This window comes from Vulpes lagopus, chromosome 19 (assembly GCF_018345385.1).
Source record: "Vulpes lagopus strain Blue_001 chromosome 19, ASM1834538v1, whole genome shotgun sequence".
NCBI lineage: Eukaryota > Metazoa > Chordata > Mammalia > Carnivora > Canidae > Vulpes > Vulpes lagopus.
The window spans coordinates 36,637,138-37,695,728 of NC_054842.1; the positions used below are offsets into that span (position 1 = coordinate 36,637,138).

Genomic DNA, 1,058,591 nt, shown 5'->3' on the forward strand with positions numbered 1-1,058,591 from the left:
GTGGAATGGAACTTGGCGTTAAGAGTCAAGGAAGATGGTGGTTTCAGTGTTCATGTTTGCAATGTGGAGGTACAACAATCAAAACCGTTAATTGGGGTTTCCTTGACATTCCATGGTCAAGGAGACTCATTTGCCTCCTTTGTATTGGGAGCATATTACCAATGTATGTGTAAACATTTCACTCAGCTTTCCTTACAGATTCCAGGTCAGCCTGCATTTTTCTGTGGCTCAAAGTTTAAAGTCTCATGTAATCTAATAAATGTCTGACCTTCCCCAGGGAAGTATAAACAAAATATTTCTTGGTGGTGGTGGGGAGGAGTATAAACTAAATCTTGACTACAAGTGTTATGAGCATTCTTGCTGGAGACATACATTGGCTTGTCATACCAACCCTGACAATTAGATCCTTATGGCACACCAGATTAGCTGGTTTGCAGTTAATTCAGCCAGTTACAAATTCTTTAAAGGCAAGGGCTTAACTTCGAATCTGATGCCATATCCATCTCATGCAGTTTTAAGACGGTCCTGTGGTTTCACTACCTTAAAAAAGGTGCACACAATTTGATTGATAACTCACAGCTCAAATGTTTCCAAAAGGAAAAAAAAAAAGCCACTTCACAAATCAATTTCCCCAACTGTTCAATTTTTTTGTCATGAGTTCTCAATTTAACCACTGGAACTGGATCATTTAAAAAAAAATCTATTCTCAAATCATAACATCTGAGAGACCAAGCATACTCCTGAAAAATAAATGTCAAAATAGTCTTTTAATGTTTCTAATTATTGGCATTTATTTTAATAATTTTTCTTCCATAGTGTACATGCATTGCTTTTGAGCAGAGAAACTTAACTATAAAAAAGCACAATGAAAATCCTTTTGAAATCACAAATAACACATTCACAATTAAGCATTTTGGTGGACATCCATCAGGCTTTTTTCCCCTGTTAGGTTGAACCACGTGAAATTGCCAATACTCAGTCAATTTTGGTCTACGGAATGGCAGTTCCATATGGTTCTACCTAATACAGGTATATGCACGCAGAGCTCTACATTTATTTCAAAATGTGATTATTTTTGCCTAATATGTCTCAAACAATTCTCTATGTTTAAATATACATTTTATAATACAAGCTTTTCCTGGATTGTATTAAATGAGTCTCATAACTTATTTGATTAGTTTATTGTTAGTGGATATTTATTACTCCTTCCCCCCATTTATAAAATATGCTATTGTAAATAAGACTACAATAAACATTTTTGTTCTTGTCTGTTTTCTTTTTTTAAAAGATTGTATTTATTTATTCATGAGAGACACAGAGAGAGAGGCAGAGACACAGGCAGAGGGAGAAGCAGGCCCCATGCAAGGAGCCTGACGTGGGACTCGATCCCAGGTCTCCAGGATCAGGCCCTGAGTGGAAGGAGGCGCTAAACCACTGAACCACCCGAGCTGCCCTCTGACTGTGTTCTAAGAACAACTTTTTAGAAGTAGATTTTCTGGGTTGACAAGTTTGAATGTTGAAGGTTTTAAATAGTACTGATAGCACAGACCAAAAAGAGGTGGGTGTGCGGTCTTGGAAAGAGCCTTAGACAGGGTTTTCCACATGCCTGGTTTCAAAACCTGCCTCATTTGATAGACTAACCTGATTTTATCCTTTGGTAAATGGTGTTATATTGATTTTTAAAGAGTGGATATAAAGGTTAAATAAGATATATCAAATGTCTACTGCATTCCTAATCTCTAGAAGACACTCTAAAGAAGTATCTTCTAGAGATCTAGAGATGTTTTGTTCAGAGGAACGTAGCCTTTGATGATGAGACTTCAGACATGATGGGGGCCAGGAGGAGGCCTAATGCCTTTTCCTCTTCCTTCTCAATAACTTCTCTCCCTTTGCTCTCAATTCCCAAATCCCAGAGGCCAGCATTTATCTCTCTCTGCTCAAATTCTTGGGAGGCTAAGCCTTTTTATGAAATGCCCCATCTCCCTTATAAGAAGGAGGCAAGGGGAAGTTCCACATAGGATTCACAGCACAGGGATGACTGGAACCAAATCTCAACTCATCTGCCCTGAAGCTTTGTGATCTGGGTCTGGAGAATTGACTCTTTTTTTTTTTTTTTTTTTTTTTTAAATTTTTTTTTAAATTTTTTTTTTTAAATTTTTTTTTTTATTTATGATAGTCACAGAGAGAGAGAGAGGCAGAGACACAGGCAGAGGGAGAAGCAAGCTCCATGCACCGGGAGCCCGACGTGGGATTCGATCCCGGGTCTCCAGGATCGCGCCCTGGGCCAAAGGCAGGCGCCAAACCGCTGTGCCACCAGGGATCCCTGGAGAATTGACTCTTATGTGCTATTTTCCTCTCTGTGAAGCAAGTATAAAACTAATATCCCTAGATGACCCAGAGAGTTAGCACAGGTAAAGCACTTAGAACAGTGCTTGGCACACAGTACCCAATAAATGTCAATCATTCCCACTCCTCCTTCACCAGAAAGCAAGCTCTGGAAGAGCAAAGATTTTGAGTCTCCTGCTCACTGCCAATTCCCCAGTGCCTATGACAGTGCCCCGCATGCCACAGGCCCTCAACCAGTATTTGTTGAATAAATGAGTGTTCTCTGAACCTCTTCATTGCCAGAGCATGGCTGTGGATGCTGCTGGTGCCATGTTGTTGTTGTTGCTGTTTTTCACTCATGACAGAACCATTCTAGAATGTATGCCTAACTTCTTTCTCTGTGGGAGAAAATGTACAATTTCTCAGGCATCCATACTTAATATGACTAGAGCTGCGGGAACACACTCTTTTAGTGCATTTGGAGCCCCTCATGTGTGCATGGTCTGACAGGCACTTGTCTATGGAACAAATATTTATGGCCCAGGCATTTCACCCATTGCCTCATATAGGAGAGCCACCTCCAATCACCAGATGCCTGGCTTTGAGCAGCGTAGACACATGCATACACATACTGCTCATATCCCCTGTCCTCAGCCAGGGCTCCAGTATATCTCCCCCTGAGCCACCCGTGGCACAAAGGATGATGAGACAGGAAGAGAGTGGCAGAGAGAATTCATGGTGGTGAGCAATATCTTAGATCTCTACAGCTCATCAAACTCTTTGCTAAGTAGTACCATGTACCAGGCAAGGACTGGATATCAGGAAAAGATATGAGTGAGACACAGGGAGAGTAAGGAGGCCGTAAGCCTGCCAGGGAAGGGACTTTGTCTTATTCATCTTTCTATCACAGGGTCCCACACAGAGTCGTCTGGAAATGTGGAATAAATTTACCAATGCAAAATGAGTGCTCAGCTGTGGCTGGATTGTATGTGTCCCCCAAGGTGTATGAGTGGAAGGAGCAGCCGTTTCTGTGAGAATTGGGATGGGGCACACCCATGAAGGTGCCCACAAGGCATCTAAAAGAAAAGTGACCTTGGATCATAAAGAGTCATTTTTTTCCATTGACAAAATAATTGGGAGTCGTATCTTTTGAGAATAGAAAATTTTGAATTGGGGCTGTGTGGTAGTAAGAAAAATGGTCACTCAAACTCACCACATCTTAACCCCTGGAATCTGTGAATGTTTTCATTTTAGTAAAAGGAACTTCACAGATGTGATTAAGTTGAAGATCTTGATATGAAGAGATCATCTTAAATTATCTGGATGGGATTAATGTAATCATGAAGGCAATAAAAGGCAGCCATGACAGTTGGCTGCTGACTCTGAAGATTGACGAAGGGGTCACTAGCCAACGAGTGTATGTGGCCTCTAGAAAGCTAGTAAAAGCCAGGAAATGGATTCTCCCCTACAGCCTCCAGCAGGACTGTAGCCGTGACAACACCTTGATTTCAGGACTTCTGACCTCCAGAAGTATAGGAAAAAAGATTGAATTGTTTGATCCACTAAGTTTGTAGTGATTTGTTACAACTGTAATGGAAACATATACAGGCTTTCCTGGAAAATCTGGGTATAATACTGATTGTTATAACATATGCGTATAACATATGCATCATGCAAACTGTTTCACATACAAAGCTGTCTGTTTAGGAAGGGCTCCTGGGAGGAAAGTGTATCTAAGCCCAGCCACAAAGAATGGACTGGATTCCAAGGGACGAATATTGGGATGAGGGGGAGAGGATTTTAGAAAAGGCTGAGTAGCAGAGGAGGAAAGATGCCAACAACATAGAGAGAAGTACATGTCTGTCTCATTAATAGGCTCTTGTGTGAGGGCAGTTGAGTGAGATGGACCTGGAAAGATGGGCTGGGAGGATTGCTGAGTCCCTGAATGCCAGGTCAATATTTTAGTTATAGTTTTTCTTGTTCTTTCCCCAATCATTCTATCTTTTCCACTGTTCCACCAGGCTGCTCTCATTCAGGCTCCCAATGACTTCCATGTCGCCAGGTCTACTGGTTAATTCTCATCTAACTTGACCTGTCAGTCCACCAGCAGCATTTCATACAGTGGATCACTCCTTTCATGAAATTCATTCTCCACTTGGCATGTGGGATACCACGCTCTCCTGGATTAGCTTCTCCTCCCAGAATCCTCTCATTCCTCTTTGCTACTTTCTCCTCATTGCTCTAATGATGCCCCAGGGCCCAGTTTCTGATCCTCTTTTCTTTTCTATTTACACTCACAGCCTAAGAGATCTCATCCAGTCCTATGATTTAACTACATGCTGATGACTTCGACGTTTTTATCTCCAGCCAAGAGCTCTACCCTGAAGATCCGGTTTGTCTACCGACTGCCCCCTGGATGTCTCTACTTGAATATTTAAAAAGCATTTAAAATAAACATACCTCCAGCTAAATCCCTTTTCCCCTAAGAATGTTCTTCCTATAGTCTTCTTGATCTTGGTAAAGTCCAGTTCTATTCTTCCAGTTGCTGAGATCAAAATCTAGAAGCCGACCTTGGGCCCTCTTCCTTAAACCCCATCTCTAACTCATCAGCAAATATTTTCAGCTCTACCTTTAAAATATAACCCAGAGGTCTATAAGTTTTCATGATCTTTACTTCTGTGGTTGTAGTCTAAGCCTTTGTGAATTTTTTTACCTGAGCTATCATTATGGACTCCTAGTTGCTCTACTTCTTGGTCTCTCCTCCATGGAGCAGTCAGAGCAATTTTTCTAGAACGAGAGTCAGACATGTTTGTGTTTGGCTCAGAATTCTCCAACATAGGTCACTCTTACTTAGAATAAAACTTCGAGTCCTTATATTGAATTACAAAATCCTATGTAAAATTGACTCCACTACTTCTCTGCTCTCATCGGTCAGCTAATCTTTTGCACACTCTGCTCCAACAACACAGGTCTCTGTTCTTCCTCAGGAACACCAAGATTTCATGTTTAAATGTACTGTTCCCTCTGCCTTGAATGTGTCTCCTTCCACCATCCACCTTACCTCCTCCTTCTTTCATTCAGGTGTCTGCTCAAATGTCACTTTCCCCTCCACCCTGAATAAAATAGCACTTTCTTGTCTCTATTTCCTCACTATGCCTAATTTTTCTTCACTGCATTGTTATTAACTGATGTTTATTTGTGTACTCATTGTTTTTTTCTTTCCACTGGTGTGTAAACTCTGTGAGAATAAGGACTTTTGTTCGTTGCTTATTCCTAGGGTCTAGGTACTCAATAGATCTTTGAGTAAATGAATGAATGATAATAATAATAAAAAAGTGACCACTCACTATTTGCCTTGTGCTAGGCACAGTGTTAGATACTTTGGCATATTTTCATTTTATCATCATTGTGGAGCTCATATCAAACACACCTGAAAAAATATGTAATAATAATCCTATTTTGTACCTGAGGATGTGTTTCATAGGCCATGGGGATCTATCAAAGCATTATGCACAAAGCCGGGATAAGCTCACTTTAGGAAAAAGCAACCCAGGTCCTGGGCAAAGGGAACAGGAGCACTGTTAAGCCATCACCATTCTCTGGGCACAAAGGGTAAGGTCCCAAACTAGAATAGAGAAAAAAGGATGGGCACAGGAGACATTCAAAAGTGAGATTAATATGATTTAGAAATATAGTATTTAGAAGACACGTGTCTATGTGGCAAGAGGAGGTCTGATTGAAGCAGAAACAGGAGCCCAGGAGAAAATCTTATTTGAGCTTAGTTAGACGTAGGTCGAGTTTACAGGGTTTAAGGGACATCCCAGTAGACATGAGAACACAGAGGAACATAGGATCTGAAGCTTGAGGAAGGTGGGGGGGAAGCTTCAGATACAGGTTTGGGCAGAACTAAGTAATAAGGGGTGATTAGAGGTAAGTAGGAGAGACCAATTCAACCAGACTGTGGTAGTTGTGTCTTCATGATCAGGAATGTGGGCTTCAATTCTGGGCCATTGAGGGTTAGAAAAAACACCTCTCTGGGTACTGTGTGTGTGTGTGTCTGTGTGTGTGTGTGTGTGTGTGTGTGTGTGTGTGTGTGTGTGTGTGTTGGGGGAGATAACAGCAATGGTCAAGACCAGCAAAGGACCCAGGCCATTGGCCTACAGAAAAGGAACCTCCAGAGGGAGTAATAAGAAGCACTTTTCTTTCAGATTCACCCTTCAGATGAATAAACACCTACATTAAATAACCTTCCTCTGAGCATTGTGTAGGCTACACTGCATGGGCATGTGGCCTTGGTGTTGCTAGATCTTCTAGATTTACAGGGATATTGGGAAATCTGGATATTAAAGTAAAAAAAAATAAAATTTATTGATACTATAGGCAAAAAACCCCAAACATGTCTGTAGACCTGCCCTTGGACTACCAGTTTGTAACCTCCACAAAGACTCCTTGGGCTACATTTTGTACCAAGCAGCTCAATAACTTTCTATAAAATTAGATTTTCCCCCAAACAAGCTTCACCGACTCAGGGGAGTTTTGGGGTGTTCTTGCTGGGAGCCCCAGGGTTGCCTCTGCTGGCTGCCTCTAATTTCAGAAACCACATTCAATTTTATTCATTCAACCAATATTTATTGAACTGAGCTTAGCATTGGAGATACAATGGCAAATAGGACAAACATGTTTTTAGGAACAATGTGTATTAGAAGGCATATGCAACAGACACCTAATCCCATTAATATAATTAAATGTCACATTAATATAATTAAGTTTCTAGAAATGAAAAGCAGAAGGTGCAAGAAAAGAGTACAATAAGGGTCAGGTTTTAAGCTGGGGAGAGTGGTCAGAGAAAACACTAGGAAAGCCAGGTGATGAGTGAGGAGAACCTTCTGGGCTTGGGATCAGTGTGTCCAGGACTGTATGGGGCTGAAGAATTTGATGAAGAACTAGTGATGCCTAGGGGGCTGAGGAGCCTGGAAGAGGGCAAGAGAGAAAATGACTGAGCTGGTCCCCCTGTGCCTCGCGGTGTGAGGCGGAATTTCAGCAGGGAGAGACTGGATCCATGTGTCTCATGCACCATGATGCTGAGTGTGGAAGAAACAAGAGTGAGTGAAGGGGAGATGGTGACGTGGCCCACACGACAGAGGACAGGGCTAAGGTAAAGGCATAGAGAAGGATAGAAGTAGCCAGAATATGGAGGTTCAGTAAATTGGATGCAATGATTACTGTTTTCATTAAATACTACTGCTTGGGATAAGCCAAGAATTGCTAGCTGCTGCTGGCAGCAAAATCCCTGGTTAGACTTGATCTGGGCAGAAGATGATAATTTGTTCTTCACTTCTCAAGTGCTGTGGATCATTCCTTTTTCCTGAGAGGAGCCCTTTAACCCCTATGCACCCACAAACCTCACCATATGTGGGCTCAGTGTCTACAGGTTAACATTTAACTCTTTAATTTGGTTTTAACCAAGTGGTTTTCTAACACTTTATCCCTGCCACCCCTGAGCTGAGTCTTGGGTGTGAAACACACACCAGAGATTCTCCACTAATGCCTCCCAGGAGAGTAGTGACAGTCATTAGATCATTAAATGTCTGGCACTGTTCTACATGCTTAACACATGGCCAAGTGATTTATTTTGGCTGTCATCCCCATTTTGCAGATGAGTAGACTGAGGTACAGAAAGGCTAATAGTTTGCTCTAGGTTGTATGTGTAGCAGATGTCAGCACTGGTATCTGAACCCAGGCATCCCAGTCCAAAATCCACAAACTTAGGCCCTAGTCTAACATGTGTGAGCAACACAGTTGTCTTCAGATAGTGTGGTGTCGTGAGTACACTTCCTTCTGTGAAAGACTCATAAAGTGACTATGCCCTCATCACCCCCATCAGTCCATTCAGTAATGTTGCCAGAGGGGATCTGTTCTGGACATGTCTATCTTGGTGTCTGCATGGCTAGTCCTTCTCCAGCCCATGGTGCTCTTCCCTACCCCTTGCTGAAAGAGACCATGTGGTGTTGAGCCTCCTGTAAGAGGTGCAAGGTGCTGCTGATTAGACCAGGGATCAGCCCTTGATCCAGGAGGGATCTGTTTATGGGGTGTCAAGAGCCCAGAGGTGGCCAGCAATGAAGTGCTAGCCCATCAAGGGGGATGATCCTAAGCTCATAAGCAAGTTCCCTGTAGGGCTTTGCCTAGAGGATACAAATGCAATTGGCCCATACCTAACAAGAGGCAGAGTCTAAAGAGGAAGGTGGACAAGATGGCAGGACACATTTCCAGGCCTGAGTTTCCCTTCCCATATCTTCCCTGTGAACAGCAATGCATTTTGCTGATAAGGAGGTTTCTCAGAAGGCTATAAATGCCTTGGGAGGCATTTTCCTGGTAAAGAGGCCCTAGGGCAACTGGGCTGCCCACACCCCAGACAGAGACTGTCCAGCTGTTCTCAATCTGCATTTCCAGGAAGCTGGTACAAGTGAAATTCCAGACTTCCTGGCAGAGGAAATCTAGTTCCCCAATTATATCCTGTGACAGGAGGGCCTGTGTTTTGTTACTCGATTAGAGGAGTTGGTTGGAATGGAAGGCCCAACTCCTCAAGCTCCCCAACCATGTCATCATTCCTGGGGCAGCATGCTTTTGGCAGGGGCTGTACCTTTGTCATTGCTCTGCATCCTTTTTCAGATTCTTAGATTTATGAGATACAACCTTCTGCAAGTAGGTATAGGACAGTGTTTTCTAACGTGTTCTATGGAACTCTAGTCTAAGACATGCCCCCCCCCCCACCTTTTTGAAGTAGTCTCCATGCCCAGCCTAGAGCCCAATGTGGGGTTCAAACTCATGACCCAGAGATTAAGATCTGAGCTGAGATCAAGAGTCTGATGCTTAACCAACTAAGCCACTCAGGCACCCCTACCCCTTCCCTTTCTTAACTTCCTTCTAAGTGTTCCAAGGGTACACAACTTTGGGAGGCGCTGCCTGCTAGTTTGTTTAGAGACTCACAGGGCACTTTAGTGTGTTACATAGCTCTCAGAATTCTGTAACAAGGAACCTTCTTTAACATTGCCTTTCCATAAGGTTTCCCAAACTAGATTGATCACCAACCCCCCACACTCCCTCTACCCCAGCTTTTTTTTTCATGTAATAGCTACTCATCACCCACAGAACCAGAATTCTGTGCAACAGACTTTGAAAAACTTTTCTCTAAAAGATCTCAGGTGTAATCATTCAGCATGCAACACACCACTGGCAGCTAATTCTGTCTCAGGCCTTGTGCCAGGCACTAGGGCCACAAAAATTTCAGGCTCAGGCCCTGTTCCTAGGGACCTCAGCTGGGGGAGGAAGACAAGGATGAAGGACACAGAGAGGGGATCTCCAGGCCATGCTGAGGCAGCGAAGACTCCCTGGAAGAGGAGACACTTGAGATGAGTGTCTAAGAACAAGGAGTATTGCACCAGACAAAGGCCCAAGGCCTACAGTAGCCATATTCAGCACAGAGGGATAACTAATACAAATTGTTCCAGAATGGACTGACTACAATACTTGATGTAGTAAATGCTTAACCATCACTTTCTAGTTAATGGGGAAAAACTATAGATTTTGGTTCTCAGCAAAAACACCTTTAATGATTAAGCTATAGACATTTTTCAGGCTCATTTCCTTTGTAATTGAGAAATCGGCGATTTGGAAGAGCCATCTTGGACTCCTACACAAAACTTACTGACCTGTTTCTGACTTCACTGGAGCATGTGGAACTGATGTTGCCAAGCACCAGTATAGAGAAGACTGGGCTGAGAACCTGAAACAAACATGTCTGTCTACCTTTGCTGAAAGTGAGCAGATGGAGGGAGATGTTTATGCTTTCTGGACAATCATTAATAAGCCACTTAGAAAGTGTATCAATTCACTCTGCAGAAAACCAATTTTTTTCAAGTGCTCAGGACCGAATAGAGTATTTGATACCCACCTTGCACCTAGCATTGTGCTAGATGTTTTCATACAAGTTATGCCATTTAAGTCTCTTAGTGATCCCATGGGGGTAGTAAGATGCTATGTTTATTTTACTTATGAAAAAAATTGTGGTTTAGAAAATTAAAGTGATTGGCCAAGGGTGTGTCTAGGACTCAAACTGAAGACTGAGGGCAGATCCAAGTGAACTTCGCACTGTTTTATGGTATCTTTTTGTAGGATGGGGAAGTGAAGGTAGACAAAGAGAAACCGCTGACCTGCACTTTCCTTGAGATGTAGACCAGGTGTACCTGACCAACCATCCTGTATCCTGGAAATCCAGGGCCTAAACTCCAATTTCTCACCACCTCCTGACTATCTCCTTATGACAAAGTATAATTTGTCCTTTCCCCTCCTATACTTCTTGCACTGCGTGGGTAAACTTTCCCTTTGATCTGTGAGGTGATTCCTTCTGCAAATCTCCTATATCACCGCCAAAAAAAAACCCCATCAACACCAGCTGTGGTTTATTGGCCACTTTATTGGCATTTAGTGGAGAATGAAGAAAATATTAGGGTACTTCCTTCAGCTCTCTTTTCATTTGCCATGTCTTGGAGGTGAGTGGTATACCTTTATATTTAGCATGGTATTAAGGCTAATTATACTTCTGGATCAAAGGAGATCATTCAAACTAAGTGGGAAATGATTAAGTTAGCAGAGTCTGATTTTCTAGTAAGATAAGGCTCCAAAGAAACGTAAATGTAGAACTGGGATTTCCAGTGACTGGGGAGACAAAGGCACAGTCCTCCCATGGATGGAGGCCTGGAGGGCAGGCTGCATCTCTCCTTGGGGTGAGCCTTCTGGAGTCAAGTGCTGTCCTTGGTGCTGAATTTTTTTTCCCCACGATGATGAGAGAAGGCTCAGAAAACCGCGTCATGGGCTAGCACCTTGGAAAAGTTGGATTTTTATTTCTCTTATAAAGTCACAGCCTCCGTCTGGAAGAAGAAATTAACTCAGTGTTTCCTGATCTGACTGATTATTCCAACACTCATCAGTACAGCTGAATGTCTGAAACAAGAAGGCCCTTTGTTGAGTCTGGGGCTCCATGGTACATCTCCCCATCATAAACTGCCTCCATACTTCCAGTATGAAGCCACGAGCTCCAGGAATCATAATCCAGGTTAGAAGGCACAGACTCTGGGATATAAATACTAGTTTAATGTTTTCTGATTTGTGTTTAGACACAGAATATTTTATTGAAAATCTTAAGCAGATTCCTGAGATGTACAATAGATTATAATTCCACACTTTTTTTGAAGTAGGGGAGAAGTCTGAAGCTGCAGCCACATAGTCCAACCCCCAGAAGCTCCTCAAGAGTCTATGCAGATATGCTATTGATTGATGGTACAAACCTGAAAACCAGTAATTTTAGTCCAATCTTTTTCTGGCTCTTGACTACTTGTGTGATTTTTTTTTTTCATTTTAAACTAAGCTCAGAGCACCTCCTTCAGGAAGCTTTCCCTTATACAGGGGTTGTGCTTCTTTAGCCCTGTACTCCCTATTATCACTACATTGATCACTCTGTTGGGTAACTGTGTGCTTCTTCTACTGGACACAGAGGTTCTTGAGGGCCAGGATCATGTGCCTGGAACATGGTAGGTATACAAGGAATACTAATAGGCTGATGTTTAATGAGCCTCCCACGCAAGGCAAAGCAGGAACTCATCTATAGCATTTTCAAGAAATAATTTCATGGGTTCTGCTTCCACATCTCCAGGGATGGGGAAATCACTCAAAACTGAGGTACCCTTTCCATATTAAGATTCTTATGATAGCAAAAGTCTTCTTCATTTTGATCCAAAATTTGTCTCTCCATAGCTGCTACTTTCTAGGGATATATAGAACAAGCCAGTGTCACTTCTACTTCATACCTGAACCTTCAATTACTTGAGGAGAGATATCACATTCCTCATTTCTGGGCTAACTTCCATCTATTCCTTGTGGGACATTATTTCATGTCCTTTTGGCTGTTTGTTGTTTTCTTCTGCACATAAAAAGTTTGTCTATATCCTTCCTAAAATCTGGAGCTGGATTTTGAAAGTTGTATGTGAATAAGCGTCTCACACTTACTGCTCTTAGCTTGTTATTCATCGCATTGCTCCAGTTTAGCATCTTTCCTAGGTTTGCTCCTCTATATGTTCAGGGTCTTTCTCTGTCTCATATTGGAAAACTTTTAAACTCAAAGGAAACTCAAAGGAAAGGGCTATTCATCCCATAGCCCTTTACTTCTTTTAGCAGAGTGACTGTTGATGTAAATCCAGTATTTCTTTTATATTGGTCACCTTGAGTTAAATTAAAAAGCAGGATCTTTGGGGGCAGGGAAGATTTGTCTATTTTGTTCACTGCTGTTTCCCTAGTACATGGAAGAATGTTGGGCATATCCTAGGTGCTCAGTAAATATTTGCAGTATAATTGAAACATGAAACATGAATGCTGACATTTTCTGAACCCAGACACAACAGAGATGATGCCAGAACCCACATCTGAAGAATTAATTGACTATCACCCAAGGGTCCTCATACTTCAATATGCAATGTATGTAAGATTCTTTCCCACCTTTTGCTCATGTCTCAAGGTGGGAAGGTGCCTGGGACAAGATTAATTTATTTCCAGTAAATGGTGCCCAACAACATGGGAAAATCTAAGGGACACTGATGATAGGAAATAGAATAAGTAGAAATGTTGATAAAAATGCCAAGGATAGTTTATATTTTGGGAGACTTACTGTGTGAGTAGCACTTAACATAAATTTTCTCACTTGAATTCTCACAGTATCCCTATTATTTTAGAAAGACAACATAATTCATAAACCCACTGTCTATCCATGGCATAGATCCCCTCAATGCCTGCCAATCTATGTGTTTCCTGAGGGCAAGACCTGACTCAGGCCTTCTCTGAGTCATTGCTATGTCTATGTACAGAGCTGACCTTAGAGAATATACATCTGCCTAAGACAAAGAAGATAGATAAGAGCAGAAGCTACTTGGGAAAATGAGATCTACTGAGAAGTGGTTCTTATTCCTGGCATTGGGAAACCAGTGATATGGTACCAGTGATATGGTAACATGGCAACATGAGAAGAAAGAAAAAAATGTGTGTGTGTGTACATATATATTTAACAATAAATGCAAGCATATTTTCTTAAAGCTAGTTTTAGATAAATTGGAATTTAATGCTTTGAAAGCCAGGATTGTCTTCTTCTTTTTTTAAAAAAAAAGCATAATTGAGGTATAATTTAATACAGTAAAATCCACCCATTTTAAATGTACAGCTCAGAGAATTTCAACAAATGTATGCAGTCATAACCACCACCGTAATCAATATATAGAACTCCATCACCCTTCCCTCAAAAAAAAGGTCCTGTGTGTCTATCTACATACAATCTCCTCCTCTTACCTCCATTTCTGAAAACCACTGATCTTACCTTTGTTCCTATAATTTTTTCTTTTTCAGAATGCTGTATAAATTGAATCAAACAGGTTAAAGCCTTTTTGTGCTTGACTTCCTTCACTCAGCATAATGCTTTTCAGATTCATCCATGTTGCTGCATGTATCAGTAGTTTGTTCTTTTTCATTGCTACCTCTTCTATTTTCTGGAAGAGATTATGGAATAGATATTATTTCTCCCTAAAATGTTTGGTAGAATTCTCCAGTGAAACCATTTGAGCCAGAAAGGTATATTTTGAAGAATAGGAATTCATTAGCTATTTGGGATAGTTGGACTTTGGGTGCAGGAATCATTTTGCCCTTTCTTTCCTTTCCAGGGAGGGATTAACGTGTCCATATACCCCTGGAAGACCCTCTAGCTGTTGCTGGGTGAGTTGCAGATCAGAATGTATGGGGGGAGGGGGGAGGGAAGGAGGGATGAAACTGGTGGCAGGAGTGAAATGTCAAAGAAAAGGCAACCAGGGCTTTCAGAGCAGAGCCCAAGAGATAGCAAAACAACATGCTTCACACCGCCTCATGGCCTGTTTATTCAGGAGAAAATCACATCATCAAGGTCACATTGTTGTTTGTTTGCTATTTCTATCCTCCCTAGAAAGAGAGAAAAGCAAGCTTCAGAAAGAAGCTCCTTCTCAGGAGATTTCCAACCTGTGTCCAAACCAAAGTGGTTTGGACGAGCTTTAGATAAATATCTGATTGCTTTTACGGGCTTGGTGAGGCAAAATTTCCAGATGCTTTGAAGTGTTCCTGATGCTCTAAAAATTCTCAGTATTTAATGCCCTGGGGCCTTCCCAATGGGGACAGTATTGATTTGATCATCCCTGGGCTTACGTCCTAAGGACAAATCTCTGTGGCTGCTCTCAGACAAGTTTGCTGAGACTTAGGCCCTGGAAAGTCCTTCTCCAGTGAAAGCTTGACAGGACATGGAATGTGAAGGGTTGCCCTACTTGAGTGCTCATGATGCACACTGCTGGTATGATGTGTGGTCATTTCTGATATTCTGATTACAGTGGACTGCTCCACTGTAATCACTGTAAAAGGCAAATACTTTTAAAACATCAACAAAAAGGGTGGTAGACATAGACAAAGGCAGCCAACTAAGGAAGGGGGTCCTCGGGGGATTTGAGTGCCAGGACTAAGTAGCCATCAACTTTATATTCCCATCTCTTCAGTAGTTTTCTGGGGTTTTTTTTTGGGGGGGGGTCACTTCTATTAAGCTACTTCCCTAACATTTATTAAGCCATTCCTACTTGTTTGATCCATGCTCAGTTAGGAATTCCATCTTTGTGCTCCCATAGCATCATCAAGTGATAGCTAAGAGGTGACCCACCTCTTCTGGGTACACTTGCCTGGCTGATAGGTAGGCTATTAATAATTAAAAAGCAATACATACCTCACACCTGTTAGGATGGCTGTTATAAAGTAAAGCAAAACAAAGCAGAATACAGTATGCATGGGCGGGGATTGTAGAAATTAGGAAATTATCCCCTTCTGCATTGCTGACTGGGGATATAGAATGGTGTGGCTGCTGTGTAACATGGTAAGACAGTTCCTCAGAAAATTAAACATAGAATTACCATACGATCCAGCATTTCCCTTCTGGGTATTGACTTGAACGCAGAGACTTGAAGAGATATTTGTGCACCCATGTTCATAGTAGAATTTTTACAATAGCTGAAAGGTGGAAGCTACCTAAAATCAACCGATGAATGCAAAAATGTAGCTTATAATGAAATATTGTTCGGCTTTTTTTAAGGAAGGAAATTTTGACACATGCTACAACACTGATGAACCTTTTTAAAGACGTTATGCTAAGTGGAAGAAGTCAGTTGCAAAATGACAAAAATGGGATGATTCCAGTTATATGAAGCACTTAGAGCAGTCAAATACATAGAGACGGGAAGCAAAATGGTTGCCAGGTGCTGGAGGGCAGGACTAATGGGGAATTTGTGTTTAATGGGAAGAGTTTCAGTTGGGGGAGATGCGGACATCCTGCAGACGGATGGTGGTGAAGGCTGCACGATGTGAGTGTACTTAATGCCACTTCAAAATGATCAACATGGCCAATTTCATGCTATGTATGGTTTACCACAATAAAAAAAAAAAAGCAATATATTCAATTTTCTTTCCTCCTCAACAAAAGACAGAGTAAAGGCAAATCACCAAGCTGATTCTAGACACTTATTAGGAGAATACATGAGATAAGTCCTATATCAGTTCTTTAATGACCAAGTTCTGTCCCAATATAAGGAAATAATATAATTTTCTGGAAGGCAGAGTGTATGTATTAGTTAGGATGTTTTGTGTTGTACTTAATAGAAAACTCAACATAAGCTGGCTTAGAAAATAGCAGGGATTTAGGTTACTTAAATGTCCAGTGGTAGGTATAGTTCATCAGGGCCCCGACTTGTATTTCTATATATTTTCCTATCCTGACATTCACTGGGTGTTGCCTTTACCATCTTCCAGGTTACCTTCATGTAGCAAAATGACAGTTTGCTGAAAAAACAGTGTCTGCCATGTGCTGAGAGAAGCAGAGAAAAGAGATGGAGACCTACTACTCTTGGACTTTTCCTAGATTTCCATTCCTGGTTATAGACCTTCTGGTCTCCAGCTGCATTCTTAACCTTCAGTGCTGAGAGCCAACTCACACCATTAAAGTAAGTTCTTCTTCTTCTTTTTTTTTTATTTAGATTTTTTTCTTTTTAAAGTAATCTCTATACCCAATGTGGGGCTCAAACTTACAACCCTAAGATCAAGAGTTGCACAACTACTGACTGAGCCATCCAGGTATCCCATTATTCTATTTTTCTATTTAATCCAGTTTCAGACAGTTTCTGTTACTTGTAATTAAAGAGTCCAAACAAACATAATGGGACTTCTTCTTTAGTTTATACTTTGCTTTCTTTTCCTTCCCCCTGCCCCTCTGCTGCCAGTCCTTTTTGTCTAGGCTTCTGAGTGAGTTTTCTCTGCTGAAGGATCCAGGCTATGGAGCCATACTAAGCCCACAACTACTCACCAACTCTGCCCCAGCATTAAACCGGCTGACTGTCCTACAACCAAACTTGTAGGCTTTGACTTATTTCCCAGGAGGCTTCCAGGCCTCTCCTGTAAAAGTGCCCCGGCTAAGCACAGCCAACTGCCCTTCTGACAACTTAAAGGGAAGTGTCTTTTAGGATTAGGGTATGGCCCTTACTAACCATGGCTCCTTAAATTTATGATAAATTCATGTGCTGAGTCAGTCACTTCTTGCCTCCTCCTAGGACCCGGCATAGAGTCAATGCCTACATCTGGACCTAGAGACAGACAGATTGATTGATGAAGAGACAGCATTACATTTCCGATTTCTCACCAGCGACTGCATTCCTTTACAAAATAGATCCCTTGGTATGATAAGAAGTTATATTAGTTTAAAGTAATTACTTACACTATTCAAATTGCTCTGCCTAATTGCTTCTAAAAGTGAATAGAACTCAAGAAGGGAAGAGCTGTAAAGTCTGAGTCTGTTCTCCAGCTGGATCCTCTTACAAGCAGATATGAGTGGTTTCTAGTTTAAAAGAAGCTGGGTGATTAACTAGAGCCACATCTAGTTTCCATTAGACCCCAAGGGTAATGGAAAAAGGGAGGTATCTGCTCTGAACAAAAAAATGTTTGGTTGCTTAGTCTGTTGTTAAATCAAACTGTGGACCTCATTGGGGACCTCCTTCCCTCAGAAGACAAAACAAAACAAGAATTCTGTTTATGTTTTGCCCATGTTGCTATTGTTCCATTATTTCTTTATATTCTTCTGGAGCTGGAATCTGGTGGGGGGGGGGGGGAAACTGGTCTTCATGAATGTATTTTCTTTCTTTCTTTCTTTCTTTCTTTCTTTCTTTCTTTCTTTCTTTCTTTCTTTCTTTCTTCTTTCTTCTCTCCATCTACCTATCATGTGTCTTTTTATGTTTAATAAATTAAAGTGAATTCAGTACTTCCATTAAGCAAGTAAGGTATGGAGCTCTTTAGAAGGAGATAGACATGCAAATTAGGAAAAGAGCCTGATGAAGTTTTGTGTGCTGAATCCAAGGACTCTTGATCTCAAGATGTGATAAAGTGGAAGGATGTGTCAAGGAATATATGAGAAAATAATAATTGGCTTCTTTGAATTGGAAAGAGAGAGCTGAGGCAGACAGAAGACCTCCCAGAAGCCAGTCTTCATGAGTTTTCAATGCAGTTATCTTGTGGAAGGATATTAAGAAAATAGGTGGTGGTGATGGAAGGAGAGGGGGTGGGGAGAGTTATGGGGGAAATAATGTTTTTGAGAAGCATTAGGAGAGAGAAGAGCAATTTGCAGGCTTTTCTGTGCAGTTGGAAAAACAGCTCGTATTTTCTGTGCAAAATGATCAAAGACAAGACTCAGGAGGGAAAAGCCTCAACCAGCCTAATCTTCAGCAAGGGCTCTGGCTGATGATAAAACTTTCAATGGTTGAAAATGGCTGAAGTGTCAGCCTCAGTCTTCTTCATCAAAGCCACCACACAGATGTTCATTAGAAGCAGATAGATGACCATCTGCTGGTCAAGGTCACATGCTTTCCTACTTAGAGAGGATGTGGATTGGGGGGAGGGTCACTGGCTAGACCACTGTCCACTTCAGCTGATGAGGTGGCCAAAGAGTGCCTGTAGCCACACACAGAAGTTTCAGGGAGCTGTAGTTTAGGCTGGGCCTAACAACGTGGGGGCTTTTATGAGCATGCCCTCCCCCAGCCTCCTAGAGCATGAAAGACACTATTATGGGGTCCAGGGTTTTATGGGTTGAGCAGGTAAGATATGGAGCTTAGGTGTCTCCTCTTTCAGAATCAGCTAGCCACCCTGAATAAGAACTATTTCCTGAAAAAACAGGATTTCACCTTTGAATGTAAGCCTCAGTTTCTGTCATCTGTCATATCAAGATCGTCATGAGCCTATCTCATGAGTTGATGTGAAGAATAAATGCAATGATCTAAGGCCTGAACACATGCTTGGCACATATAGGTGCTCAATAAATTTTAGGTACAGTTGGTATTAATGTTAGTATAAGCATTAAATATATTCCCTAGGATATTTTTAGATTTTATTTTTATATTTTTAAAAGATTTTATTTATTTAGAGAGAGAGAGAGAGAGAGAGAGGCAGAGACACAGGCAGAGGGAGAAGCAGGCTCCATGCAGGGAGCCCAACGTGGGACTCGATTCTGGGTCTCCAGCATCATGCCCTGGGCTGAAGACAGGCGCTAAACTGCTGAGACACCCAGGGATCCCCCTAGGATACTTTCTATCTCTCACGAGAACAGAAAACATTCTAGATCTTTCAAATAGGGAATTTAACACAGGGAACTGGTTATGCACATCATGGAAGAGCTAAGAAACCAATCCATGGGACGGTGAGGAACCCCAGAATTTAGCAACAACAGGAAGCTGCTATCAGTTTCAGTGCTGGAGGAATAAGAAGAGAGTCTAGAGGCCAAGGCCATCAGGCTAGATTTAGATACATGGTGGGACCTGGTCAGTGGGAGGTGGAACAATAAAGGCATAGATCTGATGATAAATGCTCAAGGCCTGCTTGGATAAAGCCATCAAACTTTTCTGTTAGATTATCCATATGTCTCTCCGGAGCCAGGGTCATAGGAGAATAGTAGCCCTTGTTGGTCTTTCTTGCTGAGACACCACTGGAGGTAATGCAAGACAGAAAGGAATGTTCTGTTTTCTTTCTTCCAACCTTCCAGTCTTCTAGTAGTGTCCACATTAGTTGAACTACCTGGGAGTAAGTTGGCATGGAGCTTGGGGAGTGCAGCTCTGTACCGTACAGAGAAGGGCAGCAAAAGAGGAGGAAAAGGATCGGGGAGCAAGCAAGCCAATGAGCGGTATGACTTACAAAGCCTGAAGCAGTGACCCACTCTAATCCTTGGAAGGTGGTAGAGATGGTCTGTAGGCTCCTCGGCCTTTCTGCCCTTCAGCTTGTCTCCTACTGGTTATTTCATGCTTGTCTTGCTCATTTAAGTCTGATTTCAGGGCATTTCTTCTTACCCAGGAGTTGGTGGCTGGTAATGGTTTAAAGAGCTGCCTCTCAGGGAATTTATACTTTAGCAAGGAGGAGACCATGAAACAAGGGAAGATAGTTCTAATGGTGACAGTTCAGGCTTCAAACGTAGGAGGCTGTGGTTTGGTTGAGTTTGGTTTTTAATCCTACAATCTTCATTCCTAGAGGCCTGAGAATTACATGAACTCTGTTTACATATAGAGATTACTTCATTTGTTGTCACGGTCCTGTGAGGTAGTGGACAGGGACTGATCGCCCTATGTGAAGAAAAGCATTCAGTGTGATAGAGCTTTAAGTGGTAGAGCTGAGGTTCAAATCCAGCTTTTTCCAGCTTTCAAGTGGGGAGTGTCCCCATTTCACATGATGCCTTTCTCAAGGGAAAAAGCACAGGTTCAAGGGCAATGGCATTTATTGGAGCAGTTCATTCTTTCTGCTAGCAAAATGCCTCCTTTATCACATATTAAATACATATATATATATGATCCTAAATATATATAGGATCTATTTCTGGAATATTTTATTCCCTCTGATTTCATCTATTTATCTAATCCTGTATGACTATCGTGCTATTTTAATTACTTTAGCTTAAGAATATGTTATAATATATGGCAGAAAATGTCCTTTTTCCTTTTCCTTTTCCTTCCTCTTTTTCTTAACATTTTTCTTGGTTCTTCTTGCATATTTTCTTTTCTGGGATAAACTTGGAATCTGCTCATCAAACTCCAAAAAGAAATCCATTGGACTTTTCAACTGGGCTATGTTGAGTAGCAAATTAATTTGAGGAGAATTCTCATCTTTGCAATAGTAAATCTTTCCAGGTAGCAACATAGGCTATCTCTCGATTTATTCAATTCTTTCTTATGTCCCTCAGTGAGACATTTATGGCCTTATTCAAGCAAGTCTTGCACATTTCTTATTAGATTATTCCTAGAATTATTATAGTTTTGGTTGGGGACATGAATAAGGTATTGCCTCCCATGACATTTTGTAATTGGCTATTGCTGATGTAGAGAAAGCTCCTGCTTATTGTGTGCTTTTGTACCAATCACCTCCCCAAACTTACTTGGTTTTAATGGCTCTTTAGTGCACTATTCTGAGTTTTCTAGGTAAGGAGTCAGATAGTCTCCCCTACCACATTTAAGCTGTTCTTCCTTTTATACTTTAACTCCCCACATGCGCTCTATAATTTATCTCATTGCCTTTATATCCTGTCTTGAATTGTAGTAATGTCTGTGTATTTTATTGCCTATAGTAGATTGTCTGAAAGTAGAAATTGTCTTATTTATCTTTACACCATCTCCCCCCATTCCCCCAAGACCCTAGCATATTACTTGGCATTAAGTGTATAGTATATGATCAATAAATGTTACTATAATAGTTAGGCATGCCTTGTAGTATAGTGAATTATGCATATTAAATTCAGATTAGATTGTGTGTTAAAATAACATTTTGTTTTAACCAACCATATCCTAACCTGACTTCCTTGTATCCTGAAGTTTTTCCCCCAGTTCAGGCACTAAATTGGAATTACATTGCCTTGGGGTGAGAGGGCCTCAGAGTACAACAGAGAACAAAGATGTCAAATTCTTGGCTTTGGAATGAAAAATTCAGGACCAGACAAAAAGGCAAGCTTTGTGATTCAATGGAATTTCATTTCCCTTCATACTCAGCCCAACACATACATACACACACACATATAAACATACCTTAAAACTAGAAAAAAAAAAAAAAAAGATTGTGAAAAGAGGGAAGGCGGGGGCCAGTGAAGTTGCATGAAGTCAGAAGAAAGGGCCTGCTGCCTGGAGCTCTGACTGAGCAGGGCCATCAGGGATCCTGGGAGGATGTCCATCTTTCTGTGCTTGAGCAGAGGACACTGCCCCAGCTGAGGAGCTCTGTCTGTTGTCCTTTAAGAGGCAGCCAAAGAAGATCACCCCCTGGTATTAGTAATCAGGTCAATGTTGAGGAGCTAACAGGAATGATGCCCCCCTGGATCCCGAGGCCTGGCTACATCTCCATTGTACCCTTCCCATGCCAACACTCTGCTTTCCATGGCGTAGGGCATGCCTGAGCTGCCAGAGAGGACAGGGGGCCTTGACACCGAGGGCAGTGGCAGTGGCCCAGAAAGAAAGCCCTCCTCATCTTTATCTACCCAGCCCTTGGCAATAAGGCCTAGAAGAAAACTGCTCCGTGTCTCCCAGTTGGTGGAGACAGAGGGGGAAACAATCATCTGTTTACAATTAATCTTTTGAGGGCAGAGATTGGCTGAGTCGATGGTGATTCCTCCTCCGTACCTGCCCACCACTCCTGTGGCCTGGTGAAGGGGCTGGTGCATGAAAGACATTCAGGAGCCATCTGCGAGGTGAAGGTGGTCAACTCAGCCCAGGATTGCTCCAGGATGCAACTGCAGGGGTAGCTGAGAGCAGCAGGACCAGAGGAGACCCCTTCCTCCCCTCTCAGACCAGCCCCCACCCTACTGCTCCCTCCTATAGGGCACCAGTCAGCGGATGAAGCTGCTAGCTGTCTAGGCAAGGGCTTTCCTGGCAGCCTGCCGTCTAATGGTTTCTGGATTTCAGTCTGTCTAGCTCTTTAGCCCCATAGAGGAATTAGCCACAAGGCACCAGGCCTAGGGGTGGCGGGTGAGGTGCAGCACTGTACAGTCTGCAGAATTGAGATGGGTGCCATCGGGATGTTTCAAGCTGATGCACAGCCCTAAATAAACACTTTAGAAAACCAGAGAATGTCTAAATTGGGAGGGCTTCAGAGGTGCTAAATGCAACTTAATTCTTGTACTGCTGGGGCCCCCTGAGGGGCAGTGGCAGGCATGCGGTTCCAGTGTCACCTCCATACACCACCCCCTAAGCATTAAGTCCTTTCCACCCTGGATCTCAAGGCAGCCTTAACTGCCTGTCTTCACCCAATCCATTGTAGTTTTGTATTTACGTCCACATCACCGCTTTCAGAGCCATGCTGTGAGAACGGGGTCCTCTGGTCTTCTCTCCAGGAACAGCCGGCATACAGGCTGGTGAGCAGCCACCAGTCCAGGGATGTTTGTTGAGTGAATATGTGAACGTCACCTCCTCACTGCTGAGTCAAAATAGGGGGCTGAAAGATGAAACAGAGCTACCCACCCATCCCCTGACAGTGCCTGCCCTGAAGTAAGCCAGGTAGCCTCTCACGGTTCTTCTGAGAAATGGAAGGAATCACAGATGCTATTAAGGCCCCACGGGATGGTGAGCACAGAGCCCTGGAAGCTGTCACCTTGCATGGTGCCAGCGTGCTCTTCCTTTTGCAAATGCGCTTGGCCCTCATGTTAGCATCCTAGGGCTGCCCTAACAAGCACCATAGACTGGGCGGCTTAAACAACGGACATTTGTTCTCTCACAGTTCAGGAGGCCAGAAGTCTGAAGCTTGAAGTCAGGAGAGCTGGTTCCTTCTGGAGGCTCTGAGGCATAATCCTTCCTTACCTCTCCTGTCTCTGGTGGTCACTGGCAAACTTTAGCATTCCTTGGCTTGTAGATGCATCACTGCAATCTCTTCCTGTCTTCACTTCAGCTTCTTTCACTGCCAAAGTTGTCATTTTCTGTCTCTTATGAAGACATTCTCATTGGATTTAGGGCTTCCCTAAAGCAGTATGCTCTCATCTTGATCCTTACTTTAATTATACCTGCAAAGACCCTATTTTCAAATAAGGTCACATTCTGAGGTTCCAGGTAGACATAGATTTTGGGGGACACCATTCGATCCACTATGAATCTGTAATTCCATTACCCAGATTTAGTTCTCTGTTCCAGCACATCTGGGCATGTCCCTTGTAGTCACAGCTGGGTTTGTGACAGTCTCCAGATCTTGCAAAGGAGCAGAAGGGTACTGCTTTCAATGGTTTGCATATGCCCAGTGCCCACTAGGCCCTATAAAGCCCTGCTTTCTGTAATCATTCTAGTAGCCTCCGGGATATATTGCCCTCATCTTTCTAAAGAGAAAAACATAGCCTTAGAGGACTGAAAAGGGATCTGAGATGGTAAAGGACACACCAAGGTTCAAGTCCAGGTCTATCTTGACCTGACACCCATTTCTTTCTATTCTACCCATTATATAGGAGTGACCACTGGATGCTCAAGATACAACAAAGAAAAAGACTCCATAACACGGACCTTACATTCTGTGGAGGAGACAAGCGGTGAATACGCAGGGCAGTATTAGGAGGCTTAAGTGCTCTGGCAGTAACAAGCCAGGGTCATGTGACAGGGACCTAGGAAGAGCAGCTTTCAGCAGAGACTTCTCTGGGGAGAGATACCTAAACAGAATCAGCGTCAAGAAGGAGCCAGTCATGGGGACAGCCCACTCAGGGCAAGTGGGAAGTGGAAATAAACTTAGAAGAAGAGAAAAAAATCCACTGGGATTGGGGTGAAATGGGGTGAGGGTGAATCAGAGGAGGCTGAGTCAGATCAAGTGAGGCCTTGTGAGATAAAGATCTTGCATTTTACTTGAGGTTGCTACATTGGAGTCTTGCATTTTCTTTGAGGTCTTGAGAAGGACTGGCTCAGGGGTGGGTGTGCTCTAACGGGTGTTTTTAAGAGTCATTCATACTCTCCTGTAGAGAACTAGATGGGGAGCCAGAGAATGGCCAGGAGGCTATAGCAAGCATCCAGGTGAGAGAAAGGGGAGCCTGAGGGGCCGGATGGAGGCCATGCAGATGCCCAGAAGAGGATGGAGACAGGGAGTTTGGGGGCAGAGCCTGGTTGGGTGACAGGTTAGATATACGCTGTGACTTGAAGGAAGAAGTCAGGGCAGCTTCTCTGTTTTGACTTGAGCAACGAGTGGAAGGAGGTGCCTCTTTATCAAGAAGTGATATCTGATGCAGGCGAGAATTTCACGGCGTGTGGGGGGCAAGAGTGGGGATGGAGAGCCATCCCACTGCACCCCCCCTTCTCATTCCTTCCCATCCTGGCAATACTGTAAGACATCAGCCATCGTCCACTTCCTAGTGTACTTTGAGCCATCACATAGTTTTCCTTTCTGTCAATTACCAGAAAGCATATTGAGAAGGCCCCGGATGGTACTGGATGGATGGTGAAGGGAGGGAGAATTCTGGGGCTGGCCTAGCTCTGGAGATCCCCTTGGGAGGGCAGGGACTCTTCTGGGGAAGGTTGAAGACAGGCACTGGGGGACTTTTTAATTTTACAGATAAGAGGTGGGACAGATGGGAGCAGGCCACAGGTGGCGGGAGGAGCAGTGGGGCCAAGAGGTGAGAAGTGGCACCTGGACCGCTAAGGAGGCAAGGTGCCCCCTCTCCGCGTGGTGCCAGCCCATGGCTTGGGAGAGGCACGGCGCTTCGCTGAACCACCCCAGAGGCCCTGTCCCCTGGAAGCCATGCGTCCTGGGGACCAGATCTGATCAGCGGAGGTACACCAAGGTGGCCCTGCCTGGAACCAGCTCGCATGTGACACTTCCTTCTTCCCACCTTCCACATTTCCTGAGGGATTTCAAGTTTAACCGGTACCGAAAATGGTAAGCTAGAAGATGAAACTCGAACTGTGGCGCGTCGGGTGTCAGCCAGCAGCGGGGAAAGCATTACCCCCCACACATCAAGCTCCTACGCCCCCCGGATCACACCCTGCAAGCTGCCAGCCTCCCGCTCCACTCATGGATAGGCCTGCTCATCTCTTTCTCCGTCAGAATATTCTATTAATCAGAACATTTCACTTCCCAAACACACATTTTCTGTATCAGGGCGCTGTGTAGACATTAAGTTTAAATGTAAATATTTGAAAATTGTTATTTATTTGTACCTATTCCCAAAAGGGATCTGAGGCAGCTTGTGCATGAATTAGGGCAGTTAAGACAAAGATTTTCAAAAGAGCTTGCTGAAAGTACATTAAAAAAAAAAAAAAAGAGGAAATTGCAGTAGGAAATCAGAATAAGCAGTAGTGATCTCTAAATTTAGCTTAAAGCTCCCGGCATCCCTAGAAAAAAAGGGAAGCACGCTTGTTTGTTTAGTTCCCTGTGCCTGAACGAGGCGAGCAGCGTGGAGGCAAACAGCTGGCGAAGCAGTCTTGCCATATTGGACGGGAAAGTGCCTCTGAGACACACAAAGGCCTAAGATCCAGGTGTGACATTGGACGAGCATTAACCTCTTTGAGCGGAGGTTCCTTATCTGTAAAATAAAGGCAACTATTATAATTATTGTAAGCAGGGGGCCTGGTAGTCACTCCTCCTGTCCTTGGCTCATCATTCTGGGCTCATTTAGTTCTCAGGACACCCCTAGCCGCGTGTCATGGGGACCCTTACATAAGAGCCAGTGGGTAATGCAAGAGACAGTGCCATCTGGTCACATCCACCTCCACGCTGGCCTGTTGGCCCAGCAGCTCTCGGAAGAACCCGTCTCCCAAAGGAAAAGAAACCTACCCCTGGGCCCCGGGAAGTGAGGGCAGAGGAGAGCTCTGCCTGGGCCTGCTGGTTCAGGGCCCAGGCCTGCCCAAGTAGGCTGAGTCCGTCTGCGTGCAGCTTGTCTGGGAGCAAAAAGCTGGCAGCGCAGCAGCTGCTGAAGGGGCCTCCGCTCCTTCGACAGCCCAGACACGACTGCACACCTCTGAGGCCTGCCAAGCTTCTCTGTCTGGACCATCCTCACATGTCTACGAATCCTGCTCCCTCTGGCACCTCCTCAGTGAGACCAGTGTCCTCAGGGGACCCCCCCCTCCCATCCTTGGTTTCATAACAGGCTCCCAGGACAGAAACCCAACTGCAAAATGGTTTCTGGCCCTCCCTTCTGCCCCCGATGAGATCCTACTCTTTGCTGGGGATGCGGAGAAAAGGAACAAAGAAACCAGTTCTCTGAGAGGGAAGAGCAACACAAGCATAATGACAGCAGCTAACATTTACGGAAGGTTGGCCGGGTGCTAAACACGTTACAAGGACTGGCTCATTTAGTTCTCAGGACAACTCCAGTCTATCTCCACTTTACATGAAGGGAAATTGAGGCTCAGAGAAGTTCAGCGGTTTGCCCGGGGTCACACAGCGGATGCCTGGTGGGGAAGGGAGTCAGTCCAGAAGCCTGAAGTATTAACCACCTCCCCTAGCCACGTATTACTGTCTACTCCAGGCTTTTCCTACCGGGCACCTTTCATCCCAGAAGAGCTTTGCACTTTAGTCCAAAGAGATGCAGCAGTGGTAAAATCAGCTATTAATGGAAGAGGGATTTTGAGTTAATTGACTGCCTTCCTAAGCCCCACATCATGGGTGTTCAGCCTCTCTGTATCTGGTTTCCTCATCTATAAAAATAGGAACAGTAATACATAGAGATTTCAGGAGTTGTTGTGAAGTTTAAATGAGTTACTGTGAGTAAAATCGCTTAGAACAGTGCTGGGACAGGGTAGGTGCTGTGTGGATGTGACCATTTTCACAGTCACTGTGATCAGGGCAGCGGCTTCCATCTCCTGCCACATCTGAGGACAGTCCTCCTCAGGGGCGGAGCAGTGGATTCCCAGGGGAAAGACCGTGGCAGCGCCCATCTGCGCCCCCCTGTCCTGCCTCCTCTGGGCAGGTGGACCGTGGTGGCCGGAGGGAGGAGCCCAGGAGCTCCTGTCTTCCCCACCAGGCCACTTCTGGTATTCCTTAGCCCCTGGGGACCCAGGCCTCTTGGGGTGCCTATGCTGGGCCGAGCTGGATGTTATTTCCTATAGCAAGAGGAGAGAAGGATTCTCTGGCATTCCTTGCGTCCGAGGGGGGAAGATCAGGCCATTCACCGAGCTGTCAGGTGTCACCTCTTTCGTGCCTGAGTCCTGTCTCCTCTCATCAGTGTATTCTTGGTTGGATGGTTTGGTACCTGTGCACAGGGCATGTGGACAAGGAAATGTGGGGAAAGGAGAATCTGCCCTTGGTGTAGTGCCATGGCCTCCCATCCCCCTCACCGTGGGGTCCACAGCTCTGTGGCCATGGCTTCCTGCTGCTTGAGCTGGGCTCTCACACAAGTCTGGGCCCCTCTGAGGGTATTCTCCTGGCAACCCCTGCATTCATGCACATCTACAACCCGATTGCCAGCTTCTGGGGGTAGCCATTGGGCATCAGTCTCCCACTGTGCACACAGCCCTGGGCATCACGGGGCACAGAGGATGCTCAGGAGATTGGGGCAGCATGGCCATCCACGCCTCTCCTCCTGGTGAGGCGGAGCTGTTCTCACAGATTTGTACCATCCCAGGAAACTTAAGAAAATGTGGGGTCATTTGGTAGATACAGATTCAAACCCGTCACAATTTCCAGATACTCCTCATTAACCTAATTAGTAAGATCCAGTGCGTCAAACCTCCTGCAGTGCCGGCTCTTTACCTGTATTATTATTCAATTCAGGAAATGCTTCCTGAGTACCCACTATGTGCCAAGCTCTGCTAGGACCTGGGAGACGGAGGGGAATCAGCGAGGCACAGACCTGGTCTCTTGACACCTAGAGGAGTGAGGCCCAGCGGGGAGACACTGTACCACCAGTGGAGACAGAGACGTGAGAGATGGGAAGGGCAGGGCCATGTGCAAGGCTTGGCACGGGGGCTGGTGTGTGAGCTCTGGGCCGGTGCCCACTGAGAGTCAGCCCCAAGCTCTCCCTTCGTAGCTGTGCAGTCTCGGCGAATGAGCGGACCTCTCTAAGGCCCAGGCCTCACCTGTAGAGGAGAGCCAACGGCACCTGTGCCGCAGCCCCACGGTGAGGAGTACGGGAGCGAATGCTTGTGTGTCAGCGGACTCAAGCATCACAACAGCCCCAGGGCCCGGGGGCCTTCCCCACTTTACTGTATATTGTCAGTGGGAACGCATTCAGTTGCTGCTGCAGTGGTGGTTATTATTATTACTGCTATTGAAGTAGGCTCAGATGAAGGAGGACTTATTCTGTTGGCAGATGGTCAGGAAAGATTGCACAGAAGAGGTGAGATCTTTGCAGAGATTTGATGGGTGAAAGGATGCACCAGGCGGTCATCAGGGAGAAAGGCATTGCGGGCGCTAAGATGAACGTGGGCCTGCAACACGGGGGGGCCCTCGGTGTGACACAATGTGTTCCAGGAGCCAGGCAGCAGCTCAGTAGCCCGGCTGACCACCCCGGCTTGGGCAAGGGGACTACACAAGGGGAGCACTACAGCTCCCCACTCCACTTCTGATAGGAGATACCGACACCCACCTGGTCCCCTGTGGCCTCCAGCGCAGGTGGGCTGATGGGTCACTCTGCTGGTGACTTTTCTGTTCCCTTGGCTGCTCTAACTGGCCAGCCTGGAAGCCCCCCGCACCGGTGTGGGGACAGCTAATTGGCAGTGAGGCATCACGGGAGGCCCAGCATCCTGGCCCCTGGCTGTCCCCTTCGCCGCAGCAGATGGCCTGCCATCTCCAGCCCCTCCGAGACGCCCCCTCGCAATTACCACTCCACAGCTGCCATGCACGAAGGTTAGCTTGGTGCTTCAAATGTGTGCCTGGAAGATTATGTAACCCGCTGGCAGGAGAAAGCCGCCACACTTGGCGAGTTTAGCAAGATTAAATGTGTCAACAGTCGGCTTTGAATATGAAATAATGCAAATATCTTCTTAGTTTCATTTGAATTAGAAAAAAAAAGTCAAGATCAGTCCATGTTCTGTCTAAAATGCTATAGGTTGAGAACATGCTGAACTCATTCATTCATTCCACAAATGGACAAAAAGGGCTTGTTCCAGACAAATGCGATACATTGAGAATCAGACATAATTAGAGAATCCTGCCTTCAAGGAGTTTACATTCTTGGAGGGGGAGACAGACGACAAATAATACGCACAATGATTGCATGCATTACCTAGTATGAAAGAAGGTGAAAAATGTCATGGAAGAAATTACAAAATAAAGCAGGGAGAAAGGTAACAGGGATTCAGGGAAAGGGAACAATACTGCACAATAAATAGGGCAGTCAGACATGTTTTCAGTGAGAAAGTGGATTTGATGTAGACGGTGTTTAGGTAACTTTTCACCATCTTGGTTGACCAGTGTTTGGTATGTAGGTCTCGATGGTCTTGAGACATCTTCCCCAGTTGTCATGGGCAACCTCCCTGGGGAGGGAGGCTGGAGAAGCACATCTCCCCCCACAAAGGGTGACCAGCTGTTCTGGGTTGTCTGGGATGGAAGGGTTCCCAGGACATGGGAGAGTCAGAGCAAAAACCTAGAAAGTTCCAGGGAATGGGGGAAAATGGTTACCCTTCCCCCACACCAATGTCTCAGTAGAATCTTACTTCTAACCCAGCCCAGTGAACCATCAGCCTAGCCATATCGAGTAGACTGGCTGTCCAAGACTGGCCTTGTCTTATTCATCTTTAAAATTCCCCAGTGCCTAGTTACCAACATTTCTTGTCTTAAGCCATTCTTCATGTGATAGATAAACAAGAACTAAGAGAGGTGCAGGATTTCATCAAGATCAAACAGTAGAAGAGCTTTCTCCTCTCCTCCCATGGAGGAGCTTTCTCCTCTCAGGCCACCTTCGGACCCAGAGGAAGAGGAAATAAGCATCCATTTCCAGTGTGATTTTGAAGGTCTCCAGGGAAATTTTACTTGCAGATGTCGTGGAACTGAAAAACATTTGCCTCAAGTAAAGCTTGAATGTTCTCCAAAGATTCCCATTGTTGAGACCCCTCTGGAGTCACAGACGTTCAGGGCAGATTGACTTCAGGGTTCCTCCAACAGAGGGATCGCCATGTTCTGCCGAGTGGTCGTGGTGCTGAGCAGAGCGTCTGGCCTCTGGTAGGGTGTTCCCCATTACGCTTACTAGCGTTATCATTCTTTCCATTACGCAGGCACTTCAAACTCAGCTTGTTCCAGAACCAAGCTCAGCAATCTCCATCTTCCCCACCCCTAAGCTTGCTCCCAAGCTTCACTTCAGTGAATGGTCACCATCCTCTAATGAGCCACGCCAGAAGCCTGGCTGGTCTTCTCCCACTCATGTCCAAAGCCCATGCATCGCTCAGCCTTACCTCTCTACTGCCTCTCGAACCAGCCCTGCCCTCATCCCCACGGCCATTGCTTGAGTCCAAACTACCATCATCTGGCCCTTGGATGACAGCAAAGCCTTCTCACTGGTGTCCCTATGTCCTTCAAGAACCTTCTTCAACATCAACAAAGGGATCTTTAAACAGATTCACTTTCTTCCTTTAAATACCTCCAGTGGTTTTCCACTATTGATTGGCTCAAGTCCAAACTCCTCAGCCTGGCACACCGTGCCCTCCAGAATGTGGTCTGGTTACCTGTCTGGCCTCAATCCAGCCCATTTCTTCTCGCTCAATGCTCCGATTGGACTCAGTGACCTGACATTCCTTAGGAGGCTTTTGCCATACTGTTTTTACTCATGCCACTCACTTTGGACAATCCTCATTTTCTATCTTATTTCGAGACTCAGCCGATACCACCCCACAGGAGACTTGTCCTGACCCTTCTAGTTAGAACTGTGTGCTGCGCTACCAACTGTCTGCTGATATTCAAAGACCTCCCTGGCTTTCTAAGCTTGTATCACAGAGGCTGAAAGTCTCAAAATGACATTACCCAGATTCCCTTACCAGCAGAATTCCAGTTTAAATTCTTCAAAGGACAGGCTTGCCTATGAGATATGGAAGTCGAGAGAAAAGGGGAAGTCATCATTTACTTCCAGGCACGGCAGAAAGTCGCGTGGGCAAATGGCAGATTTGGGTAGCTCTTTCACTGCCTTATTTTCCTGAAAAATGGCATTTGTTTTCAACTGTCATTACTTCCCCAGATCTTGCATCAGTTTGACCAGTATTGAATCTCTTGCAATAAATCCCTACCTTTTGAAATATGGAGAATGGTTTCCATTTCCCTGACACTTGCGTTCCCTACTTTCTCAAGTGAAATTGCTCTTCACATATTCAGCACCCAGTCCAGGATCTGGTGCTTAAGTACTAAATATTTTGTCACTAAGTTAAATTGAACCATAAGAAGAAATGAAAACACCATGGGTCATTTTACTCCCCAAGGCCACTCCATGAGGCATGCCTTGTTGCTCATCTCATGGCATCTGTTTCTTTTCACACTCCGCCTCTATGGTTGCAATGTCAGATTGTGTATTGAATGAGAAGCAATGAAAAGTGCAGGATGACAGACTTGGGTTCGAATACTGCATCAGTTATTATCTGTGTGGTCTTGAACGAGTTATTACCTTTTCTGAGCTTCAATTTTCCAATCTGCATAGTGAGAATCTTTAGGCTTTCCAGTAGGTACTCAGTAAACATGAATTCCTCTTCTCTTCCAAGGTAGACTTTTGGAGATGAAAGTGGTTTTATTTTTTCTTATTTTTTAAAAAGATTTTATTATTTATTCATGAGAATACACAGAGAGGAGACAGAGGCACAGGCGGAGGGAGAAGCAGGCTCCATGCAGGGAGCCCGACGCAGGACTCGATCCGGGGTCTCCAGGGTCACGCCCTGGGATGAAGGCAGGTGCTAAACCACTGAGCCGCCTGGGCTGCCCGATGAAAGTGGTTTTAAAGATTACTTATAACCTCATCCTTTGTTTTTACAGAAGAGGAAACCGAGGTCTATAGGGGCAAAGTCATATAAAATTACAAGGTCATTAAATAGGGGAACCAGGACTGAGATGAACTCTTCTGACTCCACATGCAGTTCATTTTGCTACTATAGGTATAGATATAAGGATGATGAAAACAAAAATTATAGCTTTATATTGCCAGAAGGACAGAGATGGATCTTTTTAGTCAAGATCTCTGAATAAAGAAAACACACAGCAACGTGCACCTTTTCCCCGGATGTCCTGTGACACTTATTGTTTGGCTACTAAGATTTTGAGGTTGTTTGTTAGGACTACACAACCTAGCCTACCCTGAGCAATTGCAGGACATGAGCTCTGTGGGAATCCTTGGCGTTTGGCAACTCAGACTACAGCTACTGCTAGTATTGCAAACTGAACTCAGTATGAGAGGCCGGGGACCCTAACTTACTAAAAACATCCATGCTCCCTATCGGAAGTGAGAACTAGAGAGTGAGGTGGGTCTTTGGTCCTGGGTCAGGCATTGATAGAAGGTGCGGGCTCTCCTATCTCAGATGGTGTATTTGGAATCCCCTGTGAGGCTGCACCCAGGACCAGGAAAGACCCTTGTGAGTTAGCCTCACATCCATGTGCTTGGTTCACAGGCTCCTGGAACCACCTCCTCTCAGATGTTTTCAAGCTGGCTTTTGATCATTCTTTGCATGAGGTCTGAACATCCTGGTGCATTCAGGGACCTGAAATGTGGGGTTTTCCTTAGAGAAGTAGAGGATTGTAATCCGTGAGTGGATAAGGGGGCATGAGGGTTCTGGTTATACAAGGCATATGTCATTTTCCTGGATCGAGGTGTCAAAAATTAATAAGTGGAATTATTGCAATAAACTCTACGCCTAAGAAAGGAATTAAAAGCTTTAGCAAGGAAGAGTTTGTGCTTAATTGGGGAACCCCTGCTTGAAGACCACAGTGGATGAGAAAAAGATTGTATGGATTCGAGAGGGGAAAATGAGAATAGCACTGGAAGAATGAGTCTAGCATATTAAGACCAACTTCAAGGCAGGATACTTGCCGTGAATGGGGAAGGGAGGCTGGCCCAGGTTTTGAAGAAATGGATCAGGAGACACATGGAGTTAGGGTTGGAAGGGAAGCCGGGGTGGGGGAGGAGGGGTTAGAGGGGACAGGTGGGAGAGTCATGGCTGAGCCAAGTCCAGGCTAGAGGTTGGACTGGTCTCCTGCTGAGTGCAAGGCCCGGGAGGGCAGGGACTTGGTCCTGTTTGCCCGTGTGTCCCTGCATCCCGGACAGTTCCTCGCACGTAGCAGGTCCCCCGTAGATCCTCACGGATGACTGACTTGAGAAGGTGCATCCTCGTGTCTTCTGCTTCTCAGAGAGGAAGTGACAAGGATAGGCAGGCTGTGTCCGCATAGTGAATTCTTTTCCCTCTAACTTGGCCTTCTCGCTTGCTATGTGGGACCCCACAGGACATCTCAGGAGAAGGCCAGGACAACACATATCTGGGCCTGAAAACAAAGAAACAGGAAAAGGAAAGAAAGCACTGGGACCCAGCAAACAATGCTTAGCCCTACGCATGGTAGAGAAGGGAAGCCGGGAACTGAAGAGGCGGGGAAACATCTGAAGACTTAGCGTGAAAGGGGTGCCGGGCTAGCCCGCAGCCGCAGGAGAGGGGGCGGTGGGAAGCCAGCCTGGAAGGCGCGGGGAGGCGAGATCTGGGCCGGAGCCCGCGGCACGAAGAGCCGCTCTCCTCCAGCAGCAGCCTGGGCGGCTGGTGCTCCTGCCGCTGAGTCATGGGGGGGGGGGGCTCAGCCAGGAGGCTGGCAGGAGGCAGAAGGAGCCCCTGCGGGCGGAAGGGACTACCCGGCCACCTGCACGGTGGCGGGGGTGGGGGGGATGGGGGGGTATGGGAGGATGGGGGGATGGGGAGTTGGGGGATGGGGCGGTGGGGAGAAAGCAGAGCCTCTGAGCTGGGCCCACTCCCCGAGGGATCCTGTATGGGGCGGCCGGCCGGTCTTGGGGCTCCTGTATGGGGTGGCCCGGGGAGTCTTGGGGCTCCTGCACGGGGTGGCCGGGCGGTCTTGGGGCTCCTGCATGGGGTGGCGGGGTGTCTTGGGGATCCCGTATGGGGTGGCCGGGCCAGGCTGGAAGGTCCAGTAAGACCTGGCGCCATGTGGCTCCCCCCGGCTCATGCCGTCCTCACGGGCTGCTCTCAAGAGTCTGAACCCCGGAATATTTTCCCTCTGTCCCACATTTGTTTCCCCCACCTCCTTTCCCCCAGATGTCACCAAGCACCTGCTACCTCCTAGGCGGGCGGCAGAAACACGTGCTCGGAGGACAGCCCCTACACTTGGGGGGAGGGCTGCGATACTCCCCGTGCACCATACTGACCTTCAAACTTTCCGAAAAGCGGGGTACAGGAGTGACTTGGGATTGGATACCCCCGACCCCCTGGCCGCCCTGGGAGCCGCAGCCCCTGGGGGTGGACGTGGGGGAGAGCAGCTGCCCCTGGAGGAGACACCCAGACTCTGGTTGGAGCAGCTGGGGGCGCTGAGGCCGGGAAGGCTCAAATCAGAGGCTGGGGGCTGGGGTGGGGGAGGGAGTGCTTTCATTTCTTCGGATTTTAATTTGCAAAGGAAAAGGAATGACCGCCTTGAATTTTGATTGCTCTCCCAGAATTTAATAATGGAGAGGGCTCCACAGGGCTCAAGTTCAGGGTATTTTTAAGTTGCTGGTGTGCTGCTCCTGGGGTATTTTTACCTATCATGTGGTGTTTGCGGCTTCCTCTGCTGAGCTATATTGGACAGCGGTGGCTTGAAATTTGAGGAGGGGAATATAATCGGGGTGAATTTTTGGCCTAGGGTACAATGGGGACTTGGAATGATTTTACTTAATACCCTGTTCTGACCATTTGAGAGGCTTCTGGGGGTAACAGCTGAGCTGCCCATCCCAAGGCGCCTTGGGCGGCCTTGAGCAGCACGGCCGGAAGCTGTGAGGGCACAGTTCTCCTGCCGGCCTCCCTGCCTGCGAGGACAGGTGTGTCGGGGCTGACCCTGGGCATGGCCCTGTGGCCCGTTTGGACCAGTGGGCAGACTCTGGCTGGAGTTAGGACAGAAGACTAATTCCGCCTACCTCCTGTTTCCAGAGAAGAGGCTTCCTCCCTGCCATCTGCTAACTCCGTTGTCTCAAGGGCAGTAGAGTTGCTAACATTCAGGAGGCCATGTGTTGACCAGGAATAGGCGTGTTAAAGGTACAGCTCACAGACGACAGGCTAACCCAGAAGGTGCCTCTGTGCATTGGAAAATGATGCTCCATCTGGGCAGGCAAGGTCTGATGAGTGATGAGTAGATGCCATATTTGTGCAAGGACAAATGTCCCCCCTTTGATTCCATGGGATGCTTGGTGAATGGAGCTGGGGCTAGACTGTACTCCCACTTGCCCCCTCAGGGAGTGCATTTGTGCAGTGCACACGCTGCACAACCATACACAGCTGCCCTGAGTACCCTTTCCTGTTCTTGCATTGGCCAACCCCTAGTCACCTGGGGGCATTCGCGTTTGAAAGTCTCCTCTCCTCAGGGCTCACTGCCTCTGGAGGCCGAGCTCACACCACTGCTCTCTGTTCAGCTTCTCAGAGCCTTGAAGCTCTCACTTCTCAGGTGGTCTTCCAGTCACAGGGGGGTAGTGAAGAAAAGCATCCTCTCTGGCCCAGCTCGTCCAGCGGCTCTTGTATCTCACTCATGAGCAAAACATCTGCAGGTCCCTTCCTAGCTACATCTCTTGCGATGTTCTCTGCCTGCCAGAGCCCCAGTGGGCAGGAGGAGCGAGAGGAAGAACATCCTACTTCACTTTATTCCCCAGCAATTATAACTAACAATATTCGTCCCTCGTGCGACTTCAACGGTGAAGATCTTGTGGTGTTCAAAGCCTGGTTTTTAAAAGGTAGTTTTATACTGTGGCCTCTGTCAGGAATGAATGATGCATAAACCCACACGTGGGTCCTTTAGCGGAATCACTTTTGCCTCTCCCTGAGCCCTATCACCGCCTGGGCTGTGAAATCCTATTTGTATAATAGGGAACACACTGAGCCTCATTAAGGCAAAACTCTATCAGGGAGATGTGCAAGTGGAGGAAGACCAGGGGTAATTAGAGTAGAATTTTAACCAGAATCCTTCTCCAATAGTCAGGCCAAGCCCGCTCACGAATGACATGATCCAGAAGGGTTCTTTAATTAAGGACTCTGTGAGGTGGACAGAAAAATGTATTGAACGTGACTGAGCCCTGCCCACACAGAGAGAAGAAATACTCTTGTCATAGTTCCATACATAAACTATAAGATTCGTCGTGAGGTCTGACCGCCACTTCCAAGTTCCTGTGGGAACTTAGGAGAACCTGGGCACCAGCTGAACTCCCCGCACCAGCCTCTCCTATTTACGACTGTGGGACCCTCCTGAGTGGCCTGCGGAAGTGCACCCTTTCCCTCCAGACCTTCAGTGCCTGGCCCCAGGCCTTTGTTGATGCAAGACTTCAACGTTCATTCCAAACACGGCCTCTGAGGGGGCTCAGCAGTCCCCCCCTTGAGCTTGCCTGACCTGCAGGAGGCTTAATTTGGGAATGGCCACTGGGGCTGCAACTTCTGCTTCTCCTTGACCCTAGTGCCCGGCTACTAGGGTTTGCAGGGACTCGGAGGCTTCTGGGATGGCTCTTCTGGGAAGGTTCTGGGCAGACGGGGGCATATTGGTCACCCTTACCAATTGCCCTGATTCTCCCTTCGTTCTAGCATCTGGATTTTCTGTGCCCTGATGAGCATTCCCTGCTCGCTCGAACACCACCTGTTTTCCCCTTCTCACCTTCCCCAAGCAGCTAGCAGCTGAGGCCTGAGCTGAGGCATGACACCCCTGCCTTGGAATCGTGACTGTGAGTTTGAGTGATCACAGAGAATTAAACTGAACTTCTCCCTTCCTGTGCGTCCGGAGTCTATGGAGACAGAGAACTTCCCAGACACAGGTGTTTCTATAGTCTGCAGGGTCCTGCCTGAAAGGCTGATTCAGGTGTGCCCAGGGTCTTACATTAGCATCCAGCCCCATCAGGGGCCCAATTAGAAGTCAGTAGTTTTGCTGTTTCTCTGGGTTAAAATAGCATCTCCGCTGCTGCTTTGCAAAACTGGCATTTCTCTCTGTTTCAGATTTATTCCAGGCCAAACATTCTGAGGTTGGTCTGGAGTTGTATTACTTTCCTCAGTTTCTCTTGTTTCCATGGTGCTCACATGGCCAACTACCAAATTCCTAGGCTGTTTGGTTATTTTTCGGGAGGGGGTTAGGAGAGTCTGATCTGTTGTCACGGCGCCTAAGGCATGGAGAACCTTCCAGCGATACGCAACCATGTGAATTGACAGGGTGGCTAAATGCAATTTATAGGCTCTGCCAAGAGTCACGTGGCAAATCCATGCATGTGGGTTTGGGGGGTGGGTATTGTGCTGATACCATCAACTCCGGTGCAGAGGTAATCTGTTTGCAATTCCAAACTCATTATTTTTTTATTTGCATTCAGTATCGAAAAGCCATTCATGAGAAACACATTTTTAAAGCATCATTAATATAAAATTTGTTAAACTGAGTGTAAACATTTTATCAGCAATATATTCAGGAGGGTTTTCTCCCCCTCCCCACCCTTTTTCTTTTTTGTTTTTTAACTGAAACATTATTTCACAGCTGCCTGGTTCCTAGGCTGGGTCACAAGTTAATAACGTCTGTACCTTGGAATGAACTTGGGCTGTTGCTGGCTGTCTTGTGAATTAGGCCACAGTGAGTTTTTCATTCCTACAGCTGCGGCAGGAAGCAGTGCATCATCATTATGAAGCTTTCTTTTTTGCTTTATCTTGTACCATCAAGTGTAATCAGAGGATCAGGAGGGCCTGTGCTCTTTGGAAGGAGATTTCAGGCACACAAACATTTGGTTTACTGGTCCGGGGAGAGGTGGGCCTGGAGCTCCTCGCACGAAGGAAGTTGCTTGGCACAAAAGTTATGCAGACAACAGACACACTCTTGGAAAGAGAGACCCTTCAAACAGATTCTCATTTGGCAACATCATCCTAGAGTTGAAATGGCTTTGACCCTTGCCCAATTCTGATGTTATACCTTTTTTTCAGGTTAGGTTTACAAGTTTAGAATTCCAAGGTTTACAAGTTTAGAATTCGTTGTTTACAGGTGGAGGGCAGAGCACCACCAGAGGAACAGGAGCAGCGTATGCTCCGAACGATTACGTTATTTCTATGTAAGCGGAGATAATCACCAGATATGTGGATCCATCAGAGTCACCCGAGTGTGAATCCTGACAGCATCCAGCTGTGTGACCTTAGGCGAGTTACTCGGCCTATTGGTTTCATTTTCCTCCCCTCCAAGGTGGAGATAATGCTCAGCTCAGTGCCTCTAAGCTGGAGAGGCAGGCCATACACAAATTTCAGCAGTGATTATTTGCTACGACTGTGACTGGATCAGCTGTGTTCTAAAGCCACCACCTCCAAGTAGGCTGCAGTGTGCTGTAGGGGTCAGCGTTGTGGGGGCTATAAGACCATCTAAGCTTCGCTGATGAGAACAGCCTCAGCTTCTCCAATCTGTGCAACAACCACAAAAGAGTATTAGCTGCTCCTTATGTTTGTACAGTCATTCCAAATGAACTTTCTACACACACACATTCCTCCAGTCCAGTGGGTAGCACAGAACTGATTACCCACATAGGCTTTAAGGGAAAAGAGCACTTCAGGGAGGAGCACACAGTTTTATAGATCATTTGGAAAGCAGTTGCAGCCAGATAACAGCTAGCTTTACCCTCTGCCTGCAGTTTGAAGAAGGGACCTTGGGGAGTGTGTTCCTTATATTCATGACTTTCACAGGTTTGGAAGCAAACACTAGCAAACCCTGGAAGCAAAAAGACCAGGGTTTATGCTGGTCTTGAGTTGGTGTGAAGTAGTGTGGGGCTCCAGAGGCTCTGGGATTGGCTGTCCATTATCAATCCTCTATGGAGACTGGCCTCTCCCCAGGGACCCATGTGGGTTGAGGCAAAGAGCTACAGTCCCAGAGTCCTTACTTGGGTTCTGAGCAGAATGCATCTTTTTTTTTTTTTTTAAATGCTGAGTTCCCATTCTCCAGACCCTGCTTGTAATGCCATCTCCACCCTCAAATGTACCTATAATGCTTTAGTTGCTGTGCAGGGTGCCAGGGGATTGTGGTCCCTGCCATCAAAGAATTTGTAATTTGGTGGCGGATGCTAAGTATGTAAATATTTAAAATCCATGCAGCTTGACAATGCTCCATAAAGGGCATGCTATGTTAGGAGAGGGAGCTAAAGAGGTCCTGAGAGAACCTGTTGAAAGAGAAGGTTTCTGAAGACTGGGTGGGAATATGCTAAGTGAAAGAGAGTAAAGGTGTCAAGAAACAGCATATGCAAATTTCAGCAGGTGCTGAAAACAAGGTATGTGTGAATAATTGAAACTAACTTACTATATAGTTGAAGGACTAGAGCTCCCTGGGGTTTGGAGTGGTGAAGTAGCAAGATAGATACTGTAGAGGAAAGCAAAGATCAGGTAATACATGGTCTACAGCCATGCAAAAAGCAGCTTGGAGTTTATTCTGAAGACCATAGAGGAGCCATTGAATGATGTTTTGAAGAGGAATAGGATGATCGGATTTATAATAAAGTTCATCCCATAGCATGGAATGTGGTTGCTGTGAAGGCTGAGAAAAATTAAGACCATTCCACCTCAAGTTTAGCATTAGCACAAGTACAGCCATCTTAGGTCCCTGGGAATAAGAGCTGAACTTTACAGGAAAAACTGCAGAATGTCCTAGGCAGGGAATCCCATATCGGAAAGACAATAAAGCTCAGAATACCCTTGGCAGAGAATCCCATATCAGATCTTAAGAAACTCCCCCACCCTTTCCCCCATATTGGAATGGAAAAAAATCCTCCACCCCTTCTGTAGATCCCCTAGACCAGCCCATAAAAAACCCAGCTGTAACCCACTTCGGGGTCCAAGTCCCTGCTCCGCTGTGTTGGATATACTTGGACCCAAGCCTGAGCTTGTAAATAAACCCTCATGTACTTGCTTCGGTGTTGGCTCCTTGGTGGTTTCTCGGATTCGCAATCTTGGGCACAACAGTTGCAGGTGAGAGGTGATGTCAGTCTTAATTAGGAAAATGACAGTGAGTAATGGATAGTGAAGCACAAATGTATTATGCGCTGAGGAAGATAAAGTAATCAAAAATCAGACCTAGGTTTCTAGACTAAGCTACTGAGAGGTTGATGCTATATGATTCCCATTTTGTTTGCATTTTGTTTTGGTTTGGTTTAGATTATAATTCTCTGGTAAAATGATCTATATTTTTAGGTATTTTTTTCTTGAACATAATTTATTTTAATGTGCATGTCTGATAATTCCAATATCTGGATCCCCTGTGGGCCCATATATTGATTCTCTTTTTTTCTTGGGTTTTGTAATTTGATCTTATTTCTTGGTATGCCTGGTAAATTTTTTGTGGACTTCTGGACATTGTATTTAAACAGTTTTTGTGACTTCAGATGATGTTTTCTTTCTCCAGAGGGAAATAAGTCCTTTTTTCCTCTTGTTTTGTTTTGAAATTTTAATGAGAAAAAATATGTATCTATGTCAAGCTCAAGAAAAGATATGTTTGATGTATCATTGGGTCAAGAGTTGCATCTGAATATGGTAGGGTCAGCAAACAGGATGTATATAAGCAAAGATACACATGTTTGCAGCATGAGAAAATAGTGCCTAGTATGGTTAAGTTTCCGTTTCTCCATCACTCAGCATGTTAAGGGTCCCCACAGGTGACAGGAAACAGATTCTGGACACTGCAGAGTTCCCGCCAACACATCTACCTCCTGCGATGTAATCAACTTAGAAATCATTACAATTATTGTTAATTTGATATGGGGAATGAGTAATGTGTGTTTCCCTCAGAAATTTCTCTTCATTCTCATGCCTATGGATTGACTATTTGGGCACTTCCAGTAGTGCTTCCTGCCTCGCCTTTGGTGTCACACATACCATAAAGTTGGGGTTGAACTCCACAGGGTTGATGCAGAGGCCTGGAAGTACAGGGGGAGCCTACAAGGTTCCACGTCCCACACGTGGGAGCTTAGCAGGTTGTGGCAACTTGCTCTCTCCAGGCCGGAAAGGAAATAAGTCTTTCTCTTGCAAGCAGATGGGATGTGGCAAATCAGAGTGATTCAGTAGAGGCTCTTCTGTTTCTGGTTTGCTCTTACTCCTAAGAAATAGCTTTTCTGGGGTCTCAAGTGAACCTCTAGCTGTTTACCAGGGCCTTGATCATGACAAGCACCAAACTCCAATATTTGGCTTTCTAGCGCTGTGAGACTAAACATGCCATCCGTAGGTTTTTACTATCTTGGCAGCTTCTTCCACTTGGCTTCTTGGTGTCTTATCCAACATATAGGTTGGAAATCATAAATGACTCGAGTGAATTCAGGCTTAATGTCAGCTTCACCTCTCTGTTTCCTCGTTCTTTAGGATCTTGGACCTCAAGCCTTGGTTTCTTTGTAGCTTGAACTTTATTTTTTGCCTATCAAGCTCACTGAGACTGTGGTAAGCTCCAGACCACTGCTTTTTCCCCCCTCTACTTCTATGTTCCATGCCAGTATTCATCATGGACTCAAGCAGAAAAAGGCTATGTTGAATGCAGCACTTACCACAAAACATTTTCTCTTTTCAAAGATTTTTTTTTTTTTAGATTATAATTCTCTGGTAAAATGATCTATATTTTTACGTATTTTCTTTTTTTTTTTCCCAGAGATTTTGGCCCCTCAACAGTTAGGTACTTTGGTTTCTTGGATTATGATCCATCTCTTACAATTTTTCTTAGTCTGTTAGTCTGATACAAACTACTCCATTTTATCTGGGAGTGTAAGTCTGAATTTAAATTTAATATGTTTCAAAAAAATAAATTTAACTACACTAAATCAAGATTATGTTAATAGACTTATACAAACAAAAACCAAAACAAATAAATTTAAATCCATTTAACAAGTTTGGTTAACAAATTTAATCAACTTAAGAATCATTAAAATTATTGTTGATTTAATATGACAAATGATGGATTATGATGTGTGACTACCTCCTAATATGTCAGGGTTGTTTTTTTTTTTATGTCAGGTTTTAAATTGTACTTTGTGATAATGCAGTCCTCCTATCTCTTTGCTCTATTCCAGCAACTAAATAACTTAAACTCCAATTCATACCATGTGCTGTGACATTATTTGGCCTTCATTTTGCATAAACATTACATTTATGCATAGATTCAAATATGTTCCTTTCTTTCTGGCTCTGAGCACTTACAATAGTGTTTCTTGGCACCAACAATTATAGAAATGAACATAAATGTAGGCTTTGAAATGACATGGTAGTCCTTGAATTTGGGTGGTTATCTTGATATTTCAAGATGTACTTATGTTCATGTTCTTAGATGACCATTGAAATGGACACAAATTTTAAAAATTATCCTTAATGAGGCTTTGAAGACTATGAATATGACCGTGGACTCTAGTTAATGAAACAGCTCAACCATAGGCCTCAAATCTCCTAACACTGTTCTCAGACTTTCAGACCCACAGGTGAGAAATGCACCAGGCCCAAGAACCCCTCCCTGAGATCCCTGGGTCCCTTGCAAGCCATCTACACTGAAGGAAACCCTCCTCCATCCCCAGTCCTTGGCCAGAACAAGTTGCTCTTCCTCATTAATAAGGAGCAGGTGGATGAGGTACTGAATTTTGCTTCCTGAGAACCTAGGAGACCAGAATCCCCAGTGAGACAGGTAGAGCCTGTTTCAAGCGAGTATTTGCCTTCTTTTAATAGGTGTGTGTTTGTGTTAAGCAGATAGGTCAGATAGGTATATATTGCATGTGAGAGGAAGAGGGAGGGAAAGAGAATGTGATGGGCTGAAGTTTGTTCTTCAAAATTCATACATTGAAACCCCAACCCTCAGTACCTCAGGCCATGACTGTAGTTGGAGACAGGGGCTTTTAAACTGGCAGCTAAGTTAAAATGAGGTTATTAGGGTGGGTCCTATTCCAATATGACTAGTTTAAGAGTTTATGACCTTGTAAGGATAGATTAGGACATAGACACACATGGAGGGGACAGTCATCTACAAGGCAAAGAGAGAGGCCTCAGAAGAAACAACACTGCTGACACCCTGACCTTGGACTTTTAGCCTCCAGAACTGTGATAAAATAAATTTCTGTTGTTTAAGTCACCTAGTCAATGGTACTTTGTGATGGAAGCCCTGGCAATGAAGAGAAAGATGAGAAAGGGGCAAGGGAGAGGTAAATAAAATGAAAGAGTAGAGAGACATGGTCATGGTAGCTGATGGGCATGGTGGGCAGAGCTCAAGGCTGAGGGTGCATCCCAAGCTGACTGCTCCCCACTCAGTAGGGGTCTGTGCTTTCAGAGAAGACAAGACATTGCCTGGAGAGTCAGGCATTTATTCTGGGATCTGTTACACAACAATAGCGAGACATAGTGGGCAACCTTGCCGTAACTTGGCCCATGGTCCCCCTTCTGGGCCTGGCTGACCATGAGATTGGATAGATAGGAGGGAGAAGCCATAAACCCATAACCAGCAGCCCAGAGAGACCAAGAAGCTAGGGAAAACAGACTTGACACAGATTTAGGTGCCATTTAAAAAAAAATTTTTTTTCAGTTTCCACATATACCTGAAATCATGCTATTTGTCTTTCTCTGTCTTACTTAACATACTATCTTCTTGGTCTATCCATGTTTTTGCAAATGCAAGATTTCATCCTTTTTTATGGATGAATATTTTCCACTTCCATATCGTATCGGTTTATCCATTCATCTATCAATGGACACTTGGGTTGCTTCCATAAGGCTATTATGAATAACACTGCATGCGCACCTGGGTTGCTCAGCCAGTTAAATGTCTGATCTTTGATTTTGGCTCAGGTCATGATCCTGAAACTGAGTCCTGCTTCAGACTCCATGGTCAGCACAGACTTATTGAGATTCTCTTCTTCTGCTCCACCCTCCCCACTCATGCTTTCTCTCTCTCTCTCAAAAATTAAATTAAAAAATCATAAACACACACATATAAGCCAATTTCCCACAAGGTGGCCAACAGTGGAAGGTAGTGGGGAAAATATTGGACTTAGAGTCAGAGATTTGAACTTAAATTCCAGCTCTGTGCCTGACTTGTGTAAACCTTAGGCCAGGTGCTTAACCTCTCTGAACTGGTGTTTCGGATTTTGTGAAATGGAGGTACTAGCACCTGTTTCACATGTTACTAGAGAATTAAATGAGGAAAATGTGTGGAAAGGGGCTTATGCTAATGAGTAGCACATATTAGGGACTTAGCAGATGTTACTTTTCTCCTTTCAACAGGAACAAAACCTTTCTCTCCACCATCAAAGTGCAGAGTTCTTATTGTCTAGCAGCCACCATGTGCCGCAGTGGCGTTATGATTATCTTAAATCAAAGCTATTTGGGAAACCGTTGATGCAAAGATACCCTCCTCTGTCCCCCTGAAATCAGGATACAATCTCCCATATGAAAAATACTCTCCTTGTACTAAGAAAGGAAAAGACATCCTTATCACCAGGGAGAAACTTTAACGCCAAGAAAGCTATAGAAACAAACCTTGTTACTGTCTTACCATTTTATCTCCTTAGCCTAAATTCCACTTAGAATTCCTTACTAAAGTTCCCAAACATCTGTCTTTGTTATCCTGAAAATTCGTCACCATTTTTTCTTATCTCTTTGTCTGAAATGTGTAAAAACTGCCTGCCTTGGTCATCTCTTTGGGTCTCAATTTCATTATTGAGCCTCTGTACACAAGTCCAGCTGGAAGAACTTGGAGAAGACAAATTCTCCCTCTCCCACACCACTTTACAGTGTGAATAAAAGGTGTGCAAAGGTGTGGCGCATCAGGATAGAGTACCAGAGTGAGTGGAAGCAGGTGAGGGCTGAGGAGGAAAGAGGAGTCTGGGAACACCAGGGAGCTGGACTTGCATCATCAGGACAGCCCGGAGGGGTTTAGAAAAGAGACCCTTTTATGGTCCTGCAGAAATGCCACCGGGTGGGCATTCCCAGAGGTGAGTGGAGCGAGCTGAGGTGAGCCAGGTGTCAGTACCTGGGCAGCGGAAGGGGCAAGGGCTGGTTGAGGAGTTGAGTTGGGCTCCAGTGGAGAGAGGGGCATGATCTGAGAGAGCAGGCGGTGCTCTTCGCGTGGTTTCTGAGACACCAGGAGAAATGCTCCAGCCAAAGGAGACAGAGGCTCTCTCAGAACTCCTGGGACACAGACTGGGCAAAGTCGCTGTCTTAATTACTGTTTCTCAGCAGAGAACAATGACTGCAAAAATTAACCTAAGGGGAAAACCTAGGCCGGCAAAAATCACCCAAGGCTTGACCGTCACAACGCTTTCAGTGTAAGAGAAAGCAAATAGTACCTGCGGTATGAGAGACTCTTATGTACATTTATTATCTTCTTCAAGAGCCTATTTTACAGTAGAGAGGCTGGAAGAGATAAAGCCACTGAACAATGGCACAGGTTGTTGATTCTCGGGTGAAAAACATCCCAGGTTGTCAATGTAAGACTCTTGACTATGGGCGCCAGGGGTGGGCGTGTGTCTGTGTGGTGTTCCTGTCCCACTGTCGCAACAGGATGGTCCCCTAGCACTGTGGTCAGCTGAAACTACTTCTAGTATGTGCTTGTGGGGGTGTTGAGTAAAGGAACAAAATGGGAAGAATGCTTTTAATTATCTGTGTGTCTGCCCTGGTATCTAGCCTACGTAGGGTCAGGTCAGGCACTTAGCAGTGTTCAGTACTTCTTTTTTAAGAAGGAATGAGGATGGGGGGTTAGGCAGTGGAGGGGCAGAAAAGGAGCTATCATGAAAATAACTCAATTAACACAGTGCTTACTGTGTGCCACATTTTCCCCAAGGGTTTCCTGGATACTAACTCATTTAATCCTCCCAATTATCCTCCTGAGGTAGGATGATCATCATCCCCATTTTAAAAATGAGAAAGCAAGTACAGGAAAGGTGAGCAATCTATCTAAAGTCTAGGATTGCCACTAAGATATAGAATGTCCAGTTAAGTTGGAATTTCATATAAACGCGAGCATTTTATTCAGTAAGTTGTACCCTAAATATTGCACGAGAATATTTATACTAAAAAGTATTTGTTTATCCAAAATTCCAATTTAACTGGGTGTACTGTATTTTTATTTGCTAAATCTGGCAACCATACTGAAGTGCTACAATCAGCAAGTGGCAAAGCAAGGATGAAAATCAAGTCTTTACTGTTAGTGATCACACTATGAATTTTAAATGTGCCAAGTGTTTTTTGGGAAACGTATCTTTGATGGCTTAACTTTTTCCCTGTTTTGTGGTCTGTTTAGGTTTTCTACTTTTTGAGTCAGTTTTGGTAATTTATGTTTTCTTAGAAGATCCTTCATTACATTTAGATTTTCAAAGTAGTTGTCATAGTGTGTTGTCTTAATTTTAAAATCTTCTTAGCATTTGTAATTTTTCTCTTACTGCTATTCTTAAGGCACCTACTGTCTTTTCTCTGTCAAAGGCATAGCCTTTCCATTGTTTGAAACTTTTTCTCAAGAACAAACTTTATGACCATGATTTTCTTTTTGTTCTATATTTCAATAATTTCTGGGTTTTTTTTAGAATTACTTCTATCTCATTTAGTTTTACTCTGTACTCCTTGCATTTTCTTGGCTAGAGGTTTAGTTCATTTATAAAAACCTTTTTTGTTTCCTAACACATAATAGGACACATTTTTCTACTAGATATCAATATTTGGCTGATTCCCATAAGGTTTTAGTATGTAATCATCTTATTTTTTTCTAATTGGAATTCTAGTTTTGATTTTTTTAAATTCACAGATGATTTAAAAAAGAGGTTTCAAAATTTCCAAGTGGATTTTTTATGTGTTTACTTTTTGCAGACTAAATTTTTCTTGACACTTCCTAGTTCAATTGTATGATTTCTATTTGTTGGAAAAAATAGCTGATATTTTCCTTGTGCCCTAACATAGAAGCAAAGTTTTAAGGGTGATTGAAAAGAATGTATGTTTTCTATTTGAGTATGAAATTTTATGTGTGTACATGTGCATTGAGACATTTGTTACTTATTATTCAAACCTCCTATAATTTTATATTCGATTTTATTCAGTTCTGAGAGAAGTGTATTCATTTCTTATAATTGTGAATTTGCCTGTTTGTATTTCTAGGAGTTATTGATTCATATATTTTAAAGTTATATTACAGATTCATTAAAGCTTTTTGGCTTTTCAAATATCATTGTGGATTTTAGTTTTAGTCATTACAAAACATATTGTTTTACAATACTTGTAGCTTCAAAATCCACTTTGTATGATATAAATAAATACTGCCTTCCCAGTTTTCTATTTATTTCTCCTAGCATGTGTCTTTTCAGCCTTTCTCTATCATTCTTAGATATATAGATAAGGCATAAAATTGGAATTTGCTTTTCCACCCAATCTTGGAGTTTTGCTGTTTTTTTTAAACCGCTTTATTGAAGTATAACTGATATACAACAAACTGTACATATTTAAAGTGTACAATTATATACCCACGAAATAATCACAATGATTGCTTTTAATGACTGCCTAATTATTTATCATTATTTTTAATAGGGAGAATTAATTACAGTGACTATAATGGAAATAAAGGACATATTTGGCCTTTTTAAATCTTATTTTGTGCTTTTAGTACTATTATGTATTATTTGTTCCTGTTTCCTTCCTTAACCAGTTTTTTACTTCATTGATAGACTTTTAGTTTTAGTTACTATTTTGGCCTCTGGTGATTGGGAAGCTTTTCTAGATGTTTGTATTTTAGTGGGTACGTATATTTTGAAGAGTATTTTGAATTCCTCTATGAATATATTAAATGTCCCAGCTTCCCAAGAGGAGACCTTTTAGCATCATTTTTATTCAATTCCACTCCAGCCACATACCCTACATAGAATGAAGTTTTTAGATTACTTCTCTATTCCCTCTGTCCCTCTCCCACCAACTCCTGGGTTTTGTTGGAATCCTTTGGAATTCTGATTCCCCTTTTAGTTTTTATTTTTATAACTTTTAATTCCTTATATTATAGCTTGCAGGCCCTTTACATTTGTCTATTCTGATTTAGCCATAATTGTCCCTTGCTCAGTCCTCCTAATTGCTGTCCTCCTGCTTTTGTTCTGTCTCTTGCTTGTTGATGCTCCCGGCCATAGACTCACTGTTTCTCGACTGCTCCACTCTGGTCATCATTCTGAGGGCTTCATCACCCATGCTGGTGATCCAGCCAACATTCTGAGTCCATGCCCTCTTTTCCTTCGTGTCCCTTCAGTCTCTCAGGTGCCCCTGTCCAGACTGTGTCATCATCAATAAGTGAACTCCATCAATCATTGTGATGTCATCCTCCCTCGCTCTAGTTCTCCTGCTTAGCCGCTCTTTCTTCTCCATGACCTTCTCATGTCCTCCTCTCCCTACTCATCCAGCTTGGATCCCATGATCCAACCGAATAGCTTCTTTGTAAATCCTTTTAACTCACTTGCTCTCCCCCACTCCCTCCTTATAGGGAGTCAAATAGTGACCCCTCCTCAAAGGTATGCTGGCTTGGAGTCTATAGATGTGAATTTATTTGGGAAAACTGATCTCTGCAGATGTAATTAAGTTGAGGAACTTGAGATGAGATTGTCCTGGATGAGAACAGGGCCCTACATGCAATGACAAGTGCTTAGAAGAGGAAAGGGAAACAGACACAGAAACCCAGAGAGAAGATGGACGCAGAGATTGCAGTGATATGTCTATAAGCTAAGGATTGCCAATAGCCATCAGGAACTAGGAGAGACGCATAGAGCGAATTCTCCAGAGCCTCCAAGAAGGATTCAACTCTGCTATCTTGTTGATTTCAGACTTCTGGCCCCTGGAAATGTGAGAGAATAAATCTGTTGTTTTAAGCCACCAATTGGTTATGGTAGCCCTAGGAAACTAATACATACCTGCTTAAGTACCTGACTGGAAAAGCCCTGAACTACTCCCTGCTTATTCCCCACTTATACCCCAGCAGCCAAACATTACCTGGAACCACCCCCCCAACCCCCCCAAGCTTCTGTGAGCCTGCACTAGCCAGGCTTTTCTCCTACCTCAATGGCACTCCTTCTGAGACAGTAACGCTGGCTCCTCCTCACCCAGCAATGCCAAGAATCCTGGGGCTCTGCTTTGTCTTCTCTACCAACACTCACCCCTAAGAGATCTCAGTCACAGGCTCCAGAATCATGGATATGTTTATGCTTCTCATGGTTCTTTCCTCAGCCTTAATTTATTGTTTGAAACTCTGGATTCATATACCTAACATCTCCCTTGAGTGCCTAATAGACATCGCAGATTTAACAGGAGTGAACAAATCTTAATTGTCCACATTTCAGTAATTACCTCAAACGTAGGAGTCCTCCTTTCTTCCACCTTCTCACATATCCTGTACCCAAATCATCAACTCTTACCTCCAGAACTTCTCCAAATTGCAATCACTGCATAGCCTCTCATTCTCTAAAGCTCCACTCTGAGCCACAATGATCTTTCCTAAGACTGATTCGGAGTCCTGCCCCTAGATTCTAGAATATAAATTTGATAGTGTCACTTCCTCCTGAACCCCTCCCCTTCTCATTCCCACTACACCCTCAGCCCTTCCTATTACACTGGGAGAGAAATTCAAACTCTATAATGGTCCCACAAGACCCTATCTACTTGTGGTGGTCAGGGTGTGCTAATTGCTGTAACAGGTTTGTTTTGCTTTGTTTTGTTTTTTACCCAGTATTCAACAATGGCTCAAAGAGTGTGGTGGTTTTGTTTCTTGCTCACATACCAGGTTGGTGATCGGGTTGGTGAAGTTCATCTATATCAACCATTCAAAGATACAAGTGGTCATCATCTTCAATATGCGGCTCTCTTTCAAAGTCACTGTTGGGGCCATTTCCATTCTAACTAGGTGGAAAACGAGGAGGGAGGAGGGCATTTGGATGGTTTTTAGGGGGCATAATTGAATATCACTTCTGCCCACATTGCTCTGGCTGGAGCTCTCATACCCCATTTCTAGGTAGGCTGGGAAGATGGTCTAACCACATGCCCGGGAATAAGAGGAAGAACCTAATTTCAGTGAGTTGGTGACCATCTCTGCCATGTTGCCTCCTTCTGCCCAAGCTCCCCACACTCAGCCACAGTGGTTTTCTTTCTGCATGAGGGGACACACCATGTTTCTTTCCTTCTCGGAGACCATGTACCTTCTGCTCAGAGTACTCTTCTCTGAGATGGCAAGGTCACCTTCTCCTTACAGTCCATCCTCACATCAAACATCATCCCCAACTCTACCAAAACAGCACCTGTGTACTTGTCCCTCTCTTTCTCACTACCCCATGAAATCTTCACAGCACCAAGTCCCTGAATAGGAGCTTCTGGAGGGTCTCTATCACCACTCCACCCTGGAACAAAATAGAACTTAATAAATATTTTTTTGACTGACTTCTACTCTTTGAATATTTCATCCTACCTTGAGATTTTTTTATTCTTTTCTAATTAGAGTTCTCCCTTAAGTAATTAATTTAGAAATATGCTTGGGTAGCATACCTTGTAAGTCTTCTTGAGCTGAAAAGAAATCCTCTTTTCCCATATGAATATTTTATTGGGTAGTATAGGATTCTTGGATCACATGCTTTCCTTGAAAAGCTAAATGTATACCGTGCCACTATCTTCTGGTGTCCTAAGTTGCAGATGAGAAATCTGTTGCTGCTCTGATTCCCCTACCTCTGAAACTCATCTTCTCACTGTGTTTGGAAGCCAAGGCAAGTCTCTTTATCCTGAGTTCAGAGATTTTATCAGGTGTGTATTTGATTTTTCATTATTTCTGCCTGATGTTATATATGCTTTTTCAATGCAAAAATGTATCTCTTTTCCAACTCAGAGTTTTTCCCCCCTCCGTTTACACTCTTGCTCCTCCTGGGTCTGTTTAGTACCACCTCCTGCAACTCTGCATTTTGCATCTTAGGTCTCCTGGGTCTAGTCTTCACATTTTTTTCTTTTCACTTTTTTTTTCCTTTGTATTTTTTGCTCTTCCATAGTAAAATAGTTCTTTGACTTGATATTTTAGATTGTAAATTCCATTTTCAATTGAATTCTATTTTTTAGTTCTGCAACTGCATTTTTCAATTGAGATTTTTAAAAAATGTACACAAACTTTTAAAAATTCTCTAATTGCATAGCTTTAGGCAGTTTTATGAATTGTACTTAACTTTTCTTCTGTTTCTTTCAGTAAAGCTTCCTCAGTAGGAAGAGGTCTGGCTCTTTGCTTGGTCTCTGTTGATACTCCATCTCTTGACTTGAAATCATCCATTCCATGCCCTGCCAGTGGGTCTGGCTTTCCTAGCACATGCTCACATCAGGCCAAGAGTCCCAGACAGCAGACAGTTGGAGGACTGGAGGGCAAAAGCAGGAGGAAATGAGGGGCTTTGTTTTTTCTCTCAGTGCTGACAGCAGTGAGTAGGTGGCTGCACAGTTCTCTCTGTGCCTTGGGGGAGATCACAGCTCAGTGTCTTGGGCCTGTTCATGCTGTTGGGTGGTCAGATGTCTTCACCTCAGATGTTGCCAGAAAAGACTCCTCCTGTCTTGTCACTGGGGCCCACATCTCCAGGTGACAGAAGCACATCCTACTGCCCACAGCTGTCCAATCCTCTTGGAACCTGATACCTCAGACATGTGTCATAGCTCTTTAGGATTCAGCCTCAGGGCTATTCCCATCTTCATTGTCAGTTTTGCTTTCTTATTGAGTTACTGCTATAGGGATTTGGTGTTAGAGGGCAAATATGGGATAGAAATGGGGTTAGGGTACCATTTCCTCAGATTTCCCTCTTGGCTCTTGTCCAGTATGTATGTACCTTAAATCATCCTTCTAACTCCTTGGCTGATGAACTCAGGTCCGGGCCAAGACCTGTTCCCCAGGGAGGTGGGTGGGATAAAGAGGTTAGGGCCAGAAATGGAAGGGGGAAAGATGGGCAACATCTATTCCTTTCCCCTTAGGGGCACTGTGGTCAGGTGGGTGTGAGACCTCCTGTTCAATGGGCATTATCCCAGCAGCAACCAGAGATGTAAATTGGGGCAGGTATAGACTGATAGCTTTGGCCTCTAGTACAGGACTCAAACCAGAGGGATTATAGGGGGGCTCCCAGATAATTCTCACTCTCTCGTCTACTCCCTGGTGGGGGAGTAGTTAATCGGGAAGCAGCATTTTTCTGAAGTGAATTTTCCTGGAGTGGTTGCTCTATTCTGCTTGGAGGACTTTAGCAGGTACATGTGGGAAGTAAATTGGCCAGAGATTGGGGATGCAAATCTTGGCCATCTCTTTTTTTAAGAAATGTAACAAACATAGCTTTCTGATTGCTGAATATGACTAAGAAATGTAATATATTTGGAAAGCAGGTTAGAGTTCATCTGGACAGAATAAATTGATTCTTTAGTGTTTATGCATCCTTAAGACTTAGACATTTTGTAAGTTTCTATACAGTTTAGCAGAGAATAAGAAGGGTAATGCTTCTTTCCAAACCACACTGATAAAAATCAAAAGTCAAGGAACCACATTTGTAATAGAAGCTGAAGCAAACACAAATGATCCCCAAGACCTACCAACTTGGGTCCTGCTAGTATTCCTATTCTAACTAAATCAGCTGTTTAGCCATCTGTCCCCTGTGTGCCTGAATGTGTGCTACATGCTGACAAAATGAGATGTATAAGACAAGATTCCTGTTCTCTAGAATTTTCCATATTGGAAACAGGATATAGATTGGGGAAAAAGCAAGAAAATACAAAGCAAAGAAAGTAAGTGGGATAATAAAGGGGAGTGTGGGATCTTAGAGGAGAGGAGAGGAAACCCAGCTCAGCCTGTGGCAGAGGTCAGGAAGGTTTCCATGGACATACTTGGAGTCTCTTGGGGAAGCCAACTGTCTACCTTTAGACTAAAGAAACCTGTGATATTATTCGTAAGAAAATAATCCAGCTCCAGAGAATCTGAACCACATCCCCACAATTTTACTCTCAGACCCAGACAGAGGCATCAGGTAGGTCTGATTAGTGTTTAAATCCTAGAAGCCCGTGGCTGGGGCTGTACACCTCCACAGGTAACCAGAAGTAGTGAGCCAGAGGACAAAGGATAGAGCATAAAAAGCTGAGTGCACCCAGCAGCTTAGATGGCAGGAGCAGGCCAAGAAATGGCTGGCAGGCAAAGACATAATTTCAGAGCCAAGGACTTGAAGGGGAGCAGGTTGGCATGGAGGCAGGAGTGTCTGCAATGGCAACTGTCATGAAGCTGATAAGCCACGCTTGTAATGTGTGCAGCAAGTTTGCAGGAAAATGACCGGGACTGCAAACAAATAAAGGCTTTAGGCGAATGGGAGTTCCATCTAAGACTCCAAAGGATGGAGTGAGACTCATTTAACAAACACTTTCCAAGTATCAATTTTTAAAAATTCCTTAAACCTATAAAAACTTCCTGGAAAACCCTGTATATTCTTGAGTTTTCCATAACAATTTCCAAATTTGAGAAAATATTCTCGCTTTTTGGATTTTTTTTTTTTTTTTGCTAGTGTACTAACAACAGGTGAGAATCACTAAGCCTAGGTCTTTTCTTCCTCCTCCTCTTCCTAATAACTTTATTAAAATATAATTTGCATACAATAAGCTGCATGTATTTAAGGCGTAAAATTTGATGGGTCTTGCCATGTGTACACACTCATGAAAACAGCACCACAATCAACCTTACAAATTTTATCACACTATTTTATAATCCTTCCCTCCTACCCACTCATTTCCAGGCAACCACTCTCTCTTTACATGTTAGTTTACATTTACTAGAGTTTTATATAAGTGCAGTCATATGGTATGAACTCTTTTTTGGTCCAGCTTCTTTCATTCAGCAAAACTATTTTGAGATACTTCCATGTTGCATGTATCAATAGTAAGTCTATTTTATTTTATTATTTTTAAAGATTTTATTTCTTTATTTGAGACAGAGAGCACAAGTGGGGAAGGGAGGGGAAGCGAATGCTCTGCTGAGCAAGGAGCCGGATGTAGGGCTCCATTCCAGGACCCTGAGATCAGGACCTGAGCTGAAGGCAGACACTTAACTGAGCTACTCAGAATGCCCCAGTAGAAATTCTATTTCATTGTGGACTAGTATTCCATTATATGGATATACCATAATTTGTTATCTATTCACATGTAAATGGACATTTGGCTTCTTTCTAGTTTGGGGCTATTACAAGTAAAGCTGCCATGAATATTCAGGTACAAGTTTTTGCATGAATACATGCTTTCTTCTCTCTTGGGTAAGTACCTAGGACTACAGCTGGGTCACATGATAAGTGTAAATTTGACTTTTTAAGAAACTTGTCAAATTATTTTCTAAGTGGTTTTTCTATTTTGCTATTAGCAGTGTGTGAAAATTCTAGTTCCTTGACAACTCTTGCCACAGTGAATATTTTTAATTTTAGCCCTTTTAATGGGTGTAGTAGTATTTCATTGTGTTTTTAATGTGCCTGTCTTCAATTAAAACAGGATATCAAGTTCGTTTTCATGTGTTTTATAGCCATTTATATATCTTCTTTGGCAAAGTGCCTGCTAAAGTCTTTTGTCCATTGTTAAAATTTTTTTTAATTGAATTTTGAGAATTCCTTATATATTATAAATACACTTTAAAAAATCAAATACACGGTTTGCAAATATTTTCTCCCAATCTTTGGCTTGACTTTTCATTTTCTTATTTGTGTCAGCAGGAAGTTTTAATTTTGATGAACCCTAGTTAACTTTTTTCTTGAATGGTCTGTGGCTTTGATGTCATATCCAAGAAATATTTGCCTAACCCAGGCACAAGTAGTGTTAAGGAGTTTTGGTGTGCAAACCTATCCAAAATTAGAACTTGGGCAGCCCGGGTGGCTCAGTGGTTTAGCGCTGCCTTCAGCCGAGGGCCTGATCCTGGAGACCTGGGATGGAGTCCCACGTCGGGCTCCCTGCATGGAGCCTGCTTCTCCCTCTGCCTGTGTCTCTGCCTCTCTCTCTCCCTGTGTCTCTCATGAGTAAATAAATAAAATCTTTAAAAGAAAAAACAAAATTAGAACTCAAATACATTATTCAGGAAAAGTCCCAAGTCTCTGAGTTACTCTTATTTTCTTTGAAACAGCTCTATTCTCTTGAGACTTACTTCATAGCTGTATCAGCCTTTGGAGCTGCCACCCAAAATTATTGCCTCCTAGAGGCTCTGTTCTATTCCAGGTTATCAAGGGAAAATGTTCTCTTATGAAGACTAGAATGGATGCCTTCATGGGCACTGATCCTTGCCTTGCTCTGCTACCCACTCATTCTCATGCCCATGGCCCCAATCAGTAGGGAAATGTATCTTACAGAATGGGGGTGTGTTAAGGTCTGATGTACTGTGCCTAGGATTACCTGGCATGTGCTTTCTTCAGATTCCAGGGGAGGAGGAGGAAAAGTATGCTTCCAGCCCTGCGTAGCCCCCTGTGCAAAACTGGCCATGTCCACAGAAAAGGAAACAGGAACCACGGAGTACCTATTCTGTGAGTTAGCTCATGGCGTCCTTGCTATGACCTGTGAAGAGAAACATTACTGACCCTACTTCATAACGAGGACACAGTCTCAGAGATGTGATATGTCCAACTTACCCTGAAAGTAAGGGGCAGATTTGGGCTGGAACTTGTGTCACTCTAACCAGAAAGCTCCTCCTGGGCACATAAAGCTGCTTCAGGAATGGTAATCGATGCATTCAAGTGGAGGGATATTTAATAAAAACCACCCTCAGGGCAGCCCTCTATTTCCTGTGGCTGTGAATGTTGTCTCTAATTGGAGCCGTAGGGCCCATGTAACCCATCACTCATTGCTGTCATCCTTTAGAGTAGCCCAGCACACTGGGAAGAGCCTGGGCTTTGGAGTCAGAGAACTAAGTTTAAACTCTGGTCTCACTATTGATTGGCTGTGTGATCTTGAGTTAGTATCTTTCTTTTCTTTTCTTTTTTCTTTTCTTTTCTTTTCTTTTTTCTTTTCTTTTTTTTTCTTTTCTCTTTCTCTTTCTTCTTTCTTTCTTTCTTTCTTTCTTTCTTTCTTTCTCTTTCTTTCTCTTTCTTTCTTTCTTTCTCTTTCTTTCTCTTTCTTTCTCTTTCTTTCTCTTTCTTTCTCTTTCTTTCTCTTTCTTTCTCTTTCTTTCTCTTTCTTTCTCTTTCTTTCTCTTTCTTTCTCTTTCTTTCTCTTTCTTTCTCTTTCTTTCTCTTTCTTTCTCTTTCTTTCTCTTTCTTTTCTTTCTTTCTTTCTTTCTTTCTTTCTTTTCTTTCTTTCTTTCTTTCTTTTCTTTCTTTTCTTTCTTTTCTTTCTTTTCTTTCTTTTCTTTCTCCTTTTTTTCCTTTCCTTTCCTTCCTTTCCTTCCTATTTAAATTCAATCTACCAACATATTGGCACTAGTGCCCATCACCCAGCTACCCCATCCAACTCCCCTTCCGCAACCCTTTGTTTGTTTCCCAGAGTTAGTCTCTCATGGTTTGTCTCCCACTCTAATTTTTCCCACTCAGTTCCCCTCCTTTCCCTTATGGTCCCTTTCACTATTTCTTATATCGCATGTATGAGTGAAACCATATGATGATTGAGTGAGCTTCTTTATGTCTCTGAGCCTCAGTCTTCTTGTCAGTTAGAAATAAGGAAATTCAATATATAAAGTCCTGCTGCTTGGAGCAATGGCTGATGTAAAGCTGCCTTCCATTGGAAGAGAGGTGCATGGATGCAGAAGTGGGGAGGTCCAAGCCAAGGTGACATCTACTGCCTGTTTGGAAATATCCAAAACATCACTACTGGAGAGGAACTGTGAGCAACCAGTATGTGTTCTGGTTTTGGATAAAAGTTGAGTTCAGAGACAGAGGGTAAAAAAGTAAACCTTATTACTCAAGGTGAACCTGTAAATAAATATTCCAAAACCCAAGAGAAAATCTAATGCTAAAAAAGATGGACAGTTGTGAGCTGAATCCACAACAGATGAAATAAAAATGACAGTGTGAAAGTTACTTTTAAAAAAGTGTCTTTAAGGGGATCCCTGGGTGGCTCAGCAGTTTAGCACCTGCCTTCGGCCCAGGGTGTGATCCTGGAGTCCCGGGATCTAGTCTTGCATCTGGCTCCCTGCATGGAGCCTGCTTCTCACTCTGCCTGTGTCTCTGCCCCCCTCCCCTCTCTGTGTCTCTCATGAATAAATAAATAAAATCTTTTTTAAAAAAGAGTGTATTTAAGATCCTCAAAGAGATAAAGAAATGGCATCTAGTAATAAAATATAAATTGATGAAATTAAATAGGCAAAGTGAAACAGGAGCAGTGGATATGAAAAAAATCATTTGAAATCCTGTTAATATAAACAAATGGAACATGAAAATAAAAACATTAATGGACTCCAGATTGAAAGCTGAAAAAACTGGAAGGTAATAGGCTTGGATTCATTTGAAACATGGCATGAAAGGAATAAAATAAAAAATCAGTTGAGACATGGGGAGACTTTGAAGTGTTAGATTTTTCACACAAAAAAAGAGAATAAAGGAAATGGTGGCACAATTAAGTATGCATCTTAAAAAATAGAAGAAGAAAGCATAGGTATAGATCTTCCTGACCTTGGATTAGGCAATAATTTCTTATATGGCATCAAAGCACAAGCAACAAAAGAAAAAATAAATTGAAAATCATCAAACTTAAAAAACGTGCTGCAAAGAAACACCAAGAGGGTGAAAAGACAACAGACAGATGGGGAAAATTTTTGCTAATTATATACAGATAAGGGACTGTATCCAGAACATATAAAGAATTTCTATAACTCAATAATATAAATAATACAATTTAAAATGAGCAAAGGATCTGAATAGAGATGTATCCAAATAAGATATACAAATGGCCAAAAGCACATAAAAAAGATGCTCAACAACATTAGCCACCAGGGAGATGCAAATCAAAACCAAAATGAGATACCACTTCATACCCACTCGACCAGCTAGGATCAAAAAGGCAGACAGCAAATGTGACAATGTGGAGAAATTGATGCTCTTACATATTGTTAGTAGGGAAGCAAAAATGGTACAGCCACTTGGGGAAACAGTTTAGCAGTTCCTCAACAGGTTAAATATATAAATTCTGTTCCTAAGAATACCCAAGAGAAAAGTGTATGTTCCCACAATAACTTGTAAAAGCATTACCCATAATGGCCCCAAATTGGAAACAATCCAAATGTCTATCAACTGATCACTGGATAAATAAAATGTGGTATACCCATACAATGGAATATTATTTAGCAATAAAAAGAATGAAGCACTGATACATACTATAGCATCAGTGAAATATGGAAGTATGCTTAGTGAAAGATGAAGCTAGTCACAAAAGACTAAAGTATGATTCCATTTATAAGAAATGTCAAAGTTAGGCAAATCTGTGAAGATAGACAGTAGATTAGGGTTGCCTTGGGCAGGGAGGGAGGCATCCAAGGAACCCTAAAGAGTGACTGCTACCGGATATGGGGTTTCTTTCTGTGGTGATGAAATCTTCTAAAATTGATTGGGGTGATGGTTTCACAACTCTGTGAATATATTATAAATTATTGAATTATACACTTTGTGTGAATTACATGAATTATATATCAATAAATATTTTTTATTAAAAGAATTTAAAGATAGGGTGCCTGGGTGTCTCAGTTGGTTAAGCATCTGCTTTTAGCTCAGGTCATGATCTCAGGGTCCTAGGATCAGAGTTGGGTTCTCTGCTCAGCGGGGAGTCTGCTTTCTCCCTCTGCTACTCCCCACGCTTGTGCTCCCTCTCTTTCTCTCAAATTAATAAATAAAATCTTTTTAAAAAAGAACTTAAAAGATAAATGTAAATAGAGTAAAAAAAAATAGTCCCTAGCTTCCAAATTACCTAAAGGGTAAAAGGAAAGAATAAGAACTTTATTAATTTAACAGAAGGCAAGAAAGTTCTTCAGAAAAGGAAATTAAAAGAAGCAAAGAAACAAGCCAAAAAACATTACCCAGTAATAAGTCTAAATATATCAGCATTCAGAAGTTTGAAATTACCTACCAAAAGCAGAGATAACAGATCGATTACAAATAATAAAATCAAGCTCTTTGTTGTTCATTAAAGATATTGTTAATATAAAGTCAGAATATTTGCAGATAAAGAGATCAGGCAAGATATACCTACAAGTACAAATCAAAAGAAAGTAATCTATGTGGCATTTTCAGTATAAGAGAAAACTCAGTAATGGAGGTAATATTAGCAGGAATAAAAAGTCCTACATATTGGTCACATATTCCAGTAATAAAATATAACAGTCATGAACATATAAGCCATGATATATTCATACAATGGAATACACCATACCAATGAAAATGTATGAATGAGATCTTAAATGTATCAACACTGATAAATCTAAAAAGTACATTGTTGAGTGAAAAAACAAGATATATCTCAAAATATAAAGAATGACACTTTTATGTCCATTCTAGAACATAGAACGATGTATATTGTATGTAAATAAATATGTGGTCCATGATTTTATAATTTTATGACATATTTGAAAAAATGCTTGAATCCAATCACTGCTCCTTTAATACAGGAATTTTAGGGATTGAAGAAAGTGGTCCCCTCAACCAATGAATTGTTGAGAAGTTGTACAAATTTTGATTTGTACAATTCTAACCATAACTTAATTAAATCTATGCTCAGGTTCAAATTCCAGAATGCCTACAACATCCCTGGTCTGTTGTTCTGTGTTGGGCATAGGGAAGATAAATAAAATCCAGTCCTTATAAGTAAGATCCTTATAAATAAGATCCATGCCCTGAGGGGCCTCCTAACTGTCGGGACTGAAGGAAAGGTAAACAATATGATACGACAGAGAGAAGGATGGGAGAAGGCCAAGGAAGCACATCTATTTTTCTCTGTGGGCTCAGAGAAGGCTTTCTGGAGGAGATAGATGCCTCCTGCACAGCCTTAAAAGATGAGTGTAGCTCTCCAGGTGAAGGTGGTGGGTGAGGCTGGCATTGAAAAACATGCCCTAGAACAGTATAGGGTATATGTACCTACATGGTTTGATGGTCCTGGTTTGGGTTCAAAGTGCAAGGTTGCAGGTAGCAGGGATTGGGGGTCTAGCCAGAGAGATGGGTAGGGGCAGATCACCGAAGACCACGTAGGCATGCCAAAGAACTTGACCTTCAACCTAGAGGTAAAGGAGACCACTGCAGGGCTTTTAAACAGGACAGGGACACTTCCAGACTTGTGGTTTGGGTACCTCACTCAGGTATTAGACCAGAGACAGGAGATGACTTTAAGAGATGGGGAAGATCTGAAACAAAATCTGGGATTGGAGAAGTTGGTAAACTTGAGAGGACTTAGTGAGATTGGTATGAGAAAAGGAGGAATCTGGAAATACAATCAGCTTGGGGCTTAAGTGATTGCTAGGGGGTCATCAGTAGTGTTTAGAGGTGGGTGGATGTGATAAGACAATCATGAGTTCATTTTCTGATGCATTACAGTCCTGAAGATTCTGAGGAACTCAGGCAACCCCCCCTCATTTTCATGACTGTTGGTCTTGCAGTTTATGCAGGTCAGTGACAAAAAGCAGGAGGGGGGGTGATTTGTAAATTATTTCAGCTTGTGGCTTTTTGATATTTCCTTGTAATAATTATCTTCAATTCGTATTATCTATGACAAGGAACACTGACACAGGATTGCAGTGCGACGTTAAGCATCACTGAATTGTATTGAAGTCAGAGGATTGCTAACATGTATTCCTGACATTTTAGCAGTATCAAATCTGATTTTGTCACATTTACAAGGTACTGTGAGCCGGGATCCAGAGGCGGTGTGTTATCATCGCCTAACATAGTGTTCCTTAATTATCAGCACTCTCACGCTTCCTGCATAGCAGATTGGAATTGCTAGAAATAGCACAAACTTGAAAATTAGAGTTTTTCTCTTAAATAATCAGGATGCTATATTTATAGTTTTCATGGGATGGGTGTCTTAACAAAGGTAAACTAATTTCACACTTAAAGGTGAAGTTTTTTTTTTTCTCTCCTCTCTTATAGTGTGATTCCCCCTTTCCCTAGGGTCTATTTTTTCAGTTTCTCAAAATTTCCATAGCATGAATAATTCTCTCCATTGTCCCCTCGCCAATGGGGTGTTTCTGCACTTGGCTTGCCCTTGTGATAACTCACTATGGGTAAGAAGCCCATGATAGAATGGAAGATTTTGCTTTTTGTTCCAGTTATTCACTATCCCATGACATTAGCAAGACTTGATCACATGAACTACAACATTTTTTCAACTTCAGCAGAAGTGGAAATGCCTTGTCTAGGTCACTGAACTCTAAATTATATATAAACTATTGCCCATCGGCTGGCAGTTGATTGGGAGAGGAAAACAAGGAAGAAAATAAAGCAGGATAATGGATGGATGGAATTCTGAGTGGTCCCTGATCCAGAAGTGAAGTATATGGGACCAATATTTGGAGGTTCTCTCCTCATCTGGGTCCTCGTCCTTCCTCTGTACCCATGTTATCCTGCATCACAGGCACATGATATCCTTGGGGGAGCCCCATGCAGGCCCATTTCTTTAACGTGGATCCCTGCTCTACAATCCCACCACGTCAAAGCTGCCACCTTACTTTTTAATTGATACCACTCATCTTAAGAAGAAAGCAACCTTGGGTACCTGGTGGCTCAGTTGGTTAAGCATCTGATTCTTGATTTCAGCTCAGGTCATGACCACAGGCTTGTGAGATTGAGCCCTGCATGGAGCCCCACATCCGGATCTTTACTAGGCATCAGCCTATTTAAGATTCTCTCTCTCTCTCTCCCCCTCTGTCTCCTACCCCCCACTCATGTTCTCTCCCTTGTCTCTCTCTCTCTCTGTCTCTCTCTTGAAGAGGAGGAAGGGAAGGAGGAAGAGAAGGGGGAGGAGAGCAACCTTTGGAACTAATCTATTACAAATGCCTGGCATCTAGTCCCTAGTGATTCTCAAATTATGAGAGTTTTTTAGGTGTGTGAAGAGGTGAAGTGAGGAATTTCAAAACCTGGGTTAAGTAAGGTATTCTGGGGGCTTGGAGGCCTTCTTAATGCTACAGAAGCTTTCAGCTAAGTTGTCTGTGCACAAGGCCAGCCTGGGGAGAATGCATAGCCTGTACCGTCAGCATCACTCACGTTGCACTTACTTGTTATACTTTTGCTGTAAGCTTCACCATGAATGATAGGCTCTTTCTGGCAAAGACATTGTAAACTTGAGGGAAGGGATTATAGTTAATACATCTTTGTTTTGAAACGTTGTAGCTGTACACAGTGTCTGACTGTTGTGGGTGTTCAATAAATAGATGTTGATAATAGAGAGCAAGAGAGGAAGCCAGAGAATGACAGAACATGGAAGTCATTAAAATGAGAAGGTAAAGGAATGTTAAAATAGAACATTGCTGAGAAGGAGGCACAAGATACTAAATGGAAACATGAGAAAAAGTAAAATATAAAACACAAGAGAAAATTAGAATTCTAAGTTCTTAGGCTATGCCTGGAAGAGACCTTGGTGTGGTGAGTGGGGATGGAGGCATGGTACTGAAATCTTCTCTATTCCAAAGCAGGTTTCTGTACCTGAATCTTGGGAGGCTTTGTTTAGAACTTAGTTCATTAAGAACTCAGCAAGGTCACATGCTCAGACAGGTTATCTCTGAAGCTGGTGGACATTATAGGTGTTGGTCATTGGCTGGTGATGTAAAGGCTCACATGGGGAGTCACAACTCTGAAGGGATGCTGTGGTGAATATTGATTGTTCTTGCCACCTAGCCTCCTGTCCTAGCTTCATGAACTGGGTACAGTGCACTTCTGGAGGATCAGCCAATTCTTTATGCAGGCTTGTGTGTCCCATGGCCACGGTGAGTGATTTGGGGATTGGCATATGACTCAGTTCCAATCCCAGACAATAAAACCGAGTGCTTCTGGGGCTGTTGAGAAAGAAGCCCCGCTCCAACCCGTCATAAACATAAAAAGAGATGTCTAGCAATTTCCACCATGGGGGAGCAAAGAGGTTGGTAAATCCTCAAAACACAATTAAGAATTGGAAAACACAATTAAGAAATGGGAAAAATAGTCAAAACAACAATTTCAGAGGTCTGGAAACAACATATTGAGAAGTGCTTATTCATGCAAAGTCCCTGAGCTTCAGGTGAGAACAGTGGGAGTTTGTAGGACTGTTGCCTGGGACTGTTCTTATTCCTCATTTCCCTCATTTTAAACTTGGTTGCCCAAGTGGTTCAACCAGGGTAGGGTGCAGCATGAATGTCTGAGCATAACTGTGGCCGGGAGGAAATATTTGTAAATCATATATATGGCAAAGGTTTTGTATTCGAAATACATAAAGAAGCTTTACAACTCAATAATAAGATATCAACAATTTAAAAGCAAGTAGAAGATCTGAGTAGATATTTCACCAAAGGAAGTATATGAATGGCTCATAGGCACATGAAAAGGTGCTTGATATCATTAATTATTTGGGAAATGCAACTTCAAACCACTGAGTGGGATGTCATTATACCCACTAGGATGGCTCTAATCAAAATGACAAAGTCAGGTGCTGACAATGATCTGGAGAAACAGAAAGCCTGTACATTGCTGGTGAAAAATAGATTGGTACAACCACTCTGGAAAAGTTTGGCACTTAAAAAAAAAGTTAAATATAAACACCATATGGCTTTGCAATTCCACTCCTAGGTATCTACCCAAGAGAAATAAAAAATTCATGTCCACACAAAGACTTAAACACAAATTTTCATAGTAGTGTGATTTATAATAGCCCAAAGTAAAATCAATCTAAATATACATCAGCTGGGACATGGATAAACAAAATGCGTATATCCATACAATGGAATAGTATTTAGCAATAAAAAGGATCAAACAACTGTTAGATGTTGCTACATGGATGAACAGTGACAACAGTCTACGTGAAAGAAGCCAGACACAAAAGACTGCATGTTACATGATTCCATTTATATAAAGTATCCCAAAAAGGAAAACCTAAAGCCCAAAGCAGATCAGTAGTTGCCTGGAGCTGGAGTAGTAGCAGGAATTGATTACAAACAAGCATGAGAAAGCTTTTTGGAGTGAGGAAAAAGTTTTAGAATTGGATTATGGTGATGATTGTACAACAATATAAATTCACTAAAAATCATCCAACTGTACAGTTCCAATGGATGAATTTTATAGATGTACATTATACCTCAATAAATCTGTAAAAAAAAAAAAAAAAAGATGTCTAGCTTCACCAGTGGGCAGCAACATACAAATGAAAGGTTCTAAGAAATAACATTTGTCACCTATCAGATGGCAAAAGTATCAAAGAATTACATTAGATACCACTGGCAAACATGCAGGGAAAAATAACAATTGTTTTAGTTTTAAAAAAGAAAAAGGGAAATAATGATTATAATTAAAAACATCTATATTCTCTGGCTCTGTAATCCCACATCTAGAACTAAGTACCATAGGAATAAAGAAAGATATAGCATTTAAGTCTATATTTTAAAGGGGTTTGTTGCAGCATGACATTTAGTAGAAAAATTTAAAAAAAAACAAAACAATGTAGAGACAAAAGGAGTGCCTATCACTGTGGACTGAACAATGATGGTGCATTCATTCTGTGGCTTCAGAGTTCAGTACAGTAGATTGGAGGAGAAAGTGAGTTGATATGGAGGGTTGGGTAAGTGCCCGGTCCTTGGGAGGCCTGGAGGAGAGACTCTCAGGACACCAGCATAGAACTGGCCAATCATGGTTGTTTCTCTCTCTCTGCACAAACAATGCCACAGTGGTGGATTGCATTATTCTCAGTTTATTTGTCCCCCTTCTTTGCAAAAGGATTATACTTTACCCCGTTAACTTTAAGCTTAACCACATGACTTGCTGTGACCAATGAAATGTCAGTGGGAGGATGTGTGCCAGTTCCAAATGAAAGCTTTAATTGCCTTTGCATGGTTCCACCATCTCTCTGTTTAATCTGTTGCAATGGTATGTCCCTAGATGGGTTTTCCTCAGCCAGCCTGGATCTAGAATAAAGAAGACACATGGGTAGAGTCAAATTGAACGTATAGTCGGTGTACAACATTAGGGGAAATCACCCTTTGTCGTTAACTAGTAAGAATTTATTTTTCTTAAGTAGCATAACCTAGTAAAAGCTGACTAATAAAGCCAGACATTCAGGAGGCACCAGCTCCAATCGCTAGATTCAAAATATACTGCAGCAGTTGTCTAAAACAGCAAAATCCCTGCCCTGCTTCTTGCAATCTGTGAAGCTAGGCACCAGTCACTGGGATTTCTAGGACAGCTCTCATGTCTCAGCCTCTGTGACTGTGCTAACAGAAGAAACCAAAGCAAAATTCTTCCAGACTTTTGACTTCCAAATCTCTCCAGGTGCCTGCTTGGTAGAAACTCAGTCAAATGAGGAATTACATATCTAGGAGGGGCAGGAGATGTAGTCTTTAGCATGCAGTAAGCCACACTAAGAGGATTAGAATACAGTTGAGTGCACTCACCTGTAATTTCTGATGCTCATAGCATGAACTATCATTTAGGGTTTAAAAGAGTGATCACTTAGGTTGTGGTCTCCAAATGGTATTTTGTACTAAGTGGAGGCTATCGAGCACTAAAAGGGCTTGTCAAGAGAATACAGGAGTCAATCAGAGTTGCTTCCATTGGCTAAAGTTGGGGAAACTTGAGTAATTTTAAAAACTGCAAATATAAAAATGCATCACATATATGTAAATGGGTTCTAAGGATACTAAAACAATGTTAATGAAATGATAGATTTAGGCAATTGACTCCCCATATCACAGCTTTTCTCTAAAGCTTTTGGGATACTTTATGAAGGATGGGTAGGCTGACACTACGTGAACCCACCAATCCATTTCATTATCACTCATAGCAAGACAACCACATGTAATGCAACAGGAAGCTGAACGAATTGAATCTAAATGTTATCAAGCCTCTAGATCTAACCTCCATTTTACAGGAAATACTCAGGATAGAAGAACATGTTAATTGCTACCTTAAGGAGGTGTGGTCATCTTAAATTTTTTTAAAGATTTTAAATTTATTTGTTAATAAATTTATTAGAGACACAGAGAATGAGAGAGAGAGAGAGAGAGAGAGAGAGAGACAGGCAGAGGGATAAGCAGGCTCCATGCAGGGAGCCCAACGTGGGACTTGATCCTGGGTCTCCAGGATCACAGCTCTGGGCTGAAGGCAGTGCTAAACCACTAAGCCACCCAGCTGCCCTATGGTCATCTTAATTCAGAATGTGGCCAATTCTACTGAGCAAATGGCCAGTTGTTTTCTTAAAAGGATCGAGAAGAGGAAACTAGTGTGAATTAAGTGGCTTAAGAGAAGTATCAATAAAATGTAACTTAACTTTCTTTAGAACCCAATTATATAAAACCATGAATAAAAATAGACTTTTTTTAGACACTAGGGAAAATTTGAACACAGACTATTCAATGATATTAAACAATTATTCATTTTGTAAGGTGTAATAGATATTGTGATTATTTTAAAAATCCTCATCTGTTAAAAATATATGGTAAATGAAGTATTTATAGATAAAATACAATGATATCTGAAATTTGCTATAAAATATTTCACCAGAAAGTAAGAAGAGGGAAAGAAGAAAGGGAGGAGGAGAGGGAAGAAGGAAGGAAGGAAGGAAGGAAGGAAGGAAGGATGGAAGAAAGAAAAAAGGGAGGGAGGGAGGGAAAAGGAGGGAAGGAAGGAAAGAAAAAAAGAAAAGAGGAAAGGGAGGTATATTCATTTTTTAATTGGGTATATTCGTTTTTCACTGTTGTTATAAATTAATACAAATTTAGTAACCTAAAAACCCCCACCTATCTATTACCTTGCAGTTCTGTAGGTTAGCAGTCTGATCTGCTTCTCAAGGACCTGTGTTCCCTTCAGGAGGCTCTGGGGAAGAATCCATTATCTTGTTGTTTCCAGCTTTTAGAGGCCCTGGTTCGCAGCCCTCTTTATCTTCAAAGCCATCAAGGTTGCATTTCTCTGGTCATTCTACTACAGTTACGTCTCCTTCTGTAACTACAGTCAAGAAAGATTCTCCAATTTTAAGGATTCACATGATTAGGTTGGGTCCACCTGGATAATCCATGATAATCTCCTCATCTCAATGCACTTAACGTAATCACATCTGTAAAGTCCCTTTTGCTATGTAAAATAACATATACTTAGAGGGTAGACTGTGAAGGGCTGTGGGGAGCTATTATGATGCCTAGCACAGGAAGGATTAATTAAACAAGATTGGCAAAATGTAAATATTGGTAACTGTTGAAGCCAGATGATGGATACAGTGAGAGTTCATTATACTTTTCTCACTTCTTTTGTATATGTGTGAAAAATTCCACAATAAAACCTCCAGAGAATAAGGTATATAACAGCTGACTACAGAGAATTTACGTGATGAATTATAAAGTGGGAAAAGCAAACTTCAGAGTATAACATAATCCTAGTTTTATGAAATAATGACTAAAATTCTTTCTTTCTTTCTTTCTTTCTTTCTTTCTTTCTTTCTTTCTTTCTTTCTTTTTCTTTCTTTCTTTCTTTCTTTCTTTCTTTCTTTCTTTCTTTCTTTCTCTCATTTACCTAGCTATGATTAAATGAGTCTGGAAAAAGCTAATACAGATGTTTAGACAAATTATTAATATATTGGTTATATAAGATGTGAGTATTAGAGTGAGAGAGAGGTAAACAAAACTCAAAAATTTCAATAAAACCAGTCATTGGATTTAAAAAGCAAATATGTAAGTCCACTTATGAAAATGTTATGTGTGAAAATATATAGATACATGTATATATCTATATGTCTGAATCTAGAGATACATGAATGGGTGGTCACCTAAATCTAGTTATCTCAGGGTTGTGAATGAGTGTCCTTAATATTCCTACTGTCAGGGGATAACCCTCCATCTGGTTCCTTTCCTCTCTCCCACCTCAACAGAGGTGGCCCTGACATTCTGAACAGTATCAACAATGAAGATGATCCCATATAGTTTAGAAGGAGGAAAGTGTGACACTCCCAAACATTGGATTTTGTTAGAAAATATACACAACAAAAGATAAGTATTAAAGTTTTTTAAGCAATCACTAAACTAATAGAAACAGATATTATAACCATCAAAGGACAAAAAAGAGAGGAGTAAAAAAAAGTGAAATGTAATCAAATGGGGGGGGGGATAAAACCCCCAAGTTCAGAAAAGAGAAAAAATTGATAGGAAAAATATGTTAAAACAATTAAAAAAATGTATCACTCATCCAGATGTAAATTTTTTCAACTAACTCATTAGATACAATGACTGGGGCTCCTGGGTGGGCTCAGTTGGTTAAGTGGCTGCCTTCAGCTCTGTTAGGATCTCAGGGTCCTGGGATTGACCCCACATCTGGCTCCCTGCTCAGGGGGGAGTCTGCTTCTCCCTCTGCATCTCCCCTGCTCATTCTCTTTCTTTCTCTCTCTCTTGAGCTTGTTCGCTCAAATAAATAAATAAATAAATAAATAAAATCTTTAGAAAAATATGATGACCATCATGTTGACTAAAGTTTTAAAATCCATTTGTTTGCTGCTCGTAAGAGTCACAGGCAAAATTAATATAGAAAAGATAAAGGATGAAAAGGGTTTATCAGGCAGATGCTAGCCCAAAGAGAGCTGCTCTTTGAGACAAAATAGATTTTAACGTGAAAAGCATTAAGACGCTGCATGATTAATGGTGTCATTCATCAAGATATAATTATGACCTTATACTCCTAATAACATGGCCTAAAAATAGGTAGGATTACAAGGAGAAATGGACAATCCCTCGTCTTAGGAGGAGATGTTAATACGGAGCTGTTACGCACTGATGGATAGAGCAGATGAGAACTGGTCAGGGGCTTTTGGGCTCATGAGTCCTGTGCAGAGAGGCTATAGACTGAAGATTTGTGTCCCCTAAAGTCTGATCCCATCACACTGGGGTGTGAGGATATTTGAAAGTGGGGCCTTTGAGAAATGATTAGGTCATGAGGGTGAAGCCCTCCTCATGGGATTAGTGCCTTTATAAGAGACTCCAGAGAGCTCCCTCACCCTTCCCACCAAGTGAGGACACACCATCTGCTGGACTTCTCAGTCTTGGGAACTGTGAGAAATGAATGTGTGGTGTTTGAGCTGCTTCATCCATGGTATTTTTTGTTAGAGCAGCCTGAGTGGACTATAAGACATACAGAAGCGGGAGGGGGGAGGAAAGAGAGAGGTTTGGTGGTCATGACGCCCATTTCCCGTCGCCCCCGGGGACACTTCAGTGAAGATCATATGAGCCTCTCATTTTATCTTTGCCCTGTGCTTATTCTAGATGCATTTCTGGAAGAATCTGTCACTTTACAGTCTAGGAAGGTCAGCCAAGTCTTTAAGGCCAAATCAAAGCCAATTCAGATATTGGAATACAAATTGAAAAACATTATTTGCCAACCAGATACATTCTTTCAAGTATATATAAGTTTTGGATCAGGGACAGATGAAGAAATGCTTCACTCTGAAAACGAAGGAGTGAAAAAAACAGTATTAACATGAATGATGTTTACAATGTGCTGTTAACATTCCTTGTGAGTGAAACTCAAACGCTAGAGTGATTACTCACTCTACAAACAGCTTTCTTGCTTTGCAAATGGTTTGCCACAGGGCACCTTTGAGTAATGAGCTCCTTAGTGCATTCAGCACAGGGCTCCTGTTCCCAAGGTGCAGCCAGCAGCAGCTCTGGGGCCTGGAATCCTCCAGAGGAAGGCTCTCTTAATTGTGTGCACTTTGATTTTTGCAGAAAGAAAACTGAGTTAGTTTCCTGCAGCTGGGAATAGAACCACAGCCTTGGGGTAGGCGTCTTAGGCTGCATATTCTAGGTGGGGCTAGGGAGCCAGGGGCCATCCCTGAATTAGTTGGTTACAGGGTGATAAACCCATGTGGTAATGAAACTGGAGGAGATTATGGTTAGGATGCCAGCATTGCTGAGAAGTACCAGGCCAAGGGCAAAACACTCCTAAAAAAGATATGAGTTAGACTGTCACCAGAATGGAAAAGCAGGCACATTTTAATAAAGTTTAAATTAAATGGATAATATAGGTCCACTGTGGGAAAATATGAAGATATGGACAAGCAAAGGAAATAAAATATCTCTTAATTCTCCACCCAGAGATAGATAATGGCAATTAACATTTTTGTATTTTCATTTAAACTTTTTTTTAATGAATATATGTCTATATAAATATGTGTGGTTTCTTAAGAAAAGTAGACTCCCACAAATGTGATACCCAACTGTAGAGTAAATATTTCTTGCCTTATATGTATCACGTCATATATATATAGGTGCACTCGTACACCCATCTTTGAATAGTTCTCTGTTTGTTTAGGATAAGTCCCCAGAAGTATTACGTTCAGGTGAAAGGGACTGTATATTTGCCAAATCACTGTGTGAGGAGATTCACCAGTTGGTTCTCCATCCAACATCATTTCACCAACCTTTATCTTTCCAGTTAACTGGATTTGTGTAAGTTTGCATTAATTCTGGAGCTGGTGTCATTTCTGAGCTTGTTTTCGTGTGCTCTCTTGCATTGCTGCCATCAATGTGAGGACATATCTAGGTGTATGACAGACACATGGAGGAGAGTCAAGTCACCCCAGTTGTGTAGCAGGGGCCAGCCTGGATTAGTAAACAGCCAGGTGGCCCCCAGAAATATGAGGTAACCCAGACAAGATAAACACATACTTGGTCCCAGACATGTGAACAATGAACACTTATTGCTATGAATACTAAGGTTTTGGGATTGTTTGTTACGCGGCATAGTAAAAACTGTTACTGAGGGCGATTACTGCAAGTGAATTGGGATGTGTGTATGGGAAGGGTGCAGTATCCAGAAGAAGGATGGCTGAGCACAGGTAGCAAAAACAATAAATACCCATTAGGCTGATACATGAAGGACTTGTATCTCATCTTTAGCTATTGACATTTTTTTTAAAAAAATTATTTATTTATTCATGAGAGACACAGAAAGAGAGAGGCAGAGACATAGGCAGAGGGAGAAGCAGGCTCCCTGCCAGGAGCCCTGTGTAGGACTTGATTCCAGACACCGGGATCACACCCTGAGCCCAAGGCAGGCGCTCAACCACTGAGCCACTCAGGTGTCCCAGCTATTGACATTTTATATGCAAACCGAAGAGAGCAATGCTCAACTCAAAGGGATGAATCTATGAGGATGGCGTTTCAGATGGTGCTGGAGAGAGTGTGGCTTATTCTCCTTTTGCAGGCCAAAATGGGCTTCATGGCCAGGCCAGAGTTCCTCCAGTGCTCTTAAGAACATCATTTAGTGAGGAGTAAAAATGAATAGTGCATGTGCTTTTAGAGAAGGGCAATAAATTGAGAAAAGATTTTACTCTCCTCCTCCTAAGGAGTCTTTCTTCTTAATGGTCCTTCGATGGTGTCTCTTAGGAGAGCCCTACAATAAGTGACATTTTTAGGGAAGCTGATTGCCAAGTTCAGCCTTAAGAGCTAGATTCTGAGAGCTAGCTGGGATTAACAAGAGACATAATTACAATCCAGGGGGAAATCTCCTATTTCAGTTGTGTATATGATGTTAGATTTCCATGGCACTTTACCCCCTTATTTATTTCCAGGAGGAAATGGGATAAAATTGCAGCAAGAGACATTTATGCCTATAATAAGGGTTGATTTCATATTGTGATGATCATCATCAGACTTAGGAAGGGGATTTTGTAGGGCAGTTGTGAAATTTCTCCTCCATGAGGTTCATAAGAAGAGGATCAGGCTTTGGCTGATCTGGTGGTGGAAGAACTGGTCGGTCAGTTTCGTTGTCATCTTTTCTGGAAGCAGAAACAGAAAGGTCAGAGAAACTGAAACCCTAACATCTCCTGTACCTGCTGTTTCCTCCTCTTGCCCCAATTTTGTTCAGCCCCATCAGGTTCTGGGATTTCGTCTCTTTGGCCCTCACACCTCCTTCCTAGCAAAGGGCCACTTTTGATCTTTGTTGTTGTTTCCATTTGCACCATATTCCCTTCCCCAAATTCTGTTTTTGAGCTGTGGGTGGTGCCACAGTGGAAAGAACATGGGTTCTGGGCTCGGACATTCAAATAGTCATCCACGTACATTGCATGAGGGCTCACCATGGGCCAGGGATTATACAGAGCACATGATTCAGAGCAGTATCCTGCCCACATTCTAAGGTGGAAGACAAAAAGAAAACAATTGAAAATATAGGCAATATGCTGTCAGGTAAGGATAGTGCTAGAAACAAAGCAGAGTAAAGCATTAAAAATGATGAGTAGAAGATGGCGCATTAGCTAAGATGGGCAGGGAAGGCTTTTGTTGGCAAGTCACATGAGCAGAGACCTGAGTGAAGTGATAAATAGGCCAAGTGGAAATGTGGGAAAGCTAGTGCCAGGTCCTGAGGTTGGAGTATCCTGGGAGTATTTAAGAAACAGCAAGGAGTCAAAGTGGCTGAGCTGGAAGAGCAGATGGAGAGTGATCAGCAGTGAGACTGGAAAGCTGAGATGGGGTCAGGGCCATCTGGGGGCACGTAAGAATTTTAGATTTATTCTGAATGATGTGGGACAGATAGCTTTGAAGGGTTTTGAGCTGGGAAGTGACATGATCTGACTCATATTTCCGCAGAGCTGCTCTGGCTGCTGTGTGTGTGTAAATAGGGGTGCATGGGATGGGGAGGCCAGTGAGGAGGCGGTGGCTGCTGTCCAGATGAGCGACCATGTGTGCTTGGGCCAGAGCAGTAGCTGGTGAATGATGACTCACTTTGATACTATGTCTGAATCCTGGCACAGCTTCTTACAAACTGTGACCTTGGATAAGTTATTTAGTTTCTCTGCACTTCAATTTCTTCTAAGAAAATCAAGGATGAAGACACTTCCTTCTTGCAATCACTTGGTTCACTGCAGGCCCTCAGGAACTTAATAACAAGCCTATATTCTTCCTTTTGGACATTGTCCTCCTTCTCGTGAGAAGGAATTCCTACCAGGAATTAACCAGAGTTAAGCCTCAGGTGCAGAGGGTTGAGTTAGTACCGAAGAATGAGTGGCCTAGAACCATCATGGCCCATGCAAGATGCCCCCCAATCTCTGACATTGTCTTATTTATTTCTTCTCCATTTTATGCTCCTATTCTCCTTCCCTTTTACCCCAACCAATCATTCTAGTGTTCAGCGAGGGTCCTTTTACAAAGATCTAGTGGTGTTCTTTCTGTGTGTATGTGTCTTAAGTGAACCTACATAGTATTGTGTCATACATTCTATTTTCTGTCTTATTTTACTAAATTCTGTGTTGGCCAGATCCATCCTTCCTGCCAGGTACCTATTTAACTTGTTGCTACTAACTGCTGACCTATGCCATGATGTGTATCTACCCCAATTTACTTAGACACTCTTCCAACCCCCTGGAACCTGAAACAACTCAACAACCCCACACTTGTGTCTCGTGGACTGTGTGAGAATTTCCCGGGATATAGACCCGAGGAGCAGGGTAGCTAGGTCATAGGTATTGTACCTAATTTGACTAAGTATTCACTGAACCTTTCCAGAATGGCTACACCATTCCCAGCAGCCATACATGGAAATTTGCATACCCCACATCCCCTCCAGTGCTTGGCATTATCCAGTTTTCCAATATTACCAGTTTAATAAACATAAAGAGATGGCACTTTGTTAATTAGAATTTCCCTGATTACTAATGTGTTTGAGGATCTCTTCACATGCTTATTAGCTTTTTGAGTTTTTCTTTCTATAAAATTGCTAAATCATATCCTTTGAACATTTTTAATTTGGGGTTATTGGCTATATTCCTTTCAATTCACAGGAGTTTCTTGTATATTCTAAATAATGTATTCCTTGCTGATATTAAATGCCACAAATACATTTTTTCATTCTGCCACCTATTAACCCCAAAATCTCTTTCATTGAATTGGAAAATATTTAATTTTGATATGCTCAAATCCATCTAACTTTTGTCATGTGGTTTACATATTCAAGGTATTGTTTAGGAACTGCTCTCCTCTTAGGTCACAACAATATTCTATATCTTATTTTAATTATATGTTTATCTTATGCACTTAGATCTTTTAACCATTTGGAATGAAGTGATATTAGGTAGGAATCCAGTTTTATTTTTCTTTTGTTCCAGTTTTTCACACTGTTACTAAACAATATTTTCTTTGATTTATGGTGTTACTTTAAGAGTAAGAGTATATAAGAGGTATAATAATGAGTCTCCCTTGGCTCTCTATTCTGTCCTTTTGGTCCATTATCTGTTTGTAAAGCAATACCAGACTGTTTTTATTACTAGGGTTTCATAGCATATTTTATTATGTGCTAACGCAAGCTTCTCTTCATTACTCTTCCTTTTTAAGGTTATTCGAATTAACTGTAGATTTTTTTTAACTGTAGATTTTTATTCTCTCATAGAAATTATTGAGGTATAACTTGCATATATGAAAAATTATATGATCATTTTCACCACTTATTTAAATGAATATTTATGATCTTTCCATGTTTGTTATGCGTAAAATTATATCTCAAAAACGTATATGGAAGAAAAAAAAGTCCAGAATTAAGCTAAGACAAACTTAAGATACAGACTCTTGTAGCACCCCGGATATTTTTCTTGTGCTCTCTGCTAATCCCACCCCCCACCATGGTTGGCTTAGAACTTCCCATAAGTGTAGTTAATCCATATTCTTTTATATCTAGATTCTTTATTTTTTATACCTATATTCTTAAAAAAATAACTATATTATAGCAATGATGTGAAAAAGACCAATAAAATCTGGGGTAAGTTGTCCTATCCCCCAGGAAAGGTGTGGTCCTTCTCTCAGGCTGCTGGTGGGTGGGAAAGGCTGAATCAATTTAATCTTTAGTAAAAGTGAGGCCTTGGCTTCCCTGTGCCTGTAATTTGCTTCCGTTATCATTGGCTTCGAATATTGTGAGTGTAGAATCAAGACCTCCCCTGCAGGAGAGATGGGGATCTGGGGATCCAGGGCCCTCTATACCTCTATACTTTTCAGCCCAACTGCCAGCTTTCTGCACCATGGGAGCTCTGCACTGTGGGGAGTCACACTGGTCTCCATCATCAGCCTGTCTTCGTGTCCTCTTGCCCTGTTCCAGTTTTCAGAGGGTGGCTGCGGTGCACCTGGTGAGGCTTAAACCCTGGTGAAGCACCTTCTGCCCTGTTCCCAGCGACAGTCGCCACTACCTGTGAGGCCCAGAGTTTCTTAGAGGGAATTCCTTCAAGTCTCTTACTTCCATCGCAAGTAGGAAGTCTATAAAGTTCCTTTCAACTCCATTTGGAAAATTGATGGTGATTGTCTTGAATTTAGGCTGATGTGGGGAGAATTGATATTCCTGTAATATTAAGTTATCCCATTCAAACCCTTGGAATTTATTCATTCATTCAAGTCATAGATACACATATTTGCATTTATTAAACATTTTTAAAGATTTTTTTATTTGAGAGAGCGAGGAAGAGAGTGGGCATGAGCAAGAGGGGGGGAAGAGAGAGAGAGAGAAAATCACAAGCAGACTCCCCCGAGCGTGGAGCGTGATATCACGACCCTGAGATCATGACTTGAGCCAAAACAAAGAGTCAGATGCATAACTGACTGAGCCACCCAGGCGCCCCTGTATTTATTTGAATTTTAAATTCTACTTCCTATAGGATTTTTTTATTCCTATATATTTTATGAGTTTTGTTGCCATTGTGAATTATATCTTTTAAAAACTAATATTTGCTAATTGGTTATTACCTACTATACTGGCTAATTGGTGTAGAGAGATGGTACTGATTTTCTGAGATTGCCCTTAAATCCAGTAATTTTGCCAAGCTCTCTTATGTTTCTAGTTTAGATGTTTATAATAGCTCCTAATAGTGAGCATTTTATCTGTTTTTCAAAGTCTTCTACCTCTTTTTCTTTTCCACTGGCCAGGACCTTCGAGCTCTGTTGATCAGTAGCATACAATCATTTTTATGGTGCTTGACACTTCCCTGCCCCTGCTTCATGCCTCCCTGGCCGCAGCTGAATTGAACTAGAAATTAACGCCTGACCCAGGCTGGGCCAATCAGATTCCTCTCCCCCAGGAATTTGGAATTGGAATTCTGAGTCGGTGGTCAGCCTCCGCTTAGGCAGGGGAATTGGAAGGTGTTGTAAAAGTGGACTAGGAGCAGCCAAGTGTCATCACTTGTACACAGAAGCAGGTGGAGAAGGAAACAAGCAAGTCAAAGGAAGCAGCGTAAGGAAGAGACAGTGCAGCCGGAGAGAAAGACACATGGACAGAGGCAGAGAAGAGCACACAGATGCTCCCAACACATGAAGAGGGAAAAGGGGAGAAACGATCGTGGAGATGCCAGACACAGGGAGAGGTACAGGCCCACCCGCAGAGCCGTGCATTTGGAATAAGAAAGAGACAGACGCACAGACACAAATGCAGATAGACATGGAGAAGGATGCAGAGACAGACGCAACAGACACAGAGAAAGGGAGACAGACAGACAGATCGGAGTCTCAGACTAGTGGGGCCGAAGGGGTTCATCCAATATACGGAGGCAGAGAGGCTGCCTCAACTTCTGGTGTGTGCGTCGCTTGCCGGGCTTACCTGTGCCCTCAGGTTTGGGGAGATTCCTTCCTTAGAATCCTCATAACAAATCCCACTTTACTTAAGCTCTGCTGAGGGGCTTCTCCCTGACATTAAATGCACACTCCAGCCCACAGGTCCCCTCCACACTCCAGTTTTGCACAAATCTGACTGTACCTACGAAGTTCAAAGACATGACAAATCTAACCTTTCTAGATTGGAACTCTTGTTTGTTCCCTCCAGAACACAACACCTTACCCCTTCCCATGTTCCTACTAATACAGGAGCCACCTTCGCTTCTTCCCTTTCACTCAGCCCCTCTGGCCAACCAGTTTTTCCAGTTAGTTGTATCTCTGATCCATCACATTTGTCCACCTCCTGGAGGTGGGGGTCTAGCCACCACCATGTCTCTCACCACATTACCATAGCAGCCTCCAAACTAGACTTCCTGCTTTCATTTTTGCCTCCTCTCATCCATTCTTCACACAGCTGCTGGAAGGTTCCTCTGAACATTTAAATTGTCTGACAATATACTTCTGCTTACCATCCTCTTTAATAGCTTCCCCTTTCACTTTGTACAAAATCCAGCTCCTACCAAGGCTTACTAGGTCAACACGACCTGCTCCTGCCCATCTGTTCTCACCTCAGGTGATCCTCCCTCAGTCACTGGGCTCCACCTCAACACATAAACTCACATTAACCTCAGGGCCTTTGCACATACTGGGCTCTGCCTGGAATGCTACTTTCTATGGCCAGCTTCTTATCATTTAGTTTTCACCTTAAGTCTCACCATCTCAGGGAGAATGGAGAGACAACTCCCTAGTGCAAGACCATCTAAAGTAGACCCTGCTGCTTTCTTCAACGGCTGGTATCTCAGTGGCTTCCTTCACAGTCCTTATCTGTCTTTACCTTTACTGGTATGTGTGTGTGCAAGTGCACGTGTGTGTCCTACTACTTACAATGTCCTCCCGTGTGACTGGAAATCCTTGATCCTTGATGGCAGGAAGGTTCCATGCATTCCTCAGCTGTGAGGTATCTTACCCTCTCCGAACCCCTAGACCACTTGCCCCCTGAGCTCTTCCAATCACACTGGCAAGGGAGGTATGTTTTGGGGGTGTCTCTCTATGTCACAATCGCCTTCTGTTTGGACAGAGTGCCACCCCATTGCCGTGGGTGAGGGGTCTGGAACTGGTGATACCACATGACTCATCTCCACATATCTTCTCCCACAGCTGATTGGACAAGGCTGGACAGCTGACCCAACATGGGACTTCTGACTTTGGGCCCTAAAGGCCTTGATTTCAGGCAGTGTTTTGGGGTGTGGCTGGATCCAAGGCACATGGGACAGCCATGTGACCTGTGTTGCAGGGAGTGTTGGCCCAGAGAAAGGAACGAGGTGGCAGGGAAGGAAGGAAGGGCAAGGGGGATCTGCTTCCAGTCTCTTGAACTGGCACTTGGGGAGGCCCAGCTGCTCTGCCCTTTCCTGGACCCCAGTCACATCTGAATCCTTACCATGGACACTTCCAGGACTTATGTCCATAACCAGTGCTAGACTAATTGAGCAGGTTTCTGCTACTGATGACCTCACAAACCTGACTCAGTTGGATTTTTGTGTAGTGTATTATAGTTACCCCATCTTTCCTTGGCGTGTTAAGCTCCCGGAAGACAGGACTTTAGGATTTCACACATCCTTGTATCTTCAGGGTGCCTAGTACAGTGTGATATAGGTAGTAGGGATTCAATTACAAATTTAATGAGTGGACTCTTCATACTAGAATAACATATCCACATGACCTCATTTATATTATCTATCAAAGAGAACCACATGCATCAATAACATTTTTCAAGAAACCGTGGTTATTATTAAGAATGCTTAGTATTGAAACAGTGGATACTTAAGAAAGTTATTTTAATGCAAACTTGGGAAACCACATCTTGTAGGTAAAAATTTTTTCTCAGAATCCCCTGTTCCAGAACCTTCAGTGACTCCTCCTTCAAAGTATATTTGAAGTCCTGGAGCTGAATTCAAGCCCTCCCAGAATATGGCCTTGGGTCCTTTTCATTCTCTCTCCTATCTCCTACCGTAGACACAGCAGATCTCACCCTAGCCTCCTCTCCTCATCTTGCTCAGACTTGCTTTACTACTTAGACCACAAATATGACTTTCCATCAATGAAATAATCCCAATGAGCTCTTCCTGAGTACTTAGCACATAGTAGACACTGGTTGATGCTGAGGTTTTCCTTTATCTTCCAGTGGCCCCTTCCCCCCAAATTGCGGGTATGGACAATTGGTGTTTCCTCAATCCTTTGTAAAAGGATGATAAACTACAGCTTCAAGCGGCCCTTGCCCATCAGGTGGAAGCCCATTAGTCCATTCCTGTCGAGACATTCTGGAGTCTTCAATAAATAAGAACCTCAACAGTTTAAGCACCGCAGACGATGGGAACACAGAGACAACCCCCTATACCTAAGGATATCAGGAAGATATCTTCTACCTGGAAGAAACCAATTGAATTAAGTTTGAAAATTATGGGCAAATTTCAGGGCATCTGGATGGCTCAGTGGTTGAGCATATGCCTTTGGCTCAGATCGTGATCCTGGGGTCTTGGGATCGAGTCCCGTATCAGGCTCCCTACAGGCAGCCTGCTTCTCCCTCTGCCTGTGTCTCTGTGTCTCTCATGAATAAAAAAAATAATTCTTTTTAAAAAAAGAAAGAAAATTATGGGCAAATTTGTTTCCTGGCAACCCATCTTTAACTGCCTTTGTGGTCTTCAACCCCACCTGCTCTCTCCTACTAGGTCTGAAGAGGTGACTGAAGTTCGGATGGTTCTCCTGCAGACCCCTTTATAGACCAAAAATGCCCTGGTGACAGTTACACGCATACTTAACCCTTCTGCACTTTATTTGCTAGAGAACAGCGTTGTGTCCTCCTTTATTTCTGGTGCTAATTCAGACTTCGAAAAATTGTGTTTGCGGAAGTTGAGAGACTGCCGGACACAGGGTGACAGTTGGTCAGGATCAGCACTTGCTGCTTTCTATATTCAGCATCTTAATGTGGTTGGCAAAAATCCATGCTGCGTGGCCTGTGCCTGCTGCACGAGTCTCTTTGGGTCATAGAAAACTCTATAATACTCATTTTTTTTTTTTTTTTTTTTTTGGAAATCGAAGGTTTCCCTTCAGGTAACACATCATGATTTACAGTACCTTGGACAAAATTAGGCATTAGATTAGGAATTCAATGCATGACAATCTATCTTCCTTCCAGAGAGATATTGTTGCACAAATCAGAAAATCATAGCCTGGCTGTATAATCAACAACATTTCATTCCAGAAAGCATATTATAGCTGGAGTGATAAGGCCTATTGAAGCCACGGATGGCATTTCCTGAGGTTTCTGAACAGCTATGCTTTCTGGGAACCCTAGTGGCTTTTCCAAATACATTTGAGGATTTTCAAGTCAGCTCCGTTTCCTTATAACCAGAGCTGATACCGCCAAGGTCATAGGTTCATTTCAACGGGGACAGTGTTCCTCACTTTCTCTGGCTATATTTTCCATCTCTAAACATGCTCCAGTGAATCTGTTCCATGTTAAAAACAACAACAACAAAAATAATTCCATTAACCCCATATCCCTTTCTTGCTCCAATCTTGTTTTTCAAATCCTTTACAGCCAAGCGGCAGCCATAACACGTGTCTTGGTCACTATGTATTGCACGACAATTGTTCAAACACATAGTCTTACCTAATTTCACTTAATCACAACAACCCCATATGATTAGTATTAATATCCTGATTTCTGAATGAAAAAAACGGAGGTTCAGAGGGGCGGCAGGTAGGAAGTTGCACCTTGGGGATGAGTGTCTCCACCTCTTCCCACTCATGCTTTGTCCCACGGCAGCCCAGCTTCTTCCTCCCTGCGCCCCTGCAATGGCTTTTCCTGGGGCCACCAGTGACCTTTGCTAAATCCCATGGAAAGCATCCCTTCCTTACGCTGGCCGACCTCTCTGCAGCATTTGCCTTCAGCATCTTCCTACAGCCTCCATGGCCCCAGGGTTTTGTTTTTCTCCATCTCCTCTGGAAGCCCCTTCTGTCCTTCTGAGTGACTTTTCTAACCTCTGCCACCTCTTCGTGTTGGTGTTGCTGGGAATTCTCGGTCCTCTGCTCATTGCAGCGTCCCCATCCTTGGATGGTCTCACACGTTCCATCTGCAGGCTTCCAGCTCCCAAGGCTGTGTGTCCAGTGTGGCCTCTTTTCTCTCTCAGACCCGCAGCTCCCACCACCCACCAGATGTCAGTGACCTGAAGTGTACCCCAAAGAAGAACCTGTGACACAGCAGGCCTGAGGGACAACCAGGAGTCATGTCATCAGGCCCTGTGTCGCTGCGGACCTCTTTCCTCACCCACATTATCTATCAGCTCTGTGTGGCCCAAGCTCCCCCTTGGCCACCCTCCGCTATGCTTCCCTTGTGCCCCTGGAATGCAGGGCCCTCTTCTCAAAAGGATCCCTCCACCTTCCTGCTCTCGCTGACACTTGATTTTCCCCCAAGGACTTGGCTTCTTCAGCAGTCTTTGCAAGCAGAGGCTGTCTTTCCTTTGGAGCCAAGACTCGAGCTCAATGTCCTCTTTGCCCTTATTCCATTTCCCAATGATCATTTCTTCCTTCTTCTGAGACAGGCCTCCATCCTCTTTGACTTGCATATCCTCGGATGAGATGCCATCTAGCCTCGTTCAGTGCAATCATATGCTGTCTTACTCAGTCTTCTTCAGGTACCAGTTATCAGAGATTTTTATTTCTGGCTCACTGTATTTCTTTTTTATTTTTTAAAAGATTTTATTTATTCATGAGAGACACGCAGAGAGAGGCAGAGACACAGGCAGAGGGAGAAGCAGGCTCCCTGTGGGGAGCCTGATGTGGGACTTGACCCCAGGATCCCTGGATCATGACCTGAGCCAAAAGCAGATGCTCAACCACTGAGCCACCCAGGCGTCCTGTGGCTCGCTGTATTTCTGTCCTCCACGATTGCTGCCGTCATTTTTGGTGGCTTGGAATGAGGCACCCAACTTTTTGACCTCTTAGTTGCTTACCTGCCCACCTCTGGTGATATTTTCGCCCATTCCACCTCAGTACCCCCTCCCCCGGGCACACCAAAGACGTCCTCATTAGCAATAACTACACCTGCAAAGCCTTAACTCAGAGCACAGCAAACTGACCACTGCCAGCTTCCCATCTGTGTCCTGTGCTATCTTCGCTGAATTCGCTCTAGCAACTCTTGGACTCCCTGGGACCCTAAGATTGAGTTCTGCAAACTTCCACTACCCGTCAGGCCTACTTCCTTTATTCTCAAATGTGTATTTCATTACTATTTGGTCTTGAACACACACCCTTGCTTTTCTTTCCTTTCATTGTCCTTTTCCTGGAAAAACCCAATTCCTGTGCTTAAAGCCAGCTTTCCATCCATTCTACACAAGCAACTAAGCAGATAAACATGGTTGGAGAAACACATCAGTTCTCACTTTAAATTTACCATCGCAGATCCCAAGTGGGTCCCCAGATCTAGATAGTGTTCCACACCTCCCCTCTTTTCTCAAGCTTCCAGCATCTCCTTACTGTCAGTTTATAATCATGCAATTCTTTCTCTGAGAAAATAGAAGAAAGCTGCTTCACTCTCCCGCCAGAATGCCCATCGGCCTTTCCCGTCCAAGTGTTCTCCTTTCTCCCTGTGACAGTGGGCGCACTCCTCTGGTCCTATCTGAAGCCAACCATTCCACCTGCAGGCTGGGTTTTCTCCCAGGGATTTCCTTTCTCTCGTTTTTATAATACGAAAATGCCCTTTTCTAGTGACTCATTCCCATCAGCATACAAGCCTATTGCAGTCTTTTTCTTTTTTTTAAATTATTTTTAAAACTCATTTATTTGAGAAAGAAAGAACACGAGCAGGGGAAGGATCAGAGGCAGAAGCAGACTCCCCTATGAGCTGGGAGCCCCACTCATGGCTTGATACCAGGACCCCAGGGTCATGACATGAGCTGAAGGCAGATGCTTAACCAACTGAGCCACCCAGATGCCCCAAGCCTGCTGCAGTCTTAACAACAAAACTTTCCCTGATCCTGTATTCCTCTCCACTGCCCTATTCCTCTACTCCCCGTGGTGAAGCAAAGCTCTTTGGGAGAGTACACACTTAATGTCTCCACACCTCACTTCCCACTTTTCTGAGTCTACTCCAAATAGCTTTTGTTCTCACCACTTTACTGATTCCACTCATGTTGAGATCAATCACCTCCATGTTGCCAAGTCCAATAGTCTAGTTCCAGTCTTTGGGCTCTTCTCTCAGTAACATCTGCACTGTCGATCACTCCCTCTTTCTTGAAACCTTTTCTTCACTTGACTTACGGGATACCAGGCTGACTTCTCTCCCAAAATCTAGACTTGGGCTACCTCTCTAATATCTCCATTCTTGTCTCTAGTTAGCATCCCAAGCTGAACAGTATTGTTGATTTCCACTCAATCTTATGTCTGAATCTTGGCTCAGCCCCTCATGAGTGGTGAGATATTGGGAAAAAGTGCTTAATGTCTCTGTGCCTCAGTACCTTATTTGTAAATTAGGCATAATAGTATTGCCTAATTTATAATGTTGTAGTGAGGATTAAATGAGGTATTAACAGGAAAAGCATTGATCTTCATGCCTTGCCTATAGTAATAAATAAGTAACAATAAGTAGTGAGATACTTCTTCTTTTTTTTAATTTTTTTAAATTTTTTTTTAAATTTTAATTTTTTAATTTTTTATTTATGATAGTCACACATACAGAGAGAGAGAGAGAGAGAGAGAGAGAGAGGCAGAGACATAGGCAGAGGGAGAAGCAGGTTCCATGCACCGGGAGCCTGACATGGGATTTGATCCTGGGTCTCCAGGATCGTGCCCTGGGCCAAAGGCAGGTGCTAAACCGCTGTGCCACCCAGGGATCCCCGAGATACTTCTTCTTATGTCCCTGCTCCACACTGGTGCCTCCTCTTGGGGGTTCTTCATTCAGTGGATGCCATTACCCAGTCCCCCGAGTTTTAACCTGCTCTTACCCTTGATTCCTTCCTATCCTAATGTCCCACATTAACCAATAACCAATAACTCTCTAGTCCGCCTTTTAAATATTTCTGCTCCTCCCCCATTTTCCATTCTTGCTGCCCTTTCTGCATTTCATCTCTTGTTTGGTTGTAGCTCCCTACTGGTTCTCCAGGCCTTTCCCTCCCCTGCAGCTGGAGTGAAGCGATCACTTTAAAAAGCATATCTGCCCACGTCACTCCCCTTCAATTTCTCCCCGTTGACCTCAGGAGAAGATCTAAATTGCTCAGTGTTACTATGCATTACTATTACGATACAAGATGTGCCAGAGCTTGGCCTTGGCTTCTTTGTCCAGCTTCCCCTGTCATTATTCCCTACCCGATCTCGAAATCCAAGGCTCAATGTTTCTGAACCACTTTTCATCTACAACATTTGCCCTGAGTTCTCACCTTAAGGCTTTTGTACATGCAGTTTCTCTTGTCTACATCACTATACTGCTCCCCCACTTTACCTGACTAACTCATATCTGAGGTCTCAGTCCAGTTTTTCCTATAAGAGGCTGGCACTGCTTTCCCTCTTCTGGGTTAACTGCCCCCTCCCACCAGTGCTTACACAGATTCCAGTACTCTCCTTATGATTTCCCATTTAATTATCTGTTTGCTCCCATTTAAATGATCTCTTTCCTCATCAGCTCCTAGAGGGAGAGACCTCATGCTCAGAATGGAGCATTTTTAGTGCTTTGACCTTCTTGGAAATTTTTCCAGTTTCCTGAAGTTTTAATTGGATGCAGTACATCTAGACTTATAAGTGGGCCTGGGATTTCATTCCCTTAATATTTGTAATGACGCTGTGAGATTATATGGCCTCCGAGATTATTTTCTAGTCCTAAAATGCAAGCGAAGGCTCCCTGGTAAGTTGGGCTATGTGGGGCTGGGGTGTCACACACCAGGATGGAAGGGCTGAAGATGCTGGGGGATTCTGAGGCCATCCTTACCTGGTCTAAAACAGCTGAATGAGTAAATAAATAAATAAATAAATAAATATAAAACAGCTGAGCAATGGACTCACTTTCTACTTTTCCATTCAGTTGTTTAAAAACCATGTAGACACTGTCTAAAAGGAAAGTTATTACTTTGGGGAATGACATAACTGTTTCATATTCATTTTCTACCTCAGCTTCTTAGAATAATGGAGAGGGCAAGAGATAACAATTAAATGGTGCCACTCCCCAAAGGCCACTTGCTCCAGTTTATAATCATGTTCCTGCCACATGAAGCAAACGATCCTTCGTACAGTGGCTTCCCCTTGGTGTGTTAATGAGTCCTCATGGTTAGAAACCGATGCTACTGCAGACCTCGCTGACTCTTTGGAGGAGGCGAGGGTTGAGCAGTTGTCTGGCATCTAGATGAAGCTCGTGAAGGGGAAACAAACTTAGTCATGGGTTTTTAGAGAAATTAACTTGTCTATTCTGGGTGCCTACTCCATGCTGAGTCTCTGTGTAATTAGTCTGGCAAAAATCAAAGGGAGGGGAGATGAAAGGCTTTGGGGATAGAGGAAAAGAGGTACAGCACATGTAGGAGTCTGACATGAGAAAGGATAGCACCAGAGACATGCTTTAATATGTATTTTCCTAAAGAAAGGCAGTAGGCGTGGAAAGGAAGGAGAGTTGAGAAGTGGCAATAGGAACTATACATGAAGGCCTTGCAGGAGGTGGGGAAATCTCCGGTGTTAAGTGCCCTGCCATTTCTGAAATTCTAGGACAAGCTAGAACTTGGCAATATTTGGGGCCAAGGTATTGCCTGATAGAATGGATGGGCTAAAGATCCTGAAGGGTGCTGAGACCATCTCTATCTGTTCTAAAATATCCAGGTAGCTAATTACACTTATTCTTTTCTCTGTTTAGTTGTTTGAAAACCATGTAGATACTATATGAGTAGAAAGTTATCAAACCACCATGCTGAAGAGATTTGCTGGATTTGTGAAGCCAGTGGGGAGCCATGCAAGACTAAGCAAGGAAGTAAGTGGTGGTTTATGTAGTCCTTTAGAAAGAGCAGAGGGGAGGGGGAAGCATTTGAGGGCAGAGAGGCAGGAGACGAGAGCACCAGTGAAGAAGTTGTTTTCATGGCACCAGGATCATCTGCAAGAGAAGATGAGTCATGAAGAGTCATGACACCTTCTCATTGCTGCAAACAGCTATACCTGGGGCCTGTACAGCCTGGTAGAGGGCGAGGCATGCTGCAGGAGCCCTGACAGGAGCAGGCTTCAGCCCTTCCTGCTCGGGTGCTGTCTCCCAGACGCCTGCTTCAGCCCCATCTCCAATGTCACCCTCCCTTCCTCACTGTCTCACCTTGGGCCCTTTGAGCCAGCCCAATCCAACTTGCCTCAGACCCAAGCTCCTTACCTTCCTGTCCCAACCTGCCTTTCTCCTGCTTGCTCTGCTTTGAACATTGGTGCCACCATCATTCAGCTTCCCATGTTAGAAGACTGACCTGGATTTCTCCCTTCACAGTTTACATGCAACAAACCTCTGAGGTCTGCCAATTTTACTTCCTAAATCTTTCCAGATTCTACTGCCCTCAGTCTAGCCCCTTTATCTCTGGCCTAGATTACTGCCAAGAACTCCTGGTTATTCAGTCTTCTTAGGCTCATTTCTCTCTCTCTCTCTCTCTCTCTCTCTCTCTCTCTCTGTTTGGAGCTAGTCAATAATGCCAGTGGGACCCTTCTGGAATGCAGGTCCCTCTCCTGACTCCCCACTTCCCCCACCCCCACCCCTAGGAGAGCATCCAAGTCACTTAGTGTCTCTTGTAAAGCTTTGCCTCTGCCTGGCTCTTACACCCTCTGCTCTGTGCAGAATGTTCCTGCAACCCTGGGTGAATTATCTTTTCTCTCCAAACACTGCTTTGCTTGCTTACAACCTTCCTACTTTTGCTCATGCTGGATCCCCTTTCTGAGATGCCCTTCTGATTTCCCATACTCCCCTACATCAAGTTAGTTACTATTCCCCTTTCAAGGCAAATCAGGTATCAAACCTTCCAAGAAGCTTCACCCTTCCCCAGGCTGGATAGAGGGAACTTCTTTCATGTTCCAACAGCCTCTTGGCTCCCTTTTTCATAGCATTTGCCGCCTGTGGTATAACTGTTCTCTTCATTCATCTCTTTATACATTCACATAGGATGGTGATTCCGTTGGATTTATTTCTGTGAGGCCCAGGGCATAGGCTTGACGTAGTCTTAGTGGGCACTTAATTTATATTCGCTGAGAAATGAATGCAATGGCAACATGTATGGAATGCTTCCTGTCTGCCTGCCCTTGTGCTGAAATGATCTCATCAGCCTCCATATTACCCCTGTCAGGGAGGTATTGTTACTATTACCCCCTTTATGGGTGAGGAAAGGAGGTTTAGAAGTTTAAGTATCAGAGCCAGAATTTAATCCCAAGCATATCTATTCTGGAGCTTGCATTCTTGGTTAGAAATGAAGTGCTCCACTATTGCAATGAGGAGGGCTGGGATCCCAAACTGGGATTGGGATTATCACTGTGGGGCAACTGCCTTCTGGAAATAAAATACAGGGGAGAGGTCAGGCTCAGGGTCTTCCCTGCATGGCCTTTGACACCACGTAACTGATTGCATTTGTGGCCTCCCTCTTACTCCTAGGCTACCAACCTGACTCCCCCTCAGTTCATGTCCAGCCATGACTCACCTCGCCTCCACCCTCTGTCTCTAGATGGGGGTCTTGAAATGCACTCTCTTTCCATGTTGCCTCCCTTGAAGGGCTTCTAATGTAACTTGCCATGGGAAGACTCTGGGTGAATATGCTGGAAGCACATTCTCCAGCCTGACATGTCCCAAATCCCAACCCAGCCAAGGCCGGGGAGCATCTCCTCTGAGCCTAGATCATCTTCCTCTCTGGCTGAAGCCATCAGTATGTTCCCTCTCTGTCTTTTATCCTAGCTTAGTCTAGCTTGGGCTTTGGGCACAGCAAGGAGCTCGATAAATACTTGCCGAATTCAATTGAAAACCATCCTGCAAGCAGAAACCTGTGATTTGCTGTCCAGCCTGCTGAGGCATGTTCCAGCCATTCCCAGAAGGGGTTTTGTGTACGATGACCACTGGCTCAGCCTCCCAGCATCCAGGTAGGGTAAACTCCCTGTGAGACCCAGAAGATTAACCTACAAGAAAAATCATCATAACACCTTTATTGTTCGTGCTGAAGCCATTTTCACATGTGGTACTCTGTTACGGAGCAGGATTGAGTCATGCTTATTTCTACATCAGTGAATCAAATCTCAGTTTTTTAAAAGGTTTGCATAGCCTAGAAAAAATAGTTTTGTGTGTATGCAGTATGCATGGTGAGTATTTTAAGGCTGAAGGGATTAACTTTGTGGGGAGCTCAAAATTCTCTGGGAGTTTTGTGTATACGAGGCTCTGCAATATCTGAGATGTGATTCTTCGACATCCAATCAATGGTCATCTTACTACTTTCTGTAACACACATTTATACTGCAGAATCTTTAATCTTGAATTTCTTTCGAAAAGCAGCAACCTTCCAACAAGCAGAAAGATTTACATGTCATCTTTAGCTTCATTTGGAGAGAAACTCGAATAGCTTTTGCCATAACCTCTTTGTTAGGAAGAGGAAGAGGCCAGCTGCCCACACGGGCCATTTGTATACTCTACTTGTTTCTAAGCTGCCAAATGGCACAGAGAATGCACTGGTCACAGGCCAGGCAGGGCTCCACAGTTGGGTGGGCGGAGAGCCTAGAGATTGGCAAAGGGTGCTCTCCCAGACCAGGCCAGGAGGCATCGGTGGTCTGCAAAGCACATCACAATCTGAGGACAGAGGCACAGGGTGGATTCCAAACTGCCTACCACCGAGGGCTTGGGTGGAAATGGCTAAATCCGGCACTTCCTCCAGCATGGCCAATATCTAACCAGTTTTAATTTGGAAATCTCTGTCTAAGCCACAGGAGCACAGCTTGTCCATAACTCCCTTATCTTTTTTTGTTACCAGCTTTTTCAGGATACATGCCCTATTCCATGAGAGCTATTGGACTATGCTCCATGGGTCGGAAACCACCAAATTCATCTCTTTTCAGAAGTCCATTTCCATTTCCCTCAGTGGCAGTCCAATTTTATTTTTATTAGACATGGAAATTCTGTGGTTCTTTCAAGTGTGTTTCTCCTCCATGGATGCATGTTTTCCTCTCCAGTCTTTGGATAAGTGTAAGATTTGGAGTTTTCTTACCAACTGTAGAGGTGATGCGTAAAGAGTTAAATCAAGTGGCTTCGTGGACTTTCTCAACACCCACTCCATTCTACCGCACTCTCTTCTCCTCAACACAGCCCTGAGAGGCTTCCACTTGCCCCTGACTCATCTGCTCTTGCCTGTGCAAATGTCCCAAGCAGAAATAAACCCGGGGTTTAAGCAGAACTGCAATGACATGTCTCAAAACAATGTGCCACTTTGGATATTTCCAGATTTGTACGAGCATTCATTTTCCTAAAACTCCACTTTGTAATTGGATAAGTTGGAGAGGCAGTGCTTGCAGGAATAATTTGGAGCTGGAATCTCAGCGCCTCCCTGTTATTTCTTGGATTGGAAACCTGACTGGAGATCTAGGATCTGTAGACAGGAAGCCACATCTGACGTGCCTTTGTTTTCTGCTGTGATGGCAGCAATATACTTTCAAATAGCATGCGGCTGCTCTCCTTGGTATTTTAAGAAGTTATCTGTCTTGGGCTCTAGTTAATCATTATTTCCCCACAATGTAATTAAAACTGGCAGGCAAAGATGATCTCCTTTTTTCATAGCCTTGATTACACATTGAGCTTGATTCCAGGACATTAGCCCCTGGAGTCTGGAAGTGAGGTTGCTCTTCTAAGTCAGCCTCTGCTAACAGAAGACCCTGTCCTCAGGTTTCATATCCGAGTTGTTTGTTTGTTGTTGCCTCTAAAACCTCTTTTGGGAACTTAGCTCACTCTCTGTTCTTCTGGGAGTCCTGTCTATGCTGGAGGTCTCTCTTCCATGAACTGGTAACAGCAACCAGTGCACAGCTGTGAAAACAGAGCAGCCCGGTCTGCTGGACTTGGGATATCTCTCCTTCAGAAAGGGACAAGACAGAGACTAAATCGGGAACATGCCCCTTCTTGCTCCCCGACCCGAGAGTGACAAATTAGGCCTCAGAGAAAAGTTGGTTTTTTAGGCCATTCTCACCCTGTGTCTGCACCAGGCACCCCATGTCCTATGGAGCCACTGACAGTTGTCTCAAAAACCCTTTGAGATATATTTGGAAAAGAGATTTTGCAAGCCCCCATCTGTCCTGCTTTGTGATCACCCACTGCGCAACTTATCCAATGTCCTAGTGCTTCCTGGGGAAATGCAGTCTCCTAGGGAGAAACAGAATCCCTCTGCCACCCTGCGCTGGCCCAGACAAAGTGGGACCTGCTGATGCCCTTAGTGAAACCGCAGGGGGCTGAGATGCTGGGAGGAGACCTGAGGGAGGGAGCTGAGCTCGGCAGCCCTGAGTCCTGTCTTCCCCTGGGTGGCTTCTCCTGGGACACTCCTGGCCAGTCCAGGCTGCATCACCACAGTGGCCTCAGGCAGCTCCACTCCTCTTCGGATCCTAGAGGCTTGCAGCTCTTCGCTTATTTCCCTGTGGGCAGCAGCTGGCACGGGCGGGAATATTTAACCGAGACTCCACTACAAGTGCTAGAGAAATAAACATGTGGTAACTGACAGCTCAGTCCATCTAGGGCCACTCTGGGAGGCCCCCCCTGGACCACCTCCTTGAGCCAAAGGCCAGCTCCACCTACCGCTCTGGCCAGCATGTCTCAATCCCTGGATTCCAGGCTCCTCTGGCTTCCTTCCAAGATAGAACATCTTTCCAGATGACCACCTTCTTCCATGAGTGATGCCCTTCACTACCTTTCTCAGGTTTCCTGGCCCTCATCCTCATTGTCAAAATCCAGCAAAAGTTTCCCAGCCTCTCCTGTGTATGCTAAGGAACGTGATGGGAGTGGAGGGGGGGGGTGAGCTCAGCATGTTTCCTTCTAGAAGTAACCAGCAGCCACTAGAGGTAAGTAGAAGTGGTAAGATTTGGGTTATCTTCAAATCTCTTCTCCCTTCCCTCCTTGCTGGCCAGACTTTCTCCCTCCAACCTCCTTTGGTGTGTGCTGGCTGGAGGATTGAATGTCCTATTAAAAGCAATTTATTTTCACAGGAGATGTAACACACTTAATCATTAGCAATGTTTTAATGACCTACCCTCTTCTGTCATTGTCTCTTTTCGTGCCTCCCTATCATGATGTGAGATCCTTGTGGGGAAGTTCTGGGGGGTCTGGTATTTTCCTTTTTTCTTCCTTTCTCCCTCCCTCCCTCCCTCCCTCCCTTCCTTCCTTCCTTCCTTCCTTCTAGTGTCCATTGCCTAAAATAAAAGTGTTGCCTGCAAGAGCTCTCTGCAAACATTGCACGAAGAGTCATGAACAGCAGGGGATGTTTTGTGATTGTGTTGCTGGAACCTGTGGCCTGAGATGGAGAGAAGTTTAGGCCACAAAATGTTTAACAATTAACTTTTAATAACTTATATTGTAGACACTGTAGCATCTAACTAATAAACATTTCTTGAGTGCCAACTGTGTGTCTGGTCTGCACTAGATGTTTTGGACAAACATAAAAATACCTGGTTCCTGCCCTCCAGGGTCTTACAGCTCCATAGGGAAGCCCCTCCTGGCTTTTGTCATAATCATTCCTGTGCTTTGCTTTATAGATTTACCATATATGAATCCACCCATAAGAAATACAATTTCTTTTTGCCTAGGTTTGAGATTTTATATGAATGGAATAATATCCTAACTAGCCAGTCTTTTGTGTCTGGCTTCTCTTGCTCAACATTATGTTTTTGGGTTGTATCCATGGTGTATTCATGGCTTTGTTTTTGAGTGTATAGCAGTAGTATGTTCATTTTGGTTGTTTTGTTGTATTCCATTGAGTGAAGATGTCACAATTTACTTATCCCTTCTACTGTGGATTAACATTTGGGCTGTTTGCAGTTGGGAGCTATCCCAAACAGTGTGGCAATAAGCACTCTTATACATGTCTTCTGGGCCATGTGTGCACTTTCTCCAAGGTAGATATCTACAGTAGTACTTATTGGTCACTGGATGTATATCTTAAATTTGGCTATGTAAAACAGTTTGTCAAAGAATTGCAGGAACTTCCACCCCCATTAATAATATAACTCCCATTGTTCCAGGTTGTCATTAATGTTTGATAAGAGTAGGCTTTTTAATTTTGGACAATCTGGTGGCTATAATTCTCATTGTAAATTAGGAAGCACCTACATACATTTGGGATACTAGACCCTAGTTCAATTAGATGTAGCACAAATATCTTCTCCCAGTTGTGGCTCCTATTTTCACTCTTTTTATTATACTAGATGAATACACATTTTTAATTTAATGTAATCACATTAATTTTTTATTTTATGGTTAGTATTTCATATGTATCTATGTATGTGTGTGTATATATATATATTAAATATATATTAAACTCCTCTACCACTAGGTCATGAAGATACTCTCCTATATTATCTTCTAAAAACTTTATAGTTTCACCTTTCATATAGGTTTTTTTATGCACTAGGAATTGGCATAAGGTAGGCACAGAATTTCATTGGTTTTTCCTTATGCATATCTAATTGTCCCAGCACAATTCATTGAAAAGATACTATGTCTTCATTATATCCAAAATCTTTTTATCCTTATATGCACGTATGTTTCCTTATACTCTATTCTAGTTCACTGGGCTGTTTGTCTTTGAGCAAATAGCTTTTTATCTAAATTACTATAACATTATAATAATTCTTGATACAAGGTAAGACAAAATTTACCACCTTGTTCTGCAAGAGTGTCTTGGTTTTTATTGGCACCTTATACTTATGAATGTATTTTGGATCAGGTTACAAAGTCCCACCAAATAAACAGATAAATACGACTTTTTGGATTCTTATTGGGGTTGCATTGAATTGACATAACACTTTTTTAGAGAGAAATCACCTCTTTAAAATAAAAATACTTTCAGACTCATAACTTGGTTTCTCTAATTTATTTCAGTCTATTTAATGTCTCTTATGTTTTATAGTGTTTTCTGTGGAGGTATCTTGTTATAATTATTCCTAGTTATTTTTTGATAGTTGTTTTTTTAATATTTTTAATTATTGTGGCTGGTATACAGAAAGGCAAATGATTTTTGCATATTTTTTTGTATCCAATAATCTTGCTAAAGGCTCTTATTGACTTTAATGATTTTTCTATAGATTTTTTTACTTCCACATTCAGTCATATAATCTGCAAACAATAATTGTTCATTTCCTCTTTCCCCCAATCTTTATGCCTTCTTCTTCTTTCTTTATTTTTTAAAATCATGCTCACTGGGGCACCTGGGTGGCTCAGTGGTAGACCATCTGCCTTTGGCTAATGTGTCTCTCATGAATAAATTAATAAAATAATAAATAAATAATAAGTAATAAATTAATAAAATCTTTTTTAAAACTCTTAAAAAATAAATAAAATCATGCTCTAAGTCCTCCAGTGCAAAACTGAACAAAAGAATAGCATATTTACCTTATTATCAGTTAAAAAAGGGTAAGCTTTCAGTTCCACAATTACATATGACATTTAGCACACAAGATTAATACATGTACTAATATATATCATGTATAGTATATATTACATAGATATGTATACAAATTACATATATTCATTTGATAAGAATGTGGAAGTTTCTGCCATAGTTTTTTTTTTAAGATTTTATTTATTTATTCATGAGAGAGAGAGAGGCAGAGACACAGGCAGAGGGGGAAGCAGGCTCCATGCAGGATCAGGCCCTGGGCCAAAGGTGGCGCTAAACCGCCCAACCACCTGGGCTGCCCTCTGCCATAGTTTTTATACTCATGGTTTTACGAGACTTTTTAAAAATCATGAATATATATTGAATTTTAAAAACACCTTTCTGCATATTTTAATTTAGCATCCCAGTTATTTCTTTAAATATGTTAATGTGGTGAATTATATTACTCTATTTTCTAAAATTAAATGAACCTTGAATTTCTGAAATAAGCACCAATTTTTAATACTCCATTAGGTCAGCTTGATAATTTTGTTTTCAGAAGGAGGGGAACATTTGTGTCTGAGATCATGAGTGGGGTTATCTTGTAATTTTCTCTATTCTAGACTCTCCTTGTCAGATTTGGTCATCGAGATTATGTACACTCAGAGAACGAATTTGGAGTCATTCTCGCTTTTTTTATAATTTAGAAAATTTTATGTAAGATTGGAATTATCAATTCCTTAAAAGTTTATGAAAATATTAGCCTAGTGTTTTTTATGAGAGAAGATTTAAATTACTGGATCACTTCCTGTATTGTTTGAGTTAATATTCCTAATTGTGTTTTTATTATAGTTCTTTTGTATATAATGTTTATATTGTTAATTTGTATTTAAATTATTTTGAGATTTTTCAAACCAACTGGAAGTTTCAAGAATATCTCAATGAACATACATATACCCTCAACCTTGATCTGCTGATTTTTAACATTTTGCCACATCTGTATCCTGCTTCCTTGAACTCTTGCTCCCTCTCCTCTTCTTTGTCCCACTCACTCACACAGACAATGCATAACTAGAGATACACATACATCTTTTTTCTGGGTCACTTAAGAGTTAGCTGTAGATCTAAAAATGTCACCTGTAAATATTTCACTATGTAGTGTTTTCCTACTACTACTCACGGGTAATTTGGCACTTTGGCACTGATATTATTATTTTATCTAACATTCAATAACATTCATATTTCCCCTAATGTTCTAGTAGTATCATTTATAGGTTTTACATTTTTAAAAATTGATCTAGGCTCCAAGAAAATAATCATATGTTGCATTCTCCATTTTTCTTTAGTTTCCTTCTTGCTAGACTTAGTCCCAAGCCTGTTTGAAATATCTTTCAGAACATTGACATTTTGAAGACAATTTTCAGCTTTTTAGGAATTTATGGCATCAGTTTTAAAATTTATCAGTATGAATTGTTTAGCATATCCTCTTTTTAATGTCTCTAGCACATTAATTTTGTCCTTCTTTTCATTCTTAACATTGCTTAATATTGCTTATGTTTTATCTCTTTTTCTGGATTGATTATTTAAGAGTTTTTCCTATTTCAATAATATTTTTCAAACACCAAATTCTGTCTTTATTGTTCCTCTTTCCATCATTTTCTTTCTATTTAATGGTTTTCTGTTTTTATCCTTATTATTCCTTTTATTTTGCTTGGTTTGGAAGTTATTTTAGTGTCCTTTGCTTAGCTCATTAAATGTGAATATTTTTATTTTTTAATATAACCACTAAGGATATAACTTCCCTCTAAGTGCTGCTTTAGCTGTGCCCAAAATGTCTGCTATTCAATACTTCTGCTTGGTTTTTTAATTCTGCTATGTTTTCTTCTTTGATTTAGGAGTGTTTTCAGTGTGTCTCCAAGCTTCCAAAGATAAAAAGTTTAAAGCTCTTTGTCTTCTTATATTTTGTTTGTTTGTTTATAACTTGTGTTGTAGACAGAGAACACAGGGCATAGGTCACTCTTTTCATGGAATCAAGACTAGCGATATTAATTACTACAAATGGTTTCTGTGTATTTGAAAAGAATACATATTCTCCATTGGTTGGGTATGATGTGCTTTAATGCCCTTTTTATTCACCTCAATTATTTTCCTGTATGTCTTCTATCCCTTTACTCTTTTTTTTTTTTTTAACCTTCTTAATGTCTAAGTTACTGAAAGAGGTCTGGCAAAGTTCCCTACTCTGAACAGTACAATTTCTGTTTTTCCCTTAGTTCTTTCAACATTTTACCATATGGATTTTGAGGCTCTGTTATTAAGAAACTAGAAGTTTAGAGCTGTTTTATCTTCTCTGTGAACTGAATATTTGATATTGAAGTAGTGAACCTTCTTACGTTAAAGCCTGCTTTGGCAGATGTTAATAGAACTACTTGTGTTCTTTGGGTTAGTATTTGCTTCATCTCTCTTTATACATCCTTTGAATTTCATCTTACTAAGTCCCTCTGTTTCAGACAATATGTTTAATTACATCTCTTGAAATTGACATATATAGTAAGATTTATTTTCTAATCAGGCAATCCATGTCTCTGAAGAGTTCTTAACTGAAGAGTTTACATTTTTAAAAAGTCGTGCTTATGTCTGAGTGCTAATTATGTGCTATTTGTTCCACTGTTTCTGTTTCTGTTCCGCCTTACTCTTCTTTTGTCTTCTTTGAATTGTTCGAGTTGCTGTTGCTAGTATTGTTTTTCTTCTAATTTTATTTTTCAGGATACTTGCTTGGCAGTTACATCTTCTGTGTTTACTCTTTCGGTGCTCACACTGCTATTTCATCACACACACTTAATGGATTATGACAATTTCTAGTGATCTTTCTACGTGCCCTGTTTCTACACAGCTGGCCTGGAACTGCTGACCCTACCTGCTTGGAGAAGTAAACTACCCTTCCATAGAGAGTAGCCTTTCTGGTGGCTCTTTCCAGCAGCAGCCAGCAGCTTCCTCTAGCACCTCTCAAATTCTGAGGCTTGATGCCCACCTGATTGCAGCCGCTAGTGGCACCCCAGAGGGCAGATTCTAAAAGGTCCTACTGGCACTGCACCTCAGTGAATTCTCTGCTGTCCAGTGAGCCAAGCTTTGCCTTTTCCAGAGACGTTTGGATCTCAGTTCTGGGGGAAGTGTGGAGGACTCTTCCTTGGGTACTCTAACCCACCCAAAACATAGTGGTTGTTTCTTATATCTACCATTCTTGTCTTATTTATAAATCCCTTTCATTCTCACTAGCTAATTCCATATTATTTCAGTCGCTATTAATAATTCTTTATATTAAATTTTCTGTGTTCAAATCACTGTGATCTTTCTAATGTCCTGACAGGACTCTGACTAATATAACTAATATATTCTCTATAATATGTGTGCTATTATGGCTCAATATTTAAATTCTATCCCGTTTCCTTCAAATTTGGCATTGCTCTTGTTATTTTATACTGTAACCCTTGTTATGCTTGCACAGATATGTACTAATACCCTTGCTCCCCATCTGCATTAGTTTCCCATTGCCACTACAAACTTAGTAGCTTAAACAGCCCAAATTTATTATCTTGCAGTTCTCTGGTCTAGCTCTGTGTCTCTCACTGGAGTCCAGATCAAGGTGTTGGCAGAGCTGCATTCCTTTCTGGAAGTTCTAAGGAGGATCCATTTCTTCATGCTTTTTCCAGCTTCTACAAGGTGCCCACGTTCCTTGGCTCTGGACTCTCTTCCTCCATCTTCACAGTCAGCATGTTGGGCCAAGTCTCTCTCAAGCTGCGAGCTCTCCAACCTCCTCTTCTGCCTCCCTGTTCCACATTTAAGGACCACTGTGATTAAACTGAGTCCACTTCAATAATCCAGGACATCCTCCTTATTTTAAGGTCAGCTGAATGGCAAACTGAATTCTATCTGCTACTGTAATTTTCCTTTGCCACGTTAGGTAATATATTCACAGATCCCAAGGATTGGGATGTGACTTCTTTAGGTCATTATTCTACCTATCATACCACACCATTTCTTCTTGCAACTGTAAATTTCCATCTGGGATTATTTCCCTATTCCTTTATAATTTCTGTTAACAGGAGTGATTTTGGTGATCAGACTTTTTTCCCTTCTTTTTTGGGTCTGAAAATGACTTTATTTTATTTTCTTTCTTGAAAGACATTTTTGCTGGGCATAGAACTAGAGCTTGACATTTCTTTTCTTCAGCATTTTGTGCTCTGGCTCTTGCTGTTGCTATAGAAAAGTCATCATCAAACCACTCCTTGTCTGGTTGCTTTTGAGATCTCTTTTTCCACAACGTTCTCAGATTTCCCTTTGATGTATTTTGATGTGGATTTCTAGAAATATTTACCCATTTTTGAATTTATTAGAATTTCTGTACTGGAGACTTGACAACTCTCAACAATTCTGAAATATTTTCAGAAATTGTATTTACAATATCTTTTCCTTTTTCTCTCTTTTGTCTTCTAGAATTCCAATTATATTGGGTTCTCCCTCTTTCTTCCCTGTACGTTGACATTCCTTTTATATTTTTTAATCTCATCATCTCTCTGGCTGGAATTTTGAGTAATTATTGGAATCCATTTTGCAGTTTGCAATTTCTCTCTGCAGCTACCTATATTTGTGGATTAATTTGTCCATTAATTTGCCCACTTTTTAAAGATGTATTCTATTCCTTCCATTTGGTTGGTATTTCCAAGCATCTCTTTTATTTCTTTTCTTTCTTTAAAAAGTTTTTATTTATTTATTCATGAGAGACAGAGAGGGAGATATATACATATATATATATATACACACACGTACATATATACATATATATACACACACATATATTTTTTTTAAATATATAACCAACAAATATGGCTAAACATGGGTAGAATTGTGTCCCTGCCCAAGAAGTCCTCCTAACTTCCAGTTCTCAGAATGCGACCTTACTTGGAAATAAAGTGCTTGCAGGTATAATTCAGTTATGATGAGGTCGTGCTGGAGTAGAGTAGGCTCCTAATCCAATTGGACATGAAGATGGCCATGTGAAGATGTGGAGACACACGGAGAAGTCCATGCAAAGACAGTGGTGACATTCGACTTTGCTGCCACAGGCAAGGAAAACTCCAGCCTACTGGAAACCTGGAGGTGCAAGAGAGGATCTTCCCCTAGAAGCTTCAGAGAGAGAGAGAGAGAGAGAGAGAGAGAGAGCATGGCCCTACTGACCTCTCAGTTTCTGACTTCTAAGCTCTAGAATTGTGAGAGAATAAATTTCTGTTGTTTGAAGCTCTCCAGTTCATGGCACTTTCCTATGGCAGCCCCAGGAAACTACACTAGATTGTGGAAAATATGCATATATTGTTTTCATGGCTTCTACTTAATGCTTTCTAAAGTAGTTATACCAATTATATTCCCACTTTCAGTATGAATATTCCCATTGCTTTTCATTTTCACCAGTACATGATACTATTACACTTTTAAAACGTTTTCAGTTTTGATGTATGTGAAGTGGCACCTCTTTTGGTCTCTTCGAGTTGCTATAATAAAATATCACAAATGGGGCACTTTACAAACAATGGAAGTTTATTTCCCACAGTTCTGGAGGCTGGCAGTCTGAGATCAGACCTTTGAGTGAAGGTCTTCTGGGCTGCTGTCTCTTCCTATTTTCACTGGCAGAAGGGGCTCCAGAGCTCAGTGGAGGGGGGGTGGGTGGCTCTTTTATAAGGGTACTAATCCCAGCCCTCATGACCCAGTAATCCCCCAAAGGCCCCTCCTCCAAATACCATCACCTTAGGGGTTAGATTTCAACACATGAAAACTGGAGAGATACAAACATTCAGACCAGAGCAGTATCTTTTTATTGTTCTAAATTTCTATTTCCCGGATGACTTGTAAGATTGAGTATCTTTTTTGTGTGTTTACTTGCCTTTTGAATTTAGTTTTCTATGAATTGCCAGTTTATAAATTTCCCCTGGTTTCTTAATTGCTTAGTTTATTCTTATTGATTTGTAGGAATTCTTCATATATTCTGGTACCAGTCCTTTGTTAGGTATGGGTTTGCAAATATCAATTTTCCTGGCACAGTTTCACATTTCACTTTATTTATGGTATCTTCTAATGAACAAAAGTTCCTAATTTTAATGTACTGAATATATCAATATTTTCTTCATGATTTGTGTTTTTGGTTTTGCATTTAAGAGATTTTTCCTTACTTGAAAGCCATAAAAAATATTTTTTTTTAGCCATAAAAATATTATTAAATTTCTTCTAAAATTTGTAATTTTGCATTTTTCAGACTTTGGTGCATCTGGAGTTCTTTTATTACCATTGATAGAGTGTCCATCCTTTCCTTCATTGACTTCTAAGCACATATTTAGTTTTTAGACATGTATTCATCTATTTCTGGGCTCTCTACTCCATCCTATTTCTTTGTCTGTTGTTTCAGCAGTATCACACAATCCTAGGTACTATCATTGTGCATTGTCTAGCATTTGTGTTGCATGCGCCACTGAAAAGTCTTCAGACTTGTTTCTTTTCGAAGATAAGTATTAAATACTATTATTTCAAAATACCACATTAGCACCATTCTGTGCTATTATGTAGTATTTTCACTATTGTTTATTCCTAAATGTTTTTTAATTTAAACTTTTATTTTCTCTTTGAGCTATTAACCATTTAGAAGTTTCCCCCTCAATTTCCAAATATGTGAGCATTTTAAAACATTTTTTTGTTACTGTGTTTTAACATCATGGTGATAAAAAATGTTGACTACATGATGTAGATACCTTACTATTTGTTGACACTTGCTTTGCAAATAATTTGTGTTTGAAAGTCAAATTATGTACTCTAATTGTTCATTGCTGGGTTTCCATTGGCCCGTTAGAGCAGAATTGCTTGATGTATCATTCAAATGTTCTCTATTCTTACTAAATTTTACAGGCTTGACCTACAAATTATAAAATGAAGCATCTTTCATTGTGATTGTGAATTTATGAATCTTCTTGTAATTCTGTAAATTTTTGCTTTATATATTTTGAGGTTATGTTATTAAGTATGCAGAGGATTAGAATTATTAAATCTTCCTGCCAAATTTAACATTTTATCTCTATGCAATGACCCTCATTGCTTTTAGCAAAGCTTTTTTAAACACACATATAAATATAAATACACTGTCATTTTCAACTTTTCTGTGTACTTATATTTTAGGTGTTTTGCTTGTAAACGACTCACAGCAACATTTGAAAAATATCTAATTTTGAAGCTCTATTATTAATAGGTAAGTTAAAAAATAATAGGTAAGTTCATTCTTTTCCTATTTAGTAATGATATATTTGGGTTTACTATATCGATTTATTTTGTTCTAATAAATATGCCTTTCCTATATGCATTTTTAATTTTTTTACCATCACTTATAGAATTGATTGAGTTTTCTTCCATTCCCTCCTTTTCTTGAATAATTTGAAGTTATTTGTTCTTTTTTTTTTTTTTTGCAGTTTTTTTTTTAAGATGTTATTTATTTATTCATGAGAGATAAAGACATAGGCAGAGGGAGAACCAGGCTCCCTGCAGGGAGCCTGCTGTGGAACTCGATCCCAGGACTCTGGGATCATGACCTGAGCCAAAGGCAGATGCTCAACCACTGAGTCACCCTGGCATCCCAAAAGTTATTTGTTCTATATCTAATCTTTAACTGCTTTACACTTAAAATTTGAACAAGAACACTTGGTGAGCACCCTAAATGCCATCTATATCTCCATTCTACTTCGGAACAATACATGGAGGCTAGAATTTTTTAATCTGATCTCTCCACTCTAGTTTCCATGTTATTTTTGCCCAGTATTTTCTTGCAATTTTGTTTATACACCATGCAAATTACTCATCATTTTAGCTAATGTTTTTATTTTCTGGTTTAAATCTTGTTTGGATCTTTCCACATGTTTTTTTAATTGTTCTCTATTCCCTCTTTTATCTTAAAATTTCCTTTCATGAGGGCCCACTAGTAAACTAGCACTTGATGTCTAAAAATGTCTGTATTTCATATTCACTCCCAAATTACAGTTCAGGTATTTAAAGAATTTATTAATTATGGACATGTTTTAAGCACTTTGGAGATAGAAGCATGTGATCAGTTTCTATGGAGAGTTTGTTTTTTAATAATAAATTTATTTTTTATTGGTGTTCAGTTTGCCAACATATAGAATAACACCCAGTGCTCATCCCGTCAAGTGCCCCCCTCAGTGCCCGTCACCGATTAACCCCCACCCCCTGCCCTCCTCCCCTTCCACCACCCCTAGTTTGTTTTCCAGAGTTAGGAGTCTTTATGTTCTGTCTCCCTTTCTGATATTTCCTACCCATTTCTTCTCCCTTCCCTTCTATTCCCTTTCACTGTTATTTATATTCCACAAATGAATGAGAACATATAATGTTTGTCCTTCTCCGATTGACTCACTTCACTCAGCATAATACCCTCCAGTTCCATCCACGTTGAAGCAAATGGTGGGTATTTGTCATTTCTAATGGCTGAGTAATATTCCATTGTATACATAAACCACATCTTCTTTATCCATTCATCTTTCGATGGACACCGAGGCTCCTTCCACAGTTTGGCTATTGTGGACATTGCTGCTATAAACATCGGGGTGCAGGTGTCCCGGCGTTTCATTGCATCTGTATCTTTGGGGTAAATCCCCAACAGTGCAATTGCTGGGTCGTATCTATGGAGAGTTTAAGAGAAGTTCTAATCTCCGTTTGTAAAGTACATAGTTCCATATTCATATGTGCATTGTGTTGTATAAATCCTCAGAATCCTTAATCATTGTTTGTGTAGCTCCTCTCTGAAAACCCTTTGTCCCCTCTTCCTCTCTTCTCAGTAGTTGCAGCATTAAATCAACCTTTAGACCAATTTTAGGGAAATGTACTTAGTTTGGATTTTAGTAGTCTGATTTAAGAGTATTCACCCTCAAACTCTAAATCCAAAAGATAGCTTAAGATTTTTTTTTTTTTTACAGTGAAGTCACTTTCCAGTATTCTGCTGCTCATTGACTAAAGCAGGAATAGACCCCCCACTTCGCCATTTCAGCAAGGCTTGGGTTTTAATGTCCTTCAATTCCTCTGCCGGTGAATACATACCGTTTATCATGTGCCATCCACTCAACACTGTTTTTTTTTTTTTTACATTCTTGGGTGTTGTAGAACATCCTGTGAAGGTGATACAATATATCCTGTCCCCTTTGGACACATGATTCACTACACATAGCCACGCCGACTTGGAAAAATTTTTCTTAAATATTGAGAAATTGAAAGACATAAAACTTAAAAATTACTTAGGTCGAATGATTTCCTTGGAGCAGTCTAGAGAGTCAGCTGTCACCCTTAGGCTGGAAGGCTCCACAAAGGGAGCAGGGATGGGTAGTCTCTTTCTCTGAATTGGGAAAGCAATGGAATGCTATCTGGTCACTTCTCTTTCATGGAGGAGAGCTCTCCATTGGGATGTTTTGTGTGGAAGGCATTCTTGACTCCTAGTTCAGTCTGTTCAAGGCATTTTAAGCAACTGGCATTTATATACTTATTAACCCCCATTATAGTAGACATGATGTAGAGAAAGAGCTCTGGACCAGGACTCTAGACAACTAGAACCTAGCCCAGGCTGTGTGACCTTAAGTCAGGGGTGTGACCTATCTTCGCTTCCATTTCTTCCTGTATAAAATGAAAACAATATCTGCCCTACCAACTTCTCAGATACTCTTTTATTCTGTACCACCACCCCACCAGTAAGGATATTTTAAATTTTCCAGCAAAATACTCAAGCCACATGAAAATATCAGTTCTATATTTTTTATAAGAAGAGTATATATTTATTTAAGTGGTTTTGCAATACATTGTTTGGTGCTATAGAAAAGAGTGACGAGGAAAAAATTACTCTGTTCAAGGAAGGTAAACCATTTATTCATTCAATAACTATCTAGCACCCATGTGCCAGGCACATGAGGCTCTCCTCTCCTAAAATCTATATTCTACTGGGAAGAGACAAGAAAAAAATGAGCAAGTAAATTCATAAGAAAATATCTGGAGAGGTGACATTTAAGATGAGACCTGAATGTCATGTGATGGTCAGAGGTACAATCCCAGGAAGGTCAGAAGTACAATCCCAGAAAGGAGTTCAGCCCCAAGGCAGAGAAGACCTTGTCATGTCCAAAAGAGCCAAGGCCAGTAGAAAAGGAGAGTGGTCTGAGAAGCAAGCAGGAGCAGATCAAATAGGGCTTTGTGAGGTAGCCTACAATGTTTTTTGTTTTACTTCAAATATAATGGAGGGGGGGAAACATCTATTGGCGGTAGGACAGAGTAGGCTAGATGGGGAGGGAAGGGAGACCGCAGGCAGTGGTGTTCCTATCCGAGGGCTGCCACAACATACTGCCACAGCCTGGGTGGCTTAAACAACCTATTTGCTCACAATTCTGGAGGCTAGAGTCTGAGATCAAGATGTTGGCAAGGTTGTTTTCTCCTGAGACTTCTCTTATTGGCTTGTAGATGGCTGTCTTCTTCCTGTATCTTCACAGGGGCTGTATCTTCACCTCTGTTATGTGTGTGTCCAAATTTCCTTTTCTAATAAGGACATCAGTCGTATTGGATTAAGGCCCATCATAGTGACCTCATTTTACCTTAACTACCTCTTTAAAGACCCTCTCTGTAGACACAGTCACATTCTGAGGAACTGGGAGTTAGAACTTCAACATATGAATTTGGGGTGGTGGGAGGTTCAGTTTAACCCACAGAGTAGACGATATAGTGTAAGCAAATGTACAGAGACATGATTGGCATAGAGCTTTCTGACAGTGTAAACAGCAGCCAGAAGCATAGTTTATACATAATGGAAGTCAGGTTATCAATGGAGGTGAAAGCCAGGCTGATAAGAGTCTTGAATGTAGGTAAGGAATTTTGACCTTCCGCTATAGGTCTTTTTTTTTTTTTTTAAGATTTTATTTATTCACGAGAGAGAGACACACACACACACAGAGATAGAGACACAGGCAGAGGGAGAAGCAGGCTCCATGCAGGGAGTCCTCAGTATTCTTTCCTGTCCCCTGTCTTTATTGTAGGGAACAAACGAAAATAAGTATGTTCCAGTTATTCCTGACGCATTATAAACCACCCCAAAACTTAGTGGCATGAACAGTCATTTATTGCACTCATGGATTTGGGCAGGGCTTAGTGGAAATGGCTTCACTCTGTTCCATGATGTCAGAGGACTCAACTGGCAAGATCCAAACAGCTGGAGGTGAGTCAGCAGCTAAGAAATGGAATTATCTGAAGGTTCCAGGATGACTCAAATGTTGGACTCAGCTGGGGCTGTAAGCATACCTGCATGAGGCCTTCCTACATGGCCTGAGATCCACACAGCATGGCAGCCTCAGGTAGTCGGACTTTGTACCTGGTGGCCCTAGGCTTCAAAAGTGAGCATCTTAGTGAGAAAGGCAGAAGTTGCATCACTTTTATGATCTAGGCTGGGAAGTCACAAAGCATTACTTCAGTTGAATTCTGTGGGAAGAAGCAGTCACAGTCTGCTCAGATTCAAGGGCAGGAGAGATAGATTCTATCCCTCAACGGGAGAAGTGTCATTGGATTTTATGATTGTGTTTTGTTTTGTTTTTAATTGCCTCAAGGTACACAAGTCCAAGGGAAGTATAGGAGAGAATACTGGACTAATTCCTTGCTATAATCAATGACATATTTGTTTTTAGTCGGGGCACTTTGCCTTGCCAAGCATAAAACACTCATGTCTAAATAGTGTTGAACATGAGCTGGATTTGGTCACGAACAAGCTTGTCTTGCTTTTTCCTGAAGAGAAATGCCTAAACTTTAAAAAGCTCCTTTGGCAGCAGCAGTGTCTGCACTAGCATCAAAACATCTGAGAGATGTTAGAAATTCTGTAACCTGTCCAATTGCTTTTGGGTCATGAAAACCTGGCTTTACCTGCCAGGATGAGGGAGGGGAACAATTAATGGCCTCAGGTCTTCAAGGATCAGATTTTCAACCTTTCTTTTACAGTTAAATACTTTTAATTGAATTAAATGAAAAACAGAAAACCTCTGATTAATTTTATTTTTAAAAAGAAGATTCCACAAGCTGCTGTAATTTATTTATTTTCTTCATTTACCCAGTTTAAATTATTCAGGGGCTGTGTTTTGGTGCTTAATTGGGCAAAGCATTAATGACCCTACTGAAAACAAGAGGGTTTGGCTGGTCTTATGTTGGGCCTGTTCCTCTTAGATTGTATTTTCTGGAACAGGAAAATTATTTATTTATTAAAATCTATTGACCCAAATAAATTGTTTGAAATTCATTACTGCACCACCAGGTGGGACCCCTGGGCTTGGGGCTTAAAGTGACCAAGGCCTTACACCATCCTGCTTACCATATTTTGAGCCTGGTCTTTAAAGAAACACGTGCCAATAGTAAGTCAAAAATAAAGGGTAGGACCTCAACAAATTTGGAGATTTGTATTACTACTTTGGTGACAGCTGGTTATTTATTTCTCAGAGGTGATGGTGGATAAAGACGGGAAAAAAAATCAAATAGCCAAAGCTACCTTTTCTGATACAAAACTATTTTTCACTGCTTACTTTTTCTACACGCCTTCTCAAAACAATGATGTGTGGGAGAAAGATGGAATTTGGAATTAGGCAGACACGAATTCATATTCTGCATAATTACATGAATGTAGATAAGTTACTCAAACTTTCTAAGCCAGTAATCTGGTTATAATAAAATAGGGAAAAATAATACCTGCTGTTGCAAGGATTAAGGGAAGTATGGAATGTCAACCCCCCACTGCAAAGCCTGGCACCATGTGATGCATTAACTGTTGGGTTGCTTTACCCACTCTCTGCATCTGCAGTGGCCCAGAAGAAGCACCGAGCACAGCAGTGCTCCACACAGTTGACGTGGACTTTAAGTTCTTGAGGCCTGAGTATTTCCAGGGCTGAACTTACTTTCATCCCCTCAGCCAGGTTGGTGCCTTTCTTCCAAACAAAACCGAGTTATGAGTGGCATTTCAGAGACTTGAGAAATAGAGATGGGGGGGGGCATTTTTATATCTATTGGACATTGACTCTGTGCCAGGCAACATACTGAATATTTCACATACGTTTTCTCATTTTTCTCTTGTAATGACCTTATGAAGTAGGTGTAATGCTCCTTAATCAACCCCCTCCAAACCCCCTGCCCCAAATGTAGCAGCTTAATACAAGAACCTATGAGTCAGCTGGGCAACTCTGATATGGGCAAGGCGTGACTGATCTTCCTGGGCTTGCTCATGTAACTGTGCTCAGCCAGGAGTCGATTGCTACTAACCAGCCTGGGCTGGCCTTGGCTGGTGGGACAGCTCAGCTCTGCTCCATACGGTCTCTCACCCTCCTGTAGGGTTAGCCTGGCCTTGTTCTTATGATGGTGGCAGAGGTCCAAGGAAAGGAAAAGGAAACATGCGTGTGACTGTCCTACTGGCCAAAGCAAGTCATATGGCCAAGCTTTAAGTTGAAATAGAATAGCATATTCGAAGGGAATGGAATTAGGGAGACATGAACAAATGGGGGCCACTAGTGCACTTTGTCTCCCTTCAATAGGCATTGTTTTTTTTTTTTAATTTTTATTTATTTATTTATGATAGTCATACAGAGAGAGAGAGAGAGAGAGAGAGAGAGAGAGAGGCAGAGACACAGGCAGAGGGAGAAGCAGGCTCCATGCACCGGGAGCCTGATGTGGGATTCAATCCCGGGTCTCCAGGATCGCGCCCTGGGCCAAAGGCGGGCGCCAAACCGCTGCGCCACCCAGGGATCCCAATAGGCATTGTTTTTAACCCCATTTGTAGAGGAGGCCAGTAATACTGTGTCTCTTGGTCACTGGCCTGCTCTTTGGTGTCTCTCTGTTGTGTTCTTTCTTGGTGATCAGCTACATTGGGTGGGGGATGTTTTCCAATCAGCTGTATTTTCTCTTCTTTCTCATTATTTAGTCTGCATTTGAAATCTCATGTAAAATTTTTGAGACTAACCATAACCAACGGGTCCTAATGAAACCCTGTAGAATGGTATCAAGGGACAGCGCAGATCAGTCATTAAAGGAAGTCTGATGGTTAGGGAAAATGAAGGCGAGGCAGATATGCAATTGGATGGAGTGTAAATGGAAGGAAATGAGACAGATTTATCCTTCTCCTGTATTTGCTGGTCTCCTCGATTTTGCCTGGGTCAGCTTGCCCTTCTCCTTGCCATCTTTTCTAGATCTGGATACCAAGTCGGCAAAATGCAAGATTCTGGTGTTGGCCTAGTGCATTTATTAGCTCTTTGATCTTAGGCAAGCAAGGATGTTACCTAACTTACCGGAGCCTCTATTTCCTTATGTGTGAAATGAAAATAATAATAGCGCGGAGTGGTGGTTGTGCAGGTTAAAGAGACCTGCAGTGACGTGCCCTGCTTGGTCTGAGCCTGTCTGCAGCCGCTATGCTTCACTGCTGGGGTGGGGGTGGGGTGCCGCCCCTCTCTCCCCTGCCAGCCCAAGCAGGGAGATGCAGAAGAATTGGCCTTCAGAACTGCTGGGTGAGCTGCCAGGGCGGTGCTGGAAGCCTGAGCAGCAGGAGGGCTGTTAATGGATTTTATGGCTTTGTGGAGCACCCTAAACAACAGTTATTAATTATAGGATGCTGTTTAGACACTGTTGCAATATATACATTTTGTTAATTGATTTGTATAGGCTCATATCTAGCAACATGAAGAATGTGCAGGACCATAACATTTACAGAGCACTGCAATTGCCTTGTACTGCCCTCTCTCGCTTCTCAGAGGGGAAACAGAGGCTTTGAGAGCAGACAGGCAACTCTTTTTGGCCACTGGACCTCTGGTGTCTGTCTAGCCCAGTGCCCAGTGGCAGGTAATACCACCTGTCTAGGTGCTCAGTAAATGCGTTGCATCCGTGAATAACTAACTTTTGTTTCTGTATTTCTTTATTCCTTACGAATCCCGGGTTGTGCGCGACATGGGCCCTGCGTATCTGCACACATGTCAAGGGTTTATTCTGAGCCGTTAACGTGAACTGATGCTTTTACCAGCCCTGCGTGGCCTCGGGGTGGGAGGGGCCGGCCCTGCTCTCAGGGGACTGACAGTTAATGGCCTCAAACGTTACGAGGCATGACGTCAGGCGGCCTGGCCTTAGATACGTGGGGTGACCACGGAAAGGTGCTAACTCCTTGCCTCAAGGTACCGTACTGCAGGGAAGTTTGGCCCGAGGCCCCGGCCTGCCCGCGCGGGGCTGCGCCCCCTGCCTCGGGAGCCCGCACCTGCCGCTCCAACACGGTGCGGAGGCGGGCGCTGGCCCTCGCGGCCCGGGAGGCCCCGCTGCCCGGCGGCTCTCCGCGCCCCCCCCCCCTGCCCGGCGGCTCTCCGCGCCCCCCCCCCTGCCCGGCGGCTCTCCGCGCCCCCCCCCCTGCCCGGCGGCTCTCCGCGCCCTCCCCCTGCCCGGCGGCTCTCTGCGCCCCCCCCCCCTGCCCGGCGGCTCTCCGCGCCCTCCCCCTGCCCGGCGGCTCTCCGCGCCCCCCCCCCCTGCCCGGCGGCTCTCCGCGCCCCCCCCCTGCCCGGCGGCTCTCCGCGGCCCCCCCCCCCCCGCCCGGCGGCTCTCCGCGCCCCCCCCTGCCCGGCGGCTCTCCGCGCCCCCCCCCCTGCCCGGCGGCTCTCCGCGGCCCCCCCTGCCCGGCGGCTCTCCGCGCCCCCCCCCCTGCCCGGCGGCTCTCCGCGCCCCCCCCCCCCGCCCGGCGGCTCTCCGCGCCCCCCCCCCCCCGCCCGGCGGCTCTCCGCGCCCCCCCCCCTGCCCGGCGGCTCTCCGCGCCCCCCCCCCGCCCGGCGGCTCTCCGCGCCCCCCCCCCTGCCCGGGCCGTGCAGACGCGGGGCCGAGGGCGGGACCGCAGCCCGCGCCCCTCCGCCCGGGCGCCGGCTCCAAGGGCGTGGCGGGGGCGGCCCCAGCCCCGCACACACGCTCGCGCCCCGGCGACCGCTTTCCGGGGACCCGCCCTCCCCGCGGGAACTCTCCGGGGAGCCGGAGGGGGACAGGCGAGCCCCCCCCGCAGCCGCGGCCCCCGGGAGCCGGGTCCCCCCGCAGCTCGAGCGCCCGGGAGCGCGGAGACGCGGGAGGAAAGTTGGGGTCGGGGCCGCGGCGCCGGGAGCGCGGAGGCGGGGAGCGGGGCCCGAGTCCGCGGCTCATGAATATGCACGAGCCGCCTCCCTCCCTCCGTGACGTCACGGGCCGTCCCGGGGTGAGCGCCGGAGCCGCTCCGGGTCCGCGCCAGTGAGCGCGGCTGCTGGCGGGCGGCGGGCGGCGGAGGCCGAGCGCGGCGGCGCCCCCAGCGCACCCGCAGGCAGCGCGAGGGCGAGAGCGCAGGCGGCGGCGGCGGCGGGGAGAGCGGGGAGAGCGGGCGGCGGCGGCGGCGGCGAGGATGCTGCCCGGGAGGCTGTGCTGGGTGCCGCTCCTGCTGGCGCTGGGCGTGGGGAGCGGCAGCGGCGGCGGCGGCGGGGGCAGCCGGCGGCGCCGCCTCCTCGCGGCTAAAGGTGGGTGCTGGGGAAGTTTCCTCCCGCCGGAGGAGGGCCCGGGCGGGCGCGCGGGTGCGGGTGCGGGTGCGGGTGCGAGCCGGGCGCCCGGGCTCACGCCGCGTGTGCACGCCCCCCCTTGCCGCAGCTGCCCCGGCCTCGGTGCGCTCGGGATCCCCGAAGTGAGCGCCCTGCGCCCGGGCCCGAGAGGCTGCACCTGCAGACGCCAGCCCAACCCTGGGCGGGGCCGAGGGACGGGGGAGAAGGGGAGGGCTGCGGGGTCTGGACAACTTTGGGGCTGTCTGTGGCGAGGGGTGGGGGCGACGCGGGCTGCAGCCCGGGGACCGCTTGAGCAGGGCGCGGGCGCGGGGTGGGGGGAGGCAGTTGTCGGCTCCTGCCCCGACCGAGGGGGAATCCGAGGACGGAGCAGAGCGCGTCCCCAGCCCGGAGGTGGGTGGAAACTTGCAGGCTCCGGGGAAGCACCCCCTCTGGCTCGCCTAGGCTCCGCCGGGAACGCGAGCCCCCCCGCGGCCAATCCCACCGCGCTCGGGCACCTGCGGGCCGAGGCGCCCACCTGGCGCCCACCTGGCGCCCACCTGGCGCCCCTCCCCCGCCCACCCGGTGCGGTGCACGGTCCCATCTCCCCGCTGCTCCCTCCCAGAGCGAAGGCAGGTCCGGGGGAACGCCCGGCGCTGCAGGGAGACGGTAGGCTGGCGAGCGGCGGACTTTGACAGCTGCCTGGGTGCAAGGGGGCGGGGGCGCCGGGGTAGGGGCGGCCGGAGGGCGGGTCCGAAAGGGGCGGTCACGTGCCGGCGGGACGGGGCGGGGAGGGGCGAGGCAGGAGCAGGGGGAGCGGAGCGGCGGGGGGCGCTGGGGAGGCAGGAGCGCCCAGCTGGGTGGTAACTTGTTGATTCTTGGCGCTATTGACGAGCAGGCTGTGCGCTTGGTTTGGGGGCTGTGGCCAAACCTGCCAGGTAACCGAGAGGCGGGAACGGGGTCGCTGAAATCTTGTTTGACCATCGTCAAAGGACGGGGGGTTTGCACCTGTAGATGAACAGGTTCCCGATTAGAGGCAGCCCGGTTTTGCAAGCGAGCTTTGGACTACAGCTTACCAGGGGCTCAGGGAGGGGTGTAGACCTGCAGGGTGAGGAGAGCGAGAGGGGGACAGTTTGCTACCCCCGGACCTCGGGGATGCTTCTCCCACAACTTGTGAATGATACATTTGAGACGAATAGGAGAGTGCCTGCTGATCCTTTAACCTTACATTTTTGGTGACATGGTTTTGAAACTAATTCACGAGCAGACATCCTGTTTCTTTTCAGCAATCCGGCCACGCCACCCCTATTCTTGAGAAGCGGTTTCTTTCTTTCTTTCTTTCTTTTTTTTTTTTTAGAAGACAAGGAAAAACTCATTAGGAAAATGTCTCAAAGTGTGGTAGAGGAGTCCCTGATAGGAGGGATCATACTGAGAGACTGCCGTTTTGGTAAAAACAAGAATTAAAAACAGTGAGTTTCCAAACCTTTTGCCCTCCTTCTCCCATATAGATACTTTGTTAAACAGGCAGATGACATGTTTTTAAAGATTTTTTTCATCACTTTGTAGCAGAACAAAGGGTATATTTCTAAGCAGATGTCTGCAAACAGGAGAGGTTGCATCAAGTGAGGAAAAGTGGAAAGCTTGTTTGGGTAGAGGACCTGGTGTGCTTATGCACTGCAGAGTTCTCAGGTCAGAATAGAAAGCTTTGCAGAGATTAAGAGAGGAAGATGAAAAAGGAAAAAAAAATCCAGGCTACCAGTGATTCACTGTTTATGTGTACAATTATTGCATTTTAACCAACATTTGTCATCTCCTTCACTTAGAATATACTCATTTCGCGGCGAAAACAAGCCATTTGTCTTTCCAATGTAAAAAGTTGATTGGCCCTAGAGGAATGAGAGTTGCTGAGTCCCCCTTCTTCTTTCTTTCCCCTTCTAACCACTGGGGGGCTGCAAAGAGCGCTGTTAGCTGCATTTTTTTTTTTTTTTTAAAGACAAATGTGTAATAGTTGATCAAAACAGAGACATTCATTATGACACTTTAGTCGGTATTTACAGGACTGACTTTCCTTATGACAATGCACTTGCATTTTACGTTCTCAAATCTCACATAATCTCTGAAGAACATGTGCAATAAATAGTAAAGGTGTGCTTCCTACTGCCCCTGACTGCCGTTTCTAAGGTTCGTAGCATTGTTACTCCCGTCCTGGAGAAAGAGAGAAGTCGGGAAGACGTGTGAAGAAGACTGAACAAAACCTAGTTTTCTTCCTGCATACAATTCTGTATCACGTGTAGAAGAAAATAGGGAGCGTGGCGTCAAGCTGCCTGGCAAGAGTTGAATGTGCCCTCCGGACAACTGTCTGGAAACGTGCCTTCCCAGCTTTGGGCTCCCCTAAGGTCTGTAGTGCATGGCTCATTTGGCCTTTGTATTCCTTGCTTCTGGCTGCAGGGATTTGAGCAGCTAATGCCGTACAACTATTTGGGATTTTCACAGAACCGCTGAACTTGCAGTGCAAACATATTCCCAATTTCTGAAATAATCTGGTGCCCAGACAGTGATTATAACCACTTCCCTCTGCTCCTCTCTGTCTTGGCTCTTCAAAAAAGATGAACGCTTCTTGGATTCCTTGAAAAGACCAACTTCCATTCATCCCGAATGTAACCCTCTGGTTGCCGGACCAGGATGTGCTCATGGATCCTCTGGACTATGTTTTCAGACTGAAAGGTCACCTTCCTCAGCCTGATCCCTTCTGTTACTCATCACATGGTCAGGCTTAGACATAGCGTCCCCTAGGAACCTTTCCGGACTGATCTCCCAGAATGGTCACCCCCAGAACACTGTGGCTCTCGCTCTGGCACACCTGTGCTCCTCGTCTGTCCCCAGCACCGCTTTGTGAGCATTGAGGGCTGGAATCTCATCCTGCCTCTCTAGGGCCGTGCTGCTGCGGGGTCTGCAGGTGGAAGCTGAGCAGTCAGTAGTGATGGGCTTAGTGGCTCCACCTGTTTGCAGTTGAGGTGCTGTTGTTTCCTGACGTAGATGTTTGAGATGCTTTCTCCTCTCCTGTATGGAGTAAAATTTGAACTTAGAGAAACCCAGGTTCTAGTCCTGGTCCTACTGCTTCCTACTTAGATAATCTTGAGTAAACTAGCTAAGCTTTCTGAGCCTCAGTTTCCTTATCTATAAAAGGGGGATACAAAAAATCTATCTTGCAAGGTGGTTGTCTGGAGAGGGCTTAGAAATCATTTAGCCCAGTTCATGGCATGCAAATGGCACTAAATACATAGTGACTATAATCATTGGTCACGTAAACACGGTTCTAGAGTCTGAGATTTGGTGTAACCTCCTCTTGCTGACCTCTTGGCAGTTCAGTAGCTTTGTTCATGTCTTTTCTCAGCCCAAGCTCTGTTTTCTCTCTGTGTGTATGTGCATATGTGTGGAAAATACTGTGTATAAATGTAAGTGCACATTCATACACGTTTGGCTTGAATTGTGAAAACATTTACCGGGACGCCTGGGTGGTTCAGTGGTTGAGTGTCTGCCTTCGGCTCAGGTTGTGATCCTGGGGTCTTGGGATGGAGTCCCACATCAGCCTCCCCTCAGGGAGCCTACTTTTCCCTTTGCCTAGGTCTCTACCTCTCTCTCTGTGTCGCTCATGAAAAGAAAATCTTAAAAAAAAAAAAAAGAAAACATTTACCACTTCATTACTCTGTGGACACCTTCGAGGCCAGGGCCCCCTTCTCACTCATCTCAAAAGCCCTGGTACTTAATGTAGGGAGAGCCTAGAGGAAGGACTCAGCAATGTGTGCTGTATAAGTAAATAAACGTGTCTCGGTGAGCCAGATCTGGAGGTGTGTGGGTTCTGGTCTCTGGAGGAAAGGTCTGTGGTTGATTGGGGCTGTTAGGAGAGTTCCCCACCCAGTTAGCACTTTCTTCTGAGCCCTTCTATTCCAGGAAGCAGAGACACATTCTTGTTTTACTTAAGACAACCTCTGATGATGCCTGTTTATATAGAAGAAGGTAACCCAAGGTACGATAACCAAATGGCAGCTGGAAACAGATTATTTTTGTTATTGCTTGTCTGGCCCACCACTAAGCTCAAGACATGGACTGTGTAGGATGGAGGGACACCATCTTAACCAGGTGGGGCTGCTGTGACAAAAATCCTGGGGACTTTGTAGCTTGTAAGCAACAGCAATTGATTTCAAACAGTCTGGGGGCTGGAAGTCTGAGATCGGGATGCCAGGAGGGTCAGGTTCTGGTGAGAGTCTCTTCCAGGTTGCAGACTGCTGGCTTCTCGTAGTACCCACACAAAGGGTAGAGGGCAGAGAGAAGAAGCAGGCTTTCTCCTGACTTTTATAAGAGCACTAATCCCGTTGATGGAAGGGCTCCACCCCCATGGCCCCCTCTTACTGCAATCACCTCCCAAAGACCCCACCTCCTAATGCCATTACTTTGGGGATAGAGTTTCAACATATGAATCTTGAGGGAACACAGACATTCATCCACAACGGTCATGCAATGGGCTTTGAGGGAGCATCCGCAGAAGGCGGGGCTGGGGGGTGACAGAGAAGGGTGCGTCGGGTGAGAGGCCAATGCAGACATGCGCTGGGCCCTGTTCTTTAGCCTTATCAGCCAGGAGCTACTTCTCAGTCTTCTGTTATTCTCCGTGAGGGGAACAAAAAGATAAAGCAAGTTCCAGATATCAAAGAGCTCACACTCTGTGTAGGGCAGACATCACACATGACACGTACTATTGGAGAACTTCATAGCTGATGGGGAAAGGGTAGATTGTGCACTAGAGATCTCAGAAAAATCTTGGAGAAAAAGAAGAAATTGGCAAGGATGGGAGAAGTCAGGAAAGATTTACTGAGAAAATGAAAGGGGGCTTGATGGGTGAATAGGAGCTGGGTAAGCAGATAGGAGGGGGAGCAGGACGGTGAATGCAGGCTGGTAGGAATGCACATGATTGGCACACAGGTAGGAGTCAAGAGGGAGCTCAGCCATGGCCAAATGTGTTCCTTTGTTTTCCATTTTTTTTTTTTCTTTTAAAGGCAGGGGAGGGAGGGAGGGAGAGAGAGAGAGAGAGAGAGAGAGAGAGAGAGAGAGAGAGAGAATCCCAAGTAGGCTCCGTGCCCAGCGCAGAGCCTGAAACAGGACTTGATCTCATGACCTAGAGATCATGACCTGAGTGGAAATCAAGAGTCAGACGCTTAACTGACTGACCTACCCAGGCACCCCATTTTTTTCTTTTCTTTCTTTCCTTTTTTTTTTTTTTTTGAGAGAGAGAATACATTTCTGCATACAGATTACAGAGCTAATAAAAGAACAAATTTTTATTGAATGCACACTGTGTGCCAGGCACTTTTTTCAGCATTTCACAGGCGTCCATTAGTTTGGTCTTAACCCCAACCCTGTGATGCAGGTAGAATGACTATCCCATCTTTTTTTTTTTTTTTTTTTTTTTGACTATCCCATCTTTACTGAGAAAACTGAGGCCCAGAGAAGTGAAGTAACTTGCTCATGGTCTCACAGCTTAGAGATTGTAGAACTGACATTTGAACCCAGAACAGTGTGATAGACATGGATTTCCCACATCACCCGGGCTTACCGACCAGAGTGATGTGAAGACTGCTCGGGGAAGGGTCTGAGTGGAGTCAAGAGAGGCTCTTCCTACCTTGAAAAGGCATCTCCTCACTGTCTGAGAACATTTGGGCTTCACCACAAAATTGCTAAAAGAGTCCATTTCTTTTCAAGCCTTTCTCTGATTCGCTGCGCCATGAGGAGTAAGCATGGCTTCTGGCTTCTGGTCCAGGCAGCTTGAAGCCTTTCTCACCTCCCATCACAGTTGTGCTTGGCCCCACACAGAGAAGGCAGCTGTCTGCATTGCGTGGCCTGAGATGTGCTTGTAGGGGTCTCCTGCACCAGAAAGAGCTCTGTAGCTGGTCTTTCATTTGGGTTAAGCATGGCCTCCTTCTGACTCCTTCATTAGGCAGGATGAATAAAGGATACCATGAACGCTTTCAAATATATTAGACTGAGTTCTGGGGAGAATGAGGTGGGGATGCTGAAAAGTGAACATGGCAAGAGTGGGAGGAGATGGTGTAGATGGAGTAGCAGGTGCCTGACTACTCATAAGGCTGCCTTTTCTTCTCATGTCATGGCATGATTATATATGTCAATTGTTTTTTCACAAATACCCAGTTTATGGGTTGGTAAAGGAACCCCCACAGGGCCTGCAAGCAACAGAGCCAGAAATCAGACCAAGAGGTCTTACTGCTTGTAGGTGATTGTAAATCCTGCCCCAGAGAGCCAAGTGATGTCTTGGACAATGTCACCCAAAGCCCACTTCTGCTATCCCTTAGTGGTTTTCTAATCCTTGGAACCGGCTCTTATCCTTACACATTCTCAGGACCTTCCTTGTCCCCAGCTCAATGCCCTCTGCTTGCATCAGCTCTCCCAGGGTCATCTCTGGCCCTGACCAATTTTTCTATTTTCTAGCTCATCTTGAGCCCTGCTCAGAGGCTCATTGATGTCTGCCTCCTCTAGGATGCTCTGGGGGACCATCAGTCCCATGTGTGCCCCACCTCTTATCTCCCTCCAGGAATCTGCTGTTACTCTTTGGCCTTCATTTGGATGTGCACTCACCCAAGTCAGAGCCCCAGGACTCCTCCAGCATGCTTCTCTCTCCTCCATCACACCCCATCCTTCATCATGTCCAGTTGATTCTATACATGAATATCTAGAACCTTCCCATGTCTCTCCGTGCCCATTGCTACTACCTTATTCAGCAGGTGTTGCAATGAAAGTGCTAAATTTTAATTTTGACCTCCTCCTCACCCCTCCCTCACACTGCTATCAGGAAGGGTAGCACTAACTCCAGTCTCACCAGGCCTACAGGAAATTCCATCCTAGTCCTCATGAATCCATCCTGCACCATTCATACTAGGGGCTGGTAGGGTCCCAGGGTTTTGAGAATAGCTTTGCACTCTCGGAATGGCTTCAAGTTTCTCTCTGTCACAGGCTACCACTTGTGATGCCCACTATCTGAACAGCATGGCCCCTCGATGTCCCTGACTCTCTACTTCCAGAGACAGCAGGATCTTTGCTGCCATGGAGACCCTAGTACTGGAATCCTTCTGCCACATGCTGTAGCCACTGCCCTGGGATTGAAAGGGGTGCTGTGGGGGTTATGAGAGGGAGGAGGACACCAGTTCCTGTTCTAGAGGAAACCAGGCTCTCTCCCACATTTCTGCCTCTCCCAGCCCTACCTTAACCCCTTCTAGTAGCTCACATATTCATAGGGCAAAGGCTAGGACAGGAAGCATCTGCAGAGAACTTGTGCCTGCACTCTTATAACCCAAGCCACCTCTGAAGCAGGGGTACGTGAGGGCCCACTTGCTTTCTGAGATCAGGGAGCCTCACCTCTGATGATAGTGCCTCTCAAGATAGTTCCAAACTCTGCCATAAAAGTTGATGGTTTTCCCCATACTTCTCATCAGGCCTCCTCTCTTCTCAAAGAATTTTCCAGCAATTTCCAGATAGCAAATACAGCCATCTACCAAGAGCTGACTATTTCTAGGCACTGCTCTGAGTGCTTTATAGGTATTAATACTCATTTAGCCTTCTAGCTACTCAACTCAATGGGGATAATAAGTATGCTCTTATTAAATTAAAGGTAAGAAAACCAAGGCCAGGAAGGTTAAGCTACTTACCCAGTTCACCCAACTAGTAAAAGAGTAGAGCTTGGATTTGAATCCATGAAGTCTAGTTTCAGAGTCTTCTCCACTGTGTCAGTGATTCTCAACCCTGGGTGCATAGTAGAACCACTTGTAAAATAGCAGTGATGCCTAGAACCACCCACGGAGATTCTGGTGCAGTTACTCTAGGCTAGGACCTGAGATTTCCTTTAAAGCTCTCAGGTATTTCTTTTCTTTTTTTTTTTTCTTTTTTAAATTATTTCTTTATTTGAGAAAGAGAGAGCAAGCGAGCTCTTGAGCCAAGGGAGAGGGAGAGGGAGAGGCAGACCTTCATGGAGCCGGGAGCCTGATGCAGGCCTCTATCTCAGGACTCTGGGATCATGACCTGAGCCAAAGGCAGAAGCTTACCTGAGCCACCAGGTTGCCTCAAAGCTCTCAGGTATTTCTGATGCCCAGCCAAATCTGAGAAGTACTCCCATTGGCTACTAACAATTCCCCCAAAGAATGCTTTGTTTCTTTAACATAGGTTACAAAGCTGCTTCCAGGTGGTGACCTGTTCCATATTTTACCACTTCTAGTTCCCCCATCAAAGTGCCTATTGCCAGGATACCTGGGTGGCTCAGCAGTTGAGCGTCTGCCTTTGGCTCAGGTCCTGGTCCTGGGTCCTGGGATCTGTATGGGGCTCCCCACGGAGCCTGCTTCTCCCTCTGCCTGTGTCTCTGCCTCTCTCTCTGTGTCGCATGAATAAATAAATAAAATCTTAAAAAAAAAAAAAAAAAGCCTATTGCCTTCCTGCCTCCCCAGGTAGACTGTGAGGCCCTCCCGGGGAAAGAATCCCGGTCACCTCTGTGTGACCAGTGTCCGGCACTGCCCAAGGTTCATAGTGAAAGCTGAGTGTGGGGGTAGTGAATGTGTGCTGGGTGGTGCCACCCATGATGGCTGTGAGTCCCTCAGGGCCCTGCTCTTGCACATTTCTCCTGGTGAGTGCCCTTCCTGCCCTTGGGCACTGGTAGGAACTGCTCATCAGGCCTCCCCCTTTTAGTTATCTGACTTTCCAAACCAATTAATGGCATTCACTTTAAAAGTTGAAAACACTGAGCTCTACAGATGAGTTAGGAGAACATTAACCACACCAAAATGTGTGAGGGCGTCAAGTCCGGCAGATGCCATTGGAATTCTCACTGAGAAAGGCTATAAGCGCTACTCTCATTGCTCTAAAAATGCTTGCTTGGGGATCCCCGGGTGGCTTAGCGGTTTAGTGCTGCCTTCTGCCTGGGGCATGGTCCTGGAGTCCCGGGATCAAGTCCCGCATCGGGCTCCCCGCATGGAGCCTGCTTCTCCCTCTGCCTGTGTCTCTGCCTCTCTCTGTGGTGTCTCTCATGAATAAATAAATAAAATCTTTTAAAAAAAATGCTTGATTGGCTGAAATTTGACTGACTTAAAAAGAAAAGTATCGTTTTTGTGACTTACACCACTTTGCATGTCCATGATGTCTGTTGTAGTATATAGTTAAATCTGCAGTCTTCAAACAAGTCTGACAAAGTCACTGTGGAGAATGACGTCTTGGGACCTGGACCCACTGTTCAGTGTGAAGCTAGGGGGCAAATCATTCACTCCTCTGGGGTCGGCTTTGTGCCCCCTCCCTCCTCTACCCTCAAAAGTTCTGAGTATCCACATGGAAGTGGCTCTGAATGCCCTTTGAAGGGATAAAGTGTCTACGAAAGGAAGGTGATCAGATTTAAGAAATTTGTTTTGAGACTTTGAGACTCAACTCCCCCAAACAAAACCCCGCATCATTTTCTTTTACACTGCCTTACCTATTTAGTTAAGTATATTTTCAGGAGAAGTTTGAATTTAGTGTTAAGTTCCTTCCCAGCTCTTTGATGTACAGCCTGCATGTGTCACACAGCTGGTGGTCACCATGGTTACCCAAGAATGCAACAGCTGCAGGTCCATAAATTTTCCGGGAAGAACCAGTCAAAACTGTTAATATTATGTCAAGTTGATGTGTCGTTTTCCAATTTGCATGGATAGCTGCATTGCAGCAAATTAATTAAAACAGATAAATGTTAATCTAATGCATGTCTCCTTGTAATTAATGAAATATAGCCATTACAGGGGTGTTTGATTTATTGTTTTAATTTATAAAATGCTGAATTCTCCTACAAAGTTAGATATAGTAATAGGAGAAGCTGACCCATATATAGCATTAGGAAAAATAATCACATTTCTATAAATTAATCACTCTCTAAAAGGATATAGTTCATTAACACCATGAACTGAAAGTGTTAGATGTAAATTAGATTAACCTTTTTAGTGACACTTCCATTTATATTGCGTATTCTCTTCAAACTCAAAGCACTTTACATATATTAATTCAATTAACCCTCCCCAGACCCTTGTTAAGTAAGTACATATATCAAAGTTGGAAGGGAGGAGAAATGAAACCCTTCAAAGATATTGAAGTCCTGGTCTTAGGATGCATTATTTATGATTTCCTTTGCGGCAGTACAGTTTATCCTGGACTTATGTAGCTTGAGAACATGGGTAGGTATTCAGGCTCGCTCTCTGGGCTGCCAGGAAACGCTTAGCATGTCATTCTTTACCTGAAGCCAGAGACGCTTCTGTCTGATGCTCAGGCCAAATGCTCTAAGGAAACTTCGGCCTTATTGTGTAATAGGTACCCCAGCAGCCCTGGGTTTGGCTGTGAACAGGGCATCTCCAAGTGGGTGTGGGTGATGAGACCCTAGTAACCACCCAGGCATCTAGAGGGTCATGGCTGGCTTCTATCCCGTCTTTAACCCGCTACTCTTGATTATCTAGACACTGAGGATGGGCCAGTGAACAAGACATGGGATGTGAATGGGAGAAGAAACAGGAGTGACAGGGAAATGGAAATGGGATTTAACCTTTCCTCTGGGGTGTCTCTTCAGGTCCATCTGGTAGATGGGTGGCAGGAACTGCTATCTCTTCACCTGCTGGGATGGAGATGGAGACCCTGAGAGAGGAAGGATTCATTCTCTGTCTACCTAAAAGCCTGTTTCTCCAGGAAAATTTCCTGAGTGAGGATCTGGGTCTTCTGCTGTAGCTCGTCGCCAGGAATGTCCCATGTGTTGCGGGGGCCGTGCCTGTGTGCAGGACTTCGTGTCATTGCCCCAGGCCTCCTGAAGATAGGCACACAGGGGAGAGGAAGAGGATGGGGGCTTGCATTGTGAAAGCTTTCAGAGAATAAGGGGTGGAGACTCTAAGAATTTGCTTAGTGTGATTGAGTGTTTGGTTGTTTGAGGTTCTGAATTTTCTTTTTCCAACTCTTTCTGCTCTTTCAAGTTCTCAAATCCACAAGTGCTGTCTTAGGGGCAGATTCTCACTATATTCCCCAAACCAGACCGTTCTGAGATGCAATTCATGTCAGATAACAGTCTGCCCTGTAGCTAGTGGTTCCAAACCTACCATGGGCAATGTTAACCCAAAGGAATGAGAATCACTAATGGTTAGACAGGAAATAGAGTGTAGAACAAGTTTGGAGTGTGGGAGATTCTCCTCTCGGGCTCTGGAGTTGGAAGTCACTTACTCTGATCCTCTAGGCCCACATGCAAGGGCACTTTAAGCCCACCCAGCCCTAGAATTTCAGCTCCTTGTGCTCAGCCCCCACTTCTTGGCACACATCTCTTTGCTGTGAACTGTCCCAGCTTCTTCCCTCGAGACCCAGTCTGGGATTAACAATCAGGACTTAGAGCCAAGAGCTAAAATAGGAGCCATCACTCGGACATTCACAGAAACTCTGGGGAATGAAAGGAAGTAGTTTGAAGTTCATGGGATTTTAATACCCACCCACCCTCTTTTCTTTTCTTTTCTTTTCTTTTCTTTCTTTTCTTTTCTTTTCTTTTCTTTTCTTTTCTTTTCTTTTCTTTTCTTTTCTTTTCTTTTCTCTTTTCTTTTCTTTCTTTTCTTTTCTTTCTTTTCTTTTCTTTTCCTTCCTCCCTTTCTTTCTTTCCTTCCTTCCTTCCTTCCTTCCCTCCCTCCCTCCCTCCCTCCTTCTCTCCCTCCTTCCTTCCCTTCTCTCCCTCTTTCCCTCCTTCCTTCCCTCTTTTCCTCCCCTTCTTTCCTCCCCTCCCCTCCCCTTCCCTTCCTTCACTTCCTTCCTTCTTTCCCTCCCTCCTTCCTTCCCTCTTTTCCTCCCTCTCTCTCTCCCTTCTTTCCCTTACCCCCTCCTTCCTTCCTTCTTTCCCTCCCTCCCTTTCTTTCCCACCTTCCTTCCCTTCTTCTCCTTCTTCTCTCCCTTCTTCCATTTTTCCCCTCCCTTCTTCTTTCCTCATTGCCTCCTTCCCACCCTCCCTCCTTCTTTCCCTCCTTCCTTCCCTTCTTCCCTCCTTTCCCTCCTTCCTTCTCTCTTTTCCTCCCCTCCCTTTCCCTTCCTTCCCCTTCCCTTCCTTCACTTCCTTCTTTCTTTCCCTCCTTTCTTTTCTTTTCTTTTCTTTTTTTTTTTCCTGGTGTTGTTTTTATTTTGTTTGCTTGTTTTTGTTTGTGGGAGGGTGAATGATCCTTGGAATAGGAGAGGAGGCTGAAATTATTCATAATAAAAGTAAAAAGGATTTAACATTCAAGATCTAGATTTTACCTTCTTGGCTTTTATGTTGGCTATTTTTTTTTCCTAAAGAAAAGTAAATCATTTCTGCTTTATTGCACCATCATCAGAAATATCAAGATGGTTATATCTTGCTTATTTATTTTAAAATTTAAGACTCTTCAGTGATTTGTTTTTCTTTTAATTAGATATCATGAATATAGCATTTTTTAAAATTGCACTTGCATCTTTTTCCTCTTTGAACAACCCCCTGCCTCTTCTCCACCCTAATTTTCCAGTAGATAATCCCAGCCCTCCTACCTAGAGGAATTCAAGTCAGAGACCAGCCAAGGATCTTTCTTGAAACTGTAGCTTTTCCTGGGGTTTTGCTTCCAGACATGTCCCACCACTCCTTTGTTACAGAGCCCATGGGCGAAAAGGGAAAGGTTGACAAAATATTTGAGTCGGCCTTTAAGCACCTATATCATTTTACTTTTCTCTGCCCTGCAATAACCCTTCCTGCTCACCCCCACCATGCTGGGGTCTCTTTTATCAAGACCTTAGGGGCACAAAGATCTGCTTTTGGAGGTAGGGTTGGCTACTCTCTGTAGCCACTGTTCAAAATACTACGAATAGCACTGGGTGTTATGCTAAATGTTGGCAAATTGAACTTTAATAATAAAAAAAAATTAAAAAGAATTATTTTCTAAATGTGGAAGTGTGAAACAGTAATAGTTATATGTTGCATGATATATAATGTAAATATATCATTGCAGCTGATAAATATCATGAGCACAAAAAAATATTATGAATAATGATGAAAATCATCCTCAACCTCATATTACGGTTTTCTCAGTCCAGTGGGAAGATGTGAGAAAAGTATTTTTAGAAAACTTTGCCACTTCTATTGATCAGAACTACTCACTCTTATTAAAGACTGAGGACTCACTATGTAGCCACAGTTCCAAAACAAGTCACCTGGAACACTTCCAACCAAATGGGCTCCTAATATAGGAGATTTGGGGCCACCATGATTCCTGCCCCAAGTCAATATGACACTGGTGCCTAAAGCTCTACTTATATCATCTATCAGAGAGGAAGCACATGTAACTTTCCAGTAAACTAAGGTAATGAGACATGATGCATGGTCTTGTTTGGTGATGTTTACTTTTAGAAAGAGAGAGCACTGCTCTACCTATAGAGTTAAGCAGTCACATATTGGTGGCATTAAGGGCAGCATAGCAGGACATTTGGAGGGTGTGGAGAATGTGTGAAGCAGATGGATCTCTGTCGTCGTGCTCAAACCATGTCAGACTGATACCAATTCCTGTGCCCAAATTGTGTGGATGTGTCTATAAGACATACCTTCTGTCATTTAAAAGCTGACAGTGGCTGGACACATTCAAAAACAAATTTTCCAGATTCTTAGGAAACTGGGCTCCTGCCCATGCTGGCTGCTAGTGCTAGTGGGTTTTGAGTGTCTTCTCAGCCTTGGGTCCTGGCATGAGACAACCTGATGCTTACTGTGGATAGCTTCTGTGGTTATGAGCCCCAGTTCGCTGCCTCATGGGGCTCTCTTTTGCCTCTGTGCTGCTGCACACCATGCCTCACCTGCTGTTGTAATATTGCCCTGCCAGGCAGCAGCCCTCACTGTGGGCACCTCTCCTGGGAATCCATCCCTGTGTACCCCCTGGCCAAAGGAGGGGGTGATCTATCCTGTCAGAACCAATGGCCCCTTTCGTCCTCCCCTATTACACAGCTGTCATACAGAACCCCCCCTCCCCCAGTGGCACTTATCAGATTGTATTGTCACCTGCTTCCTTGCCCCTCACTCAACCATGCAAGGTCAGTATCTGTGTCCCCAGTATCTCGTTCCTGTGTCCCCAGACGTTTAGGGAGTAGGATGGGTGGATAAGTGACAGCTGGAGCTCCCAGGAACCCAGCTCTTTGCCCTGTGGGGGTTGCAGGGTTGGGTTGGAGCTTTCCTTGATTCAGCATTCTCCTTCATCCCTCTGGGTCTCCAGTGCCCATCTTCCTAGTGCAGACATACCAGAGTAGGGCTGATGCGGTAGGATGATTTGGTCAGGAAAGGTCAGCATCACAGGCAGGGCACTGGCTCTCCCTGGCATTGCTGGCACATTCCAGAATGGAGAAGTGGAGCCAGGCTGGAGGTGGGTGACTTGCTGGGTATGAGACAGGTTAGGTGCTGATGATGCTGGAGGCCATTGTCAGAGTGTATCTTCTGGGAAAAGTAATGTAAATTAACTTTCCCATCGGTGAAATAGCTTTGTTGTAAGCTCCGTCTTTAATCTGTAGCATTGAACACTGCACAGTTGGGAGAGCATCTTCTGTGACTGCACTGATGAGAATTTAGTTGTGACCATCGGCTGCTGTGGGTCTAATACTCTCCCCACCACACTCTTCTGTGTTGCCCTGTGGATCTTGTGTATTCCCGTCAGCATTCTCTTAGACCCTAGATTGTAGAAGTCCTGTGTATATAAAGCATGCTTTCATTTCCAAATAGATCATTAAGAGCACTTTGATATGGAATCAGATGCATGGATATGTAGAGGCAAGAATGAGGTTTTAAGTAGGAAAAGCTGTCATCAGTTAAAATGGGATGGCCACATGGGATGAGGCCCATGAAATTCTCCCCCCACAGCTAGGGAAGCAGGCAATCAGGAAGAGGTATAGACTTCTGGATGTGCTGAAATTTCTAGGCTGTGCATGTAGTCCACAAAAAATGAGCAAGTGGGAATCTCCCCAAAGTAAAAACATTTACTTCTGGATCTAAGGATATACTGGTTTGTACTGAGCATTAAAGATTTGGCACTGTGCACAGGGAAACCCCACCTTCCCTATCCAGACCAAAACCTAAAACTTCTGAGGCTGGCATTGGGAAGAAAAGCTCCCGGGGTTGGGGCAGGGATATGAGCTGTGGAGCAGGGGCAGGGCAGGTGGCTAACTGCTCTGATTCTGATCCTGACGTCTCCCTTCTAGGAGCAGAGGTTTTTCTGTGGATCGTGCTGCCACTCCCCACATGGGCTGGGTTAGGGATCCAGACCGGAGAGGGATACCATCTTCCTGTAGCCCTGGCTCAAGTGGGAGCATTTCCTTCTATTCCCACATCAAGGCTAGAGCTTGGACCCATCAGGGTTTTACTAAAGTCTGAGGATCCATAACAGGGAGATAAACTGAAAGGATTATGAATCTAGACCACTGGTTGTCATCCCTGTCAGAACCAATGGCCCCTTTCTACAAAAAATATTTTGTACTGCTCCTGTTACTGTTATTCTCCTGAAATGAAACTTGGTAATGTTATTGCCTGCTAGTATACATAATTTAACAAATCAGTATAATGCCTTAACTGAAATATAAAGGAACTCAAAGGAAAACATATAATAAAATACTTTGTAATGCCCTGGGCCCAACTCTGTGGGAGGAAGTAGTGAGTTAGATGCTTGCTGTGAATCCCACGCAATAAATGCACATGGATCTAGGTGCGTTGTATTTGGCAATTCAAATGTCATGGGCAGTATTGGGGTGACGTAATGTTTAGAAATGGTGAGATATTTCTGGTGAAGTCCTGAGCAAGACAAAGTACACTCTGGCCTCAATTTATAGGATAGCTGTATTCCTGGAAAACTTGGGGTTTATTAAAGCTACACAAAGAATATTTAGCTGAACCAGTCCGGTACCACTGGCATAAGGAAGAGACTGTAGAGTTCTAGATGATGTGTTGGGGCATTCAGCCCAAGAGATGCCTGGACACCTGCAACACACTCACTCACTTACACATTCCCAGTTATAGGAGACACCAAAGATGGATCCCATATGTGCTTGCAGGCTGAAATTGCTTTACAGGGTAGATAATTTCTGGAGCTATAGTCTTTCTGGGTGCCTTTTGGGGAAAAACGGGAAAATGCTGCCTGGACGACTGAACGAAGTTGTCACATTTCACAAGAAGGTCTTCTCAAGATTAAGGCTTCCCAGTGAGGCATTGGAAGTCTTATGAAGCCCATTAACCATGTACTGGAACATTATTTAGACCAGTGGAAGGGAGAACTGCTACTTGGCCTTGTTAAGTATAGAGATATCCCCTGGTCTTCCCCCTCTTCTGCTTCTCCACTTTGTGAGCACAAGAGCAGGCTGGAGGGAAGGGGGGCAGACCACACTTCGCCCCTCAACAGAGATTTGGGGATGCCTTGCCTTTGGAGGGGGCAGAGAGAGTAGATATTTGGAGAAGATAGGAAATTGATGTTAAAAATGACCTGGATTGAGCCTTAGTAATTGAAAGGGAATGAAAAGCTGTGAAATTGGGCCAGAGTATCTTTGAGGCAGTTTCTACCCAGTGGGAAAGAGGAGGTTGATATAGCATGATAGGGGGGCAGAAATAACATTATTTTATGTTTATAACCCAATGGATTAAACTCCCAACACACAGGACAGAGTATTTATTATGGTCAATACTAATATTTCACAGTTAAAACACTGGTCTCTTGGATGGAAGATTCTTCCTTAGTGTTCTCCTTCATAATGTAGAGGATGAGGGTTTTTATTGTGTTTTGTTTTTAATCCCTAGGTGTCTTGTTTTTCTTCCTTCCTTCGCATAAGCTTGAGGTGTTACTAGGAGAGAGGCTGAATTGCCAAGGAGAGCTTCAGTAACTTTGAGATGAAAATGCATTTTAATATTTTGATTTAATAGGAAATGGTATATCCCCTCAATAAGTAGTTCAGTGACATTTGGTAGTTCTGTAATATTTGACTTGGAGTGGAGTTTATAAAAATTTCAGCCCAACAGTAACTTCAGGGCACTAAGGGATGTATGTATTTCTGAAATGAGAAGACCTGGTTGACATTCTGATTCTAAAATCAACATCATCTCTTATGCGTCACCATATTTTCAATTATAATGGACTATAAGCTGTGAATTTAAAAGCAGCTTCCCTGCAAGCTCCCGCACAGACCCAGCTTGTATGGAATAAAGAGAAGAGCCTGGGTGGGAGGGAGAATTCTTACACCCACTCTTCCAACTTATTACTAAAATGCTTCCTTCCCTGAGATGGCTTTGGTAGCCCCTCCCCCGCCCATCTGGCCCCCCCCTCCCCCCACATTGGTTCCTTGGGGATTTTTTTGAAAGTGGAATCTTTTCTAACTTCATGAGGAATTTACATAGCGATTTGCCTGAAATGGTTGAACTTGGGAAAGGTAAAATCATGGCAGTAAAAGCCTGAGGTTGTATGAAATACCTCTGCCAGCCAGACAAAAGTATTTCTAACAGGAAACTTGGGGAGTGAAACAAGTGTCTAGGGCATGGTGTTCTGTTATTTTTCTGGTATTTCAAGATAAATTCAGACCTTCTCTATTTATTTGTTTCCCATTTGAGCATCCTCTCACTCTCCAAGTTAAAAAAAAAAATGCCCTAAATGGATTATATCGAGTTCCAGGTATGATGGTCTTTGGCAGCAATTAAGGTCAGTGGTTATACTTAGGCTGTCCTAGGGTTCAGTGGTTTTGTGGAGTACGGTTTTGTTTTGTTTTGTTTTTGCCAGGGGGCTCAGGAGCAGACCTCCCTACACCAGAGGGTGGTCGCAAAATCAAATCTTTGATGGCCCCCAGTTCTACCAAGAGCCAGTTAGGATGAAGAAGAGCAAACTCTTTCCCCATCTACCCATTCAGCAGGGCTAGAGTAATAGAATAGCTATTGAGTTAGGTGGAGCCTGTTACCAGTGGCTTGGAATTAGGGGCTTCCTCCTCAGAGGGGATGTGCAGTGTAGGCTGGAGCTTATGGCGGGTCATGACCCCCTCTTCAGCATGCGCTGTCATCAGACTCAATGAGATGCAGGTTGGATGGATACCTGACAATAGCCATGGGGGTGTGTGTGGGGAGGGGATTTACGTGGCCATGGACTGTGATTGTAACAGATGACAGTAGGGCGCTGTCCACATTCCCTCTGCTCCTGCTGTTTTCATGCATTCAGGCCCTACTTCCAGCACCAGTGGCGCTTTGCCTGTGGCTCTCTCTGGCCATGAGACCTTTCTTTGGCTGTATGGGTGCCAAGTCAGAACCCCAGGGAATTAACGCCCCCAGGAATGGTCCTCAGCCAGTGACTGACAGGACTTGGTGGATCAGTACCCCAAAACCCTTGTCTCTCTGGTAAGAGAACATCTGCAGCCTTGCACACAGTTCCTCGAGGTCCTATTGAGGTGTGGGCTCCATGCACCCCCAATGGCTACTGGCTTCTACATTTACTGGTCTTTCCTTATATCATCTTTCCAGACGCACCACTTGCACCCAAATCCTTGACTCATGCAGGGCCTGCTTCGGAGGGACCTCAAACTGATAGAGGGACCTCAAACTGATAGAGGAAGTGAAGATATTTTATAGGGGGTGCATGCTGAGCTCTCTGGGCTCTTCCTCCATACCGTCCCCCAGGGTAAGTCTTATATTTCAGGATCTGGACACTGGAGTTTCTTGGCACATCTGGTCAGACTTGACAGCTCTGCAGTCTCCAAGGACATCTCTCTTGGTGGCATCTCCCTTCACTGCACACCAAATGCCCATGTGTGGCACTTACACACCCATTCCTTCAAACACGCTGGGGTTAGAGGGCCTCCCTGCAACAAATGCCCTATGTAGTGCTCTGCAACCAGGGCACGCAGATGGCCTGGCGGTGCTGGCAGCTTTTCTTCTGGGCCCAGGACTCTTAAGGCTCCTTGAGGGAAGGGTAGCCCCAGCTCCTTGCCCAAGTTCTGGGCTGAGGTACATACCCACCCTCCTGAGGTGACGTGAGTTGAATTAGGCCGAGTGCCTGCAGCACACAATCCTTCACACGTCTAGGGCAACATCTGGCCCTTGATCGCAGCCAGATTTCTCAAGTGTCTATTTTCAGCATTCTCTCAGAGCACCTATAAGTGAATTTGCAAAGCAGTTACCTCTGACGGCGACACTTCTTTCACGATGTGGAACAGCCGACAGAATGAAAAATCTCTCCCCTACACTCACCCCAGCTTGCCCACTGGTCTGAATTACCATGATCATTCTCTTATTCCAGGTAAGGTGCTACAAAATCTGACTGATTTTTGTCTGAGAGCCTTAGTGCACTGAGCCACTGTCAGCTGAACAGTCAGTCGGATGTGAATCAGGCCCTCAGCTTAGCTTCGTTAAGCTCCATCCACATGGCCCAGCTCAAGTGGATGGGATATAGTAGTTTTTATTTTTTTGACAACCAAATGACTTTAGGTGTTATCAGCATATAAAATATATGTAAATAGGCCATTTCAGGTGCTGAATACAACATCTAATTTATTTAAGAAGTTCTCTTTATTCTGGGTGGCTGACTGATGTAGGGTATATAAATAGTATATGGATCCTGACTTGGTTCTGATTATATCACACGGAAGCTATGTGATCTTGGAAAAGTTGCTTCACTTCTCTGGGCATCAGATTTCTCATCTCTAAGATGGGTGTGTGTGTGTGTGTGTATATATGTATATATGTGTGTATATATATATATATATATATATATAATATATATATATATTTTAAAGGTTTTATTTATTCATGGGAGACACAGGCAGAAGGAGAAGCAGGCTTCCTGCAGGGAGCCTGATGTGGGATTCAATTCCAGGACCCCAGGATCATGACCGGAGCTGAAGGCAGATGCTCAACCACTGAGCCACCCAGGTGCCCTCTAAGATTGGTATATTAAGTCCTATTTCAAGATGCTGCTCTAAAGATAAAGTGAGCCCAAGGACAAAAAACACTTGGCATATGAGAGTCTGGTGATCTGGTTATCTATTGCTGTCCAGCAAACTATCCCACACTTACTGTTTGAAAGCAACCATTGTATTATGCTCATAGGTCCCAAGGCTCTGGAATTTAGATAAAAGGGAGGGAAGGAGGGAGGATAGCTTGCCTCTGTTCCATGATGTCTGCAGCCTTAAATGACTGGGGATTGGTTGGGATCACCTGGAGGTTTCTTTACTCACACATATGGTGCCTGGGCCTGGCCGACTCAAGGTCTGAGCTCAGCTGGGGCTACTGAGCAGAGCCTGCGCATGACATGACCTCTCCTGTATTCGGCTTCCTCCCTGCATGAAGACATTGGGATAGTCATACCTCTTACCTAGTAGCTCAGGGCTCCAGTGCACAAAGTGGAAGCTGCAAGGCTCTTGCTCAGTCCCTCTCTTGAGTCGTCTAGAAGCAGACCCTTTTCACCTCAAGTGTGCTTCTCGCTAGATGATTCTAACTTGGTTCTATTTGTCTATGACCTTGGCCTTAGCCAGAATGGTCATAACTCTCCCATGGCCCGAAAGAGAAAGGATGGAGGATGTTTATTTCCTACACAGCAAGCCCAGGGCACACCCTGAACGGGGGGTGGGGGGGTGGGGGGGGTGGGTGGGGGGGTGGCAGCATGCATGGTGAGAACTCTGGAGGAGACAGAGGTCCCTATAGGAGGTTGGAAGTGGAGGCCAAAGGGAAGTGTGGTGATGGCGATAAGACTTTGAGGATAGTAATCCCTGTCCTGGAGACTTCACACACATTAGCTCACATCATCCTCACAGGAACTATGTGAGTGGGTCTCCTAACCTCCCATTTTATAGGAAGAAGCTGAGTCTCCCAATAAGCTTTAGGAAGTCCCTAAGTACTGGCATTGGGACTTGAAGCCACATCTGTCTGACTTCAGAGCCTATACCCTTAATATCATCGTGGTATGTAGTCTCCCACTCGGTGACACATTTTTTATTTTTTTCTCTATTGTGCATTCATCATTTTCCCTGACTTCATTCTCTACTCATTGAGGGCAACAGCGTGTCTTTTCCTCTTATATTCCCCTCCTGTGCACATGGGAGACCCTGAGAAAATAACACCAGGGCTTGGCAAAGAGTCTACTACCATCCCTTTTCAGGGGCCCAGCGAAATGATTGTCTTGTTAGCCACACCAGCTAGGCTCGGGGCTCGGGTGGGTTGAGAGCAGGGAAGGCATTGTGGCTTATATCCCCGTCTCCAAAGGAAATTTTGTTTTAGTTTATTGTTGAAGTATGGGTTTTGAAATTGAAACACAGAAGGTCTACTAAAGGGATGTCCCATTTGGAATGGGCTCTATTTTTTTTCCTCCCTGTTTTCAAGTTAAAAGCAATAACCAAGAAGCAAACAGAAAGAAAATCTTCCAAAGAATATTGTGAATGGCTCGGACAGGTTAAAGCTGCTGGATAAATGTGGAATTTACATGACAAAAACCTGAGCACAATGCTGATTGTCATTCACCAGTAATAGCATTCCCTGAAAAGCTAAAAATCTTAATTAAAAAGAAAGACCACATAATTTATATTTGCTGGTAAGTATCCTTTTGCCTGAGGAACTACCCAGGCTTATACTATTGCCTTCCCTGAACCTAACTTCACCCAGGCTGGGGCTGCTTCATCCTGATGCCTTCCACCTCCCCGCCCCCCCCCTCCACCCTTACCCCCATCCCTGTCCTCTTCCTGGGTTTGGCAGGCTGCCTGGAGCATAGGAGACTTGGGGAATGATCAGAAAGACAATTCTCTGCCCTCAAGAAGATGTAAGTTTTAGTGGGGAAACCAACCAGCTGACATTAAAATATTAAGTAGTGATTCTGGACAGGCGGGCAACACAAGAGTGAGGGGGGCTGGAGAGTCAGGGCCAATGGGAAGGAGGGAAGGTGAGATGGGAAGGGGGGCCTGCTAGCCACACCTGACACTTAACAGCTGTTTCACCCTCCAGGCAGCACCGCTTCCTCTCCCCGTAGGATTGGATGCCCTCCTCTCCTCCCTACGGGAGCAACCTCGTCCCAGATCTCCACTGGTGAATCTGAGACTTTTTCTATGAAGCTTTACCTTTTTCCTCCCACAGTTGTGCTGTGATTCTAACCTGCACATCCCTCAAATAGAGTTCATGAAATCCTTTTTATTTTTAATTTGAAAAGCTGAGTTTACCTACCAGATAGTGAGGTCTGTCAAGAGGCAGAGCTCATGTCTGAATTCATCCCTGTTTCCCAGCCTGATAACTAACCGTTGGCTGGGTGAGTAAACAAAGGAATGAATGGATGTTGATTCAATCAGATGCCTTGGAGTGTGTGGGACTCTGAGGGTTCTGGAGAAAGGAAGTGATGTCAGTGAAACGTCCCAAGGTCAGGAGGGAGCAAGGGCCATGTCGGATACATGCTAAGCCTAGCCTGTTTGCCCTGGGCTGGGAAGAACAGGCACCCCTTTCTATTGTTGGTTCCCTACAGCCCTGAGCTAGGGGGGCTGGGCAACCACAAGGCAATGTCTCAGGCACTCAAGATCTCAGAAATACCAAGGGAGGCCATGTGTCAGATTCATCAAAGGCAAGCACTTTCCCTTGTTTTTCTGATTTCTCTTTCCTGCTGAGTTACTGCCTAAGAAGTCACTTTCTACCCATCAGTGGGGGATCCCACGTTTGATGTTGATCCACACTGCAGATGCAGCCAGGGCTATACAGGCACCAGGCTTAGCCAGGGGACTGAGGCCACTTGCTCTCCTTCCCAAAGGGAGCCTGGGGCCAACTTTCACTCAGAAGGCTGGCCAGAGCTAATACTGTTCCAGCATGATTGAATGTGTTGTTGCCCTGGGTTGGAGTATGGACACCAGCACCCTTGCCCCTTAGTGATGTCTCCTAGGATCTTGGGGGTGCACTACTGCCAATGAGGTTCAAGAATAAAGCTGGCCCACTCTTGGAAGGGCTTAATGGTCACATGGTGTAGGTGGCCCACCTCCAGCACTTGTCCAAGAGGTGTGGGAGTAAGTGATGCATCCTCATTTTTTCTGATCTTTATCTTTCTGCTGTTCATCTCTCTCCTTCCTGTGCCTCCATTACTTTTCTCCTTTGACACAGGATGCATTTTTATACAAAAGACTGATGTCCATCATACTGTGTGATGGGGCACAATGGATAAAATAATAAATTTGATTTTTGCCTAGGGAGGCATGATGAACCTGGGAGACACAGCTGGCCATGATCTACTTGGTGGGCTGAAGGATTAAGCCCTGGGGAAGGGAGATGCATTAGGAATCTACACAAACACACACCTGGCAGCCTATGCTCCTTCAAGCGATTGATGTGTGTGTCTGCTGAGTCAAGCTTGGGCAGCAGTCTCCTGCAAAGGAAACCCAGCATGTCCAGGAAAAGCAGTACTCTGTGAAGCATTGTGCATCATGTCTCCATAGCTATACCATATTCATCAATTCTAGGATGAATTTTTTTTCCAGATGCTAACATTTCTAAAAGCAGGATGAGTATTATAATCAATGTCCTAAATGTCATGAAATGCAATAAACGGCATTGTCTTTCATTGGCTTATTTACTGTCAGATCTCTTCCTGTTCCTCCGTTGCTCCACTCTGTATGGTAGCCAACTACGTTCTCCAGCTACCTTGGCAATTGCTTCTGGCTGGGTACAACCAGTGGGAGGCACTGGTAGGATCCGGGGGAAGGTGGAAAAGGGAGAAGCCAAAGTATTTCTCCTTCCCTTTCTCTGCCTGGGGTGAACTCGTTGCTGCCATACATCTGTCCTTGCTAATTCCCCTGCTGCAGGGGAGACCTGGCAGGGTTTCAGGTGTTGCCATGTGGCCCCATCTCCTGGGCTCTGGTGACCCTTCCTTCTCCATTTGTCCCTCCAGTCGGGATGGTGGTGCCTTCCTGTCTTGTCATTTGCTGTTGATCTTTGCTGTACTCCATCACGTGGGTAACCAATTCTTTGCACTAAAGTTCCTTTCCTTAAAGTACCTAGAGTAGTTACTGTTTTCCTTGTTAGCTCTTGTTTAACACAATCGTACATCATCATAAGATTAAGCACCGAGGAGCCGTTACTTCTCTTTCCCAGATCCTTATATTCTACTGAATCTGGTCAAGTTAAGGTTACCAAGGGTCTGTTTGATGCAGGTCTCAGAAGACTCTTTGAAGCCTATACTGTCTACACTGTCAAGTGGCACTTGACTATATAGTTATTCCCCTTTTGTTGGTTCTTCCGTTCCCGTTTCTTGGGGCATCCACCCCTTCTTTCCCTTTGCTTCTTGAATTTCCTCAGTCTTCTTTTCCCAGACACTTCTTCTGCAATTCCCTCGAATGTTGGGTTCTGCAGATTCCCAAGATTCCTCTGCCCCTTTTTCTCACTCCACCTGCCCACACCCACAGTTTAAATACAACATTTCTGCAGCATGGAACTATATCCCAAGCTTCAGACACAGAATACCACTCTCCTTGGGTTGTCTTATCTCCCAAATTCAAAATGTCCTTGGTTGAACTTCCCTTCTCCATCTCTGACCCTATACCAGATCAATCCCCTTTATTCACTACCTCACAAAATGGAGCCTCATCCATCCTAAGATCCTGACTAGAAACATCAGAAGGTCATCTGGGACTTTACTCTCTACCTCCTAAATCCAGCTGGTTTCCAAATTGTATGCCCAACGGTGTGTATAAATATTTAACAATCAGCTCTCTGCAGTGGGGGAAGAGCCCTCTGATTCATGGCACTTGTCAGGTTTTGTGTGTGTGTGTGTGTATAAATATTCCATAACGGATGTGGTTTCCAGTTACCAGTGTGTGATATGACTGAACACGGGCTTGGCAAGAGATGTGCACAGTCAGTTCTTGTGAGCTGGTATGCACCTGCTCCACGTACCAGTGCACTATTGTCATTCTTTTATCCCATCTTCTCTGGTTCAGCCTCGTCCAGGCCCTGTTGAGATGGTTTCTTGCTGCCTTTCCAGTCTCTTTTCTTCCTAGGTGTCCTTTACCAGACCTGAGCACATCAGCCCCTAACTGAGAAGCTTTAGGAGTTTCCCACTGCTTAGGAGCATACCAGAGATAGTCTTCTTGGCCTTGATTCTGGAGGATGTGGCCATGTCTGCTCTTCTCCCAGGCCTAACACTGGGCTTGAGTCACTAAAGACCTGACTCTCTTGGTGTTTTACTTTTATTTTCCTTCTGTGCCTTTCATCACTCTAGCTGTTTTAAGTATGCAACCATATATTTGCTTGGTGGGCTGTGCATTGATGGCCATGAAAAAAGCCAGAGGATGACTCAGCTTTGCACCTGGGGCCTGGGAATGGGGCTAGAGGACTTTTGAGATCAGGGGACAGGTCTCCTCAATGTGTCGGTCATTTTGGGCTGCTGCAAAAACTCTCATGCAACAAATTATAGTTTACAGGGCCACATCTTTGGGAAATTATTAAATAGGTCATGAGAAACTGAAGATTCTCTTGGATATGTGTTATGTTAGAGAAAACAGATTCAAATGCAAGCTGTGCCTCTGCCTAATTGCTAACCCTTTCTTCTAAGAACTAACAGTGTACCAAATGCGTGTGTGGGTTGGGCCCTGGAGATACAGAGATAAGCAAGACATAGCTGAAACTCACAGGCTAAAAAAAAAAAAAAAAAAAAAAGAAAGAAACTCACAGGCTAGTGAGTGACCATGGGGTCCCAGTCCTTCTGTCTGCTGTTCATATAGGGAAGTCAGGGAAAGACTCCTGAAATTAGTCTCAGCCATTTAGTGCTTTCACCTCATCTTCTTTATGCATGGAGCCAAAGTGCCATCAACCCTACTACCCACTTCCCAGTGCTCTTGTTTTGTTGGGGTTTTGATTGAAATAGATGACTCTGAAAAGCATCTAAGAACATGATATAGCATTGTTATTCATTTGTATCATCCGTGTGTGTGTGTGTGGTGTGTGTGTGCGCGCACATGTGCACATACCTCTTTCCTACCTATTATGGCAAGGTGGAATGGGGTGACAGGGGAGGTGAAAATGAAAGGAAAGATCCCACCTCTGCCTTTCAAGAGGATCACACTCAAAATGTGGATTCAAATGGAGTTTAAACAAATTGTAGAATAAAATTAGGTGACAACATATGGCACGCACCAGTTTGTTCTCTAGGTGGTCTAAAAGTAGAGAAAGGAACATGGATTCGACTTATAGAGTGGCAACTTGCAGTGAAGACATTTCTACATTTTCACAGATGTAAGGATTAGAGAAATGCAATCTGGTTCTGCAGGGTTTGCTTTTTCAAGGAACGAGAAAGACTGGAGGGTTTCCTTGAATATTATTTATTTCATTTATTTTATAATTAAAAAAAATACATTCTTATTGTAGAAACTTAAGGAAATACATAAAAAGTAACAAGTTTAAAAAATCACATGAAAAGATGAAAAATTACCCATATTCCCCATCACTCAGAGATAATCCTAAAAATATTTCAGAGATTTTTCTATGCATATTTTTACATAATTTAGTTTATACCATATATACAATTTATATCTTGCTTTTTTCACTTAACATTATCACATAAGTATTTTTTCAGGTTATTAAAAACTCCTCATATGCATTGCCTTTAATGACGACGTAATATTTCAGTATGTGAGCATACCCTAATTTATTTGAGCAGTCATTTTGTCAGATACATTAGTGGTTTCCATTTCTTATTATAAATAATCTTGCAGTGAAAATTTTGTGTCTTTTTATGTCTTGGGATACAGTTCTAGAAGAGATTTAAAAGGATAAGGACATCTACGGTTCCTGAAATGTTTTGCCAAACTGCTTTCTAAGAGGGACCCATTGGTTTATATCCCTATTTATATCCCTCTATTTCTCTATCCTTTACTATCATTTTTAACAGGTATAATTAATATACAATGAACCGCACATATTTCAAGTGGATGATTTGATAAATTCTGATATACATATACACCCATGAACGCATCATCACCACCAAAGTAATGAGTAAATCTGTCACCTCCCAATGTTTCCTCACTTATCCCCTTTATACTCTCTCCCCACAGACAAGCACTTGTCTGCTTTCCTTCAGTGTAGGTTAGTTGGTATTTTCTAGAATATGTGTAAATAGAATTACACAATCTGTACTCTCTTCTTTTTGTCTGGCTTCTTTACTCAGCGTAATTATTTTGAGATTCATCTGTTGTAGCATATATTAATCATCCATTCCTTTTTATTACTGAATAGTATTCCGTTGTGTAGATGAACCACAATTAGTTTACCCATTCAGCTGATGGACATCTGGGTTGTTTCCAAATAAAGCTGCTATGAACATTCATTTACAAGTCTTTAGTGAACATATGCTTTAATTTCTCTTGGGCAAATACCTAGGAATGGAATGGATGAGTCATATGGTACTTGCATGTTTAACTAACTAGCATCTTTTGTTAGTAGTAATTATCTCTTAGGATAAAACATAAACGCATTATCATGATAGAAATAGTAGTAATTATTATTAAATGATTTTAACTGGCTCATTGGACATTGCACTGGTTTCCTGATCAAAGACGAAGTGGGGGAGGAGTGGAAGTGAGAAGGGGGACAGAGACCTCCTTTCTGCCCCACTTTTAGGTATTCAGCAGAGTTAGCAAGGGGGATGACCTGTGCATACTTTCTACAATGCCTGCTCCCCACACTGGGGCTGTACCCCCACTTCTGTTCATGGTACCTCTAGACTCCTCATTTTCCTCAGAACAGACACAGGTCCTTCTGGTCTCTGATTGGAGCATCCTTCTTGGGTTCAACCTCCTTTCTCTTTACAGTACTTTGTGATGAGGTGACCTAGTCCTCCTCTGCCAATCACATCATCCCCTTCACCTTGTCTACACTCCCTAGGCTTCCTAGGATGAAGAGTGGTGGTGGAGGGCTTAGGTAAGGAACTCCATGAAGGCAGCCTTGCTTCTCGCTTCTCATTTGGCATGAGGAGACCATTAACAAAGAAATGTTGAACAAATGAATTTACATAATAAGAGAAAAACTAAGCATCATCAGCAGGCAGAGGAGGGAGTGATCAAACCTGCCTGCCTTGGGCAGTTGGAGAAGTCTTCCTGAAGCATATGGCACTCTGTGAGAAAGCAGTATAAGATACAATATAAAACCTTCTATTGTGTGGCTCAGAGGATGGCAGCAGAGGGAGGGAACTGCATTTCTTGTTCCAGAAACTCTCTATATACCATAACATCTCGTGGTTACAGTAAACATGTGGGCTGGATTATCATCTCCACTTTTTGGATGAGGTAATGAGACTCAGAGAGTTTGGGAAGTCTGCCCAAGGTCCCAGCGAATAGGAAGAGAGCTGAAGGAGTGCACACCCTCTTTGAAGGACTGGGATAGGCCTTGACATGATGAGGATGAGAAAAAGGATGAGATCATTTTTGTCCCCTGAGTGGTGTGAGGCACTTCTTCTTTATCCATTGGTCCTAGAAACATGAGCCCCTGTGCTCTGCAGAGGAATGTACTGAAATGGCCTGAACCTCCTTTTCTGCTCTTCTTGGGAGCACATTCTGTGCCAAGATGGGGCTGGGACGATTCCCTCTGTCCACTGAAGCTGTCCAAGGATGTCCAGCTCATACATGGCTTACACTGGGGCCCTGGACCCCAGCATCTTGGTTATTTAGGAGCCAAAAAAAAGACAGAGAATGGTATTGTTCCTGTGCCAGTCTTTATTTTTTTCTTATCTTCTTGTCTCACTACACTGATCCTAGAGACAACCTTCTGATGTATCTGATAAGGTCTTTTTTTTTTTTTTTTTGAGTTCTGTGAACTGTTTTTTGTTTGTTTCTTTGTTTGGGAACTGCAGTCCTATCCAGAAGGTCTTTGGTTCCTGGCTTCACATTCTGTCCTTATGGGCAGGACAATGGATGTGGTCTGTGTGTCTTTCAGTACAGCTTGACAAGGAGCTCTTCCTAGGCAGTGTCTTACATGGTATTGGGCTGGCTGCTGGAGCAGGGCCTTGCCCTTGAGAAGCCCATCTGCATGGTCCAGTGCTGAGCATGGTACCTGGCACAGCTGGCAGGCACTCAGCAGGTACAGGAATGAAGAGTCTTGCAGGCTGGCATGCACACTGCCACCAGCACAGGCCTGGGAGCTGTCTCCCATGCTGTCTCCGCTAGCTTACCTAAGGGCACAGATTCCCCAGCTTTCTCAGCTCACCATACCTTTGGGTCTTGATAAATATTTTACAGTATCTCTAGGTGGAAAAAAAAATATCCAACAGTGGTCTTACTAAATAGATTGATTTTTGGGGTGGCTGGGTGGCTCAGTTGATGAAGTGTCTGCCTTCAGCTCAGGTCATGATCTTGGGGTCCTGGGATCGAGCCCCAGTCAGGCTCTCTGCTCAGTGGGGAGCCTGCTTCTCCCTCTCCCTTTGTGCTCATTCTTTCTCAAATAAATAAGTAAAATCTTTAAAAATAAAAAAATAGACTGATTCTCAACATTTCATAAGGATTTATATCCTAACAGCTTGGTACCCAGAGGGTACTGAAGGATGTCTCCAACCATGGAATCCCATAGGACACTGCCATACTCATGTCTTGTTTCATATTGATTTTCACACTGTACTTGCCTTTTATCATAGCAAACCTGAAACCCAAGGGTCACAAAGATGTGGCATCATGGAAAGAATGCAGTGACCTAATGTGGAAACTGAACCACCTGGAGCTAGCTCTTTGTGTGGTGTCTGATGGATCAGATTTCCCTTGAAAATCTCAACGATCCAGTGGCTTCTCTGAGTTTGCTGCGGCTCCCCATGCTGCCTAAACTCACAGTTTGAGAATGATGGGCCTCCTTCCGCTCACTTCAGTGTTTGTCTGGTGCTGACAGGGTCCTCTGTTTTAGGGATAGAGCCCTGCAGAAAGCGCTTGCAAGGGTCTCCTAGTCTAGGGCGAGAGCAATCGCAATATAATCCAGCCTTGGCCACGCTGGAGGTCAGGGCAGGTGTTATGCATGACATATGAAGAGCTCATTGCATCAAAGAGAGTGTGTGGTGGGATAAAGCAGGTGCAAGGTATGCTGCTAGCATATATTCTAATCTAACCTGAGGACAGAGGATGCTTTGGGTGGAGGCGACATGGGAGCTTGTTCTCAAAGTGTGAGCTCGAGGAGGAGAGGAGACCGCATTCAGGGATGAAGGTGCTGTCATGCCTCAGCACCCACTACGGGGCCAAGCCACCCAGGAGGAGCCAGGGGAGGCTTGCAGCTGGGTGGAACCTGCATTTTGGAGCCTCGGCTGCCTTCTGAAAAGGGAGGGAGTCAGTCAGGCTTTTGGACTGAAGGGCTGCATCAGTGTCTTCTTCCCCAGAACCTGCTGGCGGTGCAGCCCCAAATCTTTCCTGAGATAACCTTTCTTCTCTTTCTTCATTTTTATTTAAACAAAAATGAAACATATTTTGCCAGTGCTGTAAACTGTGTTTTCTAGGAGGTTTATTTGCATCTCCCAGCCTCCAGTCTTGGGTCCATTGCAGGTGCCTTTTCCTCTCAGATTGGGGCACGACCTGCCTTGTCCTGCAGAACAGTGAGTTGACAAATACCATCTGATGTTCCTCCCAGGCACCCCCATTCCTTTGATGTTTGTACTTTGGGAGTTTCCTTCACTGATTTTATCTCATGTGTTTATGATTTTAGTGCCAACCTTTCTTGGTCCCCAGAAAGTTTACATGGTGTCTATTAGTGAAGAAAGTGCTTTTCTGCAATTCTATTCGAAGGCTACTTAAAGAATTAATGAAAGACTCCTATCATTTGCCCAAGTCTGGTTGGGGGAACTGGTTCTGTAGGAAGGGATTGGCATCGATTGATCCTTTGACAACAGAGCTGTCTAAACTGACCTTTCTATTTCGGTATTATCAGATACTATCTATTACAAATATTGCAGTGGCCTGAAAGGGAGGAAGAGGGGTAGGAAGGGCGCATTTGGACTTCTGAGCAAGCCACGTGCAGCTCTGGGCAGAGACTGGGTTGATCTATCTCTACTCTTAAGCCCTCCCTGGTGTGGAGTGGTAAAGACATCCTACATGCCTGAAGCTTGGGCTTCTGTATGATGGTGTTAGGAGAAGGTAGGCAGGTAAATGGCAAATACTCCGCCTGCATACGAGGCAGTGTGGCCAGCTCTGTTAAATGATATCAAGAGACAAAGAGGCAAACCCATTCCTTTCTCAGGGTGCCAACCTCATCTGGCCCAGCCTTCTTGAGAATCAGGTAAGGCACCAGAGCCTAGCTTTCTTCCATTTTGGGATCTGTCCCTACATCTTGCAGGAGCCCAGAGCCCTCACATATAATCTTGTGTTCTCCAGCATCCCCTTGCATCATCCTGCATCCTCATGAAGCTCCAGTGTGCCCCAGCCATATTCTGAGGCTGCTCATTTACACACTACTTGTAAATCCCACATCCTTCCTCATGCTTCTTTTTCAAGATCAACTGCCCCGACAACCTCTGTTGGACAGTAGTCTGATGACTGGCCTATTGAAGTAGCACTGCCTCTTTACCCCTGGAGTATGCTGGCACTTCATCAATGCTGACCCACGGAGGACAAGAAGGAAAGAACCAGGGCCAGGCCCAGACACCCTTGGCTCTGACTTACTAACAAATGACAGAGGAAGACCTGGGCTCTACAGGGCCAGTGTTACCATCCGAATAAGTCTTAGTGTGGGTGAGGATGACGTTGAATTCCAGTCTCAGCGCTCCACCTGGCATGAGGCAGCCCATTACCCTGTCCATAACGTGCTATCTCCCACAGTCTACATCATTTGCTCTGCAGCCAGAGACATCAACTTCAAACCAAGATCTCACTGTGCCACTGTTTTGTTTAAATCCCTTCAGTCACCCCAGTTGCATTAAGAATAAAGTCAAAGCTCCTTAACCTGCATCTATTGTCCTTTATAATCCAGCCCCCATTAACATTTGACCCTGTGGTTGTTAGTTGTTCCCACACGAAACACCATGATAGCTATTATTCTTGTTCTTGGTGATGCTATTTCCTCTGCCTAGGATGGCCATTCCTTCCTGCCTCCCACCCAAGTAGCCTGCTAATTCCTATTCATCTCTTCAGACTCATCACACCAGGCCCCCCCATCTCCAGGAAGCCCTCCTAGGGTTCTGCTAATTGGTTGGAGCACCTTCTTTGTGCTTGCATAGCACTGTGCTATCTATTGGAGCATGCACCACAGTACAGTCTTATGGTTTGTATATTAATTTGTCTCCTTCACTAGGACATGAGATAATTGAAGTCAACCATTGTGAACCTCATAAGTATATATGTATTTGTTGATGGACTGAATGAATGAAGGAAAGGTGCTTAGAAGCAGGCCTGTGGCTGAATCATTTTTGGGTCCATTTGTGTGAAGTGGCATGCCCTAAGCCAGAGGCTGGGGGATTAAGGAGAAGGGTCACTACTAGTAAGAGTGAGGCAATGGTCAGCACCTCATCCTGCAGCAAGATCCTAGGCTTTCACCATTGGGAAGCCAAAGTATAAATCAGGAGAGGAAAATGTGCAGGGGGATAGATGTGTGTCAGCGTGTTGAAGGTGGAAGAAGCCTGCAGCTCATAAGACTCTGCCTAAAAAATTGCCACATCCGTGGTAAAAGACCTTGGTGGGGCTGGCCCTCATACAGGTGTTCCTGAACACTTGCGTTGGATCCTAGAAGAAGTCAGGGACTGACTTGGAAGCCACAGGAATGGTGAATGAATGGGATGCATTTCAGGAGCAATGGAATAGAGCTACTTTTGAGGTATCTTGTGAGTAGAAGGCCTCCTGCCATTTCTTTGCCTTCTTCCACCATTGGTCCAACAATAACCTGCAAGATGGCCATGTCTTTTAAATTGTGCTCCTTAGGATGTGATTAATTCAGTTGTCTATGCCTCCATCTGACCTGGGCATTGAGGTCAGATAAGTTGCTAGCAGTAGGCACTAGCATCTTCCAACCTCAACACCAGGCTTCCCAGGATAAAGGTCATGGCAGCCATCCATGTCTGCCCTTCAGGAACAGGCCAAGGGAATTTGGCACATGGGACTCAAGGTGGCTACAGGAAAAAAAAAAAAATCCCATATGTTTCCTGGGAGCCTAAACTGTATTTTCTCTGTACGATTTTGTCAGCAAGACTATGGGTGCCTTTCTGTCTTCTCTCTTGCTTTAGGAAGGGCTGTTTTATTATCAAAAGTGGTTGCCAATTTATTTTTTTCATGAGAAATGAGAACTCCTGGTTTCCTAAGAATAAAATACTCCCAATTGTTTTGGATATTTAGAAGTTATGGCAAATGGCTATTTAAAAATGATGACGCAGCCCCATGTTTTTACACATCTCCACTCATGTGGAGATTTACTCATGACAATATGCATGCAGCAACAGGCCATAACTCTGGTTTGTTGTGAAGATAAAATAAGAGTGTATATATAAAAAAAAATATATATATATATACACACACACACACACATATATATATAAAATGCGTGTATGTCTCTCTCTATATAAAATGTATATATATGTATATATATAAAATACACACACATTAAGACACACATAATATTACCTGTGTAGCAGCAAGCAGATATTTGACATAATAAAAATACCTAATAATTGGTTATTTGGTTTAGAATAGGTTCACAACCCCAAATGGGCTTCTCAGTTGAATGTCAGTTATGATTTTTTGAACATGTGAAGCCCTTAGAGAATTTAATTTAGCACATGGGAGCCACAGGGACTGAGCCCCTTGGAACTATGGAATGCCATATAATAGAATTCTAGGGATAATTGTATATTAGTCTTCAGACCTGTTCTCTTTTATAATCCCTTTTGTGTGTTTTAAGTTTCAAGAACTACACAAGATTGAAGACTCTTGGCATAAACATTATGACCCTCATGACCACCATCTTCCAAGAACTCCCATAACTAATTTCTTTTCTCTTAAGAGGAAGACAGAAGGCAACTTTTTTACAATTTTGTGCGCTAGTTAGTTTGGATCTTGAAGTATTCCAGAAACTCAGTATGTAGAATATATTGCCGCATAAAATAAGGGGAAAATGTAAAAAGAAATTAAATATATTTTAAGAAACTCAAATGAAAAATTATTGACATTTTAATTCAAATTCATGTTGGTAAGTCTGTTCTCCAGCAGCAGCAAAAGACATAAACTCTTTTAATTTGTTCATAACTTTGAGCTATAAAAGACATCATTATTAACATTTTTTTCTCATATGGTAGCATAGCCTTCAAGTTTAAGAGCTTGGAAAAGTAAAGAGAACATGCAGAGTATTAATAACATGATGAAATTGTGTAGGGCTTTGTATATAATGCTTTTTACTCCTCTGGACATATTCACATGCATTCTCTCATTTGAGGCCCCCAGCCTGCCTGTGAGATAGGCAGGGAGATTTTGTTATTCCCATTCATTGGAGCTGCATACTAAGGCATGGAGAGTTGAGTGACTTGCTAAGGTCACTTAATTAGTAAAGGACAGGGCTGCCGACAAAAGCAAGGCCAGTTGCTGCCAAGTGTAGTCCATTCTGCTATCTGATGGCTCTTACTCCTTCCACTCTTACTGCTCTGCCCTAGGTCAATTATTAATTCTTGGGATACTTCCATCCTCCTAGGTGAGCTCTCACTCCAATCTACATCATCTCAATTATTTTCTTGTCCTATAGTAATCCTCAAGTGCCTCCTGTGAACACAGCCACATGACTCTCGCTAGAGCATAACCACAGTCATGTCTCTGCCATTTGGAGGATCTTTAGGAGCTTCCTTCCCATTGCCAACCACATAAATCGTCACTTCCTTCCCACATCTACCTGTCTTCCTACCCTGCCTCCACCAACTCGCTGGGCATCCTCAAAGCCCCAGCCCAACTGAGTGACTTTCTTCACTTTGGTCCTGCCTCCCTGCTTTGCTCATGCCATAAGCTCCACCTGTAACAGCTCACATCACCATGCCATGAATCTGTGCCTCTGAGCCCCTTTCAGATGAGACTTTCCCAAAGATACTAATATCCTCTTGCCCCAAATTCAAGGGATTGAATTTGGGAGGGATCTATCCTCTCTTGAACTCGATGGCCCTTTGGACCCACACCATGACATCGATTAACTCTGTCCTGTGACACTGTAGACTAGACTTGTTCCTCTTATTAGAGTCTGTTAATGACTTGAAGGCAGGGACCTATGGATAGAGTGACATAAAGGTTGGGACACTAGCTTTGGAACCAGACCCATATAGGGTCAAGGCACACTGTTTCCCTTACCACCAGCCATGGGAACTTTAGCCAATCATTATACCATTGCTGAAATCACCTCTGAGACTTAAAAATATGAGATGTACACCCCCTCTCAGAGATTTTGCTGTAATTTGGGCTGGGCTATGGTCTTGGGCATTAGAATTTTTAGAAGCTTCTTGGTTGATTCTGATGAACAACACATTTTGAGAGTCACTAATTTAATCTGCTTGAGTAGGTAGGCTGGAACATACTCTCAGATAAAACACCTCTCTCCCAGAATTCCTGGCACCATATGAGAGGGAGTGCATAAAGTATCTATTCTCCATATGCTGCCCATAAATGGGGGTTATTATAAGTATGATTCAATGTTGTAGCCTCCACGACACCTAACACAAGGCCCAAACATATTAAGTACTTCAAGCCTCGTTCTCAAATATGAAACATAAGAAAAGTGTGTGCTTTTGTGACAGAAATGTGACCTGTCAACTCTGTTGACCATTTTGGTGACAGTGGTTGCCGCACTGGTCTATAAACCACTTTGTGTTGTTCATCCTGAATATGGCTGCAGTCAGCCATGGCAGGCCCCTGCCTCCATGGGCATGTGCAGGATGTCTACCTGAGGCTGCCTCTTGCAGCCCCACCTGGGAGGAGCTGACTAGGTGCTGACACTGTTGTTTTCAAAGGGGATCTATGGCCTCTTTCTTCACCAAGTCGTGAGGGGGCCAGTGGCTGCGAGAGGACACACATTTTAGAAATAGCTGTGGAACATAATGATGAATTCAGCTAAAGGAATGATGATGAGACCCATTGTCCACCTGCCCTTTGCCTGCATCAGATGTTCTGCACAACATTATGGGGAGGGGGTTGATGGTATTGTGAAAACTTGAGTAGGCAACGCTGCCTTTAATGATGGATTTTTGCCTGGAGGAAATCAATCAAAGGGAACAATAAGGTTTAGAATTATCAGGCTCTCTTCTTGGTATTCATTTGTTTTTCTCAGGACCAAATAGCTATTAGTAGTCCTTTCTGAGGCCAGAGAAAAGAAATGACCACTGAAGATTTGGGATCTTACTCCTGTTAAGTGAAATGCTTATGGGATAAATAGTACCTCTGATTATGAAGGGTATTGAAGAGCTTCAGTGCTCTGCAGGACTGAAAAGAAATGGGAGGGGAGGCCTCATAAAAGAGTAGTCAATTATTTTAAAGATGAGTTGGCATCTTTTAATTCCTCTCTGGATAATGAAATATCTATTTGAGCCTGAGGCTGTTGTATCATTTCTGGTATATCCAACAAAATTTATTCAACAATCATTTATTGAGCACTTCTCTATGCCAGGCCCTGGGAGAGGGGCTAGAGAGACACAGAGCAATTGAGCCACAGTCACTGTCCCTGGAAAGGTCTATGTCTGCTAGAGAGAGGTGGAGGGTAGAGAGCAGCATAGACTTCCTGGAGGGGGTGTGGTTAGGTCCGGCTTGAAGGAAGCGGAGGGGTTACTCAGGAGGGAAGAGTTGTGAAGCAGGGTAAGGGGTCTAAGTCCTCATGAGCTGGGCTTACCCAGAGATGCAGCACTGCCTTCCTGATAAGGTGCCCTGGATTCTCAGCTCACACATGGTTGCAGAATGCAGACCAGGCTCATGCCAAGGCTAGGACTGGACATGACAAAGCCCCCTTAGTCAGCAGGCAGTGGAATCAGGAGCACAGGAGACATAGACTGTAGCCCTAGCTCTGCCCCATGCCTGTGTATGACATCAGCCACTGAGGCCCACTGGGCTCCAGTGCAGCCTCTGATAGTCTCTGAATCCCTCTGATAGCCTCTGACCATAGGTTAGGTGCTGAAGAGGGTCAGGGAGGCCATATCTACAGAGGCTTCCTGGAGGAAGGGGCTTGATGGGGCCCTGGGGCACAATTTGTGGGGGCCCCTCTTTATTCTTTCAGGCCTCCTAAGAGCATTTCATTGGTCTGCCCTTCCCCTAGGCTGCAGGCAGGGGCTGCTTGCCAAAGGAAGTAATGGTGTTATTATGAGCATCTCTCTGAGGAGATGAATTCTTTCTAAGTTCTATGTCCAGAGGATAAGAAAAAGCATGGGCTGTGGATCCCCACAGCAGGCTGCTCATTAAGCTCTGTTGCTGCTGACAGCACCACCACCACCACCAGCTCCTTCTCAGGGTCTTGCTTTCTCATCAGTAAAATGAGGGTGATGTCTATTACTTGAACGCTTGTGAGGATTCCCTGAGATCCTCTATGAAAGTTCGCAGCAGATGCCACAGTCCGTAGCCAGCACTCAGTAAATCATGGTCACTTCTCACAGTGAGGGGGATGCATGAGGCGGAATGTAGGGTGCAGCGCTGGTGGCACGTGGCACTGCCTCAGTCCAGGACCAAGAGTGTGAGGATTGGAGAACCGTTGCTTTCTCCTACCTTGGCCCACAGTTGGCCCTCAGCAGTGTTTGTTGAATGAATGACTGGGTGGGTGGATGAACGAATGAATGAAAAAAACAGAACTGCCACTCTATTATTTTTAGCTAGGAATTTTGTCTGTGCATCTGTCTTTATTGTTAGAAATTAATTGCTCCTTTAGTCTACCTTGAAAGTAAAAAGGATTCCTGTGAAGTTTTACATACGCGTGACCTGTCTGGAGTCCGGTTCTCAGTGAGGCTGGTAGGAGAGGGAACCTGCACTTGTTCAGCACTCACTGTGAGCTGGGCGCTAAGTACTTTACTGATGTACATGAGGGGCAAGGTGTTGATGCCAGGGGCCCATGACCCACGGGGCTGTAGCCCTGAGGTAGCCCCTGGCAGGGTGTGGTCTGCCAGGAGCCATCCCCACGCCTTGGCTAAGTTTTTTTCATCATTGAAGGGCCACATCTCTCTGACTGGCTTGGAAAGAAGTATGTGGCCAAGCAGAGTTCCAGCTACAGCCTCATTAGTATAGTTGGCTCAGATTAGTGACCTGGACTTAGAAACTCAGCTGAGGACTGGAGGATCATCTCAGATGATAGCTTCAAGAGGTGGGAGGTTGGTGGTGGGGGGTGTCTTTCTGACCTAAAGGTATGACATTGGGAGAACTAGAGTGGGAGGGGCAGGATTTATCCTCAGGAACAAGGGGCTGTCAGCTGGTCTGAAACACCTGAGGTTGGGCTATGCGGCAGAGGGAAGCTGGGAACTTGGGGCCTGAATATGTCTGGCATTTTCAGGAGGCTGATGTGGCCTGTTCTTACAGGTTTCTGGGAAAGGATGGGGACTGTGGTTATGTCATGAGGAAGAGCTTAGCATGGAATTTGTGAATTCTGGTGCTGAGATTGGGGTAGAAGCCACTGAATGATTCATTACACCCCTGTCTTTGTTGTTCCTGTCCCAAATGGCTGGTTTTGTAGATCTTTCCAAGCCCAGGGTACTGTAAGCCTGAGAGAAAGCAATTTGATGTAAATGTTCTGGAGGAACCTTGCTATGACAGGGTGAAGCTGCAGGTGTGGGGCCTCAGGGTGAGACCACCTGTTCGGTGAGAACCAGTTTGGGAATGGGAGCCATGGGGCAAGTACTAAAATCTCTGGTGCTTGGACTCAACCAAGACACCCTAGGCTGTGAGACTCTCTCCCTGCAGTTCGGCCCATGTCTAGATGGGGGCCCATCTATGTTGTTAGCTCTCCTACTCCGGGGAGAGTGATATCCCAGGCCGATTACCCTGCTCCTTCTGCTTTCCCAGAGGCCACTGTGTGATCTCCCCAGAGTCCTGCAAAGGGAAGGTAGGGTGTTCCTGGAGGAGTAGCAATATCCCTTAGGGAGCTGCATTGGCCGAATTTACATTTGTGCTAAATGTGTTACAGCCTATGTTGCACTGAGTAAATTGAAATTGGGCAGGAAGGTTTTTAACCAATTTATCCATCCAAGTAAACCCGTTAAGAGGTAGAAATGAGCTCTTATGGGGATAATAGCCATAGGAAAACAAAGTACAATAATACTCTTCTCTTTCCAAATTATGTATAAAATCAATTGCCGGTTCCCTGCTAACGAGCCTAATGTCTTGTGCTATAGTGTATTTCGGGAAACCAGGCCTGAGTGGTGTTGTCATGCTGGCAGCCCTCTGGCCCATACAGAGGTCTCAGATATTTGTCTTAGAGAGATGAGCTGAGGGGGTGGAGTGTGCCGTTGCATAGGTTCAGCTGGGTGGTAATGGTATGGCCTAAGAGTGGGGCCTTAAGGAGAAGTTAGGGTGCTCCTTTCCTTGAGCATTGGCAGGGCACAGCTCATGCTTTATCTCATTTAATCCCTAGGACACTGTTACACTGCAGAGTTGGAAGCTGAAGCTCTGAGTGAGCTTCCTGAAATGCCTCTCGGTGAGAGAGAGCTCAGAGTGGTATCCTCATCTCTGGGTCTAGCTGTGAGAGCTGTAGCTTCCTAGATTCTTAATTGAAGATTGGGGTGGAGGGAGCTGGAACAGCCTCAAGAACTAGAGCAGGAGGGACAGGAGCAGGAGGAAGGCTGAGGGAGTCTCTGTTAGGCAGTACCTTAGCCAAAGGGGAGACTCAGCCCAGTGAGGTCCCTCAGGTGCTGGGATAGGGCTGCAGGAAGGCTGCTGGGTTTGTGCTTGGCTGTGCCCTCCTTCAAGGCAAACACTGTCTGTCATGGCCCACTGGCTCCTGAGAGCATGGAGTAGCTGCTTGTTGAATGTGAATGAATGAATGAATGAATGAATCATATTGTTGTCCCTAGCATTAATTAGGACCATGGATAGAGGGCATTCAACTTAATCAGGATTAAGGGACTAAAGGGAGCCTGATAAAAATAAGCCTTAGAAGATCTTGATTGTAAGAAAGGACCTGTGGTATCTGACTCTTAGACACATGTGCTGAGGAGGGAAAGCCACAGGCTCCTGGAAACAATTTCATGAAGGAGGCGAGTCCTGTTCATACGTGTGTCCCAGCATCCAGGCCAGGCTGCCCCACAGGCTCAGTGTGTATGTGTCCAGTGAATAGATGAATGAATGGGCCATTTCTCCATCACCTTTCTACACAGAATGCATCCTCAGATGGATTAGAATGGCCCCAGCGTCATGTGTGTGCACCCTTCTCCTTGGCCTCTAGGGCTCTGGCTCAATCACAGTCATCACAACAGCAGCTACAGCACAGGAGCTGCCCTATTGAGTGCTTAGTGCGTGTCAGGTGCTTGCCAGGGGCTTCCATGACAGGAGGCAGGTACTGGGAGGCAGAGACTGAGGTTTAAGGGTAGCACTGACTTGACTTTTCTGTGGCGGGAGTTCCAGTGAAAAGGCTGAAGAATACAACTAACCAAATTACTATGACCCCTGTGTGTAAATCGCTGATGCCTCAGAGGCTACCCAAGACTACCACCAAATACTTCTGCAGAACAGCCATAGCCAGCCAAACACCCTGGAAACTTCGGAAAGAGCCTATTCTGCTACCCTAGGGTAAGCAGTCTCTTGTGCGACTGTACCCTTGGCTCCTGGCCCCTGGTCCCCTTGTCTGGGGCCACCCAGGGATTAAGGCTCAGTTAAGATGGGCAGAGCTATCTACTTTTGCCACAAGTCTGAGTATTAAGATGAAAATTACTAGCATCTGCTACTTTTTTTTTTAAGATTTATTTTTTTATTCATGAGAGACACACAAAGAGAGAGAGAGGCAGAGACACAGGCAGAGGGAGAAGCAGGCTCCATGCAGAGAGCCTGATGTGGGACTCGATCCCGGATCTCCAGGATCAGGCCCTGGGCTGAAGGCGGTGCTAAACCGCCGAGCCACCTGGGCTGCCCTGCATCTGCCACTTTAAGGGAGCGGCTGCTGTGCTTCAGGCCCTGTGACAGGTGCTGCACATGTGGACTCTCACAGAATCCTTAACACAATGCAGGGAATACGTACTGCTCTCCTTGGTGTGCAGGTGAAGGAAACTGAGGCTCAGAGGGCTTAAATAACTTGTCCAAGGCCGCTCGGCCAATAATGATAGAGCCAGGTTTCAAATTTCAAATGGAGTCTGCTTGAGCCTGAAGTCCTACCTTTTCCACCTACCCCCACCCCAGTGTGCCGAGCACAGTGATGTGATGCTGGCTCAGAAGATAGAACAATGGTCCTGGGTCCTGGCTCAGCGTGTAGCCTGTCTTGGACAAGTCATCTTACCTTCCACATCTGTGATAGGTGCTAAATATGGTGAGGGTTGATGCCTCTGGGGGTGTTCATGTAATGCTATGTGTGTATTGATGTGAGCGTATGTATGTGTGTGTGTGCATGCACACACATGTGTACACTGGCAAGCTACAGACCTCCAAACCTCCTCGGCAATCATACTTTCTAGAAGGAAAATATGCAGTCTGCTCCTTTGGAGAGACCTCCACTAATGAAGTGCCCGCCCCCTCCATCTGCTTCCTCTTCCTGCTCCAGCCAGTTGCCATCTGGGCCCGGCCCTGGGATGGACCAGCAGCCACTTGCAAATAAGAATCAGTGGGCAGGAAAAGAGAAAACCTTAAACCTTTCTGGGCCTGCCCGGCAGGCAGCAATAACATTTGATTTGTAGGTGAGAGGGAGTCAGTGTTATTCTGCTATTTTCTCGAATCTTCCTGGCTCCTTATCTGATCTCTCATGCCCACCCTATCTGTTCACTAAAGGCTTGAGCAGTGCCTCACAGCCCCATGGGCAAGCCAACTGATGGTTTGGCAGGATAAGAGACAGATTGACCAGGAAGGGCCACTGAGAATTCCAGTGCATGATGGGGAAGCCTCCAACAAGTGGGGATGATCTTGCCAAGCATCCATGGGCTCTGCCTCCCTAAGATCTCCTGAGTCTTACTAGCCTGCCTCTCTCTTCTCTTGTTCCCTCCATGGTCCCAGACTGTTTTTGAGAAAAGTGACAGCACTGACTATGAACAATGTCAACTAGTGTGGATTTTAATACCTTTTCCCCTCACCTGAGTCTCCGTGGACCCTGATAGATTAAGTATTCCGGTGTCAGGATTACTGGGTTTCTGCTGACATCATTCTGATTCACGTGCTTTGCAAAATTTGAGGCTCTTCCCTTATATTGACATTTTACCAGGTCTGTTTGGCCTGCAGGGTAGGAGCAATGCCCCAGACCAAGCAATATGGGCACTGCAGAAAAGCCACTGCAGCCATGGAACAGACCTGCTGGTGCTTCTGTATACTGGCCCAGGCAGAGGTCAATCACATTATTTTTTATCCTTCCCCTGCTGAGGAAAATAGAGCTTTGGAATTGAGGTTATTTACCCATGTTCTCTGCTCAGCATGTTCTTAATATTTCTCTTGCTGGCCTATTTCTGCGACACGTGGTGACAGGGGAAGGCATTTAGGTATTTCTCATTTTGGCAGTAAGAGGGGGCCAGTTCTGAGGAAGGTCCCCCCAAACAGTGGCGTCAGCTTCTAGGGAATGCTTTGTTGAGTTCAAACACCAGAGAAAAGGCTTGTGCAAGGTAGGGAGGACCAAAAGGGACATTTTGTCTTAGCAGAACTAGGAAGCAGAGAATAGCAAAAGATCCTTTGAACTCATCTGTTCAATAGTTCAAAAACACTTGAGTTCAACAAAAGCAAGTACCTGCTGTCGTCAGGCGCTACACTAGGCCTTTCTTAACCTTGCTCGTTCTGTAACTCTTTTTACATGGAATAGTTCTAAATTTGTTTTTGAAATATTGCTCTGGGGATAATAGTTCCTTTCTGCCTAAAAACTCTCTGATAGTGCACGGGGCATAGAGATAGGTTAGAATGACTATATAAACTTGAAGTTTATAGGTTTAGATTCTGTTCCGTTACTTATATTGTTTCTGCACAACGCACAGAGAACAAGACAGACAGAAATCAAGATGGTTATTAAATTTTGAAAACACAAAACACTGTAAAGAGGAAGGTGACTAAGGCATTTGTGTGACTTAGATGTGAGTGACATTTACATAATCATAGCCATGTCAACACTGAATGGGCTAACTATTGAAAGGACTGGGGGTGGTGTATGGGTGTGTGTGTGTGCGTGTGTATTTATGCGTGAGTGTGTGTATGCATGCCTGTGTGAAGGTGTGTGTTTATGTGTGCATGTACATGTATGTGTACATAGGCGTGTGTGTGTATGTGTGCTTAGATGTATGGAGGGGAGAGAGAACAAGAGCTAAATCCTCGTCTTCCCAAGTGAAAAGTCAATAGATAATGCTGGAGGTGAAAAATGAGGTAGCAGCACAAACCTGTTTATTTAGAGATACAGAGGTAAATAATTAAAGAACCATCTAATACAGTTAAAAGCAGTTGCCTCTGGGAAGTGGGAAATGGGGCACAGGGAGGATTCAGGATAGCTGCTATTTTTTGTAACAAGCCCTGTAGAACTATTTGATTCTTCTAACTATGTGTATGTAGAACTTTGATAAAAAGTAGTCACAAATTTTAAGGAAAGGATAATATTAAAAAGTGGATATGTGATACCAAGTGGATCCCTCTGCTAGGGATGTCTATGCCCGCTTTGGAGGATGTCTATGCCCGCTTTGGAGGCCTACCCTCCAGAGCTGTGAGTGCTTGACCTCTGACTCTGAGGCCCAAGCAACAGTGGCCTCTGATCTGCGACAAATGACCAAGGCTGCAGGCCAGTCTGCGCTGACTGCTGGACTCCTGTGTCCTCTGTGAGGGGCTTAGTAGCAGTGATTCCTGCCCAGCACAGCAGAGCCCCTGAGATTTGTCACCAGTTCACTGAGGGTGTCCAGGGTGGATATGGGACAGTCCTATTGTCATTTGCCCTTTACATTTCCTTGCTCATGAAACTTAAAATAACTTTAGTCCATTTCTTTCTCAGCATGCAAGTAGCTGAGATGACATTCCTGTAGAGAGCTCCAGAGGAGGCTTCGTGCTTGCTTCTGTGAGGAATACCTTTCTAATTTTTTTTAAATCAAGAGGACCTATTTGCTCTGCTTTCTACTGCATCGCCATCACTGCTATCATCATTGTCATCATTGGCTAGTATTTATTTCCCAAACTGATCTCTTGGCTTCTCCCTCTCCAGCTCATCCTTCCTCTTCCCCACTGACCCCCATTTCAGTTAGGGGCACTTCCATTCCCCCACTTGTTCGATCCATCTTATAGTCATCTTTGACTCTTGTCGGTTTTTCTCACTCCAGTTCTCATCCACCAGGAAATCCTGTGAATTCTGCTTTGAAAATGCACCCATTGGTGGGAAGCTGAGCCGGTGTAGTCACTGTGGAGAACAGTACCGTGGTTCCTCATAACGCTAAAAATGGAACTACCCAATGATCCAGCAATTGCAGTGCTGGATTTTTACCCGAAGATGATAAAAATACACAGAGAACACACTGACCGTCATGGAGGGAAATGAGTGGGGGGGTGGGGGGAGGTGGGCTAGATGGGGGATGGGCATTAAGGAGGGCACTGTTGTCATGAGCACTGGGTGTTGTATGTAAGTGATAAATCACTGAATTCTATTCCTGAAACTGATACTGAACTGTATGTCAACTAACTAGAATTTAAGTGAAAAAAAAAATGAAAATGTATCCATAGTCTGTCCATTTCTCTCCCCAGACAGTCCCCGTCCTACCCTGGCCACCATTATCTCTCACCTGGTTGACCGTAGTAGGCTCCTGATAGTTTCTCTGCTCCCCCTGGGCTCTACAGTCTAGAAAAGCAAATCTTAAACTCTGATGCCTTCCAGGGGCTCCTGCAGTAGAGTTTAGTCTTCACAATGGCTAGGATGGTTCTACATGATCTGCCCACCTGTCTGGCCTCATTTCCCATCATTGTGACCCCAGCTTCTCTGCTGCAGCCACACTGCCCTTCTTGTACTTCCTTGACCACTGCTCCTGCCGCAGGGCCTTTGTACTTGCTGTTCCCTGCTAGACTCTTCTCCCAGGTAGCCAAATGCCTTGCTCCTTCATTTCATTGAGGTTGCCACTTAAATGTAAGGTCACCAGAAAAGCCTTTTCTGACTATCTTAGGTAAAATGGTTACCTGTCTTCCCCTACGTATCACTGTCTGTCCCCTTCTGCTTTATATTTCTTCTTAGCACTTGACATTTCTACACTATATTATACATGTGTTTGTTTATCTTCCCCTTTAGACTATAATTTCCACAAGAGCATTTGTCATTTTGATCCCCATGTAGCCATAGCCCCAGAACAGTGCCATCACATTTGTAGGCACCTGGGAGATATTGCCAAATGTCCCAGTGAATGAATTCTGCTTCCACGCGCTTCCAGCGACTATACAGAGACACTGGACTTGTGCCTGCATCAGCTTTGTCACGCCCATGGAGGGTTATGTGACCACAGGGAGTGGCCCATACTGACTTCCAGCAGGAATTGTGGAGGTAGCGTACCGCCTGCCTTCTTAGTTCCCTCTTATAACTCTTGCCTGGAAGGCTGGAATGAATGGTGTGTGGCATGGAGGGGGGTGGGGCAGAGAACAGAGCAGTGAATTCCCTGCAGTTAGGAAACTTTTATGTGTGTGTTTGGGCAGATCAAAGCGACCTCTGTCTACGGGTCACCTGTACATATTTGAGTTACTAATGTATCTCAGTGGTATCATCTCTTTCTCTCAGCCTCTTGGAAAATGTCATTCTTTCAACTGACTTTTTGAGAAGATTTGGCACTGTGCATGGGGAGTGATACAGCCTCCACCCCCAGATTGCCCTCTGTGCAAATGTAGCAAAATTTGACAAATATTTTTGAGCATCTGCTGTATTCTTAGCTCTGTACTAGGCAATAGGGATACAGATGGAACATTAGCCCTGGAGTTTAGGCCTCTCCTCGGGGGCAAGGGTGACCCACGGCAAAGAGCATATGTCTTTGTGGGCAGTGGTGCCCTTTGAAAGTATAGGCCTCTTGTGTCGCTTTTGTCATTGCCCATGCTTCAAGATGGCTATGCCAAACTTCCATTACTTGGACTTTCTTCTTCGACAAATGGAATACCAGACATTAATTAAATGTCAATGACTATTCCTGCCAGCTCAATTTTCTGGCTCTATCTAATTAGAATTAAATGGTGAGAGAGGTTAGGCAGACTAAATCAAAGGAACAGAAAGAGTTCAGGCTTCCAAACCGTGTCCCTGCATTGCTAAATCAATTTCAATTAGTTGCGTAAAGCTGTCTGGCTGCCGTGGGAAGCAAGATGGTTGCCTTCTCCAAGATAATCTTTGTTCTTCCCACTAACTGCCTTGATTTGGAGCCACCCCGTGGCTCTGAGAGTACCTGCCTCCCTTGGGCTCATTGTGTATGATACACAAATGCAAAGGTAGGTTTCCAGGGAGAGACTCCCAAGTGGAAGAGGCAATTCTGTCTTTTTCCAAGGCTCCACCATGGCTCCTCCCTCTCCTGCTGGTCAGTATCTACCCTCAGTATTCAAGCATGGCTGGTAGGAGAGTCATCATGATTTGTGCATTCCCTTCCTTCTGTTGGCAGAGCGAGGAAGAGTAGGCCTAAGAGATGAGGAATTTACTAATTCAGCCAATAATAATTTATTTGCTGTTTGGGAGAAGCCAAATGTACTGTGGGCAGTTTTCACAACCAAATTAAGTGTTCATCAGCAAATTAAAATATGCTACGAATTTCTTGTCTCCCTGTTTGTTTCTGGTTAAATTTTTGTTTTTTTTTCCCCAGATATTATCGTACTATTAATGTATTTTTAGATTACAGGTGAACCAATGAACTTATCACATGCTTCAATGGTACTTTAAAGAAGTCTTCCAGTATTTTTAATATGTTTATACTTGTGAGTGATAGTATATCATATTAAAATGCCTTACTTTTTTTTTTTTTTTTTTTTTTTTTTTTAGTTAAAAAGTTCTCATGGGTTTCTAAGTGAATGTAATGCCCTTGGCATTAACATGCTTCTCTGGGGGCTTAATTTTTGGTGATAATTGTTGATAGTTAGAATTGCTGGGTCTTTGACAATGCTTGGAGAGGCTTTTTTGTTTGGTATCTGCAATTTATAAACTTCCATAGATCTATGAAAGCTTGCACCAGGGTAAAGGCTTGCCAACTGTGTCCCACCACTAGGTGGGAGGATTCAGAACCATTCGTGAACAGAGGTCCATTCATAGTTTTGCAGTGTTGCTACTAAAAATCCTTCTGGGAAGTTATTTACATCATGGCTAAAGTCTAAAACCGGCTTTTGTTGCATTCTGAGAAGATGAAATGTGTATACATGAGCACAAGAGGAATCATGAAGGACTCGATAAAAATTAATAGGAACTAGATATAACTAAGTAATATGAAGTTGGTTAATGTTGATATTGGGCAGGTTCCAGATACTGATTCAAAGAAGAATATGTATCTTGATATCTATACACCAGTGGTCCATAATGAACAAAACTCCAAAGCAGTTTTTGATAGTTTAGAAACAAAGCCAACAAAAAAAAAGGCCTTAGAGATTAGCTCTTTCCTATGTAACGTGCGTGTCTAATTGAGTATTTCCCCCCCTAAAACTACTGACTTGGGGTTGGTGTTGGCATGTTTTGTCTGCATGCTTTGGTCGGTGAAACTTGATTATATGCGTGTTACTTACCTTTCATAAGCAGCTACTCACGTGGAAATCTGTTTACAGAGAGTGAACTAGAAAAAAAAAAAGATGGGAAGGATGGTTTTTATCTGATTTAATATAATCTAATTGCATTAAAATCTTAATTAAAAAAGAAATTCTAAGCTGTGGGTCTCATCTGGAGAAATATGCCTGAGAGCACTGCTAAGAGAGAAACTCTTAATTCTTTTCTTAATTCACTATCTTAACTTGGTTCACATATTCCCCCAAAGGCTTTGAAGTAATCCCCTATTTTAACCTTACAGCCATGAGAATCCACATGCTACTATATTATGAACTTCAGTGATAGGAGGAATTATTGCATATTACGAAGACTGTTATCCATTGGATTTCTAAAAGAGAATTTTATGCGTAGAGCCTATTTTTATTAAATCTTTAAATACCCATGTGATTTAAATTTCTTGGAGAATCAAGAGGTCACATTTTTCCTCACTGCATGATAGTATTAAACTGTATAATTATTTAATATGTAATATTTAATATATTTTAAAAGTCAACTTCCAGGTTATTTAGGAGATACTATGTATTTTGTTTTGTGTAAAGTGTTTTGCATTTTAAATGGGAGCTTACCCAATCAGTGGCATGTTATTAACTTTGCATATTTGTAGTAACATGAAATTAAAATCCAGCAGTCTAACGCTTCTAAAATAATGAATACATAAAGCAGTATTATTTCTTAATCATTTGTAATTTGATTCAAACTTACCAAATGTACTCCTTTCATTACATTTCTCTTTTTCTCTCTTGGTTGTTCGCTAGAACCAAAAGTGAAACTTAGTGGAGTCAGTCCATAAATTGATCCATGTCTTTAATGAGCTGAGCAATGGGTTTTTTATAACAATGGTGTGGTCAAAATATTCCTCATGGGAGCTGAGTTGGAAAAAGGGGGAACTTGTAAGGAAACATGTTTGAGGGAGCAGTGGGGACCAGACACCCATTACATGGTAACTGAAGAGACTAGTGAATTCTACTCTTAGACAAAAACTCAAGTTCTTACTCCAGGAACTATTCTCTAGGATGAACCATGGAGGCCATAGGTGATCAGTATCCCTCATGAACAAGGGTGGTGTCATCAGAGATGTTTCTTCAATATAGTAGAGCATCATCCACCAGCAAGAGATATATCTGGTGGATGCTCTGCTCCTCTTGTCCCTCTACCCCATTCCTGGTGTCTGTGCTCACCACAGACAGTGTTCTCTGTTCACTGCCTACTCCAGTGGGCCCTTTTTCATGCATCTATTCCTGGGCCGCTCAACAGCATTTAATACAAATGGCCACCTCTTCCTTCCTAGGCACCACCTTCTCTTCACTGCTGGGGCACCAGCCTCTCCATTCCTCCTTCTTCCCAAGTCGTGCTGTCTAATCACCTTTCCTCTGTCCACCTCCTCTGACCATTTCATGTGGCTTCCTCCGGCTCTGTTTAAGATGCTCTTCTCAGCAGCATTCCTTGCATCTCTTCCTAGATAATTCCATCCAGCCCTGGGATGAAATGTCTTAAATACCATTGCAACAGGACTGTTTCCAGAAGCCTCACCTCTTACCTCAGGCTACTATGTCCAAGTCTCTGCTTGAATTTCCACTTGGGTCCCAGCTGCGTATCTCAAAGTTCAAAACATAACTCTCCTTTGCCTGTTCTCCATCCACAATCTGTGGCAAATCTTTTCCTTCATACTTGCACCACATACTTACTCCAGCCAAAAAACTTTTCTTTACCTATGTTACATCCAAACCAGCAACAGTGTCCTCAGCTTTGTCTCCAAAGTGTGCCCATCTCCACTGCCACAATCAAGTATGGGTCACTGTTTGTCACTGTTGCCACATCACCTGTTACCTGCTCTCTTGCTTCTGCTTTCCCTGCCCTCCATAGGCAATTCTCCACTGAACAGAATTTTTTTTTTTTACGACATATAAGACCATATCACATCCCTGCTTGAAAGTCTCCAGTAGCTCTTCACTGTACTCTGCCTGAAATCCAAACTCAGCTGTGATGTAGGAGGCTCACAAGAGCAGAGTGGATTGGACTAAGCCTCGCACTGCCACCACTGAGGAACTGACCATTTCTATCTAACTAAGGAATAAAATGAAAATGCTACAAATAAAGTGTAACAGAAATAGAGCTCTTTGAACTTTGTTCCTTATAAAACATCACAGGTATTATTCCCAGCTTTACATCAGTGTTTGATAAATAGGCCTTCTGGGTTGTTCTCTAGGTAGAGATATCCATGGCTATGTACATCGTGAAACTCTGACATTGTAAAATTGTGTGCATGTGTGTTTATGTATTTGTGTTCTTATATGCATCTTTTTTTTTCCTTTCTGGAGAGAGAATCCATTGTTTTCATCAGCTTCTCAAAGAGGTCTGTAGCTGCCACTAAAATCACTTATTTAAATACAGTGCTTTACATACCATATCCTCTTTATCCATTCATCAATCTGTGTCTTGGCTATTGTAAATAATGCTGCAATAAACATAGGGGTGCACGTATCTCTTTTAACTAGTGTTTTTGTATCCTCTGGGTAAATACCCAGTAGTGCGATTGCTGAATCTTTGGTAGCTCTATTTTTAACTTTTTGAGGAACCTCCAATACTGTTTTCCACAGCCAGTTTGCATCCCCACCAATAGTGCATGAGTGTTCCTTTCCCCTCACATCTTCGCCAACACCTGTTGTTTTTTTGTGTTGTTGATTTTAGCCATTATGATAGGTATACATATACAGTAGAATATTAAGCCATAAAAAATTAAATCTTGCCACTTAGCATATATAATGACAAGTGAAATCAATCAGAGAAAGACAAATACCATATGATTTCGCTCATATGTGGAATTTAAGAAACAAAACAAATAAAGGGAAAAAAGAAAAAGACAAATCAAGAAACAGACTCTTAATTATAGAAAACAAAGTGATATTTAAGAGAAGGAAGGTGGGGGGGGGTTGGGTGAAATAGATGATGGGGACTGAGGAGGGTGCTTACTGTGATGAGCACCGGGTGATGTGTGGAAGTGCTGAATAACTATATTGTACACCTGAAACTAATATACTGTGTGTTAACTATCTGGAACTAAAAATAAATAAATACAGTGTTTTAGGGATAAAGCTGAGGAAAGAATGTAATGACTCTTGGTTGCTGAGATTCCTTTGAGGTCTCTGTTGAGGGCCTTGTTGCCATGAGGTCCTGTTCCTATTATCCAAACTAGCACTGTAGCAGTGGGACTTCCTTTGATGATGGCAGTGTTCTGTGTCTGTGCCATTGGGGATGGTAGCTGCTAGCAACATGTACACTTTAAATGTAACCAGTGTGACTGAGGAACCGAATTTTTAAAAACTGTATCTGATTTTAATTAATTTAAATGGAAATAGCTACACATAGTCCATGTCTACTGCATTGGACAACACAAACTCCAGTCGTTGTCTGCGTTTGGTAGGCATTAGTTAATTATTCCCGATGCTGAGTAGCACATCAGAGCTTTCCAGGCTCCCCCACATCTCTTCTCCCACGTCATCCTAATCCTGGGAGGGAGATTGAGCATGTTTTCCTCTAAAGTATTACTGAGGAAATATGGGCATGTTTGCACAATTTGTCTGGGTTTCTAGGAATGGAACTGAGTATGTATAGAAAAAGTTCCAGGATGTACTGAAAATTTTAAGTTATTGCATGTGCATAAACCTTCAGCACAAAGGTTTTGTTGTGAATCATTACTGTAATTAATAATGATAACAGCTGCCTTTTATTGCATGTCTTCATTGCGTGCTTCTCTGCTCCTAGATACTGTGCTCTGTTTTCCCTTACTTCTGTCCCCGTCCCTTGAGGGAGTGTGATTCAGTTCCAGAGAGGCTCAGTATCTTGCTCACTGTAAGTGGCATCTACCCCTTGTTATCTGCACTCTTTCAGACAGCCCGTAGCCTAACACCCTTTCATTTGATGCAGTGTCCAGCATACTGTGGGGACAGGATCTATTCAGCCAACCCCCACAGCCCCGCCTCTGAGGAGCACATTCAGCTTTCTGTCTGTCATGTCTCATAGTAGAGACTTTCTCTGGTTTCCCCTGCCCTTCAGCCCAGACTATTCAGACCCTAACTTGAATTTTCTCTGTTGCTCTGGGTGGGTCTCTACTAGCCCTACTTTCCTTTATGGATTGTGCATTCCTGTAGTGCTCCATCTTGCTCATCTCTGCAGTTAGTGGCTGGTCAGTGTTGATAGGCTCTTGCCTGGCTGTAAGGAGAGGTATGTCTCTCAGGATCCACACAGCTCCGGCACCAGATCATGGAGCTCCAGAGAGCTGGGTTTGTCAGCAGCACCCACTGCACACTCTAGGGTTGATGGTGGCCTGATGTGACTGGGCCATATTTGAAAGGTGGCAGAAATGCCTAAGAAGCAGGTTTGGTATGAGGGCTGGGTATCCACAAGGCAAGCTACATTAGTGACTGTTCTTATGCACCCTCTTTGACTTAATGATGTTTTGTACATATCTGTTATCTGGCTTGATGCTGTTTAAAAGATTTCTCCTTGGCATAGCAGTCCTAAGAGGAGAAGGCACCCTTATTAATTTCAGTATCTACATCTTTTGGAGAGTCCAATATTTTTAATAATCTAGTGAAAGCACACTGAAAGTATAACTGCCCTTTCCTCATACCATTATGTCATTTGAAAAGACGCTAAGCAATGACCATGCCCGGTTCTGGGCCCTTACAAACCGCTGGTGGCAGGGTGCTTTGGCAGGATATATCAACTGGTCGCAAAATGTTGATACCCCTGCATTCAGTCATTAAAGTCACAGAAATTTACCCTAAGGAAGGAATATGAGAAAGGGGGCAAAACTTATATTTAAATAGCAGTTGTGGCCTAATCTATAATAGGAAACACTGGATGGCAAATGGAGCCACTAAAAACAGGCAACACAGTGGCTGGCTGAGTTCATCCGTCCCAGATTTCAGCCTGACTTACAAATACTCCCACCTTTCCTGCCGCCATTCAGGACCTTCGCCAAAGGTTGCCTGTCATTATGTCATTTGTTCAGAGCTTATATTTTGTAGGTAAGAGCGATATTTTTTAAAAAAAGATTGTATTTACTTATTCATGAGAAACACACAGAGAGAGACAGAGACACAGGCAGAGGGAGAAGCAGACTCCCTGCGGGGGTCTAACGTGGGACTCAGTCCTGGCACCCCGGGATCACACCCTGAGCCAAAGGCAGACACTCAATCACTGAGCCACCCAGGTGTCTGTCCTATAGGTAAGAGAGATATTAAATAGAGAAGGAAAAGTGCTTTCTTAAACCTGTTTTTCTGTAGACCAACAAACAGCACAGGGATGCCATTGCTCGCCGTGGAGTTTATCCACCGCAGGTGGTAGAAGGTTTTCTAGGTCTCCTGCTTCCAGCTCCCTTGATCCTCTGGTGATCCTGTTGAGGTGCCAGGGACATGAAATCTCAAGGTATGCACCTTGAGGGCAGTAGGTAGTCACCAAACTCCTGGTGAGTTCAGCCTGTAAACTGTAGGAGCTAGAATAAGTTAAAGAAGTTGCTTTTGATTTTGTTCTTGGAAACTTGTATTACCTGTATAGCAGCCGAAGGTGTTACTCTGAACTCCAGACCAGTGAGGAGGAGGGAAGCAGTTCTCCCAAGGAATGAGGATGGCCCATTGGAATTCTCAGAACCAGAGAATGGGCTGGATTCCTCTATAGTATTGGAAGGCTAATGGTAAATACCACCCAGCCTTTCTAGTGGTATTAACAGTGTACAGCTGGCAGGTTTTCTAAAGACATCTTACTGGGAATGCTGCTTTGGGGGATCTAGGGACATTTGCTGAACGAGGATGGAGCTGATGCAGCTCCTACTCTCACCACCCTCTGTTTTCCCTTTCAGGGAAGCCCTGACTCAGAGCTACCAGCAGGGATGGCAAACATTTCCTTTACCTTGTTGGACCCAATCAAACACTTTAAATTAAATGTATTAAAAACAAATGACAAGGAAACAAGAAAAAAAAAAAAAGATTAGCAAATCATGCCATCTTCACCAAGATAGGCAAGCTCCAGCTTGGTGGAATTTTCAAGTATTATATTGAGAACAAAGCCCTAGGGTAATGAAGGGAACATTCAAATATGGCAACTCTTTGTTCTATATCCCACAGTGTCTGTGGAGTGTCAGTCACACTTTAATTTCCCCTTATCAAATGTTTATTAAGTATCTTCTGTGTACTGATGAGATACAAGGGTGAATAAGATGTAGTTCTGGCCCTCAAGGAATTCATGGTCTTCATGGGGAGGCTAAGAAGTAAACAGACATCTAGGAGCTGCGGGAGCTAACTTGGCCTGTGTGGTTAGGCAGGCTTCTTGGAATGGCAAGGAGATGCTCTTTGGGTGAGAGCAAGGAGTGGGGAGGATGTCCAAGCAAAGAAAGTTGCAAAGAGGTATCAGAGAGCATGGTAGTGCTGGAGTATTTGGTGAGGGGCCAAGTATTATCCCTGTGCAAATAAAAGTCCACTGTTGCCTGGTGAGGGGCCTGCCTGGATTTGGAAATTTTTATATAAATAAATTCTAGATTAATAAATTCATGAGTCTGGGGCTTGCAACACAGATGGATTTGCTTGGTAGTTACTTAGGCACCCCTGGTAAGCTTAAGGAGAGAATGTGACAGACACATGTCATCTTGTGTGTATGATATGGAGAGGAGTCTGGTCACATTCCCTCCCCAGCAGGCACAGGGAAAGCTCTCCACCCTAGGATAGGCACTCTCATCTGCTTTATAATTTGGGGAGCACTGGACCATCTTGGGTCAGTCAGCCCACTCTCAAAGTAGCCTTTGAGGGGAAGAGCCAAAAGTCAGCCCAGGTCACTTGAGTAAAAATGAGAAGGTTGGGTTCAAAACTTTTTGGGGGTTTCAGATCTGATAATGTAACCCCTATCAGCACCCTGCTTTTTTGGCCATCAGGCCTGGCATGGGTCTGGCAGGCTGCCTCCTAGCCACTGGGACCCCTGCCTTCCACTGCAGGGTCTCAATGTCCCTATCCTACAGATCATCACAGACTCATGCTTCCTTTTCCAGTCACTATTCTTCCATGTTCTGGGGCTGCAGTCTTCCTTCCTCCTCTTTCAGAGGGTTTTCACTCCTGTATGGGTTTTGTTCTTCATCTGCAGAGAGAAGTTGCCCTCTGCATGTGGCTTGTGCCCGTTGCCTCCACATGGGCTGTCACAGAGCTCCTCCACTGTCCATCCCTCTGAGCCTGTCTTTGCTCTGTCTGCCCTCACTTCCCTGTGCCTGAAGTAGGGGCCGCCTTCTCCTGGGGCCTGGACTCTCAGAAATTTCACAGGTGAGCAAGTCTGGAACCTACCTAGGCCTGCCAGTTCTTTACCTCTGAAGAGAAGATGTGAGAAGCAATTGGGATAATATATTCAGTAGTTCTGCACTGAGCCTTACTGCATCAGGGGTGTCAACAAGTGGCAAGGTCCTTCTATCTACCTTGCGATCATCAAATGCCCTACAAAATACTGCCACAAGGCTTCTCCCACCCACCCTGCCGGTTGGTGGTCCTCCCCTCTGAAAGATCCCTGCCAGCCACAGTGTAATCCGTGTGCAGTTGAATGAGCAGATTTGAAAAGTGTAATATACAAGTTTTAAGAATGTCCCTTTATGCACAAATTTGGAAATAATTTGATCCTCCTGGTTTTTTTTTTCCCCTTACAAATTGCATGATTTCAAAGCCAGATGGCTGAACTATAAACTTCACTCACCCTTGAACTGGTAAACAGAAATACCCCATTCTTTGTTCCCATCTTGGGGATCCTTTTGTGGCTCTCATGCTTTGGCAGGCTGTGAGTCATTTTGGTAACCGTTGTGCTGTTATTTTAACATTCATTGTTATTATCATTGGAATCCTCTTTTTGTACCCTGTAGGGGTAGAAATAATCACTCAAGTGTTCATGAGGAAGCATTGTTAGTTCTGAAAATTATACTTGAAGGTCAGTAAGTTTGGTCCAGAGGGTAGACCTGATGAAGTACCATGAAGGAGGTCAGACCACCACCATGATAGGCTGCACAGTAATGCAGGTATGAGTGCCCCATGGGATATTAGGGCTGAGGCTGAGAAAATAAAAAGCAGCTTTGAAATAAAGCATGTGAGAGTGTTTGCAGATTTATGGCTTCTGGGGTTCATTCCCTTTACTTTGTACTTATCCCTAAGTCTGGAAATGTACCTGTTTTAAATTGTCTGACACCTTCAGAACTTCATCCTTTGCTTAAGTGCTGTTGTCCTGCACGATCAAAAAGGTCATCATCTATAGTGTAAAAGTTGCTTCTAACTTTTCACTGTCAGGTTCATAACCTAGCAACAAAACCAAATGCTTAATAAAGAGGAGTAAGTTCGCTCACTCTAGGGAGGTATCTCACTATAGGGAGGCCCCACCTGGTTGTTAAACAGGTAGATGCTGTGTAACACCATGTCGACTCAGGAAGGTGCCAGACAGGACGCCGTTGGACTTCTCACTGGAACAGATTTAGCTCACAAGTTTCCCCCAAATGTGCCATGACTACCGTTATTGGAATGCAAGATAACTTGAAATTAGTAGAGATAAACCATTTTCATGTTAATAGCTATGTCTTTATTTTTAATATTGTCTTAAAGCATAGCTAGCATATAAAACTCATGATATAAAGTTTTAATTTTTTTATTTTATTTTTTAAAAAATATTTTATTTATTTATTCATGAGAGAGACAGAGAGAGAGGCAGAGACACAGGCAGAAGGAGAAGCAGGCTCCATGCTGGGAACCTGACGTGGGACTCGATCCCAGGACCCTGGGATCATACCCTGAGCCAAAGGCAGATGCTCAACCACTGAGCCACCCAGGTTCCCGATACAAAGTTTTTAAAATAAAATTATTTAAATGAACAAAATGGGCCTATTTAAAGAAACATTGTAAGTAAATAATAGTACAGGTGGCACATGGCTATAGCAGAAATCGTGAGAGTGTTACTCAAATGATGAAATGTTAGAAAATGTTGGGTTTAGCATATTTAGGTAAATATGGGTGTCAGGTTGATGAAAATCCTGGCAAGCACATATTGTTCTTTTGGGGCAATATATCGCATAATTGGATGTAGTGCTGTTTTATATGTGGCTAATTTCAGAAGCTAAAACAACCATATCTATTAAATGCTATTTTATTTGATTAATAAAAATGCTAGATTGTTTTAGGATTGAATAAATATAAAATGCTAATTGGATATAAAATCCTTATTTATGTGATCATGGGCATTGCCATAAAACTATAAGACAGTTATTACTGTTTAATATTGCTTTAATTAGAAGTGCTCTTCTAGAAGTTGGAAGACAATAAGCCTCTCCCCATAACAGCTCCTGAGGAGCCAAAGTGATGTCTCAATGAGATCAGAAGTCAAAGTGGAACAGGGAAATTTCCTTCTTTCCAAGGAGGCACAGGTTGTTGTTAAGTTGTATGTTTGAAAGCCAGTGTTTAAATAGGCTGCCTCAGAGTTGTTGAATTTAATTTGATATTTACTTAATGTCTACTATAGGGTGCTCTATTAGGTCCCTAGGGAGGTGGTGATGTTTATATGAGCGAGGATCATTTTAGGAGCAAGTGATAGAAAACCTGACTCAAACTGGCTCGGATAATCTAACCAATAATTTATAGGTTCACACAATGAAAAGTCTAGGTGTGGACTTCAGCCATGGATGAATCTAGGTGCTCAGTCAGTATTATCCATCTCGCAGCTCTGCTTTCTTCTTCACTCTCCGAGGTTCTCTCCATGTAGTAGCCCCTAACAACTTGAGGCAAGTAGCCACTGGTTTCAGGGGAACAGAAAGCTTTATTCTATAGTAACTGACATAATTCTAAGAACTAAAACTCATTGGCCAGGGTGCTTGCTTGTTCTATTTCCTGGGGTGAGGATGGAATCACCTATGTGGACTGAGGTGAGGTCCTTCTGGTACTGACAACCAGCTCGGCCACGGACAACAAATGTTCTGTCTTTAAGGGGATCATTGGCAACTCAGGAGAAGACATGAAGGTATGGGTAGGGATGAGGCATTTGGAAAACTAAAAATCAGGGATTTCTGGTACAGTGACTCTCAAGGATGGAAAAGCATACGATGTAGTCCTATCAGAATCTCCTGGAAATTAGAAGACTGTGTCTTGCTGTTTGACAGCTCCCTATTCTTACCCTCTGAGAGAGGGTGGGAGTGGGAGCAGTGAGCATGGAGCCTCGCCTGGAGGCTCAGAATCTGCCTGTACAAAGCTCAGAAGAGAGGGCTCCCCAGGGCTGAAGCTCTCCGGCAGCAGTGCCAGCCTTTTGTACTCTTGTTTCTGTAGGCAAAATAGAGCCTCAGCCAACGAGTACTTATTGAGTCCCTACTATGTTCCAGGCTCACTAATCAAATCAGAGCTTTGCTGGCCCTTATCTGTTACACCACCAAGTATGGAGCACTTCCTGGGTGCCCAGGAGCCTGTGAGGGGCCATGGGAGAATCAGGCAAGAGAAACAGGGGCAAGGAGATACATGGGGGCTTCCAAGAGCTCTGAGAGGCCGGGGCACAGGTCTTTTTTCTCTCTCATGCTCCCAAGGGAGATCTAATCTAGTCCCTCCTTCTTTTCCATGCATACCACTTGCATGTAATTTAGGCCAAACCCTCCTTCTGAGCCTGATGGTCTCTCTCTTTCTGCCTGCAGAGGTTCTAGAACACACTGGTCCCAGGATTCAGATCCATGTGGCCTGTGCCTCACATCCCAACTCAGCCTGCACCACAGCGTGTGTACTGAGGGACACCCGGGGCTCTTTGTTTCCCACTACCACTGCTTCTTCCCTGGAACCTAAGAAAGAGGAGGGGTGAAAAATGCCAGCCTGGCTAGCCCTGGGTCTATAGACAGTGAGCAAATAGGTACCAAAACCTCACCTTAACCCACACACACCCTCTCCTGAAGGGCATTATACCCAAAGGGAAGGTTCTCATCTCTCCCACACCCCAAAAAGAAACTTATAAACTGTGCCTACATTTTTTTTTAAAGATTTTATCTATTTATTCATGAGAGACACACACAGAGAGGTAGAGACATAGGCAGAGGGAGAAGCAGGCTCCCTGTGGGAAGCCTGATGAACTCAATCCCAGGATCAGGACCTGAGCCAAAGGCAGACGCTCAACCACTGAGCCACCCAGATGTCCTGTGCCTACACCTTCTTGAGTGTTAATTCATTCATACTGATTAATTTATCAATATAAATACCCAAAATAGTGGCCAGAAGTGTTGTCTTTGTGGGCAAGCATGTTTTGGTTTAAATCCTGACTCTGCCACAAACCGTTATACGATTTTGGGCCAACTTAAGTTCCAGTTTTCCCATCTGTCAAATAGGGATAAAAGTGCTGACCTGGTGGGGTTGGGGGAAATCAATGAAAGTAGGTGACAAGCAAATGGTAAAAGTAGGCTGCTCCATCAGTGAGTCCTGTGACTGGTATGATGAGTCTGTAGAAGTAGGGCTGGTCCCTGTGAGCTGCTTGTGGGGGTGCTGCCTGGGGAGGCCCCCAGTGCTTGCTGTTGCACAACCCACAGAATTCCTGTGGTGAGATCTTCACAGAGATCCAGGGAAAGTCTCCCAGCAGAGCACTGACTTAGCCTAAGCTCAGTCCCCAGGGATAATGGCTCATCTGCTTTTTTTTTTTTTTTTTAATTTTTTTTTTAATTTTTTTTTAATTTTTATTTATTTATGATAGTCACAGAGAGAGAGAGAGAGGCAGAGACACAGGCAGAGGGAGAAACAGGCTCCATGCACCGGGAGCCCGACGTGGGATTCGATCCCGGGTCTCCAGGATCGCGCCCTGGGTCAAAGGCAGGCGCCAAACCGCTGCGCCACCCAGGGATCCCTCATCTGCTTTTTGTACCTAAGTGTTGGTAGGGAAGAGAGCAAAGCTTATTCACGGAGGTCCTTGGGCAGATCCTGCACTTTTCTGCCATGCCTGAACCAGTCCAGGTCTTGGATTTGGGGATTGTGTCTCCCTGGACTGAAGTGTGTTTGTCTCTAAGAACTTTCAGCTTGTTTACCCCCAGTCCCGTCTTTGGGTTGGCTTAAAAACTGCCAGTGACCTTTCCTTGTGTTTCTATAATGTTTCATTCCTTTCCTTCTACTTTCACATCCATATCACTTGGCCCTTACACAGCCTTGATAGACGTTATATCATTTGGCAGATGAGGAAACTGAGACATGAGATCTTACATTAGATTTCCTGGTTTTATTCCATGGTTTCAAGCCACATCTGACATTAGGCCTTTATTACTACTACATGGAAATTATTTATTTTTTATTGGTGTTCAATTTGCCAACATATAGAATAACACCTAGTGCTTATCCCATCGAGTGCCCCCCTCAGTGCCCATCACCCAGTCACTCCCACCCCTCACCCACCTCCCCTTCCACCACCCCTAGTTTGTTTCCCAGAGTTAGGAGTCTCTCATGTTATGTCTCCCTTTCTGATATTTCCCACTCTTTTTTCCTCCTTTCCCCTTTATTCCCTTTCACTATTTTTTATATGGAAATTTTTTTTGGTGAGCTTTTACTACTTTTGTTACTCTGTTGTAGTTGAGATCTTAGGCTGCAGGCAACCCTTCTAGAATGTGCAGTGTCCCCCCCCCCCCTTTACTTCCTGCCTTCCCCTTGCTCACTGCTCCCTCCTCTAGCCTCTGCTCCTAGTTAGTGCCTGTATGATACTAACACCAGCGCATCCTTTCTGTGCATATTTCTGGAGCCTTTTGGATTACAGAAATTGGGCAATCAACAGCAGTTAGGATATGCTCTGCCCCACACACTGCTGGGCAATGGAGATGATGTAAGAATTGAGAGATGTTTCCTTTGCCACTATAGTTTATAAGGAAGAGATGATTCCCTTTTTTACGATTTTTAACCCCCCTTCTCTTCCTTAGAATATTGATGATCTTCCTAAATGACTCACTTCTCAAGCTCAGAAGACTTTGGCTTTGAACCAAAAGAAAACCATGCATTACTTATGTCTTGGCCTTCATCTGTCTCACATTTGCTAGCTGCCTGTTTTGTGCTCTGACTTTGAGGAGTTTTGGGGGCATTTGGAGAGCTGGAGACTGGTGATATCAGCCATGCCCCCTGGGGCTTTTTCAGCATCCAGCTTTCCAGGTTGAGGTCTTGCTTGTGGTGAGCATCCAGAGATGCCTTAGAGGAATCACATTTCCTTCCTGAGCTCTGAACATCCAGTTTTCTCTCAGGGACCCAAAATGACCCAGTCACCCATGAACAGAGATATTTCTTTGGGAAATTGGTTTCCATTTCTAGCCTCCACACCTCATAGCATAGCATATTTCCCACATGTCAAGTTAAATATGTTGTTGTCTATCCTGATTTTCTCTTCCTCTCAGGAACCAAGCAGGCAGGGGGCTTGTACTCAGGGCTTTGTCAACCAGGGAGTCATGTGGCTGTTTTATGGACTCTGCATCCTACTCCACAGCCGACTTTTCTCCTCTTTTGCCTGTGGTCCCATGAATCCTCCTCCTCTGCCTTGCCTGCAATTCAGACATCCTAACTGGGCTTCTGTGTACAGAATTCACCTACTTTTTATATGTGCTTCCTCTCAAGTGACTATGAGGGATGCTATGTGGAGAGATTGGAAGTCTTAGCAGATCCAATGTTGATGTCTGTCATGGTCATGAGTAGGAGAAATGTTGTAGGGTTAAGATGGCTGCATATTTATTTGCCACCAATGTTCAGGTGTGAAGAGGGGAGGGAATCTTTGGCTCATGTTACCAGTCTGCCACAGTAGATGACAGTGTTTTGGTAATCACCAATATGCAATTGCACCTGTATTCCAGATTTTTAAAAATTGGACCTCACATATATCAAATTGGATTAATCATAGTTTTTTTATGACCTATATTATCATTGGTTCTCTTTGATTTCTTAATATAACAAACATTTGTAAACCTACAACTGAAAAATTGTATACTATCAATAATTTAGGTCTACCCATGTGCTCTCCCCTCATCCTACTATCTGCCTCCCTTATGCCACAGAGGTGATCATGATTCTGAAAGTTGTGATTATTATTCCCTTGTTTATTAAAATAATTTTTTTAGGAACACCTCGGTGGCTCAGTGGTTGAGCCTCTGTCCTTGGCTCAGGGTGTGATCCTGGAGTCCCAGGATTGAGTCCTACATTGGGGTCCCTGTATGGAGAGCCTGCTTCTCCCTCTGCCTGTGTCTCTGCCTCTCTCTCCCTCTCTCTGTGTCTCTCATGAATAAATAAATAAAATCTTAAAATTTTTTTAAATAACACATAATACCTAAACCCTAATTGTCCAGTTTCACTTGTATTGAATTTAATAAAAAAATATCTTACTGTGTGTCTTCTAAGATAAAAAAGGACTTCTTTTTTCTAGTCAACTTTATGATATTACTGTGAATATCTGTATAATATTCCAATGTGTGAAATATCCATACTTAATTTGTCCATTATGCTATTGATGGGCTTTTGGGTTGGTGACTGTCCAAATTTATAAGATGATGCCAAATTGCTTTTCAAAATACTTATATCATTTTGCATTGTTATTGGCAATGTATAAAATATCCACATAAAACCTCATTCTTTTGGACATTATTATCAGACTTAATATTTTTCCAATTGAGTGAATGTACAATGAAATCTCATGATCATGACTTTTCTATTTCCTCATTGCTATTAAGTTGTAGCATTTCCTCATATGTCGTTGGCTATAAGTGTTTTCACTTCTGTGAAAATATGTGGTAGTATCTGTTGCTTATTTTTCTACCAGTTTTTTTTGTATTTTTCTTATTTTTTGTATATACTTTTTATAGATTCTTTATATTGGTCATTAATTTCGCACATACCTTCTCTGGCTTATAGCCTGATCTTTCTCTTTCCTTGAGTCATCCTTTGATGAATAAATAAATGAATAATGAAGTCAAATGTATAATTTTTTTCTTTTGTTGCCAGAACTTCCTGAATCTTCTTTAAGAAATCTTTTCCTATGCCAAGGTCAGAAAGACACACACACACACACACACACACACACACACACACACACGAGTTGATTTTTTGTGAATGATGAGTTAGAGATCCAATTTCAATTTTTACACATGAAGAACCACATTTTCCAGCTGTGTGGATTGAATTATCTTCACTTTCCCCTGTGGTGATCATGCTGTGTCTTTCATATATTAAAGTTCTAGAAATGTGAGGATCTCTTTCTCAGCTCTTTATTCCAGTTTGTTGGTAATTTTTTTCTAGTTGTATACCAATACCATTCTGTTTTAATTATTGTATCTTTATGTTTAGTCTTTGTATCTGGTAAGGTAAGTTACTTTATTCTTCTTCAGAAGTAGTGTGGCTGTTCTTTGTTTCTCTTCATTATGCATTTATGATCAATTTATCAAGATTAAAACTTGTTATTTTGAATGAAGTTGCATCAAATTTATAGGTCAATTTGGAGAACAATGACATTTCTGTAAATATTAAAAGTTCCTTTCCATGAATGTGGTATATCTCTCCATAAGGAAGAGGCTTGGAGTTTATAGCTTTCTCAGGACCCTGGAATTACAAAGCACATGTTTAAAACAGAGTACCACCTTCTTTCTTCTTCCAGTCAGAAATTTGTAGTCTTATAGTACAAAAAATATTAATAGACATCTAGGCTGGTCAAAAATTTTCTTTCCTTTACTCAGGGGGATTATGAGAATTCGGATGAAGTCATGTCTGTAGAGGATCTGGTGCAGTGTCTGGTCCAGGGGGCTACCTCAGTAATTAGAACAGAGCATGATACAGGAAAAAAAAAAAAAAACAAAACCTTACTGAGCTTAGGAATCAGACAGACCTGGCTTTATTATATCTTTGCACCTGCAACCCAAGTGGTCTGAGGTAGGAGTTGCACATCTAATCCCAGTTTCCTCTATTTAAATTGAGGATAGTAGTATCTACAACACAGGACTTCTGGGAACGTTCTTCCAAGTGTGAAGTTCAGTTTTTGGTGCTTGGTGTAAGGTAGGAACTCGGTAAAGAGTGGTTATCCTCTCTGAATTGAGGCCAGGCCAGGCCACTGACCATCTCCCTTCAACTTCAGGACCTGCACAGGCCGTTCCCACCCAGAGTCCTGCCACCTGATCTGGTCTCGCCCAGCATGATCTCAGAAGCTGACAGCCCTATTTCTTCAGATGACTTTCTGACTTATATGCTAGTCACACACAGAGGCTACACAAAATATAAATAGGTTTCTGGAAAGCTAGAGGCCAAGTTTAAAATGAGATTAGCTCTGATGGGAAGAGCAGGTGCTTCAGACTCAGCTTTCCTCTTCTGCCTGGACCTTGTGATTTTCCTTTTTAATTTTGAATCCTCCAATGGCCCCATTATATTTACCTGTCTCCATGGCCTGGCCTGCCTGGGCCAGACAGACACTACTGTGCCAACCCTGGAGCTGTCTCCAGGCATCAGCCACTTGGGGCAGTCTCTGTGGTGATGGCCCAAGGTGCCGGGAAGTATTCTGAGTATTCTGATCCAGACTTCAGGGGACTCTGAGGATGAGGAATAAATCCTGCATCCCATACCTACCTGCCCTCAGGCCCCAGAGCAAGTGTTCTTCCACCTGTGCAGCTCTCGAAGGTGGAATCAGAGCCTTGACTGGGGCCCCTGTGGTTAGTTCTTTGGTCAGAGAAGGATAGTTGTTCTAGGGGCCTCAAATTGACCTTAGATATGCCTGACAAGAATGAGACCCTAACACTAAGATAGATCCAAGTAATCTCTGATGTCCTAGCGTACAACCTTAAACCAAATTAGAGACACATACATTTGTTATTTACTTAGCTTGCATTACATACATGGAAAGCACAAAAAAAGTAAATGCTCCTAAGTTTCATTCTCTGTGTAAATTATATATATGAAACATTTTAAACTCAGTCTTCCTGTTTTTCTGAGATCTCTGTTGTCACAGAAAAGCAAGCAAGAGACAGCATGTTTAATGAGTGTTGACAATGTGTTGATTACTGTGGTGGTCATTTTATATAATTATCTCTTTTAAGCTTCACAGCAACAATGTGGGGGTAGTGATGGTTAACAACATAACCATGTTGTAAAAGAGAAACTGAGCTCCACACATTACTGTTTAGATTTAGTTAGGTCAAGTATAGCGGTTCCTAACATATAGTGGCACTCAACAGATACTACCCATTTCTGGTGATGAAGAACCTCATTAGCTGGGTAGCCTTGAGGAAGATATTTAATTAACACTTCTCTTAGAAGGTGGTTATGATAGATGAGTTAATATACATGTGAAATGTTAAGACCTGGCATATAGTATGCTTTCATTAAATATTAGCTATGCATGAAATAATATACAGTAGGTCATAACAAATAGTACAATTGTGCATAATATTTTGAATATTAGAATTATTGCCTTGTTTTATCCATGTGTTAATCCACAAAACAGGGGTTGCCCAAATGGAGAGGGTCAGATAGGAGACTTAACAAAGTGTCAGGGCCCAGATAAGCATTGTTCCTACGTTAGTCTGTAGATTGTCCCATTTCGGTAGTCATCCCCTGATGATGGCAGTGTGAAGCATCTCTAAGAACTGAGCTCTTTTTATGTGATCTCTGGGTACTGGCAGAGGATGGTGCTTGCTCTGATAAAGTAGCCTAGGATTTACATCTTGTGCTTCCCTGACCTACATTATCTCTTTTCTCCAGTTTCCCATCCTGTGCCATCTCTCATCTTGCCTGAGAGATAGGAAAAGCCACTCCATGAGTCTGCATCCTATTTTTCCATCTTCCACGTGAACCAAGGGCTTATGAGCCTAGAAGTCCAGTATTAGGGGCTTTTATTCCAGGATTCTGCAGTTGTAGGCATGCATCTTCATCCTGGGGTGGAGATCACTGGGCGAAGCACATACACAGTTAATTTTTTAAAATACTCTTGCCCCATTAAAAAGAAAAAAAAAGTCTCAATGTTGGCTCATTTGTTCCCATGTACATGCAGAAACTGAAGCTCAGAGGATATAGGCCACCTACCAGGCATGCCATTTACTCCCTCAATTAAGTGATCAGTAAGCACGCCCAGAGGAAGGTAAGATTCAACACAGGTCTGTCTGAAGTCAAGACACAGTACAATTTTAATTACATGTATGCTAGACCTGTTTCCCCATGATCTCTTATGCTGTTTTCTCTTTATCCCCCATTTTTTTCCTCTTTGCACATTAATGTGGCTGTTTTTACTAATCTTGTCTGTTTTGTCCAGTTTGCTGTCCTGATGAATTCTTACCTTGATACATAGCATATTTCAATTCTAAAATTCCCCTTTAAACTCCTTCTTACATGTTCAAGTTTCTGTTGCAATACTCCATCTTATTTATTTTCCTCATTTTGTGTTCTGTTTTCAGCATGTTAGTCGTAATTATTTTGAGGTCTTTGCTAACTCAAAATCAGGGTAATCTGTGGATCTGTTTCTAGAATCTTTCTTCCCTTGATCATTGGTCAAATTTTTTCTTTTTCTTTTTCTTTCTTTCTTTCTTTCTTTCTTTCTTTCTTTCTTTCTTTCTTTCTTTCTTTTTTTTTTTTTTTTTGCTTCTTCATATGTCTGGCAAGTTTTAATTATATTCTGGTTGTTAACTATAGAGACTATGATATTATTTTCTATCAGAGGGAGCTCCCTCTTTTTTTCTATTAGGTACATAGGGTGAGAAAACCTCAACCAATGAAGCATACACACTCTCATACTACATACCAACCAGTGCCCAGTGCTTCTTTGAGGTTTCTATAGTCAAGCAATCTTCCTCCTTGCAAGGATGAAGCTACAGTTTCTCTAATACCAATTAATTAAACAAGTACCTTCATTAACATGCAGTCCTCATGCTTAGTCATAGAATTAAACCAAAAGATAGAGTCCATCAGTTGGAAGGTGGTTTTCTTAACGTAAGCACATGACTAATCTGACCTCAGTTTCTGTTTATGACAGGTGTCATCTGGAGAGCCCCTCCAGGGGAGGTGCAGACATTGATGAAGTGGGACATGGGAAAATTCGATAAATCTGCCTCTGCCCATCTGGATCCCAACAGGGAAACTCTAGAGCAATCACCACTAAGAGCCACTCAAAGGGGCAGTAGGAAGGATGAGGCATTGGAAATATTTATGAGGTCTTTGTTTGGAGACCTTCTTTGATGCTGGGGCTCTCCCAGGAACCTAGCCTTCTGTCTTCATGACCTTCCAGTAATTCACTAGCATAATGAGGCTCTTCATCTGGGAGTGAATCCTTGGGCAAGATGTCTGAATTCAAAAAACAAAAAAAAATTATAGTCAGGAATATTTCATTTGTGACCCCTTCAAACAATACAAATAAAATTGAATGTGAAGGGCTTCTTATATTATTTTGGTTATAGTCTTTGGCCATTTCATAAAAGACCCACTGGATTTTTTTGTTGGGGGCTCCATGGTTTTTTTGAGTGTGGGGCAAGTTATAGAAATCTAAAACAAAACTCTTCTCCATCCTAGAGCAGTTACTGTTGTTCAGTTCTCCACAATATGGCCATATAATATACCCCTTCTATTGGTCCACTGGAATCAAAGTTTATAATTTATAAGCAAATACCATTACATCTGGTAGCCTCCATCTCCTATGGCCATTGGAGAAGGCTAGAAAAGAGAGAATGGTGGTCAGTGGCTAACCCTGGATATTACCCCAACTGGGAAAGGTGGAGCTTAAGCTGGGTCCCAGGAATCCAGGGACAAAGATGCTCAGCCCTACAGACATTGCCCTGGGCCTGAGAGGATTTCTTGGTAGAGTGTTTCTGAGGAGACCAGTGTCCCATGATTTCTTGGCCATCAGGGTGACCTCCAATGCCCTCATGTCAGGCATGGTCTTAGTCCTAGGCCACAAGTGTGGGTTTATTTGCATCCCCCTCCTTACTCCAGATTTGCCCAGCTTGTGCTGTGATTACTGCTTTCCCTGCTCACAGTTCTTCCTGTCTGTGCTTACCCTATGATGACCTTGGCCTTTCTTCCTGTCATTGGTATTAATCTAGCCTCTGGCTACATTTTCCCAGGCTGTCTAAAACAGTCCTACCAGGCCTCTAGATTTTTTCTCATCCTCTGCCCACAAGGATGTGCACACAGAGCCCCACTTGCCTTTCTTTGTGTCTCCTTTTGGTCCTAGTAAGCCTTCTAACTGATAACCTAATATGTACTTATTCTTGAGCTGAGTGCAGTGAGTGAAGAGTAAGTGAAACAAAATTCCTGCTGTTAAGCAGCTACATTCCACCTGAGGAGACAAAATTATCTCAATTCTTAAGATGGGCCTGTATTGGATTATGTGCTAAATGGTGTGGTGCTGATTAGTGTTAGAGAAAATCTGATGAGAGAAAAGTTAATGTAGTTTTAAGTGGTAGGAAAAGTAGATCTTGACCTGGGGTGTGTGCTCTGACCTACTTCTGGACCTTGGCCAGTGTCATCACCAGTCGGCAGTGTCTGGCAAGCAACAAGGACAAAAGAAATGAAATGATAAATGGAATTGTAGAGGTGCCAATCCACACATATCAGAAAGGTGATAACTCATAGTCTGTAATGTTGACAGCTTAGCCTGAACAATAGTGCATATTTGATCTAGTCTAGAGTTAACAATATCTAAGTTCATTCATGCTACTGCTAATATTAGCAAAATTACGGATCAGGAGCCAAAGTTGATATATTGATATTCAATATAGCATACACATTCTTGAAAAAACAGCTCTTACTTAAATCCACATTGAGGTTTCATGGTTTCTCAGTGGGGTTTCCATGGAATCCTGGGTGTTAATGAGAATGTGGTATTCATAAGCAGATAAAGAATGCTGACCAATGGCTTTACATCAAATTAGACGTTTTTTCTGTAAGATATTTTGTTTTATTCTTTCTGAAAAATTTAAATCACAAGAAAAATACTTTGGGCCACAGATTTCATAATAGTCTTCCTCCCACAAATCTAAAATAATCTTATGAAAAATTCAAAACCTGGTTTTTAAAATCCCTAACCAGCTTTCTTCAGTATGTGAATCCTCTGGCAAGGGAAGCCTTTCCGTAGTCTTTACACAAATGTCCACAAAAGTGGTTGCCCCCCACCCCAACTCTCTCTGAACCTCTGTGGCCAGCATGGGATCCACTCGTGTAATCTCTCTGGGTGGCTGTGGAGTGCTTCCCCTTGCTTCCCCATGCCATTTCTCCCCTAAATCAGAGGCACAATCGGTGTTTTCTAATCAAGTGTGGTCCACTCCACTGCCTCCTGAATTTGTGTCTTCATTGCCTCTTACCAGCTGTGGGACACTTCCTATGCTGTTTTCTTTTTATGTCTCAGTTTCCCCAATTATCAAATAAGCACATTCTCAACTTTACTGATGAGACTATTGTGAGACTTCTATGTAACTTTTTAAAGTGCAGTGTGGTATATTATTTATAGTCAATCAATAGTAGCTCTATCAATAGGAACTAGAGTGAAATGAATGAGACACAAATCAAAATCCCTCAGAAATAAAGATAAGTAATGTTCGTCCTAATGCAGTATTTTAGAAAGTCAACATTAATATAAAAATTCATGATGACAAATGTTGAAATTTTAAGTTAATATAAGATCAGTGTTTCTGGTTTTTCTTTTTGGCTCCAATATGGCTTGGCATGGCAGTGGTAGTGATGTGTAACTATAAGTCCATGGCTATTCCTGCCCCTTTGTTCCTGTTTCCCCCAGGAAGTCCCTCTTGCTCTGTTGCTTACTAGGGATCTGAAAATTAGATGAAATGGGTTGAGGGATTGTCCATCTTGTGTGAGTGGTTTTGCCAAGCAGTTGGCTTGCTGAAGAAATAGTGTTCAGAAAGCCATGGGTGTGTCTCCTGGAGTAGGCAGGCCTGAGTAGAGGCTGAATAATAAAGAGAGTAATAGTAATAATAATAATAATAATAATAATAATAATAATAATAATAAAGAGAGTAAGCCCAGGCTGGAGTAGGCAGGGGTAGAAACAGGACACAGGGTATCAGGAGAGGTGGGTGTGCTGGCAACTGGTGTGGTTAGGACAGCCATGAGTGGTGACATGGGACCTGCTGGCCGGGGCTGTGTTCTAATGGGGCAGTCCTTCCTCTTTCCCCACCCCACCCCATCCCACCCCAATTGCTTTTTGAGTTTATGGTGATTCAGTTCAAGGAGTGCAGTTGAGTTGGATTGTACGTGAATTTAACTCCTTTGTTCATTTGTGCTACCAGCAATTTGAAAAGGAGAGAAGAGAACAGTTGAAATAGTGCTGAGAATTCCATCCACCACTCCACTCTGAGTAGGTGGGCCCCACACTGAGCATGCTTGGGGGCAGTGGGAGGGTTGGCCTGGCTGACAGTCCTGTGTACCATTGTGGTGTGAAACCTTGGGATACCCTGTATGTCCTTGTGTTTGTGTACTTGTGTGTGCATGTGTGAGACTGTGTACCTGCTAACTGTGTGTGAGCTGGGTAGCTGTTCCTCTGGCTTTCAACAGAAGAACCAACTTTGTCTAGTAGTGGAGGACAGATGCTGGCTGGTTCCATATGTACCTTCTAGACAATTTAAGGGATTTCTTAGAGGTAACTTAGACTATCCATGACTTTCAAAGCATATGCTGACTTAGAAACCCAGCCTCTGGATGAGATACAGTTTTGGTATTTTATACATTCATCAACTCACTCATTTAATTGCCAATAGGTACTAAGGACTCTTGGTCTGATAGTGTGCCAGCCCCAGGGATGCCAAGCCTAGTAGGATATGGTTCCAGCTTCAGGAGCTCATGTTCCAGTAGAAAATGACTACCTTTAAACAGCTGATTCCCCAGTATCAGGGGAATGGTATTGAGGGCATGGTTCTGTGGGGGCAGTAGCCTCTCTTCTTTCTCAAGTCCTTGAGCTTATCCCATAAATGTTCCATGCTTCTTCAAGGTAGCAGCTTTGAGCTGTCGAGCTGTCCCCAGGAGCTATGGGTCTAGATCTTTGCAGTATCCGGTGTGACCATGCCCTTGGCATCCTTTTCCCTTTGGCCAGTACTCTAAGGCTCAGCCAGCTCACCTCCCCCTGCAGTATGCCTCTCCTGATTTATTCAGCCTTAGGTGAACTCCTACCATGTCACGCTGATTGAGGAGGGGCAGCATGGTACGTGGGGCAACTCCAAGAAGGTGGGAACTGCACTGCTTGTGTGGAGCCTGGAGGCTGTGCCGTGTAAGATACAGGCAGCTGTTCTTGCAATTTCGGGGGGTCTCCAGGGCCCCAGAGCCCACCATTTGGCCAGCTCTCCATAGCACCTGCTGTCTGCCTTCTTCAAATCTGCCAGGATCAGAGCCAGTGCTTTGCCTCCATCAGGGCTTCCAGAGTTTCAAAGTTAACAGAATTGTCCTAATGATGTGAACAATCAGAGATTACAATTTGGCTGCAAAAGGACATCCGAGAGCCGGGAGTGTTATTTGCCCAGCACTCGCTTTTAGTGATGGTGACGGCGTAGCAGTCTGTGATTTTGCCCGGCCACTGGCGTGGTTGGTGAAGGCCACATTCTCTATTAGGCTGAAACATCTGGGAGCAATGTGGACGATGTACTCAGCCACCCCAGAAATCAATCCACATGGCATTTGTCTTGCAGATTTTCCCAAATATTTAGATGTTTGGCATACATAGACTTCTTTTAATGTGAAATTTTTGGCATCATGCAAACATAAGCCTCGTTGACTCTATTTTTGCATCAATGTGTTTTTCTCTAATATTTAACTAATGTGCTGTGTTACACATAGCTGAATAAATATGAGATATGGAGTGGACTTGTGCTAAACAGTTTTTGGCGGTGACATTGATGAAAGCTTTGTCTCTCTCCAATGTTTATGGGAGGAATATTTTCTTATCCATTATACTTATCTAGCCAGGCTATTTCGGTTCTTTCTTAAGGTCCTATTTCCTAATTAGAAGTCTTTAGATTTAGAACTGACCTTGGTGAGTCATTGTTTGCTTTGGAAAGATTTCTTATTTATTCCTTTTTATTGTGCAAGTAATTCATGTGTATTGTACAAAGAATTAGATAGTTCAGATAAGCAGATATAGAAAACAATTTAAAATCACCAATAATCCCATCACCGAGAAATAATGACTGCAAACATTTTGTTTGGTGTTTATCTGTTCCGATATATTTACTTGCCATTCATTCAGCAAATATTTATTGAATTCCTATTTTATACTCAATACATGGAATTATCCTATATATATTCTTTGAGACCTGCTTATTTCTCCTAGACGTGTACATCTTTCCAAGTCAATAAATGTGTGTTTACATTGTCTTTTTAAATGTTTTCCAGTTGCAAGGGCATAATGACATATTTTGTTGTTGTTTTTAAGTTTCGACTATTATAGGTTGCTGTTATTATAAACATTGCTGCAGCAAAGGTCCTTGTAAATATTTCTTGGCATGCTTGTCTGATTAGTTTGGAAGGCTTTTCATGTGAATTTACATCCAAATTATAAAAGAAGGTTAGAATCCAATTCAGTTATATCCCCTACCCTCAAAATGCAGCAATATTCATGACTCACTGGTAATGAAATTATTGTCTCAGCAATGAGTTTTCACCTATGCTGTTGCCCAGACTTTGCTTCATGAGCTTTGCTTTTGATCGTCCTTCAGTTCCAGTTAAACCTGGGAAAGTCTTTCCTGACTCTCCATCAGACTGGATTTGTATTATTTTTGCTGTCCCCCAGGTACAGTAGTGTCTATATCTCTCCTGTCCTATTAAGATCACTGCAGACAGGGGTCTTGTTTATTAGGCTCACCACTGTCTGTGCAACCAGTTAGCATGGTGTTGGCTCACAACTCTTTGTCAAATGAGGAAAAGTAACTGTCTGTGGAAAAGTATCTTATGCTTTTCTTTGATTCTCACTATCTTTTGAGAGATTTCTGTGCCCAGGTAGGAGGCTGTGGTTTTACTCTTTGGGTTGGTGTAGAGACTGTGCTGTTATAAGGGATGAGAAAATATTGACTCACAAAAAATGAAAATTCTAGAAGTGGGGCTGGCTTCAGGCATTGCTAGATCTGTGTGCTCAATGATATTCTCAGAAACTCATCTTGACATTTTGGGGCTTTCCTGAAAGCTGAACTCATCCTCTGGCAGGCATTCCTCTGGTGAGGGCGATGAACCCTTGGCTGTTCCAGGTTTGCATCTTGGTCTTTCCTGAGAATTCCATCAAACATCCAAGGGAGGATTCTGAGTGGCCTGACAAGGGTCATAGGCCCTTCTCTGAACTTTCTATTATGCCCAAGGAAAGGGAGTCCTCTGGACCCCTGGGTCCCCTAGGAAACCAAGAGGGAAGAGAGGAAACAAAACCGATAGTTACTATCAGCTACAACACTCTAAAATTGTTGTGAGATCGTTAGCGTGCCTTCCTTTGTTGTTGTTGATGCTGTTGATGTAGAAAATTAGAAAAGTGATGCTGGCTTTATTGTTATGGGGACCCAATGAAGTCTTGGATGTGAAGGCACTCTGGCAATCATAACATAATTTGAAAAAGTAAGGTCTCTTCAGATTCTAGATTTGGAAATACCTTTGTCTTATTTCCCAGGTGGAGCTGAGTGGCGTGTATGTTCCAGAGGTTACAGAGGGTATCAGCTAGAGGGCTGGAGACTGAGCTCTTTGGACGAAGCCAGGTCCCCTCTACCACCTGGTGAGCAGCATCTCCTTGCAGTTAGAGCATAAGCAGACCCTGTTGGTCACCCCCACCCCCTCTCCAGCTCTGGGCTTGGGCCATGATGCTGCTAAACTGACAGTTTGTTTCTAAGAATCTATGATCCCTTGATTGATGGCATGGCCGTAGGTCTGTTACTACTGCTCTGTTGGTGTTTGAGTGGGTACCTGGCTTTAGGAAGGGGTCTAGGCAGAGTTGAGGAGCTAGTAGCAGAGTGCAGGGGGAGATGGCCATTCCCTGCTCCAGAATACGCCTGCTAGCAACCTTGACTTGTAGACCACCAGCTCCTGCAACTCATTTCTCTTTACCTCCGACCGCTGATCTGCTGACTCTTTGCACTGCTGAATCTATCTGAACCTTGGAATCCATTCTCTATATAAAACTATCCCAATTGTGTACTTCAAAATGAGATAATACATGGATACCACCTGGCCCAGGGCTTAGTATGTACTGTTAAGTTTACCCAGTGCTCATTACCTCCCTGGCTGGTCCTTCTGATGACTCCCCACAGAACTATTTGATTCTGGATCATGTACCAGAATATAACCCTGGTCCTTTCTCAATCTCTGGACTACTGGGGCCCCTTTCCCTGGCTGCTGTCCCCCTCATGGCAGAGTTTCAGAGTCATGCAGGAGGGATGAGTGTCCAGGAAGTAGGGTCTAAGTGCTGAGCTGAGGGTATGGCTTGGGAGGGGGGAGCTGTGAGGGAGAGGACCCCAGCTCGGGGGTGCAGAAGGGCCCTAGTCAGGAGCCTGAGGCCAGAGCAGCCTCTGGGAAAGCTGGAGGGCCATTGTGGTAGCTCAAGGGAGAACCTCGCCGTTCTGACTTCCCTGGGGGTACACAGGAAACACTGCAAGAGGGTGAAGAGAAGGGACAGGAGGCCTGAGGCTCCGCACTGCCTGGTGCACAAGGTGAAGCCTAGGCTGGGCGCTTCCGCAGCAAGCGTGGGGCTGGCTCCTGCTTTCTCTCCTGCGGAGAGCCCCGAGAGCTGGTGCAGAGTGGGTGCTCAAGAGGCGAGCACCTGCTACAGCAAGGATGAGGGGGGTGAGGGGAGGAAGAGAGCAAGAGAACAATTGAGCAAGAAGGGCTGTGAGCAATGGGAGGGAGTGCAGAGGGGAGAAATGAGAACGAATGCAGTGTATGGTAAGGCTGCTTTCGCTGCAAGCGCGGAAAATACAATACAAACACCTGTTTATCCGTCAGGACAAGCTGGCTGGCGGCAGGCTGTCCAGAGCTTGAGTGGCAACGCAGCAGTGCCTCTACAGTGTGCAGGGCAGCTTCTTCCTCCCTTGCTTTTCCCCCTCATAGCTCCTCTCTTGCTACAGCAGCTCCACATACAAATCAGTGTTGGGGGACCTAGGGGGAGGGGCAGCTGAGAGCAGGAGACCAGCTGCATGGGGGGGGCGTGCTGGGGGACCGCACCTTTTTGAGAAAAGCTAAGCTTTCTCAGACACCCCAGCAGACTTCTGTTTCTAAGTCACTGGACAGAACTGCTTCTCCTGACTATACTGCCAGCTGCAAAGAGGCGTCATTAGCGTTTGCAGCCTGTGCAGGGAGGTGAGTCAGAGGCACTGGAGGAGGCTGTGGAGTGAGTGACAGCAGGTCCGGTTGGTCCCATGGGGTTAAGCCTGGGTGACTGAGGGGCTGCAGCTGAATTCATCCAGTGAGGGAGATGAGGAGGCAGGAGGGACTTCACAGGGAAATGGGTGAGCCTGAAATTTCCAGGTGCATCTAAGTAGAAACAAAGCCAGCCCTGGAGATGCAGCCTGGCGGTGGCCTGGAGGGAGATGTGGAGGTGGCCCTGGTAACTGTGGGGTGGGTGCAGCCACAGAGGAAAAGTGCTGCCCTCCTCCAGGCAGCAGGCGGGAGAGGGGCCTGGGGCCGCCAGGGCAGCACAGCCCGGTGGAGGCCAAAGGAGGGAGAGCCTGTCCAGGGGATGGGATCAGTAGCCAGGATTGCACTACTGGGGAGAATGGGGGCCGGTAGGAAAACCACATATGAGTTTGTGGAACGTTGCAGAACGTTTCAGAGAGTGCCTAGATGGGAATTGAGGACTGGCGTTCAGGTGGGGGAAAGCAGTGGGAGGGGTGCAGCTCTGGGGAGCCTGGGGCTGAGGGCAGGGTGTGTAGGCTGTGCTGGCCAGGGTGCAGCCCACAGTGGGTGCCAGGCGGTGGGGAAAGGCGGCCAGCCTGGCGTTGAAGGAGAGCCTAGTTACCTCTCGCAGGGCTTTGTTGTGGCTCACAAGGATCTGGAGGGCGTCGCCGGGTGTGTGGGAATAGAGAGAAGTGCATGGAAACGGGTGGGTGATATGGAAACAAGACGGTTTGGGTGCCAAATATTGAAATATCTTTTTTTCGGAGGCTTTTGCAACCCAAATATATAAACTGCATATACGAACACACTGGGGTACATTGCAGACAATCTGAAGCTTAGGTCTAAAGTTATAATTTAAGAGAATTTAATTGCAAAACACTAAAAATAATCGGAAACATAAATAGCAGAGCAAGCCTGTCATAATTGCCAAACTCAAAACCCTAACTGAAAAGAGTAGAAGATGCTGTAGAAAATATATCATTTGGAAAAATAAGCGGTCTCTTCCAGATGTCACCAGCCCGTGCTGGAGGTGGAGGGCGGGCTGGGTCCATGCGTACCTTCGATGCCTAAATCACTACAGTCCTAGCCTTTTTTCCAGCTGCCTGGCCAGGGCTCGGTGCTGTGTCACGTCTTCCTCCCCAAGTATTTGTGCAGTGACCCCAGGGAAGGCTGACATTTATCCCAGCCAGTGCTGGTCACCCCTTGCTTCCCCAGCCAGCCTCGAGGACCAGGCGAGGGCTCTGCCCTTTTGCTGAATAGGGAGCTGCTTCCTTCTCTCTGCTATTGTGTTCCTTGGTGCCATTTTCCCCATTCCACAGCTAAGCGAGCCTTGGGCGCCCTCCTGGATCGTCAGTCATCGTGAGGAGCTGTGACCAGGTCAGTTTGCTGGGGGTGGGGGTAGCGGTCAGACTTGGCAAACTGACCCAGGAGGGCCATACTTGAGGAGGGACCCGCACAGGTGGGGACCTGGTGGCTCTTTGAGGACCCAGGAGTAGGGAGGTAGTGTTGAGGGCCTGTGACAGCAGGGAGGATGCAGTTTCAAACCGGGGCTCAGGATGGTCTCAGTGAGAAGGTGATGTTGAACAGACGTGCAGGAGGTGAGGGAGTGAGCCGTGCGGCTGTGAGGAGCAGAGTACCCAGCTAATGGAACAGCAAATATGAAGTAGGGCACGTGCCTGGCATGTCTGTGTCTGAGGGACAGTGAGGAGGCCATCGTGACAGGAGGGCAGTGAAGAGGTGGGATCAGAGGTGTAATGGTGGTTGGGGTTGGGCTCGTGCATGGCCTTGCTGCCATTGGACTTTGGATTTTACTGAATGAGATGAGAGTCCTTGCAGGAGTTTGAATAGAGGACCTGACTTGGATATTAAATTAGGACTTTGGCTGCTCTGCATCAAGAACTGTGAAGGGACTGCTTGCAAGCTAACGGGTTCGCCTACCCCAGTTCCACAGATGCTGGCAGGCATGAGACTCTGGTCAGAGATGAAGGGCTTTACTATGGCAGACTGTGCAGCTTGAACTTCTTGTTCACGTCTGCTCCCCTGTTCCCCATGTTCCAGATGGTGATTTGGAGCAGCCCCTGTGGATGCCTTGCACTCAGTGGGCCTGTGTCACAGCAGAGGAACCTCAGATCTTGCCAGCGGCTATTGGCAAACCTGCCCCAACTTGCCCTAGAATCAGTGTCTTTTATATCCTGTTCAGGAGACAATCTGCTCTCTCCAAGAAGGAGATACTCTATCTTCCAGGGACGTTTGTATAGAAACATCCTTGAAACCATAGTCTAGGACAAACTTGTCACGAGACAAACAGAAGTACCATGAAGAATTACCCCTCAACTTCAGGATGACAGCAAACTGGGTGAGGCAGGAAAGCAGGAGGGCCCCATCAGGGGACTGTTGCAGTGACCTGAGAAGGAGATGAAGAAGCTCAGACCGCAGTCACAGCGGCGGAGGTGTTGGAAAGTAAAAGCCAAATTCTGGGTGTGATTGCAGGTGACGTCAACAGGATTTCCTGACAGATGGCATGAAAATGTAAGAAAGGAAAGGGGCAAGGACTCCAAGGTTTCGGCCTGAGCAATGGAAGGATGCAATTGCTGTCAGCTGAGCTGGGGAACATGGTGGGAGGAACGCGTTTGGTTGGAGCGAGCAGAAGTTCTAGAAGTTCTGGGCATGACAAGTTTTTTCCTGCCTGTAGATGGCTCAGAAACAAGGCTGTGGAAGCTGTGGCCAGTGAGCAGAGCTGTCTGCACAAAGCAGTGGCTGTCATGATTGGAGAACCACTTGTTTTGGTCAGGAGGGTAGATGCCAGATAGAAGATGCTCTCAGCCACGGCTCCACCTTTCCAAGCCATGTGTCCTCTCATGCCACTGGGTTGACTCTCCCTTTCAGTTCTCCACTGGGCACCTGCAGGGCTGTGCCAGGGGGTGCAGAGCAGGGCACCAAGCCAGCCTACAATGGTACAGTGTCCAGTGAAGGTGTGGGGGGACTTGGTCCATTATCCAGGTGTAGCAGTGAGGAGGGGTCCCTAGATAGGTAGGATCATGTATGGTTTGGTGTGGGGGGGCTTGGTCTTTTAAGAGCTTCAGGGTCTAGGGACTATCCCCAACCCAGCTCCTAGACACATGCATAGAATCGTGCATACAAGGAGGCCCATTCTGGCTTGAGACACCAAGAGGGGCAAGGATGGGGAGTGGAGCGCCCTTTCATCCCTGGACTTCAACGTGAAGTGACTCCTTCCCAGAATAAGGGAAAGGAGGCCACAAACGGGGAGGAGACCTGGAATGTGATTTTCTTTATTGTTTGAGCCTCCTGCGGTGAGCAAAGGCTGCCTAAGGCCTGATTCAGGCCTTCCCGTCTACCTGCAAGTGGTATGGACAAGTGCTCCTCTGTGGGAGTCCGTGCCAGGGCCTGGAGCTGCTTTATTGCCTCATCCTGGAATATTTACGAGCACAGGGTCTGTGCCAGAGATTGTTCTCCTAAATGACTCTGACTGTGGAGGGAGATGCTCGCTTTGGTGCCTCTGCCGACCAAGCAGAGCGCAGCGTTTTCGTTTTTGTGTTTCTTTTTTTTAAAGAAAGGTTGGGATAGAGTGGTTTGAAGTTTTGAGGCTGAGTAATGGATCTCCAATTATAAAGTATAACTTCGGGACATCCCTTTCCTCCACACTTTTAAAGAAAAAAAGTTGTTTTTCTTTCCTCATTTCCTATTGTACCTGTTGGACAATTGGCTGTAGTTGCTGCCAATGTGCATCTAGAAAATGCTTTGGATCTGGCATGATGCTTCCATTCATATTTACGTGATTGCCAAATGACAATCCCCTCACAGCTGTGCCATGATGCTTCTCTCTAAGTCCTCAGGTCTGAGCGGATGCTCTTTGCCGTAACTTGGGGAACAGCATGATTTATAGCTATCTTTGCTCAAAGACCTTCTCCTGTGAGACAGTTGCAGGGTTGGCTGTAATAAGAAACTCGATCTGGGTGATTTAAAGGATTGCCTTTTTCCAGGGCTGCTCTGTGGGGGCATTGTGAAGCTCTGGATCTTTGGGAGAAGCTGTGGGTCCCAGAGAATCAGCGTGCTTTGCTGGCTTTCCAGGGAAGGGTGCAGGGGTGGGCAGAAGAAAGAAGGTGATCTGGGGAAGGCTGAGCTCCCCACTCACTGCCTGCAAGGCCTTGAGCAGGCCCTTCCTATCCATGTCTGGTGTCCTTCCTCTGAGGAATAAGCTCCAGTTTGTGTGTAAACAGTGTCCCTTCCAAGTTGGGTGGGGGGGTCTTAAGGGCTCATTCCATTCATCATTCTCATTCGTCTGTCCCACATGACTCTAGATAAGGAGACCACCTAAGAGGGAAGTGCTGGCTATGGAGATACAGCTTCAGGATAGTACCCTAGCCCCACCTAGCCCGTGCCCACTGCATTCCTGCCCTTAGAGGAACTTCTTGCCTCCGCCATGCCTGGCACTGAGTAGGTATGGGCTCTGCTTACATCGTATGGGACCCTTAGCTTTCAGGTTACTCGTATTTTAAATGCTTACTGAATTGGTGTGCAGTATGCCTCGCCTTCCTGACTAATGGATTGTTAGGTGTCTGTGAATGCTTGATCCTGTCTGGACCTCTCTCTTCTCATTGCCGCATGAGAGGCTCTGATCAGATGATCCTGGGGGGTTCTCTCCAGCTCTGAAGGTCTGATTTCCTCTGCATAGAAACACTCGGGGGATCCTGCCCTCGTGCAAGAGGGAGATAAGCTTTGCTCACTTCCCAAAGCCTTAATCCTGTCTTTATAGAAAAGAATTGGTGTGATGGTTCGTTATACGTCAACTTGTTGGGGCCACAGTACCCAGATATTTAGTCAAACATTCTTCTAGGTGTTTCTGTGTGAGTATGTTTTTGGATAAGATTAACATTTAAAGGCTTGGACTTTGAGTAAAGCAGATTGTTCTCCATAATGGGGGTGGGCCCGATCTAATCAGCTAAAGGCCTGACTAGAACAAAGACTGATCTCCCTTGAGCAAGAAAGAGCTCTGCCAGCAGATGGCCTTTGTACTAGAACTGTAACATCACCTTTTTTCTGGTCTTTAGCCTCTAGATTTTGGACTTGCCAAACTCCACAATTGCGTGAGTCAAGTCCTTAAAATCTTTGCTCCCCCCCCCCCATTGGTTCTTTTGGTTCTGTTTCAGAGGAGCCCATTATTTTTGTTTCTCTGCAGAGTCCTGACTTATATAGACAACATAGTTGGGTCTTTTTACTAAATGTGTGTTAGACTCATTCGCAGGTAAAGCAGTTTGAGCCTCATCCTGATTTTGGTGTGAGTCACTGAAGAGTTTAAAGCAGAAGAAGAACATGATTGGATCTATATTTTAGAAAGATGCTGGGGAGGATCAGATGTGTGTGGGGGAGACTGGTGGTAGGGGAACCAGTGTACTTATTCAGGTGGGAAATGGTGAATTCGATGGCAGAAATGGGATGGAAAGGGATGCAGAGTGGGCAGGTATTTAGGCAGAGGAACGTAAGAGGAATCAGGACCCCTTGGATGAGGGATACAGGAGAGTCAGGGTAAGTCTCCTTCCTGGCCTGGGTACCCTGGGGATGCCGATGCCTGATGGCACAGAGGGGAATTAGGTTGGGGCAGTAGGTGGGCAGGATGCTGAGTTTTCTATGGTGGATATCAAATTAGATTAGCCTCTGGGACATCCTTGGGGAGGTGCTGGGGCAGGGGCACAGATTTGAGGGCTCGGGGTATGAAACCCTGTGGAGTGTGTGGAGCTTGTCTGTTTTTCCACCAGAATGTTGTTCCCATGGGACAGCCATCTGAGTGCCTTGCCGGGTATACAAGGGCCTTCATCCAGGAGCCCAAGACAAAAAGCAGGTTGATAATGCCAAGAGGGAACATTCAGTACCTGTCACCAGGACTCAGCACAGGTGGTAAACACCGTCTGGTGCCAACCAAGAGAAACAAAAAGAAAAAAAAAAGACTTTAAGAAGATCCTACGTGGAAGGGAAGAGGTGCATTGCTTGTACTAGAGGGAATAGGGGGAGGGTTGTCCGCGCGTGTGTGCACATACTCAGGTAGAGCCATCACGCATGTGCTCACATGCACTTATGAATAATTGAATTTCTATAAATCTACCATCCAGTATTTAATTTTCAGCTTCCCAGACCTCTGCCCCCCGCCTCCATGACAGCTTTATTGTGCACTGATGGGGGCGGGGGTGGGGGGACAGTGAGGGCCACTTGCCTGCAGAAAGGCTCAATGTACTCTGAGGGCGAGAAGCAACAGTTCTGGCCCTAAGTCCTCCCTTTGGGTGCACTGTGGGCCCCATCTCAAGATGGCATATCCAAGGCCAGACAGGCTCTGGGCCTCTGGTGTGATGGGGAACAGCATCCCTCCTCCCCCTGGCTGACTGGCCTCCAAGGCAGGACTCTGACACCAGGGTTATAAATGCATCTGTCTGGGTGCATTATCTAAATTGTTATGTATCACCCTGGGTAATGGCAAAAGTAAAAACCGCTGTTAGCTCAGTGAATAAATCCTTGGTGTTGATCAATCATTGCATGGCGTAGACTCTTTTAATAGGCACAATTTACACGGAGGCTTGGCAGACTGCTCTGGCTTCTAATTGCAGATGGAAAACGGATGCCGATCTCTGCTGTGCCGTAAAAATGTAAACTATAAATGACTTAAATGCTCGTGTGCTCCCTTCTCCACCCAGCACTCATTTTCACCTCGTATTCAGATACAAATCAGAGGAAAAATTACTCTCCTGCGAGATAATAACTTTTATGACGTGGGGCTCCATGCTTCCCCCATCTGAGGCCCCACATGCTTCCTGGGGCCATGGTCTCCCCAGGTCTCAGCCCCTGGGGGGTGGAAGCATCATAGTTAGCTCTGCAGACGCTCCCCAGGCTCTTAAATGCCATGATGTTATTACAAACTCTTAAGTACCCTGAGTTACTGGCCCTGTGCTCGTGAATACTCCTGGGCTGCTTTCCGAAGAGCTCGATTCCAGCATGGGTCCCAGGAGAAAGTGGATTGTAAGAGCAGCTGTGTGCCAGTGATGGGCTGAAACCAGGTAAACACAGGTGACTCAGGTATACGGTGTACCCGCAGCCTTGCCAGGAGCCAGGCTCTCTCGACTCTGTGTGCAGCTCTCAGACAGGCCCCCCGTCCTGTTAGAAAATTACCCTGCCTGGGGTGAGAGCCATGGTGTGTGCTTGGTACTCTAGTATGATCTGGGTGGGCTGTGTGCACGAGTGCGTCCCCGTGCGTGGGGGCTGGGTTTTGATTCCTGTTCCAGGAGCACTCAGGAGGTGTGTGTGGCCACTTTGGGATGAATTGGGGTGCTATGAAGTCTCCTCTCTTCAGAGCCCTCCAGTTTTGGTTTTTTTTTCACCCATTCGCCACTATATTTGATATTCCACCCAATGCATTTCTTTGAGGTTTCTGTCTAGAAGACTCTCATTAAAGTCCAGGTAAGAAAGCTACCTCTGCTCCCTTCTCCTTTACTAATCTGTTAGTTCAGATCAAAGTGTGGAGCTCGGAATGTTAAACATGAGGCTCTACCGTCCAGCACGCTCATTCCCAGGGCGAGAGGCACAAAGACCAGAGAGGGAGAGCTCCTCACCCAGCCGTGTGGGGGGCAGAGCGGGGGTCTGGGCACAGTTCTTCCGGCGTGAGGTCACTGACGGGTGTGGCCCATGCCAGGCTGTTTCGATGGGGGAGAGTGTTGGGAACTCTGGGTCCATTCCAAGGTGGAGGGGAGTGGGAAGGGGAGTAGCCCATGCAGAGTAGTAGCCTGGATGCCTGAGGGTGCTCTGAAGGAGAAGAGAGGAGCCCCAGGTGCTCTGCTCACGACCCTTCCCTCTCCCAATGCTGCTAGAAGGAGCCTGGCAGCCTACAGGGGTGAGGGGCCAGGAGCACAGGCTACCTAGAGGGCCTGAGCCACCTGTGTGTCCAGGTGAGGGGAGCAGAGAGGTCTGTTCCACCTCCATGAAGAGTACTCTGGCTCTTTGGTAGGCCTCCAGCTAGCCACGTGGCTCGCGGTGCCCCAAGCCTTCCTTCCAAGGGCTCCCCATCCTGCTGCATGTGGTCCCAGCTCCTTACCCATACAAATGCAAGTAAGAGAGGAGAGGTAGACTCCAGTGGGCTGATCGGCCCTTGGGGGCGGGTGGGTTGTTTTCCTGGACTGATATAATGGTCTGCATGTGATCTACCGGCAAAAAGGGCTCAAGGACATTTTTATAATTTTTTTTTTTTTGATAAACCAAATGACCAAACATGGACAAATCAAGGAGCATCATTAAAGAAATGCAACAGATTTTCTGTGCCTTTTATATATCTTATGGAGGCCCAAACATTTATGAAAGTCTGTTTGTCCCAAGGCCTGGCCCCTCTGGTAGTGTCAGAGTTGTGCTTGGTTCCAGCCCCACCGCTAGAGGACTGATAGTGAGAGGGACAGACAGGCAAAGAGCACAGTGTCAGGGTCGGTGCCAGGACGAGTCTATGTGTGGTGTGCAGGGAGGATCTGCAGACCCCAGAGATGGAGGCAGTGGAGACATGGGAGAGAATGTACCTGGCAGAGAGAGCTTCATGTGGGGAGGCCTGGACTGCATGGCGCTGTGGGCAAGCAGGGGCTCCTAAGGCTGAAGCGGACAAAGAGATACCGGGTGTCAGGAGGGGAGGCTGCCACTGAATTAGGCAAGGGCTATTTGGTGGGGGTTCCCTTGACATTCGGGCTGGAGGTGTCATGGGGAGGGCAGTGGGGTCTTTAGCAGGAGAGCAACATCTTCGCAGAAGGCCACATGGTCCACACAAGGACACACATGCTGTGTGCAGAACGGTTTGCAAAGTGGCAGCAGCAGGCAGGGGTTACCTAGCAGTGCCAGACCCCTGTAAAAGAAGACAAGTGCTGGGGTGGCTTGGAGAATATCGGATGACTTGATTACTAATGTGATGGCAGGCAGGCCCCATGGGAACTAGGTCATGGGCCTTTGTAGCCCGGCCCAGAAGTGGGCCTTCTGACAAGACACATGAGAAGAGCCCTCTTGTCCCTGCTTAGGCCAACTCTGAGGGCTAATGCCCTCCAGACCCCACCAGGACCCCTGCAGCGTCGGGAAGTGCTGGGTGGGGGAGGCAAGTGCTGCAGAATTGGGAGGGGAAGGCTTCAGCCTCCCGAAGGGACCTCTGCCATCGGTAGGAGACATAGTCTGGGAAGGCCCCACCCGACCTGTCAGTCACCTGTCGGTGGCTACCGGCCATCAGCGCTCACCCAAAGTAAATGGGTCAGAGAGCAGACAAGAAAACTCACAGATCTCACCTCCAGGGGAGGGGACCCTGGCCTAGGTCAGTAAAACGAGAGACTGTCCTGCGGGTGGGAGCTACCTTCTGGGAGGCCTTACGGTGAGTTGCTGGTGCTGCATCCAGGTGAGTGATGCTGGTGGCACGAGTCAGGAATGGGACCCAGGAAATCAGCCCCCACGAGGAATATCCAGGCTGTGCCACGTGTCACTGGATGAAGTGCACAGTTGCAGAAGGGGCCTCCTCTGAAGAACTGTTAGTTTGTGAGATGAATTTCTGGTGGGGTTGTGAAACTATCGTCTCTTTTATTAAAGAAAAAAAATTGTCAGTTGCCTACCGTGTGCCAGCTCTGCTAGGCATTGGGGATACACCAGTGACTATGAGACCCCCCCTGGGCCCTATGGAGTAACTGAGTGATGGGGGAGATGAGGAGCAAAGAAACCCACAAAAGCGATTCCATCACCCCCATCCATGGCACACACCATGTTGAAGGCCAGGGCCTCATTATCTGTGAGTCTTCTATTTCTTCCTCAATTATGACCAAGGGAGGGAGTCAGGAGGTGGTGAGGACACTGGGGAGAAACTCACTTCTGAGTGAGGGCCCAGAGCAAAGCTCAAAAGAGGCTGCAGCCCTCCTGCCTGAGAACGGGGCTGGCTCCTGTCCCCACCTTCTTGGCTTGGGACGGCTTTCTGAAATGCAGACGCATTGAAGAGAGCGGATGGAAATTCTTCAAAGTGAGGGAGCCTGGCATTGTTTTCCCTTGAATCTCAAAGACAAATTGCCATTTGGCCCTGGACTGGCCCTTGCTTTTCTGAGCTTGTGTCTCAATTTTCACAGGAGTACAGACTGGATGACCATCTGAGGGGGGAGCTGCTTGGACTACCTGACGCTCTGGGCATTTGCCTCCCCTTTGTGGAGAGCACCTGATGATGCCCCCATTCTCTCAGCAGGCTCCTGGTCTGGCACCTGGCACCTGTGCACAATGAGTCTGCAGGGGACAGCTGCCCTGTGCCCGGTGTCCTGGCCCTGGCTTCATGGGGCAGGACAGAGCCTGCTGGTGTAGGTTTCGGTGCCATGAACCAATTCTGTGGCCCCAGGAGGGGCTCGAGCTGGGCACCAGGGCACCTTTGTGGCAGCCAGGGGCCCCAAGGGAGCTCTGAAGCAGACTCCTTGTTTACCAGATGGCTTTCCCTGGACACTGTGCGTCTCTGCCACTTCCCCTGCCCCACTGCTCTCAGGCATTGTTGCTTCTCAGCAGGTGTCTAGTTCCAAGGAAAACGAGTTGAGGCTGGAAGCTCTTGGCCTCTATCTGGCACAAAACCTGGAGTTTGGGCCCTGTCTGCTCCAAGCCTCAGTGTAGCTCTCCTCCAGGACATTAAGCGCTCAGCCTCTTGAGCTACATTGCCTGGATTTGAAGCCCAGCTCTACTAACTGTATGGTACAGCCAGTGTGGGTCCCAGTGGACTCACCTGCAGGATAGGCATCATGGTGCCTCATTTGTAGAAGGTAAGGAGTCAGTGGGGGAGTGTATAGGAAGCCCTTTCCACACCGGATGCACCATCTGCACCCATTGACTGCCAGCTGCTTTGTGGTTATTACTAATAAAACCTTGTGAAGTCTGAGCATAGAGGTAGGAGTGTTGCATCACATGGACATCCCGTGTATGGGAGGCTTCCTGCCTGCAGTGCCTACCTCGTGTCTGGCCCTCACACCATGGCAGCCTGGGAACGGTGCCGCCCTCCACTAGGGAGACCTGGGCTGAGCCTTAGGCAGGGCCCACCTCTGCTGAATGTCCTCTGTCCTGCGAGGTGAGGGTCTCTTTCGCCTGTAGATCACTGATGGTGTCAGGTGAGTTTTAAGCCAGCTGGGCAGACTTAGCCTGGCTCCAGTGGAGGGCTGGGTACTGGCAGACACCCTGTGGCTGGACTTGAGTGGGGGTAGCAAACAGCTGGCTATCAGTTTTGAGTCTCATGGTGTCCTGCAGGTGAAGGAGACCCATGTTGTAGACATAGAGGTGGGGAGACCCAACTCTCAGCTCTGTAGCCTCAAGAGCCTCAGTTTTGTCATCTATAAGATGGAGATGGTAATTCTCATCTGGCAGGATCGTTTTAAGACTTAAGACGCTGCAGGTAAAGCACCTGGCATGTGTTTGCTTCTCAATAAATAGTAGCTACTGCTATTTTTGTTAAATAAATATACCCAGTGCCAGGGATTTGCTTCTTCAGGGTAAACCTTAGCGATCGCATACAAAATCGTTTGAACTAGATTAAGAATTGTAGAACTGGAAGGAGACATTTGGCAAAGGAGAAATGAAGGCCCGGGGAGGACTGGTAATTTGTCCAGGGTCTCCCTGGCCAGGAGCCTTGCTCTTCACAGATCCTTTCCCTTCAGCTCCCTAGTGTGTGTGTGTGTGTGTGTGTGTGTGTGTGTGTGTAAGCAGGAGCTTTGAAAGTGACCACAGTTTTTTCAAGTGGTTTTGTTTCTATTTACTATCTTGAGTTCATTAGAAAATGTTTTAAGCCAAATTCGTTCATGAGTATGCTGACCCAAACCAAGGATGTGCGCATCTAATAGTGGGCCTTCAGACACATGCACAGAAATGACCAGCACCCAGAAAGGCGCTTTACTTTTGTCCAGGTTTTTACTTTCTACGAGTGGAGGAACGGGGAGGCTCTGTGTGAGGCTCCTGACCTGCTAAGTAGCAGGTCAGCTTGCTCAGCAAGCTACTCATCCCGTTGAGCCTCGGTGTGAGATGAAAACAAACAAATAGCTCAACCATTTTGGGTTTCTGTTACTGATGATACTACAGATGGCTATTTCTTTTTTTTTTTTTTTTTTAATTTTATTTATTTATGATAGTCACAGAGAGAAAGAGAGGCAGAGACACAGGCAGAGGGAGAAGCAGGCTCCATGCACCGGGAGCCTGACGTGGGATTCGATCCCAGGTCTCCAGGATCGCGCCCTGGGCCAAAGACAGGCGCTAAACCGCTGCGCCACCCAGGGATCCCCCAGATGGCTATTTCTAATCACTCTCTGCCTCTCGATGGATGTTCTTGTTGGTGGGCTTGATACATGACAAGCATGAGCAAAGCAAGGGAAGAGAACAGAGAGATGAGATAGCTGGTGGCCAGAGAGATGTCCAAGGAAGTTTTAAAAGATATTTTCAGTGTGATGTATAGTGCAGCCCTCTCTGAAATCTTTAGTAATATCTGTCTTGCTGAGTGGACTGCAGGAGGTTGGGTTCACTCTCTGGAGATAAGGCTGGGCACAGAAGCAGTTCCCGGGCCAGGAGCAGAAGTGATGTGGAGCTGGGCTGGGCAGTCACACCTGGGAATGGAGGAAGTACCAGGCATGGAGTTAGGGAGGTGGGATCCGGGACCGTGGCAGCCACTCGCTGCCAGTGACCATGGCCATGCTTCCCTCCCTGCAGGTGCCGGGTCTTGCATGTCCTAGGGGTGGGAGGGACCACAGATCTACCATCTTCACCATCTCTGCTCCCCCCAGCATCCTCCAGAGGGGTGGGAGGAGATTAAGTCCCTAACCCCACTGGCAGAGTATTGATGAGTTCTATTCGATGAATTCAAGCCCCAGCCCTTCAGTATTCTTGACGTGAGGATATATCGCTATGGAAAATATTGGAGTTGGGAACTATTAAAGTGTTTTCTGAAGCCGGGCTGTGGACTGCAGATTTATAGGGAAGGGTTTTGTTAGGGGGGAAAGTGCCGAGAGCATAAAAGCCGACCATACCCAATATCTTACCCAGACAGAAATGATATTTCAGTAGGTAAAATAAATAGTATATGGAAGGGCTCGCAAATACATCACTGCGCCCTTTATGTACTGTGTGGGGTGTGTATGTGCTGAATGTGTCCCAAGGCTCAGAAAGCAGAAAAAAACTAAACGGACAAAAAAATTTGCCTTTCCATAAAGGGCCATCTTTTCTCTGCTTCCTTTCACTGTCACAGAATGCTATGGAGTTTGAGGAATGGAACCGCCACTTGTTTCTTGTTGGATTGGTCACAAGGATGGGAGGGTGGTGGCTGGAGTCTACATCTCAGAAAGTCTGGCTCCGCAGAGCCCTCAGCCCCCTGCTGCAAGATGACGCTCCAGGGCTGGATGGGCTGAGTATGAGAGCTTCTCCACCCCCGAGGCCACCCCTTCTCCATTAGCTCAGTGTTCCTAGTCAGGAATGCCTGCGATCAAAGAGCTGGCTCCTTGTTTTGCAGATGGGTTCAAGGGGTCCATAGATAGCACATGAGGATCCCCCCAATCTCAGAGGCTTCCCCACTTGACACTGCCCATGCCTGGGCACCACCTTCTCCTGGCTGAGAGCCTGGATTCCTGAGGCAGAGGCCTGAGAGTGACCATGGGAGCTCCATCCTAAGCCACTGTGGGGTGATAGCCTTTCCCGCACTGAATGGAGCCCTAGTGATTACTGCTGATGGCGTCACAGATGAGACTCAGGGCTGGTGCTGAGCTGGCCTTCAGCTGTGCGTGTTAGTAGAACTTGGAAAATGAGCGTTGGCTCTTGAGATGTCAGCCTAGGGACTGCATCATAGCCAGACTGACCGGCAGGCCAGGTCGAGGGGTGGGACAGTCAGCTTCGCCTTAGACTCGAGAGTGGGTCAATCGGTGTCCCTCTCAATTCATGTTCACCTGGACCTTGGAAGGTGGCCTTATTTGGAAATAGTCTTTGCGAATGTCACTGGTTAAGGTAGGTCACAATGGATTAAGGTGGGGCCTGAATCCAGCTCCTGGTATCTTTATAAGAAGAGGAGAGGGAACATAGAGACACAGGGGACAAAGCCAGGTAGAGGCAGAGGCAGCACCAAGCCAAGGAATGCCAGGAGCCCCCAGAGCAGAGAGGAAGCAAAGAAGAATCCTTTCCCGGTGCCTTCAGAGGGAACATGATGCTGATGCCTGGAATTTGGACTTATAGTCTCCCAAACTGTGAGGGAATACGTTTCTGTTGTTTAAAGCCACCCACCGTGTGGTGGTAAGGCACATCACTGTGGCTCCTGAATCTAAACAGCTAGAGCAGGGCTGGTTCTGGGTCTCCCTCTTTGAGGAGGGCAGATGGAGTGTGGGGGTTTAGCCAAGAGGGTAGAGTTTGAGAAAATGAGAATGTTCTAAACTGGGTTTTCTGCCTTGGAAGTTGTGTTAGGCATCTTCATGGAAACAGAACCAATAGGAATATATAAATGAAAGGATTTGTTATGAGGAATTGGCTCATGCAATTACGGAGGATGAATGTGAAGTCCTACAGTCTGCCGTCTGCAAGCTGGAGCTTAGCTTGCAGGAGGGCCAGTGGTGTTACTGAGTCTAAGTCTGAAGGCCTGAGAACCAGCAGCTCCCAGAGCAGAAGAGCCTTGCCCCAGCTCAAGCATTCAGGCCAAAAGCGAGGAATTCCTCCTTCCTCTGCCTTTTTGCTCTTTTTAGTCCCTCAAGAGACTGAATGAAGCACACGTGCATCGGGGAGGGAAACTGCTTTACTCAGCTCACCGATTCAGTGCCAATTTCATCTGGAAACCCTCACCGAGACATTTCAGAATGATGTTTTGCCAGCTATCTGGGTACCCTGTGGCCCCGTCAAGTTGACACACAAGGTTAACCATCACAGAAGCTGTGGCTAAGAAGGGTGTAACTCCTGCAGAGTGGATGGTGGAGCTTCGGTGTTACATTTAAAAAACACCCCTGATGAGTGTGGGGTAGGTTGTACAGAACACCGAGGCCTGCCTTCTGGAATTGTTAAGATGCGTACGTGGGTCACCTCCACATTCATGCTATTTTTTGTTTTAAAATTGTTTCCATTTCTTCTTTTCATAGCCTCCTCCCCAAACTCTCATAGGATCTAGGCCTTCTCATTCTGAGAATGAGAATCCAGTAATTCTGGATCTCTGAGAATCCAGAGATTCTGAGAATCCAGTAATTCTTTCAGACTTTCTAGAAGTTTCTCTCAGTCTGTTTGGAGGGAAAGGGGGAGTGGTCTGGAATACATGGAGAAAGGGAGCATTGATTTTTGAAGAGAAATGAATTTTCTTCTTTGTTGTTGTTTTTTCTTACATTTTTACATTTTAAGGATGCCAAAAATAGGAGGTTTTTTTTTTTACTAAAAGTCTGGTATACATATGGTATGTCTTCACAGTTAGATTGAGATCTGTAAAGGATGCTGGGGCAACAGAAGGATATCTGGCTCGTGTGTGCAAGGCCTATGCCCCACATGTTGGTTTTTAACTTTATTGTTTGAAATTTGAAGTTATTCCCCTAAGAACACTGTCAAGGGTTCAGAACAGTCTTCCTAAAACTATTTAACTCCATGAATAAAAAACTTGCTAAGCTTGGGGAATACCTGTATGTACGAAATACATAATACAAAACCCAGAGATGAGAAATGTTATATTGTAGGTATCTAGATGGTATAAATTATAAAATTAAATTTCCTCCAAAGCTCTGGAATTTGGAATATTTTCTTTTTCTTTTTTAAAGATTTTATTTGTTTATTCATGAGAGACAGAGACATCGGCAGAGAGAGAAGCAGGCTCCCTGTGGGGACCCTCATGCAGGACTCGATCTCAGGACTCAGCATCATGACCTGAGCCAAAGGCAGGCAGTCAACCACTGAGCCGCTCTGAAATTTGGAATATTTTCATTTCTTGGTTGAGATAATTATTCTTCAATCCTTCGAGGATTCTTGCTTATTCTTGCTGCCCAGCTGATCCCTCTGTATCACCCGATTAGTTTAACACAGAGATCTTCAAAGACCCAAGTTAGAAACAGCATGGATTTCTGGGACACCTGGGTGGCTCAATCAGTTAAGTGTCTAACTCTTGGTTTCGGCTCAGATTATGACCTCAGGGTCAGGAGATCGAGCCCCATGTTGGGTGGAGCCTGCTTAGGATTCTCTCTCCTCTCTAGCCCCCCATCTCTCCTCCTACATCCCCCTCATATGTGCTCACTCTCTAAAAAAAATAAAAAAGAAAAGAAAAAGAAAAGAATCAGCAACACTTCAAAGTTGCCAGAATATAGCAGATGCCCCGTAGAGTTCCAGAAGGCTGAGTTCAGAGAAGCCAAAGCTATTTCCGAGAGGTCACAGCTTCAGTGGGTTCTCTTAGCATTTTACCTTGGCCTCACATTTTCTGTTTTCTGTTCAATAACAAAACACACTTCCAGCACTACATTCAGCAGCACCAACAATCGTCAGGGGTTGTGTACCGGCAAAAAACAGCGTTGCTAGGGGCAGCGACAGGACCACAGAGAAGAAGTCACCATTTCCTGTCTGGAGGGCTGAGTGTCAGGCACCCTACCAGCTGCTCCACCCGGCTTCACCCATACTCACTCTGCTTGGGAGACAGGTCATGTTATACCCATTACAGAGATGGAAATGAAAAGTCAGCTTAACCTCCCCCATGTTGTGCCTCCAGTGTCCTCAGAAGCCCTGCTCTTCCTTCCTTCCCCAACCGTGACTCTCTCAACCTGGGTGCATGCTAAGCTGCATCATCAGGAAGCTGGAGGGAGACAGAGGTGGGAGTTGCAGTTCATCCTTGCAACCTCTCCTCCTCCTCGTGGGCTCAGGAGGCGGACTCTCACCATCCAGGTGGAAGACTCAGAGCGCTTTGGGCCATGGAGAACCTGTCCCCCATGTGCTCCCATCGAGGAAACAGCCTTAGCATGGGCAGGACACAGGGCTAGTCAGGTACCTGACATACAGTATTTTTCCACACCCCTTTTCAGTCCCTTTAATGAGAAAAAGGATCCCGTCATCTTACTGGAGCTCATTTAACTGAAATCAGAACTCCTCAATACACTTTTGGAATTGTTAATTAAGAAATACATGCCCAACAACATTTTTGCTAAGTACCCCAAATGGCAGATAAATTGTATCTTCTGCCTTGAATTCCCTTTGGTGGTGCACATTATTAAAGCCAGCGAAACAGTATAACGGCTCTGCAACATCAATTAGGCTGAGAGGGAGAGGAGCCCCAGACAAATGGGTGAGTTTTTCCCCCTTTTTCGCTTCGGGTCTTCTTTTGGGGGGACATTAGCTTTGACACTGCTTCTTCTTGCTTTTATTTATCTTGGAAAATCTCAACAGTGCCATGTCAGAAGGCTAAGACACCCTTCTGAAAGCTCTCAGTGGACATGCTAATGTTTTTCAAAGGCCTCAAATAAATCCAGTCGAGAGGCTGGCATTCCTAGGAAGTGAATGTGAGTCATGTTTTGCTTCTGTTTGGTTATGCTGTAAATCAAACTAGATTTGTACATGTGGCACATAAAGGGAAGACATTCTTGGCCCGTGGAAATATGAAGAGCCTTATTCGGTCATTCCTGGTTCTTTGTTAATGAGGAACAACACAGTTCTCAAGTGTACGTGGGTATGGGTATGTGTGCAGATAGCCACCGTATCCTTGAGGTGGCTGTGGTGTTGGCTGCCTGTGTCATGGTGGCCACCTGGTAGGGTGCCTGGTAGGCATCTCTCACTACCTGAACTTCTGCTGTCCAAATTTGGATTAATAATTTAGGTAAACATTTAGAGGTAGGGCAGGTACCCTTTGCTATCCAAACTCTTAACTTTTTTGCTTTCCAACTTTGGGGAACAAATAGATTCAGATAATTAAGTGTCCTTCTATATATGGGAGAAGCATCCAAGTTCTTTCCATCCAATGCATAAGTCTGAATATCAAGATATATTTGTAGTTTCTTTTTCTGGGCATCTCTTGGTAATGACAATATACGTGAGTGGAATTTGATGTCATGGACAGGAGACAGACTCAGAAGCTCTTTGTTAGAGATGGGTCTCCACTGCTATAGCTAAATGGGATGGTGCCTCCAAAAGCTGGCCCTGGGAAGAAAGCAGGTGGCCGGCAGCTTGTACGATTTGAGATGTGCCAGGGAAGATTTCTATGTCTTCAAGTAACTCTGTGCTAAGCCTCAACTAATCTGTCCAAAGTCACATGGTTAGTAAGAGGCAAAGCTGGGATTCAAACCAGGCAGCCTGACTCTAGGATCTGTGCCCTTAGCCACTGCACAGTTGACTGGTGACCGTGGACAAGTCCCTCCTCTTTTTGGACCTCAGGGCCCTCTGTAAAATGGGGAGGTTAGACTCCAGGATTTCCTTGCCTCTCACTCTGTGACCCTAGGAACACTGCGACAGGCTGCTCTGTACCCAGAGCAAGCCCACATAGGAGGAAGAGCGACCCTTTGGCCTCCTTCTCCTATACCTCAGACAAAAGGAGGACAAAAGGAGGATGCTGCCCCTTGACATATTGCATAGGGCTTGTGGTGAAAATTATGTCTGTGCAAAATGAAAAGCCTTGCTGGGGAGAACAGGACCATAAATTTACTCACAGGGAAAAATTAATTTGTTACAAATATATTTCACATGTAGCCTTTTTATGAGTCTGCCTAAAATTCATTACTCTTTTGCTTTGTCTTTGCTCCTATCAAGCCTCATTTCTAGAGCCAGTAAGTACGATTGCTGGGTTGTCCAAAGCTGGTACAGGGTTGCAGAGGTGTGTGCACACCTTCCTGCTTCCTGCCAATGGGGCATTGGGCATGGTGCAGGGTCTGCAGTGGCCCAGGCACCAGGAAATCTGGTTTCTAGTCCTGCATCCACCATTTGCCAACTGTGTGACCTTGGGCAATTTACTTGGTCTCACTGCCCCTCAAGATCCCCATTTATGAAATGGGATTTGAGAATAACAAGATACTCCTCAGGGTATTAGAGCTGTAGGGATGGGAGAGGCAGCCTGGCCCTTGGATTAAAACAAGGACATTGGAGTCAGACAGGTCCAGGTATCAGCCAGTAAGCCAGCATGAGTCCCTTCACCTCTCTGAGCCTTGGTTTCTTTTTTTGTGAAATTGGAATAATGACCCCTCTGTTAGTTGTTTCAGTATTAACAAGAAATAGGAGGGCTGCCACATAGTAGATAGCATATAAAAATTGAAATATGCTTTGAGACACATCTTAAAAGAATGCTGGTACCGCACAGACCTCTGCATGGACCAAAGGGACAGAGCATGGTGGCAGGGGTCAACATAATCAGTAGCTTCACAATGACAGCCAAAACTTATTTATTGAACACCTACCTTATGCCAGGAGCTGGGCCTTGGAGAATCTGCTGTGCTTTTCCTGGAATGCCAGACATGAGATGTTTTTCCCTCCCATTCTAATGGTGCATTTATCTGAGTGTCCCCTAAAGAGGCCATTAGCATACCTTTAAAGTGCAAACAGAACACCCGATAATTTTGGATAATTTTGTTGGGGAGCAGAGAAATAAATACAAATACCGTTCATTCCACAAGCCTCCTTCATTCAGTACTGACGGCCCTGATGAAATAGGCAACCATCAGTTTCATAAATTAGTGGTCTGAAAAAGAAGAGAAGCAGAATATTCTTTACAGTTCCTGGGCTCTCAGGTGATCCAGGAAATATCTGCAAATGTGTTGTATGTCTGTGCAAAATTATCTTTTTTTGTGTGCGAGTGTGTATACCTGAGTAAAATGATGGGTTTTACTGGGGAGAAGGTCCACAGGACTCTTCATATTCATAAAGGACTGAAGATCAAAGGTTACAGCCCATTAATCTACTGAGTTGTTATTATTTTTAGACAGGAGGAGATTGAAATAAATCACCGCATCATAATATATGGAAGAAAACATCTCTCATTAGCCCTTTAACAGCTTGAAAGGGTGCAAACTTTCGAGACTTCACTGGTGAACATTTTCAATTAATGTTGAGTAAATTTGCATTTTGTAAATGTGATAAAATGTGTACGACTCTGTATTAGAAACGCTCCCCAACTCTGACAGAAAGCACAACGCCAGAGCATGGGGGTTAACACTGGCAATCCTGAGTCAACTCTCTGTTTGTTTTAGAGATAGCTCTGCAGTGCATAGAAATTAATAAGTAATTTTCTTAGTGACAGCCTGAGGCAACTGAATGAATCCTTAAATCCAAGTGTATGCTGTGTGGAAAAGAGCAAATGATTTTTATAGAGTGTCTATAGTAGTGGGGGGAGAGGATGGTGCTATGGGGAAGCATCTAATGGGAATTCTCGTATTTTAGTCATTAACCTAGAATGGGGATGTCATCATTCTGTCAGAGAAAGGGAATAAAAATCCCAGAGGCCACTGGAGTCTTGAGTGCCAAATCAGAATCAAAGTTTGAAATGGGGCTTGTCCTTGCCACAGAGGTACTCTGTGCTGTCCCTGGGAAGTGATCCTCATCCTGCCATAAGGTATTGCACTGGGTAGCGTGCCTAAAAATGCTAGGCCTGGCTGGCCCCAGAGGGCTTGTAGACTTTGGGGAGGATGCCCTGCTGTGCCCTCATTTATCAGAGCATCTTGTTCAACTGGAAATCCAGCCCCTGGAGTTCCAAGAGAGCGAGGAACACGGAGGAAGGGCAGTGGTGGGGGGCCAGGGAGGTTGGAGTTTGATATCTATTGATAGCAATCAACTTTTCCCCTCCAAACTCTTCACTCAACAATTCATTCATTGTAGAGGTAGAGACTCTAAGTCAAATAAGACCTAGATCCAAATGCATCTTCTCACCCATGAAGTGAGAATTGTAATGCCTACCCCTCAGGATGGCTCTTAGGTATATTACTGATGCAAAGCCCCGGGTGTAAAGTCCGCGCATAATACAAGTTAGAACTGAAGAACTGTTACCCCGTTCTGGGTAAGATGCAACCTACCCATTGGCACAGCGCCTTCCCCCGGCTTTGCTGGATCATTCTTGATCCTCTTCTGCCCCTAGTGGTCTTCATAGGAATTCTCAGGAGCCTACCCTTAACCTGGTTGAGGGATGATTGACACACCAAGGTCGTTGTTTCTGCCTAATCATACATATTGGAACTTTTCTGAAATAAACATTTTCCTTGTGGAGTTTTAAATTCTGGCGAGAGTCCCAGCCCCAGGCCTGTGTCATCTAATGAGCTTGCACTGAGTCTCTGCATCCTTAGGAATTCTGATCAGTCCCAAGACTGGGAGAGGGCTTGGAGATCCTGGTGGCGCCTTGTCAAGGGGAATGACTAAGTACATAATGGTGGTTCACGAGTTGGAATTGGCCTTTCTTCATGGTCTTTGTCCATGGTGCTCTGAGCTTTTTGTAAAGTGTATAGGGTAAGAGGAAACGAGTGATGCAGTAGTCTCCTAGATGATCTTCTTTTCCATTCCACCCCCACTGTCCATTCCGACCACCGGCCAGGTGAGCGTGGAAAGGTGACAGAGCAGTGTGGCAAGAGGGTGGACTTTTTTTTTAATATAAGTTTATTTTTTATTGGTGTTCAATTTGCCAACATATAGAATAACACCCAGTGCTCATCCCATCAAGTACCCCCCTCAGTGCCCGTCACCCAGTCACCCCTACCCCCCACCCACCTCCCCTTCCACCACCTCTAGGTCATTTCCCAGAGTTAGGAGTCTCTCATGTTCTGTCTCCCTTTCTGATATTTCCCACTCATTTTTTTCTCCTTTCCCCTTTATTCCCTTTCACTATTTTTTTATATTCCCCAAATGAATGAGGCCATATAATGTTTGTCCTTCTCCGACTGACTTCTCCGATTAAGAGGGTGGACTTTGTGGAGTCAGGGTTTGAGTCCCAGCTCTACATCTTACTAGCCATGGGAACACGCGTCTTATTTGATCTCCATGTGTCCTCATCACTCCACCTCAATTAATAATAGTGCCTGCCTCTTAGGGCTGTTATGGAGATTAAGTGAGGGGATCCTGGTAAACTCAGGATAGCATCTGATTCACAGGTGATATCGACACTTTTATTCCTACTTTGTCAGTTATCTGCTTACAACACTTCCCTGACCCAAGACTGAAAGTTTTTTAAAATTGTTTTTATGAAGTTTTTAACATTTTAATTCCAGTGTAGTTAACATACAGTGTTATATTAGTGTCGATGTACAGTATAGTAATTCATCAATTCTACACATTACCTGAGGCTCATCATAAGTATACTTTTCATCCCCATCTCCTGTTTCACCCATCTCCCCTCCCCCCCCACCTCCCTTCCAGTAGCCATCAGTTTGTTCTCTATAGTTAAGGATCTGTTTTTTTGGTTTGTCTCTTTTTGTTCTTTGTTTACCTGTTTTATTTTTCAAATTCTATATATTATATTTATCTTTCGCTGGCTGACTTCTTTCATTTAGCATTATAGTCTCTAGCTCTGTCCATGTTGTTGCGAATAGCAAGATCTCGGTCTTTTCTATGGCTGAAATATATATAGGCCACTTCTTTATCCACTCAGATGAGATAGATATGGGTGGATACTTGAGCTGTTTCTGTAATTTGGCTGTTGTAAATAAAGCTGCAATAAACATAGGGGTGCATGTATCCCTTTGACTTAGTGTTCTTGTATATTTTGGAAGACTGTAAGTTTTAATATGGCCCCATATTAAATTCCACTCTCTGCCTGCCTCTGCAGCCTCACCCTCAGCTCCTCACCTGGGGTCCAGTCCCATTTGTTTTCTTTTTGTCCCTGGAAGTACTATCCTTAGGACAACTCTTTCCTGCCTGGTGCATGTTCTTCCTAACTCATCTCCCTATCTGCATAAGTGATATATGCTATTTTCAGGACTTTCACATCTCAGCTGGAAGAGGTCTTTTCTGAGCATCAGCACGGGGCCAGGTCCCCTATCATCTACTTTCAAAATATCCTGCTCTTTTGCTTCCTGGCTTTTTCACTGCTTTTAATTATACACTCATGTCTTTATCTGATTAAAACCTGTTTTTCCCAGTATATTGAGAGCTCTGTAAGGGCAGGGGCGGTGTTCATTGCCTGTCATTGTTTCCCAGTGCCTGGCATAACTAGATGCTGGCTAATATACGGTGAATGAGTGGTTGAACACTTACCTTATAAAGCACTAGTAATCATGTACATTATATTTATGCTTTGTTTCACTTTTTACAACTGTTTCCATTTTATTATCTAAAATATTTACAACCCAGCCCCAGATCCATAGAGTGATTTATGCTGCTTTTAATGAGGACCAGCTCTGAGACAGCTTGCTCAAGCCTAGAGGAACCCCACGACCTCACCAAGTGTTTGCCCTAGAGAATCAGATGGCACCGCACATCTCTGCTTCTTGTTGATACTTTTATTTGAAGTAAGTGGGAAATAATGATGTCTTGGGGCATTATCTTATAATACAGATATGTAGGTAAAAAGCCCCAAATCTGGGCATAACTCAAGACGTTTGGGAATTTCTGGATTTGTACTTTAAGATTCTACTTTCCTTCCTGATGGTATATGAAGTGAACACAGTGTCCGCATCCACATCACAGCATCACATTGAATGCTCTGGTCACCCCCATTATTCTTATCACGTCAGTGACAATGCTAGATCTATTTTTATAGGAGGCTGTGCAATCAGATCAAATGCAAGGCACTCTGTCATTCATCAGAATGTTTCCAACATTTAGGGGTTGTCATTAATTTTGATCTACGTTTTAGATTATATTGATTTAGGGATGGGGACATATTGAGTCTAATTCTTGAATGCTGTGTGCTGTTATAACCAGCAAAAAAATTTAAATTAAACATGTGCTTAAAGAAGTGCAAAATACAAAAATTTATAAAGAAAAAAATGTCATATAATCCCTACACCTTGAGATAATTACAGCTCGCATTTTGGAGTATATATAATTTTAGTCTTTTCTTTTGTGTTGTATGTACAACTATATTTATATCCCAATTTGGAATCATACAGTATATGCAATTTCGTAGCATCATTTTTTTTCTGAAAATGAATACATTAAGGACACGATTTAACATTCTTAATTATTATTTTCAAGCTATAGAAAAACTTTTGAACCCAGAACATTTCAAACATCTATAGCAAGAAGCATAACACTGTTATAACCTTTATGTACCTGTCACCCAGGTTCAGCACTACTGGTTCATCTGCCACTCTCTTGCCTGCCACAGAGGGATTTTGAAACAACTCTCCACCATCACATCATCGCCTCCATAAATATGTTAGCCTGGATCTTTAGAAGATAAGGGCATATCTTATTAAATACACATCCACCTGTCATTATCACTCCTAAAAAATTAATAGTAATTCCTTATTATCGTAAAACATTTAGTCACTGTTTATAAGCCCTATTGGCTTATAAAAGATTTTTATGGTTTTTTTCAAATCAGGTTCTGAATAAAGTCCATAAACTGCAATCGGCTAAAGTGTCTCTTGCACATCTTTTAATTTAAAAGTATCCCTCTGAGACATACACACACACACACACACACACAGACTCAATTTTTCTTTCTTGTAATTTATGTTGATTTGTTCCTTCGAGTTTCTCACAGTCTGAAATTGCGTCCTGGTGGTGTCCTTATGACATATTCTTCTCTGCTTGGTACTTCCTATAAATTGATAGCTAGCTCTGGCATTTTGCCAGGTTCTGGTCTGATGTTTTGGCAAGATGACCTCATGTGTGGTATAGCATATTTCCATGATAGTATGTAATGTCTGATTGTCTTTACTTTTGTGATATTGGTCATCAGTAATGCTTATTGACTAATAAATTATTTTATTGGTGCCTGTGGAATAGTGATACTCCAATTTTATAATTCCTTCTGCACTTATTAGCTGCAATACTTCTATTAAGATCAACTTCCCTTCATTAACTATTTAGTTAGCAGTTTTCAAAATAAAGAGTTGTTCCTTAATCTTCCTTACTCAAAGGAAACTAATATATGTTTTGTGTTCTTTGAATGCCTGGATTTAAATTTATTTGATGTGTTTCAATCTGTTTTAACTAATACTGTTATTAATGCTCAAATTGTCCCATCTCTGGTCAGTGGAAGATTCTTCAGGATGGCACATGTGTTCTCTGAGACACAATTCCGTAGTCTTTGATGACATCCTTGCTTTCTGTCATGGCAAGATATTCTAGGCTAGTCTCGTTCATCTTCTGTCCCAGACCTAGAATTAGCCATTTTCCTAAGAAATCATTATTTCCTTTATTAGCAATTTTTTTTTAGGTAGTAGGGGTGCTCATTGCTACTGGGTTTTTCGTTGTTTCTAGTCTTTTCAGTAGATAAAGATAGGGAAAATGTATTTGGTTGAACTGTATGAAGTTGTCATGTTATTGGTTAAAGTGATCCAATATTGGCAATTTCACATGGTTTAACCTATTTTTAAAAAGATTTTATTTATTTATTTGAGAGAGAGAGAGAGAGAGAAAGAGAGAGCGAGCCAGAGAGCATAAATGAGGGGAATGGCAGAGGCAGAGGGAGAAGCAGACTCCGCACTGAGCAGAAAGCCCTATGCAGGGCTCAATCCCAGGACCCCAGGATCATGACCTGAGCCAAAGGCAGACACTTCACTGACTGAGCCCCTGTTTAAGCTATTTTTAAGAGAAAACACCCTGAGCTCAAACTGATATATCCCAATAAGATTGCTCTCATTTAACTTCATCAATCCTGACAGTGTGAGCTGGTAACTAGATAACTAGTTATCTGGTAGAACTAGTTCCTACTTATTGCTCTTCTTCCCTCAAGGATTTTCATTCATTTGTTCATTCGCTTACTAATTGGTTGCATAAATGGGTGCAAATCTAGCACTTGCCTACACCATAGTTTATTTAACCCATTTACTTTTCCTGGATATTTTTCGTTTTTTTTTTTTTTTTTTCAATTCCTGGATATTTTGATTCCAGTTTTTCTTTTCTTTTCTTTTCTTTCTTTCTTTCTTTTTTTTTTTTGATTCCAGTTTTTCTTTATCATGAATGTGACTGTGGTGAACATGCTTTTTTAAAAATTTTATTTATTTATTTATTTATTTATTTATTTATTTATTTATGGGAGAGAGCATGAGGGGCAGTGAGGATGCAGAGGGAGAGAGAATCTCAAGCAAGTTCCCCACTCAACGTGGAGTCTGATGTGGGGCTCTATCTCACCACCCTGAGATCCCGACCTGAGCTGACATCAAGAGTCAGATGCTTCACTGACCAAGCCGCCCAGGCACCTCTGTGGTGAGCATCCTTGAATCTGAATCTTTGTTGTGAATTTATAGTTGTTTCCTTAAGATAAATTCTAAAATATGGAATTTCTGGGTCAAGAGGGTAGAGAGACCTTCTAAGGCTTTTGATACGTTTTGCCAAATTACTTTCCTCTCCTGCTTCCATGACCGTTCATGCTTAGGTTTTTGGTCTATTTCTCTGTTCCTTGTCACAAGGATGCTTCTAGTTTGTACTTCCATCTTTTGCATATTAATATCTGTTTTATTATGCTAACGGTATTAAAAAACATGCTGAACTTTTATAAATAAATTAGAGTTTTTAATTTATCTTAAAACCGTGCATGACATTTTCATAGGTAATTAAGATTTAGGGCCTGCCTTAAAAACGTTGTTGATTTCCTTCTTCACAACAATGCCCTGATATCTCTCCATTGCCAACAGGTAGTTTGTGGGGCAGAGACAACTTATGGGCTAGATTCTAAGCTCAGGGAAGAAGTTCTGTTTTATGTGTGTAGATGTGTGTGTACAGATACATAAATGCATGTGTACTATAAAGTATTTAGCTTAACTAAACAAGAATAAACAGATGAATTAATACCAAGTCCATTAAGAGATAACAGGAATAATAACTTACTAAGAATCAAAAATGTTGAACTATGCCCACATTATTTTGAGTCAGATAAACTGGAACTTTTCTTCCCTTATTTTAAGGGAAATCAAAGCTTCAATATTAAATATCATTTTGTACAATGAAGTTCATCATTCATCTCCTGTAAGCCAGACAGTATACTAGATGAGTTTACATGACTGACTGGGGACAGTCACTGTGGCTTACAATGTTGCTGATGCTACAGATTTTGAACTCAGGGATGTGAGCCTCCCCTGTGTTGCACCTCAGCCATTGCTTGTAGCAGGGGCCTTCCTTGTACATCTGCTTTAGTGTCTTCCATAAGCAATGCCCGCCCACTGCACACAGCTGAGGCAGCCAACCCCCTGCCCAGAGCCGACTGGACATGTGCCCTCTAGCTCCTCTTTGCCATTGCTTCTAGAAATACATCACAGAAGTTTTCATCAACACTTTTTGGGTGCTAATGTCCAAACAAGGAACAGTCTGAATCTTTTGAAGGAGGCAGACCACTCCTTTGCCTAGATTAAATGTGGTCGAATTATTTAACAGAACTGTTACAAGGTGTGCTATATACTTGAGCAGATTTCTACCCCAGTGTCCTTCTTGTGTGCTATTCCTCTGCCTGGGAGGTGGAACAAGACCACCAGTGACTCATGTGCCTACATGTGCACCTGTTAGTATTCTTCACCAAGCAACCTGATCCTGTCGCATCCAAATTTTGCCAGTAGTCTGGATGTTTTATTCAGTGCTGGTGGTTTTCCCCACGGGTGAAAAGAAAGTTCGAATAGTCAAGCAATTTGAAGAGATTAAAGAAAATGGAACACTTCTTTAGAAATGTGCCTTTGCTTCTATTTAGCTTGAACTCAGTGGCAAGAGAAAAAGAATAAAGTCTTGGCTTGGAGGCTATTGATAATGCAGTGCGAGTGACAGTCCCAATGAAGGGGAGAGAGTATTTTTCACAATTACAAGGTAGAGTGTGCTGGATCTGGCTGTTAGGCAGGCCCAGCTGTGAATCAGTCATGTCTGGCGTGATGGGGGGATGAAGGAAGAAAATGGGGCTTTGACATCCAACTCCTGTTGCTGGTGGCAGTGATAAATGGAGGAAATAAGCACCTTCCACATCAGGCAGCCTGAGTAGAGAAGAGGCCCCATAATAAACCTTGGAGATACCTTCCACTAGAGCTTCTATGAGCTCTCCATGCAGTATATTACCCTTGCCATTTATCACGTTAAATCCAGAGAGCTGGGGAGATGTAACTGCTCATTTTTATCATCTTGAGATTGTACAAGCTGTGATCGTCACTTTAATTAGCTGCCTTGAAACAAGTTTATTTAGAGTTGTTTCCCCGCTGTCTATGAGGGTCACTTGGCCATGTACGGCCAGCTTATGGTTCAGATGGCCATCTCTTCCACACAACCATTTGGTTCAGTGAGCAGGAAAGGCTTCTAGGCATGCTCTGTTTCTCTCCATGTCCAGAAAGTTGGGAGCCAACAAGAGAACTCAGTTCCACCTTAGAAAGATCTTTGCTGAAGACAGTCCCAGAAGAAATACAGTCTTCCGTTTATGGAGAGGAGTAGGTGGTAGGGAGGAGAGCTGGGAAGCTCGGCCTTGGCAGAGGTGTCATTGCTCAGGGGCCCATGGCTCTTCCTGCCCTACCTGTCTCTCTAGATCCCTTCAACACTTAACATTCTGCACAGACTCCTTGCAAAGCCTTGCTCCCATGTGCTTCTAGGCTCCTGCATCTGTTGTTCCTTCTACCTACTGGGCATTTCCCCACCTTCTGGACTGAACCATCTCCTATGAAGTTTTAAAGGTGCATCTGTGTCATCTTCCATCTCCTATGAAATTTTAAAGGTGCATCTGTGTCATCTTATGTCATCTGTGTTGGTGCTTCTCTCAGCTCAACAGGCAGGAACCTGCACAGAGGCAGGGGCCTTGTTGGCTGGCTCTCCACTGTGTCTACAGCATCCCTGGCTATAGCTTATGCACAGTGGGTGAGAGAAACCTCTGCTAGGGTGGAGTGAAGGGGACTAAGCTGACCTCAGTTATCATCTCTTTCTCCTGCTCCATCCATCCCAGCAGCCCTGAGTCTGTACTTTTTTTTTATGCGCCAGCTTTATGGAAATAGAGTTCACATGCCATAGAATTCACCCATTTTAAAGAGTATGATTCGGTGATTTTTAATATATTCACAGAGTTGTGCCATTATTAGTACAATCAATTTTAGTACATTTTAGAATTTTTAGAACATTTAGAGCATCACTAAAACCCATGCACATTAGCAGTCAATTCACAGTTAAGTCCATTTGATTCAGTATGCATTTGAAACCAAAAAGAAATCCTGTGCCCATTAGTAGTCACCCCCTGTTTCCCCGCCCTGCTCCCTCCTGAGCCTCTGGAAGTCACTAATCTACTTTCCATCTCTATGGATTGGCTTATTCTGGCCATTTCATAAAAATGGAGTCCTACCCACTGTGGCCTTTTGTGACTGGCTTCTTTCACTTAGCATAATGCTGTTAAGGCTCACCTATGCAGTAGCATATATTAGTGCTCCATTCCTTTTTATTGCCACATAACATGCCGTCGTATGGATACGTCATATTTTATTTATCCCCTAATGCATTGATGGATGCCAGCCCTGATTCCCAATGATGGCTCTGGTGTCGCCTCCTCCAGGAGTCCTTTCCTGGCTCACTTGCTCCGTTTGCCACTCAAATATCCCACTGTGTGGGCAGGGACATACCTTTCATTTCTACATTCTTGCAACTTGGCAGCTGGCCTAGCATGGTGCTGCCTCCACTTAGCTGTCCCTTGGTGAGTTTTGCGCATTTGCATACCGTCTATATTATTGTTTATGGTGAAAGACTTCGATAACAAATGGACAGGCAAGAATATTTAGTAAAGATCCATGTTGCTTCCAATCCAGATTGCTAATGTAGTACCAAATTTCCTTGAAGTCCCTTCCTCTCTCTTTAAAAAAGAAATGTAATAATTTTAAAAATTTATATTCCCTTTGAACATCAGTCTTAGTCACATGCCATTTTCTCCCTTTCCTCTTTACCATCCATGGGAAACGCTGTCCTTCTAGTCCATTTTGTATATCTTTATGAGTGCATATATGAATGCATATGTGTAGTCATGAAAAGTATTAGTCCTAGTATTTTGGGTATATTTTAAGTTTCCCATAAATGATGCCACAATATATATATATATATTGCTCTGCAATATTCTTTTCATTCAGCTATATGTCTTAACTATCTATCCATGCTGATACATAGACCTAGTTCATTCCTTCTAGTTGCCATAGTTCATTCCTTCTAACTGCCACATAAATTCCACTTGGTCTCTTGTTACGTAATATTTTCCTTAACTTCTTATGTAAATTAATTTAAGAAGGAAACTTTGTCAGCCCTACAAATGAGAAATAATTATTACTTACTTTAAATAATGATGCAAGGAAATAAAGAAATGCATGGTTATTAAAATTAAAGTACAAAGCATAAAAAATTGACCAGAAAGATATTGTTCCCATGGTGACTGAGAGGAGAAAGGAGGAGGCAGGAATATAGCTCAGGAACATGATCTAAAGGGACATAAACTTATCTGAGATATTGTCATTATTTATTTAAATGGAAGGTTGATATTTCTTGCCTTAAATATTGATATAAGGAAATTTAAAAACTACATGGCTATTAAAATTAGGACAGTGCTCTGCAGTGTAAGTCCTCCTGTCAACTTGCATGGTTCTGTTGTGCCCGGAACATACTCTGGGAAATATGGCTGAGCTCATTGTTAATGACCGAATGAATGGAAGATTGAATGTTCTGCAGTAGAATTTCCGGCATCATGCCAGCATCCTGGTGGTGAGCTATGGTGAGATTGAAGGCTTTCCTCAAGTCCTGCCTGTGCACAGGATGACCTCAGAGTTGGCTGGCAATCTGCCAGCAGTAATGGCAGCTGACCCAGTGTAGGGCTTAACTGGGGGCCAGCACCGATCACATGCTTTACGTATATTAATGTAGTTCTCCCAACAGCCCTGCTGAATGGTGCTCTTGTTATCATCCCATTTTACACATCAGGAAGCTGAGGCAAAGACAGATGACAGATTGCCTAGGGTTACACCAGTCGTGAGTAGAAGAGCTGACTGTGAGCTGGGCATGATGACTTCAGGCTCCAGGATTTCTCCCTCTGCCCCATCAGGCTTCTCTCCCATCACCTGCTGGGGCTGCGCAGAGCCCCTCCTCTGAGGGTGGTCTTGGGTTCAAGGCCCCAGAGCAGGCCAGAGGGGAGCCAGCAGACTGTGTGACCACTCTTGCTGCAGCCCTAGCCCTCCCACTGCCTCAGTTGGCCCCTCTGGCCCCATCACACCCAGGGGGAAAGGCCAGACTCAGATCCTGCCCATGACTGCAGCTCACCCAGACCTGTCTCCTGGTTCCAGGCTGTTTCACCGCATCTATCTCTTTCTAGGTTGACCCAGTGGTGCTTAGCCAGCCAGCACTAGTGAGCCCCCCATACCCCTGCCCTGTGCTGGTCCTTGTACACTGACCCCATCTCTGGGGAGGCACTTGCAGCCGGGAGCTGGAGTTTGGGCCAGAGCAGCAATCAAAGGGACCTGGCAGCATGGGGAACAGGGAGTTCGTTCTGTCCGATGTACAGAGAGCATCCCCAGGGAGGACACAGTGTCCAGCAGGCCCTGCAGAGGGCCAGTTCTGCAGAGGAATAAAGAAGAATAAATTGCCTTCAATTCTCCATCCTCTGGGTGGCCTTTAACTGACTTCTTTGTCTTCTTGAAGGCCGTTGTCAAAGAATTTAACAACGGAATCAAGAGAACCATCTTTTAAGGCAAATTTTCTTATCCCAGGTGCATGAAATCAATGTATGATAGACAGTTTTAGCCTCCCTCCTTAAACCACCAGTTTTAATCTCCAGATTAAAAATATTATTTCCAGAATGAGGGAACAGAACCAGCCATTTATCAAGTGCTTGTTAGGGGCTCCAGATTTTACTTTGCTCTCTTATTTCATCTTCTCAGCTTCTCTGAGGGGGCTGTTAGCACCCTTTGGGGGAAGACACTGAGTGTGGAGGGGGGGCCAGGTGAGGGATCGAGTATGGAGTTAGGAGGTACAGGTGCCAGGCATCCCATCGACTTCATCACTTTGAGAGAAGCACAGTCGGCTCCCAGTGGCTGGACAGGACCTTACAGTCGCAGGAAGGAGAGGCAGGCTGTGCCCCAGCACAAAGCCTCGAGACAGGGTGACCCCAGGGACCTCTTGAAAGGTGACACCCTTCCAGCTGCCTCACTTGGCATTCTCCAGGCTTATTGCCCTCCACTTGTATGATCTCATCGCTCCTCAAGCTGTACCTTGTACCTAATCTTGTACTAAATCTGTCAGGGTCAGGGGGCAGGAGGGAGCGTGCAGAATCAAGATGTCAGCACTATTCCCTCCTAGTGAACGTGGTGTAGTTCCGCAGGAAGGAACAGGGGCAGAAGAAGCAAGCAGACATGGGGGAAACAAGTGGGCTTTGATTAAGGGTCTGCAGTCAGGCAACGTACCCAGTGCTGGGCCCTTAGGAGATTTTTTTTTTTTTTATCTTCAGCAAAAGCACGTGAACTTGTTGCTCCCCTCATGACCCTCCAGACTCACTCTACTGTCTGTGGTTTGCTCTGTGCCCCAGGAGGCTACCTATGTGGACTCCTTGCCCTCTTGCTTCTGATGAGTCTGCCCCAGGGGAAGACCCTGGGTTAGGCACCAGGGGAAGGTTATTCTTAACTTCCCCAGTCCTTGCAGTCCCCATTGGTAAAATGGGTACAGTAACCATCTGTCTCAGTTTTGAGAACTAAACGAAGTCCTCTGTATGAACTGTTAGTGTGGTGTCTGGCACGCGGTAAACATGCAACCTGTCCTTACTGTTTTTTCAACCTTATGCTAGACCTCAGATGGATTTGCGCGCTCTTGGAATCTGTTTCTCACCTCTGAATGGAAGCTAGCATCGCACCAGGCATGGGTTGAGCAGGATTCAGAGACCCACTTGGAAGGATTAATTAAAGAGAGTTTAAGGAGGGGACTGTTTACTAGGTTGAACCATATACAATTGCTAGTGATCTGGCTATTTTTGATCTACAGACAGTAGTTTCACATTGTTCAAAAGTATGGGCAATGTCGGCATCCTGGTAAAGAATAGTGAAGCAACCAGGCTAGCAGTGTGGATGCCGCTGGCACCCCCAGGCTGAGTGGCAAGAGTGAGAGCAATTATCAGGGGCAGTGACTGGGGCTCTGGGAGAGGAGCCAGACTGCAGGAGCTGTAACCCTCTGTAGAAGAGCAGAGGACCACCCTGGGGCCAACAGAGAGGGAACCAGAGGAAGGATCACCCTAGCCTGTCATGCCTCCTGCCCTTCACTTTCCTCCTGGCACCTCTTTTTGTCAGACACAGCTAGACAAGAAGGCAAGGGAGCTTGGATGGAGCAACCCCTAGATGTCATCCTCCTGCACTTGAAAGAGAGAGACCAGGCATCATTTTTGTTGGGGGTGGAAGGCCAAGTTGGGATACGCAGGGATGCAAAGGTTAAGTAACATCAAAGAAAGAAACAGCACAACAGAAGGGGGCTTGGGAGGCTGTCCTGAATGCTGCACAGCCTCCAGAGTTCCCAGGCTAGGGCCTGACACAGGCACCCACTCCTTGGCCCTCGCCTTCCTTCTGGCCTTCCTTCAGCTCCAAGAAGCAGGAGACTCGGCTTCCAATGACCATTTAAAGTCCAAGCCAGGCTGATGGTATGAGCAGCTTCAAGGTCTTTGGTAGAGCTGGGGTTTCAATGGTAAATTGCTCCAGGGAGAAGCTGTCCGAAGGAGCCATCAATCTTGTAGCATGTGCAATTTGCACAAGTTTGCAGGCCGTCAGGACTTTTTCTGATGAATGAAAAACAATCAGACCTGGATGAAATATCACAGACTTTTATGAGGCCCCATTAAAATCCAAGTCGGCAACCTTTCCTGCCTTTGGTCAGTTCTTGATCCATATTTGGCATGGGCAGTGTGCATCTCCCCGAACAGCTCTCCTGTCATTCATTCACAGCCACCTGCTTGCTTGTTGGGCCCAACCCAATAGGCAGGGGAGGAAGCAGGAGCTATAACAGGACTGTCCACTGGTAGCAAGGGGCCATGAGGAGGGTTCATTCACACCCATGTTTCTCTATCTGTGATCTTAGTCCAGGCTGTGTACTCCCTGCAAGGACTGTGTGATCATCTCCGGAGCGCAGTGCTTCTCATCCTGGCTGTACCTGGAAAGCTTCAGAAAAGTAGTAACCCCTGCATCTCACCTCATTTACATCAGAGATGGTGATGCCATTGATCTGGAGTATGGTCTGGGTTCTGGGATTGTTGTAGAGCCTCCCCAGGAGACTCTAGTGTGCCCCCATGCCCAAGGGCCACTGCCTTAGGGTCTCCTGGAGGGCTTGAAAACACAGATGGCTGAGCCCCAACCCCAGATTTGCTGCTATTTCTGGGGTGGGGCCTGAGAATTTGCATTTTTCTTAAGTTCCCAGACAGTGCTGATGCTGCTTGTTTGGGGACCACACTCAAGAATCATTGGCTTAACTACTGAGTATTTACCCCAAAGATACATATGTAGTGAAATGATGGGACACCTGCACCCCAGTGTTTATAGCAGCAAGGTCCACGGTAGCCAAACTGTGGAAGTAGCTATGATGTCCATCGACAGATGAATGGATAAAGAAGATGTGGTCTATATATACACAGCGGAGTATTACTCAGCCCTCAGAAAGGACAAATACCCACCATTTGCTTCAATGTGGATGGAGTTGGAGGGTATTATGCTGAGTGAAATTAGTCAATTGGAGAAAGATAATTATCATATGGTTTCACTCATATGTGGAACATAAAAAATAGTGAAAGGGACCACAAAGGAAAGGAGGGAAACTGAGTGGGAAAAATTAGAGGAAGACAACTGTGAGAGACTCCTAACTTTGTGAAACAAACAAAGGGTTGCAGAAGAGAGGCGGGTGGGAGGATGGGGTGACTGGGTGACAGGCACTAAGGAGGGCACATGATAGGATGAGCCCTGGGTGTTATACTATATGTTGGCAAATTGAATTTAAATAAAATGTTTTTTAAAAGAATCATTTGCTTAGTGGAAACTGAGGCCCAGAGAGTTGAAATGACTTGCTTGAGGTCAAATGCCCCTCAGTGGATGGAGAATTGGAGTCTTTATCCCTCTCCAGGCCTGGCTTGGTGAGCCTGTTCAGAAGGCCAATATTTTCTTCAAATGTTTCTGGTATCAAATTACCACAGGGTCCAGATCTGCTGCCCACTCCATTCTCGGTTTATTCTCATAGACCTGTGTTTTCCAGATCGTAAGAATTCCTGAGAGGATGGAGGAAGGGATGCATTTGTTTAAATTACTTCTTTATAGCCAGATGTATCTCCCACCACCATGAAGTGGGTTTAGAAACACATCGTGCGCAGCCCGAGTGGCTCAGCGGTTTAGCGCCGCCTTCAGCCCAGGGCCTGATCCGGGAGACCTGGGATTGAGTCCCACGTCAGGTTCCCTGCATGGAGCCTGCTTCTCCCTCTGCCTGTGTCTCTGTCTCTCTCTCTCTCTCTGTGTCTCATGAATAAATAATAAAATAAAAATCTTATATATATAAAAAAGAAACACATCGTATGGCACTCATTGGCCTCTCTGAGCTTCCATTTAGAAGCGTAGCCCTTCCTGTCTTCCTCCCAGAAAACTCTTGGCATAGGCTCTGGAGCCTCACAAACCTGGATTCTAAGCACAGCTTCTCCATTCATAAGCTATGTGGCCTTGGGCATGTTACCTCACTTCTCTGAGCCCACTTTCCTTCTCTGACAGCTCCGCTTCTATACAATGAGGATTTAGGGAAGTTTAAATAGCATACCTTAGGTGGGGGCATGGCACAGAGTTTATCCCTCCCCTGTGCAGGGCAGAAGCAGGTTGTGTAGGGCCAGACACAGCTGCCATCAAGGAAGCGTAGCCAACCGTGGCCCCTTCTCATGGGTGGAACTGGATATTGGGACTTCCGCTGCATCCTTTGGGCTCCCCGTCAGTCCTGGGTGCAGGGAGGACACGGGGCCTGAGCACAAGCAGCTCCCCGCCCAAGAGGCCAGCCCTCAGTCTGCAGCCCCGCTGTGCCCCTGCTGTGCCCCCGCTGTGCCCCTGCTGTCCTCTGGGCTCTGGGCAGGAAGTAATTTCACGCCCCTGGCTCTTTGCACCCTGGTGATGGATGTGTAAGTGACCTTGGCCCCTCCAGCCACCATCGGCACACATGATGATGTAATTGAATTTGTATACACCGTAAATTTTATTAGAGGAAAGCAATCTCGTTCCAATTCTGATTCTCTGGAGTTACTGGATTGTATCTGAGGATAAACTCACTGGTCAGCTGGGCAGGGACAGAGATCAGGGCCACAGCAGCTCTCTCACTAGATTTCATTGGGCATGATAAACAAAAGTGGGCAGCAAGTCCCAGGGGAGCAGATGCCTCCAGCATGGGGGTGAGCCTTAAGGTCGGGACATGGGCAGAGACCAGTGCCGGGGCAGCTCAAAACAGGCGCTCAGCAGAGAGGAGTCTGGATTCGTCTTTCATGTTTAATTCTCTGCCTTCTCTCTTCCCGATTCACCACCTCCCTCCTCTGTCTTCCCTTCCTTCCTCCATGGTCTACTTCCAGTTCTGTCTCTCTGAGCTGTGAGGCTTTGCAAAACAACTGGCTCACTTGGATGAGCCTCCGTTTCTTCATCTGTGAAATGGAATCAGAAACACTTCCCTCAGAGGTCTATTAGAGAGGGATGAGATGATTACTGCAAAGTGCTGGGTACATCGTAGGAACCCAGTGTCTGTGAGGAACCTTTCCTTCACTGAACCGCCCTCTCTGCCCCAGCCTCGGGTGACTGAATACCTTATCTGTTTAAGACACATATCTACTAACTGCCTGTGAGTGAGGCTCAGGCCCAGCGCTCCTGGTTACTATGGCCAGTCCTTGGGCAGCTCTAGTCACCTGGGAAATTCCAAGCACTCAGCTGATGCTTCTCTCGCAGGACAAGATGGTGGGTGACCATGGACAAGGGGCTGGTGGTGACCAACCATACCACAGAGCTCACAGGAGGGAGGGAGGGAGGGGTCCTTGGGGACCCATATAGACAGGCGAGTCTTCCTGAAGGAGGTGAAGATGAGCCAGCCCTTCAAGCTGGGCCGGATGTGGGGTGGATGAACACAGCAGGGAGGCCAGGTGTTTATCAAGGGCCGTCCCTATGCCAAGAGCCAAGAACCTTATGCAGTCATTTTATTTAGTCTTAATCTTCACCCACTAAATAGGCAGGTTTTAACTCCTTGATAGTTGCTGAAATATTGGTGATAACAAGAGGGTAGGTGATTGCACCCCAAGGGGCTGAGTAAGGAATATAAGATGTGTAAATCCAAGGGTTCGTGGCCAGTAAGTAGTGGGAGTGACTTTCTGACCTGGCTCTGTCCGACCCCACAGATTTTGCTGGAGCCACCTCTCATACGACTTAAGTACCCACCTGCCCCCTGTGTCCACCAGAGGTCCTTAGGTGGTGGCCAGGCGAGGAGACCAAAGCCCCATCTATTGATGCATAGAGTGTAGGCCGTTCTGTCTGTAGGAGAGCCAAGGCACAGAGTCTGCATTGTGTGTGTGTTTGTATGTGTGTGTTTTCTCCACGGACAAATTTATTAGCAGAGGTCGATTCACTGAGAGCTCCCCTGTGCAATTAAGTGTTTTTTGGCTACTGTTAACTCCCTGTGAAGGATGGCCCTGATTGGGGTGGGGAAGGGGAATGTGTTTAGGAGGAAAATATAGAGCCAGTGTGGTAAGAGGTTCTGCTCCTATTCCACACTCTTCCTCACGTGGGTAGTAGGGACTAGTTCACCCCAAGTTTGGTTTCTACCCAAGTTCTTAGGAACACAGACGGCTATTTCCGGAACATACTGGGCAAACGCCTATAGGTTTATGTACTGTTGTTTCTGAACGTGACAGAAAAAGTGGCTTTGAATTTGTTGAAGGTTTTCTATCTTATTAATGTCGGGTTTTCCCTCCAGATAGGAAGGCAGCTCAGTGATGTGTAAAACCTCCATTTTCATCTTTTTTCCTCAGAATTTCATTTCACTTCATCACCTGCTGCTTCCTATCTGAGGCTTCCCAGAGATGGATGGCAGTGTCCAGAAACCATTTTCTTATTCCTCTTATCTTGCTTGCTTAAACCCTGGCTGGGAGGGGCCTGTACCTCTCCCTTGAGGAGGCCTTGGAGTTGCACCTTCTTTGAGCCACCACCACACAGCAAACAAGTTCTGTTTATCTTTCCAGGTGGCAGCATTTAAGGAGGTCTTTGGAGGTAGCATAGGGCACGTGTTCTGGAGAAAAACCTTGGTGGAGGAAGAAGAGCTGAAGTTTCAGGAGCACATTGCTGTGTTTAAATCCCAGTTTTGCCCCTTGCTAGCAGTGGGACCCCAGACTGGTTAACCAACCTCCTTGAGCCTTGATTTCTGCACATAAGGCAAGGAATTAAAAATGCTTTGCTTCAGAGTTGTGGTGGAGGTTAAAAGATGGATAAAACCGAAGCATCCAGCACAACACCTAGCATGTAGTAGCTGCTTAGTTAATGATTCCTTTTCTCCTCCATCTCCCTGAACAAGAAAACAAAACGTGCTCTGGTTTAGTGCTAATTTTAGAACACTGGTGATGAGTAGGAGGAAACATCTCAGTTTCAGTGCCCAGTTAACCATTCCCCCAGTCTGCTCATGTCTAGAGTTGTCCTTGACACAGGAAGGTGTAAAAGAAAAAGGAAGCTGGGCCCCAACTCAAAGGAGCTGAGTAGGGATATAAATGATGAGGTGCATGAAGTGGCTGAGATACCCCACAAGCGGGCTCCATGGGGAGGAGATGTGTGCCGTAGGTTCTGGGAAGAGGCTGAACTTGAGTGTGCTAATGGCTTTGTGTTGAATCTGGGTGGGGAGAGAGAGTCTAGAGTGGAGGGGGTGGTTGGGAAGAAAGATAGCCTGTTCACTGAGGGGGCCAAGCCACATTGGGGAAGTTATGTCCGGGAGGAGAAGTGTGCAGAGTGGACAGTGGGGTGAGTGGCCTGGGTTACCCATGTGGATTCTCGAGTTAGGGAGCGCTATGGGAACATTCGGTGGGGGTAGCCTCAGCATCTAACACAGCGCCTGGTACGCACGTGGGCTCAATAAATAATTGCTGGCTGGATGGTGACTGATTGGATGACCAAGACTCAACTCAAGCATTGCCTCCTCCAAGAGTTCTTCCTTAACTTTCCTGCCAACCTGTCTGCTATGTCTGCAGGGCCTCAGGTACACCTGTGCATCAGAGGCTCCACCCCATTGAGTTAGCCTAGTCTGTCTCTGATCTGTCCTGCCCACTTGACTCCAGTCCTCCTGAGGAAAGACTGCGCTCTGTATCCTCAGCCTGCCTCATGGAACTCACAGGTTGGATCAGTGCCCACAGACAGGGGTCAGAAGAACAGGGAGCACTCCTGGATGGGACCTAGAAAGAGAGGAAGGAGGATGTTTGCAAAAACTCAGAGGCCCTTAAGGGCTACAAATCAGAGTGTTTAGTTTCAGTACGATTATGGGCACTTACAGCCATGGACCAAATCCAAGTAAGTATAGGTCATATTTGAGGAAATTCAGGCTATTTAGTTACAAACTTTGGGGAAAAAAAATGTGAACTATTTTGTAGCACTGAACAGTGCCGGGTTCCTAAAACTGACTTAGGAATCATTTAGTGAATGCTGTCGCTTTATGGACATTAAAGGCATGAGGCCAATGCTCAAGATCACTTGGCTTAGGCTCCGAGGACATGGTGGGGCCCAGGCTCCTGACTCCTGAATTCTCCTTATGGCACAGCCTCCTCCTGTAATAAGAGATGTCCCATGCCCTCCCCATGAGGGCAGCTTCAGTAGCAATTTCTTGAGGACACACTGGCCTGTTATTCTCCAGAGCAGACACTCAATGTGCATTAACTCATATAATCCTCATAATCCATGAGGCAAGTACCATTATTTCCATTTCACAGTTGGAGAAATCGAGTAAGCTATCTTCCAAGCCAGGCCACTTAGCAGTGACCAGTGGAGCTGAGCTCTGAACTCAGTGCTCCGGATTCCCGAGTTCATGCTGTTCTAGCAGCACCGTGTTGAAAAGAATGACTCAGAACTGCACACATGCAGCAGCCACTGCTGGGAGCATTTCTTTTCTTTCTTTCTTTCTTTTTTTTTATTTATGATAGTCACACAGAGAGAGAGAGAGAGAGAGGGGCAGAGACACAGGCAGAGGGAGAAGCAGGCCCCATGCACCGGGAGCCTGATGTGGGATTCGATCCCGGGTCTCCAGGATCGCGCCCTGGGCCAAAGACAGGTGCTAAACCGCTGCACCACCCAGGGATCCCTGCTGGGAGCATTTCTAAGAGCAAATGTGTCGTGGCTGGGCAGACCACACTAGAAAGAAATGGGTGCTTCTCGTGGCCATCTCTCTGCTCTCGTTGGCTTTCCCTGACAATAGCAACGTCTTTTCTTCCTAGATAGATCCCTTTGGTCATTGATGTCACCAAACTGAATTTCTAAGCGTGGAAATGTTACATGCAGGAATTGATTTTCCCGCATAATATTTCTAGAAAAGTTAATCGCCTCATTAGTCATGTTTACATTCTATTTTTAATTGCATCCTCGAGAGCAAATGTATTCATTTTTCTCCTGTGTTATAGTTCTCACTTTAATGACCTCTTAACAAAGCAGACAGAAGATCAGAGCACGTGAAGAGTACCTGGCTTTGTTAAAATATGCCGCCTCCCAAAAATGTAGGGCCCAATTATCACTGCAGCTATAAGCTAATTATCAGATAGAAAATATGGATCACAACTAATTATCAGGATCTGACCTTATTTCGAAGTCATGGATTCCTGTAAACTAGGTTACCATTACTAACAAAATTGAGATTTAAGTAGGAATTCCAGAACTGCAGTAGTCAGTGGGTATGAAATGTTTATATTTCTCAAAAATGGCAAAGGCAAGAGATAATTTTTCTACGCTTATGTCTGGTGAAATTTTCCATAAGTCTAGCTTCTGCAAGGCCTTATTAGTAGGGCCCAGATGATGAAAGTCTTTTTTGTTAGCATCCAGGATCTTCTGCTTTTTCAAAAACTGAACCCTGTATGCCTACTGTTTATAGATCTCTATGCTAAATGAAGTGAAAGATTGTGAGACAGCTAAGCCCTCAAGGGGTCCAGTCGGGTTGGTGGAAATGAAATGTGGTCCCAGATTCCTGGCAGGGGAGCACTGAAGTGCCATATAGGGAGCTGTGGATGAAAGCGTCAAGGGAAAGCTCTTGCCTGGCCTAGTGATGTTGGGACTGGGTTTTGGTGGGTCACTAGGATTTATCAGATGAAAATGAGCATGCAGGAAGCATCATGGATGGAGAACATGGCATGAGCAGATGCTGAGAGGGGGAGGGAAAAGCACATATTTTCAAGGAACTAAAAAAACAAGATTTGTGTGTCTATAGCAGAGGTCTTCATGGTGACGTTGTGAGTTGGGATAGTTCAGGAAGCATGAGTCAGCTTTGGGAAGAGCTTGCACATACTAATTTCCCGGGGAGGGATAACTTCTGTTGGCTTCTCAAAAAAGGCAGCGACTCCACTAACATTATAGACCCGCTGGCCTGGAGGACAGCTTTTGTGAACTGAGCATTGGTGAATGGAGGGAGAAACATGGAAATACATGTTAGGACAGACTACAGGAGGCTTTAAAAGACAAGGTTATATAATTAGACATTATTTGGGACTCAGCTGGGGTGGAATGCAGGATGGAGTAGAGGTATGAGAGGCTAGGTAGGAGCTGGGCAGGAGGTGAAGAGGCAGAGGGAGGCTGCTGTGCTTCCAGAAGGACAGGGTGAGGGCTTGGACCAAGGGAAGGGGAGATAGTAGAAAGTAGAGCAGGAGAAGGCTGGTGAAGCTATGGAGGGAAAGGTGAAAGGAGTCGATGTCAGAGAGAAAACAGTCAAAGACCTGTGGCAGCAGAGTGTGTGAGCTCCAGCACCAGTTGGCTAGTTCAAACCCAGCTGCACTGCCCCCTGGGTAACTTCCATAGCCTTCCGGTGCCTCGGTTTCCTTGGCTGAAATACCAGCTCCTCTCTCAGAGTTTTTCCAAGGAGGAGCAAGTGAGCAAAGTTTCAAGTACCTGGGATAGTCCATGATGAGTGCCCGAGGAGTGTCAGGTCTTATTTCCAGAAAGCTGGCAGCTCCATGAGGGCAGGGCTGTGGTGCTGTGTGCACTGTCAGCTCCCCAGGGCATGGGAGTGTACTTAGAATACAACAGGGGCTCCCTAAGTGTGTGTTCACTGCTGAGTTGGAAGATGAGGCATGGTGTGGCGGGGGACTGGGACACAGGCATGCTCTTGGTGGAGCTAAGTGTGCTCATAATGAGCAAGGGACCAGTAAGCGTTACTTGGGGACCCATGGAGGTACCGGGGGACCACAAGGCCCCGTCCAGGCTGCCTCCTCAGGCCTGTGTGTCTTTATGCCCTCACCATCGTGTCTAGTCCACATGCTGGCCTCCTCTGACATGGCAGGACGGATATGATCATCTCATTTCCAGGTGAGGGACTGAGGTCCAGACAGTAAGGAAATTGACCTGCTTATGATACACACTTAGAAGTAGCTGAGGTGGGCCTGTGTCTTCCCCTTCCCATGCTGCTTCCATGGGTCCTCGATCTGTGATCTCCCGTGGAAGCAGTTTAATAAGAAAGCAGAATGTCCAAAGATAGCATTTTAAACAAAACTTAGGGACTCTTAGTAACTTATACAGAGCTCCCATAAGAAGAATTGTTTTGCTTAATAATGAAGCTAAGAAGAACATCATCTGAGACAGCTTTCAGGAGGAGCCGACGTCAAAGCCTAGCTGTGTCACTGACCAGCTCCGTGGTCTTTGATGAACTGCTAAATCTTTGAGTCTCAGTTTCCTCATCTGTAAGATGAGTATGGCGGGGCCTCTTCATGGGCTGTCAGGAGAATTAGGTAGCATGTTTACAAATAGCTCAGCAAGAATCTGGGCATAAAGAAAGAGTTCAATGAAGGGTTGTTACCATTCACTGTTGCATTATTATGTCTTATTTGTGCCTGGCCCCAAGGGAATAATGTGATGGTAAGAAAGGCTAGTCCTCCACATACAGGAGAGTAAACTCAGCGTGAAATCAAGTGTGACATCACTGGGGGTGGGTGTGCAAGGATGGTGGAATAGGGCTTAGGGGAGGACCAGTATTATTACCAAGGCTACCCCACTGCCAACTTACAGAATTGACAAGGAGCTGCCTCAGTATGGTCCCCAGTGTCCTCTTATGAATGAATGTGCCCTGCAAAGGCAAGGGCGGCTTCAGCTTTTCCGGACTTGTGGGAATCCCTGGGCCTCATGGGATTCCAGCTCTGCCCCTTCCTGGCTGGCTGAGCCGCCTGAGCCTTGCAATGGCAGGGCCAGATGGGGTGACTGATGTCATCATAGGGCCTAATGGATACCTAGCCTGGTGGTGATGCTGCATGTCTGGCTGCTTGAGCAAGCCTCTTGGTGGCTGGGTGCATGCCCAGGCAGCTTCCCTATGTGGGATTCGGAGTAAAAAAGCCTGTGGCTGAGCTGGGTACCTGGTGTGAACCAGTGCTGAGCAACACAGGGAAACATTTGAGCTTCCAAGACAAAAGTACTGAGCTCTGGATTTGAGTTGCATGAGGGTGCCATTTGACATTTTCTGAGTATCTCTTAGGGCCAGGTCTGTATCAAGCCAGAGGTACCTGGAAAAGAATGGACCATGATCCCTGCTCTCAGTAAATTTCTGGCCCAGAGAGTGAGGCAGAGAAGTAGGCAGGCAGTGACTGGACACAGGAGGAAGAGGGAAGCCCCGAGCAGAGAACAGGAGGAGATACCCCTTACTCAGCATGGGGACCGAGAAGCGAAATACCCCTGTGGTTCTCAAAGACTAGCCTTCTTGGTTCACATGGAAATAGTAATGATCATTTTCTAGAAGTGAGCTTTCCTGGATCAGATTTTGTCTTGCAGCCAATGTGGTAGATAAATCTTCAATGGTGAGGCATTAAAGGCAGGCGGATAAATGCATGTGAATGGACAGTTTCCTTTATCTGAAGCAGCAGTCAGTTGCTAACACGGGTCCATAAATCCATTCAGCCACCATGCTCTACAATGACTTGAAAGGGAAGAAAGTCTCAGTTGAAGAGCCCCGCTTTGCAGAGATTCAATTTGTCCACCCTCTATCTGGTGTTCCTAACTTTCTAGATGGAGGATCTGCAGATTGCTCTGAGGGTTCCACGGTTATGGATCATGCAAAGGAACCTGGCTTACACTTCTGCCACCAGCCCAGCTTGTGTTCTCCAGGTCTGGAGCACGTGTTCTCCTAGAGCTGGAGGTCAACGACCCCTACACCACTCTCCTGGGCTGGAACCCCTTCCAAGAATACTCTCTTTACTTTTCTGTCAGAACATCTTCCAGCCTTGTAAGACCATAAGAAAATCTGCCTCTCCAAGAAAACCCATCCATACTGTTACACCGTAGTAGGACAAGAACACAGTTGCGTTCTGCACCGGGGAGATGGCAAGTCTTGCTGAGGCCTGAATGGGCCATGCAGTTTCTTGCCACAGTGCCTTTGCATGTGCTGCTCTCTCAGCCTAGAACTCCTTTTGCTTATACATTTCTTCAAGACTTGGCAAAGTGCCCCAGAAGCCAGTGCTCACCTCTCCTAACATTGATCACACAGTATTTAAAATCGTTGTTGATGTAACAGCCTTCCTTATAGACTGAGAGTTCCTGCCTGCTGGAAGACCCCAAGCTATAGGAATTGCTACCCAATTATTATTATTGTCGTTGTCATTATTAGATAGTGGTGGTGGTGAAGAAGTATAGAAAAAGAATTCCAAGCAAGGGCTTACCATGAATGAAATGAGCATTCAGGGAAGGCCAGGAGAATGGTGGGTGGATGCCTGGAGTCCCAGGCACCCAGTTTGCAAAATGCTAGGTGCAATGATGTCAGTCTTCCCTAAACAAGAAAATATCTTCCTCTAAGAAGCACCCTGTCTCTTTTTCCAAGTTATTCATCTAATTAAGTCTCAGGTAGCAGGGAAAACGACTAACTGAAAGCTTCTGTTCCTATTGGCAAGCATGAACCCTTGTGAGATATTATATTGAGGGACTATATTATCCCCCTAAACTACTCAAATACAATTATAAAGAACACAGGCACATGCTGTGGGTTTTAACTATCCAGACAAATCAAGCCCCACTACCCTCTCATGTGGCCACTGAAAGATCATTTAATCTATTAGTTGGTTCCATGTGAGCAGACTTCAGGAAAACAAATAATAAATATTTGTAATTGCTGCTCAGAAGGCCTCTCTGGCTCAGCAGGCAGGGCTGCAAACAGTGCAGTCTGGCTTTCCATTTCCCTTGCCCCTTTCACCCCCCTGGCTGAACCACACCCCTGTTCCCAGAGCTGTCACAAGTCTGATCTGTGGCATATAACTGAGCTGTGTGCTCACCACCTGCATCCTCATGTCCCCCACTGTCTGTAAGATGATCACAGGCTGGTAGGGTTGGAAGATTTAGGTTCTGGTCCTGACTCTTCTGTGTGGTCTTGTGGGGATCACTTCTCCTCACTGGGCATATTTCTTCATCCCTGACCCTTGGTTCTTCAACTTTGTTTTGTACCATGGGTCCTCTGTAGAAGTCTGGTGAAGCATTTGAATCCCTTCTTAGAATAATGTTTCTTTAATCAGTAAAATAAAATATATTAGACTATAAGGAAACTAATTATATCAAAATAGTTATCAAAATATTTATATATATTGGAGCACATACACTTGTTTATTAATATATTAAGTGACAAAATCTAATTGTAGGTAGAAGTAGTGACGCATATAAATTCTGAAAGAGTGGTGCATATAATTGATATTTTGAGATGTCTGTGATAACTGCGATGTGCCAAACACCTGTGATTTCAATTAGTCACAGTCGCAGGTCCTAGGTCCACAGCTTACTGTGGTCTGTTGCCTACATGCATAATGAAGGAAATTCTAAATTGCTGTGAGTGATTAGTGAGGATAAAGATACAAGTGTTTCCTATCCAAATTTTAGGTACCCCCTGCATTCTATCCATGAATTCCAGTGGTGAACCCTTGGACTAGATAGGCTTCTCCTGCTCTGGCACTTTACTATGTCTGACTCTGCAAGAAGTAGGCCACCATCCTTCAGCCTGAGTCACAAACTAAAGGGAGAAAGGGGCAAAGGAGCTTTCCCAACTCCATGCGTATTGAGCACCTGCCATGTGCTGGGCAACCACCCTAAAATTTTCATTTGCGCTTTAGTCCCCAGGTCTGGGTAAAGCACTTCTCATCTTAGGAAAAGAGTGTTGGGAACAAGTCATGTAAAAATTTTATATTTAAGTAATCTCTACATCCAACATGGAGCTTGAACTCACAACCCCAAGATCAAGAGTCCCAAAACCCTGGCAGGACTCTACAGGTCCATCTTTAAAAGTTCCTCCAGAAGTCTTCTCTGAAATAGGCATTTTAAATCATCACCAAGTCCTTCTGCAATATCTTGTCACTCTTTTGTAGGAGGTACTATCCAGCTATATCACCTGAAGTGAGTTCCTTAATCTCTCTGAGCCTGGGTTTCTTTATCTGTGAAGGTGGCTGATAATTACTTCATAGGATTAAACAATACAGTTATGGAGTAGTACCTCTGAAGTGTTGTGGACACTGGCCCCAACTGGATAATCTAGCTGTGACCTCGGGGTGCTACTCTTCCACCTGGACAGCTTGTGTTACAAAGATCCTCCAGGCCCTTTTCTCCTGCTGCTCTGGACCTAATCTGTAAGATGGAGCACTAACCATCTTTTGCCACTTTACACCCTTTGCAAGGAAGGAGCATGAGCAAGGAGAAGAGCGTTAGCGCTCTGGTGGGTGCCCTCTCAGCATGACTTGGTGGGGGACCTGTATGCTTTGTCGTAGGCCTTGCCCCTAGCTGTCGAAACCCTTCACTTCACTCCCTAGCACCAGAAAAGGTCACGGACAGTTGAGCATTCCATTTTGGTCAACTTGGGTGGCTGGGTGGGGTATCTACTTACACAAGAGATTTTGAAGCTCATTTTTCCTTTTCTGATTTCATTGGTAAAAATCTCTGAAACTTTAGGCTGGTTGCTTAACTTTGCCATGCCTCAGGTTCTTCCTCTCTGAAAAATGGAGTAGGAATGTCTTCCCTGCCTATGGAGACTCATGTTGTAGCACTTACAATGAAAATCACAGCAAAATAAAACCTAATCACATGTAAAGAAGAAATGAAGCTTTCCTAAATGGCTTTTGGGTACAAATGCAATCAAAACCACAATTACAAGCTATTAATAGAACAACACTATACACCAAAACTTATGGAATGTGACCAAAGCTGTACTTAGAAGCAAATCCATAGCCTTAAATGCTTCATGATCAATGAGAAAGAATGAAAATCAACAAAACGTTCAACACAAGAAGTTAAAAAAAAGAGAAATATGAGGAAATTAGGAAGCAATAAACCATAAATATGATAGAAATTAATGCATGAGAAAATAGAAAAACATTAGAATTTATAAGTGAATCTAAAAGCTGATTCTTTGAAGAAACCAATAAAATGGATGTGCTCTTCTTAGATATAATCACAAAAATAAGAGAGAAAGCACAAATACACAAGATTAAAGATGAGAAAGGGAATATCACCATGGATATGGAATAGATTAAATTAAATTACAAGAGAATAATACAGCTCTAAACAAAGCTCTCTAAACTAGGCTATTAGAAAGTCTCTGAGATGTACTACATTCAGAGATAAGGTATATTGGATTTGACTGAAAAAGTTAAATTGGCTAACAGCCATGGGAGCAATTTAAAATGATGTTTAATGAATAATATTTAATGTTAATGGAAAACAAATATATATGAAATTTCAGAAGGCTCCAAACAGACCTAGGCAGGGTTTAACTGGAACAGCTGAGAGGATGAGGCAAGACAGTGATCAGTCAATGTGGAAGGCACAGGGAAGGCGGGGAGGGGATGGGAATGAAAGCAGGTGGCCCAGGGTGGAGGGCAGATGTATGGGAGGTGAGGTCAGGTGAATGGGGCCTGGGACAGATTGTACCTAGAGATCAATCCCCAGTGTACTTTTGAGACTCATGTTTGGCCATCTGAGTCCTGTCTTTCTTTATACTTCATGGTCATCCAGGGAGATAGCCCCTTACTACCTACTCACCCCTGAGTTTCATGTATGTCAATGGGAAAGGGTTTGGAAATCTGGAGCACTTGTACAAATGCAATTTTAACAGTGATTTATGGGAAAAGACTACCCTGGCTATGGTGAAGAAATTGGTTCCTACAAAGCCATGGTGTTCATAACTTCAAGATTTCAGGTGCTTCCCATATGCTTGAATATGGGATATGTTCTTCAAGCATATGGGAAGCATATGGGAGAGTGAATGTCACAAGGGCTGGGGCAGAGTGAGATGCAAATTTGTCTTTCTTTCTGGGTCATCATCTAGCCTTCACTGGCCTCTCAGACTCTCCATAGACTCTCTCTGGAACCAGGAGACAAAAGACATTAGGACTTTAAAGGCCCAGTTCCCCTGGATCAATAAATGTACCACCATTCATCTAAACAATGCTGTTGGCAAATGTGGCCTTGAGGGCAAGGGGCACCAGACTCACTGAGCGATAGAAGGCTGCGTGGGAATATTTGATCGTGATGGCTATTTTTACTATCCTGTGGCAGCATTAATCTATGCTCTCTTTAGCTGTGGTGTAGAGAAGAGAGCGAAGAGTTACCAAGTTCTCATGATTTACCATCCATTTTACCTTCACTATCCCCTATCATGCTCACCATCACCAACTGATACGGAGTCGTCATTATGCCCATTGAACAGAATAGGTAACTGAAGAAGTTAAAGAACTTATAATGGTCTCTCAGCTAGAAAGTGGCAGGGATGTGATTTATACCTTGGGTCTAAGGTCCTTGGTTTTTCTACTCCACAGTCCTGGAATTTTCCAGGTAGGCACAAGCCCAGAAAGAAGATTTTCTGAAATGTTCCATCCTGTCCTCTGTGGCACCCGTCTGGGAGCCCAGAAGCAGCCTGTCTGTTTTTGGGAACAGATGTGAGCTGGAGAAGCAGTCTCTCACTTTCTACTTCTATCGGCAGGCTACACAGCCCTTCTCCTGGTGTTTTTCCAAGACACTTGCTCCAATCTTCCTCTGATGCCTGAAATTCTGTTTGTGGGCATCAAACTTGTTCCATAATGAGAGAAAAGGCCAAGGGAGGGAATGGCCCTGTGAAAGAAGACAAATGGCTGCATGTTAACGTAGAGTGGGACTGGTTTCCAGGAGATGCTTTCCTGGAAGAAATTCTAGACAGGAAGGTGATTCAGGCTGAAGGCACAAACCTCTTATATAGGAATGTTTCTATCAGAAGGGAATAGGGGCAAACAGGAGTGGCCGGTGATTGGCAAGGCAGACTCTTCCCATTTTACAACTGTCACCTTGGAAGCAGAAATACTTTTTACTTTTCTTAGGCTCCTGGTATTTAGTTAAGCCAAAGGTATAACATGTTGTCAGCTTCCATTCATCTGTGATCACTGTGACCTCCAGATCACCTTCTACTGTGCTACCTTCATTGCCCTTCACCCACAGACACTCGCAGATGCTCAGCAGTCAGAAAATGATGGAGAGGAGGTAGGCTGTGCATCGCTGTTCTTTCTCCTCCTGTGCTGATCGCCCTGGACCAGTTGTCAGCAACCCTCCTATCACTCACATTTCCACGGCAAGGAGTTTGGTAATTTATCATCCGTGTATTTTAATCAGAGCAAGAGATGCCTGGAGTGCATTTCATCAATCTTGAGGGAGGAGAGGTTTAACCCCCAGTGCTTCCTGCACCCCCCAGTCAGTGTGACTCCATGATGGATTATGCAACGTAATGTAGGTAATGGGAAGGCATCTCACCAGATCACATCAGGGTGTGGTAACAATTACATAAGCTCACTGGGCCTCCTCCTCTCTACACCAGGGAAACTGTGCCTCCTTGGAGGGCCATCCATGCACTGGCACATGGTTGGGACAGGACAGTTCTGGGTTCTTCACCTCTTTCGGTTCTTGTTTTTAGAACACTTAGTGCTGTTTTTCTTTATAGCCATCGCATTCTTGCCCAGCTATCCCTGCTCTATTGGTGGGGGGAGGGGTGGTGGTGGTGGTAGTGGTTGGGCACAGCCTTCATCCACCCCCCAATTCTGGACAAATAACTCCCAGTTGGTCTCTGCAGTCTTCTGTCAACACTGCGGCTTCAGCCTTAAGAGGGAACCACCATACCGAGAACCTACTTTGCACCAAGTGTTACATAATTGATCTTAAGCAAACGTCCAAGTAGTCCAGGAAAGTAGGTATTGTGCCCATTTTGGAAGGAAAGGATGGAGTCTTAGAAAGACTAAATGATTTCCCAGTGATGACACATAGTTAAGAGTGATGTAAATTTGATTGTAAATTTGAGTGTGTCTGACAATTAGATGCCTGGATTACATTGCTCCCTCCAGTCCCAAGGGCTTCCCTGTTAGTGGCCATTTGAGAAAGGGCATTTTTTTGGAAGAAATGGGGCTGCTTCTGTTGTTGGTATGTGTGCCTCAGTGGCTTCAGGTAATTGAAATCCTTGAATACTTGAAATAACCAATATCTTCGCTTCATCCTTCTGCCTTCCTAAAAACAATATAAAATAATGACATGCATTTGGATACCTCTTTCCTGTTGATGTGAAGGCTCTTCCCTTTTGGCAGAGGTGATATCTGTACAGTCTTGACCCTATTTGTATGAGACTTGTTTGGTTCTATTCCAGGCTCAGACTCCCATGCCTGTGGCAGTGGTAGACACATATTCAGATACTCCTCAGGAGATGGCCTTAAGAGAGGCAAAGGCTCTGGTCCAGAGGGCCAGCCTTATTGCAGTTATGCAGGAGGCAAGGTTTGTTCTGGTCATATGTTTCTGTGGGTATCCATTGTACCCATTGAAGCTTGATGGAAAGGGCCTGGGGCCACCTGCTTTTGAATACCATCCCTCCCTCTTATAAACTCCCATAATCTGGGGATCCCTGGGTGGCGCAGCGGTTTAGCGCCTGCCTTTGGCCCAGGGCGCGATCCTGGAGACCCGGGATCGAATCCCACGTCGGGCTCCCGGTGCATGGAGCCTGCTTCTCCCTCTGCCTATGTCTCTGTCTCTCTGTCTCTCTCTGTCTCTCTCTCTCTGTGTGTGTGTGTGTGTGTGTGTGACTATCATAAATAAATAAAAAATAAAATAAAATAAACTCCCATAATCTGGACAATTCACTTAACTTCTCTTGGCCTCAGAATCCTTATCTATAAATAGGCTCAAGGAACCCTTTCAAGAGTAAAGGCTCAGATAAACTGACACCTGGAGGCTTATAGCACATTGCCTGGCACATAATAGAGTACCCTGAGGCTCTATATGGACAGCTTACCTCTAATTTATGCCCTTATCTCCTTCTTCCCTTCCAGATAGACTTGAAGTTTCCCTGAGTACTTGGATTTTATGTGCATTTAATAGTAACATGCATTGTTTCTCTTTTCACTGAAGAATGATACGTATTTTTTTAATAGAACTCTACCTTGTGACAGTTTGCTTCCTGAGAAGCATTAGCTGGGGCATGACCTTTATGAATCATCTTGACGGGATGACTAATTTCTGTTGGATGACCAATTTCTACTGGGATATCTGGTTCCTGATGGAATGGCCAGTGTCTGAAGGTATGGCCAATTCTTTTTTAAAATTTAACTTTATTTTTAAATTATTTTTAAATTTTAAAAACATTCATTCATTCATTCATTCATTCATGAGAGACACACACAGAGAGGCAGAGACAGGCAGAGGGAGAAGCAGGCTCCTCACAGGGACCGCAGTGCAGGACTCAATCCCCAGACCCAGGATCATGCCCTGAGCTGAAGGCAGATGCTCAACTGCTGAGCCACCCAGGCGTCCTGGTATGGCCAATTCTTTTTTTTTTTTTAAATAAATTTATTTTTTATTGGTGTTCAATTTACCAACATACAGAATAACACCCAGTGCTCATCCCGTCAAGTGCCCCCCTCAGTGCCCGTCACCCATTCACCCCCACCCCCCGCCCTCCTCCCCTTCCACCACCCCTAGTTCGTTTCCCAGAGTTAGGAGTCTTTATGTTCTGTCTCCCTTTCTGGCCAATTCTTAAAGTGATGTCTAGTTGGTAGGAGGTCAGTTCCTGGTGGGAGGGCTAATTTCTGCTTCAAGAAAGGGCAGCTATCATTTATTAAACCTCTGTTGTGGACCTGACCTGGTAAAGGGAATATATGAATTATATGGGATTTAAAGCCTTCCAAGAAACCAGCACATAACTGGCAGCAGCTAACAGCCTGGCTTCTAATGCCATATTACCTGTTTCAAATTTCATTGTTGCCACTTCAGGATGTGACTTAACCACTATATGTTTCTGTGATGGTAATAGAATCTCTATCATAGGGTTTAGGGGACGAATGGTCTCCTGCCACATAGTCCAATAACATTTAGCTGCCCTTATTTTTATCCATATCTTGTAGACAGAGAAACCAAGGCTTGGGAAGTGACAACGAGGCAGTCTTTCTCTTTCAAGAGGAACACTCAAATTTAAATCTTGCCTGAGATCCAGTTCTGGATCTCAGAATTGTCCTATATTCATTTTCAGTTCAAGCCAGCTCTTTGCAATGTGAGAACATAAGCCTCCCACTCAATGGGAGTAGTGCCCACGGGGCCATCCTGAGTACAACATGACACTGAGATCAGGCTAATGGCAGGGCCGCAGTAGATCTCTGCTAAGTATAAACTGGTAAGACCCCAACAGAAAGCAGACTCACTAGTAGGAAAGGGTAGAATTTTAGTCTCCATAGGTTTCATGGGCTTGACTGATGCCAGTTGGCTGTATGAGAAGTGAGTTATAATTGACCATTGCTAAATAGTAAGCTCTTTGCCATAAGAATGACTCTCAGCTCTTATGCATTATCTCTTTTGATCCCTTTAGCCATGCTAGGGAGGTATAAAAAATTTATCATAAGAAAGCTAAGGTCAGAGAAGTTCACATCTTGCCTTATAGCACATGTTGGCAAAAACAAGATTTGTGTTTGTTGAACCCTTTTACCTGTATTCTTCTTGCACCCATACTGCCTTTGTCCATGATGATAGGACTATAGGACCATCAGAGGGCCAGGAGAGGGTCCTGGCAGGGGATGAGAGAGAGATTGGTAGCAGACGGTTCATGATACCAGTAAGCAATTAGGGAAATCAAGGCCCCATAGGAAGGAAGTGAGATTGGGCATGGTATAGAGAGCCCATGATAAGAGAACACCTCAGCCTGAAAGTCTAGGAAAGCTGGATGAGGACAAATTTGATCGCAGGCCTTCTAGGATGCTTGGGCTCTCAGTGGTACCACCCCCATGGATAACAGCAGGAAGGTGCTCCATAAACCTGGGTATCACTCCTATTCTCGGGCAACCAGGTCAGGTCAGTGGCTCTCACTCTCTCTGGCTCTGCAATTACCTATATTTGGATTCTGTTTCAATGCCAGAGACCTGGCCTTCACCCACCTTTAAGTCAGGGGATCTCGTATTAGTGGTAGGGGAGTGAGTGGTTAATGATCTTGAGAGTCTACAGAAAGCTATGGTCTCTTCCTATGAGAATACACTTCCTCATAAATGTTACATGCAGTTTCAGAGGGTACTTAGGTCCCATGGGATTTACCCATCAATCCCAGGGAAGTCTTATATATTTGGTTATAAGCTTTGCATTAATCTAGTAGGTTGTATTGGTGGTTGAACAGGAGTAAATGGGAACAGTTTCATGTGCAGTAATAAATAAACATAAAAATAGATAAAATACCTCATATAAAACAAGAACTATGCACTAGTTCTGAGGAAAACTTCAGAATCTTATGAAGAAGCAACAATAGCCATGAATATGTTCTTGGATGGTAAGAGTCAACATTTAAAAATGTAAGTCTAAAAAATGAATAAATAAAAATGTAAAGTCTCCCACTATTAATCATTAAATTCCAAGCAATTCTAACTGATAAGAATTTCAGGTGTGAGAACTTTCAGAAATGATACTAGGGTTCATTCAGAAGAGAGGCTGGCAAACTCTGGCTCATCCAAATCCAGCCCACTGCTGTGTTTTTTTTTTTTTAATAAAAGTTTGATTGGAATACAGTCATGCTCATTTGTTTACACATGACCTGTAGCTGCTTTCCAGCTACAAAGGCAGAGCTGAGCAGTTATTAGAGACTATTACCCACAAAAAGCCCAAAATAATTACTGTCTCTTTAAGAATAAGTTTGCAGACTTCTGGCCCAGAAAATTAAACACATGGAAATATCTATGAAAACGTAAGAAAAAATTGATATGGGTGGACCAGCCTTACCAAATTTCAAAAGGTTTCATAAATACATACTATTTAAATTAGTTTGGTATTGGCATAAGATTAAAAATTATTCAGTGCAGCAGAGGATGCAGAAATAAGTCCAAATGTTGGGATAACTTACAGCTAGTATATGATAGGATGACACTTCAATTCAACAGGAAAAGATGGACTATTCCATAATCAATGTTGATATCTAGGAAAAGGAAAAAAATCTCAATTCTATCTTTATGACTTAAATGAAGGAAATTCTAGATGAATACAATATTAAATGATGATCAATGGAATCCTAAAAAAAAAAAAAACTGTAAGGAAACAAAAGCTACAAAAGAAAGAAGGTTCGTGTGTTTTATTTAAAAACTTTTTAAAAAGCCTACTCAGTAAATTTACTATAATGAAGCCAAAAGGCACATGAGAAACAAGACAAAGTAACCTTGTCCTGGGAGACAGAGCTTGAATGCAAAGAGAGCCAACAAATCAATGAGAAAATAATAAAACAATCTAATAGAATATCAGCAAAGAGCATCAACAGGCAGTTCAGACATACACAATAAAGAAATGAAAAATAGCAAATAAACATATGGAAAAATACTCATTCTTCTGTTGATTAAAGAAGTGTAAATTAAAACAACTCTGATATATCTTAATGTACCTGTCAGATTAGCAGATTGGCAAAAAGATGAAAAGTGTCAAGGGTGTGTGGAAGCAGACATTTGCATATATAGTTTGGAAGAGAGTAATTGCAGTCTTGTCGGAGGGTAATTTGACTGCACTTATGAACACTAAAGGCACCTACACTTTGACCTGGCATTGCCATGCTTAGATTATTTTACAGGTATGCTCAAACACACAAAAATATTTGGAAGAGGAGATTAATTGCACATCATATTCTTAAAATAACCGGAAATGATCTAAATACCCATCATTAGGGTTTTATTGTGTCAGTGTTTCTGAAACCTGAGTAATGTATCGATTCCAGTTAAGGGAAAAAGAAATTCTCAGAAACCCTTTCTGTTGAATTTAATTATTTTTATTATGATGCTTCTCCAAAATGTGGAACATTTGAACTGAGTACAAACCTCATAGGTATATAGTTTTGTAATCCTGTAAATTAAAATCAAATGCATAAAGTACATACAAAAAAACAAAACTAATAGAATTAAGGTTCACAATATTAAGTTTAGAAGATGAACGGTAGGGCAGCCCAGGGTGGCTCAGCGGTTTAGTGCCGCCTTCGGCCCAGGGCGTGATCCTGGAGACCTGGGATCGAGTCCCAAGTAGGGCTCCCTGCATGGAGCCTGCTTCTCCCTCTGCCTGTGTCTCTGTGCACACCCCCCCCCCCGTGTCTCTCACGAATAAATAAATAAAATCTTTAAAAAAAAAGTGCAGTATATTCTGCTGGAAATAATTGTGGGTGTTAACAGTGGGGTTATATAGACATGGTTTCAATTTTATATGTAAAATCTGTACTTTCAGTTCAGCACCTAATCCTGCTTACATAAATAGGCTTTAAAACTATCTTAATACATTTAAGCTTTGCGTCTTTGTTCAGGGTATTTAGATCCATGATTAATAAAACCCTTCAAATGGTGTCATTGATAATCTCATGAAGCTACCCAGTTTCTTCAAAGATAGTTAGCATCGAGGCTTATTGAGATGTGTGTTAATAGTATTTGATCTAATTATCACTGGAACTGAGGGCAGAAACATTCATCCTGGGGTATGTACTGCTGTGCTTGTTGCTAATGAGTTGAGGCACACTGTCCAGGCACAGGAATAGACTGCTGGGCAAGGTATGGCTTCAGCTCTATTTTTGCCCCATTCTACCTGGAGGACTCAGTTTCCCCCCTCAACTTGTCTTCTTTGAAATTACCCTGAAATCTTTGTTTCCGTGGACCACTGTGATGTGGTGGGATCTTCACTTGCAGTGGCTCTCCTGACAAACACAAATGACTGTGCAGCAACTTGGGGTGGTTCTTGCTAAAAGGTAGTTCTCCGGGCGATCCAAAACATGAATTTTACTCATTTACTCAGGAGATATCATCATCAAAATGAAAACACAGAATTCATGAAGCCTGAGGGGACTACCAGGTGTGCTGTAATATGGTGAAGTTTGGAAGAGAGAAGGCAGGGTGAGGGCTGTGACTCCAAAGTCACAGTCACAGGATGGGTTTCCTGGGCAGCCTTGTAGTGTGCCTGTTGACAACGTGCCTGAGCTTTGGAACTAGGACAACAGGGGTTCAGGTCTGGCCTTTGCCACCCACTCACCAGCTGTCCGATCTGGAGCTTGCAGGATGGTGAGTGCCAGGGCTGGCACTGTGGGCAGTTAGGCCCTCAGCTCGGTGCCACTCACTTCCTTCTGCCAGGGCTAATTGACCCCTGCTCCCCATTCACGATGTCACCAGGGCACCTAGGGCAGTGGTCTGAGGCAGTAGAAGGATGGTGGAGAGGAGCACCAGGGCTCTCCTCAAAGATTGGGATGACGCAGCCCTGGGCCGTTAAGTAGATGTTGGCAGAGAGCATTTAAGCATTTAAAATCCTTACATCAGATGTTTTCATGCACTTCCCTGCCGAGAAGTGCAAAGGGTGCTTGGTTTAACTGTGGTTATTTACAGCCCAAAGAAAGTGGCTGGCAGTTCGAGGGAAGCCAGGGGTTTTATTTCTCACTCCTGTTTTCCATTTCTGTGATTTATGGTCCTTGGGCCTGAGAGAACTCGCCTGAAAGGCTCTGAACTCAGTCCACTCCCGCTGTACCCCTGTGTGAAGCAGGCCCCCTCCCTGGAGACTCAGGAAGGCATAGGGGATGTGCCCTTGCCGGAGGAAGCGGAGATGCTGGCCCTGCTGCCCAGGGGCGGCTGGTGACTCAGGCTGGCCTCCTCCGTTTCTGGCCCTGCGAACACCAGCCCCGAAGCTCTTGGCATGAAAACTGATGTCAGAGCTACATCTCACTGTTGCTTTTCTTCCATCTGCCATTTGACCTCTGATTTTCCTTAGGTAACATGTTTATTAAAAAAAAAAAAATGCCACTTCTTCTCAGGGCTATTATTACCCATTTTTGTCTTGATTCTTCAGTATCTGAGCATCTGAGAGGTATTTTCTTACCTTGCCTACCCCCTGCCCAGGATGGTATTAGACAGAAGGCCCAGTCTGGAGTACACACCGGCCTGGGTATGGACCAAAGACGCCCGTCCCTACTGGGCAGCTCTTCGACAGCCTGGGTGGGAATGGTTACGTTCTTGGCACATAGGAGGTATTTCATAAACGACTGCTGAGGGAATGGAGGGGTGAGGGATCTCTTATTTGGGGGGGCCTTGCTGCAGAAATGCAGTTCTGTCTCCCTGTGCAAATTGGTTCCTTAAACTGTGTTCGTAGAGATGTAAAAATAATAATATTCATAGTAATACTCAAGGTAACTGGGCATGCACTTTGTATCAATCTCTTCTAATGCACATGACAACCTTGTAAAGGGGGTACTCTTACTACTTCCGTCTTACAGATGAGGAAATAAAGGCACGGAGGGGGTAAGCAATTTGCACACAGTCACAAAGTTAGTGCAGAGATGGAATGCAAGCTCACTTCCATTTGACTCGCTACCCTGCACTCGTGGCCACTATGAGATACAGTCTTTTCTCAGGTCATCTGAGTCCCTGTGGACAATAAAAGCTGTCATGGTGGGAGCCTGCAGGTTTTACATCTAACCCCACCAGAGTGGCTTCCTTGGCTTCCTCAGCCCGGGGCCTCTTTCTCCTCTGCACCTCCTGCCTGGAGTGCTCACTTGCCCCAAATCTCTTTTACTTTTCACGGACATATATCTCTCCCCTCATTTTCTTCCTGCTGGAGCAGAGGCCAGGGCTTCAACTCTGGGAACTTCAGTCGTGCCATGCTAGGCAAGAGGTTTATCATTTAAAAAAAAATTTTTATTTATTTATTTTAGAGAGCGAGAGAATGAGTAGGGGAAGGGGAGAGGAGAGAACCTCCAGCCGACTCACTGCTCAGTGTGGAGCCTGATGCAGAGCTCAATCTCAAGGCCCTGAGATCAGGCCCTGAGCCAAAACCAAGAGTTAGACACTTAACCGACTAAGCCACCCAGGTGCTCTGAGAAGCTTATCATTTTTTTTAAAAAAAGATTTTATTTATTTATTCTTGAGAAACACACACACACACACAGAGGCAGAGACACAGGCAGAGGGAGAAGCAGGCTCCATGCAGGGAGCCCGACATGGGACTCGATCCTGGGACTCCAGGATCACGCCCTGGGCTGAAGGTGGCTAAACTGCTGGGCCACCGGGGCTGCCTAAGCTTATCATGTTTATTGGCCTTTTCAAAGAGCTTACTATTGGCTTTCTTGACCTTCCCTAAATTATGCTTGCTATTTCATTAATGGCTACTTTGATCTTTGTTCCTTTTCTCCCCCTTTGGATTTATTTGACTTTTCTTTTTCCAGTTTAGAGAGATGGACATTTTACCTCATTAATCTTCGTTCTTTTTTCACACAAGGCTCTACATTTTCCTCTAAATTCTGTTTCAGCTGCATCCTGCATGTTTCGATCTGTATATTTTTTATTATCATTGAATCAAAATATTTTCTGCTTGTATTATGATTTCTTTTTTGACTCATGGATTATTCAGAGGTGTGTTATCTTCTACACACACATGAGGGATTTCTGTGGTTTATCCTTTGGTGATTGATTTCTCCACAAATCCTGATACTCTGATGTCAAGGAGAGATAGGCCTCCGTTGACCACTCCTGACCTTGTGGCAGGAGCTGACCCCTCATCACCGCAGCTCCCTACCCCCTCCCTACTCAGGCTGTGTCTGTTTCTTCATTTCACAGATGAAGGAATTGAGACTAAAGACTTGGTCCAATGCCACACAACTTGCGTGCTGGAATTGTGGGTGTAGAGGGATGAAGGGTAGACCCAGCCCAACCCAGCACCTTGGTGCCAAAGCTCAGCTCTGCCATCTTCTCCTCTTCATGCCACAAGGGATGTGAACAAGGGAGCTGTGGTGTCAGCAGAGGGAGGGGGGTCCCGTGTCATCACCACTCAGTGTCCCCAGCGCTTGCTGCCCTGCAGTCATACCTTCACTTCCTGCTTTGTGCTCATTTTCACGAATGAAAGTGCCCTCTCCAGACTTCGTGGGTGAGTTTTGAAAACAAACCCAGGCTCTGGTCACTAGCTTTCTTCATTTCAGCCACCCACCACAAGGAGCAATGGCCTACGGTCAGAGTGGCAAAAATGACTTATAAAAATGCAAAAATAGCCTGAAGGAAGGGCCTGCCCGTGGATGTGAGTGACATGTCATTTGAGCAGCCGATGGATGTCAGCGCCAGCCTCCCACACTCCACTTGACGGGCAGACCTGTCGGCAAGCGGCTCCTTTATGATTCCCATCATAAAACAAGCCCATCTGGGTGGTTCATCCTTAGCAAATATTAAGGAGAAAAATGAGGACGCTGGTCATGATTTGGCACACAGGTTTTCATTATTGTGTTGTCCCGCAGCATGTTTTTCTCTGCCCGCTCGGAGGTAATCTCTTTGCTGTCAAATTACTCAAGTCAGCTGGAGAGAGAATTTGCTCCAGCACATGTCTTTCCAGAGATCATCAATAAATAATAAAAAAAAAACTTGAGAGTTTCTAGAGCTTTCTGTTTTATAATGAGGTCATTTGAGCTTGAGGTAGTGAGAGGATACGTAGTGAAAGGAGAAATGGAGAGAAGATATGGTCCAGAGATTCTGAGTGTTAGGGATCCAACTTGCCAGGTGTCAGTTGGTGGAATTTGCTAAATCTACAACTGGCCAAGGACTGAGGCAGGCTTGGGACGGGTGATCCCAGCTGCAGGGCTGTCCCCAGGGAAGATGGCCCCAATTGCCATGGAATCTTCACTCATTTCACGGAAGCTAGGCAGCCAGTTTAGTTTGTGGTGTTTGGTCAGAGCATGTATGATGTGGGAGAGACTGTCCATTTTTTTAAAATTAAAATAATAGGTTTTTCTTATACAAAATTAATGCATGTTCATCCTGGATAACCCTCCTACAATTTCAGCATTTACAGATAATCACTTTAACTTAAAAAAAAAAAAAGATTGTTTTTATTTATTCATGAGAGACACAGAGAGAAACAGAGACACAGGCAGAGGGAGAAGCAGGCTCCATGCAGGGAGCCAGATGGGGGACTCGATCCCAGGACTCTGGGATCACGCCCTGAGCTGAAGGCAGACACTCAACTGCTGAACCACCCAGGTGTCCCTTACTTTAACTTCTTAAGTACATTTTATTTTAGACTTTTCCCAAGGAGAAATGCATTTTACAAAATGGATCTTACCATGTACATTTTCTTTTGAATCTTACATTTTCAAGTCACTATGTAGTAGAGACATATTTCTTTGTTAGTACGTATTCTGGTGTAGTATGTTAATAGCTGCATTGTATGAATGTACCGTAATTTATTTAGCCAATATTGTATTGTTGGGCTTTCTCTCTCTTTTTTTCCTTTCTGCTATAAACAGTGCTGCAGTAACCGTAGAGCTCATTTGATATGCACATCTTTACTCTTTATAACCTTAGGATAAATCTCTAAAATAATTGTTGGGTCAAATGGTAGGCCTTCTTTTCAGTGCTTTTGATCTGCAGTGCCCAAGAGCATGCTGTTAGATCTGAACTTGTCATGCTCTCACTCACATAGTCTGAATGTGAAGGGTCTCTATGTTTTCTATTCCCAATATATGACATAACAGACAAAAGGATGACTATTCTCAGGGCTGGTAATTATGCATGTCCAGAGTACAGCTTCACTGTAGCACCTAACACTCTAAATTGAACACATTTTCTTACTCTTCTGTCTCTCCAGCTGTACTAGGAGCTACTTGAGATGAAGAATTCTTATTTATCTTTATAACTCCAATGCCTGGTACCTAGTAGGAGCTCAGTGAAAATTGTATTGTTCATTCATATAATATTTATTGAGGGCCAACTATGTGCTGGGGACTCTTCTAGGCACTAGGGATACCTCTGTGAGCATCCATGCTCTCACAGAGCTTGCGTGGAAATGCGCTTGTGTGGTCAGTGACTGCCCTCCCCCCAGTGGTGGCTTCTGTACCCTTCAAGTCCCAGATTCTCTCTGAAAACGTCCCTGATCCCCCTGGGCCACAGTGTGCTGCCTGCAAACTCAACGGCAGTGAACGCCTGCATGATTTATTTGGCACTTAGCCTATGCAGTGTGAATTGTTTTCTATATTTTTATAGCTCTCTCTGGCCTCCCCAGCTTGACCGAGGACACCTTGAAGGGTGAGAACACCATGAAAATGGAAACCACAGTTTTTGCATCTGTGGGTTCACAGCTCCAAATGCTGCCTTACACAAAGCTGGCTTACAGAGTGATGCTCCACACATCCAGCGAGGCTCAGCCAGGCGCTCTGCTTTGAAGCTCCTGTTACCTGTCTTCTCTGCTCTGGCTCCCCAGTATTTGATGCTTGAGTTGCATTTTCCACATTGAACTCACAATCACAACAAGCTCTAGGATGAGTGGAAAAGGCCAAATTCCCTCAATGAAAAGGAAAGCACAGAAAACTTATTAGAACCAAAACTTAAGCAAAAAAAAAAAAAAAAAAAGGATCTAATCAACTACACATGGTGATCGTGAACCTGATGTTCTCTTAGACAGCCATAGGTAGAGCAGGAGAAGGGCTTGTCCTGCATAGTTGGTGAGGTTTTTCTGTAAAAAACCATCATGCTATAGCGGGAGGGATTTCTCAGCCTCTTCTTCAATTCGAGGAGACGGGGAAAAAATCCACTCAGTCCTCATGGTTTGAAAATACTCAACCCTGAAAGATTCTTTTATCCACTCCCACAGAGCCCTTTTTCTTGTGTCCTTTCATCCTATATCCAATGCCCGCCTACCTGTAGCTGCCAGCATTTGGAGTGGCTGACTTGCTCCTCTCCTGGGACATAGCTGTTTGATAATTTACAGGTGGACCGTCCTAGCATCCATCCAGATTTGATTGTGGCTGTTAAAGCTTGCAGCTCCAACTCAGGGGAAGTGGTTGGAATTGGAGGGAAATGAACCAACCCTGAGAAGTTTTGGTGGAGAAATTCTTCTGCAAAGGAGCCACTGTGAACTTCAATTTTGGGTAACAGGGCTGAAGAGGAAGGAGGGACAATGGAAGTGGGGAGAGTAGGGATTACCGTGTACTCTAGTGACATTTGGGGACTCCTTCTAGGCCACTTGAGCTCATCTTCCGTACTCACAGAACGCCCTCTCCCATCCTCCTGCAAATCAATATCAGGAAGGGCTTGCAGCAGCAAGTAATGAACTCTGAATCTTAACTTTGCCCCTGTGTTTGGTTTATCGCCTTAACAAGGAGGTAAACACAGATACACTGAACTAGTTTTTGCTCGTTGGTTGATTGAAGAATTGGTGATTAGAATCTGGAGCTACCCAAAGCACAGTATTTGTCTCCTGGTTTAGGAGAGATGGTTGGGGCAGGATTGACCCATAGTTTTGCTAACATGGAAACCAAAGTGTGATACAATATACTGCTGGTAGCACTAGAAAATTAAAGGTGACTTTTCAATCAGGATTGCAAGCTGACAGCAAGCCTATCTGAGGAGCTCCATGTAATGAGTATATTGTCTTCGATAGGGGGCCTTGATGACTGATAGGTGAGAAGCTGCACCACAGCCTGGAATTATTATGCTCACTCACAAAAGAGGGCAAGTGACAGCACAGTGATCTATTAGTGCTGTCTGTGGGGTTAATGGCAAGCTTTCCTGCTGCTAGTGGTCTATAAAGAGAGCAAAGAAGAGGGAAATGGTGTGTAGGGGGGAAATCAATAGCATTAGCAGAGTCATGATAATAAATGCAATCATTTATTTCTGGGATGGTTTTTATGAACTGGTTATGAACTTGATATTCTTTTTAGTTTATAGGTTGGAGAAAATGGGAATTTGGGGAAAAAAAACTCCAACTTTTTGTTAGACACCGCAGCCATGTTGAGTCAATTAAGACTTACTTTCATAACCTTTAAACAGGTGAACTGAGAAATGAATGTATATGCAGATGGAGGAAGTCAGGGTATACTGGGAATAGAGTGTGATCTTTAATGTCAGGAAGACCTTTTTTTTTTTTTTTGAATCCTGGTTCTGCTTATTACTAGCTGTATAACTATTGGCTAGTTCCCTCATCTGTATAACAGGTTAAGTATATCTCCCTAGCCAAGCTAGTTATAAGGCTGAAATAGCATCATGCATATTTGTAAATGTGTCTAACACAGGACCTACTAGGCAATAGCTACTCATCGAACCAAGGCTATGGTTTGCTAACACCTTCACCATCCTGGTATTTCATACTTCATGGCAGTCACCAGTTCAATGGCCTCTGGGCCACAAGCACAGAAAGACTTGTGTGGTATATGTGACTTTCTGAATCTGTTGGTTAACAAAAAATCACAAAAATTTAAGGATGAGCTCAAACCTCTAAAAGGCCTAGAAATTCCCTTCAAAACATAATAGTAAGCCCTAGAAATACCCAAGGAGAGGTATAATGTTGATATAACATAGGTATTATAGAAAAGATTATTAGTGTGGATAGAAAGAAGAAATAAGAGTTTACGTATAGATTGTTTGGTTTTTTTTTTTTAATGAAGTTTGAGGGCTACCTAGGTGGCTCAGTCAGTTCAGTGTCCGATCCTTGATTTTGGCTCAGGTCATGATTTCAGGGTCCTGAAATCAGCATTGGGTTATGGTCCGCACTCAGCAGGGAGTCTGCTGGAGATTCTCTTTCTGCCCCTTCCTCCGCTTGCGTTCACTCTCTCATACTCTTTCACTCTCCTCCCCTCTCTAAAAAATAAATAGTAATAGATCTTTACAAAATGAAGTTTGAATAGTTATTTTTTTTTAAAGCTGGTAAAAATCTGAGGAAAAATATATGGGTTTTCATTATTTAGCTTCTTAAATGGCCCAGTGCATATAAGTTTGAGTTTGAGTATTCCTGATTATTTGGCAGGGAGGAATTAACATATACTTACTGTGGCAGACATGATTATATGTATTCTTTTCACAATTCAGCGACATGAGGCATGTTATCCACATCTTACAGATGAGGATATTAAGAGCAAAATATTTAATGTAGACTCAAGTTGCAGAACTGTAGTGAGGCTGGGGTTCACATTCCAGTCTCTTGGTCTTCTTTCTTGCTGCCTTATGGAAGAGAGGATATTGGCACCTCGGAAATCTTCCTTGAAATTTCTTCCCTTCCTAGGCCCAGTGAAAGCCCTTCCTTAGGCTTTGACAGCAGTTGTATCTTCTGTCCTCATCCCACTTAACTCACTGTATTGTGCTTGTCTGTTCACTCGTCCTTATCTCCAGAATGAACTCCACAATTGCAAAAACTATGTGCTCATCATCTCTGGACCTGCAGGACCTTCCTGGGGCAGCTGGCACATATTGGGTACCTGGGCAACATTGAGTGAATGTTGGAAGACAGCAACCAGGTGTCCAGCTTCAACCCTTTTCTTTTGAGCCATGGTGGGTCTCAACTTATCTATGCAGTTTCCTGCTTGGACTCATGTTCATCCCAACTCAACTTTCCTTCCCTTCCTTTCTTCATTAAGACAAATGTTCTTCCAGCCCATGACTCCTTTGGTCTACTAGGATCCTCAGCTTCCCTGACCTAACCCCAGCTTTCTTCTGGTTGTTTCCACTGTCTAAGGTGCTGCCTCCTTCACAGGCTTCCACAAGCTCACAGGCTTCCTGAGTGTTTTGGCTGCATCTGCTCATTCTCTACCAATGAAGCCTCCAGGAAGCCACCACTCCAGAAACTCTAAAATCTGTGCTCTCCCACAGAGGCTAGGTGACATCCGTGGTCTGCCACGAGAATAAGATGAGTGCAGGTGTGCCAGAGGATAAGTGCAGTGATGTGACTGTGGGGAAGATTTCAACTCACTTCACTTCTCAGCTGTGGGACATCTAACTCTCTGAGCCTATTTTTCCTCATCTGTGCAATAAGGTCAAAGGTGCCTATCAGATAGTAATTTTACAAAGCACAACTTTGATGCGGGCGCTGTAAGAATGCTGGAAGTTCTGTGTGTACAAGTGAGTCTCTGGAGTGGCTGGTGGCTGGCTGACCTCCCACATCCTCAGCTCCATAGCACAGTAATCTAAGGGTGGCACAAACACATAATTTCTTAATAGAAAATGGGCCTCCAAAAGCAAGGAAGAAGCTTCTGTTGATGACAGAATGGAACACAAGGTGAAGATGTTGGAGAAAGTGATGGCTCTGCAAGAAAAGAGACATCCAGTGGGGGACATTTTGTACTAAAGTGGCATTTGTCAGTTTTGGGTTTTCTCCCTTAGGGCATATCCCTCATGGCTGGCGAGACACTACTAAAAATGAACAATGAAGAAAAGATAGAAAATATAAAAGTGTTGAAAGCCTTGGAAAGTTTCATTTGTTTCTTTGTTTGGAACGATTCTGTTCTTAATGCCAAGGTTGATGTTTCTCCTTCCGCACGTTTGTCGTTAGTATTCTGCGTGAAAAGTTAAACACTTGAAACGGATAAAGATTACCTGCCAATGCTTTCCCCATGAATCAGATTGAAAATGCAAACTGTGACATGAGGCAGAGGCATTTATTTTATTTAGTGGGGAATTGGGAAAGGAAATTGCTAGGTTCCTGCAGCCCCAGGCACTGATAGGTCACACCAGCAAATTCCTCACCCCTTCCCCTGCCTCCTCCCCCACTCATGGCCTTCCCTTCCTTCTTCCCTGCTGTGCCTCAATATTATGCCCTGCTACCTCCTTTAGAAGCACTTCTGAAATCTTCAAAAGTGGGCTTTTCTTTATAAGAATATCATAATAGATTTTGTTTACTATCTTATGGCCATTTGAATATGTCATGCCAATGGCAGGAATGGCAAAGGAGTTTCCTCTTGTGTGATAATGGCCACAATTTAGGTGTGGTTCCTCAACTACCTTGAAAGGAAGACTACAAGACTTTGTTTAGGGGCGAGGGTTGAGTTTTGTTCATTTTGATCTGCTAGATGTAACCATCTTTCTGCTCTCGAGATCAGAGAGAGTTGATGGTTAAATTATTAAGCTCTGTCACTGTTTGGCTTTTGGCCTTCAGCAAGCTACTAAATCCCTCTGGAATTAGCTTACTTATTTACTGTTATTTCTTATATGGAATGCAGATAGATATAACTATGAATTGTTTGATTCATTTAACTACCTGTAACCCCCTCCATTGCTTACCACCCTCCACCTGCCTGGAGTTAGTGTCTGGGTAGGGTATTTCTCCCCGTCTATTCCAAGACCACAAGCCTATTAGGAGTGTTGCAATGACTAAACACCTTAACTGGAGCAGCAGGTGGAGGCCAAGTACTGCTCCAGACTCCGAGCAGGTGGGTGCTCACTCAGCACTGTTTTGTGCCCCAGGGTAGGAGAGTAATGCAGGAATGTAATCCTGTCTTCTCTTCCCTGCCTAAGAGGCATCCCTGTGCAGCCCACAGCCATGGGAATAACGAGAATGAGAATATTAGTATCCATGTGTCCTGAGCTCAGCAATCTTTTTCGAGTTTTTCTCTCTTCTATCTTTTAAAAAAAAATTTTAAGTAGTAAACTTTGATCCTCTGCCTCCATTCAGTATGTATCAAAGGTGGAGCCTTGATACTTATATTTTTGATGTGACACATAAATCAGAGATTGGTGGGAGACATTCTTCATTGCCTTTAAAAGGCTCTTACTAAAGAGAAGTAATAGGTCCTCTTGATCTGGGATGTAGACTTTTCATGATGCTGTGTATGTCCCCAGAGGAATAGGAGGTCAAATCTCAATGAGTCAGCATGACTGGTATGCTCTTTGTCTTTTTTGTGGCAAAGTGGGGTACATGTATATTTTATATCTGCCCTCCTGAGAGAGGCACCAATGCATGCTTGCAGCATCACTCTCCTGTCCTGGTGACTAAAAGACAGAGCGGTATGTATGTGAGCCCAAGAATGAGGATATGATCGTACTAAATAAATAAACAGCCTCCTTTCCTACCATTTAAGGAAGCGGCTAGAGTACTGGATAGGGAGTGGAAGGATGGGGTTCCTGTTCAGTGAAGCCCTTAACCAGCTGTGTGAGCTCTGGCAAGTTCTTTAATATCTGTGGGCTGTCACTAATGTGAGGAATAAGGGTATATATGGATAAATATGCATTCATATGTATTCCAGCTGTCTGACAAAACCTAATTTCCTATAGTAGCTGAGAGGCTGCCAACATCTGTCAGAAAGCAAGCCCACAGACAACTGCAATAGAATGTGCTGCTGTTTTATGGTTATTTTACCCAATTCACAGGTTCAAGGTGACCATATTTGAGGGTTGTCTGGTATACCACACAGTACAAGGCACACTGATGTAGGACACAGCCTATTGCTAAATTTAAGCAAATCCAGAAGCAAAATTCTAGGGAATTTGAGGGAAGCCTGAAGGGAATCCTTCTATTAGATACTTGAATCCCCTCTCCAGTATCTACAACAAGCATTTTCTACGCTTCCTTACCCACCTTCAGTGACAGGGAATGCAGTACTCTCCTAAGGAAGGCCAGTCACTTTATGAATTGGAACTTATGTAACCTGTGTGTATGTAAGTATAAGTGTGTGTACTTGCATGTCGTTGTGCGTATGTGAGTATGGTGGTTCATGAATTCGTGCGACTGAATCTCCTACCATCTACCTCTCCAATATTTCTAAAGAAAATAGGATTTTTCTAGGATTGTCGAATATTTTAGATTCTTGTAGCCTCCTTCTACTGGAACAGTTAATTGAGGGTTGATTTTGTTTGCAAATGTTATGCATTATTCATCCAGGGTCTCTGCGGACACCTCATTTCCTGCCGTAGAAATCAACAAACAGATGGGTGTCATTGCTGTTGCATTGTTGCGCTGAAAGAAAAATGGTGGATTGGAGCATTTTGTTCCTCTTTTTGCACAAGGAGCCTTTTCCTGCCAGCAGTTTAAAAGCCTCACTGTTTTTGACCAGCATTATTCCTACTTACTTTCCTCATTATGTATATGTAGGTAGGGCTCTTGTATAGGATGATATTGTTCACAGTTTTATTATCCTGGGACCATCTTCACTCTGAAGTGAGGAGGAGTCGGTTGGGCTATGGACACATTTTGTGAGAATCCGAGTCCTCTGAGTACAACTTACCCTGTCCAGAGAGCTGACACAATTAATAGCCTGTGGCTAGGTACTGGGATCTGTCTGGTGAGCCTCAGGTTTACTTTGATATAACTGGCTCTCAGCATCCCAGGCAGGGCTCTGCTTCCTCTTGTGATCCTTCCTCCATTGCTGCCCTCAGGATCTCACACAAGCCTGGGTATATACAGGCTCAATAAAACTGTGTTTAGAGACTAAAAACTTGGCCCCTGAGGACTCCCTAGGATTCGTAGCCTCAGAGGAGCTTTTGAACTATGTTCTTCTGTGTGACTCAGTTGTGTACTTGCCAGATATTGTGCTTTAGGCTTTTGTGCAAATCCTTGACCAGTCATATTATGTAGAACCAACTAAAGTGAAAATCATTTTGTCTAATTCCTGGAGATCTCCTCAGATGAGTTGAGCATTGACTCATTAGTGAGATGTATGACATTTTTACATGTGTCAACCAACTACAAATCTATCTTGGGGCTTTTGCTCACCTAATTTATAAGAATATCATAGTAGATTTTGTTTACTATCTTATGGCCATTCGAATATGTTACGCCAATGGCAGGAACAGCAAAGGAGTTTCCTCTGGTGTAATAATGGCCACAACTTAGGTGTGGTTCCTCTGAAGTACCACCCTGAAAAGAATGTTGAGGTTGTATCTCTGTTCAGTGACAATGAAAGCTGGGATTGACTAACACTGTCTGCTGTGGGAATGCAAGAGCAGAGGGGAGGTGTGTAATGCTCGGTTTAGTGTAATTCATGGAATACCAGCTCTAGAGCTGCATTTCTTCAGTTTGGATCCTTGCTCTGATACGTCTCATAGTTGCGTGTGACCTTAGGCAAATTACCTAAGCCCTCTGTGCCTTAGTATCTTCATCTGTAAATTGAAGATATTGATAGTACCAACCTCTTAGGGCTTCCTTATGGACTGAATCACCTAGTTTGTGTAAGGTGCTTAGAATGATTCCTGGCACATAGTAAGTACAATAGAAGTGTTTGCTGTTATTGTAATTATTAATGCATGCATTTGACTTTAAATGTAATGAAGGAGTTAAGGTTAACCTCATGTGTTTGTCATTTATAAGTCCACTTTGGGTCCTCAGGATTACCACTTTTTTTCCTAAGGGCTTATAAACTGTCTCGTTAAGATATTTCCTATGACTTTGCTGGGCATTATTGTGTATCTTACAGCATATATTTTTGGATCCATGCTTTCTCATTTCTTGCAAATTAAGACTTTTGCCATTGCCTAATCTTTAGGCCCTGCTCTCATTCTCTGTTAGAACACAGATGTCTTTGACAGATCTTAGTGACATATTGATTTCCATTGTGTATCATGCACAGTGTTAAGAACCTCTTATTCCTTGTCTTATTTACTCCTCACAATAGCCTTTTCAGGTTGGCACTGTGATCACCTTCATTTTATCAATAAGAACACTTTAAATAAACACTTAAATATCTCTAAGATTTGGAGAACTTAAATGTCTTACTTGAGATTACTCAGCTGGCAGATGGTAGAGTTTGAATTCAAACCCAGTCTTTGTTCACATGAAAGTTAGTTTAAAGATGTTTTATACCATGGAGAAGATCTTAAAAACTGAAAGCAGAGGATGATGGTTGATTTCTGAGACTGGATTTTGGAGCTGGGGTAAAGTTCTGAATCAGGAATCACTGTCATTTAAGGCTAAGCACACAGGAGGTTGTGATGTGCCCATTTTGCCTTTGCTGAGTTTAAGTGAAGGAGGTAGAAAGAAGGCCCTGGATTTAGATTAAATTTTCTCAATAGGTCAAAGAAAGGTCATTGAGATTAGGATACAGTCCAGGTATATGGTCAGGGACTAGGCTCATGAGCCAATTAAAGTTTAAAAATATGAATTTCAGCCATGCTTCCTATTGAATTTATATAAATTTTTAAGGTTCTAGGTAAATGTTTAATAGCCACTGTCTATTTAGCTGTCATCTTGCATTGCATGGGTCCATTTTTCTACCTCCCAGAATTATTCCCTATGGATATGTCCGTCTTTCTACCTATTCAAGACTTTATGCATTCAGTCACCCCTGAGCTAGGTTGTCATATTGTGGATAAAGAAGTGAATAAGATAGACCCCCATTGTTTCGGAATGTACTTTCAAAGTTAAGCAGAGGAAACAGAAAACTAAACATACCTACATGGCTAAGTTGAGGCTTATATAGAGATCATAATTAGGCTCTGTGGATTCCCCAAAGGGAACATTTAACCCATCTAGAGATGAGAGAGGAATGTTACTGAAAACTTACTGAAAGGTAAGTTTTTTTTAAATAAATTTATTTTTTATTGGTGTTCAATTTGTCAACATACAGAGTAACACCCAGTGCTCATCCCATCAAGTGCCCACCTCAGTACCCACCATCCAGTCACCCCCATCCCCCACCCTCCTCCCCTCCCACCACCCCTAGTTCGTTTCCCAGAGTTAGAAGAAGTCTTTCTGTTCTGTCTCCCTTTCTGATATTTCCTTCCCATTTCTTCTCCCTTCCCTTCTATTCTCTTTCACTATTATTTATATTCCCCAAATGAATGAGAACATACACTGTTTGTCCTTCTTCGATTGACTTACTTCACTCAGCATAATACCCTCCAGTTCCATCCACGTCAAAGCAAATGGTGGGTATTTGTCGTTTCTAATGGCTGAGGAATATTCCATTGTGTACATAAACCACATCTTCTTTATCCATTCATCTTTTGATGGACACCGAGGCTCCTTCCACAGTTTGGCTATTGTGGACATTGCTGCTAGAAACATCGGGGTGCAGGTGTCCTGGAGTTTCATTGCATCTGTATCTTTGGGGTAAATCCCCAACAGTGCAATTGCTGGGTCATAGGGCAGATCTATTTTTAACTCTTTGAGGAACCTCCACACAGTTTTCCAGAGTGGCTGCACCAGTTCACATTCCCAACAACAGTGCAAGAGGGTTCCCCTTTCTCCACATCCTCTCCAACATTTGTGGTTTCCTGCCTTGTTAATTTTCCCCATTCTCACTGGTGTGAGGTGGTATCTCATTGTGGTTTTGATTTGTATTTCCCTGATGGCAAGTGATGCAGAGCATTTTCTCATGTGCATGTTGGCCATGTCTGTGTCTTCCTCTGTGAGATTTCTCTTCATGTCTTTTGCCCATTTCATGATTGGATTGTTTGTTTCTTTGGTGTTGAGTTTAGTAAGTTCTTTATAGATTTTGGAAACTAGCCCTTTATCTGATACGTCATTTGCAAATATCTTCTCCCATTCTGTAGGTTGTCTTTGAGTTTTGTTGACTGTATCCTTTGCTGTGCAAAAGCTTCTTATCTTGATGAAGTCCCAATAGTTCATTTTTGCTTTTGTTTCTTTTGCCTTCGTGGATGTATCTTGCAAGAAGTTACTGTGGCCGAGTTCAAAAAGGGTGTTGCCTGTGTTCTCCTCTAGGATTTTGAGTTAAGCAGGTAAGGTAAGTCATTTGTAGCATGGGAAGGAGTTCAATAAAGCAGCACGTGTCAAGTCAGGGAGATATAGTAATGTTTGGAACATTTGCAAACTTCAAAATGTTGGCATGGTCGAGTATAAACTGCAAGAGCTAGACTCAGGCCATATCCCTGTGGTCTCACAGTCCAGGTTAAGGAGTCTGGAGTTTGAAGAGTTTGGAACCACATATCTCTGTGGGTTGCTTGGATGGCTGAAGGCAGGATAGTTTGGTATCTCACCAGCCCTTCATTATGCTGTGACATTTCTGACACATCTGATTCTTTTGTGGCCCATTATATTATCCTCCTAAGAAAACCACATGCAAACACAATCACTTGGTTAAAATAAGATTTAGAACATTTTTATCACAGAAGAGATAGTGCTATCATAAAAGTCTCTGTCCCACAGGCAACATTTTCTATTAAGAGTGGAAGATTTAACAGATGTCCATTATCTGAGAATGGGATTTGTTCTGATAATGGCCAGACAATGAGTTCCAGACACAGTTTATAATCCAAAGTCTCCTTTATTCTTGCACAGAACACATATATCAAAGCTGACTTTTATGTGACACCTGGACATGCCATAACTTGTTGGGGGAGACATTTTTCTGAAAGTCTTATGTTTCTAATCTAGAATATAACTGAACCATGATCCTCCACCCCCCACATTTATGGCCACCAAGCCTACACTGACATTCAAGGTCACTTGAGCTGACCTTTATAGAATTATAACTGCAGAAAAACAAAGGAAGCCAGCTTTCCATGGCAGCTGTCACTTGGCCCCCTGCTGTCACTTCCCCTAACCCCAAATGCTTCCATCCCAGTGTTTCTGAGGTGCCTGGGAGACTTGCAACAACCAGCATGGCTTGACCTGTCACAATGGATATGGTAATGTCATGCATCATCACTCTGGGAAAGGCCTTCACAGCTTGCAGTAGAATATCTGAGACCAAACGTACAAATGAGATTTCACTGAAGCTTGCTCCATTCTCCTATTTGTTCAGTCTCTTTAGGTTTTCCTGGAGACTTATCAGCTTAGAGGCTACTCATGTAGCCACAACACAACCAGAATTCATAAGTGGTTGTGCCCTGCTCTCTCCTCACCATCTCACCTCATGTTCCACTTGCAGAGACCTCTTAGAATTCTTACTCAGGACTTGTTTTCCCACGTGTGGTCCTGTGCCACCCTTCAGAAATCAAACTTCGTTCTTTTCTTCTTTTTGGGTTGACCCCTGGCTTCCCTTCTTGGCCAAGGTTGAAATTAAAATTTGACCTTGGATTATGTGGACTCTGAGTGCCCTGATTTTAATACTTAGATGGCTTCCCTCAGCGCAGGCCCTTGAGTCTATACCCCAAACATCACTTCTCCAGGAGGACACTGGTCCCAGGACAGCCCTTCAGATAGGCCCAATGGAGAAATGAATGTGTTAGCTCAACAGGCTGTCAACACCCAGAACGTTGAAAGAGAATTGAAGCCCTGCATTTTCAAGTGTACTCCATTTGGTGGCCTTCCTTTTCAGCTTCTAAGAAATTGGTAAATCCCTATCCAGGATCATGGGGATAAAAAACAAAGGCATTATCAATGGATGAACACATGCAGGACACATGCTGACTGGTGTCTGACATAGTGTCAGGTGATATAGGGGAATAGTGAGATGAAGTTATGACACCTTTGCTCTGGGAGCTTAAGTCTTATTGGAGTCACGGCACTAACACACAGAACTTAATTAGGGAACAGTGAATTCTCATGGGAGGGGGAAGGGCTAGACTAGCCATGGAAGTCCTCCTGGAGGAGCTGAAGCTGAATGTGTTCCTTGAAGCACAGGGCAGGCTTAGTCTCGGGAGAGAAGTAAAGTTTCTGAAGAAGGAAATGAAGGCTCAGAGGCAGGCTGGACATAATATGAAAGACAGGAAAGGAGTTGGGAGGTGTCGAGATTGCTGGTAGGAAGTGGGAGATCCCCAAATGCCAGGTTAGAAACTATGAACCTGAGCCAGGCAACAGTGGGGGGCACTGGAGGCATGCAGGTCAGGTGGGCAGGTGATCTTCTCAAGTAGAAGAATCTTGAGCAACACTGGGCTGCTCCTAATGTGTTGGAATGGACGGAGAAGTGCTCTGTGTCACCAGCTGTGTTGCCTTGGACAAAGTTTTGATCCCGAGCCATTCCCTGTTTCTTGATTTTAAAGGTGGGCTGATGACAATGACCTCCTGAGGGTATTGTGGGGATTGCTGTGAACCTCAAGCGCAGCATTTTCCCCAACAGGTAGTCAGTGCTTAATAAACATGTGACCCTGATGGCATGGGGAAGACTGTGCAGAGCAGCTCAGGGGAAGAGATAGACCCAGGGCACTATGGTGCCAGGTTGAAGACCACACCTTAGTGACATGACCTGAAAGGAAGCTCTTTAGCTTTAAGAAAAAATGATGCAGATTCTAGAGACAAAAGGAAATCTACTCCCCAGCTATACTGCTCAGATTGTTGGCATCCGAGGAGTTTCGCCAGTGAACAGGTTTTCATATTTCACCCACTGGCTAGTGTCAGCCCCCTGCTCTGTTTGGGAGAAGGAATTGCTAGTAAACCTCTGAGCCTGGATGGCACGTGACAGAGAACCTGAGAACATTTCATTACCAAAATCTGTTTCCAGTTGAAGACATTTTGAAAATGTTTACGGTGACTTTTTGTACTTCTGTATGAGGTCACTTTCCTAAATCACTCAATGAATGAACACATTTCTTCCTTTTTTTGTTGTTGAAATGTAAGAAGGATGGGCCAACCATGACTGCAGGACTTGTGTCCTTCCTCTGGGCCAAGTACAAAGCCTCAGAAACAAACACAAAAGGAAAGATATCCCATTAAGGTTTCTGTTGATGATGTGCTTAAAAGTTATATTGTGTTTTAAAGTTTTGTGGTGAATGGGAACAATAGCCCCCTGCATTCACCTTTATTGCCTCATCACACAATAATGCAATTTCCATTTCCTTTGTCTAATTTCTTCAGTTCTTTTTAATATTCCCAGTCCTAAAATAATGCCCAGCCTATAGTAGGTGTGCAGTAAATGTTTACGGAATTAACAAGGATGCATTTATTCAAGCTTGTCTGTGCCTCAGAGTCATCCAGAGGACTTTTAAAAAATTAATTTATTTTTTAAAGATTTATTTATTTGAGGAAGAAGGGGGCAGAGGGAGAGAAACTTCCAGTAGACTCTCTGCAGGAAGTGCAGAAAGGGGCAGAGCCAGATATGGTTCTTGATCCCACAACCCATGAGATCATGACCTGAGCCAAAACCAAGACTCAGACCTTCAACCAACTAAGCCACCAAGGCACCCCACCCAGGGGACTTTTTAAAGAGAATATGGCCTGGGCTTCCTTCCTGCACCTTGGATCAGCTGTTCCCTTAAAGTCCTCTGTGGAGGTTGCTGTGGGAATGATTCAGAACATCCATCATTGATGACACCTTGAGCATCACGTGTATCTCTCAAACCTCCTGGCCCTATTTAGAAATGCCTAGACCGTGGATGTGGTCTCGGTATTCAATTCGCTGAGGAATCTTTTCAGAATTGTCACCTGGGAACATGCTTTTGGACAAACTGCTGGGAAAAGCTGCACCTTGATAAGAGGACAAGGATGACAGTGATGCCTCGCTCTGAGTCCTAGGCACGGACAAGTGATCAGTTCCTGGCAAGAAGCTGGTGTTCACTTAGCATGTGTTTCATGTTTACAAACGTTGTTCCTTTCCCTCTGACAGGAATTTAGAGGGAAGTGTTACTGTTTTACTGTGGGGAATGGACAGATTGAAGGTCTTGCCCAAGGTGAAGAACTGGGAAGCAGAGCAGGCGACCCACTGAGGGTATCTGACTCTGGAGCTGTGTTCACAGGCACTGCAGTATGTTCCAGGCTGGCAGGGTTGGGAGACTGAAATGAAGTCACTTTGCAGAGAGCAGTGGGCTGGGAGTCAAGGCGACCCAAGTCTGATTCTTGCCTCTGTGGCTTCAAACAAGTTAATTACAACATGAAGGGGCTGCACTAACAAGGAAATTCTGCTTGTTGTGAGCTCACTCGGTATGTGGGCATTGGAGAAGGGACCAAGCACCAGAGAAGATATCCTGAGAGAACCTCCACCCCACCCCTTCCCTCCACAGTGTGCTTCTAGGGTGGATGCTCCTCCTAGCAATGGGTTCTCCTCTGTAAGCAAGCTGGCCAGGGGGCCAAGGAGCAGAGATTAGGGGTGGGACCACTCCACTCTTCTGGGGCCTCCAGATCCATCCCTCCTTCCCCAGGATATGTGGACACCACCTGGGCTCCTGGGAGGATTCAAGCCTTTCATGACCCTAGGTGTCCAGAAGGGAGCTACAGAGCGTTACAGAGATGGAAAGGAAAGAGAGAAAGTCACAGGCTTCAGGCCCATTTTGCTACGTGTCAAGTCCAGCACAGCCCAGGCTTCCCCAGGGGAGGAGGTCAGGGGCATTGCCCCCCATCATAGTATTCTGAACCATTATTTCACAGATATTATTAATATGTAAGGCTAAGTAAAAACCAGAGCCTACTTAAAGTCAAGTAATAAATGTAATAAATGATGGTACTGGGCCATCCAGTTAGGAGTTAGGAGCAGGCCTCCACACCTGCCTTGACCTGAAGATGTGCTCACTGCCTTCCCACTTCCCTCTTCTCAGTTTCTTCATTTCGCATGTATTCCACTGCTTTCCCATCCTTTCCCTCCTCTCCTCTCATCCTTCAAAAATGAAGTCCAGTTGCCCTCACATCCCCTCTAGATTGTGCATATTTCATATTCTTGGGTGTTGAGTTTCAGCATCCCCCAAGGCCAATGACTGAGGGTTGGCAGTGTGAGGGGTGGGCTCTGCTCCAGCATCTGTTAGGGGGGCAAGGCCCGGCTTAGATCTGATCATTTGAGAGATCAGGTGGGAAGAAACCATGGTGATCTTCACTCTAACCCTCCCCTTGAGAAGTATTTCCAGATGAGCAATATACAAAGTGACTTTGAATGGCACAGGGTGAATATGGGTGATTTATAATTCTGTATTTATTTCATTGTATATTAAAATACATACAATTAGCATCAATTAGCATGTCAAACCTCTTATTTCTCATATATAAGTGATAATATCTGAAAACAAGGGTAACTCAGGTGGGTTTATTTGAAATCAAGTAAATAAAAAAAATAAGTAAATAAAAGTATAGTGTCCAGAATGGCAAGAACCTATGAAGGGAATGTCAGGGTGACCCAAATGTTGGAAACACTGCCACACAGGGATCCACAGTAAAAGATCTCATGCCCTGAGGATGTAGTTCCTTCTGAAGCCAGCCTGTTTTCCCATGGGAGAAATTCAAACCCTTTTTATTAGCAGAGCTTCCAAATGCAGTGGGAGCATGGCAGAGGCACTTGCCTAGGGTCACAGACTCAGGATCCAGTGGGGAGGGAGGCAGGGGGCCTTTTCTATGGTCACAGACTCAGGAAGAGGCAGAGCCAAGCGTCAAACCTGCATCTGTCTGACTTCAGAGCTATGCCCTTTCTTTACTTTCCTAGAGGAGCTGTAAAGTCTCTTCAAACTCAATGAAATCTATGACTTGAATTACGGGTATTTTAATTTCTCTCCATGCCCTTTGAAAAATAAAATTGACCTTATATTTTCCCAGGGCTGGCTGGTGCCTTAACTCTCGCAGGCATTTTAATTAGCATCAATTCCATGTATTCAAGGAAATGAATTTTTATTTCAAATGGTACAGGAGCCTCTGTAGGGAAGAAAGGAAAAACATATTAGCAAATGAAATGTTCAACGCTCAAAACTCTTTCTAATTTAAAAATGCAACATCATAAGTACCTAAATTAAGCCACTGGAGTACTGTGCAATATTAATGCTGTATCTATCAATCTGTAGCAGCAATGGCAGACACACATAGGAAAAAAGAAAAAACACTCCCCACCATGTCTGTGCCCCCAAGTTATACTGCCAGGAAGCTCCCTTTGAGTATGGAAATCGGTAGTATTCTGAGGTCTGGTGAACACACTGTCTTCTCCATTTGTCAGGTTTTCATATGTAATAAACTACCTCTGCATGAATGATGTTCTCTAACAAATCAGTGGTTCTACTGCAGCCAGGACTTCATAGACACTGCCAGAACCAGTGGGATTATCAATGCCTTTCTGAGGTCTTGAAGTAACTTCAATTAAGACCAAGACTGATATAGAAATTTAAGCAGATTTGATTGACTGCATGATGTCCCCATATTATGGGAGGCAGATGGTATCCTCAACCCTACAAGAGGCTTTTACAATGAATTAATGGGCCAGATTTCTTTATCCCTTGCTGATTGGTTCTGTCCCCTTCCCAACACTATACCATAGCTACTCATATATTAAGGATATCTGGGGTTAGGAGCAATGATGATAGAATATTAATGGAGTAATAGGATAAATTAACTTGCAACATCGCCTTTTGTTCTGAAAGTTCTCCATGAATTATCACCACATGGGGAGGATGGTCTCTGACAGACTCTTGTCAAGTGGCCATGTCCCTTATCTTGGTATTCCAGGTTGCTTGATCATATCCCTTGATGCCCTCAAGCCAAATATCAAAAATGAAAAATTACTTAGATCTTACATGTCCTGCCAACAGGGATAATGTGTGTGGGTGTTTAATATAGGAAGCCCAGTGCCACTAGAAAACTGGTGGAACCAGTGGGCTGTTTACAGCTATTCCATTCCACATAATGTCAGCTAATGGAGACCAACTGACGTGCATTTTCTGCCTTACACAATAATTAGCATTAGGCTCTGGCATGGTTATTAATATTATTCCACTTCAACTACAATCACTCCCCCTTCTCATAAAGTGCACAGAGATTTTGTCTGATGTCCTGATTATGAGTATTGGTCATGCTGCACTAAAAATTTTGCACAGAATAGGCAAAGAAGAGTGAGTGGCTGAAAGAGAACACCTGGGGGCTTGGGACAGTATCAGTGACCAATGACAAACATCTGTGTCTCTTTAGTGCTATGTGTTTTCCAAGGACAGGAGCAGCCGCTCCAAACCCTATAATTCACTTTAGGACTTGGAAGTAATTGAGCTACAAGCTGGCACCCACACTGTTGGTGAGTGGGTTGCTGTTTATTTGTCTACGACAGGCTCTTGTCGCTAATGGTTGTGCAGTTGTGTTGAGCTGCTCTCCTAGGAGATAAAGCACAATGGGTAGATGAGGAAATTTAAGGACACTGGATGACAATTTAGTCAGCTTCTTGGAAAAACAAAAGCATCTTTCCCAGAGAACAGATTCTAAGGGAAAGTAATTTGATTTTAGCAAATGACTTCAAAGTCCAGTTTCAGAGTTCTCAGATGGCATCGTATTTACTTCTGCCTGCCTTGCTCCTGAAATCTCATTTGCCCTCCAATGTCCAGGAGTTTCTTGTTATCCCCCATTCCCCAAACAGTTCAGGGCTTAACTAATTCTGCTTCTAGCTGCTTCCTTTTTGCCTCTCAAGCCAGTGCTGTCTAATGGAAATCATGTTGTGCTTAGTTTCCCTGCTTTCCCAGTGGAAGGTTTTGGAGAGTCCAATTGACACTAATGGCTCATAGTGCATTACATGTCCCAAGAGTATTTGTGATGCACCAGGGGATAAATGTCATAGCTGGAAGGATCAAAGCTCTGATGCCTGGCTGTGGCACTGCTGGGAGGGTAGTGGGAGAGAGTCCTGGATGGGAGTGCTTTCCTGGTATTTTAGCCATCTGTTGAATGGTTCCTTCTTGTAATAGTTGAATGTGAGGTAGTCTTCTGGGTCTTGATATGGTCAAGAACTATATCAGCTAGGATCTCTCAGCTGGCATTGTGCTTGAGTGCAGGTGGACATCCATCAGAGCCTCCATTGAAAATACTCAGAGGTACATATGGCCTATGTGGGAAGCTGCGCCCAGGGTCTTGATTCATAGTCAATCTCGTTTCATCTCATGGGGGATCTGTGATCTCTTAGCCTGGACTAGTTGGCTATGCTATGGGGGAAACCAGAAAAAAAGTAGTTCTCATGATCATGGACTTGGTGTTCTGTTTCAAGAGACATGAGGTGACCACGGCAGTAGGCAGGGGTAAATACAGCTATCATCTGGGTGCAGGAGACTGGAACTCTAGCCCTTGTTCTGCCATTAACCCTGAGTAGGCTAGTTCCTGATTAAACTTGAGTAGTCTGACTTCATTCTCTGAGACTTGGTTTCTTGATCTCTAAGATGGGAAGTTGAACCAGCTGAGCTCTCTGACTCCTTACAGTCCCAATTTTGCATATAATATTGTAGGGTTATCACCTCAAATGAGTGGACACTTTGAGTACCTATAATGTGCCAAGGACTTTAAATGTATTTTTCTGATATAATAACCACCATGTTATTACCTTCACATTATACAGGAAGAAGCTGAGCCTCAGAGGGTTGCAATCCTGCTGCAGGATTGCAAAGTGGAAGCACTTGGGCTGTGGCTCAGGTTTACCTGTGTTTCCAGATCCAGCAGTCTTTTCCTCTCTCCACCCTACCTTCAAACTGGAGAGCTATACCAACCATCTGGTCTGCGCTTTCTTCTCCTCTGCTTAGGGATTTCTTTGCCTAACTTAGAGGCTACATTTCTCTTTTGATAACCATTGTCATCACAATAATCAAAGCAGCTAACATTCTTCAGTCCTTATTCTGTGCTCTTGAGCAGCTTACAATCAAGTTGAGTAGATAAAGTATGCTAATATGAAACTTTCAGGTAAAACCCTACAAACTATCCAAATAGATACATAGTTGAACACGTGCTTTTAACTTACAGAAAAGGAATAGAAAGGCTGGGCCAGAGAGGCCTATATGTAACCCCTCCTCCCAACGAGCCTCAGATCCAATGCAATTACAGGGCTGGAAAGCGCTGGTATTAAAGTCCGCAGATGGGACCCATTGAATAATGTGTGTAGTTGTACATTTTCATTGTCACAGGTGTTGGAAGTTTTCAGGAAGTGATTTAAGATCAGGAGATAAAGAATGTAATTATTTTCCCAAAATGCAAATGGGCAGCTTTGATTACATTGGATGTGAGTCCTCCTATTTTTGTTCTCCATCTAAAATACAATGAAACTTTATTTCCTGCTATTCCTCTCAGAGAAATGAATTTCCTAAATGCTCAGCACAATGCAATGATATAAGACTTTGGGCAGAATATTCCTGAAAACAGCACTGGGGAGATAATATAAGTTGAATAAATTTGCCTATTCAGCTTAAAGGCCAGTAATGGTGAGAGTGCAGATAAAGGAGGAGACACCAATGAGAGACTTTATTCTGTGCAAGTGTGAGAGCCAAGCTAAGGATTCTAGATCCCCGCAAAGCAAGCTGTTTTAAGTTCTTGCAGCTTGGTGGATACCTCCTGCAAACTACCGTTGTTTTTACAACTGCACTGGGCCTTCCACAATCCAAGTTGGTATTTTCTACCAACTTCCCCAAAGATGGTACAATCTGCAAAGTTAGAATAAGCCTTTTCCACACCATTAAATTTTATTTATTTTTTTTTTTTTATTTTTTTTTAATTTTTTATTTATTTATTTATGATAGTCACAGAGAGAGAGAGAGGCAGAGACACAGGCGGAGGGAGAAGCAGGCTCCATGCACCGGGAGCCTGATGTGGGATTCGATCCCGGGTCTCCAGGATCACGCCCTGGGCCAAAGGCAGGCGCCAAACCGCTGCGCCACCCAGGGATCCCCCACACCATTAAATTTTAACATTTCACATTTCCAAGTATTTGGCTACTAACACAGCATTACTTTTAATGAGAAATCTCAAAGCTGATTTCTCGCCAGCTGTCATTGTTAAATTGCTTGACGTTAAATCCTTCAGCAAGACTGAGGAAGAGGGAGAAACAGCTATAAAGTGACATTAATGGCTTAATCAAAATATGTTTGTTTGGAAATGTATAGACACTGCATATTTACTATTTTGAAGGCAGTAATTTTTTTTTTTTTCTGGAGATTTTATTCATTCCCCTGGCTTTGGAGGCAATTACTAAATACTCAAAAAACATGCACTCCTCCCTGAATATAGTTCACTGTTTTACAATAGACATGAACTTCCCCTTTTTTCCTCCCATCTGGCTTCCAAACATCTTATTCCCTGGCTCTGTATTACTGACCTATAGACTTTGTGTTCCAAAAAATATTATTATTGTTGTTATTATTGTTATTACTGTTATTATTGTTATTATTTTATATTATGTAAAAACATTAGGAATTTGAGTGCCTGCCCAGGAGCAGGGGAAGAGGCAAAATTCACTGGACTGCCCTGACAAAACAAACAAACAAAAAAGCGCCAACACTTTCCAGGCCAGATCATAAATCCAGGACTAAACCACAGGTTTGAGCCATACTTAGAGGTAAGCTCATCCATGGACATCTGAGGTGATGAGAGTCATGTATTGGGACAGTTAGCCGAGTGGGGGGTGTGCCAAATGCCAGAGTCCAGAGAAGGGCACAAAGATCTGCCGATCTACACATGGCCCAGACAATCTTATCCAACCGCAATTTTTTTCTCCTGGGGCCAATTTAATGAACAAAAGGGTGAAAGGCCACCAGCTTTTAAGAAGCTCTCCCTGAAAGTCTCTCTTTATTAGTTTTTCTAGGGCTGCTGTAACAAATTACTGTGAACTTGGTAGCTTAAAACAACAGAATTTGTTCTCCCACAGCCTGGAGGTTAGAAGCCTGAAATCTAGGTGTCAGTAGGACTGGGGTCCCTCTGAAGTCTCTGAGGAGAAATCCTATCTTGCCTCTTCTCGTTTCTGGTGGCTCAAAGTGTTGGCTAGTGGCTCAGTCACTCTAATCTCTGCCTACATCTTCACCTGGGCTTCTCCTCTTCTCTGTGTGTCTGCCCTTGGTGTGTCTTCAATAAGGACACTTGTCATAGGATTTAGTGCCCACCTGGATAGTCCAGGATTGTCTCATCTCCAGATCCTTAATTCAAATACATCTTCAAAGAGATGAAGAAGACTTTTTTCCCAATAAAATCACATTCACAGAGTCCTGGATGGGGACATGTCTTTGAGGGCCACTCTATTCAGGCCTCTGCACCCCCAAACTGCTGCTTTCATCTCATTGACAAGAGCTGAGTTCCACAACCATCCCTACCTGCAGGGGAGAAGGAGAGATGCACATTTTTAGCTAGATGCATTTCTCCCATGAAATTCCTCTCAATGTAATGTAGGTTCAATTAGAGCTAGTAGACACGATTAAATCTATTTGCCAATCCTAAAGAAAATGGTGGTTGCAGATTAAGGGGTAAGATGAACACAAGAGCCACAGATGGATTTAGGAGACTAAGGCAGTTGCTGTTGGCCAGGCTCTGGGTCACCCTGTAAGACTGTAAGGTCTCTTGCAGAGACCTGTCTAAAGGCTGGCAGTATTGGACTTTTTCTGTTCCTTTCCTCTTTTCCTCTCTTCCTGGGAGGTTACTCAAAGTCTTTTCCTTTCTGTCTCCCGTAGAAACACATGTGCTTGCATACACATGCTGAATACCTTTCTAGAACCCCACCCACATCACCAGCCTCTGTAAATCACATTTCTCTCTCTTTTTTTTTTTAACTGCAATTTTTGTCAGTTCTTTTTTGGAAAGTCCTTAACTCTTCATTTGTTCAGAGGTCTCCTCTCATCCTTTGCTGTGAACTCATTTTTTTTTTTTTCTCTTGACTTGACATGAAGTCTTTTTCTGTTATTTTTCTCCACCCCTCATGTGATGTAGAAGTGGTTCTTGCCCAAGCCCCTTGGCTGTCTGTGGACTGTACTGAGGCAGTAAAAATATTATCTGTGACCCTAAGGTAATGCACCTCATTCTGCACTTATTAACTTCAGGCAGTGATCAAGGTCAACACCTCTTTCTTAAGCAAAAGAAAATGATTCAAAATGCTGCTTTCAGTATTCAGTTTTAAACTCTAAAGATTGAAGGGGACAACTGGAAATTATAAGGTTCTCTTAAATTCTCTTTAAAACATGACCTTGTGATAGGAAAACACAAATTTGCAGTCACTGAAGGTTTTCCCTGCCTTTTCTTGATTAAACGTACTTCTGATTACCCAGCCTCCCACACAGCTCAGTATGCCTCTGAGGGTTCAGACTGAGTATGGGGACATGCACACAGACCTCTCTGTGGGGAGGTAATTTCATGCACAGAGGAGGTGGGTTGTGAGGCTCACATTCTGTCTAATAAGATGTGAGAGGCATTGTTGGCCACCAGGTGTCTGTAGAGTTGTGAGTCGTTTTACAACTACCATAAATGCCACAGTGATGCTTTCTGAGGGCACCCATGCCCATGTGTCATTATGATTTTCCTTCTATTCTTGTCTCCCTGATGCCCCTGGAGAGGATGCCAAACAGTCTTTACTGTAGCTTTTGTGATGCCTCTTCTGGTCAGGATGTATCACTGCAGGTCCTTGTGGATGGCAAAGACAAGGTTGTAGGAACCTGTTGGGAGGAGAGCAGCAAATTTGCAGGGATGAAACCTGGGTTTCACTACTGATGTTGGGGACTATCTGCCACATGTCCTTTGACCATTCTTTTGGTTTTCCATGTAAAATGAGGTGGCTGGGGTGCCGAGGTGGCTCAGTCAGTTAAGCATTGAACTCTTGGTTTCAGCTCAGGTCATGATATTAGGGTTGTGAGATTGACCCCTGTGTCAGGTTCTGTGCTCAGCAGGGGAGTCTGTTTGAGATTCTTTGTCTCTCTCTGCCTCTCCCTCTGCTCTCTCTCCCTCAAATAAAATAAAATAAAATAAAATAAAATAAAATTAAATAAATAAATAAATAAATAAAGTATCTAATATCTACTTCATTATTAAGATTTTTATGAGGATTGAGGCATGTGAGTGGCTCTGTCAGTTAAGCATCTGCCTTCAGGTCAGGTCATGAACCTGGAGTCGGATCCGGATCAAGGCTCCTTCTCAGCAGGGAGTCTTGCTTCTCTCTGCCCTTCCCCCTCCTTATGCTTTTTCTCTCTCTCTCTGAAATAAATAAAATCTTTTTATAAGGATCAAATGAAGCAATGTTCCTGGTACATTATAAGTACTCATTAGTGTGGTGTGAATTTCTGTCTCCTGCCCTCTCCAGTGGACTGCATTGCTTCATGCTGGCCATAGACTGACCTTGGTTGCCATTTTATCAGTCAGTCACCAAACATTAGTACTTATATTAACGTTAATATGGTTCCTCATTGCATCTGCTAAGTTCCTGCAATGTATTGCTGGTGTGTATATGCTCTCTTCTAGGGAGTAGTTCAGGGATTCAGGCTAGTTCTATCTTATAGCTGTGCCACCTGGAAGATGGGGACCAAGAAGGGGACAGAACAGTAGAAAAAGTGCACCTGCTTTTAACTGCATTGGCCCAGACGTGGCACTACTCAGTTCTGCTCATAGTCTACTACTGCCCAGAACTAGTTAGTGCAGCTCCAACCCAATTGTGAGGGAGGCTGGGACATGTAAGAGAGTACATGGATATTTGGTAAATGTAGATGATCTCTGCCACATTCTGGGGAGAAATTCAGTGTCCTTCATATCCAGTGTCCCCAGCTCCTTGTTATTAACCCTGTAGCCTTCTTAGTACAAATTCTAAATAAGAGAGACTACTTTCCCAATTCCTCATTTCAAGCCAGACCACACATGTCATGCACAAGTTGCTAGTTAGTCACTGGGCTTCCTATAAACAGCTGTCCACCCTTGGGGCAATCATTTGTGACTAGGAGGGTCACAGTCACATGGTCTTCTGCCTCCTTGGCAGAGGCTGTGTTAGGAACATGTTCTCTAAGAAGGAGATATAGATGGAGCCTACATTCCCAAACAGAGATTATACCAAGGAGCCTAGCCTGATCTTCTAGGGACCATCTAGGGCAAATGTTCCATGATTTGGGAGCAAGAAACCTGTTATGTTCAAGCATAATTCCAGGCAACCCAAACCTTCCATAGCTGTTGCTTTTTTGCAAGTCCTCACTTTAAGCCAGGCCAGTCTCTGTAGCAGCCTCCTATTTTTCAGGTCCTTGGAAAGGAGGGCAGTGGGCAGATAGAGACACCTATTGATTTTGCCTCTAAGTAGAAGTTTTAAAAATCTTAACATGGATTGCCTAGCAAGATTTCTTATAAGCAAGAGGTAATTTCCTCATATAGATAACAAGAACTCAATTGGGAGCCACTGACTTCCCATGATCCAAATAACCCCTTTAGTATTTCATGGTCTTAATGATGCTGTTGCTAAAAGTTGGGGAACAGTAACCCTAGTTCCACCCAGGTGGTGACGGAAGTGCCTCCTTTGGACAAGATCCTGGTCTGTCCCTTTGGCCAAACCAAGGATTGCTAACTCCTGCATGGCCATCATACTGTCTTCTGCACCCTCTGCTGCAGAACTGAATGAAGGATGCACAACTGGCCTACTGTGAGTGGAGAAGAGGCAGCCACACCCTCCACAGGGAGCTTTCGGAAGAGATAGGAATCCTCTGTGTACAATTTTTTCTCAACTTCCACACTAGCCATAGTGCTTCCAACTCCATTTTCACAGGCCACAGCCTGTGACATCATTTAGAGATTCTGCATTTATTTTTCCATCAGAAGTATGGATAAGTTTTTTTCAGAGTCCTTCTGAAGAAAGTGTTCTGTGATCTCAGAATTCTAGTCAAAATATATCAAATGAAGTCTAAGCCAGGTAGTATGCTTAGCCGTGTCTAGGTTGTCAGAAATAAAATACGAAGTGATTTTCCAAAGGAGGCCCATTGTTTTTCATGGCCTTGCTAGAGTGCTAGGGGGTCATATATGCAATGTGACAGGCATTTGTAAAGTGCCTACTATGTATTCAGTCCCAGGTGGGCTCTCTAGGAGTTTTTAGACTAGTTGGGGAGAGAGGATAAACCCATGAAAAAAAGGACTCACAATACCAGGGTCATGCAATGATAGACAACAATACCTGGCAGTAGCTAAAAAAAAAAAAAAAAAAAACAAAAAAAAAAAACTGGGATTCTGATTTACAGAGAACTGGGGTGTGATTGATGGAGAAGGTAGAGGGAGCCATGAAACTTGATTAGAACTTTATCTTCACCTTATTCTTATCAGGGAACAAGGACATGCTTGTTCACGTGAAAGGCTGGTAAATTTAGCCAAATGGAAGGAATTATACTGCTTTAATCAGAATATTGCCAACTTGTACAATTCACTATCATGTGGTCAGGTCAGTAAGGCTGCCTTTCCCCCATGCTGATTCCTACAGTGATAAGGGTCAAACAGCACCTCTCAAAGGATGATCTGGATTCTTTCAAAGACAGTTCCTCTCACCTGCCCTCTTCTTCACAGAGCAGTGAGCTCAGGGCACCAGAAAAAGAGAAGTGTACCACCCACACACACACTTGAAGATAATTGTTCTTCTCCAAGTGAGAGCTGCTAATAGAAGATATTTCTTTTTATTCCCAGCCCAAATATCAGAGAACACCTAGGATTCTTTCTTTGTTGCTAACTAAGCAATGCCCGGCTTAGAGGAAGTGTCATAGAGCTTTTTGGGTTGACTTATGTTTGATAGCTGGGCAAAATATTAAACTTCTAGCTCACTCCAAATACTCATTGATTACCCCAGAAAGAGTAGCTGTTCATATATAGAAAAAGCCCAAATCCAGATGGGACAAAAAGAGAAACTGTTGCTGAAACAGAAAACAAAACGGGAAACCTGAATTTCTAGAGGTAACATGGAAGCAATCTTATTCCAGGACAAGGACTTGGGGTAGCTTAGAAAGAAGTGTCCTGTTCAAGTCTTAAGGTATTTCCAGGTTTAGGTTAAACAATGACTAATAGCAATTAAGAATTAGTGAGGGGTACCTAGGTGGCTCAGGGATTAAACATCTGCCTTTGGCTCAGGTTGTGATCCCAAGGTCCTGGAATCGAGTCCCCAATTGGGCTCCCCAGAGGGAGCCTGCTTCTCCCTTTATCTATGTTTCTGCCTCTCTCTCTCTCTCTGTATTTCTCATGAATAAATGAATATGATCTTTAAAAAAAGATTAGTGAGATAAGTACCAAGTTTACCCAGAGGCTTATTTCTTTAAATTCCACCTCTTAAGATATATTATCTTTAAATACTCTGTTTTTTACAAAATTGAATTATAGTTGACATACAATGTTACATTAGTTTCAGGTGTACAATATAGTGATTCCACAACTGTATACATTATGCTGTGCTCTCCACAAGTGAAGCTACCATCTGCCATCATACATTTTTACAAAACCCTTGACTATATTCTCTATGCTATACCTTTTATCCTCATGACTTATTTATTCTATAACTAGAAGCCTGTTTCTCCTACTTCCCTTCACCTATTTTGCTCATGCCTTCACTTCCCTCCCTCTGGAAACCATCAGTTTGTTCTCTGTATTTATGGGTCTGTTTTTATTTTTTGTTTATTAGTTTATTTATTTGTTTTTGTCTTTAGATTCCACATACAAGTGTCATTATATGGTTTTTGTATTTCTCTGACTTATTTCACTTAGCATAATACTCTCTAGGTCCATCCATGTTGTTGCTAATGACAAGATTTCCTTATTTTGGGGGATGAGTAGTATTCCAGTGTGTGTTTGTGTGCGTGCATGTGTGGCTGTGTGTGTGCACATCACGTCTCCTTTATCCGCTCAATATCCGTGGACACTTCAGTTTCTTCCATATCGTGACTGTTGTACATAATGCTGCAGTAAACATAGGAGTGCATATATCTTTGTGGATTTGTATTTTTATTTTCTTTGGGTAAATATCCAGTAATGGAATTATTGGATCACATGGTAGTTCTTTTTTTTAAAATTTTTTGGGGAATCTCCATATTTCCATAGTGCTGAAGCAATTTACATTTCTACCATCAGTGCACAAGGGTTCCTTTTTCTTCAGATCCTCGCCAAAATTGTTATTTCTTGTCTTTTTTATTCTAGCCATTCTGATAGTTATAAGGTAATATCTCACTGTGGTTTTGATATGCAGTGTCCTGATGATTAGTCATGTTGAGCATCTTCATGTGTTTGTTGGCCATCTGTGTGTCTTGTTTGGGAAACCATCTATTCAGGTCTTCTGCACACTTTTAATCAGATTATTTGTGTTTTTTGGTGTTGAGTTCTCTAAGTTCTTTATATATGTTTGATGTTAACTCCTATCATGCATATGGCAGGCATTTGAGGTTATCTCATATAAGATCTTGTCTTTAAAGTCTCTACTTGAAAAAAAAAAAGTCTCTACTTGTTCTGCTTGCTATACGTACAGTCCCATCCTGAGAAACACACCATCCGGATAGATTCTCTGTGTATTAAGTGACCAGAGCCATTTCTGCTCTGAAGAGAGTTTCCCCCAGATGACTAGCATTGTCTTTAACTTGTGCTTTCTGCTGAGGGCCAATCCTAGGAATTTTCCCCAGAGCCTGCTAGAGTTCTCCATGGAAGGAGCAGATCTGATCAAGAAGGGCTTTCTTCCCACTGGCAGAGTAAGCCCAGAATTGTATCTGAGTCCTCAGCCTGGACTATGCAGACCAGAAGTCCACTGCCTGTCATCACAGAGCATAGCCTTCCTGACACAGAGACCAAAGTGGGAGTCCCACCTTCAGTTTTTCCAGTGTCCCATGTCCCTCCCTGTCCTCCTGCAGTGGCAATATTCATTGCATCAGTTTCTGCCTGGAATTCTAGATATTGGTTCCTTCTAGAAGCCAAGGGCCCTCATCAGAATGGCCTACAAAGAGATGGGGGGGGGGGTGTCAGTTAAGTCATCCAAACCACCATATACCACAATGGACAGTGGGCAAGGCCCTTGTTCCTTACACATATATATTTTTAAGATTTTATTTATTTATTCATGAGAGACACACAGAGAGAGGCAGAGACACAGGCAGTGGGAGAAGCAGGCTTTCCGTGGGGAGCCTGATGCAGGGCTCAAACCTAGGACTCCAAGATCATGACCTGAACCAAAGGCAGACACTCAACCACTGAGCCACTGAGGCATCCCTATACATAATTTATGTAGAAGAAAAGCTACTTCCAAAATGAATCTTTATAAACAAAATATGAAAATATCATGGTAGATTTTTAAAACACTGTTATGAAACATGGAATTAGAAATTATGAAAACATGTTAATTTTATTTTATATTTAACAAAAATGGTGTTATAATTGCATCTATGTGCTACTCATGCTAAGTTGTTTGTTGAGTATTTTCCCCCAACATTACTATTAAGCAGTGGGGTGGGAGTGGGGTTACATTTGAGTGGGGATTCACTTTCTAAATGATAGTTCAATTAATGATGTGACAACTTTTCCTTTTTTACCCAACCTCACAGTTGGGGCATTGATGATAAAGATTCTCTTTAAGAGGACTACCCATCCTTATGAATTCTTTTGCTGAATGCTGAGACAGCTGGAAAAATGACTGACAAGAACACACTAGAGATCACCTACATCAGAATTTCTGCAGGGCCCACAGGAAGTTTCCACATTGATGCGGTCCTTGGTGATGACAGCCACTGGGGAGCTCCTGTGTCCTGTCCTGCCCTGCCCTGGTACCCCAAGTGTAGCCTGTCCTAGGGGCTCTTTAAATCTCCCCCCACTTCTCAGATTCTTTTTTTTTTTAAGATTTCACCTAATTAATTAATTAATTAATTTAAATTCAATTAATATATAGTGTATTATTAGTTTCAGAGGTAGAGTTCAGTGATTCATCAGTTATATATAACAATTTCTCAGATTCTTCCTCATTGCTTTCCCCTGACACAAGGAGGTGTCTTTTTCCCTGGATCCACCTCTTCCCAGCTCTCTCCAAGTTGTCCTCATTTCTACAGGAGCAGCTCCTTGTTGCTCATTTGCATACAAGAACAGCTTAGGGGGGGAGTCTTGCAGCAGGCAGGTTTTCAAGGGAGAGCTTCCTTGCCGTTCCACCCTCCATCCCCAAAGTGAGTGCAGACTCACCTGGTCCTTTGAGTGTGAGACTGTTGGATCAGACATCTGCACATTCATTTCTCAAGGGTGACAGTAGGATTCTGAGAAAACCTGCGTGTAATCCTGCCAGCACAAGGAAACTTCCCTGCTTGGATCACTGGTCAGTGGCTCCACCTTCAGGTGGTGTTGGTGAAGTCCACAGGCATTTGCAACGTTTGGGTCCTTACCCCTCAGCCTCAGAAATGAACCCAAGGAAGGATACTTGAGCCAGGGTATCCTCTAAGGCTGCTCCCTTTGTTATCCCAAGGGGAGTGGATTCACCATTCTATTTGGGATTAATGAAATGATTTTATTATCTTCAATCTTCTAATTTTCTCAAGACTATAGAGACATTGGTGTTCATCTCCCAAATTCATAGTTGAGAAAATGGAGACTAAAGAAGTTAAGGAGTTCCCTGAGGCAACATAGCCAGACAGTGGCAACACAGGACCTCAAACTGAGCTGAGTCTGTTGTTCTTATCATGCCACTGTGCCGGAGCAGTGAAGAGTTAATAAGGGATCCACTCACGAAAGAGTGGCTTACGGTGTTTCAGGCAGTTCATGTCCCTCTCCAGTTAGCAGAAAATATAGAAATTAATTTTTCAGACAGGATCTTCTTCTGAAATTTTAATATCGACTCTCCTAGTAATTATGCAAATGCAGGTAGAACCACCATATCAACAAGTCTGGGAGCTGACACTAGCCATTTCAAACATTCAGTCATAACTTGCATGGGGAAATTAGAGTAGGTTTGGCATAAAATTTGCTTGCTCTTTAAAGTATTAAACCTCAGTACTTAAAATTGTATGATGTGCAACTATTTAGAAATCGAAGTCTTCATTATAGTTGCCCAAGCTATAGGGAAAGCTCTTCAGGGATTTCTGGAGCCCATGAAAGCTGGGCAGCCTGCCACAGTGCCAGTGGGGCTGAGTCCACCCCCTCTCCACCTCTCTCCAGCCTGTTTTTCAAACGCTTCTCTCTCCTGTGAACCCAATGCTATCCTGTAGCTAGGAGTCCCATCTCTTCTTGCAAGGGGAATGCATCTGAATATACTCATTATTGTTCCTTCTTAGGACCTACTCCCTCTTGAAGGTGAGCCCAGAGAGGGAAGCTCTTCCCCACAGGGAAAGGAAGAGATCAGCATTTGTTGCAACCCTGCTAGGTACCAGACACTGGAGAGCTCTCCTTCTACCCTGGCTATCCTGACCCCATTTTCAAGGTGGGGAAAAGTGTGCTTCAGAGAGGTTAACTAACTTGCTTAAGCTAAGCAGCTATGAAGTCTTAAAGCTTAGATTTGAACAGAAGATCCAGAGCTCTGTAGTATGTGACTATGAGAGTTAGGTCTGGGCATGTGGACCTTTCATGAGGCTCAGCATGTTGCATAGAGAAATGCTTCCTTTCTTGCTCCCATAGAATAGGAGAGGACTATTTGTACCATTGCACTTTCCCTAGTCGGAGGTTTTTAGTCCCAGGACAGCTTTCCCTGCTTTCCCAGAAAGCCACATGTTGCTGTGGAGGATCCCATCCACTGATAGGGTGTGGGCTCTTATGACTGCTCCTCGGAAAAGTCTGGGACTTATACTTGGGGGGAGCCTTAGCTAAAACCTGTGCCTTCAGGAGCCTTGACTGCTTCCAACTGGGAGAGATTCTCATACCTGGCCAGGGGAGGATAAGGGGATGGAGGGCATCTTTCTGTTGGCTCTGGAGGCCGGTGATGGATGTGGTGGAGGCATGAGCCTTTTGTGAAGACTACTCCTTTGTCTTTTCAAGGCTTTTGAGTTTAAAGAAGTCCCCATGGTGTCTATATTCTCTTAAAGTCCTGAGCTCTGCACAGCTCTTCAGAACAGCTTGGAGAATTCTGTGGGCACTAGAGAGTCCTCAGTGTTGGTGGAGAGGCTCCCAGCAGAACAATCTCAAGGTGACACAGAAATAGGATCAAAGGGTCTGCCTAGAGCAGAAGTGATGGTGAGGGTTTAGATTTCATGCAACCTAGTCAGTGCTCCATGTTCCGCTTCTGGCTTTTCATTCAACACCCAAGTGACCTAGGGAATTTGTACTCCTCTCTGGGGCTTTTTTTCCTCCACAATAATTAAAAGGAGCTTTTATAGTCTCTCCAGATTTCCTCCCAGTTCCATCATTGGATCACGGACATCCCTCTAACCCTGTCATTACACTAACTCTCATCAGCCTTTCGGAACCATGGTTCTCACTGTGCCAATTTTATACCAGGTTTTTCTAAAATATTTATTTTAAAGAGCTGGCAATTTCAAGTCACTATTGTCACTCATCTTAAAGTCTGCAAATACTGGAGTAATTCCACCTTAATACTCGGGTTTTACCTTGAATCTCTTAATCCTTTTATTTTGAGGAGGATGCTGCTTAGATGGTTCCATCCTTTTTGAATTCCACATGGACCTAAAGATGATAAACATCATCTTTAAAGAGCTCTCTACTCCCAAACTGTTAATGCAGGAAATTCAAAAGATCAGGTAATGGGCCACATTGCAAGAGAAACTTCACAGTGTATTTGCAGGGTAACATTTTGGCAATCAGCAAAGAGGGAAATGCAAACATGGAATACCATGGACATGGTGTTATTGAGTTAAATTAATTTCTGTACTTCTGTGGAGAGGACAGAACTTTAATTCTCAGGTCAGGACTTTTCACTTTTCTGTTCAAGTTTTATTTGTTCTTTATTATTAGAGAAAAATAAGGACACTAATTATAGATGTTCTAAAATAATTCCTTCGGAGGATAGATATGTTGCCGCAAACATTGGGATCGCTATTATCATTATTTCTATTGTAAATATAGAAAAGCTGAGTTTCTTTCAGGTTCATTGACCTCAGTCGCCCAAGGAGCAAGGGCTCAGCTTTCTGACTGTCAGTTCTGAGTTCACTCTGCTGCCCCTTAGCCTCTGGACTGATTCCGAGCTGCCCACTTGGGAGCTCTGCCTCTCGAGGGCTAGGTGATAGCTTCTCCACTTATAGCCCCCAGACCAGGATGAGACTTGCAGGATCCCAGGAAAGAAGAGCAGGCTAGTTGGACAGAGCCATTGTCTAGATTCTGATTGTCTGGATTGTGCTTCAGAAGGATCCGTGGGTTCCTCATCTCCTTCTCCTATTGTTCTGAGGGAGGAGGCTACATAATCAAGGCTTAGCGTGTGTCACTCCAAGCTTCCCACCTCATGTGCTTGCATTCTTTGGTCACTATTCCGAGAAGCAACAGTGATTTTGGACACTGTTGGACAGTCTAAAGCAGTCCTGTGCTCAGGGATGACATTTCTCTTTATGCTTTATATGTATCTCCTGTCTCCAGTCTCCAGGCATGGCCCTTGTCCTGTTTTTTTTTTTTTTTTTTTTAATCTTTTCTTCTTGCCTTGCCCTGTCCAGCTGAGTTTCATTGTTTGTCTCCTCTGGCCAGATGCCCCATCCCATGGTCAAGAGCTCATGAGTGTGGAGTCAGAAAGACCCCGTCCCCTGTCTTTGTTAGCTAAGTCAGAGAGGTAATCTCTCCAGTGGAAATGTGAGTCACATTACTTTGAGACTCACTCACTTTTGAGACAACCTCTGAAGCAATGTGGAGGAGCAGGGTCCCTCCTTAGATCCAATCCAGGATGTCTTCACTTAGCAAAGTGCCTCCATCTCTACACAGGAGACTCTCTTTTCCTCCAAGAGGGCTTCCTTCTTTCATGGGGCCCAGCTCTCTTTCTTCTTACCCCCACCTCCTGATTCATTGGCGTATCAGTTTACAACACCTTACTTAGCATCTATACTCTGCATGTTCCTAGGACCTCCAAGAGGAGAAAAATGGCCCAACCTGCCAAGCAGTTGAAGTATAGTTGAAAGACAAGGTGCATGTGTTGCACCAGCTTGACAGCATCATCATCAGCATTTATGGAATGCCCACTCTGTGCCAAGGGCCTCTGTCTAATCCTTAGAATGTCCCTGGAAGGTAACTTCACACTGCAAGTGAGGAAACCAAGGGGTAGGGAGTACAAGGGACTTGCCCAAGGCCACATAGCTCCTGGGCTGCAAAATTGGGCTTCAACCCAGAGTCTGACCTCAAGGCCTGTCTCTGAACCCTCACTCTACCCCTCTCCTAACACAGGAGTGTATGCAAAATGTGAAGGTGAAGATGTCAGGTATCCCTGGTATAGCTCAGCTCCAAACCCCAGAGAGAGACATGAAAGTGATTCTTTATTTTGTTGAATCCAAGGTCTTCCTTCAAAATAGAATCTGCTTTCATTTCCTGCTTAAGAGGAAGAGAAAGAGCCATCTCGATGGAATGTTCCCTTCTGTTCTGTGAGGGGTGGCAAAGGAAAAAGAAAGCATTCTTTATCAACTTGTCTTCTGAGCGAGTTCAGGAACACCCTTATTTTTGAAGCTTAGTTTGCTTTTGAAATCCCAGAAGTGAGGTTAGAGGCAAGAGGAACAAATATCAGAAGTATGTTTTTCACTACATTTCAAATAATTATTTTTCCCCTAAACTTCCTGGCACAACATATACATTTTTAAAAGCTTCAATAAGGAGGGAGCTTATAATTCACAAGAGCCCTTCTTCATGGGGAAAATCTCAGAGAGTGAGTGGTGGGGATGCAGGCAGCCACACACTGTATGTTACACGCAATACCGTAAGATCCCTCCTAAACTCAGTATGTGCGAAAGTTACTCATCTCTCTGCCAATTATGGATGAGTGTGAGGCTGCAGTCACTCTCACCTCTGACTTCTCATGGATATGCTCAGTCCAGAGGAGGTGTTGGGTTTTCACCAAAGGCAGATGAACTTGTGCCAAGACCATGTGTCTGACTCAGCAAGCCCTGGAGAGTAAGAGCACACAGCCTGCCCTTTAGAGCTCTAGGCCCATCTTACTTATGGATGCTATGGAAAGGCACATTCGAAAATTTCTCTCTGCTTTGTAAACATGCCTTTGGAGAGAGAGCCAGAGAACACCATAAAAATCCCTTTGTGGCTGATTTCCATTTAACCAAACTCAAGTGTGAATGCTTATTACAGAAAATGGCTCATAATCTGTGGTAATTTGCTGGAGAGGCGCTGAGAAGGCAAATGCATCCTTCTGATGGCTGCCTGAGTGTTCTGCTGAAGCCAGTGCTGCCAGCTGGTGGGAACTGATTGTTAAATATTCTGGAATTTCGGAGCCAATTTTTAAGCCATTGGTGGCTTGAAAATGGCCACGTTTGGGGTTTTTACACCATGGACATCGGCATGCACTACAGATTGAGGTTCTTGCCTGCTTTCTGGGGGGCCTATTTCCCAGCACACCACTGTGCCCAGTGGACACCAAATTCAGAACATCCAACAGCACCTCAAGCTACTTTCCTCAGAGGTCTATGGTGACCCCCTGAACTCTGGCACAGACCCCAACTCTCTTCCTCAGTGCTGCTGGCTCTCAGGTGCTCACAACAGCTGCAGGATGGAGTTGCTTCCAAATTCATACAGCCAGGGGTTCCCACACTGCATTCACCTGAGCTCCCATCTCTGCCTACCCTCCCAGTGCCTTAGAGATGCTTCCCTCTCTCTTTTGCTCTGCTCGGTCCAGGCATCTTCCTCTCTGCCCCTTTTCTTGCCCTGTTTTTGGAACTTTTGCACACAGGTGGGAGATGGAGCTGTGTGGGGGGGTTTAGAGTTCTAGCCACATGATTCCATTAGCCTCAGGTTAAATTTTTCAGAGGTTCCTGGGAAGCATCTTCTTTACCTTTATAATAACCCTCCAAGTTAAGTTGGGCATGATCACTCCCACAGGTAAGCATGATGAGACAGGGAAGTTTGGATGGGGAGATTGTGCAAAATTATGAAACTAATTGGTGGTAGAGCAGGTCTCTTAGGCTGAGCAAAAAAGATTAATCTTAAGCAACAAAGTGAATGAAACAAAGTGACTGAAACATGTGTGCACCCCATATGAATCAGCGGCATGAAATATGAGGAGTTATTTACAACCAGGGGGAAGGCACCAGTCGCATGGCCTAACTGAGATAAGTCAGGCCAGGGAACGTGGGGTGCTCTGGGGATCTGTGGCAGCCTGCAGTAACTTACAGCTGCTTCTTAGCAGACATGCATAGTTAGGTCCATCTAAGTTTCCTCGCTGGCCTTAGGGTAAGGCCCAGATTCCTTGCTTCTGCCTCTGCGGCCTCCAAACACCTCTTCCCCAGCAGAGTTCATATTATTCATGCACCTTCAGATTCCACCCCAGGGCTATGCTCCCCTCTTTTCCTGCCCCTACTCTGGCTTTACTCAACTGCTCACCTTTCCAGCTTCATATCTCTTGGTTCTTTGCTGAGGACCCCCCCCCCCCATTATATCTGTTCTCACCTGTGGGCTGAGTTAGGCCTACCCTACTCCCTGGTGCTCCCACTGCTGCTGTGGGTCATGAGACCTCATCACACAGCATCCTGTCTTTTCTGTGTCTTCCGGTCATGCCCATCCCTAGCATGTAAGCTCTTGGGGAATAGGTTTGCATGGGGCGGGTCTCTGAAGCTGCATCCTCCAGCTCAAGCTTCTCAATACATCTGTTGGGAGAATGCAGAGATGGGTCTTAGATACAGGGATAATAGTGCCCGCAATAAGATCCATCTGATGTACCCAGCAGAACTTGTGCATTTGAGTGAGTGCCTTCATTCAAAGGACCACTACACCTACACCTATTCCAGGTGTTTGGGCCACTGGATTCTAATGATCTTGGAGGCAGGATGTAATACTCTATCATTTCTGTTCCTGGTGCCTGGCATACAGGACGTGTGTCACTCAAATATTTGTAGGATGAACCAAAATAATGAAAAACAAATGAATTGGTATTGTTTTCACCATCCAGGCTACACAACAGTCTTTACCCCTCATGAACGTGGTGACCATCTTCTGATGTCTGATGCCAGCTGTTCCAGGAGCCACCACGGGTCACCCTCTCGGTGATAGCAGCTGTGGTCTATCCCTCCTGCCTGAGACGAATTCCATCTTGACTTTTCCAGACTCACTCCCGGGCCTAGATACTAACTCTTTTCCCTCTTTATAATAAGGCCTTTGGTTTAGCCAACACTGCATCATTTCCAATATGCTTTCTGATGGATTAGATGAGTTGTTCTCTGAAGGGCAGATGCACAAGCCCATTTTACCGTTGAGGAAACTGAGGCTCCAAGAAGCTGCAAGACTTATTCCAAAGCACATGCTGTGAGCAAGTGAGAGGTGGATCTGGAAACTACACCTCATTCCTCCACCCCTAAGCCTGTTTATGTTCTTTCTGCAATTCTATCTTTACTTCCCAATTACAGGGCACTGTAGTCGGGTGCATGACATTTCCTTAAAACATATACAGCTTTTTTTTGGTCTGTGTTTATAGTGTTCAAAGGTATAAAATCATGAAACGCTGGGCAGCCTCATTCCTGCCTGGTGGGGAGCGGGGAGTGGTTCACATATTTCTTGGACCCTCACCCCTTCTGTTCACCAGGGCTGGAAAGAGACCTCATTCTTCATTGCCAGTGGCACAGGGACTGAGCAGGGAAATGTGAACAAAAGGTCGTTTGCAAAGGGCAGGTAGAAAAAAAATCCCCGCTTCTGATTAGATTTTCTTCCCAAACCAGCTTGTCCCCTTCTGATCTCTGCACCTCACTGGGCAGGGCAGCCTGGGCCAGAAGCTTTTGTGTTTGGGATTCGTTTCAAGTGAAAGCACAAGAGCCATATCCTCATTGGTCACCAAGGTGTCATATCCCAAGCAATGGGTTGAAACATTAAGGATGTCTTTCCCAAGGAACCATCCCCATTCTGTTGTTCTCACTGAACAGCCACTTGTCAGAGGCCCTCATTCTTTAGGAAATAAAAAAGTGGCTTCTGAGATTTGATCAGAAATCCTCTGTGCAGAGGAGCTTTGCCGAAGTGACTGCAGAGAGCAGGCTCAGTTGTTCAGCTGAGAAACTCAGGGAGCAGCACGCTTCTGGGATTGTTTCCATGGGAAATGTAAACCTGGTGTCTTTGCCTGAAACAGAAGCCTGCGTTCTGCTCTCTTGGGGCAGGAGAGGCTTCTGGTGCGGTGGCCAGGGCGTCCGGTGCCCTGCGCTTACTGCCAGGGGCACGCACTTCCTTGCCCCTCTCGAACTAACTGTTCCAGGGAAGAAAGAGCCACAGTGGGGAAACCTAGCATTTCCCAGCTGCAGTCACATGCCAGCCTCTGTGTTACCTCATCAGTGTATCCCCTGTTCTGTTTTTGACTTAATATTTTTCTGCAGTTAAATTTATTGTAAGAGGAAATTTTATATGTTGACCATGAATGGAAAACTAATATCACTTGCTATAAATCTGCGAGTCAATGTGGTGAAATCAGAGCAATTATTAAATTCCAGACAGACTTTGCTGCCTGCAGGAGGAGGCTGTGAGTGAGAGGCCAGCTCAAAGCCAGAGAGCAGGTGGCCAGGTTGAGAGAAATACCAGGCTTCTCCCTATAGGAATCTCAGGGATTGGGTCATGAATCAAAAGAGGCTGTTTTTTTCCCTGTGAGCAGGGCCAAGAGTAGGGCAGTCAAGGGGTTAAATTAAGGAGGCACTCGCCCTCAGGCCCATGACTCCCTGGCATGAAGTGCTACAAGGGCACTCTTCCCTACGTTTTGCCCCCTGATCTCCGCACCTGCCTTCCTATGGCCCTGGGCCTCTGAGTGGGTGCCATTCCTCACCAGATCCCCTTCCCACCTAAAGCCATCACTGGAGTGCCAGCCACAGCCTTGGGAAACACCAATGCCCTCCAGGAGAGAGTTTGAATTGGCATGTTTATGCCCAGGTAGCTCCTGACTGTGGCTGAACTCTGTTCTAGGTGCTCCCACAGCACCCATTTAATACCCACTGGCAAAGTTCACTGAGTATTTTTATCAGGTTGTCCAGCTCCGGTGTCCAGGAGCTACCATTTTGCTGCCTTTGAAACCTGGGAACTGTTTGTTTGCTTTTGGTCAGTCTTCTAGCATTGCCTCTGTATTCTCGATTCCTTCTCTTGCTCCTGCTCCAGCCCGGCCATGGGCAGGGGAGCAGTTTGTTAGGGTGACTCTGAGTACACCATGCTGTTCTGTGCCTGAAATGCTTTTCTCAGCCTGCTTCCTTCTCAGCCCTCAAAGCCCTGCTTAGGTGTTACCAGCCCCTCGGTGAGTGTTGCTCACCCCATGATAAAGATGACCCCTGCTCAGTCCACTTCTTCTGTCCTGCATTGTGCATTACGTATGGTGGCCTCTGCAGACTGTGATCTCTGCAAAGGCATGGATGTGCCTTACCCAGCCCAGTGCTCCCAGTGTACCAGAGCTTGGTCCAAGGGCACAGGCTCTAGAATCAGAAGCTGGGGTTGTGCATGCTGCACATCCAGACCTCCAGAATCCTGCTTTTCCCCACCTGTGATGCAGAGCTAGTAGTACTGGCACCTGGGTAACGGCAAGGATGTCACACGGCAGAGTGGACCCATCCCTTGACCCAGAGCCTGCTTGTGATCCTCCCCCCGCCCCAGGACTGATAGTTCTCCTGGAAGGGAGATCATTAAAGAAGTGGGTCTCCAGTCAGGGAGGGGAAGGGCAAGAGAGATTAGTTTTCTGTAAACAATGCTTATCACTGTTTCTCCCTCATTGGAAATTTTATAACCCACTATGTGGGTCCAGTGCTTTTAGATTCTCAAAGAATTTTCATGGCCATAAATGTATAGGATTAGTGGAGCAACAGTGGGACAGGCAGGAAAGGTGTAGTTGTGCCCATTTACAAATAGGAAAATCAAGGAAGTGAAGTAAGTTGCCCAAAGGCTCAGAGAGCTCAGAGCAGTCAGGCCTGGGGCTTAGGTTTCCTAACTAGATTCTGTACACCTTGTATTTGGTTCCTTTGCCTCCAGGGAACCTCATTATTGGGACACCTAGCTGCTAATTGCCTCCCTCTTAGGCCACATCATGGACTGAATTGTGTCCCTTCAAATTCATATATTGAAGTTGTAACCCTCAGCACATCAGAATTTGACTATATTTAGAAATAGGGTCTTTAAATTGTAAATAAGGTAAAATGAGGTCATATGGGTGAGCCAATAATCCAATATGACTTGTGTCCTTATCAGAAGAGGACGTTAGGACAAAGATGGAAGGACAATCAAGTGAGGACACAGCAAAAAGGTGGCCATCTGCAAGCCTCAGAAGAAGCCAGGTCTGCCAACGCCCTGATCCTGGACTTCTAGCCTCCAGAACTGTGAAAAAATAAATTTGTTGTTTAAGCCACCTAGTCTGTGGTATTTTGTTATGGCCACCTGAGCTGACTAATATATTAAAAGAGAGAAAAAGGGGGTGGGGGGCTATGTGGACCAGGAGCATGATGGGAAAATTTCCCAATTCCAGAGCAGAGCAATGATTCATCATTTGGTCTGGTCACTGCTGGGACTCCTTACATATTTCAAAGTTGAACACTCTGGAGGACCTGGGTGATGCCGAGGCTTGGGAAGGGAACTGGGAGTTTTCTCTCTTCAGCAGCAGTGGTTATGGGTGTGATTCTGTGTGGCATATCCTGGGCCCTCTCTTGGAAGTTGGGATCAGGCAAAAGACGAGGGGCTGGTGAGCCTCAGAACGAGTTCTGAGAGGAAGTCTGCCCTGGGCGGCATGTGGTTCCATTTCAGATACCCTTGGGTTTGAAGTACAGACCCTGGGCGAGTTACCCTCACCAAGGCTCAGTTTTCTCATTGTTAGAATATGGACAGTGTGTGCTCTCCTAGGGCAGGAATATACATGTCATGTCTGGACTAGACCAGAGGCTCCGTCAGTGGTTATCATCACTTCATCTGTTAACAATTCCTCTGGTGTTGTCCTTGTACTCCCAGGACACAGGAGAGCAGGAGTGGTGGCGCTGAAGATGGAGAAGCAGCTCCAGAGGCCAAAACCAGGCAGAGCAAACAGGTGGGAGCCAAGGAGGGTGCAAGGAAGAGGGAGAGAGAGAGAGGACCTAGATCTCACATCGTTATGGGGCCTGGAAGAGATGAGATGTATGCTTAGGAATTGGGACTGGGGGTGTCATGCTCACATTTCTTCCCCTGCCCACGGCCTCCTTCTTCAAACTGCTTTCTCCTGGTTTAGGTGCAGAAAGGACATGATCGGATTTCATGGCCCTGACTCTGCACAATCCTGGAGTCAAGTCAACCCAGGCTCAATCAGAAATCAGTAATGAGCACCCTTGTGCGTGTTCAGCCTAGCACTGGCCACTGAGGAGTGGGAGAAAGGAGAGGCTTTAGTCCCTCTCGTGACCTTGCTGTGGCTGGTGAGATGTCCAGGCAAGGCATAATTAAACGAAGTAACGGGTGGAAGCCAACCAGCACATGGAAAGTGTTCAGTTCATGGGAGCTGTGAGTTAGAACACAGTTCACTGCTAGCATGTGTGGGCAGCAGGGCATCCTACGTCTCAGAGGCAGCACTGGCTTTCAAGTCCGCATCTGCCACGTGGTGCTTGGTGGACACTCTTTGAGCCTCCATTTCCTCTTACGTGCAGTGTGGTGCTTTTCTAGACGTCTTCCCTGGGCTTTGAAGCATTCCCAGTAGAGAGCTATTCACCTTCTGGGTTGGAGGACCTCTGTGTGGAGGACTGTCCCAAGCCCTGCCGGCCCCTGGGCATCCCTGTGCCCTGGCCACTGAACACCTGGCAGCCAAGTATTCATACATTGCCAGCATGTCAGGGGAAGTGTTGCAGAATTACCCACCAGTGGAAAATCGAGATAAAGCACTGTATCGGTCTGGGCCCCCATGGTGAACAGATAACACACTCAACTGAGATAGTTTGAAGAGAGTTTAATAAAGGAACGGTTTTCAAATGTGTGGGCAGAGCTAGGAGAGCCACAGGACATAGTGCAGTGCCCAAGGGCTAGTAACAGCAAGGAACTCCCCGTGGGCTAGAAGTGACAGGGGTGATGGAGAGGTTACCAGGCAAAGGCTCTGGAGGGGAATTATGGCCTTCAGTGGATGGATGCAGCTGGCTCCTGCAGAGTGCCCGCAGGGAGGGAGCCAAGGCAGTAAGCCTCCAGCTTCCCTTGGATTTCCTGATGGCTGAACCGGCCAGAAGCCAGAGGCAGGGCAGCCTGCTGACACAGGCCAGACAGTCGGGCCTCCTGTGGCCGGGAGCAGGAGGAGAAGCAAAGAGGGGCAAGGTGGAGATCAGCCCAGACAGCCAGCACAGTGTCTGACACACAGCAGGGACTCAACAAATACGAAGCCCCTGGGCAGCAAGCACAGGGAGGCCACAAGAACAGGCACAGTTTAAGAATAAGCTGGGCGGGCCCTCAGGTCTCAGAGCAAGAGCCATGAGTGCTGGGACCACCTCTCTAAATCCTTAGAACCCTTCTCAGATCTGCCTGCGTGCAAATAGAATGCCTATAGGGGGGACGTGCTATGGTTGGGGCGGGGGTAGGGTGGGTAGGGGTGGTGCATGGCTCAGCTTAGATGCTGTTTGGTGAGCAGCAGTGGAGACTGTCCCTGCAGGGGAGTGCCCAGCTCTGCAGATTGCCCTGGAAGAGCAGGCCCTGAGCATTCAGGGCGAGGCTCGCGAGGGTGGGCAAGCTTGGGAAAAGCTTGCTCTGATCTTCCCTCCTAAGTAAAGCAATTCTCACCGAGCCTGAATTGGTGGGGAAAATACTGTTTGAGGTCGACACCAGTAATAGCTTTAGGAAGTGTGAGGCAGCTATTGTAGTGGGCGTGGGGGGTCGGTAATTATGTTTCTGATCCAATCAGGAGCACAGTGAAACCGAGCGTGACACTGTCCCCTGTGGTTCTCTGTCCTGTGGTTCTGCCGCTGGACCTTTCTCATGCTGCCCTTAGAAGATCCCGGAGGTCTGACTACAATTCCGACTTCCATGGGTGCACACCAGCTTGCAGCGCGTGTTTTGCAGCTGGAGGATGCGTCTCCCCGCTGCATGAGCTTGTCAATGCATCTTTAACAGTATGAATCTATTAGCTGTGCAGGGTTGGCATTTATGAGGAGGCAAGCCTGGATGGCACCTCTTAACTTCAAAGCCAGCAAAATGCAGTGGATGGATGTGAGGGGAAGAACATTTGGTATACAACAGAAGCTAAACGGCAAGGAGTGGCGGTAACTGCTAATGGAATCACGTTAGCTGAATCATGGACTCCTGATTCACAGTATAACTATTTTATTAGATAATAAAGAATGTCTTTACTCCCAAGAAATGGATTCTTCAGAAATTCCCATGAAGAAACCTCGTGAGCACTCTGCTATGTACCACATTAGCTCCCTTAATGGGCTGGAAACGTGGAAGTAATGGTGCAGGGAGAGTGTGTGCCAGTCAGGGTCACGTGGGAACAGCGTCTAAGGTGTGGCAAAGCAGTGGGCACAGCATTCTCCCCAGGGCCCCTGAGAGATGGGCATGCCTGCCGGTCCCCTTGGTCTCCTAGAGCAGGTGTCTGCAGACTTTTTCTGTAAAGAGTCAGATATTTTAGACTTTGCAGGCCAGTCTGTCATATATTCCTGCTGCTGGCACTCTTCCTCCTCCCCCTCCTTCACTCCCTCCTCCTCTTCTTCCTCTTCTTTTCCTTTTCTTCTTTTGTAACCCTTTACAAGGGCAAAAACCATTCTTAGGTTATGGGTGGTACTAAACCAGACCACTGGCTGGGTGTGGCCATCAGGTTGTTTGCCCACTCTTCGTCCTGGAAGATGGCGAGCCAGTCATTTCATGAGCCTCTCAGATGGGAGATCTGAAGCACTGAAGGAACCTCACTTGGAAGTAAATGACTCAGGAAGTAGTCTCCTCTGAGCACCTAATGCATGTCAGGCACTGTTCTAGGACATGTGGGATAGGTCAGTGGGCAAAATAAACAGAGGTCCCTGTCCTTGTAAATCTCACATTCTCGTGGGAAGGGGCAACTAAAAAAACAGTAAATAAGCAGGTAGGAGGGTGATAAGTGCTAAGAAGGATAGAAATAGAACAGCAGGAACTGTTGGAGAAAGGTGGATTGGGGAAAAGAGGATTCTGGTCTACCTTATTTCAAAAATCTAGCTTGACTGATTCTTGGCCATATGACCTTAGATGGTTTCCCGAGAATCTCTGAGTCTCAGGTATCTTTTCTATAAAATGAGAGTAATCTTCAAGAGCAGTTGTGAAAGTAGATGAACGTACAGGGTCACAGGAGGAGATTTTAATAAATGGTAGCAGGTACCACCATCATCACATCATACATAGTATTAGTAGTCATAGTGGTAGAGGTACTAATAGTACCTACAGCACCGAAGTTAAGCTCCAGATCATTCCCCCATTCATGTCAAGGCTGCCACACTATCACATATAGTTGGAGGGCTCGTGAGTTCATCAAATTCAAAGTCCTCATTTCACCAGCAAGAAACTGAACCTCTAGAGGGGTGGACTTGCTTAAGATCACACAGTGAGCCTTTGAGCTCCTCCTGCTTCCGGCCCCAGCACATCACACCACTTCACTCCTATGCCAATAACTTCTCTTCAACTTTACCCCCCACTGGGGATCCCTGGGTGGCTCAGAGTTTAGCACCTGCCTTTGGCCCAGGGAGCGATCCTGGAGTCCTGGGGTCGAGTCCCGCGTCAGACTCCCTGCATGGAGCCTGCTTCTCCCTCTGCCTGTGTCTCTACCTCTCTCTCTCTCTCTCTCTCTCTCTGTCTTTCATGAGTGAATAAATCTTAAAAAAAAAAAGCTTTACCCCCCACCAAGCAGGGCCCCTAGAAGGCATAGCCTGCATGGCCTTCACCTGAGTGCTAGTCCTGGCCCTGACTTGTGCCAGCAGTTGGACCTTGGGCAAGTTACTTGATTTCTCTGTGCTTCAGTTTCTTTACCTGTAAAATGGGGATAATAATAAATCTAATCTTATGTGATTAGGATGAGATTGAAGTACGTTAATATTTGTAACACACTGAAAGCAATTCTTAGAGCGTGGTAAGTACATCCTACGTTAAAGTAAGTTCTGTAGAGAAAATAAATAAATGAGGAGGAGAGCCAGCACCAGTGGGCGGCTGCTTTAGCTAAGGTGGTCAGGGAAGGCCTCTCTCAGGAGATGGCACTGAGGCTAAAATCTGAATGCTAAATGCATAGATACCAACTCTGAAAAGATAGGGGACTGGCATCCCAGGCAGAGGTAACAGCACTTTGCAAAGACCCCGGATGGAAATCCATTCAGTATATTAATGAACAGAAGCCTAAGTGGCTGCTCAGCACTTAGGGATGGGTAGTCAATGAGCTGGTGAAGAAAGCCAGGGCTAAATCAGGGAGGGCATCACAACAGCTGATTTTTACTTACTGTCACCATACAAAGTCACAGGCTTGTTAGCAGAGTGCTGGGAAGGGGCTGAGCTGTCGCAGGCAGTGGTGAAGCAGAGAAAGCAGATGTTCTCCACTGCAGTAGCCCAGGCAAGGGATGACAGGAACTTGCACTAGGGTGAAAACAGTAGGGGGTGGTGAGACATGGATGGATTTGTGGAAAATTTTGAAGGTCGGGCAGCAGGACTTGCTGACAAATGAGATGCGCAGGCAGTGTGGAGAGAGGAGTTAAGGATGACTCCCCGGTGTTTGGTCTGATAAGCCAGGTGTGCAGTGGTGCCAATAACCAGGATGAGGCAGGCTGCGCAAGGAACACATCTGGGGAGGCATCAGGAGCCTAGTTCTGAGCATGTTGAGGTGCCCATGAGACACCCAAGCAGGGATCTTGGTAGAAGTGGCAGTTGAATATTCAAGTCTGGGGCTCGGCCTAGGGATGTAATGGTGACATCATCCTCATGTAGGAGGCATTTGAAGTTCAGTGCCAGATGAGAACATGCAGGAAGTGAGTGCATATAGAGAAAAAAGCCAAGGGCAGAACCATCGGCCAATGCTGAGTCTAGGAAAGGGTAATCAGCCAAGGATACAGGGGCCATGGAGTAGGAGGAAACCCAAGGGAATGTGGAGACATAGAAGCCTAGAGAGACAGTGTTTCAAGAAAGCTGGTGTGATCCTGTCAGAGGTGAGGCCTAAGAACTGAGCAACTGACCCTTGGGTTGAACAGGGTACAGGTAACTGAGGCCATGGTGGGAGTACCCTTAGTGGAGCATTAGAGATAGAACCCAGTTGGAGTGGGTTGAAGAAAGATAGGGAGGGAGAAGTGAGAACCATGGGTGTTGTCAACTCTTTTCTTTTAAGGTTTTATTTATTTATTTTGGAGAGATATGGAGAGAGCAAGAGCATATGAGCAAGCATGAGTGGGGGAGGAGGGGGAGGAGCAGAAGGAAAGGGAGAAGCAGGCTCTAGCTGAGCAGGGAGCCTGATGAGGGGCTTGGTCCCCGGACCCTGAGATCATGATCTGAGCTGAAGGCAGATGCTTAACCAACGAAGCCACCCAGGCACCCTGTTGTCAACTCTTTTGAGAAAAGTTGCAATGAACAGCAACATGAAAATGGAGCAATGGCTAAAGGGAACATGGAATTGTAGGGTAAGGAGTATTAAGTGTAGGTAGAGTCGGTGTTAAGGTGTGTTATAGCTGAGAACAGAGTTGACAGAGCATTTGTAGAAGGAAAGGCCTTAAGTAGGCCAGGGGGATGTACCTGGAGCACAGGGGCAGGGGCAGCCCTAGGAGTGGGGTGGGGGATCCCGGGCAGGGGGCACAGGGAGTGTATTCTACTATAATTGAAGGGAAGGCAGAGTATGTAAGAACAGATGACAAGAAGCCAGAGAACTTAGAGATGGGGCTGTGAGGTCTTTCTTGATTTCATCACTTTTCTTTATGAAGTAAAAGGTGAAGTTACCAGCTGAGAGTGAGGAGTAGTGTTGGAGCATTAAATAGAGAGAAGGAGGTATGAAATACTCAGATGTGGAGTGAGACCATGAATTCACTGGGGAAATGTTAGCTCACTGCTCGCAGTGCTGAGCACCCACTGGAGAGCTGGGTCATACGTATAGACTGAGAGCAATCAGCACCATCTACCTGGTGTTCTCCAGACACACTTACATGGATGTGGGAACCTAGAAGGGAATTACAAAGGTTAAACTGGAGTTGGAGTAAAGCCTGGAGAGAAGGAAGGAGAGAGAGACATGACTGGTAAGCAGGTTTGCAAGGGAGAGTGGTCTGGACAATGGACTCTCAGCAGAATAAGGACGGAAATGGGGATACAAGGACATAGTTGACAGCAACAGGGTGGTCAGAGAATTGTCAGTGCATTTACACTAGAGTGATAAGTAGGATGATGGGAGATGATTGAGATAGAAACTTCATCATTGGTTCAGTGATTGGTAATGATATATGGTCTCAAGGGTGAGTGTCCAAGGTGAGAGGAGAAAAAAGATTGGGTTTAGGAGGTCAAGGAACTGAGAGGCCATGGTTATGGAGAAGCCATTCCCATGGATGATGGGGTCCTCCCACATGAAGATAGGGAGGCAGGGTGAAGGCATCAGTGAATGGCAAGAAGGAGAAGTTGGCAGATGCAAGCAGATGATATGCTTCAGAAGACCTGGAGGTTTTCAATGAGGAAGGCAGGGATAGGGTTTGAAGTGGTAAGTGGAGTCCAGCAGGGCACCTGCTCACCTCTAGGGCTGTGAAAAATTTGCCTCGACTACTAGAAAGGTCTATATACTTAGTGCCCAGAGGGACTTCTGGGTTCCATTAGCATAAGAAGGTAGAGGAACTATCCAGTACTGAGCCGTGACTATGGGATGGAAGTGAGTTTGCTTTTGATATTCTCTAAGTGCCATAGGGCCAGGAGACAGGTTTGAAGACCAGGGAGGGACATTGTATAGCATAAGGGGAAGCACAGGCTAGTGTGGTCTCTCAATCACTTGCTTCTCCCTCCCAAACCTTTTGCCAACTTTTCTTTACTAATTACTTGGGCCTTTAAGACTTATGGATTATCCTTACGAACTTCATTCATTCATGTATCCTTGCATGCATTTACTTAAACATTCACTAAGAGCCTGGGCTATGCTGGTGACACAGACATGGTCCCACCTAGACCCTGCCCGACACTGTGGGCCCCTGATACTGTGTGCGAATGCATCAGGAGGTACATGTCCTGTGTCCCCATCAAATGGTGAAACAATGAAATTAGCAAATTATTGAATTCAAAAAATTTAGAGGTTAAAGTTATTATAATGCTCACTCCCATACCAAGATGCGTTCTGGAGCAGGGAAGAAAGGGATGATGTTAAGGCCAGTGGGCTGGGCTCTGTGGGAGTGCACCATAGCATTATCTTAACCCTGGAAGCCAGTAATAACCTGGGGACAGCCTGCTAGTGTTTAGATCCCAGATCCACTTGTTATTAGCTATTTGACCTGGGGTCAATTGCTTAACCTCTATATCCTCATCATAAAATGGGAATAATAACACTCTTAATGATAGAATTATCATGAAGATTTACTGGGGCATAATGCTTATAAAATTCTTAGGATAGGGCTAGTCCAGTACATAGGAACGTCTCAGTACATTCTTGGTTTAATTATTGATACTAGCATGCTACTGTCTATATTCCAGGCCAATTGTATCGCCATGGTAAAGATGTCAAAAATCAGTGGTCTGATGGCAAGGGCAATGTACAACCAGGTGGCTATCATGCAGACAGCTGAGTGGAGGCACATTGCTCAGAGCCAAATGCTATGGAGGTAGGGATGCGCAGACTGCTAGAAATCATAGCTCTAGACCCTTCCTGGATCCAGTTAACTTCAAGAAGTGATTTTCTGGTCCTCATGGATGGAAAGAGCTGGGTTAATCTCAAGGGCTTGAGGAGATGAGGGTGCAGTAAAAAACAGGACTGACATCGTGGGGTGGTTGTGAGCACTGAGTAAGTTAATGTTTATAAAGCAAGTTAGGCCAGTGCTGGGCACAGAGTATGGGCCTTGGACAAGTTCCTGTTGTTTTTCTTTCCTGTCTTCTATAAGCTTCTAGAATCTTTGTGTTTCATCCCAGATCTTGGCGATACCACATAGACTTGTAAATCCAAGTGACATCTACATTTAAATCATCATCTTCATAGTAAAGCGTTTAGAATTGACTGTGTCTTGGAATTAGGAAGCAGGTACTCCATCATAATAGGCTTCTCTGCTTTAATAAATAGTGAATTCACTGCAGGTGTTACTAACCTGTGGTTTAATGGACCAGTCAGCTAAAAATTTAAACAAAGCTTTGTGAACACACGCATTTGTTTATTTTTCTAGGGTGAAGGTCTACAGCTTTCATCAAATTTCCTGAGAGATCTTTGTCCCCAAAATACACTAGGAAGCATTGAGCTTTCCCAATTAGCATAGAATTCCATTTGCCAAAAAAAAAAAAAAAAATCAATTTAAATACATTTTGCTACAAGTCCAACTCTTGGACAAGCGAAGAGATACTCAGTCGGGCAGGTCCCACCCACTGTGGGCCTGACTCTGCTCTGTGGTCAATACTGTAGATAATGAAACAATACATGAAATATGGTTTCTACTATTAGAGATGGTACCAGACAGTATCGTGGAAGGAAACAGATGGCACCTTCAAATTAGGTAGTTGGAAGAAAGGTTAATAAAGGGAGTATTTAGGGAAGCGTGGGCAGGGCGTTGGGAGCGATGAGAGACAGTTCAGCACCTAGTCTAGACATGGTAGGCATGGCGACCACCCCTAGGAGGGGAGGGACTCATTAGGGGGTCTGAAGACAAAGCTGGGGAAGGAAGGTCTCCTGCCAGGAGCCATGACCTTAGTGGAGGGATGCAGCCGTGTTGCAGTGACTACAGGAAGGGAGGCTGGGGCAGTAAATATCCAAACCTCTCCCCTCCTTCCTTCAGTGCCTGCAGCAGTCCCCGCTGGTGAGCCCTAACACAAGAGGGTGGGCCAGGGAGCTAAATGAGGGGGTACATGTGTCCCCAGGGCACATAGCTGGGCAGAAAAAGGGAAGGTTCACCGGGATGGGCACATGACCTGTCTAGCTCTGTGACCTGAGGACAGGGATTGAGCTGGGGGGATCATGTGACAGTAACACAGGAGGTCATCAGAAGTGCAGACATGATGCATAATTAAATTCTCAGCAGGAAGAGTAGATAGTGAGTGTTTTTACAGTTTCCACAGTTGGAGAGCATGAAGTCATCACATCTTAGGGTCTGTGTATTCCAGTATATCTGAAAACTTGTAATCCTGGAAACTGAGTGGCCATCTCAGTTTCTCCTGATAGTGGCAAAGAGCTGAACCCAATTTGGGTGTTTAGTAGAATTGATTCTTGCCACTTAAAAAAAAAAACTTTCAATTTGAACTAATTCGGGGATCCCTGGGTGGCTGGCTCAGTGGTTTAGCGCCTGCCTTTGGTCCAGGGCGTGGCCCTGGAGTCCCGGGATTGAGTCCCACATCAGGCTCCTTGCATGGAGCCTGCTTCTCCCTCTGCCTGTGTCTTTACCTCTCTCTTTCTCTGTGTCTCTCATGGATAAATAAATAAAATCTTTAAAATAAATAATTTGAACTAATTCTAGGCTCATAAGAAGTTGTAAAAAGAACACAGAGAGATTTTGTGTCTTCTTCCTCCAGCCTCCCCTGTGGTGACATCTTATTTGAATATAGTACATTATCAAAACCAGATTCCTACCACCTTTTAGAATGTAACTTGTGCCGCTGTCATTGTGTGAGGGTCACATTGGGTGAGGGTGTTTATTCATAGGCACTGACTTTGTAGACCAAAGGCCTGTAAACATCTCTCCTTGCCACTCCTTTGACAGCCCAGTGGCACTCTTGGAAGACCTGACGACGCCCGCATATAGTAGTTTTCAACCTCTTAGCAAGCTGTGTGCCCTTGATTAAATGTCTTAACCTCTCTGATCCCTGGTTTCCTCATTTGGAAAATAATATCTACCTCACAAGGTTGTTGTGAGAATCAAGACAGATAAAGCATGCAGAATCTGACACATTCTAAGGTACTACTTGTACATGGCCAGCATTACCTGCGTGTCTGCAGAAGGACTACTAGCAAAATCTCTGGGATCAACGGATCTGAGTTCAAACTTAGGTTTTGGTTTTTTTTTTTCCCCACTAATTAGCCGTAACATTTTGGCATGCTTAGTTTCTCTTTCTTCGTCTTAGTTTTCCCATTCTCTAAATGAAGATATACCCAACCCAGGGGGAAGTGGTGAAAAGTCAAGGAGACGAAGCGTGTACAGTATCTGGTACACAGTAAGTGTTCGATAATTAATGTTCTCATTATTGGATGGTAGGTAGGGGCTGTAGCTTCCCTCTCTATCTTCAGCATCTTGCAAGCATCGGCTTGGACAGGTGTTCAGTCAGTTGTTGACGAGCGAGGGAATGTGTGAGTGACCGGATCTCGAGTGGGTTGGTGTTCTTGAACCCCTAATCAGCTACCGCATCTACTGGGCCCGGTGTGTTGAAACTCGGTGCCATTCCGAGGCCTCTCTCGGAGCCCCATTCATCAATCCTGACTTCTGCATGCCCGCAGAGCGAGTGATGCATCGCCCGACCCCTTATCATGTGTAGGAAGCCCACTCTCCTGGACCCCTCTCATGTAAATGCAACCAGGACCCCATTCATCAAGGGGACACCGAGTCCTCCTGGTAAACTGAACTGCCTAATGTGCAAGGAGCACGGGTGCCCTCCGCAGCATACTGAGCAGCCTGAGTGAGGTGCCCAGAGGGACGGATGCCGGCCTTGGCTGCTGACATTCAGGAGATAAAACTCCTGCGAGTCATGATGTGATTGTCTCTGACACAGGTTTCCAGATGAGGGCGAGGATGAGAAAGTGGGGGAGAGCGGGGAGATTTGCAGTGAGAGAGAGCAGCCGGCTACCATCCGCCCCTTACAGCGTGCACTTGGAAGTGCCACACAGCCTCTGGGAGCCTGGGTCCCCCCTCCGCCTCCTGGGAGTGGCAATCACAGACTCCAGTGGCAATCACAGACTCTCAGCATGGCCCTGGAAGCCCCGTCTGCTCGGTCCTCTGCAGTCACACTCTAATACAGCTGCTGCGTGCTGCACCAGGTAGTGAGCACTCCACTGGGTTGATTGTTTTAAGTGAGACATGGAGGGAAGTTTTGCTGATGCTCAGAGTAGGTATTAAATGTACCTTCCACAAAGCCCTCGCTGAAGCCCTGCCAGGAATCAGAGGTTGTGCCCTCAAGGGAGCTTGCCTGGGGTTTATTGAAGGAACATGCATAATTGTCATCCATTCTTTCAGTAAACATTCACAGCGACAAACACATGCCACACTGAGGGGGGAAAGACATGAGTAAAGTAGCCCCTGCTCTTAGGGACTCCTGTTCTTCTGATGGCAAAGAAAGTAGGAAATATATTAAAAGTGTGTCAGCGGGATGAGTGCTGTGATAGAAGCACAGGGACTGGGTGGGGTGGGGGACAGGCCCAGCCTGCTGGGTCCTCAATTCCAGGAAGCACGAGCCAGTGATGCTTTTCTGTGTGTAGATGCAGATTTTATGTTTTGTCTCTTTGCTTTTAAGAAGTTCTGGCCTCTGCAGTTGTGTAGCTTCATTCAAAGCAATATTTGGATCTTGGGTTAAACCTGGTTCAGCGCTAACGGTCCTTGTGCACCATAGTTTCCCACTCCAGAGCTCTTAATTTTGCTTCTCTTTGATTTGCTGGACTGAATTCATTCCCACAGATATACTTGGGTACTGTCACCACTGGGAAGAGTCCATCAGGGATATGTTTTCTTAGCCCTTATATACTGAAGGTAATATTTCCCCTGCCTTCAAAGATGGACACCGTGGCTGCTCTTCTGGCATTGGGTCCCAACTATTGTGTCGCTCACAACTTGATAGGTGTGTGACTGTCAGATAGTGTCCTAAAGGAGAAGTCTGAGGGCAATCTGACTCTATTTCTTTGGTAGCAAACCCATTTTGTGATTTTTGCTTGGGTACTTATTAGACCATATTTTGTCCTTTAAAATCCAAATTTTTGCAGGTTACTAAGAGTGAGTTTCTTCAAGGTTTTTTTGTTTGTTTGTTTTTTACTGTAATGATGCTCTTAGGTCATCCTTTTTTTTTTTTTTTTCCACTCCACAAATTTCTTCTCTATCTTCATTTGTTGCTTCTACAGGGTATACTCGGTACTGATATTTTCTTCTGCAGTACACAGGTTATGTGTGTGTTTGATGGTTGCAGTCATCTGTATTTATCATTTTCTCTATCACAACATTGACCTTTTTTGTCCCTTTTTTTTTTTTTAAGATTTTATTTATTTATTCATGAGAGAGAGAGAGAGAGAGGCAAAGACACAGGCAGAGGAAGAAGCAGGCTCCATGCAGGGAGTCTGACGCAGGACTCAATCCCGGGACTCCAGGATCACGCCCTGGGCCAAAGGCAGGCGCTAAACCGCCGAGCCACCCAGGGATCCCCTGTCCCTTTGTTCAATATCCTAAGAGAGGTTGTCAGGTTTGTGGTTCATTCAGAACATCCATAGCCCCTTGGAGCCAACAGGCAGGCCTGGCTCCCTTGGATAGTTACTAGTGACATTGATTACTTCCACTGTTGTCCATGATTCTGCTTCTGCCTGTAGATGGTGGAGGTGTGAGACGAGATGAGATGCACATGTCGTGGCCTGGATGGTGACAGGTCTTGTGGCCTGTTGGTGATGGGGAGCCAATCGAGGCTTTTGAGCAGGGCATGGCTCAGACAGTTCTGTGTTTTGGGAAGCTCACTCTGGCATTTGTGTCAAGGAGGGTAGACTGGAAGATAAGAGACAAGGGTAAGAACGCAAACACAGAGAAGGATCTAAAATTGCCCTATGGTTGACCAGTGTCTTGTCTGAACTGGATGGCAATGGGGAATTAATGTAGATATAGGCAGTGATGTTAAAAACATTGAAGACTAAATAGATCATTGCAGCTTTACTGGTGTGTGATTTAAAAGCAGGTGATACAACACCCCCAAAGTAATAAGCTTCTCTCAGAGATGAATTAGGATTCAGTCTGGCAATTACATTAAGGTTTCTGATAGATAGCTCACATGGAGAGCTGCAATTATGATACATATCGCTATTCTGCATGGCAGGCTCACATAACTCATCATGTTGGCTGAAGTTTAACAGGAGGAAAGAATGTAAAAGACGCCTCACTTTGAGGGGAAATGCCTTCCTCTGATTTCTATGATTTTTACCGACAGCACTTAAATAATTGATTCTTTTTTCTATGTTTGAAGGTGAATCATAAATAGATCCATATGCACCTTCTTATTTTTTCAAGCTAATACAGGTAACCTCACTTAGAATGCATAAATCTTCTGAAAAATACTTTGTAAACCAACTTTATCTCCTTATACAGGAGAAGAAGAGAAAATAATTCTCCTGTGCTCATAAATACAGTAGAGGAGGGGAAGCATGCTGCAGGAGAAAATGCCTGGACTGTGGGCTTTGAGGGACCCAATTTCTGGTCCCTGGTCTATCACTTTCTCAGTGTGGAAAGTTATTTATTGTGTCTGGCTGAAGTTGAGCACAGTAGGGTGTCATGAGGATTAAACCAGATGACACATGAAAGTGTAGCACAAAGTAGGTGCTCCAGGGAAGTGAGTTCTTTTTAAACATTTCTGTGTGTCTTAAAGTTGAAAACCTTGTTAGTAGCAAAGGCCACCTAAAACAGTTCTCACAAGAGCAGTGCAACTAATATCCACAGAAAACAATCGCTCCCTTGGAATTGCATCTGTGTCTTTGGAGGAAATGGCAGAGCCGACCCCTTAGGTCACCCCAGGGATATCCCATACAGAAGATACTGAAATGTGTATTCTTTGAAAAGTAACATATTTTTGCCATCATTTTAAAGGATTTCTAAATGTTAGGATGGGGTGACTTCTTAAAATGTTTGCTTAAAGGGGCAGGATTGATCTGCTGACTTTGAATCACACAGAGGCCTGATTCTTCAGTGGAATCAGAGACAAAGTCCTGATCCCTGCCTAGGCTGCTTCCATCTATAGCCAAGGTGTCTCCACAGAGACCTGGAGGCAGCTGACATTTGGTAAACCAATGAACAAGGACTGGAGTGAAAGCATGCCTGAGAAAGGCCCAGGTTACTCCCACACCATCTGAAGGCTGATTCCTAGAGAATGGCCAGGGTCGGACAGCCAGGGGCCCGCCTACATCACCAGGTTTGAGAGAATGCATAGATAATGTTGCTGGGAGGCCAGCTGCATTACACAGTACTAAAAACTCTTGGGACATAGGAATATAGGTGCTCTGTGTAGGGCATTCAGTGCAGTGAAGAAAACCTGGGACATTTCTTTGGAAATTAGAGAATAGTGTCTGTCCTTACAAGAATATTCACAGGCTACCGTGGAGGCAATAGGACACATCTGACTACAGTTTGGACCCTGAGAAGTCAGAGCTTTGCCGGGAAATCCAACCCACTCCTCCAACTCATGCATCTTGGGTAACTGGTTGCAGGCAGAGTGGAATGAGCAAGTAACTTGAAATCAAAGCTCTCACCTGGCTTGGACCCAGCCCCATCTCTAAGGGGCTTCGGTGTGGGGCCTTTAGCATATAACTTTGCTGCCTTTTTTTTTTTTTAAGATTTTATTTATTTATTCCTGAGAGACAGAGAGAGAGAGAGAGAGAGAGGCAGAGACACAGGCAGAGGGAGAAGCAGGCTCCATGCAGGGAGCCAGATGTGGGACTGGATCCTGGGTCTCTAGGATCACACCCTGGGCTGCAGGCGGCGCTAAACCGTGGGCTGCCCACTTTGCTGCCTTTGAATCACAGTTTCCTACATTACTCAAATAGTGATAAGCACTGACGACACATTCATTTTATTCTTCTTGCTTATATGCTTATACTCTGAGCTAGGTGTTTCCCTTCTGGACAGAGAAGAAATCTTTCCACTGGCGTTGCAGAGTGTTCTACATCCTGAGTTTGTCTCCGAACTCAGGTGGCTCTCTGCTCTCTGGGTGACACCAGACAGGGCAGCTCCTCTCCGTGTGACAGGACAGTCTTAGCCCCCACCCCTGCCAACTGGCTTCTTGGGAAGAGAAACCATGCACAGGGCTCATAAGGCCATCCAAATGGTCTGGACGCTCTCCTTAAAATAATGTTTCCATAGAAACCTGACCTGTGCTAAAATCAGAGAAAGCTTGGGTTTTTAATCAGGCTTCTTGGGGCAGAGGGAATTATCGCTTGGGCCTCAGTTTAAGAGAAGATAGTTTGACACTTGCTGAGCATTGTCTTTACAGATTTCTCCCAGTGCAACACCGAGGCCACCAGACAACAGATTGTGCAGTGCAATTCATCAGTGCGGGCCTGGGCTGGGTGGGGGATAGGGAGCAGCTGTCATTTAGTGCCTAAGATGCATGTGCTGTCATTCTATTAAACCATCAGGGAACATCATATACATCCAGCATTCCGAAATACATGCCCAAACCCCTAGGTGATGGGTTGTGAAGAATTTCCCGAGCTGGGTTGTAAAAGGAAGGTTGAGAAGTGCCTATAAGAATATTTTAGGGGCAGCCCCAGTGGCTCAGTGGTTTAGCGGTGCCTTCAGCCTGGGCGTGATCCTGGAGACCCGGGATCAAGTCCCACATCGGGCTCCCTGCATGGAGCCTACTTCTGTCTCTGTCTCTGTCTCTGTCTCTGTCTCTCTCTCTCTCTCTCTCTCTGTGTCTGTCATGAATAAATAAATAAAATCTTTTAAAAAATATTTTAGAATGGGGGCACCTGACTGGCTCAGTTGGTTAAACGTGTGCCTTCGGCGTGTGTCATGGTCCCGGGGTCCTCACCCTCTCCTCTGCCCCTCCCCCCAGCTTGTGCTCTCTCTTTCTCTCTCCCTTCCTCTGTCAAATAAATAAATAAAATATTATTTTTTTTAAAAAAAGAATATTTTAGAATGGAGAACACATAGAATTTCTTGCCCCAAGTTGTGTTCACTTTGTGAAGAAAAATGGGTTCAAGAGAGGTTTCAACAGTATTTCCAAGAGGATGTTCCATATAATAGCAATATTCCAAGGTGATGCCTTTGAAACATAAAAAATATTGGGGATATACTAGATATCATGATCATTTTTATGGAGTTACACAATGTCTATTTACACATAAAAGACTCTGAGGTCTGTAGTAAAGATACCTGTTTAATTTTGTTTCATTCAGTGTGTCCTAAACTTGTTGATTCTGGAACCATTTTGATGTCCCTAATTGCATCCCGTCCCTCTTCTGTGGCACACACTCGGGAACTCTGAAGAGTTTCCATCACACTTTGCCTCCGTGTGATCCTTGTGGCCAGCCTCAAGGGTAGGATCTGGAGCTGAATGGAGAATGAGGTTGACCCCATGTGTGCTTTCTGAAGTGTTTTTATTCTCATATTCTCTAAATATAGACTAGTTTGGCTGGGAGAAATTCATGAGCACCTGCGCTTCTAGGATATTGAAGAAAAGCATTTGAAGGGGGAGAATGGGAGCAGATACTACTGGGCCAGGGGCAGCCCATGGCACTGCCTTATCATACACTGGGAGCAGGACCATAGCAGAGCACACGTGATCACGCATGGAACAGTAACAGTTGGCTTTTGGCAAATGGAGACGTTATTCTGGTGGAACATTTTATGACACTAAGGTTGGAGGATGTATTTCAACCTTTTTTTTTTTTGATAGCTGAGGTCAGTTTATAAAAGAATGGCCTACAGTGTCTGGGTCTCTTCCTGCCTGTGCCCCCTTCATTTTCAGAATTTGGCTTGAACCCAAATCTCTAAAATCTTAAAACCCCTACCTAAGTTACATTCTGCTGTTCACCTTGACAGCACTGGTGAATGCAGACATACGCTTAGGAGATTTAGGTTTCTATCTTGGAGCATTAATATGAGTAAGTCATTATTTATCTTGGACTTAAGAAGATTTGAAGGTTTTAGATCCAGGAAGGCAGAGTGAGGGTCACTGTCATTCTTAATGAGCAGTTTCTTTAGGGCTTATGAAATAGAGAGAGGCTGACTATGCCTGTCAGCCACAGCTTCCTTGAAATGATTTGGATGTATAGCCGTGCTCTAGTAATTAAAAATATATATCACTTAGAGTCATCAAGCCCCAATAGGATCTTGGTTTCCTCTTGAAAACAGGCACATCTGCCCCTCAATTTTTGCTGCATTTATAGTTGGCACTAAAAAGGACAGGTTTTGGAATTAGGCAGACTGAACTCCACAACTTCGTAGCTGTGCCTCAGAGAGATTACTCACCTCTCTGAACTTCGAGATCACCTGTGTAAAATGGGAACAATGGAATTTGTCTTCTGGGAATTGTATGAATCAGGGTGAGAGCATCTCGCCCTGTCAGTGATAGACATGACACTCAATCTGCAGTAGTTACTTTTGTTGTGTTTAGTTTTGTGTGTTGTGTTTTATTATTCGTTATGTTGTCTTCCCCTCTGGCTTCAACCCATGCGGAGGCTTGACCACGTATGTAGCAAAGAACACAGGTGCTGGGGTCAAAGGGACTTAAGTTAGAACCATGACTGATTATTAACCAGCTGTGTGATTTTGGGAAAATCACGTTGCTTCCCTGAGCTTTAGCTTCTCCATCTGTAAAATGTGGTGACTGTCAACTGCCTTGTATATTTGTTGGGGGAATTGTATGGAAAAACTTAAGGGGCTACCTGAGGACAGTCCTGCCAGGGAGCATGCGGTAAATGAATGACTGCTATTCCTTTGGACTTTGAGGAGGGGGAGTTGTGGATGGATAGAACCAGAGCAGCTAGATTTAACTTCAGATACGGATTGTGGCGATTGGGTGGTAGAAAGTATGGCAGGCCACTGAAAAGAGAGCTGAAGTCCGTTTATAAATTAAATGGCTATCAAAATGTAGGGCTATTTGATATTCTGTGATTATTTTATCTTAATCTTGGCCTGCTGCCTCCAGATTATATTGGAAGTTGAAAGCATTTATTCAACAAATATTCCATTTCAACCAACCGTGAGCCAGGATTTGGGCTAGGCACTGAGATGCATTGATTTATTCTGAAGAGGGAATCATTGATGAGGGTTAGCTCTGTAATCAGGGATGTGGAGAAATCTATGTTCCTCCTGTCTCAGCCCCAACCAGGGCTCAGGAGCCCCGTGATAGGAAATTACTTGGGCAAGGAGCTGAAGACCTTTGCAGATATCAACCCGGGTGAAATTCCAAACATAGTATGTTTGTTCTTTGCCCTGTTTCATTGTACCTACTATTTCTCTGATTGCTTGGAAAGTTCCCACCGTCCCCAGCCCCGCAACCTGTACCACTCCAATATGTCCTTCTAGGCAAAGCTCAAGGGTACCTACTCCATGAAGCCTTCCTGGACCACCGTCTAGGTTAGTTGTCTCTCCTCTGGAACCCACATTCCCTTTCTGTGCTTCGTTCCCTCTAGTTTAGCACCCCCTCCAACCCCCCCACCCCACCCGCTCAGTGTCCTGCATTGGGGAACATCTTCCTCCTAGACCACAAACTCTTGTTGCAGAGACTCTAACCCACTGTAGTGTCTTAGGGATAGTACCAGTGTGATGTGAATGTATGTGGCTTAGCTTACTTGCAAATCACAAAGAGATGCAATAATGGTAGCTGTTGTTATGACTATGCTAGCATTTACAGAAAGCTTTGCAGTTTACAGAGCACTCCTTCAGTCTTTTCTCACTGAATTCTCACCCAGTCTCATGAGGCAGTCAACGTCAGTAGAGCAGGCTCTGCCTCCCTGTCCCCTGTCCTGCAGATGGAGAATCAATAAAGGACTGATTGTGTGAGCTGTGCTGGGTCCGAGTTGGCATTCAAATCCAGGTCTGTGTGATTTCCAGATCCTTCTGCTTTCTCTATTACTGTAAATTTTTTGTTAATTTTCTTACTTAATAGAAGCCCTAAGGAAAAGACACATGCACAAACGTACAACATATACATGCGCACACACAAAGCCCAGGCGCCAGTGCAGCAAGCAAGGGGCCCTTCCATAGGAGTCCGCTAGTCAGGTGTCCTCCCTCGCCTAAATTACTTACCTTTGCCTAACATGCTTTGTTGCCCACACAGTGCTGCCTGCCATGGGTCCTTTGCTGTATCAGGCCACCTGTCTGGCCCTTTACAGGGAAGTGGGACCACATTCAGCCACCAGGCTCAGGGAGGAGAATCCTTCTTGGATCAGAGTCATCTGAGGTAGGAGCACCTTCCTGGTGCCCTGAGCAGCATGACTGGGGGATGTGCTGCAATCAAGGCTGAATGAAGCCAGGCAGACATAGGAACTTCTGTGTGAACTCAGACCTCAAGGACAAATTCACCAAGTGAGGCATTAGACGGTATGTCAACACCTATCCTGGAGCTTGGCAGGCCCTGGAAACACGTGGACACTTGCTCTGAATGGCTTTCTTTTTGAGCCATTCATATCCTTGGGTTGTCCTCTACTCTTACCAAGGTCAGTATGGCCATCTGAGGTCCTTCTCTGCTCCTGGTTCAGCCAGGCCTTGTAGAAAAAGTAGAGGAGTATGAAAAATTAGAAGTAATAGATGTATTTCTTTCTGGTTCTGAATTACTTTGTTGTGATGGCTCCAAATCAAAGTCCATTTTAAGAGGCCATGTTGGCATTTTCTCGTGTCCTGTCTCCTAGAAAGGCAGATGGTATAGTGGAAAGGGAGCTATGTTTTGAACAAAAAAAAAGATGTAAATCCAATTCCAGCTCCATCATTTACTATTAGTATGATATTGGGCAGGTCAATTATGTTTCTGCACTTGTGTTTTCTCTTTGTGAATAGTCATTTATTTGGCAGTGTGGTTGCTAAGGATTAGGGATGATATCATGTGCCTGTCATGTAGTAGGTGCTCAGTATTTGGCAAAAAATCAGAGGAGCACCTCACAATACACCAAATTCCTGTGTTGTAGAAAACCACAGCCATGAGGTACGTCTCAGCTTGGTTCTGACCACCCTACAACTCAGGCAAGCTACTGAACACATCTCAGAATCTCCCAGGGGCAGTTTAGATTTTTGTTCCCCCACAAAAAGTGGGAGAATAACATTTGCCCTTCCTTTCTCCAAAGGTTTGTCAAGTCTAAGTGACTTTCAACTCATGAGCTGTGCTGAAAATGGCTGAGTCTCTGACCTGATGTGGGGGACTAAGGGGATGAAGGATAGGAATGAAGAAGACACAGGAATGCCTCTGCTTCCTGCCTGCATGTAGGCCACCCACCTGGGTCAGGGGGTTCACTGCACATTGGAATCACCTGGGGGGGGGGAGCTTTAACAAGTCTTATTCTGGGGTCTCATCCCCTTCAAGAAGTGCTGATGTGGTTGGCCTGGGGTGCAGTGTGGGTATCTGGATTTTTCAAAACTCCCCAGGTGATTTTAACTTGGCAGCCAGGGCTGAAAACCACTGCTCTCGGGGGAAAGCAGATCTAAGGAAATATAAGCGGCAGCGCATATTTAACTGACTCTGACTCTATCAGCACATATTGAGTGCCTGCTTTTAAGGCGAGTTCATTACTCTCAGTAATAGCAACCACTCACATTCTCACTGGATTAGATTGAATTGGACGTATTCTTGGCTCGTTTTAAGTCAGTGGAACCACACTCTCCTCCTTCACCCAGCAACTTGTCCCACATGATCATGGTTCCATTGTGACTGGTCTGGCCACCGGCCACTTCCTTATTTCAGCTCTAGATCTGAAAGCCAGTAGAGAAGAAGGTCATTCCTTCACCTCTGGCTGGGAACAGGCTGACATTTACTGAGTGCTTACAAAATTTCTTAAACCTTTCAGTGCATTGAAATCACCTAGAGGGATTGTTAAAACACAGGTTGCTAGCTAGGCACAATCCCAGGGCTTTGGATTCAGTGGGTTTGAGGTTGGCTTGAAGATCCACATTTCTGGGCAGCCTGGGTGGCTCAGTGCCACCTTCGGCCCAGGGGTGATCCTGGAGACCCGAGATGGAGTCCCACATCGGGCTCCCTCCATGGAGCCTGCTTCTTCCTCTACCTGTGTCTCTGCCTCTCTCTCTCTCTCTCTCATGTCTCTCATGAGATTTTAAGATTTTGAGATTTTAAATAAAATCTTTAAAAGAAAAGAAAAGAAAATACGCATTTCTAACAAGTTCCCAGGTGATGCTGATGCTGCTGGTCCAGGGACCACACTTTGAGAACCTCTAGTCTAGGCATCCTAGGTCCTTTTATTATTTACCTCTGACCTCCCAAAACTACTTGAGTAGGCGTGACAACCTTCAACTCTAAGAGCTAGGTAACTTGTTAAGGGACACACCTTTTAGGTGGCAGAGTCCAAATTTGAACCCAGGACTGCCTCCCAAATCTGCCCCTGTCCACATGCCACTATGCCTCCTGACAGGCCAGCCCTGGGTTCCTGCTAAAATCTCAACCCTGTTCTAGGCACCATGGAAATGACAAGAGACCTCTCCCTAACTCACCTAAAATGTTTTTGTGGTCTCCACTGAGGAAGGACACTCACAGAACCACCCCAGGTATGCACCAAAGCAACAGCAATTGGAGACTGCCAGGACTCAGGGCCTAAGAGCTCCTTTCTGCCCAGCACTTCCCATGGAGTCATCTAGGGGCAGAGAGGGCTGTGGGCCGCAGAGGTCAGGAAAGGCTCTTAGAGGAGGAGGAGGTAACGTGGGCCTCGAAGGACATGCCATTCATTCTAGGATCTGCCCCTTCTTCAGTTGTGATAGCTGGGCTAGAGCGGCATGCTCAGTCCCAGAGTGAAGCCAGGTAGCCCCCAGCTTCTAGTCCTGCTCAGACTGGCCAGTGTGCCTTACAGAGCACACCTGTGCACCCAGAGCACACCTGTGCCTGTGTCTATGGTCTTTGCCTCATACTCACCATCACCTGTGGCAGAGGAATCCGTGTCTATGCCCAATCCAGCTCCACTGCTACAAAGGAACGTTTCTTGACTCCCTGGAGTGAATGGGTTCCATTGCTTCAGAGCTGACCCCAAGAAGGGGTCATGTCCTGAGGAGTTTCCAAACCTTGTCTCCCCTGATCAATGGAAAAATCAAAAACTGAAAGGTAAAATGAGACCAGGGCCCCGGGTCCTAAAGCCCACTGAAGAGCACTGAGATTTGGGACATCTCATTTCATTCTCAGACTCACTTGCCTCATTTGTCTGATTAATATAATCATTTGCGATTTGTATAAGGAAGTAAATAGGCTTGGAGGCACACATTCTTTAGGAAATCTTAGCGTCCAGATGTGTGTTTACAAAGTCTTATCTTGGCTTGTGTTGCTTCCTTTATCTGGAGGCCGAAGGCAGAGCTCATGATTTCATTGTGAATATGATCAGAATGAATGGAAATAGTTGCTGGAGACAAGAGATGCCTGAGAGATGCCTGAGTGCATGGGGGCTGCTCACAGAGGACCCTTGACCTGAGGTGAGGCACGGAAGACCATGGGTGAGGAAACCACACCCCAGGGGTGGGAGGGAGTAGAACATGGTTGACAAAGTGAGAACTGGGCCCACCACCTAGCCAAACTCACACCAGCTGCCAGAGACTCCCTCAGGTTCCATCTCTGTAAGTTATAATAAGTGTTATAAATAACCAAGTTTTATGCACCTGGATTCCTGTGATCACTTTTCTTATTTTCAAATTCCCTTATGTGTGTTGAGAAATATTATTCTTTCCTTATCTCTGGGCATTTCTGCTCAAGTAATGATTGGTCTAGTAACCTTAGGCTTTTGTGTGACCTGGAGAGAAGTCTCAAGAGGCAGGAGGTGGCATTTTGATCCTGATTGAACTCATTGCAATCTCAGGTAATAAGCACCTTATTACTTTGGGCCTCAGTTTCCCCAGCTGTAAAATGGCAATAATACCAAATCAGAGGTGATGATCCATTTGAAAGGGCATTGGGATGTTGCAGTCAACTTTGAAAACTCTACAAGAGCAAAGTGTAGCAGATCAGTCACTACTGGAAAGCACCTCAACTTTGTGCTAATATTGTGACCTCTGAGCTCTCAGAGTCCCATTTTCTTACCTGTTTGATGGGGCTAACAATACCCTCATTACAACACTGGACCCTCATTGGGCCACTATGATTTCAGATAATGTGTGTAAAGCATCTAACACAGTGCATGGCATATAGAATACAAACCTAAGACAATGGCAGTTGTTAGAATGCTTATAATCATCAGGCTGGTTACAATCATCACAAAAATGAATAGAGATATTTCTGCCGGGTAGACCTTAATTCTTTCATGAGAATTCCCTTCCCACCTTTTTCACTACAGTGGTTCTCAGTACCTGCATTAAAACCTAGAACCCACCTTGCTAACTAAGCCTTCAGGGGCCTAGATGAAGAGCATCGCCTGAGAGCCCCTGGCTTACTCTGTGCATTTCACCCCATTCTGGCAGTTTGGGAAGGACGGTCCTGTGTCCTGAGTGTGCACGTTCCCCTAGTCCCTCTAATGCAGGGTAGGCTTCAGGTGAGAAGCCTGCCTAATTACTTGTGTAGGAACTTCGGATACTCTGCAAGCAAACTTCCAATTGCCTCTTTGCCTGAAATCTTTGCAGGAAATGTGCAGAGCATGTCATGAGTCCAGCCTTGCTAACCAGTGAAGGCGCGTGGAGGCTGCCGTGCTAATTAGCATGCTGTCTCCCTCACGGAGTGCCTTTGTGCTGTCTGTCAGCTTCTGCTCGGTAGATACTAAACACTGTTAAGGCAAATGATATCATGACTGACAACTTAATAGATGTCTTCTTGAACTGCACGTGCTCCCCAGTGCTCCAGCCAGATAAAATTAACAGAAGCCTTAATACCATCCTTTTGCAGGCTGAGGCTTGTGAGAGTGATGTGCTTGCAGGAGCCTCCCTACTCACGTGAAAGGCATGGAACTGAGTCTGATTGAAGATTAGGGGATTGGATGTTTGTCAACAGGCTGCCAGCTGACTTGCTGGGGAATGGATATTTTCATAGTTATTTCTGATGACAGGTAAAAATTATAAAGGGTAGAGATAAATATGATTCTTGTTAATGCGAACAGACCTCCAAATGAGGGCTGACATTAAAAGCAATCCCTTTAGGAGATTGCACACTTATTCTGATTATATCGAAAGTACTTCCATGGCTTTTTTGGCAATATTGGGCTCAAAGTACAGTTTTTTTTCTGGAAGTTAGGTGATGCTGGACCTCTCTCTCTTTTTTCCTTTATTAATAAATAAATATATATATGTATATATATAATTAATATATATAAACACACACACATTTAATGTACATATCTGATGAGTTTGGACATATGCAAACATCCATGATACCATCACCACAACCAAGGCACTAAGCATATTCATCACCTTCAAAATTATCCTTGTGTTCTTTTGTGGCTTTTTTTTTTTGTAAGAACACTTAACATAGGATCTATCCCCAACATATTTTGAAGTACACTGTATTGTTAACTATAGGTACTGTGTCATACAGTAGGTCTCTAGCACTTAAACATCTTGCATAACAGAAAATTTATACCCATTGAAAAACAATTCCCATTTCTCCCACCCCACACCCCCTGGAAACTACCATTCTATTCTTTTTTAAGAGTTTGACTAATTTAGACATCTCTTATAAGTGGGATCATGCAGTATTTGTCCTTACCTAACAGGCTTATTTCACTTAGTGTAATGTCCTCTAAGCTCATCTATGGTGTCAGAATGGCAGGATTTCCTTTTTGAAGCTGAATAATAATGGATAAAGAAGATGTGACATATATATATATGCCTTGGCCTTCTCTACATCCCCAGCCCTATGCTACATTGCACCTGAAGTTCAGGTCACACTAAACAATCTTTATTCACCCAACAGGCTACACATTCTTCTGCCTCTGAACCTTTGCCCAGAGCTTTTCTCTTGCCTGAAACAAACAACTTCTCTTTCTTTTGGGGCTTGATGGCTCCTTGTCATCTTTGAAGAAACATTTCAACTTATATCTTCTGTGAACAAGATCCACACCTCCAATTATCCCCCAGCAACACCATTTGCTGCCCCTGTACCCCTGATGTTTTTCGTCTATTCTTTAGTGGTTTTATCATCTCAGAAGAGTTGAATTATGGGATTTTTCCCCACACTGTGATTTCTTTCAGAGGAGAGGACGTATTTTTACTAAACCCTCTGTAACTCTGCTTCTAGCAGAGCATCTGGCACATTGTATCACCTCAGTAAATGTTTATTCAGTGACTTTAGATAGCTATAAATAGGAAGTATGAGTAGGTGGACAGAGTTTGGGCTATGACATGAGAGAGCCTTGACTTCAGATTCCTTCTCTGGCCCCATAGGAATCGGGGAGCTGTGGGGAGACTTCAGTGTCTCTGTGCCTAATGTCTTCTGATCCACATATGGGAGAAAATGATTCGTAAGGACATAGGGTTTCTAAAAGAAATAAATGGCATGAATCAGTTGCTCTGCAAAGCACATATGGGCCGTTGTGTAAAAGCATTTGCTGGAAGGATCATAGCTTCTCAAGGCAGTTCTCAGAGAGAAGCTCTCCAAATGGTTCCAGCAAGGCTGAATCATTGGAATAAGTGCATAGGCTCCCCAGGGACTACTTAGATGAAATCTCTCTCAACTGTCTCAGCAGACAGTGGTGTGTGGTGGGAAATGCAGCTCTGCTTCTCCTACCAAGGCTCATGCTCAAACAGCACCTTGCCCAGGGCTGTCCCAGCCCCCAGCCCAAGGGCCCTGGTAGCAAATTATAACACGTTTCCAGCTTTGTCTGCATGTTCTGATCAACCCTCTGCAGTTTAACAAGCTCCGGGCAAGATTCCAGTGCTTCTTCCAAGCACAGGAAGATTTCTTGGGTTCAAAGAATATCATTCCTGGAGCTGGCAGGATGATCTTTCTGACACAACCCACCCATGTGGGGCAGATGGTGTTATAAAACATTCTGCATGGTGAAAATTGCTGCCCGTGAGATTGCCCAGCCTCCACGATGGCCCACCATTTCAAAGACCCTTTTTCCAGAAGAAGCCTCTTTTGTTTCTGGGAGTTGGTTGGAGAGACCTGGACATGTGGTTTGGCTCCACAGTGCAGACTTGGAAAGACCTTTCCCCAGGAGCTCCCGAACTGGTTTGTCATTATACCTGGTGAGGTATAATTCTCTACCCCCACAGCTGATTTTGAAAGTTTATTGAAAAATACATACGAAGAGGCACAGAATCCATTGCAGAAATGAAAATAAACAAAACTGGAGACAAGTGGAATTTAATAAATTCAGCTAAGCATATAACAGCTTACAATAGCTGGGATGCCCTGAAGTTGAACACACGATAAGGAAAGAGGAATTTAACTGTAGTTAAAATGCAGGATGCAATGCAGGTTGTTTTTATTAGGAAAAGGATATTATAGCAAAAGCCCAGCAAAGAGTTGTTAAGCTGTCTCTGAAAAGCAGGAGGTAGTTCAGAGGAGGCTGGAGAGTGAGCAGCGCTGGGGAAGGGAAATGAAGGGGTTTCACGGAGGATGCAGTGCCGCCCAGACCAACACAGAGTATTTCTCTTCCTCTAAAGCTCCTTGAGGTAATTCAGAGGAAGTTCAGTCTGGGGAAAAGAAAACTAGAAAAAAATTGTGTTGCATCTACAAAGTAGCAAAAGTTATCTAGTAAACATTACTAGCAACACCAGAGAAGAAAATATCTTAATCCAAAAGAGTAACAGCATTGGGAATAGAGTTTTCATGTGCTAGCATGGAACAGTGAGGGAGACCTTGCTGGGCAGTTGGAATATTTAAGTCAGTTTAGAACCGGAGACTAATGACAATGACATCATCCTCTCCTTCCTCCCGCACCACCTCCTTCCAGCCCTCCAGGAATAACACAGCCTGGAACACAGCCCTGTTTGCAGAACACGTCCTCAGTCACCTGTGCATTTATTCATCAACATTATCTAGTACTTGCTGCATGCCAGGCTCTATTGCAGGTGCTTGATACACAGAGACAAAGTACGTACCTGTCACTAAGAAAGTAACTTGCTGACTCTCAACCTGTTGAGTGAATTAATGATTGAATGAGTAAATGGATGGATGGATGAATAGGTGAGCCTATTTGGATATGACTCTTCCCTAGCAGAGGCCGCAGTCTAGTAGATGGAAATAAGTAGTGCAAAAAGACTACTTCCATGTACTCAGATAGGAGTCTGTACAGGACCCAGTGGTCCCCTGGGCAGTGACTCACCCTAGGAAGTCAAGGAGAGAATCCCATAGGAGGATGGAGGCATCCTGAGGCCAAGTCTTCAAAGATGACCTATCTTATGGGCACCATGCTCCTTGCCTGTACCCCCAAACATAGGCTCACCCTTGAGGGAGTTCTGGTTCCCAGAATGGTTCAGCTTCTTTGCTGGATGCTTCACCCAACTGCTTGCACACTTTGCCCTTTGCCCACTGGTTCAGTCTGTTTCTGGTTACCCCGGGGTAACTGACCCACCTGATCCAGCCTGTGGCCAAGGACCCAGCCTTGGTGCCAGCTACAAAGTCTAGCAATGCAATTGACCCACACTCTCCATAGCTGTGACAGGGCCCCTGCAACATAATAAGTAGGTAGCTTGGTCACTTTAAAATCACCTAGTGTCAGGGAAACAAATGAAGGCTATTCCAGAAACATTTGGAACTCATAAAGAGGATCACGTTAGTAAAAGCGAACAGATGCGTGGGAAAGGATGGGCTTAAAGCAGGAGTCCAGGGTCTGCCATACTGCTTGTACAGCTGCTCCTTACCACCCACTACAGTCCTGGGCTATCTCTGAGGGACCCCAGGGCTGCCTAGAACCTTGAGAGGACCACAGAAAGTCCTTCCCTTCCAGGTGGTGAGGAAGGTAAAGACAGCTGTTCTTGTCACAGGGCACCAAGGAGAGCTCAGAGAGCTCACTTAGCTGGTGAGATGGGGGTGGACTGCTTTTTTTCCTAAAGCCTTTAATTGCTAATGACTTTGAGTGGGATTTGTTCAAGTGATTCTTTGTATTCAACCTTTTTTTTTTTTTGTTCAAAGTCATTACTCACTGTGTTTCGTTTGGATATTTGAGACAGCCCAGCCTGGCATATTTCCCATCATGGCACTTTATAAATGTTCATGCTGATTAGAACTTTTATTTTTCATAATGACCCACGAATGTAATGATAATACAAGTAATAGTCCATATCTAATGGCTTCTTGTCCAAGGACTGAGGGAATTTGTTTAATGTAGTTAGTGCCAAACTCCTAAAAGAAAACTATTTAAGCTGTTGCATTCACTTATGCATTTTTATGAATCTCTGGGTAATAAAAAGGAATGGCTCTTCTGGAAAGTTGGGAGACAAAGAAGTTCAGGTCACTTGTGGTGACATTTTTTATTTTCTCCATACCATTTCCTCATTACAGAGCAGCTAGGACACTTCAAGTTCTAGGCCAATGACAGGATGAGGAGACTCTGAGTGAACAGCTGGAGGTTTGTTCATACCTAGGTCTGTTCCAGATGCAGTGGAACTACACCACTTGGTGGCCCATAAGCAGGTCATGGGTACAGCTGGTTACTGGTGGACAGGGGCTTATTTAGGGGATGGAGGGGAATGGAGCAGCTGGAGTATTACCCTCCAAGCCAGAGAGAGGCACCTGTTGAACAATCCTAAAAGACTGAAACCTTCTCCTCTCAGAGTCTGACCAAAATCAATGGAGAAGCTCACAAGGCTACTCCATACACTATCAACCTTGTCTTCTCATCCTCTCCACCCCCTTAGTAATGTCCACTTTTGGCCATCCCTCCTCTCCCATCTGTGTTCTCTTGTACATATTCCCCAAACCTACTCTCAGTAACATTCTGAGGGTGAATAAGTATAGTTCATGGGTCCACTCTCCCAGCAGTGCTGACACAATAAGCATGAGCTTTAACAGTGCAATGAAACACTTTAGGTGCAGAAAAATGAATTTCAGACTGAGAAAGAATGGTCTGCGGAAACTTTGATGTCACTGAAATCGTCTTGAGAATAGGGATTCCACTTCACCATGAGTAGGAATTGTCAGACAAAATACCAGGCACACAGTTAATAGGGATGTCAAATAAATAGCAAATGACTTTTTAGTAGGAGCATGTCCTAAATATCGCATGGACATACTTATAACTAAAACAATCCTTTATTGTCTTTCTGAAAATCGAATTTAAGTCGGCATTTTAAATTTTAATTGTTAAATTAGACAGCCTTATTCGTGAGTCCTAGCCTTGGTGCCATCTCCTAGGGTCCTAAAAGTAGCCTAGGATGGGGCACTGTTCCAGTTACAAAGGGTACAGGTGAGTACATATGGTGGCACGCTGCATTCACACCCAGACTGACCTGAGCATACTACTTCCACCTTTTGATCTCCTGGTTATTTCAGTGACTCATGGTCTATTTTGTGCTCATGCCGTGGTAGGTGAGGGAACACAGTCAAGCACCTCCTCACTTGTTTGGAAGGAATGAACATTGCACAGACATAAGTATAAGCTGTGAAACCAGAACTGAGCTCAAATCCAGCTGTGCAACTTTGGTCATATGATACTCTCCGTGCCTCAGTTTCTCATCTGTAAAATGGAGATGATATCTACATCTTGGGTCATCCTAAGTTTTCAAAGTGGAACTTGGAAAGTGGCTGTGTAGTGAGCCCTGCAGTGGGCGATCTAGACTCCCTTTCAGTAAAGTACCAGTTGCTCCAGCTACTGGGAGAAGTCTTAGAAGAAACAGCTTTCAGCTGTCAGCCCCTCTGGCATTACTTCAGCTACAGGGAGGCACATTACCCAAAGTTAAACCGCTCCTAAGGGTGGCCCCCATCCAGGGACCGATGAATGCAAGAATATAATGATCCATCCATCTCAAAACAGCCCAGAATAACCTAGAAAGAGCCATTCAAACTCTAGAGCATCTCTGGAGTTTACTGAGCCTGCATCATGGCTTCCCTTCTCCCACTGTCCTTCCTGCTTCCTCTTCTCCTCTATAGCTGTTGATAGCAAGGGCACTCCTAAAGAAATGTCCTAACCACTAAACTCAGTCTTAGGGTCTGATTCCCAGGAAATCCAACTTGCAAATATGGTGTAGTTCCAGCACAATGTAGAGGGATTCAACCCCATTAAAGAAAACTTTAATGACAACAGTGAAAGAATGGGAACAGTAAGCTCAAACATGCATTACTGACCGAGCTTTGCATGACATCTCCTGCACCTTCTTAGAAAGGGCCTCCTTCCTTGTGGTGATGTCACTGACATTACATTGCGATAAATGCAAGGCCTGTGCCTGCCCCTCTGCCTCTTTCGGTGGTTGTCATGGGCCTGGAAATACAGCAGGTGCTTAGTAAGTGCCTGGGCAACATTTAGCTGCTAGTTCGTTCTTTCTTTCTTTCTTTCTTTCTTTCTTTCTTTCTTTCTTTCTTTCTTTTTTTTTTTAAGATTTTATTTATTTATGAAAGACAGCGAGAGAGAGACAGAGAGGCAGAGACACAGGCAGAGGGAGAAACAGACTCCATGCAGGGAGCCCGACGTGGGACTCTATTCCGAGGCTCCAGGATCAGGCCCTGGAGACTGAAGATGGCGCTAAACCGCTGAGCCACCTGGCCTGCCCCTTAGCTGCCCCTTAGCTGCTAGTTCTATAGTTGTTTCTCTAGTAGACCACACTCAAGCCTCTCTCAGAGTCTCTTCCATTGCAGATCTCTCTTCTGGAACATTCTTCCATCCCTCTCAGCTTTCAGGTCTCAGCTTACCTATCAGTCACTTTTGAATGGTGGTCCCTCCAGCAACCTCAAATAGGTCACTTCCCTGTGACACATATCCTCATAGGATTTTGTACTTTTTTTTTTTTTTTTTTTAGCACTTATCACAATCTGATTACTAGTCTAACGGGGTGCCTAGGTGGCTCAGTTGGTTAAGAATCTGCCTTTGGTTAAGCACCTGCCTTCAGTTCAGCTCATGATCTCAAGCCCTGTGACGGGCTCCCTGCTCAGCAGGGAGTCTGCTTCTCCTTCTCCTTCTGTTCCTCTCTGCCCCCCCTCATGCTCTCTCTCCCTCAAATAAAAAAAATAAAATCTTTAAAAAAATAATTACTAATCTAACTACATAGTGCTGTACCTCCAATACCTAGCATAGTCCCTCCCCCATACCATAGTTGCTTATTAAATAAATATTTATTAAATGAAATTGTTACTTGTGGACTACATTGTGTACATGGGAATAGGGGTTCACATTCCACTAGTTTGGTCTTATTTGTGGGTGGACGCCATTTTGCACATTATTTTCAGTGAGATAAAGGTAGTGCCTCCCTCAACCCCCCAGGAGTGAGCAGCCCCCATAACATAAAGATCTGCTTCACAGCTAGTTCCCTTCCCTTGTACTTAAGGAAATCCCATTTTCTCCTACTCCATGCTCAGTGGAGTTGCAGATAATTTACATATCCAAGACATAAATGCTTCGTGAATCCAAGAGATACTTACAGAGAGTCTATTATGCATAAGCCCCAGAGACAGCCCCTAAAGCCAAGGTTTGTCTCCACATGTGCTAACTTCAGCTCAAATGATCCCAAAGGAGGCCTGATTTACCTGCGACTGGAGCCACACTGGCTGTGGAGCTTGGGTGCCTGCCTGCTTTATGTGGTGCCTCAGAGAGCTTGCTTTATGAGGATTTTGGAATTGCATGCCCAGGCACGGTGGGGAGCTTGTTAAACTCCCATAGAGGAGGAGATGAGGTTCCAGCTTCTGCTGTGGAGCGAAAGGGTCCTGGCACCTTGTCCCCTGCATGGCTCCTCTCAGCTTTATTTCTGAGCCCTGTTGCTCAGACTGTGTAGGCAGAAGCTGTTGTATGAAGACAGGGGGGTAGAGGAGCAGGTGCACTCATTGGCACAGGGAATACAAGGGCCTGCCAGGCAGTTGATAAAACAAATAATCCTACACAAAAGCATGGGAATGCTCTCAGGGCTAGAGTCACCTACCTGTGGTAGGAATTTGGCAAGAGCTCTGCTTGGAGCCTCAGCATTCTGCTCAGCAGGGCAAAGAGCAGGACTTCCCTCTATAGTACTCGGATAAGCTCTGCTAATTGGTCTCCATAGGCTCAGACCATGGGTACTATGAAAAGAGCTCTGAGCACTGGGTGCACCTTGTGGGGTTGGGGGGGTGGCGATGAGAATAAAAAGGAAATTAAGGCATAAGTGAATCAAGTAGGCCATTCTCAAAATCATTACCTCAACCCTGAATTCCTTCTCGGAGAGCCTCATTCTTTGGAAGTTAAAAGACCTTTAAAGTTCTCTGCACAAAAATAAGAGCCTTGAAACAGAGAGGGTTTAAGCATGATCCATCACAGGTACCTTGGGAATAATAGTGAGTGTGCAAGAGAGGGCAGGATGGCAGCATGGGAGATGAGAGAAACATCATGGTGGGTGTAGGGCTTCCCAGAGGGAGCCAAGCTGAGCTAGGAAAGGGCAGTATAAGAAGAGGAGGCTGGTGTCAGACACTTTTCTGATCTCACTGACAGTATGATGGGTGCTAGTTCATTTAGCGACCCAGCATGTATTTATTGGTGCTTCGCATGGGCCGGACACTGTCTAAGCTCTGGAGAAACAGTGATGGACAAAACAGATAAGGCCACTGCTCTCAGGGTTTCTATTCCAGAGGGAACAAGGACAATGAAAAAGTCAAGACTTACAGAAGGCAATTTCAGGTGTGGTAATTGTATTAGAAATAATCAAGGTGTGATAGGACGAGTTGGGCAGTGAGAAGATACTTCAGATGAGTTCTTGTGGAAGGGGTTCTCTGAGGTCTGAGCTGAGAGCTGAATGGTGAGGAGGGGCTAGTCATGCAGGAAAAGCATCCAGGCAGAGGGAACAGCTTAGTGCAGATACCCTAAGCTAGGACTGAACTTGGTAAATCTGAAGACTGAAAATGAAACCACTGTGGGTAGGGCAAGAGTGGATGAGGAAAAGTGGTGGGGGATGAGTCAGGAATGAGCTTACAGACTCTGGGAACAAGTTTGAATGTTATCCTAAGTGTGGAGACAACCTTGACAGGCTCTAAGAAGAAATGGCCATGGCCTGTTTTGATCAGATTTTCTTTTTGAAACCATCACTCTAGAAGCTCTGTAGAAAAGGGATTGTAGGGGATAAGAGTGAAAACATGGAGGCAAATTAAAGGGTTCTTGCAGAGTTTTAAGCAAGAGATGGTATTGGCTGGGGATGAGAGGTTGGCAGGTGGGAGAAGAGAAGTTCCACATTCTATTATGTTGGTATAGAAATGGCAACTTCTATACGGCTTATGTATGGACATGGAAGGACTGTTGGTTAGAGAAAGGCAGGAATCAAGGTGCCTCCTGGGGGTTTTGTTTCAACAGTAAAAATGGTACCCTTTTCTGATATGGTGCCCTGAGGTGAGGAGCAGACCTGGGAAGGAAATCAAAAGTTGCCTCCTATTCCCAAGTGGCAGCCAGAGGTGAGGGTTTCCTGAACATTTTAGTGGGAATGATAAATTATACCTGGTTAGGGATTCATTTTTAAGAAAAGAGCATGCAACTTAGATTCAAAAGCTTAATGTCCTTGTTTTCTAGGAAGCCAGGGGCTGGGTCTAGGGCAACCTGAGTCTGTGTAGGAATTCTGTTTGCTTGGTGCATTAGAAAACCCTAGAGGATAATAGCCAAATCGCCGCAATGCAATCATACCTTCCTTCCAAGACATTACACATTTGCTGAGTCCCCACGATCAGTGATTCCCACAGTCATGGAATAACCAGCAAGTCAAGGGATTCCAGAATTCCAGGACAGAGGCATGAAGGTTCACTGCATTATGATTATGATCTGTCTCAGAAACCATTTCCAAGATTGTTAGGCCCAAAATATAAGAGTAAGAAGCTGATTTTTTGTCCTTTTTCTCTCTCTTTTCTTAAAACAGATTTATTACCAACTTTCTGGGGGACAATCTTATTTATCTTCGTCTTGCCCTACATCCTCAGCATAGCTACCTAGGCTGGATATATAGTCTTCTTTACATTCCATAGCTCCATTGTCCACCACTTCTCCTCTCCTAGGAGAGGAGTGGCAGATAGATTTCATCCTAAATGCTACTTCTTATTGACTGATGGGGGTTGCTAGAAGCATTGTGTTGGGTAGGAGCCTAGGGTCATACCCAGACTCAGTGGGATTGATTACTCATGACTGTCATGGATATGAGAGGAGGATAGGTTCTGTTCACTTGTTCCAAATGTTTTAATTACATTTTACCTATGTCAACCAAACCCAGATATTTGCAGGAATATACTTCTTAATTTCATTGTTTATGCCTAGAATAGAGTTTTGTACATAATAGGTTCTCAATAAGTATTTGTTGAATGGATAGAGTTATTGAATGAATAAATGAATAGATGAGAGAATTTTCTTTAAGATAACTCAGAGGGGACTGAGAGCATGACCAGGTACCTTGAGTGCCCTACAGTCATGAGAAAGTGTCTTCTAGACCTCCAACCTTAGGGCGGGTTGTGAGGGCTTCAGGGGCTAGGTGTTGAGACATCTTGGCTTTGAGGTTATGCCTTCCATGGACCATTTCCAGCCAATGACTGAGTGTGGAGATGCTGGGGGATCCTAAGGCAAACCCACTCCTGGGAGACATGGGATTCCCCTGTCTGCTGGCTTTGGCTAGAGGATGACCCCAGGGTTTTAGCTTTATAGAGTTCCACTTAGACTCCAGGAAAGGATAAGAGTCTTTCACTCAATATTCTCTTCTCTCCTGAACTAGGCTTACACTTGCATCAAGGCCTAAAATCACTTCCAGCCTCTTCTAGCCCTTTCCTTCTTTTTCCCTTGTAAAATCCTTGCATGTTTAATCCCATCTTATTTTTTTGTTTTGTTTTGTTTTTGTTTTTGTTTTATTTTGAGGACCTGGACCAACATGTCCTGTTAATATCAGAAGAGACCAGGACTCTATTAACCCTACTAGATGCCAGCTGGAAAGCAGACTCATGCCCTTTGTAGAGTAGAGTGAGTTCCTGTAAAAATGTCTTTCTGTTGAGAAATTCAATCCTCATTAAAATATATATATATATGATAAAATGATGTTGAGAATTAACATGTAACTGTTTTTATAAATATCTCAATTTTCGCTAATATACAGCACACCAAATAATGCACTATCAATGACATGATACTCATCTTAAATTCAATATAATGAGCTCTGCATAATTAATTCCATTTATCACTCTGTGTTCATAAGAATATTTTAGACTCTCCCAACCCTAAATCAGTTAATTGCTAGTACATCTGTGTGCTTTGTTGAAGATAATATCCATGTCTTGTTTCCCGTCCAAATGTCCTGTGACAATCTGATTTCATGAGATAGGAGTTACTTTTCCTCCTGTGACCTACTCAATTCTGTGGGATTCCATGTAATTCTTCTTACTATATGCAGTACTGTTCCAGGCCATTGTTCACCTTCTACTGATTTCCTTTCCTATCCATCTATTGTTTGTTTTTCTTTTCCTTGTTTCTTTCTTGTTCAGTTATCTCCAGAAGTAGTGTTGGTATATGTGGAAACCAACATTCTCTTGATGGATCAAAAATTATTCAGAAGTAAATATGTCCAAACCAGAAATCTTGGTTAAGAGAATTCATATTTGGGGAAGAAACATTATATATGGGTTGAAAAAACCAGTAAGAGCATATTCATTCATTGATCTTTTAACACAAACTTGTTGAGTACCCACCATGTGCCATGCCCCACATTTAGTACTGGTACAGTTAGGGATCTCACATATCTCTTTTGGGAAAAATGCCTTAAGCATTGAGAGACTTTTCTAGCTGGCACATACCTGTTCTATTTACAGCTAGGAGAAATTGACACCTTTAACAGTGGAGTTACCCTTTAAAATCACCAAGATCATGATTTCTCTTTTGAGACACACTGGTTGCCTCCCAAACACTCTGAAAATTCAGAGTACAGATTTATTTCAGAAATTCATCACGATGCTTTTAACCTTTGATGCCTTTTGCAGGAATGATTTATGAAGTTTGTTTCTTTTTTTATGGCAGTTTCTCCAACCAGGTTGCAAGAGATATAAAAACTATGATTTCAGACAATTATTCTCTTGACAGCATGTGCTCAAGTTCATACAGCAAGAGAAGATGCTCCTCTTCCTTTTTCCAAAAGAATCAGAAGCTCTATTACCCGCCTGGTATAGCAACAATCAGTGTGCAAGCTGTTCAGTCAACCAGTTGCTTTTCTTTCACATCCAGAGAAAGGGCTGATCTTGTCACTGCATTGACCAACTTGCTTCCAACTGAGTTGAACCTGAGAATTGATTATGTGAGTCTCCCCTTGACAACTTTAGATACCTTTTATCTCCCTCCCTCCCCTCTGTCTCCTTGTTCTCTCTGTCCTCTGTCTTGTCCATTCACATCTGTTCTCTTTCTTCCTACATAAGGAAGGAGTAAGTACTGTGTTGTAAATCCTTCTTTGCCAGATCATAGAGCAAACTTTTTTAAAGAACACTTTAACACTCATATTACTGAAAACTCTAAAGAATTTATGTTTATGTGGATTATACCAATTGTTTATTGCATTACTAATTAAAGCTGATAAAATTTAACATATACATTTATTAATTCACTTAAAATAATAATAAACCCATATCTTGTTGACAAAAATATTTTATTAAAAATAACCAAATTAAAAAAAATAACCAAATTATTGAAAGCCAAAAAATAGTGAAGAAAGAGCCTTTTTTTTTTTTTTTTTTTTACATTTTTGCAAATGTTTGGCTTAATAGAAGACAGCTGAATTCTCTTGTCTGCTTCTGCATTCAATATGTTGTGGTCTCATGTTCTATAGCCTCTGGAAAACTCCTCCAGAGAGAATGAGAACAAAGGAAGCCAATAGTATCTCAGTACTTTTATGAACATAGTTTTGTCTTTGTGAACCCTCAAGGGTCTCAGGCACCTCTAAGAATTCCTGGGCCATACATACTTCAAGAACTGCTGTGTTAGGGTTAGAGAGGGTTAGGTTAGAGACATGGACAATCAGCAGCTTTCCCCACCATCTGCTAGAGGAAAAACACAAAGGATATTTACAGCCCAGTATAGTCCTCACTGTGCTAAGATAGGGAGATGGGTATGGGGGCATAAGGAGAGGCCTAATTCAGTCTGGATATATCTTCAGGGGTGGAGGAAAAGGGAAGGCTCAGAGAATGCTTCCCTGGGTCAGTGGTGCCTGAGCTGATGATACTGTAGACATTTAATTGCAAATGGAACCACTTTGTCTGAAAACCCTGATACTCGGGCTGATCATGAGGGTGACCTAGGGTATTTGGCTTATAGCTTTATTAGGATTATATATTTGGTGGTGGTGGAAGAGAGGCTTTTTTGTGCCTCTCTTCTACCTCTGATATTCTACAACTTCCTAGAAAGGAGCCAGATAGTCCACATAAATAAGAAGTGAAATTGGCCTGCCAGTGCTTTCTTTCTGAAGCAGTAAGAAGCAGATGAGCATTTTGCAGTGAATATACTATAAACCAGATAATTGCCATTCGTTGTTCTGAACATCTTGGGATCTAAGGCATGAAATGGAATTTGCAATAAAAATGTATCACAGATTTCCTATCCTCTGGAACAAAGTTGATATCTTAAGCCACAAAGGTTTTATTTATTAGTTTGCCAGTAGAGAAACAAAAATATGGTGTTTCTATCTGAGGTTAAAAGGAATTTGCCTTGTCACATCAAATCCTTTCACCCATTTTTGAATATAACATTTTAAGATTCTTCAATGAGCATGATGGCTATTTTTATTTGTCTATTTGGCTAGATTATAGTACCTAGTTATTCAATGAAACACTAATTTGGGCGTTCCTGTGAAGGTATTTTGGAGATGTGGCTAACATCTATAATCAATTGGTTTTAAGTAAAGGAGATTGCCCTCAATAATGTGGGTGGTCCTCATACAATCAGTTGAAAGGCTTTAAGAGCATAAGATGAGTTTTCCCAGAAAAGAAGAAATTCTGCTCACGACTGCAGTATCAACTCCTGCCTAAGCTTGCAACCTGTAATCCTGCCCCATAGATTTCAGATTTCCCAGCCCCTATCATCGTGTGAGCCAATCCCCTTATTTATGCACATATATATACACACATGTATGCATACACACATGTATATATGTGTGCGTGTATATGTATATCTCTATCTCCTATTGGTTCTGTTTCTCTGGAGAACCCTGACTGTTCTCCTATTGATTTCAGTCATGGCTGTTTTGTCTCTTTGCACTCCCTAGAGCACTTGGTCCAAGGCTGGATCCACAGGAGATGGAAACAAACATGTGTTGTTATATTGATCTCTGGTCACAGGAAAGAATATCCAGTTGGAGTGAGACTCTCAGTTCCTCCATGAGGGACCATGACCTTGATTCATTTAAGCACCCTAAACCTCCATAGCCTCATCCATGAAATGGAGCCCGTGCTGTCCTCTCACGGGGAAGGTTGTAAGGACTTAATGAGATCACAGCTGTAGAGCCTGGCACATACTAGTCCCTGGGGAGTAGCAGTTCCTGATTAGCTACAATGAGCAGTAGTGATTACAGAAAGAGTTTTAGACAATTGCATTTAGTAGCATCAACTCCAAAGTAAGTTAAGGGCTGGATTTAGGGGTTAAAGATGTTTAAAAGGCAGTGAAGTATGAGATATTGAAGGAATAACAATGTTGGAGAATTATAGATGTAAGTCATTTTGTTCAGTAGGTAAGACATTTGTGTGGAAAAATGAGTTGGCTCCAGCAACTGAGTGGGAGCATTAAACTATCAGAATCCCCACCCTACTTCTTCCTATTCCAAATGATCCTCTTGAATGGCTCCCAATCTTCTTCAAAGACTTAACCAATTTTCCCACCCCTGGGAGTTCTTTTAGGTCTGCAGCCCACCAACAGGTTTACAGGGTAACTTGAGCATTGTCTACCTGGGGCACACTGGGTCCCATGTGGGTCTTGACCCCAGCCTGTGGTATTGATCTTTAGAATCAAGAGTTCTTTGCTGTGGACATACAACATGCTAGTCACTGAGTCAGCTCTGACCCAGAGTCTCACTTTATCTTCCTTCCAGTAACCCTGCATTGGTATTACCTCCATTTTATCAAGGAGAGGGAGCAGAGGTTTGGGAAGATTGAAAGACTTGCGTAACATACCCTGTTGGTTACATGGAACTATGACAAGAAGCCCAGTACTCCTTGAACCCAATCTCAGGCTTTGTCTTAGGGCAAGCATTGGGCAGATGGCTCTGTCCAGATGGCTTATGTGGAGACAACTGAAACTTACTTTTGTAGGATTACACAATCCCCCAGTGTGCATTTCTCCCCAGCCTTAATCCTGGCCCACATGCCAGTACCCAACAGGATAATGGCATGTGGTTCATCCCCAGGCTGGGGTAAAGACTTTGGGAGAACCCACACTCCATACAATTGAGTATTTATGGGTAGAAAATGACAGATGGAAGGGAAGAAAAAAATAGGAATGGTGAATAAATGGATGGGTAGATGGATAGAAGAAAGGAGGTAGGAAGGGAAGGAAAGCAACATGCCAACCTCACTGAAAGTACCTATCAAGCAGTTAAGTCATCTTTTCCTCAAATGCTTTTTCAATCCAATTAAAACAGTGAAATGTAACCCTCATCTTCTGTGAATATTTTCATGTATGAGTCACACACATAGGATTTGTATTTAAAACTCTCTAATTGGTACCTCTAGTGAGAAAGATACATTGCCTCTAATTAAGTGATGGCAAATGTCACCTTATGATTTGGGAGGCACGCCCTCTTTCTATTTGGGTGATGTAGGAATACCTGCTTGCTAGAATCAAAGTGCCACTAATTGCTTCAGGCATTGGAGGTGCCAGCAAGGCAGCAGTGTGTTCACCTCATTTACCAGTGCGCTAGGCACTGTGTTAGGTCCTGTGTATATCGTCGTGACTAGAATGCTGCTTCTCCCTGAAGAGGGCTCATGCTTCCATGGAAAGAGGGGCAGGGCAACAGCTAATGGCAATGCGGTGGGCCTGTTGCATGAGAGCAGGTGGTACAGGGTGATGTGGGGTGCAGAGAAGGACAACTGGAGGAGGTAGAGCTGGAAGGATGTACAAGCAGGAGTCAGAAGGAAGGAGAGGAGGGGAAGAGATGGCACAATGAGGGCAAAGGTGTGGGTAATCAGGGAGCTGATGCCTTTGGGGGCTTCGTCTGCTCTTGCAGTTGAAGGCAGGATTACTGCTGATGGATCCTAAACAGGGAAGTGCAGGATTAGGTTTGCCTATAGACAGGCTGACCTCTCACCTGGACAGAGATCTTCTCCTACCTTCACTCTGGAGAAGGGAATAAAAATATTCCCTTTAAAAATGATATTATAGGGGATCCTTGGGTGGCTCAGGAGTTTTGGCGCCTGCCTTCAGCTGGGGGTGTGGTCCTGGAGTCCCGGGATCGAGTCCCACATCGGGCTCCCTGCATGGAGCCTGCTTCTCCTTCTGCCTGTGTCTCTGCCTCTCTCTCTCTCTCTCTGGGTCTCTCATGAATAAATAAATAAATAAATCTTAAAAAAATAAATAAATAGGGGATCCCTGGGTGGCGCAGCGGTTGGGCGCCTGCCTTTGACCCAGGGCGCGATCCTGGAGACCCGGGATCAAATCCCACGTCGGGCTCCTGGTGCATGGAGCCTGCTTCACCCTCTGCCTGTGTCTCTGCCTCTCTCTCTCTCTGTGTGTGACTATCGTAAATAAATAAAAATTCAAATAAATAAATAAATAAATTAAATAAATAAATAAATAAATAAATAATTAAAAAAATAAAAATGATATTATAGGGGCATCTGGGTGGCTCAGTGGTTGAGTATCTGTCTTCAGCTCAGTTCGTGATCCTGGAGTCCTGGGATCAAGTCCCACATCAGGCTCCCCACAAGGAGTCTGCTTCTCCCTCTTCCTATGTTTCTTTTTTTTTTTTTAATTTTTATTTATTTATGATAGTCACAGAGAGAGAGAGAGAGAGGCAGAGACATAGGCAGAGGGAGAAGCAGGCTCCATGCACTGGGAGCCTGACGTGGGATTCGATCCCGGGTCTCCAGGATCGCGCCCTGGGCCAAAGGCAGGCGCTAAACCGCTGCGCCACCCAGGGGTCCCTCTTCCTATGTTTCTGCCTCTTTCTGTGTCCCTCATGAAAAAATAAATAAAATCTTTTTAAAAAAACAATGCTATTACGATTATTGTAGTTAGGAATCATTTTACTACAAGAACAGATACCCTGCTCAAACTAGGATAACTAGAAAAAAATTGGTACCTTGGCAGAACAGATGAAAAGCTTCACTTGGCAACCTCAGACACAGCAGGCTGATGAGTCCATGAAAGCTGAGCAGGACCTCGACTAGAAACAAGTATGAATGTAGCTGCTTGGGGTGCTTCTCTTTTCTCTGGTTATTGGCTCCCAAATTCTGTCTCCTGGCAGATTAGCTTTCTCTGATTTTAATGGCTTCTCAGCTCCTCCTAAATTTTGAGTGACCTTGTATGAATGCCAGCCCCAACTCCTAATAGACTATTATCTCAACTCTCCACCACTAGGGGCACCTGGGTGGCTCACTCTTGGTTTTGGCTCAGGTCGTGATCTCAGTGTCATGAGACCAAGCCCCACACTGGGTTCCACGCTCAGCACAGAGTCTGCTTGGGATTCTCTCCCTTTTCCTCTCCCTTCTCCTCTGCTCTCCCCTCCACTCACACTGTCTCTCTCTTAAATTAATTAATTAATTAATTCTCTTAAGAACTGTATCCATCACTAAATAAATGATAGGTTCTGAGCCTGCCTCTTAGATGAAGGTTGAAAGATCCAACCAACTTGCCCAGCCTACTCTACCCATAGATTTCCCCTGGGTTTGGATATCCACCAGGGGACTAGGCACCTCTGCTGGGGCATCAGGACAGAAGGGGAAAACTGGGCATCACAGGCAAAAGACCAGCCTGACCATGAGACTGACCTATTTGCTGGGGTGTAAGTTAACCTTTCTAGAGCATTTTGTAATCAGTACAGTATTTTTTTTTTTAAACTAACAGTTCACTTTTACCCAGAGGGAGGTATTGAAGTTCTGAGGGTCAACTTTAGATGAGAGTAGAAAGATTGAAAGGGTAAATCATCAGCTGCTTGGCCCTGCTGCTTGGATTGAGTGTTAATGCACTTTTTCAAAGGTGGAGGCAAAGAGAGGAAGGCAAGGAGTGCTCCTAAGAATGCATCTGCACCCTAGTTAAAGACGTATTGGGTGGCAAGACCTAATTTCTCTGTAAATGGAGCAGAAATATCACACTGGTGTTTCCTCTGTATTAGTGCAAAGATACAGGCATTTCTCCAGATGCTGAAACAGCGTGGGAAAGACACAAGACAGAAGCAAGAAGCAGTCCTCAGGGGACATGATATGACAAACTTCAGCCTCGAGAAGAATTATGTAACAGGGACGTTATCTCGTGAAGAACTGATAAAAAGTCAGCTCTTCTGAAGTTACATCCAAATAGAACAAAGCATGAGCTGACTGGCCTCAGTCTGTTGGAACAAAAAGGCAGAACAGTTGTCAAGGGAGGGAACAGATTGCATAAGAAACAACAGCCAAGGCACAAGCATCAACACCTATTGCTTTTTTCTGGAAGGAGTTGATTCTCTGGTGTCCCATGAAGCCAGCGTTTGGAAGTGGCTCCTGGATGAATCCATATATGCCAATGCCATTAAGCCCTGGGTGATGTAGATACTATCTGTGAGTCCTGCCTCTTGGCTGGACTTGCCCCTCAGACTTCATTCTCAACCAAACCTAACTATTCACATTTCCCCTGTGGTGCACCAAGTGCTTTCACCATTGGTCTTTTCCCACGCATGTTCCTCTGCCTGGAACCCCTGCAACCTTTATCCCTGCTTGATTCCTACTGCTCATAACTTCAAATCTACTGTCTCCAGGAAGTAATTCTATATAACCATGCCTGGATTAGTACTTTCTCCTTTCTTTTTCTGGAGCAATCTGCTTTTTCTTTGCTTATCGATCTCTTGCCATACCGGTTATCATGGATCCCTCTCCAGTCTGAGGGACCCTTGAAAATAGGAACTTTGTTCTTACCACATTATAAATGATATGTATAATTTATATATAATAAAATTTAATCTTTTGAAATGTGCAGATTGCTAAATTTTGCCAAAGGCGCACAGAAATGTAACCACCACCACAGCCAAGATGCACAACAGTTCCATCATCCACAAGTTCCCTTGTGTCCCTTTATAGCATACCTTACTCCACCCCCAGACCCTGACAACTACTGATCCATAATCTGCCCTTATACTTTGGCATTTTCTAGAATATCACATGAATGGCGTCAAAGAGCCCTGTAGTCTTTTGTGTCTGACTTTCTTTCACTTCACTTCACCAGAGAAATGCTTTAGATATTCAACCATTTTGTTGTATGGATCAGTAGCTGATTTCTTTTTACTGTTGAATAGATGTCCATTATATAGATACACTGCAGTTTGTTTATACATTCACTAGTTGATGGCCATTTTATTTTCCAGTTTTGTACTATTTTGAATAAAGATTCTACAAGCATTTACATACAAGTCTTTTTGGGTAATTTATGCTTTCATTTGTCTTGGGATAGATCCCAGGAATGGAATTGCTGAGTCATTTTATAAGAAATTGCTAAACTATTTTCCAAAGTGACTGTCTTATTTTACATTCATACCAACAGTGTATGAGAGTTTCAATTGCTTCACATCTTCATTAGAATTTGGTATTGTCGGTCTTATTTTAACCATTCTAGTGGTGGTGTGGTGACATCCAATTGTGGCTTTAACTTACATATCCTTGATAACTACTAATCTTGAACATCATTTCATGTTCTTATTTCCTCTGGTGACAGGTCTGTTCAAATTTTTGCTCCCCCCCCCACCTTGTTACAGATGATTTTTCCCATTATTGAGTTGCAGGAGTTCTTTATATATTTCTGGATATAAGTCCTTTGTGAGATATGTCTCACAAATATTATCTCCCAGTCTGTGGCTTTATTTTTTTTTAAGATTTTATTTATTTATTCATGAGAGACACACAGAGAGAGAGAGAGAGGCAGAGACACAGGCAGAGGGAGAAGCAGGCTCCTTGCAGGGAGCCTGACATGGCACTTGATCCTGAGTCTCCAGGATCACACCCCGGGCTGATGGCGGCATAAACCGCTGGGCCACCGGGGCTGCCCCCAGTTTGTGGCTTTTTAAAAACATGTTTTCTGTAGAGTGTTTTCAAAGAATAGAAATTTATAGTTTTATGAAGTTTGATGTATCAAGTTTATCTTTTATTCAGTATTCTTTTTGTTCCTCCTAATAAATCTTTGCCTAACCCAAAGACACTGAGCTTTTCTTTTATGGATTGTTTTAAAGGTTTCATAATTTTTAAGTCCTACATTTAGGACGATGGTCCATTTCAAGATAATTTTTGTGTGTAATGTGCAGTATAATTGAAATATTTTTTTAAAAAGATGGATATCCAATTTTTTGCAGCATAAATGAAAGACTATCCTTCCCTCCATTGGATTTTCTTGGAAAGTTTATCAGAAATTAATTGATCAAAAAAAAAAAGAAATTAATTGATCATGTATATGTGTATCTTTTTCTGCATTCTTTATTTTTTTCTGTTGATCTGTTTGTCTATCTTATGTTAAAACCTTAATACTTGATTAGAGTAGCTTTATAATAAGCTTAAAATCAAGTGGTGTGAGTCTTTTAAATTTGTCCTTTGTTTCAGAGTTGTTTTGGCTATATCAGATGTTTTCCTTTCCACATAACTTTTAGAATTAGATTATCCATTTAAAAGATCCTATTATTTTGATTTGGATTGCATTAATGAATTAGGGAAAAATTTACATTTAGCTATATTGACTACCAAATCATAAACATCGTCTATATCTCCAGCTTTAGATCCTCTTTAAATCCTTTCAGCAATATCTTATTAGAGTCTTTGCTATACAGTGACTACATGTATTTTGTGAGAGTTATTCCCAAATATTTCATGGTAGTTGATATTATCATATTAGTATTTTTGTTTAAATCTCCAATAGTTTACTGATAGTACATAAAAATATGAATGATTTTTATATATTGACTTTATGTACCATGGTCTTCCTAAACTCATTTATTCTAGTAGCATTTTAGTAGATCCTATTGAATTTGCTTCATTGAGGCTCATGTTCCTTGCAAATAAAGGCAATTTTACTTTTTAATTTACAATATTATTTTTTCTTGCCTTATTGAATGAGTTAGAACTTCCAGTACAACATGAGTAGTGCACTACTAAAGTACTTTCTACAAAAGTTCTTTATCAGATTGTGGAAGTTTCCTTTTAGTCTTAATTGCTGATCATTTTGATTATGAATGGATGCTAAGTTTAATATTTTGTCAAATATTTCTTTCAGGAACCACCCCCTCCACACACCTATTTACCCTCAAACCTTAAGCTGTTTTTGCGTATTTTAGGTGCCCCTTAAATATTGGTTGAATGAATGGAGCTGGGCTAAATACCTCTGAGAGTGCAAGGCCATACTTCAGCCACTCAGAAGCATGAGATGGGCTTAGGGGAACTTAAGAATATTCAAATGCCTATTCATGTCAGGAGTACTAGATTTGCCTAAATGATCTCATGCAATTTTTACACTATTGCTATGAATGATCTCCATTTTGCAAATGAGAAATGAGTAATAGATGGAATGATTAAAAAGCTATAATATGGTTGAGATGTGTGGAAAAGGTCATGTGTTTCATAACTCAATAGAAAGAAAAAGATAATTATTACGTTCAGAAAATGAATATACAAAGGAGGATGGTTTCAAATATTTCAGTTATTCGATGGTGTGAATGGATCAACAGTCCAGTTGGTCTGGATATAAAGAATTCCACCTGTGGAATGACAGTTGAACCATTAAGAAGGAAAAGTAATCCTTGCATATAATACTTGGCTCAGCCATGAACAAAAGTCTCACAGTCAAAATAATGTAAATTTAAGTTATTGGTTTGCAACCATGAGGATTTGATCTACTGACAAAGCAAGGAAGATTTAATTTTGCTTACACTTCAAAATTCAAATGTTTATCAATTTTGACAAAGAGAAAGTCAAGAAAGATCTGAAGTAAGTTAGAAGGTGGGAGAAAAATGAGGAAATTGTAGGGATATTAACACTCATATTTTCCAAAAAAGGAAGATTTAAACCCCTCTGAGCTTCAGTTCCTCACCTGCAAAATGAGGTGTAAAATCTTACCTAATGGGGCTGTGGTAAGGATTAATGAATGTATGTAAAATGCCTAATATGTGATAGGTACTCAACTAAAAGGAGGAAAGGGGTGGCAGGCCTATAGAGAGAAGGAAGTAAACCCAACCCCACTCAACCCTAAGGTCTAGAAGTCACCTTCCTGCTGACACAGTCAGTGCCCAGAAAGCAGGGTGATGAGTCTGAGTAATGAAAGGTCAGGGACTGTGTGTCCAGCCCAGGGCATCTGAATGACATAACAACCCTGCGAGTGATATCATTTTCCCCATTTTACAGTTGAAGGAGTTGACACTCTGAGTGGCCAACTGACTCACACAGAACCAGCCCAAATTGACTAAGCCAGGCTTGAAACCCAGCAACTGTGACTCCAGATTTTGTTGTCTGCCATCGAGTCAAGTGCTACAGTGAATCTGAAACACTGGATGAGCTTGTGGCATATCCTCTCTACACATTTCTAATGAATAGACCCGTAGGTTTAATTAAAGGAGAAAAAAGATTAATTGTTTCTCTCAACAGCTGCAAATTATTTACATTGCATTTGTGTTGATGGCTAATAAAAGAGCAAAGGCGTGTGGGGACAGCCCAGGGTGGCTGTAATTCTTCCAGAGTCCATAATGAAGCACTGGTTTGAATGCCAGCATGTGAGCATGGAGGAACCTGATGTCCCATTCAGACCTGCAGTGGGCAGAGCTGTTCTCTGCCCTGGGCATGATCCAATCCTCAGAAATGGATCTCAGTAGACGAGACCTAAGAACAAAAAGGCTTGTGTCCCTGCCCCACTAAACTGCCTTTTGGTTGGTTCATGATTGCTGTGCTGTGGAATGGATGAGTGGGAGCAATATGGTGGCCAGCTTGAGGCTACCACCAATCCTGGAGCAACTCTTAAGTGACCTTTTGAAGCATGATGGTTCAGGAAGGGGACAGGAGCCACTGTAGCAGAGATGTTCTCAATTTTATAAGCTCTTGCTTTGCGGTGGCTACTGAAAATTCTGTACTATAATATGTATATGTATATTATAATGTGTGTTATATATTATAATGTGCATGACTATATATTATATATGTGTGTGTGCATATGTGTGTACTTTTTGGATATCACCAAGTATGAGAGTTTTTGGTCTTCCCAATTATTAATTTTTAACCCTGTGGCCATCTTGGGAAAGTCACACCTTGTAAAAATGGTTTCTTCATCATTTTCATAATGATCACACCTACCTCTTAGGTTGCTGTGGGGATCATTACATATATGACAGTATCTTTCAAACTGTGAAGCAGGGTGTGAGAATTGGTATCAGGACGTCTCTGACTATTCTAGGACTCCCTCTAACCTATTATTTTATTTCTAAAGCACCTACTCTGCACTCAGACTTGTGTGAGTGTAAAAGGACAAACCAAGGAGACCACAGTTGAGTAATCAGATTAATATTTGAGGATTATGTTTAATGCCTGTGGAGAGGATGGATTGGAATGGGATAGGATATCTTACTGGAAGACCAGTCAGGAGGCCACTGCAGCCCACCAGAGAGGTGATGGCTGGGTCTGAACAAATCTGGAATTGGCAGATATGGGATTCACATAGGAATATTACACCAACCCTAGCACAAGTTTTTTTTTGTTCTTTTTTTTTTTAAAAAAAAAGATTTTATTTATTCATGAGAGACAACACAGAGAGAAAGGCAGAGACACAGACAGAGGGAGAAGCAGGCTCCATGCAGGGAGCCTGGTGTGGGACTTGATCCAGGTCTCCAGGATCAGGCCCTAGGCTGAAGGTGGCGCTAAACCACTGAGCCATGTGGGCTCCCCCCAGCACAAGTTTTATTTAAATTCTCTACCCTTTGTGAGTGCCTGTTGATCAGAAGTTTCTTGTATTCGTTTGTTAGGACTGCCTTAACAAAGTACTACTAACTATGTGGCTTAGAATAACAAAAATTTATTGTCTCACCGTTCTAGAGGCCAGAAACCTGAAATAAAGTTGTTGATGGACCATGCTTACTCTGAAGGTATGAGGGAAAGGTCTGTCCCAGGCATCTCTCCTGGCTTTGGTAGTTCCTTGGCTGGTGGCAACAGAACACAGGCAATCACATGTGTGCATGTATGTCTCTGTCCAAATTTCCCCTTTTTGTAAAGACACCAGTCATTTTGGATTAAAGCCTGCCCAGATGACCTCATTTTTACTTGATTACCCCTTTAAAGAATCTCTCCAAGTAAGGTCAAATTCCAAGGTACTAAAGGTTAGGACTCCTACCTATCTTTTTTTCCCCAGGGTCACAGTTCAAACAGTACATTTATTTGGTATGAATTTTGAGTGTGTTAATTTTCCATTAGATAATGTATCATTCACCTGGTCAAATTACTGAAGAACAACTTAAATTGCTTGGCAATTTAGACCATTAAGATAGACATAGTTTTCAAGTGATCAGAGAATATTCAAATGTCTGTTGTATCTTTACACATATGTTGGTACTTATACAGATACGTATGCACATAAAATGCAGTAACAATATGTAATGATGGATCAGATTAGGAGGTCAGAAATGAGGTCAGAAATTCAAGCACACAGCCGTGATCTGCTAGTTCATGGATTGATAATGGGTTTTAAGCCTGAAACATCTATTAATAGTAATATTTAAGAACTAAAGGTTTTAGCCAGTTTTTAACAGTAGCCATCTACACTGGGGATCCAGAAGTAGAAATAAGGGGACTTGGGTAAGGTTAAAGATCCATGGTTTTAGAGCCCAAGATGTGTTTGAGTCTTGATGCTGCCCTGTGTACCTTACGTGAATTGTTGAACTTCTCTCTGAATCTCACTTTTCTGAAGGTTACTGAGGTATAAAATGGGACTAACATGCTCTTCTCTCATGTGGTTGTTGGATGAGAGCCTATCACTAATATTATATTAATACTATCATAGTATTAATATTATATAATATCAATATTATAATTGTATTATTATTAATATTATTATGGATTAGCTAGTCAAGTGATGACCTTGAAAGTCAAACTTTATTTTGTTTTTCCATTCTATTCTAGTCAACAAGCATAAACCATGGATCGAGACTTCATATCACGGAGTCATAACTGAGAACAATGACACAGTCATCTTGGATCCACCACTTGTAGCCCTGGATAAAGATGCACCAGTTCCTTTTGCAGGTGAGATGATGGCTTACTATGGTTGTGCTTGGCTCAGTTTGGAGACATGCTGGGAAACCTCCACAGAGCCCAGGCCTAGGCTATATATATATATATATCATCCCCTGTGCGTCTCATAGATCATCCTGTGATTTCAAAGCTGTATGCCTCTTCTGACTGCTGTTATGGTTCTGATATCTGATATGGTTCTGATTTCTGATTTCTGATTTTTTTTCCTTGGTATTGCCTCCAATGCAATACCTTTATTTCGTTTTCTGAGAGATGGTATATTACTGAGGTAGCCTCTTGGGATTGGAAAACCTGGGCTAGTAGAGTCTGTAGGGGGATAATTTTGCCTCTAGAAAGATGACCTATGGATGGATTAGTTTGTGACCCCCTGTCCCCACTATCCATATATCATGAACAGGTGAAGACTTATAGCTTGGTAGGTTGGCAAGAGAAAAGGGAAAGAAAAAAAGGACCAGGAAATATTTGCTAAGGATAGGACAGGGCTGTGCCCTTGAACTTCACAGTGGGTGTGGCTTTTGGTGGAAGAATCAGAAGACCGTGCCATTTTGCTTTCTGCAGCATGTGGCTAGAGAGTCTTCTTATTATCATCAAAATTATGACTACTTCCTTCTCTAACATCCTGTAAGGGCCAGGCCTCATGAAGGGTCTGTGAAGAATATGGCTTTGTCTCATTTTTACACAGATTTTGGCAAAGAGAAGGGGATGGCTGGTGGTAGGGGGAGGAGAGAATAGACAAAGAATTTCTGAAGATGCTGCATCATGAATAATATTGTTAACATTTTATAACTGTCAGGAGAAAGACAGGAAATTTAATGAAGGTTTTCAAGATTTCTAGAAGATTGCTTTATGATAGATGGGTGCCAGGCTGAAGTTTTCACCATGATGAAGTCTATTTTTTCTGACAGTTTGTCTGCTACATTATGAGCTACTTGGGCCAAAAAAAAAAAAAAAAAAATCAGCTCTTTCACTCTTCTAAGAGATAAGCTCTATGAAGGCCCTTTTTTCATTACAGAACATTGTAAAGTAAGGAGCAAGGAGGTGGGTTACATGGGGAAATTCAGTGTTATGTGAAGATAAACCCATAAGCATTCTTTTGGAGCATGGAGGAGATATCTTGACTCTCAGAAGAAGGTTTTATCATTATTATATGTAAATGATAACCACGAATGGCACCTAACTGTGACTTCCATGGTGTTTAGGATTAGGATATTTCTATATGTCCTCCAGCCATCCTCAGAGGTCCTGGCTCAACAAATTCCACTTGGAAGTGTGAATCTTATGATGTCTTTTCCATAAAAGATGAGTTGTCATCCCTAGACCTTCTCTGCCAGCCTGGGAATATTCCAATGCCTTCACTTCTTGGGCATAACTAGGTGATACTAGGGTTAATCAGCAATTCTTAACACTCCCCCCTACCTCCCCCCCCTCATTCTGGGAATGAGAGTTTAAAATAAACACTAGCAAAACTGTTTGGGTGATGGAAATGTTTGGTTTGGCATGCACTGTATGCTTAACAAAATAGAGGCAGTATTTAAAAATTGGGAGATTTAGGATAAAAAGGCAGGATTCTGGTTTATCTTGATGAACCAGATCAGAAACACAGGGCTGAGTCATTGCTTCCATCTTTAGACTGAGCATGTGCTCCTGGCTTCCCTCAGCCCCTTCTCTACAGTCTATGTACAGAGGTCCTGCCATCAAGCAGGTCCTCTCGTTCACCTTTCTTTTTGAGTGTGTGATTCCTCTTTAAAATGTAACAGGAAAAAACCCATGACATATTAAACAGGAAGTAAATGTGTGCCATTAAGTCACTTTAGTGTAATGAAGCTAACGCTTTGAAAGATGAAGGATGTGTCTGATTCCTCATTATGTCTACCCTCAGCATAGCCCTGTTCTCCTACAATAGTGAACTAAGAAACTGAAGTTGTTGAAGAAGCTGTCCTACAGTAAAGATATAAGCTCTTTAATGCACAGATCAAAATGGGAAGAAAAACAGTTTAAGTAAATCTGATATTTGAAGGTTGAACTTATAAGAGATTACTTGTTTTGCTTGGTTATGGGGCTGCAGAACAATTAATAATTCCACCTTAAGATTCACCAATGGGCTTCATAAATCATGAATCAATTTATCCAATGCCTTAAACTTGAATTTGTAGAATTTATATTCTGACCATTAGATGTGCCCACTGGTTTTTAGGCACATCTGGAAACTAAGATTTGCTTCTGAGCCAAGCCCTGAGTGGTTATTTCCATCTGAAGAAAATTTCTATGCTCCTCTTGATATTTGCAGCTGCATAAAAAAGATCTAGCTTAATGCATCAAAATATAATCTTCCAAAGCTCTTAAGAGTAAAAAATAAAGGTGCTTTTTGGAATGGTCAAAGCTATTTTTCTCAGTGTTATTTATGATCGGCTCTAAGACAGGACACGGGCACTAGCCATCCATCCGTGCTACAGACGTTTATTTTAAAACATTTATCTTAAAAAGAAAATACTGAAGATTTATTTCAGATCCCTATCATTCTCATAAAATTGAAAAATTCATATCTGCCAGCTCCATCAGTTCTGGAAGTCAACTGCAGCTTTTAGTCTCCCCCTTATCAACTGTTCTTGTATTGTGTGTCAGTTTTTCCACCCCTTTCCCACTGGTCTTTATTTCCAATTTAGCCTATGAGGTGAGCTCTAAGCTTGTTGGGAGATGGTTCAGCCATATCATTTTTGCTCTGTCTGATCTCTTTTGTGATTTCCCCCATTTAAAAACTTTTCTAAGAAAAAATTTCCTATGTATTTTACATAGGAAGTCATGATTGTGCTTTGCATATGAATGCAAAATCATGGATATGGAATAGCTTTTACTGTATTTTTCCTGATTATGACAATAAGTGTTTATTGTAGAAAATGTGAAAAATATAGTGAAACACAAAAAAGCATGAAAAATGTGTTTTCTTACCTCCAGAGAGAGCTTCTGTTAACATTTTGGCGTATTTCCTTCCAGTCAGTTTTCTACTCTTTTTTTCCATTCCCACCATCAGTGCACATGTTCCCTTTCTCTGCATCTTTGCCAACACTCATCTCTTGTCTTTTTGATGAGAGCCATTCTGACAGGTATGAGTGGTAAGCAACTTCTCTATTACAATTCTTTTTTAATATACTGTGTCTACCTTTCTGGTTCTACCATTTGAGTGGATTTCCAGAATTGGAATTATTTGGTCAAACGTTTGAAAGTTCCAGGAACAGGACACGTGGGTGACTTCGTTGGTTAAATGTCCTGACTCTTGATCTCAGCTCAGGTCTCGATCTCAGGGTCATGAGTTCAAGGCCCAAGTTGGGCTCCACACTGGATTACAAAAACTAATTAATCATAAAAATAGATGAATAAAAGATAAAGTTCCAGAAACATGTTAAATTGCTTTCCAGAATAGTTGTATGAGTTTGCAGTCCCATTCTCACCGCACTAGTCTCGTTCCCTGGGCCCTGTGTGGCTTATTCTACTGGTGTTATTTAGTGACCGTGTGTTAGAATCACTAATCATGGTAGCCTCACTATCTTCGTCTGTAAAATAATACAAACTTTCTAGATTTGTTGTTTTGATTAAATTTAAAGAATGTGGCGCACGTTATCACAATTTGAGACATGGTAGGTACTTAATGCATCCAAGGGTTTGTGTGTTTTTTGTTTTTTTGTTTTCCATATCCTTTTCTCTGCCCGTTTTTGTAGAGGAGGTTACCAACTCGAAAAGAGGCCAAGCAGCTTGCTCAGTATCCCAGAGCAGGCCAGCCATGTGGCAGGGACTGCAGCCTGGGGATTTTCACCACTTGCTCTGAGTTCTTTTTCCCAGTGATGTTGCCCTTTGATCCCTGCTTCGCCTGATTACTAGAGGTGCCAACATTCAGTCATGAGTCCTCCCTCAGACCTCAGCAAGTCCATTAGACCTAACTCAGTTCTCAACCTAATGTCTGAGCCCTGTGGACATGACCTTCTTAGAGAATCAGATCCAGGAAAATCCTTGAGTAATAATGAAAATCCTGTCCATCGCATGGCAAAAAATGATAATGAAAACAAGCTGGGCACACTGTGAACTTATTAATTTCTACATGAGCCCCACTGAGGCCTGTTAGGAAACTGTGGAGACTTTTAAATTTGAAGGGAATTAGATTGCCTTTCAGAGATAATAGAACTGTTCATTTGTCTACATTGGGCCAGTCTGGACTTGTCTTTTGTAGGGACAGGGCAGGGAGAATGATAAGGCATAATTGGCTGGCTTCTCAAGCTGGGTGACTCTCTGAAGGCTGCCTGGAAAATTGCCTGGGACATGATTTGGCCTGGTTTGATTAGCTGGTTGCAGCAGAAGGTTCTCCCCTCTTTCTGTTTAACTCTAGTCACCCTCCTTGCTCTGCTCAGCGTCTACCCACCTGTCTGCTCCCTTATCTTTGGACCTGCCCCAGGACCCTTGTTTGTGCTTCAGGCCCCCTAGGGCCCTGGTGGCAGGGATCCTCCCCGAGGGCTTGTGCAGCTCCTGTGTCATGGTGGGAAGTAAATGCAGGGTATGAACAGCCACAGGCTTGACCAGATACATGTTGCTTTATATTCAGGCTCTTCCATTTGCTAGCTGTATGGTCTCAGGTAAGTTACTGAACTCCTCTGAGGGACAGTTTCCTAATATTGAAAATGGGAGTAAACACAGTACCTACATCTGGGTTAGTATATGGATTAAGTAAGATACTAATGCTGAGTGCCTAGAGCACTCTTGGCCACCAGTCGATGTCCAGTATGTCACAGTGCTGATAACCCTAGCAAGATAGAAATGAGAGTAATCACAGTGAGTATAGTTCTTAGTATCATCAGTAAGCCACAGCGTTTTATTCATTTTAGGCTGAATACAATGCTGTGATTATAATCTGTGATAATGATGTTCAAGAAAGGAGAAAAGTGAGTTTGGAATTTGTTCTAAAGGCTTAATGCCCTCACCCATCAAACTATGTTGCCCAGATTGGTCATGTGGCAGTGTGGGGACAGTTAGTTAAATAATGTAGGTAAGTAGTTTGTAAATTGTGCAGAACTCTATAAATAAATATTAGTTGGGAATGCATTTCCTTAAATTGCACCTATAATCTGTCCCTGTGGAGTAATTAGTTGCAAAATATACTTGTAGGTTACTGCAGTCCGTACGCCCTTTTATTATAAATACACATACACACACACACACACACACACATATACATATGTGCCAGCTGTGGCACACATAAGATTATATCCAAACCTCCCACCAGCACTGTGAAACAAGAAGGTTAGCTATCATGATTCTGTTTTGCAAATGAGAACATCAAGACTTAAGAAAATGAAGTAACTATTCAAGGTTACCTAGCTGACGATGGCTCAGCCCTGTAACTAAATTCTAGATGCTCGGACTCCAGGTCCTGCCTTCTTTCTCCTCTGCCGGTTGTCCAGTGTGGGATATACATCTCATTGGCAGTAAAAGATTTGCCTGGTGCCTGGGAAAAACGTTAAGAATGCTGAGTCCCATACTAGGTTATTCCTTTTTTAATTCTTCTTTAAGCTCTCTGATTATGTCAAGGAGAAAGGCAGTGTAGGAGCCTCAACAACTTTCAGACATTTACTAATCTCTCTTTTTGACGAAGAAGAAACAAGCTCTATCTTAAAACATTCCATGGGCAACACTGTTGAGGTAGAATTTCAGTACCATTCTGTGTTGTATTTTATTTAAGTTCCTTTTTCTTTTATTGAGACAAGGATTGCTGGCTTTTCAGTTTATTTGTATGTATGTATGTATGTATTTATTTATTTATTTGATTTTATTTATTTATTCATGAGAGATGCAGTGAGAGAGGCAGAGACATAGGCAGAGGGAGAAGAAGGCTCCTGGAGGGGAGCCCAATGTGGGACTCTATCCCGGGACTCTGGGACCAAGCCCTGAGCTGAAGGCAGATGCCCCATGTTTTCTTTATTTTTTAATAAATCCATTTGAGTTTTTTAAAACTCACATTTTTTTTTGAGATTTATTTACTTATTTATTTGAGAGAGTGAGAGCATATGTTCCTACATGTGAAGGGGGTATCAGGGGCAGAGTGAGAGGGAAAGGGATAAGCAAACTCTGCACGCGGAGCAGAGTGGAGCCTGACATGGGGCTCGATCTCATGACCCTGAGATCATGACCTGAGCTAAAACCAAGAGTCAGTGCTTAACCCACTGAGCCACCCAGATTCCCCTAAAACTCTAATTTAAAGAAAAATGTAAATAAGTAGATAGTTCATGGAAGTGGCACAAACCATGAAAGATGTCTATGATTGAATACCAAGTAGGACACCCTCATGGGACAACCGCTTCTGGGCCTCATTCCCCACCCAGCCACCTCAGGACTACCCACCATCTCCAGTCTGTGCTTCCCCTCCACTCTCTGAGCTCTGACACTGGCAGCAGAAGAAATATCTATATCAGGTGGTTTGTGGGGAGGGGGAGGGGTCATTCTTCATTCTTGTGCACCAAAGGAAAGGTGCCCCCTGGTGTCCCACTCTGTCTCTGAAGTCAGTCTGTGGCAGTCCTTGCAGAGAACTGTGGATTCTCTGGAATCCACAATCTGGGTTATTGCGTTAGACCTCACAGAGTTAGAGCCAAGAATAAACAGGACCAGAAAGACATGGACCAGCATCTATTCATTAGAGCACATGTGAAAATTACTAAGAAGAATAAAGAATGAAACAAAATTAATCCACATTCCTAAGACTCTGCTAGACCTTTCTCTCTTCATATATAAATACATAGTTCTTACTAATTTGGATCACAGTATACATGGTTCAGAGTCTTTGTCTTTTCATTTTTCATAGAGCTTTCCCAAGCTGACTAAAATACATTTAAACATATTATTTAAGAGTAGAATACATATTTATATATCATAGTTTATTTAACCATTCCATCATTTTAGTATATTTAGGTTGTTTACAGTATTTTTTCCATGTAAAAAAATATAACACTGCCATGGGCAACTTTGTTTGAAATGCCTTTCTTAAACAAACAGGAGTCAGGATTTCATGTTTATGGTTTAGTTCATAGATAGTGAGTAAAAAACAGATGTGTTCTATTTTCAGTGACCGATTGAGATTGTGTTGTCAGATGTTTTTGCTGATATGAACTGTGATCGCCCAATTTTCAGGCAGATGGTGGGGTTCAGAACAGACAGGGCAATAAGAACTGGACTGACTCTCACACCCTGTCCACAGCTGTGCCAGACCCTTGGTGCCTGTCCCCACAGGCTTCAGGCCTCCATCCCTGTGGTGAATTCTCTCCCTTACTCTATAGTGACTGTCATCTAAGGGTTTCCAGTTGTAGTCAGGAAATGAATTGAGAACTCAGCAGGGCAATATAGAAGTTACTTTAAAGCTAGGGGAAAAATGCAGTGTGAAGGCACAGCAACCAGAAAATGAACCAAAAGACCTGGTCAGGTTGATGATGCTTGTGACCTCTGGGGAGAGTGGCCATGAAAGCATCCATTTATAGTCCCCAGGAGCAGCAAGACCTATTGGACCACATCTGTGGTCCTGGTCCTGGTGGTGGTGGAGGGGCCTGCCAGGCAAACTGGAAGAAACACCTGATACCTCCATCGCTCTAGAATTAAAGTATTGAATTGACTCTATTCTTGATTATCTTTCTTCCACCAGTTTGGCAGCTGCCAGCCTGGACAGTGATTAGTTGGGGTTAGGGCATATTTGGGCCTCTTTCTTGGTTATCCCTCCATGAGCACTGCAATAACTCCAGTGTTTCCCTTTCACTCTGTTCACTCCTCCTTCCTTATTGGCTGATGGCCAAGAAGCTTGGGAGGCAGATCTCAGCACTGGACAGGGCCTTCTGTATAATCCTTGGGCTCCCAGAGCCCGGAGCACAAAATGCTAGCCTTGCTGAGAAGAGAAGGAAACATCTGTCCTGGCACAGAGGTGGTTGGTGGCCCCTTTCTATGGTGGAGCTGTTCTGCAGGAGACAGAATGAGGAGCTTCCTAGCTTCTTTGCTGCCCATGAATTTGGGGTCTTGGCCCTGAATTTTGTTTCTTCTCGTTAGTTATCCTCTTCCTTTATCCACCAGACTTGCTCTCAGTGTCCCTAAAGCTGTCTGTATATTGCCTGCCACTGGGCCTTTTGTTGTTTTCATTTCTCTCATGTTGAAGGCCATGCGTATTTTTGCTGCATGGAAACTCAGTCTAGGTAAGTTTAGGAGGGCCCATCTCATCTGAAAAATTCTTCTGTTCTCCTCTTCTCCATTCTGTTCTATGTTTAATCCTGGTGTCTCAGGCCTTTCCATGGAAGCCTAGTTATACTTTGGCAGCAGCTGGGTCCCCTATGAGTGTGGTCACATGAGCTCCTCTTGTGCTCAGTGGTCAGAAGCAGGTGCTAAGGATGACACCCCCTCAGGATGGCTGGAGGAGGGACTAGGAGCCAGAGTACAGAGGAAGGTGGTTAGGAACAAGTGCTGACCAGCTAAGGAGGAAGAAGAGAGTCCTAGAATAATGCTCACAGCAGGGGCTGGGTTCCATAGTCTAACTAGAAGTAGGAGGCTATTCACCAGTAACCCTGAACTTCTCATTAAAAGAACTCTGATGAGGTCCTGCTCCAGTTCAAACTACTGTTTAAGGGAGACCTAGTGTTTATCTGTGGGTCATTTTCTATCAGGCTAAAAAGTGAGGGACATTCAGGAGTCAAACCCTGCTGGTTTTCCCAGGACTGATGAGTCCCTGGGACATAGGACTTTCAGGTGCTACATCCAAGAAGGTCTTGGTAAACTGGAGTGAGTTGGTTACCCCAACAGGAAAGATGTGGTGTTCTAGGATAGAAAGCTTGAGTACTACCACTAAATTGCTTGAGAATAGCCATTGAAGGTAGGAAATTCAAGTCTTCTGGGATTCTGAGTTAATGACAGTATTAGAAAAAGATGAAAAGTGAACAATGAAATGAATAATAATAGCAAGACTGATGCCAGCCCATATGGTGACTGTGAAAATTAGAAACAGGTGTCCTTTCTTACATATGGACATTCTCCCACACTCGAGTGCACGACTTGGCAAGTGGAGAAAGAGGTGGATTTCAGCCCCTACTTATCTTCTCAGTTATACATCCTTGTACGAGAAACAACTTGCACACAACAGCACAGAAAACTAACATTTATCAAGCACTTACTGCATACCAGGCACTATACTAGGTATTTTGCACACACTCTATCATTTAAGTTTTATAATAATCCTCTGAAATAAACATTATTGTTGTTCTGTTTTATGGAAGGAGAGACTGAGGCTAAACCAGATTACATAATTTTCTCAGAACACAGTAGTTAATGGTGAAACTGCAATTCTAACCAGATGTATCAGGTATTGCTGTGCAAAAACGTCCTCAAAACTTAGGAGCATCAAAAAGCAGCCATTAATTCTTTCTTAAGGATTCTTTCTCACAGCTCTGCTAATGTTAACCAGGCTTGGCTGGTCCCAGCTGGCCTTGTCCAGGTATCTTTGGGCTGTTGATGGGTAGGCTGTGGGCTGGCTGTTCTAGAGCAGCCTTGGCTGGGATGACACCATTCTCTTCCATGTGTGCTGGCCCAAGCATGTCAGCAGCCAGGCTGAGTAACTCCTTGTGGTGATTGCAGAAAAGCATAGATGAGCACAGATGTGCAAGCACTTCAGCAAGCTACTTGGGACAAGTTTGTTACTGTCTTTCTGGCTAAACGAACAGAGCCAAACCCAGAGTCAGCATAAGAGTAGACTGCCAAGGGCAAAGAAACCAGTTGGGGTCATTGGTGTGGTCATTCTATCATAGCCTGCTCTTAGGCCACAACTATTCACACCTCTTCCTCATGTAAAATATGCTCACTTTATTTTAGGGTCCCCAAAAGTTGCATCTAATCATGGCATCTGGCTTGAAGCCCAAGACTTTGTGATCTTCATTAGGTCTGGATGCAGGTCTCTTGATCTAGAGCCCTGTGAACTTAGAAGATAGCTTATCCTTGTGTGGAGGGAACACACACACCCTCCAGGGAAGGGAAAACTTCAACAAGCTCCTATTCAAAGAGGAGAAGAATGGGAGGCATGCAGGAATCACTGGGCTGGCTGGTAGCCATCCTGATATTTTGCTGGAGAAATGGAGCCACATCCCTCCATTTTGATGGTGATTCTTAGCAGTAGCTCCCCAGGCCACTGTTCTCTGCTGCTCCCTGTTCACCACTGTTCTCTTTTCACGGTCATTTGGCTCTGCCCCAACCCAAGCTAGTGGATTCAGCAGGAGTGGGCACAAGGTCCTGGCCTCAGACCTTGGGGACATTCCTAGCTTCATTAGTGTCCCTGACTCTGCCCAGCCTTAGCAAAAGACAGTGGGATCAAACCTGATTCCAAAGCCAGGCTTCCTTATACAATAAATCAAAAAAAAAAAAAAAAAAGGAAAAAAGAAACAAAAACTATACCTTTATTTCTATTGGAGAAATAATTCAGAGGACCTAGGCATCAAAACTCCAAGCCTGAATGCATCCTGGGACTACAAATCTATGGCCTTGCTAACAAATGTGTTGCAAGCATGTTTATGGTGCTTTCCCCTTCACTGGCCCTGATGATCAAATTCTAGGCCACATGACCCCCCCCCCCCTCCTCAGTTTTGATTGGCCCTGAAGTGGGTACTTGGCTCAAGGCAACCATGAATAAACTACTTACAGCTTGGGACTCGCTACCTGGTTAGAAAAGGTCACACAGGCCAACGGGCTTCCTGTTTGAGTGCTGAGGCACGATGCAAGAATGTGAGGGTTGCAAATGAAGTTTCCGTAATGCATGCAAATAATAATTATGAGCCCTTGGTCAGCAGACAGAGGCAATGCGGTTAGGCCCAGGGAGAAGTAGATGTGCCTGGAGGGAAGAGTCTAAGTGGTTCCTCTTGGAACTGTGGCCTCCATTCTCAAGTGGTCATGGTGTCTGGGTGATCTTGGATTTCTCTGAAATTATTCTCATTACTGCACTTTATCTCCACTCTCTGCTGAGATGACTGAATGTATCTCTCTATCCCTGGAAATCAAAGAGGCCAAATGAAAACCATCTGTTAATATGGTTTTCCATATTGCGGCCAGGGGCGTTGTTTGAGCTCTGGGATCAAAAAACGCCCAAGAATGTTCAGGTAAGGCTGCAGCATAGTGAAGAATGAGCAGGGAATTTGAAAACATTGAAGAAATCCTCTTAAAAAGCCATAACCGGTGATCATCACAGTGAAATCAATGATGATTGAAAACCAGCTCCAACTGTCAGTAATTGGACCATTTAATAGCCAAGCTTAGACAAGTTAATACCAATTCAAATCCCTTCTCCAGAAGCCATTTTCACAGCTTACAACAGTGGCCATATTGAGTAGGCCTAAAATTGGAGCCCATCACAAATATTAATTATGAACATGAATTTGTAAGGTCAATGGTTTTACTTTAATAGGAATTTGGGGCCTATGAATGTAAGTCCTAAATGTCTTAGACTTATTTGAGATTCCAAAGCAAAGAACAGGAGTACAACAGGCATTTATAGTTCGTTCTGCTTGGCATCGTGTCCAGCATGAGATCACTGAATACCTTGGCGTGAATTCAGAGCTCGATTTTATTATCTTGTAGCTGCCTGTAATCACAGATGAGGCATCAAAGGCCAGCTGTCCCCCATGAACCTTGACAGTCTATATAAACTAATTACTTTTTTATGAGCCATCCTTTCAGAGGTTTGGAAAGAGGGCCTATTAAGCCAAGTTCAATATGATCTACAAACTTTAAAAATTATTATTATTTATCTAAGTTCCAGCTGAGTGCCATGGTAAATGACATCCTCTGAAATGGTTGGCTTGGATGGCCATGGACTTCATTAAATTATAATACTTTGTGTGTGTATGTATGTGTGTTTAAGCGGAAAGGTGAATCCCAGTGTGACAGGAGTTTTTTTTTTTTTTTTTTTTTTTTTGCACATTAATGATAGTATAGCAAAATTTGAAGGGCAAGGAAGAGAAAAACACAAGTTTGGAAAAGTGAGGGTATGTTAAGTAAAGCCCCTTTCCTGGTTCCACCAGGCTGTGGATTACAGGATGAAGACTTTATGCTCTTTGTCCCTGAGTCGACTGCAAAAAGAGTACCCGTGGCCCTTCCCCTTTTGGTGTGCTTCTCTCTCAGAGTCCCCAAAGAGGTGGAATAATAGCTAAAACATGCACTGTGGCCTGCCCTCAGACCACCTCACTTGATGGTCTGTTCCTAGTGTCTGTCACATTAGCACTGAGGTCATCTGTGCCACTATGCCTCACATGTGGTGGGCTGGCCATGCCATTTGGGGTGTATATAATCCCAACCTCTGCCACTGGGTGCTCCCAACCTGTGCCACTGGGGGCTCCATAAGCTCCTTCCAAATGCTTATTGCTGTGATGACCTCCTTCATGTCTACTGTGATAATGATGGGCCCCAGGCCAGCCCACATGGCACTCTGCTTCATCACCAGGAGAAAATGGTCTTTTTCCTCTTCTGGTCAACTCTTGCTCAGGGGTTCCTACAGAAACATTGTTTGGAGTCCCAGTGCTACTGTTCTTTGTTTTACTATAAACTCCTCCCTCTCCAGAGACAGATGGGTATCCCCAGGCTATAGATATAAGGGATGGGTTCATATGCCAACCGGAGCTGTGCTGTGATAAGTAATATTCCACTCAAGTGCTGCCTGCTGACTCTGCCCTTGACTGTCTGAGTTCCTTCTTTTGTAGTGTTTTACTTTCCTCTAACAAGCAGACATTTCTGTCAGCTATGTGGTTTCTGCAGGCGTTCTCCACTCACCCTCCTCTCATCCCCACACACAGTCCATCAGACATCACTCTGTATGTCTGAACTTGATTTACACAGAGGGTCCTGAACCACATGCAAGCCAGCATGAACAGCCAGATACCAAGAAAGTGGCAAGAGGGACCATATAGTTCCACATGCCCCCTATCAGGGATCATGTTCACCCTGCAAGGACTCCTACACTGACAACATGTGAAAGAGACCCTTCTTTCCTGAGTGGCATCCATGTAGTTCCCATGATCAATTCTTTGCTTGGCTATGGTACTTGCTACACTGAGCTTTAATTGTCTATCCATGCCCCTGTCCTCTCACTGGTATTGAGAAGCAGAATCTGAATCCATTTCATGTCTCTAGCAGCTAGCACTGAGTAGGTATTCAATTAAAGTTGGTTCAATGAATGGTTAATATTGTATTTCATTCTTAAGCTAACCTATCACCTTCTCTTACTGATTTTGACATATTTGCTCCTGGACTCAGCTGAGTTCTGCTGCACTTTCAATCAATCTATTTAATTGTCTATTCGTCACCCCAGAGTGAGCATGTTAATCCTTATGTCCTAGCATACAACCTAGCTTAGAGACTCCTAGTAAATACCTGCTAACTTTATTTTTTTTTTAATTTTTATTTATTTATTAGTCACACAGAGAGAGAGAGAGAGAGAGAGAGAGAGAGAGAGAGAGAGGCAGAGACACAGGCAGAGGGAGAAGCAGGCTCCATGCACTGGGAGCCCGATGTGGGATTCGATCCCGGGTCTCCAGGATCGCACCCTGGGCCAAAGGCAGGCGCTAAACCGCTGCGCCACCCAGGGATCCCAATACCTGCTAACTTTAGTTAGAACTCAAAAGAACGGAGTGGGATTCCAACCTACTGCTAACAGCATGGGGTAGGGATGGGAAGCACTGGTGTTCAGGGAAATCTCATCATGATATCCACATTGCACACTGCAAGGGCTAAAACTGACTCCTGGCAGCCCTCTGAGGTAATTGGGAGCAGATCCATCTCAGCTAGTGAGTTTCCCTGATCACTACTCCCAAATTCAATGTAGCTAGTGCAGGAAGAGGCCTGGTTTATGGAGATCTGGACTAGAGGGGACCATGGTGATCCAGAGAGATTCCCTATGGTAGTAGAAAGTGACATAACCTAAGGGAAGAGGCAGCTGCTACTCAGTACTGGATAATTTCTTTTAAGAAGGTTGATTTTGGGACAGCCCAGGTGGCTCATCAGTTTAGTGCCACCTTCAGGCCAGGATGTGATCCTGGAGACCCAGGATCGAGTCCCATGTCATGCTCCCTGCATGGAGCCTGCTTCTCCCTCTGCCTGTGTCTCTGCCTCTCTCTCTGTGTCTCTCATGAATAAATAAATAAAATCTCTTTAAAAAAGGGTGATTTTTAAAAAATCGAATTATTTTCAACTCATGGTGATTTTCATGCAGTTGTAAGAAATAACATGGAGAGACCCTGTGTACTCTTTACCCAGTTTCTTCCAGTGATAACTTCATGGGAAGCCATAGTACAATATCACAACCATGATATTGACATCGATGATTAAAATACAGAACATTTCCATCACCACAAGTGTCCTTTATGTTACCCTTTTATAGCCATATCCAACTTTCCTCCCATCCACAAACTCTTTAACTTCCTCACAACCAGTCTGTTCCCCTTTGAATAATTTTGTCATTTCCAGTATGTTATATAAGAATCATAGGGAAATTGGGGGAAAAATAAAGACAAAATCAGAGAGGGAGACAAACCATAAGAGACTCTTAACTATAGGAAACAAACTGAGAGTTGCTGGAGGGGAGGAGAGTGGGGGGATGGGGTAACTGGGTGATGGGCATTAAGGAGGGCACTTGATGTAATGACCACTAGGTGTTATATGCAACTGAAAAATTACTAAACTCTACCTCTAAAACATTTTTTAATAAAAAAAAATAAATGGAATCATCCATTGAGCAGCCTTCTAGAATTGGCACTTTTTTCACCCAGCATCATTCTCTGGAAATGGATCCAGGTTGTTGCCTATATCAATATTCTATCCTTTATATTGCCAAGCATGGTAATACCATGTTCCAATACCATGTTAAATTCTGGTATAAATGTACCAGAATTTAACCATCCATCCCCTGAAAGACATCTAGGTTATTTTCAGTTTTCAGTTACTATGAACAAAACTGCTGTTAAGTATTTGAAAACAAGTTTTTGTGTGAACCTGAGGTACCTGGGTGGCTCAGTCTGCTAAGTGTCCACCTTCGGCTCAGTCATGATCTCAGGGTCCTGGGATTGAGCCCCATGTTGGGGAGCCTGCTTCTCCCTTTCCCTCTGCTGCTCCCCCTGCTTATACTTTCTGTCTGTCTCTTTAGATAGATAGACGGACAGACAGACAGACGGATAGTTTTTGTGTGAACATAAATATTCACTTCTCTGGGATAAATGTCAAGGAGTAGAATTGTAAAGTGGTATGGTATTTGCATGTTTCATTCTTTAAGAGACTGCTAAACTGTTTTCCAGAGTGGCTTTGCCATTTTACTTTCCCATCAGCAATGGGATGAGTGATGGAGTTTTTCTGCATCCTCACCAGCACTTGGTATTATTCCTATTTCTTATTATAGTCACTCAAATAAGTATGTAGTGTCATCTCATTGTAGTTCTAATTTGCATTTCTCTAAATGCTAATGATGTTAGATATCTTTTTAGGTGTTTATTTGCCATGTATATATCATATTCCATGAATTGTCTCTTTATGTCTTTTGCCCATTTTCTAATTAGATGCTTTGTGTTTTACTGTTGAGTTTTGGGAGCTCTTTACATATTCTAAATGCTAGTTCTTTGTTGGATATCTGGTTTGTAAATATTTTATCCATCACATAGCTTGCTTTTAATCCTCTTAACATGGTCTTCTCAAGGCAAAACTTTAAAATTTTGATGAAGTCCAATTTATCTTTCTATGGATTGGGTTTTTGGTGTTCATTTTAATAACTTCTTGCCTTGTCTGAGATTTTAAATATTCTCTCTAAGGTGTTTTTCTAAAAGTTTTCTAGTTTTACATTTTATATTTAAGTGCATAACCCATTCTAAGTTTATTTCTGTATACGATTACATTAGGTTGAGATTTCTTTTTTTCTTTCTCCTCCTTTTTGCCAAAGGATATTCAATTCCATGTAATTTGTTGAAAAGTGTATCTTTCCTTCATTAAATTACTCTTGTACCTTTGTCAAGAAAAGTCAGTTGGGCATAGTTGTGTATGTCTATTCCTGGGTTCTCTTTACTCTTCCATTAATCTGTATGTCTACTGCTGCCTCAGAACTACACGGTCTGGGTTACTGCAAGTATATAAAAATTAATGTTGGATAAATGAATGACTTCCAGTTTATTTATCTTTTTCAAAACTGTTTAAACCATTCTAGTTCCTTTAACTTTTCTATACGTTTTATAATAATCTTGTCTACATCTACAAAAAATCCTGCTAAGATTTCAATAGGAATTGAGTTAAACTTATTTATCAATTTGAGGAGAATTGACATTTTTACTGTGTTGAGTCTTCCAATCCATGAGCATGCTCTCTCTCTCAATTTGTTTCAATTTTCTTTGATTTCCTTCATCAGTGTTGTGTAGTTCATAGCATAAAATTCCTGCCCATGTTTTGTTAGATTTAGACCCAAATATTTCATTTTTGGGTGACTGTAAATTTTAAATTTTGTGTTCCTTGTGAGTATAGAGAAACACAATTGCTCTTTTATGGTTATGTTTTTATGTTTCTTTTCCTCCAACCTTGCTGGACTCCTATATAGACAATCATGTCATCTGCAATTAGAAACAATTTTATTTCCTTTTATTGTCTTATTGCAGTGAGTAGACTTGAAAGGTTTTCATGCTTTGTTCCTGATCTTAGGGGAAAAGATGCAGCTTTTCATCAATAAGTAAGTATAATGTAACCTATAGGGTTTTTGTAGATGTTCTTTAGCAAGTTGAGGTAGCTTTCTGTTTCAAGGTTTCTGAGAGCTTTTTGTTTGTTTGTTTTTAAATCAAGAAAGGGTGTTGATTTTTCTCAAATTCTTTTTTTCCATTGTCAGTTTATAAGAATATGTAATTTTTCTTCTTTAGTTTGTTTATATGGTAACTCATTGATTTTCATGTATTGAACCAACCTTGTATCTTTAAAATAAACTTGTTTAGTCATAGTATATAACTCTATTTATAGGTTGCTGCATTTTATGTGCTAAAAATTTATTCAGGATTTTTTCATCCATTTTCATGACAGATATTAGTCTGTCATTTTCTTTCTTTGTATTGTCATTATCTGGTTTTATATCAGGGTATTACTAGCTTCATAAAATTAACTGGGAAATACTCCGTCCTTTTCTGTTTTCTCAAAGAGATCATCTATTGCTGTAAATTTTCTTTTAAACATTTGGTAGAATCCTCCAGTGAAACCTTTTTCGTGGCAGTTTTAAAATTAAAAGTGAAATTTCCTTAATAGCTATAAGGCAATTCAAAGTATCTATTTTATATTGGGTAAGTAGGAGTAGGTTGTGTTTTTCACGGAATTGGCCCATTTCACATAAGTTGACAGATACATGCATGCAGAATTGTTTTTAGAATTGTCTTATCATCCTTTCAATGTCTACAAGGTTCTGTAATGATATATGCCAGTTCAAACATAATATTTATAATTTATGTCTTCCCTCTTTTTTCTTTTGGCAAACTAGCTAAAGGTTTGTTAATTTTATTGATCTTTTTTAGAGAACCAACTCGTATCATTGATTTTTTTCACTTATTATCTTTCTGTTTCTTATTTCATTGCTTTTTGTTCCTATTTTTATTATTTCTTTCATTCTACCCATTTGGGTTTGTTATTCTTTAGCTAGGCTTTTGAAGTGGGACTTTATTGACTTGAGATGCTTTCTCTTTTCTTTTCTTTTTTTTTTAATTTTTTATTTATTTATGATAGTCACACACACACACACACAGAGAGAGAGAGAGAGAGAGAGAGAGAGAGAGAGGCAGAGACAGAGACATAGGCAGAGGGAGAAGCAGGCTCCATGCACCAGGAGCCCGACATGGGATTCGATCCGGGGTTTCCAGGATCGCGCCCTGGGCCAAAGGCAGGCGCCAAACTGCTGCGCCACCCAGGGATCCCTGCTTTCTCTTTTCTAATGTATGCATTTAATACTATAAATTTCCCTCTCAGCACTGCCTTTGCAGTGCCCTACAAATTTTTATGTATTGTAGTTTTGTGTAGTTCAGTGTATTAGTTTTATTTTAAATGAGACTTCCTCTTGGAGTCATAGTTATTTAGAAGGGTGTTGCTAAGTTTCCAAATGTTTGGAGATTTTCCTATTACCTTTCTGCTGTTGATTTCTATGTTGGTTCCTTTATGTTCAGAAAGCATACTTTGTATGATTCAGTTCTTTTAAATTTTTTGAGGCTTCTTTTATAGCCTAGGATCTATCTCAGTCATTATATGTTCTGTGGGCACTTGAAAAATAATGTATATGTTGCTATTGTTGGATGAAGTGTTCTAAAAATGTCAATTAGATCCTGTTGGTTATTAACTTTTCCTATATCCTTACTTTTCTGTCCAATTCTATCAATTGTTGAAGGAGAGCTATTGAAGTGTTCAACTATAATTACAAACCTGTCCATCTTTCCTTTTAGCTCTCTTAGTTTTTGCCTTACAGATTTTGCAGGTCTGTTGTCAAGTGCATACACATTTAGGATTGCTATATCTTCTTAGTGGGTTGATCTTTTAATTATTATATGATATCAGTCTCTGTCTCCAGTGGTTTTTTTGCTTTTAAGTTTACTTTATCTGATATTAATATGGCCAGTCTGCTTTCCTTTGATTAATTTTTACATGATATATCTTTTTCCATTCTTTTATTTTCAGTCTGCATCTATCATTATATTTGAAGTAAGTTTCTTAGAGATAATATACTGGATTTTAAAATTTACTCTTCCAATCTCTATCTTTCAACTGGTATATTTAGAACATTTACATTTAATGTAATTATTGATATGTTAGTGTTTAGTCTGCCATTTTATTTATTGTTTTTTGTATGTTCTTTCTGGTTCTCTCTTTTTTTTTAAATCTCTGTTGTTTTTCCCCTTTTAAAATATCTGGATTTTTTCCTGCCTTTGGTCAGAATTCATTTTGAATTATCTATAGTATTTTCAGGTATATGAAAGAAAAAAGCTTTCTGCATAGCTTTTTTTAGCTATTGTTCTAGCTGATATATACACATAACTTACCACAGTCTACTGCTATCATTATTTTGTCAGTTCAAATAATATATAGAAACCTTACTTCTTTTTCTGTACCTTTACCTTCGCTCTGTATAATTGTATTAAGTATTTACTTTATATACATTTAGAGCCATATCAGACTGTGTTATAATTTTTGCCTCAACTGTCAAATGTAATTTAGAAAACTCAGGAGGAGAAGAAAGGACTATTGTATTTACCCATATTTTTGCTTACCACAATCTTCCTTTTTTTCCTGGTGTTCCAAGATTCCTACTTCTATAGTTTATTTTTTATTTCAAAAACTTCCTTTAACCATTCTTTCAGAACAAGTCTTCTGGTGGCAAATTCTCTTAGTTATCCTTCATCTGAGAATGTCTTGCCTTCCCCTTCATTCTTGAAGCATATTTTTTCTGGATATAGGATTCTGGGTTGACAGTTCTTTTCTTTAAAAATGGTGTGCCCTTTCTTCTGACTTTCTTGGTTTCTGGCTAGAAATCTACTGCGACTATAACTGCTGTTCCCTCATAGATGAGGTGTTGTTCTGGCTGCTTTCAATGTTTTTTTCCTACATCTTTCATTTTCAGAAGTTTAATTATGTCACCTTGACATGGACTTCTCTAACTTTATCCTGTTTGATATTCACTATACTTCTTGAATCTATAGGTTTGTCTCTTTTGTCAAAAAGGGGAGTTTTCAGCCACTATTTCGTTGAGTATTTTTTTCAGTACTGTTCTTTTTTTCCTTCTTCTTCCAGGACTCCAATGACATGAATGTTAGATTTTCTGATCTTTTGTTATAGTCCCACAGGTCCCTGAAGCTCTGTTCTTTTTTTTTTTTTTTTTTAGTCTATTTTCTCTCTCTTGTTCAGATTGGGTATTTCCATTTCTCTCTTTTCTAGTCCACTGATTCTTTCCTCCATTTTGCTGATAAGCACATCCACTGAGCTTTTTATTTAATTTACTGTGTTTTTCCATTCTAAAATTTCCATTTGTTTTTCCATATATTCTGTTTCTTTGCTGATATTTTCTAATTCCTTGATGGCTTTATATTTTATTTTGATTTAAGCATGCTCATAATTGATCATTCGAGCATTTTTATCATGACTGCTTTGTCAGATAAAATCTGTCATAAAGTCCTTGTCAGATAATTCTCATATATCTGTTATCCCAGCAGTGTCATCTATTGATTGTCTATTTTTCATTCTGTCTAAGATCTTCCTGGCTTTTGGTATAATGAGTGATTTTCTATTGAAACCTGCAAAATTTTATATTATTCTCTGAGACTCTGGATCTGATGTAAACCTTCTGTCTTAATTGGCTTTTATGCCACTGCTCCAGCAGGGAATGGGGCAGTACCACCCCCTTACTGACAACCAGATGTAGAAATCCAGGCTCTGTACATGGCTTTTACTGACACCTGATTGGGGGGAGGGTGTCTCCTCCATTACTGGGTGGGGGATGGGAATTCCAGCTTCCCACATGGTCTTCAGTAAAACTGCAATGGAGATAGCCTCATTACAGCTGGACAATGATGAAAGTCCTGACTCTCACCCAAGCCTCTTTTGACACCACCCTAATAGGGAGAGGGGAGGGTTCCTCATTACTGTCAGGTGAGGGTGGACATTCAGGCTCCCCACATGGTCTCCATTGACACTGTAGGAGGATTCTTGTTATTAGCCACTGGGAGTAAAAGTCTCACCTCTCAGCTTGATCTTCCCTGATACTACTTCAGCTAGAATGTTAGGGCATACCTCACTATAGCCTCATGAGGGTGGAGGTCTAGGATCCCAAATCAGACTTTCTTGGCAGGGGTAGAGGTAAGGCCAAGTTTTTTATGTAGTGCTTACTGAATAGACTGGCAGTTATCTGAAAGTTATCTGTCTTGCTAGACTGCTCCTTTCCTGGCCCTTTGGCTAGAGAGACCAACATTTTATTTTGGGTTTTGTTTTTTGCTCTGCCTGTTGGCATTTCTGAGTTGCAGGATTCTTTAGCTCCAAATTTGGGATATATGAAGCAAAAAGAAAACCTCAGGAATTTACCACCATGTCATTTCTCAGGTTCTGAGCTCCCAAACCAGTCTGACTTGTCTCCAACTTACAAAGTCTTCCTATGTTTGTTTTACCGATCTTTTCCAGTGCTTTTACTTGTACTTGGTGGGAAGAATAGGTAAAAGTCTAAAGGTTTTCATCTATAAACATGAGCCTAGGCTACCAAGTCTTGTCATTTTCCAAAAGAAGTCAGAAATCCAGAGCTTTTTTTGTGTGAAATTCCCCAATTTTTTTAAAGTAAGTAATTCAGTTTTATCTATAAATCACTATGTGGACAGGCAGTCCACAGACTAAAAAGCACTGCCAGCTGAATTTGTCCTCAGGCCACCTGCTTGTGATCTCTGGTTTAAGCTATGCAGGCAATGAGGGATGAAGAGCTGTGGGTTTGGTACACTTGGAGGTTTGCACACTGCCAAAGAAGGATGGTTGCCCTATCCCACATTTACTTATTCATTCATTAATAAGAAATTATCACATATCTACTGTGTGTGAACTATAATGGTAAATGAGACAACAAGGGCTTCTCACTATGCAGCTTATATGAATAAACAAAACACACTATAGCAGGCATCGTGATGGAGAAGTTTTCAGAAATAGAGGGGGGCATTTGACAGGATGAGCACTGGGTGTTATATGTTGGCAAATCAAACTCCAATAAAAATATGCAAAAAAAAAAAAAAAAGAAAGAAATACATGTGACTTTATTGTCAGCTCCCAAGGTGGGATGTCTTTCTCATGGTTACTCCTAATGGATTTCCTCAGGAATCCAAAGTCATTTTTCTAGTTTTTTTTTTTAAAGAAAATTGCCTAGAAGAAGCCACACTGGCTCAAATGACAGCTGAAAGAGAGAAAAGGTGCGTGCCTCTTACCTATATCTTGTCCTGGAAGCTGGCTATAGTCAGAGGTAGTAGAACTCTCCCAAACCTCGTAGTCAGAGAAAGGCAGGGAAGAAAATCCAGAGTCACACTAATGAAAGTCAAGGAAGCAGGAGGGCTGACATCTGGATGTAGGCTTGGGGCATGATTTATCATTGTCTGGACAGGTCATGGAGACAAGTCCTCTAACCTGGAGACGAAGGTTAGAGGTTTCACTCAGCATGATCTTGCCTGGTCAAACCAGGGCTGGAATGCAGTGAGTACCACTTGCCATCTCCAGACGAGAGAGGGGACAGAGATGGACCCAAGAAGTTACCAGTACAAATTTCTTTGACCCTTTTTGTCATCAGGCTATGAGATAATCAGTCCTTGTTCTGAAAATGCATATGTGTCCTTAGGTGCTCTGGAATCCCAATCAGCATAAACACCCATAGTGAGGTAGAAACAGAGAGGTAGCCCGAACAGCAGAAGCTGCCCCACTCTCATGTACTGTACAGTCTCAGACTTTTACACACACACATTTTGTGGTGAAGCCAAAGTTTGAAAAGTCCAGAACTGAGCTTTCGGTTTAGATTCATATCTGAACACTATGATCACAACAGCAGCATGGTTACTTTGTTATGAAAACAAAATTAGTTCTCTTCTGTTACACTCAGGCTTTTTCCATCTCAAAACCTTGAAATCTTCAGAGGTCTTTGGCAATTCCACATTTTTTATGAGTTTCAGCAATAAAAGAAGTTGACTTACTCAGCTAGGAAAAGGATGATAAATACTAATTGAATTTTATTTTGCAGAATCCTGCAGCTGAAGATAAGGAAGCTTAAAGACATGACAAAAACAAACAAATAGCAGATAGTTTGTTTTCCTGTACAGCAAATACAACCCTGCCTGACTTGCAAGCACTCCCCCTTTCCTCCAAATGTGAGAAGGTCACAGTCTCAGCTCACTGCTGCCAAGGTAGCTGTCCCCACTGTGAAATGATTGTTCAGTGGCATTTACAGCAAATTGCAGAAAGGAGAAAGAGCTTGCTGGAAATAGACTGGTGTCAGACTATCACATCTCATAAAAATAATAAAAATAATAGCCACTGCCAGTCTGCTCTGTTCCTAGAACTTTACATAACTTCATTTACATTCACCAATCACATGAGCTTGTAAAGTTAGCACTATTTTCACTTTAAAGATAAGGACACTCAGGCTTAGAAAAGTAAGTGACTTACTAAGATCACGTAGCCTAGTAAATGTTGGAGCCAGAGTCCACATAGACTGCGTCATTCGCTCAGATCCCTGGTTCTTAACTGGGAGCAGTTTTGCCCCGCAGAGGACACTAAACAATGTTCAGAAACTTTTTTTTTTTTTTGCATTCTTAATGGGATGGGGGTATTGCTGTGGCATCTAGTCTAGTGGGCAGAGGAAGAGAGTCCAGGTGCTGCTTAGGATCCAACAATGTACATGACAGCCTCCAACATGAAAGAATGATCTGACCCCAAATGTCAGTAGTGTTGATACTGAGAAACCCTGGTCTACAAGACAAGAGGCCTCGGGTTTAGTTCCTATTTTGTATCTAGCTCAGAACGTAACTTTGGAAAACTTACTTCCTATCTTCGAACCTAAGTTTTCTTGTGTGTAAATCAAGATGATAGACTCTTAGATTGGATCATTTCTGAGGTATCTGCAGCTTTATTAACCTGTGGATCCTGAGAAACTTTAGAATTTTATCTTTGGCTCTTGAAGTAGTCTTGAAAGTATCTATGAATCATACTGAGGCTTCAAGCAAAAGTAAGGAGAGTTTTTGGAAGGCATAAATAAATTTTGTTGTGAGGATACCTGTGGACACAATGCATTTGGTAATAGAAAAAAAATTCTTCACATCATATTATATTTGGGTCTTAGTTGATGGTCCTGTTAAATTTTGACTTCTTACTATAATTAGGTTGCCCATTCTGAACCAGCCAATTATTGTGTCTCCATGGGCTGGCTAAGCTAGGTGTGGTGTGTTGGTGCCTCTGAGGGGAGGCAGGTCAGCTAACAGTGGGATATTTGTGCCATCAACAACTCTTTATATTATGGACACACAGACTCTGACAACCACAAAACCAGCTGAGCTCTCAGCATGGACAGACCATATAAGCCTTACCTTGGTTCTATTCTTCTGGATAGGCCCCACTGGCCAGTGGAGGTCAGTGGGCAAGAAATTATTCAAACACCAAAAATTACATCTTTGCTAACATACACACACACACCTGCATCTACATAGATTTACCCACATATCTGGCAACAGATTAAACCTTTCAACCAATTTATTTATGTTTATTTTACGAGGATTTAACTTCATCCAGTTTTTTTTTTAATTTTTATTTATTTATGATAGTCACAGAGAGAGAGAGAGGCAGAGAGACACAGGCAGAGGGAGAAGCAGGCTCCATGCAGGGAGCCCGACGTGGGATTCGATCCTGGGTCTCCAGGATCGCACCCTGGGCCAAAGGCAGGCGCCAAACCGCTGCGCCACCCAGGGATCCCCCTTTTTTTTTATAATTGTGGAGGACAGACCTTCAGTATATTGAGGATTCATTGCTAGTGCTTTTGTGAAGGGCAGTGGGGGAAAAAAAAGGAGGCAAGGATTTGTTTGAATTTTAAGAGGATATTTGAGAATTGGTAAGTTAAATTGGTAAATTCTCAACTCTCTATGAGTCATGGGGTAGAATGTAGATGTGGGCATGATTCAGTTCCTGCCTTGAAGGACCTGGCAATCTCTTGGTGGGAAGGCATAGTAGAGCTGGGTTGGAGGCAAATGACACTGCTATATCCTTAGATGCCATGAGGCTGGGTCAGAGTTTTAAGGCTGGGGAGGTTTTTGCAGGCTGAACCGTTTCTGCATCATCAAGGCAATGCAGAGTCAGGCACACGAAGGCCTCTGTGACCACTGCTGAACACAACAGGCACAGTTCTCTCTCTCAGAGCTCTACTTAACTGCATTGAAGGTGTCACCATAGCTTGCTCTGCCTGGACTGGGAACTCTGTGAAGGCAAACCTTGACTTGCTTACCTCAGTATCCCCTGCACCTGACCCAGAGAATTCCCAAGGAATGGATGAATTCCTGGACAACCAAGTGGTACTCTCAAGGGCTCTGTGTTCCAAGGACTGGATACTCCCTGAGGGGTGGGGATAGTTGGGTGAGGCTTCACAGATGTCCAGGAACCTGCAAGATGCGGTAGAGAAAAGTAGGGGGAGATTTCCAGAGTGTGTATTGGAGGGGGCAGGCTAGAAGTGCCTTTTCCTGGTGAGAATTGGCAACTATTTGGTGTCTGAAGGCTTGTATGAGTCTTCACTGGCTGTGTAACAAAGTGCCACAGATTCACTGCCTTAAAACAACATCCGTGTACAATTTCACAGTGAGGCAGCAGACCTGGCACAGTGTGGCTGGGTCCTCTGCTCAGGGTCTTGCCCACTAAAAACAAGGCATTGGCAGGGCTATATTCCCATGTGGAGCTGGGTCCTCTTCCACACTCCCTGGCTGTTCAGCTTCCATAGCTGAAGGACTGAGGCCCCTACTTTCTTGCTGGCTGCCAGAGAGGAGATGTTCTCAGGTCCTAGAAGCTCTTATAAAGATACAGCACATAGTATATGCAGGCATTTCACATAGATTATTTCATTTAGCCCTCTAAACCAGGGCTCAGCAGACTTTTTCTTAAAGGGTCCAATAGTAAATATTTTAGGCTTTGCAGGTCAAGAGGTAACTTCAAGGCTATTAGGTAAGTACTTAATATAATCATATAAAATGTAATCATTTAAAGATGTAATAACCATTCTTAGCCTGCAGACTAAAAAATAAAACAAAAAACCTGCTGGCTGAATTAGCTCATGTGGGTGGTAGCTTGCCCTCTTCCTGTTCTGAACAATCTAATTAGGCTAAAATATTATAATACTAAGAGATGAATAAATGGAGTCACAGAGCCTTTAGGTTACTTGCTGGACTCTCTCAGCACCCAGGTGGGTCTGAATCTGGCTCCCAGGTCTGGTTCTGCAAGGCCTGACCAGAATCCACATGTGCAGGGATTCATCTGCTTGTCTTCCTTCTAGATGCTAATTTCTCTCAAGGCCCCACAAGGGTGACAGGGTCAGAAGGTAGAAAATTAGTCAACCGAGTGCCAGTTGTGAGGTCTTGGGCAGTCATTCTGTCTGTAGCCTGTTTCCTCTTCTCTGAAGTAGGTGTGGTATTGCCTTAACCTTGCTCTGGCCCCTTGGCCACTGGCTGATGGCAGCTGGGAAATGTAGTTAGGGCTCTCCATGGGAAGAAATGAAAGAAAGTCTTTGTGGATGTCCAGACATATCCATCAGATAACCTTTCATTTAATCATCTGTACCCTCACCTGAACATCAGAGTCCCCTGGGGAGATTTCCAAAAAATCTAAAATCAAATTAATGAGACTTGTCTCTAAAAATTCAATCCAGTGGGTCTGGAGTGGACCTGGGAATCAGTGTTGTTTTGAAACTTTCTAGGCAATTCTGATGCAGAGCCAGATTTGAAGCCACTAAATAGATCAGTGCTTCTAATCAGCCAGGGTACTCATCAAACTTGGATCCTCCCAGGCCCCTGCCTGGGGAATTATTGTCACCAGGGATGATGGAGACACATCAAACATGTTTTCTCACAGTCTCTTTCCACCCCAGAATCCCCACACATGTTCGTAGCTTGTCTTCTCAGATACTGGGCCAGTGAGCCTCGGTGAGTTCTGGATAGTGAGGTGACTAACAAGCACCACAGGTGAATCCAATGTTTTTCAAAGTCAACCATGCACTGGCGTAAACAAACCAAGTGAGTACACCTGGCTATCAGGTGGACTCAGTAGAGTTCGCTTCTAGCAATCACTTAATTAGAACTTAATGACATTTAATCCAAATCAGACACTGGATGTTAGAAATGGCAAAGGCCTTTTAAGTTTAGTGACACTGAACCCAAACACTGTGACAAATATAGTTCAGATTCTGGCTGGAGGGCATTATTTATGCGAGGATTGGAGCAGCTGGTGGCAGTCTCCAGGTGCCTCCTAGGAGAGACCGCAGTGCAGGCACAGAGGCAGTTCAGCTCAGAGGAGTCTGTAGTCTGCATATATAACCTCACACATCTTTCCTTGGGAGCTTCACTCAAGGCAGAAGCTGTACATACTAGTTGCATCCTAGGCCAGAGCTCTATACTGGGCAGGAACTGCATATACTGGTCACAATTTAGTCTTTTATCAAGGTCATCCTAAAAGCCAAGATTTTTTTACTTTTTCTAAATGGCTTCGGTTATAGTATGGTGCAGTGGTTTGCACATATTTTAAAATCACACTCCCTGTGATATCTAACGAAAGACACAGAACTTTAGTGCCCTAAAAACTACTTGACAAATTTTACATAAATTTCACGGAATTCATGGAGCTCCTACACCACTCCATCCATAGACTCCAGGTAATGACCCCCAAATGTAGCAGTAAGTCTTAGGCTGGGAAGAGAGAGGGCCTATGGTTTAAACACAGTTAGCTCACCTGTCAGCGGTCAACAAGCCACACAACATTTCCAAGTTTATTTCCAAATCTGTGAAACGAGAGTGCTAATACCATGGTCTTTAGATCTCCATCACTTGTGAAAAACAAAAGGTATCATGGTGTGAAAGCATCTAGAAGCAATAGAAAGTCTATTTCAACATGCAGGATCCTGTTATTGACTTATTTTAAAAGTGTCTGATTCTAAGGCATCAGAAGTTTGTCTTCAATCTCATTAAGGTATCATGCATATAGAATCAGATATTTGAAAGAGCATTAAAGGCAGAACATTTTTTTTAAAGATTTTATTTTTTTATTCATGAGAGACACAGAGGGAGAGGCAGACTCCTCGCAAGGAGCCTGATGCAGGACTCCATCCCAGGACCCCAGGATCACGCCCTGAGCCAAAGGCAGACTCTCAGGTGCTGAGCCACCCAGGCGTCCCAAAAGCAGAACATTTCTTTATGATTAAATTAAAACAAATATTGAGTCCCAGGTTGGCCTCTGCTCGAGGGGACCTCTGCTCCCCCACTTGTCTCTTCACTCCTTCTTTAGGCTCTGGTTCTTGTGGCTCCTCCTGTGCTAAGCTTTTCCAGCCCTTCCCCCTCCCAGGTGACACATCACTCAGTACTTAGATCTGCAGGACTTGATGGGAACTCCTTGTTCATCCAACAATTTTCTCTCCCAGGGTGACCACCTTAAAGTTGGGGAAGGTGACCTACTTCCCCCCAGGTCCTCCTCCATCCTAGCACAGAGCAAAAATGTCTGCTAAATGAGAGCAGGACAAATGAGGAGAATGCCCAATAGTGTTGCTTGAGGTGAATATAACAAAGGCCTTGCCCTCAGAATATTTACTCAGAAGGGGAAGTTGATGAGAGAGTGGATGCTAGAAATCACTGTGGCGTTCAGAGACTGGAGAGGTCTCACTTCATTTGGGAACATCAGAGGAGGCTTCAGTGTGGCAGATAATTGTCTAAGGGCTGTTGGATGATGAGTGGGTCCTCGGAGCTGCATTCATTCATTCATTTATATTTTATTTATTCAAGAGAGAGAAAGAGGGAGGCAGAGACATAGGCAGAGGGAGAAGCAGGCTCCCTGCGGGGAACCCTTTGTGGGACTTGATCCTAAGACCCTGGGATCATGACCTGAGCTAAAGGCACACAACCACTAAACCACCCAGGTGTCCATCAGAGCTGCATTTAAGAGGAGAAAGGAAACCAGGAACAGAGACAGAGGGGATGAAAGATGAGAGCATGTCAAGATTTGGCTCTCAGTCCCTTTGCCTGGCACACAGACCTCGAGTATGAAGGAAGTGGGAGCCACAATGAGGAAAGAGAAAAGGGACAGAAACATGTGGTGTTCACTGCCAGCCTGGGGGTTTGCATTTGGTGGGGATGCAGAAAGGTTTTGAGTGACAGCACTGACACAGAGGCATGGGGATCAAAGTGGCATGTCTTGGTCACTATGAGAATAACTGTGAATGCTCTAACTTTTGGTGATGCAAAATGCTAATTATTTATCCAAAAAGTATTTGTTGAGCACCCACTATGTGCTAACCCCTGTTCTAGAAACTTAGGATACAAATCAGTGAACCAAAAAGAGTTCTGGACTCTCATAAGACTTATATCCTAGCAGAGGTAAGAGTGAGACACAGACAATAAACAACAGGCATAGAAAATCAGCAAATTATATGGTAGGTTAGATAAAAATGAAAGAGGGAGAAAATCCTAAAAAAGTAGAGCAGGGAGTGGGAGGTTGGGAGTGCCGGGTCGGCTTCACTGTGAAGATGGCATTGAAGGAAGGGTGGGGATGTGCGCTGTGTCATCTGGATGGATGGGTCAGAGGGTGTTTCAGGCAGAGAGCACTGTCAGTACAGAGGCCTGGAGCTGGGGGCTCCTGTTTAGGGAAAGACTGGGGTCATCAAGGTAACGGGAGGGGGGCAGATCAAGCATGGCTTTGTGAACCATGGTGAGATCTTCGACTTTTCCGTTAGGTGCAGTGGGAACCCTCGCAGGGTTTCGGGCAGAGGAGTGACATGAACTGGTTTACGTCCTGATTGGACGTCTCTGGGAACTGCATTGAGAGTAGATTATAGGAGGGCAAGGGCAGTACCTGGAAGACCAGGCAGGAGGCTACTGCAATAATCCAGCTAGGAGTGCTTGTGGCTTGTATCAGGAGGTGAGAAATAATGGGACTTTTTGGGTAAGTATGTCTTGAGGGTAGAGCTAATAATATATCTTGATATTTGAGGTATGGGAGACACAAAAGGGTCTAAGGTGTCCTCAACGTTTTGGAGCCAGACAACTGGAATGATGGAGGTGCCATTGCCTAAGTGAGTGAAGTGAGTTTGGGAAGGAATAGTGAGCATTCACTATAGAATGTTCCATTTGCTATGTCCTCTAGCATCCAAGTAGAGACATGAATAAGCAATTGGATACCCACGTTTAGAGTTTGGGAGAAAGGTCTGGCTAGAGAAATAGAGAATTGTTGGTTAATAGCTAGTCTTTTAAGCCATGGGATCTTAAGATGTTCAGGAGAAAAGATAGGACAAGCAGAGGAGACTGAGGAAGACTGGCAGAAGTTGGTGACAGGTGAGTCCAGACCCACTCTCCGTGACCAGAAAGGGGAACAAGTGGGGTACTAGCTGACAGGGAAAGAGGGTCAAGTAAGGGGTTGTTTTGTTTTAAGATGGGAGAAATAAGCACACCCTGTGCCATTTGTAGGTGGGAAATGTCAGCTCTTTTCCTGAGACCACGGTGCAATTTGGCACATGGCCCATGCCTCTGCCGCCCGCCTGGGACAGTTATTTGTTTCCGCCTGAATAGCAAATGATATCGTTTTGAAAGGCCTCCTGGTGCCTGATTGATTTGTTAGGGAACCTGACAGCTTTAATGGACTTTTCTGACAAGACAATGGCTTCTCCTGGCAGTGCTTGTCTTGGAGAGGTTCCAGGGATGGTAATGAACAGCATTATGCTGGAAAACAGAGGAGGAAGAAGAGGAGGAAGGGGTAGATGTTGCAGAAAGTTTCCTTAACGTGGAACCTGACACATGGGAGGGAAGTGAGCTGTAAGGTCCTGTTCAATTGGCAGATGCCAGGGGAGGGAACAAAGATATGGAAGAAATATGTCTCCTTAGGGTCTGGGTTTTTAGGAAAAAAAAAAAAAACTAGGATCACCCAGTGAGGATATTTCCTTTTGCAGTTAATCTCCATGGATCTCCCCTTTCCTCTGCTCCCCATTTTCCAAAGGAAAGTTGTCTTTTGGGATACAGTGTGGCACATGAGAAAGGCTTGACTTTAAATTCCTGCTCCATCACTTTCTGCCTATGTGGTCTTGAGTAAGTCACTTAACTTTTCCAATCTTCCACTCCCCCTTCTGGAATATAGAACTCGTCGTATCTGAAGTAGTTTACGGCGTGTGGCAGGTGTCCACAAGTGGAGGCTGTTGTTATTTGGGACCATGGAGAAGACATCGTGGCCTAGAGAAGCCAGCCTGCCGGGGTTATCCTATGGTTCTCTTCTCCAGCCTCCTGCAGCCTACCCTCTCAGAGCCTCCTCACCCATAAAGTGAAAGTTATCATAACCCCTACCTTACAGATTAGAGAGGAGTATTGATGAATGAATGAATGTATGGAGACATTTAGTGTCTGGCACATAATAACTTCTTGGTGAATTAGCTGTTAGAATTATCTGTGCATGCATGTGTGTGTGTGTGTGTGTGTGTGTGTGTGTGTGTGGTTTTGTGTCAGTTGGGGAAAGGCACACCTCCTGGCTGCTTGGTTGTACTTACCATGGAACCTGGGCAGAACCTGGGGCTGGGGTGGAGGCAGTTGGAACTAGGATAGCAGTGTGACGCTCAGCCCATCTCTCAATCCAGCTATGCCCAAATGTCCCTTCCTCGGGAAGCTGGATGTGCTGAGGGGAACCTCCATCTTAGGGGTAACCTGGGCCACCTTGAGGTCCTTGCCAAGGCCCAGGGTCCTATTCCCCTGTTACTCTTCCTTGGGCAGCCAGACTGCAGTGGTGCTTACGATTGGTCAGGCCTGTCTGCGCCCCATTCTGGCTCTGGAGGCCATTGGTACGGACTGGTAATCCCTAGTGACACTACGTTGGTGGATCCCCCTGTCATTACTGACCTGCTAATGATTCTTAGAGGTCCTAAATATGGTGGGGTGTGGAGGAGTCGCAAGTAGGTATGTGAGGAGGGGACCGATATTTCCCATGAGATGTGGACTTTGTCTTACCCATGACAAGGTAAACATTTTGAGGTATATCTTAAAAGTTCAGGAAATTGAATGTCAGGGAGGTTGTGTAACTTGTCCAAGATCACACAGCACCCAAAGGGATTTGCCAGCATCTGAACCCAGGTCCTTCTGACACTCAAATACCATTTTTTTTTTAAATTTCTCTATCATTATGCACGTGTGTGGTTCAACTCAGTTCAAATGTTTCCGGAGCTCACGTTGAGTCCTCGGTGCTGGAAGGGGGCAGAAGACATTATGGCCACCTGTGAGGAGTGTAGCCAAGCAGAACGTGCTCACGGAGGAACTGGGCGTGTGATAAATGTTCAGTGGCTGGGTTGGCCGAACAATGAAGCAGGAGTTCACGGAAAGGCAATTCTAAGTATTTCCTGGGTCACGAGAGGAGGTGGGACTAGCAGAGACCTTAAACTGAGGTTGGCGAGCAGAGAGCGCTCCACGGAAGGGGGGCGAGGGGGCAGGATGGGCTGTAGCTGTTGCTTGGACCTGACCCCACACGGCCACGTCCTCTACGTTCCCGGGGCAGGTCGTGCTTAGTCAATGAGCTCATCAATCCGAACACCTTCTGCTGCCGCTCTGCGGGCTGAGCACCTGCTGAACGTGAGCGCTGGGCCTGGGCCTTGAGCCCAGAGGACGGTAAGGCCGTAGCGTGTGCGCCCTGATAGGCAACCGGCCACGCGTCTCGGAGCTCCGGACGCACACCCCACCGGTCAGCTCCGGGCTGGGGCTCCCGTGGGCAGCACCCTGCCGTGGGCCTGCGCTGCGCCCCTGGGTGCCGGGAGCTTCATCTCCTGTCCCTGAAGAAAACGCACCCGATTGCACAGGAGTAAGGGATTTTATTACAGATATAACCTTGAATCCACCCCTGTTAAAAAAAAAAAAATGAAAAGGAAAAGGAAATCATTCACAAACTTCACAACATTTGCTTTTATTAGTAACAAATGACTGCCGGTGGCAATGCTGCTGCTGAGATCTATAGCTATAAACAGCCCGCAACTAGGCTGTTCATGGGCCGGGGGGCGCCCTGTCTGGTGGGGGAGGCAGGGAGACAGGGAGACAGGCCAGGAGTCCTCAGGACGTGCTCCTCCCTGGGGCAGAGCCCCTCAAGGCCGCCTCCCCAGAACGGGGCAGAGGCCAAGGCACAGGGCAAAGGTGAGCAGCGGGCCTGGGATTTGGCAGAGCCCTGAAGTGCTGGAAACATGAGCCAGCGAGGTGCTCCAGGCCGGTTCGGGCTTCCCTAACACCTGTCTGCTCCTATCAAGTATGAGGACACCTGACAGGGAACAGCCCAACAGGACTCTTAGCTCCCAGACCTGAATTAGCTCCCCAAACCAACTCTTCAGGGCTTCTTCTTTTTTTTTAAATTTTATTTTATTTATTTATGATAGTCATACAGAGAGAGAGAGAGGCAGAGACACAGGCAGAGGGAGAAGCAGGCTCCATGCACCGGGAGCCCGATGTGGGATTCGATCCGGGGTCTCCAGGATCGCGCCCTGGGCCAAAGGCAGGCGCCAAACCACTGCGCCACCCAGGGATCCCAGGGCTTCTTCTTTTAAATAATGAAGTATCTGATAAATGTGCGGCCAAGTGGATTCAGAGCAGCTGAGGAGAGCAGCTGAGACCAGGTTTAGAATCCCCCCCCCCCCCCCGCCGAGGTACCCTCTGGACTCTGGACCCTCCAGGGAGACATTTGTGACTGTCCTGCTAGCATCTCTGTTTAGGGAGGGTCTGATGGGTTGTTCCCTTTGGACGCTGGTGGAGCATGTCCAGGGTAGAGAGTGCTCAGGGGCCAATAGGAATGTGCTGGTCCTGAAATGGTAGATGTGAGATCCATAACACAGCTGCTGACCCAGGAATTCCTAGTCCCAGGAGGGAGCAGAGCCCACCTTGCCCGAGCAGTAGATTAGGCAGTTGGTATTGGTTCCCTCCTTCTATATTCTATCTACTTCTTCGTGCATCCCCACGATCACTGAGTGACCAGAGCCCTAGAGGGTGAGGGGTGGACATTGGGATAATCTCGACCTTTCTTCAGATCTTCCTCAATCTCCCTATTTCTCCATCACAACTGACCCATCACGTATCCCATTTCCAAATTCTAAGGTGCCTGTGTTTTAGCTAATAGGCTGACAGACAGCAAAGGGAAGCACTCTGAGAGCAGATCCTCCTTCCCGGGAATGTTGGTGCTTTACGATGAGTTAGTCCAAGAGAAAGACTATTTCAGAATCACCATGCGAGTCTCAGAAAATTCCAGCTCTCCACTTTGTAAGAGGAAGGAGTTGTTCTAGGTGACACACCCTACCCATTCTATTCATGTCTTAATGGCATGATTTCAGACATCAGAGAAAACCTTCTGTGACCTTTAACTCAGATTATACCTAAACCATCCTTTTGTCTTCCAGGGTCTGTAAGTGGGAATAATGATGCCTTCCTTAGGAAGTTGTTTCAAAAATCAAATAAAATGACGCTTGAGAACACGCTCCACAAATTCAGAAAGTTAAAACACTTGTGAGGACTGATATTGATGGTGGTTTTTTAAATAACCAGGTGTGTCGATAGAGCATTCTGTGCCTGGTGAAAATCCTCCCACATACACCTTGATGCAATTATTGGATTGTCACACAGGGTAAATTCCTAGGAGATGGATAGCTGGGTCAAATGTATACTCTGTTAGCGTTCTTGGTACCCAGAGCAGAACTGGCTTCCAGAAAGAAACTGATTTGCCAGCAGTTAAAAAAGGAAGTGCTGTCTTCTCTGTTTTGCTAATTTCATAAGCAAAATTGTGGCCACACTTTAGTTTGCATCTTGTTGATTACTGGGGAGGGTGAACGTTTCCAAAGTCATTATGGGGTATGTGTGTTTTTTGTTTTGTAAATTTTGTATTGGTCTCTGCTTATAATTGAAGAGATTATTGCTTCCCTATTAAAATGCAAAATGTCTATCTCTAGCTTCCTCTTTTTAATAGTACCCCATTCACATATCTTTGTTTTGCAGGAAATATTACTCTTTTGTGTTTTAAATTTTGATTAGATTGTTTTGGATATAAATTTTAAACGGTATTAGACCCATTGATGTTTTCTTTTATGATTTTTTCCCCATTACTTTTTGCTCTAAGCGAAAGGAAAAAAGGTTCCTCATCCAAAAATCCAAACAATACTAATACTTTTTTCCCAAGGTTATATATGGCTCATTTTTCAACTCTTTAAACTATTTGAAATCTGTTTTGATGTAAGATTGGAGGTGAGGCTCTAAATTTTTTAGGAGTAAAAATATTCACAAAAATATTTCTCTTGAAGATAATTTTATTAATCTCTAGTAAATTTAGTTTTGTCTAGGAAGGCTTATGTTCACTGATTTTCTTTCTTTCTATGAAATATGAGATCTTTTCATCTTAAATTATGATTAGTGTTTTTTGGCTGTTTTATTTTAGTCAAGGGAAATTTAAATATCTTTGTTTATTCTGTTCCCCACAATTATAGACAATGCTTACAATCTCTGTCCTCTGTATCTTATGTGTTCTGACATTGTTGTTTGTTTCTTGGGCATTTTCCTGCCTTCTTAGATATTTTTTGCCTCAGTTTTGCAGTTTTCATTTTGCTTTTGTGTGCTACCAATGCAAATTTTCGTTGTGATGCCATATTTTTGGGTTATGTTGCAATCCTTTTTATTTCACTCATGTTTTTTAGCTAATTCTGTTGGGTTTTCCTATTATTTGTTATCTTTTAACTCAGTTTTATGTATAAAGACGTTGTGACTTTGAGCAAGCTGTGTACCTTCTCTATACTTCTCAGGGGGTAATTGGAGAATACAATGAGTCAATACTTATAAAATGCTTCTAGCTATGCTTGGCACAGAGAAGGACACAATTAATCTTACTTATTATTATTAACACACACCACACTTTCTGGTTATTTTATACTCTGAAAAGACACAGTGAATAGAAAAATGACAATTCCCAGTTTGAAATACCCCCAAATTTCTTCTTATCTTTGTTACCATCACAGCATCTTCCTATGAGAGCCATATATTTAGGAAAAATATGTCATTACCATTCTATCTACCCCATTGATTTCTTGCTCTCAGAGTTTTGAAACTTAGAGACTCAATTTTGTATAGAATAAATTCCATTGTGTGTACTGTGGTGGTTGTCAACAGGAGTGGGGATGCAGAGTTGGAGGTGATGCTTGGGGGACAGTATTCGGCTGATAAAACCAGGATCCATTTAGTAGAAGAGAGAGGGCTCAGTATTTGGGTGTTGACGCTACATTTCTGGATCAAGGGTCCATGGTGAATGAATGGACTATAATCCCTTGTACTTTCAGGTCAGCAGGTTCACTTCCTTCCAGGCACATAGCTTTGTTGCCTGTTAATGTATTTTTTCATTTCTGTTCCATTGGTAGGAGATAGTATTTTCCTCTCAATTCTGTTAATAGGTTAACTGCCAGGGCCAGATTTTGGTGCTTCTTTGAGTGGTGGTCCTTACAGTGGCTTTGTTCGTACTTGCATGGGATACAAGGGAGACTGAATCCACTGTGTATCCACTGTGTGCTCAGGGACCCTTCTAGAATGTATATCACTGTAGAAGTTGTAGTGATACCTCCATTACTGTCTGAACCTGCAGTTCCCCAGTCAGGGAGCTAGAGCACCCTATGATTGAGTGGCTGAGAAAGCAGCAAGAACCCTATATACCACTCTATCCTGTGGACTAGCACCTGGAGAGGACAAGTGGCATAAAGAGGCCAGCATGATGAAAGGGAGTGAACTCTTAGTTCAGACGGTAGTGGAAGGGAGCATTACAGTGCTCCAACTTTGAAAAGGTGCTAACTTTTTATATGTAAGTTGGAACCATGAATCAAATTCTCACAAGCATAGATTTCAAGGACTTAGTTCTAAGTCCCTACAAGGCGGCAAATAAGAAGCCATTCGGGTGCTCATTCACTCCCCTATTCATATTTTTTCGAGCCCCTGCTGTTCTAAGTGCTGAAGATACAGTTGTGAACAAGACAGAGACTTCCCTAGCTCTTCTGAGAGAAACTGCTCTTTTTTGCACACCTACCATAGTACATTCATTTCTCAGGAGTCTTAGCGTCGCTGCATGTGTAATGACTCTTGGATGTTGCCAACACTGTCTTTATTTCACAAATGAGGAATTGCGTCTGTGGAAAACTGGGACTTGACCCAGTGTTTGCCTTATGCTAAAGCCCTTGGTTTATGCTTCTTAAATCCACCAATACCTACATGCCATGAACAATCAGAAAATATTTATGAGGATATGACTTTGCAACCAGAGATGCTGTGTTCAAGTCGATAGAAGCAGCAATAGCTGGAGCATGCAGGACATCTGGATGCTGAGGCACATCTGGAAGCATTACACATTTTACGCAGGTGTTTGGGCAACAATGAACCAGTCAATCCACATGATATGCACCCAGTGGGAAAGAGGCATTCCCAACTGGAGTAACACACTCTTGATGTCTGAGAGCAATTTTCAGTTTTGCTCTTGTGATCCTATGGGAAGTCATGCACTAGCCTGAGCTGAGGTCATAGAGGTTCAAGGAAACCTCAAGCTGCTGCTTTGTTGGTTGGGTAACTCATCACAGTGAAGCCACGCTATGTCCTAACCATTCTTTTACTGTTCCTGAGGGAGGGTGCCACTTGTCTGGTTTTTCATCTTGGGTAGGTCTTGGTGGGCCCTATCCATGCAATGCATTTGAAGGAGGAAGATTGTTACAGAAACCTGCAGAGTAGGCCTACTTAACGACTATTGAGGTAGAATCTGGGGACAGGGAGGGGTTTGTAACAAATACTTAGACAGCCATGAAGCTGAGGATAACTCAGCATTCCCTCAGCTTCCTAGGAACTTTGTAGTCTCCACATTCATAACATTACTCCTCCCCTTTGCAAGTATTCGATGAACAATAACCAGACATTCTCCTCACTACACTATTGTAAGTATGATTTTGAAGAGAAGTTCTGAACACTAAATGGTGGAGGCAGTGTCTCACTTCCTGGATAGCCAGAGCCAGGCTCCTGTGGAGGATCAGCCTGGTGGAATGGGAAGCTATGGACTGGCTGTTGGGGGGCTGGGATCTCCTCCCAGCTCTGCCCCTCACTAGCAGTGTGGCCTTGGTAACCCTTCCCTCCCTGGCCTCAGTTTCCTCCTCCATAAAGTGAGCAATTTAGTTCAGTTTAGATTATTTTAAGGAAACTTCCAGCTCTCTTATTTAAGATTCATTCTAGAATGATTGGTTTGCAGGGATGAGCAATCTGTTCTCAATTATCCATGACCAATAAACAGAAGGAGAGGCCCCAAACCACATAATATATTCTGGGTAATTCATATATATCCAATTAATCCCCACAATTAAAAAACTTTAGGTAGTTGTAATAATTACACTGGTACGATGGAGTTGAATCATAATACACATTTAATTTACTTGATTGAAACCAAATATGGACACTAAGACATCTTCACTTATCTCTACATCCCTGCCCCTCTTACCCTATTTGCCATCTCTCCCTCAGCCTTTCATACTTAGACCTTAACCTCTAGTAAGTTTTTTAAAAATGTAAGAAACAAAAAAGAATATTAGTAAATGGAAACTTTGGGGCTTCCAAATGCCTGGTGTTCACAACAAACAGGATTGAAAGTTTTGTTGTTTTATTTTTAAAGTGCAATTTGTGCCTGATTTTCAATTCTCAGCACGCCTGCTGATTTTCCACCTTAAACCTGCATAGATTTCCCCAGCATCATCCATGTTAGAAATGAGATGAAAAGACAGGTGCCATCATAGATCTGCTGAGGAGCCAGGATTCCGATGCACTTGCCCCAAATGACCAAGCCCCTTCTCAGCCTCCCACTTCCCATATGGGGCTGTGCTGAATTACTGCAGGGACATTTGGTTCCTCAGGAACGCTGTGGGTGCTTGCTGTGGGTATTCCCCTGGATGAGCAGTTATTTACACTTGGCTCTCTCGTGCATTATGTTAATCATTTTTACCAGAGATTTCCCTTCTGGATTTGGTTTGACTCAGTCCAGTGTTAAAATGAGTTTGAGGCCTAGGGGAACTAGTGACTAATGACAGAAAGGCAGCCACCAGTGTCCTGTGCAACAATGGAAAATCAGTTTGGGGTTAACATTTTTCATTTGCCACAGGTAATCCACAAAGCAATTAATCTGCATATAGATAATTACAAGTTGATTCAGTTGTACCTCTCTGAAATCAAAACTGTGGTTTATGTAAGTAGAAAGTTTATGTGCTGTGTTCTGAGGACCACCCAGAGCCAGTCTGCCCAGAAAATTCCTTTAGCTAGCCTAAAAGTCTATTAGCCTCTCATCTGCTTGATGTTCTTCAGCGGTTCCCCACTGCTTTTAGACTAACATCTCATCTCTTTAACATGACCCATAGGGCCTCTATTATCTATATTCTGCTTATTTAAAAAAATATATTTTTCAGAGAGAGAGAGAGAACACAAGCAGGAGCGGGGGAGCCAGCAGGCAGAGGGAGAAGCAGACTCCCCCCTGAGCAAGGAGCCTGATGTGGGACTCAATCCCAGGATCATGGGATCATGACCTGAACCAAAGGCAGACACTCAACTGACTGAGCCACCCAGGCGTCCCTCTGCTTATTTATTTATTTTTGTATATTTTTTTTATTGGAGTTCGATTTTCCAACATATAGCATAACACCCAGTGCTTATTTATATCTTTAGCTTTGCTTCCCACCATTTTTCCTCCTCTCAAGAACTATAACAAACTTATTTCATTTTCTCAATTAGGCTGTGCTTCTGTTCACTCTAGACCTTGAGCATATTGTCCATTGTGCCTGAGGCACTCATTTCCCCGTTAAGACCCACCAGACCTCAGATCACAGACCCAGGAAGCCCACACTGATACATCTCATAGCCTCACTTAAACTAAATTGCAATTGCTGATTCTTCTGCCAGTGCTCCTTGAGGGAAGCAGCTCTGTCTGCCCTACCATGACTCATATCCTTACCCTGTCAGTACATAGGGAATGCTCAATGGCTATTGATGAATGAATGATCCAATTTTCAATTAAGATTACACTTGCAATTCTCTATCTGGGAGACATAGCTTCATAGCCACCCGCATTTTTCCTTTAATTTTTAATATTGTAGGTAATATGTGAATATATTCTCCTTGTTAAAAAAAGATATAAGAAGAAGGAAAGAGGGACACCTGGGTGGCTCAGTGGTTGAGTGTCTGCCTTTGGCTCAGGTCGTGATCCTGGAGTTCTGGGATTAAGTCCCACATCCGGCTCCCTGCATAGAGCCTGCTTCTCCCTCTGCCTGCGTCTCTGCCTCTTCTCTGTGTCTCTCATGAACAAATAAGTAAAATCTAAAAAAGAGAGAGAGAGAGAGAGAGAGAGAGAGAGAAAGAAAGAAAGAAAGAAAGAAAGAAGAAAGAAAGAAGAAAAGAAAAGAAAAGAAAAGAAAAGAAAAGAAAAGAAAAGAAAAGAAACATTGCAAATGGGGCAAAACTCCTCTTATTCCAGGCCCAGGATTCTCTCCTATGTTTAGTGTTATCCTTCCTAGCATGCGTGTGTGTCTAAGGTGCATGTATACACATTTGCACATTTGTATTTTTGCACTCACATATCCTACAAATAAAATGTATTATATGGGAATATCTATTTGTAGCTTGCTTTTTAAAATTTACAGCATGATACTAATTTGGTCATGTGTTAACATCTTTAGCTTTAATTCATTCTTTTTAGAGGCTGTCAAGATTTCAGAACGTGGATAGAACAGTGTATGTAATCACTCCCCTACTATCCATCAGTATTTAAGCACAGAGTGACTCTGGAGTCTTTGAGAGGTGGGGGAGGACTTCAAGTATTATACGATCGTCTCTAGAGAATGGAATCCCTCCCGCAGAGTCCTGTGCAGATGTCTCCCATTCTTGTTTGGATATTTAAAAGAACAGAATGCTCTGTACCAGAGATGGCAACCTTAATTAGAAAATTTATTTCCACATTAAATTAAAATCTTCACCCTTTTGATCTCCACCTTCATTGTTGGTTCTTTCTTTTGGAACCCCAACCACTAAGTGCACCTCCTCCTCCTCTCCACTTGCTCTCCAGATGTGTGATGGGAACTGTCACCCACAAACCATTTATCTTAATCCTTCACCAAGTCCTTCAGGATTTGATTTCTAGACCTTGTAAACATTAGGTAGCCTTCTGAATGCACCGGCTTGGAAAATCCTCTCTTAAAGTGTCACTCTTAAGAGGAAATGCAGCACACTAGATATAGCCTAACCAGCTCTGGGCTCTTTGAGATTATCATCTCCTCAAGTTAACCACTATGTGTCCATTAATGTCACCCATCATCTGCATAACTTTAGGCCCCAAGGGAAAAAGAAGCAGGATGTAAGTAGATTTGGATCAGACTAGGATGACAATGGGTGTGGACTCTTCTGGAATGCAGGCCTGAGTGAGAGTGGGGGCAATAAGAAGATTCCAAGTTCCCCTGGAAAATGACCATGATCAAAGAGAACAGACTGCATAATACCTCCCCTGGACCATTTTTCTTGACATGAGCTTTGGAGGAAGCCAGTCTTAAGGAAGCTGGGGACCCAGCCCTGCCTGCTGATTCTTATCAGAGTAAAGTGAGGAGCACCTGGCCCCCTAGGCCTAGGCAGGCAGGCTTAGAACTACTCCAGCATGAAGAGCAGGAGCATTATGCTGGGGAATAGCTATTGCTGCCTGGTGTCCTTCTCCGTTCAGTCCTTCAGGATGCCTGGTCTACCCACATTCACCTAGTCTAAGGTCTGTGATGTGAACATAGGACCCTCTGGTGGGATTGGTAGGAGAGGTGATTCTCACTTTCCTTCACAGATGGTTTGTGTCTTCAGAGAGGTCAGGGCCCAAATCCAGCCCTGCCCTCTATCAGTCAGCACACTTTGGTTGTAAACAACCGAAATAGATCCTGGTAGCTTAAGCAGAAAAGGATTTACTAGAAGGAAATGTGAGTAAAGGGAACTCACAGAAGCCATAGGAGGTTGAAGACTCAGGCTTAATTCCTATCCTTGAGCGAATCCATTCAAGATTCAGTGATCTGGAAAGGTCAACTGTCCTGACAGCTAGGTTTATGGTTCTAACCTAAACTCCAGAACAATGAATATAAAGCATCCCCAATGCAACCATTCTAACTCTGTCTTAGATAAAATTATCCCAACTTCAGTTTCCTTATTTATTTTTTAAAGGATGATGTACCCATCCACTTTGAAGGCTTTAGTAAAAGTGCCTAGCGTGGAGTAGATGATCAACATTCTTCAATCTCAGGATGTCCTAGGGACTAAAGTGAGAGCTTGCCTCCTCTGCAGCTAGACCCGACACCACATTTACTAGCTCATCTGACCTCTTTCTGATATATCTTGCTATTTGTAGGCCTTCAGTAAAAAATCTCCTAATTATTTAAATAGTATCTTCAAGGATCACTTCCAGAGATGGAGGAGGCAAGTTTCCCACCCTAAGTGACTGCTCATGTGGCAGATAGCTTTGAGAACAGAGAGGACAGCATAAGGGAAGAAATTCAATAACTGCATAATTTAATGAAAGCAATCTTTCTTTGACTGTCTGAAGCCTTATCTGTTTTCTTAAACTTTGGAAAAGCACAGATACCATATATTTTTGAAGTCTTTACACAACGTAATAAAATTAGACTATTTATTATATATGCGTTAATCAGAATGTATCAAATTTTTAACAGGCAACCAAAATAGCTAACTAACACTTATGGGTTTTACATTATGATGTAAATCTGGGGTGGAGGGATGAATATTTTAGTAATTGCACTTAGTCCTTGCAGTGACAGAGATGTAGATTCCCTGGTAGAAAAGGGAGGTGGGAAGAGTCCCTTTTCTGCCCTTGCTCTTATGTGTGGCTGGTGGGTTTGATTGAAAAAGCTCTTACTCTGCCTTCCTTCTTCTTCCTCTCCTCCTCCTCTGCCTTGTGGTTGTTCCTTATTCTTCTCTTGCATCATCCCCCTTCTCTTCCTTTTCCTCATTCCCTCTCCTTTCCTTATCTCCCCCTACTTATACCTTGATATGACAATAACAAACTATCCAAGACCACAAGACCAACCACTACAGGATCATTCTTTAGAATAAAACAGTTTCCTTGGTAGAATGTAAGGAGCACTTAGAACAGGAGACAGGCAATGTGTTCTTAGCCAGGTGTTCTTTTTTTTTTTAATTTTTTTTTTTAATTTATGATAGTCACAGAGAGAGAGAGAGAGAGAGAGAGAGGCAGAGACACAGGCAGAGGGAGAAGCAGGCTCCATGCACCGGGAGCCCGATGTGGGACTCGATCCCGGCTCTCCAGGATCGCGCCCTGGGCCAAAGGCAGGCGCCAAACCGCTGCGCCACCCAGGGATCCCAGCCAGGTGTTCTTTAATTGTAACCATTTATCTATCCTTACCCCAATGGTGATTATCTCCATGCAAGAGGCATCAGAGAGAAAGAAACACTGAATATGGAGTTGGGAAAGGATGGGAATCCCTGCTTGCCTTTTCCCTACCTGTTACCTTGGGAAACCTAGACTCATCATTCACTGAAACACTCAGCACAATGCCGGGCACATAGAGTAAACATTCAGTAACTTAAATGGGTCAGCAGAGCCTAGTAATAACCATGTGCAAGTAACTTAACCTCTCTGCACCCCAGTTTCCTTATCTGCTACTTTTCAAACTGCATTGTTACAAGGATTAAGTAAGTTAATTCATATAAAATGTTTAAAACAGTGTTTGTCATAAAGTAGGTGCTCATTGTTATCTAACATAAAGTAGGTCTGGGTTTGGACAGGAAAATGGAAAACACTCTAGGTATTTCCAGCAGAAAGGGATTTTGTGGAGGAGATTCGAGGACACAGTTCTTTTGAGCAGCTGAGAGGATTAAAAAGACAGCCACTGTTAGTGTTTGGGAAGTCAGGAATTATTGCACCTGGGTGAGGGGGGGGGGGTGGTGACTTGCAGGAGGATGTCCAGATGCTACTGGCATTGCTACGTCCTGTTTGCCTACCGCAGGTCGGCTCACTACAGCTTAGGAGAGTAAGCAGTACTCTTACTTCTGCTCCTACTCTTCCACCTTCAAATTTTCAGCCTCTTTGCTGTTACTCTTACAAAGATAGAAAATCTATGAACTGTTGGTTAGAATTCCAGAAAATCTAGTTCCCAGGGCTATAGGACTGTGATATGGGGGAAAACACAGAGGAGAGAGAATGGTACTAAGTTGCCCAAAACAATCATGCAGAATAGGGAGATCAGACCAGGGCTGATGTGAAGATTATGTGAGATTTAGAGTACAAAAGCATTTTGTAAACTTCAAAGTTCAATGGAGATTTTGATGGCAATGAGAGTGAAGCCATGAGCAATATGCCCAAACAATGAATCCAAGACACATAATACCCACCATTTGCTTCGATGTGGATGGAACTAGAGGGTATTATGCTGAGTAAAGTAAGTCAGCCGGAGAGGGACAATCATCATATAGTTTCACTCATACAGGGAATATAAGAAATAGTGAAAGGGATTATAAGGGAAAGGAGGGGAACTGAGTGGGGAAACTTAGAGAAGGAGACAAAGCATGAGAGACTCCTAACTCTGGGAAATGAACAAAGGGTTGCAGAGGGGAGGAGGCTGGGGGGATGGGGTAACTGGGTGACAGGCACTGAGGGGGCACTTGATGGGATGAGCACTGGGTGTTATACTATATGCTGGCAAATCGAACTTAAATAAAAACAAATGTAATAAAAACAATAAAAACAAAAAACAATTTCTTCAGTGAAACATTGTCTTTTATATATATTTTCTCCAATTATGATAACATCTTTGCCTGTTCTAATTCATATCCTATTGAGCTTAATAAATGAGAAATATAACCTAAAAAGAAAAAAAAATATTACCAAGAAGTCTGGGGAACAAAAGGAAAACCTGGGAAACCAAGTGACAGTACAGTCAAACAATGCTCCATAAATAATTTGATGCATTTAAGAATTTATCATGTGCCGGTTCTATTATAAAGGTTTTATATGTGCTAAGTCGCTTCACCCTTATGAAAACTCATGCAAGAGGCGCTATTATACACATTTAATAGATGAGAAATTATGGTCCAGAGAAGTTAACTTGCCCAAGGTCACAGTGCTCACAAATGGTCAAACCGGGATTTGAATCCCAACAGTTTGATTCCGTGACACAATTTCTTAACTGCATGTTCTAGCAAAAGGAGGAATGCACAGCCTGAGTTTGGCTGACTTCATATTACCTGAGCCCTGGCTCTGGCTGTAGCCAAGGGTCTGTTATATGCTCCAGTGTGGTTTTTACATCCTCAAAGTAGAGGTTACTTTAAAAAGCACAGGTCCCTAAATTTAAAAAAAAAAATTTAAAGGGGATCCCTGGGTGGCGTAGTGGTTTGGCGCCTGCCTTTGGCCCAGGGCGCGATCCTGGAGACCCGGGATCGAGTCCCACGTCAGGCTCCCGGTGCATGGAGCCTGCTTCTCCCTCTGCCTGTGTCTCTGCCTCTCTCTCTCTCTGTGACTATCATAAATAAATAAATTAATTTAAAAAAAAAAATTTAAAAGCACAGGTCCTTCTTTCTTGATTCTAGCATCAATTTTGTGCCAAGGCTGGGGATGTGTTCTCCTATAAAAAGAATATGGCCAAATGATAAAGCATTTTTGCCCCAGAATGGCTGTCTATGGAGAGTCATAAACTGCCCTAAGAACTGCCCCAAGATCCTCATTCAACCCACAGTGGCCCCTCCTCCATGGTTTTCTGAGAGTCAGAAAAAACTGATCATCATTCAATGGTCACCATAAAAATTTTTTTTAATTAAAAAAATTTAAAATTTGTTAATTACTTTGTACATGACAAAAATGGGAAATAAGAAAATGCAAAAAACTCCTTGCTCTCCAATATAATTATATTTTCTTCTACACCTTTTTAAGATGTGGGAGAAATAGAAATGGTTGGTATCTTGAGAGAGAGTTGTGGTCCGAGGATTTGTAGCACATGACCCATTTCTTCTAATAGCCTTCCCCCACCTTTGGCTTTCTCTGTCAGCTGCTTCTAAAGCACAAAAGGCCATATTTACCTTACAAACCAGAGCATTGTTGCTGGACTAGAAAATGAAACTATATAAGAAATGTCAAGTGCAGAGAAAGCTTAGAAATTATGGTTCTAAATTTTAAAAGTTCTCTACAGTAGAAAGGAAGGAAGAAACCAAACCATGCTCTGCTTCAGCTCCAGAGCACATTAGCCCTGGAATGAACCAGACCCTCCCTAAAACCTTCATCTGTGACTCAGCATACATGAACTAATCCATTTTCTAGCTGCCTCAGCAGAAGGATGACCAGGAATAGGAATGTGAGCATAATCCAAAAAGTCATCAAGGGGCTGGAACTCAGGAAGTAAAAGCAAAACTAGAATGTTGATAAGAAAATGTGATAGTTATCATTTTTATTTATTTTTTTTTATTTTTTATTTTTTATAGTTATCATTTTTAAAAGCACATTTTTTTTTATATTGTTAAACCTCTGTTAGCAAAATTTTGCATTCTTGTTAGAAAAATGGCTACCCCTATTGACTGAGACATTCCAGCATTTGGAAACAAGACTCTCTGGAGCCCCTGGATTTGCTTTTGTTTTGCGTGTATTAATTTCCATGCCATTTAAGCAAAGAGGCAACCTCACACAACCCCTTCCTGGCGGAGCTGTGACGGATCTGGGGTGGTGTTCTTGAAACAACCCAGGGGCTCATAAGTCTTTGCTCACTTATTTTATTCTTACTTGTTGGTTTGGAAAGACTTATCCCAGGGCAAAGCAAGAGGTGCAAGTGAGTGTGTAAGACAGAGAGGTATTGGGATTGTGCTGAGCTGCAGAGTGCTGCTCTCCCTGAAAACAGGACCCCACCCATTGGTGCCTCGTTTGATTGCTGGCCCATATTACTAGATACTCTGATTTTTTTTTTTAGAAGAACCTGAAAATGATGCAAAAAAAAACCAAAAAAAAGAAATAACGAAACAAAACAAAATAATAAACCTTCATGAATTTTACATATCAACTGCTAGTTATTTTTAAAATACTGAGTAGGTCAGCCTAGCATGCCTTTGGACCAAATTCAGCCCAGAGGAACCTTCTCCCCAGAGGCTTTTTAAGGCAGGCAGCTGCTTTATAAAATAACTACAGCCTCATGAAATGTGGAGCAAAGGTAATATTTGGGGTGGGATCCGTTGAGGGAAACGATGACTTGAGTTTGCCTCTAATAACAGATTATGTGGAGTCCCTGGGAGGACAAGGAGGTAGAAACGGCCTTCACAAACATGGTCGTGTGGGGCAGGATTGAATGGTGCAATGGTTTAAACCATCACAATAAACAACATGAGCAGAGGTGGGAAAGTGGGAACAGAGGGAGCCCAACCTGGATGGAGTAGGTAACCCCATTTAGGAATGGTTGGTTCACGTACAAGATTGTACTCGGTGGCATGTAGACCTGGGTGTGGTGTTTAAATAACTGGGATTTTTTTTTTAATACCACCTGTGTGTCCACTCCAACCATGTACTGCCATGTGTGAATTATAGGGATGATGGACATTCAGGAGCCTGGGTGCATTCACCGTGCACTCTGGGTGCAGAGTGGTCTCTACAGCCTTTCCTTAAAAATATGGGAATGGGGCTAGGGACAGAGGGGACTCGAATGCAAGGCTGAGGTCTTGGGAGTTTCTCATCTCATCAGAGACCTTTCCTGGCCTGTCTTCCTGGAGAACATGCAGAGGACCTCTGGGCTCACACATTAGTTGCGCATGAGTGAGTTTTAATTAAAGCCCAGGGCTTTAAAAACTCCATATTCCCCACAGGTAACCTTTCAAACCACAGTTCCTTAATTCAGAGAATTGAAAGCTCCTTAAGAAAACAAGGTGGCATTTTATCTACGAGTAATCTTGCTGCCAGAGTCCTTTTTCTTGATGTATTTTTTAATGTTTTATGGATGTGCTCCCTCCTTGTTCAGAGCAAACCCTAGCTTGGTGTCGTAGAGGCTGGTAAACACAGAGGCAGGGACACTGGTGGTACCAGGTTGGAAGGGCAGTACCCAGCCCTTCAAGACTGTCCAGATTCAGCTCTGGCATCAGGGGCAGCTGGATCTCCTGCATATACATTTGGCAAAGTGAGTCTTCTAGAAGTCACCTCTTGGAAGCCTGGCTTCCTTTTCAGTTTCCTGGCTGACCGTGATACCTCCCTGGGATGTGCTATGTCAGGTACTGGGATACAGGAATGTCTCCAAAGGATGATGTCATCACCGTCATATCTACTGCGAACCTACTGCTTACTGCTTTCTCTTTGATCCACACTTTGGCCATATTTGGTCACTCCACCCTCAGGGGTGGTGGGCACTACTTTTGTCATCATTCTATAGTTGGGGGAATGGAGGACAAGGGGGTTTACAATATGTTCTCAGCATCTGTAAGTGGCTTCAGACCAAGGCAGTTGAGCTCTGGATACTGTGCTCTGACCTGCTGTACTGTCCTGCCTCTCACGGATCCCAGCATCCAGGAAAACAACATTTGGATCAGTTCAACTTTAAGGCACAGACTGGGCTGTGTCACCTGCTGCTGGACTTCTCAAAGGTCTGCAGGGTAGCAAGCCTGGCAGAGATTGCCTGCCTTCCAGGTGCCATTTCATCGGGCTCATAATACTATACATATCAGTATTATGATATATTTGGTCACTAGCCCATAACCATGGCAGGGGCAGGGAGTGCAAGTACCCTGGGAGAATAGAATTGTGAATATTACTAGGTCCACTATGTGGAATTTGGCTTCTTGTCTTCCCACCTGAGTCCCATTGGTTAGTTCATAGACAGTTTCTATTTTTAGCCTTAAATTGGCCTAGATGTCTTTAGCTTTGGAACCAGGCCTCCTTGCCTGGGCAGCATAGCAAGCAACCCATCCACGTCCATTACTATTAACCCCCTAACTCATGGAGAAGATTCTGGGTGCATTCAGAGGAAAATTTGCCAAGAGCCATTTCCATTCAATCCAGTAGAAATGTCTTCGGGCCCAGTACTGAAGACGCATGAGCAGAATTGGTGCCTGCTTCCATAATACTTTCTCATTGAAAATCCAAAAGCAGGGATCCCTGGGTGGTGCAGCGGTTTAGCGCCTGCCTTTGGCCTGGGGCGCGATCCTGGAGACCCGGGATCGAGTCCCACGTCGGGCTCCCGGTGCATGGAGCCTGCTTCTCCCTCTGCCTGTGTCTCTGCCTCTCTCACTCTCTCTCTCTCTGTCTCTGTGTGTGTGTGTGTGACTATCATAAAAGAAAAAAAAAAAAGAAAGAAAAGAAAATCCAAAAGCAAAGCCCAAGAACTCAGAAAAGAAAGAACACAATACCAAATATCATTTGTGCTGAATGGTGATGGAGACAGGGTAGTTTCCATCCAGAGAAGGAAGGAGGGTAAAATTTACATATGCCTCTGCATGCCCAGGCCTGTGTGCTCGGGACTTTCACCTATACTTGGCCTTAGATCTTCACAACCAGCTGGTGAGCTCAATACTATTATCTGGGGCCAGAAAATACAGAAAGTAAATTGAGGCACTCACTCTTTGGGATCTTGGGTTTGTGACTCTGAGGAGACAAGGCTGAGAACAGATGGAGTCCAGGGGACAGGTGAGGAGTCAGCCAGGCTCTGGGCACATGTGACCTTGCTGAGTCTGATTTCAAAATGGACAATGAATCAAAGCAGAAATCATGGGCCGAGCCTTGTTCCTCTTTGTATCTCTATAGTGGCTGGACCTTTACCACTTGCTGAAAAATAATGTTTTATATTATTCAAAGAATGAGTTAATAATATAATTCAAGGGCTCTTATGGAGCAGAAACATGACGGATACTCAGAAGGATAATAAATTTAAACTCATGATTGCTGTCCTCAAGTCTTTCCCTATGACTTTAATTTTCAATTATCAGTCTACATGCTCCTCTGAGTACGTCTGCAGCTAAGAACTGAATGTCTCATCAGAATATGGGACAAATGCTTAAGACACAGAATTCTAGGAGGCAGGAGGATAGGCTAGATTTGGAGCCCTGAGAGTCTCATTCCAATTCTAGCAGACCCTGGAGCTTCTAGGGACATCTATAGCCTTTAGGTGGTTGGGAACCAACTACAAGGAAGGTTGGCTGGTGCCTGTGGTGAGACCCAGGTATCTAGGGTCTAAAACGCTCACAGAGTGGCCACGAGTAGGACCCTGGCATGTAGCCCCCAAAGCTAGAATTTATCTGTGCCCCAGAGTTGATCCAACACCAAGAAACCGTCATACATTACCTGAATACATGAGGCTGGTGTGAAAACCAGAAGGCCACCAAGACATAAATAAAGGCAAGAATATAACCAGACAATTGGAGATCCAAAGCCAAGGTTAGGAGAAAAAGTTAGACAATTTAAATATTTTTATTCATTTTTTAAAAAGACTATATTTTTTTATTTCACAGAGAGAGTGTGAGAGAGAGAGAGAGAGCATGAAGAGGGAGGAGGGGCAGAGGGAGAGGGAGAAGCAGGCCCCCTGTTGAGCAAGGAGCCCAATGCAGGGGCTGACCTGGCGTCCCTGGGGTCCTGAGCCAAAGGCAGATGCTTTACTGACTGAGCCACTCAGCACCCTAATATTTTTTATTCATTTTGAAATTCTGTTGTGTCCATCTTTGTTCCAAGAGCGGACCATCCACAGGCCTTGGATAGGACATGAAGAGGTACCCCCTCCCCTGGTTGTTTCTTGAACAGGCAGGGCTATGTCTTTAGGCTGGCTCTTTTCATGAGAAAAGCCTTCAAACAGATTAGTGCTTCTAGCTTGGGGAGCACTTTATTAGTAAAGTGCCTCTTATATCTCTAGGCTGTCAACAGTATGTATTGTCTTCAGTAGCGTGGGGCCCCGAACGTAAGGGTACCTTTCTGTCTCTCATTGCCAAAGTTTGGATTTTTAATAGATCTAGACCATAGCCTAGACCACCACATCCAGTGCTCTAACTCCCTACTTCTCATTTTCCTGATGTGTAACATAGGAAAATAGCATAAAGTTGAGAAGCTCTACTTCCTTCTCAGGAGTTAGAACTCAGAGAATGTCTGGAAAGATAGGATTGTGCTCAGGAGATGACGAATCGTTAGGTGGGCACCAGGGACCAAAATTTACAGAGGGGCCTAGGACAGAAGCTCACCTTCCTGTCTCTATTTACAGCAAATACTAGCCCAAGGACCTCAGGCCTCCCTAGGCAAGGGAACTGCTAAGTAAGTGGTCCTGAACAGGACAGGGCTTAGTCCAGTCAGTGTCCTACTGCAAAAATGACCACATCTTGGGAGCATCTTCATGTAGTTTGGGGAAACAGACATTGACAGGTAAGCTGCTGCTTCCATTCCGGCTAACTTTAGAGCTGGTACCCAGCTTAATGCTTTCATGGACTGAGGATAAAAGCTCTTTCATGGAGCATGAAGAATCTCATGGGGATTATTTCTCAGACTTTAAGGGCTAGAACTCTAGGGCCTGGGTTAGAGGGTCAGACTCCAGTGGCGCCAGATAAGAAGGAAGGAGGAATCCAGTCTGCCAATCTGATAAAGTGCAGAGCACAGTGCCTGGCCCATGTTCCAAATACTCTGTCCTTGTTAGCTGTATCTCATTGTGACTCTGTGACTCCTGGCCATGTAGAGCTTGGTATGAGGCCAGGCACAGAGTAGGAACACAGTAAATATTTCCTGTGAGTGAGTAGACATATTTGAATCCCACTCAGCCCTCAGCTCAGCTGCCCATAAATCTGTGATCTTTAGAGCCTCAAGAGAGAAGGTGCTTCTTGACCTACTTTTCACTGGCCCATGGCTACATCAGGCTGCCCACATCACTTAAAGGAAGAGCTCTATCAAGAAGACCAGCTATAAAGCGGTATCCATCACTAGTCCAGGCTGAGGGCAGGACCTGGCACTGTGAACGCAGTATCAGAAGCCAGCAAGCAGACTTGGCCAGGTACTGGGCACTAGGCACTGGGTACCAGGCACCTGGCATAACTGAAGCCTCTGGCCACTACCAACCACCCACCATTCCTGGAGGTTCATGGACAAAGTCTAAGGAGGAACCTTCTGCTGCTGAAACAGACCTTCACAGTGAGTCAGACACAAGGCTGAGGGATCTGAGTAGGGATGGCATCTATTCTAGTGTAGACACAGCAACCTATTGCAATGGTACTAGTCAGACAAGTCAAAAATCTCTTACCCAAAATTTTAAAAAGCTCTGAAACCTAAAAGTCTGATGTCAAAGGTCATTGGGTGAAAACATTTGACTGAAATTATAGAAAGGAATTTATAATATTTATTTATCTCACTTAATACAAATGTTTCTATACTTAGCTACATAAATATTAACATGTTTAATTGTGAGGCATTGCCCTCAATCCTGCATGGAATGGTACATAATATAAATTGTGATCCTAGGGGCGCCTGGGTTGCTCAGTGGTTGAGAATCTGCCTTTGGCTCTGAGGGTGATCCCAGGGTCCTGGGATCAAGTCCCACATCGGGTTCCTTGCATGGAGCCTGCTTCTCCCTCTGCCTGTGTCTCTGCCTCTCTCTCTGTGTCTTTCATGAATAAATAAATAAAACCTTTTAAAAATATTGTGTTCCATGTTACCTTCCTAAATGCCAAAAAAAAAAAAAAAAATCTTGAATTCTGCAACTCAGTTGGCCTCAAAGACTTTGGAAAGGAAATATACACCTGGAATAGCATGATTGGCAGCTAGCGCTCATACCAGGCCTTACATCTAAATGCCTTACATCTGTTCTCTCTTTTAATCCTAACAATAATCTTAAGAGGTAGATGCTATCATTTGTGTTCCTGTTATAGAGATGGGAAAGCCAAGGCCCAAAGAAATAATTTGCTCAAAGCTGATGTTTAGTAAATGGCAGAGTTAAGAATCAAACTCAGGCAGTCTGGCTTGAATATCTGCCTTCTTCACCACTGTTGTGTGCTGAATTGCAATAATGTTGCCTAAGAAATGTCCTACTCACCCAGAGGCCTTGTGTGCCTGGGCCAGAGCTCATGTCTTACCCGGAGCTAGCAACAAGTCTCCATCTTTTGTCAAACACAAGATGCATGGAGAAATCAATGGGGCGAAGCAATAGTTAGCAAGTGGAGTGTGCTTACAGCACAATCCCTAATCATAACAATAATTTAATTCATTTATGCTGTTCAGGCATCTGAACAATCCCTTATCCATAAAAAAAAAAAAGAAAGAAAAAGAGTTGACTGCTTTTCTACAAGGCAGGGCCATGCCTGACTAAGTCACGTGTGAGATGCACTGTGCAAAGCAGCCAGCTCCCAGTACCTAGGACAGCCCCTTATAGGGCCTAGATCCTGGGCTGGCATTTTGGGCAAAGCTGAAGGAGACCCTTAAGGAATAGGGTGAACTTTCTGAGAGATTCACTTCCTGTTTCCAAACAGAGATCTTCAGAATGCCTTTTTGCACCTAGCTTTCTACCATATGGACACCCACTTTCCTGGAGGGGAGGGAGGAACTGTTATTTCCTCTCTGCCAGGGGGGTGGAAGCGTCTCATAGATATGCTGTGAACCTCAAGATGTTGAGATGCTCTCTCCTGGACCTTTGTCTGCTGTGCTAAAAGAAATGCTCCTAATTTCCTGTTTAGAAGCCTTAGTGATTACTTGATCCCTTACAAAGACTTCATCCCCTGCCCCCAACACCTGTTCCTGTGGCTGTTTTATTCTGCATGCTTCAGTGTTTAATGTTGACTCTTTCTAGGAGACCCACATATAACTAAATGAAGACCGAATCAAATATTTCAGGCAAATCTGGTTATTGGTGACACTGTAGTTCCCACAGCATGTGTGCCATCCTCTGCAGCCAGGAAGATTTTGGAAATGTGTGTTATCACTGAACAAGCTGGAAGGCTACCTCCAAGGATGAATTCACTTGAAGGAATGGGCTATTTTGATGGGGCCACTTGGGGCTAGTTCTCTTCAGGTGAGGGATGCCTGGATGGATTTTAGAGTTATCTATTTGTCTCTTCCTTCTTAGAAACAATGAAGAAATAGTTACTGACGTGGGTGGGAGTCATACAGTCTGAATTCAAGCCCCAGCCTGCCCCCTCCTATCTGTGTGATCTTGGGTATATTATGGAACCATCATAGCCCTCAGTTTTCTCATCCATAGAAGGGAATAACAATGAGACCTAATTCTCAGGATTGTTTTAAGTGTTGATTGGGATAATACCAGAAAAAAGTTTAGCACATTTCATGGAACTTAAGAAATAATAGCTCTTATTTTTAGTCACTTAACTAGCATTAACTGAGCACTTGCTGTGAGCCAAGCACTGTGCTAGGCAGTAGACAGACAGTAGGGACCACAATGGGAAGTTCTCTAGCACGGAGCTTATCTTCCTGTGTTCCTTGTGGTCATGTGCACACAGGTCTCACAGTCAGGAACTGAGCATGTATGTGACCCAGAATGCTTTTGTCTGGGTGAAGCTTCATAATAAAATGAGGTACCTGGCCAGATAAGTTTTAAAAAATTATGATTGTAATCAGTAATTATGACTGTATAATCTTAATAATCTGTGGATGTCCCATGCACAGTCTTATACTGAAAAGTCTGGGCCATCCTACAGTAAAGACGCCTGATTAACTTCGATTAAACCAGCATTTCCCAAACATACATGAACACAAAATCTTCAACAATTCCTATTAGACTGGATGCCATGGGTCTGTGTTCTGAGGAGCACATGAAGGCAATGCTGAGCTAAAGATGACCTAATAAGTAAGTACACAATCTAGTGAAAAGTACCAGGATCTGTACTTCTACCAAAAGCAAAGGCTTCTCTGCTCTCAGGAGAAAAATGTTCTCTCCACTAACCAGTGCTCTCCAGCCACTGGGGTCTGTCCCAGGTGGATTTGCCTGTGTGTGGATTCACTACCAACTCCCGAGAGGAGCATCAGCCCTGCTATCCTGGTCAGCAGCTGCCCAGCCACTGCAGGGCTCTCTGCTGCAGGCCCCGCACAGAACTCCTCTCCTTGTGGGCTCCCACATTCCTTCCCCTCTGGGAGTCACTTCTGCAGAAGTGGGGAAGGCGGGGTATGAGCACTAAATGCTCAACTTCCCTCCTCTACAGAGAAGTCCATAAATCTCTACCTGGTGTTTGCCCTCTTTGGAATAAACTCCTAATTGATTTTTAAAGATTGCTGTTTGCAAATTAAATTACACTTCCCTTATCCATTATATAAAGAAGCATAAACCAGTCACCTCTCCTGGGCACACACCCCCTCCTCGGGCTCCTAGGGTGTGATTACATTACTTCAATTGCAGGGCTTCCATTCAACTCAAGCTACATGAATTGTTTCCCTTGCTTGTTTAATTGCCCATGTCTTATTACAGAGACAATTTATTGTTTTAGTGCAGCATAAAGTTCAAATATTTTATGCAAGATGAATATGGCCACTGACATTTTTATTCCCTTCTCAAATTCACACATACAAAATTCACATTGGAAACTTTTCAAAATGTTTGTGGCCAATATTGCAAAATGTCAAAACCTCCATAAGTTGGTTGTTTTTTAAAAAGAAAAGACTCTAAAGAGTATATTTCCTTCTCTAACACTTCTGGGGATTTTTTTGGGTGATGCTGACACAAACTTATAAAGAACTTCCCCTGGGTGTGAAAATGCCTTTGAAAACACATTGGGAATGAACTGTTGATACACACAACAACCTGAGTCACCAGAGAATGATGCTAAGTGAAAAAAGCCAATGCCAAAAGGCTACAACTGCATCATACTGTTCATATAACATTTTTGAAATATGAAATTGTTGAAATGGAGAATAGCTTACTGGTTGCCAGGGGTTAAGGGAGGGGATAGAGAAGGGAGGATAGTAGGTGTGGCTAAAAAGGGTAATGTGAGGGATCCTTGTGGTGATGGAATCTGTATCTTGATTGCATCCACAGCAATATCCTGATTGTGATGTTGTTCTGTAGCCTTTCAAGATGCTATTACTGGGAAAAAACTGAGTAAAGTGTACATAGGATTTCTCTCCATGATTTCTTAGAACTGCAAGTGAGTCTATAATTGTCTCAAATAAAAAGCGTAATCTAAAAAGTACATTGAAAAATAAGAGGAAATTATGAGTAGATATGTATATACAGATATGTGATAAAACTAGATTCATTGTACAATTGGGTATTGTATACATTAACATGGATATTCATTAGAAAGTTCTTTCGCCTCTTCTCCATGTTTCAAAATTTCCATAATAAGCTATTGGAACCAAATACACTGGAAATGTGACCAATAGCCCTAACACAGACAGATATAGGACAGGACCCAACTATATAACGGTGGAGTTCACAGTGGACTAACAACAGTACACAGAATTCTGGTTTCCCCACATGCTTTCCAACATTTGTTATCTTTTGTTTTTCTTTTTTCTTTTGCTTATTTGTTGTTGTTGTTGCTGTTGATGATGATGATGATGATGTTTTGATAATGGCTATCCTAACAGGTGTAAAGTGATAGCTTATGGTGGTTTTACTTTCCCTTATGATTAGTGAACAAATTTTCTTTTTTTTTTTTTTGTGAACAAATTTTCATATACTTGTTGACCATTTGTCTTCTTTGAAAAAATATCTATTCACGTCCTTTTACTTATTTTTAAACCAGGTCTTGTTTTTTGTTGTTGTTGTTATTGATTTGTAGGAGCTCCTTATAAATTTTGGATATTAACCCCTTACTGGTTATATGGTTTGTAAATACTTTCTCCCATTCTATAGGTTAGAATAGAACTTTTTCACTCTTCTTACTGCTTCCTTTGCTACACAGAAGCTTTTTAGTTTAAAGTAGCCATATGTCTACTTTTGCTTTTGTTGCCTCTGCTTTTGGTGTCATATTCAAGAAATCATTGCCAAGACCAATGTTAGATGCTATCCCCCTACACTTTCTTCTGGGGTTTTAGTTTCAGGTCTTACATTTAGCTTTTTAAATTTTGAGCTTCTTGGTATAACTGTCCAATTTTTGATATTTTGCATGTGGATATCCAGTTTTCCCAGCACCATTTATTGAAGAGACTGTTGTTCCCTTATTGTGTAGTCTTGCACCTTTGTCAAATATGATTTGACTGTATATGCATAGGCTTATTTCTGGGTTCTCTATTTTGTTTCTAGATATATCGATAGATTGATCGATCTATCTTAGTCTTTATGACAATATAATCCATTGTTGATTATTGGAGATTTATAATATGTGTTGAAGTCAAGAAGTGTGAAACCTCCAGCTTTGTTTTTTCTCAAAATTATTTTGCCTATTCAGGATCTTTTGTGGTTCCACATAAATGTTAGGATTGTTTTTCTTTTTTCTGTTTCTGCAAAAAGTAATATTAAAGCCCTAAGGAGATTACATTGAATTTATAGATTGCTTTGGATAGTATGGACATTTTAATATTAAGTCTTCCAATCCATTTGTTTTTGTCTTTAATCTCTCTCATCAATGTCTTGTAGTTTTCAGTGTATAAGTCTTTCATCCTTCTCTATTATTTCTTTCCTTATCCTAAACTTGGGCTTAGTTTTTTTTCCTTTTCTAATTCATTGAAGTTCAAATTTATGTTGTTTATTTGAGATCTTTCTTCCTTTTTGCTGTAAATGTTTACCACTACCAGATGCTTACCATTACCAATATTCCTTTTGCTGCATCCTCTAAGTTTTCATATGTTGTGTTTTTATTTTCATTTGTCTCAGGATGCTCTCTAATTTCCCTTTTGATTTCTTCTTTGACGTATTGGTTGTTCAAAAGTATGTTATTTAATTTCCACATTTTGTGAATTTTGCAGTCTCTGCTATTGATTTGTGGTTTATTTTATTGTGTTCATAAAAGATACTTGATATGATTTCAGTTTTCTTGAATTTAAGACTGTTTTTGTGATCCAACGCATGATTTATCCTGAAGAATATTCTGTGTACATTTGAAGAATATGTATTCTGCTGCTGTTGGGTGGTATGTCAGTTAGGTCTATTTGGTCTATAGTGTTGTTCAAATCTACTGTTTCTTTACTGACCTTCTGCCTGGATATTCTATCCATTATTGGAAGTAGATTATTGAAGTCTTCTACTATTATTGTATGGCTGTTTTTTCCATCAATTCTGTCAAAGTTTGCATCATCTATTTGGGTACTCTAATGTTTAGGTTTGTATATTTTTATCATTGTTATACTTTCCTATGAATTTCCCCTTTTATTGCTACATAATCTTTCTTTATCTCTTGTGACAGTTTTGACTTTCAGTCTATTTTACCTGACGTAAGTATGACCATCCCTGCTCTTTTTTGGTTGACATTTACATGGAATATATTTTCCACCCTTTCATTTTCAGCCTGTATTAGTTCTGACATCTAAAGTGAGACACTTGTAGACAGCATATACTTGGATCTTGGTGTTCATTTTTTCTTTTTCTTTTCCATCTATTCAACCACTCCATGTCTTTTGATTAGGGAGTTTAAACCATTTACATTTAAAGTAATTACGGATAGGGAAGAACTTACTATTGACAATCTGTTCATTGTTTTCTGTCTCTCTTATAGCAATTTTGACCCCCTTTATCTTTTGCTATTTTTTGTTTTATTTTATTTTATTTTATTTTATTTTATTTTATTTTATTTTATTTTATTTTATTTTATTTATTTTGTAGGGATATGCTTTGATTCCTTTCTCATTTTATTTTGTATGTCTTCTTTAGGTATTTTCTTTGTGGTTACTATGTGGAGCATACATAAAACATTTTATAGTTATAACAGCTGGTTTTGTATTCACTTGGGGTACAGTATCCTTGCAACTGGTTTCTGGTTTTCTCACAAAGGGAATTGATTTGTGTGTTGTTGTTGGATCAGTATCTTCATGAGAAGAGGAGGGTCTAAGGATTTCCAATCCACCATCTTGCTCCCTAGCATCCTGAAATGTCTTTCTTTGACGAAGCAAAAATCATATTTATGCTTCTTATGTGGTTATTCAGAGGACTAAAAAAATATTCAGACAGGCAAGAAAGTAAGTATTCAAGTCAGTGAAGGAGGAAGTGTGGAAGCTTCCATGCTTAGTCTGGTAGCCTTAAAATACTATACTATGTAAATGGTTTAAACTCTCTAATAAAAAGATATGGAGTGGCTGAATACAACCATTTCAAAAACCACCTTTTATTTTTATTTATTTTTTATTTTTTTTATTGGAGTTCAATTTACCAACACCCAGTGCTCATCCCACCAAGTGCCCCCTCATTGCCCATCACCCAGTCACCCCAACCCCCTGCCCACCTCCCTTTCCACTACCCCTTGTTCATTTCCCAGAGTTAGATGCCTCATGTTTTGTCACCCTCACTGATATTTTCACTCATTTTCTATCCTTTCCCTTATTCCCTTTCACTAATTTTTATATTCCCCAAATGAATGAGACCATATAATGTTTGTCCTTTTCCTATTGACTTATTTCACTCAGCATAATACCCTCCATTTCCATCCACGTCGAAGCAATGGTGCGTATTTGTCATTTCTAATGGCTGAGTGATCTTCCATTGTATACATAGACCACATATTCTTTATCCTTTCATCTTTTGTGGACACCGAGGCTTCTTCCACAGTTTGGCTATTGTGGATATCGCTGCTATAAACATCAGGGTGCAGGTGCGCCAGTGTTTCACTGCATCTGTATCTTTGGGGTAAATCCCCAGCAGTGCAATTGCTGGGTCGTAGGGCAGATCTATTCTTAAGTCTTTGAGGAACCTCCACACAGTTTTCCAGAGTGGCTGCACCAGTTCACATTCCCACCAACAGTGCAAGAGGGTTCTCCTTTCTCCACATCCTCTCCAACATTTGTTGTTTCCTGCCTTGTTAATTTTCATCATTCTCACTGGTGTGAGGTGGTATCTCATTGTGGTTTTGATTTGTATTTCCCTGATGGCAAGTGATGCGGAGCATTTTCTCATGTGCTTATTGGCCATGTGTAGGTCTTCTTTGGTGAAATGTCTGTTGATCTCTTTTGCTCATTTAATGATTGGATTGCTTGTTTCTTTGCTGTTGAGTTTAATAAGTTCTTCATAGATCTTGGATACTAGCCCTTTATCTGATAGGTCATTTGCAAATATCTTCTCCCATTCTGTAGGTTGTCTTTCAGTTTTCTTGACTGTTTCTTTTACTGTGCAGAAGCTTTTTATCTTGATGAAGTCCCACTAATTCATGTTTGCTTTTGTTTCTCTTACGTTCATGGATGTATCTTGCAAGAAGTTGATGTGGCCAAATTCAAAAAGGGTGTTGCCTGTGTTCTCCTCTAGGATTTTGATGGATTCTTGTCTCACATTTAGATCTTTCATCCATTTTGAGTTTATCTTTGTGTATGGTGTAAGAGAATGGTCTAATTTCATTCTTCTGCATGTGGCTGTCCAATTTTCCCAGCACCATTTATTGAAGAGACTGTCCTTTTACCAGTGGATATTCTTTCCTGTTTTGTTGAAGATTAGTTAGCCATAAAGTTGAGGGTCCACTTCTGGATTCTCTCTTCTGTTCCATTGATCTGTGTGTCTGTTTTTGTGCCAGTACCACACTGTCTTGATGACCACAGCTTTGTAGTACAACCTGAAATCTGGCATTGTGATGCCCCCAGATATGGTTTTCTTTTTTAATATTCCCCAGGGGAATATTCTGATTCCCCACAAATCTTAAGAAGATTTGTTCCAACTCTCTTAAGAAAGTCCATGGTATTTTGATAGGGATGGCATTGAATGTGTAAATTGCCCTGGGTAACATTGACATTTTCGCAATATTAATTCTTCCAATCCATGAGCATGGAATATTTTTCCATCTTTTTGTGTCTTCCTCAATTTCTTTCAGAAGTGTTCTGTAGTTTTTAGGGTATAGGTCCTTTACCTCTTTGGTTAGGTTTATTCCTAGGTATCTTATGCTTGTGGGTACAATTGTAAATGGGATTGACTCCTTAATTTCTCTTTCTTCAGTCTTATTGTTAGTGTATAGAAATGCCACTGATTTCTGGGCATTGATTTTGTATCCTGCCACACTGCAGAATTGCTGTATGAGTTTTAGCAGTTTGGGGGGAGGGGTCTTTTGGGTTTTCTATGTACAGTATCATGTCATCTGCGAAGAGAGAAAGTTTGACTCATTCTTTGCCAATTTGAATGCCTTTTATTTCTTTTTGTTGTCTAATTGCTGAGGCTAGGACTTCCAGTACTATGTTGAATAGCAGTGGTGAGAGTGAACATCCCTGTCTTGTTGCTGATCTTAGGGGAAAGGCTCCCAGTGTTTCCCCATTGAGAACGATATTTGCTGTGGGCTTTTCGTAGATGGCTTTTAAGATGCTGAGGAATGTTCCCTCTATCCCTGCACTCTGAAGAGTTTTGATCAGGAATGGATGCTGTATTTTGTCCAATGCTTTCTCTGCATCTATTGAGAGGATCATATGGTTCTTGTTTTTTCTCTTGGTGATATGATCAATCACATTGATTGCTTTACGAGTGTTGAACCAGCCTTGCATCCCAGGGATAAATCTCACTTGGTCATGGTGAATAATCTTCTTCAAAAACCACCTTTTAATGTCATTTAATGTCATGTAAAACCTCCATGTGATACCAAGCTGATATCTATAGAGGGAATCCTTCCCAAACCACCTTCAGAATATTGTAGTCTTTCTAGAATCTCAAAAAATGCTGTGAGGACAAAGAACCCCATAGTATCTCAGGAGACTTGATTGGCAAGTCTGCCTGGCAATTCCTGAAGGCAATGAGATAGCTCACACTTGGCTTTTAAACAGGAGAATAATTCTCTTATTTATTTTATAAGTCAACTATTTCTCTACAATGAAACATCTAATGTAGATCCCTTCTAATTCAGACCTTTCTCATCTCCATAACAATCAAAACCTGTGGTGAGTATTGGGAAGGGAGATGTTATCAAGAGATAAAGGGGACCAATAGGGTCTTACCTTTTTTTAGGAAGCTCCCAATATGTCACGATGTCACCCAAGAGTCCTTCCTATTGAAGTAGACATACAGTCTCCCTTTCCTGGCTCCAGAGTTGTTAATATCCTTTCCATCATCCAACACTGGATGAACTCCACAATTTCTCTAAACCCCAACCCCCTAAGTTTTAAATGTCTAAATCTTTTCCCATCACAAAAAGGAGATTGAAAAAAGGCTTTATGATTTAAAAAAAAATGCAGACTGTTTCAGGAGCAGCAAATTAACCATCACAAAAATACCTTCCATAGGAAAACACAAGGGGAGACAAATTCAGGTCAAACCAAGCCTGAAATAATCCAGGTCTATGTTCTTAAACTAGTTTGCCTGTTACAGCTCACCTCAGGTCTAGAGCAGTACTCTACACTGAGGTGTTCAATAAGTGTCTGTGTTTCTTTTAAGTGGTCCCCAATTCAAGTTGCCTGCACATTCTGTTGCCAAACTCTTGTCTCTTTGTTGTGAGTCTTTTCTAAATAAGATTGAGGAAGTATTGAAGTGTAAGATCCATTTGGGTAGAAACCCTAATGTTTCAGTGCATGTTTGAATTGCAACATGGAACATAATGCCTGCTACTTTATTAGCCTCTACTGAATGAAAGGTTTCAAAGGCTTCAAATTCAAGTTGTATAGTGTAGTAGTTAAAAGCACAGACCTCCTATGTTTAAAACCCAGCTCTGTCATTTTCTAATCATGGAATCTTGATTTCATTTTTTTAAAATGAAGATAATAATGGCACTGGATTATTGGTACTGGATATCACTGGATCGTCGCGAGAATTAACTAATATATTTAAAATGTTTATAATAGTGTATAGAGTATAGTACATGCTAAATAAATGTTATTCATTTCATTATTGAAATCTGTGATGTAGCTTGTGGGTTAGAAGGGCATAGGCTTAAAAAAAAAAAGGCCACCTCACAAGTGCATATTTCATTTAATCATGCCTCCATAACCTACTGGCACTGCAAACCTAGTCAAGTTGTTTTCCCCACTGATTCCAAGATCTCTTATTTGTAAAATAAGAATAATCAGATCTAGCCATACAGTTGGAAGATCACAGGATATAGTCCATGTGCCATCCCTGACAATGAATGTTATGGCACTCTCTCCTGATCTTCCTTCACTCCTCATAGGTGCCCTTTCCCTTCCTCCTCATGGTTTCCATACTCTGCCCATCTGTCCCCAGGAATCCCTACTAGGAATTCTGCTTTTCACAGTCTATGCACTCTTTCTGTGTGATCTCTTCCCTGCCATGGCTTTGATCACAGTCCTACAAACTGATGTTCCAAGCCCCTAATTCTTGCCCTGATCTTTCCCCTATGTTCCAGTCTTAATATCTTCGCTAGTCTGATTTACAGACACTAAAAGTCAACAACTCCAGGGCTGAACTCACCTTTTTTCCAAAACCTGATTCTCCTCTGTATTGAATGTTGCAGTGAATGGCACTAGTGCCCACCTAGTTATGCAGCCCGAAACTCGGCTATCTTCTTAAACTCTCTCTTACTACTGATATTTCAACACTCATGAAGCCTTATCAATTCTACTTTATAATCGTTTCTAACACTACTCCCTTCTTTCTGACCCCTGTTACTATCTTAGTTCAGGATACCAGCTCTATCCTGAGTGACTTCCAGAGTGTCCTAACATTGGTCTCTCCTCTATATTGCCACTCCGTTGGTCCATTCATTTTCCATGGTGAAGCCTTAGTAAAATGTCTCTAGATTTTTAAAAGAGAAATCCAGACATTTTTTCTCCCTGGCTTGTACGGCTTCAGTGTACCCCCATTGCCCTAAGAATTAGAATCCCCTCCGTCAGAGGCCAAAAAGCTCTTTGATAATCTGGCCCCAGATTCTCTCTTACCTCATTTGCCTGCATTTCCTTCTTGGATTAGAATCTCTGGTTCTGCAGACACATTGTTTTAGGCTCCCATGCTCCTTCCCACTTACAGCCTTTGCACATTTTACACTCTGCCTCTCCTTCACCTGGTTGACTTTGCATCCTCCAAATCTTCAATTATCAACAGAAGCTTACCTTCTCCTTGATAGCTGCTTCTACTTCCCCTCTTCTGGTCTGTATAAGGTACCCTCCTCCAAGCTCATGCAGTGCTCCTTGGCTTTCTCCTTTCTACCATACATCACATTGGCTTGGGCTGTTTATTTATACCTTCCTCCCTCATTGGGTTACCAACTTTAAGAAAACAGGGGCATTGCATAATGAATCCTGTATTTATTTATACTACCTTACATATAGTAGTCATTCAGTAAGGATGGATAAACAAAACAGAACTGATGGATGTTAGTTAACATTTCTTTCTATTCTACAGAGCCCAACAATAAGAGCTTGACATGAAGGAGAAAAAGTTTTCCCTGTCATAAATAGTCTGTTACTCTTCGTCACTCTATTTATACTATGTTTGTTCATTCCAAGGAACTCAGAATCCAAACCTTTTTTGCATCCATTGGAATATCCTGCCCCCAGGTGACTACTAGAATATCCATTCAGAATGAAGCGTATTTTCTTACCTTGCCTTACATTCCACAGCCCCTCTTTGAGAGGGAATATATGATGTTCTAGAATTGGGATGGCAAGCCATAGCCTAGGGGCCAAATTCAGCTCACCACCTGTTTTTATAAATAAAGTTTTATTGTAGCACAGTCACACTTGTTCATTTATGTATTGTTTATGACTGCTTTCATGCCATAGTGGCAGAGTTGAGTAATAACAACAGAGACCATATGGCCTACAAAACCTAAAATATTTACTCCCTGGTCCTTTATATAAAAGGTTTGCCAACAGCTGCTCTAGAGCTTTGCTCAAGAGCATCTGGGCCCATTCATCTCTGTGCTGAGATTCAAATATGCAAGGCATAATCCAAGAAAGGGTCACAGTCTTAAATCCAATTTCCATGGCTGAAAGGCATTTCTAATACCTTCCCTTTGATAATACTTTATGTTTTTCTAAGTACTTTCATATTCGTTAAGGAAAAGATCTTCAAATACAAATACTATTGCTTCCAGGTAAGTCCCATGCTGCTGTTCTGCAGACCACACTTTCGGTTGTGAGGTGATAGAGCAAAGACTCTGGACTCTCACTGTCTAAATCTGGCTACCTATTTACCAATGGTGTGTACTTCAGCAAGTAAGGTACTTACTTAACCCTCTGAGTCTCAGTTTTCCCCTCTGTAAAATGTGCTCAATGAGAGTGATATCCACCTCTCCAAAGTTATAGTGGAGAATAGATGAGATGCGGAAAGCTCTTATCACAATGTTTGGTTTACTCAAAATACTTAATAAATGCCAGCTATTATGGTCTTATTCAGCTGTGTGCTTAGTACCATAGTAAGAATTTCTAAGAAGATCTCTTGGATTTGTGTGTTCCTCTCCCCAAATTTCTAGCTATCTAGGAATAGCCAGATGCCTAAACTGGCTCCTTTCTCCATACTATTCCTCTGCATGAAATTTTCTGTCCATCTCCCTGCCCACCTGAGAAGATCATAACAGCATTGCATCCATTTCATCCACTCTGATGTTGTTCAGTCTTCTCACTCTTGCTCTTCTGCTCTAGTAATAATGGTCCATTAAGCCTGCTTTCTCTCTTCCCTCCTCTCTACCTGTCTCAAAGCTCAGCAGACTCACCATCTCCTGCAGGAAGCCCCCCCACGACTGTGGCCATCACCCACAGTGCTCTGCTCCTTCCTGAGTTCTTGCAACACCAGGAGAAACAACTGACCTGTATGTGAAATTTGTCTCCTTGGCTTTTATTTAGCTGTATGACTCACTCAGGTATTCTAAGCCTCAGTTCCCCAACTCTAAAGTAGGAATAATAATAGTTATGTCTCCATGTTGTTGCAAGGATTAACCATAATATAATAAATACTTCTTGCACGTAGTAGATCAAAACATACTCATTTTGTCCTCCATGCTTTTAGTACATCACATGGCTTTTTGCACATAGCTGGGCACATGACTGATTAATGTGCATTGCTGCTCCCAGTCATTGGCTTCTTAGGACCAGATGAAGGGCTCTGACAGTTGCACACCAGGATTTTGTACCCTCTTCTTTTCTTGAAGTCCTTGCATGTCCACAATGTAACCACCCACCCACCCCTGCCAGAAGGGTGGTGGTAGAGGAGAACTAAAGTACTGCTAGGTGCAAAAGTGGTCTGTTTGGGGAAAGATTAATTTTTATTATTACTTTTTAATTTTTTTATGTTTCAAGTTTTTCTTAAAATTCTTTGTGACTTATTGAGCTTTCTGTGGGTTTATGATTTTCATCAAATTTGTTAAATTTGCAATAATTGTTTCTTTAAACATTTTTGGATTCCAATCACAAGAATTTTAGGCTGTGTCCCATAGCTCACTGATGAGCAATGATCCTATTCTCATTTTATTTTCCAATTTTTTCCTTCTTTATTTGATTTTAGATAGTTTCTCTTGCTATGCCTTCAAGTTCAGTGCTATCCTGCAATATTTAATCTGCTGTTATTTCCCATCCAATGTATTTTAAACCTCATGTATTATTTTTGTTCATTTCTGGAATTTCTGTGATAGATATAAAATCATCTACATCCATCTCTATCTATTATCTATTTATCTACCTATCTATTCATCTATCTTGTTTACCATCTTTCCTTATCTGCCCATGCTTTATTTTTTGAACATGTGAAATATATTTATAATGTTTGTTTTAAATCCTTTGTCTACTACTTCTATTATCTGTGTCACTTTTGAGTCTGTTTCTATCAATTGGTTGTTCTCTCATAGGTTTTCCTTCTTCGTTGCATGCACAATAAATTTCTATTGATTTTTGACACTGTGAATTTTATGGTGAGTTGCAGGATTTTTTTATTATATCTTTAAATATACGAGGACTTCATTTTGTAACCAGTCAAGTTACTTGAAATCAGTTTGAGATTTTCAAGATTTGCTTTTAAGTATTGTAAAGTTGGACCAGATCAGCTGTTAGTCTAGGGATAATTTGTTCCCACAACTAAGGCAATACTCCATGCCTTATGTATGGAGATTTTCCTCACTGGATGTGGGAATGAAAACTATTCCTAGCACTGTGTAAGCTCTAGGGATTATACTTTCTGCTTCTTTCAGTAGTTCTTTTACCAGCCTTGGTGATTTTCTCATGCATGCTCTAATTGGTACTCAATCAAAGACTTGAGGGCAGTTCTGTTATCTCCAGAGTGTGTTCTCTTTCCCTGTCTCTCACTGAGTCTCTGTCTTTCTCTGTCTCTCTCTGGCTCGCTGCATCTTCTTCCTTTCTGATACTCCTGCTCACAGATTCTAGCTGCCTTGATCTTCTCAAACTTCTGAATCTGACTTCTTAACTCAGGGAAACTGCTGATCTCACTCTGGGTGCTCTTTACCTATGGCAAAGCCTGGAAACTCTTGCCAAGCACTAAGCTGGGGCATAAGGTTCACCTCATGTTACTTTTCTCACAGAGATCACTATGCTGTGCTGTCTCTTGTACTGTATCTGAAATCCATGGTTTTATACATTTTTCCAGTATTTTTTTTTTTACTATTTTTATCTTTGCTTTCCATATGGTGAAACTAAGACACAAAGAATAATTTTCCTAAGTTTGTGTAGTTAACAATTGGAATAGCCAGGGATTTAGTCTGTTACTAAACTCTAGGCTCTACCGTCTACTGTTTATGTAAAACAAGTCAAAAATCTTTGTGAATGATTATTTGGTACTTCCCAATTACAGAAGAAAGAAATCAACATGTATTCACATAAACTCATCCAACATTCAAAGGGACAGGCCCATTCTACTTATCTGTGTGCTCAGAGCTAAACATGGATGCTTTTCCAAGTGTCAACCTCAATGCTATATTTGCATCCTGTCTCAGATCTAAGGACAGACAACATTTCTCCTGACCCTTTGGGACCAAAGGATAGATTGCCAGAGCCTCCAGTTGTGGCAGATACGTGTATTAAAGAGAAATACAATCTGACTTTTCACTGCTATCTGGAAAATTCCTGTTTTCAAAGCACAAACCATTTACCCAAACAGTGTAAAGAGATTATGGTTCACTCTCTACGCTGAATTATGCATGGTTTTCAGCTAGGTAAAGTTCTCTGTGTTCTATTTTAAGAACATTTCCTGCGCAGAGTGGAAAAAGAATCTATACTATCCAGAAGAAACTACTTTTGATATATTTCACTTCTACTAAGGAAAAGGAATAATAAATCCGAACCTCTCCCATTTTCTTTGCATTTTGTTTTGTAATTGGTAATCAGAGATTTCTATTCATTTTCAGAAGTAGAACTTCCCCTTCATGTTCCAGGACATTAAAAGGGAAAAAAAAGAAGCAAATTTGGTCCAAATTTTAAAACATCTATTGTGCTCATTATGACATCTTTTTAGAACTAGGCTTACTAATCCTGCTTAATACACAAGAAGTGTTTGCTATTAAGTGCTGTGCCTTCTCAGAACATCATGTCAAAACCATTTTAATTTGAGTTAGGGGTGATTTTAAAATGTCAGCCTTAAAAGAACTATTTCAAGAATGCCTCAGAGCCTTGGGTTCAGCTACAAAGAAATTTGTGATGCACTGAAATAATAGAACGATTAAGGCAAGAAGGGATTTGAATTCCAGAGTTTTAGCTCAGCATTCATGGTGTAAAGTACAGTGGATGTGGATCTAAAAGGGAAGTTAGATTGCTCAACAGAATTGAAGACATTCATTTTGGGGAAAAATCAAAGTGACACATGGAAAAAATTTCTTTACATTTCTCCAGCATACTGTACATCCCATCATCTATCTTGGCATTCTTTTGCTGCATTTGGGTTGCAGGAAGTCCTTAATAACCACAATTTTTGCTGCTAGTCTTCCCAGATCTTGAATGTGAGGATGGGACAAGTTGGTGGTGACATGAGAAGCAAAAATGAGATAACTCCACAATTTTGATTCAGTCCAGACCTGCAACTCAATTTTTCTTTAGGATTGCAAAATAGACCTATATAACATGTATGAATTAACACACAATATATCTGTGAGCTCTATGTATTGATGGCATCAATTGTAAGATGCACCATCTGTACACTTCCTTTTGGCCTTGGCATTCTCTAAGCCCTAGCTCCACTGCAGCTGTAGAGCTCTACCTTAACTGCAGCTGGATGTTCTGTCCGTTTTATAGTAGTACTTACTGAGCAAGTTATTGCGATCAAAGAAAACAAGCATGGAACACTGCATGAGATTTGGAAACAAGGGGACAAGATTTGAGCCCTACAGAGCTGTAATATTTATAAGCTATGAGCTCTTAGTAAAATTACATACCCTCTTTAAGCCTCATTTCTTCGTCTATAAGTAATGATGCAATAATACCAACTTGACAGGCTTGTTAAAAGGGCAGATGAGATAACATTTATACAAATAAAAAATTATAACACACATGAATCTCACTTACACTGCCAGTGTGCTGGCACATGTCCTGTGGGCCAGTAGGTAAGCTCTTTACTGATTGTGGATGATCCTTGGTCTTGCTCCTAGCAAAGCATCAGAATAGAGAATTAGGGAGGATGTGAGAAAGCTTTGCAAGATTGAAGCAAAGAAGACTGACCAGGGGATAAAAGGATATTCTAAAGATGGAGTAAAAGAGGAGGGCCAAAGTTTCATGGGGCCGTTCCTCTGTATATGCCTTCTCCATCAGAGAATCGTCCTTTTCCCAGATGAGATGCTGACCATCATTTAGGAGGCTCAGAGGGGAGAAGTGGTATGGGTCTCCCTGTCATCAGGTTGTAACATACTGACATCTCAGGAGATAAGGAATTGTAACTGTTGACAGTGTAACAGAACATGAAAAATTATAATGCATGGAATCAGCTGTAGATTATAAGTTATATTCTATGTGTTGTTTTTCAATGTTTTTAGCAAGATAATTTGAAAAAAAGAGGAATATTAAGAGTGCCATTTCATGGTGTGACTATACCCATTTTGTCAAATTGTGCCTACCCATCCCTGTCACCTATAGTCAGGATGATAAATAGGTTTCTTACTTCTTGTCATCTTGTCAGTTGTCAGTAACTCCTGGAAGTGCTCTATTGGAAAATATTCTCGGGCCATTTTTATGTTTAGCAAAGTAAGTGTTCTGTGAGGACTTAAATATTACCATCTGCCATGGAAGAGAGAGACTCAATGTTCCATGAATCCACAGACTCTGACCTATGGTTAAGGCCACTCATCCAGATATCTTTGTTTGAATAAACATTTAAGAGATGGCTGAGGAGGGAGTCGGTCCTTCACTTAGTTCCAATCTTGATGTTAATATCCTATAACTCTTCCCAGGCATCTTGCTCCAATCTTAGTGTCCCAGACACAAAGTGTCCCAGACTCTTCTGGCACAAGTGACTAGACTATGAATTCACTCAATCACCCATTCATTCACTTAACAAATTTTGATTGGGTGCTTATTATGAATTAGGAATTGTACTAGAATCTGGGGAATGTATCAATAAACAAGCCAGATGGAACCCATGGAGTCCTCCTGTCAGGAAGGAAGATATGCCTTCAGCAAGCACACAAACTATTCAATACAGTTGTCTTACATGTTACAGAGGATAGGACCTGTTATAGTTTATTGTGAATATGTAAAAATGGGGAAAATTGGCCTATTCCAGGAATCAGTGAAATTTTCATTGAGAAAGACACATAGAACCACATTGCGGTTTTAAAGTACATCTTCACTATTTTCCGGGAAAACTTGTCTATGAGATATATGGACAGGGATATGAAGGAAGTACGTATATATTATTTCAAATATCGAAAAATGTGGGCATTTGTCTTCCATGGGCCAACATCTGAGAATATTTTTTTCTTATATTGACTTTACATTTTGAAAGCCTCGTGTGCTTTATCCTGGATGTCCATTCTCTGTGCTCTGACTTCCCAGAGACCAGGAAAGTTAACTTCTCCCTACACAAGACTGATGCAGGCCTCCACCACAGCGCCTTCCCACTTTGCTGGAAACTACGGGGCTTTTATGGACCTGGAGGGTTTTGATACTCAGCCATCGGCTTCCCATGGGGAAGCTTACAAGCAGTGGGAGCTCACGGGACTCTGAACTTTATGAGAGGACATGACTCCCATTCCCCAGGCTGTCATGTCTGGCATTCATAGAAGCGGTGGGGCCTGACGGAGTCCTCACTGCCCAACAGCCTGTGGAGGGAAAGTGCACATTACCCAAGTAATTCTCTTGGGGATGAACACTGCAGCGTTGCTCGCCTCTCCTTAGATGAGGGGACTGTATTTAGCCGAATCATCTCTCACTCTCCACTACCCCACAGGACTACACATACGCTGCTGCCACAGTTATCTATACTTTTTCTGTACTTATTTTCATCAACACCACTTTTTTTCTCTTCTACCTCACTCATTGTTAAGTTCTGATTCTTCTAGAACCCTTGCCAAGCCACTACAGCCCCACTGTTATTTTTTCCTTCCCTGATTTTCAGAAGCACATGTTTGCTAATTATAACAGTCCTATTTTCCCAGCCACACTCTCGGGGCACAGGGCTTCTCAGTTCTCATTGTTGAACCCACCTCCATCACAAGGTCAGTGGGAGATATATGCATTAAATCCCACTGGTAATGGACAGGGACTGCAATGTACTCTTGCTCTTCCCTTTCCAAGTTAGGATATTAATCCTCACTCTCCAAGGGCTAATTCAATGCTCGATATTTTAATCCAGACTTTAGAAAGAAAGCCATTGCTGGGTAAGTGATCAACTAGTGGTGTGCTTCCCACAAGTGGGTCATGAAAGGGTGTTGATGTTTTGAGACATCCTGGGTACTGTTGGCTGTCATCTCTCTATGGTTTAGCAGATGGGGAGGTCTGGGTGAGGACAGCATGCAGAATAGGGAGGACATGTGGCATGGGTATGTATGTGTGAATGGCTGTATAGGAGTGCATAGTGTGTGGATGCCTATTTATTCCCCATGTGGCTGTGCGTACATAGTGAAGTACCCCATTTAGGCTGTATGCAGCTGAGGCACACAGGTAGTGATCACAACTATATATATGCAGAGCCTCTGTAAGTTCCATGGTCTCTTTTCCAGAAAGTCCTGAGAACTTAAACTGCAGACTCTGGGAGAGGGAAGAGTTTAATCTTGCTTCTTCAAGTGTGGTCCATGGGCCAGAGGCTTCAGCATCACCTGGGAGCTTGCTCCATATGCAGAATCTCTAGTCTCCAGATCTCTGAGTCAGTGCTAACAAAACCTCCACGTTTTGTTTCATAAGCACATGAATGTTTGAGAAGCACATGCTTAGAGTCTGTTACCTGCATTGTGCAGGTGAGAAACAGGACCAGATGAGTCTTCAAGGTCAGTCTGTGTCCAAACTGGAACCACAACCAGGCCTGGTAATGCTCAGCATACTTGGGCCCTCCTTGGTGCAGCCCAGGCCTGTGCCCATGTTTCTTCTGCCCTATGTGCAGCTCCTCTTCTACAAGGAGCACTGTCTGTCAGGAATGTCAGGGGAAGGGTGGAGGGGAATAGTCTGCATTCAGTGCCAGGGAGAAACACTAGCATCTGAACTCAGTCACAGCTAGGAGGCGCAGAGTCCTCAGGCCACCGTTACGTAGTAATAGGGGTGGCCTTCTGCATGGCACACCTGACCAACATGACAGGGAATGGAATACGGTGCAGGGTGGGGCTGCCTGATATGGGGTAAGTGTTGTTGTGGTGGTGGGGTGGTTATCAAGAAACCAGTGACTTTAGCATGAAGTCAAATTCACATTGCAGCCATTCAGGACTTTATGTCTTATGAGACCCTGCCCCATACTTTAGGAAATGCCATCTCTCCTTTCTTTCCTTCACTTCGTATCTACCTAGAAGTCTACACTCTTTATGGGAGGAGTCTCTGTCTTAGGCATCACATGCCCACATGTGCACACACACTCACGTACTCACACATAAACACACAACCACACACACTTATACGTACATACTCATGCTTATGGCACCGAGGCACAAGCTTTACACTTGGTCCAGTATCTGGTTCATCTCTGTAGCCTCAACCTCTGGGATGAGCATAATAGCTGCTTAATAAAATTCATTGGATCAAACCCAACTGCAGTAAAAGAACATAGGAAGGCCTTTCTCTAAGACCAATGCCTCACTTATCTAAAGAAGAGGTCAGCCCTATTGAGTTTCTTCCTAAACAGATTTTCTTTTTTTTTTTTTGTGCTTATAATTTATTAGGCTTATAGTTCTAGTTTGATGTTTATTGCAGTTTGTTCCCTGTAACACTTGCTCCTACAGAATGTTAATTTTATCTTATATTAAAAGAAGTTCTTGTTGTGCAATAAATTTTGAAATATTAGAATTTAAAAATGTCATCGTGTGTGTTGCAGTAGGACTCCTCAGCTCTGAGCTGCATAAATGTGCAGGGTAGCTCCCCAAGAAGCAGGACTTTGCAGGGTTCCCTAAGCTTTCTTTACCACAGAGCCTCTCCCTCACAGAGTCTTGGTTTCTCCGGAGACACTTTGGGAAATACTGATCTAGCTGTTTTGGTATGTGTGCCATTTGTCTCCTAACTTGACAACCATGTGTTCCAGGCTGTCAATGTGTTTTCTACTTGGCTTTTAGTCTTCAAGGCAGAGGGCATAGTAGGTATTCAAAGATAGCCTGCTGAATGATTAACTAGATAAAAGTAAGCTTGTGAGAGCATCAACGAGACATAAATTCCAGGGTGAAACATACTCATTCAATTTAGTTCTAATCCGACACAGTGAAATGTGCAGGTAACTGCTTCTGTGCCTTTCATGATGGTAGGCATGGTGAATACAGAAGTGAAGGAAACTGAGCTGCATCTCCAGGAAACTCAAAGTCTTGAAGGAGATATGGGCATTTAAATGAAGGAAATGACCAACTGTGCATAAGTGGAACAAATGGTGGATATATGAGGCATGGAGGTTGCAAAGGAAAAGGGATGTTTAATCCTTTACCTACATAATGGCTAACATAGGTTTTGGAAAGGTAACTCCGTGTTGACCACGGTTGACCAGGATAAGGGAAAACAATCCAGAGAAAAAGTCTAGGATGGTCAGCATTTTCCAAACCTTGATAGAAATACATGGCTATGTCCCAGAGTGTAGTAATTTCCAAAAAGGAAAATGTTAGGACTGACAGATGTTGGAGTTGAGAATGTCTTTGCATACTTCTTTGTTCCCCTAGAGTCAATGTAGCTCTGTGGGGACAATATCTTGCCCTGATCCAGGAAGGTGCCACATTTCCTGACTTCAGGGATCCATGATGGCTTTGGATAGTGGCCTCACCCTAATAACTCACACGTAATTGCTGGTCTAGGATCTGAGGGAGGCTGCCCTAGAACGTGGCCCCTGCTCTAGCCAGCAAGGCTGGTGGCAATTACTGAGGACATGCATACCATTGAATCCCTCATTTTCTTAAAGTCTTCTTGTTATGCAGTACAGATATGTGTAGCTTTTTTTTTAAGCTTGCAATCAATAAACTGTGAATCTCAGTGACTGTAAATAAGACAACTTGTAAAAATGCGTTTACGTTGATACTTCCAACTTAAAATTTATTTTGCTTTTACTTTAGTTTATTTATGAGCTGGGAATGACACTGATGGAGAATCTGTTTCCATACTAATAACACTAAAATAGATTTAGATGCATATCAGATGGAAGCTGAGTATCATTTTTAATTATGATTAAGGTGACGTTTTATTATTTTCCCCAGGAGAGTCATGAATTTTGACTCTGCATGAAATGTTAATTGAATGCACCTCCTGCCCCTTCAATCAGAGGATATTCCTGGTAAATAATTGTGGTTCTGAATGGGCAGTTGCTGTTGGGAGAACTTTCACTGCCATGAGTTCCAGGAATCATTCTGAATGCTTTCCCTTTCCCTGCCGGTCAGAGCCAGGAGAAGGAGTCAGACACATGGGAATTTGAAACCCATCTATACCATGAGGTAGCTGTGCACACTTTGATGAGTTATCTCATCTTTCTAAGCCTAAGTTCCCTCAGTTGTATGGTGGGCATGATACCCACTTCATAGGATGAGGATTTCATAAAACATGTAAAATGTGGAGTGAAATGCCTGGCGCGTAGTAAGTGCACTTACATTGCTGCGTTCTTGTTATTTTTTTGAAGTCTAAGTAAAAATGAGAAATCTCCAATTAATAAACTAGTTCAAGGAAGGGCTAGGCAGGGAGGGACAGGGGCACATCTGGGCAGAAAGGAAGACGAGTCTGAAGGAATCCCAGAAGAAGGTGTTGGACTCCTTAGCAGCTATCTGTGGGACTACTTTTGTCCTGGAGAATCCTCACTTGCTTCTGAGAAGCAGCATAATATGGGATGTGAATTTAGATAAACTTGGGGTCTAAATCTAGGGTTATTAAAATGGGAATAATAATGCAATTTTAGTTATTGTGAGGATTATGAATAATGGATGAAAGTATCATCCAAATTCCTGGTGCCAAATAACTGGGAGCCATGATTATAAACTGATACCAGAAAACATAAAATGGAGAACACATCCACCATGATGGCATGTGAAGATTCCTCTTCAAATTGAAGATGAATTCCATTGAGATTTTGGTTAATTTTCAGAAAAGTGAGCTGAAGATCATGAAAGGGCATTGACTTAGTCTTTGAGGTCTTGACTTGGCTATCAGTGATGTCTGTCTCATAAGGGTCTAGTTCGTAAGCCTGAGTTCCCTTCATGGCCATGTCAAGAACCCAGCTGTTCAGCATTTGCCAACTAATTCTTGATAGAGTGACCAACTTGTTAGGTTTTCATGGGACTTCCCAGTTTTATCACTGAGTTCTGTGTCCTAAGAAACTCTTTCAGGAAGAACTAGATGGTTCCTGCTCCTACTTGTTACCTTACGGATGAAAGATGACCTTTGTAAAGCCCTGGCATCCTTATAGTGCCCAGAACTACATTTGTGTTAAGCTTCTTTTTCTCCTAAGCCTAAAGAAAGATCAACTTCAAGCAGCATATTAGATTTCTTTCATTTAAAAGGCAAGTACAAGGACACAAAACACCTGGGTCTCTAAAGTAAAACAAAAGGATGTGATTTGTTTACTTTGCTGTAGTTCTCCCCCCTAATGGTTGTTGATGTGCTTGTTTGCTTGTGTATCCTTTGAGTGGGAAGTACAGGCATTTTCATGTGTGGAGGAGTGCAGGGCACAAGGACTGTGAGACACTGCCACCCTTCAATCCCTGCCCAAAGAAAACTTTTGTCTCCTTATGTAGCAAGACATGAAGTCATAAAGCAGCTTGGGCACCCTGCAGGCTCCCCTACACCTCTGTCCAGTTAGTACCCCCTAGGAACCACTGTTCCTGCCTTCTAGAGCTTTTCAAACATACTGATTCCCAGGTCACACCCTCTGAGATTCAGATTTAATTGATCCCAGATTGAGCCAGGCTTCGGGATTCCTTAAAAGCTCCCTGAGGCGATTTTAACATGCTGCCAGAACTGAGATCACTTTTGTAATCAAACAGGATGTATGAACAGTAGGTGGTTCCAGACGCCAGCACATTTCAGACCTGCTACTTCCCAGGCATCTGAGGGCACAAATTAATAGGCATGTGAGAAGGAAACTTCAAAGACTTGTCTATGGGTATCTGAGGAGAGATGAGAGGAGATGATGTCATTCCCTGCGTAGAACAAAGCAGTAGATTTGACATCCCACAGAACAATGGGTTGCAGGTTAAGCTGAAGGGGCCATTTTGAAATGGTAACACAAGCTTTAGTGCTTAGGGGCCTTGTTGGGGGTGTGCTTAGATCAAGGCTCCCAGTCCTGAGCCCTGCAGGCAGTGACAGCTACATCTACAAAGTGGCAGCAGCCCCAAGCACAGAGGAGGGAGGTGATGTTGGTCATTCTGGGCAGCAGTGGAAGAGGCCAAGGATCTTTCTCAAATGCTGTGGGCAGCAGGCGTCGGCTGATTTATAATGCATTAGGAGGACTTGCTCTCGAGCATGTATGACACTCACCCAGAGAACCTCCAGTCTTATGTCCCTTGGGAGACCTCCATCGGCGGCTGGAAGAGGGTCGGCTGAAACGGTGTGGATATGTAGGTGGGGCTGAGAGACTAGGAACACTCAAGTGTTAACTCATCACAGATCCCCAGGAGTTGAGGTCTGGCAACAACAATTTTACCAGCTCACCCTGGTGCTGGATCAGCACATGAACAAAAGGTCCTTACGGAATTCCTCCAATGGAAGGCTTCTGTAATATGTTTGAAGATTAGTTTGTTATAAAATTTTTATCTACACACAAGAGCTAGAAGAAACTGCATGCTACCGATTTGGAGGTCAGGTTTCAATCTCACTTCTCCTACTAAATAACTAAGCAAAGTACCCTGAGATTTTGGTTACCTGGACAGGGTACTTTCCCTCCTTGGGCATCCGTTTGCCCAACTTTGACATGACAGAAATGGCTTAGGTGATCTCTAAGAGATCCTTAGGAAGTCAGGATGTTTTTTAGCTCAGTCTCTATTAATCAGGGTTCTCCAGAGAAAGAGAACCAGCAGACATATATCTATATCTATACATCTATAGATACATAAATATTTATTATAAGGAATTGGTTCCTGCGATTGTAGAGGCTGAGAAGTCTCACAATCTATGGTTGGAGAGTCAGAGAAGATGAAATGGAATGTCCCAGCACAATTAGTGATGCAGGAGAAAAAGGGATGAGTTCCTCCTTCCTCTGCCTTTTGGTCTCTTCAGGTTCTAAAGGCTTGGATGATGCCCACACACACTGGAGAGGGTAGCTTACTATACTGAGTCCACCAATTCAAATGGTAATACCATCTGGAAATACCCTTATGGACAATACCCAGAAATAATGTTTAATCTGGGCATCCTGTAGCCAGTCAAGATGACACGTAAACTTACCACAGTATCTATGTAAAGTAAGAGAGGGTTTTCTTTTTTTATATATATAAATTCATTTTTTATTGGTGTTCAATTTGCCAACATATAGAATAACACCCAGTGCTCGTCCCGTCAAGTGCCCACCTCAGTGCCCATCACCCAGTCACCCCCACCCCCCGCCCACCTCCCCTTCCACCACCCCTAGTTCGTTTCCCAGAGTTAGGAGTCTTTCATGTTCTGTCTCCCTCTCTGATATTTCCCACTCATTTTTTCTCCTTTCCCCTTTATTCCCTTTCACTATTTTTTATATTCCCCAAATGAATGAGACCATATAATGTTTGTCCTTCTCCGATTGACTTATTTTACTCAGCATGATACCCTCCAGGTCCATCCACCTCGAAGCAGATGGTGGGTATTTGTCATTTCTAATGGCTGAGTGATCTCCCTTTGTATACAGAGACCACATCTTCTTTATCCTTTCATCTTTTGTTGACACCGAGGCTTCTTCCACAGTTTGGCTATTGTGGACATTGCTGCTATAAACATTGGGGTGCAGGTGCCCTGGTGTTTCACTGTATCTGTATCTTTGGGGTAAATCCCCAGCAGTGCAATTGCTGGGTCATAGGGCAGATCTATTTTTAACTCTTTGAGGAACCTCCACACAGTTTTCCAGAGTGGCTGCCCCAGTTCACATTCCCACCAACAGTGCAGGAGGGTTCCCCTTTCTCCATATCCTAAGAGAGGGTTTTCAAGCAGGGTTTGTCTATGGGTCTTTGATTCCTTGCTCCCAGTCACATTCCTCTACTCCCTCCCAGCCACTCCTAAGTATGTCCCTGCACTTCCTGGAGCCTCAGAAGGCCTGAGATGCCAGCCAGCTGAGAGCAAGTCAAGCCCTGCAACCTCTGTTGTCATTCCAACAACAGGGCCCCAAGAGAAAGTGTCCTGCTCCTGAAGTTATTTCCCTGTTCAAACAACTCCAGCTGCAAAGCTGAGCCTAGATGAAGATAAATTGGCACAGACAGATGTTCTAGCTGGAGCAATTTCCCTGTAGCTCACATAAGAACATTTAGTCAACATGCCCAGCCTGTATAGTCTGAGAAGTCTGACAAAGCTGGGAGTTGGGTGAACACTCTGTGGAGGGCTAATCTGACACCTCATTGCTTTAAGGGCCAGTATTCTTAGGAGGAAATGATCACAGCCAGTCAAAGGGTATGGATTCTGGTCTAATTCCCTGACATGACCTGAACAGGGGGGATAACAGCAACGGCTTCCATATTGGGCACCTGCAATGTTCCATGTACAGTATAGGCACTTTGCACATTTTATCTAATTTAATTGTCTTCCAGACCCTAGGGCATTATGATCTCTATTTTATAGATGAGAAAATTAAGGCTTGAAGATTCATAAGGGGAGAGTTAATTTGTGCCCCAGGCAGCCTTGCGTGAAAGCCTATTTTCTTTTCTCCATTACAAGCTATATTCTAGCTATCCTTATTTCACCCACCATTCTTGGAAAACTACTATAACTCATAGGTCCCAGCCAAGGGAACTTGGGAGTACAAGAGGTTAGAGATGTCAATGAGGGGTTTGGAAAGGTAGAAGATTAGGATAGCCATCAGAGAGCCCTGCACAGCAGGGCAATGGGCTGGCAGCTGTGGCCTGCAACTGGCAGGGAGAGCCCAGAAAGACAGCAGTGTGACCGCACATGCTAGCCAGGAATCATGTCAATTTACTAAACAGCAAATGTCCCTCCCTCAAGAGGTACCTGCTTAATTTTTTTAAACTTGTATTTGTATTCATTTTATGTTGAATTATTCTTGGGCCATAAGTTTGTGTTCTTCAGTTTCTTCTGGGATATCTTTTTCTTCTGTGCAATCTCCTCTTGTGGTTTAGGAGCAATCTGTTCTTCTTTGGTAAGGATCACCTCAGTGTGGCACGTGGAGCTCATGCATGGGTTTTTCAGAGCTCTGAAAGCTCAGAGGCACATCGGGGGGCTGTGTTCACCTGGATGTACTTTATGACCAGAGATTCTACATCCAAACTCTTAAGTTCAGCATTAGTCTGTGCATTTTTAAACACGTGCAGCCTAAACTCAGCACTCTTTTTGGCCCACTAACCCCGTGTCCAGCCCCACTGTTTGGTCTGGGCCTACCTACCTTCCAGCTCAACCATATAAGGACAGAATGGCACACACTGTTTCTATAAAATAAAGTCTTTCAGATACTCAGTAGCTTTTCACTTAGGCATACCCTGATGCCCAGGGCAGTTTCATGGGTGTTCTTAAAGTGGACATGAAGAGTTGAACCTCTTGATTTGCATGATTTTATGGGATTCTCTGGATCAAGTGAATAGAGATCTATTTTCAGAGATCACCTCAGGCCACTTAGGGAAAGACCTTGCTTAATCTTTTATTAGAAGCTTGGGAGTAGGGACACCTGGGTGGATCAGTGGCTGAGCATCTGCCTTCGGCTCAGGGAATGATCTCTGGCCTGGGGATTGAGTCCCACATTAGGCTCCCTGGGAGGAGCCTGCTTCTCCCTCTGCCTGTGTCTCTGCCTCTGTGTGTGTGTCTCATGAATAATAAATAAAATCTTTAAAAAAAATGCTTGGGAGTTTTGCAAAGGAGGAGTCTATCATAACAAGTCAAACAGCATACTAGGAAGATAGACATCGTTCGGCAACCAGACATTCAGTGCCAGCAGCAAGCATGTGTGAAGGATCATGCATGCACTCAGCATAGGTTTAGGGGTGCCTACCCTGTGTCCAGTGCTGTACCAGTATGTGGGAACCCTAAGTGAGTAAGGTCTGGCCCTGTCTTCCCAGAGCCATACTCCTCCAGAATATGCCGAAATGATGGTAGGATGGAGGAGGATCCTTTGAGAGTAAACTGAGGAATATTTCCATGTCAGTCAGTTACAGCTGAGAGTCACAGCTATTTGGCTGGCCTCTTTGGGGGCTTAGGGCTAATGCTTCATGGAGTTTTCATAGGGAAGAAATGAGAAAATCTATTTCAATTACTTTTTAGAAGTCAAATTTACATAATCATTTGATGTAATGCTGTTCGTTATGGGCTTCCCTGGAGTGGCATTAGAGCCGCTGTCCCTGCAAGTGTGTCAGCCCCTGGAGTTTGAGCCAGACATTTCTGCACACAAGGAGAGCCAATCTGTATTCGGCTGCAACTGGATAGGCCCCTGGCCAGGGATAATTAGGCCAAATGGGCGAGAAAATCCACCTGGGGGAGAAAAGAGAGGCAAGCATTCTCTTTAATTAATCACTCTTTTTCCAAACTTCAGAGTAAAATACTAAAATTAAAATTCATTTTAATAATATAGTCTTCATTAATGTAAAGTGGTTTTAGGCAGACCTTAATTCAAAGGCTGGTTTTTCCTCAGAAAAGAATATTGCTTCTTGTGTGACCTTTATTAAACCCAAAACTGACAATATGGAATTATAAGGGATTTTTTAAGCAGATGAATTTTGAGAAGAGCCTTTTCCCCATTGATTGGTTTCCACGTGGCAGATGTATCCATGCTGTGACATTTGTGCCAAGCATATGTTGACTGTGACTCCTGCGGGCTGCATGCATGTGGGGAAGCATGAGTGCATGGACCCTTCTGTGAGTGCCAGAAGCACATCTTCTTTGGCTGGCTTTCTCTGAACCCAGCCTGGTAGGCATTCAGGAACTATCTGGAAGGAAGGAAGGAAGGAAGGAAGGAAGGAAGGAAGGAAGGAAGGAAGGAAGGAAAAGGAAAGGAAAAGAAGGCCTGGGAGGAAGAGAGAAAGGAAAGGAAAGGAAAGGAAAGGAAAGGAAAGGAAAGGAAAGGAAAGGAAAGGAAAGGAAAGGAAAGGAAAAGAGGGAGGCAGGGAGGAAGAAAGGGAGGGAGGGAGGGCGGGAGGGAGGGAGGAAGGAAGGAAGGAAAGAAAGAAAGAAGGAAAGAAGGAACATTGCCAGAAGGTAATTCCATTGTTCTTGATACTAAAATTTGGCATCCCCTCTGGAGCAAGGCTGTTGAGTTTGGTATTTGTAAAAATTTTTGGAAAGAATAATTATAAGTGTCTTCTTCCATTAAAATTTGCTTTGGCCTGTATGATTTATTCAGCATCTGTTTCTATACTTTGGTAGTTTGCCTAGTTATTAAATGACTGTTTTGTGACTAAGAGTCTGAAGAGCTCATTTACTTTCTTTAAATTTTGGCAGGAAAAGCTAAAAATGTTTCATAAAGTTTGGAGACAACATCTTTAGCCTGGTGATTGACATCTGGTTCCTTGACAAAGGTGACAAGGGAAGGGAAATCACCAAGCGTGGCTGCTAGGTCCTCTCCCTTTCTCCCTTCCCTCCCTCCTCAGAGAGGTGCTGAGTACCTTCTTTGAGCCAAGCCCCATGCCCTGCACTCTGTGTAGTGGAAGGGACATGCAGCTCCCACCCTCATGGCACTCTGTAAGCGAGAGAAACAAAGAAGGAAGCAGACAACACAATGGAATGGACCTAGTACTTTAAGGCTGTGGAATCTGTGCAGCCCGAAAGGAGTAAGAGTTTCTCTGGTGGAGAAGGGGTAGGTGGAAGGTGGTTTTAGAGAGCAGAGCTCCATGTTCAAAGCCTGGAGGCAGACAGCCATGACACACGGGGATTGCAGGGTGTTTGTTCTGCATCAGCTTGGGATAAGAAGACAGCAGTGGGGGGACATGAGGTTGCAGTGGAGAGACAGGCCCAAGTTTCAAAGAGCCACAGAGGTCATATTAAGAAGTTGGTTTACTAAGCACAGTGGAGAGGCATTGAAGAATTTTAAGCAAGGTGGTGACACAATGAGACACGTGTTTTCTTTATAAAGAAAGCTTTGGAAACAGAACTGAGGAAAGCAGTGATGAACGAGAGTAAACCTGAGACAAGGAAGCTGATTAGGGGGGAGGTGAAGTGGAGAGTCAGGGAAAAGGGGAGCAGATTCTAGAATGGGACCCAAGGCTTGAAATTAAAGCATTTTTAAAGATTCCAGCAGTCTACCCTTGTTGGAGATCCCAAACTAGCACTCAGAGACACTCACTACTCAAAGCATGGCCCACAGACCAGGTGCACGGGCCTCCATCTGGGGTTTGTTAGAAATCCAGAACCCACTCCAGCCCTACTGAATCAGAATCTGCATTTTGACAAACTCTTTGAGTCATTCAGGTGTATGTGGAAGTCTGAGGACACATCTGTGGTAGATTATGGGAAGGAGAAACACAACTCTATAAGGTGCAAGTGCGTTAGACAATGTGGTGTACAGGTGCATTTGTTAATTGTGTTGCTTGAAGAAGTAGAGCTATGGCTCAGAGACTTAAGATATATATGAACAGTAGAGAAAGCCTGTGAGCCTTTCTTCAGCCCTGGCTTAGCCCATTTTATGAAAGCCAGTGACAGCTGGATCTGCTGGCCCAGTGTCTGCAGGGAAGCCAGGGAGACCGCACCAACATGCTAAGTTAACAGCAATCCCTGGGTCTCCCGCAGCCCTAACCTAAACTATGTCACTGTCAGCCAAATGTGCTTTTCTGCCTAAGACTCTTTGTACATGTATGAGTTTGATCACTGGGATCTCTCTGACCACCTGAATAGTCCAGGCACTCCAGGCCAGGGATAATGGGAGCCCTACCCGAAGTCAAAGCAGAGGGATAGAAAACAGAAGATAGGTGGAGGTTACAAAGGCACCGTTCCAAAGGCCAAGTCAGTAAGTCTTGTCCCTGGGCAAGACAAAGGAGTAAGGTAGGGACTAGTTTACTTCATCATTCAAGCCCTGCCATAGTCACTGCCGGGCTGTTCAATGGCTGGGAGGGTGGGTTCCCAGGGTACCTGCGGGAGCTGTCTCCATAGCCAGGAAACCTGTTGTCAGCCCCTCTGAGCTTAGGGGTGCATGTGGCACCCAAGCAATTGATCTGTCTAATTACTATTTGCAGCAGCTACAGTTGCTTATGATGTGATGTAATCAAATTTGTATAATTGCTCTTTTATAACTTACTTTAAAAATTCAAGAGGGAGGGAGAGAGGGGCAAGATGGTGGAGGGGGTAGGGTCCTCAGCTCACCTGGCCCCACCAGTCTACCTAGGTAACTTCCAAACCATCCTGCACACCTAAGAATTCGACCTGAGATTTAGAGAACAGTTGGAATGCTACAGAGAGAAGGGTTTTTGCTTCTAACAAGGTAGGAAGGTGGGAAAAAATAAAATAAAAAAGAATCCAGTCGGGGAGGGACCCCCGCGAGGAGCCGGGCTGAGGAGGGCGGTGAGAGCCTCCAGGACAGGAGAGCCCCACCCCTGAGACGCAGGGACTTTAAAAATCCACACTGGATTCTTCGCGGTGGGAAAGGCGCTCACGGAGACCTAGGGCAGGATCGCAGGAGGGGCAGTGGAGCCCCCAGGTTCCCGGGGTCACTAGCAGAGGAGGGGCGCCGGCCGAGCACGGTAAAGGACTGGAGCACGCTGCGGGGCCTTGGGAGTGGGATTCCAGCACGATTCCAGTGCCAGGGGACACAGCCCAGGATCCTGAGAGCCCCCGGGACAGAGGCAGGGAGGGCCCAGGACAGTGAGGATGCTCCTGCTGTGGGGCACCCCAAGCTGTGCAGGTCAGCACCCCCCCCCCGCCCCAGGAGCATCCAGGCCCCTGCGCACTGGGAGCTGCGGGAGTTACTTGGGGAGCGGACTCCAGGGCTGGGGAGCTGGCCGCCGCCAGTGTGGTCGTTCCTCCAGGTGTCACCCTGTGCCTGGGAGGGGCGGGGCCACCAGGGGATGGGGGCCTCCAGGGATAAACGGCTCCCACTGGGCCCAGCACCAGGTGCGGGGTGGGGGCAGCTCCCCAGGTGCACCCACCTGAGAGTCAGCACAGCGGACCCTCCCCCAGAAGACCAGCTGGAAGGACAGGGGAAGAGCAAGTTCTTGACTGAGCAGCGCTGGGAAGCTCCAGGGGAAGTCGAAGAATTTACAGTATATAAAACCAGAGGGTACCCCTCCTATTTTTTTTTCCTTTTTCCAGTACAACTCGTTTTTATATCAGACTATAAATTTACAATATTTTTTTCTCTTTTCCCACCTTAACTACACAATTTTACCACCTCTTCATTTTCAAGTTTCTTCCTTTTTGACTTTCATATTTCTACAATTACATACTGGTCCTAGATATATTTTCTACTTCTAGATTCCCTTCAACATACTCAATTTAATTTTGGGAGATAGACAAGATATGTTTTTTTGTTTTGTGTTTTTTGTTTTCTCTGCCTCATTTTGTTCTATAATGGCGGAAGTTAATATAATACCTTCTAAAACATGACCAGCCACACCCAGAACCAAGTGGTATACCATGCTGGTTCATTCTGGGAAATTATATTCTCTCTTTATTCCCATTCTGCCCCCCTCTTTTATCTCATTTATGTTTGGCTGGTAAATGTTGGGGCTCTCTACAAGTATTGCTGGTTTATATAAATTTGGGAGTGAGCATCTTTTAACATACAGAACTTAATACACTCAGAACCAAGAGGATCGCCTTCTAGGACTCCTCAGGTAGATTACATTCTCCCTCCACTACAACTTCTTCACTACCACCATCTCCCAGTCCCCCTACTTTTTTTCTCTCTTTTTTTCTTTTTTCCTTCTTTAATTTTGCTTTTTTCTCTTCTTTTTTCTCTTTTTTTTTCTTCTTCTTTGGGAATCTTGGCTTTTTATTTTTTACTACTTTGTTTTAAAATTTGTTTTTCACTTTAATGGTCCTTTTGTTTTATTTCATTCTGATCTTTGTTTTCATTTTATGGTCTCTGACCTCATCAGAATCATCTAGGGTGAAATTTACTTAAATCGTGGTTGATATTCTTGACTCAGTCCACTCATACAGCCACTCTGCACTGAGCAAAATGACTAGAAGGAAGAACTCACCACAAAAGAAAGAATCAGAAATAGTACTCTCTGCCACAGAGTTACAGAATTTGGATTACAATTTGATGTCAGAAAGCCAGTTCAGAAGCACAATTATAAAGCTACTGGTGGCTCTGGAAAAAAATCATAAAGGATTCAAGAGACTTCATGACTGCAGAATTTAGATCTACTCAGGCCAAAATTAAAATTCAATTAAATGAGATGCAATCCAAACTGGAGGTCCTAATGATGAGAGCTAATGAGGTGGAAGAAAGAGTGAGAGACACAGAAGACAAGTTGATGTCAAGGAAGAAAGCTGAAGAAAAAAGAGAAAAACAATTAAAAGACCATGAGGAAAGGTTAAGGGAAATAAATGATAGACTCAGAAGGAAAAATCTACATATAATTGGGGTTCCAGAGAGCACCAAGAGGGACAGAGGGAAAGAAAGCATATTCAAACAAATCATAGCTGAGAACTTCCCTAATTTGGGGAGGGAAACAGGCATTCAGATAAAGGAGATAGAGAAGCTCCCCCCCCCCAAAATCAATTTAAAAAGCCTTCAATACCTCAACATTTAATAGTGAAACTTGCAAATTCCAAAGATAAAGAGAAAATCCTTAAAGCAGCGAGAGACAAGAGATCCCTAACTTATGTGGGGAGAAATATTAGATTTACAGCAGACCTCTCCACAAAGACCTGGCCGGCCAGAAAGGGCTGGCAGGATATATTCAGGATACTAAATGAGAAGAGCATGCAGCCAAGAATTCTTTATCTAGCAAGGCTCTCTTTCAGAATAGAAGGAGAGATAAAGAGCTTCCAAGATAGGCAGAAACTGAAAGAATATGTGGCCACCAAACCAGCTCTGCAAGAAATATTAAGGGGGACCCTGTAAAAGGAAGAGGAAGCCCTAAGAAATAAACCACAAAAACAGGGATTGAATAGGTATTATGATGACACTAAATTCATATCTTTCAATGATTACTCTAAATGTAAATGGGCTAAATGATTCCATCAAAAGACACAGGGTTTCAGAATGGATAAAAAAGCAAGACCCATCTATTTGCTGTCTACAGGAGACTCATTTTAGACCTAAGGATACCTCCAGCCTGAAAATGAAAGATTGGAGAACCATTTACCATTCATATGGTCCTCAAAAGAAAGCAGGGGTAGCCATTCTCATATCAGATAAATTAAAGTTTATCCCAAAGACTGTAGTAAGAGATGAAGAGGGACACTATATCATACTTAAGAAGTCTATCCAACAAGAAGACCTAACAATCATGAATATTTATGCCCCTAATGTGGGAGCTGCCAAGTATATCAATCAATTAATAACCAAAGTAAAGACATACTTAAATAATAATACATTAATACTGGAAGACTTCAACATGGCACTTTCTGCAATGGAAAGATCTTCTAAGCACAACATCACCAAAGAAACAAGGGCTTTAAATGATACACTGGACCAGATGGATTCCACAGATATATACAGAACTTTGCATCTGAACACAACTGAATACACATTCTTCTCAAGTGCACAAGGAACTTTCTCCAGAATAGACACACATTAGGTCACAAATCAAGTCTCAGCCTATACCAAAATATTGGGATTGTCCCCTGCATATTTTCAGACCACAATGCTTTGAAACTAGAACTCAATCACAAGAAGAAATTTGGAAGAAACTCAAACACGTGGAGGTTAAAGAGCATCCTACTAAAAGATGAATGGGTCAACCAGGATATTAGAGAATAATTAAAAAGATTCGTGGATACTAATGAAAATGAAGATAAAACCATTCAAAATCTTTGGGATACAGCAAAAGTACTCCTAACAGGGAAATATATCCCAATACAAGCATCCCTCAAAAAAATTGGAAAAAAAAACTCAAATACATAAGCTAACCTTGCACCTAAAGGAACTGGAGAAAGAACAGCAAAAAAAACCTACACCAAGCAGAAGAAGAGAGATAATAAAGATTCGAGCAGAACTCAATGAAAGAGAGACCAGAAGAACTGTAGAACAGAACAACAAAATCAGGAGTTGATTCTTTGAAAGAATTAATAAGATAGATAAACCATTAGCCAGCCTTATTAAAAATAAAAAGACTCAAATTAATAAAATCATGAATGAAAGAGGAGAGATCACAACCAATACCAAGGAAATACAAATGATTTTTAAAATGTTTTATGAGCAACTATACGCCAATAAATTAGACAATCTAGAAGAAATGGATGCATTTCTGGAAAACCACAAATTACCAAAACTGGAACAGGAAGACATAGAAAACCTGAACAGGCCAATAACCAGGGAGGAAATTGAAGCAGTCATCATAAAGCTCCCAAGACACAAAAGTCCAGGCCCAGATGGCTTCCCAGGGGAATTCTATCAAATGTTTAAAGAAGATATATTACCTATTCTAAAGCTGTCCCGAAGGACAGAAAGGGATGGAATATTTCCAAACTCATTCTATGAGGTCAGCATCACCTTAATTCCAAAACCAGACAAAGACCCCACCAGAAAGGAGAATTATAGACCCAAATCCCTGGTGAACACATATGCAAAAATTCTCAACAAGATACTAGCCAATAGGATCCAACAGTACCTTAAGAAGATTATTCACCATGACCAAGTGGGATTTATCCCTGGGATGCAAGGCTGGTTCAACCCTTGTAAAACAATCAACTTGATAGATCATATCAACAAGAGAAAAAACAAGAACCATATGATCCTCTCAATAGATGCAGAGAAAGCATTGGACAAAATACAGCATCCATTCCTGATCAAAACCCTTCAGAGTCTAGGGATAGAGGGAACATTCCTCAGCATCTTAAAAGCCATCTATGAAAAGCCCACAGCAAATATCATTCTCAATGGGGAAACACTGGGAGCCTTTCCCCTAAGATCAGCAACAAGACAGGGATGTCCACTCTCACCACTGCTATTCAACATAGTACTGGAAGTCCTAGCCTCAGCAATCAGACAACAGAAAGAAATAAAAGCCCAGGTGGCTCAATGGTTTCGTGCTGCCATCAGCTCAGGGCATGATCCTGGAGACCCGGGATCAAGTCCCACATGAGGCTCCCTGCATGGAGCCTGCTTCTCCCTCTGCCTGTGTTTCTGCCTCTCTCTCTCTCTCTCTTCTCTCTCTCTCTCTTTCTCTCTCTCTCATGAATAAATAAATAAAATCTAAAAAAAAGAAAAGAAATAAAAGGCATTCAAATTGGCAAAGAAGAAGTCAAACTCTCCCTCTTTGCAGTTGACATGATACTGAACATAGAAAACCCAAAAGAATCCACCCCAAGATTGCTAGAACTCATACAGCAATTCGGCAGTGTGGCACGATACAAAATCAATGCCCAGAAATCAGTTGCATTTCTATCCACTAAGAATGAGACTGAAGAAAGAGAAATTAAGGAGTCAATCCCATTTACAATTGCACCCACAAGCATAAGATACCTAGGAATAAACCTAACCAAAGAGGCGAAGGGTCTATACCCTAAAAACTACAGAACACTTCTGAAAGAAATTGAGGAAGACACAAAGGGATGGAAAAATATTCCATGCTCATGGATTGGAAGGATAAATATTGTGAAAATGTCAAAGTCACCCAGGACAATTTACACATTCAATGCCATCCCTATCAAAACACCATGGACTTTCTTCAGGGAGTTTACAAATCATCTTAAGATTTGTGTGGAATCAGAAAAGACCCCGAATAGCCAGGGGAATATTGAAAAAGAAAACCAGAGCTGGGAGCATCACAATGCTGGATTTCAAGTTGTACTACAAAGCTGTGATCATCAAGACAGTGTGGTACTGGCACAAAAACAGGCACACAGATCAATGGAACAGAATAGAGAACCCAGAAATGGGCCCTCAACTCTATGTCAACTAATACTCGACAAAGCAGGAAAGACTATCCACTGGAGAAAGGACAGTCTCTGCAATAAATGGTGCTGGGAAAATTGGACATCCACATGCAGAATATTGAAACTAGACCATTCTCTTGCACCATACACAAACATAAACTCAAAATGGATGAAAGATCTAAATGTGAGACAAGATTCCATCAAAATCCTAGAGGAGAACACAGGCAACACCCTTTTTGAACTTGGCCACAGCAAATTCTTGCAAGATACGTCTATGAAGGCAAGGGAAACAAAAGCAAAAATGAACTATTGGGACTTCATCAAGATAAAAAGCTTCTGCACAGCAAAAGAAACAGTCAAGAAAACTAACAGACAACCTACAGAATGGGAGAAGATATTTGCAAATGACCTATCAGATAAAGGAGTAGTATCCAAGATCTATAAAGAACTTATTAAACTCAACACCAAAGAAACAAACAATCCAATCGTGAAATGGACAAAAGACATGAACAGAAATTTCACCAAAGAAGACATAGACATGGCCAACAAGCACATGAGAAAATGCTCTGCATCACTTGCCATCAGGGAAATACAAATCAAAACCACAATGAGATACCACCTCACACCAGTGAGAATGGCGAAAATTAACAAGCCAGGAAACCACAAATGTTGGAGAGGATGCGGAGAAAAGGGAACCCTCTTGCACTGTTGGTGGGAATGTGAACTGGTGCAGCCACTCTGGAAAACTGTGTGGAGGTTCCTCAAAGAGTTAAAAATAGATCTGCCCTATGACCCTATGACCCAGAAATTGCACTACTGGGGATTTACGCCAAAAATACAGATGCAGTGAAATGGCAGGACACCTGCACCCCAATGTTTATAGCAGCAATGTCCACAATAGCCAAACTGGAAGAAGCCTCAGTGTCCATCAAAAGATGAATGAATAAAGAAGATGTGGTTCATGTATACGATAGAATATTCCTCAGCCATTAGAAATGACAAATACCCACCATTTGCTTCGACGTGGATGGAACTGGAGGGTATTACGCTGAGTGAAGTAAGTCAATCGGAGAAAGATAAACATTATATGGTTTCACTCATATGGGGATTATAGGGGAAAGGAGAGAAAATGAGTGGGAAATATCGGAGCAGGTGACAAAACATGAGAGAGGTGGGCAGGGGAGTGGGGTGACTGGGTGATGGGCACTGAGAGGGGCACTTGACAGGATGAGCACTGGGGTTATACTATAGTTCAGCAAATCGAATTCCAATAAAAAATATACCAAAAAATCATTCAAAACGGCACAGTTCAGGCAAGGAGAGTGTGAGCAGGGTCCCCCTGACATGTTGGCATTCCAACCTTTTCCTCACAAGGGAAGGGTATGTGTTCTAAGAGAGAATATAGCCAGAAATATGTAGTGGAAGAGCTGTTTCCTAAATCAGGAATGGCTCCCTTCTCTGGGACAGACCTTAGTTGCATTCTTTTCATTACAAGGAGATAGAAAATTCAAGATCTCAGGAGGCAGAGATACACTCAGAGTTTCAGTCTTGTATTTTTTTCCCTCCCAGGTAGGGCACCATCCAGAGATGACTGTGGCCTTTTCATCCTACTGACATGTGTGGGATTCTTTGATTGAGTGAACTCCTGGAATTGGAACTGCCATGCCTGGTGGTGGGGGTGGGCTGTCAGTGTTCTGCTCAAAGCCACAGGCAGCCCTTTGTTAGGAGCGGCTGAGTAGCTTTCCACAGTGGTCAGGAAGTCGTGTTCTGCCTCCTTTGGAAGTTTCCTTGGGGCAGAAATTGTGAGTCCCTTACTTAATTTCTCCCTATTCTTTTCTATAAACCATTAGCAGGGACTCATTACAAGATATTTGTAGACTTGCTATGTTCTCACTTCGTGTTGCAAATACATGACAAATCTGAGAAGAGATACAGATCCTTACAAATCTTATCTAAGAGATGGAAATAATCGAATTACCAATCTTGGCTTTCTGCAAAAAGGAAAACTCATCACATATTGGGGTGAGGAGGTCTTGGACTCTATGGAGGGGACTTTTGTGAGCGTTTCCCATAACTAATTTATAAGAGTTCTTATTCTGGAACTCATCATGGCTTTAGGGACTCCATGAACTATCGAAATAATTTTGTGTACAATTTTTATATACACCCATTTGAACATTTTTATGGGAAGCAGAATTATATCATTCATAAAATTACAAAGGCTATGTTTTAAAATAGCTTAAGAACTTGGAGAGTTTTTAATGGTTTAAGGTTTATTGAAGAGCCTTTAGATATATCCCATGTGATCCTCCTGTTATCCTTGTGAATGGAACAGAGCAAAAATCATTATCTCCAGTTTATAGTGAGAAAACTGAGGTGTAGAAATGCTTAATGCTCGTTGACCACATGCCTATTAATTCTCAGAAACTGAACACATAACCAGGCTTCTGACTCCTGGTCTTCAATTCTAGTACAAGCTTTAGGAGCAGAAATTACCAGCTCCATCTACATACTCCAGAGCATTTGGACATTTGGAGACATTTAAAATCCTTAAACCCTGAATCTGGAGAACTGATTTCTATGTGTGTAAATCAGATTTCTAACAAGCCAAATAGTCCCTTTCCCACATTTTGCAAATACAAGAGTCTTGGATAATGTGACATGGCAAAGCTCTTTCTAGGTCAGAGTCAGTCTTACTTATGACAGGTGAAGACAAGAGAGACCTTTCCTCAAAAATATCCTCAGGAGCCCCCTCACCCATTTCTTTACCCTAGACTTCTCCTGAGCATTGAGACCTGTCCTTTCAAAATACAAATGCCTGCCCCTTTTTGATGAAGGTGGATCTTAAACTTTTTGAGCCATGCTGTTCCAAAAGCAACCTTAGGACTGCTATGTTTTTAATTTTTATGATCAAGCTAATTCCCAAAATACATATTTGAATAATGGCAACCTGTTTCAACACATGAAAACAAGTCTGATACTTCAGTCTCTGAGCTCTAAAAAAAAAAGTATCATCACATCAACTGCACTGGATTATTTGTGCAGATTGAATGAAATGAAATGAAAGAGTGTCATCACTATGCCTGACCCAGAGTAGGGGCACGAAAGTGGTCATTTGCCTTGGAATCCTTCAGAATGAGTTTCACATGGGTATTTCCCTTCTCTGCATCCTTGCTTTCCACCCTAGAACATTGCTGGATCTGACATTCTTAGTGAAGAAGTGTTTTTCTAGGCCTTGCAGCATTTCCTTTTGGACTTGGCTATCCCTAGGTCAAAAATTTCTGTTTGAGACTTCGGTTTGATTCAGTCCAACAGAAAGACCCACACATAGCTATTGTTAACATTTTAAAATATAGTCAGGACCATTGCATGAGGTTGGTAAGGCATTGAGTTTTTGTTCTGTCTGTGTGTTTTTAATTTGCGTTCTGATTCAAGAAGGGGAACTCCTTCCAGGCAAGGACATACCAGGCATGTGTTTGCTGTATGCCTAACTGTTCTCACGCTGGAAGTTGGACTTAAGAGTGAAAGGGGAAACAAGCTTAATGCACAGGAAACTTTTGAGAGCACCAGGGTGGTGTAGAAAGACCTATAGTGGGCACTTAATAAATATTTTTTAAATAAATGAAGGTATTCATGAAACTGAATTCAGTGTTAACCTCAATGGTTGAAGAAGGGTATAGAGGATCAGTTTCAACCTTTCAGAGCAAAAATGCTTCAAGCTAATGAAGAGCTTTACAATGATTAAGTGTACGCTCCATAAATAGCCCTCGGGACAGACTACAAATGAAACAGTCTCTAGGGATTTCTTAGGAGATTAAAATGATTTCATATAAAATGAAAACCCACAAATTAAAAAATAAATAAATAAAATGATTTCATAAGGGAAGGTATTTGGATAAGAAGAAAACCATGATCCAGTGGACAAGATACATTCAACAGTAACACAGTCTGTGCCTGGGTAATGAGGAAGGTCTCATATTATTTGGAGAAATGATAGAAAATACTTACTATAGATATATGTGTCATGATAATATCTTCTTGTACTTAACATTCATTATTGCTCAGTTGTTTATAAAGAATAAAGTTAAAATCACTGGTAGTTTCACTAGCACAGAGTGACATTGTCAGTATTCCAGTCTGTCTCTCTTCAGTGTTCTGTGCGGAGAAGTGTGTGCATGCCTGAGTATCTGCTGTGGGATCACATTTTGTGTACTAGATTATTTTTTTCTTTTTATCATTTTTTAAGGATTTTATTATTTGAAAGAAAGAGAGAGTACAAAGAAGGGGAGGAGCAGACTCCCCACTGAGCAGGGAGCCCCATGTAGGACTCCATTGATCCTGGGACTCTGGAATCATGCCTTGAGCCAAAGGCAGACACTTAACCGACTGAGCCACCCAGGCGCCCTAAAAATTATTTTTCTATAAAACATTAAATAGTCCCACATCACTAAAAATATCTTGAAAATGCATTTTTAAATGGCTGCAAAGCCTGTGCCGACATATAGGTGTGTCATACTTTAATTAACAATCCTCCTGCTGGGTGTGAAGGCTATTTCCAAACCTTTGCAGATATACACAGAGATACTTTTTAAAAATATTACAGTGATCTCTTTGGTGCCAAATATCAGCCTCTGTTTCAGATTCTCTCCTGAAGATGAGGTTCCAGTAGACAAATTGCTGAGACAAAGGATATAAACATTTTTAAGACCCCTCACATGCATTCTTTTCAGATTTGTCCATTTGCTTTCCGACAAACAGTGCTCAAGTGCTCTCCCTTTCACAAATTCTGCCAACATTAAATATTATAACATATTTTTTCTACTTTGGTAGAAAAATGATCTTTGTTTTAATTTGTTATTCTTTAATTATTGATTGAGCACTCTCCCCAGTGCTTAATGGCATTTTTAATTTCCTCGTTTACACATTCTCTCTTCATAGCTTTTCAGCCTCCTTTATTGTGTTAGCTCCCTTTTGTAAAATTACTTAATCAGACTTTGAGATTAAGAAAAGAAGGCCCAGTGTGGAAACTTCTACCTACTAATTTGTTAATTCCACATGGGCAGTGACTTCCTTATAGACATATATATCTGAAATTACTTTAATGCTTTATGCTTAGGTCAAGTATTTGTCCATTGGTTTCTTCTTTTGACAGCTAATCCATGGCCCAGCTTTGGGAAGGCATTATTTCCTTCATGTGGCTGTAGATAATGGATGAGGTCATCTCCAATTCATTTGTCTTTTCCTTTTTTCTTCTTCTGGCTCTCTTTGGTCAAATTCTTGGAAAAGCTATAAATGTACCACAATGAGAATGAAAGTCATATTTCTGATGCAAGGTTTATCATTCTCCATATACTGCTGTGGTACGTATGCTTTACAAACCTGAAGCGAGAACGCATTTTCTACTTGAAGTTAAATTTCATTACTTCCTCCTTATTCATCTTCCCCCTCCCACCCCACCCTTCCTTTACTGTCTTTAGTGGCAACTTCCATCTTAATGTCTTTGAACTGTTTTCTATGGGGTACAAGACCTCTTTGAATTTTAACATGTTGGAAATTTCCATTATTCTGACACTTGCCGTATGATTACTAGAAGCTGTCTGATGACAAGGAGTACTTAAGAAGGGTCTTCTGTGTAATTATCCATATTTTCAAAACCTATTCACACTATCGGCTTTCTCAATGACAAAAATCATGATATGCATATAACATCTTGACTGTTTATATAGAGGAAGCCGAAGTAATACGTAGATGTGTCCTTGGAGTTGTAAATGGATAACCTTGCAAATTTGCAAACTATACTACTGACTCACATTTGGGTCAGTCCCTTTGGTAATTGTATCTTAGCCCCTGTGTATCTTTTATGACTCATCTTAGGTATCAATATGTTTAGAGCTTGCTCTGCTAGTTATGGTTGATATTAAGGCTTGTTTCAAGGTCAGTCATACAACTTCGGCTAATTAATATAATACTATAAAAACTTTAGATTTCACAGTCATCCTATTTTGCCTGATTAGCTCTGTGACCTCAATACGTTTCTTAACTTTTCTGAGACTCAGTTTTTCTCTCTCTTTTTTAAAAGCTTTTCTTTATTTATTTGACAGAGAACACAAGCAGGGGGAGTAGCAGAGGGAGAGGGAGAAGCAGGCTGTCTGCTGGGCAGGGAGCCTGACATGGGGCTCAAATCCCAGGACCCTGGGATCATGACCTGAGCCAAAGGCAGATGCTTAACCGACTGAGCCACCCAGGTGCCCCTGAGACTCAGCCTCTTGATTCAGAAAATGGACATTATAGTAGAAACTTTACAGGTTCATTGTGCTTATATACCCTATTTACATGCTGGTTTATTTGCAGTTGAAAATGATCTAGTAGAGTGTGAATAAAATGTATAATGTGGAAGCAAGAGGGGCTGATTGCTGGAGTGAATGCAAGTACTGATCAGATGCAGCACATGAGTGGTGAGACCGGCCTTTGAGATGAATAAAGATATCTTTCTGTTCCTTACTAGAACAATAAAACATTCATAGTCACTAGCTCATTGAACTAAAGAGCTAATTAGGAATACAATTATTCCAAGAGGGGGAAAAAATCCCTGAAAGGAAGTTTAAAGTGAACCCACGTCTGAGAACATTTGAAGCCACAATCCTACAGGCATTCACGATACACGCCATACTGAGTATGTTCCTTTCTTATTTCAAGTTCTTATATAGCCAACCCTCATTATTCCCCAATTCCATATTTACAAATTTACCTACTTACTGGAAATTATTTGCAATTCTAATATCATTACTCCTGATGCCTCCTTCATGGTCATTGTGAATATGTGCAAAGTGGCAAAAGTTTGAGTTGACCAATGTCCATGTTTTTAGCTAAAGGTAACAAGGCAATATTCTGCCCCCTTGTTTTAGCTTTTGTACCATAAGCAAATGTGCTTTTCATGGTCTACTACATGCCTGTTTGTTTGTTTGTTTGTTTTTGTGCTTTTTGTTGGTGATTTTGCTGTTTAAAATTGCTTCTGAGCATAGTGTGAAAAGCTGTCTAGTGTACCTAAGCACAAGAAGCTACAGTGTGCCTTAGGAAGAAAGCATTTGTGTTAGATAAGCTTCATCCAGGCACAAGATATACTGCTATTGGTCATGAGTTCATATTAATGAACCAAAAGCATGTATTAAAGAAGGTGTCTTTCAACAGAAACACACAGAAAGCCAGGTTATAGATTCATCAGTTGATGAACATTTTATGACCAGAAGTTTTCAGGAACCTAACCCTGTATTTCCCGTAGGGGCAAATGATTCAGAATTCACTAATCCAGTGTTTGTAGCAACTTTGTAGAACATAACTACTGCAACTAACAAGAATTGACTATAATTGATGAGGATTCCCTTTTGAGGATGATTTCCTTGCATTGTCTTCTGTTGACCTATAGCAAGAGGTCATCTGTAGTGTGTTAAGCAAGTGACCCAGGAGCATGGGGCAGAGAGAGAAGAAAGGACTGGTCAGTGGACTTTAGCACAACTGCAAAACAGGTTCATCTCATTGAACCCTGACTTTTCTTTTTTTTTTAATATTTTATTTATTTATTCATGAGAGAGAGAGAGAGAGAGAGAGAAAGAGGAGGCAGAGACACAGGCAGAGGGAGAAGCAGGCTCCATGCCAGGAGCCTGATGTAGGACTCGATTCTGGGACTCCAGGATCACACCCTGGGCCAAAGGCAGGCACTAAGCCGCTGAGCCACCCAGGGATCCTGAACCCTGACTTTTCATTGAGAACTGGGCCAGTGGGGAAGAATCTCAGAGTATAGGCATGCTTCCACACATATTTGCTGAGAGCTTTCTTTGTATCAGACTAGATGTTGAGATTACAGAGATGTTTTAGACAGGACCCTGTCGTCCAGGAGCTCATCGTCATTGATTCCCCACCTCCCACACTGCCACACTTACAAAGTGTTGGGTGTGTTTTGGCCATTGTTGTGGTGCATCACGCATAACAGTCCATTTAATTTCCACAGTGACTCCATGAGGCTGTACTACTATGGTCACTTTTTAGAGGAGTTAACTGAGGCTAGATAAGTTGCCTGAATTTATTCAGAATGTGGCAGAGCCAGAAACTGAGTCAAAATAGTGGAGCTGTGGACACCTGGGCCCTCAACTATGAGTCTGCATTGCCCTTCCTGGTTGGTGGACAGGTATAGAAGCAAAGACAGTCCCCAGTTATAGATGCTGTCTGTGGGGTGGTACTCATAGGGCCTGAGGGAACTAGGAGCAGGAGTTTGCTTCTCGGAGGCTCAGACACTAGTAGGGAAGGGAGGGTGTGAACTAACAACTTGTCAACAGAGCAGAGAGGGCTCAGAGACTGGAAGCCACACAGACTATGTGGTGGGAGTTCTGACCACAACTGTACATGGGCTTTCCAAGGCCTTGTGAGTCCCACCTTCAAAAAAACAAGCTTCTGCAAAAAAAAAAAAAAAAAAAAAAAAAAGGGAAGAGAGAGAGAGAGAGAAAAGGCAATCATTCCAGCTAGCCTATCCCCATTGAGTGTGATTAAGTGCAGTTTGAATGCACTTTCCATCAGCATTGACTTTTAAAAGTGATTCTTTTGCTGCAGATATGAAATAAAAGCCAGTTTAATCTGGAAGAAAAATAAAACCATCAGTGCTTTGAGTTTTCTTAGGTAAAGGCAAGATTTTCCCCATTCTTCCTACTCCTACGCAGGGTTCCTGAAAAGGGAATCTTGTAAGTCAGCAAGAATGTTACACATCAAAGGGACATTCAGGGTGAGAGGCCCAGGCAGATGGAGGCATCTGTGCCAGCCTGAGTCTCCCTCTTGTGATCTGTAATGATACATTCAGTAAGCATTCCCACACGGGGCAAATTAGGCCCTGGGGTTCTTGGGCCTCTCCATAGGTGAGCACAGCTGGTACAGACATCAACACCCCATTGCCTCTGTTCAGCCAGCTGTGATTCATGGGTGCTCCTCAGGTCTTCAGCAGCCTCGCACTGGAAACTGGGCCACTGGATTCTTGAGGGTGACTTAATCCATTCTCAGTGTTGTCCAGCTCTTCCCCTCTTCACTGTCCTTTGTTTTCCCTCATCACCAGAGAGAATGCAAAGATAATGCAGATCCCTAAGCAGATTTTCCTAAGTTATTTTTTTCCAAAGGTTATTTATTTATTTATTTATTTATTTATTTATTTATTTATTTATGATAGATATAGAGAGAGGCAGAGATACAGGAGGAGGGAGAAGCAGGCTCCATGCCAGGAGCCCGATGCGGGACTCCATCCCAAGACCCCAGGACCACGCCCCAGGCCAAAGGCAGGCGCCAAACCGCCAAGCCCACCCAGGGATCCCAGATTTTCCTAAATTCTTAATCTGATGAGTGAATGAAACCAATCCAAGTGTAAATAGAAGATGTGAGAGAGGAGGGAGGGAGAGAGAGAGAAGGAAAGGAGGAAAGAAGGAAGGAAGGGAAGGAGGGAGGAAGAAAGAGAAGGAAGGAAGGAAGACAACATTGGAAATCCCACAGCAGTAAGATCCAAAACAATCACAGCAAACTTGAAAAAATATTGAGCTCATATTATAAGAAAGTAGTTTTGGTGCTCTTATAAAACCAAGAGAGGCTCTTCCAACTTTCCTTTAAGTGTAAGAAATGCCTGGTTGCACCCACATGTGGGCATATCTAAAGAACAGTATAAAGAACGGTCAGGAGATATATGCTATCCTGTTTATATAGTGGTTGCTAAAACTTATCATTTGTTTTAAGTAGGTTTTTCTGCCTCAAGTAGAGGTTGAAAAAATGAAAATGTCTGGATTTCCGCTGCTGTGTTTTGGTTTCATCCATCTAGTCTGTGCCAGGTATTAAAGCTTGGACAGTTTAGTGTTGTTGGGCTAATGGTCACCACAGAGGATGATGATGAGTCTAGCAAGTGATCATCCTTTACTGTAAGTTTAAACAGGCTCAGTTTATAAGCCCATTGGCTGTTCTACCTGGACACGGATGTTAACCAGTGACTTGTCCTAGCTGTATAGAAAGAGCACTGTGGCATTTCATGTACCAACTCTGATTGTTAGTTATTGTCTGGAACCTTCTGTTGGAAAGAATTCCAAGGCTGAAATTGTCTCAGTAGAGAACAGTGTTATGATCAATTAGCAGTGTCCACTGTGAGTACAGGTAGAAAGAATTGGACAAGTGAGACCTGTCTTTCATCCGTGGATCAGAGCTACAACATTTGGAAACCAGCTATACCTGGAAATCCCAGGTGGATGGAAAATGGATCGTGTTCCTCCCAAGCCATCAAGTTGAATGTGTAGCTGATGGAGACTGTATATCTTCATGCCTGTTACAATACTTGGTTCCTCTTGTCAACCCACCTAGGCTTTTCTGAGCACCTGTCACTCTCTAGAAGCCTCAGATCCTTCTTTAAAAAGTAGGGAAGAGGAGAATGCAGCCTAATGAGCAAATGTAGATAAATGAGATTTTGGCACAAACCCAGCTCTCTATTGCTCTTCTAAGTTTTTTTTTCTGTTGTAGAAACCCTCTGCTCTGGCTAACCACCTCAGTCCACAGGCTCCAATCCCTGAGTCTGCACATTTCTGGGTTGCGGAGCAAGGTGAAAGCCTATGTGTATTGATGGAGCAATGAAGGTCGGGGGGGTAGGGAGGAAAGCTGAACCTCGCTGAAGCAGAGAGAGTCAAACAATAGCAATTACCAAAGGAAGCTGAAGGCAGGTGGATGCCTATGCCAGATGGGGATGTACTTACACTCTCAAGGGGCAGGCTGCTTAGAACAACTCTGTTACCTCCTTCAGGCAAAAGCCAGGTGGTTTACCCTGCCCTAGGCCAGCAGACAAGCAAACCCTTGCAAGTACTAGGGAAACCTTCAGTGATTTCTAGTTTGGTTGGCCTGAGGAAGGGCTTTGCCATCTTTTTCATCCCTCAACTTTTCATTTGCCCTGAACTTTGGAGGCATGGGAATTCTGGTATGGCTCAGAAGCCCAAGCCTAGGGATAGAACACTGGTTAAAGGCCTCAGGAGGACACCCCAGAAGACTGCATTCTTAGAAGGTGTAACAATTCTTGGACTCTGACTCTTTGACATGAAATTATATCCACTCTGACATTCACTAGCTCCTATTACATAAGCATATCATTTGTGCTTAAGAGATAGACCACATAAAAGTGGGCAATAAATGGGAGGCAGAGGAAAAGGAGAGGCAAATAACACTTAATGCCAAGCTTTGAGCTTCATGGCGAGAAAGCTCCTCAACCTGCCTCTGTGGCCACCCTCATGTAGCATATTATCTAGTAAGAGTAGTCTAGTAAATGCATCATGACCTGAGACTCCCTCAGGGAGGGACCAAGGGCTCTGAGTCTTCAGATCACGGATGCACGGATCATCCAGCAGAGGTCTGGGCCAGGAACGTGCTATGAAAGGAGCACTGGACACAGCATTCATGCATTCATTCACTCAGCCCTTTGACCAACCTTATATTCCATGTTTATAAACCCCATGTTGGGCTCTGGGACACACAGATGTGCACACCATGAACTTCCTAGGCAGAGGGAACTGAGTTTTACTTATCTGCAGTGTTATGGATGCTGAGGTGGATTTGATGTACAAGAAGGTGAACATGCAGGCCTGGCTGCTGCAAGCCTCTACGTGGCACTTTGGGGCACATTAGAAAATGATACCTCTTCTGGACAGATGCCACCCACAGGCACAAGGCTTAGCAAGCCGAGGCACCATTGTGTGCACTAGACTAAGAGTTCAGTCTTCTGGCTATCTCAGGATCCACACATGGTGTTGACTTAGGCAGTGAGCCATGGGAGCACCGAGGTACCCTTCTGTAAGGAGTGGCCTGCATGCTTACACACGGCACTCCCATGGCAGTGGGCTGGAGGCATAGACGACCCAGGTCTTGACTCTGATGCTGTGTAACCTTAAGTGGCCCACTTGACCTCTCAAAGTCTCATTTTCTGTAGGTGTAGGATAGAAACCATAATATGCACCTACCTTGATTGCGTGAGCAATGGTCAAATGAGATAATGTATGCAATAGTGCTCTGGGCCCTGGAAGGTTCTACATGGATGAAATATTTTTTTATTACTCAATAGAGATTTGTCTATTGATAATTGATCAGAGACATCTTTAATACTTCTGCTAGTAGGTAAACCCTACATCCCACAACCCCTTCCATTTTTGCTTCCCTGTCTTCTCTCCCCCTTCCCCACTCTCTCTCACACTCCCACCTACCTTCCACCATCAGGCCTGCCAATTCATAGGCTTACTCCCTCTTCGCTGAGTGGCCCTTCTCTTTGTTTTCAGGATTTTAGTCAAGAGGCAAGTTTTCTGTGGGGTTAGAACTGGACACAACTCAGAACTGGATGGTGTCCTTTAGGCCGTACCTTGCTTAGTTTCTTGCCGAAAGGATTTTTCTTAAAACGGACATAGAAAATAAACAGTCAAGAAGTGTTTGTCCCCAATAGCTTTATTGGAAAGCATTATTGGGCCAAATGAACCGAGCTGAACATTTGCATTAATTAAATTGACCATAAACCCAGTGTAATGTTTCATTTCACCTTTCTCCTGGCATGATGGTGCCTGAGTGTTTTGGAACTCAGATACATACCCGCTGGCAGGGATGGCTGAAAGATCAGCAACAATCAATGTTTGTAATCAAAGAAGATTAAACTCAGTATTAATTAACAGAAATCTAATGATCAACACTCATAGGGGGCAGAGTGGCCCGAGCTGTGGTCCATGCACAGAAATGGAGGTAAACACTGGACCCTTCTGGAAGGAAAAACTTTTGATATTGTTGAGTTAAAGTCTGTGTGCATAGCCCAATTCTTTAACCAGTGGGGGGATCAAAGTGTAGTGGGAAATCAGGACAGTGTGAAATGCAGCTCATCTCCATTTTTAGGGTGCTTCTGGCCCCATAAGGATTTGGAATAGTATTAAGAGAGGGGCTTACTCCTGGATTCAAAGCCTCACCCTGTCACTAGCTGTGTGATCCTGGGAAAGTTACCTAAACTCTCTGAGTCTCAGTTTCCTCATTAAGTGATAATAATAATTATATATATCTCAGAGAGATTTTGTGAGAATTTGGTGATGTCTGAAGTGGTGAAGATATAAATGGAAAAAACAAGGGGGAGGGAAGGCAGGATGGTTTCTTGAGCAAGTGCTCCCTACTGGGCCCCCAACTTTAAGTCTCAGAGCCAATATATGAGATACACAATAAGCTCATCTTCACAGGTGAACATGACAAGGAAATTAGAAAAGAGTAAATACTGGAACTACATAAATGTCCTAGTGAGAATTTGATGGCTACCATTTATTGCGAGGACTAACTGTATGGCCTCTACTTCATGCTACTCATTCACATGCCACTCATTGCCTCCTCCATTCAACTGTGATCTTCAGAACCTCCTACATACATGAGGAGAGGGAAACTCAGAGAGGTCAAGGCTAAGAGTCCATGCTGGACTAGACTTGCACCCAGATGCACCTGGCTCCAGAGCCCAGACTCTGTCCCACTCTGTCTGGTGGTGTCCTCAGGAGGAAGGAGGCTAAACAGAAGATGGCAGTCATCTACTTTTGGTGTCAACCACCTTTGTGACAAAAAGAGACAAGCTCCTCATTTGGGATGGGCCTATAGTCTGGTCATAGGACAGAATTCACAAGCAGAGAACTGTCAACTCAGTTCCCAGTGTCCCCCAACTGAGCAATTCATGTGTTGGGCAAGTAAAGAACGTTATCCTCTACTTTGAGGCCAACTTGTGTGTTTTCAGGACAGTGATACAAGGATCCACCTTGTCCACCTTGTGGGTCTGTGGGTCTATGATTGGAAACCCTCATCCAGGAGATGACAAGTGCCACAGAAACACTGAGCATTTCCAAATGATTTCATTAAAGCCCACAGAATGGTTGAAACGCACATTCATTATCATCTGGCTGCTGATAGCAGATTCTGAAAACCGCGATCCAGAGTGGTCCTAAGGGAGGGCTTGGCTTGCAGCTCCCTTCCTATCGTCACTCCTCTCCAACAGACCCAGTAAGATGCCTGCATTTGACCTCTCCTCCTAGCATGGAGACAATTTAGCACCATTGGATAGTCTTGCAAGAAAGTAATAATTTAAGAGGAATTACTCCCTAACATCCTTATGCCAGATAATTCCTTACTAGTGTCTCTGGCTGATTTCCTTCCCAGGGAGCAGCATAATCACTTTGTACTGGCTCACCAAACAGCTGATGGCTTGGTGCATCATTGCCCCCAATCGAATGGATTTAGAGCACCATTGCATTCTGAGATCATTTATCCCCGAATCTCTCAGAGGTCATCTCTGCTCACTGGGACCCCAGATACACAAGAGGGCTGAAGCCCCAATGCCAACTAGTGTCCAAGCAGGAAAGGACAAGTGGCAGGAAAGGGCAAGTGGCAGGTTATTCAGAGTGCTTTTGTCTGTTTGCCTCTCCCTCTGGGCTAATTGTTTTATTTCATCAAAAGTTCTCTGTATGGAGTAGCGCGTGAAGCTGCTTACCAGGCTTGATTAGTTCTGTTTTTTTTTTTTTAAAGGAAAGCGTTTGAAATCCAAACTAAGTCTGCTTGTGTAACGCAGACACACAAATGTGCGTGGGTTCCTAGCTGAGACAAAATGTGTTTACTTAAGATTCTAGAATAAAAAGTACAAACAGAAACCAACTCTCCATTCTCCAGCCTCCTCCTTAATATATTTCTTGCTAGTCGTGAAAATAGTGCTGTGTATAAAGCGGCTGCCAAGGGCTGTTTTTTAAAGTGAAGCCATTAGCTCCCTGCCCTTCTAGAATGGAGGAAGTGGGCAAAGGAGAAGTTGGATAAAGGACTACCTTCCCTGTTTTTGTTTTGCTCACACCTAAATTCATAAAAGGCTATAGAGTCATGTGGGGAAAGAAAACCTTAGGTGTTTTTGAACAAGTTAAATCTAGGTTCGCATCCCAAATTTTCCAAAACTAGCTGAGTCAAGGCAAAGGACACTAGCTGAGCGTCCTAGGCAAAGTTACTTAATGTTGCTGGTCTCAGTTTCTTCCCTCTGAGACACAGAACAACAATTTAATCATTCATGGGACATAAATAAGGTCAGCAACTAATTTCTCACAAGGGAAGCATGAAAAGAAGTAAGATCCTATATAGGAAGGGGTATGCACTTGTCCAGAACACAATAGCCAGTCAGTGAGATTATAGTAATTAGAAAGACTGATGATTAAAATCTAATATTCTGTATTTTACATCTCATCATACTGATTACTAGATGAGAAAATCATAAAGTATTTAAGGAAGGTTGGCAATGTCCTTTTCAGTCTTGGTTCAGTTTTGAAAACCTCAAAGGAAACTGATCTTATACACATGGACCCAGTTCTTTAGGGTTTCAGACCCCCACCCCCATGTCCTCCTTGGCTCTCTCACTCCGTTGTCATTTGTGATATGTTGTGCTATATATTGTGACACATTTGTGATATATTCAGATGAAGATCCAGGATAGGGGGAAGGATTTATCTCACAATTTAAGGCGAAACTTTCTAAAGAATGACATTGCCCTTGAAATCAGATTCACCATCTTTGAATTTTTGTTGGTTGGAAAACATACGCACTTCCTTCTCTTTAAAAGTTAACAATCTCCCACCGGGCACCTGGGTTGCTCAGTTGGTTAACCATCCAGCTCTTGATTTCAGCTCAGGTCATGATCTCAGTGTTGTAAGATCAAGCCTCGCATGGGGTCCTGTGCTCAGTGCAGTCTGCTTAAGATTCTTTCCCTCTCCCTCTGCTTCTCCCCCCTCCTCGGGTATACATGCATGCATTCTCTCCAGAAAAACAGAACCAAAACCAAAAATAACACTGATCACCCAAGATGCTGTAAAATAGTTCCTGTGTGGTAATTCAGTTAATCCTCACCACAGTGTTATGGATAGGAAATTAAAGCCTCATAGGTATATGTGGCCTTAGCATGACCCCAAAATTCATAATTTTTTTTTCTATGTCACATATGAGTAGGGTTAATAATATTAAAGTCCAGAGGAAAAATCTATATAAACTGTTGTGAGAAAATGAGTGAACTGCCTTGTCAGAGCCCTGAGGCCTTGAGTTCCTTTTGGGTGTTTGCTTTTGGTTTCCTCTCCTCACTCCCAGCCAGGGTCTCTTCAGAAAGCCCACCAAATCAGTCCCTCAAGTGACTTGCCCTCTCTGTTGACTCATGGTATGGGTGTCAAAGCACTGGAGAGGACTTCAAAAAGTTTACACCTACCTACTTAACTGTAGGAAAGTGCTTTGTAGTTGATTAGTTCACATCACCAGGAAAGGCATCCTCACCCACTCTGTCCCCAAAGAGCATGTGCGGCTCTTTGAGGGTTTGGATTAATTCCAAAAGGACACAGACCTGGAGCAGCTCACAAAACCTCAGAGGATGTTCAATGGTTGGAATTACTTGGGGGAAGCAGCAGAACCGTGAGCCACAGTGAGTTCAACCAACGTGGGACAGAAACCATGGAGAGGTCGAGGTTGGTGTGGGCTATGAACATTCAAAGAGAGCTTCCTGGGTCTCACACAGGGTCATGCAGGATTTGAAGAGGCCAAGGAGGATGGAATCAAGAGTGGCACAAGAGCAAAGATACAGATGCAGTGGCGGGGATCAGAGACAAGGAGGCCTTGCTGCCTGGGCTCAAACGTGCATTGGCTAGAGAACCTGGGTACACACTGGAGACTTGCCTTCCATATTCCTCCCAGAAAACAAAGAATACCCCTTTCCTCTCCCACCCAAAGTAGCTCCATGGGTATGGGAACAGTGGGGAATGTCCCAAGTGTAAGCAGAAAGAGTCAGAGGTCCCCAGAAAAAAGGAAAGATGGCACATGGCTTTGGAACACAAGAGAAGTCACTTTAGGTCTCCAGCTAGTGATCTGTGCCTTACCAGCTCTAGCTACCCAAGCCCTCTTCTTGCAGAACTTCCTGGGAGGTGTCAGAATTACAAAGAAACTCAAAGAAATCCTTACTAGTTAAGGATTTTAAGGGGACAAAGGGAATGTAAAAACTAACACTCTCTACCAGGCCTGGAAACAGCCATACATACCCCTTTCAGAGACAGTAAGTCAGTGGTAAAAACTCCCCATGCCCTTTCAGCAGTAGGGCTCTCCATCCCTTTCCCCAGATCCCATCCACTGGACACTCGCTCTGGAAGCATGCCCACAGCCCCTCTCTGTTGCCCCACAGTTACCTCTGCTTCATTAGAATGTTAGCACCTGCACCAAAGGAAGAGCACAAACCTCATTTACACAAAATACAATGTAGGTAAGGGCACGCTTCCTTAAAGGCATGCATGACCTTATGTACGCCTCTGTGTATGCTGACAAAGCTCCCCTATCTGAACATTAATCCTAACCCTAAATAAAAAGAACCCACTCACCCTTGCTTGGGGAGATGTGGCTTTGGAAGTTATTCTCTGTGATCTTTTTTTTCCCCTTTTTTAAAAAAAAAATTTTTTTATTTATTTATTTAACAGAAAGCAGAAGCAGGGAGAGCGGTAGGTAGAGGGAGACAGAGAAGGAGGCTCCCTGCTGAACAGGGAGCCTGATACCAGGCTCAATCCCAGGACCCCAGGACCATGGCTTGAGCCAAAGGCAGACACTTAACCCACTGAACTACCCAGGGGCCCCTTCTGTGATCTCTTTGTTTGCTGCAAGTGAGGTTTCCTTTGTGTGACAACCCTACGTGATGTAGTCTCTAACTCAAAAGGAGCAAACTCATATTATTGACTTCCACAAGATGGAAACTAGCTCAGTGTCTGGAGAATGAACCAGCTGACAGCACCTTAACCGTTCACCAGAAACAGAGGACGCATCGTTCCCCCAGCTTGCCCACGATGAAGTAAGTCCCTGTGAGTCTCCTGACTTCCAGGAGGCAGTCTTTCCTGTGTGGTTTTATTACCATGCTCCTCCTCACTCTCAGCCTACACTCTGGGCCATTGTGACAAAGGGTCTAGAGTGGAGGCAAGAGCAAGGGCAGAGGGAGGGAACCACCATGCAGCCAAGAGCTCTTTCAGTCTGGGTTACCTCTGACACAAGGACTCTGGTGTAGGAGTGGCCCCAGAAAGCTCAAGTACAAGAGCAGAGAACATGAGACAGGGAAGGGAGGGAAAAACAACAAATAATACAGTAATACACAGGTTACTTCTGTGGGCATCTGGGCTCGATCCCACTGGGGACCTTCTGAGCTGTAATTAGGATCATCAACCATCCTAATCTACCCCAACTGACCAGCATTAGCCCTGAAAGTCCCACATACCTGGAATCCCCTCAGCCCTTTGCAGACTAGGATATTGGCCACTGGTATCATGTGGACTGTTCACCAAAGGATGAAGAAGTTGGGAGTTTTGGAGACACAAGTCCCTCATTGGGTGAGTGTTGCCTCTGGGGATGGGCACTACTAGGCTGCCCCTCTTAAGCAGCTTGGCAAGTGACTGGAGCCCAGGAGAAAGTCTTCAGGCAGGAAAGCCAGGAGCTGCAGGCCCTTGAGGTAAGAAGCTGTCAGCACACAAAGAGCAGTGCTTGGAGCTGCAGGTGAACTCAGATGTGGGACAAGGGAATACGGGTGGAAGCATTGGTAAGCTCAGCTACCAGTAGCTGGGATCTCAGGTCTCTATTTCTGTGAAACCATTTCATTGTTCCTGGAATTCTGCTATGCAGGGATGATGAGGTAAGTTGCAGGTCTGAGGAGTTAAGTTGCTTCCCCCAAGGTCACCGGCTTTGTTTCCTCCATGAGGCACATCCAGCCTCAAAGTCCATGCTCCTTGCCTTTCGTACATGGCCTCTAGTTATCTGTTTTTCCTCCAGCCACCTCCAGTTGCATCGATGCCAAGACAGATTCCTTATGAATAGTTCTGCAGATACTGCAAAGAGAGACTATTGTAAGGCATCCTAGAGTCTAGATTATAATAGCTCACCTTGAAAAATAACAAGGTTAAGGGGGAATAATGTTCTATTCAATTCTGTTGTAATTAAGAGAACTTTTCTGCTTTGCATGCCGCATAATTGAATTATACCACCGATTAATTTTTTAAATAATTATTTGTAGATTTGTTTCTCCTACTGGTGTACTTTCTTTAAAAAAAATAATATACTTTGCCACTTAATAAAGTAGATAGATGCTGGGGGAGAGACGGTGGAGGAGATATTGTTTGTGCTCAGTGGTTCCATCATTACTATTGATTGCACACTCTTATTATTCACCTCAAAGACACTGCAATTAATAGAAATGGAAATGAAGGAATATCTGTGTTCCATGAGGCTTTATTGAAGGAGGAAATAAACAATACATGTAGACAAGTAATAACTCTTTGTTGGCCATGACAGTGGTGCTCTCAGAGGAAGACTTAACCTGAATCTTAAACAAGCAGCCTGGGCTCTCCCTGCCAGAGCTAGGTGACGTCCCCTGCATGGGCCAGCTGGCAGGTCCGAGGCCTGCCCTGCTGCACACCCAGCCTCACCAGCCTGGCTGTGGTCCGCTGAATAAGGTGGCAGGCGTGATCAGGATGGTCTGAGATGGCCCTTCCTGACCTCCTCCATCTACTTAGTATTCAAGACTGAGGACTCTAAATTGGATTATGTTAAGCCATTTTCTAGATCCTTGGATAGTTGAGGCCTGAATCATAAAGTGAAATAGTGGGAGCAGCCCCTGGGGCTCACAGGTGTTATTCTCACAGCCCCACCTGTGGATGCCAGCTCTGTCATGTTAGATCCTGTGTCCTCGATATGCAGAATCATGGCAATAGATAAGCAGGGAAATTGAGGGGAAGAACGTCAGGCTGGATTTATTTGCATTGAAAAAGGCATAAAATTGCTGGTGGATGAGAGTAGACTGGAGCTATGTGGAGAGAGGATGGCATGAGGCAAAGAGGGCTGGTTTGAGGGGAATTTTTGAGCTAGAAGAGTGAGGGCAGTAACTGAGAAGTAAGTGCCATGTCTGTGAGGGGCTGAGAAAGAGAGAGAAGATGGGCAGGATGTTTTGCTGTGCATAATGAATGAACTCGCCTCCCATAGATTCAGAGACAGCTCAGTAGACACTTGCATTTCTGGTCAGTTGTTTTGGATATTGAACTGGAGCAACTTCCAGGGTGCCATGCCATATATGGGGCAGGGCGGGGGGCAGTCCAGCTTCCTACACACTTTGCATGCAACGACACTGGGGCTTGTAGGGGTGGCACACTGGGGCAGAAGGGCCAGGCCTGCTGCAAGGAAACTTGAGAATTGGGGGACGTCTAGGTGGCTCAGTGGTTGGGTGTCTGGCTTTGGCCCAGGTCATGATCCCAAGGTCCTGGGATCGAGTCCTGCATCAGGCTCCCCCTAGGGAGCCTGCTTCTCGCTCTGCCTGTATCTCAGCCTCTCTCCTCTTTGTCTCTTATGAATAAATAAATAAAATCTTAAAAAACAAACAAAAAAACTTGAGAATTGGTACAAATGACCCAACATATCTAGGGACAACCCCCTTCTCTTTTTTTTTTTTTAAGATTTTATTTATGTATTCATGAGAGAGAGAGAGAGAGAGGCAGAGACACAGGCAGGGGGAGAAGCAGGCTCCATGTAGGGAGCCTCATGTGGGACTCGATCCCAGGTCTTCAGGATCAGGCCCTGGACCAAAGGCAGTGCTAAACCGCTGAGCCACCCGGGCTGCCCCAACCCCCTTCTTTGTACAATGAGGACTTTGGTATACTCAGCTTGATCTGGGATGGTAAATAACTCACATTCATCCAAAAGCCAATTCTGTTTCATTGGTAGAGCCTTCCCAGGACTGAGAAGGATTTTGAGTTAGGATCAAGGTTCAGTAAAAAGAGCGACACGATTGACATAATCGACCAGCAGTGTCTGTCCCCCACACCATGGAGAGCACAGTGGCTGTGGTTTAATTTCCCTAAAGCTCCTTTCAAGGCTCAAGGTCAAAGCGTGAGTGTGAGACCATGTACATCCATGTATATGGCTGATAGCCTCACAAGGGGTGGGTGGCATCATTAAATATTTAAAATGTCATTCAAAGAACACTTCGTAGAGGGTAGGAACTCTGTAAAAATGCTTTTGAGTGTGTTCTTAAATAAATGCATATAGGTGCCTTGAGTACTGGAATATAATATGAACAAATTCTTTTTATTTCAACAAATATTTATTGCCAGTAATGTCAAAGGCACAGGGGCAGCTACAAGGAAGGAGTGTTCCTGCCTTCGGTGAGCTCATGGACTTTGAGAAATTTTCAGAAATGAAACAAAACAAAACAAAACAAAACAAACAAAATAACATCAGCCTCAGGGGCACTGGTGCCTGAGAAAATTTTGTTGGTAGCTTCTCACTTCAAGTAGAGCGTGGTACAGCGTTGTGTAATCCCATTATTTTGCCCACATCTCTTAATCCAGAAACATGGAGGGGTTGGTGGGGGGGGTGCTTGGAACATTCCTAGCCATAGCCACCTCATTAATTTACTCTGAGAGATGCTCTCAGGCCTCATTCATAGGCCACTCACTGAGATTTTATGGAACAAATGTCTTTGATTTTAAAAGCTTGGTAGCCTGATTTCTCAACTCACAGCTGATTAGCAGTGGCAAATTTTCAGATGGAGGGTGGAGGTGGTGAATCCTAGAGAGAGCCCTCTGATCAAGATTAGAAAAGACACTATCAAAGAGACAGCGCGAGATGAGCCTGGAAACCATAAGAAGTAGGAAAGCAGACACAAACCCAGTGAAAGCCAGCCTTGGGGCTACTGCCCATCTCTCTCAACCATTGACCCTCCTGGCACAGGCTGCTGCATCAGATTGGCTGTTGATCCAAAGAAAACAGGCTTGGGGACAGAGGTGCTTCTTGGAGGGGGCGGGCAATTGGCCGCGCCCACCCCAGAGAAATAAAGCTCAGCAGTGGGATTCTTTCAGACACTAAGCACACCAGCCAGACCCTACATATCCTGGTTGCCAAAGGATGGTGAGGATATGCCGCTGAACTAGGTCCTCCACGCATATTCCTTCAGACGTCACAAATAGCAGCGTCACCCTTGGGCACTACAGGTGCAGACAGGTGGCCTGGAGAGGCTGGGGTGGGCTGGACAGTGTGCGGTGCCCACAGAACTGCAGCCTACTGAGGCACAGGGGATGAAGGCCAGGTGAGTCTTGACTTCCGGTTCTTCAAGAAGCTGGAAATTGCAGCCTCCTGTGATATCTCCCAAGTATAAAATAGTTACAAGTTCCATTTTTCAGAATACTTTATAGATCAATGAAACTTATCTGTTACTTTTTTTTTTTTTGGCCCCAAGATTCTTTCCTCTGTCTTCTTCCCTTCCCCCATGTGGGATCTCTCTCTGCTTGGAGGGGTATTATTATCCTGCACACACCGAGGAAGCCACCTTATAGAGTGGTGTGGTCATTTGCCAAAGTTCCTGAAGCTGGTGGTCAGAGGAACCGAATTTTGCAACTAGGTATGAGCTCAAAAGAAACTCACAATTTTCTGGTTGACACTGTCTTACTGTGCGGGTGTTACTTTAGAATTTTAGGCATGCCAACTTTTATCATTTGCAACCCATCCTGGCAAGGCTGAGCAAGGGAATGTTCCATTGCAAAAGAGTCTCTGAGCTTCTGTTTCCAGAGGGAAAGTGATAATCATTTCTCAAAATGGCCTTCTCCCCTAAAACTGTGCTGTCATCTACTCCCGAAATGATATACAGAGATGTACAGCAGAGCTGGGGATGAGGTATAATTTTTGGATTGTCATGGTGTTCAGACCTCCTATTTTCCTACTGCAACCAGAGGTTTACTGCTTTGTTCTTTAGGTAAGAGAATAGGTAAGTAAGAGGGTGGGTGACTGCGGGGGGGGGGGGGGGTGAGTGGATGAATAGATAGGTGGATAGATAGATGGATCGACAGATAGATTTCATAACACAGAAGGTTCTAAAGGCTAATACAGCAAAACATTGTTTTCCTACTACCCAGGTTAAAAAATAAAGCATCAGGCAGCCCGGGTGGCTCAGCGGTTTAGCGCCACCTTTGGCCCAGGGCGTGACCCTGGAGACCTGGGATCGAGTCCCGCATCGGGCTCCCTGCATGGAGCCTGCTTCTCCCTCTGCCTGTGTCTCTGCCTCTCTCTCTCTGTCTTCCATGAATAAATAAATAAAATATTTTAAAAAATAATAATAAAGCATCACCATCTCCAGTGAGCCTGTTGGGTCTGTGGGGCTGATTGCATTACCCTCATTTTTTTTGAGGAGGAATAGGGACCTCAAGAGGGATTAGGAGATGGGCACCAGTCCCCCAGATGGTGACAGAGTCAGACTTGCCCCCTGGGCCTCCTCTGTCTGGCATCAGGGCCCATCCCCCTCCCAGCCACCACCCTGTCTCCTCTTGGCCCTGGACCACTCAGAAGCAAAGACGGATGAGTCCAAAGAGAACAGTCGTTCCTCCTCAGACGGAAAATAACAAGCCTCAGTTGAAATTTGTTTTTCCAACTTATGTACGCATTCTTTTTCCTTTTAACGTGTCTCATTAATTGATAATGTTCCCTCCCAATCAGTTTCTTTGATTGGTTCTCCCTTTAAAGCTTAGGGCCGAGAGCAGGTGGGTGGCATTTAAGTTATGACTTGTTTAGAAAATTGATATTGGCATTTTCTGCATGACTTGCCTTTCCTCGGTGAGTTACTTTGCTCCAGTTCTCTGTTAGAAGCGCCAACTGTAAAGGAGATTTAGGCTAATTAAGAATTGGAAGCTGGTAAATTTCACCTTGGGCACTAGTATGTGCTTTTGGCAGGAATTGATGCAATTATTGATCAAATAAAATTGTCATCCAAAAAGAACATCTCCTTTTTTTTTTTTTTAAGAGAAAGCAGTGAAATATTTATTATTGAAATCAAGCCTTACCTTCAAAGATGCAGTAAAAAATGTATGAAAACTAGGTAGGTTTTTGTCCAAATGAAGAATTATGTATATTTTATATATATAAATGCTATGACACTTTTTTAATGAAAGAACAAATTGGGCTTCACATTTATTGCTAAGCTAAAAAGCACCGTACTAGGCCCACCATAATTACTCAATAAATGCTTGTCAAATTGAACTGAATTGAAAAGATGTCAAGACACCATCACTCTTAATCAGTCTTTAAGGTAAAACAGCCAATTGTAGGGCTGTTCCACATATATAATATTGATGGAGTCCTAAAGAAAATGTGAGAGTGATTTTTTTTTCAAAGAAAATAGCATTATTCACACACTGCAGGGGATTGTGGGAATCAAGTTCTCAAATCAAGCCTGTGTGCTGCCACTGTGGGTTTCGTAGCTCAAGAGCCACTCTGGATGTGCCCTGCCGTGGGGGCCTATTTTCTGTGGAAAGAAAAGCTCAAGCAGCACAAATCTTTTCTCAAAGTCCATGCAAACCTCTGTCCAAAACTGTTCATTCTGAAGGCTTCCTTTTCCCATCATCTTCAGGTTACATTTCTCAAGGTAAAGACTCCCTGTGTCAACAGCGTGTGTTTGCTGGGCTGGAGGCAGAGCCTCTGCATGCTTGGCCTGCTCAGCCTGACACCAGGGACTGGGGGATGGTCAGAGCTGGGACCAGTGACAGGGCTGGTGTCAGGATGGGCTCTGTGCTGGCAACGCCCCATGCTGTCCTGCCTCCCCCCTCCAACCCCTGCCCCAAGAAAGCTGAGCCTGAGAAGAAGGCTTAAATGATTCCAGGGAACAAGCCTGGGTCATGGGGCCAGGGAATAAAGAGGGAGGGAAGAAAAGCTGATGCAAAGCAACATTCTCCAGTTGGTCACCCTGTGAGGAGTCCTATAGAGTAGGAACTGTCTCTTGGGGCTTTCTGAGGTGCTGAGAATGCTCGCCGTGCTTTCCAGTACTGCATCCACTTGAAATGTGGACTCATTGAAATGTGACTCATGAGATGGGGGGACTGAATTTTTCATTTATTCCATTTTAAGTAATTTTTTATTATGGACTATGTATAGACTGTGTTTTCAAATTGCAGGCCAAAGGGGTGGAAAAAATATCCTTTACCCACTAGCTCTGTCTGCTGTCACTTCAGGGAATGCTACTCCCCACATTCCCATTAGCCTATTGGGAGGAGGCAGTTTCTATGAGCACCAGCCCCACTTTCCCTACCACTGCTGCATCCGCTTAGTTACAGGTGCAAAGTAGGAGCTCTTGGCGATGTAACAGAGGCAGGAGCTGGCGAGATACTTGTGTGTGAGGCTCTTTGCAACAGGTGTGGTTCTCAAAGCTGTATGGGCACTGGGTGCTCCTAGACAGCTTAAGACACAGATTGCTGATGCCCACCCCTAGGGTTTGTGATGCCTGTGCTGCTGGTCAGATGATCACATTTCCAGAGTCCTTGGGATCACGTAAAACATTGCCCAGAGGATGCACATGGAGCTCAGGTGACCAACCATCCCAGCTTGCTCAGAACTTTGGGGAGAGGATGCCCTGAAACATGAGACTTTCAAATGTTGATACCAGAACAGTCCTGGAACAATGGGAACAAGTCAATTCGATCACCCTATCTGGAGGTGTCTTAGTGCACTGCCACCACCATCTGTGTGCCTCAGGGACTTCACCTACCAAATGGGTAGTTTAGACAAAGTCCTTCTCGCCTCCCAGGGTATTTGTGGAGAATCGTGGTGGTATAGCCCCTGAGAAATTTTAGTGTTGGCCTTTAAGGTGAGCTGCTTCTCCAACAGCAAAGGGCCTAATTGGCCTCTTGAAGCAAGAGGCTTGATCTTATCCCCAATCTTTGAACAGCATCCAGAACTGCAGCCCCGATAAAGAAATCAGCCTCTATGTCCAGGTCCTGATTCTAACAGAGATGATGCTGGTGGCCTGCAGAATGAACAATAGGGCAAGCTGTGACAGGGCCTTTGATTCCCACCTGGCTGTGGGTTTCATTGTTAGGTGTGATGTTTTCAAGAAGAGCTGGGGAGACTCTTTGGACCATTTCTGTTTTACAAATCAAAGATTTACTTTTTTTTGGAAAAGTGTCTATTCAGGTCTTCTTCCCTTCTCTTAACTGGGATATCTGCTTTCCGGGTGTTGAGTATGATAAGTTCTTTGTAGATTTTGGATAATCAGATATGTTATTTGCAAATATCTTCCCCCTTTCTGTAGGCTGCCTTTTAGTTTTGTTGATTGTTTTCTTTGCTGTGCTGAAGGTTTTTCTTTTGACGAAATCCCAATAGTTCATTTTTGCTTTTGTTTCTCTTCCCTATGGTGACACGTTTGGTAAAAAGTTGCTGTGGCTGAGGCCAAATGGGTGTCTGTCCATGTTCTCCTCTAGGATTTTATTGGTTTCCTTTCTCACATTTAGGTCTTTCATCCATTTTGAGTTTATTTTTGTGTATGGTATAAGAAAGTGGTCCAGCTTCATGAGGCTGTTTGCATGAGGCTGTCCAATTTTCCCAAAACCATTTGTTAAAAAGACTGGATTTTTTTTTCTATTGCATATTCTTTCCTGCTTTGTCAAAGATTGGTTGACCATATAGTTGTGGATCCATTTCTTAGTTCTCCATGCTGTTCCATTGATCTATCAGGGCGACTAAAATTACAAAAGATATTGGCGAGGATGTGGAGAAAGGGGCCCCCTCTTACACTATTGGTGGAAATGCAAATTTGTGCAGCCACTCAGGAGAACAGTATAGAGGTTCCTCAAAGTGTTGAAGATAGAACTACTCTATGATCCAGCAATTGTAACCCTAGGAATTTACCCAAAGGATAGAAAAATACAGATTCAAAGAGATTAATGCATCTTAATGTTTATAGCAGCAATAGCCAAACTATAGAGAGAGCCCAAATATCCATTGACAGATGAATGGAGATATATATAATGGAATATTACTCGGCCATCAAAAAGAATGAAATCTCGTCATTTGCAACAACCTAGATGAAGCTACAGTGCATTACGTGAAGTGAAATAAGTCAGAGAAAGGCAAATACTATATAATCTCACTCATGTGAAATTTAAGAAAGAAAACAGATGAGCATGTAGGAAGGGGAAAAAGGAAAAAGGAGGAGAAGGAAACAAGCCATAAGAGATTCTTAACTATAGAGAACAAACTGAGGGTTGGTAGAGAGAGGTGGGGGGGCTAGATGAGTGATGGGTATTAAGGAGGGGCACTTGTTATGATGAGCACTGGGTGTTGTATGTAAGTGATAAATCACTGAATTCTACTCTAGAAATCAATATTGCCCTGTATGTTAACTACCTAAAATTTAAATTAAAAAAAATGAATAACGGAACACCTGGGTGGCTCAGGTGGTTAAGCATCTGCCTTACTCAGGTCATGATTTCAGGGTCCTGGGATTGAGCCCCACATTGGGCTCCCTACCCAGCGGGGAGTCTGCTTATCTCTCTCTCTCTGCCTCTCCCCCCACTTGTGATTTTTTTTCTCTCTCTCTATCTTTCTCTCTCAAATAAATAAAATCTTTAAATTAAAAAATAAATAAAAAGTTGAAAATCAGGGATCCCTGGGTGGCGCAGCGGTTTGGCGCCTGCCTTTGGCCCAGGGCGCGATCCTGGAGACCCGGGATCGAATCCCACGTCAGGCTCCCGGTGCATGGAGCCTGCTTCTCCCTCCGCCTGTGTCTCTGCCTCTCTCTCTCTCTCTCTGTGACTATCATAAATAAATAAAAAATTAAAAAAAAAAAAGTTGAAAATCAATTTAAAAATAAAGAATAAATATTTACTGATCATCTTCTCTGTTTAGCCAACAGGTGGTATATAAAGCTTGCTCTTTGCTCCTGTGATGTCCCTGACAGATTGGGAGAAAATAATTGTTTGACAAGATACATCCCCAATTCCCCATTGCAGACAAGCAGACATAGGCATGGCCTCTTTCTCTCCTTCTGGTTTCTGTCTGCCTATGGGCATGACAGTGCCCCTGGCTGCCTGCCTGCCCAGCCTTGGACTGTGAGCACCCTGAGGGCAGGGATCATGTCTTGCCTCTCTCCCTATTCCCACTCTCAGCCCAGAGCCTGGTGTGGAGCTGCCAATCAGGATTGTTTGCTGGAAGGAGGAGGGGCCTGCTTGGTTGTACATGCTGACTTATGAGACATATATGCTGGGAAGGGGGCCGAAGGGCAGCTGGAGAAGTAGCAGGGTCTGAGGAAGGCAAGGCAGGTACTGGGCTATCTGGCTGGGTTGGCTTTTTAGGCACAAGAAGATAAGAGACTGTGTGCCTAGCCATGGATCAGCAATAGCCAAGGCACAGATGCTGAAGAGATCCTAGAAAATGTTAGTGACAGGGAGGCCCAGCCTGGCTGGAATGAGGAATGAGACTGTTTAACAGAGGGGAAAGAGATTGGCTCAGTCCAAGCAGCAGATGAGGGAAGGGCCTCATAGCCCAGCTGAAGGATAGGCATCATGAATCAGAGAATATAATATAGGCAGAGGTTTCTGAGAATGAGAGATGACAAGATCTTTCTGGCTTCCTGACCTCCAGGATGTTGTGCAATATCTTAGGGCATGCCACCAGCTTAAAAAGTATAGGTAATAAAATATTATTCAGCAATACAAAGCAGTAAATTATTTTATAACCAACACCATGGATGCATCTCAAAATCACTGTGCTAAGTGAAAGAACATAGGCCAAAGAGACACCCTGTGTGATTCTGTTTATATACAATTCTGAAAAATGAAAACTAATCTTTGTTTTTTTTTTAAATGTTTTTTTTTAATTTTTATTTATTTATGATAGTCACACAGAGGGAGAGAGAGAGAGAGAGAGGTAGAGACACAGGCAGAGAGAGAAGCAGGCTCCATGCACCTGGAGCCCGACGTGGGATTCGATCCTGGGTCTCCAGGATCGTGCCCTGGGCCAAAGGCAGGTGCCAAACTGCTGCGCCACCCAGGGATCCCGAAAACTAATCTTTGAAGATAGAATGCAGATCAGTGGTTGCCTGGGGAAGGGAGCAGAGGGAGAAGTGGATTGTAAAGGGGCTTTGAGGAAATTTGGGGGGTGATGAAAATGCTTGTGATCTTGATGGTAGTGGTGGTTTCACAGTATATACATATGTCAACACTGGTCAAAATACACACTTCCAACGTGTGTGGTTTCTTATAAAGAGAAGCCATAACATTAGTGGAAATAGACAAAAAGAATTTATTAAGAAAAAGGCAATATTTTATATATCAATTCATGTAATTCTCTCAAGCAGCCAAGGATGTAGATATTAAATTCCCATTTTACAGGGATCCCTGGGTGGCTCAGCAGTTTAGTGCCTGCCTTCGGCCCAGGGTGTGATCCTGGAGTCCCGGGATCGAGTCCCACATCAGGCTCCCTGCATGGAGCCTGCTTCTCCCTCTGCCTGTGTCTCTGCCTCTCTCTCTCTCTCTCTCTCTGTCTCTCATTAATAAATAAATAAAATCTTTAAAAAAAATTCCCATTTTACAAACTCTGAACTGAAGCTCAGAGATGTCCAGTGACTTACCTAGGGTCACACCACTTGTAAGTGATGGACGGAGCCAGAATTCAAACACAGGTCTGTCCAATCTCCAGATCATTGTACCATTTACTGTATCTGTGCCTCTCAAACTTTAATCTCCTTCTGAAAGCATGTCCCAGGGTTCTGGAGGACAGAGGGACAAACTGATGAGCCACAAAGCACTTCCAAAATCTCAGAGGACTCCCTCTTATCTTCCAGAATGGGTTTGGATTAGGAGAGGGTTCTACATTATGAATATCAGGGTGATTTTGGCTCAAATTTGTAACCCAACCAAGTGATCTTTAATCACATATTTTTCTGAGTAGACAAAGTGTAACCTTAGTTTGAAAAGCAATCAGCGGGATCCCTGGGTGGCTCACGGTTTAGCACCTGCCTTTGGCCCAGGGTGTGATTCTGGAGTCCCGGGATAGAGTCCCACGTTGGGCTCCCGGCATGGAGCCTGCTTCTCCCTCCTCCTGTGTCTCTGCCTCTCTCTCTCTCTCTCTCTCTCTCTCTATGTCTATCATAAATAAATAAATAAATAAATCTTAAAAAGAAAAAAAAAAGAAAAAAGAAAAGCAATCAGCAGAACAGGAAACCAGAGGGTCAGAGATGTATGCGGACAACTTATGTTTCAGATACTGTAATGTGTGAATGTTCAATCATTAACACATGTCAGAAAAGCAAAAAATATAAGTAAAAGTTTTGGGAAAGTAAGGGGAATAAAGGCAGAAAGAAGGAGGGAGGGAGGGCAAAAGGAAGAGATAAAGGGAAAAAAAAAAACCTCAGCTTTGGTGCATATGCCAAGTGTACAGCCAAGTCATCCTCCCAGCCCCTCCCCTCTCTACATAAGACCCTCGTGGTAAGAGTAAGGATCTCACCAAACCCCTGGGACCTTCCCAGATACCCAGCTCTTTTGAGAAAGATTCTATGGCAATCACTGAACACCATTTCCTAGAATTTTTAGAAACATTCTTCAGTGCTAGCTGGAAAAAAAAAAAAAATCACAGTGGTTAGGGACACTTAGATTCCCTGAATTTTTTGGTGGAATTCAGCCTCCCAAGTGCAGGACATAATTTCTGAGGCCTATATATTAGATTTAGGAATGTGGATTGATTGTTTTGATTTTCCTTCTTCTCACCATGTTCCAGTTAGCATCTCCTACTTCCCACCAACACCACTGATACTAATTATCGTTTGCAATGCCACCATTGATGCTGTGGAAGGTCCCATTAACACCTTCCAAGAGATTTATATAAAAACAACTGTGAACCAGGCTTGGACACTAATGAATTAATCTATAAATTGGGAAAATTCAGCTGCTTCTGAGCTGGCATTCTCCACAGCCCCCTGAACGAGCTGGATTCTTTCTATCCATCCTTTATACCTGCCTCCACTGATCGTAGCAGCCTCCCCAGACACCTCTCCTTCCACACCCCAATGCTCTGTTTCTCCTCACTAAAATCATGCTGCTGCTATTGTATTATTGCCCTGATGAAACTGAAATCCTCTGGGATTGTTACCAGTTGCTCCCTGGGAAGAGAGACCCATGGTTATTCTCCTTTGTGTCCACAGGACCAAATGCAAAGTACCCCCAATAGCTAATATGGGTTATTACTATGTGCATTGTTCCAAAGGCTTTACCTGCATTCAATCCTTTATTCTCCAGAACTGTATGAGGTGAGTGTGGTATCATACCCATTGTATAGATGGGGGAACCAGGCACAAAGCAGTTCAGTGACTTGTCCAAGGTCACACAGTTAAGAAATGGAGGTGCTGGGATTTAAACCCAGAGAGCTTGGGTCAGAGTTCAGTTTCTAATTTTGCTGGCATCCAGTGAGTTGTATTTTTAGAAATTGAGGTCTTTCCTCAGGTACCTAGTTAATCTCTGCAACTGGCCAAAAACTTAAGCTGAAGGAATAGCCCGTACGAAGGGCCATAGCCTAATTCCATAGGACTCTTCCATCTGTGGCACAACTGGACCTCTGCCCTATTTCAGACCCCTCCACGGATCTTCACTGACTTCAGAATAAGGCCAAACGCTTAAGCAAATCTTTACTTCTTTAACAAACAATGACTGTCACATCATAGGTGACATAATTCACATTTGTTGAATGAATGAATGCACTAAAATATATGCCTGTATGAGGACAAGGTTTAGCAATTGTTGCCCTTCTAAAAATCACATGCCTGTCGACTTGATCATGAACTGAAAATATAACCGTGTCAATAATCTCGTATACAAGTTTCTTACACGTCAGACAAGATTTAAAAACCCAAAAGATAGGATTTTATCAGGATCCTCATCTATGCTAATGATGACAAATTTTCATATTGAATCAGGCAAAACTGTGTTTTCAGGTTAGAAACAGGGCTTGCGAGGCATGTAAAAATAGTCTCTGAAGCCTCTTTGACCAGTCTGCTAGATGCTGAACAGGCATTTTTCAGGCTTTTAAAACCAGACTTTATGTAAAAGGTGGAGAAATAAAGATCAAAAGTCCCTTTAGTGCTCTAATTTTGCTAACAGGCATCAGAAAAGATTTTCATTATCTTTTTGCATGTTTAAGATAATGATGGACTCTGGAATTGTCTTGGAAACCTCATTTTATGAATCTTTTTTAGCTTGGTTTGCAATGTGAATTCATCATACATTCTTATACTGAGGCCCTCTCATGAGTCAAGGACTGTAGTCAGTCCCAGGTTGGGACTTGGGGGGTGGAGGGGCTGGTAATACTTGGATCTTCAGAGGTGACAAAGAGGACAGAGTCCTGCCTTCAAGGAGCCTCCCCTTACCCATATGGCAGGCTGCAAAGCACCCCTAAGGAAGGAAGGATTGCATTGATTGGGACTGCAGAAGACCAATTCAGCCCGTTGGAGGAACAGCCTTTGAGCAGGGGTTGGGGGAGACGGGGAGAGATTGCTGCAAATGAAGAGAAGAACAAGAAACGGAATAAAAGGGCATCCCTGTGTCTTGTCCTAAGGTGCTCACACACCATTGCAGGGGACAGACCCAAACATGCCCGGTCATAGTGTAACCAACAGGTGAGGCAGGAGGGGCTTTTACCTGGTTGAGATCCTCACAGCGTCGTGGTGCAAGTGTGACCTGGATAACTCGATGTGTAGGCACAAGTGTTCTGACTCCCTCCATCGTCTGGCTTGGACCCCTCTACTCCTCAAGCTGATGCCTCCTCCCTTCCTGAGTGATTCTGTGATCCCATTGTCTCAGCAGTCCCTGTCAGTCCTTTCGCTGCTCCCCTCCTCTCCTTCCACCAGCTAGCCAGATATTGGGGATCTTATGTTTGCTGTTTGTACCCTTTCCACCCTCTCCAGGCTGGGCCTCTTGTGAACTCCACGCCGGCGTATTGCCTGGTCTACTGGGCATCTCTGCTCCACTGTCTCACACGCCCCTGGAACGCAATGTCAAAAGCAGAGCTCCGTCCCCTCCTCCCACCTCAAATGACTGCCCTTTGGTCCTCTCCACCAAAAACGACCCCCATCCCTGCCCTTGACTCGTCCCTGCCCATCCGCACCACAAGACCAGCCCTACTAGTGCAGCCCAAACTGTAAAACATATCCTAGTTCAGCGTGCCCTTCTCGCCTCCACAGCCACATGGTCTCCCACCTGGAGGACCTTAGGAGCCTCCTGACTGGTCTCCCTGCTTCAGCTCTTGCCCCTCCTCAGTGCATTCTCCATTCAAAGACGGAGGATCTTTTTAAAGCAAATTCCAGATCCTTCTTTCTCCCTTAATTCAATACAAAGAATTCCCTATGTCCTGAAGATAAAAAACAACTCCTCATCCCCTGTCCTGCCAAGCCCCGTGGCCTGGCTGAGGCCTGCCGCCCACACTCTACTCTCACTGCTCTTCCTCCTTTGCTCCAGGACACACGCACACTGTGTGGCTTCTCTCTGTTTCTCCAACAGGCCACACCTTTGTACGTGCTGCTCCCTCTCTGGGATGGAGTTGTTGCATTCTCCCCACGGCTGGTATAAGCGGGACCCTGTGAATATCGTAGCCCAAATATCTCCTCCTCAATGAGGCCTTCTCTGATGCACCCAGTTAGCTGTGCCATTGATGCTTGTTTCTTTTCTAACTGCCCCACTAAAATCAAGCCCCTGACACACGAGGCCATTATCCATCTTGAACACAGCTGCGTCTCGAGCTGGCCAAGCACGAACTCCTTAGCAAGTCTTTGTTGAAGAATGAACCCATTGATACCCCCACCCACAAGCTGCAGCAGTTATCTCTCTCCACCCCAGCATTGCTGGGTGCCTATTAGACCAGCCGCTACACAGAGAAGAGAGTCATGCAGGACTCAGAGTTAAAAGACTTGGATGTTGTAAACCCACATTCCATCCTTTATTAGTCAAGTGACATCAGACAAGCAACTTAACCTCTCTCAGGCTCAATTCTATCATTTGCCAGATGAGGGTGGGAATAACAATATATCCCTCACAGCTTTGCTGGGAGATCATGGCTGTGAGTGTGCTGTGTAGATTATAGAGGACTGGGACGCCTGGGTGGCTCAGTGGTTGAGTGTCTGCCTTTAGCTCAGGGCATGATCCTGGGGTCCTGGGATCGAGTCCCCCATTGGGCTCCCCACGGGGAGCCTGCTTCTCTCTCTGCCTATGTCTCTGCCTCTCTCTGTGTGTCTCTCATGAATAGATAAATAAAATATTTTAAAAAATTATAGAGGACTTTGTATTATCATGTACTTCAAATAGCAATCCTGCTTGCAGGTAGCTAGTGTCACGTTCATTGTTAGCCAATAAGAAGGCAGGGACTCCATGAGGCTGAGGACTAATTTTCCTCCCCCACTATGATGCCTGAGTGTATCAACAACCCCTGCCCTCAGGGAGCATTCATTTTCTCTCTCCTTCCTTCTCTTCATTCAAAAATTTTGTAGCTATATTTAGTTTGATACACATTGTTTTGCCAAGTTTCTAGGAAACAATGATACCCTGTTTTTCTTTATATACATTTTATTCTAAGCAAGGATGATCCTATGATCATACTTTCATATGTTGATGGACTATTTATACTTCTTCTGTAATTGCCTGCTTGTTTCCATTGGGGGGTTGGTACTGAACTTTTCCTCATGACTCTGAAGTCAGTTTGGATGTTAGGGATTTTAGCCTTTCATCATCGCATAAGTTAAAATATTTCCCCTAGGTTTTGACTTTATCTTTCAACCTTCTTTATCATAGTTTTTCCTTTCCAGAAAGGCTTATTAAAAATTATAAAAGGATCTCACCTTTTTGTTCAACATTAACGTGCTTGCATTATTTACCAAGGATATATAAGTCCTTGGTCTAGGGATGCCTGGGTGGTTCAGCGGTTGAGTGTCTGCCTTTGGCCCAGGGCATGATCCTGGAGTCCTGGGATCAAGTCCCACATCAGGCTCCCTGCATGGAGCCTGCTTCTCCCTCTGCCTGTGTCTCTGCCATTCTCTCTCTCTCTCTCTCTCTCTCTCTCTCTCTCTCTGTCTCTCATGAATAAATAAATAAAATCTTTAAAAAAAATAAAAAATAAAAAGCGATGTAAATCTCTAGTTATATTTTTTCCCTGAAGAGTGATACAACTGTCCCAAATTTTCTGTTACATAGTCATCCCAGTGCTGCCCCCGACTCTGATTTCCATTGCAGCCCTAATACCTGGATTTATTTATGAGTTCTCCACGATGATGTCCTGATTCATTTGTCTTTTCTTGTGCCTTCAACTCACAGCTTCCTCCTTTCATCTGTCTTAGGATCTAGAAGGATCTTCTGTTCTGAAGACCCTGGCAGTCTTCACATATTTATTCTTGAAGATGATCTTTAGGATTTTTAGAATCGCTGTGTCAGTTCCCTAAAAACCATCCAGTTAGAAAGTTGCTAGAGATGGAGTGTGTACGGATTTAAGATGCTGATCCATCCTGGCAAGTTGCTCTCCAAGAAGTTTGAACTAATTGACGTTCTCCCCATCTCCTCACACCTCTGTCCACATCAGGCACTTTACCCCTTGCTGTAGTGGACCGTGACATCCCACTGTCATCTCACTTTGCATTTCTTTGATTACTAGTAAGGGCAAGCACCTTTTCAGATGTTTACAGTCCACTTGTTATATTTTTTGTGGATTCACACCCTTTTTTCCTTTAATTAGGATGCTCTTCCCTTACCATTTCTTTGTCATATACAACAGACATTTTAAGATTTTGTTTGACATTTAAGTTTGTTCTCCCTATAGAAATTTTTAATTTTTATCATGCCTGACACATAATAGAAGCTTAATAAATATTAGTTGGATATTGAATTAATAAAGTGAAATCTACCGGTATTTTCTTTAAGGTTTCTGGCATGGACATGTCTCCTGTGAGGGCTGTGCTTTATTATTTCTAAACCTAGCAAAGGCTATACTATCACATCCATTTTTCTATTAGTTCCTCATAACCACCCTGTTAGGTAGAAAGAAAAGGTGTAATGTGAGTTAATTCTCAAATTTAGAACCTGAGCTTAGTAGAGAATGGGGAGCAAGCTGAGACAGAGCCAGCAGGAGTGTCCAGGCCAGCACTGCGAGCAACCTCTGCCCCTCTGCCAGATGGACAGATGTATGGACAGATAAAGCTGAATTTCAGGAGTCATCTCTTGGGTATGCCCAATTTCCTTCAGGTGAGATGCAGACCTTCCAGCTACTCCTCTGCAGGAAGCTCTCTGGGCATTACTTAAAGTAATTAACTTCTTACTAATATTTTGACTAATTAGGAAACATTTGGACTCAATCTGATTTGTTTGTTTGCCAAGTATTTTGGCCAGTTTGGCATTTAGTCAGCCAGCCTCAGTCCTTGAAGTGATCTCTGCTTTGGCTGTGAGAATTGATCCTGCCCAGAAATCATATGGTCTCTGTGAGGGCTGAAAGAGGTAGGACCTCATGCCCACTATTTCTAAACACATGCAGAGGGCTCTGGGACACACAGCCACCTCTGACATCTGCTCATAATAAATATTAATAGTTATTATTCATATGAATGCCTTTGTTACTGTATCTTCTTTTTCAGAATATCTCCCCAGACAACCTTCACTGGATTCTCACAATAAACTTATGAAGTAATTACTACATAATGTGGGCTCAGCAAACTTTTTTCAGGAGAGGGCCAGATCATATATATTTCACTTTGACTTTGCTGGCCGATGGACAAAGTCAAACAACCGTTTTCTTAGAAGGTTAGTTTCCTTTTTACATCTTACATTTAAAAATATGGAAACCATTCTTAGCTTGTAGGCTATACAAAATTGGGCATAGGGCCGGGTTTGGCCTGGAGCCATAGTTTGCTTGTCACCAACACATACTATTCTCTCTGGTGAATAGATAATGAAACTGGCGCTCAGAAAAGCTCTGTGACTCTCCCTGAGTCATCTCTTTCTGAGCACATGGGCTAATAGGTAGGACTGTTGAGTTCCATAATGATGGCTCAATCTAATAATTGTCCATTCATTCATTCATTATTGACAATTTACTAAGCATCTACTATATGCTGGGCCTCATGCTAAGAGGTGGGATGGTATAAAGAATAGTCTATAAATGGTATAAAAATAAGTCATTTTAATAGTCTAGCTTTCCCTTAGACAAGCCTGCACACAGTTTCTGGCCCTGCTGCATACATGCATACATGCTACATGACCTTGAACAAGTCATTTTGCATCCCTGTTAAACCTCAGTTTTCTCATCTGTAAAATGGACACAATATAGTTCATCTGTAAAATATAGGTAATAGCCCATTGGACTGCTCTAAATATATAAGGAAATAATCTCTGGAAAGTCTTTAAAACAGTACCTGGAATATAGCATCCGTTAAATGGAAGCTAGTAACAATAGTAATGATAACAATAACCATAATTTACTCCGGCCTATGAACCTTTAAGGAGCTCACAGTCTAGAGAAAGAGACTAGCATAGAGACACATAGCTGCAGTACTGTGATATAAAATGCTGAGGACACTGAGGGGCTGCAAAGAGGTCAGCGGGGAGCAGCTGCTTCTGGTATGTCTGGTGGGGTGAGGAGGGTTTGTCCCACGAACAGACTGCAGAAGGAGCAGGAAGTACTGAGCAATTAAGCCCTGGCTGGGGGCCCATCTACCTCACACTGGGGAGGCCACAGTCAATGGCCAGGTTCCATAGATGGGAAGGACAAAACCCAGAGATCACACCAGGAAACTCATTCGGCAGTTCATTCATTCATCCATAAAACCTTTACTGGACAGGCAGAGAGCAATGTAGTTTTTCAAAAAGTTCATTGTCCACTGCGGGTGGGAGTAGTGATGAACACACAAGAAACTAGAATAAAAGCAAAGGGGGAATAAAGGAAATGCAGATAAGCTGCCATTGGAGCGAAGAGGCAGGAGGACAGAAACCCACCTGGGCAGCGTGCGTTCAGCAGGAGCATTGGAACTGAGCTAAGAGGGTGAGAGAGGGATTTGAGGAGACAGGGAAGGTGCTTCAGGCCTGAGCAAAGTCTGGGATGGAGGATCTGAGGTCTGGACATGGGCTGAGCAGAAATATCTGCAGCCCCTTACAATAAGGAGACTCTGAATAGTGCCTCACTAGGTGGTGGGCACACAGTGAGCGCCAAATACAAGGCTAGCCCTCAAACTTATCCCCTCCTCCTTGGCTTCAGCTCCTATCACCTGGACTCTCCATAGGCTGAGATGCCCCTCCACTCAGCCTGATACTACTGGTTCCTAACAGCCCAGTGTTGAGTGCTCCCTCCCGAGGAAGTCCTCCCAAATTACTCCAGGGCATGGTTTTCAGTAATTGTAGTATGTGGCGCAGGCTCTGTCCTGGCAGCCACATTATAGGAAGAGACTGAGCCCCTGGATGTCCACTTGCTCCCCAGATCTTTCCTTGCATGCTTACGTGGGCACCTCTGCTTCCCACCCCTCTTCCTAACCAAACCTACAGGAGTCCTTGATCATAAGAGTTGTTTGAAAGGTTAGTTTAGAATGAAACATTACGTAATAAATTCTGTTCCGTTTACTAAAGCACTGTTTCAGTGTTTGCAGATGCACACAAACTCACAGAGAGAATTCATCCCTGCAGTCCTTGCTCAACAGGGAAGGGATGAAACCCTCAGGCAGGAGCAAGGAAGTGTTTGTCAGTCCCCATCCTGTCTGGATCCCCTTCTTTATCTTCCCTGACTGTGTCTTTGTGTCAGCCACTGATCTTCAGGTGTGCCCCAAGCTGTCCGACATCCCTCTCTGCTGCGTCATGAAGGGTACTGCTTGTACAGGGCGGGAAAGTGATTTGCAGGGATATCTGGCTCTGTGGACCATGGTGGTGCTCTATCCCCCCAGCGAATTTCCCCTGATTTGGCTGCACACACGCACATGCAGTTGCAGGACTTAGTGTGAGCTACATTACACCAACTAGCCTGCAGGAGCTCTCAGTGAAAGTTTTCTTTCTCCTTTCCCATGATAACAACATTTCTATCTGTGGCTGGGAGAATGCCACATGGAAGTTTGGTTTTGGGTACAGCCTCACCTTTGGAGGGAGGAGAGCTACTTCCAGATTGTAAACAACCTGGAAGGGTTTCCTCTTGTTGCTCGGAAGACTATGGCTTGGCTTCCTTACTTGGAGCTATTGCCCATATATCAGCTTCCCCTCCACCCCTGTACCCCTCACCAGCTTTATAGGATTTGCTGTATAATTATCCTGGGGTATGGTCCCCAAATACAAAGTTTTAACAAATACCTCAAGATAGCTTTATGTATCATGTATCAGAAATCTGCATACAGAGCTGGACCAAAATTAGGCCCTCTGTGAATGATGATTGTGATGGAGAGTTTATAGGCCTCACTGGGTCTGTGATGCTGGTTAATGTCCTTCCGACCCAAGCCCCCACAAGACCCTGCTCGCTCGTCTGTGTCCCTTCCTTCTTGCCTTCCTTCCTTCCTTCAGCACATGCAAAGCCTTACAGCTTACAGTACCCACAGTAAATTCTTCCTAGGTACCAAGCCTTCTCTTTGGCGTCCAGAATGCAGGACTGAAAACCTCCCAGCTCTGCACCAGACAGTCAACGTTGGGAAGTACAGACAAGGAAACCTATGAATGCAATACTGGGTAATCCGTGTGATCATAGAGGCACCCAGAGTTTGCTTGCGGCCTGGGGCTCTGAAGCAGATTTCTAGAGGTGTGTTGGAGATGCAACTGAAGGATGAGCAGGAGCCAGAAAGGCCATGAAGAGCTGAGGAGCATCCTCGGACAGAGTACTCATGCCCTTTCCTCCTGGACCTCTTTACATTCCTAAAAATTAGGACCACAAAGAACTTACTAATGTAGGCTATATGTATCAATGCTTTATTCAAATTAAAACTGACATGTTTTAGTAATACTTACTAATTCAGAAATAATCAACCTATTACATGTCAACATAACATTTTTCTGAAAAGTAACTATATCGTCCAAAACAAAGTCAGTCCAACAAGAAGAGTGGTATTGCTTCACATTACGGCACATCTCTTTAATAGCTGACTTAATAGAAGATAGCAAATTCTCACTGCTACTTTTTTCACTTGATCTCTTGGCAGCATTACAGCTGGTGTAGCTCTGTGCAGTTTGGAAAGCTGTACATTCGTGAGCTAATAAAGGTAGAAAAGACAAAAACGTCTTCGTGAAATTATGAAAATAGGTTCGAGTTCATGGGCTCCCCTCCGAAAGGGTCACCAAGAATGGCAAGGGTCCCTGGACTGTACTTTGAGAATTTCTGTTTTGGGAACAAGGAGCTCAAGGATGTATAATTGGCTAATTTGCTTGCTAGGCTTTGGGCTTCTGCTGTGTAGGCAGGGGACCTGGTGCCTTTCCTGGAAGCTCTGAGTCCATCAGGTAACAGCTCCCCATCCCCACCCCTCATCCAGCAGGGCAAATGGGAAATGTAAAATAGTAGAATAGACCCAGCACAGAGGTGGAATTTCCTCAAACTCTTACAGTAATTGTTTTGGAGAAGAGTCCTTGCAACTTGGTGCTCAGATTTCTGCAAAAGTGTCAAGTCTGTTCTTAAAGCACATGTTTTTTTAAGAAGGCATAAAATAGAAGACTCTTCTGTGTGGATTGGCCTCTGTTTTCCATTAGTGACATGGATTGTTTACTGTTATAGAACAGCATTAACATTTTTTTATTAAAAAGTCACTGAGCCCAACATCTTAATATTTGAAATGTTGTGATCTTTTGAGGCTTATATGAGTATTGCCAGTTTTTGTTGTTGTTGTTTTCTGGGAAAAAAAAAAAAAAAGTCCCAGAACCAGAGCCATGACTCTGTTATTGCAAGGCTCGGTGAGCTGTCAGAAGGCCCGTGACATTGGAGACCACTTGTTAGCTGTGCTGACATACAGGGGCCATATTTATGAGCTACATAATTGAATAAAGATGGGTTTATAGATGAAAAAAAAAGAATGCGAGAGGAAATGGTGAATAACTGTGTTCATTTGGCTCCCTTGGGATTGGGCCTGTTTTCTGCTTCTTTGCTATTAATGAAAAGAAATCCAATTTGTTCTACATGGTGAGATTTGTAATTTAGATGCTTATTAATTCTGGGTTCGCGTAGGAGCTCTTTGAAAAAATATGGTCTTCAAAGCATTTACTTTCAAAGGCCAGCAAACCTTGGCTGAAAACAAGCCAAACACGTGTGGCTAAAATATTTTCTGTGTTTAGCAGAAGCTTATTGCATCCCTACCACATGAAAAACATTGATCTAGATGTTGGGGTGGTTGGGGTTATGGAAAAAGGGCCCTCACTGTGGCCCACCACCCAGATGGGGGCAGTGAGGCAGGTGTACAGAGCAGCCAGGGGCCATGCAGGTAGGCTGGATGGTGAGGAATGGCGGCTTCTAGCCGGACTGGTGTAGAACCCATGTGGACCCAGGTGGCTCAGGGTTCCAAAGGAGGACCCAGGCATACTGGTATGGGCCAAGGGTATGCTAGCCTTACAGAGGCTGTCAGTCCCAGAGATGATGTGTGGCCGTGATTCCTCAGCCACTGCCGAGTCCCCTGCCTCTGTCCAGCTCTGCGATGCACACAGCACAAGAGGCAAGAGCAGGGTCAAGGTCCCTACCCTGGACGCATATGCAGTCCCACGGAGGGTACAGTTGAATAGAGGGATAGTGATGATGGGAAAGCTGAGGCATTCTTGGATGAAGTGAGACCTCAGGTAGGTTCACAAGAGGAAACAAGAGTATGAGCATCCAGAAGTTCAGTCGCTTGATTTATTTAGCAGATATTTCTTAAGTGCTTATTTGGCCCCAACCATACCACTTGGCCTGGGGAACCGGAGAAGACCGAGATGTGGTCCCTCTCAATCAGGAACTTGCAACTTCTCCTTCTCCCTTGCTTCTGGCAAGATCGTGAGTATACAGGAGGTGCTCAACTGGTATTTCACTGAGTCAAATCCAAAAGAAAGTTCAGGCTCTCATCTCAGCTTTGCTATTGCCTAACCTTGCAGTCTTTAACAAGTCAGATAGCTTCTTTGGGCAGTTTTTTACTTATAAAGGAGTAATTGAAATAACCCTTCCAGAGCTTTTTCCAAGTATAATTATAATAACATCCTCTAAGCATAGAGCTCTCTACTGTTGATAAAAGCCTTTAACTTCCAAAATTTAAAATGAACCCAGCTCAAACTCAATTGGGGCAAAGGAAGAGGGTTTGTAGGGTTGTCTTCAAAAAGTGTAAGGACAAATTTGAGCCTGAAGTGACAGTTTGGTGGCCAGGCCTGACACTCAGCCATGGTGACCTGGCTCCAGAACCCAGATGCCCTAGGGAGCTTGAGCCTTGCATCCTAGGAGGTGTCACACTGCTCTGGCAGGAAATGTGCGAAGATCAGCCCTAACCAAGAACCCTGCTCTCACCTTCCATGGGGTCACCATTCACGGGGCAGGGCTTGTGGCCTTAACATCCTAAGAATCTAGAATCTTGGGGAAAGTGAAGTCCGCTGCAGGACTGTGGCACTTTTTTCCTCTATGATTTTAAGCCAGTTGCTTCTTTCTCAGAGTCTCCTATTGTTTGTCTTTGAAATAGTGATCAGAAACCGTACTCATTAGGAGGATTGTATGGATTAAGTGGACAATGTGTGTAAAACTCAGAAGAGGATGTGTGAGCTAGACGGTTACCTCGGAAACTGACAGCAGGGAGATTAAATGCCTCCAGACTGGAACTTCATGGAACTTCATGTCTTTGAATTTTCTCTAACTGTGGCCAACCTAAAACCCTTCATGTTTCTTTCCTTATCCCTGATAATCTTCCAAAATGCTGGGTTCACTTCCAAATAGAATCCTTTGCTGACGGCAGGACTCTGACCTGAGCCCCGCTTGAGGCTTGGACGCTGCCTACAGTTCCCCAGGGCTGGGGTGGGAAGGATATGGGGAGGAGGCGTCTCACCTCATTGAACCGGTGCAGGGGTGGGGCCGTGCAGTGGGAAGAAAGCCAGATTGGGGTCCAGGTTGATCTGAGTCCCAGCCCCAGCCCCAACCCCACCACTGAGTAGGCATATCATCTTGGGCAAAATGCTCGACCTTTCTGTCTTCTCAGGTAAGAAAAGCTGACAGTTGTTCTTTCTTTACCTACTGTTATAAATCCAAAGGAAAATAATCTCTATCAAGTTCCTTATGCCCTACATGTCAAGCTACGCATGATAGTTTGTTTCTCCCTGGAGGACAGAATCACGTGAGCTGTCAGACACACACACACACACACACACACACACACACACACACACTGTGTGTGCGACACCCCCTCTCTCCCCACCTCCAGTATTAATCACCAGGAAGGGAAGCCTCTACTCTATGCTGAGGAGCCTGTAAATGGATGCAAGCTGTCACCACGTAAGACAGGGTCAGAAGGAGCTGCACTTGTATATTAATAGCCTGATATGCTGATTTCCAACAGAAGTTGAATTAGAAATTGCATCTCTTAATACTTCCAGAAACCTGAAACAGATTCCTTTCAACTCCCATTATCTCTAGATAATGCCTTCTAAAAATCCTTTATTTGCTGTGTTTTTAAGGTGGGGAGGTGGGGTGGGATCCCTTGCCTCCAAAGGAAAAGCAGACTCAGCCTTTTGTTCCCTTCAGATGACCCCTAGCAAGGCCAGACACCAAAGGAGGAAAGAAGTGGGGAGCATGGTCAGGACCAATGAGAAGGTGACCTGCCCCAGTAGAAGTTCCCCAAGAGAAGCCTAGGAAGGCCTTGGTGAACTAGCCTCTTCAGCCCAGAGAGCCACGTCCTCATCAGCCAACATGGTCAATATGCTCGCAGGGCCTAAGAATAACTTGGGAGGCCCTACACAGAGCACCATGGAAACCCAGATTCTTGAAAATATTTTAGCAGAACAAAATCACTTCCAGTATGCGTTAAGTTAAAAAAAAAAATTAAGCCATGGGATTGTATATAAGTCTTGTTGTGACCTCGTTTTTGTTTTGTTCTGTTTTCTTAAGTACATAGAACAAAGCCTGGCAGGATAGATAGCAAAAACTGATAGATGACTTCTTAGCTTCTTTCTTTATACCTCTGTCTTTCCAAGGATTTTTGCAGTGAACATATGTTACTTTTACAGTCAGGGAGGGAATGCTATTTCGAAGTGTCCATCTCTCTACTTTGACTATATCAGAGATACGTAGTCATCCCCACCCTCAGTCGGCTGCTCCTGCAGAGCCCCTCTCCCCCACAGAAAGTTCTCCTCCTTTCTACATAAATCCAGATCCTACTCATCTTCCAAGGCCCAGTGTCCTCCAGATTGCCCTTGCCAAATGTACTCACAGCATGCATTTTGTGCACCACCTGAGCTCCCACAGAGCTCCTACTGTGTTCTTGTTGGACACAGGGTGCCTAGGACATTTCTGTGCACACAGGCAGCACTCATCAATATTCTCTGAATCCATGAAACAGATGCCACGCAGAATCCCTCCTGCCCCTATTTTTTCTCTTTGCTACCATCATTCACCATGACCTCTTCCAGCAGAAGATAGAATTCCTCCCCACAGCATGGAACTTCTAAGAGGCCAATAGCATGTTCAGGGAAAATATCCATCGGCTTTACAGCCGCCCGATCCTGGCTCTACCATCAGCTGATCCTCGCTCCACTGCTTAGTGGTCTTAGGTGGTTGATACAACCCAAGTCTCAGTTTCTACTGAGTTCCATATCTACCAGTGGAAGCAAAACTCAGGGCCTGACCCACAGGATTTGAGAATCAGTGAAAACAAGTGTAATGAGAACAGCACCTGCCTCACACACCTTTGACTCAGGCTTCTTTTTTGTAAACCCTTGCTATGTTAAGAGCTGGGCTTCCCGGGCAGCCCCTGGTGGCGCAGCGGTTTAGTGCTCCCTGCAGCCCAGGGGGTGATCCTGGAGACCCAGGATCGAGTCCCACGTCGGGCTCTCTGGAGCCTGCTTCTCCCTCTGCCTGTGTATCTGCCTCTCTCTCTCTCTGTGTCTCTATGAATAAATAAAATCTTTACAGAAAAAAAAAAAAAAAGAGCTGGGCTTCCCTGGGTCACTCCATGTGTTCCAAACCACACCACCCCACACCCCAGTCCTGTTACTACTCTGAGCCTCTGGGCTCAGCACCTACAAAATGTGGCTTTTATAGGAGATTGATATCTCGGTTGTCTAAATGACTTTCTACTTACCCAGAGCAGTTTGTTTCATCCCCATTAGATTTCTGGTGTTCTGGGATCCATTCTCGTTTATATTTTGTAATTTATTTTTTCCATTTTGCTGTTTCTACATGAATGGCACTGAGTAACTCAGAATCCCTCATGCTGTGAGACATCTCCCCTCTCCTCTGTCACCAACCGATTGCAACCTACCCCACAGGATCCAGTGCTGCTCCTTCTCCTACCCTCCTTGCTCGTCCTCCTGGGGACTCCTGGTGTGACCCCTTTGCTGGGGTGTAGACTGTGCTGCTGACAACTCCAAGCCTGTGTTCATTTGCCCATGCTACACAAACAGAAAAGGTGAGGCCGATCATCTCTAGAAAGTTCCATCAGGCATACCTGGGCATTAGGTATGAGGTATACACTAAGTGCTCACCATACGTAGCCACATGCATGGAACTCTGCCTCACCCAGGGCACGGAGTCAGAGTTCAGTAAATGTTTGTTGGCTGAATATTTGGAGTTTTTTTTTTAAGATTTTATTTATTTATTCATAGAGACAGAGAGAGAAGCAGAGACACAGGCAGAGGGAGAAGCAGGCTCCATGTAGGGAGCCCGACATGGGACTCGACCCCAGGTCTCTAGGATCAAGCCCTGGACTGAAGGTGGCACTAAACTGCTGAGCCTCCCGGGCTGCCCCGTTTGGAGTTTTTTTATTGATTCATTGTCTTGCCCTTTTACCGCCCCCCCCCAACATTCCCTCTATCTTGTTGAAATCAACTTTCCTAAAATGGCCAGAACACAATTAGTGAATTTTACATTTTCCTCCATGTTGCTCATGGGAACAGAAGGATGTCAGCCATTTGTCCTTTTTTAGGACTTCTGGTATATTAAAGGCTAGAACAGTGCCAAACCAATCAGCAACACCATGGTGCACTTACTGTTTACATGGAACAATTAGATTCATAACGGGCTTCCTTTGAAGTCTGTTGGGGTTATCCCTGCAGACCCAACAGCAAGTCTCAATATGAGGCTCTTCTTAAAAGTGAAGGATGGTCCAGAGCCCCCCAACCTCCATGATAGACACCACTTGCATTTGCTGACCTTGGAGCCTATCAATTCCATCTTGAACCTTTTGGGAAAGTGAACCCAGGGGCGTGGCCATTCGCCATGACATTGGCTCTTGGCATGGGTGGAAGGCCACAGATCCCTTAATCCTAGAATGCTGACTGTACCAGTATCAACCCAGAAGTCAGGCAAAATGGAACTAGAAATGAACACCGGCTTCAGGGTGTTCATGCCTGATCCATTAGTGTCAGATGTTGGGATTCACACAAATGACTTAACCACAACGCAGATGTAAGAGTCACCCATTCAGAGAGTATTGTTCAACGTCCCTGAGAAAGGCAAAGAGGGTGAGGGTCCCGCGCAGTGCCAACACATAGTAGGTTCTCCATAAATTATCCCAAATGTTATAAATCCTTCAAAGTCCCTCCTGGAATTCACACTACATTCCGCTAGATAAAGAAATGTGGTGTGTATGGAGGACTCTGCATGTCCCTTGGGAGAGCCTACCCAGTTAATTCTAGCAAGCACGTTTTTGAAGTAAATGAATGTAATTCTAAAGCATTGTGTGAGGTGTTAAAATCAGATGAGTTGGCCTTCCCCAAGAGAACTGGTGAATTTTTCAAAACCACCCTGCTCATTTCTCAGCCAGCTGGAGTGCTGCATGTTCAATGTTGACGGAAACCCCTCATCGTACAGTGCCAAATTATTAAACAATGTTTAACATTTCAGAAGCACAATCTCACTTCAGTTTTACGCTAAGCCATCTAGTACTCTCAGAAAACTCGCGTCCATTGGCATGTCAGACCGCCTCCCTGCCTATACCATCCCTCTGCTTCCCTAAGGGCCACCCTAATGTAGATCTAAGGGCAAATTCTCCTCTAGACCTCATTTCCTAATGGGGCTGGCCTGGAGCCTATGTAGAATAGGTGATTTGCATCTTGAATCCCCATGTTACTGGCTGTGTGATCCTTGAGCCCTGGTTGCATTGGTTATTCATTCTGTTTGTTTAACACATATTTATTAAGCACATGCTATGTGCTTGGTTCTACTTTAAGGGCTAGTAATACAGTGAGGAATAAGGCCAGCCTGGTCCCTGCCCTCACAGAGTCAAACACTAAGCACATGATTAAGCAACTAATTATTTGAATTACAGTCTTGACAAGTGAGACAAAGTAGAAGTACAGCATTCTGGGAACACGTAATGGGGGGCCCAAGGGAAGGCTTCTCCAAGGAAGCCCCATTTAGGCTAAAACTAAAGACTGAGTAGGAGGTGGGGGAGGGAGGCAATGAACATGCCTGTGAAGGGCCTGTTGTGGCAAGATGCTCAGGACATATTGGTAACAGGCAGATGTGGGGTCTACCAGCTGCTCCCACAGAAGGGTGGTCCCAGGTAAGGCTGGCGAGAGGTGGCATCAAGGCATGCAAGCCTGGCTGGCCCTGATCAGGACTGTGGTCTATACTGGGGAATTGGCTCTGGGGCTGTCTGAGACAAGAGAAGGTTAAAAAGGCCTTGGACCCTGGGTGTCTGAAGAAGGCAAGAAGGTGGGTACTCCAGGGAGCTCTGGGGGTAGAGCTGGGTGAGGGACAGCTCTGTGAAATGGTATCACTGTACATACCACAATATCGTGAAGGTCTGGTCTTGTCCCCAACTGGGTAAAGCCAGCGGCAAGATAGGCAGGCCAGAGGACACAGGCTGGGGGATCTCAGCAGATCTGCCGAACCTCTTGGTGATTAGGGCATCCAGGCAAGGGTTTCAGGTCACAGCTGCAATGACCAGGCAGCCACAGGAATCACCCCATGTGCCCTACCAGGAGTTATTTCGCAGTGACTAAGTGTCTCCTTTGCCTCTCTGCTCCTTCCCCACACTGCAAGGCCTCAGAGTCCTGAATGTCTGCATCCTGTTTTGGCATTTGGCCTTCCCATTTTCTCAGGCCTGAGATTTGCCCGCTTCCCCGATCTTCACCATACTCTTACAAAGACACATTCCTGGTTCTTCCTGGCTCTTCCAGTTTGAGCAGGATTGATGCTTCTGACTCTTATTGCCTGTGGCACAGTCACCCTGATTGGGCCTTCTGCCCTGACCTCTTTATATCCCCTCCACAGAAGGTCTGGTCTTAGAGTTCTAGCCTTCCATGTTCTGTCTCTCTGTCCTTCTCTTCTAATCCATCTCCATTTCCTTCTTCTAGCTTGGCTTTCTCCCCTCTTGCTACTGCTCAGGTCTGAGCGTCTGTCTCCTACACCACTAGACCAGTCTCACATCTTTCCTCCTTGTCTCCTGCACAACTCATGCCATCCAGACTCAGTGCTGCAGCCAGAGATATATTTATAAAACATACATCTGGATGTCCACTCTAAAGCTTTTGGGGAATACTCAGGCTGGCCCACGGGCCCTCCTTGGTCTTCCTCCACCTCCATTTCCCTAGCCCCTTTCCCACCACACCCTCGCAAGCTACTCAGCCTTGTTTCATATGCTGGTTCAGTTTCCCAGGCTCTCGTGGGCCTTCATGCTTTTGTACCTGCTATTCCTTTTCCTTTTCCTGGAAAGGCCCTACTCATGCCTTACAGACAATCCTTCAGCCCTCACTTCAAGACTTCATCACCTGTGTGAGACCTTCCTCAGTGTCTATAAACAGCAGGGATGCCATTTCTGGGCTGCCGACATGCCCTCTGCTCTCCTCCATCATGATGTTAACTCACTAATTATAGTGATCTGTTCCCAGGTCTCCCTTCTGTATAGACTTAGGTTAGGCTCTCCTATCCTCTCCTGCCCTGTCCTATACTGTTCCGGCACATGGCACTCCAACTCCCCTCCACCCCATTTCATTCCTTTCAAGGTAGAATAGGTAAAGATAATATAAGAAAAGTTCTCAGGGTGCTTGTCACAGAGCAAGCGCTAAATAAATGTTAGCTATTATTATCCTGCCTTAGCACTGTCTTATTTATTATTCTTAATCTTCAATTCATTTATTTATTCATTAGTTCAATGAATTTTAATCGAGCACCTAGTACAAACCAGCTTCTATGTTGGGTGCTGCGGATTCAAGAACAAACAAAAAATAGATACAGACTCTGCCCTTTTGGAGCATTCCAGGCTGAGGGAAGAGCCTGTGCCAAGGCCCTGTGGAGAGGGAGCAGGACAGGTCAGAGGGCCAGGAGGAAGACCTGTGCCACCAGAGCAGAGAGAGGAAGGAGAAGGTGGGCAAGACCTGGCTGTGAGCCAATAGAGTCTTCATTTTAGAAAATAGTGGGAAGCCATTGAATTGAGGTTAATATGATAAGAATTGCATAGCCCAAATTTGGGAACATTGAAAATACCCAAATAAATGCTGTTTGAGTAAACAGATGGTGGATGGGTATGTGAATTAATAATAACAGCTAAGATTTATGAATACATACTATGTTCTAGGCACTATAATAAGGGTTGTGCATGTCCTAACTCACGGAATCCCCGTGAGGACCCTATGAAGTAAGTGCCATTTTAATCATCTGCACCCAGCTGATGAGGAGAGATAGAGTTAGGGAACTTGCCCGAATCACACAGCTAGTGAGTGTGGCCCTGGATTTCTATCCAAGCCCTGAGCCCCAGATCCTGGGCTCCGGGAGGATGAAAAGCTGGAAGAACAAGTTTGTGCTAACAAACCACCCAGGGAATGAAAAGCCTTATCTACAGCCACATCTCTAATTATGAAGATTATTCCAGTCACTTCTCTACACATGTGTTGTCAATGTTCTTCAATTCTCATTTGAGTCACTAATTAGAAGTAATCCAATTAAGCTCGGTTCTGCTTTCCATGGTTTATACAGACTCACAGCGCTTTCCCTTTCTCCCCTACAGTCGGTGACCGTCTTCCCCAAATGCTTGGAAGCAATGTAGACATTTATTTTTAATGAGAAGGCCAAGTGTTTCATTAGGACATGAGTCTGAAATCTCCTCCCGGTAGCTGTTTGCTCTGTGCTAGTTTTTCTAACAAGTAATTGGTTTCAGATCGCTAGGTGGGCATTACTTTACAAATCAGGATCCCAGTTACACAAAAATAAACGATTTCTTCCCTTGCGGTGTGCATGCCTTTTGTGCAGTGCTACCTTCCTTGGCAGGGCCCGCTTGGGGAGCTGTCACCTGGCAACTCTGCTCAGCACGGGGCCCCTTGACCTGCTCTGTCATCATTGCATGCAAGGAGTCTTTCTTGCTCTTTATTTTTCTTTCAAGTAGTTTGTCCCCGGGGGAAATAAGCAAACTGTTTTGACAGGATGGTTATCACCCTCAGTCTATAACTCTTTCTGTAGAGTTTAAACTAAGAGCTTGTTTGAAGTAATCATTCTGTATTAGGAGAGTGCAAGAAAATTTTAAGCCCTCTTTTAAAGTAATGAGAAATACAGAAGATGAACACCTTCTGGATCTTTCCTTCTGTCATGGTATAAGCATTGTCAAAAGCCAGGATTAGCCAGTAAATTGCAATCAGCAGTGAAGTGAACTCTCTAAAACCACAATGAAATTATAATTAGTTGAGGTCAAGGGAAAAATTGAGGGTTTTCAAAAGAACGCAGTTTGGTTTGCCTTGGTTTTAGAGTCTGACAACAAGTACGTGGGAGAAGCAGAGATGAGAATTTGCATTTGTTTTGAAAATTGAGAGCAAAATCTTTTAAGGGTTGACATTTTCAGCAATTGGATTATTTGTTAGCTTGTCTCCAAAGGTCTGCATCCAAATCCTGGGCAATTTCTATTTTGTGGTATTGGTATTATTTGTTAATTTATTTTTGAACATAAAGAAAACATTTTTTAAAGATTTTATTTATTCATGAGAGACACAGAGAGAGAGGCAGAGACATACGCAGAGGGAGAAGGAGGCTCCCTGCGAAGAGCCTGATGAGGGACTCAACCCCAGGGCCCTGGGATCACACCCTGAGCCAAAGGCAGATGCTCAACCACTGAGCCACCCAGGTGCCCCAAGAAAACATTTCTTAAAAGCTATGCAAAGATTTCAGGAGAGAACAGGTTTGGGCAGTTACATTCAGTGAATCAAGGAATGTTCCATCCGTGGTGCTGGGGTTGTAAAGACAGGTGAATCAGGCACCATTATCATCATCCAGAAACTTCAATTCTAGCAGAGGGGACAGAAAAACAAGTGCAACAAATCATTTCACAGCTCTTCTTTGAATCTCTCTACATGTCAGATGTTGTACGTTTCATGGTGCTTGATCTTCACAATAACCCTGCAAATCAGGGACTAATTAGTTCCTTTTACAGATAAGGAAACTGAGGCTCAGAGAGGTTGGCCAGGGATTCACAGCAAGGTGGTAGAGATGCAGAGCTTGCCCCTTCCACTCTCAGGGCAGCCCCTGTGCCCAACAGGAGGCCAAAAGGGGAGGAATCCTTTCTGTCTGAGAAGGGGCCCCACGAAGGCTCCGTAGAAGAGCTGGCCGTTCAGTGGAGCGCACTGTCATTTTGAATTATATGACAAATTACCTCTGAGAGAGGCTGAGAGCGGAGGCAAGCTAAGAGCATCTAGAGGAGGTGGCAGCTGTGGTCAGTGCTTTGGAAGAAGCACAAATGGGTTATAAAGCTGTAGCAGAGGGGCATAATGATTCCGGGAGTGAGATGCTGCAGAGACTGACAGGGAGGCTTTTACAGCATTCAAGTGCATCTGTACCAGCTACTCAGAAGCTATTTCTATACTCACAAAGTGAAGTGTGTCATTGGTAAAAAGTCTAGACATCATAATGGCTTTGTGACACAAAGCACAGTACACTGATCTCCAAATCACAGCAAATGCACCAGCAACTCTGCCTGCTATTGGTCCTCAGGCCTTTGGGAAGTTGACACTATCAGTGTGGGAATATTGTCAACAGCTCAAAGTGAAAAAGAACACAAACAGGCCCTACCTTCTGGTGTTGCCCATTTGCCCTTTGACCCACTCCAATCCCTGCCCTTGGGTGGCCACGGCGCCAAGGGACGCCTAGTTCAAGGCAAGGATGTGCTTTGGGCCACTGGGATTTTTGACAGCAATGAGCACTGCCACTTGTAGGGCACATACCAGCAGGTGACAGGCCCTGTACACTTTGGTGTGGCCTCATGGAATCTCCACAACCGTCTCACAAGGTGGTTTATCTTGTCTCCAACTTTTTTTTTTAATATTTATTTATTTTAGAAAAAGAGGCAGGGGCAGAGGCAGAGGGAGAGAGAGAATCTCAAGTAGACTCCCCGCTGAGCATGGAGCCCACCATGGGGCTTGATATCCCGACCCTGAGATCGTGACCTGTGCCGAAATCAAGAGTCAGTATCATAACTGACTGAGTCTGAGTCATCCAGGCACTCTTAGTCTCCATCTTCCATTTAAGATATGAAAGAGCCATCCTGAAAGTCAAGCTCCTAGGAAAGAGTTGGGTAAAGATGAAATCTCATGAGTTTAATTCAAAGCCAGGTTCCGGCTCACAGTGCGTGAGAACCCCTCAGTGTCCTGCCATGGAGCTTCCCTTGGCTGTGGTCCTGGAATTGCCTCTGGGATCACTGTTGTTGGAGAAGCCAAGGCCCCTGGGTTGGAGAAGGCATCAGTTTGTCCCTGCGAACCCATGAATTGAATGTGTTCTGTTTTAAGCTTCCTACCCGTCCATCCTTACCTCCTTAATCTGGAGAAGAGCTGCTTGTTGTCAAGACCTAATGCCCTGGAGACCTGGTAGGACTGCTCACATGGTACATCCGGATGCTCTTCTCCTTACTTCCATTTACCCCAAGGGGCCCATGTTTCCATGCTCTGGTGGTTTTGTTTTTCTTTTTTAATAAATCAATCTTAAAAAATGAAACAACAGAAATAGGAGCTTTTGCAGAAGGATCTGGATCTCTAACCTTTGAGTAGACCCTGAATCTAGGAACTCGGGCCCATATTCCTGATAGGAAACCCTCATTGTGTGTCAGTAGTGGCTGCTCCCTCACGAAGGGGCCTGTCTTCTCCCATGTGCCATAGTCCCGACCCTCCCTGTTTTTCTGCTCCAGGCCCACTTCTAGGTCTTGAGCCTGGAGTGGCCCATGGGGCACTGGAGTAACTACAGAGATGTCTGTCTCCCTAAAGGAAACACATCTTTGCTCCTCGGAACCGAGTCCCCACTCTCACTCATGGCCACCTTCTAGCACAAAGCAAACACTGAAAATTGTCCTCAATGGAACCATGATTGAACTAAGTTTCTATGTCTCTCAGTTAGATGAGAGAGTTAGATCACTTTCAGCCTATGCCAAGGAGATATTAGATTGGCCTGAAAATTGTAGATGCTTCCTGGTGAGGGCAGGGTGCACAGCACAGGGATAAAACACTGCGGAGAAGGGTGACAGCCCACAGAGGACCACCTCCATGACATTCCAGGATCCCCCTCAGACCCGGAAACCACCACACACACCAACCAGATCCAGAAGCTCCGGAAGCCCCCTGCCCCCGAAGTAAGTAAAATGTTGGAAACCCTCAAAGTAGGCCCTTGCAAAAGTCCAGTTCTGAACAACACCTGTGATTTCCCAGCTGATCATGAATCCCGTAATTGGGAAAGGTGCATGCCAAGAGGCTTTGCTCGGAAGAAATCATGTCAGGCCTAATTAATGACTCTGGAGCAATCAACCAGGCTCCTCTGATTTAAAGCCCCACAGACCAATCCACGTTAATTGGATTTGATTGTATTTGCTATTTTAATTAGTAGGCAAATTATGAAAATGTTTATTTGTTCCTGTGGATGGTGTTATCCTCTCCTAAGTGTGGCTTTTTGCCTTCTACATGTGCCACATGTAAGCCCTTTCATTGTCTCCTTGCTCAGGTGCTTCAGCTGAGAAACTTGTTTTCGGTTAGTAAAGGCCAATTAAAAGGTGCAAGTGGGCACCTAGGTGGCTCAGCGGTTGAGCGTCTGCCTTTGGCTCGGGGTCCTGGGATCAAGTGCCACATCAGGCTCTCTACAGGAGCCTGCTTCTTTCTCTGCTTATGTCTGCCTCTCTCTCTGTGTCTCTCATGAATAAGTAAATAAAATCATTTTTTAAAAGAAACTCAAAAAATGAAAGTTGCAGGTGTCCAGAGAATGCTCCATGGACTGGTTATTTCCTGAGTATAGGGGCCTCCCATAGCAATTTGCCTTCCAGGGGGACCCAGCTAACACTGCTCTCTGAGCAAAAATCCCAAGTCAGAGCTGACCTTTTAGCAAGGTCACAGCCCACCTGTTCTAATCAGCTTCTGGAGCCCATACTATGGGCTCATAATGGTATAGAGTCTGGGGTAGAGGGTAGGGAGGATACAAAGTGGAGAGTGCTCACTGGCTCCAAGATGACTTCTGTCTCACTGAGGCAATGGACTCAGAAGAAGGGGAGCTCAGTGGAGGGAGACAGAGTCAGGACGGCCTTGCCGAGGGATGTGCAATCTCTCCGACTCTGGAGGAATTTTAAGTAAAGACTTAAAGACTTACTCCCTCATACAGTGGGCATTCGCTGGGTGCCAGCTGTGGGTCAGGCTCTGTGGAAGGCATCAGGGATGTAGTGAGAAATGAAACCTCGCCTTGCCCTTCACAACTAGGTCTGGGGACAGATAGATTCACGTATGACTACTGTGCAGTGCGAGCAGTGGTGTGAAGGAGAAAAGCCCTTTCTAGGGAGCTGCACAAGGAGCGGGATCTCATCTGGCCCGATTCCTGACCCCATATTGCAAGTCCCAGAGGACAACCACGGGTGAACTTCAGATTTCTCTCATAAAGTTATTTTTATCAAGTCTGAATTTGGTCTCATATGTCAGGTGCCTAGCATGGTGCTGGCATAAGTAGTACTTGCTAAATGGTACCTATGCTCTTGCAATCCACATCTTTTCCACGAACCCCCTTCTTCAACTCACACTGTCTTCTCTCAACATCTCTTGGCTTCTGTGTCACCCATTTTGCCTCTTGATTGTATACCATTTTAGTCATCAGTTAATTGTGCCGGTGTGTCTGCTCCCTAAGGCCGGGGAGGGTGTCTCAGGTCTCCTGGAGCTGTGTGGTACCCAAGCAGGTATTCGGTGAATGCCTGTTGGGGAGTGATTGACAGAGGGGCTCGTACACTTCCCAGGGGTGGTAGTGATGTGTGATCAGAAGCTGTAATTGCCTTAGAGGCAAATGATATTCTAATCTGTCACCACGTTTGTGCAGTTAATATTTCATTTCACATAGTTAGTGGAGTCATTGCTAAATTGTTATACCACTCAACTTTTGAAGAGACACCTCATATTAATCTCATCAAACTACTCCAAGTTTTAAACTCACTGTGAATGCAAATAAAGCCTGCCATAGAATAATGCAGGGTAGGCTGTCAGCATGCTGATGGGAAAATTGTCTCACTTTAGAGACAATTCGAGGAAATCAAGAAAATAAGTTCTTAGTGCTAGGCGGAGTCATAATAAAGTGAATTATTAGAAGCATTTCCATCTAAGAGTTTCCGTGATTTCCCCGATTAGTGGGTCCTCTGGGAACAACGCTTCTTTATAATGAAGCTGAGCCTTTTTAAAAACAAACAAAGAAAGAAAACAATCTTCATGAATTATACCAAAGAAGTGTTGAGTGGACCAGATGGCTCAATTATAAACAGGGTTGTTGCTCTTTGCATCATCTTTTGAAAGTGCAGGTGGTAAAGTTTGGGGAGTCTTCTGGGAGGGCACATCTAATAAGTTGCCTCAGATAGTTGAAAGCCTCAGTTTACTGATGCAACCAAAACCATGGAGTGAGGCTTGAGTGGCCAGAGACCTCCCACTGAGGCCTGTCACCTCCCCAGACTGTTCTCACTCAGGCCCAGTCCGAGAGGCCCCAGCTCTTGTGTCAGACCACCGGTGACCAGCTGTGTCAGAGGTCACCACCTCTCCAGACTTTCTATCCCTCATGGGCAAGAAAGTAGAGTAGAAAATTTATCTGCCTGGACTTTCTCTCATGGCCCCCGAGGTTCAGATGAGACCATGTATATGAGGCTTAGAAACCTAATAACTTACTTTCTCAATACTATACTGGCTCGTTACTGTTATCTAACTCCATGCTCAAGTGTAAAGGAAATGGGAAATACCGAAATTCATGTTAAAGATGCCACCGTGTCCTCCCTCACGTCTCATACCAGCTTTCTCAGGTCCTTAGGAAGCTTCACAGTCTTGTACCTCTTGTAACCAGGGTTCCTAAAAAGAACTGCTCCCCTGGGTTATATTAAGATCCGTGTCAAACACAGCCCCGAGGGGCTCTCCCCGGCTCTCTCCCCTCTTGTAAGGACATAGACTCTGGGGACAGCCAGGAGGACATGAATGGCCGAGAGGATCCCAGAGAATTTAGTCAACAAAAGTAATAACAACAACAACAATAACACCTAATCTGAAACGTGTTGATTACTTGCTCCATGAAAGTCAAGACTGCCTCGTGCAGATGCGCAGGTTGGGCACCGCATCAAAAGAGCTGTGCGGCCCATTACTTTGTAGTCATTACATGTTGGCCCCATGAGGCAGGGACTATTATGGCTCCCATGTCAGATGAGGATGGAGAGGCACAGGGAAATGAAGTGACCTGCCAAAGTCACTCACCTTGTGAATGATGGGGCCTTGTGGACCAGCTATGTCATCTTTCGGGCATTCACCTGGGAATGATGCTACCCTGGTAAATCCGGTACCTTGGGCAAGGACAATCATGTGATCCAGTGACCAGCCAAGACTGTGCAAGGGAGAAGGGGCTTGGATGGCTATGTGGATGCAGTGGATCCCAAGGGATGTGTAGAGAGCAGAGGGTAAGGTCAGGGACAACAGAGACAGAGCAGGTGCATCAAGAATCAGGTCTTCCAACAAAGGTGGTATCAGGATGCCGGGTTTCTGCAGAAGCTGGCTCATGGTAACTGAGGGAGCAGAGCAGTTATTGGAGAGCCCCTCTGAGATTCCCATGCCTAGGAGATTATCAAGGGCCCCTCAGGTCTCAGGGTATGAGCTAATATATTAGAGATTAAATGTGAAAATTTTGCTACTGCTGAAAGCTTTTTATTTTCTTCATGCTGTTCAACAAACAGAACTTAACATGAATGTCTCCACATGTTGGAGATCTAGGGAATTAGTGTAATGCAGGAAAGGATCCAGACACTCGCAGGCTTCCTCAGAGCCACCATTCCCTGCTGGGGAGGTCTTTGGTGTGTCATTTAATAACACACATTTAGCGCCTGCTCTGTGCCTAGCTAGCTGCGAAGGAAACTGGAGAAAGAGTAAAGTAGAAGATTTGAGTTCTAAAGCAATGTTTAAAATTAATCCATCCTGCAAAACAATCTATGCTCTGAATTCTTGGGGGACAATATAGATTTAATGTATTTTTCTTCTAATAAGGTGAATTGTCAAATTTCCACATATTATTATTATAAGAACCTATATGTAGCAGTAATTCAGAATTTAGGCTCTGGAGTCAAAGTATCCTTGAATTTTCACTGTTTACTAACTATATAACCTTAGTTAAGTTAATTAGTTCCTTAAACTTCGGTTTCTTCATCAGTAAAATGAGGATAGTAATAGTCCTAGATCAATTAGGACTTTTCCAAGTACAAGAGTGATTCCACTTTACCCTGAATTAGAAATTAAGGAAATGTCTTGTTTTACACTAGAAGGAAGCCCAGAGGTAGGGTGGGCAGATCACTAATGGCTTCAGGGACCCAGGTCTCCCTGTCCCTCTGCTCCATTGTCCTCAGTGTGGGTGCCATGCTGGGGGTGGTTCCCTGAGATCAAGGAGGCCACCAGTGGCACTCGGGACTGTGTGCCACTCTGTTGTCACCCAGCAGGAGAGTGAGAGAGAAAGAATCAGCTTCTCCAAGCATGGCATATGTGTCCTTATGCTCAGTCTGTCTGGGCCATAGTCCTGAGTCACTTTCAGTCAAGTGACGATGGCCAGAGAAACGGTAGGCACTTATTTGCTTCTTAAGTAATCAGACAGCTCCTGTGGGGTTGGCGATGGGCTGGCTGCAGAACAAATCAGGATCCAATTAGGAAGGGTGGCAAGGATATGCATGCCGGGAAGGCAGCCAGCAACAGTGTCCACCACAACTGCCATGATACAGGTTTGTCCCACAGAATAAAGAGATGACACATGGAAAGTTCTGAGCATGTGCCTTAGATGATTATAGATCACTTTAATAATAAGCAAAGGTGCAAATCCTTCTAGGAATTTCCATCTGTCCCTGTTTCAAATAACGATCACTGTGCTCTTTTGAAACATGCCCTAGGCACAGTAACTCAGCTACTTCCCTTCAGAGAAAAAAAGGCCACTCTTGCTGCAAACACTTCACTGCTGCTTTATAGCTTTTCCATTTTATTGCAAGTGCATTCCCAGCAGCCTCTGAACACTGTGTTCCAGTGTCCTAAACAAATATTCTTGTTCTGCCATGAAATGTATTTGTGTCTGAGCACGGTCCCAGAGCATGATGGATGTCCATGTCTGACCACAGGCAACCATATGTCACATCCTCCCTCAGCCCAGCTGTTTTGACAGCCCTGGGGAGTAGGTTCTCTTCGGAGCCTCATGGTGCAAGCCAGCGAGGAGATCCTGGGGGTAAGCAGAAGCACGGGGTTGCTGGGACAACCGCCCACCTGGAGAATATCACAGATCAGGTATTGGAGGGCCTCATTAGAATTCACCCCCATTTGTGGTTTCTAGATGGGGAATGGGGAAACCAGGTGAGAGGAAAGACAGGGAAGAGAGTCCCAGTAGAAGTTCCAAAATGGAAAGTAAGAGCCCTATCACCTTCCCGTAAAGGAGAGAAAGAGAGTGTGATAAGGTTGATAAGAAAAGATGACAGAGGGTCCCTGGGTGGCTCAGCGGCTTAGCGCCGCCTTCAGCCCAGGGAGTGATCCTGGAGTCTGGGGATCAAGTCCCACATCAGGCTCCCTGCATGGAGCCTGCTTCTCCCTCTCTCCCTCTGCCTGTGTCTCTGCCTCTCTCTCTTTCTCTCTCTGTTTCTCATGAATAAATAAATGAGATATTTTAAAAAAAGAAAGAAAGAAAAGATGGCAGAGCAGTAGAAGATGTGATCCCAATTTGATGATTTTCATATGCAGATGTTACGTGCTCCAGGGCACACCGTTGGCCCTGAGAGGAGATCTCAGGCCTGAACTCTACCAGTGGCCCTGAGAACTAGGTGGCCCTGAGCAGGCCCTACTTCCAGATACCTAGGCTTCCTTTCTATTTTGGGGGGTGGGGAGCTGGGTGGTGGTGCTCAGTTTATGGATATTTTTTGGATCGTACAATATTCAGGAGCATCTTCATTATTAGTTAGAGCCCTGAATCTCGTCAAGTAGGTGAAAAAGTCCATTTGCGGGATGCAGTTGAGCCTTAAGCAGCTCCAGAAATGCGTGAGTAAGTGGCAGGAGTGGGAGAAGGCAGAAACAGAGGTGCTCTCCCTAAGACTCTGGGTGGCTTCAGTTTGCCCTGTTCATTGGATGGGAGGTGAGCAGAGGCGACAGAGACGATATCTGACATCATTCTCACTGGGTGCCGGAAGCAACACTGCACCACACGGCCCACACGGAGGGTATGCTAGGAGGCCGTAGAACGCCCCCTTATCTTTTGGTAGACACGGAGCTGAAATCAATAGGCTTGGTTATGAAGGGTAAGAAGCAAGATGACCTACGGCTGAGGGAGCATAGTGAGTGATTGTGGGGCAGGGTGCTTTCCCTCAGCTGTCTGGGTATACCTTAGGCAGAGCAGCTCATTCCTGCAAGGCAGGGCCCTGGGGACTCGAGGACCAGGTGAGAATGGATCTGACCCCAGACCCTCCATTGCCTTAAACCCAGAGTAAGTCCAGACTCGTGTCATGTGTCTTCAGCGTGCCTGTCTCTTCTCTGATAACACCTCCAACACCTCCTGCCCAGGGCAATCCACCTCCTACTCCACTACCTGCTAGGTGGGGTAAGCCCAGCCAGGTGGTGAGTGGGGACCCCTCAGCTCTAAAACTGTGTCCTCCTCCGTCTCTTGGACTTTCTTGCCTCCTGGCAGTGGCCTATGTTGTCCAGTGTTTACACTGCATTCTTCTCCACTTGCTCCCTAAACTCTCAGGTCTGGATCCCCACTGAGACCCACCACCCTCCCTCAGCTGGGCCAGAGAGAGACTGCTGGGGACCCTCGAAGCAAATAACTTAGCAGTCCTTCAGGCCGATAGTCCTGAAAGTGTTGCTGCTCATTTATTTAGAAGTGAGGCTGGAGGCAGTGGGGGAGCAGCTGGGGAGGGTACACACCTCACTGAGAAACCCAAACTCTCAGATACCCAGAGTCCCCCTCCCGAGAAGGCATTGATGTTCCTAGCCCCATGTCACTCCCTGAGATGATCAGATTGTTCTCCTTGAAAAGAGTTCTGGGAAATCATTTTTCCCCATTTCTGCCATTTTTGTGTCCAATACAGACTGGCATTTAGGGCCCATGACTATTCCTAGCTTCCCAGGGAATCCAGGCTCTCAGGGAAGGAGGGCTATGTGGCCATAGCCTTGTCCAGTGCAGGACTGGCACTTGGAGCAGACTGGCTTGATTAGTGTCTCATTCTAGGGCCAACATCTGGGTCCTCATTGTCACCCTCTACTCCTCTGTGGCTCCATTTGTCCAGATTGCAGTCCTCCAGGAGAAGGGCAGTCCTGGGGTCAGGACTTTCTCTAGGGCAGAGCTTTAGTCATAGCAAAGTTTCCAGAACAAGGAGACCCTGTCAGTGAAGAGAATGTCAGTGCTCAGGAGAGGCGGGAGCTTTTCCTAGACTGCCTTGTACATTGCTCATCTCCACTGGGCTAAGATAACCTGGCTACAAGCTCCCCACCTGAACACTGAGAATGAGCTAACACTAAGTCATTTCCTGGGCACTGTCATTGAATAAATAATGTCCTGAGTCGCTATCCCCCTGGCAAGCTCCATGCTTAGAGCTGGGAATACAGACCCCAGTAGGATAATTGCTGCTTATGGGACATCAGAGTCAAGCGGTGGACATGGACAAGAAAACAGCCCAATGGGATGCAGAATGATAGATGCCAAGTGAAGATTATCTCCAGGGATTGTAGGGCTATGGGGGAGGAACCCCAACCTGAGCAACCTTAGGATAGAGGGTGGCCAGGGACATTTTCTAGAGGAGATGGCAATGAGCTGTGTCTTTTAGCATGACCTTCCTTGTTATCAATTCTTATTGAACCTTAGAAATAAATTAATAAAAAATATTTGCCCAAATGCAGGTCTTAAAAGACACAGAATGCATGAGAGAAAAAGCCCCGTGTATCTCAGACTCACGCATCCATCAGAACACTATCGCTCCTAGAATCTCTGAGTTTCACTGGGAAAGCCTCCGAGGGATTTCTGGGTTACGACATTCTGATGGAATCAGTGAATCAAAAAATAAACTCCCTATTTGCGAATCAGCATCCCTGTCATGCAAAATCCTGTTTCCCTAAGCAGAAGTTTCTGACTCCCAGAAAATCGTGTACATTCCCTGAATTAAAATCTAAGGGCGAAATAAAAAGCATACCTCATGCTGGGTTGATTTTCTCTAATGATCTGATCCATGCCCCTGTTTTGGGTGGGAAGTTATTACAGTCATAAATATTTGTAATTCTTTCTCTGATGTATTATATTTGTTAACAGCGCCACAGGGTAGATGCTGCGCTAGAGAAAATAAAAACATCGAATGGTGGGGACTCAGGGGAGACAACTGGGAAGGGGGAGGGGATTGGATTTTGTCCTTGAGCAGACATTCTCCTTAGTGGGATCCTTTGGAGGAAGGTATGGACCACTGGTCAGGGAACCTGGATTCCAGTTCACTATCTGGACACCAGTTGCTATTGTGCCTCACAATAGAGCACTTGAATCTGTCTCCTCTTCTACAAGGTATCTGGGGAAGGATAAAATAAATGAATAGGTATAAAAATGTTCTATAAAGCAATGAGCTGCACACATGTCCATTTAAACAAAGGCTGCAGAAAGGAAGGAAGCTACCTCCTTTCTCTTCACCCTCATGGACAGGATGCCGGACACTCTTCACTTCTCTAATTGGCCTGTCAGTGAGGCTCCAGACTCACACACATATATGGATTTGGGGCAAGTTGTGTAGCTTCTCTGATATTCAGTCTCTTCATTTGTTCAGTGAGGGGAATTGCCGTTCGATTAAAGATAAAATCTGTAACAACTTCGTAAATGGTCACCATTTTTATGATAGGTGTTGGCTTTATCAGTTAGGATGCTTTCAGCTGCAATTAGGAAAAATTCCAACTCAACTAGAAGAAACAAGGAGTAAAATAGGTTTCTTGTAATAAGTCCAGTGTCAGGATGGCACCAGGAGGAGTTGTATGGCAGCTCAATGACTTCCCCAAGGATCCAGGTGCCAGCATTGGTTTCTGTCCTAAGACTGGTCCCTTGCTTTTCTCACAAGATGGTACAGCCTCATACCCGTACCTAACAATGTTCACAAGACATGCCCAGGAGTGTTGCCTTCCTGATATCAATATAATAAGCAATCCACCAGTAAGAAAAATGGGTAGGTCTCAGAGGGGCAGCCAGATGGAAGCATCTGCTGTACCTCTTCAAATAAGGCTCCAGGAGTAGGACATGATCTTATATTGTCAGATGTCTCCTCTACCACCTTGAAAAGTACATGCATACATTAGCCCTCGCGAAAGTGTTGCTCCTAATTAAAAGCAGTTAATGAAACACTCAGTTATCAAAATTTATCATGTTTTGCGATAGTTATCCTTCATATAGAAAGCTGTCTGTGATATAATTTTTAAAAGCAGGAGAGAAAAGGAAACAATTGTCTAACAGCAGAAGCATGATTGAATAATCAATAATGTACTCCTCTAATTATGTAATATTAAAAATGAGTTTCCAATGTCATATAAAATCCTACTGTAAAATGTTGAGTGACTAAAATAAAAATACATATATACCACATTATTTCCACTACAGAAAGCCAACATATATATAAAACAAAATTATATATGGGGAAAAATGTGCTAGAAGTAATCATACCAAAATATTGACAGTGATTTTTCTAGGGTTGCGGGAGCCCAGTTGATTGGTTCTATTTTTCTTTTCCTACAATGTTCCAAGATTTCTATGATTCCCATGTTTAGTCTTTTAACAGGAAGAAAAACAATTTAAAAAAATAATGGTGGTTAGCCTGACCACAGACAATGCCCCCTTGGCATGGATCTGCATGTATATTTCTATCATCCTATTTTATCCAAATCAATGTGAAAAAGCAACTCAGACCATGTGGGGAAAGCATCTGCATCTCATGCATTTTTAACGGGTTTATTGAAATAAATGAGAGATGAGGGAAAGGGCCTCTGGCCCTGAGAACAGGTAATATAAACTAGAAGTGATACTGTGGTGGTGGTGACCACAGAAATATAGGTTAGGGGGCTCTTCTGGGACTGCAGATGTGTCAAGGAAATACTAAAAAGCAGGGAAACCACAGTTAATGTCCGTGACAAATTAAAGAGGATTGGCATGCATCCTTATGAAGAGATTTATTTTGATTACAAAGAGATTAAAGAGCTGAAGCTGCTTCTAAGACAAGAAGTTTGATGAGGTAGCTCAGAAAGCGTGAGATGGGGTTACTGAGGGCCAGTTTGATGTGTAAGTGGACGGTGGGGGTTGCTTCACCATGGATGAGTTGCTGGTAAGAGCCCCCCTTCCTGGACCGCCTCAGCCGTAACTTGATACTGGATCAAAGTTTGTTTGTTGTTGTTGTTGTTGTTTGTTTTAAGATTCTATTTAGTTATTTGAGAGAGAGAGTGAGCATGAGGTGGGTGGAGGGGCAGAGGGAGAAGCAGACTCCCTGCTGAACAGGGAGCACAGGGCTGGATCACAGGATGCCGGGATCATGACCTGAGCCAAAGGCAGACACTTAACCAACTAAGCCACCCAGTACCCCTGGATCAAAGTTTTAAGAAGCCAGATGTGTACTTTTTCTCCTCAGCGTCCTAACCCTCAACAAAGTGTTAGCCACAAGCAAAAAGTACCATTTTGAGTCATTGTAATAATCACTGGGGGTGTACGATTTCTACCACCACACCTCATACCCAAACTCTCCCCCGCTGCTAGGCACTGTACCTGAAATGCCACCACTAGGGCTTTACTCCTTTAAGCATTGAATAGGCCCTCGTTTCTGAAGGGCCCCCAAACAATATTTTCTCCCTGAGAGATAAAGCTTTACGTGGCTGCCAGAGTGTCCTGTGGATTAGTAACTGACCACCAGTAGGGAAGGCTCCTGAGCATGAAGTCGGGGAGATAAAGCAAGAAGTAGCCCCCAAAGTCAAGATCTTCACCACATTGCACGTGTTGTGTCTAAAGCTTCCTTAGGCCGTGTTCCTGTCGGTTAGTACAGTCATCCAAGGCTGTGAACCACCTGATTCTTCCATGGACTGAGGAAAAGGGAGCATAGAATGTGTTGAGCATTTCCCATCCATGATGTCATTTTGTTGTCTCAGCTTTTCCTCATTTTCAGAAGAAAATCAGCTTTATTTGTTCAGGAAGCAGAACATTTGCCTGTTAATCCATGGCAGATGGGAGAGTCAAGGCCAATGGCTTACTCCTCCAAGCCAGATTCCTCTTGAGGACTCAAGAGCCTAAGAGACAGAATTCTCCAAAAGCTACCACCCTTTTTACCCAGATGACCCCTTCATCCAGGCAGCACTTGCCGTGGTGATGCCCGTGATACTAACACTGTGACATTGTACCAATTATGAGGGACCAAAAGAAGGAAAGCTTAGGGCCTCATTAGAATCTCCCTCTGCACCTTCAGACAAAACTCTCTCATTGACCTGTGCAATTTGGTGTGACATTTTCCCAAAGTGCTTTCTACAACCGTATTTGCTTTAGACATCAATTTTAAGAGTGAAAGGTCGACTTTCTGGATGTGAAATATTTTATACATGACCTTTTATCCGTCATTGCTAAGATTAATGCAAAGTGTTTGCCCTGAAGAATAACTAAAAATGCAATCAAATAAGATTATCTATTGCACAGAAAAAAATAACACCTCATTAAAGTGATTGGGTATGTAGCTCTTGGCAAACAGGTCAGTATCATTAAAGCAATGCCGGGAAGCACACAGAAGACAAAGAGTATGAGTCTATCTTATCTCAACCCTGAATGAGACAGGGTTCATTCTCTCTCTCTCTTTTTTTTTTTTTTTTTTTTTGGATTTTTAAAAAATATTATTTATTTATTTATTTGACAAAGAGTGAGCAGAAGCAGAAGGAGCGGCAGGCGGAGGGAGAGGGAGAAGCAGACTCCCGCTGAGCAGGGACCCCAGGACCTCAGGATCATGACCTGAACCAACGGCAGACGCTTAACCAACTGAGCCACCCAGACACCCCCAACCAGGGTTCATTCTTACGGGGAAACCAAATCATTAGAATTGAAGCCAGGCTTATAAGAGTCAAAGTCTGATGCTATACCATGCACTGTGGTAACAAATGCCCCTACTGCGCTTCACAACATAGCCATCATCCTGTTCTGAAGAGGGACAACAACAGGGAGAATAGCCCCAAACACTCAAAACCTGCTCCTATTGTCCCAGAAACAGGTCCAGTTTTTGAAGTGCCTTCACACAAGAGAGGGACCCAGAGCCTCCTTGTACTCACATAAGGATCCATATGCTGCTGGTCTCAAGTTTGGGGTATAGGTCTCCTCAGTTCTGCTAGCCCGACCTCCCTCATGCCTGTCCTCAAACTTTAGGAAATGGAGTTGGGGGGGAAATCTGGCCGTGCTGCCGGCTGGACTCCAGAGCAGAGAGGCTATCAGGTCAGGCTGCTCTCTCCACATACTGACTCCACTGACAAACAGCTCTGCCATCTTGGGCAAGTCACTTCACCTTCCTAATCTATGAAGTGGGCAGATCTGTAAAACTTACCTCCAAGTGATTTTGTGGGAATTAATCGAAATTACTACCAGACACTCAATAAATGTCAGCTCACGGGCCAATCCGTAGATCTGAAGAACTTAGTGGAGCGTGTTAATTTCATACTCTAGTTTTCAAACATATTTAGTCAGGGTCCCATTTGTTTAATGAAATTCTATGGAGAAACACAACATGTGAACTAGTTGAAAGTTAACCTGTGGGGCTGAGATACCTGGAGTCCCAACACCTCAAGCCAATTGTACTTCAATGCCAGCCTGAGGGGGTCCCAGAAGCCCATGGCAATCGCAGGACAATGGTTGATCAGTTGTTTTGGGTGCTCATTCCACCTACAATAGCCTTGCTTCTGTTGTAACTTCTTCAGAATGAAACCGGGTGTCTTCTATGGCCCAAGTTGGAAAGTTACAGGAGCTGGATCCAATTCCCAACCTAACCAGTACAGACAGACATTTCCTGGCACCCTAGAAAGTAAATCAATGGAATGTGTGTCTTCACCTTCCCCATGGTTGCTAGGGCGGGACTGTACACCAGATAATCAACACATAGATCATCCCCTTTAGCCAAGCCCTGCTCATTCTGCAAAACTCAAGGCAGACACCCCCCTCCACAGAGAAGTTCCACTGAGCCTCCCAGTCCATGCAGAGCACTTCCTTCCTACTGGATTATAAATGTCTGGGATTTGGGGGGATCATAGGTTAGCTATCTTCCCATGGTTCTCACTTCTCTGTTTTTCCCAATTTTACCTAGGCTAGAAACTCTCCAGAGCCAAACATACGTACAATGAATAGAAGGGAACTAAGCTATCTCCTCACAGTGCAATTCTTTAGACTGTTTGTGGGTAGAGAGTCTCCTTTGAAACATGGGGTACGGAGAATCCTGATGAAGCAGTAATAGAGTGGTTAAGACAATGGACGCTTGGAGTCAGACAGTCTAGGTTCAAACCCTGTCTCTGTCACTGGGTGACTTTGGGCACGTTGTATAACTACTCTCTGCCTCAGTGTTTTCAGGTGGAAAATTAGAATAATGGTAGTTCTTTCCTCACAGGGTTGTTGTGAGCGTTCAATAAGTTCATATATGTAAAGGCCTTAGATCAGTTGCATAAGTTAGAAACTTGGATAAGTTTCTTATTGACATTTTGCCCCCTGGTTTGCAATGAAGTGAGTCAACAGGGATTGTCAAAACAGCACTGGACTGAAAGTCAGGATCTAAATTTAGTCTTGGTTCTTCCATCAATTTAGTGTGTGGTTTTTCCAAGTTACTTTTGCTCTTTGGGCCTCAGTTTCCCCCATTTGTTTATTAGTGCGTTGGGACAGATTATCCATAAAGCCTCCGATCTTTTCTTGCTTTTTTATTTTTAACTATGGTAAAGCATACCTAACATAGTATTTACCATCTTAACTATTTTCAAGTGTATCGTTCAGTGGTATTAAATATGTTCATACTGTTGTGCATCCACCACACCATCCATCTCCAGAATTTTCCATCACCCCAGATTGAAGCTGTATCCACTAAACAGTAATTCCCCATTCTCTCTCCCCCCAGCCCTTGGCAACCTCTGTTTTACTTTCTACCTCTATGAATTTGATGACTCTAGGTACCTCATATAAATAGAATCATGCACTATTTGTTCTTTTGTGATGGTTTATTTCACTTAGCATAATGTCCCGAGGTTTATTCATGTTGTAGAACACGTGTCAGAATTTCTGTTCTTTTTTCAGGCTGAATACTATTCTATTGTATATCTATACCACATTTTTTTTTAATCCATTCACATATTGATAAACATTTGGGTTACTTGCACCCTTTGGCTATTGTGAATAATGCTTCAGTGGACAAATATCTTTTCAAGTCTCTACTTCTAATTATTTTTGGTATATACCCAGAGGTGGAATTGCTAGATCATATGGTTATAATACTTTTAATTTTTTGAGGAGCCATTGTACTATTTCCATTAGCAGCTGCACCGTTTTACATTCCCACCAGCAGTGCATAAGGGTTCCAACTTCTCCAGATCCTCACAACATTTATTATTTTCTGGGTTTGGGGCAAGGTGGTTTGATCGTGCCCATTTATATCCTTTGACTTTATGACATGGCACTGGATGTGGCAGGGATGGCTGGTCCTGGGGTCTGCTGTCCAGCCTCCTCTTAGATGCCTCCTTCCTTCATCTGTGTCCTGTGCTAAGCACTTGGTATTCATAGAGCAATCTCCAGTCCTTTCCTGAAAGGATTGTGATCTGGCTTGTAAATACATGTGACACACCTTGAATTAAAAAAGCAGTTCTGCCCAACCTCATAAAAAATCAGCCCCTTCCCTTTGATTTTATAGGCGTAAGCACTTCAGGTCGTATTTATGGGGTTAAGATCCAAGATCTGATCGATGGCCTCTCCTCCACTTCCTGCGTTCACAGCATGGCCTCAGCAAAGGAGGCGTGGGAATCTATGGCTGGGTGCCACTGAAATATAAATGTTCCTTCATTTCTAATGGATGCTGAAGAATGCAGCTTATATCATTACGCCTGCCATAAAATATTAAATGTAAGTAATTCAGTGTTACCCAAGAGCCAGAGCCAAGCCGGTGCCTTTTCCTCACCCTGTTCAGGAAGGAATGGCCTGCAGAGCACCAACCTGGCCCCTGCAGACTATGGGTGCGGTGCCTGCACCTTTACTATCCATGGAAGCCACCTTTCTCAGGGTCCCATGATGCTCACTACTCCAGGGAATGAATGGCACAGAGCCAAATCTCCATCCAACATTTCTGGCCTCTTTAGGAAGGAAAGAGAACCAGAGGGGCTACTCCTCTTCCTGAACCCCTTCAAGTAAAGAGAGAATTCCCAGTGTGAGATCTGACCTAAGAATAGGCTGTGGCAGACGTGTTCTGTGCCCCTCATCCTGCCCCCTCGGCCCATCTGCTCTCAGTGAAGTCACAGGGGGTGGTTTAGTGCATGTTCTCAGAATCCCACACCCACTACAGTCCACTCACCTCGTAGTCACATGCTGCCCAGAAGTGTAAGAAAGGTCATGTTCCCAATAACACCTCCCAACTAATGGGAGACAGAGGATGGTGATGGTCAACAAATATCCCAGCCTCAATAGTGAAAGGGATTATAAGGGAAAGGAGGGGAACTGAGTGGGGAAAATTAGAGAGGGAGACAAACCGTGAGAGACTCCTAACTCTGGGATACAAAGGGTTGTGGAAGGAGAGGTGGGTGGGGGTTAGGGTAACTGTGTGACAGGAGGACACTTGGTGGGATGAGCACTGGGTGTTATACTATATGTTGGCAAATTGAACTGAAATAAAAACAACTGTAAATATCTCCCAGCCTCTCATCCTTTGCAGATACAAAGGATGCGCATTTTGATGTGCATTCTACATGTTTCATCAAAGGGTCCCCAGATGGATCAAGCTTCAGCGTGTCCACAGCAATAACTGCCCAGTTGTGCCCTTTCCAAAGTTTCCTGTCTTGTTTTCTATGCCCCCTTACTATGCCTTCCTGAGACACCTCCCAGGTATATCACCTGGTCCAAGTCCTTCTATTATTTTTTGCTTTCAGGGGACTTAGGCTCACAGTATGAGGAGGATTTCTGGAAGGGGAAGTGATCTTTGAGGCTTGGGGACTGACAAAAAGGCTGAATACCTCTAAAAGTCAGGTTCTATGGAAAGAATTTGACTTTAACTGTGCTTCTTGTTGTCTATGCATCTTGCTGGGACTGCCATAGTCAGGCTACGGCATCCAGTTATCCAGGGCAGGCATTGCACAAAGGCACCTAATGCAGGAATTTGAAATTTGGCACTCATTCCACCGACCAGGCCAAACCCTCAAGTTCTGGGCTGCATCCCCCAAAATCAAAGGCTCCTGTTTCTTAGCACAAAGTTACAGACCATTCTCCAGGCCATGCGGCTTCAGGCTGGTATCTGCACAAAAGGGGTGCCTTTTTCCAGTTCATACAAAGGCATCTTCTAGGCTAGCTGTGGTCCTCAGACCCCTCACTGGGGCATGTCCTATGTTTGATGACTTTTAGGCACCAACCTCACAGCTGTGGCCTGGCAGCCTTGCTCTCATGCCCCATATGATATTTTCATTTCTGTGTGTGCCCTTGGTATACTGCTGACTCCCCACTTTCCTCCTCTCCCAGAGGTATACCTGTGTTCTCCAGCATTTGTTCTTCATGTGTCTGCTCATTCTAGTAGACTTCCAAGTGCACTTGTGTCACTGCAGTGCTTATCGAGATTTGTCCTATTTGTTCATTTATGCATACATTTGTTCTTCAAGAATGCGTTCGGTGTTTTCTAATAATGTGCTTGGCTCTGGGTCTGCGGACATGAATCAATTCAACCCCTGTCCTAGGGAGGGACAAAAAGCAGAATGACAGAGATAGAACAGTGATGAAGGCAATGATAGAGGAAAGCTCAGGGGTTCTGGGGGTAGAGGCAGCAATAGGTAACCTGAGCTATCTTAATGCTAGGTAAAGGTAGAGCAAGGGAGACCTGGGGGGCATTCCAAGAGAGAATGGCAAGTTCAAGGGCAAGAAGACAAGAAATGTTCATTGAGGACATTAGACTATTCTGTGATGTGAAAGCAGAAAAAGGAGAGATGAAGCTGGGCTGAGTTGGGGATGGCCCTGCTCTATAGGATAAGCCCATCAAGGTGCTTATACTAACCCTATAAAAAGCAGACAGGTGCTCAGCAAGGGCTTTGCTCTTGCTTATATTCAGGAAATGGTAAAAATTCAATTGCTTCCCTCCCCTCCCCCAAATCCACCCATGTTTCTGAATGGAAAGCCACAGAGTGAGGATCCATTGGGCTGGAATGAGTATTTGGCTGTAATGAATGAACGAGAAATGCCATGGATGTGGATTTGATTTCTCAACATGGAAGGTGCTGAATCAGTAAAGATCAGGGGCTATAATCACCTCTGCCTGTCTACATCCTTTGCACACAATGGATGCTGGGTTTTCTGGTCTGCATATCTCCCAAGAGAATTTTCTTATCTTTTCAGGTAAGACAGTATACAGGAAGGGTCCATTTGCCCTTCCTCTGGACACAGACATGAGACAGGAGCAACAAAAAAAGGCAGAGGGCGGGCAGTGGGCGAGATGGAGGGTTTCCATACCTGTTTATTTGCTCAAGATCTTAGCATGACCTTGTAAAATATGGGGAGGCTCAGTTGAAGAGAAAGAGCTTGAGATCTTTGTGTCTTACTGACCTGTATTCAAAGCCAGGTTTGGACTCAGATAAGTCATTAAACTTCTCTGAGACTCAAATTTCCTTTTCAAGAGGATTCATTTACTCACTGGGCTGTTAGAACAAGTAAAGGGGCCAATACAGAGTGCCTGGCACTGAGCTTAACTCGGAAGGTGACCCCAGATGGGGCTGGTTGAATATTGGCTCATTCCTCCCTACTGGCTCCTCCTTGAGGGCCTTTTCCCACATCTCTTTGCCTCTCTTTCTGTAAACACGTGAGCTCTGTGCCAACATGCCTCAGCATCATCCATCTCTCTACAGATTAATACACTTCCATGCCTCCACCAGTGATGACCTTCTGAGTCAGGGCTCTGATGGTGCACTTCCTTTACCAGTAATTCACCAAATGACTGTTGGCAAGTCACATTCCCTTTCTGTACCTCTGTATGTTCATCTATAGAGCGGATGGATGGACTGGATCACTTGTGAGAGTCCTCTCAGCTCTAATATTATATGATTCTATAATTCCATGGCTCCCCACTATCTAGAAAATAAAGCCCAAATGCTATGACATGGTGTGCAAGCTCTCCTCACAGTCCCCATCCCCATGTTCTCACTATAATTTTACTCTCCTCATCACTGGGTCCTCTTCCCCACTATCCAGTTCCTTGCCTTCCCATCCCAGTAGAATTCTCTGTGACTGCCCTGGACCCCTGCCACACGATGTATCTCATCCCCACTTCTGGTTTCATCATAGCAGCTAACAGTATTGGGCAGAGAGGAGATAAGCAATATTGTTTTTGCTGAGTTAGCTTGCAACTTCATTATGATTGGGTATTAATGAGGGAAATACACAGAATGCCTGAACTTAGAGGTATGGTTGGTGCATTCACCAGATTAGGCCATCTAGACAGTTGTTAGGGCAGAAACAGCGGCCCCATAAGTACTTGCAGCTTCACATTCAGCCTACTGTTATGAGCAGACCAGAGAAAAAAATGATACATGGATTTTATGTCTGGATATGACTGTCACTGTGATCGGGGAGGGACACCCTAGCATTGTGGAAAGTATGACAGAAGAAGGCAGGGGTAGAAGCTTCCTTCCAGCTTTTTCTTAGCTCACCAAGTGCCCTTTCAGTCCAGGTGCTTACCTTCTTGGGCCTCAGTTTCCTCATCTGCAAAATGAAGGTGCTCTTCTCCCTGGAGGGGTGTCCTACCCTGATTGAGACATTGCATTTAAAGGTGCATTGGGAGAAACATACCAACATTGTCCTGAAGGGAGGAAGCGTTATCATGAAGTCATTGCTTATCATCCATTACAGAAAGGCTTTCTAGAATGAGCTAAACCAGTCATCCACCCCAGCCACTGAGAAATGACTCATTCTCATGGATGTGACCTGAATAAATAGAAGAAGCATGGCAGCTCTAAAACATTAAAATGAAAAAACAGCCTGGTGGCCTCATTCATCACTGCCCGGCTGAAAGTTTCTGCTCTGTGTTACTTCTGCATTTACTATTCCATGCTCATTCAGTGAGTGCACAACAACATTTGCTAGAGACCTGTTCTGTGCCAAGCCCTGCCCTAGGCTGTGGAGACACAAATGGAAGTATAGGATCCCTGCCTTAGACCACCTCAGAGCCACATAGGGAGAATGGAAGGATAGGGTCCCTGCCTTAGACCACCTCAGAGCCACATAGGGAGGCCCACAAAGGAAAACAATTGCAGTGTGTTCTAATCAGCAACAAAATGAAGGAATGTTCCATGTGAGGCTAAGAAAAGGATCATTAAATCATCGAGAGAAATCCAGGAAAGTTCTCAGAGGAGGGAGCTTTAAAGACTCTTGCAGGATGAGTAAGACATTTGCAGAAGGGGAAGGGAGCTGTCTGGGGAAGGGGAGACGACGAGCCTGAAGTCTGGGTTGAATGTCGACTGGCAGAAGGTACAGGAATGGACCTGCAAGCAAGTTTAAAGCCAAGTTTTCAGTATGGGAAGCAGAGGCTGGAAATCGACCTTTTCTTTGCCCCAGAGCCTCGGGAACTTGTCATTGTCACCCCCTGTTGCTACTTCTAGGGCAGGCAGGTACAGGGTCTGAGTCTCCGGGGGAGCTCCTGAGGTCCAGGAGGCTATAAATGTCAACAGAGGAGTGGTGACAAAGGCTTCTTAAATGAGTGACTGGCTCTTGACCCCAACCAGACATTTGTTTGGCTGAAGGTACCCTTGGGAGGATTCAAAGACTGAGGATTATTTGCGCTCCAGTGGGCAAAATGTTGCTGTGTCCTCCTCTGTGGATCATAAGTCTCATCCCAGTTTTGACTAAAACTCAAATGTGGGATGGGGGACGGGCAGCCTGCCTCTGGCCACCCAGGACCTTTGGACCTAGTCACCCATTTGGCGGCTGTGGCAGGAAATGAGGCAAAGCACAAGGTATACTCATCTTTCAGGAATCATATACTATTAGGATGGTAGTAGGTAAAGAAATACATACTTGAGTTCCGCCTTCTAACTCTTACAAAAGATCAATTATGGCAGACAGCAGGTGGAGGAGAAGTTGTCAAGGGAACTCTGTGTGCCCTTGCTCGGAAGATGTGGAAGTCAAAAAAAGCCCTGTGGAAACTGAAGTGGCTTTTCTCTGACATGAGCTTGAAGGGCTACCTTCCTGCTCAGGCCCCAGGACCACAGTGCCCGAAGAAAGCAGCCCGAGGTCTGGGCACCCCTGACTGAGACATCCAGAATCTCTAAGACAGTTAGAGACAGGATAATTCAGATGGGAAGACTTAGACACTGGATTTCTGACTCATTCCCATTATTTTGTATTACATTATTATAATAAAGGCTGGGATCCCTGGGTGGCGCAGCGGTTTGGCGCCTGCCTTTGGCCCAGGGTGTGATCCTGGAGACCCGGGATCGAATCCCACGTCGGGCTCCCGGTGCATGGGGCCTGCTTCTCCCTCTGCCTGTGTCTCTGCCTCTCCCTCTCTCTGTGTGACTATCATAAATAAATAAAAATTAAAAAAAAAAAGGTTGAAGGGAGAATACGATTACTTACAGAAGTCTTTCAGGTGGCCACCGATGTCTACACCACTGGTATTAATCCAATCATGCACCTGTAACTTGGAGACCATGTGCTTCAGTGAGTCCGTTCTTCCAAGACAAGGGGAAAAATGAACTTGCAGGACACTTGAATATGACTCAGTGTACGTGTGCATATGTGCGTGTGTGTGTGTGTGTGTGTGTGTGTGTGTGTGGTGAGCGAAGGGTGGGGATACCAGAATGGCCTCTCTCCACTGACCTTCACTGCTATCAGAACTCCTCCACTCGGAACAGAGGCTGAAGGCCACACCACAGTCTAAGTTAACCGGATACTAGATACCAGAAAACCACTCTTTACTCTTATACAGTATAAGTATAAGCAACTGTGAAGCTAGGTCGAATGAGTCAACTACTGTTTTGTTTGGTTTTGTTTTTGCTATTCTGTCCTCAATGAGTAATTTCTAGATTGAATACTGTTGAATTTGGTTATTGACAAATGAGCCAATGATGGTCAATAATAGCCATTGAGTGCTGACTGTGTGTTGGGCACTGCAAAGCCCTTTGAACATTTTATTTCACGTCGCCCATTTTACAGAGGTGGAAACTGAGGCTCAGTGTTGTATTTGGATACACAAAACAGGTACATGGTGGAGACAGGATTTGAACCCAGGAGTAACCCATCACTCAGCATTTCTGGAGCCTAATGTGTAGGAGAAGAGGAGGAGATGAAACTGCAGTTGGAGGTGAATTGTGAAGGGGCAGGGGTACCATTCTAGGGGGCTCAACCTTCCTCCTTTCTTGTTCTTCAGGCTCTGCCTGTGGACGGGCCTCTCCTTAGCATCCCTTGAAGTGTGGGCAAGTCCCGTGGAATGGTACAACTCCCCTCGTGCTCAGCACCTAGGTTCTGGGGTTCAGTATGGCACAAAGCTTCCTGAGGTGGGGAAGGGAACTGACCCTCTGCCAAACTCACAGCCTGTCAGAGCCAGTGTAGACATGCCAAGACTTTCCTGAAAGCCAACTACTTTCAAGGTATTAAAAGCTGAAGTCCTGGGGTAGGGGACTTTTGTAATCTCTTTCATGCAACCCCTTGCTGCTGCCCTGTGTGAATCGTGGTGATGAAACCAACCGCCAGAGGCTTCAGTCATCAGCATTCACCAGACAGCAGGCTAACGGGGCTGCTGAGAACACCCCAACCAAATTGCACATCTGCACAGGCAAGGGAGGACTAGGGGTGCTTACAACACTCGCGCTCCTCCACTCTCCAGAAGATGAACAGCTGAGGGAAGAACTAATAACCCCCTCATCCCAATCAGCAGCAACGTTACTGTCTCCAGAAAGGCCTTTGCCCCCGCTGGCACCCAGCAGGCCAGATTCAGGATCCAGCTGTCAGGAATTGAAGGCTTACTTCTTGGGAGCTGTCATTCAGCTCTAGAGGCCAGTTACTGCCCGCTCTGGATTGACAGATGTATTAATTTCTTAGGGCTGCTGTAAGAAACACATTTAAAACACTTGTTTTAATTGAGTTAAGAGAAATTTATTGTCGCACGGTTCTGGAGGCTCGGAGTCTGAAATCAAGGCATTGGCAAGATTGGTTCCTTCTAAGGGCTATGTGGGAGAACCTGCTCCAGCCCTCTTCCTTAGCTTCTGGTAGCTTCAGATATCCCGTGGCTTGTAGATGGTGTTCTTCCCGTGTCTTTACATCATCTTCTCTTTGTACATGTCTGTCTCTGTTTCCAAATTTTCCCTTTTATCAAGGACACAGTCACGTTGGATTAGGGCCCATCCTAATGACCTCATTTTGACTTGATCATCACATTCCCAGGTACCAGGAGTTAGGACTTCAACATCCTGAGGGGGGAAATCATTCAACCCGTATCGGCCACAATGTTTTCTTTATTTCTGGAATCTGCATGGGAGAGGTGGATATGTTAGCTGCCACAGCGAGTGGAGGTACACCCAAGTTGTGGGACTACCCTCGTCTGAGACGCAGAATATAACCACCTCCAATCTCAGTTCTTGAGCCCTGGAAGGAGCCCATAATGAACACACCTCTGAACGCATCTCTACTAGGGTGGAATGGAGCCTGAGCCTCTACCAGTTGACACTGAGTTTGCATTATCCCTTTCAGTAGCCCTTGGGTACTTACTCTCGGCCTAAAACTATTTTAAAGGGTTTACATGTATTAATTGATGTAATCCGTATAACATCCACATGAGGTGGATACTAGCATAATAGCCGTTTTACGAACAGCAAGTAACTTTCCCAAACTCACTGAAGTGACTGAATCTGGATGAAAACTCAGGCACTCTGACATTAGCACTCAAGTTTTAAATCCTAAATTCTCAGTAATTCATATTTCTAGGCTTTTCCCCTAGAGCTTCTGATTCAGCAAAACTGAGATGGAACCCAGGAATCTGAATTTTAAAAGCACATGCAGTGATTCTGATGCAGAGTCTGTGGTCCACACTTTGGTTAAATGTCCTCCTATTTCTATGGAAATAACTGTAAATAGTCTTTAATCCACAGGCCTCAGGGCTAGCCAGTGTGAGCACGTTGGTTTTCCTCCCACTTCTCTGACTGCTGCATCTCTGTCTCAGGCACTTAGTGATGGGTCTCCATATGTAACCACTCCACTCTCTTCCCCACTCTTCAGCTGGAGGAGGAATCTATTTGCAGTGCAACCTGAGGCCACAGATCTGCCTGACCCACAGCTCTTAGACTAAAACCTGAATCCCTAACACTGCCACAGGCCCTCTGGTAGCCAACCCTTATCATGCCTGGGCTTAAGTCTCAGCTCTGTAAATGGACCAAGGATTTTAATCCCTGAGAGCCCCATCTGTGAAGCAGAAATAATAACATCCCCCCGAGGATGGCAGCAAGGATGAAATGTGGCAAAGCCCGTAACGCATCCAGTTCCACTCTTGGCCCTTAGGGGGCGCTCAGTAAGTGGTGGCTTTCCTCAAGGGTGCACCCTCAGAATTGCCAGGCGCTGTGTGTCACTGAGCTCATCCAAGAGCTCTTATTTGAGGGGCCCAAGGAGGATCGTAATAACTGCACGAAGACTAGCACCCTTTACGACACCAGGCCTGGCCCTGGTGCCTGAGGGGCCTTTCCTGCCTGAGACCTGGGGGAGCACACATCTTGGAGAACAGAGGGGGCAAGTGTGGACTGTTCTTCCAGGCCTAAACGTTCCCAGTGCACAGATGCCACGTCGTCCCTGTCCTCAGCCTGGCCAGCTGCTCCCTTGATCTGATGTGCACTGCGCTTGTCTGCTTTTTCCAGACAGACATTGGGGCGGGCTTTATGGACTCTTAGCTAATGAGGTGGGGGGCAGAGATGAGGGTTCTGGCCACCTAACACAGACCTGCGTATGCTGCTCTATTAGGAGAGAATGGCAATGCTGTCGCACCATGTGGTGGCTCCTCTCAGCGGAGCTGCCCTGTGTCAGCGAGCATGACCAGCTCCACACCATCTGCTTCTTGGGCAGTGCTTTCAGCCTCAGGTCTGAGGTGCACAGTCCGGGATTCAATGTGGCCCTCAAAACTCTGGTACCCTGTCTGTACCATAAGGAATTGGATTCTCTCTCTCCCTCCACCCCCTTTCTCCAAGGACAAGTTATTAAGACCCGAAGAGACTCTGGAATTACAGCAATATTTATAAAGAGTAATTATAGGGATTTAGTTTGTTAATCAATTACCCTTAGAATCTTAAAACTAGAAGGGACCATCCATCTCAGCGACTTCTAAATCTGGCTACACATCCACGTCCCCTGGGGAACTTAAAAGAATTGCCAATTCCCAGGCTATAAACTAGTCCTACTAGTTGGACTTAGTGCAGACACGTGCTCTGCACCTACTGTTTGAATTTTAAGACCTTGGACAAGGCATATATGTCCCCCAGACCCCCCAGTTTTCTTTCCTGAGGACAAATAGGTCAACCTTACCAGATTTCTGTGAGAATAAAAGAGACAGTGGTCATAGGGTGAGCTGTGTGCAATACAACAGCAGGAGCGTGGGTTCTTCTCTCACGCCCTCCCTATAGCTTGAGTGTATCCCTTTATAATCTTGCTGAAACTAGTACTTGCCCAGCAGATATCTTTCCAAAACATGCATTTTATCTTGGTGCAGGGTGATTTGTGAAGTAGGCTTGATTTTAAGAAGTCCTGATGCACTTCCTACATGTCTTTCACCTTCCCTCATATATGGAACATCACAGTAGTGTACGCTGACTAGACTTGCAAACGAAGCCCAGAGAGTGAATAAAAAGGGTTAAAAAGACATAGAATAACCCTGTTTTTTTGTTTGGAAAAATTGAAATAAGACCGTATACATATAGAATGATTCTGTATGCAAAGAGAAGGCTATAAACCATATTATTAACAATAGTTTTGTCTGGAGGGTGCAATTATAGATGATTTGTATTTTCTTTTTGCTTTTTAATAAGCTTTATTTCTTTAGAGTAGTTTCAGATTTACAGAAAAATGTCAAATGATGGTAGAGAAAATCCTCATAAACCCCAATCCCAGTTTGCCCTATTATTAACTTTTTACATTAATACGGTATATTTATTCCAATTAACAGTTGTAATACATACTACAATTAATACAACGTGGAAATATTATTATTAACTGAAGTCCACACTGTATTCACATTTTCTTACTGTTTATTTAATGCCCATCTTTTGTTCTAGGATTCCATACCTCATTACAGAGTCATCACGTCTCCTTAAGGTTCCTCTTGGCTGAGACTTCTTTGTTTTTTGATGACCTTGACAGTTTTGAAATATACTGACCAGGTATTTGAAGAATGTCCCTAGACTGGGATCTGTCTCATGTTTTTCTCATAATTAGACTGAACCTATGAGTTTGGGGAAGGAAGACCACAGAGGTGAAGGGCTGTTTTCGCCACCTGGTATCAGGGGCACATACTATCAACCTGACTTAGTACTGTTGATGTGGACTTGAACTTGGGCTGTGGTGGTGTCTGTCAGGTTCTCCTCTGTAAACATACGGTCACTTTCCACTCTCTTTTCCATACTATACTCTTTGATTTCCTTTTTAGTGTTCCGTATTATCCAAAGTTTTCTTCTTTCAATAAGCACAATTATCTTGATAAGCATTTTGGAAAAAAACAATTGACAATGTCTCCTAAGACTTTCATCCTTCCTGTGTGTTTTATTTTGGCTTGATTTTCACACTATTGCACACACCGCTCCTCCAGAAGTCTATGTTGGGAATTTGTCTGGTCACCAGCCTCAGTGCCTTCCAAGTATGACTTTGCCTTGGGTCCAGGCTGCTAGCCTCACGGAGGGCGTGTTGTACAGAATAGCTTCCGATGTTACCCTGAGCAAGTGGCCCCATAAATCAGCCCGGGAGCCTTGCCCTCCCTGTAAGAGTGAAGGGGACTTTCAGCCTCACTTTCTCCTTGGTGTTGAAGGTAAACAGGGCATAAATCTTGCTGGAGGAGAAGATTCTTATCCAGCCACCAGAAAGCACCCCAGCCATTTAGAGGACAATCTGCTCCACACCTCCTGTCATTGAGAACACCCAGCACCCAACACCGAGCTGGGCACATTGTGTTCGGTTACCATAGGGATAAATGAGTGAACCTTCATCTCATCCATGGCTTTTTGTCAAAGAAGCTAGTGAGAGTAACATATTGAAATTGGACACTTTTTCATACAGGAACAGCTTTCTGGCCACCTGCAGCAGGCACACTGTCCCCAAATTTACTGTCCTTAGTGAATTGGTTTGTTTTAGGTTTTGTTCTTTTTCCAAAAGAAACAGTTCTCCAGAGTCTGAGAGCAGGTGGCTAATTGCTGTGCTTTAAGGGCAGCCTGGTGCAGAAGGCAAGCTTCAGAGATGACATTGTGGAGGCGGGTGCCCTGGTGCGGAGGGCCGGTGGACCTTGCTTCATTTATTTAACACCTGAAAGGAAAGAGTCCTCAATCATACCTTGTCAGAGACTTGCTGTCCTGGTCCAGATAGGAGTCCCTGAAAAAATTGAACATTCTTGGCAAATTGTACAGCTCCGAGTGGCTGCTGTCTTCTAGAGCAGAGATTCTCAACCTCAACACTATTGGCATTATAGACAGAATAATTTTTTTGTGGTGAGGGGCTGCCCTGTGCTTTGGAGAATGTTTAGCAATATCCCTGGTCCCTACCCACTAAATAACAGTAGCACCACTCCTCCAAGTTGTGACAACCAAGATGTCTCCAGATATTGCTAACTGTCCCCAGGGGGAAAATCATCCTCAGTTGAGAACCACTATCCTAAAGGGTTGACTATCTCTCTAGGTCGTCTACAGTGGAATACATTTGCTTACATCCTGACTGTGGAAAGCTGATGACTTGTTAACCATTAATTGCAGAGATTGCCAGGGGAAACCAGGGAGGCAGTCCCATCATGGTTCCTGTTCCAGTTACCTATTGCTGTGTAACAAAGCACCCGAACCTTAGTGCAATAAAGCAGCAACCGTTTCTGGATTCTGGGGGGTTTAGAAGAGGCACAGGAGGGATGACTTGTCCCTGCTCCTGATGTCTGGAGTCCTCAGTGGGAAGACTCAAAGGCTGAGAATGACATCCCACTGGGGACCTAGAATCATCCAAAGCATGTCTGGCAGTTGGTGCTTGCTGTCATCTAGAACTAAGCTGGAGCTGTGGCCATAACATCTACTCATGGCCTCTCCATGTGGTGGTCTGGGCTTCCACACAACATGGTGGCCTCAGAGCATTCCAATTCCTGCATGGTGTCTTAGGGCTCCAAAGGTGATGATCACAAGAGAACCAGGTGGAAACTGTGTTGCCTTTTATGACCAAATGTGGGAACTTGCATGGTATGGCTTCAACTGTGGTCAGAAGTACTCCCAGATGGGAGGAGTGTCCAAGTCACCTTGTAAAGAGCACAGGACAGAATATGTTGTGGCCATCTGCCCCAGTTGTTTCCTTTGCCTTACCGTAGCACAGAATATATTTTTCTCACCTCATCCCTGGCTCCCAACTCTTTTCTCTCAGGCTCTCTCCTCTTGTCCACCACAGAGGGTCTCCCAGAATCAAAGAGACTGAAGTGAAATCACCCTCCAAGTCCACTGGAGGCGGAAGATTCTGGGGTTTTGTCTGTTTTATTCCCTCTGACCAGCCCCAGTGGTTCTGAGAACCATTTGATTCTCAACTCTAGAGGTCTTGAGAATAGCTAACTCCATTTCACCTTGAGAAAGATCATTTTAAGGCAAAACCACAGCATTGGTTACTCTGAGCTTAGCTCAGTAAAGAATTGTCATGCTGATATACTTGAAATAAGATTGCACATAAATCTTTGCTTTTAAGAGACTGTCTTAGAATGAGTTTGTGTTTCCAGACTCTACCAATATGCAGTGCACAAACTGGGTTCTTAGTTAAGTGTTTACTGAATAAATGTTTCTGATCTCAGTGACTGAGTATTATATTATGCTCACTATCATCTATATCAGAGGTTGTGAGATTTTTCTTGAGCCTGGAATTTCTAGACAAAATATAATTAGAACATGAAATTTTACTTCTCTTCAGCCCTTATGCAAGTTCTAGTTACCCTCAGTGAGCTCATATGATTGTTGTGTTAACAGAAAGACTGAGGCTGTGGCCACAACTTAACTTTTGCCATAATGGTTTCAAGCCAGGGCTGCAAGTAGTCCAGTGTCTTTTAGGCTGTCATTGCTGATGTATGTTCAGCCTCTCATTTGCTCCTGCCTGAGGACTTGCTGGTTTGGTTATTCAGCTGTCTTTACTGAGTAACTGCTATATGTGCTCAGACTTATGCTAAGTGTCAGGCATGGGTGACCATCCAAAAGAAGAAAGTCCCTGCTCTCAAGTCTCAGGGTCACTTTTTGTTCCTTTTGCCTTTCTGCTGTGTTTCTTTCCAGTTCGTTATGGTTGGCATATTGTCCTTTCTTCAACCTCTCTTCTTCCCATTCTTTGCCTGGCCTAGTGTATCAGTCTGCCATATTTCTATAATGCTGCATAACAAGCCATCCCAATTCTCACTGGAGTACACTGATAAACATTTGTTTACTACTCCCTTGTGCACCATCATCTGGAGTTTGGCTGATTTAGGCTGAGCTCAGTTGAAATAGGGTTCAGGTCTGTTCTCTATATTCCTTGTGGCCAGGCCTGAGGCTATCCAACATATCTTCTCCTGGCAAGAGATGGGAAGCACAAGACAACCAACATGACTACACAGGCACATTTTAAGCCTGTTCACATCCTGTTTACTGACATACCAATGGCCCACACAAGTCTTATTCTCAGCCCAAAGTCACATTGCATACCAGGAGACCCCTCCCAGCAGGCAAGGGAGAGTACTTGAGTATCTTCTGAGCTGTTACCTAATTTATCATGGCCAGAACCATTTCTGTAAGTGTCATGCTCTTTTTTGGCCTCTGGGCCTTTGGTATACCCTCCCCTCTACCTGAAATACTCTCTCTTCAGGGGTTAAACCATCCCACTCCCTGCCTCATTCTAACTCACCTAGATGCTAGTTAGTGGCCACCCCCTCTGGGACACTTGACAACACATAGGTTCCTCTACTCCCATTAAGGTTCCCATACCATTCTGTACATGCAGACCCTGTTATCCTACACAGTAAATATGTTTTGTCTTTATCACTCCCGCCATTTCATGAATGTTGAACCATATCTTATTCACCATTACCCGCTCCTCCCCCCCATGTAGCACAGGCTCAAAGGTTTTAAAGAACAAATATGTGTTGAATTTTGGCACTGGCCTCTCTACACTGACAGCTCTGGGGGAAAGCACAGAAAAAAACTGGGGTTTTGACATTTCCAAGTAGGAGGGCCATTTGGAATGAACCGTGTGAGCTGTCTGGGTACAACTGACTATGTCCAATAAATGCCATCTGCTTTTGAGGCATGTGGAGACTGGGAAATCAGCGTAGACCATGTGGCTTAGGCTCTGCTCTGGTGGGCACCATATCCTCATTTGCCCTTTCTGAATTTTGTTCCTATCTTGACTTGGGTAAGAAGCAGTCCTGGCTAGCTTCCATTTTGCTCCCCAGGTAGTAGTCTTGGAGGATTTGAGGCAGGGAGACATTGGGTAGACGCAGGCTTTGTTATACAGGATTTGTCATTGATTTGTCATTGGTGTTCCTGTGTTGATTTTCTGGTAAAGTGGGTGGGGCCGAGAGCATGGAGCAGAAGGCTGTGCATGTGGTTAAAGCCAGTGACATGTGTGGCTGCCACTCATCTCTGTTAGGATTTTTCCAGAGGCAATAGGGAGGGTGGAAGGGTACAGACTCACAGGCTGCTTTCAACCCACTACAGACTTCAGTTTCTTCAGAATGGGGCTGGAAATGGGAATTTATATATTTGCCGGGTGGTACTTTGAAGTCACAGCTGCTCCTCATTTAAAGAAATCCAAAGCCTTTCAGTGCGAATGATCATTTTGAAGGTAACTCAATTATCTGTGTTTGCCGGTTCAATATGGTACTCTTAGATATAATGGCCTATCATCTCAGCTTACTGAAACCATGCATGGCTTCCCAGGCTGGGTCTTCATCCAAAGGAGTGAGTGGAGACATTCAGGAGCCTCTTCCAAATCAATACACAAAATATGAGAGAAGGCAGGGAATGGCAGTGCCCCAAACCCTGCTATCTCTTCTTGTGCCATTTCTAATTCCCCCAGGCATGCAAACATTCGGATGAGTCTCACCCTCTCAAAGGGGTTTATTCCATGCCAGTTGAATTGGCTGTAAAATTCATCAAACAAGATATCACACTGTTTATTCAAATTTAGAATTTCATATTAGCCAAATCCATGCAGCCATCCTGCATATAATAGCCTACACAAGTTCTTTCGGGTATTCTCATTTAGAGAAGGGCTGCAGGGAGCTATAAGAACTTACGGGATAGATGCAGTCTTGTGTCTGGCACTCCCGCCTTGTTTTCAGTGACCCACTCTGTGTATCCACATCTCTGTGCAGTACTTTGCCTGCCCACATTCCCAGTTCTTCCCATTCAGATCTTCTAGGCAGGGTCCCCTGCTGGCACAAGTGCTTTACACAGAGGAGTTACTCAATAAGTTGGTAGGACTGAGGATAATTAAGTAGTCAGTTTGGGAATAAGAGTCAAATATTCAGAATCTCTGAACTGAGCCATTTTCGGTCCCTACTTACCTAAAATTGGGACTTCAGTAAGCTGAGATGACAGGCCATTATATCTAAGAGTACCTAAAATTGGGACTGAAAACGTTCTTTGCATCGCTACATACAGCCAGCTTCCCACTTTCCCCAGGGGCCCTCAGCCGATGACTCCACCCTTCAGCATCTCTTGGTTCTCACCTACATAACAAGGTAACCATAACCATGAATGCAGTTGTGAGGATTACAGGTAAAAGATAGTGAAATGCATGTGGCCCTTGGTAGATTTTCCGGAATCTAAAATAATGGTTAATATTGGGTCCCTGCATCTACCAATCCACTTAACCTGCCTGACAGTAAACTCTGGAAGACTATCTTGTCTAACCTTTATTTATTTATTTTTTTTTACAATATTTCTCTCCTGGGAGGAATTTCACAACTCTAAAAGTTATATTTGATTTTCTTTAAAGGAGCCCAGATTCCGTTTCCTCCTGAGAATCATACACATATTTTGAACAGAATTGTTGTTTTGTTGGTGGTTTTCTCACAAAACACCATTTCCTAAAACAATGAGTAAAATGTATTATTTGCTCTCTCCTAGTAGACTCTCTCTCTCTCTCTCTCTCTCTCTCTATCTCTCATAGCTACTGAACTTTTCCATGCTGACAGGAGAGATTAAGTCATTCCAGTGACATGGAATCTAAGAGTTGAAGATTCCAAAAAGCTTTTGCAGAGCTGTGAAAGCTTGAGTTTCCTATAGTTTTGTTTAATGGGCATTTACAAGATGGTGCTCTGAAGTCCACCATATTGGTGAGCTCAGTCATTTCCCTGGAGTCCTAAACAAGAGAGGGAGCAAAAGTGAGTCACCCAGAATAGACTTATTAACTCATCATAATTCCTCTGATTTTTGGTTAAGCAAACATCAGATCCATTACCAAAACATAGCTGCAATATTTCTTTCTTGCTGGACATGGCTAGAGCTCTGTGTAGATAAGGCCTCAGTGAATCATTTTTCTCCCCAAAGCAACAGAGAGTAAGCAGTCACAGCAAATAATACTTTCATGATATCCAGGTAACGCTTCCTTCCACCTGCCTCTTAGGAATTGTTATATGTGTTGACTGTGTGTACTCGTTTACACATGAGTTTTTATGGAATGCTCATAGCTCTGTTGCATAGGTGCTAGAGTATCCCACTCTGAATTGCCTCTTGAGGGAAAAGATGCATTGTTTCATTGGTTTTGACCAAGGAAGGAAAATAGCTTTTGACCCAAGGATTAAGTTCAATTAATTCCTGCAACTTGGAGAGCTGGGTTGAAAAGGATTCTGATGCATAATATTGGCTCAGCACAGAGGATACCATGATGAATTAGCATTGACTGTCACTTGGGTAGAAAGCAAGTGATAACATGAGTATTTGGGTATTGGTTCTATCCTCTAGACGTGCAAAGCTAACCAGTTGTGGTCAAGTTATAGAGCTTTGGCCCTTGGAAAAGTTCCTCTTGAAATTGTGGAGTTACCAAAGTGAGATGCAGCTCTAGTGCTTTGGCTTCAAACTCAGATAGGAACTAAGTCATTCAGTCTAATCCCCCAGGCATGGATAGATCGGATTCCATAGTTTTACTTCTGGAGCACTGGAGCCCAAAACTAACATTTAAAAGTTTTTAAACATCTGTTTCAAGTTAAAAGGACTTTTCCTTTCTCTGATCACCTTTATACTGATGCTTCAATTGAGGGTCGGTCAGGAAACACTAGCTTCAGTTGCCTTGCATTCTCCTTTCTGCCCTGAGGTACGTGTCAGCCTGGGCACTTCTCCCCGCCAGGCATCAGCTCCCATGTGCCCTCAAGAAGGGCTCTGCTCTCAATCATTTACATCTCAGCATGGCTTTCACTGTTTTTCTTTTCCTGAGAGATTCATAGTTTGAAATTTCTGAGGAATGAAAGATAGCCCCTTCCCCCCCAGTGACAGAAATGGAGGCCATAGTAGCAGATAGTGGAGATAATTTCATACAGGAGAGCCTTTACATTATGCTCCAAGTCATACATTATATATAATGGCCTATATAGGAGACCAGCTCTGCTGCGTCTGCATGGGAGGGAAATCCTTCCCTAAAGATTTCACTATGTCAATCACACACACACACACACACACACACACACACACACACACACAAGTACAGGTAAATTCCCTAAAGTCCAGAACTCCTGTCACTCTCTCCCCCTGCTCTCCCTACCCCCTCCTCTGTGTCCCTTCTTTTCCCTCCCTATTATGGTACAGATAGGGTCGCAGTGACTTTGCCAAGACTGCCTGTCAGTCATTATTAGGGCTGACTGTGTTTCCCTCATGCGCTACCACAAATGTACACTCTACTTTGTCCCTGGGTCAGAATCCAATTACTTTTAGAATTCACTGATGGAATTTAGTGTAGGAAAAAAAGCACATGTTCCCTTTGGTAAAATAAAAATCCCTTCCCCATAGGAATAATCATTTATCCAAGAAACATTCGTTGTTTACTTTTTATATAATCCTGTAGATTCATCAAGAGGACATTAGATGGGCATTGCAGTGGGAATCCAAGCTATGGTGGTAGTAATGACTGAGGTATAAGGGCTGTGAATGGCCAGATCCAAAATCTGTGAAGTGAAAAATCTTTGAAATGGTCACTCAGACATTTGAGAATCCAAGATTTTGAATCTAATTGCAAGGCAACAGGTTCTAGAGTTGAAGCAACAAGTCCCCATTTACCCTTTGCTTGCTGTTTTTCCACTTTGGTTCCATGCACGAATGTCCTTTATGACAAGACTCTGCAAATATATGTGGTTAGGGTGGAGTGAGCATCCACACACTCCCCATCACTCTGTTCCCATGGCTGGCTTGTGAACAGAGCACAGACATTGTGCATCATGTCATCTGTCTCCAAAGCCTTCTCTGATACCCTCCTCCTACCTCTCACCTTGTTAACATCGCCCAAAAGATTGAGGGGTCATTTGGATGACAGGTTTTAAAACTTTGCCTGAAGTCCAAGAAGGAGAGCCAAGAGTCAGGCTGAGGCTGTGGACTAACAAACCTCTTTCTACCCACATGTGCTCTAATCCCCAAAGAAGGGGAGCTGGCTGCATGAGCAACTGCCCTTCTGCCTCTTGACTTGGTGACAGCTTAGGATGGGGGTGGTCAGGAAGAAAGATAACAACTTTGGAAAGCTAAAAGGAGCACATTCCCAAAAACCAAATCTTTCTTTAATGATGCCAAGAACACTACCTGCCAGAAATCTACCCTAATCTCAGAAAGTAACAACAGCTAGAGGAATTTCACTCATACCAATGAACTTGCAAATGCAGGTATTATGGGGAAGCTCAAAGCCCCCCATCTACCATAGAAGGTAGATAGATGTATAGATGTCTACCTTCAGCACAAAGCTTTGCCAGTGGCTGGTGGGTCCCTGAAAACATCCTGTGGTGAGGGACTAGATCTAATGGAGAAAGTGGGATGTGGGTAAGGAGAGGGTGTGACTTGTGAAAGCTCTTTTACATCTTTTATGTTTCCAAAAGTAAAACATTGGAAGACACATCAAATACTGAGTGTATCAATGATACAGTTTCATTTCAAAATAGGAACAGTGGTGCTGGATGTGATTAGGTTTCCTTTACCCGCTTACTCCTTGCTTGCTAGAAACTTCTTGGGTTCTTTCTTCCCAGATGTCCTAACATCTGAGTTTATGTTAGCCTTTTACAGAAGGAATGCACATAATGAGGCACTTCCTTCATCCAATTATTTTCTACCATTGACTCCATGTCCCTGATGCCTGGGGCTCTGGGTAGTTTTAGAGAGTGAGAGATGAGAGATGAGACACCTGAGACACAAAGTCATTGAGTAAAGTTGTCAAAAGGCTGATCAGGTGTTAAGCAAACCCCTGAACCCCTCAACACCAGCCCCCACCCCAGCCTCTCCCATCCACACCTGAGCAGGTTCTTCATGGTTGGTTGCTCAATATCCCGTGCTCCACTCCCACGTGGAGAGAATTAGTGCTGGGGAAAGTGCGCTCAGGATGCTGCAGGCGCACGGGGGCGGGTAACCAGGACAGGATGAGGGGAGACTTCCTAGAAAAGGGGACAACCCAGATGAGTGCTGAAGTGTGATTAGAAGCATATGGAAGAGCTTGTCAAAAATAAGTTGCCCAAAATGGAGAGAGAGTGAGAATGTTTGGGAGTTTCATTTAACTTTTTTGTCTTACAGAAGACACACTCTGTGGGCCCCAATCAATAGGAAACTGTAAAGAAAACTCAGTCAAGCATCTCCCCGCCTCAGCAGGGGTCAGCAAGTTGTTTGTATAAAGACTCAAGTAGTAAATATTTTAGGCTTTGTGGACCCTAAGGTCTGCATTGTAACTACTCAGTGCTGCCCTTGCAGCACAAAAGCTGCCCCAGGCAACACTTGAATGAATGAGTGTGGCTGTGTTTTAACAAAACTTTATTTATAAAAACAAGTGGTTGGCTAGATTTGGCCTGCAGTGTGTAGCTGACCTCTGCTCCAGGAGAAATTTAAAGGGTCACATAATCATCTTCCTTACTTATTTCCAAGTTTTGGTGCTGTTTTTCTAATAAGTTTATGGTAAGGAAACCAAAAAAGGGCGAAGGCACTAAGGGCCTGATTTCACATGTTGTGTATAAGCGAGTAAGAATTCCTAGAGCACTGAAAAGGGAGTATTTGCCATACAAAGAAGAATAAAGCTGGGTAATTTAGGAGGAAATCAACTATCTTTTTACCTGTAGCAATAAGCACACCTGGTTAATACCTGGGCAAGAAGAAGAGTCAAATCAGTTCCGATTCCAATGAGTGACCTGAGAGGGCTGAGGTTATCTTACTAAAACTCAGTTTTCCTGCTTGACAAATAAAAATAATATTGGATCTAGCCAGAGGGTTGCTGTGACAATAAAAAAGAGTGCATTTCTCAATATTCCATAAATGATATATAATTTAATTTTTAATTATATAATTATATAATTTTTAATTATATATTTAATTATATAATTACTATTGATAGTCTTTATTAAAGCCAAGGGGAAGGCCTAGGACTACAGTTGAGTCCACAATTTGTTACAAAAGATTGGTGCTGGGATCCTGAAGGTGTAATAGAGAGTCCTGTTGCTCACTACCTTCTCATTTCAGGTCCTCGATTTTGTCCTAAAACCAACTCCATCTTTACCTTTAATACTGGGCTGGGCTCAGAAGCCCAGCGTTTCCTGGAATTCCTATTAAGAATCTCCTCATCCCCCACCCCCAGTAACAATTTATAAACAGCAAGGGCTCTGGGGACAGTTGCCTTGTAAACAAGGACACAGTGAGTGTACTTAGAGCAAAACTGCTGGATTTGCAGCTCCATTTGCATTCCCACAATGGATGTGCTAATTAACAGTGATTCCTACCTGTTTCTTCAAGCCCAAAGAGATTCTCCAAGAAACATAGCAGTGCTTTCTGTTCTGGCTCTGTCAGCAGTGGCCTGCGCTTCCTCAAAGCCACTCTTTAAAATTATACCTATTATTTTTTTTTTCTTTTTCAAGTTTTCATTTAAATTCCCATTTGCTAACATGCGGTGTAATATTAGTTTCAGGTGTAGAATTTAGTCATTCATTACTTACAACAACACCAGGTGCTCATCACAGCAGGTGCCATCCTTAATGCCCATCCTCTCTTCAGCCTAGCACCCCCCCCCCAGCTCCCTCCATCAACCCTCCGTGTGTTCTCTATAGCTAAGAATCTCTTTTCTAGTTTGCCTCTCTTCTTTTCCCCCCATGTTCATCTGTTTTGCTTCTTAAATCATATGATATTTGTCTTTCTCTGACTTTTGCTTCTTAAATCATATGATATTTGTCTTTCTCTGACTTCTCTTATCATAATACCTTCTAGCTCCATCCATGTTGTTGAAAATGGGAAGATTTCACTCCTTTTATGGCTGAGTACTGTTCCATTCTCTATATACCACATCTTCTTTATCAATTCATAAGTCGTTAGACACTTGGTCTCTTTCCATAGTTTGGTTATTGTTGACAATGGCTGCTATAAACATGAGGGTGCAGGTATCCCTTCAATTCAGTATTTTTGTACTCTTTGGGTGAACCCAGTAGTGCAATTGCTGGGTCATAGGGTACTTCTATTTTTAACTTTTTTTGAAGGACCTCCATACTGTTTGTTGAAAGGTTTTGGGTTTGGCTTGGGTTGGGTTGGGTTGGGTTGGGTTTTTGTTTTGTTTTGTTTTGTTTTGTTGTTTTGCTAACCAGGACCAATTATCTCCTTCAAAGCAGAAGAATTCATCCCTTTCCCCAAAACTCATGGCATCCTCAGCCAGGCTCTATCTTTCAGGGGGCTTCCTATGCCCCACTCAGATTGCTGGTAATATCTGCCCCGTTAGCCCTAAAACTTACTCAGATGGCCTCAATAAAATATTAATGGTGATGACGTATTTACTGTGGGCTACTTGTATATTTCTTTTTCACTTCTAAATAATAATAGTCTAAGAGTAATGATACAAATGCCATGTAGTGCTATCAGTTCTTTGCCTGGGTTCAACCAAACAGACTGCCTGGTGATCCTGGGCGGAGGGACAGCCCCAGTGCTGAGGCTGCATCAGACTGCAGAGACTCTGAACCCCACAAGTGGACCAGAGGTGGGTCTCAAGGCTGAGCTTGGTGAAAAATAGCCTGGACAAAGAGTCCTATTCATCCATCACACATTAGCCACTCAGGAATGTGTTGGCTTGTTTTGCAATGGCTTCTTGCATATGGAGGGTAAGTAGGCACAGAGCCTTGGAAACTGGGGGGTGGGGGAGATGGGTAAAGGAGGTGAGGCTAGAAATAGTTAGAAAGTGGCCAATATTGTTTCTCACATCTGACAGCACCCTACCTCCAGGTGATGATATCACTCATAGTTGCACTAATTGGGGCAGAACTTGGGGCCATCCAAGGATGCTGAATTTCCATCTTGTAACTGACCTAATAGGAGTTCGCTCTCTGGTGAGTCACAGATAAAGACCACACCAAGTAGAGTTGTTACACCAAGGAAAATTGATTTGCCATGAATAAGATGGGAAATAACTTCCAAAGCTGTGACTTCCCAGAGGTGAGTGGGTTCCTTTTATTTCAGGTGAGGATGAATATTCAGAAAGAGGAGTTTTGTCGTCAGATGTAGAGGTGGGCATAAGGTTGTACGTGCATCCTCAGGAAGCTTGCCTAAATATGCATCGTGTGTTATATAAGTGAGATTTGTGCTTCTCCTTGGGCATAGGTTTTAACATTATAATGAGGTAGAGTTAACCACCGGACCTTCCACGGTCCATCTGTGCAGGTGTGAGTCGGTGGCTGGGCTCCGACTGGTCTAGGCTGGTAGGAGCTCTTCCTGTTGTTTGCCTCTGAAAGGTAAAAGTTATCATTCCTATGAAGAAGGGAGCTCACTGGGGGGCCTTGATGGTGACAATCTGGAAATGGACTTCATTGCCTTCTGTTGTATATCTAGCTTTGTGAGATTAGGTATTATCTTTTGTGGTTAAAGACTCTTTATGCCCTTTAATGCTAAAGAAACTTTACCTTCTTCAATTGTCGGTTGATGGTACGTCTCAACCCACTGCATTGCCATCCCTGTGCCAACCATGGAAACTGTTTCTGTGCCCACATTACACATAATGACAAATGTCCTAGCACTTTGATCACTACTATGCCTGCTCCACAATACCCTGGACTCCCCACAGCCCCTTGGACATCTCCTGACACTCTGCAAGGGTCCACTTCCACCAAAATGCAGCCTCAGCCTGAGCTGTGCTGTGCTATGAGCATGTCTTTGCTTACATGTGGAAGTGGGGAGCCTGGAGGGGCCACAATGAGTTAGGCCTGGTGTGGGGTCTATGGGAATCAAGCACATCACGGCACTCCTTTCTGTGAGGATGCTTGAAGGAAGACTTTGCTTTCTCGTGCCTACAATCTCCCATCTTCCCTACTCTGTGCTACCAGGCCAGAATTCACCTGGAGGCACTCATGGAGAAGGTGCCTCTTCCATGACACTGGCTATGCTCGTGCTTGCTGACACACACTCCTCAGGACAAGGCCTCTTCAGGTACCACCATTTGCTCCAGCCTGTGCCGTACTCTCCGAGGTGTCTGAAGCAGCTCCAGGCTGGGACTGTCTTTGTGGGATCTTGAATGAGCTGGTAGGGGGAGGCCTCATACTTGACTCTCACTGTGTTGTCAGAAGGCAGATAAGCTAATGGGTGAGTCCCGGGTGTTTTACAGAGAGAAAGTGGCACTGCAATTAAATTCTGCATAGGTTTAAGGAGTACCTTCTTAGGGCAGCCCAGGTGGCTCAGTGGTTTAACACCATCTTCAGTCCAGGGCATGATCCTGGAGACCCGAGATCGAGTCCCACATTGGGCTCCCTGCATGGAGCCTGCTTCTCCCTCTGCCTGTGTCTCTGCCTCTCTCTCTCTCTCTCTCTCTCTCTCTCTCATGAGTAAATAAATAAAATCTTTAAAAAGAAATAAGAAGTACCTTCTTAGATTGGCCTTCCTTATTTAAGAATGGCATTTTTAATTTAATTTTTTAAGCTTCAACGTGAATCTTCACTCTCTTGAATAAATAGTGTGATGCAAAGAAATTTTTCTGCCGTTTCACATGCTCTTTTGGTCATTTGAGCCTTACTTTCTTTATCTGTAAAAGGGGAATATTAATATCAACTTCATAGGATTGTTTTGAGGCAAAAATGGGAAAATGTCCTTGCCATTTACCATGGTATCTGCCATAAGGAGGGTGCTCGGTAGTTAAAGGGCTGTCAACAGTATCATCGAAGATGAATGGATAAAGAAGGTGGTTTATGTTACAATGGATATTACTCAGCAATTAGAAACGACAAATACCACCATTTGCTTCAACGTGGATGGAACTGGAGGGTATATGCTGAGTGAATAGTCAATCGGAAGGACAAACAGTGTATGTTCTCATCATTTGGAATATGAATAATAGTGAAAGGATATAAAGAAGGAAAGAAATGTGGGAAATATCAGAAGGAGACAGAACATAAGACTCCTAACTCGGGAAACGAACTAGGGTGTGAAGGGGAGGAGGGGGGTTTGGAGGGATGGGTGACGGGACTGAGGTGACACTTGACGGGATGAGCACTGGGTGTTTTCTGTATGTGGTAATTAACACCAATAAAAGTAATTAAAAAAAAAAAAAAAAACAGTATGGGCTTATCAGAGACAGTGCTGGGGCAGTTAGGACATGCTGCCAGCTTTCAGGAGTGAAAGACCACGTGATTGGAAGCAGCCTATGAAGTGTGTTGGTGAAGCAAGGTGTTGTGCTACAGCCCGTGGGTCAGGCGGGTTGAAAGGTGGCCTGACTTGCACCAAGCGTGGGGCAGGTGCCAGGAGACAGGCTGGGCCAGACCTGCTCCCCAACTTCCACTCACAGTACCTCCCCACTCCCAGGAGGGGTAGAAATGGAGCATTGTGTCCAGGACATCACAGGGGAGAAGTTTTATTCTGTTCAAGTGCTGCTCTTGTTTCCTTGGTAAGTGAACATCTGTTTGTTGCCTTCAGAAAATGTAAATTAATGTAGGCTTTTGTACTTGAATAAGAATGAATGAAAAGTTAACCATAATAATTTTTGAGCATCTAGCAAAACTCCCATTAGTGATGACACAGCTCAGACTTCACCATCTCCCTACCTGCATTACCTCCACCACCCAGCATTTACCACCCTGAATTCTGACCATCTGTTTCTCCCACTGACTGGGGGCTCCTCCAGGGAAGAGACTGACACAGAGCCTTGGACCCACAGCTCAATAACTATGGGAACGTAAAGGAAGGACCAACATCAGAGGGGACAGGAAGCAGAAAATGCTCTGGAAGCCAGCAGAGTGAGAGAGCATCCCCAGTGGACAGTTCAGGACTGGATTCACAAAGCAGGCCACAATTGAGCTTTTCCCTGAAGGTATCCATGAGCCAAAGCACCCATGACTGACAAAACTCCCTGTGAGCTAAGACAAGATAGAGGGCTTTCCCTACGAGGACCTGTGCTTGGTGACTCCTAGGAAGACAATTGTCCTCAATTAAAAAGAAAACTTTAGAACATATTACAGTAACATTTAAATTATCATTTCAGACAATGGAAAGGATAAGGAGAACTGAGAATTACCATGAACTGGGTAGCAGTTACTCATATAAGCAGCCACCTTCCGTGTGCTATCTCAGTCCTAACAATGCACCCGTGTGTGGTTGGCATCCCCATTTTACAGGTGAGGAAACTGAGGCTTACAAGAGGAACATGGCCCCAGGCCAGAGTAAAAAGCAAAACCCAAGCTTGGAACTCAGACCAACGCATAATACCTGCCAGGTCTAGGAAAAGTCACCTCTCTGGACCTCAGTCTGGAAAATGGAGAGGAAATAAGGTGTTCTATGTTACAGTTCCTAGTAGAGGATCAGGGACACCGTAGGTATCTAACAGATCTTAGTTTTGGTTAAATTGTCTGAAATATTATCAATTAAATTCATTTGGTCCAATGAATCTTCCAAAGTGGCAGCAGTGGTGACTGTCCAAGGTGGGTGAAGACTGCCCTGTCAGAAGGAGCTGGAAAGATTAACTGACCCCATGTTTCTGAATGCTGTCCCTGGACCAGCAACATCAGAAGCCACCTCCATGGGCACCCTTTCCCACCAACACACACCCACATAGTCAAACCAGCTACTCTTTCATATCCAGATGTACAGGTTTGAGGATAGACCACCAGAGGCCTGCTGGTAGAGGTTGCCACAACCTAGAGTGTTCTCTCCTCCTGCCCTAGGAGAGAACCTCCCCAGAAGTCCAGCTATAGATAGAAAGATGATGAACCCTCTTGGGAGCATGGTGGGCAAGTACCTTGGTGACCATGGCTCCAGCCTCCCAGAGGAGCCAGATGAGGTGCCAGGTGGGGCAACTGTTGCTCACACACGGACAGGCCTTGGCTGAGGATGAATCTCAGAGAAAGGGTCTTACAGTCCTCCTGCAGATTCAGATGGATATGCTCAGTTCCTAACAGGCCTGGCAGGAAACTGGAAAGGCCTAGAAAGAAGCAGGATTTGAATCTAAGCACAGAGCCCCAGGTATTTCTGAGGCCCAGTCTTGGGAGTTGCCCAGAAGACCCCATGCCCAAAAATGCTCTACCTTCCTCAACTAGGAAAATGGCAGGTATTCCTCAGGCCTAACACCTGCTACCACCTGCTACCCCACCCCAGACGCTGGCTGTGGTGGGAGATGACATAGCATGCCCTAAAGACAGAATGCAAGTTCACGGGCACCTTGTGAGACAGGATGAGGCCTCACCAGGAGGTTGCTGATAGCTGTGCAACCCTTCCCATCCCTGCCAAGCATCATGGAGCACCTACTGTTCAGACATCAGACATCTCCTCCAGGAAGCCTTCCTGGCCTTCAGCTGGGCTAGATGGGTATTTGCCCCCTCCTCAGCATTGAGATCTTTATTATTATTGTCACTTTAGTACTTGTTCGTTGACCCAAGATTGCCTTTTTATGTGAGGAAGACAAAGACAGACACACCGAGCATGGATAGAGAAGAGACTACAGGAGACTCTGCTTGTAGGGATCATAGCTGAGTGGAGACTCTATGGTGTCCCACATTTTTTACTCTCTCCATATGCCTTTACAATGACATTCAGGGATGGGAATATTTGGGATCCAGACCATCTCATGCAGAGAGCAGAGGACTGTGGTTAGGGGGCACCTAGACACTATCATTTGTAGCCTGGCCAAGGGTCACCAGGATGTTCTGGAGGCTCAGACTTCTCCGCCTGAACTGTAAATTCAGTGCCAGACTGACCAGCCTAGGCAACTTCATACCAAGGAAAATATGATACATTTCTGGATTGCAGGGCAGAAATGCAAGCTCTTTTATGGATTCTGACAGCCCATTAGCCAATAGCAGGGGGTTAAGTATGAAGTGCCCTAGCAAGAACTTCTCTCCCTGTTATAGCGTGAGCCCAGCTGACACGGAGGGAGGCTGCTCCCACCACCCCACCACCTCCTTTATCAGAGCTGAGAACTGGTGGAGCACCTGCTGGGCAGGCTGGGGCTCCCTGTGCTCTGTGTGTCAAAAGGTGGCCCACTGGTGGGTCTCCTTGCTCAGAATTCTGGAAAACCTGGCCCTTCTATCTTTCTGAGTATTGGAGAGGTGTGGGCATCCCCTTTTCACCCCACCCCCAGGCCTGGAGAAAACGTTCCAAAAGCTTCTCAGCTTGAGGGAGCAATTAGAGCTGCTGGAGTCAGCTCTGGGCTAGGGTCTAGCTTGTCTGGGTATTGGTTCCAACTAGTGGCTAAATAGCTGGTAACCCTGGAGACACTTAACTATCTATAAAATATCTAAAATACCTATCTTGCTGCCATATTCATATTTAAAGATCATTCCCTTGATGAATAGGAAAGCACTTAGTAAAACATAAGGCCATATCAAAGGCAAGGCGGAGAAATGCCTTTCAGCCATGGAAATGTGATTCCAGACTGTGACCCTTTCTTGGGTCATGCCTCAGCGTATTTGAATCTGCACAGAGCTGGAAGGGGCCCAAGAGATTATTCTAGATTCATATTATTCTAGTTCTCAACCCTGGCAGCTCATCACTGTCACCTGGGAGCTTTTTCAGAAATACCCATCTTCAACCACCCCCCCCCCCCAACCCACCCCTCTAACCCTGCAACTCCCATAGTTTGATCCTGTTACTGGGGATGGGACAAAAGCATTCTTTGTGTTTTTCAGTGTTTTCAATGATGTTTTTCAGTGATGCAGATGATAGGGGAGGGAGATTTGGTCCAGCTCTTTATTTTGTGGGTGCCGATGCAGTGAGGTCAGGGAGCAGCAGGGCTTCCAGCACAGATACACATCCAGGCAGTCATTAGGAGGCCAAATAAACCTGAGAGCAGAGGCCACAGCCAGGCTGCCCTCCCCGGGCAGGGCTGGCAACCAAGCCTCCTTCTGACATCCAGGCATCTATACCAAGAGCAAAGATCCTGTTATTCAAAGGTGTCAACTCTGAGTCTGCTATTACCCATCACACCCACAACATCTAACACAAACGCTGCCCCAGGAATTAATGTAGAGACAGGAGGTGGCCATTTATTTACTGATATATGTGGGAAAATACACCCTTTGGTTCTGGCTGTCCCTCTGGACTCTGAGCTCTTCAGGGCAGAGACTGAGTCTCCTCATCTTTACATCCCCTGATAGAGGAAAAATTAAACCAGAAAAGAAATGTTTGGTGGATGAGTGAGTGAACGAGCAAAAGCATGTGAAGTGCTCAAGTACAAGGCTTCCATTTAAATCATGAACGTCACATAATGAAACCATTTCCACACTTAACTAGCCATTCTGTCCTAAATTTTAATATTGTCAGCATAAAAATCATTTTGATAGTTAGCCAGGGCTGCACTAATGCTAAACATTCTATGTAGTCACATTAAGAAAGGAAAAGGAAAAAAAGCCCACAATAAACCATCTATGGTGTTAATTGTTTATAATAACTTAATGACATAATTACCCCCATGTAGGTTGACTGGAATAGTGAAAACACAGCAGGATCTCAAGTCCTTTGAACTAAATTTAAAAGGAAGGCTGGCTCCACCTCCTGTCAGTTGGGTGAGGTTGGTCATATATGGCTTAACCTCTAATGCTCAGCAGCCTCATCTTTAAAGGGGGACAATATCTATCTTGCTGAGTAGTGATAGTGGAGACATAAGGCTCACTTCCAATTGCATTCCACTGGCCAGAACCAGTAATTGGCCCCAATCTTACTGCAAGGGAGGCTTGAAAATGTGTGGAAATGCCTACAGCCTCTCTATGGGCAGTAAGCTCAGTATACATTAGTTTGCCCACGTATGGCTTCTCCCACCTCCATCCTGGGAACACATTTATAATTTAGTTAGAAAGAACAGTAGACTAGAAAATCACCGCTCTGGGGTGGCTTGAGGGTCTCAGGTTTGAGACCTGATCTCCTCCCATAATCCTTCCTTCTTTTATTCCTTCACTCACTCGTTCACCAGCAAGTATTTTTCAGGTTCCTCTGGGTGCCATGCAGAGGGCTGAGGATAGCTTGTGCCTGTGTGGCACTAACATTCTGGCCAGGAGGCTGGATGTGGGCATGGAGTAAGAAACAGACCGTAACTAAATGAGAAAGTGGCTGAACAAATAGAATAAATTTAGGTAGTGATAAAATACAACTGACTGACATGATAATAAGTACATAGAGGGGGAAGGAGAGGCATTTGAGATGACAGTGACCAAGAAAGCTCTCACACAGGCCTTGTCATTTTAATAGCAATGCAAATGTTTGAAATGGTCACCCACACAAAGTCCCCTTCACCAAGAAATGAGGATATGGTACCAAAACCAGAAGAGTGTGACTTCTGGAATGGTAGAATGAGGAGTTTGGCAAATACTTTTCCCAAGAAGGGACAATAAAACTATAACAAAAACAAAAACAAAACAAAACAAAACAAACAAACAAACAAAAAAACATCACAAACAACCATTTCAGGATTGTGAAAATTGACCAAAAGCAAACAACAAACTGGGGAAATACTACAAACAATTTTGTGCCAATAAGTCAGACAACTTCAACAAATTGGAAAATCCCCAAAAGACACAAGAACTTAAAACTGACTCAAAAGAAATAGAAAATCAAATAGACTTATGCAATAAATTGAATCATTAATTAAAAATCATCTCACAAAGAAAGCCCAGGTCCAGATGACTTCATTGATGAATTCTATAGTATATGTAAAGAAGAAATAATGTCAATCTTTCACAAATTATTCAGGAAAAAGAGGAGGATGAGAGACCAATATCATCCTGATACCAAAGTCAGACAGTGACGTCATAAGAAAACTACAGATCGTTATCTCTCCTGAGCATAGCTGCAAAAATTCTCAAAATGTTGAAAAATCAAGTTCAATATACATAAAAAAGATAACTATGACCAACTCAGATTTATCCAAGGAATAAAAGGCTGGTTTAATATCCAAAAGTCAATCAATGTAATAATATATCATCTTAATAAATGGAGAGAATTAACAAGGACAAAAACCACATGATCATCTCAACAGATACAAAAAAAAAAGTGTGTAAAAAAATTCAACCCTCACTTGAACTAAAAGTAGAGGAACTTCCTCAGCCTAACAAAGGGCATTTACAAAACCCTATAGCAAATATCACACTTAATGATGAGAGACCGAAAACTTTCCCCCATAAAACGAGAGCAAGGTAAGGATACCCGCTCCAAACTTCTATTCATCATTAAACTAATGTTTCTAAGCCTGTGAAATAAGACCAAAAAATTGATATTAAGGACATTCAGATTGGAAAGGAAGAAGTAAAAATTGTCCTTATTCACAGACAACATGAAGCTGAATGTAGAAAAGCCTACAGAATCAACAAAATTCTACTAGGACTAATGAACAAGTTTAGCAAGTTTGCAGATACAAAATCAATGTAAAAAAGTCAATTGTATTTTTATATACTAGCAATGAGCAATCCAAAATGAAATTAAGAAAACAACTCCATTCAAAATAGAATCAAAATAATAAAATGCCTAGGAGAAAGTTTAACAGAAGAAGGGCAATACTTGTACACTAAAAATCATAAAAAACATTGCTGAGAAAAAAATTAAAAATACTTTCCAAATACTTGGAAAAACATTCCAAGTTCATGGACTGGAAGATTTAATATTATTATGATGATTGCTCTTCACAAATGGATCTACATATTCAATGAAAGCCCTAACAAAATCTCAGCAAGCTTTTTTTGCAGAATTTGACATGATGATCCTGGAAATGCAAAGGACCCAAAATAGCCAAAACAATTCTGAAAAAGAAGAACAGAGTTGGAAGACTTAGACTTTGTGATTTCAAAACCTACTATATTTATGGCAATCAAAACAGTGGGGAACTGTTGGAAGGATAGGAATATAGATCAGTGGAACAAAATTGAGTGTCTAGAAATAAGCTCTTATATTTGTGATCAAGTGATTGTCAATACAGGTGCCACATTCATTCAGTGGGGAAAAGGGTAGTCCTTTCAACAAATGGTGTTCGGATAATTGGATATCCACATTCAAAAATGATGAATATAGGCCCTTACTTCCAACATACACAAAAACTAACTCAAAATGCATCCACAATTAGTTTGAATATAAGAAATAAAACTATAGACCTTTAGATGAAAACAGGAGAAAATCTTTATGGCTGAGGATTAGGCAAGGAATCTGACACCAACACCGAAAGTGTGACTTATTAAAAAAAATGATAAATTGATCTTATTCAAAATTGAAAACTATTATGCTTCAAAAGACACCATAAAGAATACGAAAAGACAAGCCACAGACTTGGAGAAAATATTTGTGAATCATCTATCTGATAAAGGACTCACTCAAATGCAGAATATAAATGTGAATAGACATTTCACCAAAGAAGATGTAAGAATGAAAAGTGCAAAGGTATTCAAAGTCATTCATCATTAGAGAAATGCAAATTAAAATCACAGTAAGCTACCACTTTAGGAGCCTAAAAATGAATATAATAATAATAATAATAGGGATACCTGGGTGGCTCAGCAGTTTAACACCTGCCTTTGGCCCAGGGCGTGACCCTGGGGTCCCGGGATCCAGTCCCACATCAGGCTCCCCACATGAAGCCTGCTTCTCCCTCTGCCTGTGTCTTTGCCTCTCTCTCCATGTCTCTCATGAATAAATAAAATCTTTTAAAAAAAGAAAATAATAATAATAATAAAACATGGGCAACCCAGGTGGCTCAGCAGTTTAGCTCTGCCTTCAGTCTGGGGTGTGATCCTGGAGACCCGGGATCGAGTCCCATGTCAGGCTCCCTGCATGGAGCCTGCTTCTCCCTCTGCCTGTGTCTCTGCCTCTCTCTCTCTCTCTCTCTCTCTCTCTCTCTCTCTGTATCTCCATGAATAAATAAATGAAATCTTAAAAAATAATAATAATAAAACAGACAATAATAACAAATGTTGACAAGAATGTGGAAAAATGGTAACGTTTATAGAGTGCAGGGCAAGAGTGAGGAAACACAATCATACAATCACTTTAGAAAACAATCTATCAGTTTGTTTAAAAAGTTAATATAAACTTACTATATGACCCAAAACCTACACTCCTGCATATTCACCCGAGATAGGAAAAATATATGTCTACATACAGAATATTAATAGTGGTGTTAGTCACGAAAGCTTAAAAGTGGAAATAATCCAAAATGTCTATCAACTGATGAGTAGTTAAACAAAATACGGTATATGTCCATAAAATAGAATATTATTCATCAATAAGAAGGAATGCCTTACTTTTATGACATGGATGAATCTCAAAAACATTATGCTAAATACAAGAAGCCAGTCACAACAGACTATTATTCCATATTATAACAGGGTATTACATGATTGCATTTATATGAAACGTCCAGGAAAGTCAAATTTATGGAAAAAGAAAGTAGATTTCTCTTAGATGTTGCCTGAGATAAAGGATGTAAGCCCCTAACATGACTAAAAAAGGGCACAAAGGGGATCTTTTTGGGGTGATAGAAATGTTCTAAAATTGGACTGTGGTGATAGTTGCACACCTCTATAAAATTATTGAAAATCACTAAAGTGTAGGCTTCTGATGGGTAAATTTTTAGATCTGTAAATTATACCTCCGTGAAGTTGCTTAAAAAATGAAGAGATCAAAACTTTTGATTCTCAAACCATGAATAATAATAGATAGAGTGGTCTTGGGCTCAGTGGCCACTGGTGATGGAGATGCCTGACGGTCAAAGGGACGTAATACCTATTTAGGATCCTGTCTGTGTATCCTTTCTCCCTGCCTTGAATTCCACCAAAGCAGGCCTTCTCTGGGCAGAGGTGGGATGGTGGGGAAAAAAACAGGGAGGACAAACAAAATCCTTTGGGACTCTATGCTGCGCACAGTGGGCAACCATGAAGATTTTAAATTTAGGGCATAACAAGATCCAAGTTGGAGTTTACAAAGATTCCCCTTGATTGCTCAAGTAAAGGGTAAATTTGGGATGGGGAGTCTGGAGGGCAGGAGGCCAAGTGGGTCACTCTTGCAATGGCCCAAGTTAGAGTAGTAAGATGAGTGGGAGGCTGGATCCTGAGAGAGTCTCCAGGTGGCCCTCACCTTCACCAGCTTCATGTCCCTGACTGACTTAGCTTCCCCTGATGTCCTTATCAGCAAACCAAGAGGGATAAACTGCAGGACCCCAGCACCATCCACAGTACTTGGCACACAGTTGACAGCAGTCCATATGTGTTTATTGAATGAGTGTCCCTCTAGAGTCCCTCTGTGTTGCACCTTTTTCTAAGTCCTGAATCTAGACCTCTGGGTGTACGTTCTCAAAGAGTTGCCCTTCTAGTCCACTTCCTTCCCATAAGTCAACTCCAAGGAGTGAACTTAGTTGTATTGGTGTGAAATAGGCAGTCACAGCCATCAGACACATTCACCTGGAATTCCAAGAGGGGGGGTCCCTGGAGGAGATCCCTGGAGTTCTGAGTGGCATTGGCCCCTCTCCAGAGTAGGGGCCTGGGATTTGATGGGTTCTGTCCTAAGGTGTCAAAGGGCCCTATCTCCATCTCCTGTTGAGGAAGAGAGTTTGAGGGGGAACCAACAGTTACTACAGAAACTGCCCAAAGTCCACAGAACTTTACCTTCCCCTTAATGTACCATTGGGTCTTAGTCGGACCCAGTAGTAACCAACTTAGAACTTGCATATGTGAGGCTGGTGCCTATTTGAAGGTCAGCTATGAGGAGGAATAAGGGGTGAGGAATAAGGGGAACCCATGTCCAGGGCGCCAGAAACAGGACATAGGGGTGAGGTAAGGGTATGAGTAGCTTATAACAGCAGTTGGGGAAAGGGGATAAGAGGATCCAAACCCTGGGGCCTGTGGGGGCATAATGAGGCAGAGAAAGGGCCAGGATAGAAGCAGAGGCCCACCTCTAGATGGGCAGGTGAAGGTGCTTGGTTCAAATTCCATGCCATCACTTGCCTTGGAGGGACATGTGGGTTACTACCCAAGAGAAATCCATCCATTCATTCATTCATTCAGAAAAGACTGATTGAGTACCGCAGTTGTCCAGGCCCCATCTGGACACTGGACACACACTTGGGTCACAGTGGTGAGTAAGGGAGCTTATAGTCCAGTGGAGAAGCCCAAGGGCCTGAGAGCCCCTAGGAGGAGCCCTTCACCCAAACATGAGGGTGACTCAGGAATTCTCAGAAAGGACAGCACTGACCAAAAGCCACATACATGGTGAACAGTGGTGCCAGAGAAAAATCAGAGCCCTAGGGAATTTAAATAAAAATATGGAAGAAAAGAGAAAGTAGCCTGGGGAGGGGGTGCACCTGGGTGGCTCAGTTGGTTGAGCATCTGCCTATGGCTCAGGTCATGATCCAGGGTCCGAGGATGGAGCCCCACGTGGGGCTCCCTGCTCAGTGAGGAGTCTGCTTCTCCCTCTCCCTCTGCTCATTCTCTCTTTCTCTCCCTTGCTCTCTCAAATAAAATAGTAAATAAAAATCTTGCTTTTAAAGGTAGCTGATGGGATCCCTGGGTGGCGCAGCGGTTTGGCGCCTGCCTTTGGCTCAGGGCGTGATCCTGGAGACCCGGGATCGAATCCCACGTTGGGCTCCAGGTGCATGGAGCCTGCTTCTCCCTCTGCCTGTGTCTCTGCCTCTCTCTCTCTCTCTCTCTGTGTGACTATCATAAATAAATAAAAATTAAAAAAAAATTAAGATTTAAAGGTAGCTGGTAATGAACAGAATGCATTTTAAGGCCCTTTTAAAGAATACAAAATCAGCTCGATTATTAATTTTAAAAAAGGGATTTTGAAAAGAAAAAAGAAAAAACCAGAGCCCTGGAGCCTACCTTCCTCCCACCCTCCTCCCATTTGTCTGCTCTACGCTCCCTGAATGCCTGTCCCAGGCCCCGGGGCACTGGAGATAGATGGAGATAGACTGCTGCACGTTCAAAACAAGAACTTTCTCGCTTTTTGAATTTTTTCAATTCATTCACAAGCTGCCTGAAGCACCTGGGAGATGTGTAGAGAGACAATGAAGTGCAACCTCATGCGCTAGATGGAGGGTCGCCCCGGGAGCTTGTGTTCTACCTCCTGGAGGAGCACGGCCCAGGCCAGCTCCTCACCCTGATTGTCAGAAGGAGGCTGCCCTTGTAGACGCTGGCCGGAGACAAGCTGAGCCAGGAGGGGAAAACACAGCGCCCTAGCTGGGGCACCTGGACATGCTGGTCTGCTACATGTCACACGGGGGCACAGGTACCCTGCACACGGTGCCCCATAGAACCCACCCGTGGGTTGGATTGGGGGCACAGTGTCTCCAGCACCGCCTTCCGCCCCACCTGCCCAGGAACCCCCGGTTACTCATGCTGGAGAGGCCTTGCCAGGTAAACCAAATGCCGGCCCTGTGAGGAGAATGTGACCCATCAGGTGTGGGCAGCGGCCCCCGTGTGGAGCAATCAGCCTAATTACTTCATCGCTCCTGAAACCAATTGTGAGCTGCAGGAGGACCGGAGACAGAATTTGTTCTGCCTTAAGAGAGCAGTTAAGAAAGCAGTCATCAGATATTCAGAGAGAAAAAAATATGTAAGTCAAAACCAAGGCACTTAACTGCGTGGGCTGCAGGCTGAGCCACCCAGGGCTGATTTCAGACAGACTGCAGAGGACACCATGTGGGCAGGCCCGCCCGCATGCATTGTCATTAGCTCCCCTTGCCTCCCTTCTCTCTGCTCCTGAGTCCTGCTGGTGGGGGGGCCAGAACCCTCTCGAATCCCCTCCACCTTCTGCATCTGCTCAGACCCTGTCTCTTCCCAGCACCTGCAGATCTCTCAGCAGACAATGACCACTTTCTTCTTCAAACTCTGACTGGCTTGTTCCTACTCAAGATTTGTCCTTGCACTTAGGATCTTTCTAAATGTCTTTGGCACTCTGGGACCAGCTGGGGAGGATGAAAGACGCGAAGATCCGAGTTGGGAATGACCAGGGTGCTCTCACTGGCCAACCCAGAGAACTAACACTGGGTTTGGCCTGGGTGGTGTCAGCAGGAGGGAAGGCAAAGTCAGAGTCCCAAGGACTGTGTGGCCACCTGCAGCTGGGAAGGTTCCGAGGCCACTCTGCATGCCAAAGGAGTGCTCACTGGGGTGACCTTGCAGTGGGCCTGCTAGTGGTTGAACTCGCCACCACCTGGACTCCAGCCCTTTCACCTCAGGGCCAGGTGACCCAACAAGGACACTGAGAGGGACACACCAAAAGGAGAGAAGGTCACCTTCAGAGAAATGCACCCAGAACTTTAGAATCACAAAACTTAGAAACTTCCATCCTCTGCAGTAGCTTTACATCAGTGTTTTGTGTTATTTTGAATTGGGAAGGTTAAGGGCTCCATAGGATTCTTAATGCATGAAGGTCCTAAGGTACTTACCTGAGTCCTGGCTGTACCACCTGAATTTGTGCCACTGGCTAAGGTTGACAACCTCTCTGGACCTCCATCTCTTCCTTTGTAAAGTGGAACAGTAGTAACTGCCTGTTAGGAGGTGTAATGAACTGAATTAGCCTGTCCACTCTGAGTGTAGGACCTGGAATACAGCAAGTCCTCAGAGATGTCATTACTTCTATCTGGGCACCAGAGGACATGGTCAGTGGTTCATGTTGCATCACTGGGGTGAAGGAAGAAAACTCCAGACCCTGAAATCTAAATCACGGAGGGCCTTGGAAACTTCCAGGTGATTATTTTTGGAAAAACAAATCATGGAAGGCCTAGTTAAGGTAGAAAATTGTAAATATATGGAGATTATTACCCAGGGAAGACAGGCCACCAGTGAAATTAAAAAGATACATTCATGGGCATGCTCCATACACTCTCCCTGAGTCCCTAAACTGATCCGGTCACAGAGCACAGGGACACCTGCATTACCTGGAGGAGGGGTATGACCAAGAAGGCCTCCCAGATGAGGTGGCCTGTCTGCATTTTAAGGGATGAGTATTGTGCTGGAATTGAGGTACTCTTCGCCCTCCAGGGCTCTCCTTTCCTGCCCTGCTCTGTGCCCTGCCCTCTACCTTCCAGCTGGGTCAGCCAGTGGGGCCAGGCAGGAGCTCAGAGGAAGGAAAGCAGGAGACATCAGGTTATTCATTGCCCTGGCACCCTCCCTGCTTGGTCACTACAGGCTGGATATGCCCTGACCAAGTGCCAAAGTCTTGTCAGGTGGCTCCATCCTCAGCCTCCAGCTTCAGACCTCGGAAACTGCTTCCTCACCCCCACCTAGGCCTAGGTGTGGTGTCTGTATCCCTGGCTACCCCTGCCCCTGTGGTTTATCTACACCAGAACCTCACCCTTGTGAATTGTCCCTTTACTCACCTCTTCAGTTTCCTCCTGGGACCGTGACTGGTTACAGGTAAACATTAGACACAGAGGGAAAGAGGAACCCTTCATAAGTGAGAAGACCTGAACTAGACCTGGGCCCTGCCAGGCCCTCTGCCTGGAGTGTGGAGGGTCATTGTGCTGGGAAAGGAAGCAGGGACCTTCATGACAGAGAGGCTTCTGTGCTAAGCTAAATAGCTTGGAGTTTATTTGAAGGTAAATGCTAACCCCAAGAGGATTTTAAATGCCGGGATACTGTGCTCAGCTTGGCTTTACAGAAAGAACTTTCTGGCCATCTTACGGAAGATGGGCTGGAGGGGAGCCAGATTGGAGCCCACTTTAGGAGGCCACTTGGGCTCTAGGTGAGAGATTATAAGAACAGGCCAAGGCACATCCGTGAGATAATGAGGGGGGATTCTAGGGATTAAGTACATGTAAAGCACAAGGGATAAAGGGAAACTTCCCAAATTTCTGCATCAAAAGACTTGATGGATGACCGTTCCATTTAGCAAGATATTAAAAATATAAAAAGATAAAAAAGCTCCGACAGAAGGAGAATGAGTCCTTTCAAATGCTTTCAAAAAAGAAGCCAGATTTTCTGGTGTGCAGTATAGTTCCTGAAGGATGTGCTGAAAGAAGGCCACGTGGAAAAGGAGCGGCCTCCTCTTCCTGGCACCCCCGCCATGACATGACCACTGGCACCTCCTTGTCTGACTCACTCCCGCTCTTCCTTGTAGACTGCTCACCTGTTACATCCCCCGTGACAGTTCCCTGACCCATGGCCCTCATCCCCTCCCAGAGTTCTGTCTCCCAGAGCCCATCCCAGTAGCATGGCGATCATCCGCAAGGCATGGAGAACCCCATGAGATCAGATTCTAGAACTACACTTAGTAGCAGGTTGGCCCCACACCTCGTGCTGAACTTCGCTGACCCTCTGTAAAAAAAGACCTTCTTTGGGTTGTACTGAGAATTAAAGAGCTATTTATAGATACAGCATGTGGTATGTGATAGGCACTCAATAAATGCTCCTATGTAGGAGCTTCCAGAAGGGGGCCAACTAGACAAGAAGGGCTTCCTGGAAAAGAAGGCACCATGGCACAAACACTGGCCTCAGAGGTACATGGTTTGGGGGGATATTCAGAGGAGGAGGCAGGACCTCCGTGACTCTGTGAGGGGAGGCTTCAGATGTGGGAATAACCCCATAGAGGGGCAGAAGTCATTCTGGCTGGAGGTGACAGTGTTTGGGGAAAGGAAGGATAGGACCCAGAGCCATCCAGACCCTGTTGGAGGACACACTCTTTGGCCCAAATCAAGCCCCACTCAATGAGTCGCAGCCAAATATTCTCATCTTCCCTAAGTTGCAGTTAATTCTCAACCAGTCTTTGTCTCAGCCTATTTTTTAAAGCCCCCCAAGACGATCCATGAGAATCATCAAAAAGCCATGCAAGTTCCCAAGTGCAGACTGGGTCTGTGAGTTCTGTTCCCCCATCTCTGCCCTGCTGTGGTGAGAGAGCAGAGAAGTTGCCCCCTCCCCGAGTGCATCTTGCTCATTTGCTATGGAAATTTATTTGCTATAGCATCCTCATTCATTGATTTTCTTATAATGTTCTGTGTATGAGCTTGAAATGAAAACAATCTGGAAAGGCAGTGAAGGGCAGGTGGTCCCGTCCTGTTCCATAACCACAGTCAGCTTCCCTCCTTACAGCCAGTGCATACTTTTAACGGACTCTCCTCCTCTAGGATATGTGGACCTCGAAAGTGAAGCCCACCTCAAGGAGAGGGTCTGTAGCCATTTTTAAGTAAAAGAATGAATTTCTGGCCAGATTGTGGCTGCTCGGCTACCCAGCAAACACCTAAGACCAGTCATTTAGGTAAGAAAGAATAATCAGCAAACTCGTCAGCTGGGTTCCAGGCACTTCAGTTGTTATGGCTTGCTGTTTAATTGTCCTGTGTAAAATTCATCAGTAGCCGTTATGAGTCAATACTGAGTCGGTGAGAGAGATTTTCACGTCCCAGGTCTCTCTGGACTTTGTACTTGTATTTCATAGGAGGCAGCAGAGGAAGGCCAGCGATAGGGCTTTCCTGCCTAGAATATTACTAATAAACCCAAGGGATCAGCAGTTCCCAGTGATGATCCATCACAGAAGGTCTGTATGTGCACAGAGCCCTGCATGGCCGATGCACTTGCTATCCCTTTGGCCTGGAAACTAAATCTGATCGGTTGGCATGTCTGACCTACATTGTCCAATGCGTTTTTGTTCGTCTGGTTGGTTGGTTGGTTTTAATATTTTAAAATTTGGTTTTCAACACTTAAAAATCAGGAGATGTCACTTAAAAATCTGCAGAAAAAAAAAATGAAGATGCCAACGTAAGTTCCTGCTTGACCACAGGGAGTTGGAGGTAAAAACCAGATCACTTAATCTGGCCCCTGCATTAGCCCTCCTCTGGCCCCAGCTTCCTTTTTTTTTTTTTTTTTTTAAGATTTTATTTATTTATTCATGAGAGACACAGAGAGAAAGAGAGAGAAGCAGAGATACAGGCAGAGGGAGAAGCAGGCTTCATGCAGGGAGCCTGATGTGGGACTCGATCCTGGGTCTCCAGGATCACATCCTGGGCCAAAGGCAGGCACTAAACCGCTGAGCCACCCAGGGATACCCTGGCCCCAGCTTCCACCGCCACTTGTCCTTAACTCAGTCTGCTTCACACACTACAGGTACTTAGCCCTGCACTCCCTGCAGGAGGTGAAATGCCGAGCTGCAGATCATGGAGGAACAAGGCTATCGATGGACACACAGGCTCACCATGGGTAGCCTCCCCATGCAATGCAGAGAGTGGTCCCCCTGGAAGTTGTTTCTGGGGACCATTTGATATTACAGATGGGTAGCTACGTATATGAAACGACATATGTAATCCGGGAATTCATAAGGATTGCTTTCATAGGGTTGTGGGGTCGTATCTGCAGTCTGAGAGTCCCCTGCGTCATGGAGGGTGGGCCTCCATATTTCTTCTAGAAATACTCCCCCTACCCCCCCATCAGTCCCTGCAACTAAGCAAGGTGGGTTACAGGGGCTAGGATATGTGAGCAGATGGTCTAATGGGCCCAAGGCTGTCCTGGGGCAGGCATCTCCGCTCAGGCCTCCACTGTAGACCACTCGGTGTGCGCTCTCCCCAGAGTCAGGTTCACTTGCTCTCAGGTTAAGGCCTGGTTAAGGCCAGCATATGTAAAAACTCCATGGTGATTCTCATGGGTAGTCAAGGTGGAGAATCACTGTCCCAAGGAAGGCTGTCTCTGAAGGTCAGTAATCCTAGGACTGAAGTGGTGCAGTCCTGGGTTGAAAGCTTGGGAGGTTTACCTGCCCAGCAGACCGAAGACCCAGGATCCTGTGTCCTTCACCAACACAGTACCCGGCACATGGTATATGCATCGTGTACACTTATGAAAGGATGGAGGAGAGAAAAGGGAGGGAGGAAAAGAGTTGTCCTAGGAAGCTTATGATCTGGTTCGGTGCTGATTTTGTAGTTCTAGAATAAGATTGTTGTGTCAGGTTTGAAGGAGGAAGGAGAAGAGCACAAGATAACTCCACTGGCCAGAGAGAGCTTGATTTACTCAGCATGCCTTCACCCTGGGCGGCCTGGAGTCAGGCTAAGTGGGAAGTATACACAGCTGAGAAAAGAGCACCTTTCAAGGCTTACAGAAGAGCAAATCACATTTCAAGGATGAACCATCTTCTGGGAGTTCAACAGTCTTTTTCTATACCCAGCTCCCAACAGGGACCACGTTAGACCCATGAGCACTTCTTTCTTCCCTCAGAATCCCAGTAGCACCCCTCATCCCCAACCAACATACACCCCACCCCCACCTGGAGTGCCTTGGCCAGGAAAGCATGACTCTAGCTATCAAACACCCATCTGAAAGTCTGTGATTTCCACAGGTTTGTGTCTCATAAAAATTTAAACACCTGCTAAGCGAAAACAACACCTTTTGCTGTCTTTCTGGCAAACACCTTCTGCAGAGATTTTCTCACTTCTCAGCAGCAACATATTGCACTGGCAATTCCCTCGGCATCAAAGCTGCTAAAATATAAAGGGAGCCAGGTAAGGCATGCCTTCTAGGATTCCCAGCAGGTGCCTCTGAAGACGGGGATCTGAACAGGCTTTGGGAAGTGGAGGGGTTCAGGACCCGAGGCAGCTTTGAAGACAGGTGTTGGCTGGGCCTGGAAAACATGGCCCTGGAAGGTCGTTGCAAACAATCTATAGAGGACTGAGGAGAAAACCTGCTCAGCAAGAACACAGGGTGATAGAGGGTGGGAGACAAGGAGTGGTCACGTATTAAGGCCAAGCACATGCCAAGCACTTCTGTACCTAAGTGAGTTTCCCCAGTCCTCCCCAATCTTTGATGCAGATGAGACCTCCACACCAGTAACTAGTAATATACTATGAACATACATATTCAAACATTCAGGCAGCCCATAATGCTGGCATGATCCAGGCTGCAAACCATCCAAAGTTTTGCAGTTCCCAGAGGGTCTCGTGTGAACTTAATGGGTCATCCCATGCTCATCCCAGTTATGGGTTCAGTGATGTCCCCCCTCCCAAGTTCATTCATTGAAGTCCTAATCCCCAGTACCTCAGAATGTAATCTCATTTTAAAATAGGATCTTTGTAGATATAACTAGTTAAGATGAAGTCATACTAGAGAAGGACAAGTTCCTAGTCCCGTATGACTGGTGTCCTTATAAAAAGGGGAGTTTGGCACAGATGTACACACAGAGAGAATGCCATATGAAAGTGAAGGCAGAGGTGGGGTGATGCCATCAAACCTCCAGAAGCTTAGAGAAAGGCATGGGTAGATTCTCCTTCACATCTCTTAGAAGAAACAAACTTTGCCAAAGACTTTGATCTCAGACTTCTAGCTTCCAGAACTGTGAGACAATAAATTTCTGTGGCTTAAGCCATTCAGTTTATGTTACAGACTGAACAAACTGATAGATTTTCCAACCCTGGCTTTCATTAGGGCCACCAAGTGGCTGCCCCTGGAACCTTCCTGCAAATCAGTCCCCAAGGTGCTGCCCTCCAGTTGACCACCATGTCTGGGCATGTTGAGGTTGGTCTAAGCTCGGGCTGGGCTAGAGCTTCAGTGTCCATCATCCCATGTAATCCATCCTAAAGAAAGCCTGAGAAGAAAATTATATTCCTACTTTGCTGAATAACTGCAACTTAGGGAGGTTATAGGAACAGCCTAAGGCCACACATTCACTAATTTCAAGGTTTCTCTATCAAACTAGTTATAGTACAATAGCCAAATAGCATGTGTTCAGCAAATCGGTGGTCAGGAAGCTTCACATTAAGCGGTGGCACCACCAGAAAGTGGATATGCTCTCCGCACCTAACCCTGGCCCTAGGGACATACCCACAATGCCCATCTCTCCCTCCCTGGGCATATGTGGAGGTGCTGTGATATATTGATGCTTCATGATGGGCCTTAGGTGGCTGACGAAAGCAAGCCAGTAACTCCTGTGTGGTGACAGGGTTTGTAACTGGGGGATCTGGGTGGAAGAGGAGTAACTGTGAGGCCCTAGGGTGAATCTGGAGAAGGATGCACAGTAGATGGGGATGTGCCAAGCCTAGGAAATCCCAAAGTGGGGAGAGAGTAATAAGAGCTCAGTTTACTCCTAATCCATGCCACAGCACTCCTCCTAGTTTCCAGGATGATATCTACACTTCTTGCTCCATAAGAACATCTCTGATCTGGCCTCCACCTCCCTGTTGGCCTCATCTCCAGCCATTTCTCTAAAATCATTCTCTTCTTCAGCCACGCTGGGCCGCTTGCTCTTCTCCCAAGCATAGCATGCCGTGTCTCATCTCCAAGCCTTGTCCATGTCATTTGTTCTGCTCTAGCACCTTTTCCTGCTCCTCCCTTTAGGTATCACCTCCTTCTGGAAGCCATCTCTGGATGCGTTCTTCTTGGACCAGATGAGATATCCATCATCTGCTCCCAAAACTCTTGGTCCATCCTTCTTCATGGTATATTGCCCAAGAGGGTATTTATCTTTTTAGCTTCCTGCCTCTCTCACTGGACTTGAGATCTTCTCCAGGGCATGGTCTACAACTTACTCTGTAGCCAGCACAGTCAGCATTGGCTGTTTCTGAATGATGAAATGAGGGGATAAAGGGATGCCTGTGTGGGTAGGTAACCAGTGAGCAGTGTCAGGGTGAGATATCTCCCCCCTTTTTATGAGGGGAAACTCAGATAACTATGTCAGAGTGAACATAGGGCATTTGGTGGGTAAGAAGAGCAGAGGAAGCAGGGAACGATAGGGAGGCCCTTGACAACACATTTTGCTGACTTGATAACTTCAGGCCACTTGGTGTCACCAGTTATGATGCAATAAAATCCCTTTGCATCTGTGAGATTTTGTTGGAGAGGTAAGTAAGGGAAGTGAGTCTGAATACAACCCTCAGAATTCAGGCGGCTCCATCAACATGGAGGTGAAACGGCCATTTGACCATTTTCGCTAACGGCACACTGTAAGCTCCTTTGCATGAGATGCTCTACAAAAAGATAGTTCAAGAATGCATCCTCTTGGGAACATTGGTTCTCTTGGAAATATACAATATAAATCAGCATATTAAAGGCTCTGAGAAGTCATGCAATTAACAGACCTATTGTTAACTCAGCATTTTCCAAACATGGGTAGCTATGAAGGAAACTGTGTCTATAATATCCATTAAGAAATGGCAGGAAAAAAAAAAAAAAGAAATGGCAGGGCAGGGACCCCTGGGTGGCTCAGCAGTTAAGTGTCTGCCTTTGGCCCAGGTCATGATCCCGGGATCCAGGATCGAGTCCCGCATCGGGTTCCCTGCATGGAACCTGCTTCTGTCTGTGTCTCTGCCTGTGTGTGTGTGTGTGTGTGTGTGTGTGTGTGTGTGTCATGAATAAATAAATAAAATATTTTTTAAAAAAAAAGAAAGAAATGGCAGGGCAGGGGGATCCCTGGGTGGCTCAGTGGTTTAGTGCTGTCTTCGGCCCAGGACCTGATCCTGGAGTCCCGAGATTGAGTCCTATGTCGGGCTCCCTACGTGGAGCCTGCTTCTCCCTCTGCCTGTGTCTCTGCCCCAGCCCCCCCGCCCCCGCTTAATAAATAAATAAAATCTTTAAAAAAAAAAAAAAGAAATGGCAGGGCATACTCTAGCAAAAATGATCATCACACTATTTCAACAGTGATGTAATGAAAGAATATCTCACTGGAACTTTGAAGACTGTTGTTCCTTATTCTTGGGAGAAACTCAGCGCAGCCATCAGGGAAATACGACCTCTTTCCCCTACTGCTGCTTGTGTGACCACCAGGGATGTAAACATGCCCAGTGTTGACAACTATATTTTCAAATGGAAGGTGATCAGCTTTCTGCTTCACTGTGCTCCCACAAAAGGTCCATTCTGAGTGCTGCTTTCTTATGTACTGTCACGTGGAACAAGAGCATCAGAGAACAAGAGCCAGAAGAAATAAACCTCTCCCTCCTCACTCAGTTTAGGCCATGGGGCTGCGCAGGTAGGGCGTGGAGACTGTCTTTAAGGGAAAGAGCTCTCGAAGTGCACGGGGCACTGGTAATCAGTACTGTTGGCTCAGGAGAGAAAGAACTCTATTTTAGGGCAAAGGAACAATCATTCTGACCTACATACACCATCACATGTGAGGCTGTAACAGTGGGAAAGTCAGGAAAGCATAATCACCTCTTTGAAGAGTGAGGTGGAGTCTGGATTCTCAATCAGCAGGAGGGAAAGGGGTCAGAGCAACAAGGCTGGAGGCTCCCTGCCAGCACTGGAGCAGAAAATGGGCCACTCATCCCCACCAGAACTTTCTGGAGCCCTCCCTTGTGGATCGGACATTTCATGTGCCCTCAGCTCTTTTCCCTTCCTGATTGCTCAGGCCCCCAAGACCCTTGTCTATTTTCTGTGCAGGTTTCCTGCTGCAGGCCCTCATCACCATGCATGGATAACCTCCACCGCCTGCTGACAGTCTTGTGGTCCAGCTGGTTTCCCCTCTGCAGCTCTGCAGAGAAGTCCTCCTGCAGGACCACGTCCTTCATCTGCCAGGCACTTTCAGTGGCTTCCCACCAACTTCAGGATGTGCCATAAGCTCCTTCCCCCTGGCTTTCACATCACAGCCCTTTATGATGGGGCCCTTGTTTACTATTTAATTCTGTGACCTTAAGTGACAGAAACCAAGTTGATCAACCTGTCTACTCTGTGCTTTGCTCAAGACTCCCTCCTTTCCCCCTGCCCTGAAGTTCCACATCCTGCCTGGTATGTCTGTACAGAATGATCTCTGATAGGACCTAAATACCCTTGTAACATTAGCTTTCCACTCATGTTTTGTTAGCTACTTTTTATAGGTATCTTTTTTTGCCCTAAGATACCTTCTATAGGTATCCTTTTTTGCACTAAGAAGCTCAGGATTCTATTAGCTATTTCATTCATGTCTATTGTTTGGATGTGCTGGTTCTTTGAAAATACCAATAAAACTGATAAAGCTCTGTTAAGGATGACCAAGTGAAGAAGAAACAAGACATGACAGGAATGACAAAAAAAAGACATCAGATGGTCAGGGATAATAAAGTGGTATTGTAAATGACTGTATAATACATTTGAAAATCTAACTGACATAACAAATTTCTAAAAGTTTAGCTTTCCAAACTGATGCAAGAAAAAATGGAAAGCCTAAATGATCCTATAACTCAAAAATAAAGCAACCAGCACTTCTTCATAGTCAGATGCCTGTCCCCTTGATACCCTGGGAGCTCCTTGATAGCATCACAGTGTATCTCAACATTGCCTGTTTGATGTTGGCCACCAGACCCTTTCCAGCACCCTGGCAAAGGTTGGGAGAAGGAGACCATCCAGTCATAGGCCACTCTCTTGACCTGGTGATGTCCTCTGGCCATACCAGCCCAACCCAAAGCCTCCGTGCATTTTGTAGAATTTCAGACAGACACGGCCGTTAGCCTTCCATCTAGCAGGCAGGGTGTGGTGTTAGATCTTGAAACTGGGACTCCTAATGGACTATATTTATGGGCACTGCTCTTTGCCATTCACAGAATGTAGTGGAGGGGTTGAGGGAGAGAGGCTGATTGGGTGGAGGTCTCAGTCTGGTACATTAAATAAAGAAGTTGGTATGGGGTAGGGACCCTCACTGAAGGAGAAAAGGGAAAACACAAAAGGAAAGAATATATATCCTGCTCTCCAACTCCTGTGGGTCTGTCTCCCAGGAACATTTGCTTGGGGATCCATTGCCATGGGAAGACAGTCATGGGAGACCTGTGCCCCAGTGGAAAGGCCCTGATGGTCTTCACTGGTGGGAACTCCAGCCTTTGGCATATGCCCCAGGGCTAGATGAGTTCTATCTTCTTATCCATTTTGTCTTATTGCCTGATTATCCCAGTTTTATGGTTTGTAGATTATATTCTTTCAGTATTCACTTTGCTCTGTTTCTTGTATTTTAATTGTTCTCAGCTGACGACGATTTAATGGCTTGCTTTTATCTCACTTTTACTTTTATCCATGGCTCGTATTTTATCTAGTTCCCTCATCATATTCAACTTTTATTTTGAGCTTTATTTTTATGCTGTTCATTTTATTTCAGCCTTGTTATTTGCCTTTTCTGCTGTTTTTAATGACTTTTGCCTTGATTCATCTTTTTGTTGGTAGCATACTGTTACTCTGTGGGCTTTTATGCTCTTTCATTACAAAACGGCAAGTTTGAGGCAGACTCACGAAGGAGCCAGTTGTGAGGGTTGTCCAGTATCTTGGAAAGGACAGCTCAAGTGGCCAGAAGCAGCAAGCCACTCATGATAATTCCGCCTAGTGAAGGCTTATTGGAAGGATACAGGCGAATATCGAAGAAATGAAAAGCAATAAGGATATTCAAGCCCCATTAGAAATGGAAGATTATCACCAACAACTGTCTTCTCCATCTGTCTCCCAATCTGGGGTTCCTGATTTCTTCCTCTCTGCTCTTCTGCTTCATGTGCCCTCTCCAAATAGCACAGGTCTGCTTTCCCAGGGCCCACCCTAATCACCAAGCTTAAGTCTACATGCCTTACAGTCCAGAATCTACTACTATGTAACAGACTAGTCTTGGTTAACCTCTGCCAAATACTAGGAAGAGAGGATCTGATTTTATTGTTCTGTTTGGCTCAGTTTTCTGCTTTTAACCCTTTCACCACCTCTAACAGCTTTAGCCATCAGGATGGCAGCAAGTAGTGCCCAAGGCTGTACCTTCTAGGCCACCGCAGACAGGTTCCTCACCTAAGGGCAGTGATGGACAGGGACAGGAGGGAGACTAGATACTTTTCTCCTTCCAAATATCCTGCAACAGCATCATAACCTCCTCCCAAAGATTCCCCTCCCTTTAGCATAATCCTACCACCTCTTCTGCCTTCAACTAAGTATTCAGCTATATACTTTAAAAGTACTTAGCTGAATTCTCTAGTAGACAAGTAGCCAAAATTCCAAATCTCCATCCCAAGAGATAAGCCCTACATGGATTTTGCTTTTAAATTCTGGAACAAAGTTGTTTTTTCATATCACATTCTCTACAGGCCCTGTGATGAGGTGTTTTGGATATCCAGTGTCTTGTCTGACTATACAACCCTAGGACACTTGGCAAATTGTGCCAACAAGAGAGAAGTGTGTTGGTTTAATTGAAATAACCCACCCTGTTATTTGTAGCATTCTCATGAGATTCCCTGGAAAGAAGCATAATGAAAGGTCCATGAGCTGGGTTTGGGATCATTTAATCATGGTTTCTTGATGAAGTCTTAAAGCCTACAGGAACCACCTTCCTGCGAGTCAAACTTAAGAGAAAGAATATCTCTTGCTGTGAGTCCTCCCTTACTCCTTTCTCCGGGTAGTGGACCTGTATAGGAATTACTCTGGATGGCATATAGTAGATGCTTAGTGAATATTTGATGAATGAACTGCAAAGCCATCTGACCCTAATGGAGAAAGGGAACTAACATCTTCTCAGATCTGTTATGTTCTGGGCACTTTACACACTTAGGCTGTACGAAGCCAGTGCCAGCAACCTTCTGATTTAATGGATTTGGTCCAAAGACTAAGAGCTCTCTGCCAGAATTAAGAAAGTTGGAGCTGGAAATGCAGTAAGCTTCTTCTGTTTATTTGTCACTGGGGCTGTATGATCTGTCTGCTAGAGACCTGAGATCTAGACTTTCTCAGTCGCCCTAGGGCCCTATTGCCCCTGTGAACCTGGCTGTGTAAGAAGTAGCATGGAGGCCTAGAGGCTCTGCCAGAAAAGGCTTCTTTAGAGACTGGTGCCCAGCAGGAGGAGCATGACTGTAGGAATCAGACAGATCGTGCCTGAAGCCCAAGAGTCACTTACTGGCTGTGTGGCCTTAGGTGAGTCATATAACGTCTCTGAATGCCAGTTTGTTTTTCTCTAAAATTGGGTAAAATAACTAGCTTTCCGGCCTGTAGATAAGATTTAGCATGCTAATATACGTGAAATGCCACATAAGTGTTTGATATATAGTGGACGCTCATTTCTAGATTGCTTTACCCTCCCTGCCCTCCTGCCACAATCATAGCCTGAGCCCACCTGCTAGCTGCTGAAATGCACCTGTGGCCTGCAGTGTTCAATGGTCATTGCTGACTGTCAGCGTTAGCTTAGCAGTTGGGCTTCCTCTGCAAGCACGTTCGGCCCCATTCCACTCTGTTCCCACCCTGCTGTCTGGAGGGTCAGGTGCTAATTGAAAATCCCCAAAGGGCCGCCACATTCTGGGGGAAGGAAGAAGAAACAATGAGTCACTTTTCCCCATGAGTTACTGCTGGGTGTCTGCCAGCAGGAGCTGAGACCATCTCTTTATATATATATATATATTTTTTTTTTTAATTTATTCATGAGAGACACAGAGAGAGGCAGAGACATAGGTTCAGGGAGAGGCAGGCTCCCTGCAGGGGATGAGCCCCGATGTGGGACTCAATCCCGGGACACCAGGATCATGACCTGAGCCAAAGGCAGATGCTCAACTGCTGAGCCACCCAGGCATCCTGAGACCATCTCATTCGGCAGTCAGGAACCTGCTGTTTCTCACAGTCTCAGCAACCAGCCTGGTCCAAAAATAAGCAGACAGTCTCAGGACCATATTGAGAGGGATGTGCTCCCAGAGTATCAAAGGAGACTCATCACAGGGAGGTCATAGTCACTGTGGAGGTTTCCAGGAGTGAGAAGGAGGAGACAGTAACTCTTCAGTCAGTTGTTCATTGGCCGAGACTTGCTGGGGAGTCATTGGACAGCCAGTCAGCCAGAGTCCACCCCACAGTTATGAAGGCTGCTCCATGTCCTGGGAAGTTGGCATTAGGGTAGTGGAGCATGAGTGATGGAATGTATTCTCCTGCTAAGGAGGAGGAGGTGGGAGGCTGCATTTTAAGTAAAAGAGCAAAACATAGCAAGAACTGTAAAACATCTATGCCCTTGAACTTAGTATTTTCACTTCCAGGAATCCATCCTCATTTGCCAGTGATATTTAAAAATATATATGAAACTGTATATCCCAGCACTATTTATGGTTGTAAGAAATTACAAACAACCTCCATTTCAGCCACTTGCATTGGGTCATATATGTTAGCCATATGCATAGATTGAAACAGTATGTAGCCATTAAAAGTCATGCTTGCAAGGAGTCTTTAATAAGCAAGGAAGGGGATCCCTGGGTGGCTTAGTGGTTTAGCGCCTGCCTTTGGTCCAGGGTGTGATCCTGGAGTCCCGGAATCGAGTCCCACGTCGGGCTCCCTGCATGGAGCCTGCTTCTCCCTCTGCCTGTGTCTCTGCCTCTCTCTCTCTCTCTCTCTCTCTCTCTGCCTCTCATGAATAAATATATAAAGTATTTTAAAAATAAAAATGTGTAAAAAGTAAATAGATAAAGCATGATCTCTGCTATTTAGAAAAAAGTTCACTGAAAGACGATTAGAAGTAAATATGCCTAAAAGTTACTTTTGATTGCTTCCCAGAAGTAGGATTACTATCCTTTTTTTTAATCTTTTATATTTCTATATTTTATCTATGGAGCATAAAAGATAAAAACTGAACATGAAACAGAAATAAAACCAAGACACACCAGTATGGATGAACTAAGCCCAAAGAAACAGACTCTAGTGTGGAATTTCAGGCACTACCAGGGCTATATTTGTTGAAATAAGAGCCATTTGGGGCCTGTTGAATTGTGCCACCCAGACAGTGGCCTACGCAACTGACCGCTGAGCCACTCTGACAATCCAGGGCTTTGGGAACAACCAGAAATGTTTGTGAAGAGCGGTTGGGAGTGTGTGCCCATCAGAGATCCAGGCAGCTGCAACCAAATCAGCCTCTGCAGTGGAGCCCTGGTGGAGGGGGAGCAGGTCCCCTACCCTAGCCTGGCCCTGTTTCCTGAGAGGACACAGTGGGACACACGATGTATTCCTGTGTGTTCCAAGACTTGACCAACCAGGTGTAAACTGGAATGCTTATCAGATTGGCTCCCTCAAGGGACAGTGGGTAACAATGAAATAATAACAGATTTATTTATAGCCCTTTTATTGAAGCACTTGAGAATTTCTTTTCTTAATTCTGAAATGTCTCCCAAGTTTTAGAAATACTGACAAGGATTAGTTTTCTTTCCTATTGAGAAAATCTGGTCTGGCCTCTGGAGGGTCTTTCCCACTGACTCCAACCCCGCCACAAACACCACTGGTCTGTGCCTCACTGTCTGGGCCCGTGTGGCTGACTCTGATGCGTAATTCCTGGTTTATTTAATAAGCGCACTTGGAGCTTCACTGTATGCCTAACCCCACCTGCTCATGTGGATCTAGTGGGGAAGAAGGAGACACAGATAAGAGACCTTCCATGGCTGGATTGTCTATTCCTTCTGAGATCGCCTCTCCCTCTTCAGCACCCCATGGCTCCCACATAGGACCAAGGTGGACTTGAATGACAGCTGAGGAAAAATGTGGCTGTGGGCTTTGAGGCTCACAAAGAGTGCATTTGCCTCGGGTTTGGCTTCTGTCTTAGTGTCCTAGGGCTACCATAATAAAATGTCACAAACTGGATGGCTGGAAACAACAGAAATTTATTGTCTCATTGTCCTAGAGGCTAGGAGTCAGAAACCAAGATGTCAGCAGGCACATGCTCTCCATCTTTTCTAGCTTCTAGCATTTGCTGGCCATCCTTGGCATTCCTTGGCCTGTGGATGCATCCCCCCATCATGTCATCTTCTGCTACATGTCTTCACATCTTCTCTCTGTGCCTGCCTGTCTCTGTGTCCAGATTTCCCCCTTTTTATAAGGATACGTTCATATTGACTTAGAGGTCACCCTAAAGACCTCATTTTAACTTGCTTGCCTTTATAAAGACCCTATTTCCAAATAAGCTTGTGTTCTGAAGTTAGGACTTCAAGATCTCTTTTGGAGGACACATAGTTCAATCCACAATGATTCCTAAGGCTGATGTAGCTTTGGAAATCACACAGCCTCTCCAAGCCTCAGCCACATCTTATTCTGTAAAATGGGAGTTAAAAAGAACACCTAATTCCAAGGTCATTGCAAGGTCTAAAGGAAGTAATATGGGTGGAGCTCGTAACGATGCCAGGCTGATTCTGGGTGTGACTTCTCATCCTTGTTATCAAGCTACCACTTGCTGGCCACACAGTCTCTCCATTCAAGGGAGTCCAGCCTAAGCCAACCAGGGCTGATACTGCAGCTCTAGCTCCACACTGTGGAGGGTCCAAGGGCGGCATGCCAGCGGGTTTCTCCTAGGCTGACTAGCTAGGTGTCCCAGCAAGAAAGAGCACAGGACCAGACGTAGGGCTGGTGATGTATCAAATTTTGCAAATGTGAACAATCAAAGCTTGCTTTTTGAAAACAACCTCACAGAAACCACATTTGCCCTGAGGCCTGCTGGATGGATATAAGAAAGCAAGAGGTCCTCAGTGAATAAATTTGGGGTCAGACCAGAAAGCCTTGAATTGAAAAACATGACGTGTCCATTCCTACTTCTCTAATTCTTCTCGTGCCACTGACACCACCCTCACTATGTTCAGACTCTTTTTGTTCAGAAAGAGGAAGCTTGTACCCTCCTACCTCAGGGCCTTTGCACTGCTGTTTCTTCTACTCAGAATACACTGTGTAGCTACCCTCTACCTTCCTTGCCCATTCCCCAGTGTTTCTAATTTCTTCTCATTCTTTACCTACCCATTATCTCCCCCCACCCAGTTATTTGTCCTGTTCATTACCTTCCTAACATTTAACCCAGTTTGTAACCACATCTTCAATCATATACTTACTCGTTTGATATTTGCCTTTTTTCCTATCAGGCCAGGTCCCAGAACATAGAGTCTCTGTCAGTTTTATTCCCCACGGACTACCTCTCACCCAGCTCAGGTCCTGAATACTGGGGACTATTTGTGTATATCAAATGGATAGAAAATGACACTATCTCCCCAGACAAGATGTGGCCTCATAAGACTGAGGGGGCTAGTCATCTGGGGAAAATGAGTGATTCATAGTTTCTTCAGCTGGGTAGTATTTAATCAATGTGATTTATCAAAGAAATTCGTTCATTTTCAAGAAATTGACAAGCACCCACAGCCACCACCACCTTGTTTATGTCTGTGGGCTATACTCCACCTCATTTCTTTGGGGCTCAGGCTAATGGGGTAACCCTATGAAAAATCTCACTGCTACAAACAAGTGGTATCAAAGAGGAAACTCTAGAAGCTGCTCTCCTTGGCATAAACTCCAGGTCAAGACTACTTTGCACATGCTCTGTAAGGGCAGTGAAATGATCCTGTTCCCCCAGGAGGTGAAATGAAGCAAGTCTAAGCCAGAGGCTTTGAGGGTTATTCCCTATATGACAGGTGACCAGGGAATAGCTTCTTCGGCTCAGAGATGTCACCACCACCAAATCTCTAGGCACCCCTAAGCTCAGTGCCCTGTAGTGCATGGCCAGTTCATGGCAACCTAAAGAGGTTGGGCTTCTGACCCTACCAGGGAATCACAGCCTGGAGAAAGGAGAGTAGCCACAATGTGGTCTTTAAAATAAATCACAACAATCAAAGCAAATGGGAGATGCCGAGTATGAAAACCGGCAACATTTTAGAGACGTTTCACAAGAGGAATGATCAGAGCCTATCTCTGCAACAGCCAAAGCAGTTGGAAAGGGGCGGGTGCAAATAGATTTTGATGTCCATGTCGGATAATCAGTAATGTGCTATTTCTGCATCGTTCTAGCGACAACAGCAGGCAAATTAACCACTGTGGCTGGTTCCAAACACAAGAAGACCTCAAGGGAGTATGGAAGGTTGTCTTGTGTTCCTAATGAACCCCTGATCATCCTTCCAGCCCAACTTAGGTATCTCCTTCTCCAGGAAGCCTTCCCTCATCCCTACAGTTGGTTAATTGCTCTTTCCTCTCTTCTCTCTGGCGTACTTATTTCACTCCACTTTAATGAGATGGATACATATCTATTTCCTCACTGTGAGGGTAAAACCTCCCAACTAGAAATAGCGCGTAAGCAGTGCCTTCTCTTTGTGGCCGATCATGTTGTTTTCCCAACTATAGTAATAATGTCTTCTTTATAAATCAGTTTAAGTAGAAACAAATCTAGTTAAATTTATGTTAACAAACCATATGTTAACAAATTTATGTTAAATCTACTTAACAAATCTAGTTAAACTCATGAAATAAAAGTATTACAGGTCTTCCTCGACTCTCGCAAAAATTATGAAGGTGGCCCTTGAAAAACTGAGGTTGAAAAATAGTAGAGGAGGAGCTCTGTATCTTTCTTCACTGCTCCAAAGCCTCAGGGTGGCATGAGGCACCCAGCGCCTCCTCCTAAGGAGATGTCAGCTTGCAGGACAGTGCTGGAATCCCATTCCTTTTGCCTCCTCTGCAATGTATAATGAGCGTTCGTTCATTCATGATTCCTAATACCTCATGCGTGAAGTGTGATTGGCCGGGAGAATAACAAGTGACACAAGATATAAGTAGTTGACTCCCGAACTTATCATGAATGCTCTAAACCAAATACTAGTCACAAAGCAGGAGTAAGATAAAAAAAAAAAAACTGAAATATGACTTGCTGATAAATTTGTGTGGAAACACGCAATGCAGGCTTCCCAGTCACTAGAGACATAGGCAGTTGTGAGGAGCTACAGAAATCACTCCTTCTGTCAATTTTGTTTTTCTGGGGTATGCAGAATTTTGGCTCTCGCTGTAGATGGCATAATTATGTGACCTTTGCTGCGGGGAGCCAGGGGATTAAATTCTCATAGGTCTCCTACAAATACCCCCTCCCATCCCCCCTTCCACTTCTACGTAGCTTAAGAGTGAACTGCATTCACATATGTTTTGCATAGAAAGTGAGCAGCGGCCTAAGCGTACTTCGTGTACAGTGAGATGGATCATGAAGCTGTGATTTATCTTGCACCGGCCCAAGGGGGAAATGAAGCATCCTATTAGCATTGCTGGTCTGCGAGAATCACAATAGGCAAATGAAAACAAGAGCAGAGCACCCATAATACAAATATCCGTGTGCAGCGAAGGAAAATGTCAAAGCGGAGTTTGGCTCTGCTGGAAATGGGTTACATTTAGAACGCATTAGCTCCTGACACCCAAGGCCCCGGTAATCTACAGCTCTTTCAACTTATTTACCGTAAACTTGGAAGCAGCCAACCTTTCACATTTGCATTGGCTTTCTGTTGCCAGGAAGAAAAAAAGAAAAGGTACATGAAAAGAAAATGAGAGTGTTGCAAGTCAGTTTGCTGATCCGGTGCCTCGCTGAAGTGCATGTCTGTGAACTGGGAATGTCTTGGCCCCCTTGGCTCTCAGCTGGGGAGCATGCTCGGCTCCCCCATTGTGTTCCTACTGCGGCCGACTCCTTGGAAAATAATGGTTTTATTTTGCTCCAGAATTAGAAAATAAAGCGGCTGAAGCTGGGAGTTACGAGTCTTAATTATCCTCCCTGGCCTTTTCTTCGGGAACCTAAAATTGATTTTCAAATTTCTCTTCTGAATTTGATTTAACATTTTAATCTGCATGCCTTCTTGTGGGGGCTTTGCCAGCAGTATTGATGACAAGGAGATGAAGGATTAGCCAGCCACAGGGGAGGTGCTTGTTATCAGCTGAGCAGTCCTGCTGTTGATGAGAGGTGCCCAGGGGTCGTCGGGTCCACGTGTGAGAAGGCCCTTCATCTCCTACTCACCTTGATCAGAATGAAAGCTGGAATCAGGCCTGACAGGCAGCGGCCTCTGAACTTTTGTTTTAAACTATGAAGCTGTCCCCTGAGAGGCTGACTTATTAGCTCCAGGAATTGATAGAACAGTAAAAGAGTCCATATACTTCTGTAATATTGATTGGGCTGCCATTTCTCTTTCTTCTGTGGCTCAAAATATGGATTTTCCTGACACTAGCCTTAATTTGAATTAAACATTTAAAATATGCCTCTGCCCCTTTGGGGTTCCCCACCTGGACATTTGGGAACTTCAGTACAACATATGGATTATGGGCAAAACTTGTCAGGGAGTGGAAATATGAGGTCTTGTGTACCTGCACTTGTTCATCGATTTCAGAGGCTTTGCTGTACAAGGAGGCAGCTTGGTGTAGAGTATGAGGACCAGAGCTGGGAAAACAGGGGCCCGATCCCAGTGTGACCTAGAACATCTCATGCAGTTGCTCTGTGCCTCAGCTGACTCATCTGCCAAATGGGGTGAATGCACCTTGACAACGGGATCGTTGGTACAGTGAGAGATTGTACATGTAGTGTTCTTAGTGTCCACAGCGAACTGGGGAAAGACGGAGCAGTGTAGACAGCCCAGAAGAAGTAAGCTATAGGATAAATGCATGGATGGCATCAGACGTGAGAGGAGCCCTGACACCTGGAACAGCAGCCCACCAGAGGGGCTCACTGTTCAGGGCCCCAGAAGCAAATGGGATCTGGCACAGGGGCTAAACAGATTGTGAAATGAGGCCCATTGAAGGAGGTAGGGCGCTACCTGGAGGCAGAGTCTTAGTATGTCCTTTTTGGGATCTTTCTGACACTAGATGGTGACCTTCTGGGAGTCTCTTTCTCTCTGGCTAGGTCACAAGAACAAGAAAATGAGTTTCAGCTTCAGTATGAAGGTGCTGCCACTGAGTTAGCAAAGGACCAACACGTACTGTGCACGCTCTCCATGCCGGCGTGCTGAGTTTAAACTTGTTGATCTTAGGGGTGCCTGGGTGGCGAGTCCGTTAAGCGTCCGACTCTTGGTTTCGGCTCAGGTTGTGATCTCAGGGTCCTGAGATGGAGCCCCACCCCACCTGCTCACCTTGGGCTCCATGCTGAGTGCAGAGTCTGCTAAAAGTTTCTCTCTCTCTCTCTCTCCCTGCCCGAACCCCCATGCAGGCACACTTGTGCACTCTCTGAAATAAATAAATCTTAAAAAAGAAAAAAACTTGTTGATTTTAAACTTCATAACAGCCCAGTATAGTAGAATCTGTCATTATTCATATTTTATGGATGAGGAGATTGAAGTTTGGAGAAGTTAATGCGGTTTGGCCAACGATCACAGAGTTAGGAATGTTGACGCTCATACTTGAAGACAAGTCCTTCTAAGACTCTGGTATTAACCATCATACCATGCTGCCTTTGAATTGGTTGAAACTTTATTTCTCTGATATCCAGCAGTCGTTCCTTGAGCCCCTCTATTAAGCCAGGCCTTAAACTAGGCAGCGAGGTCAGGGTAGAGATTCTTGCCTCTGGGAGCTTTATAGGGAAAAAAGACCTGTGGGCACAACTGACAGAACAGGAAGGAAATGTGCAGGGAAACATGGGGCTTGGCAGAGCTGTCACCTCAGCTTGAGAAGCCACAGCAGGCTCCTCAGAAGTGGTAATGCGTAAACTGGGTTTTGAAGCTTGTGTAGGAGTTCTCCTGATAGATACAAAGGAGTGTTCTTTGTCTGTTGACCAAGAGCAGATAGGGTGGCTCTTTTTGTTTTTTGGGGTTTTTTTTTTGTTTTTTGGGGGGTTTTTTTGCAACAAAGGCTACTGGTGGCACTATCAGATGCTTCCTAACCTCTCCTTGGGCAGCTTGCAAGCCTTTCTGTTTCCACAGGTTTCCATTTTCAAGCAAAGAGCCTACTTATTAAGGTGCTTTTAATTCTTCCTTAATTTCCAGACTGAAAACTTTAAGTATCAATTGCCACTTGGCTCCTTGATAGGCTGCCCTTCAACCAGCAATTTCAGAGCAGGGCTTTTGTCTGCCAGAAGCTGCTTTACCAAGCAGGGATGGATTCGCCAGATAAACATGATACATTTTCTTGGAATATTAATTCTACTCAAAGCTGCAAGGGGAAACAACATTGATTTCATATTGTATTTAGATATTTTATAGAGTGAGTTGCAAAATTAGCATGATTCTTAAGAAATGAGCTTTCTTAGAAACATCACCATTGACATGGGCCATTTTTTGGCATGGCAGTTCCTTCTCCATTATTAGGAGATGATGGGACATCTGAATTGGGCTCGCGTAAGGCTGCCTGCTTCTGCCCAAGAGAACACTTGGGGTCGATCCTTCACCTGCTCAAAAGCTGAGTCCCCACACTCTCCCTGTAGAAGGGACCAGGGTCTGTTTCCTAGTATATACTCCAGGAAAGTCGCTCTTTCCTAAAGACGGGTACCACGATGGCACCTCACGCTTCACCAGCAATGGCTGAAATCTTAGAGCGCTTTAATGTCTTGCTTGAAATTAAAGTAATGGGAGACACAACCATAAGAAACCCACTACAGGCCGTGTCAAGTCATAAAACTGTAATGCTGTGAAAGCACAGCAGCCAGAAATCACTGGTGATGTGAAGGGAGCAAAATAAATATCGGCTGGGTTTTTAATTAACTGCCTCTAAATAATGAAAATGAGCAAATTAGACTCGCTTATAGTAGCAAAATACCATTATAATTTGAATATTCCTATTGATGGACAGCATGGCCTCTTTGATGGAGGCACATAAATCAGGCAGGGCTCTTTTGCATCTCCTGGAAACCACATCCCGGTTAGCCTGTGTCGTCCCTGGCTAGACAAGCAGCAGCAGTGGTTTTTGCTCAGACCTGTGAGCGGGGAAAGTATGAAGCAGCCTGGCAACAGAAGCTTCTGTGCTGCCTCCACATCCCTTTAATAAGTATTGCCATGCTACTACTGAATAGACAGCTGCGATTAAGGGGTGGGCTCTAAAGTCAGGGAGATCTGAATTTCAGTCTTGGCTTATGGGGCACCTGGGTGGCTCAGTCGGTTAAGCATCTGCCTCCGGCTCAGGTCATGATCTCGGGATCTTGGGATGGAGTCCCATGCTGGGCTTCGCGCTCAGCAGGAAGCCTGCTTCTCCTTCTCCCTATGCTGCTCCCTCTGCTTATTCTCTCCCCTATTCTCTCTCTCTCTCTCTCTCTCTCTCTCTCTTTCTCTCCGTCAAGTAAATAAATAAAATATTTTTAAAAAATAAATCTTGGCTTACAATTACTTTATGACACTGGGAAATTCTCCTTCCCTCCCTTTGTTCCAACATTCTCATCTCTATAATGGGAAGAGGTTTGGTCCTTGCACAAAGGGTTTGTCTAAAGCCACCGGCACAGTACCTGGCACATAATAAACACTCAAGAACTATTAAGTGGTGAGAACAGGCCTCCTGTCTTGTTCCTGACCTTGGGAAGGAAGGATCTAACTTTTCACCATTAGTATGTTAGCTGTCAGTTTATCACAGAGGCCCCTTAACAGCTTGAACAACCTCCCTTCTAATTTTAGTTTCCTGAGAGAGTTTATTGTGTATGGGTCTTGAATTTTGGTGAATTTTTTTTAACTCTATTGAAGTGACCATGTTTTTTTCTCCTTTATCCTGTTAATACAGTAATTACATTGACTGAAACTTGCCTTTCTGGGATAAATTCTACTTAGTCATAATCCTTTTTATAGAGTTGGATTAAATTTGCTAATATATTGTTGAGGATTCTTGTGTCTATGTTCATGACAGATAGAGGTCTATAATTTTCTTCACTCACAATGTCTGTCTCAGGTTTTGGAATTACGGTAATGCCAGCCTCTGAAAAGGAGAAAGCGTTCTCTCCTCCTCTATTTCCTAAAAACAAATTATATGTGATTAGTGCTGTTTCTTCTTTAGATGAGTGATAGAAACCAATGAAACCATCTGGGCCTAGAATTGCTTTGTGGAAAGAGCTTCTGGAAAAAAAAAAATCCTAGTGATTTAATATATGATTTAAATATGGTAATAATTAACAGCGGTTTTTTTCTTAATCTACCCACTTCAGACTTGCTTTACTCTTCTTTTAGTAACTTCTTGATTTTCGATCTTTCTTCTCTTATAATATATGCATTTAAAACTACAAATGTCTCTCTAAGCACCAGTTTAACTGCATTTCACAGATTTTAATATATTATATTTGTATTCTCTTCAGTTCCAATTATTTCTCTTTCAATTTCTTCTTGGGTCATGTATTGTTTAAATGTATATTGTTTAATTTCCAAATATCTGGGCTTTCTGTAGACCGCTTATTGTTAAACGCTGTCGATTTCCAATTTAATTCCATTGCGGTCAGAGAACACACTCTAGGATTTCAGCTTTTAAATTGATTGGGTTACTTTATGGCCCATACATGATCTTTGTGAACATGACATGTGAGGTTGAAACGAATATGTGTTCTGCAGGTAGGTGCATGTAATGTTCTTTAAATATCAGTTAGGACAAAGTGATTAACAGCATTGTTTGGGTTATTTATGACTTTATTATTTTTTTGTGTTGCAATTCTATCAATTACTAAAATTCTTCTTCTATGACTGTGGAATGGTCTATTTCTTCCTTTAATTTTGTCCATTTTTGCTTCATGTGTTTTGAGGCTCTATAATTAGGTGCATGTGCTTTTCTAATAGTTATCTCTTCCATTTGTAATTACGTGATGTCCTTCTTTGGCAATATTATTTGCTGGACATCAATTTCATCTAATAGTAATGTATCCACTTCAGCCTTCCTCTGCCCACAATTTGTATCAGACATTTTTCTACCATTCCTTTTGGCCTATGTATGTTTTTATATTTAGAGTGCATCTCTTGTAGACAGGATGCATATAGCTGTCTCTTGCATTTTTTTTCATTCTGACCATCTCTGCCTCTTTATTGGAATGTTTAATGTAATTACTTATATGGTTGAATTCAGATCTATCATTTTATTGTTTGTTTTCTGTTTAACCTCTGATATTTGTTTCTCTGTTGCTCCTTTCCTACCTTCTTTGGGATTGTTTGAATATTCATTAGAATTTTATTTTGGTTTATCATTGACTTTTAGCTGTTTCTTTTATTTTTAGTGGCTACTTGCTCCCTGTATATATTTATAAATTTTTAAAGTCTTCCTAGAATTAGTATTTTACCACTTTGTACAAACTGCAGAAATACCACAACCATATACATTTACCACTCCTCTCCTACCATCTTTTATGCTACAGTGGTCACATGTATTATATCTATACGTATTATAAACCCCACTACACAATATTATAATTTTACTTAAAACAATCATATATATATACATATATACATATATATTCATTTTTTTTCTTTTAAAGAAATAGGAGGAGAAAAATAGTCTCTTAGACTTAACCTAGATACTCCCAATTCCTGATGATCTCCCTTTATCCCTGCAGACACATATTTTCCATAATATCGTTTCTCTTTTGCTAGGAAAAAAAATTCCTTTAGCATATTTTTATGTGACAGTCTGGTGGAGATGAACTGAAATGTCTTCATTTCACTTTCTTTCTTGAAAGCTCTTTTTGCTTCTTATTGAATTATGGGCTGATAGGGGTTTTTTTCTTTTAGTCCCTTGAAGATGTTGTTCCCTTGCCTTATAGCTTTCATGGTTTGTGATCAGTTAGCAGGCATTCAAAATACTGTTTCCTGTATATAATGCCATTTTTCTGTGGCTACTTTCTCTTTCTCTTCAGCTTTAATGTACGTGGGTATAGTTTCATCCTTATATATTCCTTTTGGGTTTATTGGCATAAATGTATATGTCTTCCACCAAATTTGGAAAGTTTTCAGCCAAAACTTACTTATTTGAATATTATCTTTGTGTCATTCTCCCTCTCCTCTTTTTTCTGGAACTCCAATGATCTATTATGTAAGACTTTTTGGTATCAACCCATAGGTTCCTGAAATTATGTTTTTCTTCAATATTTATTTCTCTTTCTATGATAGATTTCTCACAAGCCATCAAAGCTCTGTTTATCTCTGTTCAGTCTTTGTTTTCTCTCTTCTTCAAATTGGATACTTTTGTATTGATTTCTCACGTATTCACTCACCTATCCTATCATTTCTGTCCAGCCCTTCTCAGTCCATCTAGTGAATATTTTATTTCAAATATTATCTCTTTTAATGATAGAATTTGTACTTGATTCTTTTCTCTATGTTGTATTTGTCTAATGAGATTTCCATCTTTTCCTTCATTATAAGCATATTTTCTTTTATAGTCTTGAGCATGCTTATAAGAATAAATAATATAATTGTTTGAAAATACAAACACGTGAGTTGTCTTGGGGTTGGGCCCTGTTGTCTTTGCCCTTGTGAAAGGGTCACATTTTCCTGACTCCTCATATGACAATGAAGGTTAGATTATATGCTGGATATTTTGCATGTGATGCAGAGATGACACTGGATTGTCATATTCGTCAAGGACTGTTGATGTTTTGTTTTAACAGGCAATTAACTTAGTTCAACTCAAACTGTAAACTCTCCCTTTCCTGCTATGGGCAGCAGTTCAGCTTTCGGTGCAGATGGCTTTCAATCTGTCCCCCACATGTACCATTCTGGGACCAGCCAGAGACTTGGGTATTTAAACATAGAATTTGGGCTTCCCCTTCCCTGGCTCACTCCTCTCCAGGAGCCTCCCTCACCCTCCAGCAGTCCTGTCCATCTGGCCAGAAAGACAACAGGCTTGCTATCAGAGTTTTAGCCCCCCCTGTTCCATCAAGGCTGCAACTGCCCTCAGGGCAAAGGATCGATTGAAGCAGAAAACTCATGAATGCACTTAGTAATATTGAACTGCACACTCAAAAATGGTTAAGATGGTAAATTTTATGTTATGTGCATTTTATAACAAATTTTAAAAATTATTAAAAATCCAAGAACTGGGATGCCTGGGTGGCTCAGTGGTTGAGTGTGATCCTGGTGTCCTGGGATCAAGTCCCACATCAGGCTCCCTGCAGGGAGCCTGCTTATCCCTCTGCCTATGTCTCTGCCTCTCTCTCTGTGTTTCTCATGAATAAATAAAATCTTTAAAAAAAATCCAAGAACTCATGCATTTTTAGTAGTTTTTTTCTACTCCCCTCCAAAATCTGCTTACTTTTAGTCACTCTCCAAGCTTCAGGTATTTGGGAGGGGGAGCTACTCTTCCAGGGTGTGGGCTTCGTGAGAGAGTCAGTGTGTTAGGGTCCTGCCCATCCACATCAGAAGCAGAACCCCTTAGGTCCCTACACTTGGACCCTTACAACCCCAAGTTTGCTGTCCTCCCAGTTTCAGGGAAATAAACATAGTTTATTGAGTGTAAATTATTCTAATTATTGAATTATTCTAATTAGAAAAATGTAATGAGGATATTGACCTAATATGACACTGACATGCAATATATAATTATTATTTTGTAAAATTGGTATTTTACTATTAATATAGTACCAATGTGATATTATTAAATTTATTTTATAAAAATAAAATTTTCTTTATAAAGGATTACACATTTTTAATTTTGGTGACTAAGTGGATTATAAACTCAAATCCTATTGCCAGAAGGCTTCTACCTTAGCTCATAAATAATAAAAGCCCTTTATCAATACATGCATCTGTATTTCTATAAGTGACCAATGTGCTATTATTTAAAGATGCAATATCATTAGAATTTCAAAGTATTTTCTGTTTTATAATAAAAAGCACCCAAGGCATTAAGAGGCCGTGCTAATTCAAGGCCTGACAGCACTTTGGGAACTTGAGCTAAATTTGGTTTAATCATCTGAAGAAGGCCAAACGGGCTGTTGTTTTAAGAAAAAAACATTACTCTAAATATTAGGAATAATGCTGAGAAATAAAAATCAGCATTAAAGCAGAACAATTCTACAATTACTGTAGGATGCATCCTCTGTACTCTACATTTATTTCTATGGGAAAATTAGTCTTAATGATGTATACTATTAATTATGTAGAGCAACACTGTCCAACAGAAATATAATTCCAGTTACATACATAATTATTTATTTTCTAGTAGCCACATTAAATAGACAAAAAGAAATAGGTGGAACTGCTTTCAAAAATGTGTTATGTACCCAATATATCCAATATTATCATTTTAATATGCTATCAAATAGAAAATTATTAATGAGAAATTTTTCATAAAAAAGTTTGTCAAATATGTGTATGTTACACTTATAAGACATCTCAATTTGGACTCTAAATTTTCATTGGGAATATTTGATCTGTATGTAGATTTCATAGCTGGTAGTTGAAAAAAACTCAATCACATACCCAAACATATTTAAAAGTTTTCAAGTAACTGAATTGAGCACCTGTTCTTAAATGTACAATTTAAATGATAAAAATTAAATAAAATTTTAGATCCACCTTTTCAGTCACACTAGCCTCATATCTGGTATTTAAGAACTACACTATGGCTAGAGGTTTCTACCCTGAAATGTGCAGAGTATTCGAGAAGGTGTCCTTCAAAGGGAAACTTTTATCCTGTGCCTATCCAAGTTCCGAAAGTGGATGAGAAAAATTCAGAATGTATTATAGAAAAAATTTTTAAAAATGAGTGGAGACAAACAAAGCCTTTAGGTTTGTTTGGGTTAGAGCTTGAGTTGTTCAGTGTTGAGGCTATGTCTGAGACCTCTGTTTGGACACTGAAAAAAAGGAGACAGGAAGAGATTTTATCTGTCAGCATGATCTATACCAATTCTATTTGAATATTAGTCTTCAGGTTTTCCTCTAGTTAATTGAGGCGTTTATAATATTCAATCCTCATATCTTGAAAACTCATTAGCACTCATTAATTATTTGGTCCTCACAATCCCAGATTTCAAGATATACTATAAAGCAGTAGTAATTAAAACAGTATGGTACTGGCCCAAAAATAGACACATACATCAATGGAACAGGACAGGGAGCCCAGAAATAAACCCATGATTATATGGTCAATTAATCTTCAACAAAGGAGGCAAGAGTATACAATGGAAAAGAGATAATGTCTTTGATAAATGGTTCTGGGAAAACTGGACAGCTACATGCAAAAGAATGAAACTGGACCATTTTCTTATATTACACACAAAAATAAAATCAACATGGATTAAAGATCTAAATATGAGACCTGAAATCATAAAACTAGAAGAAAACATAGTAATTTTTTTGACATTGGCCATAGAAACATTTTTCTAGATATGTCTCCTTAGGCAAGGGAAACAAAAGCAAAAATAAACTACAGGGAGTACATCAAAATTAAAAGCTTTTGCACAGTAAAGGAAACCATCAACAAAACTGAAAGGCAACCTACTGAATGGGAAAAGATATTTGCAAATGACATGTCCAATAAAGGGTTAGTATCTAAAACATATAAAGAATTTATACAACTCAACACCAAAACAAACAATCTGATTAAAAAATGGGCAAGAAACCAGAATAGACTTTTCTTCAGAGAAGACATGCACATGGCCAACAGACACATGAAAAGATGCTTAATATCACTGATCATCAGGGAACTGCAAATCAAAGCCACAATGAGATATCACCTCCACCTATCAGAATGGCTAAAATCAAAAACACAAGAAAAACAAGAATTAGTGAAGATGTGGAGAAAAAGCGACCCTCATGCACTGATCCTGGAACTGCAAATTGGTACAGCCATGATGGAAAACAGTATAGAGGTTCTTCAAAAAATTAAAAATAGAACTACCCTATAATCTAGTAATTCTACTACTGGGCATTTACCCAAAGATAATAAAAATACTAATTCAAAAAAAAATATCTGCACCCTTGTGTTATAGCAGCATTATTTACAATAGCCAAGGTATGGAAGCAACCTAAGCGTTCATCAATAGATGAAAGGATAAAGAAAATATGATATATAGATATAGATATGTGTTATTTATATATATATATATATATATATATATATATAAAATGGAATATTATTCAACCATGAAAAAGAATGAGATCTTACCATTTGCAACATGGGTGGATCTAGAGGGTAAAATGCTAACTGAAGTCAGCCAGAAAAAGACAAATACCATATAATTCAATACATCTGTGGAATTTAAGAAACAAAACAAATGAACAAAGCAAAAAAAAAAAAAGACAAATAAAAAACAGACTCTAAAGGACAGAGAACAAACTGGTTGTTACCAGAGGGGAGATAGGTGAGGGATGGGTGAGATAGATAAAGGGGATCAAGCATATACTTACCATGATGAGCACTGAGTAATGTATGGAAATGTTGAATATTGTACACCGGAAACTAATATAGCACTATATGTTAACTCTACTTCAATTTAAAAAAATTACTTGGTCCTATGGATAGCTCCTATTTCTGAAATTGTGAGCCCTGACCCTGATTTTAAGAACACAGTTGAATGCTTCTAGGGACCTCAGCATCTCGTATGATTCCCTCCCAGCAGGAGGCAGGTGCTTACAAAAATTTTGTTGAGAGACTATTGGAGAGTGGTTGAAGGCCATCATATGTGTATGGGACTTTTTCATTCTGCAGGCACTTCTACATCCATTATTGCCCCAAAAGGCCAAGTACGAATTAGTGGAGGTAGATTCCAGGTAATGGCTGTGGACTGGGTCTGACTGAACTGGCTGTGGCCCAACAGCTGTGGGCCAACAAGATCCCTTCATTTTTAAATGAGATTTTCGACCCTATTTGACAGTCCCCCATTCCTGCTTGGCAGTGAGAAAGGTGTCTCTTCTCATCCAGGGAAGTAATTTTGCATCAGATCAGTAATTTTTGAGACATGGAGTATTAAAATATTCTTGGCAAACATTAAAACTGCAGCCATTATGAACCCAGTCACTGTCCTATTCAGTGTGGCTTCCCTGCTTGCTCCCTTCTTCTGCCTTCTGACAACTCCTGAGCAATTGTGGCTACCTGGGGACCAATCAGCAAGGTCAGCAGGCGGCCGAGGAGTCACTCCCAGCTGCAAGGCCACAAGGGGGGGACAGGGAAGGAGCTGTCTCGTCTGTCAGGCACTGACCTGAACCACCCTTCTGCTAGGAACAGAAGCCCGGAAACGCCATTGTAAAGAGGAAGACATGATGGCATCGCTAGGCAGGTCTTATCCCAGCAGTTGCTTAGGCTGAAATTCTGTCCTCCTGGCAGCTACAACACTCCTCTGTGGTGGCTCTGTGACAGCAAACAGCTGCGTCTGGAAGGCTCTAGGGGTGACATAGACTGACCATCATGCTCTGTGTTCTCCCCACACCCAGAACAGACACCTGTTACAGCCTTGGAGTACTTCAGTGCACTTAACTCTTTGTTCACCTGCCTCCTTTTCTTGTCAGCACATAAAGAGATGTGGGTTGTTTTCAACGTAGACCTAAATAAATGCTTGATCCCTCATAAATGCTCAATAAATGCGAGCTGCAGTGAGTTTTATCAATTATTATTGACTCCATTTCTGTTTATTATATTATGCATGTCTAGGGAAGGTTTGGTGAGTGAATGATGAGTACAGCACATGTTTGTACCTGGGGACCTTCAACTCCAGACCTTAGGGCACCACGCAGAGCAAATGACTGCCCGACATCTCTTCAGGTTCTACTTGACTTAACTGTGGTTAGCTGACCCAGGGGGACTTCGCCAAGTCTCTCAGCATCTATATTAGTCGTTGTGTCATTTATTCATTCAACAGTCATTGTCAGAGAAGGAAAAATGCATTGTCTTCTTTGGTTTTTCAACAATGCAAAAACTGTGCTGCGTAAATCTTCCAGAAGGAGGGGGATTTCGATCTCAGAGCATAGGAAAATGACCTTTTAAATAAAGCAGTATGTTTCATTTTGTTCAATACTAAGTAGACAGAAAGCTATAAATGGTGATACCTCCCCTCTCCCTGACTTTGGTGTCTAATAGAAATAAGTTGCCAATATGCATTTAGCTACTTGCGGGCTTGAAAGCAGGATTTATTATTATCACAATAATAAAAAGCAAATAGACCTTTCTACTTCCCAGAGCACTTACACATTTAGTGTGTCAGTGCAACCCCCATCGTACTTTCAGGATTAGGCATGGTCATATCCTCAGTTACAATGAAGAGGAATTTAAGCAACCAGCCAAGGGCACACAGCTGAGAAGAAGAGAGCCGGGACCCCAGACAATGTCCTCTGCCTGTCATCCAGACAGATGAAGGAGCAGCAAAAGTGATGATCCTTCGAAACTTTCCCTTTCCCTTTCAATTTTGGGACATTTTAAGTTTTATCTGGAGCAAGAGGGCTTAAAATCAACTCTTTCTTTTAAAGTGGAGGTCTATTTCTAAGTTCAGCCCTAACTTGGTATTCTGGACATGATTGCCTCTTGATGTGATTAGCATTTGTCCTCTCCCATTTTATTACACTTAAAGTGACTGCAGATGTCTCCAGGTAGGCCCGCTCCCAGCCCGCCGGCAGCATAGTCAGTGTTCACCGTCTGCCAAGTGTGCATACCAGAGGACAGAGCGTGCAGCAGAGAGCAGATGGGATCATCCTCCATCTGGAGGCACCCCACCAATCTGGAGGAAAAGCCTTTACAAGGTCTATTCTTTTCCTCAGGTGTGGGGCTGTGAACCTGGCCTGGTATTAATTCCAACAGAAGACTAGCTGCATGCTTTGGATACAGTGTTTGTCAACAGGGCGCTATAGCCATTTTGGGTGAGACTGGCCTGCTCAGAGCAGGATACCTAGCACCCTTGACTCTTACCCAATAACAGCCATTAGCGACCTCCCGTCACTGTGACAAGCAAAATCAAACAGGTAGACAGTGCTCACCCACCCCCAGAAACACTACCTGTGAAGCAGTACTGGCCCTGGATGAGATTTTGCAGACATGGGTTATAGTCACTGACCAGTGATGTTCAGGAAGCCAAGTGTGGATAAGCTGTGGCTGATGAGTACAAGGTGTTTCAAGGAGCAGACAGTTTTTGAATAATTCAAAATATTTCTGCTGATGAAATCATCTCCACATTCAGCCCTGTCACTTCTCAGACATGAAGAGGGCGTTTGCCAGAGGTGTGTGACTTTTCTTCAGTATAATGACAATGATAGGAACTAACATTTATGCGGTGCTTAACTTCATACCAGGCACTGTTAAGTGTTCTACGTATGTTAATTCATTTAATCCTCCCAACAACCAAAACTGCAATGAGGTGACTATTACTAATACCATCCCATCTTACAGATGAGGGAACAGGCACAGAGAGGTAGGTGACTTGCCCAAGGTTACACAGGTAGTTAACCTGAGAGGTAGGAGCTCCAGAGCCAGATTTTAACCATCCATGTTTGGATGAAGATCTAGAAATGAAGTTTCTTGCCCCCCAACAGTCTGTGGACATCAAGAGCTACCTAGTTGAGCTCACTACAAAGGCTTTGGCTTCGGGATAACAAAGCATGTTGTGTTGCTCTGAGGTTGGGAGTTCTCTGAGAGGTGATGGGCTGTGCTTTAAACATCAGGAACAAGATGTGGAATCATGATCTGGATGGAAAGTGTGCTTGGTAACTGACAAGAACAGTACTTCTCAAGCTTTTGGTCTCATGACCCCTTATACTCTTAAACATTATTAAGGACCCTCAAGAGTTTTTGTCTATGTGCATTATGTCTATCAATATTTACTATAGAAGAAATTTAAACTGAGTCATTTTCAAATCTTTATTTATTAATTCATTAAAGTAATAATAAATTCATTACATGTTAACATAAATAACATGGGACGCCTGGGTAGCTCAGTGGTTAAGCATCTGCCTTTGGCTCAGGGCCTGATCCCCATGGCTCCCCACGGGGAGCCCACTTCTCCCTCTTCCTGTGTGTCCACCTCTCTCTTGTGTCTCTCATGAATAAATAAATAAAAATATTTAAAAAAAAACAAATAACGTAGTTTGACCAAAAATCATATATTTTCCAAAACAAAATAAGTGAGAAGAGTGGCCTTGTTTACACTTTTGTAGTCTCTTCAATGTCTAGCTTGCTAGAAGACAGCTGGATCCTCATATCTGCTTCTTCCTTAATCTGTTGAGCTACATTATTTAGAGAAATACATGAAAAATATATATGGCTTCACCCAGGTATGTAGCTGTAAAAGGGAGAATATTTTTTAAATCTTTTTAGGTAACTGTAGATATTCTTCTCTGATAACAACACCAGAACTCCATAAGTAATAGTTTCTTAAAGGTTAGTTATAATAAGGAATCTGAAGTCACGTGAATGAACTTGTCATATACTTTTACATTAAAATTACATTATAATCCACTGATCTATCTTGCACTTTGTTTTTTTTTTTTTTTTTTTTAAGATTCTATTTATTTATTCATGAGAGACACTCAATTGCTGAGCCACTCAGGCGTCCCTGTCTTGTACCTTGAATGGGTCTTTTATCCATATGTGACTATGTAATACCATACTTTGGTCATTTGGAAGATACTGATTTACCAGCCAAAGTAGATCTTTCAAAACTTGATGCATTTCATTATACAATACCCTACAGTCACATTCATTAATATCATTAACCATCTAATTGGAAAAGTATTGAAGTATTGGCAAATTGTGAAAACTTAATGTGGCAGACACAAGTTTCCCAAAATTGAAAGCTCTAATTGTAGCATCAGCCACAAAATACTACTGGTTCTTTTCCATGAAGTGACGGGCTTACTTTACAAAAAAGTCTACCACACAGTCCAGTTTGAATAAACATCGTTTGTCCATAAATCATTTTCAAGTAAAAAAGGCTTTCTATGAATAAAGGTTCAGTTCTCACTCACCTCACACAAAGGCTTTTCTCAGAGACGCACTAGCACACTTTGCTATGCAAGCTTCTTTATGTATACTTTCCATTTTGTTATACAGAATATTAAAAAGATGTGTACTCGAGGATTGAGATTTAATTAAATTAATATCTACTGCATTATTCAAGTCATTAAGTGAAATTAACTTTTTTTTTTTTTTTTACTCCAACTCTGTGTAACAAAGAATGCAGCTAGGTGCTACTAGGGTATCAGCACTTTTTTTTTTTTTTTAAGATTTATTTATTTGAGAGAGAGAGACCGAGATAACGAAAGAGAGCATAAGCGGGGAGGAGAGGGAGGAGCAGATTCCCGCTGATCAGGGAATCTGATGTGGGGCTCCATCCCAGGACCCCACGATCATGACCTGAGCCTTGAGCAGATGCTTAACTGACTGAGCCACCCACGCCCCCGGGCACTAGCACTTTTATTCATCATTGCTTTAATACCTCAGTGCAAGTATCACCACAATGAAAAAGTCAAATAATGTCTTAATAGAGTGATAATTTTGAATTTGTGAACCCCACACTAGGGGTCTTGGGGAACCCAGTGGTCCATAGATCACATTTAGAGAACCCCTGTCCTAGAATGTCAGTCTCGCCTAGTGATAAACAACAAGAACAAAGAGTGTGCTGGATTTAGAATTGGGGGGTCTAAATCAGTCCTCAATCCGCTCCTTACTATTAAAGGGACTTTGGGTGGTTCACTTAAGCTGAGAACTCAGTTTCCCCATCTGAAAACTGAAATCAACACAACCTGTTGTTCAAGGGTATTCAAGGGTAGGAACAAAAGATATTCTAAAAATGTATTTCATTCATTTCTCCCAGAATCTGATGAGAGGACTTAAGAGACAGCTGTGCCAGTATCTGTGGGGTGTAGGGAGGGGCGTTACTGAGGAAGAGAAGGTAAAGGTGAGATAGACAGGGGTGCTGAGGGAGGGAGCCATCATGCCCTCCCCAGACACTGCCCAGGCCCCTCTTCTGGTCTGGCCTCCCAAGGGGGCCTTTGGGGAAGCCAAGTTTGGCCTCCTGAGGCCATGGCCTGGTGCTGCTGGTCTCACTTGCGCACAGAGCCCATTGTTGGTCCAGTATACGCATCCATGTGTGCTGCTCTCCTACCCAAAAAAACATATTTTTTCTCTGGAAACCACCACTTGTCATCATCGTGACAAACTTTTACTTTAAGCACACCACCCCTTCCCTCACACGCACACTGCAATCCTTTATCACTAATAACAAATCCTAGTGGCAGGCCTCACAAAAGATGGAAACAGCCCAATTGAGTCACATACTGGTGCTGGGAACTGCAGTTTTAAGTATCCTTCCCCCTCAGCACTCCATCCTGGGACCTTTCTTCCACAGATCCTCTCTCAACTTGTGGTGTTCTAAATTTGCTATTTGATGTCGTTCTAGGTAAAGGCAAATTAAAATGTGAAATTATGAGCATAAATTTTACCATTCATCTTTATACCGTGCAATGCCAGTCTTAAATGCAAATAGAAGAGCAGTTAACTGCTGTGCAGGGTCTCCCCAAATTAAAGAATTTACATTTCATAGCTCATGTGTGCATATGTATTTCATTCTTCACCAGAGCAGTGTAAATGCCACGCAAACACAAACGGGACTCAACTGTTTTTATTTTGCTTCTTGGTATGCACACATCTGATCCACACTCTCTGCCCGAGGCTTACTGATAGGAAGGACAGCCCCAAACAAAAGGAACCATAGGCTGTCCTAACTGTCCTCTTCCTCTCTGCCATTTCCAGCAGAAGCGATCGACTACTACAGGGAGGTAACGTGTGTAAGAAAGGATACCGCGGGGTTCTTTGCTTGGTCATGGGTGTTAAAACGCCCCTGCCCTCTTTCTGCATCCAAAACAATTGTGGGTGTTTCTTTCCAAACAGAAAGGGTGCCTTTTAGGGTGGTCAGCTCCCTGCTTCCTCAATCATAGACATCACACGCTTATCTTCTCATTCTGAGGCCTCCGGATTCCCATGCATCGTGAACACTCTGGAATTCTGTGCTCCTCTGCCCGAAACTCGTTCTCTCCTTCTTGGCCTTTTTTCTTCAGGAATCTCAGCTCAGCTGTCACATCCTGAGGTAGCTCTCCCTGCCCTGCTGACAGGCCAGAACTTCCTCAGCACCTTGGAGCTCTCCTCCAATCACATCATGGCCCATTCTCCATTGAAGACTGTGATTATCAGACGGCTTAGGGTCCTCCCACTGAACTGCCAGCAGCATATAGGCCAGGACCAGGTCTGGTTTTGCTCACTAATGTGTCACCTATTAGGCACATAGTTCCTAATAAATGTCCATAAGGTGAATGAGTGGGTTAAAAAAAAAAAAGAATGAATGTTTTTGCAACTGGAGCACAAGTGTCAGATGAAGAGGTGAGATAAATGAGGGTGGCATGAATTCTAGTTTTTGTTCACAAGAGGCTAAATCCTGTCTCAGCCCAAACTGGTGAGACTACGTGAACATCCTGTGGCACTTGTTTACTTGCTGTCTCTTCTAGATAATGAGTGCTGGATGATAGGCTCTCCTTGTGTTTTAAGGGATCCTTTATGTCTCTGGGCCCAGCATGGGGCCTGGCACTTACTCAGCTCTCAGAAAGTTCTGGTCCTATTGAATTGAACTGAGCTGGACGTAGATGAAATGTGTGGCCTTAAGGCTTCCTGTGTCTCTCTCCCTCCGCCGTGCCTCCTTTCTTCCTCCATCCTCTTCTTCCCGCTTGTTAAGGATTTCTGAGTCTTAAGAACCACTTTAGTTGTGATCAAATGTTTCCAACAGAAAATTACTCTCATTTATTTTCAGTTTAACTTGACTCTTCAAAGAAAAATGGCCTGATTGGTCCTATAATCATGTAGTGGTTGGGCACACCAGAGTCTGCCCCAGAGCCAGGCTGGGCACATTCGCTGGTAATAATCCCATATTGGCATTGATCTCGGGGTAGAATCACAAGGCAGGCATTTCAGAAGTTCATCCATTCAACTCCAGCCAACACAGAAGAGAACTTAAACTCGAGAATCAGACAAAACCTGCCCTTCCGCCCTATAGGGCTGCAGAGCTAACTTTGCCCGAGAGGCAGTACAGTGACACCACTGATCTTGAGCAACGGTGGTGGAATGGGGCCCATCCTTCTTGTTAGGCCTTGTCTGCAACCTGGCTTGTCCATTATTCCTCACCCACGTCGGAGAAATGTCCGTGGGTGGGGGTGGGGGGGGTTGTGAAAATGGAGCACTCGTAATGAAATTGAGGATCGATGAAATAATAAAAAATAAAAGCCTACAGGTAAGATTGGTATTGATTGACCATCTCAGAAAACATTGTTAGTAAGAGATCAGGGCATGCTTCCTATATGTAAAATGGGGGATTTCTCTCCAGAGTGAGACTTGAATGGGAATATAGAATGCTACCAGAAGCAGTCCCCAGCGCAGTCCCCTTGAAGTTATGGGGCTGCTTATGAGGGTGCGGTGGAGTAGAAAGGGCATAGCTCCGGAGTCAGCCATACCTGGGGCCTACACCAACCTCAGCTCTGTGACCTGGAGCAGGTAATAACCTCTCTGATTCTGATTCTCTTTCCCCTCCTCCTCCCTTTCCTCCCCTTCTCCTCCCCCCCTCCTCCTTTTTAATTTTACAAACTGGAATAAAACACCTGCCTCCAGATTTTCTATGAAGGTTGACTAATATTCACCTGGGTGGAGATACAGAGCTCGGTGCCTGGCATAGAGCACATATAAGATCATGTTACCCCTTCTCCCCACAGTGTCGGGAGACTGTTCCTCTTTGGAACAGCTGGCCACAGCCTGGACGAGAGGCAAAAAGACACCTGGTTGCCCACAGAGTGAGGTCCCCCTTAATGCACACTAGGCCCCTCACCCAAGCCCCAGCAGTGCGGCCGGGATGATGTCAGACCCAGGCTGGGCATCTCAGGGTAGATGCCCTCCTCCAATACCATCTCCTGGGCCATTTTATAGGTGACACAACTGAGACCCAGAGTCAATATAATTTGACTACAGCAGTGAGTTTGTGGCAAACCTAGAATGTGAGTCCTGGCCTCTGGGCTCCGAGTCTGTGTTTTATCCCCCAGCAGCCTAGAGCTAAACTCTCTGCTGCCCTGGTGCTCACACAGTCCTCTGCACCATGAATTATCTTTCTGGACATCTACACATGGTCTCCCCGACAAGATAGGGAGAGAATGTGTCTCAACTTTTCAGTACTTCCCGAGGCACTTACTCCAGGGCTTACTTGCAGTCAGGGTTCAAGAAATAAATATCCATCAATGGAGAAAAAGAAGATGTTTTCACGGTCTTATAATTTTAATGCAGAAAAATAGTTATACTACACATTAACCCAGCTGAGGGGGAGAAATGCATTAATTTCACATCATGTTCAGCTCTTTACGAAGTTAGCTTTTTCAGGCTCCACGGGGATTCTGGAACTCACATAGATTCACCCCCACTGTTATGAGAGAAAATTGCAACTGAGTGGTGCCCCTCTCCCCACAGGGAAGTGGGGGGAGAGAAAGAACGGAGGGCTGGGGTGGGAAGCTGGCCACAGCAACGTGGCGTATTTAAGCCAGGACAGGACAGAGCAGTGCTGCTTACGTTGAGTGAGCAAACAAATTACCTTCCCAGGCACCCTGGTTAAAAAATAAATAAATAAATAAATAAATAAATAAACAAACAAACAAACAAACAAACACAATGCAGATTCTGATTCAGGAAGGCCTGGTGGGACCTGGGAGTCTGTATTTTTAGCAAGTTCCTCGCAATGCTCATGCTTCTGGTTCCAGGGACAAAACACTGTGAAAGCTTTGGCCTTTTTCTCTTTGCTCTGCACTCATTTATCTGTAGGCCGTGGGCAAAATCTTTATTCTCACACTGGGAAGAGGGCAAGTGGGGAGAGCTGCTAGGAAAAGCAGCAAACTGGGAATCAGCCAGCACCCCCTACACCATGACTCCCCTTTTTTCTGCCAGATACACTTGATGGTTGACATTTCTATGTGTGAACCACTTTAATTTTACCATCCATGAAATGAGCATGTTGCTCTGGGTCTCCAGAGGCCTCTTCTTCTAGTTTGACAATTTTTTTTGTGTGGAGGAAATGGCCCGGACGTTTTGGGGTTTGCAAATTGGGTCCAGAAGAAACTCTGTCTTCGGCCTGGAAATTCTCAGGGTCCGCATCCGCTGTCTTCCATCCTTCCGCAGGGGAAATTTGTGCATTCAAGATCCACGGCCAGGAGCTGCCCTTTGAGGCTGTGGTGCTCAACAAGACGTCAGGAGAGGGCCGGCTGCGAGCCAAGAGCCCCATCGACTGTGAGCTGCAGAAGGAGTACACGTTCATCATCCAGGCCTATGACTGTGGCGCAGGGCCCCGGGAGACGGCCTGGAAGAAGTCACACAAGTGAGTGGACTGACAGGGCTCCCTGCTACCCGCCCCCCCACACCTGTGGGGATCACACACTGCTCTTCAGGCCTGCATACCCAGGGGTCACACCGGGGTGCTCAACCACTGGCTGGTTCTCCAAGGCTCCACCTGCAATCCTCTGCCCCTCAGCTTCAGCTTCGCAGGAAGGCATTCTCTGCCACCAGCAGGCTCGTGTTCAGGTGTTATCCAGGTGTCACCTCTGAGAAGCCTCCCCTGAGCCAGCCCTTCCCCGCATACCTGATTGGGGCCCTTCTCTGGGTTTCTGCTGTGCCACACGCTTGTCCCTGTCATGGTACTTTTTAGTTTGAGTTCTAACTGTCTCCCTATGGAGTTGGGCTCTGAGCCTAACATGGTGTCAGAGTGGTTAGGTTCTCACTGAACAGAAGAGGAATGAATAAGGGAAAGGGGAGGTGATCTCGAGGGAATCATTGCCCAGAGCTGGGTAGCAGGGAAGGCCAGAGAAAGGGCGGATTCATCTCAGGACCAGGGAAGGGACAGGGGGAGGCATCTCCAGTGGGCAGGCAGACAGAAAGCTCAGATGACAACTGTCCTGACTGGCTGTGGTTTCTCTGCTCCCTGGGCCCTGGGGTGGGAGTCAGTGCCTATGGGAGGTGTGGGAGGACAGCGTCATCCTCCCTTCACCGCCATCTCTTCCTTCCTGTGTGCGGTCCCAGGGCCGTGGTCCACATCCAGGTGAAGGACGTCAATGAGTTTGCTCCCACCTTCAAAGAGCCAGCCTACAAGGCAGTCGTGACAGAGGGGAAGATCTACGACAGCATCCTGCAGGTGGAGGCCGTCGACGAGGACTGCTCCCCCCAGTACAGCCAGATTTGCAACTATGAAATCGTCACAACTGACGTGCCTTTTGCCATTGACAGAAATGGTGAGTGTCCCGAGAGGACCCTGGTGGGAGGCAGGGAAACAACTCCACCACCCCCTCTCAGAAGGCCAGGTGGGGCTCCAAATGTCCATGGCAGGTGACAATTTCCTTGCCATCCATGACGTAGGCTCCGTAACCCAGAACTCAGTCCCACACTAGAGGGGATGGCCTCACATTATCAGCAGCACATAGCCAGGTCTACAATACCCCCCAAAACACCTTGGAAACCTACTCAATGAATACAATCCATAGAACTCATAATGCCACACATCCGGTACTGAAGACAGGATGGTTTTCTGGTAGAATTTTCCAATTGCCATACCATCAACTCGGCCATATCTGGGTCCCTTTCCTATATCACAAGTTGTGACACTAATCCCCACCCCAGTCATCTGCTTCCTGCTCTCAAACCAAACAAACAAACAAACAAAGCTAAGAGAGGAGGTGGAGATTTTTGGGAACACCTTCTAAGCTTAGATTCATTTAGGAAACTCTAATGGGCTTGCCAGAGTCTTTGGGAATTTCTGCCACCCCATGGAGGATTGTGGCAGTATGCCAATAAAACTTTATTTATGGGCACTAATATTTGAATTTCCTGTGAGTTTCATGTGGTCCAGAATATTATCTGTCTTTTGATTTTTTTTCCAGTCACTTAAGATGCACAAATCATTTTTTAGCTCACAGGAGTGCAGAAACAGGTAGTCAACTAGATTTGGCTTGTGGGCTATACTTTGCTGACCACCACACCCCAATCCCAAATGAACTTACTGAACTGAAAACAGTCCTATAAAGCCACATGTCTAATTCCCCATCATCATTAATAAAAAGCTTGTTGTAGTGTAAGCACCACAGTCAGAGGCCCAATCGACTCAGCCCACTTTAAATGCAATTTTGAATAACTCCATATTAATCAAATGATCATTATTTGCCAAGTATATTATTTAATTGCATGAGTATGTGGGATATATCATCCCCACTTTGTTTCAAATAGGGTCATATAGTAGTGCACAAAGATGCAAATGTTGCAAAACCTGAAGTTCATCTACTCCGTAAATATTCATTGAGTGCCAAGCATGATTCTGGGAACTGGGAATGGAGACAGAGGGGAACTCAAAACAGACATGGGCCTGCCCACATGGAGCTTACCATCCAGTGGAAAGAAAGTCAAAATAAAAAATAGAGACCCAGGTGGCATCCAGGGCGAGGGTGGTGCATAAAGCATATCACGAGCCAGGGTTAGGCAGTGGATTCACTCAGAGCCTCCTAATAGCCAAGGCCTGGAGAGAAGTACCATCAGTCACCTGCTTGTGTATTGTCATGGCTCCCAGTGCTCCTTGATGTTGAGACCAGGGAGAAACTTATCGTGTGACCCAGGCTTCTGTATCCTGGGAACTGCAGCAGGTTCCGTAAGGGATGGGAGCCAAGGAGACACCCTCGTCCCTGACCTCCAGTGGTTTATGATCTGCCTTGGAGGATGAAATCAACGTTCATGAAACAGACAAAATAGTAGTAAGGCAGTTTCCTTGTAGAATGATAAAACCTGTGGAAATGGCAGCTACAAACCTGGACACTGCTAAATGCTCACCGTGTGGAACACAGATCAGTGCATCAGTGCACAAGAAGGCAAAGGAGAAATTAGTGGACTTTAAAGATTGGTTCAGGGCTATGAAGTAGGTAATTTCAAGTAGTAGAGCCTGTCAGAACTGCTTCCTGATAGCTTTTCCTACAGGCCCTATTTAGTGGCTGGCTTGTCACCAACACACAGACACAAGTCTCACACACATTAAATACACACACAGGTGCATGCACGTGCACACACAGGCATTCGTGCATGCACACACACCACTCCATAAAATACAAAACAGCTGCTTTGTCTTTTTCTGTTCCCCTATAATCAACTGTGTGGTCCCTGTCCACCAAAGCTTTGGAATTTGGGGAGTGACGAGTCCTTGGTGAAGAGCAAGACTCGACAAGCGGAGGTATTGGTGATGAGTGGTCAAGCTCCACTTGACCTCCTGCCTTCGTTCTGGAGAGTCACAGCCCAATGAGAGATGAGATGCATATCCTTTCATCTGAGGGTAAACTGCCCCAGTCATGAAGATAATTACTCACCTTGATGAGCCATTTCACTAACATATGCCAATTTATTTCCCTAGCTGTCTCATTAAAAGTGAGTAATGGTCCTTTGCCAAGCCTCTGCCTCCAACATTGGTTTACAACATTAGATGAAGAGGAGAGTGGGCACTCCCAGGGAGTGTGGGCCCCCGACAGTGAGGTTTACAAAAGCAGTCCTCCAAGTAATGAAGGCAGGACCCAGGGGCAGACACAGAAGCGGCTGCTCCCATTCTAATGAGCTTCCCAGTTGGCCCTTATCCATCACTTCTCCCAGCGACCTTCCAGGCTCCTTGAAGAAGTTCTTTGCATGCACATCAGAGAAAGTACTGCTAAGTTTGGGGTTCCCTCACTGAAGCCCCGTCACTGCAGGTAGATGGCTCCTGGCCCCTCCAACCTGCCAGGCTCTTTGTCTGTGGGGGGAAAGAAGGAAGCAGGACAGCAGAGGGGATAGAAGACATTAAGTGCATTCAGCTTGACCCTGTCAGAGCCCCAGACTCAACCTCTTCCTACCAGAGGTCGTAGGCTTCCCTCTGTTTGAATTCCTTCCCTGTGAAATCGGGGTAGCCACCTCCCCTGCCTTCTTGTGGGGTTGTGAGACCTCAGGAAAGCCACCCCAGGGAGGATGTTCACAGGGTACCTGGCAGCTAGGGAATGCTCCATTCATGGTGCCGCGATCATCAGATATTTACCTGGGTGATTGGGACACGAAGGTTATTCCAGGCTGAAATTATGAGCAAGAAACTGAGTTGGTGACATCCACTCCCTCTCAGAAAGTTCTGGATTCGCTTCAGATGGCTCCCCGCTCCCCATCTCCTGGGACTTGGCTGGTCTCTATGAGATCAGTAGGGCCTAGGTTCTCATTCCCATTGAATGGATGGAAAAACTGAATCCTAAAGTATAAAGAGCTTGCCTAACAGCACCTGTCACGCTGGTAGCAGAATTGGGAGTGGAGCCCAGATCCCCTGAGCATCAGCCCTTACACCTTTCCCACCAGTGATGTTATCACAGAATCCTCAGTGATGTCTGACAAGAATGCGTGGCTAGGTTTTTTTTAGTTCAGAACTACAAAGTTGCATCTGAATCCTGCATCCTTTACTTTGTGTGTGTGTGTGTGTGTGTGTGTGTGTGTGTGTGTGTGTGTGTGTGTGAGAGAGAGAGAGAGAGAGAGAGAGAGAGAGAGAGAGAGAGATCTTTGACAAGTTATGTAACCTTGCCTCAGATCCTTGCAGGTAAAAATGGGAATTAAATACCTATGCTAAGTACTGTGCCTGTGTGAGGGGGTGGATGTGCTACCAGCCAGGCGCTCACCAGAGTATCAGCACAAACCAAGCTCTCAGCCACATTCAGGGATGACCAGAGGGAGCAGCCGGGGTCTCCATGACACCCAGTCATCCCTCGGCAGACATTGCTTCTTTTCCAGCAATTGCTGTGGTCCCCAGGCAGCCTGTCTTTGGCAGCAGGCTGCCCTGGTGAGTAATAGGACTCTGCTGCCTCTGGGCAAAGTGTGCCCTGGAGTCTGCTTATTTTAAAGTAAATGAAAACATTTCTTTTTCATCTGAATAGAGAAGTAACACATGCCCGTTGTAATTTAGAAACCATAGAAAAGTGTGAAGAAGGAAATAAATCACCTGTAATCCCAGCAAAGATAGCCATTATTAACGTTCCACCAATACTTTTTCAATGAAATTTTTTAACAAAAGTAAGACCACGCTTTCCTTGTTTCTCTTTATCTTCCCCCTTTCACTTAACATTCAGTTGTACGGATTTTTTCCACCCTTAAAAATGCTTCATAATTACCACTTTTAGTGCTAAAAACATTCCATCTGATGCATAGACGCCTTTACTTAGGTCTTCCCTCAATATCAGGCAGCCGGCTTTTAAATTATTTTTCACTGAAAGAAATAATGCTTAGGCGAACATTGCACCTGTATCTACAATTTTTATCATTTGCCCGGGAATCAGTTTTTCAGATGTGGAATTGCATGCCCAAAAGGCATGAGCAGTTGCAAAGTGACTAGTGTTTGTATGACTTTCCAAAAGTGTTATTCCCATTTAAATTCCATTGGAAGGAGGGTGCAGGTCAGCATGCTTGTCTCATTGTACCTCCACCCTGCCTCAGTTTTTAAAATACCTTCCCTCATATGCAAGGGAGGTACTGAGTGTTCTTTGAGAGTTAGCTTCCACATTTCTCTGGACCAGAGAAATAGGCCCAGGAACTCCTACTCACCTGGGCTAACTGTGGACTCAGGTCTCCTCCGAAGGCACTATTAGGAGAAATCATTCAAATGTGGGAAAGTAATGCAGTTGTAACAGGAGCAAAAATGGGTGGCTTTTTGAGCTTCCAAAAATGTTTAGATGTGTGTCTTATCTGAACAGGACTCTGCCCAGCACCGTAATTGGTCACAACATTATACACTTATATTTGACCGAAGGCTTCAAATTCCAGGCAGTGAAACCTACTCTCACATGCATGAAGTCAGTGGTGGCGGAGGAAGTACTTTAGCTTCTCAGACAGCTTCATCAGGACTTGCTAGGACGTGGCGGTGGCACACCAGGCCAAGGACTGCCGCCTGCGTGTTTATTTTTCTACCGCGGTCAATAGTGTTGGGTCTGCTTAATGTCACACGGCTTGTAAGCCCTGAGCCTGCCTCTTTCGAAAGGCATATCTTTTGAGAGCTATTTAACTTTAAAGAAAGGGAAAGTCAAAACTTTTTGTTCAAAATTCAATTTGATGTTGCTGAAACATACTTCCCGTGGTTATATCGCGGTGCTTCCACCTGCAAGAATTCCTCCCCTGTGAGGGCTCTAACCACAAACTAGGTTGCTAACAGAACCCACAGGGAACCTTACCAACCGAGCACTGAGATGCTCTAGCCCTGGGGGGTCCTGAGCTGAGATGTAGCTAACATTGGGGGGGGGTAGTGAAAGGGATTCTGAACACCAGGCCCAAGGCCAAAAACACATCAAACCCATTTTCAGAAATTTTTGATTGGCTTTGTTAAACTACATTTTACTTCAATTCAGTGGCTGTGGCTACATTTTTTAGAAAACAGTACGGAGCAGACAGCGGGATAAATGGTCCTAATTCTGGGTCCCACGTCTTGGGCAGCTTTGTAGGAACTCTGCTTCCCACCTTGCAGCCACGGCTCCCACAAGAGGAGCCCTGCCCATGCCTGGCACTGAGGACCGTTTCACTAGCGGTGCATGATCAGTGGTCAACTCTCCTGAGCTTTAAGACATTTTGTGGCTTTGGTAACTCCCCAGGCTTTCTTGCCTTCGTCCCTGTTGCCTCAGTTCATGGGAGCCATAGATATCCAATGAAATGGAAGAAAGCTCATTAGGGTGTTTTTCCCTTAGTTTTGATGAAATGTAAAAATATACCTGAGTCAGCCATTCCGTGTTTGCTTATTAGTGTGTTGGTTTGTTTTTAAATTTCCATTTTCTTAATTTCACTTCTGCTGAAGGATAATGATAACATTGGAGTTGTAATTTGCTGTCAGCTCCACTATCAGAAAAAAGGCAAGAATGAAATTATCCCCCGCAAAGGAAGACTTCACTCCCTTGGAATAAAAAACCGGGAAGTATTAAAGGCACGCTGGGCCTTTCTTCGTTCCTTAGAACCAAAACTGTGTTTCAGCAAAAATGGTCTATCAGAATTTTGCTCATTAATTATCAAATACACATTTCTGAATTATAGTATCAACCCACGGGAACAAAAACTCACAAATGGCCCAGAAAAATGGTTCAGTCGCTCTTGGAGAAGAAAAATGTCTTTGCCACCAGGGCAAGGAATCCGTTATTCTGTATAGCTTTCAGAAGGGAGGTCACACGTTTTCTTATTGATTTTACTTCCTATTTGGTAGCAAAATAATGTGAGAAGAGGCAGTGAACATTCCTGGCAACAAGCCCAGATGTTGAAAAATATGTGTCAGGACATTTCTGAATCCCATCTTTTTCCCAGAGATTTCATGGCAGATGAGCATTGGTGCCCTACATCATCGGGGACACGACCACATGGGCACACTTGAGGAGGGAGTTTTCTGACAACCCATTACTAACAAACACACCAGTTGGGTTCTGGATGTGTGCTTGGAATTCCCCAGTAGTCCTGTCTCACAGTCGGGTGCCTCCAGCCAGTGGTTCCTGGGACTCTGCCGCCAAGGCACAAGCAGACCACGTGTGAAAGCCATGCCCCCTGTTTGCCCTTATTTGTACAAGATGGTAAGGAAAGGGGTCATTCCATTCTAGCGAAGGTTAGGGGAGTGGAGGAGGGATTTTTAAAGAACTGCACCAAATTCTACCTCTGAAACTAGCAATACAGTATAAGTTAACAAAAATTAATTTAAAGGAAAAAATAAAAGAACTGCAGTGTGGTTGACTGGATCTGAAACAATTTTGAATCTCCCTGTGTCCTCAGGCAACATTAGAAATACTGAGAAGCTGAGCTATGACAAGCAACGCCAGTACGAGATCCTGGTGACCGCCTATGACTGTGGACAGAAGCCGGCCGCTCAGGACACGCTGGTGCAGGTGGATGTGAAGCCAGTTTGCAAGCCTGGCTGGCAAGGTGGGCCATCTCTTGTTGATCCTGTTGAATGAAGGCAGCTTAGCCTGGTGTATAGAAGGTGCTAGATCTGTTCCTAAAAATCATCACAACAAGTAGCTAGAGGAATTTTTTTAAGCGTGGTCACTCTGCTGCAAAAAAATAGAGTAGCTTGTTGATTCTTACAACTCCTAGGTGACATATTACCACCATTTTACAGCTTGAGAACGTCTGAGGCAACTCATCTAATGTCACGTGCCCCGTTTTGTCCAGTGCTCCCTTTCTAAAATCTCATGACACTTTGGGATCAATAGTAATTATCGCACAGTGCTCAGGAGAAAGTGCCAGCAAGCCTATTCACTTTATCTAAGGGAACGAGTCTAGCTGTTATGCCTCAAGTTTGAATCATCATTCAGTACCTGGGGAAGGGTGGCCTGTTCTTTAGACTGGCACAGAAGGTGTACAAGCAGAGGTTAGAGTCCCAGAATCCAGCCTTTGGATCAAGGCGTTTCTCAAATGTTGGTTCTTGGAATGGAAAGACAATGGCCTGAGATGGAGGTGGACTTTTGTTGTGGTTTGATGTTTTGGTGTGCAAAGACAGAGCAAAGGTGCAGGTTACACTGAGGTGACAGAGGTGTAGCGCTGACTTAAGGGAAATAAGGAGCTCAGGGCCAGCGGCATAGATGGATCTCGCCAAGAATTGGATGGTTTCTGGAATAGCAATAGCTCTAGTGGTGGCACCAATGTTCCAGTGACTGGGCAGGGATGCTGGAGGTATCTCTGTGCCACCGTTTTGGTGGCTCAACCACTGCTGTTTCTGCTTCCTGTGTTGCTGCTTGCAGATTGCTGCCCACTCAAAACTTTAGGGTGTCTCATGGAGTCTCCACTTTGTAGCTTTATCAACTGTCTTTTCTTCATGTGTCTTGAAGCTTCAAGTCCCTGTTACAGTCTACCTGGTTCTCTCTCTCTTTCTCTCTCTACTTCATTCTTAAATTTCCCTAGAGAGAGTGTCATTAGCCATGTTAAGCATCTGTATTTCTGTTGGATAGACCAATGCCCGGAAACCACATAGGTCACAGTTAGACTTGGAATGTCTGCCTGTTGGTCGAGCATTCATTCTCGTGGTGCACAGCAAGGACACCTGAGGAGCCACCTGGGGTCATTCCTCTTAGAGGGCAGTGCTCCAAGGGTTCCTCCCCCACACTACTTTATCACCCTTAATCTTTCAACTAGAAAAATGGGAGGTGGTAATTAAACCCACCTCTGGAGAAAGCCAGAGTCATTTGCCTTTGAACAAAGTAGACACGATGAAATGCCCAGTGGAGGAGTCACAGGTAAGACAGATGAGACATAAAGAACAAAGTAGAGCCATCTTTGTGTCGCCTGTTCAGGATCAAGCAAGAGACAGACAAAAAGGAACAACCCAGAGTGGAAAATTACATGTCACCAACCTCAGGGAGCCTGGGCTCTGGTTGTTATAATTCACTAAACCTCAAGGAACCTGAGGGCAGGATTCTGTCTCTTGTTCACTGCTGAATTTCTCAGACTTAGTGCAGATCTGACTCCAGTGATAGGTGCTCAAGAGACAGCCATTGAATGAATGAATGAATGAATGAATGAATGAAAGAAAAGCTATTTGAGTAAAGAACTCAGCTTGTTTTGTTTTAACTTATAAGGACTAAGCCAGTAAAAGTCTAGCTTTTGAAAAAGCAAGCCTGGAAAGAATATAAAAGCCTTCTAAGCAGAGAACATGCTCATAATGGGATTTTCAGTGGGGAAAGTAAAACACAAAGCTGTATCTGGAGAACGATCTCAATGTTTTGTGTCTTTGATAAATGAGACACCTACAGATTTGGGATTACATTTTTGTACCTATATTTAAATGCAATTTCCTAACCGAGTTTGTACTTGCTTCAGTGTTAAATGTATGCACAGAAACTCATGTTAATAATGTTGAGTTCTGTGTGTGTGCAGAATGTGTGGAGCACCTAACCGTCTGGTGCACAGTCCTATTTGTAGCCAGACAGTGAGCTCCTGGAGGCAGAGGTCCTGCCCATTTGCTGTGTCTCCAGTGCCCAGCACAGGGCCAGGCACCTGGATGCAGGTGCTGGATGGATGAATGAATGGTGAAAAACATACCTCTCTGTGGAAGGAAGAAAAGGGGAAGCAGCAACTCCCTGTATCCATTCGCTGTGTCAGACAAAACCATTTAAGCATGTGTAAATCAGAATCAACTAGTATATGGTGGCTTCCCTGCTAGTTAGCCAGCCTTTGGTGGCAGAAGGTGACACTGGATTCTGCATCGTGCCCCTCCTCCCTCCAGCTTAGCCCCCCTAGAAGCTGCTAGGTCTCTCTCCCTAGCCGTCATCCCAACAGGCTCTCAGATCATAGGCAGGTCTTCCAGGTTCTCTGATGCGTGTGGCAGGGCTCTAACTGCTTCCCAGCAATTCCTGTGCCAACCCCCAGACCTGGAGAGCAAGCCTCTCCTTCCAGCAGACTGGCCCACTTTATTCCTCCACTTGGGCAGGCCTCATCTCCAGCTGACCCATCTTGGAGCATGTCCTCTCTTCTGCCCCAGGTCAGGGCCGCAACCTCCTAGTTCGAAGTGTGCCTTTCTCTAGGGAAGAGCAAACCAAACCACCGCTGGCCCCTCGTATGTGCCCCTCGTCCAATCCCCTCTCCCAGCTTCCCAGAGCAAACTGGAGTGGACCATGGTTTCCTGGCCACAGATGAAACAGGCCACCCCTCACTCTGAGAGGTGGCCAGGCCCCTAGGGGAAAGGGCAGGCAGCCTTGAAGGTGAAGCATATCCTATATAGAATGGGAGAGGAGCACAGAGAGGGAAGGCCATTCAAGGCACTGGTGAAGAGCGTAAGAAAGCCAGTCTGGCTTGCATAGGTGGTTGGGACTGTGGAGAAGTGGGAAACAAGGTGGGAGAGGCCAGAGTTAGGGTGGGACTGGCAGTCGAGATGTTGAGTGTCTGGGTCAGGAGCTGCAGTGATCCCAAGCCCCCCAGACCCAGCTGTGAATAAGGGGTCTGCAGGCATGTGCCAGGGATAACTGCCCCGGAGAACAGAGCTCCTCCCTGAGCTGATTTCCCACAAACGACAAGAGTCACCAAGCAAACACAGTGTGGCAGTTCAAATTCTTGTACCTGTTCTTAGTCATTTCCCTCCAGGCAGGAGGGGATTGCAGCACAGCGCAAGCAATCCATCATGCTCAGGAGCCTCCGTCAGCTTCTCCCAGGAGCTGTCCTGGAGGAGTAAGGGCCTGCTCACAGCTAGAGCCTCCCCTTCCTTCCCAGGCCGAGGAGGGACTGCTCCCAGGCTACTGAGGTACCCCAGGGCGTGCCCTGTTTTCCATCACATCAACCCCTTTCAAGAGTGTGGGGCTGCGGCTTTCCCAGCATGTAGCTGGCCTTAACCCAGCTCTGCACAAGGGCATCACAGACCCCGGCTCTGTTGCCACCTGCCTCTCAGACCCTGGCCCAGGCATTGGCTCCTGTGGCTATGGTTTTCCATTCTCTCTCTTTTTCTGTGGCTGGGCCTTGTCTTCCCAGAAACGATATGAGTTTTGGTCTCTCTCTCGTATCCTGAGATTGTAATTCTAAATAGGTGGTGGGGGTCAGCTCACTGTACATGGGGAGGTGGAGCTTTTTGCCCAAGGGAATGTCACTCCCATTCTCAGCTGCCCAGAGAAGATGGTCATCCAAGCACCCACTAGACCTGTGGGAACGGAAGGGAGAACTAAATCCCTGTGCTTTGTCCTGAGCTTTGAGATCTCATGGTATCTCTCTAGCAGCTCTTACTCATGAAGATAGAAGATTCTATTAGGAAGCAGGAAAAATTCTACATGCTAAGGACTGGCTTGTGCCCTGCCTCTCATGCCAGACATCTGTCATCATCTTAGTGTCTGTTTTCCTCTTGCCAAGCAGTCATACTTGCCCAAGCCCGGCTGTGTGGGTGCTAAGGACTTCAGGGAAGAGTCCACATCTGTTCATGGATCAGAGCACCACAGAGGATGCAGTGCCTTCAGAGGCCATCAGGGGGATAGAGGCAGCAGCCCCAGGGGGAGCTGACCCTGCAGACCCCTCCTTCTAGGGGCCCCAGGCTGTGCCTTAGACAATCCTGTGTAATTTGGTTGCTGGTTTGGGCTTTGTTTGTTTGTTTAGTTGTTATGTCGAGAAACACATCTCCTCTTGATGCCTTCTTTTATTGTCCTTTAAAATCCCATCGCCCATCTCTTTCTATGTTGCAAGCTGAAACCATTGTCTTCATAACACTTACTCAGTGTATTTTCCCTTTTATTATAGCAAGTCCAATTTTTGTATCTGTTATCTGCTCCTGCCAGTCGAGACCCAAAGTTCAGTATTTCATGTCCCTTTATGTGAAACAGTTTCCCTCTGAGAGAGCCGCTGCTGAGTGCCCTGGTGGCCCTTCCCCATTTCTTTCCCAGACACGGTGCTGACCAGACATGCAGCTGTTCTGGATTCAAAGTTCCCGTGTCAGATGAGGTTTGCAGACTCCGGGCCCCGTGGGACCTCATCTGTCCTCGCCCCCCTCATCACTGAGCACGATCCCACTGGGGTCAATGACCCCTCGCCCAGCACCTGTCCACCCAGCACTGCCGGTTCCTAGACCTCCTCTCACGGGCCCAATTCCTGCAGCTTTTACCTTCACAGCAAGGTGCCCTATCTCAGACGGAAAGAAAAGGAAATGCAGCCATATAATGAACCACTTTTTCTCTGTTCCCAGGGCTTGAATAATTCTCCAGGTGCATCAGACAGTCTCGGTGTTTCCACCATTCTGCAAATCAGGCCTCCTCAGGCAGACAGGGTGGTATCTGATAGAGCAGGGCTTCTCAGGCCCAAGTGTGCACAGGAGCACCTGGGAACCAGGGTAAAATGCAGATTCTGATTTCATGAGTCTGAGGAGGCCCTGGATGTTGCTCGTCCACACTTTGAACAAAGAAGGTCACTCAGAAAATATTCACTGAACACCTAGAGTGTGTCTCGGACTTCTGTGTTGAAAGGACAGCAGCATGAAAGCTGCTTGGTGGAGATTAATTCTCCTGTAGTTATTTGCATTGCGAGATAACGGGCGTTGACACCCATGCCACGTGGCTGCGGGGACATTGCCCAGTGAATCCGCTTACCCTTTCCCGAGGCCTGCTGTGTGCCGAAGGCCAGGGAGACAGAGAGTGACACGACCTCCCAGGGCTCGTAGCACAGAAGGAGACGAGGACAATGCTAAGGACAAAAGCTCTGCCGGAGGAGGCTTTGAGGACACAGAGGAGAGACACTTAACTTTGGTGGGGCCCTGGGGAGATGTGCCTGGGCTGAATCTTGAAGGATAATCATTTGAGCACAGAGAAGACTATTCCGGACTAGAGAATGGATATCAGAAAGGTGGGAAATAGCAAATTGTGACCAGGGCATGTGGGAGAAGGCTGGATGGGCTGGTGGGGATCAGGTCACAGAGGAAGGGCCTCCTGTGTTACCCCAAAGGCACTGGGGAGCACAGAAGCTTTCATGACCCGTGTGGTGAGGGGGATCTTAGGGAAGAAGGACTCCTTGGCCAACCACATGGATGGTGGCTGAGATACAGAGACTGGGACAGGGAGACCAGCTGAAAAGTATGATTAATCCTGAGTGCTCTTTTAAATGGAGCACTTTGGGGAAAGTATCTAAAGTCACATATTTATTCAAAAGCGAATTCAAAGTACTGGACTGCAAAGGAAGTTATATTTTCAGGCAAATCCCATGAGACCCCACAGGCAAGGGGACAAGACTGGCTGCCAAGCATGTCTGAGATAGAAAAGACCAATGCTAAGCTTTGTCAAGCATATGTCCCTGTCCCCTCTGCAGCTAGCTGTCCACTTCCCCACCGCCCTGCCAAGGAAAACAAAAATATTCCAGGACCCAGCGGTCAGCTGGCTTCACTCTACCCCTTCCAAAATCAGATCAGTTATTGATCAAGAACACTGAAGAGCTGGCTTCGGTTTTAGTACATAAAAGGCACTGATTTCAAATCATAGGGTGATAAGCCCAGAAGGTAGTCAGATTTGCTTAGAGACAGGCAAGGCTCAGACAGTGAAGCTGTGTCCATCTGAAGATTGCACAATAGTGTCACCCTTAATGCAGGCCGATGCACAAGGGCATAGTAAGAATGACAGAAAGAAAGATGGCTCTTTGACCCCCGTTCTGTCCTCCACTGTACTGCCAATGTGTCTGAGATGCCACCATTAGGGTACCAATTTTTTTTTGTTCTAAAGGATAATTCCCCCCACCCCCCAAAATGTAGGAATCACTGTTAAGCCTGTGGTCAGCAAAGTATAGCCCACAAGCCAAATCTAGTTGACAACATGTTTTTGTACCACTGTGATCTAAGAAATGATTTGTGCATCTCGAATGGTTGGAAAAAAAATCAAAAGATGGATAATATTTTGGGCCACATGAAAAGCACATGAAATTCAAATTTCAGTGCCCATAAATAAAGTTTTATTGGCACCCTACCACACTCCTCCGTTTACATATTACCTCATGGTGGCTGTCACACAATCACAGCAGACAGAGACCAGATGGCCCTCAGGGCCTCCACATTTGCTTTCTGGCCTTTCCACAGAAAGCTTGCTGACACCTGCATGAAGCTATTATCACCCATTGACACCTTAGCGAGAAGGAATTTATTAGAGTACTGTGGACAGCCTGGAAAGAATGCGACCCCAAATAGACAAATTTAGACAGAGGCAAAAGAATACGAGAATCCAAAGTAAGGTTTGCTGCACAGAGGGCAGGAATAACCCTGTGAGATAAACAATTCTAGCCCATTTTACAGATGAGGAAAACTTCAGGTGAGAGAGCTTGAGTGACTTATCTCACAACTGATAAATGGCAAAGATAAAATGCAAGTTTATATCAGCCTATCCCGAGGTCACTGTCAGGAGGAAGAAGGATAGAATAAGGAGGTTGGGAATTTCCAAAGGGACATCTAACCAGCTCTAAAAGGGCATCTCGAAAGACTGTTCAGAAGAAAAGCAACCGGGGGCACCTGGGTTGCTCAGTTGGTTAAGCATCTGCCTTCAGCTCAGATCATGATCTTAGGGTCCTGGGATGGAGTCCTGAGTCGGGGTCCTTGCTTAGCTGGGAGTCTGCTTCCCCCTCTCCCTCCACCATTCCCCCTGCTTGTGCTCTCTCTCTCTCTCTCTCTCTCTGTCAATAAATAAATAAAATCTTAAAAAAGAAGAAGAAGAGATAGGAGAAGAAGAAGAAAATAAGCAACCCGCAGACCCTCAGGCACCACAGTTCACCTCTCAATCACCTTATCCACAAAATGGTGAGGAGACATACCTTGAAAGGGAGCCACAGTTCAGTGACCCATGTGGCTGAGATACAGAGACTGGGACAGGGAGACCAGCTGAAAAGTATGATTAATCCTGAGTGCTCTTTTAAATGGAGCACTTTGGGGAAAGTATCTAAAGTCATATATTTATTCAAAAGCGAATTCAAAGTACTGGACTGCAAAGGAAGTTATATTTTCAGGCAAATCCCATGAGACCCCACAGGCAAGGGGTCTCCTCTCCCCGCCCTGCTTCATTGCCTCCTCTGCCCCGCCCTGCCTCATGCACCCCTCCTGGATTGACGCCGGTTGGTGCACTGTTGCCTTGAGATGACAGCTCATGGGAAAATAAACCCACTCTTGTGGACTGTCCATCTCTCGGATTCCTTTTACCTGAACCTAAAATTGCTTCCGGTGAGCACACGGGCCAGAGAAACACAGCGTGAACCTGAGATGTACATAAAGCTTCAAACCCAAAGATGCCCAAGTGTGGCAGCTCACACCAGAGCAAGAGGGCCACCTTCCCCCGTAAGAGACTCGAACGTGAAAGTTATCCATCCACCCTTCTGTTCACATGTACCAGGCTTTACTTGAAGTTCAACCCAGGGGTTCTGCTCCTTCACCCCCTAGGTATCCTCCATTTTCAGGCACCTTCTGTCCTCTTGACTTTTCCCTTTGCCATATTCTTTCCTATCCCTGTGCCCCCAATCTCCACAGCCCTCTTCTCCCCCTTCATTGCTCTGATATTCATCCTCTGATCCTTCTCCATCATTGGGGAAGGTTCTGGGGCCCAGAGGTGCAGGAGTCAAGTACAAACCAGTGAGAGGGAGCCAGGTGGGAGCAAAAATGGCTCAGATCAACCCTGAGCCCAGTCATGATTGGCCATAGCCGTTGCTGAAGCCATTTTGCTGGCTGAGCCGGGGTTTCCTCAACCATTAATGGAGAAGCATAACCCTTGGCCTAATCATCTTACAGGACTGTAAGGAGGCCAAAAGAGATCCTGTGTTTGGAAGTACTTTACAAATTTTATTTATTTATTTATTTATTTATTTACAAAATTTAGATTCCCATGCAAACCATATTATGATTAAAATTGGTAAAAATAAATAAAAATAAAATAAAATTGGTAAAATAGGTACCATCATATGAAATGAATACACACACACACACACACGTACACATACACACTGAAATTCATAGAATTGGTAAGACTATGTGGCTTGAGCATCATGCTCTTGATTTTAGAGCTTTAGATTATTCCGAAGGGAGACAGGGAGGTGGGGTGTGTGGGAAGAGCACAGTCTGAATAGGTAGGCACAGGGAAGAGCACAGTCTGAATAGGTGGGCACACCATCCTCAGTCCCTCCTGGACTCTAAGCCATGGTGCATCCTCAAGAAAGTCACTCATGCCTACTTCGGCTTCTCCACATGGAAATGGAATAATGCCTTCCCCTGGGCCCAGATGGAAGGCTGCCTGTGGAATGCCATGCTCATGACCACCTACACAGGTGGCCCAATGAACAGCAGTTCTTTTTACTTCCTTTTATTCTGATTTTCCTAAGTCACAATAGAGCACTTTCTCCCCAAATAATTGGAAAAGCCATCATTGAAGCCAAATTCCACTAAGTCTGGCAGTGTGACCCTGGGGCAGCTGCTCCTGGGTCTGCTCAGATCTGCCAGGCAAGCATCCGAGCTCCTGGCAGAGGGCCTCCAGGGGCACTCTTCCATGAGTAACGGCCTGTTTTGACATCACTGACACAGCAGATCATTAAGGTGCTACAAATGGTTTCTGTACAGGATACTGATTTACCTACTCGGTGGCGTCTTAATATGCTTAAAGACCTGCTAGATAAAAGCACGCCTGCACGAGCCTATTTCCACCTGGGCCTCCATTGTGAGCATGAGTGGAAATGGGCCTCAGAGATTTCTGGGGCCCATCATCTCAGCCCTGAAGGAGAGGGGGGTGCAGGCGGACTGCACTCATCCCAAACACCGCTCGGTCAAAGTAACAGTCACCAGTGTGCCAGCATTTACTCTTTGTCAAAGCCTGTCTAATGGTGATGCGTTACTCCTAATTTACTCCTCACCACACCCTGAAAGCTGCTATTTTCCCACTTAGCAGATGAGAACACTGAAGTTAAGATGCTCACCATACAGCTAGTTGCCTCTAGGAGCTGCGTCAAGCCCAGTCCTATCTCTCTACAGACACAGAGCTCCTGCCCCTTCACCCACAATGTGTCTCAAAGCAGAGGAGAACACTGGCTGCCTTGTGAGATCATTGCAAACTATTTTGAGAAAAATTTGATAGTTGGAACCCCTTCCTTGATGTTGTAAGAATATATAATTGGACATCAGGGCAGCCTCGAGAGAGGACTGTGACTTATAGAGTTGAGGGGTGGGCAGGGAGGTAACACTCCAGCCACATAAGCCCACCTCAAGGTCCTGTCTTCATTCAAATAGCAAGGCCATCTCTCAGTCTTCTTAGATGACCTCTAGAGGACCGCAAAGGGTATGGGGCTTGCCCAAGGACACACAGATGCTTAGAGGGGGACCCGTGGGTGGTATTGGGGATTCTAACTCAGAATCCCTGCTCTATCCCCTCTCTCTGCAGACCTGGGTCGGCCCCAGAGCCACATGCAATCAGCCTCTTCCACTGATAGCTCTTTTAAATATTTGTAGCCTACTAGAATTTCTTCTTACAGGGAGTCAGCAGAGGGCACGGCTTCAGAAGGATAGCTCTGAAGCCAGAAAGAGCAGAGCATTTTTTTAAAAGATTTTATTTATTTATTCATGAGAGACACAGAGAGAGGGGCAGAGACACGGGCAGAGGGAGAAGCAGGCTCCATGCAGGGAGCCCCATGCGGGACTCGATCCCTGGACTCAGGACCACACCCTGAGCTGAAGCCAGATCCTCAACCACCGAGCCACCCACGCGTCCCAGGAGCAGAGCATTTGATGCAGGTCCTACTATGCCTTGACTCAGGGACATTAGGCAAGCCAATTACCTTTGCGAACCTTCAGATGTGGCATCTGCACAATTAGGCTCTAGGGACGGCCTCAGAGGGCTGACATAAGGTAAAATTGCTCCCCGCACATACAAGAATGCCTCGACGGTTCCAACAAGAGGGTGCAGGGAGAGAAGAATTAGAAGCTACTAAAGTGAGTTTAGGAGGCAGGCCAGCCTTTGGGTGCCATTTTCTGACTGTGTGACCTTGGGTTGGTCTCTTGACATCTTAGCATCACTTATCTCATCAGTGAAATGGCCCCCCTCCTGCTCTGTTCCTCAAGTAGAAGCCATGCAAGCCCATAACACATGTAAGAAGCCCAGCATTTGGCTCAGGGCCATTAAATGGTGGTTTTCTTCCTGCTGTCTGCATCACTGAGTGGGAGGACAGCCCGAGGCAGCCTAGGCACAGTATCATCATGTGCAGGCCATCCAGCCACTTGGGCTCCAGTGATCAATGTGAGCCACAGCAGGCTGCCCCACCTCTTCTTGCCACACTTGTCCTTACCTCTAAAGTGGGCAGGATAGTGTCCCCTTCTCCCCACATCCACCTCACATGGTACTTGGTAGATAGAGTGACAGCATGCATATCCCATCCCTTCACATGCCATTACAGGGGTTTGCACCATTGACCTTCTCTAATCACAGAGAGGGCTAGCCCTGGTCCTAGCATGACAGAGGAGCTCTCAAAGCTTCCATTTAACTCAGGGAACTTTGCTCAGGGCCAACTCTGAGCAAACGGGGTGCCAGGGGGTGGTGAGTCCCTGGGGACCGTAAGCTGGAGCAGTGGGGTGAGGGCAAGCAGGTGAACAGATCACAAATAGATCATTCCAATACAAGGAAGTCAGAGCAGTGGCCCCGAAGGCTATGAAAGCAGAGAGCAGGGGTGCCCAGTGCTTCAGGAAGGCTTCTCTGGGGAGGGGTCATGAGGCTGGGGTCTGAGGGGTCAATACAATTTCGCCAGGTGCCGTAGGGTGTGGGAAGGAGGCACTACTGGGAAGGAGCAGGGAGGAGTATCCCCGGGAGAGCTCGGTGCTTAAAAGCTGCACCTTTTAGGAACCTGTTTCCATCCCCTGTTCTTCTCAGCATCTCCTGCTTTATGGCTGACAGAGGATAAGAATTTCGGTTGCACAAAAGGATTTGGAGAAAATGGAGCAGGGACAGATGAACTGGTGTTTGTTTTCATGATAAAAGTGAGATCTCTAGGGTAGACAGTGGATGAAGTAGACAGAGAGATTCTATAAGGCTGTAAGCATAACAACCAGAGTTCCCCCGGCCTCCCCAGTGAGACTCCTTTCTTCTCACTTCTCTGGGGGTGCCCGGCCTCAGCCCCTGTGGCCTATGGCACCCTCAGAGCATCGGTGGTTGGTGCCCTGGGCTGGAAGGCTGATGTCTGCTGGTCAGGTGGAGCAGGGAAAGGCCTTACCTGCCTTACCATGGGAGCAGCAGGCATGGACAAGTGAGTGTGAGCAGAATGGTAGGTTCAGGGAAGCCTGTAGGGCCTGTAGATGCCCAATCAGACAATGGGCCAGTATGGGGGAACCTGTCTGGGACCTCTAGAAAAAAGTACACTCTGAGGCGGGCTCACTTCTGATAATCTGGTTGGTGGAAGTCAATATTTAAAGTAAAACGTGACCTTATTTTCAGCCACAGTTGAAGACAAGTAGGTTGTTTGGTTATCCATGTTTCAGCAACGAGGCATTTTCTGGAGGCCAGAAGCCACTCTGCATCTCCCAGTGCCAGTGTCTGTCTCTGGCCGGAGGCTCCGCATCCCTGGGTGATAGCAGCCAGCCTCACACAGGCGAGCCAGGCAGGTGAGGCCTGGGAGCCCGTCTCCCCCCTGGGCGGTGTGGTTAATGACGGCCTCCCACTGGCTGAAACCCTCAGCTTCAGTGGGCTTCTCCCCGCATCCAGGCCCAGAAGCAAACATAGTGCGTCACCCACACCTCCTGGCCTCCAAAACGTTTTTGCTCCTCAGACCCTTAGTTTCTGTAAATTTACAGCAGCCCCATTACCAAATGCAAGACCAAGCCCTCCATACCTAGTTTGTGGATGGACTCACACAGGCCAGCAGGGCCCTGGGGCGAAGGGAAGAGGCAGGCCGTCTGTGTGCCCAGGGTTGGGGAGAGGGACAGCCCAGCAGGCAAGGGAGAAGGATGGTCTTCAAAACACAAGTTCTGCATTCTGCTAGAGAGCCTGAGCTAACAGGCAGCAGCAGGGCCACCCTTTTTCATGAGCATTTTTAAATTACGAAATGGCTTATGATGCTCATTCAAAGATGATTTTTGAAAAGTATAACAATCAATAACAAGTCCCCATAATCCAATTAATGCGACCATCAATGTGATGGTATCCTTTTCTCTGAATAGTCACTTCAACTTCGTGTTCTTTTTCTACTTACCTTTGTGCCTTATGTATTGTCACACCTCATAAAACCTCACCAGCCCCCCCAGCAGCTATATAATATTCCCTCACAGAAGGTCAGATGTGCTTGTCTGTGTCCTTGCAGTTAGAGCAGTGTGATTGATTTTAGTGTGGCTCCATTTTTCTTTTTTTGTGCACCAGTGAATATCTTTGTGTAAAAGTCTTTGCATTTTGAGTCACTTTCTCAGGAGTATATCACCTGGGCCCAAGTACGTGGCCATTTCTTAGTCTGAGATGCATTTTTTTTAAAGATTTTATTTATTTATTCATGAGAGACAGAGAGAGAGGCAGAGACACAGGCAGAGGGAGAAGCAGGCTCCCTATGAGGAGCCTGATGCAGGACTGATCCTAGGACCCCAGGATCACAGTCTGAGCAGAAGACAGATGCTCAACCACTGAGCCACCCAGGCGTCCTGCCTAAGACACATTTTGCCAAGCACCGGTCTGGTCGTTTATGATGGCTTATGCTGCCCCCTTCACCCTCACGTACTCTCGGGCTTCCAGTGTATTTACTCAACTCTGCAGACTTGTACCATATTTTCTGAAAAGATAATAATTTGGTTCCAATTTTAGAATATAGTTTAGTGAAATGAGAAGTCCTGTAGGACTGTAATATTACCTAGAGTCATGGTCTTTTTATTTAAAAAAATAAATAAAAAGTTTTGCAATCATGTACAACTGATCTGGAAATTAAGGAGATCCATATTACCGGAGCATAAAAAGTATACATAGGACACCTTTACAAAAAGACTGAGAGTGTGTGCAGGAAAAACCATACTCTTGCATTGCAAATGCTTTTCGAAGCCATAAAAGTAAAGATTTTTGAAGAATAGCTACTCCATCTTGCACCAATAATATGCATTTGTCCCAAGATAAGAAAATTGCCTGGAAAATGCTCATGTTTATTAGACGTAAGAGAGAAGAGTTTCTATAAATCCAAGAGAAAGTACCCTGGTTGGTTGAGTTAATGATTTCCCCCTTGGGAGAATTATCTTTCAGAAAAGCTGCTCTTAAATTGCCTGGTTTCTGCACCTTTCCAGCATCTATTTGCCTGCTGTGTTTCTGTTTGGGAGCAGAGAAGCATGTGAGTAGAAGATCTTTGGAGAGGAAGGGGTCAGGGAGAAAGTTAGCAGCCAAGCTTTGAGTGGGAGTCCTGGTTTCTGAACACCACAGGATTCCCTTTGATGGCAGCATGAGCTGCTCCTCCAACAGCCCCGAGGAGCTTAGAGCCAGGGCGAAGGGGGCGCACGGGCTTTAAAGAGGTGATGCCCAACACTAGCAAGCTCAGATGCTTGTCGAGGAACTGAGGTGCTCACACTGGCACCAAAGAGCCAGAAGAGAATGGGGCCCCTCACAACACGTGGCCAGAGGCTGGCTGCTTTGGGGCACAGCATCCAGAGGCTTGCACCAGGCATTAGAACGGAGCAGAACCCAAAGGCTGTGTGTAGATCCAAAGGCCCTGGAGAAGCAGCACACAGAGCAACCCCAAACCTGCCCAGCAGCGTGGCAATATCTTCCATCCAGAAAGGCTGGACCCAGCAGGAGGAATCTGCAAGGAATGAAACAAGGAAAAAGTCTGAGCAGAGCAGGAAGGCCAAGGGAATTCTCTGAGCCTCAGGACCTGGACAGGCACCTCTCATGAAGCATCCTTGTTGTTCATTTCCCAAGTATTCAGTGAGAACCTACAGTGTTCCGGAAACTGTACCTGGTGCTGGATGTTTTTAAACTAACAAAATAGATGCAGACCATGATCTCATGGAACCTCTGATGGGAGTGGGGGTGGGGATAGAGAGTAGCAGAAAAAACAATTAAGAAATAAATTAATAGTTTATTCTTTTGGCCGAAGCCAGTAACATGGCTAAGCCCTGGCTCAATGGGGCTTGGGTATGTACTTCCACTGGAGGGGGGCATGGTCAGGAGCAATAGTCTAATGCACACAACAGGAAGTGGCTCTCTCACCACTCAGAGCTCTAGGTGCTCCATCTGTGGTTCTTCTGGGACCAGAACCCGTGCTTTGCCCTGCAGAAGGTAAAGAAAGAAAACACAGCTTGTTCTGAATTCATTTGGTATGACCTCCTACCCTGCTGGGTCAGGTTCCAGGCAGCAAACAGGTCTCCCTCTGAGCATCCTGTGTAGGGCACAGAAATCCTTTCTTAGCTCCTCTCTGGCCGCTGGGACCCATGAATGTGGTGAGAGAAGGAATGAGAGTCCATTGCTCAATGTTGTTTGGGCTGGTGGCTTCCAAGTCTATCTGCATCCTGATCACTTGGGAGGTTAGTTAAAATGACAGATTCCAGGCCCTGACCCTCAAAACGTTCCACTGGGAATCTCCTCAGGTGGGGCCCAGGAATTAGTGTCTTTAGAAGTTTTTCCAGTGATTCTCCGGAGGCCAGCCTTAACCCTGCCCCTGTCTAGAGACAATGATTTAGGGGACACAATGTGAGTCCCACGTAGGTGATGTACGTTGCAAAGCACATGGACTGGGGAGGAAAGAATGTGATCTAGGCTGGAGTAATCGTGGAGGACTCCCTGGAAGAGGTGAACTGGATGTATTACCCTGGGGCAGTGGTGACCAGGTCAGATTAGAAGGACAAAGAGAGGCGAGATAAGAAGTTATCATAGTAATTGGTCCAGGTGAGAAGTGATGATGGCCTTTCACTAGAGTGGAGAGACACCAATCTTGGAAGCCACCTAAAACTCCGAAGCAGGAGGCCTTAATGGCCCTTTGCATGTGGAGGATAAAATGTTAACAGTGCTCTGAAGCACTGCCTTCTGTATCTGAAGCCTTTGGAGGTTAGTTTTAGGACAGCATGATGATAGAGTATAATCTAGGGCCATGCTTCCGAAATCATCTGTGGTGCAGGACCAGGATTTTTTTCCCCAATCAGTCATGGACCAAAATTGTGTAAAAATGTGTAATAGAAACAGATTTCTGGGGAAATGAAATAAATAGCAAAGCCATTCAAAATGTAAACCAAAATTTTTATTTTTATTAGCGTCAACAAATATAAACTCACTCTGTCAAATGGCCATAGAAGTTTCTAAATGCTTACTGTTGATCTCTCTAATGACCTCATCACAGACCTAGAGCAGTCCAGGGACCCAAATTGTCTACAGGTCACAGTGCGTAGCATTGTTCCGGCAACGTGTCCTTGCCCTCGCCTCCACAAAACCTGAAATGGTTTGGATCATCTTTCCAATTCAGTCTCCTCCACCAGCCATCCTTCTGTGGTCCTTGCCTAGTGGCGCCGGTTCTCCTGGGTGACAGTGACAGGCAGGCTTTGAAGAGGGTATGTTGGAGGTCTCTGGCCGCAGCCAGAAGCTGTTGGGAAGGAAGCTGTCTGCAGTTTGCCAGGTGCTCCTACAATGAAGCTTGCAAGTGTCTGCCTGCGTACAGGACTCCGAAATCACCCGAGGGGCAGCTGTGAGGGTTTTCTTAGGCCAAGGAGCCACAAGTGTGGATATGAGACAAAATGAAAGCCCTTTTGCCATAAGGAACCAGAGAGAACTTCAGGGGCAGAACAAAACTTGAGGACAGATTTCCTCGTTGTTTCACTTGGCATTTATTGAGATGTCTCAGGGTGAGGGAGATATTAAAAGGAGTAAAGATATATGAGGTTTTCCAGAGCTGGAGCCACACGTTAAGTGCAATTTCATTGTCATATACACTCTCCCGCAGACTGGGGTGTGTGCCTGCACACACATGCACACACACACACATGCACACACACACACATGCACACACACACACACACCCAGCAGCCATGTCTTAAATCATTCCCACTGTAATGCCTGCCAGTCTGTCATTTGGCAGCTGGCTGGGGGTGAGGTGTGCTATCCCACCTGGACAGCAGCAAAGGTTCTCTGGGTCCAGATGATCACCTTCCTCGCCCCTGACAGCCAGAACTGGAGCGTGAGTGTGTGTGTGTGTGTGTGTGTGTGTGTGCATGCACGGGTGCTGGTTTCCATATACTTAATCGCTCACTCATTACCGAGCACCTAGTGTGGACCAGGCTCTGCACGGTGATGCACAAGCCATGCTCCAGAGCACGAATGGGCCATAAACAAGTAAGTAAGTGATGCTCCAGAGGGGAGGACAGGCAGGGATGGGTGGAAGCAGAGTGCTGGTCATCAAGCTGTGGCCCGGAGGCCTCCTTTACAAAGGCACCTGTGAGCTGAGGCCTGGAAGCAGGGGAGGACCAGCCACAGGTAGGGCAGGAACGGAACATCGGGCCTGAGGCTTACCCTGTGATATGGGCATGTTTTTGTTTTGTTTTTTTTCCCCTCTCTTGTTCCCTTTTGTACTTAATTAAGAAATCTCTTTTGAGGAAGAATGAAAAGATAATAAAATGCTCTGACTTTGTGAAACTAAAATGTAGTAAATGGAAAGGGGTTGGCAATAAAGGAAGAGAGAGGATTCCTTGTATTTGTAATTGAGTTCAGAGAGTTTGTGGTTTGGTTTCTTTTAAAACTGTGCCTGCATGTAATTGCTTTTAATTGGAGAAGAGAAAGCCACATAATTTAATCCCTGTTAAGTTGTGTGTGGGCCTATTATATGTGGAGCACAGGGCTAAGTGGTTTGCATTTATTATCTGACATAAACCCTTTCAACGGCTCTGAAACAGGTGATAGTATCACCAGCGTCCGCTGTGAGTGTCACCAGTGTTTGCTGCTCAGGCACAGAAGGAAATGACTCGCCCACAGTACATGGCACCAAGCAGGACAGCTGGGATTCACACGTGGGTCTGAGCCCAAGGCCCGGGTTCCTCCTTTTGGGTGGTTAATAACCATCCCCATTCTGCAGATGAAGCAACAGAGGCTTTTAAGGTTAAGGAACAGTCCCAAGGTTACTCAGCTAAAGGCAGGACCAGTTACATAATTTGTAGGTTCCAGGTCAAAATGAAACTAGGGGGCCTCTAGTTTTCAAATTATTAAGAATTTCAAGACAGGGATGGTAGAGCAGCAAAGCAAGTACAAGGCCCTTCTGAGCAGGAAGCTGGTCTCGGAACCAGGATTGGGTTCCCAGCCTCACTGACACCTCACCACCTCCTGTCTCCTTCCAGCTGAATGTCCCACCTCACAGTTAAAGATCCAGAGCAGCACTTGAGGAAATGTAAAAAGAAAAAAAAAATCATAAAAGCAAGGAATGCTTTCTGGGGTTGGACTTTGGAGTCAGGTGGGCCTGGGAACAAGTCCTGGCCCTACCACTTGTATTGTCTCACTTATTCTTCACAGCATCCCCATGAGATGGAGTTGTCGTTTCCCCCCATTTTCCAGATGAGAAAATCAAGGCCCAGAGTATCTTGCCCAAGGTACAAGAGCTGGTAAACAGAGGGGGTCTGAATCCGGAAGTCTAGCACTCTGTCATCTAAGTGTCATCATGGCCCTTTCCAAGGTCAGGCTTGGACACTGAGGAAATCACCCCTACGAGCCAAGTGGGGAGCAGGGAGAGAAGATGAAGCTCAGAAGCCAGCTTTTGTCTCCCTTATATGAAGACTTTGGAAGAGTCTCTATTACCTAAAGCGTAGAAGATCCCCCACCCAGCTCAGCACTCAGTCTGGTCCCAAAGTTCCCCATTCTGGCCCACCTGGCACCAGGGCCCCCAGGAGGCCACCCCCAGCCTCACATAGGTCTACACCTTCTGAGTCGTGCCAGGATGCTGAGCTGTAGGTTGACATGGGGGATACTATACTCATCATTTCCCAACTAAATAGCCCCCCTTGGCCTCGTGCAGCCCCAAGGCCATGATGGAGACATCCTGGGGTTCTATTTTGCCTTCTGGCATTCCCCTCCTTCCTCAGTATTTGCCTTTTATTGTCTGTATTCTCCTGTTTTGACAACTGGGGTCTTGCTGACCCTCAGGGTTAGCCAATTCCTAGCAATTCAAAGATAAGAGACAACTTACCCTTTTGCTCTTCAAACACAGACCAACCAATCCAGAACCCACACCTGCAACGACCTTCCTTGTTGGACTCTCAAACCCTGTGCCTCCATCTGTCTGCCCTAACTGCTCCAGGGCCAGGTACCAGACAGTAAGGGACAGCCCCTGTACACCGGAGGCCACTGAAATTATACGAACTAGCGTTTTTGGCAATCCTAAACCTGGTTACCATGCTTTGCCTGTTCCTTCCCATGGAAACCACAGTAAAGGCTCTTGTGCCCGGTTCCCCACCCCTCTCTGCCTCCTGACTGGCCACACTGCTTCTCCCCCAGTGGTATACGTAGCCCCCTCTCCTTGGGATCTCTGTTCAGTGGCAACAGCACCCTGATCTCTTGGCCTTACCATACTTAAATAAATAAAACCTATATTAAGACAAATGCCCAGGTCACTTCCTCCAGGAAGCCTTCATCGATTGCCCTACTCAACATAATTTACTTCTCCATTCCCTGGAGCCTGCACTTTGTTCCTCTGTCTGCTCAGTAGAAGCTGGCTGCTGTCTGTGGCTGCTACCACCTTGGCTGTGGGCTCCCAGTTAAGGGCTAGGAGTCGGTCATACTTTCGTGCCTCCCATGCCTAGGGCTCTGCTGGAACATAGTAGGTGCTCAGTAAAGACTTGGCATCTGAAAAGTGATAAGAATGATACAAGAACAATAATAGTAGTAATGAGAGTAGCTCTCTGTTCCCTGTCCTTTTCATATCTTTTTTCCAAGTCCCAAAGCAATTCTGCAGGGGGTTAGCCTCATTCTAACAGATGCAAAATGAGTCTCAGAGAAGTTCAGTGATTTATTCAAGGCTACACAGCCAAGGAGTGGCAGAGTCAGGGTTCAAACCTGACTGTGTCCAGCTGCAGAGTTAACACTTTTGAATTTAATTAAATTGAATCAAACTGAATTGAAGTTAATTCCCCATTGTGTGACCCTGTCAGAGGGGGCCCTCTGCATGGATTGATGATCAGGAGTATTCTAATGTTCTGAAAATGAACACCAGACCTAATCCAGCTGCCAAATGACCTTTTCAAAGCAGAATCTGGATATGTTATGCCCTCACTGAACACTCATTTATGGCCCTTCACTAGCTTTAAGGTGAAACCCAAACCTCTTACCCAGCATTCATCATCTGACCTCTACTTACTTCTCCAGCCTCCTCTACTTCCTAATCCACCCCAAATTTAGAAGCACTGGATGGCCATGGAGATAAAGTTGCTCCCTGCTGAGCAAAAGTACCTCTCTAGCTTCTGCTGATAGGAAAGGAAGCCCCTTGGTGCCCAAATCAAAGTCACCCACCTCTTGGAGAAAGTCTTGAAAGATGCCAGATGCTTGATGCCCGCAGAGACTAGAATGTCAGCTGCCTGCACGATCCTGTGCAGGGGGAACCTTTTCCTGCCCTCCCCCTATCCTGCATCCCCACATCCAGCTACTCACTTTGTATAAACCCAGAGATTCCCTAGAAACCCTGATGCCTATTCAGCGGAGACCAAGAAGAGCTGGAGGCCCGTAAGCATCCACAGTTAAGGAATGAAGAGTATTTTGACATACCTGGGTCTTCCCTTTTCATCCTTCAGTCTCACTTCTGAGGACAGAAGTGGAACAATTCTGAATGTCTTGGATTACAAAAACCTGCAAACTCTCTGCTTTCCAGAACTCTCAGATTTGCTTTTTTCCAACTCCAGGCATCTACTATGACAGTTCCAAGTGGTTAATATTCTCCCGATAAGAAAGCATGTGTCCCCCCAAATTTAGCAGGAGTTCTAATAAAATCATGTTTCTAATTCCTTAACCAAGGAAGAAGGAGTTTAATTCCTAAAGGCATTCACTGTTCACTTTTCCAGGAATACCTACAAGGCAGTTGAGCCCGATTTATCAAAACAAGAGGTAGTCTGCTTCCTTTCCCTTCACTCAAGAAAAAAAATTGAACCACAATTCATAAACTAGTCTCCAAGTCCTTTATAAACTGGGAAGATTTTGTTTCTAAGCAGGAAAGCTCAGAGAAGTTGAGGAAGCTTGTGAACCAGAGCGCGGGACATTGCTTTTGTGAGGCTTCAACAGGAAGGTCACCATGTTGAGCCCTTAACCTTCAACGCTCATGACAAGGCCACGAGGAGGTATAACTAATTCAGATCTTCAGGTGAGGTTGTGGAGGCTCAGAGATGACTCATTCAGCTTTGCAGAGGTCACATCACCCACATCTGGGGGAGATGTGATTCAAGTATAGTCCTCTGCAGTCTCCAGGGTCAAAGCAACCCCAGGGCCCCCACCAGCTGCCCTCAAGGTCAGGCAGTGATGAAACTGACAACACTCCTTGATTCTCTGCCAACATCAGAGATGATCACTTTTACATATTTATGTATATATGTATATATTTATGTTTATATATATCAGTATAAATTGAACATTCAAAAATAATCTGTAAAAATTGCACTTGTTCTCCATCCTGGCAAATCCTCAGAACCATGGCAGAGCTATTGTAAAAGATCTGCATGGCCTTGGGCAAGGCACACCAACTGTCAACCATGGCTTTGTCATCTGCACAATTAAGATAATAACTATTAGATTCCTGGGAGGATCAAGCAAAAAAACGGATAGATGTATAAGTGCCTACACCTTATAGATGCTTAGTAATTGTATATCCTTTTTTTCCTGCAGTAAGTTCTATTGAATAAATAGTAAGTCAACCATAATATATCTATTGAACATAATCTTTGTGTTTGGCACTAAAATGAGTCTGCATTTAATCCTCCTCCCCCCACAAATCCTGGGCGGTAGACACCATGTTTAGATAAGAGGAAACTGAGAGACTCAGGGAGGGTAAATGATTTGCCCCAAGTTATGCAGGAAATGGTAGAGGTGGGAGTTGAACTCACGCACACTGAGTTTAGAGGCCAGACTTTCACCCATATTGCTATCCTACCTCCAGGAGTTGAGGATGAATAGACATTTCATGTGACAGAGGCTGAATCTGATGACTTGCCTTTTGCTCTCTTGATCCCCATCTCAGACTCTTTCTTGGAAAACGAATGATGTTTGTGTGAGCTTCCCACTCTCTCAAGGACACTACACTCAGAAAGCTTCATCGATTTCTTTTACTATGTGGTTGCAATTTTTGCCTGTTCCTTGCGAACCCTCAAAAGCGAGCCTTGAGAGGTCAGCAAAGCCACTGCAGATGTGATGTTTCCAGAGCTATTTTGTACCTGATTTCTTCCCAAAGAGGCCCTTGCCCCCCACCTGCACCCCCAGCCTGGAGGTGGTGAGAGAAATAAAATCTCTCCTAGGCCTGTACCTCCACTGACCTTCCCTTCATTATTCATTTGCTTCTTTTTTTTTATTTAATTTAATTATTTACTTATTTATTCATGAGAGAGAGAGAGAGAGGCAGAGACACAGGCAGAGAGAGAGGCAGGCTCCATGCAGGGAGCCCGATGTGGGACTTGATCCCGGGTCTCCAGGATCACGCCTTGGGCCAAAGGTAGGAACCAACCACTGAGCCACCCAGGGATCCCCCATTTGCTTCTTTATTTGCACTCCTTCCAGGAACGATTTTAGGTGGAATCTCTCATCAAAGATAACCACCAAAATATCTAGACACCCACAGCCCCTAGAGAAGAGAGGGAATCAATACCACAGATGGCTTGGGCTTCTTCAATGAAGAAGCTTCCAGAAGGAGGTGATGTGGGAAGACCTTGCACCAGCAGAAGTGGCAAAAAAACCAAGAGCTGCTGCCACAGGGCTTACCCCATGGCCCTCTACACAAAACCACTTTCTCCATTTTCCTATCTGCATCTTTGAAGAAGGGAAATCCAGGGAAAGAGGGGTGAGGCAAGGAAGGAAGGGTAAGAGACCTCCTCCTTGGTGCCCTTTCTTAGCATCAGGAAGTAGATTCCCTTCATCAGCAGCTCTAGACTAGCTGCCTTGCTGAGAACAAAAAGAACCCAACGTGTTATGGGCCGCTGTGAGGATGGCCAGACTGCAGGTCGGGGCAGACAGGGGCAGTACCAGAGAGGAGCAAATAGGCCACAAGTTTTGTCTGTGGCTCAGGAAAGGCAGCAATGGCAGCCGGGTTAGGTGACTGAGGCTCCCCAGATCCACCTGGCAAATACTCCCTACGCTCTGACCTCAGTGTAGACCGATCGAAAATAAACATCACAATCCCTGCCGTTCAGCAGCTCCCAGTTACTGGGGGGAGGCAAGCATACCAATGAATCCTGCAGGATTCATTCACATTTTTTACCAATATCGGGTGAGCATCTACTCTGTGCCAGGCACTGGGCACAGAGCGTGATGGGGATCCAGAGTACCATGAAGCTTAGAGTCTAGTGCTGTGTCTGATATGGAGGATGCTGCGGAGCACATGTGAGCATATCTCCCCAGACCAGAGAAATTCGGAAAGTTTGCGCAGAAGGGCATAGAAAGGGAGCTCTGTATAGAAGAAACAACATGATCGAGCGTTCAGAGGCAGGAAACGTTGTCCCTGAGACCCAGGGCTGGCTGAGCGTGGACTGCTGCTTACAGCTCTGACCTGCAGATGCACCTGACAGAAGCCCTGCTGCCCCCCTCCAGTGGTTCATCTTTACTGAACTTGGGGCCTCTGGAACATGGCTTAGGGCAGCTCCAGGATCTCATCCTCCAGGAGGTGATGGGCTAGTCCAGACACAGCTGCTGGAGGCTTTGAGGAAAAGCATGCAATTGGGTACCTTCTCTTTCGCATGCAGTCCCTCCCATCCAAATATCCTCCCGTGGTAAGCTCCTGGTGAGCCTCCTCACAACCCTGCGTGCAGTCTCCGCTCGTGGCCTGCTCTGAGAAAATCCCCAAAACGGTAGCTGGTTGACTTGGGGGTTCAGACCTAAACCCAGATGGCGTGGCTATCTGGAACGTGGCGGGGTTGCAGAGCAAGGACACTCGTACCCCTGGACTGAACATCTCCCTTCCTCTCCTAGAATAACACCAACCGAGGCCCTACTGCATGCCATGCACACACCGAGGCCCTCGTTCCTCACCCCAACACTGTAAGGCCCCTATTTTATTGATGAGGTGCCTGAGGCTTGGAGACCTTCATTAACCTGCCCAGAAACTTCCTGACCAGACAGAGTCAAGCCAAGATTGCTGGGGCATCTGCTTCAAACCTGCTTCTCTGAGGCTTCCCACGCACACCCATCCTGGACATTGAGCCCTCAGCTCAGACAGTTCTCTGCATCCAAAGAGCCTCTCTCCGTCACCGCTTTTTCTTTCAGAGACTCACTCTCTCAGACAGGACAGCACAGGCCTCCCCCCAAGCCACCCCCACCCCCGCGCCGGCTCCGCAAGACAGGGACCCTTCCTGGCTCCTTCACTGCTGTATCCTCGATGCTCCACGCAGAGCCTCGAACACGGAAACCCTGAACACATGGTTGCTCAGTGAACAAAGGCATCTGGCCCCTCCACTGGAATCGCTCAAGATGGCAGCTGGGGCCCGCTGGGTGCTTGTGAAGAACACTGACCCATCAATGCCAGATTTCCTCACAGGCAATTTCATAGGTTTTTATTTCTGCTTCAGCAAAAGGATACCTTCTAGCAAGGTTTATGTGACAAACACGTGGGTTCATAAGCCAAGGGTGTCCGTAGGCCCCATTCCTTGATCCGGCCCCCGGGTCTGGCTAGGTCTGCACAGACCTCACGGTGCGCCCACCGCTGTCAGCAAGCACTGCGAGCGGTCGCTGTGAGCGTTGCCTGGAAGGTTCTCTGCCTTTCAATTGCTGCTGTTGTTGTTCCAGTCAATTCATGTGTACACTCCCTGTTGGTGTTTATTTTCGCTGATTGCTCTATTTTGTGTGGTGCCATTTTGGTTGTGGTTTTGTCCCTCTCCAACACTTTATCATCTCCAAATTATTTTTCCACTAAGAAGAATTGATAAGACCATCGGCTCCACTTAAGTGGGTCACGGTCCTGAACGCTTGAGAAAGAATCCTGCACCCCACCTCATGACCCCAAGGAACCCGGAACCACCATGTCCTCTTGTCGTATGGCGGGACATACCCATTCCTAAAAACCACCCCACTAGGCAAAATGAGGGAAGTGGAGCAAGCGGCGTAACACTCAAAAATGTCATCAGTGACACACAGAAAAGAGAGGAAGAAAACATGTTAGCCTGGTTTTACACAGGTTAAGTGGTTAAGAAAATATACAAGTACTTCGATGACTATGGCACCTCACCTTGAAGAGACCCGATGTTTGCCTGCAGAAGAGGATGGGGGAGGGCTGCAGCTGGAGCAGAACTGTGACAAGGGGGGTGCTTCTGAATGGAGGGGAAGTTGTAACTGTGGGGGCAGGTGGATGTGGCCCTCAACACTCAGTGGCCTGCGTGGCTGCTAGACGTTTGAGGTGTGTTTTGTACATTCCTACCTGGCTTGGCTCAGCTGGGTGCCACTTTCTGCCTTCACCCAGTGTTTTTCAGGAAGGAAATCTTGCATAATAGGCAAATGTGAAATTCCTCTTATCCTCAGATTGTTCCCAAATACATCAATTAGGGATCCCTGGGTGGCGCAGCGGTTTGGCGCCTGCCTTTGGCCCAGGGCGCAATCCTGGAGACCCGGGATCGAATCCCACATCAGGCTCCCGGTGCATGGAGCCTGCTTCTCCCTCTGCCTCTCTCTCTCTCTGTGACTATCATAAATAAATAAAAAAAAAAATTAAAAAAAATTAAAAAAAAATACATCAATTATGCTGGAACAAATTCACATTTTCAGAACAAGAGCTACAGTAGAACTGGCCATACCCGATTGACTTTAACCTTTTCCTTGTTTATTCAGACTGGACCAAGAGGATTGAGTACCAGCCTGGCTCCGGGAGCGTGCCGCTTTTCCCCAGCATCCACCTGGAGACGTGCGACGGGGCCGTGTCCTCCATCCAGATCACCACGGAGCTGCAGACCAACTACATCGGGAAGGGCTGCGACCGGGAGACCTACTCTGAGAGATCCCTTCAGAAATTATGTGGTAGGTTTTTCCTGTTGGGATCTTTTTTTTTTACTTAGTTGCTTTTAAATGATTTATACAAAACATATGTTATGAAAGAATTAGTCCCTCCCGACCCGCATTGGCATATGTTACTCCTGGATGAATATGAAGTTTACTTATAATGGTTGAAGGGTCAGATGGCTCAGCTCTCGGCATCAGGAACACCTGACCAGATCCCACCATTGACCAACTGTGTGGCTGGAGGCAAGGCATGTGACAAAGCCTCTACTCCTCATCAGTAAAACCTAATTAATGACCTAGTGTATTTGAGAGAACCTATCATGGAGCTGAAGAAACCTGGGCTCCCTTCCACTGGGTTGGTTTGGAAAGAGGCACCTGACCAGGGGCCAGTGTGAAGGGTAGTGTCTCTCACCGGGGAGAGGTTGGCTTCCTCCCCAAAGGATCAGCTACATAATTTGCAGGGCCCAGTGCAAATGAAAATGGGAAGCCTTTGTTAAGAGTTTAAGAATTTTAAGGCTACAGTGGCAAAGCATGAAACCAAGCTGGGATGCCTACGCCAAGCACAGGCCCCACGTGACACCCTAGGTGGCATACCAATAAAGCCAGCCTAGCTTCCCGCTGGGGTGGAGGAGGTGGGCCCCGCGAAGGTGTCTCAGCACAGGGGAGAGGACCTGCTGTCTTCATGAGGCGATGCCCCAGCAAAGGAGCCACTGGGAACTAGGGGAACAAGGCCCACAGCGGTGTGACATGAGGAAACAGCTTCACAAAGCACCTGCTCAGTACACCTGCCACACCGTTCACACGCATCACTTTAATTCTCTCGTCTTCAGTGTGAGGAGGTTGTTATTCATTCCATTTTGAAGGTGGAAAATTGGGCAGCCCGGGTGTCTCAGCGGTTTAGCGCCACCTTCAGCCCAGGGTGTGATCCTGGAGACCCGGGATCGAGTCCCACGTCGGGCTCCCTGCATGGAGTCTGCTTCTCCCTCTCCCTCTGTGTCTGTGTGTGTGTGTGTGTCTCTCTCTGTGTCTCTCATGAATAAATAAATAAAATCTTTAAAGAAAATAAAGGTAGAAAATTGGTACCCAGAGAGGAAGAAATGGCAGGTTCAAGATCCTGGTTAGAAGGTGGCTGAGTCAGAATTTGAAGGTAGTTCTACCCGAATGCAGGCTGTTCAGCTCAGTAGCTGCGAAGGGCGGCCAGGCCTTGGGAGCTAGAAGGCCAGTCTCCCAGGCGTGCTCCACATGGTGGGAACGGGCCCCCGTGCGTAGAAAGCCAACCCACTGACGTGCCAATGGGCCTTGGGGTGAGGCCACATATATTTCCTCGCCGTCTTGTTCTCTCCAAGAATATTCAGGAACTCACATCTGTTCTGTGGGGAGCTTAGGAAAGAGCTTACCCTTAGAGTAGACCTGTGTTTGGGGGTAATTCCATCTCCACAAAAGGGACAGGAGCCTCCTGAACACAGTGCAATTCCGGGGCGCCGTCCCCTCCCAGGGGGCCCTCCACTGCTACTACCACTGGGGCAGTTTGCCTCCCTCACCATTCCTGAACACGCACACGCACACGCGCACACACACGCACACACACTGCTTTTGCCCAAGGAATTAGGTGAAGATTTTAGAAGTGAGTGAGAAGTGGACCCTATGTGGGCCACATCCCGTTTATCATGTCACCCAGCTGTCAGGAAGGCCTGTGGGGACACACACTTCTCCAGAACAAAGCAGTACATTGGGGAGATCATCACAATTTCAATACTCCAGACAGCCCCCTGCGAAAATGGATGTCAGGGGCCTAGAGTATGCAGAAAACCGCCGCTAGTGCTCTGCCTCCCTCCGTGTGCAGAGAAGCCACCTCAGACGACATCTTACTGCGAACGAGCAGGCCATTTCACTCCCCGTGCACCTGGATTAGAAGTCAGCTCGACCTCACGCCACCATGGGTAACAGTCGTTTCCTAACCTCCTCCGGGTTAGAAGGAGATGATGGAATCAGGTTGTTAAAGTTCAGGTGGGCCCAAGGGCACGCACTTGTGATTTGATTTTGAATGTTGCTGGGGAGAGATGAGGAGATACAGAGAGCAAGAAGGATTTTTTTTTTTTTTTCTGAGGGAAGAAACTTTAGAGCAAAATTGCATCTGGTTGTTAACAGCGCTCATTCCTTCTGGGCTGCCAGCCTCACCTTGCAGGAAGGCAGGCAATTCAGGGAGGAAAGCAGGCTCCCCTAGAATGTGAGCTTACCTGGTTCTGGGAGTGGCCCTTTATCGGGGGAGGTCTGTGTGTCCTTCTGGTGACCTTCCTGGGCCTGGCGCCCACCACTCTGCGGGGACTCTGTCTGAGTAACCAGACGGCCAGGGCCACTCCTGCCTCCATGCCAGGAGCCTGGATCTTGAATTCCATGGAGGGAGAGCTCAGGAAAAGGGGGCAGAAGCAAACGCGTGGAACCCAGATGCACATCCGGTGCTAGAGTAGGCTTCCGAAGGAGGCAGCCCACCAGGCCCCACGCTCTCTCCAAACTGTGAGGGAAATGCAGGCTGGATTGCTTCCAAAACAGAGTCTGGGTTATAATTCCTGCTCCTATGGGGCAGTTTAGGTGCGGGACAAGCTTCCATGTGTTTTCAGTGGATGGTAGACAAGTTGCTTGCAGGCTTTCCCAACTAGGGAATGGCTATGACACTTTCAGCCTCAGCAGCCATGCATTTTTCATATTCCAACTCTTTATTGACTCTGGATGGAAACAGGGAGACCAATTAGGATGTTATTGCCATGGTCTAAGCAAGAGATAATGAGTTCTGAACCAGGGGAGTGGCAGTAGGGATGCATTGAAGACAGCTTTAGGAGGCAAAATCAGCAAGCTAATCAATGATTGATTAGCTGTCAGGAATGAGAAAGAAGGAATCTAAGATGACTCTAGTATAAGCATCTAACTGGCCAAGGGTGCCACCAATCAGGACTAGGAATCCAGGCACGAGCAGATTTAGGGACTGTGAGGACACGTGCCTGTAGGACATCCAGATGCGAGTGTTCAATGCTGGCCTGACTCTGGATGCTTCGGAGGACCTGCCCCCACCCTGCTGATCCAATGTCATAGCCTGTTTCTTCCCTCTTCTTGGCCGGGACACCTCCTCTGTCCCTGTGCCGGGCTGGTCCCTCCTTCCTAAATCTTAGCTCATGTTTTCTTCCCACTAGAATCCTCCTCCCCCTTTGCTGTTCCAGGGCTTTCCCTTCTGTCAATATTCTCCCAGCCTCTGTACACTACGGAGGCTATCCTGGGGGTGTTTCCTGGATCCTTTGAGCTCCAGTATCTGTTTTGTGATACCATAGCTGTGCAGTGACCCAGGCAGGGGTGTCTCTGTGGAGGCGCATCCTACATGCCTGGTCACTGTCCACCTGCTTCCTCCTCTTGCGACACTGGCTCCATTAGAAGCAAACAATAGCTGGTTCAAAGCCTATTGTCAGGAAGTACCTGGCAGGTGCAGCAGCTTTTGAAACAGCCTGTCTGAGCCCACATGGAGACACTTCCATTCTGCCTTGAAATAAAAACAATGCAGGGGCCCTGAACCTGTGTCCCCTTCAGCTTGTAGAACATAGTCTAGAATGGCCGGCCACTAGGCTTGCTTTGCATAAAGCCAGGCTTCTTGGGGAAGTTGGGCAAAGTGCTTATCATTTCCTCTGAATTCAGAGATTCAAGATGAAGGGGTCTGTCATCTGAGGCCCAGGCTTTCCAGAAGTGAAATGTCACAGAATTGCCTTGAGTATGACATGCCCCATGAAGCCCTTAGGAAGACCTCTGGGCCAAATTAAATTTGACATTAACAACAGCCCCAGGAAAGGACCACTTCAATGGCCCTAAGTCACTACATATTAGAGTAAATAGAAGAGCAGTCTGTGACGCGCATCCTTCCCCAGCTCAGAGGCCAGGGGCTGTTCCTCCCCGGGATCACAGGGCTCCTGGCCCTTGGCCCACACCTCGACAGACGCCGCCCGGGCCAGCTGTTCTCTATGTGGAGTCAAGAACTAGGAGAGCAGGCCCTGTCAAAGGAAAGGTCACAGAATGAGAGCATGCTATTAAGTCAAGTGTCAGAGCACTTCTGATCGCCAGACGTGAAGTTGTTCTCAGGATTTTTGCACTTGTGAGCCTGGAGATTTTCATAGATGATTTGCTCATTCATTCATTCGTTCATTCATTTATGTATTTATTAATTCGACAAATATTTTTTGAGTGTCCAAATGCTGTAACCCCTGAGGTTATATATAGCCCGACACTTTAGTCTCTGGGAAGACATGTTAAAAAAAAAAGTTAAGATCATGGTTTTTTACTACGCCATGAAACTTAACAGAGCTCATCCTCATTCCAAATCACAGTCAGAGGTATTTGTACCTCCAGAAACACCCAATTCCAGGAAGCTATCATCGGCTTCCCCAAGCTGCCTCTGAAAGGCTGGAGCTTCCAGGCTTGAGAGTCAGTCTCCTTGCATAGCTGGTACCTCCGTTCTGAGAGAGTAGAAGTGGGCCTATTGCTTTAAGGAAAATTGGCACACAGCTATCAGGAATCAGATTAAATCATTAATTATCCATCAGCAAAGGGCTGCATAGGCAGGGAGCATCTCAGTGGATACGCTGATTTCTTTGGCTTCACCTGAGCAGCTGTCTTAGGGCATGACCTCCCATGTTGGATAGAAGGTTTTTCCCTTCAATGGCGTTGCCCGAGCTGGTCAGCAACTGGGTATCCATGGCCCGGCTCCAGGAGCCTGACTGACCACCCCTCTGCCAGAGCCCAGCCTGTTCCAAGTTCCCAATGGCAAGGCGGTGCCGGAACCCTTCCTGTCTAGGATTCCAAAGGTGGAATGAAGCTCGGATTATAGAGTCAACAGCATGTGAGCTCCTGAAAGGACATCAGAGAGTACTCCCTGTCCATGCTGAAGGCATGCCAAAGAAGAAATGGGAATCATAGCCAATGATGTCAGTCACTTACGTGGATTATCAGGATAGCAGGATACTGCAATCACAAGTGACCGTAATGTCTCATTGGCTCAAAACAGCAAAAGTTCATTTATCATTCCCATTGCATGTCCTTCTTGGATGGGCTGTGGCTCTCTTCCATGTGGCTTCCCCCTGGGATCTAGGCTAACAAACAGCTTTTATTTAGAGCACCGTGGATCTCATGGCACATGGAAAAGACACATGGAAAACCATGAATTGGCTCTTAAAGCTTCTGCCCCGGTATGATGTGTCACTTGCACTCACATTTTATTGGTCAGAGCAAGTCACATGTCTAAGTGCCATCAGTGGGTCAGAGATGCGTGTTGAGAGCAGAATGCATTCTACAGCCATGCAGTTCTAGTACTACGTTTGTCAAGGGGGCTTTGCTGTCCTCCCCTGCCAGTCTCTCCCACTGACCTGTTCCACCCACCAAAGGTCTACTGTGTCCCTAAAGGTAGGACCAACTTCTGTTTGGTTCATTGCTGCCTTCTCACCACAGTGCCTGGCATAACCTAGACATTACATAAATATTTACTGAAATAATAGAGAGTTGATATTGCAATTGTGAGAATACTCCACAGAATGAGGCCTGTGTCTTTGGTTATAATAGTTTCCTCTAAGACCCTCCCACTTATTCTTGCCCTGTGGTGGACCATGAGGAGGCATGACCTGAGCTTCCATATCAATCATCGTTGCCACACCTCGAAGTGCTACAGACACTCTATCCTGACCAAAGCCAGCCCAGAGCAGAATGCAAACCCTGCAGTTAAGAAGTTCAGTGTCAAAAAAAAAAAAAAAAAAGAATTTCAGTGTCCCCAGGTTCCATTTATGCATTCATACCACAATGTGTCCTGAAATCTGTCTCATTTACCCCCTCTTTCTCTACTTGCTGGCTCAGAGAGGCTTCCCCATGCTAGAGCTCAGGGACCTTGAATCATACTTCAACTCTGGTTCCAAATCCCCCCACACACACACACTCAAGCTGCAACTGCTGTGCACCAGACAAGCATGGACTCTAAGCAGCTTGATTGGGTTGATTGGGTTCTCAGGGACCTTCACAGAGGATTCCCAAGGAGCTTCTTAAATACACCCTGTGTGCAGACAATGCCGCACCATCTTTGCAAGTGATGTGTCCTATTTACCCACAGCCTTCCATGAGATCCCTTGAGGAGAGGAGACAGAGAGAGAGAGAGAGGAACTTTGGGAGAAAGTAAATCTCTCTCAGTTTGTGTAAGTGCACCGAGAAATGAAATATAAGCTGTTAAGCTGGGGAAGTCTGTACCATCTGGCTACTTACAGCTTGTTGCTTTCTGGTAGGCAACATCTGTGGGTTAGGCAGGGTGGCCTGCTGCTCCCCACACCATGGAATCCGGGAAGTCTGCATCCATGGCCTTACCAGGGCACATGCTGTCTTCAGTGTGCCTCTCTGCAGACAGCTATCTGTGTAGGGAGTTGGGATCCCAGGAGATTGTGCTGTGTGCTTGGCAAGATACCATACTGTGTGGTAGGATGAATATTAGCTGGGTCTCTGGGAGCTGGGCCTGCCTAGCTATGTGGCTGTGTGACCTTGATCAAGACATTTCCCTTCTCTGGGCTTTGGTTTCCATTTGTAAAATGTGGAGGAGGTTACAAGATCTCACCCCAGGTTCACTGAAGTGGTGCAGTGGGGGGCATGGGCTTTGGAACTGCAAAGCCCTGCAGATGGGCCCACTTACTAGCTAGTTGTGATCCCGGTCTCACTGAGCCTCAGGTTATGACCTGTAGCCAGGAATCATGATAGTATTCACCATGTAGATGAGTAACTAAGAAAAAGCATTGTAGTACTTAATCCAGGTCTGGTGCTCAGTGCCCCAAAACTGGTTCCTAGGAAAATAATAATGGTATTGGTGGCAAAGCTAGCGCTGGCAGTCATCAGACACACACCTTTGCTCTGGCTCTGCTAAACTGCATTGGCTTCCTTGGCGTGAGCTGGCCATCAGGAATCCTGAGCACTTAGCCTGCACCTCTCTGACTACCTGAAATTTTGGAGCCTGACACACAACTCCTGGTGTCAGAGCCAATTTACCTATGGGTCAAAGAACCAATTGCAGGGAATCCCTGGGTGGCGCAGCAGTTTAGCGCCTGCCTTTGGCCCAGGGCACGATCCTGGAGACCCAGGATCAAGTCCCATGTCGGGCTCCTGGTGCATGGAGCCTGCTTCTCCCTCTGCCTGTGTCTCTGCCTCTCTCTCTCTCTGTGTGTGACTATCATAAATAAATAAAAATTAAAAAAAAAAAGAACCAATTGCATTATGCTGGGGGTTCCTAGAAAATGAATTTGCTGCAAAACACCACAAATCTCCCACCCTTAAACCACTCCCAAATCTCTACCTACTACCACCTAGATAGATTTCTTTCTTTCAGATACCTCTGGAGGGTGATAACCCTTAAAGCTTTGTTAGTCATTGAAATATTAGTGTGAATCAGCTTATCAGATAAATAAAATGGATATTAGACAAGGCTGCAGGGGTATGGGATGAGAACAAATAACTATTGGTGAGAGGTGTGGGGCACGGACAGGAGGCTTCATGGGCAAGCTCACCTGAGCATCGGATAGATGGCTACAAGTATCTCATGGAGGCATTGGGTGGGAGGAAGGACATTTAGAAATGTTAATGGAGTGGGATCCCTGGGTGGCGTAGCGGTTTAGCACCTGCCTTTGGCCCAGGGCGTGATCCTGGAGACCAGGGATCGAATCCTACTTCGGGCTCCCGGTGCATGGAGCCTGCTTCTCCCTCTGCCTATGTCTCTGCCTCTCTCTCTCTCTGTGTGTGTGTGACTATCATAAATAAAAAAAATAAAAATAAAAATAAAATAAAATAGAAATGTTAATGGAGTGCCTCCTATGTATCAGGCGTGACACCAACCCAAAACTCCTAGGACATACACATCTAAATAATGCAGTCAACACCACCCCCATTTCCCTTTGATAAGCATATGCTGTAGGGTGATCATGAATTGACAGACCAGAATCTTCTGGCCTCCCAGATGCCACAGTTCCTGGAGGCCTCTCCCAGGGCAAGCCTTTCACAGCACTAAACAAGGCAACTAGCTCTAAGGATACTTATTTTTCACATAGCACAACTTTCTATTGCAAACCAATGGATGCTCAACTCTAGACTTGATCATCTGCTCCAAGGCTAAAGGGAAAACTGGTTGGTTGAGTATTTTCAAAGAAGTATATTGGTTTTCAATATGGCACCCTCCTGAAGGATTCTCAAGGGTAGATATCAACTGTAGATATTTGTGGTGGCTGACTTTGGAACCCAAATACTAGGTGAGGTAAGACTCTGATATACAGAATTCGGAAATCCAGTGATCTCTGACAAAGATCAGGTAATGCACACAACCACTGTCTATTAAACCCATCACCACTTATGACTGGCTGGTCAGTGCCATCCTGGGAGAACCCTAGCTCCCTGCACCAGCCACACCCTAGCTCCCTAACAATATTGGGAAGCCCCTGTCTCTTATCCTCCCCTAAAGAGCCAAGTCCTTACTCTTCTTTGGGACATAAAGATATGGAAAGCTCTGCTGGCAGTACTTGAGCTTCCGAGGGAAGTCAGAGGATGCCCAAGGGTCCTCTGAACTGAGGCATCCAGTTTTCTCTGTGGGGTTGCCCTCTCCTGCCCACCTTGGCTCTGTCCTCCACAAAGCTGTTGGTGTGACCTTCCTAAGACATGAATCTACCTGTGACACTCCCACTACTTCAAGTTTAGCCCTCGTGCCTTAGCCTGGAATCATAGTGGTAGCAGAAATAATAATAATTATAATAATAAGGATAAAGTCACAGGTAACATGGAGTGAGTATTCTCCACATGCCCAGCATGCTGCTGCAGGCTCTAGCGAGGGCTCTTATTCAGTCCTTGCAGCCCACTGGAAAGGGAGACATCACAGCAGGAGCTGGAGAGGCAGAAAAGCTAAGGGACATGCAAGGCATCAAAATCAAGTGTGCAGACTTCTGAACCCATGTTCTTGACCACCATATCATTCAGCCTAAACATAATGGTTGTGTTAAAAAAAAAAAAAAAAAGCGTGGTGAGTACAAAGTGGCTCACACTCCTTCCCATGGCAACAGGACCTAGAAATCTCCCCAGTCGCAGCCCTGATCACACTGTGTCAGCTGTCTGTCTACTTGTTGGCTCTGAGCTACCTCAGTTCAGGGACTGTACTGATTCACATCTACACCACCAGTGCCTAGCAGGGGTCTTGGCACATGGTCGGTACTCAATAAATGGCTCATAGGTTAATGGATGAATGAATGCATGAATGAATTCATTGATCTACACCAAATCTGGCCTTCTGTGCTCAGGAAACTTCCCTGCTAACAGTCCCCCTGTTCTCATTTCCCTAAATTCCCCCAGTACTTTCTCCTTGTTCGTTGCACCTTGTTGTGTCACATGCAGCATTTTTGTCTGTCAGTTACTGATGCCTTCACCTCTGCAAGACCATAAGGAATTCAGGGGCAGGGATGGCATTTGGCCCTTCTTTTCCAGAGTCACCTCATGGAAGGTTGGCTGAGATTGCTGAGTAAATACATTGAGCAGTTCATCCTGACCCAGGAGCAGAAAACAGAAGGTAAGGACACCCACCCGGTGAGGAATAAATAACCCTTTGTTCTTTCTGGCCCCCCTACCCTGCAGGAGCCTCCTCTGGCATCATTGACCTCTTGCCGTCCCCTAGCGCTGCCACCAACTGGACAGCAGGACTGCTCGTGGACAGCAGCGAGATGATCTTCAAGTTTGATGGCAGACAAGGTGCCAAGATCCCCGATGGGATTGTGCCCAAGAACCTGACAGACCAGTTCACCATCACCATGTGGATGAAACATGGCCCCAGCCCTGGTGTGAGAGCCGAGAAGGAAACTATCCTCTGCAACTCAGACAAGACTGGTGAGTCTGCCCGTTACATCCCAGCTGGTTAGGCACAGACACAGCCACAGACAATGTGGATGAAAAGCAAGAGCATGATGGCATCCTGGGAAAATACTCTTGTCTCTGGTCTTCTGGCTGCTGAGTTTTTCTGGGCTTGGGGTAGAGCGGGACCAGGGAAGAGGCACAGACACAAAGAATGCAAAATCTTGGACTAGTTGCTTTCAAACCGGGTTCTTTAGAACCCCAGCCTCCCAGAGGCAACTTAGAGCTGTGACCCATGAGGTGGCAGTTGGGGGGCCGGGGGACTTCATTCTTACTTCAAAGCACTTCTACCTTCACGATGCTGTATGTAGTAAGATGTCCAAAAGTTTATTTTCAATGAAAGGGTCATGGTAATTTTCAAAACCACTGCCAAACATAATACCGGCAGCTAACTTCCATTAGGTGTTTTCCCCATGCGGAGCCTGCACGAGGCAGTTCACAGCTTGGGGGTTCAAAGCATCCACCACTTACTGGCTGTGTGATACTGGGCAAGTTGTTTAACTTCTCTGTGCCTCGCTTCCCCCCTCCATAAAATGGACATATAATCTACCTCATAGGGCTTTTATCAGGATTAGATGGCTTAATGCGCGTGTAGAGCTTTAGAACCGTGCCTGACACAGGGCAGGTGCCATCTGCGTTAGATATTACTATTCTAGACTGTTTCTCAGATCTCTACAATTTTAGGAAAGCATGATTGTACTTCTCATTTTAAGGATAAAGAAACATCCCTGAGAGGTTAATAACTTGTCCCAAGTTATATAGCCAGTAAGGATCAGAACTGAAACGCAAGCTCAGATCCAGCTAACTCCAATCCTGTACACTCATCACCACACCCCACATGCACACACACACACACACATGCATGCATACACATGTGCCTGTGCACACACACACACACACAAGCACACACATACACACAAATATTTAGATATACAAATTTTACAATTCTATCTTAAATTATAATTCTGCAATTTCCTATTTCAAGCACTACTTTTCTTAAAAATACCCAAAATAAATAATATCCCCAGCAGATACTGCAGTGAGAAGGCAGGATAGAGTGGCTCACAGCTCAGCCTCTGCTGCTGGACACCCAAAGTTCATTTCTCAGCCTTTTCACTCTCAGGTGTGATCTTTGAGGAGTAGCTAATGTCTCTGAGCCTCAGTTCCCCCATATGTAAAATGGGGGAAATAAACATGAAATAATGCGTGAAATCACTCATCATCAGATATAAAATCAGTGCTCAGTTTATTTACTTGATGGTGTCACTATCGTATTACTTCTGGTTTTATTCCACATTATGCTACTCCTAGGACTCCACATTTTCGATTGCAATCACTCCTTACAATCTATGTTAGCACATTTTTTTCAGATGTAGAAACTGAGAGAGTTGCCCAGCTTTCCCTAGACATAAAGTAAGTCTGTCGGAACGGTTATGACAAGGATCAGTTTTTCTGGGACCTTCATTCAGGAAGGACCTTGCAGACATGCATGAGATCACACAGAGGTTTGGGACTGGGTTCAGAGCTCAGCGATCGTCCAGGTCACAATCTCAGGAATCACCCCGCAGCCCGGTCCTTGCAGCGCCTGGCAAGGTGCTCCCATCATAATCCAGGGGCCTGCATCAATGAGAAAATGGCTTAGGGCTGAACATACCAAGGCAAAGCAGCATGGGCTGGGGTTCAAGGCCAGATACATAGAGTCCTTTCTGCAATGTATCACATACCCCTGGGAGGCAGATCACACAGATATGAATATTCTTGCTTACAGAAGAGGAAGTTAAAATATGAAAGGTGGAGTGGCTGGCCCGGGGAACACAGCCAGTTACCCAGAGAAACAAGATTGGATCAGCTCCTCTGGGCCCAGGATCCAGACCCATGCTCTGATGACCAGTGGTTCTTAACCATGCTACACAGCAGAAAACCCTGGCACGCTTGTAAAAAAGCAAAGATGCCAGGGCCCCACCCCAGTGCAGGAAGTCAGAGTTTTTAGGGGACTTTTTGTGCAGCTCTGGCTCAACCCACCACCTTAAAGATGATGCTTCATTGTCACCCAAGCAGTCTACCCCACAGGCATGTCAGCACCTAGAGGCAGCTCACCTGGCGCTTTTCCACTGTGGTCATGGCACAGAGCCACACCTTGTAAGCAGCTCAGCCCCAGCACAAAGAAGATGGGGAAGGTTCCTCTAACTACTTTGACTAAAAAAAAAAGAAATCTGTAACACCTTCTTGCCCTAAATTTAAAAAATATCAGGAATAAACTAAGGCTTTATTAGGCTTTTATATATCAGAAACATCTTTTCAAGACATGTTTATATCAGACAACCTGAAAAACACAGAGTATAAAGGAGAATACACCAATCCCCTAAAGCCCTAATACCTAAAGATATTTTCTGATTACATTTGGCATGTTTCATTACCAAATAAAATCTCATTTTTATTTCTATGTATATGTAGAATGTCCTTACAATTCTCACTATTTTTATAATGCATGTGATACCATTATGTTCCCTGTTTCTTTTATGTAACATTATATCCAGATCATTTCTCTTAATGATAAAATATTCTTTAAAGATATGAATTACATAACAATCCAAGATTGTGTCATGGGGCTTTATTATTTCATTTATCTGGCTTCTTTTTGTTAAGCATTTAACTACCCCAAAGAACACAAGGGTCATGAAAAGAAATGAAGCGGGTTTCTGAGTGTACCCTGTCCCTAGCTCCCTAAATAAACCAGTGACCCCACTGTGAGTGGTGACTCCAGGAATCCAGATTAACAAAGGGAGAGGGAGGGAGAAATTTCCTAAACTAGAAGATACTCCAGACCTCCATTCATTCCTCTCATTCCACTTCCTCACTCACAATCTCTTCTGATTCCAAATAAAAATAAGGGGGAAAAAGTCCTTCTTTCTATATTTTTCTGACAATAGATAATAGATAATAGAAATCAGTTGGGCAATCGTGAGGGGAACAAGAAACATTTGATAAAATCCCTATAATGAAGACTTGGGCATTTTATCAGGCCCAAGGCTGAGTGGCCACCCAGACATTGGCCCAGGCCAACCCTGCCACACTGGCAACCGCTTTGCACATACTTCCTCACTGTATCAATTAAGATGCTTTCAGTTATAAGAAACAGGAAATATAGATCAAGCTGATATCAGATGATCCACGAAATCAAAATAATAAAGAGAAGTTAGAGTTTTTGTAACTGAAAATGTCCAGAGCTATGAGCTTCAGGCAAAATATGATCAAGGGCTTGGCCCTTTTCTCTGCAATTTCTCAGATCTGCCCCCATATATGTATCGATTTCATGTTATTAGCAAATATGGTTGCAGCAGCTCCATGCATCCTGGTTATATACTACAACTTCTAGAGAGAACATCTCTTCTATTTTCTTTCTGATAAAAGAGAGGGGGTTTTTTTTGGACTCACTCAGGAAAGCTCCTGAATCACTGGCTTGAACTGAATCGCTTTCCTGAGAGAAGGCCTGTGGCCGAGAGAATAGCCTGCATTGCGTGACTTGGGCCTGGGCCCTGAACCAATCACCGTGGCAGGGAGGCCAACCAGAGCCCAGGGATTGGTATTGATTCCTCACACTCACACCTCAAGGTTTATACAGGATACACAAAAATCAATCTCCCTGTCCTATTCCCATGATTCATTAGGATAATCCGGCATCCCTGTCATGGGATGTTTCCATAGGTATGGAAACTGAGGCTCTAAGAGACTAAAGAATTCTCCCAGAATCATGGAGACATACAACTCCGCCCAAAGCCTGTCTGACTGCTAGGGCCCATGTTCTTTCTACAAGGGCACATCACCTGCTCATCCATCTGTCATTTATGGAGCATGCGCCTTGTAGTAGATTTTGTGTATGCTACTGTGTAGTACAGATGTGAGTTCTCTGAGTATTGGTCAAAGAACAGCTCCTCCCTGCCAGTAGCTGTTATCTTGTGGCTGCAGGACTTCATGGCTGGGACCCACGATGTGAGATTTCCTAAGCAGAAAAGGAAGTCTTGGTATCAGAGGGGGGGAAACATCCCATCCATTGTGTATGGGGAGAGAGGTATTTATTCATTGCTTTTGAAAGACACAGAACTATGACTAATGCTGAAAAATCAACCTGCCCCCTCCTCCTAGCAACTACAAATGGAGCCGCTTCCTCTAACTGCACACAATAAGGTCGAGAAGGAGACCTGCTCTGTGGTCACCATTGTCAAGCCTGATGAAATGAAACAAAAGGCCAGCACTCTAGGAGGAACCAGCTGTGTTAAAGGAGCCCGGGGTAGCTGACGTGATTGTCAGAGAGCCCCCTTAACCCTCCCAGAAGTATTTGTACAAACAAAACAAAACAAAACTCATTAACGCTACATAATTTTTATCCTGGGCCTGATGCGGTGTCTGAGTATAAGTCAGGCTGGTATTTAAAGTCCAAATGGCTTCTCTGCGGAAGTTTTGCTGTGGGTTTTCTTGAATCTTCCTCTTCCATTTCAGTGAGCTCCCCCATGCATGTTCTAGAACATTCATTACATCTGATAATAAAAGGGGAAACTGCCATGCCCATCCCTTTCCCCCTGGAGGGTGTGCTCAGTGATGTCGCGGGAAGACTCCCCTGGCAGAGACTGATGCAGGGATACTATAACCACTCCGCTCCTCTTTCTGCTTTTCAGAAATGAATCGGCATCACTACGCCCTGTACGTGCACAACTGCCGCCTCGTCTTCCTCCTGCGCAAGGACTTCGACCAGGCGGACACCTTCCGCCCCGCAGAGTTCCACTGGAAGCTGGACCAGGTATGGCACTCACCTCACCCCTCACCCCAGCCCACCCCTTTGCGGGGTGGTAGGTGTGCCCCAGTGATGACAGAGAGGAGGCACGTCAAAGTTCTGCTCGCTGCTGAGTTTGGGAAACATCAGCTCAGGGAGCCACACAGCATCTTAAAGTCAAGATAAAAACTGCCGCCCTAAAGACCAGCTGGGGGTGGGAAGGCCACACTTCCCAGCCGGGACCCCTGCCAGGTGGTGGACCTGCCAATACATGAATCTTGTCCATTTGCTCCACATTGAGCTCCCGGGAAGCTGGTTCTCTTGATCCCCAGGCCCTGTTTGTGATCTTTGTTAGCACATCTTTATAGCATAAGTGCCCGTGTCTCCTCTTTGATGCTTTGTCATCTCCTTTGGGTGATGGTGCAGCCTTGCCAGGCTGAAAACAGGAGAGGGGGGGAGCTGAGGACCTGTAAGTAAACAGTGTCACAGTGCACTGCGAGCGGTGCACATTCTTTTCTGAAGTGCAAAAGTCTATGACTCACACCAGAGCCTCCTGACTTGTGATCACAAAGGTCACTACTTGTGTCATATTTGTCAATGACAAATGAAGTGTCTGCTCTGAGCGAAAAGCTCTGAAGTGTCTGTTTCCAAGGGCTGTACAGGGCCGCGATTATGAAGGTGGCCGTCACTTCTCTGGGTGGCTGTGCCACTGAGGAAGTGTCTTTGCAGCAAGCCTAGTGTTGGCCTTCACTTAGACTTGAACTGGGGGGGTAGAGGGGAAGGCACATGCGAATTTTTAAAAATGGTTGTCAGCTATCCAGGGGGAGAAGGCCAGCAGACAGGCAAGGAGACTGAAGAACGAGTCTGCTTAATGCCCCTGGTGAGATGATGCTCATTCAAATTGCGGTCTTACTGTCTGGTACCCCACCCATATTCTGAGTGCTTCTGGGGACCTCAGGCTTCTTTCCTCCCCCTAAAACTTATGGTGTGTGCTACCTGCATCACCTTGTGTAGAGCTGAATGTTCCAGAATCCTTTTCCTTCTCTCTCTTTCTTATGGGCATCTCCCCAGGCCCCAGTAGGGCTGGTTTCAGAGAGTGTTACTGGGAAGTGTTCCAGAAGGAACTCATTTACATTGAGATCAGAATGATAGCTGCCCCCTTTCATCCACACAGAAGCACAGACATATGCTCTTTAAAAGCTAGATTCATTAACCTCAGGGAATCTCTCAATGCTGGGACTTCAGGCAACGTGACAAGGTCAAGGATGCCAAGCTGATGGAAAGATGTTTGAGGAAGCCCAGTGGCAATTGCCTGATCTATTCCCAGTAAATCCCATCCTGCTGGATCCCGGGGTTTTGCAAATGTGGCATCTGGATTGGTATATGTTCCTCTGAATTAGGAATTCTGGGTATTGCAGAAATGGTGAAAGCTTGACATTGCTTATTTGATTTCCCGGCAACCTCTCAGCTACCTTCTAACGTGCCATATGGCTTATATGGGATATATTTAAATACATAATACGAATTGAGATGAATTAAAATAAATTCCATATTGTGAGGGGTTTTAATAAGAACACTGCTGTACTGGCCAGGATAATTACAGATGCCCTGCAGCATTTGCTAAGATGGGACTGAGAAGTACTGATACAGGCAAATGAAGTCACAGGGTTTGGAGTTAAAAATAGGTGAGGAAGGAATTCTGGCTCTATAGAAAAAGATATAATGACTCTAGGAATTCTGAAATCTGTTCCCAAAGTGGTGAATTTAAGGAGGGGCTGAGGCTCACTGAACACTTTCCAGATTACTCCGATCTCATTCATCGGCATCGGCTCTGTAACCAGGCTCACTCTCACGTCTGCCCCGGGCCGCCCGGTGGATGAAATGAGGCAGGGGACCGCGGTCTCGTGACCTGCCCAAGGTCCCACGGTGAACTGCAGCCTGGACCCGCCCTTTCCATTATGCTATCCTGCTGCTTTGGTGAGCTTGCTAATTTAAAATGTTTTCACGTCTCAGTTTTAAGGATCAGCATTATCACTGAGATGCAAAATGTTTATAGTCTTAATGAAACTCCATGAAACTGTGTCAAATCTTTGCTTTGCTCAAACTTTGTCTTCTCCTTTGTCTTAGTCGGCTGGGGCCTGCCATACCAAAGTATCGCAGCCCATTGATTTCTCACAGTTCTGGGCTGGGAAGTCCATCCAAGATCAAGGTGCCAGCTGATTCAGTTCTCCAGTGAGGGCCCTCCTCCTGGCCTGTAGACAGCCGCCTTCTCCCTGGCAGACACAGAGAGAGAGAATGAGTGAGAGCTTGCATGCTAGGATACCTACCTGTTCCTCTTCTTATAAGGCCCTATGGGATTAGGGCCCCACCCTATGACCTCCTGTTTCTACAGTCACACTGGGGGGTAAATGCTTCAATGTATAAATTTGGGGAGGGGAACACAATTCAGTCCATAACATTCTTTACTTTAAAAATTAACATTAAAAAAACTTAAAGGCTACTTATTGGTGATCAGAAGCCCCAGCCCCTTTGAAAGGAGACAGAGTGGGTAGGATATAGGAAACCTCCGCCACACGCATACTAGCAATCCAGTGGTACACATAGACCAAGCCACAGACCTCTTTCTCCCTTTCTCAGTTGTGTAGACAGAGCCTTCCAGAAGCTTCTTGGATGTAATTCACTTGGTATTCAGAAATGTGCACACTTGATAACGTCTCCTCCCCAGGAAGCCACCCTGGGTCACCTCCCTGAGTAGCTTACCTCCCCCCAGTGCTCCCCAGACTCCATACAGAACTCCATCCCAATGCTTACTGTACCCCAGTAGCCCATTTATCCTGCCTTTCTGATCACTTTGCGCTGAGCTCTGAGAGGGCAGTATTGAATTTTACTCTCTCCAGTTCCTAGTGCATGTTAGAGCCCTGAGCACACAGTTGGTGCCCAGTAAATGTTTGCATAACTGCCAATGGATGTGAAGATCAAAAGAAGGGAGAGATGACATGTGAGGGAGAGAGGGAAGGAGAGAAGAAAACTCCAGAGGCCTTTTAAAACCTCCTGGTGATTAATCGATCTTTTGATTCGTTTTATGGAGCATTTTAAAATTATAAAACTTTGCCATTTTTTACTCTGTGGATCTCAAACGTTGCTTAGCCTTTATCTTAATATCTAATTCCAAAGATTTTCCTGGATTTGCCAGCCAGTGGCTCTGTAATTATTGCAGAACTTTCTGGCCTTGGCCAGAAAGGATTCAAGCCAGTCTATTCTATTATGTGTATTCAAATTCCTGACCCACCTTGGAGCTCCTAGAAGCATAATAAATGTTCTAATACCTAACAGGGCTTCATCTATTTGTTTATTCAGCAGTTTATGCTGAACACAAACTATGTACCTGGCTCTGTGCTGGGTACGAGGGGTCACCTGCTAAAACAGAAGCCCCTACTGTATACAAGTACCCATGATCATGGGGCAAACACAGAAACAGTTTACATCCTATGCGATATGTGCTGGGGCAGAAGGCAAGGGACCAGGTGTAGGGAGTCTGTGGGAGCTCATTCTAGAGACACCTGACATGGACCTGGAAATAAGGGCCTGGAAAAGCCACTGAGAGGAGACATTGCCTGAACACAGTGCCAAGGACTCGGTGATAGGGAGCCAGGAAGCCAAGATGACAGAGATGTGAGCAGCACATCTAGCTTCAGGAGACTGGAGGTTTCCAGTGTGGCAGACCACAGGGATGGGCAGAAAGGGAATGCTTTGGCAGGTATTAGGATGCATATTTAGAGGAGCAGGTGTTGGTTAAAGCCCAAGAGGCTTTTCATATCATGTTATTGAGTTGGCACTTTATCCCCAGAAAAATGGACTATAGTTGAAGAACTTTGTCATTCAAGGAGAATTTAGGGATGGGGAAATGTGAATAATGCTAGTATGATATTCATAAAATTTATCAAATTTAAGTAAATATAGCTCAGGCCAGGTATTCAATAGAGCCAGTGCCTTAGAACCAGGGGCTCCCCTTTCTTTCCTCCATGGCCAGGCCAGGAGCTCAAGCACTCGGCAGATGTTGCTCAGGGGCATCGAAACCAGGGTATGATATGCACAGAGCTCTTCAGGTGTGTGTCTCGGGAGGGAGGCAGTTGCCACAGAGGAGCTGCGGGCTTCCAGCAACCCACCCCTCTGCCCCACACCTCAGAAAGCCTTTGCCAGGGTGGACAGACTGCATTGGTAAGTCCATTATCAAGCAGCTCCAGGAAATGTCCTGACAATCCAGTGCACCTCACTAACAGGATCCTAATGATGAGGAGGATGTCATTTTAATGGGATTTTTACTCATGATCTGCTAAATGCAAATCCCTCGAGCCTTCAGCTGGTCATGTGCAAACCCAGACAGGAGCAGAGAAGAACACCCAGCTGCCAGCTCACACAAGAAGGGTTTATTAATTTGCAGCCCCTTCCGGCTTTAATATTATTTGGATATGGTTGACTCATTGTCACAAATTCTGATGATCTTCCCTTTGGACGTCCTGGTGGTCAGAGGGAAACCTGCTGATGTTTTACAGTGTGTTCCACTTATTGGAAGACACAGCTTGAGTGACAGCCTCAATCGACCAGCAAGAGAACAGGTGCCCCCAGATCATACAAAGAAAAAAATGCATCTCTGAAAAAATTGCAATGAGTGCAAGATGCTGAAGTGAGACTCACTCTGTTGGCCGTTGCTGTCTCTGTGCCTGAACTTGTGATAGGCACCAAAGAGAGAGAGAGAGAGAGAGAGAGAGAGAGGACATGGCCCTGCCCTGGGGAAGCTCATGGCCCTGCCCACTTATAGACTCTAAAGAGCATGCTCCTGCAGGAGCCAGAACTCTAGTGATTAGGGGTGCAGAGAATGAGGGAAGATACCTGGCTGGGTGAAGGTGGGTCCTCACTGAAGACTCAGCCACCACAGGGATCTACACCATCCGAGAATCCAGGCCTGGGGCTACCTTTCCAACGGTTCAGAAGTTAGAATCAGATTTTTATGTAAAATCTCCCAATTTTCTCATTTAAAAGTCTACATCATCAGCCTCAGCAAATGTTCTACAGTGTACCTCTATACTCTGGTCACCAGTTTGAGGCTACCGATAAAAAAACAACAAATTTCCCCGATTTCCACACAGGAAAAACCACACCATAACACGTCTATTTGAGAGATGTGGATCTTCTTAAACGAGGCCCACGTGTTCTTTGAAAGCCCCTCCTGTTCTAGTACCAGCGCCCTCCGTCCAAGAAGGGTGCTGGGCTTCCAGGGGCAGGGGCAGGCGAGTATGTCCTCCCACACAGGGTGGCAGGGGCAGGGGCGAGTGGGGCAGGAGCCCCAGACCCAGGCCCCTGGTGGTGGTGGTCTCCCCTTCCTCCTCCATGAGTGAGACAGGAAGGCACAGGCCCAGGTCTCCGCAGGAATAACGCCGGGGCCGGGATTTGAACCAAATGCTCCCATTTGTCTTGGGCTGGAGCCTCTGCTGGTCAGATCCTTTCTTCTTGCATGGAATTCTGAAGCTCCTGCAGGAAGCTGCAAGTGAATAAATCTTTATCCCTAGTGGGGATGAATGTCAGAACGACATAGTCAGTTTGCCCACATCTGCTCTTCCAGCCACACTGGGAGTCACATGGCTTAGTTCAATCATTATTATAGCCAAGTGCCAAGGAGTTAATTGGAGAATGGTTAGTCCAGTCCAGACCAGTGCTCTTAATGAGCAGAATCATCGGGCTTTGTCAGCACTCTAATTCCGCCGCTCAAGACTATTCTTGGATGCATTAGCTGTTTTCTCCAACGCAGTGGCCGCCCCCTCACCGTCCTGCCCACACGCCAGCCTTCAGTGACACGTGTGTTCCTTTAGGAACATGTGTCCTGGGATCCCTGGGTGGCGCAGCGGTTTGGCGCCTGCCTTTGGCCCAGGGCGCGATCCTGGAGACCCGGGATCGAATCCCACATCGGGCTCCCGGTGCATGGGGCCTGCTTCTTCCTCCACCTGTGTCTCTGCCTCTCTCTCTCTCTCTGTGACTATCATAAATAAATAAAAATTTAAAAAAAAAAAAAAAAAAAAAAAAGGAACATGTGTCCTAAACAGGGGGGAAGAGTGTCCAGAACCTCTTTTAGGCGGAATCCCAAATGACTTTTTCTAAGATGCCAACTTGCAAGGTTGTTCTGAATGAAAAATGGATGTGGCGAGGGTCACAATTACTCTCCCTCGTCTTTCTCTTGCTAATATATAAGGGCCCCAGAGGAGCCCTTCTCTTAGAGCCCCTCTCCCTGCCTCTTGCCATCTTCTAGACCTCTGCAGAGAGCTGGCTTCCGTGGCTTCATGGTGATGGCAGAGGAGGGTCCTCACACCTACAGGGACATTCTTGGTCCTCTCAGTTTGGGCCTGTGCAGTGACTGTGGATTCTCTACTCTCTGGAAAGGTGACTTCTGACACAGTTAGTACATTTGTTCTGTTTCCTTTCGAGAGGGTACAACAGGCTGGTAGCTGCTAGCATCCATTCTATTGCCTGAGCCACATTCCCTCCACTGGAAGCCCCATTCGTGGAGGCCTTTCAGCCTGGCCTGGGTCCCTGCTGTACTTCTGGCCACCACATGCCATACTCAGCGGGACTCCTTAGTCCCCCTGTTGGCCACTTGCCACAGATAGAGTAATGGCTCCCAAAGATGCACAGCCCCTAATCTTTGAATCTTGTGAATATCTTATCTCCCATGACAAAAGGGTGGTTAAATTAAAGATCCTAAAATAGAGGGATTGTCCAGATGGGTCTGATGCAATCACAAGGGTCCTTATAGGAGGGAGACAGGAGGATAAAAATCAGAGAAGATGTGACAAAGGAAGCAGAGCTCAGAGAGACTGCCACATTCCTTGGCTCAAGGAATGTGGCAGTCTCTCTGAGCTAAAAAGAGAGAGAGAGAGAGAGAGAGAAATAGATTCTGTACTAGAGCTTCCAGAAGGACTACAGCTCATTGAAACTCATTTCAGACTTCTGACCTCCAAATCTGTAAGGTAATAAATCTGTGCTGCTTTAAGTTACCAAGTCTGTGGTGATTTGTTCTAGCAGCAAAGGGAAACTAGTACCTCACTCGTGAGCCTTGGGGAGACCTAGAGCTGCCCCAGGCTCGTAGATGCAGCCACCCCCCACAGCTTATTGAGGTGACCCTGGGCTGGGGTTTCCAGGCAGACCCAGAGACTCTGCTGAGCCCTGTGAATGGTGCCTCTGTCCCCTCAGAAAGTGTGGCCCTAGGAGGGAAGGAGGGAGGCAGGGAGGGAGGACAAGGCACTGTCCTAATGCTCCTCATCAATGGCCTGCTCCTCACTTCCCAGCAAGCTTGCTTCCCACAAGCCCCTAGTGGAGGACATCCAAGGGGCAGATTTAGCCTTTCCTTCTGCTCAACACCATATTCTTCTTCTAACTTAAAGTGCCACCCTCCCCCCCCTCACCAGCCATTATAAGTGGAAAAGCTACCTTCTCTGCTTTCAGGGAAGAAGCTCTGAGCACTCTATGCTTGGTTCTGGAAATGCTAAAGCAAACCTAGAAAATCCTCTCTCTTGACAGAGGCTTACCTGGAAGCTGGAAGTTGACAAAGCTGGTACACCAGTGAGATTCTCTAGATAGTACCTGTCCTGCCCCAAGACATAGTCATCAGCTTCACTGGAAGGTCCCCTCCTTGCCCATCTCACTCTTCCCACTTCTTCTTTCCTCCCCCCGGAACCACCTCCCCGATGAACAATCTGCTTCACTCACCCCTGCAGCACAGGGGAAATCTCTGATCTATAGAAAGAAATTAGGACACAGCACCTGCTGGTATCTCTGGGAAGAAAGGGGTGTCTGCTGAGTTCCCAAGGCAGAACCATGACCAGACAGAGGAAATTACCAAGAGACCAGATGAAGTTCGGATTAGTGCTGCCAAACATTGATGAGTGGATTGTCTACCTAACCAACGATGAGATCTGATGACAAGCACATCATTCCATCAGTGTCTTGCTGTGGACATGGCATCCACAAACTCGCTGAGGGTTATTGTAGGCTTATTTATCAGTATGTCCTGAGCCATTTGCTTCAAGAGCTGATTTCTGAGGGCTTTCTTGGGTTTCCATTATCCAAAAATTCTCTTTACTTTTTCTTCTGAAGATTCTGTACCAGGGGAGAAGCCTAATGCTTATCGAATCCAGAGCTACTGGAATGTCATTCTCTTCCCTGCCACAGTCTCACTGGCTTCCTCTACCCTACTCCCTCATCTGGGCTGGAGGTAGAAGGCTATACAACTGTTACATTTAAGCTAATCAGAGATGCTAAGAATTCTATTAGCATTCCATTCCCCCCCTTTACTGGCAGACCTGGCTCTTCTCTGGTCTTTCTTCCCCCATGAGCAGCTGCTTAGCAATTCCTTTTGCTCCCACGAAATGATTATTTGTGTCCTGACCTGTACATCTGCCCAGAGGCAATGGATGCATTTTTTTTCAGTAGACATCCCATAATAGATATTTAAAGTCAGTGTCTCTCATTTCACTGTTAAAAAGAAGAAATAATGTCAACACAATTAAAAATGCCTAGTAAATCAAACCACCTTTTCAATAATAAATTAAGGTGCTTGAGCCTTGGGGTAGTCCCATTTGGAAGCAACATTAACTCAGTCACTACACTGGCTGCGCTGTGCTCCTATCTTTCCAGGCCGCTTCAGGGATTGATGCCAGTGGGAGGGGAGGGAGACTCCTCCTTGGCACCAAACCCAAATGTCTGCATTCATTATAGGAAAGTTCTTTTTCTCTGTCACTTCCACACTATGGAAGGACAAGAAGTTGACAAAGCTGAATGCTAATATAAAATGGCAAATTCTAATGCTAACCCCTCATTTAAGAGAAATGAGGTAAAGGCACTGGTCACTGTGAGGTCCCTATGGAATGAGAGGAGAATTTGAACCAGCATTACTTCGCTGCTTACTTGTGCCAGGCACTTTCTTTTAATTCTAATAAAAATCGTGCAGTTGAGGCATACCATCCAGGTTACAGATGCAGAATGGGAGAGATAGCAGGGCGCTTTCCACATCTCTTACCTAATAAATGGAAAAAAACCTGAAATATAACCTTAAAACACACATACTCCAAGAGGGCAAAAGGCACCATTATTGACTTGGAAGAGTTTACAACCTTAGTGAACACCCAAGATGACAAGAATGAACCAATATCCATGCTGATAACTAAGTCTTCAAAACAGGGCATGGGTGTCCATCCAGGAGCACATTCCAAGCTCAGCTTAGGAGGAATCACGATTTAATATCTTTTAAAGATCAGCTTGCTCCTGAGACATGGTGATGAGAGTGCTGTTCATCCTATAAAATAAGAGAAGCCAGTGGAGCTGACTTCTCAGGGAAGACCCTCCTCTGGGGAAGTCTTGCACAGCAATAACCCTAGAGGTCCAGCAGTGAGATTAATCTGCCCTACCTTCCTTTTCTCTCCCAATCCCCTACGAGTCATCTGTTTCCATCTTTAATGTCTAAACATGCAAATATTGCTGCAGTTACTGCTCATTAGTTAGCTAAAGGAAGTGCCCTTTAATTATGCCTTTAAATAATGAACCTCTTCCATCACCTTGACAATCAGCGCATATTTAGAAGGAAGCAAGGCCTCATTATGAAACAGCAACTACATCCCTTGCTTACTTAGAAGATGGTGGCTTTCTTGAGGAAATAGAAAGGAAGTCTTGTGATAGAAAGGAATAAAAAGGAATAAGCCTTGTGATTGCATTAACTCCTGGTAGCTTTAGATGCATATTACATGTGAGGGAAAGAGAAAAGACTGGCATTTTTTGAGAGACCGATCCCTAAACTCATTGATTTCCATGCATTAAATCTAAACTACACAGTTACTTTTGAAGTCATTTCTTATCTCAGTTTCATAGATACTGAAGTTGAGGCCCTGAAAGATGAAATAATTTACTTTAGGTATTGGACCAAGTCTACCATTCTCCAAAGCTCCATGTTCTTTTCCATGGTGTGTTTGTCTTGTTGAGAAGTGTCTACATCGCTTGGCAGAACTGGATATCTTCCAGGTCTCCACTAGATTTCTCCATCTTTCCATCTCAGCAGGAACTCATGGGAATCTTTCCTTCCCAGGCAGAGGCATATGGGACCACGCTATGCAGGCACCTATCTGCATGGCTCTTAAGAATAAAACAGAGTGTGTCGTGGACAGGCAAGTCATTTCCAGTGTGGACAATTACCTATTTATTTTTCCAGACCATACTCAAGGCTCACATATTTGATAAAGACTCTCCTGTAAACTGCCCCCCCAGGCAAATAGAGAACTGACCTCACTTCCATGGAGGCCCCAGAATTTTCTCACAGCAGTTCTTCATACTTTATTACACTTACTTATTTGTTGGTTCATTTCCTCCACTATACTAGAATATCATTCTTAGTTATTTCTTCAATCTTTAACACAGTGTCTAACACAAATACATGTTCAATACATGCTTATTAAATTAAAAAAATGTCCTTATCTGTGGTCCCCAAACACTAGTCCATTGACCTTTAAGTATCAGTTTGGTGATGTATCATCTGAGGAACACTGAGAAAAAGGAAAAAAGCTTCCAGGAAAAAACAAAAAAGTATGTCCTTTAACAGGTAAATGAATAAATAACCTGTTGTATATCCACATATGGAATTGTATTCAGCAATAAAAAGGAACAGACTATTGATTCATATGACATGGATGAATTTCAAAAATATCGTGCTACATTAAACTAGAAAGCAAAGACTATATATTGCATGATTTCATTTACATAAAATATCAATAAAAAAGCAAATTTGTAGATAGCCCATCAGTAGTTTTCTAGGGCTTGGGGTGAGAGCAGGAATCAGCTGTAAATGGGCACAGATATCTTTGAATGATAGCAATGTTCTAAAACTAGATTTTGATGATCATTGCACAACTCTATAAATTTATTATAAATTATTGTATAGTACACTTAAATGGATGAATTTTATGATATGTAAATCATGCCTCAATAAAGATATTAACATAAGAATTGAGAAATGGCCCATTCTGAGGACACGAGATGATATTGGCACTGTCTGGACTCTAAAGAGCTTCAATACAGGCTTCATAACAGAGAGGAGGAAAGTGAAGAAGAGACCCAAAATTGGAATATAAATTCCTTCAAATTCCTATTAAGTCCTTGGATGACCCCAGAACTGTGTACACACAGGGGAAACTTCAGGAGGAACCCAGTGAAAAGCAACAATAGAAAAGACTGAAAAATTAAGTAGAGATTTTAGCTACTGCCTACTCCAAAGGAGACAGATTTTAAAATTCCTCCAAGTTTGAAGGGCCAGATAAACACGTAGAGTTTACCAATAAAACACCAGAAGAGATATTAATAAATATTATATGCCAAGATTAAGGGACTGGCCCAGAATTAAGGGTAAACCTAAACAAATATACCCATATATAGTATAAGATCAAACTTTACAAGTATAAGGTGATCATTCAGTGATTTAACAAAAATCAATAATCTTGGAGAAATGTAAGAAAATCCAGAGTTTCTACAATGCGCAATGCACAGTTCTCAGTATGAAACATAAATTATTAGACATGTGAGGAAACATAAAAATGTGACCAAAGGTCTAGGGTAAAATCATTCAAGAGAAACAGACCCTGAGATGACACAGATATAGGAATTAGAAAATAATCTTAAAGCAACTGTTTTAAATATGTTCAAAAACTGTAAAGATTGCCATAATGGGTGAACAGATGGGGAATCTCAGCAAAGAAATGGAAACTACACAGAAATGTAAAATCTAGAATGAAAAATACAAAACCTAAAGCGAAAGGATGGGCTTTGCAGAATGGAGATAGAAGAAATTAATGAACTGGAAGGAAATCAAAAGAAATTGCCCAATATGAAGAAAAAAGAAGGGAGAAAGATTTCTTAAAATATAGCGCCAGAGAAAAGGAAAGAGAGGCAAGAGAATAGAGGGGAGGAGAGAAAAGTCTGAAAAGAACCAATGGACAAGAGTGAATGAATGGGGTGCAAAAAAATTAATTGAAGAAACGATGGCTAAAAATGTTTCCAAATTTCATATAAAACATCAACCTAAAGGTTGACTGAAATAAACAAGCCTCGAACTGAGGAAATACAAAGAAAACCACACCTAATCACAGTATTCCCAAGGTGTTAAAAAAACAAAGAGATAAAATCTTGAAAGCATCCACAGAAAAGGAGGGGAAAAAAACACATTATGTATGGGAGAAAAACAATATGAATACAGTTGACATTTTACTGGAAATGTTGGAGACCAAAAGACAATAGAATGACAAAGGCAGTGTGTAAGAGAGCAAGGAAATGGTGTCAGCTGGGGAAACAGATCTCTAAGAAGGAAAGGAGAGCATTAAAAATGATAAATATCTGGGCAAATAAAATACTCTCTTTCCTTCTTTCTTAATTTCTTTAAAAGGCCATGACTCTTAATTCAACAATTTTAGCAGTGTATTGAGGGCATATAACATACATAGATGTCAAATACATAACCACAATAGAACAAATATTAAGGGGGGAGTTACACTGCCCCATGGTTCTCATGTTTTGTGTGGAGTGCTAACAGTGTTAAGTTTACTGATAGGCTGAAGATGCATATGAAGGAAGGTCTACTTTAGGTGAAGGACCATGAAATTAGAGGGATACACAGGGAGGAAATGCAAGCTTAGGATGTTGTAGATTTCTTGACATAGATTTTTGCTTTAAATGGGCAAAGGCATGACAAGAGCAAAGAACATTTATTGGTAGATGGGCCACAGCAAGGAATGGAGAACTTGAATCTGAAATTTCTAGATGGTGCTCAAAGTGAGTGCTCAAGAGTGGGCATGAATGATGAAGGAGGACCCAATCTGACCTCGCAATGCTGAATTGGAATTGGACACAATATTTAAGAACATAGGATTACTTTTTTGCCATGAAACAGGGTCTTAGAGGACCTAGAGAGAAAATTCTGAGCTTTAGATTTCAGAAAGTAACCAAGGGAGCCAACAGGTATTAAGTTTGAGAGATGTAGTGAGTGACCTAGGGTCACAGGAATAGAAAGCAAGGTGGAATTTGCTGCTCTTGAGGTTGCAGGCAATGACATCAACTCTGTCTGTGTGTGTGTCAGATCTTTTTTTTCTTCTGCATTTTGATGCTTTGACATCCTGGGGCCTTGTGGACCCAAAGAGGGACTTTCCCTTGCAGTGTTAGCTCATTCCTAGAGATAGTAAATTACTTGACAGCCAGCATGCCCTTGATATGCAAACCTACAAAATCCTGAGTCCATATTTCCATCTGCCTCCTTTTATTGCACTCCTTCAGACCAGGACACTATCTTTGTGCCCTAAATCATCCCAGGGCCAGGTGCTGGACATCTAGCCTGCTGAAATTATTCAGACTACCCAATCCTAAACCTGTTCAGCTTGCTTACAGCTTTGCCTGTTCCTTCCCACAAAACCACAATAAAGCATCCTACTCCCTCTCACTCCCTCTGCCTTCTGACCAATCCTGGTGACCCCCCACCCCATGTGGCTCTGTGTGGTGTGGTGTAGTGCCTCTAGTTCCAGGGATCTGTGAGTACCAGTACTTCTTCCTTTATGACAGTCATTCAGTGTCTGTGTGTCTTGCCATACCTGATTAAAACAAATCTTTTTTTTTTTTTTTTGATTAAAACAAATCTTGCAGACAATTTTAAAACAGTGTATACCTAAGGTCCTAGGGGGTCACAGGCCTGTGTGTATCATTGTGTATAATCAGCCTCCCTAGGATAGAGTATGTCTCTTTCCCTTTTTAAACAGAAATATCACTCTTTGTTGGAATTGTTTATGCTTGTCATGGCAGTGAATAAAGAGGTCTGCAAAAGTAGTGATTTTAGCCATAAATTAGAGGTTAGGAGGGAAATTATAAATACTATTCATGAATTGGGATATCCACAAAGATCTCAGAAATGATCCCTCATTTGCACCAAGAATGTCCCATTTTTATTTGGCATTTCCTTGACTCCTCATCTCTGACCTCCAGGTCTTTTGGCCATTTTACCTTCAGGAGCCAAACCCGCTTCTAAGAATAACCCAGCGGAGGCTTTCCAGTCAACCTCCATTTATAATCTTCTGGGCTAATTAGACACATAGAACATAGACTGGCCTTCCACCCCCTTTATCAATGGGGATGAGTTGTCATTCTTTCCAACACTATCTTGACTTCAGTGCTTGAGATGAAGACAGAGGACAATGCTAGGCCCAACCCTGCATTGATCCCACAGATCCACACGCCTTCTACTCTTTGGCATATAGATAGTAACTTCCCATGTGCTCATGAAAAAGAGCTCTTTGCTCTCCCAATAGCAAAATCAGCACCTACTTCTTGACATGACATGATATATTAGATACCATGGAGTCCTTGTCCTGTTTTGGCTGCCCTGGAAACAGAGAGCTTGGTGTCAGTCTGATAGTGTGGTCTGCTCCTGCCACAAGGGCCACATATCTTTCCATTGGACACAACTCTGTCAGAGGGTTTGTGACAGTCACAAATACAAGGGGACACAAAGCTTCAGCTATGTGGGCTCAAAGCATAAAGATAGTCTCATACCTATCTTCTAGATTCATATAAAAAGTGAACCCATAATCGGAGTATGATGTGAATTGAGACTTGAGTTATTTGAAGAAGTATGATACCATCCACTTATTTTTGCATCTGTAAACATACGAATAAAATGAGCCTCATAAGCCAAGAGCAAAAATATACCTTCAGATTTGTTCCAGAATACTAAAAATATCCCTCTGCCATATCTAGCAAAAATAAGTCACATTGGGAAACAAACAAACAAAAAAAGTAGGAAAAAAAAAAAAGCTCTCTCTTGTGGAGCAAAGTGTAGAAGCAGGCTGTGTCTACATCCTGCCCCACGAAGTCAGGCATCCATTCACTCAGTCATTCTTCACAAATCTCGATCAAGATTAAATTTGGGCCACCTGGTGGCTCAATGGTTGAGCATCTGCCTTTGGCTCAGGGAATGATCCCAGGGTCCTGAGATCGAGTCCCACATCAGGCCCCCTGTGGGGAGCCTGCTTCTCCCTCTGCATATGTCTCTGCCTCTGTCTCTATGTCTCTCATGAATAAATAAACACAATCTTTAAAAAAAAAAAGATTAAATTTTAAAGTGAACAAACTTTTATTTCAAGAGCAAATATTCATCAAGGAGCCATGAAAGACACGCAGGCTTCAGTCTCTCAGACCTGAGTTTGCAGCTCAGCTCTGCCCCTTACTATCTGTGTGACGTCGAATGCCTCACTTTACCTCTCTGAGCCTCAGTTTCCTTATCTGTGAAATGAGGATAATTGGAAACAGTTTGGGGGCGGTTACAAGTATAGTAAATGTAAAACAAGGTTAGTGAGGAGGGAGCGGCAGCCGAATTCGACCCGTGGAAATGTGGCTTTTGCAGACCAGCACTATCTTAATGCATATGCACTGTCACACATATACATGGGTACAAAGAGGTAGGTAGACAGACAGATAGATAGACTGCAGGTGGAATAAGCATCCACAACTCTTTCCTTTTTTTTTTCCTTTCTTTCCTTTTTTTTTTTTTTTTCACTTTCTGCCACTCCACACCAGGCACTGATCTGACGGGAGCTGGGCAAATAGCAGTGAACAAAAATATGATAGGTCCCTGCTCAGATTTTCCACACTGTGGTCTTAAAGTATCATTTGTACCAAAAAACAATAACAAAAACAAAAGCCCATCACCAAGGTTTCCTGAAGAAATCGCCAATTCCAAGTATAGGGTGGAAAATGAATACTGTGAGACTGGAGCCAATCGCCTCTTTGCAGGAAATACTAGAGGAGAGTTCAACATTTTAAATTACATGTGAATGTGCAATTCACAAAATTCAGATAGGGAAACTCTGTAGGTTCAAATGTCCTGGGCTTTTTGGCAATTAAACTGTAAGGAAAAGAAAGCAATGGAGGAGGAATCTGTAGATAAAAAAAAAAAAAAAAAGACTTTAAAATGGAACAAACTAGGGGCACTTGGGTGGCTCAGGTCATGATCCCATGCCTCACTCCCATGGGGAGCTCAGCTCCTTGAAAATTTCATATGAGGAGCACCTGGGTGGCTCAGTTGGTTAAGCATCTGCCTTCTCAGGCTCAGGTCATGATCTCGGTCCTGGGATCAAGCCCAGTGCTTGGGGCTCCCTGCCAAGCCCCTGAGAAGCCTCCTGCTTCTCCCTCTCCCTCTGCTGCTCCCCCTGCTTGTGCACTCTCTCTGTCAAATAAAGAAATAAAATCTTTTAAAAATTAAATAAATAATAAAATGGAATAAACTAGTTTTTTAATGGGGGAAAAAAAAAACCCTATAATGTGCAGAGGTACAGACCTGAGTGATCTAACTGTAGAGAAGGGGAGGGCTGTGAAGGTCAGCAGAGCCGGCCCTCCCCAGAGCGGGAAGGTGGTTGAGACCGGGAACCTGCTTGCAGGCCTGGCACCTTGCTGTGCACTTTCCACAGCTTCTACACCCCCACCCCATGTCTCAGTTAACTCCTGCTGGGCACCACTGCCCCGGTCCTCAGGGATCAGGCCACTGTGGCTTCAAGCGGTGGTAAAAACAACCCGCCCTCGGCCAGCTGGCCAGTAAACAGGAGAGCTGAGACTTCAACGAAATCTGCCCTCTTTTTCCAGGGAGGTAGTGGGCCCTTGATGGATACAGGTGGTTAATCTATGAGAATCCAGGATAGCCCAGGCCGGGAGTTAAAGGGACTGGCAATAGGAAAGCAGACCTTATAAATTTCTAAATTACAAAAAATTTTAATTCAATTTTAACAAAGTCCAACCAAAGGCCAAGTTGCTTTTGTTTTCATGAGGATGCCGAGTATGGCAGGGGTGCATTGCATCTGTGCTGCTCGGGCAAGTGTACACTGGCACAGCTTGCCAGGGCGCTTCCTGAGGCTGGGGGTCCCCTTCCCAGATGACGACGAGGCTGTATATTCACATACCCCTGGGAGAAGAAGGAAAGCTGTACATGTAGTATACTTCGAGAAAATATAAAGCTTCACGGGGGCAAAGGAAAGTGTGTAGAAGCAAGAGCATGGTCTTTGAGCAGAAAACCCCAAGTTCACATCTTACCAGGACCACCCCCCAGAGGTGGGAACTTGGGGATGTGATTCAACCCCTCGAAGCCCCTTCCATCCTCATCTGTAAAATGGGTTAATGAGCATTAGATACGTGCCTAAAGCACCTAATTCATGCTAGGTGATAAGAAATTACATTGTTTATTTTTTAAAGATTTTATCTATTTATTCGTGAGAGACACGGAGAGAGAGAGGCAGAGACACAGGCCGAGGGAGAAGCAGGATCCTCGCGGGGAGCCCAATAGGGAACTTGATCCTAGAACCCCGGGATTGCCACCTGAGCCGAAGGCAGACGCTCAACCACTGAGCCACCCAGGCATCCCAAATTACATTGTTTAATCCTTGTCCTAATTTTTATCTTTTTAAAGATTCAAATGGGATTCAATTTGAATTGAATCAAGATTCAATTGGCGTAACCAATCTGAATCTGTCCTGGAGGATTTTAGAATTCAGGACTTTCTGGAAATAAGAAGCCATCCTCTCTGGTGTACTTGGCTGTGAGTGGTGACCTGGCTTATTGGTTACGTGTGTAGATTTTGGAACCCGACTTCCCGGGTTTGAATCCCAGATCTGTCACAACTCGCTGTGTGGCCTGGGAAAGTTAACTAAGCTCACTCTGCCTCAGTTTCCCCATCTACAAAGTGGGGTTAGATTGACACCCCATTGGGCTGGGAGGATTAAACATGGCAACACAGCACATGGTACCTGGCGTAGCTCTGCCTTCAGGCTGTCTGCATCGAGGAGCTAGCGAGAAGCCTTGCCCAAGCATGGAGCAGAGTGGCCCAGGGGTCTGACTAGAGCCCTCCCTGGCCATCACAGACTGCTCTGGGGCTTCTCAGTCTGAGAGTCTTTGAGATCCTTGCTCCAATTACAGACGTTCTTTCTTGGCTCAAGGTCTGACTCAGCACAGTCTGAAGACACTGAGGCCTGAAGTCTTTCTTCAAGACTGTTTCCTTCTGCTGCTCGGCCCAGCACGCCAGCAGGTGCAGGGAGGCGCAGCAGCCTTGGCGTCTGCTCTATGGACCGCAGGGGCTCCACATCAGTCACTCTTCCTCCACGGAGATGGGAGGGGCTGCTCCACCCCTTTACGAAGGAAGGATCCCTTCCCACTGGAGCCAGAGCTGAACACGAATGCCCCTCGGGGCCCATGCGTTAGATGCTCATCCCTAGAAGCAGCAGCTAATGGGCAACACTAAGGCATAATTTGCCACCAAGACTAGGGGTTTCCCACTGATTTCTGTTCCAGAACTCTGAAGCTGAGCCACAGAGAAGGATCTCATCCCCACTGCCATTTGCCCAGGACCAGTTCCTAATGTGACACCCCTCCCCCCGCCCCCCCGAGGATTGTGCTCAAGCAGGCTACTGGCTTTTGAGGACAGGATCCTGTGACTTCCCACCTTCAGGTCATGGGCAGTGTGCTCATTGAGCAGTGTCATGGGCTGAACACCGGTGCCCCCATCAGATCAGTCTGCAAGGGGCAGACCCCATGTCTTGCAGAGGTCCGTCCCACAGCCTAGCCTGCCTGGCTGTGGTGTCCAGGTCCGGCTCCCACACCGCCAAGTGAAGAAGCGGGGTGGGGGGAGCAGGTGCTTCCTCATTACACTCTCCTTCTGCATGTCCTCTAACAGCCGCTTATCTAGGAGAGGGAGGCAGGACATTTAAAGCCTGTTCATTTAATAAGATTTTAGCTGTCTTAACCCCCTGCAAGTCATTTGTCCCTAACACACTTCAGGCTTTTTATCTGCGGAGTAAAACACAATTGGACACTTAAAATCTTAAAAAACATACTTTCTATCACAACAAGAGTCAAGTGTTAATTTGTCTTTCCATGTCCCTGTGTGTCTCGCCAGTCTGGCACCCCTCCAGCCTCTTGTCACCTCCCTTCGGTGATCCTTCTAAAGACATCAGTAAGGCCACAGCACTGCTGCCTGGTGCAGGCACGTTGTCTGAACGCCCATTTTCCCCTGGCGCTGGGTCTGCCGGTGCAGCTCACATAACACTGGTGCGCAGGAGGGCTAAGCACAGCCAACATATAACGAGCACTTGAAAGAAAAAGAAAGAAAAAGAGAAATGCCCAGATGTGGCAGGAATGTAGAACCACTGGAACCACGTGTACAGCTGGCAGGAACGTAGACTGGTACAGCCACCCAGGAAGCCGCTTCACAGCATCTCCTAAAATGGACTCAGAAGCTGTACTGCTTGTGTCTACCCAGCAGAAACGCGTGCAGGTGTTCACTAAGAGACGTGTGCAGTATTTGGGAACTGTGTGGGTCTCGGAATAGGCTGGTTGAATGAATTGAAACCAATTCTGGAGCACTCTGGGCAGAGGCAGGTAAGACCTCGTCCCTGTCCTTGGGTAGCCCCAGAGCAGATTCTTCTTGATAGAACACACTTTTCCTGACTGTGTACCATGTTCTGGGCTTGTGCTAGGCACCAGAAATACAGGGCTGCATCAGATGGCCCTTACCTGTCAGGAAGAAGCAGCTACTTACCTCAGCAACGAAATGATCTTGGCCTTTTGCACCTTGCTCAAGGCAATTTGGTTGGGTATCAGTATGGACAACGCTGGCTTTCGTTCTGTAATGATTTGTGTATGTGATTCTGTGATCTCCCTCCATGGGAGCTAAGCGTGTGTCCTGCTCAGCAGCAGGCAGCAGCACCTGGCTCTGAGTAGGGGGCTCAGTGAGTTTATGCTGGATGCGAGGATGGGGGTCTGAAGTTGAGAAGAGTTCAAGGATCTCTAGGTAAACTCATTACCCCCAATTCACAGACAGGAGTCCTGAGGCTCAGAACACGGACAGGGCTTGTCCTAAGCCACACAGCTCCTATAGGGGTCTCTCCAAAACCCTGTACCCTTTCCACGACAGCTCACTGGCCTCCTGGAGAGACCCAGGGGCTTGTGTCCACATCCGTGACTCCTTACTCACAGCTGTCAGTCACAACACCCATCCTGCCAGTCAGAGGAGGGAGGCATGTCCACACGCTCATTCTCCACCAGGGGTTCGCTGCCTGTTGGCAGCTCCCACCATGTAAGGAATATTCCACAAAGGGTTTGACAAACCATACTTGCCTCTGCCAAGGACACTTACCAAGAGTTTGAGTTATAACAATCAACCATGTTTTTTTTTTTTAACTTAAGACAAAAATTAATATTTCAGGAGAACATGGTTCTAATTTACAGCCAAGACCTTTGGTTTAATCAGCAAAAGAGAGACAAAAAGTCTGTGAACCTCATTGGCTCACTCATGTTTTCCCATTGCACTCCTAGCTGGATTTACCTCTTTGGCCTTTAATTATTCCATTCTCTTACATGGCTTTATCTCTGACACTTCAGGATGAAAATGTGATTTGCCATTCAGAGGTTTCAGCAAAAATCACACTCCAGTCAGCAAATTGAGAGTCTGATAAAGGAACAGAGAGTTGGGCCGAGGCTTTGAAAGGATGTCTTTAAAGTGTTTTTAATTAAATCTGTATTATTATTTAGGATGGTGGGGAATCGTTTACATCCATTATAGGGTTTGTTTGGACTCTTAGCTGTGCTGTTCTTGTAACTATAGCATTAGTCGTGGAACCTGAGAGCAATGTGACAAGTTGGCTTCTTCAGTCAGATACCGAAGCACCTACTGTCTATACCTGCTTTACCTGCTATACCTGCTTTGTACTAGGCACTGAGCTAGGTTCGGCAGGGTCACATAGAAGCAGTTGGCAAAGCTCTTTCCCTATGGTATCAGGGCCGGATGTTGTTACCACCCTGTAATACAACAGGGGGAGGACTCAGAGGGTCAAAGGAATGAACATGATTACCAGCCCCCGTGCTGCCATGTGCTCTAGGGGCTTTGCCAGCATTCACTCTTCTAATCATACAAAGAAGATCTGCAAAGAAGAATCATTACCCCATTTCACAGATAGGAGTCCCAAGGCCCAGAGCACAGAAGGAGTTTGTCTGAAGCCACACAGCTCCTGAATGGGTCTCTCCAAAACCCTGCTCCTTCTCCATGACAATTCATGGCCTCCTAGAGAGGCCCAGGGACTTGTGCCCCCATCCGTGAAGGGTGGCCTCACCCCAGCTGTCAACCACAAGAGCTGTCGTGGCAGTCAGAGGAGGAGGCACGTCCATAGGCTCAGCTCCACCGGGAGTTCCCTGCCTGCTGTCAGCAAACCTTCCCAGACCCCTCGACTACAGGACCCGCCATAAAAACTGCCACTCCTTGTGCTCTTCCTTCAAAACATCTGTCACTACCTACAATATATAGTTATCTGTATGATTGTTCATTTACTATTTCTCTCCTCTGTGAACCGTGAGCTTTATTTATGAGGGCAGAGACCTCCACCGCTGTGGTTAGCACAGCGTTAGCACAGTCACTGGCACAGAGTATTTGTAGAATGAAAGAAGAAAAGAAGTGAGGGAGGGGATGGGGAAGGAAGGAGGGAAGGAAAGAAGGGAGGAAAGAAAAGAGAAATTAGAGCCTCTTTTTTAGGAACCACTGTGATTACTATAGTCCTTCCCAATATTCATTTCCCTGCACTTCGTTTCTAGATTCTATACTAGCATTGGTAGCCAATAAAAGCAAGCAAGCAAAAAAGCCTAGAGTTCAGTTATTCTCCACATGGGCTGAAAGATAAAAAGGTCAGCAGATCTCAGGCTCCGGGACCCCCAACAGTGGAACCCTGTGTTACCTTGAGGGGTAATTGCACACTTGGCCTTGCTAAGGTCTTTGCACACATAGCCTGTATGTGTCTCTTGGGTTTCAAATGCCATGATCATTAGTAAACTAATATATTCATATACATAGTAGCTTTAAGTCGTGATATTATTCTCTCAGACCACGGATACTAAAACAACTATATGCAAAGCCTGAAATGTTTGAAACCAAAAAGAGACCCTCAGTGATGAAAAAGAAATGGGAGCCACACCTCAAAATACTCAACACTTGGCTGTGAATTCAGACAGACCATCTGAGAACCACACTGTCTGTGGATTTTGTTCCAGGGCCCATCCCAGGACAGTGTGATCAATAGTAATTTCTACAGGACACTCACTGTGTACTGAGTGTCATATTGAGCACTTTTCATGCATTCTTTTATCTATCCCTATCATGACCCGTTTTACAGAGGAAAGAAACTTAGGGGGTTTAATTTGCCTGGGGCCACACAGGTAGTCAGTGGCAGAACTGGGAGCCTTATGGAAAGCCATGTTGCGTCAGAGCCCTTGATGTCAACCGTGCACTACACAATCTCACTGGCTGTGGGTTCTCACTGGAGGATACTGTGATGTTACACTTTCAGGCCATGTTGAAGGGTGTTATAAGAGCCAGACCTCAAAACTCATTGTGAAATTAATATAGGGTGAGGTTGAGGACGGTGATCCCTACATCACACAATGCTTCCTTTCAAGAACCCACAGGAGAGATTTCTGTCTGGACTATATAAGTAAAAGCTCCGCTTCTCTTTAACAAAAAAGGATCTTTTCACTTTGTGGGCATGGTAAGACAATATGACTCATCAAGTTTCTCCTTCACATTGGTTGCTACACAGCTTGGAACCAACTGGCTGCCCCACTGCTGAAGAACCGACCCTGTCCACATACATTTTGGGGATGAGCCACATACTTTCCCTCCTAGACTTCATCTTAACTTTCTGTCTTACCCTAAGTCCTTAGAAAGCAAAGCTTGGGGGCACAGGCTTATGAGTCTTTCCTTTATAATAAGGAGCACAAGCCCAGGGAATGAGGGTGTGGGAAAGGGGTGTGGGGTAGGAACCGAGGGACGTAAATAAACAGGGTGTGGTATCAAGAGTCACACTGTTTATGATCAGGTTCAGCTGACTGTTCTTCCAAAGGAAGTATTAGCTACTAAAAATGAACCATTGAGTCTTATATGAGGAGAGAAGGGGAGAAGTATTTGTCCACTGGCACCCGTCTCCTACTGGCCCAAAACTTGCCCCAGGAGCTTTCATCCCCAGTATGTGTAGGTGGCAGTTGTCCCACTGAGCCTTATGCATCAGAGACAACTAGGGAGCCCCACAGCTGGGAGAGGAGGGGCTGTTGGGTTGTGCCTTCGGGGGGTCCATCACTGAGCAGCAGCTCGGTGGACCATTCAGAGGTATTTGCCACGATGGCAGCTGTGGCCCACACATGGCCGTGCCCTGTGCCCCACTCCTCCCCCAGAGAGATGGTGCCCAGATCCGAGGTGGCCCAGAGAGATGTCTGACAGACTCTCCTACCCATGTTTTCCTTTCTTTGGCTTCTTCTATTTCCTGACTTTTGAAAAAAAAATCGTCTACTGACTTTATCATCACAAGCCACATTCAATATATTTTGGAGGGGGCCAGGGTATATAGAAAATTCAACGATTATTTGCTGTGTGTTAATCCAGCCTCTCAATAAGAATCAAATCCCAAGGCACCTCCTGTCTTTTATTCCCTGAAGAGCTCCTAAGAGTGACTAAAGTGGGTACGTACTTGAGGATGAATCGATGCAACCACTAGCTGTTGTCACCGTCTCTCCTTCTGCTACACCGTGGCCTTGAACTCACATCTCCTACCACGTATAAGGCTTTTGTTTGCTGAAGTGCTTCCTCTAAGCCTAGGTTACATCAGTCATTGGAAACCCCAAGAATCTGTAAGGACTGCATGTCCTTGGAATCCCCAGCACTGAGCACTGTGTCTGGCATTGTGGGAAGTTGATGCATGTCTTTCCACTGAACCAACAACTCACAGTTATCACAGTAAAATAATGCAATGTCATATTATATTAATAACTATTTATTGAACATTTGCTATATGCCCAACACTGCACTAGCTGGTTTACACTGTTCTGTCTTCACATAACTCAGCCCTTGCCAGCTATGGCTCAGTCCTATAATGTGATGAGGAGACCAGATTTTCTTTGATGATGGCTTTTGCCCAGAAAAAAAAAAAAATTCAAAGAGCTCTCTGAGTCTGAAAATGTCAACCAATATTAAGCCCTTAGAGAGTCTGCTATCTCCAGATGCTCCTCTTTCTTGCTCTCAAGCTTTACCTCTTCACTGCGTGACTCACACAGCACATCTACCAACTGCGATGAAAACAATCTGCATTTCTGGAAGCCAGCAGCAAGGTGGCCTTTAATTACCTAATGTCTCCGAGGTCCCTAAAGTGTAATTAGTTTGATTGGACCTTGTAATTAAATGGTCAGCCAACCACATGGAAGGACACCTTTGGCTTGGGCGTTCTTTTCTTTCTTTTTCTGGACTCAGGGCCTAAGAACTGTGATCCAAGAAACAAAGTCCCACCCAGGTACTGAGCCACTGCTCTGGCCCAGGATGATGGGCCGGCATTTAGAGGTAGAGAGGCTGGGCTTTGTGCTGGGCAGATCTGCTCACAGACAGAATTGCCCTCGGTGTAGTGGGCAGTATAATCCCTCCATCTCCGAGTATTTGTCACTGAGCATCTCTGATGGCCACCCAAGTGCCTGACATTCCACCCATTGCTGTGCATGGGCTGAAGGTACCTAAGAACCCTGTAAAAATGCCAAGGTTCTCACTGGGGGAGAGCAAGGTGTGGAAATCAGGACATTCATGGGGACTCAGGGAGGCTGAGGTTAAGGACTCCCAAGGAGGGGTCCAGGAATTCAGAGTCAGCTCGTGATCTCTGGGGATTCTGGACATAAGTATTCCCTTATTCACCCATCTGTTCAACAGGCATTTCTCCTCATTGTCTATCAGAGGCTCATCCCCAAACCAGCCTTGCTGGTAATTGTTTAAAGACCCAGAAAATATCTGGGAATTGAGAAAACAAACCAAGCAACATATATATGTATATTTATATATATATATATCCACAGAAGAAAAGCAGATTTGAAAATGAGGAATATGCTCAAAATATGTGTGAGGAAGAGAGAAACTTTCTAACACATGTGGGCAGGCCCACTATGGAACCAAAGTAAATCATTCAAGCAGGATGCTCAATCATAAATCTAAAATGTAAGACTGTATTAAGAGTATGAGACACCACAGTAAATGTTCCCGAATCAGAGTGTGGAGTCTAACTTTCTTTGTCCATATCTGATTAGTGTTTTTGATGCAGGCCAGCCAGAGTGTCCTTGGCTTTGCTCCGGATAGAAGTCAAAATGTGAGCCAGCAGGAAGTGAGAACAGAGTTTATTGAAGGTATAGAGAAAGCGCAGGTACAGATTGTCTGGAAGACTCAGAAAGGAAAAAAGACAGAGTTGTTTGCTCAGGGTCTGGGGTTTTCATTGAGGATTGTGGTCTGGTGTATGTGTTGTCTCAGGCACCTAGGAACCAATCACAGGACAAGCATCCAGTTGTCCTCCATAAGTCACTTATTCCTTAGAGCTGGGGGTCGTGGCATCACGCTGTGTAGTGTCAGTGGTCTGAAATGCGCAATGATGGCTTCTTCTGGTCATTCTTGCCCAGCCCTTCCTTAGATGTCATCTGTTATGCTGGAAGACTCCAAAGAAACCATGAACTTCTTGTCCCTTACAAGGAGGATACACACTATGTGCATTATGAGGCATGTGCAAAATGAGGGTGTGGGTCCTATCAAGAATGGAAGCAGGAGGGATCCCTGGGTGCCTGAGCGGTTTAGCGCCTGCCTTTGGCCCAGGCCGTGATCCAAGACCTGGGATCGAGTCCCATATCAGGCTCCTGGCATGGAGCCTGCTTCTCCCTCTGCCTGTGTCTCTGTCTGTGTGTGTGTGTGTGTGTGTGTCTCTCTCTGTGTCTTTCATGAATGAATAAATAAATAAATAAAATCTTAAAAAAAAAAAAAAAGAATGGAAGCAGGAAAAGAAGCAAAAAGCAGATTTTCACAGAGTCTTTCAGTTTCCCTATCTCATGGTTTCGTTTTCATGTTTGTTTAGAGTTATTTGGAGGAAATGCCAAGGAATTAATGCCACCTAGAATTCAGGAGACCTGGGCTCTGGCCCTGGTCCCCTACTGCAGAAGCTGCCTCTCATGAAGTCATGGTACTTCTGCAGACCTTACTTTCTTCCCTGTAGAATGCATACACCACTCGCCCATTTGTCCTCTCAGGGACTCTGCAGAGTACTTTGAACATAATAAAGTATTATTTCATTAGTGGAAAATTATCAGTGCTGTTGCCATTAATGATGGTTATTATGTATCTATTATTAATACAAATTAATCCTAAATCTGATGAGAAATGAGGTGGGTATAAATAAGTAAATAAGATCTGAATGGATGGATGTCAAGGCATCCATTCAAATGACTGAGTACCAGTGTCACTCCTCTTACTTCTAGGTGGGTGCTGGGGGGACAGGGAGGACCCCCTAACCCTGCTTGACTGGAGGGAACCTGGTGTGGAGAGAGCGTGCTCTTCACTCACCTCGTTGGTACACAAGGCAACCCCTCCCCAATCAAGCCATCCCCTCCCCGACCTTGCTTTCGTTCTCTCTCTCATCTCCTTTCACACTAGCTCGCTTGCCCAGATCCCCACTCCTTCCTCCCTAGGCTGAGATTGAAAATGCAATCCGGACAGGGACCTCTGCTAGAGCTTCCCCGATAGCTCTCCTGTCATTGCAGGCCATCGGCTCCGAGGCCACCACACAGGACAAACACCTGTGTCAGTCTTCCAGCGAACCCCGGTGGGGGCAGCCCCCCCTGTTGGGTCTGAGGGCTGGGTGCAGGGATACGGGCACTCTGGCAGCTAAATGCTCAGGGATTAAATGGAATGCGTCCGGAGGCCACAGCTTCCTCTCCCAAGGTCCTCCAGCCTATTTTCACTTGCTCTGCAGGAATCCTTCCCAGATGCACTATTCAAGCTCTCATCCAATAAATGATTGTTTTTTTCTTTCTTGGGTGATCACACCACATAACAATTTAGAGCTTCTCAAACTTTTATGCACATGCAGATCACCTAGAGGTCTCATTAGACTGCAGATTCCAGTTTAGAAGGTGAAAGCAGGGTCTGAGACTCTCGTTTCTAGCCAGCTCCCGGGTGAAGGCTGTGCTTCTTGCACCCGCTGCTGCTGACTGACTGATGGCTCACACTGATCAGCGAGGCTTTTCAGCAAAGCTCTAGACACAAACTCGCTGTGTGGTCTTGGGCAAGTTATGTAACCTCTCTGAGCTTCTGTCTGTAACATGGAGAAAATAATAGCATTACCTACAAGAATTGTTGGGAAAAAATATAAGACAATGCATGCAAAGTTCTCAGCCCAGGCCGTGGCACAGAGTGGAGGGGAGCACGCGGTCCACGCACCAGTGGTGATCGCAGGATGCTAAAATGGGAGACTCCTAACTGGGCCTTTGCCTGGGGAGGCGTTTCAAAGAATTCGAGGAGCACATTTTTCAAGCTTAGGAGGTGCCTGGGGCCCAAGGCAGCCTCACGTGTCTAAGTGGAAAGACTTGGAGCAAATGGACACGTCCGGGACAGGCTGAGCGGGGGCAGGTGCAGAGGCCTGTGTCTGCAGGAGGGACCAACAGAGCCAGCCGCTGAGCTCCCCTGGAAGCCTGTAGTTCCACGCAGGGGCAGTCTGTGGGCATGTCAGGAAAGGAGCCTTAGTCGGCAGGGGTTAGCTCATGGGGAGCTCTAGCTTTGGGGAGATTCGTCAGGTATCCAGTTTTGCTGTATGTGGCCAGCCCAGCCCTTCTCAGTATCTAGGGAGATGTGACTTTTGCTTATTTGTTCATTCCAAAATGGTCATGGATTATGGATAATGAGAAACACTCTTCGAAATATGGAGGGGCTTGAGAGGTCACTGCATTCAGCGCCTGATTTTTGTGGGGCAGGGGAGAGGGCAGATCCAGTGGGGATTGAGAATAGCATTTCAGACAAAAAGACAATGATGAGGAAATCCTATGTTTGCAGAAGCAAGGAGTGTGGGCTAAGACACGTGCAACTGTTTCCGATCGTTACTGCACGTGTTACTGCGCACTTAGTAGCTGCCAACAACACAGTTATTACCCTAGAGTTTGTGGAGATCAGAAGGAGATCAGAAGCCTGAAACGGGCCCCCATGGGGCTAAAGTCAGATGTAGGAGGGCTGTGTTCTTTCCGAAGGCTCTGGAAAGAATGGGTTTCCTCGCCCTTTCCCACTGGGGAAGCTGCCAACTGTCCTGGGCTCCATCTCCAGAGTCAGCACTCAGGGCACCTGGTGGCATCTGTCCTTGGCCTCCTCTTGCTCTCCACAGGACACCGCCTTACCACATAAATCCACTCCCTTAGCACCTCAGTGTGTGCAAGGACGACCCCCCGTGTGCTTCTCCTTTGCTCTCTCCCTTTTCCATGCTCACAGTTCTTCCGCTGCCAGATATTTAGGGTCTTTCCCACATAAAGCAATGCTCTGAGACACCAGCTGGGTGCTGGGTGTCCGACAGTCTAGCTCAACAGTGGCGCTGATCTGGAGTTCATGCAGACCCCACAGGATAAGACTCAGTCCCATGAGGCCGCCTCTGCTTCAGATGCCAATAAGCAAGGTCCCCAGGTTACCCATAACTTCTCTCCAACTTGGCTATAAATCAGAGGTTCCAAAGACCCCACCCTCCTTGGATTCGATCATTTGCTGGCACAGCTTGCAGAACTCAGGCAAACACTCACTTACATTTATCAGTTCATTATATAATAATAAAGGAGATGAGAGAGGATACAGATGAACAGCCAGATGAAGAAATGCATAAGGTGAGGTCTGGATGGGCCTCAAGTGCAGGAGCTTGTTCTGTCCCTGTGGGTTTGGGGTGCACCACCCTCCTATACTTGGATATGTTCACCAATCCAGATGCTCCCTGAAGCCCGTACTTCTGGGATTTTTTATGCAGATTTCATTACATTGGCAGATGGGTTATTAACTCAATTTCCAGCCCCTCTCCCTTGTCCAGAGCAGAGAGGTACGGCTGAAAGTTCCAGGCTTCCAATCATGGCTTGGCCTTTCTGATGACTGACCCCCCCTAACTAAGAGCCCACCAGGAGTCACTTCATTAGGGCAAAAGGTGTTTCCATCACCCAGGAAATTCCAAAGGATTTAAGAGCTTGCAATCAGATGCTCCCATCACTCGGGAAATTACAGAGGTCTTAGGAATGCTGTGTTAGGAACTGGTGCCAAGACTAAATGTTAGAACAAAAGATTCTCCTAATACCCCAATTTACAACAGTTGTAGGTCAAGAACCAAGGGCAAAAACATATATATAGATTTCGTGTTATCTCACATTCGGGCATTAGAATAAATGCTCTGGAAGTGGTCTCAAGTCTGAGCATCTCCCTGCTTCTTACCAGATCGCTAGAGAAGGAGCCTTCGAGGCCCGGCCCAGCCAAGCCACGGCTCCAGGTCTCCTGAGTGGGACCTCTGCTTCTTCCATGTGGAGCAGGGTGCCTGGTGCATGGCAGGCTCCATGCGTATTGACTGAATGGATGAATGAAGGAATATGGTTGACAGACCCTTTAATGGGAAGCTTTTATTATTATGAACAAGAGATGCCCCTTTAAAAAGTAGCACTTCCTGAACGCACACGACGCCTCATAGTTTACTATTATTATCACACATGATTCAAAGAATTTTCTTTCCTCATCCCCAAACAAGGTGGCGACTCTAGGGAGCCCCTTTGCAGTTTCTGACGTGGTGAGTGATAGGATGGAATGCTGCACGCATCCTCTAAGCACTTTTTATGTCCCCAGCCCCGCCCTGTGAGAACATGGCTGTGACGGATTGAATTGTGTCCCTTCATAGAAGATGCTAAAGCCCTAACCTCCAATAACTCAGCACACGACCTGATTTGCAAATCAGGTTGTTGCAAATTAAATTAGCTAAGATGAGGTCATACCGGAGTAGGGTGGACTCCTGATCCAATACGACTGGTGTCCTTATATGGAGATGGCCACGTGAAGACACAGACATACGGGGACAGTGTCATGGGGAGATAGGATTAAAGTGCTGCATCCACAAGCCAAGGAAGGCCTGTGGCTACCAGAAGCTAGGAGAGAGGCCTGGAACAGATCTTCCCTCAGAACCCTCAGCAGGCCCAACCGGCCAAGACCTTTTGGCCTGCAAAACTGTGAGACCATCACGATCCTGTTGAAATAAGCCACCCAGTGGATTGTGCTTTATCGAGGCAGCCCTAGCAAACTAATACGAAGGCCAACACAGAACCATGGACGTAGGCCTTCTCAGCCTTTTTCAAAGACTTTGTAAAAACCTGGCCCCTGACCAGGATAGCTCAGATGGAAGCCAGCATGAATGAGCCACACTTGGCTCAGCTGATGTGGAGGGCCTCTTAGGTTTTCTGACACCCACCATCAGACTACAGCTTGGAACCAGCACACCCTCAGCACCTGAGCAGCACTCAGGAGTCCACACCGAGTGATTAATCTGGACATGGAGCTGGTCAGACCACCCCACCTTCTCTCCAAAGCAAGGGAAGATCGGTGCCAGTGGGTTTTTGTGTTTCTTTGAATGGCTTCTTTCTTTTATGGGGGAAGATTGCTGGATTTTAGACTCTTCCCAAATCTTTGTATGAGACCAAAACCCAGGTGTGAAAATCCCACTGGGCAAGTATCCATATTTGATCTTAAGATCCTGGATGCTGTCATGAATGTAAAACTGTAACTGCTCCCTAAGAGTTCTCCAAGTCTCCCCAGACTTCACGGACTGACCTGTAATTCCGAGACATGCCCCATGTCTTAGCTGTGGAATCCCAAGGAGAGGCACCACCCTGCTCACGGGCCCTCCCTGGACCCCCCTGTGGAATGCAAATAGGCCTCCCTGCAGGGGAGCAGGTGATCCAAGGGGGCTAGAATGGGCCTCTTCTGGATCGATGATGTCATCCCGTGGCCTCAGCCACGCACAACCTTTACTTTCTCTCAGGCACTCTGAATTCCACCAAAGCAGGATCAGCACGAGAAGCCCATGTGGTGGGGGGTCAGTGCAGGAGGGTCAACAGCCCGCCTGGATGCACGCTCCTCTCACATGCCCCCACGGCAGCCAACAGATAGGCCAGGCAGGCACATGGCCATGGCTGGTTTCCAGAACCCGTACCTGAGGACGGTCCAGGGAGGTCTCAGATGCAGACGTGCACGCTGGCTGCCTCGTGCTGTGCCTTCCAAGAGGGGAACGCTTAACAGGTTCCATTCAGGATCGGCTCAATTTTCCAAAGGGGCAGAATTTATTATTTGAATTATTCAGGGGAGGTTTATTCACCAGCACCGAGATATGAGATATGTCAACTAAATTATAATTATGTTTCTCTAAAGATATCCACTGAGAGAGTCCTTTTTTTTTTTTTATTTAAACTTGCAAGGAGGAGTCCGACTGTGTATTTATGAACAGCCAGCCTCAATATTCTGAGTGGCAGAATGAAAAATTAATTTTCTGCAAATACATTACTGAACAGTTAACTGCATCTCAGTCACCTGTTTGTTTGATATACTGGGGTGCTCCTCAAAGAGCTTATGATGTATTCTCATCTTGGCCAAGAGATAACTTTCAAAAGCGTGAGGACAAGAGACAGGAGTTCTGGGCCCCAGCCCCACCAGCAAGCTGCACACCTCGGGCAAGGCCCCACTACTCTCTGAGCCCGGCAGGCTGGTCCGAGGCTCTGGGGGCCTCCCACCTGCCCTTCTGCAGCTGCCCACACACCTCAGTCTCCCTGAGGGTGTAAGGGTGATGTGTGACTGCTCTGCAGTGCTGCTGTTTATCTGCCTAATAAGAAAAAAGAAATTAAGCACAGAAAGGATTATTTTTGTGCCCAAGTATTCCCTCCTTTCATTCTTCCGGCCAAGGCCCTAGGAAATTGAGAGAGCCCTACTGGGAGAAGCCACCCTCCTCTTGCCCATTCCTCCTTCCCCTTATCTGTAGGTGGAAGGCCAAGGATTCCTGGGGTGGGGCCTATCCTCCTTGACCCAACATGAATCTTCACCAACCCCCCCACTTCTCTCTCTTTTTTTTTTTTTTTTTTTACAGATTTTTATTTATTTATTTGAAAGAAAGAGAGCATGCATGAGCAGGGTGGGAACGTCAGAGAGAGAAGCTGACTCCCTAAAAGGCAGGGAGCCTGACACGGGACTCAATCCCAGGACCCTGGGATCATGCTCTGAGCAGAAGGCAGAAGCTTAACCGACTGAGCCACCCAGGTGCCCCCCCCACCTCTCTTTCTTCATGTGGCCCTCCTAATGGTGCCTCCTGGGGCTCTAGGTCCTGGAAGTGCTCTTCTCACCTTCAATCCAGAAAGGTGATTTGGCACCTGGTACCTAGGATTTGCTCTCCATCGTGGCTGGAGGGCTGTGTGCCCAGTAACAACTGGAAGAGGAAGAGGCCAAAGGAGAGCAGATGGGGGTTTGCAGAGCATGACTTCTCTTCTTCCTTGCACCCATGCTTTTGTGTGTGCAGTCTGCATTTATGGAGAACCTGGAGTACAAACAGGCCCTGCCCTCATGGATCCCAAGGTCAAGAGCTGGCCTGACCAGCAGAAGAGCCACTAACCACATGGTTAGTGGTTTCGAATGCTGTTGAGCATTCGAAATCGGGCTAGTTTGAACATTATAACATACACAATGCATTGCAAAGACAGTAAGAAAAACAGATATCATTATAAATATAAAAATTAATAAAATATCTTGATTTTTAAGATTGAGCACCTGTTGAATGATACATGGTTATATCCGGCTGGAGTATATTATTAAAGTTAATTTCACCTGGTTCTTTTTAGTTTTTTGAGTGTGGCTACTAACAAATGTGAAATTACACACGTGCCTTGAGGGTTGTGCGGGACTTGGGACAACCCCACGAGGTAGTTACTATTGTTATTTCAATCTTACAGTTGAAGAACTGAAGCACAGGGAGGGATCGTGACTTGCCTGAGGTCACACAGCCAGGAAGTGGTGGAATCAGGCTATGAACCCTGGAGGTCTGGCTCCAGAGCCCCAGCACTGACCTGTGTAGTGCCCCTCGCCTAGGGTCAGGCTGAGTAGTGAGCACTTTGCTGTGCGAAGTGGGCACCACCACCCCCACAGATCTGGAGCAGTGCGGAACCCAGCCTGAGGAGACAGGAAGATTAATCTACGGGCAGTGAGTTTGGGGTTGACACAAAGGGGTGCTGGCAGCAGCAGGGCTGACATCCTCTGCTGCCAAGTCCTTGGCCCACCATATCACAAGCTCTCCCTTCCCCCTCTGTGCTCAGCCCCAGGCCCTTGTCTGTGCTGTTCCCTCCTTGAACGTTGTTCTTACCGCCATCGGCCCACTCTCTGGCCTCCTTTTCTTCACCCTCACTTCCTCATCCCCCCCAAACAGGTCCGATCTCCCAACTACAAGCTCAAATGGCACCTTGTACCCCGCTGCATGGTGTTTCTTGCAGATAGAACATTCCATTATTCATGTGAATATTCTATTTCCCATCTATTCCCTTAGGGAAGGAGCTGCTTCTGGTTTTGCCCACTTTATATACTCAACACCTAGAACAGTCCCTGATCTATAATTGCTACCAGTAGACATCCATTGAATAAACAATCAAACCTTCCTGCAACACAGGTGTTCTACCCATTTTACAGATGAAGAAACTGACCATGAGGCTTAAGGTTAAGAAAGTTTAAGAAAATTGCCCCAGGGGCACCTGGGTGGCTCAATCGGTGAAGCGTCTGCCTTTGGGTCAGGTCATGATCTCGGGGTCCTGGGATTGAGCCCCACATAGGGCTCCCTGCTCAGTGGGAGTAGTCTGTTTCTCCTTCTCCTCCTCCCCATTGCTCATGCTCTGTCTCACACTCTATCTCAAATAAATAAAATATTTTTTAAGAAGGGGGTGCCTGGGTGGCTCGGTCATTAAGCATCTGCCTTTGGCTCAGGTTGTGATCCCCGAGTTCCAGGATCAAACCCCACATCCAGCTCTCTGCTCAGCAGGGAGTCTCCTTCTTCCTCTCCCTCTGCCCCTCCTCCTCCCCTGCTCATTCTCTCTCTCTCTCTCTCAAATAAATGAATAAAATCTTTATTAAAACAAAAGGGAAGAAGGGACTCTTGGGTGGCTCAGTGGTTGAGTGTCTGCCTTCAGCTCAGGGCATGATCCCTGGTCCTGGGATCGAGTCCCACATCAGGCTCCCTGCGAGGAGCCTTCTTCTCCCTCTGCCTATGTCTCTGCCTCTCTCTGTGTCTCTCATGAATAAGTAAATAAAATCTTTTGAAACAAAAAAAGAAAATAAAGGAAAATTGCCCCAGGTCCCAGTCCAGGTAAGAGGGTACAGCTGAAATCTCCCCCGAGCTGACTAACTTCAAAGCCACTGCCTCTTGGTGGGAATGCACAGAGTCGCTGATACCCCCAGGATGGGCCTTGAAGCCAGAGGCCGTGAGGAGGTTTACTCAACATGCCTGGGCCCTTCCCTAGTCAGAGTCTTCTCTAGACCCGCCTGGATCTGATGACTTTCACACACCCCCTCCCCCTTCCCGTGCCTCATCTTCTGTCCAGAACCCTCCATGTGTGCTGGGCCTGCTCAGCCCCTTCTCTAGGACTGCCATGCTGGTGAGCTGGTCAGAATTCTAAGTATTTGACCCAGATAGGGCCTTATCCCCAGGACCGCTCTCCACCCAGCTTTCTGAGCTGGGCCCCCTTTTCTAGAGCATCCGTTTCCAGGGTCACTGGCTTTTGCTGGCTTTCACTGTAACCATTCATTCGTTCGGTAGGTCGGTTGGTCCGTGAGCGGGATGGTTGGGTGGGCATCATGCCCCTTACGCTGCACCTGGAGAGGCTCAGCATCTTCTGTAGGAGGGACAGCACCCACCTCAACCCCAAATGAAAGCATCTCGCTTTCGAGACCATTCCTCTCTCGGGGCAAGCGATCTGCTTGGTCTTTGTGCAATTGATTGTGATCAGGGAAAGAACACCTGAGGAGAAATGGTCCCTTTCCTAATTGTCAAACTGAAGACACGGGGCTTCCTGGCCCGCCTCCGCAGCTCCCATCCGGGTCCTGACAGATGTCAGCTGTTCAGTAAACTCATGAGGAAAATATCCCCAGATGATTCTGTGGTGTGTCCTCGAAGCAAAAACTGAAAGGGAGGAAGAAAGCTTGGCAGGCTTAAGAGAGGCCTTTTGCTTTGGAGCAAGCGAATCCTCATGCTCAAGAGGAAGAGTTGCAGGGAACCTGTGAGCAGAAGCAGGGAGGCCTCGTCAGCAGGTGAGAGGGCTGGGGGCTGGGAGGGGGGGCGACACTAGGGCAAATGCTGGAAAGTGGGAAGGGACCCGCGGAAATCTTCCTGCTTTGTTCACTCTCCCATCCCCAGTGCCGGGAAAGTGCCTGGGACTCGGTTAACAAGTGTTCGACACACACGATGAATTTCACAGCATGTGTCTTTGGAGACGTTTTTGTTTCCGGTGATATTCTTAGGGACCTAACAGGAAGACAAAGGTGGTCAACAGATTTGGTAAACTGACTATTCTGTTGCCCACATTGGCATAGTCGCTGAGGCAAAGGTTCTCAAACTTAGCCTAGCGGAACACCTGGAGGGCCTGCTGGAGACAGATTGCTGGGCCCCACCCGCAGGCTTCTGTTGAATGGAGCTGGGGTGGAGCCTGAGAATCTGCATTTCATACAATTTCCCAGGTGTCTTAGCTCCAGGCACAACAAAATACAATAAAGCGTGCCCCGCCCCCACCCGCATTGGGACCAGGGTCAGGTGCAGAGGGTCTCCTCGTCTGGGGGAAACAGGACGCAGCTGAAAAGAGGCCCCACCCATCACCCGTCACATATGTGGGGCACCTGGTGCTAAGCCATTCGTAGGTGACCTGCTTCTGGATCGGGGTTTCACACGCAGCAGAACGGCTCCCTCGCTGTGATCTATTGAAAGCCAGCCCATGATGGTTTAAACAATAAATGTTTATTTCTCACAGTTTTGGAGGCTGGGAAGTCCTAGATCAAGGTGCCAGCAGGTTCAGTTCTTGGTGAAAACCCACTTCCTGGCTTGCAGATGGTCACCTTCTCCCTGTGTCCTCACATGACATCGAAAATGAGGGGCTCTGGCTCCTCTTCTCATAAGGACACTAATCCCGGGGTGCCTGGGTGGCTCAGCCAGTTAAGCATCCAACTCTTGATTTTGGCTCAGCTCGTGATCTCAGGGTTGTGGGATCCGGGCCCACGTCAGACTCTGTGCTTAGTGTGGAGTCAGCTTGAGACTCTCTCCCTCTCCCCTCCCCTCAATTAAATCTTTAAAAAATAAAGTGGGGCTCCTGGGTGGGCTCAGTCAGTTAAACATGTGCCTTTGGCTCAGGTCATGATCCTAGGGTCCTGCCCTGCTGACCTCATCCAAACCTAATTAACTTCCCAAGGATCTTGCCTCCAAATACCATCACACCGGGCTTTAGAGCTTCACCATAGGAATTTGGAGAAGCTACAAACATTCGGTCCATAACACTATCTGGGGCTGATGCTGCTGGTCCAGGGACCACACTTTGAGAACCATTGTTCTATGGAGTCTTGCCAGAAGAAACCCGTTTAACTGTGTGAAATGGAGCTTTTCCAATTTTGACCCTGGCACCGTTGTTCATGATATACCTCACAGGGCTGTTTTCAAAACAGCCAGTCGGGAAAGAATGCTGAAAGGGCCATACTTCCCTGAATTGATGGTTGATGGCTAGTGAGGGGCCTCCTCTCCCCTGGCCGGTCCCGTTCCTCCTCTTCACTCCTGTGAGAGACCGAGCACTCAGAATGCACAGTCCCCACCTCACTGAGGGCAGATTTGCTGCCCCAACGTCTGGCTCCCACATTAACCTGCCAACCCTACTAACTCCATGGGGCTTTGCAGAATTTGCACAGCAGACCCAGGCTTTGGCTTGGATGAGAGACTAACTGAAGTTCAATTTGAATTCATGCAATAAAGCCATCGGTGAGACCTGGAAGTTGAGGGATCTTCCCAGGGTGTCCCACCGGGGTGGAAGGGAGATCTGATTGGCATTGTTTAAAGGCTGCGCTGGGGAAGAATAAACAACTGGTCCAAGAAGCTGATTACACAGGCAAAGATCATAGCGTGGTGCCAGGGTACCAGCCATATCCTCAGTGCCTACTAGGTGTGTTTTCTCTCCCCGTGGACGAGCCTAAATCCTGGGTGCACACAAGTCTTGATTTACATGGTACAAGCACCAACTGCAAGGACAGTTTTTCAGGATTGTTTTGGGGGATTTGCCCAAATGTTGCTCAACTAGATTGCAAATGAGGTGGTCTCTTTGACACAAGCTACCTTTCATGTTCCCTGTTCCCCTGTGCTCTGCTGCCCTGAGTCAGCAATTGCTTTTGGACAGAAGGCCCAGCGGGTGCTTTCTGAGCTGTCGTAATCACCTTCCCCTAAAAACACACCCGTACTTCTCTCTGTCTCTCTGCCAGTTTGGAACTGCAGGCGTCCTCCTGGGAAGATCTTAAAGAGATTTGCAAAGGAGAGTGGCATCTTGGCTTTGGCATGAGGTTGGTCTTGGCACTAACCAAAATCTCATCTTTCTAAATGTTCCAAAATAGTGACCAAGGCCAAAGGGCCTTGCAAGTTCCCAGTGAGAACCTGATTTGCCTGGTTTCAACCCTCCTAGTTCAATCGCTGCCCATTTCAGGAAAGGAGTTCAGTTTTGACCCACCCGTCAGATACGTCCCGTGGGGCAGAGGCTATGGAGCTCTCTCTGTGTCCACAGTCATCTAATCTAACACAGGAGAAGGCTGTGGAAGTAAAGAATGGCTTTCTAGAATGCAAGGCACTACAATAAAGTAGCACACACCTCGGTGTGGCACTTGAGGATCTCGGGAGCCCGGCCCCACTGCTCTCCACCAGGCCCCCTCCCCACACACATCTGTCAGGCTAGGCTGTCTGCTGGAACGGATCCTTTGATCATCCATAGGATCCATACCTCTTCATTGCTTTATCAGATTCTCATTTTTCTCTAATCTCATCTATCACCCAATTCTCTAATTCCATTGTCAGTTTTCTTGATTTATTTTTATTTCAATAACTACGTCTTTTATTTCTAGAATTTTTCTTTGATTCTTTCTCAAACCTGCCTTCGCCTATTTCCTTTCTAACAGCTCCATTTCTGGGGCACCTGGGTGGCTCAGTGGTGGAGCGTCTGCCTTTGGCTCAGGGCCTGATCCCCAGGTGCTGGGATCCAGGGTCCTAGGATCAAGTCCCACAACGGGCTCCCCACAGGGAGCCTGCTTCTCCCTCTGCCTGTGTACCTGCCGCTCTCTGTGTGTCTCTCATGAATAAATAAAATCTTAAATAATAATAATAATAATAATAATAATAATAATAATAATAATAGCTCCATTTCTTGTGGTTCCCGAAACCCAGGTTTGATCACTTGTTTTGCCTGCTTTTTCTCTGGCACACAAAGGATTTCTTCCTTTGTTTTGTAAATGTTAACTCTGAGCTCCAGGCCAGTGGGAATTGTTCTGCCCTAGGCAGGTGATGGGCACATCCCGTCAATAGATTTTGAGCAGGCCTTTTCCGAAAGCCCAAAGACTTGTCTGTCCCATTAAGTTCCTTTCTGAGTCCTGGATTTCTACACCTGCCAGGCCGCATACATTTGGGGCCAATGCCCATGCACAGAGTGGACTTGGGGGTCTAGCGTCTCTGAGCTGACTTGTTCCAGAGCCTGTGTGTGGCTTCCTCCCTGCCTTCCTAGGATGATGGTGGCCACTGTCCCTGGACGCAGGCTTCAGACAGTCCTTCCGCAGCTGTGGGCTTTATGCAGACATGTCAGCCTCCAGGTTTCTCTTCTCTGCGTGGAGGCCCTGAGTCTCCATTCCTCTCCCAGTGGCTTTGAAACCACGGCTAAAAGGGTGGGCCCCAACCCCTCAGCAGCTATTCACTCGGGGCCAGCCTGGGAGTTTTGCTCACTTTTTATGCCTAAGGACTTCTCTTTCTAACTCGCTTATTTCTGTTTTATTTTATGCAGCATCTCAATGTATTTGGAAGAGGAAAGGGGTTTCCCTTTCTGCTCAGGCTGAAAATAAGTGCCCAGCATGGTACAAGCTTTATTTTAGCTCAGTTCACATGATGACCCTGTGATGCAGGTACTCTTATCATCCTTACTTTACAGGTGAAGGAGTCAGGATTTAAAAGGTTCAGTTATTTTCCCAAAGTCCAGAACATGATTGTCCTAGAAGTTCCTACAGCTGGTGCACCACCCAGCCCACCCGCCACAGGCTTGGCCTGCAGACTGCCTCCCGTGCGGCCCTTGGCACAGCCGGGCACTAGCAGGCTGCAGGCTCTGCCCCCCAGGCTCACGCCAGAGCTTTCTCGCCATCCCCCTGCTGCAGATGGGCCTCTCCCCTTGCCCGCACGCTCTCCTTGCACTTGCCTGTCAGGAACACACCTCCTCAATCTTCCCCCTTGAGTACGTGTTGCAAATTCTGAGCAGGAATGAGTGAGGGTCAAGAGGTGAGGATGGATGAGAGAAGCATCGTCACTACTTGGTGGCACACTGGCTGGAGGGAGGTAAAGAGTGGGGGAGCCTAAAGCCATGCCCAGGGTTCTGGCCCAGACAACAAATCAGATGAGGAGCACTTGCTGAGGCAGGGACCTAGGATGGGGCACAGGGGGAGCGAGTGTGGGAGACATTGAGCTCAATGTTGGACACTGTGAGTTGGGAGCGCCTGTGGTGTGTCAGGTGGACCGTCCAGGGGCAATCGGACCTGCAAGTCCGTCGGGAGATAAGTATCTGCCCCGGGCTCTGATTTGGCAGGGAGTATGCAAAGCTGAGCCACTGTCTATGTGTGAGACGGACACACAAGAAGCTAAATGTGGAAGCCCAAGTGGGGTTCGTGTGACATTGAACTCCCGACATCTACTTCTTGAGATCCAAAACCATGTCATTTCTCTCGCTTGATCTTTTGGAGGTGCCGGAGACAGAACTGGCCCTTCTACTGTTGGGGTTCGCAGTGAGGATTCCAAAGCATAAGGGATATAAAAAGCTGCTTTGAATCCAAGATGCAGGGGGCACCCGGGTGGCTCAGTTGCTTAAGCATCTTCCTTCTACTCAGGTCATGGTCCCCAGGTCCTGGGATTGAGTCCTGCATTGGGCTCCCTGCTCAGCCGGGCATCTGCTTCTCCAGCCCCTGCTCCCCTTGCTCATGCTCACTCTCTCGCTGTCAAATAAATAAAATCTTTAAAAAAAAAAAAAAGATCAAAGGCATGTTCCAGGATTGATTGTTGTTATGATTACCATCCTCCTCCTCTTGCCCCAAACCTTTATACCTCCTGCCCCCCACAGGCTGAAAGCAGCCCGGGTCCTCTAGCCTCACTTCAAATCTGTCCCTGCAGCCTCATCTCCCAGCCTCGCCTTTCCCAAACCAGCCTGACCACTCCATGCTCTGTGTCTGTGCTTCTTCCCCACTCCTAGGGCAGATACCCTGAAGGGGCCACGTTGCAAGACTGGCGTTGGTTTTTCAAGGGAATGAGGTATTTTGAATGCAGCTATTCAACATGAGATACATTTCCCTCCTACCTATTATGTGCTAGGGGCTGACACTTGAAAGGATATTTGGACCTACCAGCCAGCAGCCTGATTTCCATGGCCCCTGACTCACTCTGGAGAACCAGCCTACTCCCAACTCAGACCCCATTTGGCATTGTCCCTCCTCAACACGCATCCCTGGCTCTCTGGTCTCTGGTTCACTTGCCTGGTAAATGGCAGCTGCAGCCACTCCCCCTGGGAACACAGTTGCAGGTGTTCAGGGAGAAAAATATCTCTGGCCCAACTGAGGCCCTGGGCATCGCCTCAGGGGATAGCACTGGACATGCTTGGTGCCAACTGCGTTCACCAATGATTCACGAACAGGCAGGAATTAAAGTTCTTCTCTCCCCGCCGGGAAAGGTCACTTTGCCTAATTTCTTTCTTTCATGGTTGAGCCATTGCACTGACACATTTATTTTTGCTGCCTCCTGGCTTGATCATTTTTTAATTACAGTTTGTCCCTCCAATTCTAGCAGAGGGCTAATGTGGGTCTCCTCCCAATCATAGATCCACATTAGTGAAACCCTAACTAGGCATTTCCTTTAGCTGCCTTCATAGATTACTTGGTGCGAGACGTCTGCAGACATAAGCCTAGTCTGAGCTAAAATCCTGTCTAGATGCAGAATCAGGAGCTAACTGAGCAAGCTCCCCGGCATTCCTGCCTGTGTCTTAGCTCAGACTGCTCCCCACTCCCAGAAGGCCCTCCCTTTTGACCTTGGGGAATATAAATCTTGCCATCTTTTATGAACCATATTAAAATGAGATTAAAATGTATCCCCTCTCAAATTGCCAGGATTATGTATTTTATTAATACTCAATGTGGTAAAGAGTACAACTCATGAGCACTCTTACAGTCTGTGGGCAGGAGAAGAAATAGGCACAAACTTTTACAGAAAAAAAAAAAATTGACAATGTGAGTCAGGAGCCTTCACAATATCTTCAACCTTTGACCCTGGAAGTAATTCTACTTCCATGAATTTTTCCCAAGGATATCATCAGAAATGCAGATAAACATTTATGCATAAAGAAATACAGCATTATGTTACAGCATCTTTTATGTTGCTGGTACATAATTAACACCTGATAATAAGGGAATATTTAAATATAGTTTAGGATATCCATACGATACAGCCATCTAAACTGAAGCTGGTAAAGGCATTTTAATGCTGACATTAAGTGAAACCAGCAAACTTTCAAATTGTGTACACAGTGTGATCCAAATTGACCTTCCCCCACTGTTGTTTCACAGGATGCTTATAGGAATGCTATAAATAGAAAAGTTCCATTTTCCAACAAGGTTGGAAAGTTATTATAGCCATATACTTTGAGGCTGCTGGAAGCCTTGGATATGCAAATGAAATGGGAAATCCAAAACAAAAAAAAACAAAACAAAAACTAGTCTCAGTATGCAGGATCACTCTTTTTATGCAGGGGATCCTGGGGGCTGCTGTTCATGAAGCACATTTCAGAAAACCTGGGGGAACACCTAGGAAAAGATTGCCATATTGAGAGGGGTTGCAGCTACTGTTAGTTATGGAATTATTTTACTTCTTCCTTGGAATTTTTTTGTATCGCCCTACAAAAATGCTGTAAGCATTGTGAGAAAGAAGTGAGTCAGAAGATCATTCCCCATCCAGTGTCAGCTAGTGTGGAGGGCGACAGAGTCAGCGAGCACACGGGTTCAACATGGCAGTCATGGCTGAGAGGAGGGGGGTATGGAGGCCAGGACAGGGGAGCCACCCAAATGCCACCTTATTGATTCTCATGCTCTACCTACATTTCAAAGGGCATAGGATGCAGTCAGGGTCATGAGCACATTCATGAGCAACAGCACATTTAATCCCACCCCATCCTGGGACTGACCAGAGATTTCTCCATGCCACAGAGAACATCCCCAGGATGTGAGCCATATTCCAGATTCTGGAATGTGCTGTCTGCCTATTCTTGTTTGCAGACTTCAAGTTTGAGGTGCATTGGATGGGCTTGCTTGGATTAGATGCCTCCTCCTCAGTTTCCCACTCTTTTAACACCCCTCGGCTCTGTCTTCAGGTCTTCCTCTGTACCGCTCACACACCACTGGGTCACCCCAAGAGCTGCCCCCAGCCCAGTACCTGGTCTCAGGCATGGAGCCGGAGTGATGTAAACTTGGTTAGGATCTTCATAGCAGGTACCAAGCTGTACATACAGTGGGCTGTAACAGGATTTTGGAAGTACTTGCTTGGACACCTCCTGATTACCTTCCAAGGGCCCCTAAAATATTCATCAGGCTTTATCAGGCTAATGGGCTTCAAAAGAAGTAATTTTCTGAGATATGAGACAGGACAATATAAAAAGAACATTAAGGAAAAAATTCCTATTCCAAAATGAAAGGGAAAAGATCATTTAGCATCCCTGTTGGTGTTATCTATTCATGAGCAACAGCACATTTAATCCAGAATGGGAGGTAGGGAGGGCATCAAAGCCCTCACGTAGGGGTCACCTTCATGCCGAACTCATCTGTCTCCATTGCCACAGATGGCGGGGGCAATGGAGATGAGGGTGCAGATGAGAAACATTTCACAGGTGGCCTCCACAGGGGGATCTGAGAGAGAAGGCATGTGGAGGAGAGGTTCGAACATGATTCCCAAGGCACTGGCTTAGGGGATCAGAGAGAAGGGGTACCATTCTCCAGCCTGGCCACCTTCCTGTCTCCCTTCCCAAGGTTCACTAGTACTGGTTTCTATTTTGGACCATGCTGTGGGAGTTCAGCTCCTTGAGGTCAAGAATTATAATTCCATCCTAGCCCTCAGTGTCTCTGCTCATCCATTAAAGTTGGTTACTAGCCCAAAGACCATACATCTTGGGCACAAAAGTTGTGAGAGGCTGTAAGTATAAGAGTGCTTTGTACCTGTCCGGGCCAGAAGGACCATGTGTGGTCCTTCTCTGCCTCCCCAGGTACTCCAAGTAGGATGCATGGGAGACCCCTTGAGAAGACCATCTTTCTCAGAATATATCTTGCACGAGTTGAAGGGGCCATAGTCTTATGGTTGCTCCTTGGTTGCTCCTAGAGACAAAGGAATCAGGGTTTCCTACTAATCTGCATTCCATCCTTCTTCCTCATCCCATTTTCTTCGCCTTCTCTCCTGCTCCTTTCTTGCCCCTAATTCTCTATTTTCATTTTTCTCTTTCCCTTCCTCCTTCCCTTCTCTATCCCCACCTTCATTTCTACTTTCAATCTGGTATCTCTTTTTCTAGCTTCATCTATCCTCCAAGCTTAGGAAAATAATTTTAATTTAACTTCTTTCTCTACTAAAGAACTAAGAAGAATTTTATACAAAACAAATTTGAGCCATCAACCCCACCTGTCCTCCAAGAATTTGCCAACCTCAACAGCTGTTAATTCTGTGACCAAGATACTCTGTCCATACTCAAATACTTGCCTGATTGGATTTTCCCATGTTCCTCTGCCCCATGTTTGCCCCATCATGTTCCATATGAGTTTCTCTAACCTCAGTTATGGCAACCATTATGTTTGTTGAGTTCTTGGCAATAAAAATGGTTAACCCAAAAATGTCTTCTCCCCCCTTTCATGATTAGAATAAAAGCCTATTTGATCTTTCATTGAATATTCAATTTTAAGTGTTGCTTCTCTTTCTTTTCATTAGATATGTGACAAAGAATGGCATTACTACGTCATCAATGTGGAGTTTCCTGTAGTTACCTTATACATGGATGGAGCAACATATGAACCCTATCTGGTGACCAACGATTGGCCCATTCATCCATCTCACATAGCCATGCAACTTACGGTCGGCGCTTGTTGGCAAGGTAACTCCACATCAGGCCCTTCTCCCTGGCCTACTGTGTACAGTCCAGGAAAAGTACTGAGAGAGAAAAGGGAAACTCAAGTGATATGAGACTTAGCCTGGAAAATTTACTACCGCTTACTAATAAAACAGGACTTTTTAAAATAAGGATTAATTCAGACACTAAATTTGTGTAATAATAAAACACTTGGCTTGAGACCAGGTTTTGATGTTAAATCAACATGAGCAGTTTCATGGTTGCCTCTGAGTTGCTAGTGCCTTTTATTGTTCTGGAACCTTCTCTGTTTTCAAATGGGGGTTGTGTAGAGAAAAGGCTGAAAGTAAAATCCTGTACCAAAATTGTCATTTGACTCTCTTGATGCTAATCAGGATCCAAGGATCTCCCTTTATCCCCACACAAGTTGTCCAAGCCCCCCAACCCTCTGCTCTGGGAGCTCATAAATATGCAGGGCCAAGGGGATGGATTGTTTACAGGCATGAGGCTATGGGAGGCCACCATCAAGTTCAGCTCAGCTCTGAGCCCTTTCCCCACTCACTAAGGGCAGAGGCTCCTCATTGCCTTCCCACTAGAATGTCTCTATTACCTCCTCAGTTCCTGTGCTGCTGCCTCTCCTCCAATGCCCAGATTAGAAGGTGAAACTCCTCTTTGGAAACAAGAAAACCAGCTCTTCGAACATACATTTAACCTTTCTGTCTTTCACTCAGATCTGTTGGAATCTTTGTTTTTGTTTTCTTAAAAGCTGGGGTGCTTTGAAGTACCAGTGAAAGAATAGAGGGGAAGAAAAATGCTCCCCAAATAAGCATATTTGTACCCTGAGATGACCCAAACTCGTGGTGACGGAGTCTGAAAGTTACTAAGATGTGTGACTTCGACCATTCACCATGGGAAAGAACATCAGAGAACCAGTTGACCAAAGAGTGAGCTAGGGGACATATAGGCCCCTGTGAGTTGAGACAAAGAGTGGGTGCTGGACCGCACGATGCAAAATAGGATCAAAAAATGCACACATAACACAGTCTGGGAGCACTAGGGATATAAAACCCAGGAAGGAATAAAGCACAAATGAGGCAAGGGAAGAGAATATATTTTTAGCTGAAGTCAACCACTTGACATCTAACGTATGTCACACAATACTAAGAAGTCATCAAACATGCCAATCGAACTGGATAGGAGCTTCATGTGTATTGCAGAATTTTCCAGGAACTCAGAAAAGGGAGACTGTGTCGTGTGGCAAGAGTCTATGAAACTAATTCATATAGCAAGCCACTGATTCAGAGATTGCACAGGAATCATCAGTCACTGAACACAGCCGCCCTCTCATGCGGCTCGGTGCCCCAGCTGGACACCACAGCCAGCCTCTGGATATTCTGGAACATAGGCTAGATGCCACTCATGAGTTAAGGGGGTCCTGTGACGTCCTCACTATGAACTTCACCATGACTCTTCCCTTAGAGGCCCTCAGAGACCACATCGAGATCCCTGTCACCCCAGCCTGCAGTGGGAACCCGCCCCCACCTCTACAAGGCCAGCTAGAACCACTACTGTGTGGTTGTGTACCCCTTGGGGGGGAAACAGTCCCGCCAAAATAAAAAGTAATTTTGTAAAGAATTAAGATGACCTCTTTGAACCAGTTACAATAGGCTAAGTTGTGCTACAGTGACAATCAGGCCCCAATTCTCAGGAACATAAAATAATCTTCAGTTGATATTCACTGCAGATCTTTTCTGTTTTTTCCTGACTCTGGGACCCAAGCAGGCAGAGCAGCCACATTGCTTCATACTGAGAAAAAGGAAAAAGAAAGTCTGATGAATGAATGGTGCATGAGCCCCTACAGCTTTCACCTACAAGTGACACCAATCCTTTTTACTCACATTTTATTCACCAAAGCAATTCATATGTCCACACCTAACTCCAAGAAGGCAGGGAAGTAAAAATCTACATTGTGTCTGGAAGAAAAACTGAAAATATTTTATGAACAACACTGATGAACACCATGGTCTATTCACTTAGGCAACAGATATCTGACTGTCCTTCCCACGGGGAAAAAAAAACAAACAAACAATCACAACCATCTTGCCTAAATGAGGCAACCCAAAATTCCACCTGACTCTAAGCTCAACGTCCAGATTCTCTGAGTGATTCCTGGCGACCTCTTCATCAGGCTGAGAGGCATAGGTGGCTCTCTTTCAGGACCAGCTGTGGCCCCACTTGATCTGGAGACCTATACACTAAAAGGAAGAAATACGCTGCCACCACAACTCCTATACACAACCACGATGCAAAAGTGGAATAAGGAAAATAACCAAAAAACATTTCCACTAAGCCAGAGGAAAAATTAGAGAAACACCGCAGTCTTTGGTCACTAGCAATTCTGAAATCCCTCTGGGCTGATGCTTTAAGGGCCCCTAACCCTAAAGTGGAAAGTGTTTTTGTGGCTCCTGACTCCATTCTCTGCGAGTCTTTCCTTCTTGATATTCTCCTAGGCTACAAATAAGACAGCATCATTGCTCCATAAATAACAGCACTAATATTATATCTGATAATGATTTATTTAAAAGCTTTTTCACAAAACGCTTTTCAAACCAAAGCATGTGTTCCTTTTAAAAGAATGTGGGAAAAAATAAAATAAAATAAAATAAAAAATAAAATAATAAAAGAATGTGGGAGAAAGTGCCTAGGAGGTGTTCACCGCCGAGTGTTTCTGCCCTCTTCCCAGGGGGATGCCGGAAGGTGCAGTCATAGGACTTGCTTTGGCCAATTAAGTGGGAGTGAAAGTGCCTGATGTCATTTTCTGGATGAAACTTCAAGAGACAGTGATGCAAGGAGGCCCTTTATGTGCCTGGGTATTTACAATCCTGTGAGAAAGAGCTAGGAGTCCCAACTTGTAGATAAAGAAACCGAGGCTTTCTGAGGTAATGTAGCTGACCCTAGGTCACCCCGCCAAACCTGCCTGACCCCAGGTCTTCAGAGCCTGTTTTCTTCTCGTTGTGGCTTCTTTGCCCATTGCTAGTTGATCATGTGATCATGTTGATGTGATGATGTGTTTGGGAAAATGCTGGAGCTGATGTGTAAACTCTGCAACCCCTTTACCTTCTGACACATCTGTCACCTCTGGAATCAAAACCCCACAGCAACCCTGCATCCCAGTTGCTCATCCCTTGTTATATTTTCTCTCAAGCGACCCTCCAAAGAGCAAGGAAGAAGAGTTTAGGCTTTAGAGTCAGGAAATTTTGAGTGTGAGTCCAATCCCCACCCTGCCACTTGCTGGCTGTATGGTCCCAGCAGAACCTGTAACTTCCCTGAGCAACTATTTTCTCAGCTATAAAACTAGGCCAATACCTCCCTTGTCATTATAAGGTACAGGTGATAGGTACATGGAGCGTGCTCAGCATGCTTCAGTTGAATAAAGGCCTAAATTTGAAAACATCTACCGGTCTCCGCCTCCATCCCTTCTCCATTCCTTGCACCTAGACCCTACACGGCAGACAGTCTGCAGGACCTTTGGTATGCCCTGGCTTTTGCCATTCCAGCCTCCCCGTGGCTCCTTGTGGGCACCAACTCTCCCCCCCTACCCTAGGAGGAGCCATCCCACACAGACCCTGCTCTCTCAGGTCCATCTACGCGTCAGAAGGAAGGTCAGTGAAGCAAGAGAAGAGCCAATGAGAAGACAAGTGTTGGACACAGCCCTTGTGGTGTGGGCAAGAACCTGATCACACGGTCTGTCAGGCCTTGGAGATGTAGGCATCTGCCTTGAGAGAAAAGATAATATATTGGTAAATTTTCAGCGTAGGAGAAAATCCTTCAAAATCTTCAAACTTGGGCCTTCTCGGAGGGCTAAGAGTTCACCAGGAAGACAGAGAAGGCAACAACAGCATATGCCGTTGCAGGGAAGTTTCACACAGGTGTGCTCAGAGCACCCGGTCGCTTGGGGGTTCGGGGGCCAAGACGAGTGCAGGAGAGCCTGGGAAGAGGAGTTGTGACCAGACCACAGGACACCCAACCACCTCATGCAGGAGCTTGGATTCGCATCAATACCTGCATCCTCCTTGGAGTCATGCTTTGCCTTGGAAGAAGACATCAAAAGACCTTTCAAAAGGACACAGTGCTGTGAAACCAAGAGCCCACGATGCACCCCCTTATTTGGCTTATTTCTAACTTTCTGAAGTCCACTTACGTGCACATTATAAGCCTGCTGGGTGAGCCTCTAATTGCCTCTGGGCTGGCGATTGTGGGGAGCTTTTTAGGTGCTTCTGAGGTTGGCAAGGAAACCAGCTCCCATTTGTGAATTTTCCAATTGGGGTTTAACAATGGGGATAGAAAATAATTTGATAGCAGCTGCTTGTTGGATGCTCCCGGGAACAGGCTCCAGCACTGTTGCTGGGCAGTGCTCCACAGCCCCAATTAGCCTACTGTGTCCTGTTAGTGAATTTGAAAGCCAAAGTAATCAGTGGAACTTCATTTTCATTGGTATTTTTTCCAGTAATTAAGAAAAAAAAGAGACTTCATTTACACTTAAGAAATGTTGCCAGCACAGCCCCGAGCATGTATCTTAATTGTAGAGAAAGGCTTTTGCAGCGAGGATGGACCTGGCATCACAAAAGAGTCCTCTTCCCCTCCTTGCCTCCACCTCTGTGTCACAGTGTTCTCAGGATGCACTCAGACCCCCTCCGGGCCCAGCTCCGTCTGTGCCAAGGCAGAAATTGCTACCTTTAGACCAATTCCAGGTGCCTTATCTCTCTTGGGGTCTCACCATGGGAGAAGATCGTTTAAAAGACTAATTAATTTGCCCTTTTCCTTAGATTTCCTACTCATCCATTTCTAACAACAAAAATTCAAGTTCTACTAATCTATAATAAAAGTTGTATTCTCACACCTGCTTCACCCCTGGACCTTTAAACTGGGCCCACCCACGCAGGGACTGGAACCCAGGCGTCCCTGGGAGCAAGTCAGGAAGGCTGCTGATGGTGTCAGACCAGGGCCTGAGGTTTCAGGGAGATGCCCCAGCAGGTGGAAGTCTGGGCCGCCTCCACCCAACACCACAAACAGATCTGCTCTGGGTCACCTAGTTTGTGTGGCATCTGCAAGGGTTCTTTCAAGGAAGCAGCTAAGCAGATCTCAGAAGCGCGTCTCTCTGCATGCCCTCAAGAAGCCACCCCTTGCTCCCTCCCTGATCCTCCTCTACTCTTGGCAGATCTCATCGCAGGCTTCCCTCCTTGTCACTCGTCCCCAGCAACCACCTCATCCCTACTGCTGCCAGGGACTCTCCCCCAATACTCTGGACCTTGGCCTTCCTAGAGCGTCCAGCTTTGCCTGCTCCTAACTATGATACTATCCAGGTCTCAGATGAGGAGACCTTTCTACCCTAGCTCCTGATCTTGCTGAGTCCTACCCCCTACTTAGCAAATAAACCCAAAGGAGGTAGAGAAAGAGGTGGTTCTAAAAATTAGAACTTCTTGTTAAGGGACAGATATAGAACTCCTATTGTGGCTTTGGGGAGGAGCCAAGGCAAAGAACAGGAGAGGTCAATAGTGGGATTAAAAGGCAGACATAACCCTGAGAGTTTCAATAATCAATGGCATGTCACCTTCAGACAGAGCAGAATTAGAGCCACACGTGGTCCTGAGATCTGGTGCACATTTTCAGGTCATCTTGTTGCCAGACACTAAAATTAGCACAGGGACTTGGAGTACATGCCTTCACTTAATAAGCTTGGTCTAATTTAGTACAAATTCTCTTAATAAAGTCTGTGTTGAAATTATTCTGCTTCCCTAGGGTCTCTGCTGCTGGAAGAAAGCAGCATGTGCTAACATAGCCTGCCTTATATTCAGGTGGGCATTTCCCAGGGAGGGCTTCGCGAAGCTCCAGTTCCAAAGGATGCCCCTGGCACAAGGAGGCCATGGTCAAGGGTGGGAAACTGCATAAATTCTCCCCACACCACCACGTTCAAGAGTCACAATGCTGTTAGCATATTAAGAGCTTTCAAAAGCTCACCAATAAAATAATCCGTTTGATATGACTTAACCCATATTTCTCAATCTTAACTCATTACAGAACTCACTCTTTGTGAAATAGTGTCCTTGGAACACTCTTCGGGAAACATCTCATTGGAGTTACCAATGCAGGTCTCCATCCCCTGCTAGGCTATCAGTTTAGAGAAGCAAGGACTCTCTGCTCTCCCAGATTCTGCTCTCTTCACCTTCCCCCCTATTCCAGTAGGTCAAGAGAGAAGGTCAGTAGCTAATGTTTGTTGGATTACATCCCATTTTTGAAGCTGTTTTGACAAAGGTGTGTTGTTCGTGGTCCGACACACGGGGATGACTAACAAGGTGTCTCCTAGTATTAACTGTATCAAAAAATCAAGACAAGACTGCTCTAGGCCCTGGAGCTAATTGGATGTGAGGGCATATTAATTTAAAGGAGACATAGATGAAATCTGCTTTAAAATTCATGTCTGGAAACACGGTATGACTGAGTTGTATTCTAACTTTGTATCTTATTCCAAAGATTATATTAATTAGAAAAGTTGACAAGGATCTTGGAGCAAAAACAGTATTGTTTCACCTTCCCTGAGAGATACACCAGAGGGGAGGGGGGGAAAAGGCCACAGAAGCGAAAAACAGAGAAAACTCACATCATGTAATTTCATGTTTGAGTTCCTTGGTTCGTGCTGCCCATACAACGAGCTTGCCAAAAGGCTTCCCCTTTTGCAACCCTATTGCCTGGATAAGAAAAGGATCCCCACTTTGCAGATGAGGAAACTGAGAGGAGAGAGGTGTTTGGATTTGCACCAAGGTGTCTGCCACTGGAACTGTAACCCTTAATTGCACTGCTACACCACCTCTGCTTCTAAGGACGTCTAAGGACGTGTATAGTCAGATGGCATTTCATATCCAAGTATGAAAGACCAGAGGATTCTGAAGTCTGGAGTCAGATCACTTGAGCAAACTCCCAGGGCATTCTTCCCACAGATTGGACAAAGTCAAACTGAGGCCTAACTACAGACCCATCATGGTTCAGTGTAGGGAGGGTTGAATTTGGAGCTGTAAGAAGAAAATTTGAGACCCTTGCTCTGCTGCTCTGGGTCTTCGAAAAGTGTCCTGCCTCTGTAGTCCTCAGTTCTTCACCTGGAGAATGAAGGGGATCTCCTGGATGGTATGTGAGGGCCCTTCCAACTCCATGAATTCAGGTCCCCAACCCCACAGAGATGATTTGGGGGAGTCCTAGGTTTTGCTGACTTAGAACAAGCCATATATTAAATGTCTACTGGAAAGGCTGGAGAGATGGCTACACAGACACAGAAAGGGCTGAGAAAGCCTGCTGAGAACGGTCGTGGTCAGCTGCAACTGCAGATCATCCGTCTCCACAAGTCACCTGCAGCCCACAGCTGCAGCCCCCTGGGCTGTGTGGACAGTTCTGAAGCTACAGCTTCTGGGGGTCTATTACACACTCCACTTAGTCTTTGCGTTCCGTGGGTGTCTCCATCACTGAAATGAGGAAATGAGGGAAAGCAAGATTTCAGACCGTCTCACCATTTGCATTGCTCAAAATTGATACCCAACCATCCATGAAATTGTGTTCATTGAGGGGCATCCCCGTCAACAAGCCATGCACAGAGCAGCATCCGAGTCGAGTGAGAGGGAAGGCACTGCCCATCCTGCACACACTTTGCAAACGGAGGAGACGGCACCTTCACACAGCTCTGATCTTCTACTTAGAGGGAAAGGGTTCAAAAGCTATTGAGGTGAGTGGATCCCACCTCTCAGTAGAAAGAAAGCTGAAGGGTAAGTCAGTCCCAGTGCAAACTCTGGCTCAGAATAATTGCCGTCGAAGCCCCTCCGTGTCCACAGAACCCCAGTGTAATTGGACATTCTCCCCCAGCACTGTGACAGTCCCAGCCTGTCCCCATCTTTAGGAAGCAGCCCGATTATTACACCCTCCAAGAACCCTCTTTGAGCACCCCCACCACCACCACCACCACATCCATCATGCTGCATGCAAGTCAAAGCCTTGCCAGCGAGCGAGACCTGAGTCTGAATCTGGTTCACTAATTCCTGGCTGCGTTGCTGTGAATAAGTGACCAAACTTTGGAAACATCGTCTGGGAAAGGAATTAGAAGTTCAGCAGGTAGGAATCTGAATTCACAAAGAAAAACTATTGTTTCCACATCCATCTTCGTTTCATTCCGAACCACTATTCCATCTGAGCAGGGGAGATTTAACCTTGGCAAATGTGAAACTGTTCCATTTCCTCGGCCAGCCGATTGCAAGGAAATGTATGTGGGGCTGCGGTGCCAGGGACAGAGGGGACCCCAGTCATCTTCCCGGGCAGATGTGCTCTGAGATGGTGCTCACCTCTACGGTCCTGTCACTAGTGGTCTTTCGGGGCTGGCAGCTCTCGGTATTTCTTCACCTTACTTAGGGGCACAAAAATATCTTCACTGCTTCTCAGGCTCTGTCTGTCAGACCATCTGCAGTCCATCTGCCTATCTGTCCAGATGCGACAAGCCAGCATTGCCTCCAGCATCACGCTCCCCAGCCAAGGCTCAGCCCAGGTGGCGGGCTTCAGGTGCCTCACTCTGCACCCCTGTGCCTTACCCCCTCCACATCCTCCCTGCTAGACCCCACCTCCCAGTCGGGGGTGACATTTTCTTGTCTGCGGGAAGCCAGATTTTTTTTCTTCTACTTTTCCCCAAATGTGGATCCATACCCAGATCTTCCCCAGCCTCCGAAGGGTTTAGGCTTCTGGAAGCAAAAGAAACTCAGCTTTAAGCTCCATCTGCTCATCTCCTTGTCACAACCCTCCCTGTGGCAATGAGCACAAGCCAGATATGTGTCTAAATGAAGGGTAAGATGAGAGAAATACTTGGGAAAAATCAAAAGAATAGAGGCTAAGGTCTCAAACATACTATCCTGCCACTTAAGTATGAACTAAAATAGCACATGAAAGAACTTGCCATATTTTATGGGCCTAACAGATGATGGCCATTATTTTTTCCCTCTGATCCGTTGGACACCACATCTGTATCATTTCTTTGGATATCAATCATGCCCTGCCTTAGACCGTCTATTATACTGGCAATTTACTCATGTTTTTATTTCCCCAGTGTCTATACTTTATTCTCCCAACTAAGTATAAGTTCTTAGAGAGAATGAACTACATCTTATAATTAACTCAATCTAACAGAAGGCTAGGCATTCAGCAAACACTTTAAAAATGTGTGCAGAGCTAGCCTCAGGAACCCAAAATCACATTCGCAAACATGTAGAGAAAGTTCTTTGTATAAGAAATCAGGTTATGTTGTTTTTTCTTAAAGTAATTCATGATCATGTTTGGGTCTAAATGTTAACAGAGGAGCCATGTGGTTTACTAAGATATTAAAAAGAAAGAGACTTTCAGCGTATCTATTATTTTTTAAATCCTGCATCACAGCCACTCCTGAGTGCAAATAGATTTCAAATTTTATACCGGCCTCCTATTGCAAAGTGCTAATTGAATCAATTTCCTGGAGCTGCATCACTAATAAACAGAGTGCACCACAGATCTGGGATTCTTGCATCAAAAATACTAAACATGAATGTTTTGTGGAGAAAAAAATGGTGTGTAGGAAAATGCCTTAGCGCCCAAGAAAGTCGCAAAGTTTGGTCTTTGAACGCGGAGCTGCAGAGTGAGCTCTTGAGGGGGTCTAGATGACAGACCACAGAGGGCTCGCTCCCAGCCTCACTCTGGATGGGCCTGGCCAGTACACCGGGATGCGCCAGCTGGCCCCATGCATGGCCGAATGTATGCACACCAGAGGGGCACACACTTCACCCCTTCCTACTTGTGTGGCCTTGGGCCGCTTACTACTGAGAGGTCTGAGTTGGCTTAACTGTAACTACAAATGAGTACCTCCCTCCCAAGAGTTTGGTGAAGGTTCAGTAAGATGATGATGTATGGCGAGGACTGCACACTGTGTTGGAGACATAGTTCAACTCATACCCAGAAAATGATAGTTGCTGTATCTGCTGCTCTCTGGGGACACAGGGTGGACAAAGCAGAGAAGAGACAACCATCCGAGTGCCCTGGGGAGTGGCAGCTCTGCCATTTGTACCCATGCTCACACCTTTCTTTGTGCAGATCAATGGGAGTGCCCGTCTGTGAAGGCAGGAACATGTCAATGGCATTAAGGAGCACTTTACCCAAGGGGGCTTTGAGGGCCAAGATCAGGAGGTCCCCGATGGGTTCCCCAACACTCTCAAGTCATTGCCATGTCATGGCATTCCCCAAAGACACATCTGTTTAGAGTTCCCTGTGGACTGAGTACTTTGATAGAACCTTCTCCCTTCATTTCCAAAGTGAAAATGTTTTGATGGCAGGTAAGAACAACATGAGTCAAAATGGCTTAAAGGTGGGTGATTGGCTCCCCCAGCTGAGGACGCCATGTGGTAGAGTGGTGAGGAGGTCTACCTGGGCCTCTGCTAGGACTGTCCCAGCTCTGCCTGCCTTCATGCGTCACCTTTGTTGTCCTTGGCCTGCTTACAAGATGGCAGCAGCAGCCCTAAGCCTTCCTTCTTCACACCACCATCTCCAGGGTAGAGAGCAGGAGTAGGTTCCAGAAACTTTCTGGATAGAAAAGGGAAGCTCTTTTCCCAAAGGCTGCCAATTAATTCCTCCTCTCCTCTCATTGGCCTGAATTTGGTCTTATGATTACTCCTGGGCCAGCCTCTGTGGCTTAGTGGACGTAGGTACCGATCGGCTTAATCGGACGCCGACACCTGACTGAGCCACTGGAGCAAGGGGAAGAGGAAAACCTGAGTAGCTGTGACTAAATAGAATCCATCCCTGGAATTCAAGTCAACTCCCCCAAACCTCTGGGCTGCCGCTACAAGAGGGCAGAAGGGAGATGGATGTTGGAGAGACTCCACGATGTCCACTACTCTGCTGGCATTAATCCGCCACCTCTTTCAGTTCAAGAAACAGTTATGAAATGTCCGCTGTGTGCCAGGCAGGGGGCAGGATGCCGGGACCGCACGGGGCACGTGTGCTGTTGAAAGGAATAAATGAGCCAACTTACGCAAAGTGCCTGTTGCAACCCTCAGCCCTTAATACCTGCTCAGTATCATCTTCATTAAAATGAATAATGCATGAGTGCTCCCTGCCATCCAGGAGACTTAAACAAATACATTCTAGCAGTGTGCAAAGGCTAGCAAGAGTAAGCCGGTGGGTGGCGTGAAGGAGAGAGATCGCACAGCAGTGTGCAGAGGGCCCAGCCTAAGAAGCTTAGAGCCAGGGATTCCTAACCTTGACTTCACATCCAGCGCACCTGAGGAGCTCCTGAAGCTCTTCACCCCAATTCAGCCATAAGCTCCCAAGGTGGGACCCAGCACCAGAATCAACTTGACTTTATTTAAAGATCCTCAGGTGAGGGATCCCTGGATGGTGCAGTGGTTTGGCGCCTGCCTTTGGCCCAGGGCTCGATCCTGGAGACCCAGGATCAAATCCCACATCGGGCTCCTGGTGCATGGAGCCTGCTTCTCCCTCTGCCTGTTCCCCTGCCCTCTCTCTCTCTCTCTCTATCATAAATAAATAGAAATTAAAAAAAAAAAAGATTTAAAGATCCTCAGATGATTAAAATGTGCAGCCAAGGTTGAGAACCACAGTGATAGGCTATTGAGGACATAAACCCCACACATGTAAGCCATTAGCAACGCAGGGTTCTGAGGGTGTGGTTGGATGAAGTCAGTGCTCCAAGGCTCAGGAGAGGACGTGGTGGGCAGGGGGGCTCTGGCCAGGGAGGGGGGACGGTAGACCGGGTGACCCATGAGAGGCTTCTGTGTGCAAGCCGGGGACAGAGAGCTTACGGGGCCTTGAAGGACCATGGCGTTTGCCTAACCTAAGCCGTTTGGAGGTGGTGTCTAAGTGTAAAGAGGAACAGGTGTGAGCAAGGTGCGCATGCCAACACAGGGTATTGGTGTGGACTCAGTCACCAGAGAAAAACCACACCACAATTTCAATGGATAAATATAAAGAATTATTAACCATAATAGAGAATTGGAATCACAAGGATTCGCCACTGAGAAGTAGAACTCTCAAGAATATGGGAACGCAGGTATTAGGAGCATCTACTACCCCAGGGCTGAGGTAGAGTGACCCGGGGAGAGCCCTCCGCCCCCTCCAGCTGAGGTCCAGGCTCTGCTGGCACAGAGAAGTCACTCTGGGGTCACTCTAGTAGAAATGGTCAGAAATTGGCCCTCCGGCGTGCTGTCTCACTGCAGCACACTTCACTAGGGATGCATTTCAGGAGACCCAGGGACCAAAACCCAGAATTGTCCCCTGCAAGCCAGCAGAGGCTCAGAGTTTACCAAACCTTCCCAGGGAATTAGCAAAACTGGAGTTCAACCCACATCCCGCTACCTACGTCCTGCTACGTCTCTGAACAGACAGAAGTGCGAGATCAAGGCTAGTGTCCGCGTAGGCTGCTCAGAGATGGAAGGGGCCTATGTTCCGTGAAGGCTGTGGGGAAGGCCTCCTAGAAGAGGTGAGGGTTCATACGGACCTTGGGGAGCTTTTACTTTAGAGACGTGGAGAAAACCAGGGAGGGAGGAGGAGGAGAGGCCTTGACGTGAGCAGCACTGAACGGCTTTGTGTGAAGAGCAGGCCGGCGCTCAGCTAGGCCTTGGCTCAGCCCGTAGAACAGTGGAAACCAAGAAGTAGGCGATGAGAAGAGAGGCAGAGGCAGAACAGAATCCGGGAACTTGAATTTAAGTGGGTCCGAAATCAATTCATTGCAAGAGAGCCAGGCCTGTGGATGGAGGGCTCGGGGACTCCTCGGCGGCCTGCCAACCCCTCCGTGGAATGTCGGGAAGCGAGCGCCGGCTTTGGAGTCAGACAGCCCGGGACCAGCTCCAGCGTCGGCTGTGCATCCTGGGGCCAGTCCCTCAGCCTTTCTGAGCCTCAGGGTCTGCAGGTGTGAGCGGGAAACAAGGACCCCTTCTTTGCAGGCTTGCTCAGATGGGGTCCCTAGCTGAGAGCCGAGCGCACAGCAGGCCTCCTGTCAGTGGCAGCCTCCCTCTCCTTCCCGTTCTTTCTCTCTAGGTCCTTTCTTCTAAAGCAGGTCATGCCTCGGAAAGCAACTGCTTCAAGTTGAAAAATTCCAGCTTTTCTAAGTCGGGTGCAGCTGGGGGGCACCGAGGTCTTGGCCGCAGATGATAGCCTCCTGTTGAGAGTATGGCCGCTGAGCTTACTGCTCTGGGTAAAGGCTCAGGTTGAGGGGACACAGCCAGTGTGTCCTTGGTCCCCCAGCCAAATCGTGGGTGTTCCATACCCAACCTCCACAGGGCAAATGACCTGGTGCTGCTTTCGCTTCTAGGAGGAGAAGTCACCAAACCACGGTTTGCTCAGTTCTTCCACGGCAGCCTGGCCAGTCTCACCATCCGCCCCGGCAAAATGGAGAGTCAGAAGGTGATCTCCTGCCTGCAGGCCTGCAAGGAGGGACTGGATATCAATTCCCTGGAAAGCCTCGGCCAAGGCATAAAGGTAAGGAAGGAGCCAGTGTCGCCACCAGTAAGACATTGACTTGTGGGGCAGAGGCTGCCCAGGGCCAGCGCACTCTGGAAAGGGAGTCCCCACCTGTCGAGTTGCACAGAGATGGTGCGGCGGGGGTGAGGGGCCGTGACTGCCGTGGTGGACTTCTGCTGTGTCGTGAGATTTCCTAGATGAAGCCCTTGTGCATAATCAGTTCATTACACAAAAGCAGACACGTGTCCCGTGTCTACCAGAAGGGGATGGTTGTATTTCGGCTGTTCTGGGTTGGGTGGTTGCTTTGTTGTTTGTTTGCCAAAGGAACAGAAGCAGCATGTGAGAAGAGATTTCAAAAAAAAAATATTTAAAAATAGAATGAAAAGTTTGGCCATGTTAAATATAAATTAGGAAGGAAGGTCAGCCCAGGCGGGCTGGAATTAGCAGATACGGAGGTCGCTGGGTCTCATGTCGTGAAACTGAAGCGCAGGTTGGGCTTCGAGCAATCTCTGGCAGAGGGAATGTGAGCAGATTCATGCAAAATAAAAACATTCATGTGATCCGAAAGAATCAAAGCTGTGTTCTGAAAAAGGTACCTCCTGAGGGGCAGGACACGCGTAGCTAAACGTCCTCAGCACCCGGCCCAGTCACCTCACCCCCACCCGGCAGGGAGCCTGCTGGCCTCACCTGGACCCTGGGCGCTCCTGCCAGCAGGGAGCCTCTGGGAACCTGAGCAAAGAGCTGGTTAAATATCACTGCACCCCAGCTTGGTCCTAATGGACCCCAGAGAGAGTAGACAGGCCACCCTCAGCCTCCTGGAGCACAGGCCAGCCCCACGAGCCAACCCCCTCCCCACAGCCTGGAGGTTTCCTTTATGGGCCATTTCTCAAGGCTGGTGTGACCAGAGCAGAGGCTGCCTGCTTCACCCCTCACCTACCGTCTCCTCCGTGCCTCCTACCCTGGGCCTACCCTGCCTACCCCTACTCCAGGGTACAGGGAGTCCCCCCTCCCAAAGACAGCACCTTTATTTTTGCTGTCAGGGGAGCCTGTGAGGCTCTGACATGAGGAGCCATGGAGGGGCTGGTGATCTGAGCACATCATGTTTTTCTTTAAGCCGCAGTCACTTCAGCAAACATGCCATGGACACCCGGGTATTGGTTCTGGGCTGGATGGGGGGAGACCCAAAGCTGAACATTCCCAGCCTTTTATCTTCAGGGAAGTCAGCGGCCCAAGCTGATGTTTGTAATCCAGGCTGGTAAGCTGAGATAACGATGAGCACGAGGCTCCCCCAAGTGCCAGACACAGCTCTAAATGCTTTGTGGGTACTAACTTATTCAATACCAGAAGAACCCTATGACAAAGCTACCATAAATGTTCCTATTTCACACATAAGGAATTGAGGACTTTAAGAGAACGGAAACTTGTCTGAGATCCCAGAACTGGTAATGAGCGGAGCCAGAATTTGAAGCCCAGGTGGTCTTGCTCCAGAGTTCCAGAACCTGAGGAGCAGCAGTTGGGAAAGGCTCCTTGGAGGAGGTGGGGTCTGAGCAGCATGTTTCAGGATGAGGAGGAATCAAGCAGGAGAAAGGCAGGGGGAGGGGAGCTGGGTGGTCACTCTAGGCAGATCTGAGAGCATGGATGATGGCAGGGTGCTGGGGTGCCCCACAGCGTACACTGGGACTCCAAGAAGGAGTTACATGCCCCAAATTGTTACAGTGCCCAAATTGTAGGAATAAAGGTAGAAGTGTGGTCCCCTAAGCATAGGCTGCGTCATGGGGCCTGGTGAACTGTGTTCAGGTGTTTACATGTTTTCTCCGGTGGGCCCCAGGGAGCCACTGAAGGACTCCAGGCAGAGCAACATGATCTGGCCAGGAACATAGTTTAGGATGCTCACCTTGGAGGCTGGGTCAGAGGGGGAAGGTGGGAGGAGCGCACAGACAGGGCAAGGCAAGAATGGCCTTACAGAACCTTAAATAGGCACGAACAGGTGCACTCAAGAGTTGATCACCTGTCATTGAAGGAGACCTGCAAGACTGCCTCATGTTGGAAAGGACGACTCCTCACCCCCCCACCCCCATCCCTGTCTACTTCATGGCACATTTGATATTGGTACCCTCGCATGCAGAGCCTGGGGTTTGATCCTCAACCAACTGTTGGAGTCGTTTCCTTAGCGTTTTGTCAGCCCAGTGATGCAGAAACCTGTCCTCCAACCCTCCCCCCTCTAATTCTGGGTTTGCTCCCCACCTCTGAGTGGATCTGCTCTGCTCCGGAGCATCCCATGAGACCACGGCTTCAGGATTCAAGCACTACAAAACAAACAAACCAAAGATACTGCACCAAAAAGCCCCACATTCTTAGAATTCTACATGGAGATGCACAATCTCTACGGAGCATCCAGAGCCTATGACGAGAGGGGGTTGTAAACTACGTGGCACACAAAGCCGTAGCGGGTGCAGAGGCTCTTCCAACTTTTCAGGATACCACCTGTTGACTCCCAGTCACCGCAGAGGATCCTCCTCCATCCTTAGGCACAGCTGGCACGAACTAGCACCGCAGGAGAAGTTAATGATAAGACACAAGTCATCGTGTATCCACCGGGGGCTATTCGAAGTTCATTATCCCTACGCCTCACAACAGATTAAATGTTATGGCCCCATTTCAGAAATAAGGAGACAGGCTCAGGAACCTGCCCAAAATAAGTCCATGCTCTTTCCTCCACACCAGCAACTCAGATTATAAGGCATTCTTGAAAATTATTCAGACTTCCTTCTCTCTGGCCCTAACTCCATTTCATATCCCTCACTTCATTTCAGAATAATGACTGTTTTTCTCCTTTCTCCTGGTTCCAGGCCTCCCCACTCCTCCCTGGCCAGTCCAGAGGAAAGTGAGGGCCTCCTCTAATGAACAAGACTATCTATCCATCTGCTCGCAGGGCCCAGTGCAGGTTCCTCTTTTCACTCATCTTCCCCTGGATCATGCCTATTTCTGAATATTTGTCCAGCATGTCTGGGGTCATTAGATGGTTGGGGTGGTTACTGTCTTGTACCCGTACGAGATCCTGGGATACTATGGAATAACCACCTTCCTGAAGAATATCCTGTTCTGATTTTCATAGCATAAGGCCTGCCAATTTGTTCTTTCATAGCCCAAGAACACGTCAGCATTTTTAGAAAAGCTTGAACTTAGGTTTATTTAATCCATACTATGTGTTCTGGATCATAGGGATTTCAAAGATGAAAACACATGATACCTGTCCTCAAGTAGCTCAAGGCCTGGAAGTACTTAACATAAAGTACACTAACTTAAAATGTTTAATAAAACAAGATAATCTAATAGAGAAAAGAACAAAGAACACAGAGGCAGGAACCCTTTAGGTGGGAGGAAGGCCAGGAGACTTTACCTAGAAGGTGACATTTGGGATGAAAGTTTTAAAGGTTGTGTATTTCCTGAGGTTGCTTTATAATATACCACAAGCTGGTTGGCTTAAATATCAGAAATTTATGAAAGAAAGAGTAAGAAAGTAAGAAAAAAAGTCCACAGTGTTGGAGGAGTGGGAAAGAGCCAGACCTCTGGGACAAGGCACTCCTTGGTTCAAACTATACTACAAATATTTACTAGCAGGGTGACCTTGGGCAAAGTAATTTAATTCTTAAGCCCCAATTCCCTCATGTATAAAGTGTATTTTGTTGTGATGCTGAGGGAATTGGATTTTATGTATATTTTTATATATCTACATTAGGTATCTATAGATAGAGGAAAAATATGTGTATAGAGATAGATGAGATGATAGATACAGGTATAAATTTCTAGGGATCACCTTTAGCAAACCTAATAGGTCCTCAACAAATCACAGTTCCCTTCTCCCGCTGGGCTGGTCTTGCACTTGGTATTACCACTGCCCCAGCTGCTTTTGAAAGGTAAATTTGGGTGACAGTTTTGGCAGAGGAGCCTGGAATATGGCAAGTCTCCCATCTGGCTCAACCCAGAGGGGCTGGCAGGTGTCCAAGTGAATGGCAAGGTGCCTGGAGTACCATGACCAGCCTTCCCTCGAGGAACAGCCCTGGGCTTTGGACAAGGATTTCACTGATATCCCAGCCTGGTAGGTGCTTGGTGACCCCGGCTGACCTTCTGGGATGACTATTCCCAAAGGCCATCTGTCTAGCATCTTCTCAAAGAAAGGAATCACGGTGGCCACAACACAGCTTCCCAAAGGAGTGCTGTCACCCTTTGCTGGGACCCCAGGAAGCCATCTCTTGTCCCTGTGATAATGCTAATGCCACTGTGACGCAGAGACCTACCTCAGACACGCCACAGGGCTGGGAACACCACAATTTAAAAAACGAAACAAAGAAACCTACTTTGGTGGAAGGTTTTATTGATCCTGCCAGAACTATATTGATGGCTAGGCCTGTACCCACCTTCATGCCCTGTGGCAGCCCTCAGGATGCTCAGACGGCCAGAGTAGGGTATTAACTGGAGATCCAACATAGCCGATCCACCTTCTCCTTAGGGGGCTGCGGTGGGAATGCACCCTGTGCTGATTGCCATGATGCTGCCAATTCAACTCTCTGGAAGAACTGTTTGATTTTCTTCTTATTTATTTAAATAATCTATACACCCAACACAGGACCCTAAGTCCCAACCCCCAGATCAAGAGTCCTATGTTCTTCCAACTGAGCCAGCCAGGCATCCCATGATTTTCTTGTTTAGCCCTTGTGTGAAGGTTGGCTCAGCCTCCACTGCAGGGCCTATCATTTTGTCATGTTTCTCATGTGCTAGACCTGAGGGTAACCCTGGGGAAAAGTCCATAGACCCTGCCCTCAAGGTGCTCACAGTTGCCTGGGGGAGGCAGGCAGACAGCAACAGCACCATGACTCTGCTACAGCAGGAATGGTACACGGTGGGGTTGCGAGGCCGTAGGGAGGCAGAAAGACATGTGGGAACATAGGTGGTATTTCAGAAGAATGAACTTGAATCTGCTCAAATCTGAAATGGATGATTTGTGCAACACTCAGAACAGGGCACCTCTCAGCTAATGAATGAGTCCTCCAGCTAATGAGTCCTCCACAGCAACGGAGAAGCCAACTCAGAGCGTGACTGTGACATCACCTGCACATATATCCGGGGACTCCCAAACCCAAAAGAGGGATTGGTGCTTGTGAGCAGACCTTCCAGACCACAGAGACCCTGCTCGGGGCATTGAAAGACCAGCAGTGAAGGCAGCAGTACCTGTGTGGGCAGAGACTCCATTTAGAAATAATTACAACGCTAAGAATTATAATAAAATCTATCTTGGACTAAACACCCTTTAAGTACTAGATTCATTATATACGTTATCTCATTTAAGCCCCCAGACAGCTAGATATTAACATCCCCATTATTTTCTTTTTTTTTTTTTTTTTAAGATTTTATTCATGAGAGACACATAGAGAGGCAGAGACCCAGACAGAGGAGAAGCAGGCTCCATTCAGGGAGCCGGATGTGAGACCTGATCCCCAGACCCCAGGATCATGCCCTAGGCCAAAGGCAGGTGCCAAACTGCTGAGCCACCCAGGGATCCCCTATCCCCATTATTTTCAATGAGGAAATAAAGTCCAGAAAGGGGAAGTAAATTGTCCAAAGTTGTATTTCATAGTCCGTCCTAGAACGGGGGTACTGCAATCCACGCAGCCCACGATCTTTCCAAGTTGCCACAGAGCCTTAGGTGAGAATCCTGCCTCGGAAGGGTGCAATTTTTCCAGATAGGCTAAAATATTGCAGTAACAAATAACACCAAGATCCTCATGGCTTAATGATTAAAAGTTTATTATTCTCTGTCAAACCAGGGAGGTGGAGTGGGGTTTCTGCTTGGAATGCCACAGCCACCAGAGGGGAGGAAGAAAAAGGCTGGAGCATCTGCAGGGTCCTTCATGGACTCAGCCCAGAAGCCCTGCCCCACTCCCTCTCACACCTCATTGGCCAGATGTAGTCACATGGCCCACCCATACATGGCAGGTGGCTGATGCCAAAGGTAGCCTCCAGGATGCAAAGGAGAGCAGGGTTTAGTTTAGTGAGCACTGATAATAACTCCCACAGAGACTTAACTGAAAAGAGAGTGACTGAAAAAGTCTTTTTGGGAGTAACCCTGAGATGATACTGAGTACAATGTGGGCCGAGGGGGAACATTAACTCATTCATCTAATGGGATTACAGGGCACTAGAGCTACGTTCTGAGATTCAGAGATAAGAATTGGCACCCCTGTCCTCAGTGAACTCATGGTCCCTGTACTGTAATCATTATATTACCATTTCATAAGCACTATAGGAACCCAGTGGGGACCTAAATGAGGGAAGCTGGGGCAGCCTCAAGGAGGAGGTAACAGTAAAACAAATGATAGTTGAAGGAGGCAAAGATTTAAGTTCTCAGTTGCCTAGGGGGGCCACATTACAGGGACCTTACATGGGTCATATCAACAGTGGTACTCATGGGACACCCAGTTCCTTTTAGAGTCCAGGCTCAGAACGGAGAGCTCTTAAAAAGACAACCAAGTCCTATCAGGGAAAAGTTAATATAGATAGATTTTTCCTTCCACTCATAATAACATACTCCATCTCCTTCGTGGCAAGAGAAATGTAAATTAAAAATACACTAAGGTAGCATTTATCACCTATCAGACTAGCAAAAATCCCAAACTACAGCATATTCTTTTGAAGTTTTGAGAAAAGAAGCATTCCTATACACTGTGAGAGGGAGTGTATATTAATATATTCCCTACCAATGGGGAATCAGGCAACATTTGTCAAAATTTAAAGTGTGTATACTCTTGGACCTAACAATTTCACACAGAGGGATTTATCCAATAGATATATGTTTGCACCCATGAAGTGTGTACAAGATTATTCATTGTGGCATTATTAGTAAAAGACTGGAAATAATCCAAGTGTCCATAAAAAATTGGTTAAATAAATTATTTACACAGAATATTAGACAGCTGTAAAAAGGAGGAAACTTATGATGTACTAATACAGAACAATCTCTAAGATATGAGCTAAGGGGAAAAAAAAGCAAAGTACAATAAAGTACGTGAAATGCTACCATTGGTGGAAGAAAGAAAAAGGAACTCTATATTCGTAAGACTGCTGAAGTATAACTTTCAGGATAGGCTAGGTGATGCTGCAGTAACAAGTGACTTAAACATCTCAGTGGATTACACACTTTTTTTTTTTTTTTTTTTTTTTACTGTTCACAACCAATGTCCATTGTAGATTGGCTTCAGCTCTGATCCACATACCACCCATACTGGGAGACCCAGGCTAATGGAACAGGCCCTAAGGAAACTTGGCAGGTTTCATGGCAGAGGGAAAGGGATATTGAAGAACATGCACTGGCTGTGAAATCTTCTTCATGATTGTGAACCAAATAATATTTCTGGCCACCTTTCATTAGCTGAGGAAGTCACATGACCACTACTGAGTGCAGCAGGGCAAAAGTGTATCTTGCAGGGAAGAGCTCCATATGTCACATAGTCAAGCCTATGGACAATAGGACAGGCATGTATAAGCCTCCCACTGGGAGGGGAAACAACTAATTATAAACAGTAATGCAACCTGGAACTAAGAAATTAATACTCGTGGATGAGATATTGGAAACTGGGTAGATAGGATGGGCACTTTCACTTTGTGTGTGTGTGTGTGTGTGTGTGTGTGTGTGTGTATAGTTACATGAACATATTATGCATAAGAAGTGTTGCCAAGTAGCTACGTAAAAATATATCCAGATCAGGGGTGCCTGGCTTGCTCAATTGGAAGAGAACATAACTGTTGACTCAGCTGGGGTGTAATTTCGAGTCCCATATTGAGTATAAAGATAATTATATATATATATATCCAGATTTTTTTTCCTGTGGCATGAACTCCAGATACATCATCTGAATGCACTGATAAGCTCCTGACATCTTACTGATAATAAATCCTGCTCAGAAGCATGTGAGGATCAGCAAGTCCAACCAGTACCATGGCAGTGCTCCATGCTCCACACTCCACGCAGGGAAGAGTAACTGCCAGGGCTTTGCAGGGAGAAGCAGGAGTCTGTATCTGGTTTATCCAATTTGAGGACTCAAGTGACTTGGTGGGGAGCATCACAGTCCCCAGACCTTCAGCAAGTGTAGGATATTAGGGACTCTGGGTGGAATGAATAGATAATAGACCTGGGACAGCTGACAGGGTGTACACAGCAAATGAGCAAAACTCATGGGTAAGCAGAGTAAAGCACCAGGGAAGCAAAATAAGGAGTGAGATCTGAGAGAGGAGGGCCGTTAACTGAAGGATGAGCTTTAAGGTTGGAAGCCAAGAAATCAGCATGGATCAGGAAAGAGAGCACAGGGTGAACTGAGGAAAGTTCAAGGCCAAAGACAAGACCAGTGAAAGGAGCCAAAGCCCAAGTGTCTAGGCAGCCAGCTGAGGGGGCAGGCTGTCCAAGGGCTGAAAGACCCGTCAGGACCCCACAGCCGGCACAGAGCAGGGGCCACCCTGCCAAGGGCTGGACCGCAAGAGCCCTGTGACAGGGATTCAGAATCCCATCCTGCGTTTATAACCCCCAGGGATCTTACAGGGGAGACCTGGAAGCCCCCCAGGGGTAGCAGGAATTGCTTAAGGGGCTAAAACAGTCATCTGTGTGCATGGCTGCTGCACTGGCCTACACTCTGGAGACACTGGGCCTTCGTGGCCTGTCCATGGAGATGGTGGGCTTTGTTGTTGATCATGCCCCCCCATGACACCCCCTTTCTTCCTCCAGTACCACTTCAACCCCTCGCAGTCCATCCTGGTGATGGAAGGTGACGACATTGGGAACATCAATCGCGCCCTCCAGAAGGTGTCCTACATCAACTCCAGGCAGTTCCCGACGGCGGGCGTGCGGCGCCTGAGAGTCTCTTCCAAAGTCCAGTGAGTAGACACACTCGTGTCCGCCAGGAGCCCAGCGAAGCGGCAGAGAGGGCCCCTGGGGAATGTTCCCTGGCAAAACAGAACTCATCTTTCTTCAGCTATTCGCAGTTTCTCTGCCATCCCTACGAGGGTGCCCCAATGGATCTGTGTTGTCTTCTTTAATGTGCTGTTGCTTTGCCAACACATATCGAGCTTTCTCTAATTCAGAATGTGATGTACCGCTTCCTGTAAGTTCTCAGCTCAGTTTTAAGTGGTCTGATTTAAGGTTACAGTAACTGGTACATAGTAGGTGTACCTTGACAAATGTTTATTAAATTGGATTAAATCAACCAACCCAGCTTTGCAGAGCAACTAAATAGCACAGGTATGCAAGAAAAAGAGAGGGTGTGGTTCTTATCCTAAGGGATCAGAGTTCAGTAACAGAGATGAGACCATTTATTAGTGAAGCCTGTGGATCCCACCCTTCTTGGTCTGTCAAGTCATTTCTCAGCCACAGCCACTGCCTGGTAGGGCAGCAAGGACAGGACCCCAGAAAAACTCCAGGGAGGGGGAGATACCTAGCCCCTGGAGCAAGGAAACCGAACCCAGAAGAACAGGAACAAGGCTGGGAAAGATGGGTCTGCTGACTGCCACGTTACTGGGGCCAGAGACAGGTGCCCGGCTAAACCCCACAGGCAGCAATTAGATTCAACAGTTCTAGTGACAGAGGAGGTGCTCCCACCTTCACGCTAAGGGCACCCTTGGAGGCCTGGGATAGGGAGCAAGCACCTCCAGGTCAGCTCCACACTTCAGTCAAGTAGGGGGACCAGGCTACCATAAACTGACAAGGGGCAGGGTGCCCTCTCGGATTGGTACAGCAAAGGCCAGACACAATCGGGAGCACACCGCTGCTCCCACACTCACCTACCTCCAAGAATGGAGTGGCTGAGCATGGTGTCCACCCAGACTGTGCTTCCCTCAGGAACTTTCCCAAGGGATACAAGTTGACAAATGCCACCCACTGGAGTCCACCCAGCCTACCCAGAGCATCCATCCACCCACTGGAGTCCACCCAGCCTACCCAGAGCATCCATCTGGGCCCCGGGGGCTCTTGTAACCTAGGTCTTTGGCCTAGAGAAGCCGCGGAGAGTGCCAGTGACTCGCATGCCTGATGGAATCTGATGAGGGTGTCAGATCTGCCAACATTTACTGAGCTCCCACCACGATGCAGGCTCTGGGGTCGGCTTCTTTGCTATATGTCATCACATTTGATCCTTAACTACTCTAAGATAATTATCATCAACTACATTGTATAGATGGAGAAACCAGTTCACAGGAGTCACACCTTGCCCAGGGTCACCTAAGCCCATTATGCCAGAGCCAGGCCATCGACCTTATCTTGACTTGCCAGGCCTTGCTCATGGGGTCACATCATTCCACCTTCCAGGTATTTCTGTGGCAATGTATCAGGAGAAAAGAGTGTGATCAGTAGCACTCGGCTGGCACATCTGCAACAGGGGCACGGTGGGATCTCCTTGTAGAGAGACAACATATACAAGCGCAGGAGAGTTCGGCCCTGGGGTCTCAGCGAGGTGCCCGTCACCAGCCAGTTAGGCAGCAATTTGCTTACCAAATCCTAATGCACATACCAAGCAGTTGCTAATTAATATTGCTGCTGATTACTTTGTTAAAGAATAATTAAAGGCTTAACAGTTACTTGTTGCTTGTATAGAAGATTCCCATTTCTCCCAGAAGCCAATCTTCTTTAAGTCCCTAGATTGTTATTAGTTCTGACTATAATGTGGCTTTAAATCTGAATGTCTGTTGACACCCTCAGAGTCTCTGAGGTACCTGGCAAGGACTAGAGGTGGTAGTGTGTATCCTTGTCCATGGCCGCATGAAGGATGCTTTTGTCGCTCACTCTTCAGCGCTGTGACCACAGCTGTTTTCCCAGGTGCTTTGGAGAAGATGTGTGCATCAGCGTCCCTGACGTGGATGCCTATGTGATGGTGCTGCAGGCCATCGAGCCCCAGATCAGCCTCCGTGGCACAGACCGCCTCTGGAGACCTGCTGCCCAGTTTGAAAGTGCCCGAGGGGTGACCCTCTTCCCCGACCTCAAGATTGTGAGCACCTTCACCAAAGCCGAGGCCCTAGGTGACCTGAAGACCACAGGTACAGATGCGTACTAGGTTGTGGGGTGGGATCGGTTCACCCAGCCATGTCACGTGCCGCTTCAGGACAGCGGCACTGCTCACCACGGCAGGGAATTTCTAATAGCAAAGCAAACAAAGCTGCAAGCAACACAAATAACAGGAGGGAAACGAACCATTTGGCAAATAATTGGTCCACCTGCGTACGTGAGGTGATGTTGGAGGGAGAGTATTTATGTCAAATGGTAAATGAAAGAAAGCAAGATGCAAATTACAGAGGGCCCCCCCACACACACACACAGGAAAATGTCAAGAAGAAAACACACCTATCGCTAGCAGTGCCGTTCTCTGAGACACAGAAGAGCCAGTTTGTCTCTGCTCTCCTTCACTTTGCTGCAAATGCAAAATGTTCAATAGTAAACATGTATTATTTTGATAATTGGAAGAACAGCTAAAGAGGCACAAAGAAAAAATTCTAGCTGCACCTTAATATACACCCAGTAAAAGTCAGGTGTGATCCAGCAGCATTAGTCTCAGCTCTCAGGAAACTTTGCAACACATCTATCCTTGGGAGGGCCACTCGACGGAGGTGGAGTAGTTGAGATGATCTGCTGGGAGAGACAGGTGCATGGAAAGCTACGGTGCTCTCAGCTGTCGGAGAGGGAGGGGTGATGGGAAGGAAGAAAGGGAAACCCAGGACTCAGATCTACAGGGGAAATACTCATTTAACCGTCCTCTGCAGCCTCCTCCAGGAGCAGACTCCAGCTCTCCCTCCCACCTCCCTCCCAAAGCAGCTGCTAATGATGTGCTGGCACCAGTGGGCCTGAGTCCCTGAAGGGCTGCCCCTCTAACAGTCCTAATTACTCACTGCCTTAAACCACCATGGTCCCTAGCGAATGGGATGCCTCAAAAGGTAGCTTTTCTTAGCTCATGGTAATAGACAGTGTCTTACCAGGGGTCCCTGCCAGGACAGGGCTGTTTCCTAGCAACACCCCACCACCACCAGGTACATTAGGGCCTGTGATCTTTCCCTTCCCCTCATTTGTAGAATAATCATTATTATAGATGCTTTAAGAAAGCAGGCTCATGGCATGTGCCACCAGGGCTCAGTGACCCACCCCAGCATCATCTGCTGCCCCTACTGACCTCCTCTTTGTGCTGTGTCAATACCAAAGAGAGGCGAGTCCCGAATGTACAACACCCCCTCACCTCTGTGTTCTCCCCTTTGCTAGTGCCCTACCCTCTGCCTAGAAGGTCCCTGTCCCTCCCCATCCATGTGACTGCTGGCAAACATCTCCACCGCCAGCACTCTCTCCCCTAGACTGGGCTAGCTCTCCAGCTCTGTAAGCCCTCCAGTGACCGATGCTTCTGTGTCACGTCACGTGCACATTTGCTAGCCCTCGGTGGCAGTGATCTGTTAATTAAGCCAAACCAGGGGCTCCGTGAGGGCTCAACTGTGGCTGATTCACCTCTAAATGCCTGAGCCCAGCACAGCCCCTTCAGCACCATGGGAATCAAGAGAAGTACATACAGATGGAAGACAGAACTTATAACACAGCCACAGGAGAACAAGAAAATAGGCACAGCGTGCCCCCTGCCTAGCGTGAGCAGTGAGCCAGCCACATGGGGAGGAAGGAGAGAGGCTGACCTAAACCCACCTGACAAGAAGCTGGCAAAAAACTCCAGAAACCACGCAAAGGCTATTTGAAATCCAGATACACATATGCTATCACTAATGATAGGTCTTAAGTGTAGATTAACATGATTTTAGATTCTGCCAGTGAAACGTGAAGCCACTGGGATTGACAAGCATCTAACAATTAAGCATATGAAGTTATTTAGAATAATGTATATCTAGTGAGAGTAAAAAATATTTCTGGTGTCACGAAAACATTAAAATAGAAAATAATTATTTAAAATAATTCTCTTTAATAAATCCTTTTTAAATTTCTATTTTCATAAATATTTTATAGTATACAAAATATATTAGTCCACTTTATAAATAAATAAGTATACATATTTAAATGATCTCAGTTCAGAAATTTTTCCCAGAAAGGTTACAAGATCAAAAACATTTGAAGACTACCAGCCCAAAGGTTATGGATTTATAAACTATGGAATCAGAAAGTCATGGCTTTTGTCTCAGCTCTTCCCCTAATATTTGTGTAAGCCTGCGCAATCCACCCTACTCCATGGACCCTCTACTTAATTGTTGGTGAAATGGGGGTAATAATAAAACCCCATTTACTATCTATCTGTTAGGATTGTTTGCACAATGCCTGGTCCATAGCAAGCACCCCCATAAATACCAGTCAATTTTATTATTTTTTTTAAATCCAGTATAGTTAACATACAGTGTAATATTAGTTTCAGCTCTATAATACAGTGATTCAACACTTCACCCAAGGCTCGTTGCAACAAGTGTACTCCTTAATCCCCACCACCTATTTCACCCATCCATCCCCTTATCCACCTCCCCTCTGGTGACCATCAGTTTGTTCTCTATAATTAAAGGTATGCTTTCTGGTTTGGTTCTCTCCTTTGTTCATTTGTTCCTTAAATTCCACATATGAGTTAAATCATATGGTATTTGTCTTTGAGTGCATTTCAAGATCCATCCATGTTGTTGCAGAATGACAAGGTTTCATTCTTTGTTATAGTTTAATAATAATCCATCGTGTAAATATGTATGTGTATGTGCATGTGTGTATATACATACATATATATGTGTATGTATGTGTGTAAATAAACACACACACACACACACACACCACTTCTTCTTTAATCCACTCATCCATCAATGGACACTTGGGCCGCTACCGTAATTTGGCTATTGTAAATAATCCTGCAATAAAAGTAGGGGTGCATAGGTCTTTTTATTTACAAAAAAAAAAGGTTTTATTTATTTATTTATGAGAGACACAGAGAGAGATAGAGAGAGACAGAGACACAGGCAGAGGGAGAAGCAGGCTCCATGCAAGGAGCCTGCCTGAGGTGGGACTCGATCCTGGATCTCCAGGATCACACCCTGGGATGAAGGTGGCACTAAACCACTGAGCCACTCGGGCTGCCCTGCATAGGTCTTTTTAAATTAGTGTTTATGGATTCTTTGGGTTAATACACAGTAGTGGAATTATGGGATCATATGATGATTTTAAATTTTTTTAGTAATCTCCATACTGTTCACAGTGGCTGCACCAGTTTCCATTTCCACCAACAGTGCATGAGGGTTCCTTTTTCTCCACATCCTCATCACTTATTGTTTCTTGTGTTTTTTATTTTAGCCATTCTGACAGGTGTGAGGTGATGCCTCATTGTGACTTTGATTTTTTTTGTGTGTGCGTGACTTTGATTTACATTTCCCTGATGATGAATGATGTTGAGCACCTTTTCATGTGTCTGCAGCCATCTGTATGTCTTCTTTGGAAAAAAATGTCTTTCATGTCTTTTGACCTTTTTTAATTGGATTATTTGTTTTGGGGGTGTTGAGTTGTATGACTTCTTTATATATTTTGGATACCAACCCTTTATCAGATAGTCATATGCAAATATCCTCCCCACTCATTAAGTAATCTTTTAGTTTTGATTATTGGTTCCTTTATTGTGCAAAAGTCTTTTATTTGATGAAATCTCAAGTTTGTTTTTGGTTTTTGTTTCCCTTGCCTCAGGACACATAACAAGCAAGTTTTTTTCTATGGCCAATGTCAGAGAAATTACTGGCTGTGCTCTCTACTAGGATTGTTATGGTTTCCAGTCTCTCAGTTAGGTCTTTAATCCATGTTAAGTTTATTTTTGTATGTGGTATAAGAAGATGTTCTGGTTTTTCCAACAACATTTGTTGAAAAGACTGTCATTTTCCCATTGTACAGTCTTGTCTCCTGTTTTATAGATTAATTGACTAATAAGCATGGGTTTATTTCTGGGCTCTCTACTCTGTTCTATTGATCTATGTGTCTGTTTTTGTGCCAGTACCATAGTGTTTTGATTACCACAGCTCTGCAGAATATCTCGAAATCTGGAATTGTGATGCCTCCAGTTTTGTTGTTCTTCTTCAAGATTGCTTTGGCTGTTCAGGGTCTTCTGTGATTCCATACAAATTTTAGGATTGATTTTTATAGTTATGTGAAGAATGCTGTCAATGTTTTTGTTTTGTTTTTTAATATTTTATTTATTCATTCAGGAGAGACAGAGAGAGGCAGAGACATAGGTAGAGGGAGAAGCAGGCTCCCCACGGGGAGCCCGACTTGGGACTCGATCCCAGGACCTCAGGATCACACCCTGAGCCAAAAGCAGAGGCCCAACCACTGAGCCACCCACACATCCCAAATGAGATTGTTTCTTTCTTTTTCTGATTATTAGTGTATGGAAATGCAACAGATTTCTGTATATTGATTTTGTATCCTGTGACCTTACTAAATTCATTTATCAGTACTAGTTGTTTTTTGGTGGAATCTGTAGGGTTTTCTATATATACTATTAGGTCATCTGCAAATAGTGAAAGTTTTACTTCCTCCTTACCAACTTGGATGCACTTTCTTTCTTTTTGTTGCCTAATTGCTGTGGTTACCGCTTCTAGTACTATGTTGAATAAAAGTGGTGAGAGAGGATATTCTTGTCTTATTCCCAATCTTAGGGACAAGCTCTCAGTTTTTCACCAATGAATATGATGGAACTGTGGGTTTTTCACGTGATATAACCGTGGGCTTAATTAACGTTGAGGTATCTTCTCTCTAACCCTACTATCTTGAGGATTTTTATCATGAATAGATGTTGTACTTTGTCAAATGCTTTTTTTGCATCTATTGAAATGATCATATGGTTTTCATCCTTTTCTCTTGTCCATGTGATGTATCACATTGATTGATTTGTGAATATTGAACCACCCTTGCATCCCAGGAATAAATCCAACTTGATCATGGTGAATGATTTCTTTATTGTTGGATTTGGTTTCCTAGTATTTTGTTGAGGATTTTTGCATCCATGCTCATCAAAGATATTGGTTGGCCTGTACTTTTCTTTTTTGGTAGTGTCTTTATCTTGTTTTGGTATCAGGGTAATGCTGACCTCATAGAATGAAATCTGGATGCTTTCCTTCTTCAATTTTTTTAGAATACTTTCAGTAATATAGGTATGAACTCTTTTTTAAATGTTTGATAGAATTCACCTGTGAGGCCATGTGGTCTTGGACTTTTGTTGGGAGGTGTTTGATTACTGATTCAATTTCACTGTGATAATTGGCATGTTCTATGTCTTCCTGATTTTCTATTTCTTCCTGATTCTGTTTTGGGATGTTCTATATTTCTAGGAATTGATCCATTTCTCCTAGGTTATTTGTTGGCATATGATTTGTCATAATGTTCTCTTATAAACCTTTGTATTCCTGTGGTGTTGGTTGTTATTTCTTTTTCTGATTTGATTTTAGCTCTTTTTTTTTTTGGATGAGTGTAACTAAACGTTTATCAATTTTTGTGATCTTTTAAAAAAAACCAACTCTTACATTAGAAGATGGCGGAGGAGTAGGGTCTCCAGGTCACCTGTCCTCAGCAAATTACCTAGAAAACCATCCAATCATCCTGAAAACCTACGAATTCGGCCTGAGATTTAAAGAGAGACCAGCTGGAACGCTCCAGTGAGAAGAGTTCGCGCTTCTATCAAGGTAGGAAGACGGGGAAAAAGAAATAAAGAAACAAAAGGCCTCCGAGGGGGAGGGGCCCCGCGAGGAGCCGGGCTGAGGCCGGGGCGAGTGTCCCCAGGACAGGAGAGCCCCGTCCCGGAGGAGCAGGAGCTGCACCAACCTTCCCCGCGGAAAGGGGCTCCCCGGGAATTGGAGCAGGATCCCCAGAAAGGCGGGGACGCCCTCGGGCTCCCTGGGACAGTAACAGAGGAACTGCGCCCCAGAGAGTGCGCCGAGCTCCCTAAGGGCTGCAGCGCTCGGCGGGACCCGGAGCAGCTCGGAGGGGCTCGGGCGGCGGCTCCGCGGAGGGGGCTACGGGGCTCCGGGAACAGCTCGGCGGCGGCGGCTCGGGCGGAGGAAGAAGCTCCGCGGAGGGGGCTGCGCGGCTCCGGGAACAGCTCGGAGGGGCTCGGGCGGCGGCTCCGCGGAGGGGGCTGCGCGGCTCCGGGAACAGCTCAGCGGCGGCGGCTCGCGCAGAGGAAGAAGCTCCGCGCGGAGGGGGCTGCGCGGCTCCGGGAACAGCTCGGAGAGGCTCGGGCGGCGGCTCCGCGGAGGGGGCTGCGCGGCTCCGGGAACAGCTCGGAGGGGCTCGGGCGGCGGCTCCGCGGAGGGGGCTGCACCGCCGGGAGCGCGAATCCAACAGCGCAGGCCCCGGAGCACAGGGCGCCGGGACACAGCCCAGGATCCGGCCTCCCCCGGGACAGGCAGAGGCCGGGAGGGCCCACGACAGCAAGGACGCTCCTGCCTGGAACTGAGCAGATCAGCGGCCCCGCCCCGGAGCCCCCAGGCCCTGCAGACGGAGAGCCCCGGAGCTACTGCGGGGGCTGGATCCAGGGTCCCAGAGCTGCCCCCGCCACTGTGGCTTCCTCCCGGGGCCTCACGGGGTCAACAACCCCCACCGAGCCCTGCACCAGGCAGGGACAGAACAGCTCCCCCAAGTGCCAACACCTGAGAATCAGCACAGCAGGCCCCTCCCCCAGAAGACCAGCGAGACGGACCAGTTCCAAGGGAAGTCAAGGGACTTAAACTACACAGAATCGGAAGATACTCCCCCGTGGTTTTTTTTGTTTTTTGTTTTTTTGTTTTTGTTTTTGTTTTTGTTTTTTTGTTTTGTTTTGTTTTGTTTTGCGCTTTTTTTTTCTCTCTTTCTTCTTGATTTCTGATTGCTTCCCCCACCCCCCCTTTTTTCTTTTTTCTCCTTTCTTTCTTTTTCTTTCTTTTTCTTCTCTTTTTCCCCTATTTTTTTCTTCTTTCTCTTTTTTCTTTTTCTCTTTTCTTTCCTTCTCTCTCTTTTTCTCCTTTTCCCAATACAACTTGTTTTTGGCCACTCTGCACTGAGCAAAATGACTAGAAGGAAAACCCCTCAAAAAAAAGAATCAGAAACAGCCCACTCTCCCACAGAGTTACAAAATATGGATTACAATTCAATGTCAGAAAGCCAATTCAGAAGCACTATTTTACAGCTACTGGTGGCTCTAGAAAAAACCATAAAGGACTCAAGAGACTTCATGACTGCAGAATTTAGATCTAATCAGGCAGAAATTAAAAATCAATTAAATGAGATGCAATCCAAGCTAGAAGTCCTAACGACGAGGCTTGACGAGGTGGAAGAACGAGTGAGTGACATAGAAGACAAGTTGATGGCAAAGAGGGAAACTGAGGAAAAAAGAGACAGGCAATTAAAAGACCATGAGGATAGATTAAGGGAAATAAATGATAGCCTGAGGAAGAAAAACCTACGTTTAATTGGGGTTCCCGAGGGCGCGGAAAGGGACAGAGGGCCAGAATATGTATTTGAACAAATCCTAGCTGAAAACTTTCCGAATCTGGGAAGAGAAACAGGCATTCAGATCCAGGAAATAGAGAGATCCCCCCCTAAAATCAACAAAAACCGTTCAACACCTCGACATTTAATAGTGAAGCTTGCAAATTCCAAAGATAAGGAGAAGATCCTTAAAGCAGCAAGAGAAAAAAAGTCCCTGACTTTTATGGGGAGGAATATTAGGGTAACAGCAGACCTCTCCACAGAGACCTGGCAGGCCAGAAAGGGCTGGCAGGATATATTCAGGGTCCTAAATGAAAAGAACATGCAACCAAGAATACTTTACCCCGCAAGGCTTTCATTCAAAATGGAAGGAGAGATAAAGAGCTTCCAAGACAGGCAGGAACTGAAAGAATATGTAACCTCCAAACCAGCTCTGCAAGAAATTTTAAGGGGGACTCTTAAAATTCCCCTTTAAGAAGAAGTTCAGTGGAACAATCCACAAAAACAAGGACTGAATAGATATGATGACACTAAACTCATATCTATCAATAGTAACTCTGAATGTGAACGGGCTTAATGACCCCATCAAAAGGCGCAGGGTTTCAGACTGGATAAAAAAGCAGGACCCATCTATTTGCTGTCTACAAGAGACTCATTTTAGACAGAAGGACACCTACAACCTGAAAATAAAAGGTTGGAGAACCATTTACCATTCAAATGGTCCTCAAAAGAAAGCAGGGGTTGCCATCCTTATATCAGATAAATTAAAATTTACCCCGAAGACTATAGTGAGAGATGAAGAGGGACACTATCTCATACTCAAAGGATCTATCCAACAAGAGGACTTAACACTCCTCAATATATATGCCCCGAATGTGGGAGCTGCCAAATATTTAAACCAATTAATAACCAAACTCAAGAAATACCTTGATAATAATACACTTATACTTGGTGACTTCAATCTAGCTCTTTCTACCCTGGATAGGTCTTCTAAGCATAATATCTCCAAAGAAACGAGAGCTTTAAATGATACACTGGACCAGATGGATTTCACAGATATCTACAGAACTTTACATCCAAACTCAACTGAATACACATTCTTCTCAAGTGCACATGGAACTTTCTCCAGAATAGACCACATACTGGGTCACAAATCGGGTCTGAACCGATACCAAAAGATCGGGATAGTCCCCTGTATATTCTCAGACCATAATGCCTTGAAATTAGAACTTAATCACAACAAGAAATATGGAAGGACCACAAACACGTGGAGGTTAAGGACCATCCTGCTAAAAGATGAAAAGGTCAACCAGGAAATTAAGGAAGAATTAAAAAGATTCATGGAAACTAATGAAAATGAAGATACAACCGTTCAAAATCTTTGGGATGCAGCAAAAGCAGTCCTGAGGGGGAAATACATCGCAATACAAGCATACATTCAAAAACAGGAAAGATCTCAAATACAAAAGCTCACCTTACACATAAAGGAACTAGAGAAAAAGCAACAAATAGACCCCACCCCCAGCAGAAGAAGAGAGTTAATTAAAATTCGAGCAGAACTCAATGATATCGAGACCAAAAGAACTGTGGAACAGATCAACAGAACCAGGAGTTGGTTCTTTGAAAGAATTAATAAGATAGATAAACCATTAGCCAACCTTATTAAAAAGAAGAGAGAGAAGACTCAAATTAATAAAATCATGAATGAGAAAGGGGACATCACTACCAACACCAAGGAAATACAAACGATTTTAAAAACATATTATGAACAGCTGTACGCCAATAAATTAGGAAATCTAGAAGAAATGGACGCATTCCTGGAAAGCCACAAACTACCAAAACTGGAGCAGGAAGAAATAGAAAACCTGAACAGGCCAATAACCAGGGAGGAAATTGAAGCAGTCATCAAAAACCTCCCAAGACACAAGAGTCCAGGGCCAGATGGCTTCCCAGGGGAATTCTATCAAACGTTTAAAGAAGAAATCATACCTATTCTACTAAAGCTGTTTGGAAAGATAGAAAGAGATGGAGTACTTCCAAATTCGTTCTATGAGGCCAGCATCACCTTAATTCCGAAACCAGACAAAGACCCCACCAAAAAGGAGAATTACAGACCAATATCCCTGATGAACATGGATGCAAAAATTCTCAACAAGATACTAGCCAATAGGATCCAACAACACATTAAGAAAATTATTCACCATGACCAAGTAGGATTTATCCCCGGGACACAAGGCTGGTTCAACACTCGTAAAACCATCAATGTGATTCATCATATCAGCAAGAGAAAAACCAAGAACCATATGATACTCTCATTAGATGCAGAGAAAGCATTTGACAAAATACAGCATCCATTCCTGATCAAAACCCTTCAGAGTGTTGGGATAGAGGGAACTTTCCTCGACATCTTAAAAGCCATCTACGAAAAGCCCACAGCAAATATCATTCTCAATGGGGAAGCACTGGGAGCCTTTCCCCTAAGATCAGGAACAAGACAGGGATGTCCACTCTCACCACTGCTGTTCAACATAGTTCTGGAAGTCCTCGCCTCAGCAATCAGACAACAAAAAGACATTAAAGGCATTCAAATTGGCAAAGAAGAAGTCAAACTCTCCCTCTTCGCCGATGACATGATACTCTACATAGAAAACCCAAAAGCCTCCACCCCCAGATTGCTAGAACTCATACAGCAATTTGGTAGCGTGGCAGGATACAAAATCAATGCCCAGAAATCAATGGCATTTCTATACACTAACAATGAGACTGAAGAAAGAGAAATTAAGGAGTCAATCCCATTTACAATTGCACCCAAAAGCATAAGATACCTAGGAATAAACCTAACCAAAGAGGTAAAAGATCTATACCCTAAAAACTATAGAACACTTCTGAAAGAAATTGAGGAAGACACAAAGAGATGGAAAAATATTCCATGCTCATGGATTGGCAGAATTAATATTGTAAAAATGTCAATGTTACCCAGGGCAATTTACACGTTTAATGCAATCCCTATCAAAATACCATGGACTTTCTTCAGAGAGTTAGAACAAATTATTTTAAGATTTGTGTGGAATCAGAAAAGACCCCGAATAGCCAGGGGACTTTTAAAAAAGAAAACCTTAGCTGGGGGCATCACAATGCCAGATTTCAGGTTGTATTACAAAGCTGTGATCATCAAGACAGTGTGGTACTGGCACAAAAACAGACACATAGATCAATGGAACAGAATAGAGAACCCAGAAGTGGACCCTGAAATGTACGGCCATCTAATATTCGATAAAGGAGGAAAGACTATCCATTGGAAGAAAGACAGTCTCTTCAATAAATGGTGCTGGGAAAATTGGACATCCACATGTAGAAGAATGAAACTGGACCACTCTCTTTCACCATACACAAAGATAAACTCAAAATGGATGAGAGATCTAAATGTGAGACAAGATTCCATCAAAATCCTAGAGGAGAACACAGGCAACACCCTTTTTGAACTTGGCCACAGTAACTTCTTGCAAGATACATCCACGAAGGCAAAAGAAACAAAAGCAAAAATGAACTATTGGGACTTCATCAAGATAAGAAGCTTTTGCACAGCAAAGGATACAGTCAACAAAACTAAAAGACAACCTACAGAATGGGAGAAGATATTTGCAAATGACATATCAGATAAAGGGCTAGTTTCCAAAATCTATAAAGAACTTATTAAACTCAACACCAAAGAAACAAACAATCCAATCATGAAATGGGCAAAAGACATGAAGAGAACTCTCACAGAGGAAGACATGGACATGGCCAACATGCACATGAGAAAATGCTCTGCATCACTTGCCATCAGGGAAATACAAATCAAAACCACAATGAGATACCACCTCACACCAGTGAGAATGGGGAAAATTAACAAGGCAGGAAACAACAAATGTTGGAGAGGATGCGGAGAAAAGGGAACCCTCCTACACTGTTGGTGGGAATGTGAACTGGTGCAGCCACTCTGGAAAACTGTGTGGAGGTTCCTCAAAGAGTTAAAAATAGACCTGCCCTACGACCCAGCAATTGCACTGTTGGGGATTTACCCCAAAGATTCAGATGCAATGAAACGTCGGGACACCTGCACCCCGATGTTTCTATCAGCAATGGCCACAATAGCCAAACTGTGGAAGGAGCCTCGGTGTCCATCGAAAGATGAATGGATAAAGAAGATGTGGTTTATGTATACAATGGAATATTACTCAGCAATTAGAAACGACAAATACCCACCATTTGCTTCAACGTGGATGGAACTGGAGGGTATTATGCTGAGTGAAATAAGTCAATCGGAGAAGGACAAACAGTGTATGTTCTCATTCATTTGGGGAATATGAATAATAGTGAAAGGGAATATAAAGGAAGGGAAAAGAAATGTTGGGAAATATCAGGAAGGGAGACAGAACATAAAGACTCCTAACTCGGGGAAACGAACTAGGGGTGGTGGAAGGGGAGGAGGGCGGGTGTTGGAGGGGAATGGGTGACGGGCACTGAGGTGGTCACTTGACGGGATGAGCACTGGGTGTTTTTCTGTATGTTGGTAAATTAAACACCAATAAAAGTTAATTAAAAAAAAAAAAAAAAAAAACCAACTCTTGATTTCATTGATCTGTTCTAATGTTCTTTCTAGTTTCTATATTATGTATTGCTGCTCTAATCATTATTACCTATTACTACCAGTACTTCCTACTGCTAGTTTTGGATTTTGTTGTTCTTTTTCTAGTTCCATTAAGTCTATATGTGTAAGGTTGTTTGATATTTTTCTTCCTTCTGAGGTTAGCCTGTATAGCTAAAACCTTACCTCTTAGAACCACTTTTTGCTGCATCCCAAAGGTTTCAGACTGTTGTTTTCATTTATTTCCATGTATTTGTTTTATTTCCTCCTTGATTTCATGGTTGAACCATTCATTGTTTAGTAGTACATTATATAACCTCCATGTGTTTGTGGTCTTTCCAGATTTTTTTCTTGTGGTTGGTTACTAGTTTCATAGCATTGTGGTCAGAAAAGATGCACAGTATGACTTTGATCTTTCTGAATTTGTTGAGGCTTGTCTTGTGGCCTAATGTGATCTATTCTAGAGAATGTTCCATGTGCACTTGAAAGAATGTGTATTCTGCTGTTTTAGGATGAATATATCTGTTAGATCCATCTGGTCCAATGTGTCATTCAAAGTCACTGTTTCCTTGATGACTTTCTGCTTGAATACTGTATCCATCGATGTAAGTGGGGTATTATAGTCCCCTGCTATTATCATTCTATCGATTACTTCCCTTATGTTTGTTACTAGCTGCTTTGTGTATTTGGGTGTTCCCATGTTGGGTGCATAAATATTTATAATTGTTATATCTTCTTGTTGGATTAGTCCCTTTGTGATTATTGAATGTCCTTCTTTGTCTCTTGTTACAGTCCATTTTTTAAAGTCTATTTTGTCAGATACAAGTATTGCTATTCTGGCTTTTCACTTCCATCTGCATGATACATGCTTTTTCATCCCTTCACTTGCAATCTGCATGTGCCTCTATGTCTGAAATAAGTCTCTTGCAGGCAGCATATAGATGGGTTTTGCTTTTTTTAACCCATTCCCTCACTCTGTGTCTTTTCATTGAAGTATTTAGTCCATTTATATTTAAAGTAATTATTGATAGGTGTACTAATTGGCCATTTTGTTACTTGCTTTATGGTTGGTTTTGTAGTTCTCCTCTGTTCCTTTCTTGCTCTCTTCTCACATGGTTTGTTGGCTTTCTGTAGTGATATACTTGGATTTCTTTCTCTTTATGTTTTGCATATGTATTCTGGTTTTTGATTTGTGGTTACCATTAGGTTTATAAATAACATCTTCTGCATATAGCAGTCTAATTTAAGTTGGTCACTTTAGTTTGAACTCACTCTTTACTCCTATCCCCCCACCCTCACATTTCAGGTATATAGTGTCATACTTTACATCTTTTTCTTTTGTGAGCCCCTTGACTGATACTCATGAATAACTTATTTTTACTGCTTTTGTGGTTCTTTCTTTTCTTGCTCCTTATGGTCTTTTCTGTCCACTCAGCAAATCCCCTTTAACATTTTCTGTAGGACTGGCTTAGTTGTCATAAATTTCTTTAACTTTTGTTTTCCTGGGAAACTCTTTATCTCTCCTTCTTCTGAATGATAGCCTTGCTGGATAGAGTATTCTTGGCTGCATTTTTTTTTTCCTTTCAGTACTTTGAATATATCATGCCACTCCCTTCTGGCCTGCAACCTTTCTACTAAAAAATCAGCTAGTATCCTTATGGGTTTTCCTTATATGTAACCGTTTTCTCTTGCTGTTGTTAAAATTCTCTTTTCAGTGCCTGGTTGGCTCAGTTAAAAGAATCAGACTCTTGATTTTGGCACAAGTCCTGATCTCAGGGTAGTGGTCAGGCTCTACATTGAGCATGCTACCTGCTTAAAATTCTCTCTTCCTCTGCCCTTCCCCTCCTGCTCACATGCTGTCTCTAAAAAATAATAGAATTCTCTATCACTATTCTTCACCATATATTCTGTGTCTTGGTGTGGACCTCCTTGTTTTGATTTTGTTGGGGTCCCTCTGTGCCTCCTGGATCTTGATTTCTGTTTCCTTCCCCAGATTTGGGAAGTTTTCAGCTGTAATTTCTTCAAGTAAATTCTCTGTCCCCTTTTTTCTTCTCTTTCTAGCTCCCTAGAATGCAAATGTTATTATCTTTGATGGTGACACTGAGTTCCCTATGTCTCTTTTCATTTTTATTCTCTCTCCTGTTCATTTTCTCCTGTTGATTGCTTTCCATTATCCTGTCCTCCATATTGTCAATCCATTCTGCTTCCTCTAGTCTATGTATTCCCTCTATATATTTTTAATTTCATTTATTGGGTTCTTCATTTCTGATTGGTTGGTTGTTTTCTGTCTCTTTGTTGAAGATATCACTGAGGTCCTCCACTCTTTTCACCAGTCCACTGAGTATCTATGACCATTACTTCAAATTCTACACCCGGGATATTGCTCTTCATTTTTGTTTAGGTCTTTCATTTGGAACACATTCCTCTCCCCTCTCATTTTGTCTAGCCCTCTGTGTTGAAAAAGTCAGCAAGGCCTCCTGCTCTTGAAAGTAGTGGCCTTATGAAGAGGTCCTATAGTGCCCTACAGTGTCCCCTGTTCACCAGAACCTGGCGCTTCAGGAGCATCTCTATGTGTGTGTTGTGTGTGAACTACTGTTGTGGATGAACTGCTTTTTGCCTTCAGCCCAGTGGTCTGCAATGACTCTCTTTGCCTGCTGTGGGCAGGGTTTGGTCCCTATGGTGTTAGCCAATCTGGGCTTGCCTTGGGCTTGAGTTGAGTCAGACCAGGCATTTGCCAGAGATGCAGTAGCATCAAGCTGCAGGGTGCTTTTCCTGTGTTGTTCCTTAGGAAGCTTTTGTGGGTGGGTGGGGCCTGTAGTCAGACCAGATATCTGCCCCTAGCATACTGCTGGGGCTGCAGTTTGGGTATGTGTTATCATCTCCTTTCCCCAGGAAAGGAATCCCTTTTGACTAGTGCTGGTCCCTTCTAGGCCTGCTTGCACACTGCAGGGCTTGTGGCACCACTTTGGATGGGCTCTGGCCAAGATCATATTGGAGGGGGTTGATCAGCAGGAGAACTTAGTGCAGGCCACTTGGTTTTAGGAAGATTTATGCAAGTTTGCTCTGAGAAGGAACCTGGAGTGGAGGCCTGGCTGAAAGGGGCATGTCTTCAGGAGAACCTAGGAATGGTTGCACTGTTAACAAGTTAGGTAGCATGTGTGGGCACTGTGCTTGTTCCCTCAGGTGTCTGTGTCTAGGCTGGGGAGCAGGGGAAGGAAATGGTGCCTACATGTTCTTTGTTCTTGTAAGAGTCTCCCAATAATCTCCGTCCCTTCAGCACATGCTCTGAAATTAGTAAACCTCCCTCCCATATACTCCAGGCATTTTTCAAACTGCTGCTTCTATGCTGTATCTCCATGGGATGAGGGAAGCTTAGGGTCCTCCTCCTCCTCCATATTCCACAGAAGTCCCAATCACTTTTAAGTTAGGACTGCCAATGTGTCACTCAGACATCCCTTTGGGAAAATTGAGGTCATACATTCAGGACAGGATTGCTAGACTGACCAAAGCATTGTCAATTAACCAGTTTACTTAATCGTTTCATCATATTAATAATGCATCTCCATTTGTGCAGTGTGTACCAATATGCTCCATATGAGCCACTGGGTTAAGTACTGAGGAGTTAGTCATTTAAAAAAAAGGAAAGAAATAAATAAAAGAAGAACAGTACCCCTGCACTTGAAAACCTCAGGGTCTGCTGGGGTGACAGATACACCATGACCACATGGGGAAAGCTAGGAGAGCATGGTAGAAGGGCACTGTCCCCGAAAGAGAACTATCCCTTATTGAGCACATACTAGGTCTGTCTTCAAACTTCTCAAGACCCTCATCCTCTTTACAGATAGGAAATTGAGAGGTAGGTAGTTTCTCTAGTCCTATAAGTGTCTTAGTGGCTGGTATTCAAATTCACATATTTTGACTACTCATGCTCTTCACAGAAATCCATCCTGAGGTCAACCTCAGGGCATTTGTCTGAGCTGTGGAGGTGGTGGTTGGGATGACACAGCCTCTTCTCCTGACCCAGTTTAATCCTGACCCAGTTTAACCCTGGGATGCAGTCATGGAGGAGGAAGCTGACACACAAGCCTGCTGTCTGAGTTGTCCTCATGCCTATGTTTCCCATATGTCTGTCTTCCCTCAGCACCCAAAACAGCAGTCTTAGAAGAAATGCTTCACAACTTAGATTTCTGTGACATTCTGGTGCTTGGAGGGGACCTGGACCCAAGACAGGAGTGCTTGGAGCTCAACCACAGTGAGCTCCATCAGCGACACCTGGATGCCACCAACTCCACAGCAGGCTACTCCATCTACGGTGAGACCACACTCTGCTGCATAACCTGGTGCTCTCCTCTCAGAGTGCCCTCATGCTGGAGTCATGAGTATGATGGTGCTCTGTCACCTGTGGAGAAGGGGTCAGGGTAGGGATCCTTGACCTCAGAGAAGGAACTTCTAGCCTCTCCGTCAGTGAACTACTCCAGCATCTTGAGGACCTCTTCTGTAGAAAGTAGGTGCATGCTTTCTCTTCTACTGTTTGACCTCAGCAAATTTCATAGCAGCATTTGACAGACTGAGGCCATTCTGGTCAGAGCCTAATGTATTTCAAAATCCTGTGGGTCAGTTCAATTGGCTCCTTCTGTGTCCATACATTTGTCTGCCCCTAAACAACACTTCAAGTTCTTACCCTAGACAAATTCAAAGGAACCGCAAGTCCCAGCAGCCACATCCTACCCTCCCCCATCTTCTACCTTCTTATGACAGGGGTGGTCTCTTGGCACAGGTGTGGGCTCCATGAGCCGCTACGAACAGGTACTGCATCACATCCGCTACCGCAACTGGCACCCAGCTTCCCTTGAGTCTCGGCGGTTCAGAATCAAGTGCTCAGAACTCAACGGGCGTTATACCAGCAATGAGTTCAACCTGGAGGTGAGTGGGTCCTGCCATCATTAGGGAATTTCAGAGTTATCACTTGTTCCTTGTTTGGGCCAACCTGCCACTCCTGGTCAGCAGTACCTCTCCTTGCTCTTCCTAGGTCAGCATCCTCCATGAGGCCAGAGTCTCAGACAAGGAGCACGTCAACCACCTTATTGTGCAGCCTCCCTTTCTGCAGTCTGTCCACCACCCTGAGTCCCAGAGTAGCATCCAGCGCAGTTCAGGTAGGTGGCCTTGGAGGAAGGACCTCAGGATATCAGGCAGTCATTGTGGTTCAAGACCATCCACTAACAGGTATGGTGCAGCAGCCATAGGTGCCCAGAAATGAGAGGAACCCAGGACTGGAAAAGATGTGGGTCCTGCCTATGAGATACTCACAGACTCAGTAGAGGGCTAGTCAGGGAAAGATTCACTATCTAGCATAACAGAGGTCAGTACAAAGGGCCAGGGTGAAGTCTTCCAAGTCCTTTGAGGCCTCAGAGCCACTTTCTCTGAGCCTCTTCATATGCAAGTGCACGCATGGGCGCGCGCACACACACACACCTGCACACCTTACTTCAGTTCCAGTCTTGCCATTTGTATTACTGTCTGGTGAGCACTGTGTTAGTCCCTGTGAAATTCCACAGTGCCTGGCTCTCAGTGGAAGGTGCCCTAGAATTTGAGGGGGAAAGCAAAAGATAGAAGAGAACTTACATCAATCATTTGCTTTATTCCTCACAATTACCTATGGGGTGAGAATTATTCAATCCATTATAGAGATGAAGAAAATGAAGCCCAGACAGAGTAAGGTGCTGGCTCAGAGTTCCACAACTGAGAAGCAGTAGGGCAGGTTTTAGCCTACACGTGGATGTTTCATTCATACTCCATCCCAAGACTGAGCTAGTCCTTCCGTTCACCACATCATGTGGATTCCTTCCTCGTTCCAGTGGTCCCAAGCATCGCCACAGTGGTCATCATCATCTCCGTATGCATGCTGGTGTTTGTCGTGGCCATGGGCGTGTACCGGGTCCGGATTGCCCACCAGCACTTCACCCAAGAGACGGAGGCTGCCAAGGAGGCGGAGATGGATTGGGACGACTCTGCGCTCACTATTACAGTCAACCCCATGGAGGTGATCCTCATATAGGGGCTGGGATCTTGGGGCAGGAGGCTTCCCCTCCATCAGCTCCATCTTCCCTGTGCTGGAAGCCCTGCCCCAACTAGCCCAGCCCCACTGACCCTTGCCTTCTCTGAGCACCTTCAGCCCACTCCACCTGCATGGACCATACTCTCCCACCAGCTGCATTCAGTGCTTAAAAATGTGTGAATTGCTCTCACCCTACAAACAGAACCAGACATTTCTTAAGGCACACAGCCATGTGGTGTCTATCCCTTGCCTCCCCCATAGTATTTAACTCAGAGCTGACTAACACTTAAAGACTCAGTATTGAATTTTTGATTAACAGTGTAAATTAGATGGCTTTGCTCCATGCTGCCTACAGAGCTCACTTAAAGGCTCAGAATAGGTTAAAACAAAAATACAACAGCAATAGCTGCCCTTCATAGAGCCCCTCATCATGCCAGACACTGCACACGGTGCTCTGTATACACCATCCCACTTCCCAAGGTAGGAACCAACTCTGAGAGAAAGTCAAAGTGCTCAAACTTATATAGCTGATAATGGCAGTGCCAATATTCAACTCAAGGTTGCCAGACCCTAATGTCATATTCAGTTAGCCAGCAACCTCCAACATCCACCCATGAGGGTCTAAGGCCCAGGTCTGGACATATGAATATCCAAGTACCTTGCGGGCTGCCCATGGGTCCTGGGTGGTGGTAGAGGCAGGACTAGAAAAGCAGGGGAAGATCAACAGTCACTGAGGAATGAACTGGGTCCCCAAGATCTTCCTGAGTTGGCCTCATGCTCTAGTTTCATAGCCAGCAGGCTGATGCTCAGCTTCCTTCTCCTAGCACAGGTTGTACATAGAATGCTGTGTGCACTAGTTGGGGACACCAGCATTTCCACCTCAGAGAACTTGAGCCTCAGCTGTGAGAAACAAGCCCCTGTGCCTGGATCAGAGTCCTGGCAGGAGTGTTCTCACTGAGGGGCTAACCTGCTAATGCCAGCCATCAGTGAAGCATGAGTAGGGAGAGCCATTAAGGCTGGAGTGTTCAGGAAAGATTTCCCGCAGGAGGTTAGCCTAAGGGAGGCTTTGAAAAATGGGTTAGGGTGGAGGTGGGTTAAGGTAGAAAAGAAGCTGCTCCAGGGAGGGGATGCAACCACACAAGGGCACTTGCATCTTACGGCTGTTTCATTACCTTAAAACATAAATCCAGAACTAAGATTTTGCTAGAATCACCAAAAACCTGGCTGGGGGTAGGACAGGAATAGAACTGGAAAAGATAGTAAGGGGGGAGGCATGGAAAATGAGGACCATGAACTTTGTCCTTCCCAGAGGAATATTTCTGAGGAGCAACACACCTGAGTCTTGGCTTAGAAGACCTTCTGCTCCCAGCAAATATAATCTCACCTGGAAATGGGCTGTAAGTGTAAATGCCGTGCTCTTACTGAGAAGCAAACACCTAAGACTTAGCTCCATACAGACAGGTGCCAGGAATGCCAGAAAGCAAACTTTGGTCTGAAAGGCTCATTCAGTGATGGAAGGGACTGGCTTTGATGTCTTGTGTTTAAAACCCACCATTTACCTTGAGTCCAGGTCTTGGAATTCACTATTTCTTCTTCATCCTTAGCCCTCTGATTTGCCTTTCACCAGAGGACCTCACATCCAGGACGCCTGTCCCCAGGCCCATGGGTTTAACATGAAGGGAAAGGAATTCAAGGGGCCTGAAATGTTCCCTTAGTGGAGGGAGAAACATTTAAGTTCCAAAGTGGGTTCTGCTCAACCCCTGATGAGCATGTCCCTTTTCTCCCCGACATCCAGAAACATGAAGAACCAGGGCGTGGGGAAGAGGAGACTGAGGAGGAGGAGGAAGAAGTGGAGGAAGACATGAGCTCCAGCAGCAGTGACTCAGAGGACAGCGAAGAGGAAGAGGAGGAGGAAGGGATGGGCAAGGGCAGACATGGGCAGAGTGGAGCCAGGCAAGCCCAGCTGGAGTGGGACGACTCTGCCCTGCCCTACTAGTGCCCAGCTGTCTGTGCCCACCCAGTGTCCCTTTTGTAAGCCCCACCTGATATACGCCTGAGTCTATCACCTGTCGCCTCTGATTTCTATGACAAGTCTGGGCAGGCCTTCCCCAGCGTCCTGGAAGTCACCCTTTATTCCTTGGGCACTCCCTAGGGAGGGTCCAAGAAGCCCAGGGTCATCATTAGTGGAGACTTCAGGGTGGACTTTGCCCTGTAGCCCCTACTTCTGCCCTGGACTCGCCTAGCATCCTGTCAGCCAATCTGCAGAGTTCTGCCTTTGTTCTTCTCTGCAAGGAAAAAAGTCAGCCTTTATGTCACTCACCTCCCCCGGGCTCCCTGTGCCCAGGGCCCTTGGGTTCCAGCTCACTGTGCGTGCACCTGACCCCATCTCCTCTTCCACACAGACCAGCAGGTTCTTCTCACCTGACTTTTCAGGTGGCTTCACGTGGGCAAGGTGGTCAGACTTCACACATAAGAGGTCTTCAGTCCTTAATACTCTAAAAGAAAGTCTTTGTTGAGGCAGATTTAACATATAGGGAAAGGTTCACATGCACGCACACCCACATGCACACATACGCTCTCCCCAGTTTGGAAAGCCTTTCCCTTTGTCCTTTCTGAGGTCACATAAGCTTAGATGAAAAGTCCAAAACCAAGACTAGGTCTTTGGCCACAGCAGGGCCTGGGCCCCAGCCAAAGCTCTCTGTCAACCAGGCTGCCACCACATGACATCACAGGAACCAGCAAGCACTCCGCAGAGGTACTGCCTCAAGCAACAGTGTGACAAGCCTGCAGCCAGGGACCAGAAGGAAGGGCTGATAGGATGAGCAGCTGGGTACTATGGTGGGCACAGATCTGGGAGATGGGGGTGGCTGGGGTCTTCCCAGCCAGAGGGAAGCCAGAGGTGGACAAGGCTCTCAGCATCTAGTCTGAGGGTCCCTCATCACCTGTTTCACACTGTTTTGCCTTCTGAGCAAATTCATCCCTCTCCGATGTATTAGGACCAGCATGAACTGCACCAAATCTAAAAATGAAAGTTTGGAGATTTGAATGTTAGGAATTAGGAGCATATCTGTGATAGTAACAGCTGCTGCTGTATTAAAGGAGCAGTGCTTTGGGTGGAGGGCAAATATATCTGAAAACCTAATTTTTTTCTTCTTGTTTCAATAAAATCTTTTCCACCTCCATCCTAACATGGACACCTTGTAAGGAGAGAACAGTTGCTATAGTAACTTGTCTGTGCTCTTTTGTGACCAGAGATTAGCAGGCAAAAACAGGGCCATTCTAGGACTTCCACAAGGCTCTGAGACCGTCTTTGTTGTGAATGTACAGACAAAGGATAAAGCCAGAGACAATCTGTCCCTGTCCTCCCACCCTCCCCCTGTTGTTCATCCCATACTGGCAGAGGCACAGAGCTGGCCCCTAGTCACAGGGGCATTCAGGTTCAAAAGTAAGTTGAGAATCTGTTCATTCTACTCACCATGTCACTAAAATAGAGTTTAAGGGGGACCATCATGAATGACCTCTAGTTTGAGCTGCACCCAACGAGGATCCATGAGAGGCCCCTGCAAGCTTCTGATTGAAGAAAACTACCTGATGCAGCTTTTTCCACCATCAAAAGTGTTTTTTGCACTCTGTTCCCCCCTTTGAGCCTCACCATAACTCTGTCAGGGAGTTGGGACACCTATTGTCAGGCCTATTTTGAGTAAACTGAAGTTCATAGCTTCAGCATCTTGTTCAGAGTCACTCAGAGGTAGAGACAAGACCAGACTTCCCACCTGCCACTCTTGGTCCAGTGCCCATAGCCCTGCTTCTACTTATATTTATGCAGCTCACAAGCATTGTTGAGGACCTACTATGTGCTAAGCACTCAACCAGCAGCCCTAGGAAATGCTAAAGCTGAGTAAGATTGGGTGAATTCTCCCAACCAAAATGCTCTATCAGGTTGTGTCTGCACAGCTATAAGGAGAAAATCTCTAACACTGCTTAGTCTCCATAATCCCTTTCATTAAATAAAAGATTCTCCAGTTGGGCATTTAGGAGCTAACAGAATTCTATCAAAATTATGGCAGTAAAAACCAAATTTATGGTTTAAAACCAATTTTTTGTTATTCGTAAGATAAAATTTGATGTTGCAAGTTTTTAAAATTCTAGTTAATATATAGTGTAATTAGTTTCAGGAGTAGAATTTAGTGATTCAGCACTTACACCACCTGGTGCTCATCACAACCAGTGCTTTTTCAATTGGATTTACATTTAAAATATCTGAGTCTTTACACACTCTTTTCAGTTTGGGTGGGGTGAGAAGGGGTTCCTCATGCCTTCCGGCTATCTCCAATGACTGTATCACTTCTGGTTGAGGGAGCTAATTGGGCCCTAATTTAGGGATTATGGGGGTGGGGGGAGCAGGTGAAAGTGGCACTTGGCTAGGGATGCAGAGTTGAATTGTTTGTGACTGGACTGATGTAGAGAAACAATGGGAACAAGTCAGGACCCTCTCCATCAACTCCTGTTGTGCCAAGTCACACTGTGTGTCAGCTCAAAAGACGAGACACTTGAAATACTGCTGGGTCAATGGGCATTTATCATGTTCCCAAAGCCGTACTCAACAAGGAGTGGTTATATAGAAGTAGCAGAAGCTTAAGAGACCATTCAGGTGAGTAGTGAGTAATTTAACTTGCTCTACACCAGATATTCTAATAAAGAGTGAAAAATGTCATCAATCAGCCCAGCATGTTCCAGGCTCCATATGCTGGTATCCAGGAACCAGAACTCCCAGATGGCCTGTACACCATGCAGCCTCTCATCCAGACATCAGAGGCAGCAGGTGCAGGCTCATACCCCAGAGGAACAGCTGACCAGTTTGGCCACAGGCCAGACCATTGCTTATCTTGCCAAGAGGATGACCAGATTTTTGGAGCTGGGAAAGAGATAGGCTGAAACCTCTCAAGTGACTCAGGTGACATGGAGGGGGAGGAAGAGGAGGTTGAAATGGAATAGGCCAATACAGACTGAGCTGCCCAATGGAGTAAAGCAATCAACTAGTTGGTCAGCTGTCTTAATACCAAAAGTAACTCTAGTAGGTTAATCAAATGTTTTGAATTTGACCAAGGCCCAAATGTAAGTAGGTAACAAAAATATGATTTCAGGGGATCTTATTTCATTATCATTTTCTTAAATGTTCTCAATCATCCTATCAAGCAGGGTTTAGACTACACAACTCTGCAGTTAGCAAGAGCTATACCTAGTGGACACAGATCCTCCAGGAAGAGGGCTCCTAGTGGGAAGCAATGTCCTCCATGCCGGTACATACAGCAGATGTCAGCAAACTTTATCTGGAAAGAGCCAGATAGTAAATATTTTAGGCTTTGCAGGCCATATGGTCTCTGTTGCAAGTATTCAACTCTGCCACTGTCGCATGAAATAAGCCACAGACAATACATAAATGAATGGATATGGCTATGTTCCAAAAAAATTATTTATGAATACTAAAAGAGCAGACAATTTGAATTCATATTTTTACATATCATGAAATTTTATTACTTTTTCGATTTTTACTTTCAACCATTTAAAATGTTAAAAACTCTTCTGAGCCCATGGGCCATACAAAACCCAGCAGCCTGCCTGATTTGGCCTTGGGTCACAGTTTGCATACCTCTACCATACATTCAAGGAAAGCGGCCCTTCTATGTACCAAGAGAAAGTAAATTGCTATCTTAGACCCTTCCTCATCCCCCCAGGGGTCTTTGCCTCCAAAATGAACTACAAACAACTCCACGGCCCTTAATTAAGTTTTAAATGTTCATGTCCCAGCAAGAAAATGACAACAAAAAACACCTGCTACTCGTCAAATTGACTTGAACGCAGATAAGCATTCATCAAGAACTCCAAGCCCTGAGTGCCCAAACTGACTGACCACTGAGTGCTAACTCCCCTGAGCTCAGGGACAACTCCCAGGCACAGCGCATTCCCAGCATGACTCAGCCCATAATGATTTCTAAGCAGGGGTGTTCATTATCTCAGACTGATTTCCATTTCGGCTCTATTCATGCCATTGCTCTAAAAATGATCCTAAAGACTTTTGACTGTTTGAATCAATAGCAACATAATCAGTAGAAAGCCCTACCCAGCACATTTCAAAATTAGCACTCTTCATGGCTCTGTAATTCAATATTAGCAAGAGGAAGAAAAGAGGACTTTTTCTTAATCATCCTCTCATTGAAATTAACTAAATCAGTTTTACCAAAAAAAGTGAGGGCACGAGTTTAATTCTTTGAAAGAATTTACAAGTGAAAAGTAGATGGTTTTCAGGTAGGATCATTCTCGGGCCTTTGGGGTATCCACAAAGCCCCCGTGAAATACTCTGGAGGGCTACGGACGGTACAGGATCCTCTATCTGCATCAGACTTTTATCGAGGCTGACAAGCCAAAGCCCTTGGCACAATTTAATTTTCATGTAATCACTTTCTGCTGCCCAGCTGTAGGCAAAGGAAATGAACAGTGAAAGTTTTAAAGTCTACTCCAGCACTTTCATTTCCCTGCCTTTATTTACTTTATTTTATAAATTTATTCTGTACCTACTCTATAGATCTTGCTCCAGTTTTCCTTTTGGCACCAACTACAAAGGGAAGTTGGCTTTACAAGGGCTGTGGACTAGAAGTCAAACTTGACTCTATCCCAGGAAGGTACAAAGAGACACAAGAAGTTATCTCCACCAGCACCCCAGAAAGCAATCAGACATTCCCTGGATGCCATTAGTGAACAGATGGGATTCTGTGTTTGCAGCTACGTTCAACGTAATTCAGCAAATCCTTGCTGAGTACCCATGGTGTGCCAGGCCCCGTGCCAGAAATGAGGGAATGGTAGATGAATGAGGTGTGGCCCTGCCCAGGGGGGTCTCTCGGTCTCATGAACTGTTGGCAGGCTTCCTTTGTGAGAGCAGTGGAGACTGATGCAGACAGAAGTTTGGAGTTGGGGGAAGGCAGTAACTTGCTCTGGCAGTTCTCCACCCTAGGTTACATGGCAGGTGTGATTCTGGGAGCCCTCACACACATTGCCAAGGCCAGCGGAGGAGAGCACTAGGGAGGCAGGCAGTGCTTTCCTAGATGTTCCTAATTCTTCCCCAGCCTGACCCAGGTCACTTATGGATGAAAGCAAGTCACCCTGCCCACAAGGTGGATATCACGTGGCTGATGACTGAGAATCCGTGAAACTACAAAGGAAGTTCTTTAGTATGAATGGCAGGCAGGCAGACCTGGAAAGTAAGCCAGATACAGGGGCTGGTATGTGCCAAGTTCAAAGACATGAAAAGCATGACATGAGGGAAGACCTCTGAGGCCTGAAGTCAGAGCTGAGGAGGGAAGAAGGGCTTGACTTTGCTAAGCGCCACAGGACACTGTAGAGCAGAGATTCCCAAGGAGCGCCCTGGACCAGAGCATCAGCTAGGGATGAGTGAGAAATGCAAATGCACAAGATCCACCCAAGAGCTACTGCATCAGAAACCACGGGTGGCGCCCAGTGGTGTATGTTTCAAGGCTCTCAAATCCTGATGCACTCTAAGGTTTGAAAACCACAGATGTAGAGGATGAGAATAATTTTCACTGGCACTGGGAGGAGATGATTAATAGGATAAGAGAGTCAATTACTAGTGAGAAGAGAAGGAGTCAAAGCAGACCATTCTATGAACCCTGTAGGGCCCTCTAGACTCTAGTCCATACTCCCTGAAGCAGTGATATTTTTTTAAAAAGATTTTATTTATTCGTGAGACAGAGAGAGAAAGGCAGAGACATAGGCAGAGAGAGAAGCAGGCTCCATGCAGGGAGCCTAATGTGGGACCTGATCCTGGGACTCCAGGATCATGCCCTGGGCTGAAGGCAGACAGTCAACCGCTGAGCCACCCAGGCATCCCTGAAGCAGTGATTTTAAGGAACCTTGGGCCACGTCCCAACTCCACTCCTCCCCTAGGGCATGATCCATTTCCTGCTGGTCTGGCCCCTTTAATCCTAGAGAGACACATAGTCTAGGGGAGGCTGTAGTGAGGCCACCCATCCCTAAGGAGACTGCCTTCCAGATTCCCATATATAAGCAGCCTCCTGAAGGGCCATGTATTAGAGGAAATGATTAAACTGTAGCAGTGTCCTTACATCACCAGGAGAACTGGTCCCCACAGAGCATCTATGCTGTGGAGCCACCAGGGCCTACAGAGAGTGGCGTGGGGTCATCCAAGGACACTGCCAGCTTTACTGTGGTGCTGCGCCTTCTGTAATATGACTGGGTCATGCAGCGTCACAATCCAAACACAAAATTGGATGGAGAATTAATGGCTTTTCTTGGAAGGGCAGTAACTCATTCTGGATGTTACTAAAAGTAGAAAACAAAACCTAAAACAAACCTGCAGCATTTTCTACAGGCGGATTCTGTGTTGGTCTTCAAATCTCTAAGACCTGCAAAGGTACCAGTCTCCACCAATTCCCTTTTCCCCTACCTCCCAGAAGCCAAAGATCTGCCAATTATTGATTTAGGTTTTTGATTCATGGCTTAAACTCTGCAAAGATCTAGAACCTTTCGGGAGAAACAAGTTGACATTCTATCAGTTACACCTACCTGTGGTGCAGAATCTGTCCTCATGTAAGGGTTTCTGAGACTAGGAGTCAGAGAACTGGAACACTGGGCCTTGGAGTGGAGGACAGAGGAGGAGTGGGATGGAGGGGAACCCAGACACATGGCCTTGGAAAGCTGGCACCTGCTGTATAGTTTCTAAGAACCCAGTTCCCTCTTGATCAAAGGCACATTCCTGGTCCTGTCAGTCCTGTCCTAGCCGAGTCCTCCCCCAAATGCCCTCAAGGATACCTCCATGTCTCCAGCCTAGTTTATGGAAGGGTCTTCTGATTAAATGGTCAATCAATCCCCTGAGACTACAGTGACCATATCAAGAACAACCATCTCTAACACATTAGACTGTGCTAAAAAGAACCAACGCTTTGCTTTGCCAGTTGTTTGTGAGAAGCACAGGAGAGAGCAGACCCAAGAGGTGAAAGGAAAGTTTCTTCCTGTTCACGTCACTTAGGTCCAGAAGAATTTTCTTCTCCAGCCTGGTCTCTGATGCGACATCTCTCTCCCAAGACCTTAAGACAATTTTGTTTCCCTGAAATTAAGTCACTTATTACAAAGTCCCCTATGGGACAAAAAGACAAGGGATGGGATGGCAGGACGTGGGTGGAGAGGCCTCAGGTAGTTCTGGGAGCAGGATGGGCTCTGCTCTCATTGAGAAGCTTAGATCTGTATCCAGTCAGACAGAAGGGTCAGGAGCTCCAATCTAGCCAGAACACCAGGTGGAAGGAAAGAATATGAGGGATATTTATTGGGAAGAATAGGCACAGAGGAGACCCCCAAGATATGTCACTGTGCAAGCCATACCAGTCATTTACATTTGTCAGAAACGGGAGGACTGTGTCCCAATATCAGCTAGTCCCTCCCATTTTAAGCCCCAGAGAGGTGCTGCTACGTCTGGACCACTGAGATGATCCATTTCAAGTCAGAGTCCCATTCCATGAGGACTGTCAGTTGCACCCACTGGGAACCCTGACCAGGCGCCAGAAAACATGGCTGTGTGAGGCTGTATGGGCCCTGAGGGAGCTCTTGCCGCCTCTGCTGTCACAGGCCCTCGTCAAGGCAAGAAGTATCACTCACTTATCACAGCACCTAGTCCATAGCACGGGCTTGATAAATGGTGAATTAAACAGAATACCAGAGATCACCTAACCTCAGCAAATGCACAGGATGTGAAAAATTAAGATGCTTCCATAGAAAAAGACTCCTCCATCTTTTCTCTTAGTATATAGGTCAGAATCCTTCATAAAATCAGAGCAAGGAGAAGTAGGAGTATATCTAGGGGCAGGAAAAGAACAAGAATGGAGTTGCTTGGAGAGTGGCCCCTTGCTAGCTCACTAAAAGGTGCCCCTAAGCCCAGAGCAGCTGGAGGGGCACTGGTAAGCCCACCTGCTCCATCCTCAGGTCCTGAGTCACGATGCTGCCCAGGAAGGAGGACGTCCTAATCTGTTAATCGCCCTAGTCTTGTGCTACTCTGCAGCTCCTTTCAACAGATTTGATGCAGAGATCCATCAAGATGAAGCTCAACCCCCAACAGCCAAAGGAAAAGAGGGCAATAGAGGTGAGAAGAGCCAAAATGCAGGCAGTGTGTATTAATCCCAGGTGACAAAAACATGCCGACTTTAACATCTGTTTGCTTTTATCTTGAAATGAAAATGCATCTCAGCTATCCAGACCTTTTTTTCTGAGCATTTCAGAACATAAATGGGACACACACACACACACACACACACTCATGGTAAGGGTTCTTTTCCCCAGCAGAAAGAGCTACCAAAGAAAAGAGCCCATAGGTTGTCTCTATTTGCAGAATCAGGGAATCAACCGCAGGTCTCAGCTACTAGAGTCCAGCCTCTTTGAAAAAGGGAAGGGAAGGGCCAGGAGACAGCTGCCTTAGGAAGGGTTCACTGGGGCCTCTGTGAGAAAGGGTTCTGGTTGGGCCTGTGGGTCACAGATAGGAATGTAATGTGCACACCCCTGCAGACAAAAGTCCATCCATCCTGCGCAACGTGGAATATACCCCTTAGCTCCTCCCTTGGTTGCAAAGGAGCCATCAATGTGCAGGATTCAGAAGATGGCACGCACATCTTTGCTTGTAAACTTCAAGTGGTGGAAATAAGGCAAAAGCCTTTTGGAGATTAGGAAGTTAGACTTGATATCCAGGGCTGATCACTCAAAAGGCAAAAAAAGAGATTGACGGGAAAGCTGACTCAGAGTTAGAGAGGGAACAGGTGAGGCTAGAGAAGAGTGACGGAACAGGAACACCCTCACCTGGGAAGCCAGAGCATTGCTCTATACTGAAAGCTGTATCCAAGTTTCAGTAAACTATGGGGAAGCCTGGCCGTGTGACCCTGAGGCAATCAAATCAATGCCTCCAAAGTCAGACCTATTTGAAGGTGATTTCATTCTTAATTGAACTAGTCACAATGGATCAATCCACCTGATTGCTTCCAGGCTGACCTCAGTGGCTCCCAAAAAAAAGTTGTTGATGCCCTGAGCTGGACAGCAGAAAAGGAAATTGAAGAAAACCAGCCAGTGAATTTAGAAAAGAAACTGCATGTAGAAGTTGGTTGTTTTCAAAGATATCTATAGGTATTAGAGTTAGGTGTGTTATGTTATCGGCATGGACATTATAATGTCAGAAAGGTAAGATTCAGAATGACTCGGTGGGACATTCACTTGGAAAATTAATTAATGTGTTAAATATAAGCTATCAGGGAAAAGTAGGCTAAGGGCAGCAATTATGTGCATCATATGCATATATATACATAAAATACAGAAATACGTAAGATATAAAGATGTCAATGGTCCCAATCCCAACACATTTTTCAGTTCCTTAGAAGCACAGGTTTGGGTGTTACACTTTTTCTTATTGTTCTCATTTACTTTTAGCTCTCAGAGCACTGGGAACAGTGCCTGGCACATAGTAGGAGTTTAGTAAGCATTGGAAAATGGAAGGTCCAACTTGTCGCTACATGGGAAACACTCAGTACTCACTATACACCCAATTAAGTGAGCCACAGGGAAGCAAGTCAGCCACATCCCCCTCCTAGATCATTACACCTCGGCTGAGGAGAAGCTTGCATGAATTGAAAGATTCAGAACAATGTCCAGCTGGCTGCAGGCACTGGGTCTGGCTCTTGCCAGGATGCTGTACAGAGTGGGCCTATATCACTTAGGATGCTGCACATAGTGGGTCTGTATCACTTAGACCTCATCTGCATAACATCTAACAAGCTATTTCTACAGGGAACAGGACTGAGGGGTCCCCTCCTATTGCTTCTGCCATTTCCTAAACACTTGTGCAATGCCGTGGAGTTGTGCCAACTTCGGGTACAATTCTAGAACTAAATATAATGATTCTGGGCTCAGCCAGTCTCAGAGGTCTAATGATTCTTCTCTCAGCTCTTCCCATCACCCATATCTGGAGATGCCACCTCAACAGGTGGGCCCGTGTATGTATACCTGATACATGTCCACCTCTGAGCTCTTTCAGCTGCCTCAAAAAACTGAATCCTTTTAGTCTAGAAAATGTGTTTATTTGCTAAATATACTAGTGTGTATGATGTGAAACAATGCAAACTTTGGACTATCATGTTAGAAAGACTGTATGCATTTATAGAATTTAATTTCAGGAGAGCACTTTATCATCTTGCTCAATGAATGAGGTTGCCCAATCACAGATGACCAGAGAAAATGCCCCTTCTCCTCCCTACACCTATGAGCCCCTCCCCTGATCTAGTCCCTGCCTAATTGAGCTGTCCTGTCCACTTCAGGCTGACGCAGAGTGAAGGGCGCTGAGAATCTCCATGTATATAAAGATATAGGAAGAAAATAAGAGCCACCACAGGAATCTGTTGGGCTTCTTCCCATGACTGTGATTTTATCCATATTTGAGTCACAAACTTTACATTTCTAATAATTAAGATTCTTGCAGTTTCCAAGTAATTTGTTAAATGCCTATTCGACACAGACAGATATTTATTTTCAGCCTTGACTTGTAAATGCCTACAAACTGATTCATGCTGGTGGTCGTTACGACACTTTCTGTGAATTGGTGAATAAATATGATTTTAGAATTTCACAGTAAAGATGACCTCTGAGAGTTTTTATCCTTCAGACAATTTGATGAGGCGAGGTGCCGAGAACTGCTTAGCTGGGTCAACATTCTTTGGAACTCTATCCTAAATCCTTGCATGGGGAAGAGAGGGGTGTGGGACATGAGGGGTGGTAACATGGCAAGCTGGACCCCGTCAGGCCTCCCTTAGGGTACCCTGTTACACCCAGAATACAACTTGGCAGCATTGTTACTGGAAACCAGTACAAAGACAAGCCTCCTGTACTTAGTGCCTACAAGTGCTGGAGCCCTTTGTGTCTGGTCTTAATTAATCCTTGGAGCTACGGGCATTGCCAAAGGGCAGATGGGACTGAGCAAAGCTCTGAATCTTTCCCAGCCCATCCCTTCCTGCCCCCTGCATGCTGACCTTCCCTCACACCCAGGTTCCATCTCGCCCCTGCAGCCCACTGAGAATGGGCTCCCCTCCCCACCCATAGCTGGTAGAGCTCCAGAGCACTTCCCTAGGTTGAGTTATAGTTACAGCTGTCTTGCCTTCCTGTTTCATATTGGCCTGACCCAGGGGTTAAGCCTGCCCTCTGGTCAGAGAGAGGGAGGAAAAATCCAGCGAGAAGGAAGAAAAAGTCAAAAACAGTTTCTTAGAAGTGTTGGAGTCATGAAGAGGAGCCACGTTGCACATGACACACAGCCATCACCTATCACAAAAGGCACTGTCATTTGTTCAACTCCTTCTGGCTACCCTCCCCCAGCCATGTGCCACCTGCATGCTCACCCCACCACGCCCTTCCCTTTCCTACCACCCCCCCCTGCTCTCTTCCCTCCTCATCCTTCTCAGAAATAAGAGGCAACTTTCTTTTTCTCTTTGGAGAGCAGCTTTGTCATCTTTCCTTCAGTCCCTGGTGTCCTGCTAAAATCCATGCCCATCCTTCTACCCCAAGGAGTTAGTTCACCATGATCTTCTCCCAAATACAGATCATTCAGATCCTAGAAGGATTTCTTCTGCCTGAGGTTAAGACAGCATGTTTATATCGCACCGAGCTGTATTTTTGTATTGCAGAGAGCCAATCTCAGAGAGCCAGCAGGGAGCCGAGGAAGGCTTTGTCTGTTTGTCCTTCCATCTTCACTTTGGTCACACACACACACACACACACACACACACACACACACACACCAACTGACCTCCCCATGCCCCAGCCCTGAGCTTCCCTGGAGCCCAGTGTAGCAGCTCACTACCAGAGCCCTGACCTCTCCACTCTCTTTTTCCCCAAAGAAATCTGGCCCCTGTTCTTGTATCTGATAGATTCCTCATCTTCCTTCTGTGCCTATTCTCTCTCATCTCTTTCAAAAACATCCCCTCATCTCTCAGCACCACAGCAGCCTCCTGCCCACTTCCCTCCTCAGTTACTGTGCCTGCCATAGACCACACTGCAGAAGCTCCCTGGGAGGTGGCTTCCCAGGCTAACAGGCTACAGAAACTTCTGGGAGCCTACTGTTTCTACACAAGGCCCTGTTGCTCTAGGGGCTCCTCACCCTTAGGGTAAATGAGCTCCATTCTTTAAACTGAAAGAGTCCTGAATTATCAGGCCTGAGTATAGGCTTCATATTGGGTTAACCTGATAGACGGTCCAAAGCAAAAATTTATATATGCCAACAAACCAGCTTCTAAACTATCAAACTATGGCTAAAAGTCTCAGGCAGAGGTTTCATCTCAATCATAACCGTATTCATACTCTAGTGCAGAGCCTGCAATAGAAAGGCTCAGAGGGAACTAATTAAACTGAACTGAATTAAACCTCTTCTTAATGACCTGGCCCAACCTACATTGGGCCATCCTCATATCTCCTAGTCACCCAACATGAGTCCCATGTCTCGGTGTTCCCAAACCCATGTTGAGTGTTCCCACCTCCACAGTGTTGCTGCTGTGGCTCCTGCTACCTGGAATGCCACCCCTCCTCCCATATCTCAGACCATAGAAATTTTATCCCTAACAGGAGTTCCTACTCCCAAGCTCCTACGTTATTTGTCAGTGATACCATTCTTGATTTCCCCAGTGGAATGTGATCCTACCATCCTCTGCACCCTCAGAGCGTGTCCTGATGTATTATAAAGCGACCTGAGTGGAGGTGAGGGAAACAGATCACAGGATGTGGTGCTCTATGCCAAATTCAAATACCTGCAGAAGTAAAGCAGGTAGAGTGAGTATAACTACCTAGATGTGAAGAGAAAGATGCATGCCAAGTCCAGAGTGGAAACTGTCCCTCTGCTCTAGCCAACTGTGTCAATGCAAGAATGGCTGCCCATTATTACCAGATTTTCTGATTTTTTTCTTTCAAGAGAGTTCTTAACAAGCCCTAATATATATTTTACATAATATATATTATAATATGTAATCAATATAGTATATGGCAATACAGTATATATTTTAATTATAATTATATACTGTATAATAATGTATTATGCATAGCTAAATTTCAAAATTATAATTACACACTCTTAATCATATGCATATATACTATTAATAATCTGATAGCATTAGTGGTACTACATATTATGTCTTTTTTTAAATATTTATTTATTTATTTTACAGAGAGACAGTATGTATGAGGATGAGTGGGAATGGTAGGGAGAGAGGGAGAGAATCTCAAGCAGACTTTTACTAAGTGTAGGGCACAACAAGGGGCTTGATCTCACAACCCTGAGCTCATGACCTGAGCCAAAACCAAAAATTGGATGTTTAACCAACTGTACCACCCAGGAATCCCTGTACTATATATATTTCTCAGACCAGTTTCAGTATGGATTCCTTTACCTCATAAGGTATCTTTATCTGAGATAAGGTCCTGAAGCTGAGGCCCAGAGTTCTTCCTTTTTTTAGTGCCTCACTGGGAAATCATCCTGGACCAAAAATTAATTTCATCCTAAATATGACTACTCTGCAGAGGCTTCCATATGTGCCTATGGATGTCACCAGGACACTGTGCACAGAAGCTTCACAGTCTTGGCTCCCAGGACCTGTGAGAAGTACCCTCTGACCTCACTCAGAACCCTTAGTCCTATTCTCTTTTCCCCATAAAACAGGAAGGTAGCCCCAGAAGCTCTCTATGAATCGACCTTGGCTTCCCTTCCTCAGGGCTACAGTACCAAAACATTACTCCCATTCCACCCTCCACTTTATCTATCTTTACCTTTCTAATCACCAGAAACATTTACAGTCCTTTAATAATTGCACATTCATGTCATGAATGCCTGTTGTTTTCTTGGGAGTTAGATAAGCACCACACACACATGCGCGCGCGCGGCACACACACACACGTTTAGCTGCAAATACACCTATGCACACACCTGAGTTTTCCTTTCCTTGATTATAAAATGGTAATAATGGTACCTCTCTTAAAGGATTCTTGTGATAATTAAGTCAGATAAGTTCTGTGAAGTATCTGCCACAATGTCCAGCCCTTTAGGTACTCACTAAATAATCACTATCACAGCTATGTCCACTACTTTTCCAACATCCCCTAGCAATAGATAATGGGGTCACACCATTGTTCATTCCATCCTTCCTCCTGCACTCACTCACTGACTCATTCAATGGTTCTGAGGTCTAGCCTGGACAATATTCTCCATGGGTAGCCTCCTCTTTATCTCCTCAGTGTAGGCATGTGCAGAAAGAGGGGAAAGGGAAAGAGCAGAGAGAGGTACAAGATTTGCTGAGCAATTACTTTGGACCAGGCACTTCCCAGATATTTTCTAATACAATCTTTCCAGCAATCCTATGTGGCAAGCATTCTCATCTCCATTTTATAAATAAAGGAACTGAGTTCTGGAGAGATGAGGTCTCCTACCAAGGTCACCCTGCAGGTGAGTGGCAGAGCCAAGATTTCACAGACATGGTATTCTGAATACCATGCTAGGCTGCTGAACCAAGAGTCCACCCACACTGCTAGGGAATAACTGGGCCTTGAAGAGTGTAATGTCACCTCTGAAAAGGCAGAGCATGCAGGTGCCAGAGCCCAGTGACGAATGCAGTTTTCCTTTTTTAGCACCTTGGGCTACAACCAGTCCCAAAGTACACACCAAACAGGAACTGAGAAGTCCTGGTTAGACAGCTACAGTTCCAAAAATAAAATTAGTGTTAAAAAAATATAAGCTCTCAAACCAGAAGAGGAAACTATTTAGAAATATACAGAGACAGTGGATAAGTGGGTCTCTTCTCCCAGAGCAGTAATACCAGAAAGCCACCCCCATGGTCTCTGTAGACCTCTATTTCCTGGAACCAATGACCATCCTAGAAACATGGAGAAATTTGGAGTCTTCATTTATTCACCTATGCATTGTCCAAAGATGTTCCAAAACTCCTTAAATAGTGTTTCCTGTGTGCCAAATGCCATGCTAGGCACTGGGAACATCAGCAGCACCAGCTTCCAGCCCTCACTGAATGTAGCCTAATGGAGGACAGAAGTGATTATTTAATAATTATTAAAAATCTCACAAATAAGTGTGCAATTGCACTTATTATGAATTCTGTAAAGGAAGCCTCTCTAGAGCTATGAGCGTCTATCATGGGGTGAATTGCCATTATTAGGAAGGCCAAAATTCCCTAAAGTGATGATTAAGATGAGAGAAGAGAGAAAGGGGAAGTGTATTAGTCAAGTTTCTTAGTGGCAGATGACAGTCAACTTTAGCTAGTTGAAAGCAGTAGGTATTTAATAACAGGATCGTTGGGAAGACTAGAGAATCTAAGCTTCCAGAAATACCTCCCATCAGTGCCTTCTCCAGCAGAAAGGAGTATAGATATAGGCTAGATATGACCTGAGTATAGATATAGGCTACAGATCTGAAAGGATCCCCACCTTGCTTTCCTTTCTCCATTTCTTCCCCTACAACTTTCACTCCAAAACTCTTCCTATGATTCAACCTCCTGAAACAGTATCTCACTCAGCCAGGATCTCACCTGATGGAGAATCAGTGAGTGTGTATAAAAGGGCTCAGATTTCATCAAATTTGTGTTACTCCCCTGCTCAAAATCCACCAAGAGAGTTCCATGATCTCACAGTAAAATGATGCCTATGGCATGGCTCATGATACTAGTAATGAGCTGGCCACAACCTACATATAACAGTCCTTCCTGTGTAAAATTCTGCATTCCAGAGCTCGTCCACATGGTCATCACACTTCACTAAGCATGGGGTAAGACTGTGAGACATGGGAAGTGATCCCAAAGAAAAGGCTACTTTCTGAAAAAATGCAGCTATTTACCTGCAATACTGGTGATGGACAGTCACAAGTCTTCTAGGACACATTTTAAAAAGTGAAAAACGACATTGTGTATTTTCCTTCTGTTAATAAATGATAAAGTAACTTTTCACTTTATAAAAATATGTCAACTCTGTCACTTGGCAGGAGAGCACTTTGATTAAAAAGGCCCTCTGGTGCAATTTATCTCTCTAAAATAGCCAGAAGGTTATCATAAAAGCCTGGTTCTAATAGGTTTTGACCACAACACAACTTGAAGCATGCTTCTTCCAACATAAGATGCCTCTGACTTAGGCTATGTTTGACAGAGGGGCAGTGGGAAAGCCTGCCCACTACCAGGAAACTCTGAAAAGGCTTTTCAGAGAGGGGCAACCTGTTTGTATGTCCAGCAGGCCTGTACCAGCTTTATTGCCACATCTTTCAATTTGTTCATATAAGAAAAGACAAAATATGATGTCTAGGCTTGAGGATAAGGGTGGTATCAATGAGGTACATTGGAGAACATCCACTTCCAGCTGAGAAAATTACTATAACAGTTTCAGAACTGTGTGCTGGGAGCTTAGGATGATGGCAGAGTAGGAGGACCCTGAGCTCACCCCATCCCACCTTTATAACTAGATATCACTCACATCATGTAAATAAACCAGAGAGCGACCCAAAGACTGGGAGAACAAACTCCACAAGTAAGTGTAGAGAAGAACCTGCATCTGAGAAGTTACAAAGGGCAAAATGCAAACAAGAGCTTCCCAGAGGAGGGAGAGAGCTATGGGCACAGAGAGGGGAAAGCACCAGGGAGCCCACATGAAGACAAATCCCCATAACATCTTGTTTTGAAAAATAAGATGGGCTGAAATCAGGGTATAACGGTGGAACTTGGAACCAGGAGCTTTAAAAGTCAGCTGATTCAGCACTGGGCAAGATAGCTGGCTCTCATCCTTAAAGAGACAACAGTTCAAGGAGAACCAACGTAGAAGCAACTGTTTGCACAACACCTGGGGCAAATGGGGGAAGATCTGTTTATTCCCATTTCAGAGCATGTTGTGGGAACAAAGTTGCTGGAAGACACTATTTTCCTCCGCCACCCCCAGCATAAACACAGGGCCAGCTTTGGGAGGCAGCGCTCCACAGACATTTGCTACCTAACCTGTTAGTGATGTGCCCTACCTATGTATTCTCCTGAGAACTCACCCACTCCAAGATTTCTAGTCTTAGCAAAATTTTCAGTGAGCTCAGTGCCAACACTGAGCATGTGCCCTGCCCAGGTACTACACACAAGCACCACTGCAAGCCATGCCCCCTACAGCCGCCACTGCCCACTGTACCCCCAGATACTGCCACCCTTGCCTCTTGCTGTGCAGCTAGCAGCCACTGAGCTTCAAAGACACAGCTTTGGACTAGCCTCTCAAGGCAAATTCTGCTAATACCACCATCCCACTCCCAAGTTCTCCTGTGCTCATGCCCTTTTAGAGCCAGCCTGCATAGGTTTCATTAACACTACAGAGAACAAGCACAGCCCACAACAGGCAGAGAGTCAGTGCAGACATCTAGACTGAAAAGAAAAGAAAAGACACAACAGCAGAATACAAGCAACATATATAGGAGACTGCCTTGAAGCACCGAGTTCTGGTGAACAGGGGACAAATGCACTGGAGGGCATAGGACTTCTTCGTAAAGCCACTACTTTCAAGAGCAGAAGACGTAACTGACTTCCCTAATACACAGAAACAGACACGGAGAGGCAGACAAAATAAGGAGACAGAAGAATATGTACCAGATGAAAGAACAGGACAAAATTACAGCAGGAGATCTTAGCAAAACAGAAGTAACAGGCCTGATGGAGAATTTAAAGTAATAATCATAAAGACACTCACCAGACTTCAGAAAAGGGTGGAGGACATAAGTAAGACCCTTGACAAAGATAAAAAATAACATATCAGAGATAAAGAACTCCATAAATGAAAGTAAAAATACAATAGATGGAATAGTAAGCAACAGAAAGCAGAGGAATGCATCAGTGACCTGGAGGACAAAGTAATGAAAAGCAATAAGCTGAAAAGGTAAGAGACAAATATTGCATAATAGACTTAGAGAACTCAGTCAGAGAACAGACTTAGAGAACTCAGCAACACCAATAAGCATAATATCCACATTATAAGGATTCCAGAAGGAATCTCTCTGGGCTGAGAGAGAAAGGGAGGCAACAAATGTATTTGAATAAATAATAGCTAAAAACTTCACAAATCTGGAGAGGGAAAGAGAGATCCAGATTCAGGAAGAAGGGAGATCCCCCAATATATTCAATCCAAGGAGGCATACACCAAGATCCATAGTAATTAAAACAGCAAAAACCATGATAATGAGAATTTTAAAGGTTGCAAGGGAAGACAGTTACATAAAAAAGTAAACTCCATAAGGCTATCAGTTGATTTTTCAGCAGAAATTTTGCAGGTCAAAAAGGAGTGGCACCATGTATTCAAAGTGCTAAAAGGGAAAAATCTGTAGCCAAGAATACTCTATCCAGCAAGGCTATCTCATTCAGAATAGAAAGAGAGATAAATACATTCACAGGCAAACAAAAGTTAAAATAATTCACAACAAATAAACCAGCCCTACAAGAAATGTTAAGGGGGCCTCTGTGAGTGGAAAAGAGAAAACATAAGAGTAAGAAAAATAGGAAGCAAAAAAGCAAAAAAAAAAAAAACACATTATCATATCTGTAAAACTCAGTCAAGAGGAGTACAAAATAAAAGGATGTAAAATGGGGCACTTAGGGAGCTTATTCAGTTAAGCATCTTCTTTTGGCTCAAGTCAAGATCTCAGAGTCCTGAGATCAGCCCTGCATCAGGCTTCCTGCTCAGTGAATAGTCTGCTTTCCCCTCTCCCTCTGCCCCTCCCCCTGCTTGTGTGCTTGTGCTCTCTCTCAAATAAATTTTTTTTAAAGATTTTATTTATTTAATCATGAGAGACAGAGAGAGGGAGAGAGAGAGGCACAGGCAGAGGGAGAAGCAGGCTCCATGCAGAGAGCCCAAAGTGGAACTTGATCCTGGGTCTCCAGGATCACACCCTGGGCCAAAGGTGGCACTAAACCACTGAGCCACTGGGGATGCCCAATTTTTTTTTTAATGTAAAATATGACCCTAAATATTTGAAATGCAGAAGGAAGAGAAGGATGAATTCAGAATTAAGTGACCATCAGCTTAATATATGCTATGTGCAGAAGGTGTTATATACAAACCTAATGGTAACCACAAATCAAGAAACAGTAATAGCTATGCAAAAAATAAAGGGAAAGGAATCCAAGTATATTGTTAAACAAGCCCAGAAAACCATGAAAGAAAGAGGATAAGAGAAAAACTACAAAAACAACCACCAAACAAGTAATAAAATGGCAATACATATTTATTAATAATTTGAATATACATGGACTAAATGGTCCAATTGAAAGACATGAGGTGAAAGTGGATAAAAAATAAGACCCATCTACATGCTGCCTACAAGAGATCTAAAGACACATGCAGATTGAAAGTGAGGGGATGGAGAAACATTTATCACATAAATGGATGTCAAAAGTAGCAATATTTATGTCAAAAAATAGACTTTAAAACAAAGATTGCAACAAAAGACAAAGAAGGACACTGTATAATAATAAAGGGATCAAACAAGAAGATATAACAATTGTAAACATTTATGTACCAAAAAAAGGGAGCACCGAATATATAAAATGGTTCGTAAGAAACATAATGGAATTAATTGAGAGTAATACAATAATAGGGGACTTTAACACCCACTTACATTGATGGACAAATAATCCAAACAAAAAAAAAAATCAATAAGGAAACAGGCTTTAAATGACACATTGGACCAGATGGATCTAACAGATATATTCAGAACATTCCATCCTAAAACATCAGAATACACATTCAAATGCACATGGAACATTCTCCAGAATAGATCACATATTAGGCCATGAAACAAGCCTCAACAAATTCAAAAAGATCATTGTTATACCATGCATCTTTTCTGACTACAATGCTATGAAACTAGTAATCAACGACAAGAAAAAAATCTGAAAAGACCACAAATACATGAAGCTAAATAATATGCTACTAAACAATGAATGGGTCAGCCAAGAAATCAAAAAAGAAATAAAAATTACATGAAAACAAATGAAAACACAAATGGTCCAAAACCTTTGGGATGCAGAAAAAAGTGGTTCAAAGAGGGAAGTTTGTAGCAAAACAAGCCTACCTCAAGAAGCAAGAAAAATCTCAAACAACCTTACACCTAATGGAACTAGCAAAAAGAACAAACAACAAAACCCAAAACTAGCAGTAGAAAGTAAATAATAATGATTAGAGGGGAAATAAAGGATATAGAAACTTAAAAAAAAACAATAGAACAGATCAAAAAAACTAGGAGATGGTTCTTTGAAAAGATCAACAAAATTGATAAACCTCTAGCCATATTCTTTTTTTCTAGCCATATTCTTAAAAGCAAAAAAGAGAAAGATTTAAACAAAATCACATAGGAGAAGTAACAACCAACACCACAGAAATATAAACAATTACAAGAGAATATTATGAAAGCTATATGCCAACAAATGAGACAACCTGAAAGAAATGGATAAATTCCTAGAAACGTATAACATCCCAAAATTGAAGAAGAAATAGAAAATTTGAACATGCCAATTACCAACAATGAAATTGAATCAGTAATCAAAAACCTCCCAACACACAAATGTCCAGGACCAGATGGCTTCACAGGTGATTTCTATCAAACATTTAAAGAGGAGCTAATACTTCTTCTCAAACTATTCAAAAAAAGAAAAAAGGGAAGAAGAAGAGGGAGGGAAAATTCCAAATTTATCAATGAGGACAGCATAACCCTGATATCAAAATCACGTAAAGATATCAGGCCAATATCTCTGATGAACACATATGCAAAAATCCTCAACAAAATACTAACAAACCAAATCCAACAATACATTAATCATTTATTACAATCAAGTAGGATTTTGGGATGAAAGGGTGGTTCAATATTCACAAATCAATCAATGTGATAAATCACATCAATAAGAGGAAGGATAAAAACCATGTGATCATTTCAATAGATGCAGAAAAAGCATTTGACAAAGTACAACATCCATTCATGATAAAAACCCTCAAAAAAGTACATTCAGAGGGAACATTCTCAGCATAATTCAGGAAACCCACAGGTAATATCAACGCAATGAGGAAAAGCTGAGAGCTTTTTCCTTAAGATCAAGAACAAGGGATGCCTGGGTGGCTCAATGGTTGAGCATCTGCCTTTGGCCCAGGGCGTGATCCTGGAGTCCTAGGATCGAGTCCCATGTCAGGCTCCCTGCATGGAGCCTGCTTCTCCCTCTGCCTGTGTCTCTGCCGCTCTATCTCTCATGAATAAATAAATAAAATCTTTAAAAAAAAAAAAAAAGATCAAGAACAAGACAAAGAAGTCCACTCTCATCACTTTCATTCAACGTAGTACTGGAAGTGCTAGCCACAGCAATTAGACAACAAAAAGAAATAAAAGGCGTTTATATTGATAAGGAAGAAGTAAAATTTTCACTATTTACAGATGACATGATACTATATCTAGAAAATCCTACAGAGTCAAAAAAAACTACTAGAAAATAAATTCCCCAAAGTCACAGAATATAAAATCAATGTACAGAAATCCATTGCATTTCTATACACTAATAACAATGCAGCAGAAAAACTAAAAAAACAATACCATTTACAATTGCATCAAAATTAATGAGATACCTATGAATAAACCTAACCATAGAGGTGAAAGACTTGTACTCTGAAAACTATAAAACACTGATGGTAGTAGAAATGAAGATGACACAAACAAAGGGAAAGATATCCCGTGCTCATGGATTGGAAGAACAAATATTGTTAAAACGTTTATACTATCCAAAGCAATCTACACATTTATTGCAATCTCTATTAAAATACCAAGAGCATTTTTCACAGAACTAGAACAAACAACTCAAATTTATATGGAACCACAATAGACGCCAAACATCCAAAGCAGTTTTGAAAAAGGAAAAGCACAGCTGGACGTATCACAGTCCCAGGCTTCAAATTATACTACAAAGCTGTAGTAAACAAAACAATATGGTACTGCCACAAAAACAGACACATCGATCACTGGAACAGAATAGAGAGCCCAGAAATAAACCCACAATTACATGGTCAATTAATCTTTGACAAAGGGGGCAAGAATATGCAATGGGAAAAAGATGGTCTCTTGAACAAATGATATTGGGAAAACTAAACAGCTACATGCAAAACAATGAAACTGGACCACTTTCTTAAACCATACACAAAAATAAACAACATTGATTAAAACCCTAAACATGAGATCTGAAACCATAAAAAATCCTAGAAAAGAGCATAGGCAGACATGTCTTGGACATTGACCACAGAACCATTTTTCTAGATATGTCCTGTGAGGCAAGAGGAACAAAAGCAAAAATAAACTATTGGGACTACTACATCAAAATAAAAAGCTTCTGCACATTGAAGGAAACAATCAGCAAAGCTAAAAGGCAACCTACTGAATGGGAGAAGATATTTGCAAAAGACATATTTGATAAAGGGTTAGTATCCAAAATATATAAAAACTTAGACAACACCCTAAAAATCAAATAATCAATTAAAAAATAGGCAGAAGACACAAACAGACATACAGATGGCCAACAGACACATGAAAGAATGCTCAACATCACTTGGCATCAGGGAAATACAAATCAAAACCACACTGAGATACCACTTCACACCTAACAGAAATTAAACAAGAAACAGCAACTTTTGGGAAGGATGTTACACTGTTGGTGAGAAGGCTAAGTGGTGCAGCCACTGGATAAAATAGTAGGGAGTTTCCTCAAAAAAAAAAAAAAAACTACCCTATGATCCAGTAATCCCCAACTGGGTATTTACCAGAAAACAAACAAACAAACAAAAATACTCATTGAAAGGGATATATCTATCCCTATGTTTATAGCAGCATTATTTACAATAACAAAAATATGGAAGCAGCCCAAGTGCCCACTGACAGATAAAAGAATAAAGAAGATGTGTGTGTGTAGATATATGTAATAGAGTATTATTCACCCACAGAAAAAGAATGAAACCTTGCCATTTGCAACAACATGGATGGAGCTAGAGAGGATAACGCTAAGTTAAATAAGTTATAGAAAGACAAATGCCGTATGATTTCACTCTTATGTGGCATTTAAGAAACAAAACAAATGAGCAAAGAGGAAAAAGAGAGAGAAAGAGACATCAAGAAACAGACTCTTAATTATAAGAAACAAACTGATGGTTACCAGAGGGGAGGAGGATGGGGGAATGTATGAAATAGGTGATGGGAATTAAGGAGTGCACGTGTGGTAACACCAGGTAATGTGTGGAATTGTTGAATCACTATATTGTACACCTGAAACTAATATAACACTGTATGTTAACCAAACTGGAATTAAAAAATTTTTAAAGGAACTGTATGCTGATTGGGGGAACTCCTGAATTTTCCTTGGGATAGGGCACACGCTCACCCTGCACTATCAGGCCATCTTGATGGTCACCTGGGTTTCTGCAATAGGACCCCAGAAGGATCTGATCTGTAAACAGGGAAAATTTTAACCCAAAACAGATGGGTTTGAATATATTCTTCCCCTGACATAAACTTCCTCTCTGGAAAGCTAAAGCAGACTGGCCTGAAGGAGTTTCTCTCCCATGGTGGAGGGGAAGTGTGAAGAGAGAGCCTGAGAATGTACTCACCCAGGATGATGACACAGTTTATGTGCACATCATATGGTATCAAGGCTGTACATTTCCTGGGATAAAAAATATTTCCCTCAAACAAGGTCTTCTGTTTTAAACAAAATCATGTACCTTAAAACACCCCCCAAATCATACATCCAGGGCTTCTAGACTCCTATTTTGACTAATATGCTAGAGAGAGAAGGAAAGAGGGGGAACAAGGGAGGAAGGATGGAGGTAAAGGCAAGAAAACCAGCCCTTCTACCTTCTTCAGCTCTTTTACAGATTCAATTGGCTATAAGACGGTAGTTCTCATTCAGAAATGGTAGAAAATATTGTAAAAATTTTAAAATTTAGATGGAAAAAGATGAATTGTAGCTACAAAGAAAGCATTGAGAGATGGAAAAACAAAAGCAGCCATTCCAAAGAAACCCTCAGTTAAAAAGTAACTAGATGGAGGGGCACCTGGGTGGCAGTCAGTTAAGCATCAGTGCTTTGTCTTGGCTCACGGTCATGAGATCAAACCCTGAATTGGGCTCCACACTCAGCAAGGAATCCACTTGAGATTCTCTCTCCCTCTGCCCCTCCCCCCACTCGCATGCAAGTGTTCTCTCTAAAATAAATGTGCCCGCAGTCTCTCAAATAAATAAATCTTTTTTTAAAAAGTAACTAGATGGATTGTTACATTTTATGTTGTTACATAAAAGTGATAATTTCTTCAAAAATACTTCATTATAAATAGCAATGTGTGTGAAAGAGAGAGGAGAGAGAAAGGGAAGGCTGGTTAACACTTGAAATATTCTGAACAGGAATCTCTACTCCAGAGAGGCTTGCTTAAACTCTTTAGATATCATTATTAAAATGTATATGGGAAGTTTGTTTACCAGCTAAAAAGAGATCAGAAATATTTTTTTTAGAACCCAATAGAAAAATGGACAAAGACTATGAACAGAAAATCCACAGAAGAGGAAACCCAAGAGGCTAAAAGGCATATAAAGATATTCTCAAACCCATTAGCAATAATAAAAAAGCAAATTTAAACCTAAATCAGACTCACAGACCGATCAGATTGGCAAAAATTAGAGCTGGATCATACTGACAGTTGATGGACCCCAGAAACAGTTGTGCAAGGGTGGTGGGAACAGAGGCAGGGACAGTGCTCTAGAGAGCGAGCCAGCACCACTACCCAGACCCCAGGAATTCCCTGACCAGGATTCCCAGAGAGTCTCTCTTAGATCCACATGGGAAATGGGGGTGTTGGGTATAACATCCTTTGTGGCGCCAGGGAGCTGGCTGGCACTGCTTGAAAAGACACAAATCAGGAAGTGAAGTAGGATGTGGAGCAGGGTGGGAAGCAGCACACTGGACTTAGGTGTTGAGTGGCAGATAGCATATGTGCTCCCCAGCCTCTGCCTCCCTCTTCTCTCAAGAAAGAGGTGCTCATTCTTCCAGGCCCTGGAGGTGCTGACCACTGATCCTCTTATCTCAATCCTTCTTGGAAAACTGTTCTCAACCAAAGCAGCCTCTCACCTCAGTCCACCACCTCAGCACATCCAAGGCAGCCCACATCCAATAACAGGTTGGTGGCTTGAGGCCAGGCCCTTTGTCTTAAATCAGGGCAACTCTGCTGGACTAGCCCAGCTCCAGAGTTCCCCACAAGATCCCCGAGATCTGCATCACAGATCAGGTCCTGCCTCTGCCCGGTTCCGCTTCCCTCTCTCCTTCCCTCCCTCCAAAGGGTTGACCCTGGAACATAGAATATTCCCAGTAAACCTCCTTCACACTAATCTCTATCTCAGAGTCTCTGTCCTGGGAAACCCAATCTAAGACACATAGCAACACAGGTAGATCTTGTAAGAATAGGGAGAGAAAATATTAAGTAACAAAATGAGATCTCTAATCCAACAGAATAAACAGAACAGTACTATACACGTTTTCACAAAACTATACATGTTTCCAAGAACACACAGATAACACACACATTTGTATATTAGATGGCTTGCCTGTGTGAGGAAGGAAGGAACAGGAGTGGGAGCGGGGCCTTGAACAGAGATCAATGAAGACAGCAGGACATGAGCCATTGAGTTCACTAGGTCAACCGTTTCATGCCTGCAGTTTACATTAATATTACTAGTAATAAAAGTAAACTAATTTGAATTGATGAAATAAGGAGTGGTTCAGGATATGTGGCTGCCTACAGAGATGGTTTGGGTCTCCATGGCCCCTGCATTAACAACGGGTAAGAAAGCAAGCACAGCCGCCTGCTTCCTTCAGAACAGCACTGAGGTCTAGAGCCCTCACTTTCCAGAGCACTCCATCGAGTCACTCAACTCTGTGGCAAGCTAGTTCTGCTATCAGAATATCTTGAGTACCTTTGGGTCTGCCCTGTGGTGAACCTGCCCTTTAAGGCACTCACAGCAGTTGCTAAGGATAGAGACAGGGGAACCTCCTTATGTACAAGCATAGCTCATGTGACCATTGTCTAACTTCTTATATATTCACTAGAATTGAGTTTAGAAATTGTTTTTGTTGTGATATTTCCGCAGCAAAAGTGTAGAAGAGTGAAATAGAGCCCCGCCAAACTCTAATTGCCAGACACAATCAGTGTTTGCCAGAAGAACCAGGTAATTATTGAACAGTCTAACCAGCTGTGAGGCAAAGACCCTCTAGCTGTTTGTTTCCCAAACTCCATCGTCTTCCTGGCAAGCAGTTCCCAGCACCCCCTCCTCTCTATAGGGCCACAGTTAGTACGATCCTGTGATGAAGTTCTAGCCAATGGCATGTACACAGAAGTGATGCCAGCCTCTCCGAGCCTGGCCCTTATAAACCTGCTGTGAACAGTTCTCTGGGCTCTTCCTCTCCTACCACTAGACGCAGATCAACATGCATCCTTAGAAGCCGAAGTGGACAATGGGGCAGGAGACAGGGCCCTGAAGGGAGAGCTGCCTGTTGATCCAAGACACTTGTTCTGGATTTTACATGAGCAAATTCAAAATGAATTCGAACAAAGCTGGGAAAGTTAATATTTCATTGTCTATTAATCATTCTATACACTTGGGTTTGTGTGTTAAGGCTTCTAGCATTTCCTTAATTAGGTCTGTTTTCATCATCCTTCTCACCCCATGAATTAACCAAGAGAGTCCTCCTTGTATTTTAAAAGTAACCCAAAGTCCTCTATTAGAAAGGGAAAAAGGATAAATACCCAGGTGTCAAAGAGAGAAAGCTATAAAGAACAAAGTCTGAGAAGGGCTCTAAGATAGCTCTCTTCATGGGAGGGAAATCATAATAGCAGCCAATTATAAATAAAATGAAAAAGGTTATTCATATACTACTCAAATAAATGTGTGCACATGAAGTTTTAAATTATAGAAGTATCTTTGTTTTAAATCACGTAAGTTCAGCAGCCCCTGCTAACTGTCTGTTCTGTCTCCATTCCCACGTTCTCACTAACAGAACTATTCAAACTATCCAGTCTCCCAGCCCTAGCTCCTAAGCATGACCACTTCACTCAGTTCTGGCCAATAAGATGGAGTGGGAAGACCCTGAGGAAGATATTCTTGCCTGAATTATAAATAAGGTAGCCTTTCCTTTTCTCTTCTTCCTGACCACTGCCGGAACATGGCTGAGGGGCTCTGAAGGACAGCAGCCACCTTATAACGACAGGACACCCTGCACAAGGCAAAGATAGCTATGCAGAGGGTGACAGAATGGAGGCATGCAAAGGAGCCTGGACTCTTGCTGGTTTTGCTGAGCCACTGGCAACAGCCTGGATCCCTACTGCCTCCCTTTCCCACTCCAACTTTTTGTTATCTGTTCAGCCAACTTAGTTGGATTTCTCTTATTTGCAGACAAACGGGTTCCTGATACCATATATTACTCTTCCCGCTCATTTTCAAATATAAGGACTTCCGTTTAAAAAAAAAAAGTTGTGAAATAAGACCCCCTGCCCTTTCCCTTAAGGGAAGGAGATCTGGCCTGGAACAATCCTTTTCTTTTACTAATAACCTCCTGCCTCACCCATCTCCCTATAAAAACCTTCTGTTTTTATACAACTCTACTTGCTAGATGGGATGCTATTTGATTCACAAATCAGTTGCTTAATAAAGCCACTAAGATCTTCAAAAAATATTTAAAAATAGTTGTGAACTTAGTCCTCTGTAATTTACACAAATGTTCTATAATTTATAGGTTTTTTGTAATTTATAATTTTAAGATGATATTCAAAGATTATAGTTCTCAGAGAGCAAGAGACTATAAATTGTGGCTTCTAATCATGCAATATAAAATATAGGTAATTGAAAGTCTAAAACCCCATTTGTAAAAATATATTTAAAAAACTTCTTTAAAAAGAGATTGCTAGGTAGACAACAGAGTAGGATGACCCTAAACTCACATTGTCCCATGATGGATGCAACTAGATACCACTCATATCAGTGAAAGTAATCCAGAAAACCACCCAAAGACTGGCTGAACAAATTCCACACACTAAAGGTAGAGAAGAGGTCACACTGAAGAGAGCAGGAAGGGTGGGGATGTGGTGGGGAACTAAGGGGACTGGGGGACTGTCCCCAGGAAGGAGGAACTCATGGACATGGAGACAGGAGAGAAATAAAACTATCACGCTGGGAAGCCCACATGGGAGACAAAACCCCATAACATTTGGCTAGGAAAACCAGAGGTGCCAAACATAATGAGCTCTTACAACCAGCTGGAATTTGAAAAATCTGCAGGTTTAGCTCTGGGAGAGTCAGGAGGGCAAAAGGAAATAGAGTCCCCCACCCTTAAAGAGACAGCACAACAAACAGCACCACAGAAATGGAACATTGAAACAGCAGTTTGAAAAACACCTGCAGCATACAGAAGGGCGAGTTGTTTATTAATCTCAGAGCATGTCCCTGAGGGACACAGATGACTGGCAAACTCCTCTGGAAACAAAGGAGCTAGTGGGTGTGATTTACTCCCCTGCCCCGCAGTATAGCCACACAGCTACCTGCAAGAATCACCACAGCACTAACACTCACTACCTAACTTCCTGCCATATCCCACCCCCATTTCAGTGGACCGACCTCCTCCAACCTGGCCTGCCTCAGCACTGGTGATGCAGGTCTCCCCTCCCCCAGAAGACCAGGGTAAACCTTTCCAACACCATATCTCCCAAAACCACATCCTCCAATACACTCTTAGCTGAAACCCAACCAAAGTGGTTCCACAAGGCTGGCAGTATGCAAGCAGACCTGACAGGGGCCATCACCACTCCAAACTGACTCCTGCTCTGGGAGAGAGAAAGATAACCACACACACCAGTCTGACTACAGCCCTAGCAGTGGACTGGGGGCAGAAAGTTAGACAAAATGAGGAGACAGAAGAATATGTCCCAGATGAAAGAAAACAGACAAAATCACATCAAGAGACCTAAATGAAACATGCCTGATAGAGAAATTAATGATCATAAAGATATTCACTGGACATGAGAAGAGAGTAGGTGACATCAGTGAGACCCTTAACAGAGATAAAAAAAAGAACTACTCAATGATGAAGAACATAATAAATGAAATTAAAAGTACACTGAATGGGAAAAAAATAGACTATAGGAAGCAAAAGAACAAATCAGCAACCTCTGAATGATTAATAGAAAGTAAAGCTAAGCAGATGAGAGAAAAAATTATGCAAAATGAGAAAAGACTCAGGAAACTCAATGACTTCATCAAGCATAATAACCTTTGCATTATAGGAATCTCAAAAAGAGAAGAGAGAAAATGGAGAAGATTTACTTGAAATCATAACTGAAATTTTCCCAAACCTGGGAAAGGAAACAGAAATCCAGATCCAGAAGGCAGAGAGACTCACAACAAAAATCAACCCAAGGAGGTACACTCCAAGACACAGTAATTAAAATGGCAAAAAACAGCGATCAAATTTTAAAACATCAACAGAAAAGAAAACAGTTACATACCAATGAGCTGATAGCCTTAGAGCCTCTAAGGCTATCAGCTGATTTTTCAGTAGAAACTTTGTAGGCCAGAAAGGAGTGGCATGATATATTCAAAGTGCTGAAAGGAAAAAATCTGCAACCAAAAATACTCTATCCAGCAAGGCTATCATTCAAAATAGAAGGCAAAATAAAGAGTTTCCCAGAAAAACAAAAGTTAAAGGAATTTATGACAACTAAATTTTAAAGGGGGCTCACTGAGTGGAATGGAAAGACCATAATTAGAAGAAATGTAGGAATTACAAAAGCAGTGAAAATATGTATATTTATAAAAATCAGTCAAAGGATTCCCCCCCCCCAAAAAAAAGGATATAAAGTATGACACCATGTACCTAAAATGTGGGAGGGGTGAGGGAGAGAGGAGTAAAGAATTAAAGAATGAGTTCAAACTTAAGTGGCAAACAACTTAATATGGCTGCTATATGCAGATGTTCTTTATAAACCTAATGGTAACCACAAATCAAAAACCAGAATACATATGCAAAGCATAAAGAGAAAGGAATCCAGGTATATCACTACAGAAAGCAACAAATCATGTGAGAAGAGAGCAAGGGAAGAAAGAAACAGAGAACTACAAAACCAACCATAAAGCAAGGAATAAAATGGCAATTAGTACTCCTATCAATAATTACTTTAAATGTAAATGGACTAAATACTTCAATGAAAAGACACAGAGTGAGGGAATGGGTTAAAAAAAGCAAAACCCATCTATATGCTGCCTGCAAGAGACTTATTTCAGACATAGAGGCACATGCAGATTGCAAGTGAAGGGATGAAAAAGCATGTATCATGCAGATGGAAGTGAAAAACAAGCCAGAATAGCAATACTTGTATCTGACAAAATAGACTTTTAAAAAAAGACTGTAACAAGAGACAAAGAAGGACATTCAATAATCACAAAGGGACTATTCCAACAAGATATAACAGTTGTAAATATTTATGCAACCAGCATGGGAGCACCCAAAGACATAAAGCAGTTTATAAGAAACACAAATAATCTAAAGTGATACAAGAATAGAAAGGGACTTTACTGCACTACTTACATCAATGGATAGATAATCCAAACAGAAAGTCATTCAAGGAAACAGTGCTTTGAAGGACACATTGGACCAGATGATCTAACAGATATATTCAGAACATTCCATCCTAAAACAGCAGAATATACATTCTTTCAAGTACGCATAAAGCATTCTCCAGAAAAGATCACCTATTAAGCCACAGAATAAGCCTCAACAAATTCAAAAAGACCAAAGTCGCACTATGCATCTTTTCTGGCCACAACACTATGAAAGATCACCCACAAGAAAAAATAAAAAAAAGGTTAAATAATGTACTACTAAACAACAAATGGGTCAACCAAGAAATCAAAGAGGAAATCAAGAAATATATGGAGACAAATGAAAACAATGGTCCAAAATCTTCATGATGCAGCAAAAGTGGTTATAAGAATAAAGTTTATAGCAGCACAGGTCTATTTCCAGAAGCAAGAAAAATCTCAAATAAACAACCTAACCTTATACAAAACAGAGCTAGAAAAAGAACAGCAAACAAAACTCAAAACTAGTAGAAGGAAAGAAATAATAAATATTAAAGCAGAAATAAATGAAATAGAAACTAAAAAAAAAAATAAAACAGATCAATGAAACCAAGAACTAGTCTTTTTTTTTAAGATCAACAATACTGAACATTTTTATCCAAATTTATCAAAAAAAAAAACAGAGGGATCCCTGGGTGGCGCAGCGGTTTGGCGCCTGCCTTTGGCCCAGGGCGCGGTCCTGGAGACCCGGGATCGGGTCCCGCGTCGGGCTCCCGGTGCATGGAGCCTGCTTCTCCCTCTGCCTGTGTCTCTGCCTCTCTCTCTCTGTGACTGTCATGGATAGATAGAGATTGGAAAAAAAGGAAAAAAAAAAAGACAAAAAAAAAAAAAAAACAGAAAAAAAGAGGACTCAAAATCAGAAATGAAAGAGGAGAAATAACTCAACAAAATAGAAACACAAATGATTTTAAGAAAATATTACCAAAAATTATATGCCACCTAATTTGACGACCTAGAAGATATTGCTAAATTTCTGGAAATAGAGAACCTCCCAAAACTGAATTAGGAAGAAACAGAAAATTTGAACATGCTAATTACCAGAAGTGAATTTGAATCAATCAAAAACCTCCCAATAAAAAGTCACACAGCTTCACAGGTGAGTTCTACCAAACATTTAAGAAAGAGTTAAAATACTTACTCTTCTCAAACTATTCCAAAAAATAGAAGAGAAAGGAAAAATTCCAAATTAATTCTATGACGAAAGTATTACCCTGAAACCAAAACCAGATAGAAAGCCTTAAAAAAAAAAAAAAAAGACAATATAGGCCAATGCTCTGATGAGCATAGATACAAAAATCCTCAACAATATATTAGCAACCCAAATCCACCAATACATTAAAAAAAATCATTCCCCACAATCAGGTGGGATTTATTCCTGGGATGCAAGAGTGGTTCAGTATTCACAAATCAATCAACATAAGATGATACATCACATCATCAGGAGAAAGGATTAAAAGCACATGATTATTTCAATAGATGCAGAAAAAAGCATTTGACAAAATACAACATCCATTCATGATAAAAACCCTCAACAAAGTAGGGTTAGAGGGAACATATCTCCACATACAGGAAAAAACCCACAACTAATATTATACCCAATGTGGAAAAACTGAAAGCTCTTACTCTAAGACCAAGAACAAGACAAGGGGGTCCATTCTCACCACTTATTCAACATAGTACTGGAAGTCCTACCCACACCAATCAGACAGGAAAAAGGAATAAAAAGTATCTAAATTGGTAAGAAGTAAAACTTTCACTTTTTTGCAGATGACATGATATTATATATAGAAAACCCTACGGAGTCCACCAAAAAAGCCTACTAGGACCAATAAATGAATTCACTAAAGTGACAGGATACAAAACGAATGTATATAAATCCACTGTATTAATTGCACTACTGGGTATTTCCCCCAAATATAGAGATACAGGGAAATGCCAGGACACCTGCACCTCAATGTTCATAGCAGCAATATCCACAATAGCCAAACTGTGGAAGGAGCCTCGATGTCCATCAACGGGTGAATGGATAAAGAAGATGTGGTCTATATATACAATGGAACATTACTCAGCCATTAGAAAGGACGAATACCCACCATTCGCTTCAACGTGGATGGAACTGGAGGGTATTATGCTGAGTGAAGTAAGTCAATCAGAGGACAATCATCATATGGTTTCACTCATATGGGAATATAAGAAATAGTGAAAGGGATTATAGGGAAAAGGAGGGAAAATGAGTGGGAAAAATTAGGGAGGGAAACAAACCATGAGAGACTCCTAACTCTGGGAAACAAACAAAAGGTAGTGAAAGGGGAGGCCGGGGCGGGGATGAGGTGACTGGGTGATGGGCACTGAGGAGGGAACTTGATGGGTTCAGCACTGGGTGTTATACTATATGTTGGCAAATTGAACTTCAATAAAAAAATTTTTTAAATAAATCCACTGTATTTATACACACTAATAATGAAGCTCCAGAAAGAGAAATTAAGAAAATAATCTGATTTATGACTGCATCAAAAATGAGATACCTAGGAATAAATTTAAGCAGTTATAATACATTGTTGAAAGAAATGAAGATGGCACAAAGGAAAAGACATTCCACGTTCATGGATTGCAAGAACAAATACTGTTAAAATAACTATACCACCCAAAGCAATCTACAAATTTAATGTAATCACTATCAAAATACCAACAACATTTTTCACAGAACTAGAAAAAACAATCCTAAAAATTATATGGAATACACAAAAGACCCCAAATAGTCATAGCAATTGAAAAAGAAAAACAAAGCTAGAGGTATTATAATTCCAGATTCTTACAGAACTGTTGAAATCAAAACAGTATGATACTGGCACAAAAATAGATATATAGATCAAAGAAACAGAATAAAATGCCCAGAAATAAGCCCACAACTGCATGATCAACTAATTAACAAGAAAGGAGGCAAGAATATGCAATGGGAAAAAGACCATCTCTTCAATAGTTTTCAGAAAACTGGACAGCTACATGTAAAACAATGAAACTGGACTGCTTTCTTACACCATACAGAAAAATAAACTCAACATGGACTAAAGACCCAAACATGAGACCTGATACTATAAAATTCACAGAAGAGAGCACAGGCAGTAATGTCTCGGACACTGGTCATAACAACAACTTTCTAGATATGCCTCCTGAGGCAAGAGATACAAAAGTAAAAATGAACTATTGAGACTACATCAAAATAAAAAGGTTCTGCACAGCAAAGGAAACAACAAACAAAACTAAAAGACAACATACTAAATGGGAGAAGATATTTGCAAATGACATATTTGATAAAAAGTTAGTAATCAAAATATATAAAGAAAGAAGTCATACAACTCAACACCCCCCAAAAAAATTTAAAAATAGGCAAAAAAGGGATGCCTGGGTGGCTCAGAGGTTGAGCATTTGCCTTCAGCCCAGGGCGTGATCTTGGAGTCCCAGGATCGAGTCCCACATCAGGCTCCCTGCATGGATCCTGCTTCTCCCTCTGCCTATGTCTCTGCCTCTTTCTCTCACTCTCTGTGTCTCTCATGAATACATAAATAAAATCTTTAAAAAAAAATTAAAATAGGCAAAAGCCATGAATAGACATTTCTCCAAAGAAGACATACAAATGGCCAATGGATTCATGAAAAGATGCTCAATATCATTCATCATCAGGGAAATGCAAATCAAAACCACAAAGAGTTATCACCTCACACCTGTCAGAATGGCTAAAATAAGAAATACAAGAAACAGCAAGTAATAATGAGGATGTGGAGAAAAACAAACACTTGTGCACTGTTGTTAGAAATGCAAACTGGTGCAGCCACTGTGGAAAACAGTAGAGAGGTTCCTCAAAAAATTAAAAATAGAATTACCATATGACCCAGTAATTGCACCACTGGCTATTTACCCAAAGAATATGAAAATACTAATTCAAAAAATATACACAATCCTATGTTTATTGCAGCATTTTTTATAATAGCCAAATCATGCAAACAGCCCATGTGTCCATTGATCGATGAATGGATAAAGAAGATGTGGTGTATATTTATACAATGGAATATTATTCAGCCATAACAAAGAATGAAGTCTTGTCATTTGCAACAACATGAATGGAACTAGAAAGTATAATGCTAAGCAAAGTCAGTCAGAGAAAGACAAATACCATATGATTTCATTCATATGTGGAATTTAATAAACAAAACAAACAAAGGGGATAAAAGGACAAATCAAGAAACAAACTCTTAATTATAAAGAACAAACTGATGGTTACCAGAGAGGAGGGGGATAGGTGGCTGGATGAAGTAGGTGAAGGGGATTAAAGAGTACACTTAACATAATGAACCCTGTGTGAGGTACATATAAGAATTGCTGAATTACAACATTGTACACTTGAAACTAATATAACACTATATGTTAACTATACTGAAATTAAAAGATTTTAAAAACTTATTTTAAAAACTTTTCATAAAAATACTCTGACTAGGAAAAAAATGAAATACATGCAAGTATTTGTAAAGAGCCACAAGTTCCTGACACAGGGCTCCTATACCCTTGTAGTTTCCAAATGATAGGAACACTAAGAGAATGTTTTGTTCTAATATTTGGTCTTGGACATTCCTGACACAGGGCTCCGAAATCCCTCAGCATTTCCAGGATGATAGAAGAATCGTTTGTTCTACTGAGGTGACTCCATGGGCTCCTGGATGGAAGCTGGTCACCAGAAAGACCAAGCCATGCAAAAGAAACAAAAGCAAAAATGAACTATTGGGACTTCATCAAGATAAGAAGCTTTTGCACAGCAAAGGATACAGTCAACAAAACTAAAAGACAACCTACAGAATGGGAGAAGATATTTGAAAATGACATATCAGATAAAGGGCTAGTTTCCAAAATCTATAAAGAACTTATTAAACCCAACACCAAAGAAACAAAAAATCCAATCATGAAATGGGCAAAAGACATGAACAGAAATCTCACAGAGGAAGACATAGACATGGCCAACACGCACATGAGAAAATGCTCTGCATCACTTGCCATCAGGGAAATACAAATCAAAACCACAATGAGATACCACCTCACACCAGTGAGAATGGGGAAAATTAACAAGGCAGGAAACCACAAATGTTGGAGAGGATGAAGAGAAAAGGGAACCCTCTTGCACTGTTGGTGGGAATGTGAAGTGGTGCAGCCATTCTGGAAAACTGTGTGGAGGTTCCTCAAAGAGTTAAAAATAGACCTGCCCTATGACCCAGCAATTGCACTGTTGGGGATTTACACCAAAGATACAGATGCAATGAAAATGCCGGGACACCTGCACCCCGATGTTTCTAGCAGCAATGTCCACAATAGCCAAACTGTGGAAGGAGCCTCGGTGTCCATCGGAAGATGAATGGATAAAGAAGATGTGGTTTATGTATACAATGGAATATTACTCAGCCATTAGAAACGACAAATACCCACCATTTGCTTCAATGTGGATGGAACTGGAGGGTATTATGCTGAGTGAAGTAAGTCAATTGGAGAAGGACAAACAGTGTATGTCCTCATTCATTTGGGGAATATAAATAATAGTGAAAGGGAATATAAGGGAAGGGAGAAGAAATGTGTGGGAAATATCAGGAAGGGAGACAGAACATAAAGACTCCTAACTCTGGGAAATGAACTAGGGGTGGTGGAAGGGGAGGAGGGCGGGTGTTGGAGGGGAATGGGTGACGGGCACTGAGGGGGACACTTGACGGGATGAGCACTGGGTGTTATTCTGTATGTTGGCAAATTGAACACCAATAAAAATTAATTTATTAAAAAATAATAAATAAATAAAAAATAAAAACTCTAAAAAAAAAGAAAAGAAATTTAGAACTGGTCTTCCCATTCCCCATCCTCTGGAAAGGGGAGAGAGGCTGGAGATTGAGTTAACAGTTAATCAAGCCTATATGATCCTTCACAAAAATCCCAATAATATTGGACTCAAAGAGCATCTGGGTTGGTGAACACACCCGCATGGCAGGAGGATGGCACCCTTTAATCACACAGGAACAGGTGCTCCTATGCTCAGGACCTTTCCAGACCTCAGCCTATATATCCCTTCATCTGACTGTTCATTTGTATCCTTCATTGCATCCTTTGTAATAAACCCATAAACAGTTTCTTAGAGTCTGTGAGCCATTCCAGTAAATTATCAAGCCCAAGGAGGGGGCTATAGGGACTTTGATTTATAACATCAGTCAGAAGCACAGGTGACAATGTAGGACTTGTGATTGGTGTCTGAAGTTGGACAGTCTTGTGGGACTGAGCCCTCAGCACATGGGATCTGACTCTGATTCCAAGGAGTTGGTGTCTGAATCAAAGTGAGTTATGGGACATCCAGGTGGTGTCACGGACAATTGCTTGTGATGTGGAAAACCCACACATGTGGTATCAGAAGTCTCATGAATATGCGAGAAATGGAAAAACAAAGGAGGGGTGTTTCTCTTAATAAGAAGCTCAAAATCCTTTTTGTTAAAACAGGCTCCGTGATGGAGCCCAACACAGGGTTTGCTCTCACAACCCTGAGATCAATACCTGAGCTGGGATCAAGAGTTGGATACTTAACCAACTGAGTAACCCAGCTGTCCCTAAAAATCTTTTTAAAAAATGAATAAAAACTCTCACTTTCAATCTTTGCCTATGAAATAGTGGATTCTGAGCCAAAAACAAGTAAATGAAACTATCCTCTGACTTTTCTTTTCAAAAAAACAAAAAAATCTTACATATGAGCTTTCTTGTCTCCAAATGATTAGAAATTCCAGACATAGGTACTTTGTATTGAATGCTTTTGCTTCCAAATAAAAATGTATTGTGTAATAAAACTGGGAAATTTAACATTTCACAGTCTAGTAATTTCCTTATAAATTGAAATGAGAAAAAAATCTGTTGGTGAATTAAGTTTTTGTTGAAACTCAATTTCTTATAAGTGACTGTGTTTCATCTCTGTAGTATTTGTGCACTTATTACAGAAAGCAAAGATAGAAACATATCATGATATATTTAAATTATGTTAAGATTAGGTTTTACAAAAAAGCAAAACAGCTAAAACTTTTTATGACTGTAATTTTCTGAATTTTGTATACTTGTTTTCATATAAAAATGACAATAAAAAATACTCTAGTTACTCTTAATTAAGTTAATACTGGAAAATATATAAGTGGAATGTCAATGTGGTATTACAATTAATATTACAAATATTATGTCAAAATCTAAATTACTAGCATTTAAAAAAATAAATTGCTTCCAATGAAACCAGACATTGTAAATTATACAGATGCATTTACATTTGTATTTGTTTAGATAATTTCCAATAAAAGTACATTATGGATACTTGTTCATATTAATTGTAAGGTATTTTCTTATTGTTTTGTTTGTATTTGTGACCTAAATTGTTTCTGGAGACTTTGGATTTATATAATATTTGGTGTTGCAGAGACATATACTGCCCGCCATATAGGGATGTACTCCTCCACACTCGCAGCCCCTGGATGGTTAGATGGGGTTGTGGGACTTGTCCTGGCTGAAGGGCTGGGCATCGAAGTGGTACATATCCTTTCTGGGACCAAAGCATTGTAGAGCTAGGGCATGGCACAACAGTTCTCTTTTTTTCTGTTCAGGTGACTAAGGAAGCCAAGTGTTCCAGATGGTGGAACTTCAAGATGACGCACCTTCTGTCAGCTTGGACCCCTCAACAGCCTTATGGAACACAACTCTGACTGACCCATCATAAATGGGAATTATGATTGGAAAATAAACTTCTGATTTGTTAAATTACATAGAATTATTCTGGCTAATTAACTGAGATAACGAATATCTATAATCAACTACATAGAATGCAACACTATTATTATAGGAATTAAATAATGTCATTAATAAATTCAAGTGTATATGCAAAAGCTAGGTTCATGTTTTAGGCCACAGAGATAGTGATAGGATAATTTTAGGCAAAACCTCCATATTTTGTATTTGTCCACATTCTCTACTAATTTAATGGAATGTCTGCCTCAGATACTGAGAATGCTATGGTTTCATATTCTCTCCAATCCCTCCGAGAAAAAATAAAATAGAATGGAAGTAGTTTTCCTTCCAATCACCAGATGAAGCCAACATGGAAAATCACCTGAAAATGTAAAAAGGAAAACACGCTTGCCTTTATTTGGGCTTCCCCAACCTTCAAGTATTCCTTGAAAGCTTTGCCTGATCCTATCCTTTTCTAGATGATACTCAAATTCAGGAAACCTTCTCTGGAATCTGAGCTTTCTCTTACACTTTACCATCTCTCCCCAGTCTCCTACTCATACTTCTCTTTTTTGTCGTCAGTATTAGTGCTTCAGGGTTTGGTGCTATGCCCTTGATTCTTTCACAGGGTGCTATCTTTGAGGAGTTCATGCCTGCCTTTGACTTCACTGATTTGCAAAAGTCGCCACTAGGGCAGATTCCTCACTAGAACTGTGGGTGTATCTGAGGCCCCTAATGGGGCATCACCACTGCAAGGACATCAGGCAGCCCATCATCTTCCCCCTAATAATCTGCTTCTCTTCCTCTGTTCTTTCACTTGACATCACCACCAACCCAGATACCCGGGTTGTTATCCTTGAAATACTCACTTATCCAAAGTTTCCTTTCTCATTCTTTTCTTTTTTTTCTTTTTTTATTTTATTATTATTATTATTATTATTTTGCTAATATACAGACCTACTCTTCTCCCACACACAGCCACTCTCCACCATACTATGTGCCAGCCTCGTCTCTTTCCACTCCTTTCCAATTCAACTCTGCTTCAAGTGAGCCCTTCTAAATGTAAATCACATCTGCATCCTCCAATGCCACCCAGGACCTATCCTCTCCTTACCATGGTCTGTAGATCCTTTGCTGTCCAACCTCTGCTGTTCTATTAAACCACTTACCTCTCCTCTCCTAGTACTCTGAATTCCAGCCATACCAAACTGCTGTGTGTACCTGGACTCTGCATACACCCACATCTCTGGGCCCTTGCTCTCTGTGCCCTTTACCTGAAACTCCTCTCTTATTTGTTTGTCTGGCTAAGCACTGGCCATCACCTGGGTTTCAACTTGGACACCATCTCCTCAAGGAGGGGCCTTCCCAGCTGACCTGGGTCCCTCCTCTCTGACTCTCCACTGCCCTTGCTTCCCTCTGACTTGGACCCATCATACCACCCTGCATAGCCTGTCTCCTAGCCTATCTCCCCTGCTCCCTCCCTCCTGTATGAGCTCCTGGAGGCCCACAGAGGTGGATTCTCCCACAAAGCTGAGAATCCTTTCCTCAATGCTCCTCACTTTCCCAGCCCCTTTCCAAGGCCCTGATAGCAGCCCCAGCAATGTGTTCTCATGGTCACATGATTTGTCAAAAATAAGATATTTAAACATACTGGTTAATAACACCATCTTTCTCCAGCTGACTTCCCCTCTGTGTCATTTCCCTCCCTGTAGTTGGCCTTGGAGCAGTGGTGGGATCGTTTAGTTTATTTTACAAAAGGGCTGTGCAGTCACTTCCAGGGAATACTCTTACCACCTACTGTGCCACCTCCTCCAGCATCTTATACAAAGGCACAAGTCCAGAGACTGTATGACGTCATAAACATGTTCTACAGCACCTGGGGGTAGAAGAGAAATCAAGTTCAAAATGCAGAGAGTCAGAGCTCCTTCTTATAATCACAGGAAGATTACAATTACAAGCAAAGGCTTCAGTGCTTATCCACACTGTCTTAGATAGTGCTATCCTAGATGAAAATGTCTCTCTTCTCAGGAATACATCGAATAATGTTATATACACAACTATAAATTTGGCACACATTTTAAGATTCTTTTTTATGGGAATGGAACAAAATAAATTTTATAATAATTCTTGTGCTGTAGGGCACAAATCTACAGCAAAACTACAAACACAATATGTCTGTGTAGGAAATAGTATGTTTTAAACATCCCTGTGTATCAGGGCATATCTTAGTGAATCGAACACAATTTCTCCTCCAAAACATCTGGAAGTTTCAGGTAAAAACTACACACAAAATTACCACTAATATATGTGAAGTAACCTGAACTTAAATAAAATCTTGAAAGAAAAAAATTACCATTGATGCATGAAAATAACTAAAGAAAAACTTGCCTGACAAAAAACTCTTATGCAGTCAATATATATTGTATAAAAGTTGATTTCACAACTATGCAGTTAAATACAAAGTACCAGCATTTAAAAATATATTTGAGTTTGTGTGTTCCTAAATTACAGATTACTTTGTATATTTTTTCAGAATTATCATTGCAAAGCTCAAATACAACAGAAAGGAAGTGTCCTGATGGAGGTCAAAAATATCAACTAAAAGACACATTAGGAGAGGTATCAACATGCTCAAACCTCTCACATCACACTAGACTAAAATGTTGAGATCCAGATGAAGACAAGGAAAGAATTGTGGTATCCAAAAAGTATAGATCATGAAATAACAGAAGAGATATAGAAGATGATGAGGATCAGAACACTACCAAACAAGAAACAAACAAGCAGAAGTAAATATGATCCATATACTGAAAATAGAAGGGTTTTTTTTTCCAAATTTACAACAATCCTCACATTTCCATTAAATACTATAATGATTCATGAGGATGAAAGATGTTTTCCTAAACTACCAATAATACACAGCAATCTGATTAACCATGCAAGAGGAGAGACTGAATCACCTTTCTGTCCTCAATTAAATCACATTACATATATATGAATTGACAATTAAAGAATATGCTCTCAAAATAGATAAGTAAAAATTCCTATAGAGTTGCATCTGGCTGTTAAATCAAGCACAGAATTATTTGTCTAGTTTTTTCAGCTTTAAAAACTCTGAAACTTGATGTGATTTCTTTCTTCTTCTAAATAAATATCTACCTTTTACCTATTTTTTAAAAAGAGATTTATTTCTTTTAGAGAAAGAGCAAACAAGTGAGCACAAGCAGGAAGGTCAGAGGGAAAGAGAATCTCAAGCAGATTCTCCACTGAGCATAGAGCCCAACACAAGGCTCCATCTCATGGCCCTGAGCCAAGACCAAGAGTCGGATGCTTAACCAACTGTGCCACCTAGGCACTCCAACTTTTTACCTACTTTTGTGTTCCTCATCTTGTTTTATTTTCAGGAAAGGACACACAAAAGCTGGGGCCACGCCCAGGTGTATAGGAACTGTGTGTATCCATGCTTTTCTCCACTGTTTTGCCCTGTGCCCTGTGTCAGAAAAGAAAATGGTGGGGGGGGGGGGGTGCTTGTGAACCAGCTCTACTGTTACTGCCCTACTGCTAAGTGTCCTTAGGTCACTCCACAGTTTAGTGCTCCAGTCCTTTCTTAACCCAAGGCCTGTGCTCCCTGGAGCTGGGGAAAGTGTGAGGTCAGAGTGCACACATGGCTGCACACTACAGAAGAGCAAGTGTCCTGGGAACTCTGGGTCTGATGGCCACAGCCCATCGAAGAGCCCCACCTCTGTCACTGAATCACTGCAGTTAAGCCAGCATCATAGAAATGAATAATCACTCAATAGAATCCCCCTGCTGTATGCTCCCACTCTGGACAGTCTATAGTCTCACCTGCTTGTTCATGAAACACAGCAGCTCCTCACTGTTTGCTAAAGCAGTAAAAACTCTCTCCCCCCCTCTCCCACCACCTCTTCCTCAGAAAGGTATGCTCAGCAAGGATGCTCAGGCCTGCATCTGGCCAGGTCTTCACTGTCGCTCTTCCCACAGGCTGCCTGAGTCCAAGACAAGAGCTGCTATTAATTCACCCACTTCAGGGCTTTAGTAGGTTGTTAAAAGCATTTTCTCCTGGGTGCCTTTAAAAGGACCCCAGCGGGAATCCCTGGGTGGCGCAGCGGTTTGGCGCCTGCCTTTGGCCCAGGGCGCGATCCTGGAGACCCGGGATCGAATCCCATGTCGGGCTCCCGGTGCATGGAGCCTGCTTCTCCCTCTGCCTGTGTCTCTGCCTCTCTCTCTCTCTCTGTGACTATCATAAATAAAAAATTAAAAAAAAAAAAAAAAGGACCCCAGCGTTGCTATAATGGCCTGCTTCGAACAGTATCCTCCAAAGAGAGGCTGCCAACTTGGTAATTTCTTAGAAGGTCCATGATCTGCAGATATCTCCCATCTACCTGCATGCTGAGCAGAAGCTGTGCACAGAGCCAGGCCTCCACCACATGGACCAGCACAGAAAAGGACTTTCACACCAAGTACACAACTGACAGAAGGAGCTACAGGCTATGCACTGATGGTGCCTTGCCTTTCCTGCTCTGCTAGAAATAACCAGAGGGCAACTCTGGTATGAATAACTATAGGGAACAAACACATCTCAAGTGCTTTATTTTTATAGTTAATCTTCTCCACAGTCTATGAGGTGTACTATTATTAACCCCATTTTGCAGATGTGGAAATTGAAGTCCAGACGGACTAAGTGATTTGCTCAAGAAAAGCAGCTGGTGATGATATTAAAACAGGCAGTTAGACCCAGTGTTTAACACTGTTTTCTTAATTGTAAAATAACAGTGATCACAGCAACCTCATAACCACACACCTACTTGGTGCCAGAACCTGGGCAAGGCAATGGCAAGTCCCAGATGAGAAAGACATTTTCTTTTCCCAAAGCCTGCAAGGAGCTCTCAGGGTGATGGGTGGGGGCAGAGACAAGACATTTGAGGAGGGGATTTATAACACAGCAAAAATGCAAATACAATGTGTGCTAATGGAAGGAAGCCTAGACAAGTAAGGAAATCTTTGCTAATGCAGGTCTAAAAGAGAGCTATTTTGTTTCCCATAATAATTTTCTACAGAAGTCCTTCCGTATTACATCTACAATAGATGGTTTTATAGTAGGATGAGAAAAGAGAGAGGTGCAAGGGCACCTGGGTGGCTCAGTGGTTGAGCGTCTGCCTTCAGCTCAGCTTGTGATCCCGGGGTCCTTGGGTCGAGTCCCACATTGGGTTCCCCGCAGGGAGCCTGCTTCTCCCTCTTCCTATGTCTCTGCCTCTCTCTGTGTGTCTCTCATGAGTAAATAAATAAAATATTTAAAAAAGAGAGAGAGATGCAGAACCAGTATCAAGTCTTCATTTCTGTGTGTCTTTCCTTAGGATTCTTCATAGCAACTCCCATTCCTTACATTATATCCATTCAATTACAACCATTTCCCAGGATAAAAAAAAAAAAAAAACATTCTGAGGCTCAGAGAGATAAGGGGACCTGAGCCAGGTCACACAATACCACCCAAATCTAAATGCAAGTCTGTAAAACTGCCATGTCCGTCTGTTCTCAAGCACCCAACACTACCTTTTCCAAAATACAGCCATAACACCACCAAGCGACCACCACAAGACCTGGAACAGGATAAACTTCAGAGATTTTGAGCCCTACTCCTCCTCCTGCTCAACCACAGCTGCTTCACCTCACCAGGCCCAAGATTCACTGCCACTAGCATTCAGGCCTGAGCTCAGCTCTCTGGGGACCATGCTGAAGGCACACAGTGACTCAGGGCCTCCACTCTAAATTCCTATTAAGCACTCTAGATTTAATAGCTGCTATTAATACAAATTATGCTTCATTAAGCGTGAAGCTAAGGAGAACTCAGCTCAGAGGCTCCAGTTCAATACAGGGCTGAAGGACAAACAGAACAGCTATTTTTAATCCTGGCAATGTCAGTGGGGAGAGAGCAGCCTGACATTGCATGTGTCTGTCGCTGCTGCTGCTGCTGCTGCTGCTGCAAATTGAGTTTTTCACATTTTCACATAAATATCTCGTTTTCAGCTCAAGGTGTATAACAGAGGTAAACCTTCCTAATTCTTGAGGGATGGTAATACCCACAACATTTTTGCTTCCAGAAAACATTTTTCTAGGAAGCTGGAGAAGGTGTAGCGATGTAGGAGCTCTCAATAGTTTTCCTGGCAGACCCTGGCCTACATCTCTGAGCAGAGTCCACTTCTCACAGGCTAAGACAGTGGCACGGCCTATCCTGCTGCCCTTACCATCACCTCGCTGGCCGTGTAGGCTGGCTGGTGTCTCCAGAGGCAACTCAAGAGTAAGCAAAAATCATACCTGTGGCATTCTTCTAGATTAGGGCTCAACAAATATTTTCTGTAAAAGGCCAGAGACAAACTATTTTAGATTTCCTAGGCCCTGTGATCTCTGTTCCATCTACTCAACCCTGCCACTATAGCACAAAAGCAGCCCCAGACTACTCTTAAAGGAATGCTTATGACTGTATGCCAATAAAACTTTATTGACAAAAATGAAGGATGGGCCATATTTGGTAGAGTCTCCTACCTCTGTCTGATTCAAATTTTCTGTTCCATTCTAGATGTTTTGGCAAGGGGTATAAGCTTAGTCTATTATAAACATAGTTATATCACCTATATCCGTTTACCTCCTACAACACTGCATACAACTGGCATTAAAAAAAAAAATCTCTACATGATACCGGTGCAAGATTATGGCATCACCATGTTTGGATTGGTTGGATTCACTTATTATCTCCACTATGCTCGACAAAGTCTGCGATTCACATTCACAGGGGTGCAATTTGCAATTTGCTTTTGCTGAGAAGTCAGTTTGCATGCTTTTATATTTTGTCTAGCACATGATCATTTTTATTTGTTCTAAGAATCTGCAATGGGTTCTGCTAATGAAATTCTCCAGTTCATTCACTGTGGTAGGTGTATTAGTCACGGTTCTCCAGAGAAACAGAGCCAGTATATGTAATAAGGTATTGGCTCATGCAATTACAGAGACTGAGAAGTTCCATGATCCGCCGCCTGCAAGCTGGAGAAGGCAGGAAGGCCAGTAGTGTATAGTTCAAAGGCCTGTGAGCCAGACAGCTGTTGGTGTAGATTCCAGATGAATCTGAAGGCAGCCGGCAGAAGACTGAGGTTCAGCTCAGCAGGCAGGCAGAGAAAGAATTCTTTCTCCCTCTGCCTTTTCTATTCAGGGCCTCAACAGAGGAGAGGATGCCCACCTGCACTTAAGGAGGGCCATCAGCTTTACTTAGTCTACTAATTCAAATGTTAATCTCCTCTAGAAACACCCTGACAGACTCCCCCAGAAATAATGTTTTAACCAACTGTCTGGGTATCCCATGGCCCAGTTAGTTGACACACAAAATTAACCATTATAGTAGGTTAGATACTTGTTCAGGTAATATTTATTCCCACCTCATTTCGAGTTCATTGACCTCGAGTTTGACATGATTTACCTTGGCCAATGGGAAGTCAGAGTACGTTAAAGGAGAAGGGGCTTAAAATTACAGGGTTGGGCCTGCCTTTTGCTAGAAGTATGTGCCAGTAAGGTGGTAGAGCTGGTTCCAAGAATATGTGAGAAGCAGGTGTGGTAGTCCTCAATAAAAGACATTTAAAAAAAAGAATGCTTGAATAAGATTTCCAGGGAAAAAACAAAACACAAAAACTCTTTAAAAATGATTGCTAGGCCAGATGTGAAACTAGTTACTGTCCTACAGAGCAATAAAACCATAATTTGTTTTGTTTTTATCAAGCAGAACTCAAGTCAGCATGTAACTTTACAATGTCTGAGCTCTAATGGTAAAAATACAAGGTCAAACACAGGAATATCTCATAAATAATGCTTGGTTAAACCTATTTTTTTTTAAAGATGTATTTATTTGAGAAAGAGCACAAGCAGGACAGGAGCAAAGGGAGGGGGAGAGAGAATCCCAAGCACACCTCTCCCACTGAGCACAGAGCCTGACTCAAGGCTCCATCTCACAACCCTGAGACCATGACCTGAGCCGAAATCGAGAGTCGGATGCTTAACCAACTGAGCCACCCAGGTGCCCCTTGGTTGAGCCATTTAAAATGTCCTATACTGGAGGCAGCCCCAGTGGTTCAGCAGTTTAGTGCCACCTGCAGCCCACGGTGTGATCCTGGAGACCTGGGATCAAGTCCCATGTCAGGCTCCTTGCAAGGAGCCTGCTTCTCCCTCTGCCTGTGTCTCGGCCTCTCTCTCTCTGTTTCTCTCATGAATAAATAACATCTTTGAAAAAAAATAAAAAAATAAAATGTCCTATATTTTTGCCTTATTTCCAAGCTTCAAGTAAATTTTCTTTACCGTTGTTTGAGAGATACACCAAAATCCTGGAGAATAGCCTTGGGTTATAAAGGAAAAAACCATATCCTGAACAAGCAAGCTCAGGAACTCCTTAGGTAGAGCAACCTGGCAATGTTCTCGCTGATTCATTCTTCCCACGTAGATCAATTACACATTCTGTGCACCTTACTGCCTCAGCGGTTCCACCTGGAGCAGGGGATGAATAAACAGAAACCCCGAAAAGGAGGAAGATGCGCAACTCATTCTCCCATAGGCATGGCTTTTTGAGGATTGCCTTGGACTCACAACTGTGGCAGCCTACAGCTCTGCTGTGTTCCTTGACCTTGGGGCCACCAAGGATGCACTGATACAAATGTATTAGGATACAAATGTGTTAGGTCAAGGACACATCTGCTGTTATGTCTAGCAGATGTCACCAAAGCAAACAATGTGATACCCCAAAACCCTCACAAAGATGCCAATAATCACAAATATTTTATTGTCCCTAACATTACAGTATCTCAGCTCTGTCCTTTCCTAGTGACATAACATATCTCAGACGGAATTAACCGGGCTCATGTAAACCATGAACCTCACTCGGGCTGTCAGACGCAGGCAAAGTTAAGTGCACTTAGATTTATCTTGGTAAGTGGATAAGCATCACTGGGACCTCACACACCCGAAACACATGTAAGGGGTGCCAGACAGACTGCAAGAAGTTTTCCTAAATCTCTCAGGGCTTTGCCAGAAGTCTTAAGTTTCTTTTCAATAGACTGAAGACCAAACTCGTGCTGCAAAGAGTTAGCAGATATTTGAGGCTTTGCGGGCCATACCATCCGTGGTGCAAATACCCCACTTAGGAGTGAAAGTAGCCATAGAAAATGTAAATCAAGAGATGACTTTGGCTGAGGGCCAATAATTTACAACAGGTGCACGCTAAACTGAGGCTGTATTTTGCCTACCCCTACTCTAGACACAGCCGACTCCTTAAACCAACGTGACCAAGCGGCTGCACAGGCCTGATAATGCCCACTTCCTACACCTCCGTACCTATGCCCTTAGCGAAATGAACTGTGGGCCTGCCTTGCCCACCATCTGTGGGTGCTCACTCACTTACATGCAATGAACACGGCAGCTGAGCGGCTGCACAGAACGCTAGCTCCTCAAAAGTGACCGAGGGATGTGGAGAAAGGGGAACCCTCCTCCCTCCTGCACTGTTGGTGGGAATGTGAACTGGTGCAGCCACTCTGGAAAACTGTGTGGAGGTTCCTCAAAGAGTTAGAAATAGATCTGCCCTACGACCCAGCAATTGCACTGCTGGGGATTTACACCAAAGATACAGATGCAGTGAAACACCTGCACCCCGATGTTTCTAGCAGCAATGTCCACAATAGCCCAAATGTGGAAGGAGCCTCGGTGTCCATGAAAGATGAATGGATAAAGAAGCTGTGGTCTCTGTATACAATGGAATATTCCTCAGCCATTAGAAACGACAAATACCCACCATTTGCTTTGACGTGGATGGAACTGGAGGGTATTATGCTGAGTGAAATAAGTCAATCGGAGATGGACAAACATTATATGGTCTCATTCATTTGGGGAATATGAGAAATAGTGAAAGGGAATAAAGGAGAAAGGAGAAAAAATAAGTGGGAAACATCAGGGAGGGAGACAGGAGAGACACCTAACTCTGGGAAACGAACAAGGGGTGGTGGAAGGGAAGGTGGGGGGGTTGGGGTGACTGGGTGAGGGGCACTGAGGGGGGGCACTTGATGGGATGAGCACTGGGTGTTATGCTATGTGTTGGCAAATCGAACTCCAATAAAAAAATACAAAAAAAATAAAATTCCAATCAGTTCTGTAAAATAAAAGGGGGGGAGGGAAACAAGACATCAGAGACAGTACGCCACATACAGCCTGCGCAGCCCCACTCACCGCGGGGGGCTGGACCCCCTGCTGGCCCCATGGTCAGAGCTGGGATGGGCCGGAGCAGTGTCCCCCGTCCCGCAGCCTCCGTGAGGCCCTCTCTGCTTCCACAGCTGCAGACCTGAAGCTGGAAACGACTGGGAGTGGGGGGTATCATGCAGCCCCATCACAGGCTACCCTCCAATACCTTTGGAAGAACTTCTCAAGTAAATAAACTGCATGGAACTTTCTGTCTTTGGCAGGGAAAAAGTAGAAAGAAAAAAATTCTGAAAGCAAGGCTTTTGAAATGCTGAATTCCAATTCCCTTGGGGAAACTGCTAGTAAATAAGCTGTACAGAACTTTCTTTTTCCTTTGAAAAAGGAAATGAGGGTGAAATGAGGGGGGAATGAGTTCTAAAGACAAAGCCTTTGAAAGAAAGTCTTAGGAACAGCCCCACCTCCGCTCCAAAACTGGCCAGTCTAGAAAAGCCAGCGATCCACAAGTAAGTGCGGATTAAACAGAATGTGCTGTTGCTTGCTGTGGTAACCTACCTGTAGCACAGGCCCTCCTAGGGCAGAGATACAGAAAAGGCCCTGGGTCCCTCCAGCCTCCTCCCAACTTCATGCCTTATGGGGAATACATGAAGTTCCCACTGGGCAGACAAAAGGGGCTCCAGGGTCAAGGTATTCATATCCTACCCCTATTGTTTCCAAGTAGGAAAGAGATAAATTAACCAGATAAATTAACCAAGATATATTGATTGATCCTCACTGCAACTGCCATAGTGACGCTAATTCAAGGTGTAAGTAACAAAAATTCATGGCTTTAGAGGTTGATTTGGGAATTCAAGTCATATGGAAAGTAGATTTGGGCCACAGTCTCCACCCTCAGGTATTAGTAAGCTGAATGGGCAGGTGTGTCCTTTTAAGTTGAATGTGCATCTTGTTGAGGGTTTATGTCTTGTTGATTTGAGCTTCACCTGTTTTAAGTCTTACACATCCATAACGATTATAAAAGGTGGCCCTCTCTATCCCTCTGGCCCACATCCTTCAAAGCAAATTAATTTACCCAACACATGACTCACATCCCTTAATTCAAAATAGAAAGAGTGGGACTTGGATCAAGATAGCATTCTAAGTACATACTTTGAAGCCCCCTTCCTTTCCTCCAATCTGACCACATTGTAATGACAGATGAAATTTTAAAAAAATTATAGCCAAGTTGAAAATCAAGATGATGGTGTCTATAGATGTGAATTGGAAGGGAAATCCAGAAGGGTGAGTGGAAGCTAGCACTGCTGTCTTGCTAAGCTTTCGATTAGCCTGGGATGTCTGAGAGTTTTGTTCTTGCACAGTAGGTAGGCAGTATATGTGTTGAATACCAGGTGAAGGACCCACATCAGGCTCACCACTCAGGGCTTCTGGGAAAGGTCTTCTTCAAAATCAAGCATTTGTGGGGGAAAAGCTGCTGTCTTCTGCTTGTATTGCCCATCTCACCTGGGAAGCTATTATGTAATAACAGGATTGCTTGAAGCTGAAACAGCCTGTTGCAGCTGTCGAGGAAAAGGAAAAATACTGACCTGGAATCCTGATGGTGCCGGACCACTCCGCCTCTGTACTCCTCAAGCTAATAATATATGGTGTAACCAGTGCTGCTGGATTTCCTCTTACAGGAAGTCAAATACATCCTAACTGAAATAGTGTATGTGTGTGTGGATAGGGAGGTAGGCCAAGACCTCCCTCTTAAGAAAAGCCTACAAACAAAAATGCCAATGCACGTGAGGAAATCAAATTTGATAAAAGACCTGAAACAAAATAAACTAATAGCTCCACGAATTCACTCTAGACAAAAGTAAAATTATAGCCTAAAAATGACTTTAATACATCTAAGGTCTTCAAAAGAAATATCACCAATAAAGGGACCAAAATTATGAGACAAAATCAGGTAGAAGTTAAAACAACAAAAAACTCTTGAAAAACTAGAGAGACCTTGAAAATTAAATATATAGCCATTGAAATAAATTCAATAGGTGAAGTGTATAAGAAACTGTACACAGGGTGAGAATGGACTCAGAGGAAGTGAGCTGTATCCAGCCACGACGGAGATAATTATCAGAAAAATCCACTAAGAGACCTGAAGGACAGTGAAGACATAATATTTGAGAGAGAAAAGTAGAACATTTCCAGGACCTAAGAGAGACATAAATTCTCAAATTAAAAGTTTGCTCTGAGCACAAAGCAGGATTGACACAAATTAATCCAAAAGCTGACATGTCACAGTGAAAAAAGATAAAGAAAAAAATCTTTAAAATACCCAGACAAAAAAAGATTGCTAATCAAATAAGATGTGGTGGTTAGACTGTCCTGGGTGTGGCTGGAAACTCTCCTCCCTCTTCCTGGGCTGTCCTCACTGCTCTGATTTCAGTACATTGTCTTTGCTAACACTGTCTCAAATCTTGATCCTGTCTTTAATTTCTTATCCCTTTCCCCATCCCATTCCTCACATTTCTTCAATATTCAAAGCCCACTCCCCTCCCATCTCAGCTCTTTTATTCATATCCCCTGTTGCTCAACTCCACGTCAGCCATTCTCTCTCCAAACATTATCTTTTTCTACATTTTTAGGTCTTTTATTTTCCCAAATAGGATTTGTGGGGCTTTGAAATCTGTATGCAATAGACAAAAAAGATTAATTGATTAGCACCCATCAGAACAAGATGGGTGAAGCCACAATTCCTAAAAATATACATTGCACAATCCTTCATGCTTACTAAGGTCACATAAGTCAGTGGGAGCTTCCAAGTGTCCAAAGCAAAAAAAGAAATACACTCAGTGCAATATTTTTAGTTCTCATAAATACAAATGTATGAATTGCTAAGGAGAAGTATTTCCATACAGAAGTCAGGGATACAGGACCATGTTACAAGTACTCTCTTGCTCCCACCCTCAACACCATTTCTGTGACACCAAGCAGGGTGGACAGGTGTTAAGTCACAGAAACCCAATTCCCTAGTGGCCTATTGAAGCTTCTGAAGGACTCGGGCTGGAACAGAGCATGATTTGGCTATCATGGCTTCTATCAAGCAAGGCGCAGCTGTCCAAAATAGGCAATTCCTCTGAATGTGCATCCTTGGCAAATAAGTATCTATCACACATGAAGTTCTTCATATTCAATGGATCTGTGTAGCTACTTTAAAATCTTTTTAGGGGCACCTGGGTGGCTCAGTGGTTGAGCATCTGCCTTTGGCTCAGGTCATGATCCCAGGGTCTTGGGATGGAGTCCCGCATCAGGCTCCCACAGGGAGCCTGCCTCTCCCTCTGCCCATATCTCTGCCTTTCTGTCTGTCTCTCGTGAATAAATAAAATTTTTTTAAAAAATAAATAATAAAATAAAACCTTTTTAAATTTTCATTTTTCTTTTCTCTTTTGCTTATTTCTAAGCATTTTAAATATGCTTTGGTCAATTCCTCCAAGGGCATATCAATTGGATTCAGTAACAATCTTTGACATATTAAAGAAGTCAAGAGAAAAAGATGCCTCAAAGAATGTAGAAATTACATTAAGGACAAAACTGTCCAATTTTGTGATGTTAAGCACAAATATTTAAGCTCATACGTCATTAGATGAGACATATACGGAAGAAACGGAGTATTTCCCAAATGTGAGAAGAATCCTAAAAATGTATATGACATTTCCAAAAATAAATTATTAAACCAAAGGACATTTCTAAAATTATCGATAATAAAAAGGAAATTTGAATCAACCATGCTAGCAGAAAGACTGAATTGCCACTTAATTCTATCTGTAAACAAGGATATCATGAAAGTATTGACATGTGGAAGTCAATCAAGAGTACATAGCCAAAAAAGTAGAAAAAAAAAAAAGCACCTCATACAGGAAACTCTCCTATTCATGAGATGAGGATGCTGAAGCTAAGAGTGGTTGCTTCAAGCCCCCAACACCTAAAAAGCTGGCCAGGGCTAGAAGATGGAATTCCAGCCTCGAGCACACACCTCTGTTTCTGATCTTGCAGAACCTCCCACACGCCGTGCATGGGAACACAGCTCAGATTCTGAGCACTAGTGGCTGAGTCCAAATCTGGCCCTGTGACTTGCTCTTCCACACCGTTGTCCTCTACAGGCAGCTGCTTTGTCTGTTTAAAGCCTGCATTTTATTGTTGTTGTTTTTATTTGGAGCTGTTTTTGTTTTATTTGAGTATAGTTGACACACAATGTAATACTAGTTTCAGGTGTACAACTTAGTGATCTGACAAGCCTATACATTATGCTATGTTTACAAGCATAGCTACCATCTGTCCCATTACATCGTTATTACAACATCATTGACTATATTCCTTATGCCCTGCTTTTTATTCCTGTGATTTATTTGCTCATTCCATAACTGGAGGCCTGTTTCTCCCTCTTCCCTCCACCCATTTTGCTAAGCCCCCTACTCCTCTACCCTCTGGCAATCATCAGTTTGTTCTTTATAATTCATATTTGCTTTTTGTTTATTCATTTTTTAGATTCTAATTATGAGTAGAATCCTAAGGTATTTGTCTTTCTCAGTCTGACTTATTCACTTAGCATAATACCTTCCAAGTCCATCTATGTTGTCTCAAATGGCATGAGCCCATCCTTTTTATGGCTATGTAATATTCCATTGTGTACATATACCACATTTCCTTATCCATTCATTTATCGATGGATACTTAGATTGCTTCCAGGTCTTGACTATTGTAAATAATGCTGCAATAAACATAGGGGTGCATGTATCTTTTCAAATTAGTGTTTTTGTTTTCCCTGGGTAATTAATACCCAATAGTAGAATTATTATGTCATATGGTATTTCTAGTTTTAATCTTTTGAAGAACCTCCATATTGTTTTCCACATTATTGGCTATACCAATTTACATTCCCACCAACAGTGCACAAGGGTTCCTTTTTCTCCACATCCTTGCCAACACTTTTTGTTTCATATCTTCTTGATTTTAGCCATTCTGACAGGTGTGAGGTGATGTCTCACTGCAGTTTTGATTTTGCTTTTCACAGACGATTAGTGATGCTGAGCATTTTTTCATGTGTCTGTTGGCCATCAATATGTCTTCCTTGGTAACATGTCTATTCAGGTCCTCTGCCTATTTTTTAATCAGATTGTTTGAGTTTTTTGAGTTGCATGATTTCTTTATATATTTTGGATATCATCCCTTTATTGGATATATCACTGAAAACATCTTCTCCCATTCAGTAGGTTGTCTTTTTCTTTTATTGATGGTTATCACCTTTGCTGTGCAGAGAAAAGCTTTTTATTTTCATGTAGTTCCAATATTTTTTTTGCTTTTGTTTCCCTTGCTTTAAGAGATGCATGTATGCTGGCTGACTGGAGCTATGACTATATAGCCAGTTACTCTTTTAAGCCATGACTTTTTATAAAGAGAATAAAGAAATAATAATAATAATAACAGAAAAAGTAAAAAAGAAGAAAAGAATAAAACCAAACTGAAAAAATAAAAACAAAATAAGACAAAGTTTAAAAAGTCAAAAAATAGGGCAGTCTGGGTGGCTCAGCGGTTTAGCACCACCTTCGGCCCAGGTTGTGATACTGAATACCGGGGATCGAGTCCCGCATCGGGCTACCTGCATGGAGCCTGCTTCTCCCTCTGCCTGTGTCACTGCCTCTCTCTGTGTGTGTCTCTCATGAATAAATAAATAAAATCTTTTTTAAAAAAATAAAACAGTAAAAATTTAAAACACACACACACACACACACATACACGCATACTCACAAAACCACAGCTAGCTCCTTGTGCCCAGCACCACCAGGTAGTTAGTGTGGGCTTATGGACCCTGGGCCAATGAAGTCACAAGCTCACCATGAGCTGGGGCCCTGCTAAAGTATAGGGGAAGAGAACATTCTCACAGTTCCTTGACCCTTTTAAACCACAGCTTTTTCTAATGTGCCTCAGTGTGATCAAGGCTGGTGTGTGCCCACAAGCTCTCTGTCATGATCTGACCCACTGGTTATGCCATTGGGACCCTCCAATTTTGGCCTCTGATCTGGTCTGGGCCCTTCAGGTGGAGGTGAAGAGAACATTCCCACGGTTTCCCAGCACCTTTAAACTGCAGTTTTTCCTCTGTATTCTAGCACGTATCGGGCTGGTGTGGGCCTATGGACACTGGGCTTACTGAAGTTGCAAGTCCACAGAAATGATTAGACCTGCCTGCCACACTGTCCAGACCTTGCTCCAGTCCAGGCTTCTAAGGTGGGGTGAGAATATAAACCATGTCACTCACCAGTCCTTCTGACCTACGAAGCTTTCCCATAGCTCCTCAGCCACTTGGCAAAGTTCTAGTGTCACCTCTGTTATATGCAAGTTGCTGTTTTAAACCACAGGTTTTTTTTTCCTGTACCTAAGAACCAAGGGATCTGTTCCTGATCCCTCAGCGCTATCCTTCCCCACTGCCATTTGCAGTATTGGGGATGGGAGGTCCCTCTTGTAACCATGTGTCCCTCTCTCTTGCTGTTCTCTGGCCATTCTGTCTTTAGTCATTCAGTAGCTGTTCAAACAGCCCTCAGTTCTTCTTTAGGAGGAAATGTTCTACTGATAGGTGTAATTTGGTGTGTTCCATGAAGGAGGTGAGTTGAGGGCAGCCCGGGTGGCTCAGCGGTTTAGTGCCGCCTTCAGCCCAGGGCGTGATCCTGGAGACCTGGGATCGAGTCCTCATCGGGATCCATGCAGGGAGCCTGCTTCTCCCTCTGCTTATGTCTCTGCCTCTCTCTCTCTCTCTCTCTCTCATGAATAAATAAACAAAATCTTAAAAAAAAAGGAAGTGAGTTGAGTCTTCCTATTACACCATCTTAAACTGGGACTCCCCCCTTGAAAAGCTGAATTAATAAATCTTTGCTTATAATATGCATGCAAATCAAGGCATTCTGTCCATTTACCAAATACTATCTATAGACTTATAGCCAGGTGAAATCTCACTCACGAATCAAAAGTTTTAGCCTTCAATACCATCAGCTTCTTAGCTTCTAACCCAGAGACCTGTACTGATTGATCAAGTTGTTCCAAGCAGCAGCAAATAGTCCAATTCAGCCTTTCCCTTGAACATTATTATAATAGGGCTACAGAGTCTGAAAGACAGGCTATTCCCCCCACTTCTCTGTTCCCTGGGTGTTTTGCTGGGTTGTGTTTTAAAGAGAATTCATATGGAACATAGTCCCCACATGTAAGATAGTTAATCACAGATCAGACAGTCAATGCTCCAGAACCCAAAGAAAGTTATTTCTCCATTATAGGCCTTTAGACTCTAACTGCAATCTATACCATTGGTTCTCGATCATGGGCTTTCAAATTACACCACTGGCCTTCCCGGGTTCTCCAGTTTGGAGATGGATCATAGGACTTCTCAGCCCCAATCATATAAGCCAATACCTTATAATAAATATCCTTATTTAAATATCTTTGTTCACTTATTATTCTTATTTATATATATATTCTTATTTTATATATCTATATTCAATTGACTCTGTTTCTCTTAAGAACCCTGACTACGATCAGAGAAGGACAAACATTATATGGTCTAATTCATTTGGGGAATATAAAAAATAGTGAAAGGGAATAAAGGGGAAAGGAGAGAAAATGTCTGGGAAATATCAGAAAGGGAGACAGAACAGGAGAGACTCCTAACTCTGGGAAACGAACTAGGGGTGGTGGAAGGGGAGGTGGGCTGGGGGTGGGGGTGACTGGGTGATGGGTACTGAGGGGGGCACTTGATGGGATGAGCACTGGGTGTTATTCTATATGGTGGCAAATTGAACACCAATAAAAAATAAATTTATTTTTTAAAAAAAGAAGAAGAACCCTGACTACACCTAACACACCTACCACAGTGGATAAACTGGGACGTTTCACTAGCAGAACTCATTGCAGTACACTCACTGTCAGATTCTTAGAATAAATAAAAATGATCATATGCTATGTAAAAAACTAAAGCATGCAAAATTACTTCTCAGCAAAAGTTCCAATTACAAATTGTACCCCTATGAATATGTATCACAGACTAGGTTGATTGAGCATAGTGGAAATAATAAGTAAATTACCAACTATAATAGTTAATTTTATGTTTCAACTTGGCTGGCCTACAGCGACCAGATATTTGGTCAAACATTATTTTGGATGTTTCTGTGACAGTGTTTTTGAATGAGGTTAACATTTAAGTAAAGTAGACTTTGAGGAAAGCACAATGTCCTCTGTGGTGTGGGTGGGCCTCATCCAATCAGTTGAGGGCCTGCACCGTGAAAGAAGGAATTCTGCAGCAGACAGCCTTCAGACTCGAACTGCAACATTGGTTCTTTCCTGAGTCTCTATTACCTCATGAGCCAGTTCCTTAAATAAATCTCTTTCTTCACACACACCACACACATCCTATTGGTTCTGTTTTCTGGAATACCCTAATACATCAGCGAAGATGGTTTAAAGTAGCATGTAGATCCAAAATCCAATACAATATGCCACATCTTTTAATATAGCCTATGGCAAGATTCCTTTTTTGGTTCTTAATCTTACATTAAAAGAAAATTATATAGACTACGTGTTGCAAACTTTTGGGTTAGGCCCCCATTGCAAAATTTTTGTTAATTTTAGAAGTATTTAACAATTAAAAATCAGGATGCTTTACTTGAGTTCACTTTTAGATTCAGATTTCCGCTTCTCTTGGAAAACCAGAGGAGCTAGTCACATGGAGCTGGCACTCGTGCTTGGCAAAACTTGGCTGGAGCTAAGGAGCTGCTAATTTAGACAGGAGTACATCGCCCGCCACTCAGTATCCATAGTTCTGCCCTCCGGTCTGATACTCTCTATCTCTCTCTTCTACATCATTTACCTGGTTCCTGCAGGCATTTGGGTGTGTGACAAGAGGATAACAAAGCCAGAGTAAGACTAAGAGGAAAAAGAAGTCAAGGAATCCTGCCTTTCTATCCATCTTCCACCAGAGTCAATGCTCACTGGCTGGGTTACTTTTGACAAGTCTAAACTTTTAGGAGCCTTGATTTTCTCCTGGGTAAAACAGGGCTAATGGTACAGATCCTGCATGATGTTTATAAGGATTAAATTGTATAATGTTTGCACAACACCTGGTAGCTATTATTATGATTAGTTTATTCAGATACAAGCCATACTCCATTCAGGAAAGATGGAGCTAAGCCAGCCAGGGCATAGAGGAGATCAGATTCATGCTGTGAATGCTGCTCCTTATGCAACTTTAGCAATGTGGAGTTTGAAAGTGCAGTGTTAGATATTCCATTAACCCCTCTCAATGATCTTGGGATGTTGCTATTGCTGTTTCCAACATTTAATGGGTGAAAGTGCTGAGGTTCAAGAGTCCTGGCCCTGTTCTCTCCTGAATACATCTTTGTATCACAGCCCTTGCCAAATGCATTATGACAATTGCCTATTCCCATGTCTGATTTTTCTCCTGGACAGTGAGAACCTTAAAATGAGGGACAAGTGGGATCCTGCCATAGCCCTTGCTGATCACAAAGGGCAGGGCTCACAAAAATGCTCAGCCAACCCTGGCTGAATTAGTCTGTCAACGGAGGAAGAGGCCCACGTCAGAGAATCAGCAGAGGCAGGTGCTTTCTTGGTCTGACTCCTAGGCCACTGTTCTCTCCCCCAACAAAAACAGCAATATTTTCCCTTTCACTTCCTTCATCCACTCTGGGGCCCACTACTTCTTCACCAGATGGACATTGGGAATTTCACCTGTGCAGGCAAATGTGGACCCCAGGATTGTAATGGGGGCTCCAAGAGAAAGAAATGTGACATCACATTCCTGTGATGTGCTAAAGGATGCTGAAATGTGCTAGAGGAAGTGGGCACTTTCCAGAATCCAGCACCTGGGCAGCCCAGGCTGCTCCCCTATCCTCACCATATCCCACCACCTCCCTAACTTAGGCCCTCCAGCATTCTGGGACCTGATCTCCTGTGCAACAACATGAAAACATTGTATACAACACAACAGATGCTATAACAATTTTAAAAATCAGATCTATTGCAGTCTAACTTACAAAGTCACCCATTTTAAGTGCACAGTGTGATAAATTCTGACAAAAATATTCAATCTTATAACTACCACCACAGTCAAGACATACAGTTGATCCTTGAACAATGTGGGGGTTAGGAGGGCCAACCCCCACAGACTTGAAAATCCTCATATAACTTTTGACTTTCCTAATACTTAACTACTAATAGCCTATAGTTGACCAGAGCCGTATCAATAACATAAACAGTTGGTAACACATATTTTGTATACCATACATATTATATATTCTATTCTTCCAGTAAATAAGCTATAGAAAAGAAAATGTTATTAAGAAAATTATAAGAGAACATACATTTACAGTCCTGCACTGTATTTATTGAAAAAAAAAAATCTATGTATGAGTGAACCATGCAGTTCAAAAGTTCCTGGTTCCAAGCTACTGATCCGCATCCTATCGCTATACTTTGGCTCTTTCTAAAATGTCATAAAATGCATGTTTAGAGTATATGGTCTTTGGAGCCTGCCTTCTTTTGCTTACCATAGTGCTTTTAAAATTCAATTATGTTCTTGTATCTATCATTAGGTTATTCCTCTTTATTGCTGAATAACATCCCATTGTATGAATATAGTACAATTTATTTATCCATTCACCTGTTAGCAGATATTTTTGTTGTTTCCAGGTTTTGTCTATGTTGAATAAAGAGCTTATGAACTTTATGTAAAAATATTTGTGCAGGATATGTTTTTATTTCTCTAGGGTAAATATATAGAACTGCAATGGCTGGGTCATATGGTAGATGTATGTTTAACTTTATAAGAAAATGCCAAACTATTTTCCAGAATGGCAATTTTGCTTTCCCACTATCAATTTACAAGTGTTCCAGTTGCTCTCCACCCTCCCTGACATTTGGCATTGCCAATCTTTTTTAATCTACTCATGCTGTGTGTCATGCTATCTCAAGCAGATTTTAATTTGAATGTTCTTTATAGCAACTGGTATTAATAATCTTTTCATGTTTATTTGCCATACCTATGTCTTCTTTGGTAAAGAGTCTTAGCATCTTTGTTTTTTGTAGTTGGGTTTTTTGGATTCCCAATACTAAGTTTTAAGAGATCTTTTTTTGGAGTTCTTTATTTTTTTATTAAAGATTTTATTTATTGAAAAACTGAGAACCTTTCCCCTAAGGTCAGGAACATGACAGGGATGTCCACTCTCACCATTGTTGTTCAACATAGTACTAGAAGTCCTCGCCTCATCAATTAGACAATAAAAATAAATAAAAGGCAAAGAAGAAGTCAAACTCTCCCTCTTCATAGATGACATGATACTGTATATACAAAATCCAAAAGACTCCACCCCAAGATTGCTAGAACTCATACAGCAATTCGGCAGTGTGGCAGGATACAAAATCAATGCACAGAAATCAGTGGCATTTCTATACACTAACAATGAGACTGAAGAAAGAGAAATTAAGGAGTCAATCCCATTTACAATTGCACCCAAAACCGTAAAATGCCTAGGAATAAACCTAACCAAAAAAGTAAAGGATCTATACCCTAAAAACTACAGAATGCTTCTGAATGGAATTGAGGAGGGCACAATGAGATGGAAAAATGTTCCATGCTCATAGATTGGAAGAATTAATATTGTGAATATGTCAATGCTTCCCAGAGCAATTTACACGTTCAATGCAATCCCTATCAAAATACCATGGACTTTCTTCACAGAGTTGGAACAAATAATCTTAAGATTTGTATGGAATCAGAAAAGACCCTGAATAGCCAGGGGAATATTGAAAAAGAAAACCAAAGCCAGGGGCATCACAATGCCGGATTTCAAGTTGTACTACAAAGCTGTGGTCATCAAGACAGTGTGGTACTGGCACAAAAACAGACACATAGATAAATGGACCAGAATAGAGAACCCAGAAGTGGACCCTCAACTTTATGGTCAACTAATATTCGATAAAGGAGGAAAGACTATCCACTGGAAGAAAGACAGTCTCTTCAATAAATGGTGCTGGGAAAATTGGACATCCGCATGCAGAAGAATGAAACTGGACCATTCTCTTACACCATACACAAAGATAAACTCAAAATGGTTGAAAGATCTAAATGTCAGACAAGAGTCCATCAAAATCCTAGAGGAAAACACTGGCAACAACATTTTTTAACTTGGCCACAGCAACTTCTTGCAAGACACATCTATGAAGGCAAGGGAAACAAGAGCAAAAATGAACTATTGGGACTTCATCAAGATAAAAGCTTTTGCACAGTAAAGACTCAACAAAACTAAAAGACAACCTACAGAATGAGAGAGGATATTTGCAAATGACATATCAGAAAAAGCACTAGTTTCCAAGATCTATAAAGAATTTATCAAACTCAACACCCAAGAAACAAGCAATCCAGTCATGAAATGGGCAGAAGACATGAACAGCCATTTCTCCAAAGAAGACATATACATGGCCAACAAGCACATGAAAAAATGCTCCACATCACTTGCCATCAGGGAAATACAAATCAAAACCACAATGAGATACCACCTTACAGTGGTAAGAATGGCTAAAATTAACAAGACAGGAAACAACAAGTGTTGGAGAGGCTGTGGAGAGGGGGAGCTTTCTTGCACTATTGGTGGGAATGCAAGCTGTTGTAGCCACTCTGAAAAACAGTGTGGAGGTTCCTCAAGAAATTAAAAATAAAGCTACCCTACAACCCAGCAATTTCACTACTGGGTATTTACCCAAAAGATACAGATGTAGTGAAACAATGGGACACATGCACCCCAATGTTCATAGCAGCAATGTCCACAGCCAAACTGTGGAAGGAGCCACAATGTCCTTTGATAGATGAATGTATAAAGAAGATATGGACATATATATATACAATGAAATATTAGTCAGCCATCAGAAAGTACAAATACCCACCATTTGCTTTGATGTGGATGGAACCGGAGGGTATTATGCTGAGTGAAGTAAGTCAATCGGAGAAAAACAATTATCATATGGGCTCACTCATATATGGAATATAAGAAATAGCAAAAGGGACAATAAGGGAAAGGAGAGAAAACTAAGTGGAGAAAAATTAGGAAGACAAACTATGAGAGACTTCTATCTCTAGGAAATAAAGGGTTGCAGAGGAGAGATAGGTGGGGGGATGGTGTAACTGGGGTGATGGGCACCGAGGAGGGCACTTGATGGGATGAGCCCTGGGTGTTATACTATATGTTGGCAAACTGAATTTAAACAAAATATTTTTTAAAGATTCTATCTATCTATCTATCTATTTATCTATCTAGAGCAGGGTGGGGGGAAGGAGAGAGGCAGGTGGTGGGAGTCCCAAGTAGACTCCACACCAAGCATGGAAAACAACACAGGGCTTGATCTCAAGATCATGACCTGAGCCAAAATCAAGAGTCGGATACTTAACTGAGTCACTCAGGTAGCCCAAGAGCTCTTTAAATATTCTGGATACAAGTCCTTTATCCAATATATGGTTGGCAAATATTTTCTCCTCGTCTGAGGCTTGCATTTCCATTTTCTTAACAGGGTCTTCCAAAGGGCAAAAACATTTGGTTTCCATGAAGTCTGATTTATCAGTTTTTTTCTTTTATAGTTTCTGCTTTTTTGTGTTTATCTAAGAAATCTTTACCTAAGCCAAAGTCACACACATTTTCTATGTTCACTTCTAGAAATTTTATAGTTTGAGCTTTTATATGATAGTATGATCCATTTTGAGTTAATATTTGTGTATTATATGAGGTCAGGATGAAAGTTCATTTTTCTTTCCATATTACTGTCCAATTGCTTCCACTCTACCTGTAGAAAAGACTAGCTTTTCTCCAGTGAATTTTCACAGCACCCTGCTGAAAATCAATTGGAGATGTATGTATGTGTCCATTTCTGGACTTTACCTTCCATTTCATTGAATTACATATCTATCTTTATGCTAAATCTGTACTACCATGATTACTGTAGTTTTATATAGTGAGTTTGGAAATTAGGAACTGTGAGTTCTCCCTTGCTATTCTTCTCTGTAAAAATGGCTTTGGTTATTCCAGGTTGTTTGGATTTCTATAAAAGTGTAAATCAGATTGTGAAAGAAGCCGTAAGGAGCCTGCTATCATTTTGACTGGAATTGTTTTAAATCTACAGATCAATTTCAGGAGAATTGATATTTTAACAATACTGAGACTTCAAATTCATAAACACGGTATGTTAAGTATGTTATCTTAAGTCTTTTTAAAGCATGTATATATACACATAAGATATATATATAAAAGCATGCATAATCAAATACATTGTTGGTATTATTTGAAGAAACTGTTAGCTATTAGATCAAGTAAGAATAATAAAAATAAAAGTTTTTATTTTACCTTCATGTATTCCTTCTTCAGTATTGTTCCTTACTTTATATAGATCCAAGTTACTGATCTATACTATTTTTTTCTCTCTAAAGAACTTTTAACATTTCTTTCAAGGTACATATACTGGCAACATTCTCTCAATTTTTGTTTGTCTGAGAAAGTCAATTTCTTCCTTCACTTTTGGAGGATAATTTCACAAGGTACAGAATTCTAGGCTAATTTTTTTTCTCAATACTTTAAATATTTCACTACACTCTCCTTTCTTTCATGGCTTCTAAGAAGTCAGATGTAATCCTTTATCATTGTTCCCTTATAAGTAAGATTTCTTCCCCCTCTGGCTTCTTTCAGAATTTTTCATTATCTTTGATTTTCTGTAGTTCAAAAATAATATGCTTATGTGTAATTTTTTGGCATTGATCCTTTTGGTGTTTTCTAAGCTTTCTGGATTTGTGGTTTGATGTCTGACATTAATGTGGGGGAAATTTTGAGTCACTATTGTTTGAACTATTTTTTCTGTTTCTTTCTATTCCCTTCTTTTCTGATATTTACCATTACCTGCATTTTATACTTTTAGCAGTTGTCCCATAGTCCTTGGATATCTTAGTCTATGTTTTCCAGTCTTTGTTCTCTTTGCTTTTCAGTTTTGAAGGATTTCACTGAAATATCCTCAGCTAGAAATTGTTTCCCCAGCTGTATCCAGTCTACTAATAAGCTCATCAAAAGATTCTAAGTTTCTCTTACAGTGTTTTTCATCTCTAACATGTCTTTTTGGTCCTTTCTCAGGACTTCCATCTCTTTGCTTACATACGCCATCTGTTCTGGCATTATGTCTATTTTATCCATTAGATTCCCTTAATGTAATAAACCATAATTGTTTCAAATTCTTGGTCTGATAATCCAACATCCCTGACACATCTGGCTCTGATGCTTGCTCTGTCTCTTAAATTGTGTCTTTTGCCTTTTGGTATGCCTTGTGATGTTTTTCTTGATAGCTGGATATGATGTACTGGGTAGAAGAACTTGTCGTAAATAAGCCTTTAGTAATGTGGTGGTGAGGTGTGATGGAAGGGAGAGCTTTCTACAGTCCTGTGATTAGGTCTTAGTCTTTTAGTGAGCCTGTGTCTCTCAAATGAACTTCACACAAGTTTCTCAGTTTTTCCTTCCCCACCTTGGGTGGGATGAGACTTCAAGAGCCAGTTAGAAGTGGTTATCTCTCTTTCCCCCAGTCAGTCTGATAAATACCCCAGTAAGGTAAGCTCTGGTTAACTAGTTTCCCCTGCAGGCAGACTTTGTTAAGAACAGAGTGCTCTGGCATATTTCAAAAGGATTCCTTTTTCCTCCTGTCTGCCAGAATTACAAGGTACTATTTCCTGGATATATATGGTGGGAAACTAGTCTAGCTTCTAGAGGCAAATCTCACAGAATTATGGGATCCTCCCCTATGACTGGATTCCCTCTGGAGTTTTTAACTCTCAGACTTGTCCACACTAAGCCTCCAACAGTTTGTCAATTCCAGTTTAGGGTTTCCTACCCCAACCCTGGTTCCCGTTCTGGTTTCTAGTTATCACTCCCTGCATTCACTTGTCTGTCTCTCTAAACTTGGGGGTAGTAGCTTGCCCTGTGTCCTCCCCTCTCTTATGGATCCAAGAAGAATTATTGATTTTTTTTTATCACTCAGCTTTTTATCTATTAGTTAGGACAGAGTGGAGGCCTACAAGCTCCTGACTATGGAACCATAAACTGTAAGTCATTCAAGCCTTTAAAATTTTTTCTCAGCAAATATTTTTCAGTATACTAAAAATATATTCAGTATGTACAGATTTTGTGTGTATTTTTAAAATGTTTTCCCTAAATATTTCATATTTTCCCTAAATTATTTTATATTTTTGATGTTATTTTAAATGGCATTATTAATTTCAAGTCTGATGTTTTTGTTAATAGTGTATGTAGATATAATTTATGTTTGTACATTGACCTTATGTCCTATAAACCCATAAAATAACTGATGTTGCTGTGTTGATGGGGCACACAGCAGATATGATTGACAAGAAGCAGCCCCATACCTTACTACTCACCAGAAAGAAACTCTTATGCAAATCCAAGGACAAGGAGAAACATGCACTGTGTTGTTTGTGATACCTGCAGTTAGACCCTACATCTGCTGGAATAGAAGTTTTTCATGGGAGTTCATGGATTGAATGGCTTTTACTCTCCAATATCCATTCCTCCATTGCCCTGCTTTCTGGTCTATGCAGCACAGCTTTCTCTCCCCAACACTATCAGATCACTGTCCTGGAACAAATTCACTGTTCTATGTTCACTCTAAAATATGTGCAATAATAATAATTAATATTTCATGATTAATAAGTTTGCTTGCCTTCTTGGAAATTTGATGAGCTTTTGGGGAATCATTTAGTTAGCCTGAGTCTGTTAATAAAAGATGCCCAAAGAGATTTATGCTGAGGTCTCTTTTTCACACTATAAAGTCTTGCTCCACAAGAAGAAAGATTCCAACATCTTTGAAGCTATGGGTGTTTCCCTTAGAATTACAATGATGAAGGTTGCATCTCTCCCACTGAAACCATTAGTGAAGAGCCTACTCAGCATTTCATGCCTTTATCCTCTCCTACCTCCTTCCTCAGGTCAGCTGCACAGATTCAGATGGAAAGTAAGCTAATGGGAAGCAATAATGTCTTTTCCAAAGGTTTCTCTTCCTTCTTCTGTCAATGGGCTGACTTGGCATTTTATTGGCAGCCTTCAGAGCACTTCACACTTCCCTGGGAAGTGTTGAAAGCAATTTATAAGTTCTCTGCACATATAATAAATAGGTTTTCAAAACAATGTCTTTTAAAATTGCCAACAATACATAGACTGGGTGAGACACTGTTTATACTCTGCTGGTTTCCTCCGGGAGATATTACCAAATGATTATAAAGACCATAGGGATTGAGGGAGCAGTTCAGTGACCATAAATCCCTGATGTTCTGTGACAGGCTCGTCATTGCACAAAAAGATATGTTCCAGAAGTGACCCTGGCATCATATTACTTCTATCAATCTGGTTTAGGTCTAGAAGTTCAAAAAAGTTTGCCAGATTAGGTGTGGCGAACACCTACAGCTTCTGCCCCTGAACCATCCACTTGCCACTCTGCTCCTAAACCCTGCCTTCCTCTGGAGAACTACCCTCTTCCACACTGAGACCAAGTCCTCTGAGTGGGTTCAGCCCGTGCCCAGCTCTGGGGATGAACGCATAAGTTGAGTCTAAGCCAAACAGCACACTGCATTTCCATGGCTGTGGCCATTGCCTTAGGAATGGTGACATGACCCAACCTGAGCCAATAAAAATGCAATAAGCCTTCCCTGGTGTTTCTGGGACAAAGAGAAGCATTTTCATCTCTGGATTTAAGCTGTAAGAAGGGAAGAGTTTGAGATTTGTTGCCATTACCATGTTACCATGTAAAACCTGAAACTACAGTCAAGGCAGAAAAAGGCAGGGTTGAGATGTGGAAAGAAACTGTTTGAGTCCTTAAATTCAGCTGTGTCTGAAACTATAACTGGATTGCTTCTGTTAAATGAGCCCCCCCCCCAAATTGTTTTCTGCTTAAGCAAGTTTTGACACAACATTATTTTACTTCAAAACCAAATCAGGGGCATTTGGATGCCTCAGTTGGTTGAGCACCTGACTTTTAATTTAAACCCAGGTCATAATCTCAGGGTCCTGGGATCGAGCCCAGCATTTGGCTCTGCACTCAGCACAGAGTCTGCTTGGGATTCTTCTCTCTCTGCCCCTCCCCATGCCTTTGTTCTTGCTCTCTCTCAAAAATAATCTTTTTTAAAAAAATAAACAAACAAAAATCCTGAATGCCCCACCTTACACCCTGCTGTTAGGTTTAAAAAATACTTTCAGTGTAGCTAAAAGTGTAAACTGAGTGATGGGATAAAGAGCCTATATTTCTACATTTCCTAAAGCAGCTAGCACATCCTGGCCACACTCTAGCTTTCCAAGATGATGTGTGTGTGTGTGTGTGTGTGTGTGTGTGTGTGTGTGTGTGTTGGACTGATTGGACATGGAAAGAATAATTCTGTCAGAAATAATTCATGTCAAGTGTTAGAGAACCTCTAAGTTTCAAAGCAACAATCATTGGAACTTGGAAGCTCTAGGGTAAATATGCAACTGCCTACCAATGATGAATGAACAGAACTCACTAAAGGCTGAGCCATAGAATAAAGTGGCAGTGAGCAAGAAGGTTCTCACTGACCGTCTCTGGGCAAGGCCACCTGTCTCCCAAAACAGGGAACAGACAAACCTAAGGGGAGGCCCCTCCCATCCCCACCTGTACATTGCAGATGCACCCCTGGAGCAGTGAACAATCAGAGCCTCGGAGTGCCTTCCACATCAAAGGGATGTGAGAATGAGAGCTGAAATGCGCAACATGAATTTATGGAAGGAACTCATAAAAGCCTGAGGTCCATGGCAGGAAGAAGCTGGCTTCCTCTTGACATTAGCAAGGTAAGCATTCTCAGCAACTCGAAATTCTTTTCGGACAGGGAAGGCACAGGACTCGAGAAGAGAATTGAAGGAAGAACTTGACATGGGCAGGAATGGATTTAGAAAACTGCAAACTGAGCAAAGTTTTTTTCTCACCACTGAAGCCTGTGTCCCCTATGAACACCTCCCTCCCGGAGGTCCACAGCAACTTTGTGCCTTTGGTCACTTAAGAGATGAGTCAGAGACTCCTTTATACAAAGGAGTTGGAAATCAATGAGCAAAGAAAAAAAGAAAGAAAGAAAGAAAGAAAAGAGGGATGCAGAGAGTATAGCTCAAGTGGTGAAACTTCTCAGGCATTGGCAATGCACCTACACAATCCCAAACTTCTTTCTCTATACAAGGAATGGAATTCCACTACTGGAGTTGTATTCTTTTAGCTTTTGATTTTAATCTCATTAAGATAAAGATGTCTTTGGAGAGAAAGTGGCTCAGACATTAAACTGTTGTCTATCATTTGCTCCTCTGGGTAAAAGCTTTGTTATTAGAGAAGAAAGTGTGATAACTAGGAACATAAATGCATGAGGAAGACAAGAAAACAGGACACCAATGTAGGGAAATGGGGTATACTGGGAAAGGCGGAGCACAGACTTTGGAGTCAGAAAGACCTGGATTCAAATCTTGATTCTGTTATCTACTTTTACCTTGAGCTAATTACCTTACTTCTTTGAAATTCTACTACCTTCTTAGTGAAATAAATATATAAATACCATCTCCATGACTTTGATCGTTGCATCCTCTCTGTCTCGAATCCCCATGAATTCCTTGCCATTTGCCTACTAACTCCTATTCAAACTATATGTGATCCATGTCACCTCCTCAAGAAGACTGGACAACACCATCCACTTATGTAGAACAGAGGCAGCATTAGTTGTAACTCGTGCTATTCTGCAATGTGACTTCTCCCTTTGACTGTCTCCACTACAGTGAGCTTTGAGACCAAGGGTCTGTGTCTTACTGACCGATGCATCCCCAGTGCTTAGGAAATTTGAAAACATCAGCAAGAGGGATCTAGAGGGCTGTTTTCTAGAAGAGATGGAGACACTGAGTTTAGGTAAACCAGGGGAGAAGCAGCGCCCCCTGTGGGCTGTGTTTCCACCATATAGGGAAACAACTACGTAGGCAGAGTTGAGAGAAGGGTGGGCAGCTGTATCACTACTCCTTTCCCCAAACCAGATTCTTAACCTGGAACAGAAGCCTGAATGGAGACAAGGCAGGAATTGTGACCACTGTTATTAGATAAAGTTGAATTCAAGGTCAAAAGCACTGTGTGGGGGTAGAAGCAGTCACTTCACAATGATGAAGGATGCAATCCACAGTGGAGATAATACTGTCATGAACCATTAAGAACCATATAACAAAGCATCAACATCAGTAAAGTAAAACCATAGGAAACACAAAGAGAAATTGACAAAAATATGAAAGTAATAAAAGGTTTTAATACACCTCTTTAGATCCCTGACAGATCAAGTATATGAAAATAAGTAAGAATATAAAAATATGTGAAAATATAATTAAAATTAGGTCTTTCTAGGTTGCTATGGTGCATTTACAAAAATTATCATCTTTTAGGCATAATTCCAAAAAGCTGACAACTACATTCAAAGATTGCAAGACAATGAAACAATAAATAATTAGCAAATAGAAACATAGAAAGGCTGAACACTTGGAAACTAGGGGGTAAAACATCTCTTCTAATTCACTATTAGGTCAAAGGTAATAGATAAATTACAATTGTCAAATATCTAAAAAATAAAATAACATTACCAATTAGAACTGGGATACACTCAAAATTGTACCCATAGGGAAATTTACAACCTCAAACACCCATGTTACTAAGCAAACAAGAATAAAAATAAATTAAATAAAGCATTCAACATAAAAAGTTAAAAGATAAAGGAAAAAAGAATTCAATAAAAACATAAAATCAAAAAACAATGGATTTGTGATCAACAAATAGTATAATTAAATTAAGAGCAAATTCTCTGGGGAAGAAATCAATACAACTAATACATCATTGGGCAGCCTAATCAGGAATGAAAGAGGGAAAGCACAAAATTATAACAATAAGAATCAATAAAAGAGAAAACACAAATGCAGAGAAAAATTCGAAGATACACGGGAGAGCATTTTGCCCAGTACTGTGTTAGTAACTGAAAATATAAATGGAATGTATCTTTCCTTATCCCAAAACGTCACATTAGTTTTGTTTACCACAGGCTTGCTGCTTCTGGATGACAGTCTCTGGAAAATTATAATGGTGACTCCTCACACACCAGACATTGTGGGAGATTCTGCAGCATCTCAATGATATGTAAAATGGCCCATAAAGTAGGTAACTCCTATCATCATCCTTCTGATTTCACAGATGACCAAACAGTAACTGAGAAATGAAGTGGTTCATCCAAAACTACATAGCTAGTTAGGAACGGTACTGAAGGGGATCCCTGGGTGGTGCAGCGGTTTGGCGCCTGCCTTTGGCCCAGGGCGTGATCCTGGAGACCCGGGATCGAATCCCACGTCGGGCTCCCAGTGCATGGAGCCTGCTTCTCCCTCTGCCTATGTCTCTGCCTCTCTCTCTGTCTCTCTGTGACTATCATAAATAAATAAAAATTTTAAAAAAATTAAAAAAAAAAAAGGAACGGTACTGAAACTTGACCCCAACCAGGCCGACTCAAAAGCCAGCCCCGTGTGCTCCCAGCTGGATGGGCTGATGCTGCTGGTCTGGGAACCACACGTAGAGTGCAATGCACGGCTCTATCCTGCCTCCCAACAGAATGTCCACCACCTGGCACCTGCCACGAGACAGACATGACACAAGATGCTCTACATCTTGTACTCACTTTATTCCTGCAACCATCCTAACACCCACAGGCATTATTATAATTCCTATTTTATATAAGAGGAAACTGAGGCACGGAGAGCTAAAGTGCTTATTCCAAGTAAGACAAAACTAAGAGGCAGAGGCTGGATTCAGATCTGGGAAACCCCCAAACTGTTTTCTTTACTCTTCACTAGGTGTTCTCATCTACTTGTCCCCATGGGAAACTACCAGGTTTATTTAGTGTGGTAGTTCGTGGATCAAGAAATGAAATGCTTCCCAAGAAAATTAGGAGGCCACAGCCAATAATAACTACAAAGGAAATATTGTCACAAACTGTGGTGCTTTTGATAATTCTCTCAAGAGAAGATGCATTATGTTAGTTTATCATTTTAAATAAATTCTCAACAAGCTATTTACCTGTCAGTCTGTATCTGTGAAGACTGTTTTCGTAACATCAGATAAATGAGCAATTAGAGACTTTAAAAGGCTCTTAAATGTGGTGGAGCTTATAAACCTGAACTCCCAGAGACAGTAAATGTCACATCAAATGGCTTCAATACACATTTCTTGTCTACTCTTTGTTTCAACAGCTGTAATATGGCACTCCCTCTCCTAGTCTGAACACACCTGCCTTCTAGCCAGATGTAATGAGAAAATTGAGGACTTGGGACATAGGTCACTTGGACTTTACACCCAGCTGTGCTTGACCAAGTCAATATTTCTCTCAGTTACTTGTTAATAAAATGAGAGGATTACAATGAGAATATTATGAAGAGCTCTCCAAGCTCCAACCATCTATGGCTTCACGAACCTATGACTTTGACTATCCCATAGCACCATTCTTTACAATTTCCTAGGCAGGATCCTATACAAGGACAAGTTTAGCTCTCAATAAATGTTAGTTGTCATGTCATCATCATATTATTCGATGAAGTCAGAAAGTCTGTCTGTAGCAAAAGAGGCAGAACCAGGATCTAAAATTCTACCATTAGAGATTCATTTCTTTGGTGTTAGAGGTTTTTAAAATATCTCAGACAGAAAAAAAATGCTCTAAGAAATGGATCGTTTTTAAAAAGCAGAAATCTTCTTTTTTTAAGTAAAAGACTTTAACAAGCATATACAGCATGCTGTATACAAACCATAGAGAGTGAGTTTTTCTAGATAAAGTGGGGGAATGGAGCAGGGGCAGGGAGAATAGGCAGAGATACCTGGGAGTTTCTCCACTTATCATTTCTTTCACCCTCAAAGACACCAAGGCACTATCTCAAACACCTATGAGTCCTCAGAAGATCATTTACAATTCATTTCCTGAAGCCAATGGCACTTGCCCTCTTTTCAGATTAGGGAGCCAATAGAGATTAAGATGAGTGATTGAAAACAGAGAATGGCAGCACAGGTACAGAGGAGGCCAGACTCTAGGATGGAAGGTAGAGGAAAGAAGCTCACCTTTATAATAGAGGGGAAGGGAGAAGAAATGGGTAGGAAATATCAGAAAGGGAGACAGAACATGGAAGACTACTAACTCTGGGAAACGAACTAGGGGTGGTGGAAGGGGAGGAGGGCGGGGTGGGGGGTGACTGGGTGGCGGACACTGAGGGGGGCACTTGACGGGATGAGCACTGGGTGTTATTCTGTATGTTGGCAAATCGAACACTAATAAAAAATAAATTTATTATTAAAAAAATAAAAATAAAAAAATCCTTGATGCAAAAGAAAAAAGAAAAATAAATAAATCCTTGATACACACACACACACACAAAAGAAGAAGCTCACCTTTATTGAGGATCTTCTGTCCATTGTTTATTTTGCTAGATCCTTTAAATACACAATAAGGGAAAAGCATTTAAATTGCACATATTTGCTGAGGCCCGGTGACCACGCCAATCCCTTTTCTTGTGCACCAGATCTCAACCCCACTCATCTACTCAGGACATTGCTCTCTCCTATCTCAGTATCTCCCACTTGAATCCCAGCTGTGACTTCCTGCCTCCCACCCATCCACAGGGTGCTGTCAACACGACACTCTGACCAGAACCTACCATCATTGTGCTCAGAGTAAAAGCCAAAGTCTTTCACAGGCCTCCAAGAACCGTGTGACCTGTGCCTGATGCTATCTGGCCTCACCTCCTGGCTCACCCCCCTCACACTCTGCTGCAACTGCACTGGCTTCCTGCTGTTCCAGGAAAACCCAAGGCACGCTCCTGTCATGGCACTTCTGGCCTGGCCTAGGGCACTCTTCAATAGATAACCATACAGCCCCCTCTCTGCCTCCTTCAAGCCTTCTCTCCAATGTCCCTTTCTCAACAAGTTTCTCTATCTAACACCACAGCTCATCCACCCCCTTGGGGTGAATTCATACATACACACAAGTCCTAACCCCCAGTGGCTCTGAATGTGACCATATTTGGAAATAGAGTCACTGTCAATGTAATTAGTTAAGATGAGGTCCTACTGGAGTAGGGTATGTCCCTAACCCAACAGAACTGGTATCCTTATAACAAAGCGAAATTCAGACACCGAGTCAGACATGGCCCCAGGGAGAATGCCATGTGAGGACTGAAGGTATCCTGTCACCACCCAAAGAGAGACACCTGGGACACATTCTTCCTGAAGTCTTCAGAGGGAAGGAACATGGCTTTGCAACACCTTGATCTTGGACCTCTGGCCTCCAGAACTGTGAGCCAATAAATTTCTGTTGTTTAGGCCGCCCAGTCTGTAATACTTTGTTACAGCAGCTCTAGAAATGAGTAAGCTCCCTTTGCTCTGCTTTTCTTTTTCCCCACAGGACTTTCAAATGTATCACACAATATCGTTTCCTCCTTTTAATGTCTGTTGTCCATCTCCTCCTCCTGGATTATAACCTCTGAAGGGGCACAGATCTTGGTCTATTTTGTTCACTGATGTCTAACGTAAGTAAATTAAGCAAATGCTTTCAAATGAATGATTAAACAAATACATTAACCTCTTTTCCCCTGTGTTCCAGAAACCATCATAAAATTTAACCTTACTTGTGTGTGTCTTAGCTCTCAAACTTATCTTCCCTGACCAACAGCCATCGCTTACCTTATTCACTCTCACTGCTTCCCATTGTAGGAACAATCACAGCATGTTGAGAGGAACATGACCCAAGAGGGTGCACTCACATTTGTATTGCACATATTTGATCTTCATAGTAGCCCTGTGATCACACAGTGTAATCCCATTCTATGGATAAGGAAACTGAGGTTCATAAAAGTTAAGTAATACGCTCATAGCACCCTGTGTGGAAAATACCTACACATGTTGATCTTTCCCCCTCCTTCTTTAGCATAGCAGCTTTAGAGGGGCAAGAAGCAGAATCATCATCCCTGTGTCACAAGCATGCAGGCCAGGCTGGGCACGTAGCAGGTGCTCCTTAAACACTGTGAACTCTCCACTGCAACACCACTGGCAATTGGCAAAGCTGAACTGCACTGCACCTGGCCCCATGGCCTGTGCTCCTGCCATAATAGCCCACCCTGCCAGCAAAGCATGGGCCGCATCATGGCTGCCTTCTGTCTTTTCAGAGCTTTTCAGCAGCCTCATCTCCCCACCATCCACCCAAAACACCTTCCCACTCCCCTCAACACAAGTAACCATATTAACACCCTGATGGACACCCTCCCATAGACACATATCAGATGTGCCTGTGTAGAGTTTTTGCCTTTATTTTTTTTTAAACAAGGTCTCATATATTCATGTGTGCATCTTGTTTTTCTCATTCAGCAACATGCCTAAAAACTCATCGAAGGTGAACTGGTTTGCCTCTAAATTATTCCTTTTAATGACTGCATAGTATCACAATTTATTCAACCATATGTCACTGTTGGGTATTCAACTTATTTCCAGAATCTTTTTTTCTGTTTGTTAGTTTTGCTACATTAAACATCCATACATGGATAACATCTATGGATAGATTCCCAGGAGTGAGATTATTATATTAAAAAGTAAATGTACGTATGTTTCTATTTGTTATAATGGAATTCGCAAACATGTAAAGAAACAGTATAATGAGCCCCCCTAAACCTAATGCTCAGCTTCAGCGGCTATGAACTCATAGGCAGTCTGGTTTCATTGAATCTATTATTCACAGTCAAGATTGTTTGGAGGAAAAACTGGTATTTTATCACATAATCTGCAAATATTTCTGCCTGTATCTCTAAAAGTTGAGGACTCTTAAATAACATAAGATACCATTACCAAACCCCCCCAAAAATAATAATTATTTCTTCCTATCATCCAATCTTTAGGCAGTGTTCAAGTTGTCAATTGAATCATAAATAATAAATATTTTTATAGTGCACTCAAATCAGAATCTTAGTTTCAAGAATTATAATTGGCTAATATATTTCTTGTCTCTTAGGTCTCTCTAGGGTATAAATGTTCCCCTTCACATTTCTGTGTATGTACATATGCATGTGTGTGTGTCCCTTGCAAAAATCTTTGTTAAAAAAAAAAAAAGGTCATTTGTCCTGTACAATTTTCCACAATCTGCATTTTGCGATTGCAAATTGCCTCACCCCATTATCATCTCCCCAGTGAAGACCTAGAAGCTTGATCAGATTCAGATTAGAACTCTGCAAGAATATTTCATTGGCAACGCTGCATACTTCCATGAGGAACACACCATGTCTGGTTGTTCCTCTTTGGTGCTATTAGCAGCCACTGATAATATTGCCTAGATTTGTCTTTTCTGTAGGAGATGAATGTAAATGGATGATATCTTAATTTCATCATTCTTCATTTCTCAGCTGGGATACTTTGAAAAAGAGAAAATTCCCATTATCAACTCATTTATTATTGTAAGGCCCCAATCCATAGAACAAGTCTGGATAAATTCTTCTTTCCCTTCACTTACCAAGTTTCATAATAACAAGTTAGTTTTCTAGTATCGTCTCAATGAGGATTACTGGGATTTTTGTTTTGTTTCAGATACCTTTATAAACTTACAGGTTTTCAACTGTGAATAAAGAATTTACAAACTCATTCTCTTTCTCTATGGAAAAATGACCTTGAGTTAACTTTCTAGCTCTGTTCCCCTGGAAACCTAATAAAGGTGGGATGCCATCTATGTTACCAGGCAACATTGCTTATGGTAAAAATGACCTCTAATTAGTAAACTACACCTGTCCTGGGAGGACTGTGAATTAACTATAAATACCCAGTAAGAATCCACAGTTTGAGCTCCTCTGAATGTAGTGCATTCTTATAACTGGGCATGTCCCTTTCTAGGACTCCTGGAAGCTATTCCCACTGGAGGAAATAAAAGATATCGGCTCATATGGGGAATGGAGCTTATAAACCAGAATAGCTCCTATACTCATTCACTTGAGCCAGATTCCCTGAGAAACAGACTATGACATGGAGATTTATGCACAGGAAGTTATTGGAGAGGGCTCTTGGGGAGTGAGGGAGATAGGATTGTGCGGGGGGGGGGGGGGCGAAGCTAAACTACAGTATAGTTGCAACTGTAAACCTCAGCCAATCCAATCAGACTTCCTCAGTAGCTGGGATGGCCCTTTAAAGTCCCAATTTAAGGGCATAATCCTGAGCCAGACAGCTTCTCACCACTGAAAGCAACCCCCAGAGACAGATTCAGATGTGAACTGTAAGCAGCCAGCACTCATACGACTGGGGGAATGATGATCTCGGTCTTAACAAGGATCCCCAAGCTGTGCACCACCGCATCACTGTACCTACTCATTTGGTCTCATTTCTTCACGCCTGAGCTGTCACACCTGAGTCTGTCACACCTGAGTCTGTCCTGCTGCCATGCTGTCCTTCCCATTCTATATGTCCTAGCAAAGCTAAGTAAACTGGTGCCAGTGGGGAAACCCGCTCAGTTTTGTGAAATTTAGATCTAAGCCCACATTTGTCTTGTACATCTCCTGCCCTAGACCTGAAATCATCCATTCCTTCAAAGAGCTGTAGTACCTTTTAGTGATATTTAGGGCCACAATCTGGGAGACAAAGGGGTTCATTACTACTGGTTAACTCATAGTTCCTGGGACTTTTCTGTGGCTGGAGCTAAGAAAAACTTATTTTTTGTTCAAATAAAATACATCATGAGTTTCAAATTCAGGACTATAAATTTTAACTTCAGCAGTTAACCATCTCCATGCCCCTTCCCCCTCATCCAAAACTGTGAATCTCATTGACATCAACATAATTCCTCATTTGCTTTACTGTACAATTAAAGTCTTACATGCATAAGTCTTCCAGAATAACAATACCAACAGTACCATTAACAATATGATTACTGAAAGAGTTTTAAGATTTCTCTTTGCTTTGCTTCACTTTGTTTTGTTTCTCCTTAGGGATTAACCCCCCTCCCCAGGATGCATCATCAAATTACCATGCTTTAAACTAACTTAAAATAATTCCTCTTCGTATGTGCCACCAACTCAATTCACAGACTCATTTGTTTCATTTTGCTTTAATTTCTAGGATTAGTCTTTTTAATTTTGTTTTATAATTATATAAAGTATTTAAGTAGTTTCTTTTTTTTAAGTAGTCTCCATGCCCAGCATGGAGCTCAATGCAGAGTTCGAACTCATAACCCTGAGATCGAGACCTGAGCTGAAATCAGAGTTGGACGTCTGACTGAGCCACTCAGGTGCCCCATAAAATATTTAAGTAATTTCAAAGTCAATTATGTAAATTAGGATATATAGACTGCTTGACTCTGTTTCTATGCTCCCTCATAAATCTAAGGTTGTGGTTTATTTTTCCATATCATAGGAAAAGATAAACCAATGACTTAAGACCTTTCCTAAAATGAAATGAATGAATGAATATAGCAAAATGAATAGTAGCACATTTCTATACCTGGCTTTTTGAACTCAATGATATACTTTAGAAATCATTTTGAAACAGTAAACAAAGGTCTTTTTTAATTCTTTGATATAACTGCATTAGACAGTAGATGCACCTGTGTGGATGTGCTTCCGTTTATTTGATCTTCCCTATTGATGGGTACTTGGATTGTTTCTAGTTTTGTACTACCAAAATAGTGCTATAATAAATAACACCATGAATGAAGCTCTTATCTCTATTTTTTTTGCCAGTATATCTTTGGAAGAGATTCTTATAATTGGAATTGTTGAGTAAACAGATGTAATTTTGAGATCCCATTTCCTATCCACTGTGATGGCTGAAACAATAATAATTTTAAAAGAACAGTAACAAGTTTTGGTGAGGATGTAGAGAAATTGTTCTCATCTATTGCTGATATGAATGGGAAAATGTAAAATGGTGTATCTGTTTTGGAAACAGTTTGGCAGTTCCTCAAAAAGTTAAACACAGAGTTACCATATGACCCAGCAATTCCACTTCTAGGTATATACTCAAGAGAACTGAAAACATATGTTCATAAAAAAATTTGCACATGAATGTTCACAGTGATATTATTCATAATAGCCAAAAAGTAGAAAAAACACAAATGTCCATCAATGGATAAACAAAATGTGGTATATACATATAATATTCAGCCATAAGAAATGAAATATTGATACATGCTAATACATGGATGCCCTTTGAAAACATTGTTAGGAAGCCAGATACAAAAAGCCATATATTATATGATTCCATTTATATGAAATATCCAGAATGGACAAATCCATACATACACAAAGTAGACTAATGATTGCAGGGGGCTGTGGGAGGGGGGCATAGACAGTGATGGGTATGGGTATAGGTGGTCTTTTGGGGGTGATGAAAATGTTCTGGAATTAGAAAATGGTGATAGTTGCACAGTCTTGTGAATATACTAAAACCACTGAACTGTTCACTTTAAAATGGTGATTCTAATGATAAATGAATTATGTCTCAATAAAATACAAGTTTTAAAATTAAAAAAACTAAAATAAGAAAAAAAAACTAAAATAACAAGGAGCCTTGCACAGATGAAATGATGAAAATGTACTATCAATCCAGGAGTGAAACTCAAACTTCTGTGCCTGGGAGATAGAGAGGAATATTGATAAAATTGAGTTTTGGAAAATGTGGAGGAAAAGTGTCTCCCATACATTCTTGGTGTCAATATAAACTGGCACATTCATTTAGGTAAGCAATTTAGTAGTAATCTATCAAAATACAATAATAAAACACCCTATGATCCAGAATTTTCATTTGTGGTAATCTAAAACCAATGTGTGACTGGCAGTTAGCACTCAGTGAATGTTCTTTCCTAATATAAAGGTGATAATCACAGGGAGAGATAATAAATTATGCAATAAACTCCTACAGCCAAATTCAGCTCTCACTTCTGCTCTTTTTGGAAAAATAAGTGTTTATACCATAGGGTAGTATGACCATGAAATTTCTTCTCTTTTAATCTTTGCAAGTTGCAAAGTCGAAAGCAAAACTCTCCCCTAAAATATAAGATCATTTCTAGAAATACTGAGCACATACTTAAGAGTTAGAGATTTTCATGTAAATTTCCAGCCTCTTGATAAGAGATCATGGGGTGGAAGGAGTGGGTAGCGGGGAGGAAAACAGAGCTTGAACCTCAGCCAAACCCCACGAAGCTACAAAAAAGCCAAGAAATATTCAGAGTAACATATGCATGAAGCCTCATGAAAGTCACCAGTGGCTATGCAGCAATGGACAAACTCAATGACTGCTGAAAGATGTGCCTAAGTGAATCCCTATCTTTTTTATTTCCCTTAATTCCTTCTCCAAATGGCAATTCTCCTTAAATGTGGCCATGATTTGTAAACACTGTGCTTTGTTCATTGCATAAAGAGTTCAATCAATGCAGAAAAGGCCCGAGGTCAGTCCACTTCCAATCAATCATACCCAAGCTTTTCAGCCCATGAAGACATACCCTGAAGTCAACTAGCCAAAGTCGCAGGGGAAAACATCATCAAAGAGAAATAGCTTCTGAAATTCACCCCATAAACCAAAAGATGACAAGTGACAGCTAAACCTCCAGGATGCTCTTTGCATTTACCGTCCTTTGGAACCGATCCTATGGAAGCATGGATTGTCCATCAGCTCCCCACCCCTTGCACTACCCCCCACATCTCATCCAACCAGCATGGTGAGACATGGTGGGGAGACAGGGATTGTGACATAAGCAAATGGCCTCAGGCTGATATATGTAAATGCCAGCCCAGGAGCTTCCTAGTAGGGACACCACCTGTGAAGCCCTCACAAAGCCAACTTCTTGCAACCTCCAAGCTGAGGGCCTCATCAGAGTGGGGGAGGGACCCACTCCCTAGGAGACGGCAAGATTCTGATAGAGATGTCAAGAGCCCTAGACAGCCGGTGGTGATCATGTAGGCGCCATGGAGACTGCTATGTGTGTTTGCTCTCCATGTTGTACATGGCAGAGATGTTGTCCTCGATTATGCTCCTGTCTGTGCTGCAAGTTCCTCTTCACCTCAGAGCGGAACTGTACCTGCTTCCCCTGCCCTTATAAGGATGAGCGCAACTGCCAGTGCTGCCACTGCACCTGCTCCGAGAACCCCAACTGCCACTGGTGCTGCTGCTCCTGGGCCAATGACCCCAACTGCAAATGCTGCTGCACGACCAGCAGCAACCTCCAGTGCTACTACTATGAGAGCCGCTGCTGCCGCAATGCCACCATCACGTTCCGCAAGGGCCGCCTCAGGAGCATCCGCACCTCGTAAGTGCCAGGCGCCCCATGGGACCTTCGCCAGCTGTGGGCTCCTAGATGCCCTTACCCGCAAGCCATTTCTCTATCTGAAAAAAGGAGGCCAAGAATTTTGTAACAATTGAGTGTGTCCTAAACAGCCAGTAACTGCATCTAGCCCTGAGTTCCAAATCCATGCCCCACCAGCCAAGTGAATGAGCACTGCACTCTCTCACCTGCACCAAACAGGAGCTAACACTTCAGCTATAAGCCACCTACCAGGCACTGCCCACACCCACCACACCACTGAGGAAACTAAGCTTTTAAAAGGTTAAGTTGCCCAGGATCACATAGCTGGTAAGATGCACCCAGATTTTGAGCCCAGAATCTGTGTCTTTACTTAAAAATGCTGTACTCCAAAGTGTTCAGTATAATATCTGCCATGGTTCGGTGGGTACAGGGATTTGTGTTTTGTAATCTGTTATGTGATATAAAATGTGTTTTGTAATCTGTTTTATGATATAAAAATGTAAATTGTCCTTTTTCTTCCTCCTCTGAACTTTTGATACCTTCAACACTTATTGGGAAAGTTAACAACTTCCCCAGGCCACTTTTGGCTCCTATGTCCTATGAAGTACCCCAGATGGCCATCAGTTCCTGCTTAGGAACTTAAGGTCTCAGTTACTTCCATGGGACATTAGCCCCCTGTGTCAAGCACTGCATATTTTCTTCCTGCTCTGATGGAGGCAGTCCTTTTATGTCATATTTGAGGAGAGTCTGGAGTAGCAAAGGCAGACTTCTTAGAGGAGAAAAGATCAAAGCTCAGTACTGTAAGATGGCAGCATTTGGAAAGGCAGAAAATGAGAGGCAGGTTTGAAGCAAAGCAATTCCATGAGCAAAGGTTCAGTGAATTCACACACAAAAAAATATTATCCATTTTGTAGTTCAGCACTTAGTAATAGATGCTTAATAAATGTTACCCTCCATTCATGAACCTCTTGTGGTATTTGCATGAGTAGAGAACCCAGGGGTCCTAGATGCAAGTCCAGAAGTTCTCAGGTGCAGAAAGTAGCATCCACATTCCTCCCTCTTGACTCAACTGCCCTATCTTCTGCATGTTCAGCAATGGAGAGTCACTGACCACATTTTAACAGAGTGGGGATGACATTGGTGCTTTGGAAAGATGCCGTAGGTCAGTCGCTCCCAAATTCTGCTTTATATTGGAATCACTTGGAGATCTTTACAAAGATCCTCATCCCCAGACATTCTGGTACCATTGGTCTGGGGTATCACCTGGACATCAGAATTGTAAAATCCACCCCAGGTGATTCTATATTACATATGGCCTAGAGGGAAAGGGAGGGAGGCTGGGAGACCTGCCAGGTGACACAGTAAGAACCCAGGTACTAGGAGAATTAGGCCTAAATTGTAAGGAGGGAGCTGTGCAAAGGAGAAGAGGCTGGATATCTCAGCAAGAAGGCAAGGCTACTGGGTTTGGTGGCTCTTTGGGCATGGAACCATGGCCACTGAATGCCCAGGTCCAAGTCTGAGGCTTTCAGAAGATGGTCAGAGATCCAACTGCAAGTGTCAGGAAGTAGGCAGTGGGTACACTGAGGTTTATCTTCCAACTGGCCTCTCCCCTGGTTTCTGCATCACTGCCTCCATGCTCCTCATTGCCACTTCCTGCTCAGCACCTTGCTCATCCAGCCCCGCTCTGGTCTCATGCAGCTCTGAATTTCCCATTTCTTTCTCACTTCCTTTTTCACCTCCATCCCAGCTCTCTGGGCTACCTGTCTCTCATCCCTGCTCTCTCTTTCTTCCCCCAACATTACCTTCCCTTCCCCCCTCTTCCTGATTTCTCATGTTGTCTCCCTTTATATTACACCATGATTCTCAGAGTCCCATCTTATTGAACTAGAGGTTCATCCAGCTATCACATGTACAACTGACTGTACCTCTAGCAGCTCCTTGCAGGGCCCAGGCAGGAGACCGAGAAAGCAGAGAGGGAATGGGGCTGAGAACACGGAGGAGAGCAGGCCTAGGACCTAGTATCCAAATTCCTAAAGGATGAGCTTTTCAGGAACCTGAGTCCCCACAAGAGGCACTCTATCACCACAGGGGCACTCCTTCCCAGTATGCTTGGGCAGCGCCTTTGACTATCTGAGCTCTAAGAGAGGTTCTTGGCTAAGGGATGGGGAAGGAGATAGGGGCATCTAGAGACTGCAAGAAGCCAGAAGTAGATGAGAATACAGCCATAATGTCAAAATCAACACCCAAATACCACTAATGTGAAGAGACAGGAATAGTCACAAATTGTGTATCTGTTTCCACTTCAATCCTCACAGCAAACTTACTTATTTTCAGAAACTGCTTTTTGCCCTGATTATAGCTTCTTAGAACATGCACTTGAATTTTACTAGTATCCTTTTACTTCATCTATGGTTCTTCGTCATCCATTATTCTTAGAATTAAATATATGAAATCAGCCTCAACTATTAGACAAAGAATCAACACATAAATATGCATGCACGCACGCACACACACACACACAAACAAAACAGTAGAAACACACACTTTTCCTGGACTTGACCATTGTTGTCCTCTACTATGGACATTAGCTGGCTAGTACCTGAGGTGAGTAATTGCAGTGGCCACATTTATTGAGACCTTACTGTGCACCAGCAGTTAAGGACTTCATGGTTTACCTCATATAAACTTTATAAAATTCTCATGAAGTACATAGGATTGTGAACTTTGAGCTTCAAATTACAGATGAGGAAACTGAGAAGGGGAGAGGTAAGAAACTCACCTCAAAGGCACAACTCAAAAGGTTGTACTTCAGCATGAGCACTCGCCCCTAGAGCCTAGACTCTTAACTCTTACCTCTGGGTCTGCTGGTTGAAGCACACAGGTTCCAGGCTTGGCTCAGGGATTGACCTCCTGGTGTCCTGGGAAGGACACTGTACCCATCCTCTTCTGTGTTCCATCCTACATACGATAACAATGATGATGTCAATGCCCACCAAGCGAAACTCACCAAGAACATACCTATAGGTGGATAGGATTGGATTTATCGAGTCATTGCAACAAATGAGAACATAACAGCATGGTTAGAAGTGAGGTGTCTCAGTAAGAAGGCATCAGCAAGTTATTATGGGATTTAGCCTCATTTTGGGTAAGGACATGGAGGTAGATCTCCTAGTGGATAGCTTGATAAAAAAAAAAAAAAATCTTGTCTACAAGATGGGAAGAACACAGGGTGCCTAACACTGCAACTGGTGAAAAAACAGCAATCACTCCCACTAACCAGAATAAGCTGAGTTTGGTTATTTTTGTGGTTTGGATGATATTCTTGTTTGGCTTACATTCAAAGAGGATGAAGTGGTCTTATTTCTGCTTTGCTCCATCACAGTTCCAGAATGGCTTTTCAGGTGTTGGAGTTCCGTGGCCCGCCAGTAATGTCACAGAACACCAAGGCCCAACTGATGGTGCCCGGCCAGTCTATCCTGCTTTCTCTTGCTCAAAAATCACAACATGCACTTACTTGTCTACTACTTACTGTGTTCCAGGGGCCACTCTCAAGCTTTGTACATATTAAATGTAATTTTAATCCCCTCAAGAAACTCTATAATGTGACTGCGAATTTTATAGCGAGAAAAAAGGCAGAGAGAGGTTAACTAACTGACCTGAGATCACCCAGCTAAAATAATAGTGGAGGCGCCTTTAGAACCCTGTGGGGGGCCCTGGCCCAGAGCCCACGCTCCCTGCCATCAACTGGCTTGCCTCGCAGTGATCCCCAGTTCTTTCGGGTGAGCTCTGGGGCATGCCTCCTAAAGCCCTCCCCATGTCTGCTCCTCCTTCCAGCTCCAAGACCGCGCTGCGCATCGGGGCCAGCGACACCCAGGTGGATGAAGTGAAGCCCACGCCTGCGAACAGCAACCTGGTGGACCATCTCTCCTGCCCCATGTGCAGCCGGCTGCGCCTGCACTCCTTCATGCTGCCCTGCAACCACAGCCTGTGCGAGAAGTGCCTGCGGCAGCTGCAAAAACACGCCGAGGTCACAGAGAACTTCTTCATCCTCATCTGCCCCGTGTGCAGCCGCTCGCACTGCATGCCCTACAGCCACAAGATGCAGCTGCCCGAGAACTACCTGCGCGGGCGGCTCACCAAGCGCTACATGCAGCAGCACGGCTACCTCAAGTGGCGCTTCGACCGCTCCTCCGGGCCCATCGTCTGCCAGGTCTGCCGCAACCGGCGCATTGCCTACAAGCGCTGCATCACCTGCCGTCTCAACCTGTGCAACGACTGCCTCAAGACCTTCCACTCGGACGTGGCCATGCAGGACCACGTTTTCGTGGACACCAGCACCGAGGACCAGGATGAGAAGATCTGCATCCACCACCCGTCCAGCCGCATCACTGAGTACTGCCGCCACGACAACCAGCTGCTCTGCACCTTCTGCAAGACGGCTTTCCACAACGGCCACGACACCATCAGCCTCATCGATGCCTGCTCCGAAAGGGCCGCCGCACTCTTCAGCGCCATCGCCAAGTTCAAAGCAGGTTCTGCTCCCCTTCCCTCTCCTGCACAGTAACTCCTTATCCAGGAACTGATGGGGAAAATGGCTCTGCGCAGGCTGTTTGGGGAGGGCCTCCCCGCCCCACCCCACCTTGGGGCAATCTAAGCACTGGGAAACACTGAATGGGGCTGAAAGGCATTGGCCTGGTGTGCATGCATGGCAACTACCATCAGCCTCTTAACTTCCCTGTGCCTCGGTTTTCCCATCTGTAAAATAGGCATAGCAGTAGTAACTCCGTTGGGTGATTGTAGGGATTAAATAGGTTACTCTAAGTGAAGCATGCAAAAAAGTATCTGGCACATAATCAGCACAGAAAGATTCTATCATCTTGGTTATAATCCTCATGACCTTGGACCTCATTTCCTCCTTTGGAAAATGAAAATTTGATCTTCTAGTATCACAAAGATCTGTGAGCCTCTCTAAAGTGTTTTGTCACTAAAGTTGGATGTCTTTGATATTTTCCCAATTTGCAGAGGGAAAGAATTAAGTCCACGTTGAGAATTATCTCATTTTAAGTTTTCCTTGACAATGTTTTCTAAAAAACTGCAAACAGCAAAGTAAATGAACTAGTAGCAAACATATAATAACAGAAAAACTCAAAAATAGCCAATAATATTGTGGCCAACAGCTGGTTTTTCTTCTGCATGCCTGCAGGGTTATTTTATATTGGCTACCTATAAAACAGGTACAGTTTGTATAAGGGAAACTTACCCTAGTTTCCACGTTAGAATGCAGTACAATATTTTGCAGAGTTCAGCAAAGAACCCCATAGTGTCTGGGTGTTGATCCACCTGATTAGACATGAGGATTCAGATATCCTTTTAGGGCTTTTTGCCCCCTGGGAATAGCTTCCTTGAAGAGAGGCCTACTTTGCCCAGGCCTAATCTTCTCAATCGTCCTACAGTATAGGCACTAAAATTTCCTCCATGAATAAGACAACAGGGATTCCAAGAAGTCATTGACACAAAGCAGCTAGTAAATGGGCAGATCTGGTCCATCTAACCCCAACGCCCATGTTAAATCCATAATATTCATTTGACAACCTACCCTGTGCTAAACAGTGACTAGAATCTGAATATTGAAAGATAGAAAAGCAACAGAAACCACCACCACCACCATCACCACCACCATCATCTATGGTCTGTTTCCTTAAGAAGTGGACTACAGTCAAGTGACCAAAGTGCACCAGATCACTCCAGCCCTTTCCCTTTGTCAGATATTTCAGTGTCCATGTGTAAACATGCCTGAACATATGAGTGGGAGGCAGTTTTTCTCTGAGCTGCACAGAGGTCCTATTGGACAATAGAAATGGGTCAGAGATGGACTTTGCTAACTCTGTCACCTAGTACCTCTCCCTAGCATAGATATTTCTGGAATACCTTCATTTCTCAATTACTTCTACTAGGAGACACTGTTTGTCAATTGATATTTATTCAGTTTTAGAACCACCACCAGGGAAGTCTCTATATTAAAGAAACTCTAAAGGAGCCACATTGCCAAGTAAATGGGTAGCCCCTTTAGTTCCTAATGGGTTTTCTTAAGGTTTTCTTAACTCCCTACCTTGGCTCAGCTAGATTCTCTGGGGCCTCAGCATGGGGAAAGGACTGCTGCCTACAGTCTGCTGTGGCCCCCATGCAACCACAGGAAGCCTGGATTTTTAACACAGGAGAAACCCAAGGTAGTTTCTGAGAGTCCAGGGCACCTAGGAACCAGACAATGAAATTCAATTCAATGTAAAGGGACACCAGTACAAATTCCAGAGAGCCCAGCAATTGGAAGGAGACAGGGGTCACCTTCAAGGCATATCCATTTATATGTAGGTAAAGAATTTAACCCTGTCTATCCTTGCTAAGGGAACTACCACTACCCACCCACACCCACCCACCCCCAATTTTTTTAACCAGGGTTCAAACTTGCTCTTAAGGACTCAATTCACAAAAAAAAAAAAAAAAAAAGGACTCAATTCACTTTTGGGGAAGGTGCCATAAATCTGCATTTTAAACAGATCTTCAGGTAGTTCAAAAGCAGATGATCTGACAATACACTGAGAAACTCTGGGCCTGGGAGGGAAGATCAAGTTTGGGTCAATTGATTGAAATGTGGTGTTGATCCCAGCTGCACATTGGAACCACCTGGGGAGCTTTACTAACTAGGACCAGCAACAATGGCACCACTCAGGAGCCCGTTAGGCATGCAGAACCATAGGCCCCACCCATACTAATTTCATGTGAATCTGCATTTTTAACAAGATCCCCCCAAAATTCCTTGAATTAGATTCTAATTTGCAGCAGCAAAATGCCTCATCTGGATTCCTGAGCCCCAACTCAGGCCAACTCAGAATCTCAGCAAGTGAGGCCAAGAGAAGAGTTTTCTTTAAAGTTCCCTAGAAGGGGCATGTGGGTGGCTCAGGTTGTGATCCCAGGGTCCTGGGATCAAGTGTTGCATCAGGCTCCCCATAGGGAGCCTGCCTCTCCCTCTGCTTCTCCCTCTCCCTATATCTCTGCCTCTCTGCCTCTCTCTCTCTCTCTCTCTCTCTCTCTCTCATAAATAAATAAAATTTTTAAAATAAAAAAATAAAGTTCCCCAGGGGATTTTGGTGCTCATAGAGGGCTGAGAACCACACTGGAGCAATTAAAAACATAGCCTTTGGAGTCAGACTTATAGAATTAGAGATAGGACTTGGTCTCTCCCATTTACTAGCTGTGTGACACTGGACAGTAACTTAACCTCTTGGAGCCTTAGTTTCCTCATCTATAAATGGGAACAATATCTTCCTCATAGGAAGATACGTGTTGTATATAATATAGAGATGTGATCCATTATATGTGTATCATATAGGTCTGGTCTATAATAAATGGTTAACAAATAATACCTACTTTTAAGAGTATTGCCTGAAAGAGATCTTGATTTAACTTTGCTCTAGGACCAGCTCTTGGAAAGCTGTCATATTTGTAAGATGGGGGAGTAGTACTTCTGGCCTCCTCTTTCTTTTCTCTTGGTGCTGCCTCTTTCCCCCTCAACTAAGGAATTTTTATCCTACCTCTCAGGAGTTTACACGAACTTAATCCCTAATAAAGCAAGGAATTTCCTACAAGTTTCTTTGGCAGTGAGTAACTACTGAATAGTCAAAGAAATGAATGAATAAAGTGGAATTTCAGCTGCCATAAGCCACAGTAGAGTTTGCATCAGGGGAGAGCAGGAAGCACTTCTCAGCACCTCTGCAATCACCTGATTGTTTCCTGTTCAGCCCCCATCTGTATTGCTTCCTCATTCCTTCTGTGCCAGTTGAGGGCAGAGGAAACAGCAGCTTCACAAAATAGGCCAGAGAGTGACATTTACCCTAAAGATGTTAAAAAACAGGACACATTGACTTTCACTGAATAAATACCTTTCAAGCCCTTCTACACATCCTAGTCATAGTGATAACCAAGACAGCAGTCACACCGGTTCTCGTGGCCCAAAAGGATTCCTGAGTTTCTCTTACTCAAATGTACATCATTATTACAGTGGCCACCACCCACAAAAGTCCAGCTTACTCTGCACCCGGGACAATGTTAAGAACCAAGTACAAAATAATTCTTGGGCGCCCCTACTCCTGAGTAAAATTTGGTGAGAATTATAGCCCATCAATTCACTGCAAAGTTGGCTGTTCAGGATAAGACCTTACCTTTAGGCCACAGAAGGTTGACATGTCTTCACATAGCTGTCGCAGCCTGATGCCTAAATCACTGTAAAGCCAACAAAGGTGCTCATTTCAGAGATGTGCCACACACATTCTGTCTTAGCACCCTCTATACTGTAGTATCATTGTATTTATGAGTGCCTTGAGCATCAGTGCCCTTTCATATTCATATCTGTATCGCTATTACCTTGGAAGGCATGTGAAACAGGTGTTTAGTGAATGTTTGTTGAATGCCTAAGTGAACCTAAAATCCAAAGCCACATAAGAGGATACAGGAAAAATTAGGTTCTCCTTGAGTGCAATAGCAGATTCTTTCTTGGAAGGAAATGGGGGCAAGGCAAGAGAGGGAGCCAGGCTGATTTCCTACTGTTCTCTAGGGCTAGGTTTTTGGTGAATGAGGCAGGCGAGGCAGCATTTAGAAGTCGTGAGAAATTTAGTTCTTTCTCTTGCCCCTGAAGAAGCTTATTACCTTTCACATAGGGAAAACCATCACCTCTTCTCAAGTCCAATATGGTGACAAGTGAAATCTGGTAAAAATTCATAACAAGGGTGGCCTTGGACTTTCCATTTCAACCCAGGGCCACCGAAATTACTATAGATATAACTATGCTGAGAAAGAAAGGCTGTTATTCCTGAGGGAAGTATTAGATAAGGAGGCTGAGAGGAGGGTCCTGAGGGAGGCCAGATACACCTCATAAACCTGTTCTAGCCTAATTCAGTTCAACTACAAGTGGCTTCCCTCCCTCTCTGCCCACTTTCTCGTGGTCCACGGGAAATTTCTCCAGTCTGCCACTGGCTTTGACATCTGGGGAGATGAAAATTTTAACCAAAGTAACTAACCTGGTTGTTTTGCAGTCCGCTATGAGATTGATAATGACCTAATGGAGTTCAACATTTTAAAAAACAGCTTTAAAGCTGACAAGGAGGTGAAGCGAAAAGAGATCCGAAATGGATTTCTCAAGCTGCGCAGCATTCTACAGGAGAAGGAGAAGTCCATCATGGAGCAGATAGAGAATCTGGAGGTGTCCAGGCAGAAGGAGATTGAAAAATATGTGTACGTCACAACCATGAAAGTGAATGAAATGGATGGCCTGATCGCCTATTCCAAGGAAGCACTGAAGGAGACAGGCCAGGTGGCGTTCCTGCAGTCTGCCAAGATTCTCGTGGACCAGATCGAAGATGGCATCCAGAGCACCTATAGGCCTGACCCGCAACTCCGGCTACACTCCTTGCACTGTATGCCCCTGGACTTTGCTGAGCTCAGCAGTGCCATCCATGAGCTCTTCCCCACAGGACCCAAGAAGGTATGCTCCTCAGGGGACTCCTTGCCCTCCCCCTATCCCATGCACTCAGAAATGATGATTGCCAGGAAGGTTACTTTCAGCACTCACAGCTTCGACAACCAACAGATATACCAGCGAAGCTCCTCCTTGTTGTCCTTCAATGCCACGGGGGGTGAGAAGGCCAAGATGGGTCTGGAAGCCTATGGGCGAGCCCAATCTGCCTCACCTGCCAAACCCACAGATGGCCTCTATACGTACTGGAGCACAGGGGCAGAAAACCAGTCTGTGCAGAACAGCAACAGCTTCCACAACTGGTACTCATTCAATGATGGTTCTGTGAAGACCCCAGGCCCAATTGTTATCTACCAGACTCTGGTGTATCCTAGAGCCGCCAAGGTAAGAAAGGCTCTGGGCCTGTGGGGAAGGTGGGAGGATGTGGGGTACAAAATGGAAGTGGGTAGTCAGAAAAGGTTGCACTTACCTCTTTGACCTCTAGGGTCTAGTCACTCAAGTCTGCTCCTTTGCATTCCTCAGGGTCAGCCCATTCAAAAGCGATAAGTTCCTAAAATCTTAAGTACCCCAAGACTGGCTTAAACCAAACAACATATTTAACTCATAGTCAAAAATACTTCTGAAAGCCCCAACCCCATTTCAAGGGCAATCCAATTGGGAACCAAAGTAATATGAAGAGACTGATTGGAGGGTGTAATATTTCCCAGGGGAAAAGCTATAAGAGTAGAGAGAACACAGAAATTCAAGTTAGAAATATAGGCTGTGATTCCTCTAAATTGCTACCTTTTCTAAAGAAAGTGTCCATACTCTCGATGATTTGGAAAGAATGGAAGGATAATCCCCAGTGAAATTCCAATTCTAACCTCCTGAGATTCAAATTTTGGGGGACGTGGATCTCTCACAGACCTCTATAGCTTCTATCATCTGACTTCAGGGGACACAACTCCTCCCTGACCCTCTTGGCTTAACATGGACAAATGACCCTTCCCTTGACTTTCCTTTCAAATCTAGCTGAATCTAAATTGAACTATATATAGAATGTGTTATGAAGGTTCAGGGAGGGAAAGAGAATAACTTGCAATTAGATAATCTATTAGAGCTACCTTGCCTCTCTTAGGGTTCCCTACACGGACATCTCCCAGATCAGCCCTTGGTCTGCTTTTATGTGGCAAAACCCATCTTTTGCCACCCATCTTTTGTTTTGAGAACACTCCCAAAGATTTTTAGCATCCTTGAACTCTAACCCATTGATTCTCAAACATTAATGTGCACCTGGGAGTCTTGTTAAAATTCAGATTATGTTTCAGTGGGCCTCAGGGGGTCCTGAGATTTTATGTTTCTAACAACCTTCCAGGTGTTGCCATTGCTGCCAGTCTGCACACCACACTTCAACATCAAGGGTCTAAAAGCAAGAAAATGAAAGCCAGACACTGACCAAGCTTTACTTTGCTGTTCTCCTGAGACATCATAATCTGTGTTTTAGAGTCTATAATTGCCAGCAAGAATGACCTACATTGCAAAGTAGAATATATATTCCCATGGGCTATCAGACACAGCAAAGTATCTCTGCCCTTCATGTAAGAGATACCCACAACTGAGCAGCTGAACTTTCATCTCCCAATGAAACTAGATCAGCAAAGCCTAAAGTGTATGTGACATTAGCTCAGTTATGACCTTAGGTCTCTCCATGCAACTTAGATTGCTTATGAGGTTGGCAGTTTCTTGCTCTGGAAGGGAAGGACTAGTGATATCTGCTCCATACTTGGGCTTGGAAAACAGTCACTCCATGCCACTGGCTAGTGGTCCCTGGAGGAGCCCAAGAAACAGGCCTACATAGGAAAACCTAGTCAAGCAAGACATTGTCAAAAGAGGACACCTAAAAAAAGAGAGAGAGAGAGAGAGAGAGAGAGAGAGAGAACACCTAAACCTACTACCAAATAGTGGTTTTTGATGTGAAGATATCATTGATCCCTATTAGGATGATGGGATGGAATTCACATGGGAAACATAGTGCTCAGTAATGCCAAAGATTAAATTAGTGTTGCTTTCTCTCACAAATGATGGTTGACAGTCCTCCTAGGCTTTTGGCATAGGAAAAATCCTTAACGTTAGTCTTATAACTTGTCAATATGTATCTTAAAAATCCTAAGGAGTTTTTTCTAAAAATTCAATTTTATTTCTAGAAATCTTTCCCAGAGAAATGATTAAAAATTCAGATAAAGATTCATGCCCCAAAAGTCTTCATTGCATCATTATTTATTAGACTATAAAATTAGAAACAACCTAAATGTTCAACTATGAAAGATTAAATCACTTATGGGACAATTATTAAAATGGTGCTTTACTAAGTTTTTCATAATATAGGGAAATATGTAAAATATAACAAGTGAAAGAAAATAAGAATCAATGCAATATAATCCAAATTATGTGTATCCCTGTATTTGTGTATGTCCCAAAATTGGAAAGAAATTATTAACAGAATTTGGGGATTATAAGTGATATTTATTTTCACCCCTTATATTTTTTCTATACTTTCCAGGTCTTTTACAATGAGTATGTTAGTTTTGATAATCAGAAAAAAAAATAATTTTTACTGATGAGTTATATAAATTTATAAAAAGTTTTACAAGTATAAATATATAAAAATAACCAAAAATTATATAAATTCACAAAAATGTATGCTCTTATGAGTATTGAAAAATTAATTATATAAATGTAATAACATTTGAATTTATTAAAACATCAAGAACACAGTAACTGCTTAGAAATATAATCAGTATAAAATATTTATATCCCAGGCACAAGCTGCTAATTGACACTTGTTAAATATCTCTTTCCAAAAGTTGATATTTTATGTTTTGAGTGTGAACATATATTCTCCATAACTTGGGTAAGTCATTTCACCTCTCTGGTATTCTACTTCCTTGTGTGTAAAAGAGAGGGTTGGAATAGATACACTTTTCATCTTGGTTGGTCTGTGGTTCTATTAGAATTCGCTACATGTAACCTTCCTGAGCCTTAACTGTAAAATGGGATAATAAAATTTCCCTTTAAGGGAGTTGTGAAAACTAGGTGAGTAAAGGAATGTCTGACAGAGAATCTGATGCATAGAACGTGTTCAATAAATGGCATCTACCTTGCTTAGTTGTGTAAGAACAGTGGTCCCGTCATTTTGGGTGATGGTAACAGAACCCAGAGGGGCATTCTTTTGTTCTTGAAATGCATCACGAGCAACATGTTAGGCCTTATCAGGCAGCCTTTCAAGGCTGTTGAACATAGTCTACGCCAAAGTCCTTAGCAGCTGGAAGAGTTGGGGTCAGCTTAAACTCACCCCCATTGACAGTGACACAAATTTTTATAGGAAAGAAAGCTGAATGGTATATATTAGTATCACAGCCACATGTTCATTGCTTCATAGGTTTATTGGACATGCCCAACAGAAGATGTGGACTCTTTTGAGATGGAATTTTATGAACTCATTACTACCCCTCCTAACAATGTGCGGACAGAGCTTTGTGGGCAAATTCGGGATATAATGCAGCAGAATCTGGAACTGCACAACCTGACCCCCAATACTGAGTATCTGTTTAAAGTTAGAGCCATCAACGACAATGGTCCTGGGCAATGGAGTGACATCTGCAAGGTACTGTGCACATTTTTTTTTCTCAGACAGACTTTCTTTATAAGCTCTGATGCAGCTCTGTTAGGATGATCATGAGATCACAGAACCTGCTGTGTGACTTCCCCCTCTAATCCCAGAAAACTTGTTAACTCAGGTCAAAGAGAAGGCTGCTGGCCTCAACCAACTTGGCAAATGAGGCCTGAGAATTATTAGTTCATTTCGATTCAAAAAACATTTGGGCCAAGCATTCTTTTAGGATGTAGAGATTCAGAGGAAAATAAGACATAATCCTTGCCTCAAGGAGCTCAGGATCCTTGTGGCAGATCATTGTGGCATGAGAAGGACAAAAAAGAGTTCATTATTAGCCCCAGTGGTGACTCAAAGCAAGTGTAGAGTGCCAGATTTAACAAACATAAATACAGGACACAAACAATTTTTTTTAGTATAAGCATGTCCCATGCAATATTTTGGGCATAGTTATACTATAAATTTTCATTTGCTGTTTATCTGGAAGTCAAGGAATAGCCGCTGAGCATGTCAGAATGGTCTCCCAAAAAGAAGAGACAGGATTATTCCTATCTTCTTTGTGATGCAAGGCTGACTCTTCTTTGTATCCCCAAGGGATATACATTCATGAGTATAATTTTATTGATACTCAAAGGAGAAAAGGAAGAAAAATATCAGGACTTCCCAGAGCTACCTTACTATATAATCATGATGATATTCTTTGGGATAAGAGTAGGTTATGGCTTAATCAGGGATTCTTTAGAGGAAAGACAGTTAAGTCTGTTCATTTCAGCTTTGGAAAAGGGAAATTTATGGTACAGAGAAAGAGGAGTCTCATGAGACCACTTCCAGCCAGGACATACATCTGGTCCCCACGGGACCTGAAAAGCCATCAGTTCCTCTGCCTTCCTCTCTCTGTCTCTGTCTCTCTGTCCTCCCTCTGTCTGCTTGTCCATGCCTGCTTCTGCTTGAATCTGCACAACTTTCAGCCAGTTTGTAGTATAACCTCCCCTAAATTCAGCTTGCTTGTGGTTTTGGATTTTCTTGGCCCAATCTCTATGTGATCAACACAATCATTGATTGTAGCCATGCTCCCTTTGTCTTGGGTCAAATGTTTGCAGAAGGGAATCTGATTCATTGCTCTCTCTAGTGATAAAGGGAAGCAGGAGGTAGGGTGGGGGCAGGATTATGCGGTTAGTTGGAGTACCAGTAGCAAGTCTGCTGGAGGTGGAGGCTCTCTAGTCCATCTGGACTACTTCTGGAGCCAGCACCCACATGCACCCCCTCCAGCTCCCACAGAGGTCAGACACTCAGCTGGGAAGGAAGTGGAATGAGAAAGTTTGCCTTGCTGCTCCTCTTGCTCTACCCCTGCCAGTTAACACTATCAGTAAGGTGCCTCCGAGCCCAAGTTTTATCGCTACCCTTCTCTCCCAAGCATGAAACACCCATAGCTGCTACCATATTTTGCAGCATGTCCTTTTGACTATGGATTTTTCCTTCATCTAATTCCATCTGCCTTCTCATTTTTCAGAAATTCCTCAAAAATGTCTTGCTTATGAAGGGCACTCAGTGCTGTTACTAATTTTTTTTAAATGTATCTCCTGTCATTTTTACATGCTAGGGTCAAGGACAGGGGGGTGGAGAGACAAATGTGTCGGCCCTTCTTAGATAGATGTTTTGTCCTTCCTCTTAAGCTCTGAACTCCCTGAGAACAAACTTCATGTCTAATTCATCTCTCTTTCTCCCACAATGCTTACCACAGCACTGTGCATATCACAGGTTCTTAATGGTTATTGAATGAATACATGACTGAAAATGTGACCAAACAAATGAATATATGAATGAATGTCTAAATTAAAGAGTGAAGAAATAAATTGATGAATAAAATTAATAATTACAAAGTACCATAAGATGCCTGAAAGCTAAGTGTTTTACGCAATCAGTCAAGAAATAACATTCCCCCTGAAATTGTGTTTATGCGATTAATTTGTACTCCCTATATGGGAAGGAAACTCATTCCAGTTTCTTTGCTTTTTAACACAATTTCTAAATGAGCAGAGCACTAATTAATGAGGTTTTCTGGAAGCTTCATTTTTATCTGACTCGCAGAGCTGCAATATAGATTTTTCCTTCAGAAGTAATTCTTCCTCCCTCTTTGTGATTATATTAGCATTCTAGGGGAAACACTGGCTTCCTTAACATTTGTCATGATTTGCATAAGTAAAGGCTTCAATAGCAAATGAAAATAAGATGGTGTGTTTGAATGACATTTATAAAGCTTCATAAAAGTAATGACTTCAGTTCTTTCCTATAAAATCGAAATACTTTTCCTTTGGCATTGCTTCTATGCAGGTATTCCTGAAAGGTTTCATTTAAAATACTGTAATGAGGAAGTCGAATCATTTCTTATCCAAAATACAATATTTCCATCATATGTACTTTTGTAAAGGAAGTGAAATAACACCTTTCATATTTGATTTTCATAGTCTGTGACTTGCTGATTTTTAAGGGATTTTATTTGAAATATAATACATGAAGCATGAAAATTAACTTGAATGCTTTTTAGAAGTCCCATTTATTGAAGGCTGACTCCATGTCGGACACTGTCTATTCATTATCACTGATATACCAACCACTGGAGGTGGGGAGTTACTGACTCTATTTTAGAGATAAGGACACTGAGGTTCAGGAAGAGAAAGTGTATTTACCCTCATGAAACTTGAAGGAGGAGTTGAGTTGGAACCTAGGTGTCATCCAAGCTGGAGTTCTTTGTCCCCTGCACCACAGTTAGATTCAGCAAAGTGTGGGTCAGTGGGCTCCACCCTGGGGACCTGCTACCTCACTCTGGGATTCTGGGAGAATGTCAAAGCCAACAGCAGTAAGAATAGAACTTTTTAAAAAAAATTTTTTTTGAGAGGCAAGATTGAGCATTGGACTTAACCTGGTATGCCAACCCCACCCCAACTCCACTAGGTTGCAAGCCCCCAGAGGACATGTGCTGTGCTGGCCCTCCTCATTCCTCTCATCCCACGGCCCTCAGCTGACAGCCTCTAACATCCAAGAGCCTAACTGACAGTTTCGAAGAAATGGAGAAATGTATTTTTAGACAAGTCATATATCATTTAATGTTCTTCCTCTAGTCTCCAGGGTCCCTCCTGACCACCATTTCTGAAAAGAGCCTCCTCACTTTGTCTCCCTCTGACTTCCAATCTCTGCTAACTTCCAGGAAGTCTTCCCATAACAAATGGAACTATCTATGTAACTGGTTTCCTATGATTGCTGTAACAAATTAGTAGCTTAAACCATACACATTTACTTATTATCTTACAATTCTGGAGATCAGACTTCCAAAATGGGTGTCACTGAGTAAAACCAAGATGTGAGCAGAGCTGTGTTCCTTCTGGAGACTCTAGGAGAAGTTTATTTTCTTCCCTTTTCCAACTGCCAGCAGCTGCCTGCATTCCTGGGCTCATGGCCCCTTCCTGCATTTCCAAGCCAGCATCATGAAGCTGAGTCCTTCTCACACCCTGGCTCTCTTCTGCCCAACTCTTCTACTTTGAAGGACTCTTGTGATTACAGTGGACCCACCTCATGATTCAGCATATTTCTGTCTTAAAGCCAGCTGACTGGGAACCTTAATTCCTTTTTGCTGTGTAACATAACATGTTCAGTTTCCTGGGATCACAACATGGACATCTTTTGGGGGCCATTATTCTGCCTACCACAGTCTGTAAACCAGATGTCCCCTGTTACATTTGGAAGTAAAAATTCAAGCCCAACAATAGTCACAAACTGCTACTGTTCTTGGTCTTTCCTGATAGGTCTTTAGAAATGTGCCCACCCTGGGCCCCATTCATCCACCCTCTCAAATTCCTTCTCAGTCTGTACTGGAGGTCACACCTAATGTGTCTCCCATGTGCTCCCTCTGCCAGCTACTCTGAGTCTCTGAAATGCTGCTCCCTTCCTGCCCAGCCTGGAACTTCAGGCACAGAGGCAGGCTGCCCAGCCGTTCTGAGCATCTTACCTTGGGTTCATGAAATCCCCCTTCTGGTTTGACCTCGGCCCCTACTTCAGACCTCCTGTCTAGGCTGAGATCCACATCTTCAGGAGGTGAGGCTGCAGGGCAATCTGAGTGATAACACTATCCCACACTCAGAATAACTGCCCCAGGGACACATGGGTGGCTCAGCGGTTGAGCCTCTGCCTTTGGCTCAGGTCATGATCCCAAGGTCTAGGGATTGAGTCCCACATCGGGCTCCCTCTGTCTATGTCTCTGCCTCTCTTTCTGTGTATCTCATGAATAAATAAATAAAATCTTAAAAAAAAAAAAAAAGAATAACTACCCCAAACCTACCCCACACCACCCATATACAGCAATGACCTGCCCTGAAATGAAACAAAAATGAGTTTGCACTATCTCTTTAGGATTTATTTTTTTTCCAAAGAGCTTTTTGATCCTTCATGCAAATAGAACCCTATTAGTCTCTCCCTACTTGCTCTGCAGACAGACTTGAACCCTGGAGTGAGGATAATTTAGGTCAAGCCAGACCTATTATTTTTAACCTCATATACAGAGGGTTGAATTAATCATACACTCCAGTTCATGGTCCATTTTCAACACTGGTTTATGAAAGGCCCTTTTTTTGTCTATGTTTGCATTCCCTTTTGTGGCCATTCCTTCCCAGACATCTATTCTAATACGTTTTATGTGTATCTTGTTGCTTTTGAGTTCTTACATAGTACTGTTTTCAATGTATTGGTAATTTGCACAAACAGTACTGTGCCACATATCCTACTTTGTTTCTCACCTTTTCTCCCTGAAAGCTGTGTTTTTATGCTCTAGCTATGAACACAGTGTTTTATACACATTTAGTCCTGATGCTGCCTCATCCTTCACAAGGTGAATGTGGGCACCACACTTTACCTGTCCACTCAGCCAGGATGGACACCCAGGTAGCCTCCAATAATGCTGCAGTGAACAGCCTCATTTGTGACATTTTGTGGGCAGGATGGAGGTATAAGAATTTCTCTGGAACACTGTATTTGTTTTCTAAGGCTGCCAAACCAGAATGCTACAGATTGGGTGGCCTAAACAACACAAATTTTCTCACAGTCCTGGAACAAGAAATCCAAAATCAGATTGTTGGCAGGCCTGGTTTCTTCTGAGGGCCTCTCTCCTTGGTTTGCAGACACCTCACATGGCCTTTTCTCTGTGTCAGGGCACCTCTGGCAAGTCTCTGTGTGTCCAAATTTCCTTCTTTTATAAGGACACCAGTCAGATTGGATTAGGGACCTCCCTAATGACTTCATTTTCACTTAATCCCCTCTTTAAGGGTCTTTCCTCCAAATATAGTTGGCCCTTACATAACACAGGTTTGAACTGTGTGGGTCCACTTATACACTGATTTTTTTATACTACAGGACTGTATTTTCTCTTCCTTATGATTTTCTTAACATTTTATTTTCTCTATATTTATTGTAAGAATACAGTAATAAACATATAAGATATTTTTAAGTGACCGTTTATATTATCAATAAGGCTTCTGTTCAGCAGTAGGTTATTAGTGGTTAAGTTTTGGAGCACTAAAAAGCTATACATGGATTTTCAACTGTGCAGGGGGTCAGTGCCCCTAACCCCTGCATTGTTCAAGGGTCTACTGTACAGGCATGTGCTGAAGTGCTGGGGGTAGGACTTCCAGGTATGAATTTCGAGAGGACACAATTTAGCCATGATCAGATATATACATACTATGAGTGAAATTACTGGGTCATAGAGTATGAGAATACTTGATTTGATATATGCATGTATGTGTCCAGAAGGAATGAATGAGGGTCCCTATATCCTAGGCCCCACCTATATGTGGCACAATACAGCTTTCTACTATTTTGCTAATCCAATAGGTACACAGTGCTGCCTCCTTATTGTTTGAAATTTCATTTCAAATGCTTGTTAGTTTTCAGGATTTCCTCTTCTGTATATAGCCTGAGAAATATCCTTTGCCCATCTTTCTATTGCTTTTTTCTTTTGCTAGGCGGTTTGCAGTGTGTCCTTATATGTTCCAAATAATGGTTTTAGACATTGCTAATGTCTTCTCTGTATTGACATTTTTTTTGTATTGACATTTGTATATTAACTTTGTTCATAGTGTATGTAGTTCATGAGGCAGCAGGAAACTTCCATTTTGATATGATCAAAGTCATCAATTATTTTTTCCTTCAGGTTTGACCTTTTGAAGTTTCATTTAAGAAAGTCCTTCCATAGGCTTAGATCACAAAGATAATCTTCTACATATTCTTTTATTAACTTTAGTTTTACCATCAAATTTAGGACTTTCATCCATCCAGATGAAGTGGATCCAGATCCACTTCATACACTTTGTATGAGGTGCTAGATAGGGATACACTTTTTTTGACCAACTAGTGAGCCAGTTTTTCCAATAGCATCCACCAACCAATCTCTTCTCCATTAGTATACAGTAAAGGTACCACTGTCATTTTATATTAAGGTGTCATATATTTAGGGGTCTGTCTGTGAGTTCTTTATGGCCTCCTGTAGGTAAATTTGTCTGTTTCAATATCAATACCACACTGATTTTACAGTTTAACCTCAGCTTTGTGCTTTGCCTTGATGAACTGCTCAGGTTAAGTCTGCCCATTATCCTTCTTTCTTTTTTAAGGTTTATTTAACTAATCATAGGAATTTGTTCCTTCAAATAAATTGAATTCCTAAAAAAAGAAAGGAAGAAGAAGAAGAAGAAGAAGAAGAAGAAGAAGAAGAAGAAGAAGAAAAAAGAAGAAAAGAAAAATCCAGATAGAATTTGATTAGGAAGGCACTGAGTCTCTAAATTAATTTGGAGAACATCTGATATTTTTGTAATAGGTCTGACCTGTATTCAAATTGTATTCAATGTGCTTTACTTAGGCCTTTAGATTCTTCTCATAAAGGTACTATATGTTCTGGTTAAACCAAATAGTTTGCAGACTTTATAGATATTATGAATTTTATCTTATATTTGATTATACTTTCTAATGTATGGCTGGTTTAGAATAAAAATTATTGGTTTTTAAGATTAATCTTGATTCCAGCAATCTTGATAAACTCTCTTATTATTCTGAAAGTCTATTTGCTGATTTTGCTTGTTTTTCAAGGCTATGACCCTATCACTTATGAATAATGATAGTTTTAGCTTTTTCTTAGAATCCTTGAACTTCTATTTCTTTTCTTTCCCTATACCTTTGGTTAGGAGTATGAGTCCTACAGAAAATAGAAGCTGAAATACTTGCTATCTTTGTCTTATTCCTGATCTTAATGCTTCTCCATTGAGCTATGATAATTTTTTATTTCATTTTTGTGTTATATAATTCTCATTAAGGAAACTTCCTTCTACTTCTAAATTTCTGAGAGCTGTACACTCTTATGCATTTTTTGGTATTATCTGAGACTATCATGATTCTTCTCCTTCAGGCCTTAATGAAATGTATTACATTGATTCTCTGATGTTAGGCTTGACTTGCATTCATGGAATAATCATATGTGATCATGATGTGATTAGTTAATATACTTGGTTTTAGTTAACTCATATTTTATTTTATTTTGGATTATTGTATCTATCATCATAAATGAACTGGGTCTATAATGTTTTGTTTATATTGTTTTTATTTGGCTCTGGAATTAATAGTTTATTAGCTTAATAAAATGAGGTAGGAAATTTTTGCTCTTTTCCTGTTTTCTGGAACAAGTCTTTCCTAAAAGTTTGTTAAAATTCATTTGGAAAATCATCTGAGCATTTTGGGCAGGGAAGAGGATGTCAACTATCTTTCCAATTTCTTTAGTATCTCAGGTTCTGTTCTCTATTTCTTCTGTCCTATTTCATCTGATCCCTTTGTTCATAGACATGCCCAAATCCTCACTGCCCCACTCACATATCACACACAGTCTTTATCTCTGGAGTCCCTGACTACTTTATAGCAGAATTCAAATCCTCTATGTTTTATGAGTCAATTCCCAACCCTGCCACAACACTGTTATCCCTTCATTATCACCCCGGATAGCTCTATGTATATATCTTACACTATATCTATTATCTTACCAAAGCTGTCTCTCTGTGTTATCTCCATTTTTATCAGGCAATGGGTGACCTTGTGTCATGTATATAATATGATCTTTACCTTGCATGAAGCCCTATTTTATTTAAAATTAAAAATAAATTTGATACAACTAGAGGGCATAATGGTAGTGTCTATTTCTTTTTTTGCCCTTTCCCTTTGTATACAAATATGAAAAGTTAAAAGCTTTGTATATAGGGACATTGTACAAACATTAATCTTCGCCCAAACCACACCTCCACCCCATCTGCCCAATGAGTCCTGATCTGTCTAGACAGAGCCCGCTGATCCAGGGGGCTATCCCTCACCCCAGGATCCCAGCCTCACTCCCTTAATGCCTGTTCAGTAAATGTATACTGGGAAGGAATGGGAATGCTACCAGACCAGGGGCATGGAGAAGCCCAACACCTTCAAGATACAGCAGGGAGATCCACATGTAAGCTGAGTTAGTTAGATTTGTAGGAGACTTGCCCAGTGCAGTCTGCCCTTTCCAGGTAGCTCTGAGAGCTCATTGTGATCAGAGACAGTGCAAAGCATCAGAGAGAGATGATTGGCAGATTTGCAAATTGTGGTTCTATTCATACCTTCCATCTATTTCTCTAGAACCTCTCTCTATGATAACCAGTGTTGGAAATACAGAGACGAAAGACTGTCACTTCCCCCACAACCCAGTCAAGGTGCTCAGTCTGTTAACAGTCAACCACATTCAATGGAATTTGAATTTCTGCTATGACAGAAGCAATTTTCAGGGGCTAGGGGGGACACCAGGGGGACTCCTCTACGGCGAAGCCAGGGTCACAACACTCAGTTAAATGAGATGCTTTAGAAGAGGAACCTGGTCTGTGAAGTCCCAGTCTCACCACATATTACAACTTTAGAAAAGCGAAAAGCTGCCTGGTCCTTCCAAGCCTCAGTGTCCTCATTCATACAGTAGGGTCAGCAGCACCTGCTTCATGTGGCTGTCATGAGGAGTTAATGAGATGATATGTGAGGGTCTGGCACATGGCACGGCCATGCTCCTGGAAGCTACTATTCCCCTGTGGCTGGTGCCATGGCTCTCTGCTTCTGATTGCAGGTGGTAACCCCAGATGGGCGTGGGAAGAACCGAGCTAAGTGGGGCCTGCTGAAGAACATCCAGACTGCCCTCCAGAAGCGCTTCTGAGCCCCCCCCCCACACACACACACACAGCAGGCAGCAACCTCAGCGATGCACCACAGATAGACATACACACACACACACACACACACACACACACATATGTATTTTTCTCACCACATTCTTCATTGAGGTTGTAGACAATGTTCTCAGGACTTCTGAGTCTTCTAAGAGCTAATAAAAGGAAATGCCTGATGTCATGACTTGCTGTTTGCTCATTATTTTGGAACTAAGATGTAAAACAGTCAGCAAGTCTCTCTGCCTCCATTAGCTCAAGCCTAATCCTAGGCTTAGAATTCCGTGGTGTTTTGTACATGGCAGCCAGCAGGCCTCTGGGTAGTAAACACAGCACTCTCTTAGCAGTCGGGCCCTCTGAGTATTCATTCTAACTAGCTTTCAGGGTTTGGGAAAGTCACTGATTGATGGGGAGCTCCTTACCTCACCATCTAGTCTATTTCAACAGTAAGCAGTGAGTGTTGTTAGAATGCTCTTCCAGACCAGAGAGCTGACCTTTGCTTTCCTATAATTTTACCCCATGGTCTGAGGTCTGCCTCTGAGCCATAAAGACCTGAGAGCACTCCCTCCTCTCCATACTCCTACTGGTCCCAAGAACAAAGGAGGAACAGTAGAAGGCCTGGTTGGAGGCTCCTCTATGGTCCTTTGGAGCAAGGCAAGAAAGAATGGCAGAATCACATGGCAGTTCCAGCCTCATCACAGAACTCGGCCTGGCCCTTCAGACAATAGGAAGCCCCCAGAGTCTCTGACCTAACAAGGCCCCATTGGCCTGGAATGACCTTGTCCTGAACCCTACCCCATTTCTGCCAGGAAAATACCACCAGTCTTTAAGACCCAGTTCAACCACTCCTGGGAAGCTGTTGCTGATTTTCTGGGTCAAGATGATACCTCCCTCCTCTCCTGGGTCCTCACTAAACACAAACCTTCCTCCCCTGCTCCTATCCTCAACAGAGACATCTATTCCAGCACTTGAAACTCAGGTGCTCACATTGATCCCCAGTCTGTAGGGCAGAGACAGGATCTTATTTATTCTGTCCTCAGTGCCGGGCTTGGTGAGGCTCACATTGCACATCAGTAGCAGAGAGGAGGAAGTACTGCTGGAAGGCAAACACACAGAATGACCCTCCTCTGAACCTCCCCACATATCAATCTGCATAAAGGTCTACACAGGGAAGTGAGGGTGGGCATGGAAAAAGACAGTCACTGGTCTCCACCTGCTCTAAACCCATGCTTTTCATGAGTTATCCTGCGGACAAGTATGGCTACCCCATCTAGCTTCACCCATAGGGCCACTGCTTTACAACCTTTGATTTTGCCCTGAGCTTCAGCATCCAAGCCAGAAAAGGCCTTTTCCTGTGAAAGGTCCCCAGTGAGAATCTTCTAATAATGTGAGATGAAGTTGAGCAGATTCCTGCCCCACTCCCCAACAGTATTACAAGAAGAAATTCCCCAGGGAGCTTCGTTATGATCCTATTACTGTAAATGATGGCTTGAATCCACCATCAGATTTGGTATTACCATATAATCATTTCTGTAAAAGGCTTCAGAATCATCATTAGCACAGAGAGCAAATTAAATGACATGCCAGCAGGGATTTTACTACTGATAAACTAAAATGAAATTAAACTAACAAAAATAGAGTAGTATGAATATTGCATTACAATGATCACACCTACATACAGTGAAAGCAAGTGTGTCCAGAATCAGATAAGCCTCAGAACCCTGATCTTGCCTCTCTAGAGAACACATGGCCTTTCCTTTAGTGACCACAACAGTTGGCTGGATTCTCTGAGAGGCCAACCTAACCAGTACCAAAGTTATTCTATCAAATGCAAGATATGATTTCTTAATGGCACAAAACCCCCCATACATCATCCAGAGTCCCCCCTCCCAGGACTCTTCCTGAGGTATAAAAACAGAGGAGGCAAGGATCTGGTTTTAACACTAACTGGCTGTGTGACCTTGAGGAAGTCCGTCTCTCACACTGGGTGTCAGCATCTTCATCTATGCAACGATGTGGTTTGATGGGAGATTTTACAGATGATCTTTATTTATTTTTTTAGATGATCTTTAATACAATGAGAATAATGCTCCTTTCCCTGACTCTTAGGATTGTTGTTTAGACTCAAGTGAGCAATATAGGTGATAGCACGTTACAAAGCGGAAAATGCTGTAAAGATGATGAGGTTTTATAAGATGCAAATATGTATGTGTACAGTAGTACATATACATAAATGTATGTATGCCAAATATAAGCAAGAAATTCATAAATGTATGTGCTATGCTGAGCCATAATCTCTCTGTATGTCTATATATTTCAACATCCCTATCAGTCTTTCTTCAGAGAAGAGTCTATGACTACAGGAACAGATAATTAGTTGCTATATCTACCCTAAAACAGCTCACAGCAAGTTGGTATAGTCACTAGCTAAGTAAATAGTGGTTTGTGTTCAGCTCTCCTTTTGTTTTCCTTTTTTTCTTTTGATATCCACTCTAGATTTATTCTCCATTTAGCACATCTGTACTGAGACCTGGGTGCAAGGTGTGAGAATACAGTGGTGAATTAAGTAGACATGGTCCCTGCCCCATGTTTTTTACAATCTAAAGAGAGAGGCAGATAAAGTAAATACATAGATATGTTGATGACTGGAAAAGATAACAGTGCCAGGAAGGAAAGGAGTGTGGAGCTGAGAGGTATCAACTCTAAAGAGGATGCAATGTTTTTGCCCTTCCCCCCAGATTCATGTGTTGAAATGTTAATCCCAAGGTGGGCTTCAGGAAATGATTAGGTCATGAGGGTGAAGCCCTCATGAATGGGATCAGTGCCCTAATAAGAAGCCACAGAGCTAGCTTTCTCTTTTTCTATCAAAGAGGATACAAGTAGCCAGCAGTCTGCAGCCCAGAAGAGGGCCCTCCCTCGATCCTGACCATGCTGGCACTCTGATCCTGGACTTCCAGCCTCTAGAACTTTGAGAAATAAATTTCTATTGTTTATAAGACACCCAGTCTATGACACTTTGTTATAGCCACCCTCACAGATTAAGACAAAGGTATGAGTGAAGGACTCCCCAGGAGATGAATTTAAAGCTATTTCCTTAAAAATGGGGAAGAACCATGTGATGAGCAGAGGAGAAAAGCATTCCAGATAGAAGAAGGCATGTTCAAGAAACAGGAACACATCTAGAGAGGCTGGTGTATAGGAAAAAAGGAGAGAAAAGGACAAGAAAGTAGCCTTGTCAGGATCTACAGGCCATCACAGAGGGCACGTGTCTCAGGAAGCTGCTGAAAGATGTTAATTAAGCTAGGCAATGTGACAACCCTATTTATATTTCAGTGGTATTGCCTTTGGTTCTGGATGGGAAATAAGCCATGGGGAGCCAACAGAAAAGGAAAGAGGACTGTTAGCACAAGCATGGATACCTGGGCTGGGAGACAGATTCAAAGTGGAATCATAGCCCTTTCTTACTAATAGAGGGTGTGGGTAAGCAGGAGAGAGGACTCAAGGATGATACCCAAGATTCTGGATTAAGCACTGGGTGGATGATGAATCCAAGCAGCGGAGATTGGACAAGCTTTGGAGAATATCAGAATTCTGCCTTGAATGAGTGAAGATCTTAAAGGACAAGTAAATGGAATCAAACAGTAGCAGCTGGGTGCATGTCATTCAGTTGGCTGAAAAACAGAAACCACACCAATCTTTTTAACAGAGAGAATTGAATATATGGACTGGTAAACAGACTGGAGGACTGATGACAGAAAAAGGACACTAAGAGGACACAGGCCAAAAAAAAGGCTATCATGAGGACAGCTTGCAAAAGAGCAAGGAGGCAGGGATGAATGGGGAACTCAGCATAATAGGTACACAGAAAGCATTCACTGGTGAGTTGTTAAACTCTGAGTTTGCCATGTATGTATTTCCCTCTTTTTGTTTTGAGATATAATAAGAAAAGGGAAATGTTGGATATCATTTAAATCATTGCTATTATTTCAGTGGTTCCCCTACTCCAAAGTAAATAAGGAATATAGTATATGCAGAAAACAGAGAGAGAACATGAATGTGGTGGGAGCACTCCTACATGCAAGTTTCCCTATTTTTTTAAAGATTTTATTTATTTATTTATGAGAAACACACAGAGAGGCAGAGACATAGGCAGAGGGAGAAGCAGGCTCCCTTTGGGGAGCCCGAAGAGGGACTCAATCCCATGACTCCAAGACCACGACCTAAGCCAAAGGCAGATGCTCAACCACTGAGCCACCTAGGTGGTCCCACATGTCCCTATTTTTGCCTGCTTCCATGTATTCCTAGTACAAGCCATCACCAACACTCAGCTATGCCATCACAGACTCAGCTATGTCACACACACACACACACACACTCACACAAGTACATATTCACATATATATCAACATACACACACACACACACACACACATATGCTTTATAGACACACAAACACCCATGCACTTGTATACAAACATTTTTATGGACACACATATGCATGCATGCACACACACATATATTCAACATTCACTGCCTCTGCACCACATCACCCATTCTGAGGTCATGGAAAACTTCCTGGACTAATAGGGACTTGCCTTGAGGGCTGAAGGACTAGAAGATCAAATAGGCATAGTTCTGAAAGAATGCTTTTTTATTTTTTGTAAAGATTTTATTTATTTACTTGACAGAGAGAGAAAACATAAGCAGGGGGAACAGTAAAGGGAAAGGGAGAAGCAGGCTCCTCACTGAGCAGACAGCCCAATGTGGGGCTCGATCCCAGGACCCTGGGATCATGACCTGAGCCAAAGGCAGAAGCTTAACCTACTGAGCCACCCAGGTGTCCCTGAGAGAACACTTTAATATCTGTGATGGAAGGTAGGACACTGGCGGAGCAGGGAGGGCAGGGTATGGAGACAAGATGGAAGGGGGTAAGGTGAGGCAGTTCTCTGCCACCCTAGTCTTCAAATGATCTAAGAGGACATTCTGGCTTGACATCAAAGGGTTTCTTTGTCAGCAAACGACCAGAAGAATCAGGTTTTCTAGAAGTTCTCAGAAAAGCTAATACATTCCAAGACAAATAATTGACTGAAACTAGGAAAAAATGCAATTTGGGGAGAAGCCCAAGGGACACGTGTTACTGCAAAGCTGAAGCGGGCCCAGAAGCTTGAATTTTTTTATACCAAGTTGTAGAAGTTAGCAAAATAAGGTCCAAAACAGAGTTCTTCAGATGCTGTGAATCTATGCATGACTTCATTTCCATTCCTTTAATTCCACCAGGAGCTACAATTTCTAAATTTTCCTTCAGGAAAAAAATCATTTAGCTCAGAAATAATACTTTCTATATAAAACTGTAGCAGTTTCAGGGTTTATTTCTTTGATTTTGTTTCCTTCCAAGAAAATCAGAATAAAGGGAGTATTTCATCTTAATAAAGCCAGGTGTGAGAAGTTTCTCTCTGAGCACCAAAGCAGATAACAAATTCACTCAAGAAAAATTGACCAAGTGCTGCACCCACCTGGCCCTGGGCATATGGAACAAATAGAGCCAGCTCTGCCCTCCATGTTTCCCACATGAAATGGTGGAAGAAAAATCAAGTCCTACCCCTACATGGGCTTTGATGTCCAGGCCAGACTTCATAAGAGTAGAACCATTCATGATATCCCTGAGGTTATGACAATTGAAGGGAACTGAAGAAGCAGAGAATGAGAAGTAAGCATAGTAGGTAGGGGAACAGCATGAATAAAAATGCAGAAGCTAAACTAGTATGTCAGATGCATGAATGTGAAATAACGAGAAATATATATTGGTCTCTCCTCCTGGTTCTTGATGCAGGGCTCCTAAATCTCTTGGAATTTTCTGGGTGATAGGAGTATCTTTCATTCTACTGAGGTAATCCAATGAGCTTCTAAATGGAAGTCAGTCTCCAGAAAGACCAAGCTATGATTAGAAGCTTAGAATTTTCAGTCCCACACCTCATTCTCCAGAGAGAGAATAAGGGCCAGAATGGAGTTAATAATTGATCAAGCCTATGTGATGAAGCCTCCATAAAAATCCCAATAGCATTAGGCTTCAAGGAGCTTCTAGGCTGGTGGAGACATCCACATGCTGGGAAGGTGGCACACCCCAACTCCATGGAAACAGAAGCTCTTGTGCTGAGACCCTCCGAGACCTCAGCCTATATACCTCTTTACCTGACTATTCTGTATCTTTTACCATGTCCTTTATTGTATAATAATCTGGCCAAGATGTATTTTCCTGAGTCTTGTGAGCTATTCTTGCTAGAATAGCTACCAAATGACTAAACCCAAGGAGGAGTTGTAGGAGCCCTGATCTATAGCCTGTCTTCTATAGGTCAGAAGTCCAGGTGACCTAGGGTATGCGAGTGGTGTCTGAAGTGAGCCAGTCTTGTGGGACCGAGCTCTTAGGTTGAGGGATCTGATGCTGACTCCAGGTAGATCATGTCAGAATTGACATGAGTGATAGGATACCAGCTAGTTCACAGAACTGCATGGTATGGGAAATGCCCCCACACGTAGTGTCAGAGTGTCAGAAGTGAAGTTTGACAGCAATTTGAGAGTAAAGGAGAAATAACACACAGGAGTGTGGTTTTCCTCCTCAAGAGTGATAAGCCTTGATGGGGATTTGAGGCAAATTATAGGAGTCGATGAAAAACAGATTTTGAGTTTATCCTATGGCTAATGAGAAGCATATATAGGTTGTTGAGCTGGAAATGAATAATAATAGTAATTATAGTAGTAATAACTAACATTTATGACAATATTACAGGCACTAAATGCAAAGCACATTACATGTACTGCCTGTGTAATTCTCACAAAAGCCCTTTGAGACAGGCACTGTAATGATCTCCACTTTACTGGTAAGGAAAATGAGGCCCAGAGGGGTTAAGTAACTTGTCTGGGGTCACACAGCGTACAAGTGGCACAGAGAGGTTGAGGTGGAATGCAGCCCTCGACCCGGAGGCTGTGATGGGTGAGCATTCTGTGCTGCCTCCATCCTGGGCCCTGTCTGAGGATGAAATTGAAAGGCAAGAGAAGCAAAGGTAAGAGGTAAAGAGGGGTTTGGTGATATTCCTGGGTCTGCATCAGGATCCACCCCAGTCTTCCAGAATCCTCCTTTGTAATTTAAGCTAATTGGAGTAGAGGTTCTGCCACTTACAGTATGCCCTCCCTTCACCCTTTATTAGTATCAGACCGGGGTGCATCCGTGCCTTCCTCACTTGCTAAGTGCTGGGGACACAGAGATAAAGGAGATGCTGCCCCACCCTCAAGACTGAAACCATGTGGAAAGGGTCACGGCATACAGGGTGGGTCACAGTGTGAGGAGGAGGGCCCAGGATGCTCCAGGGAGTCAAGGAAGGCTCCCAGTGAAGGCTGCACGTGGTGGTATGGAGGGCATGTGGTGTTTGCCAGGTGAGCATGGGGAACAGAAGCATTAGATGAGGGACCCAGGTCCTCACCCAGGCCCAGGAACACCCACCAAGATCCTCTGACAGGATCCAGACAGACCCTTACCTTGCATTGTCACCTCATATCAGTAGAGGCTTTTGGTGCCCATCTCCTCACAAAGAATAGTAACAGAAAGGCCACTGATATCCAAGTACCAGACATTCAATGTCCTTAACTAAAGTGTTTATTTCCCAGTTTAAAAAAAGCTGCAGGTCTTACTTATATGGGTAAAAGTGAATGTCTATGATTTAGAGAAATAAATCAACTTTTCTTGGCACCATCCCAATGTCTCTGGGGGTTTTAAAGTGATAATCTATCTGTCAGATTGGAGAGACCTCACTCACCTCAGGCCTCCCACTCTGAAGACTGGATCTTCTCAATGGATCAACTCTAATTAGAAAACAAGGCTTTCCCCCTGCCCCCAGCTCTCCAGGAATAATCAGAAAGGGAAAATGAAGTCTCTAAGGCATTTGCAGGTTCCCCGGGAGGACACTTCATCTGAGTAATTGTCACCTTCCCAGAGTGATGCCCCAAAAGAGCACCAGCAATGGAGGCAACCAGACCTGGGCCCATGTCCTGTCGCTGCCATCTGTTTCTATAGGACTCTGTGCAGGTGTTTACACTCTCTGGCCCCAGGACTTCACTCTGTAAAAGGGGAAGGATAGCCATGAAGACTACAGGGGTATAAAATGAGAATATATCCCCACAGTCTCAAGCACAGCACCTGGCCTGTGACAGATGCTCAGCAATTGAGATTTGTTGCTACAACTGCAGTGATAATCCACACGATTACCATTGTTCCATTCAGTTGTGTCTTGATGCAGGCTGCTTCTGTTAACGCAGAGCAGTTCTGAACTTTTTCCAAATTACTGGGTTCTTTTTAAGAATCTGCAGAAATGACAGACCCTGGGGAAAAACACAAACACACAGGATTTTGCACAGGATTTCAGTGAAGTCAAGAAGCCCTAAATTCCACTTCTGTGCCCCATCTGGCAGGAGTCCACAAGTCCTGCAAGTTCCAAAGTCCTGCATCTGGAGAACCTGCCTATCTCTGAGCTGATTTATTTTGCACTGAGGCAAGAGTGAGAGGGACTTTGCATTTTCCCAGGGCAGTGTTGGGAGACCTGTTGCCATGCCACCATGAACGGCTCACAGAGATCTCCTGACCCACAGAGACCCAGCATTGGGCCACACAGCAACCAAGAAGCTGCAGGAATCGGCGTGTACACCAAGCACTGTTTGCAGCCTGAGAAAATAGCAGCACCTATCCCACGCATGAGCTTGCATTTTCCAAATGTAGGAAGCTGCCACGGCAATGAACAAATACAAAATATAGAGAGTTACTACAAGCCCAAGCACCAACCTATGGAGGTACCAGAAAGATTTTGACATTTAGGGAGACCTTCAAACTTGACAAGGTCAGAAATCCCTGCTGTGGTCCAGCTGCCCTTCCCCGGCCCCCAGCCCGTGTCAGCATCCATGACAGAGGGTTGCCTAGGCAATGCCCAAGCAGCTGGCCTCCTGTGGCAACTAATATAATTAAAGTAGAAACCTTTTCAAGCACAGTTTAAACAGAAGAGAATCATGCCACAACCAAGGGCCCCTTTATTTAACTCCTGCAAATAAATGCCATTTCCAGGGTCTCTGGGTCACGGTCTCTGCTCACAGCCACTTTGCCAGTTCTCCACACCTAGCCTCTCACACACAAAGAGAAGGTTTAGCTTGGATTTGTCTTTGTTTTTTTTTTCTTTCATCTTGCTCTCTTAAAATCACAGAAACTAAAGTTAAATAAAAAGATTAATTTTGCCTGATTTTCAAATTTGGGGAGCCTATGTTTCAGTTTGCTCCCAACTGCTACTCAATCAAAATAGCAGGTTTAAACTGTCTTCAACCTATTATGCTTTAGCCAAAGAACACATGAGGAAATTTAACGACAGTAATATGCACAGATGCCTTACAGCAAGAGAACGAATTAAACTCTTTCAAAGCCTTCTCCATCACATTTGTGTTCCTCCTCTGAGCCCAGCCTGTGCTTCTTCCCTCCTCCCCCACCCCAACCTCATTCCTCTTATTTAATCTTCAGAAGGCTTTTGTCTTAAAATAAAAGTAAACAAATCTATCACTCCCTTTCCTTCATTTCTTCCTTTGAAATGATTGGTCACCTGCATAACCTGCAATTCCAGAAGCTTCCACCAGGGGATGATACTCCATTATTATAGACTGAGCAATATTTGTGTAAGAGTCAAACGCCAATATTTGCTCTTCTATATAAACCTCTAGGTGGTGGGATGATTAGGTAAATCTGCTTCTGCACCTCTATGCTTTTCCTTTACTTTTGAAAGGGAACAGATTTCTCTCATAATCAGAAAAGAAGTTTATTTTAAATATCTTAAAGTTATTACAGTATAATAGTATTATTCAAATACAAAGAACAAAATGAATGCTGGAGTATTACCTTTTATTATCATCAAATATAAGGGTATATATATGATGAATTCCAGGACTCTGGATACTTGCCCATCCTATTAAGAGGCTATTTATTATTTAAATGGTCATCCTTGTCACACACACACACACACACACACACACACACTCGCATGTTAATTTAACTCTGATAAAAGATACCAAATGCTGCTGCTGTTGCAAATAATATGAATTCCAGGAATTCCAGCGACTGATCTCTCCTTTGGTCTTATGAAATCCTTTCAGTCTGTCACTGTTGGTCGGTATGTGTACAAGAAAATTTAGAGAAAAAGGAAACAACTGAGGTGTTTTTCTTGCCTTTATCTTCTTATCTTCTCAGATCTAGCATTGGGATTTTCCATTTTCACATCCGAATTGCCAGTCTACAAAAACTCTAAAGAGTAGTAATGCTTTCTGCAATAGTGGTTGTAAAGAAATGTTGTATGAACATATTGTATTGGATTTTAATTTCTCCATGCAAAATAAGACTTTTTTTGGAGTTTATTGCTAATCCAGCAATCCTGCTTCTAATAATATATGCTATGGAAATAAAACAAATATACAAAGATGCATGTCAGGGATGCTTGTTGCAAAGAGGTTCAAAATAACAAAAAAATAAATAAGTAAAAACAACCAAAATGTCTACCATTTAGGAGATTGGTTTTTCAAAATATATTTTTATATTTTGAAACACCATAAGGTCATTAAAAGGAATGAAAGTAGCATTTATGTGCTTCCATAGAAAGATGTCCACTGGTAGATTTAAGGGGGGGAAACAAAAGGAGCTAGTGTGAGAGGAATTATAGCATAATCCTGTAGAGACTAGTTAATCAGACTTTTCCATTGGTTGATGTAAGCTCCAAAGCTGGGAACAAAAGATGATGCATATACACCCATTCTAAAGAGAATCTGTAGCCACATTCATGCAGAACCAGCTAAAAGGCAGTAAAACCAGTCCAGTAACAACTACTCCATCCTGGTTATGAATAAGAAGATGAGTGATTCAAACAGAGTTCATTGAACATGAAGTAGGATTAGAAAATTGGATTCCTCTCTTACTCTGTAGTGGAAGGAAAGGGTGTCGCCAAGAAGAGAACTGTTTGAAGAGACTGGGATGCTTGTGAGAAGAGCTAATAGTTTGTTTGCCAGCTAGAAACTAAGGTGTAAAAACAGAATCCCATCTCCGTGATTGTGGTAAACAAAATATCTATTGAGCAAATTTTCCCTTCAATCAACCATCATCATGGGAGTATTCTTTCCCACTCCATCAATGTTAGGCTTGGTCATGTGATTTTCTTTGGCCTCATGATGAACAAAGCATACTTACCACCTCTCACCCTTGGACTTTACACTCAGTCATGGGATTTGCTATGGCCAATGAGATACTAGTCGACATGGTGTATGCAGAGGTTTGAAGGGTCCATACAGAATTTTGTCTCCTTGTACTTCTGTCATCTTCTGGGTATAGCTACCCTAGGCAACTGCTTCTTCTTTAGCTTTGACCCATAAGGCACATGGAACAAACCTGAGCCCAACTAGCAGTAAAGGGCCAAGAATGCTAAGAACCACCACTTAAAGCGGAGCTTTCCAGACAGGCCAACTTGTCAATAAGTTGAACTGCAGCCCAATGAGTGTGAGGATAAGTGCTTATTGTTCCACTCACTGAGTTTGGGGGTAGTTGTTATATATAGTATTATTGTACCAAGAGCTAACCAATACAATAGTGAGTTCTTCAGACACTTTGATAATTTACTCTGGGAATCTGTGACATAGTCACCCTAGAGATTCCTTCCTGGAAACTTTTCAGGCTAGAATCTGGCAAAAGCTGCCCCTAATGTCCAGACAAGAAGAGCTGGGACAGAGTTTGACAATAACAAGGATGTATGAAATCCCCATGTGTCGAATGAACACAGAGGTTAGTAGGCTTGAGCCATCCCAATGGAATTTTGCTCAAAAGTAGTATCTGCCAGGGATGCCTGGATGGCTAAGTTGGTTAAACATCTGCCTTAGGCTCAGGTCATGATCTCAGCGCCCTGGGATCAAGCCCCGTATCCATGTCCTTGCTCAATGGAGAGTCTGTGTCTCCCTCTGCCCCACCTCCCTGCTCATTTTCTCTCTCTTTCTCTCTCTCTCTCTCTCTCTCTCTCTCTCTCTCTCTCTCTCTCTAATAAATAAATAAATAAATAATCTTTTAAAAAAAAAAGTGGTGCCTGCCAGGTGAGGAAACCCACCAAGAAGAGGCTGTGGGTGTACCTTTGAGGGCAAGAGTAGAGGGCACAGCAGTTAGCATCAAGGGTGTGAAAGGAAAGCAAGGAAGAGCAGGAAAAATGATCATGCCCCCTTTCCCACTGTAGATCCTAAGCCTGAGCCATTGTAAACTGGACAGAGAAGTGAGATGAGACATCAGAGATTTTATTTGGATTTGGCTAGGCCTTTAAATACCTGAAAACAGAATTTTTATAGCTGAGAATGACCAGAAAGCTATAGAATTTTCTAGAGGTTACATTACAGGGAAAGAAAGAAATCTGACAGGATGTATAGGAAGACAATGATGGAACTTTAACCATTCAGTAAAATGGTTACACCCATTATATAAATTATATAATATATATAATAAGCATGCCAATAGACATTTTTATATTTTTATTTTTGTTTTGGGAAAACAAATGGCCCAGGGTGGGTCTGAGCCAGGGCTGTCTGTTGAGCAGGGGGTTCCTGCAATGGAAGCAGACTGCAGGCTTCTCCTCTACTTAGTTCCCTTGGCTCTAACAATACGGCTCATTCCTCAGCAAATTTCCCTTCAAATGTTCAGCCTGTGGCAATGAGATATTTTTATAGCTTTTTATTTAACATCCCCTTGAGAATTATCGTTTGCTTTTATGCAGTATTATCAAGAAACAAAAGCAACAAAAACGCATTTTAATTGTTCAAGCTATTTGGCTCTTCTTCTTTCAGATAATAGAGGAATCGGAACCCTGTAGGGTAAAGAACTAAATCCCAGAGTCAGAAGATGGGGAGTCTTGTCTGGTCAGTAGACTGAACTCCCCATGGGACCTCAAGCAAGGCTCTCAACCTTTTTGGGCTTCATTTTCCTTTCATACAGATCCTCTGCAAGACATGCACCAACTTGTGTGCCAGGGTGTCTTTGTTGTGGAAAAATCTGGGGTTACATTAATTAGAATGTCTGTGCTCTAGTCCTTCCTACTTCACCAAGGAGTACTATGATCTAAGCAAAGGATTTAGTGTCACTGAGCATCAGTTTCCTTATCTTTAAAACCAAAAAAAAAAAAAAAAAAAAAGTCATGCCTTTCTTACTTTCCAGGTTTTACTATTGTTTTTATGTTTTGGTTATCTAGTTCTGTGGAACACACTACTACAAAAGATAGTGGCTAAAAACAACCATCTATTTTGCTCATGATTATGTGGGTCAAGGATCTGGGGAAGGATGCAGCTAGATGATTTATCTTAGCCCTACATGGCATCAGCTGGGGCCTTTGGATTCCATTCCAGAATGCTGCTTCACTCACATATCCGGCACAATGATACTTCTTGATCTCTCTCTCTCTCTCTCTCTCTCTCTCTCTCTGTCACCCTTCCTCCCTCCCTCCACATGGTTTTTCACCCCAGAGTCTAAATATAGCAGTCAGGAAGCAGAAACTTCCAATCAACTAAAAGCTATTCTCAGAACTAGTATAGTATAACTTCCACTGGATTTACTCTATTGGTCCAAGTAGTCACAGTCCCACCAGGATGGAGAAATCAACTTCATCCCTTAATTGAGGAACAAGGAACATCACATTGCAGAAGAGCAAATGGGATGGTAGATATTAGAAAGTAGAATCTGTCACATATTGTTTTTATTGTTATTCTGGACAAAAATTATGATAGATACAGAAAGTCTTTGAAAAAAATAAATCTCTGTGCATTTGTCAAGTCCCATGATCCCCACTTCAATTTCCCACTTATAATCTACTTTGGTTAGTGTTACTTTGAGGTAAGCAATAGATCCATCCCAAATCCAGCTATAGTAACCACCAAAGCATTATCTGTCCCCAGATTGACATCAATTAATCACCCAGTTAACTCCTTTAACAGGGGGACACTGGATTGTTTTGGTTGAACAGAGACTTGCTATAACAGTCATGACATGCCAGATTATGATCTAGTAACTAACAACCCCCAGATCAATGACTTAAGATTAAAAAAAAAAGTGTAACTCTCACTGCATGGCTATCACAGGTCCTCTGGGGCTCTGATGCTCTGAGACACAGCTGACAGAGCATGCCCCATCTGAGCCTTGCTGGGCACCTCAGCAAAGGAATGGAGCATGACTTCCACCCAGAAGGGAGACATGTCACCTCCACTCATACTTCATTGGTCAATCCAAGTCACATGGCCACACCTGACCTCAAGGGGGCAAGTATGTGAGACCATGCCATGCCTCAGAAGGAAAAGAACCAGAATTACTGGAGAATTGCATTCCTAAGGACCACATCTGGATTGGAATTTTATAGGATTCTGTTCAAGGACATTTTCAGAGCACCTTCTCAATGTACAAGAGCCTATATGAAGATGCAGAGAGAAAATGCATGTTGTTATCCAATAATATCCTGCTCTAATATGTTGTATTTTTTTCTTGCCAAGCTCTTGTTTGCTGCTTCTTGTAAGACATTTCCCAGGGGAATGACAGTGGTTGAAATCCTGACCTTGCCTAGAGATTCACAGAGAACAAAATGTTCCCCAGGGTGTTCACAATCATGTCCATCTGCTAGCTCCAGAGAACACATGGAGATGCCACATGTGACACACATTAGTGAGTTTCCACCCAGAGGTTCATGTTCTTGGCTTAGACTGTGGTATGTTAATAAGAGTCAGCACAGCAGAGTAGAAAGAGCAGTGTGGTAGGTATCACATTGCCTGGGTTCAAAACTACCACTTTACAGCATGTGACTGTGAACAACTTTTCCAACTGCTTTGAGCCTCAGTTTCCTCAGCTGTAAAATGATAATAATAATAATACTAGTACTTGGAGGCTATCATGAGAATCAGATGAGACAGTATGTGTAAAACACTTAGAACAGTGCCTGGGACTCTTTAAAGTGCTTTTCTTGCTATTGTTGGTGTTGTTACTTAGCCTACCTCTGCAAGCCTCTGTCTGGTGTTGAATACTGTACAGGGACGGATGGTCACACTTATAGGTGCTGGGTGCTCCCAAAGGAGTGGATGGCCAGTAAGTGCTATGAGAATGAAATGAGAAACAGTGTGAAAAGCAAAGATCCTTTCATTTAATCATGATAGGGTGAGAGTTTTGTGCATGGAACAGGCGATAGTTATCCTTCTTACCCCAAAATATCTCCCCTACCAACCTACCAACATGCCTGATATTTTATCATTATAAATTAATTCCTTTGGTTTAACCATTTCCTCACAAACATTTACTGAATGCATGAAGCTCAGAGGGAAAGGGCTTAACAGGAATAGTCAAGGCATTTCTAACATAGACTTGGTGAAAAGGGCTAGAAAGTTCTCCTTTGCAGCAATCTCCCAGTCACCCAACAAGAGTAACTAAAATTAAACCATGTGTGATGACATTTTAAATTCTTATTAAATGATTTTTTTCAACTGTATCACTGAAATAGCTTCTGAACCAGCATGCTTGTTTCCAATCAACCTCCTCTAATTATAGCCTTTAAATTACTGCTAGGGTAATCTCTACAAATAGATGTGATCATGACATATTGGGTTTTGGCGAGGCATGGGAGGCTTCCATCATCACAGCTTTGGCCTTCTCTGTAGCCTTATCTTTTACTGCTGCCTCTAGCTCCTTCATACCAACCCACATTCTAACCTACACATGTAGACTGGCTAGCCGGGAAGCACATTCTTGCTTTACCAATCACCTTTACAAAAGTTGTCCCCTTTGCCTCCATCACATTTAGTGGAAATTGTGGTCCAGAGGGAACTTTCTACTCTTGGGATTATCATGTGATTCCTGTGGAACCTATGATCACAAGATTCATTCCTTCTGGACATAGGAATGGGCATATGACTTAGGCTCAGTCAATCAGAGAACTGCTTCCCCTGGAACTAAGATTGGTCCAGGTAAGATCATGTGATCCAAATAAGGCGAAGCAAAGGCTTCCCTTTGACGTTATTAAATGAGGAGAAGTGGATCTTATCTCTTTGGTTAGGGAGATAGAATAATGTACACCAAAGGCTGCCAAAAGCCGTCCTTTCTCTCTGCCTCCAATGTGGAGAGATTGTTACCTACAGAAACTAAAATAGAAAAGTTAGCAGGAAGGGATGCCTGGGTGGCTCAGCAGTTGAACACTTCCCTTCAGCCCAGGGTGTGATCCTGGCATCCCAGGATCAAGTCCCACATCGGGCTCCCTGCATGGAGCCTGCTTCTCTCTCTGCCTGTGTCTCTACCTCTCTTTGTATGTGTTTCTCGTGAATAAATAAATAAAATCTTAAAAAATAAAGAAAGAAAAAAGAAAAGTTAGCAGGAAAGACACTGACAGAGGGAGAGGAAGTGAGAGAAAGAGAGAATGACCAAACTCATTTTCAATCTGAAACTCCACTCTTCAACAGGTTGAGCCTAACTACCCTCTTCTTCTGTATGAGCTGGACTTAGTGACTCCTTTCTAATGAATCAACTGAAAGGGATCCAAATTACAAAACGCGACCTTGAGCATACATCTTAAAGGCATTGTGGCTTTTATCTTGCACCCTATTGGATCACTTGCTCTGGGAGGAGCCAGCTGGAAGGAATATCAGAAGACATTCAAGCAGCCCTGTAGAAAGGCCCACATGGTGAGAAATCAAGGCCTCGTGCCAAGAGCCAGAGAGGAACTGAAGGCCTTTGCCCATAGCCACAAGAGTGAGCCATGTTGTAAGTGGATCTTGAAGCTCTAGTCAAGCCTTCAGATGCCCCAGCCAAAGCCTTTTATTTTCCCCCAGCCAATGTCTTGTCTGCAGCCTCATGAGAGACTCTGAGCCAGAACCACACAGCTAGACTGTTCCAAAATCCTAACCCTCAGAAACTGTGAGATAATAGATGTTTGTTATTTTAAGTTACTAAGTGTTGTGGTAATTGGTTTCTCAATATTAGGTGGCCAACATATGATGCATCTCAAAATCTACCTTGCACATGCCATCACATGTTTTTTCTGTGATTGGGCTTCTACATTTTACATCTCAAATCTCCATATTTAGAGTATAATCTTTCCCTGCTCTCCCAACTTCTTCACCTGGCTAAGTCCCTCTTATGTTCAGTTCCTTACTGAATATCATCATCCCTGGGAAACCTTACCTGTCCTCCTACACATGCTCCACCCTCTACCCAAGCTTGGTGAGGGTCCCTTCTCTGAGCCCCCAATGCTTCCTTCCACTCGATGCAGCCATTGTCATTTTGTGGGTATCCCCAAGTAGATTCCGGGCTCCTGGAGGCAGACACCACTGCCTTCCCATTACCAAGAAGAGTTTTTCCACATCAAGGCCCTCAGTCAATGTAGTAGACATAGTCAGTGCCCCATTCAGATACCCTTTACTGCCAAGTATGGTACACAACTTGTGCCAGACTTCCCAGGACTTTCCAGGTTTTTGTACTGAGAATCCTGCATCTAGGAAACTCCTCAGTCCTGGGCATATCCAGATGACTAGTCATATATGTGACTAGCTTCAAGAGCTGGTACCAAAAACTTATTTATGTGATCATCTCCAGAGAATGGCCTTTGGCTGACAGCAGCTACCCTACCCAGAGATACTAGGAGGTTATACCACCATGTGTGGCAGGACAATAACTGATACAGAGGTATGAAAGCATAGCTCTCATTCTCAAGTTAGGGCAACTCTGTGGAGCTGTTTATGCTCCAGAGCCCCCTAGTTTAGGCCAAGGCAGGACTACACCTAACACCACATCCTTGCTCAACCATTTCCACTGCCTATCCTATTTCCTCTAATTCCTTGTGTGATTCTTCTGAGAGTGCTTCCTCAGTACATCACTTATGCCCAATCCCTGCATCAGGCTCTACTTCAAGGAACCCAAACTAAGATAGTAAATGGTTGCTGAGTGAATGAATAAAGAGAATCTTAGTCACTTAAGATCTAAGTTTCCTCAGTTTCCTGACCTCTAAACAGAGATAATAATACTCAACTTACAGTCTTATCATGAGAAGTAAAGGAAGATTTCTTTGCAAAGTACCTGGAGCTATGCTTACCCTCATGAAGGGTTGTTCCATAGCAACTCTTCATCAACCTTCCCCACATGAAAGCCTACTCCATGGGGGGGCCCCTCACTCTGCCCTTGAGCGAGTCAGTCCCTTTCCTCTATCCACAGTGAACAACAGCTTTCCTGAATCTGACCCAACCCATAGGAGAATGAGATTTTTCCTGAATTCAAGGGAGGTGCTATCTCTGAAGAAAGCTAGGCATTTAGATGGGGAGTGACTAGCAGGCCATTTATAGCAGATTTAGGTTGAAAGCTGTTTGGCTGGAAACACATTTTATTCGTTCCTTAAAAATACAGTGGGCATGCTGAGAGTCACTAGCAGGGAAGTGTAAGCTCCATCGTGGGGAGAGGAATTGCCTAGACTTCCCATCTTGAACTTTTCCACGTTTATTCCCTCTGTTGGTAAAGAGACCTGGGATATACATGGGATCCTGGTGACAGTGGCAGTCCACATGTAGAGTAGCAGACGGAGCCCCAGCACAGTCAGGTAGCAGGGCCTGGCCCCCACCCAGCTGCTCCACAGCCACCTGCCCCTGCTACACATGGACCCATGGTTTGCCAACCTGGGCAATTCTGGGTTCCAAGGAAAACACTGACCTGTACTCTGGTTGGAGGTTTAATGAAGGAAGACCGTCGACCTTGTTGTGGACCACAGAACTCTTGAAGATATGGACAACAGGCTCTGGTTATTGCCCTTCAGTGGAAATTGCCACTCCTCCACCACCTGAAAGTGTGTGCTAAATAAAGGTCTTTGGTGTTAAAAAGCAACTCGTGAGCTGGGGGAAGAAGTAACCCCAGAAAAATGCTTAGGTCTCAGATTAAAGAGACCCCACTTTAGAATCAAGCAGAAATGGACACAAACCTGGCCCTGCTCTCACTGGCTCTGTGACCTTGGGTGAAGTTACATCTCCATATCTCTGAGCCTTCATTTTCTCATCTATAAGGTAGGTACAATCAACTCTGCTTCAAAGCCTGTGGTGAAAATGAGCAAACACCACAGCTATGGTGCACTGGGCTCACCACAGACATTCATGATCCAGAAGCTATGCCATCCTTGAGCCTGATAGCTGAGCCATGGCACTCATCCACATGGTCTGGCTTCAGAATCCCCAAGCTGTCCTCCCTGCCCATTCCCTTCTCTCATTCACATGGTCAAGGCTTCAGGCTATGCAGGACCCTAACCCTAGTAAAACCTGAGATAGAATAGGCCTTATATGTTAAAAAGGGACTCCAGATAGCTTAATATCTAACCCAAAGAAATAAGTCAGTCATGATGGAATTTCCACATAATAATAAATGTTAGATCTTAATGGTTATTATTATTTATTACTGCTTAACAAACTTGCAAAACATAGTGCTTTTAAAACAAAACCCTCTCTATATATATAGACAGAAAAATATATCTATAGATATGTAAATGTATTTTATACATATATATAATATAATAGCATAATATATGCATTATATACACATAATTATTATCATGGTTCTAAGGGTCAACTTAATAGCTTAGTGGCTGGGGTTGGAGCCATCTGAAGGTTTGTTTGGGCTGGATGTGCAAGATGGCTCACTCACACAGCTGGCAGTTGATGCTGGCTTTGCCCAGGAGCTCAGCTGGACCTGTCATCTGGAGTGACTACACATACCCTCTCTATGTAATGATGATAGCTGTATTCTGAGATCCTGCAACCCAAAAGCAAGCTGTTCAGGAGGCCCAGGGGAATCTGCAAAGCTCCAACTCCTTGGAACCTAGCCTTGGAAGTCACAGTATCACTTCCACTGTACTCTGCTGGTCAAGAAGCTAGACTCAGCCAGCCCAAATGCTAGGTGCGAGTGTCATGAGGCCTTGCACATGGGGAGCTATCTTTGGGGACCAATTACCACAGAAGTAAATGTGAATTAAGGATGAGAAAAGGAAAATCAGCATTTATCAAGAGCCTGCTCTGTGCCAGGTCTTTCAAAAACATCATCTTATATAGTTCTCACAACAATCTGGAAAGGTGTTCTTGCCTGCCATTTTAAAGAAAAGGCAACTGAGGCTGAGAGAGAGTATGTGTTTACCCAGAGTCACAAAACCACAGAGTGACCAGGCCAGAGTTTGAACTCAAGTCTGTGGGCTTCCAAGCCTGTGACTCTCCTCAGATTAGCCTGGGCTACAGGCATTCCCCCGGCAACCATTTCTGGTCTTTCTGCCTCAAGAAACTGAAAACTTCACAAGCTGATAATCCCCATCTCCTTTCCACTTGAACAAGTTGCCCTTTCACTGGAAAGGAAAATGACTTCTGGCTCCATCTGGGAAAGCCTCTGGCTCCCTGCTCTGCCCAAGGAGACAGTGAGGCCCATCCATCACTGTGGTCTGACTTGCCTGCCCCCTTATTGTTGCGTTAGTTCAGACCCCTGGGTCAGCCATGAGCAGAGGCAGCCTTGCTCCTGGGTCCTTCCCAACTCTCCTCCTCCCCCTGAAACTCTGGGCCCCATTTCTCCATGGATCTCCCAGCCTGCTATGCTGACTGGCTTCACTAAGGTTCTCTGACTTTTATAGACATAAGCTAGAGCTGGTTCATTAAGCCTGAATCTTTTGAAATCCCAGAGATTCATAGTCCAATCTTATGTCTGCAGTGGGTAAGCGGGGGAAGTACACATGATCTGGCACTACAGATTCAAAGCCTTGAACTGGGAATATGAGACCCCCAGGGAGGATGGGGTTAACTCCAAGGGACCCCAGAAGCTGAAGACCATAACTCTTTGCCAAATACAGCAGATTTTTTTTTTTTGAGAGAGAGAGAGACAGAGAGTGCAACTGAGGGAGTGAGAGAGAATCATTAGCAGGCTTCATGCCCAGCACAGAGCCCGACATGGGGCTCAATCTCACAAGACCTGAGCTGAAATCAAGAGTCAGATGCTTAACCAACTGAGCCACCCAGGCACCCCAGCACAACTGCAGATTTTAAAAGAGTATATGAAATAACCCTGGACAGCATTAGAATAAGAAAAAAAAAACTAATTCTGTTCATTTCAATCGAGCAGCTATTTTATGCCTCCACCAATAGAATAATCTTACCTGCTTGACTGTCTGGAATAGGAAAAGATGGTGGTGGCCAGAAGCTGAGCACTCTGGCTCTGCTTAGGTGAGCTTGTACGTGGGCCAGAGGCAGAGAGGGACCCACCGCCTTTGGACACAGGATGTGATAGAGAAGCATGCTTGCAGGCCCTCTAAGACATGGTGACCCTGACCCTACTAACATGGCTCTTCTGACCCAGGGGCTAATTAATCACACTAGCAGAGGAAATCAAAAAAGGATGGAGAGTAAGTTTGAAATGTACTTCTTGCGAAGCCCCGGTGCCACAGCAGTTTGGCACCGCCTGCACCCCAGGGTGTGATCCTAGAGACCCGGAATCGAGTCCCACATCGGGCTCCCTGCATGGAGCCTGCTTCTCCCTCTGCCTGTGTCTCTGCCTCTCTTTCTCTGTGTCTATGAATAAATAAATAAAATCTTTTAAAAAAATAAAATGTACCTCTTCACTTCCTCTCTAATAGGCAAAGGCTGAAATGTGAGAAGAGGGACAGTACTCTTCCTATCCCCTGTGCACAGAATTGATAATCAAGAAGCACCACAATGCCAAGGACTATTCACAAATGCAGCTCTCCTTAGGTAGAGATTGTGGGGCATGTGTCTGAGCTAAATGGTCTACCTGGGGGGTTTAAAGTCATCAGTATCCTCAAGCAGTGTTCCTCTCCTTCGGTTTGAATCCATGTCTCTGGAGTCCATGGAGAAGGTCCCATGGAGAAGAAAGGATGCATATCCTCCTATGGGCTCATTTGCAATTCTGGTTCCAGGAATCATTCTGTTTTCCTCAAATTAGGGCACTAATGCTCTTGTTTCTTGCCCTGGTGGTAGAGCCCTAGGAAGGTAAGATTGCCTTTCCTAGCATCTTTCTCCCAAGAGCACAGAGCACCTTCCTAACTGTAACAACACATGTGCTCATATTACCCTATTTTGTGCTAAAATTAAGCTGTTCTAGCTCACTTTCCTCATCTTCTTGATGAGAGACTGAGCTAAATAAAGGCTCCTCCCAGGTCTTAAAGCCATGATTTTTATGACAGAGTGATGTAGTGAAGTTAAAATGGATTCACCCATAGAGAATTACCTATAATTTTTTTCATTAGTGTTATTTTCTGCTGCTTCAATCCCAGGAATCATTATGATTCACCTGTACTGCTCTCAGCCTCTGTTCTATCACTGTGTAACCCTGGGCAAGTTACTTACCAGTTCTGAGGCTCCCCTCCTCAAATGAAAATGGGGTTGAAGTTAGCTGACTTACGATGTCATTACAAAGATCAGATGAGATAATGTCTACAAACCACCTAGCTCACAATGTACTCAGAAGATGTTCAGCAAATGTTAATTCTCTACTAGTCTTTCCAACATTCCCTGCTGGGAAAAGAAATCCCCACAAGAACATTCTCAACCTTGCCCACACCAGCCCCTTTGCTATAAGTAAGGTTTCTCCTGTCTCACCCATGAATGGTTGTTCTTATCTCTTTCTAACTCTGCATTCGATGACCTCATATGAGTAATCTGAAATTGGCCATAGTGGGAGGATTTACACTACAGTAATCAGCAATGCCAAATATCAAAGCCCCATCCCCTGGAGCCATCCTACCCATCCAGGTCCATCCTGGGGTGCACAGAGGCAGGAGGCTGGACATTGTGAGGAACAATGAGTCTAAGCACAGCTTCCCTCTGTGCTAAACATTTTTTTCAACAGGTTACATGGGGCCACCCAGAGGCTCACTGATAGCCTGCTGCCATTGATTCTTCCATCAGGAGGAAAAAACAGCAAAAAAGAACATGTGCTCAGAGGCCAGTCAAGTCTTTTATCAGATCAGATGAACCCAAGTGAAAAAGAACTGCCAAAAAGCTTTTGACCAGGACAGCATAATAGGGACTGTTTCTGAAATAAAACCACTTTGTTGTTCAAATGTACAACGTTGACAGCTTCTTTTCTCTCTATGAACTGAAAAAAATTTTTTTTCTAAAGAAAATTTTAAAACATATAACTCATGTAAGGAAACAGTAAAAAGAATTCAAGGCCACAGATTGTTTATAATAATAACACATACACATATATGGCCTTTATGGCTCACTGGGCCTTGTTTTAAGCATTTCACAAATAGTAACTCACTAAATCTTCACAATAACTTTGTGAGATATACATTAGCATTAGCCCTATTTTATAGATGAAAAAACTGAGGCAAAGAGAGAAACTCTGTGATGTCAAGAACTACAGCCCCTGTAGGTTTCACTGGACCTTTTGTTGAGGCAGGGGGATGTGGAGGAAAGTGACCCTGCCTCCCTAAATCATTTCCCCTCTGTAGCAATCCTCCCTTCCTACACCACCATCCCCCTCTTCAGTCTGGCAAACTCTTGTTCATCTTTGCTTTACCTTCTCATAGGCTGTGGCAAAAGGAAGTGTGCTTTTCCTTTTTTGGCCTTCTTTCATTCCCACTTACCCCTTTCCTGGAAAACAGATCAATATCATGATAGCCCATCAAAGCAATACTGGGAAACAGCGCTGACATTAGGAATAAAAAGGCTTGCTTGTCTCATGGGGGGAAGAGCCTGAAAGCTGTGAGCTTCCTGTGGGTCACACAACTCAAGTTGGTCTCCAGTAGGACCCCCAGGAAAGGTGAGAGACTATAGAAGACAGCAAAAAGGAAGGAAAGTCTGAGGTAGGAGGGGGACCCTGAATGCACACTGTGACAAACCTGAGAGACTAATCAGTGACTCTGGGAGGACAGTGGGGAGAGAATTTGTATCAATGTCCCAGAATCCTGAGTGTGGGCTTCATCTGCTAAGACAAAGACTCACAGATGTTGTGGCATAGCTGAGAGGTTATAAACAAATCCATCTAAGCCGGATGTAAAGTGAAATATAAAAATAGTGTATTTGAGATTATTTATGTAAAAAGAAAAATTATGGAAGGATCAAGGAATATTAAAGAATATGAAACTTTAATAAGTCACCCAAACATTGATTTTTACATGAATAGGGAAATTAATCTAAAAGTATAAAAAAATGGAAAAATCGATATTCAATGATCATGCCTAAAAGCTATATTTTAAATACTGAGCTATAAATCAGGAAAAATGGGAATGAATAACCTCATTTAGGCTTTTACTTGATGACTATGCTATTTTCATGAAATTAGTAGTATCACTTAAGAATCAAATTTTGGAACAATTATATATCAAAACTGTATTGGACTGTTTGTATAAAAAATATATATCTCTGTTGCTTCTTTTCACTTTTTTTATATTAACAAATATAATATTTTTTCATTTGAAAATAAGTAAGTCCCTATTTAATCTTGCCCTAGTTCCCTCAGGAATTACTGGACTTCCAGGGCTCTTTTCTTCATTCATACACACATACTGTTTTCCACATAACTGGAATCATACTCTACGCATTATTCTTTGACTTAATGTCTTAGAAAATCTCCCTGTCAATATATACGGATTGACAGAAGTTTTATTCACCATTACATTGCATTCCGTAAGGCAATCATTCCCTTCTGAAGAACCATTAAATGGCTTCTAATTCTCTACTAACATAAACTATTGCAATGAACCCTGGACATGTTTGTGCTCATTTAAGTATTGCCAGAGGATACTTTCCTAAAAATGCAATTGCTAGGTCAAAAGTTGCGATATGGTAGATGTTGCCAAATTTCTTTCCAATAATGAGGTAGCAACGAATCTCACACTAACAATGAGAGTGAATTATTGAATCTGTAAAATAATTTGAGGAGAACTGCCATTTTTAAGATACCGTCTCCTCTCACCTAGAAACAAGGTATGTATGTCAGTTATTTCGAACCTCTGCCTCGTAATCTCTTGTTGCGTTTACTCCTCAGCATTCAGACTTCTGAACTTGCTATCAGTTCAAATGGGTTTCTCAACTGACTTGACTAAATTTATTGTTAAAAATACCCACTTTTGTTTCATCTTTCCTTGTGTTGTTGTATCAACTATTTATCTTTATGGAGCCTTCTCCAGAAAGTTTTCACTCAGCCCTCACTCTGCTTCTAACAGAGATAGCACTTTTCACAGTGCACAGGAAACATCAGTATACTCATATCTCCCCACTTGAAAGTGAGCTTATCACCACCATTTTTAAGCATGTATAATGTGCCAGGAATTGTGATAAGCAGTTTACAGTCATTTGGAGAGGTCCTCATTATCCCCATTTCACAAAGGAGGAAACTAGGCTCAGAGAAGCAGTGTGCTACTCCCAGGTCCACCTGGCTAAGCAGCTGAGGAGTAACGTGTTAACCCCCTTTGGGTTGTCACAAGCCAGCACCCCCCAAAAACACCTTCTTGCAGACTGGAATTCATGTTACTTTCATCTCCTCCTCCTTCCTTCTAGCACAGTGTATGATACATCATAGGTCCTTTCCCGATGTCACTCCTTTGATAAATCAGTTATATCAGAAAGGTTCTAAACAGTTCTCTAAACTTGGACAAAACCCATCAGGTCTCTACTTGTGGTCTCCAACATATGACAGATGCTTTTCATGAGGACACAGGATTGAGGTTTCAATACCAACAAAAAAGAACATTCTAGTAGGAGGAAATATCAAATACCTCCTGTGCCTTCTCTCACATCCTCCTCGTCTACATTTTTACTCCACCCAGCAGCAACCAGCAACCAGCTCCAAGCACCTGCCTCCCTAGCTTTATGCGTGTCTCTCTCTCCTACCTCCAGACTTCTTGCTCTTGCCTGTGAGCCACTCATAGCAACACGGCTGCCTACTCTGAAGCATGAGCCACATGAGGAGGGTGAAGGTTGTCGACACAGCCTGAAAACAACTCTCTCTCCCACACCTCAGGTGGACCACACTTCGGCATATCCTGACAGCTCCACAGAGGGTTCCAGCAGGCTTAAGCCCTCTGTCCATAGTAGTCACCAGCTTGAGAACATGCCCTTGGATTGGCTTTTTCAACTTCTGTTTTATTTCTTTTCAGACCCCCCACTCCTGTTCCCTGGAGTCACTTACCAAAATAAACTAGCTGCACAAAAACCCTTGTCTGGGCTCTGCTTTCTGAGACTTCCTTGTCCAAGCTACCAGAAGACATGGTACATATACCAGATCACATAGGTGTTGCACACACATGTTCACCCACACTGCACACTCCAATTGGGATCCTTCAGCGTTTGATTGTTTTATCTGCCTGAAGAAATTTAACTGTCATCAAGGGAAATGAAGTTTTTATCTTTTCAGCCTCATCTAGGCCCTGATTTTAAACACCATTATTCCTTACACTAGTAGATTACATCACTAAAAATCCATCTGCTTAACCAATGTCAGTAAAGTTCATGCCACACTCACTGAAGAATAATCCTTTAAAAATGTTTCTATCTGTGCCTAATCCTCAGCTCTGTCTCCTACCATCTGTGGGAGGGAGGAGAGCTAAAAGCCAAAGAACCAGTCATGGGTTTGGTGTTAGCAGAACAGAAGAGGAGCTTTAGCTCGTACCACAGTACATCTTACTAACAGTAAGGAGCACTCAACTGACAGGGCTGGGGCTCTAGTCAGGCTCTCACTTCTTTATGACCCCAGCAAGTCATGTAATTTCTCTAAACCTCTGTTTCTCCACTTGTAAATGAGGATTTTTTCCCCAAAGCAACTATAATACAAATTTCTTACTAATTGACAATCATTTTCCCAGTTACACTGAGAGCTGGTATATCTGCAGAGAGAAGAATAAGGGATTTCAGAATACTGGAATAGGTACTGAGCTAGCCATGACCCTGTCATAGCCCATATTTTCACAGCAGCCTGCATTCTTAGCCCCCTTGTATAATACCGCCCCCGAATCCAAGAGTTCAAGTGACACTCTCAAAGTTGATCTGATGAAAAATGGCAGCACCAGCCTTGGACTGGTGTCTCTAAGCCTAAACCCATTTGCTCCCCACTGCCCCACTCTCCATTAAGTCCCACCAGAGAAACAACACTGTGCACAGTTAGCATTCAAAGATTCCTTGTGGCTCTCATCTCACCTCCTAAACTGAAAGCTTGTTAAAGGCCAGGATCCCATAGATGAAAATTCTCAACCTTAGCCCAAGTATTAGTTTCCTAGAGCTGCTGTAACAAATCACCACAAACAGGGTGGCTTAAAACAACATACATTTATTCTCTTATAGTTCTGGAGGTCAGAAGTTCAAAATGTCTTTCTTCACTAGCCAAAACCAAAGTGTTGGCAGCACCATATTCCCTCCAGAAACTCTAGGGAGAACCCCTTTCTTGCCTTTTCCAGCCTCTACAGCTGCATTCCTTGCATTCCTTGGTCATGACTCCTTCCTCCATTTGTAAAGCCAGTATCTTCTTTAACTCTGGCTCTGCCTCCCTGTGCTGCTTCCCTTCTGTCCGTAGGCAAGTCTCCCTCTCCCTTCCTCTCCTAAGTACACTTGTATTTATGTTTTAGGAGCTACCTGGACAATCCAGGATAATCTCCCCATTTCAGGATCCTTAATCACATCTGCAAAGACCTTTTTGCATACACAATAACATTCACAGTGTCCAGAGATGAGGGCCTAAATCTCTTTAGGGGCCATTATTCAGCCTTCCACAGCCCAGTTCAGAGAAAATCTGTATAGGTTTCTGAAGCCAAACAAAGCTAACCAAGTTTGGTGCCACTCTAGAAAAGTAACCCAGAAAACTACTAAGCAATCAAGGCTATAGCCTAGTCAGTCACATACATACACCTCAGAACTACATAAAGGAGGCCAACTCACGATGCTCTCATGAAATCACCAAAGTGCAAAGACATCCCTGATGCCTCAGTCTGCCTTGTCTCACCTGCCTACTCTCCCCAGATGTTCAGAGTTCTCACATTTCAATCCTCTCATTTGTCTCTACCAGAGAAATGGGACTCTCAGGAGAAAGGGCTATCAGAAATTTACTCTATCGAAAATTTGACATCTTAACCTAGTTTTAAATAGTAAGATGAAAGACCTTATCCTCTGCAGAAGGAATTTCTAGCATCAGAGATAAACTGGGGGCTTCCTACTGCTCATGCAGGCAGCCAGTGAGGGAGGCTCTTTTAGCTTTTTTCTCATAAAGGAAATTCTCAGTGTCAACTGGAGACTTCTTTCCTCAGAAAATGTATTTCCATTGCAGGCATCTTTAGTGAAGATTTGCTGAAGACTTGTCTTCCCTCCTCCATCTCTTGTTGCTGGCAACACCTGCTATGCCTGCTTAACAAACCATGGCATCTGGGACTCCAGCTGTAGGAGTGGCAACCTTGAGGAGCCAAGGTAAAGAGGACAGGTGTAAAACAAGGTCCTGAAAACTTTGTAGTCCAAAATCTGATTTTTCTTGCCATAGAGGGGCCCTAGAGTGGCTTTCTGCCTGACTATTGGACTTAACCTCAGCCATAAAGACAGAAGGGAAGAGCCAAAGCTCATCCTAAACCCTTGCCATTTCTAGGCACATTCTTAACTCATTCCTTGCCATGTGTGATAGATCACAGGAGGATGATGAGAGACTGAAAAACAGTTTAAACTCAAAGAAAATAAGAACTAATAGCAACATCTGGGGAACCAAAGCAGGCCAGAGAAGGAAATATTTCAAGTCAGGGAAGTCTCCCAGGTAACCCCTAAATCATACCAAATAGTCAATAATACCACTTCTTTGCATGTTTTCTACTGGGCAAATACATTGTCCTTTAGGCTTTGTCTGTTTTTATTGAAGGATAATGGAGGAATTCACTTCAATCAAGGTTCCTAAGAGGCATTGCTTCTGGCCATCCACTAGGTCACTTCTCTAGCCACCTTGCTCTCCATGCCCTTGAGACCTTCCAGAGTCAGATTTGTGTACCTATAAATGGACTCAGCATATGAGTTCCTATGAGTCCCACAGGGACTGTGGGACCTGGTCCCTATGGGTAGGGGTCCAGGAAAGTGGTTTGGGTTATCGAAACCCAGTCAACCCTGCAGAGCGTGGCCAGCACTAACTTAGAAACTTGATTACTTGGTCTTCCTGAACCTTACTTTTTCCCATGTGAAATCTGGGTATAATACCTCTTAGAGGTTTTGGGAAATTACTGAAATATATATGTAAGATGCATACCACAGTGACTACTATATATCAGGCACTCAAATGTACCTCTTCTTAATGTTATTTATGATAATATTAATATAAAGTCATGCTGCTAGCTTACAGATTATGATCGAAGACCGAAGATCATAATCTATAGCTATCTGGGATCCCTGGGTGGCGCAGCGGTTTAGCGCCTGCCTTTGGCCCAGGGCGCGATCCTGGAGACCTGGGATCAAATCCCACGTCGGGCTCCCGGTGCATAGAGCCTGCTTCTCCTTCTGCCTATGTCTCTGCCTCTCTCTCTCACTGTGTGCCTATCATAAATAAAATAAAATAAAATTTAAAAAATAATAATAATAATCTATAGCTATCTGAGAACAGGAGTAATAAGCTACAGAACTGTCTCTTTTTGTGTTTTGCTATTAAACATCTCTCAGCCCTTTGAATATGGAGCAATGTTTTACTTTGCTCTTCAACATTCACAAATACCTACCAAGTGCTTGCTCTGTGCAGGAAACAGAATAAGCTCAAGGTATTGAGTTTGCCCTCAAGGAAATTACTACCTCTGTGAAGTGTCAGGAAACAACAGGTGCAGAAAAGGTGGATCACAGTCACATTCCTCAGTGCTCATTGGGTCAAAAGAACTTCCAGAATTCAGAGGTCTTAGTCCTTGGGGCATAAGGTACACAAAAGACATCCCAGGACTGGATCTTAAAGAAAGGGTAGGGAATGAACATGTGGAGAAGAACAGATGTGTCCTACATCAAGACTTGGTGCAAGGGGAAGGAGTCTTGGGAGTTTAAGTTGGGGACCCTTCTTTATTTGTCCCTAGCTTCCTTTCTATCAGCCATCAAAATGTCACAGGGCTGGGGTGCTCGGTAAGCTCTGCAGTTTTGTAAATTGGTACTGCAGTGACCTGTGTGAGGCAGCTCACCCTGCAAGCTGATTTGCCAATTTGTGCAGAAAGTACTCTTAGCAAGATGCTGGGCCCTTCTTAGCCAGCTGACGAAGGAATCATCTAGGAATCTGCTTCTTGTAACAGATTTTCTCAATTCAGATTAGCTACAGTGGTGTTGTTAATCCCCCTTGTTATGGGATTAGAATGTATTACTGCATTGAGATTAGAGCCCAACAGATATGTTAGAGGAGTTTGGATTAAACTCAAAGTTCCAAGCATGAGGGCTCCCCAATGGCAATGTGGTCTTTGGCTGGAACAATGGCGCCACCTAGTGGCGACAATGAACTCCATTTGGAAGGGTTTCTATTTGGGCACCTTTCAGTTCTTGAGGCCTTGTGTGTGCTGGGGCCAGAAATGCAAGGATAACTAACGTAGGCTAACTCCTCCTTCATGGGGCTGGCAGGTTCGGGCTCAGAGTCCGGATCCCATGGACTCCATCAACTGCGGCCCCAGCGACCGCCTAGTGAGCAGCATGAGCTCTACCATCTGAACCCCAGAGCTGACCTTGAGGTAGATGCCTACAGAGCAGGACCTCAGCAATTATAAAACGGCCCCTTGGACCCACCTGTTCTCTAATGCCTTAAGTCCCTTTCACAGTTGACAAAATCTGTTTCTGTGCCTACTCATTCTTTTAGCATATATCTACCATTTGCCTCCATGAACCAGACACGACACAACACTTAGGACTAAGACATACAATGTTTAAGGGCCAGCCCCTACCTTCCACACATGGCCAAAGAGATAGAGACAAGCCCTCCCACTGTACTCTGCAAGAACCTTGGGAGTCCTTTCCCAGACGAGCAAAGCCCTGCATCAGCTTCCATCCCAAGTCTCCAACACAACACTCTCTCTGCACCCTTCCCTGCTGTTCCTTTACAACTGGGCCCAGCACTGTCCCCATGCCTTTCCTTGGCTCTCCAGACACAGGAAATATCTTCTCTCTCCCTGCTCAAGGATGGTTGTTCTGAAGTCTCTGGGAAGGGAGGGCTAAGCTACCACGGTCAGAGAAAAATGACTTCCAATGGCAGACACTGACATGAGTGGTTGCAAGCAGGCTGCAGCTCCAGGTGGACCTGTGGGGAACAAAGGCAGCAGCCCCAGGGACAGAGAGGGAAGGGGGTGTCCCACAGACTAAGGCTTTCATTCCACTCAGGGACTATGTGAGGCACTGAGAATAATGTGAGGGCTTGCATCCAGCAGCTACAAAGCATGAGAAAGTAGAGGACTTTGTGTTCGAACCTGAAACTCAAGAAAAGGTAGAAAAGTAAGAGAAAGGTAGGTGGTGAGGAGTGAGGGGACTCTGTAGAGTGAAAAGTGACTGAAAACATCCCTGGATGTGATGACCATAGATAGTGTAAGTGTGGGAGTGGCTAATGTCAAACCCTAGACTACCTGTGTACCCAGATGGAAATTCATCTTCTACTCACTTCCAAATCTTTCACAGGAAGGCAACTACATAGTCATTAATGAAACCATTGTGTGAAAAGGTTTGATTTAGAGTCCAGGCATTACCTAAGAAATGTGTTTCCATGTCTGGCTCAATGCTGTGTCATGTAGAGAAAGCACCCATGGGCCCAAGAACCTGAATGACAAGAAGACAATAGGCATATAAGCCCCCCTGGAAATTCACACCATCCAGAGGAGGGCTATGAGCTTCCACAAAGTACAGAAAAGATTCTAAGCCAATCTGAGATCCTAACAGCCAAGAATTCCAGCAGATATCTGATCCACCCATGCATTTGTACACCCTTTCTCAGATGTAGACATTCTGGGCCCATTTTCTTGTCTACCCTTTCTGTTTTCTCCTTGCTGACAATCTCATCTTGAGATATGTTGCTATGTGGAGTGACTAGTGTGGTATTATGAAATCAATAAAAGCTTTAGAACTAGAAATACGGGGATGCCAGTCCCAGTTCCCCTTTGTCCTGTCTACATGGCCTTAGCAAATTGCTCAACCTGTGTGAGCCTCAATTCCACCTCTGTAAGATGAGGTTGCTGGAAGGCTGAGAGATAACGTATATAAACACTATTTTTTATGGACAGCAGTTTCATCCTTGTGGCTAGAAGCTTCTGGTTTATGGTGAATACTACCTAGTGATCTGATCCAAGGCAAAGAAAGGAAACTGGGTGTAATGGATGGGGTGATATCCCCAAGACTAAATCAACTGCACAAGGTCCAAGAATGAGGTGGCAAGCATCTGGGTCTTAAGTCTGGTCACAGCTCCCCATGGAATCAGAAAGACATGATCTCCGTCCTTCACAATCCCCTTTTCATAAGTAGGTATTTATGGGCTTCATTGTCAGAATTTGAATTTCAACATGGCAGGAGCCACTGAGCTTGTTATCCATTTATGGGGTGAATCTGGACTCTTGCTAGCAGCATAATGCCTTTCCAGAAATTGAGTCTTCCTCACTCATCTATAGGGTTGTAGCAGAAGTTTGATGTAATCAAGCAACCCACCCACCCACCCCTTACCACGGACCGGTCTAGAGAAGGGCACTGCATTTGGAGAAGAGGTCAGACTCTTTCTGGATGTCTGATGCTGGTGAATAAGTCCTGCCATGAGAATTGGGAAGCAAGAATCCTGGGCCACTGCCGACAGAAAAACAAAGAGCAACATGAATAAATGCACAGAGCAAAGATTCCCAGCTTGGAGTAAAATTCCAGGCCAGCTCTGGTGCCACTGCCTGGCTTTATCTCTGACACTGAATTCAGCAATACATCCTGAGGACCATCCAAGTCCTTTTTCACTTCAAGTACATGGAGTAAGTTTCCAGAGCTGACTTCCAGAAGAGGCCCAACTTACATGCAAAGTAAGGTTTCACTTGTTAGAGAGGAGGGAAAATGTTGAATGTGTGTCCCCCCAGATGATGAACAAATTGCCTCCAAGCTCAGCAGTTTGGGAAAACTCACTGTGGGGATTGTACACCTGAAGAGCAAGCGCTTCCCCTGGATGATAATTTCACTCAGGCACAGCAGTAACATTTTACTATTTAATGGGCTGCTTGTAGAGATTTCCCTTCACAATGAAAACGTTTCCTATTACAGGAACAAAATGAAAAGGGAGTCATTCATTCCACATGAAAAACAGGGACTTTAAAAAATGGAAACACTGTCAATCATGCTGAATCGCAAGCTGTGATTAAAGCCCCTCGACTTTTTCCCATTAGTGTGAGCACATTTGAATTTTAGCCTAACACTGAGCCTGTATTATAGAACATCTGATTTATTCCACTTTGAATATAATGCCAAACATGTCTTAAATGTAAAATACTTAACGCCCAAGTTCAAGCAAATTTGGATCTATTATTCAAGAAATAGTCACAGCACCTCATTTACAAACTTAACTTAAAATTAGGTCTTCCTAATCAGGGAAACAAAGATAAAGCTGGAGTCTATTATCATTGTTCTGCTGAAGTGTAAAATATTATTTGTAAAAGAGAACCGAGACACTTCTGGAAAAGGCAAGTTTCTCTTCCCAGTCCACTACTACTGTGATACAGTAATTTTGCTGTATAAATTCAAACAATGACTAAGACCCCTGGACTGGGAGCTGGGAATATAAATGAGATATGGTCCCTGCCCTCAGGACTTCACCAGCTCATGAAGGATGACCCCTAAGGAGAGAGACAATTAACTTTAACCACAAGGCTGTGGGCAAATAGAGGAGAGATGTGGGATGGGAGAGGCTACCCAGAAAAGGTTCCAGGTATGAGCAACGTTAGTCCTCAGAAGAAGGGAAAGTCTTCCAGGCTTAAGAGCAGCATGAGCAAGGGCACAAGTGTGAGGAGCCTGGCACACTGGGCATGTCTAGGGAGCAGCTCTCCACCTGCTCATGCTCACTCAGGGGCATGCAATGACCCGTGCCAGCATTTGTGAGACCTGGGGACTAAGGGACATTCCTGCTCTGAGAGGCAGGGGTATCCTAAATGGTAGGCAAGGCTGAAGAGATGAGAAGCAGACAAGAGTCCCATGTTTCCTTAGTGATCTGATGGGCTTCCAGAGATGGTTCCAACTAGCAGGACAACCAAAGAGAAGGTCAGAGGGTATTAGCCCAATGCTCAGATAAATGAAGGTAGTGGCCAAGAAAGGCCCCAGCTCCAAATCTTTCAGCTTAGACCCCTCTGTGGCAGGTACCACTGCTGACTTAAGAACAGCACAATCACCACTTCCTATAAGATCAGGGCATCTCCCTTGAATCCATTACTTCTTTTGTACCCTCCCCTAACATTCATCAGCATTCACCTCACCTCTACCTCCAAAATGTATCCTACCTTTGCCCATGCCTGTCCTCTTCTCTGCCAGCATCCCAGTCCAGGCCATCATCAGCTTTCATCTGGACAGCTACAACAGTTGGACATTGTATTCCATGATAAATCAGGTCAGAATGTTCCCCTACTCAAGAGCCCCTAAAGATTTTTCTTCCCACTTGGAATAAATCTAAGCTCTTTTCTGTGGCCTCCAGGTCCTACCTGTTCAGGGCCCCAGCCCAGTTCCCCATTCTTACTGTAGACCATCCTGACATGATCACCAAGCTCAGCCCCATCACCTTGCTTTCTGTACCCATGTTTGCCCTAGCTCTTTCCTCTGCCTAGAACATACTTCTCATCTAATATTACTGACTCAAGAAGCCAGCATTATGCCTCATTGATTGTCTTCACACAACTTACCTCTATTTCCTTACTGTCTGTTCTCCCACCCCTGATACACCAAAGGCCCCATAGGAAGAGGGACTTGTAAAGCTGCATTCTTCATAATTGTATTCCTATAATTGGATCCATTCCATAAAGGGTACTCAATGCACATTTGCTGAATGAACAATTCCATGTGTCTGCCAGTACCCCTCAAATCTTGGGGCCTTATGGAAGCCGTATTTCCAGGAAATGTGCCAGGTGAGGGCAGTGCTGCCCTTGTGGGGTCAGATCTGATACCAGGGAGGGGGGTTCATATGCCCCAAGGATTCCCAAACAATGAAAGAAGAAACTTTGTGCTAGAGTACTGAGACTTCTGCCCGTGCTAATCATTCTACTCTATGACTATGCTGTATTAGCCAGGGCTCTCCAGAGAAACATGATCAATAAGATTATCTCATTCTCTCTCTCTGGATGTCACCTATTGTTGTCACCAATGCTTTTAGGCAACTCCAAAGAGGACAATCAAATTCTTCTAGGATTTACTCTACCAACCCATCCAACTACTACCACTCATCCTCTCACTCACTCAAATATTCATTTAGCCTGTGTTTATTGAGCACTACTGTGTATGAGGCCCTGTATAGGGCAAAACAACATAGTCTCCGACCTCATATATCTTTTTTTTTTCTTTTTTTTTTTTATCCATGAGAGACACAGAGAGAGAGGCAGAGACACAGGCAGAGGGAGCAGGCTCCATGCAGGGAGCCCGACATGGGACTCAATCCTGGGTCTCCAGGATCACGCCCTGGGCTGAAGGCAATGCTAAACTGCTGAGCCACCCAGGTGTCCCTGACCTCATATATCTATAGGTCAGTGGGAATATCAACTTTAAACAGATGCACAAAAATTTTCACTGCAACTGTGGTATGTGCCAGGGAGAGAGAAATGTAATATGGTTATTTCATCTGTCCTCTAGATATTTACTGATCACTAAAGACAGGCAAAACATTTTCTTAGGTGCTTACTGGAACATGTAACACAACCAAAGCTAGGGGTAGGAGGTGGTCCTCCAAGGAAATTTCACTCAAGATGATACCTGAAGGAGAGATAGGAGTTCATCGACAAGAAGATGAGGAGAGCATGCCAGTTGGAGGAACACCATGCCAGGGTCCTGAGGTAGGACATGTGTATAAGAATGGGAAAGGAGTCTGGTGGGGCTGGGGGGCCTGGAACACGGTGAGGTGCAGCTATACCAGGGGATAGCTCCAATGCTCACCAGGCATTGTGGGCTCCACTGAGAGCTATTGCTTGATCCTAAGAATAGGGAAAAGCTTCTGGGAGGCTTTAAGTTGGGAGGTAATGCTCTCAACATTAACATCATAGCAAGTTCCATTCTCCTCTTTGTAAAGTCCTAGAACAGGTAAAATTTTATCATACTATCCTTCAAAGACACTGTCAAGTAAGTTCATATTTGAGGTACGATGCACTGCACACTTCCATGCTTTCAACATACTGTTCTCCTGCTTTGTGTTTTGTTCTTTTCTTCCTCATAAACCTCTATTCACCCTTCAAAATTCAGTCTGGCCACTGCCTCATCCATAAAGCAATCTGACTTCCCCAGGCTTTGATAGCAACTTATACTCACCTCCAGATAACAATCTATTCAGAGTATGGGCCTTGACCAGGGATGGTCCCCAAATTGTTCATTACCCATGAACAGAAGATGAGGCAGATACAGAAAGGAGAGTAAGCATTTAGACGCTTTCAGAGCAATTACACAGAACAATTTTATGGCTGTTAAATCTAATAATAAAAAAAATAGGGCTTAGATTTTGTGTGTCTTTTATTTCATTTTTTCTAATGATTCATTTTTATTGTATTTTATAAAAGTATTGATCCACAAAAGATTGGAATTTATTAAAAATGGGGAGAGGGGACCTTCACCATAGACAGTTGGAGAAACACTTTCCAGAGTATCTGCTGCTGAAGGCCATCCTCTGCACCTTCCTCACTCTTTTCCAATCTACCTGACCAACTGCAAAGTCACTACACAACAACCACAGAGGGTAATAAGCAAGTTGTAGCTTGCCTTCCCTTCTCTTACTGGAAATGAGCTAACTGAAGCTGAGACAGGGAAAGCAACATGCTTGTATGAGGTTCCTGTTGCTGCTGTAACAAAGTACCACATACTTAGTGGCTTAAAACTATACAAATATATTTTCTTGTGGTGCTGGTGAAAGTCTAAATGGGAGATGGGCTAAAATCAAGATGTCTGCAGGGCCACATTCCCTCAAAGGTTCTAGGAGGGAAATGCATTTCCTTGCCCTTTCCAGCAACTACAGTATTCTTGCATTCTTTGGCTCACAACTCCTTTGTCCATCTTCAAAGACAGCAATATAACATTTTCCAGTATTCTCATTCTCTCTCTCCCTCCCTCACCTCTGCTTCCATCGTCCCATCTCCTTCTCTTCTCTCCTTATAAGGACTTTTATGATGACATTGCACCTGCCTGGATCATCCAGGATCATCTCCCCATCTCACAATTCTTCACTTAATCACACCAGCTAAGTCCTGCCATGTGAGATAACATATTCAAAGGTTCCTAGAATTAAAACATGCATTTTTTAAGGGCCATTATTCTGTCTACTACAAAGGTCAAACCTAAGTCTTGGTCTCAGAATGCATATTTCCTCTTTTGTTTTCCCCCTCTAATCCCCTCCATCTTCTCATATACATACAGATGTTGACAGAAATACTTTGTTTGAAAGCATTTGGATATTGAGAGCAAGCCGTGATCTGCAGGTGGAGAGAGGATCCATGCAACAGCATATCCCTCAGCTGTGGAGGCAGTGGAGTCCCTGCAGACCGTCCTGGCAAACACCAAGGGCTGCCCCACTTAAGCTCTCACCCAGACAGAGCATCAGGGCCCAGAAAGACCTGTGATAAGTCATCCAGAGAGCATACACATACATCTCTGAAAAGACAAGATTTTCTCCAGCAAGGACAATGTTCCTTGGCAGTGCTGAATTTTTGTTCCCAGGCAGATAAATAGATATGCAATTCTTATTAGCAAGAAGAATAACCTGCATAGAGTTTCTCCAGGAAGACATTAAGATAATCCAGCAGCAGCAATCCACTGCCAGCCTCAATCAATTCTTTGTAGTAAACTTTTATAAATCAAACACAGAAGACTCAGAATCTCTCAAGAGCTTGTTCTTGTGATGTGTTGGTTGATGCAAATACTGGCACAATCCACTGTGTGGGGTTGTTAAATCACAGTGTTTTCCTCGCCCCATCAATTCCAGCTTCTCCCACCTCCAGTCCTAAGATAATCAGCCCCTCCTAGACACTGTGACTGCCTCCCAGGGCACACTGGGGGAGGAGAGCTGAGATGGCCGCTGGAAGCCTAGGACCTGCCCCTCCTCTTTGCTGTGCTCCTGGACCAAGGGCTGACAGGATGTCATCCCTGCCCTGCCCTGCCCTGACAAGGGAGACTAGGGTGCTGGGACCTGAGAAGGAGCAGATGTTTGGCACTTCCTGTCCCTGTCCGTGGGTGTGGTGCAAGACACAAAGGCAGATGGGGCCAAGTCAGGGCAATGGTTGAAGGAGAGAGGAACTGGCCATTCTTGACTATCTAAGGTGCCCTTCACAGAATCTGAAAGCCCTGGGCTGGGGCTCTGCCTCTCATGGCTGTGCTCTCCTCTGTCTTAGTGCACTCTGTCGTTTACATTAATATATCTTTACTTGTCTGCAGGACTGCTATTTATGTCGTTCAGACTGTGCATTGTACAAGGGCAGCACACCTAAGGATTGCCACTGAAATCTAGACATACACTCACTTATCCGAGAGCACACTGCTCAGTGTGTAGACTACAGACCTCCTACTCATAGATGTGCTGGGACAGTAGCCATGAGCCGCCTCCCACTTAAAGCCACCATGAGCATAGCCAGCCTTGTACACACTTCCCTGGCTCACCCACATTTGTGCAGCTGTGCCCTGTTCCTGACTGCACTTCAGGCCTCCCTTTATGTCACTTCTCTTGCCTGTCAATTATTCTGGGAGATGGAGCTCTGTTCCCAGTACCACTATTTCAGACTTTGATTCTGATTCAGTCGCCAACTGAGGCGTAGGAAACAGGCAGGGATCTTAGCATCTAGGGTGGCAGGTGGGTATGTGTGTGTCTGCAGCCCCAGGTATCAGAAAGCTCCCTGAGGTAGAGACACAGTTGCCAGACACTGCCATTCAAGTAGGACAGTGTATAAACTTATTTATTTTTCTTTTTCATTTAAGAAAAAATAAAGCACCCTTCTCTTCATAAAGAAGCAAAGGCTTCTTAAAGTTTTCAGAAAGGTATCTCATGCTGTAGCAGTGACCCTGCTTGTCTCCTCTTTCAAGTTGGCTGTGAGTTCATGGAGTCTGGATTAGGTACTACTTAGTGCCCCCAGGAACCTGCAGATGACTGGCTCTTGGATTGGTTTATGGAAGAAGGGCAGAAAGGAAAGATAGAAAGACGGAAGAAAGTAGGCAGAGATAGAGAAAAAGAGAAGGGAGGGAGGAGGAAGAGGTAACTATTTGGATGGATGGATAAATGAATTTCCTAAACCCATTAGACACAGAGACTCAGCCTCCTCGCCCCTGCTCCTTCTGGCTTTTTTTTTTCTTTTCTCCTTCTGTTTTGACCATTTCTGCTCACCCCCATCACTGTGCATTTCTCTCCTGACTCTTTCACACCCTCTGGGTTATCCCTGAGTCCATTCACATCTTCTAGACTGCATCAATGCTGGGGCCCATGCACTGCCCTTCCACAGATGTGGCCTGGACCTCTGCCCCTTTTTCTCATCTCCCTACACCCCCAAGGTAGTCCAGCCCTGGGAGCCATATCCTCTTTCCACAGCACTCACTCCCAGGTAGTCACTAGGTCTTCCTCTCCCATGTCCCTGGGTATCCCAGGAGGATCTTGTTCCCACTATCTCCCTCCTAGAAGACAGAATTTTCTTTCTACCTAGCCCAGTCTACCCAAACTCTACTTACAGACCCAGCTTGTTTTTTCACTGGGGAGATTTATTTCCCTGAACATTTTTAGTGCCTAGCACTGTGAGGTTTCTCATGTAGCCTATTCCAGAGACCACTGACCATTTTCAAGGCTCCCAGACATTGATTCCAAAATGAATTCCCTCAAGGGGCTCCCAATGGACACTTGCTGGGCTGAAGCTGGGAAAGTATTTTTTGAGCCCTTGAACTGTTTTGGACATTGTCCTGTGCCCGGTGAACTGCAGTAAATACGAGATCCCAATTCTCAAGGAACTTGGTGTCCAGCTGGAGAAGATAGATAATGGATAAATAAATGTTGGCATATACTGCGTCATACAGGATAGACAATGTTCATGGTGGGGCCAGGGAGGCTCTTGAACCCAGGTGGTCTCTCTGCAAAGATGACTTTAGACTTGAGACATGAGTGGTGAAGAGAAGCCACCATATGCAGATGCAAGGGACAAGCAAGGAGGAATGGACTTGGACACCTTGGGGAAGATAGAGGCCAGTGTGGCCAGGGAACCGCTAGTAAAAATGAAAGTGTTGGAGGTGATAGGTGGACAGGTTGAACAGTTACATTACATATGTTAATGACTATTCTATATTGAGTACTTGCTGTGTGGCCAACATTATAAGTCCTTTACCTAGGTTGCGTTATTTGGTTGTCATAACAACCTCCAAGATGACAAGTATTAGCTTGGTTAACAGATACTAAGAATAATGATGTGCACTGAGTACCTATTATGGGCCATGCATTGGGTTGAGTGCTTTATGTGCCTCATCTCATTGATTCTTTGTGACAACTTTATGATGTTCAAGTGTTCTTACTTCTTCCATTGTACAGGTGAGAAAACTGAGACCTGGAATATTTGAGCAATTTGGTAAAGGTCCCACTACTGTGCTAGGATGACTATAGGCTTATGGCTGTCTACACCACATAGGTCACCACTCTCCTGTCTGCTTGTACTTCAGGACAGACTTGACGTTTGACTTTAAGAAAACAAAAGGCATGACTCCCATCAGAGGAAAACAGTAAGGTGTGGAAGGATGTATCCAATGGGGCTCTTTCTAGGGCCCTGGGAAGGACACTGTAGAAAGGCTCTGAGAAGTCAATGGTGCGGGAGGCCCAGTGTCCTCCCAGCTGTGGCTTTAGGCCTCCCCAAAAGTGGGCTTGGAGATTCATTCAAAACCACCACTGCCTTTCAGACCTCTGCCATAATGGAGGAATAGTCTGCCTCTGAAGCAAACCTCCAGAGCAACACCATTTTCATTCTTCTCTGTCACAACCCAGACCAAGCCCAATCAACTTTAAAGCAATTTGCCTCCCAGAACTCTCCCAGTCCTCCTTGACAGTGTTCAGGCCAATAGATCATTTGAAATGTTTTTATAACATAAAAATACAATCCTTTATAGCAGGCAATCAGCAGTCTTAAAATAATTACCCATAACTAAAGAGAAACCAAAGTAAGATCAAATGAAATCTGATTAATGGGTGGTGAAGACCAATGTTCTTTAAATAATTCCTTAAAATAAATTTCAATGGGATAATCTCTCCATGAAGATATTTCTTTAGGGGCTTAAGATAAATAGACTTTTTTTTTTCCCAAAGTACCTCACAACTAAATTACATAGCATTTTTGGGAGGTTCCGGTTATTTTTCCTAAGTAGAGAATTTGCTGTGTGCTTCTATTTTCCCTCAAGGTTATCACAGAAAGAGAATAAAATTTCATTTTCCTCCTGCAATTATGTAGCTGTATTATTTTTGTAATAAGCTTACAAAGAACAAGCTCCCAAAACACAATTCTCGATCTGAAGTTCACCAGGTTGAAATTGAGAGATAAATCCTCTTTGCTTCTTATTGGACTTTTTTTTAAGGTCAGTGTTGACGACAATTCAGAAATTCAATTTCTCCTCAGGTGCCAAGTTTCTAAGGCACACCTGGTAGAAATTTGGTGCAGGGCTAACCTGGTGCAAGACTAAAATGGATTGCTGGGAAGACTCTGCACATTCAGCCCTAGTCTCCACTGGCCTCATGTCCTGAGCTCTGAAGTCATATAAGATAGGGGCTGAGGGAAACTGAGAAGGGGTCGGATAACAAGGAGATGAAGGTCTGATGGTGTTCAAATGATCCTCCTAAGGGATTGAGAAGAATGAATGGTGTTGGTCAGGTAGAGGGAACAGAATATGCAGACACTAGGAGAGGAAACTGAGACCCAACTGGATCAAGTGGCCCTACATCATGTTTCTCTATAAGACCAGAAGGAAAGAGACAAAGTTGGTGGGAGTGCAGGTAATTTTGGAGAGTAGAACAAGAACCCCCTTCTAAGCACCTACTCTCTCAGCTTAATGGGAGGCCAAGTCAATCCCCAAAGGTGAAGGGAGAGGTATTGACATAAAGGGTTTGAAGAGAGGAGAAAGTGTGACTAAGCCTCTGAGACGAAGACAGGAGAGTCCTGCCAGGAAAACATGACCTTCCCTTGCAGATTTGGGTACCTACCTCAAGAAGTGGATCAGAAGTTTCTGGTGGCCCAATCAGCAAAATTGTGTAATTGTACTGACAGCTCTTGGCAGTCAGCAATGAAGTGGAGAAGGTAGAGAGCAAGACTGACTTGCAAAGAGCAAGTGGCCAAAGTTAGCCCAAATCCTTAACTCCCAGAAGGGACACTATCTGGAGAACTGGGTTCAGGAGGCTAAGCTTGCTACCTGTCTTAGTTTGAGTTATCCCAGAAAGAAACCTGATACAAGCATTGAAGGATAAACTGTCCATAGGGCATGGTGCAGAACAGGGGTAGGAGAGAGGGCAAGTGGTATAGGAGACAAGGGCAAGGGGTAAAGGCATATTATTAAACCAACTACCAAAATGGAAGGTTAATGCTTACACCCATGGGGAAACTGAAAAATGACACAAAAATATGGCTCAGGATTATCTGGCTGAGGATTATCTGAGAGACTCTTACCTGAACATCCCCAGCCAGTGGTTAAGGGCTGACCCAAGGGGGAAGTTAATTCATTGACACTTCTAGCCAGCTGTGCACAGGGATGAGGGGATTCTGAAAAAGAAAAACACCAACAAAGATGCAGGTGTTGGCTGGCACAGGTGGAAATGGTGAAAGCATCTGAGGAGATGGGGCAGAACACCCACTGCAGCTACACCTGTCAAACTCAAATGGGCTACCCCAGTGGGATCCCAATTCTAGAGCAGCTGTCATAAAGTGCAAATGTTGTTCTTAACTATCACCAACCGCCCTGCCCTTCTACTTCCCTCGAGACCTGTGTGATTGAATGCAGTCAGTTTTCCCACTTAGCACTCACTTTGCCCCAGCTGTTTGTACTGCTGAGAACACTTGGTGTGAAAGCTCCACGGGTTTCCATCAATAAAGGTGAACATGTGTACAAAATAAGTCCTTAGCCTGGATGTACTGATGCTGCACCTTGAGTGTTCAATGTCATATTCTTCACAGTGCTATTTGGTGGTGGAGGGTCGGAGAACAGTGCCAAGCAGTAAGAGGAAGGGAGTCATACTTGCTGAGCACCTACTATGTGTCAGCACTGAACTGGGTCTCCACATCTCAATAAATCTGCAGCCAGCCTGAAAGTGGCAGTGAAGGGACAGATTTTCCCCCACCCTTGCCAGCCCTGGAGCCAGCCAAAGTGAAGGGTGAAAATGGATTCAGCTTGGTGCTGTTTTGACTTGAGTTTGTCTGCTTACAAATGAGGTTGAACAGCGTTTCGTGTTTATTGTTCCCCAGCCTTTTAGCCTGTATATCATTGCCTTCTTCAGCATGCATATACCGCTCCTCGCCTGTTTGTAACATTGTTCTCCTGGGAAAACCGACTTCTGAGCCAAGATGCAGTTTTGAGAAGCCAGCTGTGTTCCAAGCCTGCTTGTGCTCACAAAAGAACACCAAATTCAAAGGGCAGAAAAAGAGGTCAAGACAGCATTTTATGCAGTGCCTCAGGGACTTATCCCCTGCAACCCCCAACTCTGAACTTGAAGAAGACCGAAGCCAAAGGTTGAGCTGGCTGTGCTGATTATTCCCCAATTACAACCACCCTCCCTGAGCTCTTTGCCCTGCCCTGTGCCCAAAGGCTGACCCAAGAGACCACACAGCTGTTCCTTCACTCTCTGGCCTCCAGTTGGGTCCAGCCAGTAAGAGGCACCATCATGAGAGAAGAAGGCAGGAAGGAAAGCTGAAGGAAATTTTTCCACCCCACCCTGGAATGGTTCCCAAGGGCTGTCATAACAAGCTACCATAGATTGGGATGGCTTAAATCAACAAAAATGTAGCCTGATCACAGTTCTGGAGGATGGAAGCCCAAATTAAGATGTCAGCAGGCTGGTTTCCACTGGATGCTCTGCAGGAGAACCTGTTCCATACTTCTCTCTTACTGCAGGCGGTCCCTGCTATTCTTGGTGCTCCTTGGCTTGTAGACACATCCAATCTCTATCTCCATCTTCATGGGGCATTATCCTCTCTGGTTCTGGGTCTCCTCTTTTTTTTAAGATTTTATTTATGCAAGAGAGAGCAAGAGCAAGTGAGAGCATGAGCAGGGGGGAGGGGCAGAGGGAGAGAGAGAGAGAAGTAGGCTGCCCACTGAGCAGGGAGCCCAGTGTGGGGCTCAATCCCAGAACCCTGGGATCATAACCTGAGCCAAAGGCAGATGCTTAACTGACTGAGCCACTCAGGTATCCCTATGTCTCTTCTTATAAGGACACTAGTCATACTAGATTAGGGCTTACCCTAAAGATCTCATCTTAACTTGATTACACCTTTAGAGACCCATTTCCAAATAAGGTCACATTTACAGGTACTAGGGGTTAGGACTTCAACATACCTTTTGGGAGGGTCACAATTCAACCCATAATATGCCCCTACTTGGCCACTGCTCTGGCTCTAGCTGGTTCCTCTTAGCCACCACATTTGTCCAGCATCCGTTTTTCACAAGTACACTATTCCCTCCCCAACCCCTTCAGGGCACAATGCTGGTATCTAGAAGACTTGCCATCTTTTGTTCTCACCCTGCCATCCCTCTGTCCATTGGCTCTTCACTAAACCTTAGAGTTGCACTCTAAGGGCACACAGCCAAACTGTGAAGTTGAAAAAAATCCCAAGAGGTCATCACAGGAACCATTTGGGGAGGCTGACCTGTGCCATTGGTGTGTAACAAGTACCGACACAAGTATGACATCTAGGTCTAAAGAAGTGTATGAGAGACTCGGCTTGAAGCAGCCAGGAGGCAGATTGCCTTCCACCAACTGTGGAGCAGAAATGCATGCTGTATTTTACCTGCCAGGCTTCATTATGGAAGCTGAATGGGTCATTTTGAAAAGATCAAACCTGCTTTCTATCTCAGAACAAGGCAACCTCCATAGGCAAAAACTTCCAGGTAAGTTTTCGTACCCCTTATCTTCCATCCAACTCAGGAGGAGCAAGAGGCAGTCTACGGAGGAGGAGAGGGGTGGGAAATTCAGGGAAAAAGAGATCCTGACTATAGATGCTGGCTGTACCCCTACTTCACACCCCCAACAAGGTTCCCCTCCCAAAGCAGACTCAAAGCTGAAGAAGTCTAACTTGGAAGAAAGTTCTGAATTGTGGTTACTGCTCTGGAATGAACATTGTAATTATTAAGACTGTCCTTGTGATTTAATGTCAACAAAGGCTGTTTGTCCCTAACAGTAACAAGAAAAGTTACGGAACTTCATAGCAATTTCATCAAAGGTGCAGGGAACTATGGTCCACAGAGCCAGTCTGATGAGACAGTGGGAAAAAAGAGTAAGTACATGTAAATACTTGTCTCTTGCCAGCACTCTCTTGGGTTCCACTCATTCTGTGCTTGATAGAAGAAGCTAACCCTATGACCCAGCAATTGCACTACTGGGTATCTACCTCATAGATACAGATGTAGTGAAACAATGGGACTCCTACACCCCAATGTTCATAGCAGCAATGTCCACTATAGCCAAACTGTGGAAGAAGTCACTATGTCCTTTGACAGATGAATGGATAAAGAAGATGTGGTGTATATATACAATGGAATACTACTCAGAAAGGATGAATACCCACCATTTACTTCGATGTGGATGGAACTGGAGGGTATTATGCTGAGTGAAATAAATCAATCAGAGAAAGGCAACTATCATATGGTTTAATTCATAGTGGAATATAAGAAATAGTAAAAGGGACCATAAGGAAAAGGAGAGAAACTGAGTGGGGAAAAATTAGAGGAAAACAAACCATGGGCGACTCCTAACTCTGGGAAACGGACAAATGGTTGCAGAAGGAGAGGTGGTGGGGGAGATGGGTAACTGGGTGATGGGCACTAAGGAGGGCACATGATGAGATGAGCACTGGGTGTTACACTATATGTTGGCAAATTGAATTTAAATAAAATATTTTAAAAATAAAAAATATAAGGAGTTAGGGTTAGGGATATGATTATACACATACATCAGATAAAACTGGGAAAAAAAGAAGTGTAAATACAACAGAAAGATGAATCAGGGACAGCATGCATAAAGATGGGATTCGCAGGGTCAAACACTGGTAAAAAATTGGACTGAAAATATGTCTTTGAGTTTCCTGGCAGCCAAAGCAAGACAATCAATTACAAAATTGAATCTGTCCACAAAAAATAAAGCATAGTAGTTTTCCAGATGAAACAATGCCTTTCTCGTACTGAAGCCTTAAATTTTTCATGTGGCTCTTCAAACAAGGTCCACTGATTTAGTGGAGAATATCCTCACCAACAAGCTACAATAAATACCCTAGAGGATTTCACCCATCCATTTCTTACATCATCCATCAAAGGAAGCCAAGAGCAAGGCAGAAAAAAAAAATACGTTATTAGGAAACTGACACAACTGGATGCAAGTAGGTAGCTCCCCATGGTCTAGCTTACTAGGTTTTTACTGTGTGGGTTGTAGCAGCTATTAGAATGGTGCACACCTGATGAATTTCACGGCAGGAGAAGGGGGAGAAAGGAACAGATGAAAGGGTCCCATGCAGGCAGCAGGGTCACCATTTTTCATCATACACCTTCCCTCATGCCCAGGAAGGAAAATGCATCCATCACTTATAGTGAACACTGGCACAAATGGCCTAACCTGTTCAGCCAATTGAAGCAAAATCTCAGGCTTTTCAGGGTACCCAGAAGGCACTATCTGTAAGAAGTCTGTTTTCCTTTTGGGGCAAATTTTTAATTCTTTTTTCTAGGTTTTTATTCACCAAATGCAATTAGGAGCTCACTCATGTTAATTCTGGCTACAACCAAACACTGACACTGAATGGTGTTGGCAAACAGAACAATATCCCACCAAGATTAAATATGTGTGTCCTGAAAGACTATGTTTCAAAAGTATAGAGTAATTCTAACAAGGAATTGATTTGGATGTAGAAGTATACTATTATTCAAATAACTTTGAAACATAACGGAGCTTAAAGAAAAATGCCATTTTCTACCTCAGCAGAGCATGTAATGGTTTGCCGCTGCATGTAAAGTTTAATTTGTACAAAGGCTCAATATGTCTTCCCTCTCTGAGCCCCACACTGGGTAACGTGGATCTCCCCTCTCCTCTCTGTCTGCCTATGAAGTTTTAGGAATGAATGACAGAGTAGGAGAAAGTATGTCACCAGGTGGGCTGCTCCCAAATCACTTAAACTAAGAGAAAGATGAAAGGTGGTCTTTGGGAGGAAATCCCCCAACCCCATGGGCATTGCTGTGGTCAGGAATCATGTAAGAGTCAGCTAGACAGAGCAAGGGCAGTAGGGTACAAATCAGCAATAAGGGCACCTGAGGGCATCCAGGCTGAGACTGCAGAGCATTGAGAGCACAAGGCTTCCAGGACTCCAAGAGGTTCCATGGGGGTGGAGGGTCCCGGAGCACCCAAGGGCCAGGAAATGGGGCTTGTAGTGATAGGCAATGGTCAGATCTAAACGGGCTCTCTTTTTGTGCCCTGAAAAACAGATTTTCTTTCTCCTGAAGGTGACCAGAGACAGACCTGGGGAAAGGTTTGTGCAGAGGGGGGACACAAACTGTCAGAAAGCCTAACTAAGCATGTCCCTAGACAGAACCCAACACCTAAAATACTAGCTATGTCCCACACTCCAGCACATCATCCTTGTCCACTTAGTCATTTGTTTACATTTATCTCAGGTGTATAACTTCTCCCCAGGGGAGTGTCAGCTCCCAGAAGCAGGAGCCAGGTGTTTATCTGAGTTCCCAGAGGTCCTGGCCCCACAGCTCATGCTCCTTTGGTGCTGAATTCTATCTCCTTACACACAGGGCCTTGGATTACTCTCCAGCCTCACTCCAGGATTAGAGTAGCCTATTCCTTTCTCTAGTTCCACTAGTAAGCTGAACTTTCTCAGAAAGCAAATGAGTTTCTTGTAATTAGGAAAGGGCATCCCTCCCTCCAGGGCCCCTTCCCCAGATGCACACAGCCAGGGCATGTGCTTGAGCAACAGGGTAAGAGCAGGGGCTCCTGGACAACACAGATTGCATGACCATACCCAACAGCCCTGTTTCTCTAGGCCAGGCCAGAGTGCCCTATTTCCCTGCCCTCAGTGACTAGTACAGCATCACATCAAGCCATAGACACACAGAATATTTGATGGACGACTGTTCAAGATCCTTCAAGCCAATATACATGGGATGATCTTGGAAAAGAAATCTGCCTTGTTTGTGGTTTGGATGTGTGTGTTTATATGTACATTTAGTATAGAAGGACATAGAGCTGTTATCAGAGGTTATCCTGGGGAAGGGAGACTGGAAGGAAGGGAGTTTTATTCATTTTGCTGGCTTTTTAAATAAGAAGCATATGTAACTTTTATAATGCAATTTTTAAGTTTAAAAAAAAATCCCTCAAAGCTTAAGTCAGGCCCCAACTCCTGCAGGAAACCTCTTTGGACTGCCAGGTATGTTGTCCAGTCCTATCTCTGAACACACCTTAAGCAGAGTGGATCCCCTCAGCCTCCATTGCCATGTGTGCTCTGATGCTGCTCATTAATTTGCACCTGAACAGAAGAGTGAATGAGATTTTCCTGCTTAGCTCAGAATCACAGCCCCATGGTGTTCAGTGTTAAGTACCCTTATTTATGAAGGAATCACCCAAGTGTTTGTTAAGAAACAACCTAGTAATCCGATAACCCGTAACCCACCACTCTACCAAAGAGGGAGTTACTGGGGAGACAGGTGTGAATAAGGAGGGGGTGTTCTAGTCCAATCCAGACCAGGTAAAAAGGGCTCTTGGGCACCACTAGGAAAAGTAGGGATACTGCCAAAAGGGAGCCTTGCCACCCCTTTCCAGCCAGATGCCTGTCACAAGGCTGCTCGGTGCAGAATATGGGGAGAACATTCTTGGGAAGCCTGGCTATGAGTTGCCTGGACCTTGGGAAGGAGAGGCAACATTCTCCCGGGTGTCACCTGGAGAACTCTATGAATGGAAGGCTAAGCAGAACAACCATGGCGGCCCCATGAAATGACAGAGCTATAGAGTTTGGAGCTCCCAGGGATCAAGCCACTGCCATAGGAAGAAATGGGCTGGCACCCCCTAGAGGAGTGAAATGCCAGGGCAAGGGGACCTAGTAGGAAGAGCCTGTGTGAGGGGCAGGAATGACACAAGATATCAGAGACCGGGGCAGTCAGGAACCCCTCCTGAGGGGCTTCTGCAAAGCTCACATATTTACCTGCAAGAGAGCTAGTACATCCCTGCCTGTGCCTGGAGACCATCTAATAGCCAAAGGGAAAAAGCAGAACCCAATAAGCAAGTGGGCTTTGGCCCGTTTCTTTAATTCTCCTTCCTCCTGCCCACCCAAGAAGAGCTGAGGCCTGAGTCATAAGCCACAGTTGAGCTGGGGATGGGAGAAACTTTGGATTGGGATAAAGGCTGAGAGGGACCTATAGCCACTTGAATATGAGTCTTAATTATCAAGATGACCCTTCTATAGTTAAAAGGACCACAGAATTATAGGGTCTGCAAAGCTATTGTCAAAAGGTGGGCAAGGGAAATAAATACAACAGAGCATGTTTGAAGGTTGTGGTTGGAATAAAAGTAAAATTTGTTTTGTGTCCCAGAGAGTTCAGACTGAGACTTCAGTTAAGGTGAGTATCCCAACAAGATACTCTGTCTTGGTGGGAGAGGATCGTGTAGTCTAGTCTCTGACATCACCTTGTCCAGCATGGGGAGCCCATGAAATGCCTAAGAAATTTGTGTTGCTCAGCGGGCAGTGATGGGATTCAGCAGAACTCACAACCCAGAAAGCCTCCTCCAGCCCCAATTTGGATACCCTGATCTCAGCTAAACAATATGTAACATTTTTAATTAAAAGGCCCTGCAGAGCCTTTACCATGGTGCTATGCATCTCAACTTTCCTGGAGTAGAATGAAATATGTGACTTTTTCAGATTTACCTACCCCCCAAACATTCTTTTTGTTAGAATCTTTAATAAGTTCTCAGAAAACAGCTGAGGAATTTTAGAAACTACTGCCCTAAGCATCACTGACCCATCATCCACCAGAGACAGCATTTCCCGGCTCCCAGCTGTGGGACTCTCCTTCTCCTGTTTATTCCTTATTGCCGAAACACTAGCATGTGTACTCCACAGCAATGTGCTAGGGGCTGAAGATACAGCAGAGGACAAGACGGACTCTGCTGTTTTCCTTCTGGAGTATACGCCCTACTGAGGGAGAGTGATGGTGCCTGGGAACAATGAATGCGAAAGGAAACAAGCAATGAGGACAGCTAGGAGCCATGCAACCCATAAAAGGATGGCCTGATCCCACTGGGAGGTGTCAGAGAAGGTGTCCCTGAGGAAGGGACATTCAAACTGAGAACTGGAAAAAGAATAGAAGGTAGTGGAGAAGAGAAAGAACCAGAGGGAACTCCAGATTGAAAAAAGCAGCATGCACAAGAAGCAGGAAAAAGGCTGGGGACATTCTAAACCCACATTTCAATACCCAAACCCAGTGGCACCTGACACTCTGGAGGGGGAAAAAATGTACAAAAGGAAAACTGCACTTTAGAAGTTTCTTGAAAGTTGAAATGTATATCAACAATCTCTTTGTTTTGCAGGAACTACTAACATTTTTCCACATTCCTCTTCCATGCAGAGTCTGTCGACTTTAAATTACTTCCCAGCACCCTCGCTAACAGTCGGGGCATCTAATATCTCCTCAGGTGAGGAGGCACTGATGGATGTGCCACAGTTTTCCTTTATTGCATGTTCCAATCTATCATAATGTGTTTTATAAATTAGTATTCTTAAATTCCCATCGTACGTCCATGTCTTTTGATTTATATAATACGGATCTGATTTATGGATCATTGCAGTAATTTATAGCTCAGATAACTAATATGTCGACCCAGCACCAAAATGTATAAGTCACCTAGCACTTTTCTCAGTGACATAGATGGGTCCTAAATGATTTGGGTGATTTATATTGGCAGGGGACTAATTCAGGGCATGAAACCATAGAAAGGCCCAGCTTTCGATCATTCTGAGGATCACTCTTCTCAAAGGCCCCAAAAGGACGGTGATCAAATGCCCTGGAATCCACACACCCCACTCCCAGGAATTTATCCTAAAGGAAACAAACAGTTTATAAGAAAGAAATGGCTATGAGCACACCTCCTATAGTGCAATTCAGAATGGTAAATGTTGGAAATAGTATAGATGTTCCGTGATAAAAAATAACTTGGTAAAGCAGGAGTCTTCAAATAAATGTTTATAATATTAGGCAGCAAATAAAAATGCTTTCTAAGGGTACCTGGATGGCTCAGTTGGTTAAGTATCAGGTCATGATCCTGGGGTCCTGGGATTGACCCTGAGTTGGGCCCCCTGCTCAGCAGGGAGTCTGCTTCTTCCTCTCCCTCTCCCTCTCCGTCTCCCTCTGCCCCTCCTGCCCTCTCATGTATGCACTCTCTGTCTCTCAAATAAATAAATAATAATCTTTTTTAAAAATGCTTTCCAGAACTCAATGGTTCTCAATCAAGGTTAGTTTTGCCTTCCAGAGAATATTTGGCAATGTCTGGAGTCATTTTTGAGTGTCAAAACTGGGGACTTGCAGCCTGCTGCAAACTGGTTAGTAGAGATCAGGGGTGTTGCTAAGTATCCTACAGTATGCAGGAAGTATGCAGGAAGCTCCCCACAACAAATAATGATCTGGTGCAAAATGTCAATAATCCCAAGGTTGAAAAACCCTGACTTAATTACATGTGACATAAACAAGGTGTTTTACTGATATGACAGGGCAATCAGAACTATATTCATGCTATAACTTCAGCTATAAAAATTGTATATGCAGATGTACCAGAACCACAGAAGGACAAGATAAAGCAGATACATTGTTAGGATGGTGAAACTATCGACAATTTTTCAAAACTTACTTATTTTTGCAAATCAAATTTTTAAGAATTAAAAATGGAAAAAGTACTTTATGGCAAATTAATGATATTAGAGAGGAAGGAAATAGATAAAAGCTGAAAGGAAGAGAAAGAAAAAATACAGAGCCCAAACACAAAACAGCTTATTTAGGCAAATAGTTGACCAATCTGACTGAATTCAGAGTCCTCTGTAGAGATGTCTAAACCAAAATGCAGCCCTTCACTATGAAATGACCCTTTTAATCTGTGGCAATGCTCCTTATGTGATATTCATGTAGCCACATCAGTTTTCTTATGCTTAGTGTTTGCAGGACATATATTTCTCTTCCTTTTACCTCCATCTGCTTGTGTCTTTGTAATTCAAGTATTTATTTTTTAAACAGCATAAGTTTGGGTCTTGCTTTTCTACCCAGTCTGAGAATCTGTCTTTTGAACAAAATGTTTAATCCATTTACATCTAATGTGATTCTTATTTTCTACTTACCTACTGTGTTCTCTTTTCCTTTTTATTTCTTTCATATGGGTTCATCAAGCATTTTTTAGTTCTACATTCTGTGTCCTCCATGGACTATCTAGCTATACCTCATTTTGTTTATGTTTTGTGGTTGCTCTCATAATTAAAATATGCATCTTTATCACAGTCTGTCTGTAATTAATATTAAACACTTCCTTTACAAGGAAAAATTTGCAAAGTATAATTCTTTTTATACTTCTACCTTTATACAATTATACGCTTATAATGTACATTTCACTTCTACGTATATTTTAAATGTCGTTGTACAGTGTTACCATTTTTGCTTTAAGCAGTCAATTGACTTTAAAGAATATAGGAAATAAAGAAAAACAGTATTTACCATTTACCATTACAAGTGGTCATCTTTCCTTCTTATAGATTCAAATTTCCATTTGATATCATTTCCCTTCTACCTAAAGAATTTCCTAAGTGTTTCTTATAGTGTACATCTGCAACAAATTCTCTGAGCTTTGGTTTGAAAATGTCTTATATCACCTTCACTTTTTTTTCCAACTTTTCATTATAAAAACTTTCAAACATATAGGAAAGTTGAAAAACTTTTGTGCCATATATTCACTATCTATATTCTATATTCAATTATAATTGTTTTATTACCTATCTATCATCTATCTCTCTATCCACCTTATTTTTTAAGCAAGGAAGTTGCAGAAATCAGGACACTTAACCCTATATACTTTAACATTTGTATCATAGCTACAGTTAATATTAATTTACATTTTTTTCTTTTGAGGTAAAATTTACATAAAATAAAACACGCAAATCTGAAATGCGTCACTTGGTGGTATCTGACATATGCATACACACATTCAACCCAAGCATCTTTTAAGACACAGAACATTACTGTTACCCAAGAAAAGTCCTTTATGCCCCTTCCCTGCCAGGGTAGGGGTAAATTCTTACCCCTCTTCCACCAAGGCAACAATTCTTAATTTTTCTACACCATACATTCAGTTTAATAATTTAATATTTCACATAGATGGCATTATACAGTATGAACTCATTTTGAAGATTATTTTGCTGAATTTGAGTATTTATCCACACTGTTGCATTTGTCAATGGTTCATTCACTTTACTTTTGAATAGTGATTCACCATTTTTATATATTTTTTATTTGTATCCCCTGTTTATTGCTCTTTATTCCTCCTTTCCTGTTTATTTTTTTAGATTAATTGAATAACTTTTAGAATTCTTCTTTAACCTTTTACCTATGTCTCTTTGCATTATATTTTTTAGTGGTTGCTATAGGGATTACAATATACATCCTTAATTTTTTACATTCTACTTAGAGTTAACATTGTGCCATTTCATGTAAAATGTACAAACTTTAGGGGCACCTGAGTGTCTCAGTCGGTTAAGCAGCCAACTCTTGATTTTGACTCAGTTCATGATCTCAGAGTCCTGGGATCAAGCCCTGCATTGCGTTCCATGCTCAGTGGGGAGTCTCCTTGAAGATTCTCTCTCTTTCTCCCTCTGTTCCTCCCCCCAACTCACTCTCTTTCTCTCAAATAAATAAATCTTTTTTAAAATATATACAAACTTTGCAACAATACATGTCCCTTTATTTACTGTAGTAGGCAGATTTCAAAGATGCTCTCTCCCAAGATTCCCATCCCTCAGTTGTTGAATCAAAAACTAATCAAGAACTACTACTGTGAAATTCTGCAAACACCATCAAAATCCGAAGTCAGTCCATTTTAAGATATAGAGATTAGTCATATGGGTTTGACCCAATAAGGTGAGACTTTTAAAAGTAGAATGTGTTCTCTGGGAGCAGAAAAAAAAAAGAAATAAATATGAAGTAAGAGGGGGATTTGAAATGCCACTGCTAGTTTTAATATGGAGTGGGCCATATTCCAAGGACTGTGGATAGCCTTTAGGAACTGACAGCCAACAAAGAAACCGGAACCTCAGCCTACAGCTGCAAGAAACTGAATTTCACCAACAAACTGAATGAGCTTGATAGTGGCTTCTTCTCTAGAGCCCCCAAATATAAGCCCAGCCCTAACCAACACCTGGATTTTAGCCTTGTGAGACCCAAAGCACAGAATCCAGCTAAGCCTTGCTGGTTTTCTGACCTACAAAACCGTGAGCTAATAACTTTAGTTGCTTTAAGTAACTGCATTTGTAGTATTTTGTTACACGGCAATGGAAAACTAATACACTCATCATCCATCCTTTATCTGATAGTTTTCATACATATTACATTGACATATATTATAAGCCCTACAAGACAATGGTATAGTTTTTATTTTAAATTGTGATAACTATTGTTTAATTGAGAGAAAAATACTACTTTTTATTTACCATTCTGATGTTCTTCATTCCTTTCTAAATATCTGAGTTTCCATTTGGTATCCTTCCCTTCAGTCTAAAGAACCTCTTTAGCATTTTGTGTAGTGCAGGCCTGCTATCACCTAATCCTCTTAGGGGTGTGTGTGTGTGTGTGTGTGTGTGTGTGTGTGCGCGCGTATGTGTCTGTGTGTGTCTGTGTGTGTGTTTATAATCTGAAAGTGCCTATATTTTGCCTTCGTTCTTGAAGGATATTTTTGATGGACTTAGAATTCTATATTGACATATTTTTTTCCTAGAGCTTTGGATTGTTCTACTATCTCCTGGCATCCATTATTTTCTGAGGATAAGTCAGTGGCCATTTGGATCATTGTTACCCCACATATACTGAATCTTCTTTCTCTAGACACTTCCATTTTTTTGTTTATTTTTGGTTCTTAGCAGTTAGTTTGACAATGAGGTGTCTGTGCATGATTTTCCTTGTATTTAATCTTGTCTGGAGTTTGCTGAGCTTCCTGGATTTGTGACTGCTTGTTTTTATCAACTTTAACAAATTTTCAAGTCACCATTCTTCAAAAAAAATTTCCTGCCCCATTCTGTCTCCTTTTCTTCTGAAACTACAGTTATGTATATTTTAGGCCATTTGCTGCTATCCCACAGGTCACTGAATTTTTTTTAATTCTCTACCCTTTTATACTCCACTTCTGTCAAGATGATTTTTATTGGTATGTTTTTGTATTCATTGGTCCTTTCTTCAGTTATTGCCAATCAACTATTCTATTTAGTTAAGTGTTTTTCAGGTATATATGTATTTTTTATTTTATCATTTTAACTTGGTTCTTTTTTATAATTTTTACATCTTCTCTGAAATCCTTCCATCTCTTCACTCCCCATATATATCTTTTCCTGTAACTTCTTTAACATATTTGGTATAGTTATTTTGAATTTCCTGTCTGCTACTTCTGACATCTGAGTCATTTGTTGATCTGTTTCTATTGACTGATTTTTCTATTGTCTATAGTTCCCATTCTCCTGCTTCTTCAGACGTCTTATAATTTATTATATACCAGATATTGTTTCTAATATAACAGTAGGAGCTAAAGTATATTAAATGTGTGCTTTTGTTAGGCAGCTAGGAGGTCTAATGTAAAGGTCTGATCAGTTTGAGCTCATTAGTAGCTGGGCTAGTTTGAGATGACATTGTACTTTACTCCTTCTAGCAGGGCTTTGGAACTAAAACACTAGCAGTCTATGAAAGTAACGCTTTGCTTTTGATCCAGCCTCTATCTTCTAGGACAGCAAAGATCCATTTATCTCATCAGAAAGTGTGCTATTTGTTCAGGGCGAATATTTGAGTACAGCTTTGATCGGACTTAGTTCACATCTTCAAATACTTTGAAGGTAAGTTCAGGTCTTTCCTTAAACCACCACAAGGCTACTAGACTCAGGGCTATGAAATCACAAGATTGTGAGAGGGCACAGCATGATACCATGGGACCTCAGAATCTCAGGGCCAGAAAACCTCAAGACCATAAGACTAAGAGAACGTGATCTCAAGATGACAAGATTTTGAAATTGCAAGACTGCAAAATCACCCATGATCTCTCTGTTTTCCAGTCCTGCCCCCAGCCTCTGCTAACTCAACATAATTTCTATGTGAGAGAATTAGTAGGAAAATTGTCTTCACATTTAAGACTTTCTAGATTCAAATCCAAATGCCAACCATAGATTTGTCAAAAATTTGGCTGTTTGTCCTCATCCTAGCAAAGACTCTATTTATCTAGTAATCTTGCTCCTTTACCCACAATTCCCCTAACTTCATCAACTGACCCCAGATATGAAAGTTTCTTCTCTCCTTTGCTCACCTCGAAGGACTAATCTCTCTGGGCTTTAGTTCTTTTAAATTTCTTTGCACCCACACATCTTTGATGGCTTTAAAGATATGAATCATTCTTTTGGTTTATTCAGTGATTTAACAGTGATAGTGAAGGTCTTTCTCACCTTCATCACTCCAATCAGAAACAAAAATCTCCATCCTGTTCATTTTTGCTATAAAATGTTATGTACATTCTTATCTTTTTTTCCCACTGTCATTGCCATGGAAAACTTTCTGAAATTTGTCTTAGGAGAGTGTCCTGAGATATCAGCATTTGTGTTTACGTGGAGAAGATATAACCCCTGAAACCAGAAGGCTGGAGTCATGACGGAGAAGTTTGTGCCTCAGGAAGTTTGGTCATCCCCAATGATGCCAATGCCTCAGCTTAGCACTCACCCTCAGAGACCTCTTAGGGGTCTGTTATACTGGAATTTTACTTCTTTTAAGATTGTTTCTGAGAAGGAGTTAAGATGGCAAAGGACTAGGGGGACCCTGAGCTTGCCTCATCCCTCAGACACAGCTGGATAAATAACAAATCATTCTGAACAAACATGAAATTAATCTGAGGCTGAGAGAACAAAACTGTACAACTAGAGGTAGAAAAGCAGCCACATCAGGGAAGGTAGGAACTGCAGAGAGTTGATTTGGGAGAGAAAAGAACTGGAGGGGCTGTGAAGGGGAGGGAGCCCTGATCACAGAAGCAAGAGAGAAAGAGAGAGCAAGAAAGAGTGACAGTACACACAGAAGACTGCACAGGAAGAAATCTTCCCCAAAATCATTGACTGGGAGAGGAGGAGCTGACCACAAGTTTTTATGAATGAGAGAGCAGAGATTCTGAAGCTTTGGATGTCCATGCCATCACCAAAGTCATGCCTGGCTTCTGTGGTGAAGGAGGGCACAGACCCAGGGGCAGACAGTCTGAGGATCCCCTAGGTTGTACAGGGGAAACAGTGCCCCTGCTTGGAATGCATTTTGGAATGGCAACACTGCTTCTCCAGGGACAAAAGAACTGGCAGCACCGACATGATGCTCTGTTCCCAAGTATAGGAGGGCAGCATACGTTGGTGCCAGGTTTTGGCCACATTTTACAATAAACTGAATCATTTTATTCACTGTGTGGTCGGGAGACCAATTTCTGAGACAAACTAGCACAGACCATAGCAGAGCGAGACCCTCCCCCAGAGGATCTGTGCAAGTCCTGGTCACACAGATCTCTAAAATTTGGAGTTTTAAAACCAAGCCACATGCGTGGCATTGTATTATTGTGCTGCCTAGACAGCTTGGACTCAGACAGGATGAAGGCAGAAGCTGGGACACAAGACAGGTGATTCTTTGCTCTTCTGTGAGGGCTTCCTAAAGTGACAGGCATAAACTTCCCACTCCAGGGATGAGAGAGCTGGGGCTATGCCATTCCCCTCCCAGCAACACTGACCAGCCTCAGTGAGTAAAACAGTGTCACCCAATGGAGGCTGGAGCCACTTATATCAAGCCTTGCTCCACTGCATCCTGCCAGTGCATCTCTAGAAGGGCAAATCCTAAGAATCACCTCAGCAGGGAAATATCCTCCTGAGAATCAGCTCAGCAGGCCCCATCGCCAAACGACCAGCACAAGCCCCTTGCACACACCAAGTCTACTGATCATAGAGTGCTGCAAAACTTCACCTCTAGGAGAAATAGGATCTAGCTTTCCTTTTTTTAAAAGACTTTATTTATTTATTTGACAGAGAATGAGAGAGAGCACACAAGCAGGCAGAGCAGCAGGCTGAGGGAGAGGGAAAAGAGGGCTCCCCACTGAGGAAATAGCCCTATGTGGGGCTCTATCCCAGGACCCTGGGATCATAACCAGAGCTGAAGGGAGACGCTTAACCAAATGAACCACCAGGTGCCCCAGCCTGTTGGGTTTTTTCTTTTGTTTTTTGTTTTGTTTTGTTTTGTTTTTGTTTGATATAGCTTCTTTTAACAAGTAGACCAAAACACACCTAGGATGTAGCTTCTTTTTTTTGGACCTCTTCTTAATATAGCCATTTTCTCAGGACCAGGAATACAACAGGCTTTCCTAGCAATCACACACACAGAGAGACACACAAACAGTGACCCAAACAAAATGACAAGACAGAGGAATTCACCCCAAAAGAAAGAACAGGAAGAAGTCATGGTCAGGGATTTAATCAATACAGACAAGTAAAATGTCTGCACTAGAATTTAAAACAATAATCATGATACTAGGTGGCCTTGAGTAAAGCATAGAAGACACAAGAGAATCCGTTACTACAGAGATAAAGGAACTAAAAACCTGTCAGACAAAAATAAAAAATGCTATAACCGAGCAGCAAAACTAAATGGATGTGATGACAACAATGATGGACAAAGCAGAGGAATGAATCAGTGATATAGAAGATAAAATAATGGAAAATAAACAAGCTGAAAAAAAAAGAGGGAAAGAAAGGTACTGGATCACAAATGTAGATTTAGGGAACTCAGTGGATCCTTAGAGTGTATTAACATTCATAACAATAAGGAGGAAAAGAGAAAGAAAAAGGGACAGAAGGTTTATTTGAGCAAATTATAGCTGAAAACTTCCTTAATCTGGGGAAGGAAGACATTAAAATCCAAGAAGCACAGAGAATTCCTATTAAATTCAACAAAAACCAGCCATCACCAAGATATATCATAGTCAAATTCACAAAATACACAGGCAAGGAAAGAATCCTGAAAGCAGCAAGGGAAAAAAAGTCCTTAACCTACAAGGGAAGGCAGATGAGGTTCACAACATATATGTCCACAGAAATCTGACAGGCCAGAAGACAGTGGCATGATATATTCAATGTGCTGAATGATAAAAATATGCAGCCAAGAATACTTTATCAGCAAGGCTATCACCACAATAAAAGGAAATATAAAGAGTTCCCCAGACAAACAAAAACTAAAGGAGTTTGTGACCAGTAAACCAGCCCTGCATGAAATATTAAAGGGGACCATTTGAGGTGGGGGAGACCAAAAGCAAAAAAGACTAGAAAGGAACAGAGAACATCAGCAAAAACACCAACTTTACAGGTAATACAATGGCACTAAATTCATATCTAATCATTTTGAATGTAAATGGACTAAATGCTCTAATCAAAAGACATAGGGTATCAGAATGGACTTTAAAAAAACAACATCTGGGGCATCTGGAAAAAAAAAGACCCATCTATATGCTGCCTACAAGAGACTCATTTTGGACCTAAAGACATTTGCAGATTGAAAGTGAGGGGATGGAGAATCATCTATCATGCTAATGACTGCCAAAAGAAAGCCAGAGTAGCCATACTTATATCAAACAAACTAGATTTTAAACCAAAGACTGTAACAAGAGATAAAGAAGGACATTATATCAGAATTAAGTGGTTTATACATCAAGAAGATCTAAGAATTATAAATAATTATGCTCCCAACTTGGGAGCTCCCAAATATATAAATCAATCAATAACAAACATAAGGAAACTCACTGATAATAACACAATAATAGTAGGGGACTTTAACACCCCATTACAGCAATGGAAAGATCATCTAAGCATAAAATCAACAAGGAGACAATGGCTTTGAATGACACACAGGACCAGATGGACTTAACAGATATATTCAGAACATTTCATCCTAAAGCAGCAGAATACACATTCTTTTCAAGTGCACATGGAATATTCTCCAGAACAGATCACATACTGGGTCACAAACCAGCCCTCAACAAGTACAAAAAGATTAAGATCATACCATACAATTTTCAGACCACCACACTATGAAACTTGAAGTCAACCACAAGAAAAAATCTGCAAGACTGCAAATACATGGATATTAAAGAACATCCTATGAAATAATGAATGGGTTAAACAGGAAATTAAAGAAGAAATTTTAAAAATACATGGAAGCAATGCAAATGAAAACACAACAGTCCAAAAAACTTTGGAATGCAGCAAACATAATCCTAAGAGGGAAGTATACTGCAATACAAGTCTACCTCAAGAAGCAAGAAAAATCTCAAATATACAACCTAACCTTACACCTAAAGGAGCTTGAAAAGGAACAGCAAATAAAGCCTAAAGCCAGCAGAAGAAGGGTAATAATAATGTTAGAAGCAAACAAACAAACAAAAAAAAACAATAGGTTGAGTTAATAAAATCGATAAACCCCTTGCCAGACTTGTCAAAAAGAAGAGAAAGGACACAAACAAATAAAATCATGAATGAAAGAGGAGAGATCACAACCAACACCACAGAAATACAAACAGTTATAAGAGAATATTATGAGACATTATATGGCAATAAACTGGGCAATCTGGAAGAAATGGACAAATTCCTAGAAACGTAAAACTACCAAAACTGAAACAGGAAGAATACAGAAAACTCGAACAGACACATAACCAGCAAAGAAATTAAATCAGTAATCAAAAATCCTCCAACAAACTAGAGACCAGAGCCAGACGGCTTCCCAGAGGACTTCTACCATGCACTGAAAGAAGAGTTAATACTTACTCTTCTCAAATGGTTCCAAAAAAAAAAAAATAGAAATGGAAGGAAAACTTCCAAACTCATTCCCCTGGGCCAACACTACCTTGATTCCAAAACCAGACAAAGACCCCACTAATAAAGAGAATTACAGACCAATATCCCTGATGAACACAGGTGCAAAAATTCTCAACAAGATACTAGCAAATCAAATCCAACAGTATATTAAAAGAGTTATTCAACACAATCAAGTGAGACTTATTCCTGAGCTGCAAGGGTGGTTCAATACTCGTAAATTGATCAGTATGATACACCACATTAATAAAAGAAAGTATAAGAACCATATGATCCTCTGAATAGATGTAGAAAAAGCATTTGACAAAATATAGCATCTATTCTTGATTTTTTAAAAACCCTCAACAAAATAGGGATTGGTGGAATATACCTCAGCATCATAAAAGCCATATACAAAGACCCACAGTTAATATCATCCTCAATGGTGACAAAACTGAGAGCTTTTCTTCTACCATCAGGAACAAGACAGGGACGTCCACGCTCACCATTACTATTTAAGAGAGTACTGGAAGTCTTAACCTCAGCAATCAGACAACAAAAAGAAATAAAAGGTATCCAGATTGGCAAAAAGAAATAAAACTTTCACTATTTGCAGACAACATGATACTCCACGTAGAAAAACTGAAAGACTCCACAAAAAAATTGCTAGAACTAATACATGAATTAGGCAAAATTGCAGGATATAAAATCAATGTACAGAAATCTGTTTCATGTTCTATAGAATAATGAACCAGTAGAAAAAGGAATCAAAGAATCAATGCCATTTACAACTGCACCAAAAACAATATGATATCTAGGAATAAACCTAACCAAAGAGGTAAAAGATCTGTACTCTGAAAAATATAGAACACTCATGAAATAAATTGAAGAGGACACAAAGAAATGGGGGGAAAATCTATGCTCATGGATTGGAAGAACAAACACTGTTAATATGTTTATAATAACCAAAGCAATCTACACTTTTAATGCAGTATCTATTAAAATACCACCAGCATTTTTCACAGAGCTAGAACAAACAATCCTAAAATTTGTATGGAACCACAAAAGATCCCGAATAGCCAAAGCAGTTCTGAAAAAGAAAAGAAAAGCTGGAGGCATCACGATCCAGACTTCAATCTATATTACAAAGCTGTAGTCATCAGGACAGTATGGTACTGGCGCACACACACACATACACACACACACACACACACACACACACACACACAAAACAGACACATAGATCAGTGGAACAGAACAGAAAACCCAGAAATGGTTTATGGTCAACAAAGCAGGAAAGCATATCCAATGGAAACAGGACAGTCTCACCAACAAATGGTGTCAGGAAAACTGGACAGCCACAAGCAAAAGAATGAAACTGGACCACTTTTGTACACCATACACAAAAATAAATTCAAAATGGATTAAAGAATGTCAATGCCACCCAGGGCAATTTACACATTTAATGCAATCCCTATCAAAATACTGTGGACTTTCTTCAGAGAGTTGGAACAAATTATCTTAATATTTGTGTGGAATCCAGGGATCTCTGGGTGGCTCAGCAGTTTAGCGCCTGCCTTTGGCCCAGGGCGTGATCCTGGAGTCCCGGGATCAAGTCCCGCATTGGGCTCCCGGCATGGAGCCTCTTCTCCCTCTTCCTGTCTCTTCTCTCTCTCTCTCTCTCTCTCTCTCTCTCTCTCTGTCTCTCTATCATAAATAAATAAAGATTTTTTTAAAATAAAAATAAAATAGGGATCCCTGGGTGGCGCAGTGGTTTGGCGCCTGCCTTTGGCCCCAGGCGCGATCCTGGAGACCCTGGATCGAATCCCACGTCGGGCTCCCGGTGCATGGAGCCTGCTTCTCCCTCTGCCTGTGTCTCTGCCTCTCTCTCTCTCTCTCTCTGTGTGTGTGTGTGTGTGTGTGTTACTATCATAAAAAATAAATAAATAAAAATTAAAAAATAAAATAAAATAATTAAAAATAAAAATAAATAAAATAAAATAAAAAATAAAAAGATTTCTGTGGAATCAGAAAAGACCCTGAATAGCCAGGGGAATATTAAAAAAGAAAACCATAGCTAGGGGCATCACAAGGCCAGATTTCAGGCTGTACTACAAAGCTGTGATCATCAGGACAGTGTGGTACTGGCACAAAAACAGACACATAGATCAATGGACCAGAATAGAGAACCCAGAAGTGGACCCTCAACTTTATGGTCAACTAATATTCAACAAAGCAGAAAAGACTATCCACTGGAAAAAAGACAGTGTCTTCAATAAATGGTGCTGGGAAAATTGGACATCCACATGCAGAAGAATGAAACTGGACCACTCTCTTACACCATACACAAAGATAAACTCAAAATGGATGAAAGATCTAAATGTGAGACAAGAGTCCATCAAAATCATAGAAGAGAACACAGGCAACACCCTTGACGAACTTCTTGCAAGATACATCCATGAAGTCAAGAGAAACAAAAGCAAAAATGAACTATTGGGACTTCATCAAGATAAGAAGCTTTTGCACAGCAAAAGAAACAGTCAACAAAACTAAAAGACAACCTACAGAATGGGAGAGGATATTTGCAAATGATGTATCAGATAAAGGACTAGTGTCCAAGATCTATAAAGAACTTATTAAACTCAACACCAAAGAAACAAACAATCCAATCATGAAATGGGCAAAAGACATGAACAGAAATCTCAGAGGAAGACATAGACATGGCCAACAAGCACATGAGAAAATGCTCCACATCACTTGCCATCAGGAAATACAAATCAAAATCACAATGAGATACCACTTCACACCAGTGAGAATGGTGAAAATTAACAAGGCAGGAAACAACAAATGTTGGAGAGGATGTGGAGAAAGGGTAACCCTCTTGCACTGTTGGTGGGAATGTGAACTGGTGCCGCCACTCTGGAAAACTGTGTGGAGGTTCCTCAAAGAGTTAAAAATAGATCTACCCTATGACCCAGCAATTGCACTGTTGGGGATTTACCCCAAAGATACAGATGTGGTGAAACCCCGGGATACTTGCACCCCGATGTTTATAGCAGCAATGTCCACAATAGCCAACCTGTGGAAGGAGCCTCGGTGTCCATCAAAAGATGAATAGATAAAGAAGATGTGGTCTATGTATACAATGGAATATTCCTCAGCCATTAGAAACGACAAATACCCACCATTTGCTTCGACGTGGATGGAACTGGAGGGTATTATGCTGAGTGAAATAAGTCAATCGGAGAAGGACAAACATTATATGATCTCATTAATTTGGGGAATATAAAAAATAGTGAAAGGGAATAAAGGGGAAAGGAGAAAAAATGAGTAGGAAATATCAGAGAGGGAGACAGAACATGAGAGACTCCTAACTCTGGGAATTGAACAAGGGGTGGTGGAAAGGGAGGTGGGCGGGGGGTGGGGGTGACTGGATGATAGGCACTGAGGGGGGCACTTGATGAGATGAGCACTGGGTGTTATGCTATATGTTGGCATATAGAACTCCAATGAAAATAAATAGATAGATAGATAGATAGATAGATAGATAGATAGATACATACATAGATACATAGATAGATACATAGATATATAGATAAAGACATAAATGTCTTTAATCAAAGACTACCAAGACCATCAAAAACTACCAAGAACACAGGCAGCAATTTCTTTGACCTCGGCCACAGCAACTTCTTACTAGATGCATTGCTAGAGGCAAGGGAAACAAAAGCAAAAATTAACTATTGGGACTTCATCAAGATAAAAAGCTTCTGCACAGTGAGGAAAACAATCAACAAAACTAAAAGCCTACAGAATGGGAGAAAATATTTGCAAATGACATATCTGATAAGGGGTTAGTATCCGAAATTTATAAAGAACCTACCAAACTCAACAGCCAAAAAGTAATCCAGTTAAGAAATGGACAGAAGACATGAACAGACATTTTTCAAAAAAAGACATCCAGATAGCTAACAGACACATGAAAAGATACTCAACGTCATTCATCATCAGAGAAATACAAATCAAAACCATGATGATGGGACGCCTGGGTGGCTCAGTGGTTGAGCATCTGCCTCTGGCTCAGGGCACGATCCCGGGCCCAGGGATTGAGTCCCGCATTGGGCTCCCGGTGCATGGAGCCTGCTTCTCCCTCTGCCTATGTCTCTGCACCTCTCTCATTTTCTCTCTCTCTCTCTCTCTCTCTCTCATGAATAAATAAATAAAATCTTAAAAAAAAAAACATGATGACATACCACCTCACACCTATCAGAATGGCTAAAATTAACAACACATGAAATAGCAGATGTTGGTGAGAGTGCAGAGAAAGGTGAACCCCTTTGAACTGTTGGTGGGACTTCAAAGTGGTGCAGCCACTCTGGAAAACAGTATGGAGTTTCCTCAAAAAGGTAAAAATAGAACTACCATATAATCCAACAATTGTACTACTAGGTATTTACCCGAAGGATACAAAAATACGGATTCAGAGGGGTACATGCACCCCAATGTTCACAGCAGCATTATCAACAATAGCCAAACTACAGAAGAGCCCAGGTGTCCATCAACTGGCGAATGCATAAAAAAGATTGGGGATGGGATGCCTTGGTGGCTCAATGGTTGAGCGTCCACTTTCTGCTCAGGGCGTGATCCCAAGGCCCTGGGATCGAATCCCACATCAGGCTCCCTGCAAGAAGCCTGCTTCTCCCTTTGCCTATGTCTCTCCCTCTCTCTGTGTGTCTCTCATGAATAAATAAATAAAATCTTTAAAAGAAGAAGGAGGAGGAGGAGGAAGGGGAGGAGGAGAAGTAGAGAGGATTATATATATGATTATTATTCAACTATCAAAAAGAATAGAATCTTGCCACTTGCAACAATGTGAATGGAGCTAGAGTATATTATACTAAGTGAAATAAGTCAGAGAAAGACAAATACCATATGATTTCACTCATATGTGGAATTTAGGAAACAAAACAGATGAACATATGGGAATGAGTAAAAAAGAGAGAGGGAAACAAACCATTAAGAGACTCTTAACAATAGGAACAAACTTGAGGGTTGATGAGTGAAGGGAAGGGCTAGAAGGAAGAAGGGTATTAAGGAGCACACTTGGTACAATGAGCACTAGGTATAATATGTAAGTGATGTATCACTAAATTCTACTCCTGAAACCAATACTACACTATATGTTAACTAGTTAGAATTTAAATAAAAGTTTGAAAGAAAAATAAAGATTATTTCTATTACTGGCTTGAAAAAAATAGGTTCCTTAAATTTCTTTCATCCTATGAAGACTTCTCCCCATTCTAAGTTTATCCCTTTCAGTCTTTGAGAAAAACCCTCTAATCTATCAGTTTAGATAGATTTCAGTTTCAGTTTCAGACTCCTAACTCATTATAGGAAAGTTTCAGACTCCTAACTCATTGTAGGAAATTCATTTTATGCATGTATCCCAACCTCACTCCATTCTCTCCCAATCCTGTAGTCCCAAGCCTGTCTTGGTCCACTGCAGTGGAAACTGCTTGGATATTAAGTAAGCCTAGCTCTGTCACCTACTCATTGTATGAACTTGACTAGCTTCTTAGCCTGTTTGTGTATCAGTTTTCTCATCTGAATAATGAGGATAAACATAATAATGCCTACAGGATTAAACAAGTTGCTACATGTAGAATGTGTTATGTGTCGGGGGCTGTGCTTATTATTCCTCATCCATTTTCTCGTTTAAACTTACAACAATCCTTTGAGATATGTGCTATTATAATCCCTGTTTAGCTGTTGAGAATCCAGTTTAGACAAACTAAGTTGCCCCGTATCCCACAGTAAATAAGTGAGTCTAAAGACAAACCCAAGTCTGACCAGAGCCTAAGCTCTTAACTACTCTGAAAATGCTCCCTAGATTGTCAGAGTATAAGAATCCCCTGAGACCCAAAGTAAAAATACAGATCTCCATACCTCACCCCAGACTCACTGAATCATCTCTCTGGTGGGACCAAGGACCCCAGATGACTCTTATTAGAAAGTCTGGAAAGCACTGCATAAGCTCTATCCATATGTATGTATACAACTCCCACTAAGGACAGCCCTCTCCTCTGTTTAAATAATGGGTGCTGCATGACAGTTCATGGAAAACCAGACGGGTACATGTATAATTAATTCTGCAAAATGTTTTCATTCCATTTATAGAGATAAGCGTGGGCATTCTGGGAGCACAGAGGAGGGACAGTCGACTCACGGGAAGGAATTCTCAAAAGAACCAGTGCCTGAGCTGAATCTCAAAAGAAATACAGAAGCTACTCTGTAAAGGCATCAAAGGCTTTCCAGGTCAAACTCATAGCACAGGCAAAGGTACAGAGTCAGGAAATATGCTTCTGTGCTCAAGGGACCCTCTGTTCAGTGAACATATGTAGTTAAGTAGCCAGAAATCTGGCAGAGACAGAGATGAGGCCCAGGCCTGCAGGGCCACTGACCTTGGTTTCACATGGCCTGTGCCTATCTCTTGCTGTTTCACACACTGCAAATACCAGAACTCTTGTGGGAACAAGGCCTACATCTTTACCTCTTTTTTTCTCTCTCACCCTCAGCTTCATGTGAAGTTGGTGGACCATGCCTCAACATGCCACCTCTCAATCCCAAGTCAGGCCCTGTCTCTTGCCCCCTTTTCCTGTCTGAGAAAACCAAAGTTATACGAAACTCTCAATCAAATCTCACTATGGGAACCAATGCTAATCACATGGCCATGTTTTTTCCTTCTAACTTGCAATCAATGGAATTAACAGGCTGTGGCTACTTTTTACTGCTCTTTAAGCAAAACTCATCAAAGATCTGTGTACTCATTCCCAGGGGACAAGGCAAATGCAACACAGAAAAGGAGTGCATAATTAGGCAGAGTCTGGGGAAGCCATTCCTCCCTCTTTGTCTAGTGTTAAAGGAAGTGGGGGCATGTCAATTGACTATCACCAGCTGCACAAAATTTCTGCCCCCAAAAGGCAATAAGGAGAGTGCCAACCCCTCCTAGATTTTTTTTTAAGATTTTATTTATTTATTCATGAGAGACACAGAGAGAGAGGCAGAGACATAGGCAGAGAGAGAAACAGGCTCCCTGGGGGGAGCCTGATGCAGGACTCAATCCCAGGACCCTGGAATCATACCCTGAACCAAAGTCATCTGCTCAACCACTGAGTCACCCAGGCGTCCCTTCCCTTCCCAGCTTTAAGATGATTGTCCAGGAGTGCTGGCAGAGACTCACAGTGGAGAGCAGTACCCACTCTGCTGCCCACCTGCAGATCAGTAGCAATAACAGCAAACCCTTACACAGCACTTACTCCATTCCAGGCACTGTTCTAAGTACTCCACATGCTAACTCACTGATACCTTCAACAATCCTATGAAGTAGGTGTACATATAAATATCTCTATTTTATAGGTAAAGAAATGGAGACACAGAGATTAAGTGACTTGCTCAATGTCCTGTACTAGCAAGTGGCAGAACTGGAATTTGAGCCCAGAGTCTCTACTCTGAGGCCCTGAACCAATTAGATAAGTGACCACCTGGCAGCCTGAATGACAGCCAGTTATGACTTGACTTGGCTGTACATGTCTGTCCGTTAGCTTTCTAAATGGTCAGAATATGTGATGTGGCTGAGAGAAGGGAGGCCTGAAGCCCCCACTGAAAGGTGAGTGACTAGCAAACACCTGAGCAGAGTTTTTGCTCTTTAACAAGGGAAAGCAGGAAGCAAAGGGATGAAAGGAATAAAGGGGTTTGGAGTATGATCCAGAGAGTCTGGAAGATTTGGAGTTGAGTGTGGGAGGGAATGAAGGTCTAAACAGGCCTACTGAAGCTACCCCACAAGGGAAGGCGGGCAGCTGTGCTCAGCATCGCTGCATTCACTGCACTATGTATTAGAGACTTTATTATGTGTTACAAATAAGGCCTGGGACATAGTACTCCTAAAGCTCAGAACCCACTGGGGGAAAGCAGATATACCAATCAATGGCACTTGTTTATAGTAACAAAATATTGGAAATAAAATACTGGGGGGGAGGGGCAAGATGGCGGCAGAGTAGGGTCCCCAAGTCACCTGTCCTCAACAAATTACCTAGAAAACATTCAAATCATCCTGAAAATCTACGAATTCGGCCTGAGATTTAAAGAGAGACCAGCTGGAACGCTACAGTGAGAAGAGTTCGCGCTTCTATCAAGGTAGGAAGACGGGGAAAAAGAAATAAAGACACAAAAGGCCTCCAAGGGGGAGGGGCCCCGCGAGGAGCCGGGCTGAGGCCGGGGCGAGTGTCCCCAGGACAGGAGAGCCCCGTCCCGGAGGAGCAGGAGCTGCACCGACCTTCCCCGCGGAAGGGGGCTCCCCGGGAATTGGAGCAGGATCCCCAGAAAGGCGGGGACGCCCTCGGGCTCCCTGGGACAGTAACAGAGGAACTGCGCCCCGGGAGAGTGCGCCGAGCTCCCTAAGGGCTGCAGCGCTCGGCGGGGCCCGGAGCAGCTCGGAGGGGCTCGGGCGGCGGCTCCGCGGAGGGGGCTGCGCGGCTCCGGGAACAGCTCGGAGGGGCTCAGGCTGCGGCTCCGCGGAGGGGGCTGCGCGGCTCCGGGAACAGCTCGGAGGGGCTCGGGCTGCGGCTCCGCGGAGGGGGCTGCGGGGCTCCGGGGCTCCGGAAACAGCTCGGAGGGGCTCGGGCTGCGGCTCCGCGGAGGGGGCTGCGCGGCTCCGGGAACAGCTCGGCGGCGGCGGCTCGGGTGGAGGAAGAAGCTCCGCGCGGAGGGGGCGGCGCGGCTCCGGGAACAGCTCGGAGGGGCTCGGGCGGCGGCTCCGCGGAGGGGGCTGCGGGGCGGGAGCGCGAATCCAACAGCGCAGACCGGGAGCACAGGGCGCCGGGACACAGCCCAGGATCCGGCCTCCCCCGGGGACAGGCAGAGGCCGGGAGGGCCCAGGACAGCGAGGATGTCCCTGCCTGGAACTGAGCAGATCAGCGGCCCGGCCCGGGAGCCCCCAGGCCCTGCAGACGGAGAGCCCCGGAGCTACTGCGGGAGCTGACTCCAGGGTCCCAGAGCTGCCCCGGCCACTGTGGCTTCCTCCCGGGGCCTCACGGGGTGAACAAGCCCCACTGAGCCCTGCACCAGGCAGGGGCAGAGCAGCTCCCCCAAGTGCTAACACCTGAGAATCAGCACAGCAGGCCCCTCCCCCAGAAGACCAGCGAGACGGACCAGTTCCAGGGGAAGTCAAGGGACTTAAAGTACACAGAATCGGAAGATACTCCCCCGTGTTTTTTTGTTTGTTTGTTTTTATGTTTTTGTTTTTGTTTTGTTTTGTGCTTTTTTTCTTTCTTTCTTCTTGATTTCTGATTGCTTCCCCCACCCCACCCCCCCTTTTTTTCTCCTTTCTTTCTTTTTCTTTCTCTTTTTCTTCTCTTTCCCCCCCTTTTTTTTTCTTCTTTCTCTTTTTTCTTTTTCTCTTTTCTTTCCTTCTCTCTCTTTTTCTCCTTTTCCCAATACAACTTGTTTTTGGCCACTCTGCACTAAGCAAAATGACTAGAAGGAAAACCCCTCAAATAAAAGAATCAGAAACAGCCCACTCTCCCACAGAGTTACAAAATCTGGATTACAATTCAATCTCAGAAAGCCAATTCAGAAGCACTGTTATACAGCTACTGGTGGCTCTAGAAAAAAGCATAAAGGACTCAAGAGACTTCATGACTGCAGAATTTAGATCCAATCAGGCAGAAATTAAAAATCAATTGAATGAGATGCAATCCAAACTAGAAGTCCTAACGACGAGGGTTAACGAGGTGGAAGAACAAGTGAGTGACACAGAAGACAAGTTGATGGCAAAGAGGGAAACTGAGGAAAAAAGAGACAGACAATTAAAAGACCATGAAGACAGATTAAGGGAAATAAATGACAGCCTGAGGAAGAAAAACTTACGTTTAATTGGGGTTCCCGAGGACGCCGAAAGGGACAGAGGGCCAGAATATGTATTTGAACAAATAATAGCTGAAAACTTTCCTAATCTGGGAAGGGAAACAGGCATTCAGATCCAGGAAATAGAGAGATCCCCCCCTAAAATCAATAAAAACCGTTCAACACCTCGACATTTAATAGTGAAGCTTGCAAATTCCAAAGAGAAGATCCTTAAAGCAGCAAGAGACAAGAAATCCCTGACTTTTATGGGGAGTAGTATTAGGGTAACAGCAGACCTCTCCACAGAGACCTGGCAGGCCAGAAAGGGCTGGCAGGATATATTCAGGGTCCTAAATGAGAAGAACATGCAACCAAGAATACTTTATCCAGCAAGGCTCTCATTCAAAATGGAAGGAGAGATAAAGAGCTTCCAAGACAGGCAGGAACTGAAAGAACATGTGACCTCCAAACCAGCTCTGCAAGAAATTTTAAGGGGGACTCTTAAAATTCCCCTTTAAGAAGAAGTTCAGTGGAACATTCCACAAAAACAAGGACTGAATAGATATCATGATGACACCAAACACATATCTTTCAATAGTAACTCTGAACGTGAACGGGCTTAATGACCCCATCAAAAGGCACAGGGCTTCAGACTGGATAAAAAAGCAGGACCCATCTATTTGCTGTCTACAAGAGACTCATTTTAGACAGAAGGACACCTACAACCTGAAAATAAAAGGTTGGAGAACCACTTACCATTCAAATGGTCCTCAAAAGAAAGCAGAGATAGCCATCCTTATATCAGATAAACTAAAATTTACCCCGAAGACAGTAGTGAGAGATGAAGAGGGACACTATATCATACTTAAAGGATCTATCCAACAACAGTACTTAACAATCCTCAATATATATGCCCCAAATGTGGGAGCTGACAAATTTTTTTTTATTTTTTTTTATTTATTTATGATAGTCACACAAAGAGAGAGAGAGAGGCAGAGACACAGGCAGAGGGAGAAGCAGACTCCATGCACCGGGAGCCCGATGCGGGATTCAATCCCGGGTCTCCAGGATCGCACCCTGGGCCAAAGGCAGGCACCAAACCGCTGTGCCACACAGGGATCCCAAATATTTAAATCAATTAATAACCAAAGTGAAGAAATACTTAGATAATAATACACTTATACTTGGTGACTTCAATCTAGCTCTTTCTACCCTCGATAAGTCTTCTAAGCACAACATCTCCAAAGAAACAAGAGCTTTAAATGATACACTGGACCAGATGGATTTCACAGATATCTACAGAACTTTACATCCAAACTCAACTGAATACACATTCTTCTCAAGTGCACATGGAACTTTCTCCAGAATAGACCACATACTGGGTCACAAATCAGGTCTGAACCGATACCAAAAGATTGGGATTGTCCCCTGCATATTCTCAGACCATAATGCCTTGAAATTAGAACTAAATCACAACAAGAAGTTTGGAAGGACCTCAAACACGTGGAGGTTAAGGACCATCCTGTTAAAAGATGAAAGGGTCAACCAGGAAATTAGAGAAGAATTAAAAATATTCATGGAAACTAATGAGAATGAAGATACAACTGTTCAAAATCTTTGGGATGCAGCAAAAGCAGTCCTAAGGGGGAAATACATCGCAATACCAGCATCCATTCAAAAACTGGAAAGAACTCAAATACAATAGCTCACCTTACACATAAAGGAGCTAGAGAAAAAACAGTAAATAGATCCTACACCCAACAGAAGAAGAGAGTTAATTAAGATTTGAGCAGAACTCAACGAAATCGAGACCAGAAGAACTGTGGAACAGGTCAACAGAACCAGGAGTTGGTTCTTTGAAAGAATTAGTAAGATAGATAAACCATTAGCCAGCCTTATTAAAAAGAAGAGAGAGAAGACTCAAATTAATGAAATCATGAATGAGAAAGGAGAGGTCACTACCAACACCAAGGAAATACAAACGACTTTAAAAACATATTATGAACAGCTATACGCCAATAAATTAGGCAATCTAGAAGAAATGGACACATTTCTGGAAAGCCACAAACTACCAAAACTGGAACAGGCAGAAATAGAAAACCTGAACAGGCCAATAACCAGGGAGGAAATTGAAGCAGTCATCAAAAACCTCCCAAGACACAAGAGTCCAGGGCCAGATGGCTTCCCAGGGGAATTCCCTCAAACGTTTAAAGAAGAAATCATACCTATTCTACTAAAGCTGTTTGGAAAGATAGAAAGAGATGGAGTACTTCCAAATTCATTCTATGAGGCCAGCAACACCTTAATTCCAAAACCAGACAAAGACCCCACCAAAAAGGAGAATTACAGACCAATATCCCTGATGAACATGGATGCAAAAATTCTCAACAAGATACTAGCCAATAGGATCCAACAATACGTTAAGAAAATTATTCACCATGACCAAGTAGGATTTATCCCCAGGACACAAGGCTGGTTCAACACTCGTAAAACAATCAATGTGATTCATCATATCAGCAAGAGCAAAACCAAGAACTATATGATCCTCTCATTAGATGCAGAGAAAGCATTTGACAAAATACAGCATCCATTCCTGATCAAAACCCTTCAGAGTGTTGGGATAGAGGGAACATTCCTCAACATCTTAAAAGCCATCTACGAAAAGCCCACAGCAAATATCATTCTCAATGGGGAAGCACTGGGAGCCTTTCCCCTAAGATCTGGAACAAGACAGGGATGTCCACTCTCACCACTGCTGTTCAACATAGTTCTGGAAGTCCTAGCCTAGCAATCAGACAACAAAAAGACATTAAAGGCAATCAAATTGGCAAAGAAGAAGTCAAACTCTCCCTCTTCACCGATGACACGATACTCTACGTAGAAAACCCAAAAGCCTCCACCCCAAGATTGCTAGAACTCATACAGCAATTTGGTAGCGTGGCAGGATACAAAATCAATGCCCAGAAGTCGGGGGTATTTCTATACACTAACAATGAGACTGAAGAAAGAGAAATTAAGGAGTCAATCCCATTGACAATTGCACCCAAAAGCATAAGATACCTAGGAATAAACCTAACCAAAGAGGTAAAGGATCTATACCCTAAAAACTATAGAACACTTCTGAAAGAAATTGAGGAAGACACACAGAGATGGAAAAATATTCCATGCTCATGGATTGGCAGAATTAATATTGGGAAAATGTCAATGTTACCCAGGGCAATTTACACGTTTAATGCAATCCCTATCAAAATACCATGGACTTTATTCAGAGAGTTAGAACAAATTATTTTAAGATTTGTGTGGAATCAGAAAAGACCCCAAATAGCCAGGGGAATTTTAAAAAAGAAAACCATAGCTGGGGGCATCACAATGCCAGATTTCAGGCTGTACTACAAAGCTGTGGTCATCAAGACAGTGTGGTACTGGCACAAAAACAGACACATAGATCAATGGAACAGAATAGAGAACCCAGAAGTGGACCCTCAACTTTATGGTCAACTAATATTCGATAAAGGAGGAAAGACTATCCACTGGAAGAAAGACAGTCTCTTCAATAAATGGTGCTGGGAAAACTGGACATCCACATGCAGAAGAATGTAACTGGACCACTCTCTTGCACCATACACAAAGATAAACTCAAAATGGATGAAAGATCTAAATGTGAGACAAGATTCCATCAAAATCCTAGAGGAGAACACAGGCAACACCCTTTTTGAACTCGGCCACAGTAACTTCTTGCAAGATACATCCACGAAGGCAAAAGAAACAAACACATAAATGAACTATTGGGACTTCATCAAGATAAGAAGCTTCTGCACAGCAAAGGATACAGTCAACAAAACTAAAGACAACCTACAGAATGGGAGAAGATATTTGCAAATGACGTTATCATTTGGTTGCAAATGACCGGATAAAGGGCTAGTTTCCAAGATCTATAAAGAACTTATTAAACTCAACACCAAAGAAACAAACAATCCAATCATGAAATGGGCAAAAGACATGAACAGAAATCTCACAGAGGAAGACACAGACATGGCCAACAGGCACATGAGAAAATGCTCTGCATCACTTGCCATCAGGGAAATACAAATCAAAACCACAATGAGATACCACCTCACACCAGTGAGAATGGGGAAAATTAACAAGGCAGGAAACCACAAATGTTGGAGAGGATGTGGAGAAAAGGGAACCCTCTTACACTGTTGGTGGGAATGTGAAATGGTGCAGCCATTCTGGAAAACTGTGTGGAGGTTCCTCAAAGAGTTAAAAATAGACCTGCCCTATGACCCAGCAATTGCACTGTTGGGGATTTACCCCCAAAGATTCAGATGCAGTGAAACGCCGGGACACCTGCACCCCGATGTTTATAGCAGCAATGTCCACAATAGCCAAACTGTGGAAGGAGCCTCGGTGTCCATCGAAAGATGAATGGATAAAGAAGATGTGGTTTATGTATACAATGGAATATTCCTCATCCATTAGAAACGACAAATACCCACCATTTGCTTCGACGTGGATGCAACTGGAGGGTATTGTGCCCTCCAGTGAAGTGAAGTCAATCGGAGAAGGACAAACATTGTATGGTCTCATTCATTTGGGTAATATAAATAATAGTGAAAGGGAATATAAGGGAAGGGAGAAGAAATGTGTGGGATATATCAGAAAGGGAGACAGAACATAAAGACTCCTAACTCTGGGAAACGAACTAGGGGTGGTGGAAGGGGAGGAGGGCGGGGGGTGGGGATGAATGGGTGACAGGCACTGAGGGTAGGCACTTGACGGGATGAGCACTGGGTGTTATTCTGTATGTTGGTAAATTGAACACCAATAAAAAATAAATTTATTATTTAAAAAAATAATAAAAAATAAAGGGTTAAAAGAAATGAAAAAAAAAAGAAAGAAATGACAAATACCCACCATTTGCTTCAACGTGGATGGAACTAGAGGGTATTATGCTGAGTGAAGTAAGTCAATCGGAGAAGGACAAACAGTGTATGTTCTCATTCATTTGGGGAATATAAATAATAGTGAAAGGGAATATAAGGGAAGGGAGAAGAAATGTGTGGGAAATATCAGAAAGGGAGACAGAACATAAAGACTCCTAACTCTGGGAAACGAACTAGGGGTGATGGAAGGGGAGGAGGGCGGGGGGTGAGGGTGAATGGGTGACGGGCACTGAGGGGGGCACTTGACGGGATGAGCACTGGGTGTTATTCTGTATGTTGGTAAATGAACGCCAATAAAAAATAAATTGATTAAAAAAAAAGAAAAGGATAAAGATGCTTTCAATGTCATGGTATGGGAAGATCTCATGATATATTAAATGAAAAAAGCAAGGTACAGAATACAGGATATTACCTTTCACATAAAAATGGAGAGAAATTAGAAAATATGTTAATATTTGCTTATATAAGCACAAAGATACTCCTAAAGGACACCCAGAAATCTAATAACAGTGGTTTATTCTTATGGTTGAAGTTGAATATGGGGAGATGAGGCAGGGGCTAATGGTGGTAAAGGAGAATTTCATCGTTTATTTTATTTTACAACTGAACTATTTTAGAACTATTCAAAAACTGAATTAAACAATTAATGTCATTACAGCCAATGGAAAGTCTTAGCACTGCCTCCCCACATGAAGAACGCCCCTGTTCTCTCTTCCTTTTCCATCACACCCCAGGGCTGGGTCCCTGAAAGATCATAAATGGCAGTGAGGAGAAACAGGAAACAAGAAACTTGCCCTTCTCCCTGTATGACAGATTGGATTCCCATCAATCTGACACCCCTGGAGCGACGGTCAGTCTGAAATACTGGTGTGCCAGCTCCCTCAAAACCATCCCTGCACCTCCTTCCTCATTAACCTCCTGTCCCTGTCAACAGCGTAAGAGGATGATTTCAAAGCAAATCCTCCGAGACTGCTGGACTCTCAAAGGCAAAAGAGGACGCTGAAGGCCATGCTCAGCTAAATACTTTTGCTTCTTGCCTCTTTCCTCTTTAATTACAGCATAATTTGCATTTATATGATTTCATTCTGCCATTTTGTGGGCAGCGTTGATGATGATCAACACTCCATAACTTCCCATCATAGCTGGAGAGTCAGGAGGGCGGCTGCCGTCTCCGATAAAATCCTTTCCAATTAAACAGTTCATTGGACATGTCATGGTTTGGGGTTCTTGTTATCCTCTGATGTGCACGTCTCATGGATATTTCTTTACACCCATCACCATAATAAGGTCTTAGTGCAGAAGACACTCAGAATATTATGCTCCCCCACTGAGTGACTGTAATGACATTGACTTGAAAATGGGCATCCTTAAACTTGCACAAGAAGCAGAGCTATTACCTTAACTGGATCGTTCTGAGCTTTACTTTGCCATGTCCTGTATCTGAGTGGTATCAGATGTGAAACATGCCGAAAATACTGACAAAACAATGCTGCACTGCTAACAGGTACACCTACAGAGAGCAAATGTGTCAGAAGTTTTCTCCAATCAGCACCCCAACTGGAGGTCCCTGCTTCGGATGGTGGTTCACCTGCGTGATGTGATTCACCTATCTGGAATGACTTACCTGGCCAGCTTACCTGATTGAAAATACAAAATCAACAACTGCTTATCTACAACCAAAATGCCAGGAATGAAATTCACCAAAAATTTAGGAATTTTAGTTATTTCTGGGTGGTCTGATTACTGGTGCATTTTTATTTTCCTCTTAATTATTTTTTGTGCTTCCCAAGTTGTTGGGTCTTTTTTTTTTTTTTTAACCATTCAGCACATTTTATCTTTATAATAAAATATTTTGAAATAATATTGATAGTTATAAAAGGGAGAAATGAATGAAATAAAAATGTTATTTATTTATAACTGACTGTATAGCCATAACCGTGACAAAGAGAAAGGGAAATAAACACCAAGAGACCCATTCAATAGTGTCTGATTGGATCTTGGACCTTTAGGGCCACCTGACAAAGCTCCCTTCATCACTCCTCCCTCCACTCTTTCCAGCAAGCATAAACTTCATGTGTACCAGTGCTGACCAGCAACTACCCATGACCATTTCATTGTTCCACAACCATTTCTGTTTCTTTCATGTCCATCCTGACTCCTGATTGTCAGTTCATACTCCCTTCTACCTTCCTTACCCTATATCATAGTCTTGGTGTTGATTTGGGCTTTGACTTAGACACGGGTCTCTGGTTCTTTCTACCTGAGACCACTGCAAGAAGCCCCTCCTAGTACTGGCTCCCCTTGTTGGCGCTCTGGCTTTTATAGATGAGATTTTGCCAAATGGCTTAAATCAAGCTGTCCGGGGACCCTAATTAGTGAACTGCTTAGTCAGAAAAAAAGGCATAAATGCAGCTTTTCTTACCTTCCTCCTCCAAAGACTCATTATGGCTCTTTTTTAAAGTTGAGGCCTCAGTGAGGAAGATTACCACAAGAAGTGCTGCCTCAGGAGGAACCCCAGGGAGAGACTGAAAAGTTTGTGAGGGTTCAACATGTCTATTGCTTTAGGGTCCACCAACCCTAAGGCTACCCCCTCTCCCTGGACTAAATGGTACTTCAATTATTTTTAATTAGGATAAAATGAAAGTTTTCAAAACTCTAGGTGACAGAGACTGGCCAAAGGGTATCACATGCTTTTTAGTTCTGTCAAATGCAAAATGCAAGCAATTACTTGCTATAACCTACATCCTGCCCAACCATTTCCTTAATTAATAGAATATTCCCTAATCTAAAAGGATCTGGAATCCTTGACCCCAGATCTGACATTTCTCCCTCAGTGATAGAAGCCAGTAACAAAAGGATTACCTACAATCTACAACTAAAGTTCCATAAGCCCCAGCAAACTGTTTCAGGAAAAGGTAGACTTGAACGTCTTAATCTTTTGTTTTACTTTTTCCTGGGCAAAAACTGTGGGTTCAAGGCAAACACCAGTTGCAAATTTTTTTTTGCTTGGGAGTCAAAGGAACACTTTTCTCTTTAATTTACTACTTTCTGTAGAGCAATAAAAGCCAAATGCAAATTCCTTTTGAGATATATATATATATATATATCTCAGAAGGTTAAATAAATGGGATTTCTAAATAAAGGAGCTTTAAACAAGGGAACGAGAATCATATTCTTCCTGCCCCATTGTGGACATTACAGCAAACCTCCCAAGCTAGGATACAATAGCTTTGGTCCACCTTACCTAAGGACAAGAGTTTAAAATTACTAATGCTAGGGATGTCTGAGGGGCTCAGTCAGTTGACTGAGTCAGTTGAGCATCCAACTCTTGATTTTGGCTCCGGTCATGATCTCAGAGTCGTAGGATCGAGTCCCACCTAGGACTCCACACTCTGTGGGAAGTCTGCTTGAAATTCTCTCTCTCCTTCTCCCTCCGTCTCCTCACTCTCTCCCTCCCTCCCCCTCCCACTCTCTCTCTCTATAGAGGGTCTCTAGACCCTCTCTCTTTATTATATAAATTTATAATATATAATAAACTCTTTAAATAAACTTATGAATATGTTATTATAGGAAGGAAAAAATCATACCTGCATCAGGAGCTTCAGGCCCTATTCGGGAAGTCAACTAAAGAGCTCACATAATAGTAGCAATAGCCTTTGGCTGCTACTAGCACAAACTGCCATTTACACCTCAGCAGATGTAATGATTTAAGCAAAAATCTCATCTTTCTAAAGCATTTGGTAGCAAATGACATATACAGCATGTTCCAAAAACAAATATAACTTCTTACAATTTATCAAGGAAGTCACTTTGAGTCTTTTTTTTTTTTAATTTTTATTTATTTATGATAGTCACAGAGAGAGAGAGAGAGAGAGAGGCAGAGACACAGGCAGAGGGAGAAGCAGGCTCCATGCACCGGGAGCCGACGTGGGATTCGATCCCGGGTCTCCAGGATCGCGCCCTGGGCCAAAGGCAGGCGCCAAACCACTGCGCCACCCAGGGATCCCCCACTTTGAGTCTTTTTGTGGAAATCAAGGCCCCCTATTTCTGCATGGCACACTCTACTCAGAGTCCCATTCATAAGCATGTTCTGTTCACCAGCAGAAATACAAATGATGGCACTCACCTCTCAGGTTCTAGCAATATCTCTATAATCACAGTTGTCTGAAAATTCCGGTGTTAACCAAAATGAATTAGGTCTACCTCAACCTTCTCTCCCACTGGTTACAGATAAAAATTCAGATAAAATACAAAAAGAAACCACTTGCAGACTCTGAAAAGTTGACAAAACTAAGTAGATTAGGGAAGAAAGCCAACATTTAAAGAGTGATCCACATCAGAAGGTGAGTTTCCTAGCTTTTTTCATCTTTTGTCTTCTGACTTTGATCAAAGGGTGGTCCCAGAGCAGAACTATGCAGCAGATGGGTCCTAAAACAGAAATAGAAAACCAGAGCAGAGGACCTGGCCCCTGGGAGCTAAAATAGTATGGAGAAAAGCTTAGAGAAGAGAGTGTTGGAGGAGGGGATCACCTCTAAGTTGTCAATACACAAAGATCAAACCAAAGCATATAGCAAAGACTGAAATCTCAACTTCAGTATCACCCACTGCTCATGTTCCAGAGAGGCGCATGCCTGGAGTAGACCCAAAGCAGTTTAACAAAAGCTTTGAAAACCAGATTAACATTGGAACCACTGCCCCCAGATAACGAGAGAACTTGCAGTTTGTACCCAATCAGACTGACTGCCTTCTAAAACAATGAAATCAATATTCTTCAGAGAATTTAGAAGGACCCAAAGATTCACAATGTAGTATTTCAAATGTCCAAAAGTACTCAACATAGAAAGAATTGGGACAACGTGATCACTTCTCAAGAGAAAATGCAATCAATAGATGCCAACTCTGAGATGATCCAGATGTTGGAATTATGAGACAAATACTTTAAAAGAACTATTACAGACATGCTCCATGGCATAAAGGTAAACCTTCTTTTTTTAAAAAAGATTTTATTTATTTGAGAGAGACACAAATAGTGACAGAGATAGCAAGCGAGAGCACAAGCAGGAAGGAAAGGGAGAAGTAAGCTCCCCACTGAGCGGAGACCCTGATGTAGGGCTCGATCAAGACCTTGGCATCAGGACCTAAGCCAAAGGCAGATGTTTAATTGACCAAGCCACCTAGGCACCCCAAAGGTAAGAAAGAGGAGGAGGTTCACTCTCAGTGAAATGGAAATGGAAAAGTACACATTCTTAGCAGAAAAATAAAAACTATTTTAAATGGAAATTTTAGAACTAAAAAATATAATGTGAATATGTGAAATTTAAAAGTCCTGGATAAGTTCAGAAGCAGAGTGAAGATGACAGAAGACTCAACAAACTTAAAAATAGATCAATTGAGATGATCTGATCTAAATAACAAAAAAAATACCTTAAAAAATGAATATGGCCTCAGGAACCTTTAAGACAGTAGCAGAAGGTCTAACAGTTGTGACATCGAGTACCAGAGGAGAAAGATATTAGTGCAGAAAACTATTTTTGCAGAATTAATGACCAAAAACTTAATAAATTTTAAGGAAAATATAGGAAAAAATCTCTTTCTATGAATGGGCACAGAATGGAAAGATATTTATGGTCCATGTGTATGCTCACCAAAGAATATCCACTACAGAGGAGACTCTTCATCACATGGACAAGATGAAATGTTCTGTGGATATGAATCACCCCATTGTTAGCTCAGTAGACGTACAAACTGGGCATGTTGTCAGGGATGGAAGCTTTAAATAGGCTCAATGACATAGACTCCCCCTCACCAAGGCTGACTTAGCTACTGCTACTACCAAAGGTCTGACTTGCCAACTGCAGAGCCTAAACCCTAGGCCCCTAGTAAGGCATAGTTCCCTAAGGGGACCAGCAAGCCACCCAGTGGCAAGTTGATTACATTGCACCCATTTCATCATTGAGTGGGAGCAGTATGTCCTCACTAGTCTAGGTATATATTTTGGATACGAATTTGTCTTCTCTAGCTGTGAAGCTTCTGCCAATTCAGCAGTTTCTTAAAAAAGGAAACACACTTTTACCATATGATTCAGCAATTGCACTCCTTGGTATTTATCCAGAGGAACTGAAAACATATCCACATAAAACCTGCGCAGATGTTTATAGCAGCTATATTCATATTTGCCAAAACTTAAAAGCAACCAAGATGTCCTTAGCAGGTGAAGGGATAAATAAACTGGTACATCCAGACAATGGAATATTATTTGGTCCTACAAGAAATGAGCTATCAAGCCATGAAAAGACATGGAGGAACCATAAATGCATCTTACTAAGTAGAAAAAGCCTATCTTAAAAGGCTACATACTCTAAGATTACAGCTATATAACATTCTGGAGAAGGAAAATCTGTGGAGATGATAAAAAGATTAGTGGTTGCCAAGAGTTCAGAATAAGAAAAAGATGAATAGGAGGAGGACAAAGGAGTTTTTGGGTAGCAAAACTACTCTGTATGGTACTACTGTGTCATGGGGGATACATGTCTTTATACAATTCATCCAAACTCAGAGAATGTACAACACCAAGAGTGAACCCCAATGTAAAATGCAGACTTTGGGTGATAAAGATGTGTCAATACATATCCACGGCAGCTGCAGAGGCAGGCCCACAGAGGACAGAAGAAGTGACCCAGAGATAGAAAAGGACAGAGTGAAAATTCTCTCCCATTAACCAGTGGCATCATCACATGTGTTCTCACTCCCCTCAACTTAAAATATCAGTCATATTTACTTCTTTCTTCATCCCCTTACCCAGACAGATATGGGGTACAGGTGGATCTTCCATCCTTACGTCTCTGGCACCTCTCTCTTCTTTGCTTTTTCATTAGCACTTTCCCTGGTCACAACCATATCAGCTTATGCCTGAACCACTGTTGAGCCTGCTATCCCATGTCCCCAGCACTAGATCCTCACACTCCTGTCCACAATGACTATCTTAAGTCAGGTTTCCTAGAGCCTAATACAGGGATTCTCGTTCAAATGATTTACTGGGGGAATATTCTTAAAAAAAAAAAAAAAGGAGATGAGGAATGTAGGATGGGACAAAGGAAGGAACTAAGTAGAATATGGCCTAAGCTTGATCCTGATTCCCAAGTTCAAGGGCACGAACATGAAAAAGAGATTTGTGCAGGGCACCAATAGCATCCACTACAATGACCTTCCCAACAAACTTACTTGACTTCATCATGTCTTTGATGAAAACTGCCAGATGACTCCAATTGCACTGGGCTGGGTGGAGACATATGGCCATAACTCTCCATCTTCAGGTAAGACCACCATGGTCTCAGCCAAATCAAATCAACCTCTTAATATCTCTGTCTCCATTCCCTCGATCTCTCTCATTGACAGAGGTGAAGTAGGCTAGTGAGTGGAAGCAATCATCCATATAATTCCATTTCCTAAGCCATTCATTTTAGAGTGATCTAAACCACCTTGTGTGGGGTGATCAAACAAAGCTGATGAGAGTTCCCTCCTCTGTCATTTTGACTCTGAAGATGCTGTCACCGAGGCCTTGTTTTCTTGCTTCTAGCCTGATGGACTTTGAGAAGTTGGCCTGACACATGAATGGACCCATCAGGCTGCCAGGTGTGACATCCCAGCCTGATATTCTTTCATCCTGCATGTCTAATTGGGCTTCATCATGATCACAGCCTTCTCAGGAGGATGGGAGCTAATACAGTCTGATAGAAATCAGAAGGTACTGTCAGTTCCTGTCTCTGGGGCCTCGGGACCATGTCAACATGCTGATCCTAGACCGAGGCCACAGCCTTGCAGAGGGGCATCATGCTGAAAGCATACAGTTTCTACCATCCAAAGCCATCATTTAGAGGTGTCAGCATGCTATGCAGAAAAATGCTAGTAATCTGCATCAGGGGGACAAACCTGTTTGCTGGGGCTGACAAAGCTGGCCACTCAGCCCAGCATCTCTGGCATCAAATGTCTACGTAGCACTGTCCAAATTTTAACTATCACAGCTTCCCTTATATAAAGTGTATTTCCTGAATCCTTGTGCCATATTATGCAGTGGGTGCTGTTTCCCTCTCATAGGGTGGAAACCTGAGGCTTGGAGAGATAAATCCACCTGCTAGCTCCCCTAGAAACTGAGAATCACATTCAAACCAATTTTTTTCTTTTCACCATTCTACTCCTGAGAAAAGAAAATATGATGGAAGAGGAAACAGAAGGCTCAGATGAGAAGGACTAGGTCCTTGTGACTTCTTAGCCCAAGCCAAAAGGAGGCATTGAAAAGGGGTTTTAATAGCCCCATCACTGCCTTTCCACATTGTACTTCATGAAATGGGGATGAGAAAGGGTGTCTTTGTAGAACTTTGGGATCCAGGGAAGGAAGGCTAGGAGAGAGCCTGCTATAGGAGGGGAATAAAGGCATAAAGTATGGGATGAGCCTCAGTGTATTCATAGGGCAGAAGCTGGAGAGCACAGCAGGCAAACAGGGTAACAGAAGGCATGAGAAGCAGTGCCAGACAGGAAGGGACGTGGAGAGAAAAGCACAAGTCTTTGATGGGGACTGGCAGGACTTCCAGAAGGGCAGATACTGGCCACTGTTCCTTTCACATCACCAAGTACAACACCTGGTACATCCAAGACAATAAATGAGTAAATGAAGGGAGAATTCTGGGGATACAGATAAAGATATAGTTGCTAAAAGATACCCTGCTGAGAGCCAACCCCATTTATCACAGCATTTAGCAAAGAAGATTCTTCTCCAGACAAGATGGAACTGGGGTTGTCACTCCCCTAAACCAGCAAGCCTGTTCTGCAAGTCAGGGCTCAGGCCAGCAGCTTGCTCAGGAGTCCTGTCGGTTGCCTCCTACCACCCTTAATGAGATGTGATTGCTGAAGGGAAGCAGCTAATTGCATGATGTTTTATTAATCCTTTCTCCATGAAATATTAATTGTGAGCTTTCACAAATACAAAGATCTGTCTGCTTTTTAATGGTTCAGGTTTGCGGTCTCTCCAGATGACTCTCTGAGTTTCCTGTTGAGGGACGATGGTGACAAGCATGATGCCAGATCCTATAGGAGTACAGCTGACAGCCCAAAACAGGATGTCAAAAACACTTCCCTCCATGGGCTGCTCTGCCCAGCAGACAGGCCTCTGTCCATGGCTGCTGTGAACATGGCTACTGGTGCCACACAATGAATTAGACTGAGGAGAGATTTATGTCCAAATACCCAGCCCACTGTGGGCCAGAGAGATAGGACCCCTGCAAGAGGAAACTATCAGCACCAGGATAGTAAAGATTGTGTTGTGACACTTAGCTCTTCCTCCCTCTCTCCTCACTGAGGTTGATTCACCTGGGAGGGAAAGCATCAAAGAGAAACATGAACATTAAGCCAGATGTGTTGACTGAATTCTGAGGGTGGTGGTTCCCAGGAGCAGGAGGGAGGAGACTGGCTTCCAGGGAGGGACTGGGATAGCTGGAGACAGCTTTATAAGGAGCCTCAGCCCATTTCCCACCTAGTCCTAGAAGGCTACAGAGGGATACCTGCTGACCTGGGGCCAGAACCCAAGCATGTATCTCACCAAAGGAGTTTCTACATGAGTGGAAGACGTAGGAATGGCCACTCTTCTAAACTATTTCCACAGCCAGTACCTAGCACCAGATACAGAGGATAGTTCCACAGAAATAGGACAGAAGATTCCAGGGCCACATGAGAGGATGCCCAGTCTGGCAAAAGGATCACTGGGATATACCTTCAGGAGCCAAAGGGAGGAAGCCCACCTCTGTGACAGGCTCCCAAGAGATGAAGGGGCCACAGTGAGCACTGGCCTAAAACCACACACAGAACTGTCACTGAGACAACCCATAAAGGTTTCAGCAATGAATGGCTGGAGCCAGCCTGAAGCAGAGTAGTGTCTGTGATACTAACCATGGAAGACATGAAGGAGGCTAAGGAGGGAGACTTCAGCTCCTCAAATCTCTTCCTTGTCACCAAACCCTGGATGAAATGTATTTAGGGGAAGGGGATAATTGTAGGACCAAATCACACACCTGCTCCTCAATCTAAAAAGGCAAGGCCACAACTCTAACATGCACTGGAAAACAAAAACTGTACAGAAAATTGAGACCAAAGTTCTTAAATAATACATAGGAATAAGCTTTGACTTCCAAAATGAATAAAACCTGCAAGTGATAGAATAAGGCAAAGACCATGTTTACAGATCCAAAAAGGGACAAAGGGCACTCCATAAAGTAGATTTCCTTGATACTCCAAGAGTAGTCCACAGACCAGCAACCTTGGCTTGTTAGAAAAGCAGAATCCCTGCCCCTAGCTCAAACCAGCTGGACCACAATATGCATTTTAATGTGGTGATTCATAAACACATTAAAGTTAGAGAATCATAGGTACAGTTGGATGAAATAAAACATTTGATGTTTATATCAAAGTGAACTGAGATTCCTCAATGAACTGATTACATTAGACAAGATCTCTTTCTGTTGCTTATGGTCAAAAGCCTTAAGCTGAAAAAGAAATGGTCACTCGTGGGGATCCCTGGGTGGCTCAGCGGTTTGGCGCCTGCCTTTGGCCCAGGGAGCGATCCTGGAGTCCCGGGATCAAGTCCCGCGTCGGGCTCCCGGCATGGAGCCTGCTTCTCCCTCTGCCTGTGTCTCTGCCTCTCTCTCTCTCTCTCTCTCTCTCTCTCTGTGTCTATCATGGATAAATAAATAAATCTTAAAAAAAAAAAAAAGAAATGGTCACTCGTTACTATGAATAACACGCCTCCCAGGATTAGGCCTTCTCAAAGTAATAAGGGGAAGAAGTTGGTCTTAGAGAACAGTGAAGCTGTCACTGAGCCTTCCTGATCCTAGTGCTTTCATCCTGCATCCACAGGCCAGAGCACATTCCACACCCCACCCACCTAGAGTCACCACAGGGCCACAAGGATATAATTGCAAAACTCTGGAGTACCATGGTCTGAATCAACATGGCAGCCCTACTTTTCACCTCCTGGAAGCCTGCTCTAACACTGACCTTTGTAAAACCCAAAAAGTAAAATCTGTATCAGAATTAGACCACAAAATTGCATTTCTCAGCTCAGATTTCTCTCCTATGTGGAGCTGCAGACATCCCAACCTCCCTCATAGCACCCCCCAGGGTGTCTCATGTATGTGCATGAATAGTCTCCTCAGTTACCCTTTGGAGTCCACCATGTTGCTTTGCTCTGCTCTGGTTCCCTGTGATGCTCCCTGTAGACACATGTGCTCAGTGGAGCTGCATTGTAGGGCTTTAATGTTTTTTAACTGATGCATAACTAATATGCAATGTTATATTAGCTTTGACTGAAGGTACCTCTCCCTGGAACCTGGGCACAGACATACAGGGAAGAGGACAGAGGATAATCCCAATTGTAAGTCATAGGATGTTCTCTACTCACTCCCATTTGAAACTTCATTTCAAAGGATGCATTGTTTTCCTAAAATATATATATGGGGCAGGTTCACCATTGTTATTCAGCAACCAGCCACATTGCCTGACGTAAGATAGGTGCTCAACCAATGCTTATTCAATGAATAAACAAAAAACTGAATTTGTTAAGTAAATAATAACTTCCAAGTTTTGGCAAATCTCAACCACTTTGAGACTTGTTTTCTATATCTGTATAATGGAGATAAGAATATTTAACTGAAATGGTTGTCAGGAAGTCAACCCCTGTCTATAAAAATGCCTAGCATAGGACTGTGAACCAAGTAGACTTTCAAAAATATTTGTTTCCTTATTATTTATGTCATGTCAGTGAAGTGGCATCAGTTGCTAATCTTATATAGTGCTCAACAAATATAAGACCTAGAGAAGCACTTTTCTCTTATTTGGTCTGCATGATGCAACAGAATGTCACCTCTTCTCTGATGCCATCTCCAGTCACAGCACCTTTCTTAGGTACCATTGGCTCTGCTTTCTCTGTGTTACCTTGACACTTTATGAGGTCCTCTGCTAAAGCATTTAACCACATTCTCTATACCCAGTCCTTTATGACCATGACCTTTCTGAGGGCAGAGCCTTGCCCCTTCACACTTCTGCTACACTTGAATGATTGAATAAATCAGTGAATGAACAAAAACTCTCAAGTCTCCCCTCTGCACTCCATTAGCTTTTTATGTTGAGATACATGCATATTCATTTTGAACATGTGCTCTAAAACCTGACATTCCTGAACTTGAACCCAGGACCCAGTAACTACTAGTTATGTGACTTGAGCAAATTTCTTAACTGCTCCGTATCTCCACTTCTTTGCATGTAATGTTAGGGTTAATAACACCTAACTGTCAGAAAGGTTTGAGGAATTCGATTATATTGTGCATGTTAAGTGGTTAAAATAATGTTGATCATTTATTAAATGCTCCATCAACTGAAACTACTATTCATACCTGGTGTACTAATGTGCAGTTTGATGTGAATGGTAAATGAGTGCTCAATTTGCTTTCATTCCTAGAGCATTTACAAAGTTCACCTCAGGTATCCTATATTAAATATATTTGCCTAGCTATTACAAATAAATCAGGAATAGTGAAAATATAAGTAGTTAAGATTATTTTGGAACTCAGCAACCTTGAGGAAACATGATCCATGAATGTCATTAACCTTTCTTTAGGCTGACAACAGCATTAATATACCCACTAACGAACATTTTCAAAGCCTCTATCCCACCATTTAGAGATAGCTGAGAGGAAGTAAAGGATGGATACAAAGATGTGTGATGCTCACCTCTGAGGAGACTGGGAATATACGATCAATGCCAACAAAGTTGATTCACATTTCAGGAATACTCAGCCATTGCCTCCTCTACGACAGTGCATGTGTAAAAATAATTTTTAAATTATATTAACAACATTTATCTAGCTCTTAGCATATACTAAGCACTGTTCCAAAGAATTCTCAACTTTTAACTCTAACTTTTTCACCAACCCTCAGAGGTAGGTATTATTACTACATTTCGTTTTACAGAAGGAGAAACAGTGGGACAGAGAGGTCAAGTCACTTCCCAAGATAATGGCACAGCCAGGATGCATACTCTCAGCCCTGGGTCATCCTGCCTCTGCCTAGCAGCTGCCACTTCTGATCAACACTAATAGTGGTGATGATGAAGATGAAAATGACAGATGACAAATTCTTCATAGGCAGACAAATCTTAGGGACAACTTTTAGATGTCTTCAGCATGAAAAGATAATGAAGCCTCCATCCTATACATCATTAAAATTAAAATTACGGTACTCAGTGAAAATCACAAAATGTTCATGTATACTGAAAATTAAAATAGCGTTTCTCTAGATATAACAATTGTAAAATTCTGGAGGAGTTCATTCTAGCTGAACCTTTTGCAACATTTTTCTACCATACTACTTGTCTGGTTTGGTGCCTCCCAGCCTTGACAGTAGGGCCTAGGCCTACCACTGCTATTTCCCCAGTGCTCAGTTGAGGGCCTCTCATGTTCCTTCTCTAGAAGGATTTACTGAATGAATGTTTAACTATGTTTCAGGCTCTAATTGGGTTGCTAGGTAAAAAGCAGGGTGCCTCGTTAAACGTGAGTTTCAGATAAACAACTAATCATTATTTAATATAAATATGTCCCATGTAATAGTTAACTGGCATGTTATATTTTGGTTAGCTGAATCTGTAACTCTACCTTCTAGATATAAAAGGAATTCAGGTAAAGGAGAGTGAGTGTGGCTTGGAACCAAGGAAGGGGCTGTCATGGAAGAGAAAGAAGTTGAGCTGTCGCTGGAAGGAATCATAAAGTACACTGTTAATGGTACCCCCTGGAGTTGTGCAACCCAGTGACCCTGGGGGATGGAAGGCACAGAAACAAGCATAATTAAAGGCTTAGAGACCAAAATGAACATGGCAGGATGGAGGACAGTAAGGTGGGCTGCCTGGAACACATGCACTCCAACATTTCCAAACAACTTCCCTTCCCCCATGGCCCATTTTCTTCCATGTTCCCTCCACTATCAAGCCTTTGACTGTGCTGTCCCTCTGCCTGGAATTCCTTCCCCTCCTCTCTGTCTGGCCACCTCCTTGTGCACCAAAAAGCTCCCGTGTGTCAGCTGACTCATCCCTGCCCCAAATCTTTATGTGTCCATCTTAACAAACCACTCAATGCTTGCATGATTTTCCTGTAATCTTCCAGCATGCCTCCACCAATAGTTAAAGGAAATAGAAGGATAATCATGACCATGATCATGACCATGACATGACCATGTGTGGCCATCATTTGGGTCCCGCATGCCCATGTGAAATCCCCAGAGCCTCATGTAACTCTGTTCTCCAGACATGAAGATGACAGCACAGGGCTTCAATACCATCTTGGGAATCCTTCTTCAAAAATGTGCACTGCAAGGGTTTAATAAGCCCAAGATCTGATTTAGGCAGTTAAATGCTGTCCTGAACCATCCTGACCAGGCCATTTTTAAATTCATGACCACTCCACCAAAGAGGCCTTAGGGCTGCCTGAGAATCATGTCTTACAATCTGGTCCATACTCTCTCGCTCTCCTAGACAACCACCTCTCCTCCCTTCTCTCCCAACACTGGCATCTCCCCATTCTCATTCACATGTGAGAACCCATCTTCGCATCGCACTGAGAGAATTAAAATTGTCAGAAGAGACTTCCTGTGTAATAACCTCCTGCAGCCCCTGCCACCTGCCCTGCTGTTTCAGGAGTGATCTGCCCCTGCTCCTGGTCACTTACTCAATGAATCCCATGCCCTCTCACCTGCTCAGCATAGCTCCTGCAGCTGTCACTTTCCTGAGGCATCGCCATTGTTTTCTCTCTACTGGATCATTCCCATGCACACACACACACACACATACATGCTGCTTTTCTTCCACTTGGAAATATCCTCTCTTGACCCCACTTCTCCCACAAGCTATAGCCTCTTCTCTCTGCCCCAATCACTTCCTTCTTTTCCACCTAGCAAGCTACCATCATCTCCTGCTTGGACAATTGGAATTGTCTCCTAATTAATCTCCCTTCTACTCTTGCCCCTCTCCTATCAGATCTCCACACTACAGTCAAAAGGATCCTCTTAAATGTAAATCTTGCATGGAACAAGAGTCTACTTTATCCAGTCCACAAGTACCCCACAACCTCATCCATCTCTGCTCTCTTCCTAGAGCTCTAGCCACCTGGACTTTCTACAGTTCCCCCAAAGAGCCTTCACACTTATCCTCCATGGGAGCCATTGCTCTAGTTGCTCCATCTGCCTAGAATGCTGCCCCCGCAGCCCACCAACCAGATAGCCACATGACCCACTCCTTCAATTCATTATTTTTGTTCAAATATCACCATAACAGAAAAGCCCTGACCACCTATTTAAAATAGTCCACATTCACACACACAAACAAAAACTTAGATCCTAGGGACACCTGGGTGGCTCAGTGGTTGAGCGTCTGCCTTTGGCTCACATTGTGATCCTAGGTCCTGGAATAGAGTTCCGCATCGAGCTCCCATGCAGGAAGCCTGCTTCTTCCTCTGCCTATGTCTCTGCCTCTCTCTCTATCTCTCATGAATGAATGAATGAATGAATGAATGAATGAATGAATAAATAAATAAATAAATAAAATCTAAAAAAACCCTTACATTCTATCATCTTAGTCTTTCTCTTTTTTTCCATAATACTCAATATCTTATATATTTTTATTTATATTTTTATTTATATTTTTATTTATTTATTCATCGTCTGCTCATTCTGACTAGAATATAAGTTTTATAATGTCAGGTGCTTTGCCCATCTGGTTCACAGTTGTTTGCTTTAGAGAGCCTGGAACACTGTTTAAACCATAGGACTGCTCGAGAAATATTTATTGATTGAAAAATAAATTGATATGCTATGTATGATGGCAGTGGCAACCAAAGGCAACCAAGTATCTTAAGTGCCTGATAGCTCCCTAGATCAGATAGGGGTAGCCCTCAAAAGCCTTAGAGAGGGTTTGGAACATCTCCACTCATACTTTTAGGTCTCAGGTTATATGTCATTTCTTTTCTGACATTTCTTTTCATTCCTCCCCTCAATAAAATGAAGTACCTGGGTTATCTGTTCCCATAGCATCCTATATTTCTCATTTTAAGATACTTGTCACATTGTATTGTACTTTGGCTTCCATATAAGATTGTATTTTCTGAAGATGCACATCGAAATCCTCCAATAAATACCTGTTGAATGAATAGATGAATGAAGTTGAGTGAACAGTGTGTGACCACAAAGTTGTAGCTAAGAAAACTGAGCTTGGAATCAAGGAAGAGGAAAACTGAAAGGAGCAGGGATGGATTGATAAGCTTGGAGGGTTTCATAATAAAAAATGAGAACGATAAAGAGGGAGAGGTGAGGGAGGGATGGAAGGAGAGAGGAAAAAGGGAAGGAAGGAGGAAATCTACTTAGTGTCCCTGCCAAGTGTCAGCAAACTAACTTAGGCCCTAGTAGTGTCTGCACACACAAGCTAGCTGGCATAATCTGGTCAAATGACCTTCTTCTTGTAGCCTACAGCACCTGCATACCAAGCTTATCAAAGTCACTTTTCCACATGCCATTCAGATGAGATGTTCCTGTGGGAATTCTCTTTCTCTCAGCAGGGTACTCCAAAGAGGAACAGGATTGAATGATGATAGAGGGAATGTGGAAGGGCAATGAGCTGCACAGCAAGATCCTTGCACATTCTGTAGTTCTTCAGGCCACCTGCAAGTCTCCTCTTGTAGTCACTCCCAATCTAACCTAATTTCTCTCCTGTGATCAATACCCTTAAACTGGGGAAATACAGCTTGTCTCATCTCACTAAAGCCTTCACACCAACAAGTCCAGGCACAGGCTATCATCTATGGAGACCTTCCAGACTAATCCAGCCATGTTTATCTCTCCTTTCTCTGACCTTGTCAGCATTTATTTTGAAATACATTCTATGAATAATTTCTTAATACTTCTATTGTTATGCACATAGTTAGCGTTAGATAAACACAGCAATTAGTAGTATCAATAGCACGTAATTAATATGGCTTTTCTCCCCAACTAAACAGTAGACTCATCAGGGTGGTATAATACATTTTCTTTCTTTTGAGCCCTCAGAGAACTTATCCCGGGGCCAAACAAAACTAAGCACCCAGAAAATACTTCTTTATACCTGTCTTGTTTAAAGCTACTGTAAAATAAAACCAAGGAGTCATAGAAATGGTTTCCCTGTTGTAAGTAAAAGGATGCTATCTCAAAGATGTCTTTAAGATGCTGTCTGTTGCCCTGGCCCTATCTGAGGTGTGTATGGTTTATTCCAAGAGAGAAGCCATAATGGATGGAAGGTATGTTTCTGCTGAGTTAAGGGTTATCATGTTCCCTGCATCCAGGCGCCAGATTGATGGGATATGCCTCTATGATTTATAATACACTAATCTCACTGGAGAGTGAAGCACAATTAATCTTAGAATCTTGCAGCTTGCACTTAACAACTTTAGAACCTTCCCTGTGTACTTGGACTGCATAGTAAATGTCTGCGCCTCCCCCAGATGCTAGGACAACTGGGCATTGAGAACACAAAAACACCTTTTTCTATAAGGCAATGGAATGTTATAGCAAATGTTTTACTTAGAGCTTCCATGATATTTCCAAATAAAAGACTTTGTATGATGGTAGCCTTTTAAATGAGAGTTACAATGTCCAATTATAATAATATCATTAAGCATATATAAAATCAAAACTACAAAAACACCTGATGTGTCAGCAATGTAACTATTCAACTTCCTTTTCGTTTGTTTTATGTCCCTACCAAATGTCAGCAAATTGACTTTGGTCCCACCAGTATCCACATACACAACCTAGCTGACAAAATCTGGTCAACCGATCTTCTCTGTATAGCCTACAGCACCTGCCTATCCAGATGTATTATATTATCCATTTTCCATCTGCCACTTTGATGAGCTGTTCCCATAAGAATTTCTTCTTGGAGTGAATACTTCTAGGAGTGAGTCCACTAAGATCCAAGAAACAAGGGATTCCCAAGCATCCAAAGCAGTTATTACACAGTCTGTGTACTGAGTATCACTTTACTCATGGGAGGTTCCCTCATGTCATACCCAAAGTATATTTACTTTTACTTTATATACTTTATATAATTCCAACAATGTATATGTGTATAATATATTCCATTTTATAATATATAATACATAAACTTATTTATATTTATATATGACATAATATTTATAAAATACAATAATATACTTTATATAATTCCAGCCATCTTTGTTGTCTGAATTCTAAGCCTTCATCAAATTAGAGGAAGAAGGGCTATGATAGGAAGACATAATAACAGCTATAAGAAAAGGCATCTAAAGAAATCTGCTCACAAGAAAAAAACTGTATATGACAAAAAAAACCCAACATACATTTTGGAGCCTCTTTTTATGGAGGTGACCACTTCCTTCAATGAAACAGCCATGTTTTAGTACAATATAGTCATAACCCTTAGTATACAGTCACCCGCACAGAGTAATTTCTGTAAGTTCCAAGAATCCAAAAAAAAAAAAAAAAACATGTTAGTATTTAGAAATACTTTCTCCCAACATGGTTCAAGTGGGAAAGTTTAGTGCCTAAAGTTTTAACTCAGATTTAGCAAAGGATGTATTCCTTAACTTTCTGGATAGCAAAGGTCATGCAGGTTTTTCAAATCTATAATTTCATATATTACTAAGTTGGGGGAGGGGAAAGGAAAGTCTTCTAAAGACTTTCAAATATCAGTTCTTCAACATTTCATGACAAGAAAAGTCCATGATGATAGATAACTATAACATCATCACAGAGACTTCTGTAGTAGCATGGCTGCACTTATCAGCTTATTTGTCCATCCTGTCCATAAAATCATGAGAAAGGAGCAAAGAGAATGGAAAAAATATCCACAAACTCCATTTTCAATAAAACTAGAAGGCAAATATAATCTATAGACTCTAAAATACGCTTAAAAGTTGACAAAAGCAACTGAAATCAGACAGAAACCACAGGGAAAGAAAGAGAAAATAAGAAAATTGAGTTGTGAGAAAACTTAATGATGGCAGATCTCAAAAGTGCCAACAGAGATAAAACTCGTGAAGGCAAGAACTCACCAGGAACTGTGTAAGCTACAGATCATATTTGCAGCAAAGTGCAGGCAGGAACTGAGGAAAGCAGAAACCACAGAGGGAGTCTCTCTGGGATTTAGAGAAACAGAGAAGGTACGTCCACACAAAGAATAACAGTCAAATCATATTTCCAGAAATCAGTCTTTCTTTGAGAACAGCAAAGAAAGAGAAAGCTTTGAGTTGTGATGCATTGCATCTGAAACCCTGTGTATTAACTGGAACTGAAAAATTCAATACATTTAACAATAAGTGATTTTTTTAAAAAAAAAATACGCTAGCATAGCATCTATACAAAGTTACTGTAAGATAAAAATTTTAAAGAGTAGCCAAATGTACCAAAAGATGAACTACATTAATCAAAAATAAGTTGCCATGAAACAAAAGAAAAAGTACATAAATATTTCACCATGATTTTTTAAAAATTAATAAACCAACCATTTCTCTAAAAGAATATCACAAAATAGAAATCCCAGAATTTAGGGAAGTTGTAGCAAGAAAATAGGAGGAAATTAACTGTAAGCTTGCAAAATCCTAGAAAGTAACTGGCAAAAAAGTAAAAAAAAGAAAAGTCACTGGAGAAATGAAGATAAGATTGAAACATTTATAAGACACACTATACCCTATAGAAAAGATGTGGAAGGATATAAAGGATGGATACAAGAAAAGCAAGCAGGGTTAAATGAAACGAAGAATTAAAGAGGGTTTGAGAGAAAATGACACAGCTACTGTTAACAAGCAAAGGCAATCCAACATACACATAATTACTTAGAGTCCATAAGGAAGAAAATAGAAACTGTGAAACTGATATATTAAACAAAACTTGACTCCACATATTAAAAGGGCACACTATAGACCAGGGAAAATTGAATTAGATCAGTCAACTATGAGACATATCCTGCAAGATTGGAGAGAGTGAAACAGAAAGAGAAAGAGGAAGAGAAGGCAGAAAGAACACAGGGGAAATGTAGAGGAGTGAAGGAAATGAAAGAGGGAAAGAATCTTTTGGGTATCCAGGCAAAGAGATAAGACATTACATAGGAGAAATTCAGACATGATTTCTCCAAAGCAACATTCAAAACAAGAAGATGATGTGGTTTACAAGACAGCCAAAGAAAGACTTGTGAACCAAGGATTCTATATACAGCAAAGAATGTCCTTGCAAAAGCAAGCAAAGCTACTAAGAATTTTGAAATTTTAAAATTATGTAATACTGTCCCATGACAATATTACTCAGCCATTATAAAAGACAAATACCCTCCATTTGATCCAACGTGGATGGAACTGGTGGGTATTATGCTGAATGAAATAAGTCAATCGGAAAAGGACAAACATTATATGGTCTCATTCATTTGGGGAATATAAAAATTAGTGAAAGGGAATAAAGGGAAAGGAGAGAAAATGAGTGAAAATATCAGTGAGGGTGACAAAACATGAGAGACACCTAACTCTGGGAAACGAACAAGAGTTTAGTGGAAGGGGAGGTGGGCAGGGGGTTGGGATGACTGGGTGATGGACACTGGCGGGATGAGCACTGGGTGTTATGCTATATGTTGGCAAATTGAACTCCAATTTAAACATTTTTAAAAAATAAAATAAATAAAATAAAATAAAATGTTCTAGAAAAAAATATATTTTGTCCCATGAGCCCTTCTTGAGGAATATTCAAGAGATCAAACATCACCAACCAAGAGACAATAGTGGAGACAAACTACAGTAAAAAGACAAGTGATGTGCATTATATACCACAATCACAAAATCAAGATTAAACAGATTTGGGGGTTGGGGCGACAGAATAAATGTTGTGGGTCCTAAATACACAATGATACACCTAATAAAAAAAAATAGAAAGGGAAGGGGTAAAAAAGATGAAAAGTAGAGCAGTTTTGCAGATCATTGCATTTGTTAATAGTGAAAGCCAAAAAATATGATTCAAAGCTGACAAACCAAGCAGGGAGTACCTGTAAACATTTTTAACATGACAATGGTAAACACTAAGATAATGAAAGTTGAGTGATGTAACAGAATAGAAAAGGTAGGAAAATGAAGCATATTAATTTTGTCATTATTGATACAAAGGAATTAATCAGTACTTTCTAGAGAAATAAAGTACTGACAAATAGAATCATGAAGGCAGCCATGAGAACAAAAATACAAATCCTCCTGAAACTGCAATTGTTTTAAGAGGCAAGAAATTCATTAGGTAAAAACTTGCTAATAAATAGTTAAATTGAAACATAAAATAATATGCCATATTAAGATCAAATATAGTTGTCATGTTAATACATGTAAAAATGGGATTAACTTATTTAAGAATATATTTCAGATATGATCACAAGGCAAAGCTAAACCCTAAGTTAAATTTAAAAAAGATACACAATAAATAAAATGGTTCAGAAAAAATTAAATAAAAGGATGGTCAAAGATATAACAGGAAAATGCAAACAAATAACAAAAAAGCATATGACATAACCTAAATATCACACAAAGTTAAGTTCAGAGGACAAGGCATTACACAATACAAAGAAAGACACTGTTTATAAGGCTAATGGGTACAACTTGCAATGAATATATAACACTTATGAATACTTATGCGACAAGGGACATAGAAGCAACAAAAAATAGTAATTATAGCACTTGCAAGGAGAAATAGCTTTAAAAAACAGATTGGTGGTAAAAAGATTCTAATTCCTCTCAATACAGAACAGGTCCAGTAAATAAAAATATTAAATCAGTATGTAGATAACCTAAATAACATAAATATGCAGTAGACCTGGTTAATATATATTGAGCACTATATCCTGAAATGCTCTTAAAATACACATGAAAACCAGACACAATTTAAGTCACAAAGAAAACTGAACTAGACTCTACCATATAAAAATGAATACTCTCTAATCAAAATGATACAACTATAAAGTAAGAATATCAGAAAACAGGTTTTTTTTAAAAAATTAATTCTAAACTGCTGGTTCAAAGAAAGGATGAAACAATTTTCAGAATTTCTAGAAGACAAAATGTATAAAATTTTTACATACCAGCACCTATGGGATAAAATTAATTCAATCAATTAATTTGGAGCAATTCAAATATTTAAATTATTCTACAAATAGAATATCAAAATCAAGATAAATGAATTAAGCACCTCACCTGAATAACTTTAAAGCAAAAAATAATAAATTTAAAGAAAGCAAAAAAGTGAAATGATTAAAGATAAAAAGCTAAAATTGACTTTGATAAGAGGAAACCAGACCAAAAGATGAATTCAAAGGTCAGTTCTTGTGACCCTACCTCACATCACATACAAAAACTCATGTGAAATGTATCAAAGACCTAAATGTAAGAGCTAAGACTATTAAAGTCTTAGAAGAAAACAAAGGCAGTATCTTTGTGACCTGGATTGAACAGCAGTTCTTAGAAAAGACAATAAAAGCACAGGAAAAAAAAAAAAAGATTAAGTTGGACATCATCAAAATTTTAAACTTCTATGCTTCAAAGAACTCTACCAAGAAAGTGAAAAGATAACCCACAAAGCAGGAGAAAAACTTTACAAGTGATATACCTGATATGGGACCCCTATCTATATACACACACATGCATGTATACCACAAAATTCCACAACAAAAAGACAAAAAAAAATGTTTAAATAGGCAAAGAATCTCAAAAGACATTTCTCCAAAGGAGATATACTAGCAGCCAGCAAGCACAAGCAAATATGCTTGACATCATTAGCCACAAGGGAAATGTAAATCTAAATCACAAGATACCGCTTGATCCCCTGTAAGATAGCTAAAATCAAAAAGGTAGTAAGTATTGATAAGGATGTTGAGAACCTTCACACTGAGAGAATGCAAAATGCTTTGGAAAACGATCTGCCTATTCCTCAAAAGGTTAAACATAGAGTTACCATATGACCAGGCAACTCTACTCCTAGGCAAACTGCACTGAAAATATAGGTTCATATGAAAATTTGTACACAAATGTTTATAACAGCTTTATACCTAAAAGCCAAAAAGTGGAAACAACAAATGTCCATCACGTGATGAATGGATGAATGCCCTGTATCCATGCACTAGGATAGTATTAGGCAATACAAAGAAAGCAAATATTGATACATACTAATACATGGATGAATCTTGAGAATATTATGCTAGGTGGAAAAAGGCAGTTTAAAAAGATCACTTATTGTATAGCTCCCTTTATGTGAAATGTCCAAATAGGTAAATCCATTAAAGACAGAAAGTAGATTAGTGGTTCCTGGGGGATGGGGAGGTTGGGGAGAAATGAAGAGTTACTGCTGATGGGCATGGGGTTTCTTTTTGTGATGAGGAAGATGTTCTAAAATTGAGTGTGGTAATGGTTGCACATATCTGTGAATATCTAAAAACTACTGTACACTTTGAGTGAATTAGAGGCGATGTGAATTATATCTCAAAAAAGTTATTATTAAAAGTTGTTATAAAAATAACAATAATATGGAACTTGAAAGTGGGGATACAGTAGTTTTATTCAGCTAACTGGGACCACTCCAGATGTTTTGTGAATTGTTTTAAGTCATCAGAATGTTCTGAAAATAGTGGCATCACTTGCTAACAACATTAGCTTGCAGATAAGCAAGACAGAGGTTTAGCAAAGGAATGTGGTAAGTGGGGGCGGGGTGGTGGAGGGAACAACCTACTTGTAGCCTAATGCTGAGTATGTGATTTTTTTAAATCTTACATTCCCAATCACATAATTCAAACTAATACTAAAATAATTTTAGTACCCTGTCACAGCAGGTGGCGCATCACATGAGCTTGACACTGGCTAGAGATAATCCTCAAAGGGAAAAGGAACTGTAACTTTCACTGAACAACAAAGTTAAAATCCTATAAGGATAAAAATGGTGGTATTTATTGTCCAGTCAGGAGGGCTGGGAGAGCCCATACCATAGATTCTTTTAATAAATGACCTCCTTTCATGAAAAGGGTTTATAAATGAGAGAGGGGATAAAGAGGAAAGACAGGGGAAGTGTGGAGAAAACCACCTGACCCAAAGAAGTGGGTGAAGACATATTTCCTCTCCCAGCAAGGCGGTAGCATAGTGGGGATTTTCCTGTCTCTGACCTCCTCTCTGTGGCCCGGCCCACCCCACCCCAGCCCCTCTTCAACACTCCCTTCTACCCGCTGCTCCTGGATGCTCATCTACAGGTGATAATACTGATGCCTGGAAAAAACTAACATGCCTCCTCCCCCACAACATCTGCATTTTCCCAGGTGTCTTTGAGAGCCAGAAAAATGAATTCCCAGCCTGTGTTTCAGACTTCTTGGCCAGCAGTCAGGAAGAGAGGATTTCTGAGCCTATGTCTCTTGCCCCTCAGATCTCACTCAGAGGCACCTGCCTTCTTCCTTGTCCCCTGGCTAAGCTCAGGAAACAAATTGTTCAGCCAAGTTAGATGATGCTATTTCCGTAACTGTCATCTGTTCATCTGGAAACCCTCTGAAGGGAGGGAGCACATTTTTCATCTCTATTTCCTAGTGCGGAACATAGAGTCTTAACAATCACCTTATAAAAGGCATGTGTTATGGACTGAAAGTTCGTATCCCCCCAAAAATCATATATTGAAATCTAATCTCCTATGTAACGCCTTTGGAAGGTAATTAGATTTAAATGAGACCATGAAGGTGGAGTCCCCAGGATGGAATTAATATATTTATAAGAAGGAGAAGAGGGATACCTGGGTGGCTCAATCGGTTAAGTGTCCTACCCTTGATCTCAGCTCAGGTCTTGATCTCAGAATTGTGAGTTCAACTCCATGCTGGGTATGGAGCCTATTTTAAAATAATCAATCAGGGATCCCTGAGTGGCGCAGCGGTTTGGCGCCTGCCTTTGGCCCAGGGCGCGATCCTGGAGACCCGGGATCGAATCCCACGTTGGGCTCCCGGAGCATGGAGCCTGCTTCTCCCTCTGCCTGTGTCTCTGCCTCTCTCTCTCACTGTGTGCCTATCATAAATAAATAAAAAATTAAAAAAAAGAAACAAATAAAATAATCAATCAATCAATTAATTAATCTAATTCAAAGGAGAAGAGAGACTGGAATTTGCTCTCTCCGGCATGGGGGGACTCAGCAAGCCCGAAGGAGGGGAATCTCTGGGAATCAAATCTTTTGGCACCTTGATCCTGGGCTTACCAGACTCCTGAACTATGAGAAATAAGTGCTGTTTAAGTCACTCAGTCTATGGTACTTTGTTATAGCAACCCAAACTGACAAAAACAGTCTGTATTAGTCAACGCATGCAAGCTTTGGATCATTTGGGAATTACTTTGTTTCACACTCAAGAGATACCTTATTTGAACCCAGTGAAGTGATAAGAAAAGTACGTAGCTGGTATTCAGCTAGTGTGCGTCAGACCACCCAGGCTAATAAGATGGAGAGAAGTCTGGAACCCAGGGCTCCTGATGTCCCATAAAAAGCCTTTTCCCATGTCACTATGCTGCTTGCCTGGGTGACAAGGGTCAAATGAAATATAAGAACAGAACTCACTTAGCAGGTCACAGGATATCCCTCTATGATATCCAGAATAGCCAAGGTATCCCTTTATGAGCCAAATGCCTGTGTAGGGAGCCAATGAATACCCTTCACTAGGAGCTCTCCATTATATAAGTCATATCCCTACCTGAGCCTCAGTTTCTCCATCTGGGTATAGGACCAAAGGGCCTACGAGATCTCTGTCTGCTCTAAATTTTCTCAATTTAAAGACTGACTAGAGAAGAGTAATCAACATTATTACCCTTTTACTGACCCCTATGGGGGTTGGGGGGGTGTCAGTAAATGCTTTATGAGCCAAAGCGTTTGGATGGAGTGGTTGCCTGGTTGAGAAATTGAAAGGAAGCCTCTCTTGAACAAAGAGAACAGAGAAATGACACTGAGTTATCACCACCCAGTGCTACTCCATTTTTGTCTCAAATGCAAAAAATAAAAAAAAGTAAATGTCACTGAGTTAGCACTGGCCAGTGCCATTCCATTTTTGTCTCAAATGCAAAACTAAAACTTTTTTTAAAAGTTGCACTCAGTTAACCATGAAGCTATTTGCCCCTGACTGCCCATTTATCCATTCCTGGGTGGAATGCCACAGAAGAGCTTACACCGGCCACAGGAGCAGGCTCAGGCCAACTGAAAGATTAATTCTGAATAGGTGGTTCTTTGAATACACTTATCTGTCAAAACCAAGAAGCTGCCCTGTGATCAGAGAAAAAGGAAAAAACCCTGAAAGACTCCCAGAAACAAGAATTCCCCCACGGGTTTCCATGGAAATTAGCCACCAAATACTAAGTGATACTGCAGCTCTCTTCCTGCCCCCAACTCCACCTTGGATATCAAAATACAATTAAGGGTTCTCCGAGCACTGGAAACTCAGAATCTCCAAATTTCCTGAGCCTCTAGGGGCAAAAGGAGACACATGAACTAAAACACCTCAATGTCACTAGCTTCTGTCCAGCCTTCTCACACAGGAACTCCAACCGCCTGCAAAGTTACCCTTGACCAGATCTGGTTCTTCCAGGGGCTGTATCACGTGTGCTCCTCTACAACAGAGGCAGTTGACTACTGGCAGACACCCCTCCTGCCCCACCCACATCCACCAGGCACCTACCTGCCAGCCATCGTCATTGGGCATCTGCCAGCTAATTCAACACAAGCAGGAGATCCAGGCATTGCACATCCTTTGCTATGACTGAAAGAGACCATGATGCACAGAAATTATTCATGCTTCCAGAAACCAAGAGTCCAGCTCATCACGCCTGGCTCCTTTTTTCCCTCAAATGACTTTGTTCAAGAATCTCTAAAAGCATCATGCAAATGGGCTTTGGGTAGCTTTGGTTTTTTTTAATATTTTTTAAAGATTTATTTATTTATGATAGACATAGAGAGAGAGAGAGAGAGAGAGAGAGGCAGAGACACAGGAGGAGGGAGAAGCAGGCTCCTTGCCGGGAGCCTGACGTGGGACTCGATCCCAGGACTCCAGGATCGCGCCCTGGGCCAAAGGCAGGCACCAAACTGCTGAGCCACCCAGGGATCCCTGGGTAGCTTTGTTGAATTCATGTTCCAGGCATGCTTCATTCCTCACTTAGATTCTGGCTTTATTTTTTTTAATAATAAATTTATTTTTTATTGGTGTTCAATTTGCCAACATACAGAATAACACCCAGTGCTCATCCCGTCAAGTGCCCCCCTCAGTGCCCGTCACCCATTCACCCCCACCCCCGCCCTCCTCCCCTCCCACCACCCCTAATTCGTTTCCCAGAGTTAGAAAGAAGTCTTTATGTTCTGTCTCCCTTTCTGATATTTCCTTCCCATTTCTTCTCCCTTCCCTTCTATTCTCTTTCACTATTATTTATATTCCCCAAATAAATGAGAACATATAATGCTTGTCCTTCTCCGATTGACTTACTTCACTCAGCATAATACCCTCCAGTTCCATCCATGTCGAAGCAAATGGTGGGTATTTGTCGTTTCTAATGGCTGAGGAATATTCCATTGTATACATAGACCACATCTTCTTTATCCATTCATCTTTCAATGGACACCGAGGCTCCTTCCACAGTTTGGCTATTGTGGACATTGCTGCTATAAACATCGGGGTGCAGGTGTCCCGGCGTTTCATTGCATCTGAATCTTTGGGGTAAATCCCCAACAGTGCAATTGCTGGGTCGTAGGGCAGGTCTATTTTTAACACTTTGAGGAACCTCCACACAGTTTTCCAGAGTGGCTGCACCAGTTCACATTCCCACCAACAGTGTAAGAGGGTTCCCCTCTCTCCGCATCCTCTCCAACATTTGTGGTTTCCTGCCTTGTTAATTTTCCCCATTCTCACTGGTGTGAGGTGGTATCTCATTGTGGTTTTGATTTGTATTTCCCTGATGGCAAGTGATGCAGAGCATTTTCTCATGTGCATGTTGGCCATGTCTGTGTCTTCCTCTGTGAGATTTCTCTTCATGTCTTTTGCCCATTTCATGATTGGATTGTTTGTTTCTTTGGTGTTGAGTTAATAAGTTCTTTATAGATCTTGGAAACTAGCCCTTTATCTGATAACGTCATTTGCAAATATCTTCTCCCATTCTGTAGGTTGTCTTTTAGTTTTGTTGACTGTATCCTTTGCTGTGCAAAAGCTTCTTATCTTGATGAAGTCCCAATAGTTCATTTTTGCGTTTGTTTCTTTTGCCTTCGTGGATGTATCTTGCAAGAAGTTATTGTGGCCGAGTTCAAAAAGGGTGTTGCCTGTGTTCTCCTCTAGGATTTTGATGGAATCTTGTCTCACATTTAGATCTTTCATCCATTTTGAGTTTATCTTTGTGTATGGTGAAAGAGAGTGGTCTAGTTTCATTCTTCTGCATGTGGATGTCCAATTTTCCCAGCACCATTTATTGAAGAGACTGTCTTTCTTCCAGTGGATAGTCTTTCCTCCTTTATCGAATATTAGTTGACCATAAAGTTGAGGGTCCACTTCTGGGTTCTCTATTCTGGTCCATTGATCTATGTGTCTGTTTTTGTGCCAGTACCACACTGTCTTGATGACCACAGCTTTGTAGTACAACCTGAAATTTGGCATTGTGATGCCCCCAGCTATGGTTTTCTTTTTTAAAATTCCCCTGGCTATTCAGGGTCTTTTCTGATTCCACACAAATCTTAAAATAATTTGTGCTAACTCTCTGAAGAAAGTCCATGGTATTTTGATAGGGATTGCATTAAACGTGTAAATTTCCCTGGGTAACATTGACATTTTCACAATATTAATTCTGTCAATCCATGAGCATGGAATATTTTTCCATCTCTGTGTGTCTTCCTCAATTTCTTTCAGAAGTGTTCTATAGTTTTTAGGGTATAGATCCTTTACCTCTTTGGTTAGGTTTAGTCCTAGGTATTTTATGCTTTTGGGTGCAATTGTCAATGGGATTGACTCCTTAATTTCTCTTTCTTCAGTCTCATTGTTAGTGTATAGAAATACCACTGACTTCTGGGCATTGGTTTTGTATCCTGCCACACTGCCAAATTGCTGTATGAGTTCTAGCAATCTTGGGGTGGAGGCTTTTGGGTTTTCTATGTAGAGTATCATGTCATCGGCAAAGAGGGAGAGTTTGACTTCTTCTTTGCCAATTTGAATGCCTTTAATGTCTTTTTGTTGTCTGATTGCTGAGGCGAGGACTTCCAGTACTATGTTGAATAGCTTTGGTGAGAGTGGACATCCCTGTCTTGTTCCTGATCTTAGGGGAAAGGCTCCCAGTGCTTCCTCATTGAGAATGATATTTGCTGTGGGCTTTTCATAGATGGTTTTTAAGGTGTTGAGGAATGTTCCCTCCATCCCTACACTCTGAAGAGTTTTGATCAGGAATGGATGCTGTATTTTGTCAAATGCTTTCTCTGCATCTAATGAGGGGATCATATGGTTCTTGGTTTTTCTCTTGCTGATATGATGAATCACATTGATTGTTTATGAGTGTTGAACCAGCCTTGTGTTCCGGAAATAAACCTACTTGGTCATGGTGAATAATTTTCTTAATGTACTGTTGGATCCTATTGGCTAGTATCTTGTTGAGAATTTTTGCATCCATGTTCATCAGGGATACTGGTCTGTAATTCTCCTTTTTGGTGGGGTCTTTGTCTGGTTTCGGAATTAAGGTGATGCTGGCCTCATAGAATGAATTTGGAAGTACTCCATCTCTTTCTATCTTTCCAAACAGCTTTAGTAGAATAGGTATGATTTCTTCTTTAAACGTTTGATAGAATTCCCCTGGGAAGCCATCTGGCCGTGGACTTTTGTGTCTTGGGAGGTTTTTGATGACTGCTTCAATTTCCTCCCTGGTTATTGGCCTGTTCAGGTTTTCTATTTCTGCCTGTTCCAGTTTTGGTAGTTTGTGGCTTTCCAGAAATGTGTCCATTTCTTCTAGATTGCCTAATTTATGGGCGTATTGCTGTTCATAATATGTTTTTAAAATCATTTGTATTTCCTTGGTGTTTGTAGTGATCTCTCCTTTCTAGATTCTGGCTTTAAAACTCCCCATCTGACTCCCTTGCTCAGAACTCTCCAAGGGTTCCCCATGTCTTGAGGCTAAACTGCCACTCCCTGATGTGTCACATAGAGCCCCCACTATATGCATGGAAGTATCCTTGGTACTAGAGGTTCACAGAAGGTGAGAAGTATTCTCTGGGAGGCAGTGCTGTGTGCTGGTCAGTACCTGGCTCGACCTCCTAACAGCTGGTTGGCTTCCCAGTCTTTTTCTTATTAGGAGGTCCTCTTAAGCTACATGGTCCAGCTTCCCATTGACTCCTGCAGGCCCTGAGGCCACTCTTGACCAACTCAGTTGCTCCCCTATCAGCTTCCAAAACAAGGAGCAATCGCCAAAGCCCCAAAAGTCTACCACTAGAGACTTCCAACTTGGGTTGAGACCAAGGTTCACTTTATCCATTCATCATGGTGGCCAATCACATCATGGTGGCAACTAATGGTGGAGGCTAACCAAGTGGTATCCTCAATGGATGAGTCCCAACTATACACTTCTTGAGTTCACCTAGCATGTGATTCCATGTACATAACACATTGTCAGCCATCCTCCAGCATCAAGTCTGTCCAGTCAGGGTTTTTATGCTTTTATTGCCCCTTTTCCATATCTTACCCACTAGAGAATGGCAGGAGGGAGGCAACAAGACAGTGGCATGCAGGCATTATGGATGGGATGCTACACAGGGCTCTCCTGAGGCTTATGGGACTTCAGTCGTGTGTTCCTGGTGCTAGCTTTCACATCCATTTTTCTAATCACTCATACCTCTGAACCTCATTTTCTTCATTAGTAAAATAATATAAAAATATAAACCACAACTGCCTATTGTAAGGATAACATAATATTAAGTCATTAGGAGTCAGATTATGGGAGGTCTCATATTCTGAATATGTGCTGACAATAGAAATATGAAAATCAAGCCACATGTTAATTTTAGATTGTGTAATAGCCCCATTAAAATTTTTTAAGTTATTAATTTTAATAATACTTTAATCCTATGTATCCAAAATATTATTTCAACATATAATTAATTAAAAACCTAATGAGGCTTTTTACTTTCATTTTTCTCTTTTGTACTAGGTCTTTAAAATTCCGTGTGTATTGTATACTTACCACAAATCTCAATTCAGAGTGGACACATTTCAGGTGCTCAATAGCTACATGCAGCCAGTGGGTACCATATCGGACAGCAGAGCTCTACAATAAAGTTGGACTTCATTCTATGGACAAGGGAGCTATGATGGATTTTTGCCAGAAAAGTGAAATACACCAAAAAAAAAAAAAAAAAAAAAAGCACTTTAGGGAGCTTTAATATAGCCTTGGGCTAGGGGCACAGCTGTTCTGCCTCAACGGTCCAAGCAATTGACCAAGAGACAGCAGCTCTATTTTCTGTCTCCCTGGCGCCTACACAAGACCTGACAGAGAGTCCTTGGTAATTGGCTGGAATGAAACAATCAATCAACAACCGCCAGGACAGGGCTGCTGCCTGGATCTATAGAGAAGTTAAAGAGAAAAGTCAAGATGAGTCTGAAGGTCACAGCCTAGGTTCAAGACAGAAGGATGAGGCGAAATAGAGTCTGGACAAGGAACTGGGAAGGTGGCAGAAGGACCTTCATCTTATATCTGGTAGTCTTCAGTGTGACAGAGGCTGCTGAGACTAAGGAACTAGACAGGGAGAATGAGGAGCTGGAGCTTGGAAGATGTAAGTTACTCCAGCAGTGATCACCAGGTGACTGGGAGGCACCAGGCACTAAGTAGACATAGAAAGAAGTGAAATGACAGTGAAGGTTTAAACGCATATGACAAGGGGAGAAGTTCAAGTTCATGTGGACATTCAAGGTCTCAGGTGCTTAGAACAGCAGGGAGGAGGCGGCTGGAGGTAGGAAAGACCATTTGGAGAAGTGGTGAGAGGCAGGCTTGGACAGCCCGGTATTTGCTGAGGCAGGCGGGGCATCCTCCTCCAGCAGAGCCCTGGCCAAACCATTTGCATTTCATTATCCAGACATGTTTCAGGAAGGGGGGCACCTGGGGTGAGACTGCTCAGCAAAAGCAGCTGCTTTCACTTTCAACAGTTTTAGATCAAAGCCCGTGGCCTACAAGCTCTCTGTGTGACACTGGTAATGAAGAAGAAAGTCTCCCAGCAGCTCGAAGAAAAAAAATATATATTGAAAATAAAAGGCTTTGATGCTTATCCTGAAGAAACTTGCTTCTTGATATTCACAGTTTTCATGAGCATGTATGTCAAGGACGGGAAATATCAGGGGTAATGAGCTAGTGAGACATGGTCATTGCAGGGTTTGAGCATGCTCAGGAAGCTGCCCACAACAGGGACACCATCAGGACTCCTTCAATCTCTGCCTCTTGTCTCTGCATCTCTGGCTTTGTTCTCTCAGGCCAGCTTTCTCAGCAGCTCTAAGCCAACATCCTTATAGCCTCACAACTAATGCGGCAAGAAAGTCTTTTCCTGCCAGCCTTAGTTAGCAGAACCTTGGAGGTAGACTCAGGTTGGCCAGGCTTGTGTCACATGCCCATTCCTAAACCATGGAGAACCACTGCTGGCCCAACCAGGTCAAGATGCTTCACCTACTTCCCTCCTGGGTTGTGTTTCCAAGACTAAATAAGAGTAGCAGATTGGGCAACCAAAACAGTAGTCTCTACTGTCACTGATTAGATGACAACAAACTGAAGCCAGAAGGCTACCCTCTGGCTTGGATGTCATCTATTATTATTGATTCAACAAGTATATATTGCATTAGGTACTTCTCAGTAACCAAAGAAGTAGCCTCTATCCTTGTGGGCCACAATCTAGTAAAAGAGGCAGATGATAAACTGGTAAACAAATAAATAACTACAAATTGTAACAAGCACCATGAAGGACACCAACAGGGTGAAGTAAAAAAAATTAGGAAGCTATTCAGAAAGGATGTTCAGAGATGGTTCTCAGAGGAGGAGTCACTTAGCCATGACAAAGACTGAAAAGAAGCTAGCCAGGGGGAGTAAGGGGGGAGATGATCCCAGACTTAGTGAGGGAGCTGTGTGTGCAGTGGCCCTGAAACTGGGAAGACTGTGTCCTATGTGGGAGACCAAGAGAAGTTGGTGTGACTAGGGTATAGTGGGTATGCTGAAAGATCCTCACCCAGAGAGAATATCTGCCAAACCCTGGGAAGGAGTTCAGATTTTTCAGTAAAGTCCTAAAAGGGCAGTGAAGGATCTTTAACCTCAGCATACTATGAAATTATTTGTATTTTAATAGAGTTGAATCAGAGAAATTGAGTAAGGGGCTCATTGGAGTGACCTAGCAAGTTGATGGGACTGAAACTACAAGGGAAATGGACAAACTGGACAAGTGGGAAGTACATTTAGGAGGAGGAAAGAGATGGGCTTGTAGGAGTAGGTGCTTGGTTTGAGGGAGAGGGATGAATCACAGGGTATCCCCAGGACTAAGCTAGTGGCTGCATGGAGCAGGGGAGGCTCATTTGCTGAGAGGGCAAATTGGAGTTAAACAATTTGAATATGGTAGAGATGGAGAGGTCGTTTTGGGTAACTAATTCTGAGTTACCATGAGAAATCATAGTGGTAAGTAAGCATTTGGATATTTAAGTCTGGGGTTCATCAGAAATTTGGGTCAGTGAAGAAATTTAGAAGCTCTCAAAATATAGATGATATTTAAAATTGAGGGCCTCAGTGAGATTACTTAGGAAGTGCCTATGGTGGTAAATGAGAAGACCTAAGACTGACTCATAGGAAATTCAAAACATAGAAGAGGACAGCCAATGGAGAAGATAAGAAGAGAAAGATCATCATACAAACAGGGAGGCAATGCGGAGAAAATGATTCCATAGATACCAAAGGGCAGTGTGTTTCTAGGAAGAAGTAGTTGTGTCACAGCTGCTGGGAGGTCAATTACAATGAGAACAGAAGAGGGACATACAGACAGAGGTCTTGGACAACTGTGCCCAGAGCAGTTCTGATAGAAGATAGATGTGCCATCTGGACAGGGGTGGATTAAAGAGGGAGAGGGAACATAGAGAATGGAGACAGGGTATGGATATAAAACACCCTCTCATGTCTTATAAGAGAAGTAGAGAAGTGGAATGGTAGCTAGAAAGAGATTGAGAGCCAAAAAATATTTTTAAGGAATTAGAGGTAGCTACAAAGAACTTCTTGTATTCGCTTTAGAAACTGGTTGTCTGTAGGGGCACCAGAGTGGCTCAGTCGGTTGAGCATCCGACTCTTGGTTTCGGCTCAGGTCCTGATTTCAGGGGTCTGGGATCCAGCCCTGAGATGGGCTCTGCATTCAGTGCAGAGTCTACTGGAGATTCTCCCTCTACCTCTCTGCCTCTCCCCTGCTCATGATCTAAATAAATAAATAAATAAATAAATAAATAAATAAATAAATAAATAAATAAATAAAATCTTTTTGTAAAAACAAGAAAGAAATTGGCTGTCTGTAGTAAATTCTATTAGAACACAGTGTTCTCAGGCTTTAAAAAGTGTATTTGACAGGACCAAATGTTTCCCCAAAGTCCCTTCCATATCTGTCTTTCTAAAATCTGCAAATGTTTCTTTTTCAAAGATTAGGGAAAAAGAATACCCAGAACTGGTGTTTTAGTCCATTTTGGCTGCCATGACAAACTACCATGCACTGGATGGCTTAAACAATAAACATTCATTTCTCACAGTTGTAGAGGCTGGAAGTTCAAGATCAAGGTACCAGCAGATTTGGTGTTGAGTGTGGGCTGTCTTCCTGGTTCATATATAATTCCTCATATGGTTAAAGGGGCAAGAGAGATCCCTGGGGCATCTTTTATAAGAGCACTAATCCCATTCATGAGGGCTCCACTTTATGACCTAATCACTTCCCAAAGTGCCCTCCTTCTAAACTATCACTCGGGGATCAGGTTTCAATAGAAATTATGAAGGGCACAAACATTAGTTTATACCAACTGGTATCCATGCAACAAGTCTTCCTTATCTTCTCAATTCATTTAGTCACTAATTTACTAATTTATTTCTCTACAAAGTGAGCACAAGGGCGAGTTTTTGCTGTTGTTCACAGATAGGCACATAGCAGGTGCTCAATAAATATCTGATGAATGAATAAAGAAGTGGATGGATTCAATAGGTAGTCGCAGAGTTCCTTCACATGTAGAATTCATTGAACATTCACTCAACAAACATTGAGTGTTGAGTATATATGGTAGGCTATATGCTAAGCACACTGCAGTCAGCTCCTCTTTAAAGTGGGAGAAATAAGACTCTGTTCTGCCTTCCTCACAAGATCATTAGGAGACTCATATGAGAAATACGGGCTTCAAAAAAAAAAAAAAAAACACCAGCATGTTATTACTAGATATGGCTTTTGTCCTAAAGGAGCTTGTAGTGAAATTGAGGAAATGAGAAAGAAACATAGGAAGTACATGGAATCGCTGTTTAGGGGGCACCCTAAACAGTGTGTGCATCAAGCACTAGAGTGCTTTCCATGCTATCTCTCACCTACTGCTACACCCATACCCTGAAGTTGGCATCATTACCCTCATGGTGTCAATGCAGAGAGAGATGTCTAAGAGGTTATATAATTTGCAGGAACTACTCAGTAAGAGACAAAATGGGTAAAAAATCTAGGTCTGTTTACTTCCAAAACACTTACCCTTTCAAAAAGTTTTTCTTTTATATAAAAGTAAATCTTAGAAAGCATTTAAAATCATGTCCCCAAATATTGGGAGTAGGATGGGTGAGGGAGGCAAGAACTATTATTGTTTACTGCAAGCTTACTGAACCCTAAACTCCGTATGTTACCTCATTTATTTCTTATTTGTGATATAGAGTTTACCCCCCATTTTGCATACTAACACAAATGTCATCTGAGTCTCCAGTCCACTGATATTTAACTGAAGTTGACTCAAGCAGCTCCCTTCATTCTATGGAAAACCCACTGCTATTTTCAAGGGAGTTCACATTCTTGAAGCAAATTCTAGTTCCAAGCACACTTACCTCACCATATCCACATCCTGCAACTTATCTCTCCCTTCTACTAGGCACCAATCAGGGTGTAAGATTCAGACCCTTATTTCACCCAAACCATTCACACTGGCATTAAAAAGCATAGGGCAGGCTTTGTAGTGTATTTGAGAAGGCCAAGGAACCACAGAGTAGTTTTAAATGCCAACAAAGTAAACAGCTTAAGATTGACTATCAGACCTCCCTGCTCAGACTATCCTTATGTGGGTGCTTCTGGAGGTTTCTCACTGTCCCCTTTTTTCTGGAGACTCCAGCCTTTTCCCCAAAACACTCCTTACATGTGAATCACCCTGGTGAACTCTTATGGAATGCCTCCCAGCACCTTTTATTCTAAATCCCCACCCCCTTATCCATCCATATGGATCCTGAGGGGCTACAGAGTTTTTACATGACTCTAAATGATTGGTCAAAGTGTGGCCATCAAATCCCTGTTCAGCCAGTGAGACTTTTTCCTGGGATTTTTAGAATTGAGACAAGAGAGCAAATCAGGTCAGACCCTCTCTGGTCACTGAGGCTGTAAGATGTAACCCTCTGGAAGTGCCATGTTTCCAGTAGATGAAGAAAGACACTTTTCAGGCAGAAAAGGAAGCATATTTGAAAAAAGGAGCCAAGAGGAGAAATAAAAAGAGAGAATGTGTGTGTGTGTGTGTGTGTGTGTGTGTGTGTGTGTGTGTGTGTGATGGCAAATGTCTGGGACACTGGCTTTGGAGTTCCTGGAGCTCAGCCACATTCTTGTTCTTCGAGTCCATCTCTCTGGCTCTTGCCTTCTAGCAGCTGGAACCGTGGGAGGATTTGAAATGCTGGTCTTCTCTCCTCCACCAGCCTCCACCATATGTAAATGAGACCAGTAGAGAGATTTATCTCCCTCCCCCATATGATTTGTGCCAATCAGGTTAGAAGGCAGAATTTGAGCACTCTGAGTAAAGAACTTAGCAAGGACAGACCACCTCTGCCCACTTCTGAGGCAGGCTAGGGCACACTAATGCTTCCCACCAGGCATTCCTATCCAGGGAGAGTCAAGTGTCAGGTTCTTACCACCACCTCACCCCCATAACTTCTGTGGTACCCTCGTCTGTCATCCCACGATACACAAAAAGGAGCAGAACCTCAAGGAATTTTAAAAATCTGCCAAAGTCACATCGGGTAAGAAGCAGTAGCAGAAGTTGAAACCAGGCCTGTGTGTGTTTTGCTAATATCATGTTGGAATGGAAATGCAGGCTCAGGAGAGCATGACTGGGGTACTGGGATGGAAAAACCCCATCTATCAGGGATCTATAGAGCTCTGCTGTTTCTATGGCTGTTATTCCCTTTCTCCTTCCTCCTTCCTTCTCTTTCAAGCCTCCTGGGGCTCCAGGACTCCAACTGGCAGGAAGGGGTAAAGGCATTGCCACTCTGACTGCTGACCATTCTTCCAAGGCCTGTCAGAGAGATCTTGACCACTGACTCATCCTGGAGAATAAGACAACCTTTGTGCAATGGTCACTGTACATCACTAAAGGCGGGTCACCAGAGAGAAAATTCTGAGTAAGAAACTAAGGAAACTAGAAACAGGACAGCAGTTTGCTCACCACAGTCCTTGGATGGCGTTCTTCAGCCTTCTCTGGATCCTCTCTCTTCTCATTCTTTGAAGAGTAGACACCAGTAAGTTATGCCACAGTCTACTATCTCTTAAGCAAAATGATTGTTCTTAGTCCTGACACCATAATCCCAGCTTCTATCCTGGTTTCCACAGTAGCAATCTGTGTGACCTTTGGAAAATCACTTAAGAAAAAAACAAAAACTCCAGAAGTGTGTGTATTGATGTGTGCTTGCACAAGATAAAAAAGAAAAAGACCAGAAATGCATGGAAATATTCTGTGGTGGGGAGGGAGATTTCAAGTAATTTCTTATACTTTTCTATGTTTTCTACTGAGTGTATGATGAATGTGTATTACTTTATAATTAGAAAATTCCTTGCTGAATATCTCCGGGCTTTAGTCTCCAAAAGTATCAAGTGTTGACTGGGGCTGCCTTGCTTCTGTCATAGTGCTATTTTGGGAATGATGAGATAATGCCTAAAACTGCATGATCCACATAATTGGTTACAAACATGAGCATGTTTCTTTCATTTTTCTAATTAGTCACTTGAGCAATTGGAAGCCCTTGTAATGAAGCAATATAGCGTCTGTCTTCTTAGGCCTCTCTCTTGTGGAACTTAAGAATAGGTTCTACTTGGGGCGCCTGGGTGGCAAAGTGGCTGAGCATCTCCCTTCGGCTCAGGATGTGATCCTGGAGTCCTGGGATTGAGTCCCGCATTGGCCTCCCTGCAGGGAGCCTGTTTCTCCTCCACCTGTGTCTCTCCCTCTCTCTGTGTGTCTCATGAATAAATAAAATCTTAAAAAAAAAAAGAACAGATTATACTATAACCATCAGGAAACCCAATTAACTTTGTGCCTTACACAAAATGGGTATTTTTCTCTCCTATTCCAAGAAATCCAGAGTTAGACGGCTCAGGACTGAACCACTGCTTGAAGATGTCCTCAAGGATCCAGGCTCCTGACTCAGCATCCTTAGTTTGTCATTCATTCTTGTGGTCACAGTAAGGTTGCTATGTCTTCAGGTGGGAAGAAAGGTGAAGAGCAAAAAGCAAAGAGATTTTGTCTTTTCACCTGGATTGGGAAATCTGCTTCCACTCTATAGAACTAGATCAATCATATGACTATCACTGCAAGGGAAGCTGAGAAGTTGCATAAGTTCATCACACTCTTCATAGAGAAAAGGAAAGGAACAGGAAATTGTTAATGTTTTTTTGGTTAACTAAGCCTGTAAGTCTACCACACCACTGGAGTATATTCATCCTGAGGAGTCCAGTTCTACTTCTGAAGGCCAAGTAGAGTGAGAACCAGAAAGTCTCACCTATCCACAAGGAAGCTCCAGTTTTCAACTGTCACAGAGTGTTTCTGCCTTGCAGAGTTGCTATAAACAACTCATCCCACACAATCAGTTGATCTTCTATCCCAGCAGAAGTGATGCTGTTATTGTTCCAGTCTCTTGTACAGGTCATGCAGGCTGTCATGCTTGGTTCTCATGTTGCAGTCATCCAGGTTACATGACACGCACAGCCAGTATTTCTCAGTTTTAACTCTAGCAGAAGAGAAGCTGGGTCATAAAGGGCTTCCTGCCTCAGTCATACATTGCATCAGAAATGGCCCCTCCACAATCCCTTAGACCTCCGTTTTGAGCCTGAGTCACCATTCCAGACTCCCCAGAGGATGTCTGTTTTTTTACTGGAAGACCTCAGACTAGATCATCCCAATCCCTCAGAGATCTAATAAAGCTTAACCTCTCAATAGAGACAATCAGAATCTCAATGCTTTCCCCCACAGGAGACTCCTTGAACCTTATGCAAATTTGCACAGCTTTTCTCCCCAAATTAGCTTTGAATGCAGGAATCACTGATAGGGTTGATCTCCATCAGGCCACATCAGGTGCTATTCCATCCTTTTACCAAATCACTGGGAGATTTACACTTATATAACTGAAAGAGCCCAAACCAGGGCTTTTCCTGAACACAAATCTGCCCCAAATGATTTGTTGTGAACACCTAGACAGAGAAATGCCTATGCTAAAAATATTTCTTATTCTGTTGGATCCATCTGCTACATGCATCCAAAAGTGATTTAAGACAGAAGGAGACCCAAGACTTCTAGGTCTGCAATATGGTGGACTTTTTTGGGCCATCCTCAAAGAAACAGCAGGAATTCTAGGGAATATATCACAAATATTTTTTTACCTTCTCAGCTGAACTCACAGGAAAAAAAGGGAAATCTCCAAGGCCCAGAAATACAAGGTAATTCAAAGCCAGAGAGGCAAACGTATTAGCTAATATGTAGCCACCTTAGAGCTGCTCCAGATGGGGTCTTAGTTTTTGTTTATTTTTTTATCGAGGAATAATTAGCATATAGTAAAACATGCAATTCTTAAGTATAGAGATTAATGAATTTTACATATGTGTACAACCATGTAACCTTCACCCAGATCAGAATATAGAACATATCCACAGAAGTGGCACCTGGGTGGCTCAGTTGGTTAAGCATTTAACCTTGGTTTCAGCTCAGGTCATAATCTCAGGGTCATGGGATCAAGCTCTGTGCTCAGTGAGGAGTCTGCTTGTCCCTGTCTCTCTACCCTTCCCCCTGGTCTCCAAAATAAATCATATATATATGTATATATATATATGTATATATATATCCAGAGAAGGCTTCCTCAAGTCCCCCTTTAGTCATTATCACTCCTCAAGTATAACCACTATTCTGACTCCTCACCAAAGAGTAGTTTTGCCTGTTTTAGAATTCTATAGGACTATTCTTTTTTGTCTGGCTTCTTTTATTATATAGTATATCAATGACATACATCCATGTTATTGCATATATCAGCAGTTTGTTTTAATTAGTGTGGAGTATTCCACTGTAAAATAATCCACTATTTACTTATCAGTTGCATGGTTAATGGGCATTTGGGCTGTTTCTAGTTCAAGAGTATTATGAATAAAGTTGCTATGAACACTTGTATATGTCTCCCAGTGGACATATGTAGGGCTTGGGTTTTAATGCCATCTGAGGACACTGTGAGATGAGACCACCAGTCAAAATAAAGTAATAAGATGAAACTTAGAAGCCCACATGAAACTAGGCTCATCAAAGGACTATACTCTTGGTGATAGTGTAGATTAGGAAAAAAATCTACCCATAAGTAGAGGAAGAAAAGAGGGTACCTATCTGCCTCTGAGATCTGGGTGGGAAAAAATCTTCCCTGGGAATTTATAATCACAGTTCCATGATCAGTGTAATCCAGAAAAACACAAGCTGATAAATCAGCATGGAAATTTGTTACCAGCTGGCAATATCCCTAGGGCCCCTGATAGAAGTGAATGAAAAACTATTACAGAAGGACACAATTTCACCCCACACTGAGGCTGATGCTAATAAATAAATGTCCACTGAAGATAAGCTCAAAATTACATGGCAAATGAGGAACAACCAACCTTAAGTGAAACTCAGCAAACAAACACAACTAATAGGAAAAAAATAATGCTTACATTCACAAGAGCTTCCGATAATAAGACAATTTAAAAAACAGGTTTTTTAAACGATTTTATTTATTTATTTTAGAGAGAGAAAGAGAGAGAGAGCACGAGCAGTGGGGGAGGGACAGACGGAGAGGGAGAAGCAGATTCCCCACTGAGCAGGGAGCCCATTACAGGGCTCCATCCAAGGACCCTGAGATCACAACCTGAGCTGACTGAAGTCAGATGCTTAAACAACTGAGCCACCCAAGTGCCCCGAGATTATAAATTTGCTTAAAATAATAACCCAAAATTTAAAAATTGAGATCATAAGAGAAGAATAAGGCATTATCAAAAAAAAAAAAAGCAGGCAAGTTTTTCAGATAAAAAATGGAATTCTTGGACATTAAAAATTCAGTCATTTATACTAAGAATCATTGAACTGTACATTTTAAGTGGGTAAATTGTGTGGCATATAAACTACATCTCAATATAGCTTTTTTAAAAATTCAACCATCAAAATAATGTTTAAAAAACTTGAGACAGGATTAGCAAAATAGTACTAGACAAAGCTGAATGGTGAAACAATAAGCTGAAATATGAACTTGAGGAAATTCCACAGACTCGGCACAAAGAGATAAAAAGAGTAAGAATAGAGCATTTTAGAGACCTGAGGATAGAATGACAATGTCCACCCACACCTAGTAGGATTTCCAGAAGGAAAACATATGAATGAGGGAGGTAATATTTGAAGGAATAATAAGATATAATAGCTAAGAATTTTCCAGACTTGATGAATACATGGATTCTCAGATTTAAGAACCACAGTGAGTATGAAGAAAACAAAATCTAAACAAATCTAAATCTACACACATAGCAAAACTACAGAATTCTCAAGACATAGGGAAAATCTTATAAGCAACTAGAGATAAGAAAACAAATTTCCAATAAAATAATTAACAAGTAAACTGGTGTAGACTTCATGATAACAGACTTCCTAAAAATGATAATAATTAAGCTGGTAAAACATCAACAATACCATCAACAAAAGTCAGAAGGTTATGGGAAAATAGTTTCAAAATTCTGAGAGAATACTCTTGTCAACCTATAACACTGTTTTCAGCTAAACTAGTGTCTCATAGTGAGATTATTTCAAGCAAATAAGGACTGAGTTTACCACTTCAGATTCAACTTGGGAAAAAAAAAAACAGGGAAAACTATTAAAGATGAAGGAAATTAAACACAGAAAGAAGATAAAAAAAATTATACTTATATTTTCCCATGCATTTATAATGTTTTATATTTAAGATTAAGTGTGTGTGTGTGTGTGTGTAGAGAGAGAGAGAGTGCACAAGAGTGCTCTCTACATGAAATACATGACAGTTATTAATATCGTCCATTTGGGAAACCTGTCCCCTTCCAGGCCAGATACCAATAATTAAATACATCATGGTACAGTGGTATGGCTTCAGAGACTATAAGCGGATACGTGAGTGGGATAGAGGAAAAGTCAAACCATTTCACACCGCAGAGGAACAAAAGTGAATCAACATAGAGACAGAGCCAGGCATTGTCTGAGTAGAAGCTGGTAGGATGCAGTATGGGGGAAAGGACAGGAGGCCCTAGGCAACATAATTCATAACTGGAGCATAATTCATAACTCCCTCTTCTCTCATAGAACAAAGGTGACAAAGAAGCCTGCTCTACCGAGCAAGATAGGCAGGTAGACATCTGGATATACCACAAAGGGATGTGGATACAGGAGACACTGTTCATATTGTCAGTGAGGCATCAGAGACTGACTCCAGCCCTTACATAAAAAGCAGCCAGAATTTTTGATAGTCTGACCTGATGCCCTCTCCCAGATTCTAGGGAGGTAAAGCCACATGCCAGTGGTTGAGAGCTTGCTATGGCCTGCTGGGATGAAACAGGACAAGCTAGATCCAATAAGTGAGAACTTATCTCTCCCTCTGACACAAAAGTCATATCTAACTAAGAGGAAACTATGGAAACCATTTCTTTGGATCCAGAAGCACTTTTAAAATTAAGATGTAAAATGATAAGAAAACTAAATATTCAAGTTTCTGATCTAAGCAAAGAGGTTTTAGCTAGTTGAACGATTAACAGAAGGTGCCAGATTCCCTTTCATGTGTTATTTTCTTGTTACAGAGCTCATTTTTACTCATCTCAATGATATCCTATTATTTGTATAGATGTATAAGAGTGAAAGTTGTTTAAGAAAATTGTGTAATATCATAAAACTTGATAAGAGTAGGAGATACTTGTAGTTCGTTAATAGTATTTATGACATCATAAATCGAGATGTTAACTCAAAATGAGCATTTTAAAATTATTTTCCTGCCTCATACAATCCCAGTGGTCTTCCTTTTTGTAATGGGCAATTAAATTTTATTTCCATTCTGAAGAAGTTTATAATAAATTTTAACAAAATTAAAAGTGGTTTCCACTATTTTCTAGATCTAAATACAATACAGAGCTTTTTGAAATATTTCCTTCTTGTTCCTGTTACAGCACCTGACTCAGGCTGGAATTGAATTCTGTAATACAACTCTAGACCAGGCATCCTCAAGCATGAGATCTCTTCTTGCATCTCTACTCTGTCTCGTGTCTGTGTAATCAGGCGGAGGTCATGGGTGGAGAGCAGCCCTGGTGAGATGGTGGGAGAGGTAGACAGATCGCCAGGGTGAGAAGCTTCTGACGGTTGCCACCACACCACTCCACAGAGCCTCTCTCCATCATTACTGACTGGCTTCCTCTGTACCAGGAAATAGTTTTTCATTCTGCAAATGGTAGTGATATTAATTCATATATTAAATTATTTACTAAGGGATCCCTGGGTGGCTCAGTGGTTTAGCGCCTGCCTTTGGCTCAGGGTGTGATCCTGGAGTCCCGGGATCGAGTCCCACGTAGGGCTCCCAGCATGGAGCCTGCTTCTCCCTCTGCCTGTGTCTCTGCCTGCCTCTCTCTCTCTCTCTCTCTCTCTCTATCATGAATATATAAATTAAAAAATCTTTAAAGAAATAATAAAATAAATTATTTACTAAGAGCAAATTGTGATAGAGTTAGGGAAGGAAGAACTGAGTGCTTAACTTTTACAGACTCCAAATAAGGCACATTGCTGCTCAACATCTGCATCCTCCCAAAATTCAAATGTTAAATCCTAACCCTCTATGTGATGGTATCAGGAGGTGGGCATTTGGGAGGTGATTAGGTTGTGAGGGAGCAGCAGTTATGAATGGGATTAGCACCCTTATAAAACAGACCTCAGAGACCTCTCTTGCTCTTTCTGCTATGTGAGGACACAGCAAGAAATGGCTACCTGTGAGTCAACTGGAGAGCCCTCACCAGACAATGAACCTCCTGACACTTGGATCTTGAATTTCCAGCCTCCAGAACTATGAGAAATATATTTCTGTTGTTTATAAGTCACCCAGTCTATGGTAGTTTGTTATAGCAGTCTGACAGATTAAGACACACATACATTATCTTTCTTCAGTCCTCACAAGCCAGGGAGATAGACAATATTAATATTCCCATTGAACAGATGAGAACCCCAAAGCCTAGAAATGTTTAACAACTCCCCGTAGGCCACACAGCCAGGGATTTGAAACTAGGCAGTGTGAATCCAGTTGCAGGCTCTTGGCCAGCATGCTAGGACCCTGAGAAATGGCCTAGGAAGAAGCAAATGCAAACTGATCCCATCCAGGCTGGGTATACAAGGTTGAAAAGGTATAAAGTGAGCACTTTAGGCTGTTCTGGAGGGCTTTCACAATCACCTGTGCCTCTGCTCTGTATCTGCTTCTACAACTGTGACCTCCACCTCAGAAATGCTTTTCTACATTTTCACTCATAAGTCACTGGAATTTATAACCTTGGAAATCACTGATTATTTGCCTAGCCTGAGTTTCCTGAGAAGGGGCTGTTCCTCACCCCACCTAGGTACATTGGAGAGCCTACTCCCTGCTCCACAGAACAGAAAGAAATGAGGGAAAGTGGGATTCTTTCCTCTTTCTTGGTATCACTGTTTAGGTCCAAAGCCCAAGGGTGGGGAAGCAAGAAACTGCCCTACATTCGCAGTTCAGAAAGTCCCCATATTTCTGTCCCAATATTCACATCCTCCTCCCACTCCCTCACACTGCAGTCAGTGGAAGAAGAGGAATGAGAGATGTGGATTCTTCAGCCTTTGGAGGCACACAGTGACCACAGGGGAAGATCTATTCCCACCCCAGCCCTTGAGTCCCTCTCCTCTGCTGAGACCCCATTAAGAGTGAAGATCCAAGCTGGAGACCTTTACTGGAAGGGTCTGTGAGGGGGGCTGTCTGGGCAGGGTTCAGGGTTGGTGGAGGGAGACATTGGGTGGAACTAGTTCTCCAACATCAGAGACAGTTGTGAGGTGATAAGGTCCCACAGGGCCCCCAAAGAACTCAATGAAATATCCTCAAAGACACCCTACCTTTGGGTGTTCTCCACACACAGGGCACTAACAGCCAGCTGCACTGACTGAATAAGCAGCACTGATCAACAGTCTTTCCACCAAATAAGGAGACAGGTGCTTTTTCATTCCTCAACAGAGAAGCCAGAACTTAGAAGAGAAAAGAAGATAAGGTGACTGATGACACAGCCACTCTCCCATCTCCTCCAAAATATATAATATATAAATATATTTTTCGAAATAAAAATATTTATTAATATTTATATTAATAATATTAACATGTTTATATTTTATATATTTATATTTTACTAAAATATTTTCTATTTATATAAAATAATAAATGAGAAAATAAAAAATTTATATTTTATATTTATATAAAATAATAATAAATATATAAATAAATTTATTTTTATATTTATAAAAATATTTGTATTTTATTATTAATAATATTGATATATTATTTATATATTTTATATGAATGTTTATAAAATATTTATATGTATTTATATTTATATATTTTTATAAAATAAATTAGAAAATAAAAATGTTTATATTTTTATATTTATATAAATAACAAATATATAAATAATAAATTTGTTTTTATAAATATAAAAATATTTATATTTTTATTAAAATATTTTATATTTTTATATTATATAATATAAATATATAAATATGTATATAAATATATATATATTTAGAGACAGTTTTGGCAGAGATAGTTTTGAATCAGATATGAGATTGCATTTCTTTAAGTGAATAGGATTCAGCCTTTAATACTGGAATGAAACACCTCTAATAACCAGAAGTAGCTGAAAACTTGTATCATCTGGTCCAGATGATGATGAGGGGACAGCTGTTGTCATCTGGAAGAGAGCAGAGCTCAGCATAGCACAGCTGGAGGGCCCTTATCAGAAAAAGTCATCTTTACCCCCCAATAGTTGAGATGCCTCAAAAACTGGTGACATGTACCTCCCACCCGTTGGAATAAAAAACGTCAGATAATCACAAGTGTTAACAAGGATAGGGAGAAATCAGAACCCTCATTCATTGCTGGCAGGAATGTAAAATGGCGTAGCTACTTTAGAAAAACGGTGCAGCCTGGGTGGTATGCTATACCTTGGCAAATTGAACTCCAATTTAAAAAAAAAAAGAAAGAAAGAAAAGAAAACAGTGCAGCAGTTGGTCAAAAAGTCAAACATGGAGTCATCATTTGACCAGAAATTGCAATCCTAGGTGTCTCGCACCCAAGAGAATGAACATGGGTCCATACAAAACTTGAATGCAAACGTTCACAGCAGCATTATATTTAGCAAAATAGCTAAAAAGAAAAAAGTCAAAACAACCCAATGTCCATTAACTGGCAACTGTGATAGATCCAAACGATGGAATATTACTCAGCCACAAAAAGGGATGAAATACTGATGCTACGAATGGGTAAACACTGAAAACATTATTGCTAAGTAAAAGAAGCCGGTCCTAAAAGACCACACACAATTGCGTTTACAGTATCTCACCCCCACCCCATTACCCAAGGGTTAGGTTCCAGGACCCCCAGCAGATACCTGCACACGCAGGTACCTGCTCTGCACATGCGCACATGCGCACACTGTCTTTTCTGTGCACACAGACCCATGATCAAGTTTGACTTACAAACTGGACCCAGCAAGAGGTTGCTAACAAGAACTAAAAAATATTACAACTATGACAAAACATTCTAATAAAAGTAACGTGGCCTCTCAAAGTACTGTATAATACGTACTCGCCCTTCGCGATGACGTAAGACGAGGAAAAGCCTACGTGAGAGGATGACGTAAGGTGAGTGGCGCCCGCACCGGGAGGTTGCGTTAAGCTTACTATTGACCTTCCGCAGATTCGTCAGGAGGAAGACTTCCGCTTCGCGTCTGCGGTAACCGAAACTGCGAAAGTGAAGCCACAGATGAAGGCGTCTGCCCTTTGTGAAATGGGCAGAGTAGGTCAATCTGGATAGATAGATAAAAAGTAGCATAGTGGTCCCTAGGGCTGGAAGGGATGGAAGATGACAGCCAGAGGGTGCAGGGCTTCTTGGGGTGGGGGGCGGGGGAAGAAAATGTTCTGAAATTAATCATGATGGTTGCATAATTCTGTGAATATATTAAAAGCCACTGACTTGTAGACTTTAAATGGGTGAATTATATGGTATGTAAATTATATCTCAATAAAATTGTTATCAAAAGCAAACAAGGGGGGGAAGTCTGGGTGGCACAGCAGTTGAGCATCTGCCTTTGGCTCCGGGCATGATCCCCAGGTCCCCAGATCAAGTCCCACATCAGGCTCCCTGCAAGGAGCCTGCTTCTCCCTCTGCCTGTGTCTCTGCCTCTGTGTGTGTGTGTGTCTCTCATGAATAAATAAATAAAATCTAAAAAAAGGAGGGTGGGGCTCCTGGGGGGCTCAATCAGTTAAGTGTCCATCAGACTCTTGGTTTCAGCTCAGGTCTGATGTCAGGGTCCTGAGATCAAGCCCAGTGTCAGGCTCCTCGCTCAGCTGGGAGTCTGCTTGTCCCTCTCCCTCTGCTTCTCCTCCTCTCTCTCTTTCTCTCTCTGTCTCTCTCTCTCAAATGAATCTTTTTAAAAATATTTTAAAAACAAACAATGATGACTTAATGGAAGACAACCAGACAAAAATAGAGAAGTGGGTTTGGTGGATGGAGGGATGTGGCCTAGAGCACTGAGAGTGCCCTGGGAGTCCACTCCAGTAGGCCTGGCCTGGGCCCTAGGAGCTAGCCCCAGGTGGACCCCCTGAAGAGTATCCTGACCACTGTGGAAAGCACAGCCCTAAGGTCCGCCCTCAGGGCAGGGAGACCCAACTCAGGGACTAAGAGGCAAAAGAGTATGAGAGAAGACAACCAATCCTTAGACAGCTGGGTGTCCTTGCACCTTAGTGCCTCCCTCTGAGCCTCAGCTCTTTTATCTGTGTCCTGGTACTCAGCGTGCTAGCAGGAGCAGCAGGAGTGGGCATGATCAATCTGCAGAGTCTCAGGTTATGCCCCAGAATTTCTGAACCAGAACCTGCATTTTACTATACCGTGGAAATAACAATACCTCCTTCCAGAGGATTTTGTGGGGGTCCTTATTAACAATAACTACTGCCATTGACTTTATATGCCGGATACTGGGATAATATGGAGAGGTGCCAAATTCAGTGCCTGAACATAGTAGGTGTTCAATGTGCCACAGCTATTCTTTGAAACAGCCTGATTTGGGAAGAGGGAAGAGCCTGAGTGCTAGAACCCAGCACACCTGGCCCACATGCTGGCCCCTCTCTGACACCGAGACCTCGGGCAAGTGATGTAACTGCTAACCTCTAAACTGGGCTTACCTCACAGGGTGGTTTTGAAGATTTAGAGAGAAAAAGTGTCCAGTGGCTGCCCTGCACCTAACAGCACATCATAGGACCCCAGGAGATGTTTGGTCACTCCCTCCTCCCTACAAGCGGATCCCACAGGACCACACAGTGGCAGAGAGACCCAACCATTTTGAATCCCCACCCCCCACCAAGTTGCACATCCAGCCCTGTTTCTCTATTATTCTCATGTATCCACTGAGGAAATTCTCCCTGAACATCTACCATGTGCCCGCCACTGTGCTGGGGGCACAGACATTGCCGCTGTGGTCCCTAAGTCCGGAAGCCTGATCTGGCCTCTGATTGCGGAGGAATGAATGGGCCTGTTTTGCCCACCTGCTTGGAGAGCTGTAAAAACCAAACCCATTGTCTCTTAGCAGCCATCTGAAATAATTAGTCTCAATTCCCAACCCTAATGTGCTTCCACACTGTGAAAAAGCACTTTTTCAAGGGGGGCAGGAAACATAAATTAGTATAATAATGCAATTAAAATGCATTTTCTTTCCATTTATTTAAATTACTCCTCCTTACATCTTGAGAAAATGCATCCTTCCTTGGAGGTATTTAAGGAGATCCAAAGAGGCTGTTGCCATGAAGCAAGAAATGCCCCCCACAGAGAACACAAATACCCTACCCTGCAGGCCAAAAAGAACTACCCTCCCTGGTGATGACTGCTCATGTCTACAAGACACTCAGCACTCTGGAGTTCCACAAAAGCCCTTGCATGGAATTGTCCTGACAGGTCACTGGCTCTCTGTAAGCACTCATATGTTCGTTCTTTCATTAATCAACAATTTTTTTCTACACCTCTTCTACGGCCGGCAGTAGGAATAACCTAAGAAGGATGGGATATATTTCCTACTCTCATGGTGGACTGTAGGAGAAAGGCAGCCAAGCAAAAAAAGGACCTAGGGCCACCAGTGCTGTGGCAGCCAGATGCACGAAGAAAGGACCCCACCCAGCCCGGACATGGGGGAAGGGGAGCAGAGTGGGCCCCAAGGATGAGAAGGAATTAACCAGTGGGGCAGGGGAGAAAGGGTCCTCCAGGCAGAGTGACCAGCAGGGACAAAGGCATGGAATGTGGAAGAGCATTATGGGTAGAACAAGGAGCATCAAGTCATTTGAGAAGATTTGGAGGCAGTAGAGGAGAAGCAAAAGAAGCAGGGCCTCAAACACTCAGCAGTCCAGGAGAGTCTGGACAAGGCTAACGGTGGGAAATTTGTCCTGACAGCCTTAGGAAATGAGGATGAGCCTCAGGTAGCAGAGGTGGAGAGGCCATTAGCCCTGAAATCACAAAAGGAAGCCAGACTCCCACCCTGCTAAGAACACAGCAGCAAATACCATTCCCACCTCTGGACAGCATGAGCTACAATCCAGAGTTACTGGTTTTGTGTCGCTACCTGCTGGCAAGATTTCTTCAATGCAGCTGATTCAACAAAATGTTCAGAGAAAATCTTTTCTAAAAGGTAGTAACAGTTACAGGGAACTTTCTTGAAATGACAAAAGACCAAATTAGAGTAACACATTATAGAAAGAATGTTATTAGTTTCATTAAAAAAAAAAAAAACAGAGGAGAGCATCATCTGAGAGTCGGGGGTTCAAATTCCATCTCTGTCATTTTTTATGTGGAAAAATCACTTCACTTCTTTGGGTTTTGTTTTCACGTCCATAAAGTAGAGATAAAACCTAACTCCCAGTTGCTGAGGGAAATAAAAGATATCAGTTGTGTACAGAGAAATACTCCAACGAGAGTTGGAGTTGCAGCGGCAGGAAACCAGCACATGACCTATTGCCACCTCCACCACTTCTGCTATCTCTGCCACTGCCTGTACTGGAAGGATTTGCTTTCTCTTTAAGATCCAAGACATGAAGGAATGCAAAGAGCTCCACTCACTGCACCTCAGACAGGACCACCCCCTTCCCTCTTTTTCTTTCCTACAGAGAATTAGCTGCCCCCTTTCTGCCCCCATGATCTCTACCTTCAGCCTAGCTGCCTCATGGGCAAGGGTTTCCCCATTGACCCCCTTCCCACACTTCCAGTGAAATGTACTGAAATCTGACTAGCTGATAACCACAAGGAAGAAGGAAGCAGCAGAAAGGACAGACAGAGGAATGACCAAGCTGAGGATATCAGCAACAGGCTCTCTGCCTCTCACTGAACCTCAATTTCCTCCTCTGGGAAAAGGGAACAACATGTGGCCATGGAACAACTCATATAACAGTCCAAGCACACCAAAGAGCTTCAGATATGGAAGTTATCATTAGAATGGTGGAATTGGGGGATCCCTGGGTGGCTCAGCAGTTTAGCGCCTGCCTTTGGCCCAGGGCACAATCCTGGAGACCCAGGATCGAGTCCCAGGTCAGGCTCCCAGAATGGAGCCTGCTTCTCCCTCCTCCTGTGTTTCTGCCTCTCTCTCTCTCTCTCTCTCTCTGTCTATAATAAATAAATAAATCTTAAAAAAAAAAAGAATTGTGGAATTGTGGTAGATAATCTTATTGTAGAAGGGCTTCATGCATCAGATTGAAGGGAGGTGGAGAGATACATGACCGTTTTAGTTTTTTCCGAGCTGAACTTGACTTTAATATTTTAAGTCATCTTGCAAATTTGGGGATGGAACACAAGTTAGGCCAAGTTTTATATTGACAGGAAAAATGCACAATGTTTAGGACTTTGCCAGGAAGACTCATATAGAAATCTATTGCCCTGGGGCCTCTGGAGAAAGAGGGTGGGAGGGCAGAAAGGAATTGTGCAGTAAGAGACGATTCTATCAATTAACACCACTTCACCCAGACACCCAAACCAGAACTTTAATAGCAATACGACTACCACTTATGTTTCCTATGCTAAGCCTTTCTGTGTAATCAAGTTATCCTAACTTAATGTTCTCAATCACCTTGTGAGGCAAATACTATTCCTCCGATTTTATAAATGAGAAAGTGGGTTTGGAGATGTGGCTAGTCAGTACAACTGGTGAGCTAAGGGGTCAGGATTTCAACCCTGCCCAGCTCCAGAGCCTTTGTATTATCTGCCTTCTTCACCTTGCCACCAGGTTATGCCCATGCTTTCTTCAAAATGTCCCAAAGGCTTGCCCTTCCACTCCATTTTCAGAAGTTCAGGAACTTATCCTAACCCAATTGTATTCAGCCTCCTAATTTATGGTCATGCCCCATACTCTACTATATTCCTTTCTATCACCACAGACTTTAGACCACCTCTATCCAACAGAACTTCCAGCAATGATGAAAATGTTCTAGAGGAGCATTGTCTAATGTGCCAGGCACTAGCCACATGTAGCTACTGAGCATTTAAAATGTGACTACTCAGATTGAGTCTTATGAATTTTTTTTACTTTAACTGATTTAGTTTAAAAAAGCACATGTGGCCAGTGCCTACCATATTGGATAGTGTGTTGCTAGGCAGTCCAAATTCCCTCCAGGTAAATGGGACATCATAGAAAATGTGAACTGTGTGACAGTTTAAGCCTGGTAATCCACCAGAACCCAAAATTATGGTTTGTGCTTTTCCTCATCCTGGAAGGTATAGAAAGCTTCAAGGCACCTTAGCCTAGACAACCATTTTTCGATAAGAATATCTGCCTTTGGTTGAGAACCTCTTATATCTAACCTCCATATTAGGTGTTTGACATGTGTTATCTAAACCTCACGACACCCCTGCAAAGTAGGTATTATTATCTTCTTTCAATCATTTTTTTTTATCTTCTTTCAATCATATAGCCAATAAGCATTTGTTGAACATCGACTATGTGTCAGACACTATGCCAGGTACTGAGAATATTGGAATTAACAAGACAGACCCCTCTGAGTTTATGTTCTATAAACAAGAGAGTTGAGGGGAGAAAAAAAAAAGGAAGGCAGAGGCTCAGTAAAGTTAAGTAACTTGCTCTCTTCAGTCACATCACTGAAATTTGAATCCAGTCTACTTGAATTCACTGTTTCTTGGATCCTCCTTCTTCCCAGGCTAAAACTCAAAATCAAGGCTTCAATGCTTCTCCCTATGAGGAAAAGGTGGTCCAAAAAGATGAGTTATGAATTTTTGTGACAGTAAATATAAAGACCTCCACTCAGGTCTACAGAAATAAAATAAAGTAGCCAATAGTTTTTATGGAAAAAATATATACCCAGAAAGGGGCTGACTGTCTATAAACCCAAGACAAAGAACCGTGTAATGCAGACAGATGCCATGTGGAAGCAGGTGCAGAGTCCAACACCTAACAAAAAAATATTCTCACTCTTTTCTGGGTCCAGCCACATGTAGAGCCTGGAACCATGTCTCAAGACAGGCCTTAACAAACTTGAATAAAACAGGGGCCCATGAGAAACAGTTGAATATTCATAGAACAAAGAAGAAGAGGGGCACCTGAGTGGCTCTGTTGGTTAAGCCTTTGACTCTTGGTTTCAGCTCAGGTCATGATTTCAGAATCCCAAGATCAAGGCCCCATATGGGGCTCTACAGTCAGCAGGGAGTCTGCCTCTCTGCCTCTCTCTCCCTCTGCCCCTCCTCCTGCTTACTCAGTCTCTCTCTCTCTCTCTAAAATAAGTAAATAAATATTTTAAAGAAGAAGAAGGAGGAGGAGGAGGAGAAGAAGAAGAAGAAGAGGAGGAAAAAGAGAATGAATCACTGGTATGCACAACACAGATGAATCTCACAGACATAACCTTGAGTGAAGGAGGCCAGAAACAAAACATGACAATATATGATTTCACTTATATAAAATTTAAGGACATTTAAAACCACTCTTAGGCAATAGAAATCAGAAGAGAGCTCACACACGTTTGGGGTGGATAAAGGCAGAGGGTTTAGGAGAGAGGCATCTGGGGCGCTGAATGGGAATGTGCACTTGGGAACAATTCACTGAGCTGTGCCTAATATCATGGACTTTACTGTATATATATATTATAATTCAGTATATAAATTCATGAGAAGGAAGGAAGAAGACCAATGGTTGAGAATACTATCAAACAAAAGTGGCAATAATTTATTGCCAATAGGAGGATCCCTGGGTGGCTCAGCGGTTTAGGGCCTGCCTTTGGCCCAGGGCGCGATCCTGGAGTCCCAGGATCAAGTCCCGCGTGGGGCTCCCAGCATGGAGCCTGCTTCTCCCTCTGCCTATGTCTCTGCCTCTCTCTCTCTCTCTCTCTCTCTCTCTCTATCATGAATAAATAAATAAATAAATCTTTAAAAAAAGAATTTATTGCCAATAGAGTATTAGAAAAATACTACTAAAATGCACTTAGGAAGAAGGAAAGTAATCCCAGAAGAAGGGTCTGTGGAAGGATATGTGGAAAAAGAAAGTGGAAAATATACGGATAAATCTAAACAAGCATCGATTATATAAAAGAATAATAAATAATGTCTAATTTGTGGGGTTAACATAATAATACAAAATAGATTTAAAATACCAGACAAAAATAGGTGTAAACCGAATGAGAGAGATTAATGTTCGAGTGAACTAAGGTTTAGGAGTGATGAATAACTTTGGCTTTGTTATATTAAATGACAAAGTCAGTAAGGAAACCGCTAATAACAAGGACACATACTTCACTTAGATAACTAAAACCGACCCAGAGCTGGTGAACAGAAGGCAGACACTGCTCAATCCCAGAGCGCAACTATGAAAGGAGAAGCCAGATCCCATAGAAGCCTGCACAAGTATAGTAGCATTTGTCCTAATTCTTCCCCTAAAAGGAAGAACATCATCATTTACCAGAGTGGCTATACACTGGGGTAGGGAAAACACCCAGAACCTTTTGAGTGCTGTTGTATATAAGTTGTGAGGTGACACTGATACCAGGGTGCCCAAAGCACCATGTAGAATGAGAGAGATCAGAGCCACTCTCAAAAGACTTAAAGGACACATAACACCCCTTTTCATTCATTATGTAATCCCAGCAAAACCACATGGGTCATAGAGGGTGATGGTAGGCTACTCTAAACTATAGGCAGCCCCATCTGTAAGTATCTTCATTAGTAGAGATGAACACAACCTCCGGTATTTGGGATGCATCTATTGTTCTGGGCCCATTGGGAAGGAGGATCAAATGACTCCCCATTCACCTAGGATAGACAGCAGTACACATTCACAATCTCGCTCTTGGGCTCTATTAAGTCTCCTGCTCTGTCACAATATAAAATCTGAAAGAATCGTGATCATCCTGACATTCTGAGGTTGGTCCACTATGTTGGTGATATCACGTTAACTAGACATGGTGACTAGGAAGTGACAAGCACTCTGGACATCCCAGAAAGATACATTTATACCAGGGAGTTAGAAATAAAGCCTAAGAAAGGTTTAGACCCCTGCCTCATTGGTGACGTTTTTAGGAGTCCATAGCCTGGAATATGCCAAAATATCCTCTCCAAAGTTAAGGACAAGCTGAACTTTGTGCCACCTGCCACTAACAAAAAAACACAATGCTTGTGTCAGACTATAGATATAGCATATACTACACTTGGGAATACTGCCTGAACCCATCTCAGGTGACACAGAAGGCTGTCAGTTTTGAGTAGGACCCAGAGCAAGAGGGAGCTTTGCATGGACTCAGGCTGCCGTACAAGCAGCCCTATTGCTTGGGCATATGGTGGGCAGATCCAGTGATGCTAGAGGCGTCTGCGGCAATTAAGGACACTCTATGGAGTGAATCTTTGGCAAGCCCTTAGAGAAGGGTTAAGCCCAGATCACTACAGTCCTGGAGAAAGACCATGCTGTCTACAGCAGAGAAATATTTGATACTCAAAAAGCAGTTTCTGGCACATCACTGGATCCTGGGAGAAACTGAGTGACCATAGAACATCATAAGCTGGAACAGTTACCAGACCTAACAAATTATAAGCTGAGACAGGCAAAATTCCAACCTGTTACAAAATGAAAACATTACATTTGGGGGCAGCCCCTGTGGCTCAGTGGTTTAGCGCCGGCTTCAGCCCAGGGCCTGATCCTGGAGACCTGGGATCAAGTCCCACATCGGGGCTTCCTGCATGGGGCCTGCTTCTCCCTCTGCCTGTGTCTCTGCCTCTCTCTCTCTCTCTCTCTCTCTCTCTCTCTGTGTGTGTGTGTGTGTGTGTGTGTGTGTGTGTCTTATGAATAAATAAATAAAGTCTTTATAAAAAAAAGAAAGAAAATATTACATTTGGAATCAGACTCAAGCAGGTATGAAGAAACAAGTAAATTGGGACAACAGGTGGTCCACAACTGTTGTAGGATATACAGGGTGTAGACACCTGATGTAACCTGTCTCTCTTGCACTGCTGCCTCACCACCAGCCCACATCTATGGCCCTTTGGAGATTTCTTTACAACCAGTTGACAGAGAAGAAAAATAAAATAAAAGGTCTGGTAATGGCTAGGTTCAGAATATGTTGATATGAGCCAAACTTGGACTGCTACCGCACAGAAGGGCCCTGGAAAAGAGTGGTGAGAGAAATCCTCCCAGTGGACAGAGTTTAAAGTACAATTGGCCATGGTCTTTGTGTGAAGAAGTGACCTGAAGTACAATATACACAGACTTCCAAGTAATGGCAAATGGCTTCGCTGCTTGGTCAAGGGTCTGGAAGGAGCAAGATTGGAAGATTGGGAACAAGGATGTCTGAGGAAAAGGCATGTGGATGAAACTATGAGAATGAGTACACAGCCTGTGGATCAATTGATGTCCCACCTCAATGCCCACCAGAAAGCATGTTTGGTAGAAGAAGCACTGAATAAGCAAATAGACAGGATGGCTCATCCAGTGTACCTTTGTCCTCAGCCACCTCAATCCATACAAAGGAGCCCATCAATAAATGGATTAATCATGGTAGCCTGATGAGATGAGCTGCCTTTCACAGAGGCTGATCTAGCTATCAGCACTGCCCGACCATCAGCTGTACAGACCAATGCTGAGCCCTTGATAGGATGCAATCCCTCAAGGACCAGCCATTTGATGGCAAGTTCATTATCTTGGATCTCTTCTACCTGCAGAGAGAAATCATTTATCCTTACTAGAAATAATACGTATTCTCATTATGGGTTTGCCTTCTCTGCTCACAGTACATTGGCCAGGCCAACTATCTGCAAGCCACAGATTGTCTGCTTCTGGGAGAACCAAACCTGAGTCATCAACAAATCAAAAAGTTGGTTCTTTGAAAGGTCTAATAAAATACACAGTATTCTGGCAAGATTGGAGGAAGAACAAATAAACAATGTTGCAAATAAAAAAGAGGAAGAACTATGGAGGCTGTTGAGATATAAAAGGACTAAGATAAATAACTGGAAGAGAAGGAGAAATTCTCCCTTCCAAGAGAACGCCAACTAATAAATATAGAAGGAATGAAGTGTTAGAAAATCACTATACTGCAACCATCATAGTAAGGACTAGTACAGGCAAGAATCAATAATGAATGCTAAAACACATGTGCAAAAGTTTGATGAGGAATAGAGTATTTCCACTGCTTCAAAGTACCTCCTGCAAATTAATTATTTAATACAGAGAGTATAATAGCAACTCCACAGCAAGAAAACTGTTAGACATCACCTTAACTAAGTGATCAAAGTTAACATCACAAGTCAACATCAGTTGGTCAACTGATGTTGACTTGTGATGTTGAAACCCTTAACCAAGGAGTAAACAGGAGGAGAAGCACAGCTGCAACGGTTTCCCAAATCTGCTTTTTCTAGGAATGCCATCTGTCACCTTGTTACTATAAGGTGATATTCATGCTTGGCACTCAATAACCAAGTGTTAATTTAGTTGTTTTGCTGGAACTCAAGGTTTACCTCCTCTTAGAGCACAGGAAAAAAAATTGACATGCCCTCAATTTGCAACTTCCTTCATCTGATCCAGAGTCAAGAAGCTCCTCTCCTCTTTACCCAGCCTCTTTTCAGCTTGGCTTTAAAAATCCTTGACTCTCCTCCTTGGGGAGGCAGCCTTTCAAATAAACTCTTCTTGCTGCTCACTTGACATCTCATTGAGATTGGTGCATCAAGCTCTTGAACTTGGGTTTGGTTACACTGTTATACACTAAGAAGCAAACACTGTGTAGTACTCCTACAACAGGCATGACTCAGATCTTACCGTGAGGAAGCATAGACATTCAGCGTGCACATCTACAAAACAACCACCATGTACTCTCCAAAATGGAAATGTCCTGAAAGACCTAGGAATCTCTGAGGCTATTCCAGGTTAAAGGAAATCTAAGGATGACAACTAAGTGCAACCTTAAATTACATCATGGATCAGAAAAAATAACGCTATACTAGGGTAGAAAAATTAATTTTCCCTCTATCCTTCTCGATTCTTAGCCGAGACACTCTGTAAGAAGACAGATTAACAGGAGAAAAACAAGAGGTTTAATAACATGTGTACCTCCCACATATATGAGAGACACCCAAGAAAACTGAGTAACTCCCTGAAGAAATGGCCCAAACCACCACATTATTAAATACCATCTCCAGCTAAAGACAAAAGATGTTGGGGGGAGGGGGGCAGTGCGGCACCTGGGTGGCTCTGTTGGTTAAGTGTCTGCCTTCCCTAGGGTCATGATCCCAGGGTCCTGGGATTGAGCCCTCAGGCTCTCTGCTCAGCAGGGTGCCTGCTTCTCCCCCTCCCTCTGCTGCTCCCTCTGCTTGTGCTGTCTCACTATCTCTCTGTCAAATAAGTAAGTAAAATCTAAAAAAAAAAAAAAAAAAATGATGTTGGGCAGTAGGTAAGGGGAGCCAGTTGTGGGAAGTTACCAGGAAAAGTACAGTAGATGAGAGTGAGGTGGCTATGCAGACTTAAGTCATTGCCTTCCACTGGTAAGAGCTTCTAGAGATTTTCAGTCATCCTTCCCTTACAAACACAGATTTCTCCTACAAATGCAAATGTCTCTTACAAAAGGATAACATCTCCTCAGTTTTCAGAGCCTTTACCTAGTCTGCTTCACAGAAACATAACCAGTCTTAAACAATTCTTATACCAGAGCAGCTGGGTGGCTCGGTTGATTAAGCGTCTAACTTGGGTTCAGGTCATGACCTCAGGGTCCTGGTATGGAGGCCAGAGGCCCCCCCCCCCCCCCCCCCCCCCCCCGCCCGCCCCATCCCCTCCTCCCCCCTCCAGCTGAGTGCCCCCTGCCTCATTGAGCCCCTTGTGGAGCATAGAGCCCTGTGCTCAGTGGAGAGTCTGCTCTCTCTCTCTCCCCCTCCTCCTGTCCCTGCACACAAGCACTCTCATGTTAAATAAATAAAATCTGTAAAATAAATAAAAATAAAATAATCCTTATACCAAAGAGGTTGACTGGGGTGTGGGCGGGGAGGGGGGGGGCAAATTCTGCTCTCCTTCACTATAAAAGACATTATTGGGACAACTAGTAAAAGTAGAATGTAAACTATATATTAGATAATGCCAAATTGTTCAACACTTAGATAAAAAAAATTTCCTGAGTTCATTAAATTTCCTATAATTATGTAAGGGAGTGCCCTTCTCCTTAGGAACTGTAAGTATTAAAGTGCTAAGGTTTGAAGGAGCATGATATCTGTAACTTACTCTGAAGTGATTCAAGGGGAGAAAAAATACGTAGAGAAAGAGAAAGAGAAATGATAAAGTAAATGTGGCAAAATATTAACAGTAGGTAAATATAATCCAAGGATCTAGTTCTTTAGTATCATTCTTAAGTTTTTCTGAGCCTGAAATTATTTCAAAAAATAAAAATTTAAGTAAACTTTAAAAATAAAGGAAAAAGAAGATATTGTAGGCAATATTATATGAGTAAATTTTAAAATATAAGTGAAATTAACAAATTCCCAGAAAATTCTGATGCTGATGGAAGGAAAAACTCTCTGATGCCTTGAGATATAAGAGAGGCCAGTTTAGATTTCTTTCTAAGTCACTGTGACTATCCATAAACTGTTTAAATCAAAAGCCTGATTTATGGCCCACCACACATACATTGCACACCTGCTTCACAAATGCATAGCCTAAAGGAAAACCATCTTGTCCTTAAGATCAATTAATGCTCCTACTCCCTACATTCCTTGATGTTGAAACTTGTGATTCCTATGTTAATCTATAATCTTCTGAGGTTTTACAAAATGTAAAAAAATGGATAGCCCTGTAAAAACCGTTTGTTCTCTGGAGCTCTTTCTTCCCTGCGAAAAGTGTGTTTCTAAGGCAGTTGTCCTAACATGGGCTCAATAAAACTCTTTTGTAATTTTAGAGATTCTAAATGTTTGTTTATTTTGTGTCAACAAATCTATCCTGATAAAACTGACTCAGCTAGAAAGTTTAAATAGATTTATAATCATTAAAAAAATCAAGTCAGTAGTTTGAAATGTTCCCCAAAATTAAACACCATGCCAGACCAGTTGGAGTTACAAGTAAGTTCTAAAGGAAGAGATATTTCAAACTCCCCATTTCTATTCTTTGAAATTTATTGTAACTTTGATATCAAAAGCATAGATTAATAAAATAATCAAGGTTAACGAAGGTTAAAAATTACCAAAAAATATTGGCAAACTGAATCCAGAAATCCATGAAAAATATAAATATATTCACTACCAAGTTGAGTCTATTCTAGGAAATCAAAGTATATTTAGTATTCAAAAGTCATTAATATAATCATTAAATTAAAATATTAAAGGAAAAATATAATACATATTTTCTTCTAATTTCAAAATGAATAAGTAATTTTTATATAATTAAGAATCTGTCTGGCCTTTGTCCTCCACTGCTGGGATGTAGCCTCTAAACCCTGAGAGTTTCTTAAGTGCTAGGAAGGTCTTTGTTACTCATGCTGACCCTTCAGACCACCCCTGAGTTTATGCTTATAAGATGACTCATGGTGGGCCATTGAATAGTTTATGCTAAAATGATAACTCAGTATGGGGACTGGCTACTCAGAAAGGCCAACCCAGTAGTTACAGGGTTAATGCTTTGAACCAAGTGATATCAACCAATGTGTGTGTGGGGGGGGGGGGGGAATGCCACCAAAAACTGAATTCAATCGCATGGCCAATAATTAAATCAACTATGCCTATGAAATGAACAACAAAAACTCAATAAAGTATAATGAATTTCCCTGGTTGGCAACACCTTGCATATTGCTGCACATCCACTGGTAGGGTGCTGGTAGGGTGACTTGTCCTTGCTCCACAAGGACAGGACACCACAAGCTTGCCATTTGAGATCCTCCCTGCCCTCACCCTATACATCTCTTCTTCTGACTGATTCTGATTTGTATCCTTTTTACCCTAATAAAACTATAATTGTAAATATTGCACTTTCTGAGCTCTGTGAGTCACTCTAGCAAATTATCAAACCTGTGGGGGTTATGAAAACCCCCAAGTCTTAGCCAGTTATTCAGAGGTGGGAGTGGCCTTGGAAACTTCCAAACTTGTGGCTGGTGTCCAAAGTGAGGCCAGTCTGTGGAGCACTATACTCCTAACCTATGAAGTTTGGCCTAACTCTGGGTATTTAGTGTCAGAAATCATTGCAGCAATGAACAGATAAACCAAAACTAATAATAAATGGGCATATAAAAAGGAATGAAGAAAACAGATGGGTTGAAACGAGCTAGAAGCTAGATTTCTCTAAATGTACCTTGTTTTATGGTGTTTAAAAGAAGACAAGAGACCAGAAATTGGAGTCACTTATGCTAAGCCCCATATCACCAAACAGAGACTTACCTTAATTTCAATTTTGCTCTCCCAGAAAAGCAATCTTAAACCAATCATTCAGGAACTGCCTCATAAGCACTAGTTAGGTCATCTGCCTGATAGACCTGAGCCGACCCCTAGAAGAAAGTAATTTTGCAATAACCAAACCACTTTTTGGTCTACTATAAGCATCCTTGTTCCTGTTCCTTTCTGCCTACAAAAGTCTTTCATCTTGTACAGCTCCTTGGAGCTCCTTTCTATCTGCTAGACTGGATGCGGCTCAATTCATGAATCATTGAATAAAGCCAATAAGATCTTTAAAATTTACTGAGTCGAATTTTGTTTTTTAATATTGGTTTGACTTTAGAATCATGTAAATGTTTTACATAATTAAAACACAAAATTGAATAGAAAAATAAAAAGCAATCCCTAAAAATTAAAAACTAAAACAAAGCAACCTAACTCTATATCAAGTTGGTAGCATAACCACACAGAATTATTCCAAATGACTTTATTTTTTTAATATTTTATTTATTCATGAGAGACACAGAGAGAGAGAGGCAGAGACGTAGACAGAGGGACATGCAGGCTCCATGCAGGAAGCCTGATGTGGGATTTGATCCTGAGACTGCGGGATCACTCCCTGAGCCAGGGGCAGGTGCTCAATCACTGAGCCACCCAGGTGTCCCTCCAAGTGATTTTTTTTTCCTCCAAGTGATTTAAACATAGTACAGTTACTGGACATGCTCAGTAGGATAGACTATAAAGTGAAAAAAAATCATATCTAACCAAAACTGCATTCAGGTGTCTTGTTCATTTTATCAGTATTGCTATTTTAAAAAGATGTAGAATCAATAAACATATCTCCAATTCTAAGACTCTGGTCCCTAAATATTTTACCTTTTAAAAAGAAGCAAAACTTTTTGGACAAGTAATTTGTCCCACATCTGTGGAAGGAAATATACAAAAACAGTCTGGTGCATCTTGTCATTACAGAAACCAAGAACTTATATCAAAGACTATGGGGGGCACATCAGTAGCACATTGGAGCCAATTTGAAGGAATTCCCACTGGCCAAAGATGAGATAATTTGAGCATCAAAAATAATGATGATTTCAGTAGTTTGAGACACACCAAATATGTAAAAGATATACTTTTAAAAACACAACAAATATATTAAAGTTCATTAATTTATAATAATTTTATGCCATCATTAACGTCTTTGAAGGTTGCTAGGATGCCAACTCATTCTGAAATTGATACGTAAAAGAAAAGAATCAAGCATTTATCCTTCCTTTCCTATTTAGACTGTTTTTCAGGGTAACCAAATAATTGATGAAAGTTCTTCTTTATAAAAGAATCACAGCCAATAAACGTAGGAAGAGTTAACAACTTAGAAAATCACTAGTTTTGCAATCTCTAATGAAATCACTGACACAGATAATGATCAACAATGACTGCCAAAAGAACTGGGTGAAAGGTAGATGGGAAACTTTATAACAGATAGATTAGGCTGGCACCATCAGAACCAGATGATCAGTATCAAGATCACTAAAAGTAAGACAATCAGATACTATTTATCTCCTGATGTGATGCAATAGAAAGTACACAGCACCACCTACAGAGGAACTCTGCCAAATAATATTTCAAATTATTAACCATTTTAAAAAGGAAAAACCTAAAGCTAATGAAGTCTGGTTCTAATTATTACTTTTTAGAAATACAAGGGATGGAATAACATGTAAAATAATTGCTCAAAAATCAAATCAGAAACATACAGAAGACAAGAAATTCTATAGTACAAATTGTTTTCATCAAATAAATAACATTTTTTCAAAAAGAAGAGAAAACTTTGATAGGCTAAAAGATTTAAGAAACATTAACTATGGGACTAGTGTTTGAAAGAGGGAAAAATATTCCTTCTTTGAGGCAAATGGAAAGAATAAAAGAAACATTAACTAAATGAAATTACGTACTTTTTTGCATCCTATTTAAGTGTATCAACAATAAAATTACAATAGTTTGGAAAATCACAAAAAATTGAACTCAGCCTGAATATTAGACGATATTAAGAAATTATTATTCTGGGAGGATAATCATGGGTGTTGTAGCTAGGCTTCTTAAAAGTCCTTATCTGTTAGAGGCACACTCCACTGTACTTGCAGATTAAATGACATGATGCCTGGGAATTACTTTCAAACACTCAAGCCAAAAAGAAAAAAAAGCAGGGAGAAGAGATGGTGCAAGAATGGCAGGAAATCAATCATGTTGAAGCTGGGTGATGAGTTATGATGATTCATGATAACATTCTCTCTGTTTCTGTGTAAGTTTCAAAATCCCTCCAATAAAAAGTTAAAGATAAACCTATGATCACCTTAATAGTTGCAGAAAAAGCAACTGAATGCAGAAAAGGCATTTGATCATATTCCATACCCATTCAGAATTGTGATTCTTATCAAACTAGAAATAGGAGAGAATTTGTTTAATCTACTAAAGTGTGCTTATCAAAACCTAGAGTAAACAGTTAATAGTTAATAATGAAACAGAAGCACTTTTAAAAATCAGGAATCAAATAAGAACGCCCCTACTATTACCACTTCCTGGCAACATCAAATCAGAGAACTTAATCTGTACAATAACTCGAGAAGAATAAAAGATATAAAGATCAGAAAGGAAAACATGGACTTAATTTTCTCAAATGAAACGACTGTCTGCATAGAAAAATCCCAAGTGACAATAAACAAATTATTAGAATAATTCTCAGAATAACTAAGAGTTTAGTAAGGGAATAATAAAATAAAAAGTGTCATCTACCCTTAGTGCAGAGAGAGGATTCAGCTCGGATAGGACACAGGTAGCTTTCAAATGTATTGGTACTATTCTATTTCTTAAGATGGATAGTGGAAAAGAGGCTGTTACTCTCATTATTCTATATACCTTGTAATATGCATATGTATGATTCTGTTTGTATAAAATATTACATAATAGGAAATTGAAAGCAAATAAGAAATAATGGATTTTCTATTTCTAGAACTTGTAAAGCATAAAACATATGGCCATGACTCTGGGGGGTGGGGGTGTTGTAGAGATAATTTTTGCTTTCGGAAAATTACAGTAACTTGCTCTTGAATGTCATTTGCCATCTTCAAAATTTCTCTTAACAATCATTGCATCGCCAGATTGTTGCCATGTGACAGCAGATAAGTACCAAAAAGATGGAAATAAAACTTTTTTATTTGTATGCAACTGCTTTGAAACACTGTGAAGGGCAAACGAAAGGTATCTCTGTCTGCAGGCTGCTAGACTATGACCTTGGTTCTAGACTCCAAGTCCTAGAGGTAATCTTGGACCCTGAACAGGTTGGGTCACTTCCTCTTAGATGAGGCCTGAGTCTTCCAGTCCACCCCCACACCATCCTGTTCATCATCTCCCATCAGGCCTTCATTCTGCGTTTCCTGCCTGGACCAGCAGGTGGCTGAGTTTGTGAACCAGGCTTCCAGAATCTATGGCATAGAGAAGAATCCTCCTGTATTTCTCCCAATTCACCAACAGAGGGCAGGCATGCAAAATAAGAGGAGAAAACCATAGCTTTTCCTACTACGGGTACTTTGAGGGAAAGGAATCCAGGGATAAGCCTTGCAATCTATGTTTATCTAAATTTTAACCATGAAAATGTTATACATGTGTCTGAATTTAGAAGTATTCTGCAAACATAAGGTCCGCGGGTGGGAATGTTCTTGTCTTGCTAGAGCTGATCAAAAATCCGTAGCACGAGTTTGAAGTGGGACGTCTATAGAGATGAAGCTCTGAGAATCAGAGGCTGGCACTGCTCAGACATGTGGCTCAGGGCAAGCAGGAACTTGGCTTGTTTCAGAAATCTTTACAAATGAGTGAGTGATTCCGTATGCTCCCTCACAATTACACCTGCTTGTTGAACACAGCTCTTGAAGGGACAAGGAAGAGACAACGAGGCTCTGTTACAGACAGCAGGCAGTTACACAGTGTGAGGTGTGCTGGTAAATGTTTAACAACCAGTTCTCAAAACAAACAAAAAAAGCTCTGATTTGTAGCATTTGCCATTTTCACGGCATAAATACTCCTAGTTGGCCAACTTTCAGGTACCCACATGGCATCACAGAACACAAGGTTGGGAAAAATGCACAATAGGCTCTCACCACCCAGAAGAAGCCAGCTTTGTCACTACTGACTCACACCTACCCTCTATTCCCATTTCAAAGTTAAATCTTTTTTTTTTTTAAGATTTTATTTATTTGACAGAGAGAAAGAACCAGAGAGCATAAGCAGGGGGAATGGCAGAGGGAAAGGGAGAAGCAGGACCCTGGGGCTCAATCCCAGGGACTCCATCCCAGGCCTCCGGGATCATGATCTGAGCTGAAGGCAGATCCTTAACCCACTGAGCCACCCAGGCACCCCTCAAAGTTAAATCTTAACTGTAGAAACAGGCCCACTTTAACATTTACAGAGTTTAAGGAGAGGGTACAAATGAAAGTCCATGTATTTTATGTCTCAGTATTTGAGTCAAATCAAACTAACACATTGCTAATTAAAGTATGTCTTATCCTGCTGCTAAAGCAAATATACCTTCATAACGACCTGAAAAGTCAGTTTTAAATTTAGAATTCTATGCCTAATATGGCCAGATAGAAGACAACATCCCTGGCCCTCTATCCTAGGCCCACCCCCCCTTCCTTCTCACTCACTCCAGCACGCACAAGCCCTAGCCCACACTTCCAAGCTCTGTTACAACTTGCAAGCAGCTGTCCTTTGGCCATCCCTTGGGCCCAGGTGTTAACACACTGAGGGAATGAACACACTGGCAATGTGGTCTACGCACAGGAGAACAGGCCTAGGAAGAGGCCACACCAGCACAAAAGTGGACTTGAGGTTATTTGGTCAGGGAATTATGGGGTCCCAAGGGCATGGAAAGTAGGCATGTCATCATTGCCTTGTGGATTCTTCAACTCTTGGGGAGAACAAAGCCAGATCAGGGCCCAAGCAGACCCTTTAAAGTACAGGACTCAGGGCAGGGAGCCTTCTCTCCCAGGTCCGAGAGCTATTACCGCATTGAAGTCCCTCCTGCTGTGCAAGGTCTTCTGAGAGTTTTCATAGTTTTCGTGTTTAGCATTCCTACCTTGACAGGACTCCTGAAATTTCAATCCCTCAGGCAGAGTACTGAGGGCTTACTACTGACTGGGACTGAGCTAGAAGGTGAAGGAAGGAAAAATTGGTTCTGCCCCAACATTCCTCAAAGGGTAAATTCATTACATGTGAGTCTTCATTTTGAAGAAGCGTCAGCAAATCTGAACCTGAGGGCCAAATCCTGCCAGGCTGTTTTTGTATGGCCCAGGAACTTAGAATGGATTTTATATTTTTCAGGAGTTGAACAAAAAAAAAAAAAAATCAGAATTAGAGGACTACTTCATGACATGTGAAAACTACATGAAATTCTAATTTCAGTTCCAGAAATAAAGTTGTGGAGGAACACAGCCCTATCCACTTGTTTATATATTGTCCACGGTTATTTTGGCACTACAATAGCAGAATTGGATGGTTGTGTCAGAGACTATGGCCACAGAGCCTAAATTATTCACTCTCTGATCCTTTACAGGAAAAGCTTCCCAACCCCTGCTTTAAGGTTAAGTTTCTGGGATCCCTGGTGGCTCAGTGGTTTAGCACCTGCCTTTGGCCCAGGACGTGATCCTGGAGTCCCGGGATCGAGTTCCACCTTGGGCTCCTTATATAGAGCCAGCTTCTCCCTCTTCCTGCCTGTCTCTCTCTCTCTCTTTCTCTCTCTCTCTCTCTCTCTCTCTCTCTCTCTCTCTCTCTCTCGGTCTCGAATGAATGAATGAATGAATGGTTAAGTTTCTTTCCTATGTTTCTCCAGAAGAGATTGGTGGTAGGTAGAATGAGAAGGATAGGGTGGGGACCAGGAAAAGGGGAGACCAGAAGTTGACCAGGCAACCTGCAGAACTTTACTTCCTTTCCTTGGAAAAGAGAAACAATACAAGGGCAGCTGGAGCCTGCTGAGAAGGCACTTGAGGACAGGAGGAAGAAGTGGGCATGGTGTCCTCTAGCACTCAGGCCAGGCTTTGCCTTTGGTTTTCCCATTTATCTCATTTATAGCCTCCACTTCATTGGAACATTAAATCACAACAGTGAAAGTCACTACAGTTCCTTCACTGTGTGATTTTCTTTGTAGTTAAAAATGGCAATGGGCATTCATCATTAATATCTAGAGCTGTCTGTCTACTAGAAATGTAATGTAAGCCAAAATATAATTTTAAATTTTCTAGTAGTTTCATTTGAAAAAGTAAAAAGAACCAATGATATTAGTAAAGTATCTTATTTGACCCAATATATGGGTCAACATTTAAACAATGTAAAATTATCAGTGAGATAGTCTGTGTTCTTTGTCATTCTAAGGCTTTTAAATCTGATGGATATTTCACACTTACAGCACATCTCAACTTGAAAATCTCATGATCAATTATTATCTGAAATACTTCATCTGTGTATTTTATGAAACTCACAGTTGAAAATGTAAATCATAGGAGCACCTGGGTGGCTCAGTCAGTTAAGCATCTGCCTTGGGCTCAGGTTCTGATGCCAGGGTCCTGGGATCAAGCCCTGCTTTGGCCTCCCTGCTCTCTGGGGAGGGACCCTGCTTCTCCCTCTCCCTCTGTCCTTGTGCTCTCTCACTCTCTCTATCAAAATAAATAACTAAAATCTTCTAAAAAAAAAAAAAGAAAAGAAAGAAAAAGTAAATCATATACTCAAATTATTCTAAACATACTTTACACATTTTCTAATAATTGAGCCAGGTTTCCATTTTTAAAATATAAAATGAGGGATCCCTGGGTGGCGCAGTGGTTTAGCGCCTGCCTTTGGCCCAGGGTGCGATCCTGGAGACCCGGGATCGAATCCCACGTCGGGCTCCCGGTGCATGGAGCCTGCTTCTCCCTCTGCCTGTGTCTCTGCCTCTCTCTCTCTCTCTCTCTCACTGTGTGCCTATCATAAATAAATAAAATAAAATAAAAAGTTTAAAATAAAATAAAATATAAAATGAAATTAAAATTCAGTTCTTCAGTTGTACTAACCACATTTTAGGTGCCTAGTAGTTACATATGGCTAGGGACTATCATACTGAACAGGGAAGCTCTACCTAAGTCCACAACACAGAACTCCCATGCATTGTTCCCTGAGATTGGTTTCTATCAACAACAGCCAACACTAAATTATTACACAGCACTTGTTCTTTCCTGTTAAGCTCTCTAACAAAAGGGAAACAAGATCTGTAATATTTTCATGTTGGCTGCCTGCAAAGGTGACCCTCCTCAGGATCATTCACTTAGAGGAAGTGGCTTATCTCTTGTGACCCTCAAAGAGCCACCAGGAAGAAAGTAGAGTCTTTTATGGCCAGTACATTTTCCAAAGGGCAGAGTGTGGGGAGTATGGGAAATATTACAATATTCAATATCAAAATCATAAATACGTTTTGTTGGCTTTGTCTCTAAAATACAAATTTTAGTTGGAGAAGTCACACTACCCAATTTTAAAACCTTCTATGTGGGACACCTGGGTGGCTCAGCAGTTGAGCATCTATCTACCTTTGGCTCAGGGCGTGATTCCGGGATCCAGGATCAAGTCTCACATCAGGCTCCCTGCATATACCCTGCTCCTCCCTCTGCCTGTGTCTCTGCCTCTCTCTGTGTGTCTCTCATGAATAAATAAATAAAATCTTTAAAAATAAATAAATAAAACCTTCTACAATGTTACAGTAATCAAGACAATAAAGCAACTGGTATAAGATTATGTATAATAAATATATATACATCATATATATTATATGTAGCATAGAATATGTACATATATGTATGTATGTATATGTATATATACACACACTATCACCTTTCATTCACTTGCAAAAGTCTTCTAACTGGTTTTCCTGCCTTCATTCTTGCTCACTATAACCTGTTATAACCTATAATTCTTCACGCCAACAGCCAACCCAATTTGCACATATGTGTGTGCACACACATGCCTGTGTGCATGTGATTTTTTAATGTATTATGTCTAACTTTTTATTTTGTAATAATTTCATGCTCATCAGAAAGTTGCAAAAATAGTACAAAGAGTTCCCATGTACCCCTTCACCAAGCTTCTCCATCTTAGGTAACCATAGAATATAATCAACACCAAGAAATTTATACTTTCCTATGAGCTAATCTACAGACCTTATTTAAAGTTCATCAGGTGTCCCATCACTGTCCTTCTTCTGCTTCAGGATCCAATCCAGGACCTATACTGCATTTAGTTGTCCTGTCTCCTCACTCTCCACCAATCTGAGACAGTTCCTCAGTCTTTCTGTGTCTTTTATAACCTTGACATGTTTAAAGAATACAGGCTGGTTATTGTGTAGAATGCCTCTCAGTTTGGATTTGTCTGGTGTTTACTCATGATTGATTTCAAATTATGCATTTTTGGCAAAAACACCACAGAAGTGCCGTTGGACTCTTCTCAGTCATCTTATCAGAAAGCACATGGTGTAGATTTTTCCATTACTATTGATCACTTGGTTAGGGGGGTGTCTCCAGGTTTCTCCTCTATAAATTCACAAGTTTTCCCTTTGTAACAAGAATCCTGTGGGAGATACTCTGAGACTAAGCCAATAGTCCTCTTTCTCATCATACTTTTGCCCACTGAATTTAGTATTGGTTGATAATTCTTGTGTGTACAAATCATTACCATGGTGTTTGTCAAATGATAATTTTCTACATCCATCATTTCTTTCTTTTTTTAAGATTTTATTTATTTATTCATGAGAGACACAGAGAGAGGCAGAGACACAGGCAGAGGGAGAAGTAGGCTCCCTGTGGGGAGTCTGATGTGGGACTTGATCCCAGGACCCCTGGATTATGACTTGAGCCAAAGGTAGACACTCAACCACTGAGCCGCCTAGGTGCCTCCGTCATTTCTTCTGTGTTAATTAATCTCCTATAAGTAAAAGCTGTTTTATTTATTTACTTATTTATTATAAACACATAGGTATTTATTTTATTCTATGAGATGTAATTCACAATTGTCACTATTTTATTGTATCAGTTGTCCTGGATTTGGTCATTGGGAGCTCTTTCAAGTTGGCTCCTGTGCCTTTTAAAACATTCTCATCTCTTCCTGAATACGTCTTTGCCTTGTGGCACTGTAAAATATTCCAGGCTCATCCTGTACTTTCCCTGGCCCAGGCCTGCAGCCTCATCTTTTTAAAAGATCATTTTGGCCAGGTCACCCCCTGCTTCATACTCCTCAATCACTCCTCAGAGAACAAAATCCTTACTGTGGTTTCAAGGCCCCTTTTCACTTCTCAAGCCTTGATTCCTGCTGCTCTCTCTCATCACTCTCTTAAGCTCTGGGTATATGGTGTTCCGACACCTTGTAGGACATGCCCAGCTATTTCAGCCTCAGGGCCTTTGCACAGCTGGGACTTGGTGCTTCAGCACCTATAACCTCCAGAGAAAGGATTCCTTGACCTGTCTACCTAAAAGAGCTCCCAAGCTCCCATCCTCCAATTATCATCTTACTACCCACCTTTCCTTTAGCAACTAGGCATAAATTCTGCTAAGTTTAATACATGCATATTGTCAACACTTCTTCTTTATTTCTGGCATTTAAAAATCAGGATTAAATAAATACAAGCACAGCAGTTGTAAATGTAAATCTTTAAGGCAAGTTGAATTGAGCATCAAGTCCAATAGTGTTGCCAATAGTGACACGATTTCCAACAACTTGAACAACTTTGGCAAAGTTCCAAACAAAACAAACTACATTCTTCTCTGATTTACACAATAGTTGCACCCCTGGAAAATTCAGTGTTTATTAAAATCGAGCAGAAAATACTTTTGTGTTTACACATAAAACAGAATGAGGTTTTCACCTCAGAGTATTATAAAGAAGTTTTCACCTACTTGAATGTCAGGCAGGGCACCTGAGAGTCATGTGCAGTTTTTTGAGCCAGACTGTCCCGGGCTTTGAAGGCTATTTCGCATCCCTGACCTTGCCAACAGATCTCCCAAACACTGTGCCAGTCAAATTGATCCCTATTTGACTACGATTTCTAAAACATTTAGATTTTTTTAAAGATTGTATGTATTTATGTATTTATTTATTTATTTATTTATTTATTTATTTATTTATTCATGAGAAACAGAGAGGCAGAGACATCAGCAGAGGGAGAAGCAGGCTCCTCACAAGGAGCCCGATGTAGGACTCAATCCCCGGACCCAGAATCACGCCCTGAGCCAAAGGCAGATGCTCAATGGCTGAGCCACCCAGGCCACCCTAAACATTTAGATTCTTGAGCCCAATTGTTTTAGATCTCTACAACACCTCCTGGGGTGGTAAAGAGCAGCTTGCATGCTATATCATGGGTTTAAGAAGCCATAATATAGGACTGCCCTGTAGACAGGGTGAGCAGAGGAACCATGGGCCAGCTGGGTTTATGTGTGATCGCTCCATCTCACCATAATAGTTACTGTGAGATTAGAAGCTATAACTGCCAGGAAGACATTCTCAGACAAGAAGGAAAGAGAACATCCTGATCCCAACTAAGAGTCACCCCTTCTTCCTCTGATCTCCCCATAACACGTCTCTTCTCTTGGGCCACTGAGGGCTTCTGCTTTGTATTCGCATTGTCCAGGCACATGGCCGTCCTCCCTATGAGCCTCCAAGCCCCAGGAAAGCTTCATCTGCTCAACTGGCACCTCCGGCATCCAGAATGGAAACCAGTAGGTACTGCACCAATGTTTGCAGGAGAAATATGTATGTGTATGTGTTTTAACCAGGCAACAACAGGAGGCAGAGCAAGACCGAGGCAAGTTCTCTCCCAGAGTTGCTCCTAAATGTACCACTGGCCATTGGGGAGTACTGAGCCTCCACTGTGTGCCTGGCCCTGGGCTAGGCCTGGGATACAGAGACGAGCAAGAGCAGCAAGAGGCCTTGGGGAGGATACAGATCTTCACTGAGGAATGCAGGAGGACTGGGGGACACTGAGTAGAGGCAACTGGCTCTGAATGAGTTGGCTGGGGCCTGGAAACAGGTGTGCAGGATTAACAGAGTTGAAGTTTGCCCAGGTGAGGGTGGAGATTGTTCCAAGCAGAGGGAGCCAAGCTTTGTTAGGAAAACTCCAGTAACCCCACTCCTCCTCCAGACACCTATCTGGCACTGCCTTCCTCTGGTCACCACCATGTCAGGGAGGCAAGGAGAGTTCAGGAGTCAGACCGTGGGCAAATTCCAGACCACAATTTACTTTAAAAGACAAATAAGCTATTTATACTAAAGCAGCCAGCCCTGCCTCTCCCCCACCAAGCCTCAAGACTGACCAAGTTTTTACAGGGCTTAGAAAAGTCCTCTTGTCTTTCTGAGGATTCCAACTCTTGGAAGTACCTTTTCTTTTGGGATATCATGCTCCAAGACCAACATGTATCTTAAAAATGTGACATGATTCAGGATGCCTGGGTGGCTCAGTTGGTTGGGCATCCAACTCTTGATTTTGGCTCAGGTCATGATCTCAGGGTCCTGGGATCAAGTCCCGTGTCCAGCTCCACACTGAACACAGAGTCTGCTCGTCCCTCCCCTCTGTTCCTCTCCCTGCTTGTTCTCTCTCTCAAATAAATAAATAAATACACAAATAAAATCCTTAAAAAAAAAAAAAGTATGACATGATTCACTTAGCCAATCACATTCTCTCCTCCGGCCCACCTTGTGGGGAAGGCAGGGTCACTAAGGTTTACAGAGCTTATACTCTGTGCCAAATGTGGTTCTTGGTGCTCCACATAGGCGACCTTGTGTAACCCTCTCAACACACCACAGCAGGCATTAATATCCCTGTTTACAGATGAGGGGCTTGAGGCTCAGAGAGGTCAGGCAGCTTGCCCAATATCGCACAGCTCCTAAATGGCATAACAATCTGCCCCACCCCCATGTGCTTGCTGCAGGCTGCTAACAACTTCACAATGGCTTGAGGGGTGAAGACGTGAACCTTGTGAGGATTTTGAGAGCAAGGAGTCTCCTTGGCCAGGAAGAGGAATTAGCCCCAGTCTGTGACAGAGGTGCAGCGTGGCTCAGTTGACTCAGTGAAACACAAAAGATACGACCATCTAGAATGCTTGCATGCATTAAATTGGGTAAATGCCTGGCACCAGGTAGAGGCTCCTTCTCGTGCGTCCCTGCCCTGCTGTCCTGATCTAACCACACGTCTGTTATCCGTGGACACTTTGGTTTCCAGCCTTTGCCCACAGTTGGTGCCTCTGTTCCCAACAGGAGATAGGCAGTGCACTCCAGCGATTTAACTGAAGAGTTTTTACAAAGGCACTAATAGGCAGGAACAAGGCAACCGACCAGAGCTACTGAAGGACTCACTGTGCAAAGAAGCCCTTTCTACCCCCAGACCTGAAAGACAAAGGAAGGGGACAGAATTACTGGAGTCTGGTAAATGCAGGGACTGCAGAGGAACGTCTACCCACCAGGAACTATGGCCATACATGAGCAGCTCCCAAACTTTAGAGAGAATCAGAATCACTTTGGAGGGTTTGTTAAAATACAGACTGTTGGGTCCCCCTGGAACCAAGAGGCCAAGAATTTGCACTTCTAACCAGCTCCCACGTCATGCAGCTGCTGCTGATGTGATGACCATTCTTTGAGAACCACAGCCTTGGAGGAACAGACCACAGTGGGGACAGAGAAGATGGTATAAATACCTGCCCTCTCTCCCCTTCCACCTCCCAGTCATCTGCTATGTTGCCCATTGGCTGGACCCAACTTGATGTTAGAGGACAAACAGCCAGGGTGGTAGAGGCTGGGGAGGTCCTGCTGCCGGGACCCAGAGCCAGGAAGAGATTGGAGCTGGGAGGTGGAGAACAATGAGCATCACACACTGCCCCAGACTTCCCCTTGTGCTCTGCTCCACCAGCTGGGTAAGCAGAGGACCCCATTCTCATTCCAATACTGTTTTCTGCTCTGTGGCTTCTTTGAGTATTATTCTTGAGTGCTAGAATACATTATATTTTGCTCAGAGGCTTAAGGAAAATTATGAATCTCTGAACTCAATCAAATAAACAAGTTCTCGTGTCTTGTTGCCCTGCAGTAATTCTACGCATTTCTTGCATTCAGAAATTCACATCTGGAATAAAGCAGTCTTTCTTTACCCGTCTCAATTCAGCCTTTTCCACAGCTGCTTCCAGGGGGCCTGTTTTTTTTATTAATACACAGTATTTTTTTCTTAGAATTTAAGGTTTAAAAAAAAAAAAAAGGAAATGATAATAAAATAGTACTTCTTAGACTTCCTGACAATTTTGCTTCTTATATATCTTGCTCCCAACATTGAGGAGTAAAATCTATTTTTTTTTTTTAAGCAGTGAGCCTGAATTTCTGAAGATTTGGCATGAACAGTTCAGAAGGAAGAAAATCTAGTTAAACTCCATTTTCTGTTTGTGAATGAAAATACTAACCATTACTAGTCATTCTCCAAAAACCCCAAGTCCCCAGAGTTATCCCTGAGACTGAGACACTTTTCACACAGCAACTCTCAGAACTCAGGCAACATTGATAAGAAGAAAAATCAGGTTGGTAGACGTTCTTGGCCAGAAGCCCACAAGAGCTGGAATGGGCTGAAGTCTAACTTAAAGAAAGTGTATCTGTATATCTTTGGCAGCCTCCGAGTCACTGAATGCCTCAGGGAGTGTCCTCACGCTGCCCTGCAGCCACCCACCAGGGCTCCTGCTCTGCCTCCCTCACTGAGTTACCTTGCCCTCCAAGGTTCACAAAGGTGAACGGGTTTATCTTTTGCACTAATTCTCATCCAGTGGTGGTGGCGGCCTGTACCGCTGTGTTGAGATGAAGTATGGTACTTATCTTCTAGTCAAACAAGGAAACACACGATGGAAGAAAATAATTATGAATTGTGGCAAGGAAAGAAATCATAACAATGAGAGTAACTGGTTGAGACAGCTTTAAACAGAGGGGCGGTCAGGGAGACTGCTCCATGGTATTTGAACTTAAGCTGAAGAATGGTATTCATTTCAAGATCTATTTATTTTAGAGAGACACAGAGAGAGAGAGAGAGAGAGAGAGAGCAAGGATGTGCACATGCACATGAGTGTGGGGTGAGGCAGAGGGAGAAAATTTTCCAGCAGACTCTCCACTGAGCCCAGAGCCCCAAACGAGGCTTGACCCCATGACCCATGAGACCATGACCTGAGCTGAAACCAAGAGTCCGTGGCCCAATGAACTGAGCCACCCAGATGCCCCAAGAATGGTATTTTTTAAAGATTTATTCAATATTAGAGAGAGTACGTGCACTTGCACCAGGACAGGGGCTGAGGGGAAGGAAGAGAAAGACAGAAAGAAACTTCAATGGACAGTTTTGATGCTGCAAACCAACTTCTCATGTTACCTGATTGTTTAATTGGAATGACTACCACTTCTAACTCCCCTCCCTTTTGATATAGTACAAACTGCAACCTTCATATTCATGGCATTCTTTTTATTTGTTGAACCGCTGTGGTGCACATTTGCTTAAACAAAAAGAAAAAAATGAAAAGAACAAAGAAAAAATCAACCTCATGGCCTGTGGGTAAAAAAAAAAAAAAAAAAAGAGCTCAGTCCGTAAAGGATGTGACCCTTGATCTCAGGGTCATGAGTTCAAGCCCCATGTTGGGTGTAGAAATTACTTTAAAAAAAGAAAGAAAGAAAGAAATATCAACTGGGTTTAATGTTATTGAGAGGTCAGGGAAGATGAAAACAGAAATTTATTAGGTTTGGCAATATAAACGTCATTGGCATATTTAGCAGATCTACTATTTCTGTAGACTAAAGAGACCAGAAGCCATATATCAGATGTGCCATCTTTGTGAACTTTCACAATAGCCCTTAAAGCTAAAGATTTCTGACCTTCTGTATTACTCAACTAGTACATGCTATTGAAGATGGAAACTCTAGAGTCTGAGTGCCTGGGTTTAAACCCTGGCTTCAACACCTACTGACTATATTACCTGGACACATTATTTAACCAGTCCGTGTGTCAGTTTTCTCATTTGTAAAATGAGAGTAATGATCAAACCTCCCTCATAGAGCTGAGAATTGTATGATTTAATAGATGCAAAGCTCTTTGAAAGCTTATTAAGTATTTATTAACTACTTTATCAAACCCTCCCTTATGTAGATGAAGGAACAAAGGCTCTTAGAACTTTCTGTAGATCTCGAGACTAATCATGAGGAAGGATGTGAGTCCTGTTCTCCTGGACTTCACACCCTGACCAAGAATTTGAAGAGTGACTCCCACTCAGGCACCTGCACCTCATAGCAGGGTTCCTTTAAGAGCAAGAGGCTTCTTCTGGAGGTAAACCATGTGATTGGCAGGACCCAGTAAACAAGTTTACCATCTGGTAACACTTACCACCTCCTACATAAGCCCAGAGACTGAGCTGGTCAATTATAGGGAATGTACATACTCCTTAACCATACAATATGAGCATCACATCGAGTAGACAAGAACTATATACCTACATATGGTAACTGGGGCTACTTCCATAGTTTCCAAACATGATTATCATCTTCCCAACCTATTCATTCCCTTTCAGCCTGGATACATATCTATCTCAAGTTTAGTCATTCTTTATCAACGTTCTAATTATTTTTAGGAGATTACAAGATAAACTACATATCTATCTCAAGTTTAGTCATTCTTTACCAATGTTCCAATTATTTTTAGGAGATTGTAAAATAAACTACAGCTCAGAAATAATTACCATTGATTAACTCTAGGAAATCAACAGGATATTCTGTATCCAGGATCAAAATAAGGTTAACACCCATCGACACAATAAACTCCATTTCTGAGAATTTATCCCGAGAAAATAATCCAAGAAGACCAAGGTTATAAGGGCATGAAGATGCTATAGTATTCAGTGGAGCATTATGTAGGCAGACCTTCTCATCTCCATAACTATGACAGTTACTTATGCTCCAATGTGAACATTTTTTAAAATACAAAATTATGTCTGTACTCTTATCATACAATAGGAAATGCAGGGGCACCTGGATGGCTCTGTTGGTTAAGCAGCTGCCTTCAGCTCAGGTCACGATCCCAGGGTCCCGGGATTGAGCCCCCACATCAGGCTCCCTGCGCAGCAAGGAGTCTGCTTCTCCCTCTCCCTCAGCTGCTACTCCTGCTGTGTGTGTGTGTGTCTCTCTCTCAAATAAATTAAAAAATAAAATCTTTTTGAAAACAATAGGAAATCATAGCAATCATGTATGCAGATTGAAAGGAAATAATAAAGAACATTGTTTTGGTCAATCTTCGGTCAACATCAGCTTTATGACCTTTGGCAAGAACTTCAGTTATGACTCAGTTTCCTCATCTGTAAAATGGATACAATGATTACAAATATCTATCAAGCATTGACTATGTGCTGGGTACTGTGTGCTAAGTGCTTCATAGACCTCATTTTATTTAATACGTTAGTGACCCTGTAAAGTAGAAATGACTCTTGTCATTTTCCAAACATAGAAACTGAAGCTCAGAGATGTGAAGAGATTTGTCCAAGGTCACATAATTAGAAGAAATGTGGAATTTGAAGCCAGATTCCCTCCCAGCTGATCTCTGAGCCTGAGCTCATGATTACCAGGCTATGGTTGGCGTTAATTGTAAAAATTAAAGTTAATATGTAAAAAGCTTTCAGCATAGAGTAGCTGCTCCATACATATATCTATTTGCCTTGTGGATAACTAGGTAAAGGGAAACACTCCCAGTGGAGGGGGGGAGGGGAAGGAACATCAGAAGGTGCCCAGTTGTCGAAGCAGCCCAGAATGTGGGGACCCAGAGGATGATAAAGATGATAGCAAATTTATATTAAGTGCTTGCTTTGTACCTGGCACTGTTCTAATTGTTAACTCATTTAATACTTGTAACAATCCTATAAAGTAGATAATATTATTATTCCCGTTTTATCAGTAGGGAAATTAAGGTACAGAGAGATTAAAAAATTTGCCTGAGGTCACATAGCTTGTAAGTGGAGGAACCAGGAATCAAACGTCAGGCAATACCAGCTTTTCAGCCCACCTGCTTTGCCACCTTGCTATAACTGATTCTGAAAGATCATACCAATTATTTGCCCATTATGTGGTCATTTCAGATCTAGGGATTATTGATGAATATTTCCCCCATTTTATCAGAAGTTCAATTACTATTGCTAGAGCATTAATAATATTTCTTTTAAAAGTATAAATGTATAAAAGTGGGCAAAGGACTCGAGTAGACATTTCTCCAAAGAAAATATACAAATGACCAGTAAGCACATAAAAGGTGTTCAACATCACTAATCATTAGGGAAATGCAAATCAAAACCACAATGAGAGGGGCATCTTGGTGGCACAGTCAATTAAGCATCCAGCTCTTGGTTTTGGCTCAGGGTCATGAGATCGAGCTCATGCCAGGCTCCATGGTCAGTATGGAGTCTGCTTGAGATGCTCTCTCCCTCTCCCTTTGCCCCTCCCATTTGTGTTTTCTGGCTTGCTCTCTTTCTCTCTAATAAATAAACATTTAAAAAAACACAATGAAATACCACTTGGCACCTGTAAGGATGAATGGCTATTATAAACAAAACAAAACATAACATGTCAAGTGAGACAAGAAAGGATATGGAAACACTGCAACTCTGTGCATTGGTGGTGGATATGTGTAATGGTATAGCTGTTGTGAAAAACAGCAAGGCAGTTCCTAAAAAAATTAAACATAAAATTATCATATGCTCTAGCATATATATATCTAAGGGACTCAAATAAATTTCTGTGTATGTTCATAGCAGGATTATTCAGAATAGCCAAATGGCAGAAGCAACCTGTTATGGGCTGAATTGTGCCCCCTCAACCAACCAATTTACATGTTAAAGTCCTAATCCCCATTACCTCAAAATGTGACCATATTTGGAGGTAATTAAGGTTAAATGAGGTCACCAGTGTGGGAACCTAATTTAATACAACCTCTGTCCTTATAAGAACAAGAAATTAGGACAAACGCACACAGAAGAAAGACCAAGATACAGGTAGAGGACAGCACCTACAAGCCAAGGGGAGAGGGTTCAGAAGATATCAACCCTGTTAACCCTTGGACATCTAGCTCCAGAACTGTGAGAAAATAAGTTTTCTTGTTTAAGTCACCAAATCTATTGTACTGTGTTACGGCAGCCCTAGCAAGCTATCATATTACCAAGTGTGTAGCAACAGAAGAATGAATAATCCACATGGGTTATATACATACAATGGAATATTATTTAGGTCTAAAAGGAAGGAAATTCTGACACATGCTACAACATGGATGAACCTTGAAGACATTAAGGTAAGTGAAATAAGGCAGTCACAAAATGACAAATATCATATGATTCTAGTTGTCCTCCAATTTACAGAGACAAGAAATAAAATGGCAGTTGACAGAGGCTGGATTGTTAACAATGGGGAGGTACAATGGGGATTGTTTAATGGGTACAGAGTTTTAGTTTGGGATGATGGAAAAGTTCTGGAGATGTATGGTGGTGAGTCTTTTAAATGAACTCTTTAATGTTAATTTTTAAAATATTTTATTTATTTATTCACAAGAGAGAGAAGCAGAGACATAGGCAGAGAGAGAAGCAGGCTCCCTTTAGGGAGCCCAATGTGGGACTGGATTCCAGGACCCTGGAATCACAACCTGAGCCGAAGGCAGACACTCAACCAGTGAGCCACCCAAGTGCCCCAATGTTAAATTTTTTTAATGAAAAATTAAGAATTTCTTTTTTTTTTAGATTTACTTATTTGAGAGAGAGAGAGAGCATACAGGTGTGCATGTGAGCAGGGTAAATGGCAGAGGGATAGGGAGAGGAAGAGGAAAGAATCCTAAGCAGTCTCCACACTGAGCACAGAGCCCAACTAGGGGCTGAACCTCACAACCATGAGATCATGACCTGAACTGAAACCAAGAATCAGATGCTCAACAGACTGAGCCACCCAGGCACCCCAGAAAAACAAAGATTTTCTAATAATAAAATAAAATGGAAACCATATTAGTACAATTAGGAAAACAGAATATTTCTGTTTTATCATAGGTATTTTAAACAGAGAGAAGTTAATACCGGGAATTGGTTACAAGCTGTTGGAAGGAGCAACAGAGGGAAATCACCAAAACATTAAAAACTGTGGGAAGCAGCTACTAACCCTGGAGCTGAAGAAGCAAAAGAGAAAATGGTGTTGTCACCCAGAGCCCAGGAACATGCACCCCTGAGGCTGCCATTCCCAGGAGCCTGCACTGGCTGGCCACAGCTTCTGCCCCACTATGCCCAGAGTTACTTCCAGAAACATGGGGAAGAAATGGGTTCTCCTTTTCTCCCACCTTCCAATCTCTTCCTGTTGGAAGAACCTAACAGAAGCAAGCTGAGAATGGATTCTGGGAAATGTAGTTTGCAGAGTTCCAGCCTGGAGGAGCAGAGGGGCAACCTGATTGAATGACACGTTTTATCCAACTCACAGGTCTTGATCAAAGTGTGAGCACACCAAGGTGATCAAAAAGAAGGGAGCAGAAACGTGAAAGAAAATGAAGTTTTGAAACTCACAGGATTCCTATGGGCATTTTGTTACCTTCTATCAACCCACCTCCAGTTTTCATGGAACTGCCTACCATGACTAATGCATGGGATTATGTGGGGCTGTCATTCAAGGAGCATGTGGCTTACTATTCCTCTGGGGGCGGGGGCGGGTAGACAAAGGACCCAAAGAATTCAATCTTCATTCCCTATATCCTCAACTAGTGACCAGTTCAGGGATAGGATCCAAGCAGGCCTAGTCACAGCCATTTGGGGGAATTGCTGGGCATAAAAAGGATCTCTCACTTTAAGAGATCATGACTGGGACGCCTGGGTGGCTCAGTGGTTGAGTGCCTGCCTTTGGCTCAGGTGGTGATCCTGGTTCAGGGATTGAGTCCCACATTGGGCTCCCTGAGAAGAGCCTGCTTCTCCCTCTGTCTATGTCTCTGCCTCTCTCTCTGTGTCTCTAGTGAATAAATAAATAAAATCTTTATAAAAAAGAGAGAGAGAGAGAGGGAGAGAGATCATGAGCTAAAAGGACCCTGCAGGCCTGAAGGTGCTGCAATCATCTTTCTACTTAAGGAGAAAACGTTTGATTTTTTTTAGTCACTGTATCAACTACTGGTTAGTGTTGGGCCTGGGATTATTAAAAACCCTAAGACAGCTTCTTCTGCTTCTTTTAAAAATTGTATCTTCAGGGGCACCTGGGTGGCTTAGTCAGTTAAGCATCTGCCTTCAGCTCAGATCATGATCTGAGGTTCTGGGATGGAGTCCCGCATTGGGCACCCTGCTCAATGGGAAGCCTGCTTCTCCCCCTACCTGCTTTGCTTTCTCTCTCTCTCTCTCTTTCTCGCTCTCTCTCTCTCTCTGTCAAATACCTAAATAAATAAATCTTTTTTTAAAAAAATTGTATCTTCAAAGCTTTCTCATGGAAATGCTCATGGATTCAGATCTCCTCACTTTAAGCTTAGGCAATGGACTTTTTTTAAGACCCTAAATTCAGGTTCAACTAGCTCAGAGATTTTTTTGTCTTTCACTCAAGTTACATTCAGGATCTGCCCTCATGGTGCAGGTCCCAGCACTCTGACCCTATAATTATGTGCTTTAGGAGCTTCTGTAAATAATTGTCTTGGATGGAGTCCAAGCAGCTTTTTACTGAGTTCTGATGTGTACAGAAAGGTGTCTCTGTGACTGGCCAGTGTGTTTGTTTGCTTAGTGAGGACAGGGGTCACCAAACCCAAGAAAAACCTAGAAACCACAGCCTCTGTCGCTAGGTGAAAAGCAGAACACTGTGTGTACAACCAAATACTTCTGCAATTTCCTGTGCCTATAGTTACTCATACGGTATTTATATAACTGGAATTCTTCCTGTTGCAGGTGCCAAAAACACAAATCAAACTAGGCACAAGAGGGAATTTGTAGGTCTCTCAAATGAATATTTTAGAGAAACCCTCAGGCATGACTGGATCTGGATTCAGGAATCTCTCTCTGTCTCTCGAAGGTCACATCTTCTTTTTCCTGAGAGAACCATGTTGTAACTCTGCTCAGGCTTTCAGGCAAACCCAGGACCAGCACTTGGTCAGAGCACACCTGGAGAGTAGTGCACCATTTGGGAAGTCATTCTCCAAGCAAGGAGTGAACGGGTACAAGGGGACACAGTCGATGATGCACCAAAGAAGGGGTGGTGGGAGTCATCTGCCCCAGAAGGAAGAATTTTATCATTGATATTGTTTAGAATCACCTGCACTCATGATGATAAACAGCTGTCTGAGTCTGAGTCAGTTGTTACCATTTTTGAAATTCTCTACACATATTACACATAATTATCTGCTCCCCTTCATCCCTGCTCCCTGCACCCAGGTTCCTGCCACCCTGGCTTTGGCTCATGTAGGAGTCCCTCTCCTCACTCAGCATATTTCCCTGATGGGCTTATCCACTCCACAGCTTCACTTACCACCTCCTGGATGGTGGCTTCCAAATCTCCCTCTCCCTTAGCAACACCATCAGCTGCCTGGAGGACACTTCCCTTTAAACCTCCCACTGTGCCTGAAATGAACTCCACCTTACTTCTCCTCTCGTGCTTCTGATCTCAACAAGATCCGTTTCTGTAACAGGCAGCTAAGAGAACTATCCAGAATGCATGGGTTGCATCCCTAGACTTTAAGGCAAGTCAGCAAGGGCTTCCCTCAAGCTGCCTCTACTTAGGGGCCTCTGAGACAAGGCCCTGCACTGGACATCCTCTGGGGCTGACTCAGTGTGACCTTGACATTGACATCAAGTTGTCTGTTCACAGGTCTCCTTCACAAATGTCCAAGATATGGGGCCTACACTCTCGCCAGCCACCTCCCAGACAAGAAAGGGAACAAAGTGCAAGTCTCATTCCACACTTCTTCCCTTTTCCTCCCATCTGGACTCCTGCTTTTGTGGTGCCCAGGTCCAGAGGAGGCATTCAAGAATGCCTGAAGAGGTTCTCTGAATGGCCTCCTGTGTACAGCTGGCAGGCCCTGAGGCCCATGTGGGGCAGTGGAGGCAGGGTTTGGGAGTTAGGGGAGCCCTACAGAGCATTTCTGAAATTTATCTCCAAACCTCACCACAATTTCAGTAATTTCAGGGATTATTTAGATTTATTTTCACAACACCACAACTTTTATTCCCTAATCATGACAAGGCTAGTCTGTGCATGATACTCATTAAAATGTTTACCAAATGTCCAACAGTCTTTTTTACATTTACACACTCGCCTATTCTTTCCAACCACCCTGTGAGGACTGGAAGAGTTATTTCCCCACTTTAGAGAAGAAATTAACATGACTTGACTTTGATCCCACAGCTGGCAAGTTGGGGAGCTAGGACCCAAACCCAGACCTATGCTCCCAAATCTCATACAAAGCTCATTGGAGAGAAAGATGTCACTACCTTGGGCAGGACTATTCCACTCACAAGATGCCTCCTTCACTGGCCTGTCCCAGCAATCAAATTAGCACACCTATAGAATCACCCCTTTGAGTAACAGCTGAATTGTTATACATTGGCTGGCTGGTATAATTCATTTATCAGATTGCCTCCTGAGATCACAGAACCAAGGATGTGGGCATCTTGCCAGGAAGAAAAGGAAAATACTAGCAAGCTCCCAAATGGAAAAGGGAGACTTGCAAAGTGGGCCCTCGTCGGAGACTGAGCACTTTGGGGCATGGGAATTCCTAGAGGAGCACCAGAACAAGCAAAAGGACATTGGCTTGCCTTCTGGCTATGTCTAGATTCTTTCCCCACACAAACAGGGTCAGAGGCCAGGGGCAGGCATGACCCCTCTAGCTGCATTCACCCACCAGTAATCCTAAAGTTAAGTTTTCTCAGCAGGAGAACAAACACAAAGAAGGACAAGAGATTACATATGAGCTTGTCACTCTTTCCTAAAGTCACTGACTTGTCTGACTCTGTCATGAGCTTGAAGAGACATCAGCTCTAACCATGGTTCGTTCAAACATTCCCTGAATACTCCATGCTGGATTCTAGGGAGCCAAGGAGACATGGCTGGCTATACCCTTCAGTCCATCACTGATTTTCCAGCCTCTTCTAAAACTCCAAATTGCTTGGTCAACCTGATGCTAAAGTTTCTGGACCTAGGATTCATTGGCTCCTGGAAAAAAATGAATAGAACTCTTTCATGGTTTTATTTATGACCAGGAATTTCTCTGGGGAATAGTCCCTTTCTTGGCTTCAACAGATACCCACAAAATAACCCACTGCTTAGGTCATTATCAGAGCACTGCGGCAATGTTATTCTTCTGTGATACTTCCAATAATACAAGCTGTGCTGGAAATCCTTCCCATATGCAACAGTAGGTTCTATAAAGGGAATGGTGCTTTAATGAACCAACCCTGTAGTTCAACTTTCTCTATATAAGTTACTTTTTAAAATGAGGAGTAATTTTATTCACATTTGGTAACAGGAAGCGAGAGCTGTCAACACCGGTAGTTAAACATGTCATAAAGGCTCTAAATAGCACTTGAAGCCAGACACAAGATTCCATAAAGCTGATGCCTTAATGGAACCATTCTTCTCTTATTATAAAACAGTCTCCACATTGATAAACATGTTGTCAACTGTGGCAAAGAAACATGGGTTTTGGTGTTTGTTTTTTTACATAGCAGCACAAGTTGCCTTGCAGGAAGAACTATTTACATTATATTTTCAGATTAATATTAGATTGGTATATTTTAAGCAGTGTTTTAAAGAGTGAGAGCCTGTTTTCCTCTTCAGAAGTAAGATTAATTCACACTGTTTTAAAGAAATGAACCCAATCTGGTTTGATGGCTTCCCTGCTGGTTGCTAGCTGAACTGAGGGTTTTAACAGTTCATTTGGAAACTCAACAAAATCTCCCATCCAAGTACTAACCAGGCCCGACCCTGCTTAGCTTCTGAGATCAGACAAGATCAGGCGCGTTCAGGGTGGTATGGCAGTAGACGAAACTCAACAAAATCATAGCAAGTGAAGTAATATAAAATTTCCTATGCAAAGATTCCTGATAGCATCTGTACTTAGCTACTTTGCTCCCTCTTCCTTCACTTTTCTTCCCCTCCTGAAAGTTTTTGAGCTCATAGCAGGGATTCACCTTGCAGCCAGCCCCACAAGGATAGTTGGCATCTTGAACAACTGTCAGGCAATTATGGAGTGACTACTGGGTTGGGCTTTACTAGAGGAAAAAGACTAAAATCTAACCATGTAGCCCTGACTGACAAAAAGTAAGTAGAAAGGAACAGAAGATGATAGGTAATTAAGTAATCTTACTCGGAGGGCTATTTGAATCTAGAGAACCGAGATGGCACTGTTGGTTAGATTATCATAGTAGATTTGAAATAGAGATAAAAATTAAGTTGGACCTTCAAAGAAGATGGTACTGATAAGACCAAAGCCAGTACCATTAAGAGGGGAAAATATTTAAGTAAATAAATAAAGTACCAATTCTTACAACCTATTTCCAGCAAATGCTTTCTTTAAATGAATTCTCTCATTTAATCTTCAGAGCAACCCATTTCATAGATGAGGAAATGGAAGCTCAGAAAGTTTAAAGACCTTGACCAATAATGGAATCAGATTTGTCCGCAAAGTAAGATCATGTTGTTTCCACCACACCACATTTATCACCACCTCAAGATGTGCACAATGGCGCTTTTTCTCTTCTCTTTATGAAAACTCTTAATATTTTGGAATCGTAAAACTTGAGTAATAAGGTTCAGGAAGAGCCATCCCTTGGGTGCACCTAGACTCTCAAAAGGTAAACATGATTTGTTAGCTGAGTCAGAGAAGACCAGTCATCCATCTAACTCAGAGTGTGTCCCAAATCCCCAGAGTGGGATGAGAAGTAGGGGACTTCTACAAACTAGAAGCAAAAGATCTGAGAGACCAAAAGGAAAACCTCTACTCCCCTAGTAGGAAGAGGCAAGGAAATGTCTCGCTTTCTAAGAAAGGTGACCCAATGCTAAGAGACTCCAGGCGAAGCTGGGATCCCCATTGAAGCCAACTGGCTGCCTGAGAGACCAAGTCTGCATTATTACACATTGAGTCACAGGTGACATAATCCAGTTTAACCATAAGATATGTGGTACCCAGGTTCCAAAATAGCCCCAATGATCCCATCTCTTAGATTCACACTCCTGTGTAGTCCCCTCCCATAGTGCACTAAAGTTGGTCTGTGTCACAATAGCACCTAATGGAAGGGATGGGATGTCATTTCTGAGATTAGATTACACAAGACTGGCTTCTGTGGGCTCTCTTTTTCCTCCTCCTCCCTCTCCTCCACCTTCTCTTTCTTCTTCTCCTTCTTTTCTCTCCCTATCTTTCCCTCCCTCCCTCTCACTGAAGCATCCCCTTGGAGGGGCCACATGGTAAGAAGCTTGACAATAACCATGTGAGTGAGCTGAGAAGCATATCCTCCAACCCGAGTCAAACCTTAAGATGACTCTCGCCTAGGAGACAGCTTTACTGCAAATGCATGAGAGATCCTGATTCAGAACCACCAGAAGCTAACCTGCTTCTAATTCTTGACCTCAGAAACTGATGGGATAATAAATATTTCCTGTGGTAAGCTGCTAAATTCTATATTAGATTTTGGACAGCTAATAAAGGATAGAACAGGCCATAACGATAAGGTAAATAAGATGCTCCTGATCAGCCCAACAGAGGAAATGACCTGTGTGATTCTTCTGCCTCCAGGTCTCAAAGCTCACTCCCCTGTTCCGTGCTCTACACGGGCTATTTCTTCTGCCTGGGGCATCTTCCTCTGCATGTCTCCCCGTCTGCCTTTCAGGGCAGGGCTCCAACATTACCTCCTCAGGGGATCACCCTGGATCTCAGCTCACTGAGCTATTCTGCCTTCTAGGACCCCACTTTCCCTCCCCACCCCGTGCTTCCCTTTATCACAGCCATGATTTGTTATGCCTATTTACTTATGTCCACTCTACTAAACTGTGAGCAACTTTAGGGCAGGGCTAATGCTAGCATCTAGCTAAGAACTTGGCACCTAATAGGTACCCAGGAAGATTTAGAGGGGTTTTGGGGAGCTCAGATACATAGAAAGCTCCTGAAGAAGAGAAACAGTCAACTGCAAAGCAAATAGTGACTGGCTTGAAGACAAAGGAGAGAATCTTTGGGACACACAGGAAAGGTACTTCTTCCCAGAGAAACCAGGGGCCAATGCAGGGATCAAGGCATCTAGGCTGCCTGCCTCAGAGTAGAAACACCACTCAGAGTGGGCTGAGGAGGGTGACTTGGGGCCCAAGGCCTTAGACTGGGAAGCCAGCTTAGGTCAGGACACAGCATCCAACCAGACCTGGACGTCCTGCCAACCCCATTGACCTTGGCCTAGAAGCCAGACGGTCTTTATTTAGGATCCAGACAGAACAGCCAGGAGGGAAAGGAGCCAGGACCCAGGTGTGAGATCAGCAGGGTCAGCCAGTCTAATCTAGGACCAGGCTTTGGTTAATCAGAAACTAGGTTTCTAGAAGATGCTTAGGTAGTAAGGCAGTGGGGGAGGAAAATCATGCATGGGAGAAGTTTCACATTTGTTTCCTTTTTAAGATTTAATTTGGGAAAACAAACTTACAAAAAGGGATTTTTTTCTATATCAAGATCAAGACACAGGGATAGTGAAGGAGGCCATCCTGGGAATGAAAATCCTCCTAGATCCCAGTGCCACCCTATTTAACTTCAATGTGCACAAATACCCTACACCCAAGTGTGTAAGGTCATTATTACCAACAGCAATGGCAGCAACAGCCCACTGATAGTCTGAGACCCAGGTGGGGCACTGCATATATGCACAGATGGGATATGCCCTATTAATATAAATCGCTTCCTCCAGCAAGCCAAGCCCTCCATGATGAACCCAGCCCAACTCCAATTCCCAGCTACAGTCCTCAGGAAATATATACACTTACATCCCTCATCAGGCTCCTTTTTGAGACCACACTAATTTATATTTACACCTTCTTTCAGTGAGAGTACTTTAAAAACAAGAGAAACCAGGTTGTAAATATTTTCCCTAGATCACTTGTTTTCTTCCTTTGTACATAGTATTTCTTTGCCCTACAGAAAATCTGCATCTCTATAATCAGATGTATCAGTCCTTTTTTTTAAGCAGTCCAAGTTTTGATGAAACCTCTTCATAACCAAATAACATCTGTTTGTTTGTTTGTTTGTTTGAGTTCTCCCATGATTTCTTCTAAAATGTTTACGGTTTCATTTTTACAATCAATTTTATTGAAGTATAATTACATACAATAAAATGCACCCAGTTCAAGTAGACAGAATGCCAAATGAGAATTGTACAGCATATCCTCTGATTCTGGCTTCTTTCACTGTGTATGTGAGATTTATCCCTGTGATTGTTATGCATCTTCCTTCTTTTTTATTGTTGAGTAGTATCTCAATGTATGGATAAACCACACTTCACTTATCCTCCATCTGCTGCATATTTATTCCAGTTTGATGTTATGATGAATACAGCTGCTTGGCTTAGCTTTGTTTTGTTTTGTTTCTGAGGATTTAAATTTTTTTCTGAAATATTTTATTTATTTATTTGAGAGAGTACACAAGTCGGGTGTGGTGGGGTGCAAAGGGAGAGGAAGCAGAGCTTCCCATCAAGCAAGGAGATTGATTTGGGGCTTGACCCCAGGACCCTGAGATCCTGTCTGAAGCCAAAGGCAGATGCTCAACAGACCAAGTCACCCAGGCACCCCTTACTTTTTCTAAAAAACTTAATTTTTTAGAGCAGTTTCACGTTCACACCAAAACCGAGTGGAAAGTACAGAATTCTCATATATGCCTGACTGCACACATGCACAACTGTCCCCACTGTCAACGTCTTCTGCTTAGTGGCACATTTATTATCACCGATGAACCTACACTGACACGTCTTTGTCACCCAATGTCCATAGTTTATCTTAGGTTTCACTCATGGTTGTGCATTCTGTGGGTTTTGACAGATGTATAATGGCCTGTATCCACCATTATAGTTTCACTGCCCTAAAAATCCTCTGTGCTGTGCCTATTGATTCCTCCCTCTGTCAGCCCATAGCAATAACTGATCTTTCTACTGTCTCCACAGCTGTACCTTTTCTAGAATGTCCTATAAATGGAATTACAAAGTATAAAGACTTTCGGATTGGCTTATTTCACTTAGTAAAATGCATTCAAGATCCCTCCATGTCTTTTCATGGCTTGATAGGCCATTTCTTTTTAGTGCTGGATAATATTCCACTGCATGGATGTACCACAGTTTATCCACCAATCCACTGAAGGACATCTTGGTTGCTTCCAGGTTTTGGCAATTATGGATAAAGCTGCCATAAAATCCTGTGTGCAGGTTTTTGTGAGGACATGATCTCAGTTCTTCTGGGTAAATACCAAGCATAACTGCTGAATCATGAGGCAAGTGTATGTCTAGTTTTGTAAGAAACTGCCAAAATGTATGCCAAATAACTGTGCCATTCTGTATTCCCAACAGGAATGAATGAGAGTTCCTGTTGCTCCACATCCTCATTAGCATTTGATGTTGTCAGTGTTTTGGATTTGGGTCATTCTAATAGGTATTTAGAGGCATCTCTTTATAATTGGCATTTTTCTGTTGACATATGACATTGAACATCTTTTCTTATGCTTACTTGCCATTTTTATATCTTCTTTGGTGAAGTGTCTGGTCAGATCTCTGCCCGTGTTTTAATTAGATTGCCCATTTCTTATTGTGAAATTTTAAGAGTTCTTTGTATATTTTGAACAGGAGTTCTTTACAAAATATATGTTTTGCAAGTATTTTCTCCCAGGCTGTGGCTTGTCTTCTCATTCTCCTGATTTGGCTTATCTTTTTGCACTTAAATCTTTGATCCATCTGGAATTAATTTTGATCTAAGGAATGACATTGGGAGTCCAAGTTTTGTTTGTTTTTTGCAGATGGGATAATCTAATTATCCCAACATGAAGTTGTTTTGAAAAGTCACTTTTATATTAAATTCTTACATGTATTTGGATCTAAAAAACAGAATGAAAAAAAATTAAAAAAAATAAAAAACAATGCTTTTAAGTCTGTTTCTGGGGGTTACTGAAAACAAGAGGTGCCTATATACTTCCTAACACTTCTCCAAATATGATAAACTATATGCATGTGTTCAGCATATCCTAGAATTTATTGTAATAAATGGTTGTATAAGCTACATTGGGCTGGAATTTTTCCAAAGATAAACTGGGGTCTCCCTGAAAACAAAGACCATTAGCCTGGGAGCTCCTTAAACCTGTCTACTTTCTCAAACTGATCATTCTCTATGGGCAGCAATCCAGTTACCTCCTCTATCAGGGGGCCAGATAAGGTAAAATATTTATCTCCCCATAAGGAGAAAGGACCTTTTTGATCCTATTAAGTGGGAATGCCCTGGGCAGAAGCTCTATCCCTCTGAAAATCACCAGAGACCTGTCCAATACACCTGGCCACTCCTTCCTCCTTGTTGACTATTTCTTAAAACTGCTCCTAGCCCTGAGGCTCCCTGAGGAGAAGATGGCACTGTGTGCTCTGGCCAAGTAAGAATAAAGACCACTTCTGTTTGGTGTCCACTGCTGACATTCCTCCTGCCAAGCAAAAAAACAAACAAAAAAAACCCCCAAAAAACAAAAAACAAAACACTTGCAGGTAAAGAGTGGCCTCCTCTCACCCACAGCCAGGCAGCTCAGGTCAGGTACACTTTACCCTGCTCAGGGGCCCCTGAAGGAAGAGTAGATCTTCAGCTTGATCTCTCTATTTCCCATACTCTAATCCCCCAGCACTGCCTCTGCTTTCCCAGCATACCAGCTGCTGCCCTTCCCATCTGGGATTTTCTCTCCCTTTCTTTCCCTTTGAACGATTTTTTTTTTCTTTTCTAAAAATAAGCTTGCAGCTCTCCTTAGGAGGGCTGAAGAATGGAGCTGAGCAGAGAATCTTCTAGGTAGAGCAGTTATCTCTGGTGGGACAGAGCAGAGGATCATGAAATAGAACTCAGCTGAAAACCAGAATTGTGGAGGTTCAGTACTTTTAAGATTGCCACAAGTCAAGGGTACTCACTGCTCCCCAGACATTGTATTACTAAATGTTCATGATTAATATTTCATTGAGAACATGAATTAATAAATTAATAAAGCATGCAATTAATTAATTGTTCCTTCTTAGCAACCCTAGCTTATTAAAGGCCTGTAGCCTCAGGTCTCCACTCTGGGGCTCACTCCACTGGTAGATCCACTGGGCTCAGGTGTTTGAGGGAGATGAAGGAGCCAGCACCTCTCTTCTGAGTCCAACAGTGAAAGGGCCCAGGGCAGGTGAAAGAGCAGGGTATTGAGGGATATCAGAGGGGTGGGGGGATGGAGAGTGCATTTCCAGCTCTGATGCTCCCTGGTAATTTCACTAAAGTCTGCCTTTCCTTATCTCCACAAGGATGGTGGCAATTCCCCCTCATGGGATTATCTTGAGAATGAAATGAAATTGCACATAAAGCCAAGTATCTGCGACATAGTAGAGGCTCAATAAATGGAACTTATTATTCCAAAGTATCCAAGACTCATCAGAATGACCTTGCTTTATTCATGGAAAGTTTTGTTAAATTAGCACCTTCTACTCACTATGGTGATGATTCTTGGCTGAAAATCACATTTTTATAAAAGATATCAGTTACCTTCTCCCTACTTCACATTCACTTACTCCTTCCTTCCCTCCTTATTACTCTTCTGACAGCACTCTGTCCAAGCTACCACCTACAATAGCCTTCTTACATGTTTCCTATTTCCTTTTTTACCTTCCTTCCAACCGGTATCCACATTGCAAGAGTGATCTTTTGAAACTAAAAACTGAATCCTTGCACTACTCTGCTTAAAACCCTCCAGTGTATTTCCATCTCACTTACACTAAAATCTTTGTGGTGACCTGTAAGTGCCTACCTGAGCTGACCCCTGGCCATCTATCAAACTCCACGTCTAACCAGTCTTTCCTTGTTCACTCTGCTTCTGCCCCCACTGCCTTCCTTTTCCCTTAAACTCACTCAGGGCCTTTGCACTTACTATTCTAGAAAATGCCCTTCACCTCTGTTATGGACTGAATTGTGTCCTATCAAAATTCAAATGTTGAAGCCTTAACTCCCAGTACCTCAGAGTGTGATTGTATTTGAAGATAAGGTCTTTAACTTGATGGGATGAGCACTGGGGTGTTATACGTTGACAAATTGAATTTAAATATAAATAAATACATACATACATACATACATATAAATAAATAAAATGAAGATAGGGTCTTTGAAGGGGAGATTAAAGTAAATTCAGTCACATGGGTAGGCCCTAATCCTATATGACTGGTGTCCTAATAAGAAATTAGGACACAGGCACAACAGACTAAGGGACAAATATATGAGAAGGCAGCCATCTGCAAGCCAACAAGAGAAGCCTCAGAAGGGCTGGCTGTGTGGTTCAGCAGTTGAGCATCTGTCTTCGGCTCAGAGCATGATCCTGGGATCTGGGGTCAAGTTCCGGATTGGGCTTCCCAGGGGGAGCCTGCTTCCCCCTTCGCCTATGTCTCTGCCTCTCTCTGTGTGCCTCTCGTGAATAAATATAAATAAATAAATAAATAAATAAATAAATAAATAAAATCTTTAAAAAAAGAGAGAGAGAGAGAGAGAGGTGTCAGAAGAAACCAAACCTGTCTACACCCGGGGTTAATCTTGGGCTTCTAGCTTCAAGAACTGAGAAAATAAATTTCTGCTGTTTAAGTGACTCTGTCTGTATTATTTTTGTTATGGCAGCCTTTATGGATTATATTGTTTCCATACAATCCCCATCTTCACATGGCTGCGTGGTTGCTTCCTTCTTATCACCCACAGCTTTCAACATAAATGTCGTGTCCCTGGAAACTATAACCATAACCACTCAGTCTAAACTACACTCTCCCATCATTTGTTTTTCTTTGTAGTAAAAGTTTCATAGTACAAAATTATTTTGTTAACCAGCATATTGTCTAGAATATAAACTCATCCAGAGTTGGCTCCTAGAGTGTCTCATTGCTCCACTGGGACAGTATACTTGGCACAGGGTAGGCACATGGAAAGTATTTATTGGATGTCCACAATGCCAAGTGCCAAAGAGACTACAAGGACAAGTATGAAATGGTTCCCAACCTGGGGAAGCGTGGTCTCTATTGTGTGCCAGGAATCCTGCCGCTCAGAATGCACGGGATTGAAGAGTGGACAGGGCATGATCTGCAGAAGCCACCACAACTGTGAGAGTATGGGCAGTGCCAGCAGTTCAGAAGGACCTGTGCCTGCAGGAAGAGGTGGAACAGCAGGGGAGAGAGGTAGACAGGGACTTCACCAAGATATGCCAGGCCAAGGGAGCTGAGCTTTCCTCTCCCTCTCCCCACTCCTCTTCCAGTCGCTCTCAATCTCTCTCTTTCTCATTCTTCTTCCTCCTCTTCTTCATTTCCTTCTCTCTTTCTCTGATTCTCTCTCTCTCATCCTCTCTTCCCCCACCACTCAATCTAACTCTCTCTCTACCTCTCCCTCTCTGATAAGGAAGAAAAAAATAAAATCAACCTCAGAGTTGTGTTTTGAGAACAGAATGATATAATATATGTGAAACATCCACAAAAGTGTTGGGTCCCTAATCGATAAAAGTTACTTGAATATAAGTTAGTTGCATAACTATAATAAACATTTCATTACTTGGACCAGAATGGATGGTATACTATTTCTAATCACGCCCACAATTTCCCAATTCATCTCTTCTTCCATGACCTACCTACTACCTACCCACATGTAGCAACTCACTACATTCTGTGTACATATCTTCTCTTTGCCCATATAAGAGTAGAATCAAGCACACACTTAATTTATAGAAATGAAGGCACAGTGGCTCAGTGCCACTCAGTGGTTGAGCATCTGCCTTTGGCTCACGTCATGATCCTGGGGTCCTGGGATCAAGTCCTGTATGGGGTTCCTCATGGGGAGCCTGCTTCTCCCTCTGTCTATATCTCTGCCTCTCTCTGTGTCTCTCATGAATAAATAAATAATATCTTTAAAAAATTTATAGGAATCAAATGATATGAGTGGTGGAAGCACTCAAGCCTAAAGCAATCCTATAGTGCAGCTAAAATTATTTTAACAATTTAAAATTAATTCCATTGTTTTTGGAGAGAATATTTGCATGACTTGAATCCTCTTAAACTTTTTCAGATATACAGTCTGTTGGCCCAGAATCTGCTCTATCCAGTAAATGTTCTAAAGAATGTATATTCTGCTGTTATTGAGAGAAATGTTTTATATAAGTGTCCTATGCAATTAGGATGAATTGGTTGATAGTGCAGCTCAAACCTGCATATCCTTGCTGATTGTTTGTCTACTTGTTCCATCAATTATTTAAAGAGGGGTATTGAACTTTCTGACTATAACTGTGGATTTGCCTATTTCCCCTTTGCAGTTCTAACAGTTTTTCCTACATGTATTTTGTAGCTTTATGTTAGGTACATAAATATTTAGGATTGTTTTTTTTTTTTTAATTTTTATTTATTTATGATAGTCACAGAGAGAGAGAGAGGCAGAGACACAGGCAGAGGGAGAAGGCAGGCTCCATGCACCGGGAACCTGATGTGGGATTCGATCCCGGGTCTCCAGGATCGCGCCCTGGGCCAAAGGCCAGCGCCAAACCGCTGCGCCACCCAGGGATCCCAATATTTAGGATTGTTATATCCTCTTGAATTGGCTGTTAATCATCATAAAATGACCCTTATCCCTGATAATATTTTTTGTGCAGAAATCCACATTGTCTAGTAATAGAGCCACTCCCAATTTCTTTTACTAGTGTTAGCCTGGCATATCTTTTTTCTCCAACTTTTTACTTTTCTTTTTTAAGATTTTATTTATTTATTCATGAGGGACACACACACAGAGAGACATAGACAGAGGGAGACATAGACAGAGGGAGACATAGACAGAGGGAGACATAGACAGAGGGAGAAGCAGGCTCCATGCAGGGAGCCCGATGTGAGACTTGATCCCGGGACTCCGGGATCACGCCCTGAGCCAAAGGCAGATGCTCAACTGCTGAGCCACCCAGGCGTCCCACCATCTTTTTACTTTTAAGTATTTGTGTCTTTGTTATATTAGTAGGTGTTTTGGAACTTATACATTTTTAAATTTTCACAGCTTACCTTCAAATAATGCTATCCTCTTTCATATGTGTGTGTGTGTATATACATATATATATATATATAACCTATAATATGATATTTTCTAACTTCTTTGCATGCCTGGTAACCTTTGATGCCAGACATTGTAACTTTTATCTTATTGAATTCTGGATGTTTTTGAACTCCTATATATATTTTTGGCCTTTGATCCGGGATGCATTAAAATGTCTTATTAAATGCATTTAATAAACTAACGTTTTGTCCTTTCACACCTTACTTTTAAGATACATTATGCAGGACCAGAACAGCGTTTAATCTAGGGCCAATTTTTCCCCACTCGTGAGGCAAGACCCTTCTGAGAACTCTACCCAATGCCCCGTGACCTGTGGGGTGTTCCACTGTGCTGCTGGGAATAGGCACTATTTCTGGCCCTATGAGAATGCCGTGTGTTGTTCCCTCTGATTCCATGAGGCAGTTTTGTTGCCTCCCTCAGGTGGTTTCCTCATGTGATTAGTATTCAGCTGGAAACTTTAGGAGGACCCTCTAGGGTTCTTGATACTCTGTCTCCCCCATTCTGGCTGCCTTGGTCTCCCTGAATTCTCAGCTGTGTGTCCACACAACCAATGGAGTCTACAAGCTCTGCCCGGTTTCCATCTTTCTTTGGAATAGCTGGGAACTCTCTCCAGGCAATAAGCAAAGGCAATAAGCTGAGGCAATTACATGGCTCACTTTGTTTCTCATCTCTCAGGAATTATGGCCTTCCATTGCCTGATGTCAAGTGTCTTAAAGCCACAGGCTCATACACTTTGCCGCTTTTTTAATGATATTTCTGATTCTTGGTACTCCCTGTTGTTTGGAAGTAAGTCTTACAGAGCTAAAATTATGGAAAAGCTGTGAAAGCTGTGGCCAAGAAACTGGATGGCGATGGCCTTACTGACATTCTGGACGAAGACATGAAAGGTTTGAGGACAGAGGGAAACATTCTAAGTACAAAAAGTTCTTAGTATCCTGTATTTTTGGGAGATATAGGGGCTTTCCAAGGTAATTTTGACTAGGGGGTGCGGGGCTTTCCCTCCAGCACTGATCTTTGACCCTAACCCCAAGTATAATCAGACTCCCCAGTCCTGTTCTCCATTTCCCTCTGTTCTCTCAACTATTAGGCAACCTAAGAAGATATGGCCTGGTGTAAAGGCTGGAGAAGGTGAAAAGTGGCTGAACCAGTTCTCCCCACCCCAGACTCAAAGACTTGTGAAATAAAGCTGTTATCACTCTTCTCCCCAACAAACATTTGTCAAGTGCTGCTTCTCAGGGTATTGCTGCCAAACCAGAAATTTATCCTTTTAACCTTTGGCCTCTGACCCTGGCCAATGACCTAGTGCTAACTTCTTGCCAAGTGCTGTGGGGGAGAGATAATATCAAGTACCTATTTTGGCTCTGGGGACCAAAAGACCAAACAAGCACATGTGAAATCATTAAAGAACTCCCTAAGGGTAAGTCCTAGATTTTAATCTCCAGACTGAAAGGGCCTGTCCAGTACCCAGCCCAAAGAATGTAGGAACCCGATCACCACCAAGGCACTTTGTCATTAAATTTCTTAAAACCAGGGATAAAAAAAGGAAAGACTAAAGATTAAGAGAGCAAAAAACATGTTATACATGAAATACCAGAAGTAGAACTGGAGTCAAACTTCTCAGAAATTAATGGGGCAATGGCTTCAAAGTCAGAAGCTTGGTTGGTTTGGTCAGTAGTATGTGACTCTTGATTTTGGGATTGTGGGTTCAGGCCCCATGTTGGGTGTAAAGATGACTTACAAAGAAAATCTTCAAAAAAAGTCAGACTGAAATGATTTTCAAACCAGACTCCCACATTTAGACAAATTAAATATGAAGATAAAATAAAAACATGCATAGTAATAATAATAATAATAATACTTCCTATACACCTTTTCTTTGGCAGCTGCTGATATACTTCAGCAAAATGAAGCAGCAGGGAAAGAAGAAAGAACATGAGATCCAGGAAACAGGTAGGGAGCTGTGTAACACCAGGATGAAAATTGTGCAGCCAACAGAGCAACTAGTTCCTGTTGGGGCAAGAAGATGAAAGATTCCAGGAGGGAAGTCTTCAAGGAGGCAAAAAAAAATGGAGTTGCAAGGCTGACATTTAAACATTTAGAACTAAGATGTCTAGGCCATCAACAGATGTGATGTAGTATGTGGGAAAAATTAACGATAGGTATAGAAAATTAAACCGATTAGAGGGAACGTACAATTGTTAGCTCCAAGAAGAGTAAAAAGTTGTACAAGAAAAACATGTACGCCATTTGGCTTTGCAGTGGACAAAACTGACATAGTCACAACAAAAATAATTGCCAGGTTAACTCAAAGACCATGATAGGTCTGGGAAGCTACAACAGGGAAAACACAGTGGGGGTGGTGGTGGGGGAAGGTGTGTGCAGAAGTAGAGAAGAGCTAAATCTGCATCTGTTATAGCAAGAGTGTTCGAAATTAATCAACCAAGAAAAGCAACATGAACTGCTATTATTGAGAAATATGGAACTAAAGAAAAAATAAGATGTTGAAAGCAGTTATCTCCAGAAGCAAAAACGAGGAGACAAAATTAAATGGGGTGTTTTTCATCATAACTTTCCAACACTTCATATTTACTTTATAACAACTATGCGCATTGCTCACATTATTTGTTTTATTGTAGTAAAATATTCAGAGCATAAAATGTACCATATTAACCATTTTTCAGGGTATGATTTGATGCCATTAAGTGCATTCACATTATTGTGCAACCATCACCACCACCCATCTGCAGACCTTTTCCCTCATCCCAAACTGAAATTTCATAGCCACTAAACAGTAACTCTTCAATTCTCTCTTCCTCTAGTTTCTGGTAACCACTCTTTTACTGTTTTCTCTGTGAATTTGACTATTCTAGATCTCTCTTATAAGTGGGAACCATATAATAATTGTCTTTTTATGATGTTTTTTTCATTTAGCATAATGTCTTCATTCTGTAGCATGTGTCAGAATTTCCCTCCTTGCAGAGGCGCCTGGCTGTCTCAGTCAATAGAGTGTCTGACTCTTGATCTTGGGGTTGTGAGTTTGAGCCTCATGTTGAGTGTAGGGATTACTTAAAAATAATATATAGATATAGATATACCATATTTTGTTTTTTCCATTGTTAATAAGAAAGCCACAGGTCCAAGATGGTGTCACTTAGACGCAGTTCCCAAATCAGGGCTAGCTACACTACCTAACTGCAGTTTCAAACTCCCCCAAGGTTGCACTTGGTGTTTGTTTTATTTTTAATACTTGCCATTTTAATGGGTGTGAAATAATATCTCATTGTGATTTTGATTTGCATTTCCCTAACGATTAGTGATGTTGAGCATCTTTTCATGTGCTTATTGACCATTTGTCTATCTTCCTCAGAGGAATGTCTATTCAAGTCCTTTACCCTTTTTTCTTAATTGTTTGCCTTTATTACTTTGTAATAAAAACAAAGAATTAATGTTAAAAGCAAGATCCTCACCCCAAGGACACCTAAAAAAGCAAGATCCAAATGCCAATAGGCAAGTTGAATTTCAAAGCAGGGGTCCTTGGTAAGGCCCTTACATGATTCTTAAATGGTAGACGGGTACTTCTATATTACCACAAATTGTTGAAGTCCCAGGCATTGTCCAGACAAAACTTAAAAAGCGTGAACCCTTAACTCAAAAAAATCTACACATTTCTTTGCAAGTTGTCTTCCCCTTTCTAATACCCTTGTCCTGGAGAGTAGGAAAAACTTGGATTTGTTTTTTTGTTTTGTTTTGTTTTGTTTTCCTAAGCCTCCAGGGACACACTCCTGAACTGGACCCTAAAGGATGGTGTTTTCTACAAGCAAACTGTTGACTTGTTCTGGGTTAAAATCCATTTCTTTTTTTTTTTTTAATTTTTATTTATTTATGATAGTCACAGAGAGAGAGAGAGGGAGAGAGAGAGGCAGAGACATAGGCAGAGGGAGAAGCAGGCTCCATGCACCGGGAGCCCGATGTGGGATTCGATTTCCGGGTCTCCAGGATCGCGCCCTGGGCCAAAGGCAGGCACCAAACCGCTGCGCCACCCAGGGATCCCTCTTTTTTTTATTTTTTTTTTAAGATTTTATTTATTTATTCATGAGAGATACACAGAGAGAGGCAAAGACACAGGCAGAGGGAGAAGCAGGCTCCATGCAGGGAGCCCGACGTGGGACCCAATCCCGGGTCTCCAGGATCACACCCGGGGCTGCAGGCGGTGCTACACCACTGCGCCACCAGGGCTGCCCATAAAATCCATTTCTTTAACCTCCTTATCTACCTCTAACATTAGCTCTGCTCTCACTTGTGTATCTAAGTAGAACCTTTTATCCATAAATACGTTACACAGAGTGGCTGCTGGAAGTGATGTTCAGTGCAAGATCAAACCTGCATTAGGGAGCATGAGGCCATCTGGGGCTCAGGTGTAAGAGCACACTTGTCTTCTGGGCACCACATCTTCATAAGTTCCTCCAAAACTCCCTACCCTCTGACCTCTTATAGTAACTATAGCTAATATTCAAAATCCACCAAAAAACCGTTGAGATGGCATAGAACAGAGGATGATCTTAAAGACTCTGGAGTCAGACTACCTAGATTTTCATCACAGCTCAGCTGCTTGCTAGTTGAGTCACCTTGATAAATCCTCTAACCTCTCTGCATCTCAGTTTCCTCATCTCTAGAATGTACCTCAATAAGTTCTAAAGAGGATGAACTTAAATATGTGTGACGTGCTTTCAACAATGCCTGGCACACGATGATGCTGCATAGATCAGCTCTGAGATGACTGCCATCATGGCATCGAGTTATCCAGAAGGGCAGTCACTCCACTCCTACCAATGATGTCTTCTGAGGAGTGGGATTTAGGAAGGGAGGTTGAGGAGAGGACTTTAACTTCTACTTCATGCATTCCTGTATTGTTTGAATGTATTACTTTTTATTAAAAGCAGAATAGGAAAATAAATAAACAAAATGGCATCTGGTTAAGAGAATGTAAAAGAATCCCTCCCAACTAAAATAGCTAAGAGGATACAGAAATTCAAAACAATCCTAGGGCGTCTGACTGTTAGTAGAACATGCACCTTTTGGGGTTGTAAACTTGAGCCCCACCTTGGGGATAGAGTTTACTTTAAGAAAATAATCCTATCCAAACATTTAAAACTAACGTTGCCAGGACACCTGGCTGGCTCAGTTGGAGGAGCATGTGACTCTAGATCTCGGGGTCCTCAGTTTGAGCTCCAGGTGGATGGTAGAGATCATTTGTAGAGGCGGTTGAGCCTCTGCCTTTGGCTCAGGGCGTCATCCCAGAGTTCCAGGATGCAGCCTCACATCGGGCTTCCTGCGGGGAGCCTGCTTGTCCCCCCCCCCAACCCCCATGTCTCTGCCTTCTCTCTGTCTCTCATAAATAAATAAATAAAATCTTTAAATAAATAAATAAACAAAACTTTAAAAATAATAAAACTAATGTTGCCAACGCAAACCTTGAAACTCATGACAAATTTTCTTGAAACTCATAACAAATTTTCTGTACCTCTAAGACTAATAAAGTCGCAGTGTGCAGAAGGGTGGCATCAGTGTTTCATTTACAGTCCACTCCTCCACAAATAGCTACTCTGAACTTTTCTTTAGCCCATTAACAATTAAAATTCGAGGCCATTACCAACCAGGAAAGAGAGCAGAGTCCCCTCTCCTTCTCAGTGAGCGTATTTGTTTGTGTTGAGAGGAGCATCCAGTTGCAGCCCCCCCTACTCCAGCAGTGTCTCTTCCTTGATTCCGTTTTTTAAAAACTACAACTCCCAGAAGACGCCTGGGCAGCAATCGGGGGCTGGAGGAGGTGAAGCTGTGCCTGATGCTACAGCATGGTCTCAGCTCCACTCACCTGCCATACCACCATTTTCCCGGAAAAGCGCCTGGAAGCTCAAGAAACCTTCTCTTTGTGGGGTCTTGGAGGATGTGCTCTAGTCAACGGGAGTGAAGCAGTCTGGTTGGGAAAGAGCAGGCAAATGGCAGTGCTGTGTCACTTCAGCAAACGTGACGGCCAACTCAACCCTGGATCTCCACAGGAAGGTGACTGACCTCGGCAGCCACAGGCCAGAGCCTGCAGGGGGCAGAGTCTCCTTCCACGATGGCATCTGAAGAAAGTTCAAAAGGAAAGGGTCACCTGTGAACAGGGTTATTGCTCATAAAGGAAATAACTGTTACGCATAAGAACTCTGGCTCCCTCCTGACCGTTCTAGAAGCTTCATTAAATGTAATTACTATGACATTCGCTTTGTCAAAACAGGGAGCTAGAACTATTGTCTTAAAAGGAATACATCTAAGATGGTGCACTTTGGAAAACAGTTTGGCAGGTACTCAAAAGGTTAAGCGTAGAGTTATCCCAAGATCCAGCAATTCCACTCCCAACTATATTTCCGAGAGAATTGAAAATGTATGTCTCTGCTAAACCTTGTACACAAATTTTCGCGGCAGCGTTATTCACCGTAGCCCCCAAACGGAAGCAATCCAGAGAGCCATCAGGTGAGAATGGATAAACAAAATGGGGTACAGCCATACAATGGAATATTATTGCTCAGTTGTAAAAGGGAATGAAACACTGATATGTGCTACAACATGGATGAATCTTGGAAACATGCTTAGTGAGAGAAACCAGACACAAAAAGGCACGTATTGTATGATTCTATTTACATGAAAAGTTCAGATTAGGCAAATCTTCTAGAAGGATTTGAAAGTGCATTAGTGGTTACCAGAAGTCAGGAGGAGAGGAGACTAGAAGTGACTGCTAGCAAATGTAGGGTTTCTTTTTGAGTGAGGAAAATGCTCTAGAATGAGATAGTGGTGATGGTTGTACAACTATGAGAACATACTAAAAAAACACTAAATTATTCACTTTAAATAGGTGGTTGATGACATATACATCATGTATATGTCCCCCCAACCCTGCTATAAAAAAGAAAGAAATGGTCCCCAAATGCTAATGCAATGGTTTTGGGGTAATATGGTTGGATGCCAATTTTTATTTCTACTTTTCTGGTTTTTGGTTTGTTTTTTTTGTGTGTGTGTGTTTTTTTTTCTTTTTTCAAAATTTCCCTCTTCTAATGAGCAGCTATTATTTCACCACCTGAAGCTCTGGAATCAGACAGACTCTGCTAGATTCAAATCCAAGCTCCTCCTGAATGAACTGGTTAATCTTGAACAAGTTACTTAATTATATTCTACACCTCAGGCTCTTCATGGAAAATTGGGGGGATAACATTGCTTACCACAGTGCAGTTGTGAGAATTTAATAAGAGAATGCTGTAGAGTGCTTAGATTGGAGCCTGGCATATTAGTAAGTGCTCACGAGGTATCAGCTGCCATTTTGTGTTTAACTTTTTTTTTTTTTTTTACGTAATCTCCACACCCAGCACAGAGTTGGAACTCACCACCCAGAAATCAAGAGTCTCATGCTCTGCATACTCAGCCAGTCAGGTGCCCCTGCTACTTTTTTGTTATCAAGAATATGACAGTAAAATAATGCTAATTTTATTTCCGTTTCTAAAATGTACATTAGCATTTTACAGCACTGTTGCAGATGCTTTACACATTTTACTATATTTAGCCCTCACAACTACCTGGGGAAGTGGGGTACTCTTGGGCCTATTTTACAGGTAAAAAATAACTGTGGCATTTGCCAGTGGCATGAAGTGTGTACGTTTTGCAGAAATTTAGGAGCACATAGAAAGCATAGAGAGCTGAGGCAAACAGGGAGGACTCTGTGAAGAAAGTGGCCCTGCAAAGAAAGTCAGGTTCGCCCTGGATAATCCCACCTGGATGGGAAAGGGTGGTGAGGGCCTTGCAGGTGGAATGGAAGTTACCCAGCAAAGAGGTGGAAAATATTAACATTTGTTCAGGGTAGGTGATAAGTACAGATTATGTGTTATATTATTTTATGTACTTTTGTGCATCTTAAAAATAATTACTGGAACGCCTGTGTGGCTCAGTGGTTGGGCCCAGGTCGTGATCCCGGGATCTGGGATCAAGTCCTGCATCAGGCTCCCTGCAAGGAGCCTGCTTCTCCCTCTGCCTAGGTCTCTGCCTCTCCCTCTCTCTGTGTCTATCATGAATAAATAGATCTTTTAAAAAAATTACTAATTAATAAAAATTAAAAATCTTGAGTCACCATATTCTGGAGAAACAACACATTTTCTTTACCTGAGTCTTTGATGTATGCAGCTATATATATGGAACATTTGCTGGTTAGAAGAATTAGTAAATGTTCTCTTTATTCTTTCTAAAATAAACCTTAGTTTTTAAATTATCTGCCTGTCGCATTTTACTATGCCTCAGAGTTTCTTTTTTCCATACGGATCTTACTCCTTGTCACAACTGCATATTGCACGGTAGGAACGGTCCATGATTTATTTCTCCCTTCCCTCCTGATCCCGATTTTCTATTACAAATATGGTTTGTAAACATTGTACTTATGCAAAAGCCTTTCCCACGCACGGCCTGAGGTACATATGCACTTTAAATGGGTGGTTGAGGATGAGCACTGGGTGTTATTCTATATGTTGCCAAATTGAACACCAATAAAAAATAAATTTATAAAAATAAATAGATAAATAAATAAATAAGTGGTTTATGGCATATACATGATACCCCCCCCCAAAAAAAAACCTGCTATAAAAAAGAAAGAAACAGTCCCCAAATGCTAGGAAGGCCATACATCCAATTCTCAAAAAAATGAATCAAAGACGGGGTGAATGCAAAATCTTTGTATTCCCCTCTCAATTTTTTTGTAAACCTGAAATTGCTATTTACGAAAAAAAATTGTTAAAAAAAAAAAAAAAAAGTCAGAGCCCAGGAACGCTGGCAAACTGGGAGAGCAGCGTGTTCCTCACGTGGTCCGGGCTGGAGCGCGGGGCTCCCACCTGTCGGCCGGGCCGCGGCCCCCGCGCAGCCCCCGCGCAGCCCCCGCGGCCCGCGACGAGGCGCAGGAGCTCCGTGACCTACTACCCCCGGACACGCGCTCCGCCCCGCCCCCCCCCCCCCCCCGGCCGCTTTCATTGAAAAAAAAAAAAAAACCCTCGGCGATCACGTGAAAGCGGCGTGCCGGCCGCTGACGTCACGCAGCGCGGGCCAATGGGAGCCTCTGTTTATGTCGGGGGTCGCCGGAGTCTCGAGGCCGGGCGCGCAGCCTCGCCCGCCGCCGCCGCCGCCGCCGCCGCCGCGCCGCCCTCGGGCTCTGGTCGCGAGCGCTCCGCCGGGGCGGGACGCGGCGCGGCAGCAGCGCCGCGGGGAGGGCCGCGCCGGTCGCCTTCCGCAGCCGCTCCCCCCGCGCCGTTCCCGGGGCGCCGCGCGACTCTAGACCGGGTCCGCAGCTGCCGGCCGCCGCGGGTGCCGGGTCCGCGTCCCCCACCAGCGCCCGGAGGACATGCGGGAGAGAGGATGACCCAGAGGGACACGCTGGTGCACCTGTTTGCCGGGGGGTACGGGCCGGGCCGGGCGGGGCGGGGCGGGGCGGGCCGGGGGGCCGGGGCCTGAGGCCCGCGGGGACGGTGGAGGGATGGGGCCGGGGCGGGGCCGGGGGGCCGCGCGGCGCGGCCTGGGCGGGGGCGGGGGTGCGGGGCCGCGCGGCGCGGAGCGCGGCTGCAGGCCTCGCGGGGGCTCCGGGGCCCGGGGAGCCGGCCGGAGGCGCGGAGGCCCGGGACAAAATGGGCGCCGGGGCGGCCTCCTCCCTCCCTGCCCCCTGGCGGCGCGGGCTGCGAGGCCTCGGCACGTCGCTCACGCGCGCCCGGAGCCCGGGGAGCGGCCGCCCCTGGAGCCCACCCGCTGCCGGCGGGGCGGGGCGGGGCGGGGGCCTTGGGGTTCTCGGGCCCGGGAGCTCTTCCAGGTGGCAGGATGCGGTGCCCGGCGGCAGCGCCTGGGGTCGGGCTCTCCTGCACCCGGGGCCCCCCTGGGCCCGCTGCTCCCCGGGCGCTCCTGGGCGCGGGCCGGGCGGCTGCTGTGTGCGCGGGCCCCGGCCCCTGCGGCCTCCCGAGGGCGGGCCCGCCGGGCCTTCTCTCTCTCTTTTTACCCTCCAGATTATTTGGGGGGAAATCCCAGCATTTTGGAGTCCTCTGTAGCACCGTAGTCCTCAAAAAAATGGCTACGGTGACTTAGGCTGAGGCTCCTTTCTGTCTACGTAGGACCCTATAAAGCCGCATCCCCTTAAAGGGTGCATTTCTGTTTTTAAAATCGGCCACTTTTAGGACTTTATCGCCGATGATGCCACTGCTTTCCTGGGGTTGGCGCATTCAGCAAACTTTTACTGCGCACCGGTCATGGGCCAGCCGCGGTTCTGGGGTAAAAAAAAAGGAAAAAATTCCTTTTAATCCGACAGACCAAGTTTAGACGAAGTTTACTTTCTGTGTTTCTCGTACTTTGACCAATAATCCGTTCTAAGGCCCTTCCCGGGTTCTGACATTTCTATTACCCTCCATTCAAAATTCATATATCAGGTTTTGTTAAATGTAGGGGCACCTTAGCTTGATGGCACTGCTGAATTCTCAGTTTGATATGAGATCGTCTGTCTCTCTTTTGTTATTCACATATGTAAAGGCCCTCCTTTATTAGCCTTTTCTTTAAAAGCAGAAATGAAGAGTTTTTGCAGCATCTAAACAGCAATAGATTTAGGAGCCTCCCCTTGCAAAAGAACCTACCATTTGCAGGTTAGTTAGAATATTAAATGAGGTACTCTAATGCAGGGCCTGACACGACATAGGTTATCAGCCTTGTAAAAATTCCCTTCTTTTGTATTTCTTGATTTTATATTTACATGTGGTTGCATAATTTGCAGTAAAAGCTGGTTTATCTTTTTTTTTCTAGTTTATCATTTTTAGAGGAATATTAGAATTAGGAAGGATGGCAAAGATCATCTGGTTCAACCCCTTAAAAATATGGGAAAATAAATCCTGAGGTGTATTGATTTACCCAAAGTCCAACTGCTTTCTATATGTGTAAAATGAGAGGTAAATCATCTCTACAGCTCCTTCCAGCTCTATATTATATAAAGCCCATTTTGTAGAATATCCTGGAAATCTGTATATTAAGCATTGTGGAAATGCAGATAATCTTTACAGATCCTTCCAGCTCTGTATTATATAAAGCCAATTTTGTAGAATATGCTGGAGGTATGTATGGTTAACTTTGTGGAATGCATGTTGTGTCAGTAACGTTGTTCTCAATCGAAGATGTTGAGTTCTTTTATATATGAAAGTTGCTTATCTAGGCTGTCACTTCTGGGACATTATTCATAAAAAAACGATTTCAGGGACGCCTGGGTGGCTCAGCGGTTTAGCACCACCTTCAGCCCAGGGTATGATCCTGGAGACTCGGGATCGAGTCTCCCTCTCTCTGTGTCTGTCGGGAATAAATAATCTTTAAAAAAGAAAAAAACCTGGATTTCATTATCTTTTGTACTGATAGAATTATATTAATTAGCATTGCGGAAAGTCATTTTTTACTTTAGCAATAATAAGTAATTACAGAAAAGGTGAGAGAGCTTCTTATTAGCTATTGTGCCTGGGTATCAGATTAAGTTATGAAAACTCAGTATATTTTAATAGAATTAAATAATCTTTCACAGTAGCATTTATTTAATCTTAGTCAAAAATTGTCTGAGTAGGGGGCCTTTGGATTGTTTCCCTGATGATTATAATTGTATTCAGGTATTGTATTTATCAGGATCTCAGAGAGATTTCTAATAGCAAGTCTAGTAGCTATCTTATTAAATCAGGAACATTTGCAACAGACCAGCACTGGAACTTGGGTCTGGGTGACATGCGTAATTTATGCTTTCTTTTTTAAAAAAAATTTTTTTTAATTTTTATTTATTTATGATAGTCAGAGAGAGAGAGAGAGGCAGAGACAGAGGCAGAGGGAGAAGCAGGCTCCAGGCACCGGGAGCCCGACGTGGGATTCGATCCCGGGTCTCCAGGATCGTGCCCTGGGCCAAAGGCAGGCGCTAAACCGCTGCACCACCCAGGGATCCCCTATGCTTTCTTTAAGATACTCTTTGTTCCCATTATATTTTTTGCCAGAATTAATATTCACAGTTTATTTTTTATTTATTTATTTATTTTTATTTATGATAGTCACACAGAGAGAGAGAGAGAGAGGCAGAGACACAGGCAGAGGGAGAAGCAGGCTTCATGCACCGGGAGCCCGATGTGGGATTCGATCCCGGGTCTCCAGGGTCGCGCCCTGGGCCAAAGGCAGGCGCCAAACCGCTGCGCCACCCAGGGATCCCAATATTCACAGTTTATAAGGTCATTAGGTGAGTTGAGTTGCGAAGGCAGTTCATGACAACCTGCAAAAAGGATGTAAGATTTAATTTAAGCTATATTTTCAATAAAACTGTGTATATATTAAGTTCTTTAATAGAACTATATATTGTGTAGTTATTGTGCCAGCCATCCACCAAGAGGCAGTTTGCTTTTTTCTTTTTTGAGGGAGAGATTGTCTCAAATAGGAATAAACCTTAGAAACTGTCCTTTCTAGGGATCCCTGGGTGGCGCAGCGGTTTGGCACCTGCCTTTGGCCCAGGGCGCGATCCTGGAGACCCGGGATCGAATCCCACGTCAGGCTCCCGGTGCATGGAGCCTGCTTCTCCCTCTGCCTGTGTCTCTGCGTCTCTCTCTCTCTCTCTGTGACTATCATAAATAAATAAAAATTAAAAAAAAAAAAAAGAAAGAAACTGTCCTTTCTAGATTTTTGATGTTAAAGATTTATTTATTCATGAGAGAGACACAGAGAGAGAGGGAGGTAGAGACACAGGCAGAGGGAGAAGCAGGCTCCATTCATGGAGCCAGACGTGGGACTTGATCCCAGGTCTCCAGGATGACACCCTGGGCTGCAGGCGGCGCTAAAGCACTGCGCCACCAGGGCTGCCCCAAGATTTTTGATGTTATACAATAATGAACTTGTATGCATTTTAGCTACCAAACTTGGCTATTCTTTCTTGGAATTCTTTGCCAATTAAAGCACTTAAAGCAAATCAGCAAGTGACTTTTAACAGTAATTTTTTCATTTAACAATAAAGCTCCAACTTACTACTTTATTATTTTTTATTATTATTATTCATGAGAGGGGGGGGGGGGCGGGGGCAGAGACACAGGCAGAGGGAGAAGCAGGCTCCATGCAGGGAGCCCAATGTGGGACTCCATCCCGGGACTCCAGATCATGCCCTGAGCCAAGGCAGACACTTAGCCGCTGAGCCACGGAGGCGTCCCACTACTTTATTATTAGTAGCAAATTACATTGGTGTAATTACAGTTACAACTGACCTTAACTCATTGGCCACATCACTGGGTCAGAGAGACTCAGGAGCAGTTAGAAGGCAAAAAGAAAGTGAGGGCCTGGATAAGTGTACATAGTGAAATGATAATGACAACATTTGATGTACTTCCCATTTTTTATATGTGAGAGCACCTGAAATCTACTCTTAATAATATTCCAGTGTTCAATACAGTAGTATTAATTTTAGTCATCATGCTCTGCGTTAGAACTTTAGACTTGTTCATCCTACATAACTAAATTTGTAGTGTTGACTGGTACCTTCCCATTTCCCACACCTTTTTGCCCCTGCTATACCCACCTTTTATGCTTCTGTGCTATTTGACTTCAGATTTTACATTTAAGTGAGGTCATGTAGTTTGTTTGTTTTGGTTTTTTTTTCTCAGGCTTTTTTCACTTAGCATAATGTCTTCCATGTTCATCTATGTTGTTGCAAATGGCAGGATCTTCTGCATGGCTTTCTTGATCCTGGATTCTTCTTAGCTACATTACATTCTACATTTCTATCTAATTTTTAAAAGCATTATATTGGCTGTGCAAATCTATGTTCATGAAGAGTTAGCCTATTATGAGTAGTAAAAAATATTTAACTCAGTATTCATTGCTAAGAAACTTTCTTTATGGGAGAATAGAATAAAACAAATAATTTTAAATGTTATGGTTTTTATGTAGAATGTTTTAAAAATAATTTCTAGTCTTTCCCATTAATTGTTTTATGACTTGGTTGCTTAATAAAATAATTGTGCTGTCCAAATATCATATAGATTAACAAATGAGACACATAGTAAATATTTAATATATTTTATTTGTACTCCCATCCCTTTAGTTGTGAAGCTTAGAATGTGTTGTCCCTAGCTTCCATCTATTAAGTAGCCTGCTGCTTTAATCTTGCCCTAAATTGACCAGTGCATAGAAGATATCTCTACTCAAGATACTCAAGATGTATAATAATAATAATAATACAGAAGAGGGGTGCCTGGGTGGCTCAGTTGGTTAAACGTCCAGCTCGTGATTTTGATGCTCAGGTTGCAACCTCAGGTTTGTGAGATAAAGCCTGTGAGGCTCATTGCTAGGCGCGGAGCCTGCTTAGGATTCTCTCCCTCTTTCCCCTACACACTGTGACTCACTCTCATTAAGAATTAAAACAACAACAACAATAAAGAACAGATTTTTCCTTTTATATCCTTCCTTGTTAAATTGCATCTAATTTAGTATAAAACCTCATGCTTCAAATTGTACAGCAACCCATTAGTGGATTATGAAATCAGTTTGGTTGATTTATGACCAACGTTATAAAAGTAAAAGTATTCTGTGAAATGTTTGTGCGTGTGGATATATTGTGTCGATGTAAACTTTTTTTTTTTTTTTATGTAAAATATTTGTTGTGGATCGAAGTCAGAGATTTGAAAGGGAAAGAGCTGGACTAAGAATCAGCAGATTTGTGTTGTCCTTTAAATGACTGTCAACTTGGAGCAACTAATTTTCCCTGGCAGGATTTTTGTTTCCTAATGTGCAGAATAAGGGAGTTGGGCCAAATGCAGTTTCCTACCTCCTAAATCCTGAGTTGCCAAATGCTGCAGTGTTCACTCATTCATTCAGCATGAGTGCTTGCTATGTCACAGGCATTATCAGAGATTTTGGGGTTATAGTAAGTGGACATAAATTGACTTCCTGAAGCTTATATTATAGCATCAGGAAACACAAAAGATAAATAAAATATTTAGTATGTTAAATGGCAGTATGAGCTGTAGAGGAGACTAGCGCAAGGAAGGTGGATAAAGGCAGTGTGAAGGATTTTATATATGGTGATCGGAGGGGACCTCGTTAAGAAATGACAACTTTCCAAAGATAAGGAGGCAAGAATATCACAGATGAAACAGCAAGAACAGATCCTGAGGCAGGAGCATGGTTTATGTATTACACTCTAATTAGAGTTACAGTAGAGATCAGTGGCTTAGACCAGGATAAATATGATGAGCAGTGGTCAAGATTCTGGATTTATTTTGGAGTACTGAGTCAAAGATACCTGCACATCATATACATCATTTTTTTCATGGGGTCCAGTGAGTGGGTCCCAGAAGCATGGACTACATTTTCCATTTAAAAACCCCTGCTGGGGACGCCTGCGTGGCTCAGTGGTTGAGCGTCTGCCTTTGGCTCAGGGCATGATCCTGGAGTCCTGGGATCAAGTCCCACATCGGGCTCCCTGCATGGAGCCTGCTTCTCCTCTCTCTGCCTGTGTCTCTGCCTTTCTCTCTGTGTCTCTCATGAATAAATAAATAAAATCTTTAAAAAAAAAATAAAAACCCCTGCTGTTTAAAAATTTAAAAAGTTAAGATTTTGATTAAAATTATTTTAAAAGTAAATGAGTTGTGTATGATTTTTTTTTTTTTTTTTATTTGACAGAGAAAGCGATAGAGAGCACAGACAGGCAAGGGGCAGAAGGAGAGGGAGAAACGGGCTCCCTGCCTGCTGAGCAGGGAGCCCAACAATGTGGGACTTGATCCCAATATCCCAGGATTAAGACCTGAACCTAAAGCAGATGCTTAACTGAGCCACCCAGATACTCCTGCATATGGTATTTTTTAGAAAGCTGCTTTAAGATTTTTATTAATTAGCATTCCCCAGCTCCCCTTCCCATACATCTTCCTAGTGAGAACTTCCTATATGTCTGAGCTATGTAGAATTTTCTTCAAACTTTTTCTTCTGGTAGATGCAGATTTAGTTACACTATTTCCCCTTTCTATCTTCTCAGCATATAATTACATCACAATTTTTTGGTTAAATAGTTAATGTTACCTTATTGTGACAATATAAATGTGATTGATGTTGATCTTTTCTTCCTTGAATACCCCCCCCCCCCGCTGGAATTAATAATTACTACGCATTTAAAAATATTTGCTCAGTTATGTGAGTACTTGAATATTTAGTTTCATATGATCAGATATATTAACATCAGTATTTTATTTCCTGTAGATCTTCATCCCTCTGAACTGTTACCACCAAATCCTTTCTGGACTGGTTATTTTCTAAGCCTGACATTTCACTATTATCTTGGAATTCCTTTCTTCCTCTTTCTGGGTTATTTATTCTGTTCTTAAATTCAGTCCCCCTCTCCATTTTATTGAAATGTAATGGACAATAATATTATATTAGTTTTAGTAATTAATTACTTGGAATATTCTTTTAGATTAATCTCTTCTAGAACACATTCTTTAGTAGCTGTGTAGGAAAAGGTACAAGGTAGGAAATTACTAAATATTTCTTTGTCGGCAAGTTTCTGCTTGACAGATGTGGTATAGAATTCTAGAACCAGTGATCAGTTGTTGGGAATTCTGATGCTATTCTGACATCTCCTATGTATGTGACCTTTTACCTTTGTGTGGATGTAGATGGAATCTTTGTTCCCAGCATTTTAAAAGATTGTGGTAGCTCCACTTGGTTGTAGAAGTTGGTTTTTTGTTTTGGTATCTATTGATTCTACCTGTGAAACCTGACGTCAGAGGTTCTTCAGTTTATGTTCTTTAGAGAATGAAGCTTCTGCCTGGGGATATAGTTTTACCCAGTGTGAGGGGAGTGGGGAGATCCCACCTGAGTATCCCACCTTTGCTATATAGCCCCTTCTGTTTTCAGTTTTTACCTCACCCCCATCTTAAATACTTAGTGCACTAATCCTTAGGCCTCTGAGATTCTGCAGAGCTTTTCTTTGGTATTTCCTTCTGCCAGCCTGTCTTCCTCTTTGCTAAGTCAGTTACCCCTTCCTGTATGCTTCATTGCTTGAAATTGTGGGTCTCGTTCGGTTCTCCCCTGGTTCTCTCTGTCCTGGTGGCATATTTCTTTAGACAATGAGATTTTTGACATGGAGAGGAAACAATCTGTTGTTAATACAGTTTTCATTAGTGTTTGATTCCAATAGTTTTGTTCTCTGCATCAATTCTAATTGGAGTTCACAATACATAATAATTTTAAGTGACTTTAAGACAAAAACAGCATGAGAGATATAAGATTGTCACACTTATGCTTACATGCATTGAATTTCATAACATAAAACTACTTCAAGACAACCTAAGTGCTTGTGTGTATACCCATTTAAACCAGCCCCCCAACTCTGTATAATTTAGATCCTCATTGCTTGTTGAATTTTTTTAGATATCATTATATATCTTGTCTGTGGTCTGGCCATAAAGTATTTGTAATAGTTAATGTTGGAATTTCAGTTATTGCTATCTGTAATAGATGCTAATAACTTAAGTAGCTAATATTTATAATTTTCTATGTGCCATGTCATGAAATACTTTACATGGGCCATATCATATCATCTTTACAACAAGGCTGTTCTCCCTCAATAGGTTGTTTTTGTATAATAGGTTTATTTTCTTGTAGCCACAAGTGACTGGACAGGAATCTTGGCCTTTGTGTTAACTTTGCTTTTCTGGTTTTTTAAAAATTAATTTGTTTATTTAAGCTTGTTTATTTAAGTAATCTCTACATACATTGTGGAACTCAAACCCACAACCTTAAGATCAAGAGGTGCATACTCCATTGATGAATCCAGCCAGGTGTCCTTGTTTTTTGTTTTGTCTTTAAGTAGGCTTCCTGTCCAGCACGGAGCCCAGCATAGGGCTTGAACTCACAACTCTGAGATCAAGACCTGAGCTGAGATCAAGATTTAGCTTAACTGAGCTGCCCAAGTGTCCTGAGTATCTCTGTTTTTATTTATTTTAATTATAGAAGTAATTCATGTTCATTTTGAAAACCAAGAATACATTTTTTATGTTTTATGGAATATAAAACCAAAACAGATAAACATGGTTATTTTTTTTAAATTTTTTATTTATTTATGATAGAGAGAGAGAGAGAGAGAGGCAGAGACACAAGCAGAGGGAGAAGCAGGCTCCATGCACCAGGAGCCCGACACGGGGACGCGGGATTCGATCCCGGGTCTCCAGGATCGAGCCCTGGGCCAAAGGCAGGCGCTAAACCGCTGTGCCACCCAGGGATCCCCGATATACATGGTTATTATAAATTTTGGGCCTATTTGGTTTTTATGTTCAGTTAATTTAATAATTAAGTAAATATACTAAACAGTTTTTAAAAAGCCAGGTAAATTCAAGTTAAAAACAGGTATGGGGACACCTGGATAGCTCAGTGGTTGAGCATCTGTCTTCAGCCCAGGGAGTGATCTCGGGATTCCAGGATTGAGTCCTACATTGAGCTTCCCACAGGGAGCCTGCTTCTCCCTCTGCCTGTGTCTCTGCTTCTCTTTCTGTGTCTCTTATGAATGAATAAATAAATATATTTTTAAAATATGTTTTATTTCAAGTAAATAATTATCGTAGTGTGAATACAATGTGTTTTACTCCACAGAGTTCTGCAGCATATGCTACAGCGTCTACTGTGGTGATTCACATTTCTTGCCACTTAGGTCTCAACAATTAACAGAAACAAACTTGTGGCTGCTGTTAAGGATTTTCCTTGTGGCCTTTTAATATAAAGTTGACCCTGGAACAACATGGATTTGAACTGATAGGGTTCACTTATACATGGATTTTTTAAAATAAATAACAGTACTGTAAATGTAGTTTCCTTATGGTTTTCTTAACATTTTCATAGCCTTATAATAAGAATACAATATATAATACATATACAAAATATATGTCAACTGTTTCTGTTATTGTAAGACTTCCACTAAGCAGTAGGCTATTAGAAATTAAGTTTTTGGGGAGTCAAAAGTTATATGTGGTGGGACACCTGGGTAGCTCAGTGGTTGAGCGTCTGCCTTCAGCTCAGGGTAGGATCCCAGGATCCAGGATTGAGTCCCGCATCGGGCTTCCTGCATGGAGCCTGCTTCTCCCTCTACCTGTGTCTGTGCCTCACTCTCTGTCTCTCCCATGAATAAATAAATCTTAAAAAAAAAAAAAAAAAGTTATATGTGGAATTTTGACTACTTGGAGTGGAGGTGGATGGTGCCTCCAGCCCCCATTTTTTTCGGGAGTCAGCTGTAATGAGGTTTTAAGCCTATTTCATAGCTGTTTAAAAATACAACCTGTTCTTATTTATTGAGTATGGAGTGCCCCTTGATCTAGTTAATTTTGTTTCAAATCCCTTATAGCTGTACTATTTATCCAATTGATGTGTTGATTTCTGACACTGTAATTATGGTTTGGGGGTTTGATTTTTTTAAATTTCCTATTTAAAACTTCAAGTGGAATTTTTAAGAAACATTAAGTTTATTATAATTAAAATTTTAAGATTATATAATTGTATTCAATTCCAGGTAGTTCATGTATTTCACATATCTTTTTTTTTTTTAAGATTTTTTTTTATTTATTCATGAAAGCACAGAGAGAGAGAGAGGCAGAGACACAGGCAGAGGGAGAAGCAGGCTCCATGCAGGGAGCCTGATGTGAGACTCAATCCCAGGACTCCAGGATCACGCCCTGGGCCGAAGGCAGGCACTAAACTGCTGAGCCACCCAGGGATCCCCAGATTTCTGACTAGTTTTCACATACTCAGTTTTCTCATCAGATTTATCAAGGTATATACAATAAAATTCACCAAATAAAATTTATTAAGTGCATAATTCAGTTGAGTTTTGGCAAACATATAAGGTACTATGACTACTATCGTAGTATATAAAACATTTCTTGTATCCCAAGAATTCCTTCGTGCCCTTTGCTGTCAGTTCCTACCTACTCCACTACCTCTTGGTAATCACTGATCTAATTTCTGTTCTTCTAGTTTTCCCTTTTCCAAAAGATCATAAAAATGAAAATGTCCTAAAATAAAAATCTTTTGTCCTTGACTTTTTTCAGTTAGCATAATGCTTTTGAGATTCATCCAGATTGTTGCTTTTCATTGCAGAACAATAATAATTACCATCACTTGTTTACCCTTCATCAGTTGATAGACATTTAGGTTTCTAGTTTTGGGCTATTAGGAGTAAAGCTACTGTAAATATGCATGGACAGGTTTTTGCGTAGACCTAGATCTGTGGATTTCTTCTTGCTCAATACTTAGGAGTGGGGTTGCATGGCAGTTGTATGTTTCACGTTGTAAGAAACCAACAAGCTACTTTTTCTGAGGGTTTTTTGTGTGTTTTTTAAAACCATTTTTCTAAAATGTCTACCATTTTGCATTCCCACCAGCAATGTATGAGATTTTCAGTTGGTCTTTCTCAGCACTTGGCTGTTCTCATTCTTTTTAGTTTTAGCCATTAATAGATACATTGTTATAGTTCATTGTGCTTTTAATTTGCATTTCCCTGATAAATGATTTTGAAAAAAAAATCTATTTATTTGCATCCATTTATCTGGTGGTCTTTTCCAGCTTTTTTTTTTTTTTTTTTTTGACGTGTTTTTATCATTGAATTGTGTTTCTGAATATAAGCACTTTTCAAATGTGTGTTTTGCAAATATTTTCTCTCAGACTTGGCTGGTCTTCATTTTCTTAATTTCTTTCAAAGAGTGAGTATCTTCTATTTCTACACACATACACACACTTTTTTTTTTTTTTTTTTAATTCTGGAGGTAGAATTGTTTAGTATATTCCTATGGTGGGCTGCTTGCTTTTTCTTCCTTTGGTGCCCATGTAGAAGTCCAGGTTACTTCTGATTTAGTCTTTTTTCTCTTTGACTGTGTTAAGAGTTCTTGAGTGATTTTCCTCTGGTTAGAAAGCAGTTCTCAAGGTTTCACTTTGTAGCTAGCTATTAGTGGTTTAAGAGAAAATTATTTCTCACTCTTGCATTTTTAAAAAATATTATTTATTTATTTGAGAGAGAGAAAGCACAAGCAGGGGAAGAGGCGGAGGGAGAGGGAGAAGCAGGCTCCTCATTGACCTGGGAGCCCAACGCGGGGCTCAATCCCAGGACCTTGGATTCATGACCTGAGCTGAAAGCAGACTGAGCCACCTAGGCACCCCTCCTCACCCCCACTCCAACTCTTGGATGTAAAAAGAATAACTACTTGGCCTATCTCTTATATTTCCTTAAAAAGTTTAAATGATGTTATTTGTTAAGAGCTTTTATTTTGTTTTGGTGATCAGTTTTTTTATTTAGATTGGATTCTTCTAGCTAAACTTTATAGTAAGAATACAATACATGATATGGGGCTAATATACTAATTTTGAGACTCAGATGTCTTTTTTTTTTAATAAGTAAAACACTTCTGAGTATTTGAATATTTAAAGTAGGAAACATGATTAACCATCAGTGCTTAATTTTTATTGCTCTGAAGACCATTTCTTGACTTTTGAAAAATGGGATAGGAGTTTAAGAGATAACGATATACCTCAGATAAGGATCGTAACAGTACCAACCATTTGGAGTCTTTATTCTTGCTGGGTAACTATTAAGCCCAGGTACTAAAGCTGTATGCAGTCAAATAAATGAAACATTAAAATTGTTTAGTCTTTTAAAATAAAAAATCTTACCTTTTAGTACCTTGGTGAAGCCCCAGTTGCTCACCCATTTTACAGTCTTAAATGTGTGTTTACTAATTTACGAAGTAAGTAGATGTCTTTCATTTTCTCGTAGATGTGGTGGTACGGTAGGAGCTATTCTGACATGCCCGCTGGAAGTTGTAAAAACACGACTGCAGTCATCTTCTGTGACACTTTATATCTCTGAAGTTCAGTTGAACACCATGGCCGGAGCCAGTGTCAACCGAGTAGTGTCTCCTGGACCTCTCCATTGCCTAAAGTGAGAGCACAGTGTTCGCGAATTTGGTTTTTTAGTCTGTTTACCTTAATGATACCCATATGTTGTGTTTGTTTCTATTGTCACATTTAAAAAGGTGTTTTACAAACTTAATTACTCTGAGTTATGTTCATCAGAAATGATCATTCTTAATGGATAAGAACAGTGGCTTGAATAATATAAAATGTAGTTTTCCCAAATCATGTGTATTTGTAATATTTTTCTATATCCAATGGATGTTTTCTAAAAGTATTATAAGTATTCTATTTGGATTATTTATCTTTGAAATGTGATACTTTGAAACTCTTTTTCTGTGTGTGTTTAATTTTCCAAGTACTGACACAGTAAGTACATCCACTTGATGGCAATATGTGATTTTTTTTATAAAACCTAAACGTAACAGAAATTTAAAGCAGTGTTCTACTGATTTTTAAAAAGTGATTCAGTGTTTGTTTCATATTTCTTGGTGGTTTGAAAAAGATTTGTTTTTGCATTTTACCATAGTTCATTATGTTGCACATTGGATTTGAAACTTCAAAATTATTGAAATTAAGTTTTACATGTTCAAACTGAGATACGTAACTTGTATCTGCCTTATCAGGTCAAACTTGGAACATAATCTATTTGAGCTTAGTTCAGTAGTGTTTATTTTGTGGTAGCAAATAAACTCAATACTGTGTGTTTTACCTTGGTTACCAAAAGATTTCATCAGTTTTCTTCAAACTTACCTAAGTACGTGATAGGTAGAATAAAACTGTTCACAATTTTGGATTAAAATGCCATAATTATAAGCACACTTGGGTGGCTCAGTTGGTTAAGCATCTAACTTTTGATTTCAGCTCAGGTTGTGATCTCACGGTTGTGGGATATAGCCCTTTATCAAGCTTCATGCTGGGCATGGAACCTGCTTGAAAGTCTCTCTCTCCCTCTCCCTCTGCCTCTCCCCTCTTCTTAAAAATAAATAAATAAGAAAAATGCCATAATTGCAGGTGGATATCTGATGAATAAGAGTATTAGCAATCAATGATATCTGATGAATAAGAGTATTATCAATCAATCTGATTAATAATAATATATTGATAAAAATAGAATATTTTACCTAGGGATCCCTGGGTGGCGCAGTGGTTTGGCGCTTGCCTTTGGCCCGGGGCGCGATCCTGGAGACCCGGGATCGAATCCCACGTCAGGCTCCCGGTGCATGGAGCCTGCTTCTCCCTCTGCCTGTGTCTCTGCCTCTCTCTCTCTCTCTCTCTCTGTGACTATCATAAATAAATAAAAATTAAAAAAAAAAAAAAGAATATTTTACCTATTTATAATAGGTTGTTTCAATAGCATGATTTTGACTTATTACCACTGATTACCTCTCCTTAAACTTCTTTTTTTTGGCCTTTGTGTCAGTTCTATTCTATTCTATTCTATTCTATTCTATTCTATTCTATTCTATTCTATTCTATATTTATTTGAGAGTAAGCAGGCACATGCATGAGCAGAGGTGTAGGGGCAGAGGAAGAGGAAGAGAGACAACCAGACTCCTCACTGAATGCAGAGCCAAGGTAGGGCTCAGTCTCATGACCCTAAGATCATCACCCTGAGCTGAAATCAAGAGTTAGATGCCTACCCAATTGAGACACCCGGGCGCCCCACAGTAATACTAAATTTTTAATTCTGTTCTTCCCTGGTTTTGCCTCCTCTGATTTTTCTCAGCAGTATTAGGAATCCCTATCAGCTCTTTTAATTTCTCAGTTTTTCAGACCCTCTTATAAAGTCCATTTAACATGTTTCACCTATAATCAGTGTATAGGAGACTTCTAAGTTTTCATTCTCTGCCTTAACTTCTCTTTACTCTCATTCCCATTGTTTCCCTACTCAGGGTCTCTGTCCCAAGCAATCTGTTTCATGGCTCCTTTTTTTCCCCTAACATCTTTATTTGAAGTACAATTCACATACCATAAAATTAACCCATGTAAAGTGTACAATTTGATTGTATTTAGTATATCTACAGAGTTGTGTAGCTATTATTACCTTCTAAATTTCAAACATTTTCGTCATCATCATGAAAAAAAATCTTTATCTGTTAGCAGTCACTTCTCATTTTCTCCCTTCTCTCTCCTCCTATCCCCTAGCCCTAGGCAACTACTAATCTGTTTTCTGTCACTATAGATTTTTTTTAAGATTTTATTTATTTATTTAAGAGAGAGAGTGAGGGAGAGCACAGAGGGAGAGTAAAGGGGAGAAGCAAACTCCTGACTCAGCAGAGAGCCAGACATGGGGCTCAATCTTAGGACCCCAGAATCATGACTGAGCTATCCAGACAGTTTATAGACTATCACTATGGATTTGCTTATTCTAGACATTTTATATAAATGGAACTAAATAATACACAATATTTTGTGACTGGTTTCTTTCACTTAACATAGTGTTTTCAAGGCTCATCCATATTATAACAAGTATCTTTATTGTTAGATATTCCATTATGTGGATATACACCACATTTTGCTTATCTACTTATCAGTTATAGGCATTGGTTTGTTTCCACTTTTGTTGGAGTATTATGAATGATGCAATTATAGAGACATATGTTTTCATTTTGTGGGGATATGCTAGGAGTAGAATTGCTGGGTCATATGGTAGCCTTATGTTTAACATTTTGAGGAACCATCACACTATTTTCCAAAGTGGCTGCATCATTTTACATTCCCACCACCAATGAATGAAATTTTCAATTTGGACAACCTCACCAACTCCTGTTTTTTGGTTTTTTGGTTTTAAATATGCTTCATGCCCAGCATGCAGCCCAATGCAGAGCTAACACAATGCTGAGATCAAGACCTGAACTGAGATCAACAGTTGGACACTTAAAGACTGAGCCACCCAGGCACCCCCACCAGCCCTTGTTTTACTATGTCTGACTTTTTTATTATAACCATTCTCGTGAGTGAGGTATTTCATGACTTAGCCAGGAACTTTAGGAACCCCCACGTCGGGCTCTTAGTTTCCTAGGTGGCTCATGGATAACTTCAAGAGGGCTATAAATTACATGAAATTGCATGCAAAATTGTGAGTGTTTACAATGTGTATTTATTTATTTATTTATTTATTTATTTATTTATTTATTTATTTCAATGTGTGTTCTAAAAAAAATTTTATTTATTTGGTACACCTGGGTGGCTCAAGCAGTTAAGCGTCTGCCTTCAGCCCAGGGTGTGATCCTGGATTCCCGGGATCAACTCCCACATTGGGCTCCCTGCATGGAGCCTGCTTCTCTCTCTCTGCCTGTGTCTCTGCCTCTTTCTCTCTCTCTCTCTCTCTCTCTCTCTCTCTTTGTGTGTGTGTCTCATGTTGAGAAATTTTTTTTTTTTAAGATTTTATTTGAGAGAGAGCGAGCAGGGGGCAGAGGGAGAGGGAGAGAATCTCAAGCAAATTCCCTGCAGAGCATGGAGACCAATGTGGCCCAATTCTACAACCCTGAGATCACAACTCAAGCTAAAACCAAGAGTCAAGACAATCAACTGAGCCATCCAGGCATCCCAACAATTTTTTAAAACATTTGCCTTTCTTAATTCCTCAAAGGGATTTATGATACAGAAAAGGCTAATAAACACTGAATCTTCAAAATGTGCTCTATATTTTGAATTCAGCTTCTGTCTAATCTAGTTTTATCAGAAGTGGTTCTGTATCACCGGTGTCAGTCATCTAGAAGCATGGTAAAAATGTCGATTACTGAGCATTGTCCTATACCTATTGAATCAGAATACTTGGAGGGTGAGATCAGAGAAATTTGCATTTTAGACAAATGCTCCATTAGTAATAATATTAAGATTTATCAAGTACTTACTGGGAGCCAGGTGCTCTTTTAAGTTCTTTATATATTAATTTATTTATTCTTCACAGCAACCCAAAAAGAGAGTACAGTTTTTCTCTGTTTACTGCTGATGAAAATAAGGATAAGAGAAAAGTTATTACTTTATATTCTTATAGCTAGTCATTTGCCAAAATTGGTCTTCATATTAAGAAGTCTGGCCTCGTATCTCAGGCACTTATTTAACCATTATATAAACTCAACTGTCTTTTAGAAATCATTCTTAGGCATTTAAGTGGTTGAGAACCACTGCCCTAGCCTGTTAATTCTAAGTTAAAATACTTTTTTCTAGTTTGTTACTTCTCACCTCCAAACTTAATAACTCACTCTTAGAAAGCCTTCCATGACTTAGACATGCTCTTCCTTTCTCTGCTGGGTGTGTATCTAGCTTGTATAGTATTTGCTTATTAGTATAGTCTGTTGAATATCTGTTTCAATATAATTCTTTTTTCCTCAACTGGACATCAAATTTCTCAGTGGCAGGTGCCTCACCTTCTTTCTATCTCTTTACTCTACTTGATTTTTAGACAGTAAGAATTCGCTATCTAAATGTTAACTGAATAGGAGAAATGGTAACAGACTAACCCTTTTAGTACCCTAAGGAGGTTAGGGTGTCAGATTTTGACAACATTTCACTGGAATGGTTGAATGAGATAATGCTGCATTACTGAGAGAGTTGTCTGATATCAGGAAAGGACCTCAAATATTAGACAGAGAACTATTTTTCTAATTGACAGTTGAATTTGCTGGTTAAGATTGTAAAATGGAGGACATTGAAAATAAGAGTAGCATGATCATATGAAAATGTGGAAATTATACTGTAGTCTTTAAAACTTTTCTTAGAACCTGACTGAAATTCTTTTTGTTATCATTTAGATTAACAATTTATGCTATCTATGTCAAGAAAAACAGATTTTTGTAAGTAAGAAAAACTGATCAGAGCAGCACAACATTACAGTAGAAACAAGTGGGTTTAAAAGTCTAAGTTTGCTATACAAATAAAGTACTAAAAAAAATAATAAAGTACTAAACTTTGAAGGACATGCCTTTCTAAATAATATTTTTCTCTTTCAGAGTGATCTTGGAAAAAGAAGGGCCTCGTTCCTTGTTCAGAGGATTAGGTCCCAATTTAGTGGGGGTGGCCCCTTCCAGGTAAAAAGAACTTTTTTAAGTTAAGCAAAATTGTGGCAATCTTTCTTGTTTCAAGCTTAATGATGGAAGATGCTGAAGAGAAGTCAAGGTGGTAAGGATAAAGCCACCATGGTATAAAAAACAGGTATCAATAACCATTTACAAGGATGAACAGTTTGCCCTGTGCAGAGGTGCAAAGGACCTCTTAGTGAAATCATTGTGAAGCAGTTTTTGTACCAAGTTCAGAAGGCAAAGAACCAGCAGCAAGAAGGAGGAATATCTAGATCTCTAGAATAACACTATATTTTGGCTAACAGGACAAACTAAACAGAATAATTTCATTCCCTATTTAAAAAGCCAAAAGAGCTTTAGTACATTTTTATCATTTTTCTCTCATACCTTTTTATCTTAGATTTACTTCTTCCATAATAAAATACAGTAGAGTTCCCATTCAGAATGAAAATGGCTCTCTGTATCCCATGTACTAGATACATGTCTCATTTATTGGGTTTCAACTTTCTTTGGGCTCTTTTTTCTTAAAAAAAAAAAAAAAAAAAAAAAATTGTCTTGGGCAGCCCTGGTGGCTTAGCGGTTTAGCACTCCCTTGAGCCCAGGGCATTATCCTGGAGACCCGGGATCGAATCCCATGTCGGGCTCCCTGCATGGAACCTGCTTCTCCCTCTGCCTCTCTCTCTATCTCTCTCTCTCTAATAAATAAATAAAATCTTTTTTTAAAAAAATTGTCTTGGGATACCTGGGTGGCTCATTTGGTTAAGCATCAGCCTCTTGGTTTCAGCTCAGGTCATGATATCAGGGTCATGAGATGGAGCCTGGCCTGGGGTTCCCTGCTCAGCTTGGAGTCTGCTCCAGATTCTTTTTCCCTCCTCCTCCCCCACTTGTGTGCTCATGCTCATGCGCACAGATGAAAGAAAAGAAAGAAAGAAAGAAAGAAAGAAAGAAAGAAAGAAAGAAAGAAAGAAAGAAAGAAAGAAAGAAAAGAAAGGAAGAAAGACTTTAAAAAATTTATTCTTACTGTAGAAACTAAATAAAATACATAGCATAAAGGTTGACATTCCATCTTAAACACATCAGCTCACATACGCCTTCACACAGGCACTAGATATTCTTCTCTGCACAGATAATTGTCACTAATAAAACAGTTTGGTGTATATAGTCTTACGTAATTTTTTGGCTTATGTATGTAAAATGCATAATATGTATACTTATTATCATTACATTAATTTAATCATATTAAAATATTTCACCAAATTTGTTTGGAGCCTTTTCCATCAAAATATGTAGGGTTTTTTTTAATCATATTGTAAGACTATTCTATCATAAAAGCATTTCCTTAGTGATAAACCTTTAGATTTATTTCTACATTTTGTCTGTTGAAAACAGTAGTTTTGTGAACAAAGTTATACTTTTATCTTTGAGTACTTAAGCAAGTGCATTTCTTTAGAATAGTTATAATAGAATTGAATCTGTAAAAAAGACTATATATACATTTGAAATTAATGAATATTGTTCTGTTGCCTTTTTTTTCCTGAAAAGGCATCCTGTATTTTTATTCTCAAGTGGTGAATTAGTTCCTCTTTATCCACATACTACTCATGTTGGTTACTATTCATGTCTTTTAATACTTGCCAAATAGACTAAAACATGATTTTCATTGTGAGTTGTGTGTGTGTGTGTTTTTTTTTTTTTAAGATTTTATTTATTTGTTAGAGAATGAGCAAGAGTGGGGCAAGGGGCAGGGTCAGAAGGAGAGGGAGGAGCTGACTCCCTGCTGAGCAGGGAGCCTGGGTGCAGGGCTCGACCCCAGGACCCAAGATCACAGCCTGACCCGAAGGCAGACACTTAACCAACTGAGCCACACAAGTGCCTCGATTTTCACTGTTAGTATACATTTGTTTAATTTGGGGTGCAGCTACACCCTCCTTCATGTAATGATTTGCCATTTATAGATCTCTTCTGTGAATTACCTATATATATTTCTTTCCTATCTTCTCTTTGAAAGGTCTTTCTTATTTCTAGGATTGCACTGTTTATTCCTCCTCACGATATGTCATCATTAAATGTATTCTATTTTTCTTGCTCATAAAGTAGAATGTTTATTTTGAATTATATTAACTTGCCATTTTTCTTCAGCACATTAAAAAAGGCACAACAGTGAAACTATATCCTTATTTTACTTGTTTGCCTGTTACATTCCTTACTGCACAGATAACCAGGGTTGCTGGGAAATAACAGGATTTGATATAGCAAGCAACTAATACAAAGCCTGGAAGGCTGAATGATGAGGTGATTGGGATGCATGAAATCATAGTCAACAAGTTAAGAGGGGGAAATATTTACAGATTTAGTGGAACATTTACAAAAATAGAAGACATGACCTGATGGGGCTGATTTCTTTTGGAATTATTTTGTCTGTTCAGGATACTGTGAACCACTCCATGTATAATACAGATATAGTATCTCAAATTTGTTTAGCATACTTTGATTAATTGGGTCAGTTCTACCACTCTCTCCCCACTTAAAAAAAAAAGTATGTTTTAAGTGTATATATGTAATATACATATTATATATTAACATTAATGTTTTTATATTAATAACTAATCATATATTTAACCATTTTTAAGTGCTTGTACCATATTTACTCAAGTATGTTTAATTTAACCTTACCATTACATAAGCCTTCCAGCCTTATTCATATGTTTCCAAGCATCAAAATCTTACACATACTTTTTGTTTTAATTGGTGAATTAAAAGTATTGAGTTAGGGTGGGTGGTAGGTGGGTTGTTGTTGTTGGAGGTTGCTTTACACTTGAACTGTACGCTGAAGTTTGTCTTTTAATGAGTCAATGCAAAACATATTTCCAGAATCTTCATGGAAGAAATCATGTAAATTAACCTTATGTTACATGAGAATGTCGCTAAGAGTTTGTTTTCAGATTTCTCTAAAATTATAAAGATAATTTACTTGTTTAAATCTTATGAATTATGCAACATGCTTATTGATAAAATTTAAATCTTTATTTTAGAGCAATATACTTTGCTGCTTATTCAAACTGCAAGGAAAAGTTGAATGGTATATTTGATCCGGACTCTACCCAGGTACACATGATTTCAGCTGCAATGGCAGGTATGAATATATAATATTAAAAAGCAAAACATTTTCCAAAACTTAGAAGCTTAAGTTATGATTTTACAATATGCAGTTAAGTCCATTAATGTGCTTTTCATTGATAAGCATCAACAAACATTCTTATATTTATTAGTATGCAGTAAATTTGATCAGGAGATATACTTAAAATCTGTTATCAGTTGGCATTTTTATAATCAAGGGTTTGTTATAGCATACAGGTAATAAAATATTTACATTGTCTTGTGTAGTCCACTGAATAGTCAGTGGTCACTTTTAACAGTTTAAAGAATCCAACCATAATTACTCTATAAATAAGTTATGGAGCTGTAATTTACTCTTCTCTCCTCAATTTCTGTTAGTGCCTTTTCCCTTTTTGCTGCATGTTTTGGCTTCTGTCTGAAATGTGCCGGCAGTTCTTGGTAAAGTATTCATTTTGTCCTGTGCTCAAATGCTGAAATTTTTGTGATGTATTATTGATAACTGAGAGTTACTGTAATGTATGTATTTTTGAAAAATATGTTTAGATTCCATATAAATCAATTAGATAGTACTTGAAATTTAGGCACTGGCTATGTGTACATGCTTGCTATAGAAATGTTTTCCAAGGACGCTTCTGTCATCATTGTTGAGCATATATGATTCTGAATTAAAGCAACTAGTTCTGGGCCTCTGTACTGCCTTAAAGATAAACCTAGGAATTGATTTGACCAGTCTGGTTCTGGAATCATTTGTTGCAATGCGTGTTAGACAAAGCCATGACCTTTGGTTCATTCTCTGCAGTTTTCTGAGATGTGTTGTATATTTGACCATACCTCACATTTGCAAATTATGCTATGACTATAAAGCAAATTATTACTACTTTCATCAACTGTTGAGCAATAAATTGTCAATTACATGTTTAATAATGAGTGCCTTAAACTGTTAACCATTTTCTGTTTAGAAATAAATTGGATCAATTTGAACCACATACTTTAACGAACTAAGTGTAAGTTGGAAATAACTAATTTCTGAAAGGTCAATAGCTGTATAATCTACAATATACCTCACAAATTATTTTCAAGGGTTTTTATGTTTGGTAACTGTTGACTGACTCATTGAAGTTTTAAAGATAAAAGGTAAAAACCTTAGAGTCAAGGTGGTGAAATACCGTTATTTACCCATGAGGAAAGATCTTGGGCAAGTTAGGTAATTCATGCGAGCTTCTCTTACCTTATCTTTGGAATATAGGTGGCTCTACAAAGATTTGGATTTTGAGATTTAGTTCTTTAGTACTGTAGAGATCATCTAATTACAACTAGAATTTTTTTTAAATATACTTTTTTTAGACATTGAGTACAGATGATTTTTCCTCTACAAATTTGAGTGGGTATAAGGTAAAAATTAGTGGCCAATTCCAAACTATATAACTGCTATATTGGAATCTTTAAGAATATATTTCTGGATTACCCATGTTTATTTTGTTTTTTTAACCCCAGAAAATTATTAAAGAAATGTTAAGCTTTCTTTTTTTATTTTGGAAGACTTGAAGTCAAGAAAGTAGATGAGCAGTCATTTTTAGTTAAGGATAGTTGATAGATATTCAGTAATGCAAATTTAGGGTTTTAGAATATCTTAATTCCCAATGGAACATCTTTTTTCATTAGAATATCTCATCGGAGTTTATTACTATTTATGTATCATGTTGCAGAGAATTTCAGTGGAATTGTCATTTTACGCTTTTTTCTCAAATGTGTACAAATGTCAACTCTGTTTTTATCTATATGTTGATACTATTTTCCAACTTGAATTCCTTGAATTTTTGTAAATTGATGGTCTTATCATTGTTCAGAGATTATTGCACTATATACTTATTATGTAATTTGAAAATACTTCTTCCATTTGTTTGCAGTTACATTTTTCTAAGAATTATGCTTTCAGAGCTTTCTTGCACTAGTCATGAGCATTAACACTTAGCTTTGCAGTTTTTATACATAACTACATGGTTGGTTAAAACTGAATGATCCCATGCAAAGTCATGAAGGTAGCCTTTTGCCCCCCTTCATTCTTGAAATAATCTAGACCGGATTGTTCTGGATTTTCTTCAGGATCATTTTTAGAAGTCTTCTAAATATGAATTGGGGGTGCAAAGTTCTTAGAGGAAGTCATGTGAAAAATCGTCTTTTAACGGGCTATTAAAAAAATGCTAACCTTGTCACTTTAGTATCAAAAAGTACAGTGAAATAGACTGTTTAATGAAACTGCCTGCAAGATTTTGCCACCTCAGACAACACATTAAGGACTAACAGATCTTGTACGTAATTTTTATTCCAAGTAGCCAGTTGATTTTGCATTTTATCTATATGAACTCAAGTGTTTAGGTAGTAAAACTTTTTTCTCAGAATGACAGTTTATTTAAAGTGGATCTTATTTTGGTTTGTTGTAGTGTTTTAGGGCAATACTATAAGAATTTATAAACCTAAATTTAGAGGAAAAATTATTTCCTGTTATAAGACTATTTAATAAAAATTAAGTAATGTTGACTCTGTTTTACCTGCTTTTTTTTTCTTTTTCCTTCCCTACACGTAACCTTTGTTAGACTGAGAGTATTTGTTTTGTTGAGGGTATTTGTATGTTTTGTATGTTTTGGTTTAAATGAACTTGGATATCCCTCTCTATATACCTATTTTTTTTGTATACAAGTGTGTATACAAAAAAATAGTATGGTTTCTTTATAGTAATTCCCAGTTTTCAAAAGTTTTTATCTAGAATATACAGACTTTTATATACAACATTATAGATTTAAATGAAAAGAATTCTGGTTTTTATTAGATTATATATTCAGATAGTTATTGCTTAATTTTTAAATACCAATAATGTAATCATTTAACATTTACTACATACCTAGCGGGTTTTATTTGCTTATGGCATTCACTGTTACTTTTCAGTAATACAGTAATTCAGGATACATTTTTCTATTTGACTTAAAATTTATTACTAAAGGTTAAGTTTTTACTCGTTAAAGAGAAAGTTTATTCTTGCCTATATAAAATATATTTTTTGATATTTTATTTGTCCATGGCAGTGTATTCAGCCAAATGGATGGCTGGACTGATGTTTTGTGTGTTTGTATATAAACATTCTTCCTGTTTTTTGTTTTGTAGAACACAAGAAATTAAATACAAAATAATCAAAATACTCCATAAAAATGGATGTGCAATATTATTGGCCATAGTGCAAAGGTGAAAGGTACTATTGTAGCAACATATATTTTATTTAAAACAATTATAAATAATTACAAAATGTTACTCAAATATTCTGGTTTTTTTTTTTTTTTAAGATTTACTAAGACAAAACAGATTTACCAAATAAGCTGATAAAGTATAGAAAATTTTATTTCACCTCTGATCATGGTAGATCATAATGATTAGGAAAATGGGATATGATAATCCCTTCTAAATATTTTCTTAGATTCCCCATTGACAAGGTTAGCATTTTTTTTTCTTTAAGGCAAAATTCGTCTTTTAGGTAAGTATTGGACTCTGAAACTGCTGCAGATGGCAGAAATTTCAGTACTCGGTGCATTTAAAAAAAAAAAACAAACATTATCACCCATTCTGATATTCCTTTTTGTTTTTAAACTTAAAATTTTCAAAAAAGGTAGATCTCACAGTAAATATTTCTGAAATCCTTCCAATGGGATTCATTTTGTACACATGTTTCTGATGAGGTCACTGCTTGTTGTTATGATACAGAAAAGCCTGTGTCTATTTTAGGCATTTACTGTACATTTCTCCCGAGAAAAGAGTGAGATCGTGTCATCTCATGCTCCCCATCCGCAGGTCACTTCCTGTAGAAATATGGACTAACTTAAACCTCGTGAGTACTGATCTGAGCATCTCTTGCAGCCTCTAGTTATAAGAAACACACCCTGGGAATTTATAATAGCTGTGGAAGTAATAGAAAGCGGGAAATGAACTTTGATTTCCTGAATGTGTGTGCGTTCTGAGTATTTTATAAAACTTTTAATTCTAATCCCTTTAGAATATTCCTTCTAGAAGGAAGAATGGGGTAACTTTTCAGTCATTGTGTAATAAAAGCCTGGGGTCTTCAGCTTGGCCATAATAGCCTTGACCTCGAAAGAATTTGATGACAATATTTAAGATATACATAGTATAAATGGTATCATATCATCCTACAGCTTTTAGGGAAAATAGTAGTTCTTTTTGCTTAGCATAACATACTTTAAAAGTCTAATACAGTACTTTCCATTCTCTTGTCTGTTGATTCTTAGCTTTCTACTTTCTTGCAAAAACGATCTTAACACCTACCATTACTTTCCAATAAATGCAGGATAAGAATATATGGGATATAAGCTGTTTTAGTTTATTTATTTATTTTATTTTTTAGTTTTAATGTATTTCTCTTAGGAGGTTAGGTGGGCTTTGTTCTTAACAGAATTTGATGAAATAAAAAGTACTGAAAATGCAATACTACAGGTATCACTCACTTAATGAAATAGACATTTTCAGCAAGTTTCCTTATAAGCAGGATTTGTGTTAATCTGGTTACATTATCAGATGGAGTCTTAGATGAAGCAAAACTTTAAAAGCTGCATTTTGAAAGTTTTAAAAAAAAAATTCTAATAAAATCCTAACCTCACTGCTAACAGTATGGCCGCTATACTGCCACTTTGCTTTAACTGACTGGAGCAATAGTAATTCTTCTTAACCTATAGAGAGATCCTTCATATGCCTCTAAGTCAGTTTTAATGTTTAACAGGCTGCTCAGAATACTAATATGAACTAGCATATTATCAAAATTTCACAAAATTTAAATGCCAAAATAAAAATAAGTAAATTTCTAAACTTCAGGGGAACCATTGCCAGTATCTTTGTGTATGTTTGTCTTAGAAGTAGGAAGATGCATTTACCTTTGGCTATTGGCCAACTTCAAATTGCCTTTCCATATATAATTTAGTGGTAAATTTTTGCTTTTTTGCACTTGTTTCATTTCTTGAATTAATAGACTATATTTTTATAAATTTAATTAGCTTAATAGTGTCTGGTTAGTTTATTAGAGTGTCTGTGGTTAAAAGAACATAATAGCAAAAAAAAAAAAAAAGAACATAATAGCATAAAATTCTAGGACCAGAGTTTTAACTGGTAAAGACCAATAGCTAAAAACCTGTAGGTCATGCCTAGAATCTGTCTAATATAATGGTTTGCTGACATCTAGTCTAGTGTCTTTATTAAGAGCTAGCTTATTATTGGGAGAGTTGAGCCAGAACAACTCTAGAAGGCACAAGTTATTGATAGTAGCAGTTAGTTATAGAGGGATAAGATGACAACACTCTTACTTACCTGAATTTTAATATATCCTGTTCACTAGATTAGTTTGTGTTTGGAAATGAATTTTAGTTAAGTGAGAAATACCTGTTGTTTGCGTCCTGTCATTGTTCATTAATATGTACAGAGAATAATTTAAAATTTTATTCATGGATATTTGGAAAATTCATTTCTAGTAATATTTATAAATATTTATTGCAATATTTTAAAGTTTACATATATGGAGTCTTTTCAGCCCTTAATTGAGGAATTTTGTGACTTGGAAGAGCATTAAGCTTGGATACTAAGTTTTTATTGTTAGAAATAGAACTTCTCTATTTAAAAAAAAAAAACTGATGCTTTTTTCAAATAAAGTATGAAAGATTGACATTTTTACCTAGATAGGCGCTTTTTTTTTTTTTTAAGTGTAAGGATTCCCAGTTTTAGACTTTCCAATTTAATGAAGAGCAATTTTTTTCTTAATTTCCACAAGATAATTAATAAAAAAACGTTGTGAATAATGGAGAGTATTTTGTTGCCTTGTGCTGCTTAGCAGCCTTTCCCTAATAAACCCCCTAATATTGCCATATAGACATTTAGCTAATACAAATATCTAAGTTTAAAAACAAAGAATTAATTTAATTAGAGGTATGGCCAGATTACTGATGTCTGGTGCATATTTGCTTTAAAACATAATTTGAATGTATTTGAGTTTTTCTACTTAGGAAAATGAAGGAAGGTCAAGAAAAAAAATTTTTTTAGCTTTATCTCATTTAGGCCAGGTAAGGCAGGAAAAATCTTTTCCAAGTAAAATATTTAAATGGATCTAACAGTTTCACATTTTTCTTCTCTTTTCCTTTTACTAAGAATTTATATGAAGAGAAACTCTTCTTTAAAAATGTTCCAGATAATCTAACTAATAATAATCCAACACTAAATTTTTATTATTTTAATACTGGTGCATACAAAATTGTTGGTCCCATACTAGTTTTATACATATGTATATAGTATTAAAAGCATTTGAGAGAAAGGGAAACTATAGAACTATTACAAAATAGTAAAAGGAGTTACCAAACCAAATTTTTATTCCATCTATCATGTTTTATAAATAAATTCAGTTTAAGCCTCCCTTTGTGAGACACCTGGCTATTTCTGCAGTGTTAAAACAGTGGATTAAGGGAATAAAATTTGAATTAGCTAATTATCTGACATTACAGAAGGGAAAAGAACCTATGAGACTAAATTCTACTTTGTAAACAATTTGATAAAATTATTTTGCATTTTAGATACACCCATAATAACGTTGAAAGCCAAGAAAGGTTTATGATTGGTTCTGCACTGTATGTTAACTTAAAAAACAAATTATTTTTTAAGTGCACCATAGCATTTTTCTTCCTGAAAGAACTTAATTCATATTAAATGTGCCGGTTATATTCCATCTTTCTAAAAACAATGTGCTTCACCTGCCTATTATTTGATAGAAAGTATTAAATCAGTTAAGATCCTTAGACATTTCTGCATGTAAGTTTTCACTGAATTTAAAGGCCAATTGAATAAATATAGTTTGATGTAAGTAGTTCTGTGAAGTTTGTGTAGTGATCTTAAATGTCCACAAGCAGTATATTAAAACCCTGTTTTGTATAGATGAAGCAATCTTCATAAGTTCCCGTTATCAAGATTGCATTTCATGTGCTATTTTTCCAGAACAGTAGGAAGACGGCAAGTAAAAGATCCATGCTAGTCTAGAAACACTGCTCCAGAGATCTTAATTTACTAATTAGAATGAGCCATTTTATGAAACCACCCTTCTGCAGTGATAGTACATAGTACTTAAGTTTTAAAGTAAACTAGAACTACCTTCTACTCTGAGTTTCTCTCTTCAGTGTCTATAAAAGTGAGAGGGAAGTTCCAATTTGTAATTTTTCAAACATTTGAGTTTTTGTATGTGTTTAAGTGGGTGAAAAACAGATCTGTCCTATTAACCCTAACAGAAACCTGACTTCTGTGATACTATTATTTTAACAGTATTAGTAAGTATATGTTTATGTGAAGCATTCATAAAGGCAAACAGCAATCCTTTCTGTTATACAGCCAACTTAAGATCAAGTATAGTATGTTGACCTTTAGGTAAAATACACTTTGAACATAGGGATTTGGACCTCAAGTAGCTGTTTTAGAGTTTGCATGCTAAAAAACCCTAGAATACACAAAATTTCTATATATTTGTCTGTAGAAATGGGTTTCTAAATTTAGCTTAGAGTATAAAGAGCACCCCAGAGAATATTCTGAATATGTTGAGAGAGGAATTTATATATAATCAGATTTTGTTCTTAAAATTTTTTAGTTACGGTCAAAATTTGAGAATGTAGATTGGAAATAAACTACAAATGTTCATGGTCGTATGTGTTTGTAAAATTGTATAGCATACATCAATTAATAGTTTAAATATTTATATGCATTTTCTTTAATATAGATTTATGTGATTTTTAAAACCTTAGAGTTAATAGTGTGTTCTTCATTTTTACCAGAGTTCATTTTAAACATGTTTGTTTAGGTTTTACTGCAATCACAGCGACCAACCCCATTTGGCTTATAAAGACTCGGTTACAGCTTGATGCAAGGTATGTGAATTCCTTAAAACAAAATTAAAATTGGTTTCAACTCATTTTTTCCTGTAAATTTATAACTGTGAGATATCAGTGCCATGTATCTAGCCATGTTTTTCCCCTCTTGCTGCTGAATTTGTCTTTTTTGGTTTGGTTTTTGAAACTTGAGTCTCCCATCAAAAGCAAAAGTGATATAATGGTTGGCAATATGAAAATTTCTAGGGAAGAAAGTATGTGTTGTGTTTTTATTTTTATTTTTTAATATTTTATTTATTCATGACAGACACAGAGAGAGGCAGAGACATAGGCAGAGGAGAAGCAGACTCCATGCAGGAGCCTGATATGGGACTCAATCCCGTAACTCCTGGATCACGTCCTGAGTCGAGGGCAGACACTCAACCACTGTGCCACCCAGCCGTCCCTGTGTTGTGTTTTTAAAGAAAAGAAAAAGAATGTATATTAGACTAGCCCAAACAGTGATAATTTCACTATATGAATGATTATCACTGGCCTCCCTGGCAGTTGAACAATACACATGGTCAACTAGTCTAGCCTAAATCTTGAAGGATGGGCAGCCCCGGTGGCTCAGCGGTTTAGCACCACCTTCAGCCCAGGGAGTGATCCTGGAGACCCGAGTTTGGGTCCCATGTCGGGCTCCCTGCGTGGAGCCTGCTTCTCCCTCTGCCTGTGTCTCTGCCTCTCTCTCTCTCCCTGTCTCTTATGAACAAATAAAATCTTAAAAAAAAAAAAGAAAAGAAAGAGAGAGAGAAAGAGAGAGAAAGAAAGGAAAGGGAAAGAAAATACCAGGAGTATGCTTTAGTATGTTGTGGGGTGGATCTGTGGGGGTAGGGGGTGGAAGTCCTGAGAAAAGTATGGCTTAAAACTATTATTTTTTCACTTAAAATTATAGCACAAGCCATCACAAGTTCTTAGGCTTGGGAGTGGTGGGGAATGAGATAGGGTTGGGTAATAGTGAAAGGTTGGTTTAAAGATGCCAATTTATAACCATGAAATCAAGAACAGGGCTGATATGTTTGCATATTAACCTTTGGGACTAGTAGTATTTTAACTTCTAATGAGGAAGTCTCTGATGGCAGAAACTGATTGATTACAGTTGGTTGCATGGATCATTCAACGAAGAAAGTATTCAGTGTTGTTAATTGAGGACAGTAATTAGTTATTTATCAGGTGGGTGTCTTAATTGTATTTTTATTTTGTTATGTCAGAAACAGGTTGTATATAATTTATAAATAGATACAATTTTTATTTCTTTCTCTGTAGGTAGCATTTATTGGGAGCATCACAGTGTAAGGTCATATTTTTACAAACTCAAAAATATGTATTTGTATAAGTAAGAGTAGATACACTGTCCTTAAGTAGCACTAAGGAAGTTTTACTGGGCACAATGCTCAATAAATAGTTGGTAAGTATAGGGGTCCTCATTCACTGTTCACCATGATACTGACATGAAAGATAGGACCGTTGCCTTTAAAGGATCATAGGAAATTTGACTTAAATTCACACATTTTTTTGGAAAGAACTGAGTGGGCTTTGAAGAATCCCTAAAATCTACAAGTATTAGATTAATTGTTCTCCTTGTTTTGTGATGTACATCTTTGGTGTCTCAATCACTCTTTTATTAAGTGCAAAAGAAAGCTCAACTTAGAACTGGATTCAATGATTTAATGTAATGAGAGTTTGTTTTTATCTTGAGCTGTAGTCACAATGTATTTGGACTAAAGGATTTTATTTCTTATCCCTACAATACAGACTTCAATGAGGACATGAAACTGAAGATTTAATGTAGTGTATTTTGCATTAGTAGAATAAACTACTTACATGTTACCCATCTAATATGACAAACTTGGGACAAAAGAATAGGAAATCTAAAATGAATGCTTTAAAACTCTGGTTTTACTTCTTCATGAGTTAAAGAGGATCATTCTATATTTAGAGTGGCATATTTTACTGTATTTTATTTACTTTGTTTAAAAACCTTGACTACTTTGTAAGTAAGATTTTTCTTTTTTGCTCTTCAGGAACCGTGGAGAAAAGCGAATGGGTGCTTTTGAATGTATTCGTAAAGTGTATCAGACAGATGGACTTAGAGGATTTTATAGGGGCATGTCTGCTTCATATGCTGGCATATCAGAGACCGTTATCCATTTTGTTATTTATGAAAGTATTAAGCAAAAATTACTGGAATATAAGATTGCTTCTACAATGGAAAATGATGAAGAGTCTGTAAAAGAAGCATCAGATTTTGTGGGAATGATGCTAGCTGCTGCCACCTCAAAAACTTGTGCCACGACTATAGCATATCCACATGGTAAGAGGAGTTGAGTTTGTATGAGAAATTCTATTAATTTAGAAATATTTTCCCATGTCAACCAAAAGCCCACTTATTAGAACATTTATAATTTTATCGAATTCTGGGCAGCCCCGGTGGCCCAGTGGTTTAGTGCTGCCTTCAGCCCGGGGTGTGATCCTGGAGACCTGGGATCGAGTCCCACATCAGGCTCCCTGCATGGAGCCTGCTTCTCCCTCTGCCTGTGTCTCTGCCTCTCTCTGTATCTGTCATGAATAAATTTTAAAAAATCTTAAATAAATAAAAAATAAAAATAAAATCTTAAAATAAAAATTTATCGAATTCCAGTAAAACAAAATATAGTTCTTAGGAGTTCATCATAACAGTGTATAAGTAACTGTTTTAATCAGTCAGTATATATTATAGTAGTATGATAAGAGATTTAGCATGGATTCTGGATAGTCACATAGCCCAGAGTCAGATTCTAGACAGGTGATGTTTGGGCAAGTTATAAAAAAAAAAGTAGGGTTATAGATAGTGTACTAGATACTTTATATATAATATTGCCAATCTACAAAAAATTCCTACTGAATACTTACATTCTCTATTTAAGTCTAAGTATACTAGAACATAACCAGAATTTGTCTTCATTTCCAAATGGGAAACAAGAAATGTTAAGATTGAGTTGCTGAAGGGGTCACATAGCTTACTCAGATCACATAGTTTACCTCAGTGGAGGAGCACAGATGAAATGGAGTCTGTAATACCAAAGGCCAGCCTATTATAGTATAAGCCAGTTTGATTAATAGATAATAAAATCACTTAAAAATTTGTCTGTAAGATGCTAAGGTTTTTTTTAATAATTTTGTTCTAAGTGTAACCTTTTTTTTTTTTTTAAGATTTTATTTTTTAAGTAATCTCTATATCCAACTTGGGGCTTAAAATCAAGAATTGCATGCTACACTGACCCATCCAGGCACCCCTGCTTTGGGTTTTTAATCTAAATGCTTCACTTTTGTTACACTGATTAACATTTACATTCACCCTTTTAAAGCTAAGGCTCTGATCAAAACTGTATCAAGACAAATGCGACCAGGCTAGGAGGAAATGATTATTTGCTCTAAAATGTAATTTATGAGTAAAATCAACTCTAATCCAGTTGAACTATGAACTTACCTCTGTTTCCTGAGGGAAGTTCCTAACTTCTTTCTTTAAGAAAAGTCAGAAGAGGACAGTATCAGCAGCATAGTTTAGGTTCAGCTACTTTGGGATACCTAGAACTTTGGCCAGCTAAGGTGAGAGGCAGTTTTAGAGTTGTACATGCTGTCGCTTCAAGAGAGATGATGTCATTATAAGAAACAGTATTTTAGAGTGGAATATATAAATGGCATGAGTTTTTAAGATAGGACACAAGAGATTTCAAATATTAACATTTGCAGTGAAAATAGTTCTAGGCCATTGTCCTCAGGCCCATCAGGAGTAGTGTGTTGGATAAACAGTCTTTTCAATAGAGAGCTCTGAATTCTTGTCCGAGCCTCTACCCCAACTGACTAAAACCTCTCAGCAGTCTGATTTCCTCACCTTTCAACTTAAATAATGGCTAACCATATAATCTTTATCTCTGAGAGCTCTAAAATTTTACGATTTTTGCTTAGTTGCTTCCTAGATGGGGCCTTTATCTAACGGCTAGTATTTTGAACATTTTTAGCCTCATGTACAAGAAATTTCATGTTAGTATCTGTGGACCACTATAAATAGATAATCCTATGTTCTCGTTGTGGAGTCCACTTAAGATCTTTTGTGTTTATTTCTCACTGTATCTTTGTGTATTTATCTTTGATATCACCTGCATTCCCTTTTCTATTCCTTCACCTTTTTCTTATCACATGTATTCTCCATTTTATCTATATCTAGTATATAACTGATACTTCTGTTTATTACCATTCAGGAACCTATGAAATTTTATAATTAGTACTTGTTATTAGTGATTTTAGCCAGCTATCTTAGAAGTTTGGTGGTATTGTAATAAGACCAGTTTCAGTAAGTTGCACATTAAAAATTACTCCTTGTTTATCCTAAACTTTCACTTAAAAACTGATAAATGGAATGTGCTCAGCATTAGGAGGATATAAAGATATCATTAATGTTTTAAAATGACTTTTTTCCCCCCTAAACAGAAGTTGTAAGAACAAGACTACGTGAAGAGGGAACAAAATACAGATCTTTTTTTCAGACACTGTCTTTGGTTGTTCAAGAAGAAGGTTATGGGTCTCTTTACCGTGGTCTAACAACTCATCTGGTGAGACAGATTCCAAACACAGCCATTATGATGGCCACCTATGAATTGGTGGTCTACCTTCTGAATGGATAGCAACTTCAGGCTGCCACACTACGAAGAGGGAAGACCAAAAGATTACAGTGGACCATGCAGTATCAAAGCCAGCATGGTGGACAGAAGAAAAAAGTTTGGGAACATGTAACTATGCCTGAGTGGAAGTTCGGCTGTAGGAATTAAAGTAATCATAATCACATTACTTGGTGTTTTTCAGTAATGTGGGGGAAAAAAAAAAAAACCTAGGCTGCCTCTAAGAAAAAGCCTTTAGAATCACTCCTTCCTCCAAATTGCCATTTTCTCTACCATGTCCACGGGACAAGTTGCATTTTGTTGATTTATGGCAGTCAGAGTATAGTGTTTGTTCCATGAGCACTTTTCCAGTCTTCTAAACAAAGCCATCCCTGATTGTATAAATATTATAACTATCCAAAGATAGTATTGACAGTCATAAATATCTTACCTCTGGCTTCTGTGTAATTCCTGTAAAATTGTAAAATAACAAGAATAAGTGAGATCTTTAGTATTATTTTCCCATTTCCTTGAGAGGATCTGGAATGTAAAGTTAATTATTTGGCATTAATAGTCACGAGTTTTGACAACTAATGAAGTAATGTCTAAAGATCTTGTGTATTTTTAGCTTTAAAATATTTTGGTTTCCACTGCTAACTAGGTGCTTGATGTTTAGCATAAAGTGAACACTTCTGTTGTTCATTAACATATCAAGCTCGATGGTAATAGTTTGGGACAGAAGAAACCAGTAAACTGTTGATTCTTGGCCATTTCAATAACTTGAGCACATCCTCATACTTCTCTAACTTTACAATACGTGAATGAATGCAGTTGTCTCATCGTTGATTTATAAGTTATGAACTTGAATTATCATCTATCATACCTAAGTATCATTTTCTTAAAGTAGAAAAAATTCACCACTTCTGAAATCTTTCTCTGTTTTCACATTAGGAATTTGAACCTTTGAATTTTTTCCAGAAGATCAAGTTAGATCGCATTTATTTTGTAGAGAAAATGGTAATTTTCAGCTTTGCCCTAATAGGTTTCTTTTTTTAAGGTGACATCATAAATATCTGGGGCAGTATAAACAGAACAGGGGCCCTCTGCTGTCTGAGCAGGTAGTGATCTAATTAACTAACAGTTTTGTAAATGAACAAACTGCTTTTGACAAGAAATTTATGCTATCCTGATTTCTTAAATAGTAAATCAGAAAGATTCAAGTTAATTCAGATTAAGTGTGCTAACAGGATATAGCTTTTACATTTTGCTGTTGAGTTCAACTGTACCTTTTAATACTTAAATGTATTTTGTATGGCCCTTATGAAGATGTTTGCTGTGTAATTCTGTTAAGAGACATTTGCTTATGTATGTTGCTATACTGGTATATAAAACATCTACAATTAAACTCCAGTGTGGTACTCATTTCAGTAAAGATGAACTGTACGTTTTGTGCAATGGCTTTATCTTAAGAATGACTCTTTGTGAATGCACTTTGTGGCCTTTTTTTGGAGGGGGGATAAGAGTAGGAGAGAATTCCATGTTAAGATTCTTTTTTTTAAACATTGGTCATGTATTAGGCAGAAACTATGTGCAAAACATTTTTCTGGGTTTTAGATACGGTGTTTTGAAGATCTTTACTAATATGTTTTATGTAGTCTGTGTACACTCTAATGCCCCAACACAGAAAATTGTAGCACGTCATTGCAAGCTTTCTCCACTGTCACCAGTGAAACACAGTGCCCTCTTAAATTCCTTCACCTTCTTAACTCCTTATAATCAACAGTAACTGGATGTTTTTGAGGTGCTTCGATTGGAATTTAAAAATATTCCAATCTATTTGGAGACCAAAGGCAAATTCAGTTTCATTACCTTTGGGATTATTCGTACCTTTTATGGTGAATTTTAGCTTTGACATTTATTGTGAGAAACATGCCAAAAAAAAAAAAAAATCATCCAGGGGTTTCTAACTTAAATCTGTAGAGAAAGTCTCAATCTATAGTGTTTGCCTTTTCAGGTGCCACTTATACTGCCTAATACAGTGCCATTTGCCTTGCAAAGATTCGTAAACATGAGTTGTGTTGAATGTAGAACAAATTCCCCTAAACTTAATGATCTCAGTACACCACAAATGATTAAGAATGATATGAAAACCAGCAGCTAAGGAACATCTTATTATTTAGTGTTAGCAAATTCATAATAAGTGTCCTTCAAGGATGAACATATATTCTACTCCTGTTTGTATTTTAGCAAGTAAAACTTATGTTGACCTTTAATGCATTATATTTAGCTTTTAAAAGTGAGTCTTTTCTATGTACTGGAAGAAAAGATCTTAGAGTCTTAGACTTTGTTTCTTTGTGCAACAACTGGAAAGGAGCAATGAAGCTGATTTTAATTTTTTTTTCCCAAAGCACAATCTGCCATAGTTTACTTTATGTGTGACAGAGATAATTTTAAAAAGAAAGCTATATAAAAGTTGTATATAAAGTTTGTCTCTGAAACACTTCTTTGGAGATTTTTTTTTAATTGATGCAAATGTTTTAAAAAAATGCATACTTAAAGGACTGAATTTTTTTAAAGCTGTGTATTGTTTTCATCTATTTTCTATCAGATGACTTTTTATTTCTAGTATAGAGATTGGCAGCATTCTTTGTATTTGTCTGTACTTTTATTATAGAATCTTATCAGGAAATTGAACTTGTTAAAGCAGTAGATACTGAAAGAGTATGCTCATAGAGCAGCAGATAGAACTTTGGTACCTGTGGCTTATAGACAGTTTTCCTAAATTTCAAAGTCCAAATCTGAGAATTACCAACCCTGGGACTGTGGAGTATAATACAGTGCTTTTGAATCCAGAAAAAAAAACAACTGTATCACCAAAGCTTTGTCTTAATTTTCATTATGTATGTAATTTTATGGAACCAACCTTACTAGATGGGGCTCATGAGTAATTTATTTGTGACTTTGGAACCGGGATAGAATATTGTTTGGTCATTTAATCTAGCCTTTTGTTTCCTAAAACGTAATGCCCATTGTACTGTATTAGGACCAGGTTGTTAAAAATAATGAGTGTTTGCTCTTTTACTGGAGTATACACATGTCAGCATTTTTAGATTTATTGTAAGTCACTAAAAATACTGATTTGAACTTAAAAGATTTAAGTGCTAGAAAGCCTATCCTTTATTCCTTCAGCATTGTTCATGCCTGTCTTCTGTTGTTTACATGCTCTTCTGCCCAGACTATTAGTACTGTAGGGACCCCTTCCTTTGGGGCTGATAAGTGTAATAGTTGAGCCTTTCTGTCTACTGATCATGACTTAAACATTCCTAAGAATAAAGGTGTTTCTGAATGATTTAAATTAGAAAGAATTTTAATTATTTGAAAATATTTAATGCAATGTGCTTTCTGTCCACTCAAGTCTCTTCTCCATCATGCCCCTTACATTTCTTGTTAATCTATACACTGCTTTTTATGCTACTCCTTTTAGAAACTGAAAATTCTAGTTTCACTCAGTTTTTATGTTGTTAAACATTTGAATGTGTACCCCTCATATGTGAACAATTAAATTATGATCTATTAGTCATAGATAAATAATCAGCTTCAAAAGAGTTGATATCTTTTGACCATTTCTGTGAGGTTTGCTATTCTTGCATTTTGTGTACATGGCTGTAAATGATGTGCATTTATTCTATTTATGTTAACTAGCTGAATTTTATTTGAATTGTTAAAATTAAAAAATTAAAATATCCTTATGAAAGTATGGAAGTTTTTTTCCTATAATGTATTGTAATATTTTGGCTTGATGAGAATGTAATCACATTTTCTTAGGATTATGTGAAGAACAAAAGTGCATTGCCATTTTCAAGGTAAGTGTCAGGCTCTGATCTGCTAGACATGGTGATATCTATAGGAAACAAAAGGTCAAATTATCTAATTCCCTTGGAGTTCAGTAAGATACTTCTGTTCTGACATATTTTCCACAGGTTTATTGATATTTAGATACCATTCTTTTCATGTATCAAAACATCTAATTTGCAAAGAATATCTGAGAAATTTGATCCTAATTAGGTTATTTCGGATACCTCCCTGGGTTGTAATGGTTTTTTAACATTATGACTTTTTGCTAGTTTTGGTTTTAGTCTTTCAGAAAGGTAAGAATATTAAAAGTTAAAGGGCTAGAAACTTTAGAATAACCAAATGAATCCACGTATGATAGGTTGAAACAAGTGACACAGATGTAAGTGTTGTATAGAACCTACCCATTTTACATTTTGTCGGTTTTATTTAAGTTTTCACAAGTTGTAGCTACCATCAAACGTCACCTAGTTTGTTGGTGAGGAAACCAGGACAAATTTGTCACGTCCCTTTTCTCTAACATAAAAATTGAAAGCTTGTGGCTGGCTTTCCTCTGAAGACTGAAATGGTGAGATGAAGATATAGGCAAAATATATCAAGGGTTGAGGTTGGTATGACAAGCATATTTTAATGCTTAGTGTCCTAGGTTTAAATTATGTGTATGTGTGTTTATTATTGGATATTAGAAGCCATGGGAGAGGAAGGATTTTTTTTATTTTTTTATTTTTATTTTCGCATTGCACAAACGAGCTGGCTACCTTAATATATATGGAATGAGTTCAGTAATTTAAAATCATGGAGTGCTGTGCTTTTTTTTTTTTTTTTTAAGATTTTTATTTGTTCATGAGAGACACCAAGAAACAAAGGCAGAGACACAGGCAGAGGGAGAAGCAGGCTCCCTACAGGAAGCTCGATGTGGGACTGGGTCTCCAGGATCATGCCTGAGCCAAAGGCAGACACTCAACCGCTGAGCCACCCAGGCGACCCTATGCAGTGGTTTCATGTGGTTTTTCAGCAGGCTAACAGATTGAATAGACAAGTGATATTTGGAGGAATATTAGTCACAATGGGCATTTTTTTTAACTTGGTGTTCTTAGTTCTATTTATTTTTTTACACTAGATTTTTCAACAGCATTTAGGATGTCACTGGAATGATGACAAAACAAATGATTTAGAGAAAGGATTTGTGGAGATTGGCTCAAAATGAAACATTGGAAGATAATAAATAGAACTAAGTATATAAATTGGAGCTGTTTTTTTTTTTTTTTTTTTTTTTTTTTTTTTTGGAGCTGTTCTTGAAGCTGATGTATATATAAAGCCTTAGGTTACTTCTGAGGCCCCTGGATTCTTTTTCCTTCACCAAAGTGTCTTTGTAACAACATCGCAAGTCAAACTTCACCAAATTCAGTGTGTCTTAGGTGAGTGTCCTCAGTTTTGCTACCTTTGAGCCTCAGGGATGTCATGTTCTCTGGAAGTATTCTGGTGATTAATTCTTTTAGAAAGACTCAGAAAGGTTGGCTGGAGAAAATAGTACTTAAGCCTTATTTTGAAACCAATTTGACAGGCTGATTTAGAGAGGAGCATTATTTGCTGAAACAGATGAAAGTGTTCTAGTAGCCCATCTGGACAAATAACCCATTTTCTTTTATTCTACCTAGGAATTGATACGAAAAGTATCTTGAGGGGCACCTGGGTGGTAGCCTCGCTGAGCAGCAGACTTTTGGCTTGGGTCATGATCTAGAGGTCATGGGATCGAGCCCCCCCATCCCCCATAGGGCCTACACTGGATGTGGAACCTGCTTGGGATTCTCCCCCTTTCCCTCTTCCTCCCACTCTGCACCTCCCCCTGCTCATGCCTGTGTGCTTGCTCACTCTCAAATAATAATGTTTTTTTTAAGTGTCTTGAGATTTTGAAATGAGAATTCTAAACCTAGTCTTGTTCAAAAGAGCTCATCACATCCCGCTCAGCAGAATTGCTAGAGTCATGTTTTCTGTGTCCCAATCCCTCACACTTCCAAAGCAGCTCCTTGACTCTCATAGTCCAGGATAAAAGGCCCACTTTCAATCTCTCATTCTGAATCTTACCTTTCAAGATTATCCAGGAAAATTGATCTCCATTGATGAACTTAATCTGAGGTGTTTTTAATGACAGGTTATTAGGTCTAAATTTTCCTAAATTATGTATTGGCTTGTTTTTTATTGTCCCCACCCACATAAGTTGTGCTAGAGCAACTGGATATTGACATGAAAAGTGAGCCATTACCTCACCATCCTCAGTATGATCTAAAAGCAGAAATTAATGCAAACCTAGGGGAAAAAAGTCTTCGCAACCTTGGAATAGGCAGAGGTTAGAATGTCCACAGAAAGCACCAACCATTAAAAAGAAAAAAAAAAACCCTCAAAATTAAAAACATCAAAGTAAAAGATGCAGCCACAGACTGCAAGAAAATATTTACAATAGGTCTGAGGGGATATGTAATAAAATATACACACAAATACATAGGCAATTACCTAAATGCTATTTTTAAGTATATGTAAAGATGCTTACCATGTTTAGTAATATGTTAGAACCACAAATAAAAACACAATATAGCCAGTACAGTGAGAAGTAGAGACAATACCAAGAATGCAGAAACAACTGGAACTCCCTGCATTGCTGTTGAAAATGTAAAATGGGGGATCCCTGGGTGGCGCAGCGGTTTGGCGCCTGCCTTTGGCCCAGGGCGCGATCCTGGAGACCCGGGATCGAATCCCATGTCGGGCTCCCGGTGCATGGAGCCTGCTTCTCCCTCTGCCTGTGTCTCTGCCTCTCTCTCTCACTGTGTGCCTATCATAAATAAATAAATAAATAAATAAATAAATAAATAAATAAATAAATAAATAAATGAAAATGTAAAATGGTACAGCTACTTTGGAAAGATGACGTTTTTAAGAAAGTTTAAAACTTTCTATGCTATAACTCAGAGTTACTACTGGTGTGGAAGAGCAAGATGGGAATTTACAAGAAAAATGGAAATCTCCACAAATGTTCCTTGCTCTTCTATTTCTAAAGGTGGATATTGAGGGAAAGTCAATTGTAAATTCATGCAGTGAAACCGCACATAGCAAACCAAAAGGCAAAATGGTAATTACTGATACATGCAATATAGATGAGTATTAGAAAAACAGATTAAAGAAGTCTGGCACAGAATAGGATACACCATTCCATTTATATGACGATCAAGAACAGGCAAAAGTAGCTTGATAGGAATCAGATTAGTAATTGCCTGGAGATGGAGAGGAGTTGACTAGCAAGGGGCCTAGTGAAACTTCCTGGAGTAATGGGAAAGTCCTACCTGTTGACCTGGGTAGGGTTAAACAGGTGTGTACATGATGTGAAGATATATTAACTGTAGACTTAAGATCTGTTCACTTTAAACCTGTTTTTTAAAAATCTAAGTGCAAAGTAAAAAAATGCTGGAGGGAAAGTAAATTTGAACGCTGCCTAATGAAATATGAAGGCTTGAGGTCCTGGAATTATCAAAATATAGTTCATAAAATAGTCATGCTTAATATGTTTCAGGAAATAAAATGGAAGTTTTAAAATTTCTGATTTTGGTATCAAGTAGCACCTCTGAGCTATTCACCTCCATGACAACTAGATCTCAGAACATGCTCTTTAAGGCCTAGCTCACACAAAGTAGAAGGGTTCCCCAATGACCTTCCCCTTCCCTTCCCCAATGCCAAGCCCAAAGCCAAACAATTAGAACTGAATCTGGATTATTCAGGGTGGGGACTGATGCTGGGGCCTAGATCTCCAGGAACAATTATATCTGGGGTCTAGGCCTGCAGAGCAGGGGCATCAGCAGACTTAGGTGCTCCCAGGATCAAGGGGTACTCCCCAGGATACTAATACAATCAGAATCAAATCTGGGAGGAAGCTCTCCAAGTTAGGTCCACAGACTCCCATAGCCTTAATGATTACCAAACACAAGACCTGCCACTGCTAGCGATTGCAGAAACATGGGAACAACAGATCTACCCCAGCAAGGACTTCAGAGAGAAAAGAGTAGCTAGTAGTTGTAATTACAAAGTTGAGCCTACACTGTGAAATAAGGAACGGACAGATAATAGTTAACCATAAAAATGAAAACTATAGGGCAGCCCGGGTGGGTCAGCAGTTTAGCACGGCCTTCAGCCCAGGGTGTGATCCTGGAGGCCCGGGATCGAGTCCCACGTCGGGCTCCCTGCAAGGAGCCTGCTTCTCCCTCTGCCTGTGTCTCTGCCTCTCTCTCTCTGTGTGTGTGTGTGTCTCTCATGAATAAATAAATAAAATCTTTAAAAAAAAAAAAAAAGAAAGAAAACTATAGGCCCTGAAATCAAGAACTCAACGGTTAAAAAATATGTGTAACTGAAGTGATTTCAACTTGATCTATTGGGATTACCAAGAAGACAGGAAAGGTAAAGAGAAGGACTATGAAAGATCAGTAAGGAGATAATGGAGGCTGGAATGAGAATGTTTAATGTATTTCATCATATTTGGTAAATGAGCAGAATAGAGAAGAGGCAATATTTTAAAAGATAATTGGAAAATTCTCAGAATTGATAAGCATGAATGCATAGCTCCACAAATCACAATGTATCCTAATTTGGATTAAGACCTACCTATAAACCTAGCAATATGAAGACTACCAAAGTGAAGTGATGGTTTTGATTTTTGCTACTGGCAATGGGCTAGGTTTTAGGGCCAGTGCTCCTAATGAGTGCAATTAAAATGCTAGGTAAAATATTCTAAAAATCTCAATATCCGAGAGTGAACATTATAAGGAATGAGCAAGCCAAAATCCAAGACATGATAAGAGCCTAGAAAGTTAAGAGAGCACTCCAAGCCACTTAGGACCTAGAAGCAAGTGAGGCAGAAGTAGATGACCAGGTCCCATTTAAGTTGAGTCTGATAGACGCTTCCCATTACTTCCCCCAGGAGTAAATTCAGATTCCTTCTTCCATCTCCATGGGAGTAGACACAGTTTCCTTGTTGCTGAGCAGAACACAGAAATAACAGAGAAAAAGCCCAACTCTGAGACCAAGCACTGACCCCTGAGCAGAATTACAGCCCAACTTTGCATTGCTAGAGTGGGGAGGGGACCCCAAGATGAATTAAAGTGGTCCCAGACACATAGGATCTCACATGCATGGTAGATGCAAAGACCATTCTTTTCTGGAAAAAGCGGACTGCTCATCTTAGGTCGTGGTGAGAACACGCCCGTAATTTCAAGGACTATAAGCACCACACGGTCGATAATAAGCACACAAGGAAGCCACACCACTAGTGACAACCCTTAAAAGCAAAAAAAAAAAAAAAAAAAAAAAAAAAAGGATTATGGAGTTACCAAATATAGACTAAAATGCAAATGAGTACAGTTTTAAAAATATAAGACATGCTTGAAAATAGGAGAGTAGAACACTGAAAAATGGTTGAGCAGATTTGAAAGCCAAATATAACTTCTAGCAGTGAAAGCTAAAGTTTAAAGTACAGTTGGACAAAGCTGAAAAACGTGGTTTAGTGAAAGATGGAGCACAGTGCTGCAAGGAAGAGCAAGAAGACCCAGAGGAGACGGTGAGATGCAGACAGGACACACAAGCCCAGTGCATGTGTGACTGCTGTCCCAGAGAAGCAGAGAGAGTGGTCCAAGGAGGTCATCTCAAGTGAGAGGTTGAGAATTTTCTAAAACTGATGAAGAACTGACTCCTCAGATTGAAAATCCCAAATAAACCCAAACAGAATACCTAAAAAGGAACTTGTATCTACACATGGTATCATGAAACTAGATAACCAAAGGCAGAGAAGATTTTGGGATAGAAACATCCAGACTTTTACCTCTGACACAACCTTCAAAGTAGTGACAGCCAGTCTAACAACTACGTTAAGATGCAGAACAAGAAGAGAATGGGACGATTCCTTCCGATCTGTGGCCAAACCAGAATTTTACACCCAATAAAAATCCTTCTAGGCATGGGAATGGAATAAAGACATTTTGGAAAAATTAAAAGAGGGAGTGTGCTATCCTGAGATCATCAAAAGAAATCCTAAAAGATGTACCTCACACAGAAGGATTTGGTGGTATTTGATGAAAGGCCTAAGATGCAAGAAAGATGCTAAGCAAAAAAGCAGTAATTCAAGTGGACAAATAGAAAGGTGGTTAATCATATAAAATAGTAATAATAATGGGATTTTTTTTAAAAAAACGAAGAAAATATAGCACATTACATTTTTATGAAAGGTGGGAAGGAAATAAATGGAATTGAAGTGTTCTATGAACCTTCTATTATTCTGTGGGAAGACGAAGATTTGGATTCATTTTAAATGTTAAGTATGTGTTGTAAACTGGAGGCTAACCGATGAGAGGACAGAAATAGTACCACTTCCATACTCAGAAGGGGCAAACATGAAACTATTCTTTTCAAAAATCAGTTAAAAAGGAGTGCCAGAAAGGAGAGACAAACGGCATGAAATTGATTTTTTTTTTAAGTAAACTCTACGCCCAAAGTGGGGCTCAAACTCATGATGCCAAGACCAAGAGTCACATCCTGAGCCAGCCAGGCACCCCAGAAATAATATGGTTTGAAATCCAAATATCTCAGTCGTTACATTAGTGCAAATGGAACAAATTCTCCGGTTTAAAGGCTGTCAGACTGGATTTAAAAACAACAAAAAGCTATTTGTGAGAGACATGGTTAAACCATAAAGACAGGCTTAGGTTGGAAGTAAAAGGATAAGACTTGAAAATACTACCCAAAGGAAACGGGTGTAACTATATTACTACCAGAGAAAACAGACTTTAAGGCAAGAAAGCATTACCAGAATTCAGGACTTTTGGTCACTGCATGACCATACAAGATTTGTTTCTCTAAAGGTACAATGATTTAAAATTTTCATATGCCTGATAAAATTCCTTCATCGTGCAGAGCCAGAATTGAAAGAACCACAAGAAGAAACAGATAAATCCACAGCAGCAGTGGGAGCCTTTAGCAAACTTCTCTCAAACTGATAGAAGAAAACAGTAAGCAGAGAGAGTTCAAGGGTACGGTTTACAACCTTGACCCAATGGAAATGCATAGAACACTGCCCTTAACATCTGCAGAATATGCATCCCTATTTATAGAAATCGACCCAAGGAATCTCATCAAATTTCAAGTATTGAAATCATACAGAGGATGCTCTCTGACCACAATGCAATTAAACTGGAAATCAACAAATAAATCATTGAAGAACTTTGTAAGTTTGGAAATTTAGACACATGCTTCCAAATAACCCACAGGTCTGCTCAACCACACGGACAAAATATTCTGAGCCGAACGATAATGAAAATTCTAAATGTCAGAACAGATGAATGCGGGCTAAGCAGTCCTTGGAGGAAATTTTAAATTTTAAGTCCATATATTAGAAAGGGAAAAAAGGCTGCAAATTAATGAGGTAATAAGCATTTGTATTAGTTAGGGTTGGCTAGGGCACAGTAGTTAGAGACTCAGATGCTTAATGGCTCAACCTAATAGACATTTTACAGCTTGCTCATTTAACGAGCTTAGAGAAACAGGTTGACTCTGCTCTAACAGTTCTTCAGGGACTCCACTTCAGGGAGGCTCTGCTAGTCTCAACATTTGCTGTCCAAGGTGGACGGGGGCTGTGGTTCTCAGACGTCAGCCTAGATTCAAATCACACGGACGGCCTGATTTGTTTCTCTGGCATTTTTTAAAGTAAAAGATAAATGTTTATCCTTGGATAAACTGTCAGTAGGTGGGCAAAATTGCATCATTTGGGGAATTAATTCAGAGAATAGAACTACTACCTGTATTTTCCCCATGCCATGACCAAAGTATTTTCTCTGCCCGCCTCCCCGAGCTTTTAGATATAATTGACACATAATATTGGGTAAGTTTGAGGTGTTCAACGGGATGATTTAATACACTTAGATACTGGGAAGTGATTACTGCAAGAAGGTTAACACCTCCATCCCCTCAGGTAATTACCATTTTTGTGTGTATGTGGTTAGAGCATTTAAGATGTACTCTTGGGGGATCCCTGGGTGGCTCAGAGGTTTAGTTCCTGCCTTTGGCCCAGGGCGTGATCCTGGAGACCTGGGATCAAGTCCCACATCGGGCTCCCTGCATGGAGCCTGCTTCTCCCTCTGCCTGTGTCTTTCTCTGTGTCTCTCATGGATAAATAAAACTGTAAGGCTTTGTGTGTCTACCTCTCTCTTTCTCTGTGTCGCTCATGGATAAATAAAATCTTTAAAATAAAAAAAAAGATCTACTCTCTCAGCAACTCTCAAATATATCACACAGCATTGTTAACTACAGTCACCGTGCTCTACTTTAGATCCCCAGAAACTGTTCATCTTATAACTGGAAGTTTGTACCCTTCGACTAACATTTCTCTGTTGTCTCCAACTCCCTGCACCCCACTCCCAAGTCCCTGGTAACTACCACTCTATTCTCTATTTCTGTGAGTCCAGCTTTTTTAGATATAATGCGATCATGCAGTATTTGTCTTTCTCTATCTCACTGATTTCACTCAGCATGTTGTCACGAAAGGTAGGATTTCTTTCTTCTCTAAGGCCGGGTAACATTCCATTGTGTATATATACCAAACTTCTTAACCTGCTCATCTGCTGTTTTCCTGACTTGGCTATTGTGAATAATGCTTCAGTGGACCTCAGGGCATAGATATCTCTTTGAGACAATGATTTTGCCTCCTTTCATATATACCCAGAAGTGGGATTGCTGGATCATATAGTAGGTCTAATTTTAATATTTTGAGGAACCACCATACTTCCATAGTGGCTGCACCAATTTACATTCCTACCAACAGTGCACGAGGGTTCCCTTTTCTCCACATCCCACATCCTCGCCAACACTTGTTGGCTCTTACCTTTTCAGTGCTAGCCATTCTAACGGTGTGAGGTGATCTCTCATTGCGGTATTGATTTGCCTTCCGCTGGTGATTAGTGATGCCGAGCATCTCTTCATATGTCCACTATTTGCATGCCTTCTTTGGGAAAATGTCTACTCAGTTCATTTGCCCATTTTAACCAGATTATTTGTTTTGTTGTTGTTGGGTGGTATGAGTTCCTTACATATTTCGGATATTAACCCCTTACCGGGTATGTGGTTTGCAAATATTTTCTCCTAGTCCACCGGTTGCTTTTCCATTTTGTTTATTGTTTATTTTGCTGTGCAGAAGCTTTTTCGTTTGATGTAGCCCAGTTAATTTTTGCTTTTGGTGTCATATCCAAAAAGGTATTACCAAGATCAGTGTAGAGGAGCTTTTCCTTTATGATTTCGTCCAGGAGTTTTACGGTTTCAGGTCTAACATTTAAGACTTTAATCCATTTTGACTTAATTTTTATGAGCAGGAAAATAGGAGTCCAATTTTATTCTTTTGTATGTGAATATCCAGTTTTCTCAACGCCACTTATTAAAAAAGACAATCTTTCTCCCATTAAGCATTCTTGGTCCCCTTGTTGAATATTAGTTGCTTGTTTGTTTCTGGGCTCTCAATGCTCTTCTACCAGTATATGTGTCTGGTTTTATGCCAACACTATACTGTTTTAATTACTACAGCTTTGAAATAGAGTATTTTGAAATCTCTGGAGAATGGTTTCTCCAGCTTTGTTCTTCTTTCTCAGGATTGCATTGGCTATTTGGGGGGTTTTTGTGGTGCCACATGGATTCTAAGATTGTTTTTCTAATCTCTGTGAAAGATGCCATTGGAATTTTGATAGGGATTGCATGAAATCTATAGATGGCTTGGGTAGTATGGACATTTTAATAATATTAATTCTTCTGATCCATGAACACAGGATATTTTTCCATTTGTGTCATCTTCCATTTCTTTCATCAAAGTCTTACAGTTTTCAGTATACAGATCTTTCACCTCCTCAGTTAAGCTTATTCCTAAGTATTTTTATAGTTTTTGATGCTACTGTGGGGTTCTTTACTTCTCTTTTAGGCATTTCCTTGTTACATCTATTTTTTTTTTTTAAGATTTATTTATTCATGAGAGACATAGAGAGAGAGGCAGAGACACAGGCAGAGGGAGAAGCAGGCTCCCTCTGGGGAGCCTGATGCAGGACTCAATCCCAGAACCCTGGATCATGACCTGAGCCGAAGGCAGACACTCAACCACTGAGCCACCCAGGTGCCCCCGCCTTTTTACATTTAAAGTAACTATTTTAGGTAAGGACTATTAATGCCACCTAATTCATTGTTTTCTGGTTGTTTATAGTTTCCTCTTTACTTTCTTCCTCTTTCTGCAATCCTTTGTGTATTGATGATGTCCGTCGAGGCATGCCCTGATTTCCTCCTCTTTAGCTCTTGTGAATCTAGTAGGGGTTTTGCTTTGTGGTTACCATGACATAGAACAACCTGCAGATAGAAGTCTATTTTACATTGTTAACAATTAACTTTGATAGCATATCAAAACGTTACCCTTTTACTCCCCCACCTTTTATGTTTTTGAGATCACGATTTATCTCTTTTTATATTACATATTCACTAACAAATTATTGTAGCTATTGTCATTTTTAATATTCTTGTCCTTTAACCTTTATACAGTTAACACTACTGTATTACAATATTAGAGTGTGCCGAATTTGACTGTACACTTATTCTTATCAGTGTATATTTTCATATGTTTCTGCATTTAATTAGCTAAATTTTATTTCAGCTTGAAATTCTAGAGGGCTTCTTAAAATGCTGATTGCTGGGTATCATCCCCAGATTTTGATTCAGTAGACCTCACCTAACCTGTGGCCCAAGAATTTGTATTTCTAACAGGTTGCCAGGTAATGCTGCTTTTGGTTCAAAGACCATACTCTGAGTCCCACTGAACTTTGGATTATTTATATCCAAGTCAGCTGGAAAGAAGAATGAGCCTGAATGGGTATCAAATGTCCGCTCACATTTCACTAGCCAGAAACCAGTCATGTGATCAGACCTAACTGATAGGGAGACTGAGAAAATAGAGTAACTGTTGGCCCAGGAAAAAAAAGAAATATTTTTTTGTCAAGAGCTCTGTGACAACATCCTTTGCAATGAATTAGAAAAAGAAAATAGAATAAACTCAAATAACTTAAAAAGAAAATAATTAAGACCAGTACTTGATGAACTAAAATCTTATAATACAATATAAAATCAACAAAGCCAAAAACTGGTTCTCTAAAGAAGACTAATAATACTGATATTTTTAGAATATTGTAAATGCTTGGATAATAACTAAAAGTAAATAAAACAAAAAAGTATACTTAATAAGCCAATAGTGGAGATAAAATGGAATACTGAAGTATTCTCAGCCAAAAAGAAACTAAGAAAAGAGGGGGAGAAAATATAGAATAAATAAGATAAATAGAAGGCAAGTAACAAGACAGATATATAAACCTCACCATATCAATAAGTGCATTAAATATAAGTGATTTGAACAATTAATTAAGAGATTGTCAGGAAAAAAAAAGAGATTGCCAGACAAGTAGCAATGCAAAATTCAACTCTTTATTTTTTAAAACCTTTTGATTTTGAAATAATATTAAACTTACAAAAAAGTTGCAAAAATAGAAAAAGAGTTCCCATATACTTTCATCCACCTTCCCCAAAAGGTAACATTCTGTACAATTATCAAAACTGGGAAGTTAACATTGAAACATTACTTAGTAATTTATAGACCTTATTCAAATTTCGGCACTTGTCTTACTAATTTTATTTCTCTGGCCCAGAATTTAATCTAGGATGCCACATTGCATTTAGTTATCCTGTCTCCTCTGCTGCCTCTAGTCTTGGATGGTTCTTTAGTATTTCTTATTCTTGACCTTGACACTGGTGAAAATCGCTGACTGGTTATTTTGTAAACTTCTCTCAGTCTGGGCTCATCTGATGTTTTTCATGTGTAATCAGGTTATGTAGTTTTGGCAACAATATTAGGAAATGATGTTGGAAAATGGAAAACATCCATGACACCAAAAGCTGGTTTTAACAACAACAAAAATAATAATAATAATAAGATTGATAAAATTCTAGCTAGACTAAAAAAAAAAAAAGACACAAACAGGAGATCCTAGAAATAAAAACAGAATTGTCCTTTTTTCTAAAGATATTTATTTATTTATTTATTTATTTATTTATTTATTTATTTGACAGAGAGAGAGAGAGAGAGAGCGCACAAGCAGGTGGAGCTGCAGGCAGAGGGAGAGGGGAAGCAAGCTCCTGCTGAGCAGGGAGCACAATGTGGGGCTCGATCCCAGGACCCTGGGACATGACCTGAGCTGAAGGCAAACGCTTAGGCAACTGAGCCACCCAGGCCCCCCTACAGCAGAGTTATCCTGCAATGACTACGGTGCTGAAAGGCTAATAAGAAAATAATTAAAAAAAAAAAAAAAACACGCTTTTGCCGATAAATGTAACAGCTTAGACCACATGAGTCCCCTCCTGGAACTGAGAATCTGTGTGATGCATCTGTCTGTCTGCTAGTTTCTGCACTCGCATCCATGTCTTCCCCTGTGTTCTGAAAGCAGCTCCAGAATGCCAGGGCTGCTCTTCCTGGGACACCTCAACAGGCAGGTTAGTGAGATGAGTCCCGGCCCCCAGCGCTGCAGCTGGTTTGGGAGCTGCAACAAATACTCATTGTTCCCCGCTTCGAGTATCCATTCTAGCTTTTCCTCACTTTCAAGTCACAGTTATGTTGGTCTCTGTGGCTTCTATGGTGGCACAACCTAGACTCTCATCTCTAAAGGGTCTGGGTCTGGTGGCTGTGCCCTTTTCAAGACAGCCTTGCTGCGTTTGTCCATTTGCCACCAGAATTGGGTAACGGAGAGCCAACGGTCACCCGAGTAGATCTGGGTCCTTCTCATATTCCTTCCTGCCTTTGTTGTGCAGCAGAAACCTTCCAATAGAAGGTAATCCTGTGAACTATAGCTTCAGCGGTGACGTCAGCAAACCATTGCAATGCTCAATTAGGCCAGGAGCTTTGGGGTGGTGCGATGCAAGATAGAACCAATAAACACCATGGTCATGGATCTACTCCCATACCCCTTCCTGGGAAACTGGGCCCCCTGCTCTGGCATGACGTGCCAGTTCATCAAACTCTGTAAGTTCTCTGATAGCGGTGCTGGCGAAGCTTACAGACAGGAAGGGCAAACTCACACCTAAAATAAGTGTCTAGTCCTATCAGAGCAAGTTGCTGGCTTTTCCTAAACCCAAGATACCAACTAGATTTGACTGCCCACCTGGTGATGGTTTGGTCCTCTCAAGGAATGCTGCCATGTTGGGCACTCAGCATTGGTCTCTGTTACTGGAAGGCTGGGTACTTGGTGGCAACAGTGGCTAGATTAGCCTTGATAAGGAGGGGCCCAATTGGGTTGATGCCCCTGAGAACCCAAGACACATGTATCAAGGTCTCATTCTTTCCCAATCACAGCCCTACCCTGGGTAAAGAAGACCTGCCTTGGTTGGGAATTCAATCTTGGGAGCTGGACTACTGGGATGATGAAGTCCTGGGCCTGGGCCTCAGCTCTCTCTGCCATCACACTGCAGAGATGAGTCCTTCTTTGTGTGCTGCTGAGGAGGCCCTCTGGCTTTCACAACAGGCTTTCAATTGCCTGTTAATCACCCTTAGCCTTTTATTAATAGTTTCTTCTAGAGCTGCAATAGAGTTTAGCAATAGCCATCCAATTCCATTTCCTTGGGATCACTTCCTCCATATTTTTCAAATGCATAATATGTTACACCACATAGTGCATTCACTTCCATGGTTTTTTCAATGGAGCAGAAACCTTGTGCCAGGTGTCTGGCTCAATGTAGACCATGTCTTAGTTCCTTTGCCTTTTTATTTCATCCTGCCTGGAATGCAGTCATCACACTTGAGGGCAACCAACTTGTGACAAGCCAGTTACAAGCATACAGTACATGACTAAGCAGAAAGACAAAGGAATCTAGTCCCAAGTGGCATTGTGGGGCTATATAACCACCCTGGACAGCCAGCCATTGAGCTTATCATTACATGAGAAAAATAAAACCTGCTTAAGGCTACTAGATTTTGCATTTCTGTTATAGTCAAATGTAATTCTGAACTGTACGGTTATGAAAATGTTATGTTAATAAATTTGGAAATTAAATGACATGAACAAATTTATAATAAAATCTACTTGCCAAAGATATCAAAACCAACTTATGGAAAGAAATTTAATCTATAGTTAAAATTTTTTTAACTTTTTTTCATACCAAAAAAGAAATTTTTTTTCATAGCACAAAATCTCAAAAGGTTTTAATCACCAAATCTTATCAATCACTTAAGGAATAGATAATTTCAAGGTTACATATATTTTTCCAGAGAAAAGAAGGCAAGTGTTTACTCTCTACTTCATTTTTTTTTCTACTTCATTTTTTTTGAGTTGCTAAACCTTGATTGCAAAAGCAGGCAACAAGAAGAGTAAGAAAATTGGCAAGCCAGTCTTGCTCATGGGTTTCATAAACTCAATCTGCATTAGTCGATACTATTGTTTTTTTAAAAAGAATAATAGATTATGACCCAATTGGATTAATCCCAACAACACAAAGTTTAACATTAAATAATTTATTAATGTTAATTTTACCAAATCACAGATTAGTGAAGAAAAACCATATGATCATCACAGATATGGAAAAGCATTCAATGAAATTTAATATTCATTCATGATAAAACTCTTCATAAACTAGGAATAGAAGAAGAGAGTTTTTCTTTTTGTTTTAAGTAATCTCTACCCCCAACATGAGGCTTCAACTCACCAACCTGAAGATCAAGAGTCACATACTCCACCAACTGAGCCAGCCAGGTGCCCCAGAAAGAGAGTTTTTGACCTGATAAAAAATATCTTCAATAACCCTATAGTGAATATCACATTTATAAGAGAAATGTTACAGTATCTCTTTTAAAATCAAAAGTCAGGGATCTCTGGGTGGCGCAGGGGTTTGGCGCCTGCCTTTGGCCCAGGGCGCGATCCTGGAGACCCGGGATCGAATCCCACGTCGGGCTCCCGGTGCATGGAGCCTGCTTCTCCCTCTGCCTGTGTCTCTGCCCCTCTCTCTCTCTCTCTCTGTGACTATCATAAATAAATAAAAATTTAAAAAAAATTTTTTTTAAAATAAATAAAAATAAAAATAAAATAAAATAAAATCAAAACTCAGGGCAGCCTGGGTGGCTCAGCGGTTTAGCGCTGCCTTCAGCCCAGGGTGTGATCCTGGAGACCCAGGATCAAGTCCCACATCAGGCTCCCTGCATGGAGCCTGCTTCTCCCTCTGCCTGTGTCTGTCTGTCTGTCTCTCTCATGAATAAATAAATTAAATATTTTTAAAAAGTAAATAAATAAATAAATAAAATCAAAAGTCATGAATGCCTGTTATTACCTCTTTTACATAACATTGTTCTTAAGATCCTAGTCATAATGATTAGAAAAAAAGAAAATTTGACTGTCTACATGCAAAATTCAAAACAACCTACAGGTAAACCATTAGAGTTAATGTATGTTTAATAATGTTGCTACATATATATAGCAACAATTGTGTTTTATGGTAATAACAAGAAATGTAAATTTTAAATAATACTTTGACAATAGCAACAATGAGAAACAATATACTGAACCTAGAGCTCAGAAAATATGGAGAAAATGATAAAACTCTTAAGGAAAACCATTAAAGAAGTCCCAAGTAATTGGAGAGAAACAACATGTTGTAGGCAGGAAAACCTAGTAGTAGAATAATACCAACTGCCTCCAATAGACCCATGGGTTCTATACAATTTTAACCTCAACAGCATTTTTCTTAGAATTTAATTAAAATAATTGTAAAATGCACATAGTAAAACAAAGGACCAGAATAACCTTGACACTTGCAAAGAAGGATACAGTGACATTATTATCAGGTTAGAATACTTAAGACACATGTTATTGGTACAAGAATACACAACTAGAATAATGAAACACAAGACAGAGCCCAGACACAGACACACCCCTCATGGAAACTTGATCGTATCAGAGATAGCTTTGCAGATCCTTGGGAACTGGGTGGACCACTGAACATGGTACCTGTTCAGGGTCATCCATCTGAAAAATTATGAAACTGGATCTTTTTATCCAATTAGTGAATACCTTATATCATACTTATACCAAAAAAATTCATTTCAGTTGGAATAGACTTAAATGTGAGTCTTCTTAAAGCATTAAGAAGAAAATGCAGGAGAAAGTCTTTACAAACTAGAGGGAGTAAAATATTTTCTTAAGCAAGACACCAAAAGTGCACCTTATACAGGAAATGATTGATAAATTAGACTACATTAAACTTTTAAATCTCTTTTCCTTAAAATACTTCAAAAAGAATGAAAAGATCATCCAAAAACTAGACGAATAAATTTACAACACACATAACTGACAAGGTATAATATCAGAATAGATAAAGAATTCCTGTGAATCAATCAAAGACTAACCCAATAAAAACCTGGACAAAAGTCATATAAATAAGCAATTCACAGGAGAATAAAACCTAACATGCAAGAAGTATGTGAAATAATGTTCATCTTAGAAATAATTAGGAAACTGCAAGTAAAAATCACAAGATAGGGGCCCTGGAGTGGCGCAGTGGGTTAAGTGTCTGCCTTCCACTCAGGTCATGATCCCGGCCAGGGTCCTGGGATAGAGCCCCATGTCAGGCTCCCTGCTCAGCCTGCTTCTCCCTCACTCTCTGCCCCTCTTCCACCCCATTCATGCTCTCTCTCTCTATCTCTGTCTCTCAAATAAATAAATAAAATCTTTAAAAAAATAAAATCACAAGATGTCATTTTACAACCATTAAAAAGGCAAAAATGAGTAAATCAGATCATTTCAAGTGAATGTAAAACAAAGGAATTCTCATACACTCTAGGTGCGGACATGACATGGTACCATCATTTTGGGGAGAAAAATTGCACTATATATAGAGTTGAAGATGCTTGCACTATATAAATTGGCATGTCCACTCCTCGGCGTATACTCCAGAGTAATCCTGGCTCACGTGTTCCAAGACTCATGCATAAGAATGTTCATTGGAGCCTGGTTGCAATAGCAAAACACTGAAAACATTCTAAGTGTCCAAGGATAGGAGAACAGAGAAACGCACATCAGTGAAAATGAGTGAGCCATGTGACCAACAGGGCTCCATCTCAGGAACTTAATTTTGAATGACAGAAGCAAATCACAGAAGCATATATATGGTGCAATTCTGTTGACATAAAGTTCAAAAACCTGCAAAGTCGGGGCCCCTGGGTGGCTCAATGGGTTAGGTGTCTGCCTTCTGCTCAGGTCATGATCCCGGGATCCTGGGATGGAGCCCTGTGTCGGGCTCCCTGCTCAGCGGGGAGCCTGCTTATCCCTCTCCCTGCCCCCTACCCCTGCTCATGCTCTCTCTCAATATCTCGCTCTCTCAAAGAAATATATAAAATCTTTAGGAAAAAACCCTGCGACGTCAACAAAATTTGCTTAGGCAAACTTAGATGTGGTAAAAATCAAACCATTTTTTCAAGCAATGTCATGACAAAAACTCTGGGTAGGGGTTATGTCCAGCAGGAGGAAGGGGTTTGGGTGGGATGGGGAAAGGCACACAGGAGGCTTTGAAGGAAACAAGGCTTCCTCGAGCAGCTGCTGGGTCAGATGATTTTCACAGGTTTTCTCATCTATCACTGCAAAACAAATTACCGCAAAATTTAATAGCTTAAAGCAACAAATATTTATCATCTCCGTTTCTACGGGTCTGAGTCCTCCACCTAGGGGGATGCTCAGAGGCTGCAAGGTGTCAGCTGGGGCTGCAATCAGCCCCAGGCTCACCCACACGATTGCTGGCAAGATCCACGTTCCTGCTGGTCTGTGGACGGAGCGCCTTCGACCCTTGACAGCTGTTGGCCGGAGCCCACCCTGGGCTCCTCGGCACCTGGGCCTCTCCCTAGGGTGGCAGCTGGCTTCCCCAGAGGGAGAGGAGCGAGAGGTGAGCGGGAAGGAGGCTGGTCTTTCTAAATGAACCTCAGAAGTGACAGCCCACTCTTTCCTCATCATCGCCCTGTTGTACACCTGTGCCAGGCACGGGGCAGCCACCTGGAGGGGAGTGTGCAAGACTGTGACCCTCAGGAGGCAGGAGCCACTGACGGCCACGTAAAAAGCTACTGACAACACACAGTTGGGGGGTGGGGGTGTTCTCTATTAAATACTCTGTAATAGGCGGATCCCAGGGTGGCTCAGCGGTTGAGCACCTGCCTTCAGCCCAGGGCATGATCCTGGAGTCCCAGGATCGAGTCCCCCATCCGGCTCCCCACAGGGAGCCTGCTTCTCTCTCTCTCTCTCTCTCTCTCTCTCTCTCTCTCTCTCTCTCTCCGGCTCTCATGAATAAATAAATTCTTTAAAAAAGAAAAAGACAAGAATGATTGGCTTGGGTTTCTCAAACCCACCGTGCTATCAGGTCTCTGAGCCTTCGCCACGCTTCTCCCACCCGGGTGTCTTCCTCGTGGACTTTCTCTACTCACCAACGTGCCCCACTTCCTGCCAGAGCCCATCTCTGCTCTGGCTCTCCTCCAGGCCCAAGTGGGGTTCTGCTGATCTCACTGAAGCACAGCTCGGGATCACCCCATTGTCTCTGGGCCCTTAGAGGGCAGTGCCCTGGCCAGCCCACCAGGCACCCTGGAGAAACAGTGGGAACAAAGTGAAGGGACACTGAGGAGCAGTCACAGCAAGGGGTGAATAGACGCTGTGAAGAGCCTCATTACAGTTCAGGTGAGGCTTTGGAGCCATAGGAATTATGAAAATACTGTCAGTTTTCAGAACCTTTACATTTCAGATAAAGGATTGTGGGTTTGTGTTTCCTTGAAATACCAGGCACTTTAAAAAAATATTTTATTTATTTATTCATGAGAGACACAGAGAGAGAGAGAGAGAGAGAGAGAGAGAGGCAGACACAGGCGGAGGGAGAAGCAGGGTCCATGCAAGGAGCCCGACGTGGGACTCGATCCAGGGACTCCAGGATCATGCCCTGAGCCAAAGGCAGACGCTCAACTGCTGAGCCACCCAGGCGTCCCATATCAGGCACTTTTGTAAGTTGTTTTTTTTTTAATTAATTTTTTTATTTTGAAAAAAATTTCAAACCCACTAAAAGTTGCAAGAGTATTGCAATTAACTTCCATATACTCATCATTTATTGTTGTCTTGTTAACATCTTAACACATTTGCTTGCTTTCTCATTGTGTGTGTGTGTATGTGTGTGTGTGTGTGTGTATTAGAATAATGGCCCCGAAGATGTCCACGTCCTAATTCTTGGAACCCATGAACATATACACAGCAAGGAGGAATTAAGGTTGAAAATGAAATTAAAATTGCAAAATCAGCTGACTTTCAAATAAAGAGATGAACCTGAGTTATCCAAGTGGGCCCAATGTAATCACAGCAGTTCTTTTTTTTTTTTTTAAAGATTTTATTTATTCATGAGAGACAGAGAGAGAGAGAGAGGCAGAGACACAGGCAGAGGGAGAAGCAGGCCCCACGCAGGGAGCCCGATGTGGGATTCGATCCCCGGTCCCCAGGATCACACCCTAGGCTGAAGGCGACGCTAAACCGCTCAGCCACCCAGGCTGCCCCACAGCAGTTCTTATAAATGGGGAAAAGGAAGGCCAAAGAGTCAGAACCAAAAAGATGTCATGAGAATTAAAGACCTGACCAGCCATCCAGCGCTTTGAAGAAGGAAGGGTGGAGCCAAGGAGTGTGGGCAACTTCTAGAAGCTAAAAGAGGCAAGAAAACACAGTCTCCCCTAAATTCTCTAAAAAAACAAGACAGCCCTGCAGACACCTTGACATTAGCCCAGTAAGACCTACTTCAGACTTCGGACTTCCAGAACAGTAAGATAATACATTTGTGTTATTTAAAGCCACTAAGTTTGCAGTAATTTGTTAAAGCAGCGGTAGGAAACTAGTATAATGTGTATATCACATACACATGCTCATTCCATTTTTTTGTTTAGTTTTTTTTTTTTCCAGTTAAGTTTCAGAGATCAAGGACATTCTCATACAATGGAGTACAATGATCAAATTTGGTAAAAATAATATTTACACAATACTATTTTTTAATGTACAAGCGCAGGCTCAGACATTGTTAGCTGCCCCATTAGTGCCATTTATAGCAAAAAGCTCCAGTGTAAGCGTCACACCTTGCAGGTGGCTGTCAAGTCTCTTTGGACTCTTTTGCTCTGAAGCAATTCTCACCTTTTCACTCAAGACCCAAGTATTTCAAAGTACAGCCCAATTCTTTTGTAGGATGATTCATACTTTGACTTTGTCTTTTTTTTTTTTTTTTAAGATTTTATTTATTTATTCATGAGAGGCACAGAGAGAGAGAGAGAGGCAGAGACACAGGCAGAGGGAGAAGCAGGCTCCATGCAGGGAGCCCAATGTGGAACTCGATCTAGGGTCTCCAGGATCAGGGCCTGGGCTCAAGGCGGCGCTAAACCACTGAGCCACCCAGGGATCCCCGACTTTGTCTTTATTTATCCTTAATGATTACATTCAGTTTCTGTATACTTTGGGAAGGAAGACTGTACACACTGAAAGGGCTGACCATTCTATTCCTAAGCAACTGGAAAATGATCACCAATGCCATCCACTTTTTAATTTACGTGAAAAAATAGTTTAGGAAAAAAAAAATCCGCTCCAACATTCCTCTCAATCCAAACTTTTCCGAATTGAAAGGCTTTAGGAATAGAATTAGTGTAAGACTTGCAAGGAAATGAGGCTTTTTACCCCTTCGGAAGCCCTAGGGGGCGCCCGGCAGCTGCTGTGGGGCCTGCAGCCGGCCTGTCTCCCTTCGGAGCCCAGGAGCTGGCGTCCAGAACCCTCGAAGTTGGAAACAGCATCCACCCACAGAGGCGTACCCCCCGAAAGTTCGTTATATTAATAATTTAGGAAAGTCTGGGAGATGCCGAAGGGCCTGATAAATTACAAACATTAAAACACGGAGAGAAATAAAGAATGGTTTTATTGTCTTCTGTGATGATAGAAGGCAAATTAAACATAATTTGAATATATTCACCATTAGGTATTTGTCCTCTAAAATACTATTTGGTACTGGCGTGTATGTGCAAACGTGGGTTGCATATTAATAATTTTATGGTTTAATGGGATAATTTAGCCGGGATGAGATTATGAAGTTGCAAACAGCAGCTGGGTGCTCCCACATTCTCTGTCCCATAGGGGAAGAGCCTGCAAAATATTGACATTGTAGCTTTAACACAGCCCGGCCCTGATTCTAATTGCACTGGTGGCAAATGCGCTCTTTTATCTTCCTCTAGCCCCTCTCCCTTTTGGGGATGGGATTTCACGTTGCCCTCGGTGGGCATTTAGAGTAAATACTTGGTTATGCCACACAGGAAACCAAGGATTTAAAGTCATATTGTGTTTATTGGTGCAATTTCCTCTTGGTTCCCAGAGGGTTTCTCTTTAAAGCAGGTGGGCCGCAGGGGAGCGTCTACGCGGACCCACAGCCCTGGGCTGTCCCAGCCCCACCTTCTGTCTCCCCCGGGGAACGTGTTCTCAGTCTGCGGAAGCACAGAATCCGCTCATCAGTTTTCTTGTTTATTCGTTTGTTCATATTCAGCAAATGCTTACTGAGTTCCAGAGAAATCCTGGCACCGCTCGCTGGAATTTAGAACCTCCTTCAACAGCTCTTCATTGTGTACAGTGAAACCAATATAATTGTCCTTTCTATTCGTGGGAGAGAGAACTGGAAGGAGCGCAAGCTGCTTTCCAGAGGACTTTGTAGGTAGAACCGGAATTCCCAATCGCACACCTGGATGTTCAGGTTTGGGGACTGAGGCAGATTCCAAGGGCAGAAGGTCCGGCTCACCGGGCCCCGGGATTCTGCCCAAGGGGGCAGTGAACACCCTGCCTGCGCGGGAGGGAAAGTTTGTTTGAACAGGTGATTATCACAGGATGCCATAGAATCTCCGTGGTTTCCTGGTTCACGCAGATCTGGGTTCAAATCCTGAGTCTGGCACCTGCTCTGGGAAGTTGAGCAAATCATCTTCTCTGATTTTTCCCATCTATAAAATGAGGATCATGATACCTACCCCAACAGGGCAGGCTGCTTGGAGCATTACACTTGGTAAACACTTGTGAAAGTCCCGGGCACTAAAGGCCACAACGTACAGTATCTGTTGGGCCCTCGTGTCTCGCAGTCAGAGATCAGTCAGCTGCACTTCCATTTAGACCTGTGCTGTGTCTGACCTATGCTTTGAGAAATTTCTTCCAGCTTAAATCTGTACTGTTTCTAGGCGGGGGGGCGCGGGGGGCAGCCAACACTTATGTTGCAAAGGGAAGAATTGGATAAAGAAAGCAATTTTTACTTATTTTTTTAAGATTGTATTTATTTATTCATGAGACCCAGAGAGAGAGAGAGAGGCAGAGACATAGGCAGAGGGAGAAGCAGGCTCCCTGTGGGAAGCCCAATGGGGGACTCAATCCCAGGACCCCAGGATCACACCCTGAGCCAAAGGCAGATTCTCAACCAGTGAATGACCCACGTGCCCCTTTCTTTATTTCAAAATGAAAAAAAAATATGAAAGCAACAAGAAGGGAATATGTCAGTAAACAGAGTGTTCACCCACCCAGTTCCTACTGACAGGAGAGAAATCACGATATAGAGATACCAGGTGCAAAGTTCCGTGAAATGAAGCTGGGGTTGGAAGAGAAAAAAAAGTTGGTCAACTTTTTTGTACAGGAAACATGAATTTTTGTGTATTTCATATTGATACTTCTCATGTCATTGTTTTTGGGAACTGCTATAATAAGTTCCCTCTTGCAACTGAATATCAGCCAAGGGCTGGCTCTAGGATTGCTTCTAAAGGGAGATCCCGCTCATTCACGTTGCCTTTCAGGCCGAATGGCTGTAAAAATCTGCCACAAAAGCGTTTTCTCTCTATTCTTATGATGCCAGCAGAGCATCCTTACATTATAATCTCGTATCATCCAAGGACGAATTAATCAACCCAAGTTTAAGTGGCAAGTGTCTTAGAAAAAAAAATGTGCAGTATTGGCTAAGTGTTTGTTCATAAAACAGGAAGAGTTGTCTCTGTGGGGACGCCTGGGTGGATCAGTGGTTGAGAGTCTGCCTTTGGCTCAGGTCGTGATCCCAGGGTCCTGGGATCGAGTCCCACATGGGGTTCCCTGCAGGGAGCCTGCTTCCCCTCTGCCTATGTCTCTGTGTGTCTCTCATGAATAAATAAATTTAAAAAATCTTTTTTAAAAAAAGAAAGAGCTGATTCAATAATTGTATTTCCTTATTCTTAGATCTCTTAACAATTTGGAATTTAAGTCATTGGGGGGCTCAAGGCACAACTCTTTTAGTGCCAGTAATTTCTTCACGTCTTCTGCTTACTCATCTGACAAATGGGGATGATACCCACGCTCCAGAGTCACCCCTGGGATCCAGAAGGAGCATGAATTAGAAGGCACCACTGTCATTGTGGTGACTTTGCCCTCCTTCTGGAGCTGCAGAGTAGATGCCTGCCTTTCAGGGAGCTGCATCCCACCAGCAGTTTCCAGCCAGGACAGTCCGGCTCACTAGGGAAGGAGGCCTGAGCCATGCTCAGTGCTCGGGTTGACCGGAGAGGAGTGATGGGGGGACGTGGCTCCAGGTGCATCGTCCCCTTGGGTGGGACAGCCCCACCTACAACAGAGCTGTCTACACCCCACACAAATTCTCAGTGTCCTACCAGAAATTGATGTAGGGGAAAACGCTGTTTGTAATTAGCTCACCCAAGAATTCCTGTTTTATTTATAAAGTACTTTTGTGTGGTTTTAATATTGTGTTTTCTGGAAATGCATCTAACTATGTAAATCAGGGTAAGATTAGGCTTTGTTTCATTATTATTGAAACCTTACCTAGAGATGTTTGCCATTTTAGAAAGTCTCAACAGCAATGACAACTCCATTCCTGTATTTGAGTCACAAAGAAAACACTCAGGTTAACCCACATTGGAAGCCACCACACCTGTGATTTTACATCAGGTACTGGCACCTGACCACCTCATTGTGTCTCCTGGTGTAAGTGCGCCCACATTTATATATGGAAATACATGTTTTTACAAATTTCTTTTTATTTCTCCTTTATATTAGAATTGGAACATTATATTGTTTGGATATACTGCATGTGATTTTTATTTCAAAATGATAAAGGGGACTTTGCAAAATATTTGTCATGGAAAGGGGAAGTTTTATCCAGAGGCTTGGAGCCTCCAATCTGAAAATCCAGATGGTGCACTGCTTCTGCTTTCAATGTTGTTGTTTGCGCTAGGTGGATGAGGCTTATCTGCCTTGAACAAAATGCCCAAATAAATGGCTTCAACAAGACAGAACTCTATGTCTCTGTCCCCTAAATGAATTCCAAAGATAAGTGTCAAAGAAAAAAATTACTGTTTTTTTAAAGATTTTATTTATGTATTCATGAGAGACACAGAGAGAGGCAGAGACACAGAAGAGAAGCAGGCTCCATGCAGGGAGATGTGGGACTTGATCCTGGGACTCCAGGGTCACACCCTGGGCTGAAGGCAGGCGCTAAACTGCTGAGCCACTCAGGGATCCCCCCAAAATTACTTTTGATGCCCTAGTTAAAGATGGTAAGGAGGACTTTATTGAAGGAGGGGTGGCAGGGGGAGGGGGATTACTGCAATGGGATCTTGTTGTGGGGGAGAGAGACCAAGCCCACCTCTGAATGCAATGAGGACAAGTGGGCCTTTCCAGCCAAGGAGCGAGGTGGCGGTCAGTGGATGGGAAACTGCTATGAGCACACATCGGGGGTGAGGAGGACTCTGCTTACACTGGCCTAACAGGATTCTGGCTGAGGGCAGGCCAGGGTGACCAGACAGGGAGGGTGGGGGGATGAGGAAGCTGATCAGATATTGAGGATGGAGGGGTGGGGGTTGGGTTTGGCCGAAATGACTTAGCAGGATCCTTGCTAAAATTGGGGGATGCTGAGATGAACACGGGAGCTTAAAAGTCAGGGCCTGGTTGGAAAGAGCACAGGGCTTAGAGATTAGTGTCAGAGCCAGGAGAGAATTGTGGTTGCAGGCAGGCAGGCTGGCAATTTCACAGCCCTGAGGGACCCAGTCTCCTGTCCTTCTGTTCCTTTATCGTTGGTGCCAGCCTTCCATTTTCAGACCTGTTCTATGATCCGAGATGACACCGGAGCTCCAGTCGTCTTGGCCACAGCGTAGGGAGGGAGCTAGGAATGAGACCAGGGCAGTGGGGTACCCCGAAGAAGCCTGTTCCCTGACAAGGAGCACCCAAAAGGGCCATCAGACAACTTCTGCTTCCATCTCATGGGCTGCCCCCAGCTGTGGGGCCCTGGGGATCTGGGAAACGTAGTCTTCCAGCTGTGTGTGCATCATTCTCCAGAATAAAACCGAGAATTCTGATAGAAAAGGAGAATGGACCTCGGCGTGGCATTTAGCAATTTCCTTTGCTGCTGCTGCTAGTGATTTTGACTGTAGGAGGTACCTCCCTCCCCAGGCTTAGAGAGCTTCACTACTGTAAAGTCCAAGACACTTGGTTTTGTGCCGTGTGTCCACTTATTGTGCGGTGGCCTTAGCCGAGTGACTTAACCTCTACAGGCCTCATTTTCCTCATCTGTACAATGGGGACACAAATGGTACTTAGCTCCTTGGGTAGTCGTGAGGCTTAAATTGTTTGTGAAAACCTTACCAAAAGCCCATAGGACCGATCAACTCTCTTCCTCCTCCTCCTCCTCCTCCTCCTCCTCCTCCTCCTCCTCCTCCTCCTCCCCACACACCCAGCAGTAGCAGCAGGGGAGGAAGCCGGCACACACTTCGCTCCAGACACTCGCTTGGTCAGCAGAGGACCCAGGTCTCAGGAAAACAGTCGCCTCCCACCTGCCAGCTCTTGGCCAGTTGCTCTGCGGGAAGGATGCAAAGACAGCTGGGCTGGGTTTTTCTGGGCTTTTCTCCATGGTCCTTTCCGGCAGGGCCAGCCAGAGGCCAAAGTCTTGAATGCAGTGAGGTTGCTGTGCAGCATCTGTCTCCCCTGGCTGCTCCAGAAAAGATCTGACCAGTGATTATGGGAACTGCTTGTCTGCTTCACTTCCACAGGGAAGGGCTTTTTAAATGATTGTGTTCTTTTAAGCACCATTTACCACCAAAGGATCCAAGGATCCTTGGAGAAATGACTGACTCCAGGGCCGTGGCTCTGGATCTGGGCAAGATAAGCTTGGGACATCTTGTAACTAAAAAGCGAGGAAGCTGTCAGGGCTACCAGGTCTCGTGGAAAGGAAATGGAGTCCAATTCGAAGGGACTTGCTGTGACCAAAGAGGAGACTGTTTAAGCATCGAACAGAAGAATGGTTACAATTCTTTGACATACCACATATATTTTAAATCCCCTTTAAACGAAACTCATCAAAAATTTATTGTGGGTTTTTGTTTGTTTGGTAGGGAATAAATCATTATTCTGAAAACTGGTAAATAAGAGGAGAGAAACAACCATCTGTCTGTCTTTACTGGATAGACTATGGTTCAGAGTGATCAAATAGTCGCTATAGAAAAGTTTATCTTTCTAGAAGAATCTTGGCTAATAAAAGCAAGAAACATGATTGAAATAAAAAAACTGCCATTTCCCAACCCAGACTGGGATTGTGGATCTAAGCCATAGTCATCAATGCTGCTAAAACTAGCACCTAAAGTCAGGTTAATACCTGAGCCCCCAGATCGACTTTAACATCGCCCAAAGTGCTGCACCCACAGGTGATGTGCCTCCAGGTGTGGTGCCGTAGAAAATACACGTGCCTCTCTGAAGTATGCTTGTCCCCCCAAATTCACCCTGAATCAAACCACGCCTGGAGATCTTCCAGATACCTGACAGAAAACCAACGGATGGAAGAACGTATTAAGAAACATGGTGAGGGACATCTGGGTGGCTCAGTGGTTGGGCATCTGCCTTCGGCTCAGGGTGTGATGATCCTGGGGTCTTGGGATCGAGTCCCACATTGGGCTCCCTGCAGGGAGCCTGCTTCTCTCTCTGTTTCTGCCTCTCTCTGTGTGTCTCTCATGAATAAATAAATAAAACTTTAAATAAAAGAAAAGAAATAGTGTGAGGGGCGCCTGGGTAGCTCAGCCAGTGAGGGGTCTGACTTTGGCACAGGTCATGATCTCAGGGTCCTGGGATCCACCTCATGTTGGCTGCATCGCATCAGGCTCGGTGCTCAGCAGGGAGTCTCTCCCTCTCCCTCTCTCTCCTTCTCCCTCTGCCCCTACCCCTGCTCATTCTGTCTCTCCAATAAATAAAATAAAATCTTAAAAAAAAAAAAGAAGAAGAAGAAGAAGAAGAAAGAAACACTGTGAGGATATAATCCACCAAAACCAGAATGTTGGAAATTCTACTGGATAAGTGACTCGGTTTCTCCAGTAAATGATGTGGGATAAAGAATGAAAGAATAAAATAAAATTAAAAGACATTGGGGATCCCTGGGTGGCGCAGCGGTTTGGCGCCTGCCTTTGGCCCAGGGCTTGATCCTGGAGACCCAGGATCGAATCCCACATCGGGCTCCCGGTGCATGGAGCCTGCTTCTCCCTCTGCCTATGTCTCTGCCTCTCTCTCTCTGTGTGTGTGTGTGTGTGACTATCATAAATAAATAAAAAATTAAAAAAAAAGACATTAAGAGACATGAGCCATATGCAAAAGGAACATAACTGGATTCTGATTTGGACAAAGCAACTATAAAAAGACATCTGAACGTAACTGAGAAAACATGAGCATGGACTGGGTATTACATGAGTCTAAGGAATGACTCTCATTTTTGTGCGTGTGATAATGATATTGTGGTAATGTTTTTAAAACTCCTTACCTGAGGGCAAATGATAAGATGGCTAGAATTTAATTTAGAATGATGGGAGGCAGGGGGAAAGGTGAGTGGATAAAGATAGGACAGGAGAAAGAAGCATGGCCAGAACTCAGTCACATGCTCTACTCACTGCAAGGAGGCTGGGAAGTAAGTCTTCCCAAGTGCCCATCCTCTGCCCCCCGGGGCGTCCAGTGACTGATGACAATGGGTTATGACTGAGGAGGGTAATTAGCCCCACCATCTGTACTTGAGGTTAAGAAGAAGAGCAAGAGAGCTAGGGAAGTAAAGGGAAATAAGTAGGAAAAGAAAACCAATGGGCTTGGTCAAAATTGGTGTTGCTTTGCTCCCATCCCTGAAAGGCTTCGGGCAACAATTTTGAGGCCCATGCGGCTGGATCTCGCTCACCTGCTGCAACTCTGGATGGTTCAGTCTCTGGAAGGCTCTTACTTCACAGGATGCCCGTGACCTCTTGAGGCCAACTACCCACCCAACTTTTCT

General features: G+C 43.3%; 3 protein-coding genes across 3 annotated transcripts; all 3 read left to right on the plus strand.

The window, feature by feature from the left end:
- Positions 1–110,180: 110,180 nt before the first annotated feature.
- CLSTN2 (calsyntenin 2) lies at positions 110,181–719,196 on the plus strand. Its single transcript, XM_041734226.1, has 17 exons — positions 110,181–110,410; positions 336,724–336,846; positions 571,346–571,541; positions 572,240–572,448; positions 578,978–579,127; positions 604,588–604,773; positions 614,416–614,664; positions 619,362–619,483; positions 663,673–663,835; positions 677,184–677,350; positions 686,106–686,254; positions 688,188–688,405; positions 704,591–704,761; positions 705,227–705,372; positions 705,479–705,602; positions 706,305–706,489; positions 708,300–719,196. The coding sequence occupies exons 1-17, from the start codon at positions 110,299–110,301 to the stop codon at positions 708,498–708,500; spliced, it is 2,871 nt and encodes a 956-aa protein (XP_041590160.1). The 5' UTR covers positions 110,181–110,298; the 3' UTR covers positions 708,501–719,196.
- Positions 719,197–788,405: 69,209 nt separating this feature from the next.
- Positions 788,406–811,165, plus strand: TRIM42 (tripartite motif containing 42). The gene is made up of 5 exons (XM_041733572.1): positions 788,406–788,746; positions 792,578–793,275; positions 797,830–798,653; positions 801,688–801,912; positions 811,079–811,165. The coding sequence occupies exons 1-5, from the start codon at positions 788,406–788,408 to the stop codon at positions 811,163–811,165; spliced, it is 2,175 nt and encodes a 724-aa protein (XP_041589506.1).
- A 181,602-nt stretch (positions 811,166–992,767) lies between these two features.
- SLC25A36 (solute carrier family 25 member 36) lies at positions 992,768–1,030,074 on the plus strand. The gene is made up of 7 exons (XM_041733924.1): positions 992,768–993,088; positions 1,005,469–1,005,633; positions 1,010,564–1,010,641; positions 1,013,665–1,013,765; positions 1,021,626–1,021,692; positions 1,023,717–1,024,006; positions 1,026,163–1,030,074. Exons 1-7 carry the CDS (start codon positions 993,048–993,050, stop codon positions 1,026,354–1,026,356), a joined length of 936 nt encoding a protein of 311 aa, XP_041589858.1. The 5' UTR covers positions 992,768–993,047; the 3' UTR covers positions 1,026,357–1,030,074.
- The last annotated feature ends 28,517 nt before the right edge of the window (positions 1,030,075–1,058,591 follow it).

What these genes read in the sequence shown, in the direction of transcription:
- CLSTN2 (XM_041734226.1), top strand. Translation starts at nt 110,299, where the DNA reads ATGCTGCCCGGGAGGCTGTGCTGGGTGCCGCTCCTGCTGGCGCTGGGC. An exon ending in CTGCAACTCAGACAAGACTG is followed by an intron (nt 614,665 to 619,361) that starts GTGAGTCTGCCC and finishes TCTGCTTTTCAG; the next exon opens with AAATGAATCGGCATCACTAC. An exon ending in AGAGTCTCTTCCAAAGTCCA is followed by an intron (nt 686,255 to 688,187) that starts GTGAGTAGACAC and finishes CTGTTTTCCCAG; the next exon opens with GTGCTTTGGAGAAGATGTGT.
- TRIM42 (XM_041733572.1), top strand. Translation starts at nt 788,406, where the DNA reads ATGGAGACTGCTATGTGTGTTTGCTCTCCATGTTGTACATGGCAGAGA. An exon ending in CATCGCCAAGTTCAAAGCAG is followed by an intron (nt 793,276 to 797,829) that starts GTTCTGCTCCCC and finishes GTTGTTTTGCAG; the next exon opens with TCCGCTATGAGATTGATAAT. An exon ending in AATGGAGTGACATCTGCAAG is followed by an intron (nt 801,913 to 811,078) that starts GTACTGTGCACA and finishes TTCTGATTGCAG; the next exon opens with GTGGTAACCCCAGATGGGCG.
- SLC25A36 (XM_041733924.1), top strand. Translation starts at nt 993,048, where the DNA reads ATGACCCAGAGGGACACGCTGGTGCACCTGTTTGCCGGGGG. An exon ending in GGACCTCTCCATTGCCTAAA is followed by an intron (nt 1,005,634 to 1,010,563) that starts GTGAGAGCACAG and finishes TTTCTCTTTCAG; the next exon opens with AGTGATCTTGGAAAAAGAAG. An exon ending in GATTTCAGCTGCAATGGCAG is followed by an intron (nt 1,013,766 to 1,021,625) that starts GTATGAATATAT and finishes ATGTTTGTTTAG; the next exon opens with GTTTTACTGCAATCACAGCG.